Source organism: Giraffa tippelskirchi, chromosome 7 (assembly GCF_054371585.1).
Source record: "Giraffa tippelskirchi isolate mGirTip1 chromosome 7, T2T-mGirTip1v1.2.pri, whole genome shotgun sequence".
NCBI lineage: Eukaryota > Metazoa > Chordata > Mammalia > Artiodactyla > Giraffidae > Giraffa > Giraffa tippelskirchi.
The window spans coordinates 76,162,252-77,315,684 of record NC_137281.1 but is presented as its reverse complement, the minus strand read 5'-3'; the positions used below and the strand labels follow the sequence as shown (position 1 = coordinate 77,315,684).

At 40.8% G+C, this 1,153,433-nt stretch overlaps 8 protein-coding genes, 4 long non-coding RNA genes and 1 pseudogene across 38 annotated transcripts; 4 read left to right on the top strand and 9 right to left on the bottom strand.

Moving 5' to 3' along the window:
• Positions 1–38,458: 38,458 nt before the first annotated feature.
• Positions 38,459–252,406, top strand: HOMER1 (homer scaffold protein 1). 6 transcript variants are annotated; one of them, XM_081505966.1, is made up of 12 exons: positions 38,459–38,826; positions 84,344–84,500; positions 91,686–91,817; positions 95,347–95,439; positions 103,708–103,847; positions 143,707–143,863; positions 149,092–149,202; positions 149,811–149,891; positions 182,886–183,009; positions 187,078–187,163; positions 217,220–217,288; positions 252,068–252,406. In XM_081505966.1, the coding sequence occupies exons 1-11, from the start codon at positions 38,822–38,824 to the stop codon at positions 217,256–217,258; spliced, it is 1,125 nt and encodes a 374-aa protein (XP_081362092.1). In that variant the 5' UTR covers positions 38,459–38,821; the 3' UTR covers positions 217,259–217,288; positions 252,068–252,406. The 6 variants fall into 6 exon arrangements, with proteins under 6 accessions (XP_081362092.1, XP_081362091.1, XP_081362090.1 ...); XM_081505965.1 differs by lacking the exon at positions 252,068–252,406 and adding an exon at positions 223,823–225,976; XM_081505964.1 differs by lacking the exons at positions 217,220–217,288; positions 252,068–252,406 and adding exons at positions 189,222–189,397; positions 223,823–225,976.
• LOC145512322 (uncharacterized) lies at positions 59,669–62,648 on the bottom strand. The gene is made up of 2 exons (XR_014058469.1): positions 60,920–62,648; positions 59,669–60,361 (listed from the first exon to the last, which is right to left on the bottom strand). It is a non-coding gene; the product is annotated as an uncharacterized LOC145512322 (long non-coding RNA).
• LOC145512321 (cAMP-dependent protein kinase inhibitor alpha pseudogene) lies at positions 63,299–63,611 on the bottom strand (annotated as a pseudogene).
• JMY (junction mediating and regulatory protein, p53 cofactor) lies at positions 193,727–274,658 on the bottom strand. The gene is made up of 11 exons (XM_081505954.1): positions 273,072–274,658; positions 246,586–246,759; positions 229,873–230,023; positions 223,786–223,955; positions 220,865–221,030; positions 220,184–220,371; positions 216,446–216,532; positions 209,041–209,136; positions 207,255–207,852; positions 205,914–206,224; positions 193,727–198,886 (listed from the first exon to the last, which is right to left on the bottom strand). Exons 1-10 carry the CDS (start codon positions 274,110–274,112, stop codon positions 205,917–205,919), a joined length of 2,979 nt encoding a protein of 992 aa, XP_081362080.1. The 5' UTR covers positions 274,113–274,658; the 3' UTR covers positions 193,727–198,886; positions 205,914–205,916.
• A 72,305-nt stretch (positions 274,659–346,963) lies between these two features.
• Positions 346,964–502,337, top strand: DMGDH (dimethylglycine dehydrogenase). Of its 6 annotated transcripts, none has more exons than XM_081505959.1 (16): positions 347,028–347,175; positions 349,863–349,990; positions 430,386–430,560; positions 438,823–438,921; positions 440,641–440,805; positions 443,970–444,174; positions 450,968–451,216; positions 455,126–455,324; positions 462,761–462,930; positions 463,415–463,568; positions 466,255–466,420; positions 466,861–466,991; positions 468,292–468,509; positions 470,276–470,433; positions 472,916–472,975; positions 481,397–481,580. In XM_081505959.1, the coding sequence occupies exons 3-16, from the start codon at positions 430,501–430,503 to the stop codon at positions 481,472–481,474; spliced, it is 2,112 nt and encodes a 703-aa protein (XP_081362085.1). In that variant the 5' UTR covers positions 347,028–347,175; positions 349,863–349,990; positions 430,386–430,500; the 3' UTR covers positions 481,475–481,580. The 6 variants fall into 6 exon arrangements, with proteins under 6 accessions (XP_081362084.1, XP_081362085.1, XP_081362082.1 ...); XM_081505956.1 differs by lacking the exons at positions 347,028–347,175; positions 349,863–349,990; positions 481,397–481,580 and adding exons at positions 426,285–426,332; positions 493,468–493,602; positions 499,184–500,319; XM_081505955.1 differs by lacking the exons at positions 347,028–347,175; positions 349,863–349,990; positions 481,397–481,580 and adding exons at positions 429,332–429,462; positions 493,468–493,602; positions 499,184–500,319.
• Positions 357,972–410,931, bottom strand: LOC145512319 (betaine--homocysteine S-methyltransferase 1). Of its 2 annotated transcripts, XM_081505983.1 has the most exons (10): positions 410,607–410,716; positions 381,082–381,298; positions 378,600–378,896; positions 373,978–374,110; positions 367,691–367,809; positions 366,393–366,584; positions 365,872–366,019; positions 362,008–362,190; positions 360,334–360,562; positions 357,972–358,660 (listed from the first exon to the last, which is right to left on the bottom strand). In XM_081505983.1, the coding sequence occupies exons 3-10, from the start codon at positions 378,630–378,632 to the stop codon at positions 358,474–358,476; spliced, it is 1,224 nt and encodes a 407-aa protein (XP_081362109.1). In that variant the 5' UTR covers positions 378,633–378,896; positions 381,082–381,298; positions 410,607–410,716; the 3' UTR covers positions 357,972–358,473. The 2 variants fall into 2 exon arrangements, with proteins under 2 accessions (XP_081362109.1, XP_081362110.1); XM_081505984.1 differs by lacking the exon at positions 381,082–381,298 and having other exon boundaries at positions 410,607–410,931.
• On the bottom strand, positions 410,846–426,176 carry BHMT2 (betaine--homocysteine S-methyltransferase 2). Its single transcript, XM_081510761.1, is given in 11 exon segments — positions 410,846–410,887; positions 410,889–410,937; positions 414,156–414,384; positions 414,631–414,638; positions 414,640–414,811; positions 415,912–416,059; positions 417,882–418,073; positions 419,182–419,222; positions 419,225–419,272; positions 423,512–423,644; positions 426,068–426,176. Coding segments are annotated over 11 exon segments (1,161 nt in total). The 5' UTR covers positions 426,167–426,176.
• Positions 502,338–512,998: 10,661 nt separating the features above from the next.
• Positions 512,999–674,263, top strand: ARSB (arylsulfatase B). The gene is made up of 8 exons (XM_081505962.1): positions 512,999–513,336; positions 527,977–528,163; positions 532,690–532,880; positions 540,412–540,619; positions 593,671–593,914; positions 617,579–617,649; positions 672,535–672,657; positions 673,800–674,263. Exons 1-8 carry the CDS (start codon positions 513,031–513,033, stop codon positions 674,063–674,065), a joined length of 1,596 nt encoding a protein of 531 aa, XP_081362088.1. The 5' UTR covers positions 512,999–513,030; the 3' UTR covers positions 674,066–674,263.
• Positions 674,264–682,363: 8,100 nt separating this feature from the next.
• Positions 682,364–961,561, top strand: LHFPL2 (LHFPL tetraspan subfamily member 2). 5 transcript variants are annotated; one of them, XM_081505985.1, is made up of 5 exons: positions 682,364–682,470; positions 808,334–808,435; positions 876,872–876,929; positions 939,034–939,647; positions 959,819–961,561. In XM_081505985.1, the coding sequence occupies exons 4-5, from the start codon at positions 939,218–939,220 to the stop codon at positions 960,073–960,075; spliced, it is 687 nt and encodes a 228-aa protein (XP_081362111.1). In that variant the 5' UTR covers positions 682,364–682,470; positions 808,334–808,435; positions 876,872–876,929; positions 939,034–939,217; the 3' UTR covers positions 960,076–961,561. The 5 variants fall into 5 exon arrangements, 4 of the variants coding, with proteins under 4 accessions (XP_081362111.1, XP_081362114.1, XP_081362112.1 ...); XM_081505988.1 differs by lacking the exon at positions 682,364–682,470 and adding an exon at positions 765,619–765,738; XM_081505987.1 differs by lacking the exon at positions 682,364–682,470 and adding an exon at positions 793,890–794,268.
• Positions 768,526–771,338, bottom strand: LOC145512323 (uncharacterized). The gene is made up of 2 exons (XR_014058470.1): positions 770,450–771,338; positions 768,526–769,221 (listed from the first exon to the last, which is right to left on the bottom strand). It is a non-coding gene; the product is annotated as an uncharacterized LOC145512323 (long non-coding RNA).
• LOC145512325 (uncharacterized) lies at positions 929,718–932,323 on the bottom strand. Its single transcript, XR_014058472.1, has 2 exons — positions 932,038–932,323; positions 929,718–931,302 (listed from the first exon to the last, which is right to left on the bottom strand). It is a non-coding gene; the product is annotated as an uncharacterized LOC145512325 (long non-coding RNA).
• On the bottom strand, positions 945,836–1,095,842 carry SCAMP1 (secretory carrier membrane protein 1). Of its 12 annotated transcripts, none has more exons than XM_081505982.1 (11): positions 1,095,562–1,095,842; positions 1,063,158–1,063,235; positions 1,024,406–1,024,504; positions 1,023,330–1,023,438; positions 1,020,299–1,020,427; positions 1,015,071–1,015,230; positions 997,752–997,853; positions 995,183–995,300; positions 973,606–973,756; positions 966,939–967,034; positions 945,836–945,961 (listed from the first exon to the last, which is right to left on the bottom strand). In XM_081505982.1, exons 3-10 carry the CDS (start codon positions 1,024,481–1,024,483, stop codon positions 966,973–966,975), a joined length of 909 nt encoding a protein of 302 aa, XP_081362108.1. In that variant the 5' UTR covers positions 1,024,484–1,024,504; positions 1,063,158–1,063,235; positions 1,095,562–1,095,842; the 3' UTR covers positions 945,836–945,961; positions 966,939–966,972. The 12 variants fall into 12 exon arrangements, with proteins under 12 accessions (XP_081362108.1, XP_081362097.1, XP_081362095.1 ...); XM_081505971.1 differs by lacking the exon at positions 1,095,562–1,095,842 and adding an exon at positions 1,095,024–1,095,191 and having other exon boundaries at positions 1,023,327–1,023,438; XM_081505969.1 differs by lacking the exon at positions 1,095,562–1,095,842 and adding an exon at positions 1,095,024–1,095,191 and having other exon boundaries at positions 966,939–967,055.
• Positions 1,017,796–1,019,042, bottom strand: LOC145512324 (uncharacterized). Its single transcript, XR_014058471.1, has 2 exons — positions 1,018,819–1,019,042; positions 1,017,796–1,018,247 (listed from the first exon to the last, which is right to left on the bottom strand). It is a non-coding gene; the product is annotated as an uncharacterized LOC145512324 (long non-coding RNA).
• Positions 1,095,843–1,153,433: the final 57,591 nt, after the last annotated feature.

Genomic DNA, 1,153,433 nt, shown 5'->3' with positions numbered 1-1,153,433 from the left:
TACATCCGTTGGATCATAAAAAAAGCAGGACGATTCCAGAAAAACATCTATTTCTGCTTCATTGACTATGCCAAAGCCTTTGACTGTGTGGATCACAACAAACTGTGGGAAATTCTTAAAGAGATGGGAGTACCAGAGCATCTCACCTGCCTCCTGTGAAACCTATATGCAGGTCAAGAAGCAACAGTTAGAACTGGACATGGAACAACGGACTGGTCCAAATTCTGGGCCTCCACACTCACATCATACATGGGTACAAAGTGGAAAAGGTACCCCGTCCCCAGGTCTTCTTCAAGATAGTCTACTTTCAATGATTATAAAAGTATCACAAAATACTGACTATGTAACAAGATGCTTAACTGCCATTCCACCATCTCCCAGAGTTTGTTTATGGGCATCTAGAATATTTAAAGTCTAGAAAGAGAAAGAGAGTTCTGTCTGCCTGGCCTATTACCCCAAACCTAGAGCCTACTCCTTCAGTTCCCATCTCCTGTCTAAGGTCCTACGCCTTCCTCTAGCAACTAACATAGAGAGTTGATTCACCCTTCAGCCAAGAGGTCTTGACTTTACTTTTGCAGAGCTTAGTGATATAACTAGATATCCATATAATAATCTACAACAGTAGATAAACACATGGTAATAGAAAATAATTTCCTTTTAAAGTTGCTAAGATACACACATATATAGTTGTTGCTTATTTTAAGGCCATGTTAATTTCAGTAAGAACAAATTTCAGTTATCCAAATGGCTGCTGCTAACTGCTAAGTAGCTTCAATCGTGTCCGACTCTGTGCGACCCCATAGATGGCAGCCCACCAGGCTCCCCCGTCCCTGGGATTCTCCAGGCAAGAACACTGGAGTGGGTTGCCATTTCCTTCTCCAATGCATGAAAGTGAAAAGTGAAAGTGAAGTCGCTCAGTCATGTCCGACTCAGCAAACCCACGGACTGCAGCCTACCAGGCTCCTCTGTCCATCGGATTTTCCAGGCAAGAGTACTGGAGTGGGGTGCCATTGCCTTCTCCGCCAAATGGCTGAAGAAGTATTAAATTGGATAATAGATTGTATCTCCTGCTCTCTTTGACAACTTCAGCTTTTATAATATCGTATGTAAAACAAGAGGAAAATACTATGAAGCTGATTTGGTTTCTCAGTGTAAAACTCACTAGATATGATCTCATATTTCCTGAAACATCAATGAAAAGAGAAAGTTTTGTTTTTCAAATGGGTTGGCCCAATATAAATACAGCTATTTCCAACAACATCAGACCTAGCCATTTTTCAGTGTTTCCACTCTTAGTAAAAGTATATTTCTTAAAACATGGTCTTTATTGCAATATTTTGTACTATGTTTAATTCTTAATATGTTCTGAGATTTAAGTTAAAAGCAAGCTTTAATTCTAAATAAAAAAGAAAACAGTTTTTAAGATATATCTTTGTAACTGCAATATAGAATATCCAAATTATTTTTAAAAATTTAGCTTGTTACTGTTTAAACTTTCTTAGTATAAAATATACCATACCTCCACAATAGTATGTATATGTATATGTGTTATTCAGAGAAGAAGAATAAATGAAGAGCTGTGTATCTGCTATCCATCTTAAGAAATAGAACATAACCAATACCTAGAAGTTTCCTTTCTACCTCTCCCTGGTGATGCCCCTTTCCCTGTTCACCATGAGTAACCATATGTTGAAACTTTGTTAATTATTCCATGTTTCTATTATTTGGTTTATCATATATGTGTATCCCTAAGCAATATACCGTCTAATTTTGCCTTCTTTTCCAACTGATGTAAGAAAAATCTAACATATATAGTTGTGTATGATTTGCTTTTCTGTTTGAAATTTACCGTCCATTGATACGCAAAGCTGCAATCCATTCAGTTTTGCTACTCTGCAGTGCTCCTTTGTATGAGTAGGCCACAATCTAGTGATCCATTCTACGACTGATGGGTATTTGGACTGTTTTCTGTTTCTGTGGTTTTGTCTTTTTATGAGCAATGCTGCTCTGGGATTTTAAGATTCACATCTCCTGTGTACATGTGCATAAGCTTCTCTAGAGCATAAACTTAGAAGTGAAGAGTTTTAGTATTCATCAAAATACAAAATAGATTAAGAAATCCAAGCAATGTCAAACCACAGTATTCACAGAACATATGTTTGATGACAGTGATTTACTTGCTGAATAATGACAAAATAAGAGAGTCCATACTTTGCTTACAAGTTCCAGCTTCAGTCCTTAATGTCACTGATCTCACAGAAAGAAGTTTCAAGAAACTTAGCACAAGTCCCCAGGTTTTTCCGGATAGGAGACAAGAGCTAAGAGGATGGAAGGCTTAATGAAGAGATTTATCAGTTGATGGTAAATGTTTGCCAAATATTGACAGAAGAACTGACTGCTATAGGGAAGAAATATGGGCTGAATAGGAATAATAAAGCTTGACTTCTAAGCTGCTTCTATCTATAGATGGCTATGTGGTTTTGAGAAAATTAGGTTTTAACCTATTCTCCATTTTCACGTCCATAAAATAAGTTTGCATTCAATGACCTTTGGGTCACTTCCTGCTCTTATTCTGGTTCGGTGAGTTTAATTTCTTTGGGAAACGACAGCTTTGCTCGCCCCCTAGTGGTTTCTTCTGGCCTTGCAACTGGAGAACCCGATATAAAATGGGTGATTGCCTCTCAAAAGGAGAAGGCAATGGCACCCCACTCCAGTACTCTTGCCTGGAGAATCCCATGGAGGGAGGAGCCTGGTAGGCTGCAGTCCATGGAGTCGCTAAGAGTCGGACACGACTGAGCGACTTCACTTTCACGCATTGGAGAAGGAAATGGCAACTCACTCCAGTATTCTTGCCTGGAGAATCCCAGGGACGGGGGAGCCTGGTGGGCTGCCGTCTATGGGGTCGCACAGAGTCGGACACGACTGAAGAGACCTAGGAGCAGCAGCAGCAGCCTCTCAAAAACATCCCTGTACAATATATTTTAGGCATTATAATTAAAAGGCATGAAAATTAACGAAGCTTTTTGTGAAGTTATCAAATTTCTTGAAACACACAAATAAAAAAGGGTTTTTTTTCATTGACAAGAATTAATACTTTGTTTTATTAATAATATCCTTGTCATTGGAAGGACTGATGTTGAAGCTGAAACTCCAATACTTTGGCCACCTCATGCGAAGAGTTGACTCATTGGAAAAGACCCTAATGCTGTGTAGGATTGGGGGCAGGAGGAGAAGGGGACGACAGAGGATGAGAAGGTTGGATGGCATCACCGACTCGATGGACATGGGTTTGGGTAGACTCTGGGAGTTGGTGATGGACAGAGAGGCCTGGCGTGCTGCGATTCATGGGATCTCAAAGAGTCGGACATGACTGAGCGACTGAACTGAACTGAATTGAGTTATAAATTTAAAATTTTTGCATTTATTTTAATAACTTTAAATACAAAATGAGAAAAAAAGTTCTGCTTTCATCACCCAAGATATAAAAAGAGATCAATTACTGCATCTCTTTGTACTAAATTAATGCCATTAATTTTTATTTAAGTAGATAAAAGACCAGAAAGTTACTGAGGATTAAAGAAAATAACTTACATAGTACCCTGCCCATAGCAGACATTCAATACAGGTTAAATGGGTGTGAATCTTCAACTGAAAAAATACAACAATAACACATTTTTTTTCCAACTGGAACCTGAGTTGTCCAGTGGATTAAAAGTAAAAGAGAATGGCATTGATCTATTTTGTAAAGAGAGTTCCAGAAAAACATCTACTTCTGCTTTATTGACTATGCCAAAGCCTTTGACTGTGTGGATCACAACAAACTGTGGAAAATTCTTCAAAAGATGGGAATATCAAACCACCTTACCTGCCTCCTGAGAAATCTATATGCAGGTCAAGAAGCAACAGTTAGAACTGGACATGGAACAATGGACTGGTTCCAAATGTAGAAAGGAGTACGTGAAGGCTGTATATTGTCACCCTGCTTATATGCAGAGTACATCATGAGAAACCCTGGGCTGGATGAAGCACAAGCTGGAATCAAGATTGTCGGGAGAAATATCAATAACCTCAGATATGCAGATGACACCACCCTTATGGCAGAAAGTGAAGAAGAACTAAAGAGCCTCTTGATGAAGGTAAAAGAGAAGAGTGAAAAAGCCAGCTTAAAACCCAACATTCAAAAAACTAAGATCGTGGTATCTGGTCCCATCACTTCATGGCAAATAGATGGGAAAACAGTAGAAACAGTGACAAACTTTATTTTCTTGGGCTCCAAAATCACTGCAGATGGTGAGTGCAGCCATGAAATTAAAAGACACTTGCTCCCTGGAAGAAAAGCTATGACCAACCTAGACAGTATATTAAAAAAGCAGAGACGTTACTTTGACAACAAAGATCCCTCTTATCAAAGCCATGGTTTTTCCAGTAGTCATGTATGAATGTGAGAGTTGGACCATAAAGAAAGCTGAGCGCTGAAGAATTGATGCTTTTGAACTGTGGTGTTGGAGAAGACCCTAGAGAGTTCCTTGGACTGCAAGGAGATCCAACCAGTCCATCCTAAAGGAAATCAGTCCTGAATATTCATTGGAAGGACTGATGATGAAGCTGAAGCTGAAGCTATAATACTTTAGCCACCTGATTCGAAGAGCCGACTCATTAAAAAAGACCCTGATGCTGGGAAATATTGAAGGCGAGAGGAGAAGGGGATGACAGAGGATGAGATGGTTGGATGGCATCACTGACTCGATGGACATGAGTTTGAGCAAGCTTCGGGAGATGGTGAAGGACAGGGAAGCCTGGTGTGCTGCAGTCCATGGGGTTGTAAAGAGTCAAACATGACTGAGTGACTGAACTCAACTGAACTGATTTTGTAAAACTCTTGGGAACAGACTTAACCACTTTTAAAACTAAATTTATTTGCAAGGAGGGAATAAAATTCCTGATGCTTGTTGAAATGACAGGGACATCATAAAAATTAATAAATAGAATGTTGTTCAGTTCAGTTCAGTCATTCAGTCATGTCTGAATCTTTGTGACCCCATGGACTGCAGCACACCAGGCCTCCCTGTCCATCACCAACTCCCGGAGTTTACTCAAACTCATGTCCATCGAGTCAGTGATGCCATCCAACCATCTTATCCTCTGTCGTCCCCTTCTCCTCCTGCCTTCAATCTTTCCCAGCATCAGGGTCTTTTCCAATGAGTCGGTTCTTCACATCAGGTGGCCAAAGTATTGAAGTTTCAGCTTCAGGATCAGTCCTTCCAATGAATATTCAGGACTGATTTCCTTTAGGATGGACTGGTTGGATCTCCTTGCAGTCCAAGGGACTCTCAAATTTATTTGCAAGGAGGGAATAAAATTCCTGATGCTTGTTGAAATGACAGGGACATCACAAAATTTAGTAAATAGAATGTTATTAAAGAATATTGTATTCCTTATAGAGCAGTGTTATGTAAAGACTCATGTCAGTATCATCAGAAACTGGCTACAAGGGCACTACAAAATGCATTACCTGTCATTTTTGAAATAGAGTATAAAATCCCAACAAGAAAAATAGCTCTGCTCACAAAACTAGAAAATGTAATTTTTCTTCAAAGAGAGGAGAATTAGAAAAACGAAGACTCTTACCTTTGAATTTAAACATTAAATCAGTATGTAAAAGAAAAGAATCAGGTTCTGAGCCCTGAATGTTTTTGTCCTTTCAGCATTGTAATGAATAAATGGAAAATAAGTTTAATTATATAAAGATACTTAGAAGTATAAATTTTTTTTTGTTTTTCTGTTGTTGTCTTTTCAACAGTGGAGCCACCTGAAGAAATCTTTTTCTGTGCTTTCTAATCTGTTCCCCTGACTCTCACAGAGACAGCCCAGCCCCATTGAGGGGGAAAGAATGAGCTTCAAATCAGAGCAAGTACACTGTAGCTCTGGCTCCACCTCTCAAAACAGAAGTGACCTTGGGCGAGCCCCTTGAGCTCTCTGGGACTCACTCTTTTCTATTTTCTATAAAATAGAGCTTTGATAGCAGTAGCTCCCCCACAGTGCTGTTCTGATAAGTAATTAAGAGTGCGTAAACTCTCTTTAGTGACTGTCCAGTTATTTCCGATGTTAATGACTTTTCCATAGCTTTATTTGTTATTATTTGTCTATACAACTTGTCCATCTTGTCTTTATCAAGTCTTGATGACTTGACCCTCACTCCGCTTTTTCTCTATACTCCCACCAATTCTGCCTTGGACTCCACCAGGAACATTCTACCCATGGCCCCACGCCTCCCTAAAGCCCATCACTCTCCCCCAGCTCCAGTGAAACCACTCCACCAACAGGGTGAAATTTCTCTGGGGAAAATGTGGTCACACCTTTCCAGTGCTTCTCAGGCAAGAATACTGGAGTGGATTGTCATTTCCTTCTCCAGGGGATCTTCCCTACCCAGAGTTCAAACCATCATCTCCTGCATTGGCAGGCGGATTCTTCACCACTTGAGCCACCTGCGAAGCCCCATCCCTGGGGAATAAAATCTCAATTCCTCCACACCCAGCCCTGCCTACCTGCCACACTTCATCTTCTGCCGGTCCTTTCTGGCACTTCGCAGCTTCATAATTCCATCATGGTCTCTTTTTTCCTGCCTCCATGCACTTGTATTTCTCCTGCCAAACAGGCCCTCTTCCTCCCCCTCAGTGACTCTAGTACAATTATTTTTCTGCAGAATCTTCTCACCAACTGCTGGCAACATTCTACTTATTCTTCACATCTCATTTCAAACCCTCTCCCTTTCACATGCTCCCTTTGCACTCTGTTGAGGTTTTTAGAGTTGTTACTGTACTTCTCTTCCTCTTTCAGAATGTGGATCCCTATAGAGGGTGGGTCACCTCTTTTCCTGTTACCCAATGCCTGCACCTGTTAGATAAAATTTAACATTTTATCGTTGTTGCTTGAATGACTACTTTCTAGTACACTTAGCTCCAGACTGACTTCACTTTATACATGTTACTAATTACAACAAGCTTATCTTGGGACAGCGTTACTGCATCGAATACAGCATTGCTGTTTAAGCTAGGATTTTTATCATTAGAAGGAACAGAGGATTATTTAAGCTAACTCAAGGGAACGGGTGGGGTTGGGGTTGTTTTTCAGACTCTGCAGGGATAGCGTGGGGTTCCCAGAGGAAGCCTCAAGAGCAACGTGCAGGACACGGAGCAGATTCTCAGTCTCTCGTCACGTCTTCACATCATCCTATACGTTTTCTGTAGTCCTTTTTCTCCCAGCTCCATCTGTTTTCAGTTCGCTGATAACTTGTCTCTGAATTCTGGCTACAATTCAAATCCCCGACATCCTTTCACCCCTTGCCCTGAATACTTCCTGTCTTTTCTCAAATTTCAGATCCACAAGAGAGGACTCTTAATCTCATTTCCTTGGGCCGAGCCACATTCATTCAGTTGTTAAATATTTATGGAACACCTAATATATGCTAGGCACTCTTCTAGGTGCTGGGGTAAAAGCAGTGGAAGAGACAGATAAAAAACATCTGCCACAGAGCTCACGTGCTGTTGGTGACAGACAAGTCCCTGAGCCGGCTGTCCTTAGATGCCACATTTCAGCACCATCATCTGTGGCTGGCTGTGGGAGGCAGGGTCATGTACAAAATGTGGGCCCCCTGGTCACCAAAAATTGAGCATCGCAGAGTCCGTAAAAGGAGGGATGCACAGGCACGGAGACTTTGGTGCCATTTTAGTTTGAATCTCCTTTTTCCTACTCATATTCCCTTATTTCCTTCACATCTTAAATATCTCAGATGTGGTTTTAATCTTATTCTTTTGATCTGATCTTCTTTGATCCATTTAAGGCCACCATGATATCTGAATGCATTCTTAAATCTCCTAAGTATGTGTAATCTTGAAAGGGTCTGGGGTCTGTAATGATTTTTAATGCCTGAGTAGTATAACCCAAGGGAGGATGGATCACTTTCTACTCTTGATTTAATGTGTACCAGCTCACTCTGCAATTACTAGATGTTGTTATTCCCATTTATATGTATAGTCGGGGGGAAAAGAAATGACTTTAGAAGCCCTAGATCCATCTTCCTTTGTGAGTCTCCCTTTCTCTCTGAGATCGATATGTGCATGTACACAGGTGTGTGTGTGTACACAAAAGTCTATGTGGCATGGGGACTTCTTTAGTGGCCCAGTGGTTAAGACTGGGCTTCCAGTGCAGGGACCCAAGCATGACTTATGGTTGTGGAAGTTCTGCACGTCGCGGGGTATGGCAAAAAAAAAGTCTGTATGACATTGTGTTCCTGCTTCCCCTGATAGCGCTGTCTCCTTCTGTCTGCTGGTCATCTCTGTCTCTCCCTTGCCTCTTTATCTTGTTCTCCCTCCTCTTCCCACAGCCCCTGAATCTGTTGTCTCTCTCATTTAAGTGAGACATAGAACTAAACTCAATGCTTTATACTGGTGCCCCACTTCTCGAGTGGGTGTGGAGATGAACACCTCCAGACTGGATTCCCATGTGGTAGTGGACCTACAACTCAGTCATCCATCAACAGGTGAGAAGTAAATACCTGCCAAAGGTCCAGAATGGAAGACGTTTTACAGGAAAAAATAACTGCCACCAAGTAACGCCTTTTCACGCAAAACTTAGTTACTGAAATGTATTATGTAAAATTCATGATGATGATGGACAGCATTTTTTTTAGAAAGAGAGGCCAATGTGTAACAATGTCAAGGAATTCTAACATCTTTCTACAGGTAAGAAGCTTTCTCATTAACATTTAACATAAATAGAACTAAGCACGGGCTTCCCAGGTGGCAATGGTGGTAAAGGACCCACCTGCCAATGCAGGAGACCTAAGAGATGCAGGTTTGATATCTGGGTTGCAAAGAGAGAGATGACCAGCAAACAGATGGAGATGGCGCTATCAAGGGGAAACAAGAATACTATGTCATACAGACTTTTTTTTTTTTGCCAACTCACATCTCCCACATCTCCTGCATTGGCAGGTGGATGCTTTACCACTGAACCACCAGGCTTCCCAGATCTATAAGTTTTGCTTACAAATTATAGAAAGAAAACAATTAGTTAATTTCTCTTACTCTCCGTGTTTCTAACCTCATCTTTTGGGCCTCAGTGAGAGAGAAAGAGAAAGACAACATTTAGCATAATCCAGGTGGCGCTAGTGGTAAAGAACCCAAATGCAGGGGACATAACCATGGGGTTGCAAAGAGTCCCTCACAACTGAGGTCTAGCATACACACACACACACCTGAAAGAAAATCCTAGTATGATCCTTTCTCAGTCAACAGGTCATCCTATAACTATTGACTAATATCATCCAATTTCTCCCAACCTCATAATGGATTTCATACATTCACTTGACACGTACATATTATTAACTCGTTTCAAAAGGCTTTAGTAGAATTCCAAAATCTCTTTTTAACTTGCTTCTTAAAGAAATTGTTCTTTAAGTAATATCAGACACTTCCCTCTCTTGTTCTAAAAACATTTTCAATATGTTTAAGTAACTGACTTTCTAAACAATTTATTTGATTTTTAATTTTTATTTATTTATGGCTGAGCTGGGTCTCCATTGCTGCAGGCAGGCTTTCTCTAGTTGCCTCCAGTGGGAGCGTCTCTCTAGTTGCGATGCGAGAACTTCTCATTGTGTCTTCTCTTGTGGAGCATGGGCTTTAGGGCTTCAGAAGGTGTGGCTTATGGACTTGGTTGCTCTGCAGCATGTGGGATCTTCCCGGATCAGGAATTGAGCTCCTTTCTCCTGCATTGGCAGGCAGACTCTACCACTAAGCTACCTGGGAAGCCAATCATTTGATTTTTTTTAACAGACATTTATTGAGCCCCTGCTAGGGCTGAAAGTGAAAGTGAAAGTCACTAAGTCGTGTCTGACTCTTTGTGACCCCAGGGACCATAGGGTCCATGGAATTCTCCAGCCCAGAATACTGGGGTGGGTAGCCTTTCCCTTCTCCAGGGGATCTTCCCAACCCAGGGATGGAACCTAGGTCTCCCGCATTGCAGGCGGATTCTGTACCAGCTGAGCCACCAGGGAAGCCCTGATGGGGCTGATTACTAGGAATACAGCTGAATATAACAGACAACAATCCTTGCCCTCATGGAGAGTAATTCCTCCTGAGGATTGAGGGGACAATAAACAAAGTAAGTAACAATTATGTACTATGTTAAAGGTGAAGTGCTGTGGGAAAAATAAAGGCAGGCTGATAGAGAGTGGGAATATTAAGTGAAGTGACAAGGAAGGTGGAGTTCTTTGAAACTCTTTCATGTTTTCTATTCTTAACTTTAAAAGCAAAGAAATGTCCATCTATAATTCTTCCACTATAAAAAGGTGAAATACTATTTTTAGCTTCTGTTGAATTTATACACCACTGATTAAGTATTTTTGTGCAGTTCTATCTTCTGCCAGAAAAAAAAATCCTAAACCAGAGTTCATGATTTGCTGATTGCAGCTACATTAATTGATTGCTTTATAGCAACATTCCACTTTCTGAAGTAAATAGCAATCACTGGCATCAGAAGACCTGTCTCTCAGAGTCGATGATCCCACAAAAAGAGAGCACATACTCTAGAATATCTGCGCCCAGAAGCAACCTGGTGAAGCCACCTGATTTTAGTTATTTCAGGAAATGTAGAAGAAACTTACATGCATATATGTCAAACAACGGTACTAATTATCTATAAATATTTGGGTATTAGTATGACATGTAATGGGCTTCCCTGGTGACTCAGTGGTAAAGAATCCGACTGCAATGCAAGAAATGTGAGAGATATGGTTTCGATCCCTGCATGGGGAAGATCCCCTGGAGAAGGAAATGGCAAACCACTTCAGTATTCTTGCCTGGAAAGTCCCATGAACAGAGGGAATTGGCAGGCTACAGTCCATAGGGTCACAAAGAGTCGGACATGACTGCGTAACTGAGCATATACACAGATAGCAAGTAATTGACAGTTTTCCCACAAATGAAAATAGGTTTCAATTCTCAGTCTTGCTTTGCCTGGATTCTCTTGAGCATCATTCTTACCAACCAAATAGTCACAGGGCCTCACTTCAGCTTCCAGTCAGCGAAACCAGTGGCTTTTAATCCTGGCTGTGACTGGAATCATTTTTTAAAATTCCTAATGCATGGACCCCTGATTCCAATTAAATCAGAATCTCTGGGGGTGGAGCCCAGGCATCAGTATATATAGAGAGATAGATATGTGTATTTACATAGCTATGTATGTGTGTGTGTATATATATATATAAATTCCAATTACACTAGAGGTTCTAATGCACAGTCTGGGTCAAGAACCTCTGCACTAACCTATCAGCCCCTAGCAGCCTCCTCCTCAGCACCGGGGGGTCTTCTAAGGTCTTTAGCTGTTTATTATCTCCATAGAGACTCAGCTCTCACCTCACTTGCTCTTCCTTTCAGCTACTTTCCTTCCTTTCCTTTCCTTCTTGTCCCTTTCATTTCTGCTTCAGCCTCAGGCCGGCCAACAGTACCTGGTGAGGTTGTTTGGCCCTGCTGATGGCCGGCACTGAGCTAGGTTTTCAGCTCTCTGATGCAAACCACACTGATCTAATTACCTGCAGATTGTCCACTCATCACTTCTGCAGCTGCTCCTGTGGTTCTGTCTCCATGCCCGCCAGCCTGGCTGCCCTCCACGGCTGGTGCTCCACTCAGAGCTGGCCCCCAAGGTGGAAAGCTTTGGCCCTCGGAATTCCTGTGGAATATGTACTGTCATAGCGTCTTAGGATGCTCTCAGAAGTGTTCATCATCTGGCCCCTGGTCTCTTTCCCACCTCACTTCCCTCGACCACCACAATACCTCTCCTTACCCCCCATACACACACACACACACACACACACACACACACACACACACACTTCCCCTTACATTTTCACATCTCCCTAGATATGCCTGTTTGTTTCCTTAATTCAGAAACTTCCTTTCTCATTCTTCAGGCCCCTAACTCAATTGTTGCTCCTAAGAAGACTTCTCTCCTGCTGCTGCTGCTGCTAAGTTGCTTCAGTCGTGTCTGACTCTGTGCAGCCCTATAGACGGCAGCCCACCAGGCTCCACCATCCCTGGGATTCTCCAGGCAAGAACACTGGAGTGGGGTGCCATTTCCTCCTCCAGTGCATGAAAGTGAAAAGCGAAAGGGAAGTCGCTCAGTCGTGTCCGACTCTTCGAGACCTCATGGGCTGCAGCCTACCAGGCTCCTCCGTCCATGGGGTTTCCCAGGCAAGAGTACTGGAGTGGGGTGCCATTGCCTTCTCCAGAAGACTTCTCTAACCCCCTTGATTACAGTGTTGTTCTCACTGTATCTGACGGCTTATGTGTTTATGCTCCTGGCTCTCCTCTAGACTAGAGGCAGAGGTTGGATCTTTATCTTCCATACAGAATAGCTTCTCAGGAAATGTTGGGTGGAAGAAAGATGGAATCAATTCATAGACTATGGATGGAAAACTACAGCAAATCTGTGGACCACATCTGGCCCATTGTTTGTTTTTTTAACAGCAACTTTACTGAAACACAGCCACATTTTTTGGTGTATGGATTGTATAAATCACCCATTTGTATGTATGTATAAAGTTTTATTGAAACATAGCCAAGCTTATATGTATTGTCTTGTGGTTGCTTTAGTGCTGCTCGGGTGGACTTGAACAGTTACAAAAGAAACCATATGGTCCCCAGAGCCTTAAGTGTTTACTATTTGGTCTTTCGCAAACAACAAAAAAAAGTGTGCTGACTCCTGATCTAAAAACCACCTGCTGCTGCTGCTGCTGCTGCTAAGTCGCTTCAGTCGTGTCCAACTCTGTGCGACCCCATAGACAGCAGCCCACCAGGCTCCGCCGTCCCTGGGATTCTCCAGGCAAGAATACTGGAGTGGGTTGCCATTTCCTTCTCCAATGCATGAAAGTGAAAAGTGAAAGTGAAGTCGCTCAGTTGTGTCCGACTCTTAGCGACCCCATGGACTGCAGCCTACCAGGCTCCTCCATCCATGGGATTTTCCAGGCAAGAGTACTGGAGTGGGGTGCCATTGCCTTCTCCGAAAAACCACCTGAGAGATCTCCTTTTGTAGTGTGCCCAGTAGAAAGATAAGGCAAACCATATAGGTAATTTTAAATTTCCTAGTAACTACATTTTAAAAAGGAAAAGAAACAGAGAAAAATAATTTTAGTAATACATCTCATTTAATCCCAAATATTAAAAATATTATTTCAACATGTAATTAATATAAAAGTGATGTAATGAGATATTTTACATTTTTATGGTACTAAGTCTTTGAAATTATACACATATTTTATACTTACAGTCATTTTAATTTGAACTTGTGCTCAGTAACCACATCTGTAGCTAATGACTATCTTATTGGACAATTCTAGGCCAAAGCCATCAGTCTATAGTTGAAGAAATTGGTCCAGAGAAGTTAATAGTTTAAAGTCACATAGTGGAAGAATCAGCTAAACCCAGCTCTCCTTATTCCTAGACAGGTGGTCCTTCCGCACCATACTGCTTTCAGTCTTGTTTGTTTACTAGAAGAGCTATGATAAGATGATCTGGTTTCTAATTTGGCACAAGCTTTAATAAGTCGTGTGACTTTGGGATAGTTTTTAACTTCCCAGGGTTTTCATTTCCTCATCTCTAAAAGCCCTGGACTGAGTGATTTTTAAGTTCTAATTTTATGTGATCATCAAACATGTTGGTTTGAAAATCAGAATACACTGCAGTCATTTTGCCCAAGAATTCTGTTTCCAAGAAGCTCTATGCAGATATGAACTCAAGACCATGTAGGTTGTCACCATAACTTAAAGTCTTTAGAGGCCAGGATTTTAGATAATTCATCCATTCAAATTTACCTGTCAGTAATCAGAAACAAGCCTAAAGCCTGATACACTTCGCACAGAGTCCCTCACAACATCAATGTTATGTTCTCAAGAAATTTTGGAGATGAGCCAAGAAGGCTGTTGCTGAGCAGTGAAAAAGCAAAGAAGGAACTGGTGTTAGGGCCCATTTTAGACGGCAGGAAGATTTCCTTTCTCTGCTAACCAACACCCGAGTCTGTCACCGACGACAGGAGGGCAGATCAGTAAGGAAACGGATCTGGTATAAAACATATGAGAAATTAGAGACCTGTGACCACGATTAGAAAATCAAATATTATTTTGCAATACCAAATTTTATAACAGAATCAATAGTATTAAATTTGTACTCCAAATCACAAAAGAAACAAAATGATGTAGGAGAAAGTTTTAGAAATGGAAGCAGACAGGAACCGAAGAGAAATATATCTTTTTTATATGTTTGCCTGAAATGAGTGGTGTTTGCTTTTAAACTTATTCACATCTTGTCCCTCCCTCACAACAGAAAAATCTTTCTTTCTTTCCCTCTGGAAGGAGAAGTAGAGAAGATTGTAGTAGAGGGCAAAAGGTATGTGTGTCCTTTGGGGTTAGACAGGCCGTGGTATGAGCCCCAGATCCTCCTTTCAAAAATGATGGGACCTTAAAAATTATATGGCCTTGGCACAAGTTTGTGCCTTAATTTCCTCCTCTGTAAAATAGGTATAATAATAGTGCTCACTACATGGGACTGAAGATTAAATGAGGCAATATGGAAAAAGGTTTTAGCACAATGAGTATCATATATTAAGTGCTCAGTTAATCCTAGCTACTATTCTCATTCTGACAATAGGATTCAAAAAACAGAAAGGAACTACCAGTGTGCTATGCTATACCTGCAAGTAGCTGTTGGTGCCTCACGGCTGCTGTACCACATTTATCACACACACACACACACACACACATATATATAGGCTGTGCTGGGTATCCGTTGCTACGTGTGGGCTTCCTCTAGTTGCAGTGAGTAGGGCTACTCTTCCTCTTGCTGTGGAGTAAGGACTCTAGAGGATGCAGGCTCAGTAGCTGCAGGACATCGGCTTCTCTAGCTGCCTCAAGTGGGCTTAGTTGCCCTGTGGCTTGTGGGATCTTAGTTCCCCAACCAGGGATCGAACTTCGTCCCCTGCATCGGAAGGCAGATTCTTAACTATTGGACCACTGGGGAAGTCCCTTGGTGGTCCATATTAAATTGTGTGCAGAGAAAGTGGTGTAGTCTGGTAGTCCCACTGAGCCCTGTGTTATTAATGTGTCAAGGTCAATGACTGGGCAGCAGGACACAGTGCCCGGAAATCTCACTGGGCGTTTTGCTTTTGTTACCTGCTAGGTAAGTTTGTCAGAATTCTAATGCTGAGCTTTGCTTCTTTATGGCAGTGTTTCATTTTGATATGCTTGTGCTTTATTAGCTGACTTTAGAATGGTTTGGTTAAACTTCCTTCTCTCTGGGGGGAGAAAAAAAAAAAAATATATATATATATGGTGTGTGTGTGTGAGAATTTAAGTGGCTTCAGGCTTACTTCCCCTATTGGGAAACTTGCCCTTCAGTACCAAGAGAGTTTATAAAACAGTCCTGCAGCATTTGCACAGCCAGCAGAGAAGAGGTGGATTCCCTTCCCAGCTGACTCTTTGATCATGTTTTCTGCTGAATGGATTCAGCTCAACAAATTTGGAATCATTGGTCAGAGACCAAGGTGAAAGCCCTGGGTGTTCTTTCCTGGGACTTTTATCAAGGAAAATTCAGCCCCTTGGATAGAATAGCATAGACTATAGAATCAGCTACAGTAATTATCATCCCTGTTCTAGCAAACTGAAGGGCTGTGAGGTTAAGTAACTTGCCACACACACGTTACTCACACAGCAAGTAAAAGGCAGAGCCTGAGATCAACATTTGGCAGTCTGGCACCAGAGTCTGTGCCTTTATTTCCCTCTTCCACCTGTCTATAAGTTAGGAGGTGCCTTTTTATTTTGACCAATTTTTTCAATAGAACTTTCAAATGTGCAGATTTAAAAGTCTCTTTTGTTGAATCAAAAGGACTTACAATAATTGATTTTAATGCTAAGGTGATTTGTACTCTTTAAAAAATTTTAAATTTATTATTAGTTCCTTCAAAAATTATTATAGAATTATAATATATTTTATTTTGTGACTAAACAATGAGACAGATGGTAGGAGGTACACTTTTCCTCCCCTTATCTTCATGTTGTACCCCTACTCACCCCTAAAAACCCAGGAGTTCACTACTTCCTCTGCTACTCCTACAACAATACATGTATTTATAACTGCACTCATCACTTTGCATTGTGATTATTTGAGTATCTCGTTTATGACCCCTGCTCAGAAAGACAGGATCTATATTTTTCTTCATGTGTGCACTTGTGTAATAAAGTCAACAAAGAACAAATGTTCATTGAACTGTATTTGAGGAAAACATTTGAATAGATTTCTTTTATGTGAAATGCCTTTTTTGGCTGATCGGGTAAATTTAATATGAGAGAAATTTCTGGAGTTACATGAACAATGATTTTCTTATAAGACTGCTCTTATTTGAAATACTGAATGTGAAAAAATAGAGTAACTTACCTGTGTTTATTCTAAAGAACTGCAGTCTTTGCATCGTGGCATATTTGTAACCCATTCTTCTAACGCTAATAACCATGTGGCGATTCATGTTTATTTACTGTTCACTGTAAAATCTTTTTGACTCAAAGTTATTAAGAATTACATGAAATCAACTCAGAATCAACAAATGCATCCTTGCTTTTTTATTTTGTTTTCTACACACTGTCATTCCTCATTATAATTCTGTGAAGTGAATGTCACTGTACACAGTATAAAATATTTTGCATATATATAAACACCAGAGCCTAGCAGTACTGTGTTGTAGCTCAATTATACACGTAGAAGCAAATACATTTATGCAACATAATGTTAACAGTTCACTGTTTTTTGCCAGAATAAAAGCAAAGTAATTATATTGAATAGTCTTTGATTAAAGTTAGTTGAAAACCAATATAGCTCTATCATATTATGTTGTAACTCACCTAGCAGTCGATTTCTTCAGCTTTTCAAATCCACCAATTTATGTAATTTTAGCTGTTAAAAATGTTACTTATTTAGCTTGAATTAAAGCAAAACTTAAGCTTATGCTATCTATTGACTTGTTTCTTAAGTAACTGTTTAATTAAAGTTTGAAGTTGATTTATGCCATTCTAAGATGATTAGATGTTATTTCATATGTTTAAATTATAAACATATTGGTGTTTACAATATTTTTTATTACAAGCAGTATGGATCCTGGATCTCAGATTTCCTAGGAGGCTTCTAGGAATTTGTGGTAAATACTTATTAGAGGATATGAGCTTTCATTTTCTATTTTAATCTTTATTCTTTTAGAAAGAAATATTATTTAATTCCCCTATATTTACATTTTCATATGATAATGCAGAGGAGACAGTGAATTTATGGAACCTAACTTCCAAATTCCAAAAGATATTTTATATTGTGAATCTTTGCCTGTAATGAAAGTCTATTGAACCAGCTGAAGCAGTCACAGGATACCAAAAGAACAATTTCCTCTCTTATACTACATTTATAACTAGTTTTGAAGATTTCTAAGGGTCAATCTAGAACCAAACTATTTTTGCAAATAGTCTTGAAGAAATTTTTCCCTCATGTGCATGCCTTGATGTGTAAAAGGAAACCGTAACTTTTGTGAAGCCATCTTGCTTTTCAAAAGTATGTTTGTGTTTAAGTGTGTGGCTGGCCCAGTTTAAAAGCCACGATGGGAAAATTATTTAATGGTGTGCAACCACACCAACTTCACAGGCTGAGATTTTATTATTTTGTGTGTCTGCATGAGATTTGTTTTGCATATTGCTAAATATCCAGAAAATTTTTAATAGCAATCATGCTTTTCTCTATATTCGGCCATCAACCAGGCATTTTAACAGGTGTGGGAATGGACAAACGAAGGAAATGTAATCTTTCGTCTCTGAAGTGACTGAGTCTTTTAAATGTCTCCCCTAGCAAGCAGTTCACACTCGGTGCTTTGCTCCTGAGGGCAAACAGCAAAGCTAACTTTGGTCACTACCGGTGCTTCCTATTGTGCAAGTCCAAGCTGACCCTGTTCAACTTATGTTCAAGCCATTTGTGCCGGTTTCTCTCTGGGGCTTAGAGTGCATTCAACAGACCTGTGGACCTTTAATTTATTGGTCACAAACAAAACCTAAAACTCTTCCAAGAAGATAAAACTCATCTTTGTTCCAGCTTATGTTAGCAGGAAAAGATGTTTTAGATTCATGGAGACTTTGGAGCTTATTTTGAACTTATTGACTGGTGCCTTCGAGCAGTGGGATCAATATTTTGAGATTTTTTTTTTTCAAAGCCCCATAATTCCGAATTGGTCTCAACAAGTGAAATTAAACTCTATTTGGCGTTAGCAATTCAAACCTTCAATATTTCTTTCAATATATGATTGAAAGTCAATCATACCTGCTCATCAATGTATTTAGGTTTTGTTTGAAGCACAGGTGTTTTATTCATTTGTAAAAGCCTTGACTGTTTATGCTCATGAAAAGAGAATAAGCTCATTATAAAAAGAAGTCCAAACATTATGAAATTGTTGTAGAAAGTCAAGCTTTTGTAATATGGAGAGCCATTATTAACAGAGGAGTAGCAGGTATTCCGCCAGAATGGTTTCCTGTTTACTAGCATGTATTATTGTACAGAGACTTTTTCCCCAATAATACCTTGACAACTATATAGCTCTTGAAACATACTAATCATACAATACACACTGTTTTTCACATTATGTTTCTTATTAATAACTCCTGGATATCTTTCCATGTTAGTACTTACAAAGTCTACTTCATTCTTTTCTTCGGCATTCCACGATACAAATGTCCGATAACTCATTCAAATAAATCCATAATGATGGACAAAGGGGTTGTTTCCAGCTTGGTTTTGTTTGTTTGGTTGTTTTGCCACACCAGTGTCGCAGTGAATATCCTTTTAAATATATCTGTATACATTCAGAACACAGTATTTTAAGGCATTACAAAGAGAGAAATAATTTTATTTTCATGCATGTATTTCATTCTGGTGGGCACTTCAGATCATTGTTATCAGTATACCAAACTTGTAATAAATAACATTTCAAAAATGTAATTCAGTATACTTAGTTCCAAAGAATAAGCACATTTTTCTAAAATTTGAAAATATTGACCTATGAGTGACCTTCCAATACATTCTTTTTTGATTCATTGATGATAGTAATAATGTTTTCTTGAGTATTTTATAACTGCAGTTTACAAACCACCTTCACATAATTATCTCATCTGATTTCACATCAATGTGATGTGTGCAGTGCAGGTTTGTAGGAGGAAATGGCACAGACCTGGAATTTTTCACTGCCTGAAATAGTCATATAGAGTGTCAGTCCTTTGTTCTGCTAACTCAAGGAATCAAGGCCACTGTCATAATAAGTGTTATATCATAGAGTTAGTCACTCAGTCATGTCTGACTCTTTGCAATCCCATGGACTGTAGCCCACCAGTCTCCTCTGTCCATGGGATTCTCCAGGCAAGAATACTGGAGTGGGCTGCCATGCCCTTCTCCAGGGGATCTTCCTGACCCAAGGATGGAACACAGGTGTCCTGCATTGCAGGCAGATTCTTTACCGTCTGAGCCACCAGGGAATACTGTTAACTTAATGTGAAAAAACACTTATGTATCACTTCAATAACTGGTGTTGCTAATTTACCATCCAGTTTTCAGGCATTTTTATTTAATTGTCTGATATCCAGAGATTAGACTCACCAGGCGTTGATTAGCAAAGTGCTCCGATAATTGCTACTCCAGAACCAAGAATTTAAAAGACATTTATGCAGCCGTTGTTAAAGATGGATGAGTCTCAGTACTTCTGTACCTCATTTGAAATTGCGAGAACTGAGAGTAAAGGGAGAAAAGGAAAGTCTATAGAATGCAGCAGCAATCAGACAGTGTTGCTGAAACTTGGAAATTCTATTCTCCACTGCTTATCACTTCAGTATGTTTACGACCCTTCCTTTACCCAGTATCTATCAGGATGGGCTGGCAATAAATGGTGGCACTTTTCTGGCTTCCCATACTCCTTGTGGGAGCAGGCTCCTTTGCAGGGAAAGGAAATATTGCTATGTTGCCTCCGGCTTTGGGAAAGGAAGCAGTCTTGAATGGCTATTGTTGCAGTAGCTACAAATGTATGTGGCCTCAGTAGTGGACCTATCCCCACCCTTAACATAGCTGAGAATGTACTTCTGAACTTCTGAACTTCCTACATCTACTGTAACATGCACAGGACCTCAAAAGTGGCTTCCAGGTCTGCAATCTAATGAGATCATGTCCACTCCAAGCCCTGATAGTTGAAAATGATAGCATGTCTAACCAACCATGATTCTATAGAATGGCTGCTGGGATGAGCACGTACACAGTACTATGTGGAGAACAGATAATCGTATATCTGAGTATAGTACAGGGAACTCTATCCAATACTCTGTAATAACCTATATGAGAAAAAGAATCTGAAAAAGAATAGATATGTGTATAACTGAATCATTTTACTGTACAGCAGAAACTAACACAACATTGTAAATCAACTATATTTCAATAAAGATTTTTTTAAAAATCACACTGCTGATAATGCTTTGAAATTCTACTGTTCTGTTCTCATCAGCACGATTGTAGGAAGTTGATCTGCCTCTATTTCATTTGTCCAACATTACTTTGTACTTCCCAAAGTATACTTGACTGTCAAGTTAGGATGGTTTTTTTTTCATTGTCCCGTGTGTAATACCTAGTTCATTTCCACTGTTCTGCCCAACTTTATGTTTTTTTCCTCTCCTACAAGTCTTTCTCCTCTCTCGCCTAACCAAATTCTAACTGAATTTGAAAACAAGCCCCCACCTTCTGATAAATCCTTTCCTGCTATGTTAAGAGAACCCACTGATGTCTGTACACAGAGAAACTCAACACCTATCTGCACATTCTATCTTTCCCTTCCCAACCTGTTGTTGAACTATCAAGTTTGTACTCTTGACATTCAAGTTCTTAAAATAGTAACCTGCTTATTGGATTGCAATAATCATATTAGACACCAAAGTACAGTGTATACTTTCCCATTCTCCCACCTGTGGGGCCTTCTCTCTGAACCAACTCAGGAGATACACTAATGAGCAAAGCTGGGTTTTAGTGTGGACCTCCGGACCTATCAGAGGAGTCCCACTGAAATTCAGAGTCAGCTGCAGTTGATCAATTTCTTACTCAATTAGTGTATGGGCAGAGTGGACAGTTTCAAACCGATCAGTAGCAGGTACCCTGCCATTTTCTTACTTGACTAACAAATTCCTCTTGTGTGCATAAGAATGACCTCGAGGCCCTCATGGTGTTTATACAGCAGGTACCTCTGAACACATTTCACTTACTCAGGATATTCCATGGCTAGTTAAAATTCCACTAATACTTTCTCATTCAGAATAATATCCTTTATCAGTCTAATAAAATGTCCTAATGAGGTGGATGAACCTAGGGCCTATTGTACAAAGTGAAATAAGTCAGAAAGAGAAAGACAAATATTGTACATTAATGCATGTATGGAAACTAGAAAGACAGTACTGATGAACCCGTTTTCAAGGCAGCAATGGAGACGCAGACAGAGAGAACAGACTTGTGGACACAGTAGGGGAAGAAGAGGGTGAGACGAATTGAGAGTAGCAAGGAAACATGTACATTACCATTGTAAAATAGATAGCCAGTGGGCATTTGCTGTGTGACACAGGGAGCTCAACCCAGTGCTCTGTGACAATCTAAAGGGGTGGGGTAGGGTGGGACTTGGGAGGGAGGTGCAAGAGGGAGGGGACGTATGTATACCTATGCCTGATTCATGGTGATGTGATAGCAGAAACCAGCACAATATTGTAAATCAATTATCCTCCAATGAAAATTTTTTTTAATGCTTTCAAAGCAGAAAATTAAAAAGTACAAGAAGTATGGCATATCGGGAGGGTGAGCATTTTCTGTGATAATTTTATCTTGTGTCTCCATACTAGTCTTATGAACTACCTAATTTAAAATTTCAAGTCCTGTGTTACAAATTAATTGTTTAATATATTGACCACAGACATTCTAACTAGATTATAAACTTCTCAAGGACAAGAATCATATCACCAATGACTCTGGTACCCCTCATAGCACTTAATATAATCCTGAGCATATTGAGATGTTCAATACACATTCACTGAAGTCAATGTCATCTTTAGATTGGAGTGCTTAAATTCCAAATCAATGGGTGTTAGGTGAGAGATGGTGAATCAGCTGGGGTCCTAGGGAAAAAATAAAATCACGCTAGGTAGTTCAAATGAAGAGACTTTAATGAAAAGACTACTCAAAGATACACAGGCAAGGATAGAATTCTCTGGTGGTTAAGAATCTATGCTCCCAACGCAAAGGGTACAGGTTTGACCCCTGGTCAGGGAACTAAGATCTCACGTGGCATGGCTTAAAAATAAAGACTTGAAAATTAAAAACAAACCAACAACAACAAAACAAAGATATATAGGCAAGGATAAGAAAAGAAATAAAGTATGGTGAGGCACCTGCAGTCAACTCCAGAGAATGAGCCATTTGCTCCCTAGGGATGAAGAAGCAAAGAAAGGAAGTCGAGTTAGCAGAACCTAGTGAGAAGCGGAGCTGGGAAAAAAAAAGACCAGTCTGGCAGAAAATGTGATTGAGGAGTGATGAGCAAGAGGTGGGAAAAATACAGCAGGAGGCAGGAAAAAATACCCCACTTTCCACCCTCAAATCTCCTATGTGTTCCAGCTCATAAGGAGTCATGGAAATATAGTCAGCAAATTTCAATTTGCTGGGCAGGGCAGAGAACAGTGGCGAAAGTTTTGTGTGGCAAAGACTCTGGCAGGATTGGGAGGGCGTGGTTAAGAGGGCAGTTATGCTAAATAATCCCCATAGAAAGTTCTCATTATACATGGAAATAGGAAAAACGTTGAGTTATTATGTAAAGAATAAGGGAAGCTGAGAAATCTAAAAATTATCTGGGGAAAAACTAAGTCCTGATGTTAATTTTCTTCACTGGATCACTCTGAATACAATCTAAATAAGGGAATAAACACTCTGTTACATTCAAACTTTCAATTATAGCAGTTTCAAGTCGAGCAATGAATGCATATATCCATCACTCATAACAATGAATAAAATTCATTTGCCTATATAACTGCCATCACACACAAAAGTGGGGGATGTACCACTTAACGAGCGCCTCTGGGTTTTTTATGAATGTTGAGCTTTAGGAGAAACAGTGGAAACAGTGTCAGACTTTATTTTTCTGGGCTCCAAAATCACTGCAGATGGTGACTGCAGCCAGGAAATTAAAAGACACTTACCCCTTGGAAGGAAAGTTATGACCAACCTAGATAGCATATTAAAAAGCAGAGACACTACTTTGCCAACAAAGGTCCGTCTAGTCAAGGCTATGGTTTTTCCAGTGGTCATGTATGGATGTGAGAGTTGGGCTGTGAAGAAAGCTGAGTGCCGAAGAATTGATGCTTTTGAACTGTGGTGTTGGAGAAGACTCTTGAGAGTCCCTTGGACTGCAAGGAGATCCAACCAGTCCATCCTAAAGGAGATCAGCCCTGAGTGTTCATTGGAACGACTGATGTTGAAGCTGAAACTCCAATACTTGGGCCACCTCCTGCGAAGAGTTGACTCATTGGAAAAGACCCTGATGCTGGGAAGGATTGGAGGCAGGAAGAGAAGGGGACGACAGAGGATGAGATGGTTGGGTGGCATCACCGACTCGATGGACATGAGTTTGGGTAAAGTCCGGGAGCTGGTGATGGACAGGGAGGCCTGGCGTGCTGCAATTCATGGGGTCGCAGAGAGTCGGACATGACTGAGTGACTGAATTGAACTGAACTGGGTTTTTTAGGGAGGTAGCTGTGAAGTAAAATAATAGAACACACATGATCCTCCTGTGTGGACGAATTATTATGAATAATATCAATCTGTTCTCTTTAAATTTATGAGAGTCACATTTTACCATTTTTTCCTTTTGTTTGGTGCCTACCCATGACTACATAGGGTTAATGAATATTTGCGTAAATAGAATGATAGAACATTAAAGGTCTTGTAATCTATGAACACTTTTAATAGATAAAGAAACAGGCTCCCACAAGTCACCTGCCCTTGACCCAATAGTTGGTTGCAGCAGAACCAGCCTGGAATGCAGATTGTCAACATTCTAATCTGGCCATAGTTCTAGAAAGGCTTGATTTAGCTCCAATTAAATGGCAAAAGAGAATAACGGTTAAGGGCAAAGGTTTGGAATTATGTAAATTTGTGTTTAAATGTAGCTGGACCGTAGGCAAATAACAAATAAATTCCTACTTAACTTCTGTTTCATCTTCTATAAAGCTGGGGTGAATATCCACCCCGTTAGAGTTGTTGTGGATGGACTAAAAAATATAAAATGTTCAGTACAATGCTTGGCATTAGTACATGTCCAATAAATAAAAGCTATTCTACAGTAGCTTTCTTTGAAAATCAGTTGATAATTATTTATAGATGATGATCAATAAGAATTGGAGAAGCACTGTTCAGGGAATTCTAAACCAAGAAAAGAAACTTTAAGTCAATGAGAAGAAGTAAAGTGGAAAATAAGGGAATTTCTTAATTGGAGTGGAAATGAATGCAACAGACAGTCCTAACAGTAAATGATGTGGTTTTCTTTTTTCTCCTTCATCTTTACTAAGGAAACATGCCCAAGACCCTCACTTTAAAATTTTTTTTATTAATAGGCTTTATTTTTTAGAGTCGTTTATTTTGAATTCACAGAGATTAGTACTATTGGACTGACTGAAAAGTTGAAAATAATTGAAAAGCATAAAGCACTGCACAGATACAAGTGGTATTATTCTTATGAATAAAAATTGAGGTGCCTGAGACCTAGTTAACACACCAAAAAGAGATGAATCAACGGAACTTGATCTACTTAGCTTTTAAAGAACATCAAGGGTTAAATGGTGCAACTGCTGGCAGAATTGTGTACCCTGATAGCAAACTTTTCCGAGGACTGATGGATTGCCTATCTGAATTCTATCTAAATGAAGAATTGCAGGCATAGCTGTGGAAACTTATCGATACTATCACACCATACTGGATAAACCAGTTGAAACTGTAATTAAATGATAGGCCCAATGAAAAATGTATAAACAATCTACTGCGGAAAAGGCACCATAACTTGTAAGGGAAATTCACAAAGAAATATTATAAGGTCTTGAGTGAAGTAAAGACTATTGTGCCAAAGGGAAAACTAGTGGGTACGATTTATAATTATAAGGTTTCCCCCAAATCCTTAAATGCAAAGACATTTCCTACTATCTAAGAAGAAATTTTGATGAGGTCAACATTGCATTGGCACTACTTTAAAAATAAAATAAGGATAGGGACCAGGTTTAAAATGAGTAAACAGTATATGAATCAGTAAACATGTCTTAAGGTGGAAAAGCATAAACTGCAGGGTTTCAGAGATGCCTCTGTGCTGAGAAAAACCTGTTTGAAATTTGTCTAAGCAATCTGGAAGACAGAATATCAGGTTCATAGATGATACTAAGTTCCTTCCAGTAGAAAATATAATAACTATGGGAGAAATGATAGGAAAAACCTAAGAGTTTGCGTAAGTAGGCAGAAAGGAAGAAACTCTCATTCTATACACTTCACACCCAGGAGTGTTGACCCCCTTTTTAGAGGGGCAGGTCTCAGGGAGATGCTGATAGTTAAGGAAACATCATTGACTAGAGTGGAGAAGGAAATGGCAACCCACTCTAGTACTCTTGCCTGGAAAATCCCATGGACGGAGGAACCTGTTAGGCTACAGTTCATGGGGTCGTGGAGTCCAACAGGACTGAGCGACTTCACTTTCACGCATTGGAGAAGGAAATGGCAGCCCACTCCAGTGTTCTTGCCTGGAGAATCCCAGGGACGGAGGAGCCTGGTGGGCTGCCGTCTATGGGGTCGCACAGAGTTGGACACGACTGCAGCGACTTAGCAGCAACAGCAGCTGCAGCATGCACTAGAGCTACAGTCCCAGAGTTCACCCTAAAGTAGATACTGGGTGAAGGGTAGAGGTGGCCCACTTTCTCTCTGGCTCCCAACTGTGGGATGGTCTGTCATTCCAGAGAAGTCTTCTTGAATGAGAAGTGCAGAAGAACAATGAAGAGAGACTTTCCCCTTAAGGAAAAATGTTTTGTGGAAGTTTAGCTAAAAATTGTAATAGTTACCCCATGTGCCCATGCTCACTCAGTTGTGTCCGACTCTTTGCGACCCCATGGACTGTAGCCCTCTAGGCTCTTCTGTCCATGGGATTCTCCAGGCAAGAACACTGGAGTGGGTTGCTATCCCCTCCTCCAGGGGATCTTCCTGATCCAGGCATCAAACCGATGTCTCTTGTGTCTTCTGCACAGGCAGGCGGATTCTTTAGCACTAGCGCCCCCTGGGAAGCCCAATGTGCTCTTAGGGGCTCAGTTAACTCATGCAGCAACCTTTGAGGTCAATTTTGAGATCTTCAAAACCCTTTGAAGTTTGACATGAGCCTTTGTGCAAAAGAAGGTGTTCTTTAAACGCTAGGAGTTTACTCTGGCACCTATGTGATAAGTCCACAGGTCAGCGACGAGCTGCAGACCAGTTCAAGGATGGAATAGACTGCGGTGTAGCAGTTCAGAAGGATTTGGAGATCACTGGGCAAAGCAGAAAACATTTTGTATTTGTATGTTAGATTCTCTGTTTTTGCTTTCCTTTTACACTTGATAAGATCACAGAGTTGGCCTAGTATGCCTCTGTGTAAAACTCTCAAAGGTTTTGGATGCTTTAAAGGAAAGGAATGCATTTTAGAAACAACTTTGAAGTCAGTTTCTCTAATTCTTACATAGTCTAATGTTGCTTTTCCATTTATACAGTTCCTCTTATGCAGCTGATTATAAAAGGAGTAGGAAGAATACAATTAATTTTCATGCCAGCAAAAGAAGCAAAAAAGTGACAGTTGTCTTTCATACACAAAAAAAATTGAATTTACTAAAGCATTTGCAAGGTACCAGGGTTTTATACTTCATTTAATTATTACAGCAAGCTCTTAAGGGATTACTATTCACATTTTAGAGACTAGAAAATTGAGGCTCAGAGACATTCAATAACTTATCCAGGCTATCTGGCAGGGCCAAGAAGACTCAAAGTCTGTTTGATTCTAAAGTCCAAACAAATTTGTTTTGTGGTGCCCACTCTATTGCATTTTTGAGTAGGCTGTAAATCTTTTTAAAACCAATAAAAATATAATTTCAGAATGTTTTAAAAGCAATCTCTCATGTCACTGAATTCTCAAGTGATTTCTGTTTCTGCTTTCTTCTACATATAGTGCAAAGAGAATTCTGATGAAAATAATTTTATAGTTAAGTATAATATTTTTTTCTAATTACAAAAAGTAATATATGATGACTTAACTGAATTTAGAATATGTATAAAGGTATAAGGGCTTCCCATATGGTGCTAGTGGTAAAGAATCCACCTGCCAATGCACTAGACATGTGTTCAATCCCTGGGTCAGGAAGTTCTCCTGGAGTAGGAAATGTCAACATGCTCCAGTATTCTTGCCTGGAAAATTCCCTGGACAGGGGAGCCTGGTGGGCTACAGTCCATGGGGTTACAAAGAGTTGGACACATATGAGTGACTTAGCACACACACACATAAAGGTATGAAGAAAAAAGTATCCAGAATTCCACAGATAAAACATGATAAGCATCTAATGTTCTTCCTTTAAATGTATATGAGAACAAAATGTGAATTGTGGATTACTTGGAAGCTGTTTGAAGAATTTAAAATTATATATATGTACATTTTAAATATACATATATCTATTTTGTATACGTATATATTCATTTAAGATATCCATTGAAAATTTCAAATACTTTCTCTAAAGTTAATTTCATTTCTCTATAAGGTGACTATGAGATGTTAAGACTTTAAGCAAAAATTTGGCCAATTAGTCTAGATGATAACTGAAAACACATTAATGTGATTTTTACACAGTAGAAAATTTGAATTTTTGCATGTTTTAATCTTATTTTTTTCTGTTTACAAAGATAACATATATGTAAATGTATAGTATAATGTATAATATATAATATATATCATATGCCATATGTAATAAATACAAATGAAATGACACATAAAGAGATTAAAAACAGCTAATATTTGTTGAGTGCTTTCTATATGCCAGGCACTATTCTAAGGGCTTTGTTTATATTAACTCATTTAATCCTCACAATCATGCTATAAAGTAGGGACTATTATTTACTGCTTTTATTTTACAAATGAGAATCTTGGGCATCAAGAGGCTAAGTAATTTGCTTGAAGTCTTGGTTTACTAGGAAAACAATCACGGCAAACTGCATGGTTTTGATTTGTTCATTGAGTTTTCTCATGAGAAAACAAAGCTGATGAATTAGAGCCTTGCCATGCATATGTTATAGCTTTGTTTTAGGAAAGAAAAGGATCAAGTTCCACATGATGCTCTTTAGATGAAGAAGGTAAAGGGAGGGTGGATGTACACCTAGGAGAATCTGGATCTGAACCTTGGGACTCAGGGGAAAGGTAGTGGGTCACTAGGACGTGCAGCTGCTGAACAGCAGAGCTGAGACTCAAACCCAGACAGGAGATTCCCGGAGTCCACACTGAGCCATCCCCTAAATTGCCTCTACAAAGTATGAAGAAGAAAGCTATTAAGAAGAAAGCCAGGATTAATTAACTCATTGACCAAATAATTGGATCAATCTAGAGTCCTTCTCTCCTCCCCAGAGATTGGGGCCGATATCACCTGGCTCAAAGCCCCAGCCCTCTAATTATATGGTTGGTTTTTCTGGCATGACAAGTTCCTGCCCCAAGTCATTACGTTAGCAAAAAACTCAGGTATAGTCCAAAATATCCACCATGAATATCAAAGACACTTCTATGCCTTGGGAAATTCCAAGGATTTAGAGTTTACCTCCTAGAAACCAGAAATAAAAATGTCAGCCAAAATCCTTTATTATATAATACCACCCCTCTTAGCATATCACTGCAGGCTGTCAAACTACTTAGCTGCAGCATGGAATCAGCTCCTCAGTAACACGGTGTCCCACAGCTCATGGCTCAGCCCCTTTTGTTTCTGTGTTGTCCTGTGGGACAAGGGACATGAGGAGCTGACAGCTTTGCAGTGACAATGAGTGACATCAGAGGAGAGGAAGAGTTTTCTGAAGGAGACAGTGTAGAGAAGCTAATGGTGGAGGACGACTCTGATGTGAGCTCAGACTTGAGTAGTCATAAAATCTTTGAATAAAAAATTACTTTACGAGTCTTACATCCAAAATCCTACCTGATATTTAATATAAGCATCATCCCAACAATTGGTCAAATAGCCAGGTTATGCTGTAACACACATGGCGAGGAAGAATAAGCCAATTGTTCTTGGGGCAACCAATTTTATTGATATAAATCTGATTGTTTTTAAACTATTTCTCATAGTGAGCCAACATTTACCTTTTAATAAATCTTTCCATTGATTTTTTACTACCTCATGGAACACAGTTTTATCTAGGCTGTGTAGCATGTGGGATCCTCGTTCCATGATCAGGGATCGAACCCATATCCCTTAAGTGGAAGACCATAGTCCCAGCCACTGGACAGCCAGGGAATTCCGTCCTATGGAACACACACTCACACAGCCATCCCCTGGTGTTTGGGACAGACATGCTATGAAGTCAGCCATCATGTCTCTCCTTGGTTTTGTCTTCAGCAAATTAAACATCTGCTTTCACCCACACCTCACGGGGCCTTGTCTTAGTTCTCACCACCTTTAATATCTTGCTATCCCATCAGCATCTTTCCTAAAATAGAATATCCAGATATTGGTGCACCAGTGAAGAGGATAACGAAATCACTATTGCCAATAAAATATTTCAATTTCTCCTCTTTCTATAAATATGTTTTTGAACTTACACAGTCTTTTTCAAAAAAGGATATGAAGGAAATAGGAAAATAAAATGTATATTAATATCTTATTCTGTCCTCCTGTTATGTTTTAACATATTTGTGTGTTTTAAATAATACTTTACAATAATTTTTTTCCATTTTATATTATGAAAATAATATGTATTAGTGGTAAAAATTCAAACAATACAAAGAGTAACAGGGAAATTTTTTTTTAATTCCCCTTACTCTCAAACTTTTAATCCCACTTCTTAAAGCACAGTTTAGTCTACCATATTCATCCAGAATTTTCTTATATTGGGTATCTTTCCTTACCAACATTCTGGATCTATCTTGTTCTTTTTAATAGCTGCAGAGTATTTTATTACATGGTTATACCATCTTTTATTTACCAGTCCCCTTTGATGGACATAGATGTTGTTTCCTCCGCTTTTTTAATTTTATAGCAATACAATAAATTTTGTGTTTGTTTGAACACATGAGAAAGCACATCTGTAGGATAATTTCTTTGAAGTAGACCTGCTATATCAAAATTTATGTGTCTTCAAGGGTACACCAATTTACACTCCTGCTGATAGCCTGTGGTAGTACAGCAGACTCCTGAACAATAGGCGTTTGAGATGCACAGCCCACTGACACACAGGCTTTTATAGTACTATGTGATTGGTGGTTGGTTGAGTGGGAGGGGCAGGGGTGGGGACTGTTAAGTTATTTTCAGATTTTGCACTGGGTGGAGGTCTGGTACCCATAACCTTCTCATTGCTCAAAGGTCAACTGTACTTGTTTTTCCATATGCCAAACTTTAAAATAATTGTTACTCTAAAAGCTGACAAATGGAATATGATTTGGGCTGGATACCCTCTGTTTGCCCCTCCAGATGCACCTTGCAGTCTTCTCCCAGCTCTTTGCTGTAGACAGATACTGTACAGACTACATCACTGGATTCCTGCACCCTCTCGCTGCCTATACGTCAGATTTAGAAACAGGGGCACCAGTTGAAGATGGGGTACAGATGGGGAAGAGGTATTTATTGATGAAGTTAACATATTATTTCCTGGGCTCTCTCCTTGTGGGGTCTCTGCAGACTGGCTGTGACCCTTTAGGTCAAGGACACAGCTTCTGTCCACATAAATTTCTCTGTCTCCATTTTCTTATCCTTTCAGGCATAGAAGACTGGTCTGCCCTGGTTTTCCTATATCCTGCTCTATCTCTGTAAGTAATAACTTTATTAAGCATGCCTGAAGCACCTCATTTGAATGTTCTTTTTCCTGCCAGCTCTTGTTCCTGAAAGCTTGACCTAGAGAGATTCCCCAGGATGTTTAGGTGGTATCTTGCAAAAGAGGCAATTTGAACATAGACCAGAATGATGAGGAGGAGTATGAAGATCTTAGGCTTATGTGTTCCAGATGGAAAAGGTCCTGCTTTTGGAACAAGCTTGCCATCGTTGAAGAGCAGCAGGAACACCAGAGTGGCTTTGGGCCATCAGGTCAGTATATGGTTTGTTTGTCTGAGAGCTATTGCCTCTTCTTCCTTTCTGAGAGAGCTCTAATTTTGTTCAGACATGATGGGAAGATTCAAGGGATGAACTACCATTTGTCTAAATGAATCATGAAAATTCTGTCCCAAAGTGTCTGATTGGTTTAAGAATGGGCATGTAACCCAGTTCTGGCCAATAAGACACGAGAGGGAATTTTCTAGGGCCCTCTTGAGAATTTTTCACCCTGGTGAAAAAGCAGACATAAAGGAGAAAATTCCTACCTCTTTTTCTCCTTTTCTGCTTTGGATGCTTTTTGTGAGAATATGATGCCTGGAAATGTATAGTCTTTTGACAACCATGAGACAAAGGGCCAGGATCAAAAACAACATATGAAGGTAGAAAGTGAAACGTTGGAAAGAACTGGACCCTAATGACATATTGGAACTTCCAAGCCAACCGTAGGATCACGTCCCTTCAGACTCCCTGTTAAGTAAATAAACAAGTAAAAATCAATCTTAGCTTGAGTCCCCATTAGGTGGAGTTTCTGTTTTTGCAGTTGACACACCAGCCTCACAGAGTAGCAAAGGACAGGGTGAGGAAGGGTAACCAATTTAAGAGAGGCGGGCAGGGGTCCATCACGGTGTCTCCTAGGCCAAGGCGTGGAATTTGGATCTTATTCCAAAGGCAAGAGATTTCTGCTGATGACTCAGTGCATACAAGCATATGATAAAGATTTATCTAGCTATCTATCCATATCATTATACATATCTATCATGTAGATGATAAGAATATTATTTAGTATTAAAATAATAGGTATTGACTAAAAATATATTCACCATTTCCATTTTAATTTCTATAGAAATTACTATTTAGAACCAGATAAAAAGAAATGAAAAGTCTCATGAGTAACTTATGAACTATCTTGACTGAAATTCCCAAATGTTGAGAACTTACTAATGTCTGATCTTTTACGCTTGGAAGAACTTTCAACACAGTTTCTAGGTATTGCTTAGGTCTGCTTTAGCCACATCAGGGTAATTACCAATTATGTTCTTCCTCAGAGAGTTTGCAACTGCCACCTCAAACCCTTATCTCTCTTTGAAAGAGCCCCCAGTTTTTTCCTTTGTCTTGTCTCTTTGAAAAGAAGGCAACTTCATTTAAGCACGGCTGTCCTAAATACCATGGATGGTGTTTTTCTCCTAGTTGGCACCAAAAACATCACAAAATAAGGTAAATCATTTAAAACATTTTCCACATGGTTGTCATGTTCCTCCATTCAGCAGAAAGATTATTGGTTACCATGGCAATAGCTTCCACAGCATTCCATTCTAAGGAACCGCATAGGTAGAACACAAGTTTTACTCTGCGTTCGTTTTCTACCCTAGCTCTCTGCAGATCTGCATATTTTTGCAGCTTGTACTCTGTGACTGCTGTTTAGAACAATCAATCAGCTGACCAAACAAACAACCTAGAGTTAAGCCAGATAATTTTATCAAAGGCACCATATCCCCTTCCCTTCTGAGTATTTTAAAAATTTACATAAACCGTTGTACAATGATTTTTCTAACAGCACCAATTAAAAACTTTCTGGTATGTTCTTTCACCTGTCTGGTATTTTAGTTGTACCTCTTTAACCATGCTTAGAAAATAACGAATTTACGGTGAAAATTAGAGCAGGAGATAGTTCTATGAGATCAGTTCCCATGGGCTTAATATCATGTCTTTCCTAGGGATAAGTCTCTGACTTTCCTTCCTTCACCACTCCCAAACCCTCTTATAAAATAGTGAGATGCTCAGAAGAGTCAAAATTGTCCTCAAGCCATTGCCTTCGAGATACCAAACACTTAGATTTTCCCCCCTTAAGACTGTTAACTACCTTGTTTCTGTTCAGAACATTATTGATAATAGTAAAAGGTGGCTTTAAACAGTTCAAACAAATTACTGGCACACAGCACCTGTTATGTTACAGAGGCAATGGAATAACTTTAGAGCATCAACTGGATAAATTCTATTTCCCTACAACTATAAAAAATTATTTTCTCATTATTACTTTTAGTCTTTGCTGATTACTTAGTTTCTTCATAACCATGTGGCATAAATGAGGAATCTAGAGATTTCTATAGTATGTAGAGATACCTTTTAATCTATTATTTCTACCTATAACTTTGAAACAATAGTGGTATTTTGGTAATGAAAAAGAGGGAATGTGGAAGGGGAGTTGCTATTATCTGATGTTAAGCAATTAAAAATAAGATTTGGTTTCAACTCTCTTCCATGGAAGGATTTTGTATCTCCGAGACATCTTTTCATTGAGAAAGATGTATCTCCTGACCTATCTATGAACATCCATTGAATATCACCATCTCCTATTAAGGGCATGGAAGTAAACTCTGTAACTAAAACAGATGCCTCCACCCACAGCTTCTAAAATCAGTGGGTATTCATAAACCTCACCACAAATTTTCAGAGCATAGTGGGAAAAGGAAACTGTTAAAAATTTGAAACTCTATTAAAATACTTTCTGACTCTTCTGGTAAAAGAAAATATATTACTTTCTAGGAAGTTCACTACTTTAAAAAACAAAGCAATCAGGATTGGAAATTCATGGCTAGCATTTGGGTTATATCACTCAGTTTTAGGAGAGAAGACATTTACTTTTAGATAGAATGCCATATAGAATGGGTCTCAGATTTCTCTCAAAATTGTATTGGAATTGTTTCAAGGGATAAGAAAGACATCATTATTTTCTATGCCATTTCCTGTCTAAACAAAATCACTTTTCTCTTTTGTGCTCTTGCCATCTTTGTTAAAGCTTTCACTTCATCATTTTTAAATACTTCATTCCACTCTTTTATCATGACTTTATGATACCATGAAGCATACCTTCAAGCATACTGTGATAAAATGTTACAAAGGTTTATTTATTCCTTTACATGAGGGCTTCCCAGCTGGCACAGTGCTAAAGAATCTGCCTGCTAAAGCAGGAGATGTAAGAGCTGTGGGTTCGATCCCTGGGTTGGGAAGATCCCCTGGAGTAGGAAATGGCAACCCACTCCAGTATTCTTACCTGGAAAATTCCATGGACAGAGGAACCTGGTGGATTACCATCCTTGAGGTCCCAAAGAGTCAGACATGACTTAGTTACAGAGTACCACTAGGTACATGGACACATATATTACCTTACATGCTAATCCTACACAAACTAGGAAGAAAAATTGACCCACTATTGGTAGAATTTTCCAGATTAAGTACAGAGGTTAAAATAATCACACAAACTTTAGGAGTAATTATATTACACTGCACCGTGAGATTTATATAGAAAAACAGTTGCTCTCAATTTTCAGTTGACAAAAGAGCAGTTGAGAAGAAACTATGTAGCTCTGAAAAGCAGAAACGCTAATGAAGGGTCAGCATTGTATAAGCATGAGGCAGCTAACATGATGTTTTGACAGCTGAGTAAAGATGAGGGGAAAAAAGATTGTAAATCAGAGGAAGTCATGATAAAAGGATGGAATGAAGTGTTTGAAAATGGTAAAGGGAGAGCTGTAATTAATATGGGTGGAAAGAGCACAGAAGACAAAAGTGATTTAGTTTAGATGGGAAATGGCTTGTAGAGAAAGTTAAGGAGAGTAATAATTTCTATTTTAATTTGCAAGGGTCAAGGGATGATATTATTTGAAGAATGATAGTTTTATTGTTTTAATATTTTATACACTTAAGACGTTCCATTTATCTGAAACATAAGTTAGTACAAGTTTCTATTACTCTTAATGTGTATATTAGACAAACTTGCAAGAAGGGGTTTGCTTTTGATCAACCTTTGTTATAACCTTAATTAAAACTACTTTCAATATTTCAACTTATAAGCAAGATCATGATTTTATAATGTGAAGATAACAGAAAGCCTGATTTAGTTACAACTTGGTCCTAATTCTTTTGGCTAGTATCCTTCAGTTCTGGGTTCCTAACATGATCAAGAAAATGTACATACAGAAAGAAGTAAAACCCACTGTTCCTTAATTAGAAATCATGTGAGTAGCTTAATATTAAAAACATTAAAAAAATACACATGGTACAAATTCTATAGCGTTTTGGCTTCTTCTATTTAAATTGCATCGATATCCATTTACAGCTCTCCCAGCAACCACAATCCTGTCTTGGATTTTCCAGGTCACTTCAGATTTCAAATATTTTATCTATTCTTAAGCGATGCTTTTGGATTTGGGTTTGGAAAATATGGTCACTGAACTTATAGACTAACTCTGAAATAGCAATAGCCTTTGGCATTATGTAGTGATTCTATTTCTGGGCCATGATTATCATGTTAAATCAGATCAAATCAATGTTCATTATTTGAGTCGACCTAATAATAAACTATGAAATAATGGGGACATTTTAAAAACCCTGTAGTCATTTGCAATTTGAAGAGCGTTCATAGTATGATCTATTATAGACACAAACACACATATAGCCAGTAAACCTATAGACACATGGCTCCTCATCCCTGCCACCTGCTGTGTGCTCAGTCGCTCAGTCGTGTCCGACTCTGTGCAACCCCATGGACTGTAGCCCGGCAGGCTCCTCCGTCCATGGGATTCTCCAGGCAAGAATACTGGAGTGGGTTGCCATTTCCTACTCCAGGAGATCTTCTCAACCCAGGGATCGAACTGGGTTACTCCTAATCTGCATTGGCAGGTGGGTTCTTTACCACCTGGGAAGCCCATTGCCATACAGGAAATGAAAACGAGATGATAAGAGATATTGCGTTATATGTTACAGCGTCAAAACTAAGGAAGACAAAAATAGTCTAAATGTACTTGTGCGAATACTTAAATAAAAAGCACTTGGTGATATTTTCAGTTTCCATAGGGTTAAACTCATATTCTTGATAAATCAGAACTGAAAAGGTACATTGGGATTTGCTATGTATACGCCGATAATTACGAGGGAATTGAAGTCAAGACTGACTCACTATCCTATGCCAAAACACTGCTGCTTCGCAATGAAAACGTTTACATCATTTGATGCCCCCTATATTACTAGCCTTCTTATCATTATACTATTGTTCATGACACTGCTCTTCATTCTTTCGTGATTTGGGGTACCCACTAAGAAAGAAAGAAAAAAGTTTTAAAGACTACTAAGTCCAGAATGGCATTTGATAACTCTTTTGAAAATTAAGGTTATTTTCTCCAAGTCTTGCTGGAAACACATCTACCACTGTGCTCAGTCTCTCCTCCCACATTTCCGCGCTGGTGGGGACTTGAGAAGCCCGGGAAGGCTGCTGCAACAGGGGTGGGAGTGGGAGATAGGATATCACCCGCTTGACACTTCGGCACTGTTGCTATGAATGATTCACTCGTGTTTGGCACATTTGTGGCAAGGAAATCTCCTCCTCCCGCCGCTCCTCTAGGCTGTCTCCTGCGCTTCGGCCTTTAAGGAGAAGCGAGAGCAGGTGGGCACGGAGGAGCTCGCTGAGTCCTCCTCCCCCTGCTCCGTCCCTAATTTAGCAGTACTTCCGGCCGCGTGACATCATCCCCCGCACCCCGGTGACGTGAGCGGCGGGTGACGTGGGTGCGCAGAGGAGCGCGCTGACGTCGCTATTTAAAGGTCCTCCTGCGGGGAGGATGGAGACACAGCGCGAGCACCTGGCGTGGGGCGCGGAGGAGGCGGTGGAGGCCCGGAGCGGGGCCGGGAGCCAGCAGAGGAGCGGAGCGCGCGGCCTTCCCGCCGCCGGCCCCTAGAGGAGGGGGAAGGGAGGGAAGGACGTACCGTCGGGCCTGCGGGCCGGCCTGGCTCCCCACGAGGGCCGGCTCGGCCCCCGACTACCGGCGTACCCGGCGCCCTCGCGGCTGCCGCCTCCTCTCGCTCCCTGCAGGGCCCCACCGGCTCCTGGGGACCGGTCCGCACCCCAGCTCCCGGCCGTTCCGCGCGGCGGCCGCCGCTTCCCGCCCCCTCCCGCGAGCAGGGGGAGGGGCCGCGCTGCTCCCCGTTCTCCCCGCCCCTCCCCGCCCCCCGCAGCCCGCTCCGCTGCCGCGCTCGCCTCTCGCGGGCGGCGCTGACCCGGGAAGCGGCGGCTGGAGGCGGAGGCGGCGGCGGGCTGCGGGCCGCCGGGCCAGCGCTGCTCCGCCGAGCGGGAGCTGGAGTCCGGCGGAGGCGGGCGGTGATGGGAGTGTGAGAAGGCAGCGGCGGGGCTCGGGCACTGTAAGGCGGCGTGTGGCAGCGGCGCGGAGCGGGAGCTGAGAGCAGGGGTGGGGCGCTGGAGCCGCGGCTCTTCCGTGGCGTCGAGCCCCGGTCCCCCGACCCCGGCGCGGGACCAGCCTCCCGCCTCAGCTCGGGCGAGCGCCCGTCGACCCGTCAGCCCCGAGCTCCGCGGCTGCTCGGCCCGCCTGCGAGCTGGGGGACAGCGTGCCGGGGCAGCGTGGGGCTTGGCTTCTCTGATTCATTCATTCGCCGCCGCCGGAGCTCGGACCTGCAGCGCTCTGAGGAACGGAGGGACAAGGGGCGGTCGCGAATGAAGGGCCGGGTGGGAGCCAGGCTCCATTGTGCTCGGCGGCGGGGGGTGGGCAGGGGCTGAGGGGGGTGGGATCGGGCTCCCTCCCGCTGCTCCCCGGGTGCGCTGCGCCCCCAGCCTGCTGCCAGCCTGGAAATGGCTCCGTGTGTTCTCCTCGGGAGAGTGAATCGATCCTGCCCAGCCTTTTCTTCCTCCTCCCCGCCTCCTCTCTGCTCCCAGTCTTAGGAAGGGGAAAAAAATTAAAGACAGATTCCAATGTGGAGTGCCGAGCGCGTCGCGAGCTGCCGGGTTTGCACGTCGAAGAGGTTTTTCTACATAGCTTTTTTCTAATGTCAGCGCAGGGAAGCAGTGGCATTGCTGCTTTTAGGATTATTTTCTCGTAGGGATCTCTCAAGTGCACGTCGCATTGGGTTGCACGCTCCACCCCCAGGAACCTGGTGTGGTGGAGAAATTTGAACCCGCAGCCTTAGTAGCACCGAAAAGGCCGAGTTACCTGGACTCTCCCTGAGTGTGGAGGAGGACATGAGCGAAATGACCACCAAGCTCATGTTTTACAGGACTCCGTGAAGCTGGATTCTGCGTTTTCCGACACGTAGATTCGTTTTGTGGATAAAGTTGACCGCCGTTTCCTCCGCGCAGCATTTTAACTAATAAGCAAATGCCACCTCTGTTCGAACGTTTTGGTATTTCCCAGAGAGAAATAATTTTACCTAAGGGAACCAACTGAATTTTCAGCTACATTGAAATACCTCCAGAAAAGGATCTCGGGGGTGGAAAAGCAACTGCGAAACAACAGACGGAGAAATTCATTTGGAAGTTATTCCGTAGCATAAGAGCAGGAACTTACAAGCAAGTTTTCATTGGGCAAAATGGGGTAAGGATTTTTGTGCTTAACCCCCTTGGAGTCTGTTTATGTTTGTGTGTTATTGAGCGGTGGTGGTGAATTGTCTTTGTTTTAGGCTTTCAAACAAATTTGCCACCTTGCTAAGCTAATCGTAGTTTAAAAATATAGGTGTGTTAACCTTTTAAGAAGTTGTTTTTGTAGAGTGACACCAGAGGCCGTAATTAAGGAACATACGTCTATAAATGTAACCAGAATATAGTTTTATTACTGATATTTAAGAAAACCACACGTTCTGCGCTTTCCTGGTCAAAGTGCCGCAGCAGTTTGTAATCAAAGTCGTGTTGTCTTAGATTTTGTTGCCGGTATCTTTAAGGAGAAGCCCTGCATTCTCTCAGTACTTTGAGAAGAATCAGGTGCACAAAGGACGATTATAAAGTAATGGGTAGGTTAGACTCCAGTCCTTGAAAAGGATCCAGTGTAAATTGTTGTTCTCACTGTGCCCTCTGTTTTGCCCTTGAGTAGCCAAAGCAAAAATCTATAGAATTGACTTACTGGGGGCATTAAAACTAAAATCTGAAAGTCTTGGAAGGACTCCACAGTGCCCTGCCATAGTTGGACATCAGAGCCTGAATAGGAAACAGCTTTTTGTTGAAAGAACTTGTTCACTTTCTCTGTTTTTTGGCTTTTAGGATCAGCTCTTCAGTTTGTGTTAACAGTGTCAGGTCTACACCTTCTTTCAGATCCAAAGTCAAACAAGAGTGTATTTTTCAACCTTTTATTAACCCTTTACCCAGTAAGTTTGATAAAATGCTTGTGATTTTTCCTAATTTAAGCCAGATATGTGTAATATATTAATGGAGTAATGATCTGGTTTGTTTCATTGACAGATTTTTTTTTTCCAATGGTTTTTGTCAGGAACTTCCAGAATTTTCTTTCTTTCTTTTTTTTTTTTGTGGTTGAATAAAGACATCTGAAGTGTAATTACAGGACAGAGATTGAAAAGATAGACATGGAAATTCACTGACAGTTTAGGGGTGTGCATACCTAAACTTTCCTTCTTAAAATGTTCAGAGGAAAGTTCTTAATAGTTCTGCCCTTTTTGTTGGGAGTTAAAACTTGAAGTTTATTAACTTGAATAAGTTTGAAAATGTTAAGAATGTGTGTGGTAGGAATCCTTCATCAGGAATTGATGAGAAAGAGCAATACTTGTTTATAAAACTTAAATGACACAGTGATGAGAATATATATATAACTTGCATGATTTGGGATACTAAGAGCAATTAAAATACCTCATTCTATTTCTAGTGCTTCTATTAGTAGCTTGGTGATCTGAGGCAGATTGCTTGACCTTTGTGGACTCTTGTTTTTTTATCTGTAAAATGAAAGTCTTAGGTGAGTTGTACATTTTTTTTCCAGTCTGTAAAAATGAATTATTTCTTTCTCCTCTTTCAATTTTTGTAATTGCTGGTTGGTTTCTTGAAGCAAATCTCTCAGATGGAGAGATTGCTTTCTCTAAGCAGTTGTTAAGCATGTAAGCTGGAAAATAATGGCATTTGAAAAATGTTTTGGATGAATTGTACCAATTTTAATAAGAGAAAATGCTGAAAAATACTGCTGTTCAGAATCTTTGAAATATGGCTTCCCTTGAGAGTCTGCAGCCCTTCTGTTTAAAAAGTGTCAGAGAAGAAAAATCAAGTGGCAGTTTTTCATGCTGAAGGCTGAGTTCTCTGTAGGCTGTAGAGGGGTAGCATCGTGAAGGAAAATCAGTTTTCCACAACCTTTAAGCTGCATGAATGTCCGTGGTTTTACTAAGGGAAGCTTGGGAGGAACTTAGTACAAAGAACACTGGTCTTTAAAGCGTGAAAATAAGTCCCAAATATTTAACATACGAAAGGGTAATAAAATGTATTTATAAAATACTTCATTTGTCCTTAATAAATTCTTAAAAGTTGACTGGAGAGGCAAAGGAACAAATATTTATGGCATAGTTTTTCTGCAAGTCTGTACCTGGGGCTGTGACTCTTTCTCATTAACAGTGACTTGTTTCGTCTGAGTTGTTGAGAGAAGGCATTTGTGGAAGTTTCCACACTTGGTTGGTGTTTGTACCTAATAAGTATGGAATAAGCATAGCCTCCTGCATCTACATAAACCAAAAGGAAACAGAGCTTTAAATGGCCTTTAAAGTTTTACCTAGGCAATCCTAAAGTACTTACTCTGACTGGTATCTAAAACTTTAATACTGTGGATGAAGAGTTTCACATTTTATAAATATATTTTTTGACTAATGTTAGGTCATAATAGAAGTTTACCTTTGCCTTAATTTTGGATATAATTGCAAGTCTAGGGGCAAAATTGAAACAAAAGGAATGATTTTTTAAAGAAAATGAGTGACTAGTTCAGGCAGAAAAACAAATCTAAGGCTCTTGTAATAGGAGTTTATGAACTATGTTGGAAATGGAAAAGAACAGCTGAAACTGACAGTTGGCAGAATCTGTCAGTGTCTTGGATGCTGCCTGAACTGTTTTAATTACAGTGAAGACAGTTGAAGGATTGGTTTGTGAAACAGGTGTATCAGAACCCCTAAAAATGAGAACGTGTATGTTAGGTAAAGTCTTGGAAAAGCTTCCAAGCCCCAGCGAGGAGTCCCTGTTAGGTATGACCCTCAGTCCTCCATGTAGTATCTCCTAAAGAGAGCAGTGAGTCAGGAGCTATTTTGGAATGATTAGAGTAGGCAACAGAGATCATATAATTTCGATGAGGTATTTCATGCTATCTTTTGTTTTGCTTAGCTCATGTTGCCAGCTTATTGACCTCAACAAGGGAAAATGCCCTCCCCTGTCTTATTAAGAGTGAGTTATTTTTAAAAAGTGATTTTTCCCTGCCAGTGAGGTTGATAACACTGTTTCTGACTTACCTCACCTGCGGGTGGACACCTGGAGAAACCCTCTGCTCTGCCTTCCCCAGATAACTTCCTGAAACATGGAAGTGGGTGCTGCCACATTGCAATCTGAACCTTCTTTGCTGGGAGCAAAGCAGACATCTCTTTCTGTCTCAGGCTACGGGGTGCTGCTCTCCGGGAACTGTAGCTAAGATGCAGAAGTCTTCATCCAGCACTGCAATCCGAATGGGCTTTGTTGCAAGGGCAACCACTCAGACATTTCTAACGTCAGAGAAGTTAGATGGAAGTCTTAATTATTTGTTCATTTTACCAGTGTTGAACCTCCATCATGTGCCATATATACAGCTCATTGCTGCTGATACATAGACTAGTAAAATGTGCTCCTTCCCTTAGGGAGTTTATTGTTTAGAAGTTGGGACAACAGTCAAGCCTAAAAGTCAAGTACAGTGGAATGCCTAAGCGACTGAATCGTAGGTATCATAGAGATACAAAGTAAGTGTGTGTATGGCATTAACTGCTGAGGGAAGGATAAAAAAGCTTTTGTGGAGGAGGTAATCCATATTAAATAATGAAAAATGGGTACGGGTGAGCCTTGTAGACAAATACATAGCCTTCAAGGCAGAGGGAACAGTGTGGTTGACAGCATTTAGACAGTTCAGTTCATTCGCTCAGTCGTGTCCGACTCTTTGCAACTCTGTGGACTGCAGCACGCCAGGCTTCCCTGTCCATCACCAACTCCTGGAGCCTACTCAGCCTCATGTCCATTGAGTCAGTGATGCCACCCAACCATCTCATCCTCTGTCGTCCCCTTCTCCCTGCTTCAGTCTTTCCCAGCATCAGGGTCTTTTCAAATGAGTCAGTTCTTCGTATCAGATGGCCAAAGTATTGGAGTTTCAGCTTCAGCATTAGTCCTTCCAATGAATATTCAGGACTGATTTCCTTTAGGATGAACTGGTTTGATCTCCTTGCTGTCTAAGGGGCTCTCAAAAGTCTTCTCCAACACCACAGTTCAAAAGCATCAGTTCTTCGGTGCTCAGCTTTCTTTATTGTCCAACTCTCACATCCATACTTGACTTTGGAAAAACCATAGCTTTGACTAGATGGGCCTTTGTTGGCAAAGTAATGTTTCTGCTTTTTAATATGCTGTTTAGTTTGGTCATAACTTTTCTTCCAAGGAGCAAGTGTCTTTTAATTTCATAGCTCAAACAGACTTTCAAGAGTCAAACAGACTCTTGCAGGTCACAAATAAAACCTTGTGCACACCAGGGCCCAGGAGAAGGGAGCAGTGACCCTACAAGGGACTGACCCAGACTTGCCTCTGAGTGTCCAGGTTAATTAAGACAAGGAACTGCAAAATAATTTGATGTGGTGAACTTGGCTTTATGGGGTGCAGCAGAGTCTTACACAGGGCTCAGTTTAGAGGGCCTTGTGGACCAAACAAAAGTTGGTCTGTTTCAAGCTTTTTTGAACAGTGATCCATTATACATTTTTACCTTACAACCTAGTGCACACATATGTAAATGATAAAATATCACAGAAGAACACCCTTTGTGTGATGCACTCTGGTATTTTCTATTTCTAAGAAAGAGCAATGGTTGAAACACAATAAATTGAGTTAACATCCCAGGACTAGCAATGGTATTTTGAAAAACACTGCTCTTAGCTCTGGGAACCACTGGAGTGTTTTAAGGAAAACAGTTACATGAGGGGTCAGGGAAGTAGGTTGAGAAAACAGTTTTAAATATTTAAATTTTGGCTTTGTACATTGCATCCTGTGAAAACACCAAACTTGGACAATGAAGCATGACTTGGTAGGGGAAGTGGATAGCCAGCCAGGCCTGGAGAATTCTAGGGTGTTAGGAGAGGAGGGATGGTGTTAGGTTGTGTGTGGTTGTCTGAGTAGGACTTTTTTTAAGGACCAGCGCATTTTATGTGCAGAGGTCAAAATGCAGGAAGCAGCGTAGTATGTTCCTAGCAGAGCCACACACTCAGAAGGGCCATGAAATAGTGAGTTTGGGAGTTTAAAAAGGACTTTCTAGCTGGCATACAAAGTGCATGGAAATAAAGAGAATGTTTTGGAATTCCCCAAGAAGTAAATTAAAGGGTACATGGAGTTGCTGGTAAGATTTGCCTTGTATGCTAAAGTTATTTGACTTGTGATTAAACAAAATTGTAATTTTATATATATCGACCTACTGGGAGGCTATCCACTATAAGAAGAGTAGAAGAGTTTGCATGTTTTGAGAATGGGTTTTTTCTCCAGTTTTACTGCAATATAATTGACAAGTAACATTGTATTATTGTAAGGTGTACAGCATAACAGTGAGCATGTGGGAGCCTGTGTCTGTGTTGTGAAATGACCACAGGTCCAGCTAACCTCCATCACCTCATATTGTTAAAGCTTGTTTTTCTTGTAATGAGAACTTTCGTGAGAATAGGTTTATTTTTTAATATATTAATGGAGTAATTGAGCCCTCTTAATTGAAATTTGAATGAACTCCTTTTTTGTTTTAAGGGTGGTTTTTCCAGATAGCGTGTTCTGCATGAATGAGATCACTCTTGCTGTTTCTTTTACCCTAATCTCTAACCTTCTGTTCCATATAGTGAGGGCTTTTAACCAGCTCATTTTTGTTCTTATTTCCTTTTATTTTTTGCGGCTCCATCCCCCTTTCCCTTGGCCTAGTGATGCAGGCAGGGTAACAGCCGTGGATCCTCAGGGCTTTCTTCCAGGGCCTACAGACATTTACTCACTTCCACGCAGTGGAAAAAATTTCAGTCTGTTCCACTTCCAATCCTGCCATCTCCTTAACTTTACTTCTGCAGTTTCCTCCCTGCTTCCCAGCTTCTCTTTCCTTCAGTATTGGGGTTGATGATGCTTATCTGAGCACCGCCCGCCCCCTCGCCCCAAGATTTGAAGGAGGAAGAGAAATTTTCTTTTCCAGTTTTGTGGGGATGGGCTGGTTAGGACATCCACTCTGAGCTGACAGGTAACATGATCTCTGTATGGCATAGCAAATTGTGTTATCATGCCAAGATGTAGGACGTGATTACTTAAACTTATAAATAAAATATATAATGTCTCATCAAAAACTAGATCCTAGAGGTTTAAAATGAAAATAAATACTTATTGAATAGTTACGTTTTCAGCAGAGTATAAAACTGAATGAGGGTCGGAGTATCAAGATGATGGTACTTGAGTACTTGCACGAAGCTGTTAGTAAGATGGTATCAACAAGCCAAGCTTGGTTACTTTACATATATATGGAGATTGACTTTTGAGGGGAGCAAATGTTAGAGCTGGGATCATTTGGGAGGCAGAATGAATGTGGAAGATGATGTATTAGGTGTTTTCTTTTTTGAGAACTTTTCCTGGTGGCTCAGATGGTAAAGAGTCTGCCTGCAGTGCGGGAGAGCCTGGAGAAGGAAATGGCAACCTACTCTTGTCTGGAGAATCCCATGGACAGAGGAGCCTGGCAGGCTACAGTCCATGGAATCACAAAGAGTCAGACATTAGTGAGAGACTATTGACTATGGGTGGCGTGTTAGGATGTGATTATGTAATTCTTAAAAACAGTAAACAACAGGGACCTTGCCTTCCCCCCTCAAGCCCAGTGAATGGGCACATTGAATGGAAAGTCTTCCTTTGATTTTCTTGGTCTTTACCCTTTGGACGCTTATGGCCACGTGTCTTGGTAGCACATCCCTCCACTGGGGTTTGTCTGATGTTTTGCTGTACACCTGAAACTAACAAAACACTGGAAATCAACTGTGCTTCAGTTAAAAAACAAGGAATCACAAACACCACCCCCCCAAAAAAAGCCCAACAAGGTGTCTCATTTTTGATTAGTCACATTATATGGACATTAATCCTTTTTAAAAAGTATCCTTATTGATCCTCTTTTTAGGTCTTTCACTTGTAATTTTCTTTTTTTTTCTTGGCTTTAGAATAGAATTACTAAACTTTCACAACAAACTTGCAAACCTATCATGGACAAGTAAGCGTATACACTAAAAAATTCTTTTCAAAATATAAATGTATAAGGAGTGTGTTTAGGGGAATCTTAATTTTGGCTCAGTACAATAATGTATTTAATAATTTTGAAGTGAAGGCACAGTATAAATCTGACTTTTCTTTTTAGGGTTTTGGAGAATCATGAAAGTGCATTTAGGATAATTACCTGGAGTGTTGTTCATGGCAGTTAAGGGATTGACAAAAGTGTCTTTATACATAGTTGTAAACTGAGTTTAGTTTTAAGTGATTAAATGTTTCAGATGAAAAGGTGGTTGAGTCTCAAAAGGCCCAACATCGCTACTGCCATGTGTTTGTTTTTCCAAATCTATGATGTTTAGTTGAAATATTTATTTGTAGTTAATCCATGGTTTTGTTTTGTCATTTTTGACTAATCAAACTCATTGGATGGAAGAGTAGGGAAAGTGAGTTCCAGATATTTAAGCGTTTCCTGATACAATTATTAAATGACTGAATATAACATATGTCTTATATTCAATAGCTTAATTTCTCAGGATCTGTTGAGTGAAACGTGCAGTTTCTAGTTGTGTTGCATATTTGTAATGACCCATGGCTTACACAGTAAAGTGACCCTGTAGTATACAAGATCCATTATGTTTGTGGAATGATTGAGATGTTCCTAGAAATCAAAAATACTTCTCTGTTAAGGTTTGAAAAGTTGAGTACTTTTTAAGATGGTATAAGGTTTCATGCTTCATTTCAAAAGAATCCATGTGGTAAGGCAGTATTTATATTCATTTTAGCCTATCTGTGAGGATTGAGATGAAGTTTCCGAATCTTAATGGGCATTTCAAGAGTAGGTAAAACTTTTTAAAGGCTAATCATTCGGTGGTCTTTAACATGTGAATACAATCACATAGAACTGAATCTTTGAGGTTAAGATGTTAATTTTTACAACATCTCTCTCTCTATACTATAAAATTAGGAGATCCATTATCACTCTGTTAAAAGGGACATTTATCAGTGAACTTGTGCTCTTAATTGGAGTTTGATTTTTCTGTCTTCATTGTAAGTCTAACACTGTTGGTCATTTCTGTGCTTCCTAGTAAAATGTCTGATAAAAAAGATGAAATTTATGAGAATCGGTGCTGCTTGTTTCAGGCAGTATTTTTTAAAGAAGAGATTGAAATTAATCACATGTATGTTATATTTTATTGTGTGCTTTGTCATTACCCTCCACTTGTATTTTTTATTTTCTTTTTTTTTTTCCTTGTCTTTTTAAAGGTTTTAAAAAAATCTCATTTCCCTGGTAGGTATAATTAGAATTAATTTTATAGGGACAAATATAATTTAGAATTACTTTTACAGGCACAAAACTGGATTGCTTTTTCATGACCTTGCAAAGAGAAAAAACCAAAGTATTCTTTCTTGTGAGGTTTCTTCCCCCCCAGTGATTAATTGTGAATCCAATATGGCTTTGGTGTAGCTAAAAAAATTTCAAATATGTAAAACAAACATTTGACTTAGGATCTGGATTTCATTTACACATAACTATCTTTTCTCTAACGGTAAGCTACTGGCAGATGGCAAAAAGTCAGTTTTGTTTTTTGTATCAGAAAATAAAATTCTAAAATCGAAAAAATTAGCAGTCTACTCAATACTTTCTCTTCTAGTACAGTTTACTTTTGCACTCTTTCTCACTTTTGAAAAATCGCTTTAATCGTTTAACACCTAATATTAGCTTTAAAAAAATTGCCTTGCTTTTTGGACATTTTCTTTTAATGTTCTTCCATAAAACATGAAGCTCTTCCATGTTATCTTTGAAAAGAGTTGGCACCAGTTCCTCAAGGCAGAGCAGTTTTAAGAACCAAGGACTTTTTATAAAATTACTGAACAAGAGATAGAGATTAAACACCTATCAAAGCAGCTTTTGCTCCTTTGTGAGGTTGTTTTAAATCAGGTTTGTTATGTCACATCTAATGCACATCCAGATCCACGTGGTTACGTGCCACAGGGTCCAGAGGGCTGAGAAGAGAATGCTCTTGACCACCACCCCATCTGTAGAAGGACTTGCTCCTTATTTGTCCCTGTCTTTAGTAGGAGGGCAGTGATAGCCATAGCCCAAGTTCATGTCTCTAGGTACTGTGCGTTGCATTTCTTAACCACCTAGATCATAGCAAAGCACACATGTACAGTGTAAGTTGAGAGGTTCTGGGGAATTAGACCCCACTTTAAGTGTACAGAAAATCCTGATTCCTAGCAGGTGGGTATAAGTTGGGTGTACCAGTTATTTTTCTAATAAATTTCCGTGGTAAATTGTTGGAGCCTTTCATCTTTAGTTTTAAGCATGCCTCAATCTTAAGTTGTGTTGCCTTCTTCCTGTTCCATTTAAGGAATCTAAAACTTATTCTGAATAAGGCTTTTTTGTGAGTTGGAATTTTCTGCCCTAGTTGCTTTCAGTTTCCCTCATTAAGCTCTTAATAATGGTCTCTAGGAAGTTATCTTAAGTGGATTTGACTATCAAAGAGCTTAAAGTACTCACATTAGAAAATTTCTGTCTGTGATCCTTCGTGGAAGGTAAGTCTATACATGACTAAGCTTAGGACAATTAATTTGAACCAACTGTCTAATAACATTCAAGTGGGCCTAGCCTATCCGTTTGGGCTTCCCAGATGGCTCAGAAAGTAAAGAATGTGCCTGCAATGCAGAAGACCCAAGTTTGATCCCTGGGTTGGGAAGATCCCCTGGAGTAGGACATGGCAACCCCCTCCAGTATTCTTGCCTGTAGAATTCCGTGGACAGAGGAGCCTTGTGGGCTACAGTCTGTAGGGTCATAAAGAGTCGGACACGACTGAGTGACTAACACTTAGCCTGTCCCTTTACCTTTCTGTGCTTCCATTTTGCCTATCTTTTAAAACTGCCCTTTTCTGTCTTACTCTGTAGGTATGAATCTCTGTCATATGGCTTTTAACATTAAAATTCATGTGCTTTGCTTAATCACCCTGCCAGCTCCTTTGATGTTTGCAGAATGAGAATTCACCTACTTTTGTTTACTAAGTATTGCCAGGGATCTGTATACATTCAGCTGAATGGGAAGACTCCCAAATCACCCTTTTATCTTTCTTGAGGTTCTGTTGATTAAAAAAAAATGGTTCTAGGTTTCGTGGGGTGTCTTTTTCCTTACTCAACTAATAACATATGGGATTTTAGTTGTCTGTTTTCATTGTTGCTTTCATTTAGTATTTTATTAATGCTGAATTGATATTTATTGCTATGCCTGTGTTAATGTGAGGAAAGTAAGAGGTTAATGGTAATATTGCTACTTAGTTTTACTTGGTGGCATATTAGTATATTTGGGGTATTTAGTATATGATCTATGGGTAAACTATAGGCTATTCATGTGGTAGGAAGCTAGCTTGAAAAGTGTTTTCAAAGATGGTGCAGTGGTTACTTAGAAACCAAGATGCAAAATTATATATTCACAACTATGCAAAATACATACTGTGTATATAACAAGATTTGAAAGAAGTTCATTAAAATGTTGCTGTGTTTATTTCTTGGATACAACAATTGGGAAATTTTGTTTTTGAGTCTTTCCGAACCTTTTAAGTTTCTCTGTGATTAAGTTTTAGAACTTTCCTTGGGTTTTAAGGGTGAGGGTATTAAAAATTACTAATGTCTACCATACAAAGTTATCAGGGGCTCTGTCACTGTTCCTGCATATACATAAATGCTTATGTGTTTGTGTCAACTTTAACTTATCTCAAATTTTGTTTTTCTTTTCAAAACTGGCTATAGAAGTAATTACTCCAGTGATAGCAAATATGATTTTTTGTTTAAGTAAGGAGTAGTACTGGTGTTGGTTATCAGAATGTTAGTACTCATCTCCACTTTTGTGGATAAGGAGCCAGAGCTCAAAGGGAAAATGTGCCTAGGGGCAGTTATATGGGGCAGAGCATGTGCTATGTCCTCTAATTCCTAGGGGCTCTTATTATTAGCTCAGGGGACCCTAAATGGATGCTCACATATACGGAGATTCATTTTTTGTTGATTAGTCACTAAGTTGTGTCCAATTCTTTGTGACTCCATGGACTGTAGCCCACTGGGCTTCTCTATCCATGGGATTTCCCAGGCAAGAACACTGGAATGGGTTGCCATTTCTTTCTCCAGGGGTTCTTCCCAACCCAGGGATCAAACCCGCTTCTCCTGCACTGGCAGAAGGATTCTTTACCATTGAGCCACCAGGAAAGCCCAAGACTCATTATTTAGAGTGGGGTTTCTAACCCCTCATAGTTTTTTTAAAAAAGGAAAAGAGTCCAGTGTAGGCTCAGTATCTTGACAATGAGTTTTAATTAAACATATCTTGTTTTCCTTTTAGATGATACTGAAAGAAACTGCATTCTCATTTTAGTGTACTCAAATCTCTGCTCAATGCATTATGTTTTGAATACACTGATGTCTTTCTCATGAATGAACTGAAATGTTATTACATGTGTTTTGTATAATTTCTGAAGTTGATTCTAAAGTGTAAATTCCATCAGTCAGAGCCCTGTTAACTGCCTTTGTAGTTATTGGACACATGAGCCTCCAGAACATGTAAGCTGGCAGGGTCTACTTCTCTGAGGAGCTCAGTCTGGAATAAGAATGCTTGGGATGTTATCTTAAGCATGTTTCCTAGAACTTAATGTTGGACCATGAGACCTACAAGTGGAAGGGTCACTTACAGCCTGTAGTACAATTTCTGAATCATGAGACAGCTGTAAGTTGTTTAACTCCCTAGAATTCATGAGAGTCCGTTGGGCCATATCATATCCAGTTTTAAAATTGTTATTCTTTCTGAATTGTTTTCCCCTGAGGTCCCAGACTCTAATGTGCTGAGCAGAAAAGTGTGTGAATGTATAAGGTAGAGGTCAGTAAGAACTGGTGGAGACCGTGGCAAAGTGAAGAGAGCATGTCCTGCCTGAAGGCATTCATATCCAGTGTTCTCAAAACCCTGTGCTGAAAACTCTTGACTCAAGAAGGAAGACCCGAGAGCATGGTAGGGCATTGGCAGAAATGAACACTGGATTAGCGGTCCTCCATTTGAACTTGCATTCAAATCACATAGAGGGCTTGTTAAAAACAGACTGCTAGACTTCAGCCTGAGTTTTTGATTCAGTAGGTCTGTAAGTGGGGCCCATGAATTTGCTGCTCTGTTAAATTCTTAGGTGATGCTGATATCACTGGTCCAAGGACCTTACTTAGTGTCATTTGAAAAATGAAACACATACATGAAAAACTTTTGTCCATTCAAAAGCTTCGATAATTCTTGAAACCTTTTTGTTCTTTGCTTGCAAGTTGTAAAAAATTATAATTTCGAACTAAAAGGAGAAACTCTGATTGAACTTTTTAATTTTCTTTTTACAAGCTAAAATATCCAGGACAACTTGAAACTAATCTCTATCTCTAAACCTGATTACTTCTGGCAATACTTACCAGTTACACCTGTGCAGAGTGACTTCTGCTTTCTGACATTTCTGAATGTATTATTTTTGAAACAACCTGGCAATGCTTTGACTCCTGAAGTTTTCATGCTTTTGGAGGAAGTGTAATTTCTGTCTGAGTTGTTTATCCTGCTTAGATATCCTTAAGTTTGTCCACATGCTATAGTATTAGTTTTCTATTGCTGTGTGACAATTCCCACAATTTTGGTGGCTGTAAAACAACACCCATTTACCTTAGTTTTTGTGAGTCAGGAGTCCAGGGACCTTCATGGGATCTTCTGCTCAGGGTCTCATGAGGCAGCAGTCAAGGTGGCAGCTGGGGCTAGAGTCTTATCTGTGGACCAGCATCTCCCTGAAAGCTCATATGGTTGTTGGCTGATTTCATTTCCTTGCAGCTAAGGAGCATGGTGGGCTACAGTACATGGGGTCACAAGAGAGTTGGACACAACCTAGCGATTAAACAGCAACAGCAGCAAATAGAACTCACAGTGGCATTGTCTTCAAGGCCAGCAGGAGGAGCCCCTCTCGGTTCTTTATCATCTTCTAAAGGACTCACCTAAATAAGTTAGGACCACCCAGGGTAACCTTCCTTTGGAAGGTGGAGAGTTTCATCCTGAAAATGTCCACCAGGAGGCAGTAATCTTGGAGCCATCTTAGAATTCTGCCTGCTTTACCGCATCAAATATCTATGGATGTTTTCCAGATGCTCAAATATCAGTATGCCCACTCTAGTTTTTTTTAACTTTTAAAAATCTGTAGCCTTCTGCATTCCTGCTCCAATATGGACTGGTTACTCTTTAGGCATATAGTCCTCATATTAGACTTTCCCTAATTTTGGGGGGGAGGGGGGGTGAGAAATGTGGGCAGGCACCATATCTGGTTTCCTGGTCACTATGCTTTCTTTCTTCATTTATTCTTTTATTTTACTGAAGCTCCTTTTCTTGTAGTTAACTGAAACTGACTAGGTAGGAAATAACTTGAGACATATGTGAAGTGCCCTCCCCCTCAATTGAGTCTAGATCTCTAGACAGGAAGTAATTTTCTGTCATCACTGTGAAGGCACAGATCTATTCTGGTTTCCAGGTGTTCCTGTTCAAGCCTGCTTGTTTCTGATTCCTTTCTTTGCCTTCATGTGTTACTCTTTCCCCACTTTGTAACATTTTAGGATTTTTTCCTGTGTGGTTCAAAAATTTCACAATGATGGGGGGTGCGGCTTTTTGTTTGTTTGTTTTTGATCTTTTGGTCGCTGCTGGACCATTTCAGTCTGTAAATTTCCATAAGTTTGGGAAATTTCCTTCTAGTTTTAAAAAAATACCACCTTCTATTTTTCTCTTTATGAACCATTAGTTGGATAGTAACCTTTTTGTCTAACCTGCAGTTTTTGTTTCTTTTTCTTTTGCCTTCTAAGGAAGTTACCTTGACTTCATCTTCTAACAGTTACTGAATTTTAAATTTTCACTTAATTTTAATTTTCCAAGTCTTCTTTCTCAATGTGTCATCAATTTGAGATTCTTTTGTTTTCTATTCCCTACGTTTTCTTTGGGGTTCCTTTTTTGTTTGGTTGGTTTCTTCTTTCATGATCTTAAACTTGCCTAGAGTATCTGGTGATCCCCATCTGTGTGTTTAAGAGTAAGATGCTAGAAAGCAGGTTAGAAGCTGTCTGTGACCCAGTGAGTCCTGTTACCAGTGGGCTTATGTTAGGCATTTAGGTGGTGAACAGGCCAGCTTCTTGGGTGGTTTCCAGGTGTCAGTAAGTAGAAATCTATTCTCTGAGACTGTAGGTCTTTTCTTTAAGACTGTTCAATTTCTATAAAAAACAATCTTCCAATATATATACCTTTTGGCATTCTGAGAGCAAAGTGTACACTATTATATATCTAGGAGGCATATACCTGCTGTAAACTGAAAACCATGAAGGGAAGGTTTGGAGCATTTTTCTTAACACTCCACCCTTGTTTTCTGCTACTGGGGAAAGTAGCAGACTCTGTTTGACTCTGGTGGTGGGAAGGGGGAAAGGAGCTCTCATTGCTCAGTTACTTAAACTTTTCAAGCAATTCCCTAATTTCACATCCATACTTCACACTCTCTCCTGCAGCTCCTTTGTCTCTAAATTCTGGCCAGCCAGTTGTTCACTCATCAGTTTACTTTTTGCAGGCACTATGCAGTTAGTTTCCTTGGCTTTGCCATGTCACGTACTATTCCTTCTTCCAAATTACTTCTTTGAAAATTGTATTAAAATTACTTATCCACTGGTGTCACTTCTATTCCTCATGGTTATGGGTTTATACCGTCTTTTTCCCCGTCCCTTTCATTTTAGTGTAGTTTCAGAAAAGGAAGATAAATATGTGCAATTAATTTGCCGTGTTTGACCAGAATCACTGAGCCTTAGCTTTTGAATTTATATAAGGCATTTTTCAGAATGTGTTGACACTGTTGACAATTGATTAGAATTTGGTGGGTGATGAAGTGTTGGCTTTCTAAAATCTCTCCCAGTTACCAACACCAGGAAGCTCAGTGCTTAATGTAAATAAGCACATCTTAAAATTTAACAGTTAAAGTTGATCATCAGCCTAAATAAACCTCAGCAAAGCAGAACACTTCCTCTTTCAACTGTGTCAGGTAGCGAACGTGTTTCTACAGTTTATCCCCTATCACAGTGCCTCTTGAGCACTTGTAACAAATATTAAATAACTTCATTTGTTCCATGAGTCACACTAGGCACTGGCAATACAAAGATAGGTAGACAGCCACATAAACAACAGATTCCATTACTGTGACTTAAGTGCTATGATGGAGATGTGTGCTGTGTTTGTGAGCACAGAGAAGGAAGTGCCCACACTTGAATGTTGAATTTCAAACCAGCTTTTTCACTCTCCTCTTTCACCTTCATCAAGAGGCCATTTAGTTCCTCTTCACTTTCTGCCATTAGAGTGTTGTCATCTGCATATCTGAGGTTGTTGATATTTCTCCCGGCAATCTTGATTCCAGTTTGTGATTCATCCAGCCTGGCATTTGGTATGAGTACTCTTGCCTGGGAAACCCCATGGACAGAGGAGCCGGGTAGGCTACAGCCCATGGGGTCACGAAGAGTCAGACACGACTGAGCGACTTCACTTTCACTTTTCACTTTCATGCACTGGAGAAGGAAATGGCAACCCACTCCAATATTCTTGCCTGGAGAATCCCAGGGACGAAGGAGCCTGGTAGGCTGCAGTCCATGGAGTCACAAAGAGTCAGACACAACTGAGCGACTTTGCTTATACTTTTCACTTTCATGCTTTGGAGAAGGAAATGGCAACCCACTCCAGTGTTCTTGCCTGGAGAATCCCAGGGACGGCGGAGCCTGGTGGCCTGCCGTCTATGGGGTCACACAGAGTCAGACATGACTGAAGTGACTTAGCAGCAGCAGCAACTCTATACATAAATAAGCAGGGTGACAATTACAGCCTTGATGCACTCCTTTCCCAATTTGGAACCAGTCAGTCGTTCCATGTCCTCCAGTTCTAACTGTTGCTTTTTGACCCACATACAGGTTTCTTAGAAGACAGAATAAGTGGTCTGGGATTCCTTTCTCTAAGAATTTTCCACACTTTATTGTGATCCACACGGTCAAAGGCTTTAGCGTAGTCCATGAAGCAGAAGTAGATGTTTTTCTGGAACTCACATAGACGCATATTATAAAACACAAAAACAGAAATGGAAGAGGAGCAAATAATTTATTCCTGTTGCTCCCCCCCCCCCTTTAGAAGTCACTGCTTTACATAATGGTTAGCAAAGGAACAATGTTAAGTTTGTAGAGTTAATACCATGCCTGTGTTTTAGATAAACTAATCCGGTCACGATACGGAGGAAGCTTTAGACTTGGGGAGATATGCGTGAGAGAGAAATGGGTAGGGGTCTTGGATATCCTCAAATTTAATTGTGTAATAAGTTAATTACTGCAGCTTAGTCAAGAATAATGGCTTGAATTAAGATAGAGTAGAACACGGGTGGGATTCAAGAGAGATCTAAGGGTGCTATCTGCAGGAGCTGACAGTGAACTCGGCCGGTACAGAGGGGTAGGAAGATTGGCTTGGTCAGCCGTTAGTTGAGATAGGGAACCAGGAGAAGAGCAAGTTTGCAGTGAGGTGAGATGACAAATTGCATAAAAACTTGTATTTATTGCCATCTCCATGGGAATGTTTTATAGTCAAATATCCAGGTCTGGTATTGAGGAAAAGAAAACTAGGCTTTTGGGAATCATTAGGATATATAAGCATTGGTTGAAACTTTGAATGTGGATGAGCTCATTCAGGGTATTTATAGAAAAGAGGAGATTAGGCCTCTCTGGGGGAATAGTCATTTAAGGGGTAGCAAAGAAGCTGAGAGAGCAATCAAGCTAAAACAGTGAGAGAACAGTGTCAAAAACAAGAAAGGGAGTTTCCAGAAAGGAATAGCCAGGATCAAATGTAGCAGAAACATCAGATGAGGCAAACAGTATCTATTAGATTGGCTAAGTAGTGGTCCTTTAAAAAGGACCTTACCTTGAAAAGTTTGAGCAGCCTGGGATGGATGCCAGATTGCTAGGGGGTGATGATGCTGATGAAGGATAAGGAAGCAGAGGCTAGGAGGGTAGGCTTCTCCTTTAAGACTAAGCTTCTCTGAAATAGGGTAGAGCTTCAGCAAGCTCTAGAGTTCAGGAAATTGTTGTGCTTTTGTTTTCAAAGTGGGACTAAGCATTCTTTTTAGACCCTGAGAAGAGTCCATAGCTAAGGGGATTTGAAAATTAGAGTACAGAGGGATCACGACTGAGGAGAGGCATGGCAGAAAATGCCATCTGAAGCACAGGAGTAGTTAACCTTAAATAGGAGGCATGCGTTCCTCGTAGACTGGAGAGACAGATATGTGGAAGGTTATGATTGGGTTAAGTTTGTAGGTTAAAGGGCAGGAGACTGGAAGGGAGTTCCTTAGCTGGGGGACTCCATCTCATCAATTCATTCCCTGAATCATGAATAAACAAACACTTATTCTAAGTAGCTTCTATGAGTCAGGCACAGTTGTAAGTGTACGAGATACATCTGTGGGCAAAGAGCCTTCCTTTATGGGCGTGCATTCTAGAAAAGGACGAAAGGCCATCTGTAGAGGATGAAGGTTGCTCAGAGCCTCGGGAAGAGCGGTGAACAATGAGAGAGATGACCGACCATGATCAGTGAGGAGGTGGGAGGGCCCGGCCCGTATCAGGGTATAGCCACAGGTTTCGGTGTTGCTGTTGTTAAAACAGTCTAAATCCAGGGTGCTGCTGTACCTGAGGAGCAGAGAACTGTGTGTTAGAAGGGCTTTCCTGGCCTCCGTTCTGTTAAACAGAAGCACAGAAGAGGTGTGTCCAATTTTGGTGGTGTTCTGTTCAGAGTTATTTTCATACGCTGCCTTTCCCCATCCTGAATGGCCCTTTTCCTTCTGTAGAGAACATTCTTATCTTAGGAAACCAACCTAGTAAGTATTAAGTTGCCAGAATGCCACCAGTTTATTAATATTTGAAGTCTTTTCTCTGGGAAACATCCTAGTCCTATGAAAAGTCCTGGAGCGCTCCTGAGTTCTGGGATTCCATTTAATGTTTGTCTTCTCAGCCCCCACTTGCTCTGTGTACACGTGCCATACACAACACACAATACACAGCACAGTGCGTTCTTGGTGAACTAGAGTGTAGAAGGGTCCTTTAGTGAATTTTTTCTTCTTCTGTCATACCAGGAAAGTCACAGAGGTTAATTGGTTGTCATGACCACTTGAAGGTTACTCTGATTCCCATTGAGAACTCAGTCTATAATATTACCATTTCAGAAGCAGCTTTGCAACTCCAACTTACCTTATTTTTCTTACTCTTGATAAATGTAAATATTCCTTTAGTCCTTTTGTACAGGTGGGCTTTGTTTTCTTTCTAGTCACTCAAAAGTACCTGCATTCCTTGACTAATTCTAATTTTACTATCATCACAACTTGGATAGCATTTTATTTTTTATGGGAACTTTCATGCTGGAGGAATATGTCTCCAGAAGTAGACAATTGAACAGCAAATTTAAGTAACAAATTGAACAGCATTTTTCTTTTTTGTAGTAGTAAGCGTTAAGAAACAGAGACTTTGAAATGAAGTTTTACTTCATCTTTTGTTCTGTAAAATACAATTTCATCATCAAGCTCTAAATTGATGGGACTTACACCATTTTTCAAAGTTTGTTGTTTTTTTTTTTTACCTTGAGAGATGGATTTAGGCTGCAGAAACTCGAGCTATGATACAGAGTAGCATGGCACAATCCAGGCGGAGCAGTTTAGAAATCCAGCCAGGTCTCTTGAACCAGCCAGTGGCTTCATTTAAATTATTGATCCTCTTAGCTCTGTGATCTTGGGCAAGTTGCATAAGTTTCTCGGTTTCCTCATCTGTAACAGGGACAAAATTGTGAATGTTAAAGGGTCAAATACAAGCAAGTTGTTAACACATTCAGGCACATGCTGCTGCTGCTAAGTCGCTTCAGTCGTGTCCGACTCTGTGCGACCCAATAGACGGCAGCCCACCAGGCTCCCCCGTCCCTGGGATTCTCCAGGCAAGAACGCTGGAGTGGGTTGCCATTTCCTTCTCCAATGCAGGAAAGTGAAAGTGAAGCCGCTCAGTCGTGTCCGACTCTTAGCGACCCTATGGACGGCAGCCTACCAGGCTCCTCCGTCCATGGGATTTTCCAGGCAAGAGTACTGGAGTGGGTTGCCATTGCCTTCAGGCACATAGGAACTACTTAAATCACAGCTTATTATTACTGTGGTTTTATACAGTTAACTTTCTGGTAGTAAACTCAATTTGGGGATTCTTTTGACTTATAAATAAAGAGCATGAGAAAAAATTTTAACCTTTGGTACTACCAAAAGGCTTCTCCGGTGGCTCAGCCAGTAAAGAATCTGCCTGCAATGCAGGAGACCCGGGTTCAAGCCCTGGGTCAGGAATGTCCCCTGGAGAAGGAAATGGACAACCCACTTCAGTATTCTTGCCTGGGAAATCCCACAGACAAATGAGCCTGGCAGTCTACAGCCCATGGGGTCGAAAGAGCTGGACATGACTTAGCATCACCACTAGCACTACTGAAAGTCAAAGATAAGTTTGTGTAATTTATTCTGTCCTAATATCCATTGAATCCCTCTTCCTCTTGTATTTTATATACAAAGAACTTAATTTGTTTAGTGTTCTGATTTCATGGACTATCTTGAAGTATCTTGATTTGAGGAGCCCTTGATGGAACTATGAAGATGCTAATTCTCAGTAAGGAAGTTGATGTTTGAATATTATATATGACAGGAATAATCACTTGTCCTAGTATAATTAACTCTAAAAGATATACATAAATAAAACTTTATGAAAATTCTTCTGTATAGTTAAGCCATCTTATTGGTCATCTTATTAGGTCTACAGAAGAATATTTAAATATCTGATTGGGTCTTTTTTATTAGATATGCTCATGAATTACGAGAAATTTTAAAGCCAGATATTATTAAATTACTCAGAGTTTAATATCGGAAAAGTTGAGTTAAAAAAAGCACAAAAAAAGTACTCCTACTTATTACCTAAAAATATGTTTCTAAATTCTTAATGACAGCATTGGTTTAGACCAATGCTAAGTGTCAGGAGGGCAGGGACTGCCTTGTCTATTCATCTAAGAAATGTTTCTTGAGCATCTACCATGTGCCAGCATTCTTCCAAGTGTTGGCAATATTGCAGTGAACATAATAGACAAAAATTCCAGTACTCATGAGATTATATTTTAATGTATACTGTGTTTGCATTGCTTGACACATGACAAGTGTTCAAGAAGTTTCCTCTATATCCATTAGCTGTCCCAGAGACTCAGTCTAAAGGTGCAAATAGTCCCCTTCCCTTGCCAGTTACTGTTAGGGGCCACAAGTCAAGTTATGCTAAGGGGCTTCATATGTCCCCTCCATGGATGTGTCTGCAGAGATGATGGGTCCCTGAAGGATTTTAAGCAGTAGAGTGAAATTTCAGTTCACAGAAAAGTGTCACATTTATGCAATAGGAATACTTGTTTGACACCAGAGGGCCCATTTTTCCTCTTTCAGTAACTTAGAATGTTGGGTTTAACTTGAATGTAAGTTAAAGTATTATATTAACTCTTTCAAGTTGAGTTCTCACGTACATAGAGGAAAGTGCCTTAGAAGCCTTAGAATTTTTCTGCCTTTTTTTTTAAATTAATGTTTTGTTTCCCTTTGTTTTCAGATGCAGAAGTAACCTTGCCAGGCAGTCCCTGTGTTATTTTTAGGTGAAGCAGCTGAGGCCTGCTAGGTGGTGGTAAAGCTCCCCTTCTATTGCTTGGCTCGTGTGCTTTTCTCTAGAAAGACACATAAAGCACTCAGTACACCATCCAGTAGTGTAAGCCAACCTCAAACTTGTGTGTTTAGCAAGTTTATACACATTTCTCATATTTTGGAATCTCTTTTCTGAATCCTCTCAGCATTTTTTATTACCTGTCCTATGGCATTTGTCACTTTCCACTCTTACATAATTGTCTTCTATTAGAAACAAAAGTACTGCATTTTGGACTCCTGTTTACTATGATGGCTACTTCATTTCTTCTAAGGGATCTTGCCCACAGTAGTAGATACAACGGTCATCTGAGTTAAATTCACCCATTCCAGTCCATCTTAGTTCACTGATTCCTAAAATGTCGATGTTCACTCTTGCCATCTCCTGTTAGACCACTTCCAATTTGCCTTGATTCATGGACCTAACATTACAGGTTCCTCTGCGATATTGCTTTTTACAGCATCGGACTTGACTCCCATCACCAGTCACATCCACAACTGGGTACTGTTTTTACTTTGGCTCTGTCTCTTCATTCTTTCTGGAGTTATTTCTCCACTCTTCTCCAGTAGCATATTGGGCTGCTACTGACCTGGGGAGTTCATCTTTCAGTGTTCTATCTTTTTGCCTTTTCATGCTATTCACGGGGTTATGGGGTTCTACTCTTGCCTGGAAAATCCCACGGACGGAGGAGCCTGGTAGGCTACAGTCCATGGGGTCGCTAAGAGTCGGACACGACTGAGCGACTTCACTTTCACTTTTCCCTTTCATGCACTGGAGAAGGAAATGGCAACCCACTCCAGTATTCTTGCCTGGAGAATCCCAGGGACGGCGGAGCCTGATGGGCTACCGTCTATGGGGTCGCACAGAGTTGGACACGACTGAAGCGACTTAGCAGCAGCAGCAGCAGCAAGGCAAAAATACTGAAGTGGTTTGCCATTCCCTTCTCCAGTGGACCACGTTTTGTCAGACCTCACCACCATGACTCGTCCGTCTTGGTTGGCCCTACATGGCATGGCTCATAGTTTCATTGAGTTAGACAAGGCTGTGGTCCATGTGATCAGTTTGGTTAGTCTTCTGTGATTGTACTCACAGAGATTATATTTTGGATTTGATAACCATGAAAACCCGCAAGAATCTGTTTCGTCTACAACAATCTAAGAGGCTCTTTGGCTTAGCCTCATATCTAGGTTTGGAGAAGGCAATGGCACCCCACTCCAGTACTCTTGCCTGGAAAATCCCATGGACGGGGGAGCCTGGTAGGCTGCAGTCCATGGGGTCGCGAAGAGTCGGACACGACTGAGTGACTTCACTTTCACTTTTCACTTTCATGCCTTAGAGAAGGAAATGGCAACCCACTCCAGTGTTCTTGCTGGAGAATCCCAGGGACGGGGGAGCCTGGTGGGCTGCCGTCTCTGGAGTCGCACAGAGTCAGACACGACTGAAGCGACTTAGCAGCAGCAGCATATCTAGGTTTGAATTCTGGCTTCATCCTCATCTTGGCTGTGGGATCTTAAATACATCACTTCTATCATTTTCCTCATCTCAGAATGGAAAGTAGTATGTGCCCCATCCAGATTTAAAGTGTATACAAAAGATCTAGTAAAAGTATACAAAGGACCTAGGGCCTGATGTACTAACAGCCACTCAATAAGTGGTAACTCTTACATTTAAAATTTACTTTCTGTTATTATAAATGTGTATATTTTAGTAACAGCTCTATTACTATATGAAGGATTTATAATAACTTAGAGAAAGTTCTGTGATGAAAAATTGACTATTTTGTTGTGATTATCAGATTGTAATGGCTTATTAGTTGTTCAGCATGTTTGATTTGGGGCTCCATGGACTGATTTACCCTATGGAAATGTAAAAGGGACTGATATATGAACTGGAATGGCAATTTATTAATAAGTCATTGGAAGTACATCCTCTCCTCATAGAAAAAGATGCCGTAGTCGATGCCTTGCACTCAGGAGGTTGCTTGATGACTAAGGGTAATTGACTGGCTATTTAGTGCTACAGTAGCCTTGTATATCATTCTTCACCTGCCCCTGGGGTTGTCAGGACCCCCCTCTCCCCCAGAGAGTGTTAGGGAGCACTGCCTAATCACCTCTCATGAATTAAAGGTTACATAGTTATCTGCTTTTATGTTGCATATTCCTAAAGGAAAAGCAGAACACTTGGAAGTTTTATACTTAGTCGTTAGCTTGTCATTTCTGCCTGAGTTTACAGTCTCACTTTGGTTGGATTTGGGGAGCTTATATATACTCCTACATTTTTAAAATTTAAACTTTGTATTTAGAAAAGTTTTAAGCATACAAACATCTAAAGAGGTTTGTATAATTAACCCCAGTGCATCCATCACCCAGCTTCAACAGTTATTAACGTATGGCACATACTGTTTCATCTATACTGCTGGTCCCTCTTCACATTATTTTATTTTTTTTCCACTGGTGCCTTATTTATTACCACTGAGAAATGATTTCATAATACTGACCAGAGGGATTACACAGCTCATAGAAACTTTCCATATAAGAACCACGATGTCAAAACACAGCAGAGGCCATCAACAGTATTAATAAGGATTTTGTCAGCTTCTAATGATGATTATTATTGTATCAGAATGCAATTCACACTAATTATTAGTGAAAGTTTACAAACATTAAAAAGTGCATAATAACATTTGGATCTAATAGGGCTGAAAAAAGACATGAAAAATACAACACAAGGGCTTTACTTTTGTGATTGGTGTCCACATGATTGCAAGGTCATTTTCTCCATCTTTCTCAGCTCCATGGAGATAAGCTGTCCTCCAAATGTTAGTTGTATCATACAGCACTGTGAGAAATTTGATTCCAGAGAAGAAAATATTTCCAGTACTTAGTATTATTTTCTATTCTCTTTCCCACGTCCCCAGTCGTCAAAAATTCTCACAATTGGAAATAAAAATATTAGTCAGGAAAAGTTGTCCATTTGGGAATAAGACAAAATTTGCAGACTGAGGTCTGGTCTGTGCAGACACCAAACAGACTGAATTCAGGTAATATTCACATTAATGGATATTTTGAAATGTCTGTATAATAAGCAAAGGAGTCCTGATGAATCTGTTAGACTTAATTCATCAGCAGTGAATTAAGGGGACAGATTGTTTAAAAAAAAAAAAAAGTGTGTCCTATCTTACGTACACCACCAACTATGGAGCAGAATTTTTAGGCAGCCCTTTAAAAAATGAGTGGTATAAAAATTCAGAGTAATGTGCATCATTTTTGTTTTTCATAAGCAATTTAAGGGGGGCAGTGCTGAGCATCTATATTGTACAATACAAAACAGTGTAAATAACAAAGCAGGAACGCACAGATACATAATGCTAAAAACAGTACTTTCTGGACGGTTCTTTTCCTGGGTGAATACTCGGGCCAGAGATATTTAAACTCTGGGTTCAACCAACCCTTTGCTATTAGACACAGTGAAATCCTCTGACATTGTGAGGGGCCAGATGCTACAGGAAGAATCATCATCTAGATCACTGCTACTCTCTACAAGCATTTCATCATATGGTCAAGTGAAAGGATCCGTAGGAAAATGACATCCAAACACAAGCCACATGATTTCAACCATTGCTAATCCCAGAGGTAGAGAGAAAAGGCTGTCTGCAGCCACAGGCTCTGCCCCCATTTTTAACATGACAAGCAGGTTCCTGCAAAGCAGTACAGCCGTTTTCTTCTTCCCCTTTTCACTCTTGGAAATAAATGCATTCCAGCCAGGCCTGGAGATTGGAGACATCGTCAGGTGTTGATGAAGGTCAAAGTAGAGTGTTAACTTTCAGATTTTGCTGCTTCTCCCTGGGCTTCCCTACTTTGTTCTGTTGAATTTTTCGCTGTGCATCTTCTTCCCCTTCTGTCTTGTTGATATCAAGACCTGCTAATTTCAAGGCTAATTCATTGGTGTTGCCACTTGCAGAGGAAACCAGGATATCACGTATTGCATTTCTTCTACCCATTCTTCCTGAAGCAATAAAATCTGCATATGTAGTTTCCACATCAGTCATTGCTAACAAATATCCACATAGCAGGGGCTGATTGGAAACCTTCTTGTCCTCAATTCATTGGCTGTCCTGGATTTTTTTTTTTTGAATCAGACCTCCAGACTTCTACCAGAAACTGTTCCTTTGGAGATACCAGGCCTTCCCAGAAACTCAGGAAACTTCGCGGGGGCGGTCGAGTCAGCGCACCAGGCGTCAGCTGGCCCGGGCTGCCGTGCCGCCACGCCGGGCGCTGCGTGGTCAGCTCAGCCGGCCCCCACCCCACCTGCCAGCTGCCGCAGCCGCTCCCCCTCTTCACATTATTTTAAAGCAAATTCTAGACATGATATAATCTTCCCTATGAATACTAAGATATATACCATTAAGAAATAGGACTATTAAAAATATGTACAATACCATTATAATACCAAAAACCCCACTAATAATTCCTTAACATCTAATCAGTGATCGGTTCTCCACAGTTGCCTCCTCAGTCTTTTTTAACCACTGGATTGTTCGTATCAGCCTCCGAGCATGGTTTACACATTGCATTTGGTTGATGTTTCTTGAGTTTCTTTTACTCTTATTACAGCACCTACCCTATTCTTGCTGTTTATTTGTTTGCCATCTAGAATTTTCTACATTCAGGATCTGGCAGGCTATATCCTCATAGTTCTTGAGGGCTCAAAGGAGTCAGATATGACTTAGTAACTGAACAACAACAACAATGTTCGTCCTCCTAGTGTTCTTTAACTTGTTCCTCTGTTCTCCTATCTCTGGTAAACTAGTAGCTAGACCTAGGCTTGATTGGGTTCAGGTTTGAAGTTTTCCCCGAAGAATGTGTCATAGGTGGTTGTGATGTACTTCTTTTTTTTTGTCTGTCACATTCCACCAGAAGGCACACGGCAGTGTCTTGGCTTCGGTCTTTTTGTATGTTGACCTTGATCATGAGGCTCAGTATTATCAGCTTGATCCATCCAGTATATTCTTTCCATGAAACCATTTTAGTTATTTTAATTTTATTCTCAAGGAGTACCTTGGTGTCAAACATTATGGCCTTCTAATTTGTTCTTCACATGCAGCCAGAAGATCTTTTAAATATTAATTAGATCACATACTACCCTGCTGAAAACTCTTCAGTAGTGCTTGATTACTCATAAACAGTTAAATTTCTAACCATGATCTATAAAGATCTACATAACCTGGGCTTGATCTGCCTTTCTCCACCTAATTTTATGCCATTCTGTCCTTTGAGAGGAAGTATGACTTTATTCATAATGTATGCTCTTGAGTAGACTGCGTGAGTGTATGATCTTGGGCAACTCATTTAACTGTTCTGTGCCTTGGTTTCCCCATATTTTAAAGGTGGTGTTTTAAGAGTATATACCAATAGGATTCTAATGATAAAATAATATATATAAATTACTTAGAATGATGCCACATAAAATAGTAAATACTGAATGTTGACTGTTGTTTGTTGCTGGCATTGGTGGTGGTATTTTTTTATCACTGTGTTGCAGCCACTCTGTGTTTTTCAGTTTCTAGAACTGCCAAGCTCTTGTCAGCCTCAAGATCTTTGCAGGTTGCTTTCATTATCTCTTCCTGTATAACAAGACCACTCAAAATTTAGTAGCCTAAAACAATGGTATCACTTACCTAGCTCATGAACATGCAAGTTGGGCAGGGCTTGGTGAGGATGGCTCATACCTGCTCTGTGTGGTACTGTTTGGGATGGCTTCACTGGGGGCTACAAGATCTACTTTTAAATGGGTCATGCATATGGTTGGCAAGATAGTGTTGGCTCTTGACTGAGAACTCAGCAGGGGCTGGGACCTTGGTTCTGCGAAAGCTGTTTAGCTTTCCTTGCTGTATGGTGTCCTTTGGTATGGTTTTTTTCATGTTTCTTTGTGCTTCATATTTGTAGAGCTTTTTGGGTTTGTGACTTTAGGGTATTATCCAGTATGTAAATTTTCCAACCATAATTTCTTCAAATATTTTTTTTTCCATTTTTCCCATCTTTGAGGATTTCAATTGAATGTGTGTTAGGCTGCTTGAAATTGTTCCATAATAATTACATTGATGCTGTATTTTTTGTGTGTTTTCCTCTGTGCTTCATTTTAAGTAGTTTCTATTTCTGTGCCTTCAGATTAGCTAGTTTTCTTTCCTTCTGCAATGTTTAATTTGCTGTTAATTTCATCCAGTTTATTTTTCATCTCCAGAAAACTGATTTGGGGCTTTTATATATCTTCAAGTCTCTGCTTAACATGCTATGCTTTCCTCTGCCTTCCTGAATATGTGGAATGTCATTATAATAACTATCTTAATGTCCTTGTCCACAAGTCCTGTCATCTGTGTCATTTCTGGGGTCTGTTTCTGTTGATTGATTTTTCTGCTCTTTTACAGATTTAATTTTCTGAGTGTTAGATATTTAGAATTTTTGTCTGTTGAGTGCTGAATATTTTTGTATTCTAAATATTCTTATAGAAGGGCCTAAGGAAAGAAGCAGGATATTTTCTAATATCTATATGGAGATAATAACTTGTATAGTTATATAATGCTCATCTCAGAGGGAACGAGGAAGTAGAATGTATTTTGTTAGCATGACAGTAACAAAGATTTACAACTTAGGAGATTTTGAATTGGTCAGTGAGCAATTCAAGAATAAAGAAAAATGAAACGTAAGTTTGGTTTTCATTGTCAGACTCCATTATCTTAGGGAGTGGTGAAAGCTCTTGGGTTTTGGAGCTAGTCTTGGATGTGAATCATAGAAATACCAATACTAGCTGTGACCTTTGGCCAATTATTTAAACTACCCCCTCCTCCACATCTTTTTTTAACAGAACTTCTTTTCTCTCTTAGAGTTGTTTTGAGATAGAAATGAGAATTTATACAGGGTATTTACATGTAATCGGAATTCAACAAAATGTTACTGATACTTTCTTCCTCTACCTTTTTTTCTACCTTTTAGCTATTTCATTTTGCAACACTGCTACTTTGAATCATATGCTGGTTTTAAATGGGGATACTATTTTTTTACCTTTGAACAATTACTGTAACTCTTCCTATGGAAAGAGTTATTCTTGAGCTTTAATTTTCATCCAATTACATGCAGTTGAAGATATTCAGTTGGCAAACAGCTTGCCTAAAATTGCTTTAATAAATTCAAAGTTGCTTCTATTAAGATTTTTATGCTAGTTTTTCAGTAATTCCGTCCTTATTAAGTAGATATATTATTTGAGATGTGTGAGGAGAAACTTATTTTTAACTGAATTTAGAATAAATAAATTCTATAAATGGCAGAGGGTTAATAGGTTTTAACTGGATGAAGATTTGTATTAGTGTATTAGTTTCCTATGTCTGCTGTAATAAGTTACCACAAAGTTGGTATCAAGATAACATACATTTATTCTCCTGCAGTTCTAGATGTCAGAAGTCCGAAGGCAGTCGCCCAGGGGTGAAACCAGGTGTCAGCAGGGCGGCAGTCCCTCGGGAAGCTCTAGGGGAGAATGGTCTCCTTGCCTTTTCCACCTTCTAGAGCTGCCTTCCTTGCATTCATGGTTTATGGCCTCTGCTTCATTCCAGAGCCAGCAGTGTAGCATCTTCCTGTCTCCCTGACTCTTCTTCCTTTGTCACATAACCTTCTTCTTGACTTAAATCTCCCTCTGCCACCTTCTTAAGGACACTTATGATTACATTTAGGGTCCACGAGCATAATCCATGGACAGGAGCCTGGAAGGCTACAGTCCATGGGGTCGCAAAGAGCTGGATATGACTGAGTGACCAGCGCTAACGCTAGCATAATCCAGAAGAATCTCTCCATCTAAGGAGTCGTCACTCAATCACAGCTGCAAAATCCCTTTTGCCAACAAGGTAACATTCAGAGGTTCTAGGTATTAGGACCTGGACATCATTATTCAACCTTCCATAGTCATTTCAAGAGGATACCGAATCCTGTTTTTCAAATGGTTTAATTTTTTTTGCAGCCCTAAATTTAAAAGATCTGTCAGTTTACTGAAGTCTTCTATTCATCTCCCATTTTACATTGACTTTTTATAATTTCACCTAGTGTGTGTGTGTGTGTGTGTGTGTATGTGTGTTTGTATGTGTAGGAATCCTGTAATGGTTCAGAGCACTTTCACAAGAAGTATATAGAACTTTCCCACAAGTACAACTAGTTAGGGAATTACATTTTTAAAGTGAAAGGAAACATTTTCCTGGAAAAACTCCATTATCAGAGGTGAAGTGTTCAGTAAAATGTTGATAGAATTAAATTCTTAAATATTTTTGCCAGAAAGAAACCAAATCAAGATAGGAAAAACAATAAGGAGAAAGTAGAAAGTTTTTTTGTAAGTGTATACTTCCTCTTTTGTCAAAATATCCATATTATTCCTGTCATATAATCCTTTTCAGAACTGCCCTGTGTGATGAAGTCTAGCCGGTGTCTGAAGCAGATATAAGATACACTGGAATTAATAACTTCTAGTTTCAAAGACCAATGTTTTCACCTCAGACAGGCTAACACTGTTATTACTATTGTATTTTGTTTAAGAGGTGACATTCTTGTGTCAAAATACAAGATCAGAGAGTTAACTTTCTTGCAGAAGGAAAGATCAGGAACTATCGTAATTGGCATGACTAAAAATAAGTTTTTAGATTCTTCCAAACCACACTGTCATTCCAATGAATGTTATAATACAACTTGTTTTCAAAATACAAGTAAAAGGTAAGTGAAACCATTGCCCATATATATTGATAAATCCCATGGAAACACTTAAGTACTCTTTAATAGTGCTTAACTTGCATAGTAAGCACAGTTGTGTAACTATGCTACCCCACTTCTGTCAACAAAATTTCAGCCCAGGGGCCAGGCAAGAGTTTCGTTACAGCCATGAACTTCGGTTTACCTGGCAAAAGGATTCTTTTCCCATCCAAGGAGTTGGTATAGGATACAATGCGGGCTCTAGAGCCAGGCTGTGTTTGTGTGCTGGCTCTGCCGTATGTCATCTTGAGAAAGTAACACACTCCAACTTCTTCATGTTGAAAAGAAGGGTAATAGGAACTACCTCACAAAGGTTGAGAGGATTAAATAACCAAAAATTTTACCACACATCTGTTTTGTAAGTTTAAGCTTTTGTTTTCAAGTTTAAGAGTAGCATATTTGAATTTCTTAATTTGAATCATCCAGTATATGGGTTTATTCTTTTGGCACAAATGGTGGAAATTGTTGTTAATTTATATGCTCATTGATTTATAAAAGGGAAACATTCCAACTGCTAAAGGCTAAAATCTCAACTTTTGAGGGTCACTATCACTTTTTCAAATTCAATAAGTAATGTTTAAGCTATTCAGTTTTTATTATATCCTGTAATATTTGTTACTATGGAGAATTTCCAATAAGTTGCAAAATCAGGAACAAGGTAAAGCAGGATGGTTAAAGACGGTGTTGAAAAGAAACAGGAATAAATACAGCAGACTAGTATTAGTGGAAAAGGGAACACGGCTGGCTGAGCTTCAGCAGTTGAGTTGTAGTCTTGCTTGGGCATAACAGCAAGCAGACAAGTCTTTCCTTAGCAGTGTCATACGGAATAATGAATATTACAGGGATCCAATAGGAGTTTATTATTGTTAATCCGCTGAGAGATTCAGGGGAGAACTTTAAATCTTAATTCAGTGAAGGCTTTCTTCTAAGCAATTGTTATAAGCAGAAATTTGCTTTCTGACTGATTAATAATACAGAGGGGAGGGAAGGTTTAGTCTTGAATAATTTATGATAGCAGAATTCTTAAATACTTTTGATGTTTCTGCCAAAGTAGAAAATAGTAGAAAAGAATGAATGCATTTAGGATGCTGGGGATAGAAAGCTGTGATTTTTTTTTGTTTAAGTGTTATGTCTTAGCTTATAAATTCATAGAAAATTTGCATTTTCCTCCATGGTCTAGTCATATTTATTTCTGAAGCAATTTCTTTTTATTACCATGATGTAAAATTGTCATATGATGACGTGCTGTGCTCACATGCAGTTTGTAATACCCTTGCTGTTAATACCACTGTTCTCTTCTTGAGAAGTAAGACTAACTTGTTTTTCTCCAATGTCTCAAAAGAGCATTTGATTGAGACTCTAGAGGTCTTTTCACATGGTGGGAGGCTGTTTTTGAGTAGGAAAGATTTAAGAGTAGATTTTACGACTTTGTCCAGAATCCAGGGTATGACGTTTATAGATGAATTGAAGATAACTGGTTCCTAAGTGGTCACTGACTAGTTGGCTGAGGCAACCTTAATTGGAATTCTGGTATTATCCACTTAGTGTGGAATGCCTGCCAAACACAAAGGCTTTAGTAGGATCGATACTTCTCTATTTATCGATTGGTTCAGCTAATATCTGTACTTGTTGTTTAGTCACTAGTCATGTCTGACTCTTTTGTGACCCCATGGACTGTAGCCCACCAGGCTCCTCTGTCCATGGGATTTCCCAGGCAAGAACACTGGAGTGGGTTGCTAGTTCTTTCTCCAGGGGATTCTGCTGACCCAGGGATTGAACTTGTGTCTCGTGCATTGGCAGGCAGATTCTTTACCACTGAGCCACCAGAGAAGCCCCAGTAGTTTACTTAATGTTTAGATAATCCATCATCATCTATGCTGTGTTACCTGGAGAACCAGTTAGGGAACTGTCTCTAGCCTTAGATGACTGGCTTTCTTGGAGTTGATATTTTACAGGATTTCTTAGGACAAGCTTGCTGGTTCACAATTAAAGATGCACAAATAGTTTTAGGTTATCGTTGTACAGGATAACTCTAGGTATTTTTACGCACCATAAAGAGAATTCTGAGCAGACCTATTTGATGGAAAGAAATTATCATCAGTGGAAATTTGTGGATGATTTGTAAGAAGTATTCTGTAGGCAAGAGTGTCCTCAAATCTGTTTGCTACATGACTCCATTATCACTTTGGCTGTAATACTTTTAAGCGTGAACTGTCATTCACTTTTTTAAAAAAAATTTAAGGCTTATGTTCAGTAAAGTGCACAACTCGAGAGCTCAGTGAATGTTTACATATGTATTTGTTGGTGTAATCACTAAGACAACATTCCACTAGCTGTGCTTTTTTAAAGCAAGAAAATACATTGCGTTAAAATTATTTGCTTAAATTTTTCCTAATTATAAACATAGTACATGTTCACATATTGAAAAGTTGTGATAAAAAATAAGGCATTTGTAATCCCACCACCAAGAAGTCTAAATGTCTTGATATATAATCATTTATTCATTTATTAAGTATTTTCTGAGTGCCTAATATGTGCCAGGTATTTGAGTTGCTGGGAACACAGCCCTGATAAAAAATGGCAAACTCCTTGCCCTTAAGGAGATAACACTTTAGCTGCAGGAGAGGGATAATAAATAAGAAAGTATGTTGTATGTTAAATGGTGATAAACGCTGTGGGGAACAGTGAAGAAGGGGAATGGGGAGTCCTGGGAGAGGAGAGGAAGGGCTACAGTGTTTACACAGAGCAACCAGGAAGGTCTCACTGAGAAAGGAACGCTTGAGTAAGCACCAGAAGGAGGCAAAGGAAGTTGCTAGATCTGAGGGGAAAGACTACTTCAGGCAAAGACCCCGACGTAAGGGGTGCTTGGCCACGTGTAAGAAACAAGGAGGCCCATCATGGCTGGAACAAAAAACAAGAAGCTACTGACAGGTTGGAGAGGGAGCAGGGGCCATACTGTGAGTGGTTCTTCCTCCTGACCTGAGATGTGATTCCACAGGAGAATCAGCTTGGAAGTGGGGCTGCCCACCAGACCGTTGAGTCCAGGGCTTGGGGTCAGGTGTTCGCAATGCAGCCAGGGTGGAGACACACCGATGGAAGGGCGTTAGACCTTTTCAGGACTTTGGCTTTTACTGTGAGATGGGGAGGCATTGGAGGATTTTGAGCAATGACTCATCTGATTTAGGTTTTATTACTTTAACATTCTATGTTATGAAATGTTTTAGACATACAAAAAAAGTAGAAAATGGTACAGTCTCCTGTACCACCATTTTCATACCCATTTCAGTTGCTATCTCATTTTGTCTTACTTGGTTTGTCCTGACCTCTCAACCTTTTCTTTTTTTTCTCCTGAAATATTTTAATACTAGCTTGGATTTTTGGAAGGATCACTCTGGTTTCTGTATTGGGAGAAGGGAAGGCAGGACAAGGCCGAATATACATATATCCTCTATGGATTTTTTTTCACTAAATACATACTGCAGTACTGCACAATCCAAGGTTGGCTGACTCCACAGATACAGAGGGTCAACTGTAAAGTTGTACCTGAATTTTTGGCCATGCAGAGAATTGGTGTCCCTAACCCCCATGTTGTGCAAGGTTCAAATGCAGATAAATTTTTAAAGAAAAATTGAATTCTACTGTGTCAATGTTATATATAAACTTTTTATTTACTATACTGGACACCTTATGTCACTGAATATTCAACAACTTTGTTTTTTAGTAGCTACATAGGATTCCATTGTATGGATCCATTATATGGTCCAAATATGGACCATGTCCATAGGGTCACAGAGAGTCAACACAATTGAGCAACACGCACACACCATGATTTATTTGATCTTATATCATTGGACGTAATTTACAATCTTTGCTTAAAAACAGTGTGGTGATACATCCTTATAGCTAAATCTCTACATATATATATATATATATATATATATATATATATACATTCATGATTATTTCCTTAAGGTAAATTCCTAGAATGGAATTGCTCTGTCGAAGGATATGCACAAAAATTTAAAGCTTCTGATATGCATTGTCAAAGTGTTTTTGGGAAGACTTGACTAATTTATACTCCCACCAGCTGCTTCTGAAAATATCAGATTTCCTTAAACTCTATTGCTGAACTTTTTCATTAAAAAAAAATGGTTTCCTGTTTTGACAGGTGAAAAAAATGATAACTCGTGGTTTTAATTTGCAGTTCTTTAGTTTCTAGTGAGGTTGACTTTCATTTCCGTTTGCAGTTTAAAAAATATGCTTATTCATATCATTTCCTAGCTGTGACTTTGGAGAAGTCATTTGGGACCTCTGCTTTTGTACTGTGAAATGGGTGTTGTATACCTGCTTCACAGGGTTTTCATGAACATTGAATAAAACAGTTTGTAGATCTAAGTTTTTAAACTTTTTGACCATGATCCACAATTTAAAAAAAAGTCCTACTTTGTGACAAATTAATATAAATATGTAGCCAGAATTTCATGAAACAATGCGTATACCCTTACCAAGTGTGATATACTCTGATACACTCTGATATTTTACATTTTCAGTCATTTTTTAAAATACCCATTAAATTGATTATAACCCTCTGGGTTGTAACCCAGTGTTTTCTCATAAGCTCTGAGTATATAATGTATGTCAGATTCTCTTTAATCTCTAGTGATTATCTCTTGTAGGTGGTTCAGCAGTCAGCTGCCTCTAGTAATTTACCTCTAGTAAATTCATTTTCAGAAAAGCTAAGTAGTAAACAACCAACCAGCTAACCAAATCTAGCTTATTGTATTGCTGAATCAAATTTTTGGTCAGTGAAAAACAGATGTGTTTGTTTGGGCTTTTGTGATACCATAATGACTGAACTGTTATACCATTGTTGTGAAATAAATCTAACGCATTTGAGCAAAACATCACATCGTTACAGGGATTATATTTGCAAAACCCCAAACTGGGACATAGCATCTGACAGAATTTTGCCTATAATTTTTGTTACCTGAAAAGCTGACAAGAATTGGAAACATAAATCACTTTTAGTTACATTTAATACAGCCTTTTTTGATTGAAAAATAAAATAATACAAAGCTAGAGTATCCTGAGAGACTGGGAACGGGTGGCTCCCATGCATACAATACCAGATGCTGTTCATTGGTAGATTTGTAGCTAAACTACTTGAGGACCACTCAGAAAGGAGATAAATCTAATTATTAGCTGTGACTAGAGAAAACTTGATCAGATGAAAGTGAGAGTCACTTCCAAGCCTAAGGGCTGTTGGAATGAGAATTGCAGAGAGAAATAAGAGTGGGAATGGACTGGTGGTATTTACTATCTGGAAAGCACCGAGGAGTGTAACATTTGAGAAGACAACTGTGTTGTTTCTTTGGACCTCTAGTTTAACATTAGATGTGTTTTATGTGTTAAAATGATTTTTTGATGATAAGCCAGGAAAAAGTTTTAATGACTCCAAGTTAAAAATTTGACTAATAAACGTTTGCTACTCTCCTACTCACCCCTCCATTTTGAAGTATGTCAGAAACAATTTGGTACAAAAATATAAAAATTAAATTTGAATGTCTACTAGAAAATTACTTATTTTGAGTCTTTAGGAATGTGCCACATGTATTAACAAGAATTAAATTGTCACTAACAAGAGGCTATTTCCTTCGATTTCCCTAGTGTATACTGTGAGTTCTCAGAATATAGCATTATTCAGTGGAAATCATCTGGGGAAAGAAGAATGTTTAAAGTCCAGTGTAATTGAAAGTACAGTGCTACTTTTGAATGTAATTGAGTTACCGTATATTTTAAAATACCAAATATTTTATCTGAAATGAATAGAATTTTAAATGGGCAAGTGGGACAGGGATGATGTCAGTTGGAAGTTATTTAATAAATAGCAAGGTTCTTTGAGTACTGAAGCTGTTGCTTAAATATATACATTGAGTGGGTTTATTTGCTCTTTCCTATGAATTTGAGCATATACTTTTAATCTTTTAAATGTAGCTACTGATTGAAGTGCCCAAGGAAAAGAAGTACTATAATCTCTTAATAACTAGTGCTGTGGCTTAATGAAAGGGCTAAGATTGATTAAAAAAAAAAACACAAAACCTCTTAAAAGGAGGGCTGGTGTATGAGTATAAAACAGTGTTGTTACTGTTGAAGTATAATTTTATAATTTAGTAATCTTAAACTCTTAATTGAAAATTTTAGTTTATTTGATTATAGTTTCTTTAGATATGCTTTCTTTAGATATAGTTTAGATATAGTTTCTTTAGATATGCTAATTAAATCAAATACTTGATGTCATAAAAATATTTCTGATGTGCAATTTTTATGATAACAATGATTTTCTTAAAAAATCTTTTATTTGAATGTGTACTTAACCAGTTCAAAGACCAAGGAATTCAGATCATACACTTTAAAAAAAAATTCTTCCAGAAAAGACATTTTGTAGTCATTGGTGTCACATTTTAAGTCAGTATACTTACATTATAGCAATGTCCTTTACAATTTTGTATTTGCTGTGTAGTAAACTTGGAAGTTTAAAAAAACATGTGAAAGTGAAATCACTCTTTCATGTCCAACTCTTTGCTACCCCATGGACTGTAGCCCACCAGGCTTCTCTGTCCATGGGATTCTCCAGGCAAGAATACTGGAGTGGGTTGCCATCTCCTTCTCCAGGGGATCTTCCCGACCCAGGGATCGAACCCAGGTCTTCGTCATTGCAGGCAGACGCTTTAGCTTTCCCGTCTGAGCCACCGGGGAACCCCTGAAAAAAAACAAAAACAAAAAGAAAACACCGGCCTTGTTTTGGGTGCATCACTAGATGGCGCTGTTGTGGTACAACTGTGTGCGGGTAGCCATCAGTAGAATAAACTTTGCTTTACCTCAGGAAGAGCCCGTGGTGTTTGTTTTTTTAAAGAAAATTAAAAATGGGTAAGTAATCACCTGTTACATAACATGGTAATAGAAACACATAGTTGGTAATACGCAGTCATAATCTTCGAGCAGCGTCAACATAGCTCTTTTAGTCGGTAAGATTTCTCTTAGAGGCATGGTGTTGTGGGGAGTAGAACCGGGTGGTGGGGTTGGGGAGGATTTAAACCAATTACCTGATAACCCAGTGGAATTACAATTTATATTATTGACTAGTATAGGACAGTGCTTTTGAGGAAATTTCAGTGCTTGAGCTCCAGCTTGTGTGAAGACATGCTGTGCTGAAACAATTCTTCAGGCATTACACGTGACGTTTAACAGTCGCTAGTGTCCGCCCACTCCTTGCCCATATCCTTTTGGCCTTAGCGGGTATTGTACAGCTTCTCCTTCCATTTCAGATTCCAAAAACCAAGCTAAAGATGGAATGTTCTTTGTCTTCCTTCCAGTGTATTTACTTCCAATGAAGGAGGGAAGTGGACATTCCTCCAACACTTCAGACCGATAGTCAGGCACCTCTGGATTTCTGCTCCTCTCCTACTTTTCCTTTCTTCCCTTTTATGAATAATAAGAATGCTTTCATACATTCTGTTCTGTACTGTTAGTTGAGTTCCAAGCTAAAAATTGTCACTTATTCTGTGATTCTTTGGCAGTCTTCAATAGTGATCCCTAAAGCATTCCTTTCTTAGTGTTAACTGAGATGTAAGTGTAGCTTCCTTCACTGTGCCACTGAAGAAGGTCTTTTAGTCCAGTTTGTTACAAGTTTTAAAAGTTAAATAATACTTAAAAGTTTGTAAAGGTGAGTACTAGTTTCCTTTCTCATCTCTTCCTTCATCTAGCTCCATCCCCACGGGCAACTGCTTTTACAAATTCTGATTTTTGTTTCTCTTGGTAGTTGCCTACGTATCTCTAATATGCTGTTATACTGCTATTTCTTGATTAAAAGATTTGGATACTAAATCCTTATAGCAGAAAGTCCATTGATAATGAACTTTTACGATTTCCATATTTCTTCCAGCCATCTCAGTCAGTCCTATAAATTTTTCCGTTGATTACCTCTACAGTATTAAATGGCGCCCTAAAAATGTAATTGTGTGTACTGTGGGTCTGTGTTGCAAAGTTAATGAATGACCAGTGTGTAGCTAGACAGCCAGTAGAACTGGAAGACCACCAGTCACATTTTATGGGGGAACGTGTTGTTTCAGAGTTTATTGTATGTAAACCTCTCTTCAATTATCATTTGTGTAATTTTTTAAATGACAATTGCCTGGAATAACTAGGAAGCTTGTTTTATCACGTAAAAAGCCTGCAGGCTGATTCGTTGAGTCAATGACATAATCAAGGAACCAGATTCTTGATTTTTCCATCTACTCTACTTCACAATGTTGGCTTTCTTCTCAGGTTAACTGCCCTCCGGCTTCCCAGGTGGCACTCATGATAAAGAACCCACCTGCCAATGCAGGAAACACAAGAGGCGTGGGTTCGATCCCTGGGTCTGGAAGATCCCCTGGAGCAGGAAATGGCAACCCACTCCAGTACTCTTGCCTGGAGAATCCCATGGACAGAGGAGCCTGGTGGGCGACAGCCCATGGGGTCACAAAGAGTCAGACACTACTGAGTGACTTAGCACAGCACTAGCTGCCCTCAAGGTCCTAAAATGACTCTTCAAGTCTGGGTGTCACTGCAAACACAATATTATTCAAGAGAACATCCCTTCTTATGTGTGTATCTTTTTGTGGGTGTACCCAGAAGCTTCCAGCAAACTTTCCCTGATTATCTCATTAGCCACAACTGCTTCAGAGGTTCATTCCTAAGCAGGCTTCTGGCAAGGAGGATAGAATTGCATTGATGATCAATTGATGCAAATGCATCAGTTGCATTGATGATCACAGACGTGGAGGAGGGTGCTAGGAAAAAGCCAGGAGGAACAGTTGGTGGATAGTTAGCCAGCAGTGTCTGTAACAATGTCAAACTGTTCATGGAGGGTATCATCTACCTTGTTTCTTATATCTCTGCCAGGCTACTTTCTTTTGGAAAATTAAGTAGAAAGTCTGGGAATTGTTTGAAATCATAACTTTCTTTATATCCACTTTGCTACAATATGTAATTGTACTTACATTTCTGAAAAGGATATTTGTAAGCTAGGTATTAAACGAAGACTGGGAAATGTATAATTACTCTTTCTCCCTTGAGCTTGGTTGTATTTATTGGACCCATACTTTTACACTTCCTTAGAACAAAACTCCATTGGGCGATCAGTTAATATTTGCAATAGTATAAACTTCAGTAGTAATTTTTTAAAAAAAATCATCATTGATTTTTCTTTTTAACCAAAGCTATCTGAATGACAAATGTTAGCTTTTTGTTTTATTCCTAGATCTAGAGCTTTTATTTCTCTTGGCAAATAGTTTTTTTGTTTTGCTTCAGTTTTTCATGATCTTCCATTCTTATCATACAGATAGATGCCTGAAAGTTAAATGCAGTAATTCTTTGTCAATTTTTATGAGTTTAAATAAACTTTATTTCTGAAACAAAATTCTGATTTTACTACATTTTCCTCAGGGCCAGCTAGTGTTTACATCCCTCCAGTTTTCTATATCCATATCAAATTGTAGAGTTCATTACTGTATGTAGTACTATACAGAGTTTTAGCCCACGATTACGACATTCAGAATTCTTTTTTAAAGCATTTTATTTATCTATTTTTGGCTGTGCTGGGTCGTCTTTGCTCTGCGAGCTTTTTTCCAGTTGTGGTGAGCAAGGACTACTCTTGGTTGCAGTGTGAGGGCTTCTCATTGCCTTGGATTCTCTTGTTGCAGGACACAGCCTCTAGGCCTGCGGGCTTCAGGAATTGCAGCACACGATGAGCTCAATAGTTGTGGGTCCTGGACTCTAGAGCACAGGCTCAATAGTTGTGATGCATGCATTAGTTGCTCCACAGCATGTGGGATCCTCCTCAACCAGGTATCAAACTCATGTCTCCTGCATTGGCAGGCGGATTCTTTACTACTGAGCCATCAGGGAGGCCCAGGATCTCCAGAATTATTCTTATACCAACTTTTAGAATTATTTTATGAACCTTCTGAAAAATTCTCAAGTAACCTCTTTTAACAGGTCATGAACTATTGATGGAAGAAATTATGCAGTAGATTTTCTAAGATTAAAGTATGTGTGTGTGTCTCTCTGTGTGTCTGTGTTTAGTTTTGTTTCTCTAAGCTCATTTAAAGCATTCCCTGCAAAAACCTATTTGCTTTTAAAATTGATTTTTAGATTAATGTTTAATTTCTTAGGAGAGTTACTCTGTGGTATATCTATTTAAGAAACCATACTGTAGTAAGTTAAGGACTAAAGGCCTCGATTTTGTATTATGCTTTATATATGTATATATATATATATGTATACTGGTAATAGTAATGTCAATAAAGATGGTAGAATATAAAAATTGGCTTTTGGTGAGATGGATTTACCCCAAAACTTATTTTTCCATTCTCATATTGTAGTTATAAATCTAAGTCCTATGAGGTGTTAACTGTGTTCCATGAAGAATTCTGGGGTTAGATCATTTTGCTGTATGCTGGGTTATTCAGGGTTAAATGGATTTCTTTACTGCAGGACTTCTCAGAACTTTATATTAACATGCTTTATAAATGTTTCAGAGTGAGACACGTATGATGTTTGCAGTACTTATTTAAACATGGAACACTCAGTTCTAGGACTTTTGTTCCATAGACCATACTTTGGAAAATGCTGGTATTTGATGCAGTTGGTTTTGTGTGAATTGTTATTAAAGAAGTAGTGTGTCTAACCTTTATTTACGAGTGCCATCCAGTTTATTTGAAAAAGTATTACCACTTGAACACTTGGGATAATCTGTGTTAAATGCTTTTCAGATCCTTTAAGAGATAAGAGCTTTGAAATTTCAGGTATAGCTTCTCTACTGCTTTCTGCAGCTTTTCTCTAAAATGAAATTTATCCACATATTTAATATTGATATGTATCTTAAATAGACTAGTGATAATCTCTCTTAATGATTCTCAAAACTTTTCACTCCAGCCTGGTTTCTCTGTTGAATCCCAAAGTAACATTTTAAGTTCCCTTCCTGATAGTTTTACATGCAAACCCTGTATGCTTTTGAACTTGGTCAAAACTGAGCTCATCTTTCCTTCATGAACCAGCCCCCAGTTCCTGACTTTATTTTTTGTTTAGTATCCTGCCTAGTGGCACTGTCTTCTTTTCAGTTATCCAGACCAGAAACCCAGGAGACAATTTCTTAACCTTGGCACTGTTGACATTTTTGGCTGGATAGTTTTTTGTTGTAGGGGGCTGTGCTGTGCATTATAAATATTTAGCAACATCCCTGGCTTCTTCCCATTAGAAGCCAGTAGCAGTCTTCCTCAGCTGTGACCGTCCAAATTGTCTTCAGACTTTGAGAAGTGTCCCCGGGGCAATAGCTCACCCCAGTGTGATGAAACACTGCCCTACATCCAAACTGTTACTTAATCATACTGTGTTTACTTTCTTAATTTACCTTTAATCACTTTTCATGTCTTCATTCCACTCCCTAACCTCCTATCCTTTTTATTTTATTTTTTTAATACTTGGGATCCTTTGTAAAGTTCTGACTAGCATCCCTATGTCCAATGTTCAGTTCAGTTCAGTCGCTCAGTCGTGTCTGACTCTTTGCGACCCCATGGACTGCAGCATTCCAGGCCTTCCTGTCCATCACCAACTCCCAGAGATTACTCAGACTCGTGTCCATTGAGTTGGTGATGCCATCCAACCATCTCATCTTCTGTCCTCCCCTTCTCCTCCTGCCTTCAGTCTTTCCCAGCATCAGGGTCCTTTCAGATGAGTCAGTTCTTCACATCAGGTGGCCAAAGGATTGGAGTTTCAGCTTCAGCATCAGTCCTTCCAGTGAATATTCACAACTGATTTCCTTTAGGATGGACTGGTTGGATCTCTTTGCAGTCCAAGGGACTCTCAAGAGTCTTCTCCAACACCACAGTTCAAAAACATCAATTCTTCGGCGATCAGCTTTCTTCACCATCCAACTCTCACATCCATACATGACTACTGGAAAAACCATAGCTTTGACTAGACAGACTTGGGTTGCAATGTAATGTCTCTGCTTTTTAATATGCTGTCTAGGTTGGTCATAACTTCTCTTCCAAGGAGCAAGTGTCTTTTAATTTCATGGCTGCAGTCACCATCTGCAGTGATTTTGGAGCCCCCAAAATAAAGTCTGTCACTGTTTCCATTGCTTCCCCATCTATTTGCCATGAAGTGATGGGGCCAGATTCCATGATCTTAGTTTTCTGAATGTTGAGCTTTAAGCCAACTTTTTCACTCTCCTCTTTCACTTTCATCAAGAGGCTCTTTAGTTCTTCTTCGCTTTCTGCCGTAAGGGTGGGGTCATCTGCATATCTGAGGTTATTGATATTTCTCCTGGCAATCTTGATTCCAGCTTGTGCTTCATCCAGCCCGGCATTTCACATGATGTACTCTGCATATAAGTTAAATAAGCAGGGTGACAATATACAGCCTTGACATACTCCTTTACCTATCTGGAACCAATCTGTTGTTCCATGTCCAGTTCTAACTGTTGCTTCCTGACCTGCATACAGATTTCTCGGGAGGCAGGTCAGGTGGTCTGGTATTCCCATCTCTTGAAGAATTTTCCACAGTTTATTGTGATCCACACCGTCAAAGGCTTTGGCATAGTCAATAAAGCAGAAGTAGATGTTTTTCTGGAACTCTCTTGCTTTTTGGATGATCCAATGGATGTTGGCAGTTTGACCTTGGTTCCTCTGCCTTTTCTAAAACCAGCTTGAACATCTGGAAATTCACGGTTCACGTACTGTTGAAGCCTGCCTTGGAGAATTTTGAGCATTACTTTGCCAGTGTGTGAGGTAAGTACAACTGTGTGGTAGTTTGAGCATTCTTTGGCATTGCCTTTCTTTGGGATTGGAATGAAAACTGACCTTTTCCAGTCTGTGGCCACTGCCGAGTTTTCCAAATTTGCTGGCATCTTGAGTGCAGCACTTTCACAGCATCATCTTTTAGGATTTGAAATAGCTCAACTGGAATTCCATCACCTCCACGAGCTGTGTTCGTAGTGATGCTTCCTAAGGCTCACTTGACTTCACATTCCAGGATGTCTGGCTCTAGGCGAGTGATCACACCATCGTGGTTATCTGGGTCATGAAGATCTTTTTTGTATAGTTCTTCTGTGTATTCTTGCCACCTCTTCTTAATATCTTACGCTTTTGCCAACCCACTGTCTTCAGTGCTACTGAATTTACTTTTCTAAAGTTCAAAGCTGTTTCCTATTTACATGTCTCGTAGTTCCCAGCAGGTACCCTCATGAACTGACTTCTCTATCTCTAGCCTCATTCTTCAAAGTTACTCACACTCACTGAGGTTCATGCTACACATGCTGAGACCCTGTGCCATGGTTTCAGGCTCCTCTTAGGCATCAGCTTCTCCATAGTAGCCCCTACCCACTTTCTTTCAGAGTCTCTATCATGCTGAAGAGTATTTTATCTGTTTAACCTATCTGTCTTCCCACACCAGGTTGAACTTGTCAAAGGCAAAGCTCTCTCTCTGTTTTATGCATGTAGTAGATATTCAGTAAAATTGTATATCACCTATGTGTATGCCTGATAGATGTGGTATCACCCTCATTACTTCTTGAAATTCTCTTCACTGTTTATCAGCTGTAAACTTATTTTCCTAGTCTTTATCATCCAGATGATGATGGCTAGGCTTTTGACCACAGAAATCTTGAACTATAACTTTCTTTAAGAAATCAGAAAAGAATTGAAGAAAGCAGTATGTTTAGTTGATGTCAGATGTCATTTGCTTGTACAGATAGCTAGTTTACCCTAAAGCCTTTTATTTGGAATGGGATTCAGTTGAGTGGAATAATTGTGCAGATTAATTACACTGTGAATTAATATAATGTGAAAGTATTTATTGGACTCAAAACGTTGCATTTCCTTTGAATAAGGATTTGATGATTAGTCATATAAGGCTTACAAAAGCAATATCATTGTCTTAACAGTTTTACTTTTTTGGAAAATATATGTATTATAAAACATGCTTATATCAGCCTACACTATCTAGAAATTTACCCCCTGTCAAATGAAAAAAAGAATTATCAAGTCAGTAAGAACTAGTGGCCTACTTCCCTTCTTTATGTGTCTTAATAAATAGAATTTTGTGTGAATGAATTTCTCTATGAGTCAAAACTAGTGGCACTCTCTAAACTTTAATTACAAGGTGAGAAAAGAAAATCAGAAGTTGCAGGACTTCTGGACGACAGCCCAAATGTAGCGCCAGCCTCGCTGTGAAAGTCAGAGATTTTGAGGATGGGAAAGGGAGTAAGACCTACTCCTAGTTTGGAAGACTTCAACTGGCGTAGTGCGTTGCCAGATCATTCATAATTATTTCTCAAATGAACCTGTGTATAATGGCAGTTAAGCCAGAAGTGATGACTTCCTGCTTCATTTTTTAGGGAGAGGCATAAAATGTATCCCTCACTTCCTTTCAGAAGTGATTCTTTCATAAGAACAGTTGTTATAGAGGTTTCCAGTAATAAAACTGGGAAGAGCCTGGTTACATACAGGAAAGGTACCTCCCTTTCATAATAGCTCTCTCAGGGCTAAAGTAAATCACAGGAGGCATGTGTAACACCCAGCCCATTATTACTAATCTGAAGAGTCATTTTGCCAAAGACCAAAATTTGCCTTGCCTGTTTTCTAATTTCACTATTTTCCATATTCTCTTTTCATGTCTTTAAATTTAAAATTGGAAAGTTTTTTTTTAATTCTTTAAAATGAAAAAATTTTAACGTGCTTAATTTTAACTTTACGTAGTACCAGTTAAAATTCTCCTTAGGACCTTAAGCTGCTTTAGGAAAGAAAAGTGTTATGTAAGTGAAAGAAACAATTGGACTCCCCCAGAATTTTGGTCAATGCTTGTTACAAGAGAATTTTTACTGAGAACTTGGAAAATTTTGCTTTATAATGGTTCTTAATGGTTCTATAATGGTTCTATTACATGCAGATTTTTTTATGCTTGTTTTTTCAAGCTGTAAAAGAAATCTGTAATGATCATATTTTGAATATATGTTTTTGAATAGTTTTGGTTCTTGAAATTATAATTATAAAAACCTCTAAGGCCTTACTTGATCTAGGTAAAAGATACTGTGATGATAGACTACTTTGTTTTCCTTATATTTTTCAGTGTAGTAGAGATTATACCGAGTGTAAACTTTCCTAGTAAATTCCTCCCCAGAATTATGTAATTTTAAATGGTTAAAAACGTTTAGCTTAGTGACAGCCATATATAAGATACTTGTATTTTAATAGCATATCGTCAGTTCTATTTGTAGTGGTTTTGTTCTACAAAGGCACCACAAACACTAAATTAGTGATATTGAACCATCGTCCTGAGGGAGACACAGGGTTAGGTTCCTGTAAGCCTTAGGTCACATTTTCATCAGCCAATCAATAGCCTTCTTTGATTATGTTTCTATTTAAAGACACCCTATTTAATATATATTATTGATTCATTACCATTAACTCGTGGCCAAAAGCACTCATGCCTGAACAAAGCTTATATAACATTTTTTCTCCATGAGGCACATCACAATCTGCTTATACCTAAGAACAGACAGCACTCGGCACTGTGCTTGGGGGCCATTTGAAACAGTGCAAGTACCAACAGAAAGCACAAAAAGGCAAACTCCATGGTGCTAAATAGATTGCAAAAAGGACGCTTGTTTATAGTATGAGAGCTGAAACAAGAAGGCTGAGTATTGCCTTGATCAGCCTCAGGTGGAGCATGTGAGGTCACTGGAAAAGACCAAGAAAGTACTGCAGGTATGGATTTTGTGGTTACAGATGCAGTCTATGGAGGAGGCAAAATCTGGGATACAGAATCTTCACAGAATAAGGATTGACTGTAATTTTTTAAAAGAAGTGTATAGTTGCACACTTCCAGAGTATTCAAATCTAAAAGAAAGTTTCTTACATTTTCAAGGATGTGGGAGTTTTTGGTTAAGAGGAATCACCCTCACAGTTTTCATGTTCTCTTGTCCAGTGGAATAAAATTGGCTGCTTTCAGCCTGTCATTTTGTTTTCTCCCCTACAGGGAACAACCCATCTTCAGCACTCGAGCTCATGTCTTCCAGATCGACCCAAACACAAAGAAGAACTGGGTGCCCACCAGCAAGCATGCAGTTACTGTGTCTTATTTCTATGACAGCACAAGGAACGTGTATAGGATAATCAGTTTAGACGGCTCAAAGGTAAGTTCCATTTACTTTAAATAACCTTGCTGTTTTGTTTTATACAATATTCACTTTAGTTTTATTCAGAAGATTTTTATCTACAGTAAAATAAACATTTTCTTTTCAGTTTTAAAAACCTACCTTTTAAAAAACAAAATCGATCAATTTTAGGGTAGCAACTTTTTCTTCCACTAAATTACTTCGATTAACCACCATATATATATATATATATATTGAGTTGAGGGCTTCCCCCATGGCTCAGTGGTAAAGAATCCACCCACAGTGCAAGAGACACAGGCGACATGGGTTTGATCCCTCCCTGGTCAGGAAGATGCCCTGGAGGAGGAAATGGCAACCCTCTCTAGTATTTTTGCTGGGAAATCCCATAGACAGAGGAGCCTGGTGGGCTACAGTCCGTAGGGTCACAAAGAGTCAGACACAACTGAGCACTCGTGCATGCATGCAGGCATATATTGAGTTACATGCTAAAATATCCTACAAATTTGATTTCAGTTTATTTGATAAGTACTCATTGCATATTTGTTCTGTTGGGCGCTATGCTAAGTGCTTGGAATAGACACAGTTTCTACTCTTGAGCATGTAATCTACTGAGGAACTAGACTTCTTTTTAGATATATTTCTATAGTCTAATGGTAGTTCAAAATTCCTCAATCATAGGAAGTCTTTCTATATTAAATTCAGTATTCAACAATAAAGTCAACATCCATTATTTAGAAGAGAAATGTATGGACAAGACCTCTTTTTATTTTTTAGAAGAGGCAGATAGTAAAATGTTTAAGAGCATGGACTACCTGGGTTTATATCTCAAATCTACCTTCTACTAAGTTTCTGATTTGGGACAAATTGTGTGTTAACTTCCCTCAGTTTCATTGTTTTCACCTCAATAGTGGTTGTAAGGATTGAGTTAGTATCTGCAAAGCACTTGCTTAGCTCAGTGCCTGATGGATAGTATATCCTTCAAAAAGGGAGAAATCCCATTTTTTCCTCAGTGAATTTTGAATAATACATGTAGATAAATACCAGACACTAATTCCTGGATATAGTGTGTAAAAAGATGAGGCCTCCATCCTTCTCCTTCAAGCTTTCCTGATGTCATAAGACCTTTCCATTCCTAGGAAATTTTTGCAGTGCAGTATAGAGTTAAGACCACAGAATCTGGAGCAGGAACATCTGGTTTGAATATTTACTTTAATACTTCCTAATCATGTGACATAGAACAAGGTATTTAGTGTTTTCATCTCTCAGTTTTCTCATCTGTAAAAAAAGAATTAATATAAAAAACTACATCATTACACCATAGGATTATTCTGAAGATTAAATAAATTAATTTAGGCAAAGACACTTAACGTATATATAGTAATTACTATACAAACACTGCTGTTGTTACTATTAGTATTATTAGGCTTTTAATTATGTATTGTGTAGTGGTTTGAGGGAATAAGATAATTTAATTTAATGCTCAACTTTTCAGTCTGTTTTTTCTGTGTGCTCATCCCTTATCTCCTTAACTGGGTTATAGGACCTCAGGGGCTGTTTGCACTTTGTCTTGTATGTAAGTAACTAACATGTATTTATTTGAATAATTGATCCTCTTTTCATTTTTACTCAGGATTTATAGGACTTGGGAAATAGCAGCAATTAATTTCTGTGAAGTTTGCTTTAGTGAATAATTTTGCAACATTTTGTAACTGTTTAGTGAAATTAACAGATATTAATTATTATAATCTCAGACCCTAGAATGTTAATGCATTTCTTTTCCCTGACTTGAACCTTCAGTTCTGTGTAACTCTTACTTGTCTCTTGGCCCAGACAACAGATGAGATGTGGTTATTAGAGAGGGCAGTTAAATGGTACATAAAAGTAAAGTAGGCCCAAGTCCATTGTGATTAAATAATCCTCATGTGTTTTTCTTCCTGAAGCAGTATGAACTATTGCTTCTGTCATTTCCATTTTTGAATGTACTTTGCAGCTTGTAATTATGAGGCTTTTATATAACTCAGTGAAAAAAAAATTTTTTTTGGTTTCATTTAACAAAATCTACCTGCTATACCAGAGTTATGTTTTCTATCACATTTTCCATTATCTAGTTATTTTTTAAACTGATGCTATTAACAAAACAATAGAATGAGAAAGACTAGAGATCTCTTCAAGAAACTTAGGGATACCAAGGAAAAATTTCATGTAAAGATGGGCACAATAAAGGACAGAAATGGTATGGACCTAATAGAAGCAGAAGATATTAAGAAGAGGTGGCAAGAATACACAGAAGAACTATACAAAAAAGATATTCACAACCCAGATAATCACGATGGTGTGATCACTCACCTAGAGCCAGACATCCTGGAATGTGAAGTCAAGTGAGCCTTAGGAAGCATCACTACGAACAGGGCTAGTGAAGGTGATGGAATTCCAGTTGAGCTATTTCAAATCCTAAAAGATGATGCTGTGAAAGTGCTGCCCTCAAGATGCCAGCAAATTTGGAAAACTCAGCAGTGGCCACAGACTGGAAAAGGTCAGTTTTCATTCCAATCCCAAAGAAAGACAATGCCAAAGAATGCTCAAACTACCGCACAATTGCACTCATCTCACATGCTAGCAAAGTAATCCTCAAAATTCTCCAAGGCAGGCTTCAACAGTACATGAACCATGAATTTCCAGATGTTCAAGCTGGTTTTAGAAAAGGCAGAGGAACCAGAGATCAAACTGCCAACATCCGTTAGATCATCCAAAAAGCAAGAGAGTTCCAGAAAAACATCCACTTCTGCTTTATTGACTATGCCAAAGCCTGTGACTGTGTGGATCACCACAAACTGTGGAAAATTCTTCAAGCAATGGGAATACCAGACCACCTGACCTGCCTCCCGAGAAATCTGTAGCAGGTCAGGAAGCAACAGTTAGAACTGGACATGAAACAACAGACTGGTTGCAAATCGGGAAAGGAGTACATCAAGGTTGTATATTGTCACCCTGCTTATTTAACTTATATGCAGAGTACATCATGCAAAATGCCGGGCTGGATGAAGCACAAGCTGGAATCAAGATTGCCAGGAGAAATATCAATAACCTCAGATATGCAGATGACCCCACCCTTATGGCAGAAAGCGAAGAAGAACTAAAGAGCCTCTTGATGAAAGTGAAAGAGGAGAGTGAAAAAGTTGGCTTAAAGCTCAACATTCAGAAAACTAAGATCATGGAATCTGGCCCCATCACTTCATGGCAAATAGATGGGGAAGCAATGGAAACAGTGACAGACTTTATTTTGGGGGCTCCAAAATCACTGTAGATGGTGACTGCAGCCATGAAATTAAAAGACACTTGCTCCTTGGAAGAGAAGTTATGACCAACCTAGACAGCATATTAAAAAGCAGAGACATTACGTTGCCAACCAAGGTCCGTCTAGTCAAAGCTATGGTTTTTCCAGTAGTCATGTATGGATGTGAGAGTTGGACTCTAAAGAAAGCTGATCGCCAAAGAATTGATGTTTTTGAACTGTGGTGTTGGAGAAGACTCTTGAGAGTCCCTCGGACTGCAAGGAGATCCAACCAGTCCATCCTAAAGGAAATTGGTCGTGAATATTCACTGGAAGGACTGATGCTGAAGCTGAAACTCCAATCCTTTAGCCACCTGATGTGAAGAACTGACTCATTTGAAAAGACCCTGATGCTGGGAAATACTGAAGGCAGGAGGAGAAGAGGAGGACAGAAGATAAGATGGTTGGATGGCATCACCGACTCAATGAACACGAGTCTGAGTAATCTCTGGGAGCTGATGATGGACAGGGAGGCCTGGCGTGCTGCAGTCCATGGGATCTCACAGAGTCAGACATGACTGAGTGACTGAACTCAACTGAACTACTACCGTTCCTCATAGAAGTAGTTTTTTGGTTAAGCACTGGTAGTTTATTTGATATTGCTAAAGGAATGAGTTTCTTCTTTCTACCCTCGCTTCTGTTTCTGCACAACAATGAGTTGGGAAAACCTTTAGGTGCTCCTGATTAGTAAACGTCCATTTGTTTCTCACTTAGGGCCTTTACTGTCCATGTAAAGTTTGCTCAAAGGTTTTCTAATTCTGCTGTTTTTTTCAAGGAAAAGTAGTAGAAATGCTACTTGAAAAAACAAGAACTATGGGATTGAGAGACATAGATATTAATTTTAAAGAACTAAATTTTCAAAAAGTGGATTTATAGTAGCATTCTATTCTAAGAATTTTAACAAATAATTTTAAATGCAGAATCATCTATTATTTTAGAATTTTCTTCACTGATTAAAGAATCCCAAAACAAGTCATATGCAGGCAAGGAAAGATTCAGAAAGGGGATTAAAATGGAGCTCTTAAACATAAAAGCAGAAAGAAGTTAATTTGCAATAGCAATAAATAGGTCAGTAACCAGCAGCAGCAGTGTAAAGAACCCTCCTGCCAATGCAGAATATGCAGGTTTGATCCCTGGGTCAGGAAAATACTCTGGGAAAGGAATTGGCAACCCTCTCCAGTATTCTTGCCTGAAGAATCCCATGGACAGAGGAGCCTGGAGGCCTACAGTCCATGGGGTCAAAGAAGAGTTTAGACTTAGCGACTAAACAACAAATCAGCTGCACAAGGGTCACATCACTTACATGCTTTATAAATCCTATGGTTGCCTCACTGTGTGAGAGTTATTAGGATCAGCTGTAAGATACCTGTGTGTATCCTTGGAAACACTCAGATCCCAGCTGACAAGTACCTGCCTCAGGGAACCCTCAAGGACCACCAAATCTAGCCCTTGTCTTCCTATCTCTGTCTTTATCTCATCCTGGTCTGTGGTCTTCTCAGCACTTACTACTCTCTGAAAGCTCATTGCTCAGCTACTGGTTTGCTTGTTCATCAACCAACTCTTGCTCTAGAATGTAATGCATAATTATGTTGCTTCTCACTGTTGTATCTCAAGTTCCTAGAATTGTGCTAGGCATTTAGTAGTACACACACAAAAAGTTGAATATTCAAACGATTCCTTACTATTAATATATTCTTTTGCACTTAATCTTTCATTTGATGACAACCCTGCATGTTATGCCCTTTGTGACCAAGTGGCTCAGACAATAAAGAATCGACTTACAATGCAAGAGCCCTGGGTTTGATCCCTGGGTTGGGAAGATCCCCTGGAGAGGGGAACGGCTACCCAGTCCAGTATTCTGGTCTGGAGAATTACTTGAACAAAGGAGCCTGGCAGGCTACAGTCCGTGGGTCACTAAGAGTCAGACTCGACTGAGTGACTTTCATTTCACTTCATTGTTTTGGGCTTCCCTGGTGGCTCAGACTGTAAAGAATCTGACGGCAGTGCAGGGTTCCTGGGTTCAATCCCTGGGTTGGGAAAATCCCCTGGAGAAGGGAACGGCAACCCACTCCAGTGTTCTGGCCTGGAGAATCACATGGACAGAGGAGCCTGGGCGACTACAGTCCGTGGGATCGCAACGAGTCAGACATGACTGAGTGACTAACGCCACATGTTAGAGCAATTGTTAGCTACATTTTATAGGATCTAGAATGACATGCTAGGAAAAACAGCTTTTGAACCAAAGGGTAAGGCAATATATTAGTATATAAATTTTGTCAGAGGTAAAAATGCTTATTGAGAAGAAGGGCTTTCATGTAACAACAGATAACATGACTACTGTCTGTGAGAGAAAGCAAGGCACTGTGCTCTTACTGTCTACTTTAGTAGCACAAGTATCAGGCACTCATTATAACTTCATCAATACCTCATAGAAAATAAATATTTACATTTTTACTGTTCATGTGGTATACAGATTTAGCTATGTTCTGAAAATGCTTGATTTTTATTCAAAATTTAATAGTTCACCAAGTAACTGCTTATGGATTTGGTAACATATCTGTTTTATTATTACTGAGATTACTTTGTAATCTCACTCTCAATTACAAAGTCATTAGACTACTTAACTAAAACTGATTCTACAGTTGAGAAGTACTGGCAGAAGGACTGAATGAACTTAAGTTAATGTGGTAAAGGACAGTTGAAATTCATTAAAGTGATCAGCAAAGTTAGTATTTAATAAAATAATAATGCTAGTTTTCTAGACTGCCAGGTTCCTCTGTCCATGAAATTCTCCAGGCAAGAACACTGAAGTGGATTGCTATTCCCTTCTCTAGGGGATCTTCCAACCCAGGGATCAAACCTGCGTCTCCTGCATTGCAGGCAGATTCTTTACTGTCCGAACCGACAGGGAAGCCCAATACTAGTTTTCTAAGGAACTATATTATAATAAAAAATGATAGTGATTCTCATTGCTGCTACTACTGCTAAGTCACTTCAGTCGTGTCCGACTCTGTGTGACCCCATAGACGGCAGCCCACCAGGCTCCCCCGTCCCTGGGATTCTCCAGGCAAGAGCACTGGAGTGGGTTGCCATTTCCTTCTCCAATGCACGAAAGTGAGAAGTGAAAGGGAAGTTGCTCAGTCGTGTCCGACTCTTCGCGACCCCATCGACTGTAGCCTACCAGGCTCCTCCGTCCATGGGATTTTCCAGGCAAGAGTACTGGAGTGGGGTGCCATTGCCTTCTCCAAGTGATTCTCATTAACATGATTTTATACTACTTTATACATCAAGAAGTAAAGTATATATTTAAGGGTTTGTTTTTCTCTTGAGTAGAGGAAAACTTACTAAATGATTGAAAATCTTTGCTGTATCACAGTATATTTCAGGTAAGTTGGCTTTAAGAAAATTCTTGATGATGGATTTTAGAAAATAGTTTTCAAACAGAAAATTTGGTGTCTTCATTTTTGTAAGATGCTTTGGGGAGGGAGACTTTACTTTTAAATAAGCAACTGTTAAAACCTACTTGCTTCCAGTGAACATCACCCAAAATTCATAGGTAGTAATCCTAATGTTCAAAGACAAGACACTGACCAGATTATAAACTCTTTAAAATTCTGTGCATTACAGAAACATTTATTTTGCTTGTTAAGTGTTGAAATTTGTGAAAGAGTGCCATTGTATTTATAGTTCTATTATTACCATATTTCCACATTATCACTTATAATGTTAAAAACTGTTTCTCTAACTCTCTTCATATACTTAACATTGTGGCTCAATAGGAATCCTAAGTTTTTATGTAACTGAATAGTCCTGTGCTTGATTGTCTATTTGCGAATTTTTGGCTGGTTCCTCATACTTATTTTATTTTTCAGGCAATAATTAACAGCACCATCACTCCAAACATGACATTTACTAAAACATCTCAGAAGTTTGGCCAATGGGCCGATAGCAGGGCAAACACTGTTTATGGACTGGGGTTCTCCTCTGAGCATCATCTTTCGAAAGTAAGTTAAATCATAAGATCCAAGTGGAAATCTGCATCTTCCGGTCGGACGTCTTATATATGTAATGGAAAATGGAGAGTATAAAATGTAGGAGAAATTTCTTTGATATTCTCAGAACAACTGTAGTGACTTTAGAGCAAGAAGTGAGAGATCAGTAGATTCCACTGTCAACTGGAAACGTTGTATACATTAAATGCAGTCACCATTGATGGTATGTATTGTATTGACATTTGTGTGGTTAACTAGGTATGATAGGAAATAAAAGGTGGGAATTATCAGTGTAATATGGACTTTGCTTGGTGGTAGCACCTTTGATTGATGTTCTGCAATATAGGTAAACACCAAACTCTTCTGAATTGTGGAAACTCAAGCTGATAGTGGTATTCAGCTTTTTGACATAATAGCAGGAACATATAAATTCTGTTTTATGCTTTGTTTGGGTGAGAATAACTCTGAGCTCTCTGATACAACACAGAGTAAGGCCTAAGAGACACCCTGAGGAGTTCTTGGAACCAACCAAGTAAATTGCTATGGCTAGAATGGCTGATAAAATACAGAGCATCACCTGGGCAAAATACTGGAAATAAAACAGTTGTCCTGCGTAGAAGCAAAAAGCCAGGAAGTGTTCATACCAGCAGCATCTTGAGTTCTTGTGGCTGTCACAAAGAACGAGTTTATAAGGGAAAGGAAACAATGTCAGGATAACAAGATGATCAGGGAGATGATTGCTCACCTTTATACTTCACATTTAATGCTCACCAGACCCAAAGGATTATGTTTACAACTTCTCTGTTTGAAGTATTCAGTTAAAAGAATAAGCCTACATTTGAACCGCATTTTATGTATGATTTGGTATACATCAGATCCGACGACTTGAGAACTGAAACTGCCCAAGTGCAGCGTAATCAGGCTCTTGGTAGATGCACACTGTTAATACTTAAACCCAAACTGTTCATTATAGAAATCATTTAGATTCTTAAAAATCAGTTCTTTTTGAAGAATCTTACACTTTTGTGAATATCAAGTTCAGTAGTTAAAATAATCTTTCTTTCCTTTGGTTTTAGTTGTAAAAGTTCCTTAACGGTGTTTTCAAGTGCTTTTGTTATCTTTTTTTTTTTTTTAAACATAAATTAGAGTTGAAAGCTCAGTTGTACGACTGTTGTAACTTTCGTCTGGTGACTGTAAGTCATTCTGTGTAAGATGATTAAGACAAACAAGTGTTGCCCAATTTCGTTTCTCTTACACCCACCATATTCTCCAAATACATTTCTTGAACTGTGGTAAAAGTATGAGTTTTAGCCTCAAAGTATTTCAACAAAGCAGGGACATAGGCATCCAGTTCGCACTGCCCCTCCATAAACAATCCCCTCAGGATTGTTTATTCTAATATTTTTGCCATTACTCAGAACCTTTTTGGAACTTTGCTTTTGAAATTGTCTATTAAACCCTATAGCAAACACATTAAAACTATGATTATATTACACTTGCTGAATTTCCTGACAACAAAGGAACTAGGTTGTGGATTAATTTCTCAAACTTGCATGAACTTATTTTTGAACCTGAGTAATTTTTTACTATATTAAGTTGGTTCTTTTTTATAACTACATCTTTCAAGTTATGGGCAAAAACTAATATGGTAAGGAAATAGTTTATTAAAATCTGTCAGTCATATTGTTTCCTCTTATCTGGTATTTTTTCTGAGAATGGCTTTTATAGTTAAAGAATTTGTTTTTCCCCTTTAAAGTTAGTGTATATTTTTGACCAAACTGACTGGTAGTGAATCCTAGTATTGTATCATGAAGGTGGATTGACTATTAGGAAACGACCCATTAGCTCCTGGAGTCAACCCTAGTTTATTTATTCACTAGACTTGGCTCCAGGAGCTTGTGATCAATCTCTTCAGAATGTTTTGGTCCAAAAATAACAAAACCATGACTTATTTTCCAAGCTACCTTGAAGATTAAGGTTGGTGCTTTGTAGGGGGCCCAAAGGAGTATATAACCTTTTACATAAATGAAGCAAGCATGGAAATATTCTGGCTTGTTTTTATCACTAAAAACTATATATGAAACAAAACATTATAAGAGGTTAGAGAAGTCTCTGAAGGCAATTGTAGACAAGGTGCTCTCACAATGTGGAGAGCAGGAGCACTGAAAAGAAACGTGTGATCTCCTAAGGTTGATGGATGAGGAAAATTCCAACTATGCTTGGATTGTTAGAGTGCTTTCCAAGTGGTATTTTGTTATCATGGAAACCTAAGTCTATAAAAATTAACAGCAGCTTGGGTCTTTATGAAGTTGAGAAGAGTTTTAAACGTTAACTACCTTGGAATGCCAGATTAGTGTAAGAAAAACTTGGTGTACTACTTCAAATTACATAAAGACTAATTATGGTTTTGCTTTTATTTCATTTCCAACAATGTGAATGTGACCTTTTTACTCTATATTGAGATTTTTTTTAATGGTAATATGATATTCTCTTCAATTAGATAAGTATAATAATGCAGATTCAGTTTCCTGATCTACAAATTGTAGGTGGGGGGTAACAGGTTTAAGGTAAGAAGGAAAGTCGTTATAATATCAGCTTTAATTTTGACTTTCTTCTGTTTCTCTGCAGTAGGTCAGAATATCATGAGCCTTTCCTTCCCAAGATGGAAGTGAAATCAGGGTTGGTTTATTGGGTTTGAGTGGGACCTGTAATTTTATGTTTTTATTGCCAACTCTAATAGATGTTTAAAGTTGCACAAAGATTTTCAATTTTTTAAAAAATCTGGTTATTTTGTAGCCTTAGGTTATTCTCTCTGAGAACAGTGGGAGAGTAATCTCCACTTCCAGTGCATAAAGAGATACTGTTTGTAGCCATGATCTTTAGATTACCTTGAGTTCCTAAGAGTTAGCATTTCATAAAAGTAATTGTTTAAATTGTTACCAATCTTAAAGACCTTCGTGGGGACCTGCTTTTCCTTTCTGCTGCTGTTTAGGAATCTTTGGTAATGAAAATTTACTAATGTTAGTCAGTGATAGTAATAAATGTTGCTGTTTGTATTGCTGAAAATAAAATGCCTCATGTAATATAAGAGTTAATATCCTAGTAAAAGTTAAAGGCCTGCTCCAGATACAGAGATGTTTAGGAGTGGACACTTAGGTGATTTAAATTTCTCTGTGGTAAACACAGTGTGCCCATCTTTACTGATTTCACTCCCAACCTCCACCCCCATCCCCTACTTTGGTCTTAGTAAAGTATATCTGAACAACCAAGGAGGGACATAGCAAAGCTAGCTGACACCAAATTCTAACGTAGTTGTATCATGATGTTTTTGAATCAGATTTGTCAGAGTACTTTATGGTATGCAAATGTTTGATATTAGGTTTATTTTCCTGTCATTTTCATATTATGCCTGTAATTGATTTGAGGGCTAAGTTGCTTGTGTAAGAGTCAATTATTCAGTAAAATGGAAGAAAATTAGGGTAAAAGTGGGCATTAAGACCTATTTTTATTTGGTTAATGTATGTAGTCTTTCTGCATTCAGTTTGCAGAAAAGTTTCAGGAATTTAAAGAAGCTGCTCGACTAGCAAAGGAGAAATCACAAGAAAAGATGGAACTTACCAGTACACCTTCACAGGTGGGTATCTAATTTCTATTCCTTGTTCATTTTAGATGATATGCTTTATGCCAGAGATAAATTTAGAAAAATAATGGCAAAATTAAGGTGATTTCCAAAGTGGACATAGAAATGCACTCTTCAGTTAATCTGCACTAGTGGAGAAAGTATTTTTTCCCTTATATACCAATATATATAAGAATCTCATGGGGGGGAATCTGTTTAGTAATTAAAAGTCAGTTTTCTAATATGCATACAACTTGAAAACAATTGTATGTAAAGAGCATAGATTGCCCTGTTGTCTGTCTTCTGTCTTCTGTGATGATCAGTAGAGTAGTAGGCTGCAAGAGGAGACATGGGAGAGGCTTGGGGAAAAAAAAAGTTGATTGTACTCACAGGTCCTAGAAATGTTGCAGGAAGGGTAACCCCTTCCAGGGCCCCAAAAGTGGACTCTTCTCTGACACTCAGCAATGAATTATCTGAGGAGACATGTGTGCTGACAAAGCAAGAGACTTTCTTGGGAAGGGGCACAGCAGGCAAAGGGAACCCAGGAGGATTGATCTGTCATGTGACTCGCAGTCTTGGGTTTTCTGGTGATGAGATTAGTTTCTGGGCTGTCTCTGGCCAATTATTCTGACTCAGGGTCCTTCCTGGTGGTACATGCATTGCTCACTCAAGATGGATGCAGCGAGAAGGATTCTGGGAGGTGGAAGGACACGTGACATCTCCTTTTGACCTTTCCTAGATTCTTCCCATTGGTGGTGGCTTGTTAGTTCCATGTTCCTTACCAGGACCTTCTGTCATAAAATAATTCATGCAAATTTTACTATGGTACCTGGCCAGGGTGGGCAGTTTCATGCCTAACAGGAGGCATGGCACACCTCTAGGGGGCAGCAGGGGTGCCTCAGATTGGGCAGAGGGCAGAAAGCAGGAATGCAGGGGAGCACCAACCAAGGCTAGAGCCTGTATTGGGGTTTCTCTTGGGAATGGCAGGCAGGGTGAACAGTTTAGGATTGACTAGTCTGCATGATTTCAACAGGCTCTAAAGCATAGGGGCGGTTCCCAGTTGCCTAACACCCAGCCCTTGGAATGTTGTCTCCCCAAATGCTGGGGCCCGCTAGAAGAGTATTTCCTGGAGTGGTTAATTTGCATATCAAAGGCATGCTCCCAACGTCAGTCCAGTTCAGTTGCTCAGCCCCCTGCTATCTCTAAGAATTGGCTAACTAGAAAGGTTTTTAAAATGTCAAGACATCACAGTATACAGATAATTAAAATATATAAACAATATAGTTTGTTCTACCTGATTTTAAGATGTGTTTAAATCTGACAGTTGGGACATTTGCATCTCAGCACTGAAGACCCAAAGGTTGTAAGTTTTAAAAAAGTATCACTTTTTCCTTTAACAGGTTAGTTAATACCTACTACTTCTCCATTGTAATCTTTCTTCAGCTGGAAATTAATTACATATCCAAATAAAATTCATTAAATAGCTACATTTCAGTACTTTTACAAAGGTTTTAATGTAATAATATGACTCAGAGAATGCCAGTAACTTTTAACTTTTTAATAATAGACTTTTCCAAAATTTTTATTTCTGTTGAAATCTTACGGGTAAGGTTCAGCTTTATACTGGGTTCTTCTCTAGGGTAATTGCTTTTGAAATGTACTTAGGAAATTTTATAAAAGGAAGGATTGGATGTTACAAATGTTTCTGTGGAATATGTCAGTAAGTAGCTGATTTACATAAAGCTTTCTTAAGGAAGTAGATAGTGATTGCCTTGGAATTCTGTGACTAGCCAAATGATTGGAACATTGTAGAAAATATTTTGCTGTTCCTTTCTCCCCACCCCTGACACCCAACTCTATTTGGTAAACCCTACTGGTATAAAGAGTTTTGAGTGTTTTCAGAGGAAAGGAGAGCTCTGTTAAGTATGCTTAAAGTACACATTTCCTCACAGGCTAAAGGTGAACTCTGGATTGAAGCCAAAGGTCCATTATTCCTCCTCTGTATTTGCAGAGACCTGGAATAACATGAATGATCATTTTGAAATGAGATCTCTTGAATCTCCCTAAGTGCTATGATAGTGTAGTGATGCTTTTAAACATAAAAGCCTATTTAAAATTTAGTACCAGTACACATTGAGCTCTAGTTCCTCAAGTGAATGATTCTAGTGTCACTGCAGGATGCTCCAGCACATTCAATAAAAGAATACCCCAAAGACTCTAATAAAATTGTAATAGATTATACTTTGCCATTGTACTTAGTTCCTGTTTCTCTAATCATAACTTGTTTTTGTTTAATTGGTCATGAAATGTTACAAGTTGCTGCTAAGGTCCCTGCTGGTCTTTGGTGGAAGGAATGTCTTTAAGCTTTTACTTTCATCAGAGGAATTGAAGATGTTTATATTTGGAAAGTGCTGTGAAATACAACGAGTAAAGAAATGTCTTAAGTACATTAACATTTGAGAACCAAAATATTCTGACCTTAATTTATCTTTTAAAAATATTTGAAGTCTGACTGTTAATTTACAGAAGAGAGAGATAGGGGGGAAAAGTATTTTCATTTCTCTTTACTCTCCTTTCTTTTTTTGTATGACAGTCCCTTACAGAGGTCATTAATATTTCTGTTTTACTTTGAATCATGTAATCTCTGGCCACCCTGATTCTATTCATTTTGAGCTTGATTTTCACTGGTTTAATCCAATCTACTAAATTAACACTCTGCCTGAAGAATAGAATATTACTCAGGAATTCAGCAAAGGGAATCAAGAGATTAAAAGCGATAATTGATAATAGTAAATAGTCACAGCTTTTGCTTTTATTCAAGGCTGTATTGCAGACAAGTTAGGTATATGTATTTTCAGGTCAAACTTAGACATAAATTCTTTTTCTGCCATTATGTGATCTTGAAAATTTTTCTCAATCCAAGTCTGTTTATACATCTGCAACATGAATGTTACATTACCTTACAGGATTGTTGGGTGGAATAAATATGATAACGATAATGTCATGTTGACAGTGTCATGCAATAATGGCAATAATATAGACTCTAGAGCTCAGCTTTGATCTGGACTCTAACCCTTATTAGTTTTCTGAGCTTAGGCACGTTAGTATTTCCTTTAATTCATAAAATGGAAATAAGTTATTTCCTTACAAAGTTGTCGTGAAAATTAAGTAAGGATTACAAAGTACTTAGTGTGTAGTAAAGGCTTAATGTTAACAGTTGAGTTGTAATGTGACCATAATGGTGAAGATGATGATATAAAGCCTTGACAGCATTATTTAGAAAAATACAGATGCCTTAATTAAATAAAGCCTACATCAGAAGCCCCTGGAAGACGTGTTAAAATACAGATTGCTGAGTTCCAACCATTTCTAAATTTAGAAGGGCTGAGATAGGGCCTTAGAATGTGCATTTCTAACAGGTTTCCAAGAGATGCTGATGACTCTTGATCTGGAGAATCACACTTTGAGTAACACTGCTGTAGATAAATCCTTCCATCTCCCTAAAGGCTTGTGATGAAAGGAGTCTGGCATTTAGCACAGAGTTAGCCAATTCCCTCTTAGACTCTTGAGCTAAGGTTGTACACTCGGTATAAACGTGTGGTTGTGTCATATCTTCATGTTGTCTTCATCAAAGTAACATCTCTAGGAATACATGGACTCACATGTTAGTTGTCAGGTTCTTTCACATCTCTCTTTAAATAATAGACATTAATTTAAAACTTTTTCTCTGTTGGAGATCTTATCTTCTCATGTTTCCATGGGAATCTTTTAAACAGTCAATGATATATAATCAAGAGTGATGATTGACTTTAAACCTGAAATTTCTTACAAAGTTCACAGTTGCAAAATACTATATTTCAGTTAACTTAATAGAGAAAGGGGCTATATGGTCAAATAATATCAAAATGTTTCTTCTGTGGAGTTGAAAAAAATTAATTTTTAGCTGTCAGCTGACTAAGACTTTTCTTTTTTTTCTTTTTTTTTCATTGACATGAATCCGCCATGGGTGTAATTGAGTAAAATCTATTTAATTCCGTCACTTGTTTGCAGCCAAACAAAAGTCATGGGCTTTTTATTTTTTTCCATTTAATATGTCAGGTTGTGTAGCATTGAACATATCGTAGTAGCTATCTTGATTTATATTTAGTATGTCTTAACTTTTCCCTCAAGATCTTTTAGAATTCACTTTATACAAAAAATAGATTCTACATGTGTGTGAGTGTGTGTATTAAGAGAAAATCAAAGTTTCTTTTTTTTTTTTAATGTCATAATTTTTAAAATATTCATTTTAGCAATAAATTGTATTTGCCCAAATGGCACTGGTTTCTTGTAAGTGATTATTAGAACCTCTGTGATTAGCTATTTGATCCTATGAAAGTCAATTGATCTCTTTGGGCAGTGGTTCTTGAAATCTATAAGGTCAGAGGTTTGAACTATATCATGTATTAACAACATTTCAAATGCAATAAATCTTGAGTGTTTTAGATTTTCTTGGTATAAATGGAGTTTTTGAAAGGTGGTCTGCATTTAGACCTGTTACAGTCCTAAACTATATTATTTACATATCTAGCCCAAAAATATGCCTTTAGAATTAGTGAATGCCTATACATTAATGCGATACATGAATACATAAATGCAAAGAGCTGACTCATTGGAAAAGACCCTGATGCTGGGAAAGATTGAGGGCAGGAGGAGAAGGGCACGACAGAGGATGAGATGGCTGGATGGCATCACCGACTCAGTGGACGTGGGTTTGGGTGGACTCAGGGAGTTGGTGATGGACAGGGAGGCCTGGTGTGCTGCGGTTCAAGGGGTCGCAAAGAGTCAGACACGACTGAGCGACTGAACTGAACTGAACTGATACATTAAATATGATACCTTCTTAGTCATAGTATCATTTGACAAGTTTCATATTTACTGAACCAAATACCACAAGAACAACATTTACAACCTCAGGAAAGGTTTGCTAGAGCTTTCTTCGTTTAATTATTAGCTCTCCAAAGTAAAAACAGTGAAGACATATGTCTTTAATCCTGATATGAATCTTCCTTAGAGTTGTGTTCGACTCTTTGTGACCCCATGGACTATAGCCCACCAGGCTCCTCTGTCCACAGGATTTCCCAGGCAAGAATACTGGAATGGGTTGCCATTTCCTCCTCCAGGGGATCTTCCCAACCCAGGGATTGATCCCAGGTCTCCTGCATCTTCTGCATTGGCAGATGGATTCTTAATCGCTGAGCCAGGGAAGCCCAAAATTAAGAACAGTGCAGATATGTGTTTTTAATCCTGTTATGAATCTTTCTTACTTAAATCATACCAAATTTGATTTTCTACAATTTCTGGAGATTTGTTTTTCTTCAAGTAGAGCTAACCCTTGATACCCCACCCCCCTGCTGTGGCACATCCACCTGAACAGATGCCTGAGAGAAGGCTGGTGACGCCGCCCTGGAGGCCTGGCCTGCAACGAGAGCCAACATTGTTTCTTTCCCATGTGATTCAAGATATTTCTGGGGCTTTTTGCTCTTTTCAGGGGAGGGCTTTCTTGCCACTTGGTAAATAAGGAGAGAGAATTCTTAAGCACTTTCTGAATCTTTTACATTCTTGCTCAGGTTTCTTTTTTTATAATATGGTCGTATCTTCTAGTTTTGGCTTCCTTGATCCTCTCATATTTTAAAATGCAAAGTTTTTATTTTTTATCACTGTGATCAAAGGATATGTTATTTGATATATTTTTCCTTAAACATTTACTATAGACGTGCTAGCCATATTAGCTTAGGAATCCCTTTCTAAAGAGAAATTATCCTACTTTTCCAAAGTTTGTAGTCTAGCAGGTACACTTCATGCTTTTTTAAAAAATTTGTTTATTTTTTAATTGAAGGGTAATTGCTTTACAGACTTTTGTTGGTTTCTGCCAAATATACTTCATGCTTTTTATTTTGATGTTTGTTTTAAAGATATAAAATGTAGGTTTTATGAAAGTTAAAGTTTTTGAGGAATAACTACAGTTGAATAGGAAGTTGCACAGAATTTAAAAAAAACTAGATATTTGGAATATGTTAAATAAAACAAGTTTCACAGTGCTATTTTTAGCATATGTAAAGTTTTTAGAAGGTTTCACACTACTTCTGGCTACCCCTGTGTTAGTTGGAGTAGTTGGAGGGCAAAGGAGTTTCACTGCCCTTTTGTACTGATGGAACTCTTTCTTGTTCTCCTGAGCAAATGTTGATTTTTTTGCAAACATCCTTAAAAATGAAATATGCTCAGGGCTTTTGTTTTCATTTTAGATATAGCGTCTAGGGTAACTTAAATATGCCTTTTGTTAAATATAGCGAATATTTGGGCCTCTGGAAGAAAAGCAACCTGAGTCCCTTTCTTCCTTTTCTCCTTCTTAGCTTGTCTCTGACAACAGTCTGCTTCAGTGGCATCAACCGTACTATCCTCCCCAACACCCATGCGTCATCATCTTTCTTACTTCATCCCAGAAGGTCGTGAGAACCAGAAATCAGACGACTCCTCCTCTCTCTCTCTTAATGCTAATCTCCTTTTCACTCTTACACTCTTATCAACCAGTTCTAGCAGGTCCTTGTTGCTGATACTAGTTGTGCTCTTTCGCGTTAACAAGGCAATTGGTTTCTGTTGTCATTTTCACTGAATCAGTTCTTGGCCAACTTACTGTTCAGTTGATTGGACAGTCAACCTGGATTATTTTAGTTTGGCCTTTCTTGGAGAAAAAATTTTCCTGGTTTATTGAAACCAAATATGAATACCTCATGGTTTCCTACTGGCTGCTTAAAACTTTTCCAGGCTAATTGATATGGCCCATGATTGATCTAGAGATAGTCATTTTGGTTACTGTTTTCTCAGTAGGATTTGACTTTGTTGTAAAACAATTTCATGTTGTCACAATATACTGCAAACTATTTGTGCATTGACTTATCAGTTAATAGAAACAGTAGATTCAGAAGAAAGATTTAAAAGGAATAAAACTAAATGTCAAACTGGAGGTTCCATTAATAATTGAAAAATAGTTAGGTGAGGATGTGGAATCAAGAAGGAAGTCTTTTGATCTTTTGATAGTTTGTATAATTTGTAGCATTATGGTACTATTAGTTAAAATATTTAAATGTGAAATAAAACACATAGAGCAGTATAAAACCAGAAGCCCCAGAAAAGAAAGTTGATCTCACCACATTAATATTTTCCATATTTCTTTGTAGTGCTTCTCCATGAGCAATAATTGTTATGTAAAGTATATAAATTATCATAATCTAGATATCTCCTTATAACATCCTCTTTTTCTAGTTATAAGCAATTTCCTGTGTTACACATATTCATCTTGTTTCTATCTGAGGAGATCTTACATTCTTTCAGGTTGGCAAATTATGACCATCCCCACCCACTCCCCTATTGAACACTGATGTTTTCATTTTCTTGCCTAACTTAGCCTAATATTTCAGTTTTGAAGTTTTATTGGTCAGAGATTGTAAGGGGTCCACCAAGCTGCTCTTTAACCATCTTGTGCTGGGACCTTCCCTGGTTAATGGGTTTGTCAAATGACACCTCATTCTGATTTCTAATATGAAATTTAGATAATCTGGTGATGACAGTCATAAGAGTAAGTGTCAGAGTGAGCTTTGTTTTAAATTCCATCTATTTTCCAGTGGGATAACTTAAATTCACTTTGATAGAAATAAAACAGGAAATTTTGCAAAGAGAAATAATTTCATTATGAGTAGCAGGCAAGAAAAGCTGAAATACACTAACATCATTGTATATAATGTGTTACAGGTATATTTCCAGTTACTTTTCTAAATGATTCTTAGAACTGAAAACTATGGCAGATAAAAAAATTGAGACTTAAGATTTCATTCTTTCTCTTCCTACCCTCCCATAAATAATAAATAATCATCTTGCAGTTTTATCTTATTTTATTTTTCTTCTCAAGTAATTATTTGAACATCTAACCAATTAATTGCTTATATAACCTGAAAGATTTTTAGTTCTTTGGAGCTACATTTCTAAACTGTATGTTTACATTTTTAAATTGTATAATGATACAGATAGTTTCAGATAGTTTTCTTGTGCATTGTTTTGCTTTAAAATTTTTTCTGTTTAAATTTCATTTTTAAGTCTTTGATTCAAATTTCAATTGAAATATGACCATATTTCATAAGTAAGCATATATCAGAGTCAGTTTTAACTTTTAGATGACCTTGTGTATTATAACAAAACTGTAACACTTTTTTAATCCCCATGCCTTTTTTTCTTTTTTTTTTTTTAAAGGAATCAGCAGGCGGGGATCTTCAGTCTCCTTTAACACCAGAAAGCATCAATGGGACAGATGATGAGAGAACACCTGATATGACGCAGAACTCAGAGCCACGGCCTGAACCCACTCAGAACGCATTGCCGTTCTCACATAGGTACAGATTCAGCTCAACCGTCATAATTAAGTAACGTATACAAACTCACTTGGTTTCAAATAAATCTTGCAAAGTTACAACCCTGAGTTAAAATTCCAGGTCAGACTTTTTATTTTTTTAACTCTTAACTTCAGAAAAGTTTTACTGATTTATAGTTTATAGTTGCCTAGATGGACTGGTGTGGGCAATTTGCATTACCTTTGTAGAAAAAGGGCTACCGAGCTAATTATAATACAAATCATTTTTCAATGAGACAACATGTTATTGCAAATCTCCTCTACTTATTTCTTAACCCAGCCTATAAAAGACCCTCTTTGTTAACCTGGTTTCCATTTTCATGTATGTTCTTGAGAGTTATAAACATTAAAAAAAAAAGAAATTAGGTTTCCTACTCTAAAATTAAGCTTTGCCATTGCTTAGAGGTGATCTCACTGTATGATTTCAAACAAGGAAACAGTTTATTGGTGTAACTTCCAGCATGAACCTGTTAATGTCAGATTTACTTTTGCACATCAACTAACAAGATAAATCTTCACATGCTTCTGAATTTTAAAGAATTTGATACTTTAAAAAGATGCAATTTATTCTAAATATATTCCATACCAGTTACACTAATTATTGGCCATGTTGGAGTATTTTTAGGATGTAAGGAGATCTGAGAATCTGCAAATGTAAACAAATACCTATCAGTCATTGTCTTTATTTTTATCCTTCTTTGGAAACTTTTGACCTAGGTAGTTTTAATTAAAATTAGGAAAAAAGTTTTCCTTTGTCTTGCATCTCTTTTCGGACTAATTCAAAAAAAAAAAAATTCTTTAGCATATTCAGAAGAATGGTGAAGTGAGGTACTCCAAACTCTTTTTCGTGAGAATTTTAATTTTGATTGAATTGGTTGAATATTAGGGGTGGAGGACTAAACTTATTAGAGACATTGAGGGACCTCATACTCAGCCCAAGGAAGAAGAAATTTAAAATTTTTCTTAGGAATGAATGGGAGGAAACTGTTTGACTATGAGGCTATTCCAGTTTGTTTCTAAAAATGCAAATAATTTTGCATAAAAGAGGCACGTTTTGGAGTTTCTATAGAGGCGATGCTCTAAGTATTTCAGGATAAGCGCATTCTCATTTCTATAGCTGTAAGAATGACGGAACGTGTGAACATTTTTGGTTCATCCAGTCTGAAGACTGTATGTTTACACTGATAGTAAACCATACTAGTTTTTAAAATACACAGTTACTACTAAAGAGCTATGTGATTCATATGCAGTTTTAAAAATATTTGTATTGAGGGAAGCAAAAATTTCTTTCCTAATTAGCACATCCCATTAGTAAATAGATGTAACTACAGTGAACATAATTATCAACTTGATTTCTTTGGCTAAAACTTAAACAAGACATGTGCATTGAATACTGTTGAGTTAAGAAATAAGAACTTTTGTATTTATCATTGGTAAAGCTGTTTCTAATCTACTTTTTGCACCTAGAATTTTCTGAGTGTTTATTACTTTGCTAATCCTCAGTGCTTGGAATTACTAACTGCGACTGGTCATCCATTGATTTTCTCTGTTCTTGGGAGTCAAATAGGAGTTACTTTCTTTGATGTGAAGATACAGCTTCTTTGACTACTGGAATATATAGGTTAGCCAAGGAGATATTTGAGTTCTGAAAATGAAATTTAACAGGTCGATTTAAGCTTTTGGTTATATTAAAGGCATTATGCAATCTTAGAGTTTTCTTATTATTTAAAAAATACTTTAGAATTTTAGAAGATTTATCCTCTGAACTTTTAATTTTATATCAATCAATATTAATGAATACTCACTAAGTTACTTGATTAAAATTAAGATTTCTACCTGAGATAGAAAACTGAATCATTTACAACTAATGTTAGAATATCAAAATAACTTTAGAGATTTCAGAGATGGTGTAATCAAGGATTTTTCAAACTGTTGTGGTTTGAAATCAACTTAGGTTATTAATTTCATTCTGAAAAAAATGAAATATAAAATTGAATAGGAATAAAACTTAACATTAGGAGAAGAAACTGTGTTTCAGTAACATATATATTTTAGTGTGGGCTGGATTATAGGGTAAAACATCAAAGTTTGAAAGCTTGTGCCTTTGACACATTCCAGAAGTTAGATGATTTGTCCTAGGTCGCATGGGTTATTAGTAACAACTTTAGGTTTACAGTTCAGTGCTTTTGATCCTAGTATGTACTACCAAGTTAGCTAATAGTGCATTTTAGTCTAATCCCCAACAAGTACATTGTTGTGTCAGGAATTTAATAAATGTTTCTCTATCAGGAAAACTATATAGAAATAAGATCAATGTTTCATAAATTACACAAAGAATATTAAAATAATTTCTCTTTAAATCTGAAACTCACAAATGTTTAAACTAGATACACTGTCCTTTTTTACCATGGCAAAGAAAACATTTAAAATCTGTGTTTTTAAGTCTTGCATATACTATTTATTTTTGCCTTTCTTCCTCGGTACTTATTTCAGCAGGAAAGAATGAATAGCAAAAACGATATTCTGCCAACATTCCTCTGTTCTGGTTGATATCATTTTATTGCTAAATTAGGAGCAAAATCACTAGAACATCTATGTGTTTTTTTTTTTTTAAGATGGAAAGATATGGGAAACAATGATCTAGTCAGTCAAGTGGATTGCGTTGATTATAGTAATAGCTATTTAGCAAGCCAGCTTGTGCTCTTCTTAAAATTTAAGTTTTATACCTAAATCTTACTGATTCAGGCCCTGAGTTTTCATTTGGTCCTGAAAATTTAGTAATGTATTTATAGTTTATTTACTCTATAAGCTTTATTTATTTTTTAAGAAGTACTACTTAGTTTTAAAGAGAAAAGCAAGATTTTTTTTGTTAGTCTTTAAACTTACACTAAGTTTCAAATGTGTTTGAAAGAGATAATACTTTAATGAACTCCCGTGCACCTATCTCTGAGCTTCAAAATTTAGGAAAAAATGGCCAGTCTTGTTTCATTTCTAATCCTACCCACTCTTCCACGTTTGTATTTTTAAAGTAAGTCCCAGGCATATAATTTCATCCACAAATACTTTTTAAAAATTACTTCTGTATTTTATTATTTACTAAGCTAATACAGCTTTTTATATCTAAATTCTATTTACTGGCATTATAGAGTTACCTTTATTTACTCTTTTCTTTGATTTTTTAAAAATTATGCTGCTGAACTAAATTTTAAAATGTATGAGCTGCTCAATATTCCTTAGTCAGGTGCTATAGTACTGTTTTGTGTCCTTGTTATAAACTAGGCAAAAATATTCTCATTATATAAGTTCTGATAAATTAACACTTATAAAAGTATATTTATTTGAATGCTTTAGAAGTCTAGAGATGTATAAAATAGGAAGATTATGAGGATGAAAATATTTACTAATTTCTTTGGGGAAATAGTATTAAGTTTTACCTGAATTGCTATTTTTTCTTAGAAAATATTTTTTTTAACCTAACTGATAATATCCTTTTGGGACTGAACAGGTATATACTGACCCACTGAAGTGTTCAGGGCTTCCTTTGAGGCTGTAGTCTTAGAATAGCTATATAGTTCACCTTTGAACAATACAGGTTTGAACTTAGAGTCCACTAATATGTGGATTTCTTTCAGTAAAAATTACAGTAGCACACAATCCTCAGTTGGTTGAATCCGTGGATGTGGAACCAAGGATACAGAGGACCACCTGTAAAGCTATGCATGGCTTTTTGACTGCATTGAGGGTTGACACCCCTAACTCCCTGCATTGTTCAAGAGTCATCTGTATACTAAATAAAATACTGTATGCTTGATAATATATATATCTATACATACATATATAAAATATGAAGGACAGTTTTGTGTTCTCATTTCAGGAGGGATTTATTTTCTTCATAGTATCAGCTGTATGGAATTTTGGAATTGACTCATTATTTCTCAATGAATTCTAGGATATTTTTGAAGATATAAAGCTATCTAAAATTCTCTTAGAAATAGTTAATTTTATAGTTTCCCAGGGATGTTAGAGGGTAATACTGAAATATAATGCAGAAAACTGAAATTTTTTATTTTGTTCATTGTGAATTTATGATTCTCAGATATATAGTAATATATTGATAAATAGCTGCTGTTATATTTTGAGAATTGAGAGCAGATATGTGTATATAGCAATAGTTCATGAAGCTATTTTTATACTGATAAATTTTAAAAAGTTTGATTATCTTAATGGAAAATTGGCCATTTTGAGCACCTATTGCATTTAAATTCTTCTAATGTTTAGATAATATATTCTCATGGTGCTGCTAGAATTTATGCATTTGGGGGTATTGCGTGTATCTTCTATTCTGTTAGAGATTTTTCCACCACTTTGTGTTTTTTCAACAGATATTCATTAAAGGATATATGCAGAATCATTACTCCTTAGTATGTTGATTTGCTTTAAATCAGTATAGTGACAATTTTACCATAATTTGAGTGGGTTTATTCCACTTGTATTTAATAGATTAATTGCTTCACTTCATTTATTATCAGTTTCCAAAAGCTACTATTTTAAAACTGTGATTAGAGATTTTTTGTACATGTTCAAAAACTAAATTTCATTGGAAAATATACACGCAATTTTAATTACATGTTAAAAAAACAAGCAGTGTTTTATCTTGACTCGAATACATATTGTACATACTTTGAACATGATACAAACAGGAAAAAACTGTTAGAAGCTCCGGAGGACTATATTCTCCACAGCTGTGCATTTGTCTCTCTTTTCATGAATAACTTCTAGGATTATAGTTATGAAGTAAAATAGAAATAATTTCTGTGGACAACTCTTGTTTGAATAAAACTGTGTAAAGCTGGGGCTTGATTTCACAAGAAGTTCTTTATCATTAATAAAATTATAGATGAAAAATGTAACTTGTAGGATTCCCCTTATAGTTACAGTTACAAATATTGTTATCCCACCTCAAATCAAACCTCAAAATTAGAATTAGTTTTTAAAAATTAATTTGAAGGCTAAGACAGTGAGAGAGTGCAACTCAACATTTTGGAGATGGCAGAATTTCTTTTACTGTAATTGTAAACAGGAAGCATTTTGTAAGAAGTGTTATGGTAATTTGGCAGTATATATAGGTTTGCATTTTTCTGGGAACTTAGAAATAATCCATGTATTTTTGAATAAGATGTGATAAAAGTATAGTTTAGTGACCAAGAGTGTTTACTTTATTAGGTTTTTACTTATATACACTTAAATTTCCTATCTTAAATTTTTAAGAACTAATCTTCATTCTATTTTAATGTCTTCTAAAAGATTTTGAAAAAAATATAAATATTTTCTAAAGCATTTTGGTTGGGAATTACCACTTAATATGGATTATTTGCAAGAAGAAAAGTACTATTCATATGAGATAATGACATTACTAACATACCTCCAGTTAGAGATTGTTCCTTCCCCTTCTTCTTCTCTGCCTCACCACTGAAATTAATGGGAAGAATTTTCACCAGTCCATCCCTTGTGATTGTTAGTTTGTATTTTCAGGGTTACTAGCTTGGAGTTAAGGGTCCTATCGCTCACAAAGGAACAGATGGATCTTAGATTAATTATGACCTTTTTCCTAGGACTTTTAAAATTTTCCTAGGAGGACTTTTAAAAATTCTTTTTTCCCTCCATTTGTGTTCTTTGAAGACCGTGGTGGGGATTCCACTGGAAGGGAGGTGTGTGATGACGACAGTTATGCTCCAGGACTTAGGGAAAAACACTCTTTCTTTGGACTTGACTTTCTGTCTTTCCTCTTACTAGAATAGCAGTGTGTGAACATAGGCAGAGGCCAAGAAAGTCACATGAATGTGTGACATTTGTGATGTGTGCTATATGACAGTATGGAATTGTGAGGTCTGTGGTAAGGTGAAGTGTACATGGTTCATCCAAAGACACTGAAGTTTTTAAAACATAAGGCCAAACAGAGAAATGAAGATTATATGACCTATCTGGTTTCTAGTTTAAATTTTCAAAAGGAATCTTTATGAGTTATTAATATATATGGTTTAGCCCAAGGTAATGATTTTAAGCAAATTCCCAGCTAGTAATATCTGTTGTCATAATGCCCTTATTAAGTTCTTGGTGGTGGTATTTGGAAGGATATGATTTGAAGATTTGGAATCCTGGATATTTACTCTTTGGTGACATACTACTCTGATAGGTATTACTACTCTCAAATACAAAAACCTGACCATGTCCCTTTTCTCCTTAAAATATTTCAATGGCATGATGTATGTAGACCAGTCCATGGTCATCAGATGAGACTTACCCAGCCTCATCACCTTGTGATTTTGTAGCAGTTACTTGCATTTGCTTTTGGTCCTCCACTTCCCAGGTGGTGCAGTGGTTAACGAATCCACCTGCCAGTGCAGGAGATGCAAGAGATGTGGGTTCGATCCTTGGGTCAGGAAGATCACCTGAAGTAGAAAATGGCAACCCACTACAGTATTCTTGCCTGGAAAATGCCACGGACAGAGGAACCTTGTGGGCTGCAGTCCATGGAGTCGCAGAGTCAGACACAGCTGAGCACACATGCACTCCACTTGCAACCAAGCAAACATGATACTGCTCATCTGCAAGTCTTTGCTCCCTTGTTTTTTTGATGTTCTCCCTTTTCTTTAGAGTGACTGTGTACACACACACACACACACACACACACACACACACACACACACACACACACACACACACACACACACACACACACACACAGACACACACACACACACACACACACACACACACTCTCCATACTTCCTTGCACTCCACCTCTGTTTTTGCTGTTAGTCGCTTCGTCTTCTCAGACTCTTTGTGACCCAATGAACTGAGGCCTGCCAGGCTCCTCTGTTGATGAGATTTCCCAGGCAAGAATCCTGGAGTCGGTTGCCATTTCCTTCTCCAGGGAATCTTCTTGACCCAGGAATCAAACCCTTGTCTCCTGCAAGTCTCCTGCATTTCAGGTGGATTCTTTACCACTGAGCCTCCCACCTTTGTCTCTAACTTGATCACCAATGGATGAACCTCAGTATATCCTTATAAGTTCCAGCATTACGTCCTCTAATAAGCTCTGTTTCATGTCTCCAGACTGAACTATATGTCTCCTCTATTAAATTCCTGTTGCTTCCAAACTGACATATACAGGTTGACATTAGCCTGTCAGTCTCTCCTGGGGCAATGATTGTGCTTTCTTCATTTATATCACCGATGCTTAGTACAGTAGGCATTCATTAAACATATGAAGGGAATGATGTTCCTCGCAAAAATGGAGTATATGCTCTGAATGCCCTTGGTACAGTGCTTCAAGTGTGGGGTTACACCTACAGATTCATAAGACCTTAAAGCTAAAATATGTTAATAGACTAGTTATGGTCTTTGAACAGCAGTCACTCTAATCAACTTAAGACTTGAGTTTAACTGAGTTAGTCTAATTGTCTTCAAAATCACATAACCCTCCAAGAGAGTTTGTTTTCTCTATCACGTTTCAGACTCTCCTTGTCTCATTTTATTTTTTTCTATCATGTTCAACGCATATTTGCCATCACTTGCTGAACTCCCCTCTAGAGTCTTAGCTTCCAGCTGAGCTTCGTTGAGTTGTATTTCTTGGTAGCACGTACTGTTTCTAGTCATTAGGCATGTAAGAGATAAGGAATAAATGTGTTGTGTGGAAAAATATGCATGTACTTTTACTGCCACTGAGATGACAGAAAGGGTTAAATAAGTTGGTGCAGTTTGATCATTAGCATAAAAATATACCATATATATGTATTCACTTGAGCAGAGCTAACAAAGATACCCATATGAAGAATTGCTTTACCTTTTTAATTCTAGCAGGGTCTACTTAGCTATTGATAGTCTCATTAATATTGTTAATAGCAGTTTTATTGAGCTACACTGCACATACTAGACAATTCACCTATTTAAAGTATATAATTCAGTGATTTGGGGTACAACCAAAACTGCACACCAGAGTTTCTACAATCATGACCACAATCAATTTTAGAACACTTCATTACCTACCTGTAAAGCCTGTACCCTTTGTGGTCACTTCCCTCTTGCTCTTCATACACTACCTACCTCCCCTAGTCCTAGGCAATCACTCATCTACTTTTTCTCTCTGTAGATTTGTCTGTTCTGGACATTGTCTATAAATGGAATCATATGATACATGGTCTTTTATGACTAGATCTTTTACTTAGGATGTTTTCAATGTTTGTCCATGTTGTAGCATATGTCAATACTTCATTTCCTTTTATTGCCAAATAATATTCTATTAACCCACTCATCAGTTGATAGACATTTGGATTGTTTCCACTTTCTGGAAGTTGCACCACTGTTATGAATAATGCTGCTATGAACATTTATGTATGAGTATTTGTGTGGACATAGGTTTTCAGCTTCCAAGTATATACCTAGTAATGGAATTGATGGGTCATATGGTAATTCAGTGTTTAACCTTTGGAAGGAACTGCGAGACTGTTTTGCAAAGCAGCTGCACCATTTTGAATTCCCCCCAGCAGTATGTAAGAGTTCCAGTTTCTCCACATCATCATCAACACTTGTTAGTTTTTCTTTTTTGTTGTAGCCCTCCTTGTAGGTATGATGTGGTATCTCATTGTGGTTTTGATTTTTATTTCCTTGATGGCTGATGTTGACCATTTTTTCATGTGCTTATTGGCCACTTGTATATCTTCTCTGAAGAAGTAGCTACTCAAGATTCTTTGCCCATTTTTAATTGGGTTTTTATCTCTTTGTTGTTGAATTGTAATTCTTTATATATTATAGATGTTAACTCCTTATAAATTAAATAATTTGTGGATATCAATATTTTCTCCAATTCTGTAGGTTGTCTCTTCACTTTCTTGATGGTATCCTTTGCAACACAAAAGCTGTTAATTAATTTCATGTATCTTTTTTTTTCTTTTGTTGTTTACGCTTATGGTGTCATATCTAAGAAACCATTGCCCATAGGCACAAAGATTTACACCTGTGTTTTCCTTGAGAATTCTATGCTTTTTAGCTCTTTATCTAGATCTGGCCAATTTTGAGTATTTCCATATATGATGTAGGATAGAGGCCCAACTTTATTCTTTTACATGTGGATATCCAGTTGTCCCCGGAGAAGGCAATGGCAACCCACTCCAGTACTTTTGCCTGGAGAATCCTACAGACAGAGGAGCCTGGTGGGCTGCAGTCCATGGGGTCGCGAAGAGTCAGATACAACTGAGCGACTTCACTTTCACTTTTCACTTGCATGCATTGAAGAAGGCAATGGCAACCCACTCCAGTGTTCTTGCCTGGAGAATTCCAGGGACGGCGGAGCCTGGTGGGCTGCCGTCTATGGGGTCGCACAGAGTTGGACACAACTGATGCGACTTCACTTTCACTTTTCACTTTCATGCATTGGAGAAGGAAATGGCAACCCACTCCAGTGTTCTTGCCTGGAGAATCCCAGGGACGGTGGAGCCTGGTGGGCTGCCATCTATGGGGTCACACAGAGTCAGACACAACTGATGCGACTTAGCAGCAGCAGCAGCATCCAGTTGTCCCAGCATCATTTGTTGAAAAGACTGTTCTTTTCCTACTGAGTTTTCTTGGCATCTTTGTGAAAAATCAGTTGACCATCAATGTTTGTATCTGAGCTCTCAGTTCTCTCTCAGTGATCTGTCCTCAAGCCGTTCTTCATTATGGTAGCTTTGTAGTAAGTTTTGAAATTTGAGATGTGTGTTCTCCTATTTTATCCTTCCTTTTCAGGATTGTTCTGACTATAATGAGTCCCTAGAATTTCCATGTGAACTTTTGGATCAGCTTGTGAATTTCAATAAAGAAGTAAGTTGGGATTCTGATGGGAACTCCACTGAATCTGTAGTGAAATTTGGGTGGCCATCTTTATGTTGTGTGTGTGTGTGTTAGTCGCTCAGTCGTGTCTGACTCTTTGAGACCGCATGGACTGTAGCCCACCAGGCTCCTCTGTCCATGGGATTCTACAGGCAAAAATACTGGAGTGGGTTGCCATTCCCTTCTCCAGGGGATCTGATCTTCCCGACCCAGGGATCAAACTTGGGTCTCCCACATTGCAGGCAGTTTCTTTACTGTCTGAGCCACCAGGGAAGCCTGTCTTAATGTTAAGTCTATCAATTCATGAACATAATGATGTTTTCCCACTTAGCTCTTCTTTAGTTTCTTTCAACAGTGTTGTTTAGTTTTCAGAGTATAAGCTTTGTGCTTCTTTTGTTGAATTTATTCCTAAGTATTCTTTTTGATGCAGTTATTAATGGAATTGTTTCTTGTTTCTTGTTCATGCTGTATATAGAAATACAGTTGATTTTTTTATAGTGATATTGTAGAGCATAAACTTGCTAAACTCTAATTAGTTTTATTAGTTTTTTAAGTAACATCCTTAGGATTTTCTATACACAAAATCATGTCGTCTGCAAATAGAAATAATTTTACTTCTTCCTTTCCATTCTTGATGCCTTTTATTTCATTTTCTTGACTAATTACCCTGTCTGGAACCTTAGTACGATGCTGGATAGAAGTGACAAGAGTGGACATCTCTGTCTTGTTTCTGATCTTAGAGGGAAAGCTCTCAGTCTTTCATTGTTCGGTACGCTATTAGCTGTGGCTTTTTATGTATATTCCTAGTTTCTTATTTTTTTTCCCGCTGCTGTTTAGTCTGATTGATTATAATGATTTCTTTCCCATAATTGATAGCTTTAAGAATCTATGCTTTGACAAATATAACAATATGCTTTTCTTATATTTACTTCTTAAAAGGTAATCAATAGTTTATTTTAAAGGGGAAAAAACTCAATTTGAGAGGAGGAATTTTTCTTGTAAAATTGTTGTTACTTTTTTAAAGCCTAAAACTGGGCCTCAGTTTTCATACATAAAAATAGAAACCTTCCAGTTTTCTAGCTTTTTATCTCTAGAATATGTGAAGAACTTTTATAGACAAGGGGATGGGAGTATATTTACTTCCTAACTGGTTTTGTTACTGATATAGTTGACTCTTTTCTTCATATTTTTTAATTGAGAGAAAATAACTGATAAAAATGTCCTTTTTTAAAAAAGAGAAAAAATGTAAATAATCTTTTAAAAATGATACCAGATAAAAACGATACAGATGGTAAAGAATACGCCTGCAATGGCGGGAGACCCGGATTCGATCCCTGGGTCAGGAAGATCCCCTGGAGAAGGAAAAGGCTACCCACTTTAGTATTCTTGCTTGCAGAATCCCATGAACAGAAGAGCCTGGCAGGCTACAGTCTATGGAGTTGCAAAGAGTCGGAGGCGACTGAGCAACTAAGCAGGCATGCACGCAGTGGATAAATCATAGCATTATTTCAATGAATGTAAAGCGTGTTCTTATTAAATTTGAATAGAAATACACATATTAAGTTATTCATCGCGAATAGCTCTGATTTCTAGTGTAAATATTACTCTAGAAAAGACTCATCCTCCTTTTTTCCTTATTGAATTATAGAAATGTTAGTTGATGATTATGTTAAGTGATCAGTTATGTGATCAGTGCTTCTTTTATGCCAATAGAATTCTACTTAGTTTACCATGAAGGGGTTGCACTTCTGGATGCATATAGTTTTCAACTTACTTGTATGCTAACCTTTAAGCAACATAAAGATGTTATAGTCATGCTGCAGGACAGTTTAAAACCTGCCTGTGCATACAAAGTAGAAAATTAAGTCACTAGGTAGATTTAGTCAAATTTTTTTACTCTCATTTACTTTGGTAACCAAAATTTTTTTTAATTTAAAATTTTTGACAGTAGAAGTTCTCCATGATACTTAATATGAAACCTTAGACACAATTATATATAAAGATTTCCTTCATAGCTGCTTTGGTGTCTATAACATGAGGTTTATGGAAAAGTATGTTAGCAAAAGTGATTTTAGAAAGTATATTTGATCCTTTGACTTAATAGTTTTTTGTAATCGGATCATTTTAGGTTATGCTTTACTCACAAGCTAAATTACTATTAAAGAGGTGACCTAAAGCATCTCTGGCTCTATGAAATAATAGATTTTTTTTTTCTCATGAGATATAGAGAATGAATATTAGTAATTTGTTCAGTTACATGAAGAATAACATTATTGGGTATTTCTGACTCCACGAACAGTGTTATTGTATAGTACCTCTTCATGCCTCTTCATGCCTCTTCAACTTCTTTTAAAAGGTATAGCTAAGCCATCCTGTTATTATTACACATTGTCAGAAAGTCTTAGTTTCCATACCAAAGGAGATGTACTTTATCTTAGAGGTCTCATAACCCACAGGACATATTAGGTGTCAGGCCCTTAACTAGTACTAGACAAATATCACATTTTAGTGTTTTGGAAGGAAAGAGATGTCTTGGGCAGAAACAATATAGAAGAAAAGTTACATATCTAAGTGAACTCAATTGCCTTTCCCCTGCTTCCCACTTTAAGAAAACTTTCTGCTTGAACATTTTTTCTTTTTATGGGAAAGCTAGACTCTTTACTTCCTTACATCCTGATATCTACTGGAAGAGTTTTTGGTTTGTTTTTTTTCTTCAATTAGGGTTTTTTTTTTCCTACTGCGGAGACAACCTGTTTTCCTTGGTAGATGACTTCTGTGACCACCTCTAGTTTTGGAACATAGTGGAGTCACCATATCCCCGGAAGACGAGGATCTGCAGTTTATCCTAATTGAAAAGATCAAAGAGTCCCTGACTAAGAGAGAGTAACTGATATGGATGAAACATGACACTTTAAGAAGTTATAATTGTCACAGATTTAACTTTGAAGAGTCAAAAGAACTAGTACCTATAATGAAGATACTTAAATGTATGAGTTCCTCAGTATGCCTAGATAGCATTTAAGATCTCTCTGAGTAGTAGAAGAAAGAAATGATTTGGCATGACATCTTGCATTTGTTCCTTTGGTAAAATGCTATTATATTTGCTTGATCTAATTTTCAGAAGCCTGAAAGCCCTTGATGGAGAAAATTTTCTGCTTCTTAAACATCAAAATAGCTATTATTCCTGATAAAGATAGTGAAAAAAAGCAACCTAATTTTCCTAGACTTCAAGACAGAATTGATTTGTAGATGCTGTTTCTTTTAAGACTTTGATACAGCTATTTTTCTGTATGTAATCTGATACTCTTTTCTTGGTCCATTTCTTTTGTCATCATATGAGAACACTTAAGTCCCCCCCTCACAGGGATGTTGTGAGGCAAATTTTAAATGTTCCTAAGAAAAATGTAGAATTAATAATTCTTGATTCTCTATTTGTTGGTGGTGTCCACAATCATAAGATTTTATTTTAAAATTTACTAGTGCTTTCCATAGTTATAAATGGATATTTATAGGTGTATTAAAATGAAAGTAGGATAATGAAGTTGTATTTGATTTTATCAGTGAGCATCCTTGTAAATAATTTAACTGCATGAAACGTTGCATTAATTTTTTTTCAACAAAGAGCCTTTATACAATTATAATTAAAGAAAAGCCAAAGTAAAAGTGTCTGGTTTCCCCTTTTATTTAGTCGAGCTTTAATTACTCATACATTTTAGAGAAATAAAATGTAAACCAAGCCATCAATTTCTAATGAGTAGAAAATGAAAAATACAATTAAATAGATATAATTTAAAGGAAAAACTCATAAGAGGTGCCCAGAATTTAGGCTTTGAGTAAAATTCTTGTGTTATTAGGTAGAGGTGAAATTTTAGTAATATTTTCATTAAAAATAAGATTACTGTAGGAATAGAGATTTGATAAGCAGTTGCTTCACATCACAGCAAACAGAGAAAGAAAATTTGCATTATTAAATAAAGGAAGAATGTTTAAGTATTAGCTAAAACTCATGCATAGAAAATTCTTGTTAGCCTGCAGAATTTGATTTCATTTATACAATTGCATTTTCATAACATATTTGGGAAAGTAGTTGTACAACATTTTTTCTTCCACATAAACCAACCAGCCCACTTTTACAAATCAAACTTAGATATAGCATGTGGATTATTGGATAATGACTCCCAAAGTGAGATTCTTAAATTGCTATCAAATAATTGCTAGCAAATGTTTCTGCTGCTGTGTTTTCACTGTATGTAATATCAAAAGACAAATCAAGTGAAAGTGAATTTCTGGATTCAGTCTTATAATCTGGCATTTGTAAACAAATAATTTAGAAGATCTTTTCTAAATTACTGTATTGTTTAAATGTGTGTTTTATAACTTATTCTATAAAAATGGGACATTGTCCTAGGTTAAGTGTGTTTCTATCAAGAAAGTACTTGAAATCAGAATATTGCATTTTTTGAACTCCTCACTTAAAAAAAATTAATAGCTTTAGATGAACTTTGTAAGCTTCACTTTAGCAGAGATCCTGCTGCTCCCTACTGTCATGCATGCCCCAAAATTCACTCACTCATGTTGTTTAAATTGTTAACGTCTTTGACTTATGTAGGGGAGCTAACTATTGAAGGGGCCTTGCTTCAGCTAACTTGGTTTTATCCCTCTTCTCAACATTTTCATAATAAGCCCTCATTTAAGCATTTTATGCATACGTTCAGATCAACTACTGATATGAATCATATAAATTGGTTCATAGTGTATTACTCTTTTATCCCCTTTAATGCTGATATGTTTAAATACTGCAGGGAGAATAGTATTTTGGAAATCCTAACCTCATAATAATGAGAAGAACACAAACTAAACAGTTAGTTTGAGAATAATTATTAAATTACTGATACATTTTATGTATAAGCATTAATTTAAAAAAAAGCTTCTTTAAGAATAATTCTGAACCTGGTTTCTCTTGCCCATACTGATTTTTTTAGTATCAAAAATGATATATAATATTGAGAAGTTGTTTTCTGATTTAAAAAAGTAGCGCTCTTTCTTTTCCTCTCAAATATGATAGCATCTAATATCATATGTGTGCTCTTCCGACAAATCTATCATAGAAAGTAAATGTTAAAGTTGGTGAATATGTGCTTCAGAAATAATTAAGAAATATAACTGCACTAGTCATTACCTTAACAGTATTCCTTTTCTGATCTTTAAAACTTAGAAGGGCTATCTTGCATCGGTGCCTGTTTTATTATGGGAACAGTTTATAAAATACATCCTGAGCCCGATATAATTTTAGAGAGAATAGTTTCCTGGGAGGAAGTGTGAATAATATAATGGTTTGTGATCATTTGTCGATCTCTAAAAATAAAACATGTTCTTATCATCATATAGCTCTCAGAAATAAAAAGGTGAACTTGGGTTCTTCTGGCTATGCCACCAGTAGTATTCTTTGAAGAAAATTGCTTCATCACTCTAAGCTGGTTAAGTAAGAGAGGGAGGTGGGGTGAGTAATGATTTAAAAGGCCCTTTCTCTTGATTGTCTTGAAATGATCCTGCCTTAGTCTAGGAAATGAGTAAGATATCCTCTTGTGGTGGTCTGTGGCTGGGTGTGAGATTTAGTACTGAGTTTATAATCATTAAGAACATTGATTTGTTACTGTGCTACATAAAAAATTAGACTGTGTAAGTCGTTAGCCATCTTCGTCTTTAAATCAAACATTAAGAAAAAGAAGTATCCTATGCTTTTGTATTATGTGCACACATAATTAAAATTATTTAAATTCCTTCCAGATGGCATTATGGGTTCCAAATGTGTGATTCATCAGTTATTACTTTTCAATAATAAACTCATTTAAAATTAGAACACTAGCAGAGGAGATCACATAGTATTGTAATGTCCTTGGATGGATTATTATAATGGGATGAATTTCTGAACTGTAATAATATCAAATAACTAGACTTATAGTTTGAAACTCTTAATGACAATTAAATTTTCTATACTTGGAAATGGATTTGAGTAGTATTAAATCATAAACAGCAAGCTGAAAGAAGCTTGCTTTATATAGTGGCTCACTTTGAAACATAGTATTAGCCAATGGAAAGTGGTGAAGTCTGATAAGCTGTCCTTTGAGAATGTAAAAATTTAATAGGTAATATATTGTTGAGGAGGGCATGGCAACCCACTCCAGTATTCTTGCCTGGAGAATTCCCATGGACAGAGGGTCCTGATGGGCTGCAGTCCATGGGGTCGCAAAGAGTCAGACACAACTAAGCACGTACACAATATGTTGCTACAGCTGGAAATAATAGTGTAGGCATTTAACACTTCAAATAGTGTTTGATGTCTCATCTTTGAGTCATAATTCACAGTTTAATGCAAGTTCTAGGCTAATTTGTGGAAAGCATTATGCCTAAAAAGGCCAGGGACTAATACTCCTTGCTTTGAATTCACTGAAGTTCAGTGATACCAGTTAAGAGAAAGATCATCTTTGTTCTTCATTTTCTTTCTCAAGAGATCCTTTGTACTTTTTAAATAATTTTTATTAGAATGTAGTTGATTTATGGTGTTGTGTTAGTTTCTGCTGTACAGCAAAATGACTCAGTTAGACATGATTCTTTTCCTGTATAGGTCATTACAGACTATTGAGAAGAGTTCCCTGTAGGTTCTTATTATCTATTTTCATCTCATAATAGTCAGTTTATTTCAGTTCAGAACTCTAAATATTAGGCTAAGTGCACTATCCTAAGGGCTTCTAACACTTAGGTGGTATCAGTTCAGTTCAATCGCTCAGTTGTGTCCGACTCTTTGCGACCCCATGGACTGAGCACACCAGGCCTCCCTGTCCATCACCAACTCCCGGAGTTTACCTCAAACTCATGTCCATTGAGTCGGTGATGCCATCCACCCATCTTTTCCTCTGTCGTCCCCGACTCCTCCTGCCTTCAGTCTTTCCTAGCATCAGGGTCTTTTCCAGTGAGTCAATTCTTCACATCAGGTGGCCAAAGGATTGGAGTTTCAGCTTCAACATCAGTCCTTCCAATGAATATTCAGGACTGATTTCCTTTAGGATGGACTGGTTGGATCTCCTTGCAGTCCGAGGGACTCTCAAGAGTCTTCTCCAACACCACAGTTCAAAAGCAACAATTCTTCGGTGCTCAGCTTTCTTTATAGTCCAATTCTCACATCCATACATGACTACTGGAAAAACCACAGCCTTGACTAGACGGACCTTTGTTGGCAAAGTAATGTCTCTGCTTTTTAATATGCTGTCTAGGTTGGTCATAACTTTTCTTCCAAGGAGCAAGTGTCTTTTAATTTCATGGCTGCAGTCACCATCTGCAGTGATTTTGCAGCCCCCCAAAATAAAGTCTGCCACTGTTTCCACTGTTTCCCCATCTATTTGCCATGAAGTGATGGGACCAGATGCCATGATCTTCGTTTTTTGAATGTTGAGTTTTAAACCAACTTTTTCACTCTCCTCTTTTCACTTTCATCAAAAGGCTCTTTAGTTCTTCGCTTTCTGCCGTAAGGGTGGTGTCATCTGCATATCTGAGGTTATTGATATTTCTCCTGGCAATCTTGATTCCAGCTTGTGTTTCATCCAGCCCAGTGTTTCTCATGATGTACTCTGCATATAAGTTAAACAAGCAGGGTGACAATATACAGCCTTGGTGTTCCTATTTGCAACCAGTCTGTTGTTCCATGTCCAGTTCTAACTGTTGCTTCCTGACCTGCATACAGGTTTCTCAAGAGGCAGGTCAGGTGGTCTGGCATTCCCATCTCTTTCAGAATTTTCCAGTTTGTGGTGATCCACACAGTCAAAGGCTTTGGCATAGTCAATAAAGGAGAAATAGATGTTTTTCTGGAACTCTCTTGCTTTTTCAATGATCCAGTGGATGTTGGCAATTTGATCTCTGGCTCCTCTGCCTTTTCTAAATCCAGCTTGAACATCTGGAAGTTCACGGTTCACTTATTATTGAAGCCTGCCTTGGAGAATTCTGAGCATTACTTTACTAACGTGTGAGATGAGTGCAGTTGTGTGGTAGTTTGAGCATTCTTTGGCATTGCCTTTCTTTGGGATTGGAATGAAAACTGACCTTTTCCAGTCCTGTGGCCACTGCTGTGTTTTCCAAATTCGCTGACATATTGAGTGCAGCACTTTCACAGCATCATCTTTGAGGATTTGAAATAGCTCAACTGGAATTCCATCACCTCTACGAGCTTTGTTCGTAGTGGTACTTCCTAAGGCCTACTTGACTTCGCATTCTAGGATGTCTGGCTCTAGGTGAGTGATCATACCATCATGATTATCTGGGTTGTGAAGATTTTTTTTGTATAGTTCTGTGTATTCTTGCCACCTCGTCTGAATATCTTCTGCTTCCGTTAATATCTTCTATCTTAATATCATACCATTTCTGTCCTTTATTGTGCCCATCTTTGCATGAAATGTTCCCTTGGTACTAATTTTCTTGAAGAGATATCTAGTCTTTCCCATTCTATTGTTTCCCTCTATTTCTTTGCACTGATCACTGAGGAAGTCTTTCTTATCTCTCCTTGCTATTCTTTGAAACACTGTATTCAAATGCGTATATCTTTCCTTTTTGCCTTTGCTTTTTGCTTCTCTTCTTTTCACAGCTACTTGTAAGGCCTCCTCAGACAGCCATTTTGCTTTTTTTGCATTTCTTTTTCTTGGGGATGGTCTTGATGTGAATGTGACTGGAGATAGAAGCAAGGTTTGATGCTGTAAAGAGCAATATTGCATAGGAAACCTGGAATGTTAGGTCCATGAATCAAAGCAAATTGGAAGTGGTCAAACAGGACATGGCAAGAGTGAACGTCGACATTTTAGGAATCAGCAAGCTAAAATGGACTGGAATGGGTGAATTTAACTCAGATGACCACTATATCTACTCTTGTGGGCAAGAATCCCATAGAAGAAATGGAGTAGCCATCATAGTCAACAAAAGAGTCTGAAATGCAGTACTTGGATGCAATCTCAAAAATGAAACTGTTCATTTCCAAGGCAAACCATTCAATATCACAGTAATTCAAGTATATGCCCTAACCAGTAATGCTGAAGAAGCTGAATTTGAATGGTTCTGTGAAGACCTACAAGACCTTCCAGAACTAACACCCAAAAAAAGATGTCCTTCTCATTATAGGGGACTGGAATGGAAAAGTAGGAAGTCAAGAGATACCTGGAGTAACAGGCAAATTTGGCCTTGGAGTACAGAATAAAGCAGGGCAAAGGCTAATAGAGTTTTGCCAAGAGAACACACTGGTCAGAGCAAACACCCTCTTCCAACAACACAAGAGAAGACTCTACACATGGACATCACCAGATGGTCAACACCGAAATGAGGTTGATTATATTCTTTGCAGCCAAAGATGGAGAAGCTGTATACAGTCACTAAAAACAAGATCAGGACCTCACTGTGGCTCAGATCATGAACTCTTTATTGCCAAATTCAGACTTAAATTGAAGAAGGTAGGGAAAACCACTAGACCATTCAGGTATGACCTAAATCAAATCCCTTAGGTGGTATAGTATGTATAGAAATCTGCCTTAAGTGAGTTTATAGTTAAACTTATATTTTTATACTTTTTAATTTTTTATAGTTTTATCCCTACTCATTTTATTTCACAATTGTCTCATGAGAAGTAGAACAGATATAATTTCTCCATTTCCAGGAAAAAAATCCTAAGGTGTAAGGAGGATAGGGAGTTTTTCTAATAAAATCTATAGATATCAGAATTAGAATTTGATTCTAATTCTCTTGTTTCTCTGCCCCAGTTTCCCCCTAATTTATCCTGAAGAAATTTTAAGCCATGTGGAGACCAAACTTGAAAAAGATGACAATTAACAAAATTAATTTGTTGTTTGGCACAATAGTCTTTAAACATGTAGTTGAAATTCACCAGTGAGTGGTGGGTCTGTAGGCATTTAATTTATTTGAGAATGTATTATGTATTCAGGTTAAATCAACATGGTCTTATTGATTTTGTAGTTATTTACATTGACAGATATCTTAATAGAGTTTAGTGTGTATGCTTGTATGTGAGTATAGTCATGATATTCTTGATTATATATAGTTGCAAGCAAAGGGAAATCATTAGGGAATCTTAGATTTGGGTTATTTATATGAGTATGCTGCTAAGCAGGACACATTAAATTAACTTAGTATGTGATTTCTTTGCTTTCTTTAGTTTATTGATCTAATAATGTAGTTTAAAAAGATAATCTGGGTGTTTACCAGGTAGCTGGCTAATGGTTTTAATGCAGCTTAGAGCTAACCTTTATGTTTCCAAAGCCTTCATGACATGATCAAACATTTGAAACACTTTTCCTAAGAGTTGTTAGATTTTCCTGTAAGGGTATTGCAACTTAGTAGCATCTAGAGAAGGTCTCATAATAAACATCATTTCTTGAGAACAGAGAGTTGAAACTTGTAAATAGCTTCAAAGTACTCTGTAAAACATGGTCATAGCCCTTGAATAGTTCAAAATTACATTCTAAATTTTATCTTAAGGTAAAGAGGTTAAAAGTAGCTGTACTATAAACCAGTGATTCTAAAGATGTGTACGGAGATTAGGAACACCTGAAAAGCACAATGGTCTTTTCAGAGTGTTTTTATATGTATGTATATATACATACATGATGACATGGATTATGAATTATTTAGCTAAAACATTATATATGTAAAAGCTACCATTAGCCACATGGAAAAGCATGGTCAAACTAAGCTTGACCAGCTGTTTCTGGAAGTTACCCATCTACAGGTCATTTTTTTTAATAGGTCATTTTAAATGTGTGTTTGAAATCATTTATTGACCTTGTCTGTGCGCTGGGACAAAGGGACTAAGATTGCCCTCAGGAGCTTTATGAGGCAGTAGAACGTGTATTTGGTGGTGATGGTGATGGTGCAGAGAGAGTGATGCATGGAGTGCTCTGGAAGCCCAAAAGAGCCCCAACTGTCTTCATAGCTACTTCAGCGCTCTCTGATCTCATGATTCCTTTTATATTCTTTTGAGATATCTGAGTGCTGGATACTATGACTACATCAGTGTACAAGACAGCCGTCTCTGTTCCCCTGGTGTTTAAACTTAAGTTGGGAGACCCAGAAAAATAATTAAATAACTGTATAATTACTTTTATGAAAAGTATCATACAAGAAGAGATCAAAGGTGGAGGACAGGCAGGGAGATGTCTGAATCGGAAGAAGAGGCCTTCTTGAGGAGTCAGTCATCAGGCAGCCTTCAGAAGCTGCCTTGAAGAGTAGGGAAGTAACAGTCCAGGCAGAGGGAGGGGCGCCTGACTTCGCCTTGAACCCTTGGGTGTTTAGTGCCCTCACCTGAGGTCTTGGTAGTGACAGTGGAAAGAATCTCGAGAGAAAAACTGGGATGCAAAAAGTAAGAGGATTTTTCACTCTGCAGCTTTGAGAGCAAGGAAATAGGGAAAGATAATGATGTTTCCACTCCAGAGCTTGTAAGCCATTTGAAAACAATATCTATGCCTCGCTTATTTATCCTTGAGTTCACATTGGTAGAATGCTTGACACATAGTAGGTGTGCATCATTGTGCACTCTAAACACATAGGCATTTTATACATTTGGTGACTCAGGTGACTGGTTAATTGTCCCTTATGTGTTAGAGGTTTTTTTTTTTCTTTCTATAATTAGGGTAAAAATTATTTTGAGGATGAGAAAAATATATACATTTATATCCCCCACTATTAGATAAAGCAATAAATGCTGTTGATTTATCACTGATTGCTTGAATTAAGTTCAGAAATTACACAAACTGATAGCCTTTTTGTTACCCAATAACAATGAAAATGACTAAAATCACATGACTAAATAAATTAGAAAGTGGTAAAGAACCTGCCTGCCAGTGCAGGAGACAAGAGATGCGGTTTCAATCCTTGGGTTGGGAAGATCCCCTGGAGGAGGGCACGACAACCCATTCCAGTATCCCACCTGGAGAATCCCATGGACAGAGGAGCCTGGCAGACTATGGTCCGTAGAGTCTCACAGAGTCGGACACGACTGAAGTGACTTAGCACGCACTCAATGCATTGATAGAAAACAAACTAATACTTCCTTGATTGTTTGGTTTTCTCCAAATAGAAATCTAGAGCCAAAATATATAAATTTGTAAATTTTATAGAATTTGTCACATGGTTGTCAATGGCTAAAATTTTAAGAAAGAAGTACTTTTGGCTGTGTTATATATCCATAACATAATTTAGCACTGTTTATTAATATCATCTGTGATATAGTCTTAAGTGGTATCAGTAAATGGAATCTAAAGTCTTCCTTCTTGAATTTTTCTGTTCACTTTTACAAAAATGCATCTGAAAGTGTGTTTATACTCTCAAAAGATTAACATTTTTAAGTTGCCTATTAAGTTAGTTGCCACAATCATATCATTTTAATATAATACTTAAAGAAACTTAGCATGGAACCTAGCTTTTCAGATCTATGTTTACATAGAGTTTCTCTTAAGTCTTAATTTTTTCCAGTTTAAGATATAATTGATATGTAACATTGTGTAAGTTGAAGGTGTACAGTGTGTTGATTTGATACATTTATACATACTGCAAATGATTGTGTTAGCTAACTCCTATGTCAGGTCACATTGTTACCAATTCTTTTTTGTGGTGAGAACATTCAAAAAGTATTCTTAGTAACTTTCAAGTATACAATACAGTATTGACTATAATCACTTTGCTGTTTATTAGATTCCCAGAGCTGGAAGTTTGTACTCTTTGACCAACAGCTTGATTCCTTTTCCCCCAGCCCAATCCCCTGGTAACTGCCACTGAGGTCTTTGTTTCTCTGCATTCGGCGTTTTTAGATCCTACATGAAAGTGATAACATATAGTATTTGTCCTCTGACTTACTTCACTTAGCGTAAATATCTTCAAGGTCCATCCATGTTGTGGCAAATGACAGTGTGTATTTCTTTTTCAGTTCAGTTCGGTTGCTCAATCATGTCTGATTCTTTGCGACCCCATGGACTGCAGCACCCAGGCTTCCCTGTCCATCACCAACTCCCAGAGCTGGCTCAAACTCATGTCTATCAAGTTGGTGATGCCATCCAACCATCCCATCCTCTGCTGTCCCCTTCTCCTCCTGCCTTCAGTCTTTCCCAGCATCAGGGTCTTTTCCAATGAGTCAGTTCTTCACATCAGGTGGCCAAAGTTTGGAGTTTCAGCTTCAACATCAGTCTTTCCAATGCATATTCAGGACTGATTTCCTTCAGGATGAACTGGTTGGATCTCCTTGCAGTCCGAGGGACTCTCAAGAGTCTTCTCCAACACCACAGTTCAAAAGCATCAATTCTTCAGTGCTCAGCTTTCTTTAGAGTCCAACTCTCATATCCATACATGACTACTGGAAAAACCATAGCTTTGACTAGACAGACCTTTGTTGGCAAAGTAATGTCTCTGCTTTTTAATATACTGCCTAGGTTGGTCATAGCTTTTCTTTCAAGGAGGAAGCGTCGTTTAATTTCATGGCTGCAGTCACCATCTGCAGTGATTTTGCAGCCCAAAAAAATAAAGTCTGTCACTGTTTCCATTGTTTCTCCATCTGTTTGCCATGAAGTGATGGGACTGGATGCCATGATCTTAGTTTTCTGAATGTTGAGTTTTAAGTCAACTTTTTCACTCTCCTCTTTTACTTTCATCAAGAGGCCCTTCAGTTCCTCTTCACTTTCTGCTATAAGGGTGGTGTCATCTGTGTACCTGAGGTTATTGATATTTCTCCCAGCAATCTTGATTCCAGCTTATTTTTAGTGGCTGAATAGTATTTCATTGTGTATATATACCACATCTTTACCCTTTATTAATGGACACTTAGGTTTCCATATTTTGGCTATTGTGAGTAATGCTGCAGTGACCATGGGATTATAAGTCTTTAATTTGTTTTTTAAAAATCAGTAACAATCACAGTGATATAACTTAACTAGTTGAAAAGCAAAAAAAAAAAAAAAAATCAGTCATCACCAGCTCATAAATTATTTACGTAAGAACTTCACTCTTTTGGGAAACATGAGATATATAATAAAAACTCTTCTAAAGCTTAACTACGTAGTTATTTGGGGTGATTTTCTGAAAGCCGTTTATAAACCAAGTAAACCTCAAGGCATATTTTAGTGCCAAGAGCCTAGATTTAGTAGAATCTGCATTCATTTGTGGAAAAGAGCATAGCAAATAGTAACAGAATACCCTTGAAGTCATTACACAGATATTCATATGTTTTATAAAATTATTTACTTTTACATGTAAACGTAAGTAAAACATCTCAATAATATAAAGTCTTTTGATTTTGAGTTATGTAGTGACTGGGATGTCTGTTGTTTTCATATCCTCAAAAAGAAGTATAGAGATCCTACTATATTAGTCAATCAATATTTATAACCATTATCCATTTCAAACTATGTTTTGCAAATTCTGCTGTGGTGTTGAAGGCCTTTGGAATAATAACTTAAATCTGTTTAATTCATACTTTATCAGAGTCTCCAAAAATTTGATTCCAACTTTCACATTTTCATTTCATTTCTGATAAGTATTGATATAATCTGATAATTGGACTTCCCCAGTGACTTTGCAGTAAAGAATCTGCCTGCAATGCAGGAGACATGGATTCAGTCAGGAAGATCCCCTGGAGAAGAAGATGGCAGCCCACTCCAGTACTCTTGCCTGAGAAATCCAATGGACAGAGGAACCTGGTGGGCTACAGTCCATGGGGTCACAAAGAGTCACAGTCAGACACAACTTAGTGACTGAACAACAACAGATCTGATAATTATTGAATTTTATTAATTCACATTCTAAGCTAGTTGAAAGGTACTCACCTGCGTGGCATTCTCAACACCCTTATATATGACTGCATATAGCCTATTGTAAATAGCAGAAGAATAGCACATGTGAACAATGACATTATGGTTTAGTTGGGAAAACATTAAGGCAGGAGTCTTAATTCAAGTTTTAGCTCTGTTGTTGTTATATAGGAAAGTCTCCATCCATAACAACATTTGGATTTAATAGATAGTTAATTCAGTTACTTAAGCTTGGTATATATGAAGCCCACATCACTGATCTTGGTATCATATGTGATAGCTTCACACAAACAAAAAATCTTCAAAGTCACAGATTACAGAAGAAGTGTGAGGGCAAGGGAAATTCAAGTTTATGGGATGGATATGTTCAAATCTGTCACTGTTGCTAGTAAAACAATACAAAGCAAATACCCAAAGCAAATATCCTGCTGACAATGATTTTAATTGTATCATCTTCCTATTGCTAAAATGGTGACCCTTGCTGAACTAATCTGAAATTGGAGTGCAGCCAGTCTTCATCAGCTTGGCCAGTAAAGTTGGTTCTTGGAGTTTGGCTTCCATCCAGGCTGAATAGACAGACTTTAGAGGGAAATAGAAAAAAAAAGTCTGTTTTGATAATAGTCAATCAATCAGAGCGGACTAAGCTGTTACTAATTCTGAGCTATATTGCCTTAGTACCATCTCCCTTTTTTAAAGTTCATTTGCCTAATTCTTTTGATCAGGGCCCTTACTTTTGCATATGATATACATAACTCATGTATACTTTAAATAAATGAAGTTAATAATGAGGATCTGCCTCAACTAAAAAGCAGTAATAGTTGCAAGTAAAATTTTGTTCATACTACAATTCAAACCTAAGTGACTTGAAGTTATGTCTTTTGACTCTGGCCTCATTTTTTAAAACAAATTTAAACTGAAATGCTGGGCTTCCCTGGTGGTTCAGTGATTTAAAAAACCCTCCTGCCAATGCAGGAGACGTAGGTTTGATCCCTAGGTCGGGAAGATCCCCTGGAGGAAGGCATGGCAAACCACTCCATTATCTTGCCTGGAAAATGCCATGGGCAGAGGAGATTGAAGGCGGGAGGAGAAGGGGATGACAGGATGAGATGGTTGGATGGCATCACTGACTCAATGGACATGAGTTTGAGTAAACTCCGGGAGTTGGTGATGGACAGGGAGGCCTGGCGTGCAGCAGTCCATGGGATCGCAAAGAGTCAGACACGACTGAGCGACTGAACTGACTGACTGAGGAGCCTGGTGGGCTACAGCCCATGGGGTCACAAAAGAGTTGGATATGACTTAGTGACTAAACAACAGCAGCAAACTGAAATGCAAAAGTTCTCTGATTGTGAGTATCAAGTAATGGTCAGTTAAATTATTGATTACAATTGGTTTCTAAAAAATGAAAAGTTTTCATAACAAGAAATTGGAAATCAGATTTTATTGAAAATTATATTTTTAGTAAATACATTTGCTGAATAATTTTTACTCAATTTTAGTTTTGACAAAATCTCTGTTAATAGCATCTTTTAAATTCTGCCAGTACTGTGATTTTTATTCATAATGTTTTTCCTCAACAGTACTAAATATTGTATTGAACAATATTTAGGATGGACTTTTAAGTGACCTACTTTGCAAGAAACAGGTATCTTATTAGCCTCTAAAAGTTACGGATAGATAAAAATACTCATTTCTTTCTTGAATAAAGTATGATGATTATAATGCTCTTACCCTATAAATAAATGGACAGGCTTAATATTAGTTGATCTCATTTTTTGTAGAAGATAAATGTGTATTCATAAGAGATAAGAGAAACATAATTCTTTACTTAGTATGTGAGTCTGCTTCCCTGAAGACACCTCCCCAATAGGATAGTCTAACATCAAGTTCTAAGTTTCCAATGGAAGCTTTTAGTCACTAATCAGTTTTTATAAGAGGGAAACCAACACAAGTATTGACTTGCATGAAGGTGATAGATGCATAATTCACAGTATCACCTGGAGTAAATTCTTTTCTTTTTTCATTTATGGCCTAGCAGTAGGCCCACTAGATAGCTTTTTCTCCTTTCCCTTACACCCTCTCCTCTCACCCTTCACAGTCAGAACTCAACCTTACCCCTTTTTGAGAATCATTTTTGTTAACTTACTCTCTTATTCCTCATTAGCTTGATAAATTTATTCTTAGGTCTACACCAAAGGTTTAAACTTATAAATAGTATATCCTATAGTACCTAAGGGTGATAGCAAAAATCATGGAGTGTACACCTGGTGTGGTTTCACTTGAATTATATCTAAGTTATTTATATCATTAATCAAAAATATCTCCTGTGAAATAGTTAATGTTAAATCTGTTTAGCTTTATAGCTCACTGAAGATTCTTTCAGGATTCTTTATTGCCTGTACATATACAAAAGGCACTAACATTTGACTGTTAGGTGCCTTCTTCAAGGGTACTTTTATTGGGGCTGTTTACTCCTCAAAATCAATGAGAAGAGTTAGTATTAATCCTAATTTTACAGATGAGGAAACAGATGCAGTGAGATTAGATTACCTGCCTGAGGTCCTATAACTAGCAAATGACTAGAACCATGATTTGAACCATGTCAATAACAGAGTTCTGAGCCTGTGCCTTTTAAAAATTGAGATGTAATTAATATATAACATTGTATTAATTTTCGATGTTTCTGAGCCTATACTTTTAATCACTGTTTCACAGTTTGTTCTTGCTTAATGTGTACTTTTAACAAAATTCTTCACAACTTAGAAATTTTGATCTACAAACTGATACAGCTATACATCAGATATTTTGAAGTAATTTGCTTCAGATTAATAACTTCCTCGGAAAAGTCAATGGTGTTTCAGTTTCTTTACCAGAACTAAGTCAAATTCTGTAGTTTATCTGATTCTAGATGGCCTTTGATAAGACACACTGTTATTTACATACTACCAGGAAAAAAACATTGTCAATTTAAACTGACTATAACAGCTCTTTCAGATATATTTATACATAGATGTTAATATATCTGTGTTAAGACTTTGGTACATATGTAATGGATATAAAATAAATGGTGTAAAAGTTCCTATAATTTCATTAAATTCAGAGTCCAACTGTTCGATTCACTTTGATTCTATAATTTATGTCGTCTTTCAACCGAGTATTGTTTTTTGGGGCTGTCAGTAACATTAGTGATACAGTGTTTCTTTAAAGACCACTTTACTCTTGTCTCTGAGATTTTCTTCCAAGCCACTGTTTATTAAAAGCTTTAATAGTTAAATTCCAGTTCAGTTCTGAGCACTGTGTTTCCTAAGTGTGACCATGCGATTTCCAGTTCATGACAGGTCTGTTTTTAAAACTTCATGGCAACCACGTCTTCATCTGTTTGCCAGTAGCCATCACGTTCTGTATTGTGTGTTAATGCAGACATACCAGGCTCTGTGCAAAGATAATGGATTGTGAGACAGGGAAGGAATCTGAGCTGGAAAGTAAAACTTGGGAGATGATTATGGCAAACATTCAAAGCAAGGGTCAGAGGAGGCAGCGGTTTAGAGGCAGGTGCCAAAAGGAGAGTAAGGAACGGAGCAATGGGACCATCTGGTAAGAAGGTCCCAAGGATAAGCATAAGGATCAGGAAGTTGCTAGAATTACAATCAGCTTTGAGCGGCACCTTGTTAGGCATTTAGGCAAATTTAGGCTTTCAGCTATATCTAGTAGAAAAAGCCTTTAGTATACTAGGCTCTTTAAATACTGTTTATAAACAATACAGAGTTACTCTCCTTTCATTTAAGAGGTATTTCTTTCCTTCTTTTAAAAGGGTAACTCATATTGTATCAATAAAGCATTTGTTTCTCAGTGGAACTAGCTTGGGTCCAGTGGGCTGGCATGAGAGCATCTAGGTTCACAAATAGATTGAAGTCCATGGTGGCTGCTTCTGCGTTCACGGGTGTGGAGGGGAGTGAGAAGAGAAGGCAGGTCCTTCTCAGGCAGGTCCTGAGACCAAGCAGCAGTGTCTGGGGTGCTTGCATCAGCCCTCCTACTTTCATAGCGAGGGAGTGACCTCCCTACCAAGATTAATGTGGAGAAGTAAGCCTGTTGCAACCTATTCTTAAATTCTCTTTTAAAAGCTTCTCTGGATATTTTTCATGGTTTTACATAATTAACATGATTATCAGGAAGTATATACAAAGAACTATCTTTTCAGAGATTGATAGTGGATGCTGGACCAGGAGGTAGGGAAGAAAGGCAGCTTTCTTCAGTCCTGTAACTAACCATTCATGTATAGGGTTCACTCCACAGGTTAAATACGCGCAGTGTTTGTGCCTAAGACTCTTATTATTTTGTTAGCCTATCTGTTAGATAGTACTTCTGAAGAACTTTTAGATTTTACACAACTAATTTAATGAAGTTTGCTACTTTCTTTCTGATGTTAGGTAAAGAAAAACAGTAAAATTCCAGTTTAAGGAATGTTTCAAATGATGTTTTTGGAGTGTTTTGCACTCCCTCATCTGACTTCTAGAGCTGAAGCCAACAGGAAACCAACTGGTCCTTTTTGAAGGGAAACTTTACCAAACAGTCACAAGAATAAAGAATTATTTTGCCCTTATTCCAGCTACAGACATGAGATCATAGTGGTATTTCAGTATCTCTTCTGACTCACTGATGTGTCCAGCTAAACAGTTTCTTCATGAACAGTTAATGTGAAACTATCAAAACTGTACCTGTAAAAAAGGACCAAATTAGTAGCCAGAGAACCCCAACATTTATTGCACAAGTATTCTGAAATGTAACATGTCAATTTAAAATTTTGGTATCAGAATTAATCCCAAGGTATTCATTACCACTAAAAATCAGTCTGTGGTTGGGAGGAATGTGATATCTTAGAATTGTAGATTAAAGCAAGGAACAATGTTTTTGCAAAATTGCAAGAATGTGCCAAATATTTAATATTATATGTAAGGGCCGATCACATCTGAGATAGCTCACATGTGGACCTTCCTTCGGTATGCTCTAGAATTCATTATTAGCCGAAATTGTGGAGGATATTCTAATATACTGAATGGTGAAAGGAATATATAAAGAAGCTATAAAGAGAAAACAGAGCAGATTGACAAAAAATCAAAAACATTTATTTCCTGAGTTGTGCTCTAGAAAGACACATTATTAAAGGAGTAGCTTATAAAGTACAGGAAGCAAGAATGTTCCCAAAGATTCAGATTTACCAATAAAGATGAAATTTTGGTTGATACTGCAAAACTGCCTTAATGACACATACTTATTTACCTTGGAACCAAGTATAAAAAAATGCAGAAACACAAAAATTTAGCATTGAACTGCTCTGCTATAGTATTCATTTTGGGCCTATTAGGTCTCAAATTGTTACAGTTTACTGTACTTATGTGCAATACCATAAAAGTATTTGATGTGACAATTTTTTCAGCATTTGTTTTTTAGTGCACTCAGCAGTACTTTGAGGCTCTGCAGAGGAAATAAGAAAAAGGTTAATGGGAACCCATTGATCAGCTTCTCTGTGGCTAGACATTTGAGGTTCAGAACATGTTCAAGGATATGAAGTTACAGCAAATTATAGTATTTCAAAGCTTTGTATGTTCATCTTTTTGTTTCCTGTTCCAGGGGCGTTGTTTAATTTTTTCCTGCCCAAATCAACTTTGGTTACACCTTGTCTATGTCCCATGTCTTTCCTTTGTGTATCTTTGCCTCTCTAATCCTATTTCTCCTATCTGCTTCTTATCACCATCTCCAGTTGCCCTCACCTCCTTCCTTTTTATTTCCAGCTCTTTTATTTGTGTCACAGCTGTTCTGTTTCCTGCCCACCCAGTCTCTTCCTATGCCAATAAATACAGAGTGGAGTAGCTTAGAGACCATTCTACCCATTTTAAGAAGACCTGACTTTCCAGCTCTTATTATTTGTAGTCCCACAAGTCACAGAGTATCTAGGAGGGCTTAGAAGGGCCTTTTTTTCCCTTTTAGTTGTGTGATGTTTTTCACTTGAAGTATAATATATAGTAAAATTCATCTTTTCTAGTATATAGTTGTATGAGTCCTGACAAATGTATGCAGTGGTGTACACATCAACACTATCAAGGTAAGGAAAGGTTCAGTCACCCCCCTCAAAATTCTCTGCTGCTCATTTGTAGTCAACCTCTCCCTGGTACCTCAGCTTCTAAGCAACCAGTTAATCTGTTTTTTTGTCCCTCTGGTTTTGCCTAGGGCTTTCCTGGTGGAGCTTGGTCGGTAAAGCATCAGCCTGCAATGCAGGAGACCTGGGTTCAGTTCCTGGGTTGGGAAGATCCCCTAGAGAAGGAAATGGCAACCCACTCCAGTATTCTTGCCTAGAGAGTCCCATGGACGGAGGAGCCTGGCAGGCTACAGTTCATGGGATAGCAAGAGTTGGACGTGACTTAGCGCTATCTTTCTTTTCTTTCCTTGTGGCTCAATTGTAAAGAATCTGACTGTTATGCAGGAGACCTGGGTTCGATCTCTGGGTCAGGAAGATCCCCTAGAGAAGGGAATGGCAGCCCACTCCAGTATTCTTGCCTGGAGAATCCCATGGACAGAGGAGCCTGATGGGCTACAGTCCATGGGGTTGCAAAGAATTGGACACTACTGAGCTACTAATACACACATAGTTTTGCCTTTCCCCTAAAGTCATGTAAATGGAATCATATGTTAAAAAAAGAAGGAAATAATGTAGTGTATAGCCTTTTTTTCTTTTTAAAAAATTGTGGCTAAATATATATAACGTAAAATTTATCATAGTCAATATTTTAAGTATACAGTTCAGTTCTTGCGTGCTCTGCTGCTGCTAAGTCACTTCAGTCGTGTCCGACTCTGTGCGACCCCATAGACGGCAGCCCACCAGGCTCCCCCGTCCCTGGGATTCTCCAGGCAAGAACACTGGAGTGGGTTGCCATTTCCTTCTCCAGTGCATGAAAGTGAAAAGTGAAAGTGAAGTCACTCAGTCGTGTCTGACCCTTAGCGACCCCATGGACGGCAGCCTACCAGGCTCCTCCGTCCATGGGATTTTCCAGGCAAGAGTACTGGAGTGGGGTGCCATTTCCTTCTCCGTCTTGCATGCTCAGTCATGTCTGATTCTTTTTGAACCCATGGACTTAGCAACTAAACCACCACCACAGGTAACTTATATAGGTGAAATCATGTAGTATTTGTCTTTTTGTGACTAATTGAGTTCATGTAGCATGATGTACTCAAGGTTCTTCCATACTGTAGTATGTATAAAAGTTTCCTTACATTTTCAGCCTCAGCAACATTCCACTGTATGTATGATGTATATACCACATATTTTGTATCCATGAGTCAGTGGACTGTTGGGTTGCTTCTGTCTTTTGACTATCATGAATGATACGGTATTGAACGCTGTTGTACATTTTGGATATTTAACAATAATTGGAATTACTAGATCATATGGTTATTCTATTCTAAATTTTTTGAGGGACTGCCACACTATTTTCTATAGCAACTTTACCATTCCCACCCATAATGCACAAGGGTTCCAATTTCTTCACATTCTCACCAACATTTGTTATTTTCTGCTTTCTGATAGTAGCCATCCTAATGGGTGTGAGGTGGTATTTCACTGTGAATCTGATTTGCATTTCCCTAATACTAGCAAGGTTGAACATCTTGTTAATTGTTTACCGGCCATTTGTGTAGGAGAAATGTTTTTTCTAGTCCTTTGTCTGTGTTGTGATCAGCCTACTTGTTTTTTGTTCTTGAATTGTAGGAGTTCTTCATATATTCTGGATATATGTTTTGCAAATTTATTTTCCAATTTGTAGGTTGCATTTTCACTCTCTTGATTGTATCCTTTGATGCACAGAAGTTTTAAGTTTTGCCATAGTCCAAATGTATCTGTTTTTTCTTTTATTGCCCATGATATATCCAAGAAATCATGTACAGTGTTATGAAGCTTTTCATATATATTTTCTCACAAAGAGTTTTATAGTTTTAGCTCTTATGCTTAGGTCTTTGATCCATTTTTAGTTATTTTTTGCATATGATGAGAAGCACAGAACTAACTTCAGTCTTTTCCATGTGGATATCCAGTTTTCCCAGCACCATTTGTTGAAAAAATTTCATTTTCCCGTTGAATGGCCATGGCAACCACAGATGTGAAAATCATTTGATCCCATTTGTGAGGGTTTATTTCTGGACTCTGTTCCTTTGGTCTATGTGTCTACTTTTATGTCAATACTAGGTTGTTTTGATTACAGTAGCTTTGTAATGAGTTTGAAATCCGGCAATGTGAGACCTCTAACTTTGTTCTTGATTTTTCAAGATTGTTTTGTCTATTCAGAATTTCTTGAGATGCCCATGTGAATTTTAGGATGGATTTTTCTATTTCTCTAAAAAGCACTGTTGGGATTTTGATAGGGATTACACTGAATTTGTAGATCACTTTGTGTTGTATTGACATCTTCGCAATATTAAATCTTCCAATCCATCTCCATGGTATGTCTTTCTGTTTATTTGTGTCTTTAATATCATTCAGCAACTTATTTTCATTGTGTAGGTCTTTCACCTTCTTGGTTAAGTTTATTCCTAAATAGTTTATTCTATTTAATACTGTTGTGAATGGAATTGTTTTCTTAATTTCCTTTACACATTGTCCAATATCTATAGAATCACAACTAATTTTCGTGTGCTGATTTTTATATCCTGCAGCTTTGCTGAACTCACTTGTTAGTTCTAATAGCTTTTTTTTGTGGAATCTTTAGGATTATCTGCATATAAGATCATGTCATCTACAACAGAGGTAATTTTACTTCTTCCTTTCCAATTTAGATGCCTTTTATCTGTTAATCGCCTAATTCCTCTGGCTGGGACTTTCTGTACCATATTGAATTTTAAGTGGTGAAGTAGTAATCCATCTCTTGTTTTCTGATCTTAAAGGAAAAGGCTTCAGTCTTTCACCTCCGAGTCTGATATTAGTTATGTGCTTTTCTTATATGGCCTTTTTATGTTAGGAAATTTCTTTCTATTCCAAGTTTATTGAGTGCTTTGAATCACAAAAGGGTGTTGAAATTTTTCAGTGCTTTTTTTTTTACATCAGTTGAGATGATCATGTGGTTTTCTCCTTCATTGTTGCTAATGTGGTATCTTATATTGATTTTTGTTTGTTGATCCACTCTTGTATTCCAGAATCTCTTTTCATTTTTTAATCGTGTCTTTCAAAGAGAATGTTTCAATTCTTATTCAATTCTCTTTTCTTAATTTTTAAAAATGGACCATCTTTTTGGTGTTGTATCTAAGCAACCTTTGCCTACCTGAAGGACACATAGAGTTTTCTCCTATGATTTCTTCTAGAAGTTTATATTTTGATTAATTTTTATGTAAAATATGAGTCAAGATTCTTTGTTTTTCCTTTTGTATGTAGTTATCCCGTTCTTTCAGTACCATTTGTTTAAAAGACTATTCTTTGTCCTTTGGGTTGCCTTAGACCTTTAATTATAACTATCTTCATTTTAATCATTATCAGATATTTTCGTCTTTGTGGAGATCCAAGTTTTGATTTTGTATCATAGTCTTCCACCTGAAGAACTTCCTTTAATATTATAGTATATGTCTGCTGGTAGTGAATTCTCTCAGCAGTTGTTTGTCTGAAAAGCTGTTTATTTATTTCACTTTTATTTAGAGAGTTATGTGTGTAAAGTTCTGAGTTGAGAATTGTTTTCTTTCAGGAATGTCACTCCTTTGTCTTCTGAATTACTTAGTTTGTGATATAATTGTTACTTTTGTTCCTCTGTGTGTAATATGTTTTTGAGCTTTTTGGATTTGTGACTTAATGTATTTTATTATTTTTTGAAAATTCTTAGCCATTAGCTCTTCAAATATTTCTTCAGCCTTTTTTTCTCTTCTCCTGGGAGTCTAGTTACACATTTGTTGAACAGTTTGATATTGCCCCACGTCTTATATGTCCTGTTTCTTTTCATTCTTTTTTCTATTTGTGTTTCAGTTTGGATAATTTCTATTTGTCTGGATTCAAGGTCACTGACTTATGCATCTATTTCAGGTTTACTGATGAATTTGTCAAAAGAATTCTCATCTTTATTATATTCTTTACTTCTAGCATTTCCATTTGACTCCTATAGTTTTCATGTCTGTTGAAATTCAACATCTGACAATGTAGGATATCCTCCTTTTCCATTAAAACCTTTAACGTAGCTATTTCATATTCTTTGTTTTTGAAAATTTATTTTTAATTGGAGGATAATTGCTTTACAATGTTGTCTTGGTTTGTGCCATACATCAACATGAATCAGCCATAGGTAAACATATGTCCTCTCCTTCTTGAACTGCCCTCCCATCTCTCACCCCATCCTACCCCTCTGGGTTGTCACAGAGCACCGGATTGAGCTCCCTGTATCATACAGCGTATTCTCGCCGGCTGTTTTACTTATGGTAATGTGTATGTTTCAGTGCTACTCTCTCAATTCATCCCACCCTGTCCTTTCCCCACTGTGTTCACAAGTGTGTTCTCTATGTCTGCATCTGTATTACTGCCCTACAGATAGGTTCACCAGTACCATTTTCCTATATTCCATATATATACGTTAATATATGATATTTACTTTTCTCTTACTGACACATACTTCACTGTGTATAACGGGCTCTAGATTCATCCATCTCACTAGAACTGAATCAAATTTGTTCCTTTTTATGGCTGAGTAGTATTCCACTGTGTATATGTACCACAATTTCTTTATTCATTCATCTGTCAGTGGACATTTAGGTTGTTTCCCCTGGCTATTGTAAATAGTGCTGCAATGAATACTGGGGTACATGTGTCTTTTAGAATGTGATTTTCCCAGGATTTATGCCCAGTAGTGGGATTGATGGGTCTTATGGTAATTTTATTCCTAGTTTTTAAAGAAATCTCCACACTATTCTCCATAGTGACTGTATCAGTTTACATTCCCACCAACAGTATTCCTTGTTTTGACAAATTCTACATTGGTGTTGTCTATGGGTATGACTCTGTTGATTGCTTTCTCTCTTGGCAATAGGTTTTTTCCCTTGCTTTTTTGGTATGTCTTATAATTTTTTTTCTATTGATTGCCAGAAACAAGGCCTTCAATGAAGATAAATAGTATTTCCTCCTGGAGATAGGCCTGATTCCTCTGCTAGCCTGTATGTATGAAGGTTAAGCTGGTTACTCAGGGGTTGACCTGGATTTGGAATTTGTTGTTGCTATGGTTACCACAGTGCATCACGGGCTTTAAACATGTCTAGCATTTCCTTGTGTGTAGAGTTGGGATTTGATTGCCAGAAGGTTTTCTTACTGTTTCTGCTCCTCCCTCATCTTTTGGTCTTTTCTGTGTACCTTTGCCTCAGAGATGGTCTGTCTCTTGACCTCTCCCCAATAGATGGCTGCTATCAGCTTGGTGGTAGAGGACAGGTTAAGATTCTCAATTTTCCTCATCCACTCAATCTTAGGCAGGCACTGAAGCCCAGGGTATCAGGGTAGGGTTTTCTCAGTGATCCTGTCCCTACAAGTAGCAGATGAATTCATCCTTGTAAACTTGAGAGTCTTAGGTAGGAGTTTCCTGCCCCTTCCCCCAAGGTTGGAGAACTCTAATGGTCTCAGACTATTTTTTGTCCTTTTCACGGGCTGTTTTAGGGTTTTATTCTCCTACTTTTCCCCTGGCCATCACAGGTCTTCATCTGTGACTGAAGAGGTGATGGTAACAAGATTTTCTCCCCTTCTCCCATGGCTTAAGGCTTTGTTTCCATAGAGGAAAAGGGTCCTGACCATGCTTAGTGGCTTGTCCACAGTGATAGCCTCTCCCTTCACCCAAGGATCCCTGGAACTTCTGTCACCGCGGAGTTTAGGGCCCAGCATAGTAGCACATGGATGCATTCTGGTTCACTCACCTGGAAGCTCTCCAAACCTCATCCCTTTGGGTTTTTATGAAGGCTCCATCACACAGACGTAATTGATTAAATCATTGGCCTTTGGTGTTGCCGGTCCCTCTTCCCTCCCTAGTAATCTAGGATTGAGACTGAAAGTTCCAACTCTTTTCACATGGTTGTTTCCCTTAGCATTCAGTCCCCTCATCTTTAGGGCATCCCCGCAAATCATCTTATTAACGTAAACACAGTTGTGGCTGAACAGGGCTTATTTATGACTAACAAGACGCATTTCATCTTTATGGCTTTGGATCAGTTTCAGAAACTAAGGACAGAAGACCACATATTATTAAAAAGATACTCCCATTGCTCTTATTGCTTAGGAAATTCAAAGGCTTTGGGGGAACTATTGAGCTAGGAACCATAGACAAAACTAAAATATATGTCTATTATGAATCACAGTATTTTAGATACATAGTGTGTTTAAGCTATACATAGTGTTAGTTTGTTTGCTAGGGCTGCCCTAACAAATATCACAGGCTAGGGTGGCTTAAACAGTAGACATTTATTTTCTATAGGCCGGAAGTCTGAGAACAAGTTGTTGACGGGGTTGTTTCTTGAGACCTGTCCCTGACTTGCATGTGGCTTCTTCAGTGTCTTCACATGACCTTCCTCTCTGCATGTTTGTGTCCTAATCTCTTTTTATAAGGACACCAGTCATTGGATTAAGGATCACCCTAATTACCCCATTTAATTTAACTACTTCTTTTCAGACCCTGTCTCCAAGTATACTCATATTTTGAGATACTGGGAGTTAGTACTTCAACATATTCATTCATAAGTGAACACTGTTCAGCCCATAATGCAAAAAATTGAGGGAAAAAAAAAACAATAGGAAATGTAGAACTTTCTGTGATGATAAACAGTTCTGTATTTTTGCTTTCCTATATGGTGGCCACTAGTCACCTTTGGCTGTTGAGTATACGAAATGTACCCAAATGGATTGAGAAGCTGAAATTATTACTCTGTTTGGTTTTGAGCACTTTAAATTTAAATGGCCACATGCAGCTAGTGACCAACATTTGGACAGTACAGATCTTAACTAATGTCTTCATTTGACATACAAAGAACTGAAGATCGAAACAGTTGAGAGACTAATCTGATGTCACACAAATAATGATTGAAATAATTGCAAAGTAGGCTGAGTTTTCACATTCTTAATGGGTTTTTCTACCTACAGCTTGTAAAATAAAACCTAGAGAAATAAAATGTAAAACACTTCCATCTTTGTTCTTTTTCCTTTTATAAAGACAGGATAATCTTATGTTACAACTGAGAAATTTTCAACATATGTGTTTTAGAAATATTCAAAATCATTTCTCTGCTCTTTAATTTTTAAGAGGTTTGATATTTGCGTAATCAAGTGTCTAAATAGTTTAATAAGACTTTTGTTGTCAGATTGTAGAGTATATTTAAATAAAACTAATTTCTGTAGCGGAAAAATTGGTAGATGGTTTAAAAATCCGTATTCAGTTAGGGCAGATGAATCAGAGCATACTTGATCAGAAAATCTGAATCTGAAAAATCATTCCACAAAAGAAGAAATGGGAAGTGCTTTCTCTTTAAAGATAGAAATGGGTTGTTAAATTAATGTGTGTTGGTCACTCAGTTGTATCTGACTCTTTGTGACCCCACGGACTGTAGCCTGCAAGGCTCCTCTGCCCATGGAATTCTCCAGGCAAGAATACTGGAGCAGGTTGCCCAATGCAGGGTTGAACCCGGGTCTTCTGTATTGCAGGCTGATTCTTTACTGTCTGAGCCACCAGGGAAGCCCTGTTAAATCAGTAACTTGTTTGATTTTGTCCTTTCATGTTGGACGAAATTTTTTCTGTAAACTTCAGAAAAAATGTTTCCATTTAAAACTAATTTTAGTTGGGAGGGGGTTCAAAAGGGAGGGGATATATGTATACCTATCACTGACTCATGCTGAGGTTTGACAGAAAACAACAAAATTCTGGAAAGCAATTATCCTTCAATTAAAAATAAATAAATTTTTAAAAGATGAATAAATAAAACTAATTTTAGAATTACAGAAAAATTGCAAAAACTGTACAAAGAATTTCCATATACCCTCACCCAGCTTACCTTCATGTTAACATTTTACATAGCCATAATATAATTTTCAAAACCAAGAAATTAACGTTGATACAATATTACTAAGTAAACTACAGATCCTAATTTTCACCAATGTCCCTTTTATGTTCTAGGAACCCATCTGGATTCCACGTTGTATTTAATTATTTAATTATTTCTTCTAAGTCTCCTCCATTCTGTTTCTCAGACTTACCTTTTCTCGACACTTTCGAAGTGTGCCAGTCAGTTTTTTTGTAGAATGTTCCTCAGTTTGGGTTTATATGTTTTTTTCAAAATTGGAATGATAGTTATGCATTTTTGGAAAGAATGCCACAGAAATGATCTTGCTACACTGATAATGTAGTCTTACTGGTGATGAGCTTAGAAATATTGATGATTGAAACGCTTTCTTTTATGCTATATATATTAAGATTACTATAAAATATCAATCCACCGAAACATTTGCTCCATAATGCAAATAACTTCTCAAAAACTAAAACTCTGATTAAAGAAAGCTATTATCATTACTAGTTAGTTAATGAGATGAGGCTAGTAGAATTTCACTAATAGGAATAAGTTGTTCAATAAGGAGAAAGAGAAGCCGCCTTTTTTTCTTTGAAATTAGGTAATTCTTTCTTCATTGGAAAGTTAAGAAAGGAATTATTGAGACGGGCCTTCTCACTTAACAGAATTGTCTTTGTAATAGAAAATTGTCTTTGTTGAGATACTTAACTCTGGATAACTTAACGAGTAGAACATAAAATGAGGAAAAAGTGATTGGTTTAGTTTTGTTCTATAAGTGACACTGGAATTCTCTCAGAGTTATTAGTACCAAGTTCAATTTATTGCAGGAGATTTTTATAGTTGGGGCATTTAAAAACTCTGAATAAGATAAAATAAATTAACAATTTCAAAAGAAATACTTATATTTATTTATTTGATAGGTTTTATTTACCAGGAGCATTTAAGTGAAATATTTGTGTTTTTATTCTTTGGGGGTAGTCTTTGAAACATTTTTGAATTATAAACCAAATCTTAGAACTGAGTACTGCTGTCTCTTTCAAGTAACAACAGTCAGTGTAATGGGTAGAATTTTCTTTTCTTTTACTTTAGTTCAGCAATCAGCAAACACTGGGAGGCTGAACTGGCTACCCTCAAAGGAAACAATGCCAAACTCACTGCAGCCCTGTTGGAGTCTACTGCCAATGTGAAACAATGGAAACAGCAACTTGCTGCCTATCAGGAGGAAGCAGAACGGCTGCACAAGCGGGTGAGTGCAGGGCTGCTATCTGTAAGGATTTACAGCCGACAGGTTTCCTTAACTTACATGCAGATTCAGCACAGGGACCTCTTCTGGAGATTTTTGTTGGTTATCAAAACATATATATGGGTTGTACTATATGCGGGTTTATTGGTTAAGAAAACAATTTTCTGCAGTTTCCTGAGAATGAAGGAATTTGGACAGTTTTGGAGTCCAAACACCCAATTTCACATTCCTGTTGTGCCACTTGTTAAGCTGTCTGACCTTTGGTAACTTATTCCCCTCTTTCTGCTCAGTATTCTTATCTGTCAAATAGGAACAATAATATAGACTCTGTACAATTCCTGAGAAAATTGAGATACTGAACTGACATGTAATTACACTGAAGCCATGATAATGCTTTTATTATTTTACTTTATTTCTTAAAGAACAATTGAAAAATACAGGTAGAAAAGTCTTTATAAAAGTTAAAGGTAATAACTTTAATTAGAAATATGGGGCAATAATACAAATATGGGGCAGTAAAAGAAAAATTAATATCAGGAGACCAAACAGTTTCTTTTTTTTTTTTTTTTTTTTGAATCTTCAGAAAGCCATGGCTAGCCTTCCATTTTATTTTTTTATTTTTTATTTTTTTATAAATTTATTTATTTTACTTGGGGGCTAATTACTTTACAATATTGTAATAGTTTTTGCCATACATTGACAAGAATCAGCCATGGGTTTACATGTGTTCCCCTTCCCGAACCCCCCACCCACCTCCCTCCCCCTCCCATCCCTCTGGATCATCCCACTGCCCCGGCCCCGAGCCCTTGTCACATGCATCGAACATGGAATGGTGCTCTGTTTCACATATGACAATACACATGTCTCAATGCCATTCTCCCAGAACGTCCCACCCTCACCTTCTCCCTCAGAGTCCATAAAATTGTTCCATGCATCTGTGTCTCTCATTCTGTCCCGCATATAGGGTTATCGTTACCATCTTTCAGATTCCATATATATGCATTAGTATACTGTATTGTTGTTTTCCTTTCTGGCTTACTTCACTCTGTATAATGGGTTCCAGTTTCATCCATCTCAGTAGAACCGGTTCAAATGTATTTTTTTTAATGGCTGAGTAATATTCCATTGTGTATATGTACCACAGCTTCCTTATCCATTCATCTGCTGATGGACATCTAGGTTGCTTCCATGTCCTGGCTATTGTAAACAGTGCTGCGATGAACATTGGGGTACACGCGTCTCTTTCAATTCTGGTTTCCTCGGTGTATATGCCCAGCAGTGGGATTGCTGGGTCATATGGCAGTTCTATTCCCAGTTTTTTAAGGAATCTCCACACTGTTCTCCATAGTGGCTGTACTAGTTTGCATTCCCACCAACAGTGTAAGAGGGTTCCCTTTTCTCCACACCCTCTCCAGCATTTATTGCTTGTAGACTTTTGGATAGCAGCCATTCTGACTGGTGTGAAATGATACCTCATTGTGGTTTTGATTTGCATTTCTCTAATAATGAGTGATGTTGAACATCTTTTCATGTGTTTGTTAGCCATCTGTATGTCTTCTTTGGAGAAATGTCTGTTTAGTTCTTTGGCCCATTTTTTGATTGGGTCATTTATTTTTCGGGAATTCAGCTGCAGAAGTTGCTTGTATATTTTTGAGATTAATTGTTTGTCTGTTGCTTCATTTGCTATTATTTTCTCCCATTCTGAAGGCTGTCTTTTCACCTTGTTTATAGTTTCCTTTGTTGTGCAAAAGCTTTTAATTTTAATTAGGTCCCATTTGTTTATTTTTGCTTTTATTTCCAATATTCTGGGAGGTGGGTCATGGAGGATCCTGCTGTGATTTATGTCGGAGAGTGTTTTGCCTATGTTTTCCTCTAGGAGTTTTATTGTTTCTTATAACGAATTTTTTAATCCAAAGTATATGCATTCACCCAACAGGAAGCCAATGCCACTAGCTTCTTTTTTTAAAAATGATTTCAAAGAAATGAACTCCATAGACATTAGGAAATGGACTTAGTATCAGAGCAGAATTTGAGGAGTGTAATAAGACCTGGATGACAGGGGAGGTAAGATTGAAGTTAGAGACAGGAGGGAAAGTAAGAACCTGAATAAATACCTTTCTATCCTAAGTTTAAACTTAACTCATGACGGGGAGAGGGAAGTTGTTGTTTAATGAGGATAGTGTCCCCTCTTGCAAGATGAAAAGCTCTGGAGGTCTATTTCACAGCAGTGTGAATATACTTAATGCCACCGAAGTGAAAGTGACGTCGCTCAGTCATGTCCGACTCTTTGTGACCCCATGGACTGTAGCCTACCAGGCTCCTCCATCCATGGGATTTTTCCAGGCAATAGTACTGGAGTGGGTTGCCATTTCTTTCTCCAGGGGATCTTCCCGACCCAGGGATTGAACTCAGGTCTCCCAATACCACCGACCTATACATTTAAAAATGGTTAAGAGGATAAATTTTTACCGTGTTTTTCATTGTGTTTTTTTTTACCACAATAAAAAAACCCAACACCTCAGGGTAATTGACTTATAATCCAAAAAACATTCATTGAGGAGTGAGCTGTCCTTTTTATGTATTCCCTGACCCTGAGAATTTTTTGCTTTAAGTAGTCAATTAAATTTTAAAAGAATTTATGAAACAAAGTATTTTTATTTACTCACATAGTTATAATTTCCAGTGCTCTTCTTTCCTTCCTGTAGATCTGAATTTCCATCAAGTATCATTTCTCTTCAGCCTGAGTAACCTTCTTTAGGATTTTTTTGTACCTCAAGTGTACTGGCAACAAATTCTCTCAGCTTTTGGATATATGTATGTGTATATAGAGAGATTTTTATCTTTACTACAGGTTGTGTTTTCCTATTTCTTCATATGTCTAGTCACTTCTGATTATATATTGATCATGGTAAATGAGATGATGTTATAGAGCCCATAGATTCTGTTATCTGTCTCTGAATATTTAGTGTTAATTTTTGTTTTAGCAAGCAGTTAAATTACTGGTAGAGTGTAGTCATCCTTTAGTATCTGATGGGGATTGGTTCTAGTCTACCACCCCCTGCCCCACCTCACAGGTAGTAAAATCCATGAATGCTCAAGTTCCTTCTATAAAGTGGCATAATAGAGTCATCCCTTTGTATCCATAGGTTCCACATCCAGCATGAGTATGGAGGGCTGGCTGTACTTTGAAGTTTTGGAAGTGTAGACTTCTGCTTTAGTATTTGGTTTATCTCCATTTTGTTCTTAATTCAGGAGGATTTTTTGAGTCCTTGGAAATCTTTATTTCTAAGGCATAATCCTCCGGGGTTTCAGTGGGAAGCTTGAAGTGCTTACTAAGAAACCTAATTTGGTGTTGACACTAACCTCAAAGTGTCTTCTCTGTGGTGAGCACTACCACCCCTTAACTCTTTTTCCTTCTTCTAGCATTTCTCCCACACCCCTGAGCCCCTGTGATTCCTACTTTTACATGTTTACTTCAGAAGTCAGCGGAAGATTTGAGGGATGTCTGTTTGCTTTTTAAGAGGCCTTTTTTCCATATAGTTCCCTGAATTTCTATTTGCTTCAATTGTTCTAAGGCATCCCCAACTCCTCAGACTTCTTTGGGAAAATAAGAGCTCAGATTTTTGCTTGCATTCTAGTCAGGCAATGCAGGCAAACTGCACAGTGCCTGCAGGCAAAAAGATGTGTAAATGTGTATCTCACTCAGTAAGATGCTTTCTTTCGGTCTTTTGCCCAATTTGGTCACTCACCAGGGCCTTCTAACAGTTGATGTTTACATTTTGCCCATGATTTTGTTATCTGGGTGAAAGTTAATCCAGTAAAAAATACTCCAGCCTTATCAAGGCTGGAACTGCTCATGAGGAATGTATTGCCTAATGCACAAAGAAAACTAATATACGTTAGACAATAGGGAAAAATTCCCAAGATTTTTGAACAGATGTTCAGTGTTGTGGACCAGAAGACAGGAGAACCTGAGCACTGAGGAGGTAGAGATGGCTTTCTAGAGCAGGGCATTCTAAGCTGAGTACTGGGGGATTGGTTAGTTCAAATGGTTTTCAAAGGTAAGAGAAGACATTCTAGTTAAATCAACAAGGTGGATATTAGCATGGTTTGTTGAAAGTTCATACATACTAGGCTTGAGCAATGAGATGTTTACATAGTTTGCAGCTAGCTTTTGGAGGACTGAGGGTTTAGATTTGATGCTGTGAGAAAGATGAGCCGTTGAGAGGCTTTTAGTGGGGCAGTCACACAATGAAAGATGGGTGTTAGCAGTTTTCAGAAGACATAAAAATAGACAGAGGATATAATTAGGTCCAGTGGCAGGCCGTTGGTTTTGTTTACACCTGTATGACAAGGGTCTGCGCAAGGCTATTAGAGCATGAATAGAAATCAAGAAAATGATATGAGAGGAGAGTGACAGAAGGTGGTGTTAATTCAATATTTGGAAAATGTGAGGGAGAGAGATTTGCTGTTTCCTTAATAGTCTACAATTTATTGTCTTCTAATCAATCAAAATGTATGAGCTCCTGACATGTAGAGAATTTTGATAAGGTGTGTGTTTTTATGTTGACTTCTGTCTGTTTTGACTGTAATTTTGGATGGCATAGCGTTTAAAGACAGTGCCCTTCTCTGTTCTTTAAAAAAATAGCAAGTGCGCATTAAAAGTTAAGTTGCTGTCTGGGCCCTCAGTAAATTTGTACTGCAGAGAGAACTCTTCTTTGCTGTAAGAGACCCTACTGATGTGAAGATATTCTAGCGTCAAGTGATTTAAGTTGTATTTTAAGCATATCTTTTCTTCCAGATTCCTTTACATTTTAGAAGTGTGTTTGAATATTTTCTCACTTCTGCAAGGCCAGTTTTCAGAACCCATATTTAATTTAAAGGCTACAGATGGAGGGCAGATGGCTGGTTTTGAATTTGTTTTCAGAAAACGTTTTTAAAGAAGACTTTTATTATAGGGGTTTTCTACTGTCATTAATCACTTAATTTAAGTTTTCCTAACTTTTTCATCACCAAGTCTAACTATCTTCTTTGTCTTTTTCCTTAGTCCTAAACTGATATTTTTAAAGAGTCAATTCTACTCATTCTACCCTGTCTTAATATTTCTCAAAGTTAATTTTCATATATTGATTCAAAATTCATTATACACCTATGAAGGACTTACTGTATGTCTTCAGCAAGAAATCCTGTGAAATTGTCATGATTTAGTTTACGTTCTCATTTGATTTTAGGTGACTGAGCTTGAATGTGTTAGTAGCCAAGCAAATGCAGTGCATACGCATAAGACAGAGCTAAATCAGACAATACAAGAACTGGAGGAGACACTGAAAGTGAAGGAAGAGGTAATTTGCTACTTCTCACTCATCTGTAATCTCACTAAAATATGTGTACAGTATTGGAGTCTATATCCGATTTAAGGGTATTTTATGCAATAAGGTTGTGGGGTGTTTTTAGGGTGAAATTTTTCTGAGTAATACTAAGCTTGTTCACATTTTCCCTATCACTGTGTCTGTTGTTATGAACTATGGTGAGGCAGTCAGACTGAGGTACTGCCTCTTTCCTTCTGTATGAGAGTTGCATTCATACAATCAACAGAAAACCATTCGAAGTTAAATGAATTTTACAAGCGGTTGCTTTTTCTAGTTTCCAGTCAAAAGATTTAATACCTCAGGAAAGAATTATATCCACAAAGCTTGAAGCAATCTTAAAATGTTCAGATCGCTGTTTCTAAGCAGTGCTGTACCAAAGCCACCAAGTTGACTTGCTGATTATTCTGTGCTAGACAGCATACCCATTAAGATGAATTTATCCCTTGAAATCAGTATAATGGAAATTTTTTTAACACCCTTTTTCTAAGGACTGGGACAGTAATTTCAGGGAAAAATAAGACCTTCTCTTTCCTTGATATAGTTAAAATATTGTTGTTAAAAATATTGCACTATTTTTCTAGGAAATAGAAAGATTAAAACAAGAAATTGATAATGCCAGAGAACTGCAAGAACAGAGGGACTCTTTGACTCAGAAACTACAGGTGAGCTGTAATAAAATTTTTATTCATTTCTGCATAGAAAATCATCAATCTTTCTTTCATATAGTAATGACTTTTTTCCTTCAACTCAGTTTTGAACGTTTTGTCATTTTTTTTTTCTAGAACTTCTGATTCATGCCTGATGGTTGACTTTTCAAAAATTACTTGATTCATCTAAGTAGCTTACCATAATAGATGATGATTTATAAATTCTTTGTGTTTAGTAAATTATTTTAGAAATGTCTACTTTTAACATAAAAAGTGCGCTAAACTTAAAGAAAATGTCTCAAATGGAGTATATTCAAATAGTTTAGGAATTCTGCTCATCTTTTTCGACACTGAACCTAATATATGAATTACAGCAGTAGTTGTGCCCTAAGGGTAATCAAGACAGTGTTCTTTTCCTTTCTTTGCTCTAATTAATTTTACTCGCTTTTCTCTGCATAAATAATATGCTTCCTGACTCTTAATTCACATACATGTATCCTGGGTCAGTGGTAGGGAAGATTTTTTTCAAAATTACAGCCAGAGTCTCCTCCCGTCAGCCCAGACACTTTTCTTATTCCTCCTAACCTCAAGAAGAGTTAGGACCACTTCAAGGTTTGGAGTAGAAACAAATATAAATATGTATAGAGTGAGAAATTGGGGACAAAAATTGGTAAGTGGGACCTGCAAACCTAGGATTGGAAAGAGTACCTAGATTGTAATAAGAACAACCAATGTTTATTGAGTGCTTACTATGTACCAGACACTGCACTTCGCTTATGCATTTAATCCATGTAGCAGTCATATGAGGAAACTAAGGCTTAGATAAGTTAACTTGTTCTACCTGTTTAAATGAGCACAAACTCTGACAGTAGAGACATTTCATAAAACAAACAAGTTCTTCATATGAAACATTCCCCTCTTTTTCTCCCATCACTGACTTTCAGCAGTCTAGGAAAATGAAGTTGCTTGTTTTGATCTGCCCTATTAAATATCGTTTCTATATTTTAACCATCTGTGTAGGTTAGTGGTTCTTAACTAGGAGTAGTTTTGTGCACTGGGGAACATACATCTATATGGGGGGACAGTTTTGATTTTTACAGCTTAGATGGTGGAATTGACCTCTAGTAGGTTGGGGCTTCCCAGGTTGCACTAGTGGTAAAGAATCCACGTGCTAATTCAGGAGACACAAGAGAGGTGGGTTCTGTCCCTGGATCGGGAAGATCCTCTGGAGAAGAAAATGCAACCCACTGCAGTATTCTTGCCTGGAGAATTCCATGGACAGAGGAGCCTGGCAGGGTACAGTCCATGGGGTCACAGAGAGTTGGACGCAACTGAGCGCACACACAGGTTGAAGCCAGAGTTGTTACTGCACATTGAATTATCCAGCCCCAAGTTTCAAGAGTGCCAAACTTGAGAACAACTTGGTGTAGAATTAAAATAAGAAACATATGATCAGGGCTGGAACAAATGGTGGAAACCCAGGCTAGTTTTGTCTTTTGGTTTGGTTTGGCACCCATTGTTTAATTACTTGCTTTGATATAGACAGTTGCTAAGCATTTACACACCAGGGCTTCCCTGGCAGCTCATTAGTAAAGAATTCGCCTGCAGTGCAGAAGACTGCCTGCCTGTGCAGGAGACAGAGGTTCGATCTTTGGGTAGGGAAGATCCCTGGAGAACGAAATGGCAATCCACTCCAGTATTCTTGCCTGGGAAACTCCATGGACAGAGGAGCCTGATGGGCTACAGTCCATGGGGTGGCAAGAGTTGGACACAACTTAGCAACTAAACCACCACCACCCAGCACTTACATACATTAGCTCTAACTCTTACAGTAACAGGTGTGGTATCCCCATTTTCAAAGAAAAAGCAGCAGTTCTGAGGTGTTGACAAGTTTAATTAAGGCACTTAGCTAGAAAATAGTGAAGACTAGATTCGTTTCGATTTCAAAATCTCTGTTCTGTCTATATTACCACACTGTTTCAGCAGGCAGGCATCCAACCCATCCCTAACTATTCTTGGGGAAAGTTTTTTCAGTTATGTACACATTTATGTTGTCTCAGAGAAACCAAGAAATGATTTATTCATATCAAACTTCTAAATATGTTTCATCATTGATTAGGCAGTAATTGAATTTTACAGCTGGCACCTAGAATTGTGACTATCAATTCTTACCTGTTTTTTCATTGAATATCAGAAATACCTATCAAAACAGCCTACCTGGAATAGGACAGGGAAGCTTTCAGAAAACCTAAGGGTGAATTCTAAAAGGCCAACCCGCCGAAATAACCTGTATGTTTTTTCTAGTTTGAAGAAAGTTCCTCCTTTATGGCCTAGTCCCTCCTACCTAAACATCTACATGTCAAAAGTTCCATCACTCTTGAACCTCCATTCATAAATTCAGTCCAAAAAATTGAGATCATTAGTTTCTGAAATGGTAGAGGAACTTTGAAATTGCAATGCATGGGTTTGGAGTGTAGCTATGAATTTGGATAAAAAAGATAGTTTGGAAAAATTTTAAGTAGTTTTGATATGATTTTTTTTAGTTTGCAAGTTGTTTTTTCTTTAAATATCAATGTAACATATGCTCATTGTAAAAAATTTAGAAAAATGTAACTTAACAGAAAAAAAAAAAACATACTCCCATCATCCTAAGGCAAAATGTTGAGAATTCCCTTCCCTCAGTGTTTTTGTGGATAACTTTTTCTTTATGTGAGACATATAGATAGCAATTTTTTGTCTTGCTTTCCTAACAGTGTTATGTCATAAGCTGCATAGGTCATATGGCTATATAGTATTCTCCTGCATAGGTGTACCATAATTTTCTTCCAACATTTTTACCGGGATGGTCATTTGTTTTCAACATTAGTTGTAATAATGTTATAATGTATCTTTTCACATAAACCTTGCCTTTCTCATTATTTCTTTAAGATGAACTTTTAAAGAATTACTTGGTGTCAATGTTTTTAAATTACCTATGCTGAGAAACTAATGTCTGGAACAACAGGATACCCTCTGGATATTAGTCTCCTCTCATTTTTGCTTCTGATAGGGAACAAGGGGAACTTATTATTTTTTTTAGTATTACCTTTTTTTTTTGATTACAAGTTTTCAATATGTTGATTGTCATCTTTCGGTATTTTGAAGGCACGAAGTGCATTTTTCCCTTATAGTATATGGCATATCCTTCCCTGGAGTTCTAAATCTCCAGATCTTCAAATGGGCTGGTTTCTAAAGTAACTAAGACTTGGCTTACATGTTCATTTCACTGATTTCCCAATTGAAGGACTATTCTGCAGGCCTCCCCACCCCCAGTGCTCTGTGTGATATTACCCTGTCTTATTTTCCTTGTAGCAATTATCACTGAATGAAATGATCTTATTTTCTTAATTGATTTTTAAACTTTTTATTTTGAAGTAATTTCACATGGGAAAGTTGCAAGAATAATGTACCTTTCATGTACCTTTCACCTATATCACCAGATGTTAACATTTTTGCCATATTCGTTTTCTTTTTATCATGATGGAATTCTCTCTGTATTCTTTTTTTTCTAAATGGCTGAGAATAAGTTCCAAATATGATATCCCTTTACCTCTAAACACTTTAATGTATATTTTCTTTTTCTTATATATAATTTTTAAAGATAATTTTTATTGAAGTATAGTTGATTTACAGTGTTATGTTAGTTTCTGCTTGCGGCAAAGTTAGTCAGGTATACATACACATATATCCACTCTTTTTTATACTTTTCCCATATAGGTCATTATAGAGTATTGAGTAGAGTTCCCTATGCTTTATAGTTGTTCAGTTGCTCAGTCATGTCCAACTCTCTGTGACCCCATGGACTACAGCACGCCAAGCTTCCCTGTCCATCACCACCTCCCAGAGTTTGCTCAAACTCATGTCCATCGAGTCGGTGATGCCATCCAACCACCTCATCCTCTGTCGTCCCCTTCTCCTCCTGCTCTCAATCTTTCCCAGCATCAGGGTCTTTTCCAGTGAGTTGACTCTTCGCATCAGGGGGCCAGAATTTTGGAGCTTCAGCTTCAACATCAGTCCTTCCAATGAATATTCAGGGTTGATTTCCTTTAGGATTGACTTGTTTGATCTCCTTGCTGTCCAAGGGACCCTCAAGAGTCTTCTTATCAGCTGTCTCTTTTATATAGAGTGGTGTGTGTATGTCAGCCCCAACCTCCCAATCTATCCTTTCCCCTTTGGTAACCATAAGTTTGTTTTCTATATCTGTGACTCTATTTCTGTTTTGAAAATAAGTTCATTTGTACCCTTTTTAAAAATGCTACATATAAGCGATATCATATGATATTTGACTTCACTCAGTATGACAACCTCTTCAATGTCTATTTTCTAAGAATAGAACAGTCTCTTACATAACCATCAAAGTCAAGAAATTATCTAAAGACTTTATTCAAATTCCCATAATTGTCCTCTTTATAACAGAATATTAGAAATTGTTTTTCTGGTCCAGGATTCATTCCAGGATAACAAGTTCCTTTGGAACTTCATGTTTTAGCTCAACTAGATATTCTAGGTTCATCTTGTATTTCTCAGTTCCAGCCTTGAAATTAGCTGTTTCTTCAAACAAAATTTTCTTTTAGTCAAGTTTGGTGTTTAGAAACCAGGTTCTGGGCATTAAATATACTTTTTGCTATTGAGATGTCATTGTGTCTAGGCCCTCTTAATTATCAGAGCTAGAAATATACACATAGCACATTATGTCCATTACAATAACTATTGGGAAAAAAACAACAACCCTGAAACCATGTTTATACTTCCCATTGCAGTCCAGTACTATGGAGCTCATTTTAGCCTTCCCCAATTTCCTGTTTATAACTCTGTTTCCCAATATTAAGAAACCATAGTATGTTTACTTGCTTGCTTAAGAAGTGAAGTGAAAGTCACTCAGTCATGTCTTACTCTTTGTGACCCCATGGACTATACAGTCCATGGAATTCTCCAGGCCAGAATACTGGAGTGGTAGCTGTTCCCTTCTCCAGGGGATCTTCCCAACCCAGGAATCGAACCGGGATCTCCTGCATTGCAGACAGATTCTTTACCAGCTGAGCTACCAGGGAAGCTCTTTTGCTTAAGAATGTAGTTACTAATTCATACCACTGTCAAAACAACAAAAGCATACCCTACTAACTAGATGAGTATTCTTTTTGTTTTTAACCTGTGTTCAAAAGTTAATTAGGTTCTTTCACTCCCCCTCTTCAACTGGTTAGGTATTCATTTAAAGTACATTTATTTTCATCTGTATCTTATTATATTCCATTTTAGTTCTCCCCATTTTTCTTTGTGTTGTATTTGTATGCATTTACTGAGCATTTGGGGCTTCCCAGGTGGCGCTAGTGGTAAAGAACCCACCTGCCAAGACAGGAGTTGTAAGGGATGCAGGTTCAATCCCTCAGTTAGGAAGATCCCCTGGAGAAGGAAATACTGGAAACCCACTCCAGTGTTTTTGCCTGGAGAATCCCATGGACAGAGGAGCCTGGCGGGCTACAGTCCATATGGTCACAGAGTCAGACACAACTGAAGTGATTTAGCGTGCATATACTGAGCATATGAAACATGGTTCTAAAAGTCAGAACTATTCAGAAAGATAACTTTCGAGAAGTGTCATCCTGTCCAATCCAGTCTAGCCTCATTCCCATCTGCCCCTGTGGGTAACCAGTCTCATTATCTGACTTATTCTTCTGTGTTTCTTTTTACACAAATGAACAGATAAGTCTATTTTTTTATTCCCTCCCCTTTTTTCTTACACAAATGGTAACATATTCTAGTCACTCTTAACTTACACACTTTGCTTTTTTTTTAATCTAAGGTATGTCCTGGAAATCACTCTGTCAGTTCATAGAGATCTTGTTCATTCTTTGGCTGTATAGTACTTCATTTGTATGTGTGATAGTTTTTTTCAAACACACTCCTTTATGTGGATATTTAGGTTGTTTTCAGTATTCTGAGAGTACTATAGTGAGTAATCTTGTAAATAGGTATTTTGTTATTGTTGGAGGTGTATCTATAGGGTAGATGCTTAGAAGCAAGATTTCCAAGTGAGAAGGTCATACTGTCAAATTCTTCTCCATGATGGGTTTTGCTAGTTTTTCATTGTATCATCAGCGTGTATGTGCCTGTTTCTCACAGCCTCATCAGCAAAATGTGTCCTCATACTGCTTATCTTTTGGCAATATATGTTAGGTGAGAAACGATAGTTTTAATTGGTGTATCTCATATTATGAGTGAGATTAAACATCTTTCATAAGCTTAGAGGCCATTTCAGTATCTTTTTGTACCTGTATAGATTGTGTATTCATATCTGTAGCCCTTTTCTCTATAGAATTTTGATCCTTGTTTGAAAAATTTTCTAGAGTTCTTTATTTATCTGCAATTATATGTTACAAATATTTTCTCCCAGTTTGTCAATATTTTTTGACTTTGCTTAAGATAGTGGTTTTGTTTTATGTAGTAGACAAATATATCATTCTTTTCTTTCATTGCTCTGTTGTTGTTCAGATGCTAAGTCGTGTCCAACACTTTGCAACCCCATGTACTACAGTACACCAGGCTTCCCTGTTCTTCACCATCTCCTGGAATTTACTCTAATTCAAAGTGGATTTAGAAAAGGCAGAGGAGCCAGAGATCAAATTGCCAACATCTGTTGGATCATAGAAAAAGCAAGAGAATTCCAGAGAAACACTACTGCTTCATTGACTATGCTAAAGCCTTTGACTGTGTGGATCACAACAAACTATGAAAAATTCTTAAAGAGATGAGAATACCAGACCACCTTACATGCCTCTTGAGAAACCTGTATGCAGGTCAAGAAGCAGCAGTTAGAACCAGATATGGAACAATGGACTGGTTCAAAATTAGGCAAAGAGTACATCAAGACTGTATATTGTCACCCTGCTTATTTAACTTATATGCAAAGTACATCATGGTAAATGCCAGGCTGGATGAAGCACAAGATGAAATCAAGATTGTCAGGAGAAATATCAATAACCTCACATATGCAGATGACACCACCCTTATGGCAGAAAGGGATGAGGAACTAAACAGTCTCTTGATGAAGGTGAAAAAGGAGAGTGAAAAAGCTGGCTTAAAACTCAACATTCAAAAAATGAAGATCATGGCATCTGGTTCCATCACTTCATGGCAAATAGATGGGGAAACAGTGACAGATTTTATTTTCCTGGGCTCCAAAATCACTGCAGATGGTGACTGCAGCCATGAAATTAAAAGATGTTTGCTCCTTGGAAGAAAAACTGTGACAGACCTAGATAGCGTATTAAAAAGCAGAGACGTTACTTTGCTGTCAAAGGTCCAACTAGTCAAAGCTGTGGTTTTTCCATTAGTCATGTATGGATGTGACAGTTGGACCATAAAGAAGACTGAGCATCAAAGAATTGATGCTTTTGAACTGTGGTGTTGGAGAAGACTCTTGAGAGTCCCTCGGACTGCAAGGAGATCCAACCAGTCCATCCTAAAGGAAATCAGTCCTGAAAATTCATTGGAAGGGCTGATGCTGAAGCTGAAGCTCCAATACTTTGGCCACCTGATGCAAAGATCTGAGTCATTAGAAAAGACCCTGACTCAATGGACATGAGTTTGAGCAATCTCTGGGAGTTATTGAAGGACAGGGAACCCTGGTGTGCTGCAGTCCATGGGGTTGCAAAGAGTTGGACATGCCTGAGTGACTGAACAACAACAACATGTCCATTGAGTCAGTGATGCCATCCAACCATCTCATCCTCTGTCGTCCCCTTCTCCTCCTGCCCTCAATATTTTGCAGCATCAGAGTCTTCTCCAGTGAGTCAGCTCTTTGCATCATGTGGCCAAAGTATTGGAGTTTCAGTTTCAGCATCAGTCCTTCCAATGAATATTCAGGACTGATTTCCTTTAGGATTGGCTGGTTTGATCTCCTTGAGTCCAAGGGACTCTCAAGAGTCATCTCCAGAGCCACAGTTCAAAAGCATCAATTCTTCGGCACTCAACCTTCTTTATGTTCAACTCTCACATCCATACAGAGAAGGCAATGGCACCCCACTCCAGTACTCTTGCCTGGGAAACCCCATGGACGGAGGAGCCTGGTAGGCTACAGCCCATGGGGTCGCAAAGAGTCAGACACGACTGAGCGACTTCACTTTCACTTTTCACTTTCATGCACTGGAGAAGGAAATGGCAACCCACTCCAGTATTCTTGCCTGGAGAATCCCAGGGACGAAGGAGCCTGGTGGGCTGCCGTCTATGGGGTCGCACAGAGTCGGACACAACTAAAGCGACTTAGCAGCAGCAGCACATCCATACATGACTACTGGAAAAACCATGGCTTTGACTATACGGACCTTTGTCAGCAAAATGATATCTCTTCTTTTTAATATGCTGTCTAGGTTTGTCATAGCTTTTCTTCCAAGGAGCAAGCATCTTTTAATTTCATGGCTGCAGTCACTGTCTGCAGTGATTTTGGAGCCCAGGAAAATAAAATCTGTCACTTATTTCCATCGTTTCCCCCTCTATTTAGCATGAAGTGATGGGACTGGATGCCATGATCTTAGTTTTCTGAATGTTGAGTTTTAAGCCAACTTTTTCACTCTCCTCTTTCACTTTCATCAAGAGTCTCTTTAGTTCTTCACTTTCTGCCATAAGGGTGATGTCATCTACATATCTGAGGTTGTTGATATTTCTCCCAACAATCTTGATTCCATCTTGTGTTTTATCCAGCCTGGCATTTCACATGATGTACTCTGCATATAAGTTAAATAAGCAGGGTGACAATATACAGCTTTGACGTACTCCTGTCCCAATTTTGAACCAGTCCATTGTTCCATATCTGGTTCTAACTGCTGCTTCTTGACCTGCATACAGGTTTCTCAAGAGGCATGTAAGGTGGTCTGGTATTCTCATCTCTTTAAGAATTTTCCATAGTTTGTTGTGATCCACACAGTCAAAGGCTTTAGCATAGTTAATGAAGCAGATTTTTTTTTGCATTCTCTTACTTTTTCTGTGATCCAACGGATGTTGGCAATTTAATATTTGATTCCTCTGGTTCCTCTGCCTTTTCTAAATCTAGCATGTACATCCGGAAGTTCTCAGTTCATGTACTGTTGAAGCCTAACTTGAAGGATTTTGAGCATTACCTTGCTAGCCTGTGAAATGAGCCATTTGTGCGATAGTTTGCACATTCTTTGGCATTGCCCTTCTTTGGGATTGGAATGAAAATTGACCGCTTCCATTCCTGAAGTGTGAAATCCTGGTTATTGCTCTGACTCTGTTCCATACTCAGATCATATAGGAATCCATCCATATTTCCCTTTAATACTTCTGTGGTTTCATTTTTTACTTTTAGATCTCTGATTCACTTGGGGTTTGTCCTTTGTATGTGGTGTGAGATATGGATCTAAGTTTATCCTTTTCCCTGGAGAAGGAAATGGTACCCCACTCCAGTACTCTTGCCTGGAAAATCCCATGGATGGAGGAGCCTGGTGGGCTGCAGTCCATGGGGTCGCTAAGGGTCGGACATGACTGAGCGACTTTACTTTCGCTTTATCCTTTTCCAAATGTCTGTCTTGTTATCTCATTACCATTTATTTATAACTTTATCCTTTTTTCCCAGAGATTTGAGATATTCAATTTCAATGTGTATCTTGGTCTGTATTTGGACTTTCTCTTCTGTTCTACTAAGTTACTCGTATCTATTCATGCATCCTAGTACCACACTGCTTTACTCGTAGAGGCTTTACAGTTTATTTTAATATTGAATAAGGTCAATCAGCCCTCATAGCTTTTCTTTTTCATCATTTTCCTAAATGTATTCTTAACATATTTTTTCCATATGTATTTTAGTTTTAGCATTAGTACCAATTTTAGTGTCAACAAAAAGCTTAGCTCTGTAAAAAAAATCATTGGTATTGCTTAAAATTTAGAACACTAATTTAGCAGAGTGATATCTTCATGAGGTTTCCATCTTATTCAAGAACAGAGGATGTCTTCTTACTTGTTCACGTCTACTTTTGTGTTTTTCAGGAACATTTTAAGGCTTTCATCCTGTGAATTTGGAGTGTTTCTTGTTTATTTGTAAATATTTTATACTATTTTTATACTATTAAAAATTCTTCTTTTATACTGTTGAAAATTAGGTTTTCTCTACCATTGTATCTTTTGATTATTGTTTATAAAATCAATGTGTATGAAAGTTTTTGAATTCTGTTTGCTAATCTTATATCCTGCTACCATACTAAATTATTTTATTGTTTGCACTAGTCTTGTCATTTATTTCATTTATTCACTAACAAATAATCTGCAAATAGAAATAATTTTGCTTCTTTTGTTCTAGTTCTTAGGGCTCTGTTGATTTTTCTTGTTGAGTTACATCTGTTAAAAATACCAGTACAGTGTTAATAGTGGAGGTGACAGACTTATCTTGTTCCTGATTTTAGTGGAAATGTCTCTAATACTTTTCCATTAGTTGAAATGCTGGCTTTACCAGTATCATATTATGAGAGTGGCTTATTCCTATTTTCTTGAGTGTTTCTACCAAGAAAGAGTTAACTTTTGTTAATAGCTTTTTTAGTACCAATGGAGATAATCATAATTTTTCCCCCAGACCTATTAATATGGTTTATTTTATTAATGAATTTTCTAAAACTGAACCACATTTGCATTCCTAAAATAAATACCACTTAGCTGTGGTGTATCATTTTCTTAATGTGGTGTCAGATTTTTGTTCCCTGTTATTTATAGTTTTTATATGGTATTCATTTGTAATATCGGTCTGTAATTTTCCTTTTTCAGGTGGGAGCTGAATTTATACAATTTAGGTGTCAAGGTTATAGTAGCTTCATAAGATAATTTGGAAGATTTTCTTTATTTTCTTATGCTCTGGAGTAATTGATGTCATATTAGAACTATCTGGTCTTTGAAAGTTTAATAGAACTCCTGTTTGAAACTGTCTGGGCCTGGAGCTGTTTTAATTCTTTTATTACTCTCTGTTTCTTATGCAGGTATTGGCCTGTATAAGTTTTCCATCTGGGTTTTCAGATATTCAGTGGAAACTCTTATAATTTCTTATATAGTTCTTTATCCTTGTCTTTCTTAAGTTTAGTAATAGTATGTCTATTTTAGACTTCCCTGGTGGCTCAGTTGGTAAAGAGTCTGCATGCAATGCAGGAGACCTGGGTTCAATCCCTGAGTCAGAAAGGTCCCCTGGAGAAGGAACTAGCAACCCACTCCAGTATTCTTGCCTGAAGAATTAGATGGACGGAGGAGCCTGGTGGGCTATAGTCCATGGGGTCAGAAAGAGTCGGACACGACTGAGTGACTAACACTTTCACTTTCAAGTCTATTTTAAGTTTTTTGAAAAATGAAATTCTGACTTATTAATCAGTGTTACTATTTTTCTGTCTTTTATCTAATGAATTTTTACTCTTCTGCTTATTATTCCTGCTTTATGGTTTGTTTTGATTTACTTTTTAATTTTATTTCTAGCATTTTGAAAGGGGAATTTAGTTCCTTTGTTTTCATTTTTATTTATTTGTGTTTAAAACTATAGATTTCCTCTGATCGTTGCTTTAATATGTCCCATAAATTATGACAGTATTTTCATTATCATTATGTCGTGAAATTCTGTAATTTGGTCTTCCCTTTCATGCTGGAGATGTTTAAAGGAACATGTTTTAATATCCTGGTGGAAGGGTCTTTTAATTTTATGATTTAGTTTTACTGCATTGTGATTACAAGGATTTGTTTATATAATTTCTGCTTGACATAATTTACCGCTTTTTTAATGTAATCTAGCATATAATCAACTTGTGAATGCTCTTTATTGATTTTGTAATTTAAGCCTTCTATATCCTTACCATTTTTTTGTTCCTCCTGATCTGTCCTATATTGAGAAGAGCAAATTAAAAGCTCACATCAGTGTATTTTTTTCTGTGTATCCTTACAGCTCCTGTAGTTTCTACTTTATAAAGATGGCTACTGTGTTTCTTGGTACATAAACATAATAGTTGTATCTTCATTGTGCTATGGGTTTTAGCACTGAAGGTGTCTTTCTTTGCTGCTTTTTCTATGGCTGTCACAATGCCTGCCTGGTACACCTTTGCTCATGTTATTATTTTTGAACTTTCTAAATGAATTTCCCAGTGGAAGGACCTTTTATGATTAGCTGTCCCCCAGAGTCTCTTTCTCTTCTTATTTTTTTAAGGGTCTCTTATTTTTTTAAATTTACTTTTGGTGATCTGAGTCTTCCCTGCTGTGCACAGGTTTTCTCTAGCCGTGGCCAGCAAGGGCTCCTCTGCTCTTGGGTGCAGGCGCTCAGCACGTGGGCTCAGGAGTTACAGCTCGCTGGCTGCAGAGCACAGGCTCAGCAGTTGTGGTGCAGGGGCTTCCTTACTTGGTGGAATCTTCCCAGACCAGGAATTGAGGCAGATGCCTGTGCACCGTACTGCCAGAGAAGTCCCCTTTTTCTTGTTTTCACTCTCTCTCCTCGGAAATACTGCCTTTCCAGGTCACCTCCTCAAGGCTTGTTTACACTGTGAGGTTGCCTCGTGTGTGTTGCTCTGGTCTACTATGCCGTTTGTTTTCTACCAGCATCTTGGCACTTTGAGTGGTCTTTCTCTTTCTTTGGGTTATTAGAGTTCAGTCTTAGGTTTTCATTCTCCTCTTCCCTCTTCTGTGTTTCCCCCTCAATCTTGCCTTGCCCTCTGCAAAGAGTAAGAGTAAGAACTTGAGAAGTATCTCTGCGAGAAGCTGGTGCTTCTGTCTCCTAATTATAGGTAACCTCAAATTTGTATTGTTCTCTTTCTTCTAGTTGAACTTGTGGTGTTTGTATTGTTTTATTTGTCCTTATTATTGGTTTATATAGTTTGGAAAGCTGGTCGAAAGGTTTCAGTGTACACAGCAATTTCCTCAGTGTCTCTGTTCTGTCTGTTCTGTTGACTTCTTTTTTACCAGCATCCCCCTTCGAGAATACACACTCCATTAAAACAGGGACCATCTTTGTTTATTTACTACTTTATTCTCAAAGCCGTAGCTTCCCTGGTGGCTCAGTTGGTAAAGAGTCTGCCTGCAATGCTGAGTTTGATCCCTGGGTTGGGAAGATCCCCTGGAGAAGGAAATGGCAACCCACTCCAGTATTCTTGCCTGGAAAATCCCATGGACAGAGGAGCCTGGTGGGCTACAGTCCACGGGGTCACAAAGAGTCGGACACGACTGAGTGACTAACTTTCATTCTCAAAGCCTAGTTACTTAGAAGACATCTCAGTAAATAATTGTTGAGTAACTCTTCTTCAAAATATGTGTGTCTTTTAGTCATTTTTCTGTTAAATTATTAATACTTGTTTTGATGATCTGTGTATGACCATGTATGATCAATGTGAAGGTTAATAATCTTAATAGGACAGTAACATATCTTGTAAGAGTTTACGATGTGAATCAGATATCAATAAAGACAAATTTTTGTAGCTTTTATTTAGATTAAATGATGCACGATTCAAATTTACAGAAAATGAACCTGACCTGGTCCCATTGATGGTGGTAATAATTGTTTAATTTTTTTTTTAATCACTCGAGTATTGTAGGCTCCATATCTAACAAATACAGAGCATGACCTTCTGCCCACTGGCATTTTATACTTTCAGTTATTGCCTTCGAAAGCACTCAAAGGGATTTAGCAAGTTCTGGCCTCAGTGTTTTATCAGTGCTTTACCTTGGTGCCCTGACATATGCTCACATATCAGTTAAAGAAGAAAGGAAAATAGAAGCACAAAAATCATAATAAGCAGAAGAATGAGTTGCGAGGGGGAATAAAAGTTAAGAAGAAGGGCTGGAAAGTATAGACAGAAGATAGAACTGGGACATGCCCCCAACCAGGTTGCTTCATCCTGATCTTACATTGTCTGTTCTTCCTCTGGAATCTTATTCTCTGCCTCAGAATAGACCACAGCACCAACAGCATCATACTGGATCCTTTTTGTTATGGGCCTGGTGAAATTCCTTCAATCGGAGAAATGGCTCAGAGCACAAGACTCCTGGAGAAGAACAGTGCGGTTTTAATAGCTGGGGGGGTTTGGTGTTTTGCTTGTTTCCACTGAAAATGTTTGGCTGTTTCATTGATTGGCAAGGAGAACAAAGAAGCCTTTCACTTTTTAAGGATGGCTTTAGAGGGCAAACTGGGCGGTGCGTGGTAAAGTGGGTGTTTTCTCGTGAATGACATTTGGTCTATTTTTACAGTTGGAAACATTCTAATCTTAAGCTTCTTGTTTGAGCAGGTCAGAGAGCGTGCTGTGGAATTTTTACATTTGATCCCAGGATCTGTTTACTCCCTTAAGGTTTAGAGACTTCATGAACTTGGCTTCTGAATTTATAAATATCCTATTGGTTTCAGAATCTGCTGTCAGTTTACTTATCTTAACCTTGTAGGTGATTTGAAGGGAAAAGATTAGAAACATACCTGGTTAACATCTAATAATAAATACTTTAAGATTGATTGGAAATCTCTAAGTTCTTTCTTTAAAAGTCATTATAGCTGCACTATTCCTTTTTTATGTCTTCCCAGGCTCTTGCGACTCATCTGTGGTATCTGTTTGCTTGAGGCTTGCTCTTAGTTAAACAAGTGAATATTTCTTTGTGCTGGGAATGCTAAAGCAATGGTTACTTTCTTATATGTATTCAAATCAGTTTTCCAGTTATTTTTCTTAGAAGTTTAATTTTGCAGGCATTGTAGGATAAGCGGATTTTGTAAAGAAGTGTACATAGTCCCAACAACCAGAAGGGTTTCCTGTTTTCTGTGTGTACTTTAATTCCCATCATTCATCTTCACACACACAGCTTTGCCTCACTGTAGTTAGTACACTGCTTCACATTCTGTTATTTTCATTTAACATTTACCAGATACTTTAAATAATTTTTTAAAAACCTACTATCCTTTCGACACAATATATAGTAACTTATAAATAATTTGTAAGTACGCCAGGAATTCTGGCATTTATTTTTAAAGTTTAAAAAATTTTTGTTGTCATGAACTTTTGGCTTTTCTTTTGTCATTTTTTTCTTCCCTTAATCCGCAGTATATTGGAATTGTTTTTGTCTAATTCTCTTACATGTACAGGTATTCACTACAGTTTTTAACAGGTGAGCTATGTTCTCTACCATACACATTCATTTGATACTGAGGTGAAATGAAGAATAATTAACATATTCAGAGGATCCTAAAACTTATTTGAGAGAGTCATTTCCTTCTCCAAATCTTTCTCCAGAATTGCCAAGAAAGAGAAAAAATTAATTTGTCTTTTTTTTCTGCCTGCTTTCACTTGGATTGCTAACAGTTGTGCATGAGGAAAAGGAGGTGTACCTAATCCACAAAATGGGTCACCAGTCCTATCTTGGTATTTGAAGTACCTAGACTAATGTTGCCTGGCATGAAGCAGGCAGGGAGGCAATTTGTGCTGGGAGATAGATGGATTCATGAGCAGCAAGTCAGTAAAACTACATGGATTTCTTAGATGGCGCAATCTGAAAACCTCCTTAGGTTGTGTGGAGATTCAGAAGCTCATCCTGATTATCAAACTGCATGGACTATCACAGTATTCTAATAATGAAAGTTATACTGTTTCTCAAATCTTCAACTGACACACATATATATATCACACTTTTGTTTCTAAAGGAAGTAGAAATTCGGAACAAAGACCTGGAAGGACAACTGTCTGACTTAGAGCAACGCCTGGAGAAAAGTCAGAATGAACAAGAAGCTTTTCGCAATAACCTGAAGACCCTGTTAGAAATCCTTGATGGAAAAATCTTTGAACTAACAGAATTACGAGATAACTTGGCCAAGCTACTAGAACGCAGCTAAGGAAAGTTAAATTTCAGTGCCAATTGATTAAAAAAGATACTGTCTCTCTTCATAGGATTGTTTGGGCTCCGCATCAAGATTGCACAAAAAAATTTGAATATCTCTTCTCCACGAGGAGGATCTTTTGAAAATTGGAATTGTATATTTCAGTGTAAATTTTAGAATTCAGCTTGTAGCTAGTTGGGGAAAAAAAAAGAGATGAAAAACTTGAACTACAAATTACCTCCATGTATATTATTGGCCATAGTTAACTAGAAAGTTATAAATAGACATTTAATGCAATCTTTTTTTCTGATATTAGCCAATGGGAGAATTAACAAATGTCTGGGTCACATCCCCCTTTTTGTGTTCAACACAGTGAAGGTTATCTGCTTTTTAAATTAATTTATTTATGATATCTAAAGCTGTGTTTTGTGCAAAAACTTAATGATGAAAGCCCTGTCTTTTGTTGTAATCTGAATAATTTCTCAGGATATTTTTGCACTGCCAAAGGCAGTGCCATTACCAATTAATTCTTGCCAGGAGTGAAAGAGACCTGCATCTTTAATTGAAACATACTATAACTGGGTGTATAGAGTTCTTCCCTTTTTTTATACTGGAAGATATTTCACTCTGGTGACCATTCTGATACACTCTGGTGTTCTCTAATCTTGTCTGCTGTATAGTTTACTTTTCCATATTGATTCCATGTATTTATGAAAAGATACTGTCTCCCATTTTATTACACATTTTAAAGCCAACTAATGAAGGCAGCTGAGTCCCTCCAAAATTTTTCTTTTTAAATTTCTAATAAATTTGACACACAGTACTGAAATAGAGCAGCCCGTCACTAACGGTCTGGTCTAGCAATGTTAAGTATATTTACAGAATATGCAGTTACATTTATTTATATATTTTGCAAGAAATCTTTTCTGAATGATTAATGCATTTCAATTTACAAATACTAATGGTTGTTGGGGAACTGTTTATTATAGATCATTTTAAGGTGTATAGCTATTTTAAAGGCGATCCATTTCCATCAAGCAGCCAATCAGAGGACTATTGGGATTGGAGCCGTTTACTCTGTCTGGGTCTTCACATCAACCACATCTCTAGTCAATCCTCACAAGGCAATATTCTAAACTGTTAACTAGGCATTTCAAAAGAGGAATTCAATTCAGTGGGCTCTCCTCAGTGAACAGGTTTTAATGTTGTTTTGATGTAATTTTAAAGGACTTTTAGCAAACATGCATTTCTTTATATATTTCTTTTAAGGAGCTATTTTAAAAGTAAGTCAAGTGCTGTCTAGTCTGCTTATGGAGTAAGAATTGCATCAGAGTCCATATATTCTTGCTGTACAATGCTTGTGATGTTGAGGAGGGTTCTTTTTTAAAGTGTATGCTTGAGTATCGACTCCATGGAGTCTACAAATGCACTGACTTTTTGTTTGTACCCCAAAACAATTGAATTGTTAAGTACAAAATTAAGCTGATTAATCAATTTGTAACCATTTTTTCACTCACACAGCTACTCAATACCAGACAGTTTTGTTTTATATATGTATGTGTATGTATGTAAATACATACATATTAATTTATATTAGAGTGAAAAATAAATGGTTTGTTTCTAAAGTTAGTTTCTAAAGTGAGTTTTCAGGTGTCTCTGAAAAGTTTATATCAGACACTTAATCATCATGTATTATATGTGCTATAATATCATGTACCTCCATCTATTTTAGGGTATTTTCCTCACCTATTTATTGTAGGGAGGATAATTTAGGTACACAAGCTCAGAGGTATTTCTCTGATAAATCAGGTAATAAAACTTATTTGATTGATGGAATTTTGAAGTAGATGTGACTTTATCCATCAGTTTCTGAGTACAGAGCACCATATTTTAATTTAAATAGGGGATTTAACACTAGGGATCAGGGAATTTAGTTATGAAGAGTTAAAAAAATTAAAGAAAAAAAACAGTGTTAGCTATTGAAATGGTAAGTGAATTATTTTAATGATGTAATAAGATATTTTTAAATTTTGACATAATTGTCATTTAATGGGAAAATAAGTCACCAAAATGTCTCCACTTGAATTGTATTGATATATGAGACATGTGTGTAATTCAATATATACATATACTCATATGTATATACAGAAAATTATTTTTAATATTTTCCTACTGATATGAAATTTAAAATTGGAAATTTTGTGAGTTTTTTCCTTTCCAATAGAGTCTACTTTTTTTCTTTTTTTAGTAATTTCAACAGTTTCTTGAGGGCTGCACCTTTAAATTCCCAGATTGTCTTTAGACATGTATAGTATATGGGATAAGGTGGACACAAGTGCACATATAAATAAAATCTTCTTATTAAGACTATTTTAAACATTCATTTACAGTAGGAGAGTACCTAGAAATCATCATCTACAAGTCATAATTAGGCTGTGTGCCTACTGTCATTTTCTCCATTTCTGTATTATATAAATAAAAGTTTGCATATTAAAATTTGATTTTTTTCCCAGAGACAAATATTATATAATGTATCTATATTTAGATCAAACTGTGGTAATATATTTATCAGAAAATAATGTTGGGGGACTATAGCCTGAACGTGTGGACTGGAAGTGGCACAGAGAAGGAGAGCAGAGATTGACCCCGTTGTGTATAAGTTATTATATGATGACTGAATTCTTGTACAAAAAAACAACTGAAAAAAAGAAAAACAAAAATACAGTTTTTATTTTGAAATACCTTTGTTGTTCTCTGAAGAATGTACTTTATCTTTTTTTCCTTCAGTCTTTTACAGATATTTTTAAAGAAGCATTTAAGTAATGGCAGCATTTACTTAAATCTTACAGGTGCTACTGGATTTTGCATTAGTGTGTTATGTTGTGAAATCCTAACTTTGACATAAAAGGTTTTATAAGTATTTCCCTGCCTGGAAAATTAGTTTTTGTTTCTCCTCTCTCTTCTTCTCTCTTTTTTCCTCCCTCTTTCTTCCTGCAGATTAAAAAAGGCCATGAAGTTGCACCCCTTCTGTCCCTATAGAAGAACTCCAGCATCACCATAGATTTAATGTTTTGCTGTCATTGAACTATTGAGAAGCAGTTAGAGGAAAAACTTGTACCATTTTTTCAAGTGGAACTAAGAGACACTCAAAACTGAACCACCGCCACCTTTTAAAGCTCATTTCTCTGCCTTGTTAAAATTAAATGTGTTCTTTCACATGTGTGCTCCAGCCTTCCGTGTTTTTACTGAACTCTGGAGTGTGTTCAGCCGCTCTCTCCTTTCTGACTTTCTGACAGCTCTGGAACGGGAGGCGAGACAGAGGAAATATTTGTTTGGTGGCAGTGGTTTATTGTTTTTTTATTTATAGAAATCCTTTTGTTTGATATCAAATGATTTTAACATCCTGATATTGTGATTGAAGCCATGAAATAGTCTTCATTGAATTTTTTGCTTCTGGGTACTTAGCATTGTTCCTTTATCCTTTGTGAAGTCAATTAATTTATATAAATCTTAAAGAGGAAAACTTTCAGGTAAGAAGTAGTTGAGAATAACACATTTAAGGAAAAAAAACCCATTTCTCCAGTAGGATACTATGCTATAATCAGTATTTGCTGTAAAGATAATTTTCATGTGAGAAAACATTTTAAAAATGACTAGAAAGGGATCATTTTGGAATGGAAACAGATTTATCATTCACCTTACTCTAAATTGTGAGAATGTATTTTTCAATAATATTCATGTTAAATTGGACCTTAAATTTTTTTTAGCCTTTTATTTTATACTGGAGTATAGTCAATTGGACCTTTAATTTTTATGGCAGTTTTTCTCTGTGGGAAACTGATGTATCGTTGACACAGAAATAAGCATAGTTACTGAATTGAAGAAATGAATGTTTTTCTCTTTTTGTTTATATATTGTAAAATAGCTTCAAATAACTAACAATTTTACTCAAGGAAAGACTTGATCAGCACTACACTGCCAAGTGATTTCTGCTTAGTATACTAGATAAAAAAAGAACGGAGTTGTTTTTACCAAAAACAGGTGATCCAGGAAGAGAAATTGCACGCAGAATAGGGGAAAGGCCATAAGCTCCCAATAGATTTCGAGTCAATTCATTGATCTCTGTAAGTACCCTTTTAATCTTTTAAAGCACACATTCCAGAGGATACCAGGAGTGTATGGGGTGAGGAGAGGATATTTTTCATGAAACCAGGACCAGCAAAAGAATAGGAGCATAATGCCCTCAGTTTTATCTAAGACATGTCAGAATAGCCAGAGTAACGTAAAGTGCTATTTCCTACCTTGCTGCTGCTTTTAACTAAACAGTTTGGGATTGCCCTAATGAATCTCAGAGGCTTTCAAAAGATCCTTTCATTTTTGCCTGTCAGGATTTATAACCTAATATGACACAAAACGTTGAGAACTCTCCATTCTGTTGCATTCTGACCTATTTTGTCAATTACTTTCACGTCAGATTTACCCAGGGACAGAAAGATTACTCTGCTTTCTCCTAATAAAACCAAATTAAGTGACAATGGGTGCCTAATAAATGCAAAATTAAGCCCATTCTGTAATATAGAAAATTTTTTCTGTTTTTAGAAAAATTTCTTTTGTGGGTATTTATGCTAACTACATTCATTATTTTATCATGTTATCTGTGTTTTATAACTATATTACTATATATGCATAAATACATAGTAAGTCATATCTATATGACTTGTATATGTGACTTTTTTGGTTATTATACCTGAAGTGGAATGACTGTTTCAGAAAACAGGGCTAGAAGTAAATGTTTTCTCAACAACTTCCATATGAAAGCAAATAGAAATAGGTGTTTGTTGAATATCTGCTATGTGACAGGCACTGTACTAACTGTTTGATGTTTCATTTCTACATATAGGGTCCCTGCCAGGGGTGTTCCTTTGGAGGGGGGATGCAGGGAAAAGGCTTACATGATTGCACCTGCTGTGTTCCCCAGCAGTCAGTCTGGCTATCCTGTCCACTGTCAGAAGGTGGAGATCTTGCTCATGTTGCTGGTACAGTTTTCCCCTTGAGCTTTCCTGCCTTACCTCTCTATAATATCTCTGTTAGGGTACTTCTTAACTATAAATCTTGTATTGCTTTTCTTGAACTTCTTCCTGCAGCCTCCTTTGGTGTTCACAACGCTTATCAGTCAGTTGCAGATCATACTTGTTCGTGAGTGTCATATTTATGCAGTATGTTTTACTCTCCAGTTTTCTTAATTTATAGACTTCAGATAATCCAAGGAAAGTAGCTTTCATATGCAGAATTTCAGTCTGTAAAATATAAGTAGCAAACTACTTATGAAGGTCTTGGGGAGACAAATTACCCGATAAGGTTCTTAGTGAAATAGGTTGTAAACCTGTAAAACTCCGCCCCCAACACTAAATTAGTAGCGAAGCAGGATGTGGGTTTTGCAGTCAGCACTGGGTAACTTTGTGGTCAGTTCTGGTTCCACAGAAGTTAAAGCTTCTTCAGGTTGATCAAGACATTAGATCAGCCACAAAAGTAACTCATGGCCCTAGGTACTTTAGATGGGTGATAGCCCTCATATAAAGGAATCATGTATTGTGTCTTTTTTGCATCTGGCTTAATATTTTCAAAGTTTCCGTGTTGTGGCTTATATGAGAACTTCATTCCCTTTCAATGCTGAATAATATTCCATTGTATGGATACACCACATTTTGCTTATCCATTTATCTTTTGATGAACACTTGGGTCATTTCCACCTTTTGGCATTTGTGAGTAATTCTGCAATGAATATTCATATACAAGTATTTGAGTCGTGCTTTCATTTCTTTGAATATATACCTAGGAGTGGAATTGCTGGATCATACAGTAACTCTCATCTTTAACCTTTTAAGAAAGGGTTGGGTTTGAACTGGAATAATTTAGAAGTCTTATGGAGCAAGGTGCCATCTCATTGGGAAATCACAGTTGTGGGGTTATTATTTGTTAATAGACCTGTAAGTGATCCATTGACCTCTTAAGTTGTGCCTTCAACTCTCTTACTTAAAACATCTGTTAAGCACCTGCTCTATCCCAGGAATAGAAACATGAAGCGAGATGCTTATCCTTTGGTGCAGAACACAGTTCACCGTGCATAAGTGCTGTGATCGAGAGGAGCCCTACTATGAGGGGGACCAGAGGGAAGAAGAGTCAAGAAATCTTTCCCAGAAGAGGTGATCCCCAGCTGAGTGTTGGTGGAGGAGTAGGGGCTAGCTAGTATAAGAAAGGGTGTGAGAATTGTAGAGTGTGTCCTGTGCAAAGACTTGGATGGATGAAAGCATTGAGACATTCAGAAAATTGGAATGCGTTAGTATACTGACACATACGGTGTTAGGGAAGGGTGGATGGCAAAAGATAGTGATTGAAGAGTAGGCAAAGGGTAGATCAGGAAAGACTTATTAAGCACATGAAAGATTTGGGTTTTATTCTGAAATAATCTGGAGATATTGAAGGATTATTTTTGTAGAGAAGTAATGTAGTGTTAAAATATATGGTTTAAAAATCTAGGTATTGAGGCTCCCCTTGGTGGTCCAGTGGTTAGACTCTGCACTTCCATTACAGGGGGCATGGGGAACTAAGATCCCACATGCTACATGGCATGACCAAAAAAAGAAAATAGAGCCTAGATAGCTCTAGAGATCATAGTCGTCTCTGTTAAGAGGCTGCATTATGTGGCTCTGCTGGAATAGAGAAGGTAAAAGGGATTCAGAGAGCGTTTGGCAGGTAGAATGAGTACGGCTTCTTGGTAGAGTCAGTACATGGCAAAAAAGAAAAAAGAGAATACAGGCTGATTCCTAGCTCTCTTGAGTTGGACAACCAGGTCAACAATCCCATTTACTGAGACAGTGAATTCAAGATGGGGAATGGCTTAGTTTTGGTGAAGGCAAGACAAAATAAGATGAATGATGGGTTAGATCTGTTTTAAGTTTAAGATACCTCTGGCATATCTGAGTGGAGATATGATTCTAGTTGGGTCTTAGGAGAAAAATTGATGAGCTGGAGATAAGATATTTGGGGATTGTCAGCATATGTAATTATAATTGAGGGCATGAAAAATGGGGTGATTACAAGATGAAAATGTCACTTTGGGCCAGGTGTAAGACGAGAGCTTGCGAAAGAAACAGAAGGAATGACCAAGAGTGATGAGTAGACAGCCAGAGTGGGGGACTCACGGAAGCCCAGGGTAGAGTTTCAGAAAGCCAGATTTCACATGAGATTAAAAAACTGACATATCAACTCTTGTCTTGAGGCAATGATATTCCAAGTATGTTCTGCTGAGACCTTTCATTAATATTTGATTGATATATTTTAACATAAAATTGAAAATGAACAAACTCAGATATGCAGTTTATAACATTTTAAAACATTGAAATATGCCAAATATCAGTACCAGGCTAACTGTTTTTGTGCAGATGCCAACATCAAGCCATCTCTGGTAAACTGAAGAGCATCTTGGTATTTCAAGGTGAACTAGAAAAGAACCACTACCATTTCTTAATGTGAATCAGAAATTTCTCAAAACTGTGCAAATGAAACAAAATATAGAAATAGGATCAACATACGATAATATCTGTCTTCTGTAAACCTCGAATGCTGTTTATTTTTCATATAGCTTCACTTTTCTTATTGACGTATTATTTCAATTAAATGTTACATACCATTCTGTTAATATATTGGTTTTCCATGTAGGTGTCATTTCGAAAAAGCTATAGGGATGGGGAGGGGGTCACTCTTTCCTAGTAGAACTTGGCTTATTACCTTTTCTGTGGCTGAGCTGCCTCTCCTCAAAGTCAAGTTCTAGAGGCTTGAGTGTATTACATGTATCTTTTTAAAATGTGTTATTTTGATACTGAATTCACCACTAGGACCAGATGGCATTTGTGTTTTCATTGCTATAGAAAGTTTAGAGAGTTAATATTTCTGTTAATCTTAAATGATCCTTATTCTTTTTCCTATTGATTCATAAACAGGTCACTGTATACAAATTATCTCTGGTATAAATGATCTCAAACAAGGACAACAACAACAAAATACTCTCTGTACTTGGTTTTAGAATGCTGTATGGTATATTTGATTTTTATTTCTAGTTTGAGTTAAAATTAGCTTGAATTCCTTGAGTAGACATGACTTGCACTACTTGGGCAACAAATTAGAGCATGTTAGATATTCCAGGAAGAAAAGAGGAGCTTCTGGTTTTCAAATTTGGCTCCAACTAATCCATAAAATTTGCAAATCACTTGTGAATTGTCAAATAAACTCTTACTTTTAAACCACTTTTGTTCATATTGTTCTTATGTAATGATTAGTCTTGGTCTCCTTTGGCAGAGCCTTTATTTTAGAATATGTCCTGTGCATTAAAATCCCGTGTTATATATAATAGTACAGAACATCACTGTCTGTGGCATATGTCCTCCTCACAGCAGCTCACAGCCAGTTTTCACAGCAGTGTTATGACTTTAGTGTTACTGTTATCCCCATTTTATAGATTTTATAGAGTCTGAGATTCAGCAATATTAAGAGATGAACCAAGTAAGAGACAGAACACAGAGTAGAACACAGGTCCTTTGCCTGCTCATCCTGTTCCCTTCCCACTGCATCATGTCTGAACTATGAACTGCAGACCTTTTGTAAGAAGGCAGGTACAAAAATTTACCAACTCACGATATTTAACAAGTATTACTTCATGAGAAAAATCATTTTTTCTTTCAAAAACATTATGTTTTTGAATACTTATCTCTCTGCTTCTCTCCTTTTTAAGGAAAAAATCCTTTATTTTCACTTAAATTATGGAAGTGGTTCATTTCCTTTTGCAAATATCTTTAATAGTACAGATAAAGCAAAAATCACCCTTGATCTTTCAGTTCCAATCCTAGGAATTACTACTATAATCTGTTTCATGTATATCCCTTTAGCATTTTTATATGTATTTGTATACAGTATATATGTGCTTATAGAAATAACTAGTTGTGTTTGAGGGGAGGAGGTGCATAAATTTTATCAAATGGTATGTTTTGTTATACAATTGCTATTCTTAATCTCTTGGGAAGATCTGTCCAAGTTAGTGCACGTAGACTTGCCTCATGCTTTTTAACTTCTTCAGTGTATTGGGTGATGGTTTATTTAAGCATTCCTGTATTTTTTTCTTGCTTTTTTGTTCTACCCCTTCTTTCAGACCATGATGCTATTTTGTTAAGTGCTAGAGGTATTCAAGATTGTTTACTACCCAGTTACCAAATGTTCCACAGTCCCTCTCATGTCTGCAGTAAGAATGAACTCTGGATAAATAGCTTTTCCTGAAAACTAAAATTCAAAAAAAATCTTAACTGGTCTTGATGAAAATCCTTCTGAATTATACTACATGCAACACCTAGCAACATGCTTTGGACGTAGTCATTGCTCTGGGAAATGTGCTGAGTGACTGAACACGCTTACTGCCATAGAAAAGAGAGGACTCTTGGTGTAAATGTTTACCTTTGCATAGTGACTTGGTATACCAACTGTCCAAGGCCACCATCTGGGGCTGCCTGGAGGACCCCAAGTGTGTGTAGGACAGTTTAAAACTCAAAGTGCTCTGCTTAGAGCCTTCAAAGCAGGAAAGAAGGACATAAGTTTAAGAAGGAAAGGAGAAATGAGAAGATGCTGAAACTGTGGTGTGTCCCAGGAGTTTAAAGACTCACTTTAACCTCACTTTTTAAGACTCACTTTTCAAGACTCACTTTTCCAGGAGTCTTTTGTCACCTTAATGGTGGCTTTGCTTCTGATCCATTCCCTGCCAGTTGGCTGCTCATTGAGTCAAACATTTTATGAGCACCTACAATGTCACAAGGAATTGTGCTGGGCCCTAGGAGTGCAAAGATGATAAGATACATTCCCTACCTCAAGAAGATTATACTCTGAAGGAAACATGTGTTAGCCAGTAAGTGCAATACAACATTAACCTTATCATAAAAGGAATTATAACTTCTGGGGGTCATACAGGGAGTGGGGAGATAGAGTCATTGAGGAGGGGGCCTTTGAGCCGAGATATAAAAGGGGACTAGCCACGTACTTCAAAGATCAGGTGGATGGGTGGAGAGCCGAGCAGAAAGGCTCATCACAAGAACAGAGCCATGGGCTCACATTCAGTCTCATGCTCAGCGGCTTAGCTTGGAGCACCAGAGCAGATAGGTGGACAGGCTCCAGATGGGACCTTATCGTGTGTCCTCAGCAGTTCTGACTTTCCCTAAGGGGATGAAAAGCCACCAAAACCTCAGAGGAGGACAGTAATGGGACTGGATTTACATTTTAGAGAAAGGAAGTCAAGTCACTCTGGCCACAGTATCAAGAAAAAATTCAAGACTATGTGAGATGATGGAAGTGTTAACTAACCCTACTGTGGTGATCATTTCACAATATATACATGTATCAAATCATCAGTTGTACACCTTAAACTCACACAGTGTTACATGTCAAGTGTAGCAATCCAGGTAAGAGACCAAAAAAAAAAAATAGAAAAAGGAAAGTGGAAATGATGTGAAAATAGCTGAACCAAATACAAAAGATACTCGGGAGATATGTGTTGAGATGACATGTTGAAAGTTTTAATTTCTGCTTCTCCTCTGGCATTTATTGCTCCTTTCCGCACTTTGTTGCTATTTAGTTGCTAAGGTGTGTGTGACTCTTTTCAACCCCATAGACTGTAGCCCGCCAGGCTCCTCTGTCCATGAGATTCTCTAGGCAAGAATACTGGAGCAGGTTGCCATTTCTTTCACCAGGAGATCTTCCCAACCCAGGGATCGAACCTCGTCTCCTGCATTGGCAGGTGGGTTCTTTACCACTGAGCCACCAGGGCAGCCCTTCTCTCTGCCCCCGCCCCCCAATTCAGGCAACAGCACAAACATCCTCTTCTCTGGCCCTTGGGATTGGATCGGTACTATAGTAAACAGAGCCAGCTCTTTACTTTTGGATTTCTCCCCTTTTTAAAAAGACACCCCCCTCCCCATGAAACAAGGAAGAGAAATTGAAGGGAAATGAGAGGAGGAGAGGGTGGCAAGAGTTACCAAGAAAAGGCCTGAGCAGTGCCTCTCCTACCAACACACCAGCCTGAGATCAGAGTTTGGCGAACAAATAAGTGAGTCTGCAGAGAGGATGGAGAATCAAAGTGCAGAAGACATCAAACTGCTTCAGTTTCCAAGCTTTGCCTGGAGGTTTCTTGGGGGTCCAAGCTGGCCAAGGGAGGAGCTGAGAATTTTCCCTGCCTCACCCTCTCTAGCAGGCACATGCCACTGGCAAGGGAGCCAGTGAATCAGGACAGAAGGTCACCTGCATGGATGTGGCACCAGCGACCAGATGGACATCGGTGGATGCTGGCTCGGAAGCATGTGAGTGACCAGGGCCAGAGGGGACCCAGCCATGTAAGCAAATGCAACATCAACAGAAGTGGCTCAATAACCAAGATCCGCACTCCCCTAGACCCCCAAGTGCTTGATAATGAGGTGAACTTAATTGTAATCGCAGGGAGGAGGTGGTTTCAGCTGGGAAATTCTGATTGGCTGGGTTTATCTTGAGTTGACAAAAACAATGTTTCAGCTGCTATGCAGAAGGTATTTTAGAATAACATTATATTGTTTGCACAGTCTAGTTGTGGCCTGGGAACATGTATCCACTAGCAGTACATTGTAGGACTTGGTAGCTGTCTGGAAGACCGCAAGGTTTCTAGACTGGATCTAAAGAAAGATAACTCCAGTACCTGGTGACATTGAGGTACTTCTCCAGAAGCTTTATGGATCTGAAGCTTGGGAGATAAGTGCAGGCTAGCGAAATGAGTTTGAAAGTTACCAGAAGACAGGCTATTGGTGAAGCAGTGAGTGGATGAAGGTGGGTAAGGAGGACAGGACCAGAGTCCTGGAATCACTGACACGTAACTGAGTGTTCAGAGAAAATGGAGTTAGACAAGAGCCTGTGAGGAAAGGTCCAAAATAGGGAACTAACAGTTGATACCAGATAATCAAATTGATAACTCATTTGTTTTATACTGAATCAACAGAATCCAGCCCAGGCGAATTCATGGGTACAAACTAAAAACTTTGTGATAACTTTTCTCATTATCCAGGAAGTTATCTTCCTCATGTCCAAACTTGAGGCCATGTTCTGGTTGCCTGAAGATGTCAAGATTTCCACTGCCAGGGCCTAATTTGTGTTAAAATGGCAAAGCCTTACTTATTTCCATAGTGCTCCTGCAAGGTAGATCATGGTTCATGTATGCAGAGAACATTTCTGCATGTTATGCCAAGGAGCTGTCAGGATTTTTTTTTCCACTATCTAACCCAGTTCCCCTTTTAAGAAAAGATCTCTCACAATTTATTTTCAGAGATTAAGACTAAAATATTATTTTGTTCTTTTGGCCTGGGCTTCTTATGTCTAAGCATCAACAACTACATAAATCCATTATTCCCTTATCACCTTGGCTGCCAGGAAGCTCAAGACCAGATTTTGGGCTTCATTGCTGTAGGGTTCCTCAGATAGAGAGTCTTAGAATTCTAGGTTTTTTTTCTTCCTTTTGGCCCTTATTTATTTGTCCCTATTTTCTGGGGGTTTTTTTGTTTGTTTGTTTGTTTTTTATCAGTAGTTTGGTTTTGTTATAGTGGTCTGATATTACTTATACTTTTATAATAAACTACTCCAAATCTTTTTTTTTTTTAATTTTGGCAGAAAGGATACGTCATCATAATTTTGCAGGGATTTTTTTAACCTGAATGTCTAAGGCTGACCATTGGTCTGTCAGTAACTTCTGTCTTCATTTATTATTTGCAAAGTTCATTCTGTTGAATAATTCAGAACATCTTTTTTTTCCATGAAGTGAAAGTTGCTCAGTCGTGTCCAACTCTTTGCGACCCCATGGACTATACAGTCCATGGAATTCTCCAGGCCAGAATACTGGAGTGGGTAGCCTTTCCCTTCTCCAGGGGATCTTCCCAGCCCAGAGATTGAACCCAGATCTCCCACACTGCAGGTGGATTCTTTACCAGTTGAGCCACCAGGGAAGCCCCTTTTCTCCATAGTCAACCCATATATTAACAATAGCACAACTTAAACATGTGATTGCTCGATGATATAGAGCATTTAAGAAAACAAGGTAACCTCAGTGAAGTGATAAAAAGCTTTCCTTTTTTGTCTGTCCTATATCTTTCATGGCCATGTTGGTTAGAATGATGTCCGCTAATCTTACAAGTCACTGATATAAATTTTTTTCTCCATATTTCATGTCAGAACTGATGACAAGCTTCTCACTCTGACTTTTGACTATCACAAGCAAGAACTCAACAGAAATAAATACTAGCATCGATTCCCCTGTACTGCTAAGTCCGTAACGGGGCATGCTTTCATTTGTCAAGTCTGTTGGACTCTCACCTCTTTTTTAGGTGTCAGGATCCACTGTTCCCATCACCAGTGAGGAAGATTAGTACTAGTCTCCCCCCCAAAGTGAAAGAGTGAACCATTGAAAGAGATTTTGTCAAGACCAAAGTTGTCCCCAAGAGTCCTGCTGAAGATTGGCCCCTGGGGAGAATGCAGCCTTCTTCAGAGAGTGAAGAGTACACCACGCGATTCTCCTTTTCCTCTCCTTGCTACTCGCTTAATCTTTAAGCCAGATATGCTGGGTTAGAAGGCAGTCACCAACCACCATTGCTTTAATTCTCCCAACTCAGTTGGCACTGAGCCACCTGAACAGAGTTGGATGAGATTCTCCTTTGAATAAGGCTCAATGTAGGACTTAATGTAGCTTGGGGGCTCAACCCATGCCTGCTAAACACTAGCTTGGGTTCCTGCAAAAAGGGAAACGGTCTAAACTTTCGTTTTAGCTAATGATTTAATCATCAAATTGGGATGTCTCAAACCTGTAATTCTAGTTTTAATTGATAGCATTCTGTTTGAAAGAGCAGTAGCTTCAAGGGAGGCGAGTAAGAACTTTTATTAACCACAGAGCTTGTATTGGACCCGAACATCAGGTCATTTGGTCCTTGTAACAGTCCTGGGAAGGGCTGTAGTTGTTCTGCTTCAAAGGGAAGCACCCAGGGACCCCAGGAAACCAGTGGTCACCCAATGTCATGTAACTAACAAAGGATGGAGTTTAGTTTGAATTGGATGGGTGTGACTCCTTTTTTTCTCTAAGAGGCATATTTTTCTTTGCTGACCTCAACAATGAGAGAAAAAGAAGTAGAAAGATAATCCAAAAAATGGAGTGACTGCTCACTTAAGAGGCTGTAACAAGACTGGAGCATGGTGGCCATTGATCGAATCTCCAGGGCAGGGTCCTTAGGAAGATTCCTAAATTACTGACCAGGACTCATTCAGTCCTTTCTGTTGCCTGCTTGATCATCTGACCCCAAGGCTGTGCCATCACTTTGGGATAAAAAAAAGCAAAGCTAAGAATCCATGCAGTGCTCACACCTCCCATCTAATGCCTTGATTCCTGAGATCTTTATACATAATGGGGGAAATACATGTGAGGAAATTTGCATTTGATGATTGAACAACTCTCCAAATACAGCTTCCCACTCGAGCCAGGATAGATTAATTCATGTGAACTCAGAGGAGCCTCAGGGACAGGTTTTTGGAAAACCAGACCTTGGGGTTTCTGGAAGCTTGGCACTCCTACTACAGGGCATTCCTGTTCCTGCCTCCTTTTCCCTCTGGAAAGAGTCCCAGGGTTGCTGGTGTTGGGGTCAAATGAGGAGGTCAGTGGTAACAGAGGTGATGACATAACCCTTCCACCACCTAGAGAACCTCCTTAGCCTTTCCCCAGATGTAGTCGCTAGTAAAGAACTCCTTCCACTTGAGCCTGACTGGAATCCACAGATTTTAAATGAAGATTTTCATTTCACCTTGTCTAAACCCTAGGTTAGGGTTTGTTGCAGACTTGGAGCTGGCAGCAGCTCTTCAGAGCAAGAATATGTAGGATTCCTTGAAAATCTGCAGTATGGATAGCTCAGAAATACTTTTGAGATTCAACTTTATCTTCGGGCTCTGAAAGCAACTGCATGATAATGGGGGCTTCTGCTTTCTTTGCAGAACCTAGATTCCCTTTGAGAATTTGTAAATGTGAATTGAAACAGCTTTTCAATAAGCTGTTATTTCTTCCTCTCTATTACTATTCCTATTATTTCTATCATCTCTAAAGAATTTTCTAATTTCATTCCAGTTCTTTTCACTTTGTATGTTGTGAAAAACAGTCATACCAAGAAAGACTTGACAAATGTACTCTTTTCATGTCACGTATTATCAAAGTTTTTTTGTTCTGAGAGGAATGAAAGTAATTTTATTTGTTGTTGGGTTTTGGTTAAGTACTTACATATGACATGTTTTTTCTATTAAATACATATTTTCTGACCTACCTGATTACAGTACTTAAAATGTGATGCATCCAGTGGTATCCTGTCTAAAGTAAGATTCATTGTTACTGCTAAAGATGACTTTATAAATATCCCTTCAAGAATTATGCATAGTATTGACAACAGAAAGCACACACAAATTGATTTTTTTTAAATTAGAATTTGGTTAGCCTTATGTTTTGGATTAAGAAAGAGATGTGGTCAATTAATGGTTTTATTCCATTTTTATTGCAAACAAGAATGAAAAAGGGAACAAATATTTCAATACTGGATTCCTCTTGAATGAATTCATTACTAGCGGTTTTGCATCTGGTGAAGGTGTGAAATGGTGCCCAGAGTGGCACTGATCTGCTCCACTCAAGGGCCCAGCCCTTTAGTGGGCGGTGCTGGCCTGAGAGAAGTGATCTTCTCTGCACGTCTGTTAAGTCTCAGGGGCTTCTGGGGTTTGGTGAGAAGTTAATGCTAAAAATGATTTTTTTCCGACAGTTCTAGGTGGAGAAGATATGTCATCCAGTGTAAATGATGGCTGGATCGTTTCTAACTCTGACAATATGAGCCAGGTCTTAGGACTGTACAGTTTTTCATGACATTTCCATCCATGAACAATTCCACACACTTGTGTTTGCCCTTCAGTGTTATTCACACACATAGGAGCTGCCAACAGTTTTAGCCGTCCTTGCGACTCTGCTATTGACAGACCCTTCACCTCCCCAGGCTCCTGTTTCCCCCCCTTGCAAATGAGGAAAATGGTCTATAACTTCTTTCAACCTCTTCTTCCATCTTTAGAATATTCAATACATTCAGGGAAGGAAAAGGTTAAGAATCATTGCCTCGAAAAAAACTCTCAAGTTTCTATCATCTAAGGGCAAAGGTGGGCCTGCAAATCATTTTTATTGTCTGAAAAACTTCAGACCTTTGGAAACACACACCTACCATATGACCCAGCCATTCTACTCCTAGCTGCTTATTCAAGAGAAATAAAAACATGTCCACAGAGAGTGTTGTATCAGCAGCTTTATTCCCAATACCCCCAAGCTGGAAACAACCCAATGTCCATTAATAGCTAAATGAATAAATGAAAAGTTGTACATCCATACAATGAATTATTATTGAGCAATGAAAAGGAACAAATCGGTACATGTGATAACATGTATTAAGCTGAATCAAAGAAGCCAGACACAAGATTACATACTGTATATTCTGAAGAATGCAAACTAATCCATTACTATTACAGAGGGAGGTCAGTGGTTGCTTGTGGACTGTAGAAGGGTACAAGGGCAGGGGAAGGGTGGAGGGAAGTGGTGTTCTGTAGTTTCACAGGCATATGCAACTGTCAATGTTCATCAAAATGTACACTTTAAATGGCTACTGCTGCTACTGCTGCTGCTGCTGCTGCTGCTGCTAAGTCGCTTCAGTCGTGTCTGACTCTGTGCGACCCTATGGACAGCAGCCCACCAGGCTCCTCTGTCCACAGGATTCTCTAGGCAAGAATAGTGGAGTGGCTTGCCATTTCCTTCTCCGTTAAATGACTACACCTTATGTAAATTGTTTCTCAAAGTTATCAGGGAAAATTTTTTTGTAAGCTCTTGACTGTTGAGCCTGAGACTTAAAACACATAATGGGCAGCAGATCAGTTTTACATGGCCATACCGTCAAAAAAGGGTTGATGAACCCAAATGTTCTTAAACATTCTGGAAAGCCCTTTAGTTTCTGAGCAGCATATGTGAATTTGGAGGAAAAGAATTTATCTTCTGTTTCCAGGTAAAGCCCGAAACAAAGAACTACCTTGGGAGCGGTGCCAGGTGTACAGGGGCAGCTGAGCTCTGCTTATTCCCTGCCCTTCTGCAGCCCTCCGGAGTCCTGAGAACCAGCTGGTTCTGCAAAGGCAAGTACACGATGGTGGGCCACTTTCTGTCTTTTTAGCAAATCATGCTTCTTAACACTGATTTCTTCCTTTACTCTGTCCAAGGTGGTACGTGTCTACTCAGGGGTGGAGTCCTTTCTACATTTTGAATGTCCATTCAGAAACTAAGAGGGCTTTCCCAGGTAGTGCTAGTGGTAAAGAACCCACCTGCCATTGCAGGAGATGTAAGAGCTGTGGGTTCAATCCCTGGATCAGGAAGATCCCCTGGAGAAGAGCATGGCAACCCACTCCAGTATTCTTGCCTGGAGACTCCCATGAACAGGGGAGCCTGGTGGCTACAGTCCATGGGGGTTGCAAAGAATTGGACAGTGCTGAAGTGACTTAACACTCGGAAAACAGAAAGCTGTAGGGTACCTTCTTTATAGGCTACATGGAGTGACCAGTTTTAGTTGGCACCACTTATAGAATCAAAAGATGTGAGATTTGGAAGGAACGTCAGAGATTCTCCTGTCCAAATTCCCAGAGCAGGAAGCTGAGGCCCAGAGAGGGTAAGTGACTGGTCCAAGCGCACACAGCATAAGCAGAACTAAAAATCAGTGCTCTCCAGGAGTCTCTCCACTTTAATACTCTGGCTTATCACTTATTGAAAAATATGAAGCCCAAAATCTCTAGCCAGATCCTAAGCCTACGCTTAATTAGCCTGCTGGACTTTTTTGTTTTTTAATGAAAGCTGTAAAATTGTTGGATTCTAGCTGAGAGAAAGACCACAGATTCTCAGCTGTGGCCTACTGTGAGGAAACGTCAGGATCAGACCTCAGCATGGGAGTGAACGCGAGGCATTTATGATTATTGTGGAACTTGGCCACAATAACAAAAGCCTGTTCCGTGGTGGAAAGGACTATGTTACATTTCCATTCTTATTTGCATTTGAAAAAATAGAAATTATTTCTTGGGTAGAAGCAGTTGCTGTGACTGGGAAAGACTTCTTGTTCATTACTGCTCCTTTTACTGTTCGCATATTTTCCCTTGATGGCTACTGAAATGGCAGATACTTCATACAAGAGAACATTTGTCACAGCAGATTCTTGATTAAAGTTGAATCAGGTTCTTCCAGTGAAGCAGTCACGGCCAAGGGGGTAAATTAGGCTTTTTTCTGGAAGCTCCACGAACACTCAGTCTAACATGGCTTTTATTTCCAAACTGGAGTTTGGCAGGCCCAGGTCTCAGCAACGTCCCCAGCCTCCTCCCATCACATCTGACCTCTTGAGGCCTGGATAGGAGTGGGGTTTCATGGGGCTGAGACCCCCTCAGGTCTTGTCACACTGCTTTCCAGTGGCCCCTGGATGGCAGCTGTGATGCTGTCGCTGGTTCAGGGGAGATGAGGATTATAGTTGTGTGATTTCGCAGGGGCCTTGGCCCTTGGATTGGCTGGTGTGCTGGTAACATGTGCTCTTCACATAGATTCCCCAGAAGGCCAGTTGTAGCGTTTGGTAGAACGAGTAGGACAGTAACTCCCACAGGAAGACTTCGGATTGTTAGAATCAGCCTGAGCTGAATAAGCAACCTCAGTGGCCCCCACTTCCGTGGCGGGGGGGCTCCTGGATCACCAAGCAACAGTGCTTTCTGGAACTCTTGGCAGTGTGGGCCCCACCCTTCCTCATGGTGTTGTTTTCTGGGTCCCTTTGTCTCATCCTGAGGGCCATGTGTACCCTGGCTGCAGCGAACAACTTTTGTGTGTGGGCTCGGGGCTCGGGGTGGGGGCATTAGGGAGGTGGCCGGGGGGAGGTGTGTCTAATGCTGTGCCCAGCCAGTCCCTCTGAGCCCTGTGACACATCGCAGACACTTGTGCATCCACAGGGCATATTGTCGGCATGCTGAAGGGTTAAATTATCTGTTGAGCAAATGGACAACACAAGGACTGACCTTAAATGTGGACTAATCAAACCCATGTAATAGTGACACAGGAAATCATTGAAAAACTGTGGGAGAAGAGTTGGAACTTTCTCTAGAAAAGTTCATTAATGACCATTGACAGGGAAGCCTGGCATGCTGCAGTCCATGGCGTCGCAAAGAGTCAGACACGACTGAGCAACTGCACATCATCAATGACAAGAATAGATTATATACAATAGAGTATAGATGATATATAATCTATATACAATCATGGAGAACTGAGATGGATACTTGAGAAATAAAAAAGCTTTCCCCCCCGCCTCTAATCCTTTGAATTTAAATCACTCCCATCATTGAAGTCAAAGGTGAAGTAGAGAATTAATTTTCTTCTCCATTTTCCATTATTTTGTAAATGTAGGCTTGTGCTTACCTGAACAGATAAGAATACAACTGGTATTTCAAGTCACTTCTACTTTTTATTTACTTTTTTTAAAAATCAGCACACAAGCATCCCCTAGTCTCTCTTACCTTAAAAAAAAAATCCTCCCTCACCCAGTGTTTAGGACTTGACAGTTTCACTGCCATGGCCTGGGGTTCAAAATCTGATGGAGGAACTACCAACAAGCCACTTGGAGCAGCCAAAAAATAAAAATAAACATCTACCCTTAATCCTTAGAACTATCAGTTGATCTCTCCCCTCTCATTGAAAAACTTGTGAAAGAATTGTGGGCTCATGAATTATCTCCATTTCCTAGTTTTTTGTTTGTTCTTCAGACTTCTCCACTGTGGCTTCTATTCCCACTGCTCTGCGAAAAGGGCTCCCTCCACAATAACCAGTAATCTCCACAGCGTCCACTCAGGGAGTATTTCTGGGTCCTTGTCTTCCTGGAATGTTCCTTGGAGGACCATCTGAGAATCATTCTATTGCACATGAAAGAAAAACCCACTCAAATTGTGGCAGACAAAATCGTGAGTTTCTTGTATGGTTTCTTTAGTAATTTTCTCCCCTTCACTTCTCCCAGCATTAATCAGATATTGTTGTTGTTGTTCAGGTGCTAAGTCCTGTCTGACTCTTTGCAACCCCATGGAATTAATCCTCTAACTTTTCTGTCTCCCTAGCTGTTTATTCAGCTCTAAGAGTTCCTTGCCTCTCTTTTAAACCTTGTATTGCATTTGTAATGTCACCTATCATAGTTTTTCTGTCACGTCTTGTTCTCAGATGATTCCTTTCTATTGCAACACATTCTTGTTTCATGGATGCAGTATTTTGCCTTATTTTTTCTGACAAAATTAAAATTTTTCCTCCTACTTCCTGAATTCTGTTTTCTGAGTAACGTTGTTTGTTGTGGTCTCTGTCCATTGTGTGGAGACATTCTGAAAATGTCCGTGACTCAAAGCCATCTGTTCACCTTCTACAGGCAGATCCTGGCAGCTCTAAAGGGACAGGGAGGGTAGAGCTGGGGGACTGGTGGCTTTGGGGCTAGGTTGATTGGATGGGAGGCCAGCTTTGGTCATTTGATAAATCTCCATCTTTCCTCACACCCGAATATCACCACGTGCTGGCCTTTTCTCTGGGGCGATTCTGTTTCTCCAGAAAGGGATCTTCCAGACTCCTCTGGAGAGGGTGGGTGTAAATGCCTAGCTGAAGGCTGTCTCAGGACCAGGCTGAAGAAGGCAGCCAGGGGCTTTGTGGTTCTGAAGGTAGGTTGTAACTGCATCCTTCAGTGCTCAGCATTACCTCGGCCCTCCTCTTGAACCTGCTATTTGAGACCAGATCTTCTCTGGCTCAGTTTATCCAGGGGATGAGCCTCTAGACTCTTGCTGTGGGGGAGGGGGGCCTTGAAGGTAGCAGGGCTATTTGAGACTTCCACCATGCTCCTTCTTTCCACTTTATCCATACCTTTCAAAATTGTACAGTGCCTCCCAGTGATGCTGGCCCGTCAGGCGCTGATGGGCCCCCAGCGTCTCCCTGCACACGTTCAGGTCAGCTTCCTCCACCCACTGAAGTCATTTACCTTCCATACATCTCTCAAACCCTTACTGACTTTCCTTGTCCATAACTTTCTCCTTTTTTGTTTATTCCTTTATGTCATGTTAGGGCTTTAGGAGTATCAATAAACACATTTCAAGCCACCATATTTAACTAGAAATATGTTGGCCTTCTTTATAATTTTGGATTATATTTTGATGCTTTAGGTCTGCCTTTCCACAGAAAGTCAGGAAATCGAAATTCTGACTTTTTCAGCTGCATCCAATATTTTCTACAAAGAGTAAACATGAAGGTAAGGATTTTGTTAATTTAAAATGTTGCCTGTTATATAACATTTTGTGTCATGTAAGTGAAATTACGTTCTCTGGAAGAAGGAAATATGTATGGTTATGGCTGCTTTCTCAGATTATCCAGGAGCATCTGTTCTACTCTCAGATGTCCTTGCTTGTAAACTACTCAAATCTTTGTAGTTCTTTGTGAAGGATTTTTGTATCAGACTTCCAAATAATAATAGCTAACATTCATATATGTCAGGCATTCTTCTATGCACTCATTTAACTTGTACGACAACCATGTGAAGTTCATATCATTATTGTCTCTATTTTGGAGATGAACAAACTGAAGCACAGAATGTAATTTGTCCAGATTCGCACATCTAGCAAGTATCTCAAGAATCCTTGCTCTTAACCACTATGCTATGCTCTGTTGCAATATCTTTTTCTTCTTTTTGATGAAGTTTCAAAAGATTATACTAAAATACCTAGAGACAGTGTAAAACACCACACACACACCAATTAAAGGAAAAGCCAATTAAAACAAGCTGTGTAGATAAGAAGCCTGAGATGAACTGGTTTTTCCATTGGCATACTAAATTTGGCTCTGATTTCCTGTCAACTAATGGAAAAAAGTGAAATGTTAGATTATATGGTTCTCATCATTTTGTAGAGCAAGCATGCAAATTATTTTCCAGAGAGAAGTTTTTGGCAACCAAATTCTAAAAGCAATTTCTAGAATTCTAATAAAAGAACTCTACGTTAGGGTTTTTTAAAAAATCTTTTTTATTGGAAATGTAATACATAATCAGAAAAATACAAAACATAAATGCACAGCTTATTGAATTATTATAAAGCGAACCCCACCTCACCACTGCCCCATCAAAAATAAAAGCTTAGCCCCCCCAGAAGCTGTGTGCTCCTTTCTAGTCACAAAGCTCTCCTCTCCCCCAAATGCATAACTATCTTGACTTCTGTGCCAATCGCCTTTGTTTTTTTGGTTATTGTTTTACCACCTAAATAATACCCTAGACACTATGGTTTTGCTTATTTTTTTAAAAACTTTTGATTGGAATCATATACTAGATAGTGTTGCTTTTTGCTCGACTTTTTGTCAGTGAGATTCGTCCAAACTGTTTTGTGAAGCTATCTTCATTTTCACTCTATAGTAGTCCATCGTATGATCATACTCCATTTTAGGGGTATATCAGAGTTTGCCCATTCTTCAGCTGATGAACACTTGGGTTACGGGGTTCTTGGCTATTAGGAAGAATGCATTCTATAAACATTCTTGCACACGTCTCCTGATTCAAAGATACACACATTTCAACTGGGTCAAAGAGTGACCATCTTTTCCTTATGTCCCTTCACATCAAGTTCCCTCTATATGTGTCTATATCTAAAGTTCCCCACTTCATAAAGATACCTGTCACAGTGGAATAGGCCCACCTTAAAGAGCTTATTTTTAAGGTCTCCAAAAATGGACACATACTGTAAATCAGGAAATATGACTTTTGAGGGACATAAAGAAGTTGGCGTTACTAAAACAAGGAACATTCTAGGAAGAGGACAGTTTGGGCATAGGCCCCAAGGTAATAAACAGTTATACACAATGCTGGAGCTGAATAAGTCACGAGGCTGATAGGAAGGACCAAATCACATTCGGCCTTGTGTCCATAGGAAGGAGAGTTGAGGTTTTATTCTAAGTGCAGTGGAAGGAACTGGAGGGTTTTATATAGTGGAGACACTTTTGGGTGGAGAACAAGTTGGAAGGAGCCAGTGGCAGTGAAAGAGCAGATAAGAGACTAGTGAAGTAGCCTGGTTGACAGAGGGGTGTGGTCTGGACCAGGGGGTTAAGGGACAGAGAACACAGTGGATGAATGCCAGTCAGGGTGCCCGGGACTTGTTGGATAAGGAGGCTGAAGGTGAGAAAGGCAGTGAGAGTAACCTACAGGTTCTGGATTGCAGAACTGGATGAATTGTTACAAAAAAAAAAAAAAAGATAAAACTGGAAGAGCTGTGTATGGCTGATCCTGTTCGTGACTCCAGTTGTCTTGCTGTTCTCTGAACCCGGGTAGGCAAGATGCGAGCTAAGAGGCTGCAGGAAAACTCAAGTAGCCGTAGGAACTGCAGAGGCATTTCTTCTCTCCTGGCTGGCACAGCAGCCACAGCAGCAGGCTCGCTCTCTTCTCTCCTCTTGTGTCTGAGCCAGTGGACACAGCCATGAGGCAGCAAGAATGCCACTGCTTTTCAGGTGAGCTCGTACAGGCGTATTGCACAAAGCAGCCATCATCAAGTGAGCCTCTTGTGACACACATGCGCAGTGCTATGTGTGATCTCAGCTGTTACATAATCATTATTTACAAAATGTGTGGGGCAAGACCGAGAGGCCGTGGGGCAAGAAAGCCTGACCACGACATCTTGGCTAATTTGCTCTTTCCCTACAAGTTGGGTCCAGGTTTTAACAGAGTAGGGGTCACAGGAACCATTTTGGACATGTTATATTTGAAATGTATGAAGCATCCAAATCAAAAGATCACTGGGCAGTTGAATACATACAGATCTAGTATTCTGAGAAGAGATGTGGTGGTTGTGGTTTAGTCACTGGTCATGTCTGACTCTTGCAACCGTCCGGACTGTAGCCCACCAGGCTCCTGTCCAGGGGATTTCCCAGGCAAGAATACTGGAGTGGGTTGCCATTCCCTTCTACAGGGGTCTTCCCAACCCAAGGATCAAACCCGTATCTCCTGCATTGCAGGTGGATTCTTTACAGCTGAGCAGCCAGGGAAGCCCGAGAAGAGGTATACAGGACAGATAAAATTGGGCATCATTGACACAAATGTTATTTAGAAGCATAAGGAGAGGTGAGAGGAAGAAGACAGAGAAAGTACTAAGACAATGAAGAAAGTCTAGCAATACTTAACTTATTGCTTCACCTCAACCACCTGTGAAAACCAAAGCATAAAATCATTCTGCTTATATATAGTGCAGTGAAAGCACTGGTGGAGTTGGGGAGATAATACTCTAGGTGTTACCTTCTTTCTGATGATTCACCTTAATGTAATACCAAAGCTTAGATAATATTTGAAATTCATAATTGAAGTGGAAAAACCTTTTATCAAGTGTGGTGTCACAGTGAAATTATTGTTGCATCTTCTTATGGCTATTGGAAGAGTTAATCTTCTGCTTCAAAAACTTGGCACTGACCCACACACTTGTCGGGACAAGCCATCCTATTTTTGAAAAGAAATGGGTCACCAAGTGGCCTATAGGTGAGATCAAAGAATTTTTAAATTGAGATTTGAGCCACTGGAACTCTTCAACATTCACTTAAAGAAGATTCCAGAGCTTTGGGTCTTTAAAGCATGAAAAAGATAATCTTGGCCTAAAACATTTATGGGCTATTGTTGCCAACTTGACTGCTTACAGTAGAACCATAGTGTGGCTTTTGCATAATGTAATTTTGAATATGATTGTTATCGCTAAATGCCCATGTTGGCTACTTTCCCTCATCTTACTCCTCCCCCAAGTCAATAATGTTAATTTATTATTCTAGCTTAAATATATACTTACACACTATAGAATATCTTCAAAAAAATTCAGAGTAGGGCTTCTTATTTTAAATCTTTCATAAGAAGTTTTAGGAATAACTATATGATTGATTCCTGCTAGATTTCATTTTCTTTCCATTGGAAAATGGTTACAAACAATATAAGATTTCTTTGTAGTTTGCAAATTTATCATCATCGATTACACAAAACATTCGTTGATGGAGGAAGTTCAATGCCCTTGGGGATAAATAACTTTTTAATTGTTCTTGATAATAAACTATTCTGACAGAAATTGGGCAGTAGGTTTAATTGCTTAAGGCTTTTCCTCAAAAACCAGTATTATAGACTTGCAATGACTTGATCAAAGAACTTTAAAATATTATTTCAATATAAAAGGGCTCCAGATGACCATATAGATAGACTAAGACATTTACTCAGGATTGAAACAACTCAAACTGGCTGCAGTCACTGGGAATTTTCAAGCTGTAGCAGCACATGAAGAGGCTGAGTCAGCACCAAAGCATCTACAGCTTGGAGACTCATGGGAAGTGAGACACAGTCTAGGAGTTTTAAATGTGACCATGTATGTGTCCCCAGGATACTCCTCGTGGGAACTACATTCTAGGTAACAAAGTTCCTAAATCCATACAGCATATTAGCCCTGTGTTGTGCTCAAAGCACTTCAAAGGCATCTGGCCTATAACTCATTTATGTCTTAAGTTGCCTCTGGAGGTTTGAACTTAATGGTTTTTTTTCTGGACTGACTTTATTTGAAGTCACATCTTGATGTCTTTGATACTGTTTTTATCCTTGAAAATTTTTAGTGATCAAGAGTTTCTCTAGCACATCTTGACACAGGGAGACTCAGACCTGGTTTTAGCCTAAAATGAACTACTCTTCTCAGTCTGAACTGAATCCTGAGCACACTTGCTCCTAACGGGGTTAGGGTGGAGAGGAAGTTGAAGATGCTGCAGGGAATAACTGAGGGGTGGGGTCAAAGGAAAGCTCCCTGACACTTCATAGTTGTCACCCCAGACAATACCTAAATCCCTTTCTCATGCCTCAAATGACTTGTGAAGATTAGATTCTGTAATTCTTCCTTTTGCATCTTTGCTTTCCAGAAGAACATTTTAGACGTGTGCAGGTGGAAAGGCATGAGCTGAGCATAAAAATGTAGATACTAGGAGTAGGCTTAGGAGACCTACAGAAAACCTTGCAGCATAGATACATGATTTCCTTAACCAGCATGGAGGCAGTAAGCAAGGCCTGGCCATTGGAATGACAGTGTGGAGGATGCTTAATGGCCTGAGTGCACATGATGATGATGTTCTCCACAGCAACAGGAAGAGCAGGAGGAAAAGGCAGGAATGAGGGAAGGGAGGAAGTGACCATGACTAGAGATGGACCTGTCTGAAATCTAGAAGAATGAGAAGGGTCAGCCATCTGTCAGAGGTTAAGAAGTTGACAAATAGCGGAGTTTGGAGAATGATGAGCGTGTAAAACTGGTGAGCTCTTGTGAGCAAGCAAGATTATTAGTTATGAGATCAGAAGATGTTAGCAGTGAGGAAGAACTAAGTTCCTGGTGAGCAGCCAAGCTGTGGGTGTCTGTGGAAGAGTATCCACTTGGCAGAAGGACAGAGTGTTTGGGAAACATGATTAAATTTCAGTAACTGTCAGAATGTGATGGAATGTTGGTGATTTTGCATCAAAGAATTTTAAACCTCTTCCACACAGCTTCCTACAGCAAAGAATTACTGAAGTTTCAACCAGTTTATAGAACTCAGCAAGGTCAGGATGAACGATGGCATCACAAAGGACTAAGGAATTCTATAGGGCCTAGATTTCCAGGAAAGGTTTCCACCTGTCCGGGTAGGTCACCCAGTAAGCCCATTCCAAACCAGCCACAGCATGATTTTCACAAGGATGGACTGCCATATACTATGTTGAGATCTGAATTAAAGTCCATTCATTTTGAGGCTGAACGTGATATTCTATCATTTTGGCTAAAGCATGTGTATTAAGTTCATTCTCTAAACTCTCGTAGAAAAACCATCTAGTAATCAAAGCCCTCTATTTCGTATACATTTATGGAGGGAATACAAAGGAGTGAGGTCCTTCCTTGGGAGAAATGGCTCCCTTAACCCTGCTGCTGCTGCTGCTAAGTCGCTTCAGTCATGTCCGACTCTGTGCGACCCCATAGATGGCAGCCCACCAGGCTCCGCTGTCCCTGGGATTCTCCAGGCAAGAACATGGGAGTGGGTTGCCATTTCCTTCTCCAATGCATGAAAGTGAAAAGTGAAAGTGAAGTCACTCAGTCGTGTCCGACTCTTCACAACCCCATGGATTGCAGCCTACCAGGCTCCTCCATCCATGGGATTTTCCAGGCAAGAGTACTGGAGTGGGCTGCCATTGCCTTCTCCCTAGAGACGGAAAAAGTGCCATTTCCTACTTGGCCCATCATTTTATAAATGAGGGCTTGAGGAAGGGAGAAGGGAAGGAAAAAAGGATGTAATACAAGAACGTGGACCTTCTCAAGCAGAGACGAGCCCTGGTTAAAAAAAAAAAAAAGAAAACCGAAACAGCCACCTACAAAAACTCAAATTATCCAAGGAGATGAAACCGATTTGAGCTATGTGGGGTACGGAGAGGGACTGGAGCCCTTACTCAGGCCCCAGGTGGAATCTGAGACCTAAGTCCATTAATGATGGACCATTTAGACTCGTGCCTCTTTGTGTCAGGGCTGCAGCAAGGCAGCAGCAGCTCAGGGAACCTACTAGGCTCTAGTTAAAAGAGTCCTGTTACTAAATGTGAAAACAACAACCTCCCCCAATTTAGATGATCACAAATTGACTGCTAAAAACATTTCTAAACTGTATTTTGTTACAAACAGTGGTCAGGAAGAGGCAGAGGTACAGAGGTGGAGAGTTTGAACCCTGCTCATCATATAAAAACAAATGTATAGCTTGCTTCTTCTTACTAGAAAGAAGTGACATTATATACCACCGCTGTGATTTTAAACAAACAAAATGAGCTTAACTCAATAAATATCTTTTATTAAAGAAAAAAAGAATATTGTTAAGCACCAAAACTGTATGTTGTTACGTTGCATGTACAAGAAGAGAAAGGTGATTGCAATACTTGGTGTACAAGTATTTAACTCTAAAGTCATGAGTGTAAAAAACATGAAATACAAAGCGATACAGTCATTACAATGCAGAAAGTTGCACTAAAGAGCAAAAGGCAACAGTCAGAACATTATCGGATATCTCATAGTATTGCTCTAAATGCTTAGGTTTTTTTTCTCTGTACTTTTAATACTTTAGAATGTTAACTGAGCATATTTAAGTACTGTAAATCTGCAAGAGCTGCCATTTACAATACATTTTGTACAGTGTCCATTTTAATGTAATGGTGTTAAAGCCATCCTGAAAAGCCAAGAGCACAACGTGCTAGTGTTTTGCCTCTACCATTATAATATTGCACAAAGCTAGTAAGTGGAGAACTGGTTTGCCATTAAAATTTTCATTTAACCGGAATGGCTAAAAGACATGTCAGTTTCATTAGCCCTAATGGGCTTTTATTCATGCAAAAGGATCGGTAGCCTTCAGTTTTTCATAAATTATATATTATGGTTTCACACTTGGCAAGACATACAGTACAATAAGAAATTCAATGGCGCAGTGGGGATCCTGTCCAAGTTGAGGAAGTCGGAAGTCACTTGCATGGGTTGTACTGTCTACCCTTCTTTGGTCACAAATGAAGGGAAAATGTCATCTTGTGATTATGGAGAATTCTTAAAACCAATACAATTAGTATTGGGAAAAGCTAGAATAACTTGTTGATAGTTAACCATAGAACATGCAAGTTTAAAAAACAAAACTTCCCTTCTTAAAATTGAACTCTTTAACCAACACCCATACCTTTTCTATACATCTCAAATCACTTTCCAGAGACTTTCCTGAACTCACCAATCGGAGCCTCTCTCAGTCACACCTGACCGGAAAACCCCAAACTTGCTCCTTCCCCTCAAAACAGGACTGCTTGACGATTCAGTGTAACACTGATAGTATGCTTAATGTATCAGCCTCAGAGGTATTTTATGTACATACACCTTACAGTGGTGTAATTCATGTGTTTGCAGAAGGAGAGGGACACTTATGAATTTGGAATTCAATCAATTAAATCCCTCCACTATCAAGCTGTACATTTACTGTGGGTAAAACAGAAAATTTTAGAATGCACATATCTCTGAAATAATTCAATAAGCAAACATTAAACACACACACACACACACTCTCACAATTCAGACTCCCTCTCTCGCCTTTTTAAAAATCCTTTGTTTACATAGATGATAGTTTAGGCAGCAATATAAACTCATTTTGTAGGAAAAACTTTTAAATTAGATTATATTTATAGGATAAAAAATATCATTGCTTCATTTTACAAAGCAATTAAGCCGAGACTCTTTTTATGTGCTTTAAATAAAGAGCACTTTGCAGCAAAGTTCAGAAATAACTACTGAATTGTTCAGTAGCACTAAATGAATGCAACATGCTCCACAGTAAGGTGCTTCTGCTTTCTTACCATCTTCCATCTAAAACCAATCTTGTGATCAACTCTCTAACACTAAGCATTGTTCTATGCTAACCAATAAATGGGAAATAAAATCTGTTTAAAATGCACATTTAACTTTATATTATTTAAATTCAGTGCAAGAATTAGGTAAAACTTGTTTGGGTTTCTGCTTTCACTATCAAATGCATGCGTGATAACTGTATCTGCCACAGTTTTTAAACGTTTTATAGCTGTTCAAAAAGACTTTTTACAAATAACTTGGTATTATGTATATAAATTTATAAATTTATACACACAATGAATGCAATTTAAAAACAGTCTTAGGGAATGTATAAATTTAAATGTATTAATTGTATACTGGTCCCATTTCAAACAGAGAAGGTGCTGCCCATTCATTTTTGTTCCACTGATACAAGAGTTTTAATTCTTAGTGTCTGCTATGGCCAAAGTATGCTTTTCAATCTAACACATTTTATGACAGAGAGAGGTCATGCCTTAAGTTAACAAATACTGCTACATATTTCAGCTTTGTAGAAACAAGGCTTCTTTTCCCTCCCTCATTATACAGAGTAATAAATTTTCTGTGTGTCCATATAATAAGAAAAGCCCCCATATTTTTCACTGTGGAAATACTACTCCTGATCAACTGTTATAGCTGTACATTTTATAGAAATGTCTCAGTTCTACAATGAAGAACTAAAGAATGATTGTTTTTATGCTGCTCAGAGACTCAGTAAGCCTGTAAAATATACATTAAGTGAGCAATTCTCATCTTTTACAATTCTTCTTTAGCCAGGTATTTCTTCCACATACTGCTGCTACACTACAGTACCATTAGGATTTTAAATCATTAGGAATACTTTTTCTATACAGGCCTTGTTGATTATATGTACATAATTTTAGTTGTATTAGTAAAAGAAATATTTAAAATTGACATTCAAGTGGGCAGTAACATTAACCTCCAAACAACTAAGTCAACACCTACTTGTTTCCCTATTTTAAGTATAATGAGTTGAGACTCGATTGGTAAGTTAACTTATAAATTGATTCAGGATAAGCAAGCAGCTGTCTGGGGATTTTTGATATGGAAATGATATATCAACAGCAATATAACTGTCAAATAAACCACATTAGTAGTACGGGCAAATTTGGAACTGGAAACATGATCATATATAAGCACCGTCCTACCTAAATATATACAAATTTAATACTAAGGGCAGAGATGCTCATTTTTTTAGGGGCAAAGATAAAAAGGAAACCATACTTGATATAAATTTTGGGGGGCTCTGAAACTGATTTTTAATTAACATGAGGATTCAACTGGACAAACGGACTGCAGTTATCTGAAACTCAATTTATTATTAGTGAGAACTCCAAAGGTTGATGACCTAGAGTAACATGTAATTTTGTGGAAGGAGGAAGCTGAATCTGGAGGAGGGGAAGTAGATGTATTGGAGAAAGTTGTTACCACAGAATGGCCATTGAGAGCTGCTAGTGAGATTCTGCTTTAACCTACTATCTTCAGGTGTGAGGACAATCTTCAGAGCGCTGGAGTGGCCTGTGCTTACAGCCATGGATTCACTCCTAAAGGATTCATATGGGTCTGAACACCCTGCATCACTTGGTAGAGATTTATTACAACATGGCTCAGGAAAACAGGTTACAGGACCCTTTTAAAAGGGAGCACTGCCTCTTGATGGAACCCCAGCTGTAACACTAAGTGGGTAGCTATTCCCTCTAGACATATTAAAGTTCCAGTGCTTCTGCTGTTACTATGACACCAGATCCTTCTGTATTTTTCTAAATGTCAATAAACGAAACAAATCCCCCCCAAAAACATGATATGAACAAGCAAAGGCATTAAAATTGATACATGATTTAAGATTTGCAAATGTGCTAAAAAATTTTTTTTCAAATATATCAATCAAGTCAATCATTAGGTTAAAAGGCATGTTTCAATGCATTGCTGAAGGTGTGTTACAAAAATCTATAACCCACCTCCACTGTAATCAAGAGACTGAGTTAACTATATTAAACCTGTACTTCTAATATTCTCAGACAAGGTGTGAGAATGATGCTAGAATAAAGCCAATATATTGTGAAAATGCTCATAGTCTCATCAATAAATACATTACCAACATTTAAACAGATTTTTAAAAAATATAACCTGTTGACAGAACATTATCTCCATAATTATTTTAAGAGAAATAACATTTTCAAGTGACAAAGGTGTGAGCATAATTTTTCTTCAGGATCACCAATGCAGATACATTGGAGGACTTTTACTCCAGGACGGCTTTCTGGGTCTAGGCCATAGAATTGCCTCAAAGTTCATTTTGGTACATCAGCCATTCATGTACAGGTCAAGACCTGTCTTATACAGAATCACACTTACAGAGTACTGTAAACTGGGCTCCAACATATCTACCTTCATTCAAGCCCACAGCAGTCCTTCTGAGAATTCATGCATTCTTCAGGACTCCATTACAGCAAAATCGGCACCTAGAGCTACATACATATGTTTAAAAATTTATTGACAATAACAAAGGCTGTCTCCCAAAATTCAGCTCAAAGCATGTGAAGAGTGAAATGCCAGTCAAAGAGGCTTTTCTACCTGTCTACTTTCTGCACATTTGTAGAGCATGTTTTTCTCCCACTGTGGAACATAAAAATAAAAACTTAAATGGTCTGTGTTAAAAGGACTTAAGATCTGCATCCCTACTATTGAACCCTGATTTGTGATTCTCAATAGGAAAGTCATGTTGAGTTACAGTAATCAAGCAATAGTTCAAACGAAAAGGCTAAAAATAATTTGAAATATTATCAAATTACAAAGTATTGCTTCTCATAAACAAAGCTGCACATAAAATTCAAACTATTATAAATTCACAATTATGAAGAGCTATTTTTAAAAGCATGGAAATTTTTACTTTGAAACTTTACAAACTGTTACGTGTGTGGGCTTCTAAAAATATGCCATGTTAAATGTATCAAGTCATGGTAAACACATTTATAGGTGTATCTCCATGGTTATGTATCTTTTCAGATGTTGTTGAACATCTTATGAAAATCCCTTGGAGATGAATAATGTGCGAATTGTCAGTGCATTTCCATCTGATTCTTCCAATTTCTACCCTATAGCTATCACGATTAACTTCTTTTTTCAGAGGGTCACACTATTTAAGCTGATACAGAACAAACTCATATCTTGGGCAGGTGACTATGCAGTGCACTGAACGATGGATTTTAAAGCAGTCTCAACACAGCTCACAGTAGATCTGTCAACCCAGTGTTTCTTCCAACTCATAGCGACCCCGAGCTTTACTGGCCACTACAAGGATGTAAACGGGTGGACAGGGGGGAAGGTGCTTAAAAACAGGAATCTTCAGAAGGCCGTTTCTTCGTTGCAGTCAGGAACATTGCACATCTAAAACTCACTTTAACCACCATCTACTGGAATGACTGGAAAAGTGGTAACTTGCCCGTTGTGCTTCCTTTTTCACACCACTGAGCCAATACATTTTGGATCTAATAGAATCCAGTCGTGGAACCAAATGTTTACAATTTTTCAAGAGCCAATGTTCAACTGTAGGTGTTTTTTCGTTCTGCTGAGTTACCTGTGTACAGAGTAATACAGTATATTAAAAAGAACGGCGTACAAAAGACATTGTGTATATATGTTCCCCGATATCTTTGAAAAATCCAGCATGAACAATGATGGTTTTTTTCTTTTAAATGGCCTTTTTATACCATTTGGCCATTATAAACGACCATTTATACCAGATGATGTATAGAAAACATCAAATAAAAGTGAGAAACAAAATAATAGATCTTAATCACTGTTAAAACGTTGCATGTCAAGATTACTATAGTTAACACTGCTGTAATATATAGGCAAGTTGTTAAAAGGGTTCTAATCACAAGGAGAATATTTTTCTTTTTAAGATGGAGGTTAGCTGAACTTGCTGTGGTAATCATTTCACAATATATGTAAATCAAACCATTATGCTGTGTACCTTTAACTTATGCAGCGATATATGTCAGTTACTCTCAATAAAGCTGGGGAAAAGAGTTTTTTTAAAGATAGGTTCACTTTCACTTTTCTTCCTTTTACTCTTAACATTTTATGTCAAAACTTACACACAAAAAAGAAAAATAAAATTTAAAATCTTTGCATCATAAACTGACAGTATTATAAGAACTGTCAAATGGCATCTTAAAGTACACCAGTGAGAGTTTTCATAATGAGATTTGGAAGACAGTGTTAGTATTGGTCTTTAAATGGATGCTTTTAGCAGGACTTTTTAAAATTCAAAATAGTTGTGTTTGAGACTCATGCACTGATCCACGACACATGAGAAATATATATATGACCTATTTGTCAGATAAAAGCTGACACGTTGCTTTTGAGCACTTGAAATATGTCTAGTATGACTGAAACTGATTTTAATTTGGTTTAAATGAAAATCTTGTATAAAATATTTTTCCATTAAGCAAAATTTGGTTGTTTTGGTATAGCAATTTAACCAATGAACACTTGGCAACCAAACTGAGATGGTGCTACTATTAAAGATGCCATACCAAAAAAAAAAAAAAAAAAAATCTAAACTACATTGTGGAATTTTATACTGAATATATCATGTAAAATATTACTAAAATCAATTTCCCCCATCATCTTTAACTTTTTTAATCTCACATATTTCTATTGGACAACATTGTTATAGTTATTTCGTAAGTTTAAGAAGCGCCCGACAGGAAACAAAACAAATAATAAAAAATCTATTCAAATACATATATTTCCTTATGTTTAGAAATTCCTTTCAAGGACACTATTACCTATGGCTAGATAGATCTAAGATGAGCTTTTAGAGGAGGGTGAAGCTAAGCATGTCCAGGACCTTAAGTTTTTACTTAATGAAGTTTTAAGAAATTAGTTCTTCAAAAACAAGTACATAATTATGTTATTTTAAATCTACAGGAAAGAAACCGATTAATAGGAAATACAAATTACAGCCTTTTAGCCACCTGTAGAAAAGTACCTAAAAATTCAGAGCCTTTAAAATGACTAAAACCACCCACAGGCAGTAATACATAGCCCTTTATCAATCGCTGCTCAACTGGAAGGGATTACAACTAGTCTATAGTTTGCTTCATACGCTAGTAAAGTAATGCTTAAAATTCTCCAAGCCAGGCTTCAACAATACATGAACTGTGAAATTCCAGATGTTCAACAATACATGAACTGTGAAATTCCAGATGTTCAAGCTGGTTTTAGAAAAGGCAGAGGAACCAGAGATCAAATTGCTAACATCCGCTGGATCATCAAAAAAGCAAGAGAGTTCCAGAAAAACATCTATTTCTGCTTTATTGACTATGCCAAAGCCTTTGACTGTGTGGATCACAATAAACTGTGGAAAATTCTTCAAGTGGTAGGACTACCAGACCACCTGACCTGCCTCTTGAGAAACCTATATGCAGGTCAGGAAGCAACAATTAGAACTGGACATGGAACAACAGACTGGTTCCAAATAGGAAAAGGAGTACGTCAAGGCTGTATATTGTCACCCTGCTTATTTAACTTCTATGCAGAGTACATCATGAGAAACGCTGGGCTGGAAGAAACACAAGCTGGAATCAAGATTGCCAGGAGAACTATCAATAACCTCAGATATGCAGATGACACCACCCTTATGGCAGAAAGTGAAGAAGAACTAAAGAGCCTCTTGATGAAAGTGAAAGAGGAGAGTGAAAAAGTTGGCTTAAAGCTCAACATTCAGAAAACTAAGATCATGGAATCTGGTCCCATCACTTCATGGCAAATAGATGGGGAAACACTGGCTGACTTTTATTTTTCTGGGCTCCAAAATCACTGCTGATGGTGATTGCAGCCATGAAATTAAAAGACGCTTGCTCCTTGGAAGGAAAGTTATGACCAACCTAGACACCATATTGAAAAGCGGAGACATTACTTTGTCAACAAAGGTCCCTTTAGTCAAGGCTATGGTTTTTCCAGCAGTCATGTATGCATGTGAGAGCTAGACTATAAAGAAAGCTGAGTGCCGAAGAATTGATGCTTTTGAATTGTGGTGTTGGAGAAGACTCTTGAGAGTCCCTCGGACTGCAAGGACCGATGCTGAAGCTGAAACTCCAATACTTTGGCCACCTGATGCGAAGAGCTGACTCACTGGAAAAGACCCTGATGCTGGGAAAGACTGAGGGCAGGAGGAGAAGGGGACGACAGAGGATGAGATGGTTCGATGGCATCACCGCCTCAATGGACATGGGTTTCGGTGGACTCTAGGAGTTGGTGATGGACATGGAGGTCTGGCATGCTGCGGTTCATGGGGTCACAAAGAGTCGGACATGACTGAGTGACTGAACTGATAGTTTGCTTCTGGTGTAGGATACATTTAGTCTTTATAGTTACTTTGCCACTGTTCCAGCTCATGCATTTTCTGGCAGTATTTCACTGTTCCTCTTAACATTATACTATGTATCAGTCATGAACAATCAGCCAAATCAGGAAGATTCTAGGCAATTTTCAAAGGATTATTCACTATTGACAGAAACATAAGGTAAGGACCTAGCAGAAGCAGAAGAGATTAAGAAGTGGCAAGAATACACAGAAGAACTGTACAAACAAACGTCTAATGACCCAGATAACCACAATGGTGTGGTCACTCACCGAGAGCCAAACATCTTGGAGATGTAGTCAAGTGGGCCTTGGGGAGCATCACTGTTCACAAAGCTAGTCGAGGTTATGGAATTCCAGCTGAGCTATTTAAAATCCTAAAAGATGAGGTGCTGCATTCTCAATGTCAGCAAATTTAGAAAGCTCAGCAGTGGCCACAGGACTGGAAAAAGTCAGTTTTCATTCCAATCCCAAAAGAAGAGCAGTGCCAAAGAATGTTCAAACTATTGTACAACTGTGCTCATTTCACATGCTAGCAAGGTAATGCTCAAAATCCTTCAAGCCAGGCTTCAACAGCACAGGTACCAAGAACTTTCAGATGTACAAGTTGGATTTACAAAGGCAGAGAAACCAGAGATCAAATTGCCAACAAGCTAGACAGCCTATTAGAAAGTAGAGACATCACTTTGACAACAAAGGTCTGTATAGCCAAAGCTATGGTTTTTCCAGTAGTCATACAGATGTGAGAGTTGGCCCATAAAGAAGCCTGAGTGCTATAGAACTGATGCTTTCGAAATGTGGTGTTGGAGAACTCTTTAGAGTCCCTTGGATTGCAAGATCAAACCAGTCAATCCTAAAGGAAATCAGTCCTGAATATTCATTGGAAGGACTGATGCTGAAGCTCCAATACTTTGGCCACCTGATGCAAAGAGCCGACTCACTGGGAAAGATCCCGATGTTGGGAAAGGACTGAAGGCAGGAGAAGGGGACGACAAGGATGAGAATGGTTATTAGGTTGGTGCAAAAGTAATTGCAATTTTGCACTGCTGAAGTTTACCATTTGGTACTGGAATACATTCTTAAATGTGATTATGTTATATATCATTTTAATGCACATTTCTCACTTTATGTTTTTTGCTAATAACTTATTACTTGTTTTAAACTAGGGAAATGATGTTAGATTTTCTTATTCAAGTTCAAAATGGATCATAAAGAAGTGGAGACAACTTGCAACATCAACAACACCTTTGGCCCAGGAACTGCTAATGAACGTACAGTGCAGTGGTAGTTCAAGAAGTTTTACAGAGAGGATCGAAGCTGATCCTCTTACAACTGCATGAGAAGTTGCCGAAGAACTCAACATTAACCATTTTATAGTCATTTGGCATTTGAAGCAAATTGAAAAGGTGAAATAGCTCAATGAGTGGGTGCCTCGAGAGCTGAACAAAAATCAAAAAAGAAAAAAATTATTTTGAAGTATTACCTTCTCTTATTCTACACAATAACAACAAACCACTTCTCAATTGGATTGAGAGTGTAAAGAAAAGTGGATTTTATATGACAACTGGTGACAACCAGCTCAGTGGTTAGACTGAAAGGAAGCTCCAAAGCACTTTGCAAAGTCAAACCTGCACCAAAAAATGTATTTGGTAGTCTGCTGCCCATCTGATCCATTACAGCTTTCTGAATCCCACTGAAACCATTACATCTGAGAAGTATGCTCAGCAAATTGATGAGGTACACCGAAAACTGCAATACCTGCAGCCAGCAACGGTCAACAGAAAGGGTCCAATTCTTCTGCACGACACCTGACTGCACATCACACAACCAACGCTTCAGAAGTTGAATGGATTTGGGCTACGAAGCTTTGCCTCATCTGCCATATTCACCTGACCTCTCACAGACCTATGACCACTTCTTCAAGCATCTCAACAACTTTTTGCAGGGAAAAGGCTTCCATAACCAGCAGGAGGCAGAAAATGCTTTCCAAGAGTTCATCGAATCCCAAAGCAAGGATTTTTACACTTTAGGAATAAACAAACTTATTTCTTGTTGCCAAAAATGTATTGATTGTAATGGTTCCTATTTTGATTAATAATGTGTCTAAGCCTAGTTATGATTTAAAATTTACAGTCCGAAACCACAGTCATGTTTGCACCAACCTAATAGATAGCATCACTGACTCAATGGACATGAGTCTGAGCAAACTCTGGGAGATAGTGGAGGATAGAGGAGCCTGGTGTGCTGCAGTTTATGGAGTCATAGAGTTGGACATGACTTAGCAGCTGAACAACAAATTCATTATGGACATATTCTTAACACCTAATATAAGGTAATTAGCAGCCCAAAACTGTAAATAACATCCAAGCCACTTGAATATGTGAAATGTGTGCTTATGTGAAGTTCTAGCTGTGGGATTATGTAATCAGTGTGCCAACATGGTAGTTTCTGGATAGGTTTAGCAGCTTACTGAGAGGCTACATGCAAAAGGGGACAAGGGGATGGGTAGCAAGCATTGTGAAGTGGGACACAATTTGTAATCACCCAGTGTGGGGATGGTTCCCAATCAGGCACACCTGAGTGTCTAGACACACTCACACAATGAGTGGACATGTTCACATTCCTTTACAAAGCACAGTGTACATATGTACAAGCACAAAGAGCTTGAAATTATTTTGGGATCCAAAAACAGTACATGACTAATAATTAAGGCCTCCACACCTAACAGGGAAAAAGGATGCCACCAGTCCCAAGACTCATGGCCATAGCAGGACAGTGTTACTATCAAATGCTGGTTGGAACACACTCAGATTACACACGGCCGCCTGTCAGTCTTCATGCTTTTGTCAAGCTGCTGATCGGGCAGGTGCTGGTGGGGAGGGCCAGGGTTGGAAGTGCAGAAGCAGAACATTTTTTCTGACAGCGCAAAAGGATAAAACTGCTTTTAGTAATATTCTGACATATCCAAAATAGTATCTTCCAACATCTAATCAATATTTTTTTAAAGAACTAATGACAGTTTGTTTTGTTTTTTTGTAGTAAGTCTTTAAAATCCAGATGTATGACTCTGTATGTATCAGTTCTACTTGGACAGGATCTTTGGGAGTGAAGGCCATGAATCTGCATTTTTAATAAGCTCTCTTGGTAATTCTTAGGATTTGGCACCGAGATTCTTAAAATAACTGTGCTAAGGATAAGTTTCTCATTCCTCTACCTCACCTACTTCCCCCTTTTTAGTGAAGACCATAGAAACATTCCATCAAGAGAACATAATGATTAATAGAATATTCGTGCATATTTCATATCTGTACAAGTATTTCAGCTATGGTCATACCAATTCAATATACTATTTGATTTATAGCACGTGTTATCTTTGCGTGTGTGTGCTCAGTCACTCAGTCGTGTCCAACTCTGCGATCCTCTGTCCATGGATTTTTCCAGTCAAGAAATACTGAAGCGGATTGCCATTTCCTACTCCAGGGGATCTTTCCAACCCAGGGATTGAACCTGTGTCTCTTGCATTTCCTGCATGGCAGGTGTATTCTTTGCCACTGTGCCACCTGGGAAACCCCTGTGTTATCTTTACCAATTCTATATATTTAGCATAATTTGTGCCAAATAACTACACAAATTAGCTTATTAAAATGTACTGGGGAAAACTCTATTACCTTGGGAGAATACCAACACCCACAGGGGTAACTCAATAAGATATTCATACAATTTTGTATAGATAATGCAGTAATTATGATAAGTCATAAATGATAAACTTTAAAGGCTTAGAAAGCTAAATAATTAGACAATGCAATTAGATTCCTTTGTGGGAAACCAACAAAATATCAAGATTCAATATGCATAACTGTTTGCAACTGAAACATCTAAGTCAGAAAAAGCTTTTCCTATTTTTTTTGGAAGCTAGAGTAAGACTATCACTTTACTAGAGTAAGACTATCCTTTTTACTTGCATTATAGCTTATACTGAAGAAATGTTTAATGTGCAGGACATAAAAAAAAACACAGCATTTACAAAGCAACATCTTTGTAAAGCATTTTTTCTTGTTATATTTCTGGAAACTACAGAAGTAAAGCCTAAAGTTTACAAATTTATGATCCAGGCTCTAACTGACCTATATAATAAACAATGACCCTCAGACACAATGAAATATGACAGACCTCATCATCCAATATAAAAACCTCTATACTGAATGCTACTAAAGAAAAGTAAGGCCATTTACTTGTTAATTTTCCCAGTCTGTGCAAGGCAAAGCCTCCTCTTCGTCCTCTGATTCAGGGGATGCTTCTTTGATTCTTCTAAGAGCTTCATGGATGCTCCGTGTTAGAGGGTCTGTGTCAGGCAGAAGCGTGAAGGATTCTCTCAAGACTTCCTTCTGTACCTTCTTCAATTTTACTCCCTTTCTTATTTGTGCCAAGATGTTATTACTATCATCTTCATCAGGAAAAGGAGGCAGAGTTCGCTGTTCAACCTTTTTCAGATGGAAACTACCACGCTTCAAGGAAGCGAGCACCTCATCCATGGGTGAGCTCACTTTAGAAAATGGAAGAGAACAAACAGCTAGTTAGGACTGCGCCTAAGAATAGGGAACTGTATAACTTTTAAGACTTTAGGACTGTGACAGCCCAGGAGGCTGAAAGCACATCGATAGAAGGGACCATTAAGCATGGACAGAACTTTGTCAGAACACAGAGAATACTAACTATGTTTGTTTAAAAAAAAAAGTTCCAAGACTCAAATTCCATGTCAAGCATTAGTAGTATTTCTATTGTTTCCTGTGTGAGAGACGAGAGCAGACTGGGAGCTGCGAGTGGGGATGATCTTTAGTAATATTATAGTTGAGACTCCTAAAGGGTTTCCATAATACAAAAGTCCAATCTAATTCAGACAGTGACTGGATTACACATTTAATTAAAGAAACTTAAATTCTGGCTCATTATGGTGATTATTTTCTTTTTTTAAATAACTTTCACATATGACATTCTACTTGGGTTATGGTAAGAAATATCCTACAGGATGGTCTCTTAGATTAAAATTTAATACACAGATAAAATAGTCTCTCCATGAAAGTTAAAGCTCCTTAAGAGCCAAAATTACTCACTATTTCAAAAACAGCTTTATGAAGGCATATCTGAAATGTGCTTTTCTTCTTTGCTTCTTTATACAACAACATGCCAGGGTCCTCAATAAATATGTAGCCAAATGTTACATGGATCTGCCAATGTTATTCTGACCAGACAGCTTCCCTTTTTGTATATTTCTGAGATATAAATCAGATTCTAACATAAAAGGAGCCACCTAAAATATGTTACCAAAGTGATCAAGTCAAAAGATAAAATTTTAAAAACATGCCTAAGAGCTCAAGCAGGCCCACATTTATTTGTGTCTGCACCCATCTGCAAACATGGGTTGGTAAGAATTCTGCCAAGGTGAGACCTTGAGAACCTGTCTGCTATCAAATAATGTTCAAAAATACAATGTTAAAGCTTTGTAACGTCTGAGGAAAAAAAGGTCTTTAACTGTATGCCTCAGTCAACACATGGACTCAGTGTCTTTAACTCACCTCTCCTCCTCTGCAAGCCTTCAGCTGTCTTTCTAAGCTTCTTCCTGGCGCTGACGAGCTGGCTGCTGTCAAAGAGGTGTGCTGAGGGGGCACTGGCTGACTTTGGGATCCTCTTCTCACTCCCCTCTATCTGGGGCAGGCCTTTCTCCAGGGTCTCTGGGGCACCGTCCTGGCCCACGGGCAAAGGCGGCGGTGGGGGTGGGGGTGGGGGTGGGGGAGGCGGGGGAGGCGTGGGAGGCAGAGGAGGTGGGAGCGGACCCACTGGGATGGAGCCTGCTTTGCAGTCAACAGTATTTAACAGTGGAAGAGACACAGGGGGAGGCAGCTCAGAGGTAACGCCGCTGGGAAGTGATGAGGTGGCTTCAAGTTGTGCTGATGAATGACCTTCAAGTGGGGTGAGGCTCTGGGCGTCTGCTGTCTGTGATGACCGGAGCTTGGCCCTTCCTTCGTCCACTCCCTCCCTTTTCTCTTCGACCTGTAGCACTCCTGGCAGGCTGTCACACTGGTCTTCACAGGACACAGGACTGGCTGTACTTCTTCTTCTTGCATGAGCCAGTCGCAATCGGGTTGATTTAAGTATGACCTGGCCTGGGTATCTCTAAGAAATTAGAAGTTATTATAACTCATTAGATTAGAATTTATGAACAAACGGCTGTTTATTTTCTCCATCTAATGCAAGGTGTTATTTTAGAGCTTTTGTGATTTTTCAGGGAAAAAAATACAGAAAAACAAACATCAAAATGTAATACCTTACAAAAAATTATCACCAAACTCTCTTATTTGCTTATCAAATCCCTATAAAAAGACCCTTAGTAATAAAAGTACTACCTTAAATGGAAAAATATTAGCAGTGTAAAATTCAAAACAAATGATGTCAAACATATATATGCTATTTTATTGCTAAAAAACTATTCTTAGTTTCTTACATGTATTTTCCAAATGCTCAGACAAAAATTAAAACATTAATGTTATCAAATGGTTAAGTGGTATTTTTTTTAAAGCTCTGAAAACAATACATGCATTTTATGAAAAAATTCTGTAAAGCAATTATCCTTCAATAAAAAAATGAATTTAAAAAAATGACGAGAATCAACCTACTAAAAAAAAAAAGAAAATGCTAAAATTTGTTGGGAGTACTGGTACACAGAGCTCCAATCTTTTTACTATGGTAAAACATAGCCATAATGCATTTGGTAAACAACATTTTCTTAATACAAGGCTTATCCCTTTGTTAAGGACCCCATTCTCACCTCACTCTTTCACTTGATCAAAAGCCTCCTTCTCCTGCAAGGAGATCCTTCAGAATAAAGAGGAGAAGTAAGGCTCTTGAGTAGCTGCTAAGAACTAAAACTACCGAGTTTAAGCACACGCCTAGGAAATGCTTAGCTGCTGTAGTATCACTATCTGGAGTCATGGATTAGCTTGGCAAGAAACCCGCTAAAGCATTTCTCATGTATGCTGATCCATCTTCTAATTCTCCCACTGGTCAGATTATTACCACAGGCTGATGTGCACAGAATTAATAACAAGTTGATGCTTAAAATGGATGGTTAGTTACTAGCTAACTTTTATTAAACTCAAGAGGAATCCAGACTTCCCAAAGGCCCTGACTATTCCTCTTACACCACTGAAATGGTGAGCCAAGACTGCCATGACTTGTAATTGTTTTCTAAATAACAAAAGGAAAATCAAGTTTTTCTCATAAAACAGATGTTACAATAGGAGTATGTATGTAGCTTGGTTTAAAAAGCAATGAACAATAATAAATTGACCACACTTTCACTACCTGTTTAAAATTTCGAAGTCTATCCAGTGTTTTCTGTCTTTCTTGGCTAACCCAGGCACTTTTTCTTTCTTCTTCATCATGTAATTTATCTCTTTTCTGGTTAAAAAAAAATTAATAGTAATTCCATTATGATGTGTCCCACTGTATTTTATCATTAACAGAAAAAAAGGAGAGTTCTCTCAATATATATGCTGTATTACTCCAAAGAATGATATGTTAAGCAATGTTTTGTGGCATGAAACACTGTTAGCTTTAACAGAAATGAAATTGTTTCCCTTTCAGCATGTAATACCAATTAAAAGATGTTTACTCTGCAAAGTAAAATAATATTTTCTCTGAACTGAAAAATATTTCATATTTGCGGTTCTAGCTTTAGCTGCTATACTCTGCTAACTCAAATATTAATAGTTGACCTTAAAAAATAACCACTAAGTAATTTAGATATTATATATAGGTTAAGCCTGGTGTTCTGCAGATAATGTCTACTATTACTGGACCTGTTCCTCTTGCTACAAATCTGTGTCTTAATATCTCATTCATTTTTTTTTCTTCTCATTCCCTAATCCCAAACTGGGAGTACACTATCATCCACCCAATGTTGGTCAAGTTAAACATGAATTCCTCTTCCTAGAGGAAAGAAAGTGGAATTCTTGGCAGGAGGTTAAAGACTAGAAGTAGTGTTTTTGATAGCCTCACTACTGAAGGTCAGGTGACAGATATGTGGTTCTCACCGATGGAATGCACTGAAGAGTGCTACTATGGCCAACCACTTCCCCAGAGGGATGTACTATCGCATACAACAGAGACTGGTTTTATCTCTTGGTTAGGTGGCTTGGATCCTTTGTATAGAAATCAGCCTCTGGATTCATGATCAGGGTGGGGCAAGGGTGAGTAAAGATGAACATCCTTCCATCTCTTCTTGTGGCAGGTCAAGAAGACCTGTTCCCTTTAGAGGGCTCTCACTGGGAGAGTTCGCAAAAGCCATTTATTGGTAGGTTAAGTCAGGCAGTCCAGAATGCCATATACAATGCTTAAGGTTTCCAGATGGGAAAATTTGAAAAGATATGACTTGAGTTCATTAAAAGAAATAAAGATCCCATGCAGATTCTCTCCTTTAGAGAGGAAAGCCTGAATGGCTCAAGGACACAGTGAGGCAAGAACTTATTCCAACTCCTCACCCCTACTCTGTATTCAGTTCCATTTACACAGCTGAGCCAGCAGAAGGGAGGAATGAAAAACTCTCATATGCACATGTGGTAACCACCTGGAATGGAAGTGGGCATGTGCGTTCCCACACTGGGATACAGACCACAGAACGCTTGGGGACAAAGGATCTTCTAAGGCCTTGTCTCAGAGATGAACAGAGTTTTCTGCACTTACAGGGTACAATCTAATGCATACAGAGCTTAGTACTTGAGAAGAAAATTAAGTTATCTAAAAGATACTCAGCGTTTCAAACTGTGAATCTGCATCTCTAAACATAATAAATAGTTGGATTTTCAGAAATAGTTGAAATTCAGAAATAAAACTGGTCAATCATATTGCTGGTCTGTTAGCAGATATATCCAGAGTCAATCTTACTATTATCTAAAAGACCCCAAATGGAAAGTTTCAGACATGTTCAGGTATGAACTAATGGGTTTATATGGATTTTTCATAGAGCATAGTATTACTGCAACTGAAACCAACAGGCCTGGGTTGAGTATCACCTCCTATTTCCACCCCTTGCTAGCTACTGGCAAGTCATTTAATGAAGATAATCTACCCTTTGGGCAGGGAGTGGTGTGTATTAATCACTCAGTCGACCCTTTTGGGGGTAGGTAGAGGATACTTACTAGATGGTGACACAAGGAGCCTTGAGTTTCTGTTAACACTGTTTGTCAACCTGGGTGCTGGTTACATGCATATGTTCATCTCATGAAAGTTAAAACTTATGAGCTATGCACTTGTGTATGTGTGTGTGTATGCATCTGTAGATTGATAAAGGTGGTTTAAAATTGGATTTGATCTAAGCCAACTTTCATTTTCCTCTAGCTTTGCATGTTAAAGAAAGGTGGCTTCGTTCTCCTACAATGAGGTATTCCACCCAAAGTCAGTAGTAGGCAAAATTACTAACATGAGGCAGATGACATTTATCTTTGAGATTTCCCCAAATATCAATTTCCTCGTTTTTACTCATCTTTGCCACATGAAATTCTTTGAGAAAGGATTTGACACCCATTCAGTCTAAGAAGCTAATTAGCTACTCCATTCACAAAAGTATTGGCATTTTATCAGAATCCACAATCTTCATGTAATAAGAAACGCATTCTAAGTGTGGAATCTAATAACAAGCAGACAGCGTAGGTGCCGATAGTGATAACAGGAGGCGTTCTTATTCATTGAATTCTTAAGCTGGCCCATAGTCTGACTTTCCTTACAAAGCAGCTCTTGACCCATGAAAACAGTAATGAAAAATAAAAATACAATAAATTTTCTGTTAATTTAAGATTATTTTACAGCTTACGGGTAGTTTGGTTCCTTTTTATGTGTTTAAATTCAAGAGTTTTAGCTGTGTGCCATAATGAGCTTGAGGGATAACATCAAAACCCCTACAGCAGCAGCTAACATCACTCAATCACAACAGATTAGAAGCTTTCTTGTTAACACATCAGGAAAAGACAAATCTCTAACCACTCCTTTCAACACCACACTGGAAATTCTAGTGAATGCAATAAGAAAAATAAATAAAAGGTACATGGATTGCATTCAAGAGAACTAAATTGCCTTTATTTGCATATGACATGACTATATATAGAAAATCTGAAGAAGAACCAAAAAAATATGACTAGAACTAATAATAGGAAAATTGCAGGATATAGGGTTGACATATTGGGTTGACCACAAATTAGGCTAACCTAGTATAAAAGCCAATTAGCCAACTGCTTTCTAATAAAACAGTAATGAAATGCTGGAATAAACCTTTTATATTATACCTACAGCACTATTTACATTCAGTTCAGTTCAGTTGCTCAGTTGTGTCCAACTCTTTGTGACCCCATGGACTGCAGCACACCAGGCTTCTCTGTCCATCACCAGCTCCCGGAGCCTACTCAAACTCATGTCCGTCGCGTCGGTGATGCCATCCAACCATCTCATCCTCTGTTGTCCCCCTCTCCTCCCCCCTTCAATCTTTCACAGCATCAGGGTCTTTTCCAATGAGTCAGTTCTTCGAATCAGGTGGCCAAAGTATTGGAGTCTCAGCTTCAGCATCAGTCCTTCCAATGAATATTCAGGACTGATTTCCTTTAGGATGGACTGGTTGGATCTCCTTGCAGTCTAAGAGACTCTAAAGAGTCTTCTCCAACACCACAGTTCAAAAGCATCAATTCTTGGCACACCCCAAAAAAGAAGACAAATTTAGGTATATATCTAATAAAATGTGCACAAGATCTATATGGCAAGAAAACTTTCAGACATGTTTAGGTATGAACTGATGGATATTTATATATAACTATCAGTTCAGTTCAGTCACTCAGTCATGTCCAACTCCTTGTAACCCCATGGACTGCAACACGCCAGGCTTCCTTGTCCGTCACCAACTCCTGGAGCTTGCTCAAACTCATGTACATCAATCGGTGATGCCAACCAACCATCTTATCCTCTGTCGTCCCCTTCTCCTGCCTTCAATCTTTCCCAGCATCAGGGTCTTTTCCAATGTGTCAGTTCTTTGCATCAGGTGGCCAAAGTATTGGAGCTTCAGCATGAATCCTTCGAATGAATGTTCAGGACTGATTTCCTTTAGAATTAAATGGTTTGATTGAATGCTGTCTAGGTTGGTCATAGCTTTTTGTCCAAGGAGCAAGCGTCTTTTAATTTCATGGCTGCAGTCACCATCTGCAGTGATTTTGGAGCCCCCCAAAATAAAGTCTCTCACTGTTTCCATTGTTTCCACATCTATTTGCCATGAAGTGATGGGACTGGATGCCATGGTCTTAGTTTTTTGAATGCTGAGTTTTAAGCCAGCTTTTTCACTCTCCTCCTTCACTTTCATCAAGAGGCTCTTCAGTTCCTCTTCGCTTTCTGCCATAAGTGTGGTGTCATCTGCATATCTGAGGTTATTTTCTCCCAGCAATCCTGAGTCTAGCTTATGCTTCATCCAGCCTGGCATTTTGCATGATGTTAAATAAACAGAGTGACAATATACAGCCTTGACGTATTTCTTGTCTAATTTTGAACCAGTTGGTTGTTCCATGTCCATTTCTAACTGGTGCTTCTTGACCTGCATACAGGTTTCCCTGGAGGCAGGTAAGGTGGTCTGGTATTCCCACCCCTTTAAGAATTTTCCAGTTTGTAGTGATCCACAAAGTCAAAGGCTTTGGTGTAGTCATTAAAACAGAAGTAGATGTTTTTCTGGAACTCTCTTACTTTTTCGATGATCCAATGGATGTTGGCAATTTGATCTGATTCCTCTGCCTCTTCTAAATCCAGCTTGAACATCTGGAAGTTCACGGTTCACATACTGTTGAAGACTGGCTTGGAGAATTTTGAGCATTGCTTTGCTAGCATGTGAGATGAGTGTAATTGTGCAGTAGTTTGAACATTCTTTGGCATTGCCTTTCTTTGGAATTGGAATGAAAACTGACCTTTTCCAGTCCTGTGGCCACTGCTGAGTTTTCCAAATTTGCTGGCATATTGAGTGCAGCACTTTCACAGCATCATCTTTTAGGATTTGAAATAGCTCAACTGGAATTCATCACCTCCACTAGCTTTGTTTGTCATGATGTTTCCTAAGGCCCACCTGACTTCGCATTCTAGGATGTCTGGCTCTAGTTGAGTGATCACGCCATTGTGGTTATCTGGGTCATGAAGATCTTTTTTGTATAGTTCTTCTGTGTATTCTTGCTACCTCTTCTTAATATCTTCAGCTTCTGTTAGTTCCATACCGTTTCTGTCCTTTATTGTGCCCATCTTTGTGTGAAATGTTCCCTTGGTATGTCTAATTTTCTTGAAGAGATCTCTAGTCTTTCCCATTCTATTGTTTTCCTCTATTTCTTTGCAGTGATCACTGAGGAAGGCTTTCTTATCTCTCCTTGCTATTCTTTGGAACTCTGCATTCAAATGGGTATATCTTTCCTTTCCTTCTTTGCCTTTTGCTTCTCTTCTTTTCTCAGCCATTTGTAAGGCCTCGCCTGACAACCATTTTGCCTTTTTGCATTTCTTTTTCTTGGGGACGGTCTTGATCACTGTTTCCTGTACAATGTCACCAACCTCCACCCATAGTTCTTCAGGCACTGTGTCTATCAGATCTAATCCCTTGAATCTATTTGTCACTTCCACTGTATAATCATAGGGATTTAGGTCATACCTGAATAGTCTAGTGGTTTTCCCTACTAGTGGTTTTCCTTTCTTCAATTTAAGCCCATATATAACTATATGTAGTTCTATAACTATAACTCTTATAAAAGAAATCAAAGAAAAACTAAATAAAGAGATGCTCTGTTCATGTGTAGGAAGACTCACTACTGTTAAGATTTCAACTACTCCCATCTTGAGCTATACATTCAGTGCTATCTTAATCAAAATCTCAGCTCTTATTTTAACGTTTGTTTGGAGAGGCAAAAACACCTAGATCAATGGAACAGAATAGAGAGCTTAAACAAATATAATCAACATATCCTTAAAGGAGCAAAGAAAATTTCATGGAAATATTGCAGTCTTTTCAGAAAATGGTGCTAGAGCAACTAACCATCCACATTTAAAAAAGAAGAAAATGGGGAGGGGGTAGAAAATTTAGTCCTACACTCTTCACAAATATTAATTAAAAATGAATCACAGAATTAAATATAAAATGGGAAATTATTAAGCTTGTAGAATATAACATAGGAAAAAATTTATGACCTTGGGTTTGGTGGTGACTTTTTAGATACAACACCAATGATACATCAAAGAAAGATTTGGTAAGCTGGATTTCATTGAAATTGAAAACTCTCTTTTGGGAGATACTGTTAAAGAATGAAAAGGCAAGTCACAGATTGGGAGAAAGTATTTTCAACAGATATATCTGAAAGGGGCTATTATCCTGAAGAAAACAAATAACCTAATTAAAAATGAAAAAGTAACACTTACTAAAGAAGAGGTACAGATGGCAGATAAGCCGTGTGAGAACATGCGCAACATCATACAATTAGGGAAAAGCGAACTAAAACCAGCTTTGAGATATCACTACACACTTACTAGAATGGCTAAAATCCAAAACAGTGACAACACTAAATGCTGGGGAGGATGTGGAGTAAAAAGAACTCTATTCACTGCTAGCGAGAATGTAAAATGGTGTAGGCACTTCGGAAGACCATTTGGCAGTTTACTACAAGGTAAGCATACTCTTCCCGTAAGATCCATCATACTCCTTGTGATTTACCCAAAAGAGCTGAAAATTAAATGTACACACAAAACCATTCCCACGTTATCAGATTTACTCCTAATTGTCGAAACTTGAAAGGAAGATGTCTTCACTAGATGAATGGACAAACACACTGTGGTACATACAGACAACGGAATATTACTCAGTGCTAAGAAATAAGCTACCATGCCATGCAAATAACACAGAGGAACCTTAAGGGCAAATTACAAGTTACATAAGCAAATATGAAAAAGCTACATAAGTGTGTGATTCCAATTAAATGTTCTGGGGAAAGGCAAAACAAAAAGATCAATGGTTGCCAAGAGTTTGTGGAGAGAGGGGTCTGAAAAGGTAGTACAGGGAATTTTTATGGCAGTGAACACATTCAGTGAATACATTATTCAATACTGTAATGGTGTATTCATGTCATATATTTGGCAAAACCAACAGAATGGACAAGCACTAAGGATAATCTCTGGACTCTGGGTGGTAATGATGTCAATGTTGATTCAGACTGTAACAAATGTAACATTCTTGTGTGGGGTTTTACTGGTAGGGGAAACTGTGCTATAACGAAGTGTATACATAATTGGCCCTCTGAATCTGTGGGTTCCACATACTTGGATTCAAACACCCTTGGACTGAAAATACGCAGGGAGGTAAAAAAAAAAAAAACAAAAAAAACACAGAAGGTTCCAAAAAGCAGAATTCAAAGAATTTGCCCACTGGCAACTAGTTACATCACATTTACATTGTGAAGGTATTATAAGTAATCTAGAGATGAAGAATATAGGAGGACGTGTGCAGGTGATATGTAAGTACTATGCTATCTTATATAAAGGACTGGAGCATCCAGAGATTTTGGGGATTGAGGGATGCGGGCAGGGCAGGTATCCTGGAACCAATTTTCCCACTAATGCTCACATCTAGCTGTAACATTTTCTTAATCTCTGTAGATTTTATTCACTTTGAGATATGTAAAATTCAAAGTTTTATTCTAAGTTTTCCAGAATGCAAACTTACTAGTTGTACTGTGTGGTGGGTTCTATACTCATCTTCACTCCGAAGGCGCTGTTGGAATTTTTCATTGTGTTTTGCAATACAAATTTCCTAAAAATACATGAAATGTGTTTTTTTAATACAAGTGAATAAATTAAATTTTAATCTTAACATATACCTACACAATAAAATATCTTAGTGCTTGTCTAGAACAAGATGTATAATACAAGAAAGTATAATACAGATATGCTAATTCTAATCACATGAAAATATATTAAATAAGAGATATGTGCTCTTTACAAAATAACGCACTATCCTATCATCTGGCAACTTTGCAGTAGTACCAGGCTGTCTTCATTTTCTCTGGGTCCTATAGAGATACAAGGGTTAACATTAATTTCCAACACTTTCAAAGTTATACCAAAAGATCACTCTTCTAACCTCATTAAGTCATATATGAGTAACCTTTCAAGCCAGGAAGCTGTATTTTAAAGCAATTGTTTTATCACTTTCCTATCTTCACCCACACTCAGTTGACTCTATTGCCTAAAAAGTATTGATCAGGGAATGAACCTTTCCATGGCAATCTCCACAGGGGAAAGTGGCATCATGTAGTGATACAATGGCTCAGGCTTCCAAGTCACACAGACCTTGGATAGAATCCTATCTCTGACCCATACTAGCCACTTTCCCTTGGGCAGACTTAGTTCCCTTGGTTATAAAAATGAGGATACAAGTCTATAATTCCTTATCTAGAACAGAGCTCTGGTGTGTTTCAAAATTATTTTTTTACTTTAGAAAGGTGATATGTTGCATATGCCATCGTTTGTCCAGTAACTCCAGCAGGATCCAAAGCAATACCTCACAGTAAGTATCACTAACATTTTTGCAGTGAAATAGTCACAGCAAATAGGATAAAGGAATGTTCAAGTGTGAGAATGCTTTTCGGCTACTGGGAGAATTAAGATATAAAAGAACAATGTTGTTTCCATTTATTCTTCATGAAAAGTTTAATCACAAAGGACAGACTTCAAGTCCTCATGGGACAGCCAGAGATCATCTTTGTTCTTTTAAGAGGACAGGCAGGGTGTGATTTACTTGTAGCCAAAGAACTACCCCTGGGTGTGGAATTCTATCACAGATGCCAGATTAATCAGGGAGCCGGTGACCCTGGGAACGCTGATATGCAGACAACAAGGAATGTAGGGCGTTGCTACACAGAGAGTCATTTTGATCTGTCCGACAGTATGTATGGTTCATCTTTCTTTTTAGAACAGTGTTTCTAATTTCCTCTCTTGCCATCCTTCTGTCACTCCTCCTTTCCCCTGCAGTTCCGTCACCTCAGCTGTTGAACCTGGGGGTCTGGGGGCAGGGAAAGGGGAGGGCAGGGGACAAGACCATTTGGAGACCCCTGACTATATGGTGTGATCACTCACAGCAGATCAGAGACTAAGTTTAAATGTGCAGAATCTATATGGCTAAGTTTCCCTACTTCAGATTTAGTTTAATATATGAAGAGTGAAAACTATATATAAAATTGGTACACACTTTTATCAGTTCAGTCACTCAGCTGTGTCCGACTCTTTTGCGACCCCATGGACTGCAGTATGCTCTGCTTTCCTGTCCATCACCAACTCCTGGAGTTTACTCAAACTCATGTCCATCGAGTTGGTGATGCCATCCAACCATCTCATCCTCTGTCATCCCCTTCGCCTCCTGCCTTCAATCTTTCCCAGCATCAGGGTCTTTTCAGATGAGTCAGTTCTTCGCATCAGGTGGCCAAAGTATGAGTTTCAGCTTCAGCATCAGTCCTTCCAATGAATATTCAGGACTGATCTCCTTTAGGATGAGCTGGTTGGATCTCCCTGCAGTCCAAGGGACTCTCAAGAGTCTTCTCCAACACCACAGTTCAAAAGCATCAATTCTTCGGTGCTCAGCTTTCTTTATAGTCCAACTCTCACATCCATACATGACCACTGGAAAAATCATAGCTTTGACTAGACGGACTTTTGTTGGCAAAGTTAATATCTCTGCTTTTTAATATGCAGTCTAAGTTTATCATAGTTTTTCTTCCAAGGAGGAAGCATCGTTTAATTTCATGGCTGCAGTTACCATCTGCAGTGATTTTGGGGCTCCAAAAAATAAAGTCTCTCACTGTTTCCATTATTTCCCCATCTATTTGCCATGAAGTGATGGGACCAGATGCCATGATATTAGTTTTCTGAATGTTGAGTTTCAAGCCAACTTTTTCACTCTCATCAAAAGGCTATTTAGTTCTTCTTTGCTTTCTGCCATAAGGGTGTGGTTATCTGCAATTCTGAGGTTATTGATATTTCTCCCAGCAATCTTGATTCCAGCTTGTGCTTCATCCAGCTCAGCGTTTCTCATGATGTACTCTGCATGTAAGTTAAATAAGCAGGGTGACAATATACAGCCTTGATGTACTCCTTTCCCAATTTGGAACCAGTCTGTTGTTCCATGTCCAGTTCTAACTGTTGCTTCTTGACCTGCATACAGATTTCTCGGGAGGTAGGTCAGGTGGTCTGGTATTCCCATCTCTTGAAGAATTTTCCACAGTTTATTGTGATCCACACAGTCAAAGGCTTTGGCATAGTCAATAAAGCAGATGTTTTTCTGGAACTCTCTTGCTTTTATGATGACACAACAGATGTTGGCAGTTTGATCTCTGGTTCCTCTGCCTTTTCTAAATCCAGCTTGAACATCTGGAAGTTCACGGTTCACTTATTGTTGAGGCCTGCCTTGGAGAATTTTGAGCATTATTTTGCTAGCGTGTAAGATGAGTGCAATTGTGCGGTAGTCTGAACATTCTTTTGCATTGCCTTTCTTTGGAATTGGAATGAAAACTGACCTTTTCCAGTTTTGTGGCCATTGCTGAGTTTTCCAAATTTGCTGGCATATTGAGTGCAGCACTTTCACAGCATCATCTTTCAGGATTTGAAATAGCTCAACCGGAATTCTATCACCTCCACTAGCTTTGTTTGTAGTGATGCTTCCTAAGGCCCATCTGACTTCGCATTCCAGGATGTCTGGCTCTAAGTGAGTGATCACACCATCGTAATTGTCTGGGTCATGAAGATCTTTTCTGTATAGTTCTTCTGTGTACTCCTGCCACCTCTTCTTAATATCTTCTGCTTCTGTTAGGTCCATACCATTTCTGTTCATTACTGTGCTCATCTTTGCATGAAATGTTCCTTTGTATCTCTAATTTTCTTGAAGAAATCTCTAGTCTTTCCCATTCTATTGTTTTCCTCTATTTCTTTGCATTGATCACGGAGGAAGGCTTTCTTATCTCTCCTTGCTATTCTTTTCTCAGCTGTTTGTAAGGCCTCCTCAGACAAACATTTTGCCTTTTTGAATTTCTTTTATACGTAAATAAAAATTTCCTTGAAGAGTGAGGTTAGAACCAGTCAACTTAATTATAGAGCACCCCTAACCTCCTTAAATAAAAAGGAGCCAGGATTTGCATTACCTAGAGTCCACTAGTCATGCCCAAGCAGAATCACCTTTGGATGGCTGAGGCACATAGCACATCACCACTGGCTGTTCTAATGTGTTTAAGAAGGTAATTCTCTGACACCATATGTCAATATAATGGCTCAAATATCGAGAAGACATTATTCTTACTTAGTTTTAAAAGATACGTAAGTATTAGTGACAAATCAGAATTATTAGATATGGGTCAAGGATTAAATAACGAATAAAAGCAAGATGTAAATTAAGGTTACAGTCAAGCAATTATACCTTTTTATTTCTGAGGTATGCTTTCTTGGCCGAAACCCGTCCACGTCTTGCCTCCAGCTGGCGTGCTTTCTGCTGAAGTTTCTGTAGTTCTTCTCTCTGAAAATGCACAGATGCTGCCATCTCTTCCTTCTCCAGCATGGCCTCCATGCTTTCATAAGTGTCATAGTATACCACTTCATCTCTCTTTTCTGGTACAAAACAGAAACAAGGGGTAATGGTTAGTAGCATGGGCCATGGAGCCAGACAGAGCAACTCTTATCCACTCACTAATTCTGTAACCTCAAGCAAAGCCATTACCTCTTGAATTTCTCTGTAAAATTGTGATTATTAGGAAATACACCTCAGAGGGGGGATGTGTGTGCCAGTATCTGGCACACAGTTAAGTGTTCAATCTAAAAAGCTACGAACCTTGTCTCCCAAATTAAAAATCTGACAGTACAGATTCTTGCTGAAGCAACAAAGCAAGTTAGAAAGTACTTTACAAAGGTAAGATCATAGTTGAACTGCTACATCTATTAATCACTTGTTTGACTTTACATTAAGCTTTTTTAGCCTCAACAGAAGAAATAAAGCTAGTATCCATGTACATTTTTCCTATGCAAGCAAACAACTACATGGGGAAATTCCATCATTCATTCAAAAGTATTTTTGTGGACTTGTGTTGTTAGATACACATCATACCTGATATAAGTCTTTTGATGCTTTCCAGTTGTGCTGTCAACAGTAACTCTTCACACTTCAAGATTTCAAATTGCACTTCATACAACTGAAGTTGCAGATCATAATAATCAGCTTCTAACTGATCCAATCGAGCTATGGCTTCTGTACCGCCCTGCAGACTCTGCATCTGCATTGAAAATAAAAATAAGGACATATCTAGTTGAAGAGAATAAGAAATCAAGTTATGTTTAGAAATGTATTCTAACTGATCAGACAGGGTAAATCCGTGAAGCAACTGAACACCAGCAAACAATCTGGTGTGAAAGGCTCACGTACAGATGATTTAAGAACCTACTAAATTTGTCTCCAAAGCTGTGTGTGTACATCTATGTTTTTCCTCTGAGTACAGTGTTTCTAGCTTTTAAATTTACAAACAAAAGAGGCTGTGACCTAAAAAGAGGTGAGAATGATTATAATCAAGACTCAGTTAAAAAGGAGATAAATTAAAAAGAATAGTACTTACTCTAAAGTGTAGTTAAAATTTATCAAATAGGATTTTGCTTCCTTGGGTGATATTTTAATATTTCAATGTTAATTTAAAAGTTATTTGAAGTTCAGCATTGTATCATGGAATGTACCATTGTCACATTTGGAAGAAGTCTTTGTTTTTAAAATAACCTAAGTAGATGCAACATATCAACATTTTTTAAAACATCTCCTCAAAATTTATCAGGGCTTCCCTGATAGCTCAGTTGGTAAGACTCTGTCTGCAATGTAGGAGACCCCAGTTTGATTCCTGGGTTGGGAAGATCTACTGGAGAAGGGATAGGCTACCCATTCCAGTATTCTTGGGCTGGTAAAGAATCCACCTGCAATGCAGGAGACCTGGGTTCAATCCCTGGGTTGGGAAGATCCCCTGGAGAAGCTAAAGTCTACCCACTCCAGTATTCTGGCCTGGAGAATTCCATGGATTGTGTTAAGTCCATGGGGTCGCAAAGAGTTTTATAATTTAAACCACAGGGTAGTACTGTATCATAAACCAAGGGATTTGTTTGGGATGGGCTTAATAAATCACATCTGGTCTGTGTCTCATGAGTCATATGGTTGTGTTAAATTAACACTAATAACACTAGTGCAGTCATCATCACAGATGTATATAAAAATCACAGTGCATATATTATATCACTCAACAAGCATAAACCTGGCAAGAATGACAGTTTTACCAAATCCTTTGAAGAACTCAAACATAATCCAGAACATTCAAAACAGACTATTATGATACTGGGATGACCCCAGGGAAAATGACCCCACCGACAAACGCCAGACTCCCCGGCCCATTTCAGCCTCGCCCTTCCTCTACCACAAAAGACCAATTCCAGTAAGAAATGTTATTGCAATAGCAAACAGTTATAAACCTAACTCTCTGCAGCTCTTTTAGGCACCCTATGTTGTTAGTAGTATTCATCCTGGTTAGAATAAAGCTAATCAGTGTGATGAAGAGTAGCACTCTATTTTAGAGTCAATAAAATGCTAGTATTTCAAGTTTTAAAGTTCTAGAACTTAAGAAACATTAGAAACATAAAGGAGAAAGCTAACTAGCAAAGAAGGTTAGAGTGGAAATGCCTCAGATGAAGAAGAGATGGAGCTAAAATCTGTAAGAGATTGTGAATAGTGTGAAAAAGTTCAGAACACGTTCTAACTTTTCCTTTAACAATAGTAGCAAATAAGAAGAGGGAAAAACAAATCCATTAACAAAAGATGTTTCTAGATCAGAGCCATAATATATTATAGATTACCTCATACAGTCTTTTTTAAACAAGAGACATGCATATGCACATTCATAGAGCAATGTGTTTTACATAAAGCTATATTAATAAAAGCAGTGATGACATTTTGTTCTCCTCTAGAGTAGAATGTACAACTTTCACAGATACATATTTAATATATGTTAGAAGCCAATCTGGTCAAGCCACAGAATGGGAGCAAATACTTATAAATCATATATTTGATAAAAGACTTGTATCTGGAATATATAAAGAACTTAGGAAGCTTCCTAGCTTTCCAGTAGATCCACAGGCCATGAAAAAAAGGTTAAATGGGCAACTGATCTGAATTGAAATTTCTCCAAAGAAGACGTATAAGTGGCCAATAAGCACACAAAAATATACTAGACATAAATGCCATCAGAGAAATGCAAATCAAAACCCCAAGACACCACTTCACACCCACCAGGATAGCTAAAACAAAAAAGACAGTATTAGTGATAATGTAAAGGAAGATGTGGAGAAATTTTATCATTTTGTACACTGCTAGTGAGGATGGAAATGGTACAGATGTTTGGAAAACAGTCTGGCAGTTCCTCAACAGGTTAAATAGCATTTCACACCAAGATAAAGGAAAACCTTGTATACAAATGTTCGTAACAGCTTTATTCATAAAGCTCTAAAAATAGAAAAACCCAGAAGTTCATCAACTGATGAATGCATAAAATGTGGTATAACTATAGAGTGGTGTATCATTTGAAAAAGTAGTAGACTGAGCAATGAAACACGCCACAATATGGATGAACTTTGAAAACATTATGTGGGGTGAAAAGTATTAAAAAAAAATCACATGTCTTATGATTTCATTTGCATAAAATGTCCAGAATAGCAAATCTAGAGAGAAAATAGCTGCCAAGGTATGGTGAGAGTTGAAGGGGAGACAGGAAATGAGTGGCCCTTTTCTTTTAACAATTGTTAACAATTGCTGCCTACAGTCACGCTGGGATGCTGTGAAAATGCGGTAACTCGAATTCTATCATAGGCCCCATTGTGCAAGTTACCATCACCTCATGAAGATAGTGCTGCCTGGAGGGTCAGAAAAATTTTAGTCTTGTACCAAATATAGCACATCTTAATTAAAAATAATTTTTAATATAATTTTCTCATGGTTTTTGTTACCTCTTCTTTTAGAGCATGTTTCTTCTGTTCCAAACAGATCTCTTTAGCTCTCATCATCTGCAAAGTCTCCTTCGAAACTGCATACTGAAGTTTTTCCATACGTTCAGCAGCTGCTGCCCATGATGCTTTACCAAATTTCTTCTGATCTGCTCGCATTCGATCATACACAGCTATTGATAATTTTAAAAAGGACATTGAGAGATTAAGACATGAAACAACTTGATACTAAAGAATTTGGAAGTCTTAAGATTGCAGTGATCACCCACTCAAAGCTAAGCACACAAATCCTACCCTCATGATAAATTACCTGTACCAGTTCATGACAGATTACCTATAACGTAATAAAATACCTATAACCTATATAAATCAATACTATCTTAGATTTTCTCTAACGTCTCCAATAAGAATTTTAAATAATCGTCCTGAGAAATAACTTTCTGAAGATGAAACTTAGTTTTCAGGTTTATTTTAAAACTTACTTAAAAATATTCTTTTCACATTTTCCAGTATTACTAAATTTCAAAGTTTCTATAAAACTTTATTCTGTGAAGGTTCATACCTTTTCTGAGGTATGTTACTTGAAATCAGAACCATAACTATTAAAAGTTATTTAAAAATTATTTAAATTCATGTACTTTTTGAGTTCTCCAAAAGTATTTTAATGATATGAAATAAGATGAAATAAGTGTCTAGACATTATCATGAAGCTTATACTGCTAAGGTTACTGCTGGAGTACAGTTAAGCCCCAAGGAAGACACCCAACTTCTTGCCACCACACAAAAAAGGAAAAACTTTCAGTTTGCCACAACAGAGGCCTCATCCAGGAAACATTTCTTGACAATCAAACAGATAATATCTTCCAGTTAAATAAGTTTTAACTGATATCAGTTTTAACTATTTAACTGATAACAGTGTGGTGCTGGCTCATCTTGGGTCCTTATACAATGAATCCAACCATTCTATGTCCCTTCTGCTTAAGAGGTCAGAAACATGCTTTAACTATCATAAAAGAGGCAGGCAATCTGATTATGAAGTATCTAATATAGTCTTGAGGTCAATATACATTCTCTAGTAGTTTCTTATGCTCAGAGGTTAAGTGATTAATACTTTTGTATTGCAACTATAACATAACTCTCTTTGCAAAAAGTGTCTCAGTAACATCTGCCTCAGTATTTCATGAAATCTGAAAGTTTTTTTTACAATACTACTAGAACATACTTAAAAATTAAAATTGTACAGAGAAGCTGATAGTGGAAAAGAACAATTTCTCAGGGTCAACTCCCTCCCTCCACCCTTAGTGCCAATGACCAAATACAACCAACTTGGAACCTGCTCCTGGTAATTACCTGCATTCAAGAACATTACTATTTCTTGATTTACTCTTAAAAATCTATTGAGTTCTTATGACAAATGAGCAATCTATTTACTCAGAATCGTCTCTCAATATAGTTCTTTTGGTTTCTCTGTTTTTCTGTGGCCTTTAAATGCTAACATATTTGAACACTGATCTGATCCTTAATTTTAGAGTTTAACAAATAACATCTACTTATGTTGCCTACATATCAAATGATTCTGCCATTTTAAATCTCTGCCTATCTCTTTAAAAAATGTATGACAATATTTATGCAACCATAGTATCAATATAGCAGTGCACTGTAGGGGCAAAAACAACAGCAGGAGGTTAGGAGACAGCTTGGAGTTAACTTCCCACTTGTACCCATCAACATGTAACTTAAGGCAGAAACTTAGCTGTTCCTGGGCTAAATTCCCTTGAATGATAAACATAAGGAAATACAGTACCTCCTTGGAAGACTTGTGGAAATTAAATGAGAGGATAATATATACTCAAGTGTTTCTCTCACTTTACTTAGCAATATTAATCAAATACGTGGTCTGTTTTGTTTCTTCTCTCCCTCATGCACACACAACCACTCATATTAACACGATGCTATGTTAATTTCAAAGCACTTTTTCCATGTATTCTATTTATCTGCCTAGCAATCCTATAGAATAGGCATGGTGGCATTATCAACACCTTCAACACAGATAGGTGAAACTGAGGAGTTTTGGTGACTTAAAACCAAGGAGAGTTAAACTAGTTGCTTAAATACCTACTGTGCTACTCCCCTCATTTTTACCTGAATCTGTAATCACAACTTAATAAAGCCAAACATTCTGTAAAAGCAAAAATATTCTGGAGCCATTTCTCTCGCTTTCCACTTAAGGACTATGTATATAGAGCAGTTCCTGTCCTAATTCAGTCTCATGTTGTTACCTACTATAAGAGCTAGTCAATACTTTGTCTACCAACATCTCTTGACAGAATGTATTCTTTCACCTAACTGCTGTTTACTTCACTGGAAATTATTTTCCAACAGCTCAGGAATATGAAGGTAATGCAGAAAATCATGAATATAGAATGCTCTATATGAATATGAATAATTCAAACTGCTTCTCAGAGACTGGTGGAAAGATTTCTGTGGCCTCCTATGGAAGGGAGGTGGAAGAAATGGACCTAGACAGACAGACCTTGTCATATGTTATCTCTTCATGTGGCTTGATTTCTATCTTTTTTAAAGAAGTGTCCTCGTTTATTTTTGGCTGTGCTGGATCTTCGCTGCTGTGCGGCTTTTCTCTAGCTGCATGAGCAGGGGCTGCTCTCTAGTTGCGGTGCATGAACTTCTCACTGAGGTGGGTTCTCTTACTGTGGAGCACAGGCTCTCGGGCAGGCAGCCTTCAGTGGCTGCAGCTCCTGGGCTCTAGAGCTCAGGCTTGACAGTCGTGGCATATGGGGCTAGCTGCTCTGCGGTGTGCGGGATCTCCAAAGATCAGGGATAGAACCCGTGTCTCCTGCACTGGCAGGCGGATTCTTTACCACTGAGTCACAGGGAAACCCTTGCTTTCTATCTTTTATAAACTGTAATGTGGGCAGGAATCCCTTAGAAGAAATGGAGTAGCCATCATGGTCAACAAAAGAGTCCGAAATGCAGTACTTGGATGCAATCTCAAAAACGACAGAATGATCTCTGTTCGTTTCCAAGGCAAACCATTCAGTATCACGGTAATCCAAGTCTATGCCTCGACCAGTAATAAATGCCTCGAAGCTGAACTTGAACGGTTCTATGAAGACCTACAAGACCTTTTAGAACTAACACCCAAAAAAGATGTTCTTTTCATTATAGGAGACTGGAATGCAAAAGTAGGAAGTCAGGTAACACCTGGCCTAACAGGCAAATTTGGCCTTGGAGTACAGAATGAAGCAGGGCAAAGGCTAATAGAGTTTTGCCAAGAGAACGCACTGGTCATAGCAAACACCCTCTTCCATCAACACAAGAGAAGACTCTACACATGGACATCACCAGATGGTCAACACCAAAATCAGAATGATTATATTCTTTGCAGCCGAAGATGGAGAAGCTCTATACAGTCAGCAAAAACAAGACCGGGAGCAGACTGTGGCTCAGATCATGAACTCCTTATTGACAAATTCAGACTTAAATTGAAGAAAGAAGGGAAAACCACTAGACCATTCAGGTATGACCTAACTCAAATCCCTTATGATTATACAGTGGAAGTGACAAATAGATTTAAGGGACTAGATCTGATAGAGTGCCTGATGAACTATGGACAGAGGTTCGTGACATTGTACAGGAGACAGGGATCAAGACCATCCCCATGGAAAAGAAATGCAAAAAAACAAAATGGCTGTCTGAGGAGGCCTTACAAAATAGCTGGGAAAGAAGAGAAGCGAAAAGCAAAGGAGAAACGGAAAGATATTCCCATCTCAATGCAGAGTTCCAAAGAATAGCAAGGAGAGATAAGAAAGCCTTCCTCAGCGATCAATGCAAAGAAATAGAGGAAAACAACAGAATGGGAAAGACTAGAGATCTCTTCAAGAAAATTAGAGATACCAAGGGAACATTTCATGTAAAGATGGGCTCGATAAAGGACAGAAATGGTATGGACCTAACAGAAGCAGAAGATATTAAGAAGAGGTAGCAAGAATACACAGAAGAACTGTACAAAAAAGATCTTCACGACCCAGATAATCATGATGGTGTGATCACTCACCTAGAGCCAGACATCCTGGAATGTGAAGTCAGGTGGGCCTTAGGAAGCATCACTATGAACAAAGCTAGTGGAGGTGATGGAATTCCACTTGAGCTATTTCAAATCCTAAAAGATGATGCTGTGAAAGTGCTGCACTCGATATGCGAGCAAATTTGGAAAACTCAGCAGTGGCCACAGGACTGGAAAAGGTCAGTTTTCATTCCAATCCCAAAGAAAGGCAATGCCAAAGAATGCTCAAACTACCACACAATTGCACTCATCTCACATGCTAGTAAAGTAATGCTCAAAATTCTCCAAGCCAGGCTTCAGCAATACGTGAACCGTGAACTTCCAGATGTTCAAGCTGGTTTTAGAAAAGACAGAGGAACCAGAGATCAAATTGCTAACATCCGCTGGATCATCATAAAAGCAAGAGAGTTCCAGAAAAACATCTATTTCTGCTTTATTGACTATGCCAAAGCCTTTGACTGTGTGGATCACAATAAACTGTGGAAAATTCTGAAAGAGATGGGAATATCAGACCATCTGACCTGTCTCTTGAGAAACCTGTATGCAGGTCAGGAAGCAACAGTTAGAACTGGACATGGAACAACAGACTGGTTCCAAATAGGAAAAGGAGTACGTCAAGGCTGTATACTGTCACCCTGCTTATTTAACTTACATGCAGAGCACATCATGAGAAATGCTGGGCTAGAAGAAACACAAGCTGGAATCAAGATTGCCAGGGGAAATATCAATAACCTCAGATTTGCAGATGACACCACCCTTATGGCACAAAGTGAAGAAGAACTAAAGAGCCTCTTGATGAAAGTGAAAGAGGAGAGTGAAAAAGTTGGCTTAAAGCTCAACGTTCAGAAAACTAAGATCATGGCATCTGGTCCCATCACTTCATGGGAAATAGATGGGGTAACAGTGGAAACAGTGTCAGACTTTATTTTTGGGGGCTCCAAAATCACTGCTGATGGTGACTGCAGCCATGAAATTAAAAGACGCTTGCTCCTTGGAAGGAAGGTTATGACCAACCTAGATAGCATATTGAAAAGCAGAGACATTACTTTGCCAACAAAGGTCCGTCTAGTCAAGGCTATGGTTTTTCCAGTGGTCATGTATGGATGTGAGAGTTGGACGGTGAAGAAAGCTGAGTGCCAAAGAATTGATGCTTTTGAACTGTGGTGTTGGAGCAGACTCTTGAGAGTCCCTTGGACTGCAAGGAGATCCAACCAGTTCATCTTAAAGGAGATCAGTCCTGGGTGTTCATTGGAAGGACTGATGTTGAAGCTGAAACTCCAATACTTTGGCCACCTCATGCTTAGAGTTGACTCATTGGAAAAGACCCTAATGCTGGGAAGGATTGGGGGCAGGAGGAGAAGGGGACGACAGAGGATGAGATAGTTGGATGGCATCACCGACTCCATGGACATGGTTTTGGGTAATCTCCGGGAGTTGGTGATGGACAGGGAGGCCTGGCGTGCTGCAATTCATGGGGTTGCAGAGTCGGACACGACTGAGCAACTGAAGTGAACTGAACTGAATGGGAACTATGTTTTCCTGAGTTCTGTGAGTCACTGTAGTGAATTTTTCAAACTTAAAAGGGCTGTAACAGAACCGCTAAATTTGTAGCCAACTGTTTAGAAGTACAGATGGCCTGTGGATCCCCCAAATTTGCAAGTAGTGTCTGAAGGGAAGGCAGTCCTCTTGGGAATTTTGCCTTTAAGGTGTGAGCTCTGTAACTGCGAACATTTATTGTCAGAATTGAAATCTGCTATACGAATACCTATTGTTTTTAATTATTTGAAAGGTGAATATGTTAACACATAATGCCTAGAAAAAGACTGAAAGGATATACCTTAACTTGTTAATAGTGGTCTTCTTTAACTGCTGCGATTGAATGGTCTTTATATATTTTTCTGTAACTATTGTGAACACAAAATATTTAAACCACTCATTAAGAAAAAAAAAAACCTCCACTCATTTTTAAAAATACCTAACAAGGATAACTTTACTGGGAAACTCACCTTTTTGCGCTTTAGCTGTTATTTCAAAGTATTTGACGGTAAGATCTTGAATGGACAGCACGGCCATGTGGGCTTTCCGCTGCCAGTCAGCATCCTCTTTCTGTAGACTTTCAATTCTTCGGGGGCCCAGGTAGTCATTTTCCATAGAAATCTTTAGAGAGAAAAAAGAAAAAACTGAAAAAAATCATTTCTTCCTCTTATTCATTCCTTAAACATCTACTGAACGTCTGTGGGTCAGGTACTCTTGGTACTAAAAGAATACTTGCTTTTATCTGCTCTTGAGGAGATGCTATCAATTTACAAAACAATTAAATTAACAATAATGTTGAAGACAGTTACTATAGAAACCTGTTTCCCTTTTCCTCCTCTATTGGATTCTTCATCCTTCCCTCTTCTACATATATATATATATATATAAATGAAGAACACAGAATAAAATGTTTGACTGATTATTTTGGGGTGCTGAGAAATTTTTATTTCTTCCTTTATGATAATTATATTTTCAGGTTAAGAATTATTTATGCCAATAAAGTGCTTATTTAATCATCCACATAAATAAATAAGGTTGATAGTATATAAAAAATAAGCCTATCTATCTACTGAAGGACTCTGGAATAAGTAAGTAACAGAGAAAAACTGGCTATGTATTATTTATAAGAGCCACAGATAAAATGAAAGGACAAAGGAAAAGTTGAAAATCAGATAATGGACAGAGATATGCCAGGTGAATGTCACAGAAGTAACAATATTAATATCAAAGTACAGAAAAGCACTACACAGGTATGCTAACATGGAATAAAGGTACAGTTCAGGAAAAACAGCCACAGACCTTCTGTATACTCTGTATTATTTTACTACATACCAAGAAAGAGATTAAAAATTAAGCAGTTAAGTTAGTAACACCAATATTAGGATGATGGGGAAAAACTTTAGTTTTTAGAGTGAAAAATGTTAGCCCATCCCTAAACTGACCAAGTAAGCAAACTTCTAAAGTAGAAATAATGAAGGCCATACTCTTTAAACAGTACACCTAAAGGAACAAAAATCAAAAGAACAGTCTATAAGATTTGGTTTAGTCTCGAAGTAACAATATACTGCTCCTTCAAGAAACAAAGTCTTCCAAATAGAGGGAAAAAACGATTCCAGTGCTACTGAGAAAAAAATATGTACATGGAATTGCCAAGAATTTCATTTTACACGTTAAGTTTAACTCTGCGGGTCATGTCCAGAGATATAAGCTTGGGTACCTTTGACACCTGGGCTCGCTAGGTGGTGCCAGTGGTAAAAAACCCACCTGCCAACGCAGGAGACATAAGAATTGTGGGTTTGATCCCTGGGTTGGGTTGGGAAGATCCCCCGGAAGAGGGCATGGCAACCCACTCCAGTATTCTTGCCTGGAGAATCCCATGGACAGAGGAGCCTGAAAAGCTACAGTCCATGGGGTTGCAAAGAGTCCGACACGACTGAATTGACTTAGCATACACACACCCTTGACACAGTAGAAGACATTTAAAGCAATGAGAGTGCATCAGTTCATGTAAGGAATCACAATCACATAAGTAGGAAGAGTCAATGGAGGAGAAATCAACTCTATCAACCACTGCTTAGGGGTCAAGTAGATACAACACCAGTATTCATGGACCTAACAGCATGAACTTGGCAACAATTTGGAGTACAGGCAAACTCCTTTTGCCTATTAATTCCCACCATATCTTCAGATCTCAGTTCAATTACTGGTTCATGGATGTCTTCTCGGACTCAATGTTATAGCCGGTATAAGCTCTTCAGTGTAACAAATACCTTTCCTTCCTACCTCTTATCACACTCATATTTTATTTTATATCACCTGCTTCCCACTCTGAATGTTTCATGAGGGCAAAGAATGCACAGTATCCCTGCTTGCTTGCTCTTCACGAGCACACTGCCTGGCATGAACTAGGTAATCTAAAATATTTCCTGAAACAGTGAATAAAAATCCACTTCCATACATGTTTTTAAGGAGGACAGAGATATAGAAACATGTGTAAATACTCTCTTTTCAGAAATCTGTGTAAGTGAATAGGAGAAGAGACTAAGGCTTATTAAGGGTAGGTACCATGCTTTATTTTAATGGGAGGTCATGGAGCAGGTTGAGAGGGAGAACCGATGTTTTCTCCTGTGAAGAAAGAACCCAGTTATGAAAAGAATCTGAGAAAGAACAGATATATGTATCGTGTACAACTGAATCACTTTGCTGTACACTTGAGAGTAACACAACTTTGTAAAGCAACTATACTCCAATATAAAATAAAAAGTAAAAAAGAAAGGACCCAGTTAAAAATAAATTAGTAGAGAAGAGGGGAGGAAGAGGACACAAAACAGCTGTTTTCAGATGAAAAGAAAGAAAGTGGAGTCGCTCAGTCGTGTCTGACTCTTTGCAACCCCACGGACTGTGGCCCACCAGGCTCCTCTGTCCATGGGATTTTCCAGGCAAGAATACTGGAGTGGGTTGCCATTTCCTTCTCCAGGGGATCTTCCCACCCAGGGATCGAACCCAGGTCTCCTGCATTGCAGACAGGCACTTTACCATCTGAGCCACCAAGGAAGCCCCTAAAAAAAGCCACTCTTGACCCCAACGTGACATGAACATACAACTTTCTGATTGTTTTTAGTTTGTTTTTAGATGGTAGGATGACAAACCATTTAGAAAAATTACTAAGCAAAAATTTAAATTTATTAAGCAAAAATTAAAAACTAGGGTTAGTGAGGTCACGGTGAGACAAGACACACATAATATACTGCTGGTGGAACTATAAATTGATTAAAACCTTTTCTGAAAAGTAATTTATGATACCATAATCTCTGAACACATTTAGCTGTTTAGATCAGGACACACAAACTTTACTGAAGTCCATAAATTGCAGAGGGATTTGAAGGAGGGGTAGGATTTTGACAGTTATGTGGGGAGCATATGGGAAAAGAGAATCACCCAAAATGCATGCTGTAGATAAGAATTAACCTGAGCAAAGCCTTGAGGCAAGTTAAGTTCAATGTATGGTAAAGGACAGACAGCAGTCCAGCCTACCTGGAGTTTAGGTAAAACAGATGAAGGTAGAGGAAGATAAGACTAGACAAGTAGGCTATGATCACCATGAGGAGGCTGTGGAGCTTGTACTGCACATGACAAGCAACTGGAAACCACTGTGGCATTCTCAGCAGTACGTGGCATATTTAGACTTGTTTGCATTCAAGATTCTAGAACACTTGTTTTCCATAATAAAACCATCAAGGTTTTGTGCTTTTATTTTGTTGCAATTTAAAACAAGTTAAAAAGCAAAAGATTCCCAAATATGAAAAAAAGGTTTAATAAATTGATCACTGCAGCAAAATTTAAATTCTTATTCAACACGTTATGATAGAAGTCCCTTTCAATGACATGACTAAACTCCGTCTGTTTATTATACCTAAGACTGTAATTTAGGTTAGCTACAGCTTTCCCCTGACTTTGAAAGTCAAAATGTATTTAGATTCTATCACCTCCAAGTTCAACCTTCTGCCTTGTGATGCTAGGATTCGGGCTCTGAAAACCACATTTAGCCTTTGCCAGGAGGAAGGGCTGGAGGAGATTTCAGAGTTGAAGGAAAGAGACACCTTGCATCTTCCTATCTGTGTCACTTGACTTTCCTGTTTGCTGTTCCTGTGATCATCATTCCAGTCTCGCTTTTTAATCCCAGCATCTATTAACCTTCTTCAAGAAGTTAACAGAAACGAGTTTGCAGGTTTTTTAACCTCTGCAGAACTGGCCTCATTGTGTGTGCCCAAGACAAAGCAGCAGCAGTCCTTCAGTGCTTTATCCTCAGGGATCTGGTTCTCTCCACTGACCTCAGTCACACTGGCACAAACAGCAGTGTCTTCTTCCTCAGAGGTCAGCTTCATAGGGCCTATCCTTCCCCTTTTCCCTTTGTAACCCCCAATCCTAGGAGTGGTGGCCATTCCTGCAATTACCTCTGGTACCTGAGTGCTGCCTTATGGTTCTCTGTTGAAATAACTGGTTTGATCTTCCAGTCAGATCCCAACAAACACAACTACGGAACAGAAAATGTAATAAACAAAACAAGCAATGCTCATAATTCAAAAATCTTAACTCAGATCATGAAGATAGAAACTTTCACTTGCATAGTTAAACACTGTACAGAAATGAGAAACTAAAAAATATCAAAAATCTGGTATTTGGAGATAACTTGTACTTTGTTGTTGGATTATCTTTACCTTCATTGCACATATATACCCAAATACACAGAAGAGAAACATGCTATGCTTTTTAAATGCTGTTTTTTCAACTGACTTCTAAAACTCTGTAGCTAATGCTACAGCCTACTGTTTAAAAATATAATTATAGTTTATTGTACCGAAGATGTTAAGCTAGGATATTGAGTTCTTTTCCTAACTTGGCGAATTTGAAGATGTACAACACTGGTCAGCTGGGTCATGTGCTAAAAACAGTGACTCCTCTGTTGTCAATTTCAGAGCCAGAAAGAAAACAGTGTCTGTTTTTAACGTAGAAAAAAAGTATGTGTCAGTTTAGGTAGCTAGGATAGTGAGACTAGTTTATAAACAGATTTCTTGGCAAGGAATTACTTATTATAAAGTACATCACTAGCTTGGATACTGGGTTTTACATGAGACACTTAAGTGTTACTTCTATTGTTGAGATAGTAATTTTAAAAAAGCACTCTGATTCTTGGGTAAAACAAATGCAAAGATAAACTTGTGAATATACTGATGTAGTGATGATCTTAATGTGAATTTTCCAGGCCCAGGAGTTATATGACTCTTGATTAACAGGATGACATAATTAGATTAGGCATCATGTATTTCATGCATTTTTACATTCAGAGGAAACGTTAAATGTAATGTCCTCAAGAAAGAGTATGAAATGATGCATTTTTGAAGGTAAAAGACATAGATGTCTTTGTCTTATAGACAAAGATAAGGAAATCAATAAATAGTTCAGGTGAGAGATAAGTATCTTAATGTACAGTGGTAAGCACTATATGAATAGTGTAAACATATAATGTATAGTGGGGCTTCTCAGGTGGCTCAGTGGTAAGGAACCCGCCTGACAAACAGGAGATGTGGATTCGACCCCTGGGTTGGGAAGGTCCCCTGGAGAAGAAATGGCAACCCACTCTAGTATTCTTGCCTGAGAATCCCGTGGACAGAGGAGCCTGGTGGGCTCACAAAGGGGCTCCATGGGGTCACAAAGAGTTGGACACAATTTACCAACTAAACAACAAAAACAACAAGCACTATATATTTCACAATGTACACAGTATATAGTGGTCCAATGATGTAAAAACTGCACGCTGCACAAAACCAGGAGGTTGGCCAAGCCATCTGTACTGCTGCATATGCCCACTTGTCTGTTGGAATAGTGTGGAGATGGGCATCTTTTTCTATTTCACACAAAGACACCTACAGATTTCCCTGGGGGAGGGGAAGGGTGGAGGAAGAAGAGTATATTCAAATTACAATCAGAAAATAGTCAAATTGCAAAATGATATGACTGGCTCCAAAGGGGAGGGAAAAGCTGAGAGGGCCTTCTAATTTTTATGTACTTTTGGCAAGTTATTAAAAATAAGTTGGACAATGTGTCTGAAGTGCTTATGGTTAATCCAGGAAGACTATCAGTAAGGGAACTCACTGTGACTCATTAAGACACTGGGTTTAAAAATCTAGAGAGGATCATATACTTTATTTACTTTTACTTATTTATTTAAGCTTCTCTCTTTTTGGGGGGGGGCGTGCTGCATGGCTTCTGCAATCTTAGCTCCCCAACCAGGGATCAAACCCTGGCCACCAGCAGTGAGAAGTCCCAGTAACTGGACCACCAGGGAATTCCCCAAGGATCATCTCGTTTAATTTTAGTTTTATGGATGAGAAAACTGAGGCCCAAAGTGAATGTATCTTGGAATTTAGTGTGCTCCACACCTTAGCTGTTTCAGATTTTATTAGACACGTGGTTCTCAACTCTAAAGTGTGTCATACTTACCAGGAAGACTTGTTAAAACAAAGATGGCTGAGCTCTTCCCTAGAGTTTCAGTTAAGAGTATCTGAGGTAAGGCCTAAGAATCTGTATTTCTAACAAGGTTCGAGGTGATACTGATGCTCCCTGTCTGGGGGTCACATTTTTCACATGTTAAGTAACCAGTACATTAAAGTCTGGGAGCTTCTGAAAGGGATGAGGCTAAAGAATAAAGGTCAAATTCCACAGGATGATACAGCTTTCTAGGTCCTGACCATACTTCCTCTCCTACAAATCCTTAGATCTGAAGCATACCAAGCAATTCACACCCTGTGGAAAAACTAATAGAATAGGCTTTGCAGTCAAATGTGTTTCAATCCCAGCCATACCACTTATTGGCCTCCACACATGGTGCTGGGTTGGTGATTCAGTAAGGTATGAATAATTTACTGTGTCTAAAAACCCAAGTACTATGCCTGTTTATTATACCATTCCTATTCTTATATATATGGAATATTCTCAATTCCAATCTCTAATACAAACATATGTACTCACTTCCTACTGAATTCTTATTCTTCAATAGTGAAGCTCAATAATCCCTCTTTACCATATGTCTTCAGGCTATGTTGATTGCTTCATTTTGTGTCTCTACATAAACCTGTACAGTTTGCTCGTTCCTCTTTTAAAAAATCACCTGAGTTATAATTTATATACAACAAAATGTACCCATGTTTTAAACATAAATTTTGACAAATTTTTATACCCATGTTAACAGCCACCATAATCAAGATTTAAAGCACATCAATCTCGCCAAAGGATTCTGTTACATCTGCTTGCTCTCAGAGACTCTCCCCAGCCCCACCACAGACAACAACTCTTTAAAACAATTTTCTAGAATTCCATGTAAATGGAGGCGTAGTTTATACTCTGTGTCTGCCATCTTTCGCTCAGCACAACTTTTTGTAAGCTGTTTAATCAAGGTTTAATTAATTTATATATAATCAAGTGAATCAATCCATCTAAAGTATGTGATTTGATGAGTTTTGACTGCTGTAAACCCAAGAAGCAACCACTACAATCATAATACAAAACATTTCTGTCACCTCCAAAATATTCCAATACCACCTTGCCATCCATCCCTTCACACAGTATATACTCTCTTGTATATGGCTTCTTCAACTTAGCATGACTTTGAGATGTGTCTATGTTGCTGTGTCTTGTGTTGTTTAGCTGTTTAGTCATGTCTGACTCTGTGAACCCATGAACTGTAACCCACCAGGCTCCTCTATCCATGGAATTTTCCGGGTAAGAATATTGGAGTGGGTTGCCATTTCCTTCTCCAGGTGACCTTCCTAACCCAGGGATTTAACCTGCATCTCCTGCATTGGCAGGTGGATTCTTTACCACTGAGCCACCAGCGAAGACCACCCTTTTGCATTGTCGAATATTATTCTATCATATGGAAATACCACATTTTATTTACTCATTCACCTACTGATGTTTATTTGAGCTGTTCAAGTTTGGGGCTACCAGGAATCCACTCGGCATAAACACTGGCAAGTTTTTTCTTTTATGAACAGATGTTTTCATTTCTCTTGTATAGGTAACTAGGAGACAAATAGCTGAGTTGTAAGATATGTACAATTGACTCTTGAACAACATAGGTTTGAACTGCATGAGTCCACTTCTATGCAGATTTTTTCCCTGACAAATATTACAGTGCTATAAGATCTGCTGTTGTTGAATCCACAGATGGGGAACCATGGATCTGGAAAGCCATTTTGCCATTAAACATCTGAGAATTCTGGTATAAATGGCAGGTACTAGAACCACACCCAAGGGTTGTTCAAAGATCAACTGTATACATTTAATTTTTGAAGAAATTGTCAAGCTGTTTTCCCAAGTGGCTGTACCACTTTAAAATCCTATTATCAATGTATGACTATTCCAGTTACTCTACATCCTCATTACCATTTGGGAGGGCCAAAACATTTTCATTACACTCACTTGAATAATCAGTGTGTAACAGTGTCACAAACTGGCATCTATCTCTATTTCCTAGGTGAGTGTGTAACAGTGTCGCACTCTGGTATTGATCTCTATTTCCTATGTGTGTACAGTGTCGCACTCTGGTATTGATCTCTATTTCCTAGGTGAGTGTGTACAGTGTCGCACTCTGGTATTGATCTCTATTTCCTAGGTGAGTGTGTACAGTGTCTCACTCTGGTATTGATCTCTATTTCCTAGGTGAGTGTGTATTTCCTAGGTGAGTGTGTACAGTGTCTCACTCTGGTATTGATCTCTATTTCCTAGGTGAGTGTGTACAGTGTCTCACTCTGGTATCGATCTCTATTTCCTAGGTGAGTGTGTACAGTGTCGCACTCTGGTATCGATCTGTTATTTCCTAGGTGAGTGTGTACAGTGTCGCACTCTGGTATTGATCTCTATTTCCTAGGTGAGTGTGTACAGTGTCTCACTCTGGTATTGATCTCTATTTCCTAGGTGAGTGTGTATTTCCTAGGTGAGTGTGTACAGTGTCTCACTCTGGTATTGATCTCTATTTCCTAGGTGAGTGTGTACAGTGTCGCACTCTGGTATCGATCTGTTATTTCCTAGGTGAGTGTGTACAGTGTCTCACTCTGGTATCGATCTCTATTTCCTAGGTGAGTGTGTACAGTGTCTCACTCTGGTATCGATCTCTATTTCCTAGGTGAGTGTGTACAGTGTCGCACTCTGGTATCGATCTGTTATTTCCTAGGTGAGTGTGTACAGTGTCGCACTCTGGTATCGATCTCTATTTCCCAGGTGAGTGTGTACAGTGTCGCACTCTGGTATCGATCTGTTATTTCCTAGGTGAGTGTGTACAGTGTCGCACTCTGGTATTGATCTCTATTTCCCAGGTGAGTGTGTACAGTGTCTCACTCTGGTATCGATCTGTTATTTCCTAGGTGAGTGTGTACAGTGTCGCACTCTGGTATCGATCTCTATTTCCCAGGTGAGTGTGTACAGTGTCGCACTCTGGTATCGATCTCTATTTCCTAGGTGAGTGTGTACAGTGTCACACTCTGGTATCGATCTCTATTTCCTAGGTGAGTGTGTACAGTGTCGCACTCTGGTATCGATCTCTATTTCCCAGGTGAGTGTGTACAGTGTCGCACTCTGGTATCGATCTCTATTTCCCAGGTGAGTGTGTACAGTGTCGCACTCTGGTATCGATCTGTTATTTCCTAGGTGAGTGTGTACAGTGTCGCACTCTGGTATTGATCTCTATTTCCCAGGTGAGTGTGTACAGTGTCTCACTCTGGTATCGATCTGTTATTTCCTAGGTGAGTGTGTACAGTGTCGCACTCTGGTATCGATCTGTTATTTCCTAGGTGAGTGTGTACAGTGTCTCACTCTGGTATCGATCTCTATTTCCTAGGTGAGTGTGTACAGTGTCGCACTCTGGTATCGATCTGTTATTTCCTAGGTGAGTGTGTACAGTGTCGCACTCTGGTATTGATCTCTATTTCCTAGGTGAGTGTGTACAGTGTCTCACTCTGGTATCGATCTCTATTTCCTAGGTGAGTGTGTACAGTGTCGCACTCTGGTATTGATCTCTATTTCCTAGGTGAGTGTGTACAGTGTCTCACTCTGGTATTGATCTCTATTTCCTAGGTGAGTGTGTACAGTGTCGCACTCTGGTATCGATCTGTTATTTCCTAGGTGAGTGTGTACAGTGTCGCACTCTGGTATCGATCTCTATTTCCTAGGTGAGTGTGTACAGTGTCTCACTCTGGTATTGATCTCTATTTCCCAGGTGAGTGTGTACAGTGTCTCACTCTGGTGTCGATCTGTTATTTCCTAGGTGAGTGTGTACAGTGTCGCACTCTGGTATCGATCTGTTATTTCCTAGGTGAGTGTGTACAGTGTCTCACTCTGGTATCGATCTCTATTTCCTAGGTGAGTGTGTACAGTGTCTCACTCTGGTATTGATCTCTATTTCCCAGGTGAGTGTGTACAGTGTCGCACTCTGGTATCGATCTCTATTTCCTAGGTGAGTGTGTATTTCCTAGGTGAGTGTGTACAGTGTCTCACTCTGGTATCGATCTCTATTTCCTAGGTGAGTGTGTACAGTGTCTCACTCTGGTGTCGATCTCTATTTCCTAGGTGAGTGTGTACAGTGTCTCACTCTGGTATCGATCTCTATTTCCTAGGTGAGTGTGTACAGTGTCGCACTCTGGTATTGATCTCTATTTCCCAGGTGAGTGTGTACAGTGTCTCACTCTGGTATCGATCTCTATTTCCCAGGTGAGTGTGTACAGTGTCGCACTCTGGTATCGATCTCTATTTCCTAGGTGAGTGTGTACAGTGTCGCACTCTGGTATTGATCTCTATTTCCTAGGTGAGTGTGTACAGTGTCGCACTCTGGTATCGATCTGTTATTTCCTAGGTGAGTGTGTACAGTGTCGCACTCTGGTATCGATCTGTTATTTCCTAGGTGAGTGTGTACAGTGTCGCACTCTGGTATCGATCTCTATTTCCTAGGTGAGTGTGTACAGTGTCGCACTCTGGTATCGATCTCTATTTCCTAGGTGAGTGTGTACAGTGTCGCACTCTGGTATCGATCTCTATTTCCTAGGTGAGTGTGTACAGTGTCGCACTCTGGTATCGATCTCTATTTCCTAGGTGAGTGTGTACAGTGTCGCACTCTGGTATCGATCTGTTATTTCCTAGGTGAGTGTGTACAGTGTCTCACTCTGGTATCGATCTGTTATTTCCTAGGTGAGTGTGTACAGTGTCGCACTCTGGTATCGATCTGTTATTTCCTAGGTGAGTGTGTACAGTGTCGCACTCTGGTATCGATCTGTTATTTCCTAGGTGAGTGTGTACAGTGTCGCACTCTGGTATCGATCTGTTATTTCCTAGGTGAGTGTGTACAGTGTCGCACTCTGGTATCGATCTGTTATTTCCCAGGTGAGTGTGTACAGTGTCGCACTCTGGTATTGATCTCTATTTCCTAGGTGAGTGTGTATTTCCTAGGTGAGTGTGTACAGTGTCGCACTCTGGTATCGATCTCTATTTCCTAGGTGAGTGTGTACAGTGTCGCACTCTGGTATCGATCTGTTATTTCCTAGGTGAGTGTGTACAGTGTCGCACTCTGGTATTGATCTCTATTTCCTAGGTGAGTGTGTACAGTGTCTCACTCTGGTATTGATCTCTATTTCCTAGGTGAGTGTGTACAGTGTCGCACTCTGGTATCGATCTGTTATTTCCTAGGTGAGTGTGTACAGTGTCGCACTCTGGTATCGATCTCTATTTCCTAGGTGAGTGTGTACAGTGTCTCACTCTGGTATTGATCTCTATTTCCCAGGTGAGTGTGTACAGTGTCGCACTCTGGTATCGATCTCTATTTCCTAGGTGAGTGTGTATTTCCTAGGTGAGTGTGTACAGTGTCTCACTCTGGTATCGATCTCTATTTCCTAGGTGAGTGTGTACAGTGTCTCACTCTGGTATCGATCTCTATTTCCTAGGTGAGTGTGTACAGTGTCGCACTCTGGTATCGATCTGTTATTTCCTAGGTGAGTGTGTACAGTGTCGCACTCTGGTATCGATCTCTATTTCCCAGGTGAGTGTGTACAGTGTCTCACTCTGGTGTCGATCTGTTATTTCCTAGGTGAGTGTGTACAGTGTCGCACTCTGGTATCGATCTGTTATTTCCTAGGTGAGTGTGTACAGTGTCTCACTCTGGTATCGATCTCTATTTCCTAGGTGAGTGTGTACAGTGTCTCACTCTGGTATTGATCTCTATTTCCCAGGTGAGTGTGTACAGTGTCGCACTCTGGTATCGATCTCTATTTCCTAGGTGAGTGTGTATTTCCTAGGTGAGTGTGTACAGTGTCTCACTCTGGTATCGATCTCTATTTCCTAGGTGAGTGTGTACAGTGTCTCACTCTGGTGTCGATCTCTATTTCCTAGGTGAGTGTGTACAGTGTCTCACTCTGGTATCGATCTGTTATTTCCTAGGTGAGTGTGTACAGTGTCGCACTCTGGTATCGATCTCTATTTCCTAGGTGAGTGTGTACAGTGTCGCACTCTGGTATCGATCTGTTATTTCCTAGGTGAGTGTGTACAGTGTCGCACTCTGGTATCGATCTCTATTTCCTAGGTGAGTGTGTACAGTGTCGCACTCTGGTATCGATCTCTATTTCCTAGGTGAGTGTGTACAGTGTCTCACTCTGGTATCGATCTCTATTTCCTAGGTGAGTGTGTACAGTGTCGCACTCTGGTATCGATCTCTATTTCCTAGGTGAGTGTGTACAGTGTCGCACTCTGGTATCGATCTCTATTTCCTAGGTGAGTGTGTACAGTGTCGCACTCTGGTATCGATCTGTTATTTCCTAGGTGAGTGTGTACAGTGTCTCACTCTGGTATCGATCTGTTATTTCCTAGGTGAGTGTGTACAGTGTCGCACTCTGGTATCGATCTGTTATTTCCTAGGTGAGTGTGTACAGTGTCGCACTCTGGTATCGATCTGTTATTTCCTAGGTGAGTGTGTACAGTGTCGCACTCTGGTATCGATCTGTTATTTCCTAGGTGAGTGTGTACAGTGTCGCACTCTGGTATCGATCTGTTATTTCCCAGGTGAGTGTGTACAGTGTCGCACTCTGGTATTGATCTCTATTTCCTAGGTGAGTGTGTATTTCCTAGGTGAGTGTGTACAGTGTCGCACTCTGGTATCGATCTCTATTTCCTAGGTGAGTGTGTACAGTGTCGCACTCTGGTATCGATCTCTATTTCCTAGGTGAGTGTGTACAGTGTCGCACTCTGGTATCGATCTCTATTTCCTAGGTGAGTGTGTACAGTGTCGCACTCTGGTATCGATCTCTATTTCCTAGGTGAGTGTGTACAGTGTCTCACTCTGGTATCGATCTCTATTTCCTAGGTGAGTGTGTACAGTGTCGCACTCTGGTATCGATCTCTATTTCCTAGGTGAGTGTGTACAGTGTCGCACTCTGGTATCGATCTCTATTTCCTAGGTGAGTGTGTACAGTGTCGCACTCTGGTATCGATCTGTTATTTCCTAGGTGAGTGTGTACAGTGTCTCACTCTGGTATCGATCTGTTATTTCCTAGGTGAGTGTGTACAGTGTCGCACTCTGGTATCGATCTGTTATTTCCTAGGTGAGTGTGTACAGTGTCGCACTCTGGTATCGATCTGTTATTTCCTAGGTGAGTGTGTACAGTGTCGCACTCTGGTATCGATCTGTTATTTCCTAGGTGAGTGTGTACAGTGTCGCACTCTGGTATCGATCTGTTATTTCCCAGGTGAGTGTGTACAGTGTCGCACTCTGGTATTGATCTCTATTTCCTAGGTGAGTGTGTATTTCCTAGGTGAGTGTGTACAGTGTCGCACTCTGGTATCGATCTCTATTTCCTAGGTGAGTGTGTACAGTGTCGCACTCTGGTATCGATCTCTATTTCCTAGGTGAGTGTGTACAGTGTCGCACTCTGGTATCGATCTCTATTTCCTAGGTGAGTGTGTACAGTGTCTCACTCTGGTATCGATCTCTATTTCCTAGGTGAGTGTGTACAGTGTCGCACTCTGGTATCGATCTCTATTTCCTAGGTGAGTGTGTATTTCCTAGGTGAGTGTGTACAGTGTCACACTCGGATATTGATCTGTATTTCCCAGGTGACTGTGTACAGTGTCTCACTCTGGTATTGATCTCCATTTCCTAGGTTAGTGTGTTTGGCATCTCTGTATGTGATTATTGGCCATTTCTTTGTATCCTTTTAAATATTTAGCTCGTACTGAAAATTTTGGGGTTTTATCTTACTGAGTTGCACAGTTCCTTTTTCAGATATATTGATATTACAAGTTATTTTGTCTCAGTGTATGGCCTGCCTTCTCATTTTCTTAATCCTTCAAATAGCAAAATATTTAATTTTAGTGAAGTCCAATTTATCATTCTTTTTATTAGTTTTTGGTTCAAGTTTTCTGCATCAATCTAAAAAAACATTTGCCTTTCCTTCCCAAAGACTGTAAAACCTTTCTCAGTTTGCTTATAAAAGTTTTATATTATAAGCTTTACGTTTTGGTCTAAGATGTATTCAAATTAATTTTTGTGTATGGTGTAACATAAGGAAGACTACAGTTCATTTTTTCTATATAGTTATCCATTTCTGGCACCATTTGTTGACAAGACTACTCTTTCCCCCTACTGAATTGCATTGGTACCTTTGTGAAAAACTAACTGAATATGTAACCACAGGTCTATTTTAAAAAACCCTACTGGAATTTTAATTTGCATCTACAGATCCACTGAGAACTGACATGTGAACATTATTGACTACTGTTAATAGATTTTCTTCCAATCTATTATCATGGTCTATCTCCCATTTATTTTAGGTATGCTTTAATTTCTCTCAGCAAAATTTTACAATTTTTCAGTATACAGTCCTTTAATAGATTTTATAAAATTTATCTTTAAACATTTCAAGCATTTTAAAAAATTTCTATTTCAATTTCATTTCTGGAAGACAGAAAATACAACTGAATTTCTAAATACTGACCTTGTAACTAAACTTACAGATTATTTCCAGTAGCTTTTTTAGATTTTTCATGTGTCATCACATAATCTATGAATTACAAAAAGCTTTACTTTTCCCCCCAATGCCAGAGAAATACTGAATAAAAGTTGTGAGAGCAGACAATTGTGTCTAGTTACCAATCTTAGTGGGGGAAGAATTCAATCATTCGTCATCACATATGATGTTGAATGAGCTTTACATAATACCCTTTATCAGGTCAAGGATGGGCTTCCCTGGTGGCTCAAACAGTAAAGAATCTGCCTGCAATGCAGGAGACCCAGACTTCATCCCCAGGTCAGGAAGATCCATCCCCTGGAGAAGGGAATGGCTAACCACTCCAGTATTCTTGCTTGGAGAATTCCATGGAAAGAGGAGCCTGGTGGGCTACACTCCATGGAGGGTTGCAAAGAGTCTGACACAACTGAGTGACTAACACTTTCACTTTTGTTAGGTCAAGGAAGTTCCCTTCTCTGCCTACTTTGCTGAAATTTTACCATGGATGGGCAATGAACTTTATCAAATGCATTTATGCACCCACAGACACTGATTTATTTTTCCTTTACTGATAATATGGTGAGTTATATTGATTACTTTTTGTAATGTTAAAGCAATCTTTTCTTTCTGAGATAAACCCTGGTCATGGTATATTACTGAATCCTATTTTTCAATATTACATTAAGGATTATTACATCTACATCCATAAGGGACATTTATCTGTAGATTTCTTTTTCTCTGTAATGTCACTTGATTTGGATAATGCTTACCTCAGGGTTTTAAATTATGAATTCAACTTTGTTAATATTGAGCTGCCAAATTTTTTCTATTTTTCTTTGAACCTATTTTGACAATCTGTATTTCTATAAGAAATGTGTCCATTTCATCTAAGTAGTTGAATTTTTGGCACAAATTTGTTCATGTTCTCTTTCTAGCTCATCATTATAGTTAAGAGGCATTAGAGGGCCAATGCAGTAAAATACCATTTTTACCTCTGAAAATATTATCAGTTTAAAAAATACATCGTCGGTTCCTCCTCACCTATATTCTGCTTCCCAGGAGAAAAAAATGGAGTAGTAAGTGATGCTAGTGGACAATACAGTCTGACATTGGAGGTTCAATCAATTTGCTAGTGTTAATACTCAATACAAATCACGATATATTAATAATTAACATGAAAGCAAAAATTCACATAGACTCTGATAGTAAATGTTAGGCTGTATAGATTATGTCTGCTCTACACTGCAACCTAGTTTAGAAGAAGACGGGGCTTCCATGTCATCTAGTTCATCCCTGGCCTTCCAGTCAAGTTTTCAATGAGCAAAAATTCTACAGTTCATTTTTAAAAATTGAAGGAAACTGTAGTGCCTAAAAATTCTTAGTTACTATTTGTCACTTTAACCAAAATGCCCAGTTTATGATAAAACTGCCATTTTTTCCCAAAATGCCCATATTTTTCAAAATTATTAATAAAGGAGAACATATCAATTATGTGATGGTCTATATGGCTCCATGTTGATTCATTAAAGGGAAAAAGACACACAGGCATGCTTTGTTATATTTTTTAAATATACACTCATTCTTGCCCTCAAGCATGAAATCCTCAGAATAATTAGTAATTTCTCACATTTAAATTTATTAAATAATGCTCCAAATCAACCCATTATGCAAAAAAAAATTTTAATATCCTAGTTCAGCAATATTTCATGTGAATTAAACAGCAACAATGATTTGAGGTCAGCTATAAAACCAAACCCTTAACACTCACCTCAAAAAATGTAGTTATTACTTTACACACAAAAATCAAATGTCATGAAGTTTAAAGCTCTACCATTAAAGCCTTATAACTTTTAAAAAGGTCCTCCCAAAACATATGTTCCCAAAACGCCTGCTAAAGTAGTCTAGGACTAGACTAGACAAGGTCCTCTCAACCCTGCCTACTCAGCAGAGTCACCTTTTCAGATGCTTTTAAAATGAGGTATTCAGGTTCTATGTAACACAAAACTATCAAACTAGCATCTTTGGGAACAAAGGACCAGATATCTACATTTATAAAAGCTCCTCTAATAATTAAAATGCATAGCCAGCCAGACTGAGAACTACAAAATAGGTAGGTTACATTTTAGGTTTTAAAAAAAATACCTTGATCTGCTGTCTTCGTAGCATAGCAAGTTCTCGCATGTCTCGGAATGGCTGCAGTAAATACTGATAGAGTTCAGTTGTGGCTTCTGCAAGGCTGCTGTAGGCTTCGTCCTCCATCTGGTACAAGTCCAGAAGCTCTACCATGCTCTCTGTATTCTTGTGCTTATCCAAGAGCTGTGGAACAAGAAAGTTTCACTGCAAAGAAATCCAACTGGAATAGCCTGTAAACATTTGCAAACTCTCTATCATGTCAGGACTTTGGGACCCTGAAATGCAGAATTAAGCGAGAATGAGAAGCATTGATTGCTTGCATCACTCATCTCCATGCCTCATGTGTTTTACTACAAGACCACTGCCTGACACATCCTTTTCTAACTATGTCTCTAGGTTATTCCGGTTCTCTGCATATTCTGGTATTCTGGAATGCCATACTATCTATCTACCCTTAACTCTAAAAAAATTTTTTCCAGCATCTAGTAGCTTTCTCCACATTTACATAATTTTTTTTTCATCATTTATCTAAGGCCTCCTCAGACAACCACTTTGCCTTGTTGCATTTCTTTTTCTCGGGGATGGCTTTGGTCACCATGCAAAGAAATAGAGGAAAACAATAGAAAGGGAAAGACTAGAGGTCTCTTGAAGAAAATACCTACAAAACAATACCGATAAAGTTAGAAGACTGACAGTTTCCATTCAACTTCACTAGTTACTAAACCTAGAGCCTATTACACAGAGTGAAGTAAGTCAGAATGAGAAATATAAATATGATATACTGACACATATATATGGCATCTAGAAAAACTGTACTGATGAGTTTATTTTCAGGGCAGCAGTGGAGAAACAGGTGGAGAACAGACCTGTGGACACGGGGGCAGGGAAGGAGGAGAGGGTGAGATGTATGGAGAGTAACATGGAAACTTATATTACCATATGTCAAATAGACAGGCAATGGGAATTTGCTGTATGACTCGGGGAACTCAAACAGGGGCTCTGTGACAATCTAGAAGGGTGGGATGCGGAGGGAAGTTCAGGAGGGAGAGGACGTGGGTGTGCCTATGGCTGATTCTTGTTGATGTCTGACAGAAAACCACAAAATTCTGTAAAGCAATTATCCTTCAATTAAAAAAAAGTGCCCCCCACAAAGATACAGTAATCAAGACAGTATAATACTGGTAAAAGAATAAACCAATGGAAGAGTCTAAAAGCAAATCCACACGCAAACAGTCAAGCAGTCTTTTGACAAAAGAGCAAAGACAATTCAATGAAGAGATCAGTCTTTTCAACAAATGGTATTGAAACAAATGGATATCCATGTATGAAAGAAAAAGAAATCTACACATCTTAAACTTCACAAAAACTCATTTAAAATGGACCACAGACCTAAATGTAAGATAGTTATAAAACTCTTAGAAAATAACACAGGAGAAAATCTAGGTAACCTTAGGTTTCATGACTTATTAGCTATAACATAAAAACACAATACTTTTCTGTAAACCTGAACGTGATAAAACAAAGTTTATTAACTTTTAAATGATGATAACAAACCTATTTAAAGACATAGTTTTATATTTCACTGTATGCATGCTTTTATTTTTTAAAATAAAACAAAAAATCATTAAAAAATAAATCCATAATATCCAATTAACAATGATTTTCACCCCTATTAAGTCCTAGTGTTTTAAAGTGATCAGACCAATCAATGTCTTTCTGCTTTGTTAACAAGTAGTTTTTGGTAGGCTGGTTTTGTTTGCTGTTTGTTTTTAATAGAGGCCTACTAGAACAAAAAGAATTAATTCAAACATCGGTGATTTTAACAACTGATAACACACAAACGATTAACAGATGTAGACAGAAGGCCAGACCAAATGTCAATCTTGCTTTATGCTGAAAGCAAAGAGATGCCATCAAAGGTTTGTTGATATGCTTTGTTTTTCCTTCAAAAATCTCTCTGGTTCCAGGGAAGCATCAAGGAATACTTTCCCAAGTAAAGGAATCTTTACTTGTATTCTGAAGGGTAAAAAGGAACTAACTAGGCAAAGTGGGGCTTCCCTGGTAGCTTAGCTGGTAAAGAATCTGCCTGCAATGCAGGAGACCTGGGTTCTATTCCTAGGTTGGGCAGATCCCCTGGAAAAGGGAATGGCTACCCACTCCAGTATTCTGGCCTGGAGAATTTCATGGACTGTAGAGTCCACAGAGTCGCAAAGAGTCTCACTTTCACTTTCTTTCAGGCAAAGTGTAAAGGGAAGACTGGGTCAGAAAAACAGTGACTTGTCCCTGGATACCATAAAGCAAGGTTTATAAACTGGAGTAGACAGAGAAAGGCAACATACAAAAGACATTTCTGGAGACACTAACATTCATGATGGGCTGGAGTTATACTACAGTGGTGAGAACAGACTGGAAGGGGCAACAGAGTAGATGCAGACAGGTTAGTTCATAGTCTCCTAGGCTGGTCCATGAAAGCTGCTGGTAAGCTTAGACTAGAGGAAGGGAAAAGCACGGATTCATGAAATGCTTTGGAGATAAAAGCAACTGGACTTGTTAAAAGACTGGATTTCCCCTTGACTCTAAGATCTTTGGTCTTCCCTGATAAAAAGAACACAGGAATAGAAACAGGTTTTTAGAGCAAAGTTTACAGATTCAGAGACACTGAGTCCAAACTGTTTTTTAGATATCCATGAGGAGAGGTCATAAAGGGAAGGCAAAATGTCCCCAAGCTAGACCTTTACCTCTAATTGGTCTACAATCTAACTAGGGAAACAAACCAAGAAGACAGAAGTAAAATACTGATTGTAAAAGTTTAGAGAAAAGATGGTTCAGAGTGGACTAAAGCAGCTGAAACAGATGTCCTAAAGCTAGGATTTGAAGTGGATCTTGAAAGACGGGAAGTGCTAGACAGGTGAAGAAGAACAACCCAGTCTTAAGAAATTACATGAACAGAAGTGTCACAGATTTGAAATTTGGATAGGAGGAAGCAGAGTGTCATCGTGCTCCCTGAGGTACAGGCTATGCACTAGTAAGCAAGATACCATACTGAGTCATTAAATGCAGCATTTCTAATAAGCAGGGAAACCATCTATAGAATAGAGAAAAAAAGAATGATGCATTTGATCAATGGGATCTGTTTAATGTTTAGTTGACATAGTTCAACTTATCTAGAAAATCATATCAAAGTGATGGTCATTTAGTACCTGGTTACTTGAAGCATGATCTGGGACCAGCATCATCTGAGAACTGGTTAGAAATAAAGAACCTCAAGGCCCACTCCAGACCCACAGAATCAGAATGAGCTATGAGTATGCACAGCAAAGTTTGAGAAGCACTGCTTCAGTAAACACCTTTTATGCCCACACTGACTACGTGTGCCTAGTCGCTCAGTCGTGTCTGACTCTGCGACCCCATGGACTGTAGCCCACCAGGCTCCTCTGTCCATGGGGATTTTCCAGGCAAGAATAATAAGAGTAGGTTGCCATGCCCTCCTCCAGGGGAATCTTCCCAACCCAATGATCGAAACCAGGTCTCCGGCATTGCAGGCAGATTCTTTACCGTCTGAGCCATCAGAGAAGCCCCCACATTAACTATAATGTGAGACAAAAGTCTCGGTAAATTACACAAATTATGTAGCACATTTTCAAATTGAAAATTCTAAGAATTATGATATGTAACATTTTTTCTTGTATCTAAAATCATTTTTCCCTCTCACTCTTTCTCTCACTATTTAACTATTATTTTAGCTCAATTAGCACTATTCAGACTAAAATTAAGGCAAAATTCCCATTTCTCATGGTTAGTTCCATATTAAAGCATTTTTAGCTATTCTAAAAAAAAAAGTTACTACTGAAGCCAACCACAGAATAATCTTCACCTTTAAAAGACAGGTCCAAAGAGATAAAGTCAGTCTGGCATTATCTCCAGCACTGGCCAGATCTTATCTCCAATACATGGGCCATTCAATGAAATTGAATGTTTAAAAGCAATCCCCCCACTCCCCATAAATACATTAAATAAGTAAGAATAAACAAAAAATATTAAACAAATAAAAAATAAAAGTGATGGCCATTAAAATAATCAAATTGACTGTTTTCATTCTGATATGTTTGCCTGTTTTTTAAAAATTATAATTTGGCCTTTTACTAGTGCAAAGAAATGGTGAAATCATAATGAAGATATTCCAGTTCTTCTGATAGAATTCTATTAATTTACAAACTGGCAATTTACAATCCAATTTAGAATAACCTGAAAAATCACAATAGAAATAGAATTCAATAAGCTGTTATAATTTATATGCAGAAACCAATAGCCCTTTCATCTTAAATACAAAACAATCAGCAAGGATTCCATCTGTAATAAAACAGAAAAATACCTAGGGATAAACTTAAATCTATTAAGAGCCATGTAAATAAAATGTTATGGCAGACTATGTAAATAAATGGAAGACTGAATCTATAAATTTCATATGGTAACAAAACACCTCTTGATACTTCTATGGCACAGGAAAAGGCCAATTTTAAAGTTCACATGGAAAAATAAGAGGACAAAATAGCAAAAAAAAAAAAAAAAATTTTTTTTTCTTATAAAGAGTAAATGTGCAGAAAGATAATGGCCTACCCAGGCATTATAAATATTTGATATAAGCATTGAGTACAATGAAGTAATAAAGAGTTCAGATATATGAAAGTTTACTGCATGATAAGCAAGAATCATTCAAGAAATATTTGTGGTAACTGTCATTTCCCCAGAAAAAAAAGAGTTAGACCCCATCTTTATTCCTTACACTCTTTATATACAGAATAAATTCTTGCAGGGTCAACAGTTTAAATGCAAACAGCAAAATCAACTGGCTACAACAGACATAAATAACTAAATCAAGAAATAAATGACAAAGGGAAAAATATTTGCAACACAATTTCCAAGATCAAAACAAACAACAGGTAAAGAAATTACTCTTGAACAAATGAAGATTCATTCATACGGCAAAATAAATCACAAATTAAAACTTTTCATGGGAGACAGGGTGCTCAGGGCTGGTGCACTGGGATGACCCTGAGGGATGGGATGGGGAGGGAGGTGGGAGGGGGGTTCAGGATGGGGAACAAATGTACACCCATGGCTGATTCATGTCATTGTATGGCAAAAACCACTACAATACTGTAAAGTAATTAGCCTCCAATTAAAATAAATTAATTAAAAAAATAAATAAAACTTTTCATGGATAAGATCAAAAAGTTTTGAAAATAAGTCTTGGGTTTAAAAGGACATATTAGGTTGCTACAAAAGTAATTACAGTTTTGCATTGTTGAACTTTGCCATTTGATACTGGAATACATTCTTAAATAGATGTTGTTCTGTTATACACCATTTTAATATGCATTTCTCACTTTATGCTTTTTGCTAATGAATTATTACTAGCTGTTTATATGCATTTTAGACTATGGAAATGATGTTATACAAAAGACAAATTCGAGCGATTTTCTTGTTTGAGTTCAAAATGGGTCATAAAGCAGCAGAGACAACTCACAACATCACCACCACCACTTGGTCAAGGAAGTGCTAATGAACGTACAGTGCAGTGGTGATTCAAGAAGTTTTGCAAAGGAGACGAGAGCCTTGAGGATGAGGAGTGAAGTGGCCGGCCATCGGAAACTGACAACAACCCACTGAGAGCATCATCGAAGCTGATCCTCTTACAACTACACAAGAAGCTGCCTAAGAACTCACTGTCAACCTTAGTACAGTCATTTAGCATTTGAAGCAAACTGGAAAGGTGAAAAAGCTCGCTAAGTGAGTGCCTCATGAACCGACTACAAATAAAAAAAAAAAACATTTTTGAAGTGTCTGATTCTTTTTTAAAAATTTTAATTGGAGAATAATTACAATATTATGATGGTTTTTGCCATACATCAATACAAATTGGCCATAGGCATACATTTGTCCCTTCCATCCTGTACCCCTCTCTCACCTCCCTCCCCACCCCATCCCTCCACACTGTCACAGAGCACTAGCTCTGGATGCCCTGCATCATACAACAGAAAAAAAAAGACACATGTATCCCAATGTTCACTGCAGCACTATTTATGATAGCTTGGACATGGAAGCAACCTAGATGTTCATTGGCAGATGAATGGATAAAGAAGCTGTGGTATATATACAGAGTGGAATATTTCTCAGCATAAAAAGGAACACATTTGAGTCAGTTCTGATGAGGTGGATGAACCTAGAGCCTATTACACAGAGTGAAGTAGGCCAGAAAGAGAAAGACAAATATCACATATTAATGCATATATATGGAAACTGCAAAGATGGTACTGACAATCCTACATACAGGGTAGCAAAGGAGACACAAAGAACAGACTTTTGGACTCAGTGGAAGGAGAGGGTGGGATGATCTGAGAGAATAGCATAAAACCTATACATTACTATATGTAAAACAGACAGGCTTCTGTTATTCTATGCAACAACAACGAATCATTTCTCAATCGGATTGTGACATGAGACAAAAAGTGGACTGTATACGACAAGTGTGATGACCAGCTCAGTGGTAGGACTGACAAGAAGCACCAAAGCACTTTCCAAAGCCAAACATGTACCCAAAAAAGGGTCATGGTCACTGGTGGTGTGCTGCCTGTCTGATCCACTACAGGCTTCTGAATCCTGGCGAAACCATTACATCTGAGAAATATGCTCAGCAAATCGATGAGATACACCCAAAACCGCCTTGCCTAAACCCAGAGTTGGTCAACAGTTAGGGCCCAATTCTTCTCTGCAACAATGCCCAACCACACGTCGCACAACCAACACTTCAAAAGTTGAACAAATTGGGCTACAACGTTTTGCCTCATCTGCCATATTCACCTGACCTCTCACCAACTGACTACCACTTCTTCAAGAATCTCGAGAACTTTTTGCAGGGAAAATGCTTCCACAACCAGCAGGATACAGAAAACGCTTTCCAAGAGTTCATGGAATTCCAAACCATGGATTTTTAGGCTACAGGAATAAACAGACTTATTTCTCATTGGCAAAAGCGTGCTCACTGTAATGGCTCCTATTCTGATGAATACAGACATGTTTGAGCCGAGTTACAATGATCTACGATTCAGGGTCCCAAATCACAATCACTTTTGCACCAACCTAACAGAAACAAATAGCAACCCCCTTCTTTTGTTTCAAACAGTGTGAACTGATACATCCTCTACAGAAAGCAATTTAAACAAAATGCATATTTCTCTTTGGCTCAGCAATTTCTCTTACAGAATTTTATCCTATAGATATATATGCACATGTGGGAAAAGATACGCTATTTCAACAGCAAAAGACCAGGAAAAAACCTATATATCAAACCAAATCCATTCAATGGAGCATTATTTAGCCATAAGAAGAAATCTTGTTTTGTTACAGGAAAAAGAAAACTAAGATGTTAATAACATGCTACCATTTGAGTTGTTTAAAGGTGGAAAATAGGATATATCTGTATATATTGTCTATGTCTTTATGTATGTAACTGAATCTGAATTTGTAAGACACACAAGAAACTCTTATGGGTGGCTACCTCTGAGGAGATGAGAAGATGGGGGAAGGCGTTGGGTTTCTACTTCAGCTTTCAATCATGATCTATGGAGCAAATATACTTTTTTAAAAAGGGAAAGTCTTATAGCCTATTTCTTCTCCACCCCGAAAGTATCTTGGATTACACATCAAAAGAGGAAAATTAAATTATACCCTTTGCCACAATATCCAAAACTACACATACAACTTTTGCTAAAGTATGAGAAATATGAAAATGATACATGCTTCTCTTCCTTTGTTCACCTACAAAAGTACATAAGTCATGTGTTAAACCATCTACTTTAAGCTACAGCTGAAAAGGAAGATTATCAAAGTTAATAGCAGTGGTGTGAAAAATCAATTTCTAATCACAACACTCTTCTCAAATCCCAGAAATCAGTTCTAATTAGTGGCAAAGATGTTCCTATACTTAACATCAAGGCTGCAACATATCTGAAACAAAATAACCAGATTAAGGAAGAACAGGACAATAAAAGGGGAGGGGGGGTGTTGTCATATGAGTGTGTAACAGCAACAAAGCAATGGCTATCTTTACAATGAATTATAAACTATCTTTTTTTTTTGGCCCCACCTCACAGCTTGCAGTATCTTAGTTCCCTGACCAGGGATTGAACCCAGGCCCTCAGCAAAGAAAGCACAGAGTCCTAACTACTAGACTACCAGAGAATTCCCTAAACAATCTTTTTATTGTTATAATAAAGGCAATAATTCTCTCCTTGCAAGAAAATGTACAGAGAAGCCCTTTGTCTATTATTCCACTTGAAAATGGAACACTTAACGTTGATTTTCTACCAAGTCCTAGGAATAGCAGAACTGTTAAAAAAATATGTTTCAATAATAAAGTTCCCCAAGCCATTTATAAGCAATCGAATGAGAGGATTCAACAGTAAGACAATCCTCAGATATTAGGCTTCTTTGAGCTCTTCTTACAGACACTAAAGTAAATGTTAAGGCACCAAACAGTTTAGATACTATTTAGTACTGACACAAAAACATTGCCACCATATGCTTGTTAATTAAATCACAATAGGACTCTACACAGGTGTGCAACCACAAGAAAATCAGTTATTCTACTCAAATATTAACAGTTATGTATTTCCCAAATGCCTTTGATCAACAAACAGAGCAGTACTTTACAAAGCTATTATGCACCAACTAAACTTAATACGCCTGCAGAGAAGCCCAAGGCATCTCACCTAACACTGCTAATTTATTAATTTGTCTTCTTAGCTATAAAGTTTCACGTTTTTCCAACATTACCTAAAAACCAATTATAGCTTCAATTGGCAATTTATTTTAATCTAAGTATCTGAAAATAATCTTAAAGGAAGTGAATTTTAAAATGTCAAAAGAGGCAATTTACTAAGCATTAGACTGTTTAGTCTAAACCATTTCCTATAATCCATGATAAAAGACTTCAACTGTAAAAGATAATCACAACCCACTGCTGCTGCTGCTAAGTCGCTTCAGTCATGTCCGACTCTGTGCGATGCCATAGACAGCAGCCCACCAGGATCCTCCGTCCATGCAATTCTCCAGGCAAGAACACTGGAGTGGGTTGCCATTTCCTTCTCCAAGGCGTGAAAGTGAAAAGTCAAAGTGAAGCCACTCAGTCGTGTCCGACTCTTTGCGACCCCATGGACTGCAGCCTACCAGGCTCCTCCGTCCATGGGATTTTCCAGGCAAGAGTACTGGAGCACAACCTGTTACAATAACGCATTTAATTTTCTATTTTGCTAACCAAAACTGACTAAATCCAGGGACTAAATAAACTGAACTGTGTATATTTGCAGGTTATTAACTGTGAAATGTAAAAGGTGCTATAAATAATATGCACAAAAAAAGAGTAGAAAGAAATTGGAAAGAGAGTTAGCTTACTTAGGATTTACAATATCTGAGATAGATGTATAGGGAAGGCCTGAATTTAAAATGGAGAGAATGATGTTTGCTAAACTTGAGAAGATTCACTGATGGATACAAACTGAGTCAGAATACAGATGGACCTATGGGAATACAACATGCCTACAAAGGGTGACTTTGGAAGGGCTCAAGTGCACCCAATACAAAATAGAGATACTCCTTACAGGAGGCAGTGGAGAGGAGGACAGACAGGAGCAGGGCTTAGAAAGAAACTGAATCACTTGTTTCAAAATCTGACATATCACTCATGCAATTTATTTAGAAAGTCATTTTGCTCTACTGAGTCACTTAAAAGAAATGAAGCAGAATTATATAAAGCATTAATTAAACACATTAGCCTAAGAAGTAGAACACTTCTTTTCCCTTCCTTCCAGCTTCCCTACCAGACACCTTTTTTGCTTCCCCCAGTCTAATTCTGATAACTAAGCTCCTAATCTACTCTGATATTTGAAACAAAACTCAGCTTATTGCAAAGTTTCTCTAGGGCAAGGACCCCACAACTTTCATCAGGTTCTTAAAGGAGTCAGTGACAACAGCTTTTAAAAAATTTCTTTCAAGACTCCCTATAACCATTGTTATAAAGAAGAGGTGGCAAGAATACACAGAAGAACTGTACAAAAAAGATCTTCATGACCCAGATAATCACGATGTTATGATCACTCACCTAGAGCCAGACATCCTGGAATGTGAAGTCAAGTGGGCCTTAGAAAGCATCACTACGAACAAAGCTAGTGGAGGTGATGGAATTCCAGTTGAGCTATTTCAAATCCTCAAAGGTGATGCTGTGAAGGTGCTGCACTCGATATGCCAGCAAATTTGGAAAACTCAGCAGTGGCCACAGGACTGGAAAAAGTCAGTTTTCATCCCAATCCCAAAGAAAGGCAATGCCAAAGAATGCTCAAACTACCGCACAATTGCACTCATCTCATATGCTAGTAAAGTAATGCTCAAAATTCTCCAAGCCAGGCTTCAGCAATACGTGAACCGTGAACTTCCAGATGCTCAAGCTGGTTTTAGAAAAGGCAGAGGAACCAGAGATCAAATTGCCAATATCCACTGGATCATCGAAAAAGCAAGAGAGTTCCAGAAAAACATCTATTTCTGCTTTATTGACTATGCCAAAGCCTTTGACTGTGTGGATCACAATAAACTGTGGAAAATTCTGAAAGAGATGGGAATACCAGACCATCTGACCTGTCTCTTGAGAAACCTGTATGCAGGTCAGGAAGCAACAGTTAGAACTGCACATGGAACAACAGACTGGTTCCAAATAGGAAAAGGAGTACGTCAAGGCTGTATATTGTCCCCCTGCTTATTTAACTTATATGCAGAGTACATCATGAGAAATGCTGGGCTAGAAGAAACACAAGCTAGAATCAAGATTGCCGGGAGAAATATCAATAACCTCAGATATGCGGATGACACCAACCTTATGGCAGAAAGTGAAGAACTAAAGAGCCTCTTGATGAAAGTGAAAGAGGAGAGTGAAAAAGTTGGCTTAAAGCTCAACGTTCAGAAAACTAAGATCATGGCATTTGGTCCCATCACTTCATGGGAAATAGATGGGGAAACAGTGGAAACAGTGTCAGACTTTATTTTTGGGGGCTCCAAAAATCACTGCTGATGGTGACTGCAGCCATGAAATTAAAAGACGCTTACTCCTTGGAAGGAAGGTTATGACCAACCTAGATAGCATACTGAAAAGCAGAGACATTACTTTGCCAACAAAGGTCCGTCTAGTCAAGGCTATGGTTTTTCCAGTGGTCATGTATGGATGTGAGAGTTGGACGGTGAAGAAAGCTGAGCGCCGAAGAATTGATGCTTTTGAACTGTGGTGTTGGAGAAGACTCTTGAGACTCCCTTGGACTGCAAGGAGATCCAATCAATCCATCCTAAAAGACATCAATCCTGAGTGTTCATTGGAAGGTCTGATGTTGAAGCTGAAACTCCAATACTTTGGGCACCTCATGCGAAGGGTTGACTCATTGGAAAAGACCCTAATGCTGGGTAGGATTGGGGGCAGGAGGAGAAGGGGACGACAGAGGATGAGATGGTTGGATGGCATCACCGACTCGATGGACATGGGTTTGGGTAGATTCCGGGAGTTGGTGATGGACAGAGAGGCCTGGCGTGCTGCGATTCATGGGGTCGCAAAGAGTCGGACACGACTGAGCGACTGAACTGAACTGAACTGATAACCACTGTAACAGAGAAAGTACAAAATAAACTTATGCCATTTACTCCCTTCTTTAGTCCTATTCAACTTTGGCTTTTTAACCCTGTGAACAGTTACAAATATAGGGGAGAGGAAGAAAGCACCTCCTGTGCTTAACTGAGTCCCCATCTCGCAGGGTGCCAATCAGTTATAGAGCCTGCTCTCTGACTTCAGGATTATAGCGAAAGTCGCTCAGTCATGTCTGACTCTCTACAATCCCATGGATTGTAGCCTGCCAGGCTCCTCTGTCCATGAAATTCTCCAGACCAGAATACTGGAGTGGGTAGCTGTTCCCTCCTCCAAGGGAGAGGACTGCCACAATCCTTGAAGATCCTCAGATAATTTTTGAACTCCTGGGTATAAAATTTAGAAGCTAAACTCTCTCCTGCCCAGAGTCTCAGAACTTTCTTCCTACTATAATGTGTCAAACCCAATAGAGTGCCTCATTTTTTAAATTAGAATGTTTAAGAAGCAATTTATAAAATCTACAAATAATACCATCCTTTAAATTATTATTAAGACATGCAAATAATTTGCTTGTGGAAAAGGGTGACGCAAAACTAGCAATGAGGTGCTAAGATGGGAGAAGGAGGCCTATCCCAGCAATTAAACTGGATCTGTGGCCCTAGGAATTTCCTTTAGGGTCTAGGGGATTGGTTTTCTTAATGACAAGGAAGGACCAACGCCACATACATTTTCACACAAAGCACAATGCTTAACTCTGTTCTTGTTTTGTACAAGTGTTGAATCATTTTTATTACTATGTTAATTACTGATTATTTATCAGGAACTGTTAATGCTGAAATCCAATTTTGGAAAGTATAAGGGCTACTGTTTTGAAAATTGGTTTTCAGATTATTTCATAGATGAGTGGCAAATTTAATTTCATTTTACTTCTGGGGAGGAATTACCTTTAATTAAAATGTTAGGTACATGTATACATGTCATATATAGAAACCAACTTTATAACATATCAAAAAACATCCAGTGAGCACCCCCTGAGTACAGAAACACTGGGGAACTGAGTCATTAGAAAAGAAGAACAGCAAACCCACCTTTGTCTCCTAGGCCTTACAATGCATTTTAAAGGGTAGGAGGGAATCCATAAAGAGAAAAACCAGAAAAGCAGTCACGAATAATGTGAACCATATGTAATATAATGTCTCTCTGATCTCTGAATTTCTGACAGAAAGTCCTGGTTTCTGAAAGTGGTCAGAAATGACTTTCTTCAGGAGGGGTACCTGACCTGGCCCTGGAAAGAAGGAACTTAAACCAAAAAAAGGACAACACGGGCAGGGGAGGAAGGTATCCTTCCTATTATACAATACATGGTGTACGGTGAGTTCAGTGAATAATGTGTAAAAGAGCCTGACTAGAATAATGAAAGGTTCACGTAGAGAAAAGAAAGAGATTAAGACTGGCTGATTAACCAAAAAAATGGATGATACCGAAGGCCAGGATTTGGGCTCTGTTACAGGACAATGGTAAGCAATAGAAGAGGTTGGTTTGATGTGTGTATATTACAGCTAAGAGTTGGGTATGAAGATGTGCAAAGTAATGCTTGGAAGCAAGTATTACAAAGGCTACTTTGCAAGGAAGACATTGAAGGAGAGCTAAAATAAGTCCAAGGATGAAATTGTGAGATTAAACTAAAGTAGGTATAGAAGCAACATGAGAAAGCAGAAACTAATGCATAAATGATTCCATAGTTCTAAAGTTCTAAAATTCATATTTAACATTTCTGAATCAGTATGCATTTACAAATAAGAGATGCAGGTATAACTATTATGGCCACTTACAGAAATAACAACCAGAGGCACAGGCTCAGAAACTTGCCTAAAGTTAGGGAGCCGGTGAAAGGTTGAGGTAAAGTGTGAATCCTTGCAGCCTAACTCAAGCCCTTAACCACTGCCCTACTTGTCCCTATGCATAACCAGTCTATTACGTTTTCCTTATCTGAATGATACCAATCTTTTGGGTTTAGGAAGACTGAAAACATGATGAAATATATATACAATGGAATATTACTCAGTCACTTTTAAAAAATTAAACTTTGCTATTTGCAACCACATGGATGGACTTGGAGGATAATATGCTTAACTCAGAGAAGAAAGACAAATACTATATGATTTCATTTATATATGGAGTCTAAAAAATAAATGAATGAACATAGTAACAACAAAAAAGAAACAGATTCACATATACAGAGAACAAACTAGTGGTTACCAGTGAGTAAAGGGAAAGGGGGATGGGCAAGATAAAATTAAGGGGATTAAAAAGTACAAATTTATTGTCTATAAAATAAATAAGCTACAAAGATATACTATACAGCAAGGAGGGAATATAGGCAATATTTTATAGTAACTTTAAATGGAATATAACACATAAAAATTTTGAATCCCTATGGTATATACCTGAAACTAATATTGAAAATCAATTATACCTCAATAAAAATAAATAAATAAGTACTTTTCCCCCCAAGTTTTAGGTCTCATAAGACTCAACGTATAAAGTAAAACCTGCTCAAGAACTAACTCCAAGGCCCTCCAGGGAGCCAGAGATCTTTTATTAACCCTTTACAAAATCAAGCACTTTGACAGGCTTCACTGTGAGCTGGCACATAATTTCCTTTTATTAAAATAATGTATGTTTTTCAAGTTTAGATACTGCTAAAGTAATTCTTGCTCCCTTCTCTCTTAATCCTCCATTTCTTTTTAAAAATGTTTATTTTATACCAGAGTATAGTTAATTAACTATGCTGTATCAGTTTCAGGTGTACAGCAAAGAAATTCAGTGATATAATACATGTATCTATCCTTTTTCAAATTCTTTCCCCATTTAGGTTATTACAGAGTACTGAGTAGAGATCCCTGTGCTATAACAGTAGATCTCTGTTTGTTATCTATTTTAAATATAGCAGTGTGTACATGTCAATCCCAAACTCCCTCTAACCCTACTTGTCACCATCTTTCATTTCCAGTTAGCAACTCCAATACCCAAATTCACAACACTTAATAAAAAAGAGGAGGGGGGGGAGAATTGCCAACTAAAAATAAGTCAAGAGAGTTAACATCCTTATTAATTGCCCTCCTCCCCTGCATAGCCAGAAAAATTAGTATAGTTATGAGAGAAAAGGGAGTTCAATATTAACTATTCAAAGTTATGCACTACTTGTTTGAAATGATAATAAACAGCAAAAGAAAGGAGGTAGATTTCAGGTCTTACCTTATAATACACCAAATTCCCTATTACTACTGTGGAAGGAAAAAGTATTAGGAAATGTTTAGAGGAGAAAATAAACTTTCTTAAAAGTATTACCATACCATCTAAACCAAGTCACCCTTGGCTAGCTTAATAAAGTACAGAATTTGTAATATATTAAATATCAGTATAACATTTATTCTTCTTGTGGTTATAGGAAAATTATTTTTATGAGCCTGTATGAGACATATGCATTCTGTCTCACATTAAAGTTTTATGTATAATACATGTACAAATTTAAATTCACTTCCTTTGGGATTACAATGTTCTCCAACGATAGACAACACAGTATACATATATAACCAAGGTTTTGCAGAAACAGTCATCGGCCAGACACTGGCAATATTTTTGCCCAGTGATGAAGACACTGACCATGTATTTCAACTTGACAAAGGCTAAGTTTATCAGTTAGCCTCACTCCCTTTCTACAGGGATGAAGAGAGTCCAGTGGTTAAGAAAGCCAGCTGTAATCAGGCATGGAATTGAACCTGGTTTTCATATATGCATATGTTATCTTAGACAAGTTTATCTAATTTCTTTGAACCTGTTTGCTCTATTGTAAAATCCCTGCCTCTTAGGTTGATATGAAGATTAATACTAATAAGAGTTAACATTAAGTGTTTATTGAGTAAATGACACTAAGTACTTTATATAAAAGCTACTTTTCAGTAACTCTATGCTGCTGCTGCTGCTGCTGCTGCTGCTAAGTCGCTTCAGTCGTGTCCGACTCTGTGCGACCCCATAGATGGCAGCCCACCAGGCTCCCCCGTCCCTGGGATTCTCCAGGCAAGAATACTGGAGTGGGTTGCCATTTCCTTCTCCAGTGCATGAAAGGGAAAAGTGAAAGTGAAGTCGCTCAGTCATGTCCGACTCTTAGCGACCCCATGGACCGCAGCCTACCAGGCTCCTCCATCCATGGGATTTTCCAGGCAAGAGTACTGGAGTGGGGTGCCATTGCCTTCTCCGGTAACTCTATGAGGCAGTAGTATTATTCTCCTCACTTTACAGATGAGGAGGCTAAGGTATTTAAGAGAATTAGGTGGGCCCAAATTCATAAAGCTATTAAGTGGAGGAGCCAGGACTCAAACTTAGTTGAACCCTACCTCTTAACTCCTATCAACATGCTGAGTTAATGTATTTAAAGACCTCTGCACAGTGCCCGACCCATAGAAAGCATTCAGTAAAAGTTAGCTACTGTGATCACTAGAAGAAGGGAATGGCAACCCACTCCAGTATTCTTGCCTGGAGAATCCCATGGACAGAGGAACCTGGTGAGCTATAGCCAATGGGGTCACAAAGTCGGACACAACTGAGCGACTTTCACTTCACTCACTGTAATCATCAAAAACTAGGGCCTCACACACATCTCTACACATCGGTCATTCCAATTATGACCTTGTTAACAGTCAGTAAAGAAAACAGTAACAAAAAGAGTCAGTAAAGAAGTGACAGACTCGCCTAGATATAACGGTGAAGGGGAAGAAAGACTTTCAGTTAGTTAATTAGATATTGGTTTTGTAAGTGTAACTTTAGCAAGTTATCAAAACACTGATCGGAAAGCAATTTAAATAATAAAGTCTGTAGGGAAAAGCACTCACATCAAAATCCACCTCAAGTACAGGTAACGATCTAAGTTAGGACAAGAAAATAAACAGAAGAAACAGAAACACAACTCCTGCCTGCTTCAGTGCCCCCATGTACTAAAAAATGAATTACATCTTTTTCAAAACCTAAAGCAAGAAAAAATGAAGAGACGGAGCCAAAGCAAAAACAACACCCAGTTCTGGATGTGACCGGTGAGGGAAGTAAAGTCTGATGTTGTACAGAGCAATATTGCGTAGGAACCTGGAATGTTAGGTCCATGAATCAAGGCAAATTGGAAGTGGTCCAACAGGAGATGGCAAGAGTGAACGTTGACATTTTAGGAATCAGCAAACTAAAATGGACTGGAATGGATGAATTTAACTCAGATGACCATTACATATACTACTGTGGGCAAGAATCCCTTAGAAGAAATGGACTAGCCATCATAGTCAACAAGAGTCTGAAATGCAGTACTTGGATGCAATGTCAAAAACAACAGAATGATCTCTGTTTCCAAGGCAAACCATTCAATATCATAGTAATCCAAGTCTATGCCCTGACCAGTAATGCTGAAGAAGCTGAAGTTGAATGATTCTATGAAGACCTACAAGACCTTCTAGAACTTACACCCCAAAAAGATGTCCTTTTCATCATAGGGGACTGGAATGCAAAAGTAGAAAGTCAAGAAATACCTGGAGTAACAGGAAAATTTGGCCTTGGGGTACAGAATGAAGGAAACAGAATGGAGTACAGAAATAGAGGAAAACAATAGAATTGGAAAGACTAGAGCTCTCTTCAAGAAAATTAGAGATACCAAGGAAATATTTCATGCAAAGATGGCTAATAGAGTTTTGCCAAGAGAACACACTGGTCATAGCAAACACCCTCTGCCAACAACACAAGAGAAGACTCTACACATGGACATCACCAGATGGTCAATATCGAAATCAGATTGATTATATTCTTTGCAGCCAAAGGTGGAGAAGCTCTATACAGTCAGCAAAACAAGATCAGGAGCTGACTGTGGCTCAGATCATGAACTCGTTATTGCCAAATTCAGACTTAAATTGAAGAAGGTAGGGAAAACCACTAGACCACTCAGGTATGACCTAAATCAAATCCCTTACAATTACACAGTGAAGTGACAAATAGATTCAAGGGATTAGATCTGACAGACAGAATGCCTGAAGAACTAAGGACAGGGGTTCCTGACATTGTACAGGAGGCAGTGATCAAGACCATCCCCAAGAAAAAGAAATGCAAAAAGGCAAAATGGTTGTCTGATGAGGACTTACAGATAGCTGAGAAAAGAGAAGTGAAAGGCAAAGAAGAAAAGGAAAGATATACCCATTTGAATGCAGAGTTCTAAAGAACAGCAAGGAGAGATAAGAAAGCCTTCCTTAGTGATCAATGCAAAGAAATAGAGGAAAACAATACAATGGGAAAGACTAGAGATCTCTTCAAGAAAATTAGAGATATCAAGGGAACATTTCATGCAAAGATGGGCACAATAAAAGACAGAAATGGTATGGACCTAGCAGAAGATATTAAGAAGAGGTGACAAGAATACACAGAAGAAGTATACAAAAAAGATCTTCACGACCCAGATAATCACAATGGTGTGATCAGTCACCTAGAGCCAGACATCCTGGAATGCGAAGTCAAGTGGGCCTTAGGAAGCATCACTACAAACAAAGCTAGCGGAGGTGATGGGATTCCAGTTGAGGTATTTCAAATCCTAAAAGATGATGCAGTGAAACTGCTGCACTCAATATACCAGCAAATTTGGAAAACTCAGCAGTGGCCACAAAACTGGAAAAGGTCAGTTTTCATTCCAATCCCAAAGAAAGGCAATGCCAAAGAATGTTCAAACTACTGCACAATTGCACTCATCTCACACGCTAGCAAAGTAATGCTCAAAATTCTCCAAGCCAGGCTTCAACTGTATGTGAACCATGAACTTCCAGATTGCAAGCTGGATTTAGAAACCAGAGATCAAATTGCCAACAGCCACTGGATCATCCAAAAAGCAAGAGAGTTCCAGAAAAACATCTACTACTGCTTTATTGACTGTGCCAAAGCCTTTGAACGTGTGGATCACAACAAACTGCGGAAAGGAAAATTAGTAGATGGGAATACCAGACCAACTGACCTGCCTCCTAAGATATCTGTATGCAGGTTAAGAAGCAACAGTTAGAACTGGACATGGAACAACAGGCTGGTTCCAAATCGGGAAAGGAGTTCATCAAGGCTGTATATTTTCACTCTGTTTATTTAACTTATATGAAGAGTACATCATGAGAAATGCTGGACTGGATGAAGCACAAGCTGGAATCAAGATTGCTGGGAGAAATATCAATAACCTCAGATATGCAGATGACACCACCCTTGTGGCAGAAAGTGAAGAAGAACTAAAGAGCCTCTTGATGAAAAAGTGAAAGAGAAGAGTGAAAAGTTAGCTTAAAACTCAACATTCAGAAAACTAAGATCACGGCATCCAATCCCATTACTTCATGGCAAATAGATGGGGAAACAATGGAAACGGTGACAGACTATTTTGGGGTGCTCCAAAATCACTGCAAATGGTGACTGCAGCCTTGAAATTAAAAGACACTTGCTCCTTGGAAGAAAAGTTATCATCAACCTAGACAGCATATTAAAAAGTAGAGACATCATGTTGCCAACAAAGGTCCATCTAGTCAAAGCTATGGTTTTTCCAGTAGTCATGTATGGATGTGAGAGTTGGACTATAAAGAAAGCTGAGCACCCAAGAATTGATGCTTTCGAACTATGGTGTTGGAGAAGACTCTTGAGAGTCCCTTGGACTGCAAGGAGATCCAACCAGTCCATCCTAAAGGAAATCAGTCCTGAATATTCACTGGAAGGACTGATGCTGAAGCTGAAACTCCAATACTTTGGACTCTGGCCACCTGATGGGAAGAACTGACTCATTGGAAAAGACCCTGATGCTGGGAAAGATTGAAGGCAAAAAGAGAAGGGGATGACAGAGGATGAGATGGTTGGATGGCATCACTGACTCAACTGGACACATGTTTGAGTAAACTCCAGGAGTTGATGATGGACAGGGAGGCCTGGCATGCTGCAGTCCATGGGGTTGCAAAGAGTCAGACAACGATGGAGCAACTGAACTGAACTGTACTGAAAGAAACTCTTAGAATCATTAAAAGTGCTATGTCTTAGTCACCTTGCTGCAGAGAAACCCAAACCTGGAGACAAGCACATAAAACTAGTGGCCCAAGTTCCAACCCTTGCCACACTGTGCTTGTAAACTGCCCTGCATCCTTAAGGAAAAGGACAATGTAATTTCATTTTCCAAACATGAAATTAAGGCCCAAATAGAGTAAGTGACAGCATAAAGTCAAGCCACTAGTATCAGAACTAGGACAAAAACACAGATTCTCCTGAGCCATGTTCAGTAAATTTTCTTTCCACTAAGCACTAATTAAAGACAGTGCAATGAGACATTCCTTTAAAAGTATACCCTGCCTCAACTAATTCTGAGCAGCAGCAAGACTTGGTGACCAATTTTAATTAAAACATTTTTCTTGAGGAAAATGACCATTCCTGTTTATCACTGTATTCTTCCTGTGCCTATATTATATGAATGCACTAATACTGGTTGAATACACTAAGTCCCAAGCCATCACCCTCACTGTAACCTTAAAAGCTACAATAAAACCCCAAATCATTAAATGAACTTCATTTATCCTTAAGACCATTCTCTAAAAATTTCTAGCCCAGTAAGTTTATATTTCTTTCACATCCTATTACACAAACTTTCACTATAGTTTGAAAAGTTATATATTATGTCAAATTATAACTAAAATTTAAAATTAAAGGACAAGGATAAAGGCAGTTCCCCATATTTAGGAAAAACAACTCACAAAATCTTCTAGCCTTTTGTTGAATGAATCCTTCTCTGCCCCACACAGTTTTAATGACTTAGACACTCTGTGTTAAGCCTAGTTGGTATTAACGGTCCCCTATAAGCAGCTTGAAAAGCCAAATGAACTTCACCACCTATACCAAACAGCAATTAGCACCAAGGACTACTGTTAATCTTCACTGCCTGTCTTTTACCCTTAAAACTTAAATTTTTCTCCTAAGACATCTAAGGAAACTGGGCAGATTCAGAGGGAGCAAATGCTGGCCTATTAATGAGTAATAAAAAGAGCCATAGGGAAATTTCCTATTACAAAAAAAAAAGCACACATAAATCTAACCATCAATGGAAAGTCACCCTGAGCTTTCAAGTACCACTTCCAACAATATCCTACAGTCAATAAAAGGCCAAATAGAGCAGCAATGGAAAACAGTGGGACTAAAGTTAAATGTGAAGATCTGGGGAATGAAGATTGCTAATTCAACCATAACAACTGTTATGTTTGACAAACCAAACCTCCCACTCACCTTCTCCCTTCAACACGCATGCACACACACGTACATACACACCCTTGTACTCACATTACAGAAGTATTATTTTTGCCCAAGCTGGCCTTGTTTTTGCAAGGAGGAAACATGTCTGTGAAACATCTGGTGGGCCAGGCATCATGTGATGTCAAACAGCAAGCAGAGAAACCACCACATAAATTATTTATTGGGAAGGCTGCCGTCCTGCCACCAGCCTCCATTTTTCTGTTTTACAGAAACACTAACACAGAAGCCTGTATTCAACTTTTTTTCCACACCTATCTTTTCATTTTCAGTTATATGAAAAATGGCCAAAAGTTTATTAAGGCATAGGATTGAAGAAAATGATAAATATCTAAGTGATTATTTTACCAGCTTCTACCTTTTAAGTCTTAATTTTCAGGAATCCCACAAAATTCATTTAGCTTCATTATCCCATAACTGTGTTTTATAGTAAAAGAGCAGTTTGCACTCTTTATGTAACTATCCAGGCAGAATGGCTCTCTCTCCACTGCAACTGAGTACATTATGTCCCTCCCCAGCCTGCTTCTACTACTTATACCTAATCATGGGTCATGGCTCACTGGCCCAAAGACTAGCATCTTAGGGCTCCAAAAAGATTGTCATTTCTCTAGTGACATATTAGGGATGTATTTAACAGATACATAACAAGTATATAGCAAGTATAACAGATCTTCCTTGACTTGCATTGGGGTCACTGCCCAATAAGCGCGTCATAAGTTGAGAATACTGTCAGAACTGCATTCAGTATACCTCACCCACTGAACATTACAGCTTAGCCTAGCCTACCTTAAGTATGCTCAGAACACTCATGTTACCCTAAACTTGGGCAAAACTCATCTAAAACAAAGTCTATTTTATAATAAAGTGTTGAATATCTCCAGTACTTGCTTTTAATACTGTACTGAAGTGACAACAGAAAGGCTGTACGAGCACAGAACGGTTGTTCACCCTTGTGATCACATGGCTGACTGGGAGTGACGGCACGCTGCCCAGTATTACAAAAGAGTGTGGTACCCAGGAGAGGAGGTACAGTTCCTACTGAACGGGTATCTCACTCATATCATCTTAAAGCTGAACCACCTTAAGTCAGGGACTGTCTGTAGTGGGGATTTTAGCAGTGCTCCAGAGTTTTACAGCTAATCTTAGTTTTCCTGGGAAAATCAGTCAAGTCATAAACGGGAGGAGGGAAATGATAAGTAAACAACCTTTTTGTTGACTCAGAGCTCCTTGACCTTCTGTTGAACAACTCAAGTCAGGAGTTGTTTATAGACAAGTCATTTTAAAACACAAAGGAAAACAGTGATTGGGCACTCTTGTCTAACATAAACCCATCCTGGCATTGGCATCCTAGGCAACCTGCTTCTAAAACATAACATGAGGACTATGCCCTACACTATGCCTATCATGATTAATTTGAAATAAAACAAATGCATTACCTTAAAAGTTCATTACTGAACCAACTAGATTTTAAAATACTGATGCCACCCTTCCATTCTCAGGAGTGGAGACTGACATCCCTTCTAAGGTCATCACAGAAAAAAGGCAGAAAAGGCATATGTTTGCATGAGGACAAATCAAGGTTGAATCTGAGTTTAGTCACTCCTTAGCTGGTTAAAGTTGGCCAAATCAACTTCTCCTTCAGTAAAATATGTATAAAACATCACTTGCCTCAAAAAATAGTATGGGGGATGAAGATAGGTAATGCGAAGTACCCAACACCTAAAATAGTGCCAATATTTACATTCCCTTGAAACAACACTTTCTGGACGCCAAATACTTTGTTAGATACTTTTTCATGATGTCTTAAATCTTTAGAAATCCTTTAAGTATTCCCCCATTTCTCTGTTTTAAAGAGGTTAAATAACTAAACAGGTCACAGAAATGATGAGCCCTAATTTAAACCCACATCTTTCTGACCCCAAACACAAGGTAGTCTTTGTCTACTGTGTGCCTTACATGGCTACTTTTGAAAACACAAGCTTCTCTGAGTGGTTAACTGGAGAAATTAGAAATGAGCAATTCTATAAACATAATAAATTCCAAAGTGAGCACTGATTTTTAGATTCTAAGCAACTCTATCATCATAGTTAAGGTTTACTATCTAAAGGACCACAATGATTTTAATAGTTGTCCTTATACTGAAACTTTTATTTCAAGTCATCAAAGGTAAACCATACTATGGCTTATAATCCAATACTCAACTTTTAACCAACAACCAAGGCTACTGTTGAAACCATTCCAAGAGGTCCTGATGGCACTTGATTCATTCAGGGATTGAGTGCTTGCTATATAAATAGCACTACTTACAGTAAATCCTTGTTAAAGTTCAAGACAAGCCTACCATGTAATAAATTTCACATTTCATTTGTACTCAAGATTAAAGGCCTAAGTAGTATACAACCTACAATTCTTAATTCATCTAAAAATAATTTCATTAGTATTGTATATATTGTACCTCCTCACAAACTAGTCAGTTGACCAAATTTGTGAACTATTAACAAAAACTTTTGGCAGAAAATGTAAGGTTTAATAATACTTCAATACTCCACAAGACAGATGTAGGAGTACTTCTTATAACCCCACATAAATCATAAATGTATTCCCAAAACTAAACTCCAAAAGAGGTTATGTCCTAAGTTTACAAAGTAGATACTTTCTAATTGTGATTTTAAGGCTCTTTTTGAAGAATACTTTTCAGTCTTTCTCTCCGAAACTGCAAATACGCCTATGCATATAAAACTCTGCACACTACTTAAGGTATTACATTAAAGTCCATCAATAGCTCCTCTCAATTCATAGGAAATTCACCAACCCCAGATAACCACTCCTTATTTAGGAGGTTATGTTATCATAGTTTTGAACAGATTTTTCTCCTAGTTTATAAATAGCAGGGTTCCTTAAGGAATTTACATTTATCAGCTTAAAAATTTTATTTACTTACAACTTTATATTAAAATAACACTTCTTCCAAATCTTTTGAATTCCTGCAAAACAGACACACACACACACAAAACTGGTGTCTTCTGTCCACTATTATTAAGAGTTCTCACAAGATGTGTGGCCCTGAACTAGAGATGGCAAAGAAGAGAATTCCAAGATACTGTCAAGGCCAGTGACCTTGAGAAGTTTACAATCTCACTGTACAGTCTGTCCTATTAAAAAAATAAAATAAAACAAACCTCTCCTTCAACAATTTACTGACATTTTGAACACAAATTGGTGTGGTCTTTAAATATACAGGAAAAGGAAGACTGTAGAATAAAGAACTGGAAAATAGATTCAGAGAAATTAAAAAAGGAAAAAACACAACCAAAGGATCACGCAACGCATACCTAAGAGTATGTCTGATTCACCACATATTACCTAGCTTTAAAACACCTATGGTTAATTCCACAAGAATTGTGAGACTGAGAATTAAAAACAAAAACCAACACTGATTTAGACATAATTACTAACTCAATAGAATTGATAACAAAAAATGACACAACTTCTACAAAGATTTTACCTAAAAGAATATTACTGTAAGCTATTAAATTGGCAAAAAGTTTAAGCAGATGGGGTAGAAAAAATATATGGCAGTTATACTATACACTTCCACTGTCACACTCACTGTAGACATCACTGATTAATCATGCAACCCTTTCTTCCCACTGATCCTAATTTCTTCCAAAATAGCCTTCCAGTAGAAATCAGGGTGGGCATTATAATTGAACCTATCTGTTGTCCTTCCTTGATAGCTATTTTTCAAATACTGTTCAGTCAACTATGTGAAGAACCCAGAATTTATGTTATTTAATGTTCAATGAATTTAAAATAAACTCCATTTATTGAGTTGCTCCCCTCCCCCAAAATACTCTACAAAAAAATTAAATATCCTGTTAAAGAGAATAAAACATATGGTCAATATAACCTTAATTAGGAAAAATAATCTTTCTAAAAAAATGTACATGAGTTCTAGAAAACTATTTCTCAGCAGTCCTCAGTTTTGACCCAATTTGAATGGAAAAAAAAAACAAAACCACAATTACTTTTTCTGAGTATCAAAAAAATTAAAACCAAACATATCTTCATCATTTAGGGATTAAAAAATAGAAAGGTTAAAAGAAAAAAAAAAAAGATACTATATACTTGTAAAACAAATAAGCGAAAGAAGCACTAACTTTGTCCTTGGAGTTTAAAAGAAACACAGGTCACTATTAAAACTCTAAAGAGAACATGACCATTTAAGATTTGTCACTTCTTTCCAAAAAGGACTTAAGGTATTAATAGAACAAAGACTCCAGAAGTGAGATGATAAAAAGGGAAATAAAAACAGATCCCTAGAACTATAGGATCACATCATGATGGGTGATGTTTAGCATCAAGTAATCTAACAGGAAGAAGTGAAAACCTGGAGTCACCAGGTTTTAAGAAAGCACTGTGGGGTAAGTGAGAAAGAATTATTTCCTAAATCCTGAAAAGAGAATATTCTACGAAGAAAGCAGGAGGTTACTGCTTTCTGGCACATACTACAAGATTCCAGAAGTATGTAAACACAGGCAAAGGATATAAACACGACAAAAGGAGGCATTTCCCCAACCCAACTCCAACCTCAATTGGTACTAAAACTAAAAATAATTGATTTGAGAACGAGAATACTTTTTCAGTAGTTTTCCGGCAGAAGCTCTTAAGTACGCATGACCTCCAATTATACATCCTACACATCGTAGAGCTCCCTATGTATAACCGTTTAGACCTTTTCCCATTGTTTCCTGGAATTTTAAGGATTCGTTTGAAAATAAGCGCCTGCATTACTTTTACTCAAGTCCAAAAGTATAATAAACATTCCTGCCCAAGACCTTTTTCCTCCCTAAAACAAGTGAAACATGAGCCCTCCTTAAAGGCTTGAGATATTCCTAGAGTATGTATAAAAGTCCATTTGCATCCAACTGTCAGTAGGGGCTTTTTATTTGGACAGGCCATTCATCTGGAGGAAAACGATTTAAAATTTGCCAAAGTTGCCAAATTACATATGGAGACAAAAAACGGACCAATTTTAGTTCATAAGACAAATCATTTTCAATAAACGAACATGACACCAGGAAAGTAAGTTTAATGATCCGGGCAATTATTGCTGGAAAGAACTTTAGGGACAAAGAGAATCACTCATTTAGCTTATATGTATGGGACATCTTTCTTCTGAGAGGCTTTAATCTTATTACCATTAATTAGAAGTAAACAGAGCACTTTATAGAACTTATATGATAAGTAGGAGGTGGAAATCTAAAGGTTTATCCAAGTTCCTTCAGAGGCCAAATTAAGGAAAGCCATGGTTTTTCCCACCTCTGAGAGGAATGAAGGGGGAGAAAGGTCAGGACCCCCTCCTTTCCCCTTGTTTAGCTAGGAAAACAAGTATCCTAAATGCGCACAACCTAGACAGGGGCTCCAGTCTCCGGCAGCATGGAGGAGCCAAAAGCGATGCGTGGAGCCTAGACTGGGTCCTTACCTCCTGGATGCGCTTCCTGGCCCGCTGGAGCACTTCTTCGTAGCCCTTCTGCCGCAGCTCGCTCAGGCTTTCGTAATATTCCTCCGGGTCGTCGGTCTCGGTGAACAGCACCTGGGACAGGATCTTCCAGCCGCAGGTGTCCAGGCCGTGGCCCAGGTAAACCTGGAGCTGGTAACACAGCGTGTCGATCTCCTGCTCGGTCATCTCCGGGGCGCCCCCGAACAGCACCGTCCACATGCCCGACGGCTCCTCCGGAAACACCGGCAGGCACGGCTCCAGCTGCGAGTTCACGGAGCACAGCTGCTGGTGCACGGCGCGCAGATCCTGGAAGGAGAAGAGCCCGGCCCAGCTGCACTCTTCGGCCGGGGACTCCAGTTCGGCGGCCGGCGGCGGCTGCTCCGCGGCCGAGAGCGCCAGCGCCGCCGGGTCCGCCTCATCTTCCCTCACCATTTCCAGCACCTCGATCTCCTCGGTGACCGTCCCGCAGGCGCTCACTACCCGCACCGACGACATCGAGGCCTCCTTGGCCGCCGGAGGGGCTGCCGCGGCGGCAGACCCCGCCACATCTCTGCCTCCGGATGCCCTCCGGACCGGGCTGGGGTTAGCCCTCACTGGGCTCCGGAGAGGACTCTCCGCCCCTTTGCCGGCAGGACTCCGTAGCGGCGGGTCCCCTCGAAGGCTGCATGCGCTCCGCGGAGAGCTGCCCTCTGGCCAGGCTGGGCGCCTGCGGGACCCGGGGCTCCTGCCCAGAGTCGTGGAGGCAGTGGCCTCGGGCCGACCCTTGCCCGCCGGGCTGCCCGGCCCGCGAGTCCCGTCGGACGCGAGCGCGCCTGACTCGGCGCCGCCTCGCGCCCCCGCCTGCTCCCGGGTGCCGCTCCTCTGCCTCTGGGCGGTCCGGTTGTGGCAGGTTATGGCAAACTTGCCCTCAATCTCGTTCCAGGCTACGATGAAGACGAACTTGTGCTTCTCGCGCTCGTCGAATACGTGGGGCCGCACGGCCACCCAGTCCGACTCGACCGTCTCCTCCAGCGCGAACGACATGATGGCTTCGGCGCCAGGCCGCGGGGAAGGCGCCGCTGGCCCTGCCCGCGCGAGGACTCGCCGGCTGGCTGCGCCGCGCCCCCTACTCACCCTCGCCGGGCGCCTTCAGCCATCTTAGCGCGCCGGCCGGCTCTCCCCGCTCGCTCGCCTGTCTCTCCGTGCTCGGACTCGTCGCGCTCCTTTGTGGCGCGGCTCGAGGGAAAGACAATGCGCGTCCCCGGAGCAGGTAGTTCACATGGTCACGTGCGGCCGGGTCTGTTTACAAGCCCTGCGCCCGCCCGGGCCGCCCCCCGAGCGAGGCCGCGGGGCTGAGTCTGCGGCGCACCGGAGGTGAGGCGCGGGTGGCGCGGGGCCGGGCAGGCGGGCGGGTGGGTGGTCGGGGCCCTTGGCTTGCGAGCCTCCGCCGCTCGCCCGGGCCGGTCTCCGCGCCCCTCCTCCTCTTCCTCCCGACAGCCTGGAGCCGGCCTGACGAAGGGACGCGTCTCCTAAGCGCGGAGCCTCAGTATCGCCACAATGTTGCCATTCGGCTGCTGACGTAGCGGCTCCACGAGGGACGTAAACACGGGCACGTGCCGCACGCTGGTGACGCGGCGGCGGCGGCGCGCACACCTCGCTCGCGCGCGTCGGCCCCGCCCCTCCGCGTCTCCCGCCCCCGCCCGCTCGCGGCCGCGCGCGCGAATCTTCTCTTCCTCAGTCTCGGGTCCGGAGACGGTGAGTCGCGCAGTGAGAGCGGCAGGTGTGACGTGCGGGACAGGTGGCCTCCAAACCCAGGGAGAGAAGTACAAAGGCGGAGGAACTGAGCATTTTTGAACTCCAGTCATTCAGAGGGACCCTCAAGTGTACATTTTCTTCCATTTCGGAGGGATAACTCCCATATTCAGAAAGAAGTACGCCGTAACGTTACGTGAGCTGTGTGCTAAACTTTGTCGGGATCCCCTAGACTGTTGGGTTCTCCCTTAACACCCTTGCGATACACTGTTAGATACAAAGGGAAGGCGTCTGAACACAACCCAATAGAACTTCAAAACAAAATAAATGAAAATTCAGTCATGTCCTACCAGTATGTTTACATCTCGGTTCATCAGTGTTTTATTGCTTCTGGCTTCATCACTGTGTATTGTTCTGTGAACCTCGTTTTGAGGTCACCGACTTGAGCCCTTTTGAAATTGTATTCAGTTATCAGAGTTCCCAGAATCCACATACCAAAAAAAAAAGAAAAAAAAATCACGTAAATCTGAAGAATTACGCTATTCATACTGAACTATGATGAAACACATTCTTAAAATTGCCTCGTTGATCTTATAATCTAGTTTAAATTATTCACATACTCTTTCCTACTACTATCCAATTCATATTGCAGGTATTCTGCATTCACAGTAAAGCACAATGGGAATTATTTGTTACTTTTATCCATATTTCTAAAATATATGTGAGAATGTTTGGATTAACCTTACATTGTTAGCCATACTAACTTCAGTATTGTCCCGACATCTGAATAAACAGCGGAGAGCTTTAGCCCTGTCAGTCAGTTGGACATTTTATACCTAGAGATCTGCTCTGACCATAGAAAAGGGGAAGGATGATCTAAAAGGGAAAATGGCTGGTTTTTGAACCTTTTTACAGTTCTATATATAAACCATATGTTTTCAAAGCTTGTAACTCAATTTATGGTAATTCTCAAATGCAAATCATAAATACACTTTTTGAAAGGCAGAAAGAAAGAGAGAAAATCCATTTCAAATCTGTATCACCAGCTAAGCAAACAATAGCACATTATAGAAAAATTTCCTCTTTTCTGCAGAAAAGTTACTGCTAACAGTTTTTCTGATAAAAAATGAAAGAATCATGGCTCTTCTTATAATACATTATAGATAAGTATGAATACTAAGAATGAACTTCAAAAGAGTATGTTTATGGGAAGTATTTTTATTTACATGTGTATTAATATTGCAATATTTATCCACAACATTATGTCTTATCACAATAGTGCTAGAGAAAATTGGTTTGTGGTCACACAGGTTTTATTGTTTCTCCACAATAGTCTAGCTACTGTGTTTTTTCAAAAGAGTTGTTTCAATGTTTCTCATTTTGTCTTAGTAATTGTTATCCTACAAATAAAAAGAAACAAACAAATTCCCATGGCACATTACTGTGGTACTTTACAATTCTTTAGGTCTGTATATGATTTTAAGATCTCTGAGTGTATAAATACTCTCTGGGAATAAGTAAAGTTACAGAAGGCCACATTTTGACCTTGATGGGTAACCCCAGGAGCCTGGGTTGTGATTCTTCCTCTGAGACTTGCTGAAAGTTTTACACTGCATCTTCTACTACTAACATCTTCAGTCCCATAGAGTGTGGGATTTTTGTTCTAAGCAGCAGTGCTGCTTGTTCTGCAGTGAAGACTTCTGGAGAGCCAGTCTCTACTCCGAGCCCAAATATAAATTTGGCATCTTCCATATCACCTGATATATGAGCTGTAGCAGTTTTCCTAGGTGTGGAATGTGGTGTGTCCAAAGCCCAAGGAAGCTTAAGAGTCATTGTGTTTCTTTTACTGTAGTAGTGGCTGCATCGTGCACAAATATGTCCTTTGCTTTAAATGGAATGTCCTGACATATACTTGACCTTGGGATGTGCAGAAACTTTACTGACTTGGCCAGGGCCTGAATTTTTGTAGAGTTTGTCTCCCTCCCTCTGAAATGCATATGTCTTACCAAGGTTGCTAGCATGCCAGCACCCTATCCTGCCAGATCAGCATGATGTCATCAATGTAATATATCTATATGATATTCTGCACTATGTCCAGGTGGTCGAGATGTCTATAGACTGTGACAGATGGTGGGAGAGTTAATGTGGCCCTGGAGCCAAGTGTTTCTGATCTTTTTTTTTCAGTGACTCGGCTCTTCGCAACAGGTGGCCAAAGTATTGGAGCTTCAGCTTCAGCATCAGTCCTTCCAATGAATATTTAGGGTTGATTTCCTTTTGGATTGACTAGTTTGATCTCCTTGCTGTTCAAGGGGTCTCAAGAGTCTTCTCCAGCACCACAGTTTGAAGGCATATTGAGTACCGGAGACCATATTATCTGCTGTAGCAAAGAGACTACACCTAGCTGGGGAACTGTGATCAAGACTATATTTTGGTTGAGTTAGCAGTAGTCTTCAGAATCCATCTGGTTTCTGTAAGGACCAGACCAGCAAATTAACAGAGATATTCTAGGGACTGCCGTGACTACATCTTTAAGAGTGGCACTAATCTCTTCTATCCTCCTCCAGGATTATACTGCTTTTGCTTCACTATCTTGGTGGGAGATGAGCCATTTCAGAAGCTTCCACTTGACCTTCCCTACTATGATAGCTCTCATCAACAAGCTCAGTGTATGGGTTATTCCAACTGCCACATACTTCAATCTCAAGATATATTTGGGGACCAGGGAAATGAGTACCAGGTGAGTTCACAGACCTGATGGACCTAGACTTTGGTGAAGACTCCATTAATTACCTGACCCCTGTAGGCCCTCACTCTGCCCCAGAGCTCATGATGAAGTTTCTGGTTGTTAGGTATCAGCGTCAGCTTGGACCCTGTCTTCAACAGTCCTTGAAAACTTGGTGAGAGACTCAGTACTTCCCTCAACCTCCCGCTTGTCCATTCTGGCTCTGTTTTGACAATGTATTGAATATATTAAGCAGCGTCTATTGGCTGCTCAGCTATTTTGGCTCAGCTGGTAAAGAATCTGCCTGCAATGCGGGAGACCTGGGTTCAGTCCCTGGGTTGGGACGATCCCCTAGAGAAGGGAAAGGCTACCCACTCCAGTATTCTGGCCTGGAGAATTCCACGGACTGTATAGTTCATGGGGTCGCAAAGAGTCAGACACGACTGAGGGACTTTCAATCAGTCAATTGGCTGCTCAGCTATTTTTCCCTGGGGATGCTTTGTTTCATTAACCATCCCATAACTGTGGACCCTGTCACCCTCTGACTGCTGATGGTGAAATGTTGACAGTAGCCTCTATTGCTCCAGGGCCTTCTCATCTCTGTTGCTATCAGTGAATCAGATTCTGTGACCACTTCTCCTACCTTGGCCTGCAGAGAAGAGCCACAGTGAACTTCATGGGGGTGCTGGGGCCCCTCTCACCAGCACATTTCTAATGAACACCCTTAGAGAATGGCATATCCTTGGGACCTTCCTGGGAAATGTATTTGTTCTGTCCTCACATAGCATATCCATTCCAGCATTCCCACTTCCCTGGGTCTTTTATTCCTTCCTCTTTTGTATACCTTGGCAATTCAAGCATTTCAAATTGGACTCTGTGAGGCCCATTGCTTTTTCCAGGTTTCTAGGAGTCACCCTCATGGCAAGTTTTCAATGTTCACTAGGGTCTTAGCTTGGATGTTAAATTCTCTTGTCCTGAGAGAGTGACCTTCAAGTTTGTAAATGATGTTAGTTAACACAGCTTCTTATTATTAGTCTCAGTCTGATCTTATAACAACCCTCCAATTCCATTATCTTTAGATTTATCATTCCTCTTACATTTCAAATGCCTAAGTTTTCACATCCCCATGGGTACATTGTTCCAACTCATGCCCAGTGAAAATTTTAAGAAGAGGACTCTCACCTTTTGGCAGGGCCTCTCAGGGGCAAAAAGAAGGAAAGGAAGTTGAGGGGAAGTTTACATCGGATACAAATCTGCTTCTAATATTTGACAGTACCTAAGAGTAGCCATGCTTCATTAAGATCCTCCAAGAAGCAGACAGCATGATAGAATTAGATGTGTAAGAGAATTTAGAGGGAAACACTTGTAAGGGAAAATAGAGAGGGAGCCAGAGCAAAGGGGAGAGCTTATGATTGTGAAGGAGTGAGGAAGAAAGGAAGTTTTAATGAAGAGCATCTTGGAGTGCAGTGCAATCTAGAGTATTTTCTCTAGGTCAATTGGGATCCTCAAGCCAAAGTTACCTGTTAGAGGAGTTTCATGTCTCACAGCCAACAGGCTGCCATATTCCCCGTCTCCTCAGACAGTGGCTAGGAGCAACCTGGAGGAAATGTGGTGGATGCATAATGCAGCAGCCCAGGCTGTCAGTATTAAGCTCAGGGAGCTGTGACGCACATTCTCATGGCTGTCACAGACACCAGCTGTGCTTTACAAAAACTTGGTTCTATTCGTTAATTGATCTGTGACACACCAAGGGCACAAACATGAGTACAGTGTGGTGCTCACATTGTAGTAATTGGCTTCAGTTTGACTGGATCATCACAAATAATTTTTTTTAATTAGAAACAGAAATTGATAGTTTTTCAGACTCTCTTGAGGAAGATCTTGAGGGTGTGGCTTCATTATCTTGCTTGAGATGATTTTCCAGGTTCTAAGGTAAATTCTGAGCAAAATACTAAATGGGGTTTGAGTTTTTCCTTACTGTGTAGATCCAGTCCTGTTTTCATCTCACATGATGCAGAAAACCTGGGTAAGAAGTCTAGAACCTGAAACAGTAGTTGCCATTTCTAAAAAAATGTTTCAGAGGGAGAGCAACATACCACTCACTCCCAAACACACTTACTTTCCTGCATCACTTACTTATTTTCCTTATACTACTTCTTTTGTATCTATATGGTTGGTGTTCATTTTCTATGGCTGCTGCAACAAATTACCACCAATTTAGTGACTTAAAACAACTCAGATTTATTATCTTTAAGTTTTAGAGGTCAAAAGTCTAAAGAGAGTCTCACTGAGCTAAAGTCAAGTTGTCTGTGAGGCTGCAAAGTTTATTCTAGAAGCTCTAGGGCAGAATCCATTTGCTAGCCCTTTTCAGCTTCTGGGGCTGCCCACATTCACGGGCATGTAGCTTCTCCCTCCATCTTCTAAGCCAGCAGTAGTGGGCCAAGTTCTCCCCAAAGCACATGACATTTCTTCTGAGACAGATCATGCTTCTCTTGTCACATCTCCTTTTTGACTCTTTATTTTGAAACAAATATTTATTTATGTCTTTGGTTGCACTGAGTCTTTGTTGTGGCACATGGTATCTCCCGTCTTTAATTGCTTTATGAGGGATCTGGTTCCCTGACCAGGGGTCGAACTTGGGTGCCCTGCATCAGGAACATGGAGTCTTAGCCAGTGGACCACTAGAGAGGTCCCTCCTTTGACTCTTGGCTTCCACTTCCCTCTTCCGCTTTTAAGGACCCTTGTGATTTTATCAGGCCATGAGGATAATCCAGGATAATTTTTGTGTCTGCTAATTAGATGGAATCTTAATTCCATCAGCAACCTCAATTCTTTTTTGCCAAGTAACCTCACAAAGTCACAGGTTTTGAAGATTAGTTTATGGATATCTTTGGGGGGACATTATTCTGCCATCATAGTTCTCATAGCCAAGGTCTCTGAAACAGTATCTGTTGGTGTTTATTAATCTTTTGGATGTTCATAGGAATGAATCTAAAGATTTGTCGTTCTTAGGATATTTTTCCTAGTTTTTGTTAGTTCTACATTATCATGTTAAGTTATCATCTATTGCTATGGTTTCTTTATATGTTACTCTGTAATAAACCACTCCCAAACTTAACAATTTAAAACAATCTATTATTATCTCTCATGTCACTGAAGGTTGATGGGTCTTAGCTGGTTGGGTCTCTCTTGAGGCTTGAGCAAGCTTGGTGTCCAATGTGGTTAATTCTCTTATATGTGCTTTTGTGCCTCTCCAAGGGGGCCCTTTCCCACATGCTTGTCCCATGTATTGAGATAATCATATTTCTTCTTTAATCTGTTAATGTTGGCAGAATTCAACATGCAGATTGTTTACTAAGCATGCCCTTGGGATCAAGTCTTGAAAAAGAAAGACGAGGAAGCTGGAGTGGGGAAATGGAGGTCTCAAGCTCTGATGGGGGCCTGACACCCCTGAGTCCATGGGGGTCTTCTTAGCTGAGTTGCTTCCACAGTGGGCCAGGTGTTTATGCATTCATCCAGTCATTGGTTGTGGGTTGTCCCGGGAAGAGAAGATAACCTTGGATGAAGCTGAAATGATTTCCTAAATGTGAAGCCTGAATGAAGGTTGTGCAGTAGCAGCTCTCTCACAGATGAGGCAATGAGCCCCTCTTTGGAAGAGGATCTGGGTTGTGTCTCTCCATGTCTCTTCCATAAGGTTCCTGGTAGTAGTATGTATAATAGTAAAAAAACGAACAAAAACAAACCCTGGAAACAACCTAAATCTCTATCATTCAATAGTCACTAAACATATGTAATATAGTCATATGATGAAAAAAATATACAGCAATGGCAATAAATAACTGATACCACATCTGTCAAGAACTAGAATCACCATCTGTCAGCATGCTTAAAGCTCAGAAACATGATGTTACGTGAAAAAAGCAAGTGCAGAAAATAGCATGTCTGTTATCTCTGTGAAAGTTGAAACCACTTAAAATACAACTATACCCTGTTTGTGGATCATTAATATATATGTATATGGAAAGTAATAAAATATTCATCAGAATCATTCCACTAACTTCATACTGTCTAGACAGGGAGGGTGGGAACTAGGATCAAGGAAAGGGGTTCAGAGGCTACAAATGTATCTGAAAGTTTTGTTTCTTTTTTTGTTTAATTTATTTATTTATTTTAATTGGAGGCTAATTACTTTACAATATTGTAGTGGTTTTTGCCATACATTGACATGAATCAGCCGTGGGTGTACATGTGTTCCCCATCCTGAACCTCCCTCCCACCTCCCTCCCCATCCCATCCCTCAGGGTCATCCCAGTGCACTGGCCATGAGTGCCCTGTGTTGTGCATTGAACCTGGACTGGCGATCTATTTCACATGTGGTAATATACATGTTTCAATGCTATTCTCTCAAATCATCCCACCCTTGCCTTCTCCCTCAGAGTCCAAAAGTCTGCTCTTTATATCTGTGTCTCTTTTGCTGTCTCACATACAGGATCATCATTACCATCTTTCTAAATTCCATATATATTTGTTAATATACTGTATTGGTATTTTTCTTCCTGACTTACTTCACTCTGTATAATGGGCCCCAGTTTCATCCACCTCATTAGAATTGATTCAAATGCATTTTTTTTATTAGCTGAGTAATATTCCTTTGTATATATGTACCACATTCATCTGCCAATGGACATCTAGGTTGCTTCCATGTCCTAGCTGTTGTAAACAATGCTGTGATGAACATTGGGGTACATGTGTCTCTTTCAATTCTGGTTTCCTTGGTGTGTATGCCTTCTCGATGTGTAATCCCACCAGTTTGATTGCTGGGTCGTACGGCAGTTCTATTTCTGGATTTTTAAAGAGTCTCCACACTGTTCTCCATAGTGGCTGTACTAGTTTGCATTCCCACCAACAGTGTAAGAGGGTTCTCTTTTGTCTGCACCCTCTCCAGCATTTATTGCTTGTAGACTTTTTGATAACAGCCATTCTGACCAGTGTGAGATGGTACCTTATTGTGGTTCTGATTTGCATTTCTCTGATAATGAGTGATGTTGAGCATCTTTTCATGTGTCTATTAGCCATCTGTATGTCTTCTTTGGAGAAATGTCTGTTTAGTTCTTTGGCCCATTTTTTGGTTGGGTCATTTATTTTTCTGGTATTGAGCTGCAGGAGCTGTTTGTATATTTTTGAGATTAATTCTTTGTCAGTTGCTTCATTTGCTATTCTTTTCTCCCATTCTGCAGGCTGTCTTTTCATCTTGCTTGTAGTTTCCTTCATTGTGCAAAAGCTTTTAAGATTAATTAGGTCCCATTTGTTTATTTTCGCTTTTATTTCCATTACTCTGGGAGGTGGGTCATAGAGGATCCTGCTGTGATTTATGTCAGAGAGTGTTTTGCCTATGTTTTCCTCTAGGAGTTTTATAGTTTCTGGTCTTACATTTATATCTTTAATCCATTTTGAGTTTATTTTTGTGTATGGTGTTAGAAAGTGTTCTAGTTTCATTCTTTTATAAGTGGTTGACCAGTTTTCCCAGCACCACTTGTTAAAGAGATTACCTTTTCTCCACTTCCCTGGTGGCTCAGAGGTTAAAGCGTCTGCCTCCAATGCGGGAGACCTGGGTTCGATCCCTGGGTCAGGAAGATCCCCTGGAGAAGGAAATGGCAAACCACTCCAGTATTCTTGCCTGGAGAATCCCATGGACGGAGGAGCCTGGTAGGCTACAGTCCACGGGGTCGCAAAGAGTCAGACACGACTGAGTGACTTCCCTTTCCCTTTTCTCCATTGTATATTCTTGCCTCCTTTGTCAAAGATAAGGTGTCCATAGGTGTGTGGATTTATCTCTGGGCTTTCTATTTTGTTCTGTTGATCTATATTTCTGTTTTTGTGTCAGTACCATACTGTCTTGATGCCTGTAGCTTTGTAGTATAGTCTGAAGTCAGGCAGGCTGATTCCTCCATTTCCATGGAGATTTTGTTTCTGTAAAAAAGATCATAAAAAAGATTGAAACTAACATATCTCAGTGCTAATATATGATAAAATTTGGTCTTGAGTGCATGAATGTTTATTATATTTTTTCTGACTTAAAAAACTTTATTATAAAATTAATAATTTAAAAAATATCATGCAGTCATTAAAACAGAATTAATCATATATATATTTCAAAAGCAATGTTAAATGAAGAAAAGAATTTGCAGCAAGATATATATACATTATGATGCCATTTCAATTTTTTGTGTGTTTTTTCTTTTTTAGTTTATTTCTTCTTTTTTTATATTTTTGACATTTTAATTTTTAATAAGTAAAATGACATTCTATATTATTGATAGATCTATACTCATGTGGTACAAGTATTTTAAACTGTAAAGGCAGGACACACACCAATGATATCTGAATAGTTTTACCTTTGAGGAGAGGTGATGAATAGTATTGCAGATACGAAGATTCCCGGATAGTCACATTGGCTCAGTCTTGATGTTGAGTACATGGCTATTTATTGTATGACTCTCTGTATTTCTTGGTATGTTTCAGATAGTTCATATTTTTAAAAATTAATTTATTTTCAATTGGAGGATAATTGCTTTACAATGTTGTATTGGTTTCTGCCACACATCAACATGAATCAGCCACAGGTATACATATGTTGGGCACAACTTAGTGACTAAACAATAACAAATAATTTGTCCCCTCCCTCTTGAACTTCCTTCCCACCTCTGACCCCTTCCCACCCCTCTAGGTTATCACAGAGCACTGGGTTGAGCTCCCTGTGTCACACAGCAAGTTCCCATTGGCTATCTATTTTACATATGGTAATGTTTATGTTTCAGGTTCATATTTTTAATAAATTAAACATTCTATTCTGATTGGTCTTTCCCTTTGGTTACAATGAAAGTAACCACATAAGTATATGCCATCACTTGACTGGCATGAAAAGGAAAGGAAAAGAATGTCTGTAACCTCCAGTTGCCATATCTTTCTGGTACATTCTTTACTGCACCCGTATTTTCAAAACACTGACCATATCCTTGATTAAAAACAACAACCCCAGTGCTTATGTACTCAGTTATTTTTGTGAGTGTTAAACTGCATTGCTGCAGTGGGACAAAAATACTGGTGCAGGCACCAGAAGTAAAGAGAAGAATCACGGTAGGTAAGTCCTGGCTTATGCATCTCTCCCATTAAAAAAAAAATGCAGATTTTATGGTTCAGGTGAACCTAGTTCCAGGACAGGAATGGGGTCGTGGTGGGGGTGGAGAGAGGAGGATGCAATGAATTTAGATGTTAAGATTGATATATATACACTACTATGTGAAAAGTAGATAACCAGTGGGAACCTACTATAAAGCACAGGGAGCTCATCTTGGTGCTCTGTGATGATCTAGAGGGGTGAGATGGGGAAGGAGGGGAGAGAAGCCCAAGAGGGAGGGGATATATGTATATATACAGCTGAGTCACTTCATAGTACAGCAGAAACCAACACAACATTGTAAAGCAATTATACGCCAATAAGTAAGAAAACCAAAAAATTTACAAACAGCTCATGAGGCTTAAAAAAATCCAGATTTTATATAATTTTATGGAGAAAGGATATTAAGTTATCTATTTGCACCCCTCCATGTTATCCTCTGATCCCTACAAAGGGATTTTGGTGTTGTCTTTTTATTTAACATCAGTTAACATTTCTGTGTATCTACCTAGCCCACACACTAGTCAGTGTTCCATAGTTTTCCATCTTGATCATACACAACGGTTTACTTAGCCTTGTCACTGTTGTTGAACTTTTGAGATTTTTCCAACTTTCCAGGATTATAAATAGCATTTCTATGACCATCTTTGGGCAAGCTACCTCTTTTCTTTCTGGTCACTTCCTTGAGGTATAATCCTAAAGTGGAATTAGACCAAAAGGTATGAATAGTTTTGTGACTCTAAGTTCATATTCTAATATTATATACACTTACCTTAGATCCAAAATATTAGAGTTACACATTTTAATATACTTTAAAATTTTAATAGATATGGAATGACTGTTAAAAGGTGATTGATGAAAAGTTCTCTCAGCTGCTTTTTAAATTGTGTGTGTGTATATGTGTCTAGTATTAAAAGTCATACTCTCATTGTGAAAAAATAAAATCAGGTAAGTGAAAGTACACTATAAACCCTGCTCTTAAAAGATTCCATGTTCCAATTTGACTTACACTCTTTCATATGATTCCATATGCAAGCAATAGTTTCATTCTTGAGACTTCAGGCAACATTTAGAAGTTCTTTAGAAACCCATTCAATTAATCCATCCTATGTGCTTGGGTCTTTCCTCTCTTGACTTTACAATTCTTTCATTATTCCCTTTCTGTTCAAATCTGCAGCCCTACTGTCTTCACCAGCTCTTTTTTTCTGAAACTTCCAACATAATCCAACCTCACCAAAATTTTTATTTGCCATGTTAAACCTTTCAACTACAAGTTTATTTTTATTCTTTACAATCTGTTCCAAGCCACAGCAGCATCTTAGAACAATATCCTTGACCCACCCCAGATTAGTGAAATCAGGATTTTAAAAGGTGGGGCCCAGGAATCTGCTTTTTCCAAAGTTCCTCAGGTGATTTTTAAAATAGGCAGGATGAAAACCACTGTGTTACTCTAATTTCTGGAATCATTTTTCTGTGTCTGCTTGTTTTTACTCTTTTACTAATCGCTTTCTCCTTAACTTTCTATAAACTGGATTCTTGAGTCTTCTGTTTTACTGAAACCAATAACTTTCTCTAAAAAAAAAAATCAGGTGGGAGGGGGGTCCAGGAAGGGGAACACATGTAAACCCATGGCTGATTCATGTCAATGTATGGCAAAAACTACTACAATATTGTAAAGTAATTAGCCCCCAACTAAAATAAATAAATTTATTTTTTAAAAAAATCAGATTTAATACCATTCAGTCCTGAGAATAGGTGATAGGTCTAGAAGTTGCCTTTTTTGCCCTTGGTATGCTTTTTTGTTAGTTTGCAAGTTTCGTATTGAGTTAAAAGTTTCATGTTTGTTAATGTATGTTTACCTACTGCTACACTGTAAACTACTCCAAAACCTAGTGGCTTAAAACAACAAACCATTCCTTTGTTCCAATTCTGTGATGTGGGCAGGGCTGGATGGGGACTGCTGGCGTCTACTCCTAGTGGTGTTGGCTGGGAATGCTTAAGTGCGGGCTTGAGTACTCATGAGGCTTGACTTGCATGTCTAGTGCCTCAGTTGCCTCTTTCTCCAACAGGGAGAAAAAGGGAGGCTGGACTTTATTTACATAGTGTTTTGGGGCCCTCAAGAAACCAAAAGCTGAGGTCATCAGATTTCTGAAGGCCCAACCCTGAGATCAGCAGGGTGTCATTTTTGCCACATCCTATAGGTTAGAGCAAGTCACAGGCCAGCCAGATTCAAGGAGAGAGGAAATAGACTCCACTCTGGCTGGAGAGGAAGGGCGAGTGTGAACAGGGACAGGAGGTTTCAAGCAGGGGAATATATGCATGTGCCAGACAAAGAGTATCAGTTGTAATTATTGAGTGATCGAATGAACGAACAGACAAATGAATAGAGTAACAAAAAGCATAGGACAGAAAATATTTTAAAATATACAGACAGCACATAGACAACAAAAATATCCTTTTACATAAAGGGAATGTATTTAATGGTAGAGACTGACTGCCTTCAGTTTTGTATCAAAAAGGAAACTGAGGCAAGCAGTAGATATTTTACACTGGGACAGACTGTGGCAGGCAAGGCCAGACTGTGTGAGGTGAGGGACACTTCAGCTCGACCAGGAGGAAGTCTCTATGGCAGGTGCCTAAGGCAGGCAGGACAGAAGTCAGATCCAGAGAAGTCAGTTCTGGGTGTGGAACCAGAGCAGGAGTGAGATGTGAGAGAGATTCTGAGATCAGGGCAGCAAGTCCAGATCAACCATGTCAGACTCTGCCACCAGAAACCCAGGACAGGAAAATGAAAGACAAAATAGAGACGCAGGCCAACAGGAGACAAGATACCAGGCATTAACATCAAGCATGGCCCTTGACCCTGTGCATACTGCTCAGCCGGCCTGATGGGTCAGGCCTGGAGTCTAGGTCTACTGGGGCTGAGCTGGTGCTGGGTTTGTCAGGATCTCTTTTCTGTTTCCTTACTGGATCATCTGTTCTACCTGAATTTCAGAAAGAAGTAGCTCTTAGTCACTTTTGCCAGGATTACCCAAAATGTAGTGTGGCCATAGCCTCCAAGATGGCCCCTAGTGACCCCCACTTCTTGATATTCATACGTATGTCTAGTCCCCTCTGACATTATGAGTATGAGTCTGTGTGACACATAGAATATGGCAAAAGTAATGATATATCACTTCCAAAATTAGGCTATTAAATACTGAGAGTTCCATCCTGGGCTGTCTCTGTCTTTCTGACCACTCTGTGGGAAGGATGTTGTCGGGTTGTGAGCAGCTCTATGGTGAGGCCCACGTTGAGGGTGGGAAGTGGGAGCCGAGGCCTCTGGCTGACAACCATGTGAGGGAACTTGAAAGTCAGATTCTCCAACCTAGTCGAGCCTTGAGATGACTGTAGCCTCTGCTAATGATTTAACTTCAACCTTATGAGAGACCCCAAGGCAGTAATATCCAGTTAGGTCCCTGCAGAATTCACGACCCTCCGAAACTGTGTGAGATAATAAATGTGGAGTTTCAAGCTGCCAAGTTTGGGTAATCTATTATGCAGCAATAAATACCTAATATATGTGCTCTGTTTCAGAATTTTCTGGAGAGCTTATTGAACAGGTAACTCGCCTGTTGAAAAAAACACTATCAGATGAAAAAGCTATCTTGGAGTAGGGGCCACTCATCTATACTTTTAGCAAGCTTCTAAGCTGATTCTTGTGTGCTAAGTCCCCTGCTAAGTTGTGTCCGACTCTGCAACCCTATGGACTACAGCCTGCCAGTCTCCTCTGTCCATGGGATTCTCCAGGCAAGAATACTGGAGTGGGTTGCCATGCCATCCTCCAGGGGATCTTCCCAACACAGGGATCAAACCTGTGTCTCTTATGTCTCATGTATTGGCAGACGGGTTCTTTACCAGCAGCGCCACCTGATTCTGTGTACTTTCAAATTTGAGAACCATTGTCTTATGCATTTAATCCCTTAGAATTACTTCTTCCAAATGAATTTGCATTTTAATCCTAATTTCTATGACCTTAAACAATAAGTATTACTGAAGGCTTAAACACTAAACCCAGAGATTCTGATGCTTTGGGGTTCAGGACACTATTTCAAATATTGCAAGTTTTCTTGATATTTTTGAAACAACTAAAAGACAAAATGAATGCTAAGCAAGCCAACGATGGTTATAACCAATCACTGCTGTTGTACAGACTTGTCCTTAAGGTGTCTGTATTAAATATGCTTTTCCCTGGTAACCCTTCAGCCTTGGGGATGAATTTATAGCTCTGTATGTGCTCACTCATTAACTCAAGAGGCCAAGTTTTTCCACATTCCAACAGGAGTATGTCAGGCTTTGTGCTAGGCATGCATTAGGCCTCACCCTTATTTTTGCCATCTCTTCTATGCCCTATTATATATCCAACTCACTACAATGTCCCACTGGTAAAAGATTCTACCTGGTAGAGTACCATAGCTTAAGCTCTTGATAATACTCAGCAATTGAAATAGTTGTTCTATTAGTTAGGGTTCTGACACGAAAAATATTGCATCTTCAAATTGTGATCATTCAAGAAGAGTTTAATGAAGGGAGGGTGAACAAAGGTGTAAGGTGGGAGTAGGGAAACACAAGACATAGACACTAGTAACAGAGCCATCCCTAATGCAAGAGGAGGGATTGGTTGCTAGAACTGAAGAAGGGGAGAGGGCTGTGTGGAGAGGACCACTTGTCAGGAGCTGAGAGCTTTGGTGGGAGGAGGCTCTCAGTCTCCAGGGAACCCCATGTGGGGAAAGTAGGAGAAAAATACCCAGACCATACTTTCTTTTCTTCCTCTTATCTCTTCCCAGTGCTCCCCATTGGTCAAACCCAACAGGAAGCCAGAGGTAAGACAGTTCGTGGAGGTAGTTCATAAAGGTCAGCCTCTTAGAGAAGGGTGGGCAGTGAATCTGGGGTTACAGAGATGGGAGAGATATAGAAGATGTCTGACACAGATATCCATCTTTGCATAAAGCTGAGAATTTTTTAGACCTAAAATGAACTACTTCAAGTTCAATGAGACATAGCTTATTTAATTATGTGAGATTTGATGAATGCTTGTTTGTTTCTGAAACCTCATGACCACAAACATGGCAGTCGTATCCTCTTTAAGCCTTCATTTAAGCCCTCTTTAAGCTTCAACTGAATCTTAACATTTTATTCTATTTTAATCTGTGAACCTACCTTTGTGGTGATTTTAATTAGAAGTTGTTGAGGAAATGAGCTACCAGAAATTGAATCTGGACTTCCCTGGTGTTACAGTGGACAAGAATCTGCCAGCCAATACAGAGGACACGGGTTGGTTCCCCGGTCTGGGAAGATTCCACATGCCATGGAGCAGCTAAGCCTGTGTGTCACGACCACTGAGCCCACATGCTGCAGCTACTGAAACCTGAGCACCCTATAGCCCATGCTCCAAAAAAAGAGAAGCCATGACAATAAGAAACCTGGGCCCTGTAACAAGCAGTAGATCCTGCTCACTGAACCTAGAGAAAGCCAGTACAGCAACCAAGACCCAGTGCAGCCAAAAAAAAAATAAATGAAAGTTGAATCTGTGATTGGATGTCGCATTTAGGGGAAGATAGAAGTGTCTTGACTTTCAGTAGAATGTTGGAGAAGGTTCAGAGATAGAAAGGACACCTGGACATATAGGCCTGAAGTGAGTGGAAGGAAAGAATGGACTGGGAGGAAAGAGTTAAATAGTTTGAGGAGCACTTCTGAATGTTTTTGAACATAAGAAACAATGGTTAGATTAACTCCACAAACTCTTCCTAATTGGCAAGAATGGTCTGCAGATAGTCCTCTTCTCCCCATTCAGGAGGTAAAGCAGGGGCTTTGTGAGTAAAAATTCAGTGCCCAGTAATTCTTCACTGTTATGGGCTTTGGATCTCTGAAATGTGGTACAGGTAGGGAGGAGGTACTTTATGATACTAGATCATAAAACCCAGGATCTGGAAGGGATCTTTTACCACTATGAATCTACTTTAAAACTTTCTTGCTATGTTACTTTCCAGTCATTTACATGTGGCTAGTGGCAGAGTCGGACACGACTGAAGCGACTTAGCAGCAGCAGCAGTGATCAGTATTTTAATAAGCAACTTTTCCACTCTTTGCCTGTGTGTGTGTGTGTGTGTGTGTGTGTGTGTGTGTGTGTGTGTGTGTGTCAGTGTGCACGTGCATGTGCCCATTCGCTCAGTCATGTCCGACTCTTTGCAACCCCATGGACTGTAACCCACAAAGCTCCACTGTCTACAGAATTTTCCAGGCAAGAATACTGGATGAGGTTGCCATTTCCTCCTCCAGGGGAATCTTCCCAACCTAGGGATCGAAGCCATGTCTCTTGTTCCTCCTGCATTGGCAGACAGGTTCTTTACCACTGTGCCACCTGGGAATCACTCTTTGCCTATGTGTGGGGGGCGGGGTGGGGTGGGGTGGGTTAGTCACTCAGTCGTGTCCAACTCTTTGCGACCCTATGAACTGTAGCTCTCTAGGCACCTCTGTCTATGGAATTCTCCAGGTCTACTCAATCATTAAACACTTTTCCCCAAGGGCAGAGATATGTTTTCTTATAACTTCTGCCCGTTAATTTTTTTTTTCGCCCATTGATTCTTTTTCTGCCATCTAGATAGGTTTAGAATAGCCTATTCCTTCTGCTATATGAAAAACTCTCTAAATGCTATCCTTCCGTTTTTTTTTTTCCTTCCAACTTTCTTTTATCCTGGTGAAATAATTAACAATAAACAAATACACATCATTTTTTTTTTCCTTTTTGCTGTGCCATGTGGCTTGCAGGATCTTAGTTCCCAACCAGGGACTGAACCTGGGGCCCCAGCAGGGAAAGTGCTGAGTCCTAACCACTGGACTACCAGGGAATTCCTAGGTATGTGTGATATTTTATTGCCCACCATGAACCAGACACTGGCCTAGAGGTTTTTTGGTAGGGGAGCTGGCCATGCTGCTGTCGTGTGGCATCTAATTATTAGTTGCTTCAGTTGTGTCTGTCTCTTTGCGACCCTATGGACTGTAGCCCGCCAGGCTCCTCTGTCCATGGGATTCTCCAGGCAAGAGTCCTGGAGTGGGTTGCCATGCCCTCCTCCAGGGGATCTTCCCAACCCATGAATCGAACGTGTGTCTCCTGTGGTTCCTGCATTGCAGATGGATTCTTTACAGCTGTACCACCAGGGAAGCCTTCTAGTTCCCTGACTGGGGATCAAACCGGTAGTGGAAGCATGGAGTCTTAACCATTGGGCCATCAGGGAATTCTGTGGCCCAGAGGTTTTGTACATTGTATTGTTAATCTTTAAAAAAAGTTGAGGTCAGCATTTTCATGCTCATTTTACAGGTGAGAAAGTCATGCAAGTTCTATGTGGCTGAGCTCGGAGTAGAAAGCAAGATGTATGAGTCCAAGTTTCAACTTTCCCCAGTTGCAGTTCCTTCATTTCCTGGGTTTCTCAGCATCCTGGTCACTCTCTGGATTAGTACTTCCCAAAGCAATAGTTTTCAAAGTCTGGTTGAGCTGAATAGTCATTGTTCTTACAACCAAAGAAAATTTTTTTTTTTTGGGAAAACATTGTGCTAAACAAAATGAAGAAGTTCTATATTTTAGGGCTTCTCAGAGCCTTGAGTAACCTAAGTGCATTGTGAAGCTCTAGGAAGAATAGAGAGTATTCAGGGTTTTCTTTCTTCCTTTTCTTTCCTTTCTCCCCCCACCCCACTCCCCACCCCCAACCCCCCCAGGTTTTCTAATCTTATTTGAGACTGGGACTCTTTTGGGCATGGAAGATTTTACAGAATGATGTTTACCATTATTCACTTTAGTGTGTACTAAGTTGCTTCAGTCGTGTCCGACTCTTTACGACTCTGTGGACTGTAGCCCACCAGGCTTCTCTGTCAGTGGGATTCTCCAGGCAAGAATATTGGAGTGGATTGCCATGCCCTCCTTCAGGAGATCTTCCCTACCCAGGGATCGAACCTGCGGCTCTTATGTCTCCGGCCTTGGCAGATGGGTTCTTTACCACTAGCACCACCTGGGAAGCCCATTCACTTTGGTACATTTTTTAAAATTAGTATTATTTTGAAGATGTGGCCATACCAAACTGAGGATGATAATCTTTCATGTAACTGGCCAGTAAAAAAAAAATCCTGTTACAAGTGTAATTTTATCTTTACTGAAACAAAATCTTCTTTCAAAACACTGATAACTGAGATAATTCCTTAATTCAATTGAGTAGAATTGATTGAATTATTTTTTGGTACCAGGACTCTATAGGTAGCCAGTCTCTATTCTAACAGTGGGGAAAAAAAACCTACATCCTATAATAGGCACTAACATTTTTTGAGCAACAAAAGTTTTTAGGAAAATGTCTTGAAAAAAAATAACATTCATTTAAAAAAGCATGCTTTATAAAAATAATACTTGATATTAAGCATACTTGATAAAAATAATAGTGATGTGGAGATTGATTTTTAAAATGCTGAATCAAGTTTTTGTGGCATGATGTCAGGAAATTCTCTCTCCCTTTGTTTTAACTCTGAACAAAGTTGCAAGATTTTATCACTTAGCTTCCCACTGATTTAAATTCAGTTTGTTTAGATTTCACAAAGCCTGGGCTCTGTGTTTAAATTTAACATAATAGACTACAGCTCTCAACTTCCTGAAAGCTGTGTTCTTTTATTCTTATGTATTCTCTCTTATTTTTTTACTCATTTCTTGAAATTAAAGTGTTAGTCGTTCAGTCGTGTCCGACTTATTGCAACCCCGTAGACTGTAGCCCACCAGGCTCCTTCATCCATGAAATTCTCCAGGTAAGAATACTAGAGTAGGTTGCCATTTACTTCTCCAGGGGATCTTCTTGACCCAGAGATCAAACATGGGTCTTCTGTGTTGCAGGCAGATTCTTTACCATCTGAGCCACCAGGGAAGTCTTGTATTTAAATCTTTGAATATTGGTAAAACAAACAAACAAACCCTACTTTGAGACATTTTTAAAAGGTATATTGAATCTTGGGGTTCAGAATTTTTTAGTATTGAATGTTTTTGAAGGAAGAATGATAAGACTTTCATTTCCAAATCTATCATATAAGAGAAGTTAGAGTAAACCTGTAATATAATTGATGACAGTAAGCTTATCTCCCATAACCAAAGACTCAATTTTTAGAAGAAATGGTGTGTTACAACTTCCCATGCTTATGCCTTCTTTCCCATTTAGAAACTACATTGAAGGTGCTTGCTGTGAGATAATAGAAAATACACATCCAAGTCCCTGCCCCTGGTTTCTTGCACAAAGCCCCTGAGACTCTTGTAATTTCCTAAGTGAAAAGACCACTTGGATGGAACATCTCTTGTTTTGATATTTTGTACTTGACTCCATCCCTGTCACAGGGCTCCTGAAACGCTTGTGGATTCCTAAGTAGTAAGAGCACGAGGGCCATCTTTAACTCTTTTGGGGCAACTCTAGTCTGCTCCTGGAAGGGGGCTGTTCACCAGAAAAACCAAGCCATGATTAGAAGCCTGGAGTTTTCAATCCTACCCCTCATCCTCCAGGCAGGAGAGAGGGCTGGAAATGGAGTTAATAATGGATTATGCCTGCTTGAGAAAGCCTCCATAAAATTCCAGTAGTACAGGACTCAGGCAGTCCAAACTGACACACATCCACGACAGAAGGATGACACACCCCAACTCCTGTGCTTGGATCCTCCCAGACCTCTTTTGTGCATGTGTTCATCTGTATCCTTTATCATATTCTATAATAACCTGGTAAACGTGTTTCCCTGAGATCTCTGAGCCACTCTAGCCAGTTAATGGAACCTGAGGAGGAGGTCACAGGAACCCTCAATTTGTAGCCAAACTGGACAGAAGTTGTAACCTGAGCATCAGCTGATTGCGATTGACATCCAAAGTGGGGTGGGAAGTGTCTTGTGAGATTGAGCCCTTAACCTATGGGCTAATACATTGGTATTAGCATTAGTATTAGCATTGAGTTAACTTGTAGGATACTCAGCTGGTGTTACAGAGAAGTGTTTGGTGTGGGGCAAATTGCCCCCCCCAACAGTTAGTCATCGGAAGTATCAGAAATGAAGTGTCCTGAGTGAGTAGTAAAGGAGACACATAGGGCAGAAAGATAGGAGGGGAAATTCAGGTTTTTCCAAAAACACTTGCCATCAATCTTTTATTTGGAGCATAAAAAAATGTCACAGCCCCCTCTTTAAAGATGCTATGCTATGCTAAGTTGCTTCAGTTGTGTCCGACTCTGTGCAACCCCATAGACGGCAGCCCACCAGGCTCCCCCATCCCTGGGATTCTCCAGGCAAGAATACTAGAGTGGGTTGCCATTTTCTTCTCCAATGCATGAAAGTGAAAATCAAAAGTGAAGGCGCTCAGTCGTGTCCGACTCTTCGAGACGCCATGGACTATAGCCTACCAGGCTCCCCCATCCATGGGATTTTCCAGGCAAGAGTACTGGAGTGGGTTGCCATTGATGCCTGACCCTAAAAACAACTGACCTTTACCATGCCCTCTTATTAGATGGTTCAACTCATTTTGTAGGAACACCACCAAAAAGAGTCTTCAGATTTCTTAAATCCTGCTGTATCCAATCAGGAGATTTATGATCCCTTTGAATTGTTGCACAAAAGAAAAAAAAATCATTTTGAACCTTATGAGGGACTAACAATATTTAATTTTACTTAAAGATTCTGGAAAACAGGTTAAGGTTAAGAAATCCCCAAACTCTTTCTGTTCTGGAAATTGACTTATTGCAAAGAACTACTTTCCCCCATGTGATGTGCTTAAAACTCATGAATGCTCCGTTTATTTATCGATAATAAAGCCAGACATAGGTCCTCTAAATTTCCATTCTCTGTCTCATAAGTGGAATTGGAAGGAATTAGGATTGGAAAGAAAGAGCTTGTTAACTAAATTTAGCTGGTAAAAGATCCATCTGCAATGCAGGAGACCTGGGTTCAGTCCCTGGGTTGGGAAGATCCCCTAGAGAAGGGAATGGATACCCATTACAGTATTCTTGCCTGGAGAATTCCATGGACAGAAGATCCTGGCAACCTACAGTCCATGGGGTTGCAGAGTCGGACACAACTGAGCAACTTTCACTTTCACTCCCAGGCTGAGCTGGCGTAGCTCGGTCTTAAAGTTTTCTGCTGAAAATAGGTTGACCTCAGGGCAAAACATTCTCTGAACTACTATCAGATCATCGACCTCACACCTTCATCCCTCCCACCTCACACTCTCTCTAGCCTAGTTTACTCCTCTCTGTAAAAGAAAAGCCCTTTTTGCATGTGCCTACGTGTGTGCTAAGTTGCTTTAGTCGTGTCTGACTCTTTGAGACCCTATGGACTGTAGCCCACCAAGCTCTTCAATCCATGGGATTCTTTAAACAAGAATACTAGAGTGAGTTTCTGTGTCCTCCTCCAGGGGATCTTCCTGACCCAGGGATTGAACCAGTGTCTCATATCTCCTGCATTGGCAGGTGGATTCTTTACCACTAGCGTCACTAGCGTTAATTCTCTCTCCCTAATTAGAGATACCAAGGGAGCATGTCATGCAAGGATGCACACAATAAAAGACAGAAACGGTATGGACCTACCAGAAGCAGAAGATATTAAGAAGAGGTGGCAAGAATACACAGAAGAACTATACAAAAAAGATCCTAATGACCCAGATAACCACGATGGTGTGATCACTCACCTAGAACCAGACATCTTAGAGTGTGAAGTTAAGTGGGCCTTAGGAAGCATCACTATGAACAAAGCTAGTGGAAGTGATGGAATTCCAAATCCTAAAAGATGATGATGTTAAAGTGCTCTACTCAATGTGCCAGCAAATTTGGAAAACTAGGCAGTGGCCACAGGACTGGAAAAGGTCAGTTTTCATTCCAGTACCAAAGAAGGGCTGTTCCAAAGAATGTTCAAGCTATTACAAAATTGCACTCATCTCACATGCTAACAAAGTAATGCTCAAAATTCTCCAAGTGAGGCTTTAACAGTACAGGATCTAAGAACTTCTTCCAGAGGTACAAGTTGGGTTTAGAAAAGGCAGAAGAACCAGAAATCAAATTGCCAACATCCGTTGGATCATAGAAAATGCAATAGAATTCTAGAAGAACATCCACTTTATGTTCCACAATGATGTTCCAGAAGAACATCATTGACTACACTAAAGCCTTTAACAGTATACATCACAACAAACTGTGGATAATTTTTAAAGAGATGGGAATACCAGACCTCCTTACCTGCCTCTTGAGAAACCTGTATGCAGGTCAAGAAGCACCAGTTAGAATTAGACATGGAACAACGGTCTGGTTCCAAATTGGGAAAGGCGTACATCAAGCCTGTATATTGTTACCCTGCTTATTTACCTTATATACAGCATACATCATGAGAAATGCCAGGCTGGATGAAGCACAGGCTGAAATCAAGATTGCTGGGAGAAATATCAGTAACCTCAGATATGCAGATGATACTACCTACAGCATGTAAGATCCTCCTGCACCTGGGATCAAACCCATATCTCCTCCTTTGGCAAGCAGATTCTACCACTGAGCCACCAGGGAAGCCCCTAAAGAAAGTCTTTTTAAAGGTTTGGAGCTATAGATAACATCTCACTCAACCAACTGGGACCCTATTCAAGCTGAGAAAATTGTATTGGTATAATTTTAAGCAATATTGTTTTTAATACAATCAGTCATTACATCAAAAACTATAGATTATCTCAACATTAACTGGATAATTTCATCAAATTAGAGAATGACAATTCTTTAAGAATTCAAATTTTATATGTGATTAAAACTATATTTATATGTTGGAAAGTTGATGAGAAAAAACTCACATCATATGTAACTGAAAATATAAATGTATATATATACACATATGTGTGTTCTTCTCTCACTAAATTTGCTACCGGGTAAAGGTAGTACTTTTTATAGTTTTTCATTATGAAAAATTTCATAATAATTTGAAGAATTGTACGCTACTTATATTAAATAATTGTTAACACTTCACCTTATTTTCATTATTACCCTCTCTATATACGTGCTGTTTGTGTCCTGTTGTTATATAGTTGCTAAGTTGTGTCTGACTCTTTTGAGACCCCATGGACTATAGCCCACCAGGCTCCTCTGGCCATGGGATTTCCCAGGCAAGAATACCAGAGTGTGTTGCCATTTCCTTCTCCAGGGGATCTTCCCAACCCAGGAATCGAACCCGAGTCTCCTGCACCGGCAGGCGTGTTCTTTACCACTGAGCCACCAGGAAAGCCCATTTTTGTTTTAGTCATTTGAAATTAAGTTGTAGACATTGTGAAACTTCACCTTTATTTAAAAACTTAAGCATGTAGAATCCAAGAATAAAGGCATTCATATACCAATGTCTTAATCATATATACTTAATCATCTATCAGTGCCAGGCTAATGCTGAGGCAGTGGAAGTGGTCCTCCCTGGGTGCAGGCAATGATAGGGTGCATTGCCTATAAAGAATGAAAAAGCAATAAAAACTGACCATCCACTTTGTCCATTGTCAATTCTAAACAATGTCAGTGATAAAATACTTCTCCCTAAAAATTTTTTTTGTTTAGTTGTAAATAATTGCTCTATAGTGTTGAATAATACGTAAACTTCAAATTAGCACCTTTTACTGCTTGTATGTAAATAAACACTGTATTCTAATGGCAGTTAGAGAATTCTTGTGACACAATTGGCCCTGAACTTATAAGCATTTGGGCTGAACTATAAACATTCATTTCTTAAGTTCCTAAAGGTTTTGAATTGTTGAACTACATTGGGTGGATGGGAGGTTACAGAGACACAGTTTGTATTTGAGGCCCCAGTGGTACTAATACTCCTGCATCTAGACAATAGATGGACAATGATGGCATAATAACGGTAAAGGTAAAGAGAACTTAAATACTTCAATTTCATTATTCTATGTGACCACTTGGATTTGTTATTTGGGTTTAAAATTTAAAACAGTGAAACAGTTTGAATGCAAGGTGAAATATTTTTGTTTGATAGTTTTACATTTTCTAATATTGAAACAACTTTTAGTTTTGTGGACAGAATTCAGATATGAGCTAGGCCTGATTTCATAAAGACTTACCAGGATCTGGGACAAACACTAAAACCTGTGACTTGGAGCAGATTGGAATCGCTGAGCAGAAAGCTGACAAGTTTTAATTCATACATGAAATATCTCAGTTACCTTGCATAATACCTTTATTTTAGTTGGAATTATTCTTATTTAAATGCAATTACATTCTAATTGTAAGTGGATAAGGTAGGGGGTTCCTGGGGAAAGAAAACCAGGCATGGCTTTCTTGACATAAGTGAAGCCACTTTTGGCCTAAATCATTGTGTGACTAAGTCTAGCTGCAATGCTTGCCCTTGAACTGGTCTCAGTAGTTAATGATCTTAAGGGGATAAACGAGTGAAGAAACAAGCTACTGTTATAAGGTGAGAGAAGTAACAACAGTAAAAACAATATCGTTAGTTGTAAAGGTTCCCAGATCTATTCAATGGTAAAGATTAGCTTGAAGTGCTGAATCACCATATCAACTGCAACCTAAGGGGTGATGATTTTGATCTTTTCTGACCTTTTGGATGTCAATCCATTAAAGCTTGGACTCTGTAGACTGCCTAAACCCCTTGGAGAAGCCCCTTCCTTCTTTCTCCTGATCTTTGGCTTGGTTATGTATTTTGGCTTGACACCCAGCAAGAAGCAAAACTAGTTTCTGAGTAACATAATGTTATCATTCATTACTGTGAAAGGCCAACGTGTTGGTGTGATTTTGTCCTTTAAAATTAATGTAGTTAAACAGGATGAATTCATTACATTTTTGCATATGTAGTCTTTGTTTTGTTATTTCTTTATTTTACTGACATGTTTTATACATCTAAAATTCAATCAATTAAAAATATACTGTCAATTTTTCTGGCCATTATCAATTTGATTTCATGATTATTACTGGAAAATGTTTGTTGTATAGAGAGTTAGGAATTTAGGTCAGCTCCAGACATCAAATAAAATAGGTATGTCAATGATCATGCATAAAAAAATTAGCAATAATCCCCTATCATTATCAAAATCCAACCAAGTGGTACATTTTAGGCTCTAGATTTTCCAGAACTTGGTCAGATCCAGCAGGGAGAAGGGCATTTGATATTTCTATTAATTTATTCCTCTAGAAAATAAGGTAAAGCAAGAGAGAGAAAACAAAATTATTAAAGATTAGGTAAATGATAACAACCACCACCCCAGTTATAAAGTATGAAGAGAAATTTTGTTAATTGGTCTAGCAGAAAATAAAGCACAACAGCTTGCAGAATTTTACAGCCTTATTTCACCTAGAAAAGAATTTCTGCAGGTAGAATGAGGGTACTCTGGAGGACTTGACAATTTGGGAGCTCCAGTGCCAGCCTACGGTGGTCACAGACTGCCAGCAGCTTGATGACAATTCTAGGAGGTAAGAGTGCTTCCTTTCTGCTACCGCCTCAAAATCCCTCAGGTTAGTAATAAGTGAAAACATGATTTTGTTTCTTCCTTCTTCTTGAACTGTAGGCAGCAATTCTGGAAAATCTTTCACCACTTTGTCTAACATTTCTCCCACTGTATCCTTCTTTTCTCCACATGGGGAGTGCAGTAGAGGAGAGAGGATAAAAGTGGCTCATCTGGGTGAGTTTTAGTCTTTTCATACTTGGATAAATTACTTTCTCTTCATTTGAGAAATTGAGAGAATTACAGTGATAACAGTATAGTGAAAACTCACTCTGCTTCAGAAGAATCTATGCCTGTATTACTTTGTTTAACCCTCGCAACCTTATGAAGTCAGAACTGTTTTTAATCCTTTTGACAGAAAGGAAACTAAAGTAACCTGTCTAAATTTGTGATAGGCCCCTCTTGATCACACTACTGTACTTAACAAGTAGAGAGGTTGAGAGGATTAAATAAAAGCATGCATGTAAAACTCTTAGATTAGTGCTGACAGTGTTGAATTTTGCCTTGAGGCCTGTGATCCTGGAAAATAGTTATGGTTAAAGAAATCCTTCTACCCTTTGTGTTCTGGAAAATGGCAATGAATGATCCTTCCTCATAGATTTACATAGACTCTTGGGTGCTCACTTGTTTACCTGTGATAAAGGCCAAACAGGGATCCTTCAAATTCCTGTTCTTTTTCTCATAATGAGTTGAACTGTTTTGTCCCCACCGTTCTATCAAACTTTGATTAGGATTCTCCACTTCCCTCAATTTCCTCTACTTTTTTGTTTGTTTGTTTTTTGAAAGTTTTGAGTTAAGTTTTATTTGGGGCAAAACGACTGCAGCCCAGGAGGCAGCATCTCAGATAGCTCTGAGAAACTGTTCCAAAGAGGCAGGGAGGAAGGTCAGCATATATGTGATTTTGGTGAAGAGGGAATACATGCAATCAAGCACATATTTTTCCAGAAGCTTTCTGCTAGTCACCAGGAACAGTCACTACTATGAACATTTTAGTGCTTTTCTAGATATGAGGAGATACAAGAGTTGAAGCCCCTCTATTTTGACCTGTCCTCAGCCTTACTTGGCTTGCAGCCCCTCCTTAACAGCTTCTTATGAAAATAGGTTGACTTCAGGGTAACACATTCTCTGAACTATCAGATCAGTCACTCCAGCACTTACATCTCACTCTCCCACTTTACATTCTTTCTAGCCTTGTTCACTCCTCCCTCTAAAAGAATAGCACATTTTACCTAATCTCTGAGACCCTTGCACTTGTCTTATTTTCAGGGAATCCTCTCTATCACATGAAAACCCTCTTCTATTACCATAAACTTCTTCCACTGCCACCTCCCATCCCTGAAATAATCCTTTCACATGAAGCTTCTCCTTGACTAAGTCTGGATTTGTTTTTTAACAGTGCCTGAACATACTAAGTACTCAGTAAATATTAGCAATTATTATTATATTTCCTTGTATCCTCTTCCATTGTCCTGTGCTAAAACTTTGCTGGTATAAGCAGGAAGCAACGGAGGAAACCAACTTTCTCCTTATACCTGATGGGTCTATATTAATCTTAGTCCCCAAAGGAAGTGGATTAATCAAATCTGGGCATTTTGAGCAGGATATATTTATAAGGGAGACTAGTTACAAATGTTTGGCTGGTGGAGGAGAACCACAAGGAATAATAGCAATAGAGTATTTACCTTCTCTGGATCTGAGAGGACTAAAGAGGTAGATGCTGCCAGAACCTGGAAGGACAGAGTCATGTGGACCAAGCCAATCTGAGAGCAGCATTGACCTTCAGTCAGTCAAATGACCCAGCCAACCTCCATCAGGGAGTAAATATCTCGCCTTACTGTCCTCTCTCCCTCGGATCTTCTGCTGTGGCATTCTCCTGACTAAATCCAACAGGAATGCAGGGACACAGGAACCCTGCTAATGTCATTCACACCAGTGAGCCACAAGGGCCAGAAAGTCAAATGGAAGAGGGTGGAGATCTGGAGGGACAAATGGAAAATGTCTGTAACAAAGAAGTTTGCAGGTTTCTGTGTGTTGTCAATTGGGTCCTTGGAAACAGACTCTGAGACCAGTTGTCACGTGCAGAAAGTTTATTAAGGATTTCATTCAGGAGATACAGCTTTAAGGAACTGAGGAAGACAGGACTCCAGCAGAGGGAGAAACTGACTCATGATACAGGTGCAACCCAGGGCTCAGCCTGTTCTGTCAGGACGTCTGGAACTGGGATGGTTCTTCAGTCATCCCCAAACTGAGGCCATATGTAGCCCTTTTCACCTCTGTGTCAGCTAGATAGATTATGACCTGGGGCTAAGGCTTGGGCCAGACACCAGGGAGCACCTTTCTGGAGCAGGCTCTCAGGTGTATCTGTCCCCCGGTCTCTCAGTGTTTGCAGAGAGGCATGTTTGGACTGGGATGTGGCTGAGCCTACCAGGGGACTGTACACCATCTGAAGGACAGTGACCTCTGTTACTCTTGTATCTTAATCAGCAAGTGTAAGAGTTTCTCTAATGGTTCAAGAACAAAGGCACCTTAAAACAAAGTGGTTGAACACAGGTGATAGCTGCTCAAAACTTCAAAATCTTGTGGGTTATCACTTAAAAAGGGAGAAATCTCATTGTCCTGCAAACCAGTTTGAACTTGTTCACTCATTGGACAATCCTTACTTTTTCATGGGGCTAAACATAGATCCCTAACCATTAAAGGTTTTAAATATCCTTCAAAAGATGGCCTTTCAAAATTTAAGGGACTCAAGAAAAGGTGATGAGATCAAACTTCACTCTCAAGGAAGTCATTTTTTCTTACTGGAACATAAGCCCTTTTACCATAGCAAATCATACAGATAAGCCTCTGTATGCTTATGGTATAATTTTTTTAAGTTGAAGTACAGTTGATTTACAATATTGTGTCAATTTCTGCTATGTAGCAAAGTGATTCAGTTATATATATATATATAGATAGATAGATAGATATATACACACACACATTCTTTTTTAATATTCTTTTCCATTATGGTTATTATAAGATATTGAATATAGTTCTCTATACTATACCTTGTTTAATCTACTCTGTATATAATAGCTTACATCTGCTAACCCCAACCTCCCACTCCGTCTGCCCCCTAAACCCTCGCTCTTGGCAACAACAAGTTTGTTTGCTATTTTTGACTGAGCCAAGCTGCTTTCAGGATCTTAATTCCCCAACCAGCGATTGAACCCAGGCCCACGGTAGTGAGAGCACAGAGTCCTAACCACTGGACAACCAGGGAATTCCCCATGGGACTGTTCTCTATGTCCATGAGTCTGTTTCTACTTCATAGATAGGTTCATTTGTGTCATATTTTAGCTTCCACATGTAAGTGATATATGATAAAGTTTTAATAGCGCATCTTATGAGAAGAGTCTTTATAAGTCATCATTTCTACCAAGTTCTACCCGAAAGAATGGCTCAAGTTCCAATTCCTGCCTTCCATAGTCCTCACCAGAATTCAAACAGCTCCATTCAGAGGGCCAGGTTATGCAGGTGCATGGCTGTACATGTTGCAGCTAATTCATTCTGGCAGGCAGGTCAGGAAATTATGCTGTTCAGAATCAAATGTTCCACAGGAACATTACTGGACTTTTTCTATGGCTGAGTGGCAAAACTGATGATACCTATTCTGAAAAGTTTCCAGGTAAAACTTATGTATACCAGGCTCTGGACAAACGTTCTTGCTAGGAAGATGAGTCCTATGCAATTCTGTAGGTTTGTGTGTTTCTCTGGGGACCTCAAGCAGGTACCCGAATGGAAGCAAAGGTATTTTGTGAGGGAAAATTTTGGCTTTGGCTCAGGTATTCTGAAGTTCATCTTCCCTCAGAACAGAGAGTTTGGTACAGGGTATTTTGGGGTTTTTTGTTTTGTTTTTTCTTTTTTTTTGTTCCCCAACCAGAGATTGAACCTGGGCCATAGCAGTGAAAGCCCAGAATCCTAACCGCTAAGCCACTAGAGAACTACCTGAGACAGCATTTTCAACTTGCTTTATAGAATGTAAGCCTTGCTACCTGCTTCCTTGATGTACAAGATTTATGTATCTTCTGGATAAGGAAATGGCAACCCACTCCAGTACTCTTGCTTGGGAAACCTCATGGACGGAGGAGCCTGGTAGGCTGCAGCCATGGGGTCGCGAAGAGTCAGACACGACTGAGCGACTTCACTTTCACTTTTCACTTTAATGCGCTGGAGAAGGAAATGGCAACCCACTCCAATATTCTTGTCTGGAGAATCCCAGAGACGAAGGAGCCTGTTGGGCTGCCGTCTATGGGGTCGCACAGAGTCAGACACGACTCAAGCGACTTAGCAGCAGCATCAGTCAGCAACATAAAATTCTAACACTACATTCTGGTTGGAGAATAACCTTGAACTGTCAATTACTTTACTCTTCAAAAACTAAGCATAGACAAGTGACATTTAGTGAAGATTAAGGGACATGTTACTTATCTACTTTTGGGTGACTTTTAATATCTGTCCTGGTATCACATTAGATCATGGTTTAGCTATATATTTAAGTGACATTAACTGAGTCCTCTCCAGAATCACTGTTATTCTCTATCTTTTAGAGAGTGCAAGGATCAAATTTTGCTACAAAGCTTTTGAAGTTGTCGACTAAAATATCTAACAATGTCTTCAACATAAGACATTGTATAATGGTTTTATTTTATTTTAGAGTTTAGTACTAAAGGAACAATCCCTTCTGAAAAACAGGCTTCCAAACTTGCCATTTTAAGAACAATACATTCTATAGCTCTTCTTTCTCTGGCTGGCAAAAATAGAATAATCATGCCCAGATAACATGTTAGCCTTTGAGGCCAGAGTATATGCTTCCTCCTCCTTTTTATGACTTTAGTATTATAGTTCTATAGGCTATGGTTTTTCCAGTGGTCAATGTATGGATGTGAGAGTTGGACTATAAAAAAAGCTGAGTGCAGAAGAATTGATGCTTTTGAACTGTGGTGTTGGAGAAGACTCTTGAGAGTCCCTTGGACTGCAAGGAAATCCAACCAATCCATCCTAAAGGAGATCAGTCCTGGGTGTTCATTGGAAGGACTGATGTTGAAGCTGAAACTGCAATACTTTGGCCACCTGATGTGAAGAGCTGACTCATTGGAAAAGACCCTGATGCTGGGAAAGATTGAGGGCAGGAGGAGGAGGGGACGACAGAGGATGAGATGGTTGGATGGCATCACCGACTCAATGGACATGGGTTTGGGTGGACTCCGGGACTTGGTGATGGACAGGGAGGCCTGGTGTGCTGCGGTTGATGGGGCTGCAAAGAGTTGGACACAACTGAGCAACTGAACTGAACTGAACTGATTATAGTTCTATCCCAATAAGTGTGTTCTATATGCATCTCTTATTGGAAGTTACTGTAAGACCTAAATTTATTTTTAGAAAAAGTAGGGCTATGAATTTATATTACTATAAAATGCTTCCATTGAAAACAACATTATGTTCATATGAATAAATAAAACAACAACAACAAACTATACCCAGGCAAGGAACAAGATTTTAAAAATAAGGAAGTCTGAGAAAGAAAGAGTAAAAGGACTCACTATTTCTTTTTTCACTTATCCATTCTTCTTTGTTTTTGGCCACATTGTGCCACATGTGGGATCTTAGTTCCCCAACCAGGCACTGAACTTGTGGCCCCTTCATTGGAAGTGCAGAGTCTTAACCACTGGACCATCAGGGAAATCCCATCATTTATTCATTCTTAAAGTTATTCCTGGGCTTCCAAGATGGCTCAGTGATAAAGAATCTGCCTGTAATGCAGGAGATGTGGGTTCAATTCCTGGGTTGGGAAGATCCCCTGGAGAAAAAAATGGCAACCCACTCCAGTATTCTTGCCTGGAAAATCCCATGGACAGAAGGGCCTGGCGGGCTACAGTCCGTTAGGTTGCAAAAGAATCAGATACTATTTGGTGACTAAACAACAACAGCAAATTCGTCCCTAGCAGTTGAAGTTCAGGTAAATTTATCGATTCTCTAAATGTAGTAGTACACGTGAAGTATGCTAAACTTCATGTTGGAGGCTGGCACCTGCACCCTTTTGGGAGATTCCAGGAAAGGCAAAAGTGGGGAAAAGAATGATAGTAGGGAGGGCAAGGGTATCTTACACCCACTCAACATGCCTGCCCACCAACTTAAGCTGCCTTAATGGGTCAGTCCTGACTCTTCTTGGCCTGGCTCAGAAATTATATAAATCCTGTGAGGGCAAGGAGTTTTACCAGGCCCAATGAACTCAGATTGTCTATTAAATATTTGGGGAATGAATAAATAAATATATGAGAAAATGAGTCAGTGTTATAGGTACCCACTATGATGATGGCGATCCAAGTCTCCCAGGGCCTGAACTCCTGCCCTCAACCCCAAGCTTCTTTTGCCAGGAGATAGTAGCCCCATCTTGGGAGACCCTGGGAAGCAGTTGCCTCAGTGGGTTGTAGGTCTTGGAAAAGTGATTCACATATTTTCTACACCTAAACTTCACTCCTATAAATATAACATTGGTTATGTTTTAGAATACTGTGCTCTTTAGACCACTCATAAATTTCTAATATTCATTTCCCCTAATTTTTCATAGTTGGATACAAGACAGTGTAATGTGAACAATATGCTGGGTCTTCTGAAGCTTTGTGATAAAATCATATACATCAAAAAAAAATCATGACGTTGGGAAATCATTCTAATCCAATGGTTCTCAAACTCTTTTTTTCTCAAGGTTTACGCGATCTTAGTTCCCTGACCAGGGACTGAACTTGTGCCTCTTGCAGTGGAAGCCCATAGTCTTAACCATTGGACCAGGGAAGTTCCCCCAATGGTTCTCAAACTTCAGTGTGTGTCAAAATCACCCAGAGGGGCTTGTTAAAGTTCACATCACTGGGCCCAAGTTTCAGAATTTCTGATTCCCTGGATCTGTGGTGAGGTGCAAGAATTTGCATTTCTAACAAAATGATGCTGAATTTGCTAGTCTAGGTGTCACACTTTGAGAACAACAGGTCTTTAAACCAAGTTTCTTTACCCAACCATCTGCCTGTTGTGAGCCTGTGGTGACTTCTGCCTTGAAATGTGGTTAGCAAATGCGTAGAATGGCCTCAGAAGTGTGAGACTGACTAATCTGGTGACTGACCTGCATTATCTGCAGCTGCTGGCTGGTTGCAAAATGGAGCAATTAAGGATTAAAACATAAATCACAGGAAATTAATATGAAGCACAATTGAGAATAAAACCCATAAAATTGCTGGCATTCCTCTGTTTTGGTCATACACATGCATCCTGCTTTGCATTGCTGTTCTACCCAAGATGGATGAGACCACACCCAGAACAAACAAAGGACCGGCTCTGCCATCAGAGAATGATGAGGTCACAGGCAGGCAAGAAAATGGAAGTAGACTCAATGAAATAAGATCATGGTGCTGATCATAAAGAAAAATGCCATTGTATTAATTTAATAAATATCCTTTTTCAGCCTGAGGCATAGTCAAAATCTGAATTTCTGTTGCCTCCAAAGAATGATTTTTTAATGCCAAAATAATTTCTCTGTGAATGTTTTTTACAAGTCAAAACTTCATAAGACTATTTCATAAGAATTCATTATTGATTAAAAATAAAAACATGAAGCATATTACATGATAAATATGAATTTGAAATATAGGTTGGTGAAGTGGAAACAAGCTTAAATTTTATAATGCTGATTAATAATTCATTTAACATCTTAGAAATTTATATTTGGATTTCTTCTTATATGCTATGCTATGCTAAGTCGCTTCAGTCGTGTCCGACTCTGTGCGACCCCATAGACGGCAGCTCACCAGGCTCTGCCGTTCCTAGGATTCTCCAGGCAAGAATACTGGAGTGGGTTGCCATTTCTTTCTCCAGTGCATGAAAGGGAAAAGTGAAAGTGAAGTCGCTCAGTCGTGTCCGACTCTTAGTGACCCCATGGACTGTAGCCTACCAGGCTCCTCCGTCCATGGGATTTTCCAGGCAAGAGTACTGGAGTGGGGTGCCATTGCCTTCTTATATACCCTCATTTAAAAAATTTATGTTGATTAGCACCAAGTAAAATGAATGGATATAAAGTCTGGAAAATCTGGTTAGATTGACTGGACAAAAATTAGTTTGAAAGTCTTCTTTTTATTTTGTCCCTTCCATGAGGTCACATAGTCACTTTTCATGTCACAGACTTCCCCAAATGGTTACTTATTCCTTAATGTTTTCTTTGACTAATCAGACCAAGATGGCAGTTTCTTTTTTATTTATCCTACTACTAATCTCAGTGTTATTTATCCAAATCTTCTCCAACTACTAGTCATAATGATTGCATTGATGCGTATAAGTTAAGGTGAATTGATTTAAATAAAATTGATTTAAATTTGAATTACTACCCAAGAAGACAGAATGTAATAGCTTCAACTGCAGCTTCCTATCTCTTGATTCAACCACAATACAGTTATCAACTGGTAAACAGATAGTTTCATTTTTAGAAGGCCTATGCTATACATTTCAAGTATTGACTGATTTTGATAATTTCTAAAATTATTTTTACTATCTAATCAGGAAAATGATGCATTTGAAACAAATAGATGCAAATTCTTTGAGATGGTTAAACACCTCTGAGTCAATAGTGTTATCATGATTTTGTGTGGTGTATTTAACAATATGTCAGTATATCAAACAAAACACAAAACAATGTACATATCTGTACAAGTTTTATTCGATTAAAACAAAACATGCTGAAAAATTTGTAAAGACACACAAAAATGCTGAAATTCACAAAACGTGGAGAACAAATCTTTCACCCCCATTCCCTGACTCCCTGGGACTAGATTACAGCACAGGGAGTAATGAAGACTCATGTTTGCAATCATTCCTTTGCAGAAATTAACGTAGACGATGATGAATGTCTTGCTGCAGAATCTAATCTTGCTTAAAGAAGAAAAAGCAGGCTGCAGCTTTAGAGTCTTGGCCTGGTTTGTGTACAGGGTAATGAAGTAGGTGAGTTTAGAAGCTTAGAGATAGCACAAAAAGCATATTAATATAGCTAAGCAGTAATGTGGTGTGTCATCTCCACTGTGGATTGGGGGTCTATGCTGATCACCTTATGTAGGAAGGGCTATTTTGTTCTCTTTATATACTTTAAGTATATGACCTTTGAAAATTATTATTTTTCCTTAGAAGGTAGCTTGTGTGTGTGTGATTTAATACTCACCTCTGAAAGGCAACCCACTCCAGTATTTGTGCCTGAAGAATTCCATGGACAGAGAAGCCTGGCAGCCTGCAGTCTGTGGGGTCTCAAAGAGTTGGACATGACTGAGTGAATCTCTGTCTGTCTGTCTGTCCAGGATGCTCTAGAATGTGTGTGTGCTAAGTCACTTCAGTCATGTCCAGCTCTTTGTGTCCCTATGGACTGTAGCCTGCCAGGCTCCTCTGTCTATGGGGATTCTCCAGGCAAGAATACTGGAGTGGGTTCCCATGCCCTTCTCTAGGGGATCTTCCCGACCCAGGGATTGAACTTGTGTCTCATGTCTCCTGCATTGGCAGGCGGGTTCTTTAGCACTAGCAACACCTGAGACACCCATGCTCTAGGATAGTGAAGGCTATATCTTCAGGTTACACCAGGAGTCCAGGTCTTGAAATACTGAAGCTCATACTAGGCTGTCCTGGATTAACTCAAACATATAACTGCCACACATTGATTGAACTTAAGAGACTTAAAAATTTTTCCTTAGCAAGATATTTATAAACAATCTTTCAGGGTGGGTTAATTGTGCAGAACAAACATTACCTAAGCCGCTAACAAATGCTTAAGTATTACCTCCTAACAGGTCCTCACAATGACCCTGAAAAATTAGCTTCATTTTTCAGAGGTAGAAGCTGAGGCACAGAAAGGCTAAGTAACTTTCCTTAGTTGCCCCAATGGTAAGTAAGTGGTAGAGCTGAAATTAGGCCCTTGTCAGTCTGGGTCATGAGCCTGCACTCTGTGTGTTTATGATACTTTGAAAAAAGAAAACCTCATCAACATTGGGGCACATTCTGCTCAGGGTGGCTTATTGTTGTCCTTGAGGATGAATGTTCTTTTAGTTCTTTTAAAAAGTGGGTAAACTTGAAACCAAAGGTAGTCATAAGTTAGAACCCTTGAACAGTAACTTGCTGAATAAGTAACCTTGTAATGTGCCTTGATTGTTCCTGCAGGCTGCATACTCATCAAGCTTCATGTGGCTTAGACAATACACCACAAGACTCCTTTAACCGCCCGCTGTAGATAACACCTCTGAAGTGTGGGTTTCTATAGCAATGGTAATTTAAATTGGTTTTCGGGGAGGTGGAGCTAGCCTTGCCCAGGTCAAACAGCTCAAGACTCCACCTGGGTCTGCCTGAGGTGCCAATGGATGACTTTTTAATGCCAGTGGTCCAAATCCCTACCCTCAAATCACGCTAACACTGCCATTTTCTGAACATGCATCCCATGAAGAAGCATGGTGCTCATATAGGCCTGCACAGAACACCCATCATTTCACCTTTTCTTGCCTCCAAGCATCTCTCTCCACACCTCAGACTACCCCGCTTCCTTGTCCCATAAATATTCTGGCCCCTTACCTTCAGGGGGACAGATGGGAGGTTTGTTGTCCCGTCTCCTTGTTTAGCTACTTTGTGAATAAACCTTCTCTCTGCTGCAAACCTTAAGATCTCAGCATTTGGCTTGCTGTGTTTTGCACAAACCTGGTTCAGTAACAAACTGTCTTTTGAAGGACTGTGAGCCTTTGCTGACAGATGTTCAGCCAGATCATGTGCCACAACTCAGGAAAGTGGAACCTCTCAGAAAAGAGCAGCAGAACTAGCAAGGGCATGAACAGCTTCTATATGAAGCAAGACTAAGAAACTCAAGACCCTTCCCGCTGATATCCCCAACTCTCAGCCCTACCAGAGTTGACAAAAGATGGGAGAAGAATTACTATTCTTAATTGTGAGTTTTAGGATTTGTTATTTATTTGGCTATTCCTTTAACTAGGTATGTAGGATGTGAGTAAGCCTAGTTACATCACTGATCTTGGTTTTCTTATCAGTAAGATGGCTGCGGATTTCTAGGGAACAATATCTACACCAAGGCAGTGTAGAGTGGCAGTTTGGAGCACTGAATCTGGAACCAGGTCATCTGAGTTTGTCATAGAGTTCTCAACTAATTTCTCACTTCTTAGATTCTTGTTCTATAAAAGAGGGATAATAGTTTCTATTCCCTTGGGTTGGGCTAACAGTGGGATAGTATGTATAAGCTCTTTAAAATTGTGCTTAGGGACAAGTTAGTCACTCAGTCGTGTCTGACTCTTTGCTACCCCATGGATTATATAGCCCACCAGACTCCTCTGCATGGGATTATCCAGGCAAGAATACTGGATTGGGTAGCCATTTCTTTCTCCAGAGGATCTTCCCAACTCAGAGATTAAACCTGGGTCTCCCACTTTCAGGCAGGCTCTTTACCACCTGAGCCACCAGGGAAGCTCCCAGAATAGCACGTGGCACTTAGTAAACTCTAAACAACTGTTCTAAAAACTTCAGATTCTTCAGAAATAACACCAAAAAAGATGTCCTTTTCATTATAGGGGACTGGAATGCAAAAGTAGGAAGTCAGGAAACCCCTGGCATAACAGGCAAATTTGGCCTTGGAGTATAGAATGAAGCAGGGCAAAGGCTAATAGAGTTATGCCAAGAGAACGCACTGGTCATAGCAAACACCCTCTTCCAACAACACAAGAGAAGACTCTACACATGGACATCACCAGATGGTCAACACCGAAATCAGATTGATTATATTCTTTGCAGCCGAAGATGGAGAAGCTCTATACAGTCAGCAAAAACAAGACCGGGAGCAGACTGTGGCTCAGATCATGAACTCCTTATTGACAAATTCAGACTTAAATTGAAGAAAGTAGGGAAAACCACCAGACCATTCAGGTATCACCTAAATCAAATCCCTTATGACTATACAGTGGAAGTGAGAAATAGATTTAAGGGACTAGATCTGATAGAGTGCCTGATGAACTATGGATGGAGGTTCGTGACATTGTACAGGAGACAGGGATCAAGACCATCCCCATGGAAAAGAAATGCAAAAAAGCAAAATGGCTGTCTGAGGAGGCCTTACAAATAGCTGGGAAAAGAAGAGAAGTAAAAAGCAAAGGAGAAAAGGAAAGATATTCCCATCTGAATGCAGAGTTTCAAAGAATAGCAAGGAGAGATAAGAAAGCCTTCCTCAGCAATCAATGCGAAGAAATAGAGGAAAACAACAGAATGGGAAAGGCTAGAGATCTCTTCAAAAAAATTAGAGATACCAAGGGAACATTTCATGCAGAGATGGGCACAATAAAGGACAGAAATGGTATGGACCTAACAGAAGCAGAAGATATTAAGAAGAGGTGGCAAGAATACACAGAAGAACTGTACAAAAAAGATCTTCACGACCCAGATAATCATGATGGTGTGATCACTCACCTAGAGCCAGACATCCTGGAATGTGAAGTCAGGTGGGCCTTAGGAAGCATCACTATGAACAAAGCTAGTGGAGGTGATAGAATTCCAGTTGAGCTATTTCAAATCCTCAAAGATGATGCTGTGAAAGTGCTGCACTCAAGATGCCAGCAAATTTGGAAAACTCAGCAGTGGCCACAGGACTGGAAAAGGTCAGTTTTCATTCCAATCCCAAAGAAAGGCAATGCCAAAGAATGCTCAAACTACCGCACAATTGCACTCATCTCACACGCTAGTAAAGTAATGCTCAAAATTCTCCAAGCCAGGCTTCAGCAATATGTGAACCGTGAACTTATAGATGTTCAAGCTGGTTTTAGAAAAGCAGAGGAACCAGAGATCAAATTGCCAACATCCGCTGGATCATCAAAAAAGTGAGAGTTCCAGAAAAACTTCTCTTTCTGCTTTACTGACTATGCCAAAGCCTTTGACTGTGTGGATCACAATAAACTGTGGAAAATTCTGAAAGAGATGGGAATATCAGACCATCTGACCTGTCTCTTGAGAAACGTGCATGCAGGTCAGGAAGCAACAGTTAGAACTGGACATGGAACAACAGACTGGTTCCAAATAGGAAAAGGAGTACATCAAGGCTGTATATTGTCACCTTGCTTATTTAACTTACATGCAGAGTACATCATGAGAAACGCTGGGCTGGAAGGAACACAAGCTGGAATCAAGATTGCTGGGAGAAATATCAATAACCTCAGATATGCAGATGACACCACCCTTATGGCAGAAAGCAAAGAAGAACTAAGGAGCCTCTTGATGAAAGTGAAAGAGGAGAGTGAAAAAGTTGGCTTAAAGCTCAACGTTCAGAAAACTAAGATCATGGCATCTGGTCCCATCACTTCATGGGAAATAGATGGGGAAACAGTGGAAACAGTGTCAGACTTTATTTTTGGGGGCTCCAAAATCACTGCTGATGGTGACTGCAGCCATGAAATTAAAAGACGCTTGCTCCTTGGAAGGAAGGTTATGACCAACCTAGATAGCATATTGAAAAGCAGAGACATTACTCTGCTAACAAAGGTCCGTCTAGTCAAGGCTATAGTTTTTCCAGTGGTCATGTATGGATGTGAGAGTTGGGCTGTGAAGAAAGCTGAGTGCCGCAGAATTGATGCTTTTGAACTGTGGTGTTGGAGAAGACTCTTGAGAGTCCCTTGGACTGCAAGGAGATCCAACCAGTCCATCCTAAAGTAAATCAGTCCTGGGTGTTCACTGGAAGGACTGATGTTGAAGCTGAAACTCCAATACTTTGGCCACCTCATGCAAAGAGTTGACTCATTGGAAAAGACCCTAATGCTGGGAAGGATTGGGGGCAGGAGGAGAAGGGGACGATAGAAGATGAGATGGCTGGATGGCACCACCGACTCGATGGACATGGGTCTGGGTAAACTCCGGTAGTTGGTGATGGACAGGGAGGCCTGGCGTGCTGCGATTCATGGGGTCGCAAAGAGTCGGACACGACTGAGCGACTGAACTGAAACAACTGTTAGCTATTAACACTATGGGTTTCTATTACAGTTTCAAGGTCCAACTTTATACAATGGAGAATATTTAGACAAGTCATCAACTTGGATCCTTTTTCTTAGTCTCTCCAAGCTTAAGAGGCTCAGGAAATAACAATTCTTTTTGTAACCGTATTCTGTTCTCTTACCCAATCAGGCATCCCCCAGCTCTAAGCTATTGTCAGGGCAGGGTTTCAAGCAGGTGGAGGCAAGAGTTGGAGCAAGAGAAGAAGGAGGAAGAGAGTATTAAGGCCGGATGAAGGGCTGAGTGTATTATTAATAGTACAAGTTGTGTATAACTTGGCAAACACTTACGTACTAATACGTGTGAAGCTTGTTTCCCTCATGCAGAGTCAACACTGATAATGAGCTTGGACAGCTGGAGGTATCACCCTGCCAGGCAGGTCCCACCATCTCCTCTGCTACCACCCATCTTACTCCTACCTTCCTGCATTCTGTTATTCTTCATTTCCCATCAACACCCGCCATCACCAGTACCTACATGTCATAATGTCAAGTGAGGTTTCCAGATACCAATGCAGAAATTGCCTGTTTCTGTTCCACCTCCAGAGAGGAACTTCATGAGTCAAGGCATTTCCAGAGCTGGAGTCATCCTCTTGAAAAGGGTGAATGAGATGAGATCATTTTAAAGTTGAAATTTTATCAAAATACATTTTAAAGCTCTCCTTGAAAGAAACAAAAATCCTATGGGATGTTCCTTTAGGTATATTCAAGTTCAAATGTCATTATAAACAGATAATTTAAATTATGATCTACATCTTAATTTAAAAAATACTCCTTAATTTTGAGTATATTTTTCTTAAAACTTTGAATTTTAGGAATGAAGAAGTCTTTTGAGATCTTTCAGTTCCATGTCAGCATGTTAATTTATTTTTAACTGGAGGATAATTGCTTTATATTGTTGTGTTGGTTTCTTCCAGACAACAACATGAATCAGTCATAAGTATACATATGTCCCCTCCCTCTTGAACTTCCCTCCTACCCCCTATCCCATCCCACACGTCTAGGTTGTCACAGAGACTAGTATTGAAACATATACATTACCATTACATTACTTGTCAAGCTATCCTCAGGCGAACTGCTCTAAATATTATCAACTCATCCTGCAAAACATTGATTCTCAAATTTTAGCACATATCAGAGTCCCCAGTAGGGCAGTCCCCCACAGGTTAGGCTTCCCTGGTGGCTCAGTGGTAAAGAATCTGCCTGCCAATGCAGGAACTCAGGTTTGATTCCTGGGTTGAAAAGATCCCCTGGAGAAGGAAATGGCAACCCATGCCAGTATTCTTGCCTGGGGAATCCCATGGACAGAGGAGCCTGACAGGCTATAGTCCATGCAGTCACAAAGAGTCGGACACGTCTGATGGACCAAACAACAATATACATTATCATGTGTAAAATAAGTAGCTACTGGGAAATTGCTGTATAAACACAGGAAGCTCAACACTTGTCAGCATTTTTTAGATGAGGGAACTGAGAAGAAGTGAGGTGAAGACACTTGCCCTTGTTTATGGGGCTCATTAGCAGAGCTGGGGCAAGAACAGAATTCTCAGGCAAGAATTATTCACTTTAAATCACAGAGGACTCTTCCTCCAAATTAATAGCATTGCGCTGCAAAGCGTTCCAGAATGGGAGGACAAGTGAAACTAGTTGCATCCATCGTCAGCTCAGCCGGAGTGGTGGTTAAGGATGCGGTCTGGGGCCAGACTGGCAGGGTGGGAATCCTGTCTTCCCTACTTCCTAGCTGTGTGATCATAGGCAAGCTATCCCATCTCTCTTTGAAGTCACAGTTAACCTGATTGCAGATGTTTTAATGTATTAGAAGCAGAATCAGTAGTGAATGCATGTAAATCAGGAACCATTTTGTTCAGTTATTGTTAAATACTATTTCTGAAAGGCACATTATGAGTATCTAGTGCAGTGATGGTTTTTAGCTTTGCTAAATCAGGATATTTAGGGATGTCTACATCCTGGATCCTTTTCTAGGTGTCTCCCAACTAAGAGTCTTGAGAAATCAGAATTTTCTTTCTAACTGCATCTTGTCCCTACCTGAGTCCAAGCAGACACTCCCCTGACTCTATAATCCTGAGGACAGAGACTTGGTCAGAGTATAATGTCAGCTGTGTCCCAGTGCCAGTCCAGTGCCTGAAAAGGAAATATTTATGAAAGATTAATGCTATGAGATCTCTGGGATTTGGATATAGAAATGCTTCCCTGGTGGCTTAGACAGTAAAGGATCCGTCTGCAATGCAGGAGACCTAGGTCGGGAAGATCCCCTAAAGAAGGGAATGGCTACCCACTCTAGTGTTCTTGCCTGGAAAATTGCATGGACAGAGGAGCCTGGTGGGCTACTGTCCGCGGGGTTGCAAAGAGACAAATACGACTGAACAACTAACACTTTCACTTTAACACTTTCAATGCTGTGAGAGCTCTAGGATTTGTATATTGAAATGCTTCATGTTGATATGGCAGAAAACAGCAAAATTCTGTAAAGCAATTATCCTTCAATTAAAAAATAAAAAGAAATGTTTTGGGGTGATCATCTAGTTGGGATTGAAAATTAGGGAGCTTGAACTGAAATTGTGCTTGCTGTATGAAATGAGGGTGATTAAAAGTATGTGGCTAATGTCCCCTCATGTCAGTCTTTAAAATCACCAATCAATGAATATGTGAATGAATGAAGTGCTGAGTAAATTTGAATGAAGATGGTGGAGCTACAGCTTTGTTACAGTAGACCACAGCAGTGGGATACAACCTCCAAGCAAAACTGGGGAGGAAAAATGCTTAAAATGGGACCTGAGATGGACTAATTCAATATAAAATGGATATTAATGTGTCATCTTTACCTGTGGACGTCTTTAGGCTGTAGAAGTCTGTGTTATAATGATTACACAACAGATGCATTCAATGCTCTTGCAGGAAGACAAACAACTTGAACCTGGCCTTTGGCCAAAGACCTGTGACCTAGTTTAGAAAATCATATTCTAGAATGAACATACTTACTGATGAGGTGGTCATTATGTTTTCATTTTTCTTCACAGTGGTATAAGAATAATGAGCTAACCATTTTACATCTTAATGTGAAGGAAACTCATATGTATAAATTATTACTGTTGTATTTATAAACCAGAATGATCTGATGAAATAGCATATTTAGATACTTAAATGATAATGAAGAGTTGTGCTGAGTTTTTAATTTATTTGATTGATTTGTTGAATTTTAAATTAATCTGAGTTTGTAACAGAACTGTGGGTTTTTTAATTCATTCAGTGCGAAAGGTTATACAGCTTCTCTTTGTTAACAAGCCGCATCTTCTCCTGGTCTCTACTTTTTTTGCATTTATTTTTATTTCTATCTGGAAACTTGTCTGACTGGTCTTTGCCACTGAAGGCATCAGGTTGTGTGAAAGTCTTGGCAATCCTTGCTTGATGACTGCACAAATGACTAATTAAGTGTGAGCAAATTCGTGTTGGATAACTTCATCGCATAGTTCCAGAGAATCACTAGTACATGTTGGTCATTAAAGGATTTTTTTTCCTTTTAAATGACTGTCATACTTATTAAAATAGCAAATTGCTTTATTTTCTTTCCTTTCCAGAGGTTTTCATTTTTCTTATTTAGTCTTCATGGCTAGACTTCCTTTAGAAGCTTGAAAATCATTTCTCTCTTGATATTAGGGCCTTTTTGGCAGGCACTGCTCTTTTGTTGGAGCTGAAATATTGCTCGATTTATTTTTATTGTTTCTGGGTTTGTTTTCCAACATAATTAATATTATCAAAACTGTTTTTGGAACAGAGCTTAATCCCTCAGCTTTTGTTTCTGATGCTAGGATGATTAGGTCTGGAGAAATAAATTTAAAAAAATAAACGTGTGCCAGGCATAAGAGCCATGGTAGCATTCCTTAGCCTTCCTGCTTCTGCCCACGTTTGTTTACGTGTATATTCATCTGTATCGTCTCAGAAATAATCACCATTCCTCCAGTCTATAGAAAATTGGGAAGTCTCATTTCTGAGCTTCTTTCAACAAACAGGCCATAAGATCCACTCACTGACACAAATTCTTTTTTCTAGGAAAAGAAAGTCACCACTTTCAATGTGCCACTCCTTAGCCTCTCTTAGCTAGAAGATTTAATAGAAGTATCCTCATTGTAAAATCTTGGGTTCTTTCATAAAAGTAATTTTTGGCAATGCAGTTTTCATTCCTTCTGTCTCTTCTTTCTTTTTAATCCCATGCCTAACCCTTTGTGACCCAATGGGATTTTCAGGTCCCTTAGTAAAAATATTCTCAGTCTGGGATGCTGGGATCCTGCACCACAAGGATCTCAAGTAATGAATGTCATATTAGAACTTAGGTTCCACTGATGACAGATTGTGCAAAAAGTAGTGCAATAGTGAGTTACTGTTTTGGTTTTTTTTTTAAACCAAAAGAGAGTACTCTTTTCTCTTTAAGAGCACTAAATTTCAAGTTGCTAAGGAACCACAGTTCAGTCTACAAGGGTTATTCTGTTAATTTGGCTCTTTCCTTGATATGTCTACATTTCATTTATTTTATTGTTCTTTCCACCACAAAAGTTAGTGCTTTACTCTAAGATCCTCTTCTTCACATACCCCTTCTCTGGTCTCTAAAGAAAACCTGGGGAAAGGTCCAAGCCCAGGGAAAAGGGACAAAGAAGAGGGCAGGCAGGGGAGTGGGTGGGTAGACCTGCCCTCTACCCTTCAGGGCCCCCTCTTACTCATCTAGCTAACCCGAGTCCAAAACTTGGCCCCCACAGCTTCCTTTGGCTTCTGCACTTGACTTGAAGACCATCCTCTGGGCTGACTGCCTTAGAAGGCAATTGGTTATCCTCCTTGTTGGCTCACAGGGCGATTCTGCCACTGTACCCGCTGGCCTAACCTCATGGAAATCTGACAGGCCTGCCATGCAGAGACATAACAGATTGGCTTCTTTCTCTTCTTTCCTTTATTACATTCAGAGAGAGGCCCAGAGGAGGAGGAAGCTGAGGGGGTGGAAGTCGCCCTCTACAAGGGAGCTCTTGTGAAATTCACTAGGCAGAGAAAACAATACGTGGGGGTGTCATTTTCAGTCCTGCTGTCTGTCTCTGGCATGACAATTTAAACAGTACTGTTTCCCTGATCTATTTGGGCTTGGTTTCCATTCTTGCATAATGCACATGCCTGGTTCTTTGTACTGCGGGTAACAGAGAACCCAAGGGTGCCTGAGCTAGAGAGCTTCAGGGTTCTCTAATTTTATGAGTCAAGAAGAGCCCAAGATACATATTTTTAAATCTCGTCTTTTGGTTGCTTAAACAATATATCAATATTAAAGATCAGTTTTAATCATTATGATCTATTTTAGCAATACAAAAAAGAAAAATGAGCCCTCATCTCTCATTTTTAAAAATTCTCAACTAAAGGATAATTGCTTTACAATGTTGTGTTAGTTTCTGCTATACAACAATGTGAGTCAGTTATAAATATACATATATCCCCTCCCTCTCAAGCCACCTTCCCAATACACCCCCATGCCAGCCCGCCGGGTCATCACTGAGCACCCAGCTGAGTTTCCTGTGCTATGTTCTTATCTCTCATTCAGTGAGACAGAACTGGGTGCTCATTAGAATCACCCGGGAACTTTTCAAATTATGAAGCCCAGGTTTTACTCTAAACCAAATGATGTGTCTATAATGGTGGGGCCCTAGCGGCTGTATTTTTAATAAACTCTTCAGATGAGTTGAGAACCACTTAAATCAGTTTACTCTCCAACCAGCATAAGAAGTATTCTTTCCCTGTGACTCTCTCCCTGGTCACATTTCCCTCCCAAGCCCTAAGGTAATCACTATTCTAATTTTGCTGTTTATTACCCCCATCCAAATATCTCAGCTTTAATTACATGTGTATATGTATGTTTGTACCCTTAAATGATATATGGTATAGCATTTATAAGTTTTTAAAACATTGTGTAAGTGGAAATATGTCATGTGTATCTTTGTGAAACATTTCTTCTCAAGATTTATTCATATTGATATGTGTAGTTTGTTCATTTTCACTGTATAGTATTCTATTGTCTAAATATTAAAAAAATTTGAGGGGGACTTTCCCAGGAGTCCAGGTTAAGACTTGGTGCTTCCACTGCAGGGGGCACGGGTTCAATCCCTGGTTGGGGAGCTGAGAGTCCACATGCTTAATGACATGGTCAAAAAAATTTTTTTAAAGTGAGAGAGTGGTTGTACCATGTTAACAGAATTATTTTCATTTGCAGTTTATGGTCAAGGGTGCATATTTTAATAGTGATAATTCCATTATAACTCAATTTTGGTTCTTTTTCCATTGAATATTTTTTCTTTCCATTTTGTGTTGTATCATAAGCTTCTTTCCATATTTTAACATGTTATAATGATCATTTAATTAACTATATAATTTTCCTTCAGGTTTATGCTAATTCACCTGAATATACCCCTAATATTTACTCCTAGTATCTTTGCAGGGGATGGAGCTAGCAATGCGATAAGGAAGATTCAGATGTGAGTAGATTACTTGTCTATTGAGTTTTTTCCCTGGAATAACTTCCCAGGAGTAGGATTATTAAATCAAAGTCTTTGAACAATTTTATGATTCCCGATACATTTTGTAATATTGCCTTTCAAAAACACTTTTACCATCTCTCTCGGTTATCACTGGATGATTTTGTTTCATGGGAGAATTAGAGTGTTAGAAGTGCCTCTTTTGAAGAAGTCATACTATTGATTACAAACTCTTAGAACAAATCAAACACTGAAAAGTGTTCCTAGAATTGAATCTATTAAAAAAAAAAAATCAAAGCTAAATGGAATAGCAAACACACAAGGAATAGTGAAAACAGTGGATAGTAAATTGATTCCAGATGTGATTTAACAATGAGAATTGTTCCTTAAGTTGCCTAACCTCTTTACTAAACCTCAGTTTGCTCATCTATACAATGGGATTATAGTAAGAATGATGATAGCAATGAGTAACACAACAGCATTTTTATAGTCTTTATCATATGTTAGGCACTATTCTAAACACTTTAGGTATACCAACATTTAATTATCATAACATCCCTATGATATAGGCATTATTATTATTATACCTATTTTATAGCTGAGGAACCAAAGCACAGAAAGAGGTTAAGTGACTTTTCTAATGTCGTATAGTTAGTAATTGGCAGAGCCAGAATTCTAACTCAGACAGTCTGGGTCCAGAGTTTACACTCATAATCTCTAAATAAATAATATAGTTCATATAAAATACTTAATACAATGCGTGGCACATAGTAAGTACTCAATAAATGGTTGCTTTTATTTTTATTACTATATATTTTAAAAAGCCAACTAACTAGTATAGGGAGTGGCAGAACTGATTTAAAAACTCTAGAAGACACAAATCAGTGAGTGGAAGTTTCAGCAGGGTGACTTCTGACTATAGCAACAGTGCACTCCTGGGCACTGGACATGAAAAAGGAGAGGCTGAATGGACACTTGTTAAGAATGTTGTACAAGAAATTTCTGCATCAGGTGAGTGGCTGAGCTATATGACCTCTAAGGAACTTTCCAACTACAGGATGCTATGATTCTAAGCCAGAATCTTATGTTCTTTTTCCACACAATAAAACCTCATTTGTTTCAGTTTAATATTAGTTTTAAATATTAGTTTCAGTTTATGAACCTTGTTGATGTCATTTTCATTGTAATTATCTGAATCATTTGCCAACAAGAGCGTGGCTTTGTAGTTTGGGTAAGCCCTTGGCAGTCTCTTGTGTTGTAATATTTGATGTGGTATAGCACCTGAACATTATAATGACAGGTGCTGGGGAAGCTGACACATAAATGTGTATGTTACTGTGCAGTGGTGGTCAGCCCTTCGAGGTAGGCGTTTACAGGGTTACTGTCACTTGGCTGAATATCATTTGGAGTCAGTCATCTATAACTATCAAAAGAATGCATAGACCCATGAAATCATTGTGGCATTAAATGTTTACACTGAAAAATTATGAGACTATTTTTGTAGATGTGAGTTGGTGTTTCATCTCTAATAGCACAGTTGGCACGTGACTCAGGGGAGTGGCAGTGAGTTTCTTGCTGGGGAGGGGAATTACTCCCTTGATGGAAGAAATAGTTTTGCTCAAGTTACGGGAAAGCTACACCTGACCTCACAATTTGCTTTCCCTTTGGATATCAACCTAGGCAATTATTTTGCCTTTACCATGGCATCTTAAGCAATCCTTTGGGAGAATACACAATTTTCTATATCAACTTTATATAAGTTCTCCAAAAATGCTGCCAAAATGTAAAAGGCATAGTTAATTCCATTATGAAGATGTTGATATTTATATAAAGATGTTGATATGTATATAAAGATGTTTGCTATGGCATTCATAGCAAACACACTAGACTGGCTCAGAAAGTCAATACTTAGAAAATGATTTCTTCTTGGCTATGTATTTTTGTCTTTGGTCTAAAGTTTAAGATTGTGGGGAATGTGTAGTTACTATGGAGATAGATGAAAATAGGCATGGAGTTTAGGACATCAAACTGTCAACAAATTTACTATATAAAAATAGGATGTGGATTCAGAAGGAAAGTAGGCAAAAGCTTCCAAAACAATATTATGAGATTTAATCTATAATGTAAGGGGGATGTGAAAGCTGGAAAGCAGATAGAACTTTAGGCATTAGATTCTACAAAATCTTAAGCAATTTGAAATGATCATGTTTGGGTCATCATCACTGAAACACACAATATATTTGCCTTATAAGGAAAATAATCTATTTTTATTTGGTGAGATTTGACTATTTTCAACATTAGTAATAATTCTCTTGAAACAGAGGTTGTTACAGGTTGACTTCTATTTATGATGGCACCTTCATGCAAACAGCTCATGTATTTATGTGGATGAGTCTTTATATCCTGTGTTTGAGAAATATTGTAACTCAAGTTACATAAAGGAAAAATATGCCATTTTGTTTTGAGTAAGCTAAAGTTTGCTTTGTAATCTCACCAACAAATAATTCTGAGCATACATTTGGGGCATCTTGCTTTGGGGAACTTCAAAGAGGATGGCCAGCTATCTGTCAGTAATTACAAGTGTCACTATTCTTGTGTTATTCATAATGAATCCGATAGGATGTGGGTGGTGTCTCCAGTCACCCAGGAATTTGAATTAGAACCCTTAGGACTTGAATGACAGCAGTAAGCGATCAGACTCACTGCTTTTTTGGAATGTAGGTAGCATTTCTAAAAGGAACATGTGTTATTTACATACATAAAGTAAATATTGAAAGATTGGCTTAGGCTAAAAATATCCAAAGTAAGGTTGTAGGAGAGGACAGTAAAAGAATGAGTTTGACTTTTCAAAACAGAAAAATTCCTTTTGTCATATCTGTTTAAGATGAAAGTCAATTTTTTGATTCAAATAAAACAGAAGGGAGTTGACAAACATAATTCAGAAGAGAGTTAACAAAAAAAAGTTTAAGAAGTGACAAATGTATAGTATAGCCAAAAATAAATCTCAATTTAAAATATTATTCTTAAGCAAATTATACTTTGACAACATCTTGCTACATTCAGATTGTATGTTTATAAGAATGATATTTGAAAATTATTTTGACATGTACTATTTTGGGTTACATTATGAAAAATATATCCTAAGCAAGGCAGTATATTTATCGTCTATAAAACAAGGCAATGAAGTTGAACTTAGAGTCTTCTTCTGGTAGGTTAGGTGAACAAACAAAACTTACCTATAGACCTAGAAGTTGACATTGATCTTCTTGCCCATGGTAAAGCCTTGAATGAGACAAGACTCCATTTAGGAAAATAAAAGAAGGAATGTCTCTCTTCTCTACTGAGGACAGAAACAAAGTGATTCAGGTAGCTTGAATTTATGCCTCCTCTTTGAAAATGTCCTTCTTGTACAGCTATTTCTCTTTGCTTCAGATATTTTCTGTTGCAGCATAACCCTGCCAGAGGGTTACTGGAGAGGACACACGTTCTTTTTCTTTAAATGCAGGTAGAGCTGCTCAGTAAACATGACAATATGCCGTGGAAGACTTGATGTTCTTCAAGTGAGTCCTGTGAGGCACAGCTGCAGAGGGGAGGCCTGTGAAGCCAGTGGCCAACCTGCTGAGATCAGAGCAGTGCTTAAGGTAAACCTGGCTAGTGCCTTCTGGGGGCAAAACTCCTCCTCACCATCATGGCAGCTATGCCCTGCCTGCTTCTTCCTCCCACCCTAGCCCTTCAGTCAGCCCAGGTTGGAGGCTGCTTATGTTCCTGTGAGGAAAGAACAGGTTTCTCCTCTGCTCACTTTGCTTGTGGTTGTTGTTCAGTCACTAAGCTGTGTCTGACTCTCTGCAATGCCATGGACTGCAGCATGTCAAGCTTCCCTGTCCTTCACTATCTCCTGGAGTTTGTTCAGATTCATGTCTATTGTGTCAGTGATGTTATCTAACCATCTCATCCTCTGCCACCCCCTTCTCCTTCTGCCCTCAATCTTTCCCAGCATCAGGACCTTTTCTAATGAGGTGGCTCTTCGCATCAAGTGGCCAAAGGATTGGAGCTTCAGCATTAGTCCTTCCAGTAAATTCCTCCTGTGAACAGCCCTCTCAAGGAACAGGGAGCCTCTACAATGCTCCTGAGACTCTGGAGACCAAGTAGGTGACTTTACACTCTAATCCGCTGGCAGAGATTCAGGAACAAATCAAAGAATTTAGAACTGGAAGGAAGTTTAAAGCCTTAAAAAAATACAGCTTTCTCATTTTATATGTGAAGAACTGAGACTGTGTGAGAGCCTTGCAGCTAATTGGTGCCAGAGAAATGGGATAAGAACCCAAGTGTCTTGAGCAGGATTTTTGTAAAGGCGAGAGCGTGTCATTATCTCAAGAGATATGTGGATGCTGCCTCCAGGCCAGTGCTCATTCCTCTGTATAGTTACTAAGCAATGTTGGTAGGAAACATAATTTTAGATGGGGTGACTTGGGGCTTCATATTTAAAGAAATGAATTATTGTGAGCCTGTCATGTGCAAACGAGTGCCAAACAGTTCTCTTCACACTGTTTTATAAAACAATCATAAGCCCCACAGCTTTTCCTTATTGGGCTGTGTCCTTAACTGAACTCATGGAGGCACTTCATCTTCTGTCCCTTTGAGTGTCTCACTCACACACTGAGGAAGCTATACTTGAAATCTTGAATTCTTTGGCCCATGTTTAGGGATGATTCTCTTTCTAGTAGATATTCTTTATCTGAGTCTTAAGACTAGGAGCTGGGTATCCATTTAACAGGAAGACCTGAATTTCATCCCTTCCAGGCATAGTGCCCAACTTGCAAAATGGAAATCCTTGCAACTCTTTCCTGCATTTGGCCTGATCTGCCTTGTGTAGTCACAGTAAATTTACACAAAGCAAAGCGTGTTTGGGAAGCAGAAACAGACAAAAACACTCCATTCTTAGCATCCTGGAAGCAAATTGCATTGCTTTAGTTCTGCTCACCATGAATGCATAGAGTAACAGGCTGTAGATATTGGCTCTATGAAAGTTTTAGAGTAGGTGAATTTTTACAAAATTGTGTACCTATTATGTGCCAGGTATTTTTTTTTCATTTGTTTTTTTTTCGTTCTTCTTCTGGTTGGCATCTATCATAAAAACTTTATTTTGGGGAAAGAATTTGGTTATTTATATTTTAGTTTGTACATTTATTTACCCAGTGAATATTTCATGAGCAACTACTATGTACCAGACACTATGCTATTTGTTTGGATACAATAGGGAGAAAAAAATTAGACAAATTCATGCCTTTATGAAGCCATGAGAGAAGCTAGTGAGAGATACAATATAACAAAATAAATAAATGTAAGATAACAACTTGAGGATAGCTGTGAAAGAGATATGCAAATTGCCAGGAGACAGGGGACTAGACCTGGTCGTAAAAGCCAAGGGAAGCTTCCCTGTAAAATGATACTTGAACAGAAATGTGAAGGAGTCAGAGTTATCAAGAAGTGGTTCAAGTTATCAAGAGTGGTTCAAGTCAGGAAAATAGTATATACAAAGGCTCTGTAATAGTGAAGGGTCAAGGGGGTATATTTTGGCCACCTGGTGAAGAGCTGACTCACTGGAAAAGATCCTGATGCTGGGAAAGATTGAGGGCAGGAGGAGAAGGGGGCAACAGAGGGTGAGATGGTTGGATGGCATCATCGACTCAATGGACATGAGTTTGAGAAAACTCCAGGAGATAGTGAAGGACAGGGAAGCCTGGCATGCTGCAGTCCATGGGATTGCAAAGAGTTGGACTTGACTTGAACAACAACAAAGGGGTATTAGTATATATTATATTTTTGCTTTTGTTGTAATATGGTGAATAAGTTTGGGGTTAGAAGGGATACAGGTAGACTTGTTTGGAGGTTTTTAAAATAGACAAAGTTTGGGTAAAGAAGGTGAAGAAGATGTAGAGGAGCAGACAGTTTTTACAGAATTGGGGGATAGTTTGAGCATGGAGGTGAAGGGAGGTCACTTCTGGCTTTCAGGTTGATTCTATTGGAAGACTAGTTCATTGAGATGGGAACCAAGGAAGAAAACCAGGTTAGGAGTATTGGTGGGTATGGGGAATGATGAGAGCTTGAATTCATTAAGTTTGGGCACCTTCAAGAATCCTAAGAGGACAAACTTGCCAGTTATATAATCAGGTTTGAAGCCTGAGGAGACAGAGGCTTGGGCTGGAGATGTGAATTTGTGAGTCATCCGTGTTTGGATAGTAATGAAGAAATTGCGTAGAGATGAGAGCACCTGGGAAGAGAATATTTTTGATTGGATTTAAATAGATGCTTTGCTTTCCTCTGGGGATGTGCCTTTTGAGCCTTGTCTAAGTACAAAATAAAGTTCTTTGTTTCCTGAGCAAGGTCTTTCTGGTTTTAGAGCAGGTGGGCAAACTTATGAATTGGGCAGAAATGTCCCTAAAATTACGCCACATAGGTGGATCCTCCTGGGCTTTTTGAATAGTTAACCAAAAAGGCTTGAAAGGTATTTTTAAAATCCTTAAGAAAAATCAAATTTTAGCTATCTTCTTGGGAAGTAGATAGTACATATGGAGAGGACAGGTAAAATGCAAATGTCCATAGAGCAAATTAAATTCTGTGTTGGCGAAAAAAACTGATTAAAATGATCAGAGATGTCCTTTCAATCTACAATAGTTTGAAGATTTTTTTGTGTGAAGACTAAATTAATCTAAAGCAACGCTACTGGCTTTTAGTGAGTTAAAAGTGCTTGTTTTCATTCTATGTCAATGGGTTTACGTTCCTCCAAAAGATAAACTTTATTTATGTTTATTTGTTTTATTTTTGGATGCATTGTGTCTTAGTTGTGGCATGCAGGATCTTCATTGCGGCGCGTGTCTTCCCTCTAGTTGTGGCTCATGGGCTCTGTATTTTACAGCACTTGAGCTCAGTAGTTGCAGTGCAGGATTAGTTGCCCCGTGGCATGTGGGATCTTAGCTCCCTAATCAGGAATTGAACCTGTGACCCCTGTATGGGAAGGTGGGTTCTTAACCACTGCACCTCCAGGGAAGTCTGGTAAGCTATATTTATATATTTATTTATTTTTATTTTTGGCTGTGCTGCAGGGCTTGTGGGATCTTAGTTCCCCGACCAGAGATTGAGCCCAACCTGGCAGTGAAACACCATGTCCTAAGCACTGAACCACCAGGAAATTCCCAAAATGTAAGCTTTAATAGCCAGCATAGGTGAAACGGCTGTGATTCTTCCTTAGGGTTCTTGCTCTCACCTTATCTGCCAATGAGTGGTTGAATGTTCCTTTCCTGATTTGTTCCTTTGTTCTCAGGGCATGTGGAGCTTCCCTGACCGGGGACTGATTGAATCTGCAGCCCCTGCCATAGAAATGTGGAGTCTAGACCCACTGGTGGAGAAGGCAATGGCACCCCACTCCAGTACTCTTGCCTGGAAAATCCCATGGATGGAGGAGCCTGGTAGGCTGCAGTCCATGGGGTTGCGAAGAGTCAGACATGACGGAGCGACTTCACTTTCACTTTCCACTTTCATGCATTGGAGAAGGAAATGGCAACCCACTCCAGTGTTCTTGCCTGGAGAATCCCAGGGACGGGGGAGCCTGGTGGGCTGCCGTCTATGGGGTCGCACAGAGTCGGACACAACTGAAGTGACTTAGCAGCAGCAGCAGACCCACTGGACCAGAAGTCCAGTGGGGAAGTCCACCACTGATCTTTTTTATTGTCTCTATAGTTTTGCCTTTTCCATGGTGTCACATAATTGGATTCATCTAGCAGATAGTCTTTTCAAACTGGCTTCTTTGACTTAGCAATATGCATTTATGATTAAGAGTCCTCTATGTTTTTCATGGCTTGAGAGCTCATTTCTTTTTATAGTTGAATAACACATGATCATACAGATGTGCCATGCTTTGTTTATTCACCTATTGAAGAACATCTTGGTTATTTCTAAGTTTTGGCAATTATGAATTCGTGTTCTGGTTTTCGTGTAGACATGATTTTCAGCTAATTTGGGTAATGCTAAGGAGCATGACTGCCAGATCATACGGTTAAGAGTAGGCTTAATTTCTTTTCCTTCTTTTTCTTTTTAATGTTTTTATTGAAATATAGTTGATTTACAATCAACATTGTATTAGTTTCAGGTATACAGCAAGGTGATTCAGATATATATATGTGTCTTTTTTTCAGATTCTTTTCCCTTATAGATTATTACAAGTCATTGAGTATCATTCCCTGTGCTATACAGTAGGTCCTTGTTTGTTATCTATTTTATATATAGCAGTGTGTATGATTAATCCCAAACTCTTAATTCATCTCGTCCCTCTCCACCCCCTCAAGAGTAGGCCTAGTTCTGTAAGAAACTGCTAAACTGTCCTTCAAAGAGTTGTACCATTTTGTATTCCTATCAGCAAATGAATGAGAATTGTTACTTACAGTACTTTAAAAAAATCTATTAGCAACATTTAGAAACAAATCTATGCATAAGCTATTTGTCTATAAAGAATAGCCATTGTTTGTTGTATATGAAGCAGAGCCTCCCCCCCTTACTGATTGTATTTTAATACTTTTTTTTTTCCCCAAGTGGATAGAGTTTCTCCTCACTGTGAAGTATCTGCCTATAGATAGATTCCTCCAGAATTCAATTTTTGATATTGAATCTTTGAATTCTTGACTAGTAGTGATGAGGAATTATTTTTTAAGTTTTAATAAAATCATATGCTTCCCTCAACAACACCACATAGAACACAAAGCCACAGTTTGAAGTATTTGTTACCGGACAATAAAATCTTTTACCAGTCAATTTTGCATGTAGCCATAATTAACGTTAGCATGTAAAACAACGACAAAGACTTTGAGTGTGCTCAGCTGAGTTATTTTTAGGTTCATGCAAAATATTTTGTTAATGTAATTTTCAGATTACTTATCTAAACATTCAAAGGAAAGACAAAGAGACCTTTCATGCTGCTACTGCAGGGCTCACCTATCCCCTCCTTGGACCTATACTGGAAACTCCCAGGATTGTACCATAGAAACACATACATGCCTTTACTCATAGACTCATGAGCTAGAGGGTCTCTCAAAGGCATAAGCCTGACCCAATTTAGGTCATATGCAACACAGAATGCTTACTCTAATCTTCCAGACTTACAGATTTTCTTTTCTACTGAAACAGAAAAATTCACAGGCTTTTCCTTTTTCAAAGAAAGGAAAGGCCAAACCGAACTTCTTTACCCGCAGTTAGAGAATCATTCCTTTGTGTTCTTCTGCTTCAAAAACACCAGGAGCATTTTTCTTAAATGTTCTCACCATAACGACAACAAAATGGTAGTTATGTGGGGTGAAGGATGTGTTAACTAACCCTATTGTGGGAAATAGTTTGCAATATATGTAAGTATCAAATCATCCCACTATACACCTTGAGCTTCTGTAATGTTATACGTCAATAATATCTCAATAAAGCTGGGAAAAATGTAAGTTCTTTACTTACCTGAAGACAGGCTCCCTTTTCTCCATGGCTTTTGTGTTATTTTTAAATAAGGCTTTCTTTTTATTCTTGGCCTTTTCTCTTATTCTTTTTTTAAAAAATTCTCTTCCATTATGGTTTATTACAGGACACTTATTGTAGTTCCCTGTGTTATACAGTTTGACCTTGTTGTTTATCCTTTCTCTCCATAACAGTTTGCACCTGCTAATGCCAAACTCGCAATCCATCCCTCCCTCGCCTCCCTCTGCCTGGGCCACCACAAGTCTGTTCTCTGTCTGCAAGTTTGTTTCTGTTTCATAGGTAAGTTCATCTGTATCATATTTTAGATTCCACATATAAATGATATCATATGGTATCTATCTTTCCCTTCTGACTTATTTTGCTTAGTGTGATAATCTCTAGGTCCAACCATGTTGCTGTAAATGGCATGATTTAATTCTTTTTTATGTCTGGGTAGTATTCTCTTATTCTTGAGCCTACATATTTGTTATCTTTCTAGACAATTTGATTAACATTTATAGAGTACCTATTATGTGCCAAGTTTTGGGTTAAGTTCTAAGAATCCTTTTAAGGAAACATCAAGGACAGGAGTTGGAAAACTTTTTCTGTAAAGGACCAGATAAATATCTCAGTCTTAGGGGGCTATCCAGTCTGTGTCACACTAGTCAACTTTCTAAACAGTTCAATTAACATTTAATGATGTAGTGCTAAGGCAGCTACAGACAATAAGTCAAAGGATGGGCATGGCTGTGTGCCAATACAACGTTTTATAAAAACAGGTTGTGGACTCATGGTGAAGGAATTACTGATACTGCTAAAATGAATTGGAATACAATGTAAAGAGTACTCTTCATCAGCAGTATACACATGCTATGTGAACTCTAAAAGCAGTACAAACAACTTGAGATTGGAATACAGAAAAGGAAAGGAATTCATTTTATCTGGCATTGTAAAGCAAGTTTTCATTTAGGAGGTGACTTGTAGGATTTAAAGGATTCCAGGAGGAAGAAAGGATTTTGAAAAGAAAATTCCATCTAGTGTGAACAAGGAATGTGAGCATGAAAGAACATGTCATGCTTGGGAAGTCTCAAGTTCTCCTTTTGTGGCTAAAACACAGTTTCTTTATAGGAAGATGTGGATGAGAGGTATTCTGGAGCCAGACTGTCAGAGGCTCTGAGGCTGCCCTCTGGGAACTAGATTTCAGCTGAGATCAAGATTGGAACACCATCAGCTCTGTTTACAAATGCAACCTGTAGGTCTATTCCTGTGGAGGGCATTTTGGAGTGGGAGAGGGTAGAGGCAGGGAAATAAGTTATAAACCCATTTCTGTTGTCCAAGTGAGAGGGTAAGGCTTGAACTGGGGCAGTGACTTTGGGATAGAGAAGAGAGGCTGTGGGAGATGAATTGACAGGTCATAATGACTAAACGGTTGTTTCTAAAGTTCTGGGACTATCACCCAGTTGGTTGTGTTCAGATTGCTCACAGATCCCTTCCCTGCCCTTCCTTGCTTGGCATCTCGGGTAACCGACCCCCTCAAACTACTGTGCCCGGCTCCCTTTCCTCTTGGCTTCTGGTTGGGTCGGAGGTGGGAGGAGGAGAGAAGCCAAGCCTGTTCTCCCCTCTCTCCCTGTCCCCATGGCATCAGCTGCCATGGCTGAGTCTCCTTGCTACATCTAGCTCCTGCCGTGGTCCAGGGTTCCGGCTTCCACTTGGTGTCCTTGCTCTAGGGCTCTCTAATCCCACCTTTTCCGCACTGTTTCGGTGTCAGTGGTGATAGAGGCTTCCTGCTGCTCTAATCTCTCTCTGGGTTGCCTCACCTTCTTCTGTTTTCTCTTTCAGCTTTTCTGATCTGTTTGTATCCAGTTCCCCTCAGCTGGACTAATTAATATAAGTTCTGTTTTTCTAACCAGATCCTAGCTGATAGAGATGTAATGATTAAACTAGTTGGGCAATACAGGGGTTTAAGTTAGGAAAGGAAGATAATTCAGTTTTCAATCTGACTCATGGTTTGATAGAAAGTCCCTATTGTATCTGTGATGACCTTCATCCCTGCTTCCTCTCGACCAGGGGTCCCTAACCCCTGGGATCTACTGCCTGATGATCTGAGGTGGAGCTGATATAATAATAATAGAGATAATGTGCACAGTAAATGCAATGCACTTGAGTCATCCTGAAATCATCCCTCTCCCCTTTCCCTGTGCCATGTGGAAAAATTGTCTTCCACAAAACCAGTCCCTGGTACCAAAATGGTTGGGAACCACTGCTCCAGACCATTCATTGTGAAGCTAGTCTGAATATATTTTTAAAATCCTGAGTATATAATATCCTTCCCTACTTAAAACCTTCCAGTGACTTTTTGTTGTACCTAGAATGAAAGCTTAACTCCTATATAAGCTTCTACTTGCACCTACTTATCTTTCTCTCCTCACTTACCCTGTCCAGCCACACTGGCCCCCTTGCTGTTCCTCAGACTCACTAAGTTAATTTCTGTCTCAGGGCCTTTGCACTTCTGCTCTTTTACTGGAAATGCTCCTTGCTCCACTCTCCACGTGTTGTCTTCATGCTGGTCTCTGTTTTTGTGCCACCTCTTCAGAGATCCCACCACCAGTTACCTCCTTACTGGTTTCTGTTCTTCATCACATGTATCACTCTATGAAATTCTATCCTTTATGTATTTCTACTTCTTTAAAGCTTAAAGGTAAAAAAAAGTTTGCCTTGTTCACCTTTCTATTCTTAGCACCTATATGCAGTCTGGCATATAATTAAGGACAGCATGCATGTGTGTGTGCTCAGTAGCTTTAGTCATGTCTGACTCTTTGCGATCTCATGAAATGTAGCCCACCAGACTCCTCTGTCCATAGGATTTTCCTAGCAAAAATAGTAGACTGGGTTGCCATGCCCTTCTCCAGGGGATCTTCCCAACCAAGGGATTGAACCCATGTCTCCTGCCTTGCAGGTGGATTACCACTGAGTCCCCCAGGAAGCCAAGGACAGCATAAGTATTTGCTAATGAATAATGATGTTACCTTTATAAAGTGTTGCATAGCAGAAGTGCCTTATACACTTATTTATTTATTTATTTTTAGTACCTGGATAGGGACTTGAACCCTGGACCCTTGGATTAAAAGACTGATGCTTTACTAGCTGAGCTGCCCAGGTACTCTTATACAAGGTACTTTTTTTTTTTTATTACTTTACTTATTATTTTACTTTCATGCTATCTCTTCCTGAAATGCCCTCTCCCATTCCATCTTCACTGTTCTTCTGAAACAGTTGGAATCCTTTCCTCTGTGAGACTTTCCCTCCTTACTCCACACAGGAAATTGACTTCTCCCTTCTTTGGGGCCCATTGTACCCCAGCAAGACTGACATTTTATTGTAGTCACTTAATATTTATCTCCTTTTCCTAAATAGCACCATCTTAAAGGGAAGTGGAGATCATGAATTTTTTACCTCCATAGCTTCAGTCTGTAGAATAGTGCCTGACGCGTTGTTGCATTTGTTAAGTATTTGTTAAATGAATGAACGAAGTAGGAGATACAGATTTTCCAGCTTTACATTTCTACTTATTTCCATACACTGTGGATCACTGAGAAGGAAAAATGGTTCCAAGTCTGTAAAATGGGGATGATAGTCCCAACCTCACACTGTTTGTGGACATGACTGAAGTAATGGAATGAACAATCTTAGGAGATTATTAAAATAACATGAGTAAAACCTGCCTTTCATGTGTTATAGGAAAAGGGCTTCTTCCATTGACTAGGATCCTTGTCAAGACTGATATGAATATCAGTCTTACCTGAGACTTGTCTATAAGAAACCTTAAACTTTCTAGAATTTTCATGATGATTTGTGAAGAATGTCCTGAAGGAGGTATAGTTGAGGTAGTGTGTGTGTTAAGTCACTTCAGTAGTGTCTGACTCTTTGCAACCCTATGGACCATAGGCCACCAGACTCCTTGGTCCATGGTATTCTCCAGGTAAGAATACCTTCACAGAAAAATAGGAAGATGTCTGAAATTCTTGGCTTTTTCAGATGCTCAGTTAATCCTGGGAGGAAGGCCTTTTAGAACATTTTCTGGGGATAAGTGTACAGAGCCTATAGCTAAGAGAAGTACACACTCGGGGACCCCATAGCTAGTCTTGGGTGCAGGTCCAAGATGGGCGGAGCCAGGTACAGCGTCCACCTGCAGCCACCCTTTCCCCTGTGAACCCAAGTCCCCAGCCCAGCACCAGGAAAGACTGGTTGTCACTGAGCACTGGAGTGTTGGGTCCCGACAAGTGTCCTCTTGATCTGGTGCCTTTAAATCCTCAGCTCCTGATCTCTGTGGCTTAGAGAAGCCAAAGGTGGGATGGAAATGTACTAACCACTCTTTCTACCAGCAGCTTTCCCTTGGGCTACTCTGCTGTGCCCTTGGGAAGCTGAGAGGCTGTTTTGTCTCCAGTCCTATTTTGCCCTGAGTTTTACTAAATATATAATTTACTATTAAGTAAAGACCAGAAAGAAGAAACAGATTTGAAAACATTTAAAAGTATTTAAGTGCCAAAGTTTCTTTTTCTAAGGATAAAACTAATGACAGAAGGTTGATTTTCATCCAGAATTTCCTTGAAGACAAAAACAACCCTTTCGAACACATCTTGATTGAACCTGGCTGGGACAGGGGCATGGTGGGTGGGGACCCTGGGCAAACTGGGGTTCTCTATGTGAAACTGATTGTGACCTTGGCTTTGAAGATGAAGTAATAGTGTGCTGAGACACCTTCCCCCATGTGTCATCCATACTACGTTTCCATGAAGGGGGTCTTAACCACAATTTCAGCCATATCTTTATCAGATTATTGGAAAAATCATCCCAGTTCTGCTAAAACAATTGTGGGTATTTCTGCTAAAACACAGGGCCAAGTTTTAAAAGAAATCCAAGGCTTTAAAAAATGAAAAAATATTAATTATCTGCTTCCCAACTCTCTGTCTTTTAAAAATTAAGTATTCTAGGGCTTCCCTGGTGGCTCAGCGGTAATCTGCTAATGTAGGAGACATAGGTTGGCTCTCTGATCTGGGAAGATCCTACATGCCACGGAGCAAAGAAGCCCATGGGCCACAACTTTGAGCCTGTGCTCCACAGCCTGGGAGCTGCAACAACTGAGCCCAAGTGCTACAGTACTGAAGCTCATGTGCTCTAAAGCCTGTGCTCTGCAACAAGAGAGACCACTGCAATGAGAAGCCCACCCACAACAACTAGAGAGTAGCCTCCACTTGCCACAACTAGAGAAACACCCATGCAGCAACAAAGACTCAGCACAGCCAAAAATAAAAATAATAAAAAATTTAGTATTCCAAGAAAATATATGTGAATGGTTGGCACATAAGCATTAGCTGCTCTTCTCTGTGATCTGTTTTTGCATTCCTTTCTCTCTCTTTTTAAAAATAACATATTGTATTTAATTATATGTTTCCATATCCCTTATTAGACTTGAGCTCGTCTGGGTTAGGATAAAGTTTCATCCATCTTGGATTTATCAGGGCCTATGATATGAGTGTGCCCAGTGCAGAACTGTTTTTCAAAGCTACTTGTTGAATGAATGAAATATCATTTTTAGCTCTAGGCCTTTGGTTGTCTGACTAATTAGATAATTTTTAATTCATCACAAGCACTAGCTCTTAATCAGATCTAAGGGTGCCCAAGATCACCTTTAATAAAAGAAGTACAAATTAACACTACTGCAATACCACTTTTTCATCTGCCATATCCTTGTATATCTTGTACACATACTATCAACACTTTGTTAGTTGTGTATGTTAATATTACTCCTAGGGAAGGCATTTTGGCAATACCTATCAAAATTCCAAATGAACATACTCTTTGACCCAGGAATTCTATTTCTAGGAATTTATCTTGACAGTTATTCTCTCACCGAAGAAGGCAATGGCAGCCCACTCCAGTACTCTTGCCTGGAAAATCCCACGGACAAAGGAGCCTGGTGGGCTGCCGTCTATGGAGTCGCACAGAGTCGGACACGACTGAAGCGACTTAGCAGCAGAAGCAGCAGCAGCAGTTATTCTCTCACATGTGGCAATACTACAGGTAGGAACATTCACTGTGGTCTTGTGTGCAGTAGTAAAAGCCTTGCAATGACCTAAATGGCCACCAATAGGAAACTAGTTAAATAAATAATGGTCCATGCATGTAACAGACAATCTAATCCAGAGGAAGAAAAAGATGAGGCAGCTCTATATCCACTGATAGGGGATGATTGCTGAGATACATTGTTAAGTCAGAAAAACAAGATTCAGGGCAGTGTATCCAGTATGCAACCATAAATTATTTAAATGATGATACGATTAACAGACATATTTGGATATGTATGCATAGCTATTCCGGAGTGGACTTATAAAACCCTAGTAATATTGGCTATCTCTGGTTCAGGGAGCTGAGTGGATAGGGGACAGGGAGCTATAGTTTCTGTCCCTCACAACACAAATCGTCCTCTTTGATTCGTTTGTTTAACCCTGCACCATTTTCCCATTACTGTTAGGATTAAGTCCCAAATCCTTCTCGTGGTCGGCAAGGTGCTTTGTCACAGGACTACTACCTCCCTCCCCTGCCTCTTCTTCAGCTTCTTTCCCTCTTGACTTGGTCTTCTTTCATTTCCTCAAACATCATTCTTCTTATCTCATGGCCTTCACAGATGCTGTTCCTTTGCCTGGAACACTCCTCCTCTCTGCTTTCACCTCCCTAATTCCTAGTGATCCTTGAGGCAACAAGTTTGAGACCCGTTCATCAATGTGAATTTTGCTACCTCCCCAGTCTAATGTAGGCCCCTGATAGATGCTCCCACGGCATCGTAAACTTCTCTTTCTATAGTAAACACTGAATTGCAATTAAGTGCAACTAAAACACTGTTTGTTTGATGTCTGTTTTCCTTTCCAAGTCACAAGCTAATGTCTGTCTTGGTTACTTCTGTATACATGCATGGTACAAAGCACGTGCTCATAAGCACTTGTGAAAGGAAGCAAAGAAAGAAGGAAGAAGGTGGTTGGGGGAGGAAGTGGGGAAGGTAACACGTAAAGGAAAGATGAAGGAAGGGAGAAAGGAAGTAACAACCAAGACAATAAAGCCCACTGTAAAGTACTATCCTTATGTGCTCATCATTAGAATTCATATCTTATGAAAATTGAGTATTGTGGTTTATTGCTTAGTGAAAAATAAAATTATCACCACCAGTGAATTTTTGTTTTCCTTAGCCTAGAATCATGTTATTCTGAATTTTTCTTCTTTTACCACTGAGGGGCAGTAGCTTTTCACTCAGAAGGTACTGATTTCTATCTTTTATGGGTGGGAAAATGTTTTAATACATACACATTAGGGCTTTAGGCTATTTTAACTAGTCCATATATTTTTACATTGATGTTGCTGTGTCTAAATATAAATCAGATGGCTATTTGACTGCATTTAGAATGAATCAAACTTCTTCCCAAGCCTCCAAGACCCTGAAGGAGCTCGTCTCCCTTGGAGGCCTTGTCACTCGTTATTTCTTTCTAGAATGCCATCCTCATTCAGGTTTCTCTTCCAATGTCAGCAACTCAAAAAGGCCTTTCCAAATCTTTCCATCTAAATTAGCTTTACCCAGGGGCCAGATGGGTTTTGTTAGGTCCGAATTTGAGAAAGAGAATACAAAATTATGAATATAAAAATCCACACAATAGTAAACACTTACTTAGAAAAAAATCACAGCAAAGGACAAAGCAAAAAGACTGACACATACCATAGCCATCAGAAAAGCCTGAAGAAGAACATGTAATTTTAATAATTAACTGCCTGACATAATATGTTTTTACCCTACAATTTTGGCTATATACTCTTTGGTTACCTCTCCATATGACAGTAATGGTGTGGTATTATTTTCTAGTTGGTGAATAAAAAGAAATCCAGTCTTTGGTAAAATATCATTGATTGAAATGTGTTTTTATGATTTATAGTACAGAAAAGTTGTTCTTTGCTTTCTCTACTCATTATTTGTAATGACATGTTAAGTTTTAGGATTGCTATCAAAATTTTAGAGGGCTTTCCAGGTGGCTCAGTGGTAAAGAATCTGCCTGCCAACGCAGGAGATGCAGGTTTGATCCCTGGGTCCGGAAGATCCATGGGTCAGGAAGATCCCCGGGTCAGGAAGATCCCCTGGAGGAGGGCATGGCAACCCACTCCAGTATTCTTGCCTGGGAAATTCCATGGACAGAGGAGCTGAGCAGGCTACAGTCCACGGGATTGCAAAAGAGCTGGTCATGACTTAACAACTAAACTAAAACAACAAAATTTTAGCAGTCTCTATTAGGTTGGTTTTTTTTTTTTTGTATGTGGGCTCTAAGAAGTGTTTTTGTTTCCAGATGTGTGGTGTGTGTGCATGCGTGTGCCTTCACACTAGCCTAGCATCATGGTCCCTCCAAGGGGCTTGGACTGGGCCTGCAAGGATGAAGAGCTCTGAAACTTAAGTTGCATTATGTTGGAGTCAATGCCCCTCAACTCCACTCCTCAGTTACTTGTTATCACTCCACTTGGTTTTCATTTTGCTCAACACTAACCACAATCTGAGCTTATCTTATGCACCAACCGTTTGCAGATGGCCTTCCTCCACTGCCGTGGAGCTGACAGGGAACACAGGCCCCTGACTGTTCTGCTGGGCCCCCAGAGCCTCCCACAGGCTTAGCCTAGGAGAGGGGCTCGATGCTTGTTTAATGAATGAGTGAAAGAATGTTACATGAGATTTGATATTAATCTCTCAAATTTGTTCTTGGAATTTATGAATGTTGATCTCTCATAAGAGCCACTTTATTTTTTTTTTTTTTTTTTTTTAGAAGAGCCACTTTAATTAAGCTTGATGGTGTAGCAAGTCTTAGGAGCACCAATTGTGTTAATAGGATAATTTTCTGAAATGGCAGTTTTTACCCACTATCACAATGTGTACATTTCTTTGACTAGAAATTTCAAAAGAGTATAGCCAGTATAGTGTGGGACTAAGTTCAGTTCGGAGAAGACAATGGCACCCCACTCTAGTACTCTCGCCTGGAAAATCAGTGGATGAAGGAGCCTGGTAGGCTGCAGTCCATGGGGTCGCTAAGAGTTGGACACGACTCAGCAACTTCACTTTCACTTTTCACTTTCATGCATTGGAGAAAGAAATGGCAACCCACTCCAGTGTTCTTGCCTAGAGAATCCCAGGGACGGCGGAGCCTGGTGGGCTGCCGTCTATGGGGCCGCACAGAGTCAGACACAACTGAAGCGACTTAGCAGCAGCAGCAGTTCAGTTCAGTTCAGTCAGTCGGTCATGTCCGACTCTGCGATCCCATGGACTGCAGCACACCAGGCTTCCCTGTCCAACACCAACTCCCAGAGCTTACTCAAACTCATGTCCATTGAGTCGGTGATGCCATCCAACCATCTCATCTTCTGTCGTCCCCTTCTCCTCCCGCCTTCAATCTTTCCCAGCATCAGGGCCTTTTCAAATGAGTCAGCTCTTCGCATCAGGTGGCCAAAGTATTGGAGTTTCAGCTTCAGCATCAGCCCTTCCAATGCATATTCAGGACTGATTTCCTTCAGGATGGACTAGTTGGATCTCTTTGCAGTCCAAGGGACTCTCAAGAATCTTCTCCAACACCACAGTTCAAAAGCATCAATTCTTCAGCACTCAGCTTTCTTTATAGATCCATAATAGAACAGCTTTCTAACTTTCTTGCTCTATTATAATGTAAAAACAAAGCAAGAGAGTTAACATTCTCACATATTTTCAAGTTATTAATTTTCAAATCATGTTTATATATTTTAAAATTTTCAAAAGATATCATTATTAACTTAGTCTAAATCGATACCTTAAAAAGCCAACTGTATTAATTGGAAGCAAAATACCAAATCAATTTGATTCCTGTCTTTATCCCTTTTAGAAATGCATTAATGAACTCTTCTTAGACAGTAGAAAATATTATAAAGTTTGTTTTTGTTCCTTAAACCTGTATTCTCATTCTACTCCTCCTCCCCTTTCAGTGTCATTTATTTTTATGTCTGAACATCTTCTGTAGATAGACCCATCAAATTTTCTACCACAAAAACATGTTTATACATTTAAATGTAAATTTGTAAAGTTTCTGTTGTAATAACAAGCTCAAAATATTTAACATTTCTTTTAGATTCAGTTATTATTACTATTGTTATTCAGGTGATCAAAAGATAAATATATGACAAATTTTGATATGTAATTATGAAAAATAAAATGTTGCTAGAAATACATTCATTAAATGGGTTGAACTGGTTTTTCAATTAGCTTATGTATGCACATTTGAATATTATTTACTGGTAGGATGAGGCAGAGTTTAGCATCAATTCTATGCCTACTTACTTTTTTATAGACATAACTTCTGAGAAGTCTTATTCAAATAAGCAAGCACATGGGAAAGAATGTTTTGTTATAACACTATTACTCAATCCCCTGGACTCCTTCCAAGTTTTACATCAGAAATTATATAATGCTATATCACCAGGAATTATTATTATTAATGCCCTGCTAGCTAACATATCCTGCTTCAGTTACACTAATAGCAAAGAATTAGGAACCAGCTGACTTGCAAAAATAATAATCAATCATTAAAGTCATTTACTTTTTTAGCACCAGTGTTTAGGAATCTCCCTGTGTTTGGGGCTTCAGATGTTTTGACATCTTAGGATAATTTCAGGTTTCACAATTCAGTGTAGAAAGATTTGGAATGAGTGAAAGGTGTGCTTTAAATTTTTTTGATAGGTGGAGTGATCATTAGAAGAAAGGTGGAAGGAGAACTCAAATACCTGAACCACAGGTGTGTTTTTAGACAGAATTATTGTCCATTCCAGTATTCTTTCCTGGGAAATCCCACTGACAGGGGAGCCTGGCAGGCGACAGACAGTCCATGGGCTTGTAAGAGTCAGACATGACTTAGGGACTAAACCACCACTATTGTATAAAACAGTCCTTTCAAACTCAAGGTGAGGATCTGAAATTGATTTTCTTAAAATCACCTCTGTCTGTGCAAGGAAGAGAAAAGTCCTGGACTCATATCACGGTTGGAAGATCATTCATCTGAACCTCTTTCAGAATTAGTTTTTGAGGTGTACCTTTCAGTGGTCATACCACTAGCCCATTGTACCTCTGTGATGAGACCCAGTTGTCCTTATACCACACCCTCTACCAGATTATTCTCTCTTACAGCAAGTAGTTTTTTTCATTTTTTAAAAAAGCTGAAATTTAAAAAAGTTATCATTTAAAAATTTATTTTATTGAAGTGTAGTTGATTTGCAATGTGGTGTTAGTTTCTGAAGTACAGCGAAGTGATTCAGTTATACATCTATACATCTTTTTTTATATTCTTTTCCATTACAGTTTATTACAGGATATTGAATATAATGCCCTGTGGTATATAGTAAAGCCTTGTTGTTTATCCATTCTGCATATACTCATTTATATCTGCTAATATATCTGCCTCCCCACCACCCTACCCCTTGGCAACCACAAGTCTGTTCTCTATATCTGTGCTTCTGTTTCTGTTTAATAAATAAGTCAGTCCATTTGTATCATTTCTTAGATTCTACATATAAGCGATCTCATATGATATTTGTTTCTCTCTCTGACTTACTTCACTTATTGTGATAATCTGTAGGTCCATCCATGATGTTGCAAATGGCAGTCACACAAAATGAGTCCTAGCAAATCCAAAAATTCCACAGAAATAGTTAGATCCAGTGGGAAAAGCACTTCACATTTTTGAAAATTCCCAGGTGGGAATGGGCAACCAAGACATCATGTCTTGTTGAGAGCTTAAAGGACCATGGAGGACATATTATTGTTAGAGCATTTTTCTTGTGCCAATTTGGGGGCTGGTATGGCTGCACTAGAGTCGAATACGACTGAAGCGACTTAGCAGCATGGCTGCACTAAGGGGGCAACTCTCCCCCTTTCTAAGGTGAAGAGTCCAAGTTCCAGTTCCAGGGTCTTTCCTTGGATCCCCTTCTGTTTGCTCCCCTCTCCCTGCCTCTGCTTTCATTGCTCTGATGATTCTCTCCAGGACAACACCAACAGTGTGTTGATGGGAATGTTGAAAGCCAGAAGGACTGACGTCTGGGATTGCTCGCCTTTATTGCAAAACAGGATTGTTGGGATCCCACATCCTGTATTGCTTAAGCTCTGGTTATTTTAACATATTCATTACATTGACCTGAATCCTATTCCTTGCTCTTAATCCTTCAAAAGGATATTGTTATTAAAATTTGGAAACATAAAGAAAGTCTAGGTCCTGGAGAGCAGATTTGTTAATTAATCACTCTACCTAGTTCCACTAATCCAGTCCTGAGTGTGCTTGAGGAAATATACTTTAAAGTCTCCTTTAAAATAAATGTCATCAGTTCTAATTATACTTCCTTTCACATGCAAAATTTCTTTTAAACAATTCTTTAGGTTGGGTTAATACTTTAGGTAATGTTGGTACTTCCCAACTCTTGTCCTGTTGAAAAACTTAAGCCCAGCTACTGAATTGTACAAGAAAAGAATTAGGAGTTTGTTTTGTTCTCTTTCTTATCTCTGGTTTTCCTTCCCAGCATGTCTACTCCTACCCACAAATCTAAGGCTACAGTCTCTCTAAAACATATTTCTGCCCACAGTGTACCCACTGGTTAATTTCCATAGCTCTGCTTCATCCTGACAGTCACATGCTTCCGACAGGTGGGTACCTCCAGGCAGTCACCTGGAGTCACTTTTCTGTAATAATACGTATGTTTCATGATGCTGCTGTGTATCACCCTCATTTTCCAGGCATAAGACATGACAAAATTCTGGTTTTTTGTCCTGGCCCCTTAAGGTATTTATACTACACCCCCCCCCATTTCTTTTCATGTGTTTTAGCAATCATTTTTTAGTTTTTCTAACCTTCTCAATGTTCTTCCAAATATTTTTTCTTCTCTGTGGGCTTTACCTCTCTTCTGGTTTGCAATGTAGTAACGTGTTGTTCTGGTAATATATTAGTCAAAGATGATTTCTGTGGGGGTCATATACATAAAGCAAATAATGAACCATGAAACCTGTAGTGGAAAATGTGGAAGTTAACAGGAAGAAGGCTAATCAAGCAGGAACAAGCTGGCTCAAGGCTGGGTTCAGGGCTGGCTATATTACGTAGAGGCTTCCCAGGTGGCCTGAGTGGTAAAGAACGCACCTGCCAATGCAGGAGACATAAGAGATGCAGGTTCGATCCCTGGGTTGGGAAGATCCCCTGGAGGAGGGCATGGCAACCCACTCCAGTATTCTTGCCTGGAGAATCCCAGGGACAGAGGAGCCCCACAGGTGGGCTACAAAGATTTGGAAACGACTGGAGTAACTTAGCATGCATACATACTTAGGTAGGAGGAGTGTGTCTTTTAGTTTCTTCTCTCTGTTGCATCTTTATTTCTTTCTCCCTACATGCAGCATCCATCCCTCAGCCTCTCAGGAGCTTAGTGTTTTTCATGTCTCCCAGTTTCTAGTTAGGAAGAAAAGCAACCATGGAGGACAACCCCTGAGGTGTCAGCCACACTCACCGTGTCTCTGCCTGTCATACATCTGACTCCCTCATCCACAGGGTGGCAACCTGGGAGCCATTATTAGATTAGATGACTCACGGCCCAGCCATGGTTGTTTGGATCAGGAGAGAACACTGAATCCAAACTGTCAATCAGATTCTGATTCACTTGAAAACTTCAAGTTTGATCCAAAACTCTCCCCGTTCTCTCAGCACACATGAGGCTCATGGCTCCAGTGACTTGTGTGTGAATTGGTGTGTTTGTGCACGTGAGTGATGGAGGGGTGCACTGTTCTCCCACAGAAGCCCCGCTTGTTCCACAGTGGACCCTTCTAGCACATGGAGAGGAAGCAGAAAAGGGAGGTGTCTCCTGAGGTGAAGATGTCTTCTCACTCCAGGTGGTGTTCTTTAGGAATTCAAGTCTAAACAGTCCCAGGAAGAAGCCTGTGAGAGGTCTGGTGACTCCAGGCCTGAAGTCTCCCCCAACATTCCTCTGCACCCAGAGCCCCTCTGCTTCACCCCTCGATGGTCCTTGACAAGCCTGCCACCTCTGATCGTATACCTTCTGTGGTCCAACTCTTGGGTCTAGGAGGAGGTGAGGGGCTCATGCTCTATCGTGAGGGACTGGGAACCTGCAAGTGTGTCCACTGCCCACCTCACTTCTGATCATGAGGGACTGGGAACCTGCGAGTGTGTCCACTGCCCCCCCGCTTCTGATCCCACCGTCACGTCTTGGGCTTCCATGCTTACTTCCCTACTGGTATCTGAGGTGGATCAGCAAGACCAGAGCTCACCGGTCATGCAAACAGGGCCTGGGGTGTCAAACTTCTCTTTCTTTTAGACACCCATCAACTTGGAGCGGTTCTATTGAGTTCCCTTCCTTCAACTTTGGAGAGGAGGCGCTGAGACCAAAATCTCTCTTGTCAAAACTTGTCTTTTCTCCCCATAGGAGAAGTTCTCCTCTTAGACCATCTCACGATAGAACCTGGCAAACCAGCCTAGTCTCTCCAGTCCCTGGGAGGGCAGAGGTCTCTAGTCAGCAACTGGTCCCTCTTTATTTCAGCTCCAAGCCTTTCATAACTTTTCTCAATACAGCACTGACTCTGCTGTGATCCCTGCGTTATTCTGCTAACATGAGTGGGAGGACTAGGTCTCAACCAGAAATGCACATTGGACTTCCCTGGTGGTCCAATGGTTATGACTCCACTGAATTTCCCTGCACTTCCACTGCAGGGCACGTGGCTTCCATTCCCTGATCGGGGAACTAAGACCCCATATGCCACACAGTGAGACAGACAACAAGAGAAACCCCAAACAAAACACAACAACAATAAAAACTCAAACAAAACAAGACCAAAAAATGCACACCATCCTGCTACTATAACTCATGGAGCTACTGTTACTTGCAAATGGAGTCTTGTTCCTACATTTGTAACTTTTCCTGATGACATGCACTTGGTAAGATTATTGCCTAAAGAAGTAAGCATGTCTCACAAAGGAATGACTCTTTCTGGGATTCTTCAAATCCCACCAGCTTAGTGCCTTATATCAGACTAGTCCTCCAGAGAAACTGGGTGGTTTTGTGATTTTCCTCCAGCAGAGTTCGCAGCTTTCTTGTAGGAATAGACAGAGTGTGTGGTGGGGTTGCCCCCAGGCAGAGAAGAAGGAAGTGAAGGTACAGGTCAGGAAGTGGTTAAAGTGAAGATCCGTGAGGCTCAGGAGGTGGAGCACAGAGTGGCTCTGCACCTTGGCCACTCATTGGAATCAACTGGGAAACCTTCCCCAATAATTATGGTTGTGTCCCTCCCCCAGAGCACCTGATGCCACTGATTAAGGCAGATTAGTCTTCCTGAGCCTCAGAAACTCCCCAGGTGATTCTAATATTTAGCTGAGATTACAGAACACCACTGTATGTAAGGAAAAGAAGTGGAGTGAGATGGATGCTGGTAGATTGAAAAGAAGGTGAGAATTCAAAATCTTGAATATCCCAGATGTAGAAGGCTTGACTGAGCCCTAGATTCAGGGGGGAGGCTGCTCCTGTTACTGAAAATCCAAGTCTGTGTGCCCGGCACACAATGGGGTCAAACAATACCGAAACATCAGAGTTTGGAACAGAGAAAGTTTTATTACAGGGCCATGCAAGGAGGTGGGTGGTTCATGCCTTAAAAACCCAAACTCCCTGAAAGCTTTTAGCAAAGCCCTTTTCTAGGAAAGGTGAGGGAGGGAGGGGTTTGGGTAGTTGCTGCAAACTTCTTGGTGTCATACCTTGAGGTCAGGTAATGCTACTCCTGTAAATCTCTATCAGACAAATATTATTCTCTGTTTTGAAAAGAAACAGCAAGGTCCCGAGGCACAGCTGTCCTCCTCCAAGGCCCAGGTCCTGACTGAGAGGAGGTAGATCTCAGTTGGCAGCTCCCTCAAGCCCATGTCCCCAGGCCCTGCCCGGCTGTCATCAACCGAAGGAGCCAGGCACCCAACCCAACTGGCCCTCAGACTCCTCAGGCCACCCAAACTGATGTGTGTGGAGAGGGGGGGCAGGTCCCACAGACTGTGACCCAGGCAGACAGCAGGGTCCCAGAGAGAGGGATGGAAAGAGGTTCACCACTGCCTCAAGGCCTGGACTCCACCAGTGGGTGACCTTGACAAGGGCTCTGGAGCCCTGCAGGACACAGCCCCTAGCCTGTTCCCTGGGTCCCTCAGCTTACCTACTGGCCCAAGGCTGGGGAACAGACTGGAGGGCCTCAGGGAGAAGGCCAGCATTGGGCCCTTGCTTCACTCTCCACCTGACTATTGGTCATCACTACCCTGAGCACTGTCGGAATCACCTCATTAACGGTCCCTCATGCAATGGCACCCCACTCCAGTACTCTTGTCTGGAAAATCCCATGGACGGAGGAGCCTGGTAGGCTACAGTCCATGGGGTCGCTAAGAGTTGGACACGACTGAGCGACTTCACTTTCACTTTTCCCATTCACGCACTGGAGAAGGAATTGGCAACCCACTCCAGTGTTCTTGCCTGGAGAACTCCAGGGATGGCAGAGCCTAGTGGGCTGCCGTCTACGGGGTCACACAGAGTCGGACACAACTGAAGCAACTTAGCAGCAGCAGCAGCAGCATTAACAGCTGGTTGCTTGTGGGCGTGGCCCACTGCAGCACCAGCCAATGGCTGAGCCAGACCGTTTGTCTGGTCACGGGTGTGAGGTGCTGACCTGCAGCAATGGCTGCCTTTTTGAGGGCTGCTCTTGTGGAGCTCTGGTACAATTCAGAGAGCAAGACGTCAGGACCGAAGGTAACCCTGGGTTCCAGGCGTGGCTGAGAGTAGTTCTGCTGAACCATGCGGGCGACGGGGCTGTCAGCTGGGTCACCTTCATGGACGGTTGTCAATTTCTGACTGGAGGCTGAGGTTGCAGGGAAAGAGCCCTGTGAGGAGAGGTTGAAGCCCTTGCTGATGGTGGTGGGGCGACCTGGGGCCGGAGGTGGAAGGAACAAGGATGGGAAGCAGAGTGGAGTTGGGGGTTGGAGGGCATGAACCTCAGAAGGAAGGGAGTGGGGGGACAGTGACGGTTGGAAGTTGCAGTGGGGTGTTTAGAGGAGCTGTGAGTACTCGTTTTCCCAGCACGGAGTCTGGGAGAAGAGAGGTGTGAGGAAAACTCAGTTTTGCCCCAGCAAATCTTTCTTTCCTCTGTGTCTCCTTTACTCCTCACACAAAACCCTTCACTTCTGGTCATCAGTGTGTGGAGGCTTTTCTCCACACCAAGCAATTCTCTGTGACACCAGCTGGGATAAGGGTGGGGGATCCAACAATTTCGCTCAGTCCTGACACTGCCTTCTGGAGATGGGGTCAGATCCTACAGGGTAAGTCTTCTGTCCCACACGACTGCCCCCACACCCTCTTCAGATGCCAGTCACAAGTCCAGGTTGTCACCTGTGCTTCTGATGGATCGGCTATAAATTGGAGGTTTTCATGACTGCCTTGCCTCGGACTTGATTAAATTGGTAGTGTGGTTCACGAAACTCAGGGAAAGATGGTTACTGGTTTATTAAAGGATAAGATAAAGGAGACAGATGAAGAGGTACACAAGGTGAGGTCCAGAAGGGTCCTGAGTGCAGGAGCTTGTGTCCTCTTGAAGGTGGGGTATGTCACCTTCCCATTGTGGACATATTTACCAATCTAGAAACTCTCCAGACCCCCTTCTATAGGGATTTTTATAGAGGCTTCCTCATGAAGGCCTGATTAGTTATTAACTCCATTTCCAGCCCCTTCTCTCTGGAGCGTGGGGGCTGGGGATGAAAACTCCAAGCTTCTAATCACAACTTGGTCTTTCTGGTGACCATCTCTCATCTGGGAGCCACCCAGAATCCCTGCAATAGATGAAGAGTTCCTGCAATAGAGTCCCTTCAATATAAAAGATGCTCTAGGTGCTCCTTTCACCTAAGAAATGACAAGTTTTCAGAGGTTGTGTTCCAGGAACTGGGGGCAGAGAAAAAAAATACATATTTTCTATTATCTCCCTGTAGGGAAATGAGCAGTGTGCCCTAGACAGAGCTGTAGCACAAGTGAAGTCTTAGGAAAGAGCCTGATTCTTCAATATTTCTGAGACTTGGTCTCCAGACTGTTGGAGATTTCTTATAAAGTTTTTCAGAATCGAGTAAATAAGTTGTTTAGGATCCATGACTTGTCCCATGCTGTCCAGGGTTCACAAACTGACTTATTTCTGGCTCATTTTGTTTAGCCCACACCAGAGTTTGGGGAGGAAAGATTTTTGTTTCTTTCACTTCAGTCGCTTAGTCGTGTCAGACTCTTTGTGAACCCATGGAATGCAGCATGCCAGACTTCCCTGTCCATCACCAACTCCCAGAGCTTACTCAAACTAGAGTCGGTGATGCCATCCAACATCTCATCCTCTGTCGTCCCCCTTCTTCTCCTGCCTTCAATCTTTCCCAGCATCAGGGTCTTTTCCAAGGAGTCAGTCCTCTGCATCAGGTGGCCTAAGTATTGGAGTTTCCGTTTCAGCATCAGTCCTTCCAATAAACATCCAGGACTGATCTCCTTTAGGATGGACTGGTTGGATTTCCTTGCAGTCCAAGGGATTCTCAAGAGTCTTCAACACCACAGTTCAAAAGCATCAATTCTTCTTTAGTTTATTATGAAAAATTCCAGAATATAAAAGCAAAGAGAATGTTATAATGAATCCCCCAATATTGCCTGAATCCCCATATACTATCCCCAAGACCTGAAGATTTTTGATGTTGGGACCCTGGTTGGGGAGAAAGACAATCCACTTCAAGACAATCCACTTCTTTGCAAAAGCTTTCCCTTTGGAGCTGCTTCACTCTCACCCCACCCTGACTTACTAGTTGTTCTTTGTGTCTCTATTGAAGCAACGTCTTTTTATCCACTTTTCTACCCAAGTCATACTTCCCTGGTGGCCCAGATGGTAAAGAATCCACCTGTAATGTGGGAGACCTGGGTTCAATACCTGGGTTGGGAAGATCCTCTGGAGCAGGGCATGGCAACACACTCCACTATTCTGGCCTGGAGAACCCCATGAACAGAGGAGCCTGGAGGGCTACAGTTCACAGGGTCACACAGAGTTGGACACGACTGAGCAACTAAGCACAGCATAGCACACAGTTGTTCATACATACTTGTTGAACACCTCACATGTGCCAGGCCCCTTTGTAGGCACTGGAGTCAGTGAAGTGAAAGTCACTCAGTCAAGTCCGACTCTGCAAACCCATGGACTGTATAGCCCATAGAATTCTCCGGGCCAGAATACTGGAGTGGGAGGCCATTCCCTCCTTCAGGGGATCCTCTGGACCCAGGAATTGAACTGGGGTCTCCTGCATTGCAGGCAGATTCTTTACCAGCTGAGCCACCAGGGAAATCCTAGAAATAACTGGAGTGGGTAGCCTGTCCCTCCTCCAGAGGATCTTCTGCACCCAGGAATCGAATTGGGGTCTCCTGCATTGCAGAGCAGAAAGCAAAACAAACAAGATGCTTGTTCTCAGAGGACTAACAGCACAGGATGGAGGAGACAGACAACATATAACCAGTCAATCAATCAACAGGTCTATGAAGTGCTATGAAGGACAAAAGTAAGGTAATTTGACGGAGCATTTAGTCAATGTGTAAGGGAAGGCAGGACTGGGGTAGTTGGAGCACTTCAGATGTTCAGGAGGGCACCCAGAAAGGGAGGCATTTGATCCAAGACATGAAGGTACAACCATGTGAAAATCTAGAGGGTACCACGCTCCAGGCAGAAGGAACAGTCAGTGCAAAGGTACTGAGGTAGAAGTGAGCTTAGGGGCTGTTGGCGATGTTTCTCAGGGCTTCCTTGGGGCAGTTTAGCTCTCCTCAATGGTGGCTTAAGTGACTTTTCTCTGTGCCTCCGTAGCATCCACTGTGACATTTGTTATAGCCGTTAGTTCCTTTGGTGAATTATTGTCTGTCTCCATCACTGGCCCAAGGCTGACCAAAGGCAGGGTGGTATTATTTTCATTTTTGTATTTCCAAGTGCTCAGCTGCATCTGGCTCACAGACAGTGCTCAACAAATATTTGAAGCAGCATATGTGCTTGGAGGCAAAATGAATATGGGAATCTGGGCCCTTGGGTTCTAAACTCAAATTTGGAAGTAGCAGGCACATCTCAAACATTTTCAGCTTCTAAGATTTTCTCTAGATGTCTGAGAGAAGACACTGAAGTATTTTTGCAGCTATTTAAGTTTCCTTCTTTCTAGCAGGGGTCTCCCCAAAATGCATTTGTTTTTTCATTCATCAGATATTTATTGAGCTCTTACTACACCCAAGGCATTATTCTAGGCATGTGGGTATGGAAGTAAACAAAGCCAAGTCTCTGAGGAGTTTGTATTCTAGTCTGTGGGGAGAAGATGAAAAAACAAATATTTTTTGAGAAAAAAAAAGTATGACAAATGGTGACCCATCGATAAAAATAAGCAGAGTAAGAGGGACAGAGAGAGTAGAGTGTGCACTGATGTTTTACACGGGGTGGTGTTGAGTCCTTTGGGAATCAGAAGCCAACAGGACATAGAACTGCAAGGTTCAGGTGTTGGGTGGGGTGGAAATGTTCATGGAAGTTAAAGGGGAGAGGGAGCAGGAATGACAGGCAGAAACTTCAGACTGCAATGCAGTTCTGACACCTGTGAAAGGGGAGGAGGAGGAGAGAGGACTGGGTTGACGTTGAAACTGAGTTGTGATGAAGAGCCAAAAATGCCTTGGTCCACTCAGGGGTGAGTACTGGAGAGAACACTGTCCTCTGTGGTCCTTTGTTCAAAGTTGTCCTTTGTCAGGTTAATACATCAGGCTTTTATACCCTTGTACTGCTCAGATACCAGGCACAGGTTGTCCCAGGAAAGGTCTGACTTAGAACAAAGAGGCCATCTGCAGCTTTGACTTTGAAGGAGCTGGGCACTGTGGTCATATAACCCACAGCAGGTCACTCTGTCCTTCCATGAAAGGGCATCTGAGAGGCAAAACTCAGTATCTGTGACAGGAAGCAATTGAATCGGGGAGTGACATGATCTACTTAGTTTTTAAAAGAATCGTTCATGATAGTCTGTGGAGATTAGGTCTGAGGGAGCCTGTGGAGGAAGCACAGTGACTGCTAAAGAAGCTTATTGTGTTATAATCAAGGTGAGCGATGAAGGTGACTTAACCCGGGGAGGTAATGGTGGGAAGGAAATGAAAAGTGATAGGTATTTTGAAGATAGGTCTGACAGGCTTTGTTGATGGACTGAAAGTGAACACGTGAGAAAGAGAGGAGTCAAGGATTTTGACTTGAGCAAAATCTTAGAATATGGACCTGCCATGTTCTGCCATGGCAGATTCTGGGAGTAGGTCAAATTTATGGGGAAAAGGCAAGATGAGATCAGGACCTGGTGTTCCGGTACAGGCTGAACCTAGGACATGAGGGCTCTGGGGAATGTTTTTATGGGATACCTGCCTATATAAGCCATCTTATTTTAAAAATGTATGTGATTTAAAATATATTTAAAAACGTATGGGCCCATGTGAGGTGTGGTGATCTGCCATGTGATTTAGAACAGTGCATTGAAAAGCAGTACTTCTGTGAAGATAACCATCTTCTCCTCCTGAAGAATAGGAGCTCTCTCACCTTGTTCTTCTTTGGCAAATGTACTAGTTTCCCATCTTCCATTGAGATAAAAAGAAAGCAGCACTATTCTTGCTCTGAATGCCATGGTTCTTTGGAAACCGTTTGTGTTGAATAATAAGATCTCGTGTCTGCGGCTCCCTAATATCACTTATTTAATGCTGGTTACATCCGTCTTCCTGACACTACACCCTCCATGGTGGGGCCGGTGAATACCAGCTTCCTCGCCTCTTTGGAGGTGGGTGCTGTGCTTCATGGACAGTGACCACAAGTGCACGTCTTATGTGGGAACGTTGAATGATGGTTTCTTTTGTGGTGAATTTACTGTCGGGAATGTAACTTAGAGGAAGGCCTCTTCCAGCTGTATCGTTAAGCCCTACACAGTGCCTTCCTAGAATACGACCTCTCTCAGCGTTGACTGTACCCTCCCCCCTTCCACACCTCCACAGGAGGCAGTGCTGGAAGAGAGGTGCCATTCGCCTGGGGACCCGCATCCCTCATCTGGCACCACTTCATACCAACCTGGGAGGCCAGGCCAGGGCTGTATCCATCAGAGGCCAAGGGGTGTGGAAGGGCGTAGCCTGCTGACCTTGTGGAGCAGTGTCTGGGAGCTCCTCAGAGGCTGAGGCATGGCCACCTCTGGAGGAGCCTGTGGGTCGGGGTCGCCCCTGGGTGGCAGGGGTGGTGAGGAGGGAGTGGCCATGTCTGAGGACGGATGCTCAGGGCAGAGAGCACCTGTCTTTACCCCTGCCGCTGCTGCTGGGACCAGATGCCATGATCTTAGTTTCTTTAGTTTGCTTTGTTTGCTGCCCCCTGGGGCTATGTCCCCTCGCCTCTACCTTGAGCTAAGGCCAGCATCCCCACAGATGAGAACGAATGCAGGTCCCCATAGGCCACTCAAAGCAAGGGCTGAGAGTGGACCTCTGGTGGCGGCCCAGAGTCCAGAACTTGTCCTGTGTCTGACATGAGTCACATACAGTCTGCTCTGTACTGGGCAGCCCAACCTCACCTGGCTCAGAGACACTGCACCCTCCAGCGGGAACCCTCCTGTCACCAGGCGCCCCTCCTGGAACTGAGGCCAATGAGAGTCCCATGCATCCGTGGAGCACTTGGTCGATGCCAGACTGGGATGGAAGTGGGGGGACATGGGAAAAGAGGTATAGATTGTCACTGAGCACCTCAAAGGAAAGAAACCGGGACTGGGTCCTATGCCAACGTGTCCAGGCTGGGGACACCCCTCCCAGATGGCACTGCTGACCCTGAGCATTCCTAACCACTACAGAGGGGCTTAGAAAATTTTGAGGAAGCTCTCTGTTGACCAGAACCCATGCAGACCAGGTCAAACAGATTTGGGGGACTCTCCCTGGACAACCACAGGAAGGGGCTCAGGGCAGCAATCTGCTTGGGTCTAAATGTCAGGTTGATGTCAATGGCATGTTCTTGGGCATGGTCCAGGCTGGAGATACAAATCTGGGGATAGTCAAGCTTCTGGGGATGACGTTATGAAAGGAAAAAGTTCTGAGGCTTGTAGCTTCCAGACTTCATCATCTTATTATAACACACGAGAAGACAGTTCTCTCTTTCCTAGGGAGATGAAGAACTCTAAACAAGAATTAGTCACTTGATGGTTTCTAGAATTTCCATAGCTTATGCCAACCTACAAAGACCTCTGAGTCCTGAAAACAGAAACAGTTCATAATGTGAAAAACCACAGGCCCAAATCTCCCTAGGAAGCCAGTACCTATGGGGAAAAATGACATTTTCATTCCCAGTGCCAGGCTGATTCTAGCCTAATAACATTTCCCCTGCCCTCTGAACACTTGTTTGTTTTCATCTGCTATCTGTTTAGTCAGGGGAATAATTAATTAACAACTAAGTCTGCTGGAAACATGCCACTAGTGGCTCTCAGTAAATATTTGTTGACAATGATGAGGCTGTTGCTATTAAATCTCTAATACCTTGCTTTAAGAACTCCACAATTTTATGTTTCTAATTTGATGGTATAGATGGGACTTCCCAGATGGCACTAGCGGTAAAGAATCTGCCTACCAATGCAGGAGATGCAAGAGACCCATGTTCGATCGCTGGGTTGGGGAGATCCCCTGGAGGAGGAAATGGCAGCCCACTCCAGTATTCTTGCCTGAAGAATTCCATGGACAAGAGGAGCCTGATGGGCTCTAGTCCATGAGGTTGTAGAGAGCTGGACACAACTAAGTGTGCTCGCGCACGCGCGCGCACACACACACACACACATAAACACACACATTTCAGATGAGAAAACTGAAGTTCAGAGAAGCAGGGTGATTTATTCAATATTGCAAAATGAGGTAGGGCAAAGCTAGGGCTTGCACCCAAAATTCTTGATTCTAAATTTATTTACTGCTTTTTGTACTAGATTGCAGAAGTGTTTGGGGGGAGAAATGGCTGTGTTCCACTCAGCCAATTCATATGTTGAGACGTTAACCTTTCCAAAGAACAGTAAAATCTCATTAAGTCAAAATAATTGGAAAGATGGCCAAGCTGAATTGGGAGAAAAGTTTGAACTATTTTCAAAGATATTCAGCCTTTTCCTTTCAAGGCCATGTAGTAAACTGGAACGAATAACCACAGAATGGACCAAATAGAGGTCTCACTGAACCTGCTTGAAGGAACAAATAGGAATCATTTTTAAATGGTACATTAGCAGCTTGCATATAAGTGATGACTCCTAAAAATATTTTAGGCATTTGGGGAAATAAATTTTTGTTAAAAGTACGCTGTTTCCCTTGAAAATGCACTTCATGTAAAAATTTACATGGGGAACATTCACAAACCTGTCACTCAAAGCATGTGATAAAATGTGCATTTGATTTAGTGGCCTATAAATTAACCTCTTCTGTTTGGCTGTGCTCAAATGGTTTGGCATTATTTCTGTAGCTCACAGCAGCACAAATGATGACATCTGTCTCTCTCACTTTCCATCCCCTTAATTTTTCATCTCCAAGGCCAACAGAGCCTCCAGCTGCTTGAAAACTGGAAGCATTTTCTAGCTATTCCTTTCCCTCACCACACTCCCACCAATTTTGGCCAAATGACCCTGTTCTTCCTGTCACCATCTGTGAGAAGTCTGTATTTGGCTGCCTTTCAGTCGGTTTTCTGTTCAAACGCTAAACATTCATTTGTTCCCAAGGATGTTTAGAAACACTGGGCCTGGTTATCTCTAACTCTATAGTTACACATTCTCAGACAGACTACTCTTGAAGCACTTCCTGGGACTCTAGTTTTCTCTCTTCATATTGACTCCTTCCTCCTTAATCGTGTAAGAATCAGGATTCTCCACCTGGCAGGTCACTCACGGAAGGTTCCAGACTGGCTGAGTGGATGTTATTGACTAACAGGAAGGCTATTTGGGAAAACAGTCTGTGTAATGCTCTCAGACAGCCAGTGTGCTCAAAGCCGGAAAACGTGACCCCTGGGGAGAAAATAAAAAAGACGATCTGGTTGGAGACAGATAAAGCTTTCCACACTGGGTGGGTTGTCCAGGATGTGAGTCAAAGATCCATGTATCTTAGGGAAAAACTGATCAAAACAAATAAAGAGAGCTACAGCTGCTTCTGCCATTCAGTGTTATAGTTTGTTCCAATGAAACAGCTCAAGTTCAAAGCAAAAATATGGCTTCTCTGGCATTCCCAGCTGGTGCCTTGCTGCCCTCCTCTGGAGAAATTGGGAACTGTCGCTTTGGATCCCTTCCTGGCCAGCTCTGGCTCCACTGTTGTTGCTGTTCAGTTAGTTCCTAAGTCAAGTCTGACTCTTTCCGACCCCATGAACCGCAGCACGTCAGGCTTCCCAGTCCTTCACCATCTCCCAGAGCTTGCTCAAACTCATGTCCATCGAGTTGGTGTTGCCATTCAACCATCTTATCTTCTGTTGCCCCCTTCTCCTCCTGCCTTCAATCTTTCCCAGCATCAGGGTCTTTTCCAATGAGTCAGTTCTTCGCATCAGGTGGCCAAAGTATTGGAGCTTCAGCATCAGTCCTTCCGATGAATAGTCAGGGTTGATTTCCTTTAGGATTGACTGGTTTGATCTCCTGCAGTCCAAGGGACTCTCAAGAGTCTTCTCCATTCTGCATTGGCTTGCTTCCCTTTACTCAAAGGCACTTTGCTACAGTGTGAATAAGTATCAGGCTATAAACTAAAAACAGTTCACTCAGTGAGTTTACACTGACTCTGAGTAATGCACGGATCTTTGTTTCTTGGCAGGAGGCTGAACTCCTCCTTAGTTTTGTGAACTGTCTGTCCTGGTTCCACCCTCCTTATACCAAGAATCTAAGCTAAAGCCATCTTATCTGACAGCCTTAGACTAACAAGTCCTTCCTAATTTGACATCCTGCCTTTAGAATCTTATCCTTAAAAGGGAGAGTTTAAACTCTTGATCTCTAAGCTCTCTTTGGCTTTGAGTCCATAAAAATATCTTGACAAGTGAGAAATGTTGAACGAACCTTCCCTTTTAATGAACAAAATTTCTGGAAATAAAATGAATGTTCTTGGTGGAGGGATGAATTAAAAAATTGTTTTTTCAAAATATGAGATATGCCACTAGGAGGCAGTGTTGACATACAGTTTCATTCCAGTGTCACTTCAGTATATTCCCTTTGAGGGAAATATTTTTAAAATGAAAGGGTATTAAGAATAATTAGGGGTTACAATGTTTTGTGTGGCAGTAAAAGTTCTGAATAGAATATTAAAGGGGCATGCATCTTACACAGTAGTATTTGGTTGGCCAAAAAGTTTCTTCATGTTTTTCTGTACGATGTTATGGAAAATCCTGAACGAAATTTTTGGCCAACCCAATATAATAGTATATTGAATAAAAGTATCTATCATCTATGAATGAAAGTGTTAAATACTGAACTTATTTGAGAGTGATAGATAGAAACTTGGTTAAAAAAAAAAGGAGGGGGGAAGGACATTCACTCTTCTTATTTCACCTCAGCCACATGCACCTTTGGTTCTATTTCTGTGCGTTGGAGGATAAGAGGTGGATTTCTAATTCTCTTAGTAATAAAATTCTGCAAATTTCTTTTCCCTTTAAATATTTCTGCCTTCTCCTTTAAAACTTAAGCATACTTGTGTCTTTTTAAATAGAAACTGGGATATAGAAATTTCATATAAGACTTAGCAAATTATAGAACAGAACTAAGAATCAAATACATCCAAGATAGTCTTATTGGTTTTTTTTTAATAGCTGAAGAAATTAAGGGTTTCAAAGCAGCCACACCAATCTAAGAATGTTTATAAAGAAGCATGAACTCTTTTCTAATACGATGAGTAGTCATTTATTCCAGTGATCTTACATCTTCAGGCTTGAGTTTTCAGAGTAGGTATTACCAGGAGAAAATATAGTTCTCAATCTAGGAAACCTTGACAGAGTTTGGAAAATCTCTTTTTCTTTATTAGACCTTTTTGTGCTCAGTTGCTTACTCATGTCTGACTCTTTGTGACCCCATGGACTGCAGCCCGCCAGGCTCCTCTGTCCATGGGATTTTCCAGGCAAGAATACTGGAGTGGGATGCCATTTCAAGACCATTGTTCCCTAGCCTTACTGACTGGAGGCATTTAGGTGGATCCAGCCTAGAGCAGAATGGAGAGAGCCGGGGTACCAATCCCTTCTTGGCCTCCCCCATTGGTCTGAATGCTTCTTAGTGGTGGAAATGGGTCAGAAAAGAGGGAACAAAAAAAACTCTGGAACTCTTGACAGCAGGACTCTGAGCTTTGAATGTTTACTGATCTGGTCCCATAGGACTGATTTTCTAAGGAGAAATGTAAAGGAATAGCAAAGTCCCTATAGCTGAAATGTCCCTTAGCAGTGTTTTTCAATGTGTGGTTTTCAATTAATGGTCATAAAATCAATTTAAAAGGCCTTAACCAGCATATTTTATTAATGAAATAGGACAGAAAGGAATGGAATTAAAAAATACCAGAATGGATCACATTTTATTTCAATGGTTGTACATGTGCCTTATCGGGTCATTATATAAGTTGTGTTTCTTATTAAGGGCCATTTCCAAAAAGCTTGAAAGTCACTTTCCTATAGCACTTTGTCTGTACTTGTCTGGCTGCCACACCATTTATGACAGCTCACATCTCATCCTCCTTACCAGCCTGTGAAATTTTTAAAGTAGGACTAATGTCCAAATTATTTTTTCTTGGCCACAGTGATTTCCTTAATACTGTGTACCTGGTGGGTGCTTAGTAAACCTGTTTAAGATTTACTTGTTATTCATTTTGCTTCCACGTTCTAAATACATACTTTAAAAAAATTGTCAGGTGTTATTTATAATTATTTTGTTCAGTTCCTATCAGTCTTGATGCGTAAGCTGGCATTTGTATAAGCATTGCCTTTTAACCATCTTTTCCTTAGTTTTGGAACTGTCGCCCAAGCCTAGAGGAAGTCACTAAAAATGGTTTCCATCCAGGCTACTGTGCAGACTTGAACTTCTGTTTTTCGAAGAGCTCTCTCAGCTGCTGCTCAGTTGTGGCTTCTTTCTGCTGCATAAGCTCAGCTGTTCCTTTGGTCACTCCCCAGGCGTCCGGCTTTGACATGGAAGGGTTGTACGGCCTGCCCGAGGCTATCCGAAGATTCTCCCAGTATTCCTTCCTGGCCCTGGGTGAACAAAACACACAGAAACCGTGAGGGTCTGTCTCTAGGCTGCGAGCTAGAACCCTGCCATCTCTGGACTCTCGAGAGTGTGTCCTCTGAAACACACTCTTTTCTTTTTCCTCAGAATCTGTAGGTCTAAAATTATTTTGAATTCCTTCTTTTCATACACACATAGGTTCAAAAGCTAAGGATTTGGAACAAGGACATTTTCTAAGTCACCTCACCTCCCCATCCTCACTTTCTGGCTCTACCTCCTGAGCCACCTATGCCCACATTCGCTGCTCTTCCCAAAGCCAGTGCTGCTTCTGCACCCCTCAACCCGGAGATCCCGCCTCTGCCTCCTTTCTATTTCCATCGTCTCCTAGTTCCAGGCCTTGCCATGTCTGGTCTCTTCCAGAAAAGACCTCCTCAGAGGTTTCCCTGTCTCCAGGCTACTGAAACTTGCAAATCGAACTTGGTTTCAGACCCTTCAGACTCCTCACTGCCTTGGGATAAGGTCATCCAGACCTTGTGAATGTGAACAGAGGCCACCTCCTGTCCGGCTGTGTGTCGCCTACCAAATTCTGAATCTGAGGTTCTCAAACTTCTAATGTCTCAGCATACCGTTCTCTTGGCACTCCCACCCAGTTCTTCCCTCTAGGCTATTCTCTTATCTGGCAAAGTAACTCATCTTTCAAAACTCAGCTCAGATGCTAGCTCCATGGGAAATTCTTCACCAGCTCTCCCGCTTTTTCCATTGTTGGCTGTTAGTGCAGACCCCCAGCACCTGTGTACATCTTTATCCTTAACTTACTATGTCAGATGAACTTAGCTATTTATCTCTCTGCCTACTAGACTATTACCCTCCTTGGAGACAGGCCTGTACCTTGTCCAGCTTGCTCCTTCAGCATCTACAAGTGTCCGACACAGTTTTGTTGAACTAACGTTGGTCGAATAGAGCGAAACTGCTGCCTCTGCTTGGGGGGCAGTTTCTACCCACTTCGTTCTTCTGTGGAAATCTGCCTAGCTCTTTAAAATCTAGCCCCAAAGTCCCTTCTTCTACATCATCTATTAGGTAGAAACAGTTATTCTCTTCTCTTCATGGTTACTTTTTTATCCATGCCTCTACTCAAGTAGATAACTACAGTATAATTCATCAGCTTTCTTCTCTATTTTCCCCTAGTAGACTGTGAGACGCTCTAAGCCAGGGACCACAGCCTTTTATTTCTATATTCCTAGTACCCTGCACATTGCCTGATGTGAAAATCTATTTATTTATTGTTCTTCATCCCCCATGGAATGTAAGCTCTGAGAGCAAAGACCTTTTTACATCTCATTCACCACTGTCTTCCCAGCTCCAAGGATCGTGCTTGGCACAGAATAAGCAATTAGTATTTGTGCTTGAATCCTAACAAACGATTCACTGTTCATGTCCACTACATAGATGGTGCTTTCCAAGAGTGTGAAATCACATTTTGTTGCAACTTACCTTATTTATATTCTATATTCTTAAAGCTTTCTCCAGAAATCACTCCATAAAGCTAAAGTTATAAATATTTCTGTGAAACAATTTGAAGAGGCTAAGTGATTCTTTGTCATTACACTGCAAATTGGCAGTACTTTTTGTAATGACTTCACTTGGATGTATTCATAATTTGTGTGAGTTTGGTTTGGCAAATACAGTTTAAGGTTCTTACCTGGCTCTAATCCAGGGTTTGGTGTGCATGTCCAAACCACTTCCCCAGCTGCCATGTTTTTCTGAAGCCAGTGGCAAAAATCCCCTCTCCGGGGCCAGCTCCTCTGCAATTGCCCTGATATGGTAGGGTTCAAATCCACAGCACCCGCCTATGTACCTGACCCCCAGGTTGTAGGCCTCTCTGGCGTACTTTTGAATATCCCATCTGGTTGCAACTCTGGGTTCCAGTCCTGTAATAAATGATGCTCTGCTTCAGTAAAAATATTCAAAATAAATAGCTATAATAAATATTATTTTCATTAAATGAATTAGACAAGATCTTATAGTTCTGAAGAGAAATATTCAGTTCCTAACTTTTAAAAATGATTAGCTACCTTGCATTGACATACCCAGTTTAAACAGCTGTGACAGCAGGACTTCAAGATGGTTCCCAATGATCTCTGCCCTCTGATGGTCTCACCCTTGTGTGATCCTTCCTGCATTATATCAGGTTGGTCTGTGAGACCAATAAAGTATGGTGGAAGGGATGGCTTGTGACTTCTGAGGCTAGATTATTAGAGACATTGGGATTTCTGTCTTGTTCTTTCCTGGATCACTCATCCCAAGGGAAGCCAGCGGCCACACTGTGAGATGCTCAAGTATCACAGTGGAAAAGCCCATGAGTCAAGAAACTGAGGGCTCCAGTCAGCAGATAGCAAAAAAACTGACCCTGACTCCCAACAGCTACCTAAGAGAGCTTGAAAGAGCGCCCATCAGGCCTTCAGATGACTATAACCCTTGCAAGAGTCTGGAGTGCAGCCTATTAAGAGACTCTGAGTTAAGCTCTCCCAAATCCATGACCCACAGCTACTATGAGATATAAAAAATATTTGCTGTTTAAAGCCACTAAGTTTTGCAATAATCTCTTCTACACCAATAAAACCACAAATGCCTCCCATTCTTCTTCTGTGGTTCTTCTAGACTGATGATTTTACAGAGTCCCTCTAGAACATGAGATAAGGACCCTAGAATGAAATAGTTGGCTCGCCAGGCCAGGCTCACCTCCGGCTTGATTCTCCAGATAGACTCAACCCCACTTCCCACACAAGCTTTATCCCTCTTCTCAGACTGCAAGGGTTCCCCCCACATCATCTGCTTTGTTCTCTTCAAATCTGTTACACAGTAACCCAATGATGGCACCTTTCCTCTGCCCACCCCCCAACTCAGATATAGCTAGAGTATTCAAGCAACATTCAAAATAAGAGAAAAGTATATTGGTGATAACTTGGCCTAACCTTATTTATCTGATGAGAAAATTCAGATCTGGATGAACTAATGAACTTTGCTAAGGTTCTGCCACTTAGTAACAGAGCTAGAACCAGAATCAGAGTCTTCACTGATCCCACTCAGGAGGGCGTTCTTCTTAGCAAACTCCACGTGTGATGAATTGGTTGTCTACCTAGGTGTTGACTCACCTTTGATTTTGCATTTAAATCAGAGGTCTTTTTTGTTTGCTGGTCCTGTGTTTCCTAATGTCTAATTTAAAAGTTTTGGGGCTGCAGGGAGAGAAGTAGGGCCAAGAGATGAGGAGATAGGCTGCCATTGTTTTACCCTGATAAAGCTCTATGGCCAGAGATTTATTTGGAATTTGTCAAACATGAAGACCCTGAGATGATTTATAAAATGGCTTTCTTACCAAAGGGGAATTCTGGCAGGTCGATAAATCCCTGCTTGCCGCAGTCCGGAGTATGGTAGGCCAAGGGCTGACTCATCAGGTGGGCTTTCAGGCCCACGGCCTCCAAGCCTTCTTTCATGAGCTTCACTGTTTGTAAGCTAATTGTGGGGTCAAAATGGCAGTTCACCCCCACGATGGAAGCTCCTGCAAGTGGAAGAACAGTTTAGCTTTAGAGATTCACCCAATACCAGGAGGCCAACTCTGAGTCAGGGAGCTTTAATTGGGAATGGTGAATTAGAAGAATAGCATTTGGTCCCTGAAAACTTATCTTACCCTTGGGCAAGAATGACTACTAACAGGCAGCAAGGCAAGAATGACTACTAACAGGCAGCAAGCGCTTTCTTTGAAAAGTGCTCTGAAGAGTCTGATACAATTGAAGTGTCATTTATGAGCACTTGGCAGTCCATCTTTTTTGGAAAAAAAAAAATCGAACATTATTAGAGGGTTTTTTTAACTTCAAATTTTAATAGTCATTTTTTTCAATCTTTGACATTATATTGCAAATCACAATAATTTTTCACTAATCCCAGCTGCCCAGTGGCACCTGTGGTGACCATACCACTCATCTGAGGAAAAAAATCAATGTTCTCTTTCACCAGGCCAATTTAAAGCATTATTGAGTTTCTTGGGTAATTACAGCAGAATGTAATTTAGGAAAAGGTTTTTCTGAAACTTTCATGTAAATGAAATCATACAATATGTGTCCTTTTGTAACTGGCTTATTTCACTTAATACAGTGTTTTCAAGATTCATCCCTGTTGAAGCATGTGTCAGAATTTCATTCATTTTTATGGCTAACTAATATTCCATTGCATATATATATATATATATATATATATATATACACACACACACTGCATTTTGTTTATTCATTCATTAGTTGGACACTTGGGTTGTTTCCACCTCCAAAAAGGACTTTTTTTTGATGAAGTCGCAGCCCAGGATTTTGCATAGAGTTATCAAGAAAAAGGAAAGGAAAGAATCTTTCTGGCTATAATGAGAGTGACACCAACATCTAGGTTCCCAGAGCAGCAGAGCTGATGCTACACGCTATGATCTCCAGTGTTCAGTAGCAGACATCTTAGTAGTCCTCACAGGCCTGGGCCTGCAGTTTGCTCTTCATTCTTGTTCCAGTCAGGCCTCATTCCCCATCATTCCTCTGAATCAGTTTTTGTTAAGGGCACCGATGACCTCAATCTTGCCAAATCTAGTAGTCCCTTCTCTGTTCTCATCTGATTCAACGTCTCAGCCACTTTCAACCAAGTGGCACTCTCTCCTTCAACTCCTTCAATACTCCCCTTCTCTTGGCTTCTGAGAACTTCCCTTGTTCTCTGAGTATTGCTCCTACCTCCCTGGCTGCTTTTTTTAGAGTGCTATGTACTAACCCCTCCTCAAGGCTGAACCTTTCAATCCTGCAGTGTCACAGGATTCCACTGGGCCATCTTCTCTTCTGCGTCTACACTTCCTTTTCTACCCCAGGCTCTCAATACCATCTACATACACAACTCTCCCAAGGTGCTGTCTCTAACCCTGACCTTTCCATTGGATTCCAAGCTGGTGTATTCAACAGCTTACTGAACAGGGTCACTTGGATCCTGACTACTTTCTTTTTTTGGATATTCTGCAGCCAGAGTTTCTCTTTCTTTTCTTGACTTCATTACACTAATGAACTAATCATATGTTGGCTATTTGTTGGATGTAATTTAGGTACAAAGGTCTTTGTAAAGGGTTATGGAGAAATATAAATATAGGACACCAAAGATTTTATAATTTAGCACAGGGTTTCCAAAGGTTTGCTCTATGAAAATAAGGTTCTATGAACAATTACATTAGGAGTAGTCTTTTTTTTTTTTTTTTCTTACTGTAGCCCCTTCTTGGAGACTGCAAATATATATGAACATGTCAAAGGCTCTGAGAAGTTCTGCAGTCAAGAGACTGCTTCACTTGGTTTAAAAGTGAATTTTCTACCTCTGTGTAACTGCAGAACCTTACTAAGAGTCTCACAGGTTAGAAAATGTCTTTTTGAGATAAAAAAAAAAAAGAAAATGTCATCTGAGGATACTACAAATGTGTGGTATAAATAGAAAGTGTTAAAGCTGCTGAGAGGAGGAAGTGATCACTTGGGGCAGGAGTGACTATGTAAGGACACATGGAGGTTGGACTAACAACACTGGAAGACGGACGCAATTGTGAGATGGATACTAAGAGCCTATATGTGCTGGGTGGTATGCTGGGCACAGGGCACTCAGTGCTGAGTCAAGCAGACATAGTCTCTGTCCTCTGGGATTTTACAGTCTAGTGAGAGACCCAGACATTTAAGATATAAACAAATAAGATATCTGGGTAAGTTCTATAAAGGATATAAACAGGGTACAGTGACGGCAAGCACTGTGGCCACTTACTCTGAATAGATGGGCGAGGAAAGGATAAGACACAGGCCAAGAATCCCTGACAGCTAACAGCTGGGAGGATGAAGGCCTCCTCTGATCTTTTTGAAACATGTTAACTTGGCTTCTCCCCCCATTTTTTTTTAATTTTTATTTTTTGGCTGTACCGGGTCTCCATTGCTGCATGCTGGCTTTCTCTAGTTGTGGCAAGGAGGGGCTACTCTTTGTTGCCAGCTTCTCATTTCAGGGGTGGCTCAGACAGTAAAGAATCTGCCTACAATGCAGGTTCCAACCCTGGGTTGGAAAGGTGCCCTGGAGATGGAATGGCAGCCCACTCCAGTATTCTTGCCTGGAGAATCCCATGGACAGAGGGGCTTGGAGGGCTGAAGTCCATGGGGTCTCAATGAGTTGGACATGACTGAGCAACTAAGACTTTCTCATTGCTTGTTGCAAAGCACAGGCTCTAGGTGCAGGGCTTCAGTAGTTGCGGCACGTGGGCTCAGTCGCTGCTGCTTGCAAGCTCTAGAGTGCAGGCTCTGTAGTTATGGCTCATGGGCTTAGTTGCTCTGCAGCATGTAGGATCTTCCCAGGACAGGGATCAAACTTGTGCCCCTTGCATTGCGAGGTGGATTCTTAACCACCAGACCACCAGGGATGCGCTCTCCTCATTTTTTGTATTTATAATCAGAAATTCAGATTCTACAATGTTATCCTAAACCTAAATAATTGTAATTATTAGTGACAAATATGAAATAACTTTCATGACATATCAAGAGTTGGATAAAGATGAGAAATTAAATTTTGATTGGCTAGATAAGACTAGCCAATCAAAATCTCTACTTCACAGAGTGAGTCAGACTCCTCCACAGACACTGTGCTACTCCTCAGGTTTAAAATGAGGCAGCTTTGAAAACAGTCTGTGAGTTTTCCCTAACCGAAATGAAACCCAATATTAGGGATGGAAATTATATAAAAAGATAAATTGAATACTCAATATTTCATATCAAAGGATTTTAAATTTTATGATACCAATTACAAAAAGTTAAGCATACCAATAATTTATGGAAAATGGAAAAACTTTGGCAAAGAGGGCAACCGTCTTGGAAGATATTAATATATAAAGACCTCAACTTGAGATTTAAATTTAAAATAAAACATAATTTGTCCTAACACTCTTTATGATTTACCAAATTCTTCTCATTTCTAGGTATTAAACCTTCAGTGTAAGTCTAGTTGCCCCTTTCAAAAGTCTGATGGGTGTACGTTTTTTTGTTTTTTTACACTTTTTCTCTTTGAGACGCAATAATGTATCTGCATTCTTAAGAAAGTGAATGGTTTTCCTGTAACAAAAGTAGTATATACTGATTCATAGGTGGACCTGTGTTTGTATGTCATTTAAAAGACACACTAGTTGCAAACCAATCAAATCCATCATCACCTGCTTTAACCAGGCGCACTGCACACTCGCCAGGGGTCACGCCATGCAGGTCTCCCTCTGGGCCGATGCACATAGTTGCCGCCACTGGTTTCCCTGACGCTTTCAAGGCTTCAACTGCCCATACAGCCTCTTCAACATGTTCAAAATACTGAAATAAGTAAAAGTCAAAGTACTTTTAATTTTGTTTCTCCCCAAATAATTTGAAAACTTATCCTATTGCATATTAACCTAATTATCCCCAGATGAGTGTTTCTTAAACTCTTGAGTTGCAATTCATTCGCATTTAAAAAACAGAATAGGAAGGTCATTTCTGTGAATTGCAGTCCAAAGGTTTGAAGAATGCTATATTACATCAACTGAATCACATTTAGTTGAAGCCCTAAATTGGAAGAAGTTTTCAAAAATAAATATTACTGGTACTAGTCATGACTGGTACCTAACCCCAAATGGTCCTCATGAAGAGTAAAGGCAGATAAAATGTACTAAGTGTACTCGTCTCATCTTTGATAGTATCTATGTACCTCTGCAATCAAGAAGTCCACGTTCTTCTTCATGAAGACCTCTAACTGTTGCTGAAAGACTTTTTTGACTTCAGTTTCGCTCTTGCAGCTAAGGTACGAAGGTGTCTGGCTCACGCCCCCTGCTACCAAAGCATCTCCTTCATCAGCCACTTGCCGGGCAATGTCACAAGCAGCTTCATTGACTCTCTGTCCCTAAAAAGGGTGAATATATGTTATGGTTACATTTTCATGTGAAATTGAAGCAAAATTGTTATTCAAATGTCTACATCTCAGTTGTATGTTACAACAGTGATTTTATTTCAGAAAATAACAGTGATGGAATAGTTCAATGCTTTACAGAGTTGAACAATTTGTAGTAACAACACTGCCAATAACAGTGATGGAAAAAATAAACCTTACGATGGTATTTAGGGGTATTACATTATACCAAAGACCTATGAGAGGGTAAAAGTCTTTCCGTAAAAGGATCTGGTATCTTCTGGGACTTCTCTGGTGGTCTAGTGGTTGACTCCACACTTCCACTGCAGGGGGCAGGAGTTCAATCCCTGATCAAGAACTAAAACCCCACACGCTGCAACGTGTGGCCAAAATAAGTCAATAAATAAAAGGAACTGATCTCTTCCAATGCTTAAACTGCAGTTAGAAGAATACCTAGCCAATAGTGTTGGTGATGATGATTTGCTTTTTTGATTAATAAGAATAAACTCAATTAAAATGACTACAGAATTCATGACTTTTTGTCATTATATATTTTCTCAATTAACAGATAAATGTATCACAATTAAGGTCTTTTTGAAGTATTTAGACCTTAAAAACTGATTCTTGTCCTCAAAAAAATCACACAGACGCATGGATTTTAGAATTCCTTTTTCATTTTAGAGATGAAGTTGTTGATTTGATGGAATAGATAAATGGTTTGCCCAACATTACACAGTTAATTGTAGCTCAGCTAGGAATATTCTAGATTCGCTGACCCCTGCCATATATGACCTTTCTCCTATACTGTCACATTAAAAAACTGTAAATATCTAAGAGTTTGTAAGGATACTCACTCAAAAACTTAGGCAAAAGACTTGGAAAATCATTAATAGTTAAATACTTCTTTGATCTGCTTCATTAAATGCCTTTCTGTTAATTTGGGGGACTCTAGCTAAGACCTAAGAATATTATTCACATATACCTCGTTTCTGTTTTGTTTAAAACGAAACAAAACTCTAACAAGGTTCAACATTTTTTTTTTTTTTATGGGAGCTTTGTTGATGACGCACGTGCCTAAGACACAGTATGGTGTTACTCACAGATATTTTCTCTGCAACATAGTTTCCCCTGTTCTCCAGCTTGTCTTCACTGGCATAGAAGGTGAAGGTCTGCATGACATTCGAGCCAGCTCTGAGGAACTCTCGATGAAGTTGGCGAACTGGGAGATTGAAAGATATTCTTTGCTATCAGTTTATCAGCCTGTGATGCTTTCAGAAGGCTCTTAGATAAACAAACATGAAAATATGCACTTAAATTCCTGGTTGCCTGGCATTTGCTCATCCTGGGGGCTAACGAGAGGTGGATATGGAGTCTCTTGCTAGGAGCAAGAGATTATCTCTGCCAGCGATGTAGGGTGAAGGGAAGAGGGAGGTCCCACAGAGGAGGAATCATCTCAGCGATTTTGCTAGGCAGAGAACATGGGGAAGGGCATTCCCTAGAGAGGAAACAGCTCAAGCAAAGACAAGGAGGCAGGAACAGTCTTGGCATTTGGGGGAATGACAAGCAGCCTGAATGGCCGGGGCTGAGGATATGCTGGAGAAGTGGTGGGAGACAGACTTGGAAAGGTGGGCTGCCAGACAGAGTGCAAATGGCCTTGCACATCATCCCAGGGAGTCTAGGCTCCAGACCATAGATATTGGGGAAACATCAACAGTTTTAAAGCAATTGATTAATACTCTTAGCTCAGTGTTTTTGAGAAATAATTCTGATAGCAGAGTTGGAGCAAGGTTACCAAGCTAGGTCCACAGATGAATACCATGTGGCAAAGCTTTCATGGCTGCAGAAAATATAGTGGGATGTTTTTGTTTTCCATTTAGTCAAATGTATGCAATTTAAAGAGTTATCCATTATCCTTTGCTCTAAAATAGTGGTCCTAAACTCTGGTTGCCCATTACATAACCCTGCAAACTTTTAAAAAATTATGAATGTTAGGGTCAAATCCATGTATATTCTAATTTAATTGGTTTAGGGTAGGGCACAGGCAATTTTTTGGAAAGGTTTCCCAACTGATTCTTTCAGTTTTGTTGAGCATCACTATTCCAAGAGAGCAGAAGAATGTTCCTTTTATAAAACAACAGTGAGACTTAGATGGTGTTTTGTTTTTGTCAAGAGAAACAACTGGGCAGAGTAAGAAATCAGAAATTGTATTTTGGACACTAAAATTTATTTCTAAATTTCAGAGGCCTATAAAATCCACAGGTTTGGGAGCAATCACATTAGAGTCTAAAAAATTACTAGGACACTGGTGTTCTTAGTCCTTCAGGGGCTAAGACTGGAGATTAGTCTGGTGGCTTTGCAGCCTAGATGCCTAGTAGAGTGCCAAGAACATAGGAAGCATTTTTGTTTGTGTTTTTTTATAAATGGACTTAAAGGTGAGGCAAAAAAAGAAAAACAAACTGTAATGTATTTCGGGAAATAGATTCCTAAGTTTGAAGCCAAATCTTTGCTTTTAAAATGTGGAAACTTTAGTTCCCAGTGGGAACTTGAAAACATTCATAAATTAGGGCGTTTCAAAGTTGTTTTAATTTGCAACAGAACCAACTGAAAACTCTTACATAGAGTAATCAGGAAAACACAGTGCTGTGACTGGAGTAGGGGAGAAGGGACTACAGACTTGGTTCCTGTTCTCCGTGACAGAATGGCGTATGAATAACAAGTCCACCCAGGTGGTGCTTTGATGGATTTCTAGAGACTGTACAACACAAAACAAAAATCCTGGAGTAGTGTGCAAACTGTTTGCATGTACAAACATTTTATGATTCTCAGAGGGTCTATAAGTTTTATCAGATTTTTCCAGAGGGCAGTGATTCAAAAAGGTGAAGACAACTTTCACTTTTAATCGATTTGATTATTCCTTCATGCTTCTTAAAAAAGGAGAGCTTCTCCAAGTGTGACCTTACTAGATTCACTTGGGAACAATTAAATATTCAGATTCCTCAAACCCTTCCAGACCCAAATTCATTTCCAAATACAATGCTAATTCCACTGAGTGCAAGAACCACAACTTTTGGCATAAACTTTAGTAGGAGACTTAGTCTGGTGATTTCTGGATATCCTTTCAATATCTATTTTCTGTTTCCTCTCATCATAAAACTCTTGAGTCTTCATCCTCTAACCAGTAATACAGGATGTAACTGGTTCCTACAACAACGATACAACCTATACTAATTATATTCATTTTATAGCTTTAAACTCTCCATTATACTAGTCTCATTTTAGCATCATTGAAGCTAAATATTACCAAGTATGTATTATACTTGACATACAATGTAATATACATTATTATATAAGTATATATGTGTGTATACATGTATATGCATATATATGATCATATATGTATATGATCCAGATATATATGTATAGAGCATAGCTATTACCTTGTCAATTTTCTTGAGAAAGGCGAGTCTTTGGAATTCCACAGCTAACTCTAAAAAGTCAAAAAAATTTTTGCAATATTTCTTCACTGGAATAATAAATTTGTAGCAAAATCACTTGGGAGCAAAGTGACTTGAACTAATGTGAGGATATTTATAATTGTATCCCATTTAGAGTGAGTAGCCATAAATATTGATGCAAAAAGAGTATTAATGTGTTTGATGGGGGTTGGGGGAGCACTTTAGACCCTAAAGAGAGTGTTACACAATATATAGCATATGTAATGTATTAACTTTCTAAAATTCCCTCAAATTCTGGCTTCTAATACACATTTGGCCCCAAAAGGGCTTGGATAAGAGATGGCAGATCTGTAGTGTAACTTTCCTTTCCTCACTGCTTACAGCCCCCAAAAGTCAAGCCCAGGCACCAATCCTACAAAAATGTTTTGGGTGCCATTCAGTTTGCAGGGAAACTTAGCAGAATCTATATGAATTCCAGCTATCACCCAGTCAAAATTAGAAAAGCACCTGCAGAAAACAAACTCATTTGCATAAAACAGCATGACACTGACCAGTCTCTCATTTAGAGCATGAGTGTGCGTGTGTGCTAAGTCGCCTCAGTTGTGTCTGATTCTTTGCAACCCCATGGACTGTAGCCCGCCAGGATCCTCTGTCCCGTGGGCTTCTCCAGGCAAGAACATTGGAGTGGGTTGCCATGCCTTTCTCCAGGGGATCTTCCCAACCCAGGGATCAAACCCATGTTTCTTATGTCTCCTGCACTGGCAGGCAGGTTCTTTACCACTAGTGCCACCTGGTTTTAAACACCTTTCACCCCTCCCCCCCTTGAACAGGTTAAATACATCTGAGGTTCTATGAAATGTTTCTATGAAGATGCATTGCAAGCAGGAGATTTGTCTTTTCTGATGCATCCTGGAGTTGCCCTGGGGTTGACAGAGTTTGAACTAGGCACTGGCAGACTTGAATATATGGGATGTCAGTCTGTAGCAGAAAGGATTAAATCTAATAACTCAGAATTACGGAGTTTGCATTAATTCTTGAACAAGCAGGCATCTCCCAGAAGAAAAAGTAGAGCAAATGCTCAATACATTTAAATAAGCTTAAAATATTCAAGACACAAATGGCCAAGAGATCAAACGTGCTATTTCTGCATTAACAAAATCAAAGGAAACCAGAGCAATTTCCCTTGAGCTCCTCTAATGTGTAACTTTAAAAAAGAAAATGTGACTCACAAAACTGAAACTTGCAGTTTGAACAAGAGTCTTATTTTGTTTTCAGGGTAGAATTTGGGCAAAGGTAGTTTATCGTTAGTGTCAGTTTGGCCCAAGAAATATTTCATTCTGAGTTTACCCCAGCAATCAAACCTTAAGAAACAAAACATGGATATATTAGAAATCCTCCATCTCAGGTCCTAATTATTCCACTGTGTTCCTTACATCCCTTTAATGAAGTGCTTCTGAAAGTGGGGTTCACATTGCCATTATTTGGGGTCAGGTATTATAAATATGCAGATTCCTGGACCCCCTCAAAACCTGATGAAACCAAATTTCTATAAATGGGGGCTAGGAATCTATAATTTTTAACAAACTCCACTGGTGAATCTAAAATTTGAGATCTACTATTGGTTTAGCTTCCCAAGCCTCCACATTTCACTTTTTTAAAATGGTAGAGCACACAGTATTATTTCTACTTTTATTTGGACATATAAAAGTTGTGTACATTTGCTAGGTTTCATAGTGTGACTATAGCTCTTTTACTTTTGATACTTTTTAGAGACTGTGTGAATTGAACACATTTCTGTACTTCTCTAGCAGAAATAGATGAATACAACCAAGAAACAGACTGTTCAATCACTAAGTCGTGTCTGACTCTTTACGACCCCACAGACTGCAGCAAGCCAGGCTTCCCTGTTCTTCACACTCTCCCGGAGTTTGCTCAAACTCATGTCCATTGAGTCAGTGATACCACCCAACCATCTCCAAGAAATAGATTAATACAGCCAAAAATATTAACAAGATAAGAAACAACTCGGTCAAGTGAATAATAACAATAGTTAATACTTGTTGTGTTTAACATGCATCAGACACTGTTTTAAATACTGCACATAAATTTATTTAATCCTTATAACAGATTTATGAGATAGATGTCAACATTATCTCAGTTTATACACAGGGAAGCTATGTAATTTCCCCAAGGCCACACAACCTAGTGGCTGTGTCAGGATTTGATCCAGTTTGTCTGGGTCTAGAGTCTGTACTGGGTCTGAAAGCTGTACTCTCTCTGATTATGTTCTTCATTAGTTTCCATCCTTCATTCTGAGTTCATGGAAACATGCTCTCCTTTACCATAAAAAACCAACTGTTTATTATTTTATACAATATTCACAAGAACTCTGGCTTCCTCTGAAAGATTCAGATTCTTTCCAAGTGTTGATTGCTGATGACTTATGACGGAGATCCTCCTTAGGAAGTGCCTTAGGCCAAAGTGGGAGGGGAGATCAAGCTTGTCTGTAGGGCTTGGTCCATTCACAGGGGGAGAACACAAACTAGCCCCCTTGCCTCAATCTGGGGCAACTCTGAGGGGCCTGTCCAACTCTGAAGCTCCCTGAGGGGTTGGCTGGGACCTCTGTTGCAACTCATCACAGTTGAGCTCTTTCTGCTGCTCAGTCCTGCTTCCCTTGCTCCCTTAGAGGTATTATTTCGTGAAAATACTTCCTAGTAGAACTCTTGAGCACAAATCTCCACTTCATAACGTGTTTCCTGACTGGTCTGACCCGCACGAGTTGAAGCCACAACCAGCCACAGGAAATTACTCTTCAAGCATTGTTCTAGAGTCAGATCCCTTTCTGGCCAGCTAGAACACCCACCCATTCAGAGTTCTCAACCAGAAAAGTATTTTATTGCCAAAAGTTAAGATCTGATTAGGAAGAAATGGAACTTGAGACCTGGAATAAAGACATAGTTGGATTAACCCATCAACCTTGAAAACCCTACATCCCCCTGAACTCTCTGGGCCTGTAGAAGTGGCCCATTTCCTCCCCTTTTAAAGATTAATCCTTCTCTATTGCTTAAGGATGATACAGAGGCCCTGAAGACAACATTTATTCCTTTCAGGCTGCATCCTACCTCCCTTCCTAGCCAAAAAGATTCGTAATCAAGAAGATAAAGTGAGAATAAGGTTTGTGGATACACATACAGCATAGGTAGATGGCTGAATTTAAATAGGGTGGAGCTAGTATACAATGAATTTAACTAGTTGGCAAATATATAATGGAAGAGGGCTTATCTGCAAGATGGTGACTGATGCTGTATCATGGAACTTAAAGTGGGTTAAGGAGGGAAGGTGGACCTATGGGGAAGAATGGCTAAAACTCAGTAAAATGATAGAGATGAAGGACAGAGTTGTGATGAGATTGAAGAATAGGAATACTAGAAAGAATGAGCAGAAAAGATAGGAGGGGGCATGGTCAGAAAATGTGGTACTTGTCGTTGAGATTTCAGAGGTGGACAGCTGTTGATGATGGCAAGGCCTAGGAGTGGGTTGCTGAGGTGGAGAAGGAGGAAAGTTTTGTTGGAAATGAGGAAGAAGTCAGGGTACTAATAGGAAGAGTGCTGGATGAATCACATGTATGGATGTTGGAGTCACCTAGACTGTTGGAGGAGGTAGGTAGGGGCAGAGGAGATGGAAGTGAGCCAGGTTCCAGACTCATCTAGAGCAAGGAGCAGGGAGCAAGAGGTAGACACAGGTGACAGAAATAAGGCCGTTGGTACTTACCCAACAGGTGAATCTATATTCATACACCGGCACAGTGCCCAGCAGGCAATAATAAATACCTGGAAACCATAGCTTGGAAGCATCTGTTTGATGGCATGCTCCTAGACGTGGGTCAACACAGTGGTCTTTTATGAGAGCTTAAAATAGAGCTGTTCACCAACCTGCTTCTGGGTGTTCCACAGCAGCTTCTGGGGTCCAGGGCCCTGCCTTCACATAGCCCCTCTTCTCCAGCGCAAAGACAAACCCTCCATCTCCAATGATGACCTCTCCAGAGTTTAACCGTTCTAGGATGCCCTAAAGTTATGGGGGGGAGGGGGAAGGGAGAATATGAATACATGAATTATTTGAATTTTTAATACAATTTTCTACTCATTTCTACAATAGAACTTTTGCTCTCATATTGTTGAGAAGTATGATTTCTTTAAAATTCTCAGAAAATACATATATATTTTATTCAGAAATTTGTGACTATCAGGCAAACCATCAGAATGCTCATATAATGAAAGCTTGTGTATCCATGTGTATGTGCCAGGGTCGGGGGTTTTTCAGAACACATTAAATAGTATTAGAAGGATATTGTGGGAGGATGTTATGTTTGAATAAATATCTTCAGAAAGATTAAATGAAAAGGTTTTATTGTAAAGCCTCAAATGAATACTCAAGCACATATTCTTAAAATGGTGACTGTTAGCCTTCCTCTTTATTCTATCAATAAACAAAAGAGAGGATTATATTTTATAAAGAAGTTGAAGTGGCATATGATGCTACAAAGGTGTTTTGAGACTGAAAAGTCAAAATATATTTGGTGAGGACAGAAGGCAGAAGATACTACCACAAAGATGGCCAAATCCACTAAAGACTTCTGTCTTTGGTGCTAAAATTCAGTTTCCATAACAGCAGCTGCATTATGCTGTCCAGGAAGTTGTAAATATGCACGGCCTGCTCTCTGCATGTGAGAGAACTGGAAAGAGACCAGTAAATAAAATATTTGTAAACTGATTTCCAGTCCAACTTGCATACCTATTCCATTTACTGTACATGCAATCACTACCCTGGTGTTAAAATAGCAACTTTGAACTTAATATTTTTAAAGCAATTTGTGAATTGGTAATATTCCCGTAGAATCATTTCTTTATTTCAAAATATCATAAATTTAAAAATAAAAGGTTACTCTGATTTTGTGCGTGTGTATGCTAAGCTGCTTCAGTCATGTCTGACTCTTTGTGACGCTATGGACTGTAGCCCACCAGGCTCCTCTGTCCATGGGATTCTCCAGGCAAGAATACTGGAGTGGGTTGCCATGCTCTCCTCCAGGAATCTTCCCGACCAGGGATCAAACCTGTGTCTCCTGCAACTCCTGCGTTGCAAGCAGATTCTTTACCACTGAGCCACCAGGGAAACCTCTCTCTGATTTTACAAACGAGGAATTAAAGTCCAGAATCTCTGAGTAATTTACAGTCTCCTAGGTCAGCCCCTAGGGATTCTTTTACCCTTAAATAGTATCTAGATTTGATCTTAAATGGGAGTGAGGAGAGTGGGACAGCCCTGAAAAGATCATGTAAAGTAATAACCTGGAATGTACTTATCTACTGTGTTCCATTTATTGCCATTAATGGTTAATAAATGCTGATATAACAAGGGTTACAAAATCTATGCGAGGCATTCATAAGAATTTGAATGGCATCTTGAGTCCCTTCTGCCCCTCCCCATGTGAACTCAACAGCTGGTGCTCAGAGAAAAGAAACACCTGACATTTTAACTTTAAAGCAGTAAAACAGGAGGATTGTGCTATCTATTCTTCTTTTTAATTGTGAAGTAATTTTACAATTGCTTCACAAAGTTCTGTTAGTTTCTGCTGCACAGCAAAGTGAATCAGTTATATGTATACATATATCTGCTCCTTTAAATTTCTTCCTCATTTAGGTTACCACAGCAAAGTGAATCGACTATATGTATACATATATCTGCTCTTTTAGATTTCTTTCCCATTTAGGTCACCACAGATCGTTGAGTAGAGTGTCCTGTGCTAAACAGGAGGTTCTCACTAATTATCTATTTTATACACAGTAGTGTACATATAAATCCGTCTCCCAATTCATCCCACCCCACATTTCCCTCCTTAGTAACCATAAGTTTGTTCTCTACATCTGTGATTCTATTTCTGCTTTGCCAATATGTTTATCTGTACCATTTTCCTGGATCCCACATATATGTGTTTTCTATTCTTGAATAGCTTTTCCAGATAGGAAAAATTCAAGTGTTGAAGTCCATGAGATAACAACTACTAAGTATAGAATTCATCACATGTAATTTTTAAATCCAAATACCTGTCATGATTACAATGTGTCTAAATGTCACATCTTAGAACTACAACTTTGATCATTATGACCCAATTAATAAAAAAATGGATATATTGCTAATCAGTACAGTTGTATAAAAATATGAACAACAGTCAAATACATGAGATATGACTGGCTACTAATTTTCATTTGGGTGAAATAATTCATATTTTGTTCAGTCACCTAGAAACTCTCATGAACTCTTGTGTGTGTTTTCAGACTTTAGTACCACAACATCTTGATGTACAGCATAGCTAACAATCTGATATTTGGTGGCAAAGTGGCTAGTGGTGATTCACTTACCATGCCGTACATTAATTTATTGAACAATTTCATCAGGAAAAACACTTGGATTCTACTGCATTTTAATTTAAAAGTTTTATTTGTTTATTTTTAATTGGAGGATAATTACTTTACAATGTTGTGTGGGTTTGGATGAACCCAGAGCCTGTTATGCTTTCCTGGTGGCTCAGACAGTAAAGAATCTGCCTGCAACGCAGGAGACCCATGTTCCATCCCTGGATTGGGAAGATCCCCTGGAGAAGGGAATAGCTCCCCACTCCAGTATTCTTGCCTGGAGATTCCCAAGGACAGAGGAGCCTGGAGGGCTCCATCCATGGGGTTCACCGAGAGTCAGACTCGACTGAGTGACTAAGCACATGTGAAGCACAGAGCCTGTTATACAGAGTGAAGTAAGTCGGAAAGAAAAAGCAAGCATTGTTTACTAATACATATATACGGAATCTAGAAAAATGGTACTGATAAGCCTATCTGCAGGGCAGGAATGGAGATGCACATGTAGAGAATGGACTTGTCTACTGCATTTTTAAATCACTTGAACTTCAGACTTTTCTGTTCCTGTTTTTGTTTTAAAATGGAATGTGCTGTGAGAAATTGCTCAAGACATTGTTTGTGAAAAGGAGTTGCAAAGCAATGTGTTTAATATCAGACTGTTTTTGTTTAAAAAGTACATATTTGCTTAGACAATAAACTAGCAGAATATACATCAAAATGTAGCAGACATTGCTGTTAGTGTTGTTCCTAGTTGTTCTCAATGAACAAGTGTTAGCTTTGTAACATATTTTAGTTTTAATCAGAAGTGTAGACATAGTATTGTCTATATTTTAACAGTGACACAGGCATGGAAACCAGGTTACCAAAGAAACTTTTTATTCTCCTTTTATGTCCATCTTGCTAAAGTAATCCTTTAAAACGTTTCATTTTGTGAGTTTGAGCTTGGGGAGTGGATTAGAATTTATGGCAATGCATGGGGCCAAAGCAAACATATGTTTAAAATCTCTATGGGAATCATCCTTTCCAGCCATACATTATTTTAGTAGATGTAGGGACTGGCAAAAATTCTCCCCCTAATTGAACAGGTGACAACCTATAAGCAATTGCCATCTCAACATTTTAAATCCTTAAGACTTCATGGCATTTAAAATTTTTAATTGAATTAATTTTTGTTTTTCCTTATGTGGAGGTATTTTTGAGGTGGGGTCGTCCCTTAAGAAACTAGGTACAACCCATTTCTAGAGGGATGACTGGCAATGAATTTGTCCTCACGGTTATAGTTGGCTGGCCCTGTCTCCTTGCCTGCCATTCCCTGGCCTCTGCCAGGCCTGCCGGGTGCTTTGACACCCAAGGGGCAAGGATACTCCCTCCTCCCTCCGTCCTTCTCATCCCGCTTCCAACTGTAACCTTATTATCAGTCCATCTACTCATCCATCCACCCCTTCCCTCCCCCCAGCTCCCTGCCCTCCCACCCCCGCCCCCACCCCGCTCCACCCAGCTAGACGAAGGCCCACATCTGGGCAGAAACACTAGGCCCAAGGGAACGGTGGGCTTCTTACTGGGTTTTTATTTTAAAAACTCAGCATTCCTTTCTCAGTATCTTAGGGCCATTGTGCTTAATTTTTCTTAAACAGTCTTTTCGAGGCCTGCACGGTACACTGTCCTGTGATTTCTGAATCCAAACTGCCTGTGAAAACTTACCATCATCCAACCAATGCCAGAGCCTTGGTACTGGTGAGAACCTTGCAGGGTGGGGTCCCCAAAATGAAACGGTCGGAGCCTAGGCTCGCGCCTTCTCTCGCTAGGGGCACCGAGGGGGCGCGCAAACCCAGAGGAACCCAGGGCGCGCAGCAGGCAACCCCAAGTCCCACCGCCGCCGTAGGGGAGAGAAGTCGCACCTGTGGGTCTAGGAGCCGCATCTTAGGGGAGTGCTCTGGTCTTGGAGTGCAGGACTCAGAGCTTTAGAGTTGCCCTGGAATTGGGGGTCACATAGCTCTAGAGGGCGCAGTGGTCAGGGGACAGGGATTGGGGCTCAGAGGCGCCTTGGTGTTCTGAAGCAGCAGTTCTGGGGGCCCTCTGCTCTCTGCGGGCTGGGGTGCGGGGCTGGCCGACCTAAACCCAGAGCACCTTTGGGTCCCCCACGCACTCACCTTCTTGGCATTTCTGCACCCAGCCGGTGCCATCTTCCTGGTGTCCCGGACCGCACCTAACACGGTGGATGGACGAGGAGAGCGCTTCCTCTTGCGAAGCGTGGAGCTGCGGCCGGGTTCTTTATACCCGTTGCTCCGGGTGTGGGTTTCCCCAGCCTCAGCGCGGTCCAACAAGGGCCTTGGGCGGGGAACACGCCCACCATCCCTTTATCCTTGCCCGTCGCTGCTTGGGAACTTGTATTAGGAGTTGGTGATCGAAATTGTCCTCCCAAATGGGTGAAATTATCCAGAAGTAAACTAAGAGAAACATAAATAAACAATGAGGTTGCCACTCGCTCAGGTTTCAGACCTATCTGAGCCCCGCCCTTCTTTTCCCCTTGCAGGTCCTCGAACTCAATTGATTTCTCCCTTGCCTGGGATCATGCCCCATTAGTCATGCACCTTCAGTCGCTAGGCCAGACCCCCAAGAATTCCATCCAATGCCCAAATATTTGTCAAAGGCCAAGGATACAAGATTATTGAATGAGGATTATTGAATGACTATAAAATGTGACTTCCAGTGTGATACACACCCAGTGGTTATGTATCTGAACAAAATATGACATTTACTGAAAGGTCCGATAGTAACCCTGCAGTAGTGTGTGTGTGTGTGTGTGTGTGTGTGTGTGTGTGTGTGTGTGTGTGTGTGTGTGTGTGTGTGTGTGTGTGTGTGTGTGTGTGTGTGTTTAAAATGAACTTTGCCCTTATATCCAAACATGCCTTACAGTTTCTAATGCAATCTTTGCAATATTTGACAAGAACAAATACTTGATATTTATATATGATAGTGGAAATGTACTTTATAGACTTAAAAATTCCGTGTGAAAACTGTGTTTAAAAATGAACAGCATTAGAGAAGCTGGAGGAAAACAGAAATGTTAACAGTAGTTATCTGTTGATGGTAGAGTTAGGTCTTGCTTTTATTTCATTCATTATGTTTTACTGTATTTGCCAAAATTTCTTTACAATGGGAACATTCGGACTTTAAAATAATGAAAACATTACTTTAAAAAGTGTAACATGACCATAAATAGCATAAAGAACAACTGAAAAGCCTGAAAGAGAGTTCAGAAACTTTAACCTAAATACATAAAAGGTTTGTATGTGGAACAACACCTCTATTTGAACAAATGCAAAGAAGGAAATTACTGTAGTAAATGATGATTTAATACAAATAAAATGATGTACACGAGATAAAACTGAAAAAGCAGAGAAATCCTTTTGCTTCAGGTAATTGTCAACTTTAGAATGGAAAAAAAATGAATGCATATATTGTAATGCGAATGATCTCTTATTTCACTTGTCCAGCAAGAATGAGGCATGAGATATTGTAGGCATACTTCACAGTGCCTAGATTTTCAATCATGACAGGGTTGGACTATATGAGTAGGTAATAGTTCAGTGTTTTAATGCATCAACTGCTCATAGTCTTAACCAGGGGATTTTAGATTGAGCCTTGCTAGGGTGGCTCAGATGGTAAAGAATCTACCTGCAACGCAGGAGACCTGGGTTTGATCCCTGGGTTGGGAAGATCCCCTGGAGAAGAGAATGACTGACCACTCCAGTACTCTTCCTGGAGAATTCCATGGACAGAGGAGCCTGGCGGACCATAGTCCATGGGGTCACAAAGAGTCAGACACGACTGAGCAACTAACACTTTTACACAGGACTTCAGAGGTGGCCCTAGTGGTAAAGAATCCACCTGCCAATGCAGGAGACATAAGAAATGCAAGTTCCATCCCTAGATTGGAAAGATCCCCTGGAGAAGGAAATGACAACCCACTGCAGCATGGACAGAGGAGCCTGGCGGTCTATAGTCCGTGGGGTCACAAAGAGTCAGACAGGACTGAAGCAACTTGGCTCAGGGCTTAACAAAGAAGTTGTGGTGGCGAGTACCAGGTGCTAGGGGGCGGTATCAGTGCTCCACAGTAAAAACTGAAAACAGCCATTCTCAATTTCAGTTTGTCCACCTTCAACAAAATTTAGGAGAGATTTTAAACTAGCAGCAATTAACTTAAAAATGAATTGCAAATTTTCAGTAGATAATATAGACACCTGGCAAAAATTTAAAATTCTTTCCCCAGTTGCTGTTCCCATGTCAAGGCCTCCCTGGAGATAACCACTATTATCTGTTAACTATTCTTCCAGAATTCTATGCATATCTAAGTGTACACATGTATCCACAAATATTTGTATTTAAATGAAAGGAATTTATTTAGACAACTGTCCACTTTCACCTTTTCTAAAATGATTAATAAGCAGCTGTTGAAATAATTTTGTTTTTCTTCAGCTTCTCAGTTTGTTCTACCTCACCACCACCCCCCACCCCCACCCCACCATCACTCCAATTAGGTCGATTTAAAAAAATTCATGCACCTATGAATTCCCATAATAGCTAATAATATCCACAACTCACTTGGTACATTAAGCCTTTTATACATACAGTGTTATTTACTCCTCACAATTCTGTGAGGTAGACACTCCCTCTTTGTCCTCAAGAAGCACGAAGTCAGGGAGACATAGAAAGGTTATCGGTGTGATCGCTGAAGGCCCTGTGCCCCATTTCCAAAGTACCAAGTGCTGAGGTGGCTGGATACCACCTGGGGAGTGAGTTCTGTGGTAGCTGTTCTTGGGAGGCTGCCCGTGTTCTCTGTTCTCTGCTGGAGCAAGGAGATGAAGAAAATCATATAGCATTGAAGTCTTCCACCTCCTATGAAGACATTTGGGTTTAGTCGAAATGGTAAATATTCATGATGTTTGAAACAGCATGATATGTAGCTGTATGATCTTACATAAAAATGGATGCTTAGTTGTGAAAAGGCACAAATGGGACCTAGAAGGGCACATCAGATGGTAAACTGCTTGTGACTATGAATGACTTCATTTTTTGCCTCTTGTGTTTTTGGTTTCCTATTATGCACATGTTAACTTTTAAGAAATAAATGTTGTTTTAAAAACCTTAAAAAGAAAATCTGAACAGAAAGAGGAGAGTTAGAGTTGAAGGTCAACTCCCCCAGTTTTAGAACCTCAAAAACAGAGGTCATGGCTCTGTCTCCAGCTAGTGCTTTGCTTATAACCCCATGCTTTCATTTAACAGACACTTAAGGCTCTTTCATGTGCATGCGTGCTCAGTCGTGTCTGACTCTTTGGGATCCCATGGACTGTAGCCCACCAGGCTCTTCTGTCCATGGAATTTTCCAGGAAAGAATACTGGAGCAGGTTGCCATTTCCTACTTCAGGGGATCTTCCTGATCCAGGGATTGAACTTGTGTCTTGCATCTCCTCCATTGGCAGTCAGATACTTTACCACTGGGAAGCTCAATTCATACAGTGTTTCAAAGACCATGGTTGGAGGTAAAGGACATTTCCTCCTTTTCCTCAGCAGGGAAATAGATTCCATCTTGTGTAAGAGTTAAAATGTCCCCTTTATCAATATGAAGATGAAAAAAATGTCAGGACTTTTCATTCCATTCAATTTGGATCATCTTTAAAATGAAAGTGGCTTTTCATAGAGCTTTTTAGACTAAAAATGTTTTAGCCTTTAAACCATTGAGCATGTTTTATGTTTTAACATCATGTAGAACAGTGTTTGCAAACTGGTGACATAGAAATGGGCCCAGCTTCTATGTTTCCTTTGGCAAGGTCAGTGTTGTTTGTTTTTCAATCGAACGTGGATTCCTTTATGTGACGCCTTCCTGTTTGCCAGTCTGTCCCACAGCCGGTTAGTTGTTCTACTCTCATAGATTGGTTCATGTACTCACCTTACCTGGAAGGCATAAGAGTTTTCAACCTCTGCTATAAACAGAAGGAATATTAGGGATTATCAAATATATGTGACATGTCCTTTGGTCCAAGTTCTCCCAAATGGCCCCCAAACCGGACGTTTCACTTTCCTTATATTTTTTCATTGCCACTAATCTCAGTTATTTTTTGTTGCCACTGCTGGGGATCATCGTAAAGGGTTGATGAGAGGTGGGCTTTTTACCTAAAACTCTCTTCCCTGGGTACACAGCCATTCCTCATTTTATCTTTCCAGTTGGTGCCAGGATAACATAGGAATTAGGGGAGCCAATCCTCTGCACAGTTGAAAATCTGCCTCCTTATCAGCAGTTCTTTTGTATTCATGATTCAACATTCTCAGATTCAACCACCAGAAAATTGCATATTTGTTGTTTAGTTGCTAAGTCGAGTCTGACTCTTTGTGACCCCATGGACTGTAGCCCTCCAGGCTCCTCTGTCCATGGGATTTCCCAGGCAAGAATACTGGAGTAAGTTGCCATTTCCTTCTCCAGGGGATTTTCCCGACCCAGAGATGGAATCTGAGTCTCCTGCATTGGCAGGCGAATTCTTTAACACTGAGCCACCTGAGAAGCCCAAAATTCCATATTACTGTAGTATTTACTATTGAAAAACAATCCATGTATAAGTGGACCTGTGCATTTCAAACCTGTGTTGTTCAAGGGTCGTCTGAGCTTCATTCCCTCTGCCCATTGCAGTGGCCGCACTTAACATGATCCCAGCAGGACAGGCACGTTAATCCACATCACACAGTTCCTCCCCTTCTTAGGGCCCTGTTTACTTATGTAAAATTCAAGTTAAAGCCAGGTGACTTTTCAGATTCTTTTCTTGCAATTGGCTTAGCATACACTTAGAGCAAAAACCAGCCTTTTCCCATGTTCTTTTTTTTTTTTTTTTGCATTCCTCTTGTAATCAGCAAGCACTTGCTTGAGCTGGCTAGGAGGACACCTCTGGCTCCTATTCCTGCCTTCAACTTCTGCCCATTCCTAGTTCCTGGAGAAATAGTGGTTTTCATTTTTGCTGGACTGTTCAGAGCTTCTTTCCACCACAGGTAAAAATGCTTCTCTCAGATCTCACAGATCTGCCAACAGTTTCCTGGATTCCACAGAAAAACCCTGTAGCCAATGTTCCTGTAAATTCTGGATACCCCCAGTCTCCCAGACTGTCCTCCTAGTATGATAATTGCTTCCCAAGTTCTATTTCTAGCTCTGAAATTTTCTCTCCTCTCCTGCCTTTCCTTCAATGCCTTCTAACAGCATAATTAGCCTGTCTTCTTCAGTCAAGTGCCCTTTTCCTCTTTTTCTTTAAAAAAAGAAAACCCAGAAACTATAACTTATGAGCACTTACTATGTGGAGTTAGCTGTGCTAAGTGTTTCATAGGCATTGTGTAATCTTCATAGTAACCCCAAGAGGTAGGTACTTTGTCATTTCCATTTTACTGATGACAATACTGAGGCACACAGGTTAAATGGGAAGCTTCCCAAGATCATGCCAATACCAAGCACCAAACTGAGAGGACTGCAGCCCAGGCCAAATGACAGCAGAGATCATGGTCTTTAGAGAGACTTTATTCTTCTTTTTTAGGAAACTGTTTTTCTGAAAATAACTTCCCAAACTCTTTATAACCTCATCCAACTCACAGCCCATCCCACTCACCTGACCCAACACAGAGGTCCCTTCCCCTGATCAAGAGAAGTTTAGGTTCACTGGACATACAGTTAGTTACCAACAAGTAGTTACTGACAGAAAATAGTCTGCCCCATTCAGGCCACATTCACATGATGACTCTCAGATTGTGTGTAATCCCTGGCTTGTCCAGTCATACTGAAACTTTGATGTTTTAACTGGGTACAGGAAAAGGAATACCATAATTCCTGAGACAGACAATCTAACCTTGATTTCCTTCATCTTTGAAAGATCAGTAAGACTTCATTTGCTTCTTTGAATGAGAGAAGGTGGAGCAGAGGCCAAAGATCCCCTTTTCCAATGGGGCTGGCATGTGATGTCTGTATGGTCTATCAGGTCGCACACACAATTCCTGATTTAAGGAGTCATACTCCGGGGACAACCCCATGTCTTGGTCTAGACCGTTCCCGGGAAATACTCACCAGGTTGGTGGGTGTGAGGCATGAGAAGGGAGAGATGGTGGCATAAAGAAAATGTCGTGGGTGGTGGGGTGAGAGTGGTATTCAGCCCAGGAAGTATTAGACATGAGGACCTTGCTGAGGAGTTTATATTTAACGGGAAACTCTTTTGGGCTGGACCGAAAGATTCCCCTCCCTTTTTCTTTCTTACAAAAAAGCATGCTGTTTTCTCATTTCTGTTTCCTATTGGTTTGCACATCACTGTTTTATTCATCAGTTGATTCTGAAGAGGATTTGGTGAGGGCTTTTAGCTTGGTGATGATAGTAGAAATCTTTGTCCATGTAAAGAATTTTTTGGGTACAAGCTAGCATATGACTTGAGTTTAAATGCAAGAAGGAAAAGTGGTTGTCTGAGGAGGCCTAAAAAAATAGATGAGAAAAGAAGAGAAGTGAAAGGCAAAGGAGAAAGGGAAAGATTTACCCATTTGAATGCAGAGTTCCAAAGAATAGCAAAGAGAGATAAGAAAACCTAAAGTGAACAAAGAAATAGAGGAAAACAAAGAATGGAAAAGACTAGAGATCTCTTCTAGAAAATTGGAGATACCAAGGGAACATTTCATGCAAACATGGCCACAATAAAGGACAGAAATGGCAAGGACCTCACAGAAGAAGAGATTAAGAAGAGGTGACAAGTAATTAGAAAAGAATTGTACAAAAAAAGGTCTTAATGACCTGGATAGCCACAGTGGTGTGGTCACTCACCTAGAGCCAGACATCCTGGAGTGTGAAGTCAAGTGGGCTTTAGGAAGCATCACTACGAACAAAGCCAGTGGAGGTGATGGAATTCCAGTTGAGCTACTTCAAATCCTAGAAGATGATGCTGTGAAAGTGCTGCACTCAATATGCCAGAAAATTTGGAAAACTCAGCAGTGGCCACAGGCCTGGAAAAAGTCAGTTTTCATTCCAACCCCAAAGAAGGGCAATGCCAAAAAGTGTCCAAACTACTGTTTAATTGTACTCCTTTCACATGCTAGCAAGGTAAGGCTCAAAATCCTTCAAGCTAGGTTTCGACAGTACATGAACCTTCAGATGTACACAATAAGTTTAGAAAAGGCAGAGGAACCAGAGATCAAATTGCCAACATCCTTTGGATTATATAAATTCCAAAAAGACATATACTCTGCTTCTGCATTGATTACACTAAAGCCTTTGATTACACTATGTGAATCACAAAAAACTGGAAAATTCTGAAGAGATGGAATACCAGACCACCTTACCTGCTTTCTGAGAAACCTGTATGCAGGTCAAGAAGCAAAAGTTAGAGCCAGACATAGAACAATGAACTGGGTCCAAATTGGGAAAGGAGTATGTCAAAGCTGTATTTTGTCACCCTGCTTATTTAACTTATATCAGCAGTATATCATGTGAAATGCTGGGCTGAATGAAGCACAAGCTGGAATCAAGATTGTAGGGGGAAATATCAATAACCTCAGATATGCATCTGATATCACTCTAATGACAGAAAGCAAAGAGGAACTAAAGAGCTTCTTGATGAGGGTGAAGAGAAGAATGAAAAAGCTATAAAACTCAACATTCAACAATTTAAGATCATGGTATCTGGTCCCATCACTTTATGGCAAATAGACAGGAAAAAGTGGAAACAGTGACAGATTTTATTTTCTTGTGCTCCAAAATCATGGAGGACACTGACTGGAACCACAAAACTGAAAGATGCTTGCTGCTTGGAAGAAAAGCTATGACAAACCTAGCCAGTATATTTAAAAGCAGAGACATCACTTTCCTGACAAAGGTCTGTATAGCCAAAGTTGTAGTTTTTCCAGTAGTCATGTACGGATGTGAGAGTTGGACCATACAGAAGGCTGAGCACTGAAGAACTGATGCTTTCAAATTATGGTGCTGGAGAAGACTCTGGAGAGTCCCTTGGACTGAAAGGAGATCCAACCAGTCCATCCTAAAGGAGATCAGTCCTGAATATTCATTGGAAGGCCTGAAGCTGAAACTCCAATACTTTGGCCAGCTGATGCAAAGAGCCAACTCATTGGAAAACACCTTAATGCTGGGAGAAATTGAGGGCAAGAGGAGAAGGGGGTGACAGAGGATGAGATAGTTTGATGGCATCACCAACTCAGTGGACATGAGTTTGAACAAACTCTGGGAGATAGTGGAGGACAGAGAAGCCTGGCGTGCTGCAGTCCATGGGGTTGCAAAGAGTCGGACATGACAGTGACTGAACAACAAAAATATCATTATCAGTGCACAGCCCTCAGTTAACTTAGGAAAGTAGTAACATATTTCTTAGTAGTAAAAGTCTTATCATCCTCCAGTTTCTGAACCTCAGGATTATAGGAACCTATATGTTTTTCAAATTAATATGTGCATATAATAGGAACCCAAAAGAGTAAAGCAAGGGATACATTACAAATAAAGTTCTCTCTAATTTATTCTTCCCTGGTTTCCACTTTTTTTGGTTTTTATAATCTACCCAGCTTAAACAATTTTTAAAAGAAGCTGGCACTTGCAGAAACAAGCTCCCAGCCATATGATTACATATCAACTAGAATAACTAACATGAAAAATAGAAAATGTTGAGAAGGATGGGGGAACCCCAGAACTCTCATCTCTGCTAGTTCAGTTCAGTTCAGTCACTCAGAAGTGTCCAACTCTGCACCCACATGGACTGTAGCACGCCAGGCTCCCCTGTCCATCACCAACTCCCAGAGCTTGCTGAAGCTCATGCCCATCAAGTCGGTGATGCCATCAAACCATCTCATCCTCTGTCATCCCCTTTACTTCCTGTCCTCAATCTTTCCCAGCATCAGGGTCTTTTCAAATGAGTCAGTTCTTCCTATCAGGTGGTCAAAGTATTGGAGTTTCAGCTTCAGCATCAGTCCTTCTAATGAATATTCAGGATGATTTCCTTCAGGATGGACTGGTTGGATCTCCTTGCAGTCCAAGGGACTCTCAAGAGCCTTCTCCAACACCACAGTTCAAAAGCATCAATTCTTTGGCACTCAGCTTTCTTTATAGTACAACTCTCACATCCATACATGATTACTGGAAAAACCATAGCTATGACTAGACAGACATTTGTTGGCAAAGTAATGTCTCTGCTTTTTAATATGCTGTCTATATTGGTCATAGCTTTTCTTCAAAGGAGCAAGCATCTTTTAATTTCATGGCTGCAGTCACCATCTGCAGTGATTTTGGAGCCCCCCAAAATAAAGTCTCTCACTGTTTCCATTGTTTCTCCATCTATTTGACATGAAGTGATGGGACTGGATGCCATGATCTTAGTTTTCTGAATGTTGAGTTTTAAACCAACTTTTTGACTCTCCTCTTTCACTTTCATCAAGAGGCTCTTTATTTCTTCTTCGCTTTCTGCAATGAGGGTGGTGTCATCTGCGTATCTGAGGTTATTAATATTTCTCCCAGCAATCTTGATTCCAGTGTGTGCTTCACCCAGCCAGGAATTTTGCATGATGTACTCTGCGTATAAGTTAAATAAGCTGGCTGACAATATACATCCTTGATTTACTCCTTTCCTGTTTTGGAACCAGTCTGTTGTTCCATGACTGGTTCTAACTGTTGCTTCTTGACCTGCATACAGATTTCTCAGGAAGCAGGTAAGGTGGTCTTGTATTCCCATCTCTTGAAGAACTTTCCACAGTTTGTTGTGATCCACACAGTCAAAGGCTTTGTTGGAGACAATAAAGCAGAAGTAGATTTGTTTCTGGAACTCTCTTGCTATTTCGATAATCCAACAGATGTTGGCAATTTGATCTCTGGATCCTCTGCCTTTTCTAAATCCAGCTTGAACATCTGGAAATTCATGGTTCATGTACTGTTGAAGCCTGGCTTGAAGACTATTTAGCACTACTTTGCTAGCGTGTGGGATGAGTGCCATTGTGCGGTAGTTTGAACATTTTTGGCATTGTCTTTCTTTGGGATTGGAATGAAAACTGACCTTTTCCAGTCCTGTGGCCACTGCTGAGTTTTCCAAATTTGCTGGCATATTGAGTGCAGCACTTTCACAGCATCATCTTTGAGGATTTGAAATAGCTCAGCTGGAATTCCATCACCTCCACTAGCTTTGTTTGTAGTGATGCTTCTTAAGGCCTACTTGACTTTGCATTCCAAGATATCTGGATCTAGGTGAGTGATCATACCATCGTGATTATCTGGGTCATTAAGATCTTTCTTGTATAGTTCTTCTGTGTATTCTTGCCACCTTTTCTTAATATCTTCTGCCTCTGTTAGGTCCATACCATTTCTGTTCATTATTGTGCCTGTCTTTGCATGAAATGTTCCCTTGATATCTCTAATTTTCTTGAAGAGAACTCTAGTCTTTCCCATTCTATTGTTTTCCTCTATTTCTTTGCATTAATCACTGAGAAAGGCTTTCTTATCTCTCCTTGCTATTCTTTGGAACTCTGCATTCAAATGGGTATATCTTTCCTTTTCTCCTTTGCCTTTAGCTTGTTTTCCTTTCTCTGCTATTTGTAAGGCCTCCTCAGACAACCATTTTGCCTTTCTTTTTCTTAGGGATGGTCTTGATCACTGCATCCTGTACAGTGTCAAGAATCTCCGTAAATAGTTCTTTAGGCACTCATCAGATCTAATCCCTTGAATCTATTTGTCACTTCCACTATATAATCATAAGGGATTTAATTTAGGTCAAACCTGATTGGTCTAGTGGTTTTCCCTACTTTCTCCAATTTAAGTCTGAAGTTTGCAATAAGGTGTTCATGATCTGAGCCATAGTTAGCTCCTGGTCTTGTTTTTGCTGACTGTATAGAGTTCTCCATCTTCAACTGCAAAGAATATATAATCAATCTGATTTTGGTATTGACTATCTGGTTATGTTCACGTGTAGAATTGTCTCTTGTGTTGTTGGAAAAGGGTGTTTGCTATGACCAGTGCATTCTGTTGGCAAAACTCTGTTAGCCTTTGCCCTGCTTCATTTTGTACTTCAAGGCCAAGCTTGCCTGTTACTCCAGGTATCTCTTGACTTCCTACTTTTGCATTCAAGTCCCCTGTGTTGAAAAGGACATCTTTCTTTGGTGTTAGTTCTAGAATGTCTTGTAGGTCTTCATAGAAGAGTACAACTTCAGCTTCTTCGGCCTTAGTGGTTGGGACATTGACTTGGATTACTGTGATATTAAATGGATTGCCTTGGAAACTAACAGAGATCATTCTGTCATTTTTGAGATTGCACTCAAGTATTGCATTTTGGACTCATTAGTTGACTATGAGGGCCACTCCATTTCTTCTGAGAGATTCTTGCCCACAATAGTAGATACAATGGTTATCTGAAATAAATTTGCCCATTCCAGTCCATTTTAGTTCACTGATTCCTAAAATGTCAATGTTCGCTCTTGTCATCTCCTGTTTGAGATGGCAAACACTTCCAATTTACCTTGATTCATGGACCTAACATTGCAGGTTCCTGTGCAATATTGTTCTTTACAGCATTGGACTTTACTTCCATCACCAGTCCCATCCACAACTGGGTGTTGTTTTTGCTTTGGCTACGTCTCTTCATTCTCTCTGTAATTATTTCTCCACTCTTCTCCAGTAACATATTGGGCACCTATGGACCTGGGGAGTTCATCTTTCAGTGTCATATCTTTTTGCCTTTTCATACTGTTCCTTGCTGGTAAGAGTACAAATTGGTACAACTATTTAGGAAAAATGTTTGGCGGTATCTTTTGGATCTGCACATATCTGTATCAAGCAATTTTGTTCCTGGGTGAAACATGTATAATTGTTCCTCAAAAGAAATGTTCACAAAATGTTCACAGCAGCCCATTCATAAAAGGCCCAAACTGGGAACTGCCCGTCGACAACAGGATGGGTAAATGAGTTGTGGCACACTTACACTGTGGATTCTGTATGTGATGTGAGTGATTCCCTTATAATGACATGCAACAACATGGGTGAATCTCTCACTGTTGGTAAAAGAATCCAGACACAAAAGGGCATTACTGTAAGATCACATTTATATTATGTACAGAAGCAGGAAAACTAAACTGTGCTCTTAGAAGTCATAATATTGGTTACCCTAGGGGAAGCGGGGAGCAACAGGAAAGGCAGGGAGTGCTTTTGGGTTGCTGGTAATGTTTTAGTTCTTGGATATTAGTGCTGTGGGCACCATGAACTTTGCCCATACAAAATGACAACCTTGATAAATGTTGTGTGTTCTGCCTGATACAACTGATTGGCCATTACCCATCTCTCTCCCTCTCCTTGGGCCTCCCTATTCCCCGAGACACAACAGCACTGAAATTAGGCCAATTAATAACACTGCAATGGCCTGTAAGTGTTCAAGTGAAAGAAAGAGTCATACATCTCTCAACTTACCTGAAGTATCTTGGTTTAAGCAGAGACAGGCTGAAAGCTAGACCTCTTGCATTAAACAGTTAGCCAAGCTATGAATGCAAAAGTAAAGTTCTTAAAGGAAATTAAAATGGCCACTCCAGTGAACTCACTATAAGAAAGTGAAACAACCTTATTTATTATAAGATATGGAGAAAGTTTTAGTGGTCTGGATAGAAGACCAAACCGGCTACATTTCCTTAAGCAAAGATCTAATCCAGAGCAAGGCCTTAATTATTTTCAATTCTATGAAGGCTGAAGATTACTGATCAGGTGTTTTGTAAGAGTATCTATCACCATCCCTTTCTAGGACCATCCCTTCCCCTCACTTCATTGCAAGCCAAGTCAACTTGTTCTGGAGTAATTGTTATGACACAGAAAGCAAAAATCCCTGGAGAAGTTCTATCTCCAAACACCTTCACCCATCCAGTCTTGTCTTTTTCTTAAACAAAATGAATACCACCTCTCTTGCTTTTCTGCTTTGAGTGTCCATCAGTCTGCCTTTAGTACCTCTGGGGTGGCAGAAGACTTGGTCTTTTGATCCCAGGCAACTTGCATTTAGAAATGCCTATAGTTAAGTCTTAAAGAGCTATGTGACTATACTGTTGGGTGAGAAGCTAAGACAGTTTTCTCTTCTTCAGTTCTTCCATGTATGGTTCTTTTGTCCTTGTGCTCTTGGTTATCCTATAAGTTTCAGGTCAAAGTTTTGCCTGGAAAATCCTTCCCTGACTACTTCTTCCCATTTGACTTTAGAGTAGGAACTTTGTGCTGGCTTGGGAACCCAGTCACCTTCCAAGGTAAGAAAATGTGTTTCAAGTCTCAAAATATTTATAGATTGTTAATATACGCTAGAACACAGCCAAGAACTGCTTACATCTAAAACACAGTTAAGTTATAAAATGTTAAAGAAATTGATATAAAATTAAGAATCATAAAAAATATTAAGGACCATAGTGTTTTTAACTGGCTTTACTGAGATCTGGATTTGATTTCAGGTAGTTTATCTGGGATGTGACTGAGAAATCAGAGTGAAGAGTGGTAACAGTAAGACAAGGATGGGGTAAAGCCCAGGTGTGGTCCACTAAGAAGGCCACTAGCTGGAGGCAATGGGATTACATTGCTTCTGCTGTGGGACCTCTTGGGAATCACCCAGAATGTCTATGAGACTATCTACTTGGAGGGACAGGATGTGGAGCATTCATCCACTGGATTTGTTTCCCTTTGACTGAGGGCTGCCCTGAGGCTGTTTGGTTATCTGCCTCATACTTGTGAAGACAGATTTGAAGCCCATATGGGAGAGGGCCCTGGGCCAGCAAGCAGGATGACTCTGGCACCCCTCAAGGAGGTCACTATCAGGGCCAGGGGAATCTGAGTCACAGGTAACTGGCCTCAGTAGCTACAAGTGAATTCAGTCAGGGGTATGGCAGGAGTGGTACCCAGGGCCCCAGAGCTGTCTGCTAGAGTTACATGATGGATTGAGGATATGAGATGGGAGACACTGCTGTGGCTTGAAATTCTTGTCTGGAGCTCTCCACAACATCAGATTAGGGAAATTGTTCTGAGAGTTTATTGCTATTAATTCATTTGTACAAGGCCCCACATTTGATTGCATCACAGCTCTGAGGGTTACTCCAGGCAGGTATTATTCTCCTGACTCTTTAAAAAAAAAAATCGTGGTAAGATGTAGATAACACAGAATTTACCATTTTAACTATTTTTGTGTGTACACTTGGGTGGCATTAAGTACATTCCCTTTGTCATGTACTCACTATGACCATCCCTTTCTAGAACTTCTAGAACCTTTAAAAATATCTTCCCAAACTGAAACTCAGTACCCATCAAACAATGAATCCCCATTTTGACCTTCCCTCATTTCCTGGACCATTCTATTTTCTGCCTCTATGAACTTGACTACTTTGGGAACCCTATATAAGTGGGATCATATAGAATTTTTTTCTCTTATGACTGGCTTATTTCACTTATAATGTCTTCAAGGTTCATTCATGTTGTAGCATGTGAGAATTTTCTTCCTCTTTAAGGCTAAATAATATACCATTTTGTGTATGTACTACATTTTGTTCATCAATCCATCTGTCAATTTACACTTGGGTTACTTCTACTTTTTGGCTATTGTGAATAATGCTGCTGTGAACATAGCTATACAAAAATATGTTTGGGTTCTGCTTTTGGGTATACACCCAGTAGAATAACATGATAATTCTTTTAGGTAAAAATAAAAAGTAAATCTAAAGTTGAAATAGAGAATTTTGTTCAAGCCAGTCTGACAGATATAACCCAGGAGACAGTCTTCAGAAAACTCCGAGGACTATGCCTTTTGTTAGAAATCAAAGGCACAGTCTTACACATTTTCAAGACAAAGGATTATACATCAAAATGACACACTGACGTTTTACATAAAGTTTACCAAAGATACATAGTCCAGATAGAATTGTACTAAGCAAGCAACAGGTCACCATGACCCTTTACAGAACTAGGAAAGGAAAAATTAATCTTCTAAGGAGTTACACTGCTGTCATCAGAAGAAGTGAAAAAAAACTCATTGATCTTAATGATTTAACAGGAATTCCTGGCTTTGGTTAATGGTTAATGTACAATGAAGACACATCACACATAAGGGAGCAGTCAATGTAGGCAGAGAATGCTGCTAAGGCGCTTCAGTCGTGTCCGACTCTGTGGGACCCCATAGATGACAGCCCACCAGGCTCCCCCGTCCCTGGGATTCTCCAGGCAAGAACACTGGGGTGGGTTGCCATTTCCTAGTATGTTATGCTAAATTTTCTTGTCTTGCCTTAAAACTTAAATTTTATCCCATCAGTTCTATTTTTAATTTTATAAGGAGCCACTGTACTCTTTTCCTCAGTGGCTATACCATTATACAGTCTTGCCAAGAATGTGCAAGTGTTCCAATTTCACCTCATCCTCACCAACACTTGCTATTTCTAATGGGTATGAGTTGATATCTCATTGTGGCTTTGGTTTGCTTTTCCTTAAAGTTTAGTGGTGTTGAGCATCTTTTTATATGCTTGTTGGCCATTTCTATATCTTCTTTGGAGATATTCAAAGAAGTCTATTCAAAGAGTCTATTCAAGTCGTTTATCCATTTTTTAATCAGACTTTTAAAAAGTGTTGAGTTGTAGGAATTCTTTATATATTCGGGATATTAACCCTATTCAGGTATATGATTTGCAGATTTTCTCATTCCTTGTGGTTGTTGTTTAGTTGTTAAGTTGTGTCTGACTCTTTTGCAACCCTATGGATTGTAGCACACTAGGCTTCTTTATCCATGGGATTTCCCAGGCAAGAATACTGGAGTGGGTTGCCATTTCCTTCTCCAGGGGTTATTCCTGACCCAGGGATCGAACCCACATCACCTGCATTTGTAGGCAGAGTCTTTACCACTGAGCCATCAGGGAAGCCTTCTCATTCCTTAGTTTGTCTTTTTTCCTGACTCTCTTGTTTGTTTTTAAGATATTGGAGCTGAGAGTGATTTAATGATTTGTGAAGATAACACATACCTTTATTGGAGCCTTTATTGGACTTGAACATGGGTCCCTACTCTCTACCTAATCTCCTTCTTTCACTATCTCACCCCACTCTCTATCATTTGGCCATATCAACATTAACAGTAGTTTGTCCTATGTCAGTTGATACTGTGTAGGTAAAGAACCAAGCAACAGAATTTTAACTGGTCCTTTGGATGACCCAGCCTCTTAGTGCTCCTCTCCCATTATCCAGTGGTGATGCTTATAGAGATATAGAACATAGCTTGGTGCCTTTAGCTACATTAATTAGCTAATTAATTAAATTTGTTTTCAGCATCATATCCTCCTTAAAATGTTCTATTCTGTTCCTTAAAAATGTTTCTAAGAATCAGAACATGTTCTTCAAAGGCTATTTATTCACTTTAACAACTGCTCACTATTTCATGGTGATGATAGCCGATGGGTTTTTCTACCATATTTTAAAGAAGAAACTAATCAGATGGAGTGAGCTTCTGTGCTCTCCAAATTAATCCCAAAGCACTAATGCTAATAGATTCAGACCATTGCCTTGTATGGTGCTTGACACAAAGTAGGCCTCCAATAAATATTTGTCAAATAAATGTCATGATGCTACAATGAAGGGAGAGGATTTGCAGGGAAAGCTGGTTCAATTGTTTGATTTAGCAGGGGAAAATAAGCAGTATTTTCCACATTATAGCCTCTGTGGAAATTGATTTTATTGGTCTCATTCTTCATGTCTGAGGCTTTGGGATGCAGCATCCTTGGGAGGAGATGGGAATAAATCTCTCCAAAAGAATGGACACAGTGAGTGCAAGCAGCCTTTCTGGTTGGATGTTGAAAGGAGCCAAGATTTGGGCTCTTTTGATCAAAGCAACTTGGTTCCCTGCTCTACTGTGGGAGGCTCTGAAAAGGAGTTCTTCAAACAACAGGAAACTATTTAGCCTTTCAGCATCATTTCTTTTCAACAATGACCCTTGAGTAAATCACTGAGCTTTCCTGGGCTTTGGCTTCCTCTTGTCAACAACAATAGCATCAAACCAGAAGAGTTATTCTCCCTGGGCTCTAAGATGCTGTATTTCTATTTTCATTGGAGAGAAAATCTGGAAAAATAAATTTAGCAGATCTGAGAGTTATATGTAAATACTCTATTTTAAATCAGATCCTCACAGTCATTAAATTTGATGGAAAACTTGAATAGATTTTCCCCCTTTCTAGTGTTGACTTCAATCATTATCTCTAACTTGCAATTTCAGTTTATAACCTCAATTAGAAAGAAAGCTCAGCGCTGAAGAATTGATGCTTTTGAACTGTGGTGTTGGAGAAGACTCTTGAGAGTCCCTTGGACTGCAAGGAGATCCAACCAGTCCATCCTAAAGGAAATCAGTCCTGAATATTCATTGGAAGGACTGATGTTGAAGCTGAGACTCCAATACTTTGGCCACCTGATGCGAAGAACTGACTCATTTGAAAAGACCCTGATGCTGGGAAAGATTGAAGGCAGGAGGAGAAGGGGACGACAGAGGATGAGGTGGTTGGATGGCATCACCGACTCAATGGACATGAGTTTGAGTAAACTCTGGGAACTGGTGATGGACAGGGAAGCCTGGTGTGCTGCAGTCCATGGGGTTGCAAAGAGTCGGAAACGACTGATCAACTGAACTGAACTGAGCATCAGTTATGCATTCAACATGATATATATCTCATATGTATGGTTTGATTCTCATGTGAGAGTACCATAAGGATTTTTTATTGTTGTTGTTCAGTCACTAAGTCATGTCTGACTCTTTGTGACCTCATGGACTCTAGCACGCCAGGCTTCCCTATCCTTTGCTATCTCCCAGAGTTTGTTCAAATTCATTTCCATTGAATTGGTGATGCTATCTAACCATCTCATCCTCTGTTGCTCCCTTCTCCTTTTGCCATCAATCTTTCCCAGCATCAAGGTCTTTTCCAATGAGTTGTCTCTGTTTCTAGTCAATTGACTATTTGATTTCTCTTGGTTAATGTGGTCGTGTTATCTGGCTGCCTACTAATCTTTGACTATCTTTCCTATGTTTGGGGGTAATTTCCCATTTTAGAAGTCTTGCCTCCTCAAGTTAAAATCCCCCCAATTCACTTTCCCAGATTTTCTGACAGCTAGGATTATCAGGTCCATGACTGAGGCCCTGCTAATCAGATACATCAACTTGAGAGTATGAGTGAGAAGCAGTGGATTTATTGAAGCAGGCACCATGTAGACCCCTTATTTGAAATGGGTGTGGCCAAAGCAGCATTGATGGAGGGAGGTGGTCCTCATATTTGTTGTCAGCAGTGGGCTCACCCATGGACTGGTTTGAATGTTCCTGGTTAAGATCAGTCTGATTCTAGTCCTCCTGAAGGTTCTTTGAACTTCTGAATAATCTTTAATAAACCTTTTCCTGCTTAAACTTGATAGAATGGGTTCTGTTGCTGGCACACCAGAACACTGGCTGATAGAATTTATTTCTAAGATAATCTCTCATGTGTCCAGGGTTTAAATATTTACTTTCCAAGGCAAAAAATAATCTTTGAATTATCTGTTCTTAAATTCAATTTTTTAAGTTCATAAAATAACTGTTCTTTTTCCTGTTGCTTTATGTGTAATATTAGGTTGTCTATTTGATGTTTCTCTTTTTTCTTGAGGTAAGATTATATTGCTGTAACCTTTCTTCTTAGAACTGCTTTTGTTGCATCCCATAGCTTTTGAGTCATTGTGTTTTCACTGTCATTTGTCATGTTGTGTCATTTGTTTCTAGGAATTTTTTGATTTGCCCTCTCTTTTTTTTAGTAACCTATTGGTTATTTAGAAGCACATTGTTTAATCTCCATGTGTTCATGTTTTTTTTTACAGTTTTTTCCCCTGTAATTGACATCTAGTCTTATAGCATTTTCATCTGAAAATATACTTGATATGATTTCAATTTTCTTAATTTACCAAGGCCTGATTTGTGACCCAAGATATGATCTATCCTGGAGAATGTTCCATGTTCACTTGAGAAGAAAGTGTTGTTTTTCTGTGTTTTGATGGAATGTCCTGAAGATATCAGTTAGGTTCATCTGATCTAATGTGTCAATTAAGGCTTATGTTTCCTTATGAATTTTCTGTTTTGATTATCTGTCCATTGGTGTAAATGGGGTGTTAAAATCCCCTGCTATTATTGTGTTACCCTTGATTTCCCCTTTTATGTCTGTTAGTGTTTGCCTTATGTATTGAGGTACTCCAGTGTTGGTTGAATAAATATTTACAATTGTTGTGTCTTCTTCTTGGATTGATCCCTTGATCATTATGTACTGTCCTCCCTTATCTCTTGTAATCTTTGTTTTCTCTAAAGAAGACACACATATGGCTAGTAAACACATGAAAATGCTCAACATCACTTATTATTAGAGAAATGCAAATCAAAAACTACAATGAGGTATCACCTCACACCTGTCAGAATGGCCATCATCAAAAAAATCTACAAACAACAAATGCTGGAGAGGATATGGAGAAAATGGAACCCTCCTATACTGTTTGTGGGAATGTAAATTGATACAGCCACTATGGACAACAGTATGGAGATTTCTTAAAAAATTAGGAATAAAGCTACCATAAGACCCAGGAATCTAAACTGGGCATATACCCTGAAAAATCACAGTTGCAGCACTATTTACAACAGCCAGGACATGGAAGCAACCTAGATGTCCATTAATAGATAAATGGATTAAGAAGTTGTGGTATATATATATATATATATATATTTATGTATGTATATACATAAATATATATACATACAATGGAATATCACTTAGCCATAGAAAGGAACAAATCTGAGTCAGTTCTAGTGAGGTGGATGAATATAGAACTGTTATACAGAGTTAAGTATGTGTCATAAAGAGAAAAATATGACATATCACATATATATGGAATTTAGAAAAATGATACCATTTGCAGGGCAGCACTAGGGCTGCAGATATAGGGAACAGACTTGTGGACACAGCAGGGGAAGGAAAGGGTGGGACAAATGGAGAGAGTAACATTGAAACATATATATACCATGTGTAAAAATAAGATAGCCGGTCAGAATTTGCTGTATGATGCAGGGAGCTCAATCTGGTGCTCTGTGATGACCTAGAGGGGTGGGATGGGTGGGAGGTGGGAGGGAGGTTCACGAGGGAGGGGACATATGTATACTTATGGCTGATTCATGATGATATATGGCAGAAACCAATACAACATTGTAAAGCAATTATCTCCCAATTAAAAATAAATAAATTTTAAAAATGCTTTAGTAACAGTTTTTTTTTCATTCAGCAAATCTTGTGCTCAGAGCTAAAAAGGATATGGGTGATTAGTAAGTCACAAGCCCTATCTTTGAAAGCTCACATCTGTTTCAAAGCTGAGCCTCTATTGCTGGATGACTTAATAATTATAAGAGTGCATAATATTAATGAGCACTTATACTGCTCCAGGCACATGTGTTAACTCATTGAATTGTCCCAGTAACTCTATAAGTAAGTACAGCTCTTACTCCTACAGATGTGGAAAACAAGGAATGTCTCTAAGCTAAGCTGCTTGTTCAAGGCCAGATAGTAAGCAGCAGAACTGAGATTCACACTTGGGTGATCTGTCCCCAGACTGCACATCCTTACAACCCTCCATGGCAATAAGCTTGAGCCACTGTGAGACTTTCAATTTAGATAATACTGTTAATTTTCATCATGTTTAAAACTGCTTCCCTCATTATAAAATTGAGAATCAGCCATCATGATTAGAGCAGGAAAGAGTAAAGACTCCTCCCCCGATCTCTTTTTCTTGAAGACAAAACAGCCCCCAGATGGGCGATAATCTTTTCAGTTTCCGTGGGTACAGCTAAGAGGAATAAGAACTTTCAAAAAGATGATTTAAATCTTATACCTCTCTTGCCTTTCTCTGACATCTTTGTGGCTTATTCTCAATGCAGCAACCAAAGTAATCCCGTCCTCTCTTGGTTCAAAACTCTACAGTGTCCTCTCATATGATTCAGAGTAAAGGCCAAAATCTTTGTTAAGGCTACCAAGTCCTGACATAATGAGGCTTTCCTAACTTCCAGATCTCAGGTCCTGTGGCTTGCTCATTGTGTCTCCTGGTTCCTCAGCTGTTCCTCGAAAATATGGGGCAAGCTGGCTGCCTTGGGTTTTGACCTCTTTGGACTTCTCCAAGATGTCCACGTGTTGCCTTCCTTATCTCCTCCTGGTTTTTTCTTGAAAATAACCTCTTGAGTAAGGGGTCTCTCTTTCTAAAATTTCAACCTCACCTCACTGATACAGGCTCTAGGATGACCAACTTTGGCCTAGGAGAGAGGGGTTTCCCAGGACACAGGACTTTCAGTGCTAAAACTGGGTTTGTCCCAGGCCAACCAGGCCAGTTAATCTGTGAATTTCTAGAACAGTGTCTGACTCATAAATATTTATTGCCTTAATAAATATTTATTGAAGAGAATGAATGAATGAATAAGTAGGTAAGAGAAACAAGTACTTTCAGAGGGGAGTGAAAAGGATTATTTATTGCCCTTGAAGTCAGAAAATATAGGTATATCTGTTACATTATAGCCATTTGTAAGGCTTCTTCAGCATGGAAAGAAGCCCACATTTCATGAATGGGGAACCGATATTTCTTAATCTACTAAACAGAAAGGTTTGATTTATCATTTTGCTGTTACCAAAAGTAGTTTGTAACCATGTGTTCCACACTCATCTTCTCCAGAAACAGTTAAAATGGCTATGTTAGCTTTACTTTTTTTTAGACTTCAAAATGGTTTCCACATTTTAAAAAATACTTATGTGTTTATTTTTGGGTGCTCTGGGTCTTCATTACTGTGCATGGGTTTTCTCTAGTTGCAGAGAGTAGGAGCTATTCTCTAGTAGTGGTGTGCAGGCTTCTCATTGCAGTGGCTTCTCTTGTTGTGAAGCACAGGCTCTAGAGGTTCGTGGGCTTCAGTAGTTATGGCCCATGGGATCAGTAGTCGAGACTCGTGGGATCCAGAATGCAGGCTTAGTTGCCCCCTGTCATGTGGGATCCTCCCAGATTAGGGATTGAACCAGTGTGTCCCCTTCATTGGCAGGTGAATTCCTAACCACTGGACTACCAGGGAAGCCCTGGTTTCCACATTTTAAATGGCAACGATGTATTTTTAAAGGTGCAGTTTTTTCCCATTGGTAATGGTCCTGAGTGCAAACTGCCCCCTCTACCCTAACGCTTCTTCTAGCTACTCCAGCCAGAATCTGCCTGGGGTTGCTTCCTAAGCCATTCTTCTTGTATAATAAGCTGTTCCAATTCCCAGTGCCTCTTATTTTCTTGCACCAATCTCTCCAACATCAGCCTCTTCAAACGAACACAATCTGATGCTGGTCTGTCATATATCATGTACTTGTTCCTCAAAATATTTTTGGCAAAGTGAAGTGAAGTGAAAGTTGCTCAGTCGTGTCCAACTCTTTGTGACCCCATGGGCTGTATAGTTCTAATAATTCTGTATTAGACTGTATAGTTCTAATATAATTCTCCAGGCCAGAATACTGGAGTGGGTAGTCTTTCCCTTCTCCAGAGGATCTTCCCAACCCGGGGATCAAAGTCAGGTTTCCCGCACTGCAAGCGGATTCTTTACCAGCTGAGCCACCAGGGAAGCCCAAGAATACTGGAGTGGGTAGCCTATTCCCTCTCCAGTGGATCTGCCTGACCCAGGAATCGAACCAGGGTCTCTTGCATTGCAGGTGGATTCTTTACCAACTGAGCTATCAGGGAAGAGAATTCAACAAAGTAGTATAAAGACAGTGACTTACTCATCTTTGCATCCCTTGACCCTAGCATAGTTTGTACATTCACTTGCCTACTCATTCATTCATTCAACATATCTTTTTAAAGTTCTACAGTATGTCAGGTACTGGGAATACATCAATTAACAAGACATCTTCTCTGCCCCCTCTAGTGGGGACAGGCAAGTAAACAGGAATGATCAGGAGAGTATTAAAACTACATTGTACTTATTCACAATAAATATAGGATACTACAGAAGCACCTAGAAGCAGGGGGCAGTTAACTATCAGAAGTCAAGTACTAGGAAAATGTTTAACTAATGGATGAGTGAGTGGTTGGGTGAATGAATGAATGAATATAACTGGTATGGGAGAACAGAATCTTCAAGGTGAATAGTCACCATCACATGGAAAGATGCTTCTCCAATTTCAGTATTTTGAAAAGGTCAGCTCATATAAATCCATATCATGAAAAATACAACTTTTATTTCCCCCTCTCTCCTCTTCTCTCCTTTCTCTTCTGACCAAATAGCAGAATGAAATGAAATGTGATTGTCAGAGTGCCAGCAATGCCTGAGTCAGCAGGCCCCCATCTACTTTGCTCAAGACTCTAATAATGATGTCAGGCAAAATTGCACCCTTCTGAAACTCTTTTTCGCATTTTCATCATTGATTAGAATATCTGCTCGTCTTCAAGGCAGCAGGCTGTACAGCCAAAAGGGGTTGCTTAACTTTGCTTACGATTTTGCTCAAGGGTATCAAATTCTGGCTGTGTTCACTGCAAAGCAGGAATTGTTTTTCCAGCTGAACTTTGCCTCTTAGGTTCAGCACATCTCTTCGATCCCCTGTGATTGTTTCCATGCCAGCTCTTTGCAGGTCTGCATTGCTGATTCTACACACAGCACAGCAGGGTTTATCCGAGGGCCATCCACTATTCCCAGTAACTCCCCAGTAAGGTAAACATCTGCTGTGGAACTGGAAAGAGCTGGTTCAAACCAGTTGTTCTTAGTTTCACTGATCATGTTTAACTTTTTACAATGACCTTTTCTTAATTTCCCTGTACCAAGTCAGAACCTGTAAGAATTCTGCTTTTGAAGAAAAGCCTCATTTTTTTCTAATTTTAAAATTTATTTTTAATTGGAGAATAATTGCTTTCAATATTGTGTTGGCTTCTGCCATAAAACATCGTAAATCAGCCACAAGTACACATATGTCTCCTCCTTCCTCAACCTTCCCCCCACCCCGCACCCCATCCCACCCCACTAGGTTGTCACAGAGCACTGGGCTGAGCTCCCTGTGCCCATACAGCAGCTTCCCACTGGCATCTGTCTTACACATGGTAGTGTATATATGTCAATGCTACTCTCTCAATTCAGCCCACCGTCTCCTTCTCCCACTGTGTCCAAAGTCTGTTCTCTATGTCTGTGTCGCTCTTCCTCATTTCTATATGTTAAAATAGTTAAAGTGAATTATAAATAGTAACTTAATATTTTAGAATGTACCAAAAAATTCATATGCATCTTTGAAAAGTAAGGACAAAATTAATTCAGATTCCTTAATACCCAGTCCATATTAAATTTTACCCAATTCATACCTAAAAGGCCTTTTACAGTATGTTTGTCAAATCTAGGATCCAATACAAAACCGTGTATTGCATTGGTTTGTTTTATACACGTGTGTGTGTTAGTCGCTCAGTCGTGTCCAACTCTTTGTGACTCCATGGACTGTAGCCAGCCAGGCTCCTCTGTCCATGGGATTCTTCAGGCAAGAATACTGGAGTGGATTGCCATTCCCTTCTCCAGGGGATCTTCCCAACCCAGGGATAGAACCTGGGTCTCCTGCACTGCAGGCAGATTCTTTACCATCTGAGCCATCAGGGAAGCCCTTTATACATGTCAGCTCTCCCAATACACTGGCTTGTGGAATGGACCAGGCCAGCTGTCCTGTAGAATATATGATTCACCTGACTGCTTCCTTGTGGTATTATTTACCTTGTTCCTAATCATCTATATTTTCTCTATATTGGAAGTGAGATCCAAAGGCTTGATTAGAGTCCAGTCAGGCACCCTTGGCTGGTACATCATTGATGATAGTGTTTCTCATTCTGTATCATGACAGGACTCATAATAACTGATTTTCCCTCTTGCAATCAGAAATCTTGATATAAACTTTAAGATTATAAAAAATAAAATTTTTATTTCATTGGAAAAGTAGTAACTACCCATATTAACATATTTGAACACTAAAAAAGGTATCAGAGAAAAGGAAGTCTTCTACACTAAACTTTCAATCACAAGTTTCCCTTTCCTAAGAGGGAAGGAATCCTCCCAGAAATATTCTACACACACGTAATGGGAGCATACTTTCACTTAGAACTTATCTTGGGGATCCTTCCATCTCCATACATGTTGAGCTCATGTATTCTTTTGCTTTTTAATTTTTGAATGTTTTTTATTGAAGTATAGTTGATTTACAAAGTTGTGTTAGTTTCAGATACACAAAAAAGTGATTCAATTATACACATGTATATATGCTGCTGCTGCTGCTAAGTCGCTTCAGTTGTGTCCGACTCTGTGCGACCCCATAGACGGCAGCCCACCAGGCTCCCCTGTCCCTGGGATTCTCCAGGCAAGAACACTGGAGTGGGTTGCCATCTCCTTCTCCATGTATATATGCATATATATGTATATTCTTTTTCAGATTCTTTTCCTTCATAGATTATTACAAGATAAGTACAAGATATTGAATGTAGTTCCCTGTGCTATCCAGTAGCTTCTTCTTGTTTATTTTATATATAATATTGTGTGTATATTAATCCCAAACTCCTATTCTTCCCCACTTCCCCTTTGATAACTACATGTTTGTTTTCTATTTCTATTTTGTAAATAAGTTCATTTGTATCATTTTTTAAGATACTACAAATAAGCAATATCATGTGATATCACAGCTTGTATTCTTTTGAATGACTCCATGGTCATTATCCTGAACATGGTCCATAAATCACTTAGCTAGTATTTCACTGATGGATATTTTGGTGGTTTCCAGACTTGTGTGAGTAAGTAAGTGAAAGTCGCTCAGTCGTGTCCAACTCTTTGTGACTCCATGAACTATACAGTCCATGGAATTCCCCAGGCTAGAATACTGGAATAGGTAGCCTTTCCCTTCTCTAGGGGATCTTCCCAACCCGGGTATCGAACCCAGGTCTCCCTCATTGCAGGCAGAATCTTTACCAGCTGACCCACAAGGGAAGCCCTTCCAGACTTCTGTGTTTTTGCACAAATATGAAAATAATTGTAGGTTACATTCTTAGAAATGACATTGCTCATCCAAGGGTCTAGGAATTCTAAATTTGGATAGATATGGCCAAATTATTTTACAAATAGTTCCTACAAGTTTACAATTCTACAAAAAGATATGTATGATAGTATCTTTTCCTTTACATCCTCATCAATGCCAAGTATTATCAAATTTTTTGTTTTTGCTAATAATAGATGAAAGAATGTCTTATTGTTTTCATATGCATTTACCTAATTTTGAATGTGTTGCATATCTTTTCCTATATTTAATAGGTTAAGGTAATCTTTTTTTTCTAATTTACAGGTTAAGGAAAATCTCCTTTGGTATATCAACTGTATGTAAATATTTGTGGCAGGATATTGGATTGCTTTATACACAATAATAATTTATAGATTAATAAGAAAGAAAAAAACATTGTTCTTTCCCCTGTCTTTTTCCTGCAGTGGAACGATGAAGAGCAAATACATTCCACACTTCCAATAAGGGTGCCTTTTAGGAATATGGACCTCATTTCTCCATTATATTCTGTCTAATATACTGTTACATCAACAGAGCAAGAAGGAAAGAGGGTTTCCAGAAAATTGTAAAAGATTATAGACATTGGAGAATGTAGAGAGGAGATGGTATGAGTTGCATGTGGGCTATGGGAGCTGAGAGTTAACCCCCAGAAGTTTCCCAAGAAAGGAGAGGACCTGCTGCCTAAGAAGGAAAGAGTTAAGTTGGGCTCAGGAGGTACCACATTAAGGGATGTTGTGTCAGCACTCAGAAGTTGCCTGAATTCTCTGTCAGTGCCTGCAGACTCACTACCATCACCTCACATCATCTGTACCAGGTGCCCTGTGCTTCAAGGGGCACCTACCTCACAGCATCATATCCTATAGTGGAAAAGTGATCATCAGGCAAGGGTGATGATGCTAGCACTGACCCCAAGGCTTTGCTTGGTCCCTAGCTGTGTACATCTCCCTGTCATAATGCCTGTGTGCCCAAGAACCCAGGGTAGAATTCTGAAAGCCAATCACATAGGCAAGCCCCTCACAGCATTTGCATAGATGGGAGGATGCTTGAACTACGATGGCTCAAGACCCCTAACTGCAATAGTGATTAAACCCTTGTTACACATTATTTCCACTTGACTTTACCTTTGTTTAGAGTATTTCAGGTTTTGTGCACACATTTAAATTTTTTACATGGTGAAATTTATGTTTTTTTTCTTTTATGGCTTTTCTTTTACAGATTTATGCTTCAAACTTTGATCAACCTTGAACTTGTTCTAACAGATCCAATTTTTTCTTTCTAGGTGATTGATCAAATGTCCAATATTATTAAACAATTCATCTTTTCCTGACTGACCTGAAATACCTCCTAACCAATCCAGCTTTTCCTTACCGATTACCCCTTTATCTCTCTCTTTCTCTCTCCCTCCCTCCCTCCTTCCCTCCCTCCCTCTCTCTCTCTCTCTCTCTCACACACACACACACACACACACACACACACACACACACACACACACACACACACACAGAGGCTTCCCAAGTGGTTTAGTGGTAAAGAATCTGCCTGTCAATGCAGGAGATATGGGTTTGATCCCTAGGTCAGGAAGATCCCCTGGAGGAGGAAATGACAACTCATTTCAGTATTCTTGCCTGGGAAATCCCATGGACAGAGGAGCCTAGCAGGCTATAGCCCATAGGGTCACAAAATAATTGTAGATGATGTTCTATTACCTTTCAAACAAACCCAATGTTTTAAAAACAAATTCCATATATATATATATATATATATATATTTAATTTTTGTGATTGATTTTGTTCTGTATGTTTATAATGTAATTTTGAGAGTCTAACCTCTATTCTAGGTTTTTAATCTTTGCTTTTTGATATTTGCTATCACCTTTATGAATCTAATCTTCAGTACCCATTTTCACTTAGGGATTTGATTACTGGCTTGATTGGTCTCTCCCCTTTTGACTCTCCCTTTCCTCCTCTGGGTCACCTCTATCTCCTTCTTCCCTTTCTCTACATAACTCTGTGAATCTCTCTGGGTCTTCCTGGCTGCAGAGAATTGCTTCACCATTAACCTGGGGATTTTATCTTCTGTGTGGTATGGATAGAGAAGTCCTGAGGCTACTGTAAGAGAAGGACTGAAAGTCAGAGGCAGGAAGCTTAACTCCAAAACTTTAGAACATCAGAGAACTCCTGATTCCAGGAACATTAATAGACAAGAGCTCACCCAAAAGTCTCCACACCTGCACTGAAAAACAAGCTCCACCCAAGAGCCAACAAGTTCCAGTGAAAGATACACCACACTAATTCTCCAGCAAACAGGAACACAACCCTGAACATTACAAGCTGGGCTGCCCAAAGCCATACCAACTCCATAGACACCCCAAAACTCACCACTGAACACTTCATTGCACTCCAGAGAGAAGAGATCCAGCTCCACCCACCAGAACACAGACACAAGCTCCCCCAACCAGTAAGCCTTGATAAGCCACTAGTCCAATGCTATGCACAGGGAGCAGACTCCACAGTTAAGAGGAACCACGAACTTCCAGCCGGCAGAAAGGGCACCCCAAACACAGCAATCTAAACAAAATTAAAAGGCAGGGAAATATTCAGCAGGTGAAGGAACATGGTAAAAACCCACCAAACCAAACAAAAGAGGAGGAGATAGGGAGTCTACCTGAAAAAGAATTCAGAATAATGATAGTAAAGATGATCCAAAATCTTGAAAACAAAATGGAGTTACAGAAAAATAGACTAGAGACAAGGATTGAGAAGATGTAAAAAATGTTTAACAAGGACCTAGGAGAAATAAAGAAGAGTCAATCAATAATGAATAATGCAAGAACTGAGATCAGAAACACTCTGGAGGGAACCAACAGTAGAATAACTGAGGCAGAAGAGAGGATAAGTGAGGTGGAAGATAGAATGGTGGAAATAAATGAAGCATAGAGGAAAAAAAGAAAAAAGAAAAGAAATGAGGACAACCTCAGAAACCTCTGGGGCAATGTTAAATGACCCAACATTCTAATCATGGGTGTCCTGGAAGAAGAAGACAAAAAGAAAGGGCATGAGAAAATACTTGAAGAGATAACAGTTGAAAACGTCCCTAAAACGAGGAGGGAAATAGCCACCAAAGTCCAAGAAACAGGATAAACCCAAGGTGAAACACCCCAAGACACATATTAATCAAACTAACAGAGATCAAACATGAAGAGCAAATATTAAAAGCAGCAAGGGAAAAGCAACAAATAACACAAGGCTAACAGCTGATCTTTCAATAGAAACTCTTCAGGCCAGAAGGAAATGGCAGGACATACTAAAAGTGATGAAAGAGAAAAACCTACAACCAAGATTATTCTACCCAGCAAGGATCTCATTCAGAATTCAGATATGAAGGAGAAATCAAAAGCTTTACAGACAAGCAAAAGTTGAGAGAATTCAGCACCACAAAACCAGCTCTTCAACAAATGCTAAAAGATCTCTAGACAGGAAACACAGAAAAGGTTTATAAAAACAAACCCAAAACAACAATGGGATCATACTTATCAATAATTACCTTAAATGTAAATGGGCTAAATGCTCCAACCAAAAGACAAAGATTGGCTGAACAGATACAAAAACAAGACCCCTATATATGCTGTCTACAAGAGACCCACCTCAAACCCAGGGACACATACAGACTGAAAGTGAAGGGCTGGAAAAAGATATTTCATGCAAATAGAGACCAAAAGAAAGTAGGAGTAGCAATACCCATATCAGATAAAATAGACTTTGAAATAAAGACCATGATAAGAGACAAGGACACTACATAATGATCAAGGGATCAATCCAAGAAGAAGATAGAACAATTATATATGCACCCAACATAGGAGCACCTCAATATGTAAGGCAAATGTTAACAAGTATGAAAGGGGAAATTAACAGTAACACAATAATAGTGGGAGACTTTAATACCCCACTCACACCTATGGATAGATCAACCAAACAGAAAATTAGCAAGAAAACATAAGCTTTAAATAATTCAATGAACCAGTTAGACCTAATTGATATTTATAGGGCATTTCATCCCAAAACAATGGATTTCACATTTTTCTCAAGTGCACACAGAATGTTCTCCAGGATAGATTACACCCTGGGCCATAAATCTAGCCTTGGTAAATTTTAAAAAATTGAAATCATTTCAAGCATCTTTTCTGGTCACAATTAAAAAAAAACTATTAAAAATACATTCCTACTATATATATATATATTCCACTGATTTTTAAAAATTCATATTCAGTGCCTTTAATAACTAGGTTATATATAGAGATTATCTGGCAAGGCCACACCTTTCTTACTACCTCTCTTTTTCTAATTTTCTCATGAGCCCTACAATATCTGCCTCCATGTGATCTTGAGGTTTGCAAGTCTATTTCCCCTCAATCTTCATGATTTTTCCCCAGGGATTTTATTACATTTATTAATCAATTTAGAATAACTTTGCATCTTAAAATACTATCTTTCTCTTTATGCCCATGTGTATAGATTTCTTCATCTTATTTTGCATCTTCAAATTTACTTCAACAACTCTTATGCATTTTTTGTAATATTACTCCTTGATATTTAATCATTTTGCTGAAAATATAAAATAGATCTTTATGTCCACTATACTTTCAAAATAGTTGTTGAATGTGTATGGAGAAGTAATGACTTTTGTATATAACATTTTCAACCAGTCATTTTACTGAATTCTACTGTTGTTTGTAAGAACTTACCAGATCATCTTGAGATTTCTAGCTATGTAATCATTTCATCTACATAAAATATAATTTTCACTTTTACATTGTTTTAAGTTATCTAAATGTATTGTCTAGTATTGCCAGACTAAGGTAATAACAGAGAGGAACTGAGCATACTTCCTTGACTTTATTTGGGGGCACTTTATTGACCTTATTAAATTGGAGTTAGAACCACATGGTTTGAAATAATTTCCCCCAATATGTTTTTATTATTACCTAAAATTTGATCCAATTATTATATAAACTTTGAATCTTTCAGTGTAGGAAATCTATTTTTTAAAGACTTTATTGGCTATCTGTCTCTTGGAAGTTTTATCAATGTCCATCTCATCAATATTCTATTCTGAACATTGTACTTATTATACCCAAAATGAAATCTGTGTGTTTCATAAATCTAGGCTGACTTTTGTCATACATACATATATATATACACACATATATGTATATTACAGAGAGAGAGGAGAGAGAGAAGGAGATGGGGAGAGAGAGAGAAGGGGAGAGGGAGAGAAAGAGAAGAGCCTGGAACATGATAAATGCTTGTTGCTATTACTTTCCAAAAATATCCATGAAATTTAAATTTTCAAACACTATAAAAGATAAATTATTTTTAATTTTATTAGTTATTACAAATTGATGTATTGTTTTGAAAAATAGAGAAATCAGCACAAAACAAATAGCTCAAACATGTCAAGAAAATATTAGACTATGACAGATTTGAACTCTGACTTTTATAAACATCTTCAGCTGTTAATCTATTTTTACTTATTTTATTTATTTATTTACTTATTTAAAATAATCAACAATAAGTGTTTCACTGAGCATCTATTACTATGCCTGGCACAATGCTAAATACTTTGAGGAAAAGTATAAGAAGCATCTCACATGGTCCTTGTCCTTAGTGGTTTATAATCTAGCTATTTATGATTTATAGAGATACATTGAGAAAATTCTGGGACCTAATACATTCAAGTAAAATTATCTTTGAACCTAATCACTTTGGAAGGTTATATGATTATTTTTTAAAAATCCTAAAATATTTTACGTATCTGTTCCTTTGGGATTGCCTTTGGAGTCATTATACAAATCACTTAAGAAAGGCAGACTCATTACTTTAATTTTAGTTTAGAATGCTGCTCTATCCTTCTGTACCTAGTTTAGTCACCTGAATTAATCACTGCATTTGTTGCTCACTAACTTTGGGTTATTTTAAAATCTCACATTCACTCTAACTGACAAGTTTTACTGTTCTTGATGCCCTTCCAAAGCATGTCCTACAGCATCACTGGACAGTCAGTACCTGGAGGACGAGAGGCCTTTCTTGTCAGCTTTGCATCTTGCCCAGCATCCAGCTCTCGCTAAAGCACAGCAGGACTGCAAAATGAACCCTGTGTTGAATTGTCAGCACATAAACTGACACTTGTTCAACAGCTGGAGACATCAGGGTGGGCTGAGGATAGAGGCACGGAAGGGTTCCAGATGGGGCGTGCGAGGGATTTCTTTCCATTCTGCTGTTTCAGTATTTTCTTTCATTACTCCTTACGCATCTGGCTTTGACAATGAAGGACAGAGAAGACCTCTCTGGTCTACTAGAAGCTGGCTGCAGATTCTCCCAATACTCCCTTCTAGCCCTGCGTTTGAAAAGATATATAGTTAATCAACTAAAAGATTCACGTCTATTGTATAAGTCAATATATTATGTGTGTGTGTGTTCGTGTATGAGTGTGTAGGCTAAATACACCTAAGTTTGGTGGATGATCAGGCTAAAGTAGAATTTCAGTTTTAACATATACACAGAAAAACTGTGCCCATATCCATTAATTTCAGGAGTCTTTCTATATTTCTATTCTCAATAACAATCACTGGGTTTCAAATCGCCTTTCAGAAAAAGACAATGTTTGAATTTTACATGTTTACATGTTTTTGTGAATTTTACTCATCCAGAAATATCTAGCAGGATCCTTCTAACCCTACTCGATATTTTAACATAATGACAAGTATATGAGGCCATTTTTTTTTTTAATTTTTAATTAATGTACTTTTGGCTGTTCGGGGTCTTCACTGCTGCGTGGGCTTTTCCCTAGCTGCCATGAGCAGTGCCTCTCTCTAGCTGCGGTATATGGGCTTCTCACTACAGTGTCTTCCCTTGCTGGGGAACACAGGCTCCAGGGTGCACAGGTTTCAGGGCTTCAGTTCTCGGGCTCAGCAGTGGCGGTTTCTGGGCTCAGAGCATAGGTTCAGTGGTCATGGCACATGGGCTTAATTGCTCTGAGGCATGTTGGATCCTCCCTGACCAGGGACGGAACCCGTGTCTCCTGCATTGGCAGGTGGATTCTTTACCGCTGAGTCACGGGGAAGCCCCTGAAGCCAGTTTTTAACATAACGAGACAAAATAAAATTCTTCAGAAACTAACTAAAAACAGAATACAAATTACTCAGTATTTGTATCTTGTTTTTAGAAAAAGAAAGAACAGAAGGTTCCTGGTCACAGACTTTTGTGTTAAATATATTTTTACAGTTTTTTTCACTTTACCTATGAAACAACTAATAAACCAGTTTTTTTGGATGATGAAAATGTCAGAAGTCTATAGGTTTTAGGGTAATCACAAATTTTTGTGAACATCAGCACGTTTGGGAGTTTAGGGTACAAGAAATGCCTGCCTTTAGTCTACAGAATAATATTTTAAGTTGCTAATGAATTTCAAATATCCTTAGACAATGTATATTAAAATAAGCCATTTCTCACTTACCTGAACTATTTTAATCATCATCAAAGTATGCTTTCCTCATCTTTTAATTATATTTCTATTTAGTCCTTTTTTTCTGAGCATGAGACCTTTAAAAAAATCTTTCTGGATAAATACCCATACCTTTCAGAAGAAATGTTTGCCTAAATGATTTCTTGCATATGTCTACAATCTAAACATATTTGCATTCAGAAAGTTGTCCCAGTTCAAAAATGAAGACTGTTCTAAATCTCTTCCCCACTGAAATGGATAAAGTGCAAAAATGGATTAAAGACATAATAGCACTGATTAGAGAAAATGGCAGAGAAGGTAGCTGGTTTATGAAAGACGGAAAAGGGATGGCATTGTTTGACAGGAGAAAGAGAGGGAGAGGGAGATGGGAAGAGGATAATTCGAAACAGAACAGTGATTTAAGGAGCCTCCCAGAAAAATGTCTCCAACAATAAAGTGATTGATTGTAACAAACAGAATAATTTAGATACTGGAAAACCTTACAGAAGGGGAAGTCCTGTTATTCTTCTTTCAACAATAGAAAAGAAAGTTAATTAGACTTTCCTATAAAACTAAATGTTGTATAAAGGAAGTTGTAGTCCAACTATAATGTAAATTAAAATATGACCTGAATTCAGACTATGAATGAAATGTAAAAGCAAAGACTCAATTTGACCTTGATGCTTGGAACATTCTCCTACACAGGGCTCAGGTTCTGTGAAATAGGTTTATTTCTATTTCTCTTGGTTCTGTAATGAATAATGTTTAGAAAATCATGACATTGTACCAAGATATTAGGTTGGAAAATTGATTAGTGGCACAAGATATGATAGAGATCAGATATTAAAGCAAGACAGACACTCTGCAGAATTTTCAGAGTAGATGGCTAAGAGCTGATCAGCTGACTTACTGACTTTACACTGGAAAATCAGATCACAGAGACCAATGAGTCGGCTACTTTGCTTGTGGTTAAACTGAGATTAGACCACACTCTTAGAGTTCGTCTCCATAAAGGAAGGGTGAAAAGTCTTCTTGCCAGTTTTGAGCCTAATAGTAGAGGGTGCACCAGCTTGAGGTATTTAACATCAGGCTCAAGAGAAACACCAAGAAGGAAAATGAGGCTCTCACAAATAGAGTATATCTGTAGTGACCTGTTGAGAAAGTCAGGATCTGAAGGTGAAGCAGAGAAAAAAATTTTACAGAAAAATTCAATGCCTGTGGCATGAGAAATAACAAAAATTCCTGGTGGAAACCTCTGAAGAGCTGTAAATACACTCATGAGGACCTGCCAGGCCCAGGGAGTATGGTCTTACTAACAGTGTGCCCGTCAGGCAGTAGCAGTTTACTGCTTTTCCAGCTTCTCTCCTCACTCTTTGAATCTGAAGAGGTCAGAAAGAGTGATCAGCAATATGGAAAGGGAGGGTTGGAAGCACAAGAGAGAGAAAGAGAAAGATCAGACGAGCCATCCCTGGTTTCCTACATATTAAAATCTTCTGCTAGAAAAGAGGATTTTAAGCTTGAAACATGTTCCAAGTTTTGATTTCACATGGAATTGAACACTTAATTACTGAATTGCTGTTGTGTTTTCTTATACGGTGTTTAGTTATAAGCACTGATGATCTAAAAGGAATGGTATACCATCAAGAAACCAAGTACATGAGGGAGGAAAAGCAGAAGAAAATAGGGGAAGTCAATTCTGATTTTACAGAGAATGGAATCAAGAGATACTGCCTCATATTAATGGATTAAAAAATAGGTGGTTAAATATGAAATTCAAACTTGTAAAGATAACTAACAGAACAAGCAAAAATGTAACAAGGCAAAATTGGCAAAAGGAGAACAGGGAAAGTGGGAAGATTATCTGATTTAAATTTCTCAGCTTTCATAATTACCACTTAAAATTGATGAAACAAGAGTTAGAGGAACAAGGCTTCAAAACATAAACGGCAAATAGGTTACCCCTGGAATAGATGGGTATCAGGAATGGAGTGGCTTTTACCCTTCAGTTTATACATTTCTATCCTTATGAATTTTTATTACCATATGCATACATAATGTTAACAATAAATGAGATTAGAGGAAAATAGTAATGTTAATTTGAAAATTCCTACCTGGCTCTAATCCAGGGTTTGGTGTGCGTATTGAGACCACTTCCCCAGCTGCCATGTTTTTCTGAAGCTGGTGGCAAAAATCCCCTCTCCGGGGTCAGCTCCTCTGCAATCGCTCTGATGTGATAGGGCTCAAATCCACAGCACCTGCCTATGTACCTGACCCCCAGGTTGTAGGCTTCTCTGGCGTACTTTTGAATATCCCATCTGGTTGCAACTCTGGGCTCCAGCGCTGTAAAACAATAGATATGGTACTTCTTTTACCACCTCTATTTTCAAATGTATTTTTTTTTCAATGACAAAACTAAATTTTAGAGTATGAGTTCTTCAGATAGCTCATTTTTGGTTGACATTGAATGCCTTTGTCTTATGCAATCTCGTATCATAAGTCTGTGTTGTATTATAGTTGTTCCTTACAGCCATTTCTATTTTGTCACAGCAAGAAATCACAAGGTCTCTAATATGCACCCAAACTCACCAAAGGGAGTCAGGGAGATCCACAAACCCTCCTTTGCCACAGTCGGGCATGTGGAACCCCAGGGACTGCACCATCAAGAGTGCTTTCAGCTCTGCAGCCTGTAGGGCTTCCTTCATGAGGCTCATTGTCTTCAGGCTGGTCCAGGGCCCAAATTGGCAGTTCACACCAACAATTGAAGCCCCTGTGCAAAGAAATGCATTTATTTACTTGTTTCACAATTTATTTACTTTTTTATTTTTTAAATTGAAGTCTAGTTGATTTACAATGCTGTGTTAGTTTCAGATGTACAGTGAAGTGATTCAGTTAAGCATATATATAAATATATATATTCTTTTTCAGATTCTTTTTCATTGTAGGTTATTACAAGATATTTAATATAGTTCCTTGTCCTATATAGTAGGTCCTTGTTGTTTATTTATTTTATATATAGGAATGTGTACCTGTTAACCCCAAACTCTTAATTTATCTCTCCCCACTCCCTGTTCCCCTTTGGTAACCATAAGTTTGTTTTCTAAGTCTATGAGTCTTTTTCAGTTTGGTAAATAAGTTCATTTGTATTATTTTATTAGATTCCACATATAAGTGATATGACGATATTTGTCTTTCTCTGTCTGATTTCATTTCTATAGACTAACAACAAAACATCAGAAAGAGAAATTAAGGAAACAATCCCATATACCACTGTATCAAAAAGAATAAAATACCTAGGAATAAACCTACTTACCTAAGGAGGCAAAAGACCTGTACTCTGAAAATTATAAAACACTGATGACAGAAATTGAACATGACACAGACAAATGGAAAGATATATAGTGCTCTTGGATTGGAAGAATCAATATTTTAAAAATGATCATACTACCCAAGGCAATCTACAGATTCAGTGTAATTCCTATCAAATTATGAATGGCATTTTCCCCAAAACTAGAACAAATAATTTTAACATTTGTATGCAAACAAGAAGACCCTGAATAGCCAAAACAATCTTGAGAAAGAGGAACAGAGCTGGAGGAATCAAGCTCCCTGACTTCTGTCGGTACCACAAAGGTACAGCCATCAAAACAGTTTGGTACTGGCACAAAAATAGACACAGAGATCTTTTTTTTAATAGTTGGAAGGTGCCTTAGAAATTAGCTATCCCCTTCCACTTCTTAAGTTTTACTGATAAAGAAATCAATTCCAATCAATGATTTTATTTCCAAACTGCTCTCCCAATCTTAAGAAACATTGTTAAATTTCATAAACAATGACTGAACTGCTTATCACATCATGGGTCCACATTACCTGCCTTCACCAGCTTCACAGCACATTCTCCAGGTGTTACACCATGCATGTCTCCCTCTGGGCCTATGCACATAGTAGCTGCCACAGGCTTTCTAGATTCTTTTAAGACTCCCACAGCCCACACAACTTCTACAGCATGTTCAAAATACTAAGAGAAATTTCATGTTTTTCTATTGTTCCAAATAGAAAGCAGACTTTCAGTGGTAGACCATAAATGTTGCAAAAAACAGTTATAAAAATTACCAAATATATGTAATAAAATGTGCTAAGAAATGTGTCTCTATCAGACTGAGTAAAGAATATTTTTTCTGAGTAAATTTTAATTCTTTTAACAATAACATATAGATTTTCATTCAGATATTGTACTATTAATAAAAAAAGATTTTCAAGTAATTGAGTACTTAAAATTATCATTTTGAAGGAACAAAAGTTTTACTTATAAATTTTGGACTCTTTTTTTTTTAATGTAACTAGGGTGGTCTCTGAAGAATAGTGAATAGTTTTTTATGCTTTAAAATACTTTTCTATTCACTTCTAGTTAGATAGTCAAACGCTCATGACCATGCTCAGTCACTCAGTCGTGTCCCACTCTGTGTGACCCCATGGACTGTAGCTCTCCAGGCTCCTCTGTTCATGGGATTTTCCAGCTAAGAGTACTGGAGTGGGTTGCCATTTCCTTCTCCGGGGATCTTTCTGATCCAAGAATTGAAACCACGTCCCCTGTGTCTCCTGCATTGGCAGGAGGATTCTTTACCACTGAGCCACCTGGGAAGCCCTGGTATTCATAAGTGCTCCATAAAATAGGAAGGGAAATATGATTATTTCCCTAGGTGAGAATATTGAGGCACAGAGAAGGGAGGGGTACCTATTGAATGTCTTTGCTGATGGTGGAGAAGACCTTGTCTGGTAAACCCAGGTCATTTGCTGGGGAGCTTCCCCTGCACTTAAGGAATCCCCTTAAGTGCCACAACTGAAGAGCTGGTCTTAGTTAAGTAGGTGGAGAAAAGCTAGCAGAAATCTCTGTGTTTCTTCCTTCTTGACTTAGATTCTGCAGAAGCAATGTGTGAGGAATCACGGAGAAAGTCAAAAGAGAGGCTCTTAAAATACAAACTTGTGTTCTCACCCATCTGGAGAACATACAGGGTGGAGTTTGCCTTCATTTTTGTAGATGACTTTTTCCAGGTGGATTAGCCAGGCATGGGTAGCCCTAAGCCTTGAGAAGGATGATGAAGCAAGGTTTCTCATAGATTCAGTAGGATGACTGGGGAACCAGCAGTTGGAAGGCTATTGTCCTTGTCAAGGGTAAAACCTGGGTTGAGGCCTTGACTCAGACAGTAGCAATCATGATGGGAAATAAGGAGATGGGAGGAAGAGAATACTCTGGGACTTCATGTGTAGTCAGTGACAACTTTTATTGATTCTAACTTCAAAATATTGCTCATGTGTGACAACTTTAGTGAAAGCAAAGAGATGGGGTGAGCAAGGCATGGATGGAGGTGGGCAAGTAAACTGCTGCTTGGCCCTGAGAGTTACTGGGGGGCCTGGAGGAGCCCCAGCAGCTGTCTATCCTCAGGGTTTGCTCCCTGATAGCCTCTACTTCCCAGCCCCCAGTTCCTTCCTGCCCTGCGTCTCCTGTAGGAGAAGATGCTCCCAGAATCCCTGTCCCAGAATCCCTGTCCCTGTCCTCTTACCCTTCATTGTAGGGTCCCCCAAGAGTAAGCTGCTAAAACCACCCAGAATAGAACCAAAGGCTACAGGCAAGCCTCTCCTGGCTCTGTTCTTTGGCTTCACAGAGAACCTAGCACACAAGCAAGCGGATGTTGGCCTCGACCATAGTGCATGTAAGCAAACCTTTGACCATGCACAGGGAGGGAATGAGGGCACAGGGCAGTCCAAGACTCTTACGAAAGTTGAAGACTATGCAGTTATATCAAAATAGAGTTAATTTTTCCCCTATAACATTGGCTTACGTCTGCAATCAAGAAATCTACATTTTTCCTAGCAAAAATCTCTAGCTGTAGTCGAAAAAGCTTTTTAATTCTAACTTCATCCTTGTGGTGTGCGTACAACGATGTCTGGCAGATCCCCCCTGCTACCAAAGCATCACCTTTGTCAGCTGCTTTTCTGGCGAGGTCACAGGCAGCGGTGTTTGCAGCTTCCCACTGAAGTTAGCAAGAGTTCACATGGTGAGCCTGGCATTTGAAAGGTGGAATGTAATAAATAACAAAGAGGGCAGTGAGCAAGGGGCATGAGTACAAGTCACTGGTTTAACCTGCAATTGGAGAAGACCAGCAGATTTGGGTACCATCTGCTATACTCCCGATGAGCTTATATTTCCATTATTGTACTTATCACATTGGATCTTAGTGAATGCTCATTTTTGGAGAATCCCATGGACAGAGGAGCCTGGCGGGCTATACAGTCCAATGGGTTGCAAGGAGTCAGACACGACTGAGCGACTTAGCATGCATGCATGTGCCTCCGCACTGGGCTGTGAGCCACTTCAGAATAGAGTCTATGCCTTTGTATCGTCTCTGTATTTAGCACAGAGAATGGACTATAACAGGTACTCAGTAAATGTTGGTTGGTTGAATGAATAAATGCGCATTAACCTTTATAAGTATTAATACTCTCCATTTGCAGAATATCTTGCAATACTTCCATATCCTTCACCTTATCCATTTTTCCCAACAACTGAATGCATGTAAGCATCAGTTGTCACACAGCCAGTAGATGGCAAAGTTGGGTATCAACTTTGTCCTCCTCTTTCCTAGCCAGTGATGCTGTCTTCCCTAGAACCATCCTGTCTGCAGATGTCAGAAAAAGAAGAATGTGAAATGAGAAGGTAAAGAGAGATCTATAGTGTTCTTTCTCAAAAAAAACACAGCACAGAGGATGGCCATGCCCTTCCAATAGCCTGTTTTCCCCCAGTCCCATCCCCTACCCTTCCCCTAGATAAACAGACAAAAAATATTTATATTTTACATAAGTTTACGTAATGATTACTTAGTGAATATTTTTTTAAATTAATCTATTTATTTTAGTTGGAGCCTAATTACTTTACAATATTGTAGTGTTTTTTTACCATACATTGACATGAATCAGCCATGGGTTTACATGTTCCCCATCTTGAACCCCATGGAGGAATTTGTAATAAAGCATAGTACCACATCAGGTCAGTTCCATGGATTCTCTTCAAGAGGTTATTTTTATTATAGATGACCCCTCTTCCCAGCCCGCCCCACCCCCAGCTACCACACTGTAGTCTACCTGACTTTCCATATTGTCCTCACTGGCAGAAAAGGTGAAGTCTGCATGACATCTGATCCCGCCTTCAAGAATTCCAGGTGAAGCTGACGAACTGCAAAGGAGTTGTTTTTTATTTTCTGTTGAAATTAAAAAAAGTGAAAATCACAGAAACTAGTATTTTTAGCAGCAGCTCATCCACCCACATCTCTTTCAATCATACACACTTCCAAACCAAGTACTTTTTACAGAAATTTCAGATCAGGTCAGTAGAATTCAGGGACGGGAAAAGGCAGAGTCCATACCAAATGGGGGCTGTTGAGAGTAACCTCATGTTGACCTGCCAGTGGGCCTCATGGCCTGGTGCAGTCACAGGCAGGCCTTAAGGTTGGGTTGGCCCACTGATCCTTTGTCTGTTGGTCTCAGTTCAGTTCAGTCGCTCAGTCATGTCCGACTCTTTGCGACCCCATGAATTGCAGCACGCCAGGTCTCTCTGTCCATCACCAACTCCCGGAGTCTACCCAAACCCATGTCCATCGAGTCGGTTATGCCATCCAACCATCTCATCCTCTGTCGTCCCCTTCTCCTCCCGCCCCCAATCCTACCCAGCATTAGGGTCTTTTCCAATGAGTCAACCCTTCACATGAGGTGGCCAAAGTATTGGAGTTTCAGCTTCAACATCAGACCTTCCAATGAACACCCAGGATTGATCTCTTTTAGGATGGATTGATTGGATCTCCTTGCAGTCCAAGGGACTCTCAAGAGTCTTCTCCAACACCACAGTTCAAAAGCATCAATTCTTCAGCGCTCAGCTTTCTTCACCGTCCAACTCTCACAACCATACATGACCACTGGAAAAACCATAGCCTTGACTAGACGTACTTTTGTTGGCAAAGTAATGTCTCTGCTTTTAAATATGCTATCTAGGTTGGTCATAACCTTCCTTCCAAGGAGTAACCATCTTTTAATTTCATGGCTGCAGTCACCATCAGCAGTGATTCTGGAGCCCCCAAAAATAAAGTCTGACACTGTTTGCACTGTTTCCCCATCTATTTCCCATGAAGTGATGGGACCAGATGCCATGATCTTAGTTTTCTGAACGTTGAGCCTTAAGCCAACTTTTTCATTCTCCTCTTTCACCTTCATCAAGAGACTCTTTAGTTCTTCTTCACTTTCTGCCATAAGGGTGGTGTCATCCACATATCTGAGGTTATTGATATTTCTCCCGGCAATCTTGATTCCAGCTTGTTGTTTCTTCCAGCCCAGAGTTTCTCATGATGTACTCGGCATATAAGTTAAATAAGCAGGGTGACAATATACAGCCTTGACGTACTCCTTTTCCTATTTGGAACCAGTCTGTTGTTCCATGTCCAGTTCTAACTGTTGCTTCCTGACCTGCATACAGGTTTCTCAAGAGACAGGTCAGATGGTCTGGTATTCCCATCTCTTTCAGAATTTGCCACAGTTTGCTGTGATCCACACAGTCAAAGGCTTTGGCATAGTCAATAAAGCAGAAATAGATGTTTTTCTGGAACTCTCTTGCTTTTTCGATGATCCAGCAGGTATTGGCAATTTGATCTCTGGTTCCTCTGCCTTTTCTAAAACCAGCTCGAACATCTGGAAGTTCACGGTTCACGTATTGCTGAAGCCTGGCTTGGAGAATTTTGAGCATTACTTTGCTAGCATGTGAGATGAGTGCAATTGTGCGGTAGTTTGAGCATTCTTTGGCATTGCCTTTCTTTGGGATTGGAACGAAAACTTACCTTTTCCAGTCCTGTGGCCACTGCTGAGTTTTCCAAATTTGCTGGCATATCAAGTGCAGCACTTTCACAGCATCACCTTTTAGGATTTGAAATAGCTCAACTGGAATTCCATCACCTCCACTAGCTTTGTTCATAGTGATGCTTTCTAACACCCACTTGACTTCACATTCCAGGACGTCTGGCTCTAGGGAAGTCAAGAAACACCTGGCGTAACAGGCAAGTTTGGCCTTGAAGTACAGAATGAAGCAGGGCAAAGGCTAATAGAGTTTTGCCACGAGAATGCACTGGTAATAGCAAACACCCTATTCCAACAACACAAGAGAAGACTCTACACATGGACATCACCAGATGGTCAACACCGAAATCAGAATGATTATATTCTTTGCAGCCAAAGATGGAGAAGCTCTATACAGTCAGCAAAAACAAGACTGGGAGCAGACTGTGGCTCAGATCATGAACTGCTTATTGCCAAATTCAGACTTAAATTGAAGAAAGTAGGGAAAACCACTAGTCCATTCAGGTATGACCTAGATCAAATCCCTTATGAGTATACAGTGGAAGTGACAAATAGATTTAAGGGACTAGACCTGATAGACAGAGTGCCTCATGAACTATGGACAGAGGTTCGTGACATTGTACAAGAGACAGGGATAAAGACAATTCCCATGGAAAAGAAATGCAAAAAAGCAAAATGGCTGTCTGAGGAGGCCTTTCAGATAGCTGGGAAGAGAAGAGAAGTGAAAAGCAAAGGAGAAAAGGAAAGATATTCCCATCTGAATGCAGAGTTCCAAAGAATAGCAAGGAGAGATAAGAAAGCCTTCCTCAGTAATCAGTGCAAAGAAATAGAGGAAAACAACAGATTGGGAAAGACTAGAGATATCTTCAAGAAAATTAGAGATACCAAAGGAACAACATTTCATGCAAAGATAGGCTCGATAAAGGACAGAAATGGTATGGACCTAACAGAAGCAGAAGATATTAAGAAGAGGTGGAAGAATACACAGAAGAACTGTACAAAAAAGATCTTCACAATCCAGATAATCACGATGGTGTGATCACTCACCTAGAGCCAGACATCCTGGAAGTCTCTTGGTCTAAAGAGGGTCTATTCATTTGCCAGTGTCAAGAAGGATGTAGCTGATCTATTTACAGTCAGTAGTGGGAAGCCCTCAAAATAGAATGAGGGAATTCTCACAGCGGGCATAATGCAGATGGTAGAGCCCCCATCAAATGGAGTCGACTGGAGCAGCTGGGGAGATGTGGCCAGAGAGCTTTCCTTGTCCATCAGACACTCCTTCCTCTCTCTCTTCATCCCGCTCCCCGCCACCTCAATCTCTATCCTACTATTTCAGCACTTTCTTCCTGGGAGCGCAGAAAAGATCTTGTAAAATTAAGAATGAGTTCTTCTTGGGCCAGATGAAATCTCCCTGCTAACACCAGAAAGACAGAACTTTGTCCTACCATCTAACTCTGAGTGTCTAATGAAACAGTAATCATGGCCATTGGGTACTTACATGCTGGGCATTTCATGTGGGTTAACTCATGAGTCCTCACAACCAGCCCATGTCATGCTCCTGTGTGACAGATGAAGAAACTGATCCTCAGAGGTCAAATGACTTGTCCAGGGTCACTCAGCTGGTCAGTAAAACCCACATTTGTCGGATACACTGTGCATGTATGAACAAAATGAGAGCAAATCAAAAGTTCCATTCCAGCTTGTATCCTGTTTCACCCATTTCTTCTTTGGCTGTATTTCCCACTTTAATTTAGGAAGCAAATACAAAAAATAGCAAACTTTATAGAATTAAAGTTTCAATTTGATGTTACCAACCAATCCTATCACAGTTTCTACTTCCAACTCTTTTTTGTTTTTTTTTCAGCCAAGAGGATGAAGTAAAACTGTGTTTATTTCTTTGCCTCTCTTCTCCCCACAACAGAACCTGGCTGTCTCCTATCTAAGCTCTGTTAAGTTTAAAAGTGAAAAGTGAAAGTGAAAGTTGCTCAGTTGTGACCAACTTTGTGACTCCATGGACTATACAGTCCATGGAATTCTCCAGGCCAGAATACTGGAGTGGGTAGCCATTCCCTTCTCCAGGGGATCTTCCCAACCCAGGGATCAAATCCCGGTCTCCCGCATTGCAGGCAGATTCTTTACCAGCTGAGTCACCTGGAAATTCCATCAATCATCCCTATCGAACCTACTGTTTTGATATCATATGCAAATTAGCCAGAAGGATGACTCCAAAGCAATAATAGTTTTACTGTGTCACAGAAACTCTTGAATATACATAAGGTAAATATTCATGGAACAAATATTGGGGTATATATTTTAGCACTCCCTATACATAAAGATGTGTGTGTGTGTGTGTGTGTGTGAGAGAGAGCGTGAGCACACACATGCAGAATGGGGAGGATGGGAAAGAGAGAAGCCATTTCTTCTATTTGATTCATGTACAGCCACTATCACCACGTCTTAGCAATTTTGGCAGGTGAAACAGTCCTTAGAGAACATTCACTATTATTTATCTTCTCTCAGCCAGATTTAAGCAATTGTCACCCAGGTAACCACTGAGGGTGATGCTGGCACCGACCTGTGTTTGGATGCTCTACTATGGCTTCTAGAGTCCAGAGCCCAGCCTTCACGTAGCCCCTCTTCTCCAGAGTCAGGAGAAAGCTGCCATCTCCAACCACAACCTCCCCACTATCCAGACGTTCCAAAAGGCCCTAAGGAATAGAAAGAAAAATCACCTAAGACCCTTCTTTTTATTTTTCCTAAAAGCAGTTTCCAATTGTAGGAAAGGTGGGTACAATGCTCTTACAGCTCCAGTTTTGTGAAAATCATCTGTGCCTGACAGTATTTCAGAAAACTTGAACAGACTCTCTTGGACAATCCAGGTACTTGTTTTGCCCCAAGTTCTGTGACTATTTTTTCTCAAATGTCATTTCAGTTCAGTTCAGTTCAGTTGCTCAGTCATGTCTGACTCTTTGCAACCTCATGAATCACAGCACGCCAGGCCTCCCTGTCCATCACCAACTCCTGGAGTTTACCCAAACCCATGTCCATCGAGTCGGTGATGCCATCTAGCCATCTCATCCTCTGTCGTCCCCTTCTCCTCCTGCCCCCAATTCTTCCCAGCATTAGGGTCTTTTTCAATGAGTCAACTCTTCGCATGAGGTGGCCAAAGAATTGGAGTTTCAGCTTCAACATCAGTCCTTTCAGTGAACACCCGGGACTGATCTCCTTTAGGATGGACTGGTTGGATCTCCTTGCAGTCCAAGGGCCTCTCAAGAGTCTTCTCCAGCACCACAGTTCAAAAGCATCAATTCTTCAGTGCTCAGCTTTCTTCACCGTCCAACTCTCACATCCATACATGACTACTGGAAAAACCATAGCCTTGACTAGATGGACCTTTGTTGGCAAAGTAATGTCTCTGCTTTTAAATATGCTATCTAGGTATCAAATACCATTTAATCTGAATCAGATTATAGTGAAAATGCTGATTCCAAGATATTTTGGTTTTCCAAGATGTTTGTGGCAGACATTGCTTATCGCCTAATGTGCATTTTTTTCTCCTCGTGTTTGCTAATGTATTTTGTTTGGGGAGACAATGTCAGCAACTTAAAAAAATTCTCGGGTCTCAGGCTCCCTTGCTGTGGGGGACTGGCCATGTGACACAGTGATGGCCGATGGATATAAGTGAAAGCCTGCTGAAAATTTCTAGAAGAGATTTGTCTTCCTGATAGAGATGCCCACACCCTTCCATCTTGTCCCTTTTTCTCCTTCCTGTCTGGAATATCAGCTTAAGTCCTGGTGCCACAGCCATCATCTTGCAGCCATGCCATCGAAAGCCACATGCTAAGGCTGAGGGCACAGGCTGATAACTGCAGCCTGCTGTCTTGATGACAGCTTAGAGGAGCTGCAGAAGCTGTGGACTGTGACTGCATTTTTTAGGTGAGAAAAACCTCTTTTTTGTATGAACCATTGGACATAATCCCACTAGACACAGCATTTCATAGTTCTGCCCTACATTTTCCAGCATGTTTCCAGACTTGTTAAGAGTACTGAATGATAACAAGTCTGGGAGCAAAGCAGGGCAGCTTGGCAGACAGTTTTTATTGCAACTTTATAAATGAGGAAACTGAGGTTCAGAGAGGCTGAGTGAATTGCTCAAGATCACAGAGCTCAGTAGGTAAAACAGTAGACGTCAGACCTTCTAAATTCCTAATCTAGTCTCTATTTTGCCACCTTTCTAGTCAGCCCACCTATAACCTGAATAAACGATTACATCCAGAGCAGTTATCCAAGGGCTAATGGCGTCCATTGTGTACAAAGTATGTCCCCAGATACCTACATGGTTCATCCTCTCATTTCCTTCAGGTCATTTGTCAAGTGTCATTTTTTTTCCAGAGAGACCTTCCTTTTGATTTATAAAAACTGCAAATGCCCCCATGGGAATCCTTATCCTGCTTGCATAGACTACATTAGTTGAAGATATAACCTTTTTCTCTCTTTCTTTTTTATCTTTTAAATTTTGAAAGTATGATAACACATTTACAGGAGACTTGGAAAACACAGAACAAAGTTATGTATAGTTACTTTTTAAGTAGATAAATCAAGATTTTTAGTTGGGGTTTCAATATCAAATTCTCAAAAATTAGTAGAATGAATATACAGAAAGATAGAAGAATATAGTAGATCTATAGTAGACCAAGTGTCTCCTAGTTTATAGTCTACGGGAACTTGAATAAAATTTGTATCCTACTGTTGTGTGAAAATTTTATAAATCTTAACTGGGTTGAATTGGTTTGAAGATACAGCCTTTTAGTGAAAATACCAGCCAGTTCACCTCAGTTCTGCCTACAGCTGGACGCAGAGCAGTGCATGAATAGGAGAGCTGCCCCTTGTAACCAATCATATGTGCAGCTCAAGAAGGGACATTAGAAGTGGTTGCCCTGAGGCTAAACACCAGGCCACCTCCTTCTCCATTTTCTTGTCGAGGGAAGTGGAATGCAGCCCAGCTGTGTCAACCAGAAACACTATTTTGGCAGAGAGAGCTCCTGACTCTGGTTATTTTTCCATACTTCACATCCAAAGATAAATTTTAGCTGAATGTAGAATAAATGTTAATGTATTCTATGATTCTCACCTCTCTCCCTACTCCCTCCATAGAGTGAAATTTGCTCCTTTCATTTTGTACTTTTGAAACATAAAAAGGACTTAAACTTTCACTGAGACCTTCCCACATACTAGATCTGGTTTCTAGGCAAGAGGGATAAACATTGGAATAATGGTCACTGCCCTCAAGAAGTCCAAGTTCTGGTTGCCTTGGGGAAGGCCATTATATCAACAGACCATCACAATACTGGGTAATGACTAAATGCTGCAGAGGGACATGGAAGGGAGAATCAAAGGTATCATCATTTGTCTAAAATTCCAAATTGAAAATCTAACACATTTCAATGAAGCTAACTTTGTTAAGAGTTGGACTGAATGTTACACATTCAACAATTCTAGAGAGAAAAATATTAACACACAATTTGGCTGTTGTAGGTTAATCTCTCACCTCCCACATCCGATCTGTCATAGAGTTACACCAAGCATATCTATTTAACACATCTCACATATGCCCCCTCCGCCATGCTTACTGCCCTGGACTATTGTAATGGTCTCCAGTTCACTCCAGCCCACTCTAAACTATCTTCCACTGCTGCTAGAACAAAGCCTTGTCTGACCTACTCTTATTTATGATTATATCCTCTTTTGTCTCTTGCTGAAGTTCATATACCTTCCATTCCTGCATCCATCATCTGTGTTGCAGTATCTGGTTACTTACCTGTTGCCTCTGTTTGGCTGTAAGATGCTTGAGGCTCAGGTGACAAGCCTGTCTTGTCACCTTCTTGTCTCTCCACCTCATACAGCATCCAACGTGAAGTGAAGTGACAGTCACTCAGTCGTGTCCAATTCTTTGCGATCCCATGGACTATAGCCTGCGAGGCTTCTCTGTCCATGGAATTCTCCAGGCAAGAATACTGGAGTGGGTTGCCATTCCCTTCTCCAGGGGATCTTCCTGACCCAGGGATCGAACCTGCGTCTCCCACGTTGCAGGCAGATTCTTTACCATCTGAGCCACAGGGGAAGTAGGCCCTTAATAAACTGTGCTAAGAGTTAGCAGACGACTGGACTGTTTTGAAAATGTCACGTATCTCATATGTTACAAGTTTGGTCCTGACAAGGAGGGAAAAAATAATATTCTAATAGAAAATTAGCTAGGGTTTTAAGAAAATGATGGTGGAAATTTGACTGTTGCCTTCATGATAACAAGTAAGACATTTTGATCTGTTATCCGGATGTTTGTCCAGTATTTTAAAATTTTGCCAGTTTTCTAAACAGCTATTAGCAAAATAAATGATCAAGATACTCATTCAGAGCATCTTTTAGCCCCTCTTTCACTGCTAGACTTACCACCTCAGTTAACTGCTACACCTTTACAATCTAAATATAGCTCTAAAATGACAGAGGACCGTGTAAAATAAAGAACACTGTAAATTATTTGTACTATGTCTATATTTTCATTCCATCCTCCCTTTCTGTTTGGCAGTGACTCTCCCTGGGATCTGAGTGAGCTCTGAGAGGCACTGATGCCCTCTTTTTGCAGATAGCAGTATCTAGACCTCTTGGATTTAAGATCTGGCTTCAGGGCACCTTTATTCATATACAGAGGAGTAGGGCAATTTCATTTAGTGGCAGGAAGCTGCCAGAGGTCCACTGTACTTAAAATATCTCTCCATCTGCCTGAAATTGCCACCAGGACTGCTCATTTGTATTAAAGAAAGCAATTGGAGCTGTCCTCTGTGGCAGTTCAACGAATTCTTAAGATGCACTTGTTAGCTGAGAAGAGTGGTGAGGTTAGCTCTACCCCACTAACATTTAACTCCCAGGCCCACATTAGCATGGACTCTCATATGAAAATCTTGGTGTTGCAAAGAGCAGAGGCCAGCAGGAAATAGAACAGGGAAAGCATAAAAAAAAAAAAAAACCTTTAAAGAAATGAACTGAAAAGTAAACATAGTATTAGTGAAAGCTTAGAGAAAGAAATCAGCATAAGGTTCTTTTTTATCATGCTTATTTTCTTCAATTCCCATATTTTACTTTTATAATCAGAAAAACATATCCAAAATATGTTTTTTGTTAAGTTTTTTAAACTCATATTCCACATCTTATGTAACTACTACCTTATTGTGTCTTTCTGTACAGTGTATGTATAAATATTTTTATTTAGTTGGGATCAGTCTGTGACATATCATATCTCCTTTTGTAACTTATTGCCAAAACACTTTGCCTGTTTCCACGCTCAACTTTTTAATTGGCCGCCTAATAACTTATTAAGTGAATGATCTTTATTTACAGAGCCCAGGACTGTGGGGCACCTTGGTTGCCCCTATCTTTTTAGTATAAATGAAATGGTGGTGCACGTTTCCGCTTCTGTACTGCCACTGCCTTGCCCACCCTCTCTTCTGAAGTACCTGGCGCAGGTGGCTTGCTTTGAGGAGTTTGGAGATGTTCCGCGTCCAAGTTCATGCCCTTCTCAATTGTGTTTTGTCACCCCTTCTCCTACACGCGCACAGCTAGTGTGAAAATGGGGGAACAGGGCGACAGCGGGCAAGCACATCAGGAAAGGGGAGCTAGGAGACCGGTACTGCAGGACTACGTGAGGTGGAGCCCCTACCTCTCCGCCCAGCACAGCCCCACCCTTCATCCCGGCTGCGGGTCGGAGGTGTCCGCGTCCAGGACCGGTTTCAGGCCAGTGCGAGGCTCCGCTCTTCCTCAAACGTGAGAGGAACGCGCTCTGGGACAGTTGAGTAGAACTGTGGGTGCAGGTGGGCTGAGGGTAGAAAACGTGAGCGCCACCTAAGTCTGAAAGGCTAGATTTCAAATACCTGCTCCACCTGGACCCGATCTATGAGCCTGAACTAGTCTGCTGACTCTGAGATTCAGTTTCCTCACGTGTAAAATGGGAATAAAAGTGAAGCGGAGATAATTTGCAGGGTACCCAGGTAAGGCTCCATAACTGGTACCCAAGATGGCTATCTCATCCTGACACCGAGGCGGTACTGTAGTCCTGGGGACTCGCGAGGGGGTCAGAGCTCAGAGCCCTCCAGGTCCCTCGCCCGGGCCGCAGAGCTTGGCCAGAGATTGAGGTGGAGCCCCCCGGCCAGGAGGGCTGAGTACCTCCCGGACTCCCCGAAACTCACCTTCTTGACTCTGGGCCCCCGCGGTCGGTGCCATCGCGCCTCTGAGGCGCAGCGCGGGGTGGCGGGAGCGCGCGCAGCCAGGAGCGCGCGCAGCCAGGAGCCCGCCCCTCGCCCGGGGGAGGGTCCCGCCCACCCGCCCGCCCGCTGGCTTGCGAGTCGCTGCCTGAGCACTCGCCCTCAGCCTCGCCATGCTCCGCGCGGGCACATGGCGGCTGCGGGGCCTCGGGTTGCGGGGCTTCCCGCTGAGGGGCTCCCCCGGCCGCCCGCGCTCAGTCTGCAGCCGCCGAGGGTGAGTGGGGCCGGTCCTCGCGGAGATCCGCGCCTGGACAGCTGCGGGGTTGCAAGCGAGGGGCTGAGACGTCTCCTGCTATGGGCCGTTGGGCACTTCTGACCCCGAGAAACGGGCATTTGGATTTCTTCTTGAATTATGTATGTTTTCTTTCCCATGCACAACCGTCCAAAGTGAGAATCAAAGGGTTTCTACTGCAAGGACTCTCCTACCCTCACCTTCTTCAGTCAACTGTTAGTGTCTTCTGTATTTATCCAGAGATGGTCCGTGGGAAGGCAAACACAGGGGTATATATGGTTTTCCTTGGCTTATTATACCTTGTTTCTTTACAGTTCATCCTGGAGAAACTCATGATCTAGCTAGCTAGGAAGACAGTCATGCATATAAACCTATCCACCCACTGAGCAATAATTATAATTAGAGAAGCAGGTACATGGGGAGAGGACTTTAAACGAGGAAGAACATTGTACTCCATTTGGCTTTCTTCAACCTGGAAAACAATGGAGAGAGAAGGTGATCCAAGATTTATAGACAATGGACTTCATGATGATTATGGTTTTTCATGGAATAAAATGATAAATGTGTTTTTGAAGTAGATTGAAATAGATTATTCTCTATATTTCTTTGTGAAAAGGAAGTCATCTGCTCAATTCTTTAGCTCTGTTAGTTACCTACGATGGGTCAGAATTACGGGAAATGGGGTTCAGATCTGTCCTCCTCCCTCTCCCAACTAAGTGAGGTTGAGGCTCCGAAAATGATTAGATTAGTAAATGCGAATCTCACAGACACTAGATGTTAAGTACTAGAAGAATAAATAAGGAGACTCACACTAGTCAGGAAAAAAAATAAAAATAAAAAAAACAAACAGAAAACTTTAAGTATCATAGCCTAGTAAAGCTATTATTAAATAAATTATCTTCCAGAGAGGAAAACCCACCCTTATCTGCAGAATCAAGATGGAAAGACAGAGCAGAAACAGTGATCATTGGAGGTGGCTGCGTTGGTGTGAGTCTGGCTTATCATTTGGCCAAAGCAGGCATGAAAGATGTGGTCCTTCTGGAGAAATCAGAGCTCACTGCTGGATCCACCTGGCATGCAGTAAGAAAACACCTCAGCACTGTCACAGGCACCAAGTTATGCATTTGCATGATTGGTTTCTTTTCCATTCACAGCTCCTCACTGTGAGCCCGTTAGAGTGAGTTCCCTTTTCATAGTGTTGGAAAGTGCAGTTGCAGCTTAGTTGATGGACTTCCAGGGGGGTGATCAACATTTATGATGTTGGTCATCTTGATAAGATCATCCTGAACATATGATTTCTGGATTCACAACCTGGTTCTGTCCTTTTCTACTTATGTGACTTCCAGCAAGTTACTTAAGATTCCATTTTCCAATGTGTGAAATGGGAATATTAATAAGTGAAAGTACAAGTTGCTCAGTCGTGTCCACCTCTTTGCGACCCCATGGACTATACAGTCCATGGAATTCTCTAGGCCAGAATACTGAAGTGGGTAGCCTTGCCCTTCTCCAGGGGATCTTCCCAACCCAGGAATCGAACCCAGGTCTCCCGTATTGCAGGCAGATTCTTTGCCAGCTGAGCCACAAGGGAATGTTAATGGTCCCTACCAAATAGGGCGATGATGAAGATTGAGTTTAATATGTGTAAAGTTATTATGGTGAGCATTTAGTAAATGTTAGCTTTTGTATCAAGGGATAGTGGCTGAGTGATCCTGAATATAGGCCTAAGACCTATGTACCCTCACCTGGTTTTAGTCATCCTTTTATATTTATTAATTTATAATTTTAGTTTAATCCTGGGCGACAACAGCTTGGCTTCATGAGGACTTAACAATGACAGCTGAGAATGTGTGACACAGCTCTTAGGTTGTGTTAATTAAGACACACAACCAAGTTTATCTTGCATATTTAATAGTATGCACAATTGTTCCAGTTCTGTACAATAATTGGGCTTAGATGGAAAGCTGCTCAAGTAAATGAGGCAATTGACACTACTTTCATACTGCCCATCTAGTTATTTCTGAAGTCAGGATGGGACAGGAAGTTTTTAACAACAGTAGATTCCATTTTTGTTTGGAGGAAGAGTTGGGGTAAACAACAAGCTCTGACTGTATAGTACAGGGAACTGTAATCAATATCCTGTAATAAACCAAAATGGAAAGAATGTGAAAAAGAATATATACATGTCTATTTAGATACATTTGAATCACTTTGCTATACACCAGAAACTAACACAACATTGTAAATCAACTGTCAGTTCAATTCAGTCTCTCAGTCGTGTCTGACTCTTTGTGACCCCATGGACTGCAGCACGCCAGGCTTCTCTGTCCATCACCAACTCCCAGAGCTTGCTCAAACACATGTACATTGAGCTGGTGATGCCATCCAACTATCTCCTCGTCAACTATACTTTGATTAAAAAAAAAAGTTGGGTAGCGTTAGCTTCTGCCTGTCATCCCTTTATATCATTAGCTTTCCTCCACTGAGACAAGAGGAAACCCCGCTTTTAGAGGCCTTTTGACACCCAGAACCTGCTCATGGTATGGGATATAGGTGGATCTCCTTTCTCCAGCCGAGTTTGGGGGAGGGCACTGCCCAGACTTAAGCCTATTTCACTCCAGAGTCCCCATGGTCATGTAGTCAGACTATACCCACACTAATTGGATGGAGACTTCTAGAAAAATGGCACCAAGCCCGGTTTCTCTTCCTTCTTTCCTTTCCTGCCAGCCCCTCACCCCTCAGTCTGGGATGGAGGCCTGGTCCTCCTTGAGTGTCTCTCTCTTTTTGTTTTTTCCCAAATATCTCTTCTGAGTCTCCACTGGCACACTGTCTCATGTGTCACTGGTCCTGCCTCAGCTTGTTTCCTGCTATCTGGAGAGAGGGTCCAGGAAGCCATTGACACTGCTGGCTCTTCTCCCCTCCCTGAGCTAGACTTTCTAGGCAGGCTTCCTGTTATGTAATAGAAAGCTTGTATTTATCCCCCACCTTTCTCTAACTTCTTTTTAGCGAATATTTGGTCATTCTTTCGACAAATATTTATGAAGAGCCTGTATTGTGTCGAGGCTTCCGTGATAGCTCAGTTGGTAAAGAATCTGCCTGCAATGCAGGAGACCCCAGTTGAGTTCCTGGGTCAGGAAGATCCCCTGGAGGGGGGATAGGCTATGCACTCCAGTATTCTTGGGCTTTCGTGGTGGCTCAGCTGGTAAAGAATCTGCCTGAAATGTGGGAGTCCTGGGTTCAGTCCCTGGGCTGAGAAGATCCCTAGGAGAAGGGAAAGGCTACCCACTCCAGTATTCTGGCCTAGAGAATTCCATGGACTGTACAGTCCATCGGGTCACAAAGAGTTGGACATGACTGAGTGACTTTCACTCATTCACTCTATTGTGTCAGGCTAGAACTGTTCTGGGAGATGAGGACACAGCAGTGCCCAAAAGAAAGCCCTGCCCTCACAGAGTCACATTCTGGTGGGGCAGATGGAAACCACATCAGCCATGCTCTTGAGTAATCAGTGCCTGAAAAGCAGAGTGGGATAAAGGGATTAAGAATGATGGGGGCTGAAGAACCTGAAGGCTACTTTGAAAAAGTGACACTTGAGCAGAGATGGGCAGAAGTGAGGGAGTGAGGGGGCCGTGAGGCTGTCCTGGTGAGAGCAGACAGAAATTTTAATGAGTGGGAATACCCGAGAGGGGGGGCTTACACCTTTGTCACACTTCTGGATTGTAAAAGGAGGGTGTGCATTTTAACATTTTAATTACTAATTTGTTCATTTGTAGTTGATTGATTTGATGTAACCTGCATTTTAGTTATTGGATTCCCTGCATTATCACTTCTTAAACATCTCATGTGTAATAATGGTAACAATAAAACAGCATATCCTTAGCCTAAGATCTTTTTAAGAAAAGTAGGCAAAATTTTTAAGATGATAGCTTCTTGTTAAAAGTTAACTATGCAAAATAATTTCTCCTTAAGCAGACAGATACTAGGATGAGTTGGAAAGACATTATCTGCTTTGTGAACAAAGTTCACAAAATGAGGTTGATGCAATATGAATTGAACACGAACTCAGGCATCAGAAGCCAGGTTATACAGGTCCCTGCAAATACAGACAGCAAAAACAGAATTGTCCTAGGAAGCTGATTAGAGGAATTCTTACAAATCAAGGGGTCTCCCACCAAGGAGCATCATGAAGATATCCCACATGTTAGAATTTTTTGAGATACAACTGACATGTTAGTTTCAGGTATACAACATAATGATTTGATATTTGTATATATTGAAAAATGATCACAATAAGTCTAACTAACATCCATTACCACACATAGTTACAAAACTTTTTCTTGTGAAAAGAAAAACGTTAAGATTTACTTTCTTAGCAACGTTCAAATATGCATTACTGTATTGTTAGCTATAGTTACCATGCTGAACAGTACATTCCCCAGGACTTACTATCTTATAACTGGAAGATTGTGCTTTTTGACCTCATTCACCCATTTTACCCATCCTCCAACCCCTGCCTCTAGGAACCATCAATCTATTCTCTATATCTCTGAGTTCTGTTGTTTTGTTTGTTTGTTTTTAGATTCCACATGTAAATGAGATCATTCAGTATTTGGTATTTGTAGTTCTTTGCCGTTTTCTTTAGCATAATGCCATCAAGCTTCATCCACATTGTTGCAAATGACAAAATTTCTTTCTTTTTTATGGCTGATTAATATTCCATTATATATATATAATTATATATATCTATGTGTGTATACATATATATATCTCCATTCATTTTTAACATAGAGAAGTTTTGGAGGAGATATGGAAATGTGGAAGTTTGAGGGGCCAGCTGAAGGGACAGACTACAAAAATAAAGGCAGTTTCACTGAAGTACAACATGTGCTCAAGACTAAACATTTCTGGAGCAAGGGGAATAAGATGCTTTGGGGAGGAAGGTGCAGCTTGTGAATATTCAAAATGGAGTCACAAATTCCCAAAGTCCTGAGGTTTTGCTATATTTTAATGAGACTGCTTTGTCAGCACCTGATACTACTATTGATACTGATATAGAACATTTCTTGTAGGATGCAAAGAAAGGAGAGAGGATGGCGTAAGAAGTGGTTTTGGCCCAAGAGGTCCCTGGGAGAGGCTGCTCCTGGGAATGGTGCTCAAGAGGATGTTTTGGAGGGCTGAGAACTAAAGATGCAAAATTTTCCATTTAGGGTGTAAGAAAACAATGTTAGACCTTTCTATTTATTTTATTAAAATATAAGAAAGAAATTAATCTTTATTGATCTTTATAAATAGCCCTTGCCTTTGATGTGGTTGACGTATTGTGTATGATGACAAGGTTGGCTGGGGAGAGGTTGACACTCTACATTGGAAGCATCCTCATTCTCTTGTTTGTCTTCAGTCAGTCATGACATATTGCAGATCACGTGTTGTAGGATATCAACAGGATATTGAGTTCCAGGATATCGTGATTGATTTTATGGAAACAAGGCTTTAAATAATATTATTTGTGAGGAAAGGGAGAGTGAATGACTTTGAGAGTGTTGTACTACACAGAGATTAATTAGTTATACTGTAACAGTAATTAAAAGAGTTATAAAACTTTAAGTTTTTCTTTTGAAAAAAGACAAATGTCCCCAGTTTGGTGATCTTTGTAGTGATGGAAATAGCTGTCAGGCAGTCTATGTAGTATAAACATATAAAACAATAGACGTAGTCTATTCCTTCAAAGTCAAGGTGGTGTTCACAATAAGTGAAAAACAATGATTTTTTGCAAAATAGTCCTTTTGGAAAGAAAGCATTTTAAGAAGGGATGTTTGGAAATGTTGATATCGTGATTAGATTTTTTTTCTTACCAAAATGATATATCACCTACAAAAACTCTCATGTATGGAAGAGATACATTTAAATTTAAATACATTTAATATTTTCCCAAATAAGGAGTTTCAGTGGAGTTTGTATCCATTTGTTAAAAGTATAAAATGTGAAAGTGAAGTGAAAGTGTTAGTCACTCAGTCGTGTCCAGCTCTTTGTTGACACCATGGACTATAGTTCACCAGGCTCCTCTGTCCATGGGATTTTCCAGGCAAGAATACTGGAGTGGACTGCCATTCCCTTCTCCAGGGGATCTTCCCAACCCAGCAACTGAACCCAGGTCTCTCGCATTGCAAACAGATTCTTTACTTCTCACTGCCCTAGCAGCAAGGAAACTAGGTTAGTGTGAATTGTTCAATAGAAGTAGTTATTCTAGTTCAGTAAGAAAGATTAACTTTTCCTTCACCAGAAATTCATAGAAGAACTTGTTCCCTAGGCAAAGGATATTGGGCTAAACGTTCTGAGTAAAAGTTTTACAAAAACAAATCCATGTGACTCTTTCAGAAGAGAGATCATTAACTCATTCTATGAAAATAGCTTTCCAGAGTGGGGAAGAAGACTGATGTAGTGTAGATAGGTCACTTTCTGGTGGCCTGACTTAACCTAGGTTAAGCTTAGAGGATATTGAGGAGTGAATGTTGGACAGTATCCTAGGCCCAGGCTCATGAATATACATTTTCTCAACTGACCCAAGATATAAGGGAGACAAAATTGAGTTCTCTAGAAGATACCTGAAAGCCAAAGATTCTCTATTATTGAACTAGAAATGTTCATATCATACTAGATACCAATCATGTAAAGGATGAGATGTTTGGTGAAAAGTTAGGGAGTCTGACTCACAGTTGCATCATTATGGGGCTGGACTATGAGAGAACTTATAAATTGGGGCAACATTTTTCTTAGAAAAGTAGCCAAACACTTGAACAAGTATTTGATAGACACCCCAAGATTCTGGTCCATCAAAGATGATTGATGAATTTTAATAGTGGTGTTTTTTTTTTTTAATATAAGTACAGTTGATTTACAATGTTGTGTTAGTTTCAGGTATACTATTAAGTTGGTACAAACAAACTTGCAGTTTTGGACCATGAATTTTAAATTATTATAACTAGACTTAAACACACCTTTATTAATCAAAATAAGAACCATTACGATCAAAACATTTTTGCCAACAAGAAATAAGTTTGTTTTTTCCTGTAGCATAAAAGTCTGTGCTTCAGGGTTCAACGAACTCTTGGAAAGCATTTTCTGCTTACTGCCAGTTGTAGAAGTGTTTTCTCTGTAAAAAGTTGTCAAGATGCTTGAATAAGTGTAGTCAGTTGGCAAGAGATCAGGTGAATATGGCAGATGAGGCAAAATGTTGTAGCCCAATTTGTTCAACTTTTGGAGTCTTGGTTGTGCAACATGTGGTCAGTCATTGTCACAGAGAAGAATTGGGCCCTTTCTGTTGACCAGTGCTGGCTGTAGGCATTGCAGTTTTCCATGCATTTCATCGATTTGCTGAGCATACTTCTCAGATGTAATGGTTTCACCAAGATTCAGAAAGCTGCAGTGGGTCAGATGGGCAGAAGACCACCAAACAGTGACCATAACCTTTTTTGGTGCAAGTTTGGCTTTGGAAAGTGTTTTGGAGCTTCTTGTCAGTCCAACCACTGAGCTGGTCATCAGCAATTGTCATATAAAATCCTTTTCATCTCATGTCACAATCCAATCAAGAAATGGTTCGTTATTTTTACATAGAATAAGAGAAGATTACACTTCAAAATGATGATTTTTTTGATTTTTGGTTTTTTCACCTTTCCAATTTGCTTCAAATGCTGAATGACCATAGAACAGTTGATGCTGAATTCTTCAGCAAGTTCTTGTGTAGTTGTAGGAGGATCAGCTTCAGTGATTGCTCTCTATTGGTCATTGTCAACTTCTAATGGCTGACTACTACGCTCCTCATCTTCAAGGCTTTCAGTCTCCTTTATAAAACTTCTTGAACTGCCACCGCACTGGGCCAAATGAGTTGTTGACGTTGTGAGTTGTCTCTGCTGCTTTACAACCCATATTGAACTCAAATAAGAAAATCACTTGAATTTGCTTTTGTCAAAATCATTTCCCTAGTCTAAAATAGATATAAAATACATAGCAAGTAGTAAGTCATTAGCAAAAAAAACATAAAATGAGAAATGTGCATTGAAATGATGTACAGCATAACCACACTTATTTAAGAATGTATTCCAGTATCAAATGGCAAAGTTCAACAATGCAAAACTGCCATTACTTTTGCACCAACATAATACAAAGTGATTCAGATATATATATATTTTTCAGATTCTTTTCTATTACAGGTTATTACAAAACATTAAACATAGTTATTTGTGCTATAGAGCACTCTCAGTGGATCCTCATTATTTATCTATTTTATATATAGTAGTGTGTATCTGTTAATCTTAAGCTCCCAATTTATCCCTCCCCCAGCCCTTTCCCCTTTGGTAACCAGTAGTTTGTTTTCTACATCTGTGAGTCTGTGTCTGTTTTGTACATAAGTTCATTTATATCTTTTTTTAGATTCTGCATCTAAGTGATATCATGATATTAATGGGGGTGTCTTTGAGTTCAAGAGAACCAAATGCCCAATACAATCCTAGAAGAACCTTATAAATACTCCTAAACAGATTGTGTTTCCAGGAAAAATTAGCTACAGAATGGGGCCCCAGACATTTAATTGAGAGAATCTGCTTCATATCATTGCTTCAAATTCTTTGTCTGGATGCTGTATTGTGTCTGCTAGAATTGATAGAAGAGGTTTTGGAAAGTACTATTCAGATTTTTTCTTGAGACTGATTATTCAGTATTGACTCAGGAAATATTTGTGAGGTACAGTCTATGTGCTCATTCATGAAACTGGTTAAGCTATGACTAAAGTCTGTTTACCACTCAATAGGCTCTAGTTCTTGGGAATGTTCTAGTTCTTCAGTTTTGGAAATTTCAAGAAAGGAAACAGGAGGGCTGCTCCATCCAAGGGAATGGTGGGGACTGGGACAAGGAAAACTTTTTGCTTGCTTGTTCATAGTTCTTCTCCTTAAGGGGACACACATGCTTTGTTAGTTTAGGTCCACATTATATGTCACCCCCCCCCCCCGCCATTCTTCCTAATAGTGTATATTCCTAACCTAAGTGATTCCATCTAAGTCATCCCATTTCTGAATCTGCAAACAACTCTTTCTCTAATAACTTTGATGGACTTATCGTATATGTTTGTTGGCTGGTTCTTGCATTATTTATGTGGTTCAGATGGGTTCTTATAACTGTCATGAACCTTAAGCAATGTGTGTTCAAACTGATTCTGATGTATTTTCACCCCCAGAGGACTGGCTGGTACTTCTCAGTTTCCCACCAACAGTAATTTAATTCTTAACAGATAAACTATTAACATTTTGAATTTTTTTTTTTTTTTTGGTATTTCCTTTCCTCCCCACTTTTAAGGCAGGTTTAACAACTTACTTTCATCCTGGAATAAACTTAAAGAAAATACATTACTATAGCATCAAACTTTATGAGAAACTGGAAGAAGAAACTGGACAGGTAAATGCATTTAACTTGAAATTATCTTTTAGGTCAGTTTCTGAGATACAGAAGATTACTGAAGGATTTTGATATCATTATGTTTCACTGTCTGTAGTGACATCTATGGCACGTGAAATGTTTAATGTGGTAGAAGATTCTGATGAGAGTTTAAGATGAGAACCTCTAGAGCTTGCTTTTCAATCAATTGAATTTCTTGAAGTATATTATCCATGTAATTACCTGCTCCTCTTGATTTTTTAAGAGAGAAGAGAATAAAAAGCAGTCTTTAAAAATATCTTTGGTCAGCTGTTATATCTGGAAACTAAGAAATCAGAGCCTTTCAGCACTGGTTTGCAAAGGATGTGATGATTGTACATGACAGATTGTCACATGACTTTGAAAAGTGCTTCCCTTAAAGCCCCTTACTTTTATTTTCATCTCATCTCATTTATATTAGTACTTTCAAAATAAAGTGGCAGGCAAAGAGTATCCATAGACTAAGACTGAGTCTACTTAAAATTTTCATGCAATTTCCCTCACCTAAAACCATCACATGGCTCCCCACGGTCTACAGGACAAAAGCCAAAGAAGAGGGGCCTTTATTAGCTAAGCCCTGCCTGCCTTTCCAACATTTTCTCTTGCCACTCTTTGCTATGCTTATATGCTTCAGCTATTCTTAATTGTGTACAGTTCTAGAATGAGCTGATCTCTGTCCCTGAGACGATATTCCCTCTGGTCCCCATTTCAGCATCACCCTCCACCTTCCCGGGAGTCGTCTGCTTTGAGAAGCCATCCCTGACTTTCTTCACCCAGCAATCAGACGGGATTGAGCGTGCATCTGTTGGTTCTAAGAACATGAGTGCACAGCCCTCTTATAACATGAATCTCTCTCAATTGTGGTTGTTGCTTTATTTACTTTATTAATTGGCCTTTCCTACAGACTCTGAGCAAGTTGAGGATAAGGACTGCATCTTTGTTTGTGACTGTTCTGGGTCTTCATTGCCGTGTGCAGGCTCTAGTTGCTACGAGCAGGGGCTGCTCTCTCGGTGCAGAGTGCAGGCTTCTCAGTGCAGTGGCTTCTCTAGTTGCAGAGCACAGGCTCTAGAGCATGTAGGCTCAGGAATTATAGCTCATGGGCTTTGCTGCTCCACAGCATGTGGAATCGAACACATGTCTCCTTCACTAGCAGACGGATTCTTAACCACTGGGCCACGAGGGAAGTCCAGGGACTTCATTTTTGATCTCTGTCCCTCAGGGCCTCACTGAGTGCTTGGCCAAGTAAAGAACTTCAATAAATGCCAAATGAATGTTTCAGTTCATGCTTATTCTCCTTGTTGCAACATTCTAATTCTTCATGTTCCCTCTTCAACTTTTTCTCTTTTCACATAATTTTCTTCCACTCTGTAGATGAACACTATCTCATGTTGTAATTATGCATTTAGCTATCTGTGTTCACCTGCAGAATGTAAGCTCCATCCAGGCAGGGTCTTCCTCTCTCTTGTTCACATCAGTATCTGTAGGGGCTTTGCATGGTGCCTGGCACAGAAGAAGCACTTAGTGAATACTTCTTGAATGAATATCTTTTTGTATGAGGCAAACATGGTGTATAGTTATCACTATCATGCATAGCGAATCTCTTTTCTGGCACACCTGCATTTTCATTGTGCTGGAAAAGAACCATGGTTGAGTACCAAATCATGATTTACTTATGAGTTTTTATTGGCATCATTGTCGCAGGTGGTGGGATTCCATCAGCCAGGTAGTATCAGAATTGCTACAACTCCTGTAAGGGTAGATGAATTTAAATATCAAATGACTCGGACTGGCTGGCATGCAACAGAGCAGTATATTATTGAACCTGAAAAAATTCAAGAAATGTTTCCTTTACTCAACATGAATAAGGTATTTATCTTAAGGGCATTTTCACCATTTGTTAATTTTAATTAAGATTAGAAAATGTTATTTTAGAAAGTTAATTAAAAATAGAAAAACGTTGTGCATACATTTTGAATGACAAAATCATGTTTAATGCTGAAATTTGGGTAAATGACAAGGTGGGATATTATGTATGTTAAATAAAGTAAAAATAATGAAAAATCTGATTAGTTTTCTACCTATGACAACCAAGGAAACATTTTCAATATCTCTCTATTACTGTGTCCCTCAGATCTAGAGGTTTCTATAATAAGCCTTCTGCTTGAGACATCCAGAGAAAATAACTGGCTGTGACAAATGTGTGTGTAGAAAGAATGTATTATTAATTTTTTTAATAAAATCAAAGATAGAAGTACATGCTATACCTAATATATACTACTATACAAATATCACCTAACTCACAAAGAAACTAGCTTGACGATCTCTGTGTCAGGTATTGATCTAACCAAATTTGGCTGAGAAAATCCATTTGGATATTTAGTGTCTTTTTGCTGAGTAGTAATCCCTTTTGAATAATAGTAACAATGACTAATACTGCACTACCTAACACTACAGCACGTAATTATGTACTAGGTATTATGCTAAGCCTTTTACATATATAATCTCATTTTATCTTCACAATAAAAATAGGAGGCATTTGGGGTTCCCAGATGGCTCAGTGGTAAAGAATCTGCCTGCCAATCCAGGAGATACACAAGAGACATGGGTTCATTCCCTGCGTCAGAAAGATCCCCTGGAGTAGGAAATGGCAACTCACTCCAATATTCTTGCCTGGAGAATTCCATGGACACAGGAGCCTGGCAGGCTACAGTCCATGGGGTCACAAAGAGTCATACAGGACTGAGCGACTGAACCCACCCACACCGCCCCCCCCAACACACACACACACACATTATCAAGAAACAGGAAATTGCCCCTTGGTTCACATAGTGGGCCCAAGACCATCCAGTTAGAAAGTTGGAGCAGAGATTTGTACCTAGGCTCTCTGACTCCTTTATACATACTACCTCAGGGTATCAGGTAGGGCTGTTCAGGGAAGCAGAGGCTTGTATTTCTCCCTGGTAAGTCTGGCAGTGTCTCTGATCCACCAGAGTTCATAGCTTTGATCTGGGAGCTGGGGTTGTTTGCCTCTGGAAGTCTTTACAGGCTGCTGGCACTCCCTTGTCTATAGTTTTGTGTGATTGCAGTGTGATGGCAGTTTGGTGTTGCATCGCATCATCTGCATTAAGATTCTGCCACCACTACTAGGAAGCATATTCCTCTATCTGTTTATATGTCAATCTTGGGGTACTTTGCTCCAAGTCCTTACCATCACAGATTTTTCTCGAGAGTATTAGGCAGTGGAAATATGTGGGAAGAGTATTCTCTGCATCTGGGCAGGGTTCTAAATCAAATAGATACAGGATCACTGCGTAAGGACATATCCATTATAAAACATCAGTGTGATGTTTGTGTGTGTGTGTGTTAGTTGCTCAGTCTTGCCTGACCCTTTGTGACTCCATGGACTGTAGCCCACCAGGCTCCTCTGTCCATGGAATTCTCCAGGCAAGAATACTGGAGTGGATTGCCATTCCCTTCTCCAGGGGTTCTTCCCGACCCAGGGAGTGAACCCCAGTCTCCTACATTGCAGGCAATTTCTTTACCATCTGAGCCACCAGGGAAGACAAGTGATATTTAGAAGTTTACAATAATACAAATGCCATTGAAATCAAAATTCTCTTGCACTAAACCTGTAACCAGAGATTGGATTAGTAATCCAAAACTTCCCACAAAGGAAAGCTGGGCCCCAGATGGCTTCACTGGGCCCAGACATTTAAAGAAGAATTACCACAGTTCTTCACAAAGTCTTCAAAAAATAGAAGAGAAGTGAACCCTTTCCAACTTATTCTATGAGGCCAGAATGTATACCAAAACTAGACAAAGACATCATGAGAAAAGAAAGACCTGTATCTCTTATGAATACTGATGTAAAAATCTTCAACAAAATACTAGCCAATTGAATTCAGCAACTTATAAAAAAGATTCTTTAGCATAATCAAGTGGAATTTATCCCTTATGCCGGGTTAGTTTAACATCTGAAAAATCAATCAATGTAACATTGCATGAATAGAATAAAGGATAAAAAACACATGATCATCTCAATAGTTGCAGAAAAAAAAATTGACAAAAGCCTCTTACCCATACTTGGTGCTTAATAGATTTTTGTTGAATAGATGAGAACTAACTATATATTTCAGTGCTCCCTGCTTGTTTCATCTGAGTTGGATTCTTCTTTGTTTCTCCCTCAGCATCTCAAGCCCTAGCACAAAGTAGGTATTTAAGAACTAGTTGTTGAATGACTGAATCATGTACACATTTTCCTGATACCAGTTATATATTTAACATGTGAATTTATTAATATTATTAAATAATTAAATATAGATAACTGATCAATTAGTATTAGATTTGACTACAAATGTCAGAAACCAAAACAATAATGCTTAGACAAGATAGGTGTTTATTTCTCTTTTATTTAGGTAGTCCAGGGCTTGGATGGTGACTCTTCTCCATGAAGACTTCAGGGACCCAGTTGCCTTCTAAATCACTACCCTGTCATTCCTAGGGTGTGGCTCTTTTGTTCTGATTCCAAGATGGCAGCTAGAGCACCAACCATCATGTCTGCATCACAGACAGCAGGGTGGAGGAAGGGACAAAGAAGGGACAAGAGACATATGCCAGTTGTCTTTTTAAAGTGATTCTTGTGACCATGATACTTTCATTTGCATTTCATTGACCAGAATTTATTAACAGTTTTAGTTACCAGCTGGAACTAATGGCTGCCAACTATTGGACACTCTTTGTTCTTAATATTTATGTGTCTAAAAAACATTTGTCTTCCATTGCTTTCTGGGGGAGGGGAGAATGAATGTTGGAGACAATTGCAAACCTCTTTCAAATAGCTTGTTTACTTAGCTCTAAATGTGACTCCTACCTAGGTCTGAACTTGGACAGGGAAAATAAAGTGAAGATGGAGCAATCTGATGCCATGATGCGTTTTTAAAGTTAAGCTTTATTAAATATTTGCTGGCAGGATACTGAGTGAGTATATATATAAATTCATTTGAATATTGACTCTTGTATGATCCATTTAGATTTTAGCTGGACTGTATAATCCTGGAGATGGTCACATTGATCCTTACTCTCTAACTATGGCCCTGGCAGCTGGGGCTAGGAAATATGGTGCCCTTTTAAAATATCCTGCCCCAGTGACTTCTTTGAAACCAAGGTCAGATGGAACATGGGATGTTGAAACACCACATGGATCTATGAGAGCAAATAGAATTGTGAATGCTGCAGGTAAGCATCTTTTCTAATAGTGGGGTTTTTTTTTCAAGTGGCAAAGAAATAAGATATTTAGCTATAAAGTAATGTTTTATACTCTAAACATTGTTATGAAACACTGTGATGCTCTCATGTTGAACATTTTGTCTGTTTCTAAGCTACGAATCTCTCCCTCCATCACTTTGTTCTTCATATGTGAGATATCACTCTGTCCTTGGTTATCCATAAGAAGTTGGTTTTCCATCTTATTCTTCTCGGGGTCATATTTTGCCAAACTATGCTTCTTTTTCATTCCTGAATTTTTTCCTTCTCTATAATAATAACCAAATTCTAATGTTCAAATTCATAAGCATTGTCTTTTTGCTTTTTAGAGCAAATTTGATCATTTGTATCTTTCCCATCCATTTTGATTACTTGACTCTATTCAAAAAACTTTTAACTCATTAAATGTATTGCATAATCTTTTGTTTAGTTTGCTCTGTTACAATTTAGACTCAGAATGTTGAAGCCAAAAGGGATATTTGTTGTTATAGATTATCTCTAACAACTCACTCATTTTCCATTTGTGAAGATTGAAATCCAAGAAGTTTATGTTTATTGCAAAGTAACAATTATGCTAATTGGCAAAATGACAGTTATGTCAAAGCCAGGACTTGAACCTGGGTCTTTGGATTCTTGAGTTAACACAGTTTCTATCAGGTCCTTTGCCTATGAAGTAATTTTCAAATAACACACTAAAAAATAAATTCTCGTGCAAATGAAACTGCTTGTGCAGTCTAACCTGGGCTCATAATTTATATTTACCTATGATACATAATGGTTAATTTAAAACCTAAAATAAGCATGAGGCAGCTGTTTATTTTCTCGTGGTCTGCTCTTTGAGTCATTGCTTATATTTACAAAGTGAAAACAACCTTTATATTTATCAGATCAGATGATATGCCATGAGAACATGCCAGAAGCAAGTACTCTTAGGATTGTTTCCTTTAAATTGTATGTTCTGTTTGATGTTATTTTTTTAACAAAACATTTTTAGTGACCCTGGAAAAAGTAATGTCTTCAATATTTAAGAGTTTATGTTAGTATTTCTTACCCTTTCTAATCCATGCTCCCATTTGTAAAGCATAAAAATCTCATTCTTTGACATCATTTGAAATTCTAAATAATGTAAGATGACTTGCCTAAAAAATAAAAGCAAAAGTATTGCTTGTTTTTTAACTTCACTTGCCCCGCCCCCAAGGAAATCTCCATCAGGAACCCCCTCCAGCCCCCCACTGTCCTTGGGCATACCTGGTCTAAATTATCCCAGAAGATCTAAGGCAACAAAATTGTTCATTCTCTTTTTCCAAGTAACAAAAATTCTTTGTCATCTTGCAACTTTCTTTATGGCCTCATGAATTCAGCCCCTAAAAACATTTGACAGTTTTCATAGTGATAGTAAATACTAAACAGACAATCTCTGTGAAGTCAGACATTGCTCATTGATCACTGAACTCATTTCAGAGAGACTTGGACAAATCCCATGATTTTTCTTACACAATGCTTCAGGCAGCCACATGCTTTCAACTGTTTTGAGAGAGAACATAGAAGACTTTAACACATTTATCTGTTATTTTCCTAAAATGGATACTTATTCATACAATTCATTGCCATCATAATATTTCTTTTTTTCTAAAGCACAATTTGTAAGGAATAAGAAATCACTGAAGAGAAAGAATAATTTCTAAAGAGATCTGACCTAAGCCTAAAACATTGGTTACCAGATGAGGTATTCTGTGCAGCTGTGCAATCTTGTGGGGTGGCCTGGGCAGAGGAGAACAAGGGCAGGAGGTCCTGGAGAAGTATTTCTGGTGTCGGCCTCAGAAAACAAATCCCAGAGCGGTACCAGAAAAACCGCTCTTCAGACGTCCTGCTTCTGAACGCCTTTGCTCCTGATACCTTTAACTCAGCCCCATCTGAGTTCTGTCCTGAGGTCTCGATAACTCCAGGGAGCTCCCTGTTCACTGTTGTATGAAGAACTGTGTGCTTGTGCGCTTGGTTGCTCAGTCGTGTCTCACTCTTTGCGACCCCGTGGACTGCAGGCCGCCAGGCTCCTCTGTCCGTGGGATTTCCCAGGCAAGAATACTGGAGGGGGTTGCCATTTCCTCCTCCAGAGAATCTTCCCGACCCAGGGATTGAATCTGCCTCTCTTGCATTGGCAGGCAGATCCTTTACCACTGAGCCTCCTAGGAAGCCATACGAAGAGCTGTGTTGTCTCAATTCTCAGTTCTTTATGCCATTCAGATCACATCTCAGCCCCATATCTTTTTTTTTTTTCCTTTTTCTTCTCCATCTCTTTTCTTCCATTGGCAAATGTTATTGGAGAAAATCTAACTTATCACATATTGGTAGTCTGTGGAAGGTATGGAGGAGTGTGTGCTTATTTATGTCTGTTTTCAAAAAAAAAAAAAAATGTTTTTTTTAAAGTATAGAGGTTCCCCTAAATGTAAGCCTCAGTAATTGGGGATAAAGTTTTGGACATACCCTCTTCTATACTTAAAGCTAGCAATGATTAATTTTATGAATAACAGCAACCATCTGCAGAAGGCATTGTGCTGACATGATTTAGAACGTGTGTCTGATGGAATGTTCCCCAGGGTTATTCAGTGAGACCAAGATGTCTCATAAATTTCAGAGCTAGCCCTCAGGCAGCTCTGAAACCTAATTAACATCACTGGGATATAGACTTCGAAATATAACCAAAATGTAAAAGATGTAAAGGCCACTATTAGTTACTCAACTGTACCATAACCTGCCAAAGGTTTCTTTACATTGAGTCATAACAGAAGGCTGTTGAGTCTTCAGGATAGCCATGAAAAGGGAAGTCTAAAAGCAAAAATTTGTCAGTTTGCTGATGTATCTCTAGCACTGTCCAGGGCAATGGGGCTCTCTTGACCAGAGACACGTTATTGCCAGCTGTGTGACCTGGGCAAGTTACCCATTTGTAAAACAAAGATGTGTGTGAAAGTGTTAGTCACTTAGTCATGTCTGACTCTTTGCGACCCCATGGACTGTAACCTGGCAGGCTCCTCTGTCCATGGGATTCTGCAGGCAAGAATACTAATTGCCATCTCAACAAGTTATTATGATCGGTAAATGAGCTAATAATGTAAAGTACCCAGATAAGAGACTTCCCTAGTGGCTTAGTTGGAAAAGAATCTGCCTGCAATGCAGGAGACCCAGGTTCCATCCCTGGATGGGGAAGATCCCCTGGAGAAGGAAATGGCAACCCACTCCAATATTCTCGCCTGGGAAATCCCACGGACAGAGGAGCCTGATGGGCTATAGTCCATGGGGGCGCAAAGAGTTGGACACAGCTTAGCCAGTTTAGAAAGCACTAAACAAATTCAGTAGAATAATGATAATAATTTTGATTATTATAATTGTTTCCTGGAAGGCCTATGCCCTGATCTGGGAAACACTAGCATGGGGTGTATAGCTTCTTGGTACCAACCTTAAGATTTCCCCGCTCCTTTCAGTTGCTCTGTGGTCATCCAGCACACATTCTGCTGGTAACCTGACTTCCCACAGAGCTTGGATTTCACACTAGGTGCATAAGAGTCATCATGAGAAGTTTCCCAGGTGATCTGGCTGGGAAGCTGTATTTTAAACAAGGCTCCAGGTAGTACTGTACTGTCTGTACCAGATGGACTGAAAATATCTTTCGAGAAACACTGCTATATCAGTGTTTCCTGTATATCTTGTTCTATAGAAGAGGGCATGTGGGAAGCTTTTTGTTGAGCAAGCAGAGCTGAGGAACTGTTTCTCACCCTGCTGACCTCTTGGTGTGCAATAGGCTAACCCGCCTTTAGTGTTGCTCTGAACACAGCTTTGCTCATCCTCAGGGATCCAACCTGAGCCCCAGAGCAGCTCAAGAGCAAGAGCAGGAGCTATTTGCTGTGATGCCTGATGATGAATGTTTCTCTTGACCTTATTTCCAATCTACTCATTAAGCCCAAGTTAACTCTATAAACTTTACTTAAGAATTTTCCTAATACGGTAAATCAGAAATGTGATTGAGTCATGCCAACATGAAGTCCAGTATTCAGCCAAAAAGAAGTGCTTAATTTTGTTCAGGCTTTGCCTCAGAGAATGTCACTATATAAACCATCATTGTCACTGTATAAACCATCTACTAGAAGTAAACTTGTTCACAAACCCGTACTGTTCACTTAAACTCCATTTCTATTAATCACTGCATTTTTAAAATGGAAGCCATTTCTAGAGATCATTTTTATTGACTCTTCTATGTTTTTCAGATAATAATGGTAGATTATAGACGATTCCTCCACACTTGTTTCTCTTCCCTTTGAACTTGGTCAGTGGGTGATCTAGCAAGGGTTAAAGTGTAATCCTGGCAAGATTTAGGTTAACTTGACTGACATATAGAGGAAGAGAATGCCAACAAACACCACCACAGTGTAGGGGAAAACAGTGTAGGGCTTGCTATGGGGTTTGGAGTAAGATAGTTATATGATGCTTATGCATACATTTCCACTTTATTTTAATGATGAAGTGTATTAATAAGCAAACAGTTAGGTTCAGAAATTTGTAAATATGTTTGAGTAGGACAGAATTTATTTTAATTTTTGTTTTTAATTGAAATGAGCTTATTAACCACTGCAGTGGTTTGAAATGCTAGGCTAAATATTTTGGCTTTTTATATTTTACAACTGCTCCAGTGCATATAACTAGAACATGTGGCTTTACTATATTATCCTACAAAGTCCTGATATTGGTAATCTACATCTTTCTATCAGCAAGAATAAATTAAATCTTTAAATTATGCAAAGACCAGCAGGCAGTTCTAATGCCCCCAGGTAAGATTTTTGGTTTGCAAATGGACACCCATTTCTGTTATCCAAGTGTGACCAGCTTAGCTGTTGGGCTAAAACAAATCAAGAGAATCTAAGAGTGATGTTTGGATGTCACATAAGAGAATATCATCAGGGTTCTCAGATTCGATTGGTAATTTGTGTCTAGCTCTGAACTTCATAGTGAGACTTCAGGACTCTTTACCAGGTTGCCCCACCCCCCACCACAAAGAATAACCAAGAACATCCAGAAATAGTTAAAAGTTTAGAGAATGCATCCTCTAAAGAAATAACTTGGGGAAGATTCCCTAATCATTAGAATGATAATTCAACATTATTTTGAAACAAACAAGCAAACAGGACCCACCATCCCCCCAATAAATCATTGGTGGGTCAGATGGTCCTGTATCCCTGACAAATAATTGTTTTTGTCATTTTTAGGTTCTAAAATACCTTTATTCAAGTGAACGTGTCTTGGATTTTTAGAATAGTGTTTCTGTAGCCAGAAAACCTGGAGAAGGAAATGGCAACCCCCTCCAGGGTTCTTGCCTGGAGAATCCCAGGGACAGGGGAGCCTGGTGGGGTCGCACAGAGTCAGGCACAACTGAAGCAACTTAGCAGCAGCAGCAGCCAGAAAACCAATAAGACGTGACCACTCCAGAGTCTCCCAGTGTGAGCTGGGGCATGTCTCCTCATCCTTTTGTACTTTAGCTCCACATCCGTAGACTGAAGAGTCACTGGGGAGGGGAGAGAATCAAGGGTCCTTTCAGTCACATCTTATCTGGTTCTGTCTTTTGCAATTAGAAAACAGTAACATTAGTTTCCCTCAAGAAGACGCTCCTGTGCACACTGTGAAGGGAGAAACAGGTGTGGGAATGCTCACTTACCTTCGGCCCTCTCCCCTTTGCTGGGGCACTACCTCCCTCCTGCTCAAGGAGCCTTCCGCCTTTGCAATAAAGGGCCTTACAAACATATCCAAACTAAACTTTTAATATAACAGAGCTTAAGTTGTTATCTTTCCCAAAGTATATACATTTTCAAATTTTAAGTTGACAGAACAATTATGTATCTGTAGAATTTTAGGCTCCCAGGATTTGGAGAGAGGAGAGTCTGGGGGACAGACGGCTGACCAGCAGGGTTTTATTTTGCATATTATTATGCTGATCATAACTACACAGGGTCTCTTTCATTGCCTGACCTCCCTGTTATACAAGTAAGGTCAGTCCATTACTGTCTTTTTTATATTTGTGACATTTTATATATTGGGGTTGTTTATTTTTTCCTTCAAAGAATTTTTTTCCCCATACCTTTGCTTATGGGCAAAATACTTTTTCAGGAATGGAGTTCCCTTAGATTCTTCAGAGCTCTAGGGTAGTATAAAATATTGTCTTCTCTTCCTCCATTCAGTTTTGCAATGACAAAAAGTTTAAAGTTGTTATGGACATTCATTTCTTAAAAATTAATTTTAGGAAAGTATAGTTGATTTTCAAAATTGTGCTAATTTCTTCTGTACAGCAAAGCGATTCAGTTATTTATGTGTGTATATGTGTGTGTGTGTGTGTGTGTGTATACATACACAAAAACACACATACATTCTTTTTCATATTCTTTTCCATTATGGTTTATCACAGGATACTGAATATAGTTCCCTGTGTTATGCAGTAAAACCTTGTTGTTTATCCATCCTATACATACCAGTTTGCATCTACTAACCCCAAACTCCCCTTCTGTCCCTCCCCCTTCTTTGGCAGCCACAAATCTGTTCTTCTCTATGCCGATGAGTCTATTTCTGTATCATGGATAAGTTCATTGGTGTTGTTATGACATTCTTTAGACTTTGCCATGAGTGCTGAATTCTTCTAAGTATTTTATTTTAATTGAAATAGCCATATCAATGTCATCTGTGGTACATTTTTATGTGACGTAACATCTTCTAATATTTTTTCTTATGTCAGGATTTTGGGCTCGTGAAGTAGGTAAGATGATTGGACTAGAACATCCTCTCATTCCGGTTCAACATCAATATATTATCACATCGACCATCCCTGAAGTGAAAGCTTTACAGCGAGAACTCCCAGTGCTCCGTGACCTGGAAGGATCGTTTTACCTCCGACAGGAAAGGGATGGGCTTTTGCTTGGTCCATATGAAAGTCAGGAGAAAATGAAAGTTCAGGACTCATGGGTCACCAGTGGAGTCCCTCCAGGTGGGTTCAGCAAATAGAAGCATGTTCAGGTCAGACACATATATGTTGTCCTTCCCATCTCTCTGGGCTGTTTGTGGAATAAGATGACACCATGATACTAGACTATCAAATAGATACCTGGAACATTGGAGGTGAGGGGTTTGAGGTAAATTCTGTTCTCATACCCCTTTGAACAATCACAGCAGGGATTAAGGAAAGAGAGTTGGTGGTAGAAAAGCTGGAAAAAAAAAAGTGTTCCCTGCTGCTTTGGAAAGCCCAGGTAATTTTTACCTGATCACACCAACCTCCTGCCTCCCCCCTTCCTTCTCACTCCTCTGCTTACTTGGTCTAGTTTCTAGATTTGTATATAGTTCCTCTTGTGCTTTGACAGTTGGTAACACAACAGGTATCAGAGATAGACATGCAGCCTGTTAAGAATGAAAGCCTTGAAATCTACAGCAGAACAGGATAGGTTGGACCACGAACTGAAGCTCTCTCCTGCTGCATAAATGGATGTGGAAAAGGCTTAGGCCTCCATGCTAACTCTGGAGGCACCATAGTTTCTCTTTCAAGTTCTGTAAGGGAGAAAAGAACCTGTTTTATTTATTTACTTTTATTTTTAAAAAATTTTTTTCATGAAATATTTCTGCAAAGCCAGGTGAAGGATTGGGTCACCTAAGGAGGTATCTCGGGTTTTAATCTACAGAAGGAGCTAAAATGTCAGTGGCACACAAATATTATAGAGAATATGAAGAAATGCAGGTGATAGTGCTTTCTGGAATTATACTTTGATAAGCTGCTTGGGCTACAGAGTGAATCCCTCCCTCCTAGTCTTCAAAGAACATCTTTACCCAGTTACCGCACATGATAAACCACCTTCCACAGACGTCAGGCCAGCCAGTTAAGGGCTTGGCTTTGCAGAGTGGGCTCTGCACGTTTGAGCCTGAGGGGAGTAGCTCCAATCCCAGAGGGAGGGCTGAGCTGCCACCTGGGAGCCTACCTCTAGGCCCTTCCTCTGTGCTGACAGCCTCTCCTCCACATAAATGTTGAACAAATATTTAAATAATTCTGGTTGGAGGAAGAGCCAGATTGTTGGCTGGTCCTGGGTGCCCACATGCTCAGGTCTAACTCCCATGATCTGCAGGCCTCCCTGACCCAACATACTGTCCACAGAGGAGCAAGAAGGGGGTGGCTGGCTGCTGTGTGGGAACACCCCCAGTACTGGTGGAGACGTTCTTTTAGCGGTTCATCTGTGGCCCTGCCCTCAGTCACAGTGTCTTTCACAATGGAGAAGATGACTGTGTTCCAAGACTTGACTTTTCACAGTATTCTAGTCCTCGATGTGTGTGTGGGAGAGGGCTTGCAGAATGAGGCCTCCTTGCCATCCCTTCCCTGCTGAGAGTTAAAAGTTACCTAGAATCCATCATCTGGATCTTAAAGTGGTTTTCCATTTATCCTCATTGTCCTGACATGACTTTGTAAACTCCATTTGCCCTCACCTGAGAGGATGAGAAGATATTAAGAAGAGGTGGCAAGAATACACAGAAGAACTAGACAAAAAAGATCTTCATGACCCAGATAATCACGATGGTGTGATCACTCACCTAGAGCCAGACATCCTGGAATGTGAAGTCAAGTGGGCGTTAGAAAGCATCACTACGAACAAAGCTAGTGGAGGTGATGGAATTCCAGTTGAGCTATTTCAAATCCTCAAAGACGATGCTGTGAAAGTGCTGCACTCAATATACTATTAAATCTGGAAAACTCAGCAGTGGCCACAGGACTGGAAAAGGTCAGTTTTCATCTGAATTCCAAAGAAAGGCAATGCCAAGGAATGCTCGAACTACCACACAATTGCACTCATCTCACACACTAGTAAAGTAATGCTTAAAATTCTCCAAGCCAGGCTTCAGCAATACGTGAACCATGAACTTCCAGATGTTCAAGCTGGTTTTAGAAAAGGCAGAGGAACCAGAGACCAAATTGCCAACATCCGCTGGATCATCAAAAAAGCAAGAGCGTTCCAGAAAAACATCTATTTCTGCTTTATTGACTATGCCAAAGCCTTTGACTGTGTGGATCACAATAAACTGTGGAAAACTCTGAAAGAGATGGGAATACCAGACCACCTGACCTGCCTCTTGAGAAACCCGTATGCAGGTCAGGAAGCAACAGTTAGAATTGGACATGGAACAACAGACTGGTTCCAAATAGGAAAAGGAGTATATCAAGGCTGTATATTGCCACCCTGCTTATTTAACTTATATGCAGAGTACATCATGAGAAATGCTGGGCTGGAAGAAACACAAGCTGGAATGAAGATTGCCGGGAGAAATATCAATAACCTCAGATATGCAGATGACACCACCCTTATGGCAGAAAGTGAAGAAGAACTAAAGAGCCTCTTGATGAAAGTGAAAGAGGAGAGTGAAAAAGTTGGCTTAAAGCTCAACGTTCAGAAAACTAAGATCATGGCATCTAGTCCCATCGCTTCATGGGAAATAGATGGGGAAACAGTGGAAACAGTGTCAGACTTTATTTTTTGGGGCTCCAAAATCACTGCAGATGGTGATTGCAGCCCTGAAATTAAAAGACACTTACTCCTTGGAAGGAAAGTTATGACCAAACTAGATAGCATATTTAAAAGCAGAGACATTACTTTGCCAACAAAAGTCCGTCTAGTCAAGGCTATGGTTTTTCCAGTAGTCAAGTGTGGATATGAGAGTTGGATGGTGAAGAAAGCTGAGCCCCGAAGAATTGATGCTTTTGAACTGTGCTGTTGGAGAAGACTCTTGAGAGTCCCTTGGACTGGAAGAAGATCCAACCAGTCCATCCTAAAGGAGATCAGTCCTGGGTGTTCATTGGAAGGACTGATGTTGAAGCTGAAACTCCAATACTTTGGCTACCTTATGGGAAGCGTTGACTCATTGGAAAAGACCCTGATGCTGGGAAGGATTGAGGGCAGGAGGAAAAGGGGACGACAGAGGATTAGATGGCTGGATGGCATCACCGACTCGATGTTCAAGGGTCTGGGTAGACTCCGGGAGTTGGTGATGGACAGGGAGGCCTGGTGTGCTGTGATTCATGGGATCGCAAAGAGCTGGACATGACTGAGCGACTGAACTGAACTGAACTGAACTGAGAGAATGAAACAGAATTTTATGGTTAATTGAAGAATAAAAGATCTCTCTTGCCAAACCAATTATTATTGTTGGTTTTTAAAATTGTGATCATATTTAATACTGGAAACTGCTAATATGAATAAAATGAAATTTTCTATTATAAAGGTTACCTTTCATGATTTAATGTTTCAAGAAATAACATTATTATTCTCAGTATATAATGAACTGAACTGAACATCTGTTGATAGCAAATATCAAGTATAGGATTTAAAAAGAAAAACGAAAAGCAAGTTCCTTACAGGCCATCTTTAAATGTAAGCTTGGATTCAGGGATTTAAGTCACTTTGGAGCACATGTCAGGACAGGTGTGGTATCTTCACTGCAGTGACATTTCTTTATTTTTTTTAAAACTTTTTATTTTGTATTGGGGTCTAGCTGATTAACAATATTGTGATAGCTTCAGGTGGACAGCACAGGGACTCAGACATACATATACGTGTATCCACTCTTCCCCACACTCCCTTCCCATCCAGGAGGCCACATAACATTGTGCAGAGTTCCCCATGCTATACAGTAGGTCCTTGTCAGTTATCCACTGTAAATATGGCAGTGCACACGTGTGCGTCCCAAACTCCCAACTGTCCCTTCCTCCCACCCCCCAGCAACCGTAAGTTCGTTCTCTAAGTCTGTGAGTCTGTTTCTGCTTTGAAAATAAGTTCATTTGTATCATTTCTTTTTAGATTCCACATAAGAGAGATGTCACACGATATTTCTACTTCTCTGTCTGAACACTGACATTTCTTTTCAGGTTTTGGAAAGGAGCTCTTTGAGTCTGATCTAGACCGAATCATGGAACACGTTGAAGCGGCCATGGACATGGTTCCAGTCTTGAAAAAGGCTGACATCATCAATATTGTCAATGGTCCCATCACGTATTCTCCTGACATTCTTCCTATGGTGGGGCCCCATCAGGGGGTCAGAAACTACTGGGTGGCTATAGGTTTTGGGTGAGTATCTCTATGTAATTCAACATTTATTATAGAGTTACATATTTTAGAGAAGTCTTGCCCCGTAATCTCAGGCCAAAAATGGACAACAGGGGAGAGGCAGAGAATTTTCTCCCTTTCATGAGAAATGACATGAAAGGAATAAAAATTTTCAGTCTTAAAACTTTGACTTGTATAGGTTTGACAGATTTGTTCACAGGAGGGCAGTGATTTCCTGGAATTTTCTCTTTGCATATTTCTTGCCATTTCCATTATTTATGTCTCCTTTCATGCTGTGAATTTTCAGATAAATGAATCTGCCCCACTTTTACAAGGATGTTTTCATAACACAATATGACAAAGATAATTTAAAATATCAAATGTGTAATACATCTGATGCAGTTTTCACCATAATTCATATTTGTTCAACATGATTTGTTTCTTTATGATTACTCAAGTTGCTTACTATTTATGGTTCCATTACCCATTTGATCTTTCATCTCTAACATTTGTCCCATTAATTTGGTGAATATTAATGTCAAGCCTATTTTACTGTCATGTCACAGTTTCTAATACTCTATTTTCCTTCCCCATTTTTTTGGCCATTTATTCAACTGATGTTTGGTGACTGGCCAGCTTTGAGCCAGGTCTACTGCTGGGCACTGGGCTATAGCTGAGAACAAGGCAGGACGTCTGACCAGAGACACAAGACTGGTTGGGGTGCTGTTCTTCTAAGACAATAGAGAGGTTGGTTGGGGTCTGAACTAAGGAAGCAGCAGTGGGGACTGAGAGATACAAAACAAAATTACTTAGATTTGGTGACAGATTGCATTAGGTCTTAAGGGAGAGAGAAAAGGAGCAAATGATGGCAACTTTTCTGTGACTTCTGTGGTAGCTCAGACGGTAAAGTTTCTGCCTACAATGCAGCAGACCCAGGTTCAATCCCTGGGTTGGGAAGATCTCCTAGAGAAGGAAATGGCAACCCACTCCAGTATTCTTGCCTGGAAAATCCCATGGACAGAGGAACCTGGTAGGCTACAGTCCATGGGGTTGCAAAGAGTTGGACACAACTGAGTGACTTTACTTTCACTTTTCACTTTCACTTTCCAACTTACTCCTGTGGTTGCTGAGGCCAAAGGAAGCAACAACCAGGAAGATAATGAGCTGACTTTTTGACAGTGTTAAGTTTAAGTCTTCGGAACATCCAGAGGTAGAAAACCAGATGGAGCTATGAATCTGGAAGGTATAATGGAACTGGGAGCCTAGGGAATCACCTATAGAGTCAATACGTAGGCCTGTGCATGTGAGAGTGTTTCTTTTGTGCGTCCCTCGTATATCTTCTTTGGAGAAATGTCTGTTTGTATACTTTACCCATTTAAGAAATTAGATTGTTAGTCTTTTTATTGTTAAGTTGTAAAAGTTCTTTATTCTAGATATAAGACCCTTATCTGATACATGATTTGCAAAATTTTCCCCATTCTGTGGGTTTTTAAATTTTCTTGATGGTATCCATTGAAGCACAAAAATTTTTAATTTCCATGAAGTCCAAAATGTGTATGTGTTTCTTTTATTGAATGTAGTTTTGATATCATATATAAGAAACCATTGTTTAATCCATGTTAATGAAGATTTAAACCTTTATTTTCTTCTAAGAGTTTTATAGTCTTAGCACTTACATTTAGGTCTTTAATCAATCTTGAGTTAATTTTTGTATGTGCTGTGAGGTAGGTACGCAGCTTGATTCTTTTGAGGATAGCCAACTGTCCCAGCATCACTTGTTGAAAGACTGTTTTTTACTCACTAAATAGTGTTGGCATCTGTGATGTCTTTTTTTCTGATCCCACTTCTGACACCAGCATTTAGTTCTCCAGTTCTCTGACACCAACTGAGTGTCCAATAGTTTCAATTCAAATCTGCTGCTCACTCTCAGAGTGCAGACCCCACTAGTTAAGGACTCAGTCTCACAAACCATCCTCACTTCAGATGCCAGTTTCAACTTCCAGGAATCACTTGTCCTTCTGACTGAATGGCTACAGATTTGGAGATTCCTACAACCCTTCCTCAGTTTTGATAATTCAATAGAATGACTCACAGAACTCAAGAAAAACTTACTTAGTTATACCTGCTTATTCTACAGAATGCAACTCAGGGACAGTGCATATGGAAGAGAGGTGCAGGACAAGGTCTGGGAGGGAGGATCTGCTGCAGAGCTTTCATGAGCCTCTCTGGTGCATCATCTTCCTAGCACTTCAGTGGATTCACCAACCCAAAGGCTCTTTGAACCCTGTGGTTTAGAAGTTGTTGTGGAAGCTTCATTACATAGGCACAATGGATTAAAACCATTGATCACTGGTGATTGAACTTCTGGTGAACAGCCTCTATTCTGAAGCCTTTTGGTTCCCCTGCCCCCTCTCCATGGAGCCAACTGTTAGCATAGCATACAAAAGAATATAAATTCCAAAAGTTTTAGGAGCTCTATGCCAGGAACTGAGGACAAAGGCCAAATATTTATTTTTTTATTGTCCCACAGCATCCTTGTAAAAAATCAGTTTACCATATAAATATGGATTTATTCCTGGACTTTCAATTTTATTCCATTAGTCTGTGTGTCTGTTCTTAGGCCAGTACCATGCTGCCTTGATTACAGTAGTTTTTCAGTAAGTTCTGAAACTGGGAAGTGTGACTCTTCCAACTTTATTCTTATTCAGTATTGTTTTGTCTATTTGGGCTTCTTATATTTTTGCGTAAAATTTAGGACCAGCTTGTCAATTTCTCTAAAGAAACCACCTAGGATTTCCATAGGGATTGCATTTTTGTAGATCAACTTGGGGAGTACTGCCGTCTTAACAATATTGAGTCTTATGATTCACACACAAGGGATGTCTTCCATTTGTTTGTGTGCTGTGCGTGTTCTTAGTCACTCAGTGGTGTCCAACTCTTTGTGACCCCATGGACTGTAGCCCACTTGGCTCCTCTGTCTATGGGGATTCTCCAGGCAAGAATACTGGAGTGGGTTGCCATGCCCTCCTCCAGGGGCTCTTCCCAACCCACGGATTGAACCCAGGTCTCCCGCATTGCAGGTGGATTCTTTACCAGCTGAGCTACCAGGGAAGCCCATTTGTTTAGGACTTTTAAAATTCTTTCAACAATGACTTGTAGTTATCAGAGTGTAAGTTTTGCACCTCTTTTGCTAAATTGATTCCTAAATATTTTATTTTTTTTGATCCTGCAATTAACTCAATCACTGAATTATTGATTTAGTCAATACATTTTGTGGATCATTGCTCTTTATCTATGAACAAACAGACAGTATACCTGGTCTCATGATATTTATACTTTAATAGAACACCTAGTAATTAGGAAGTTGCTTTCTTTAGAACACTAGTTACTTATCACCTAGACATTGTATCTGCTTGTGTGGGGTTGATGTCGGCATCCTGCTCTGATTGTTCTGAGTAATTTCCCCAGGTTGTAGACACTGTGAGGTGAATGGGAAGGACAACAGGTAGGGTCAGATCAAAATGCCTCACTCTCTGACCAATCTGGCCTAACCCCATAAGGCATTTTTGTTATTTAAAAGTTGAGATTGCTAAAATAGTTCTCATGAAACATGGTGGCATGCTTACGTCGACTGCCCCTGCCAGCTTATACAAAGGATCCAGCCCATGGTTCTGAAGGCCAGCGCTTTCCACATCTGTGGCTGAGCACCAAAATCACCTGTTGCTGTTGAGTCGCTCAGTCGTGTCTGACTCTTGCAACCCTGTGGACCATAGCCCGCCAGGCTCCTCTGTCCATGGGATTTTCCAGGCAAGAATACTGGAGTGGATTGCCATTCCCTTCTCCAGGGGATCTTCCTAACCCAAGGATCAAACCTGAGTCTCCTGTATTGAAGGCAGATTCTTTACCACTGAGCCACCGGGCTTGTTAAAAAGCAAAATCTCAACTTTGTTCTTAGTTTCATGTGTGTTTCATCCTCCTTTGCATCTTACCTATGAAATTCCTATTATTTGTCTTTAGAATCCATGAAAGATGTGTTGAATTGGAAAACCAACAAGCAAGCATATTCCCATACAACCCCTTCCTATAGATTCTGATTCAGTAGTCTGGAGAGGGGCCCAGGGATCACATTTCAGCATTGTCTGCTATTCTAGTCCAAAGAATAGGTATTTGCAAACTATCTACAGATATGCCAGTGCTCATTTTCAATACCCTAGTCAAAGCTGTTTTACTTTTGTCCCAAATATAGCAAGTTTTCCTGCTTCTAGGTGACTAACACAGTGCTCCCCAGATGTTTAATGGGTTGTATTGAACTGAGTCTAGTTATCTTGGCTTAGAACAGATTACAAACAGCAAATTTAAAGACAGGAGAGTGCTGTAAGTTGTAATGCCTGACAGTTTAACAGTTACCGTAAAAAAGCAGACACAAACACTCAGAAGGCATAGCAGCTGGGCCATGTAATAATGGGTTCTGCAGATAAATGCTAGACATAGAAGAAAAGCCTAACTCTTCTTTCCTCATCGAGTTCCCTTTCACTTCCATGTTATACATTACTTCCTTATGAAAATCTTATCCATTGGGCAGAGGCATACTCTGTTGTTGGTTATACAAGGACCCAACAGCCACCGTGTATCGCTTGCCTACTATATGCTTTAAAATGCCATGTCAATTAATTCTCCACCAGCATCATAAAGTGTGCATGTGAGGAGACTAAAGCTCAGGGTGGTTACACAGCCTGCAAGGTCACACAACTGGTAGTGGCAGAACAAGAATTATACCCAGATCTCCCTTACTCTATGCTTTTCACTCTCAACCACTCGGAGCTCTCAATAGATGTTTCATCCATCTCAATAGATGCGTTGTATGAGATTTTACATATAACTTAATAACGGTTATAGGGCTAAAGATTGGGGAAATTTCCTTTTTGCTATGTTTAAAATGGTTATCCATTAAACCAACAAGCACCTACTGTGTAGCACATGGAACTCTGCTCAATGTTATGTGTCAGTCTGGATAGGAGGGGATTTGGGGGAGAATGGATACATGTATATGTATGACTGAGTCCCTTCACTGTCTACTTGAAACTATCACAACATTGTTAACCAGCTATACCCCAGTATAAAATAAAAAGTTTGAAGTTTTGAAAAAAACACATTTTAACATAAAAATAAATAAATGGGTTATATTCAGGATTCATCTCAAGTAACAGCACTCTGCCCTATTTATTTACTCATAAGTGTTGTTGAAAGATAAAGAACATGATGGTCTGGTAGTGAGTCTACACGAAACCAAAGCACAACCCTGGCTATGCCCAAGGAGTCTGCCAAGGATATAAATTCTGTTATGTGTGTCTTGGCAGGAAAAAAAAAAAGAATAACCATTAAAGAAGTACAGTCCAATAACAGAGTGTGTACTGGGGTCAGATGACTGAGTTTGTATCCTAAATCTGCACTTTGTTGCAGTGTGACAACCTTATTTAACTCCTGTGTGCAGGTTGGGTTTCTCACTGGTAAAATAGAGTTGCTAAAGCATAAATCAGCTGGTAGATGTTAGAAGGAAACAATGCCTGGTAAATGGTAAGAGCTCAGTGAATGCCAAAAGAACTTTATATAGTTTCAAGTCTTGTAAACAGTTATCTCTAGCTCTCAAAAATGGTAACGGTTGTAATCACACACTGAAACTGGTTAAGTGAGTAAACAGTTTATACAAATAGTTCATAATTATTTTAAGCATATATTTAATTCTTTTTGCTTTTTTTTCTTACTTAGTGAGATTGTGGGTGATTTGGATGAGCCATGTCTCTTTTCAAAATTATCTAGAGAAGTATAAATTGCTATTTTTTTATCCTGCTTGAGAAATGTCCTTATAACAAATATATCATTATTACAAATGATATAAATCATTTTTATAAAATAGTAAAATTGGTATCTTGTTGTAGAAAAAGGTAGTTAGCATTTCCAGTCTTTGCTAAGGTCCTCCCTTGTTTTTAGAAGCTTCAGTGTTGGCTAAATAGTTGTCATCTGGGGTACTGGAATTTCTTGCATTTTGATGTTTGCTCATGTGACTCCTTTTTGCTCCTAGTCCTCTCCCCATGACTCCCTGCTCATCCAATTCCTTGAAAGCTTCTCTTGACTTAAACCACAGATGAACCACCCGAGACTTTACCTTCAAGAGTGAGTGGGTAGAACCTCACATGGGTGACATTGAACCCTGATTCCTCCGTCTGATATAAAATTATTTGCCAGTTATGTTCTTGGTCTTTTAAAGAATAATTATTCACTTAATTTTGATTGCGCTGGGTCTTCATTGCTACATGGGCTTTTTCTCTAGTTGCAGCAAGTGGAGGCTACTCTCTAGTTGTGGTGCACAGGTTTCTCATTGTGGTGCTTCTCTTGTTGAGGAGCGTGGGCTCTAGAGCACACAGGCTTCAGTAGTTGCAGCTGCAGGCTCTAGAGCCCAGGCTCAATAGTTGTGGCTATGCTGATCTGTGCTTAGTCACTCAGGCGTGTCCGACTCTTTGCAATCCCATGGACTATAGCCCACCAGGCTCCTCTGTCCATGGGGATTCTCCAGGCAAGAATACTGCAGTGGGTTGCCATGCCTTCCTCCAGGGGATCTTCCCAACCCAGGGACTGAACCCAGGTCTCCCCCTTTGCAGGAGGATTCTTTACCTTCTGAGCCACCCCGTAGGCTTAATTGCTCTTCGGCTCTGCATAAGATCTACAGGCATGCTCCCTGATCTTAGTTGCTTCCCAGATCAGGGATCGAACCTGTATCTCCTGCACTGGGAGGTGGATTCTTCACCACTGAGCCACCAGGGAAGCCTGTGTTTTTGGTTTTAAAGTATCTTCACGTGGATATAGAAACAAGCTAATCCTCCACACCAAGTGACTCATTGGTTGTGAAATACAGGAGCCATTGTTTCTCCCCTTCCTCCCCACAAGTCCTTGGGTGACTGCCCCTTTGTCTGTGTGCCTCTATGATAATAGCCCAAGTTCTTGTACAGAGATCGTTGCTAAAGGGACCTAAACTAAACTGAGTCTGAGAAGGGATGGGTGTGCCACACCAGAGTGCACGTATTTCTCCTGAAAGATTCCCTATTAGTGAGAATAATCATAGCTCAAGATAAGGTACCAACCACATCTGCCTGTGTACTTCCTTGCTTCTATTTTCCTAGAGCGAGATCCTTACTAGCTAAGGGTCATAGGCTATTTTGCAGATATGCAGCTCTTGAAACTGTGGAAACTAACTAGTTATCAAGTCAGGCACATTTAATTTGGATGCTTAAACATTTTTTTTTTTTTGAGGAAAAAGATGATAGTATAAAGATTATATTGATTGTGTGTTCTGAATAGCATGGGACACTCCAGCTTTGAGGCCTTGTGAAATATTTGGACATGTTTCATTGCTCGAAAGTAGTATGTGTTAATAACAGGGTATTTATTTCTATATTTGAAAGATACGGCATAATCCATGCTGGTGGGGTCGGGAAATATCTCAGTGACTGGATCCTGCACGGAGAACCACCTTTTGATCTGATAGAATTGGATCCCAATCGCTATGGCAAATGGACAACAACTGAGTACACCGAGGCCAAAGCAAGGGAGTCATATGGATTCAACAATATTGGTAAGATGCAAATTTACTGTTGTCTGTGAAGTGTGTTCAGAATTGACTTATGGCACCTCTGACTTTAGATGCTTTTTATTCTGTGCATCATTGGGGAATGGTTAGGGAGTCTAAAAAGCATATGCTTCTAAAACAAAAAAGGAATTATGGGAATATATATCTTTAATGTGAGGAATGTATCAGTGATTTTAACTTTTAAATCTATTTTTACTTTACCTTTGATGATCATTGTGAATGATGGTTTTGGTTTTTTGAAAATATAAATTTAATATGTATTATTATACATGCTTATGTATTAAACTTATATATGATTTATTTTACACATATGCTATGTATGTATGTATATGTGTATATATATATATATATACACACACACACGTAGCTTCTGGATTTTAAGTACTGTGTTTTCCATTTTCTGAATCCCTTCAGAATATTTTGTAGTTTTGGTTCTATGCTATTAAGAGTATGGGTTTTCCTTTTTCAGTTGGTTATCCTAAAGAAGAACGATTTGCTGGGAGGCCAACTGAGCGAGTCAGTGGCCTTTATAAAACCCTGGAGTCTAAGTGTTCCATGGGGTTCCATGCAGGCTGGGAGCAGCCACACTGGTTCTACAAACCAGGCCAGGACCCTGGGTACAGGTAAACAAGTGACTTAGCCTACCTGTGGCTCTGACTGCAGAGTGAACTTTGGGAGTGGGATGGAGGGACCCTAGAGAAGCACCATATCCCCCACACTGGTTCTACAAACCAGGCCAGGACCCCTGCTGCTGCTAAGTTGCTTCAGTCGTGTTCAACTCTATGAGACCCCATAGACGGCAGCCCACCAGGCACCCCTGTCCCTGGGATTCTCCAGGCAAGAACACTGGAGTGGGTTGCCATTTCCTCCTCCAATGCATGAAAGTGAAAAGTGAACGTGAAGTCGCTTAGTCATGTCCAACCCTCAACGACCCCGTGGACTGAAGCCTACCAGGCTCCTCCATCCATGGGATTTTCCAGGCGAGAGTACTGAAGTGGGTTGCCATTGCCTTCTCCTCCAGGACCCCTGGGTACAGGTAAATGAGTGACTTAGCCTACCTGTGGCTCTGACTGCAGAGTGAACTTTGAGAGTGGGATGGAGGGACCCCAGAGAAGCACCATATCCCCCTCACTGGCTCTACAAACCAGGCCAGGGCCCCTGGGTACAGGTACATGAGTGACTTAGCCTACCTGTGGCTCTGACTGCAGAATGAACTCTGGGAGTGGGATGCAGGGACCCCAGAGAAGCACCATATCCTCCTCCCACCCCTTCACTCTACCCTATTCCAAACAGCATTGAGCCTTTTTCCATAAAAATAATTTCTGTGCAGTGGAGGCCTTAGTTTATCCCATGTGACACTGGTGCGCATTAAGGACCCATGTGGCCTCGAGAAACCCACCATCAGCCCAAGTGAAGCCTCTGCTTGGAATTTTCCAATTGCTGAGAGGAATCTTCCCCACCCTCTCCAAATCCCCTTTATTTGGCCTTTAAAGGTTTACCTTGATTTAAGATGCCTGGTCAAATCACATAGTATGGAAACAATATGGAAATATGGATTTTCTGTTTATAAGGGAATAGCTGAAAGCTACTGCTTTCTAATGTGTGTGCAATGAATTATGCAAATTATATGCACTGTTGATAAATTAGGGGAAAAGGTCATTTACTATTTTAGGTTAAGCTAAAACATAAAGCATATAACTGAAACAATTCTCTGATTTCCTCTAAAGTTGTTGACATAGTACTTGGATTGCATACCATCCTTGTATTTAGGGTTAATAATGATTACATTGGAGAAGACAATTGCACCCCACTCCAGTACTCTTGCCTGGAAAATCCCATGGACGGAGGAGCCTGGTAGGCTACAGTCCATGGGGTCGCTAAGAGTCGGACACGACTGAGCGACTTCACTTTCACTTCTCACTTTCATGCATTGGAGAAGGAAATGGCAACCCACTCCAGTGTTCTTGCCTGGAGAATCCCAGGGACAGGGGAGCCTGGTGGGCTGCCGTCTATGGGGTCGCACAGAGTCGGACACGACTGAAGTGACTTAGCAGCAGCAGCAGCAATGATTACATACTTTTTTCTCATGAGAAGACACAAACCAAGAGAAAGCAAGTTTTCAAGCTGTTACCTTTTTTTGACTGTTACTTTGCTTATTTAAACAGATTTTGATGTCTACTTTACAATCAGACCTAAATGGTCCAAAGTATAGTAGTGGGCCAATTGATTAATGAATTTGGACTCTGTAGTCAGCCAGTGGAGATCACCTGGGGGCAAAATACTGGCTTGGTTTTTTTTCTAAGTGACCCAGATAAATGCCAGATCTATTCTTCATGTTGTACTATTTGGACCTGGGTTGTTTTTTCTACTATTTTAATAATTAAACCACTGAAAACATATCCTCCTCTGAAGTTAAAATACCACATTAATAGTCTACTCCGAAAAGTAGAAAGGACCCTGCATAATGAGTCAGTAGACCTTTGCTCCAGGCCCAGCTCTGTCATTAACTAGTACAAAGGCCTAGGAAGTCACTTTGTGCCTTTTCTCTAAAAACTGAAGATATTGGACCAGATGCTTGCTTACTCCCAGGTGGCCAGCATGAGCATCACACGGGAGCTTGTTAGAGGGCAGCATCTAGGGCCCTCCCCAGACCTGCTGCATCAGAATTTGTAACAAGTCCAAGTGATGTATTTACAGAAACATTTGAGAAGCACCAGACAAGACAGCTCTACCCCTCATATATTCTGATTTTTGTTCCCGAAATTAGTATTTTTAAAATGCTCCCCTAGGTGATTCTAATATGTAACCAAGGTTGACAACTAAAGGACTGGGTGACTTCTAAGCTCTTTTTCAGGTCTGAGAGCCCACATAGCCTATCTTATTTTCTAGTTAATTAATACTTCATTCACTGTGAAATGGGTCAAGGGATAGATGAGTAACTTAAAAAATCAGTTTCCAGTATATATGTGTGACTTGTAGAACAGGTGGCATTTTCCCCCCAAATGAAAATGTCTAGACAATTAGGGCTTGTTAGGGCTTCCCAGGTGTCTCAGGGGTAAAGAATCTGGTTGCCAATGCAGGAGATGTAAGAGGCACACGTTTGATCCCTGGGTCAGGAAGATTCTGTGAAGTAGGAAATGGCAAGCCACTCCAGTATTCTTGCCGGGAAAATTCCATGGACAGAGGAGCCTGGTGGGCTACAGTCCATGGAGTCACAAAGAGTCGGACATGACTGAGCACACAGAGCTTATAAAAATATTCTGAATTTTTTTGAAAACAAATAACATGTTTTGTGACATTGTGTTTCAGGCCAAGTTTCCACCGCACAAACTGGTTTGAGCCTGTGGGCTCTGAGTATCAACAGGTTATGCAAAGAGTAGGGGTGATTGACCTGTCACCGTTTGGCAAGTTTAATATCAAAGGCCAGGACTCCATTAGATTGTTGAACCATCTCTTTGCAAATGTTATTCCCAAGGTAAATAACCTTATAGGGGTAGGGGTACAAGGTCCAGGATCCTGCCCTGCTTAATTTTCTATCCTCACATTTTCAAAAAGCCAGTATGTTATTTCAGTTCACCTAATGATTTCTGTATGAACACGAGAATTCTTCAACTAGTGAAGGACATTCTAGCTAATTTTCAAATTTAAATTTTTGTTGACTGAATTATTATCTAAGGATCATATGGCTTTGTTTAGTTGTGTCACTAGGAACCCCCAGATTTGTTGAAATGTAATCTTTATGATCAGTAATTATAATGATCATTTAAACTGAAAACTTCAAAATTAATGGGTTTAGGTTTACAGATAGTTCACACAATTGATATAAAAGGTTCAGATGTCTTACATTGTTGACATCCACATTTTTATATCCATGTGGCATTGAAAGGATACATAAGATTTTATTCTTTTCTGTAGGTGGGTTTTACAAATATAAGTCACATGTTAACACCAAAAGGTCGAGTATATGCTGAGTTGACTGTCTCTCACCAGTCTCCTGGGGAGTTTCTACTAGTAACTAGTGCTGGGTCAGAACTTCATGATCTTAGGTAAGTGTACACGTACTAAGAAAACTATATGCATTATAACTGATCCAGTCTTGCACCAAGGGTATTTATGTTTTGTGGGCTTTTTAAAATCAGTAATTGAAAATACAACTCAAAATCTTTAAACCTGACTGTTTTAAATAAATGTCATGTCTTTTATAGGAAATTACTTCAAGTGAGGGTCCCTATAACCATCCCCCTCCCAAAGGTAATCCATCCACTGGGTTTACTGGTTCTAATAATATTAACTCCTATTAATTAGGTATCACTCATATGTCAGAACCATTTTTACACATTATCTCAATAAGTTCTTTTAGTAGATTTATCTGCCAGGTATATATTATGCCCATTTTCAGGTGAGGAAACTGAAATTTGGGTTAAAATGACCTGCTCATGAGTCTTATTGATTCTGATGCTCACTCACATTCGGTTCACGTTAGTGTATTGCCTCCAGGGTTTTCTTCTTTTTTCTCATACTTTGTGCTCTCTGGCCCATCACTGCATTGAAATCATTGATTTGCCAACTCTATCCTTCACATGAATTTCAGTCTACTATTTAGTCTACTCTAAAATATTTTGTATTTAGTATTTCAAAAATATTTGGAATATTGTTGTTTGATAAACATCTTACTCCAACAGACTCTCACTCTAGTTGTAAGATGATGCAAATTCTATCCTCCTATCCAAGATACATTAGGAGTCATCTTAGTCACTTAGCTTTGTGTCAGTCCAGATGATCATTTTATGATAGACTTGTGTAGCTCCAGGGACTTCTCAGTATATTATAAGCAAACCTTCTAACTGGCTTCCAATAACTCATCAAGACTCAGAAATTGAAACCAGTGTTTAGAGTTTTAATCTTCTCCTTGTGATTGTCAAAGCAAGCATGTGTCTGGTGGCAGGCACATTTTTAACCTTTAGCAGCATGATTGTGTCTGCTATGTATGGGTATTAGAGAAAATTTGGGTTTAAATTAACTTCCCAAGATGGAGTCATTAGTTTAAATGCAATAGGGCTGTCACTGTTTGAAAAAAATTTGTGGCAGAGCTTGTTTAAATGGAAGGATCCTTCTGTACTGTGAAAAATCACCCACATATTTGTAAGTGGGCAGCTTAAAAAGAATCATTTACTATCTCTGAGACTCAGTTTCCTCAAATTTAAAAATTGGTTGATTATATGAAATGACACTCTGGGGATTTTCTGGTAATTCTAGACACACAGTATATCTTCAGAGAAATAATCTGTTACCAACATGTGCTATTCCAGCAAGATTCAACACAGTGTTTATGAATCTCAAATGCAGATGGATTGAAGAAGAGGCAATCAAAGGTGGATGTGATGTTGAAATTAAAAACATAACTGATGAGCTTGGAGTCCTTGGCGTCGCAGGGCCACATTCAAGAAAAGTCCTACAGAAACTGACCTCTGAAGATCTTAGTGATAATGTTTTCAAGTTTCTTCAAACCAAGTCTTTAAAGGTTTCCAATATTCCTGTCACGGCTATCAGGATATCTTATACTGGTAAGAATTGGAAAACAACCTAGAGCAAGTCTCTAAAATTTAGAAGCACCCAGAAAAGTGTGCATACACACATGTTCAGTCTCTTCAGTGTAACTTTGGAGGAAGATTTCTCCTGCCCAACTCTTCTGACAATTCTGTTTATTCAGTCCGAGTCTGAGAAAGTCATTCCACAGATTTCCAGTTGTGGTTCCAGGCCCATAGCTAGCTGCCTACCATTCAGAAGGGTAGGTGAGAAAGTACAAAGAGGATAGTTGTTGGAAGAGTTGGAAGGGATGACAGACTGTTCAGGCCAGCTGATTCTGTGTTGCTGTTGTTGTTCAGTCACTCAGTCATGTCCAGCTCTGTGACCCTGTGGACTGCATGCAGCATGCTAGGCTTCCCTGTCCTTCACCATCTCCTGGAGCTTGCTCAAATTCATGTCCACTGAGTCGGTGATACCATCCAACCATCTCGTCCTCTGTCACCCACTTCTTCTCCTGCCCTCAATCTTTCCCAGCATCAGGGTCTTTTCTAATGAGTCGGCTGTTCACCTCAGGTGGCCAAAATATTGGAGATTCAGCTTTAGCATCAGTCCTTCAATGAATATTCAGGATTGATTTCCTTTAGGATTGATTCCATGTGGGAGAATTCAAAATAGTCTCTTTCAGAGAACATCTTGAATGTGTTAGGCACTGCCCTTAAAGCATTACCGCTGTTCATCTTTCTTTCTGACTCTAAGTGCATTAGAGAAGTCTTCCTTGGCACCTAATGGCATGTAGTAGGTACTAGAAACAGGGATGAATGAATGCTCTCCAGTTCCCCACTGGTTCTCTGGGCTCCCTCCTAGCCTCCTCTAGACCCTGATGCTGGGAAAGATTGAGGGCAGGAGAAGAAGGGGGTGACAGAGGACGAGATGGTTGGATGGCATCACCGACTCAGTGGACATGAATTTGAGCAAGCTCCAGGAGATGGTGAAGGACAGGGAAGCCTGGCATGCTGCATTACAGAAGGAGTGCTAGGTGCCCAGCCTTCACTCGGGTACGTGATGCTCGTGTCCCGGTGGTGTCCCGGAGAAGCACTGCACCATTAGCCCTCCACGTGGGGAACAAGGCGAGCACACGGTATAAAGGCCGTAGCTCTTCCCTAGGCTTCTCTTTTCCCCATCCTCCCTCCACCCAACCTTGGAAAACTGGTGACCAGAATAAAACAAGCAAAATAAAAAATAAGCAGACTCTTTGAATTGGGTTTCATTTTTTTCTTGCCTATGGTTCTAATGGTGAATGAAATGACCAAGTAGGGGAGAAGGAGGAAGTGGGGGCCATTAGAGACTCTGGCTATCCCACAGTGAGGAACATTCGAATAATTGTCGTCAGTGGCCTGTATGTTTAAGCCTTGTGATTTGGGGCCAAGGAGTTGGGGGCTGAGGTGTTTAAACCTTGAACCGCTCATCTTGATAAACTTTGCCATGCTAATTCCTCACTTAACATTATGAAGCCAAGGTGAGAGGTAAGGTTAAGTCCTGAATCACTGTCTGTCTGAGTTGTCTTAAATGCTGCTCTCTGTGTGGGGGGTGGGGCAGTATTGGGCATGGAAACATCTATCGTATGGCTGGCTCCTTTGCAGTGTGGCTTGGTTGCAACATTTTTGGGAACCGAGCTCTTATCACTCTACAGTGTCTATTTTGCAGAAATGGAATCTCTCCATTTGTTGATGTGTTTTAGCTAATGCACATTAGACCCAGTGATTGTCATTCTTACTCTGGTGTGGCCCTTGCGGGTGTATTTCAGGTGAGCTGGGTTGGGAGCTGTACCACAGACGAGAAGATTCTGCAGCGCTTTACGACGCTATCATGAATGCAGGCCAGGAGGAGGGAATTGACAATTTTGGAACCTATGCCATGAATGCCTTAAGACTAGAGAAAGCTTTCAGAGCCTGGGGGTCAGAGGTTTGAAATGCTATCATCTTTATTAAAACTTTACATGTGTTATATCTGACTTTTATGCAAGGGTTAGTTTAACTGTGTTAACATTGGCTCTGACTGTAAGAGTAAGAATGTATTGTAAGAAAAAAAAATTGAGGGGGGCCACATTGGACAGCATGCAAAATCTTAGTTCCCTGACCAGAGATGGAATGCACGCCACCTGCAGTGGAAGCATGGAGTCCTAACCACTGGACCACCAGGGAAGTCCTGAAAACTTTATTTAATTAGGGGCAAAGGTTTTTCTCCTCAATTTCCCAGTTGCAAATTCAGGGGAACTGTGATGTAATGTTTATTCTGCCTTAATTCCCCTTGCTTGGCAGAGAGCCCTGGACATCTGCCTCTGTGTGCTGAGTTTGGCTGCCCCAAGGGAGCCTGTCTACCCCATGGGATTTGAGGACCACCTTTCAAAATTCTTCCTTCTCCTCTGTCACATTGTCTATCATCATTTCCTTCTTATTCTGCACCTTTTGGGGACGTAACAACAAAAGCTGTCTTTCTGAGGGGCAGGGCTGGTGGTCTGGAATGTGTTGGTCCAGCCCACACCCATCGTTAATAATGAGAACTCAGGGTTTCTATTTGTGTAGTTACACACCATTTTCATAGGCATGATGTCATCTACCTTCTCAGCTCTCCCTGAAGAGGGTATTATTGGTGATTCTTGGGCAAGGAGGTGGGAGTTATACATACAATCACGCTAAGAAACAATAAACAACTTGGTCCAGATTGCACAGAAGTGTCCAAACAGTGGTTCAAACTCTGTTCTCTTATTTTATCTCCAATATAGCAGACTATCTTTAGATCTCAATTTTCTCAGGTCTGCTAGTTGTTTTCTTGGAATACATCGAGGTTTTAGGTATGAGAGCTTAGATAAGGGACCTTTGTAAAGGGTATACTTCAGGGTAGGGTCTTTGGGGTTTGAATGTATCCTCCACCACATACTATGTGGCCTTAACCCTCCAGAGACTTCACTTTTCTATAAGAGAGAGACAATCTTTATCCTACAGAGTTATTGTCAAGATTAGGTAGTCCGCGAAGTGCCTAGAACATAAAGCGTGAATTTGAGGGCAAAGTGGGTTTGAAAGCACAGGCAGGGTCCCTAGGACATTTAGACCAGGGGCAGAGGAAAGTGGGTTTTGAGGTGGACAATACAGCCTCCTGGAGTCCCTGAAAGAATAAGAGCCCTGGGGCAGTTGTTGTTTACAGAGGATGTGCTCTGTTGCGGGGATCCTCAGCCTACTAGGGTGGGGGTGGTTCTCAGAGGACGCTGCTGCAGGGAGAGACGGAGAGGACAGCTCTGCCTCCACTCTCCACAAGGAATGAGCAGCGATTCTCTGCTTTCCCGCTTTCATTTTCTCCTGTCTCCATTCCAGCCCCTCTAATTTCCCAGCGGTGCCAGCACGCCCTCTAGTGTTATTACAGCAATCAAGCATCTGGACTTGGTTTTAAATTTTTTCCTGGAATTCTGAAACTTTTTAAAAAAAATCAATGAAATATTGTCTTAAAAGTAGAATATTATCATAGAACACATGCTGGCTTTAGAAATGTCAGTGTGGTAAGGACAGAATCTTAAAATCAACAAGATGGTATCGAGTGCTCTAGTAAGCATGAGGTTTGGGGTGAGGCACTGAGAAAACCCCAAGTAATAAATTCTTATCTCATTTCTGGAATTTTGAAAATTTGAGCAGGTAAAAAATAATCTTAGAGTTGCTCAGATTGACTAGGAAATATGAGGTCAAATTTTATATCATGTAAAACAAATTTATACTACACATCTAGGTCATGTGAAGGCTGTGTTTTCTTTTGTTAAGTTTGGCTACCTTTTATGGGGTTTAAATCAGTTCTTTTGGTGCAAAAGAGACCGATGACAACAAAACAAACAAAAATCAGGTCTAGTCCCAAATAATGGCTTTAGCTCCCCTTGAAGTATATTGTAATGACAGCCAATTTGAAAAGATTGAGATTCAACCTCTTTTTTTTTTTTCTTTTCCCTCTCCTGAACTCTTGTGGAAACTATTTTCCTACCGTATGCTTTTTTCCTCCACTTATCCTGATTTCTGGATGATTGCAAGATAAATAAATTACTTAATAATGTTTCAAAACATATTTATGCAGAATGATTAGGTAAAAGCTTATGAGAATCTTGTTTCTGGGAAGGACATCATTGTTGTGGCATCCCTCAGAAATTTATTATACCAAAAGAGCCTTGGGATCAAGCTGGGAATTTTAGCATCTAATTTGCTATTAAAATAATAGTATTTGCTGAAAGGCTACATTTGAATTTTAGATTTAAAAATTACTTTAGAGGTCAGTTCACAATCTATATCTATGTCTATCTACCTATATATTTCAAATGAAAAAGTATCCTCTTTAAAAAATAAATATGAAAGTGATGTTACTAAAACCACTTGTACTCATCTAAGGTTTAAAATGCATGTTTCTCTTTTAGATGAACTGTGATACAAATCCTTTGGAAGCTGGACTGGAATATTTTGTAAAGCTAAATAAGGTATGTTTACATTCCAAAGTGTACTTAAAATAAATCTTAAAATTATGCTGTTGCATGACAGAGCCATGCTTTAAAATTTAACCAAGTGTGATTTTAGGACAAATGAGTTGAACATAAATAGTAAGCATTGCTTAAGTGCTTCATGTTAAGCTTTGTCAAAATTTGATATCAGTTCAAATGATTCTAATGTGCCTGTCGATGCAAGAATCCAGCAACGTTAAAGACCAAATATAAATTCTAAGATAAAAATCAGTAAGGATAAGATGTCAGCAGGCAGTCTTGTAAATCCTGGTGACTTGTGAAGTCACAATTAGCTGATGAGACATACTGCATTAATTGACTCTTCCTGGGTTCTCAACAGCATGAAGTAGCCTCACCCAGCAGATCTGTCCATCTGCTTGTTGAGCATCTTGGTATGCAACAACTGCGTATAAGCAACTGACACATTTCAAATATGTTCAGCATAAAAGTTATTACTGAAGCGAATACAGACCCAGAGAGTCATAACTGATATTGACATTCTAAAGGGAACACCTGCATCGGTGGTTCTCAAACAGATAACATCAGTATCACCTGGGAACTTGTTAGAAATACAAATCCTTAGTTCCCTACTAAATGAGGAACTGACTCAAACCTCAAACCTACTAAATGAGAATCCCTAGGGGTCAGGCCAAGTGCTCTGTGTTTTAACAAGCTGCAGGGGATTCCGATGCACCTAAAGTTTGAGACGCGCCACCCTATACAATCATTGTGGAAACGTGTATTATGAGACCAGTTTATTACAGTCTAGATCACCTATTGTAAATCCTACAAATATAAATTAGGTTATCCCATTAAGGACTAAGTGATTATGTCCCTCCAAAATCCATATGGTGAAGTCCTAACCCCCACGTGGTGCTATTTGGAGGTGAGGCCTTTGGGAGGCCATTAGGGTTAGGTGACATCATGCTTGGGGTCCCCACATTGGGGTCAATGTTCTTGTGAGAAGAAGGAGAGCAATCAGAGCTTGCTGTCTGCCATGTGAGGACATAGTAAGACGGTGGCTATCTGCCAGCCAGGAAGAGGAACATCACAGGGGAACCAAACTGGCTCTGGATTTGGACTCACCTGTCTCCAGAACAGTGAGAAGTACATTCCTGTTGTTTAAGCCACTCCATCTGTGCTATTTTGCTATAGCAGCCTGAGCTGATTCAGATACATATTAAGCAGTGTCTTAGTTACTATATGAGAACTTAGCGGAGGTACAGTTAGTGGTAATACTGAAGGATAAGGATAGCAGCTGTCTTTGTTTAGGATATTTGTTAGAATTCCAAAATTCCTGTCCTGTCCTGCCTTAGGTGTTAATCAGATAAAGGAAAAGCTCACATTCCATGGAAATATGTGAACACATGGATATGAATCAGGCCAAGGAAACTTTTTTAATGCCCTGAATCAGTTCCAAATTCTAAGCTAAGATATTAACAAAAACATTTATATTTATGGCATTAGATTTTAGGAAAAAGAACCTCTTAAAGGGTTTTAAAGGGAATATCTTTCTGTACATCTTGCCCATGACTTTTGTTTTTATGATGTACCATCTGCCTCCAGACCAGAGAAAGCAGGTGCTTGGAGTTCAGGGAGACCCTGGCAGCAGATTGCTCCTTCTGCTAACATAAGTCTTGGTTTAGTCGTGTAAAACTCAGTATCAAAATGGCCTGACTCCTGAAAGCACTAAACTTCTGCTGTTGGTCACGTGTAGGTAAATAGATAACTGACTTCTTTGCTTCAGTGTTTGGGTATTATTGTTTGGGATAAGGCACAGACAGTCTCTTCATGTTGTAAATGGATTTTTAAAACTCCCTTTATGATTTATAAGCAGGTGTGGTGTGACTTACGTGTTTATTAGTTCCTTTAAATTAGTTCAGTAACCAAATCTCAGCTCAGAACTAAGTTAGTTGTTTAATAGATAGTGACTTTGATTTATGTTATTTTTATGATTTCTGAATTGTTTGTTCTCATTCTGGTGTCATAAAGTTAATTTCTAATGCTTTCACTGGGTGAAGGTCCGTGTAGCACAAGGACCGGGACCTAATCAAGCCGGGGTTTTTCAGTTGCATAACTCAGGTGGTTAGTGGGCCTCAGCCTAACCATAGCAATGCTTGCTAATTTCCAAGACAGGTGAATAGGTTGCATAAGCTTTGTTTCGAGCTTGTTTGGTGGTTTCACAACAATTTTATCTTGGTTCCGTAGCAGTCTCTAGTGCAAAACAGGTTACTGGAAAACTTACTTATATTACAAACTGAACTGTGTCACTCGATAAGCTGACTCCTGTGCCAGGCTGTTACCCAGCCTGGTTTCATACCTTTTAAAGAATAATATAATGCAAGTCCATATGGCTTTTGGAAATTGATGTTATATGAAAACCAAAGCAGCAAATACAGGAGAACATTGTATTTAAAACAAAACCAACCCCCCAAATCCTGGCATTCTTCAATTATTATAAATCATTTCTTTCTTTTTTTTACCCTTCAAAGCAAATATGTAGACTTCCCTGCTTGGCCCTTCTGTGTCTGCACAATGACTGTATACACCGTAACATGAAGACAAATACAGAGATGCAGGCTGTGTCAGAGCTAGGAGGATACACCTCTTTATTTGAGGATGAGGACACTGAGGCACAGAGAAGTGACCCAGTTGCTGTGCTGTGTTGGCCCAGGCTGAACTCTGACCTCGCTGCAGTGAGTGCTGTCTCACCCGCCGCTTTCTCAGCCAGGTCCTTTCTTGTAATGGGCTTTGTTGTTGTTGTTATTCAGTTGGTAAGTCATGTCCAACTCTTTGCTACCCCATGGACTGTAGCATGCCAGGCTCCATGGGGTCCTCCAGGCAAGAGTACTGCAGTGGGTTGCCATTTCCTTCTCTAGGGGATCTTCCCAGACCAGGGATTGAACCCAAGTCTCTTGTGTTGGCAGGCGGATTTTTTACCGCTGAGCCACCAGGGAAAGCCATATAGAGAGCTTAAAAAACTGCCCCCAAGTTTTCCCGCAACATGTATCATAGAATTTGCATAGCTACATTTTATCAGTGAGTACCTCCCACAGTCATGTTTTTGTTATAAGGAATTTTGTATTTTGTGGTAGGATCAGAATAGCTGCTTTGGCCATTTTAAGAAGGAAGATAGGTGAGCGAGGAGATGAGCCAGCTTCATTAGGGTGAATTGTGTTCTTATCAAAACTGGTACAAAAGTAGGGAAGAGAAAATTGGAGCACTGAAGAAATCTTAGATCGTAAAGATGGCATTTGTCTTCCTTAACTCTTAATGCTCTCCGAGTTGGTCTCCCAATGGTTTTGGCTTATGTGAAGCAAATACACCTGTGTGTACACATTCATCCATCTAGTCAACATTTATTAAGTACTATTTACTGAACACTTTGCTAGACCACAGGTCTAAAAGTTAAAGATATGGCTCCTGATGGCTGTTAGATCTCATGAAGCTTGAAATGAGTGGAACTTTAAGAACTAAAGCTGTAGGATGTATTCTTAACCTTGATTCTAGAAATAATTCTCTGCATGAGGTGGGTTGTGCAATAACACATATTAGAATCATCTCGTGAAGAGATGGGAAGTGCTATGAGACATGTAAAAATTACTGAATGTTTCCTTTGAAGTCTAAAACCCCTTGACCTGAAGCAAGTTATATCATTGTGCTTAATAGTATGGTAATTTGTTCCTGAGGAAGTTACTTTCTGGGGAAAAAAGTTAGTGGCTTTTCATTGTTGTTGGAAATGAAAGAAGTGCATAATTAAAAGCAAAAGGAAAATCAGCTGCCTTTGGTCACAGTTATACGTGTTCTTGGAATTTTCCTCTTGGAATTACTGAATCTATAAAACCCCAGCCAAGGGCCACAGAGGATCAAATACTAAGGGCAACGTATTAAGATCAGAAGATTTTTTTTCCCTTATAAAATCCCCCCTGCCCTTTCTCTCTCTCCCTCTCTTTTCCTGTCTTGAGTTTCTCACCAGTAGAAACAGAATAAAATGTGATATATAATTCAAAAGGGAGGGGATATATGTATGTGCTGTACTGTGCTGTGCTGAGTTGCTCAGTCATGTCCAGCTGTTTGCAACTCCATGGACTGTAGCCTGCCAGGCTCCTCTGTCCGTGGGGATTCTCCAGGCAAGAATACTGGAGTGGTTTGCCATGCCCTCCTCCAGGATATATGTATGCCCTCCTCCAGGATATATGTATACCTACAGCTAATTCACATTCTTGTACAGCAGAAACACAACATTATAAAGCAATTATCCTCCAATTAAAACTATGATATTTATTAACAATAAGTTGGAAGACAATATTACTTCTAGAAATTACAGGGTCTCTCTGAGGAAAAAGGATTTGAAGCATAACCATTCATTAAGCAAAGTGAAACAAAAAGATGGTAAAGAGGCAAAGCCCTAACCACCAGGCATACTACAGCCAAGTATTCAATAAATATTAGCATTATTAAAACATCAAACTGGAAATTAATCATTGTTCATGGACAACAAGTTAGAAAGGAATTTCTATTATGTTACAGTGGTGAAAGTACCCAGCTCTGGGGAAATTTTAGGTAAATGGTAATAGGATTTGAGGAAGCAGAATGTTTTCAGCAACTCTCAGTCTTGGTTGCACATCAGAATCATCTGAAATATTATTCTTTTATATCTTGCAACCTTTTAAAAAAAACCTCAACACTCAGGCTGCATCCCAGATCAATTAAAATAGAAGTGCTGGTGTAGGGACTTAGGCAGCAGTGTTTTTTATTTTTTTTTAATTCCCCAGGTGATTTCAAGAAAGATTGAGAATGACTGTTTTTTAGGCAAGTGACTTTCAACTGTCTAAACATTACTATCTTGGAGAACTCAAAGAAAAATTACCTGATACCTTCCCCCTAGTGGTTCTCAAAATGTGGTTCAGCAGCAGCATCAATGTGACCTCAGGATCTATTAGAAATTCAAGTTATTGGGCACCATTCCAACACGCCAATTCAAACTCAGCAACAGTGTCTCTCCACATGATTCTGATGAACAGGAAATCTGAGACCTGCCCAAACCAACTGGATCAACCCTGGGGTTAGGATCTGGTTTCTTGTTTTTGTTATGCAATGAAGACTACACCAAAGCCTTTGACTGTGTGGATCACAATAAACTGTGGAAAATTCTTCAAGAGACGGGAATTCCGGATCACCTGGCCTGCCCCCTGAGAAATCTGTATGCAGGCCAAGAAGCAACAGTTAGAATGGGACATGGAACAACAGAGTGGTTCCAAATTGGGAAAGGAGTATGTCAAGGCTGTTACTTCTCACTCTGCTTACTTAACTTATATGCAGAGTACATCATGAGAAATGCTGGGCTGGATGAAGCACAAGCTGGAATCAAAATTGCTGGGAGAAATATCAGTAAACTCAGATATGTAGATGATACCACCCTTAAGTCAGAAAGCAAAGAACTAAAGAGCCTCTTGATGAAAGTGAAAGAGGAGAGTGAAAAAGTTGGCTTAAAACTCAACATTCAGAAAATTAAGATCATGGCATCTGGTCCCATCACTTCATGGAAAATAGATGGGGAAACAATGAAAACAGTGACAGACTTTATTTTCTTGGGCTCCAAAATCACTGCAGATGGTGACTGCAGCCATGAAATTAAAAGATGCTTGCTCCTTGGAAGAAAAGTTATGACCAACCTAGACGGCATATTAAAAAGCAGAGATATTACTTTGCTAACAAAGTCCATCTAGTCAAAGCTATGGTTTTTCCAGTAGTCATGTATGGATGTGAGAGTTGGACTATAAAGAAAGCTGAGCACCAAAGAATTGATGCTTTTTAACTGTGATGTTGGAGAATACTGTTGAGAGTCCCTTGGACTGCAAGGAGATCCAACCAGTCCATCCTAAAGGAAATCTTTGGAAGGACTGAAGCTGAAGTTGAAACTCCAATATTTTGGCCACCTGATGTGAAGAACTGACTCACTGGAAAAAACCCTGATGCTGAGAAAGATTGAAGGCAGGAGGAGAAGGGGACGACAGAGGATGAGATGGTTGGATGGCATCACCGACTCAATGGACATGAGATTGAGTTAACTCCTGGAGTTGGTGATGGACAGGGAAGCCTGGTGTGCTGCAGTCCATGGGGTCGCAAAGAGTTGGAAATGACTGAGTGACTGAACTGAACTGAACTAAGACTGAGAACTACTGTTTCAGTTCTTTTAACCTCATACCAGCTATTGTCCAGTGAATAAACAGGAAAGTGGAAAAACAGCCTGGTCAGATGATTGGCTACCAGTTAATATATTGCTTAGTTGTGTCCGACTCTTTTGTGACCCCATGGACTGTAGCCTGCTAGGTTCCTCTGTCCATGGGATTTCCCAGGCAAGTACTGGAGTGGGTTACCATTTCTTTCTCCAGGAGACCTTTCCAACCCAGGGATCAAACCCATGTCTCCTGCATAGCAGGGGGATTCTTTTCCACTGAGCCACCAGGGAAGCCCACCAGTTAATAAATTCTGTCCCAAATCTTGTTTTTAACAGAATTTTTAAAAATATCACCAAATTCTCACTCTGTGCCCGTGGAGAAGCTATTTAACTTCATTTTCCAACTGAGATTGCTAGTCTGTAAAATAAGGGCTCCCTTTCATGTCTAAGATTCTATGCAATACCACCTTGCAGAGTGCTTGGAGACTCTATTGCTATGTTATCTATATGAGCTGCATGATTATATTATTCTAATTAAGCCAGCCTTAGTCTCTTACCCATTTCTGTTGCTGAAAGACAAAGGAGGGAAAAAGAGAAGAAAGAAAAAAGGAAGTGAAACCGAGTTTGAGATCTAATTTATCATCCTTGAAACATGTGTCAGAGTATATTAAACTAACAATCATTGAATCATTATCCTCATATATATCTAATTTCTGTTATAAAACTCTATTTCCATCCTAAAATCTTAAGTATGCTATTTAGCTAATTGCTTTTGAATTTGGATATGTATGGGAACCCTTGGCTAGGAATGAATTGAAGTAATTCTTTAGACTGCTTTTATTTTAATTATTTTAACAGTTTGCCTGCATGCATGTGAAGGTGCTTCAGTCATGTCACACTCTTTGTGACTCAATGGACTATAGCCCACCAGGCTCCTCTGTCTGTGGGATTCTCCAGGCAAGACTACTGGAGTGGGTTGACATATTTAAAATGTGCCACTGGATAAGTTTTGATGCATATCTGTACTCGTGAAAGCATCACCACTTCAAAGATGGTGAACGCACCTCTCATCCCCAAAGTGTGTTCCTGCCCCTTGGTAATCCACACCTCCCAGCCTTCCCTACACTCCACATGGCCCCAAGGAACTTTTCATCACTGCAGACTATTTTGCATTTTGCAGAGTTTTATATAAATTGAATCATACAATATATACTCTTTTGGGGGGAGGAGCCTAGATTCTTTCAGCATAATTGTAGACTAATCTGTGATGTTATATGTATCAATATTTAATTCCTTTTTATACTAAGTAGGATTTCATTTTATGTATATAGCACAACTTATATGCTCATTGATGAACTTTTGGGTTGTTTATAGATAAGCTATTTTACAAAAAAAGAAATGACTGTAAACATCCTTGTAGAAGTATTTGTATGGACTATGGCTTTCTTTTCTCTCAAGTAAATGCCGACAGGTAGAATGGCTGGATAAAATGGAAGGGATATGTCAACTTTATAAGACACTGTTTTACAAAGTGACGTACCATTTTTTATATTTTATGTTCCCACCAGCAGTATATGAGAGTTCCAGTTTCTCCATATCCTCGTCAAACACTTGCTATGATCAGCTTTTCTTTTTTACTTTGTTATAAGATGAATTACATTTATTCTCAAATATTAACCCAATTTTAATTTTGGCATAAAATCCATGTAGTAATGATGTATTATGTGTTTCTATGTTATTGGGTTTTATTTGATAATTTTTAAAAGAAATTTTATAGCTACATGCTCTTTATAGGATGTGTTACAGCTTGCAATTATTATTTTTTTTCATTTTTAATCCATTTATTTATTTATGCCTATAAGTTTTATGAATATATATTCTTTGGAAATTTTTTTTAATTTTTAATTTTTAATTTTTTTAATAAATTTATTTATTTTAGTTGGGGGCTAATTACTTTACAATATTGTAGTGGTTTTTGCCATACATTGACATGAAGCAGCCATAGGTTTACATGTGCTCCCCATCCTGAACCCCCCTCCCACCTCCCTCCCCATCCCATCCCTCTGGGTCATCCCATTGCCCCAGCCCTGAGCATTTGTCGATGCATGAAGCTTGCAATTATTTGTTCATATTTCTTGATCTTTTGATATAACCTTCTTGAGTACAGGTTCTGGTAATACAAAATATGTTTTTACCATTCTATCCCCAACACCTATCAGGGCTGGCATGTAGCAGATGAAGATAATGCCAGAGAAGTATTGGGACCTCATCATGCAGGGTCTCATCTGCCAGGCTAGGGAGTTTGGAGTGTATCCTGGAGACACTGAGAAGACTAAAGGATTTTGTGCAAGGAATGACATTCTAGGGATGGAAAACAGATTAAAAGGGATTTACCCTGATAAATGGGAGATCATTTTCCCCAACTGAAGCAATCCAGTGGAGAGATGTTGAGTGCTTCAACTAAGGCAGTGGCCATAGGATGGAGAAGAAAGAGGTATGAATGATAATAAGAAGGTAGGATGGAGACCACATGAAGGACTGTTTGTGAAGGAAGTGGAAAATAGGATCTAGGATATTGTTAATGAACAAGGAAACACAGGTGGGGTGTGATTGAGAGGTTGAAAGGACTTGTGAGATGCAGGGGGACTATGGGACAGCCAAGTGGAGGGTCTCAGTAGCAGCTGAGCACATGAGTTTGGAAACTGCTCTGAAAGTATGGATTTGGATCATTCATATATAGGTGGCAATTAAAGCCAGGGGAGTTCTGGGATCCCTTCCATAGCACCCTGTACTTACCTCTACTATGATATTCTCACACCCAATAATACTGGCTGCCTCGTCAGCAAGACTCTGAGCTCCTTGAGGACAGAGGCCAAGAATCCTCAGGGCTAGTGCTGTGTGCTGTAATTTGTACAGTCTTAATAAGTATTTGACAGATTTGAACCACGGCTCTGCCACCAACTTGTTCTAAAACTAAACAAGTTGCCTCATCTAAAAGTGCTTTGGTTTTATCATTTCTAAAATGAAGAAAACATCCTCCTTTTAAGTTTGTTATAAATATTAGATAAGCCAAAGAACATTTGATACCTCAATAAATGTTAGGCCTCTTCCAATCTTGTTGAATGGAATCTAATCAAATCTTTTATGGAAAACCAACTATAGATAAAACCCTTTCAGTTTTTTAAGACTCCAGCTTTATTTCTTTGTATTTTCTTTAAAAATTATTTACTTTGCATTTAGGCTTGAGTGCTCTACTTAAAACACCAAATAGGCAATTGTTCTTCACTATAGTCTAGAGAGATGAAAGCTATTATGAAACCTTGGTATTCTAATTGTTGCTAATACAGTTAAGCATGAAAGTACCTTTGAATCACTTTGCTGTACACCTGAAACTAGCACACCATTGTTAATCAACTATGCTCCAATTTTAAAAAAAAGTACATCTGACAAAGCCACAAGCTCATTTCCCTGTTTTCCTGGGAATCAAAAGACTCAGACTATTTTCTTTGTTATTGAATCTATTAAAAGTCATTAAACACACAATGGGTGCTATTTTCATTTTGAAACATCTAGTTTGGATCAGATGCTAATTAACATAATTATTGCCCTGGCTCACGAGTCATATTTTAATTATTTTCTCCAGGTTTTGATGTATCCACACCTTTCTTCTGGTTAATAGATTTCCTTTTCTAGTTGTATCAGATTTTGTTGAGAAGAAATACTTAATTGATTAGCGGTTTTGGTTAGAAAAATGCTAGATGAATTTTTTGTTTTAAATATACCAAGAGTAGAGAATAAAAAACTATATGAATATGAGAATATTCATTTCTAGCCTATAATAACAGACTGGAATTGCTACACTCATAGTTTAATATTTTGCTAATAGAGAGATAGGAAAATTGTGGTTATTATGAACTTACACAGAATGTTATAAAATTCTGCAAAGAGGAAAAGGAATCAAGAACTGGGAAGCCTGGTTTTGAGGTTTGGTGTTAACTCACTTTGTCACTTTGGACATTAACCTTAACTTTGGGTCTGAATTTTCTTACATAAAAAATGACCTTGGACTAAGTTTTATGCCTGCTTAACTCCTGTATGATTCTAATTGTATGACTATGAAATGAATGATGGTATAATTTGTTTTGATGGGGTGGTGGGCTGGTAAGATCCATTCCCTCAATGGAACAAACCCAGTATGTGACTTTATCAGTTTAACTGTAAGCCAAACATAGATGCACCTGGTATTTGACAAATGACCAGAGAAAGTTAGTTAATTATAAGGACCATAGGTTAGTCATAATTAACTAACTTCTTCCAACAACACAAGAGAAGACTCTACACATGGACATCACCAGATGGTCAACACTGAAATCACATTGATTATATTCTTTGCAGCCAAAGATGGAGAAGCTTTATATAGTCAGCAAAAATAAGACTGGGAGTTGACTGTGGCTCAGACCATGAACACCTTATTGTCAAATTCAGACTTAAATTGAAGAAAGTAGGGAAAACCATAGACCATTCAGTTATGACCTAAATCAAATCCCTTACGATTATACAGTGGAAGTGAGAAATAGATTTAAGGGACTAGATCTGACAGACAGAGTGCCTGATGAACTATGAAAGGAGGTTCATGACATTGTACAGGAGACAGGGATGAAGACCATCCCCAAGAAAAAGAAATGCAAAAAAACAAAATGGCTGTCTGAGGAGGCCTTTCAAATAGCTGTGGAAAGAAGAGAAGTGAAAAGCAAAGGAGAAAAGGAAAGATACACCCATTTGAATGCAGAGTTCCAAAGAATAGCAAGGGGAGATAAAGCCTTCCTCAGTGATCAATGCAAAGAAATAAAGAAAAACAATAGAATGGGAAAGACTAAAGATCTCTTCAAGAAAATTAGAGATACCAAGGGAACATTTCATGCAAAGATAGGCTCAATAAAGGACAGAAATGGTATGGACCTAACAGAAGCAGAAGATATTAAGAAGAGGTGGCAAGAATACACAGAACAACTGTACAAAAAAGATCTTCACGACCCAGATAATCAAGATGGTATGATCACTCACCTAGAGCTAGATATCCTGGAATGTGAAGTCAAGTGGCCCTTAGGCAGCATGACTACGAACAAAGCTAGTGGATGTGATGGAATTCCACTTGAGATATTTCAAATCCTAAAAGATGATGCTGTGAAAGTGCTGCACTCAATATGCCAGCAAATTTGGAAAACTCAGCAGTGGCCACAGGACTGGAAAAAGTTACTTTCATTCCAATCCCAAAGAAAGGCAATGCCAAAAAATGTTCAAACTACCACACAATTGCACTCATCTCACACGCTAGTAAAGTAATGCTCAAAATTCACCAAGCCAGGCTTCAACAGTATGTGAACCATGAAATTCCAGATGTTCAAGCTGGTTTTAGAAAAGGCAGAGGAACCAGAGATCAAATTGCCAACATCCATTGTATCATCGAAAAAGCAAGAGAGATCCAGAAAAACATCTATTTCTGCTTTATTGACTATGCCAAAGCCTTTGACTGTGTGGATCACAGCAATCTGTGGAAAATTCTGAAAGAGATGGGAATACCAGACCACCTGACCTGCCTCTTGAGAAATCTGTATGCAGGTCAGGAAGTAACAGTTAGAACTGGACATGGAACAACAGACTGGTTCCAAATTGGGAAAGGAGTATGTCAAGGCTGTATATTGTCACCTTGCTTATTTAACTTATATGTAGAGTACATCATCTGAAATGCTGGGCTGGATGAAGCACAAACAGGAATCAAGATTGCAGGGAGAAATATCAATAACCTCAGATATGCAGATGACACCACCCTTATGGCAGAAACAAAGAACTAAAGAGCCTCTTGATGAAAGTGAGAGAGGAGAGTGAAAAAGTTGGCATAAAGCTCAACATTCAGAAAACTAAGATCATGGCATCTGGTCCCATCACTTCATGGCAACAGATGGGGAAACAGTAGAAACAGTGGGAGACTTTATTTTTTGGGGCTCCAAAATCCCTGAAGATGGTGACTGCAGCCATGAAATTAAAAGATGCTTGCTCCTTGGAAGAAAAGTTATGACCAGCTTAGCGTATAAAATGCAGAGACATTACTTTGTCAACAAAGGTCCGTCTAGTCAAGGCTATTGTTTTTCCAGTGGTCATGTATGGATGTGAGAGTTGGACTATAAAGAAAGCTGAGCGCTGAAGAATTGATGCTTTTGAACTGTGGTATTGGAGAAGACTCTTGAGAGTCCCTTGGACTGCAAGGAGATCCAGCTAGTCCATCCTGAAGGAAATCAGTCCTGAATATTCATTGGAAGGACTGATGTTAAGGTTGAAACTCCAATACTCTGGCCACCTGATGTGAAGAACTGACTTATTGAAAAAGACCCTGATGCTGGGAAAGATTGAAGGCAGGAGGAGAAGGTGATGATAGAGGATGAGATGGTTGGATGGCATCACTGACTCAATGGACATGATTTTGAGCCAGCTCTGGGAGTTGGTGATGGACAGGGAAGCCTGGTGTGCTGCAGTCCATGGGGTTTCAAAGTGTCGGACACGACTGAGCGACTGAACTGAACTGAGCTAGTTTAGTCATGGCCATGTGCTGTCCAAAGGGAGTCCCATGAGAACCGTTTTTAATGCATGATTTCTGGCCTCATTTTAAATAAGGAATTTTTCAGGAATGTGTTAAGGAAGCGGCAGAAGTCTGTTACCCTTGTTTTCGTCTCTGCTCTGTGACTGGTGGTAGATGTGGCTAGCGGGCTCTCTGCCACTCTCTCCATGTCTCTAAACGCAAGAGTGTGATCCCCACCAGTGCTATACCTGGTTTCCAAAGGGGCTTTCTTGAAACCCAGTGTGTTACATTGACTCTCTTATGCTTTTGGAAACTTTTAAAAGGATTTCGGCCAAAAGTTCAATCACATTGATGACTGCTTTGAATCTTCTGATGGGTTTTGACTCCAAATATATAAAACAAAAAAGGTCCAAAAGAAGAATTTTAAGGTTTCTTTCCCAGTCTATAAGAGCCCATCACCCTGACTTCATCTCAGAACCTTCCTTCCACTGCTCTTTTCAAGTTCACTTTAGCTATATGTGTGAAAACCCTCCACTGTTCTGAGAATCCCAACCCCAAATATGCTGGTTTAATTGATTTCATTTCCATGTGCTTTTTGGTAATATGTGTGCTTTTAATAAAGTTAAAAAGAGATGATTAATTACATTTCACTTAAAATCCACTTAATGTTTTCATCTGTGTGGATGTTATATTTAGGATATATCACAGGTGACTGCATTAATGACTCATTGCTTTTAAAAAATTAATAGGTTAACAATATAAGCCAAAACTATTTTAAGGTATAATTTCTGTGCCCCAGAAATGTTTCTCAAAGACTTTAACAGTTATTTATATAGTTAATTTGGTAGTGACTCATTAAGAAATACAGTTCTATTCTCAGGTCATCCTGAAGATACCAATTTTAATCCCAGCACTTACCTTCAGACACATTTTCCTCTCTCATTTGTAGTGAATAACTATATAATAAAGCCTATAAACTTGAGAGGAAAGGCAAGTAAAATGAGAATGGACTACTATCACCCCACTTTAATCTTCCCAAGTCAGGGCCAAGGTTAGCTTCAGTTCAGTCGCTCATTCACGTCCGACTCTTTGCGACCCCGTGGACTGCAGCATGCCAGGCTTCCCTGTCCATTACCAACTTCCAGAGCTGGCTCAAATTCATGTCCATCGAGTCAGTGACACCATCCAACCAGCTCATCCTCTGTCATCCCCTTCTCCTCCTGCCTTCAGTCTTTACCAGCATCAGGATCTTTTCCAATGAGTCAGTTCTTCGAATCATGTGGCCAAAGTATTGGAATTTCAACTTCAGCATCAGTCCTTACAATGAATATTCAGAACTGATTTCCTATAGGATGGACTAGTTGGATCTCCTTGCAGTCCAAGGGACTCTCAAGAGTCTTCTCCAATACCACAGTTCAAAAGCATCAATTCTTTAGTGCTCAACTTTCTTTATGGTCCAGCTCTCACATCCATACATGACTACTGGAAAAACCATAGCTTTGACTAGACAGACTTTTGTTGGCAAAGTAATGTCTCTGCTTTTTAATATGCTGTCTAGACTGGTCATAGCTTTTCTTCCAAGGAACAAGCATCATTTAATTTCATGGCTGTAGTCACCATCTGCAATGATTTTGGAGCCCAAGAAAATAAAGTCTGCCATTGTTTCCATTGTTTCCCCATCTATTTGCCATGAAGGGATGGGACCAGATGCCATGATCTTAGTTTTCTGAATGTTGAGTTTTAAGCCAACTTTTTCACTCTCCTCTTTCACTTTCATCAATAGGCTCTTTAGTTCTTCTTCGCTTTCTGCCATAAAGGTGGTGTCATCTGTGTATCTGGGGTTATTGGTATTTCTCTCTGCAGTGTTGATTCTAGTTTGTTCTTCATCCAGTCTGATGTTTCAGATGATGTACTCTGTATATAAGTTAAATAAGCAGGGTGACAACATACAGCCTTGACGTACTCCTTTCTCAATTTGAAACCAGTTGGTTGTTCCCTGTCTGGTTCTAAGAATTGCTTTTTGACCCACATACAGATTTCTCAGGAGACAGGTCAGGTGGTCTGGTATTCTCATCTCTTTAAGAATTTTCCACAGATTGTTTTGATCCACACAGTCAAAGGCTTTGGTGTAGTCAATAAAGCAGAAATAGATGTTTTTCTGGAACTCTCTTGCTTTCTCAATGATCCAATGGATGTTGGCAATTTGATCTCTGGTTCCTCTGCCTTTTCTAAAACCATCCTGAACATCTGGAAGTTCATGGTTTGCATACTGTTGAAGCCTGGCTTGGTGAATTTCGAGCATTACTTTACTAGTGTGTGAGATGAGTGCAATTGTGCGTTAGTTTGAACATTCTTTGGCATTGCCCTTCTTTGGGACTGGAATGAAAACTGATCTTTTCCAGTCCTTTGGCCACTGCTGAGTTTTCCAAATTTGCTGGTATATTGAGTGCAGCACTTTCACAGCATCATCTTCAAGGATTTGAAATAGCTCCACTGGAATTCCATCACACCCACTAGCTTTGTTTGTAGTGATGCTTCTTAAGGCCCAATTGACTTCGCATTCTAGGATGTCTGGCTCTAGTTGAGTGATCACACCATTGTGGTTATCTGGGTCATGAAGATCTTTCTTGTATACTTCTATGTATTCTTGCCACCTCTTCTTAATATCTTATGCTTCTGGTAGGTCCATACCATTTCTGTCCTTTATTGTGCCAATCTTTGCATGAAATGTTCCTTGTCATCTCTAGTTTTCTTGAAGAGCTCTCTAGTCTTTCCCATTCTATTGTTTCCCTCTATTTCTTTGCATTGATCACTAATAAAGCCTTTCTATCTCTCCTTGCTATGGCTTCCCTGATAGCTCAGTTGGTAAAGAATCTACTTGCAATGTAGGAGACCCTAGTTTGATTCCTGGGTCAGTAAGATCCCCTGGAGAAAGGATAGGCTACCCACTCCAGTATTCTTGGGCTTCCTTTGTGGCTCAGCTGGTAAAGAATCCACCTGCAATGTAGGAGACCTGAGTTCGATCCCTGGGTTGGGAAGATCCCCTGGAGAAGGGAAAGGCTACTCACTCCAGTATTCTGGCCTGGAGAATTCCATGGACTGTATAGTCCATGGGGTCGCAAAAAGTCGGGCATGACTGAGAGACTTTCACTTTCACAGGTTAGCTTAGGAAGCAACAATTGACTCATAGGACAAGTGTTATCTCTTACCTGTGTTTTTAAAGTACGTGTTCCTTACATTTTTATTGTTTGAGCATTAGTTTTCATTCATGTCTGAGGATGATATTACTGACAAGATCATTTCTTAATTCAGGGATATATAGGCATAGAGGTTAAATTTCATTAATATTAACTTCTAGGGCATTTTCTAATTCTTTCATATAGTATAAAAATATTACTGTGTAGTACTCTTGCCTGGAAAATCCCATGGACAGAGGGGCCTTGTGGGCTGCAGTCCAGGGATCGCTAAGAGTCGGACACGACTGAACGACTTCACTTTCACTTTTCACTTTCATGCATTGGAGAAGGAAATGGCAACCCACTCCAGTGTTCTTGCCTGGAGAATCCCGGGGACGGGGGAGCCTGGTGGGCTGCCATGGGGTCACACAGAGTCGGACATGACTGAAGCGACTTAGCAGCAGCAGTGAATATCATTCAAAATGGGCTCAGGGTACCTATAAATAATATTTTAATTAATTCATTTATTTTGTATTGAAATATAATTCATTTACAATGTTGTATTAGTTTCAGGTGTACAGCAAAATGATTCAGTTGTACATATTTTTTTCAGATCTTTTCTCATATAGGTTATTACAGAATATTGAGTAGAATTTCCTATGCTATACAATAGGTCCTTGTTGGTTATCTATTTTATGTGTAGTAATGTATGTATGTTATTCCCAAATTCCTAATTTATCCCTCCCCTTTTCCCCTTTGGTAACCATACATTTGTTGTCTATGTCTGTGAGTCTCTTTCTGTTTTGTAAATAAGTTCATCTGTATCATTTTTTTAGATTCAACTATATGTGATATCATATATTTATCTTTTGAAATAATTTAAAAGAAACATTCTTTAGCTATGCAGGCCAGTGATATACTCTAGGCACAGTCATTTTAAAAATTCATACGGATAAAATCTAAAGCTGAGTCTCATGAAAGACCCTTTGCTAGGCCTTCTCTTCATAAGCGGGGCATAAAATCATCTGTCTTATAGAAACCTTGAGAGAATTAAATGAGCTCATGATTTTAAAGCCCTAGGCATAGTGTCTGGCACATAGCAAATGCCTAATAAATTATAAATATTATTAATATTACTTATCTATTATGAATTTGTTACTTTAATTTTTCTCTTTTAAAGGAAGTTTTCTGGGGTTCCCCCCTTTCCTATTTCTTGTGATTAATGGATCCCTTACATTCCTGCTTGTGTGTGCTTGGTCGCTAAGTTGTGTCTGACTCTTTGCGACCCCATGAACTGTAGCCCACCAGGCTCAGACTCTGTCCATGGGATTTCCTAGACAAGAATACTGGAGTGGGTTGCCACTTCATTCTCCTGCTTAGACTTAGGTAAAATTGTAAATTTGGTGGAGTTGGGCTCCCCTTCCAGCACACCTTATTCCCCCACCCAGCAGCACCCCTTAAAGTCCCTATTCTTGGAAATTTTGGTCATGGCCAGCTTTCACCATAGCTCCTCTGAAGATGTGGCAGATACTGGCTTAAATAGCTCAGTGAAGGCAGCTCAAAGTAGATGAAAAGTTTGGGGTTGGGACTCCTGAGATCTTGGTTCAGTGTCTCTGTCTAAGTTAACTCAAACTTCTTTTAGACCCCAGATCCACCTCTATGAATGTTGGGAAGATCGTCTTTTAAGTGCAAGGGCTTTTGGATAAGGTTATTCAGACAATAGTTATCGTGAAGCCCCATCTTTCAAACCCACTTCAAGCTTCTTCCTTTACAAAACTGTAGCTGACAGAAGGCTGCCCCAGCCCCCCTCTCCTACACCAGAAAGAACTAATCATACTCCTTCTTGAGTTCCCACTGTACATACCTCTATCATAGCATCTGTCTGTTGGCCTTAGACATGCGTTAGACATTTTTTTTTGTTTTAAAATTTCAAAACACTGTGATTTTAACACTCATAGAATAAGCAGAAGTAACATTGAATCACATTTCAAATTGGTATAACTTATTTGTATGTGTCATATTTTACCATGTTTCCAGTTATCTCAAACTATTCTTTTTTCTGCTGATATGTTAAAACACTAAGCAGATGAAGTAATTTCAGCACTGAGCATGTTGTAATGTGGAGGGGAAGAGGTCATATCTCCTGAGGGACCTCCCAGAGGCTGCACGACCCTGTGCTTTTAGCTTTGAATACCCTGTGTCTAGTATCTGATACCCAGCAGGGGCATGACAACAGTTGAGTAAACAGTTGAAAGAAAATTCTGTAATAGGGACTCAGGAGGACCTCAAAGCTTCAAGATCTAAGTGAATCTCATAACAGCAAAGATTCAGATTCCGTAACAGGAGGTGAGGACTCTATTCAGGGTTTCCCAGAGCTCCAAAATTACACTGTTTAGTGCATGGCCACTCAGCATTGCACGCTTTTCCACACAATAAAGTGTGTGACTTCTTTTCATTACAATAATTCGCTTCCTATATAGACAGTAACTCTAAAAAGCACTCCTTGTCATCATATATCCACGATAGCAAGTCTTCTTTTTAAAAAGATAACAACAACAACAAAAAAACCTGTTGTAGAGTTCTTTCTGTATTTAGACAAACATTCTAACTATAATGAACTTGGTTTGTTTTGACTTGTGTTATCATGAATTCATCCTACATAGAACTCAGATGAACCAAGCTCTTCCTGTGTTTGTTGCTTTGTTTAACCCCAGTTGTCCCAACTTAAATAACATGGGTTCCAGTCTTCTTTGAATTTTTATCTGGCTTCATAAAAAAGCTTGTAGTTGGTCCTCAGTATCTGGATTACAGTGGAGGGGAAAGAATTGGACTTCAGTTTTGTAATTCTTTTAACCTTGGCCAGTGGAAGCTTTCTTTAGCTTCCTGTGTAGTCAGCAATTTAAAGTTGCAATATCCATAGAAATCATACTACATTGTGGGCTTGTCCTAAGAAGTTCTGGGTCAGTAAAGGAGTGAGTTGGGGAGGCTCTCAGGCAGAGGGGGTGTGAGGACTGCCCCTGCTGCTTCACTGAGAGGTGAAGTGAAAGTGAAGATCGCTCAGTTGTGTCCAACTCTTTGCGACCCCATGGACTATACAGTGCATGGAATTCTCCAGACCAGAATACTGGTAGCCTTTCCCTTCTCCAGGGGATCTTTCCAACCCAGGGATCGAACCTAGATCTCCCGCACTGCAGGCGGATTCTTTATCAGCTGAGGCACAAAGGAAACTAAGAGGTGAAGGGGCTTATTATACCCAATCCTTAATGTTTTGTGTGTAGAAAGAGCTGCATAAATCCCAAATGTTGGTGGTGGAGGACATGTTTGGCATGAAAGAGCATTTGCTTTCTTTGACCAGTAAAGAAATCAAAAGTATTGTTTCCTTCCTTTTCTTTCAGAGAGTAGTTAGTCTAGGAGAACTGTTTTGAGAATTTTGTCTTCCACATTATAAATCTAAGTCGTCAGGGATGTGACTTGAATATCACAAATTCTTTTTCCCCTAAAGATAAGGGATGGACACATATATGTCGAAGCCTTACGCCAGCGCCTCACCTGGGTCAGCCTTCTTCCCCTGCACTCTCAGTGCTCCTAGCCTCTGACCATTTTCTCACATCTGTCCCATGTCCTTGGCATTCTTGTTGCATAGAGCTGTGTCTCCATTACTAGCTAAATGTCTCTGCTGAGGAGTCATGGCTCACCTGTTTGTATGGTTGGTTACTAATAAATATGAAACTCCTGAAGTTTGCATGATTCCTACTTTTCTTAATGCATAAGAGTGGACTCAAGGTCATCCCTATAACATTGTCACTCTCACTTGCTTGCACTGCATTGGGAAGAGCCCTGAGTGTGCCCGGGGGACTGCACTAGGAATGAAACTGTCATCTGTCATGTGTCGTGGGAAAGGAGGTGGGGGGAGGTTGAAAAGCACAGCATTAGAGAATAAGCTCTTTAATCAGAATGTCTGTATCTGACTAATTTTGTAGCCCACACAGGGCTCATTGTGATGCCTTTCACAGTACAAGCTCAGTATGTTTCCTGTGTGAACTGACAATGCAACCCAGTGGGTTAATACGTTCCAGGAACCCTTATTCTGAAGAAGGGGGAAAAGTAGGCATTTTGGAGTTGCTTTAACATCATATTTCAAAAAAGTGTATTTCCTTCTTAGGAAAGGCTTATTTCAGGTAGAAACTGAGCCACACCTTGTGCACTGCCCACCAGTCCCACTGTCCAGAGTCATCAGGTGCAAGGGTACCTTTCATAACCCACCATCACAATATCAAGCCTTGTGTGTTTCTGCTTAGGTAGTTCTGGTACAATTATCAGAAGTTATTACCCTTAAGTCTCGCCTAGTCTGAAGGAATACCTGGCCGATGCTGTCATCCGAGGACTAAGAAATATTTGTCTAGATGTTTGATCCAATCTGTATTTTTATTTAATGTGTAATTGGCGAGAAAATAGCAAAGACAAATTTAAATGCTTGCATCTCTAACCTTGTCACAGTGTCTGAGCATTCATTCATCATCATTATCTTGGATTCCTGTAGCCAGCCGACTTCATAGGAAAGCAGGCACTGAAACAGATTAAAGCCAAGGGGCTGAAACGGAGACTGGTCTGCCTCACCTTGGCAACGGACAATGTTGATCCGGAGGGAAATGAAAGCATCTGGTATGATGGCAAGGTGAGTGCTGAAGCCCCATGGTGAGGGGCCACCACAGTGTTCCTGCAGCAGAAACTCCTTGTCTGTTTCTGTTTACAGATTTTTGCTAGGTATTTATCTATTGTTGAGATGACACTCTTTTGGATTCAGAACTGACAGTCAAGAGACAGAGATTACTTAACTGAAAGGAAAATGTGAAATGTTGCTCATTTTGGAAAACATCATGTTCTATATGTTTTAATGAAAGACAATAAACTGCTAGACTTGAATACACTGGACAATGAGGAAGGTACAGTTTAGAAAATTAGGAGGTAAAATGACCTATTGACTCGCCACATCCATATCAGTGGATACAAGAGTAAGACTTTATAAAGAATTTGGTGTTCTGACTTAGCTTCTCTGGGATCTTTCAGAAGGAGGCAATTCTGACCTCAGCACATTAACAGAAAAAAATTCAAATGAAAACTTTTATGACAAGGGAGGGTAGAACTTTAGAAAGTAAAGTGGAAATCTTTCAGTTCTTCAGAAGAAGTTAGATCACCTTCTTCTCCCTTTGGGATGCTACATTTCATTCTCTCTCTTGGTAAAGCTAGAGTTAGATAACTTATCAACAGAAGTTCACCTCCTCCCTCTTTTATGACTGTTTATAAAACCCACTTTGGCTCAGCATTTTGGTGTGTTTTACCTGGTGATACCAAACAGTGTAAAGAATCTGCCTGCAGTGTAGAAGAAGCAGTTCGATCCTGTGGTCAGGAAGATCCCCTAGAGAAGGAAATAGCAACCCACTCCAATATTCTTGTCTGGGAAATCCCATGGACAGCGGAGCCTGTTGGGCTACAGTCCATGGGGTCGCAATGAGTCGGACACGTCTTAGTGACTAAATAACAAGCAACAACAACAACAAAAACCAACAACCAGACAGGGGTTATCAGGCAGGGACAACGTGGCAACCAAAGGGCCTTTAAGACTCACCTAATAGCTGTTCTGTATTGAGCAGGGTCTGCTCGGCCAACACCCACAGATTCAGAGATTCTGTGCTAAAGTTTTTTTCTCATGCATTGTAGCTTACTTAATATTTGTTTCCATTTTCCCATCAGTTCAGTGACAAAAAGCACTGGAGGTGGGGAGAGCCAGTGGCATCAAATCTTAGCTTTCAGTTTACTAAAGAAATGGCATCTGGCCTAAGGGGTCACTTTGACATGGAGCTAACATGTATAGATTTCCTACTTGTGCTGGATATTTTTCATGTCGTCCAATTTACTTTTATAACTACCCTCTCAGATACGTATGATCATTCCCATTTAAAGATGAGGCTTTGGGATTCACAGAGATTAAGCAACTTGCTTGAGGTCACACACTATGACATGTGGTTGGCAGAGTTGACTTCTGACCTAGGTACAGTTGGACTTAAAATTGCTTATCCTCTCTTCCAAGCCATGTTGAATTCCCCCATTTTCTCCCTTCTCTGTCTCTTATGGCCCCTGTATTTTCCTAAGCACTTCACTGTATACCACAGTTCTTGCACACCTCAGTAACAGATGGATGTCATAGTTGATACTATGAAACCAGTAGATCTTTTCTCAGATCTGAAGCTTTTTCTCAAATGCCTCAGCTTTAACTGTGTTGAGTTTGCTCTTCTGTTTGTACCATACTTACTCTTAACTCACAGTCTCCACTTCCTCTTTCTGTTCCAGATCCCTGGTTCAGTCCTCTTTTCTTAATACGTTCTTTTTCTGGTTTCAGATTTGTCCATGATTTCCACTGACAATCCCTCTGCCATTAGCTAACTGCATGAGCCTCTCTGTGTCTTGGTGTTCTTATCTGTAAAATAAAGCCACTGAGCGTGATAATGTCTGAAGTTCTTTCTGCCTCTTGTTGATTTTTCCCTTGTCGCTATATTTTGTCCCCCACCTCACCTTTGAATTTGTTGTACATTTTTCATTCTATTCTCATTAAGCTTTCTTGGTCTTCTGATATGGTCCACACCCATCCTTCTTCTGGCTGTTTCACTTGGCCATGGAATGAAGGACCGATTATGTTGGAACATTCTGTATGCAACCCCACCACTGACCGTGATCCACTGACAGATTTCTAGTCATCTTAAATGTGACCATACCCAACTTAAAAAAACTGGAATCCTGTACCTTAAACTTATACAATGTTATATGTCAATGATAGCACAACAAATCTGGGAGAAAAAAGAAAAACCCTGGAAACCCAAGTTCTATTTTTAAATTTTATTTCCTTTGCCCTCTCTGTGCACTGAATTATCTTGTTATATTTTTCATCTTTCCATTACATGCCATCTGTTTATAGTTGCCAATCCAATTGCAATTTTAGTTATTAATAATATTTCTCAGGGACTCCCCTGGTGGTGGAAATCTTGAGCAAATCTGAAACTAGGGACTTTCCTGGTGGTTAAGACATTGCCTCCCAAGGCAAGGGTTGTGGGTTCAATCCGTGGTCAGAGAGCTAAGATCCCACATGCTACGTGGCCAAAAAAGAAAGACATAAAACAGAAGCAATATTGTAGCAAATTCAAAAAAGACTTTGAAAAAATATTTAAAAAATACTTCTCTTAAATTTCCTGATATCAGCGTGTCTGCTTTTTGATGCTTAAATCATTTTATCATGAGGGTGACCCTCTTTGACCTACTTTATACTCTAGAATGATATGAAATCTTTTTTTTATTTTTATTTCCTGACTTTATCTGGACTTATACTGCCTTTGGTATTTGATATTATATTCTTGCAGGTAGGTATTTGCAATGCTAGCAATAGGATTAATTGCTAGCATTGCAAATATCATTAATTTGTTCAACAAATCTGAATGTCTACTAAGTGACAGCAATATTCTAGGTACTAAGGATGCAGCAGTGAACAAATCAGACAATCCCTGCCCCCGTGGAGCTTATATTCTAGGGAGGGGAGAGACAAATAATGAACATTAAATAAAATAAATAGCATGTCAGAAGGTGATCAGTACTTTGGGGAGATGTTAAGTCTCATTGGGAGATGGCAGTGCTGGAGGAATGGATTATGATTTTAGGTGAGGTTTCATTTTTAAAAATCAAGGCATAAGAGTATGCATGCTTCTGCTGCTGCTGCTAAGTCACTTCAGTCGTGTCTGACTCTGTGCGACCCCATAGACGGCAGCCCACCAGGCTCCTCTGTCCCTGGGATTCTCCAGGCAAGAATACTGGAGTGGGTTGCCATTTCCTTCTCCAAGAGTATGCATGAGAAGGGTTTTAATTCAGTAAAAAAAAACAAACCAGTTTTGAAGAAAAACGTTTTGATAAGGAAGTTGGGAGAGTTTAGAAAGTCTTCTTTTTCATTATTAATAAACTAAAACACACAGGGATAGCCAAATAAATATATCATCCAATTTAAATTATGTTCCCTCTTTCAAAGACTATTTACCATGTTCTCTTCCCTATGTCTGTTACAGGCATCTTTAAGTCAAATAATTAAGAAAAGAATGAGACAAGGCTAAAAATAAATGAAGCTTGTTTACGTTGGTAAAAAGAAGGCCGACATTTGAGTTCACAAAGAATATGAGACTGTATTAGGCAGAGGGTGAAGACAAGTTGTTCTCATGATTCACTGAGCAAAATGAAACAATGAATTTAATTGAATTTGGAAAATGTTAAAGTAGAACGATATAAAATTTATGCTAGGGAAAACCTTTCCCTGGAGACATAGTAATAAGATCAAAGGAAAGACCAGAGTTCTAAAATACTCTGAGCTACCAATTCCTGGATTAGAGAGAAATTAAGGGAGAAATAAAAGTAATCAAACAGAAAGTGACACATTCAATAACTATTTTAAGAATAGCATTCACAAAATAAACATGCTATTTAAGTTACTAATGCAGAAATAACTGCCAGATGAATTACTGCTGGATTTTAAGGGATGGGGAGACCTGAGGAAACAGGGCACACAATCTCTGAAGAGGGATTGTGGGTTTTTGATCCAGTGAGTTAGGGAATTTGACCAAGAGATTCGCTTAGGATTCTTCCTGTTTTATTAAGATGCCCAAGAAAATTAGGTTAACTTTTCCAGTGTTCCAAACGCAGATCTCTGTTTTAGAGACTTGGAAGTGAAACCAAAGTTATCAATATCTTTCAAAAAGCAATGATTAGAACTCCAACTACCTTGACCCAAATCCCAGATTTATATCATGGATCTCTAGAGATCTAGAGCAGAAGAACCACTTTGAAACATGTGTGTTATTTCAGAAATACCTTAGCAGCTAATAATCTACCAGAGAGAAGCTTTTGCTAATGAATGCATTCACTTTATAAATCACCATAATAAGTTCAGAAATTATATGGAGAGCTGCTGATTTGGGGTTTCAATGAGATAATTAAAAACTGGGTCTGCAGAGATAGGAGCCTGTATTTAATGTCATAAATGTGTGAGCATCTAAAAGACTGGAAATGCTGTGACATGACTGTTGCCTGTTGTGGGCCCTTTGCTGAGGCAGCTAAAACATCACCAGGCTGCTTCATGCTCATGGGTGTTTTCAAGCACCAGCTGTACACAGCCACTGTGCTAGGCAGTGAGGCTATAAGGATTAGTGCAACATTGTGTAGCCAGGAAAAGCCATTTTGAGTTGGGCTATATGTTGTCTTACTTTTAAGATATGTGGCATTTAAATCTGTATTGTAATTTTTTGGCATTTTACTCTTTTTCTTGCATCTAGAGCTAAAGAAGATAAAGTTAACATTTAAGTGCCTAGCAGTTATCAGGAATCGTTAAATGCTCTTTATATTCATATGGGCTTCCCTCGTGGCTCAGCCGGTAAAGAATCCACCTGCAATGTGGGAGACCTGGGTTTGATCCCTGGGTTGGGAAGATCCCCTGAAGAAGGGCATGGCAACCCATGCCAGTATTCTTGCCTGGAGGCTTCCCATGGACAGAGGAGGCTGGTGGGCTACAGTCCGTGGGGTCTCAAAGAGTCGGGCATGACTGAGCAACTAAGCACAACAACAACAATATTTATATAGAAGATTCACTTTACACTGAATGTTGATATACTAACAGTTTAATTCAGCACTTTTCTGACAGGTCATTTTCTAAATGCTAACAGGAACAGTTGACTAGGTTTGCTTTAGGATTTTTAGGTTTTTCTCCTTTTTATCTATTATTGCCATGCTAGTTTGATGGAAGAGAATTTTTTAAAGTTTAAAATGGAAATATGTCATTCTTCCTATCAAATCACTTGGCATGAAACTGAGCAAAATAAATAGATACATATTCTGAGAAATGTTTTTCATAATTTTAAACTTTCATTAATCTTCTCAAAAAAGTGAAGTTTTTTTCCTGGTATTATCCTCACAGACAGCATATCATAAAACTTTGTAAGTTGAACATATCTTTTGAGAGTTTTCATCTGAAGAGGAAACACACAATTCAGTTCAGTCGCTCAGTCATGTCCGACTCTTTGTGACCCCATGAACCTCAGCACGCCAGGCCTCCCTGTCCATCACCAACTCCTGGAATCCACCCAAACTCATGTCCATTGAGTCGGTGATGCCATCCAACCATCTCATCCTAGCTGTGACCAAAACGCCGAGGACGGTGGGGTCTTGTTTTTCAGGTGGTTGGCAACACGACCTCCGGGAGCTATAGTTACCGCATCCAGAAGAGTCTGGCTTTCGCGTATGTCCCTGTAGAGCTCAGTAAAGTGGGACAACAAGTTGAAGTTGAACTATTGGGCAAAAATTACCCTGCAGTTGTCATACAAGAACCCTTGGTGTTAACAGAACCAACCAGAAGCCGGCTCCAAAAAAGAGGTGGAAAGGACAAAATTTGAAAAGACTTTGAAGAGGCAAATGAATTATGGTTGCAATATGCTTGTACTCAGAATTATAACTGATTGGCCAGGGAATGGGGAAACCAAAAATTTATTTCAAAATCATCAAAATCTAGATTAAGAATACTAAATCCTTTCTCTTGTTTTCTAAGGAAGATAGAGTAATGGATGAATGATTTACATTGTTTCAAATGAAGATCCTTGAAATCAATGTTTTTGTTATCCTATATTGTTGTTTATAAAACTCCATTAGCAAAACATTTAAGTGTTTGCTAACACACAACTGAAGTAGAAAACATATAATTTTAGAAACATTTGATATGGTTCTTGTTAACTGAAAACAAATTATGTTTCACATAAAAACAAATGAAGTATTGATGTATTTACTTCATTGAAAAATACTTGTTGAATAAGGGATCATTTTAATTTTTCATAATGTGCCTAGGAAGAAAACAGTTAAATTTAATATTGGTGTGTGTAACATTTTTATTCAGTACCTTGAAATGTTTACTTTCTTAATGACTTCTCTGAAGGCAGTTTTATGGGACATCATTATTGTCCTTTCAAAGGTTGTTTTAGAAGACAAATTGCAAAAAAGAACAGAGTCTTCCAAAGGAAGAGATACTTGTAAACCTTCTGAGATGAAGCTGAAAAATAAATAGATTGTGCCAGGACAAACACAGCTTGAATACTGAACACCTCTCTTTGGGAAAGAATTAATGCAGGTTGACATTGCATTGTGCCGTTCTGGATACCATTTCACAAACAGTTGACAAAGCAGGTCAAATAAGAGCTTAAGAGCTGACAGGATTCCTTACCACTGTGTATAGCAAGAAACAAAAGCCGTTTAGAAATAATGCTTTGATACACCTCTTGAAATTATTTGCATCTAGTTGAATAAATCAAATTTTTCAAAAAAAGGTAGTTTGTCATTTATCATTTGTTCTGTACACACATTTGCTGCCTAGGAAAAGTTCAATAAATGTGTATTAAAGAAAGCTGAATGTGAAGCATGATAAGATTCTGTAGTTAGATTTTTAAATAATCTCTTAACTTGTAAGTTTTAAAAATGTGACAAATTTACCTGTAAATTTTTATAAAAGTAGTCATGTATTGGAACTCTTCAGCATGCTATTCATTTATCTTTGGTATCTCATCTTACATAAGAAATGAAGAAAATCCCTTTGAAAACACGCATTTTCTAATTATCAAGAGTATTACCCAGACCCTTTCTCTCAGCTCTGATATAGGTATAGGTATTTCTCATTCTTTGCCTTTCTGTAGCCTAATTGCTAATTGTGTTAAAACTAATGAAACAATTGAAAAAATATAATACTACATCAGTAGTACAATTTAATAGTTATCTAAGTTTTAACTTTTCAGTGACTAATTACTGGAAAATTATTTACATAAAATATTATGATATCAGACTCCAATCAAAGGAACAGTACCTGGAAGGAGAAGGCAATTGACTATGCAAAAACAAAATCCAAAAAAATGGTCATTTTTTTTTTAAATAAAATTCAAATTTCCAAGAATGCGGGAGAAACAACAAAAGATTCTGATCTTACATTGCTAGAAGAAATCAGTAAAGCAGTATTTGAATGTCTTCATCTTTTTCACCAAAAATTGGGCACTTGCTCTAAATCAACAGATTGAACAATGTCAAAGTTTGTTGTCAACCATTTTCTCTAATTTTAACAGATAAAGAAAAACTTTAGAAATATTTACTGTATGTAATATAAATATATGATGAATTTTCTGATGAAGATATTTTAGTGGAAATTTTTAAACACAGACATGTTTGAAAGCCACTATAAATGTTCCCAAAGCACCAAAGACAGTATTGCAATTCCTGGAGTTTGTTGTGAAAGATTTTTATGAATTTCTGCCAAAGTTGTACATCTGTTGCTCATGTAAAAGAAAATTAAAGGCTTAAAAAATATTCTTCAATCAACTTTGCAAAGATAACTGGAAAAATCTGGGTATACTGCCTGGTAACATTAATATATGAAGAAGAAAAAAATCAGTGAAATCACTACAAAGCTTATAATAGAAAAGGTTTATTATTCACAGGTAGCAGACCAATTTGTGAGTATAAATATTCTCCTTTTTCAAAACTAATATAGTTTAAAAATATTAACTTATTTTTTATACTCAAACATTTATTTCTATTTTTCTTATTACTGGCCTGACTATATATCCAAAGTTTAACAGAATTTTTTTATCCTTTGTGTTTTTTTCCTGGTAGTTATTATTCATTTCATTCTTATTACTAAAAATAATTGTATGGGACTTCCCTGGTGGCTCAGACAGTAAAGCGTCTGCCTACAATGCGGCAGACCCGGGTTCAATCCCTGGGTCGGGAAGATCTCCTGGAGGAGGAAATGACAACCCACTTCAGTCTTCTCGCCTGGAGAATCCCATGGACGGAGGAGCCTGGTAGGCTATAGTCCATGGGGGTGCAAAGAGTCGGACACAACTGAGCGACTTCACTTTCACTACTCATTTCATTATTATTACTAAAAATAATTGTATAATCTAAAAGAGGGAGAGCATCACTAAAAAATGGTCATCCTGGCTGGCTTCTTCTCATGTCTGGCACCTGTCTAAGGCTGATGGCAGCACCTTGGGCTGGCAGGGCACCTGTCTCCACGTGGCCTCACTATGTGATTATCTTGCCAGGTAGTTCAAAGGAGGAAACTTAACATGGAAAACCAGTGAGAGATGCCAGCTGCCAAGCTGACACTATGACTCATACAGGTTGGAGCTGCTAGTGGGAGCTGGAACCATAGAAAAGATATATCCATGCTGGTAACATCCTGTTTCTTGACCAGAGAGGTGGTTGGTTGAGTCTGTCCACTTTGTGAGAATTCATTGACCTATGTACAGTGTTGTGCACTATCTTAAGCACACAAAAAATGCTATGTCAAAATCTTTTTATGCGAATGGTACTATTTTCCACTCTCTACTCTCATCTAGTTGGTTTTGAGGAGGTGATAAGCAACAAGCAGGATAAGAAGGTCAAAGGAGTTTCAATTTGAGTTGGCCATAGCAGTTTTTAATCAGATTCTCAATTTTAGACACTGCGAGAATTTTCAGAGATGAAGGAAATATCTCTTCTTTTTAAAAAACTGATCCTCTTCTTCTCAATACACATACTTACACTAACAGACAAAACAAAATCAACAATAAATGGAAGATACTTCTTAGAGAGGATTACCTTCCTACATGCTTGTAAGCTTGATGATTCTTAATGCTTTGACAGTAGTTAGCACGGATAACGGTTAATGCACATAACTGATGCATGTAACCACTGGCAACTTAAACTCATCTCCAAGTTTAAAATGTGACCTTATAGGCCTTTAAGAAGACTCTGACTCCCTCTGCTTCCCTTGTGGCTCAGCTGGTAAAAAATCTGCTCGCAATGTGGGAGACCTGGGTTCAGTCCCTGGGTTGGGAAGATCCCCTGGAGAAGGGAAAGGCTATCCACTCCAGTATGCTGGCCTGGAGAATTCCATGGACTCTATAGTCCATGGAGTCACAAAAAGTTGGACATGACTGAGTGACTTTCACTTCACTTGACCCTCTCACTTAGATATGGTAGAAACAAATCCCATCCCAAATTGATTTTCAAAGCTAAATATATTTTGAAAATAGTTTAATAGCTAAACATCTAAAATGACAAAGTTTGTCTGTTCTTTCTGATGTTCAAGTCTATCTCCTTCTAAACTATTCAAGGTATTAATGGGGCAATGAGTAACGCCAACCACAATTTACCACATTTGGTTAGTAAACTTCAGTTTTTCTCTCTGAAGAAAGGCCTCTTGCCATTCTTATCTCTACCCCCAATGGTTAAACCTTTAGGGAAACAGTCTTTGAACGCAATGTTTATCATATTCAGAGGCACTGAAACCAAACAGGTTGAGACAAGCATTGAACAGAGACTTCATGACTTCTGAGCATAGCTTGTAGCCCATTAGAACCACGACAAGAAGCCAAGACTCTGCAAACCAGAGAAATAAAGAAGTACAGCAAAAGCATCTGCATGATTTTCTCAGTGCATGGCCTGTGGGCTTACAGCCCTGTTCTGGGGGCATATTTATTCTTGGCCCTCTGTCCTAACTTAAAATGAATTTTACTTTTTGTTTAAATGTAAATTATGTTACTACCAAATTATTAATAATAATATTATTAGGAACAGATAATACATGCTCAGAGTTTAAAATTTAGATATAAACGATATATTGTGAAAGTTAGTTTGCCTCCTCTCCCTGTCCAGGATCAGCTGCCTCTCAAGAGACATCCAGTGTTATCATTTCTTCTATATCCTTTCTGAGATAAGTATGTAAGCATTTATCTCTTTCAATATATGAATATATGTGTGTGTGTATATATACACATTTATACATGTAATTTTGTTGTTGCTGTTCAGTCACCAAGTCATGTCTGACTTTTCATGACCAAATGGACTGCAACATGCCAGGCTTCCCTGTCCCTCACCATCACCCCGAGTTTGCCTAAGCTCATGTCCATTGAATTGGTGATACTATCCAACCATACATGTAATTTTAAGCAAATTAAGACATACCAAGAATAATGTTCTTTGCCAAACTTAAAAAAAATTAACAGTATATCTTGGAGATTATTCCATATCACCCTTTTAAATGATAGCTTAGTGTCTCATAATTATTTTGACCAGGCCTAGCTATTTACATTTTTCTAATAAAAATAAGGCTAAAATGAATATCTTGATGTATATGATATTTCTCACACTGAGTATATCTGGAGGATAAATTCCTATAACTGGGATTGCTGGATTAAAGTATATGTGCATTTTGATAGATATGCAAAATTGTTCCCATAGGGGTTATGCCAAATTTCACTTCTGTGATTCATATATGAGGGCTTGTTTTACTCAAAATAGTTAAGTTCTCACTAGTATCAGTGGTATACTACTGGTTTCAATTTGTATTTCTCCTTTGAGTGAGGTTAAATATATATTCATATATTTAATAACTACTTACATTTCCTTTTCTGTAAATTATTAGGTTCCTATATTTTGCCTATTTAAAAGTGTATGTTGATCTTTTTCTTACTGACTTTAGGAGTTAAACGATTTTAAACTATGGGCCAAATAGGTTTTGTGTGGGTTAGAATGTAAATTAGGTGACTCTAATATCTTTTCTATGTAAAAAATATATCCCAAGTTCCAAGCACCTCATCTACCAAACAATTAAGTTTAATACCTATTTGTGAGTTAGGAGCTGCCTTTCTTTCAGTCCTAATTTTTGCATTTTCAAACTGATGGGAATGTTTTTTTATCTGTATTATTTTATGTGCTTATGTAGTGGGGAACCCTAAAAAAATCAATGATTAAATTAACTCAAACAATAAAATAATTATTTGGCAGAATATAAATTACCATATAGAAGTCAGTAGCCTTCATGTTCACAAATAATAACTAGTTAAAAGATAGAGGAAAAGTTAAAGAAAGCCCCATTTCAGTAGCAACAGAGAAGATAAAATACTTAGGCATAAATTTAACAAGAAAAGTACAAAGTCAATATGAGGAAAAATGTTAAAACACTTCTAAAAGACACAAATGTAGACTTTAATAAATGAAAGATAACCTTTTATTTTAGATAGGCAATTTCATGTAAAGATTTAAGCTGTCCTTAGTTTATAAATTTAATGCAATTCCAATAAAATACCAACAAACAGGTTGATATTAAAGTTTATGTAAAACATGCAGGAATAGTCAGAAAAATAATTAAAAGCTCTGAGGAGTCAGTCCCCATCACTCATTAAAATATATTGTAAAGCCTCTATAACTGAATCCGTGTGGTATTGAGTTCATGAGTCAACAGGTAGGACAGTGGAATAGAAAGCCCAGAAATAGACCCACACATAAGGCGGGTTCTTTACCTGCTGAGTCACAAGGGAAGCCCAAGAATACTGAACTGGGTAGCCTATCCCTTCTCCAGTGGATCTTCCCGACCCAGGAATCAAACCGGGGTCTCCTGGATTACAGGCAGATTCTTTACCAACTGACCTATCAGTTCAGTTCAGTTGCTCAGTCGTGTCCGACTCTTTGCGACCCCATGAATTGCAGCACGCCAGGCCTCTCTGTCCATCACCAACTCCCAGAGTCCACCCAAACCCATGTCCATCGAGTCGGTGATGCCATCCAACCATCTCATCCTCTGTCGTCGCCTTCTCCTTCCACCCCCAATCCTACCCAGCATTAGGGTATTTTCCAATGAGTCAACCCTTCACATGAGGTGGCCAAAGTATTGGAGTTTCAGCTTCAACATCAGACCTTTCAATGAACACCCAGGATTGATCTCTTTTAGGATGGATTGATGGGATCTCCTTGCAGTCCGAGGGACTCTCAAGAGTCTTCTCCAACACCACAGTTCAAAAGCATCAATTCTTCGGCGCTCAGCTTTCTTCACCGTCCAACTCTCACATCCATACATGACCACTGGAAAAACCATAGCCTTGACTAGACGGACCTTTGTTGGCAAAGTAATGTCTCTGCTTTTAAACATGCTATCTAGGTTGGTCATAACCTTCCTTCCAAGGAGTAAGCGTCTTTTAATTTCATGGCTGCAATCACCATCACCAGTGATTTTGGAGCCCAAAAAAATAAAGTCTGACACTGTTTGCACTGTTTCCCCATCTATTTCCCATGAAGTGATGGGACCAGATGCCATGATCTTAGTTTTCTGAACGTTGAGCTTTAAGCCAACATTTTCACTCTCCTCTTTCACTTTCATCAAGAGGCTCTTTAGTTCTCTTCACTTTCTGCCATAAGGGTGGTGTCATCCGCATATCTGAGGTTATTGATATTTCTCCCGGCAATCTTGATTCCAGCTTGTGTTTCTTCCAGCCCAGCATTTCTCATGATGTACTCTGCATATAAGTTAAAGAAGCAGGGTGACAACATACAGCCTTGACGTACTCCTTTTCCTATTTGGAACCAGTCTGTTGTTCCATGTCCAGTTCTAACTGTTGCTTCCTGACCTGCATACAGGTTTCTCAAGAGACAGGTCAGATGGTCTGGTATTCCCATCTCTTTCAGAATTTTCCACAGTTTGTTGTGATCCACACAGTCAAAGGCTTTGGCGTAGTCAATAAAGCAGAAATAGATGTTTTTCTGGAACTCTCTTGCTTTTTTGATGATCCAGCAGATATTAGCAATTTGATCTCTGGTTCCTCTGCCTTTTCTAAAACCAGCTTGAACATCTGGAAGTTCATGGTTCACGTATTGCTGAAGCCTGGCTTGGAGAATTTTGAGCATTACTTTACTAGCATGTGAGATGAGTGCAATTGTGCGGTAGTTTGAGCATTCTTTGGCATTGCCTTTCTTTGGGATTGGAACGAAGACTGACCTCTTCCAGTCCTGTGACCACTGATGAGTTTTCCAAATTTGCTGGCATATTGAGTGCAGCACTTTCACAGCATCACCTTTGAGGATTTGAAATAGCTCAACTGTAATTCCATCACCTCCACTAGCTTTGTTCGTAGTGATGCTTTCTAAGGCCCACTTGACTTCCCATTCCAGGATGTCTGGCTCTAGGTGAGTGATCACACCATCGTGATTATCTGGGTTGTGAAGATCTTTTTTGTACAGTTGTTCTGTGTATTCTTGCCACCTCTTCTTAATATCTTCTGCTTCTGTTAGGTCCATACCATTTCTGTCCTTTATCGAGCCTATCTTTCCCTGAGCTATCAGGGAAGCCCATATGGAAATTAAGCATGTAATCAAGTTTGCATCTCATATCACTGGAACAATGGTGGACTTCTCTATCCTTTTTATGAACGGTGGTGGGAAAACTGAGGAACCATTTGGAAAAAGATAAAATTAGATCCCTATCTCACATCATACACAAATATAAATGCCAGTGGATCAGGGATCTAAATGTAAAAACTGAATACAAGTACTAGAAAAATATATGAGTGCACTTGACTGTAACATTAGTGTAAGGAAAATCTAACTATGACTCAAATCCAGATGCACTACAACAGGAAAATATTGATAAATTTGTCTGCAGAAAAACAAATTTGGCATGTCAAAAAACGCTATACCAAAATATTTGACAGTGGACAAACTGGGAGAAAATATTTGTGATGTCAATCACAAAGAGGTAATACAGCTAATAAAGAACTCTTTAAAATGATGGGGAAATGACCAAAAACCCAATTGAAACTGACATGGACAGTTCACAAAAATAATGTAAAAATGTCCCTTCAACATAAGAAAAGATTTTTAACCTTACTCATAATAAGAGAAATACAAAAACAAACACCAGGTATACTGAGGTACCATTTTTCTTATCAGATTGGCAAAAAATGACCCAGCAATCCCACTGCTGGGCATACACACCGAGGAAACCAGAATTGAAAGAGACATGTGTACCCCAATGTTCATCGCAGCACTGTTTATAATAGCCAGGACATGGAAGCAACCTAGATGTCCATCAGCAGACGAATGGATAAGAAAGCTGTGGTACATATACACAATGGAATATTCAGTTCAGTTCAGTTGCTCAGTCGTGTCCGACTCTTTGCGACTCCATGAATCGCAGCACGCCAGGCCTCCCTGTCCATCACCAACTCTCGGAGTTTACCCAAACCCATGTCCATCGAGTCAGTGATGCTGTCCAACCATCTCATTCTCTGTTGTCCCCTTCTCCTCCTGCCCCCAATCCTTCCCAGCACTAGGGTCTTTTCCAATGAGTCAACTCTTCGCATGAGGTAGCCAAAGTACTGGAGTTTCAGCTTCAACATCAGTCCTTCCAATGAACACCCAGGACTGATCTCCTTTAAGATGGACTGGTTGGATCTCCTTGCAGTCCAAGGGACTCTCAAGAGTCTTCTCCAACACCACAGTTCAAAAGCATCAATTCTGCGGTGCTCAGCTTTCTTCACCGTCCAACTCTCACATCCATACATGACCACTGGAAAAACCATAGCCTTGACTAGACGGACCTTTGTTGGCAAAGTAATGTCTCTGCTTTTAAATATGCTATCTAGGTTGGTCATAACCTTCCTTTGAAGGAGTAAGCGTCTTTTAATTTCATGGCTGCAATCACCATCAGCAGTGATTTTGGAGCCAAAAAAAATAAAGTCTGACACTGTTTGCACTGTTTCCCCATCTATTTCCCATGAAGTGATGGGACCAGATGCCATGATCTTAGTTTTCTGAACGTTGAGCTTTAAGCCAACTTTTTCACTCTCCTCTTTCACTTTCATCAAGAGGCTCTTTAGTTCTTCTTCACTTTCTGCCATAAGCATGGTGTCATCTGCATATCTGAGGTTATTGATATTTCTCCCGGCAATATTACTCAGCCATTAAAAAGAATACATTTGAATCAGTTCTAATGAGGTGGATGAAACTGGAGCCCATTATACAGAGTGAAGTGGAGAAGGAAATGGCAACCCACTCCAGTGTTCTTGCCTGGAGAATCCCAGGGACGGAGGAGCCCGGTAGGCTGCCGTCTCTGGGGTCGCACAGAGTCGGACAAGACTGAAGCGACTTAGCAGCAGCAGCAGCAGCATACAGAGTGAAGTAAGCTAGAAAGAAAAACACCAATACAATATACTAACGCATATATATGGAATTTAGAAAGATGGTAACAATGACCCTATATGCAAGACAGCAAAAGAGACACAGATGTAAAGAACAGTCCTTTGGACTCTGTGGGAGAAGGCCAGGGTGGGATGATCTGAGAGAATAGCATTGAAACATGTATATTATCATATGTGAAACAGATTGCCAGTCCAGGTTCGATGCATGAGACAAGTGCTCAGGGCTGGTGCAATGGGATGACCCAGAGGGATGGGATGGGGAGGGGGGTTCAGGATGGGGAACACATGTAAACCCACGGCTGATTCATATCAATGTATGGCAAAAACCACTACAATATGGTAAAGTAATTAGCCTCCAACTAAAATAAGTTAATAAAAAAATTAGTTAATTAAAAAAGTATAGTATAGTAATTTTTAATGACTGGTGATAGTGAAAATTAATACAACCCATATACATATGGAAAAGGGGAAAATAGAATTGGAGGTATTCACTATGAACTCATACTTAAGGTATGTGTATATGTGTACACATATATCTGGCTTCTATCTATAGTGAGAGATCCTACAAGCAGTGACAGCCAGGTAACAATAAGTACATTTACAGCACAGATCTTCGGATATCTTTTTTCAGGTAGGAATACTGGAGTGAGTTGCCATTTGCCTTCCCCAGGGGATCTTCCTGACCCAGGGATCAAAACCACATTTCCCATGTCTCCTGCCCGTGACTCTGCATTGCAGGTGATTCTTTACTTGCTGAACCACCAGGGAAGCCCTTCTAGAAGCCATCCTCCACTAAAAAGCATCAGGGTTCCTTGGAGAAGTGGATGACTCTAGGGTTGGGGAAGGAAGAATATAAGATAAATCTAGAATATCTTGTACCAAAAAGTAAGGGAGTACTCAAGGATTAAAGAAGACATGCTGAAAGGACACTGGAACCAGACTGAAGGGATACCCTCTGGCCAAATCAGAGGAAATTTGAGCACTGAAATAATTAAAGTGTTATAGCATACTGACTAAAATAAGAACCTGTGAGTTCATAGTGATATAAATAAATAAATGGAGAAGAACATAAAGTTCTTCCTTACAGTAGAAAGACAACTGGTGATTATAGGAAGAATGACGGAATTGGAAAATCACCAATAGGCAACCATCCTAATATTGATTGAAGTAAGAAGCATTGAGGGTACTAAAACTAATAAGCAAACGTTTTAGGAATGACAGAATATATACATATTCTCAAAGTATTTTCCCTCAAATAATTACTAATTACAAAGGGGAAAATAGTAACTTTACAGTGAAGAAATGGCCACCTTAACAAAGTTCTCAAATACTAAAGCAACTCAGCATGTGCTTCTTAGTAAGAAGCATCAAGAATGCAACATCATTTTTTGCAATATTTCTTCACAAACCCATAACCTGAGCCTAATCATTAGGAAACAACAGACTAACTCCAACTAAGAAAATTTATAATAACTAGCCAGTACTGTACATCACAGGTGTTCAATATACAGATGAAAAATAGAATTAACTCTTTTTCATTAGCTCAGGTGCACATTTCCAGAGTAATATTAAAATAAGCTTGTTCCCATCAGGACATGGGAAGGCTCAGTGCAAGTTTAGTAGTTTCTAGAGCAGTTGGTCAAAGGAGGAATTGTTCTGCAGATTAGCAGCCACTGTTTGGGCAATTTGATTTCTATCAGGGAGGGTAGGCAGGAACACTAATGGGGAGAGGGACATGCAAGGCCACTGTGGAAAATTCTTAGTCCTTTAAGGTCTCTTATAAGGTCTTTAAATGAAATTGTCAAGCCTTTACATAACGAGACTCAAACAATTCTTCAAAATTATCTTTGGTATAAAGAAAAATGCATTTTTTTGCCACTCTCATACTTCTTAGTCAATCACTTCATGTAGAAAAAAGAAAATGTCATCGATATTATTACTTTATGCCCTGTGAGTAGAAACCAGGAAAATCAATAGAAATTTGCATTGTTATTTAAGCATTAAAATATCCATAGCAAAGAATTTTATCTAAAATAATTTATCAGTGAAATAAAAATTTTAATGATTTAAAAAATTCTTATTACTTTAATGCTAAATTAAAATTTTTTCCTGTTAATTTTTTTTTATTCCACCAGAGGTGAAAAGTGGAAGTAACATAAACTAATCTACATCTGCAAAGAAAAAAAATTCTATGTATGTAAGAGGGAAATAGTCTAAAATGTCCTAAAGTATAATTATTTTTTAAAAAAGATAAAATCACGACCCTTATGAATATATAAAAATGAATACATGTTAAAGATCTTATTTAACTCATTAATGAGAAAATTGGTGAAGTGTTAATAGCAGTTCAGAGGAAATCCAAGGAACAGATCAGGAATATGACATGTGTAAGTGGAGGCAAAACTTCTTTCTACAGTGGTGGTGGTGAGGGTGCCACTCCACTGGATAGAATTCATTTGCATGTGTATAAACCTGGTGGCTCAGATGGTAAAGAATCTCCCTGCAATGCAGGAGACCCTGGTTCAATCCCTGGGTCTGGAAGATCATCTGGAGATGGAAATGGCAACCCACTCTCAGTATTCTTGCCTGGAGAATTCCATGGACAGAGGAGACTGTAGGGCTATGGGGTCTCAAAGAAACAGACAAGACTGAACAACTAACACGCACAATTAGTTTTCATCGCCTATAGCTGGCTGGTTATCTACAACCTATAGGTTACCTACAACCTATAAAGTTGTAAAATGATTCCCATGGAATCAGATGCAGATAACCTGAAAGGATGCTGTGCAAAATGTCGTCCCCTACAACTGTTAACAGTTCTTGTCTGTCTCCAGACACAGAGAAGGCTGAGTCTTGATGGCAATGGGAATATACTGGTCATAAGGCTAACTTCCCCATTCAGTGAGCACATAGCTAAGGGAATTTTTCCTTCCATCCACAGAGTATTTAAGGCAAATTAGGTATTTCATTTCTTTGGTTCACTATTTGATTGTGGGAGAGCCAGCTGGTGGCTCATACGGTAAAGAATATGCCTGCAATGCGGGAGACCTGGATTCTATCCCTGGGTTGGGAAGATCCCCTGGAGCAGGGCATGGCAACCCACTCCAGTGTTCTTGCCTGGAGAATCCCATGGACAGAGGAGGCTGGCAGGCTGCAGTCCGTGGGGTCGCACAGAGCCGGGCACGACTGAGCGATTAAAGCTCAAAGCACCGCTCTTAAAGGAAGCATGAACTTGACAGGTTAGTGAGCTGCTCAGCACCCAAACAGCAGCTCAATCAACACCCAGTGTAGCCTAAGTACAACTGCATCTGTAAAAGGGCCCCGTGCAGTCGGAGTGTGTATTTTGTATTTGACCTTTTTTTTTTTTTTTTTTTCCTGGTGGGGAGGAAGTGGCTTCACAGGCGTGCTCTATTCTTAAATGAATCGGAAACATCAGATCTCTGTCTCTTCATCGTTCTCCCACCTGCACGACGCCGGGTTCTTTGGTCAGAAATAATTCTGCTAGAAATGAGTCACGACCTTTAAAACATCATAGCTCAAGATGTGGAGTCAGAACTGAGTTTGAGTTAGGCTCAGCCAACTACAAGCTTGTTTATTGTTTCTTTATTGGGGTCTGGGGGTAGGCAGTAATTGTGATTCCTGGCAGGGTTGTTTCAAGATGTAAAGAAATGAGGGATGTGAAACATGCTTTGTAAGCTGTGAAGAATTAGTAAAAAGAACAGATCTGCTCTGTTTCAGGGGTGCCACGAGGCACAGTTCTTCCGTGGAAAGATAAGAAGTCTTGGCCGCTTTCCAGCACCCACGGAGTTGCCACGGAGCGCGGCAGCAGGCTCGGCCCGGCTTCTTCCCGGCTGACTCCTCCCCACCGGCCCGCGTCGGAGGCGGCGGGCGCGGGTCTCCCCTGCCCGCGGCCAGCTGGGGGTGAAGTCCCGAGCCGGGGCGGGGCGGGCCCGGGCCGCCCAGTTCCTGCTTCTATAAGCGGTGCCTGGGGCCGGCGGCGCCGCCACAAACGCGGGCACGGCGAGCGGCGCAGGATGGGCGCGCGCGGCGCCGCGAGCCCGCCGCGAGGCCCCGGGCCGCTGCTCCCCGCCGTCCTCCCGCTCGGGCTGCTGCTGCTGCTGCCGCTGCCGCCGGGCTCGGGCGCCGGGGCCGGCCGGCCGCCCCACCTCGTCTTCGTGCTGGCGGACGACTTGGGCTGGAACGACGTGAGCTTCCACGGGTCGGCCATCCGCACGCCGCGCCTGGACGCGCTGGCGGCCGGCGGGGTGCTGCTGGACAACTACTACACGCAGCCGCTGTGCACGCCCTCGCGGAGCCAGCTGCTCACCGGCCGCTACCAGGTACGCAGCGCCCCGGGGCCTGCCCGGCCCGCGAGCCTCTTAGAAGTGGGCCCGAGCCCGAACAGCCGGCTGCGTCCCCGGCCGGACTCGCGAAGGGGCGGCTTCTCTCACGGGCGGCGCCGCGCTCGCTCCTCCCAGGCCCGCAGCCCGCGGCGGAGTCTGCGCATGCCCGGCTCCTGGCACACCCCCGCCTCCCCCGCGTCCTCCTGTGCCCCACCTCTCCCGGGGGGTTTCTGCCTTCGGTTTTCGGAAGGTCCCGGGGAAGGGGCTTCTGGGCAGTGCCAGCTGCGGGGCGTTGCGAGTCAGTAGGCAGAAGGCCCGCGTGGACTCTGCCTAGCGGCCTTAAAGTGGGAGGATAGAGAAGGGAGGGGCCCCCAGGAATGGAGCAGGGGGAGATGGGGACCCAGGAAAGCCGGGGGGGGGCGGGGGGCGCGTTAACAGTGGGGCAGGTTTTGTTTCCCTGCGAACCTAGCGGTCCTACATTAGGACTGCCCTACCAAAGGTTTAGTTTTTCCAAGTTCTCAGCAGCCCTGGAATGAAAACCAGATTGATATTTCTTGGGCTGATGACTTTCCCCATCCAGGGATCAAACCGGGTCTCCTGCACTGCAGGCGGATTCTTTACCGTCTGAGCCACCAGGGAAGCCCCAGACAGCGTTTGGAATACCTGAGACACTTCTCCATAGAGGTAGGGAAAGGTCAGCATTACATGTGATTTTAGTGAAGGCTGGGGTGTGTGTGCAGTCAAGCACACGTTTTTGCAGAGGCTTGCTGCTAGTCATCAGTTAATGACTTCAGTGCTTTTCTGGATATGAGGAGATGTAAGACTTGGGCTGATAAATCTTTTCCTGAAAATATCTAACTCTCTGAAGGCCTGCTCTGCCAATTTTTCCCAGAGCACAGAGTGCCTCATTCCTAATCTCAACCCTGAACTCCCTCCAGGGGGTGTTGAAGGTCAGAAACTGTAGTGGCTTGTGACCCAACCCTTGTAGAGGCAGATGGCAAGTGCCAGTTCTTAGTTGGCAGAATCACATAGCTAGAAAGTGGTAAAAAGGAGTTCCATGCCTTTCTTGTATCCACTAGTCATCTCAGGCCTCTCAAATTGGATTTTTTTTCTTAACCCGAATAAGATTGACATTTTGTGATTATGACTATGATAAATACAATAAACAGGTACTTCTTGAGAACACAAGCACACCTCCACATGGATGTACTGTTTATTCAACAACCCCTTACTGTGAGTCACAGGGATGTGCTTGAACTTTACCCTTCCAAATCTGTGTTCATGTAGCCTTTCAGATCAACCCTAGCCTCATGTCCTGAGTTCAAGGGAAGGGAAGGGTTCACTTGCAGTAAAGATTTGCGTAGTGGTCTGAGACTGTTAGAAACAGAAAAGATAAGACTGAAACACAACTCAAAGTTTGCAGTGGAGGTAAAGGATGGTTCCCTTCACCATCAGCCCTAAATACTTTCCACAGCTCTGACTGGTTGCTACGTGGACTCAGGAATCTCGGCTCGAATGCAGATGTCACCCTGGACCCTTTGTAGGAATAAAAGTGCATCTGAGTAAAGAGGGGAACGAAGGGAAGACAGAGTCTGCCCAAATGGTTCTACATTTGATATGAAATAAGAAAACTGAACTCAAATTGCAGAAGAATGGGAGGGCCATTCATTTCCCCAACTTCCTCCTTTCCAACAGTCTTGAACAGGAAAGCAAATACCACACTTTAAAAATTTGTTCATATAACTGACTGCTTATGCCCCTGAGCATTCTCCCTGATCAGTTACCAACATTTTATCTTTGGTGGGAAAACAAAGTTGAGTCTTTAGACTACCCTGAGGTTAAGAAGTGAAGGAAGGGTAAAGGCTGCTTACTCCAAAAGAGTTTAGAGACCACTCACTGCAGCAACTAGCCTCCCAAACATTTTGCTTGACTTTTCTCCCCTATTTTATTCTGAGTTCAAGAGACTCAATTAGAAATTATCTTGGGTTAGTAACATCTTATTTTTAAAAATTATTTATTTTAATTGGAGGCTAATTACAATATTGTGGTGGTTTTAGCCAAAGATGGAGAAACTCTATACAGTCAGCAAAAACAAGACCAGGAGCTGACTGTGGCTCAGATCATGAACTCATTATTGCCAAATTCAGACTTAAATTGAAGAAAGTGAGGAAAACCACTAGACCATTCAGGTATGACCTAAATCAAATCCCTTATGATTATACAGTGGAAGTGACAAATAGATTTAAAGGACTAGATCCAATTGAGTGCCTGATGATCTATGGACAGAGGTTCATGACATTGTACAGGAGACAGGGATCAAGACCATCCCCATGGAAAAGAAATGCAAAAAAGCAAAATGGCTGTCTGAGGAGGCCTTACAAATAGTTGGGAAAAGAAGAGAAGCAAAAAACAAAGGAGAAAAGGAAAGATATAAGCGTCTGAATGCAGAGTTCCAAAGAATAGCAAGGAGAGATAAGAAAGCCTTCCTCAGCCATCAATGCAAAGAAATAGAGGAAAACAACAGATTGGGAAAGACTAGAGATCTCTTCAAGAAAATTAGAGATACCAAGGGAACATTTCATGCAAAGATGGGCTCGATAAAGGACAGAAATGGTATGGACCGAACAGAAGCAGAAGATATTAAGAAGAAGTGGCAAGAATACACAGAAGAACTATACAAAAAAGATCTTCACGACCCAAATAACCACAATGGTGTGATCACTCACCTAGAGCCAGACATCCTGGAATGGGAAGTCAAGTGGGCCTTAGGAAGCATCACTACGAATAAAGCTAGTGGAGGTGATGGAATTCCAGTTGAGCTATTTCAAATCCTGAAAGATGATGCTGTGAAAGTGCTGTACTCAATATATCAGCAAATTTGGAAAACTCAGCAGTGGTCACAGGACTGGAAAAGATCAGTTTTCATTCCAATCCCAAAGAAAGGCAATGCCAAAGAATGCTCAAACTACCGCACAATTGCACTCATCTCACACGCTAGTCAAGTAACGCACAAAATTCTCCAAGCCAGGCTTCAGCAATACGTGAACCGTGAACTTCCAGATGTTCAAGCTGGTTTTAGAAAAGGCAGAGGAACCAGAGATCAAATTGCTAATATCTGCTGGATCATCAAAAAAGCAAGAGAGTTCCAGAAAAATGTCTATTTCTGATTTATTGAATATGCCAAAGCTTTTGACTATGTGGATCACAATAAACTGTATAGAAATTCTTCAAGAGATGAAGACCTGACCTGCCTCTTGAGAAACCTGTATGCAGGTCAGGAAGCAACAGTTAGAAGTGGACACGGAACAACAGACTGGTTCCAAATAGGAAAAGGAGTACATCAAGGCTGTATATTGTCACCCTGCTTATTTAACTTACATGTAGAGTACATCATGAGAAACGCTGAACTGAATGAAGCACAAGCTGGAATCAAGATTGCTGGAGAAATATCAATAACCTCAGATATGCAGATGACACCACCCTTATGGCAGAAAGTGAAGAAGAACTAAAGAGCCTCTTGATGAAAGTAAAAGAGGAAAAAGTGAAAAAGTTGGCTTAAAGCTCAACATTCAGAAAACTTAAGATCGTGGCATCCAGTCCCATCACTTCATGGCAAATAGATGGGGAAACAGTGGAAACAGTGTCAGACTTTATTTTTTTGGGCTCCGAAATCCCTGAAGATGGTGACTGCAGCCATGAAATTAAAAGATGCTTACTCCTTGGAAGAAAAATTATGACCAACCTAGACAGCATATTAAAAAGCAGAGATATAACTTTGTCAACAAAGGTCTGTCTAGTCAAGGCTATGGTTTTTCCAGTAGTCATGCATGGATGTGAGAGTTGGACTTTAAAGAAAGCTGAGCACTGAAGAATTGATGCTTTTGAACTGTGGTGTTGGAGAAGACTCTTGAGAGTCCCTTGGACTGCAAGGAGATCCAACCAGTCCATCCTAAAGGAGATCAGTCCTGGGTGTTCATTGGAAGGACTGATGTTGAAGCTGAAACTCCAATACTTTGGCCACCTCATGCGAATAGCTGACTCATTGGAAAAGACCCTGATGCTGGGAAGGATTGAAGGCAGGAGGAGAAGGGGACAACAGAGGATGAGATGGCTGGATGGCATCACCGACTCAATGGACATGAGTTTGGGTGAACTCTGGGAGTTGGTTATGGACAGGGAGGCCTGGCTTGCTGCAGTTCATGGCATCACTGAGTCGACACGACTGAGTGACTGAACTGAGCTGACATGAATCAGCCACAGGTGTACATGTGTCCCCTCATCCCGAACTGCACTCCCACCTCCCTCCCCATCCCATCCTTTTGGCTTGTCCCAGTGTACTGGCTTTGAGTTTCATGCCCTGTTTCATGCATTGAACTTGGACTGGTGATCTATTTCAAATACGGTCATATACATGTTTCAATGCTGTTCTCTCAAATCACCCCACCCTTGCCTTCTCCCACAGAGTCCAAAAGTCTGTTCTTTATATCTATGTCTCTTTTGCTGTCTCGCATGTAGTGTCGTTGTTACCATCTTTCTAAATTCCATATATACGTGTTAATATATTGTATTGGTGTTTTTCTTTCTTACTTCACTCTGTATAATAGGCTCCAGTTCCATCCACCTCATTAGAACTGATTTAAATGTGTTCCTTTTAATAGCTGAGTAATATTCCATTGTGTACATGTACCACAGCTTTCTTACCCATTCATCTGCCGATGAACATCTAGGTTGTTTCCATGTCATTGCTATTATAAACAGTGCTGCAATGAACATTGGGGTACACATGTTGCTTTCAATTCTGGTTTCCTCGGTGTGTATGCCCAGCAGTGGGATTGCTGGGTTGTATGGCAGATCTGTTTTCAGTTTTTTAAGGAATCTCCACACTGTTCTCCATAGTGGCTGTACTAGTTTGCATTCCCACCAAGAGTGTAAGAGGGCTCCCTTTTCTCTGCACTCTCTCCAGAATTTATTGCTTGTAGACTTTTTGATAGCAGCCATTCTGACTGGTGTGAGATGGTACCTCACTGTGGTTTTGATTTGCATTTCTCTAATAATGAGTGATGTGGTGCATTTTTTCATGTGTTTGTTAGCCATCTGTATGTCTTCTTTGGAGAAATGTCTGTTTAGTTCTTTGGCCCATTGTTTGATTGGGTTGTTTATTTTGCTGGTATTGAGCTACATGAGCTGTTTGTATATTTTTGAGATTAATTGTTTGTCAGTTGCTTCATTTGCTATTATTTTCTCCCATTCTGAAGGCTGTCTTTTCACCTTGCTTATAGTTTCCTTCATTGTGCAAAAGGTTTTAAGTTTAATTAGATCCCATTTGTTTATTTTTGCTTTTATCTCCACTACTCTGGGAGGTGGGTCATAGAGGATCTTGCCTGATTTATGTCAAAGAATGTTTTGCCTATGTTTTCCTCTAGGAGTTTTATAGTTTCTGGTCTTACATTTAGATCTTTACTCCATTTTGAGTTTATTTTTGTGTATGGTGTTAGAAAGTGTTCTAGTTTCATTCTTTTACAAGTGGTTGACCAGTTTTCCCAGCACCACTTGTTAAAAGAGATTGTCTTTTCTCCATTGTATATTCTTGCCTCCTTTGTCAAAGATAAGATGTCCATAGGTGCGTGGATTTATCTATGGGGTTTCTATTTTGTTCCATTCATCTATATTTCTGTCTTTGTGCCAGTACCATACTGTCTTGATGACTGTAACTTTGTAGTATAGTCTGAAGTTAAGCAGGTTGATTCCTCCAGTTCCATTCTTCTTTCTCAAGATTGCTTTGGCTATTCGAGGTTTTTTGTATTTCCATACAAATTGTGAAATTATTTGTTCTAGTTCTGTGAAAAATGCTGTTGGTAGCTTGATAGGGATTGCATCGAATCTATAGATTGGTAAGCATCTCTGGGTGAGCCAAGGAGCCTCACTGGCCTCAGATGCTATATTCTGGTACCATTCTAAGCATTTCACATGTATTGATTCATTTAAGTCTTACAGCAACCCAGTGAAATAGGTCCTGCTATTATCATCCCTATTTGATTACAAGGAAAATGATGAGGTAGTTAAGATACTTGCTCAAGGTCGTGGGGCTGGTAAGCTGTGGGTCTGTGAATCAGGATTTGACCCAGACAGTGTAGGTCTGTAACAATTATACTATCTTGCCTACTCAGACTTATTTTAAAATATCATTGCAAGAGCTGCTTCAGATTTACTAAACAATCTCTTTTATTTTTTAACATTTCAGTCATTCCTAAACATCTTGATGAGAAAAATTAACCCACTACATTTCAAGCTAGGAATTCCATATTTTAAATGTAAAGTGAAAATAGTGAGGTGGGTTTTATTTCAAAATGAGTCACGTGTTTTGCATAATTTTAGACAATAAAATGAGGAAATGTGTTGAGTATTTCAAAATTAGATACTTGAAAGAACTGCTTAGTGGTCTTATCTGTGAACTTAGCACAGATAGAGATTCCCCCTTCCTTAATCATCAAACTTTAGAGTAGAAAAGTACAAAATGATAAACAAGTTTTCAGTGATTGAACTTTCTATTCCCAAGAAATGCTGAGTTTTAGGTTTTTAACTTTTAAGAGTATTTACTGAAGAGGACCAGTAGAATTTTGAGATGTAAGTTTCAGTCTTTGCCATGTCAGCCTTCAGACTCTGACCTCAAAGGACATGATTTTCCACATCTATAATATATGAGAGTTGGAGTGAGCTCTAAGTCTCTTTTTAGCTCTAAATTTCTTTGATTTTAAGACTCTTGTGTTCACTAGAGCAAGTTTCTAACTTCAGGAAAGCACATATCATACCCACTGTCTCCACCTACTGGTAGAAAGAGATGACTCTTGCCCAACAGTGTCTGCTTTACAGACACTGCAGGAGCTGCTTGCTGTGAGGCTAGGAACTTGTTGAAAAAGGAATATGAATTCGACCTTTTATTTTGAGACGTTTAATTTGTTCAAAATCCTCACATTTGAAACTTTTACAGCTTGCATATGTTGGTGAAAATTGCACAGAGTTTAGATGGAGGGGAGAGGGAGGCTGATCAGCAGAGGAGCTAAGTAGTTACTGGTACTCCAGGGACTGGAATTCAGGTCTCTGTCCACTTTGGCTAGTTTTCTTCCCACAGTCTTATGACTCATTCATCCCCTATTTTAAAAATCTTTGAAAAATCTATATTTTATTTATATTTTGAATAGGAAATCCTATTCTAATTCCCTATATCCTTGCCAACACTGGTATATATTAGATACTAAACCATCTTCAGATATATGATCTGTGAATATTTTTATCCTTATGTTTATCCTCTGCAGTACCACATGATCTAAGGACAGATGTGTGAGGGTGCAAACTTGCAACAGGTAGTAAATAAGATTTAGAGATCTAATGCATAGCACAGTGGATACAGACAATAATATTGTATTATAAGCATGGAACTTGCTAGGAGACTATAAGCTAATGATTCCAACCAGTAAAAGAAGACAGTTATATAATATGATAGAAGTGCTAATTATCAGTACAATGGTGATCACATCTTAATGTATAAATGTATCAAATTAATATGTGACACATGTTAAATTTATATAGTGTTGTGTATTGAATACATTTCAATAGAGAACACACATATCCTAAGCCAGGGATTGTGATTCATGTCTCACCTAGGGTACCAAAAAAATAAAAAAATACATGTAATAAAGATGTTTATAAAAGTGGGAGAATAAGTAAATAAAAATCCTTCAACTTTTCTAATAGAATTTGTATACTGCTTTTAATTAGTACCAAAGACTTGAAAATCCTGAATTTCCTTATTCTTACAACTTGACTTTATTTGCTGCAAAATGTTCATTACATCTCTGCACTCCCAGTTCACATTTTCAGCGTGGCTGTCTATTCTCAAGTCGACTTTCCCACTAGGTTGCCCTGCTTGTCCCTGACCCAGAGAAGCACCCGATGTTGAGCAACTAAATGAGACTTTGCTAAGCGCTTTAACACCGTGTGTGTTTCCTGAAAGAGCTCACTGTCTTAACTGCTTAGGGTTGACAGGTCATTTCTAGTGCTTTGGCTTCCTTTTTAAGAAATTAAAAAGATGAAAGGGTAACAAAACTGGTAAGCCTTTATAGAAGCACTTCCTTCTGGGGAAAAAAGAAAACAGTAACTTTGGTCCTCACCTGGGAACATTCTTACCTTGGGAACTGAGGGGGCCACTCCACCAGGACTCTATAAACCTTGGCAGAGGATAAAAACAATGAAAGATGATGCCAAGGTTTCATTCTTAAGGGACCCATGCCACATTTCTCTTCATCACATTGATAAACGGACAAGACACTTTCACGCCTTTTCACTCACGCCTGTAGCAGAACCTTGGACAGGAAATCTAGGAAGGAGGCTGTGTGGGAGCATGGTGGGTGATATTTGACTTTTGCCTCTAGTCTGCTTTAAGAATGTGAGCAGGGAAGACCCCACAGCTGCAGGCAGAAGAGGGCGTTGCTCACCGCGATGTGGAAGGAGGAAGTGGTTATGTCTAGGCAGGCTCTCACCTCCCTGCGGCTATTCCTCATTGCCTCATTCCTCGTGTCCTGCCTGCTCAGTCTCTGTCAGCCCTCCAAGTGCGTGCCTCTCAGCATCTCCTGTCCCTGGTCACCTCTCCCTGACTCTAAGAAGTGGGGCAAAGAGGAGTCAAGAGTTGGAAGCAAAGGGCAGAGTCTTGGGGAAAAGTAGTCACACATTGCCTGCCGTGTGCTCAGTCACTTCAGTCATGTCCAACTCTTTGCACTCCTACGGACTAGAGCCCACAAGGCTCCTCTGTCCATGGGCTACTCCAGGCAAGAAGACTGGAGTGGGTTGCTGTGCCCTCCTCCAGGGCATCTTCCCCACCCAGGAATCGAACCCATGATTCTTACGTCTCCTGCATTGGCAGGCAAGTTCTTTACAACTAGCGCCACCTGGGAAGCCCAGTCACACATTAGGAGTGTTCATATGACTTACTTTCCTGGTGGCTCAGCTGGTAAAGAATCTGCCTGCAATGCAGGAGACCTAGGTTTGATCCATGGGTTGGGAAGATCTTTATTCCTGTGCTCATTTGAGGGGAGGAGTAAAGGATGCATCCGCTCCATACTGACAAGCAAGATGGCTGCCCTCTACAGCAAACACGTCAGGGCTTCGCTGAAGGAAAGGGAGGTGGGGGGGGGGTGACTTGCTTTGATGGGTCTTTTGTTTTTATTGAAGCCAAGTGTTCTTCCTAAGCCTAGCCTGAGCCCAGAGGCATTTCCCAAGAGGGAAGGGGCAACTGGAGCCCTTAGTCTGCAAATGTTGAAGATATTTTTTTAAAAAATCTAATTTTTACCTTTTTTACTTCCCAAATAATGGGAAAAGAGGGATAAAAAGTTTGGAGTTGAGTGGAATATGAATCATTGACTTACGGGATTTTTAGGTTGGTTGACATTTGAAGTTTGTTATTCCAAGAATCACTCTGAGCATAAGCTGTTACTGTCTGGTAACTCTGCTTCCTTATTCATATCACTTTTCTAAAAATTCTGTTTCCTCCATATTGTCCTTCCTTTTCATTCTGGGCTCTCGACTGGATTTATAATTTAAACAGGAAGGCACTGAAACAGCTTTTGCCTTTTTTATTCCTTTTGCAAACAACATCCCTTTGTGGTTTAGTGAGAGATTTACACTCTTCGCTAATCAACACCAAAATAAATTGACCCTTAAAACTGTCAGTGACACCGGCCAGTTCTGCAGCCTGAGTTCTGAAGGACTAGGCCAGATGGCAAAGCCAGGCCCCCAGCACACATAATGTGCGTTCTGTAGCTCTTGGCGTCAGCAGTGCGGGCAGCTGACCGCTTTTTAGAAGGCTTAGTGGGAGGGAGCAGATTCTCCACTATCCGTTTGTTCCATGGGGCTTCTCCAGGGATAAACCTTAAGGTGGCACGAGTGGTCCTCAGCCATGGTTAAACCCTGTACTGCTCTGGCCCAGGCCCAGGCTGGCACTGCTGAACTCCTGGCTGGCCCCCAGCATGTTCTGCGATTGTGTTCTGGTCGTGAAGCTCTCCTTTAGGCTCCCTGGTGTATAATGTAGAAGAGCAGAGCTGCCCATTTTTCGGAATTTTCAAATATTGCAGCAGGATGTGTTGCCCAAATACAGAGCTGCAGTGAGTTCATCGTGCTCAGGTCAGACCGACAGGCAGAATCCTGCTCTGTTCCCCTGGATGTTATCTCGACACTCTTGAAGTTCAGAGAAATAGCATCCATTGCCAGCACATCCATTGCCAGTACACACACATATGAAAATTTTGCTTTTCATGTCAAGTTTTGACTTCAGACTTCCACCTTGTTCACCTGCAAAGGGAGTTTTGGCTCTTTGAAAATTCATAACTGCATCATCAAAGTGCTAATCCAATAAAACAAACCAAGAATCCTTCTGTCATATGGAGAATGGAGTAAGAAATGGCAACCCACTCCAGTATTCTTGCCTGGAAAAATACCGTGGACAGGAAAGCCTGGCAGGCTGCAGTGCTTGGGGCTGCAAAGAGTTGGACACAGCTGAGCACGCACACGCATGCCATGTAAGTAGCAGGGTCTCCCTGGGCCTTGGGAGAGCTTATTATAAGAGTAACTGAAATCCAGTACTCTGAGCTTCCAAAAGACACACTGCCTATGAGATTCTGATGTGGGAGCCATCCTTCCTCCTCCCCTTCCGGGAGAGTGGTGTTTTTTTTTAATTCTCAAGAGACCACCCTGATAGTATATTCAAGGTCTACATGGGACAGAATAACTCACGGGGTCAAATACATTTTTACATGCAGCAAAATATGTAAACAAAGATTTCTCATCAGTTTTCTCATAGAAAGCACCCAGAGACAAGCCAGGCCCTTGACTAACTCTGCAGACTCTGCCTTTGTGGAGGGAATCCTTGACATTCAAGTAAAATCTTAGGAGAAGCTGTTTTTTGGGGCTTTGTTTAATGAAGAAGAGACAGCTACAGGGAGAGAGTAACCTCTTTGGACTCTCCTCTACTATCTGTAGGACCCTCTCCATTCAGTGCCTACTCTGCAAACACTGAAGGTAGACGTTAGAATGGAATTGTTTTAGATGCTGTTGTGTTGCCAAGGGGATGCTTCTTTTTTCTTTTGGTTCTTCTTGGCGCCTTATTACCATCCTGCCCCGTGAAGCATGGCGTGGCTCTACAGTTTGGTGCTAAACTCAAGTGTAGTTCTGTGTTTGCCTGTTGACAGCTTCTCTACACACTACAGCTTCCTCACTTCAAACAGTGTGTGAACAAACCAAAAATATGTTTTTGGCTGTCATCCAGACTTTGGCTTCCGCTCCCCAAGTCATGCCATAAAAATGCTCTGTCGAATAAATTCTCAGGAACTGAAAAGAACATTCCCTGCTCCATAGGATTTTAGATAATAGAGGAGGCTTCAGCTGACCACCTGGCGTGGTGCCCATGGCCTTGGAAAAGCAAATCACACAGCATCCCCTGGCAGTGCTTTACAGCGACTGGAGATCAAGTGATGGATGAACTTTCCATTTAAAGAAATTTGCACATAATGTTTATCTCCACTGGGTCTTTTGAACTCCGTAAAATATTATCTTTCTGTATCCTCTGCTGTTGCCAGTTAGTATAGATTATGAAGTTTTTGAAGCCAGGATTAATTTTCTATTGAGTAAACTTCTAGTGTTAACCATGGACAGAATCCTATTATTTGAGAGATGTGTGTGTGTGTGTGTGTGTGCGTGCACACTCATGCATGCTTGTGTATGTTTAGAGAGCAATGTTTCCCTTTCCCAGCCTGGATATAGTCACATCCTTATGATTCAGGATCCCAGTTGGAAAGAGATGGCATATTCCAATTAGGATAATTTAGGGAGAGTTTATTCACAAAAGGACTATTTTTATTTTATTTTATTTTTTTAGTTGCAGCAGGTGGGATCCAGCTCCCTGACCAGGTATTGAACCTGGGCCCCCTGACATGGGAACTTGGAGTCTTAACCACTGGACCACCAGGGAGGTTCCAGGGGCTATTTTTAAAAGGTGTGAATGTGTTGGAGAAACAGAAGGAGATAGTGTATGACTCACTGGAGCTGTTAATGCTCCTAGACCAGAAGGGAAGGAAAGGAAGAGGAGAGACCAGAAACTGTAAACAGAATCCTGTAGAGAAGGCCACTTTGGGAATGGCCTGCAGGATACGGATAACCTGGCTGCTCGGGGCCATTCATCTCTTCCCTCCGTCTAGTCCCTGTTTGGGCTCCCCATAGACTGGACCCAATCAGAACCCGGAGGTGCAGAAGGTCTTTGATTTGGTCCTGGTAGGTCGATTTCCCTGGCTGAAAACAGGACAGAAGGCAAATTGGGGATTTGGAGGGCAAATGAAGGGCATCTGGAATATATCCCAGTGTAGAGGTCTAGTTATTCCTAGGGAGGGCACAAAATCTGAATAGAAAATTTAAACTCGCTTTTATTTTTAAATAGCTTTATTGAGGTATAATTGACAATGCACTGGATGTTAGTCCAGAGAAGACAATGGCAGCCCACTCCAGTACTCTTACCTGGAAAATCCCATGGACGGAGGAGCCTGGTAGGCTGCAGTCCGTGGGGTCGCAAAGAATTGGACATGACTGAGCGACTTCACTTTCACTTTTCACTTTCATGCATTGGAGAAGGAAATGGCAACCTACTCCAGTGTTCTTGCCTGGAGAATCCCAGGGACAGGGGAGCCTGGTGGGCTGCTGTCTCTGGGGTCACACAGAGTTGGACACAACTGAAGCGACTTAGTAGCAGCAGCAGCAGATGTTAGTCGCTCAGTCGTATCCAACTCTTTGCAACTCCATGGAAAAAAGTAGCCATTCATGCTCCTCTGTCCATGGAATTCTCCAGGCAAGATACTGGAATGGGTAGCCATTCCCTTCTTCAGGGGATCTTCCCAACCCAGGAGTCAAACCTGGCTTTTCTACATTGAGGCAGCTTCTTTATCATCTGAGCCACCAGGGAAGCAATAAACTGCATATAATTCAAGTATACAGTTTGATAAGTTTTTATATGTATATACCCGTGAAGCCATTATCACACTATCAAGTTAGCAAACATATTATCACCTTCAAAATAAACTCACTTTAACATTTATGGTATTCCATATGGTCCTTTTAGAAGGGCATGGAAAGATATCATGAAATCAAGCAATAGCAAATACATTTCCAAAAGTATTGGCTCTGGAAAGGCACACAAAAAATGAAATTCAAGACAATGTCAAAGTTTATGAGAAAGCTATTTAATAGTAAGTAGTTTGTAATACATTTTTTTTAAATTGTGAGTTTGAAGGTTTTTGTTTTGTTTTTGTGTTTACTTCATGTCTGTTTATTGCCATGAATTTAATGCAAAGCATGTACCAGCTTAAAAATTGAAGACCCCATAGAGCTTATGTTTATGTGGTTATCCCTTTCAAACTTTACCATATTGAAAATTAAAATAAAAATTTTAAATATTTTTTTATTCATTGAAAAATGGCAATAATAATTCTATTACATATTAACATAAGTAGCTTAGGGAAAATAGGCTATTTTGTATTTTCCAAAACAAGAGAATTATGCAAGAAGAGTGATCATTGTTTTATATTTTTGTATGTTTTCTATGAATAGAAACTAGCTAGTTCATTACATTACATCTGCTTCTGTGTTCAACCAGTGCAATACAGTTGACCCTTGAACAGCATGAGTTCAAACTGTAAGGGTCCACTTATATGTGGATTTTGTTTACTAAATATATACTGGGATGCTGCATGACCTGTGGTTGGTTAAATCCCTGGATGCAACCGACTGTAAAGTTATACGCAGATATTCAACTGCATGGAGGTTAGTGCCGCTTCCCCCCAGTTGTTGAAAGATTAACCATATATTGTTTTGGTAAGTTGTTGAAGAACGTCTAGCTTCACATAGACATATAGTTGGCAAAGGGAAGGTTATTTTAATGGCCTTGTCAAATAATTGTAGGCATTCTGTTTTAATATTACACCAAGACTCAACACATGATCATTTCTTAAAGTTGGTTATGTGGTGCTTGCCCCCAAGGCAGACTTGTATGAACCACTCCTAACCTGTGGGGCAGGTGGCCATTTTCTTTTTTAAAGAAAAATTGGTCACTATCTTTTGAAATTATGGTTTCTATAAGATAGAATAAGAAATGCAAATCATCACCTTCATTACACCCTTTTAAAAACTCAAGACTTGAAAGATTATAGAAGCTTCTTCTAATCAAACACCAGCTTCTCACATGCATAGGATTAGAACACTTTTTCCTTGACAGATCCACACTTCATAGTATAGCTACTCTTTTGAAGTAGGAAGTGAAAACAGAAGTTAATGGTTTCTAACATAATTCCTGGATAAATATTTGCAGAAACTATCTCACATTTGTTAGAGTGCTTTTATTTATTTCTTTCAAAATCTTATTTATGTCTGTTACCTTATTGGAATAAGTGATAAAAATGCCTTTTAGAAATGCCTTAAACTGGTACAGAAACAGAATTAAACATTCAGGTCAACAGAGATGTCCAGTAAATTAGGCAACCACTTTATCTGCTTGTTTAGAATGTTTCAACATCATTAATCCATAATTTTATGTTTATCTCTTTTAAGATCCACACAGGTTTACAACATCAAATAATCTGGCCCTGTCAGCCCAGCTGCATTCCTTTGGATGAAAAACTCCTGCCCCAGCTTCTAAAAGAAGCAGGCTACGCTACCCACATGGTTGGAAAATGGCACCTGGGAATGTACCGGAAAGAATGTCTTCCAACACGCCGAGGATTTGATACCTACTTTGGTAATGGAAATGCACATATTTCTGTAACAACTCAGACCAACTGCAGCTCTCTCATAAAACAAGTGAAATGACCAGAAACTTGAAAACAGGATGCATCAGTCAGTACCACTGTGGGGCCACTTTCTGATGTCCCCCATAGACATGGCGGTGAGCCCAGGGCCTGCTGGGACAGCAGTTACCTTTACCAGGGTTCTGTTCACCACATGGCGTCCTTTGAAGAGTCTGCTGTCTCCATGGCAGAGACCACTGTACTATAAGAGAGCTTTATGACTAAAAGGGGATACACTCTGACTTTTTGAAAAAAAATTTCAGGCAAAACTCAATATAAGAATATTTCCTTTACAAAAGTTCAGACTATTCTTTTCTCCTCATGAACTGTGTTCAAAGGTTTTGTTTAGTTTTGTGTTTCCTGGAGATAAAAAGATTCTTTTCTGTTGGTATCCTTTCCCCATTCTGTGAGATCTGTTTTTGAAATCACTAAATTGGGGAAGATAGAGCAAATAAATAAAATGGGAGGGTAAATAACAAATGTTAATAAAAAAGATAAGTAATAAATATTTTATGGATGTGATAGCCCTGTAAAAATAAATGTAAAGCCTATAGTTTGTTTTAAAATATGCTCTCTTTAAACCTATTACAAACCATACTGTAACAACCTGCTTATCTGTTTATTTTGGCAGGAGCTATGTATCTTTCTATCAAGTTCTTTTCATATTTTGCTTTCTATCTAGCTAGAATATTCTGTTTTATCTGCCTAGCCATTTAGCTTGCTACCAACTTCCCACTTGTCTCTTCATTTATTTACAAACTGCTGTATCCAAAACAGAACACACATTGAATTTAAATTTTTAAGAAATAAATAGAATAAAAAATCCGGGTGAGTAGAAAAAGATGGAATAGTTGTATGGCACTGAATTATTAAAAAAAAAAACAAACAACAGAACAGCTGCATGGCTGTAGGTGGACTTCACATTGAACTCTGAGATTTGAGACTTCTTATGTCCAAAGGAAAAAAAAAGCAGTCTATAAGAGTCATATTATTTATAAGTTAAATGGAAACCAGATGTTCAGGAAGAGTAAAGCATTTTCTGGCTCTTAGACCTGAGAGAAATTTCTCCTTTGGGAGAAAGTAAGGTGGACAGCATCCTCAGAAACATCATTTTTGTAACAAAGTAGTGGTTGTCTTGTAGATGTTTCTTGAAGCATTGTCTTTTACTCAAGCTAGAGCCAGAGCACCAGAGTCCATTTTGGATAAAGGGATGATCGAGGGCCATATCAGTGCAATCAGAGCTCACAGCTCTGTAGTGCTTTGTTGGAACCAGGGTTAAAGTCGAGATGCAAGGATCCAGACATGAGACTGTGTGTCCTGTTCCCATCTCAGTTCTCTAGCAGACATTGCCAATCACCGTGCCTTCTTTCTTTCTTTCTCTTAAACATGTATTTATTTATTTGGTTGTACCTGGTCTTAGCAGTGGCATATGGGGACTTAGTGCCCTGCATAGGGACTGAACCTGGGTCTCCCTGCATTGGGAGTGCAGAGTCTTAACTGCTAGATCACCAGGGAAGTTCCTCATGCGTTCTTTCTTAGTGAACCTGGATATATCCTCAGTATCCTTAAAGAGCCATTAAAAAATAGGACTTGGATGTAAGACCTCTTTGTCATCTTGGAAATTCTAGGGGAAAAAACAGCCTCTACATCCTTTGACAATTTTCAATCAGGCCTTTGCAAAAAGATGGGTTGATACCTATATTCTGGCAACTGGAAGAATTATGGATATTAAATTGTTTTTATTAAAAAATCATTTATGAGAATTAAGAAGCCTAACTGGATTTAGACAAACAGAGTGACACCTCACTTTCATATGGAAGGGAGACTCGCAGACGAGGAGGGCATGATGACCATGAGCTACTATCACTAGGAAGAGTTAGATGTCCTGGTAAAAACAGTGAGATGATCGTGGGCCTGGCTGCTCACCTCTGTGAGTACACTAAGAACCACTGAATTGTGCACTTTAACTGGGAGATGTGTATGGTGTGTAAATTATATCTTAATGAAGCCATTAAATACAGCAGTCAGATTTTAATTGTTCAAAAAGTAGTTTTTCATTTTTCCCAAAAAAGCATCAGCTGCCACCTTCTTTAGGCTCAGCCTGAAAGGTCAAATTTGTGGATTGCTAAGATGAGAACAGCTCCATGTGACTGTCCACATGGTTGCATAGAATCAGTCCAGTCGAGTCTGTGAATAGATCTATTATGTGAATAAAGAGTCTGATTTCTAGAATCTTTTCATCTACTACCTTGTTAATATTTACAGTTCATACATCTTTTAATCAAATATATCCTTTGCATGTATTTTCCCAAATGATAGAAAACAGTTTATACTTACAAATAAAGAACCTGAAGTGATTCCTCAGGGTGTTACCAATAGTTATTAACCCCAAATAGAACACCAGTGCCATAACCCCTCTAATTACCCATATAAGGGCTGAAATTATTTTCATGGATACATTTATTTTTCTATTACATCAGTTCAGTCGCTCAGTCATGTCCGACTCTTTGTGACCAAATGCAGCATGCTAGGCTTCCCTGTCCATCACCAACTCCCAGAGCTTGCTCAAACTCATGTCCATTGAGTTGGTGATACCATCCAACCATATCATCCTCTGTCGTCCCCTTCTCCTCCCTCCTTCAGTCTTTCCCAGCATCAAGGTATTTTCCAGTGAGTCAGTTCTTCGCATCAGGTGGCCAAAGTATTGGAGCTTCAGCTTCAGCATCAGTCCTTCCAATGAATATTCAGGACTGATTTCCTTCAGGATGGACTGGTTGGATCTCCTTGCAGTCCAAGGGACTCTCAAGAGTTTTCTCCAACACAACAATTCAAAAGCATCATTTCTTCAGTGCTCAGCTTTCTTTTTGGTCCTAGTCTCACATCCATACATGACTACTGGAAAAACCATAGCTTTGACTATTCTATTGCATATTAATTGACAAATATACTGGCTTTCCCTTTCTGTTATACATATAGGATAAAAGATTACCATTTAAAGAGTTATCTTGGGACCAAGATATTTGTTATATTCAGGACCTTGAATTTACTGAATCATGGAAAAGGAAGAAATTAATTAAAAATGAATTCACTTGCTATGTAAGCTGTGTAAGGCTTTTAGTTGTGATTATAGGAAATATTCAGAGCTGAGGAAAGGGTTAGATCAATTTTATCATCTTTAAAGCTTTTTTTTAAATGTGGGCCATTTTAAAGTCTTTATTGAATTTGTTATGATATTGCTTCTGTTTTATGGTTTGATTTTTTTGGACCTGAGACATGTAGGATCTTAGCTCCCCAACCAGGGATCGAACCTGCACCCCTGCATTGGAAGGCAAAGTCTTAATCACTGGACCGCCAGGGAAGTCTCTCATCTTTATTTTAATATTAATAAGCAGAGTTTGTCAGGAAATAGCTCAGAGTCCAGCACAGTTATTTCTTTTGAATAGTTTTATTGAGGTGTAATTCATATACCATAGGTTCCTCAATAGAAGTGTACAACTCATTGATCTTTAATAAATTCACAGAGTTGTGCCACTGTCATCACAATTCAAGTGAAGAACATTTCCATCACCCCCCGCCCAAAGAAAACCGATACCCATTAGCAGTCATTCTCATTTCCCCCAACCCTGAGAGCCCTAGGCAACCACCAACCTACTTTCTGTCTCTATAGATTTGCCTATTCTGAATGTTTCATAGAAATAGAATCCAACAACATCCAAGTTGCAGTGCAACTTATTTTAATATTTTTGGAAAATATGGAACATTTGCAGAAACAAGTACAGTTGAGAAAACCCATTTTCTCCTGTGTGTAAGTCTAAATTGTGGGATAGATGTCATTTAAATTTGGAACAAAATTGAGATTACTGTAGGTAGAAAAATCTAATTTCAGTGCTGTACATTAGTTTGCTCTTTTGGTTCTGTTCTGTGTAGAGATCCTCTGTTTAGAAAAGTTTATGTCTCTCACCAGTGGGTGTCAGCATCTGACTGAAGATGGTTCCTCCAAGAGCTCCTTCTGTACATAACCTTGAAGCCAGTAGGCCAAGGTCATTATCAATGTTATTTGAATCCTGCATTCATTTACGTGATCACCTTAGAGTAAAAACTTGTAACAAATCACATTAACCACATGCTATGTTAGCCATTAGATAGCTTTGAATGATTAAGATGTCTTCACTTTTGCTAAATTTAACCACTGATTTTTAAAACCATATTTACTTGAAATCACTCACTTTGAGTGTTACACAATAGAGCTTATGTTCTAAAGATTGAAGGATGGATTTGAATTTTTTTTACAATAACATTTTAATGCCTTATGCTGGCAAATATAGAGATGTTAAAAATGGTGCTCTGATTAGCCTTGTCATTTGATTAGCCTTGTCATGGGTAATCAATTGCATTAGGCAATTAATTGCTGAAACCTCCATTTGTTTAACAAGTTTTATGCTATGCTGACTACTTCCATCTCCCATTTCCGTTGTAGGATATCTTCTAGGTAGTGAAGATTACTACTCCCATGAGCGCTGTACCTTAATTGATGCTCTGAATGTCACACGATGTGCTCTTGATTTTCGAGATGGTGAAGAAGTTGCAACAGGGTATAAAAATATGTATTCAACAAATGTATTTACTGAAAGGGCTACAACCCTCATAACCAACCACCCACCAGAGAAGGTAAATCTTGCTTCTTTATTGATTTCAAAATCATGTGAAGATAGCATCTCCTCAGGTGAACATAGGAAGAGGCCCCTGTCTTTTAGGAAACAGTCTAATAAATTCTAGGTTGGTAAAGAACATGCCTGTAATGCAGGAGACCTGGGTACAATCAGTGGGTCGGAAAGATCCCCTGGAAAAGGAAATGGCAACCCACTCCAGTTTTCTTGCCTGGAGAATTCCATGCACAGAGAAGCAGAGCAGCCTACAGTCCATGGGATCGCGAAGAGTTGGACACAACTAACTTTCACTTTTTTTTTTTCACTTTCAAATGTTAGAGTACATCAGTATCAGCCTGGAAAGCTTGTTAGAAATAAAAATTCCTGGAGGTCACTTCTAAAAGTCTGATTCATTAGGTCTGGGGAAAATCTGTCAATATTTTAAAGAAGCTCTTTAAGGGTGATTCTGTTGCAGGTGGTCCTCAGATCACACTTTGAGGAATGCTGTGAGTATAGTGTTTTGGTACCAATAGAGTTTTACTGTTTTAGTGTGTTATGTGCATGAGTTGTAAGTAATTAGTAAGTTGACTTTATTTTTAAAATGATAGGCTTATGTGCAAAATGAGGTGTTATTATGACAAAATTTCTGTTTGGGACCCACAAACTTTAGATTCAGGGCAAGTTCCCTACCTTTGTATTTCCCAACCCCCCAAGATTATCTTGGCTGTTCTAGATATTCTGTATCCCCTTGTTAGTTTTAGAATGAGCTGGCCAATTTCTACCAAGAAAAAAGAGGGGTCTGCTTGGGTTTGGATCTCATTGAATCAGCAGACCAACTTGAGGATAACAGACGTTAACAATATTGAGTCTTCTAATCTATAAACATGGTACACGAATGAGCCTGTTTTTCACATTGACCATACTGAAGCTATTTGTATATGTCATGTGCTTAAATCTTTTGATTTACGTACAGGGAAAAAGAGAAAAGAGTATGACTAGCCTTAACATTTTTTCTTTTTGTTAAATTAAAGTTAACCTCCAGAGGTGAAGTTTAAGCTGAATTCTCTAGATTTAGCTTATAAATGCCTTTAAAATTGGGTCAGATACTTGTGTTGTCAGATGTTAAGCTCAAAATATGGCTTCATTAAGAACTGTATTAACATGCCCTCAAAATTAGAACTTCACACAGTAAATTACAAAATGTGTAGTATTATCTGGTTTTTCTAACTGCCTCTACTTTGCCTCTTTGGCAGTTACTGAAGATTCTCAGTATGGGTCTCAGTTTATCTACCTGTTCAGCCTTAGTGCCTGGCTGCTGACTCCCTTTTTGGCATGTTTTCTTCCTGGCTCTGTCTTTGCCTCCTCTAACTCAGTATTGAGTGTCTTTCCTGATATCTGTCCTCAGCCTTGCCCCACTTTTGATTTTTTATTATTCTTTCATGCTGACCACTTGGAGTGGATGATGGAAGAAATTGGAACATTCTCTCAAACACGTAGACATATGCATATTTATTTTTTTTTATTTTTTTTTAATAAATTTATTTATTTTAGTTGGGGGCTAATTACTTTACAATATTGTAGTAGTTTTTGCCATACATTGACATGAATCAGCCATGGGTTTACATGTGTTCCCCATCCTGACCCCCCTTCCCACCTCCCTCCCCATCCCATCCCTCTGGGTCATTCCATTGCCCCAGCCCTGAGCATTTGTCTCATGCATCGAACATGGAGTGGTGTTCTGTTTCACATATGATAATATACATAGACATATGCATATTTAAACTCTAGGTCTATACCAATATTCACATAGTTGGAAAGATAACTGCTAGGTAATTGGCTTCAGTTCTCAATTTTCCTCGGTATGCTTGGCATGTTATATATATGGTTGAGGATTGAAAGAATGAGATAAAGTCTTGAGGGAACTGTGGTCCTTGTCTTGTCTTTGAGGTTTGAGGTGGGGCATTATTTTACAAATAAGCCAACTGGCTTAGAGAAGTGAGGGAACTTGTTCAAGGTCACAGAGTTAGAACTTAAAACCATGGTGTTTAACTCAAGAGCTCAGTGTACTAACAACCCTCCGTAGTTCACAGTTCAGATCCCAGACCAGAGGTGATGAGCCCCAGTGTGATAAGCCTGATGGTTCCAACATACAAGGCATTAACATTGTATTGGGATCTTCTGGAAAGCTTGGAAGAAGTACCACAGTTCCAAATACTGTGATGTACTACTGGTCTGGGGTGGGAGCCTATCAGTTACTTACTTTCCCTCCACCCCCACCTCCCATCAGTGGTTCTGCCATGAAGTCACTGTTGATTGCCCTCAAGCACAGAAGGGCAGGCAGAAGCCAGCTGCCCTCTACAGGTTCACAGTATGTCACTACTTTAATGGTGTAACAACTACAATATGCCTACAATAAAAATTAGTTGCCATGAAGGAACAATAGAGTGTTCTTTCCCAGTGCCCATAACAGTAAGCAGACAAGAGGAAGCACCTGGGCTGAAAGCGTTCCTGGTGGGTGGGCTGTCTTAACTGGTGCTATGAGGGAAGGCGCAGGAGCAGAGGGAAACTAGAGGTGCTAAGAGCTCATGAGCCGTGCAAACTAGTGTGATGAGTCTGGTGCTGCTCATGGTAGCATTACGGAAATTGCCAGGTGAGAGGTGGTCCTTTTCCTACAATGGCTGAAATATTCCAAAGCAGTAACCAGCCTTTTTGGCATCCTCATAGTCACGTGTGAAGCGGAGAAACAAAGGAATGAAATAATCAATAGCTGAGTAGTAGACTGGCAACCCACTCCAGTACTCTTGCCTGAAAAATCCCATGGATGGAGGAGCCTGGTAGGCTGCGGTCCGCGGGGTCGCTAAGAGTCGGACACGACTGAGCGACTTCACTTTCATGCATTGGAGAAGGAAATGGCAACCCACTCCAGTGTTCTTGCCTGGAGAATCCCAGGGACGGGGGAGCCTTGTGGGCTGCCGTCTATGGGGTCGCACAGAGTTGGACACGACTGAAGCGACTTAGCAGCAGCCCCAGAAAGTTTAAGACATAAAATGCAGGTGTTTACATCTTCCATTCTCATTAAAAGGATGCAGCCCACCAGTCCCAGGATTTTCATTGTTTTATTCCAACATTCAATCTAATCCTGTGCTAACTTCTCTGTGCTGTCTACAGACTGCAACATGGACAACTTGCTCTAAGATGGAAATCGTTAAAGAAATACAAAGTGTCCACAAGCTGACTTAAAAATGTGTCTATTTTAAAGAGCCCTTGAGGGGAAAAGAGCATCTGGAGCTATTTTATAACAGAAACATGGTGTTGGAATCAGGGAGAAATTGCTAATAACCATTGCACAGTGCTGGGAGAGAATGTCATTTTTTCCCCCTGCAAGATAATTCCCTTAGTACTAACACTACAACGTGAAAGTAACACATTCACAAAATATCATTTTGTTAAAAATATCCCCCCCCCCAAAACTTTGCAGAATAAAAATAAATGTTTTCTCACACACCTCATCTACTGGCAGCTTCTTAAAGCAAATGTGAATTTCTAGTGGTAGACACTCAGTTTTTCCTGCCACAGTTTGGGAGGAAATGTCTAAATTTGAAAGTCAAAGAATAACACTTTAAAAACGTATCATATGCTTTTTAAAAAGTTATACTTTAAATTAGAAAAATATACTAAAGAAATGAAAATAAGGCTTTCTTACTCACTGAAATTAGCATAATGAGAAAGAGAAATGAATCGTTAGCACCATTTTAATAGGCTAATAACTTTAGGCAATAATGTCATACTGTTACTTAATACCTAAACATTGGGTGATGATTCACATTTAGGATACCAATTTATAGACCTAAGAAAAAAAACCCCGAAAAGGGTACAGATTCTTTACCACTGAGTCACCAGGGAAGCCCATGCAATATTGGATGGAAATACTCTAAACTGTGGTACCTAGGGCCTCTCCTCATTAAATGGGCTACAGTGTTTATCATTCTGCCTCCTTCTGATGACCCAGAGACATAGTGATGTGTGCAAGGCTGTTTGCCAACACACTAAACGGTCCTAGATCACTGCTGATGAAATGGGAAAAAGACAACTTCTTTTGTTGAAGGACCACATTTATCTTTATGATTAGTTACGAATATCTAGTTGACAAGTGTGTGTGTTGTGTGTGTGTGTGCGCTTAGTTGCCCAATCGTATCCTACTCCGTGTGACCCCATGGACTGTAACCTGCCAGGCTCCTTTGTCCATGGAATTTTCCAGGCAAGAGCACTGGAATGGATTGCCATTTCCTACTCCAGGGGATCTTGGATGAGGGATCAAACCCTCATCTCTTGCGTCTCCTGAATAGGCAGGCGGATTCTTTACCACTGCGCCACCTGGGAAGTGCAGTTGGTAGGTAATGGCGGGCTTTGCAGGGCCTATAACAGTCACAGGCCAAGGCAGACTGCATCTCCTAGGGGTTGTTTCCACTTTCTTGTCTCAGATTTGTCTCTTCTGTTTGAACTAACAGGAGCCTGACCACTGGAAAAATGGGGAAATAGTTGTAGTGTCATCAGTTTAATCCCTCAAGAGCAGTGGCCATGTCTTTAGCCACTAAGGAATAATTATGGGAAAGATTTTTAGGTAATTTTTTGCTACATTTAACCAAGTGAGTAGAATGATTTCCATTCTGACTATTTATAAGACCCTTGAATGGTGGTCCCCGAATCATTGTTTTTTTCCCTGGTATGGTTATGAGAACTCTCTTCCACCAGCCTCCCCAGCTGTCGCCGCCAGGCATCACTTTCTGGTTGGAAATGACCTGCCCTCCCTCCCCTGTCTCTCCTTCACCATGGGTACTGCCACATTGACCATAATGATGTGGGCAAGCAGGTTTTCTCCTGAAACATTGGGCTCCCTCCATAATTTTTCTACCCCTGCCCACTGCAGAGAGTCCAGATCAGAGTCACAAGCAAGGGCCAGGCTGCTACCCTAAATAAGTGAAGCCACTCAGAGAGGACAGTGGAGAGATTGGAAAGTTGGAGAGCCCTTGTGGGTGGGATCTCTGTTTCTCATACTCCAGCCATTTGTTGGCAGATGGAGTGTGGGCCTGGAGTTATCAGAGGTTCTGATTTTTCAAGGAAAAAAAAAAACTAAACAAAACAGGTTTTTAGTGTGACATTTCCTGATTTTTAAAACTTTATGTGGGTTGCAAATTGTTGTAGCCTTCCAGTTTTGAATCCTTCCCCATCTAGACCTTGGCTGGTGGCATGGGCTTGGTCTTGTGCTGAAGACTCAGACCCTAACTGCTCTGCCAAGTCACAGGTGTGCCTGCTCATTCTTTCCTCTCCAGACATCTTAGCCCAGGGTCCTTCCTCCCCAGCAGGCCAGAGCATCTGCTGCTCCTCCGTGCTGGAGGAGCACGGAGTTTAGGTGGGACTTGTGTGGCTGGATGAGAATGCGTGTGTTGAGGGGCAGTAAAGGCAGAGCTAAAGCCCTGTCAAAGCTGTCAATGTTGCCTTTTGAGGGCTGGAATTTGGAATGTCTTCCCATGGAAATAATGTACAAATGAAGCCTAGGGTCTTCTTATCATGGTTGTCATTCCATCACCTGCCTGTTATTGAACAGTCACTTTGAACGTTTTGATTTGGGGAAAAAAGTATTTCTAAGTTCCAAAGAGGTGAACTGAAAATAGTCTCTTGGTGTCTATTTGAGTTCTATACATGTCCCATTACTGTATCACAAGGATGTAAAATATATAATTTAAAACATTTTTTTCAACAGTAATGAATGAAATATGAGCCAACCTTCCAGTCCGTGTTCTAATATTCCCCCATTCTTTATGAGATTTAAAAACCTCAAGTATATCAACAGAATTATGTTTTTTTTCTTGGGTCGAACCAGTTGTCTCTTTGAGAGTTTTCAAGTCATTAAAGAATTCTATACGAGCATGGTGAAAAGAGTACCTTCAGAAAGACTCATTAAAAGGAAGAGGCTAACCCAGAATACCACTAATGTTAAATTCTGTAAATTGATGTAAGAGGTAAAATAGAATCAGTGTATCACCCCCCTCAGTTTCCAGGAATTAAATTGGCCTTATGGTTTACTTGTTTTCTTATGAAAATATAGACAATGCTTAAACCTCTCCTAAAAGGTGGTCACTTATTTTTCAGCTAAAGCAGAAAGCTAACCCATCTATTGGAACATATCCACACAGTAATACTGGAATTTCCAGTAGGAAATTGCTTTGCAATTAATATGAATTTGTGCAAGCCATAAAGCTTATCTAAGCCTCAGTTAACTTAACATGTAAAATGGTTGTAACAAGGTGGTTTTTGAGTATTACATGAGACAGAATTGTTGGCATTATTATTACCATTTGTTTGAATCAGAGCTTTCTAGGCCATTTTAGAACTCAAGCTTTTTCATAAAATTCACCCATTTAAAGTACACAGTTCAATAATAAGCTCACAGTTGTGCAACCATTACCACAATCTAAGTTTCAAACATTGTCACTGCTCCTGTCAGCCATCACTCATCACTCCTCTCCCTCAGAAATCCAGACAGCTTCAGGAACCACTAATCTATTTTCTATCTCCATAGATTTGCCTATTCTGGACACTTCATATGAATGAAAACATATAAATGTGATCTTTGTGATTGGTTTCCTTCACTTAATGTTTTCAAGAGACATCTATGTTATAGGATGTGTCACTACTTCATTCCTTTTTACGCCTGGATCATGTTCCTTTAATTGCTGTATATTGCTGAAAATATACCACATTTTGTGAATCCATTTATCAGTTGGTAGACACTTTGCTTCCACTTTTGGCCTATTATGAATAATGCCACTGTGACCATACATGTTCAAGTTTTTGTGTGGATATATGCTTTTGTTTCTCTAGGAAAAATGCTGGCTTATATGGTAACTCTATATTTAACAATTTCAGAAACTGCCAAGTTGTTTTTCAAACTGGCTATACCATTTTACATTCCCATCAGCAGTGGATGAGAGTTTTAATTTTTCTGCATCCTCACTCACACTTCTTATTTCCCATTTTTGAAATTAAAACCATCCTAGTGAGTATAGGAAATGGCAACCCACTCCAGTATTCTTGCCTGGAGAATTCCATGGACAGAGGAGCCTGGTGGGCTAGAGCCCATGGGGTCACAAAGAATCGGACATGACTGAGTGACTTTCTTTCTTTACTTCAGTGGGTATGAAGTAGTATGTCAGTGTTTTGGTTTTTTTTTTTGTATTTCCCTAATGACTAATGATGTTGAGCATCTTTTCATGTGCTTATTGGCTGTTTGTATGTCTTCTTTGGAGAAATATCTATTCAAATTCTTTGCCCATTTTTGTAATTGAGTTAATTGAGTTTTATTATCAAGTTATAAGAATTCTTAATATGTTCTGGATACATATCCCTGATCAGATATATGATGTACAAATATTTTCAACCCGGTTTGTGGGTTGTCTGAATATTACTTTTATTAACCAGTGAATCTGGACTTCTCTCTGTATATTTCATGCTTCCAAGCCCACCTAACTGATTTGCTCAAATTCTCTTTCCAGCCTCTGTTTCTCTACCTTGCTCTCCAGTCTGTCCATGAGCCCCTTCAGGTCCCCGAGCAATACCTGAAGCCCTATGACTTTATCCAAGATAAGAACAGGCACTACTACGCAGGAATGGCGTCCCTTATGGATGAAGCAGTGGGAAATGTCACCGCGGCCTTAGAGAGCCACGGGCTCTGGAACAACACGGTGCTCATCTTCTCCACAGGTAAGTCTGTCAATAGGAAAATCATCTCTTGGCAAAGCTTAGGATGTGGTGTTCAATAAATGGAATGAAGATAAATTGGAACATTTAGCAGTTCCTTATTAAAATAAATGCTACCTGCAAGAGTGGAGACACGGTAATAATGGATAGAAAAATGTGTCTAAGGAAAAAAAGAATTGTGAGCCTTCTTCCCTCTCCCTTCAGATATCAAACTGTTCTTAGAGTTTACTTGAAAACAAGCTCTTAGTCCATAGCAGTGTCTACGGACCAGGCATCCTTTATGAAGAGGACTTCCGCTGACTCGGAGGTCTCTATGTCAGTGCCAAGACAGATTGTGACATTATTAAGATTTGTGACATTATGAAAACACTTAAATGGAGCTATTTAAATTTGGGCTAAAGTCTCCAAGTATAGATTTTTTTATATTAAAATTTTCTGACAATAAAGTTATACATGTTGACTATAGAAAAAACAAAATGGAGAAAGAAAATTTTTGAAAATAGTTTTCATTATGGCAAGGTCATTCTGATTCCTCATCTGTTAAGTATGTGTTTTTCCCCTCTTCTCTTAGACTCCTTGTTCAGTTGCTCAGTCATGTCTGACTGCGACCCCATGGACTGCAGCACGCCAGGCTTCTCTGTCTTCTGTTATCTCCCTGAGTTTGCTCACATTCATGTCCATTGAGTCGGTGATGCTATCATACCATCTCATCCTCTGTCACCTCCTTCTCCTTTTGCTTTCAGTCTTTTCCAGCATAAGGGTCTTTTCCAATGGGTCAGCTCTTCACATTGATGGCCAAAGTATTGTAGCTTCAGCTTCAGCATCAGTCCTTCCAATGAATATTCAGGGTTCATTTCCTTTAGAATTGCCTGGTTTGATTTCCTTGCAGTCCAAGGGACTCTCGAGAGTCTTCTCCAACACCACAGTTCAAAAGCATCAATTATTTGGCACTCAGCCTTCTTTGTGGTCTGACTCTCGCATCCATACATGACTACTGAAAAAAACCACAGCTTTGACTATATGGACCTTTGTCAGCAAAGTGATGTCTCTACTTTTTAATATGCTGTGTAGGTTTGTGATAGCTTTTCTTCTAAGGAGCAAGTGTCTTTTAACTTCATGGCTGCAGTCACCATCTGCAGTGATTTTGGAGCCCAAGAAAATAAAATCTGCCACAGATTCCATGATTTCCCCCATCTACTTGCCATGAAGTGATGGGACCAGATCCCATGATCTTAGTTTTCTGAATGCTGAGTTTTAAGCCAGCTTTTTCACTCTCCTCTTTCACCCTCATCAAGAGGATCTTTAGTTCTTCTTCACCTTCTGCCATTAGTGTATCATCTGCATATCTGAGGTTATTGATATTTCTCCTTGCAATCTTGATTCCAGCTTGTGCTTCATCCAGCCCGGCATTTCACATTATGTACTCTGCATATAAGTTAAATAAGCAAGGTGACAATATACGATCTTGTTGTACTTCTTTCCCAGTTTTGAACCAGTCATTTATTCCATATCTGGTTCTAACTTGCTTCTTGACCTGCATACACATTTCTGCGGAGACAGGTAAGGTGGTCTGGAATACCCATCTATTTAGGAATTTTCCACAGTTTGTTGTGCTCCACACAGTCAAAGACTTTAGTATAGTCAATGAAGCAGATGTTTTTCTGGAATTCCTTTGCTTTCTCCATGATCAATGAAGGTTGGCAATTTGATCCCTGGTTCCTCTGCCTTTTACAAATCCAGTTTGCACATTTGAAAGTTCTCAGTTCACATCCTGCTAAAGCCTAGCATGAAGGATTTTGAACATTACCTTACTAGCACATGAAATGAGCACAACTGTACACTAGTTTGAACATTCTTTGGCATTGAACTTCTTTGAGATTGGAATGGAAAATGACCTTTTCCAGTCCTATGGCCACTGCTAAATTTTCCAAATTTGCTGGCATCTTGAGTGTGCACTTTAACAGCATTATCTTTTAGGATTTTAAATAGCTCAGCAGGAATTCCATCACCTCCAGTATCTTTGTATGTAGTGATGCTTCCTAAGGCCCACTTGACTTCACACTCCAGGATGTCTGGCTTTAGGTGAGTGACCACACCATCATGGTTATCTAGGTCATTGAGACCTTTTTTTGTATAATTCTTCTATTTATTCTTGCCACTTCTTCTTAATCTCTTCTGCTTCTGTTAGATCCTTACTGTTTCTGTCCTTTATCATGCCTGTCCTTGCATTAAATGTTCCCTTGCTATCTTGTTTTCTTGAAGAGGTCTCTAGTCTTTCCAATTCTATTGTTTTCCTCTATTTTTTTTTTTTTTTCATAGTTCATTTAAGAAGGACTTCTTGTCTCTCCCTACTATTCTCTGGAACTCTGAATTCAATTGGGTATATCTTTCCCTTCCTCCATTGCCCTTCGCTTTTCTTCTTTCCTCAGCTATTTGTAAAGCCTCCTCAGACCACCACTTTGCCTTCTTGTGTTTCTTTTTCTTTGGAATGGTTTTGGTCACTGCCTCTTGTACAGTGTTATGAACCTCCATCCATAGTTCTTCAGGCACTCTGTCTTTCAGATCTAATCCATTGAATCTATTCATCACCTCTACTGTATAATCATAAAGGATTTGATTTAGGTCATAAAGAATCCGCCTGCAATGCAGGAGACCCTTGTTTGATTCCTGGGTTGGGAAGATCCACTGTAGAAGGGATAGGCTACCCACTCCAATATTCTGGCCTGGAGAATTCCATGGACTGTATAGTCCATGGGGTTGCAAAGTGTTGGACACAACCAAGTGACTTTCATTTCACTTTCACTTCATACCTGAATGGCCTAGTGGTTTTCCCTACTTTCTTCAGTTAAACCTGAATTTTGCAGTAAGGAGCTCATGATCTAAACCACAGTCAGCTCCGGGTCTTATTTTTACTGACTGTATAGAACTTCTTCATCTTTGGCTGCAAAGAACATAATCAATCTGATTTTGTTGACCATATGGTGATGTCTTTGTGTAGAGTCATCTCTTGGGTTGTTGGAAAAGGGTTTTTGCTTTGACCAGTCTCTTGGCAAACCGCTGTTAGCCCTTGCCCTGCTTCATCTTGTACTCCAAGGCCAAACTTGCCTGTTACTCTATCTCTTGACTTCCTACTTTTGCATTCCAATCCCCTAGGATGAAAAGGACATCTGTTTTGGTATTAGTTCTAGAAGTTGTTGTAGGTCTGCACAGAAACAGTCAACTTCAGCCTCTTTGGCAACACTGGTTAGGGTAAAGACTTGGATTACTTGTTGGGTAAGTCCAACTTTATAGTATGCATGTATTTTTATTACACTGCTAATTACAGTTTGCTGTGGTTTTATTTAGAATATTTGCATAAATTTAAAAGTGAAAATGAAGTAGGAGGTTTCCTTTCTATAGGGTTTTTTTTTGTATTGGTTATACACATATCATGATATATTTTGGGAGTTTTTCCATATTTTTCTATGCTCTGGAACACTTTACAGATTGTTTGAAAGATCCTTCTGGTCCCTGGAACCTTTTTAAGAGGCATAAAAAAATGATCTCCATAGTTTACATTTTTGCTTAATTATGTCTAGGGGGAGTGGGTCTTTAAAATAGTTTAAAATTAATTTTGCCTGAAATACAGTGAGCCCTTTGATCTGAATGCTGAGATTATTTTTCACTTCAGAAAGTCTTCCTTGTTCCTATTTTCGCTTATTGCTTTTGTTCTGCTTGATTTGTTTTTAAAAAATGTCTTTAATTAGTAAGTCGAATTACTGACTCAGCTTTTCTTTCATCAACCTTAGTTTTCCATCCCTTTTCTCGGTCTTCTGGAGCTCTTCTGCATTACCAGTTCAACATTTCTGCAGTTTAACTTCTGCTCTTTAATATCTTCAGTGGAGATGATTATTAATTATGTTTTTAGTGTCTTTGCAATCCTTTCTTTGCCTCATTCAGTTCTTTTTCCTTCTAAGCTTGTTAATGACTACTGTTTATTAAATATTTACTGTATGCCCAGGCTGTCCTAGTGTTTTGCCTGTACTTTCTCATTGTTGCTCATTAAAGCTCAAAGCAGCCTTGTGAAATATGTTTCTTGATTCCTGTTTTATAAATGAAGAAACCACAAGTTAGACTTAGTTAAGTGATTTGCCCAAGGCTAATGCTAGGGTCTGAATGTTTGTATTCACCTCAAATTCATATACGATGGTGTTGGAAGATGGGGCCTTTGGGAGGTAATTAGGTCATGAAGGAGGACACCTCATGCATGGGATAGTGCCTTTTTAAAGGAGGCACCAGAGAGATCAGTAGTGCCTTCCTCCACCTGAGGACACAGTGAGACGGTGTTGACTCTGAAACGAGAGGAGTCTCACCAGAACGTGACTCTCCTGACACCTTGATCTTGGACTTCCCAGCTTCCAGAACTGTGAGAAATACATTTCTGTTTCCTTTTAAGCCTCCAGATCCATGGTATTTTATTATAGCACCCAAATGGGCTAAGAGCCACACATCTTACAAATGGAAGAGAAGAATTCAAACACAGATCAACTTGAGGCCAATATCTGTTTAATGTAATCAGTTGTGCTTTTCCATGTCATCTTTTTCTTCTGTCTCATCCTCTTGTCCCTAATTTCTACTTTTTAGCTTTCTACACTTCTGTTCACAGAACCCATGCTTTTCCTGAATCTTTCTGAACAGAGCTTTTCTAAAACCTTCATTTCCATAGTAAATGATTACCAGCTATATACTCTTCTGAGTATAAGCAGCAGAGGATCTAGAGTGCATGGATGTCTCTTGGCCTCCGGTCATTGTTCCCCTGGTTAATTCCTTCTCAGATCTGTAGCTTGAGGTCAAGTTGCTGCACGCAACTCACTCTATTTCCAGTGGCCTTCAGGCACTGGGGGCTTCCCTTCTGGCTCAGCTGGTAAAGAATCTGCCTGTAACATGGGAGACCCCAGTTCGATCCCTGGGTTGGGAAGATCCCTTGGAGAAGGGAAAGGCTACCCACTCCTGTATTCTGGCCTGGAGAATTCCATGGACTGTATAGTCGTCCATAGGGTCACAACGAGTCGAACATGGCTGAGTGACTTTCACTTTTTCAGGCATTGAGTCTTCTACACTCTTGTGAACCTGACTGACCTAACTAGTATTTTTTTCTCTTTGGGCTGCCTGGTTCTTTGGCACCACTACCAGACTCTTCCTGTCTCTTTACCTTCAGGGCTTTAATTAGAAGGACAATTGCCAGGGTAGTGTGCCCCACTGCCAGGCCCTTTCTTCTGCCCATTGTTCTAGGGAGTTGTGATCTCTAACTACAGATAGAAAGTTGAGGAGGTAGTAATTCTCTGGTCATGTCAAAAATTAGCACCATCCCTTCCCCTCCTGGGCTGCCTTCGTTCCTCTCTTTGGGTAGGTAGATGGCTCTGCGGCATGAGGCAAACAGGGTAGACCAGATGGCTTTGCATCATGAGGCAAATAGAGTAGACCAGCTCTTGTTTCTTCATTTCAGTTTCTCCAGCCACACAGCTTATGGAAATTTCTCCAGGATTCTCTCTGGCATTTGAATAGATTGTCTGTCAGACCTGGTTTCTTACATTGTAATGAGTTTTCATCTTATTCTAACTAATGACAATGCGATGTTATTCATCTTATTCTGTGTCTGTATTGTTCAGTTGCCCAGTCGTGTCCGACTCTTTGCAACCCCATAGACTGCAGCAAGCCAGGCCTCCCTGTCCCTCACCATCTCCCGAAGTTTGCCCATGTTCATGTCTGTTGCATCGGTGATGTTGTCCAGCCATCTCATCCTCTGACACCCTCTTCTCCTTCTGCCATCAGTCTTTCCCACATCTGTCTATGTTGTTTTAGCAGAATATTGGTTAAGAGAAGCAGCACTAGAAGCTATTAGGAAGATACTATTTTAACTTGTGCCCCTATTACCACACCTGAGCTTTATAGTTGTTAAACTCCAGGAATCTTCACACAAGTCTAATCCTGAGTAACATGAGCTAAAATTAGAACTTACTCTAGAACAACTAGATCATAAATTAAAACTAGGAAAACTGATTCTAAAACCTTGAAAGCAACAATTGATCACAACATCTTTCTGCAGCTATTGTATATTTATATTAACTCACATAAGGATAACCATTTCCACTTATATTTAGAGAGAGTTTGACTATAAGGACAAACCTAATTTACAATTCTTCCTCTGGATACTTCTCTGTGTTTATTGACAATTTCTTTGCCTGAAGTGGAATTTAATAATGTGATTAAAACCCAAGGAAACAAGGCCTGAATCTGGCTGGGTATAGAGCAATGATTCATTTTTTCCAGTTTTCTCACTTTACTTCATTTGGCACTGTTCTTCTTTCCAAGCATAAAAACACTGGGTATGTTCAAACAAATAACTGTTGAATCTGATAGTATAGAAAACCCTGACATACACTAGCTTCTTCGTATCACATGTTATTTACTGAAAGGGAAGGACAAAGACATGTTTTCTTTTTAGGTCTAGATGTTTAAAGACACTTTTAAAAATCTTTTTTTATAATCTGGAGGAGACCCATGAGGCTTCCTCATTCCTTGTTGTCATCATCTGAGCACTTAAGGTGCAGTATGCTCTCTGGGGACCACTTGCCCCCTTGGAGTGTTCATTAAAAATGTTACATTGGCAGATGATGGCTGCCAGACACTGTGAATGTGCTAAATGTCACTGAATTCAACACACTAAAGTGGTTAATTTTATGTTATGTGAATTTCACCTCAGTTTTTAAAAAAGTAGTTTCCTAGACTCCAGTACGGATTCTAGATCTGGGCCCAGGAATCTCCATTTTTAACAGTAATACAGGTAATTCTTCTTATAAGAAATATGAGAACTTTTAATCTAAGGGAACTTATACAAACCCTGGGAATTTAACTAATGAAGAATATATATGTATGTAGTGTATGTATTACATGTATATATATTCATAGGAATATACATAAATACAGTAATATATACATATATTTGCCAGAAACCAACTGGCAACCTCTCCTAGGTATTTTCATTTCAGGCAAATGCACGCATTTCTAGAAACAGACTCTTGAAAAAAGTTAGTAAGAAAAATTTAAATGTAATTTTACTGCATATAAATTACAACCTTGATAGATTAATGACACTCTTTTTACAATGTGTGATGATTAATGAATGCCATTAACAAAAATTGCTTGTCTCATTACAAACATAATATTCTGTTCTTTTTATACAAGGATGACCCTTATAATCCCTCTTTGATAGAATATGATCAGAGTTCAAGTCCCAGTTTTCCTGCCAATTAGTTGTGTAGACTCTGGACTCATTTTCATTATCTATTAAATTCTGATTGGCCAATCATTAATTTATTCACCTGGTCTCTCAATGCAGATAGAAAGATAAATAAGATATGGTTCCAGCCCTTAGGAATCTTGTACTGTAGTGAAGCAGGCAAGCAAATGTACTCTTCCAATGCAATGGAAGAGTGCCCGGAGATCTCACTAGAGCTTAGGGATGTGGGGAGGCATTCTGAGATGTAAAGGTTGGCTATGAGTTGGCCAGAGAAGCAGTGTGCAGGTGAAGAAGAGATTGAGCAGCTGAGATAGAGGATCGTGAACAAGGGTAGAGAGAAGAGAGCTGTTCTATCGGAGATCCAGTGGGGCTGGAGCCTAGAGTGCAAGGCAGGGATGGCGAGACATGAGGACAGGGTATGTGACCTGCAAGTCAGCTCAGAAGAGACCTGTGTACCTGCAGGAAGGAATCTCAAAGGCAGTGAAGGCAGTGGGAGGCATTGAAAGGTCTGAAACAGGATTGGATTTTCACTTTAGGATTGGTGTGAAGGATAGTTGGAGACCAGCAGAACTTTGGGGAGGTTATGGCAGGGGGTAGAAGGAGGAGGAGAGGGGGCTGAATAAAGGCAGAGGGAAAATGGATGGAGTGGAAAGGAGGATTCAAGAAATACACTGAGACCTTGAACCAGTTGACTCCTGATGCTAGGAAAGTTGATGATTTTGTTGAGCTGCATTTTCAGAGCTTTTGTCAATGCTGGTGACAGCTTCCATGGAGCCACCCTCCTTTAACAGGCAATGGGATGCATCTGCAGAGAGCTGGAGAGAGTGCCGCCAGAGCACCCACACAGTCCCTGTAGCCATGGACCCAGTCCATTTGAGACTGGGGCGAGGGGGCCGGCCACAGTGTCTGAAAGTGTGCAGTAGTGGTTCGGGCTGTCGTAGTTACTTGAAGGTGAAGTTGCTTTTGAAGGCCGGGCGTCTGTAGTGCTCACACCAGCCTGCACAATGCAGAAGTGTCCTGACGTGGATACTGGTAACACCAGCATTGAGGAACCCTGCCCACATCCTTTCATTGCACATTTCTACCTGAACAGGGTAACTTATTCCCAAACCTAAACTTTCAACATTTATTATCTGATCTTTCACAAAATTATGTGTGATTTAATGTCTTAAATAGAGCAATAAAGATTCCTAACTAATTCCCTTAAATCTTACGTCCCTTTCTCCCTCGTATGTTGAATTCCCTTCAAAATTGGTCCCCACAAATGGAGAACTCCTTTAGTTTAAATGTACTTAAGCAGCTGGCAGACTTGTAAATAATATAGAAATACAATGCCAGGAACAAAGTAATCTGATGCTGGCAAATCAATCTCACTAGGTTCTTCACACTCTTAACTGCATTCCTGTCAAACCTAAGGAAAACCTGTGAAGTGAATAAGTGATATAGTGGATCCACACCGACTTTCTCTTTGCAAATAATTGCCCTCAATACAACTACTGTAGAGGGAGATAATAGCACATAGCTCAAAACTCTGAGACAAGAACCATTTTATCCCTCACCAGAGGTCATGAGCCCATTTCACCTCTTGAGAATTGTCATATTAACATTCATGCTAAAAGCATGTTGGGACATTTTAGGATTTTATTAGTAATAGGTAGTAATGCATACAGATTTATCAGTTATTTTATTGAGCGAAGGTAATAGTCAATACATTTCAAAGGCCCCAAGAATGATGTCTTACCTGTGTAAGACAATGCAAACCACTGAATCTGTGATGAACCACTGAATCACAAGCCCAGAGTCTAAGGCAAAGATGCTTCTTAATCCCTATATTTATCAGATCTTTGATGTTTTATCATAATTCAGCTTATATACTATAATATTATGCTATTGATATTATGAATTTCTTAGCATGAGAAACATAATCTTTACTTTCACACTTCTATGAGAAGTGGCCATTCCCTGAGTTTATAATTAATGGAAAATATGAATTGAAATAGCATATTTATTGACTAAATTGCAAGCTTTCCAATGTTTTTGGGTTTACTTTTGCCTCTTGTTTTGCACTCCATTTTAAAGGTCACATTTAAAATGGACCCATTTTTTATTCTGTACATTTCTCACAAAGTTCATTAAAACCCAAAGTTCCTGTGGAGGTGAGGGGAGTATTGGGTTGGATAGGCTGTACTGGAGGATGAAGCAAGGCAACAAGGAGAGTCTGCATAGAAAGAATCACGTGGGAGCCACACTCACAGTAGGGTGGAGGGGCAGAAATAAAGCCGGGTCATCCCAGTTACAGATGCAGATAGGCAACCAGAGGATGAGAGAAGGGACTAAATGGCCTAGGAATTATTAGTTTCTGAAACAGCAGAAAATAGAGTGTATTTCAGGTGTTTTGCATCTGGAATGTTTAAAAATCAGTCTTTAATTATAGATGGAAGATAAAAATTCAAATTTCGAGGGAGGAACCAGTATTTTCAGTTGACAGGCAAAAGATGTATATTGTTTATACTCCTATCTTCCAGCATTAATGGGGGTTGGCACTGTAGTAGTTGTTTTAAGAAAACAAAAAAAAATGAGAGTGGCTAAATTTTAGCTACTGAAGGATCCAATCTAGTTCTTCCCCATTTTAATCCCCATGCGAGGTTCACCTCGAGGTGGTGGTAACTGCTGTACATGTGTGTGGAACATATTGAAACAAGGCATTTGCTCCAGAACTAGCACCTTCAGGGCCAGCTTTGCCAGTGTTCTGTCGCAGATTCCTCTGCTCTTTGTGTCGATGCAGTAATTGCTGTGTGGTTTTCCTTAGGCAGCAGAGGAGAGGCTGTGTCTCCTCCCTGCCCAGGAGTTTAAGGAGACGTGCTCTTCCAAGGAGGCCCTGGGAACCAGGGCTGAAGCTCTTTGCGGGAGATAGCCCTGCTGTGCTGGGCCTCAGACCGGCTGCTCATCCTCTGCTTTCAGAAGCATGAGATTTCCCCCCACCAGGCCTAAAAACAATAATAATAATATATTTGAAAACCTCCCCATCGCGTCTCTTGCTGACTTTGGCAGTTAGGTCCCAAGCATCAACAAAATGTTGTACCCAGAAATCTGCCTTCCAGGCTTGTTCCCTTCTTACAGAACAATCCTTAGCCTAGTGGGGGCTCTTTTTTTATGTTTTCTTAATGAGAAAATATGTCAGAGATTATTGGCACCACGGGTTTGTTCCTTTCTGGCAGTTTTCACCCTTAACCAACTGTACTTTCTATGATCTCTTTCCTATTTTCCTTTCACAGTATGGGACACATCTAATCAACCTCTCCTAGGGTGGCTGCTCCAAGTACACTGATTTTTTTTTTCTTTATCACATCTACTCCCGAACACTTTGTTATTTGTGCAGAGTTTTTTTTTAAAAAAAAAAAGAAAGGAAAAGGGCTTCAAAAAACTTAAACATTAAAAATGACACTGCTGCAGAGACTACCAATAAAACCTAACGCCATATCTGTTTCCAAAACAGCTTGTGATCTGGTACCATGCTGACACACACTGACATACACACATTAGTATACAGTGCAGAAGCAGTTGAGGGAGGGGAGACAGGAGTGCTGTGTTTGGACTGAGGATGCTGGCTTTATGGTGCTGCTTTGGCATCCTACTTTGGTGTCATGTTTGGTGTTAGAAGGTCCATCTCAAGTCCAGAGGTAATAGGGCAGGCTGAATGGTGGGATCTGTGGAGAATCCAGTCCCCCCAAGTGCCCTGTGTGCAGTACGTGAGACTTCACCTCTGGGAGTGGTTTGATTTGTGTCTGTGGTGGGTGGCTATCATCAGGCGTCACCAGGTAAGGTCACCTGTCACTGGGTAAGGTCACCTGAACAAGTGAGTCATCATCTTCCTGAAACAAGAATCAGTCAGTTGATATGCATGACTCTGTTTTATTTAGGACAATATGTTGATCCTGAGGAGACCAGAAGCTAAAGATGAGAGGCATAAATTTCATATTCCCTTGGGGGCAAGGTGGGCTTCCCTGGTGGTTCAGCTGATAAAGAATCTGCCCACAATGCGGGAGACCTGGGTTTGATCCCTGGGATGGGAAGATTCCCTGGAGAAGGGAATGGCTACCCACTCCAGTATTCTGGACTGGAGAAGTCCATGAATTAGTCCATGGAGTTGCAAAAAGTCAGACACGACTGAGCGACTTTCACTATTTCACTATGGGGGCAAGGCAGGGGCCAGGCAAGTGTAAGGCTTGGAGAGGTCCTTTCCCATGTCTGGGGCTCTGACACATGCTCTAGAAGGATTTGTGTTTATTCCCTGATCGCCAGGCTGAAACTGCTTTGTGCGAGGAGAAATGTTACAGAAGGCAGTGTGAATGGCTGGGGGGAAGATGGAAAGTCTGCTCCAGCAGCGTGCCTAGCACAGACCTCAGGCAATATTTGCAGGTGGAGGAGTGTCATGTATTTGAGATCCAGCAACACACCCAAGTACCAATGATTCAAGGTCAAGTGGGTGCATCAGAAAGATGAAGTTTGGAAAAGAGCCTCTGGATCAGGGTCAGCAGGAGAAGCTTCATGAGGAGAAAGGACATAAATTAAACTGTGCTTGAATGATTGATAAAATATTGGCAGGTGAATGGAAACAGAGGGCAGGACATTTGGGGCATGCAGGGTGGTGTGAGCAGATGAGTGGTGGGAGGAGGGAAGCAAAGGTCTGTTCTGGGTGTGGTGACTAGGCCAGTCCAGCCTTTCCATTGGTGTTCACAGGGACATCCAAAACCTTGATGTGTCCTCCTGGAATGTTCATTTTGCTCCAAAATATATACAGATATGTATATTTTAGAGGGAAGATTATTTAACTAAATTGATTAGTCATTTAAAACACTTTGACATTAAAAGAAACGGCAGATTAAGGAACAGAATGCAATGAATTTCACATTTTTTTTATTAAGTGTTCAGAATCTCAGGTTTTCACTCTTAACTTTTTAATGGAAGAATTGAGAATTCTTAAAAGGAGATCAGCTCCATTCATTTGCAAAAAAAAAAAAAAATGCCCACTACTCCTTATCTGGAACTTGGGGCAGGAGTTGGGTGTCCTCCTCTGGGAGATGGGCAAGCAGTTCAGCCCTTGGCCACAGGGCGGAGGGTTTTGCTTAGCTGTGAGCGAGCCCCATGTGACACTGGGCACTGTATGCCCTGGATAGCATATCTTGACAGTGGTTGGTGTGGCTCATCTTAAAGGATATGCGTCCGTCCCACACAGCAGACACGCAGGACAGTAAGTCCCCTACATGCAAACGAGGCCCATTCCGACAGCATGTTCTTAAGTCCTGTTTGTTCATAAGTCCAATGAAGCTAGGCTAGGTAGCCAACTAACACAGTTGGCTATATAGTACTGTACTGTAAAAGGTTTATAATACTTTTCACACAAATAATACATTAAAAAACAAGGTAAAGAAAACGTTTGTAATCTTACAGTGTAGTACCTTGAAAAGTACAGTAGTAGGGTGAAACAGCTGGCATGCAGTGGTTGGGATCGCGTAAACAGGCAAGAAGAGTTATTGACTAGAGGAGGGGGTGGGGAGAGTAGCGGAGCTGAAGGATGGTCAGCAACAGGTGATGGAGAGAAAGTGATGTCGCTCAGTTGTGTCTGACTCTGTGTGACCCCATGGACTGTAGCCCACCAGCTCCCCTGTCCATGGAATTCTCCAGGCAAGAATAATGGAGTAGGTAGCCATTCCCTTCTTTAGGGGGTCTTTCTGACCCACGGATCGAATCTGGGTCTCCTACATTGCGGGCAGATTCTTTACTGCCTGAGCTACCAGGGAAGCCTAGGAGATGAAGGGCAAACTGCTTTTTCACTCATGCTGACATTAATGGCACAGGTTCTGGTTCCTTGCTGGATTCAATTCTATCTATGCTCTTGGAAAATCAATCCAGTGATGTCTGGATAGTAGCTCTTTTTTTCTCATCATAGATGACACAGTAGCACTGGATTGCATTCTGAAGGGCTGCTGTAGCCTTCATGTACTGTTCTGCGTTTGGGTCCTATGCCGCAAAAACTAACAGTGCTTTCTCAAATAGAACTAACTTACTTGATCACACATGCAAATACATGTTCACATCTTTGAAAGTTTGCAGCTTGAAGGTTCATATGTAGGGACTTACTGTACCTTTGTGCACAGATCTGGTCAATGCATTTTATGCAGTTTTTTTCATGCATAAACATGAATGCAAGGAGGCCTGGGTGCCTTGGTCTGCCGGGGTGTTGGAATGAAGGGTCTTCAGAGGTACTACTGGAGTCTTGGGTTTCCTTTCCTTTCTCCCCTGCTGGTGCTAAACCCTAACTTCCTATCTCAGCGTCTCCAGCCGCTTTGGCTCCCTGCTCTCCCCAGGCCCTTGTCTCCATGCTGTTCCTTTGTTTCCAGCATGTTTGGGTTGTGAATGTTTAAGCAACTTAGATCACAGATTCTGTTTTTCCTAGGCAAGGGAAAGGGCAAACCCCTCCCCTTCAAAACTGTCTCTGGCTTTCCTCAATTTTGAGAAAGCCACATGTAGCCTCTCTAAGCTACAAGGGCATCTCAGAAGCCAAACAAGGCCAAATTGTTGGCGGGCGATGGAGCTCCTAGACCTTTCTTTACCATTTCTCTTTTAATTTCCATCTTTCCTGGCATATGTTAGATTGACTTTGTTACAATTTTTTGTCATAATACCAAACTCTGCCCAGTGCTACAGATAGCTTTCTCGTATCATGGTCATCCATTCACAAGTTAAAGGAATTAAGAAAATGCCAAGAAGAACTCAGTTAACCTAGTACTAAATAGTGCACTAGCCTTCATTATTTGGAGAAGAAAAAGATTTGGATCTGTGCTAGCCACAGAAGGCTACAGAGCATTTGAAATGTGGTTGATTTGAACTGAGATGTGCTGTAAGTGTGAAGTACTGAACTTCAAAGACTTGTTATGAAAGAAGAATGTAAAATAATATCTCAATAATTTTCATATTGATTACATGTTAAGCTGATATCTTTAAAATATATTGGGTTGAACAAAATATATCATTAAAGTTAATTATAACTCTACCTTTTTGAAATGTGGCCCCTAGAAAAATTTTCAATTACACCTGTGGCTTGGGTTATATTTCTGTTGGACAGTGTTGCTCTAGATTGTATCTTTGCAGTAATTAATTCCTCGTGGGAATTCCCCAGGGATTATTTATTGAAGATTTTTCTCTCTTAATCACCAAGCTAAGATGGGAAAAGGACATAGTAGACTGTGAAGTTCTACAAGGCGAGAGCTTGTCTGTTAACCTCCTTCTTTGGAGGCAGGAATGATGAGGCCGTTTTGCTTAGGAGGCTCATAAACTGTCTTTGAAGATGTTTCCAGAAAAAGTCTTGACCAACTGACAGCATCACGGAAGGAAGAGGATTGCCTCCCAGTGGCTCCTCTCAAAGATGTGATTCATTTAGTTGCCTAAATCAGGGCTTGGACTATTGAGTAAAGAAAGAAAGCAGTCTTACTACTTAAAGTCGATATCCGCAGTGGGTCTCAGCATAGAAAAAGACACATGGGCAAGAACCATGATCATCCCTATTCCTGTTCTATAAATGCAGACCACAACCTGATGGAGGCAAAAGGGGAAAGAAAGTCTTCTCCAACTGCTCTAAAGAAAACCCAAAGTATTTAACTTGTTTGCTGTGGTGCCAGAAGAAACATTGTTACAACATAGGACAAATAGGATTATGGAATCTTGAATCATAATATTATTAAATACCCATACTGTCTAACATTTTCTTTGAAATCTCAAACATTAGTACTAATGTAGGTTGAAGTTGAACTCTCAAGGCCTCTGTATCCATTTTCAGCAAGCTTTTTTTTTTTCTTTAAGATTATAAAATCTTTTAGGGGGACAAGTTCACTATTAGGAAGTATTTCTCTATAAAATAGAAGTAATCTTTTCCAAAAAAGAAAGTGTTTTTTTTTAATTTATTTTTTAGAAGTGCTTTTTTTTTTAAGATTTTAATTTTTAAGAGCAGTTCAGGTTCACAGCAGGATTAAGAGAAAGATACTGACATTTCCCCATGCCCTCTCTGCCCCCATAGGTGTGTGCCTTCCCAATCTCATCAACATCCCCCACCAGAGAACCTTTGCTTCTTAAGGTCTTTAAAGTGTTCCCTTTGTTGTAGCCTCCATTGTCTTCTAATTCTCTGGGGTAGATGAGAAATAATTATCAGCTTTTTTGTAAATAAAGATACAGTCCCAAGGGTTGTGATAGGGATATAACCCCAAGGGAGGTGATTTGTTGAAAAATTATAGGTGACCAGTAACAAAAATTATTTGAAAACTTGGATCATTTGTTTTGCATTCCAGCTACTAGGAATCACAGGGCCACATGAGTATACAAGTCTTTTGTCCACAGTAGCACTTGCTGTTCTGAACAGTGAGGAGGTATGTCTTATTCTCAGGGGTACTTCTTGATATTAAATTCTATACTGTGCTTTGTTCAATAATATAGTTATTTATACAATGTTTAGAAAGTTAAGAGAGATAAATTGAATTCTTAATCTTGGTACTCTTACTTTCTTCCCAATAACAATAAAAAATAAAAAAGATTTAGGCCTCTTTGCTGGCTTCTTGGAGGCTGAGTTGCCATGAAGCTATGAAACCTTCATTATCACATTCCCACCACTTGATTTGCCAGCTCACTTTCTTGAGGAATTTAATCAATCTTATCTCTGCGTATGGCTAAAAACCAGTGGCATTTATTTTCTCTGCAAGCACTTATTTACTTTTTCTCTTAGACGGCTGTCCCTGTGTTGATAATCTTTTCTCCAGTCTTAAAGCACGGATTGATTTTGGAGCTTCGGCAAGATCAGTGGTTCCACTGATTGCAGAAACCATGCTCCTGTGGATTAATGAGCAGTCTGTGTAACCATCAACAAGGGATCCTGCTGAGAATTGTAAATGAGAAGGACGTGATGGGTTGTGAGAACTGGGGGCTCCAAACCTGAGGATTCAGAAAAGAGCAGACATAAGCAGTCTCTTCCTTGTTAACTCTTTTCCCAGCCAGTCAGCTAGCCTTTGTTCCTTAATCATTCGGGGCTTGAAAATGTATAAACTCTTGAGAACATGTTTACAAGTGACTTCCCTGGTGGCTTAGTGGTAAAGAATCCACCTCCTGCAATGCAGGAGACATGGGTTCAAGCCCCGGGTCAGGAAAATCCCCTGGAGAAGGAAAAGGCAACCCACTCCAGTATTCTTGCCTGGAGAATCCCGTGGACAAAGGAGCCTGGCAGGCTACAGTCCATGCGGTCCTAAGAGTCGGATGCGAATTAGCAACTAAACCACTACCACATGTTTACAAGTGCAGAAATGTTGGTCAGTGGATCTTTCTTATACAGCGTGTGAAGAGTAATACATAAGAAACAGGTTGGAAAAGAAAAATGAGTTTAAATATTGACATATCAGGACAATGCTTTGCTTTTAAATTTACATGCTATTATTTCAACTCCAATTCAGTCTGTTGCCTGAAGCACATTCAACTGTTGCCCTTGTGTTCTGTTACTGTTCTTGGCCTTAGGCATACATGGCTCATCACAGTAACTTAGTAGTGGACTGAGATTTTCTTCCAACTCAAAAGAACACAGCAAAATTGAAATTACATTTTAGCTCCAACAGGCTGCCCAAGTCCTGGCTCAGTGGCAAAGAATATTCCTGCCAAGGCAGGAGATGCGGGAGACTGGGGTTCGATCCCTCAGGTCTTCCTGAGGGTCAGGAAGATCCTCTGGAGGAGGAAATGGCAACCCAGTCCAGTATTCTTGCCTGAAAAATCCCATGGACAGAGGAGCCTGATGGGCTACAGTCCTTGGGGTCACAAAGAGTCAGACACAGCTGAGCAACTGAGCTCACACACAACAGCTGCCCAAGTCAGGTGGCTGCTGCTGCTGCTGCTAAGTTGCTTCAGTCGTGTCCGACTCTGTGCGACCCCAGAGATGGCGGCTCACCAGGTTCTGCCATCCCTGGGATTCTCCAGGCAAGAACACTGGAGTGGGTTGTCATTTCCTTCTCCAAGGCATGAAAGTGAAAGTGAAGTCACTCAGTCGTGCCCAACTCGTAGCGACTCCATGGACTGCAGCCCACCAGGCTCCTCCATCCATGGGATTTTCCAGGCAAGAGTACTGGAGTGAGTTGCCATAGAGCCACATAATATGCCAACAGAGATTCCAGTTTCAGTCAATACAGAATCCCCTACAGAAAATCAATACAGAAAATCAAGATGGCATGTTGGGTGGCATGTTGGAAACAGGGAGAAGCTAGGAAGCCAGGTCTGGGCAAAGCCAGGAATAGGGGACTAGGCTGCCTGTAGGATTGGCTTCTGAAGTTGGGACAGAGTTGATTTGTGATGGCCCAGAAGACATGGCGACCTTGAGGCCCTTCTGGGAGAGTCAGAGTAGCAAATGGTTAAGACAGAGCGGGAGCTCTGTAATCAAACAAACCTGAATGCAGATCCTCTTTCTACGACTTACTAATTGGGTGACTGGCTAAATTACTTTTCTGAGTATCAGTATTCTATCAGTCTGCAAAATGGGAATGATGCTTACTCATAGGACTATTATGAGAATTCATGTAATGCACCTGATATCAGGCCTGGTGTAAGGAAGGAATTTGGTAAATGCAGCTACCATTATTATTACCGTCACTATCTGAGCTTTCACTTTTTTGCATTAGTTGACCAGGACACCACAGCAGTAATCCCTGGGTGATATGTTGTTGTACAAACACTGTAACTGTGTTCAGGAGCCAAAAGGCCAGGAACTCTCTACTACATTTGCAACGTGTCTGTACCTCTAAAACTATTCTAAAATTAAAAGTTTAAAGAAATACATGGGGACTTCCCTGGCAGTCCAGTGGTTAACATTTCATGCTTCCAATGCAGGGACAGGGGTTCAATCCCTGGTCAGGGAACTAAGATTCCACATGCTTCACAATGCAGCCAAAAGATAAAATAAATTTAAAAAAATTAAAAGTTTAAAGAAACACACACACATAAATATCTCTTAAAGGCCCATAAAAATCAAATTAGATACAGTCTACAATGAACTGAAAGAGAATATCTCTGAAAAGTTTCCATAAGTATAATTCCACTTAAAGGAAGTTCACTTCACTTTAAAAATTGACAATATGTTGGTATTGGTAGTTTTAGTTACAAGTAGTACCATCAGAAATCCCTGGTAAAATTGCACGTGAAATATTTAGTTGCTACATAGAAGGAGATACCTTTCTGAACAGAAAGAGTAAATCTGTTCACTAAGGAATCTACTCTATACCTCAGTCAAACCTACAGTTAAAAACAATGAATTAATTGTCTTTAGGAGTGAAAAGATGTCTCATGAAGCTGATGGGCCAACATGAGGAAGTGTGGTGACAGTCTCAGTTGTACCTTTCTTTTGGTTTGTTCCATTGTAAGTTTCTAAGAAATTGACTGATTTGGGGCCATATTTGGTTGAAGAGTATTCAGTTTTCCTTGATTTCACTCAACATTGTAGTTTAATTTGCCACTTTTCAACACAATTGCATTCAAAGAAAGGATTTCAAATGGATATGTATCCTAGCCTATAAAAACATTTCAGTGAAATTAGTAGGTGGGTAGCACAGATAATGAAAGAAAAGGGACAATAATTATAAAATTTGACTTGAAGTTTCTTTGCGGTTGATTGCCAGTCATCATTGAGCTTACGTTTTTCTTGACGAAAATAACTTACTAGCAATATAGTTAATAGAGTCTTTAACTTAAAAGAAACTTTGGCATAATGTGTTCTCCCACCCTAGCATTGTATTAGAGAGCACCTTTGAACTTGAATTCCCTGTGTATGGAACTTTCTTCATCGTAACTGTCCCAGAGCTGATGCCTTGTCATTTAATGTCTCAGCTCACAGTCAGCCCTTCATTTGATGTTACCTTCTCTGGCCCTTCACTGTCTGTCCCATTACAGCGATGGAATGCTTAGAGCACTTATCACAGTGGGAATTATCATGTCTTCTTGTTTTTTTCTTGCTCATCAAATTAAACCCTAAGAGAGCAGGGGCCTTGTCTGTCTTGTTCATTACTATCTTCTATGCTTGGAACACTGCACACAGTAGATTGATACTTTAAAGTTTGACTTTGCAGAGTGTATGTATAGACATATGCTGCTAAGTCGCTTCAGTCGTGTCCGACTCTGTGCGACCCTATAGACGGCAGCCCACCAGGCTCTGCCATCCCTGGGATTCTCCAGGCAAGAATACTGGAGTGGGTTGCCGTTTCCTTCTCCAGTGCATGAAAGGGAAAAGTGAAAGTGAAGTCGCTCAGTCGTCCGACTCTTAGCAACCCCACGGACTGGTAGCCTACCAGGCTCCTCCGTCCATGGGATTTTCCAGGCAAGAGTACTGGAGTGGGGTGCCATTGCCTTCTCCGTATAGACATATATGGATTCATAATTCCTGGTAGAAAAACAGGCCAGAAAGATCCCCCTTACTGAATGAAAACAAGTAACAATCTCCAGTCACTGAGTCCTTTTCTCATTCCTTATTCTGTTTCTGATTTCCTTAGACACATATTGACTTTAGGGCAAGATAAATGATAAAATTTAATAGGAAAATGATAAATCTCAAGAACAAAAGTCGGCATCAAGATAGTATTTTATCTAAAAAACAAACTGATGTTTTAGCTGCCTTCTTATCTTTTGGCTGTTGTCAGTAAGAAAAGAATGACTTGGGATGACCAGGCAGTTTAGAGGTAGGATTACTGGGGTTATTATGTCAGTGACCTCTTGTTTTACCTAAACATTCCCAGAAGACAGGCAAGGTTAGTGTTTTACCACAATAACCCAGAAAATCGATCAAGTCTTCTCTTGGGTTTGTATTATATAAGACTCGTTCATGTGCCCAGACCCGTCTTCTTTGTTCTGGAATGGAACAAGCTGGGGCAAAGCTTTCTTTTTCTCCCCAAAGGTCAGGGCACCTTCATGTAGTTGGCCACTTACCTGCCTTGGAACTTGCATGGAAATTGCAAGCCTCTACAGACTTGCTGAGATCCTGAAAAGAAAGGTAGAGTGTGTGATCTTTATCAATTATTTACTCATGATTTGTGTGTACCTGTCTGGGGTATTTTGAATTTTGTGGAAGCCATGCCTCACTTGTTACTCTCATCCAAAACTTCAGTTTCCTATTTAGATTATAATGGCTCATTTATCTTAGAGGATATTTGTAAACAATAAATGCTTATCTAAGAATGTAAATGGAATCACAGACTAAGATTGCATAAGAGATATAGCAAGCAAATCAACATCCAACAGATCTGACGGATGTCAGGCTCCATTTGACATCCTCTCCCTCCTTTTCTTTTTTTCCCAAATGAATGCAGTCTTCATGTTTAATAGAAAGCCCATTTGACCTTCCCCATTACTGCCTTTAGAGGCTTCTCAGGTGGCTCAGTGGTAAGGAATCCTTCTGCCAAGGCAGGAGTCACCAGAGACAGGGGTTCTATCCCTGGGTTGGGAAGATCCCCTGGAGGAGAAAATGGCAACTCACTCCAATATTCTTGCCTGGAAAATTCCTTGGACAGAGGAGCCTCTTGAACCCCAGAGGGCTACAATCCATGGGGTTGCAAAGAGTTGAACACGACTGAACACACGCACGCACACACACACACACTCAATTACTGCCTCTGGGGCATCTTTTCTCTTAATGTACAGAGTTAGCTTGCCTTAGATTGACCTGAACAAAATGCTTTACTTATCCTGATCCTCAATGCAGAGAATCTTTTCTTAGGATCATTAGTTTCCTTTCAGATACAGAATCAATGCTGCTGCTGCTGCTGCTAAGTCACTTCAGTCGTGTCCGACTCTGTGCGACCCCATAGATGGCAGCCCACCAGGCTCCTCCATCCCTGGGATTCTCCAGGCAAGAACACTGCCGTTTCCTTCTCCAATGCACAAATCAATAGAGCTCAGAAAAATCCCTTATGATGTGACTGATGAAACTCAGAGAAAAGAAGCTAAGGGCCTAGATATGTCAGCTAGATAAATTGGGTCCATGTTAATTAAAGTGGCAGCAATAGTTGGTTAGGTAATTATTGGAGAACTCAAGAAGGTATCCAGGAAATGAATGGGAGACAGAAACCAAACAGATTGCACACTGATAGGAAAGACCAGATTTATTTGACAAAAAGGAACATTTCTACCAGAATTGAACTATGCCTCCTTTGGTCTGAAATACACAAGTAAGGAATGGTGAGCACACTCAAGAGCTGAAGAAATTAGTCTATTGGTTGGCAAATTAATAGGAATGTTTAACATCTGTCAGAAGACTTTCATGAAATATAACAAATATGAAGTATCTCAGTACCAGCATGTGATTCTGAGAATTTGGGCCACTCCATTCAGTTGTGTGGGCCACTCTTTTCTAACAAGGTGGGGCTTAGACAGGGATTGCTGCAAACATTGAGGTTTGCTTCATTGTGTATTTTTTTAATAAGTTGGCTCTAAAATGTTACTTTTCTCTTGGAGAAAAGGTACTTTCCAGTTCATTTCTTTCTTCTTTGTAAATTAACATTTAAGTAATACTTTCTAACCTTTGGATTCCAGAGTAGACTTTATTTATACAATGTGAAAAGTGTAGGTTGATCAGTCATGTCCACCAGTTTGCAACCCCATGGACTGTAGCCCACTAGGCCTCTGTCGGTGGAATTCTCCAGGCAAGAATACTGGAGTGGGTTGCCATTCCCTTCTCCAGGGGATCTTCCTGACCCAGGAACTGAACCCAGATTGCATTGCAGGCAGATTCTTTACCATCTGAGCCACCAAGGAAGCCTCAGTTCATGGGGCTGTGAAGAGTTGGACGTGGCTGAGCAACTGAGCACACACATACACATGGTAGAAAACTATAACACTGTTGAAAGATGCAGAGAATAAGCTGTAAAGTAGCAATTATTCTACTACCCAAGATAAATACTTAACTTTCTACAGCAACTCTCTCTCTGATATTAAAAATTATTTCAAAACATGATTTTTAACAATAGTGGTCACTTTAAGAAATCAGCTGGGGGCGGCAGTCGACAGGGGCTAGGCTGGGCCTGGGGCCGGGAGCTGGGGGCGGCGGCCGAGAGGGCGTAGGCCGGGAGAGGGGCTAGGCCGGGCCGGGGGCCAGGGGCGGCGGCCGGCAGGGGCTAGGCCGGGTCGGGGGCCGGTGGCGGCGGTGGCGGTGGCAAGAGGAATTACCCAAGGCCCAAGGTAAGACAAACCCAAGTAAGACGGTAAGTGTTGCGAGAGGGCATCAGAGGGCAGACACACTAAAATTAAAACTACAGAAAACTAGCTAATCTGATCACACGGACCACAGCCTTGTCTATCTCAATGAAACTAAGCCATGCCGTCTGGGGCCACCCAAGACGGATGGGTCATGGTGGAGAGGTCTGACTGATTGTGGTCCACTGGAGAAGGGCATGGCAAACCACTTCAGTATTCTTGCCTTGAGAACCCCATGAACAGTATGAAAAGGCAAAAAGATAGGACACTGAAAGATGAACCCCCCAGGTCAGTAGGTGCCCAATATGCTAATGGAGATCAGTGGAGAAATAACTCCAGAAAGAATGATGGGATGGAGCCAAAGCAAAAACGATACCCAACTGTGGATGTGACTGGTGATAGACGCAAAGTCCCATGCTGTAAAGAGCAATATTGCATAGGAACCTGGAATGTTAGGTCCATGAATCAAGGCAAACTGGAAGTGGTCAAACAGGAGATGGCAAGAGTGAACGTTGACATTCTAGGAATCAGCGAACTAAGATGGACTGGAATGGGTGAATTTAACTCGGATGACCATTATATCTACTACTGTGGGCAAGAATCCCTTAGAAGAAATGGAGTAGCCATCATGGTCAACAAAAGAGTCCAAAATGCAGTACTTGGATGCAATCTCAAAAACGACAGAATGATCTCTGTTCATATCCAAGGCAAACCATTCAATATCACGGTAATCCAAATCTATGCCCCGACCAGTAACGCCAAAGAAGCTGAAGTTGAACGGTTCTGTGAAGACCTACAAGACCTTCTAGAACTAACACCCAAAAAAGATGTCCTTTTCATTATAGGGGACTGGAATGCAAAAGTAGGAAGTCAAGAAACACCTGGCGTAACAGGCAAGTTTGGCCTTGGAGTACAGAATGAAGCAGGGCAAAGGCTAATAGAGTTTTGCCACGAGAACGCACTGGTAATAGCAAACACCCTATTCCAACAACACAAGAGAAGACTCTACACGTGGACATCACCAGATGGTCAACACCGAAATCAGATTGATTATATTCTTTGCAGCCAAAGATGGAGAAGCTCTATACAGTCAGCAAAAACAAGACCAGGAGCAGACTGTGGCTCAGATCATGAACTGCTTATTGCCAAATTCAGATTTAAATTGAAGAAAGTAGGGAAAACCACTAGACCATTCAGGTATGACCTAGATCAAATCCCTTATGAGTATACAGTGGAAGTGACAAATAGATTTAAGGGACTAGACCTGATAGACAGAGTGCCTGATGAACTATGGACAGAGGTTCGTGATATTGTACAGGAGACAGGGATCAAGAAAATCCCCATGGAAAAGAAATGCAAAAAAGCAAAATGGCTGTCTGAGGAGGCCTTACAGATAGCTGAGAAGAGAAGAGAAGCGAAAAGCAAAGGAGAAAAGGAAAGATATTCTCATCTGAATGCAGAGTTCCAAAGAATAGCAAGGAGAGATAAGAAAGCCTTCCTCAGCGATCAGTGCAAACAAATAGAGGAAAACAACAGATTGGGAAAGACTAGAGACCTCTTCAAGAAAATTAGAGATACCAAAGGAACATTTCATGCAAAGATAGGCTCGATAAAGGACAGAAATGGTATGGACCTAACAGAAGCAGAAGATATTAAGAAGAGGTGGCAAGAATACACAGAAGAACTGTACAAAAAAGATCTTCACGACCCAGATAATCACGATGGTGTGATCACTCACCTAGAGCCAGACATCCTGGAATGTGAAGTCAAGTGGGCCTTAGAAAGCATCACTACGAACAAAGCTAGTGGAGGTGATGGAATTCCAGTTGAGCTATTTCAAATCCTAAAAGGTGATGCTGTGAAAGTGCTGCACTCGATATGCCAGCAAATTTGGAAAACTCAGCAGTGGCCACAGGACTGGAAAAGGTCAGTTTTCGTTCCAATCCCAAAGAAAGGCAATGCCAAAGAATGCTCAAACTACTGCACAATTGCACTCATCTCACACGCTAGTAAAGTAATGCTCAAAATTCTCCAAGCCAGGCTTCAGCAATACGTGAACCATGAACTTCCAGATGTTCAAGCTGGTTTTAGAAAAGGCAGAGGAACCAGAGATCAAATTGCCAATATCCGCTGGATCATTGAAAAAGCAAGAGAGTTCCAGAAAAACATCTATTTCTGCTTTATTGACTATGCCAAAGCCTTTGACTGTGTGGATCACAATAAACTGTGGAAAATTCTGAAAGAGATGGGAATACCAGACCATCTGACCTGTCTCTTGAGAAACCTGTATGCAGGTCAGGAAGCAACAGTTAGAACTGGACATGGAACAACAGACTGGTTCCAAATAGGAAAAGGAATACGTCAAGGCTGTATATTGCCACCCTGCTTATTTAACTTATATGCAGAGTACATCATGAGAAATGCTGGGCTGGAAGAAACACAAGCTGGAATCAAGATTGCCGGGAGAAATATCAATAACCTCAGATATGCGGATGACACCACCCTTATGGCAGAAAGTGAAGAAGAACTAAAGAGCCTCTTGATGAAGGTGAAGGAGGAGAGTGAAAAAGTTGGCTTAAAGCTCAATGTTCAGAAAACTAAGATCATGGCATCTGGTCCCATGACTCCATGGGAAACAGATGGGGAAACAGTGGAAACAGTGTCAGACTTTACTTTTTTGGGCTCCAGAATCACTGCTGATGGTGACTGCAGCCATGAAATTAAAAGACGCTTACTCCTTGGAAGGAAGGTTATGGCCAACCTAGATAGCATGTTTAAAAGCAGAAACATTACTTTGCCAACAAAAGTCCGTCTAGTCAAGGCTATGGTTTTTCCAGTAGTCATGTATGGATGTGAGAGTTGGACGGTGAAGAAAGCTGAGCGCCGCAGAATTGATGCTTTTGAACTGTGGTGTTGGAGAAGACTCTTGAGAGTCCCTTGGACTGCAAGGAGATCCAATCAATCCATCCTAAAAGAGATCAATCCTGGGTGTTCATTGGAAGGTCTGATGTTGAAGCTGAAGCTCCAATACTTTGGCCACCTCATGCGAAGGGTTGACTCATTGGAAAAGACCCTAATGCTGGGTAGGATTGAGGGCGGGAGGAGAAGGGGACGACAGAGGATGAGATGGTTGGATGGCATCACCGACTCGATGAACATGGGTTTGGGTAGACTCCGGGAGTTGGTGATGGACAGGGAGGCCTGGCGTGCTGCAATTCATGGGGTCGCAGAGAGTCGGACACGACTGAGCGACTGAACTGAACTGAACTGAACTAAGAAATCATGCTTTGGGTGACTCCAGCTAGGAAAGAGAGGGTTTGGTGGGTTTTCATTTTGCTAAAATTTGGGGTACCTTAATTGAATATTTTGGTATAAATACTTATATCATGGCAGAGATTAATTGTTATGTACCTAGAGGGTGTGTGTGTGTGAATGTGTGTGTGTGTGAGTGTGCACACGCGTGCGCGTTGTACTCAGTTTTGTCTGACTCTTTGTGACCCCATAGACTACAACCCACTGGACTCCTCTGTCCATAGGATTCTCCAGGCAAGAATGCTGGAGTGGGTTGCCATTTCCTACTCCAGGGGATCTTCCCAACCCAGGGATCAAACCTGCATCTCTTGTGTCTCCTGCATTGGCAGGCAGGTTCAGTACCTGGGAGGCCGAGGTACTGGTGCCCAGGATGGCAAGTCTGTAAATTTCATCTCCCAGCACAAGTATATAATACTGAGCCTGTATTGAAATATAGACCAAGAGATTCAAATGTGCTTTTGTAAAGTAAATTGATAGAAATCAGTATGTCTGTGTCTGTTCATAGTTGTAAGAAGCATGAGAATTAAATGAAATAAATAGGTTCCATCATACAATAGGACAGGAAAACCACAAAGTCCACCTCAAACTGCTGCCTTTGTCTGTGACTCAGCCTATGTGATGATACTCAACGTGAATTAAAACTACCCGTTAAAAGCCTGGTTCCCATCGGGATTTTGGCTGGCAAGTAAAGGACTGGAGAAGGAGGGGGCACCACGCTGGCTGAGCATGAGACGTTCGTGGATCCCACTGACTCCCTGAGTCCTGTCCCCGAGCTCTCCGTGTGTTTTTAGTAACCATGGAAAAAAGCATTTAAGTGATCAAAATGATACATTAATTCTTTCTAATACCTCAAATATTCTTTCAGCAAAGCTGCTTTAAAAAATAATTTCAGATTGTATGTTTGGTTTTTATCAAGAAACAGGAATGGATAGTGGGACTGTGGATTGATCCCAAGAGAAAAAATTTCCCATAAAATGTAAGTGCCTTAGTCAGATAGTTGGAGAAGCTCCTGCCCGACCTCTGTTCCATAGTTTGAGCTCAAACCTTCCCCTCCGCCGTGTGGTGTCACGTTGTCTAGTTGAGTGAAATGTTGCTGCTGCAGTTGCTTGAATGGGAGCAGCACTTCCAGACCCACCTGCTGTGTAGGTAAACCTGAAACCCATCCTGGCAAGTATGCCTATTTGCTTTTCCCTGAAATGTGCTGTCCCTTTTTACCTCCTGCTGATAAAAACTGATAGGTCCTTTTCCTGCTAGCCAAGAACAGTGATGGGAACCAGGTGGAAGATACGGCTCTTAGAACGTATTTTTAATTCATTTTGGGTCTCATAAAGTAGGCTGAGTCACAGACAAGCTGGGGGCCTCACCAGATCACTCCATGACCTCACTTTCCCTCTGGCAAACCTCTCTCAGTGCAATAGGGTGATCTCACGGATGGAGTATCAGAAACAGCTTGCTTGAGACGAGCTGGCCTGTGAGCTGCCAAGGCTGCCAGACGGCATTGCTCTGGTCCATCATCTCTCTTTCCTCTTGTTCTTCCAATGCATATGGTCTTCATGTACTACAACAGTGTTATTAAACCAATCTCACCACAACCACTTAGGTTGCAGATAGCAAAGGCCCATTCATTACATAACCATTCATTAGAAGTGTGGCTTTGGAACTGATGAAAGCCTATGTTGACTTCTCATTTTCTTAAAATGGATACTTTGAATGAAACCGCTGGACTCTCCAAGAAGATTATTGACCTTACTGTTGTATACTGACGTCCCTATTTTCAGTTCTCCCTAGTTACCTTTTTTTCCATATCTTTCAAATTATTATTGCCATTGTAGTTGAATATATGATAGCGATTTGGATGAGCTTCAGGAACAGAGGTTCAGCTGTGTCTTTGCTTCTAACTGGCTGTGCAGTTTCTTACATGCCATTTCATCTTTCTTGACATCATCATCTTTGTGTTGATTTCTAAGATATCATTTGAGATTTTGTGGTCTAATCATGAATTCAAACACTCTTTTCTACAGGGAAGAGGACCTTCTGGGCAGGTTTGTGATCTTCTCTATATTCCCGAACTACCTTGACAGCCCTCTCCAAAGATTCTGATTGCCCAAATGGTTCTGTAGTGTAGCTGAAATGAGAACCACCATGTGTGGACTCCAGACCAAGGGCTCATTGTTATAAAAATTTCTCCTCTACTAATTTTTTTTTCCATCTTCAAGTGAAGGTCACTTTTACCCTTCAGAAAGCAACTACTTTTTAAATTCTTTTATAATTTAATCCTCACAAAATTAAGGTCCAGCCATTTTCTCTTTGTGTGACTTTTGTGAATATTCTGCACGGATTCAGTTCCCATTTGTGTTCTTACTTGCTTTTCCACTCTTAGGCTTCAACCACACTTAGCCAGTGATTCAAAAGAACAGAAAAAATGATGCAGGGTGAAAACTGGTTGGGGGTTTTTTTTTTTGAGGTTTTTTTTATTGTTTGTTTGTTTGGCAGGGCAGGGTCGGGGGGAGGGCTGCGGTTTGCCTGTGCTGGCATCTTAGTTCCTCTACCAGGTTTCAAACCTGTGCCCTGTGCAGTGGAAGCAAGAAGTCTTAACTACTGGATTGCCAGGGAAAATCCCTAAAGCTGGTTGATTTTAACGTTGTTGTTTAGTCACTAAGATATTTCTGACTCTTTTGCGACCCCGTGAACTGTGGCCCGCCAGGCTCCTCTGTCCATGACATTTCCCAGGCAAGAATACTGGCTTGGATTGCCATTTCCTTCTCCAGGGGATCTTCCTGACCCAAGGATCTAACCTGCAGCTCCTGCATTGGCAGGTGGGTTCTTTACCACGGAGCCACTTGGGAAGCACTGAGTTTAATGCACAAGCCATTAAATCTCTCACTGGAGAAATGATTTTCAAACTGTGGTCTCAGGAGCATCACCATCACCAGGAAGCTCATCTGAAATGCAGGATCTTAGGCCCATCTTTGGACCAGAAACTCTGGAGATGGGACCCAGCAATCGTTGCATTAACATGTCTTCCAGGAGATTTTCGTACATGCTGTTATTTGAGAGCTGGTCTAGAGAAATTGTGTATTTCCTCTGCCTTCCTTTTTTTTTTTTTAAAAAAAAATCTTTTAGAAGTTTTCATGTTCTGCTCCTAGAAAGCCTATTCGTATTTCTACCTATTTGCACACTAAAACTTGAGTCTTAAATTAGTTCTGTTATCATGATCTACAGTGACACTAGATGGAAAGTGACTCGTAAAATATTTATTTAATTTGTACAATTTTATTTATTTATTTTTAATTAGCTAATTTATTTTTGGTTGCACTGAGTCTTTGTTACTGTGTGTGGGTTTTCTCTAATTGGGGCATTTGGGGGCTGCTCTCTAGCTGCAGTGAACGGGCTTCTCATTGTGGGGCTTCTCTTGCTGGGGAGCGTGGGCTTTAGACACTCAGGCTTCAGTAGTTGCAGCACAGGGGCTCGTTAGTTGTGGCACATAGCCTTAGTTGCCCCATGGCATGTGGAGTCTTCCTGGATCAGGGGTCAAACCCATGTCCCCTGCATTGGCAGGAGAACCCCCCAACCCTTGGACCACCAGGGAAGTCCTTTTTTTTAAAAAAAAAAAAAACCTGAATCTTCTAAATGGCATTCTTCTTCCTTTAGAACATAGACAAGGATGATTTTTTTTTTTTTCAGTTACCCTCAAATAAATGAAACTGTCTCACATTAGACCCAAAGGTTGTTCTTGTCAGAGGGATATTCTTACTGAGTTGAATGCTCTCTGGAAGAAAGTGTGAGCAGAAGCTAATATCGTGAATTAGAAGAGGAATAAGAGAAGGGCATCTGGTCCTCAGTGAGGAAACTTGGACCCAGAAGCCTGCTGACTTCCAGCCCCAGGCTCGACTCTTCCAGTCCAATATTCTCTGCACCAAATGTCACTGCCTTCAGGACCATGCTGTTCACCTAACTGGTAGGGTTTTTGTCAAAAGCTTGATCCAAGTGAGGTGTTTTGTCTATTTGTTTTAAGATAGAAAGCTTTTGCAAGTTCTTTCAGGGGCAGCATATAGCTTTAACTCTCTCAAGTCCTCTTTCCTCTGTCAAACTGCACCAGGAAATTCAAGGTCTAGCCAGAGACCCCCAAAGAGTTAAAAAAAAAAAAAAAAAAAGACAATCAGCCTGCAGAGTAGAAGAAATCAATGTCAAAAACATATGTTCCTCTGCGGGGCCTCTCTGGATTCCTAAGTCCGGATAAAGCCAGTGTGTATGCATACACGTCAAAAAGAAAAAAATAAAAAGTCTTGGCCAGTGTCGTGGAGCAATGAAGCGTTGTCCCGCATCTGCAGTTCCTCTTGAATCCCTGCTGCCTGGGAGCCCAGCCGGAGGGCTCCCAGGAGGCTGGTGGCCCTGACACTTGAGCCATTAACTCAGAACACCCTCGAATCCCGTTTTCCTTGTGAGGGTTCCGGCTGAGCGGCCTGGACAGACCCTGCCCGTTTTCATTGGCTTCGAGGCTTGTTATTGGAGTGGCTGACAGCTGTCTGCCAGGCTGTCTGAAACCGCCTTCCTGTGCTCTCTGCCGCTGCTCAACTTCACAGTACTATTGTTCCTGTTGGGCCTTTTTCTTAAAATCTTTCCCAGCTGTATCCTGATATGGTAAACCACTTAAATTAGCTCCAGATTGTTCTGTTTATTTTGTGTTAGATAAGCGACAAAATACAGTCCCGGCAGCCAGCCAGGAGGAGGGTGGAAGTGGGGGGATGGGGACAGAGGGACACAGGCAAGGTCCTTTACAAAAGGTAGTGTTTGCAGACCCAACCGTGAAAAGGCCCAAATGGGATGCCATCACGGGTCCTGCCATTGACCAGCGATCCTGACAGGCTGGCCAAGTAATCACTTTGGATCTGAGCACAGCTCAGTCCAGAAAAGAAAACCAAGACCCCAGGGTTAAGTCACACAAACAGGAAGCTAGATTTCTGTTATTGGAGATAGATGCAGCACCTCTGTCAACCACAGGTCTGGTTGCAGGGCCAGCTATCCCCGTACCATGCTTGGTGCCCTCAGGTGACAGGAATTCCTTTTATTCTTTTTTAAATTGTCCATCTGTGTTGCAGTGCATGGTAGCTGATGGGCTCAACACTGGCTGAAGTCCACCAGCCTCCCTATGTGCTTAGCAGTTGAAAGTGTGCTCTTCCACGCTGTAATTTAAAGCTAGGAATCCAAAGATGTTGAGTCACCGGCATAGGTATTTTCCACACAGCTGCAAGTGAAAACTCACAATGGACTTGGCCATCTGTGCGCCCACTCTGCCCATGGCCTCTCCTCCTCTGTGGCTGTCTGCTCACAGGGGCTGTCTGTGCAAAGCCTTTCTGAACACTTAACAAAAAAATATCTTCAAATGTAATAGATGCTGTCCTAGGATGAAGATACTGCCTTTGTGATTGTAGGAATAAACCCAAATCAAATATGAAGAATAAACTTCCGAATGTTTCAACTCAGCTGAAGCACCGCACAGTGCCAGCAACCAGCTGAGTTACAACCATTATTGAGAATTGTGTCTGTGGAAATTCAAGAGTCCCCAGGAAAGATCCCATGACTCACTGCAGCCTCCAGCCTTCACTCTGAACCCAAGTCCTGGAAATGCTTTTTACCAAGTTGAGGGAAGTACAGGGTCAGGAGTAATAAAATGCCCTGAGAAACCACCTCTTAGTTTTCCTCTGGGCAAATAAACTCAGTGTGTAATAAAAAGGTACAACGCCAACTTTGAAAGAATAATTACTCTGTCAAGCCCCCTTCTCTCGGGTGGAATATGGCTTTTCTTCATCAAGGCCTGGCCAGGGGTTGAATGGCCTCCATGTCACCCTCTCTGATCCCCAGGCTTTCATTTCTTTTCTCCGTATCCTTTTTAACCCAAATAGTGGACAGTCTTGTATCTTTCACCTGGGCCGGGCTTCCCATGAACAAAGTGTCCCTTGAGAGTGGGGAGCATGTATTGAACCCTCTATTGTCTTTTCTTGCAATGCTAACCAGCAGTCATGGGCACTGAGAGGTGCTTAATTAAGGCCTTGCAAATAATAGGTTTCTTTTTATTCTTAACTGACATGAGGTGTCATTCATTTTGCTTCTATGTTAATTCAGGCCAAACTAAAAACAACAGCAAAGCAAGAACAAACACCCAAAAACCCAAGATCAGACGTCACAGGTCCCTTGGGCCTGTTCTCATTAAAGTCATGTACGCACCCTTCTGGCACTGGGCAGGATGGAGCAGCCACAAAAGGCCTGTCTCTGTCATGGACTCCAGCTATAATCTCTGGACAGTACAGAAAACAACTGCCTGGGGCACCTGAAAAGTAAACCACAGCAGGCAAATGGTGAACGGGGTTGAAGTAAAGCATCACCCACACCCGAAGTGAGTTTGTGGGGTTTGTTTTCACTCCTCTGTCTCTGGGCTTTGACCCAAGGGCTGATGGAATTGTGGAACTATGTAGCAGGTGTTGGCAGCAGAATTTCCAGGTGAAATCCCCTTATTTCTAATCAGAGCTTTGGGGAATGCTTTTGCTGGAGAACATAGGAGAATTTCCATTTCATTTATGTCCTTTTATTTTTTTCTCTTTTCTCTCCTGACCCTGCCTTAAGGCAACCTCACTTGAGGATCTGCTTGGCTTTGGTGGTGGTGGTTTGGGCTCCTAAAATCCAATAAGAAGATTCTCTCTGACCAGAGGATCAGGGAAAAAGGGGCCTCTTTTATCCAAGGATAGTGGGAGGTTCCTATTACTATCTCTCTCTCTGTTTTTTTGCTGCTTTGCTCCCAAAGGCAACCTCAGTTGTGTTTCTATGGGGCTAAAATCCGAGAAAAGCCTGTCTTTCTGGCCAGAGGAGCCAGGAAAAGGGAACTCTGGGGGCTGGAAGATATAGGGGAATCTCAGAGAAGAAAGAGCTGGGAAAGAGGATCCCCTGACTCTGTGAGTGAACTGACTTAAGTCCCAGATCCAGGCTGCTCATGTGTCACACAGGCCCAAAGAAGCAAAGCAAAGACTCCAAGAACTCATCTGCAATATAAACCAATGCCCGAACCCTAGACTAACCCCTGCGTTGGGTACACACTGGGCAAACCCAAACATCATAGCAATGACTTTTAAAAACTGAGCTGACATTAGGACCGCTGCCTGCAAACAAGACAGACCTTGTACTCTAACTAGCTTGTATAACCATTCTCCATGAAACAAAGTTGAACACTCTTGAATGTAAAAATAGAAATTCTTGAGTGAAGTAGAAAGGGAAAAAAAGAACCAAATTAAGATTTTAGAATGGAAAAGTACAGTGAAAAGTGAAAATGAAAGTCACTCAGTCGTGTCTGACTCTGCGACCCCATGGCCATACAGTCCGTGGAATTCTCCAGGCCAGAATACTGGAATAGGTAGCCTTTCCCTTCTCCAGGGGATCTTCCCAACCCAGGGATCGAACTCAGGTCTCCCACATTGCAGGTGGATTCTTTACCAGCTGAGCCACAAGAGAAGCCGGAAAAGGGTAGTACCGAAAATGAAACATTCACACTATGGGCCCAGTAGCGAAATGAAGATGATAGAGCAAAGAGTCAGTGAACTTCAGTATAGATCAACAGACACTACTCAGTGTGAAAGACAGGAAAACGAACACTTGAGCTGAGATGAAGGACCTATGGAATACTATTAAAAGGCTTAACATTTACGTCATTAGAGTCCCAGAAACAAAGGGAAAATATTGGTGCAGAAAAAAAATGTGAAGGGATAAAGTCTGAGAAGTTCACAATTTTGGTGAAAGATACATGTATAGGTTTAAGAAGCTCAATAAAATCGGATTAACCCAAAGAAAACCTCGTCCACCTTGTTATCAAATTGCTGAAAACCAAAGATGGAAAAAAAAATCTCGAAATCAGAAATTCTGATTGTGGGAATTTACCCAAGAGAAATGAAAACATGTTTACACAAAAACTTATACCCACATATTAATAGCAGCTTTATTGTTAATTTCTAGAAAAATTGGAAAAAACTCAAATGTCCTTCAACTAGTAAGGAGATACACAAAATTATAGTACATCCATACAGTGGACTATTCCTTAGCAATATAATGAACCATTATACATGCACTAACATGCCTGAGTCTCAAATGCATTGTACTTCTGCAAGAAGCCAGACTCAAAAGGTGTTCAGTCCCTAAGTTGTGTCAGACTCTTTGTGACCTCATGGACTGCAGCACAACAGGCTTCCCTGTCCTTTACTGTCTCCCGGATAGTTGCGAAAAGTTACAAGAGGTCACACACTGTATGATCCTTCCTATATGACATTCTGGAAAAGCAGAACTTTGAAGATGGAGAAACAATCAGTGGTTGTCAGGGATTAAGGGTGGGATGGAGGGTTTGACTCTGGAGGGGCCGCACAAGGGAGGGATTCTGGGTTGATGGAGTTTTCTGTATCTGTGTCGACCTTAAAAGTTCTTTTACCAGCAAAACATGAGTCACTCCAGAATAGCAAAGAACTGCAAATTCAGGACAAGCAAGCTATAGCAAAAGAATAGGCACGTCCAACAAAGGAGAGGAACATTATTTTATAAAGACAAAGGAAGAAGTTGGGAAGGGTTGTTTTGAATGAAAGTCTACTGGAGAAAAGTGAAAATTTAAGACATTTGTGGTCTTTCATTGGCTGAGTTGTTGGGATCGTTGATTTCTTGTAAGAGATACAGTGTACATCTTTTCCTCTTGAGGTCTATCTTTGATGGTTCTTTCCTGCTGGTGATTATTCTATTGTGGTCTGTAATTGACAATTCTTCCTGTAATTGACCATGAGTGGTAATGTGTGAGAACTTCCTCTTCTGGTTCCAAGACTCATTTTTAGTGAGTCTTCCCTTTATTAATTTTCACAATTAATTGTGGTGCTACATGTATGACTTCACTTGTCAAAATGAATAGAACTACACACCAAAACAAGTGAATTTTACCATACACAAATCAGAAAATAAAAAATAAATCACTAGCATGGTATTTCATATCTGATAGGGTTAATATATTTTTATGACTACATGAAGTACGGAAAGATTCGTGTAATCTCTTATCTATTTTGAAGTCATTTTCCACTTGATTCCACATTTAAACTTGCAGGAAGTCAAAAATGGAATAAACAATGAAGCAGTCTCTTTGGGTCCATAGAAAAAGTTTTCCGAAAAAGAATTTTGTGTCTCACATGCCAGGCATATGTTTTATAGGGTCAACTTACCACAAAGGCCATGATGAAAAAACAGGTAGAAAAAGTTGGCGTCTGTAAGAGAAAAATGTTGAATCCAAGAGAGATGTACTGATTTTAAAAGAAGCAAGGTCAATTTGTTGGATTGGTGAAAACAAGAACAAAGCATCTGCCATGTCCTGGAAGCTCTGGGTTTTGATAACTAGGGTGGTGTCGAGAATTCCCTGTCTAGAAGAATCACATCTGGTGTACTGACATACAGCCTTGCCTGTGTAGTTGTTGTTCAGTTGCTCAGTCGTGTCCAACTCTTTGCAGCCTGGCTTCCCTGTCCTTCGCTATCTCCCAGAGTTTACTCAAACTCATGATTGGGTCAGTGATACCATCCAACCATCTCATCCTCTGTTGCCCCCTTCTCCTCCTGCCCTCAATTTTTCCCAGCACTGGAGTCTTTTCCAGTGAGTTAGTTCTTCATATCAGGTGGCCAAAGTATTGGAGCTTCAGCATCAGTCCTTCCAAGGAGTATTCAAGGTTGATTTCCTTTAGGATTGACTAGTTTGATCTCCTTGCAGTCCAAGGGACTCTCAAGAGTCTTCTCCAACACAACAGTTCAAAAGCATCAATTCTTCAGTGCTTAGTTTTCATTATGGTCCAACTATCACATTCACAATGACTATTGGAAAAGTCATAGCTTTGACTATATGGACCTATGTTGGTGAAGTGATGTACCTTGCCTATACTCCGAATATACTTGGAGTGGGCAGGCTTGGACTATTTCCATGAAATAGATTGTAAACATAGTTGTGACAATAGGAAGAGTTTTCCTGAATGTAGGATTTCTTCCTTAGTCCACCTCTTATCCAAAGGGCAAAAAATGCAGGATGGATGCTTTATTGCAGTGAGATCCCACTGGCTGCGGAGAAGGCAATGGCACCCCACTCCAGTACTCTTGCCTGGAAAATCCCATGGATGGAGGAGCCTGGTAGGCTGCAGTCCATGGGGTCGCGAAGAGTCAGACATGACTGAGCGACTTCACTTTCACTTTTCACTTTCATGCATTGGAGAAGGAAATGGCAACCCACTCCAGTGTTCTTGCCTGGAGAATCCCAGGGACGGGGGAGCCTGGTGGGCTGCCGTCTATGGGGTCACACAGAGTCGGACACGACTGAAGCGACTTAGCAGCAGCAGCAGCCCACCGGCTGACCAGAGCCATACTTTTGCCCACTGCTTATTCTGCCTTTGAAGTTCTATCATCACCTTGCCTCATCTTACACCATTATGGATTTTATCAATTTTAATACACAAATGTATTATAAAACCTGTTGATTTTAAGAACCTTTGCCTACCTCCAAGTCACAAAGATATTCTCTTACTTTTTTCTATAAAAGTTGTATGGTTTTTGCATTTACATTTAGGCTTTGGGTCCATCTTTTATTTCTCATACAGCTTTGTTTTGTTAAGATATAACTCGCCTTACCATCAAAGTGTACAATTCAGTGGTTTTTAGTATATTCACAGAGTTGTACAATCATAATTTATTTTTTTATCTTCTCCACAATAAAATCCTGTATCCATTACATTTTCCCTTCTTCCTAGCCTTTGGAAGGCACTAATCTATTTTCTGTCTCTATAGGTTTGCCTATCCTGGACATTTTATATAAATGGAAAAATACAATATATGACCTGTTTTATCTGGCCTCTTTCACTTTTTCAAGATTCACCAATATTGTAGAATGTGTCAGAACTTCATTCTTTTTATTGTTGATTAATATTTCTTTTTTTTCCTGTATATTGCTGAAAATATATCTTATCCCTTCATCAACTCATGGACATTGAGTCTTTCCACTTTTTTTGGCTATTATGAATAATGCTTCTATGAGCGTTTATACACGAGCTTTTGTGTGGATATATGTTTTCATTTCTTTTGAATACATACCTAGGAGTGGGATTTCTGTGTTATGTGGTACCTTTATGTTTAATTTCTTGAGGGTCTGCTGAGCTCTTTCCAAAGCAGCTGTGCCACTTTACATTCCTGCCAGCAGTGTATGAGGATCCTAGTTTCTCTACATCCTCACCAACACTCCTCATTGTCTATTTTTATTATAGCCATTCTATTAAATGTGAAGTGGTATCTCTCGTGGTTTTCATTTGCATCCCCCTGGACATTTTTTCATGTGGTTATTGCTCATTTGTGTATCTTCTTTGGAGAAATATCTGTTCAAATGCTTTGCTCATATTTTATTTTATTTTTTTTTACTATTGAGTTGAAATATGAGCCATCTTTAATTAATTTTCCCAAATGTTGTGAACTAGGAATTGGTCAAGGTTCTTTCCTCCCCCCCGCCCCATAGATATTCAACTACTTGAGAATCATTTGTTGCAAAGACTTTTCCTCAACTGACTTATTTGGCACCTTTGCTGTATATCAAATAATAATTAAGGGTGGCTCTTTTATTAGGCTTCCTATTCTAGTATCAAGATAGGCAGGAGAAACATCAACAATCTCAAATATGTGGATGATACCACTCTAATGACAGAAAGCAAAGAGGAACTAACGAGCCTCTTGAGGGTGAAGGAGGAGAGTGAAAGAGCCGGCTTAAGACTAAATATTAAAAAAACTAAGATCATGGCACCTCACCCCATTACTGCATGACAAATAGAAAGGGAAAAGGTGGAAGTAGTGACAGACTTCTTGGGCTTCAAAATCACTGCGGATGGTGACTGCAGCCATGAAATCGGAAGACGATTGCTTCTTGGCAGGAAAGCGATGACAAACCTAGACAGTGTGTTGAAAAGCAGAGACATTGTTCTGCCGACAAAAGTCCGTATAGTCAAGGCTACAGTCTTCCCAGGGATCACGTACGGTTGTGAGAACTGGACCATAAAGAAGGCAGAATGCCAAAGAATTGATGCCTTTGAACTGTGGTGCTAGAGAAGACTCCTGAAAGTCCTTTGGACAGCATGGAGATCAAACCAGTCAATCTTAAGGGAGATCAATCCTGAATATTCAATGGAAGGACTGATGCTGATGCTGAAACTCCAGTATTTCGGTCATCTGATGCAAACAGATGACTCATTAGAAAAGACCCTGATGTTGAGAAAGATTGAGGGGAGAAGGAGAAGATGGTGTCAGAGATGAGATAGCTGGACGGCATCACCAATGCCATGAACATGAACTTGGGCAAACTCCGGGAGATGGTGGGGTCAGGGAGACCGGGTGTGCTTCAGTCCATGGGGTCACAAAAAGTCGGACATGATTGGGTACTGAACAAAAACAACAATTCTAGTATACCAAGCTATCTTGATTACCGTAGCTTTATAGGAGGTCTTAGAAGTTGGCTAGTGTACTTCTCCCAACATTGTTCTTTCATTTGAAACTTGGTTGCCGTCCTAGGATAAGCCTCATTTGCTCATCACAATTGTGGCAGGCAGGGTAATATTCCCTTCTCTTCCCCCAGAGATGTTCACATCCTAAAGCCTTGAGCCTGTGAATATCTTATGTTGTATGGCAAAAGGGGAACTAAGATTGCAGACTGAATTAAGGTAGCCAATCAGCTGACCTTAAGATGGGAATATTACCTGATTGGGCCAAATGGAATCGCAAGAGTCTCTAAACGTGGAAGAGAGAGACAAAGAGGAGGTCAAAGTAATACCAAATGAGAAAGACTCAACCTGCCATTGCTGACTTTGAGACAGAGAAAGAAAGCCTTGAGCCAAGGAAGTCTAGCAACTCTAGAAACCAGAAATGGCCAAGAAGCGATCTTCCTCTATTGTCTCAGAAAGGGAATGAAGCCATAACAACACCTTGATTTAGTCCTGTGATTGTTGCTTCAGACTTCTAAACTGTAGGACTATGAGATGATACTGAAAGGTTGTTGCTGAACCACAAAGACTCCGGGATTCTTGGCCTCCGAAGGAGAAGAATTCAATTCGGGGCCAGAGACGAGGCTTGATTGCTCAGAGCTTTTGTGTAATAGAGTTTTATTAAAGTATAAAAGGGATAAAGAAAGCTTCTGACATAGACATCAGAAGGGGGCAGAAAGAGTGCCCCCCACTAGTGTTAGCAATGGAGTTATATACTTTTAATTAGTTATTACAGTGAATCAAAAGTATGTCTGGAGGTTGTAAAGACCTTACTAGATCCACTCCTATAATTTACATTTCAAGGTAACAGGATTAGCCAGAAGGTTTTTTCCAGAGACTGTCGTCAAGCAGGATACATTATTGTTATATAATCCTAAGGAATGTAGAGGAAAAAAAATGTTTGTCCTTTCTTCCTCCTTGAGAATTCCAGACCCCTCTCTCCTTGGGGACGCCTGGACTTCTTATCAACCTGCCTAGGAATTGACTCTCTCAATACGTTTGTGTTGTTTAAGTGGGTAAATTTGTAGTAATTTGTTATCGAAACCATAGAAACCTAATACAATCATGTATTAACATTTTTATACATAGCTGGATTTGATTTACTAAAATTTTATTGAGGATTTCTGCATGTCTGTTCATTGTAGTTTTCTCTTTTTTGTAATGTCTTTGGCTATGGAATCAGAGTAATGTTGGCCCCAAAGAATGAGTTAGGAAGTTTAGGCTTCTGTTTTCTGGAAGAGCTGTTTTAATTTTTATTTTCATGTTCATTCCTGCTCTTTTTCATTCTTCTGTGCTTCTAGTGTAGAATGGCCTCCTTTAAGTCCAAGTGTGTTCATATATAGTCCTTGCAATTATCTAACCACTTTGCTATGTATTCTATGTCTGCATGTTTTCATATGAAATACATGCTATTTTATTATCAGTTGCCTTTATATCCTTATGTTACGTTTAGAGATATTTTAGAAAAATTAGGTGTCCAAGTATAAAATGTATGAATTCCACTATAGGGCAATCAAAGGAGCATGACAAAATATTTGTTATAAAAAGGGGGTGTTAGGCTTGAAAGACTTGAGAACCATGATATAGAAGCTTCCCCTGCCCTATTTCAGAACTTTCCCAGTTATTATAGTTGTTATCAGGTAAAAAGGTAAAGTCTGTGAATGAGCCCACAGGCAGGTCACATATTACCATATCCACAATAAAAACAGAACAACCACAACAGTGAAAACATATTCATGTTCTATCTCACCTGCGAAGTAATTTAACACAACTATTCTACCCATCCAACACAGGGCATCCAGCCATAATGCTCATATATATGCATGGTAATCACAGGTGTCAATCCACAAAGGTAGAAGTGCAAAAAGTGTAACTTGCTCCCTCCTACCGCCTGCTGCTGCTGCTAAGTCGCTTCAGTCGTGTCCGACTCTGCGCGACCCCATAGATGACAGCCCACCAGGCTCCGCCGTCCCTGGGATTCTCCAGGCAAGAACACTGGAGTGGGTTGCCATTTCCTTCTCCAATGCATGAAAGTGGAAAGTGAAAAGTGAAAGTGAAATCGCTCAGTCGTCTCCGACTCCTAGCGACCCCATGGACTGCAGCCTACCAGGCTCCTCCATCCATGGGATTTTCCAGGCAAGAGTACTGGAGTGGGGTGCCATTGCCTTCTCCCTACCGCCTGCAACCCTCACCAAATAACCAAGCTTAGTCCTGTCAGAGCCCCAACTCTGCTTAGAGTAATCCTGTTTTCAGTCCATTCAGATCATCTCAGTTAATCCAAGGTGTCTCTGTCTCATGTCTGCCTCCCCACCAGAAACCAAAATATTGCAGTTGAGGGGAGCTTGTGGTCCACAGTCACCATCTTGCTCACTGTCTGCAGAAACCTCCAGATTCCTCTCTGGTCTTTGAGCATCATCCATCTAGATCATGCTGCAGCCTCCTTGCCTGCAGACTTGAGCTCTCTCTTGCTGCATATGTGCTGTTCTCAGGAGCAAAAGGAAACCATACCTCAGTGGGGCTGCAGTCTCTTCCACACTGTGACCTGAGGGCCTCTGAGCCCCCAGCTATTGCCACCTGTGACACCTCACTGGGCACAGGGAGATGCAGGGAAGCTTGCTTTCCTGTCCCATGCCACCAGGCTCGCCTGGGGCAGGAAATACAGGCTGTTTCTGCTTGCTCTCGGATGCCCACATCTCCCATTCTCTCTACCCTGTGATGCAGGCCGGGAGCCCGGAGTGCCTTCTTAACGTCACAGCCACGTCCTCTGGCTCTGCTTTCATTCCTCTCTCCTCCCCTCCCTGGCTCTGAGTGATCATGGAAGTTAAACTTAGTAGCCCATCCATCTGCTGACTCCTTCCCTGAGGCCATTTGCCGAATGCCCTGCTCACTTCCTGGGTGGAAGGAAGTCACAGGACAACTGGAATTACTAGGAATGAGAAAAACCTGATAGACTGTCTCAAAACACTTTTCCAGTAGGGCTGTAAGGCTTGTGAAGCACTCTGCCCTGGCATCATTTTCTCTCTTCTGACTACAGGCTTAACTCTTTGCCAGGATTGTAGAAGACTGTGTGTGCCTGCCATTGTGACCTAAAGATGACCTGTGGAGGTGGTCACCCTGTATTGCTATAGATGGGATCAGTGGCATGAATATTAGATCTAAACTGTCCTTAACTGTCTCACAGGCCTCTGACTGTCTCAATGATGTAAGGTTATCATTTTAATGTTTTTAGTTACTGTGTGATGCTTCTTTCAGTGGTGTCCCTAAAATACATCAATGTGGAACACTTAACCTTGTAAAACAGGGAAATAGTTTTTAGTTTTAGAACTAAAAATCATATTTTTTTCTTTTAAAAGTCATGTTTTTTCTTTTTCTTCCCTCATTCTTAGGCTGCTAACTCTCCCTACAGAGACCATCTCCAGCAGCCTGCACCATCCTAATTTGCAGATTCTAGCCTGCTGGGAAATTAGGAAGCCAGCCATCATACATGATATTAGAAATGTGGCTGAGATTAAATGGGCCCTGAGTTAGGATCTGATTGCAGGAACTTGGTGGTGCCTATGGTGGTCACTCAGGGACATTTATTTGGATTTGTTTGGTCTTTTTTTTTTTAATCCTAGGAGATGTTGCATTTCCCAGGTGCCAGACCTCTCTCTCCAACATCCTTTTGTATCTTGCTAAAACGCTTCCACTTTACTACTTGCCTCTCATTGAGCAGAGACCCAGACTGCCCCCGATACGTTCTCTTCTCCTCCAGCTTCCTTCACTCCAACAGCTAGCCCTGTCTTCACCTGCTTGAGATGGCCAGTGTCACCAGGATTTCTTCTCATTCTCACTACATACTTCCCAGTCAAAAAGGGTGCTTCCTGCCTCACATGGTCAGGAGGACCCAGAGTCCAAGAACTCCAAGTGTGTCTCACTCTGCCTTTGGATCAGATGTCACCTGAAGATCTGAAAGGAATCTTGTTCTTGTACCTGTCTTAAGTATGTTCATCATTTGAAATTCTTTAAACAAACTTCTTAATATTTAGGTACATTGAAGGATTTTTTTGTTTCTGCCATTAAATGTTTCACTCTTCTTTTTTCTCCTTCTTAAGTTTTCTTAAGATGTAATTGACATACAGCATTGTATAAGGTATATGGCATAATGATTTGACTTATATGCATCATTAAATGATTAGCACAATAAATTTAGTGAACATCCATCATCACCTAGGTCCAAAATTTTTAAAAAGAAATATATTTTTTTCCCTATGATGAGAAATCTTAGGATTTACTCTTCAGCTGTTCTTCAGAGAGGACCGTTGGTTTTGGTCTGTGTTTGTGCTCAGTCACGTCTGACTTTGTGACCTGATGGGCTGTAACCTGCCAGGCTCTTCTGTCCATGGGATTTCCCAAGCAAGAACACTGTAGTGGGTTGCTGTTTCCTCCTCCAGGGAATCTTCCTGATGCAGGGATCGAACCCACATCTCCTGTGTCTCCTGCATTGCAGGAGTTCTCATGACTTTTTTTGTGTGTGGTCTCTCCCGCTATAATTAGACAATCATGTGTCAGTAAGATCCTTTAGCAGTTAGCAAACTTAAGAGAAGAGCTCTGGGAAAACAAAACTGCCTGTGTACAAAGCTTACTGGTTTTTCTGAGTAACCCTAGAAGCAAATCTTAATACTTATGAAGTAGAGATCCAATAAAAATCAGTTTCTGCTTCAGGGTTAAATTTAGAATAATTAATTTGTGTTGTATATTTGGAAACGTAAAGAGAAATTAGTTGATGCTTACCCAGATAGAATATGTGAGCTATCGCTTGTTTCATTCTCTCTAAAACATCATGGGCCTTAATTCCATATTTCTCACATACAAGTAGTTATTACACTTGTTATTTTGCAACCACAGTTTTACCCTTTTCTACCTCTTGATGATATTTTCACTTCTCTCTTGCTGTCTTTAAATTTGCCGGACTCTGAAGTGCTTCTCTGATACTTTTTCATCTATCACTCCTTGACTGACATTAGTGACAAATAAACAAACTAGTAAAAAAAAAACAAATTATCTGACTACCTAAAGGGATTTCAAGTCTGATAGAGGAGTCAAATAATTTGTGAGTAAACTATGAAACTCCATCAAGATGCCAGAACATTTTAGTTTGCCCTGAAATTCATAACTTTATTAGTGTAAAAAAAAAATCAAGCATTCTTTCAAGATCAAACTGCAGGAAAAACAAGGAGAGCTTTAGCTGTAAGAAAGGACTGAATAAACATTTGGTACTTTTCTTGGCCCTAAATATTCCAAACACGGGGCTTCTGTGCTACTTGTTAGGGGATCCAGAATGTGAAGATCAAAGCTAGTGTTACCCCTGCCTTCTAAGTGAGAATGACTCATGACATCTTGTACTTACAACTTTCATGTAAGGATCTCCAAGATCTGTGACTACCTATGATTTAAATTTCAGAGAAAAGTTTAGTTATTTGCCTACCAATATGCAATAAATTAGGACACTGTTTTTCAGTTCCCAGTTCCATTTTAACTTTTGAGACCAAATGTTTTCAATCTTTCAACAGATTTTTGAGACTTTTCATCCTTAAGTTTTAAAGGAGAAGATAAAAATCCCATTGGTATCTCATCATTATAAGCAATAATATTAACCCTATAAAAATGAGGAAATCTTTGACTACAACTGTGTGTAATTTTTTTTTCTTTTTAATTCCCATTCATTCCTGATTTTGCCCTTTTCTTGCATCCATCTTCCTTTATCTTGAGCTCTTTTGGTGGCTGTCTCAGTTATTTGGGGTCTGGCTGCCAATTCCATTCCACCAGAGTCTCCCTGATGCTAGCTTGGCAGGAACACTCTCCTTTGCTGGTTCTTTTAATCAAGATGTGAAGTCTGATTATGTCTGGCTAGGAATTGGGGGTCAGAGCATGGATCTACCCTGAATGCTGCAAACCATTTGAAACTCCTACAGATATTCAGATGAGCATCTGAATAAAGATTCCTTTTCTGAAATTTAATTTGACTAACAGTTCAAATTAAATTGGTGCCTTAAATTTGTACCTCTATGTACCTCTTTCTTTGATAATTGATATGCTCTCTTTAGGGCTTTCTCGGTGGTGCAGTGGTAAAGAATCCGCTTCCCAATGCAGGAGACTTGGACGTGGGTTTGATCCCTGGGTTGGGAAGATTCCCTGGTGGAGGAAATGGCAACCCACTCCAGTATTCTTGCCTGGGAAATCCCATGGACAGAAGAGCATAGTGGACTCCAGTCCACGGGGTCACAAAAAGTCAGACACGACTGAGCATGCACGCTCTTTTTAAATTCATGAAAACTGGAAGGAGTCGTAACAATAAAACCCCTCACAATTCATTGTGTTTTTGTGACTCTTAAGAAATTACATACAGAGAAGAGAGTGCTCCCTGGAAGGGTCTATGCTTGGAATACTTTCTTCTTACAAAAGCTGCTTATAATACCTAACTCTAGCATCTGTTTAACAAACGCCCAGCTAGAAGCCTGTACTGCTCTGCATACTTTGATGATCCCCATCAATGAAAACAGCTAACGTGTATCAAGCACTACTTCTGTGCCAGGCTCTGTGTTCAAGTCGGTATTGTTGTTATCTTCACTTTTCAAATGGGAGAAATTAGGCTCAGAAACAGAGTGATTTGCCCAGAGTCACAACACTTAACTCTACCCCTTGAGTTCTCTTCAGCAAAATTGGAAATGTGGCCATAGAAATGACAGGGAGAAATAATATTAGTCATAAAACAGCTAGACATCTTTGTGTTTATATATAGTTATTGTTCAGCTCAAGTTTTCCTTGTGTTCTGGCAACAGAGTATTCTTAAAAGCATGGTTCGCTTAGTCTTTAATCAAGAAGCTTGATGCAGAGCACGTCCCATCTAACGTGTAACTGAATCAGGCCCTCAAGCCTTGTGCGCCTCATGTCTGGGTGCTCCTCTCTCACACTGGTTGGCGGTGCCCTGGCATTCTGCTCCCAGCTCCTCCACAGTGCTCAGTCACCCACTGCCTACTTCCAATGTTGAGATCTCTCTTTTTCTACTCATTCCATGTAAAAGGACCTTGTCTGTGTTATTTACTTACATTTCCCCAAAGCTGGAGTGGTCCCTGGGCCATGAAATCCAGAAAGAATTGTTCAAGGAGTGAGTGAGGGCTCTTCTCCAGGCCAGGACCGTGTTTCCTCAAATTCTATCCAACAACCCCCTTTGATTTCAGTGTAACTGATCGGGTGCCAGATTGGACAAACAATTCCGGTATTTGTGGGTTGGATTTGCTTAAATCCTCATGGGGTTCCAGGAGTGCCTCTGGCCAATATCCTGTAAAATAAGCGGCCTCTGTGTGCAGAACAGCTTCCTAAAAGTCAAGGTCATGGGGCGGCTGGATGAAGGCTCAGAAAACCACTCTATGGTGATCAGAGTGAATTGTTAGTGTCTTCAGTCTCCATTTTTGCTGGCCTTTCCTCCATTCACTTATTTGTCCCCTCTCCCCATCCTCAAATTCTCCAGCCGTCCTCTCTGGCAGGCCCTGTGCAAGGTCCTGGGAATGCAAACAAGAATGAGATATTGTTCTCGTCCTGGAGAGCCAGAGTTCTCTCAGAGGGTAAACCATGAATGATTAATTAACACCAGACAGAGATAAGTGTGATAGAAAAGTATAACGAATATGCAGGAGGACAGTGGAGAGACAAAGACTGTCTGGGGGAGTAAGGAAAAAAGCAGCAAGGTGACGTTGAAGCCAGGCAGGAAAGACAGGGAGGGCATTTTAGGCAAAGGAACCCACACGGACCCACACAAAGTCAGTGTGCTCAATTCCAACAACAAGAAGCAGGTTCCCTGTGACTGAAACACAGGGCACACTTTGTGGAGATGGGAGGAGCTGATGACCCAGAAGTAGTGTGGAGGATGTGTGAAGGATTCTAGGTTTTGGGCGGAAGTTGGAGCTTTTTGCTGATTGAGAAGCGATTAGAGGTCTTGAAACACACACGTGGCCTGATTGGTTTGGGGCATTGTCATGCCTCTGATGACAGTGTGAAATATTCCCTATGTTACCCCAAGAGTCCAGATGAAAGCAGTGCCAAACCCAAGGCAATGGGGCTGCAGAAGGGGGAGATGGACTGGAGTCCATTTTCAAGGTCAACTTGGCAGAAATGAATGTGTTGGATGTAGGGCAGGAGGGAAAGAGAAGAACATAAGATGGTAAATTGAGTGTCTGGGTAGATATGTTCTCCAGAAGCTTTTACCAGGAGAAGGTTGAATTTACCCAGTCCTTTAGATCCACAGTCTCCAAACTTTTCAGCACCGGGGACTGGTTTCCTGGAAGACAATTTTTTCACGGACTGGAGGGGTGGGTAGGGGGATGGTTTCAGATGATTCAAGTGCGTTACATTTATCGTGCTCTTTATTTCTCTTATTACATCAGCTCCATCTCAGGCATTAGATCCCAGGGGTTGGGGACCCTTGGTTAAAACATAGATTAACTCTCCAATTTGCAGTCTAAAAGAATCAACCATGAGTACAGGTCCTTTTATGGGACAAAGAGGCTTCTAGATCTTTGAAATCCTGTTGTCTGCTCACGAGTCGCATGCCAGTGGGCAGCCCTGTTCAGAGGGAAGTCCAGGCCCTGGTGCAAGGCTGTTGGAGCCCTCCTTGCTTTTCAATCCAGGATCCCTAAGTCAGAGTGAGGGGCTGCCTTGGGTTAGCCAAGGTTGAAAGGTCCACAGGGAGCGGCAAGATGGAAATATACACTGATGGTTCAGAGCAGCCTTCCTTCCTCAGCCAAGCCACAACATTGCACTGCGTGGGGGAGGAGTCCTCAACGCCAATGTGTTGTCATGGTTCCATCTTAATTTTTATCAGCTGGATGCGAATGAGGCTTCATTGTCATATGCTTAATGCATTTGCTCAGATCTTTGGCTAACCTATGTTTTTCCATGACTTTTTGACAGCTATTTTTGTTCAATAATGAATAATAAAGTGAGATTTACCATCTGTAGATGACAACATTTGTTTTATTTTGACATTTCTTTGCTAGACAGCACAGATTTTATAATTAGGTTTTTCCTCTGCCAAAAACATTGTTGAAAAAACGTTTTCCCTGAAAAAAAAAAATGCTTCATAGCTTCCTATGCTGGTTGGAGTCATCTTATTTTGATTTGGAAGTTTTTCCTAAGTCAGCTGGGAATGAAACAAGAAAAATCTCTCTTGAAAATTAATTCTTAACAAGAACAAAGATTAACTGTCGCCCGAAAGAAAACGAGGAGAGAAAATGAAAAGAATCGTGTTTGAAATGGTAGTGGTTCCATTAATGTCTTTTTGAATTTTAATTTATGTCAGACTTAAGTGAACAATATTGGAAACCCCCTTCTCTACCTTTTTTCAAGTGAGCTGACTTTATTCTTGTTACTTTGATCACTTTTATGTCTAACTCTTTGAAATACCTGTGAGACTGTACTAGAACTGAGGCCTAAGTCTGTGAATTTTTTGCTGAGAAGTGGCAACTATCGGCCGATGCCTCCTGGCCTGGTCCCTTGCAAAGTTGAATGGCCTTCTTCATGCCGTGGACTCTGCACTTGGCTTCGTGACTGGGGAGCCCAAGAGAATGAGTTGCAGGTGTGTCGATTAACAGTGCTTTCTCCCTGGAGTGCTCTCAGAAAAATGATGGAGGAAGCCACGTCGATAACAGATAATAGACTCACTCATCATTGCTAATGGGAAAAACATCACAGAAGCTAATGGCAAAAACAGCCACACTCACTGCATCAGCACCTCCCAAATAAGACATGGAAACACCTTCCAGCTCCTACAGTAGCAGCGGAGGCCAAATTGTCTTTACAGCCCAGAGTATTTTCCTTCCTGAGTCATACCTCAAGGCTGCTCCTAAAATCAGATTCCAGACCCAGCCCACCCTATACCCATCACCTCTACTCTTATTTCTGTCATCGTCATCACCTAGCATTTTTGCACTGAGCTCTAACAAATAGGTGGAATTGAAAGAGACATTACCTAATATTTCAAAGGAGTGTATCTATCGAAAATGGACACTACAGGCGTCTCCTACAAGCACTGAGCCAGTATCATGCAGCAGGCTCCAACTTTTCTGGCACCAGGGATTGGTTTTGTGGAAGACAGTTTTTCCGCACACCAAGTCCGGGGGATGATTTGGGGATGATTCAAGCATATTACATTTATTGTGCACTTCATTTCTATTATTATTGCATCAGCTTCACCTCAGATCATTAGGCATTAGACTGAGATGCTGGGGACCCCTGATTTATAGCAATCCAGAGAGCAGAGGGAAATGAGCGCTGTCTTAGACATTCTTGACTTCACAGGTAGACTATATACATTTTTCCAGTGTATTTTTGTATCACATGAATAACATGCTCTTCTAAGTTCTGGTGCATGGTTATTGGTGACTAGTACTCAGTGAGGAATAAGGAGCATGGAGGAATTCCCTTTATCTAAAGATGGTGCCCCTTGTTTTGAACATGTAGGGTCTCAGATCAGTTCAGTCACTCAGTCATGTCTGACTCTTTGTGACCTCATGAACTGCAGCACACCAGGGTTCCCTGTCCATCACCAACTCCTGCAGCTTGCTCAAAGTCATGTCAATTGAGTCAGTGATGTCATCCAACCATCTCATCCTGCCTTCAATCTTTCCCAGCATCAGGGTCTTTTCTAATGAGTCAGTTCTTCACATCACGTGACCAAAGTATTGGAGTTTCAGCTTCAGCATCAGTCCTTCCAATGAATATTCAGGACTGATTTCCTTTAGGATGGACTAGTTGGATCTCTTTGCAGTCCAAGAAACTCTCAAGAGTCTTCTCCAACACCACAGTTCAAAAGCATCAATTCTTCTGCACTCAGCTTTCTTTACAGTCCAACTCCATACATGACTTCTGGGAAAACCATAGCTTTGATTAACAGACCTTTGTTGGCAAAATAATGTCTCTGCTTTTTAATATGCTGTCTAGGTTGGTCATAGCTTTTCTTCCAAGGAGCAAGCGTCTTTTAATTTCATGGCTGCAGTCACCATCTGCAGTGATTTTGGAGCCCAAGAAAATAAAGTCTGTCACTGTTTCCATTGTTTCCCCATCTATTTGCCATGAAGTAATGGGACCAGATGCCATGATCTTAGTTTTCTGAATGTTGAGTTTTAAGCCAACTTTTTCACTCTCCTCTTTCACTTTCATCAAGAGACTCTTTAGTTCTTCTTTGCTTTCTGCCATGAGTGTGGTGTCATCTGCATATCTGAGGTTATTGATATTTCTCTCAGCAATCTTGATTCCAGCTTGTGCTTCATCCAGCCTGGCATTTTGCATGATGTACTATGGATATAAGTTAAGTAAGCAGGGTGACAATATACAACCTTGATTTACTCCTTTCTTGATTTGGAACCAATCTGTTGTTCTATGTCCAGTTTTAACTGTTGCTTCTTGACCTGCATTGGAGAAGGCAATGGCACCCCACTCCAGTACTCTTGCCTGGAAAATCCCATGGATGGAGGAGCCTGGTAGGCTGCAGTCCATGGGGTCGCGAAGAGTCAGACACGACTGAGCAACTTCACTTTCACTTTTCACTTTTGTGCATTGGAGAAGGAAATGGCAACCCACTCCAGTATTCTTGCCTGGAGAATCCCAGGGATGGGGGAGCCTGGTGGGCTGCCGTCTATGGGGTCGCACAGAGTCGGACACGACTGAAGCGACTTAGCAGCAGTAGCAGCAGCTTGACCTGCATACATATTTCTCAGGAGTCAGGTAAGGTGATTTGGTATTCCCATCTCTTTAAGAATTTTCCAGTTTATTGTGATCCACACAGTCAAAGGCTCATGTGAAATAGAATGTGTATTTAATAAAGTGGCTTGGATGACCATTTGTTTTGTCAAGAAGAGATGTGAGGTTTCAGAAAAGGTTCTTGGAAATCTGATAGCAAATGATGAGATTGACTGTCACCCACCCTTGTGTTAAAGAACTGTTCCCTTCATCCAGTATGGCTCAAGACTCTTCCGTCTCCCCTTCTTGAGGCCCAGAGAAGAAGCAAAGACCTGTTGTGTCAAGGGCTTGGTCAGAAGCCCCCCTGACAGTAGAGCCTTGAATTTCCTATCCACCAGCAACAAGGACACCTCTGGAGGGAATTACTGTCATATTGAAGCAGCTCTCCTACTGTATCATGGGAATTGTGTGCACATGGTTGAGATGGACTGTGTTTATTATGTTTTTCTCAGGGAAGTAAAACTTAATGTCCCTAAAAAACCCACTCCACTCCAGGGACATCAGGAACAGGGCGCTCTGGGGGCAGGAAGTGCCTGGGAGTCACACAGACTTTGAATCTTAACTTTGCCAGTTAATGACTGTTTGGCTATTTCAAATCTCTCTCTCTCCCCCTCCCCCCCCATTTCATGACAAAAAAGTTATAATACTAGACTATCTGTATTGTTATAAATATTGTTGTTGTTCAGTCCCTCAGTCGTGTCCAACTCTTTGCAATCCCATGGACTGCAGCACGCCAGGCTTCCCTGCCCTTCGCTATCTCCCAGAGCTTGCTCAAACTCATGTCCATTGAGTCGGTGATGCCATCGAACCATCTCAACCTCTGTCATCCCCTTCTCCTCTTGCCTTCAGTCTTTCCCACCATCAGGGTCTTTTCTAATGTAAGACCCTGATGCTGGAAAATATATGTAATTTCTAATATAAATATTAGCTCCCATTTATTGAGTACTTAGATTGTGCCAGGTCCCTAGCCAGACAACTGTCATAAATGATGTGACTTAAATCTTACCATAATATATGAATGAGGTAGAAATTATTGTCTCTACATTAAAGACGAGGGAACTGGCAGTGTATTGCCCTGGGTCACACAGCTAGTGAGTGGCTCGCATCAGGCTTCAATTCTAGGTCTATCAGACCCCAGATTCTATGATAATGTGAAACTAAAACAGTGCCTAGTGCAGAGTGGGTGCTTAACAAAGGCTAGTTCTCTTTCCTTCCATGAGAATCCTTTGGCTTTGATAGAGCTTGATTTCTGTGTTAGATTTCTTTATGCGTGCATGCTTAGTCACTCAGTCATGTCCGGCTTGGCAACCCATTGGACTGTAACCTGCCAGGCTCTTCTGTCCGTGGGATTTTTCACACAAGAATCCTGGAGTGGGTTGCCATTTCCTTCTCCCAAGATTTCTTTATCTATTTGTTCTATAGAGCAGGTCTGTCATACTGCCCCCCCTGTGGTTCATTTGGATAATAGTGGCTTTTAGGAAAACAGTTAATTGGGGTGTAATATGCATGTAAATATATGAGCTTCCTCAGTGGCTCAGATGGTTAAAGAATCTGTCTGCAATGTGGGAGACCCAGGTTTGATCCCTGGATCGGGAAGATCCCCTGGAGGAGGGTATGGCAACCCTCTTCAGTATTCTGTCTTGGAGAATTCCATGGACAGAAGCCTGGCGCGCTACCATCCATGGGATCGCAAAGTGAGACACAGCTGAGCAACTCTCACTTCACTTTTACATGTAAATAAGTGTTATTTACAATGTCTCTAAAATCACCTAAGCGTGTGAGTACTTTGGGAGATAATACAAATTCTACAACCTCAGTGTATAGAAATATGATGTTTACTTTCTACAGCCCAACTCAATATCTGACTCTGAGCCCCACCCAACTGGTCAGATACTGAGGTCACCCTTGTAACTTCTCCGGCTCCCCCAGCATCCTCCATTCCCTCAGTTGTCTTGGAAGAGAAGCCTTCTCTTCCCTGGCACACATCTCACAATGCAGCTTTGTCCTGCCGTCTTGTCAAGAGGGGAAGAATTTTTCTTGCAATTATTTTTTCCACCCAGCTTTTCTGTGTGCTGAGATATTTAGCCCACTGGCAAAGTTTTCGACTTTCACACTTAAGCAAGAGTTCAAATCACCAGGGAGTCAAATGTTAATTCCATGACCAGTTTAAATGTTAGAAAAAATTTCCAGGAAGAAAAGAAAAAAGTTCACTCTCCCCACTCACTAGGAGATTTAGGTTTCTAAGTGAAACTTACTCAGAGGTATTTTTTTGTGTATCAGGAAGGGCTTCCCCAGTGGTTCAGACAGTAAAGAATCTGTCTGCAATGTGGGAGACCCGGTTCAATCCCTGGACCGGGAAGATCCCCTGGAGGAGGGAGGTCATTCCAGTATTCTTGCCTTTAGAATTCCATGGACAGAGGAGCCTGGTGGCTACAATCCATGGGGTCACAAAGAGTTGAACACGACTTATGAACTAACATTTTGACTTTCATTTTCTGCCTACCTGGGTTCCTTCTCCTGTGTTACACAAACTTGCACGCATGCGTTTGAGTCTTAGTCAGTGCTCAGCAGTGCCCAAGCGGTTCCCCTCAGAGGCCTTCCTTGTTCTTCAGAGGCTTTCTCCACGGAGGATTTCATGGTCTCCCGTCAGATGTGTCCCGTGCTGCCCCGTGGTTATGTCTGTCAAATGGAGGGTGGTGTTGGATGGGAGGAGGGTAGTGGGTACAGAAGAAGGGAAAGAGGAATTTCCCTTTTTAGTTCTGAAGCAGCATTTAATAACAGGACACGTTCAAGTCTTTTCTTGAACATGTCTAGTAATTAAGCTTGTCCTCATGCCATGACCTAATTGTGTGTGTTGTGTGTGTGTGTTTCAGATAACGGCGGACAGACTTTGGCGGGGGGCAATAACTGGCCCCTTCGAGGAAGAAAGTGGAGCCTGTGGGAGGGAGGCGTGCGAGGGGTGGGCTTTGTGGCCAGCCCCTTGCTGAAACGGAAGGGCGTGAAGACCCGGGAGCTCATCCACATTTCTGACTGGCTGCCCACCTTGGTGAAGCTGGCCGGGGGCAGCACAGAGGGCACCAAGCCTCTGGATGGCTTCGATGTGTGGAAAACCATCAGGTACTGCCCATCTTTCTCTTTCCCCTCTGAGGTCAGAAGCTCTAGAAACATCTTGACTGGACTGAGAATGATTGCTTTTATGTGAAAATGATAGTATAGCTTGCAAATAAAAGATTGAAAAAAAGAGAAATGCCTTTACAAATACTGTGTGTGTATATACACACACACATATATACACACACACATATATACACACACACATATATATACACACACATATACACACACACACATATATACACACACACATATATACACACACACACATATATACACACACACATATATATACACACACACACACATATATATAATATGAGGAACAAGATCGTCCTCAGTGGCTCACCCTCTATAAGAGGTCTTTACAGTAGAAGCCATGCTAAGAAATTGGATAGGGTATTGTTTGCTTCCTGCAGAGGGTCAGAAGACCTGTCCTCTTGCCTGCTAGGAGAATGGAGGGTGAAGGAAGGGAGGGAAGATCTGGAAAAAGCCTCATCTTCTACAGTTTAGATTTTCCCCTTAGATATAAATGATTTGAAATTAAATATTTAATTGAGCTAGAGAATGACCATTTGAAATAATTTATTATTTTTCCCCTTGTTTTTTTGTTCAGAATAATTTTTCTCAGCTTGAAATGTGCCAAATATTTATCCATATTTTCTTCTAAGTGTTGTGGTCTGAGTTTCTTCCATGTAATTTTTGGACTATTGTGACATGATTTTATGTGTTCCACGAGGTCAGTATCTAAATCAGAGGAATGGGTTTTTTTTCCTCAGGTTTTTGTATCATAGACCTCTTTGAGACTCTGAAAACTGAGATTACAAAAAAAATGTACCTAAGCATATGCACAAAAGCTTAGATAGAATTTATTTTTTTGTTATTAGATATTGATTACACATTTTTTGCTATGTACACATAGAAAATATAACATTCTTTGAAAGCCTCTGCCTTTTACTCATTTTTAATACAAAAATTATTACTTACTTTATGATAAAAAGGAAATAAAAATTTCCAAGCAAAACAAAACTTGAACTTCAGCTTACTGCCAGCTTTCACTGTGAAGGCTATTGGAGTTTGACTTATAGAAGCAGGAGAAAATTTTGAGTCATTTTGCTATGACAACATATGTGTCAGCCTTGACACCCAATCAGTTTTGATTTTTTTTGTTTTGTTTTGTGGCTAAAGTGTCATAAACCCTGGCCTGTAAAAGCACATAATAGCCAATGGAATCAAAGCTCTGTAGCATACTTGGCCAAATGAGGCTTAGGTTAAGAAACAGTGGAATTTATTTTGAGTAATTTCCTCTGTCCCAAGAATCACAGAAGTTATGATCCTTAGTAAAGTCCAAGTCATTGATGTTCATCCATATCACCAAATTTTGGACTATCCATCCACATTTCAGTGGAACTCCACATTTCAATCTTAAGATTATCTTGGTCAGAAGTAACCTTTAGGACTTTGGCAAGTATTTGCTTCTGCTTGCAGAGGAACTGGAAGAAGTTTTGGCCACCCTTAAATGCATATTTCACAAGGTCTTTCCTCAGTATCAGAGGAGAACTTCTAGTGGCCCATCCTAAAGAGACCAAGAGCTCTGCATCCTCCAGCAGTGGACATAATGTTGACTGCAGGGCTGTAACCAGAATGTTGTCACCAACAGTATTGTCCCAGTGTGTTTCTGGGACAATACTGTGGCTTTCCTTTTCTATTTGGAAAAGTAAAATTTCTGCCCAGTATCTAATCAAGCATCTCAAGACTTTCCTCTGGAAATTCAGTAAGTGTCTGTTTCATAAGTGAAGAGCTGCTCTCATCCTGTTCCCATTTATGGATGAAAGATCCTGAAAACAATGATTCGGGCCCCACTGTCCCGATAAAATGGATGTTTCTCACAACATTAGGCAAGCGTTCATTCAGTACCAGTGGTAGAGCATTTGGCACCCACGCCTGCCAAGGCAGAAAGCATCCAGTCTCACTGACGTCGGGAGCATCTCTTCCAAAGCAGTAAAAACAAATGGACAGCCAAATGTCAGAGACACTCAGTCTGTGCCCAGAGTTCTGGAACTTTTTTTCAGTAAGATATTTACTTGGAAATACCATTTTCAAGATGATGATAGTTTTTGAAAATTTCAAAAGGGTCTGATGAAAGAGAAATGCCAGTAATGGCAGTAACAGAGTCGGGTGTCTGAAAACATCCAGAGTTTCCCTAGTTGCATAGTTATCAATTCCTCTCAAGGCTGCTTCAAAATACTAAATTTTAGAGGAAATTGCCGTTTTTGGAGTGGGTGACATTCTTTGTAATAGGAGTTCCTTGACTTCTCTTTTTCATCTGTTTCAAGATGCAGTGCATGTTTGTCAATTGTAGGGGACATGACCTCTCCCAGTTCTTTCTGATTCTGTATGGTTTCTCTGCTTTTCAGCTTGATAAGCCGCCTATAGTTTGTTTCAGGTCCTTTCAAAGGATTTTTAAATTTATTTTATGTTTCATTAAACTTATATAAATATAAGCCGATCCCCTAATCATAATGGAAGGAATGTTTTTCCTTTCTGATCAATGGGAAACTGATCTAGATGTTATAATAATCTTCCCAACCCAGGGATCGAACCCAGGTTTGATCCTGGGTTCAATCCCACCCTGCAGGCAGATTCTTTACCATCTGAGTCACAAAGGAAGCCCCTTATTATTATAACGGTGGTGACAATCAAATATTATCTGATAACGTGAAATATCTTAAAAACTTATTATGAAACTATAAAGACTTTCCCCACCTCATGGATTCAATTTTAAGAGAAATGTTGAAGAAAAGATAAGTCACTTTTCATCCCATTTTCACAGATACCATGAGGCCTAAAGCAGTTGTAATACTTAATGAGCCAAAGTTTAAGAACCTCTAAACTAAAATGATGCTTTACGTAAAATATTAAGACAACTCAGACTGATTTTTGAGTAGTTATTACTGAATAATAATTTCATTGTTACTATTATTGAGTATTTCCTTTTTCACTGATTTGTAGTACCGCTTTATGTTCTTATTAGTGCTATGATCTGTCTGGGTGCCATCTGTTTTAATCCACTGACTTATCTGTTCTTATGTTAGCATCTGACTGTTATAATCTGTAATCTGCTATTAATATAACTTTTAGAGTATATTTATATACCTGGCAGAAATAGCTGTTCCCTATTATATTCCTTTACAAAATCTCCTTGATGAGTCTCACTTTTCCCTGGTGGTCCAGTGGTTAAGACTCCACACTGCCAATGCGAAGGGCACAGGTTTGATCCCTGGTCAGGAAAGTAAGACCTCACGTGCCCCATGGCAAAAAAATTTAAAAATAAACTGAGATGAGTCAAAGGCTCCTTAGGTACATGAGTATAGGGATTATTAAGTGGTGTTTTAAAGTAAATCACTTTAAAAAGAGAAAAAGCAGGATTTTTAAATATATCTTATAATACAATGATGCATGAATAGGTAATGATTATATAATGTAAATTATATAGCCTCAATCACAAAAAAATAAATGAGGTTAACCACAAAAATTAATTTGGAAAGAATGGAGGTATTTGTCTTTTCACCTAAATCTTCCCCCTGCTGATTGATGCTCTTTTCTTTTTGTTTGTTTTTTTGTAATTATTTTTTCTCTATATATTCCATTTTGGATAGATTCTGTTAGTATGCCTTCAAGTTTTATTAATTTTTTTCTTAATTCTTACTCTTCTGTTAAATCCGTCCAATATGTTTTTCTTTTTTGAAGATTTATTTTTAAATGTGATAAATACACATAACAAAATTTACTATCTTAACCATTTTTAAGTGTACAGTTCAGTAGTGTTACCTGTATTCACATTGTTATATAACTGATCTCCAGAAACTTTTTTCTCTTGCAAAACTAAAACTATATATACATTAAACAACAATTTTCTACTTCCCCCTCTCCCCAGCCCCTGGCAACCACCCTTCTACTTTCTGTCCCTATACATTTGACTACTCTAGATACTTCATGCAGGTGAAATTCCACAGTATTCGTTGTCCTGTGGCTGGCTTGTTTCCCTTACCATAATATCCTCAGAGTCCATTCATACAACATATATAAGAACTTCCTTCCTTTTTAAAGGCTGATTGACGTTCCACTGGTATATACCACATTTTGATTTTCCACACATGCAGTGCTGGACAGTTGCATTGTTTCCCTCTTTGGCTTTTGTGAGTAATGCTGCTATGAACATAGGTGGACAAATATCTCCTTGAGACCCTGCTCTCAATTCTTTGGGTTATATACGTAGAAGTGAAATTTCTGCACTATATGGTGATTTTGATTTGCATCTCCCTTGTATTTAGTGATATTGAGTATGTTTCATGTGTTTGCAAATCATTTGGGTACCTTCTTTGGAGAAATATCTACTTGAGTCTTTCATCCATTTTTAAATGAGATTTTTGTTGTTGTTACTATTGAGTTGTAGAAGTTCTTAATATATTCTGGATATTAACTCCTTGTTATATATATTGTTAGCAGATATTTTCTCCTATTCTGTAGATTGCCTTTTCTTTCTAATGAATATGTCCTTTGATGTACGTCTTTTAAAGGAGTCATGAATTCTGTATATTTAAAATATTTGAATGCAAGTTATTAGCTTAATATTTTTGAATCTTATATTAATAATCAATGATCTTACAGTCAATTGTGCAATTAAAAATATTCAGAATTTATAATATCACTTATTTGTATTAAAATATAGTTGATTTACAATATTGTGTTAATTTCTGGTGTCAAAGTTATATATACACATTTTTCAGATTATTTTCCATTATAGCTTCCATATATAAGTTATTGAATATAGTTTCCTGTGCTGTGCAGTAAGTCCTCATTGCTCACCTGTTTTATGTAGAGCAATTTGTATCTGTTAATCCTGTACTCCCAATTTATCCTTCACCTCCTCCCTTCCCCTTTGGTAACCATAAATTTGCTTTCTATGTCTGTGAGTCTGTTTCTGTTTTGTATATGGATTCATTTGTATTATTTTTTAGATTCCACATATAAGTAATATAATATTTGTCTTTCTCTGTCTGACTTACTTCACTTAGTATGATATTCTCTGGGTCCATCCATATTGCTGCAAAAGGCAATATTTCATTCTTTTTATGACTAATATTCCATTGTATCCATTACCACATATTCTTAAACCAGTCGTCAATTGGCGGCCACTTAGGTTGTTTCCATGTCTTGGCTACTGTAAGAGTGCTGCTGTAAACACTGGGCTGCATGTATCTTTTTGATTTAGAGTTTCCATCTTTTTAGGATATATGCCCAGGAGTGGGATTGCTGAATCATATGATAACTCTATTTTTAGTTTCTTAGGGAACCTCCATATTATTTTCCACAGTGACTGCAACAACTTACTTCCCCACCAACAGTGTAGAAGGGTTCCTAGAAAAAGGAACCAGCGTTTATTGTTCGTAGATTTTTTGATGATGGCCCTTCTGACTGATGTGAGGTGATACCTCATTGTATTTTGATTTGCACTTCTCTAATAATTAGTGATGTTGAACATCTTTTCATGTGCCTATTGGCCATCTGTCTTCTTTGGAGAAATGTCTATTTAGTTCTTGTGCCTATTTTTTGTTTGGGTTGTTTGTTTTCTTGATATTGATTTGTATGAGCTGTTTGTATGTTTTGGATATTAACTCCTCATCAGTGACATCATGTGCAAATATTTTCTCCCATTTGGTAGATTGTCTTTTCATTTTGTTGATGATTTCCTTTGCTTTTAAGTTTGATTAGTTCCCATGTGTTTATTTTTGCTCTTCTTTCTTTTGCCTTGGAAGACTGATCTAAGAAAATATTCCTACGATTTATGTCTGATAATGTTTTGCCTCTATCCAGTCTGGTTTTCATCTCACATGTTGCAAGTTTTTACTTGTAGAAGTCTAGTTTGGATTTTTTATATCTTCTTTAATCTAACTTTCTCAAATGCAGAATATAGTTTTAATAACTGTTTTAATGTCCTCTGCTAACTCCAACAGCTATGTCAGTTCTGGGTTGGTAGTGATTAGTCAGTCACCTCATTGTGGGTCTTGTTTCCATGACTTTTAATCTTTGATTTGATGCCAGACATTGTACATTTTACTTTCTTGGATATTTATTTATTGTTATGAATCTTCTTGATTTGTACTGAAATGCAGTTGAGGACACTTGGAGCCTTCAGGGTATTGCATTTATGATTTATTAGGCAGGTCCATATCAGTGTCTGGTCTTGGACAACCTAGTCTTCACTGCTGAGTCAAAACCTTCCGAGTAATCTACCGAATGCCCTTTGAATTTAAGTTTTTCCAATGTGGCAGATGGGAGCAGATACAACTATTTCTGACCCTATGTAAATGCTGGGCACTGATTCGTTTCATCCTTTCACATAGTTCTTTCCCTAGTTTTGGGGAGTTCTCTCGCATACATCTGATCAGTGCTCACCTAAATATCTAAGGGACTTTCTACAAATCCCCAAGGTTCTCTTTCTGTGCAGCTTTCTCTTCGCTGGTACTCTATCCTGTCAACGCTACCGTCTCCCTGGCGCCTCAGCTCTCAAGTCGGGGTCCATGGTGCTATGCCTCAATTCCTCATCCCTACAGCAGGTCTTGGAGTCCTACCATTCTCATGGTAGTAAGTGAGGACAGTGATAAGAATTCCTGTGTTTCCTGGCACTTAGGGATCACTGTCCTTGGCCTGATATCTCATCTTTTGAAAACTGTTTCATATATTCTGTTTCTCTTTAGGTTGTTTTAGGTAAGAGAGTAAATCCAGTCTGCTTGTTACTCCATCTTGGCTAGAAGCAGAAATACCCAAAGAATATTTTACTATCCTATTTTCTACTTTCAAACGCTTTTCAATTCAATTTGGGATCATAGAACCAGCTTTCTGAAACATAATATTGTAAGTCTTATAACTCTGTTCCAGAGAGTTTTTCTTCTTTATAAACCTCTGTAATCATATATAGAGAAATTATGTCTATTGATCTATAAGTTAATTACTTTTTATATTACAAATATTCCTTAACTTTCACATTCTCAGTTCCTAGTTTTAATTGATCTTTTCATTAGTTGGTTAATACTTTAAAGTAATTTTCATAGAGGTACATAAATGATAAGGTTTTTTTTTTATTTTAAATCTTCATGTTTGGAAGGATATCTTTCTGTTACCTTCAAACGTAAGTAATAATTTGACAAAGAATTCTTGTCAAATTTGTTCTCCTTATTACTCTATAGACATTGCTTTATTGTCTTCTGATAAGTACCATTACAGCAAAGTGTACCAAGTTTACCTGATAACAGAAAAGCTAAGATTACAATCTTGGTATATCTGACACAGGTGGAATTTATGTCAAAATCATTGTTAAGAATAATGGTGGAAATGGTGCAAATGATTTCTTCTTTGATCCGTGTGTTTAGACCCATTTATTTTCCAAAATTTCAGATTTTCTCTGTTAGATTATTGATTTCTAGTTTAATCCTATTGTTGTCAGAGGACATACTTTTTTGTATTTCAGTCCTTTTAAACTTGAGACTTGTCTCACTTTCTTGGAATCTGTGCCAGGTAGTCTTGAAAAGAATGTGTATTTTGTAGTTGTTAGGTATAGTATTAGGTTTTTCTTTGTGATCCAACCAGAAAATATTTTACTTCAGTAAATGAGTTTTTATGTATTGCTTTAACTATAATTTTTCTTAGCTCTGTTGTATTGTTTTATATTTTATTTGTTTTTTATCTTTGATTAGAACAATGTATAGTTTATTCCAGTGGCATCACTATATTAATATATTTATGTAATTCTCTTAGTCACTTTTTAGGTTCTGCTATTTGGTTTGTCAGCTTTAAATGTTATCTTTGACTTCTACTTACTACCTATAAGAACATCAACAAGTTATTCAATTCTACCCTTTGTCTTACCTTTCTCTTTCAGTGCTATTTTTAGTTGTATTATTTTTACTTTGTCTGAGCATATAATATTATAATGCTGTTTTTCTACCCTTGTCCACAATGTTGCTTTTGTCTTAGATCTATAATAATATATTCTGTGCTAAACACTTGTCCATTCCTAAAGTGTTCTCAATTATCTCTTAGTTGGAGGAATTCATTCTTTAATAGATTTCTCAGGATTCTTTGAATTTCTGCCTATGTATTGAAGCCATTCCTACAGCCTTGATAATACCAAAACAGTTCAACTAATATAAGATCCTTGTCTCATATACTTTTTTCCTTGAGTTTCTTGACAGTGTTACCCTCCTGTATACTTGTTTCATATGTCACTGTTGATAAATTTCATGCTACCTGGATCTTATTTCATTGGCAAGTGAGTTGGTCCTTTTGCCTAGAGGTCTGGAAGGTTTTTATTATCACTAGTATTATTTAAAGTTGAAGACTTTTACTAGATATGTCTCAAAGGTGACCAAACTGAGTCACTTTCCCAGATGCACAATGGGGTACATTCAGGTCTTTTGTTTCAGAGTTTTTGGTGTTGGTCACTCAGTGTGGGGGCCTCTCTTTCTGGGTTTATTTTGTCAGATACAATCTGAGTCCCTTCCCCTCTTGGACCTGCACCCTCTTTGGCGCAATCCCAGCCTGACTCCTCCCCTAGGTGGGAACCAACACTGACCCTCCAGGGCTTACATGGTTACTTCCTCATGTCCACCCAGGTTTAAACATATACTATCTCCTGCTTATGTTGTAGGCTTGCGTGTTGGGTAATTTTACTTTCTTTCGTTTTCAGTATGTCTTTTAAGGGAAGTGTGTGGAGAGGTTCAAATGTAGATGGCCACCATTATCCAATGGAAATCTGGAAATTCACACGTTCTTTGGCTCTTGCTCCATTGTAAGAAAAATGGCGCTGGAAACTGGACATGAAGCATTATAAAAATGGCTTATGAAGTAAAGATGATAGCGACACCAACCAGTAGCTCTGCATTCAAAGTCTATATATATTTAGTCACTTCAGTCAAGGGAATATACATCTATATGTGTGTGTGTGTGTGTATACATATCTATCACATATATACGTATATGCATTTGTTAAGTTGAAGCAAAATGTTTAAGAAGTGATGCATTATTTTTTGATTCCCTCCTTCTCCCTCTCTGACAGAAGAGCTTCTTCTCTATGTCCATAGTTATGTAGTGCTCCCTGTTTCAGACGTTTTCTGTTTGGCTGCATCACCTTCTAGGATGTGGCCTGGCTGCCTAGTTTCTTCTGATTCCTCCCAGGTTGGTCTTGTGTTTGCTGCCGGGAGGGACAGAGAGAGGGAAGAAACCAGTGGTGAGGGAGGAAAGGCGTGGTGGGCCAGCTCTGAAGCCAGCTAATAAGAGATCCCTGCCCACTTTTGTTTAGTGTGACCTCTAAGGCCTAAGTTTGGGGCTTCCCTCATAGCTCAGTGGGTAAAGAATCTGCCTGCAATGCAGGAGAACCTGGTTCGATTCCTGGGTCAGGAAGAGCCCCTGGAGAAGGGATAGACTACCCACTCCAGTATTCTTGGGCTTCCTTGGTGGCTCAGCTGGTAAAGAATCCACCTGCAATGCAGGAGAAGTGGGTTCGGTCCCTGGGTTGGGAAGATCCCCTGGAGAAGGGAAAGGCTACCTATTCCAGTATTCTGGCCTGGAGAATTCCATGGACTGTATAGTCCAGGGGGTCCCAAAGAATTGGACATGACTGAGCAACTTTCACTTCATTTTGAGTTCTATAGCTAGACGTAGACAAAGTGAATCCATCTTTTTCTGTTTTCTTTGGGACCAGGTTTTGATTCGTCTGTTCGATTCCAAGAATATGTTGTTAATCTCCTCAGCACTGGCACAAGTGAAAATCCCCTCAGGACTTTGGCGTCTAGTCTTCTCTTTAGTTTCCAACACTGTTGCCAGTTTTTGTCTTTTTGTAATTCTTCACAGGTATTATAATGGAAATTGGAAAAAAAGGGATATTAGGTTCTGCTGATTTGCCCTGATACTAACCTGGAAGTCCTACCAATTATTTTTTAATAATGAATAGGAAAAGATTATAATAAAGGCGTGATTCAGTTATTCTGAATAATATTGTATCTTTTAGAGTAGCCTACTTTAATATTTAATGACTCCTTAATAAAGATGTACATGAAAAATTTCTCTCATATAAAACTTGACATCAGGTGGTTAAGTTACGTATTTCCTCACCAATTTCAGTCAAAATGTTTTGATTTCCATGGCTAAACACTTTATTCATGGTAACGTTTTGCATGTTAAGATGGCTTTTAAAGGAGCATGGAATTTACACAAACCCAATATCACCGTCACCCACATAACAAAGAAAATATATACTGGGAGTAATGTCACTAGAGTAACGGTTGAAAATGTGAACTCTGTGGTTAGATATGGTTCAAATCTGGTCTTTTTCATTTATTATTTGTGTGATCTTGGGCAAGTTACTTTATGCCTCCAAGCATCAGTTTCCTTGTGTGTAAAATGTAACATTAGTGATGCCCACTTCATAGGCACTTACGTGAGGATGTAGTGAAAGAATATGTATGAAACAGCACAGAGCCTGGAACATAGTATTAATAGCAACTCAATAGCTTTAGGGGAAGATAATAAGGATGATGATAATTCTTACAGAAAATTAACAGGATGAAGTTACTCTGTGGGTATTTCTTGGATTTTTTATCAATAATATTTTTTTTCAAAATTTCATGTCTGGAAATATTGCCAAGGCTATTTCTGTTTCTAAAAATTTGAGATTGCCTTCCAGGGTGTGTCTTTTTTATGACAGATGGTCAGCAGCTAGTGGTAAAAGAAGTGTGGAATATCATAGCACTTCATTTATTTATGGGAAATGTTTTACTGCCCCACCCTTCAACTAGTTGGAAAATGAAAGTCGAAAACTGGAAACTCTATTTATAAATGGACAGTGCTGTGATCTCAGTGTCTGAAACTGTAGACTTTTAGAAAATATTTGTAGCATATCAGAAACTAGTTACTGATCAGTGTATCCTTGCCCCATTAAAAAAAAAAACAGAAAACATGAAATTTGGGTAAATTAAAATTGAATAATGAAATGGCATCAGAGACAACTATATACCACTTTATATAAGTCTTTAAGAGAAGAAGATGGAGAAAAATTATTAATCCTTTTGTTAACAGAGGCATTTGAAGTAAACAGATATTTATTAATGGATCCTTAAAAATAAGCTGAATGAATGGAAATGTAATATTTTTAAAAAGATACTGAGTCCATGTCTACATTTGATGGAGGAGACAATTTAGCATACTGGCTGTGAGTGGGGAATTCAGGAGTTTGCCTGAGTTCCAAACCCAGTTCTGTCACATGCCCAAACACATGATCTGGTAAGTCATTCAATTGCTCTGTGCCAAGGTTGTGTCTGTCATAATGGAGAAGATTAAATGAGATACGTGCAAAGCATTTGGAATGGTGTGAAGCACATAATAAATGCTCTGTAAATTCTAGCTGCTGCTGCTGTTGCTGCTAAGTCGCGTCAGTCATGTCTGACCCTGTGTGACCCCAGAGACGGCAGCCCACCAGGCTCCCCTGTCCCTTGGATTCTCCAGGCAAGAACACTGGAGTGGGTTGCCATTTCCTTCTCCAGTGCATGAAAGTGAAAAGTGAAAGTGAAGTCGCTCAGTTGTGTCCGACTCTTTGCGACCTCATGGACTGCAGCCTACCAGGCTCCTCTGTCCATGGGATTTTCCAGGCAAGAGTACTGGAGTGGGGTGCCATTGCCTTCTCCGAAATTCTAACTACTATTATTCAAACAAACTTGGCCCAGACAACCCCCACTCATTCCCAAGTGGCTCAGTGGTAAAGAATCCACCTGCCAATGCAGGAGATGCTGGTTCAATCCCTGAGTCAGGAAGATCCTCTGGAAGAGGAAATGGCAACCCACTCTAGTATTCATGCCTGAAAAAGCCCATGGACAGAGGAGCCTGGTGGGCTACAGTCCATAGGGGTCTCAAAGAGTCGGACACGACTGAGCACATGCACCTTACTGGTGGGCATGTTACAGTTCTTTGTCTTTGCATAAATCTTCCTGTCATGGTAGTTACTACTGTGACCATTATTGTCTGTTAGGGCAAGTAGTGAGCACTGTGCAGGAAAAAAGAATCTCTGAACAGTCCCCTAGGTGCCTAGCTTAAAGAAGCTGATTAGATGGCTCTGTTTCATTCCTATCAGCCTGGAGCCCAAACATTTGCCCTAATAAAAACACCCGTTGCCTTGACATAATAAAATCAGGGCATTTCGTAAACTTGTGTGATTACTGAAAAATCATTTCCCATGAACATCATCAGTCATTATTTTTAGATTTACATTTTGCAAGTGTAATCGACAGTTTAATAAAGATAATATTGCACATACAGCTAAACTATACCATATGCTTAATTCAAAACATTGGGGAAATTCCTAGATAACAAATTGCAATGTATCCTTTTTTATATGCAGTTCATGTGTGGATTGTGTGACTTGGCTGTATTTGACACTGATGCTTTTCTCGAAAGAGACTTTCACTTGGAAAAGAATATCATAGTATGTCTTAGAAATTAAAGTTATAGCTACATCAGCATATTTCTAAGGGGAACTCTTGCCAAGAAAGAAGGAAAGATAGGAATATTAATGTTCCATTGTTTTACATATTATTCATGTAGCTTATCTAGGCTATAGTCTTGTATCCTTGATTATATTCTTTCCGTGTTTACAGAGTCAGGATCTGAATTCTTCAACAAAAGGTGTTGTCATTGTTTTTAAGCTACCAGCTTATTCAGTTCAGTTCAGTTCAGTTCAGTCTCTCAGTCATGTCCGACTCTTTGCAACCCCATGGACTGCAGCACCCCAGGCCTCCTTGTCCACCACCAACTCCCACAATTTACTCAAACTCATGTCCATCGAGTTGGTGATGCCATCCAACCATCTCATCCTGTTGTCCCCTTCTCCTCCAGCTTTCAGTCTTTTCCAGCATCAGCGTCTTTTCAGAGTTTCAGCTTCAGCATCAGTCCTTCCAATGAATATTCAGGACTGATATCCTTTAGGATGGACTGGTTGGATCTCTTTGCAGTCCAAGAGACTCTCAAGAGTCTTCTCCAACACCACAGTTCAAAAGCATCAGTTCTTCGGTGCTCAGCTTTCTTTATAGTCCAACTCTCACATCCATACATGACTACTGAAAAAACCATAGCTATGACTAGACAGACCTTTGCTGGGCAAAGTAATGTCTCTCCTTTTTAATATGCTGTCTAGGTTGGTCATAACTTTTCTTCCAAGGAGCAAGCGTCTTTTAATTTCATGGCTGCAGTCACCATCTGCAGTGATTTTGGAGCCCCCAAATGTAAAGTCTGTCACTGTTTCCATTGTTTCCCCATCTATTTCCCATGAAATGATGGGATCAGATGCCATGATCTTAGTTTTCTGAATGTTGAATTTTAAGCCAACTTTTTCACTCTCCTCTTTCACTTTCATCAAAAGGCTCTTTAGTTCTTCTTCGCTTTCTACCATAAGGGTGGTGTCATCTGCATATCTGAGGTTATTGATATTTCTCCTGGCAATCTTGATTCCAGCTTGTGCTTCGTCCAGCCCGGCGTTTCTCATGATGTACTCTGCATAAAAGTTAAATAAGCAAGATGACAGTATACAGCCTTGATGTACTTCTTTCCCGATTTGGAACCAGTCTGTTGTTCCATGTCCAGTTCTAACTGTTGCTTCCTGACCTGCACACAGATTTCTCGAGAGTCAGGTAAGGTGGTCTGGTATTCCCATCTCTTGAAGAATTTTCCACAGTTTATTGTGATCCACACAGTCAAAGGCTTTGGCATAGTCAATAAAACAGAAGTAGATGTTTCTCTGTAACTCTCTTGCTTTTTTGAAGATCCAACGGATGTTGGCAATTTGATCTCTGGTTCCTCTGCCTTTTCTAAAACCAGCTTGAACATCTGGAAGTTCATGGTTCACATACTGTTGAAGCCTGGCTTGGAGAATTTTGAGCATTACTCTGCTAGCATGTGCGATGAGTGCATTGTGTGGTAGTTTGAACATTCTTTGGCATTGCGCTTTGGTATTCGAATGGAAACTGACGTTTTCCAGTTCTGTGGCTACTGCAGAGTTTTCCAAATTTGCTGGCATATTGAGTGCAGCACTTTCAAAGCCTCATCTTTTAAGATTTGAAATAGCCCAACTGGAATTCCATCACCTCCACTAGCTTTGTTCATAGTGGTGCTTCCTAAGGCCCACTTGACTTCACATTCCAGGATGTCTGGCTCTAGGTGAGTGATCATACCATCGTGATTATCTGGGTCATGAAGATCTTTTTTGTACAGTTCTTCTGTGTATTCTTGCCACCTCTTCTTAATATCATCTGCTTCTGTTAGGTCCATACCATTTCTGTCCTTTATTGTGCCCATCTTTGCATGAAATGTTCCCTTGGTATCTCTAATTTTCTTGAAGAGATCTCTAGTTTTTCAGCACTGACTATATAGCCCAAGCACTTTGCATATGTTTCCCCACCTAATTCTCATACAACCTTGTAAGTAGGTACTTTTATCCACCTCCTGCTAGAGAGAAAAACAAGGCTTAAGTTTATATACTTGTGGAGTTGATTTCAGATGCAGATCCTGAAAGTCTATGCTCTTAAAGACAGTGCAGGGCTGCACATGAGACAGTGAAACCTTCAGAACTGGTGGAGGGAAGACCATAAACCACGGAAGCAATTGACACTGTCCTCTTTCTAGAGCTTTCTTTGTGTGGAAATGAAACTTTTGAGAAGTATGATATCCAAAAGAACCATGAAAAACCACAATAATTGTAGCATTACCTGTAAATACACATCAATAGATAGATTAGAAGATAAAAGTTACCATGCTATAACAGTGATCAATCCCATGAACATTTAAGGAGTTTTATGAGGCCATTATTTATTCTGCAAAGATTGTGATGATTATACAGCTGATATTGCTGAAAACTTCTTTGAATATAGAAAACATTTCCCCCACCCCATAGCTAACTTTGTTGCACACACCTTTAAGGACAAAATTGTATCATATGCTAAAAGTTTGTGTTCAAGGTACTTATTCAAGGGCATATAAAGGAAATGAATGTAGGAAGTTATCAATAGATTTCTTAAGGTATTTTCTGAGGCATCAGGAAAGGAAGTCTTATAGAATTATACATGGGCTCATTACATAAATATCCTAAAAGCTTAGCCCTCATCTTTTTGTTCTACAGAAAAAAATTAAGAATTTAGAATATATAATCAGATATGGTGCCCTCAGATAGCAAGGCTTGAGATTGGTGATTCTCATCCTAAACTGTGTGAGAATCAGCTGTATTTATGTGTACGTATGTGTATATTTGTTATTGAAGTATAGTACTGTACAATGTTATATAAATTATAAGTATATAGAGTAGAGATTCACATTTTTGAAGGTTATATTACATTTATAGTTATTATAAAATGTTGGCTCTATCCCCTATGTTGTACAATATATTCTTGTAGCTGATTTTATGCATAATAGTTTGTACCTCCAGTCCCACCTTCCCTCTCCCCACTGATAACTGCTAGTTTGTTCTATTGTTCTATATGTCTGTGAGTCCACTCCTTTCTTGTTATATTCACTAGTTTGTTGTATTTTTTATTTTTAAATTGAAGTATAGTTGATTTACAATATTGTGTTCGTTTCTGATGTGCAGCAAAGTGATTCATATATATATGTGTATATATTTTTCTTTTTCAAATGCCTTTCCATTATAGGTTATTCCAAGATACTGCATGTAGTTCCCTGTGCTGTAGAGTTGGACCTTGTTGTTTATCTGTTTTATATATGGTAGTTTGTATCTGACAGTCCCAAACCCCTCATTGATCCCTCCTTACCCCATTCCCTTTTGCTGCTGCTGCTAAGTCGCTTCAGTCGTGTCCGACTCTGTGCGACCCCACAGACGGCAGCCCGCCACGCTCCGCCGTCCCTGGGATTCTCCAGGCAAGAATACTGGAGTGGGTTGCCATTTCCTTCTCCAGTGCACGAAAGGGAAAAGTGAAAGTGAAGTCACTCAGTCGTGTCCGACTCTTAGCGACCCCATGGACTGTAGCCTACGAGGCTCCTCCGTCCATGGGATTTTCCAGGCAAGGTGGGGTGCCATTGCCTTCTCCACCATTCCCTTTTAGTCACCATAAATTTGTTTTCTTTGTCTGTGAGTCTGTTTCTGTTTTGTATATAGATTCATTTGTATAATTTTTTAGATTCCACATATAAGTGATATCACATTTTTGTCCTCTGTCTTACTTCACTTAGTATGGTATCCATGTTGCTGCAAATGGCATTATTTCATTCTTTTTTTATGACTATGTAATATTCTATTGTGTAATATATATACATATGTGCCACATTTTATTTATATACATATGTATTCATCTGTAAGTAAACATTAGGTTAGTTCTGTGTCTTGGCTATTATAAATAGTGCTGCTATGAACATTGGGCTGCTATCTTTTTGAATTAGAGTTTTCATCTTTTCAGGATATATGTCCAGGCACTGGATTGTTGAATCATATTGCCACTCAATTTTTAGCTTTTTAAGGAACCTCTATACTGTTTTTAATAGTGGCTGCACCAATTTACATTCTAACCAGCAGTGTAGAAAGGTTTGCTTTTCTCCACACCCTCTCCAACACTTATTGTTCTTAGATGTTTTAATGATAATCATTCTGACCAGTGTGATGTGATGCCTTATTGTGGTTTTGATTTGTGTTTCTCTAATAACTAGCGATATTGAGCATTTTTTCATGTGCCTATTGACCATTTTTATGTCTTCTTTGGAGAAATATCTATTTAGGTCTTGTGCCTATTGTTCAATTGAGTGGTTTGGTTTTTGTTGTTGAATTATATACTGAGTTTGTATATTTTAGAAATTAAGCCCTTGTCAGTAGCATCATTTGCAAATATTTTCTCCCATTATGTAAACTGCCTTTTCATTTTACTGATGGTTTCCTTTGCTGAAAAACCTTATAAGTTTGATTAAATCCCATTTGTTTCTTTTTGCTTTTATTCACTGCCCTGGGAGACTGACCTAAGAAAATATTGGTATGATTTATATCAGAGAATGTTTTGCCTATATTATCTTCTAGGAATTTTATGGCATCATGTCTTCTATTTACGTCTTTAAGGAATTTTCAGTTTATTGTTGTGTATGGTGTGAGGGAGTATTCTAACTTTATTGATTTACATGCAGCTGTCCAGCTTTCCCAGCACCACTTGCTGAAGTGTTGTACTTTTTAAGATTCCACATAGAAATGGTATCATACAGTGTTTGTCTTTCTCTGTCTTACTTCACTTAGCATAATACCTTTCAGGTCCATCCATGTTGTTGCAAATGGCAAAATGTCTTTCTTTTTTAGGGTTGAATAATATTCCATTATGAATTTATACCACATCTTTTTTATTCATCTATGTGTTGGTGAAAATTTACTTCCATATCTTGGCAATCATAAATTTGCTGGGTCATATGGTAGTTCTATTTTTAGTTTTTTGAGAAACCTCTATTCTGTTTTCCACAGTGGCTGTACCACTTTGCGCTCCCACCAAAAGTGTATGAGAGTTCCGTTTTCTTCGTATCCTCACCAAATTAGTTATTTGTATTCTTTTTAATGATAGCCATTCTGACAGGAGTGAAGTGATATCTCATTGTGGTTTTGATTTGCATTTCCATGATGATTAGTGCCGCTGAGTATCTTTTCATGTGCCTGTTAACCATCTGCATTTCCTCTTTGGGACGATGTCTATTCAGTTCTTCTTCCCACTTTTAAATTGGGAAAATCAGTTGTGTTTTTGACAAGGATGCCAATATAGTTCAATTGAGAAGAAGAATCTTTTCAATAAATATTACTGGGATAACTAGATATTCACATACAAAAGGATGAAATTAGGTTCCTACCTCACAGAATACACATAAATTAACTTAAAATGGATCATAGACATGAAAGTAACAACTAAAATTATAACAGTTTTAGAAGAAAACATAAGAGTAAAACTCTGTGACTTTGCATTAGGCAATTACTTAGAAAAAATATCAAAAAGCAACAAAATAAAAGACAAGTTGTTCTAAACCAAAATTTTAAACTTTTTTTTTCTGCAAATGGTACTATCAAGAAAGTAAAAAACAACTCACAGAACTGGAGAAAATATTAGCAAATCATGTATCTGATATAGAACTTGTGTTCAGAATATATTAAGAATACTTGCAGTCAATCATAAACAGATAAATAGCCCATTTTTAAAATGAGCAAAGGATCTGAATAGACATTCCTCCAAAGAAGTTGTATAAATGATCAATATACACATGAAAAGGAAAAAGTAAATCAAAACTACAGTGAAATACCACTTCATACCAGCTAGGATGGCTGTAATAAAAAAGACATTTATAAGTACCACTAAGAAGAGGATAGGGAGAAATTGGAATGCTCATACTTAGCTAGTAAGAGTGTAAGATGGTGCAGCTGCTTTGGAAAATAGTTTAGCAGGTCCTTGAAAGTTTAAATATATAAAGTAGATGTAGCAGGTCTGCTCCTAGAGACACTCCCAAGAGAAATTAAAATAAATATCCATACAAAATCCTATACACAAGTATTCATAATAGGCAAAAATGTAGAAACGACTCAAATGTCCATAAAATGATGAGTAGATAAAGACATTGTGATATATCCATGCAATGACTATTATTCAGCCATTTAAAAGGAAGATGTACTGATACATGCTATAAAATGGATGTACCTTGAAAACATTATAAATCATACGGTTTGTAAGTTATATTTCAGTAAAGCTAATTTGACAAAATAATCAACTTGGATACTTTTGTAAATCTTTATGCCCAAGCTGAACTCCAGATCAATGAGATCATTCTCTTATGGTGGAACTCAAGCATCAGTATTTTTTAAAGTTTCCCAGGTGATTGGATTGTGTAGCCAAGATTGAGAATCACAGCTCTAGAATCAGCTCTAATCTAAATGAGCTTCTAACTTAGGAAACTCTAGAAAAGTTCAGATCCCAGTAAGATCTGAAATTTCCACCAGTCTCACTACTCAAAGTGTGGTCCTCAGACCAGTATCACTGGGGAACCTGTTAAAAATATAGATTCCTGGACAGCCTTCACCCTGGCTCTAGTAAATCAGAATCCACAATTTAACAAGAGCCCCAGGTAATCTAAAGTTTGAGAAGCACTGCCCCAGGTCAGTGATTCACAATCTTGGCTGCATGTTGGAATCATCTGGGAGTTATACTGATGCCTGGTTCCACCCCCAGTGATGCTACTGGTATGAGGTACAGCATCTGGATTTCAGAAGCTTCTAGGTGATTTTAATGTGATACAAATTGAGAATAACTGGTGTAAACGTACTGTTTGGGGACATTTAGTGGCAAAAAGAAGAAAAGATAAGATATTTTAAAATAAAAAATAGTTTGTTTTTAACATAAAGGATTGAGGAACATGCATAAACAAATGGAGATTATTGATGTCAAAAATTTCCGGAGGTGCAGGGAAGGAATAGGAGTAACACAATAGTAGGGAAGGTTTGCCCTAAAAAGATATTGAAAAAGTAAAAAAAAAAGAGACCAAGCATTTTACCCTCCAGGTACAAGAGTGAGATCTCTTTTTATAATATATGATTATTAGAGACTATGCAAATTTAAGTGGCCAAGGATCTGTGAGTTCTTGAGAGAAGAGTGTTTTTAAATTGTACCAGAAGATGTTCAGCAGCTACTTACTGAACTTTTCTCTTTTTTTGATATTTAAGAAAGAGTGTTAATATATTAATTCAGCAATAGATAATCCTTCCCAATAACCAGGGTACCAGTGTCCCAGTATTGGTGTCCAGTTTCTCAGTTCTGGGGAGATTGAATGCCTACAGACAATGGGAGCTGAGCTGGGTGGGAGGTGTTCTTCCTGGGCACGAAGGACTCGCCTCACCAACAATGGGCCTCACCTTGTTGTGACCGGCGTCTCTCTACCCTCACTGGTCTTCATAGAATCATGACTCTAAAGTGTCTCCTAGACAGAGTCACAAAGTTCGCAGAATTGGTCTTTGTGATCTCTCATTTCACCCCCCACCACCAGCCTTAGTCTCCGTGTGCTCTTCCCCAGGTGACTTGAGTCTACTCCTCTGTTTCAGCATCAATATATGGCACCCTTGTCTCCACTGAAATGAGCCACGTGGGTTCTGTGCCTTCTGGAGCGGGGTGTGTGTGTGTGTGTGTGTGTGTGTGTGTGTGTGTGTGTCTGTGTGTGTAAGTGCTTTAGTGAATCTGTGCTAACTTACTGCGTTAACTGTTAAAGGAAACCCACAGCCCCTTTTCCTTCCTTCTTCCTCTTCTTCCCCCTCCTCCTCCGGCTTTTCTACTTCCCTCCTTTCTCCCTAACATCTCCCTCTCTTTTTTCTCTTATTCCCTCCATCTTAGGCACTGAGACCCTGAACCCTTTACCAAAACGAAAGAAGTGACATAAGTGTTGAGACTTGAGAACCAACCCAGTGACCATAATACCTTTACTGTGTTTTCTACCTTTTGTTAAAGGCAAGTCTGATCTTAAACATACCAAGACATTTCTACATGCTGAGAGGGAAATCACATGATCAATTATTACCAGCAGTATGTGATAGCATGAGTGAGTAGCATGCAATTAAATTCCAAAAATCAACTAATGTGTTTAAATACTGCAGGTACAATGTAGTTATGGGTCATTTTCCTGTCTTTAAATTCCCAAATTCTGTAAACGATCTGAGTTTTCCCTTTTCATGCTTTTTAAAGTCTTTATGAAAGAATAGAAATGTTCACAAGTTATATACTACCTTAAAAATAATCTTAAAATTTTCCTGATTACAATAAGGATGCATGCCAGCTGTATAAAGCACTGTTGAAAATGAAAGTCTTGTAGTGTCACTGAACCCATCCCCCCATCCCAGCTAATGGTTTGGTGTACATTTTATCATATTTCCATTATCACTGTCTTCCTTTTCCATGTATGTATGCATTTGTAAAAAAATTCACCTGGAGATATTTCTAAAATCCATCACTTTCCAAAGGACTACCCCCAGGGAATAGGTACATAAACTTGTCTAAGGATTTTAATAACTTCTCATATTTTGGTGTGGGCTAACCCAAGGTTTGAGCTTCCCAGGTGGCCCTAGTGGTAAAGAACCCGCTTGCCAATGCAGCAGGCTTAAGAGACACGGGTTCGATCACTGGGTCAAGAATATCCCCTGGAAGAGGGCATAGCAACCCACTCCAGTGTTCTTGCCTGGAGAATCCCATGGATAGAGGAGTCTGGCAGTCCATACGGTCACAAAGAGTCAGACACCACTGAAGAGACTTAGCACACACGCAACCCAGGATTTGTGATACTTTATGCAGTTCCTTTAAATGTACATGTAGTTTTCTTGACTTATTTAATAACTTGAAGTCTCTAATGGTATTTGGTTATTGTTTAGATCACTTCACTTGTCTTATTTTGTATTTCCTTGGCTTATATCTCTGACCATGTCCTTATCAAAATATTCTGATTAGTAGATTTTAAAAAGCATCACTACATACATGACTTAAGAAGGTTGGTTGACTTTGCTTTTTTCACTCCTGTCTGCATCATGAGATTCTACCTGCAATGATTTTCCCCAGCAAATAATTCATCACTAGGATTACTCATAACCTTTAGTGTTCAAAATTTATCTCTTGCTATTAAATTTCATTATTGTGCAGTTTCCCTGGCTCTTCTGAATAATGATAAAATGAAGTGAATGATATACAGATAAATTCCCTTTAAAAATTATTGGAAAAATATCTTTTATTTAAGCATGGCTAGTACTTTGGGGTATTCCATTGAGCTCTACTTATAAAGATGAGAAATCCGGGAGTTACTCCACCTTCTTTCTTGTCTTTTTTTTTTTGAATTGAATGAATTCTGTTTTGTTTCAGTCCAGAAAAGTCATACCTTTGTTTCTAAGTTACCTAAAATTTTAACATGCAAATTTTACTTTGCTAAAATCTAAATTTAATGAACAGTTGTATCCTCTTCCAAATAATACAAAGACTTTCAAATGTTTTTATTCTGATTTCCCCTCCTGACTTACTTGCTATTTTTATCAACCAGCTTTTAGCTCTGTTTGCTTGTTTTTTTTAACCTCAGGAATTAGACATCACCTTTCTGTTAAGAGCTCCTTATATTCATCAGTTTTTTTTTTTGCTTATCATCCCTACTTTCACTCAGAGCTTCTGGGATGAAACCCTAGTTCCTATCATTTTGGACTGGTTGACAGGCTCCATGATGTACAGGTCATTAGTTAAATGTCTCAGGAAGAAAATGAGGAGTCCAAGGAAATAGCCCCCCCCCCCAACATGCACAGAGCTGCCCCCAGGCCTAGAAGCATCCCTGTATATTTTCCTGTCTCATGTTAGAGGATTTTATGGAGTAGAGAGGAAAAAGGAAATCTTACAGAATGCTGAAGTTAAATATATTCACTAAAGGATTGTTTCTTATTCTGAGACTATATTTTTCCTGACTTTTGTTGCTGTTAAAATTACCTTTATTTTGTAAAATAATGGATGGTGATGGTAGTTGAAAGTTTTTTTGGTTTTGGTTTTTATTCATGAGGTTTGTTTTAACTTTTCCTTACTTGGTAAATATAACATTGCCGATCACAACCCAGATTTTTTGAAGATTTACGAGTCCTTGAAATCCTAAGCCACAGCTGTAGACAACTAATTGTGAGTTTGGGATGTGGACATTGAAGCATGTATTCTTGGTTACATCAGGGGCTTTATCGGTTATTCAGATGTGGACAAATCCTATAGTATTAGTAGGACTTTGCAACCTTTTGTTGTATTATCAAGTAGTCCTTAGGAGTCTCCCAACAATTGAAATTATGTCTAAGAACTTCTTCCATAAGGTTGGGTCTATACTAGCAAAATGATCTGGGTGCTTTTTGCATACCCTGTGTACAACTGGTGATGTTTATGCTCCCAATTTTTTAAAAACACTCACAACCAAATATTTGGCCAGTAACTTACTATGTGCCTTTCTCATTTGAAACACAAGCAGGCTGAACTGCTCTCCAAGTTTGTTTCCAACACTAATGTGAGTTGTGATTGCATTTGCACATATATCTAAAAAAAAAGTCTTAAAGAGATATAACTATTTCATATGTATTTATATTGCATATAAGTTTCACACTGTAAATTTAGATGCAGAAGACTCATTTTTGTCATGTGGGCTAATTTAAAAGGCATGCTGCATCTGAATATGTGCACTCCTGTCTTAGCGGATTCTCTTTCTTCCTTTCTCTGTGAGTGTTCAGTGTGGAGTCTACACTGGAGTTCTCATTTCACTGCTGTAACGAAGGGTCATGTTAAAATACGGTCACATTATTTATTGCAAAGGGTCACAGAACTCATCTTTGTAATGGTCATGTGCTTGACACTGAAGTTGTTATGTAAACATTCAGTCATTGTGACAATGTAGACAAGCGATGACTACTTGAAGATGCACAACCACAGATTTTGGAGGCCTCTGAATTCATGACAGAGTTGTTAACTGGAAGTTTTGTTATTTCCTATAAGTACAAGGAAAGGAAGTATTACAGTTACTCATACCCATTTGAAAAAGGAAATTAATGTTTTCTAAAAAATTCTTTTTTAGTGAAGGAAGCCCGTCCCCCAGAATGGAGCTGCTGCACAATATCGACCCAAACTTTGTAGATATTTCACCATGTGAGTACGTTGTTTATTGCTAACTTAAATCTCTTTGGCTTACAAAGATGGTTTTATTGCCTAGTGTCTCTCTACCTTAATTCTCCTTTTCCACTTGAGTTTGCTATAAAAGTAAACATTTCTCCAGCACCTGTGGCACCAATGTCACTGTGGCTTTGGTGACGCAAACGGTGAATGCTGCTAATCAGCTATGTGACCTTCTAAGCCCGTTCCCTCCCCGAGCCCCAGCTTTCCCATCTATAAAAGGAGAACCCATTGCTGCCCTATAAATAAATTCTTCAGTACGATTTTTCTAGATTCCGTATATGTGCGTTGCTGCTAAGTCACTTCAGTCGTGTCCGACTCTGTGCGACCCCATAGACGGCAGCCCATCAGGCTCTGCCGTCGTTAGAATACAATATTTCTCTTTCTGACTCACTTCACTCTGTATAATAGGTTCTACGTTCACCCACCTCATCAGAACTGACTCAAATACATTCCTTTTATGGCTGAGTAATATTCCATTGTGTATATGTACCACAACTTCTTTATCCATTCATCTGTCAATGGACATGTAGGTTGCTTCCATGTTCTAGCTGTTGTAGATAGTGCTGCATTGAACATTGGTGTACATGTATTTTTTCAATTTTGGTTTCCTTGGGATATATGCCTAGGAGTGAGACTGCTGGGTCATATGGTGGTTTTATTCCTAGTTTTTTAAGGAATCTCCATACCGTCTTCCATAGTGGCTGTATCAGTTTACATTTCCACCAACAGTGCAAGAGTGTTCCCTTTTCTCCACACCCTCTCCAGCATTTATTGTTTGTAGACCTTTTGATGATGGCCATTCTGACTGGTGTGAGGTGATATCTCATTGAGGTTTTGATTTGCATTTCTCTAATAATGAGCAATGTTGAGCATCTTTTAATGTGTTTGCAATGGAGAAACAGACATATAGAGAATAGACTTATGCGGAAAGGGGAGGAGAGGGTGAGATGTATGGAAATAGTAACATGGAAACTTACATTACCATATGTAAAATAGATAGCCAACAGGAATTTGCTGTATGGCTCAGGAAACTCAAACAGGGGCTCTGTATCAACCTAGAGGGGTGGTATGGGGAGGGAGATGGGAGGGAGTTTCAAAAGGGAGGGGATATATGTATACCTATGGCTGATTCATGTTGAGGTTTGACAGAAAACAGCAAAATTCTGTAAAACAATTATCCTTCAATAAAAAACTAAAAAAAAAAAAAGTCAGAAAGAGAAAAGCAAATATTATATATTACTACATTAATGTGGGATCTAGAAAAATGGTATAGATTATCTTGTTTGCCAAGTAGAAACAGAGACACAGACGTAGATATCAACCATATGGACACCAAGGGGCAATAGGAGATGGAAGAATTGGGAGATTGGGAATGACATATACATGATGGATACTATGTATAAAATAGATGATTAATTAAGAAATATCGCTATGATGACAATATCCCCTCAGCTTATCTATAGGTTCAATCCAATCTCTTTTAAAATAGTGGCTGGGTGCAAGCTAAGAATAATTTTTACATTTTAAAAATTTAACTTAGTTTTTATTTCAAATTGGGATGTGGTTGATTTACAATGTTGTATTGATTTTGGTGTGCAACAGGTGGTTCAGTTGTATATATGTGCTTGCACACTCAGTCATTTCAGTTGTGTCTGACTCTTTGCAACTCTATGAACTATAGCCCACCCACCCCCCAACCCAGGCTCCTCTGTCCATATGATTATCCTGGGAAGAATACTGGAGTGGGTTGCCAGTTCCTCCTCCAGGGGATCTTCCTGGTCCACGGATTGAACCCATGTTTCCCCATTGCAGGTGGATCCTTTATCACTGAGCCACCTGGGAAGCCCATACATGTACATGTATCTATTCTTTTTCGATTTCTTTTCTCGTATAGGTTACTATAGAATACTGAGTGGTTTTTACATTTTTTTCAGCTTTGTGATTACTTATTTTTAGATCTTTTTGAAAAATGAAAATTGTAGAGGGAGGTTCAAGAGGGAGGGAACATATGTTTACCCATAGCTGATTCATGTTGATGTATGGCAGAAACCAACACAATGTTGTAAAGCAACTATCCTTCAGTTACAATAAATGTTTTTTTAAAAAAAGGAGAACCCATCTTTGATAAGCCAGTTCCCTCCCCGAGCCCCAGCTTTCCCATCTGTAAAAGGAGAACCCATCTCTGAGCCTCCCTGTAACCGTCAGCATTGTGCTGTTATTGCCCCATTCTTACCTGAGAGTGTCAGAACCTCCTTCCAGAAAACTCAAGGCCAAATCAGTCAGCACATCATCTGATCAGGCTGCCCAGGTGCTGCCCAGACCTGCTAGGTCTCGTAAACCTGTGATTTTCCTGGCAATCCTGCAATTTAGCTTGATTCTGCCGAGTGCCTAAATTAACCCATAGGGAATCCTATTAATTTCTGCAGGGAAAGAGGCCATGTGGTGCTCCCATATTCCCATAGGTTGTAATGCATGCAATAGCCCTTTATAAATACCATGCTAGTGGCCCTGATTCCCCTGTGTCATGAGTTAGAGCCTAGAAAGTGTTAACTATTAGACATTTTGCCAGGATCCATCATCATGCCTTGTTGTGAGACTGTCTGCAGGAAATATTGCTCTGACATTCCCTTCATTCACTTGGGTGCTCCCATCCCCTCTTTTAGACATACCACTCCCCCATGGTTCAGGCTCTTACTCTTTTTGTCCTCTCCAGTCTGTGCTACAACCGGTCTTAGGATTTCTCTGCCTGGAGGAAGACTCCACAGTAATTCTGAGTGAGTCACCAGGCATTTAGGGTCAGCTCTCCTTGCCAGGCTCCCTCCAGGCCCTTCTTCCATCTTCTCACCCTCCTAGATACTTGCCATTTCCAAGTATGCAGATTGTTATTCTTAGGTCTAGAGCGTGCTTTTCCCTATGCCTTTCGCTGCTTCTCCAGAATTTTCCTCATCCCTTAAAACCTCATCCACTTGTCCCACTTCTATGAATGCTTTCCAGAAACCCCAGAGGAAACAGTACTCCTTCCTCTCTGCATATATGCACCCCTTCATTTATGTCTCTGTATATGCTATGCTAAGTTGCTCAGTTGTGCCTGACTCTCTGTGACCCCATGGACTGTAGCCCGCCAGGCTCCTCCATCCATGGGATTTCCCAGGGAAGAATACTGGAGTGGGTTGCCATTCCCTCCTCCAGGGGATCTTCCTGACCCAGGGATCGAACCCAGGTCTCCTGCATTGCAGACAGATTCTCTACTGCTGAGGCACTGGGGAATGCCATATCTCTGTATAACGTTCACCAAATTTTCCTGTATGTGCCTATATTTCCCACTAAGCTGAGAGCTCCTGGACTTCAAGGTTTATGTAATACTTATCTTTCCATCCTCATAAGTTAACCCAAAAACCTGGCACTTGGTAGGTACTCTGTGAGGATTATTTAAAGACTGAGTGGGCAGTTGGAGAAGGTCTGGAATGGAATAAAGACCACCTAGAATCATTAGACCTAAAAAGGAAACTGTCCTGAGATAGGGAAGAATGACTACAGGATGGAGAGATTTCTATTTCTATTGGAGTAAACATATGTCAAGAGAGGCAAGGGTAGTAATATATCCAATATGCTAGCCACTAGCCTTGTGCAACTACTGAGCACTTGAAATGTGGCTAATTGTAGATCAAGGTGTGCTGCAAACCTAAAACACTCATCCGATTTTGAAGACTTCGCACAAAAAAATATAAAACATATATATATTTATTACTGGTTGAAATGGCAGTGCCCTTGTGGCTCAGCTGGTAAAGAATCTGCCCGCAATGCGAGAGACCTGGGTTCGATTCCTGGGTTGGGAAGATCTGCTGGAGAAAGGATAGGCTACCCACTCCAGTATTCTTGGGCTTCCCTTGTGGCTCAGCTGGTAAAGAATCCTCCTGCAATGTGGAAGACCTGGGTTTGATCTCTGGGTTGGGAAGATCCCCTGGAGAAGAGAATGGCTACATACTCCAGTATTCTGGCCTGGAGAATTCCATGGACTACAGTCCATGGTGTCGCAAAGAGTTGGACACAGCTGAGCGAATTTCACCTTCAGTTCACTTGGTATATCAAGTTTTAATCTATTGATTGTAATTTCATCTATTTCTTTTCCTTTTTCAATGTGATTAATAGAAATTTTTAAATCACACGTTATTTGCATTACATTTCTGTTGGTCTAGAAGAATTGTTCTAGAAAGTACTAGGAAAAGATTTGATCAGGTGTGTGAGAGCATCACAGACCTATGGTTAGCTACTATGGAGATGCATCGATTTTTTAAACTCTTCTCTGCCCCAGCACACCTGGGGATATGACACAATCCAGTCCATAGCTGATTCACTAGACCAGTGATGCATAGCCAGGGGCCAGACAGGTAAGAATCTCTCAGGGTGGTGAGAGAGAATAAAGGGGAGGTGGGAATGGTTTTCACAACCTCTGAGTAGCTTAATGCACTGCAAAGCCTGGTATAACATCCAAGCATGTGCTAAAAATGCTGCTCACGCTGTAATGGCTGTAAGCTGTCCTCACCGACTAAGTTCCACCTGCAAATGAGGAGCCTTAAACCCCTTCACTCACTAAGCTGTGTTTTGTCTTGGCATCAGAAATGGGAGCTTGAGAACTGTATTCCTGTGTGATGGGCCACAGTGCTGCTCGCCACGGGGTTCTTAGTATAACCTGCCATGAATTTTTGCCATCTTCCTTAAAGTGCCCCCAGCAAGGTAACAACGCAGGCAAAAGATTTTTCCAGAGTAAGAATTGGGGCATGGAAATCAGAAGAGAAAACTGTTATTCTTGTCATTCATAGATTATGAGGTCTTGAGCAAGTCCTTTCACTTTTCTGGGACTCAGTTTCCCACGTATTAATTGATGGATGTACTGAAACCCTTTGCTGCTGTCACAGATTCAGGACTGCTTTCTGGCCCTCTGTTCCTACTCCCCGCCTTCTGGAAGCCCACTCCAGGCCTTCCTGTTGACCCGCCCTGCTGCTTGAGGACTCTTGCTCTAACTCCTGAGTGTAAGGAGGGGTATTGTCAGGCCCTAGCATCTACATGGATCCATATTTACTATCGGTTCACAAAAACAGAGCATTTCCTACTTTCTGTGCCTGCAGGTAGCAATGTGGCACCTCCTTCTCGTCCCTCTTCATGGGCAGCATCATTGGTCTTTTCTGCTTAGTTTTCATATCCATTTCAACCCACTGTGGGGCAGAATTAGAAAAAGGGGATCTACCTTTGGGGTCCTGCTGCTTTAGAGGATGACAATACAAGCCCAGTTCCTTTTCTGTGCAGTTAATTTGTGGGAGGAAAATTAAATCCAGCTATGAGACAATATATATTTGTAGGACAGTCAAGTCTGCATGTCATATTCATAGAATGTGTTTGATGACTATCTAGAGGCTCTTGTGGAATAAAATCAGAAGGTAGCCCATGTAGGGTACAAATGAAGGATAGACGATTGGGTCACTGTTATCATGGAAACGTTTCTTTGGTTTCTAATGCCAGCCACTTCTCAGATGATTTGTACTTACTTATGGGAGAAGAGAGTAATATTCCACCCCCACCTTCCCCAAAGCCACTTCCTTGTCTGTGAGGTGAAAACTGAATTAAGTGACATCTGAGGTCCCTTCCAGCTTCAGCATTGTGTCCCACAATTCTCTACAGAAATAGGACCTCAACAGAGCAAAGCTGCCTCCTTACCATTTCTTCTTTGTCGCCCTGATAGAAAAGATGCACTTGTTAATAGCCAAAGACATGTTTGTAAGTAGACCAACACAGGTGATAATGTTAGAAACTGTGTAAGTGTTAGTCGCTCAGTCGTGTCTGACTCTTTGCAAGCCCATGGACTGTAGCCCACAAGGCTTCTCTGTCCATGGAATCCTCCAGGCAAGAATACTGGAGTGGGTAGCCCTTCCCTTCTCCAAGGGATCTTCCTGACCCAGGGATCAAACCTGCGTCTCCTGTGGTGCCTGCACTGGCAGGCAGGTTCTTTACCATCTGAGCCACCAGGGGAAGGTAAACATTATAAGAACTCTTCAGTTCAGTCGCTCAGTTGTGTCTGACTCTTTGTGACCCCATGGACTGCAGCACGCCAGGCTTCCCTGTCCATCACCAACTCCCAGAGCTTGCTCAAACTCATGTCCATCAAGTCAGTGATGCCATCTAACCATCTCGTCCCGTGTCGTCCCCTTCTCTTCCCGCCTTCAATCTTTCCCAGCATCAGGGATCACATGTGAGCCAGAACATTCTGCAATAAAGCATAAAGAAATCTCAAAGAGCCGTAGATCCTACCCATGAGGATGGCTACAGGGAGGGAGGGATGGAGGAAGGAAAAGAACAACTATTGAGAAGTATGTGAGTTGGAGCACTTGTGCGCTGCTATTGGGAATGTAAACTGGTACATCCGCTGTGGAAACAGTATGGCAGTTCCTCAAAAACTTAAAAATAGAACTGCCATATGATCCAGCAATTCCATACCTGGATATATGCCCCAAAGAATTGAAATCAGGGACTTGAACAGCATTGTTCACAGTGGCCAGAAGCTGGAAGCCACCCAAATGTCCGCTGAGAGAGGCATGGATAAACAAAATGTGCCACATACATACAATGCAGTATTATTTTTCAGTCTTAGAAAGAAAGGAAAATTCCTACACATGTTGCAACATGGTTAAACCTTGAGGACAGTATGGTAAATGAAATACGCCAGTCACAAAAAAAGACAAATAACCATGTGATTCTACTTACATGAGGCACCTAGAGTAGTTGAAATCGTAGAGACAGAAAGTAGCACAGTGGGTTCTAGGGACTGGGTGGAAGGGGGAATGGAAGTTGTTACTTTTAAGTGGATATTGAGTTTTGGTTTTTTAAGATAAAGAGTTCTGTGGACGGATGATGGTGATGGTAGCACAGGAATGTGATCGCACTCAATGCCACTGAACTGGACACTTAAAAATGGTTCAGATGGTAAATTCTATGTTATGTATTGCTAAGTCGCTTCAGTCGTGTCTGACTCTGGGTGACCCCATAGACGGCAGCCCACCAGGCTCCCCCGTCCCTGGGATTCTCCAGGCAAGAACACTGGAGTGGGTTGCCATTTCCTTCTCCAATGCATGAAAGAGAAAAGTAAAAGTGAAGTCGTTCAGTCGTGTCTGACTCTTCGCGACTCCATGGACTGGAGCCTACCAGGCTCCTCCGTCCATGGGATTTTCCAGGCAAGAGTACTGGAGTGGGGTGCCATTGCCTTCTCCATGTTATGTATTACACTGTACCAAAATTTTAAAAATTAAAAATCAATGAAATTTAATCCCTCCCCCAAAAACATAGAAACTTCATGAAGACAGGATCTATAACTTTTTCTTTTATTACCATATTTCCAGTGCATAGCACAAGGCCTACCATCATACTAAGTCCTCAATAAATATTTATTCATGAATGATGACTAGACCAACCGGTTATAGTCTTTGTTTTATTGTCTCTTAGCCTTTCTTGAACCTAAAAATGACTCCAGATGGCAATTCACACTCTCCTCTTAAACCCTGAACTCACATCCTACATTTTGTGTCTTTAAAAAAAAAAAAGTCACAAGCTGCTTTTTATTTTAATTAACATTATCACATACAGATGTTTGAAACTGCTTATCCAGCATATAAATGCCCACCCTCACCCTTCCCCTCATGGAAAATATCCGATGATGTGGCATTTTCTCTGCCCACTTCATCTCTTTCCCCCAGACTTCCTTGATGGACAAATGAAAGAAAGTGAAAGTGTTAGTCACTAAGTCATGTCCAACTCTTTGGGACACCATGGACTATAGCCCACCAGGCACTGCTGTCCATGGGATTCTCCAGTCAAGAATACTGGAGTGGGTTGCCATTCCCTTCTCCAGGGGATCTTCCCAACCCAGGAATCAAACCTGGGTCTCCTGCCCTGCAGGCAGATTCTTTACCATCTGAGCCAGCAGGGACAAATACATATATATATATAAAGCCCCCGGCCTGGTTTCAGCTCAGCTGACTTCCCCTCTGAGCCGAGGGTGCAGCTGCTTCTTGCTGGTCTCTGTTCCCATTTCCGCCTTTCTGGAAAGCTCCCTTTCACTGCTACACTGGGCACTGGCTCTCTCAGTGCCCACAAAGCCGCCTCTGCTTTTATCTCTCTTGCCCCCGGGCCCCCGGCCAGTGTCAAACATATGGTTTATAATTGCTTCCCTGTGTACTTTGAGGAAACCTCTTATTCATCTTCAGAGGCTTTGTTTTCAGGTGACCTTGCATGGACACATTTTGGTCTCTGTTCAGGTAGTACCTTTTTCTCCTCCTTCATTGCTAAGAATAGATCCTAAGAATTATTTATTCTCCCCTCCTGTCCTCTCATGTCTGTAAAGTGTTTCTTTCTAGCAGGCTGACCTGACTCAGGGTCTGTCTCCAGCTGTACATGGTGGGCTGTGGAGGAAGCCTGTGCAAGAGCCTGGGGGGAGGGGATGGTACTGTTGAAGGTGATTTATGGGAAAGCCTGGAAACATCCAAAGGCTGGGGAGCAGCCATGATCCCAGGTTAGGCTCTGGGGTCCTACAGGTGTGAATGCCACTCTGCCTAGTTCTGAAGCACTCTAGCCCCAAATTCTGTGGATCCCCTCGGTTCTAGTCAGCCAGTTCTAGTCCCCGTCCTACCTCAAACCAGGAGGAGAAATGATTTCAAAGGTATTAGTCTGCCATAGAGAAAATGTATATGCTCATCCTATACACCTCAGGCTTGACCTGGGCTATTCTGAGGTAAAGACGCTACTCTGTCTATGACCAGAACTCACCTTGGAAGTCAGATGTGGCTTTCAGTGAATTGTCAGAATTCTCACGTCCATCCACTTGTGTGGATGACCACCTGACACACACACACACATATAAAGTGCTCAGCCCCTGCTGGCAGAAGCCTGATTAGAGATGAAGGGCCCTGACAGATGTTAGCATTTTCCACTCCAAAGGCCAAGTCTTCAAAGTGATTCTGTACATCTTCGTCACTATTGCATTGAAAGGGCCTCTTCTCTTCAAAGGTTATAATAGGATGTTATTTCTGCTCATGATTACAGGGTGAAAGAACAGTCTTCACTCCCTCCCTTCCTCTCACACACATGTTTTCTGTGGTAAAATTTTCAGGTCTGTACTCTAGATCCAGGAGTGATCCAGGTTTGCATGCTTGGAGCTGCTCCCTATTTTCCTCTTTAGAGCAAATTCAGATCCACTTCCTGACACTAAGTTGCCGTTTCTGAGGTGATTTGTTCAGTAAATACTGCCTGCCCACAATAGGTATACAGTTGTAGGTTGTTGTTGTTCAGTTGCTCAGTTGTGTCTGACTCTTTGTAACCCCATGAACTTCAGCATGCCAGGCTTCCCTGTCCTTCATCAACTCCTGGCACTTGCTCAAACTCATGTTCATTTGGTCTATGATACCATCCAATCATCTCATCCTGTCACCCCCTTCTCCTGCCTTCAGTCTTTCCCAGAATCAGGGTTTTTTCCAAAGGTTTGACTCTTTGCATCAGGTGGCCAAAGTATTGGAGCTTTAGCTTCAGCCCTTCCAATGAATATTCAAAGTTAATTTCCTTTAGGATTGACTGGTTGGATCTCCTTGCTGTCCAAGGGACTCTCAAGGGTCTTCTCCAGCACCACAGTTCGAAAGCATCCATTGTTTGGTGCTCAGCCTTCCTTATGGTCCAACTCTAACATCCATACATGACTTCTGGAAAAAAACAGCTTTGACTATATGGACCTTTGTTGGCAAAGTGTACAAGAGATCATTTAGGCTTTAGCTTTTGTTGAAAGAGGACATAGACACAGCCCCTCACTTACCTGCTTGACAGCTGTTGGTGGTTCCCAGCTGCCCACAGCCATGCACAGACTCCTTAGCCTGCCTCCTGCAGCCTCTGTCATTCCCCTGAGCACCATTGCAACATCCTCCGCCATCTTCCTTTGCTTCTCTGACCCTTCTTGAAGGCCCAGGTCACATTCTCCTGCTCCATGAAGCCCTCCCCGACACTCCAGACTTGAGTCCCTTGAGTTTTTCTGGAGCATCTTGAGACACTGAGATCTTGCTTCTTCCTCCTGCTGTTATTTATGTTTATGGTTTCCCTATCCAGAGCCATACACTCCATGGAGGGCAAGATTTCATCATATAGCTCTATTGAGGCCCTTTGTATAAGGAGACGTACACATCCCCAAAGAATGCATGCTGATAAATTAGTCATTTAGGTTGGTTATCATCTGCTCATTTAATTAGAATACATCTAGCAAAAGCAGTAATACCATACATTATTTCAAAGCACTTTCATGTCTTTCTGGGCATATTTGGGAAGTAGCAACACAGGACAGCTTTCTATCATTCAACTTGAAATGATATATTGAGCAGGAAAAAAAAAAAGTTAGGTGGAATGTATAATGCCAACCAGCTGTCAGTGAGATTTCCCATCATTGTATGGAGCACCAGCAGCTAGAAGGCACCCTGGCAGTCAGTTCAGCCACCCACTTTATAATCCAGATGGAGAAACTGAGGCAGCAGGTCACACACACCTAATAAATAACAACCCTGGAGCTCAGGGCTCTGCAGGTCCAGGCTTCATGTATAAGACACGATCTACTGCCCTCAGAGGTCTCTGTTTTCTGTTTTGCACTGATTTTGTGAAAAAAGTACAATCACCTCACTCAAATACCCAGCATGTGGATGGAGGATTATACATTTAAATGAGGCTGGGGAAGCAGATATACTTGTGACACTAACCTTGCTGTTTCACATGTAACCTGACTCTGTGGATGATGGCAGCTTCTCTTTGCAAGGCTTGTTATGGAAACTGTGTTTGTGCCTCCTCTGAGGAGGGTGGTAGGACAAGGGAGCGGGGTGTGGCTAAGGCAGAGTAGCCTACTGGAACATGTAGCATTTCAGGGTGTCAGAAAGACCTGGATTTGAATTCCAGCTTTGACTTATTTCCTGTGAGCTGGTAGATAAGTTCTCTGTGTTCTCTGTTCCATCACCTCTAAATTTGGGACAGTTAATAGCTATCGCCTGTAAATATGTTCAAACAATAGCAAATTGCAATTATATACTGACTGTTGGGATTGAAGGTGTAGTGTCTGTACTTTTTATGTTCTGTATTTCTGCAGTTTCAATTTTTAGTAATGAGCACACATTGTTTCCTTAACCAGGAGTAAAACTATACAAATTATTTTTTAAAACCATAGAGGATTCTTGTGAGATTGTAATATCTGGAAAACTGCTGGGTTCTTAGCGAGTGGAAGTGGAGGCCATACCAGAGTTCCTGGTCCCTATGCCCATCTGTCCTGGGTCAGAGAAGCTAGCATGTGACAGCATTTTTCCTCAGCTGTTAGTCCTGATATCCTGACCTTCTGAGTTGCCATTCTTTGTCTATGTCAAATATAAGAGCTCATTTTACAGTTTGTCACAGAATTAGCAGAATTTTGTGTCTTCTCTTGCTGCCAATGTTTGTCTGCAGAGGTTCGTCAAATTTTCCTTGGTGTGGGCTGGTACAAGCCCTCAATCATAGAACCTAAATACAGATAACTTTTCTCCTTTTTAATTTTCAAAGGCTTTTAGTCTGCCTCCTTGACTTTGGGGAGTACTAAAGTGTGTTTGGAAATGTGGCCTTTCTGATGCTGAAGGCCGTCCCACAAGCCTCGTTTCCTGCTCGCCCCACTTCACACAGGGCATCTCAAGTAACATACATCAAACCTTCGCTGTTAACACTTGGTGCTGGCGTACTGGCTTTCATCCTGAGAAAATAAATAAACCAAACCAAACCCACAGCACTTTAAAAACACTAATTAATCCTCACCACAGGGCTAGACTACACAGAAATGGCAAATCCCACTGCCCCAATTTTATGTTTGAAGAAATCAGAGTAGGCACCTTTTTTAAGGTTTCTCAGGGCCAGATAACAGAGGCTGACTTGAAGGGCTTGGGCCGGGCCTGCCTCGGGGAGATGGGTGTCTGGCCATGTGGTTACTTGCTCGAAGCCTCACTTACATATCGGCTTAATTTTTTTCCCCCGAGGTTATATTGATGCCACATCCTCTCATTTCCAACTGACCTCTTATTTGTTTGGTTACTTTTCTTTAATTTTAGTAGAGCTTAGAAATTTTAGCAATGGCTTCCAAGAGTAGCCTGACAATTCTAATTTACTCAAAGGTCGATGCTGATTTTGATACTTGGCACAGAAGTAGGCCACCCCCCAAGTAATACCTTTCAGATCCAGCCCCTGTGCCCACTCCACCCTCCACAGTGGAGGCATCTTTGTAGCTAGATCTCTTCAAGATTTGGGAATGTGCAGACCCTCTGCTTTCTCTCCCAGTCTAAACTAGGCATCTTGCTACCTCCAGTCCCCTAGTCCTACAACCTATAAGGGTAAAGCTAGATATATACTATTCTTGAAATTGTCAACCATAGTATTTTGGAAAGACATAAAACCTCACTAAATTTCATGGGACAAATCCAGTGCAGTAAAATTGTGGTAAGTCTACTTTCTAAAAATTGACTAATCTGGTCAGATTTTTTAGGGGCTTTAGGGTGCCTTTGTATAAAGCTGAAATGAAACTTTTAAAAACATTTCTGAGTAGTAAGCTGTAGAAAGCTGAGGACGTGGTCTGCTCTAAGTAACCTATAACGTAATATGTTGGGCTTCCCAGGTGGCACTAGTGGTAAAGAACCTGCCTGCCAATGCAAGAGATATAAGAGATGTGGGTTTGATCCTTGGGTTGGGAAGATCCCTGGGGGAAGGCATGGTAACCCACTCCAGTATTCTTGCCTGGAGAATCCCATGGACAGAGGAGCCTAGAAGGTTACAGTCCACAGGGTCGCAAAGAGTCAGACATAACTGAAGCGACTTAGCACACACACACACACACACACACAATGTAAGATGTCAGTGATCAGGCATGGCATGTATAGAATAAAATCTGTTAGCTCTGGCAGCAAATACCTAGAGAATAAATACATGGCCTCTGCTTCTGAAGAGCCTTTTGAGTCAGAGGAAAAATATATATATGCCCAGGAAGTGATATTAACACAGTTATAAAATAAAGTAGCAACAAACGATAAGCAATAGAAATCAAATACATAGGCACGAAGGAGAAATGAAGAAATAATGAAAGGCATTTGGGGGTGATTCAGTTCAGTTCAGTTCAGTCGCTCAGTCGTGTCCGACTCTTTGCGACCCCATGAATCGCAGCACGCCAGGCCTCTCTGTCCGTCACCAACTCCCGGAGTCCACCCAAACCCATGTCCATCAAGTCGGTGATGCCATCCAACCATCTCATCCTCTGTCGTCCCCTTCTCCTCCCGCCCCCAATCCTACCCAGCATTAGGGTCTTCTCCAATGAGTCAACCCTTCGCATGAGGTGGCCAAAGTATTGGAGTTTCAGCTTCAACATCAGACCTTCCAATGAACACCCAGGATTGATCTCTTTTAGGATGGATTGATTGGATCTCCTTGCAGTCCAAGGGACTCGCAAGAGTCTTCTCCAACACCACAGTTCAAAAGCATCAATTCTTCAGCGCTCAACTTTCTTCACCATCCAACTCTCACATCCATACATGACCACTGGAAAAACCATAGCCTTGACTAGACGGACTTTTGTTGGCAAAAGTTGGGGGTGATTAGGGTAGATTTATTCAAAAAGTATAGCTTTAAATTTATTATCTCCACAACTTTGGCTTTATCTTTCTTGATTTTTATCATCTTCCTCTCCCATTAAAACACAAACTCCACGAGGGCAGACAGTTTTATCTTTCCATATTCGTTATTGTCCCTAAGCATCTGGAGCAGTGACACAACCAAAAGCGATAGTCAAATAAATTTCCTTCTTCATTTAAAGACAAATGGAAAAAGGAAAGATTTGGGAAAGACTTTAACAGATCTTTTAAAAAGAGATTAGATGTCAGAGGTACTTGATTTGTAATAGCTAATGTTTGTTCATGAAGTAACACAAAAACTTTAGATTTGGCTTAATTAATAGCAGGTAAGCGTCTGACGCTAGTGTCATTCCTAATCATGACAGGAAGTCATGATTATTTTGACCACTTATTCATTCCAGAGCCTTTCCTCTATATCATTTTATAAAAATTCCTTTCAGAAAATGATTTGGTCTTTATCTGACTTTCAGCTCCTTTCTCAAAAGAGAAAATAAAAATAAAAGAGGAAAGAGAAAGAAACTCAGCTCAAGTACCGCCCTCCCTTCTAATCATTTGCCTGAAATGTAAGAATTATTTGTAAGATAAATATGTCATTTAAAGAAAGCTGAGGATTGGATTTTGGTTATTTCTTGGACAAGGTAGAATGTAGTATCTGATTTCTGTTAACAACTAATGTTTAAATATTTTAATGTTAGAGACTGAAAAAAAATCTAAACCTCTCTCTTTTTCTCATTCAACCATATTTCCAAATTTATGTGAGGTTGTTTTTTTCTTAATCTTTCCTCAAATTATAAAGGACAGCATTTATCCTACGTTAAGCTCAAATGAATATACATTCTTTTTAAATGAAAATATTGACAGTCTAAACCAAATTAGAAAAGAATGGAAAGAGACGTATTACGTAAACCATCAGACACTTGGAAGAGCATGCAGGCAAATCTAAGAACTGCGTGTTTTTCATAATTTTATATTTTCCCTTTTAAAAAATTTTCACTTTCCAGATTGTTGATGGTTTGGCAGCTCCACGAATGACATCAACTCTTCCATTGTGCAGTATCTGCTTTCTTTTAGATAACTTGAGGGCACTTCATCAAGTTTTGGTGATTAAGTTGAATTTAAAAACCAACTGGGTTTGAGTTTAAATTCCCCTATCTGCTAAATCAAATAAATTCTTGACCTTAGACCTGCTTGTAAGCACTCTTAAAAACTTATATTGCACATAGACTGCTTTATTTCTTGAAGGAGAAGTAAGCAAGTGACATACTTCTTAAAATTGCTGATCATATCTGTCAAAATGCACTGTATTGTCAGTGTGGTACTCCAGGCATTCAGATGCTTTAACGCCAAGCATCCTCTTTTCTGTTATTTAATCTGACACCAAATCAAGAGGATAATCATCTTGGCGGGCATTGTTTTCCCACCTCAGAAATTACAGAGTGCCCTGAGCTCTAGTCTCTTTCACCAATCAGGGACAGCTTCTGAGCATCAGCAAGGCAGTGATGAAAAGATTAGACTAGAAATTAGACTGTGATGGGGAAGAAGCAAGCAGTCTCTGAACAGTACTGACAACTTTTCTGCATTGCCTAGGAAGTACCTGTGTCCATACTTGCATTCCAAAAGTCTGATCTGTCACCCGACCGCAAACCATTGCTTCTCAGATTAGAATGGGCATATGGATCACTCAGCTGAGTTGGGCTGGGCTGGGGCCTGCATTCGGTATGTCTAACAAGCTCTCAGGTGGAGCCAATGCTGCTGGCTCTCTGCCAATACTTTGAGTAGTCCCTAGGCTAGGAAGGACTTGTACCTGATTTGAAGCTCAAGATTTATAATTTAAAATATTTGCATGAATATTTGATTGAAGACTAAGTAAATATTTTTTGTGTGAGATATGTAAAGACAGAGATACAAGACCTTAAATCTCAAACATATTTTATAAGTCTTCATAAATTCCCCCCAAGTCCCTATTTAGGCTAGTTGGACAGGAATTTACATCGTCTTTCTCATTATCTAGATGTCAAATTGTTTTCCAATCCTAAAGTAATCTGGCATTTAATGAAAAACATCCAAAATATATTTCAGCCAGCGAGGCATGAAGATTTTAGAGCTTATCTCAGAAACTTGGTTCCTTTTTCCCTTTGTTCCTGATGTTCTCATTGTGTCAACATTCAGGGGAAAAAAACTCAAGCTTCCAAACTATGGTCGTGAACTGAGCAACCACCCAGGAAGTGATTCCCACCCTAGAATGAGGTAGCCAGTTTCTACTCAAATTCTCTGAGACCCTCCCTGCTTGGGTTGTGGGTTCTGACTCCTTCCAGGTACTGCTCTGGTCTTGCAGGGTATTGGGGATGGGTACAGAGAAACGCCAGTGAGCCCCCCAGAGACTGTGTGGAGAAACAGGGCGACTAAGGGTGCTATGTGGGAAGTAGGAAGGCTCCCCGTGTTCATGGTTTTGTAAATGACTGAGAGGTTACTCTCAAGTGGCTTTTGACATGCATGCATCCATGTGGCTGGTCAAAGAAGCGGCTGAAACACCTGTTGCTCTGTCACCCTGTCTCCCAGGAACACAGAGCATCCTCACCCAGTGGTATTGTGTGAGCTTGTCATACACCCTGGTCTCAGCAAGTTCGTTTTCTTTTGTCACCTCTCAAAATTAGAAATATAGACATGTCTGCAACTTCAGAGCATCTGAAAAACATACCTTGTCACCACATTTAGAGGGAAAGTGGTAGAATTTGATGTTCCTATAATATTGTAAAGGAGAAAACCTATTCTTTTTTTCCCCATGAATTGATGCCTTTGTTTGGAACATCCTGAGAGGATTCAGTATAGTTTTTCTTTAAAGTGTTTAGAGACAGTACAAGATAGATAACGAAAGAGAACTGACTGTGTAGCACAGGGAACTTGACTACTTGACTCAATGCTCTGTGGACCTGGGAAGGAAATCTAAAATAGAGTGGATATATTAATATGTATAACTGATGTACTTTTGCTATACAGCACAAACTAATGCAACATTGTAGAGCAACTATACCCCAATAAAAATTTTTTTCTAAGTGTTTAGAGATGGAAACAAAATATTATATGCAGTATATAACAGAAAAAAATGCAGAATAGAAAATTTTATGTTCATTATTACCTCAATTGCATACAAAAATATGGGCATTAAAATAGGATTAGAAGGAATATGCCAAAATGTTATGATGGGCCATTAGCTTTTGAGAGTGTGATTGCAGATGACTTTTATTATCTTTTTCATTCTGTTCAGTATAGGCCAAAATTCTTTTACAAGTTGTACTGTTACTCTTGCAATTAAAAAAAAAAAAAAAAAGAACAAAGAAAAAGGAAACAAAGTAACACTGTGATCAGGCTGACAGTCCCTGAGCCTTAACCTCCTCACACCAAACATGCCTGAAGCTCTGTGCTGGGACTTGGGTCTGTATTTAATTGTTTGATGTTTTTATGTGATATGGATCTGTGTACTGCCTTGGTGACAGGAATACATTAAAGTGTCTCAATAAAGACCAAACTCATCTATTTTTCCAAAATCTATATTTGATTAATTCTACAAAGGCCCAGGTCAAAGTTATTCCTCAAACCTTAGTATTTTAATAAAGAAGCCCAAAGTTTCCTTGTTTGTCAGGAAATTCATTACCATTGTAAAACAGCAAAAGGTCACAAAATGTCTCCTTCCACAATCAAAGAGCATATATGAAAAATTTCTTTTTCTCAACAATTCATTACCCCACCAGAACCAAGAGAAACCTCTGACATTTGCTTCAGGGGAAATAAATGTTCCATAGATCACGGAGAAAAATGACAAACAAATTAATGAAAAACAAATACACTCCTGCAGTATCCTCAGCCATGCCAGACCAAACGCAAGTCAAAGTCAGCTTTTATTCTCAGGTCTTTCCAATGCTGAAGACTGACAGTTTCCATAATGGCATCAGCACTTTAGTTACAGAAAGCTGTACACACACCAAAGAAACACAAATTAAAGAAACATGCAGTGGAAAAACAGAAAGAGAAATTCTATCATTTCATGCATATTTAACTGTAGTGGGAAAGTCGTTGCTGGCAAAGCATTATTGAAATCTTGAGCTAATAAGTGGAAGTATTCTAGAAGTTATTCCCCACCCCCTTCGCCTTCATAATGCTTTATACGAAATTGTAACTTGACTGAAGTTAGCAGTGCTCAATTTTCCCGCATCCTAAAAATTCCTTCCTTTAATTCTGCCTCATTCTAGCCAACTTTCTCTTCATCTTTAAACTTTCTCAAGGAGTAGCGTACATGTTCTTTCTCTACATCTTCAATTTCCATTCATTTACAAACAATTTAATTTTAACACCAAGTATATTTGTATTTTTTTAAAAAATACAAGCAGTACAAATAGAGCCAAAATTCATGTGATGCCCCCCAGCCTCAGGCCCCTTCCCAGAGAAGACATCTGGTAGCAGTTTGTTCCTTCTGGACCACTGTAGATGTACATACTTATATAGTATGGACTTAATAGACTTGTGTATATGTATATGTGTATATGTGTATATATATTGTACTTTGTTTACATAAACAGTACTTTTTTGCCACATTTTTTTTTTTTTTTGATACCCAACGATCTACCAGGGAGATCTTTCCAGGTCAGTACGTATAAATCAGTGGTTTTTCAACTGGAAGCAATTTGTAGAAACATTTTTGATGGTCACAACTAGGCAGAAGTGCTCCTGGCAGCCAGGGGTGCTGCTAAACACCCTAAAATGCACAGGCAGCCCCCTTTCACAAAGAATTTTTCACCCTAAGTGTCAGTAACGCTGACATTGAGAAACCCTGATATGAATCTACTTATTTTAACCACTGCATTGTATTCTGTAGTTTCTTTCACCAGTCACGTAACAATGTACATTTAGATACATTTTTAAAAACTTTAATTGAACTGTAGTTGATTTATAATGTTTTAATTTTGCTATATAGCTCAGTGATTCAGCTGAACATACATACATTCTTTTTTATATTCTTTTCCATTATGGTTTATCATAGATGAATTATTTAAAATAAGCTGATTTGTGCCCATTAGTCAATGTTTCTCCCATTGACTTGTCACTCAGCTGCAATATGCTTTCTCTCCCAAATACCTGCTAGGTCACTAGTAGCCTCCTAATTTCCCAATCCCTTGGCTTCTTTTTTTAGGTGAGGCCATTTGGCCTTTCTGTGACATTTGTCCAGGCCCATCTCCCTTCTCCTGGAAGCATGACCCGCGCCCACCCAAGGCCCCACCCCCACCTAAGGCTCCATCCCCACCCAAGGCCCTGCCCTCACCTCACTGCTCCCTGCTGCCTTGCTGTTTTCACTCTCCCTGGCTGGCCAACCACCACTTCCTGAGCTCCAATGGCCCTCAAGCCACCGTGCTTGGCATCGGTGATGTGAAGATGGACTGAGAAGGGCTTGCCCTGGAGACCCTCTTGTCTAGGAGGCATGTACAGGAGTTGCACAAAGTGAGACATGCCCTAATCAGCGTATAGGCTAAGCCTGCTGAGTGACTGAATAAATGATTAAAGTGTCAAAGATTTTAAAGTACAATAGAAGATGTTTTCCCTTCACGGTTTAGAATTTATTGCATATTTTATCTTCATGACTGCTTCTCCCACCACATAGATTTAAAAACATAAATCAAGCAAAAAGCTTTCCTCCCATTTTCCCACCACTGCTCTTTTCCCCCCCTGCTTTGAAACAGCAACTGCATTGTTTCACATTTGCTCTTCGGGGAATGCACTTGGCCTTGGCCAAGGCAGAGAAAAGATCAAATTAGAGAGCAAGCCCGCCTGCTGCAGCTGGGAAGCGAGACTGGCCCTCCCTCTCCTTCTTCTGGAGCCTCCTTCCCCTCCGCCATTTGTTCTTCACAGACTCTTGGGATGTGAGTCCGTCACCTCCCACCAGCCCCTCACTCTTGGAGGGGTCTCTGGAAGCGGGCAGAGCGCCGGTGCTGTCTGACTCTTCGGTGCTGTCTGACTCTTGTTTCCCTGGATCAAGGAACTTGAAGCCCCTGAAAGCTGACAGCAAAGCAAAGCTCCAGTATAAATCCAGTTCAGAGCTCCAAGTGGACTCCTTAAGCATGGACTGAACGGTCCCTGGGTCGGCCCTGAGAAACACAAAGATCAAAGGGACGCGGCTCTGTCACTGAGGAGCTGGAGGGAACGGTGGGTGGAGGGCACATATAAGCAGCCACTTAGAATGCAAGGCAGAATACAAGTAGCCCTACCAGGAGGATTGAGCCAAGTTGCTTAAGGAGAAAAGGGGGGTGCTTAATTATGACAGGGGATCAAGCAAGGCCCTTGAAAATCACTTCCCGTCTCTCTTAGAAATATGAGCAGCTTCATTTGATGGATTCTTTCAGTATGAACACAAGGGGAAGTAGGATTTTGGAAAGGAGGGATGACACATCAAGAGAACTAGACTCTAGAGTGCTGTTCTACTGAGCTCCATACAGATAGCTTGGGTAAAGCCCCGAACCTTAGATATGGGAGTTTTTGTTTTTGTTATTCAGTCGCTAAGTCATGTCTGATTCTCTGCGACCTCATGGACTGCAGCACACCAGGCTTCCCTGTCCTCCACTGTCTCCCAGAGTTTGCTCAAACTCATGTCCACTGAGTCAATGATGCCATCCAACCATCTCATCCTCTGTTGCCCACTTCTCCTCCTGTCCTCAATCTTTCCCAGCATCAGGGTCTTTTCCAATGAGTGGGATTTTTTTTTCTTACATACTTATCTCAAGTCTTAGTAAAACCATCCAGAATAGTGTCTGTCTTTGCCCCAAATAATCAAGTCTGAACAGCCCTGGTTGTATGTCAAGGATCTTAGTCTGACTCATTTCTGTTCAAGACCATTTTGTGCAAGTCATATTATCTAATTCTTAAAGGCACACCCATTGATCAGATCTGTGTAGAAGTTCTGTAGGGCTTTATTTGTATTTCTGATTCCTTTAGTTGAAGCCAGGTGGGGTCCTGAGTGCATAAAGGACAAAGCTGGAGCAGAGATGCTTTTATTATGAAGTACAAGTCCCGCTAGGCAGATGGCAGAAAGGAAGCTCTGACAGATGTGTGAGTTTGTGGAGGCCAGCCCTAACAGACAGAACAAAGCAGTTGGTCGAGTGGGTCAGTGAACCAGGAGAACAATAGTAAGAAGCAGGGCTGGAGTTTGCTCCTGGTCTATGAACACCCACTCTTTATCTCCCCAAGTCAAGAAGTAAGTGAGCTAGAGTCGGGAAGCACATGGGGCATGGCTCCAGACACTCCCAGAGGGCTGCTGGGTTCACTTCCTGTTGCTGTGTAACAACTGACCGTATACCCCCAGCTCCAGACAACACCCATTTATTATCTCCCAGTTCTCGAGGTCAAGAGTCAGGCAGGCTCCACCGGGTTCTCTGTGTAGGGTCTCACCAGGCTGCAGTCCAGATGCGAGTCAGTCTGCACTGGCAGCTGCAGGCTTGCACGGAGGCTCTGCCCCCCAGCTCTCAAGGTCATTGGCAGAATGTGGTTGCTTGTAGCTGTAGGACGGAGGTCCCAGTTCTCCCCGCAAGGTGTTCCCAGCTTCTAGAGCCCATTCTCGCATCTTTGCCCTGTAACCCCAGAGCCAGAAAGAAACTTCCTCTAGCCAAATCCCTCTCATGGCTGGAGTCTCTGATCTTGCTTCTGCAAGATCTCTGTGAGCCAGAGAAATCTCTGTTTCTAAAAGTCTTGTGATTCGCTTAGACCACCCAAGTCGTCTCCCTCTCTTGAAGTCACTGATTAGTGACCTTCATCACATCTTCCCTTTTGCCACATAATCCTGGGAGTAAGGCCAGGGGCAAAGGTCATGAGGCTTAGGATTCTAGCAAGCACAGCTGCCCAGGGTATGGTCCCATCTGACCTTGAAATGATACCTGGAGATCCAGGGCCTCAGACCTGAAAACTTTCACTGAGAGTAGGGGTGAGGGGTGGTGAGTGACACAAAAAGGAAATGTTCTCCAGGAGCCGAACTGAGAAGGACTTTTGAAGGCAGAATCAGAGGAGTAATTCAGCTCCAGCATGTTTGCTGAGAAGGTTTTTTGCAAGGCCCTGGAAGCATTAGAATAATGAAGGACAACATGGGGTCCCTGCCGTTTCAGAATCCACAAGCTAGTACAATTATGAGATCTCTCCTAGACTGGATGTCCTGTCCTGACCAAATCTGTACCCCGAGAAAGTTGCAAAACTTCAGGAAAATGCTTTTAATATTTTACTGACCTACCTGAGTGACCGCTGCTGCTGCAGGCACCTCCAACTTTCTACTAAAGGGAGTCACTCAGGCCCTGAGAAATAGGGACTTAAGAGCCAAGGTTGTGGTTCTGAAAGGGCCCCAAGGCCTCAGGGTGCTCTGACAGAAATGGCAGCAGAGGCAGGAAATTTCAGGCAGGGACAAAAAGCCTCACATTACAAGGAAAGGGCCTTCATGGAGGAGAAGGGGTCCCAGGAGGCTACCTTGCTCAGATCAGTCATAAACTATCAAAGGTGGGTAGTGCCCTGTGTTATTTCAAAATATCTCCAGAGTCGTGAATTCCTCAGTCTCCCTCATAAGGCCACAGTTCTTTATTTTACCTTTTCCCAATGTGTAAATTCTTTCCCCTTTTTTCATTCCTTTGTGGAAATAAAAAGCAAGTCCTTCACACTGGTTTCACAATAATATGTCATATATAGCTTTCTTCTGAGCATTCAAATGACTAATGTTTGGAACTTTTCTTATTACTCAGTAGAATCTGGACCTGAGCAAAAAGTCAGATAAAAATGGAGCTCTGGAAAAGCTATCTTCAGGAAAATGTGGTAGCAAGGGTAGTAGGTCAGATGCTTTCTGCTCCCTTCCCCTTTTTGACAGGCTGCCATGTGCAGTTTTATAGGTTGCTAACTGCACAAGGGCACTGTGTATCCTCCATCTGCCAAGTTATGCTTCTTGGCACAGAAAGGGCATCTTGTTCTGATTTAAATAAGGTACTCTGTAAACTTGTGGGGCCCTGCCCTTTGCACCTGCTCTCTTTATCTTGAGCTTGTGAGCCACAGTGAATTGGGTGACAAGTAATCAATCTCTTAGACAGAAAGCAGGGAAGGGGCAAGGGAGACAAGAAGGAAAGCCAAGGAAACAATTCTTAGGAGGAATCAGTAGGAAAAGGCAGGGAGATGGAAAAGAGGTGGTCGGTCATAGCACCTCTTAATTAAGAGTTTAGGAAACATGATTTGCCCTATTCAGCAACCACAGACTAGAAAATAAGCACTGTTTGTAAAATAGCACTTTATGTTCAGTCAACTTCATAATTGCATTGTGATTAAGCTGATAGATGTAGAATTAAGCTGAATGCCTTAAATGTTACCTTTTTTGTTTAGTTTGTTTGTTTGCTTCTGTTGTTGTTTCGGTTTGGTTTGGTTTAGTGTGGGCCCTTGGGATACCTTTGTATATTCCACAAATACATCTTGGTACTGATTATGTTCACAGCACTCTCCTAGTTCTTACATATAGTCCTTGTATAGAGTGGTTGTCAGTCTGTAGAGTACCTAAAAATCACCTGGGTAACATGTTAAAAGTGCAACTTTCTGGGCCTTCCCTCCATATAGCTGCAGCATCTCTGAATCTACAGTTTGGTCAAACACTCAGGCAGTTCTAGAGATACAAGGACAACACTTTGGGAAAGGTTGCTAGAGGGATGAAAAGAGTATAACCCAGAGTTCCTTGTCCTCAAAAAGCATGTCAGGGAAATAAAATGTAGACATATCTCAAGATTAATAATACACAACAGTGGATGCTAAAGAACTAGATGAGTAATAGAGAAAATAGGTAATCAGGGACATATTGTATGGGGAGAAGAAGAATACTCCTAAACAGAATTTTCAGATTTCAAAAAGAGAGATTGGGTTTCAACTGGGCTTTTAATAGAGGGAAGAGGGCATTTCAGGTGGGGGAAATAGGTGAATAAAGGCATTGCAATCTCATGCAGTGATAGCTCAAAGCAACTTAGGGGACACTGAACTGGTATCTCCTTGGAGACGGCAATGGCACCCCACTCCAGTACTCTTGCCTGGAAAATCCCATGGATGGAGGAGCCTGGTAGGCTGCAGTCCATGGGGTCGCTAAGAGTCGGACACGACTGAGCGACTTCACTTTCACTTTTCACTTTCATGCATTGGAGAAGGAAATGGCAACCCACTCCAGTGTTCTTGCCGGGAAAATCCCAGGGACAGCGGAGCCTGGTGGGCTGCCATCTATGGGGTCGCACAGAGTCGGACACGACTGAGGTGACTTAGCAGTAGCATTGCATCATTGGTGATCTCTCTTGAAACTACAGCCTCATTCTTCTTCCTTATTAGGCTGCTTTTAAGAATCCTTCATAAGAGGTTGCACATGTACATGTAAAGAGAGATTAATCCGTGTTTAAATATATGCATGAGTTATGTATAATTTCAGCCTGATTTAAGTGTCTCTATTGTTGAAAAATTATATGGATTCCAAATGGCATCCAATTATTAAATTCAGATGCCAGAGCCTTTCGTTAACAGTGAACTTTTGAGGGGTGTACATTTTTGGCTTTGTATACATTCCTTCAGAAGTGGTAGGCCTACAGACATCTCAAACTACAGTGCCAATCAGTGAAATAACGGAAATGGTCGCAAAATTAGATGTGAAGTCGTTCTCTCAACCTTTGGCAATGTGGAGCCTTTGTTTATTCATATAACACATATTTGCAGTTCATTCTTTTTAAATGGATTACCATCTGAGTGTTTTGATTGGAGAGTATTTATACTTGTGTTTTATAGTTCTTTCTTACTCAAGTAATTTTGAATATCAGAACACAATTTCAGAAAATATATTTATTCAAATCAGAAGGAAACGAAGAGGATTCTCTCTTTTGCTGATACTCACAATAAATACAAAATGAGGAAAGTAGATAGTTGCATAGTATTGCATGACTGTAAAGTACAAATCCCTGCCATGGGTTTTTTTAAGTGATAAATAAATGTTGCATGGCTTTAGCTAGAGGTTGTATCTAAAGTTTAATATTTATAGCTACATGGATAGAAAAACTGTTAATGGAAATAAATTTATTTATTCTTTACAGGTACACTCATCATTTGTCAACTTTTTTAAATCACCAATTATTATTCTGTTCATGTGTGCCCAGGACAATTCTGAGCCCTCTGAGCTACAGCTAATAATATATTGTGTGAGTGATAGTGTGTGTGTGTGTATTTGAAGAAACTGTTCTTATGACTTTGGTTCTAGAATGTGACCATGTCAAATATTTGGGATTACTTTAATCATAATTAGCATTAATTTCTAGCAAACTGATCTTGACTGTTATACAGCCATTCTCAATCTATTACATATATATGTGTATGTCTGTGTGTGTGTTTGTGCATATACAGTTTTTTCACACATGCATCATATTTGAAGTTTCCTTGAACAGCTTTCCCAGCCTGTTTCACACTGATTGCTCATTTAAGAATTTGTCTGCTCTCTCTTCTCCTCCTCACTGGAAACACGTTTCTCTCAAGCAAGGTGGATGCCTCCCAGGATACTATGCTTTCCTTCCTGTCTTGGTTCCTACGCCGTTGTTTGTGCTTCTTTTGTGCATTTCTTAGGATCTAGCAGACAGCAGAGCATGTGTCTACTGCTCTTTAAATTCTGTCCTGTACCTTGAGTGGGGCAGCTTTTGAGTCCCCTTCCTTCCTATTTCCAAACTGATTAGCTTGTAGATCCCAATATACAGACACACATGCACAGGCCCCTCTTTCCTCCTCACAAGGATATGACTTCTTTCTCATTGTTTGAACAGTGGATCTCAATTCACAGCTTCCAGGCAGTACATGGCCGAAAATTCTAAATATTTAATCTCTGGTGCAGGTTTCGTACAGTTGGCTGATATCCTTGCAGTTAAAAAAAATTGTGGGAGAAGGAAACGGCAACCCCCTCCAGAACTCTTGCCTGGAAAATTCCATGGATGGAGGAGCCTGGTAGGCTACAGTCCATGGGGTCGCAAAGAGTCTGACACGACTGAGTGACTTCACTTTCTTTATTTCTATAGCTCCTTTTGGAGAAGGAAATGGCAACCCACTCCAGTGTTCTTGCCTGGAGAATCCCAAGGACAGAGGGGCCTGGTGGGCTGTGGTCTATGGGGTTGCAAAGAGTCGGACATGACTAAGCAACTAACACACACACACACATCAGATAAAATTAACGATGCATATTTTATCTTAAAAGAAAACCAGTTCTTACTTTTCTCGTGGGGCCCCTTTCTGCCATTCAAATTTGTATTCAGTCTCTCTTTCTGTTTCTTCTTTCTAAAACCATTGACTAAAGTCTTTCAATTTTTCCATAAAATTTCAATCTATTGCAAATAAATCAAAACATAGAAAACAAACAAAAAAATTGTGGATGAAATATGAATATACTGCTAGGTTTTTTCATCTGCATTAATAACTAGTATTTTCCAGATACTACATTTCTGCATTTTTAGGGACACAGTCTGATCAAGATTCTGTACAGTGTTCACTGCTTCACACAATATGCAGTTCCTGAGATAACTATATAATTTTGAATGTTGATATACCCATAAGAAAGTTTGCTTTTCCCTCTCACACATCTGTTTTGCTTTATGCAAGAGAAATTTCTCATGCCAGAATGACTTTCAGTGGATGTAGGCAATCTGCTTTATGTTGAGCCTCTGCAATTCACAGATGCAAATGTTTAAAAAGCAGTGAGGTTAACATAGTTATTTCTCCATCTGAAACGTCCCCAGTCACTACTTTTGTCCTTAAAAAAAAATCTTATTGTGTTATAAATCCATTGTGTGTAATTCTTATAGCGTTGCCTCATAATTCTCCTATAAGAACTGAATTAACTCTTTAGTGGCCTCTTAGGATGAATTTCAAGGTCCTCCTAGTTTATATTGCTGGTTCCACTGTGTCTTCTTAATAGAACTTAGGTTCTTAGGAAGAGAATAAAGGATGTAGTTTCATTACCCAGAACAGAATCCCATTAAAAAGAGCACCCCCTAAAAGTTTAACCTTATTAATGTGTGCCCTTTGTTATTAAATCAACAAATATTGCTTCACTCTGAGAGGAAGTGTGGGCAAGGCAAAGATAATATATGGATGCCAACCTCAGGAAATGTGCAGTCTAGCTGGACAGATGAAACCTAAAATAACAACAGACAGACAGTGCGTGCTGAGTGTCAACTGTCCTTCTGTTCTGCCCCAGAAGAAGGGAGAGCCCTCCGCTTATCACACCCACTGCTCCAGACACATGCTCCAGACCTTAAACTGAACCCAGCCATTCAGGACCTGAATTTTCCACAGCAATGTACCTAACTTTTCTGGTATAGCTAAGTTGTTGTATGGTATAAAGCCTTTTACATGGCAAGAAGTTTAAGTACGTTAAAGTTGGTCAAAGATTCAAAGCCTTTGAGAGCTTGAGAGAAATCTAACCACAATCGTTTTCTGATACAGTCGAACATGGGAGTGTCTGGTGGTTGAAAGTTCCTGAAACTCTCAAAGCACAGGAAAGCTGAGTGCAGATTCTGGCTGAAGATGCTTAGAGTCCCTGGTGGCAGTGACTGTTTGCAGAAGGAAACTGTGTTTTCTGAAAACGTGTCCTCAAGAAAAGCTCGAAAGCCATTCCATGCTAATTGCAGTTGTGTGATTGAAGGTACAGCTCTGTTGATATCTAGGATTAGAATGGCAGAGTGCACCCCCCAGAACATGAGCTCACATGGAAAAAACAGACAAAATCCACCCTCCACCCCCACCCCCACCCCCGCCAAACTGACAGTTGGCAGAAACCTGGTCTGCTTTCTGAAAGAGAATACAGGTTTCCAAATTCTCTAGACAATCTCTTTGCAAAGCAAATGAGAAACAAATATCTCAAAGGCACCAGCTTCATGTTTTTAGTTCAAAGAGTTTTCACTGTACTGTTACTGTCTTTTCACAACTAGGCTTTCCCTGAAATTCTTGTACCAATGGTCCTAGAAATTTGTGGAATCAGAGAGCTGGTTTGGGACTCAGTTGGAATCACTTCCGTTCTTACTTCCCCTCCTGCCCTGACTCCCTGCAAAAAGGCTCTATCTGCATCATCTCCAAAAGAGAAATCACTATCCTACTCGGAGCACTTGCAGGACAGACAGATTGACATTCTGCCTCTGTAGGGAGATGGGGGGTGGGGGAGGTGAGGCATGGGGTGATAGGAAGTTGGAGGAGTGAGTATAGATGAGGAGAGCAAGTTTGCAAAGGGTAAGCTGAGGAGCAGCGCCTTTCCTTCCAGGACAGCAGATGGGCCACTGTCTTCCTGATCCCGGGTCCAGGGGAAAGCTCACCACTCCAGCTCACTAGATTGAGGTTTTGAAGGGAAGCAAGGGAAATGGGCCAGGGATGATGCTTAAGCCCTGCTTGTACAGTCTACACCTTCTGCCAACATCTCGCTGACACCAGTTCCCCCTCTGAGACCAAGGGTCCTGGAGTCAGCTGAAATCACAGGACCAGATAACTGGGCCTGGGGCTTAAGACGTACATCGATGGATGGGGTTCAGGGCCAGGCCCACAGGCCTGCTGTGGGGCGAGCAAGGCAGGCCCCAGGCCTCATGGACAGGTTGCCAGGACGTGGTCGTCAGAGCCAGAGCCCAGGGACAAAAGCCTGCAGACAGCAAGTGTGGCCAAATGCCCTGTACCAAAGAGCTGCAGAGTTACTGCTCATGGCTCTGCCAGCTCCAGCTGAAGGCAAAGAAGTGCTACTCACACGGGAGCTGAGCCAGACCTAACAGCCCCTACTCTCCTCCCCAGACATTATCCAGAATCACTTATGTCCTTGTTTGTTCCTCGTTTGCTCCAGCTCTTTCTGGGGACTGGCCCTTGGTGTAGACATAGGAGAGAGTCCCCCATGAAGCATGCCGAAAGGTCTATCACCAGATGCTTCTCCTGCCGGCCGGAAGTGGGCCCTAAATCCTCTCCGTGAGACTTGCCTGCCCGATGAGCATCCCTCAGTGAGAGCTCAGTGCTGCTGCCGATAGAGCCGGGCCCAAGTCCGCCCTGCAGAGGGCCCCCACGTGGGGCCCAGCCACGGGGTCCAGGCCTATTTGCTGACCTGCCCACCACTCGTTCTCCTTCTCAGCCGTGCCATGTTCTTCCTGTCCCCCAAAAGATGCCATATGCTTTCCTGCCTCTGAGCATTTCCACATGCTGTTCCTTTTGCCTTGACTGCCCTTTCTTGCCTTCCTCTGCCTGGAAGAATCTGCCTAATCCTTTGAGATTCAGTTCAGACATAACCTTCCTCAGTAAAACTTTTTCCGCCAGCACCACCACCTCCTTTTCTGGTAGAATTAAGTCCTCATTGCTCCTTCCTCAGTGACCACTCACCATCTATATGTACCTCTAGCCCTTTATGGCAGGCTAGTTCATGCACGTTTTTGGTTAGATTCCAAACATCTCAGAGACAGGGACCTGAATGTCTGTGCATTCATCTTTGTGTTCCCTCCCAGCATATAGATGGTAATTTACACATCTTATTGCAAATCTGTTTGTAATTTACCTAGAACCTGGTTTGTAATTTACACCTCTTATTGCAAATCTGTTACCTGAGATGTGAGCCTTTTGCACTCATTAACATTTTAGCTCTGACTCATTGAGAAAGTCAAAAGCAAGGGCAAGTGGAATGGCTAATATTTATGCCTTTCTATGTGCTGCGTTCATCTCACTCCACATCCACCAGGAGTGTCAGCCAGGACATCACTGGCCCTGAAGAGAGGGAGTGGACAAGGGGAGCGGGTTCCCTCCAGTGACACTGCAGAAGGGGTGGGGACGTCAGCCAGTTCTGAGAGCTGAGCTGAGCTGAGCTGTCCTGGAGGTGGAGTGAAATGGTCCCTGGTGGCCTTCCAAAGTATTTGGCTTTCTGAAGCTGCCCGTGGCTCAGGAAATCAGGTCAAGGCTTTCATGGGAGTGCTTCTCTGTGCTGGAAGGTATAAATGCAGAAGTTTCCCTCCACCCAGTACAGGGTGTGCTCTGCAAGCACGTGCCCAGAGCCAGCTACGCACACAAGGACGTGTTCTAGGACAATGTCCTCCTGGCCACTCTGGAGCTAATGCAGGCCTTGTCAGAAAAGTGGCTTAAAAACCAGGCAGAGTCAGACATTTGAAAACTAACTGATGTCATCGTCCATTCATGCGTCTATAACAAAATAGCACACACTAGGTGGCTTATAAACAGCAGACATTTGTTTCCCACAGTCCTAGAGCAGGGAAGTCCAAGTTCAGGGTAATGGAAGGGTCATGGCCTGGTGCAGGCCTGCTTCCTGATTCACAGCCGTCCCTCTCCCTGTGCCCCACGTGGTGAAAGGGGAAGAGATTTCTCCAGAGCCTCTTTTATAAGGGCACTAATCCCATTGATGAGGGCTCCACCCTCTTGGCTTAAGCACCTCTGAAAAGCCCTGCCTTTTAATACCATCATTTTTTGGTGGGGGGTGGGGTGGGGGTGGGGGGTGGGGGTAGGATCTCAACATGTGAATTTTGAAAAGACATAAAGAGTCTTTTCAAACACTCAGACCACAGCACTGGATATGTGAAGCTATTAGAGAATTAATGTTCTAGGAATCATTGTTCATGTTTGGCCATTAAGTTACTAAAAATGTGATTATAGAATTGTGATTTTTTTTTTAAAGAATCCTTGTCTTTTAGAAAAATATACTAAAATATGTATAGGTAAATGTTATGATGGCTGGGATTTGCTTTGACACAGTGTAGGAAGGAGGGGAAGCAGGTGAATATGGAAGATTGGCCTCAAGTGGACAATTGCTAGAGTCGGGTGCCTTGGTGCCTGTTATGCTGTCCAGTCTGCTCTTGTGTATGTTTGAAATTTTTCATAATAGGATTTTTCTAAAGCATTTAGGGGAAAAAAAGTGGAAATAAGGTTATTGTGTTCTCATCCCCTCAATTCTTGAATTTGCTGTATTATGCCTCTTTGCCTCATCCAAGATCACCTCTGAAGGTTAGAGAAAAGGACCAAAGTTATTGGTTTCTCCAGCACCTTCTTAAGAGGCCTTACTTAGGTTTCCCAAACACGTTTAAGGCCTTTGTAAAGAAGATGCTTTTCCTCCTCCCATTGGTCAGGTGGGGTTGGGGACAGCCCTGAGTCCTGGACAGCAGGTCAGCGCTGGGCCTTGCCTCCTGCTGAGACAAAGCACTTACCTCTCCCCAGAGTTAATGGGAGAGATGCCTTGTTGATGACAGGTTATAGAAGAGAAATGTGCCCCTTAATTGTGCCTGTATCCCAGGGGAGCTGGCAAGGGCACTGTTTATAAGAAAGACCTCCCCTTTCATGGGCCTAACTCTGCTTGGAAGTCGACTGATGAATATGTGTTCTCTGATAGACCCTGGAGACCACCAGCCGCGTAGGAGCAGACAGAGTGGAGGGCAGGCTCAGCACTGAATTATTTAATCTCTCAAATGTTTCCATTTTGTCTTCCTCCACAGACTAGATGCTCTGAAGTCCATCAGCTTAATGTTTTGCAGAGTGGATTTCCTTTGGTCTCATTTCCACCACCCCACCCCCCTGTTTCTTAAACATCCCCCTTTGCACATGCAGACACACACACACACACACACACACACACACACACACACTCTCTCTCTCTCTCTCTCTCTCTCTCTCTCTCTCCACCTTGGGATGCTCTATGCTCATGTTATGGTCCTGAACCACTTCCCAGCTCCATGACCCAACTTTCCACCTATGCAGCCTACAGACATGGTTGCAAGAGAGCTGAGAAAGACTAGCTCATTGAGGGTGACAGGGAGTGGAGGAGTAAACATGGCAAGTGTGTGCCAACTGGTAGAGTCTTAAATGGAACCATATATGACCAAGAGTTTGGGGAGGAACCCCCTGTTGAGTTAACATCTTATATAGCTTCCTGTCTAGAAGGCTTCTGTGTTCTGTTTATAAGGGCATGACTTGGAGGAAGGTGCCAAAGCCATATTTACATTCCAGTTGCCGTAGAGCTGTAGGTGAGGACAAGTATAGTGGACTACTAACTTGGGGTCCAGGAGAAGCTGAGGGTCAAGAAAAATGAGGCAAACCTAACAGGCTGGAATGTGATTTGGGTACATATAAAGGGCTGTGCTTGGGGCCCTCTGCACAGAGCAGAGTGAGAAGGAATCTCTTAACTGGGAATTTAACATGAGGCAACAGAATAATGGCACCGCAGAAACCCCCACACACATTGTTTAAAATCCGGTTGCATGAATAATTGAGATTGAAAGCATCGATGCCAGAGTATGTTCAGAAGGGTCAATCTTGATACCATAATTTATTTCCTGTAAGTTCTGGAGGGGATCATTTCAATAGTTAGCTGTTAGTAGGAAAGATATGATTATTTCTGTGACGGTGCCTGATCCCGTTGCCTGATACTGTGTGTTGCATGCGGAAGTTGGTCCACAAAGATCTTTCCTATTGAGCCTCGTGGCATCCTTCAGGTATCAAATTGTTATGCATGTCAGGGGGCACTGTGACTCTGTGTTGTTTTTCATTTCCTCTGAGTAGTGGTTAGTTTTGTTGTTGTCTCCTTTAGGTTCCTAAGTGACACAGTAGGGTGGGAGAGAGGAAGATGGAGCCAGAGTAGATTTTATAATAATCATCATCATCACAGTGAAGGCCACCATATTTTCCCTAGACCAGGTGCCAGGCATAGGCTTAGCACTTTGCATTCATTGGCCCTTTTAATCCTCACAGAAATGCCAGCAAGATACATGGTGGTGTTGCTCCTATTTTATAGGGAAGCACAGCTGAGAAGAGTTAAGTCATCTGCCCAAGGCTGCACAGCTGGAAAGGGATAGAGCTGGACTTGAGGAGCTGTTATTACCAGAGTCCAGGCTCTTCATGCCTTCCGGTGCTGCCCTTTGCACAGCATGAAGGGCAAATGTTCCTTGAAGTGTTCCTTGCAGCATTTGGGGTCATGGTAACCAGAACTTGGAGATTCACTTCAAGTGGACATGCCAGCTCACCCTGCCATTTTCCTGATCAGAGGGCAAAGTACACGTTAGGCATATATTTATCCTGGCTTATTATTCCCTTTCTTTCTTGCTTGCTTTTCTAGTCACAGTCAGAGGAAACCAGAAAAATCTGATGCTGAGAAGAGAGTTTTGCTTTCTCGGAAATAGTTCTTTCATTTATATGTATATGTATAATTGCATTTCTTTATTTTTGGCTGTGCGGGGTCTTCATTGCTGCACAGGCTTTTCTCGAGTTGTGACATGGGGGCTTCTCATTGGGGTGGCTTCTCCTCTGTGGAGCACGGACTTGCAGCTCCCAGGATGTGGAGCACAGGCTCGGTAGTTGTGGCACATGGGCTTAGCTGCTCCACAGCATGTGGAATCCTCCAGGATCAGGGCTCCAACCCACATCTCCTACAATGGCAGGCAGATTCTTTACCTTTGAACCACGAGAGTAGCCCTCAGGAGTAGTTCTCACTGTCGTGGGAGAAGAGAAGACAAGTTCACATTTGCCTCTTTCTTCTGCAGTGAAAGATGGATAGAAGGAAAATCATTAGAAATAAAATTAATGAATAAAAACAAAAGGATATATTTCTTACTAATCACTTCTCCTTCTTGTCTTACTAAGTCTTCAACATGTACCTGGTATAAAATCACATATCCGGTATGAAAACGTAGATTATTACAATGAAATAGTAACTTCCCATGGACTTTGCTGGCTTAATTCTGCCCTGACGTGTAGCTAAAATGTTAGATTTACACCACAGATAAGAGGAAAATGCAGAAAGTAGCTCATCAGACAGGTAAACCTGATATGACTGTGGGATTCAATCAGATGCTTTTGTTATACGATCCAGCAATCAGTGTGGAAAAGCTTTGGTGTTTTCGACTCTCCCTTTCAATCGGGATTTATAATTTACTTGGGGTCTCACCCTCCAGTGTGCATCCGTAGGAGTAAACCAGTGAGGACTTCCTGTTCCTAAGAAACCATGTCTGTGTGGCGTTCTCACAAAACCTGGCAGCCAAGGTTGAGACTCCCCCACTAGTGATCTCTGGCCAGGAGATAAGGGAACATTTCAGAGAAAATCAGTCATTCAACAAAATATTTATGGGGCTTTTACTGAGCTGATTCCTAGGAATTTTAGAGGAACTTGATGATCTAGTCCCTGCCAAGGGGTGTTGATTTTACAGGAGATTCGGCAGCCGTGGGGACCGCTGCTGTGAGCAGAGAGCCCTGTGAGTGAGCCAGGAGGTGGGAGGCAGGCTGACAACTCCAGCCAACACCGTGGGGACAGCAGGTCACACCCACAGGGCCATCAGCACCTGTGAAAGGAGGAACTGCCTGCTTAGCCTCCTCTCCAGGGTCCGCTCTGAAAGCACTTGGGTAATTACCATTTCCACCACTGCCTTGGGTGGTTGGTTTCAGTGTATTAATTATCCGCTGTGTCAAGAGCCTTGCGCTGCCCCCTGTGAACTCTGGCTCTTTTTCCTCCAGTGGCTGTGGCACCCTGGGAGTCAGAATCGTTCCTTGGCTTCCCTTTCTTCTGTGTCACTTGAAAATCAGGCAGTTCCCAGCTTTCCTCTCTTCTCTAACTTTGTTGTTGTTGCTCCGTCGCCCAGTCGTGTCTAACTCTCTGTGACCTCATAGACTGCAGCTTGCCAGGCTTCCCTGTCTTTCACCATCTCCCGGACCTTGCTCAAACTCATGTCCATCACTTTGGTGAAGCCATCCAACCATCTCATCCTCTGTAATCCCCTTCTCCTCCCGCCTTCAATCTTTCCCAGCATCAGAGTCTTTTCCAATGAGTCAGCTCTTTGCCAAAGTATTGGAGTTTCAGCTTCAACATCAGTTCTTCCAATGAACACCCAGGGCTGATCTCCTTTAGAATGGACTGGTTGGATCTCCTTGCAGTCCAAGGGACTCTCAAGAGTCTTCTCCAACACCACAGTTCAAAAGCATCAATTTTTTGGTGCTCAGTCTTCTTTATGGCTCCTCTCTAACTTACTTTCTACTTTTTGCCCTTGGAGAAGTTTATACAATTACATCAACAAAATTCTCTAACCTCAGTGGCAGGTGGGTTTGGAGGGGGTGTCAAGGCAAGGAGAAAAATGCAGTTGTTTGGAAATAAATCCACCTGAGCTGGAGTGAAACAGTCTTTTTCTTTCCATTTCACAGTTTGGTCAGATCTGCAAGAGCACTGACTAATCCCCAGAGAGAATCTCTCCCCTGTGTTTGTTTCTTTCGGCAGGAGTCTAATTCTGCATGTATCTTAGGTGATACATGTGGTTTCTTAGTTTCTCCTTGAAACTAAGGGGATTTTCTTTTCTATTCTCAAAATGTTAATGGCTAAAGAGTCTTAGAGCTATTCAGGTACTCTTCTTATACCCTTGGCTCACCAGGATGGCCACCGCTCTGCCGGTGGCCTTGAAGTGTGGGGTAAGGCTACTGAAATGAGCAGCAGGCCCTTTGCTAGATCCAGAGCTCCTGACCTGCAGGGAGTAACACTGCAGCACAGTTCCTAGTACCTAGGAGATGCTCAATCAATAATCATTGGAAGGAACAAAACCAGTTCCTGATATGGAACCAGGTTGAGAATAAATATTCAATAAGTATTTGTTGAACTATGAATAAATTACCGTGTTTCATGGAGGAAGAATTCCATCTTCATAGAGCTTGCCTTGTTTGAACCTCCAAAAGGACTCAGGCTCAATAAACTAGGAAAACAGCCACAGGCAGGGAAGCAGATGGCTGATCCAAGCCCTCCAGCCGAGAAGACTAGCACTGTTTCTGTGGGCACTTGGATGCCCTGACTGCACAGAAGCTTGCAGGAGTAGAACAGGCCTGAGGTAGCGAGTGGGGTGCAAATGCGAGGGATTCCTCTGCCCCCTTTGACATTTTTCACAGCAGCACATGCTTTGCTGTGCCAGGCCCCAGCTTCAGTAGATTGAAGAGTCTAGTAATGATCACGGGAGGCAGGGGTATGTGTGGAGAGCACTCTAGTAGCAAATATTTCTTTTGCAAGAGCCCAGTAAGCTGTTGGCTTTCTCTCAAGTGTTCAAAGGCTACCAGAGGACTGACAAGCCAATTTAATCCTATTAACACAAGAAGCGTCCCCAGTGCAAAGGGAAATACATGACAGAGGAGTGTCAGTTTCTCCTTGAGAGAGCCAGATGGGGAGGGGAAAGCTGCCTTCCAGGTTCCAGGGCGCCTGCCCTGTGTTCTTCCAAGACAAGCTCTTATCTCATCTGGGTAAGTACTTGTTTCACTCTCAGGATAGCAAACACATCCAAATAAGGATGTAATGCATCCTCATGTGTGCAAAACAGCCCTCCTTCTCTTTGACCATTCAGGAGGAAAGATCCTGGAGTTAGCATCTTAGGAGATACCAATTCACTGAAATCCATCACAAGAGCCTCACGAGACACCCTTAGATGGAGCAGTAGGACCGCAGGTTCATCCTGGCCACAAATTCCCTCTCAGCTATCAGTGCAGACAGAAGAGACTGAATGCTTTTAGTTTGGCCTAAATGCTGCTGCTGCTGCTGCTAAGTCGCTTCAGTCATGTCCAACTCTGTGCGACCGCATAGATGGCAGCCCACCAGGCTTCACCGTCCCTGGGATTCTCCAGGCAAGAACACTGGAGTGGGTTGCTATTTCCTTCTCCAGTGCATGAAAGTGAAAAGTGAAAGTGAAGTCGCTTAGTCACGTCCGACTCTTCGCGACCTCATGGACTGCAGCCTACCAGGCTCCTCCGTCCATGGGATTTTTGAGGCAAGAGTACTGGAGTGGGGTGCCATTGCAGAGCTGGGTATTGGAGCAGCAGCTCCCACCTCAGACACCAACTAGCTAGGGCAGGGAGCTTAACTTCTACCCCTCATCTCCGCAAAGGAGGAGCTCAGGGTCGATGATGTCTAAGGCACAGAGGGAGCTCTAACATGCTCTATTCAATAGCATTGGGTTGGCCAAAAAGTTCATTTGGGTTTTTTCTGTAACATCTTAATGGAAAAACACGAACAAGCTTTTTGGCCAGCCCAATTCTTATCTCCTTAATTATCCTAGTGTCATTTCTCTACACCTTATTCTTTGGCAGATGTCAGATCAAGGCACAGATGCTGTCCCTGCATGTGTATTTCCCACAGTCAAGTCTTGGCTGCTGCCCTCTGTCCATCTGTCCCTACTTAGCTCTCTCTAAGTCTAACCACCCCTGGGAGCTCCAGCTCAGTCACTTATTCCATAACATGTATCAGCTACACAGAGCTCAGTGCTTGTTACAGTGCCCTGGCAAACAAAATAGTTATGGTCCCTGCCTTTGTTTGAATCTTCTACTCTTAGAGGAAGACAAAGAAACAAAGTTATAGACGGTTACAAATCGTCATGTGTATTATGATGAAAAATGAATAGGGCTTGACCTACTTTCATTTCAGAGGTGGAAAAAGACTGCCCTGAGGAAGTAGTATTTGATCTGAGACACCTAGAATGGGAGTTGGAGAAGGAAATGGCAACCTACTCCAGTATTCTTGCCTGGAGAATCCCAGGGACGGAGGAGCCTGGTGGGCTGCCGTCTATGGGGTTGCACAGAGTTGGACACGCCTGAAGCAATTTAGCAGCAGCAGCAGAATGGGAGTTATCCAGGCTGAGTTGTAGAAAACAGAAAGAGTTGTGCTCTAGGATGAAAGAAGAACAGATACAAAGACACCTACAACCGGGAAGGGCCATCCAGAGGAACAGAGCTCAGTGTACCCAAAGTGCTGAAAGACACCAGTGTGACTGGAACTTACTGACAAGAGGAGTGGCTAAGACCAGAGAAGGGATGGACTCACTAAGATAATGCTGGCATGGAGCACAAACCAAACTCTGTGATAATCTAAGCATTTCTCATTTGTGCAGAGTACCAAGTGGGTACTCCTGAGCAATAGACAGTTCTCTCCCCAACAATGTTTCAGGGACCACGGCTCCTTCTACCTTTGGTTTTGCCATTTTAAATGTGTGGCCCAGGCCAGCATGCTTGTCTCCATGGAAGGTTGTGCATAAGAGGGTTTTCTGGGCCCAGTCCTGCCTGGGGGTTGTGCTCCCACCCTGTCCACAGTCCACTGGCACCCAGCGAGCTTCAAGGAGGCCAGGCAGCGTGGAGGATTTGTGATCCCAGAATGAGGCACAGCAGATTGTGCAGGCCCCGTGGGCCACGTTGCAGAATGTAAGCGCTATTCCTCAAGCTCCTGTGATACATCCATCATCACGTCTAAACCTACATGTCTAAACCTCATTCATCATCCTCCTCAAAAAGCAGCCTCTCCTCCCAGTCTTTGCTGCTTCTTTCAGCGATGCCATTGCAGACCTCAGAGTCCTTTTCCCCGCTCTGTTGTCTGTAGACTTTCCTTCTGCCTCCCAGGCCTGGACTGTTTCAGTACTACTTGCCCAGCAAGGCCCTTTGATTAGGTTCTTCGGCTCTGCGGTGGGATGTTAATTTACACATCTGCAATGTGAAGTAGTTCCTCCCTGTGACTGTTATTCCTGGCTGAGATGTGTTTGCAGTGTCCAGTCATCTGGAAAGCTTCATAATTAGGTCATCATGAGAGTGGAGATGAATCTTTCTAAAATATGCCTTTCCTGCCTGCTCAAAATAATGTTTCCAGCTTCCAGTTACCTGCTGGAAAAAAAGATCTAACTTCTATAGTTTAGGGGAGCTAAATTAACCTATCCTCTTCAAACTGGTCATATTCTAGACCCCCTCCAGCCAGCCAAAGTGTCCAACTATCCTCCAAAAAAATTTTTTCTCAGATGCTCCATATTTCCTTGATTCTGCATCCATGCCCTCAGGCAGGATAGATATTTCATAGATACTGACGTCCTATGACTTGAGGGTCACCAGCCTTCATCAGAGACAGATGCAGTAACCAAGTTAAAGTGGACACATAAGAATCACCACCAGTGAGTGCTTTCTGAGAATCAGAACTATCCTCTAGAGTCAGGCAGACTTAGTGAATTCCCATCTCATACAATTCCTCCCTGCTTGGGACATCCTCTTCCCGCCCACCCACCTCTCCGAATCCTACCAATTATTCAGGGCCAGCACTCATGCCCAAGTCTCACCTTCTCTAGGAAGCCTTCATTTACCCCACTAACTAGAAAATAAGCTTTCTGTCTTTGGAGTCCTGCAACACTGCCCAAAGTCCCTTACACAGTGGCTTGCAAATACGAGGTACTTGATTAATAATTATTTACATTATATCTTACCACTCCTTTGGCAATTTTTCATGTTTTCTCTTCTACTGACACTTATCCTTCCAGTTCATACTGAACTTCTGGAGTAGAGCTGCTTTCCTCAATATCTAAAACAGTACCTGGCACATCCTCAAAAACAGAGTTAAGTAATTAATGCTTTTCTATAATTCCTATAACACATAATTACTTCAGCATACCAGATGCCCAGAACATTCTTTTTGATTTCTTGTTGTTGTGGTCATTGTTGCTGTTGTCTGAATATATGATCCCTTCTAAAATGTAGAGCCTTTAGCCAGTTAAGGCAGAGTACAAGGTGAGTATTCACGAACAATAGCTCTCTTCCCAGTGCTGTTTCAGGGACCACAGCTCCTTCCATCTTTGGTTCTGCTATTTTAAATGAGCAGCCAAGACCACCATGCTTGTCTGCATGCAAGGTTTACACAAGAGGTTTTCTGGGCCCAGGCCTGCTTGGGAGTTGTGGGAAGTCCAGGCCCAAAGGGAGATCTTTGGGCAAAACATTTGAAGGGGAGCCATGCTTGCCAGTGCTCCCTAGCCATCTGTGGGGAGCTTGCTACTTTGTTTCTTTCACCCAGTCAGGAGGCCAACTCTGGGTTTGTCATGAAGGATTCAGTTATAAACATTCCCGTTTTCCTATTTACAATACATTTTTCCCCCAAGAAAGAGGTTGCAGGGAGTAGTGGCATTGCCTGAGGTCTGTCTTTTAAATATTTATTTATTTTGTGGTTTCAAAATAGTTGCATCATGCAACTATTTAGTTGCATCTATTTGCAATTATTTAGTTGCATCATGCAGGGTCTTCCCTTGCAGCAGGTGTGGACCACTAGTTGCAGTGCGTGGGCTCCAGAGCAAGTGGGCTTCAGGAGTTAAGGCACACAGGCTTAAGATGTGGGATTTTATTTCCCCGAATAGGGAATCAAACACTTGTCCCCTGCATTGCAAGAATTCCTAACCACTGGACCACCAGAGAAATGCCTGGAGGTCTTTTAGATTTTCTACGTTATAAAGATTTTTCACATGAAAAACTGTACAAGAACCAGAAGAAAGCATCAGACCAAAGAACCATACTTGCAGGATCTCCCTGGCTCTGGAGTTTGGTGAAAAATGGAGTAGGTGAAGAAGAAGTGTCAGGTACTGGCACATGATGTTAGAGGGGAGTCCCTCCCACCTGCTTTGGGCTTCAAAATGGCAACCCAGCTGCTGGGAAGAGAGTGAATGTCCAGACTGGACTGGCCAGCCCCGAGTCACACTCTGCCCCTTGGAGAATCATGTGAGGTGCCTGACAGTCCGCATTCTAGGAAACTTTCAGGATTCTGGATGTGACAGTTAATACGGGTTTTCCAGGAGAGGACCAAGGCTTTGGGAATCTCAGGCTGCCCGGCCGGTGGACTCCCATCGTCCAACTGCCAGATTCAAACCAGCATCTGCAGACTCTGAGTGTTTAAGGCAGGTCCTCTCTGGAATCGCACCTTTTCAAGCTGATCTGAAGCATTACTGGGACCTCTTTACCACTCACTCCATTGTCACTAACTCACCTGGAGAGCAAAGACACCCTCTTTGCTGACGGTCTCGGATGTGTTTCCCGTCTTCTGTGGAAAGTGTGCTGTGGATCCTGGTTCCTGTGAGAACCCGATAGTCTCAGAATACAAAACAGCCTTAGTTTCAACTGGGCTGCTGCCAAGAACTCGAGTAGTCTAGAAAGAGTTGTCTCAAATTTTTGCTTTTTTCCCTTTGGCAAGCAGCACCCAGTGGTCCTCATTTCAGTGATTATAGGCTTGTGTAACATGCTAGGGTTTGGGCCACAGAATAGCCATGCTGTGGAGGGCTGTCCTTGGAAGGGCGCCAACCAGCTGCAGTTTTCTGCACTGTAATTGTTGCCCCTGCTGCCCCAGTTTGAGATCCAGGGTCGGGAGGGGCAGCATCACCAGCTGCCCGCGGGCAGCCAGGCCTGCCTGACAGCCGTCACGGATGGATCCCATGGGCAGAGCCCCCTTTCCAAATGAAGGATTAAATTAGCATTATTTCATCTTCATCCAAAAATGTGCTCAGAGCCTAGGTACTCTTTTCTGCACCCCGGAGTATGAACTGTGCAACACAGGAAGAGCCCAGCCTTCAGCAAGGCATCTTGGATCGTGAAGCTTTGGGGTTGGGCTTTCACTAAATGCCATGTTGGGGGCAGGGGAGTCTTTCCTTCTTTCATCCCTAGCCAGAGAACAGACGGCTGAGCCTCGTTCATGCTCATCATCTTAATCACAGGCTGAAGATGAATATTTTTGGTTAGTTTCCCTCTTTTTTTATATATACACAGTGCCTATTTATAGCTATTTGCTGACAGACTCTACCAATTACTTGAAAAACTTGTATTTAGAGAGAGACAGACTGCAAATATGAGTTCAGTGGATCGCCATGGTTCTGCATTAGATTAGCCCTTTGTGGGGCGGGATCAGCGTGGAGACAGTGGTTGGCACGTGAGCAGTGATGCCGGAGCTGGAAATGACCATCTGTTGTCATGTTCACTGGAGGTTGATTAGAGAAAACTCACACTCTTCTCTGGTTTTTCGTTTGTGTAGCAATTGCATTTCTTTTTTCAAATATTTATTTGCTTATTTGGCTGCGTGTCTTAGCTGTTGCATGAGGGCTCTTTTTAGTTGCAGCCCAGAATTAATGGGCTCTAGTTCCCTGACCAGGGATTGAACCCAGGCTCCCTGCATTGGAGTCTTAGCCATTGGAACACCGGGGAGTCCCTCTTCTCTATTTTATCTTTATTATTACCAGCTCATTGGATCCTCCTGCTACATGTCTTACAGGCTTTATATGTTCTAAACCCAGTGGCAGTGCTGTCTCCACAGCTGTCAGTGACGTCCTATTTGCCAAATCAAGACTCTCCTTCCCTGCCTTCTCATACTTCCCCTCTCTTTGACATGAACCATTTTCTCCATGGAATATTCCCCCTGGATTCTGAGGCATTCTTGTAGCTCAGCTGCTCCTCCTCCATCTTTGGGCTCCTTCCCTTTCTGCCTTGCCTTTCAAACACTGGTTCTCCCCAGGGTTCCATCCCCCACCCCTTTCTCTTCTCAGTCTGTATTTTCTGCCTCTTTTTCTGCAACATGAAGAGGTGGAGATCTGGCACGCAGCTTGGGAGTCCAGGACTCGGCAGTGTGTAGGGCAGTCAGTGGGGAGCTGCCTGAAGAAGCAAGCTCTCTTACAGGCAGGCAGACTCATAGGCTTGCTCAGACTCCCGGCTCTCCTCCTCATGCCAGCTACAGGGCTGAAGAAGGGCAGGGAGGTTCGTGGGAGCAGCTGAGATGTGGTGGAACCAGAGGGAGTACTTCAAGTGTTGTCCATAGAAGAGCGGGGAGAAATAAGCTGAACCTGTTTTGATGGTCAAGGCGAGAAATAGGAGATGGATGTCAAATTCCCTACCTCCAAACGCAGGATTGCAGCGTGATTAGAAGGGCAACGTGTGAGGCAAGGAGGTTGGGCTCCAGTTATGTGGTCCCTGGGTTAGAGACACAGGGAATTGGACAGACAGAAGAACCTCTGGGTAAGAGATGAGACTGTGGAGTCTAGCATACCCAGGGAAATGTTAAACATTGAGCTTGAGGAAGGAAAACATTGAAGAGATGAACAGAGAAAGGAGAAAAAAACAAAAGAAGTTGCAAAATAAAATAACATCAGGTAGGAATGATAACTAACTCCGATGGAGCAGTTTCTCTGTGCCAGGAACCCTGGGGCATGTACCTTGCAGGCATTTTTTTAATTTAGAAATGGAAGAGGAGGAAGATGCCACAGGGAGAAGAAAATTTCAAGCCACTCCCTATCCCTGAAACATCGTTGTCACTTTTTCTTTACTGTCACGTCGTCCTGTCCTTAGAGCCCAGCTGAGAAAGCACCTCCTTTCAGCATCTTCCCAGGCAGCTAGCATCTCCTTTGGAATCACCCAATACTTTGTGCATTTTATTCACTCAGTCAGCAAATGTTCATCCCACTATTTTAGAATTTCTGCTTTTTTAACAAAAGTATTTTATTATTACCTGCTGGACTCCATTTTTCTTTTTCATGCTGAAGATTTAGTAATGAGCACATAGAGTGGTCAACAAAGAAATATTTGTTTAATAGGCAAATGAGTGATTAGTATAAAATAGGATGCTTATTTAAGATCCGTTTGAACCCACATATAAGCAGATCTCTGATCAACCCATTTGCGATATAAATTGCTTAATTTACTATGACAGCCAAGGTGAGGGATTCCCTGAATGGTGGTTTTCTATGGCTTTGTTTACACTGCTCAATTGACACTTCAGGTTAATGTCAGACAGACAGCAACCAACTGTTGAAGTTCCCTGTAATGCAGGCACATTCTCTGAATACTTACTATGCACGATTCAATAATGATTAACACTTGAACTGTGTCTAGGCTGAGCAAGCCACATCAAACCCTTTTTTCCCTAGGACTTTTATAATATCAAATATGGACTGAATGAGTAGGTGTCAGAGAAACTGACTTTGTAAACCAAAAATCATAAACCTAGATCCACTTGAAATATGTCATGTGGAGTGCATATATAAAAATTATGAGCATTTTGATTTTTCCCTCGTAGGTAATAAATAACATCTGTAATATTCCTCCTCACCTTTTTCTGATTAGCTTTATGTCTGGCGTACTTTCCCCAACACTCCTGTTTCATGTTGTAAAGATTTCACCAGGGAGAGACAGGATTCTAAATAAGTAGTGTGGGTGTAACAGTAAACTTGCAGCAATCAGGGTTAAGTCCAGGGATAAGCGACAGGATGAATTTGGTGAGGAATTTTTTTTTAATATTTACTCGTTTATTTATTTGGCTATGTCGGGTCTTAGTTGCTACACACGGGGTCTTTGTCGCATCATTCAGGATCTTTTGTTTGGGCCCATGGGCTCAGTTGCCCTGTGGCGTGTGGGATCTTAGTTCCCAGACCATGGATCAAACTGACATCGCCTGCATCGCAAGGCAGATTAGTAACCTCTGGACCACCAGGGAAGCCCCCTTGCTGAGGAATTTTTCATGGTGGTTAGGCCTCCCTATTTTTCCCTTCTCTGGGTATGTACCAGCAGGGCTCCATGAGCCCCAAGGGGTGGGGGTGGCTCCGAAGGGCAAAGGACATGTGACCCACCGAATCCCAGACCCACAAACTAGCTCCACCATCCCTCAGTGCCAACATGCTCCCCAGGTGCCGAGCCCCCTCACCCTTAGCACCTGTGCCCACGTGATGCATGTAACAGAATGCTCTGGGCTGCTGCCTTCTACCCTGGGAATCCATGGACAGTGAAGCCAGGTGGAGATTGGACAGCTCTCCTTTTTTGCTATTTTATACGATGGACAGCTATACAGTGTTTGTTTGGAGGGAAGAGCTATGTAAGACCATAACAGGTGTAATAGATGCTGCTTGCTGGAGATGATGATTGCAGGTCACTGAAGGCTGGGCAGCCCATGTTGGCAGGTTGGGCCAGGCAAGAGACCAAGGCTGAGCTCTGCTGGGTTCAGGGAGGAGAGCTCAGTGCTAAGGTGACTGCAGGGGTCAGGTGACCCCAGTACAGAGCCAAAATTGGGAATTCCTGTTTTATCTCACTCTTATTTTCACAATTTTGCCCACAATTTTGCTCCAGTTTAGCATATAAGATTTAGGTGACGTTGCCACATCTTTTTAGCATAATTTTTGTTCTCTTTCTTCATTCATTCCTATACTCATTCACTTTTAAACCACTTAATTTGGATATGATTGATATACAAAAAGCTGTACATATTTATTGTATACAATTTCTTGGCTTTTGAAATAAGTATACATCCATCAAACCAGTGCCACAGTTTATGCCATAAATTATCCATCACCTCCAAATGTTTCCTCCCACCTCCTTTGTTTATTATCATTTTGTGTGTGTGTATGTGTGATAAGAACGCTTGACATAAGATTCCACCTTTTTAGCAAATATGTAAGTACACAACACAGTGTTGTTAAGTGTGTACACCATGGTGTACAATAGATCTCTAGGACTTAACTTGCGTAACTGACATTTTGTACCCTTTGACTAATACCTCACAATTTCCCCTCCCCTTTTCTTTGCTGTGTGTGCTGAGCTGCTCAATTGTGTCCAACTCTTTGCAGCCCCGTGGACTGTAGCCCACCAGCCTCCTCTGTCCATGGTGGTCTCCAGGCAAGAATATTGGAGTGGGTTGCCATGCCCTCCTCTAGGGGCTGCTCCCAACCCAGGGATCAAACCCAGGTCTCCCGCATTCCAGGTGGATTCTTTACCAGGGAAGGCCACCAGAGTAGCCCCACCCCCCTTCTTTATACCTGTCTAATAATACCTTGTTCCAGCTGATTTAGATCTCTCAGTCATTACAGAGTTGGGTAATTGATCACACCTTGATTTTGATGGCTATCTATGGACGGCCGCAGGTTTGACTTGAACTGAAATGCTTTCTTTGAGTTGGTCAGTCAGTTTGGTCTGTGTACCCAGCTTTGTGGCAAGTGCTGTGGGAGTTTAGGAAGCATGTAACTGGGACTTTCGTACTTACACTTACCGCCGATAGGATCTCATGTCATCCTCATAGTCATCCTGTGAGGCAGGCATTATTTTTATCCTCATTTGACATACTTGGAAACTGGAAGTCAGGGTGGTTAAATGATTTAACAAGATAATAGGAAGAGATTACTCTAAAGGCCACTGAAATGCGCAGTGGTTTCCCCAAGTCCCTTTTCGGAACTAGAGAGGAATGGCAGGGGGGTGCTGCTGCATTTCTGAAAGCTCGGTCCGTCCATCCCAGCTTTCGAGCCAGGAGGGCCGTCTCTATGACTGTTAGGAGCTTTCCCCCCATATTTCTGAAAATTAAGTAAAGCGCCAGCTCAGAGTGTGGGTGTTCCAACCAGTATTTTTCAGGAATTATTTTTAGAGAAAACCTTCTATCTTTAGATCCAGAATGATGTTTAAAAATCAACTCAAGACAACAATGAGCACATTGGCATCTGGACATGTAAGTCTTTACCATGCAGTGAGATGGGAGGCAGCCTTGGCCTGAGCCTGCAGTTTTCAAGACAAGTAAAACTGTGAGCAGACTGGTGCTTTGATCCACATGTGTGCCCCACATGTCCCTCCACACGTAGCCTGAATGCACTATGATCTGGGCAGAGGTGCAGGCAGCAGGTGGTGGGACTCAGACTGACTAGCCCAACAAAGACCTTAGCGACTTGAGCTTCACCTTGAGTTCAGGATTCCCTGAACTTCTCTTGGATTGAAGAAATGATCGGCCAATCAAATGTTTAATGTAAGTAAAACTTTAGTGTAATAAACTTCAAGAGAGTAACCTGACTCACATAACAAACTGACTCCCAGAACAAGCCCTTTCAAGACCCTTTAAGCACCAAAGGTGAAGGTAGTTGTTGCAGAGTACATCATGTGAAATGCCAGGCTGGATGAATCACAAGCTGGAATCAAGATTCGATCAGGAGAAGTATCAGCATCTCAGATAATGCAGATGATACCACTCCAATGGCAGAAAGTGAAGAAGAACTGAAGAGCCTCTTGATGAGGGTCAAAGAGGAGAGTGAAACAGCTGGCTTGAAATTCATCATTAAAAAACTGAGATCATGGCATCTGGTCCCATCACTTTATGGAAAATAGAAGGGGAAGAAGTGGAAGCAGTGGCATATTTTATTTTCTTGGGCTCCAAAATCACTGTGGACTGTGACTACAGCCACGAAATTAAAAGACACTTGTTCTTTGGAAGAAAAATTACGGCAAACCTAGATAGTGTATTAAAAGGCAGAGCCATCACTTTGCTGACAAAGGTCCACATAGTCAAAGCTATAGTTTTTCCAGTAGTCACATATGGGTGTGAGAGTTGGACCATAAAGAAGGCTGAGTGCTGAAGAATTGATGCTTTCAAATTATGCTGCTAGAGAAGACTCTTGAGAGCCCTTGAACTACAAGGAGATCAAACCAATCAAACCTAAAGGAAATCAACTTTGAATATTTCACTGGAATGAAATTTTAAACTGATCTTATGAATTATAAAACAAACAAAGAAAAAACAAATAGAGTTCAGTGGAAATAAATGGCAGGCCACGCAACAGGGCAGAAAAGAAAATAAACCCTCAAAGTGACAAATCAATGCTTCCAACATAAATGCTTTTCTCTCCAGTCCTGTTCAAATTCTGGAACGTGAATTGAAGAACAAATAAGTCTTCTCCAAATGCCGACCAGAGAAATAATTAGATTTGTTTCATTTTTTTTTGTGAGTGTGTGTGTGGCTTTTTTTTTTTTTCAGATATAGTAATGAATTTACTTTCCTCTTCTTTGTAAAGTCTTGAGTATAGCAGTACATAAAAGAAAAAACTTATATTAAACTGATAATAGCTAGCATTCAGTGACCTTTATTACCAGACATTATTACTTATTTCATAGAGTTACTGCAAGAATTAAATGATTTAATATACATAGAACACCTACCACTATAGTTTATATTTTACAGTAGTAAATGCTTCTAAGTATTAGCTGTTATTATCTTTCAATGTTGATAGTGTTGGCAATAGACCACACACTATGCTAAGCACTTTGCTGTTGTTCTACTAATTTTGTTGATAGTAAACCGAGCCAAGGGATGTTAAGAAAGTTGCCCAAGATTTCACAATGACATTTATTGTGCACTTACTATGTGCTAGACATACTGCTGATAAACATTTCCGATGCATCATCACATGTAGGCCACACAACTGGTCTGTGAAATAAATTATATTATCCTGGTTTTACAAATGAGGAGAGCCTAAGGTCACGTAGCCAGTGAGCAATGGAGCAGATATCCGAATGCAAGCAATCTGGTTCCCAGAGTGTGTGCTGAGGACGGCTGTGTACCGTTATCTTCTGGGAGAGAGATATCAGGGACTCACTTCCATCCCCAGGCCCCTTCCTTTTGTCCTATTAGCATTCCCAGCAGTGCTTTCCTGCAGAGTTACAGGGTTGCCTCTTCCTAGGCCCTGTTCTGCAACCACAGTTTATCCATTCTACAGAAGTTACAGAGAGAGAGAGACCCAGACAACCCCTCTCGGCTATGCACTGATGTTGGGACACCTAGCAACCTGCCTAGTTTTCTCTAGGAATGAAAACTTTGTTTTCTTTTTTAAGATTTTTTTTTTTTTTTATGTAGACCATTCTTAAAGTGTTGATTGAATTTGATATAACATTGCTTCTGTTTTCTGTTTTGGTGTTTTGGCTGCAAGGCATATGGAATCTTAGCTCCCCCACGAGGAATTAAACCTGCATTGGAAGGCTAAGTCTTAACCACTAGACCGCCAGGGAAGTCCCAGAAACTTTTTCTACGAAATTTCCATTTCTGATTTTCAAGTCAGCTACTAACATAACTTAATATAACATTTTATTTAAGTCTTGTATAGTTAGAAGTCTCAAAGGTTATATATCAAAATGTTAACAGCAGCTAATAAATGTACAGATAATTTTAATTTTCCTGTTCATAGATTTTTGTGTTTTCCAGCTTATATAAATTACATAGTCAGAAAAAATATATTTTATAAAAATACAATCGAAGACTAGATGGTTGTTTCCCAAGAGTCAGGAGGATGGGTTGTACAGCCGAGAGAGCAAGATTGCCTTCCATGAACCCCAGGCAGCATCCCCAGTGGTCCAGGCAGCCCCCAGTCCCTTCCCAGTTCGGTGACTCTGTCATCTGTGATGATTAGTGTCTTTCAAATTATCTTAGCCACAGACTCTTTTTTTCAAACAAAAATATACAGAAACACAATATATTTAGAAATATATATTATGGATTCTTCTTTAAGGGTTAAACTGTGCTGATAGAAATGGAGATAGAACCCTGGATCCTCACCCGTTAACCCACCATCCCATCTAAAAGCAACTCCCAAGGTGCGTCTGGAACCCCTCTGGCTCTGGAAAACACACTTCTCCACTGAACCTGTCGGTCCACCTCATTCTGGAAACTTGAACTCCTTTAGATTTCCAGAGGTTGCTCAGACATGGAGCTCTGTCTGTTTACTATATATTAAGCAAGATAGTGACTTTCTTCATGTGCTCTAAATTTTTCTACTGATCTCCTTCTTTACATCCAAAATCAATACACAAGACTAATCCATCTTATAATTGAGTATTCCTGTCTGACCGGAATGATGTATCATCTCAGAGGTGGCTTTCAGCTCGGAAGGGAAAGAGAAAGATGTGTTTGTTTACACTTCTCTCTGAACTCCCTCGTTTCTACCCAGAGGTTAACAAATCCAATGCCCTTTTCTCATCCATCAAGCTGATGGATGGAAGAGTTAGCACTTCTGCATCGTGGTCTGAAGCCTTCTGCTCTCTTGACTTCTGCGTTGTCCTGTTGAACTGGTTTTCTTCCTCATGTTATTTTCTTCTTCTCTGCCTCATTTGCTGACAGTTTTCCTTTGGCGCTAGTTTCTGTCTGTGGGCTTCTGCTGTCCTCTTGCTTCACTCTCTAGGCAGCTAATCCATTTCCAGGGCTCAGTGGTCACTGCATTCTGGATAGTGCTGGAATCAGTATGTGCCTTCAGTCTCTTACAGGGTCCAGTGTCTTTGCGCCGTGTGTAGTCGATATCTCTCCCTTGAGTTCACAATAACTTTTCAAAGTCAACATGCCTAACTCTAAGATCATATGATCACCACTGTTTCCTGCTCTAAAATCTCTATTCTGCCCATGTCAGTAGTTTCTTTATCATGAAACTTGAAACCTTGGAATTTTATCTTTTATACTCTATAGTCACCAAAAGTCTTTTTATTTTACCTTCAAAACTTCTCTTAGATGTGTCTTTGCTCATCACTTCATGTCATAGAATTTAAGAACACAATGCTTTCTTATCACTTAGTTGTTAATAAATAAATATTTTCTGAATCTGGGCTTCCCTGGTGTCTCAGGTGGTAAAGAATCTGCCTGCAGTGCAGGAGACCCGAGTTCCATTCCTGGGTCAGAAAGATCCCCTGGAGAGGGAAATGGCAACCCAGTGCTCTTGCCTGGAGAATTCCGTGGACAGAGGAGCCGGCAGGCTACAGTCCATGGAGTCGCAGAGAGTCAGATAGGACTGTGCGACTCACTTTCACTTTTACTTTTCAAATCTGGATCTAGTCCAGCTGTGTCAGAAAAATTCTGCAAGTCATTAACATTCTAAGAAATCTCTGCTTCTTGTCTTTTGTTTCAGCAGTGTATTTAATACACTCGATTTAATAATGAAGACACCAATTTAATAATTCAATACTTCTACATATATAGACACAAAAAGCCTCAACAAAATACTAGCAAGTAGAATTCAGCAACATATAAAGAGGATTATACAACATGACCAAGTGGGTTCATCCCAGGAATGTAATGATAGTTTAACAGCTAAAATCAATTAATGTAATATAGCATACCAATAGACTAGAGAACAAAAAATAGTTAGTAATCTCAGATGCAGAAAAGAACTTTCATCAAATGTCATACTTTTTCTGGATAGAAACACTCAAACTGTGAATAAAAGGGGACCTTACTCAATTTGATAGAGCATCTACAAAAAAAAAAAACCAACCTATAGCTAGCATCCTACTGAATGGTGAAAGATTGAATATTTTATCCTAAGTCAGGAATAAGACAAGGATGTAGGCTTTCACCATTTGTTTTGGCATTAAATTGAGATTCTAACAGGGCAATTGGGTAAGAAAAAGAAATAAGGTATTCAAATTGACATGGGAGAAGTAACACTATGCATATTTGTAAATGACATGAGATTGTATTTAAAAAATCCCAAGGAGTCAACTAAAAAACTGTTAGAACTAATAAACAGGTTCTACAAGGTTGCACAATAGAAGAGCAATGTACACCAATCAGCTGTATTTCTATACAGTAGCAATAAACAAATCAAACATGAAATTAAGAAAATAGTTCATTTGCAATAGCATTGGAAAGAATGAAATACTTAGGAGTAAATTTAAGGAAAGAAGTACAAAAGCTATATTCTGAAAACTGTAAAGCACTTAAAGAAGACCTAAATAAATGAAAAGATATCCCATGTTCATGGATTAGAATATATTAAGATGGCAATAATCCCCAAATTGATTTATGAGTTTAATACACTGCCTAAGAAAATCCCAGATGACTCTTGGCAGATTGTTGATTAAACTGATCCTCAAATTCATTAAAAAAAAAAATTCAAGAGACTCAGAATAACCAAATCAATATTGGAGGAAAAAACAAAAACATTGAACTACTCATACTTCCTGATTTCAAAACTTACTACAAATAATTACAATAATCAAGATACTGACTGAAGAATGTAGACATAAAGATAAGTGGAATAGAATTGAGAGTCAGGAAATAAACTCTTACATTTACAGTCCACTGATTTTCAACAAGAATGTCAAAAGCATTAATTAGGGAAATAATAGTCTCTTGACCAAGTGGTGCTGACACAACGGATATCCACGTGCAAAAGAATGAAACTGAACCCCTACCTCTCACCACATATAAATATAATTCAAAGTGAATCAAAGATCTAAACAGAAGTACTAAACTGTAAACTCTTAAAAGAGAATATAGATGTAAATCGTCATGACCTTGGATGAAGCAATGATTTCCTAGATATGACACCAAAGCATAAGCAGTACAGTAGAAATTAGGTAAATTAAGATTAATTAAAATGTAAACCTTTTGTGCCTCAAAAAACACCGTCAAGAAAGTGAAAAAGACAATCCATAGAATGGGAGACAATATTTGCACCTGATGAGGGACTTGTACCTGGAATATATGAAGAACTCTTACAACTAAATAATGAAAGGATCTGAATATACTTTTCCCCAAAAAAGAGGATATACAAAGGGCCAACAAGCACATGAAAAGATGCTCAACATTATTAGTCATCAGGGAGATGCAAATCCAAACCATAATGAGATAAAACATCATACCCAATAGGCTGTAACAAAAGACAGGCAGTAATAAGTGTTGACAAATATATGGACAAATTGAAACCCTCATACACTGTCAGAGGGAAATAACATGGTGGATATGGTTTCACGCAACCTCAGATCCTATAGTATTGTAGTATTTACTCTTGAAAAAAAAAATCTGGGTAAAAGTGGACCCATGCATTTAAACCCATATTGTGAAGGGTCAATGCTAATAGCAAAAATAAATAAATAAGTAAAATAACCTAAATTCCTATTAAAGGGGAATGCATAAATAAAATGTGCTGTTTTATGTAGTGAAATAGGAAATAATTAAAAGGAATAAACATACATATACATATATACATAATCTCTGAGCTCTAAAAAACACAGTAGTGGATTAAAAAGTCAAGTTGCAAAATTCATACATGTTGCATAACACATACACGTACATTTCTAAAGTATAGACCTACCATGCATTATTCCTTGACACATGCATCTGTTACTGTATCTTTAAATGGCTAAAAGATGCCCTGAAGTCGTGATAGCCGCAGCCACTTGGGTAATGGGTGAAGAGACTGGGACTGAAGATGGACAAAAGGGGAATGTCCCTTCATCTTCTTTGTACTACTTCTCTAATTAAAAGAAAAAAGCAGATATGACAAAATGTTAATATTTATTCATTCTGAGTGACAGCTCACAGGGTATTCATTATATTATTCTTTGTACTTTGCTTTTTGTTTAATTTCTCCCAATGAATAAAACTTAAGTTGAGATAACAGCATCTTTCCTCATTTACTCTTAGACTTATTTATTGTTTAGGTATTTTATGTTCCTGTTTGTTTTAAAAGTAAATGTATATAAATATAAGTATAGCTGAGATAGCTAAATTTCCTTCCTTTGTTTATGTTCACAAAGCGTACTCATTTTATTTAACATTCTTTGCTATCAAAATGTGGTTTTTATATACAAACTTGTGAGCAGTAAATTATGAGGGCTCACAGTTCTACCACAGTCTGTATGTTAAGAATGTACTTCCTATGGTGTGTGTGTGTGTGTGTGTGTGTGTGTGTGTGTGTGTGTGTGTGTGTTCAGTCGTGTCCAACTCATTGCGACCCCTGGACTGTACTGCCAGGCTTCTCTGTCCATGGAATTTACAGTCAAGTAGACATCCTCACACACCTCGATTGCTAGAAGCATCCATTTGTATTGAAGCCAACATAGCCACGAGCAGAGAAACAAGAAGTCCAAAAGATTTCCTCTTTGGTGCTGATGATTTTTGGTGCTGATTGTTAAGACTGAAGGTCTGCACCCACCGATGTTTCTTGGCTCAGTCTGCAGTGCACCTCTCCAGTGTCACTGCCACAGGACTGACAAAAGGATGGGACTCTCTGCCTTTTCCACCCGTGACAGTGCTTCCCGCGTTAAACCACGTACAGCACGCACAGAAGGCCCGCTCAGGCAGGGTGAGGGTCCTCTCACAGTCCTTTATCACAGAAAGGTGATGCTGGGCAGATGGTGGCAAGGGCGCCTTTACAGACACATCACCCACTACAGCTCTTAGGCATCGGAAGGGGATTCTGGCAAACTTTGGAGGTGCACCCCAGGTAATTGCTGTGACCATATTTGAAAAGTAACAGATAAATGTGGATTTAAAGCAGACTAATAATTACACAGTTAAGTGCTAAGGTGAGATGTTTAAACATGCACAGGTAAGAGAGGGGGGGACCTCCATACCTTACCTTGGGGATTCATCAGGGTCTTCAACTGGAGTAGAACTCAGGTCTCTGTCGCTGCAGCTTATTTGCTCCTCCCAACAAGCAGGAGCAGGAGGAAATCTAAAAGAAGGAACTGAGCATGCTCAATTTGGACCCTTTTGTCTGTCTAATTTTGGAGCCAGCCTGTCCCCGGGATATATGTCAATACACAAGGGCCAGTTATTAGCACGGCCTCCCTGCCACAGATCTGAAGCTGTGTTCTTTTCAACCAGCTTTATCAGTAACAAAAGCCATATGTTTAGCTCCATGCATCTGGCCTCTTACCCCTCAATTGGTTCCAAACTCAAGAGGGAAAGAGGGAGCAGGTACTATCAAGTGTCCCCCTCCCCCGCCACAACCTGATGATCAATTAATATAAAACCTCACGAGTACAAATTAATATAATCCATGATATCAATGGGATGCTGTATAGGTGGCGCAGTGATAAAGAATCCGCCTGTCAATGCAGGAGACACAGGAGATGCTGGTTCAATCCCTAGGTTGGGAAGATCCCCTGGAGAAGGAAATGGCAACCCACTCCAGTATTCTTGCCTGGAGAATCCCATGGGCAGAGGAGCCTGGCGGGCTACAGTCCATGGGGTCACAAGGAGTCTGACATCACTGAGCACGCATGAGCACATGACATCAACCAATAATATATATATACCAGAATGATCTTATCTGAATAGTTAACTGAGCATTGCTTACTTACTTTTAGATTTCATAAGTGTGGTTAAAAAAATAACGTATGATTTATCATGGCGTGCTTAAATAACCTGAGACAGACTCCATTAAGATGTACATTTTATAATGTATCATATTATCTACATAGGTATACAAGTGTACACAGATTTATTTAACTCAATCATGTAATAGCAAAAACAAAAGGTACCCCCAAAACAACCCTGCATTCTGTCACAGTACACAGGTCTGCAAATGGCCATCTGTACATTGGCAGAACACAGTGGTTTTAAGGTTGAATTAGTGTTCTAATCTCTTTGGGATTTCCTTTATATTTGTGGTGGTTTGTGACTGATGTTTCATGTAACTTGAGCTCTCTGTTTATATTTAATAGAAGATTCATTCCTGTGGCAGCATACACGTTTACGCTTCAGTGTTGAATAAAAGCTACTGTTCTGCAGGAGGGATATAAAACGTTGATTTATAATGACACGTTCCAATAACAGTGATCTAATTCTTCCAAACTCTCTCCCCAGGTCCTGGGAACAGCATGGCTCCGGCCAAGGATGATTCTTCCCTTCTGGAATATTCAGCCTTCAACACATCTATCCATGCTGCTGTTAGACACCAGAACTGGAAACTGCTCACGGGCTACCCAGGTAGAAGGCTTAGCGTCTCCCACCAGAACAGCTGGGAAGATTTTCCAAAGAATAGCTGCCTTTTGCAGAACACCATCTCTGGACTGCTGAGTGAAAGGGAGGAGTGTAATCTCACCCTACATTTTTAAAAATTAGGAATTAATTGTTGAGGTGGTGCTGAGGCAGGGGGAGGCTTCCCAGGTGGCACTCGTGGTAAAGAACCCGCCTGCCAGTGCAGAAGATGTAAGAGACACGGATTCAATCCCTGGGTTGGGAAGATCCCTTGGAGGAGGGCATGGAAACCCACTCCAGTATTCTTGCCTGGAGAATCCCATGGACAGAGAAGCCTAGCGGGCTACAGTCCATGGGGTCACAAAGAGTCAGACACAACTGAAGTGACCTAGCACACATGCATGTAGAGGTGGGGGGAGGGTGAGAGGAAGAAACACAGCTCTAGGGCTTCATGGAAAATAAGGGTTTCAGATACGCGTGGCCGGCAAGCACGATACGTCTAGCTAGCAAAGACAGTCTCTGAAAGTGACATCTTCAACCAAGGGTATAGTGGGGGAAAGGTGTTGCTTCCCCTGAACACATCCTCTAGAGGTGACATCTTTTAAATATTTTTATGGTATGTGGTTTGATGGTTAAGACTGTGATGCAATTAAGCAGTGTTTATAATGAGGCCGTTTTTGATGTTTGCAGCAAGACAGTCCTTCATTGTTTTAGACTGTCCCGTATGTTGTAAGACATTTTAGCATCCCTGGCCCATGACTACTAAATGACAGTAGTACCCACCCCAAGCACCTCCCCCAAGTTCACTGTGACAATTAAAAATAACCCTGCTACACACACATATACACACATACGCATGCACACACATACACACTTGTGCATACACACACCTGCACAACACACACACACGCACACACATGCATGCTCCTTCCTGGAAGCCCCAGCCCCACTGTGAAGCAGTGAGACATGTTTAGTTAAAGCACCAGAAGTCAGAGTCTGAGACAAATCTAGACACAGCATCAAGGGCCACGTTCTTTTTAATGTGTCCATACCCACAACCTGGCTCAACCTTATCCCCTAGACTCCTTCCTTGAAGATAGATCCTACCTACAATGCTTCTCCTCCAATAAACTGTTGTATTTCTTTGCCAGGCTGTGGTCACTGGTTTCCCCCACCATCTCAGTATAATGTTTCTGTGATACCCTCATCGGACTCACCAGCCAAGACCCTCTGGCTCTTTGACATTGACCAGGACCCCGAAGAAAGGCATGACCTGTCAAGAGAATATCCCCACATCGTCAAGAAACTCCTTTCCCGTCTGGAGTTCTACCAGAAACACTCAGTGCCAGTATACTTCCCAGCACAAGACCCCCGCTGTGATCCCAAGGCCACTGGGGCCTGGGGCCCCTGGATGTAGGATTTTAGGCAGCCTGGAGGGCAGCTTGAAAGCCTCTCTGTTTGCAAGTTGGACTCCAGGCCTTTATTCATGTGATTCTTGTCTCATTTGTTCTCCCAGCCTGGGTTCCCCTGGCCCTGCTCTTGCTCCTAAACCACACTGAGTTGTCTAATTTCAACCCCTAGTGCAATTGAGGTGCTGATAAAATCTGAACACTGATGCTGTTGGCTGGGGTATGTGTCCAGAGGAGAGGGTAACTGGGTTCACCCTCCCTTTCCTGAGCTGCGGGATTGCTGGGAACTTGACTTAAAAGAGGAAGTTACTGAGTCTTGGAGGCTGGAGCAGCTGGTTCTTTTTGCCTCACAAGTCAGATGTCAGATTTCCCTCTGCAATAGCCGGGTTTTATTGGAGTGACTCACGTTTCTTGTAACAAATGAAAGGGTTAGACAGTCGTTAATGGTTCTGTTGGCCACGGGTTCTCCCTGCCTGTGAGAGATCCTGTTCAGGCATCCCCTGTGAATAACCTGCCTTGGTTCACTCCTCGCTCATGCATCTCATCACTCACCTCATCCCTCATCCTGTCATGGAGCATAAGGCTCATTTCATTATTAACATGAGTTTGGCAATACGCCTACTCCTTAGTTTTGGGCTTTACGATTAAGAAATGTGTTTTTATCCCCCGGTTTTCCCCAACCATTGCTTATCTTGTCTGGACTGCCAGCTACCCCCACGCCCTTTGTGGTTCTTTTTCTGCCTTTCTTCTGATTCAGGCATCCTGCGCCTGGGAAGGCTGCTTTGCTTCTCCACCATGAGCACCACTGGTCTGTGATACACTGCTGAGGCCTGCCTTCCTTCTGCCCCTGACCCTGAAGCTAGAGCGCTACCTAGAGAGACGGCGAGCCTAGCTCTGTGGGCATGTTCATGGCAGTACTTGGGTCTCTGTCATCTGCTTGGAGATGTTTTTTCCTAGTTGCATGGAATTTATTCTCATGATTGTGGCTAAGTGTCAAAATATATTTAGTTGCACTGCTCTTCCCTAGAAGTGAGGAGAAACCTTGGGAAAGGATAATATTGTCCTGAGATGATGCAAGTAGTAGGCAGTTTGAAAAAGGAAATGGCCAGCATGTGGGATACTGGACCTCAATAACACAGAAGCCATATCCATGTTTTTCTTATTTTCTCAGTTTTACTGCTTGTATTGAGGTTGGGGGAAGAGGATACACAGTTTGATCTACCAGCTCTTTCTCAGCCACACCAATGTCCTACTAACATGAACCAGTCCAGGTGAGCTTCAAAGAGTGTCAAACTCAGGAAAATGTGGCCAAATCTACATACCCTTTTTTTTTGCATTAACTCCACTGTTTCATTCAATGCTTATCTCCAATGCCTGGATCACTGCCTGCTGCATGGAAGGCACTCAGTACACCTTTTTAAAAAATAAGTGAGTGAATGAACAAATGAATAAATGAGGAAGTCTCACACCAGGGAAGATTCTAGTTCAACGAGCTGAGTACTGGCCTGAATATAGATATCTTCCAACCTTCACTTTTCTGTTCTTAAGCTGCCCTCCTGGGGTAGGAGCACAGTCCACATATCTGGGCAGTCTAGGACACCATAGTGAAGTTGTAATATCTTCCAGAGGGAGAAGGGCAAGATATATGCCTGCTGAAGGGACTCTTCTGCCAATAATCCTCAGTTCTCTTCTGCAGAGGACACTGGAAGCTAGAACCACCAAATAATACGATATAGGTCACGGCACAGCCATCCTTCAGTTCCGTAGCAATATCCTCTGGTGACAACTAGTTTGTGTTAAAATACGATGAATGGAAAGAGATGGTGCTAAAACTAATGACACCTGTTACCAGCCTGTCCCCACTCCTGAGCTGGCATGCAGCTGGCCAAAACGCTTCTAACTCTCACTCCCAAGCCTGTGGCAGATATTATGAATAACTGAGCCCAATGTTCCTTCTGGACCCTTCTAACCCAGGGGTGGAGGTACTGTTAATACTAAGGATTGGAGGCCATCACTACATGATACCTGTTTGCTCCTCCTGCCATCCTCCCAAAGGCTGTTCCCAGTCCTAGGTCCTTGATTGCTGTGTACAGTGTGATGTTCTGCACTCGATGGACTCAGAAGGAATTTTAAAGACCGATTTTTTTGGTAAAACTTTTACTTGAGATCTTACGTTCTCCATGATAGAACGTCATTGGATTTTCTTGTTCTGTACAGGAATGTAAACAGATAAACTTCTAGGCTGTCACTGGAAGTATTAATGGTGTTTCTTTCTGATTTGGTTTACCTATGGTTTTGTTTAATTTTCTTTTTACTACCTGATTATTCCAGATGTAGGGGACAAAAAATTAAATTTATCTTTGAAAATGTGTCAGCCGTGAGTATGGGGTTTCCATTTGGGAGATGAAAAGGTTCTGAAACCAGATAGTAGTGATGGTTGTACAACATCATGAATGCACTTAATGCCTCTGAATTGTACTTTAAATGGTTCAAATGATAGATTTTAAGTTGTATAGTTTTTAACCACAATTTCAAAACTGTGTTGGCCTGTTTTGTGTCATGTGAATTTTAACTGAAAAAAGCTATTAAATAAATATAACAAAAAATATCAGAGCTGAAAAAAAAAATGTGTCCATCATTGCCTCCAAAGCCACACAATATCCTATTTTATCCTATAAAATTGGAGGAAGGTCAAGAGAGGGTAGGAGTAAATATAAAGTGATAATAAGGGAGTGTATGAGTTTTCTATTGCTGTATAATAAATTACCCCCAAATTTAACAACTTAAAACAATGAAGATTTGTATGTCCAACATTATATGAGAGTCAGAAGTTTAGGAGTGGTTTTCCTGGGTGGTTTTGGCTCAGGGTCTCTCATGGAATCATATTCAAGCAATTGTCCAGGGTGACATTCCTCTGAGTGGATCACAACAATCTGTGGAAAATTCTTGAAGAGGGGAATACCAGACCACCTTACCTGTCTCCTGAGAAACCTGTATGGAGGTCAAGAAGCAACAGTTAGAACCGGATATGGAACAACAGACTAGTTCAAAATTGGGAAAGGAGTACATCAAGGCTGTATATTGTCCCCCTGCTTATTTAACTTCTATTCATAATACATCATGCAAAATGCCAGGCTGGATGAATCACAAGCTGGAATCAAGATTTCCAGGAGGAATATCAACAAGCTCAGATATGCAGATGACACCACCCTAATGGCAGAAAGCAAAGAGGAACTAAAGAGCCTCTTGATAAAGGTGAAAGAGGAGAGTGAAAAGCTGGCTTAAAACTCAGCATTCAGAAAACTAAGATCATAGCATCCAATCCCATCACTCCATGGCAAGTAGATGGAGGAAAAGTAAAAAAAATGACAGACTTTATTCTCTTGGGTTCCAAAATCACTGCAGATGGTGACTGTAGCCATGAAATTAAAAGACACTTGCTCCTTGGAAGAAAAGCTAGGACAAATCTAGACAGCATATTAAAAAGCAGAGAGGTCACTTTGCTGACAAAGGTCCGTATAGTCAGAGTTATGTTTCTTCCAGTAGTCAGGTATGGATGTGAGAGTTGGATCATATAGAAGACTGAGTGCTGAAAAATTGATGCTTTTGAACTGTGGTCCTGGAGAAGACTCTTGAGAGTCCCTTGGACAGCAAGGAGATCAAACCAATCAATCCTAAAGGATATCAACCCTTTAGGATATTCATTGGAAGGATTGATGCTGAAGCTCCAATACTTTGGCCACCTGATGCAAAAAGTTACTCTGATGCTGGGAAAGATTGAAGACAGGAGGAGAAGCGGATGACAAAGGATGAGATGGTTGGATGGCATCACTGACTCAATGGACATGAATCTGAGCAAGCTTCAGGAGATGGTGAAGGACAGGGAAGTCTGGTGTGCTGCAGTCCGTGGGGTTGTAAAGAGTTGGACATGACTGAGCAACTGAACAACAGTCCTCTGATGGCTTGACTGGGGTTGAGAACCCATTTCCAAGATGACTCACTTACAGGGCTCTTGGCTGGAGGCCTCAGTTCCCTGTGGGCCTTCCCTACTCTGTGGGCTTCTCCATGTAGCAAGCTTCCAGCAGAACCAGAAGTCCAAAGAGAGAAAGAGGGAGCTGCAGTACCTTTTATAACCTGGTCTCCAAAAGCATGCACCGTCTCCTCTATCTTTTTTCACTTCCTTAAAAAAGAGTCACAAAGTCCAACCCATACACAGAGGAGGAGAATTAGGCTCTGCCTCTTAAAAGCAGTGTTAGATTTATGGACAACAGAGGAGAATGGGCACAGGTAGCTTCCTGGGGAAAAAACTGTCTAATCAAGTCCACATGCATTTATCAAATGCTGCTGTTTGAAGAGAAAGAGTAGAAAAAGCATTCAACTTTGCTCTTTTGTGGCAGAATGATCATGGACAACTCATCAAACCTTTTCTGTGCCTCAGTTTTCCCCTGGTGAGATGATGGGTTGGAGTAGATAATCCCTAACTTCTCTTATACCCCTAGTGTCCAGAACAATGCCTGGCACAGAGGAGATGTTCAATAGATGTCAGTTGATTTACTCTCAACTGACTGAATTCTAATGCAAGAGTGAGAAATAAAAGTGCTAAAAATAGCCTGAGCCTGTGCTCAGCCTTTGAGAAAAGAACTAATCTGGGGATGGACGGCAGCTCAGTGTTCTCCTTGTGGGCGAAGGATACTGACCAGCGAGGGAAACCCTGAAACGTTTTGGGAATCAAAAAATTCTCTGTATCTTGATCTAGTGGCCTTTCCATGGGTGTATCCATACATAAAAATTCACTGAGAGGTATGTATGCTTGATGCTCTTTATGGTTTATATGTCACACGTAATGCTCACTACCTACTTACCTCCTAAGTTACCATAATGTACCTGGAACATACAAACATTTGTAAAAAAAAAAAAAATTCTAAATGCTTCGAGGAAATTTACTATTTGAAGAAGACGTTTGTGAATCGTTTTGAAGACACAAATTTAGGATTTTTTATTTACAAAACCTGAATACATCGATTTAGATTGCCTACCCAGGTTTTCCTGAAGTAGTGACACCCCGGTATCAGTGCTGGGGGAGGCAGGTAGAGACCAGGAAATGGCACAAACTGAAGGTGTGGCCTCTGCCCCAAGGGGCTTATCGTTGTATTCTGTAGTACCAAGTTATTTCCAGCTCAACAATTTTTAAGAAAATTCCAGCCAATACTAAATGTATTCAAGTAGTAATTATCCTTCCCAATCACCACTTAAACTTTAAAATCTATTTTTTGTCCAAGCGCAGAAGAGTTTTCACTTTGGTAGATTGGTTCATTTTCAGGCCGCTGAGAGACCAGCCTGCTCACTCTGTCTTCACCCCGTACTGATCACCGGAGCATGTAGGTTTGACTGACACAGACGTACCTGCCACATGCCTTTCACCTTTGCCCTGTTGCCGTGGGTGCCACCCACCAGATGACGCAGAGCAGAGGAGGAGAGCAGGGGTCACACTGCCCTGGGCCTGGTGTCAGGGCTCTGTGACCATCAGGAACCTGAAGAGACAGTTTCATTCCCAAACTAATTCACTCAGGGTACCGATCACTGAGCTTAAGATATTGCATGTAAGATCCTTTATTATTTTTCTGACAATAATCTTCATTTTAATCCCATTAGCGAAGTATAGATGATCTCAGAACTGTTATCCTAAAGGAGTATAGCTTCCCCCCCACCCTGCCTCTCTGGGTCTCAACAGAGGGCCTGGACACAGAGGGGCTAGTGTACCGTCAATCAAATCACGAGGTATGTACCAGCCTCTTATTCACACCAGGATCTTACAGAGTAGAGCAGAGGGGATAAACCTAAACACACATGCTCCACCCCTCCGGGGTGCACAGGACTGACTGTGGTTTTATTTACATTAAATGAATCAAGTCAAAGCTTAGATTGCCCTTGTGCCAGGATGTTGTAGTTTTTGCTGCTGGGCTCATTCACGTCTGCACCCTGGTATATACTGGAGGCCAGGACGAGGGCAGCTGAGGGCAGCAGGGTGGTGCGGAGGCACTGAATCAGACCCCACTCCCAGGAAGCTCACCTACCAGGGAGCACAGGCGGGAGGCCCAGGAGGAAGACGGGTTCCTGGGCAGGCAGAAGGGAACCGGAGGGGCTCAGAGTCAGAGGCAGTGCTCCTCCGCGCCCGGCAAGGGAATTCATTTTACCTTAAATTTGTGCTTTTCGTTTTTGTTCCACTCATGAGAGCAGTGAGTTTGCTCTATATAAACTATTTTTACATTTGATTAGAGAAGCCCTTGATCTGTTAGGGAAAGCGCTGGTTTGGTATGAAAACATCATTTTGGGGGCTTCACAAGAGGGCATCTGGTTTTTCCAGGGCTTGAGTGAAAAGGTTTGGATTTAATGCATGTGAGTGATGGAAATATGCAGCCTCCACATCCAGGAGGAGATGGGCCCTTCGCAGTGGGACCTCCCTGTGTTCTATTACTGAGGCCCAAAGGTACTCCTTCCCTGTAAATACATGGCTCCCCGGGAAGCCAGAGCCGGGAGGACGCACATGGCGCCTTACAGTCCCACGCAGATCTCTGTGGCTCCCGTAGGCCCTCTCAGTGCTGAATGTCTTAGCATGGTGCTGCTGCTGCCGCCGCTGTCTAGGCACTCGGTCATGTCCAAATCTTTGTGACCCCATGGACTATAGCCTGCCAGGCTCCTTTGTCCATGGGATTTCCCAGGCAAGAACACTGGAGTGGGTTGCCATTCCCTTCTCCAGGGGGTCTTCCCGACACAGGGATCGAACCTGCATCTCCTGCTTGGCAAGAAGATTCTTTGCCACTGAACCACCTGGAAATACATGTCTTAACATGGTGCTTTTCCTTAAATTGACAAATCTTTACTAGAATAAATAATTGAAAGGGATGCTTTTATTTTTTAACCACTGGGGTAAGGGGAAAACTAACGTAATGGGTTGTCATAAAAATACAATAATGCTCTTAATAAATACACACAGTAAGTACTCAATAAATAAATAAATTGCTCTTAAATTAGCTCTCGGAACTGCTCCTGGCCTGGAAGGAAAGAGTGTTGAAGAATTAATGATTTTTGTAGTAAATGATTCAGTGTCGCCAGTGCCGGGGCTGTGACTTTGGCAACGCTGGCCTGGAGACGAGGAAACTCCCTGAAGGCGGGCCCGCTTGTTCCCTGTGCGCCCAGGCCCCACAGGGTGCCAGGTGACGCTCCACCTGACTGGTAACTCTACTGGTCCTCTCCGCCTGCCATTTCCTCCAAGAAGAATCACAGCTGGACTCTTCTTCTCACAGTTTGTTTTGCTCGTGTGCCTGGAGACCCCAAAGCAAGGGAAGCATTCAAAACGAGATAAACGTATAAACACAAGAAGAAACCAACGTACACATCCTCTGCAATACAGTCAGGAAATCACAGAGGATCCAGCCAAAGGAAGAAGCCAGGAAAGTCAATAAACAAGTTGGAGGAGATGCAACATACAGAGATGAAATGTTTAGAAGAAATAAACAGTGAGAGGAGGAAAAAAGAGGCAACGTGGAAGTTCTTGAGTTAAAAAGTTCCATGAGCCTCTATTTCCAGGATTGTATCTGAGGTCCCAGGGATCGGAAAGTCACCCTCCGAGGAGACTCTATGTTGCGAATGCCTCGAAATTTCTCTTCTCTGCCTCACAGCCCTCTCTCACCCCCTCGGTGCCCACATGGGCCTTGTTCTGGGTCATATAATTTTCAGGGATGCCATGTTTTGCTAATTATCAAGGCAAGGCAAGGAATCAACCTTCCTTGAGGACACACTGTATGCCAGACACCGTTTGACTTTTTACAATGGCTACCAAATTGCTCTCAGTAATATCTCATCATGAGGTAAATGGTTTTACCATTTTAGAAAGTATTTTGCATAAAGCCCCACAGCCAGTAGAGTTGAAACTGAAATCCAGTTTGCTCTTAAAAAGGCCCTACCCCTCTACTCTGTTTCTCTGTAACCTCTAGTCCCCAGCTTCCTTCCCGTCCTGCGCCTTTAAGGATCATTTGCAGGGAGTCCTGTTCTGACTATTTAGGGCTGAGGAGCCTCAGGTGAGTGACACTCAAAACTAGAGTCAAAAGGTCAAGCTCGGCAGAGTGCTGGGATGCGTGGAGGTCCGAGAGGGCTGTGAAGAGACAGGTACGGCAGTTCAGCAAGAGCTATGAGAGTCAGTGGGTAAAAAGCTAACGGGAAGCTTAGAAAATAAAACACATTGAAAGGAGTTGCAATTCCTCAGCCTGGAGAGGAAGTTTATTACTGTTTTTTCGTATATTTCATAGGAAAATCGCCTTCGCCCGTGCAGGTCTCTGCGGCTAGTGACCGTCTTCCCAGTGTACGCAGACAAAACCCACAGCACGGTGCCCAGGGGAGGAGAGGAGACCCGCAGGTGGGTTCTCAAAACACACTGAAGCTTCTGATGAGGGTGCTGGCTGGAACATGGAATTTAACGTCCTGTCTTGCTCTATGACCAGTTGGCGCCAACCGGTCTCTAGTTAACAATCAGTTACCATCTTGCGGAATGCTGGAAGGGGAAGTGGTTCTCACTAGCACCCCTGAATACCGTCTTTTAAATAATGTCAGTAGAACTCTATTCCTCCTGTGTTTAGGGCTCTGAGATGAAGCATAACAAACACTTGGGATACAGATATTCTGTAAAGTTCTGTTTGTAATGATTTCTCTTTGGGGTTTGGGATGAAAGAAGGGGATGCAGAGGTTAGCCTGTGTATGTGGGCTTTCTTATAAGGAATATTGCTTTACGAGGATCTCGCCTTAAAAAGAGGAACACAAATAATGACTGTGGTTCAGATGGTATATTTTGGTTTAAATTGTTACATAGAGAGCTCTGTGTTGGTCAGCAGGACCTGGGTAGAGAAATGCTTTGATTCCTGTAGTTAATTAAACATTGTTGCCTTAAGTCAAAAGTTAAGTGGCTGAGCCATAGTAAATTATGCTTCCAACTCCTCTTATAGGCTCATCCAGAAAGATGTTTGTGAGAGGTAATTCCCTGCTTCTTAGACAGCAGTGGGGGGTGTCTCCCCCTGAAGGCAGGGTGTGGCCTGATGCTGAAGGAAGGCTGGACTGCTGCGGGGCTGCTGCTGGCTTTTAGATTAAGTCATCGCACTGACCACCCCTGTGCACAGCCACCCCGTCACCAAGCAGAGCCAAGTCAGAGTGTAGTTAGTCCGCCCCGGACGAGGAGGAAGGGCGGTCTTGAGACAGGATGGCAGGATGGAGTGAGCAGTGGTGCCATCACCCTCTCTTCCTTTGTCACTAATGTTTTACACAGAACACCAGTAGTGACTAGAACTTGACCTTTTCCTAGTACTTACTACCGTATGATTTCAAAATTCTCGCTGACTTGACAGGCTTTAAAATGGTACACTGTTGCATCTTTCAGGAGATTGAACTTTCTCACATGTTTATTGGTTCCTATGGCTCTTTTTTGAGTGGCCTGATCCGTTCCCTCTCCCCCGCCCCCCTCCAATTTCCCTGGCCCTGTCATGGGGGCCGAGGTGGGGAGTGGGGTGAAAAGGTAGCTCTAGCTGAGGTTCGTGCAAGGCAAAGCCAGCCTTTGGACCTGAACCATCATCTCAGCTGAAGCTGCTAGTCCTCCCGTTTCTAGGTGTTGCATTTCAAGTGGTCCTTGCTTTATCCTCTGTCTTTGGAACCTTTCAGGAGGCAGGTAAAAGAGGAGGAGAGGGACGGGCATGATCCTTTTCCTTTCTTACGGACAGAGCCAAACTGAGATTTGTGAGCCCCCTGGGAAGGCTAATAATTTGGTGCTCTTCAAAGTGATGTTCTTTGAATATTGGAATATTAATATTGGGATCGGAGCACTGGGGAAAGGGGCAGGGGGGAGCTGGAGAGGCAGGGTCACTGGCAGCTGTCCAATCACACCCCTGTGACCCCAAACTCAGCAAGTCCGGCCCCAGTGGCATACCCCTCTTGGCAAAACCAAAGCCCTACAGGTGACCGGCTCACCCTTCTCAGAGGCACGTTAGCAACCCTTGGCTTCTTAAAAACATATCCCTTGGGGTGATCTCACCCCCGGAGGGCCGTAGCCCACCCAACCCTACACAGAAGCAGAGTTCTGGCGACCACACCTGTCTCTCCCTGGCGACAATGCTTTCATACCTTCGGACCTTCACCCCGGGGCTGGTCTATCCCTGAGTCTGGAGTTACTCTGACGGGAGCCCCGAAGCCCCTTTCCTCCAAGCCAGCCTCAGCGGAGGAGGCCATTGCTCTCTGGATAAACAACTTATTATAATTGAAAACTCTCATTCCACTTTCAGCCTCTCCTTTTCCAGTATGAATAACCCCAGTGCCTTTCATCTGACTCTGCACTTCTGTCAGCTCTTCCAACCTGCCATCACGCCCATGATTCCAGGCTTGACCCAGGCTGGTCTCCTGGCATAGTTCCCTCCCTCCTCTCTCTGCTCTTTGCTGGATTAGCTCGTCCTTCAGGTGTAAACTTAAAGGTTTCTTTCCCTGGGAAGTTGTCCCTCTAGCCCTGCTGCACTGGAACTCTGTTTCAGACTCGCCCCTCTCCTGTGAAACAGAACATCACAATTTGTGTATAAATGTCTGTCTTCCCCACCAGGCGGAAGTCTCCTGTCTGGTTTGTTTCACAGGAACATCTTTGTCTTATCGAGCATGCTTGGCATTTAGACAGGACTCAATGAATGTTTCGTTTGTTGAATTCGAAGGACATACCTTCTGATTTCAGGATGACCCTGCAGTCCCTGACTTCAAAGCACGGCCCCCCGTCCCCACCCCTCCCACCAACCTGCAGACCATGTTTACTCAGCCTGATGGCAGCCTCGCCCCACTGCCTGCTCCGGGGAAGCATGTGTCTGCAGCCTTGGCTATCTTCAAAGGGTTTTGTTTGGATCAGCTGGAAGGACTTCAGCGCCTTCATCAAATCAGGGTGAACATTACATTGTCCAGACTCCTCAGGCAGGTTTTGTTTACGCTGGGATCGCCTCCAAGATATCAGCTGATGGCTTCAAATGGTTTTTATGGTCTGTTTTTTGGGACAGACTCAGATTTTCCTCCTTCATCTTCCAAACCTTCCCTAAGATTTTCTCCCTTCATTTGTTCAAGCTTTGTTGTAAATGCTTTTCCCCACATAACTTCCCCTGCAGACAACTGGCTACGTAGCTTCTACTTAGTGCTGTGAAGTCCTGCAAATGGCAAGGACTAGCTGCAAAGGGCAGGTGGCATGTTTTCTGATGCTCCTTAGTTATCCATCCATCTTTTCCCCTTCCACAGCGTGGAAGTTGGTGGGTTTTTTGGTGCAGACATAATCAGTTCAGTTCAGTTGCTCAGTCGTGTCTGACTCTTTGCAACCCCATGAATCACAGCACGCCAGGCCTCCTCCTCCATCACCAACTCCCAGAGTTTACCCAAACTCATGTCCATCAAGTTAGTGATGCAATCCAGCCATCTCATCCTCTGTCGTCCCCTTCTCCTCCTGCCCCCAATCTTTCCCAGCATCAGGGTCTTTTCCAATAAGTCAACTCTTAGCATCAGATGGCCAAAGTATTGGAGTTTCAGCTTCAACATCAGTCCTTCCAGTGAATACCCAGGACTGATCTCCTTTAGGATGGACTGGTTGGATCTCCTTGCAGTCCAAGGGACTCTCAAGAGTCTTCTCCAACACCACAGTTCAAAAGCATCAATTCTTTGGTGCTCAGCTTTCTTCACAGTCCAACTCTCACATCCATACATGACCACTGGAAAAACCATAGCCTTGATTAGACGGACCTTTGTTGGCAAAGTAATGTCTCTGCTTTTTGATATGCTGTCTGCTGCTGCTGCTGCTAAGTCGCTTCAGTCGTGTCCAACTCTGTGAGACCCCATAGACGGCAGCCCACCAGGCTTCTCCGTCCATGGGATTTTCCAGGCAAGAGTACTGGAGTGGGGTGCCATTGCCTTCTCCGAATGTACAGTATGGTGACTAGTTAATAATAGTATACTGTGTATCTGAAATCTGCTAAGAGAATAATCTTAAATGTTCTCACTACCAAAAAAAAGAATAACTGTGAGGTAATAGATACGTTAATTAGTATGAGTGTGGCAATCATTTAACAATGTATATATATACTAAAACCATACTGTGTACTATAAATACACATATTTTTTAATATCTCAATAAAGGTGGAAACAAAATCCTTATGGTTTTCAGATAAAAAGACAAAATATATTAAAAGGGCAAGATATCAGACTTCCCAGGAGAAACATATAAGCAAGGCAATAATGGAGCAGCATTTTTAAGAAATTCAAGGGAAGAAAGTGTACACTAGGGATTGTCTATTGAACAAATTAGCCCTTTAAATATCAAGGTTATAAAAAGTCTTAAACATATATGAACTAGGGAAACACTGTGCCCACAAGCTCTTCTTGAGAATCTACTTTTTGGGAAAGGCAATCTGCCATGAGCCTTGAGCATCCCTGAATACACCTGCCAAAAGGGCAAGGCCTGACTGCTTTTAACCCAGGTCATTTCTTAGGTTTGTGTTTGCATGGAGTAACCCTGAGGGATAAGGTAGTGTCTACCCTTAAAACAAAGAGCAAGTCTGCTTCTACCTACCATAAAAGCAATAGGTTCCCCAAGTTCCATGGTCCTCTCCTACAACACAGACCACTACATGCTGCCACCATCCATGAAACAGTAACCAGCTAACTTATAAGTAGGGTAAAACCTCAGACCCTTCCTAGTTCCTGACACTACAAGAGGGTAAATTTCATTCAACTAAAAGATAACAGAAAACTTAGGGAGAAAGACAGACAGTAAACATTTGATATTTTAAAGTGTGAACTAAAACAAAGAACAGATGGGGTAGGGGTGGGGGAAGACTATGTAAATGTTATTGTCATTGTGCTCACCTGTGTCTGACTCTCTGCAGCCCGCCAGGCTCCTAATGTTACAGGTTCTATTGCACAATATGCTGTCTAGGTTGGTCATAACTTTCCAAGGAGTAAGCGTCTTTTAATTTCATGGCTGCAATCACCATCTGCAGTGATTTTGGAGCCCCCCAAAAATAAAGTCTGCCACTGTTTCCACTGTTTCCCCATCTATTTCCCATGAAGTGATGCAGACACAATGGGGGTGAACTAATGGTTTCCTGAAGGAAAGTGGAGTGGGAAATTTATTTTTAAGGTGGGAGGTTGCGGTTAATAAAGATCCAAGTTCAGTCACCCAAGTGCAGACTAGGATAGCATGAACCTCAGGGAATAATGTTAAGACACACATATACTTAGGGGATTTCCCTGGAGGTCTAGTGGTTAAGACCCTGTGCTTCAGAAGGATGCAGGTTCAATCCCTGGTCAGGTAACTAAGATTTTGCATGCTACTGGAAAACACACACACACACACACGTATTTAAAATACACACGTACATTTGATGGGCACCTACTATGTCTAGCATGGCTGGTAATAACGATACATAAGCCATGGTCTTCACCCTCAAGAAGCCTACAATCTGTTAAGACAATGACAAAACAGAATGGTGAGTGCCGTGTAAAGGTAGGGGAGGGAGGAGTCAAAGACAGAGAGAGTAGAACCATTTGGGTTGCATGCATGTCCCCTGACATGTGGCAGTGAGACCTAGAAAGCCAGTTTTAACAAGCCTCAAATCCCTGGGGCCCAAGGTCACAGTTGTCTTCCTGGTCATCAAGATTGATTGGATAGTCTCATATTTTCCTCCCAGCTGGACTCAAATCAAGAGTTAGAAAACCACCCACACACAATACCCCCGCCTCACATATTGGCTACCTATTGCTGTGTAACAAATTACCACAAAATTACATGTGGAGAAAAAAATATTTACTATTTTAGTACAAAGAATATTGCCTATCATCCACTTACATAAAGATCAAGTCATTAGTCACTGCAGTTGCTGATTGACAGTATATACCATGAAAGAAATGCAGGACGAGGCACTTTATGCTTTGGGGGAAAAGGCTCCTGAGAAAGTTAGATATGTCTCAGGAAAACTTGTTTTGTGAACCTGGATTCTTGCATCTTCCCATATTTAGAAAAGCACTGAAATCATTAATTGAGATAACTCCTCTTTAGTAGCATCTTCTGCTGAGATGTCTTCTTGATTGCATGCGCTTCTCAGCCAAAATCACAGATATACTGACCTTCCCCCCACTTCAGAGCAGCTCCTCAGAGCTATTGCAGAGGCTATCGCCCAGGCTGTCATCCTCAGAAAGACTCAATTCACAGCTCTTACATGTTTTTAAATTGGAATATAGTTGCTTTACAGTGTTGTGTTTGTTTCTGCTGTGCAACAAAGTTAATTGGCCACGTGTATACATATATCCCCTCGTCCTTGGATTTCCTTCCCATTTAGGTCAGCACCGAGCATTGAGTAGAGTTCCCTGTGCTGTATAGTTGTCTATTTTACACACTGTATATATGTGCATGCTAAGTTGCTTCGGTCATGTCCAGCTCTTTGCAACGCTATGGACTGTAGCCCTCCAGGCCCCTCTGTCCATGGGGATTTTCCAGGCAAGGACACTGGAGTGGGTTGCCATGCCCTCCTCCAGGGGATCTTCTCGACCCAGGGATCGAACCCACGTCTCCTGTGTCACCTGCATTGGCTGGCAGGGTCTTTACCACTAGTGCCACCTGGGAAGCCCAGTAGAGTATATATACGCCAATCCTAATCTCCCAATCCATCCCAACCATCCCCCTCCTTGGTATCCATATCACAGCTCTTATATTGTTTCTTTAGGTAGTCAGCAATCCCCTCCCGTTTCTGAGGGGCAGAAATCTGGGTGCATCTTGCCTGGGTGTCCCTGGCCAAGGTTTCTCATGGGGTGGCCATCTTAATGAAGACTTGACTGAGTTGAGGAAGGAGGTGGTAGAATTCAAGGGCTGAGGACTCATTATAGAAGCCATAATCTTTTATCTGAAGTGACATCCATTACTTCTGTCATGTTCTGTGTGTTAGACGCGAGTCACTAAATTCAGTCCATTCTCAAAGGGAGATTACTCGAGGGTGTGGTACCAGAGGCAGGGATCCCTGGGAGCTATCTACGAGGCTGCCCACTGTGCCCCTCTCCCAGCCCTGTTCTCCTCCCTTTCTCGTTGCTTTCTTACCACTTCAGGGTGTGGTGTGCTTATAAAAAGGACTGGTGATTGCATCCCTCTTTTCTCTGTGTCACCAAGAGTGGGGAATGGCCTTGCATCATGTCAGGATGTTAGTTTGGATGTTCTGCTTGTATAGATGGGGGACCCAGAAGCCTTGGCGGGACTGGCAAAGCTTCCCTCACAAGAGGCCAAGTACTGAATGGGAGGTGGTAAGTTTAGGAAGAGGTGGGTTCTGAATGTGTTTGGCTAGAGGAGAGCCATTTTTAAAATTATGACTTAACACCCCAATCAGTCCCTTGATGCTGCTAAGTCATCTACCATCTTATAAAGATGCTTGTAGTCGCCTCGAAGGCACAGGACTGAAGAGGTGACTTGCAGAAGAGTTCAGTTTCTTGTGCCATCTCAGGGCTAAGCCTTTCCCATGTGGTCACAGAGGCCAAAATGGTCTTGGTACCTTTCCCACCTTCCCTTTCAGACCTTGCAATCCCTTCCTGGCTCTGTGACTCAGCATAGTCACTCTAGGACCCAGACATCCTTGTCTCCTATGAGTTCTCTACCAGTTCCAGTCAGTCCTTGTCACCATCTTGGCTGAGAAGCACTTAAGTTACAACTAATTCATGGGGGCAGGCAGAGGCCCTTGCTTATCCCAGGGTTTGGTCTTTAAGCTCCATAGTTATTAGGTGCCATAGGGAACAGCAGTTGTTAAAACACAATGGTGACTAATGAACTTATCCGCCACTCTTAAAAGGTGTCATGCAAATACCTCAACCCTAATTAAACCAGCATCCTTCCTATGCAGCCACCTCCTGCTCTTAGTCAGTAATCCTCCAGTTGATTTCCAGTGTCTTAAAGATGCCGAATAAGATGCAGATCAAATGCCCTTTCATGCAGTTGGAGGGTAAACCCACTAACAAAGGAGCTGGCAGAACTGGAGCCCATTAACAGAGGAGGGAAAATTGACAAGGATACTGACACAGACTCTTCAAAAGAAGATGATTTGAATATCAAAGATGGGCGAAAGGCCCTAGGAAACTGATGAAACTCTGGAATATTTTTGCAAAAATATTCCTTTTTATCTTCCTGTCGTTGAATGTAAAATGAAGGAAGACATACTGCGTTATACAATTTTGTCAAACAGTTGATGCCCAAGACACACAACTCATTCTTTCGGTTAGTCTAAGCATTAGTACACGGTTGCACAAGTGTACTTTATAAAATAGAAACATTTTTGTAATTTTTGGTTTTGTTCAGAGATGAAGTTCTAGTCAAACCCATTTCCTTACAATTTACTGTGACATTTTAGATAAGGTCAGTGAGAACAGTGATATGCAGCAGAAGGCAGAAAGGAAGAAAAAGGAATATTTTAAGCAGAGGAAACAGCAAACAGGATGTGGAATTGAACTTTTCCTGTTGTCTCAGGTGTTGGCTAGAGCTTCAAAGGTGAAGTCAATGTGTGATAAGAATCCCCACATCTAAAAAAGGTGCTAAGGATACCCCTCAGGACTTGTAAAGAGAAGGCTAGAGGTTCCTAAGGAGGAGTTCTTTGTAAGAGGAGCAAGCTGTGCTTTTTCCTTCCCTCCCCATGGGGAAGGGGATCCAGCCACCCAAATCAAGCAAACTGAGGAGTCAAGGGAACCTCAGGTTTAGGGGTGTTTTGTAAGAAAGGGAGACAAACTTGCCTCCTCATTTCATACAAGCTTGTTGAGTGGTGAAAACCTGCATAGTATTAATACTGCTACCAGAGGTGGGGGTGCTCAGGGTCATGGGAGAGCTTGCCATGTGTCTCCTGGTGTTTGGGGCATGAAGACTGAAAAACAGGAGGCTAGCTGGAGCCGGGTGACGGGGTCATCCCCTCACCTTCGTGGCTGTAGGGATAGCAAGATGCATCTTTGCCATTTGAAAGGCTAAGAGTAGAGGAATCCCATGCTTGCTTTAGTAATTAGAGGGCTGCCATCCATGGAAGGGGTTTGGGGTGGGGGATTGAGCAGAGAGAGACTGAGAGATCAGCTGGAGAATGCAGTGTGGCATGTCCCCACAGTGGCAGTGGGAGAAGGTATCTCAGAAGTCCCATTAATATGCCCTATGGAAGAGCTGGACTGAGGATGAAGGGACTCCAGACCCTCACACAAAAGCCACATGCGGTGTACATGTTAAACATGATGACCTCTGTCCCTTTGCTCTCATTTTTCCTCATCTGTTCAGCCCTAGAGCATCCCAAAGCAGGAGAGAGGGGGAGAGAGAAGGATAAAGGAACAAGCCATGCCCCCATCCCCACTGCAGAGTGTTTTTTAAAAAGTTATTGATTAATTTTGACTGCACGAGGTCTTCACTGTTGCATGCAGGCTTTCTCTAGCTGTAGTGAGTGGGGACTACTCCCTTGTTGGGGGTGCAAGGGCTTCTTATTGTGGTGGCTTCTCTTGTTGCAGCACATGGGCTCAGTTGCCCAGAGGCATGTGGAATCTTCCCAGACCAGGGATTGAACCATTGTCCCCTGCGTTGACAGGCAGACTCCCAACCAGTGGACCACCAGGGAAGTTCCTGACTGCACTGTCTGAACCCCATGTCAGACCCTAGCTGGAGGGAGGGAAAGTGAGTCGTTCTTTGCAACCCCATGGAATTCCCCAGGCCAGAAGACCAGGGTGGGTATACTTTCCCTTTTCCCAATGAAGGGATCAAACCCAGGTCTCCTGCATTGCGGGCAGGTTCTTTACCAGCTGAACCACAAGGGAAGCCCAAGTATACTGGAGTGGGTAGCCTATCCCTTCTCCAGGAGGATCTTCCTGACCCAGGAATCGAACCAGGGTCTCCTGCATTGCAGGCAGATTCTTTACCAACTGAGCTATCAGGGAAGCCCAAAGAGGGAGGGAAGAAATGGTAAGTTGGAGGTGAGACTCAAGTTTGAGTGTATATCAGTGCTTTTAAGATCCTAAATTGGAACTGTTACGGTATCTGAAAGTGACTGAAGTTTTGAGATCCATCTAGAGAAATCACCAAAAACAAGAAAGTAGACACAGAGCTCATTTAAGCAGGAAAAAAAAAAAAAAAACACACTCAAAAAGCTGATGATGTGTTTGAGGAAGAGTAATATTCCAGTTTGCAACAGGGAAGTTTTTCTATTTCACAAATGTACTTACTCCTGGAATTTCATACCCAAGACAGCACTCCTGCCTTGAAATAACACACAGTCTAGCGGGAAAACTGGAAAGAAAGCAAATGATTACAACACATGTCATATGGGAAAGTGCAGGGCACTATATGAACACAGAGGAGGGCCACTAACCTGATCCTAGGGGCTAGGCAAGGTTTTTAAGAGGTGACATCTTGGTTTTATGGAAAAGAGCTGAGCAGCAAAAGTGGAGGAGACTGAGGGGCGGAGAGAGAGAGGCGGGGATGGGGGAGTGTTGATGAGTTGACTTTTGTGTTGGTTGTGTGTCAACTGAGAAAAAGAATGCTGCTGCTGCTGCTAAGTCACTTCAGTCGTGTCCAACTCTGTGCGACCCCATAGACGGCAGCCCACCAGGCTCTGCCGTCCCTGGGATACTCTAGGCAAGAATACACAACGTAAAAATTGAGAATTATATCAGGCAGACTTTCTGAGAACTTAAGCCTGGGAGGCAGCCTCTCAGATAGCTCTGAGGGGCTCCTCCAAAGAGATGAGGGAGGAGCCAAAATATGTAGAACTTTACAAACAAGCACACCAAAAACAAGGTAGTCAGAATCGAACACTTACTGATAATGAAAGAAAAACTGAACATCCCAAGGAAATGAATTTAGTGCTTTTCTGTATATGGGAAGATGCAAGAGTCTGGGCTCTTTGAAATCATTCGTTTGGTATGCACTGTAACCATCTAGGCCAGTATCCGGCTTTTCTCCATCGTGAATCCCCCAAGGGTGCACAGCTGGGGGTGACTGAAATGGCTGATGGCTGCAAGCACCATCTGTTTACTGATACAGCAGGCAACATTTTTCACCCACGTGAGTGACTATGGAGCCCTGCCTGTGGACAACAGATGGTGATTTGGCAATGTCAACCGAAAGCAGAGTTTGGAGTCCTGTGGGTGGATCATATGTCCCTGAACAAGAGTGTATAGAAAAGGCTGTGGATACAAGTTGGTCAGATTGGGGTGCACATGAGAATGTCTGCCCCCAGGACCTCAGCACCTCAATCCTGTTCTAGGACCCTGGGGCAGGTAGGGACCTGAAGACTGTAGCCAAATAGGTGAATCCCCCACAGAATGAATGTTCAAGGGCTTTAGCCCATGACCTCAAAGAGAGAAGCCCTAGCCCTAGTGACCTGGGCTTAACTAATACCGCCACACAGGCTCTCTGGACGGCGGTAGGCAGTTTTAAGATTTAGATCCAACAGACTGAGTGCCCCACCCCCGTCTTCATCAGCCCAGATGCAAGTCTTCATTCTGTCTTATCCCTTTCAGAGAGAGGCGAGGTGAACCCTAGAAAAGGCACGGCAGAAAAGATAAGGAAACAAAGAGAGGTTTATTCTGGTGCCTGGAGTATCGCTGATGGAAACTGAACCTTTAGGATGTGTGTTTTCCCAGCAGCAGGTGGCCCCTGGCTGACGCATTACCCCAGATATCCAGAAAGATAAGAACCCTAAGGGGAGTCCAAGAGAAAGAAGGCACCAACTCCAAAATGTGGAGCTCAAGAAAGGGTCTTGACTGTCACATACCCATGTGCCAAACAGTTTCCTCTTAAGAGTTAAAGAACTCCCAAGAGGAATCCCAGAGAAGACAATGGCACCCCACTCCAGTACTCTTGCCTGGGAAACCCCATGGACGGAGGAGCCTGGTAGGCTGCCGTCTATGGCGTCGCACAGAGTCGGACACAACTAAGCGACTTAGCAGCAGCAGCAGCAGCAGCAGCAAGAGGGATCCCCAGTGTTTTGAGACATAAACAGAGGAAGAAAAATGGGACATGAAGGGGGGAAAATGAAACAACAGGAGGGTGTGTTCCCATAGAAGTTGAGGGGAAAGATTTTAGAAAGCTGATGGATAGAAGAGCAGAAAAGTACCCATTGGATTTGGTGGTGGGGGGTGGTCACTGGCCACTGAGACAAAACCTGATGGATCCACCAGTGATGGATTCAGGAGCCCAAATGCCCTGAGCTCAGGTCCGAATGAGATGTAAGGAACTAGAGGGAAGGGGAAGCCCTTTCCTGAAGGCTGCCTATGAAGAAAAGGCACTGGTGTGAGAAACAAGTACCTGTAGGAATGTAATGGCATGAAGGAGGATTTTTCTCTTTGGGAAATCTTAGAGCCCCTTTGAATGATGGGGAAGCAGGAAGGAAAGTTTGAGGAGGTGAAGAAATGAGTCATGACTGATAAAACAAGCACTCAGGAAGCAGGGAGGGATGGATCTAGAAGAGAACAGGTAATTAGTCTTAGACAACGACAGGGACAGTCTCTCACTAAGCTAGGGGAAGAGCAAAGGGCAGAGGAGATGGGGTGGGCATAGATAAATGATAACTGGAGCGGCAGAAAGGTTGATGTTTGTTTGCTTTCCTGGTGGTGAATAACAACAGTGAAAGCACTTAATACTTTCAAAATTTTGTAAAAATATTTAATCCTCCTTACAAACCAAACAAGTCCTCTGGTTGGTTCCAAATCTCGGTACACTCCCCAGGGGCTCTATTACTCTTGGCTCTGGGTTGGTGCTGTCTCCTCCCACATGGCGAGAACTCGCTCAGGCTAATCAAACAATGTGGGGAAACCCAAACATTGGCCCTCTTACAGTTGCTGCCATTGAGGGAATCCAAACAACAATGGGTTCTTTTCTACCTTGCCTCTGTGCCACAAATTTCTTGCCGTTTAGTGGCAACCAGCACGAGCGTGTTGGTGAACCACCAGGCAGTTGGTGTTGTGACCTGTTGCAAAAAAAAAAAGAAGCCTTGACAAAATCCAGATCTGTATCAGATGCATGGTACTACCTCTTGGCTATTGGAATATTCCCTGTCTTAATGGGAGTGAAGAGATGAGATCTTAATTTGAAATGAGTTGGATTGAGGACACGTTGGTCAGTTATCCACTTCAGCTTCTTATAGCCTGTCAATATTCAAAGAACCTGAGGCAGTAGCCATGCTCCATCCGTCTTGCAGATTCCAAGCTGTTGTTAGACCCACGGTCTTTCTCCTGGACTTTCTCCCATTCTCAGGCAGCACCATTTCAACCATTTCTGCAATCTCCTAGATATTCATGATGGGAAAGTGGGGCGAGGAGCAAGGTGAAAATTGCAAAGAAGGTGAAAGGCCAAGAATTGCACTGGATCAGAAGAGCCTCCCTGTGGCTATCAAGTCAGGTGACATCATCTGCTTTTGTGCCAGTGTTTTGTAGGCTACTCTGAAAGAGAAATTTTGAAAATGCTTTGAGCCATACTGGCATCATTTGACTAAAAAGTCACTTTTAAGACCGACATTTATTGGAGTATACCGACATGTATTTGGGTCATAGTTGTTATTTAGTTGCTAAGTTGTATCTGACTCTCTTGTGGCCCCATGGACTATAACCAGCCAGGTTCCTTTGTGCCTGGAATTTCCCAGGCAAGAATATTGGAGTGCATTGCTGTTTCCTCCTCCAGGGGATCTTCTCAACCCAGGGATCAAACATGAGTCTCCTATATTGCAGGCAGATTCTTTTACCACTGAGCCACCAGGGAAGCCCCACATGTGGGTTACGCATTCTGATACATTTGTTAAGAAAGTTCATTATTTTATGGTCATAGTTTATGCAGTCTATCAAGCAGGACTCGGACTGTTAAAAATGAAGCTCTTCCAGCTGAAATGGAAAGATTTAATGTGGATTCAGTATTCAACTGTGTGCCAAGTATCTTTAAACTTTCCAGTCCAGAAGAAGATTGAGGCTTTTTGACATTGTGAATCAACAGTGTGGTTAAAGGTCATAGGTTTAAAAAATTTGACACAGTGTAGCTCTGATTTGTACATTCAAGAGGCAGATCCTTTTGACCCCAGAGCATAAGTGAAACTGCTCATCCTGATATGGAAGCTCCAGAAAGCAAAATCACTTTGTTTTGAAGGTGGCTGTTTGCCTGGGTGCCGGGCTTTAATGTAAACCAAACAGGTTCACCATGCACTACCTAGGCAAGCAGTAAAACAAGCTGGGACATTACATCTGGTTAGGGAAACCGACCTGGTGACCCAGGACAAGCAGCTCAGGAGATCTTCCTGGCCTTCCCCCATCACCTCCTACCCTTTTTTTCACTTTCCATCCATTTCAGCAGCCAACTCAGCGGTCTTTTTGTACTCATTCCAGGCGCCATGTTAAGTGCACTGGACACAGACTTGAGCTCCTCCAGGCTTCACCCCTGGCGTGGTCCAGGCAGGATGGACACACTCCCTCTGGCCCTCTTATTTTTGGCTGTTTCAGGAACCACCTCTCAGTACCTCCATTGGACAAGGCCCAGTCTCTCTGGAAAATAGCCAGTAACTGTAATAGTCTGTAACTCCTGAGCGGAACCATGGGCCCTATGCAACAGGTGGGTTGTGGCAGAGAGCGAACAAAACACGTTTCTCCAAAAACGTTGAGATCCTCAGTTGCTCTTTTTTTTTTTTTAAGTGGAGGTCTCCCCAAAGAGGCTATCGTGTGGCTGGAGAAGTGCCTTTATTCACTGCCTTTTGCATTAAAAACCCATGTAGGTTCATTTTACATTTATTAAGCTCCTGAGACTGGTTCCAAATAGGAAAAGGAGTACGTCAAGGCTGTATATTGTCACCCTGCTTATTTAACTTATATACAGAGTACATCATGAGAAACGCTGGGCTGGAAGAAACACAAGCTGGAATCAAGATTGCTGGGAGAAATATCAATAACCTCAGATATGCAGATGACACCACCCTTATGGCAGAAAGTGAAGAAGAACTAAAGAGCCTCTTGATGAAAGTGAAAGAGGAGAGTGAAAAAGTTGGCTTAAAGCTCAACATTCAGAAAACTAAGATCATGACATCTGGTCCCATCACTTCATGGGTAATAGATGGGGAAACAGTGGAAACAGTGTCAGACTTTATTTTTTTGGGCTCCAAAATCACTGCTGATGGTGACTGCAGCCATGAAATTAAAAGACGCTTACTCCTTGGAAGGAAGGTTATGGCCAACCTAGATAGCATATTTAAAAGCAGAGACATTACTTTGCCAACAAAAGTCCGTCTAGTCAAGGCTATGGTTTTTCCAGTGGTCATGTATGGATGTGAGAGTTGGACGGTGAAGAAGGCTGAGCACTGCAGAATTGATGCTTTTGAACTGTGGTGTTGGAGAGGACTCTTAGGAGTCCCTTGGATTGCAGGGAGATCCAATCAATCCATCCTAAAGGAGATCAATCCTGGGTGTTCATTGGAAGGACTGATGTTGAGGCTGAAGCTCTAATACTTTGGCCACCTCATGCGAAGGGCTGACTCATTGGAAAAGACCCTAATGCTGGGTAGGATTGGGGGCAGGAGGAGAAGGGGACGACAGAAGATGAGATGGTTGGATGGCATCACCAACTCGATGGACATGAGTTTGGGTAAACTCTGGGAGTTGGTGATGGACAGAGAGGCCTGGTGTGCTGCAATTCAGGGGTCGCAAAGTCGGACATGACTGAGCGACAGAACTGAACTGAACTGATATAGGCACATGATCACAAGTGTGTCGCTTGAAGTATGTCACTCTGATTCTCTCTGCTCCCTGAAGACCTTCCCCAGCTCCAGGGCAGAGCCAGTGCCACCCAGGCCCCATCTGCTTGGTGTCAAAAGCTCTTTCCTCTCATGAAAACTTCACAAGACCATAGGTTTGGGTTTTTTTCCTTCATTTTGGAAGAAAATAAAAACATGCAGTCTAAGAACACTGTTGGGCTTCCCAGGTGGCTCAGTAGTAAAAAAAAAAAAAAATCCGCCTGCCAAGCAGGAGACGTGGGTTTGATCCCTTGTCAGGAAGATCCCTTGGAGAAGGAATTGGCAACCCACTCCAGTATTCTTGCCTGGAGAATCCCCATGGACAAGAGGAGCCTGGTGGGCTATAGTCCATGGGGTCGCAAAGAGTTGGATACAACTAAACAACAGGAACAACAAAGGACACAGTTGTGTTGTCGGAGTGATTATTTGGCTTCTGGCTAACTCTTGATCTCATGGTGGGCAGAGAGAAGGCTTGGTAAAAATTAGCTCTGTTTCTCATTTTTGTCAACTCAAGCTGAAAAAATGTAAACCAGCCAAGTTGGCAGAACCTTTGCCCCCAAATGAAGGCATTTACGGTATCAAAGAATATTTATTTGAGACATTTCAACCTGGATTTCCTGTGAATGAATTGGAAGCAAGTGAATGGATAAGATATGGATGGAACTGGACTTTCTTCATTCACACAGTTCATTAGAAACCAGTGCCTCTTTTTTTGGAGGATGGGTCTGGGCATTGGAAGAAACCTTGCACCAGAAAATGTTTTGATGTGCTCTGGACTGAAATGCTGTTTCCCTGGTCTTCAGCCTTGGACTGGACATCAAGACTGGGTTAACACTTCAGAGTAGATTCTTGGATAGCAAGGTTTTCTCCTCCAAAATTATGATGCTAATAATCCAAAGTAGATGGCTGTGGTAGCTCAGGTAGCCAGCCCTACCTTAACAACAGAGTTAACAGAACTACATTTTTATTTATAGTTTCTCTTGTGTTATATTTGATGGCCATTTCCTCTACAAAATAAAGACTGAGTGAAGCATAAACTTTTCTACTCATGATATGTAGTTCAAAACATGCTAAAAAGACTAAAGCTCATTTTGTTTGGACTCACACATCAATTACATTTCTAGCAGATGTAATATCCTTACTTTTCTCCATCTAAGTCAATCATACACGTGCATTTGGCACCTTCATGGAGGGCAGTGTTTCAGGTTGGCATGTGGGAGCCTTAGTTGGGCTCCTTGCTGTGGGGAAACTTCATTAAGGAGACACAGAACTATGTGAGAAGTGCTAATGTCAGCAACTGACTTCAAAATGCATTTTTTAAAGCAGATGAATTGATGGGTAGATAGGATTTTTACAAAGTGTTTGGTAACACATTTCTAGCAAAATGAATTGTGGAATCTACCTGATAGGTATATGGGTGTTCACTGTACAATTTGCAACTTTTTTATATGTTTGAAATTTTTTGTAATAAATTGGGGAGAAAAATCCATGTAGCTCTGGCCACTGAAGAGAGCAAAGATGTTCTCTCAGCTCACAGACTGGGAAGACCACAGGATATAATGATGTAGGTTTATTGAGTCCTCACTGCTCACTAAGCACTTTATGTGTACCATCTCATTTGCGCTCACAACCACCTATGAACGTACCATCCTCCTCACTTTATAGATGGGACAACAAAAGCTCAGAAAGCATGAGATGCTTGTCAAGAGTCACATAGCTGGTAAGTATCAGGTTCAGGATTTGAACCCAGGTCTGACTGCCTCCAGAACTCAAAACCATGACGAATGCACCACGCTTGAGCCCAGATGTGGATGGCTGGTATGGTGCCTTGTGTTGGGAGGAAAGCATTTGATGCTTGGGGAAAGTGGGAGAAATGCCCCATGCTAGCCCTGCCTCCCCCTCTAATGGGTTTCAGATAGCTTTATTCTTTAATTTTCCTTTAATTAGTAGACACCCAGATTGTCACCTGGGAATTTTATTCTGGCTTCATCTCTCTCACTTTTTTTTTTCTCACTTTAAGGAAGAAGTTTATTTAAACAACAAGTTTCTTGGCTTGAAAACTATATAGAATGCATTCCTTTTAGTGTAATTATCTCCACTTAAGGACAGATTGTCCTACATATGACAGCTACAAACAAAATGTTATCAAATTGCCTGTGGTTTTACAACAATAAATGATAAAGTTCCACAATTGAACACACTATGCAAGGATTTTTATTTCATTTTTTGTTAAACAGTGAAACAGCAAAATAACTTACTGGAATATAAAGATAAGAGCTGAAGAAGCATGCTGCTAACACAAAGGGAGAATTTCCATACAACTAGGAAGTTTTCCCCATCCCATCTCTGCTTGAAATTGATCAAAACATACCATTGGCTATTTAGTTTTTTAAAAATGCAGCATGTTTGTGCACATATGCCATTCCTGGATGTACAGTAAATGAATAGGGAAAGGAAAATAAAATAGAGGAAATTGTTCTATGGTCAGGATATGGTGGAAACAGATTGTGGTTTTCTAGTTGTGAACACACTCTTGGTCTGTAGGAACAAAGTTCTGGAGTCTAGTAGCAGGTTCCTTTTATTACTTTTTTTTTATTTTTGGCTATGCTGGGCCTTCTTGCTGCTCAAGCTTTTCTCTAGTGCTCGGGCTCCTCACTACAGCGACTTCCCTTGTTGCAGAGCACGGGCACTGGAGCACATGGGCTTCGGTAGTTGTGGCATATGGGCTCAGCAGTTGTGGCTCCTAGGCTCTGGAGTTCAGGCTCAATAGCTGCGGCCCATGCGCTTGGTTGCTCCACCACATGTGGGATCCTCCTGGATAGGGGATCGAACCATGTCTCCTGCCTTAGCAGGTGGGTTCTTTACCACTGAGGCACAGAGAAGCCCAAAGTTTTCTTCTTCGTAGACATCCTCACCCTCCATCTCCGCCTGTGCAGGTGTGTCTGTTTCACTGATGGCTCATCAGATCAGAATCTGGTGTGTCTCCCTGAAAAAACCTGGTGTTGACCACCGGCTTCCACTAGGTGGTATAAAAATGCCTCTTGATCTTAAACCATTCCACAGAACCTGCCACCTCCAGGTTAGTGTCATCCTCGCGTTCAGTCTTGACTCTTTCCTTGGGCTTTTTGTCCGCCTTGCTGAGTGGCCGAGTCTCCTCGGCTGTGAATGAGCACCATCTCCTTCTGTGCCCTGCTGTCCTCATGGAGTTGCTTCCAGCTCTTTGTTGAAGAGATGAAATATGACGACACTCCCTAAATCGGATCCTTGATGTAGTTTTCAGCTCTCTGGGCGTTCTCACTTCAAAGACCCTAAGTACCTCGGAATTGAGGTATGAAGCCTTTCATGAAGTCGAGGCGGGGGGTAGTGCCTGGCTGTCAGACCTGGGTGCTGATTCTCAGAGTCTGGGAATCCCTGCGCAGCCCTGGGGAGGCAGGAACACCAAGGCGAGGGCGCTTGGGTCACACAACATAGGGTTGCCTTTCTCGGATTCCTCTATCTTTTAAATGGAAGATGTGAGGCTGCTTCCCAAAACCAGAGAAAAGGAATCCAAGCCCATAGATGGATTTCCCACCACCCTGGAGCAGACTGCCGGAGAGAAGATTTTAAAAACCAGAGCCATGGAGCAGGGAAGGAATGTCTCGGGGCTGGGCCTCTGGGTCTTCTCTGAGCTACTCCTTAGATAACCCAGAGGTCAGGCTGTCAGGGGAGCATTGCTGGGCTTTAATGCCCTCCAGGGACTCCGAGCCCAGGGTTCCAGCCAGCATTAGTTCTGACTTCTCAGGGAATGTATTTAGACTTCACTAGACTACTCAGTTTTAGGATGATGCGGGTGAGGAGTTGTACACTTCGGGCTGCATACCAGCCTCCCTCATCCTGGCCTGAGAATCTCTGTCGGCATCTTCCCACCATTCTCTAAAGAAAGGTCAGGTCTAAGCCTGGCCCTTGGGACCTTCGAATTCAAACTAATGGGGCATCAGATTGTAAAGGCTGTAGAAACATTCAAAGGAATCTTAGATCATATAACCCTCTCTGTTTTTTTTTTTTTAATTGTGATAAAATATAAGTGATGTAAAAGTTAGGCCATTTTAAAGTGCACAATTCAGTCACATCAAGTACATTCACAATGTTCTTCAATCATCACCATTACTCATTTACAGAATTTGTTTATCATCCCAAACTGGAACTCTGTACCCATTCAACAATACTCTCATAAAAAAAAAAAAAAAAAAAAAAAGAGGAAATCAACCAAAAAGCAGGGCTGACCAAATGTCATGCAGGTAGGACAAGGGTGTACAATATCGGAATCAAAAGCTCTAACACACCATCTGATTTCTCTTTCTTTTCTTTTTTTTTTTAATTTGAGTGCACCAGGTCTTAGTTGCAGCTTGTGGGATCTATTTTCCTGACCAGGGATTGAACCCAGGCCCCCTGCATTGGGAGCACAGAGCCTTAACCACTGGACCACCAAGGATGTCCCCTGATTTCTTAAAATAGGATTTTGTACACACACACATACACACGTGCCTGTATTCATCTAGCACTCAATTCCTTGTTCAGGAAGCCACACTTCCAGAAGAATGTTGGCAAACAAGTATGTGTCCAAAAACAACAGACCGGATGATGGCAAGAGACCTGGAAACCCCACCCCATATAGATGAAAGGAGCTGGTGATGGGGGATTCAGGACAATAATGGGTGTTGTCTTCAAAAGGGGTTTAATGTGTAGTGTAGAAAAGAGACTGAACTTACCTGGCTTCTAAGGGCAGGACCAGGAGGAGTACACTTGGCAGCAGCTAGGACATTTCTATTTGAAACGTCAAAGATCTTTTTAGTAACTCAGTCAGCTACAGCAGCAGGCAGCGAGTTCCTGGCTGCTGAAGGCAGGGAGCAGAGGCTGAGTGACCTGGGTCACCTGTGCTGACACACTGGGGAGAGAATTTACGCAGCTGAGAAAGTGTCCCTTCCAACTCTGAGATGTGTCATGCGGGAGTCGGATAATGACATCTGAGCCCAGAATCTGTGTTGACACCCAGTCTAGCACAGTTCATGCTCTCCTGGGCCAGAGTCCTGAAACAAAGGGCTTTGGAACCGTTCTGTAGGAGGTGTTCATAGTTTTAATTGATGACACAATCGGGCAGAGCATAGAAGGTTTGGACTGTGTACTCTTCGAACCATATGTAGGTTGTGACCTGTCATGAAAACAATATATTCAGCAATTAAAAAAAAAAATGAAATAGAATGAATAGAACATATCAGAGTACAATGCACAGGGTGGGGTAAATATTAGGCATTTTTCTTTTTTTATTTGTTGTATTGAAGTATAGTTGATTTACAGTGTTGTGTTAATTTCTGGTATACAGCAAAGTATTCAAAGCCTTCAATTGAGCTTAGTTCAACTGCTCAGTCGTGTCCAACTCTTTGCGACCCCATGAATGGCAGCACGACCGATTTCCCGGTCCATCACCAACTCCCAGAGCTTACTCAAACTCATTTCCATCACGTTGGTGATGCCATCCAACCATCTCATCCTCTGTCATCCCCCTTCTCCTCCTGCCTTCAATCTTTCCAATGAGTCCATTCTTTGCATCAGGTGGCCAAAGTATTGGAGTTGCAGCTTTAGCATCAGTCCTTCCAATGAATATTCAGGACTGATTTCCTTTAGGATTGACTGGTTGGATCTCAAAGCCTACATATATATATATATATATAGGTTTCCCCAATGACTCAGCGTGTAAAGAATCTGCCTGCAATGCAGGAGACACAAGTTTGATCCCTGCATCAGGAAGATCCTCTGGAGAAAGAAATGGCAACCCATTCCAGTATTCTTGCCTGAAAATTCCCAAGTACAGAGGATCATGTTGGGCTATAGTCCGAAGAGTCGCAAAGAGTTGAAAGCAACTGAACACACAAACCTATATATATATATTCAGATTCTTTTCTATTATAGATCATTACAAGATACTGAATATAACTCCCTGTGTAATACAGTAGAACCTTGTTGGATATCCATTCTATACATAACAGTTTGCATCTGCTAATTCCTGCCACCTTCCCCCTTGGCAACTACAAGTCTGTTCTTTGTGTATGTAGGTCTGTTTTTTCTTGTAGGTAAGTTCATTTGTGTCACTTTTTAGATTCCTCATATAAGTAATGTCATATGTTATCAATATTTGTCTTTCTCTTTCTGATTTACTTGCCTTAGTATGAAAATCTCTAAGTTCATCCGTGTTGCTCAAAATGACATCATTTCATACTTTTTTATGGTTGAGTAGTATTCCATTGTATGTATGTGTGTATATATATATACACATATACCACATCATCTTTACCCATCAGTAGTTCTCAAGAAATATTTTTGGTTATATTGTCTGTGTGTGTGTGTATATACAAGGTCAATGTAAAATCTATGTTCTACCAGTGCTTTGGCCACCTGATGCGAAAAACTGACTCATTGCAAAAGACCCTGATGCTTGGAAATATTGAAGCAGGAGAAGGGGACGACAGAGGATGAGATGGTTGGATGGCATCACCAACTCAATGGACATGAGTTTGAGTAAGCCCCGGGAGTTGGTGATGGACAGGGAGGCCTGGCATACCACAGTCCATGGGGTTGCAGAGAGTTGGACACAACTGAGTGACTGAACTGACTGACCATGGGTTTAATTTTCCCTAGTATAAAATTTCAAACTTAATGCAAAGCATGGAACAGACATGTCTAGAGTCTTAGAACTGGGTCACAAGTTGCTAGAAAGGTCTGTCTAAATGCCAGATTAGAGAAGTGACAGTCTCCGCCAGGCCAGGCAGCTCGGACTGCTTGCTTTCTTGGCCCTGGACATGGTGACACTCATGTCTGTGGTCCTGCAGTTGGCCCCACAGGGTAACCAAGTGCTTTGCTGAGAGCAGTCAAAAACCTCTGCGCACCCGAGGAGCGGACAGAACAGCAGGTCTGATATTTTGTTAAAGTCTTCCTTTCACACAAGGGACTGTGGTGAAAATAAATTTTGATCCTCAGACAGTAATGAGAAACAAACCCTGGAGACAGAAAACCAAGAGTTTTATGCAACCCTTCTTCCCCATTGCCACAGAGATCCCCACACCTGTGTGCAATTGCTTTACTCTCTCTCCTCTTAAATCAGGGTCTTCTGTCTTCCTGGGACAGGGCTGTGAGCACATATGCAGGGGGCTTTAATTAAAAGGGAACTGCCCAGAAAACAACAAAATTCTGTAAACCAATTATCCTTCAATAAAAAAAATAAGTTAAAAAAAGTGGAAACTGCTAAGTACTAGTGAGGGTTTTGAATGGATAGGCACATTATGGAGTGCAACATTTTGGACCATGATGCACAAGAGGATGTCTATGGTAAGACCAAGAGACATAATATATACACACACAATGTTTCCCAAAATAAAGGATGCTGCTGCCAGATTTCTGCTGAATCCTTTCTGTAATGCAGACACTATATAACAGATCTGTTTTTGTGTGTCCAACATCCCTTAACATATATGATTTCAGCATCCACCTTCCTCCACTTCCTACAGACAGTTTTTCCTGTCCTGCTACCATTCCATGTGGTTGTTGTGGGACTGCCAATCACAATGTCTTGCCCCATCTCCCTGGCTTCAATGACTGGTCCATGGAAAAGGACCCAGACCGAAGCTGGGACAATCAGAGGTTTTCCTGATATATTATATTAAAGCAGTAGGCAAGAACTCAGTTTTTCCCTATGGAAAAAGGAGTTTTTTCCCATAAGGAGTTATACGTTAGAGCTGCCTTTGGCCTCATTTTCCTCCAGTCACGTGGAGGAAGACAATGGACACAGAGAACAAGAACTCTGATGACATTCTTGCTACTTTGGCCAGTTCTACTGCCCAGCACCCAGCCTACGTTACGTACATGGACAGACAGATGGAGGAGCAGTTGTATGGTGGGGCAAGGGGCATTTGCTTGTTGCTTAGGCTAGTATGAGTTACTTTTTGTAATTTACACCTGGAAGAGCTGCTTCAGCATGCATATAATGAAGCAGGTACAGGATTTAGAGTGACGACCTGTGTTTGAAGACTAGAGCTGATTCTTATTAACTATGTTCAAGGTATCTAACTTGTCCAAACCTCAGTCTCATCATCTGTACAATATACAAGGTATTCATGAGGTTTAAATGAGCTAATTGTGTGAAAGTGCTTTGTATAATGGTAAAATGTCTGAATGTTAAAGTAATTACTAACCTAAGCACCTTTCTCCTACAAAATAAAGGGGGGCCGGCAGTCTCCCTCATGACCCTCCCAGCCGATCCACTCTACCCAAAGGAACCACTGTTCTGACCCCTATCATTAGAGATTATCAGAAAACCTGGGTTTGAATACCACTGTTGCTAATTATTAACAGTATGACTAACTTCTTTGAACTGTAGTATTATCATCAGTAAAATGGAGTTAATTTTAAAAGAAAAAGCTTTGGAGAGTAGTTGAAAAGTTTGCTAGGCTTTCTAATATAAGTTTTCCAACAAAGATCCTTATAATGTGGTCTGTTAAGGACTAAATGGTTTATTTCCCTGCTATGAGACCATCGAGGGCAGGTGCTTGGGTTGGTGGGTGGCTTAGGCACCAGGTCTAATAGCAACTCGTGGATTTTAAGACCCTTACAATCTGCACCAACTTAACCAACAGGAAAGGGGAGAAGAGCATGGAGGAGGCAGCTCCAGTTGAGTGTGGTTGACTCTCGCTCAGGGTCCATTAGTGAAGGTGTGGACATGTGAGCCCACCTGGCTCAAGGGAGGCTGGGAAATGTAGTCACAGGCTGGACAGCCATGTTCCAGCTACAACACTTCCAGCCAAGAGGGGGAAAGCAGATTTCAGTGGAGAGCTACTGCACGAGGAGTAAATAATTACATTTAAGGTGTTTAGAATATTTCAGAACACAGGGTAGTACCAAATATGAGCTGTTTAGTATTGTTAATTCTCATGCAGTAGAAAATTAGGAAAGAAAGTTTTTCCTCAAACTAGGCTCTTTCTAGGAAAACTATTTCTCATCTCAAGATTATATTCTGCCAGGTTCCCTTGGCAGCTCTCGGCACATCACTCAACTCCTTCTCTCTAAGGGCCTCCGTTCGTCTGTCCTGAAGAGCTTCTAAAATACTCCCTGGTGACAATCTTGAAAGAGCAGCCATGGAGAAAGTCCAGCCTTGTCTGCTGGAAGGCCCCGTTTACTTATGGGATGAACTCAGACAAGACGACAATTAATGATAAATGGATGTTAGTTTTGTTACATTTCCCAGCCTAGTTTTAGCCAAATTATGAATTCATGCAAGCTGGTATGGAGATCCTGGGAATGTCTTTTGTTAAGCTGGGCTCTGGCTACTCTTCTGCTTGCATTCTTGTGGGGAAGAGCGGATGTGGTGGGCACCTGGCTATAAGAGGATGGCTTAGATTGATTGACAGTATGCCTTCTGATGTCATAAATAATGCAAGCCTCCGCCCCATTAGCCATGGAAATTTGCAATAGGAAACTAATGAAGTATTTAATTATAAAGTCCTAACTGTTTAGTCTTCCAAGGAGACAGAGTTCCTAATAAATACTCTGGCAGAGGCCATAAGCAGGGGGTGGGCTGTGTTGTGTAGCTGGATGTATGAGAGACCACCCACAAAGCTAGGAGGGCAGAGAGGCTGGAGTAGGGCTTGTTCATGACCTCAGCAGATGGGCTGCCAAGGAAACAAAACTCCCCCCTGCCCTTTACCCCACCCCCGGAACTGCCCAGACCCAGAGAGGAATTGGGTCTCACTTAGGACAGCCCACCTGCACTTAACTCATCCACAAACATTACCTGGTTCCTTAGCAACCTTGAGCATCTTTAAGAGGCATTCATTGTGCAGTTTCACCCATCAGCTGTGACTAGGACCTGACTTCTTCCACCCTGCTTGTTATAGTTTCCAGCTGTGACCAAGTACAAGCATTGCTTGCAAAAGAAAAAAAAGTAGGAGTGGTTATCTCCCTTACTGGACTATAACGGAAGATGGGGGAACCAGAAAGTGCTTCTTCCATCGAGCACTCTTATAAAAATGCCTGCAGGGTCGATACATCTGGTGGGGGATGAGGTGGGAGGATGGACTGCCTGAAGCCGTCACACGTACAGCGTGCAGTGGAGGCAATTCTCCCGATCATTTGGGCTAAAATTCTTTTACTGAAACGTCCAGAAAGTTGAAGCTATGTTGCTTACCTTTATTTATTTCTAGGCTGACTGTCCCAGAAAATTACCTCAGTTTTCTGCTTCACTTCACTTGTCCAGCCAGCCTACAGGGAAGTCAGTTAACTGCCTGGTTCCTTGTTGTTGTTCAGTCACTAAGTCATGTCTGACTCTCTGTGACCCCAAGGACTAAAGCATGCCAGGCTCATCTATCTCCCAGAGTTTGCTCAAATTCTTGTCCTTCGAGTCGGTGATGTCATCCAACCATCTCATCCTCTGTCGACCCCTTCTCCTCCTGCCTTCAGTCTTTCCCAGCACCAGGGTCTTTTGCAAGGTTCAAATCCCAAGTCTAAGAGCTGCTTTTAGAGGCAGACACAGTTTTCAGGTCACCATGATGTCACCTTCCCTATCACTGAAGGGAACAGTTGCCACTCTGGGGGAGGGGACCCCAAGAATGCCGTGTCATCTGAACACTGACAGCCAGATGGACGCTACCTCGGATTTTCAAGGGAAGTACCAAAAGACAGAGGAAGCCTATACTAGAAGCTTCCAAAGCCCCTTCGGGTGGTATCCATAGAAACTGGAGAAAACAAAGGTAACAGGCAGCCCAACTTCAGGCTGTGGAGACAGCCCAGGGTGAGTCAGAGCTAATAAAAGTGCTCTGTAATGTCCCTGCACAAACTGTTGAGACGCTTGCAAGCCTCAGAGCGTTTTCGCTTTGGCCTGGAGCCCCAGAATCCATTCAGCGGTGATTAATTGCAGGAAAGATCCTGGGAAATAGATCAGGAACTGAAAGTGGTTTGTATCAGTGTGATCATTAAAATTTGATCAAAAGCTGGACTTGGCTAGTTCCCTTTGGATGGTGTTTTCTGAAAGCAAGTTTGAAAAAGCAGTTCCCAGCCTTCCCACCATGAACTCTTCTTGAATTCCCAAGTCATATTTTGAGGCAACACTGCATAATGGATCAGAAGTAGAGCAAAGCAGATGTGTGCACTGGGACATTTTTAGATGGCAATGTAGAAAGCAAGGAAATAGAAATCGTTTGAGTGTCAAGACAACTGGTAAAAATCAGAAGTCTTAGCAAAAATGTGTATGGTTGACTTACTTCTCTGTATTAACAAGTAGTGTAGAAGCAATGTTAAATTTATGGTCTTCGCAGGTGGTTCAGTGGAAAAGAATTCGCATGCCGATGCAGGAGATGTGAATTTGATCCCTGGGTCAGGGAGATCCCCTGAAGAAGGAAATGGCAACCCACTCCAGTATTCTTGCCTGGAAAATTCCATGGACAGAGGAGCCTGGTGAGCTCAATAGTCCATGGGGTTCTCAAAAGAGTCAGACACGACTAAGTGACTAAACAGCAACAATGTTACGTTTGTGTCCTAGTTAGATCTTTTAGAACCTTGGACTTAAAACATTTTCCCATAGTTACAAGGCCAAAGCTCCTTATGTTGTAGACATCATTACAGATGACAGTCACTCCAAAACCATCCCATCCATCCACCCTTGTAGGACCTGAATCCACCCAATTTCACTTTATTGTACTGCTTTTGTTGCCTTTTTGTATCTGTGTCCTCTGATAGACTCCAACCAAGTTCATTTTGAGAAAACCCTGGCTTTAGCTCAGCACTAAGTCTTCAGTAGTGAAAGTGAAGGCTGCTCAGTCATGACCAACTCTTTGCAACCCCATGGACTATACAGTCCATGGAGTTCTCCAGGCCAGAATACTGGAGTGGGTAGCCTTTCCCTTCTCCAAGGGATCTTCCCAACCCAGGGATTGAACCCAGGTCTCCCGCATTGCAGGTGGATTCTTTACCAGCTGAGCCACAAAGGAAGCCCAAGAATACTGGAGTGGGTAGCCTATCCCTTCTCCAGGGGATCTTCCCAGCCCAAGAATTGAACCAGGGTCTCCTGCATTGTAGGCGGATTATTTACCAACTGAGCTATCAGGGAAGCCCATTCTATAAATACCTGTTTAAATAATGAAAAAAATGAATGGTCATTCAGTTTTTCAGCCCTTCCACAGGAATCTACACATTTAAACGCAAGAAAAATAAAACCCTAACTTCTGTTTTTATAGATGATATCTGTGTTCTCTTCTTCATGAATTTACTTCATGTTCTTCATAATGCTATAGATATCCACTGCTTCTGTTGGAAAATGCATTTTGGCTTCTAACCAGGATCTCAGGACACCCAAAACATGTTTATCCTGCTCAAGGGCTCTTAATGAAGACAGCAGCTTTCTGCCTCCCCAACTGCTCTGGCAGACAGGATTCTTTCTTTCTTCTCTTTATATATGACCCCCTGCACTTAGTGCAAAAAAAGAATGTCTCCTAGGGGGTCACAGAAGAAAGAAAGCCACCTACTCACATTCATAAGCACATGCTTGCATCCTGGGGAACATTCCTTAAGCGATGGATTTGTCTCCTAGGAACTGCTGCTTCCCTCTTTCCCTCTCCCCCTTTCCTTTCCTGCCTTTTCTCTTTTCTTCCTTCCCTCTCTCTTTTTCTTTTGTATTTCTTTAACTTGAAAATAAGGAAAATAAGACAGTTTTGAACTTTTGCTTTTCTCCTGTTACAAAATCATTTAGAATGCTCAACTCCCAGTCTCTTCTACTCTGCACTCTGACAGTTAGCCAGAAAGAAACAGCTATTCCCATCCATTGTGAGAGCACTGATTTCTTTTTATTTATTTTTTCTTTAACACTATTTCATTTGTGCATTCCTGAGCTTTGCTCTTACCATCTTGCAATATTACAGAGACATCTCTTTTCCATCTTGTGTTACCATCAGGGAGGCCCCTGCCCTGGCAGTCTGGATCGTGGAGATTTGTAACTACTTAACTGTTAGGGGATGTTGGTGGCTAGTAGGAGGTTTGAAGATGGTACAGGTATGAGAAAGTCAGCTGGGGAGATAACAGGTAAAGACTGGTTTGCTTTGAAGGCAACACCTGTTCATTCATATTATGTGAAAAATATTTAGCCAAAATAATATGAATAGTAAATATTAATTTAAACAAGGTATGCTCTAACTATTTGGGAAGATGGGAGTAGAAAGAAAGGATATATTGGGAGTGGGAAAGGGAACATAAGATTTTAGAATTAAATTTAGCTCCTCTATAATAGAAAGTCAATAGACAATGTCCAACATTTTAAAATCAAGAAATCTCTCCCTACTTTAATACATGACATTTTCATTCATTTCATGCAGTCCAAAATATTTTCTGATTTCTATTGTGATTTGTTCCTGGACATAGGGATTATTTAGAGGCATATTTCTAAATTTCCACATATATAGAGGTTTTACAGTGTATTTTTGTTGCTGATTTCAACTGCAGTATTGTCAGAGAACATATGCTATATGACTTCAGTCCTTAAAAATTTGAGACTTGCTTTTTGACAGTGTATGATTGATCACCTTCTCCACATATGCTTGAAGAGAGGATGTACCCTGCAGTTGTTGAATACTCCATGTTGTTTATTAGATTATTTCTTAATCAAGTTGCTGGAGGCTTTTGTGTTCTTACTGATTTTTGTCTGCTTGTTCTATCAGTTACAAAGTATGCTTTTAAAACTTCCAGTAAAATAATATTTTTGACCATTCCTATTTAGATCTGTCAATTTTTGCTTTATATTTAGGTCATATTCTTAAGGTGAATACAAATTAGGGTTGTCATATCTTTCTAACAAAATGTACATTTTATCATTATTGTGTCTCTCTTTATGAATATAATTTACTATATCTGATATTAATAAAGCTATGCCTACTTTTCATTGATATTTACATTATATTTCTTAATTCACCTTTTCCTTTCAACATTTCTGGATTTATATAGATAATTCTTATAAACATAGTTTTTTAAAATAAGAGTTTAAGGATATTTGACTATTAATTGTCTCATTGCATTATACACAATATACTGGGGTTTGTTATTTTACTAAGTAATTCACTGTTACTCTTATTTGGTCTACATTCTTTTTTTCTCTCTTCTTTCTTTGTTTTTATTTTGAATTTTCCCCCAAGTTTTACTGAGAAATAATTGACATAGAGCACTGTATAAGTTTAAGGTGTATGGCATGATGGTTTGATTTACATATTTTGTGAAATGATTACAAGAGGTTTATTTTACATCCATCATCTAATATAGATACATAAAAGGAAAGAAATTTCTCTCTGTGATGAAAACTCTTAGTGCTTCATCTCTCAACAACTTTACTATATGCGATACAGCAGTGCTAACTATAGTTAAGTTGTACATAGCATCCCTAATACTTACATATCTTAAAACTGAAAGTTTATCCTTTTTGACCACCATCCTCTAATTCCTCCCTCCACTCACCCAACCACAAATTTGACCCCTTTTTCTGTCTTAGGTATTTTATTTTTGGGTTTTTTGATTCCACATATAATTGAGATCATACAATATTTGTCTTTCTCTATCGGTATTATTTCACTTAGTATGATGCCCTCAAGCTTCATCCATGTTGTCACAAATGGCAGCACTTTAAAGATAATATTCCATTGTCTTTTGTTTTACATAACTTTATATTGCTTCTCTTAAACTCACTTGTCTGTCTCATTGTTGCAGCTTGAGTGTTGCCTGTTTTATAATTGGGATCAGTTTAAGATTTTTATCTTGTTTTACAAGTCTTATTATAATGTAACTAGGTGTGGTTTTCTTTCTTTAAAAAACAATCTGTTTGAGATCAGTAAGACTTGTTTAATATATGGCTGATTTTCTGTCATCAGTTTTGAAAATTTCACATTATTTTCTTCAAACATTACATTTGCCTCATTTTCTCTCTCTCAATTTGTGATATCTCCTTATTGTATCTTTTATTTACTATTGCCTGTGTATTGTCCATTAATTTATCTCTTCACAGTTCATTCTGCATTATTTGCTCTGATCTATCTGCCACTTCACTGATTTTCTCTTCATCTGTGTCAAAGCCTTTGTTCAATCCATCTACTGAGTTCTTCATTTCAGTTGCTAACTTTTTCCATTTTAAGATTTCCACTTGGTTCTTTCTTATAGTTTACAGTTCTTGACAAAAATTACTGGCCTATTCATTTATCTCTCTGAACTTGGTGAACAGTTATATGAGGCTGATAATTCCCATATCTGAAGCTCTGGTGGATCTGTTTCTTTGGTTTGTTGTTTCTGATTTTGTTTGGTTCATGTTGTCTCATCATTTATTAAACTTTATTAAACATCATTTTTTTAAAATTTTTTATCCTGTATTGGTGATCCACACAGTCAAAGGCTTTGGCATAGTCAATAAAGCAGAAATAGATGTTTTTCTGGAACTCTCTTGCTTTTTCGATGATCCAGCGGATGTTGGTAATTTGATCTCTGGTTCCTCTGCCTTTTCTAAAACCAGCTTGAACATCTGGAAGTTCACGGTTCACGTATTGCTGAAGCCTGGCTTGGAGAATTTTAAGCATTACTTTACTAGTGTGTGAAATGAGTGCAATTGTGTGGTAGTTTGAGCACTCTTTGGCATTGCCTTTCTTTGGGATTGGAATGAAAACTGACCTTTTCCAGTCCTGTGGCCACTGCTGAGCTTTCCAAATTTGCTGGCATACTGAGTACAGCACTTTCACAGCATCATCTTTTAGGATTTGAAATAGCTCAACTGAAATTCCATCACCTCCACTAGCTTTGTTTGTAGTGATGCTTCCTAAGGCCCACTTGACTTCACATTCCAGGATGTCTGGCTCTAGGTGAGTGATCACACCATCATGATTATCTGGGTCATGAAGATCTTTTTTGTACAGTTCTTCTGTGTATTCTTGCCATCTCTTCTTAATATCTTCTACTTCTGTTAGGTCCATACCATTTCTGTCCTTTATCGAGCCCATCTTTGCATGAAATGTTCCTTTGGTATCTCTAATTTTCTTGACAAGATCTCTAGTCTTTCCCATTCTATTGTTTTCCGCTATTTCTTTGCACTTATCACTGAGGAAGGCTTTCTTATCTCTCCTTGCTATTCTTTGGAACTCTGCATTCAAATGGGGATATCTTTCCTTTTCTCCTTTGCTTTTCGCTTCCATTCTTTTCACAGCTATTTGTAAGGCCTTCTCAGACAGCCATTTTGCTTTTTTGCATTTCTTTTTCTTAGGGATGGTCTTGATTCCTGTCTCCTGTACAATGTCACAAGCCTCCATCCATAGTTCATCAGGCACTCTGTCTATCATATCTAGTCCCGTAAATCTATTTCTCACTTCCACTGTATAATCATAAAGGATTTGATTTAGGTCATACTTGAATGGTCTAGTGGTTTTCTCCACTTTCTTCAATTTCAGTCTGAATTTGGCAATAAGGAGTTTATGATCCAAGCCACAGTCAGCTCCTGGTCTTATTTTTGCTGACTGTGTAGAGCTTCTCCATCTTTGGCTGCAAAGAATATAATAAATCTGATTTTGGTGTTGACCATCTGGGGATGTCCATGTGTAGAGTCTTCTCTTGTGTTGTTGGAAGAGGGTGTTTGCTATGACCAGTGCATTCTCTTGACTATGCCAAAGCCTTTGACTGTGTGGATCACCATAAACTGTGGAAAATTCTTAAAGAGATGGGAATACCAGACCACCTGACCTGCCTTTTGAGAAACTTGTATGCAGGTCAGGAAGCAACAGTTAGAACTGGGCATGGAACTACAGACTGGTTACAAATCCAGAAAGGAGTACGTCAAGGCTGTATATTGTCACCCTGCTTATTTAACTTATATGCAGAGTACATCATGAGAAATGCTGGGCTGAAGGAAGCACAAGTTGGAATCAAGATTGCTGGGAGAAATATCAATAACCTCAGATATGCAGATGACACCACCCTTATGGCAGAAAGTGAAGAAGAACTAAAGAGCCTCGTGATGAAGGTGAAAGAGGAGAGTGAAAAAGTTGGCTTAAAGCTCAACATTCAGAAAACTAAGATCATGGCATTTGGTCCCATCACTTCATGGCAAATAGATGGGGAAACAGTGAGAGACTTTATTTTTGGGGGCTCCAAAATCACTGCTGATGATGACTGCAGCCATGAAATTAAAAGATGCTTACTCCTTGGAAGGAAAGTTATGACCAACCTAGACAGTATATTCAAAAGCAGAGACATTACTTTGCCAACAAAGGTCCATCTAGTCAAGGCTATGGTTTTTCCAGTGGTCATGTATGGATGTGAGAGCTGGAGTATAAAGAAAGCTGAGCACCAAAGAATTGATGCTTTTGAACTGTGGTGTTGGAGAAGACTCTTCAGAGTCCCTTGGACTGCAAGGAGATCCAACCAGTCCATCCTAAAGGAAATCAGCCCTTGGTGTTCATTGGAAGGACTGATGTTGAAGCTGAACTCCAATACTTTGGCCACCTGATACGAAGAGCTGGCTCATTTGAAAAGACTCTGATGCTGGGAAAGATTGAGGGCAGGAGGAGAAGGGGACGACAGAGGATGAGATGGTTGGATGGCATCACCAACTTGATGGACATGGGTTTGGGTGGACTCTGGGAGTTGGTGATGGACAGGGAGGCCAGGGAGGCCTGGCATGCTGCGGTTCATGGGGTCACAAAGAGTTGGACACGACTGAGCAACTGAACTTAACTGAACTGATCCTGGATTGGGGTATAGCTGATTAATAAATAATGTTGTGATTGTTTCAGGTGAACAGCAAAGGGAACCAGCCATACACATACATGTATCCACTCTCCACCAAACCTGCCACCCATGGCTTTTTTTTTTTTAATTAGGTTCCCAATGTTGTATTTGCCACATTGTCTGTGGAATATACTTTAGGTCTAGGGCGATACTTTCCTCTAGAGAGGAATATCAGCAACTGGTTTTACCTCAATCATTTTCAGAGATGAGCTCATTTGCAGTTGAGCTCCGTTCCTTGTAAGGCATTTCTGACTCCAGTTCACCCTTATTCCTAGAGTGTTCCCTTTGGGATCTTAATTTAGAATTCACCAGAGGTCCCATTGGTGAGCATTAGGTTGGGCCCCTTAGTCCAATATGACTGTTGAAAGTGACCTTCGCCATTCAGCCAGTTCCTTTGGAGTGGCAAAAGTCCCCAGTGAAAACCATCTCCATGTGCTGGGTCATTCCTTGGCCTCTCTACTCTAGCCAGGGAATTCCTTGCTATCCTGATTCCTCTCAGATGCCTCCAAGCAGACACTTAAAAATACTTTGTTCTGCTCTTCTAATTTTCCTCAGTGGGTGTACTGGTTTAAATTGGCCAGTCTATCATTAACAGAATGTCAGCAATTAAAAAAAAAAAAATGAGTATGGAATCTACTTAAAGATATCCCGTCATTACATCACCGAGGTTAAAAATGTATATCTCAGTTCCAGGGTGGATTTATTCCATATCTACACCAACATTAGAGTATAAGAATTCTTTCTCTTGTATTAGAATCTAGGAAGAAGACTGCCAAAATTGCAGTCACAATTTGGGAATTTCCAATTAGTTTCTTATGGTATGAAGTAAATGGATATAAGTCTCTCTCCACTTTCAGTCTTCGACTCTAATTTTTTAACTTATTGAAATATATCTCACAGAGTAATAATATGTAAATGTAGACTTACATAAGTTTTGGTTTAGCCTCTTTTTTTTTTTTTAATTGGCTGTGTTTGGTCTTTGTTGCGACACGTGTGGCCTTTTGTTGCCGTGCTCAAGCTCTGTAGTTGGAATCTTAGTTCCCCAACCAAGGCTTGAACCCACATCCCCTGCATTCGAAGGTGGATTCTTAACCCCTGGACCACCAGAAAATTCTCTTTGGCCTCTATTCTTTTAGGGAAAGTCTGAAAATGCTTTGATCCTTAAAAAACTCAAAGTCAAACTTCAAACTTTTTAATCTCCTATATTTCTGAGATTTCTCCTCCTTCCCATAGAGTATGTACCTCATTTCCCTCTGATGGCTTTCTTATGCCAGAATCCGAGGGAATCCTTGCTTTAAAGGAACCACCATCACAGTCATAAGAGCTGTAAAAGTGGAATTTTAAAAATTTAAAACAGGCAGTGGTATCTAAGGTCTGAGATGGCCAGAGTCCAATGAAACCATTGAGATTAACATGTGCTGGAGCCGCTGGAATCTCTTGGGACTGAATAACTCCTAAGCTCAGTATCTTGTCAAAACAGATTGCAGAATGATTTTTGCTTGATGTACTTTCCAATTAAATAATCTCATACACTGCTTCCTCATAACTGCACCATTATAATTGGATTAGAGCATTTGGAATTTACTTTTTACAAAATCAAGCAGTTTAGGGGCTTCCCAGGTGTCTCCGTGGTAAAGAATCCATCTGCCAATGGAGGAGACACAGGAGACACGGGTTCAGTCCCTGGGTTGGGAAGATCCCCTGGAGAAGGAAATGACAACCCACTCCAGTATTCTTGCCTGGGAAATCCCATGGACAGAAGAGTCTTGCAGGCTACAATCCATGGGGCCACAAAGAGTCAGACACGACTGACTCTTTGTATACACACACACACACACGCAAGATGTGTAGATTGAAAGATTTGAACTTGACAAGTTTGCCCAATGAGATCTTGATACTCCTTTAACTGAGGTATGTATTGATAGATTAGAAGATCCTTCCAAGTAGATGATGGTTTCTTTCCATCATAGTAGGTACCTCTAGTTAGGCAAGTGAGTAACTGACTGTAACTTCCTGAAAGAACTATTATTGGAATTAGAACATAACCATCCATACTGGAAATACTAGCTGACCACATACTGAGATCAATGAATCCCAAAGTTGCCTATTCATTTTATTCATAAAACATTTATTGAGTACTTCCCATGTACCAGCTCTGGGAACAAAGCAGTTAAAAGTCAGACTTGGTCCTTGCCTAATGGGACTTATGTTCTAATAGACAAAATATGATAATAGTACTTAACAGATAAGCAAAAGAATTGCAGGGTGTGCTGTGTTATCAAAATAAATAAGCAGGAGGATATGAAAGAGAGTGTCCAGAGAAGCCACTTTAGATAAGAGGGTAGAGGAGAGCCTAAGGAAATCAATGGTGGCCTGAGGCATGAGATTGTGCCAGTCATACAAAGATCCGGGGAGAAAGAGGTCCAGGCAGAGGGAAAAACCACTGGAAAAGGATTTGGAATAGTCTAGGCCCAGAAAAGAGCCCCGAGTAGAATGAGAGAAGACAGGAAAAAAAATAAAGAGGTGGTGGAAAGGTAGGCAGGAATTGGGTTTTTAGGGATCTAGAGATCTTTGTAAAGGTTGTATGTGCATCTAATTGTGAGTGAATATTTTCTCAATATGGATATGGATCCAATCAGTTCAGTTCAGTCATTCAGTTGTGTCCGACTCTTTGCAACCCCATGGACCGCAGCACGCCAGGCTTCCCTGTCCATCACCAACTCCTGGAGTTTACTCAAACTCACGTCCATTGAGTCAGTGATGCTGTCCAACCATCTCATCCTCTGTCATCCCCTTCTCCTCCTGCCTTCAATCTTTCCCAGCAACAGGGTCTTTTCAAATGAGATAGTTCTTTGTATCAGGTGGCCAAAGTATTGGAGTTTCAGTTTCAGCATCAGTCCTTCCAATGAATATTCAGGACTGATTTCCTTTAGGATTGACTGGTTGGATCTCCTGGCAGTCCAAGGGACTCTCAAGAGTCTTCTTCAACACCACAGATCGAAAGCATCAAATCTTCAGTGCTCAGGTTTCTTTATAGTCCAACTCTCACATCCATTCATGACTACTGGAAAAACCATAGCTTTGACTAGATGGACCTTTGTTGGCAAAGTAATGTCTCTGCTTTTTAATATGCTGTCTAAGTTGGTCATAACTTTTCTTCCAAGGAGTAAGCATCTTTTAATTTCATGGCTGCAATCACCATCTGCAGTGATTTTGGAGCCCCCAAAAATAAAGTCTCCAACTGTTTCCACTGTTTCCCCATCTATTTCCCATGAACTGATGGGACCGCATGCCATGATCTTAGTTTTCTGAATGTTGAGCTTTAAGCCAACTTTTTCACTCTCCTCTTTCACTTTTATCAAGAGGCTCTTCAGTTGTTCTCTTTCTGCCATAAGGGTGATGTCATCTGTATATCTGAGGTTATTGATATTTCTCCCACACCTTGATACCCACATGTGCTTCATCCAGCCCAACGTTTCTCATGATGTACTCTGCATATAAGTTAAATAAGCAGGGTGACAGTATACAGCTTTGATGTACTCCTTTCTGGATTTGGAACCAGTCTGTTGTTCCATGTCCAGTTCTAACTGTTGCTTCTTGATCTGCATACAGATTTCTCAAGAGGCAGGTCAGGTGGTCTGGTATTCCCATCTCTTTCAGAGTTTTCCACAGTTTTTTGTGACCCACACAGTCAAAGGCTTTGGCATAGTCAATAACGCAGAAATAGATGTTTTTCTGGAACTCTCTTGCTTTTTGGATGATCCAACAGATGTTCGCAATTTGATCTCTGGTTCCTCTGCCTTTTCTAAAACCAGCTTGAACATATGGAAGTTCATGGTTCATTTATTGTTGAAGCCTAGCTTGGAGAATTTTGAGCCATTACTTTACTGGTGTGTGAGATGAGTGCAACTGTGTGGTAGTTTGAGCATTCTTTGGCATTGCCTTTCTTTGGGATTGGAATGAAAACTGACCTTTTCCAGTCCTGTGGCCACTGCTGAGCTTTCCAAATTTGCTGGCATACTGAGTGCAGCACTTTCACAGCATCATCTTTTAGGATTTGAAATAACTCAACTGGAATTCCATCACCTCCACTAGCTTTGTCTGTAGTGATGCTTTCTAAGGCCCACTTGACTTCACATTCCAGGATGTCTGGCTCTAGGTGAGTGATCATACCATCATGATTATCTGGGTCGTGAAGATCTTTTTTGTACAGTTCTTCTGTGTATTCTTGCCACCTCTTCTTAATATCTTCTGCCTCTGTTAGGTCCATACCATTTCTGTCCTTTATTGAGCCCATCTGCATGAAATGTTCCCTTGGTATCTCTAATTTTCTTGAAGAGATCTCTAGTCTTTCCCATTCTATTGTTTTCCTCTATTTCTTTGCAGTGGTCACTGAGGAAGACTTTCTCATCTCTCCTTGCTCTTCTTTGGAACTCTGCATTCTGATGGGTACATCTTTCCTTTTCTCCTTTGCCTTTTGCTTCTCTTCTTTTATCCTCCACATAAGGCCAAGGAAATTTATCAGGGTTGATCTGCCATAAACTGCCTAGAAGTCTGTATTCTATGTGAAAAGCACCGAATCACTAAAACCAAAGTTAGGACACCTGGAGTACTGGCCTCAGCTGTGCTCTTCATAATAGGATCATAAGGATACCTGGCCAGTCCATTTCATGAAGCTCTTATCAAGTCTAGATAAACCGACTCATATCAAAGCATGTCAACATGGGGAACTGCATGAATACACAGGGTGATTCTTTTGATTCCTGGCACAATCTATCACCTGTAACAATCCTTTCAAAAAATTTCAGAGGAATAACAGGTCATCTGACTGCTATATCTTGGGTAGAGCAGAAAACTCTGTGCCCACCTACAGGGCTGTAGGAAGGATTAAATGGAGTTGCCTGTGTGTATGTGTTACACCCAACACCTGCCCTAGAGGCTGTGGCCTTTGCCGCCTATCTTTCTTGGTTCAGTGCCTTCAGTTCTATTTTTATATTTACTATGTCACTTCTGGTTCCCATGTCAAAAAGTACCTGTCTTTCCCTGATGAGTAGTGATTTGAGTATTTATGTATCTTCTTTTGTAAAGTTTCTGTTCAAATATTTTGCTTAGTTTTTTTTCCCCATTGGGTTGTTTAGCTTTTATTGTTCCTCTGTAAGATTTCTTTATATATTTTGCGATGGAATTTGTTTTAATGCATGAAAGAGATAATAAATAAAAGCTTAAAAAGCAAAAACAAAGCAAAACTTACCTGTCCTGTGACCCATGTTCTCATGATTCTTCTTTGCCTCTGTAAGGCAAAGGATTCATTTATGATATTCCCACCAAATGATACCACTTAAATAAAATGCACTGGTTTCCAGAAAGCCTAAGCAATAACTTTAATTTGGGGAATATCAGGTACTGCAGAGAGGCTTTCCAGGTGGCTCAGTGGTAAAGAATCCACTTGCCAATCCAGGAGACACAAGAGACATAGATTCAATCCCTGGGTTGGGAAGATCCCCTGGAGGAGGGCATGGCAACTCACTCCAGTATTCTTGCCTGGAGAATCCCATGGACAAAGGAGCCTGACAGGCTACTGTTCTTAGGGCAGTAAAGAGTCAGACACGACTGAAGCATCTTAGCATGCACAGCCTCGTGCAGGTATTGCAGAATTCATCAGTAAGACAGAGAGAGGGAGGATTCTGGATTTTCTGGACTCCCCAAATTATGTCCAATGCGTAGTTGTTGATTCTGACCATAAATACTGTTGAATTTCCCCAGAATGTTAAACAAAATTGACACAACTTTGACTCTCTGTACATTTTCCCCCTCATTTGGGTCTTATTACCAATTCCAGGCCAGATTGCCCTCACTGACCTACTGCTCTAACACTCCCCGCACCTCTTCCAACATTTTCAGCATATCCTAGGATGATCCTGGTTTCTACCTGTTTTTATGGCATAATTATCAATATATTGACCCTTTTAAATGTGTGCTAGTTTGGAAAACAAATTACGTGGTAACCCTACCTGTAACCGAATGAAATTGAGCGAAGCCTGAAGGCAAGTCTAGGGTGAGGAAAGAGAAAGACCAGAGCTAAAAAGCCAAGCTTAGAAGGTGCCAACCCTTGTCTACCCTGCAGCTCCATCCCTCATGCACTGGTGCCAGGCCAGCATTTGCTGGCAGCATACCAGGGATGAGACTGGCTCTCAGGAGAGGTGTCTCATAAGTAAACTAAAAGCAAGAGATTCATAGAAATTAGAGGTAAAAAGATGCAAAAGACAATGGAGGGTGGTTTTACGAGAGCATCAGAAGTTTATACGCATCCCATGAGGATGCAGGAAGACAGTATTTTTGTTGCTTCAATTTTATCTCCATTCTTGAGGGGGTGGTGAGGTATACAACACCGGTGTCCTGGCTGATTGCTTTTGCTCCTTACCACTCAGGTGTTCCTGCTGAGGACCACAGAGGACTCACCCTTACCAGGCAGGTTGCTTGGATTAGATTTGGTTACCTGGGCCAAAAGGCAGGAGACCAGGGTCAGGTCCCATTTGTCACTTGGTGACCATGAGAATTATTTTCACTTTGATGGGCAAACTTTTCATCTGCAAAGTAAAGAGAGTTAAACCAGATGGTCTCTAAGGCAATAGTTCAAAATATTTGTATATTGCCTAAAGAATTTGAAGAACTTTCTTCCTTAAGCATTTTTACATTAATTTAAAATGTGAGAGTGAAAAAGTTGGCTTAAAACTCAACATTCAAAAAACTAAGATCATGGCATCTGGTCCCATCATTTCATGGCAAATAGATGGGGAAAAAATGGAAACAGTGACATACTTTATTTTCTTGGGTTCCAAAATTGCTGCAGAAAGTTACTGCAGCCATGAGATTAAAAGATGCTCGCTCCTTGGAAGGAAATCAATGACAAGCCTAGACAGTGTATTGAAAAGCAGAGATATCACTTTGCTGACAAAGGTCCACCTAGTCAAAGCTATGGTTTTTCCAGTAGTCATGTATGGATGTGAGAGTTGGACCATAAAGAAGGCTGAGTGCCAAAGAATTGATGCTTTTGAACTGTGGTGCTGGAGAAGACTCTTGAGAGTCCCTTGGACTGCAAGGAGATCCAACCAGTCCATCCTAAAGGAAATCAGTCCTGAATACTCATTGGAAGGACTGAAGCTAAAGCTCCAGTACTTTGGCCACCTGATGTGAAGAACTGACTCATTGAAAAAGACTCTGATGCTGGGAAAGATTGAGAGCAGAAGGAGAAGGGGGTGACAGAGGCTGAGATGGTTGGATGGCATCACCGACTCAATGGACATGAATTTGAGCCAACTGCAGGAGTTAGTGAAGGACAGGGAAGCCTGATGTGCTGTAGTTCATGGGTTTGCAAAGGGTAGGACATGACCAAGCAACTGAACAACAAAAAAAATATTTCTTTAACATAAGATATAATTTCCAACACATGATGGATATGGACATATACATCATTCCTTAAAATGTATCCAAATACCACAGCCACTTTATACCCATATCATCTTTTTTACCTCAAAAAATTATTATTTAATACATGGAAATTTTACACGGTTCGCATTTCAATTTGAACTCATTTTTTTTTTTTTTGATTTTTTTTTTGAACTCATTTTAGTCTGTTTGTTGTTGTTGTTTAGTCACTACGTTGTGTCTGACTCTTTGCAACCCCATGGACGTTAGGCTACCAGGCTCCTCTGTCCATGAGATTTCCCAGGCAAGAACACTGGAGTGATTAGCCATTCCCTTCTCCAGGGGATTTTCCCAACCTAGGAACTGAACCCACGTCTCCTGCATTGCAGGTGAATTCTTTACCACTGAGCTATCTTAGAATTCACTCATTTTATTCTACTTCCCCAAAAGAATTTTACCCTTGATATAATTTATCTGAATGTTTGAAAGTTTTTAAAACAAATCATGCTATCACTCTTTGATGCAACAAAAGTATGTGAACACAATGAAATTTTAAAAATTTCCTGTGACTAAAAATTTCAAAGGGTAAAAACAGTAAATAAACTCTAGATGGAGTTATCACTACAACTGTTTTGACCAACTGAAATCATTAAACAAGTAAGTAAAATTTTATTGGAAATGTTTCTCTTGGTAAGATGGTTAGAGCTGCCTTAGTTTTTGAGCAAGTTATTTATCGTTTAGCATAATTTATTGAATTAATTTTATTCCCCTCCCCTTTTTTAAGAAGTGCTGAGGAACATTATTTATATAAAAGCAGGTAGCACTGGGAGGATTTTCCTTACAGCAGTATCACTCTTTGATTTGAAGTCCTGAGTTATATGTAAAAAATAACCCTGTGATCCATTATTAAAAATAATTTTTAATGTTCTGTCAGCTAACAACACTATAGATCATCTTTAAATTATTTTGAAAGCAAATACTTGGGAAATACTTTTTGCAAGAAATTAGACTTGCAAAAGGTTTCCTAACCTGTATTCACTTTCTTAAAACTGGCTCTGATATTTTGAATTATTCTTTTGTTTGGTCTCCCAGGGGTCTTTCCTCTCTGGGGTAGCACCCAGGATAAAATGCAGAACAGGTAAGAGTAACTTTTGTCAAGTAAGAACAGGATTAGGAGAAAAGAACTGAGAAAGTACAACCTGTCCAGCAAGGTACTTTCCCAGACAAATGAATTTTAGGCATGAGAACTTTATTCATTCTATATCTGGAAACTGATACCAGCCTCCTAACCTGTGAATATATACCCTGGAAGAAAATCTTCCTGATCCTCAGGACCACATGCACCTCGCTTTGAAGATCAAGCTCTAATATCTGAAGGTCTGGACAATGTTAAGTTCAAGCAAAAATTTTCAAGTTCATTTTATTTACTTATTTCTGATTAGGTAAATGAGACACTGATGCCTATACAGTACATCTCCATACCCTACCCCCGCCCCCACCTGTCCATGAGCCATCCATTCTTTTCTCCAAGCAATGGATGTAAAGTTGCCCTGTGTAATCTGTGGAGATGATGTCACATATTCATTCAGTTATGATCAGAGATATTCTTTTCTTCTTCCTCTTTCACAATTGCTACTGTGCTCTACATACCGTCTGGTATCTTTGTTGTTGCTTTGCTTAGAAATTACATTGGAGATTTTTTTTTAATATCATCATATAAAAAATACCCTCATTCTTTACTGACTGAACAGTATTCCATTAAATGTTATAATTCACTTAAACAGGCCCTTATTGGTGTTCTTTTAGCTTGCTTCCAATATTATTTAAACAGTACTGTGATAAATATATTGTACATATATCGCTTTGCATATGTGTGAAATATATTCACTGAGGAACTTCTGAAAGTGGAATGTCTGGTCCAAGGACCTGTGTATGTGTTGATTTTAATTAGGCGTTAGTAGTAAACTGCTTATCTCTGAGGAGGATGTGCCAATTTAATCTACCATCCACAAGATATGAGTGCCTGTCTTAGTTATCCATAACTCTGTAACTATTCCTGTGACAAATCATCCCCAAACTGAGTGGCTTCCAACGTCAGTAATCACTTCTTATCCTTCTTTGTTTCTGCGGGTCTGGATGATGTGTGACTTGGCTGGGTTGTCCTGGTTTGGGATCTCTTAGACGGTTGCATTCAGCTGGGAGCTGGGGTCATCTTGAAGGCTTCCTCAGTCAAGCCTCTGGTGTGGGACTGAGGGGAAATGAGTCCCCAGACGATGGAATCGTGGAGACCTCTCATGTGTCTCTGTCCTTTTGGGGGTCTCTCTACATAGTCTCTCTCGAGGTAGCCAGACTTCTTTCAGAAGCATCTGTCCGTGAACATTTAGGTTGTTTCCGTGTCTTGACTGTTGTGAATAGTGCTGCTTTGAACATAGAGGTGCGTGTATCTTGTTGAAATACAGTTTTGTCCAGATATATTCCCAGGAGTGGGATTGCTGGATCATATAGCAACTCTATTTGTAGTTTTTTTGAAGATCATCCATACTGGTTTCATAGTGGTTGCATCAACTTACATTGGTGACTTTTCCATGAAAAAAAAATTTTTATGTGTATTTTATTATCACTTTTCTTTTAACCACTTGGCTTTTTTGTCATATTTGGAAAGTCTTCTCGCTCTGAAGTTGTGAGTGTTCCTTCCCATGTTTTCTTCTGTTCTGTGTGTTTGGCTTGGCTTGGTTTCTACATTTTTACTTTTGATGCATTTAATATTAATTTTATTTTAAAGTGTGAAGTATGGATTAGAATGTCCTGTTTTCCAGTGGCTATCCAGTGGACTTGAAATGTTGCCTGTGTCATGTCATGTTCACGAACTCTGCATGTCTCCTCCTTCTGTCCCACTTGTTAGTGTGGGTCTTTATGTGATGGTCCTACACTGTTTTAAATTTTGTAGCCACATAATGTATTTTAATATATAGTAGGACTACTTCCCCTTATTTGTCATCTTCCTAATTATCTAGGCTATTCTTTCTAGTCTGTGAAAACAATTTCTTAATTCCATGGCGATATTACCAGCCATGAAGTGTGATTAGGCTGAGATATTTGGGATTTTTCTGCACATAAAAGAAGGAAATGGGAGGTAACTTGACATCTTAGGGAAAAAACCCAAAAACAAAAACTGGCACTCAGAGAGACAATTTGAATCTCAAATCTGCAGAATAGCCTGTGGCCTTGCTCTAAGCCATGATGATACTTAAACAGGAATGACCCAGCTTGGTAAAGATTAATGAGGAAAAGAAAAATGCTAACCTTTTATAAGATCATTTTCCTCTAGAGAATTTTAGTGTGCCAACTCTCAGGGTAACTGAATCTCTCTTCATGATTAGGAATCATGCAACATTTCTGATTGCTTGCCTGTGTTACTGTTTGGGTATAGTTTGCCAAAAATCAAATTGTTTCTAAAAGCATGGTGAAGGGGTAGTGTATGGAATTCAGTCTTTTTTTTTTTTGGAATTCAGTCTTTAGAGGTTTTATTCACAAATATTGTGTTAGGCTTTCCCATATTTTTTAACAAACCAACGCATCTAATGAAAATGTCTTAGAAGTGCATTTTTGTTACTTCTCCATTTCATTTTCAGGGTTGTAAACACTCACATTTCTGTATTCTGACTAACGTGCAACAACATTAAAAGCATAGAACTTGGCTCTTATTGCAACTTTCCTACTAAAGGGATCAAAGGCACTTTGCTATTGTTCCTTCCTTGTTCTCCTGGGATACTGGGAGATCCTGCAGAGTCTCTTGCAGCACACACTTGTAAAATGCCTTGGATTTGCAGAGGTTTTGCTATTATTATTTAATAATGGGTCTCAGGATTTCAGGATTTCTCTCATGGGGATAAAAAAACAAAGCTCAAAAGTTCAAGAAAAGCATGAATAAAAAGCAAACAGAAACTGAAGATCTGAAAACCCTGTTGTATATTGAATTGCCTCTGTATCTGTGTATGTGACCTTATTTGAAAAAGTAAGATCATTTTTAAGTTTTGGTTTTTTTTTAATTGAGATATACTTGACATATAACATTGTGTACGTGTAAGGTGTAAAACGTGTGATTTGATGCATTTATATATGGCAATGTGATTACCACCATAGCTTCAGCTCATATCTCTATCACATTATGTAATTATCATTTCTTTTTTGTGATGAGAACTTTGGAGATTTAGTCTCTTAGCAATTTTGAAGTATTTCATTCAGTACTATTGAATACTGGAAATAAGGTCATTGCAGATGTATTTTAAGTTTCTCAAGATGGCATCCTCCTGGAGAAGGAAATGCAACCTACTCCAGTACTCTTGCTTGGAGAATTCCATGGACAGAGGAGCCTGGTGGGCTAAGGGGTCGCAAAGACTCGGACACAACTGAGCGATTAAAGAGCAGGATGACATCATCCTGCATTTAGAATGGACCCTAAATCCAACAACTGGTGTCCTGGTAAGAGAAAGGAGAGAAGGACTTAACACAGAGAGACGCAGGGGAGAAAACAGTGTGAAGATAGAGGCAGAGACTGGAATGGTGTGTTTATAAACCAAAAAATGCTAGAGACTTCTAGGCAGTGAGCAAAAGCTAGAAGACAGGCATGGACTGGGTTCTCCCTCAGGGCATCCAGAAAGAACCAACACTGCCGACACCTTGATTCAAACTCCTGGTCTGCAGAACTGTGACAGAATACAGTTCTACTATTTTAAGCCACCCAGCTTGTGGTAATTTGTTATTGGCGAAGAAAGGGAGTGGGGGTGGGGGCAGACACAGGAAACTATATAGACCTTTCATCAAGAGAGGTTGAGCAGAAAAACTCAGGGCCTATGAACATGGTGAAATAGAAGGAACACTCCGCAGTTTCCCCGCTCCCCTCAGTGCCCCGCTGTTCTGACTCCCAAGGCCCTGACTCGCTCTGCACACCTTAGATTTCTCCTCTGTGAGTCACTCTCCTCCAGATTCAAGAGGATCCTCTCTCTCTCTTCAAATTTTCCCCTGTGCCCAGACCTCCCCCCGGGCTCAGCTTACAGCAGAGCTTGCGATCCTGTTCACAGCAGGTAGAAGCCAATAACGTAGGGGTGTTGACCTCCTCAGGAATATTTGTATTCTTAAAGCAGTTAGACAGGGATTGACTGAGAAGAAATTCTCTCTCCTGGAGGAATCTCTGGAATCACCGTGGGGCGGGGTGAATAACTTTGCAAAGGGTCTTCTCCCAGCCTCGGTCCTCCCTGCTCTCTCCCTGCCACTGCTTCCCCAGGGACCCTGTTTTCTGTAGTTTCATCAGAGCAAAGGAAGGACCCCACCAAGTCCAGCTGGATGAATGCCCTTTTCAGGCCCAGCGCCCTGCAATGAGTGGAGGCCAGGGTGGGCCAGGCAGAGTGACCCAAAGATTAAGGCTTGTAAGGGGGTGCTGTGGAGAAACCGCTTTGAAGGAGGGGAGAACTTCCATGAGGGTCATGTGTGGGCAGAACTGGCTTCACAAAATTTTCAGGGCCCAGTACAAATTGAATGTAGGCCTATGGTTCACACTCATTAAGGATTTCATGACGATGAGAGCTGAGCACTGAGCCAAGTCAGGACCCTTCTAAACAGGATACTCCACACATACATGTGTGTTCACAAGGTTGACCCTGTGTGGCGGTCACCAAAACTTTGAATCAGAATTTGAAGGGCTACAGTAACTTGGGTCAGTGGGCATCTATTTGTGGACTCATTCCAGGAACCATGTAGCACCAAGAGATGCTGCCATCAGAGACCAAAGACATGGGCTTGGCAAGGGGACCTTGAGGAAGGCACTCCGCAGGCTGCCCAGATGAGTTGGTATAGGTTACAGGGAAAAAAGTAAAATAAACATGATCAGGTGTTTAAAATCCTCCAGCAGGAAGGCTCCCAGTGACTGGGGGAGATCTTGTTTCTGGACCCCAAGGTTGTCTTGCCTCTGCAGGATGCTCTTGCCTTGGCATGAGCCAGGGTGTGAGGGGTTGGGATGGGGTGAGGGGGAAGGTTAGGATGCTGATGCTGAGGGAGCTTACAAGGAAGGAGAGAGATTTGGGGAGAAAAAGATACATCTTGGGGAAGTGGAATTCTGTGTGGGTGATGTAAACACTCTGCCTCCACAAACCCCCACCCCACTCCTACCCCACTCCCTGGCAACTCTCCAGTAAAAGAACGGCCTCTCAGAAATCTGTGGAGTGAGCTTTCTTTGGGGGGATGAAGAGAAGAGTTTAGTCCAGGTTAAGAGTGGAGAGTTGAGGTGAAGGCTAGTATATTGTAGCCTTGTAAGCACAGAGAGGTAAGCTTCCGCAGAACTCATTGAATTGAAGGGGGCCTCTGAGCTGAGCAGCCTTAGAACAATCACAGTGAAAAGATTTTGCCTTTCTTTTTGGTTCTTGAGCTTGGAAAAATCCAGAGGGGAGAACAAACAGCTGGTGGGCATAGTCTGGTTGGGGTGGGTTCAGTTACTGGGAAGAGAAGAATGTGTACAGGAGTGACTGTGGACTTAGTTCTGGAAGCCAGGGGAGGAGTTGGGAAGAGTATTGAAGTCTCAGGCTCCCTCCTGTCTGACAGAGATAAGGCACTGAGAGTCCCTGGGGCTAAAGCCAGGCAATTTCTATTCATCCCACCAGACCAGCTTTGGGCTATTCCCTAACCAGATTCAAAATTGTTACACTGGCTCCTGGATATTTTGCTGATGGGTATGACCTTATCGTTTTCCTAGTCAATAAACCCTGGGAATTGACATTTTAGTCTAGAAAGTGTTATCTCTGTATAACTAGTTGTGGGTTGTGAGTACCTTTGGTTTTAACTCACTTGTCAGATTGGTCTGAGGCCAAAGTACACGTTGCGGACTTCGTCAGTTCCAGAAATGAACTCTGAGCATATTTTCTTTCTCAAGTAGCACAAAAACTTTCTATTTGTCCAAGGTAAATGACCAACAATGTCCCACCTAAACAGGTTCTACAGCCAAAAATACCTCCAGATACAATGTGTCCCCTAAACACCCCAAGAATTGTCCACCAATGTTTAATTTCTATAAACGACACTGATGTGAACAAAGCGGGATCCATGGTTGATGTTTGTCATTCTTGTGTCGGGTGGAGCAAGGTATTTCTAGTTACCTGGTTCACCTCTGAGCCACCTTTCTGAGAAACACCACCACCTCTTACTGCTCTTCCAAACTAAAACCTTAGCTGACCTCAGCTCTGGTGAGATTCCCAGGCACAACCTACTTGCACATGACAAAGAAAAAAAAAAAGACACTTTTAACTCCTAGCTGGTAGGTTTTACCTCCTGTTCTCAAGCATAGCATTAACTCAGGTATGTAATCTTCTGAAGCTATGACTTCAAATCTACTATATGCACATTGGTCTCCACTTATGGAATTGCTATTTATATTAATTTAAGCAGATCAGAAAATATTATAAACTCCTAAAATGTTATTTAGTACCAAAGTTTAAAATTATATGGTTTCCTTAAGCCATAAAAATAGAGCAATAGTAATACTTACATTTAGGACTCTATATTTTAAGTCAGGGTTGTACGTGGCATTTGATCTCTGAAAAGAGTTGTTAGTTGCTTAAAGTATTCTTTGCCTTTTTCATCCTTTAACACTTATCTCCCCATTCCAGCCCACCACTCCTCCCTAACCCCCCACCAAGAGAGAGCCTGCAGGAGGCCAGTGGTTTTATTCCATTGTTTAAAGGACAGAGTGAAATCAACCACTTGGGGACTCCATCCATCAAGTCCAGTGTTTGGGTTTGTTTTGTTTGGTAGATGAAAAAGCCCAAACTGTCTGTTTCCCAGTCCTTTCTACATACCCCTGTATGGAAACCAAGACCAAGTGTCCTCCCAAGAAATAACAGAAAATGGATAATTCTGTAAGCTAAGAAGGCTTCCCACTAAAGCCTGTTCTCCATCCTTCCCACCAAATTCTGCTCCAATTCCATAGTCTCTAGAAGTGCAGGGCAAAAGAGCAGCCACAGAGGGCAGTTTCGTTCGTTCACTCATTCATTCATTCATTCTGACAAACATTTACTGAGCATCTACTATGTGCTAAACACTGTTTTGGGTCCTGTGGCTACAGATATTGATGTGGAGGAAGTTCAAGAACTCACAAATCCTAGCATATGGATGTAAGGTCAACCCTGGAAAGAAATAGTCTCAGAACCTTATGGCAAGGACACAGTCATCAACTGTCTCTGCCTCTACCCTCCATCCCACATCCATCCCAACAAGTGAATGTGGCCAGAGGTGGAGGACTCCTCCTCCTGGAAGACTGTTCTTCCCATCAGTCCCAGCTTTGTCCCCTAGAACTTCACAGAACCACCATACTATTTCTCCCCATGATCACCTTCTACTGTTTGAAGGCAGCTGCCATGTTGCTGGTATTCTTCACACAATATAAAGGGACAAATGTATGGGAGGCTGGCCCATACTGCTGCTGCTGCTGCTAGGTCACTTCAGTCGTGTCCGACTCTGTGCGACCCCATAGACGGCAGCCCACCAGGCTCCTCTGTCCCTGGGATTCTCCAGGCAAGAACACTGGAGTGGGTTGCCATTTCCTTCTCCAGGCCCATACTGAGACCAAGCAAATATGCAGAAATGCCTGGGCTTTTCTGGAAATTGCTGGGGTGTCTCCACCCTAAGTCTGTTTGAATAAGACTATGAAGATCCTATTAGGAATGAATTCACCCAAAGAGAGGAGTAAGATTGAGGTGACCAATTTTACCCATCACCAAGGCTTGATCATTGAAGAGCACTGGACCCCAAAACAGATTTTTAAAATACACAGGTGTTTGTGTGCACAGAAAAGGAATAAGACAAAATGGCGATTTTTTTTTTCCTAGAGGTGGGATGATTTTTAATGTTTTCTCTATATTTTTAATTATTTTCTATGTTCTCTACAATAAATATATAAAGCATACTAATAGAATAAAATTTTATTCAAAAAATCATGTAGAAACTAATTTTCCATAGTGATTGACTTGTCTTCTCCTTTTCACTATAGAACAAAGATCCTTTAGATTACATAATAAATAACATTCATAAAATTCTGTTGATTAGCAAATATGCCTTAGTAAATTAGTAAAATTGTACATTAGTAAATTAGTACAGTTAGTAAAACTGTTTCTGTGTAATTTGTTGGTATTAGTCCTTATTCTCTCCATGTATATGACAGAAAACACCTGGCACCAGGTCCATAAAGACACCTTAAAAGACATTAATGACTTTCTTCAAACAAGCAGCCAGCAAATCTTCACTGACATCTGTACAGTTTGAAAAAATAAACGTGTTAACCAGTCAGTCAAGGCTGACTCTTTGCAACACCAGGGACTGTAGCCCAGCAGGCTCCTCTGTCCATGGAATTCTCCAGGCAAGAATACTGGCATGGGTTGCCCTTTCCTTCTCCAAGGGGTCTTCCCAACATAGGAATTGAACATGGGTCTCCTGCATTGCAGGGAGATTCTTTACCATCTGAGCCACCAGGGAAGCCCAGTTTGAAAACATAAAAGTAACCACCAATAAAAATCTATTTCTCCTAAAAGATTGAAGAGGATCTCTTGGAGAAGGCTGGTGCCCAAGACATTAGGCCAAAGTTTCTAGAGCAGTTAAGCACTACTTCTTAACACATAATCACATTCAACTAAAATTGCTTTTCAGATTTTTAAGAGATTTACAAAACTGATCAAAAACATTCACACATGTGAAAATCACCGTCTAGAGAACTTGGGTTATAGTTACAGGACTTAAGGAAATAGTAACTCTGTATTTTGCAACTGGTTATTGAATGCATGGGTTTCCTAGTAAGCATCCTAATGCTTTCAAAACTTTGAATTCCATTTTTCTTAATTCTGATGGTTTGGTGGTCATCTGATTTTGTTCCTTTCTAATGTGATGGTAGTCCCACAAACATGCTCTTTTCTATTCCACTACTGGGTTTAAGGTTACAGGGTGAAAATGGTCACAATAAGCCAGTCTTAAGGCTGGCTCACTTAAGATGCAGGTTTCCAGATGGGTCCTGGGATGGAATGGGGTCACATTGGAAACCAGCGGCGTTGAGAAGTTCAAAACAAAGAGATTAGAAGTAAACCTGACTGATTGGCAGTTCATCAATGGTCTTTGGTGTGGAAAATGCTCTTTAGCGTAACTGAAATAAAAATTTCAAAACTGAATAGAGCGAGGAAGACTGAAAATGTTTAAATTATTGCTCAAGAATTGTGATTTTATAGATCAGTTTTATCTTTCTTCTCCAACTCTAATTTAGTCTATATAATGATGACCTCTTCACAGCTGCCATCAGTTCAGTTCAGTTCAGTTGCTCAGTCATGTCCAACTCTTTGCGACCCCATGAATCGCAGCATGCCAGGCCTCCCTGTCCATCCCAACTCACGGAGTTCACCCAAACTCACGTCTATCAAGTCGGTGATGCCATCCAACCATCTCATCCTCTGTCGTCCCCTTCTCCTCCTCCTGCCTTCAATACTTCCCAGCATCAGGGTCTTTTCCAATGAGTCAACTCTTCACATGAGGTGGCCAAAGTATTGGAGTTTCAGCTTCAACATGAGTCCTTCCAATGAATACCCAGGACTGATCTCCTTTAGGATGGACTGGTTGGATCTCCTTGCAGTCCAAGGGACTCTCAAGAGTCTTCTCCAACACCACAGTTCAAAAGCATCAATTCTTTGGTGCTCAGCTTTCTTTATAGTCCAACTCTCACATCCATTCATGACTACTAAAAACCATAGCCTTGACTAAATGGACCTTTGTTGGCAAAGTAATGTCTCTGCTTTTTAATATGCTATCTAGGTTGGTCATAACTTTCCTTCCAAGGAGTAAGCGTCTTTTAATTTCATGGCTGCAGTCACCACCTTCAGTCATTTTGGAGCCCAAAAAAATAAAGTCTGACACTGTTTCCACTGTTTCCCCATCTATTTCCCATGAAGTGATGGGACCAGATGCCATGATCTTACTTTTCTGAATGTTGAGTTTTAAGCCAGCTTTTTCACTCTCCTCTCTCACTTTCATCAAGAGGCTCTTTAGTTCTTCTTCACTTTCTGCCATAAGGGTGGTGTCATCTGCATATCTGAGGTTATTGATATTTCTCCCGGCAATCTTGATTCCAGCTGATGACTATTATATCTACTACTGTGGGCAGGAATCCCTTAAAAGGAATGGAGTAGCCATCATGGTCAACAAAAGAGTCCAAAATGCAGTACTTGGATGCAATCTCGAAAACGACAGAATGATCTCTGTTCGTTTCCAAGGCAAACCATTCAATATCACAGTAATCCAAGCCTATGCTCCAACCAGTAATGCTGAAGAAGCTGAAGTTGAATGGTTCTATGAAGACCTACAAGACCTTTTAGAACTAACACCTAAAAAAGATGTCCTTTTCATTATAGGGGACTGGAATGCAAAAGTAGAAAGTCAAGAAACACCTGGAGTAACAGGCAAATTTGGCCTTGGAGTACAGAATGAAACAGGGCAAAGGCTAATAGAGTTTTGCCAAGAGAACGCACTGGTCATAGCAAACACCCTCTTCCAACAACACAAGAGAAGACTCTACACATGGACATCCCCAGATGGTCGACACCAAAATCAGATTGATTGTATTCTTTGCAGCCAAAGATAGAGAAGCTCTATACAGTCAGCAAAAACAAGACTGGGAGCTGACTGTGGCTCAGATCATGAACTCTTTATTGCCAAATTCAGACTGAAATTGAAGAAAGTGGAGAAAACCACTAGACCGTTCAGATGTGACCTAAATCAAATCCATTATGATTATACAGTGGAAGTGAGAAATAGATTTAAGGGACTAGATCTGATAGACAGAGTGCCTGATGAACTATGGATCGAGGTTCGTGACATTGTACAGGAGACAGGGATCAAGACCATCCCACGGAAAAGAAATGCAAAAAAGCAAAATGGCTGTCTGAGGAGGCCTTACAAATAGCTGTGAAAAGAAGAGAAGTGAAAAGCAAAGGAGAAAAGGAAAGATATTCCCATTTAAATGCAGAGTTCCAAAGAATAGCAAGGAGAGATAAGAAAGCCTTCCTCAGTGATCAATGCAAAGAAATAGAGGAAAACAATAGAATGGGAAAGACTAGCGATCTCGTCAAGAAAATTAGAGATACCAAGGGAACATTTCACGCAAAGATGGGCTCAATAAAGGACAGAAATGGTATGGACCTAACAGAAGTAGAAGATATTAAGAAGAGGTGGCAAGAATACACAGAAGAACTGTACAAAAAAAATCTTCACGATCCAGATAATCACGATGGTGTGATCACTCACCTAGAGCCAGACATCCTGGAATGTGAAGTCAAGTGGGCCTTAAGAAGCATCACTATGAACAAAGTTAGTGGAGGTGGTGGAAATCCAGTTGAACTATTTCAAATCCTAAAAGATGATGCTCGATATGCCAGCAAATCTGGAAAACTCAGCAGTGGCCACAGGACTGGAAAAGGTCAGTTTTCATCCGAATCTCAAAGAAAGGCAATGGCAAAGAATGCTCAAACTACCGCACAGTTGCCATAGACGTAACTAATTTAAATGGGACATGTTGAAGTGACTCGTGTTTTTTTGTGTGTTGCTTTTCAGTTGTTAAGTCATGTCTAATTCTTTGCAACCCCCATGGCCTGCAGCATGCCAGGCTTCCCTGTCTTTCACTATCTCCTGGAATTTGTTCAAACTCAGGTCTTTTGAGTCAGTGACACTATCTAACCATCACATCCTCTGCCACCCCCTTCTCCTCCTGCCCTCAATCTTTCCCAGCTTTAGGGTCTTTTCCAATGAGTCGGCCCTTCACACCTGGTGGCCAAAGTATTGGAGCTTCAGCATCAGTCCTTCAAATGATTTCAAGCATCAAGTCCTTTGGGGTTGATTTCCTTATAGAAGAAAGTATAATTTACATGAGGGATCCCTCTCACCTCAGAAGGAAGATGAGTTTAGGGAAAACAAAACGTGGAAAGGCTGACTTTTTTGGCTTTGGAAAGACACATTTGGAATCCTCTAAATTAACTTGAAATGAACCCATGTTGTAATCTAGCTTGTGATGTAGTAGTTCACCCACATGTTCATTTAAAGTTAATTCTCTGTTAGACACAAATTCTTCTGTGTGTTTGGGGGATCTTCTTGCTAGAAGCACAAGTTAGTGTCTAAAACAATCTGAAATCAAACTGGCTTCAGATCCTGGCTTCATTAATTACTAGTTGTGTAACCCTGAGAAAGGCAACTAATCTCTCTGTGCTTTGGTTTTCCACAACTGTAAAGAGGAAACAATAAGAGTAGCTACCTCATACAATGGGTGTTAGGATTGATAGAATTAGTACACATAAAGCAGAGAGAAGAGTGCTTAGGGTACACCACATAAAAACTTCTCTCTGTGTTGTTGTTGTTAAAATTGGCTCTTTCTTTCCAATGTGTGTGAAACAATAAGAGTAACCACTGTTATTATTGTGACCTAAAGGAATGAATTTTTTTACCAACTGCACTATCAGTTGGTAGCCTGATTTAACTTATATGCAGAGTACATCATGAGAAACGCTGGGCTGGATGAAGCACAAGCTGGAATCAAGAATGCCAGGAGAAATATCAACAACCTCAGATATGTGGATGACACCACCCTTGTGGAAGAAAGCAAAGAACTAAAGAGCCTCTTGATGAAAGTGAAAGAGGAAAGTGAAAAAGTTGGCTTAAAACTCAACATTCAGAAAACTAAGATCATGGCATCTGGTCCCATCACTTCAGTTGGCAAACAGATGGGGAAACAATGGAAACAGTGACAGACTTTGTATTTTTGGGCTCCAAAATCACTGCAGATGGTGATTGCAGCCATGAAATTAAAAGACACTTGCTCCTTGGAAGAAAAGTTATGACCACCCTAGACAGCATATTAAAAAGCAGAGACATTACTTTGCCAACAAAGGTCCATCTAGTCCAGGCTATGGTTTTTCCAGTAGTCATGTATGGATGTGAGAGTTGGACTATAAAGAAAGCTGAGCGCTGAAGAATTGATGCTTTTGAACTGTGGTGTTGGAGAAGACTCTTGAGAGTCCCTTGGACTTCAAGGAGATCCAACCAGTCCATTCTAAAGGAAATCAGTCCTGAATATTCATAGGAAGGGCTGATGTTGAAGCTGAAACTCCAACACTTTGGCCACCTGCTGTGAAGAACTGACTCATTTGAAAAGACCCTGATGCTGGGAAAGATTGAAAACTGGAGGAGAAGGGGACAACCGAGGATGAGATGGTTGGATGACATCACCAACTCAATGGACATGAGTTTGAGCAAGCTCCAGGAGTTGGTGATGGACAGGGAAGCCTGGCATGCTGCAGTCTGTGGGGTCGCAGAGTCAGACACAACTGAGCAAATGAACTGAACTGAACTGAAAGGAATGAATTGGCTTTCCTTTCCTTGGTAAATGAATAGCTTTTTCAGGTAAATTGGTGGCTCAGTGGTAAAGAATCCACCTGCCATTCCAGGGAATGCAGGTTTGATCCCTGGGTCAGGAAAATCCCCTGGAGAAGAAAATGGCAACCCACTCCAGTATTCTTTTCTGAAGAATCCCATGGACAGAGAAGCCTAGCAGGCTACAGTCCATGGAGTCGAAAAAGAATCAGGCAAGACTTAGCAACTAAACAACAACAACAAAGGAATGAATATTCTTCCTAAAGTTTCTAATTTATTATCAAGTTGAAAATTGAGCGTTGGAGAGAATGTAGGCCCATGTTTCAAAATCGTGAAGGTATTTGTTTTTCTACAGGTATCTTTTTCCTTTTATGTGGTTCATTTTAAATGTGACAAATGTGACTTTTTAAATTTTTTTTTTAATTTTAGTATTTCTTTCTATTTATTTCTGTATTTGACTGTGCTAGGTCTTAGTTGTGGCATGCTGGATCTAGTTCCCAGATGAGAGCTGGAACCTAGACCCCTTGCATTGGGAGCAGGGAGTGGCTAAGACTCCACTGGACCACGAGGGAAGTCCCAATGTGACTTTTTTTTTTTTTAATCATTTCTCCAATTTTTTTTAAATAAATTTATTTATTTTAGTTGGGGGCTAATTACTTTACAATATTGTAGTAGTTTTTGCCATTGACATGAATCAGCCATGGGTTTACATGTGTTCCCCATCCTGAACCCCTCTCCCACCTCCCTCCCCATCCCATCCCTCTGGGTCATCCCATTGCCCCAGCCCTGAGCATTTGTCTCATGCATCGAACGTGGAATGGTGTTCTGTTTCACTTATGATAATATACATGTTTCAATGCTATTGTCCCAGAATGTCCCACCCTCACCTTCTCCCTCAGAGTCCAATGTGACTTTTTAAAGGGGCATTTGATGAATTCTTTACAGGGGAGAAAGGCTGGAAGCATATCAGTTTTTTTCCCCCCACGATGATAAAATAGTGACTCTAAATGAGATTTTAACATAAACCTTCTATAGCAATCACAGCACTTCCTATCATATTGTATCATCTTCCGGTTCACTCCATGTCCTGTTTACCAATTTTTCCTGCAGCTGTTTATTGGGTGTTGACACTGGAAAATCACCTACTCCCAGGACCCATTTGGTCCGCATTGAAATCTTTCTCTTCCCTGGGTGAGATGGTCTTATTTTTCTTTTGTTTGCTTTTGTTCACTTTTCCTTTTATATTTTCATTTCCTTCAAGAGTTTTAGTGCGATTATTTTTTCCTCTTTCATTCCCTTTGACAATTACTTGGTGTTTCCTACTTGTGGGCTACACTTACTGAATTGTGATGCTCTGCACCTCTTTGAAAGACCTGCTTTTATTTTTCCTGTCCAGGTCATTTGTGCAAATCCTTAAAGTTAGAGAGTTAGTACTAATGACTGGTCAACTCTATTAATGCAGTCTCCCCTCTGCGAAAGTTTACTTTTCCGGTTCAAGGTCTTTTATTGCAAAGCTTGTTAAGAGCCTTTATTGCTTGAAGAAGGTGCCTTTTGGAACCTAAAGATTTCCTGTTTATGCACAGCGCAGGGCCCAACTGAACTCATGACAATGCGGGCAGCTCCTGAGATTTGCCAAAGAGCTTTGAGTGGGATTCAAGAGGAACCATGACAGGGACTTAAAAGCTAGTGTCTGCGGAGCTGCCACATCTCTGCTAGAGAGTGTGAGAAAGCGCCCAGCTAGAGTGGTGGACAGACTTGGTGCTGCCAAAAGAGAGGGTTGCCCCAACCTCAGGGCTCCAGCAGGGCTCTTTGAGTCTGAAGGGGTCTTGGTTCTAGAAGAGGAAAAGTTACCCTCTTCAAAGTCTCCAGACTGTGTAGATTAAAAACCAATGACTGAGTTCCCATAATTATGACTACAAAACAGACTTCCTGGGGCTTCCCTGGTGGCTCAGATGGTAAAGAATCTACCTGCAATGCAGGAGACCCGGTTTCGATCCCTGGGTCAGGAAGATTCCCTGGAGGAGGGAAGGCATGGCAACCCACTCCAGTATTCTTGTCTGGAAAATTCATGGGCAGAGGAGCTTGGCGGTCTATGGCCCACGGGGTCACAGAGTTGGACATGAGTGGCTAACATACCAGACAGACGATTGTTTTGAGCTCCTTTTCATACAAATAGTATTTATAGAAAATTCAAACTTCCGCAAACCCCTTCAGTGTCCACTAGGGTCTGGAGGGGTCCTAACCTGCTTCTGCTCAAGTGTGACACTTGTCACAGATCAGAGCAGGCCTGCAGGGACTCAAAGTTTTCTGTCCCCCGCTGAATTTTTAAACCCTATACAGTATCAAATGCTCCCTCTCTAAAGTTGTCTCTATGGAATAATTGCTCACAATGCCAGCAAACTCTTGTCTCCAAGTGGGGGATCTCTTCCTGGACTGGGGGGTGGGGTCCTGGAGGCTAAATTAACCACTGGAAGCTGCCTGATGAGGCAGAATCTCAGCAAGGTGGCCTGGAGAGGAGCCAGGACAAACCCAGCAGGCCTGGCCCCAGAGTGTCAAGTTTCTGGGTCAGGAAGAACCAGACGAGGCAGTCACCCACATGGCCAGAGCAGCAAAACCAAAGAAAGACTGTGCATTCTTCATCATACAGGAGGAAAGAAAGTCATGGGTTCATGACCAGCCCCCCGAGGGGGTCTCACTCAAGTCTTCAGATGCACGTGACCCTGGCATGCCCACCCTCCACCAGGTTCTCCTAGAATGGCCCTGAATAAAGGTGTAATTGTCTTGCTTTTTGGTTCCCTGTCTTCCTGGCTCCACACCAGCCAGCCCCTTCCTATCAGTGCAGTCATATTCCAGGTGGTAGGTGAGATATGGTGCTGTCCCAGTCTAGTCCTCCTAGGTTTGACACATGGGGTTAGTATGTGTTGTTGTTATTGTTATCGTTGTTAAAGCCCACCACCTGTATTTTTACCGTCAACTGAAAAAATACATGCTACCTAAAAGTTGAGAGTCATGTTTTTATCAGGGGAAATATTTAGGACTTCAAGCCCCAGAGGCAGCATCTCAAGTAACCCTGAAAGAACTGCTCCAGGAAGGTGAGGTGGGGAGCCAGGTTATATAGAAGTTTTGCACAAAGGGAAGGTAGTCTGAATGTCAAAAGATTATATATAGTAAATAAAGAAAACCAGATATCCCAAGTTAAGGAATTTAGCATTTTTCCATGTATGGGAAGGTACGGCAGCCTGAGCTCACTGAAATCATTCCTTTGATATGCACCTCAGCTATCTGGGGCCAGTATCTTGTGTTTTCACATCCTGCATTTCCTCAGGACTCACTGTAGGGAGTGGCTACAGTCTGACGGCTGTTCTTTCCTTCCTGAGTTTCTTCAGACCTCACCAGCTCACGTTGGAGGGCTGCAATCACTGATGACAGTGACATCCTTGCTTATTGATATGGCAGGAAATATTCCAGTTCCTGCCATATCAATAAGCAAGAGACGGGAATACCAGACCATCTGACCTGTCTCTTGAGAAACCTGTATGCAGGTCAGGAAGCAACAGTTAAACCTGGACATGGAACAACAGACTGGTTCCAAATAGGAAAAGGAGTACGTCAAGGCTGTATATTGTCACCCTGCTTATTTAACTTATATGCAGAGTACATCATGAGAAACACCGGGCTGGAAGAAACACAAGCTGGAATCAAGATTGCCAGGAGAAATGTCAATAACCTCAGATATGCGGATGACACCACCCTTATGGCAGAAAATGAAGAAGAACTAAAGAGCCTCTTGATGAAAGTGAAAGAAGAGAGTGAAAAAGTTGGCTTAAAGCTCAACGTTCAGAAAACTAAGATCATGGCATCTGATCCCACCACTTCATGGGAAATAGATGGGGAAACAGTGGAAACAGTGTCAGACTTTATTTTTTTGGGCTCCAGAATCACTGCTGATGGTGACTGCAGCCATGAAATTAAAAGATGCTTACTCCTTGGAAGGAAGGTTATGGCCAACCTAGATAGCATATTTAAAAGCAGAGACAGTACTTTGCCCACAAAAGTCCATCTAGTCAAGGCTATGGTTTTTCCGGTGGTCATGTATGGATATGAGAGTTGGACTACAAAGAAAGCTGAGCACCACAGAATTGATGCTTTTGAACTGTGGTGTTGGAGAAGACTCTTAAGAGTCCCTTGGACTGCAAGGAGATCCAATCAATCCATCCTAAAAGAGATCAATCCTGGGTGTTCATTGGAAGGTCTGATGTTGAAGCTGAAACTCCAATACTTTGACCACCTCATGCGAAGAGTTGACTCATTGGAAAAGACCCTAATGCTGGGTAGGATTGGGGGCAGGAGGAGAAGGGGACGACAGAGGATGAGATGGTTGGATGGCATCACCGACTCGATGGACATGGGTTTGGGTGGACTCTGGGAGTTGGTGATGGACAGAGGGGCCTGGCGTGCTGCGATTCATGGGGTCTCAAAGAGTCGGACACGACTGAGCGACTGAACTGAACTGATTCCAGTTCTCACTTCTAACCAAACTCCAACTATGCAATGACAGAGAAGAACAAAAGACTCCATAAAGTTATCATGTCTTCATCTTGTTTAAAGCCATTTTCATCCTCATATGTTGACCTCACAATATTGCTTATCTCTTACCACAATATTTCTGCATAATGTATAACCACAAATCTCTGTGACACATAAGGGTAACCAGTGTTTTGCTTGGCTGTCTGGGGTGGTCAGTCAGGCAGCTCTGCAGGGTTGCCTCACACCTCTAAGAGTTGGCTGGCTTTGGCTGGGTGACTGAGGTGACTCAGTCCAGCAGGCTGGCCCATGCATGTTCTCATGGCGTAGGGGAGGAGCACAAGGGAAGGAGTGAAATCATGCAAGCCCTTCTAACTTCTGTTTATGAGGCGTTGCTATCATCCTACCAGCAAAATCAGTCCCCCACTCAAGCCCAGATTCAAGGAGTAGGGAAGCACATTGCCTCTTTAGGGAGAGGGGCCACAAAGTAACATGGCAAAGGGTGCTGGATGTAGGGAGAGTTTCAAATCCCACTACCATCCTGGTCTCAACTCGTCTCAACTATGATTCACTCTATAGGGAAGAAAAACTCCCACAATAGGAACCCAACATGGTGCTGAGTTACAGTCCACAAAGTTAAATCTTTGACTCCATGAATGATTTGGATAAAGATCACTTTGTTAGAGTGTTAATAAGAAATAGTTACCATAAAGTTGGTTTTTTTCCCTTGTTTGTTTTGGCTTTTTAGATGAGGGTTGAGAGATAATTCTCTATGGATCTGTCTCATTTCTTCATGTCTTCATGTCTTGTGAGCAGGGCCACTAACTGCCATTTATTCCTAGTTGTAATTCCAAGTATGTTTCTACAGCAAAGAGCCTTGGAAGACAGAGTAGCTCCTGTGGAGCAAGGGGGCAGAGGGCAGATGTTTTCCTCTAGAGCAAAAGCCAGGCAGATCTCTTTATTGCCTATTATAAAATATTCAAGCTTCCCTAGCCCAGGATCTCTCAGTTATCACACAAACCACAGTATTTGCAGCACTGTCCTGTTTCCCTCAGCATTGACCCTGTGGGATTTGGGGGTGGGGGTCTAGAGGTACCAATGTGGATGTGAAGCTCCTGTTGCTTGCAGTGCTATGACCCAATAAAATTCTTTGTCTCTGATTCAGGATTCTTCTGCCAGCATCTAGGAAACTATGGCAAGCTACCTTGTTAGTTTGTAATTAGGGCAACACTCAGACACCTCATGATCCTTAACAAGTCAAGTAGCATCCTAACAGGCTGTTCATGCATCTTGCTCCCAGGAACGCCATGATTTACCAACCACGGCTATGAAGCCCTCCCTATTGGCCAGAGCACCCTGACTGCTGCCTTGGTCTTGATGCCCACTGTGGCAATTCTGCCTCCTTTGCTCTGATGTTTATCTGCCACCATCCCATCTGTCATTTCAGTATTCTGTAATTTCCATTGACAAGAGGGAGCTTGTTTCTATGACGGCATCTCCTGCTATTGAGCCTGGTCCCTCCCAAGGACACCCCCCATCAGACTTCTCTAGGATGTCAGTGCTTCCCTCATCTGTACCCTTTATTGCTTAGTGAAGGGAACATTCCTTCAGCCTTCCTGAGGAATAGAATACATTGGTGGTTCCTATGGTCTTGCACAATACATCTATTCTAACATTCCCACAAATCTGAACTTTCTGACCTCTTCATCAGGACAATGCCAAGGAAATTCAAACATTTCTGCCCCATTTCCTGTGGCCATTTTTGGATCCAAACTTCAAGGAGCTATCCCAGCCCTATATTAGGATCAGTCCTGGTTATCCTTTCCCAGGTGTTCAGTCATGGGACAGCGCTCCTATATCCATAAATTCTCCCCTCCAGCCTCATATTCTGCTCTTGCTACCAATTCTACCTCCTCCCTCCTTCCTCCACCCCCATCTGATCCCTTTAAGATCCACCTCTCCTGTGATCCTTGGTTCCTACTGCTCACTAATAACTGGGTCCTGCAATGTTTTTGGTGTATAAGATTTTTACTCCTGGAGGAGGAGCTGTGTATCTCAACTCAAACTATGCTGGGACCTAATGTTTGTTATTGTTTGGAGACAATGAAAGGAGGAGGGTAATCTTGAGGCACACAGACACCACATGCATGTCCGTGCTCCTCTGCAGGGAGCTGGGCTTCAGAGGAGTGTAGTTCTCAGATCCCTGCTTCTCAGGCCCATCCCTCCAAATCTCCCCAAACCAAATCTCATGGTCTTACCTTTGTTTTCACCCTCATATGACACAAGAGACTTATTGAAGCCGTGAATTAATTTCTTTTGCAGGTCTGCTCCTCTTGTAATTGTTCTGGGGCCAGTTTTGAGCACATTCTACCCAGCAACTTCTAGAGACCTTCTGGCTTTCATATCATACTTTTAGTTGATAGTTGGCTAATGTGAATCACTTGGGTTTTTTTTTTTTTTTTTTGAGGCTCCAGGAAGTTAAAATCAGGCCAGACCCCTAATCTTTCCATTTCCATTACCCTCATTCCAGCCAAGTGTTGTAACTGTCATAGAACCCAGTGTTTGACCTTTTACTTAGACCTATATAGGTAAGTCTTAGTGACCATGATGTGACCAAGTGTGAAGGGTTATCCCCAACACACTCCAAAATCCCATCTAGAGAGCCTGCTTTTTAGAACCACTGCTCCCAACTCTCTTAGCTCCCTTAAAAGCAGCGTCTAAGCCAGTGTGTCAGCTGGCTTTCTTGGGAGTGATCCCAAGGAGTAGGAGTGAGGAACCAGGGGAATAAAACTAGGAAGAAGAGAAAGCCAATAAAAGAATACGATGTATAACAGTGTTCACCTCATCCCATTCCTATTAAATAGTGTATAACATTCAATTGTTATGTCTAATATTTTGAGAAGAATATCCTTTTGGGTAATTTTGAATATTTTTAATGAAGTTTCAATTTTTTGTCTTATTTTAAAATTACTATTCTGTTTGGGATTTTTTTTTCTTTCTATTTTTTGTTCACTTAGTTTTAAGATCCAGAGTTGGTTTTTAAAAAATAGCTTCAACCATTTTCATAGTCACACTTATACATTACTAGCAGGATAAACACTGATACTACATTCCTAGAGAGCCTTTTGCAGTATGTATTAGGAATTTAAAAAGTTTCCATCTATTGAAATCTCTCTAAGACAAGCTGGACTTGGGGTCCTGGAACAGAGTAGGTTTCAGCGAGCCTGGCTTAGGGGTCTGGGTAATGTAGGATTGACTTTTCATGGTTGTGTGTGCTCAGTCACTTTTCATGGCCAATTTCCCCTAATTTTTTTTTTTTATTTGTTGTTGTTGTTGTTAGTGATGTTTCAGGGCATTAGAAATTTTAAGCTTTTATCTGTTCAAACCTGTTGATTTTAGAAAGTCATTCTCCACCAGAAGTTAGAAAATTTCAACCATTTTTTCTTCTAGTTTTTTTTTCCCCAAAGTTTTGATATTGTAAAACCATATAACTCCTGCACACGTATAGAACCAGTTACTTAAAACCTGGGATAATAGCACGTGCTAGAGAGGTCGTGGAGAGACTGGACCTCTCATGGGCTATTGGTGGGAATGTAAAATGGTATGGGACCTCTGGAAAACAGGTTATTAGTTTCTTATATAACTAAACATACAACCTGGCAATTGCATTCTTGGGCTTTATTCCAGAGAAATAAAAAATTATGTTTACACAAAAACCTATATGCAAAGTGCTCACGACAACTTTATTCATAATAGTGAAATACTGCAAACAGCCCAAGTGTCATTCAGTTCGTGAGCAGGTGAACAAACTGATATATCCATACAAGAAATACTTTCAGCCATAGAAAGGAACAAACTATTGATGCCTGCAACCAGATGGTCCTCAAAGGCATCCTTCTCAGGGGAAGGGACAATCCCAGGAAGTTGCCTGTGTAATCCTAACCCTATATAACATTTTTGAAATGACAAAACTCTGAGACAGGGAACAGGTTAGTGCTTGTCAGGAGACAGGGATGGTGGTAGGCAGAGAGTAAAGGGTGTCGAGGAGCCTGGACGAGTAGAATGGTTGGGGATGAGCGAGAACTTAAAGAGTTAACATGAAGGAGTTATTTTGTGATGGTAGAGCAATTCGGTGCCTTGTTTATGGCGGTGCTTACATAATTCTCTTCATGGGATAACAATGCATAGAAACACACACACAAAGGCAAGTTAAAAAAAATGGTAGAAACTAAGGATAGCCTGTAGTCTGGTTTAACAGTAACTTTTCGTTATCAGTTTCCTGGTCTTATACTACAGCTACGGATGATGTCATTGGGAGAAGCTGGGTGAAAAGCTTCTACTCAGGACTCTACTAATTTCGCAGTCTCCCATGAGTCTATAGTATTTTTCAAAATAAAAGTTTGAAAAAGTAACACTTTCGTTAATCTGAAACTTATTTTATAAATGGTATGAGGTGAGAATCTGAACTGATTTATATCCACATGTTGACCCAAGATCCCACTAGTCTATCTTGACAAATACTTCCCTGTCCCAGTAATTCATGGAACCTCTTAACAATTTTCACTAAACTCTTGAAACTGGAACCTCTTGCTAAGTTACCAGATCTCTGAATTTGTGTGTTCCTCATCCAAAGTCATACTGATTTAACTGTTATGATTGTGTTCAATAGCTGATAACATTCTTGATTCTTTCTCTAAGATGGTTTCTGAGTACTTACTATGATCCAGATGTAGGACTAAGATCTTCACTTGGATTATAGCACTTAACCCTCCCGATACTCAAATGAAGTAGGTTTTATGAAGTTTTTTGAGAGGTTAAGGGAAATTTGGCCCTTACTCAGAATCACAAGCTAGTAAGTGGCAGAGATAGGATTCAAACCCAGGCCTGTAGGATTCCAAAGACTATTCTTTTAACTATTGTATCATACTGTCTCTTCTTTTAAAAAAAATTATTTCACTTGTTTATTCTTCTAGTTCAACTAACAAAATCATACAGTCATGTTCTGAATAGAAAGAAATGGGTATTTTGGTTGTATATTCTCAGATGTCTTAATTTTGAGAAGAGTTAACTATCTTAACATTTACTCTTCCAGTGCATGGTCATGACATTCAAATCTTACATCATTCAAAACAGCTTGACTTCAAAATTAAATATTTTTGAATAGGTAATTCATGTTCATGGTACAAAAGGGCATACAGTGAAAGATAAGTCTTCATTCCCACCCCAACCCACTGTTACCAGTCTCTTATTTGCCCTTCTAAAAATAAATTATGGAATTTTAAGTGTATATGTGAATATAGTTTATACATACACACAGAATACTTTGCCCCTTTTTTTTTTTCATTTAAAAATCTTAGACACTCTTCCATACTAGTATATCGGAAGTTCCTTCAATGCCTACTTGTTTTCCGTTGACGGAGTACAATAAAATTTATTTCACCTGCCCCTCATTGATAGACATTAAGGCTTTCAGTTTTTTTCCTATTATAAATAATGCTATAAAGAACATCCTTGAACATACTTTATTTCACATATATATGCAAGAATGGCTGTATATTAAGGCCCTAAGAGTGAAATTTTTGGTTCAGTTATATGCAGTCTGAATAGTGCTTTCCAATGGACTCTTAGAAACTTGAACAAATCTACATTACCACCAACAATAAGAGAGTGCCTGCTTTTCCAGAGTCCTTATCAAATTTTTTATCTTTGTCAATCTAAGTGAAAATAGTATTTTATTATAGTTTTAGTTTGCCTTTCTCATAATACAAATAAGAGTGAGCCTGAGCGGTCAGTCATTTTCTTACTGATTTGTAAAAGCTTTTGTATATTAGAGGATTTTACCTTTTGCTTGTAACTTTAATTGCATCTTCCCCTGTTTTTTTTTTTTTTTTTTTACTTTTTAAACTTTGCTTATGCAGAGGATTCACCACGCAGAAATTGTTTCTTCTCAAGTAGTCAAACCTGTCAATCTTGTTTTTTTATGGTTTCAAAGCCTTGTGTCATATTTAGGCCTTCTGTACTCCTATATTATAAAATTAAAAGTCATCTATATTTCTTCTAGTAATTGTATGGTTCTTTTAAGCCTTTCATTTATCTAGAGTTTATTTTGTCTTTGTTTGGGTGACTACCCAGTTATTTCAACATCTTTTTTAAAGTGAGCTAGTTTTCTTTCCTGATTTGAAAAGCCAATTGAGTTCCTTACACTAAATTTCTGTTTGTATTTGAGTCCATTTGTGGACTTTCAAGACTATTTTATTGAACTTTATGACTATTCATATGTTAGTACCACACAGTTTTGCTTATTATATTTTGATAACATGTTTTATTATCAGATAAAGCTTATGTCTTCACCACTTTGCTTACTCAAAATAGTGAGCTTATTTATTGTTAATTTTACTGTGATGCTGGACCCAGGCCTCAGGGCTCCAGCCAGCTTATATATTCTTTCCAGGCCCAGTCCCGAGTCAGGGTCTCTATGCTATTGTTCTTGTGCACATTTAGAAGACTGTTTAGCAAAAATGTGAGCCCCCTTTACCCATCACCCTCTGGCAGGGTCTTTCCCAAAGGCCTCTATCAAGTCCTGGAGGGATTCACCTCCCAGGATCACACACAGAACTTGAAGTACTTCGCTGGTTGAAGTTCTCAGAATGAGTTCTGAGGTTTGATGTTTTTCCTCAACTAATGTCAAAGAGCAGGCCTGTAATTTTCCCAAATTTAAGAGCATTTTCCCCTGGCTTCCTGGCTGGCTCAGACTTGCAAAAATATTCTTGATTTCAACTTCACTTCCCCTCACATTGTGCAAGACAGTGTGTGGCAAAGACTTAGAACATAAAATGTTTCTGACATTTTCACTCTGTGACTTGCCAGTTTTTCATTTGATTCTTTTTCCTTTTTATAAAGACAAATTAGAAAGCAATCACTCCATAACCTTTGGCTTTGTTATTTCTTTCTCCTTGGTGCTACCCAGTTCTATTTCCTTGTCTATCACTCTTCTGTATTGATTTTGGATGGTTTGGTGTTTGCCTTTGGGCTTTGCAAAGAGAGTCATTGATTTTGAGTAGATCTGCAAACATTGGGAGCTTTTGGTGACACAGCCAATCTTAGTGTTGTTACTAAAGGCATTAGACATTGCCTTGCAAGTGAGTTTTTTGTCTTAGTGCATGGTTATGGAAATAAAGACTGCTGACAGTTTTTGGCAAACACCTTGAGAGTTACCATCCGTCCATTCATGACAACAAGAACCAGGAGCACCCTGTTGAATGTCCTACTGAACCACTGACGGCAAATGTGTCTCCAATTTCATCTCTAAAAAAATAGGATACACTGTAGTGGAGAGAGAATTTTGGATGGGGAAGCAGGAGAATATAATCTCAATGCACTCTAGTTAGTTGGAATTCCTCACCAGACTCTGGAGAAAAAGGCTAATGAATAACTCGCAAGTAGGAGGTTGTACCATACAGACCCTTCTAGATGATAAGGGCTAAGGATAATCTAAATAGTGAAGATTACCTTTCTTTTAGGGCTTCTCAGGTGGCTCCGTGGTTAAGAATCCACCTGCCAATACAGGAGATGTGGGTTTGATCCCTGGGTCAGGAAGATCACCTGGAGAAAGCAGTGGCAACCCACTCCAGTATTCTTGCCTAGGAAATTGCAGGGACGGAAGAGCCTGGTGGGCTACAGTCCATGGGATCACAAAGGAGTTGGACACAACTTAGTGACTAAACAACAACAACACTTTTCTTTTACTTTTCTTCATCATAAATCATCCCCCAGATTTTTACCCAGTCTCTTGCATACAGCACATGAGAAATTAATGGCCAAAAGGCAAGCAGTGGAAAAGAGTGAAGGAAAGCATTTAAGTCATCCTCAGACTGCAGGACTAGATACTAAGCAGCTGAAAGTTGCCTCTAAATATACAGCAAGGATGATGGTGAGGGATGAGCTCAGCCAGCTCTCCAGTGCCAGAGACGGTGCTGTGAGGGTGACCAGAAGGAAGCCTTGGCCCAGGAGCTGATGTGCTTGTTGCTGGCAACTGTGGAGCCTGCCTGGCTGACCTGCCCAGCCACGTGTTCTGTCCCCATCAGTGGCTCTGCCTCTGGAGAGGTAAAGAGCTGTGTGCTTCATATAAAGTGCTTAGGGATTTATGGACTACAGTATGCTGATGCTCCAAGGTAAAGGGAGTATTTCAAAATAAGAAATGTACCTGCCCTGTGATTTAGCAATTCCTGACTGAAAACTTGTGAGGACATTAATTTGAAAACACTGATTTTTTTTCCATTAATTTGAAAAAGTGGATTTTTCAGTTGCTTGGGTTGTTGTGCAAAATTTGTCCCCCTGAAATCATCAGTAAATGCTATGGTTCTCATGAAAGGGGTCATTTCAATGGCAACTGAAGAAAGAGCTCACATATGTGGTGACGGTGAAGAAATGGGTGGCTGCGTAGTTAGAGCTGGGGTGATGGCTTGCTGGTTTGTGAACTGATTCACCTGCCAGTCAAGCAGGACTGTGTCCAGGACAAATATTTGAAGGGAGAAGGAAGAAATGTCTCATGAACCCTCACCAGTTTCCTCCCAGGCTGAGTCATCCTTGGTTCTTTCATGCCTTGGATCTTCCTGGATATTCAGGGAAGCAGGGGTCCTGTGTCGAGCTAGAATTCAGAAGTCTTTCTGAGGTCATCTTATTCCTGATTTTCATGTGATGGGTCATCCTCGCATTGGTGAGCCACTGTATGTCGAGTCAGCTTTCTAGCCACACCTGTCCCTTCCTCAGCCCAGCCCTGACTCCTCACACCCCACTCCTTACAGTAGTATGTGGGGTGGGGGTGGGCCAGGGTGGGAGCAGAATAGGCATCCTTTCTCCCCTGGTTGAGCACATCTGCAGGTGGCCAAGGAGAGACCCTGTTTACACCACACCTCAGTTTTCCTTACCCAGCTCGTTCTCCCTCTTGATGAAATGACTCACTCACATTTACTCTTGGTGGAAGATCTGGAATCTCATAACCTCCTAGCCTTCATTCCAATTTGTTATCTTCCATAATGTTGCCTCACCCAATATTTGGAATAAAAAAACACAGGCAATGTGACAACTTGGATATGAACTCGGTTCAGGGAAAAAAACCAGTCAGCTTTAATCTGATAAAAGCAGAACATAATGGAATATTACCCAGCAATGAAAATAAATGAATTACTGCTATGCAATAAAATAGTTAAGTCATAGAAACAATGTTGAGTAAATATAATTCCCAGAACCTACATGTATAATAATATAGCAAATTTATAAAAATAAAATCTAGCTAAAATGAGCTAGATAGATATTTTACTAGTTGTTGTTACTCAGTTGCTAAATCATGTCTGATCCTTTGCAACCCCATGAACTGCAGCAGGCCAGTCTTCCCTGTTCTTCACTGTCTGCCAGAATTTGCTCAAACTCATGTCCATTGAGTTGGTGATGCCATCCAAGCATCTCAGCCTTCTTCTCCTGCCTTCAGTCTTTTCTAGCATCAGGGTCTTTTCCAATGAGTTGGCTTTTCACATCAGGTGGCCAAACTATTGGAGCTTCAGCATCAGTCAGGGTTGATTTCCTTTAGGAGTGACTGGTTTGATCTCTTTGCTATCCAAGGGACTCTCAAGAGTCTTCTCCAGCACCACAGTTCAAAAGCATCAGTTCTTTGGCGCTCAGCCTAGTACATATGTGTAAAACGTTATGTATGTGTATTCATTTCCTCTGGCTGTTGTAACAAATTACCACAAACTCGATGGCTTACAATAACAGATTATCATTTTCTCACAGTCCTGGAGGCCAGAAGTCTGAAATCAGTCTCTCTGGTGGAAAATCAAGGTGTCAGCAGGGCTATGCTTCCTCTGATGGCCCTAGGGAAGATATGGTCCCTGCTTCCCCAGCTTCTTGTGGCTGCCAGTATCCTTTAGCCACATCACTCCAATGTCTGCCTCCAAGGTCACACTGCTTTCTCCTCTCCTACAGTCAAAGCTCTCTCTTGCCTTCATTCTATCGGGACACTTGTGATTGTATCCAGGGCCAACCTGGATACTCCCAGCTGATCTCCCCATCTCAAGATCCTTAATTTAACCACGTTGAGAAAGTCTTTACCATATAAGATAACAATCACAAGATTAGGATATCTTGGGGGTTCATTATTTAGCCTACCACTATTATATATATAATATATATAATAATATTATATATTACATATATGTGTGTATAGTTTCTTCCTAGAATGATAAATAATAATACTAAGTTCAGGAAAGTGGTGCTGGGACAGGATTGTCCAGTCTAGTAAGAGCTGATTCTGTCCATCTCTTCCTAGCTCCACACTCAGTTACTTCAGCTTGGCATCTTGAAATCAGTCATGTGGGAGTATTTACATCGCAGAAATGAACAAGCACTGTAAATTAGAGCTTTTCCCCCAGAGAACTGGTATATACTGTAAGGAGTATGATTACTCTCTTGGTGGGGAAGGCAAAGGAGTGAAATTGGATACAGTAATGCTCTAGTTTTTAAATTGGGTAGTGTGCTAACAGATGTTTGCCCTGTTGTTGTGTTTTGAACATATATCTGTGTGTGTGTGTGTGTGTGTGTGTATATACACCTATGTAGAATATTGAGTTTATTTAAGGAGGAGAAAGTGGAAGGTAGTAAGAAGTTTCTGATCTTTCAGAAAAAGAAAGAAACCTATACCAATTACTGGCAAGGCAGTGAAGATATTGGATTTTAGTGTTTCCCATTACTAATGGGAGTGTAAAATTGTATAACCACTCTGGAAAATAGTATGGCAATTTCTTAGAAAACTAAATACTCTCTTATTATACAGCCCAGCAATGATGGTCTTGGAAATTTATCCCAGAGAAATGATAAGTTGTGTCCACATAAATTCTGGACACAATGATCATAGTAGCTTCATTGGAAATAGCTAAAATTGCCATTTCATACTCCAAAAAATTGGTAACAATCAAAATGGCCTTCAATAGGTTACTGGTTAAACATACTATTGTGTTTCAGTTCAGTTCAGTCACTCAGTCATGTCTGACTCTTTGTGACCCCATGAATCTCAGCACGCCAGTCCTCCCTGTCCATCACCAACTCCCAGAGTTTACCCATGTCCATCGAGTTGGTGATGCCATCCAACCATCTCATCCTCTGTCGTCCCCTTCTCTTCCTGCCCCCAATCCTACCCAGCATTAGGGTCTTTTCCAGTGAGTCAACTCTTCGCATGAGGTGGCCAAAGTATTGGAGTTTCAGCTTCAACATCAGTCCTTCCAATCAACACCCAGGACTGATCTTCTTTAGGATGGACTGGTTGGATCTCCTTGCAGTCCAAGGGACTCTCAAAAGTCTTCTCCAACACCACAGTTCAAAAGCATCAATTCTTCGGCGCTCAGCTTTTTTCAACATCCAACTCTCACATCCATACATGACCACTGGAAAAACCATAGCCTTGACTAGATGGACCTTTGTTGGCAAAGTAATGTCTCTGCTTTTAAATATGCTATCTAGGTTGGTCATAACCTTCCTTCCAAGGAGTAAGCGTCTTTTAATTTCATGGCTGCCATCACCATCAGCAGTGATTTTGGAGCCCAAAAAAATAAAGTCTGACACTGTTTCCACTGTTTCCCCATCTATTTCCCATGAAGTGATGGGATCAGATGCCATGATCTTAGTTTTCTGAACGTTGAGCTTTAAGCCAACTTTTTCACTCTCCTCTTTCACTTTCATCAAGAGGCTCTTTAGTTCTTCTTCACTTTCTGCCATAAGGGTGGTATCATCTGCATATCTGCGGTTATTGATATTTCTCCCAGCAATCTTGATTCCAGCTTGTGTTTCTTCCAGCCCAGCATTTCTCATGATGTACTCTGTATATAAGTTAAATAAGCAGGGTGACAATATACAGCCTTGACATACTCCTTTTCCTATTTGGAGCCAGTCTGTTGTTCCATGTCCAGTTCTAACTGTTGCTTCCTGACCTGCGTACAGGTTTCTCAAGAGACAGGTCAGATGGTCTGGTATTCCCATCTCTTTCAGAATTGTCCACAGTTTATTGTGATCCACACAGTCAAAGGCTTTGGCATAGTCAATAAAACAGAAATAGATGTTTTTCTGGAACTCTCTTGCTTTTTCGATGATCCATCAGATGTTGTCAATTTGATCTCTGGTTCCTCTGCCTTTTCTAAAAACAGCTTGAACATCTGGAAATTCACGGTTCACGTATTGCTGAAGCCTGGCTTGGAGAATTTTGAGCATTACTTTACTAGCGTGTGAGATGAGTGCAATTGTGTGGTAGTTTGAACATTCTTTGGCATTGCCTTTCTTTGGGATTGGAACGTAAACTGACCTTTTCCCGTCCTGTGGCCACTGCTGAGTTTTCCAGATTTGCTGACATATTGAGTGCAGCACTTTCACAGCATCATCTTTGAGGATTTGAAATAGCTCAACTGGAATTCCATCACCTCCACTAGCTTTGTTCATAGTGATGCTTTCTAAGGCCCACTTGACTTCACATTCCAGGATGTCTGGCGCTAGGTGAGTGATCACACCATCGTGATTATCTGGGTCATGAAGATCTTTTTTGTACAGTTCTTCTGTGTATTCTTGCCACCTCTTCTTAATATCTTCTGCTTCTGTTAGGTCCATACCATTTCTGTCCTTTATCGAGCCCATCTCTGCATGAAATGTTCCCTTCGTATCTCTAATTTTCTTGAAGAGGTCTCTAGTCTTTCCCAATCTGTTGTTTTCCTCTATTTCTTTGCATTGATCGCTGAGGAAGGCTTTCTTATCTCTCCTTGCTATTGTGTTTAATTATTGATAAATATAAAGACTTGGATGGACCTCAGAGCTATTGTGATGAGTGAAAAAAAATCCAATCATAAAATGTCACATATTGTGGCAGCCTGGATGGAAGGGTTGTTTGGGGAAGAATGGATGCATGTATATGTATGACTGAGTCCCTTTGCTGTCCACCTGAAACTATCATGACACTGTTAATCAGCTATACCCTAATACAAAATAAAAAGTTCTTTAAAACATCATGTATCATAATTATTTATATTCTCAAAGTGACAAAATTGTAGAGAACATATGGTGGTTGAAAGAGGTTAGGAATGGTGGGGAGAGAGGGGTAGTGAGACTGCAACAGAGTAGGAGGAAAAGAAGAGGTGGGTAGTCAGAAGGAGATCTTTTTAGTGGTGGAATATTCAGTATCTTGATTGTTATGATGGCCTCATAAATCCATGTATATGTTACAATGGAATGAAACTATATATATATATATATATATATATATATATATGAGTATGTGTGTGTTTTAAGAAGCTTCAGTCGTGTCTGACTCTTTATGACCCCATCGATTGTAGCCCACCAGGCTCCTCTGTCCCTGGGATTCTCCAGGCAAGAATATTGGAAGGCATTGCCTTGCCCTTCTCCAGGGGATATATATATACATACACACACACACACACACACACACACACATATGCATTGTATTAATGTAACTTTCATGATTCTGCTGCTATAATTACCTAAGATGTAGCCATTGAGAGAACCTGGGTGACAAGAGACATGGAACCTCTTTTATTCTATCTTTGTAACTTCCTGTGAACCTATAATTAAATTCATAAAAATCTACCAAAGGTAAAAGAAATTTAAATATTTTCAAAAGAAAAGAGTGCAGAGTCACCATTAATTTTATGCCTTCCCCCAAAAACTCAGCTCAAAACCTAACTTATTTGCTAATATCTCCTTTGCTGTGTGTGTGCTAAGTCACTTCAGTCATGTCCGACTCTTTGTGACCCCGTGGACTGTAGCCCACCAGGCTCCTCCATCCATGGGATTCTCCAGGCAAGAATACTGCAATGGGTTGCCATTTCCTTCTCCAGGGGACCTTCCTGACCCCAGCAACTGAACATACATCTCTTGTGACTCCTGCATTGCAGGCAATTCTTTACCACTGAGCCACTGGGGTTTTCCCCAAATCACCCTTCAGATTAGAGTGAGTTGCAAATCAGAGCATCCACACCACGTCACCTCTGAGCACCCCTCCCCCCTATGTGATCTCTTTCTTCTGAGAGTCCTCATTTAAGATGACTTTCATGCATTTCTCCATCTCTCTGCTGTTTTTATATAACCTCTCTCTGGCTTCCTTCATTATGCCTTATCTTGAGCAAACACCACCACCATCCCCAATCTCCTTAGGACAATCTGTTCATCAGTATGGGGAACAAACACAAAGGTTCTTCCTTATCCTGACCTGCTGGAAGTTTCCTCCTGCAACCTGCTTTTAAATCTCTGTCCCAGCCTTCCTCAATACCCTTTATCACACTGACCACTGGAAAGCAGGTTAAAAGTATTTTCTGACAAAAGTAGCTCACTGAGTTGTATTTCCTCCACTTTTATTATCATAGTCTCATTTTTCCTATCCAGCAGGTCAATAATTATTTCTTTGTCTTTTCTTGCAATAAATAAAAATTCCAGCCAGGATCAATAACATCCATGAATAGGCCAGGAAATTTCAACTTTGATAAACCAGGAGGTAGTTAATGGAGGAAGGACTTTCTGATCAGGGGCTCTCAGCTTATAAAGAATCAGATTCTTGGAGGAGGAGACCTTGCAACCATCACACATCCTAGGGGATGAGTCCTGGGACCAGGGAAATTTCAGACTGCAATATTCCTCCCACCATTCTCCTCTCAATCATTTCTGCAGATTCCTGCTGGGAACATCGCCTGTTGATGAGGTTTCAATTTCCTGCCTCTGAATCTTCTTTCTTTTTGTAAATACATTTTTTTTTGGTCTACATGCACAAAGTTAAATTATATCACAAGATTTGTAAAGGAAAACAGCACTCCTCCACTTTCCACTCCAGTCCCATTTCCCAGAATTGACAGTTCTGAATTCTTTCAGTGGTTTTTCCTGATATTTGTCATATGTACACTGCTATCATAGGCATGTCAGTTTTAGACATACCCACATTATCTGTTGACTTTCTAATCAATGGTAGAATGGGGACTGAACTTTCTTTCACTACCATCCCTCCTTCCCCTCCCCCAATACATTACAAAATTTTTTTAATGTAATTGACATTTAGTTTGTAAATTTTTTTCAGTTGGAGTATAATTGCTTTACAATGTTGTATTAGTTTCTGCTGTGCAACAAGGTGAATCAGCTATGTATGTGTGTGTATATATGTGTGTATATATATGTCCCCTCCCTCTTGTGGGGAGCCTCCCCTTCTCACATCCCACCCTTCTAAGTCATCACAGAGCCCCCAGTTGAGCCCCCTGTACTATACAGTGGCTTCCCACTAGCTATCTTTTTTATACACGGTAGTATATATATGGCAATGCTCCTCTCTCAACTCATCCCACCCTCTTCTTCCCCCATTGTGTCCACAAGTTCATTTTCTATGTCTGTGTCTCTATTCCTTCCCTGAAAATAGGTTCCTCAGTACCGTCTTTCTAGATTCCATATATATGCATTAATATATTTCTTTTTCTCTTTCTGATTAACTTCACTCTGTATGACAGACCCTAGTTCCACCCACACCACTACAGATGACCCAATTTTGGTCCTTTTTATCAATGAGTAGTATTTCATTGTATTTGTGTACCATATCTCCTTTATCCATTCATCTGTTGATGGAGACATTTAGTTTTTATATTTTTATGTTCTCAGCCAAGCTATGTAGTATAAGGTAATTATATTTCTTCTCTTTTATAATTTTTGTCTTATCTGTAGTTATTTCCTTTGCTTTTTCTTAGTCTTGTAAATACTTCTCTGAATCTTTCTAGACTCTCCCACAAAACTGTCATAAATCCCTCTTAAAACAATTTTCCTCATGGCAAAGACAGGTCGTTCTAATCAGATATATATTTTTTAATCTGAAGATTACCTTTTGGGACCCTAAAGGGTTTCTCCCCTAATGCGGGCTGGTTGCTTTCTAGGCCTGCTGAACAACCATTATTCTAGGACTGCCCTTTACTGCTCTCCTAGATTAGGTCCTGGACTAGCTGGATTCTTTGAGGAGGAGACACTAAGACTGAGTTAAGTGATTTATTGAGGAGTAATACCTACACAAGGAGAGGGAGGAGTAGGGCTGGACAGGAGAGCAGTCACATTGGTATTGCAGACCCAACAACAACCCCACAAGCCCCACAAGGAGCTCCAGTGCAGTATCCTCTTGAGAGGCCCCGTGATAGCAGAAAAGGCAAGGTCCTTTTATTACCATCTTGCTCAGTGACCAGGGGCCACCACAAGAAGAATGTAACCTTGGCTCAAAGCTGAAGCATAACCCAAAGGCTACCAGAGAGAGACTGTCAGCTAACCACACTCCTTTCAGTTGAGCAATACGTCATTTCCTGAAGAGAGTCTAAGCAGCACATTTCCAGGTCTACACTGATCCTGTTTTCTGAATCCCATATCTTCCTCTTTCTTATTTCACTCCCTCACTCATTTTGTTGGAGAATACTCTCGTAGTTCCTCAGAACACTTAGAATGTAAAGTTTTTGAAAATTAGAATGTCTAAAATGTCATTATCCTACCCTTGTACTTGATAATTTGACTAGGTACAGAATTCCACATCCCTTTGACTGATGATTCTGAAGTTAATGTAAGATGATAACTGTTCTACTGACGTCTAGATTCTGATGTTGAGGTAGATAAATCTGATGCCCTTCTGTTTCCCATTCCTCGTATTCTCACTTTTTTTTTTTTTTGCCAATTCTTTTTCTCTCTCTAGAAATTTTAGAATTTTTATTCCCAGTGTAAGTCCCACTGCAATTTAAAATGATGTGACTTGGTGAACATTTTTTATTCATTAGGTTGAGCACATAATGGGCATGTTGAATCTGGCGAATAAGGCCATCATACACTGATAAATTTTTTAAAACTATCTATTAAATAATTTTCTTTGCTTATATTTTTCTCTTCTCTCTTCCTTGAGCATCTGTTAGTCAGAGGTAGAGCTTTCTGGATTTATCCTTTTTTAAAATCTTTTCTCTCTTACTGCCTATCTTTTGTCTTTTTTCATCAACTCTCTAAAAGAGATTTTATCTTCCAATTTGTCCGTTGAATTTTTAATTACAGCTGTCACGGCTTTTATTTTCAAAGGTGTTTTTTTTTTTTAAATAAATTTATTTATTTTAGTTGGGGGCTAATTACTTTACAATATTGTAGTAGTTTTTGCCATACATTGACATGAATCAGCCATGGGTTTACATCAAAGGTGTTTTTAAAAAAAATTCTCTGACTATTCCTTTATAACATCCAGTTCCTGTTTCATAGACGCAACATCTCCCATTTCTCTGAGGATGTTAGGAGCTTTGTTTTGTTTCTTTTTAAAATTCTTGATACTATCTCAATTTCCTCTAAGTTCCTTTCTTTTTCCCCCCTTTGTATATTTTGTTCTCTCTCAGGTTGAAGGTTTTCCTCATGTATCTGATGATCTTTAGTTATATGATCAAGTTTAAGTGAGATACTGTAGAGCTCATTGAAAGGTACAAAGGCGGGGCTTGTTACAAGTGAGGTTCCGCTCTAGGGAGACCAGGTGGCACACTGGTTGTGGCATGCAGAATCTTTTAGTTGTGGCATGTGGGAACTAGTTCCCTGACTAGGGATGGAACCCAGGCCCTCTGAATTGGGAGCTTGGAGTCTTAGCCGCTGGGCTACCAGGGAAGTGCCGGGACACCGATTTTTCTTCAGCCTCTGTTTTCAATAATACATCTCCCTCCCATCCTCCCCTAAGATCTAAGATGTGCTGGTATCCCAGAATGGGGAACTTCTTATGTTTACATTTTCCAGAGAATAAATATCTAGCTTCTGAACTAGAGGGTGGCAGTAAGAGGTAGTTGCCTACTGGGTGGGGGAGGGGAAAGGATGGGGCACAACTGTCAGCTAGTCCCCTGTTTTCACTTCCATTCCTAACTGACATCTTCCATAACACCTAACACTCCAGTTCCTGAGACTTTCCAGGGCTCTGTGCTGTGAACGGGCCAGCTTCGCGCTGTGCCTCTCTCTGCCAGCACCTTCTTACATTTCAGTTTTCTCAGCTCTGCTCTATCAGTCACTTCTATGTCCACTTCTTCCAAAATTTTTATATCTTTAAGTGGCTGTCATCTTCTTTAATTTGGAATATATATATGTATTTGCTAAATATATCTTTACTAGTGCTTTTTCAGACAGAAGAGAGAAAGAAAAACGTGTGTATTTAGTGTACCACGTTTGATTGAACACCCCTGACATGAGTTTCCAGTGGGTTTACAGGAAGACCACAGTGATTTCCCTTTAACTTTATTCCAATTCTTGCAGACGTTTGTGCATCCTTATGACACATTTAGGGGAAACTGCAGTCCCAGTGTCCTATGACGGTCTGATAATGTTGTTTCCTTGCTCGTCCGGACATTACACAGTGTGCTTCAAGCAGTGTGCATGTCAGGCACAACTTTGGTTCAGTTATTTCCCCAGCTCTTTTGGAATGTACTCTGCCGTGACTTTGTGATTCATTTTTGAGCTTTGGTATTAAGGGCGGAATGGGTGGAATAGGACTGAACACTGTAATATCATAACTTCCCAGTAGAAATTCACATCATAAGTCCCCAGATTTTTAAACCCAAAGGCTGAGGGTTGGCTGCCTAGAGAGAGTAAATGTTTTCACAAAAGGAAAAGAATGATTATTTGCAAGCATAAAATTGTATTATCTACCTCTTCTAAGAGACATAAAATTGCTCAGGGTGAAAAGGACATGAAAAATTGTCCAATCCAACCACTGGTACAAGGTTTAGAACCCCTCATACCCCACCATCCCTGTCAACCTGTAAAAGGAGGGTGGAGACTCTGCTTGAACTCTTCTGGTGATGAAAATTGGCTCTCCCTTTAGACAAACCTTTCACAGCTCTAACTGTTCTGACTTTTGTTATCTACCACTTATTGAGCACCAATTATGAGCCTAGTTCTCTGCCATGAGCTTTATAAATATCTCATTTAATCCTCACCATAGCCCTGGAAGTGTTATCATTCCCATTTTGCAATTCACAAAACTCAGATTAACTGTTTGCCTAAGATCCCACAGCTAGTAAGTGGCAGGGCCAGCAGGAAAACAGTAGTCTCTCTGGTTGTAACTCCTCATTTTCCCTACTGGTTCTTCCTTTTGTCAAGCCCATAATACCCACTCTCAATAGCTTTCACCCACTGGGGCTATTTCTGTCCCTTGGGAGCATAGAGGGAAAAACCTAACCTTTCTTTCACATGAGCACTCTTCATATATTTCAAGATATTTACCTGATGTCCTTTCCACTCTAGGCTAAACCTTTCTCTAAGAAAAAAAAAAAAAAAAAGGAAGAAGAAGATGATGATTATAAGAAAGAAAGATCAATATGTTTTAAAGGTATTAAATGTATTTTTCCCTTTAGTTTTTGAGTTCTTTTCCTATTTGTGATGCTGAAGGACTACTGGTTCAGCCTCATAAGAAGGTGTAAGTTGGATCTCTTCAGTGTGTAGCTGGAAAAAGTTGCTACTCAGAAAACAGCGATGACTCTTCCCCAAACTGATGGTTGCAAAGGGCCGTGATGGGCGTATAAATGCTGCATGCATATGGGCTTAGTTGTATCTGACTCTGCGACCCCCTGGACTGTAGCCCACCAGGCTCCTCTGTCCATGGAATTTCCCAGGCAAGAATACTGGAATGGGTTGCCATTTACTTCTCCAAGGGATCTTCCCAACCCAGGGATCGAACCTGTATCTCTTGTATCTCCTGCATTGGTAGCTGGATTCTTTGCTACAGTGCCACCTGGGAAGCCCCCCTATATTAGCTGGAAACATCTAATACATCAACCTCTGAAGTTGCACCAATCGTAGAGGGATTCCCTCAGGAGGAGACCCAGGTGAGTAGTATTCATTGCTTAATAAAGGGGTTCTTAAATGGTTTTGTTGTGCACCCTAAAGTAACTTCAGATTATAAACTGACATTGAACCCATGCCCATATAAATTCCACCAGAAAGCCTGATTCCTTAGTTGCAAGTAGGTTTGTTTTATGGTGCTGTTGCCCATATTTGCCTGATCATAAGTCCCTGGGGAGCTTATTTAAACTACAGAGTTCTGGATATCACCCCAGACCTCCTGAGTCAGAATCTGTAGGGGAAGGATCTGCAGTTTTAATAGGTCTTTCTAAGGGATCCTCATCATTACCAAATTTGGAAAATGCTGTTCTGAGGAGCTCACTGCCTAAAATTCCATTCCTTGTCCTTAAAATTTGTTGAAGAAAAAGAGTTGAGTGAAAATTATGATGGTTAATTTTATGTGTCAAATTGGCTGAGCCACCATGCCCAGATATGTGGTCCAACATTATTCTGGATGTTTCTGTGTGAGTGTTTTGAGATGAGATTAACATTTGGATCAGTTGACTTTGAGTAAAACAGAGTGCTCTCGGTAACATAGGTGGGCTTCACCCAATCAGCCGAAGGCCTGAATAGAACAAAAACTGATTTCCCTAACATACATGCTAAGTCGCTTCAGTCGTGTCCGACTCTTTGTGACCCTGTGGACTGTAGCCCACCAGGCTCCTCTGTCCGTGGGATTCTCTAGGCAAGAATATTGGAGTGGGTTGACATTTCCTTCTCCAGGGGATCATCCCAACCCAGGGATCAAATCCACATCTCTTCTGTCTCCTGCATTGGCAGGTGAGTTCTTTACCACTAGTGCCACCTGGAAAGCCTGGTCTTCCCAGAACCAGAATGAATTCTGCAGCAGATGGCCTTCGGACTTGAACCTCAGGCAGGCTCTTCCCTGAGAGGGGTGCTAGACTACTTGAGAAGAGAAGAAATGAAGAGAGCTGTAGTATTCTTCTGAAGGGGCAAGGGGGCTTCCCTGCTGGCTCAGTGGTAAAGAATCTGCCTGCAGTGCAGGAGATGCAAGAGACACGAGTTTGATCCCTGGGTGGAGAAGATGCCCTGGAGAAGAAAATGGCAACCCACTCCAGTATTCTTGCCTGGGAAATCCCATGGACAGAGGAGCCTGGTGGGCTACAGTATATGGGGTTGCAAGAGTCAGACATGACTTAGCGACTAAACCATCATGTTGCTTTATGAGAGAACAAAAGAGCTGTAATAACCTTGCTGTGACAACAACCGGCAACAAATACTTATGAAAAGCAGCAGCAGTAGAGACTGAGGCCTGTTTTTAATACTAGATTTTTTTGACATCAAACTAACTGAGGTATAATTTACACACAATAAAACTCACCCCTTTAAAGTAGAACATTGGATGCATTTTGATGAATGTATAAACTCATGCAACCACTATAAGAATCAAGATGCAGGATATTTCCATTACCTTAAGAGTTCCTTTGAACTCCTCTTCAGCCAGTTTCCTCTGCCACCCCTGGCTCCTGGCAACGACTGATTTATTTTCTGTTGGTATAGTTTTGTTTCTAGAATTCCATGTAAATAGAATCATATGGAATGTGGTTTTCTGTGTCTGGCTTCTTTTATTTAGCATGATGCTGTTGAGATTCATCTAATCCTACTGGGTCTATCGATAGGTTTTCCTTTCTATTGCTGTTCCATTGTATTGATATACCACAGTTTATCCATTCGCCAGTTAATAGACATTTAGGTTTCCAGTTTGGGGCTATTATGAATAATGCTGCTGTGAGTATTCCTACTTAGGTCTTGGTACAGACATGTGTTTTCATGTCTTTTGGATAAATAGCCAGAAGTGAGATTGTGGCATCATATGTTAAATGTAGGTTTACCTATACAGAAATTGACGAACTATTTTTCAATGGCTGTACTATTTTGCATTTGCAACTGCAACGAAGTACTAAATTCTTGTTGACAAAGACATGATGTAGACATGACATACAACAATTCACTGCAGGCAGATCTACAGACAACTTTCTTTTGTTTCATCAGCAGAGACAAAGAATTAGCTTTGTAGAAAGCGCTGCTTAAGAGCACTGAACCTGGAATCAGACTGAGAGGGGTCGGTTACTGGATTCAACAAGATTATCCCTCTAACTCTAGAAAAGTCACTCAATCTCCCTTACCTATAAAATAGAAACAATAATAGGTCCTCTCTGCTTAGGCATGTTGGAGGATTAAATGAGGGAAAACACACGATGTACTCAATATAGAACCTGGTACATAAAAAGCATTTAATACAGTTTACTCTCATTACTCTCATATCTTCTTTGAAATAGTATTTGTTGCAGCCAGGTTTAACTATGTGAGAACATGGACTATGGATTTGACTTGTTTGGAGTTTCTTTTCGGTAATAACTTAGAATTCAAGAAAACCATAGGAAGCCAAAACAGATGTTTTGTCATTGAAAGAAGGTATTTTCCTGGAATGAAAAATGAACAAGTCTTTTAATGTCCTGTCAAAACTTTCTGACTTCAGTTTCCTAATCTGCAAAATGGGGATAATAATTCTTGCCCTGCCTCTCATGGGTTTGATGTGGAGATCAAGGGAAAAACTGAACATTAGAAAGTGTTAAGTGTCAAAGAAATATTTGCCACCAGTGATGTCTTAGAGGAAAACTTTCATAAGAGATGATTTAGTTAGAGATAGAAAATGGTGTCCTTTAAAAATGTTTCCTTTTTCCAATGTTACACTGGAAAAAATAAACTGTTAGTTGGGGGGAAATTGCAACAAAAATGCTCTTATAGTGAAACTTGTAAGAAATTGGTACCAAGAAGATCAAAAAACTGCCACATTGGTCCTAAGCTAGCACTGATGTGCCTCTGAAGAAAAAAGAACATCTTACACCTGACGCCTTTCAAACTTACAGTAGGCTAATGAGCTGAATTCAACGTGGTCTTTCAGTGGCTGCAGGAGAATGGTCTGTTTGTGTTTGCATCCAAACATCTGCTTTCAGTTGCTTACTCAGATGACACATGAGTTTGAACATGCCACTTGAAATCTTTTTTGAGATACTATAAATTGCCTGAAAAAAAGCTATTGACACAATGGCATTTTCTACAGTCAGAAAAGTTTTCATAGAAATATAAATTATTTAATTTTCCATTGGAACCATGTGCGGAACAAAATATAAAGTACAAAGTTGCATTTGGGAACAGAGAGATAATGTGTATTTGGAATAGAAAAGAATTAATTGTGCCTTCCATAATTTATGAGCACCACCAGGCAGTCAACCTAGACATCTAAGTCCTGGTTTTTCTCTCAGGATCCAGATCTCAGGGTTTGGTGCTACCTGTCCTGCAGAGGAAGTCTAATTGCCCCTCATCTCTGCAACAGAAAGAGAGGAGAGAGGAAGGAACCTTTGACACAGCTGCCCCTCCGCCTTATCTAGTGGACGTGGACTCTCAAATGCAAATATTTAGCATTTTTCATTCAATAAGATGCTTTTTTTTTTTTTAACCAAAGTCAAAACATTTATCATCAGTTATTTTTAAAGCTCAGAAATAAGTGACATTGTACTTTTAATTTGTTAATGGATAAATATATTCATCCATTTTATCCCCCATATATTTTTAGTGTGGACATTCTGATGTGGACATTCTACTATTGTGTGGTCAGAAATAGAATACATGGTTTACTCAGAAGTCAGCCTGAAATGTTACCATTCAGAAGCATTCACTGAGTACCTGTCTACCTCAAGAATACTTAGGATTATCATGACAATGAACTATGATCATGTTTGTGAACATGAGTAAGTGTATATATATATATATATATATATATATAATGTTTTAATTTTATAGATGAGGAAACCAAGGCCCAGAAAAGCATCAATAAAATAACTTATCCAGCATTCCACAGCTAGTAAGCAGGAGAAATAGAATTGAAAACCAGTTACTGTTATTTGGCTGCTGCCAAATAGTAGATATATAACCCAGAGAACTCAAGACATGAAAACTCTAGAAATACCATATTTTGACCTGTGACCACAAGAGAACTACAGGAATACCTCAAGTATTCTCCAAGGAAATCATCTTCAAAATTGGGACATGCATCTCAAATATCACCAGATTCCTTAATAACCTAAGTAGGTCTGTAATCCATAAATTTCCTTGTGAAAGTCACTCAGTCATGTCCTACTTTTTGTGATCTCATGGACTATATAGTCCATGGAATTCTCCAGGCCAGAATAATGGAGTGGGTAGCCTTTCCCTTCTCCACGGAATCTTCCCAGGTCTTCCACATTGCAGGCAGATTCTTTACCAGCTGAGCCACAAGCCAAGAATACTGGAGGAGGTAGCCTGCCCCTTCTCCAGTGGATCTTCCTGACCCAGGAATCAAACTGGGGTCTCCTGCATTGCAGGCAGATTCTTTACCAACTGAGTTATGAGGGAAGCCCATACAAATTTTTTAATATTTCCTAAATTTATATCCTACTCTCAACCTAGAGTGTTCCTTGGAATAGGAAGTACCTTAAGTTGACTAGCAGTTGTGTTCTTCAGTATTCTTTTATATAAACCTAAAATATTTTTTTCACCCTTGAGTGAATACTCCGCATTTCCAGTGTTCTGAATTTTGAGGTACATATTCTTTCCCTATCCATTCTTTCAGAATTTTGTAAAATGTGCTTGGATCTTCCCCCTAATGAAGAAGACTCAGTTTTTGAGTCTGTCTGAATCTGTCCTTCATAAGCAAGTCTCTTCATTGTGGAAGCTGACTCTGAACATTCTGCAGATGAAAGAAAAGATAGAACCTGCTAGTTGGTCTGCTTTACAAGCCTCCCCCTCATTGGACATGGTCTCCTTCCCTCTGTATCCTGCAGTTCTGCTTTAGGACACCTGTTCCTCTCTCTCTCTTCACTCAAGAAATTTAAAACCAATTAAAATTTAGAGTTTTTCTTGTCTTTCAGTGTTTAACACTGTTAATAGGGCAGAATATCCCCTACCTTTCTGGTGAGTGCTAACATTTTAGATTTAGAAAGATAGTACATTAAAAAAATTTTTTTTGAGCAGAATCAAGCAAAGGATGTGGAAAAGAGAGAAAATGACCACTTTCTTTGGCAGTCAGAGGTTTTGTGCTACTGTATAGCACAGAGAACAATATTCCATATGATAAACCATAATGGAAAAGAATATTAAGAATATGTACATTAATATATGTATAACTTTGCTGTACAGCAATAATTAACATAACATTATAAATAAACTATACTTCAATTTTTTAAAACCTTAAAATAAATAAAATTAAAATTTTAAAAGAAAAAGAAATGTCCTATGGATCCCAAGTATAGCAGACATCAGAACCATCTGTAGATACCTGGGTTCAGCCCCTGACCTAATGAATGAAGCTCTCTAGGCTAGAGTCCAGGAGTCTTCAGTTTAACTGGGCTCCCCCAGGGTGATTCTGATGCAGGTGGTCAGAAGCCCTGCACAGGTGTGATGTGCTCAGAAAACCATTCTCTTCTGCAGAGAGGTAGCGCAGCTGATCTAAGACTAGCAGTATTCATGCTCTCTCCATTGTGATAGAAAATTCCGCTTAAAACTGTGAGCAGTCTTAGAGGCTTTTGTTCTCCTGAATACTCTAAAAACAAACTAACAAAAACAACAACAAAAATAAAAACAAAACAAACAGAAATATCTACCCACCGAATTTAATAAATGCAGCTGAAACAACAGCAACAGCTTCTTGCCTGCTCTTTGGAGAGAGTGGTTTAATTCTTTCCATTAAGTAGGAGAAAAAAAAAATGGTTAGAGAATCTGTGGGCTTTTCTTTCATGGGGCCTTTGGAAAACCTTTGGTTTTTGCCCTGAATGAGAAATGTTTAATGTCCACATGCACAATCAGATAATTTCCAAAATGCCTTTCCCCTGGTCTAACTCAATTCAGATAACTGTGTTTGTCTGTGAGAAACCCTCAGGGAAAACATTCAGGCCAAATGATCTCATGCCTGGATTTTGCAAAACAATATGTGCACAAGAGCAGAATTTATATCATCATCGAATCCGTGCCATTCCCCAATCCAGCCCTGGGATATTCTTCAACAACGTGGCTTCTTTGCCATGTCTGAGTCACTTCCTAGGCCTGGATCCAGGACAGCCTGCAGACCCCTGGCCACCATGCAGGCCACATGAGGAAGCACTTCTGTACTATTTCTAGGAATAGCATCTTTGAAAATTATTTTACACTTATCTCACGCATTTTGCTATCCCAGATGGTTTTAAATGGGGGAGGGGGTTAGTGTGGCTGAACATGGTATTTTATTTTTCCTCAAAATAATTTAAATTTTCTATTGGGTCCAACTGGAGAGATAAAACAAAGGTGTGTCATGGCAGTAATGACTATCCTTGGAGATACTGGACTAGCCTCTTGGGGCAAAAATTCTGGAGATATGTTTACCGCCTTGAGGGGATTAGCCGCCTCTGCATGACTGTCTCGGGGGACATGTGGAATCCTTAGACTCTGCCTCTTTTCCAGGGAGATAAATGAAGCAGGAAACGTCATTCTGGATAGAACCTCTGACCACAAACAATCGATAGTAATACTTCTTGGCTTGGATTTATTAGATTGCATCTTGGTGGTTGAACAATTTTGACATCAATTTCCTGGCTGTCACCTCTGAAAGCGCACATGGGTATATGTGATCTATATGTATATTTCCCCATTGAAGACAGAAGTCAGGAAGAGTTACCCTATGCTCTGCCTCTGCGCAGGAGGCTACAGTTTCCAGACAGGCCTACTCAGAAGTGTCCTGGAGGCTGGTCTTGATCCCTGGAAGGAGGGGCATCTAATCTGGTGACAGCAAAATGAGACCTCTGAGTCCAAACTTCCCCAGACATTGCCTGTTCAAAGTATCTCTTTTGGCTTGGTTATAAGTTCTGAAATATCATTGAAAATTCATTTGAGTTGCTAGATCTCCTCTTGAAGAGGTTGAATAAGAATGAGTTGGGGCTAGGACCAACCTGATCCTGTAAAAATCAAGTATCAGCTCCTGCAGAAACCTCTTTCTAGTCATTGACCCTACTTTGAGCCCTCACAGTCTAGGGCCATGTTGTCACTTCCTGTTTGAGATCAGTGTTCTCTACCAGCCTCGCTGAAGGTAGGAACTGTGTATGTTCATCAGTGTATCTTCACTGGACGTGGCACATGGTCTTCACTCTAAAATATCAGCTGAACGAGCCCAGTTTCTTCCATTGTAAAATGGATTGATGGTGGTATTTCTGACCTTCTCAGGGTATCTGTGAGCATGAAGTGAGATAAGCCATGTCAAAATGTTGGTCAAGTATAAGGAACTGTGCAAATGGAGGTCATTATAATAACTTGCAAGGAAGTGGGAGAGAAGTCCCAAAGAGGGACACACAAACCTCACCATTTTGGATATTTTCCAGGATCTCCTTCTAAGTGGTTACACTTTGAAGTCACTGCACACTGGAGTTTGTTCTGTCTTTATACCAAGATCTTTTGCTCTGTGTAAACCTGAAACGATTAACCCTATAGATGTTCCCAGAGCTCTTTTTTTTTTTTTTAATGAGTAACCAAATGTAGGAAAATCAGATACTAATTTTCACAGAATCTGTTTGATAACTGCTTTGGTAGATGATTGCTTTCATTGTTAAGGCTAACAGCAAAAAGAAACTGAAGTTTTCTCATTATTCATATGGACCATAAAGGAGTGGTAGACGGTAACAAATTGTGTCATAGAAGACGCCAGTCGCTTCCTCCCCATTCACAGCTGCTCAGTGTAGAATGTGCCTCCCCTCCCAACACCATTCTCAGCTGTGTGGGCAGAGATGGAGAGCCATAGTTCAAACCTTCTTGCCTTAGAGAAGTAAAGGTCAACTCTAAGAAAGGATCTGTCATTTAAAAGGTAGCTGAAACATTATGGGAAGGAAGAGGGTTAGAAAGCAACACATCTATGTTTAAACAAGACAGAAAAAAATAGAAAAAGAAATAGTGCACATTTATGGTAAATGCTGAGCATGCAACAATAAACCGATAAAGATTTTTTGGATATTCTGGATGGAACTTTTCGGCTGGTTTAACTTCTTTACAGACTAGTGATGCCGATACCTTATTAAATTTGCTCAGTTTATGAAAAATAAATTGCCTGAGGTAAAAGCCAATATCCTATGAATGGTAGAAAATGGAGGTGAAAAAAGGACTCATGTCCATGATTAAAACTGAGGAGACAAAGGAAGTGGTGATGAAGGAACAGAGGAAATGTTACTACTCAAGCTCGGCGTCTGTGCCACTTCGTTCGTCCACCCTCTGGAGTTGGTGGGAAGGATTTTGATGGGGGTGGGGTTGTCAGAGTTAGCTATGCCACGCACAGCTTCCTAAATCATATTCATAATTGAGTTGTGCCAACTTAGAGATAATATTTCTCATGAAAGAATGATTCATAGGAAATCTGTAATGCTGTCCCAATGTAAATCTAACACACCAAACTATACTTACGAGACTTACATATGGTTTCTCTTTCTAGTCTAAGATTTCCCAGAGACTTTTGCTCTGCAGTTATGTTTTCACTTTTTCGAAGACAAAACTTCAAGGGTCCTCCTCTTTTCCTTCTAAGGTCCTGGAGTCTTTGTTCATACTCATGCTCCCTTTTCCTTTGCTAGTCCTTAATCTTTTTTCTTCTGCTTCTTCCAAGTTTCGTATTATTTTTTCATTTTTGCTTTTTTTTCTACCAACCTTCTTTTCGCTTTTTGGAAAATTTCTTTTTAGATTTTTTTTTTTCCATTAAAAAAAAGCTGGTCTTCTGTAAAGTGCAGTCAGGAAGAAAAAAGGTAATCTCCCTTCCTGTGTATCCACCTTGCTTGCTTTTCTGGCATAATCATCAAACTATTGTGGTATTTCAGGCCCACCATGTATTAGAATAATAATGTGAAAAGTTCAAAAGAACTGTAACCCCAAGGCCATTTGCAAAGTGTTCATTCTGTAAGTACAAAGTCTAAGTGAGTTTGAATGTCGGCTTATCTCAGATTCCCATTTGTTGTTCATCTAAGCAATAAACATACTCAATTTATTGCTCTAATCTTGTGCTGGCTGAACTCAATATCTACCTGAACATTTGTGGTCCTTTTCCAAGTCTATTGCATTTCCATTCTCATGCCTCTTCATTGTGATCCAAGGTTCTTCTTTACTTGCCAAACTGCATATTATGTGGGGGGATTGGTGGTGCCAGTGGTTTTCTTTTGGGCTACTTCTTTACTTTCATAAATAAAAAGTAAGCTATGTAATACTCTCAGGCAGTGGGTAATCGAATCTTTTTTTTTCTTCAATCAATTGCTCAGTGAGAGCCTACCCTGAGCCAGGCACTGTGCTTGATCTTGGGGATGTGGTGATGACAGTCACAGAAACGGTGACAACAATGCACCTGACCTCATGATGCTCACAGTCTAGAGGATGGATCACAAAGAGATTTGATAAGAAAGCTAAGGTGAGACTGCTGGAGGCCCAGTTTTACACCAACCCCAGAAAAGATGGCATTTTTCAGAAATTTACTAAAAAAATATTTTATTACAGCTTCCTGAGGGTCATTCTGGACATAACTGTTAAATTTAAGATTATTTTTTTCTTATTCTCAACAGCAGTGAAGACCTTTTGCTCAGCATCCTCCTAAGGGGAACTCTAGATATTTTTTATAGTAGCTATTAAGCTGCCTTCTTCTATTTTTCTATTATACTATTTATCTCTCGAAGGACTTATTTGTCAGGAGTTCTTGCGGAGCTTGTGGATATCATCAAGAATCTCACTTGTCGCAAGGGGGTTTCCTTGACTCCAGAGAGAATAGACCATTAAGCTATATCCTGAATAATAGCAGACAGCACTTCAAAAAGAGACGTTTCATTTTAAGGTGGGAAAGATGATGTTCTGGAAGTACAACATGCATTTTCTTTAAGATAATGTATTTGTGCCACTAGGTTAAAGGAGGTAAGAAGCCTTAAGTAATATATTTTTCATCAGAACTTCTACAGCTACAAATTATGCTAGGTTTGACGTAGCATTCAAAAGAAGTTTAATTCCTGACCTTATGTAAACAAAAGGTATAATGATTATAAGCAGGGCTGTTGTTGCAGTCCTGTTAGTAAGGGCCTTTTGCAAAGGTAATGGCTGACTCTATGTTTATGCACTTAATACTACCTGGAATTTTATTATTGTTCAGTTGTTAAGTTGTGTATAACTCTTTTGAGACCTCATGGACTGTACCCGCCAAGCTCTTCTGTCCATGGGATTTCCCGGGTAAGAATGTTGGAGTGGTTTGCCATTTCCTTCTCCAGGGCATCTTCCCAACCCAGGGATCAAACCTTCATCTCCTGCATTGGCAGGCAGATTCTTTACCACTGAGCTGTGAGGGAAGCCCAGTACCTGGAATCCTACAATGTTAAACCTTGGTTTCCACGATCTGTTTATACATTCACATCCCGTTACTTCTTGAGGAAGCTTACCAATACATACAACAAGCCTAGTGCTTCTGTCTTGTGAGACTCTTCAGGTTTTTGAACAAAGCTTCCCTGCAAATCAAAAACTCCTTATTTTTCTTAAGAATTCCTTACATACTATCCTGGTTGCCTGCTTCCCGATTCTATTTGACAATGAGTCCTATGTTTCTTCCTTTGCTGTATCTCTTACATTGGTCCCTTCTTTCTTTCTCTTCCAACACCTTTACTTGTACTTCCATAAAAATTCACTACCTCTCCCTAGACATGACCAGACAGTTGCAATTTTGGGAAACATAACAACATTAGGCTCATTTTTGTGAATGTCTTTTAGAGCACGTGGGATCAAAACAATGGGTGTCGTCACTGCCTATCATTCTGGGGCAAGATTCGACATGACATTTAGTTGTAGCTTCACCTGCAGTTTGTGAAAGAGCCTGAAACTAGCACTTGTGGACACAGGAAAGGAACACACCTCCTCCAAGTCTAATCTGTCAGTTCTAGGCAGAGCAAGTGTATGCTGTAGAAACACTGATATTGCTTAGAACTTCTCCCTTCCTCAAAAACCATCAATGACATCCCCCTCCACCCCAATAGCATGAACTTCTAGGCTATCTTTCAAGCATTAATATATACAGAAAATTAGTCTCCATTTTTTCTTACCTGTCCTTCCCAGAATAAAAGCTCTTTGGTTTTCCTCTTTGGTTAAAGCTGCTTCCTCCATCCAAAATGACTTCTGTCTCCTCTCTGCCTGGCAAACCCAACAATTCTCAACACTGATCACCCTACTCAATCACTTGTGAAACTTTAAAAAAAGAACAAGAAGAATTCGCCAAGTAGATCCTCACTTTGAGGGTAAAGTCCAGCACATGTATTTCTTTAAAATGCATTGAGAACCACTAGCCTGCCTAATTCATTAATATTCAGTTCAAATCCCACCTCTTCTGCGAAGACTTCCCTGACTATACCAAGGAAGAAAGTCCTTCTTGCTTGCCAGTATGAGTTCATTAGATGTTATCTAGCACTTATAACCTCACGTGACCCTAAATTAGCTCAGAAGCTTGTGGACCATGAAACCAAGTCTTACAACCTTCTATTATCAAGCCACTAATGAAACTGAGTCCCCCTAAATTCAAGTTGCATTACTGAGTTTATGATTGATCTCTCTATTTGAAATTTTATTCCCTTTCATGTCCCTGGGGATTGAGGAATATCAAAGAAAAGGAATGGATTGAAACTGAGCAGGATCCTTTGGGGACTCACTGGGTACAAAAGGCCCCCTGTGCCCCCCATTTCCGCCCATGTTTGTAGGGGGAAAAAAAGGCTTTAGTCTCCTAGGCCTTCCCCCAATTCCAAAGAGCAGACTCAGTCAATCAATGATTAGAACACCATAGTTGTAGGACTTCTAGTTCCTCCTGAAGGAATATAGATAACAATCTTTGAATTGTTCCATAGAAACTAGGACCCCACCCAAGTGGAGGATGGTGATTACATGCTGACCACAAGCACATAGATCCCAGAGGGGTTGGAACCAGAAAGTTGAGATTGCGAAAACATTTCCCTGTTCCTGTAACAGAGAAGAACAAACCTGACTCCATATTGGATCTGGTCCTTTAGCTCTAACCCCTGTGCTCTCTTGCCTGAACCTTAATCATGCTTGGTTTGCACCTCTGTAAAGAATGTTGCCTATAGCCTGAAATATACATAATAACCTATTCTCAAGGCTCTGACCTTTAAAGGTATAATACTCCCATTCATGTAGAGATAAAAAGTTGCAGAACAGAGAATACCATTTGTTCTTGCTAGAGGCTTACAGAGCTATGTGGACAGCTACAAGAATCAAGAATTCCTGCACCAAGAACTTTGCCACATCCAGCCACACCCCCTCCACTTTTAGTATAAAAGAAGCCTGAATTCTAACTTGGGCAAGAGGGTTCTTTGGAACATTAGTCCACCATCTTCCCAATCTGCTGGCTTTCCAAATAAAATTGCGTTCCTTACCCCAACACCTCATCTCTCAATTTATTGGCCTGTCCTATGGCATGAGCGTGGACTCAGCAATACTACTTCACTACCAACCAATCAGAAGAAGGCTCAAAGCTGATAATACATCCTTTGATCCTCTCCCCTAACACCATATTTAGACACCCTTGCCTAAAAGCCACCAGGGAGTTCAGTTCTTTTGAGCATGAGCTGTCAGTTCTCCTTGCTTGACACCCTGCAAGTAAACTCTTATTTTGCTGCAGACACTCATGGAGCTTGGCTTTATGTGCTGCAGGCACATGCACCCTTGCTTGGTAACACCAGCACAGCGTCTTGCACAATCATCTCTGTAAATAGTTCCCAATTGTTTGCTATAGGCTGACGGCCATGTATGACCATAAATACATATGGAGCATGTGTTGGAAGAAAATGAATGCTGGGGATCCAAGGCAGGGTGTGGGAGCAACAGGGAATTTTCTAGCAACTTATGTCCACAAACAAAGGCATGCTGCATGCAAGCATGCACTCAGTTCGGGCCAGGTGTCGGGCCAGGGGTCCTCAGAAGTGGGGTGAGGTGGAGTGAAAGGCCATGCAGAGTCCTAAAGAAACTGCATTTTTGAGGTCTGGGGAGACAGCTTCCAACTGAAGAGAGGCTGCCTTCCAGCCCACGCAAATAACTTTGTTACTGAATTAAGTCCTATGACCCTGCTCAGGCTCTAGCCCAGCTGAGGTTCTCTGCCTCGGCAGGGGGGGTTTATTTTCCACTGGAGTTCAAGCAATTAGTAATGAAGGTGAAGCTGTGATGGACAGAGCAACAAGATTTATTCACTGGCCAGAGCACGGAGAGGTGGGAACTAAGTTCACAGATCAACTTCTCACCCACCTGGTGAGATGAGTCTTTCAAGAGTAAAGACAAAGGAAGGAGAGAGGTCCACGATGGTGAGGGATATGCATTAGTCTATGGGGAAGAAGCAGAGCTTTTTCCAGAGGAGTGGGGTGCACACCCTCTTTTTATCCTTTACTTGGTCCTTAATATCCAGTCATGGCTGCCAGGGGCTTCCCTCATAGCTTGACTGGTAAAGAATCTGCCTGCAATGCAGGAGACCCTGGTTTGATTTCTGGGTCAGAAAGATCTGCTGGAGAAGGGATAGGCTACCCACTCCAGTATTCTTGGGCTTCCCTTGTGGCTCAGCTGGTAAAGAATCCACCTGCAATGTGGGAGACCTGGGTTCGATCCCTGGGTTGGGAAGATCCCCTGGAGAAGGGAAAGGCCACCCACTCCAGTATTCTGGCCTGGAGAGTTCCACGGACTCTATAGTCCATGGGATTGCAAAGAGTCAGACATGACCGAGCAACTTTCACCAACACTACCACCACCATGGCTGCCAGTGGGTGTCATTTAATATGCTAATATAGTAAAATCAAGGTTTAATGAGGCTCAGGGTCTGTTGGAGTTCATATTTGTCACCATCTTGGTCCCAGCTGGTTCCATCTGTTTGTTTGTGGCTTGCTTTCTTATCTCTGGACACTTTAGCTTAAAGATTTATGTAAACTCCTGATAAATGTGGGAGTTGGAGGGTATTGAGCAAAGACTTGGAGCAGCTCTGACAACAAGTTGAGTCTCCAGGGAGGATTTAAAGATCTTAAAAGAGAGATTCCAGACTTGGATAGGGGGCTAGAAGGAAGGACCAGTACAGAAAAGGAGCTGTTTCAAGATGGAGTTGGAGGAGGATCCTGGATTTAGGGGGAGGAAGCAGGCCCGCCTCAGAGACACAGATAAACTTCTTGAGGCAGGTTTTAATCATTAATGAGATACCTGAAGTACCAGATTCACATATTGATTGATTCCTTTCATTCCTTTTCCTAATTCCCAGAGTAGTTAGGCACTTTAAAAATGGCCGAGCCTACATGCTACAGTAAAAGAAGCAAAGAGAGGGCCCACGGCTTGGGGAGTCCTGTCTGCTGGAAACCCCCTCTTTTCCAGTGGCTTTCCTCCACCCTGTGGACTTGCCCTGGGGGTCCACCCTGTGGACCTGCCAGCCAGGCAGGAGCCTTTGGAAAGTTACCCAAAGAAAACTCTACAAAGAAGCCTTCTGTTCAGGAATGGCCTGGGATGCCTGTTTCATCACCAACCCTTCCCTTCCTGTGATTCCACAAGTGACAGATATTTTTTAAACAGAGAAACTAGATCTTTCCGATAACACATTCATTGAGACGTTCCCACCCTACCACAGCTGGAGAAGTCCACCAGCCGGAATGTTTGATTAGAAACAAATTAAGAAAACTCAGTGTCTGGGCCCAAAGGTCCCTCTCGTCTCCGCGGGTGGGTCTCAGGGTAGTGAGGACCCCGAGGCCCCTCCACTCAGCCATCCAGAAGGAAGTCACCCAAATACCAGCATCTGTGCCTCCCTTCCTGCCCTGAACATCCTCCATCTCCAATCTTTTCCGCTCAGTTCCCTGAACACTTGCTCTGTGGTGTTGGGGCAGCGGCTTCTAAAAGAAGACAGAGCCCACCACGTCCTGTGTGCCTGCTAGGAAAGAGTCCTGAAGCTGCTCTGCATTGAGCTCATTTAAATGTCCATCTCACAGCAGCCCTGGGAGATGGGTGTTATAAGACCAACTTTTGAGGGTAAAAAACCCAAGCACTGAGAGGTTGGACAAGATTTGTTGCTGTTGTTCAGTTGCTTAGTCGTGTACGGCTCTTTGCAACCCCATGGACGGCAGCACGCCTGTCTTCCCTGTCCTTCACCATCTCCTAGAGTTTGCTCAAACTCATGTGCATTGAGTCAGTGATGGCCATCCAACCATCTCATCCTTTGTTTTCCCCTTCTCCTCCTGCCTTCAGTCTTTTCCAGCATCAGGGCCTTTTCTAGTGAGTCGGCTCTTCAAATGCCCACTGATACTTGGGAACAGGAAGAAAATGGAGGCTTCCAGCCCAAGGCTGTCTGGTTCTGATGAACAATAATACTAGCTAAAATGTATCTAGTGTTTATTACCTGCCAAACATTGTTATAAGGCCTTGACATGTATGTCCTCACAACAAACCTACAAGGTAGTAGCTATAATTACCATTTTCCTCTTTTCACTTGTGAGGAAACTGAAGTACAAAGAGGTTAACTAACTTGTCTGAGGTCACAGTTTTATGTGGCATGGCTGGGTTTGAAAGTAGCCGAGTGGTCCAGGCGCCTCACTGCAGGCAGGCCTGGGTCTTCCTTCCTCTGCTTGTCCTGCCTGCGCCTCCTCAGGCTGGCAGTGGAAGGCACTATGTATCAGCAAGGCAGGCCATGTGGTGTGTAGGAAACTGAGGTGTATTTTAAAATGATTATTGAAATACATAGGGTCTTAACAGATGTAGGAAATCCATGAGTAGTCTCCAGTGGAACGTGCACTCTGGGTTGATCACTAACAGGCCTTACTTTGAAGAGGGGATTTAAAACTGGAGCGGACAGAATTTTTACCATCAAGAGGAAATGCATAGGGGGTAGTGTTGGGGAAAAAAGAAAGTGACAAGACTGTCTTCATGCTCTAATTATAGCTAAGGATGACCTCAGTGATATAGAAAAATGCATAAAGGCAATGAAATAAATGAACTTACAGTTTTCTCAAAAGAGACTTGTTAATTTTTTAAGTCAAGCAACAGGAAAGAAAAATCTTCCTACTGATCTATGTTGTTGTCATTCCAAGTAGTTCAGCAAGGATTTGTGAGCATCTGTTATGCCACTGACTCAATGACACAGGCGGCTGGGCCTTGTCCTGAGAAGTCGGCAGGCTGGTGCAGGCTGGCGGGGCTGTGAAGTCTTGCTCCACCATCGCCGGGTCCTGGGAAAACAGCCTTAACCCAGCCTGACTGGGCAAACTTTCAAAGTGGGCAGAGGTTTCTGTTGCAGAAAGGTTGGTAGGTAGTAAGGTTCACTTTCTACCATCTCCTTTCTGCATCCTGCTCCCATCACCCAGACAAATTTCTGGCCTATGGAAGGGATTTTCATGTTTGTAAAGTAAAAATACATCTCTCCCTGTCACTCAACACACAGTAGTCCTTAAAGGTGAACAAATGCATCACTAATCATTAACAAGCTTGAAAATATTATTCATATCAAAATTAAATCAGTATCACATACCTACAAAGAAAAAAGTCTTACCACCTTTCAGTTTCACCTTTCTATTTTTTAACTTTTTCAAGATAAACTGATGGCACTTAATATAGGAGTGGAATTGTCCGGTCCTCTCTCAACCCCGTGTTTAACTTTTCGAGAAACTGCCAAAGTGTTTTTCACAGCAGCTGCATCATATTTACATTCCTATCAGCAATGCCTGACAGTTTCTGTTCTCCAGGTCTTCACCAACACTTATTTCCCCTTTGTTTTTTATTGCAGTCATCCTAGTGGGTATGAAGTGCTATCTCATTATGGTTTTGATTTACATTTTCCTAATGATTAATGAGAGGCTTCTCTGGTGGCTCAAATGGTCGAGAATCTGCCTGCAATGTGGGAGACCTGGGTTTGATCCCTGAGTCAGGAAGATCCCCTGGAGAAGGTAATAGCAACCCACTCCAGTATTCTTACCTGAAGAATTCCATGGACAGAGGAGCCTGGTGGGTCCTATCGTCCATGGGGTCACAAAAAGTGGAACATGACTGGGTGACTAACATTTTCACATGAATGAATGGTTAATGAGTTTGAGCATCTTTTTAATTGCTTCTTGGCCATTTTTCTATCTTCTTGGGAGAAATGTCTGTTCAGGTCCTTCGCCCATTTTTAATTGGGTTGTTTGTTGTTTTGCTATTGAGTTATAAGAACTCTTCAAGGTTCTGGGTAGTAGACCCTTAAGCACAGAAGTGTTCATTTTTGATGAAATGTAACTTATCTCTTTTGTTTCTTTTGGCTGCCATATCTAAGAAGCCATTGCGAATCCAAGCTCTGAAAGATTTACTCCTATGTTTTCTTCAAAGAATTTTATAGTTTTAACTCTTATAGTTAGGTCTTTGATCTGTTTTGAATTCATTGTTTTATATGATGTGAAATACGGGTCCAACTCACCCTTCTACTCTGAGAAGTTACTGGAAATTGGTCATGAGACATGGAAGGGTAAGATTTAGGTCAGTAGACACTTGATCTCTTCTGTAACTTCCCGCTCAGCCGATCATTTTATCATGAATTTGTCTCAATGGGGGATACAGTCTAACATAAGTTCTTTCAAGATGTAAATAAATGAAAACTAGAAATGGATCTTTAAAAAGCATTTCCCCTGATACATCCCCAGCAGCCGAGTGGTTAGGACTTTGCTTTCTGATGCAGTGGGTGCGGGTTCAGTCCCTGGTTGGAGAGCCAAGATCCCACGTGCCTCACAGCCAGAAAACCAAACATAAAATAGAAAGCATGTTGTAACAAATTCAATACTTCTAAAATGGTCCACATCAAAAAAAAAAAAACTTTAAAAAAGCATTTTCTCACAATCCCATTCTCATATACAATGTTTGGTTCAGTTCAGTTCAGTTCAGTCGCTCAGTCGTGTCCGACTATTTGCGACCCCATGAATCACAGCACGTCAGGCCTACTTGTCCATCACCAACTCGTGGAGTTTACCCAAACTCATGTCCATCAAGTTGGTGATGCCATCCAACCATCTCATCCTCTGTCGTTCCCTTCTCCTCCCGCCCCCAATCCTTCCCAGCATTAGGGTCTTTTCCAGTGAGTCAGTTCTTCCCATCAGATGGCCAAAGTATTGGAGTTTCAGCTTCAAAATCAGTCCTTCCAATGAACACCCAGGACTGATCTCCTTTAGGATGGACTGGTTGGATCTCCTTGCAGTCCAAGGCACTCTCAAGAATCTTCTCCAACACCACAGTTCAAAAGCATCAATTCTTCGGTGCTCAGCTTTCTTCACCATCCAACTCTCACATCCATACATGACCACTGGAAAAACCATAGCCTTGACTAGATGGACCTTTGTTGGCAAAGTAATGTCTCTGTTTTTTAATATGCTGTCTAGGTTGGTCATAACTTTCCTTCTAAGGAGTAAGCGGCTTTTAATTTCATGGCTGCAATCATCATCTTCAGTGATTTTGGAGCCCCCCAAAATAAAGGCTGACACTGTTTCCACTGTTTCCCCATCTATTTGCCATAAAGTGATGGGACCGGATGCCATGATCTTAGTTTTCTGAACGTTGAGCTTTAAGCCAACTTTTTCACTCTCCTCTTTCACTTTCATCAAGAGGCTCTTTAGTTCTTCTTCACTTTCTGCCATAAGGGTGGTGTCATCTGCGTATCTGAGGTTATTGATATTTCTCCCAGCAATCTTGATTCCAGCTGTGTTTCTTCCAGCCCAGCGTTTCTCATGATGTACTCTGTATATAAGTTAAATAAGCAGAGTGACAATATACAGCCTTGACGTACTCCTTTTCCTATTTGGAACCAGTCTGTTGTTCCATGTCCAGTTCTAACTGTTGCTTCCTGACCTGCATACAGGTTTCTCAAGAGACAGGTCAGATGGTCTGGTATTCCCATCTCTTTCAGAATTGTCCACAGGTTTTTTTTTTTTTTTTTATGGTAAGGGAAGAAGAGTTTTCTTTTTTATTCACATTTACTAGCAAAGTGATTGTCTGCATTCTTAGCAGGAGCTGAATGTGCATGAGTGTGTATGGGTATATTTGTACATATTTGTGACTTTTAGCTGGGTCCCCTTAATTGCTAGGTTCACTCCAGGTCACATTCTTCCCCCTTGGTCCTTCGTGATGTCTTTCTGTACACACAGGCATAACAAATGTTTGCAGACTGCAGATTAATAGATTATGACATATACCAATAAAACACCACGCTATCTAACTTAGAACAATATCACCAAATATACCTAGATGCCTTCGCATTCCATCACCCTACCTCCTCCAACCCCCATCAAGATAAACCACTAATTTGAGTGCTATAATAATGCTTTTTGAAATTGTTTTTGTGTCTCCTTGACTGTACTGTTATCTCTGAGCATTCATCTAATCTTTTTTTTTTTTTTAAATAAATTGTCCACAGTTTATTGTTATCCACACAGTCAAAGGCTTTGGCATAGTCAATAAAGCAGAAACAGATATTTTTCTGGAACTCTCTTGCTTTTTCGATGATCCAGCAGATATTGGCAATTTGATCTCTGGTTCCTCTGCCTTTTCTAAAACCGGCTTGAACATCTGGAAGTTCACGGTTCACGTATTGCTGAAGCCTGGCTTGGAGAATTTCGAGCATTATTTTGCTAGCATGTGAGATGAGTGCAATTGTGCGGTAGTTTGAGCATTCTTTGGCATTGCCTTTCTTTGGGATTGGAATGAAAACTGTTAGGTTACTTTATTTGCAAAATGGTCTATAATTAAATCATGGTCCTGCTTAGGACTTCTACAATAAATTGTGAAATAAGAAACCAATGTTTTGTTCTCCCATTATACTACTATCTGAAATGGCTCAAGATAGTAACTGAACCATCACAGCTACATTTTGCACTTCGTAAAATGCTGTAAACTATTGTTAATACTTTTCATAAAATTTTGTGAGATTTGAGGATTAAAAATATAATAAAACTTTGAGTTCATTAGAATTCAATGTGTGCATATATAAGCAAGCATTACTAAATGGCTTTATTTTATAATATTGAGAACTCAGGGTGATTTCACAAGTCACTTCCTTGAAGAACACAGTAAACACACAAACAAGCTCTTAAATTAAAATGTTAGCAAGCTGCTGGCATTGCTACCTTCAGGCATTGGCAGATTTCCTTTCCTTACAATGTTGTGAGCTTGGAAGCTCTCGGAGGTGTTCTGAGCTGAGAGAAAGAGAAGCTGTACTTCTGGACCACAGCCAGTTTCAAACAAAGAATAAGAAAGATTTAACAATTTGTTTTCTAAGTTTGAAATATTTCTCCTGCATTCTTTTGTGTTATCAGTAAACATGGCAGTTGCTTTTGCTTTTGAGGTCTCTGAGGTTGAAATGCACTTTAAATAATTGTTTATTTTTGAACAGGCATATCATATTGTTTTTCTGTGCTGAAGTGGCTAGTTTCTATCAGGTCAAAGAAAGTTCAGGTTTCTAAGGAAACTTTGCACTGACAGATAAAATCCCACATTAGAAGACACAGAGATGGTGTCTGATGTAACTTTATTTTTAGAATATACTTATCGATTATTTTTTCATGTTAATTTTGATTCCATCAGCAATCAATAAATGCATTAAGACTTGCATTGAAACTTTATTTTGACTTGAAAATCAATAATTCCATTAGGATTTGAGAGCCTTGCTTGCTTCACAAAATTAGGAAGGTTTCTAAAGTAATATTTTGTATACCTGCAGAAGAATGACTTGGAAGATGGGAAATTTTCTTTTTACTTGTTATTAAGTTGTTGAATGAGCTTATGAGATGACGCCCATCAGGAATACTGATTTAGACCACTAGTAGATTTCACATGTCCCCATAATAAATGATGATGGTATTTGATTTCACCAAACCTGGATAAACTTCTAGAGTTTCCCAGCTTCTCTCAAACCCTGGATCATAAAATCCCCTGGGAGAGTCTTTCCCACAGCCTGTTAGTTGACATTTTTCATTTGGCTGGAAAGCACGTAGTACGCCAAGATTTATCAGCACTATGTAATGTTATTGAGACAGAAACTGGTTTCTTCTAGTGCCAGAAGGCGTATTCCTGGCTTGATGATCAAGGAAGGAAGAGCGGAGCTCAGCTTCAGCACCTGCTGGCAAAGGGAAGGTGTTGGCGCTGGTCATTCCAGTTTCAGGAGGGAAGCTCTAGTGTCATCTGTGCTCTCCCACTTGTAGGAAGGGTGTGTCACAGACACACTTCCACTGCAGTCTGGGTGCTTTTCCCATGTTTGCTGCCTCTGTGGCTGCACAACCTGCCATGCATCCCCTAGCCTGAAAACCTGGAGGCCATCCTTGACTTCTTTTCCTTCACTGACCACCCAGTTGGTGCTGCAAGCCCACTGCCATGTCAAATGTAGGTCTTCATCCCTTCTCCGGAAAGATGGGTCTCTCCATTCCTGGTCTAGCTCTCATCCAATCCATCTCCTCACATAGAAGTCACAGCAATCTTTCTAACCAAGATCCCAGCATTCCTGGGATTTAAAATCTGCAGTGGCTTCCTGGGGACCTCGGGTTGAACTTCTTAATATGACTCCTAGGATGTTAGTGGTCCCACCGCCAGCCACTCTCTTCCCCCAGGCAACTTCTCACCCCTCGCTTTTCCTCTCTGAAAACCCATAGTCATGCACTCTCTGGTACTTCAGAGGGTTTGGGCAGGCAGTATCCTTTGTCTGAGTGGACTGTCTTCTACCTTTCACCCCATGAGCTCCTACTCACTGGTGAAAACAAGATCACAAGCCCCAGAGAATCTTCTGTGACTCCCTCCCCTCTTCTCACCTGTTTTCAGTGAGGCTGGGCTCCAGGGCGCTGCTTTTTCTTGGTCCATTCATCCGTTGATGGATATTTGGGTTTCTACCTTTTGGCTATTATGAATAATACTGCTTGAACATTTGTCTACCTGTTTTTTATGTAGACGTGTTTTTATTTCTCTTGGGTATGTAGCAAGAGGGAAATTTCTGGGTCATAAGGCAACTCTATGTTCTGCCTTTTGAGAAACTATCAAACTATTTCTCAACGTGGCTGCACCACACTGTGAACAACGGACAGTCTCCCCAGCAACGTCTGAAAGGGTCAGTTTCTCCATTTCCTCACCAACACTTGTTAGCATCAGTCTTCTTTGTTATCCTGGCATGGGTAGAGTGGTTTTCATTGGCATTTTCCTGATTACTAATGATATTGAGCATCTTTCTGGGTGCTTATTGGTCACTTGTATATATTCTTCACATAAATATCTATTTAGATTCTTTGCCCATTTTTATTTTATTTTTATTATTATTGACTTGTCAACATTTCTTTATATACTATGGATACTCATCCTGTGTCAGATACATGTTTTGCAAAAATTTTAACCCATTTTATGTTTGTTTCTTTTTTATTTTCTTGATGTCTTCATTCACACAAAAGCTTTTAGTTATTATGAAGTACAACTTATGTATTTTTCTCTCTTGTTACTTGTGATTTTGGTGTCATATCTTAGAAGTTATTGCCTAACCCAAGGTCATGAACGTTTACTCCTATGTGTTCTTCTGGGAGCTTTAGAGTTTTAGCTCTTACATTAAGATGTATGATCCATTTTGAGCTAATATTTGGTATGGTGTGAGGTAGGGGTTCGTATTCATTGTTTTTTATGTGGATATCCAGTTTCCCAGCATTGTTTGTAGAAAAGACTATTCTTTCCCTGTTAAAATGTCCTCGTACTTTGTTGAAAATCAGTTCACCATAAATGTATTGCTGAACTTCCCATTTTACTCTATTGCCTGTATGTCTATCCTTATGGCAACATTACAATGTTTTGACTTTCATGTCATTTTTATCTATTCCTAAGACCGCCTTTATTTTTTTAATGGATTTATTTTTGGTTGTGCTGGTTCTCTGTTGCTGTGCAAAGACTTTCTCTGGTTGTGGTGAATGGGGGCTGCTTTTTGTTTGGGTGCACACACTTCTCACCGCAGTGAGAACGTGCCTGCTCCTCCTGACAAGGTGCATAGGCTCAGTAGTTGTGGCATGTGGACTTAGTTGCTCCATGGCATGTGGAATCTTCCAGGACCAGGGATAGAACCCATGTCCTCTGTATTGGCAGGTGGATTCTTATCCACTGTACCACCAGGGAAGTCCTCATATTATTTTTAAAAAGCAGACTAGGAAAGCTATATACTTACAAGTTGGGAAGAGTGGTCTGAACTGGGAGAAGATTCTTTTTGCAGGAAAATCAATGTCAGAGGAAGAAATAAACATCTACTGAGCACTATTATAGAGCTTCCCTGGTGACTCAGATCGTAACTAATCTGCCTGCAATGCAGGAGACCCAGGTTCAATCCCTGGGTTGGAAGATCCCCTAAAGAAGGGAATGGCAACCCACTCCAGTATTCTCGCCTGGAGAATTCTATGGACAGAGGGGCTATTATAGGTTAGGCATTATAGTAGACACCTTACATATATTGTGATAACAATCATGTAATAGTTGTAATAACCTCAAACAATAGATAGTATCATACTCATTTAAAGGCAAGGAAACTGAACTTTGAAGAGGTTTAGTAACTTGCTTAAAATAATTTAGTAACCGGTGGAAGAAGTGGAATTTGTACACAGACTTCAAACCCATGGTCTTTTCATTACAAGAAGCTTTTCTTACCACACAGCTAGTGAACATAAAGCTGCATCTAAAGGCAGTGGAGGGACATGAATTCATTAGTATCAAACATTTTTCTCATGACACTCTAGGAAATTAAAGGAGTACTTGTAACTATTTTGAGACAGTTGTCCAATAGCTAAATTTCACAGGATATTTAGAGAAATCACTCTTTGACTATAAAAATTAGCTTTGTGGTTTGCTTTAATTTATTCTCATTTATATGACCTCAAAAGCATTGAACGTTATTTTGTGTGATTAGCAGAGCACAATGCCATCCTACTGGAAGAAAAGTTAGAACTAATCTCAGCTATGTGGGTGGATTAGACTTGTCCTTAATTCTTGTTTTCATTGAAAACCTTCCCAAGGTTGTTCTGAAATGAACACAGGTCACAGTTGTCAAATGAGTTCTGTATGAAATAATAGAAGAAAAAGAATTGAGAAAGATTTGTGAAGTCAACGAATAAATGGCATTATTTTTTGTATAATTCAGTTGATAGAGGCTCCTTTCTTTCTTTCTTCTTCTTCTTTTTATATATTTTTTTAATTTTTATTTTCCTAAGCACAGAGAGTATCCTCTGGATCCCAGAGTCTGAGTAGAAGTCAAGTTTAGATAATGCAGTTTCGGCCGTGACAGAAACACAGTCTAGACAATTCTGACATCTCTCCTTAACTTTTTGCCCTCTCTGCTCTGCAGGGCAAGAATCTACTGCTTGCCCTCAGTGAAGATCCTGCACCTAGATGTTTAGATAGTTCAGTGTCGCTTATGTAAGATTCCTATGACTCAATTCCTCTTAGAAGTTAGTGCCAGGAAAAAGTTTGCCTAAACTTAAGAACAACTATGATGCTTTTACCAGACCACGAGAACTATATTATTCATTGTACGTCATTCTTGTCTTGACTCTAGGAAGCCCAGAGCTAAATTAACGCTCAACTATGGCAAATCAGGGGCAGTTTCCCTGGTGGCTCAGTGGTAAAAAATCTGCCTGCCAATGCAGGAGACACAGGTTTGAAACCCGGGTCAGGAAGATCCCCTGGAAAAGGAAACGGCAACCCACTCCAGGATTCTTGCCTGGGAAATCCCATGGACAGAGGAGCTTCATGGGCTATAGCCCATGGGGTCCCAAAAGAGTCAGACACAACTTAGTGACTAAACAACAATGGTAAACCAGGACCCTGGTAAGAGGATGTCTGACCTTCTTCTGTTGCTTTTAATAAGTTACTCCAGGGCCATGTACTCCAGAATACAGGTTAGAAACCATAATACTAAATATTTTTATTATCAATAGAAAATAATATATATTCTAACTCTAGCACTGTGTGAAAATAAAGTGCCCAACAATTGGCTAGTTCTACAGGTACATGTGTTTATACTCCTTGTTTCCAGAAAGAGGATTTTAAGAGAAAGTAAAAGAAAAAAACTTTCTTATAGATCATGCTTTCATATGGGAGATTACCTGTTTTGGTGTGGGTTATATTAGGCACAAGTATTCTCTTCACAATGCAGAGAAACAGCAGTCGTTTCCTAAAATTCTCATTCTAGCATAGTTATTAAATCATGATGGATATTTTCCAAATTTTATTGTAGGTACTAGTGATGGTAACAGTAAAACCTTGCCTCCAAGAGGTTTTGAGAGCAACGCATAATTCATAATCAAAAACATAAAGCTTCTGAAAGTACAAGTCAGCCACCAGATGCCCAGCATTGTTAGAAAGGGCTACCGCATGCTTTTTCAGGTTGGTTTTATGCCTATCATGAATACTGCAAGACAGCTAATCCCCCACCTTCTTTGTATTTTGTTCCTCTTCCGAGAAAGGTTTGTAATCCAGGAAAATGTCTGCAGGTGAAGATTCAGAATGAATAAAGGTTCAGTGAATTGAATTTGGTGGTTACCATGTTATTGAGCAGCTAAGAAGGTTGTAGGATTTGCATGCAACTTATTAAGCACCATTGCAATAAAACATTCTCAAATTTCCATATGGAAATTTCCACCTCACTTCAAGGGTAAGCTCAATTGGATGAGGGCCAGATGCATTTATTTATGACAGTGATGACATAATTGGAGGAAATAAACGAAGCAACTTTTTAGGTTAAATTTTGGCAGAGTCACATGGAGTCTAGTTATGGAACTAGAGGCAGAAATTTTGGCTGTTATGTTAGCAGAAGTCAGTGGCAAATTAAAACTATTGCTTCATTTATAGAAGAAAGGAAGGCCTGGAAGTAGATATTGTGGCTGGAAGATAAAACTGGGCAATAGCTCTTGGTTTTTACCAGAAGAGAGCAAAGGCCCAAAGTTCTGCGTATTTGTTTCTCTCATGACTTCACTGTGGTGTGTTTTCAGGGCCATGTTTCTCCTTGGCTTGAGTGTGGACAGTGTCCTTAATAGATCTGTGAGAGAAAAGGAAGTCTTTTCTACCGTTCATGGAGATTTTCTCAGGAGCCCAGTGGCCCTTTCTGTCTAACTTGGTCCCACTGGGAAACCCAGTATGTTCATCTACATTTGTAATATTTATTCTCAGTTGGAGAAACATTTTGCTATCCTCATTCAACAAATAGTCTAGCACCTTGATAATGGGATTTCAGTAAAAAATAGGGAAATTTCTCTTGTATTTACAAGCTTAATTTTTGCCCTTAACTGCTAGCTGGAATCAGAAATTGAAATATGACATTACTAAGTCCATTGGAGATTTTGGCTCTAGGTCATTCCTACGGCCCAAAAGATGGCTTCTGTCTGACATAGATCAGAAAGCACTAATTTTAATTGACAGAGCCCTTTTAAATTAGTAGAGATCCTCAAAATTGCCTTTCATCAATGTGTACTTGTCAAGGAAAATGGATTCTTAGAGTTTCAGGTGGCTTCTTTGTTTAGTTAGAACAATGGGTGTTCATTGGAAGGTCTGATGTTGAAGCTGAAGCTCCAATACTTTGGCCACCTCATGCGAAGGGTTGACTCATTGGAAAAGACCCTAATGCTGGGTAGGATTGGGGGCGGGAGGAGAAGGGGACGACAGAGGATGAGATGGTTGGATGGCATCACCGACTCGATGAACATGGGTTTGGGTAGACTCCGGGAGTTGGTGATGGACAGAGAGGCCTGGCGTGCTGCAATTCATGGGGTCGCAGAGAGTCGGACACGACTGAGCGACTGAACTGAACTGAAAAAGGCAGAAAGAAAATTTTAAAGAGATTAATTTTTCATTGGATCCCCATGTTGGTAAACTCCAAGTTTGCTAGTTTCCTTGAAGATTCTCAGCTTATATTGTTTCATTTTTAATATGATCTTCAAAAGACGTGAGTTTCCAACTTTGTTTTGCACTGAAATCCTATGATCCCTACTATATGCTCTTTTAGGAAGTAGCAAGCTCTTAGAATGGGGGTGGTGGTGGTGGTTTTGAGGGGTGGATTTTTATGGAGATGAATAGACAAACTTAATCAGTATTCAGTGTGCTGACAACCATGAAAATATATCCAATATATCAGTCATAAATACATATTTTATTTACATTCCAAGCAGATTCATACACAGAATAGGACATGAAGTGTTCACACATGAGAAATATCCAACTTTGTGGATACAAGTTACACTGAAAAAGGTGAAAGTGTTAGTCACTCAGTCATGTCCATCTCTTCGTGACCACATGTATAGCCGTCTACCAGGCTCCTCTGTCCATGGGATTCTCCAGGTAAGAATACTGGAGTGGGTAGCCATTCCGTTCTCCAGGGGATCTTCACGACCCAGGGATCTAACCCGGGTCTCCTGTATTGTAGCGCAGATTCTTTACCATCTGAGCCACCAGGGTCAGGTAAAATGTTTGGAGAAATGATCTGCACAGGCAAGTAAGTTCAGAATCACAATAATTCAGCCAGGACCAACTGTAATTTTACATTATGACCCAGTGGCTCATAATTATTTTCTTCCAAGGTCTCCTTGTCATGTGACCAAACATTGTAGATATTCTTTGATTTCTTATAATTTCCTGCTCACTTATCTCCCAGTAAATATTTCTTGAACATTTGGCTGAAGCACATGATAGCAGCAGTATTCAAAATAACCCAGTTCCTGCTATTGTTCTTTTTCCAGCCCTGCCTTTCCAGAGAACTTAGCAGGCACTTTCTTCTTGAACTGCACCTTTTTGTCTCTCTCTCCTTCTCTTTTCCCTCCCTGCCCATTCCTACTTTCTTGCTTCCTATTAAGCATAATTTATTTACTCTTCGCATCCAAATGATCCTATCTATGGATACTTGCTTTGATTTTAGTCCAAAGAGCAACAAACATGGTTCTGAGAAAATCTTTTAGATTTCCCAGATGGTTTTCCTGTGAATTCAACAACACAAGGTATAAAACAGGTGTAAACTCCCTTATTTACATGTTCCAGTAGATATTTACTGCATGCTACTGCTGCTAAGTCACCTCAGTCATGTCCGACTCTGTGCGACCCCATAGATGGCAGCCCAGCAGGCTCCGCCGTCCCTGGGATTCTCCAGGCAAGAACACTGGAGTGGGTTGCCATTTCCTTCTCCAATGCATGAAAGTGAAAAGTGAAAGGGAATTCGCTCAGTTGTATCCGACTCTTAGCGACCCCATGGACTGCAGCCTACCAGGCTCCTTCATCCATGGGATTTTTCAGGCAAGAGTACTGGCGTGGGGTGCCATTGCCTTCTCTGATTTACTGCATGAGACCCTGTGAAAGATACAGAGATTTGAGGCTAAACTCTAGTCCTCAAAGAGACTAAAATGTACATGAGGCATCAACTGAAGTACATACATATGAGACATAATACAACTCAATAAATACAGGTCATCCTGTGATGTCATGTTCAAATACTTACCATCCATAAGAGTAAATATTTTTGTGATTTTCTTTGTTCATTGATGCATTCACAGTGCTTGAAACAGTCACTGGCATACAGTGAGTGCACAACAGATGTGTGGAATGAAGTAGAATCTATCTTCTAAGCATATAATTAAGTACAGTACAGTCTATTCCATTACCAAAGCATATATAATAGAAATTAACTTATTCATGACTGCTAAGTAGGGAAAGTTCAGTTCAGTCGCTCAGTCGTGTCCGACTCTTTGCAACCCCATGAACTGCAGCACGCCAGGCCTCTCTGTCCATCACCAACTCCCGGAGTCTACCCAAACCCATGTCCATCGAGTCGGTGATGCCATCCAACCATCTCATCCTCTGTCGTCCCCTTCTCCTCCCGCCCCCAATCCTACCCAGCATTAGGGTCTTTTCCAATGAGTCAACCCTTCGCATGATGTGGCCAAAGTATTGGAGCTTCAGCTTCAACATCAGACCTTCCAATGAACACCCAGGATTGATCTCCTTTAGGATGGACTGATTGGATCTCCTTGCAGTCCAAGGGACTCTCAAGAGTCTTCTCCAACACCACATTTCAAAAGCATCAATTCTTCGGCGCTCAGCTTTCTTTATAGTCCAACTCTCACATCCATACGTGACCACTGGAAAAACCATAGCCTTGACTAGATGTACTTTTGTTGGCAAAGTAATGTCTCTGCTTTTAAATATGCTATCTAGGTTGGCCATAACCTTCCTTCCAAGGAGTAAGCGTCTTTTAATTTCATGGCTGCAATCACCATCAGCAGTGATTTTGGAGCCCCCCAAAATAAAGGCTGACACTGTTTCCCCTGTTTCCCCATCTATTTCCCATGAAGTGATGGGACCAGATGCCATGATCTTAGTTTTCTGAACGTTGAGCTTTAAGCCAACTTTTTCACTCTCCTCTTTCACCTTCATCAAGAGGCTCTTTAGTTCTTCTTCACTTTCTGCCATAAGGGTGGTGTCATCTGCATATCTGAGGTTATTGATATTTCTCCCAGCAATCTTTATTCCAGCTTGTGTTTCTTCCAGCCCAGCGTTTCTCATGATGTAGTTAAATAAGCAGGGTGACAATATACAGCCTTGACGTACTCCTTTTCCTATTTGGAACCAGTCTATTGTTCCATGTCCAGTTCTAACTGTTGCTTCCTGACCTGCATACAGGTTTCTCAAGAGACAGATCAGATGGTCTGGTATTCCCATCTCTTTCAGAATTTTCCACAGTTTATTGTGATCCACACAGTCAAAGGCTTTGGCATAGTCAATAAAGCAGAAATAGATGTTTTTCTAACACCCCCCCCCAAAAAAAAGTAGGGAAAGGATGTTGGTAAAATGGGGTGGTCATGTTGGTTCATATGCAATTGTTGCCAGCACCTTAGTATCTTGCTCCATCAAGTAAGAGCAGTTACAAACAAAACAGCAGAATTCCCGTTGTGGAGGACACACAGCGCTACGCCCCGTGCTCATTTGCTCTGCGTTCTTTCCCTTGAATTGGTTTGACCACGGGCTCTAACTCAGGAGGGGTGAATTCACCTCTTATTTGTAGATCTTGTGCTTGTCTTCCTAAGTCAGCAGCCTCAAACAACTCTCCTTCTAATCTCTTCATTAGTTTCCTCCACTGTTTTACAAAGTCCTATATTTATGTTTACTGTAACATTTGTTAGGAATGGAACATGGCTCTTGAGTTCTGCTGGGTTTTTTTTTTTTTTCTGGAATGGGTTACTCTTTTTGTTAGTGCTTTGGTTGCAATGTTATATAGCTTCTGAGTTGTTTGTTTCCAATCCTATTTTCCTCATAAGCCTTGTTATCTCTAGTTTCAAAAATGGGAAGAACACACACATTTTATAGAAGAAATGTGGTACTACACACTTCATTTTCAACAAAGATAAGTGGGATTTGGCTTGGGGAGAAGATGAAAGACAGCATTCCAGTTCTGGCAAGAGCATCAGCAACTCCCACCTTGCATACAGTATGGAACCTTGGGGCACCGTCAGGGAGGGTCTCCTTGCTTGTTGGAGTGCAAGGCTCCAAGGAGCGGATTGATGGATGGTTTGAATGGGAAAGTTTTTAAGTAATTCAGAATTTTCTGTGGCAAAGTGCCCCCTAGAGCTTCTACAACAGGAAGTAGCCTGCCCAAATGTGCTGTGAGCTCAGTAATGCCCGACTCTGTGCAACCCCGTGGACTGTTGCACAGGCTCCTCTGTTCATGGGGATTCTCCAGGTAAGAATACTGGAGGGGGTTGCCAGGCCCTCCTCCAGCGGATCTTCCCAACCCAGGGGTCGAACCTGTGACTTTTGTGCCTCCTGCATTGGCAGGCAGATTCTAGGGCCACCTGGGAAGCCCAAAGCGGTTTTCTAGAACCATTAACCTGTAGCTAGATGTGTGCATATGGATGCCAGTATAAAGAAGGCCACAGCAGGGAACCAGAGAGGAGACCACTGAAGCTATGAAGTCCCCAAACTGCAAGAATGAGGAAGGTGGCAGTGGTCTTGGAAAGGACACTAAAGGTGTCAATCAATGGGAGTGGCTGTTGGCCATGGAGGAGAGAGGCCCCCAATTGACTTCTAGGATCTGAGTACAGGCGACTAGTGGGTACCAATGACTCAGGTAAGAGGAGTTGACAGGAAAAAAAAGACAAGAAGGGTTTGCCTGGCTAAATGCTCCATGCTGACGTCAAAATCACAAGGAATCTTGTCACCTTAATTTCTGACCTGGGCTCTTTGCTCCCACTTTGGGGGCGTCAGTTCCTGAGTCCCCTCTCTGGACAAGGATGCCCTTCCAGACTATTAAACGGCCTTCGTAATTCACTCCGAAACCGTATTTTAAGTTCAGGGGAGGATGTTTCAGGATCTCAAGCAACCAATTTACATACATTCTTTGTGGCTGTTTGCACTGAGTTTCCTGTCTTAGAAACTTACAGGGCAAGGAAATTTACGCGCGGAGCCTCGACTCCGGGAGGGGAAGGCGAGGATGGGGTCCAGGCACCCCCACCCCACCCTCCGACTTTGGATCCTCCAGGATCAGCGCACGGACAACCTTCCCACCTGGGGAACTGCGCCGGGAGCCCCAAGGCCAGCCGTCTCACCCCCGACTCCGACTCCGCGGTTCCCCGCCTCCCCCGGCCGGGCGGAGCGCGCTCTCCCGACTCCGAAAGACGGTTTTCCGAAACCGCGCCGGGAGCTCCCCGGGCCCAGCTTGGGGGAACTCGCGCCGGACTCGGGGAGGCGCCGCCGCAGCCCGACGGGCGCAGGGACCGGCTCCCAGGCCCCCGAGCCTCCGCCCCTCCTCGCGGGGATCCCCTTGCGCCCACACCTCCGGGGCCCCGCGGGACACTCCGCCCCGGAGGCGGGGCCTCGGCCGTCCGCCCCGCCCCACGCCGGGAGAGCCCCGAGCCCGACCCCTCCCCGGACGCCGGCCGGGAGCAGCGCTCGGCGGCGATGGTGACTGGGCGGCGGCGTGGGGCCGGGCCCTGGGCAGGGAGGCTCGGCGGCCTCCTCCTTTCTCCGCCCCCGCCCCTCCGTCCCCTCCCAGCCTGCTAGCCCCGCTGCGGCCGAGGTCGGCGCTCTCGCCTCGCCGCCGCCTCCTCCCGCGCCCGGGACCCTCTCCCTCCCTCCCGCGCCCCCTCCTCCCGCCTCCTCCCTCCTCCCTTTGCCCTCCTCCTCCTCCTTCTTCCCCGCGCGCCCGGCGGGGCCGGAGAGACCGAGAGGTGGCTGCGGGGAGGCGTAACGGGGAGCCGGGGACGCCGAGCCGGGACCGGGTGAGTCGGAGCTGCGGGGCCGGCGTGCAGCCTCGGCCCGCGGGGCACCAGGCGCAGCGCCCACCGAGCCCGCGCGGAGGGCGGACTGGGGCCGGGGAGGTGCTGGCGGGACGGGTGCCGGACGCTGGGGAAGGAGGGAACGCCGCTTCGGCTCTGGCAGCCGCGACCGCCCGCCGCAGAAGTGGAAAAAAAGTTGTGCCTGGAAAGATGATTTGCCGGGAAGTCGGCGCGAGCCCAGCTTTCTCGCCGCCGCAGGCGTGCTTCGGCCGGCGCGCGGGTCCCGGGTGCAGCTGACTCCGGACTCGGCGCCCGGGGCCGCCCGGTGGTCGCCCGCGCGGGCCTAGCCTGCGGCGTTTGGGTCAAGCCGGCCGCAGACGTCAGCGGCTGCTCAGATCTGGGCTGCATTTTTGTGGGCAGCGCAGGGATCGGGGGTGCGGGCTGGAGGAGGGGGAGAGGTGGGCGTGGAGGGGGAAGACCACATCTGGGCGGGCTGGGTTGAGCTCAGGGGATGGGGTCAAGGACCGGGGGAGACTCGTACGGGTTTCTGGATGTTTTCAGGCACGAAATTGTGTGTGTGCGATTCCCCCTCTTTCATTCAGCGGTCTAGGTCCTTTGAATTCAGAAGGGAGAAAGCGTTTTCTTTCATCCTGTTCACCTTTTCTCTTGTTTCAGGAGGGTCATGAGTTTTATGAGAATCCTTCAGCTGGTTTCCTCAATGGGAGTAACTGAGAGGAAAGACGAAATCTCACCCCCCACCCCCATCCTCACTCCCACCCGGGTCATTTCCTGTATTTTGTGGATACTATGATCCTGTGCGTGCATCTAGATTGCCACCAGTGACCCACATATAAAAGTAGACCTTCAATTTGAAATCGCAAAGCGGCCTCTATAGACAAGTCTGTGTTGGAGCCAGAGCGGGCAGACGTATGGGGGGCGGGGGGCGGGGTGTGTTAGAGCCGGCCGCTGGGAGTTAAACCTGAGTAATCGAGTTGAGTTGCGAGAGACGTTTCTTGTCCGCACGTTGCTTTTTGCTTCACCCACTCGCCTGAGCGCTCCACCCGCGCCAGGTTTGAGCGATGACGGATGCTAATTACCTTGGTATTGCTCTTTCCCGGGTATTCCTGACTCTTTGCTACTGGTCCTCTTTAAAAAAACGACTTCTCCCTTGCAAATATAAGAGATAGGAAACACATGCTGATGGGTAGGGAGATGAAATGTTTTAAAGATAGGGAAAAGAAAGAAAAGCCAAAATTCTCATTTCGTTTTGCTATCATACTGTGATAGGCTTGTTATTAATCTTTGTCAGAGATCTGATTCTGAGAAAATAATGTTGGAGGAGTTTGAGATAATACCAGATAAAACCCAGTGTTACAATAATATTTTTCCTGAGTGGTCAGACAGAGGGCAGATCGTGTGGATTGTTGTGGTGTGTTTGCAAAGGGTGCAGCAAACATTTTACTCCAGGGAAAAAGACAGTGTGTGTTGCAGGATGGGAGTGGGGAGGGGAAATCGTTTATCTTCAGAGCAGTCCAATTAGGAAGAATAATTACACTGCAAATGAACATTCTTGAATCTAATATAATTTGTGTCATGATACACGAACCAGTAGTTTGTCTTTAGGAAGAAAAAAACGAATCTTTGTGGATTAGAACAAAACAAGTGCCTTCTGGAAAAAGTAGTATATGCTATTTATGCACACGGATGGGCCTCAGATGTGCGGATTGACTGACTAGAGGGATTTTACTGCAGGCAGTGTTTAGGAAGGGCAGGGAGGAAAAGTCCAAGGTAGGAGAAGATAGAAAATATATAGAAAACTACCCATTTTTAGTGCACAACATATACAGCTTCTCAACTTCTTTATTGGGCTTCCCAAGTGGCGCTAGTGGTAAAGAACAGGCTTGCCAATGCAGGAGACATAAGAGACACAGGTTCGATCCCTGGGTGGGGAAGATCCCCTGGAGGAGGAAGTGGCAACCACTCCAGTGTTATTGCCTGGAAAATCCCCATGGATTGAGGAGCCTGGCAGGCTACAGTCCGTAGGGTTGCAAAGAGTTGGACACAACTGAAACACACACACACTCACAAACACAACTTCTTTATTGCAAAGAATTGACAAAATAGGAGACCGAAATATAGGAGATACAGATTGGGACTATTGGGTTCCCAGAGGTGTCACTTACTACCGGAACCTGGGACAAGTTATTTGATTTCTCTCAGCGTTGATTTCTATGTCTGTGAAATGGTGATAAAGGTCAAGTCAAAGAATCACCTTGAAGTTTAACTGTGATTATGTACTTTTATATAGAATTTAGGGTGGTGCATCACACTGAGTAAGTGCTCCGAAAATGGTAATGGTGTTTGTCTAGTACTTCACATGCCCAGGAAAAAGCAGTGCCATTCAAAGAGCCAGGTTACCAGGGTGGTTGATGGCTGGCATCACTTGAGGCTGTCCCTGTGCCTCCAGCAGCCCACTGTCAGACACGTTTGATCTTTCTGGAACTTGTAGGCTTCATCCCCTTGGCCACTCAGGTCAGCCTTTGCTGGGACTCCAGTTGTGAGGAATATGTAGTGCAGGTTCCATGTGGGTCTGAGGACCTGAGACAGCTGTGGCCTGCAACTTCAGCCTTACTGCCCCTTTGCAAGGGCACCATCCCAGGTCCCACCAAAGTAAATATAGACATTTTATTTGAGGAAAAAAGTGGACATGGTGTCTCTCTTGGAAATTCTAAAACAATGTTTTACTCAGAGTTCATTGCTCTTAGAAAGATACAAATAGCAAACAAATACCTGATCTTAAGAATTTATTCCAAACAACACCTTCAAAGAATGTCTTGGGGTTAATAGTCCATTGCCCAGGTCTTCCTAAGGTTGTACCTGGTTGCCAAATCAACAAAAGACATTCTTAGCAAAACAGTAATTTTTGGAGCTGGGGAGCTATGCTGCATATTGCTTTTCTAATTTGGGGGGAGGGGGCATGCCGGTTTGCTCATTCATCCAGTCTTTTATCCAGTCATTCGGCAGATACCCACTAACCTCTCTGGTGGGCCAGGCTCTGTTCTGACGTCTGGTAACAGAAACCAGGAGCAGGCCTCTCCACTCACAGAGCGCTCATGCTGGTTGGAGAAGCAGACTCGGTGTGGGAAGGAGCTCCGTAGACGAGAGGAGCTCTCGTTTTGTTTCGAAGTGCCTGTGTTGGGAAAGCAGTGTGCTGGGCATGCTGGTCTTCCACAAGCCACCCAGCTTGGAGGGAGGTGATCTGGCTGGGGATGGCGGCTGTGGGCAGCTGGTCTTATGGGTCCTCTACAGGGAGAAGGAAGAAAAGGGGGCCTGTTTCTTTCTGTGCTTTATAATAAAGTATGTGTCTTATTTAAGTAGAATCACCAGCCAATATGCCAGGAGAACAAGTCGGGGTTTTACTCAGAAGTGAGACTTCACAGCCTTAGAAAGGCAAAGAAAGAATCAAAGGTTAGATCTGATCTGACCCAGGGAAAATAAAACCCAGATTGTGTTCAGGAGAAGCCTGGTCTGATACTTAAATAGTTGACTCTGTACTGGCAGGCGGGTTCTTTACCACTAGCACCACCTGGGAAGCTGATAGGAGGCAGGGCCGAGAGTAAAGGGAAGAGTGGATAGTTGGTCCCTCATGTACCTTCAAGGTTGTTTGTTTTCCCATTACTTTTAAGGTTGCAATAATACCTGGTACAATAAGAATGCATATGTCTGGAGTCTGAAAGCTTCAAATGGTACAAGGTCATCAGGGCACTGAGAGTAGTTGTTTGGACTCAAGGCAAAGTTGTGTGGGGAAGTCCCTGTGGGTGCTGGATCTTGGATGCTGAGCTGAGGAGTCTGAACTTCATCTTGAAAGCTGTATGGAAGATGGGGAATGAGCAGGTGAATTGACCTGTTGAAGCAGGTGATTGATGTGATCAGGCTGTGCTTTACAAGGAACTCTAGGTGGGCTCGATGGCAAGAGGCCAGGGCTGGGAATAGCAGGTGAGCTGGGGGGCTCGTGTAGGAATCCTGGTGGGACTTGGTGAGGGAAAGTGGGAGGGGCCTGGAGAGGTGGACCACACTGCCTTACTAAGGGCTGGGCTGTTAGTAAGAGGGAGCCCAGGATGACTGGGGTGGGACATGGCGCCTTTCACTGAGATGAGCAGCTATGGTGAGCCTCAGTTTGGGGAGATGGTGAGGAGTGAGTTCATTGACTCCACAGCTGAGCTGTGAGCCTTCTGGGGAGAGATGCCCACCAGAACATTGGATCCTCACATAGGGAAGAGAAGTCTGGAAGTGGAGATGAAAGATGGAGTTATTTTTACAGTAGTGGTCACTGGTTGACTGGCCTCTTGAGGTTTACTGAATAGTGTTCAGGGTGAGAGTAATCTGTGTCCTTGTAACTGAATTTTTCTCTTTCATCCTTTCAATTAGCCTGACAGGGGCTAATCAAGCCCCTAACTTTGGCCTTCAATGACCAGAGCCTTACTGGTGTTATTTTGCCGACTTGGTGAGATCTGTTTATGTTGTTTTGAACCGAGATAGTCTAGAGGAATGTACATAGGATGGCTCTGAACATATTTAATAGCTAGCATGTACAATTGATACATTTGATCACCTGCCACCCCCAGGACATCCGCATATTCCAGATAGACTGTGTTCTTCCCAGAATTCCTCGGTACAAACCCTGACCCCCATGGTGATGGTCTTTGGAGGGGGCATCTTGGGAAGGTAATTTGGTTTAGATGAAATCACGAGGGTGGAGCCCCTAGGATGGGATTAGTGTCCTTCTTAAGAAGAGAGAGTCTGCAGGGAACTCAAACAGGGGCTCTGTGACAGACTGGAAGGGTGGGGTGAGGAGGGAGATGGGAGGGAGGTTCGGGAGGCAGGGGGCATGAGTGTAACTATGGCTGATTCTTGTTGATGTCTGACAGAAAACCACAAGATTCTGTAAAGCAATTATCCTTCAATTAAAAAATTTAAAAATAAAGAAGAAAAGATAGTCTGGAACATACTCTTCCTACTGCAGTGGGACTGGTCATCTGCCAGGAGAAGAGTTTCTCTGGGAACCGAGTCTGTAGGCACCTTGAGAACTTGTATTGAATACTTGGAGAGCTATTGTTTCCATGTCTACCTGGGACAAGGCTTATCTGCCTCCTATTTTGAAGTTACCACGTGGCCCTAAGGGCTTCCTACATGGCTCTAGTGGTAAAGAACCTGCCTGCCAATGCAGGAGACTCAAGAGATGTGAGTTCGATCCCTGGGTTGGAAAGATTCTCTGGAGTAGGAAATAGCAACCCAGTCCAATATTCTTGCCTGGAATATTCCATAGAGGAGCCTGGCGGGCTACAGTCTATGGGGTCACAAAGAGTTGGACGTGACTTAGCACATACACAATATGGCCCTCAAGAGGCTGTTAATTTGAATTTCATTTCATTTGTGTAATAAACATACATGTGCAAAGTAGGGCCCAGTGAAGACCTGTTAAAGGGCAGGCATGCTATTTGATTTGTGTTTAGCTGTTACTCCTCTTACTGTTGTGGACTTAGGGTACAGTCAGTGGAATTATTAGTCATCGTCAGTCTGATGATTGACGTCATTCTGAAGGAGGTAGGCTAAAATTCTGATTATTTTGGACTCAGAGTTACAGATGACTATTTTCTTTATTTTTCTGTTTTTCAGATTTTTAAAAAATAGCATGCTACCTAAAAAAAACTAGAACAAAACAGTTGTTGGTGTTTTTTTCTGTTCTTTGCGCAAAACACTGTATCGGCAGTTTTGGCCACAGTGCTGCATACCTCCTTATGGCAGTGCTACATCCATGGTAAAGTCGGTCTCTGTCTTTACGAAGACTTGAAATTCCTATTTGTTGCAAATGTAGTTGTGGAGGAACATAACCAGGACTGAGTTCTGTGACCCAGGGCCAGAATGGGGCACCTTCCTCCCAACAGTAGGGAAGAACCCACTCCTTCCCATCGGTTCCCTTTGTATGTTTCATAAACATTGTGAAGTGTGATCTAAGAGGCATTTCACTTTTATATCTAAATGTGTCTGATCGATAGGTACCGAATTAAATACCTACCTATATATGTGTATAAATATACTGATGTGTGAGGTTTGGTGTTTTTTTGTTTTTTGTTTTTTTCTGTTTTCAGTTGTTTAGCAGAACTCAAGCCAGCAGTGAGATCTTAAATATCCCTTTAGCATCAACCTCCTCACATTCCCGGAAAATTAAAGGGATTGTCTTTCCTCTGCTGATTCTATTGTTCAGCATTTTCTTTCTTTCCACACTGTGCTGTGTTGTCAAGGGCACCTGAAGTTCAAGCTTCCTTTCTCCTGAGGTGGGCTGCTGTTGGGCTGAATTTCACAAGTCACTTTCCAGTTTGGAGACAGTTAGCCAGTTGTTTAAAGATTCCCATAACTGCATAGACAGTAGTCTCTTTTAATCTTCAGGTAAGCCATGCACGATGCACTTACTACTCCAGACAAATTTACCTTTGAAAATTTTATAACTTTTTTTCTCACCCCTAGGAATCACATTTTCTAAAACTAGGAAGAATATGCTGGCCAATCTGGCAAGTACAAACTTCCCAGTAAGCAGTGTTTTTGTGTGTATAAATGACTACCATTTGTATATGAAATAAGCACTTAAGGAAAACACTGTTCACAAGTTGAGAAACGATCTAAAATCACATCCATCTTTTTTTTTTTTAATGGCTACCTGTGTATTCCTGGGGCTTCCCTGGTGGCTCAGTCAGTAAAGAATCTGCCTACAGTGCAAGAGACCACGTGCAGTGCAGGAGACCTAGGTTCGATCCCTGGGTCGGGAGGATCCCCTGGAGGAGGGAATGGTAACCCACTCCAGTATTCTTGCCTGGAGAATCCCACAGAGGAGCCTGGCGGGCTATAGTCCATGGGGTTGCAAGAGTTGGACACTTACTGAGCAATGAAACCATCACACCATTCCTAGAAGATGATTCTACATAGGGCAGTATGTCTAAACAGATATTTACTCTGTCTGTTGCTCATCCATATAGTAGCCATTTTCAGGGCTTTTCTGTACTGGAAGCTCATAATTTACTGACCTATTTACTGATTCTGCACAGATCCATGCTGTAATGTGTACTCTGGGGTACCTGCTTACACAGGTGACTGTAGGTCTTTTGGGAGTCAAATCCTTTTGGTAAACAGGTTGCTTAGGTTGTCTTGTCTTGTTTTTTTTTTTTTTTTTTTTTTAATGTGCTTTTCCCAGTTTGTGCTTAGATCTGTAGTTCTTTTCTTGATTAGTAAAGAAAGGGTGGCATCAAATAGAGCTAAGCTGATATGAGGGATGTTTAAACTATAAGCCAAAGCCATAAAAAGCAGTAGTCAGGTACAGAGGCCAGCCACGCTGAGAAGTAAGAATCCAAGAGGTGGCAGTCAGGAAGAAGTGTGCAGGTGGTGTATACACGTGTGTGGACAGGTGGCCGGGCGTCAGTTGAGGATAGTACAGTCGCTATGCTACACAGGGACCACTGCTCCCCTTGATCTATGGGCCCTAAATATGTTAGCTTTCTTAGCTACTACATTAGTCAACAAAACCTGCATTAAAAAAAAAAAATCTTTTATTTATTGAGCTGCATCGAGTCTTTGTTGCAGCACGTTCCCTGACTAGGGATCGAACCTGGGCCTCCTGCGTTGGGAGTGTGGACTCTTAGCCACTGGACCCCCAGGGAAGTCCCCAAAACTTGCATTTTTTAAAAAAAATTTAAACCTTTTCAAATAAGAACTGTCATTAAGTTAGATTTCCCCTAGCCTCCATATGGGTACTTGCTTTTTAAAATCTTGACGGTAGGACTTCCCGTTTCTTCTTGTCAGCTTTCAGCTTTCTCATCCCGATGTGTATTGTTCAGCCTGCTTGATGGTCCTGGGCTCTCACCCGTCATCTGTCACGTCAGCCACCCCTATGAGCTGAGTGTCACTCCTCCATTCATTCTGCTTGCCAGCCATCCAAGATCTTTGTGTTCTTTTCTGACACTGCTCTGTTCAGCCTCTCCTAGCCCTTCTCCTCGTAGTAACCAGGGGCGCCTCAGCCTTTGTAGGTGGGCAGAGGGCTGGAGTCCGTGCCAAGATACAGAGGAAGCTAATCTGATTGTGACCTCAACCTCATTAATATCGTGCTGGGACCCAAAGAGCCCGCGTTCCACAGTGTTATTTGACTTTGAATTGTCTCTACTGACTTGCGGTCACAGGGTCCACGTTCCTGCCTCTTCAGGGAGGCAGACAGATGGAGGAGCCAGATGAGGATGTAGGAGACGGTCACTACTTACCACCTCCTTTTAACTCCCTAAGGTTGGACTTTGGATTGTCAGCTGTCCCTGGGCTCTGCTGACAGTGATCTGGCCCTGAGACAAAGCGAGTCTGACAAGACTTGAGTAAGGATTGTGAGGGAAGAAGGCCTCTCAGAGGCTGGAGCCGAAGTGGGTGGGTTAGCGAGCTGGGTATTCCCCAGGTGGGTGAGAATCCTCATGGAGGCCCTCTGCAGGCTTTAAAGCGGGGCTTCTCAAACTTGAATGGATGCAGGAAGAGCCTGGAATCTTGTTAAGGTGCAGATTCTGAGTAAGCAGGCGCAGGTGGGGCCTGGGATTCTGCATTGCTGTCGTGCTCCCGTCAGGCTGGTGCTGCTGGTCCTGTGGAGCAGGTTTGGAGGAGCAAGGCCTCATGTGAGGCTGGACCACGACGAAGGCTGCGGAACGGTCAGCTAGAGGCTGAGCCCTGTGAAGGCCCGAGCAGGCGGGCACGGTGGGTCCTGATTGAGAGCCTGATGGCTGCTCCTTGGGGCTGCTCTTTGCTGGGACTGCACTGAGGGCCCTCGGCCCTGTCACTGCCAGCGCGGTCTCCGACAGCCCCAGGCAGCTGTGCGGGGCTTGCCTTCCACCCTTAGGGTGGGAGGGAGGTCGTGGATGGTCTTCCAGGTGGAATATGGTTACGCTAAAGGGAGAGGGTGTGGTTTTGCTATGTTTTAATTAAATCGACTTCCTCATTACTTGATGATTATGTTCCATAATTTTAACTACATAAAGAAGGCTCTGACTTCCTCCAATTGAGCCTGCCTTTTCTCACAGACCTTATCACTTTTAATTTATATGACTACAATGTTGTAAAAAGTTACATATTGTTTCCTATGGAATGTTACTTGTGATACTCGCCTGGCCCTCTGCTTGGTACTCCCTGGACATGTTTCAGACCCCACCCTGGAGCTTTGAGTAGGTTGGTTTGGTACCGGTCCTGGGAATCTGAATTTTTTAAATAGACTCTCTAGATGGTTTTTATAATTGGGCAGGTTCTTGAAATCCCAGTTTCGAGAAGCATCAATTTGGAAACCTGTCTATCTGAGCTTGTGTTATCAGCCATGTCTGAGGGCCTCCCTTACCTGTTTTTTTCTTGGCCTCTCAGATACTTGGTTGTGACGGGCTGGCTTTTGTCCCATTGGACCCACTTCAGTTTTTATCTTGACACATGTTTTCATTCTTACAGTAGGACTCTTTCTAATCTTGGATGGAACCAAGTCAGAGAGTCCTTTGTCAACAGTGTAAGAGTCAGTTCTGAAGCAGTTATTTTTAGGAAGGTGTTACAGACACTGATTATTAAATGCTTTGGGACATTCTTGGAGATACAGGAATATGCACTGTGGGCTCCTACAGGGAGAGGAATGTCCTGAGGCCGACTTCTCCCACACTCTCCCCTGCTTGGGCTCAGACTGGAGATAATGTTAGCGAATTCCCTTCCTAAGTAAGCGCTGACCTGAAATGAATGGAGAAGGGTCCGTCATCCTCCACAGAATTTGGTTCTGACCTAGGAGAACTGACAGACTGAGGAGTTGGACTTTGCACATATTGTGTCAATGTTAACCTCCATTTCTACCAAAGCAGGGTCTGTCTTACCTCCACCGTAGGGGCAGGGTCAGCTTATGAAACAAATGAAGTGGGAAATGGTCAGTATGGTGGGATTGGAGGAGTGTGGAAGGGGCTCTGTTTCCAAAATCTAGAGTTCACTTACTGTAATACCTAGAATTTTACCATTAGAGGAATTTGGGTGAAATGGTTCTCTTTAAATGTCCTATTCAACATGTAAGCATCCATAGAACAGGTACTACATTGATTACTTAGGCCTTAACAGGAAGGGAAGTGAATTGAAAGTCACTCAGTCATGTCTGACTCTTTGCAACCCCTTGGAATTCTCCAGGCCAGGATACTGGAGTGGGTAGCTGGTCCCTCCTCCAGGGGCTCTTCCTGACCCAGGGATCGACCCCGGATCTCCCACATTGCAGGCAGATTCTTTACCAGCTGAGCCACCAGGGAAGCCCTTAACAAGAATAGTTTCATAAAATGCCAGTGAAGATAAGGGTGTGAAGAGAGTGGATTCTGACGGGGTGGACTCACACGGGGTGCTGTGTGAGCGGAGCAGGGCTGGGGCAGGGCCATCAAGGACGACTGGAGGCACCATGCAGGGCAGCTCAGGTGTCCGGAGGAGCCCAGGACACCTGGGAGGGCTCTAGGCAGAAGTCATTCTCCCTCAACTTGTGTGTAATAGGGGCTTCACTGTCTCTGCACCTGGCACCCTTCTTTGTATCTAATGTGGCCATTTCGCATATTCCTGACCAGTTGTAATGAAAGTCAGATGATCCGGATAGGAAAGTTAAGATTAAACACTGTAATTGAGCTTGAGATTATGTTACACTTTCCCCCCAGTCTATTAAATTTTGAGAGAGACATTCAGGAAATGATCCAGGCTCTGTACCTGCTTATCAGGAGAACTTGGCCAGCAGCAGAAACCTTCCTTCCCCTCTGAGGGCCATTTCCCAGTCAGTTTTGAGGAGGGCTTGACTCTTCAGAGACCCCATGCCACCTGGAACGTGCTTTAGGGTATAGTCTCTCTCTCTCATATCTGCAAACGATATTTACAGCTCCTGGCTGCCTAAAAGAAACTCTGAACCCAGCCCTTCTGTTGCCCAGCTGAAGCTTGTCTGAGTGGTTCAGATTTTCAGAACAGTGTGGAGATGGCAGGGAGAGTCTTTTTGCCACACTGCTTGACCAGTAGAGAAATTACAAGTGTTGTTACATGCCAGGGACCAGACTCTGGGAACTTTTACGAAGACTGACCCACTCTCCCACCCACAGCCATTTCCTGACCCTGCTACCCCCAGAGTCCCTTTCATGTCCTCAATTTGCGTTCATTGCCCCAAATTTTAAGATTCACAAGATGGTCCTCTGTGTTCTTGGGCAGGAGCTCAAAAACACACACAAATGAAGTTTTTCTTATCAAAAATAAAATGCCTTGGTCTGCAAGAGATGACGGTTTACAGGTGCCCAGGAAAGATGGGAACACAGCCTGTGAATGTGAGGAAGCACTGAGAACCGTGTGCAGCCTCTCCCAACCGTTAGTTGCTCTGTGGCCTGGGCAAGTCATTTCACTTGTTTGGGTGAGAGGAGGTGAGGGGATGAATCCAGGCCTGAAATTCTTGTTCTAGTTGAATCTGTATGTTTGTGTCATTTATTTAATGTGCACTTAGTTGGCTACTTACAGAGCTTTACAGTCTTGGCAGGGAGATGGCGAAACAGTCGTTGTCTTCAGCGTGGCTGGCAGCATGTAGAGGACAGAATGAATAGGCACATGGGACACGTGAAAGGTCCTGCCAGGTGCGGGCACCCGGTGGGCAGAGGCAAGTGAGGAGGTTGTCTCTCCCTGCCATCTCCACACTGTTCTGAAAATCTGAACCACTCAGACAAGCTTCAGCTGGGCACCAGAGTTTCTTTTAGGCAGCCAGGAGCTGTAAATATTGTTTGCAGATATAAGAGAGAGAGACTATACCCTAAAGCACATTCCAGGTGGCACGGGGTCTCTGAAGAGTTAAGCTCTCCTCAAAACTGACTGGGAAATGGCCCTCAGTGGGGCAGGAAGGTTTCTGCTCTCCAAGTGAACCTGGAGAGTTGGAGTGTGCAGACGTGGGGTGCAGACCCCAGGGAAGGCAGTGGGGATTTCTGCAGCGTTCCTTGTGTGCTGGGCGTGTGGGGTCTTCACTGGCCCCCAGACCGCACTGAGTTCCTTGGCCTGTTACAAGGCCCTGCAGCTTAGCCCCCTCTCTGTGGCCTTGGCCAGAGGGGCACCCCCCAGCAGCTGAGTGTAACTAAAGTGGCAGCATGTCTCCATGGTCTTGGTAGGCATGAACATTGTTTTTATGTCTCGGACCCCATTTTCCAGCCTTTTATGAAGAAAAGTAAGGGCTATAGAAACAAAAGGAAGCATGTGAGAATCTGCTTGGTCTTTACAGAAACATGTTTTGTTTTGTTTTGTTTTGTTTTGGTGGGGAGGGGTAAATTTTTTTTCTTTCTTATAGAGAAGATAGATATTCAAAGAGAAAGGCAACGAATGGATCCCTTTTCAGCCTGGAATGGCTTCTGGCCCTGGGAGCTCTGTAACCACAGAGTTTGTTCCATGCTCCAGAAAGAAACTTGACCCTTCGATAAAACCACGGGAGCTTCACTGTTGCTTTTCTGGAGTGGTCAGAGTCTGTGTCTGGAGGCTGCAGGAGAAACTTGTAGCTGGGGTTTCCTTTGCCTGAAACAAACAAGGGCAGCAGAAGAGGGTGGGGCATTTCTTAGGGAAGTGGAGTTCTCCCAAAGCACCCTGTTCCACCCAGAGGTGGGCCTGCGTACTCCTCCCGGTGGTCCACAGGGCTAGGAACAGTTCTAAGCATCAATAAAACCCACTTGTATATTTCCCTTTAAGCATAAATGGACATCACAGGCCCTGCAGAGGGCAAGGCCTTGCACATGCTGGCGCTGTTGAGGTACCAGGCCGGGCTAGCTCTGTCCCCTGTCCTCTGGCCCCTGGTACTGGCACTGTCCCTGTCTTAGTGCTTGCTGCCTTGGGCAGAGCATCAGAATCACCTGGAGCCTGGTTACAACCCACAGGGGCTGGGCCCCACTCCCCGAGATGCGGAGTCTCTAGGTCTGGGGTCGGCCGAGAGTTGGCTTTTCCAACATGTCCCCAGGTAATACCAGAGCCACTGGTCTAAGGACACATGTCAAGAACCACTGTGACACCAGGCGTCCCTCTATTTCCTGGAGGGTGTGTTGGGACAGGCGGACTGTTCCTGGAGGGGCGCCTGCCGGGGTGGAATCACCTAACGCTGGAGGCGGCTGTAACTCAGAACCAGTGGTTCATTGGTTCATGGCGGGAGCCCTAGCCCTGTCCTCTTACCCCAAGGCCTTCTCTCCTGGTCGGCTCCACAGCAGACCAGGGATGTGGCATTCCTTGCCTCCTTCCAGTTCCTTCTCTCTGATGTTGCAGAAAGCTTTCTGGACCATGCCACTCTCCTACAGGAGATCCTTCATGGGCTGCCCATTGGCCTTAAGAGCAAGTCCAAACTCTCTTAAAATGACCTCCAGTCTCCCCCTTGGGCTCTGAAATACTCCTTGCGCTTGTGAACTCACTAGGTTCTTCTTGCTTCCTGGGCACCTCTTTTGCTGTTTGCTCTGCCTGGTATGCTGCAGTCTGGTCAACTCTTACTTATCAGACCTCAGCTTAGCCATCACCTGCTCTGGGGAGTGCCTTTCGACCTCTCTGGGATCAGCAGCTGCCTCTGCAAAGTCTCCACGTCATCTCCTATTTTCCTCACTTCAGCTCCTCTCAGCTGCATCAAGATCGTGATTACTGCCCATTTACTTCCCTGTCTCTGTGGACTGTCAGCTCCCTGAGGGCAGGAAACCCGTGACATGGTCATTCATGTGACTCCAGGCTTGGCATGGTGCCCAGGCATTGAAGACCTTCTAGATCATTCTGTGAGATAGCCCTGGCAGGGGAGGAAACCAAGACACAACTGGGTTAGCGCCTGGCTTACTGTTACCCTCCCGCTGAGTTAAACACCAGGATTCTCACCCACTTCTCTGACCCAACCCCTTGGCCGAGTGACAGTCAGGTTTTCTGCTCTGAGACCAAGGAGCCTTAGGCAGGATCTGTGGGTCTTTACTGGGACTGTTCAAGGACTGGCTATTCCAAGGTAACAAAAAGGCCCTCTCCTGTTGTTTTTCAGGGAACCTGGGAAGCACACTAGAGTTCACAGCTGGCCTGTGGTTTTTATATCCCATCAGGGACCACTCTCTTCATACCCTTATCTTCGCTCCTCCCCATACAGGTAAGGGGTTGTTTCATTTTCTGGCTGCTTGTGGGAAAACTTGAGCCATGCCATGCACTCTGATAACCACCGCATGCATTAAAAAGAAAACCCTTAAATATTTAAGGCAGCTCCTCTAAGAAAGGTATGAAGTGGTCACCTGCCCCATTGAGTTATCCGATGACAATGTTCACTGACCTGCCTGGCTTTCTCCTGGGCGTTGCTGGCCACCCAGTACTCTTTGCTGGGCACCCTTCTCCTCTCCCTTTGAGTTGGTAGTTTAGAATTCCTTTTCCTCGTTTAAAACTCAGCCCACATTCCGCTTGTTTTTACAAACTGTCTGAAGGAGAGGGTATTCGGAGCACAGTCCTTTCCAGCGGAACGCCTCGCTGCCTCCACTCACACAACCCACAGCATGAGCCTGTGGGGAGCTCTACTTTGCTTGTTTGAACACATCTTTTCCTCTGGTCTGTGAGTTCTTTTTGCTACCATTTCCTGTGGTTCCTGGCATGGAACAGACTTCCGGTGAATGAGTGAGTGTTCGTCTGAGAAGAAAAAATTGCCCTAATAAGCAAACCTGAGGCCCCAGCACCAAAAGATGATACAGTATTCCTAAGCCAGTGAACTGAGGTGTAGAGTGCCTTTTTGGATTCATTACATGGCTGTTTGCTCACATTACCATGGGTAATTGAGAATTTGTCATAATATGTTAAGTCGGCAGGAGTTCAGATTCTTACCCCTGTTGAAAAGGATAAGAAGTCAGGGGTTTTTGTGTCATTGTCATTAAGGTGTTAACTGACAGCCTGGGGTCCTGAGCCGCCAGCCCCCTTGGCTGCCTGGGAAGAGACACCTGTCCTGTCCACCAGCCCCTGGGAGCCCTGGGTAGCCTCGGGACTGAACCTGTAACTGATTTTATGGGCAGTAATGGAGCAAACAATAGATTTGACCAATCTACAACTCAGAGGAAATAAAACTATTTCTAAAGTACAGTTTAAATAATTTTGATAAAAAGTTTTCAATCCTGCATTTCCATGTCCCCCTTAGTTCGCTGGGACCTTTGAGAGACACACCGATTGCCTGGAGGGGATTTTCCTTCATCCTGTTGGTTGGGAGTAGCAACCCCATGGGCAGTGACTCACCTGCATCTGGAGCGAGAATGGGGCCTGGGTCCTTTCAGGAACTGACCAGGGGCTGAGTTCAGAGAAGCTAGGGTGCAGCTGGGGCGGGGGGAACTTAAACCTGACCAAAGACCACTCTCATGCATGTCTCGAGTGTTGGCTCCTGCCTTCTTATCCTGCCACTGCATGAACACTGCTCATTGTCCAGTCTTTCCAGTTGCTTTGTTTGGGTGTGTGCAGCATGAACACAAGGAGGATGAAGTTGTCTTCTGGTTCCTGTGTGTGCTTTCCACAGCTTAGGAGAGGTACGGGCCAACTAGTCCCATGCAGGAAAGCACGGTTTCTTCCACCTAGTGCTGAGCCCCATCCATATACAGCTGCCTGCGGGAGAGATTAGTGAAAGGCAAAGCAGTGCAGGGAATTGGACTCTCACCCGTTCATCTTCAAGGTTCCTAGGTCTTAAATAGAGAGAGGGGTTCAACTTGCCCAGGGATCTCTCATCTCCATGGACTCCAGCTTGTCTATCATAACTTGAAAGATAAGTGAAGAAACTAATTACAGTTTAAAAGCCCAGATGTTAAAAATAAAAGCCAAGTGTTAAAATATGAGTGAGTGTTAGCTTATTAGTAGGTTTTGGAATTTGAGATATTATCAACTGTTTTGTGTTGCACTCTGCCTGCAGAAGCTGAGTGCAAGGTGGTGTGTGCTGTGGGCTTCATGCTGCCAAACACATGGGGAGTGCTTATCAGTTTACAGTAATAGCCACTCGCTGAGTTTCATGGAGGTCTCTGATTCTCAGAGTGCTCCCTGTTTCCTGGTAACAATTCTAATTTGGCTAGAAAAACAAGTGAGGCAGGTCAAGTCGTCAGGTAACTGAATGCACTGGTGTGTGTTCAGGCATGCTTCACGAGAGCTCTCCCATTGAATCTTTTTTTGAGGGGGGTGGGGGGGCTGTGTCGCATGTGGGGTCCTAGTTCCCCAGCCAGGGATTGATCCCGTACTGCCCTGCAGTGGAAGCGCAGGGTCTTAACCGCTGGACCACCAGAGAAGTCCCTCTCACTGAATCTTCACAACTCTACATCATCGTAATTTGAAAGTCCAAGAAGTGATCGAGTTCCTCAATTTCCTTAGAGTGTCTGAACTTTATGTTTCTTTCAATTTAGTGTTTACTGTTGGTCAAGTTTTGCTGACGACTGCTCATGCCCCAGCAGCAGTAGAAATTGTGTATCAGGACACGTGTGTGCATGTGTCTTTGATGTAGCTGTTTTGGAGCTTGGCCTTGATCCAAAAACACTGTCCAGAGTGGGCCCCTTGTATCCAGAGCAGACATTTGGGAGCAGTCAGAGCAAAGGCAACTAGCGGACACAGCAACTGATCTGCTGGCCCCGGACTCCACTGTTGTGGACTATGACCAGTGAGTTCCTTTACTGCTGAAGTAAATGTGAACCCAGACCACTGCTGCTGACAGACCCACTCACACATTGGCATGTCCTCCTTTGGGTGTCTGGTGTTTCTAGGTGAAGCCTTTAGCTTCAGGTGAGCCTTTATCTTATCTTTTTCTTAAGAACCAAAAATTTCTAAGATTATTGTTTAAGTTTCATTGTAAATCTACAGCCAAGTTTTGACATCTCTGGGCAAGAGTTTGCTTTTTTCCCACTTCCAGTATATAATTGATGCATAATTTGGGAACCACTTTTTACTCTGATCAGGTCGCTTGTCAGCTGTGATTTGTTGGCCGGTTTTATCTACCATGGGAATTCTGTTACTGATGTGAAAAGAAACTTATAAGTACATGTTTCCCAGGAGACGTTGGTTTTAAAAGGGCTGGAGATGTTGTTCTGATCACTCGCATGTCCTCCTCAGTCATGAAATGACTGTTTTCTGTTTCTTAGAGACTTTTTACAACTATGGATCTGAGTTGGAAGGAGGCCTTCCCATCAGTTCAGTTCAGTTCAGTTCAGTCAGTTAGTCGAGTCCGACTCTTGGCGACCCCATGGATTGTAGCACGCCAGGCCTCCCTGTCCATCACCAACTCCTGAAGCATGCTCAAACTCATGTCCATTGAATCGGTGATGCCATCCAACCATCTCATCCTCTGTCGTCCCCTTCTCCTCCTGTCTTCAATCTTTCCCAGCATCAGGGTCTTTACTAGTGAGTCAGTTCTTCCCATCAGGTGGCCAAAGTATTGGAGTTTCAGATTCAGCATCAGTCCTTCCAATGAATATTCAGGTTTGATTTCCTTTAGGGTGGACTGGTTGGATCTCCTTGCAGTCCAAGGGACTCTCAAGAGTCTTCTCCAACACCACAGTTCAAAAGCATCAATTCTTCTGTGCTCAGCTTTCCTTATAGTTCAACTCTCACATCCATACATGACTACTGGAAAAACCATAGCTTTGACTAGACGGACCTTTGTTGGTAAAATAATGTCTCTGCTTTTTAATATGCTGTTTAGGTTGGTCATAGCTTTTCTTCCAAGGAGCGAGCGTCTTTTAATTTCATGGTTGCAGTCACTATCTGCAGTGATTTTGGAGCCCAAAAAATTAAAGTCTGTCGCCGTTTCCACTGTTTCCCCATCTATTTGCCGTGAAGTGATGGGACCGGATGCCATGATCTTAGTTTTCTGAATGTTGAGTTTTAAGCCAGCTTTTTCATTCTCCTCTTTCACTTTCAACAAGAGGCTCTTTAGTTTTTCACTTCTGTCATAAGGGTGGTGTCATCTGCATATCTGAGGTTATTGATATTTCTCATGTCAGTCTTGATTCCAGCTTGTGCTTCATCCAGCCTGGCATTTCGCATGATGTACTCTGCATATAAGTTAAATAAGCAGAGTGACAATATACAGCCTTGACATACTCCTTTCCTGATTTGAAACCAGTCTGTTGTTCCAATGTCTTTGACCTGCATACGGATTTCTCAAGAGGCAGGTCAGGTGGTCTGGTATTCCCATCTCTTTAAGAATTTTCCACAGTTTGTTGTGATCCACACAAAGGCTTTGGTGTAGTCAATAAAGCAGAAGTAGATGTTTTCCTGGAACTCTCTTACTTTCTTGATGATCCAGCGGATGTTGGCAATTTGATCTCTGGTTCCTCTCGCTTTTCTAAATCCAGCTTGAACATCTGGAAGTTCATGGTTCATGTACTGGTGAAGCCTGGGTTGGAGAATTTTGAGCATTACTTTGCTAGTGTGTGAGATGAGTACAGTTGTGTGGTAGTTTGAACATTCTTTGGCATTGCCTTTCTTTGGAATTGGAATGAAAACTGACCTTTTCCAGAGTTCCAAAGAATAGCAAGGAGAGATAAGAAAGCCTTCCTCAGTGATCAATGCAAAGAAACAGAGGAAAACAATAGAATGAGAAAGACTAGAGATCCCTTCAAGAACATTTCATGCAAAGATAGGCACAGTAAAGGACAGAAATGGTATGGGCCTAACAGAAGAAGAAGATATTAAGAAGAGGTGGCAAGAATACACAGAACTATACAAAAAAGATCTTCATGACCCAGATAACCATGATGCTGGGATCACTCACCTGGAGCCAGACATCCTGGAATGCAAAGTCAAGTGGGCCTTAGGAAGCATCACCACAAACAAAGCCTTCGCATAACTGGGTAATAAAAGCAACTTTTCCAGAGAGGCAAAAGAGAGTGAAAAAGTTTTCAGCATTTTAAATGATTCTTCTTCTCTGCAGCAGTCCCCAACTTTTTTGGCCCCAGGGACCAGTTTCACGGAAGACACTTTTCCCATGGACTGGGGACTGGGGGTGGGGTGGGTTTCAGGATGATTCAGGCACGTTACATTTACTGTGCACTTTATTTCTCTTATTACATCAGCTCCTTCGCAGATCATCAGGCATTATATCCCAGAGGTTGGGGACCCCTGCTACAGAGCATTTTTAGATGGAGCGGTTTCTGAGGCTTTCGTAATTCTCTTCTCTGAGGTTCCTTCTTTAAAGCTAAAGGAAGCCTTGATTGGCTGCCTTTACACCAAAGACATGGATGCTGCTCTTTCCTCTCCTTTATTTCCTGGTGGGCAAGCCCTGCTGCTCACCTCGCCCATGTTTTTATCTGCCTGCGTGGGGTTGCTGCAGAGAAGTGCTTCTACCCTTTATGGCTACAATCTGAAAAAGAAAACAAACAGCCAAAGCTCCATGAGTCCCAGCAGGCTGGTGGAAACCATTCTCATCCTCCTTGTTCCTGGGTTCAAAGTGCACTTCGCATTTTATGGAGGCGATCGGCCCTCCCACAGTGCTTGTTTGAGCAGGCCTGCCTTTGAGCCTGGTGGACAATTAACCGCACTGACCTCCTCTCACTTTAACCTTTCTGGCCAGGTTGCCCTTCCTGCTCTAGTGAGAAGCGGCTGCTGCCCCTTTGAGTGGAGCACCAGGCAGGGGTGGGGAAACATTTGATCCTCTTCAAAGGGGATGTCTCTGAAGCATGAAGATTGAACTGATTGTGACCCCACCGGATGGGGGAAACAGAAGCGCCCTCTGGAGAACTGGCTGGGAGGAGGAAGCCATCAATTACTAATCCCGTTGGCCGATGGGGTCTTCAGGGTCTCGTGTCTGTTTAAAAGAGAGAGAATCAGGGTTGAAGGTAATAAAATAGGCCTTAAATTAGAGGAGCAGGGGATCATTTTTATCTCATTTTGTGGTTGTTACTGAGGGATAAAAGGCAGAGGAGATAATTTCATTAACCCCTTTGAGATCTCTATCACGGGGCGATGGCACTTGAGTTTGGAGCCTCACAGGGGCTGGCCAGTTCCCTCCTGGTAAACACAGAGCCCAATTTCCATAGCACCGGGGAGCCTTGAGGAAGCCCAGTGACCATTTAGGGCACCGTGGTCAGGAACAGTTTTTCCTGCTGCAAGTGAGCGTTAGTGACTTCAGCTGATACAGGGCCCAGTGGACCACTTGACCCACCACTGAGGCCTGTGGTATTCACACTGAAAATACAGACATCTGTCCAACAAGAGAGCTTGTTCAGAGCTGGGATGGTGTCTTTAACTCTGAGGAAGGCTTGTCAGTTCTCTGTTGTCGAGGTCACTGCTTCGGAGCATGGCAGTCCTGGAGTTCCCACGAGCTGAGCAGTGTTCAGGTGCTGGGGGGCGAGCGGCACAGCAAGGCTGTGCCTTCTATTTGATGGGCCCTAGAGGCTGCAGCTCCAATACTTTGGGCAGCTGATGCGAGCTACCAACTCATTGGAAAAGACCCTGATGCTGGGAAGGATTGAGGAGAAGGGGACGACAGAGGACGAGATGGCTGGATAGCATCACCGACTCAATGGACATAAACTTGGGTAAACTCTGGGAGATGGTGAGGGACAGGGAAGCCTGGCATGCTGCAGTCCACGGGGTCGCAAAGAGTTGGATGAGACTGAGCGACTGAACAACAACAACAAATTCTGTTCATGGTGTCCTTGCATTTCTGTTGCTTCATAAAGGCCTTGCTGGGCAGGCAGGGATTTCTGTCCATGTTTCCAGAGACAGGAGCGAGGCAGGGAGGGGATGTATGATTTACCTCCATCTCTGGCAGGGAAGTGCAGGATCTGGGGTTCTGGCCCTGGACCTCAGGCATTCAGATTAAGCCCTCTCTGACGGTAATGAGAAGAAACAGAGGGAAGAGGAGGAGGGGGTGAATTATGCAACTTTGATTCCAACAGAGGGGAGCGAAAAGTGTGATGATCAATAGATAGTTCTCTGCACCAGCTGCCGGCAGGCACCGTTCTCCAGGGCAGCCTGGCTTCTTTCTGAGGGTGAGCACAGGTGGGCAGGGCAGAGAGGCTGGAGGGGGTGGGATGGGAAGGTTTTTTGTATGAAACAGTCCTAAGTAAAGTGTCAGTAACATCTGGAGAGCCTGTGCCTGTGATCAGAGAGGCTACGACACCCATTGTTAGCACCACTGATTCTGGCTAATTTATTTCTGGGGCACAGCCTTTTCTGAGGGCTTCCCAGGTAGCTCAGCTGGTAAAGATGCGGGGCACCCGGTTTGATTCCTGCGTTGGGTAGTTCCCCTGGAGAAGGGATAGGCTACTCGCTCCAGTGTTCTTGGACTTCGCTGGTGGCTCAGATGGTCAAGAATCCACCTGCAGTGTGCGAGACCTAGGTTCTACCCCTGGGTTGGGAAGATCCCCTGGAGAAGGGAATGGTCAACGCACTCCAGTATTCTGGCCTGGAGAATCCTCATGGACAGAGAGCCTGGCAGGCTACAGTCCATGGGGTCGCAAAGAGTCAGGCAGGACTGAGCAACTAAGCAGAGCACAGCAGCCTTTTCCATGTGCATCTTTATTTAAACTCTTACTATCTCCTCTCTGCTCACTTTCTGGTCTCCAGCTTCCCCTTCTCTATCTGTAGACATTTCTGCTTAGTACTGAACTTAGCTTGGAATAAAAAGAAAACTTCTATTAAGATGTGCTAATAAAAACCTTAACCACTAGTAAGTACCTCTAACCACACAGCTTCAGATTGTTTAATTGCTATAAAAATCTATCCCCCCATTGATTGAAGAGCTGATAATTTGCAAGTTGATTGTGGAGACTGTAGATGCCTCCCTTTCTGGATGTGGCGCCCTTGGGAACTCCAGCCAATGTGTTCCTGAAATGTTATCTGAGGGGAATTTGGGGGGGTGCAGGCGGTGGGGACGGAAGGTTTTCACTTGTTTCCTTACTGCTTCTCTGTGTCCTATACAGATTATCTTTGCGCTGCAGTCCTCGGAGGCAGGAGCCCCCTTTCTTTGGCCATGTGCTCTTCCTTTTCTTTCATTACTGTGGCTAATCAGAAGTTGGCCAGACTTCAGTGTCTCTTAAAATCCTTTCTCTCTGGCCGTGTCCAGGAAGTTGAAGTGCAGTGTCAGAAATGATACGAGTTGATGAAGAAGAAATAAACAAACAAACCCAGGCAACACGTGAAGAAGCCTTGGCTACCCTGCTCCTGTTTTTCTGTTGTTTTGATCTCAAGGAACCAGATTTCCTCCCTGTAGAAGGAACACGGCCATGATCATCCCTGTGCCAAGGAGCCTGAGCCATGTCTGCCCGTGGGTCTTCTAGATTAGGGCTGCACTTAGGCTCCTAAACTCTGGGATGAAAACGCGTTGTTCGTGCTTGGCAGAGTGCAGAGAAGTCACACGTCTGCAGCCTGAGCTATATGAATATGAAGTAAAAATAGCATCTGTTCAGGGAAGCAGAACATTCCAGAATGCTTCGATCCCCTCTTGGCACCATAGAGGAGAGTGGAGAATAGCAGAGCAGAGAGGGACTTGAAAGAGCTTCTTGTTCAAGCCTTTTAATTTCAGCTCAAGACACTGAATGACTTGGCTAAACCTGTGTCCCTGTCTGTCTTGTTTGGACAGCTTCATATCTTTGGTCCCCAGCGTGTATTAGGTATTTCACGTGCACTTGAGTGAATGATACACATGAAGCTGTGACTCCCAACTCCTAGTCTAGTGCTCCTTGAGATACTCTTATAGGCTGAAAAGTCTGTAAAAAATGGTGTCGAGTAGCTTGTACGTAGTTGAGACTTTCTTGAGATAACATGTAGATTAGAAAAGTGAGATATAACGAGATTAAACTGATTCCTTAAAATCGGCAGTGCAGCTGAGCGGAAGACTGGCTTTCTCAGGCTAGGGGGTGGTTGGGAGGCAGGATGCCACGTGGTAGCCTGGGTGAGGGGTGCCCTGTGGAGGGGGTGGCCCCAATCTCGCTGCCTCCCTGGCAGTCAGAACAGTGTTGGAAGTCGGGCTTGGAATCGCCCCTCTACCCAAGAACAGTACCCGATGGCCAGAGTCCACCCTCCTTTTGTGTGTGTGTGTGTTTGTGTGTGTCTATATGTATACATGGCACTGTGGGTGTGAGCGGAAGGTCCAGATACTTTTGAGCGCTGCAGCCATAGGAGAAGGACTCAGTCCTCCACACTGCTTGATGCCGTTGGCCAGTAAAACAGGCTCTCTACCACTCCCAGCCTTGTTTTGAAAATTGCAGCCCTGCTGTTAGTGGCCCCAGCCAAGTAAACCAAGTTGTACAGTGTCGCATGCCTAGAGACCCATGGTGGCAAGCACACAGCTACTTTCAGGCTTGTAATTCAAAGCATCATGATTCATTTATCAACCTTCTTTAATGTCCCAGTTAAGTCACAGAGTTACCATTGCAAGTGAATTTTACAATTGAGAATAGTTTGTTGTTGATCAGTCACTAAGTCGTGTCCAACTCTTTCCAATCCCACAAACTGTAGCATGCTGGGCTCCCCTGTCCTTCACCATCTCCCAGAGTTTGCTCAAACTCATGTCCATTGAATTGGTGATGCTGTCTAACCATCTCCCCTTCTGCCACCACCTTCTCCTGCCCTCAGTCTTTTCCAGCATCAGGATCTTTTCCAGGGTCTCTTCTCATCTGTTGGCCAAAGTATTGGAGCTTCAGCATCAGTCCTTCCAAAGAATATTCAGTGTTGATTTCCGTTAGGATTTACTGGTTTGATCTCCTTGCTGTCCAAGGGACTCTCAAGAGTCTTCTCCAGCACCACAGTTCGAAAGCATCAATTCTTCAACACTCAGCCTTCTTTATGGCCCAACTCTCACACCCGTACATGACTACTGGAAAAACCATAGCTTTGACTATATGCACCTTTGTTGGCCAAGTGATGTCTCTGCTTTTTAATATGTTGTCTAGATTTGTCACAGCTTTCCTTCCAAGGAGCAAGTGTCTTTTAATTTCATGGCTGCAGTCACCATCTGCAGTGTTTTGGTTATAGGAGATTAATTGAAGATGAAAAGCTGCCAAAGAGAATTGTTAAGGTCAAGATATTTTCTTTGAATTCACAAACACTGGAGTGATGCTATAGTTTACTGCTTGGTAAGTTTCATCCACACCTTCTGACACAGCCTTCCAGTTTGGCTGGGTGTGTTTACATCTTTTTAAATTGACCTCTTAGCTTCGTCGTGTGACTTTGATACCAGGGGCAAGTGTGCTTCCTCTGAAACCCTTGGCACCTGACCAGTTCCATGTGGAATTTCTTTGCTGCCTCAGAAGGAGAGAGCACAGCTCCCTCTGAAAACCTGTTCCACCCAAAGATTCCTTCACAGGCTTGTGAGACGGGTATGAATGCTGGCTTCATGTAACACCTCTTTGCTTCTGTTTAGGAAATGGGCAGCAGACATCCAGTCTCCTGGTGGGTCAGAAGACAAGCTGTAGTCTAGCCCTGATTGATGACTATAGGAAGAATCTGCTGAGTTATCAGCTTCTGCTCTGTATTATAGATTACAGGGCTTATTAATCTAAAGCTGGCATGCGTTCTGCAGGTGGGTCTGGCTGGGTCTCCACAGCAGCAAGAAGAATGATGACCACTGATAAGTTACGTGGTCTTGAGTATAAAGAGCAAATAATCTTGCACAGTGGCGTCAATCATTACTTTGTTTTTTGGTGAAAGTCAGGCTTGAGGAAGTGATTTTGTGGTAGTGCTGGCATGATCTAGTGTTTGAACTTCTCCTGGAGGCTGTTCCTTGGCACTGATATGGTTCTTTGTGATCTTGTCCTGAGTTGTCCAATGTTAGCATAGCGCTTTGGCAGTGAACAGTAAATTTTACACTCGAACCTGAAACATTCTATGTGAAAAACCATGCAAATTAAAAACAAATTCAATTTTTAAGAACACATATATGTTGATAAAAACAGTGTGTTTGGGACATCTGGTTTCTTGAATTCAGTTACATGTGGGGAAGCTTGATTATCCTCTGCAGGCTTCTTAAAAGTACACAAAAGAGTGAGATGAGAGTGCATGACTTCCTGGCTGTGAGCCTTGAGCTTTTATGAAGGGTAATTTAGAAAGCAAACCTCTTCGTAGAAAGGTGTTTTGGTATTGCCTATTGGTGAAGGCATACTTTTTGTTTATTTATTATTTTATTGCATGTGACATTGTTTCAATTCAGTAGTTCTCTTTATCTTTCTTTCTTTCCTTTTTCTTGGTAAGCAGTCTATGGGGATCTGTAACCACAATGACAAGAAAAGGACTAATGGAAGTTTATATAGTAGTGTTCGTGTTTACAAAATTAAATGCTGAAATGTGATGGAATTCTATGTTTATAGGGTTCCAACTTGCTGTAAAAATTTAATAAGTTACAAGATTGATTCATATTTGTGATTTTTATTGTAAAATGAAACCATAATACATATACACTCATTAGTCACTCCCCAACTAAGGTATAAATCATGTTAAGTGCATATAGGGAGTAAGGGCGTAAGAATCAAAGTTTGTAGTTCTTTTGCAAGCATCTTGCTTCTGTTTTTGTGACACAATCAGATAGGTCTTTCATGGGCTCGTCTCTCTTTCTTCCATGTATGTTGTCCTTGTTCAGTCTCCCAGTCATGTCTGACTCTTTGTGGCCCCCTGGACTGCAGCATGCCAGGCCTCCCTGTCCCTCACCATCTCCCGGAGTTTGCCCAAGTTTATATCCATTGCACTGGTGATGCCAACCAGCCATCTGATCCTCTGATGCCCTCTTCCATGTATACCTCTGTATTTTCTATAGGTTATTTCCTCCTCTGCCTTGCTGTTTCCTCAGAACCAAGATTAAATCCCTGATCATCACTGCAGTTTCATTAGCCCCTGTTTATGAGGCCTCAACGGTAGGGTCTTCACGAGAGGACCGGGTTCTTCCTGAAGTTGAGCTGGGTTCCAGGGATGCCTGGGTCCATGTCTTTGGGTCCTTTCTGGATCCCAGTTGTACCTAACAAGCAGCCCAGCTCACCTTGAATCACAGGGGCATGCATTTTCTGTAGCCTAAACATGTTAATGATTAAACACACAGGATTAGATATTGTTTGGTGAGTGTGCAGCCTCACACTCACACTTTGAGGATTTTTACCAGTTAACAAGCACAAGAGAACTACACATCAGATTCTTTGGAGGAATGAGTGCTTGGGAGACAGCCCTTCTGAGCCCCGGGTTGCCCCAGGAGGAACGGGACCTGTGGTGGGGCAGAATCAGCCTTGAGTCAGGCGGACCTGGGCTCCAGACCCCACCTCCCACTGCCAGGATCCATGACCCCAGGCAAGTTACCGATCTCTCCAGGCTTTAGTTTCCTTATCTGTGAAATGGAGATAATCATATACTCAGTGGGTAGAATTGTTACAATAATCAAGGAGGTAGCTTTCTGTAGGCAGATCTGGAACCCAGTAAGCAGTGGTTATCACCACTGTTGCTAATACAGCAGGAACAAGTTTGACTTTAAGGGAATCCAGGAACTCTGGAAGTTTCTCCCAGATTTCTGGCCTCCTGTGTTGGTGCCCAAAGCACTTGTGTAACTGGCATTTTAAGGCCCTTTCCACTCATCTCTGAGTTTCCTGGTGCTCCTTGTCTTGCTTGTCCAGCTTCTGTAAACTGGCCTCTCCCAGGGCCTCCTTTGCTTTAAGGATCAAAGGAGTTCTAGAGTATTTTGACATGAGGTAAAATTAATAGTCATTTGAAAGTTAGGTTAGTCCTGTGGTCAGATTTGTTATTGGGTGTGTGTTCCTCAGGCGGGAGGCCCTTGCTCAGTGGCAATGTGTGGGACAGCTAAGGGTCTCCCTCCAGGAGGGGAAATCTTCATTGGAAAGGGGGTTGCCGAATGCAAAAGTTTATAAAAAGTGTTTATGTTTGTCCTGGGAGAAGGGTGACTCGTCACAGGCCGTTAACAGGCCTGGCTCGCACTGCAGTGTGCACCAACCCAGCAATGTAATTTATTTCACTGAGGGAATTGTGGTTTTTCGTGCCCTGGATAGGTGTCACTGAAACTTTGTTTCAAGAGGAAAATAGCAATTAATGTTAGAAACAAGAACTACTAGCCTTACAAATTTGTGGTGGAAGAGACCCAATAAAAATGACCGTCAGAAGTTCCCCAAAGGTGAACATCGGAGTTTATAAATAGTGTTTTCTCCCTGGTAAGCTGACAGCTCTTGATTTGTAAGTATGAACCAAAGTCGGACTGCCCCAAACAGAGCCGGGCATGTGCGAATGTTCCTGCAGGGAAGAAGGTTGGTCCAGGCTGTGGGCTGGGCAGGCAGGCATCTGTGTTGGCTTAGGGACAGGTGGCAGAGGACCGGCTGTGTTTGGTCAGATTAGGCCATGTCTGTGTCATTGCTGCTATTGTTCCCCTGCTGCGAGATGACAGATGGGAGAGGCCGTCCTGAAAGGGCGGCTGTTAATCTATAACTCGGGGTTTGCTTGTACCCATGCAGAAACATTTCAGCTCGTTATTTTCAGAAACAAAAGACCAGAGCATATGGGAGCCCGTTGGTTCTGATTCATTTAAAGTTTGTTTTTTGGTTTGTCTGTCTTTAGTATTGCTGATGTAACTGGGTCATCTAAATTAAAAGTAACTCTTAAAAATTAAGTGAAAAAATGATTTCAAGATGAGAATTATGATTTTCCGACTTTGAAGAGAACTCTTTCCTTAAAATGACACTTTCCAGTGGAGCATGGCATCTGTGCATTTAGCTCATAAAAATTCAGCTTCCTATGCACAGTGCAAAAATAGGGGAGAGAGAAGTGACAATGAAAATGCTGGGGAGCTGCTAACAGTCTGCTCTGTTAGATAGGGGCTTTAGAGCATCAGTCCCCAACCTCCAGGATCTAAGGCCTGATGATCTGAGGTGGAGTGATTTAATAATAATAGAGATGAACTGCGTGATAAATGCAATGCACTTGAGTCATCCCCAGACCATCACCCCTGCCCACCCGCCAGTCCATGGAAAAATTGTCTTCCACGAAACTGGTCCCTGGTGCTGGAAAGATTGGGGATTGCTACTTCATATATAGCAGGATTTCTCAGCCTTGCCGCCACAGGCACCTTTGTGCTGAATCATTTCTTGGCTGTGAGGCTGGCCTGTGTGTTGCAGGATATTTAGCACCATCCCTGGTCTCTGCCGACTAGAGACTATCAGAACTCACTTCCCCTGGTTGTAAAGATCCAAACCATCTCCAGACATGGCCCCTTGTCCTCTATGAGCCGGAGGCAGGAAGTGGGCAAAGGCAAGATCCTTTTGGCTGACAACTGATGCCTTGGAGTGAGAGTGTTAGAGATTCTTTTCCCTCTGTTGTTAGCGAAGTAATCTGGGTTCCAGGTCCTTTGATGCATCATCTTGCCTTACTGGGTATGATTGGGTTAAAAAAAAAAAAAAGTGAGGCCTAATGAGTGTAAATTGCAAAGGGTAACTTGGAGAAACTGAGTTTACAGCATTGGGGATTACGTCTCAAGGGAGAGTGACCTCAGTGAAGTCTCCTAGAAGTTTCTGAAGGCCAAAACCTTATAAAGAAAAGCGATTGGTCCTTGTACAGAAATCCTTGCCTTGACAGTTCAGAACTGACACTATTTCTTAGTAATAGTGGGGGCTCATGGCCAATTTCTAACCCCAGGTCTGTTGATTGCATCTGGATAATGTCACTGGGCTGTTTCCCTGCTGTTTTTGACCAATTTTCTGAAAAGCAGTCATTCTGGTTCCTTTTTCTCAGGCTCAGCATCCCAAAACAGGCAGTTCTGAAAGGATATGTTCAAGGCTCAGTGCAAACCACCTTTGTCAGAATCTTTGAATTATTTTTTTATACAAGTTCTGCCTTGTTGGTGGGAACACTGCTATTCAAGTCCTGAGCTGGCATGTAAGGGATCTGCCCTGTGCAGAATGGCAGGTGCTTCAGAGGACAGTCCCAGCTAAACCCAGGCTTCCAGCCACCCCAATCGACATGTGAATGAATGAAGCCATATTGGACCCTCCAGACTAGCACATCCACCCGCTGCCTAAGGACCCCATTGCCATGTGGAATAGAAGCATCACATCAGCTACTCCTTCCCCAGATTCCTGGTACACAAAATGTGAGACACTATCAAAGTTGTTTAAATAACCCCTAAAAAATTAAATTGGGCTTCCCTGGTGGCTCAGCAGTAAAGAATCTACCTGGATGTGACTACCTTGGAATTCTTGCCACCATCCCCTACTAGCTTTGTGATTTTTGTGCAAAATATCCTGAGAACCAATCCTTAGTCAGGCTGGCTGCAAAGAAAACCTGAGAAAGGAGATTGGTATTTGCCAAAGGTATGGCAGAGTGGGGAAGAGAGGAATGGAGGGAAGCACGGAGGAGGAGGACAGGAGAGAGGGGGAGAGGTGAGAGGCTGGAGGACACCGAGCGACTGTTGGTCCTGGGAATCCACACATCCCGACACCAGCTTCACCAAGGGGAGTGCCCTCTGAGTCATCATCTAGGGGAGCTGCCTTCAGATGGTGTTGCTGGCGTGTCACCCCACAAAGTGCAGAGAAGAGAGGGCAGGCCGAGCAAGAGCTCGCTGGTTGTATTTCTTGCTTATCCATCATTATGACTTCTTGGTTATTTGCATTTTTGGAACCAAGTCAGTGATTCCCTATGTGTCAGAATATAGGTTCTTATTAAGTGTAGTGCCAGGTTTTGAATCCAAATTGGATTTTTTATTTGGGGACAATCTAAGTTTTTTTTGCATAAGGATGAACAAAGGAAAGGACTTCTCTTCTGTTGATTGGAGATTGTCTGGCAGGTTTTAAGTTAATTTGAAATCTTGGGTTTTTAGAGTTTATGAAAGAACAGATTAAGAATGCCTACCATATATGGATTTGTTTTTAGAAAACAGTGTTCTATTAGCTGCTGAGTCCTGATGACTTTTCAAACATTTGGATTGGTTTTAGTCTAACTGCCAGTTTAACAGTGCAGCATTGAGGCAGGAAAGGGAGGAAATCTGGTACATGTAGTCTTCTTGTCTCTCCTTTCTTGCTTCATCTGTCTTTGCTTTCTAACAGGTATTTTTTGGTTTAAATTTTCTTGATGTCCTTTTGATGTGCCTTTCTGTTTACTGTAATAGTTCTCAACTGAGTCAAACCTGAATGCCCTCCCTACCCCCTCCACTTACCAGGGGTGTTTGGATCTGGAAGGGGGATTTTAAGATCCCCACTTTTAGGAAATAGGGACCAGGAACCCTAAATATCTGCACTGGAATCCCTCCTGAAATGTTGATTAATACTGCCTGCATTGTACATGCAAGTCAAAGACTCTTCCACAGTTTATGGTAGAGAAAGAATCTTGAACCTTGATTTATTAACTGACTAGCTAAGATAAAATAAGCTAGTGGGGTTTGAGTGGTTAAAAGGCCAGGCTTTGGAGCCAAACTGCCTAGATTTGAAACTAGCTCTAACATTTACCAGCTGGATGGTCTTTGGGAAGTTAACTGGCTCTAACATTTCCCAGCTGGGTAATCTTTGGGAAGTTAACCAGCTGTAATGTTTCCCAGCTGTGTGATCTTTGAGAGACTACTTCAAGTCTCTGCTTCAATCCCCTCATCTGTAATTAGGGGTTAATAATATTTCATAAGTTTGGGGGACAATCAAACAGGTTAGAACAATACTTGGCATATTTTAAGTATTCAGTAGTTACTTCTTAAAACTCAGCATTCAAAACATGAAGATCATGGCATCCAGTCCCATCACTTCATGGCAAATAGATGGAGAAAAGTGAAAACAGTGACAGATTTTATTTTCTTGGGCTCCAAAATCACTCTGGACAGTGACTGCAGCCACAAAATTAAAAGATGCTGCTCCTTGGGAGAAAAGCTATGACAAACCTAGACAGTGTATTAAAAAGCAGAGACATCACTTTACCAACAAAGGTCTGTATAGTCAAAGCTATGGTTTTTCCTATAGTCAGGTACAGATGTAAGAGTTGGACCACAAAGAAGGATGAGGACCGTAAAGAAGGCTGAGCACCGAAGAACTGATGCTTTCAAATAGTGGTGCTGAATACTCTTGAGAGTCCTGTGGAGTGCAAGGAGATCAAAACAGTTAATCCTAAAGGAAATCAACCCTGAATATTCATGAGAAGGACTGATGCTGAAGCTCTAATACTTTGGCCACCTGATGCGAAGAGCCAGCTCACTGGAAAAGACCCTGATGCTGGGAAAGATTGAGGGCACGAGGAGAAGGGGGCAACAGAGAATGAGATGGCTGGATGGCATCACTGGTTCAATGCACATGAGTTTGAGCAAACTCTGGGAGATAGTAAAGGACAAGGAAGCCTGGCGTGCTGCAGTCCATGGGATTGCAAAGAGTCAGACATGACTTAGCAACTGAACAACAACGACAAGTTACTTCTTTCTGATGGAAAACCATTTCTAAATCATCTCAAGGCCTTCCCCCTGTTCTTAAATCTTTTAGTCTGTTGTGTCCTTTTTCTAAATATGAGCTGTACTGATGTTCACATATTTATATTTGCAGAAGCAATATGAATTTTACCACAATTTTAAGTTCAAATATAACAAAATGATTTAAGGGTATTTCTTGAAGACTTTTAATGAAATGGGTAAGTCTTGCAATAGAAACAAAATTTGTATGCCAGACACCATGAGAAGAACTTGTACTAGATTTAGGATTGCTTTTCTGATTCTAGAGCTGGCGCTGGAAAGCACATTCTTCTAGAAATGAGTGGGTTTACCCAGAGCCTCAGACAGTCAGAGTATGGGTGTGTAATAAGAAGCTTTCTTGACTTTCCCACCCTCCTGATACCTAATGGAGATGAGAACCACCCTAGCCTGAGAAGATGGGTAACTGTGAAAGTCACTCAGTCATGTCCGACTTTTTGCGACCCTATGGACTATACAGTCTGTGCAATTCTCCAGGCCAGAACACTGGAGTGGGTAGCCTTTCCCTCGGAGAAGGCAATGGCAACCCACTCCAGCACTCTTGCCTAGAAATTCCCATGGACGGAGGAGCCTGGTAGGCTGCAGTCCATGGGGTCGCTAAGAGTCGGACACGACTGAGCGACTTCACTTTCACTTTTCACTTTCATGCATTGGAGAAGGAAATGGCAACCCGCTCCAGTGTTCTTGCCTGGAGAATCCCAGGGACGGAGGAGCCTAGTGGGCTGCCGTCTGTGGGGTTGCACAGAGTCGGACACGACTGAAGCGACGCAGCAGCAGCAGCAGCCGCAGCAGCCTTTCCCGTCTCCAGGGCAATCTTCGCAGCCCAGGGATCGCCAGGTCTCCTGCATTGCAGGCGGATTCTTTACCAGCTGAGCCACAAGGGAAGCCCAGCAATACTGGAGTCTGTAGCCTATCCCTTCCTAGCCTATCCCTTCTCCAGCGGATCTTCCTGACCTAGGAATCAAACCAGGGTCTCCTGCATTGCAGGCAGATTCTTTACCAACTGAGCTATCAGGGAAGCCCAAAGGTGGGTAGAGCTGTTCTATAATGATAGCATTTGTCTATTGGGGCTGCTTCCTTGGGAGTCCAGCTGGAAATGGTGCCTGTGCACACCAGCCTGGTCTGCCCATGGCCTTGAGGGAGGGAGATGAGACAAGGTTCAGGCCAGGACTGTTCAGGTATACTTTACCCATGAAGGGTTTTAAAACTTAGAGCTAAACCCCATCATCCACTAATGTCTCTAACATACCATTAGCACCCCAATCATCAGTCAGCAAGCACTGTTTCTAAGTTCTGTTCTTCAGCTGTTGCAGAGTGCTCTCTGGCCACCTAAGAAAGAAGATGTTATTATTAAGTGGCATTTGCTTCATAGGCTGTGGGGAGGGTACTGACCCCAGGGCTCTCTTACAAAGATAGCTGCTGACTCCTCCCAATTATTTCCCCAGTAACCCTGTAATTGTGATATTTAGTCCCATTTTGTACCTGATGAAACTGAGTCACAGGTTTGACAACTCTCCCCCACAAGCTTCCTAAAAACTTCTTATGCCTAAACAATTTCTCCTCACCCCAGACAATTCCATGCCCAAAAAGTTTTACAATTTTCCCAAGACTGTACAACCAATAGGTAGGAGAACTGGATTTTGGACCACATCTCTGCTTGATCCAAATCCTATTTAAAATCACTACTTTGATCTTTCTGTTAGTATGAAATAGACACAGATAGTCCAGTTTCAAATGGATTTAAAAATTTGAAACTGAGAATAACCAGCAAGCACAGACAAATGAAAATTACTCAAAATAGGAGAAGGTTGACTTTATGTAAACAGAAGACAGTAATAATTAGCATCTGTTTTGTGCCAGATGCCACAACTTCCCTGTGGAGTATTAGATCCATTTTATAGATGAGGCAATAGAGGCTCAGTGAGTTTAAGTAGTCTGTGTAAATAACACAACCTATAGGTGAAAAGAAGGGATATAAATTCTATTCTCACCACATGATACTGTGAAAAGCTGGGAAGATCTCATTGTCTCATCACTTCCACTCCTAGAGTCCATGGGAAAATCCTGGAATTCATTCCCAGGAAAACACAATGTCTGTTCCAGGCTTCTCACTGTCATATGGAATCAACAGCCTTTACTTTGAATTCATTTTCCATTGGTGAAACTTACCCATGGCTAAAGAGAGAAATGTGGCTTCCCAGAAGATGCTAGTGGTAAAGAACCCACCTACCAATGCACAAGACGTAAGAGACGCGGGTTCGATCCCTGGGTCAAGAAGACCCCCTGGAGAGGGAAATGGCAACCCACTCCAGTATTCTTGCCTGGGAAATCCTATGGACAGAGGAGCCCGGCTGACTGTAGTCCATGGGGTCGCAAAGAGTTGGACGTGACTGAGCATCTGAGCACAAAGAAAGAAATAGTCCACAAGGGAGAGGAAGGCTGGCAAAGGAGGCATGACCTCTCAGTTGTCAATTCCAGGAACTTGGCCTTGTTCCTGTGAAGAACCTGGAGAAGAGCCAGTGAGAATGGCATTCTTTGCACAACAAATGCATCAGCTTCAGTGCACAGCTGCCTGTCCACTGAGCCACCCCATCCTTCTGGTGCCTTATCTGCCCAGAGGACCTGAGGATCGCCAGGCACGCATGTGGTGAGCTCGCTAGGGAGGAGGAACTGGGATGTGTCTGTCTGTCCTCGAGCAATTAGTGGGCCATCAGAGCATCGTAAAGGATGGCTCTTTGCTCAGTCTAATTCACTGCTGCTGCTGCTGCTGCTGCTGCTGCTAAGTCGCTTCAGTCGTGTCCGACTCTGTGCGACCCCATAGACGGCAGCCCACCAGGCTCCTCCAAACCACTATCTCCCCAGCTCATTTGGTGCCGGACTTGAGGGCAGTGTAGATAGAGGACCAAGTGCTGCTATAAAATGGAGTCCAGTGCTTTTGATTCAGCCCCTGGCACCAGGCCTCTGAGCCATCATTACAGGAGCTGGTTTCATAGAAGTCATTCTGGGTCCTGGGGCAAGGAATGAAATGGCAGCCTTTGTGTTGGGGAAATGTACCATGGGTAGGTACTTGACCGCTTATTAGTTTACTCTTTCAGCCAAATTATTTTTGTTGCTGTTAAAAATTAATTTTAATAATTGCTTTTGGATCAAGCTGTTGAATACCTGAGCCAACTTTTCACGCCCAATGAACTTTTATAGCAAACTCTCCTCTCTTTATGGGGTTATTATGAGGATGATATTTGTAAAGCACTTTAACTGCTTACCAGAAGGCTCTGGATAAATAGTGGTCATACTATCAGAGTTTTGGAGGAATGGATCTCCAGTGGCATTCCAGTCCTAAAAGATGCAGATCACACTCTCCTACTAACCATTTGCTTTAGTGACTGTTTTCCGATTCTTAATTTCTAAAGAGCCTCCTGTGCAAAAGACTGGGGTGATTTTTATATTTCCATAACTATACTCGACTGGTTTTAAAAAAATCTGTTTAACAGGAAATGTTTTCAAAGTATCAAAGTTTGAATAGTAAGTAGATAGTTGGAAATGCTCCTTTGTCAAGGAATAGCCAACTTTGCATTAATTTGTAACAATGTCCAGTGAAAGCAGTGTCCATTACTTTAAAAGAATATATTTTTTTCTTACTGTTCTCTTTTGCCTTTTGTCAGGAAAGACACCAAAACATAAAATTTGTTGTTCTTTTGTACTGTGGGATTTTAAAGAATTAAGCACCGTGTGTGTGTGTGTGTGTGTAAGGGTTTGTCTGTACCACATGTGGGGAAAACAGAATTAGAAAAAGACTCCTCTTTGTGGCCTTAGTACATTCTGAGTTTTAGCAACAGATTTTTGTAAACCTCAAAGTTTGAGCTCCAACATGATCCATTATGCACACAGCAGCTGTCAGGATTGTAAAAAGTGAACCTTAGAGTGTATTCATTCCCTGCTTAGAATCTTCCAGTCCTTTCCTACTACACGTAGGATGAAGTCCAAATTCCTTGTGATGATGCATGAAGCAGCAATGTGATGGCTTTATGGTAGCTTAGTGTAATAATCAATATGAGGGCTTCATGGTAGCCTAGCCTATACACTAATGATTGAATCTTTATACAGTTTTTATGGCATACAGTATTACGTTCATATTCACAATATAGTATTGGAAGCATTGTTACTTAAAAACATCTGTGATGATAGGCTGATATGCAGTTTCTCCAATTCCAAGAGAGTCATGCTGTACTGTAATATAATTCTTTGAAAGCAAAGTTATAAATTGGCAAGAAAATAAACACATTATTAGTTTTGTATTAAATATTACTCATCGTATACCTATGTAAGTATAGCCTAGAATCCACTTATATGCATTCATGACCTACTTTACTTTTTCTGAATTTTTTTGATATTTCTAGGCTACATCGTTCATCTGTGAGTTTTTTAAATTGTCTCAAACCTCCAAAAACGTTTCCAGTATGTTCACTGAAAAAAAATCTGTATGTAACTGGACCCATGCCGTTCAAACTCCTGTGTTGTTCACGGGCTAACCGTATTTGGTGGGTGTGCTTAGACAGCCTCCTCTCTGCCCTCTTCTGTAACCTCTTGGTAAAGTTTCATTTTAGCACCATCCCCTGCTTGGAACAGGGCACATGCTGACTACAGAGAACCCAGCTGGCACTTCCTGAACTAGGACAGGAAAGTGGGCATGTGCTGCCCAGGAGGCTGGTCTGGTGGGCTTGGGTGGGGCTGACCCGTGGTTGCTCTGCTCAGTCTGGGATCCAGGCCAGTCTGGGGCGATGACTCCAGTGGGACTGGGAGCTGCTAAGTCAGGGAGACGCTTCCTTGCCTGCAGGTCAGGCTGTGTCCATTCAGGAACTTCTAATGTATGGCAGTGAATTTTCATCCTGTAATAAAGGATGACTGTTACCCTCTCTAGGAGGAAAGATTCTTTTCTTTTTTGTATATTAATGACTTTTTCTCACCCTACCCTCCTGCCACCTCCCCACCCCCCGCCCCGATGGAAGAAGCTTAAGTTTCTGGTTTCTTTTCTGTTGTGTGTTTTTTTTTTTTTTTAAAGCTTTTTCAAAGCAGAAAGTTCAAGCAGTACATAAAAGTACAGGTAAAGGGCAACCCATGCCAAGTACTCACCTTCTCAAGATAATTATTGCCCATGTTTTTTATGATTGTTACACATAGATACATACAACCTCAGATATATGAAATCATAAGTCATTGTTTCGTTCTTTGCTTCACAATAAATTGTGGTAGTCTTGCCATGTCAATAAATTTAGGCACCTCCTTTTTAATATATGAAGAATATTCCATGTAATGAATGTTCTCTGGTTTATTTATTAAGTCTCTTATAGATGGAATATTTTCCCTGTTATGAATAGTACTCCATTAAACATCCTTGTACTATCCTTCTCCATCTCATAGGGTGAATGGATTAAAACTACTGAGTCAGAGTATGGTGGGTTTTCATGTGGGTTGACTGACTACCATCAGAAAGGTTGATCCATTCTTTATCATGCCATAATGAAGGAAAGTCCTTGCTGACTTTCTTTAATGTTGTACATTAATGTATTTTATTAGATGACTTCATCATTTCCCAAACTTTTTAGCTACTTTTTTTTTCTTGGCGAATTTATTTGGGATAACCATTTAAGGAGAGATTTGTATGATGAAAATTAATGATTAGTTTTGTAGCCTCAGTGGTTAAAACCAAAAATGAATATCCAGTGTACGTTTTCCCTCACATTATTTTAGTGTGCAGTTATGTCTTTGGCTTGCATATTAAGTAGTCTCTACATTGGAGGCTATACAGTTAAAACAGTGCCCTTTTCCAGTCTTTATTTTGGACAGCCTGTCATGCTCCATATTTTCATGCTACTCCCAAAACTTTGCCAAAAAGGACTGACAGTAGAAATAACAAATACTACTTTGTAATTTGGTAGGGATTTTAAAAAAGAACTCTTGAGTTCTTATTTGGAGGTATAATCTTCAGGTGAGTATTCTAGCATTTCTGCTAAGGAAGCACTGCGTTCATGATCGGCTCTGGTTTCTTCTAGAATGCTTTCTCCATTCCTTTCTGGCTGTGAGTTTTCCAAGATCCACGTGATTCATGACCTGTTGTTCTGCCTCTTTGAACTTTATCTCCTTGATCTCATTTGTCCATCCCCTGGTGTCACCTGAAACTTTTTACCGGTTCACTGATTAATTGCTTATCTTTCTTTTATGCTTTCTTGAGTTCGTCTAATGATAGGGATATCATGTATCTTCTTAAAAAGCTTTTTTGGTGTGTGTTCTTTTACTGCCCGGAGTGATTTAACATTTGAAGTTCATTATGTGCTCCCTTCATCTGGGCCTTACACAGGTCCACAAACCACACAGACTTTGGCCGTTGAGATTATTGCAATACCAAGGTGTAGGCACCTTTAGCTTAAGGGAAAAAACAATACCAACTTTGGTTGGTTGGACCCTTATTTAGAATTTGAAGGGATGAGTTTTAAAGTGGTTTGAGAGAGTTTTTTTCCTTAATGTCTTGTCTTCTCATTAGGTAAAGCCTTTCAAAGGAGCTAGACTTTTCATGTTGAATTTTGATTTAAAAGACTGGAAGGCAGGGATGACTAGTGAAGAGGCTAGTCTAGAATAAAATAGGAATGAGAGGTGGGAAACCAGAGGAAAGGAGTAACTTGGATGTACAAAAAAGACATTTTGGAGAAGGTCATTGAAGCAAATACGGCAAATTTTATTTGTAATTAGACTATCACTTATTTTTAAAGGTCCTTCTCATCAGAGTGGCAAGATATGGAACCATGGAAGGAGATGCCCAGCAACTTGGGTATAGATTTATAAAAGCTGTGGGTCTGTGATAGACTCAGCGCGGCTGCTGTCTTTTCACACCCAGTACTCAGGCTGCAGGGCAAATCAGAATGCAGGGGACTTGCAGTGGGGCACACTGAATAAAGTGCTTGCTTGTCCATCTAACTAAATGACAGGGGTCTGGGCTAAAATTGACTCCTCTGTGACAGCTCATGTTGTTTTCCAGCAAACAGCTGGATTGCCCCAGTGTCTAAGCCTGCTCATGGTGAGTTGTATGAAAATGAATCTTTCAGGACACCAAGGTACTACCAAACTGTTCCTCTAGGCTGTTTAATAACGCACACTCTTGGTACAGTAAGTGGTAGTTAATTACCGAGTCTTTGATCCACTGGGGAACCATTTGATAATTACTACTTCATTGCTATTTAACAAGCAATTGTCTTGCTCATGAAGTAGCTCTGTGCGGTAATTCATAGCCTAGTCCCTAGTGGTGGGAAAGTCAATGCCTCTTCTAGGAATGCGGATCTGAAACCAGATGGTCACTTTGGCATAAAGCAAGTAAATGTGCAATAAAATCTTTTAGTTGGTGCTGTCTGTACTTTTGGATTTCATAGACTAAGTATTCTTTGTAACTGTTTCTGTTGTGGTTGGTTGATTTTCAGTGTTTAGAGATATATTTAAGGTTGTTAAATTTTTGATTTTGTCAAAAAAATTTTTTTATTTTTCTGCTAAAGAAGCCTGACTTGAGAGCTTGTTGCCTAGGGCATGTGGGCACTTGGTAAATACCTGTTGAGTTGAATGGAGTCATGCATTTTTAGGACAGACTTTTTGCTATTTATGTTTTTTTTCCTCTTTCATGAGAGCTCATACTGAAGATGGTAATTTTGTGAAATGTGTTCTTAAATGTCGTTAACTAGAGAAATTTCTCTTTATGTGGTGATGGTGAGGGTTCAGTAGCAAACGTGAAAGCTTTGGAAGGGCCTCAAACCAGACCATAAATGTGAAGTAATTAATATTGTCCACTGACAATACTACATAGAAATGATTGATCTTGGATTATTTGAAGTTCTGGGGAATTCTAAATTGTAGAGCTGATTAAAGATAACCCATCTGCAGGTTGTTGCATCTTGATTCCTGGGTGAAATTTATGACAGATCAAAGGAGAAAGTCTTGAAATTGATTTAATTAAAATCGATGCTTTAAAAAAGGAGCACAACAGTTGCCTTTTCTAGTGATTTTGCCCGTCATAGAAGCCAGATATGTCATAAGATGACCCGTTTGAATTCTGTTCAGTTTAGATGGTATTGTGGTCATGGTGGTGGTAATGGTGACACAAAAGATCCTGCAAATCCTGGTGAGTACTTGGAAGGATGGTGGAAAGAATGATTGACAGCTAGTGACATAGAGAAGTGGTCCATGAAACAGGTTCCTAGAATGGCTGATGCCCAGGTTGGTGCCAGCTGTTTCCCAAATAGATGTCATCCTGTTTGGATACCGAGTGATACATCAGTGCATGCCTTGCTCCTAATGGCCACCCACTTTTGAAGTTGCATCGATTTCCTGGATGTCCTGTAGAATGTCTCATTTTGTCAGCTAATCAACAGTTCATTGAAACACTTTGCATTAAACTCCTCTCTCTAATAATGTTTAAAACGTAATTTAAACCCTAGGCAAACTAATGCTTCTGTCACCTGGCTTCAGAAGCCCATGAACACAGGCAAAGTCTGCAGTGGGGCTGGAAAGGCTTTTCTTACCTCAAAGATAATGGAAACCTCCCATCACATTTTCTGATAAAAGACATTTTAAGAGATGAGTTTTCAGATGCATTATTTTGTGCAGGTTTGTTCAGCAAATTACTAATGTATGAAACTGTAAACATATTGATCAGATGTAAAGTACATTCTTGAGAAAATTCACCATGTCTTTAATCCTAGTGGTTTAGTGCTATGGTTTAGGTAGAGGGATTTAGGGAGTTCATAAGTGCAGGGAATAGAATAAACAAAAAGGATTGAAGGAATGTGTCCTGTCCTGAACAGCACTGATGTAGAACCTCATTTCTCATGACTCTCCCCAGGGATCCTGTTGGCCTTATTGTGAAGCCAACCTTCAAGAAGCCACAGAGCAGAGATGTATTTTAATAAAACAAATTAAAAAATTATTTTTAATGGTCAGAGTGTACATATGATGTTGGCGTGAGTACAGGTTTCTTTGATCACGTAGCAATCTATTATTGGTCTCTGCTTTGACTTTCTGCAGTTTATGTCTCTTTAGCAGCTTTGTAGTCACTAGTCACCAAACTGCAGCAGGTTGAATTCTCTCGTATCTGTCTCTGATTTTGATTCTGAGCTTCTATTCATGTGAGATTGTTCTGTGGTTGGAAGTAGTGAGCAGGTACTGTTGTATTTTAAATATGTAGCATTATTGTAATTTACATTCTGTATAGATGCATGGACCACATTCAGCTCACTTTGAATAGCCCATATAAGAAATTGAGCCTTGAACAATGAGGGAGGTAGGGGCACCAGTCCTCCATGTGATTGGGAATTTGACTATAGTTTATAGTCAGCCTTCTATGTCTCTGGTTCCTCCATATCTGCAGATTCAACCAATGAGGGATCATGCAGTACTGTAGTATTTACTACTGAAAAACATCCACATGTAAGTGGACCCATGCAGTTCAAACCCGAGTTGTTCAGGGTTCAACTGTATTTCATCCTTTTGTGTGCCATAGTCTGCTCCTGCTGCTAAGGCGCTTCAGTCGTGTCCGACTCTGTGCGACCCCATAGACGACAGCCCACCAGGCTCCCCCATCCCTGGGATTCTCCAGGCAAGAACACTGGAGTGGGTTGCCATTTCCTTCTCCAGTGCATGAAAGTGAAAAGTGAAAGGGAAGTCGCTCAGTCATGTCCGACTCCTAGCTACCCCATGGACTGCAGCCTACCAGGCTCTTCCATCCATGGGATTTTCCAGGCAAGAGTACTGGAGTGGGGTGCCATTGCCTTCTCCATAGTCTGCTCCACTAGCCCATATTAGGGCATTGGAGTTCTTTTCAGTTTGAAGTTGGCATAAATAATCCTGCTGCAAACATTTTTAAGCAGATTGCCTTTCCCATTGGAGTCTGTTCTTAGGGATATTTCTCCAGGAGAAATGCCTCCTGGTAAAGGGTGTGGACTCGTGTAGCTCTCCTGCTGCTTCCCATTTGCTTCAAGCACCCTCTGAAGAGATGTAACGAGAAAGAAAAAGGTGACTGGAGGGAAAGGAGTTGTCTCTGAGGTTTGAAACCTTTGTATGGGTAAGAGGAGAGTTTTCAGATCTCTAAATGGAGACTTTGCCTGCTGCCAACTGATTGATGAATTAGTTGGATGTAGCAGTTCAGAGCACAGGCTGTGGGCTTACCCGGGTGTGGGTTCACCTGTTACCTCGCCCTCTGAGCCTCGGGTTTCCATTTCATAAGATGCATGTATTAACAGCCACCTCCTTGTGGGCAGTGCTGAGGTTTAGATGAAGTGGTGTGCGGTAAAGTGACTCGCTGGCAGAGGCCTGGCTCGTCCTCATTGCTCAGTGAGTGAGAGCCGCTGTGATGTGTCTGACCGCGGGCCTGGGGCAGCAGACCTCTGGGTGAGGCTGATGGAGCACGGGCAGCTTGGTCCCCGAGTCCTTGGACTCTGTCGGATTCTTCTTGGGTGTGTTCCCCGAACTCCAGGTCAGCTGCCTGGGCTAAGTCCTCACAGGGAGCCTCATTTTAGGGTTTGTACGTGAATGAACGTGGGCGGTGAACGGTCTTCGTGGCTTTGACTCCCCCGCAGGACTAAATCTAATAGGAATATCAACATCTCTATGTAGCCAACTTTTTACCACTCATTTTTGGTACCATTCTCTTTTGTTCGGTGAAAAAATGGGGAATTTGAGAAGGTTGAGTTCCTTTTAATCCTGCATTTTCTTAGCTTGAATAAAATGTCTTTAGAGAAGCTGGCAGATAAGAATTTTAAGTTGTAAGAAAATGTTGCACCTTTCTCTGTCTTGTGACATTGATAGGATTCTTTATACCTTAAAACCACCTAATTTTAACAAGTGTCAGTGTCATTTGGGCCTTAATTTATTTTTTCCCCCTATTTCCCTTGTTCATTGCCTTCAACATCCCCTCCAACCATGGGTGTATTTTTGGATCAATGATTTGTCTTTCTTTCTGCATATCAGATACGCCTTCCTTTTCTGGATTTCAGTGGAATGTCTTTTAAATATGGTACCTTATTTCATTAATGTTTTGAGGGGAAGAGTCTAAACTAATGTGTTTTCTGCATAAATAAATTCTTTGGAAGCCGTTTTCAGCTTTTTGGTTTTAAGAGAGTTAAACCTCCCCACCCATTTCCTCCTTCATACTGAGGGTCCAGCTGCAACATTTACATTCGTTCAGAGGTGTTTGACTAGGGATGTGTGTCTCTCTACACGTGTGTTTCCACCGATAGCGAAACTGAAGCTCTTGAGGAAAACGGCTTTAGTATGAGGAGACTGCAAGGCTGGGAAAGTGACCTCTGTGCCCTCCTCCATGACGGCTTCTCTTCCTTCTCCAGCAAGTTAGCAAGTGCCATGAGGAGAACGCAGCCAACACGGGGGTTTCATCCTGGGTTGGTCCTAGCCCTGAGGAATATGTGTGAGGGGGTGGAAGGTTTTTGTATTGTTTTCTTCTGGTACAGAGAATGAGATGGTTGGATGGTGTCATCGACTCAATGGACATGAGTTTGAGCAACCTCCAGAAGATAGTGAAGGACAAGGAAGCCTGGCGTGCTGCAGTCCACGGGGTTGCATAAAGTCAGACGCAACTTAGTGACTCAACAACAAGAATCCTGTTGAATTCTTTGGTGGTGTATGTTTGCTACACAGAAATGTTGATACTCTCATTAGATTTAGTCATTCTGTTGGTTTTTTTTTTTTTTTGGCCTTGCTGGGTCTTTGTTGCTGTGTGGATTTTTCTCTGGTTGCAGCAAGCGGGGGTTCCTCTCTAGTTGCGATGGGTGGGCTTCTCATTGCAGGGCTTCACTTGTTGCTGAGCACCACCTCTAGGGCACGCAGGCTTCAGTAGTTGTGGTTCAGTGGTTGTGGTTCAATAGTTGTGGTGCATGGGCCTAGTTGCTTCTTGGCATATGGGATCTTCCCAGACCAGGGATCGAACCCACATCTCCTGCATTGGCAGGCAGATTTTTACTACTGAGCCACCAGGGAAGCCCCTCTCTGTTGGTTCTTAAGGAACTAACATCTTTCTGTTGGGGTTCTACCTCCCTCACTAGGGCCCTTCACAGTGAGTCTTAATTCCTATACAAATCTGGGCAGAGGAATTCAGTGAGTGATCCATGACTCTGCACTCTCGGGACTGTCTGCTGTGGGATCTGCCGTCTCAGTGGTTGTTTTGTGACCATGATAGACTCGTCTCAGCCTAGTACATCTCAGGGTAAAACAAATCACTGGTTCAAGAGAAGGCATTTGTTCTGTTACCTCATCCTCACAAAGAAGTCAAGGGTCCAAATATCTATCATCCTCACTGACACCTCGTCTCTCCTTTCATCACCAGACCAAATGGTAGGAGCTGTTCTACTTAATTGTATTTTCACAGTTTTTCCTCCGAGGCTTCCCTGCTGCTATTCCTTGATCTCTCAGACGTGAGTGCCCTCCTGGCCTGCGGGGTCGGGCAAATGGCAAACATGCTGGTCAAATGTTCAGCAGATTTAGCTGGGATTCCCTTTTACTTTTTAGTGTCTGGGGAGTTTCAGTTAATTTTTTTTTCTTTTTTTAACAGCTAATTTAAGTTCAGACACTGGCCAAAATAGAATGTGGTCCTGGCCGTCTGCTAAGTTTATATTCCATTGTGGGAAGTGTTTCCTCAGAACATTGACTTTAGTTACCAAGTTCCTAGTATTTTGTTAGTAATCGCTCTCTGAGGGAGTAAGTATATTGTTTGCTTGCGTTCATTAGTCATTTCTCTCTATGAAAGCTTTATGGTTTGATTTTTGAAACTCATAGTAGAGGATTAACTGGTTGACTTTGGTTATAATTTTAGCTTTTCTTTTCCTAACTCATCACCCCAAACTGAAGGGCTTACTGATGAACTCTTACTCTGAACTTTGATGTGATCGTATATTGGGAGAAAAACATGAAGTAGCAGTGCTTCCGTTATAGTTAGTATCTAGTTTGCTTACTTGACAAGAATATATCTAATTTTATTTGAAAGGCTCACTTTTAAGTGAAAAACCTCACCTTGAAGTTTTCCAAACTCTTTGGAAATTAGTAAGTGCAATGCTTTCAACTTCAGTCTTTCAGAATAATTTTCACATGTGGAAAAAGCTGCCTGTATTTTTTATCTCCTCTGTTTCCCTAGGAAGCATCTCTTTCTGAAGAGTATATTGCTTGTTCATTATTAATCTAATTAATTGCTTAAAGTCACTATTAAGATTTGCTTGGTCACTTAAAGTTTTCTTTTAGGCAGAGATTTGATTTTTGAGTAGTCACTTCAAAAATTCTGTCATTTCAGGCATTTTCCAAATAGAACTCCAGAAACTGCCAATAATTTGGGAGACAATTTGAAAAATCCCAAATTCAAGGACTAAGAAGTATTAGAAAGGCTGAGGTGCTCACACATGCAGAAAGACATCTCATTTTCTGTGCCAAGTAACAAGCAGTCAAGATGCCAGAGCTAGGCACTAAGCCTTGATGTTTCTTATTTACTTAACTGTTGGGTTGGCAGACAGAGCCTGTGTGTAGACATATGGCTTCTTCTTAATAAGTTCTTCCTGCTAGGAGGAGGGTTTTTCCTTAACATTTAATCTTGGGAAGTTTTTTAGCTTCCCTGGTGGCTGAGATGGTAAAAGCATCTGCTTGCAATGCAGGAGACCCGGGTTCGATCCCTGGGTCGGGAAGATCCCCTGGAGAAGGAAATGGCAGTCCACTCCAGTACTCTTGCCTGGAAAATTCCATGGATGGAGGAGCCTTGTAGGCTACAGTCCATGGGGTCACAAAGAGTCGGACACGGCTGAGTGACTTCACTTTCACTTTTTTTATCTGTAGGAATCATGGAAGTCTCAAATAAAATCAATTTCTCAAGGTAGTTGAGAAAGTGAAACTGTATCTATAAGCCTTGGGAGGACAAGAGCATGGCTGTGTCAGAAAGGAGCCACAGATCAGGATGCCAGGCTGACGGACGCACCAACCGTTAGAGTGCGGCATTTCCTGTGACCTGTTGCTTGAAAAACTAGGGATAACTGGACTTGGATTATGTAACAAGCTTGTTACTGAAATGACTGTCCCAATTTTGTGAAATAAATGAGATTTTTTTCGTATTTGAGGACTTTGCACAAATGTAATAATGCTAACCATGAAAACAAGATTCTTTTTTTTTACTTTGGAATATTATTTGAAATATAAGATAAAATACCTCATAAAGAGTCTGCCTGCCAATACAGGAGACCCGGGATCCATGCCTGGGTCAGGAAAATCCTCTGAAGAAGGAAATGGCAACCCACTCCAGTATTCTTGCCTGGAGAATCCCATGGGCAGAGGAACCTGGTAGGCTACAGTCCATGGGGTCACAAAGAGTTACACGCGATTGAGCAACTAACACTCCCTTACTTCTGTCCCACACCAAGAGATGTACATTTCCTAAAGTGGGGAAAAAACTGAGTTTGGGAGAAAATTGAAAAGTATATATCTGTTGGGCTGGAAGAGAATTAGATTATAATTTGGAAGCAAAAGTGCTTCCGTTTCAGAATTGAGGAAACACAGGAGAGAGATGTGAGGTACCCAAGGTTACTCAGGGAGTGAAAAGCCACGCATGGGAAGGGCATCTCCGTCTCCACACCAGGCCCACCTCATTTCCAGGGTGCTGCAGGAGCATCTGTGAGTTTTCCAAGTCCCACTGGTAATTCTGAGAACCAGGCTTGGCAGCTGGTTTTGCTCAGACAGCTATCATATTTAGTATGTTAAATAATACCTTGTGATTTATTTATTTCAGTACTTACAAATTGAGTTTCCTTTTAAATGTTTGAATTTTGATGTCATATGAGTTTTACAGACTGTGGAGTATGGACAACTTAGAGTCAATTTTTGTGTTTTAATGGGAAGAAGGCAGAAACTTCAACAGAAGAAAGTATCCGCACTATCAGAAAAAGAAGTCTTTGTCTTTTCTGCATGCTTAATTTATAAATTATACCCTAGCAGCCTCCGAATATGGGCTTCCCTGGTGGCTCAGCTGGTAAAGCATCTGCCTGCAATACAGGAGGCCTGGGTTCAATCCCTGGGTTGGGAAGATCCCCTGGAGAAGAGAAAGGCTACCCACTCCTGTATTCTGGCCTGGAGAATTCCATGGACTGTATAGTTCATGGGGTCACAAAGAGTCGGGCATGACTGAGAGACTTTCACTTCACTTACCTCACTTCACTTGAGCATCTGAATATGGTTTGTTGACCAGCTGAGTGTTTTCCTGCTCAGAGGCTCTCTCCTTTGGATTCCTAGCTGAGGTCTGACTAGTCAGGCTCTGAGGGCCTGACTTCTGGACAGTTGAGACATGGCTATACTGGACATTTTTAGGTACTGAGTGGCACCTTCACCCCTAGGCAGAATTGGAGTGATTAGATAAGACTGTCAAGGATTGCCCAAGGAAGATCAGTGATTTTACTATGTTTCTCTTGATTACATTTCTGGTATATTTTAGAAGAGATAAGACCACCCCACCTCATGTGTAAAGGAAAACCTGGTACTGTGAAACTCATGAAAAATAGTCTTCAAACTTTTCATTTCCAGGGTGGGTTCATTCAATGTTAATCACTCATTCCTTGCATGCCTCACTCTCTTACTCAGCAGCGTTTAAATCTCTCTGAGAGGTCCTCTTCTGAGTGCTTCTCACCTCCTGTGAGATGATGCCAGCTAGGGCTTCCCTGGTGGCTTAGGTGGTAAAGAATCTGCCTACAATGCGGGAGACCTGCGTTCAATCCCTGTGTTGGGAAGATCCCCTGGAGAAGGGTATGGCAACCCACTCCAGTGTTCTTGCCTGGAGAAGCCCATGGACAAAGGAGTCTGGTGCACTACAATCCATGGGATCAGAAAGAGTTGGACACCACGGGGCGTCTAATGCACAGACACAGGTTATCTTAAGCTGGCCTGTGAGTCCTGGAAGTCCAGCCTTCTCTCTTGGGAAGTAATCTTGTAGCTGCGTATCTTTTCAATTCAATTTCAAATGCCTTTAAATGTAGACGTTATAATGATAGTGGAGGAAAAGCAGTGTATAATTTGGATGTCATATGAAGTTGCTTGTAATTTATTATAATGCTCATGACCTGTTTCTTCAGCCCAGAATAGCTGGAGAATTGAGAATGCCGCTTAAAAAAAAAAAAAAAAAGGTGATGAAGGAATGTTTCACCTTTATTATCTAATATAATTAAGAATAAATTTAGCTTAAATTCACAAATCCAGAGTGCTATTAATTAATACCACGACTGGTAATTTAAACCCCCTTTCCTTCAGGCTACCCTTTCCCAGAGCTGCTTTTAAGGAAAAAATAATGTTATTTGATTTTGAATTTCTTTTCCGGTTTTTTGTTGTCTGAAATCTCCTCTAAGGAAAGAGAGGCAATTTCAGAGAGAAGGAATGCCATAGATTGTCCTGATGCCATCCTGAATGGCCAGGACTGCTCGGCATGCCTCTCATTACTGAGACATCATCCATCACAGTAGAAAGGGTGTGCAGATTCCAGACGGCAGAGATCCGTCCACTCACTGCTCTCGAATTGCTTCAGGCACTGACGTGGCTTCAACTGCATTTGACCTGGTGCTTCGGATTCAAGCCAGTAGGTGACTCATTATTTCAGATGTTTGGTTTGTGTTCTTACGGTTGAAGCAGTCTGCAAGGAAAATAGAAAAGCCCGTTGTAAAAATAAGGTCTGTCTCCAGGAAGGAGAATCCCTGCGTCCTGACCAAGGGTGGGGTGTCCACACGGGACTCATCTGACTTGTTGTTTTACCTTAGATCCTGGTTTGAAGTGGTCCTGGCAGCTGTCCATCAGCGAATGTGTTGGTGGCACTGCCGGCTGTGGTTACATTCTTTTTTAAAAATATTTTTATTCATTTATCTTTATTTTTGGCTGTGCTGAGTCTTTGTTGCTGCACACAGGCTTTTTCCTAGTTGCAGTGCACAGGCTTCTCTTACTGTGGCTGCCAGGCTCTAGGCGCATGGACTTCAGTAATTGTAGCACATGGGCGTAGTTGCCTGGTGGCACATGGAATCTTCCTGGGCCGGGGGTCAGACTCTTGTCCTGTGAAGCAGCAGGCAGATTCTTTACCACTGGACCACCAGTGAAGTCCTGTGGTTACATTCCTGATTGTGAGTTCAGAACGTGCTGGGTACAAAGGTGGCTGTCTGGTGACTGATAAAGAGCCATTCACTCTGATAGGCCAGCCAGGTGTCTGTGATCAGGCTCCATTCTAAGGGGCAACACAGCGCCCATACCAGTCCCAAAGGTTAACCTCTTCAGATGGTTTCTCTCTGCACTGTGGAATGTGATGTGCAATTACGTTCTTTCTTTGGTTATTGGAGGCTGTCCATTTGCTATAGGTGATTTAGTAATTGTAGAATGTTAGAATCAAACTAAAACTTTTGTAAAATGTGGCTTTAAAAATTATCTTCAACCCTTGCATTATGTTTTTAGATAAAACATTCTGCTAACTTATAAATTTGTCTCTTTTGTCTTGTCTTGGTTTTTAAATGTCCCAGGGGAACACTTCAGAGAAATGATCAAATCTCTCCCCAAACATTGTGGCATAGGAGCCGCTGAAGATTTGTAGCACTGTGGCTATGAACTCACTATTGCGTCCCATTTTAGACTTACAGCCTTTATTACTTTGTTACAGTATTTTGATTAATTTATTAGATGGTGACTGTGTGTCAGACGCTTGTTTTGAGAGCCTTCAGCTGGTCAAATAATAGCTTCTGTCTATTGGGTATATGCCAGGAGCTTCATTTAATCCTCACAGATACACTAGACAGCATAAATTATAGGTACAGTAAATAGCTTCTTCTCAGAGAGGTCGATTATGCCCAAGGCCACATGCTAGTAAGTAAGAGCTCTAAGAGTTAACATCTCACCCACACTGATGTGACTGGGAGCGTGTCTCAACCAAAAGCTCTGTTGCCTCTCCTGTGAAGAAAGGGGGCAGAGCCACCACGCCACCTCGTGTTGACCGTCCTCCAGCCTCTCTCCTTGTCTTCTTGCAGAGGAGCAGGATAGCATAATGGTGAAGATCAAGGACAGTGCCCGAGCCTCATCCTCTCTAGCTCTTAAATTTTGGGCAAGCTCCTTAGCCTTTTTATGTCTTCCTTTCTCCATCAGTGGCTAAGACAGTGCCTAAGACAGTGCCTGTGGTTGTGAGCCTCAAATAAATTAATATCTATAAAGTGTTAACAGCGCATAGTAAGCAGTGTGAGAGTATTTGCTATTCTTGTATATTAGCCTGAGGTTCGGTTAGAATGAGAGATCATTTCCATCACTCTTTTCTTGCCTCATCAAACATGGAGCCTTGAGTCAGTTCACGAGACTGCTTCAGAGCAGGGAGGGTCGTGAACTGCCAGTTGCTGACGGACACCCCCTCGACTCCAGTCCAGCCTTGACATCCTGGACCAGCCTTGACCAAGTGTTGCTCCCACGTTCTTCCTCTCATCCTTGGTCTGTCTGGTCTCTGGCTCGGTTGCCTGTCCTCCTCCAGGAATGTGTGTGTCTTCAACCTCTACCACATGCGCCATCAGTACATCATGGCCCACCAAACGCTGAGTGTCCCAGGCTGTCATCTGCACGTTTCAGCTTGTGTGGACACCATGGTGTGTCATAAACTATGACCTCCTTGAGGTGAGAACCAAGTCTGTGAGAACCTTATAGGGCAAGTTTTTCAAAGCATTTAATCATAAAAGTGCTGTTTTTATGGGGCCTCGAGGTAAAGGGAAAGGCGCCTGGGGAGGGGGTGGCGGCCTGTGTCTTTTAAGTCCCCAGGCCCCGTCTTCCTCCACCATGAAGCTACCAGATGGGATCGCATCACCAGGGATCCTAGGGCCTTGGGCTCTTGACTTCAGCTCTTCCCCCTTCCTTATTCAGGGAACCTGAGATCTTATTACCCACCCTGTTCAGGGCAGTGAAACATTTCTCTTCTGATTTCCACAAGGAAGGGAAGTGAGTCAGGCATTCCTGCTGCAGAAGCTGTTTCTGGGAGAGGACTCCCTGGGAGGTGCAGTGGCCCAGCTCCCTGGGCAGCTCCTTTAGCCCCACGTAACTGCCAGAGGCTGGTGGGGTCCTGGCAGTACTGAGCAATGCCCTCCCAGCCAGAAACCCTCAGTGATGGAAGGTTATGCCGCAAAGGCCAAAACCAGGTGTGGAAACCTGGTTGTGTTGGTGTTTGATTTGTTTTGTTTTTTTTTTTTTGGCTTATCATGCTTTATTATTTTAAGAAAGGTAAAAACACAGCTGAAGCACAAAAAAGGTTTGTGCAGTGTATGGAAAACATGCTGTGACTGATCAAATGTGTCAAAAGTGGTTTGTAAATTTCATACTGGAGATTTCTCACTGGATAATGCTCCATGGTCTAGTAAGCCAGTTGAAGTTGATAGCTATCAAATCGAGACATTAATTGAGAACAAACAATGTTCCATGGGAGATAACCAACATACTCAAAATATCCAAATCAAATGTTTATAATCATTTGTACCAGCTTGGTTATGTTAATTGCTTTGATGTTTGAGTTCCACATAAATTAAGTGAAAAAAGCCATTTTTTACCATATTTCTACATGTTATTCTCTAACTAAACATGATGAAAATGTTCTGTTTTTAATTTGATTTGTTTTTAATTGTGGTTAAAAAAAAAGGTAACATAAAATTAACCATCTTAACATCTTTAAGTGCACAGTTCAGTGGCATCACGTCCATTCGTGTTTTGTTTTTGTTTTTCTTTTTGGTTCAATAATCATCACTACCAATCTCCAGAACTCATTCATCTGGTGAAACTGATACTCTGTACCCTTAAATGGGAGCCCCCCCCATTCCTTGATTCCCCAGCCCAAGCCAATCACCCTTCTGCTTTCTGTCTCTGTGATTGGACTACTCTAGAGACCTTGTATAAGAAGAATCTTGTGATGTCCCTTTGAGACTTGCTTATTTCACTTAATAATGTCCTCATCAGTTCAGTTCAGTCTCTCAGTCATGTCTTACTCTTTGCGACCCCATGGACTGCAGCACGCCAGGCTTCCCTGTCCATCACCAACTCCCGGAACTTACTTTGGCTAAACTATTGGAGTTTTAGCTTCAGCATCAGTCCTTCCAATGAATATTCAGTACTGATTTCCTTTATTATTTACTGGTTGGATCTTCTTCCAGTCCAAGGGTCTCTCAAGAATCTTCTCCAATACCACAGTTCAAAAGCATCAATTCTTCAGCGTTCAGCTTTCTTTATAGTCCAACTCTCACATACATACATGACTACTGGAAAAACCATAGTGTTGACTAGACAGACCTTTTTGGCGAAGTAATGTCTCTGCTTTTTAATATGCTACCTAGGTTGGTTATAGCTTTTCTTTTCTTTTCTTTTCTTTTTTTTTGAGGATTTTTTTTTTAATAAATTTATTTATTTTAGTTGGGGGCTAATTACTTTACAATATTGTAATAGTTTTTGCCATACATTGACATGAATCAGCCATGAGTTTACATGTGTTCCCCTTCCTGGACCCCCCACCTACCTCCCTCCCCATCCCATCCCTCTGGGTCATCCCATTGCCCCGGCCCTGAGCCTTTGTCTCATGCATCGAACATGGAATGGTGTTCTGTTTCGCATATGATAATATACATGTTTCAATGCTATTTGGTTATAGCTTTTCTTTCAAGGAGCGAGCGTCTTTAATTTCATGGCTGCAGTCACCATCTGCCGTGATTTTGGAGCCCCCCAAAATAGTCTCTTCACTGTTTCCATTGTTTCCCCATCTATTTCCCGTGAAGTGATGGGACCAGATGCCATGATCTTAGTTTTCTGAATGTTGGGTTTTAAGCCAGCTTTTTCGCTCTTCTCTTTCACTTTCATCAAGAGGCTCTTTAGTTCTTCTTCGCTTTCTGCATAAGGGTGCTGTCATCTGCATATCTGAGATTATTGATATTTCTCCCAGCAATCTTGATTCTAGCTTGTGTTTCTTCCAGCCCAGCGTTTCTCATGATGTACTCTGCATCTAAGTTAAATAAGCAGGGTGACAATATACAACCTTGACATACTCCTTTCCTGATTTGGAACCAGTCTGTTGTTCCATGTCCAGTTCTGATGCTTCTTGATCTGCATACATATTTCTCCGGAGGCAGGTCAAGTGGTTTGGTATTCCCATCTCTTTAAGAATTTTCCACAGTTTGTTGTGAGCCACACAGTCAGAGGCTTTGGCATAGTCAATAAAGCAGAAGTAGATGTTTTTCTGGTATTCTCTTGCTTTTTTGAAGATCCAACGGATGTTGGCAATTTGATCTCTGGTTCCTCTGGTTTTTCTAAATCCAGCTTGAACATCTGGAAGTTCACAGTTCACGTCCCCATAGTTCATCCATATTGTAGCATATGTCAGAATTTCCTTCCTTTTTAAGGCTGAACAGTATTCCATTGTGTGTATTGTCTGTATGAACCGCATTTTATTTATTCATCCATCTTTCAGTGGACTTTTGGGTTGCCTGCACCTTTTGGCTATTGCAATTAATGTTGCTGTGAATATTGGTTCTTGTTCTGATGGAACAGTAAGGACCCAGGAGTAGGTTCTGTTCTGACTGTTTGTGTAAAGGAACCTCTGTTTATACAGCTTTAAATCTTTTTTGAAATTCAGAAGGAATAGCTACCCAATTGTCAGGAGTAATCTCGCTAAGTGTGTGTTTCTGTGTACTTGAATTTTTCGTTAAGTTGAGGATTTAATGTAGATGAAATTAGAAGGGAAGAAGTGAAAGATGTTAAAAAAGAAAGGGAGGAATCTCTTTGCCACACAACTGTGAAACTTTGGTAGAGAAAAAGTGAAAAAAAAAGTCACTCCCCCCACAGAGCAGAGAATTTATGCTGTTTACTTGGAGAACTATAAACCACCCAAGAGATAAACCCAGATTAGCTCTTCCTTTACAGAATTATCAGGGTGTCTTTTAGTGAGACGAATCCCTTCCACACAACTGGCTGCAGCTTGCAGAGGCTTCCTTCTGCCACGTGAGGCGTTCATCCTCCTTCTACTTGCTGGAGATACACTCCATCCTTCTTGAACTACTGGGACCGAATGCCTCACCATCTCTGGTTCTTCTGGTTTCTTCCAGAGTTCCCTGGCTGAAATGCTACCACCTCACTGGCATCTTCCCTTTGGCCTCTAACTATAGGTCTGTATTGCATGTTAAAAAAAAACAAACATTGTACTAATTGCTAATTCATTAATACATGTTCTTGACCATTGAAAAGATCACCAAATGGAAGTGATTTGAAGGGAACCATTTCTTTGCAGAAAAACTTTCCAGATGGAGTACTTGGCACATCCTTCCCAACACCCCCTCTACTGGCTCTCGGTCTTAAATTTACATGGGAATCAGTCTCAACTCCATCAGCCATCATGTTTGTGCCAGTTATGTGTGCCCAGGTAGAACCATAGAAAATTTATGAATGTATGTCATTTCCAGTATTCATATATGGATGTGAGAGAGTTGGACTATAAAGAAAGCTGAGCACCAAAGAATTGATGCTTTTGAACTGTGGTGTTAGGGAAGACTCTTGAGAGTCCCTTGGACTGAAAAGATATCAAAGCAGTCAATCCTAAAGGAAATCAGTCCTGAATATTCATTGGAAGGACTGATGCTGAAGCTGAAACTCCAATACTTTGGCCACCTGATGCGAAGAACTGACTCATTGGAAAAGACCCTGATGCTGGGAAAGATTGAAGGCAGGAGGAGAAGGAGATGACAGAGTATGAGATGGTTGGATGGCATCACCGACTCCATGGATGGGAGTTTGAGCAAGCTCCGGGAGTTGGTGATGGACAATGCAGCCTGGTGTGCTGCAATCCATGGGGTCACAAAGAGTCGAACACGACTGAGCAACTGAACTGAACTGATGTCATGCCTACTTTTTTTGTATGTGTGTGCTAAACTATGCCAAGTTTTTGTCTTTAGTTGCTTCAACTAACCAGTTTCCCTTTTGTTCCTTTGTTGTTGTTGCTCAGTCACTAAGTTGTGACCTCTTTGTGACCCTATGGACTGCAGCACACCAGGTTTCCCTGTCCTCCACTATCTTCCAGAGTTTGCTCAAGCTCATGCCCATTAAGGTGATGGTCATCCAACCATCTCATCCTCTGTCGTCCCCTTCTCCTCCTGCCCTCAATCTTTCCCAGCATCAGCGTCTTTTCCAGTGAGTCAACTCTTCACATCAGGTAGCCAAAGTTTTGGAGCTTCAGCTTCAGCATCAGTCCTTCCATTGTTGATTACCTTTATATTTTCTTTTCCAAGTATTTAGGGTTGATTTCCTTTAGGACTGACTACTTTGATCTCCTTACTGTCCAAGGGACGCTCAAGAGTCTTCTCCAACACCACAGTTCAGAATTAAAAATTCTTCAGCATTCAGCCTTCTTTCTCATCCAATTCTCACATGACTACATGACTACTTGAAAAACAATACCTTTGACTAGACAGACCTTTGTTGGCAAAGTGATGTCTCTGCTTTTTAATATGCTGTCTAGGTTTGTCATAGCTTTTCTTCCAAGGAGCAAGCATCTTTTAATTTCGTGGCTGCCATCACCATCTGCAGTGTTTTGGAACCCAAGAAAATAAAATGTTTTTATTTATTTCACTGTTTGCACTTTTCCCCCATCTATTTGCCATAAAGTGATGGGACCAGATGCCATGATCTTAGTTTTTTGAATGTTGAATTTTAAGCCACCTTTTTCACTCTCCTCTTTCAGCTTCATCAAGAGGCTCTTTAGTTCCTCTTCGCTTTCTTCTGTTAGGGTGGTATCATCTGCACGTCTGAGGTTGTTGATATTTCTCCTGGCAATCTTGATTCCAGCTTCAGTTTCATCCAGCCTGGCATTTTGCATGATGAATTCTGCATAGAAGTTAAATAAGCAGGGTGATAATATATAGCCTTGACATACTTCTTTCCCAATTTTCAACCAGTCCATTGTTCCATGTCTGGTTCTAACTGTTGCTTCTTGACCTGCGTACAGGTTTCTCAGGAGGTGAGTAAGGTGGTCTGGGATTCCCATCTCTTTAAGAATTTTCCACAGTTTGCTGTGATCCACACAGTCAAAGGCTTAAGTATAGTCAATGAAGCAGTAGTAGATGTTTTTCTTGAATTCCCTTGCTTTCTCTATGATCCAGTGGATGTTGGCAATTTGATCTCTGGTTCCTCTGACTTTTCTAAATCCAGCTTGTACATCTGGAAGTTCTCAGTTCACGTACCATTGAAGCCTGGCTTGAAGGATTTTGAGCATTACCTTGCTAGCATGCAAAATTAGCACAATTGTATGGTAGTTTGAGCATTCTTTGGCATTGTCCTTCTTTGGGATTGGAATGAAAACTGACCTTTTCCAGTCCTGTGGCCACTGCTGAGTTTTCCAAATTTGCTGGCATATTGAGTGCAACACTTTAAAAGCATTGTCTTTTAGGATTTTAAATAGCTCAGCTGGAATTCCATCACCTCCAATAGCTTTGTTCATGCTAATGCTTCCTGAGGCCCACTTGACTTCACACTCCAGGATGACTGGCTCTAGGTGAGTGATCACACCATCATGATTATCTCGGTCATTAAGACCTTTTTTGTATAGTTCTTCTGTATATTCTTGCCACCTATTCTTAATATCTCTGCTTCTGTTAGGCCCTGGCCATTTCTGTCCTTTTTGTGCCCATCTTTGCATGAAATGTTCCCTTCGTATCTAATTTTCTTGAAAAGATCTCTAGTCTTTCCCATTCTGTTGCTTTCCTCTAATTTTTTGCATTTATCCCTTAAGAAGGCTTCCTTATCTCTCCTTGCTACTCTGAAATTTTGCATTCAGTTGGGTGTGTTTTTCCCTTTCTCCTTTGCCTTTGGCTTCTCTTCTCTTCTCAGCTATTTGTAAGGCTTCAGACAACCACTCTCCCTTCTTGGATTTCTTTTTCTTGGGGATGGTTTGGTCACCACCTCCTGTACAATGTTAGGAACCTCCATCCATAGTTCTTGAGGCGCTCTGTCTACCAGATCTGATCCCTTGAATCTATTCGTCACCTCCGCTATTTGTTCCTTTATATCCTCACAAGACCAAGTCTTCACTACCTTATACGCCCTTCACTTACCTTCCAAAGGACTTGGTTTTAACAATGCCAATTATTCCAAAAGAATGTCTGTATTTGACAGTTGTCGGAAAGAGCTCTGTAGAGGAGGGAGGGTGGAGATGATGATGGGAACGATTATAGGGCCAACAGGATTGCAGGCATTTTCTTCGCGTTGGTCTCAGGATTTCCTTTGAATTGCAAGTTGTCATCCTATGCTTCTATCCCAGCTCTTCAGCTTTGCCTTTCCCAGATGATTTCATTGAAAAGCAATGACGAATTATGACTTGTCTTTTCTGCTGGAGCCTTAACAGATAGTTTTTTCCCAACTGTAAACATTTTAGTAAGCCTTTTGTTTAGTGAGTCATTAATTTGATGAGGAAAATGTCCTAATAAAGATAAAGAAACTGTAAACTGTTTCAAAAGCTGCAAAGGGAAAAATGTTCAGGCCCCTGTAGGTCAACTGCTTCCTCTTATTCCTTGCATTTTGTCTGTTGCTTGGTCATGGGAACAGACGGAGTGGTCACTTAGGGTTTATGTCCTCATCTGAATTCCCTTCCATGAACAGCTTGGACATACATACCAAGTGTGGATGTCTGACTTCTGCAGAGCCTCTTTATGGACAGAGGCTGTATATGAGGTGGTAGTTTTGGAAATTTGTTGTTTAGTTGCTAAGTTGTGTCTGACTCTTTGTGATCCCATGGACTGTAGCCTGCAAACCTCCTCTGTTCATGGAATTTCCCAGGCAAGAATACTGGAGTGGACTGACATTCCTTTTTAAGGGGATCTTCCCGACCCAGGGTTCGAACCCACGTCACCTGCTTTGGCAGGTGGATTCTTTACTGCTGAGCCAGCACGGAATCCCCTTTATGAAAAACAGTCAATGAGATTTCCCCCTTCCTCCACAAACTAGCACATTAAATGTGTCACTAGGTTGGCATCGAGACATAATTGTTTAGTTTTTACTAGTACTCAGAAATGTCATTAACTCCCAGGAATAAAGGGTCAGAGATCCTAAAATAGATCAAAGGCCAAGGAGACTAGGAAGCCTTCTTAGCTATAAACCTGTGACAGCATAAAGCAGAATCTGCGTTCTTCATTTGTATGAAATTTTTCAGGGATAATTATGACCTTACATTCATCATAATTTTGGTAAGACTCAATGTTCCAGCATAGAGATAGCTATTTCTTGGTTTTATTTGAATGTTTAGTAAAGTATAAACTTATTTCATGTATTTTTTTTTGACAGAAGTGTATTGATCTTTATTAAATCCAAGAGTAAGCTTTATAGATGTTTAAAAAACAGTTGTCCAGCAATGCTTAATTTAAATGTCCGGAGGCAGTTGTCTGTCTCTGTGATTCTCAGTCTTTCAGGAGGAAGACCCAATTGAAAACTAGAAAAGAAAAAAATAACACACTAGAAACTTTCTTTGATAGAAACTTTACTTGATAGAAACTTTGCTTGCAGTATTCATTAGTTGTAAAAATGTATGAAGTGAGAAGGGAAAAATGAACTCTATATAGTTAGTAAAAATGAAAATCAAGAGGCACAGTAAATTGAGGGGCTAAGTACGTTAGAAAGAACTTGGGATTTTTTTTACTTATAAAATCAGTTAATACCTTTATGTAAGTTTGTATTTGCTCTCTTGCCAGGTACTTGTCAAAGGGAAACATGATGATCCAAAGATAACCTTTCATTACAACATACCTTTAAAAGTATTGCTCAATGTTTTGTTATCATTGACTGGGTCTTCCTGGACTATCCTTCTGCCCCCTGCCAAAAAAAATGTGGTACTAGGTATAATACAGCCATCTGTGTGAAGATTGTGCATTTGTATTGGGTTGGTGCAAATGTAGCTGTCGTTTCGGATGTTGAATTTTAAATTTTAAATCAATTTAAATTCAGCCTTCTAAGTCAATTCAGCCTTATAAACATGCTGAAACACATCTTTTTAAATCAAAATAAGAACGATTACAATCAATACATTTTTGCCAACGAGAAATAAGTTTGTTCATTCCTATAGCTTAAAAATTCGTGTTTCGGGATTCAGTGAAATTTTGGAAAGCATTTTCTGCCTCCTGCTGGTTGCAGAAGAGTTTTTCCTTCAAAAAGTTCTCGAGATGCCTGAAGAAGTGGTAGTTGGTTGGCAAGAGGTCAGGTGAATATGGCGGATGAGACAAAACTTCATAGCCCAATTTGTTCAATTTTTGAAGCATCGGTTGTGTGACATGTGGTTAGGGGTTGTTGCGGAGAAAAATTGGTCCCTTTCTGTTGACCACTGCTGGTTGCAGGCATTGCAGTTTTCTGTGAATGAGTGACTAAAAGTTGCTCAGTTGGATCTGCTCTTTTTGACCCCATGGACTGTAGCCCGCCAGATTCCTCTGTCCAAGAATTCCCCAGGCAAGAATACTGGAGTGGGTAGCCAGTCCCTTCTCCGTGCATCTCATCAATTTGCTGAGCATACTTCTTAGATGTAATCTCATTGGGATTCAGAAAGCTTTCATGGATCAGACCAGCAGCAGATGACCAAACAGTGACCATGACCTTTTTTGGGTGCAAGTTTGGCTTTGAGAAGTGCTTTGGAGTTTCTTGATTCAACCACTGAGCTGGTTATTGTATACAATCCTATTTTTGTCACATGTCATAATCCAAGCAAGAAATGGTTTGCTGTTGTTGCATCTAGTAAGAGAAGACGACCCTTCTAAACGACAATATTTTTGATTTTCGGTCTGCTCATGAGGCACCCACTTATCAAACTTTTTCACCTTTCCAATTTGCTTCAAAGGCTGAATGACCATAATAGTCAACACTGAGTTTTTTGGCAACTTCTGTATAGTTGTAAGAGGATCAGCTTCGATGGTGCTCTCAGTAGGTTGTTGTCAGTTTCCGATGGCTGGCCACTTCACTCCTCATCCTCAAGGCTCTCGTCTCCTTTGCAAAACTTCTTGAACCACCACTGCACTGTACGTTCATTAGCACTTCCTTGACCAAGTGGTGTTGTTGATGTTGTGAGTTGTCTCTGCTGCTTTACAACCCATTTTGAACTCGAATAAGAAAATCGCTCAAATTTGCTTTTTGCCTAGCATTGTTTCCATAGTCTAAAATACATATAAAATAAATAGCAAGTGATAAGTCATTAGCAAAAACATAAAGCAGGAAATGAGCTTTAAAATGATGTATAACATAACCATATTTATTTAAGAATATATTCTAATATTAAATGGCAAATTTCAACAATGCAGAGCTGCAGATTACTTTTGCACCAATCCAATATAATGCTGCAAGAGCATTTCACAGCAGACACTACAAGTCAAGTTTGATAACTGTGTAAATATATTTTGGTTAGCTGTCTTTCTAATTACATAGAATTATGAAATGCTCTTTGTAAGGTGTGATCTTGCAAACTACATAGGTTATATTCTGCCATGACACCCTGCAGGGGCCGGGTTTAATTCTGGACCCTTTTAACCTCTCATGATTGTCAAATAAACACGTCTTTGGTATGACAGGGGCTACACAGATGGCCAGGATTCATGCATCCATTCAGCTGACAACTTGGTGTCCTGCTCCAGGCTAGGTGTACGCTGGGGCCCTGGGCACGTGAGGTGAACCAATGTATGGTCTCTTGGAGAAAACAGGCAGGGACCAGCAGGTGTGCTGCCGCCGAGTCCACACGGGCTGGGCAGAGCGTGCCACGGAGGTCTCTGCTCAGCACTCACCACTCCCTGCAGTAAAGGAGGGGCGGGGAGGCAGGTCAAGATGAGGTGCCAGCTGAGCTGGGCCATGACTGCTGGAGTCCAAATCTGAAGCTGTTTTTCACGATAGCCTTTGAACCGCACTGCCCGTATAAATTAGGTGACTTTATCATTTTTTAGGGAAACCTTTATTACACTCCCACTTTGTATCCAAATGGAAACAGTGCAGTGGAAAGCATAGTCAGGGCCACTCGGGCCTGACTGCACATCCTGGTTGCCACCTAATAGCCACTTGACCTTTCTGGACTAAAGATGAAAAGGGATACTGAAATATGTGGTGTGTGCTGCTTCAGGGCATGAAATGAGGTGGCCGATGTAATGATCATTATTAGTCCCTCCTCTTCCCTTCAGCGCACCAAAGTTGAATACCTTAAAAAAGGTATTGTATTTTGAAAGGTGCCTGATGAAATCAAGAAAGAAGGCAAGGCTAATGACAGAATTACGAGAGTGACTCACCTTAGGCACCATTTATTGTTTCTGGACTAACTGCTTTCTTCACATTTCCCCATCTAATTAAGTAATTCGGAATTAGGGGCTGTTTCATCCCCACTCCACAGATGAGGAAAGTGAGGTGAGAGCAGTTCCATAACTTGAATTAACCCTGCCAGTCTGGCTCCAGAGCTCTTAACTGTCAGAACGGAGCTTCCGAAGAGGACAATGAGACACTAATAACAGCACCTCATCCTTTAAGGAGCACTTCTGGGTACCTTGTTATGTTTCTTCCTCATAAGGAAAAATAGGAGATGGCTAGAAATGGGGTTAGAAGACTGACGGGAGGTGACTTGCTCAGTGTTACTGAATCCGTCCATGGCTGAATTGGTGCAAGAATGCTTCCTGCTTGATTCTTGTGTTTATGGGATGAAGGTAGATCAGTGCAGAAATCCTTTTAATATGTGAACACTGTTAAATGTTTCAAATACAGAACAGACTCAGGGAGGTTGCATGCATTGTTCAAAGTGTCACATGTCACTGTCACATTGTCAGTGGCCAGCATAATTAGAAAGGGCACATCAGCCTCAGAACCACACCACTTCTGAGCAACCCAAGTGGAAGGGTTGGGAAGGACCTATGCAATCTGTCTTCTGGTTCTCCTGGCTGGGGTGCCTCCTCAGGCCGCCTCCTGGATTCCGAAGGTGTCGTGGAGGAGCAGCCCTGGAGCAGGTTGCTGTGAGCACTTGCTGTGAGCCCCGGTTGCCTCCTGCTGCAACCAGAAGGGAGATGATAAGGGGCCTGTGTGGTGGGGATGGTATGGGCTGCCTTCTTCCCATGCTAATCACGCTCTCTGCAAATTGAAGGCTCAGCTCAATTTTAAAGACAACAAGAGAGACAAGAAACCAAATATGGTTGGGCCAGGAGCCTTTTGGAATTATGTGGTGTTCTACCCTGTAGCTAGAGATCCAGTTTCAGATGCCTGTGATTATGGCCTTTGCAAACAGTTGTCAGAGAAATTCGTAAGACTTCCAAAGGCTGCAGAAGAGCAGATGTGGCATTAAATTTCAAGCACAGTTACTCATAATGGCTTACATGTGGACCCGGAGTGTTCAAGGTTCAGGCCTGAGTCCCTGTGACCAGGAGGTGTGGGATGCTGAACAGAGGTGTCAGCATTTGCTGGTGATCTTTTCCTGTTGTGTCACTTATTCCCGGCCCACGGGCCCTTACCAGTGGGAGAACTCTTCCGTAACAGCTAGCTCACAGCGCCTAACATTGTCATCCCTTTGGCCTGTTTAATAAGAAGAGTCTACGTGACTTCTTTGCTAACAGGCATCAGCCATGCCAGCAGATAGACTGTGGAAAGTGTGAGTCTCTATGTGCTCAGGCATGTTTAACTCTTTGCAACCCCAAGGACTGTAGCCTGCCAGGCTTCTCTGCCCGTGGGATTTCCCAGGCAAGGATAGTGCAGTGGGGAGCCATTTCCTACTCCAGGGGCTCTTCCCAACCCAGGGATCAAACCCACAGATTGGCAAGTGGATTCTTTACCACTAGTGCCACCTGAGTCTCTATCAGTTCAGTTCAGTCACTCAGTCATGTCCGACTCTTTGCGACCCCATGGACTGCAGCATGCCAGGCTTCCCTGTCCATCACCAACTCCCGGAGCCTGATGTCCATTGAGTCGGTGATGCCATCCAACCATCTCATCCTCTGTCGTCCCCTTCTTCTCCTGCCTTCAGTCTTTCCCAGCATCAGGGTCTTTTCTAATGAGTCAGTTCTTCGCATCAGGTGGCCAAAGTATTGGAGTTTCAGCTTCAGCATCAGTCCTTCCAATGAATATTCACGACTGATTTCCTTTAGGATGGACTGGTTGGATCTCCTTGCAGTCCAAGGGACTCTCAAGAATCTTCTCCAACACCACAGTTCAAAAGCATCAATTCTTTGGCACTCAGCTTTCTTTATGGTCCAACTCTCACATCCATACATGACCACTGGAAAACCCATAGCTTTAACTCGATGGGCCTTTGTTGGCAAAGTAGTGTTTCTGCTTTTTAATATGCTGTCTAGGTTGGTCATAGCTTTTCTTCCTAGGAGCAAACATCTTTTAATTTCATGGCTGCAGTTACCATCTGCAGTGATTTTGGAGCCCAAGAAAGAAAGTCTGTCACTTGTTTCCATTGTTACCCCATCTGTTTGCCACGAAGTGATGGGACCAGATGCCATGATATTCGTTTTTTGAATGTTGAGTTTTAAGCCAGCTTTTTTGCTCTCCTCTTTCGCTTTCATCAGGAGTCTCCTCAGTTCCTTTTCACTTTCTGCCATGAGTCTCTATGGCCAACTTAAATTGGCTGTGCAACAGACATTGTCGCGTTGTTAGCGAAGTTCAAAGTATTCGGCCTTGCCTTGTTTAATATTTCTTTTCCACAGCTCAAATGGCAAGGACTTTAATGACTGTCAGAAATACCTTTGTTTTATTATTAATAATGAAGGTCAAGATCAAAAGGATAAGGTGTAATTATAATAAACTAGCAGTTGTTCTTTTTGAAGCAAAAGCTGCTAGGTTTCTCCTTATCTCCAATAAAGAGGTAAGCTTACTGAGTTAAAAAATTTGAAGTGTTCATTAGGCAACAAAAACAATTAAAAAGAATATTCTAAGTCTTAGTATATATAAAAAGGATATTCTCATTCTTGTTATATTGAAACACCCTTTTCTAGAGCTTTTCAAATAATAATTGCTAGAAAACACAGTTTATCCTAGATTAATAAGTGGAGAACCCTAAACTGAGTGGTGGAATAGAATTTAAGGGTCAACTTTTTTTTTTTTCCCCTATAAAATCTGGACGTTTCTGCCATTGCTTTATTGAATGTGTATGCCTGCTCTGTTGGGGAGAGGAGCCGGGGAGGATGGGGCCTTGCACAGGCTCACTCCTGGAACACTTACACACGCCACGTGGGAGTCTCTCTGCAGACTTGACCGCCCCAGTGTGTCACTGTTTGGAGGTGACCAAGAAGCAGCAGGAACAGAGGCTGAGGAGCCGGAAGCACACCAGCTCTGGGAAGGCTCCGTGCACTGGGCTGCAATTCCTGCGTTCAGACACTGGGGTTCCTCTGTTGCGCTCAGGGCTTCTGCAAAACCAAATGGGGTAGCCCTCTTCTGTAAACGAGGCAACATGAGACTCAAGTGGATAACATGGAGCAACCACCACCAGTACTTGCCTACTGCTTCGTTGTTACGAAACCGTCTCACTTAATCCTCACAGCTGCCCAGCGAGGTGGCATGTTGATGAGCCCGTGTTAGGAATGGCAGAGCTCTTAGAGGTTTGAGTCCCTTGCCCCAGGGAAAGGAGACTGAAAGGACAGCTTCTGGCTGCATGTGGTAATTACGTCCCCACACTGCAAATAGTGAAGCCGGTACTTACACCCAAGAGTCTGCACTCCAGAGTTGATGCGGTTCCTCCTCCTTAGGTCCTTGAGAGAGGTACAGGCATCGGATAAAAATGGTCTTGCCATCCCTTCCACTTGAAGCTCTGATGCTGGGAGGTCGTGTGAGAAGGGTCTGAGGTCAGACCCCATCTGTAACATGGAGTCAATAGCCTGTCTCAGTGTGACTGTTGTAAGTGATCCAGGGAGATGAATGCAAGGGCTCAGTTCGTCCGCGATGAGGAGGAGGAGGTTTGTTGTTGCTGCTAGGGTCCTCAGTGCTCTTGAGGTCTTAGTTCTGGAAGACTCTGTCTCCCTTGATGCATGGCTGGGATGTTTCTATGCTGAACATTTATTTACTTCTGACCCTCTGATACTACACACACCCACAAGAGTTTCCTGGGGGCTAGTTTCCAGGGATAACAGCTTTAGAACCTCTTTCATCATCTGTTTCCTATTCATTCCACATACCCCCAAGTTCAGCCTTTCAAGATTCTTCTACTTCATCAAACCGTGGAGACAGCTGGGTCTCTGGTTCTTGCTCACGCTCATGCCTTTCTAAGGCCAGTGGTACTCATAGTCTCTGTCCAGAGCTAAGCTTTTAATTCATTCTTGAAAGATTTATGGAACATTTTTGTCCCAAGCAGAACCAAATGCTTTATATCCCTGTGTGTCACTTAGCCGGGAGTGAACACATTATCATCTTGTCTCATTTCCTAGGAACAGGTAGAGACAGGCCCACGAGAGGACCCAAAAGCTGAGGTCACACTGCTTCGCTCATTTGCATTGTCAACGAGAAGTGCTTCCTGACAAATGCTGCTGTTCTTTTTACCTTTCTCAAGAAGTTTCTCATCCTGGTTGTCTTTTCTTTCTCATTTACTTATGGGAAACAGAAAGAATATAGGAGGCTCTATTCCTACTTTTTCAGTATTAATCTAAATTTTATGAAAATCCTAAACTGATCAGCTCCACCCCTCCCCAACTGAAATCTCCTTGAGCTTAAAATGCCATCTCCTTTTTCAAAGTCGCCCTTCTTAACTGCTTGCCGAGAGTTCAGAATCATTTGGGCTGGATCATTTCAACATAAACTAAGACTAAAGATCTCTTATTTATCATCTAGAAGAACAGCCATTTTTAAAACTGTCATTCCTTTCAGAAAGAAAGAGAATGAAAAACTAAGCCATTGGTATGACTGAATAAATGAAAATTTGAATGGAATGGGGACAAAATAAGTTCCCTTATTTTTAATTGTAGGGCTTCTGTTAATGCAAAGTGACCCAGGGATAAAGAAGTAGCCAGTTTGAGTTGAGCTGGATCAAGATGAACAAAAAAGTTGAAAACCATGGAGTTATTTGCCTTCTCATTTCCTGTTATTGCTAATGGAATGGGTTTCTAAACCAGCATCTTCCTTCTGATTATTACAGATGAGGAAGCTTCAGGGACTTGCCTGATCTTTTACTTCACCTGAAGATCCCTGTCACAGTCCTTGATTAGGTATGCTAAGCTGGAACATAAATAAAGTGTTAAATGAGATTCTGAGAGCAATTTTTTAAGACTCCTACAAATCAGTCAGTCCATTCAGTTAGCCAGTATAAATTACGCATTATGGTAGGTATTTCAACTCGGCTCGGTCCTGAAATCTGAAATTATTCCAACTGTGGCTCTAGTAGTTGCTCTGTTTTGACCCATGGTACAGGGAAATGGCCAGAGAGTAAAAATGGCAAAATCACTGAAGTTGGGACCCTTCATAAGTCTTTTTGCTTTGTTTGAGGCCAATTTTCATCTTTTTTTTTTTTTCTTGTTTAGTGTTAGTAGCTCAGTTCTGTCCAACTCTTTGCAACTCCATGGACTGTAGCCTGCCAGGCTCCTCTGTCCATGGAATTCTTCAGACAAGAATACTGGAGTGGGTATCCAGTCCCTTCTCCAGGGGATCTTCCCGACCCAGGGATCAAACCTGGGTCTCCTGCTTTGCAGGCAGACTCTTTACCATCTGAGCTACTCAGATGCAAAAAGATGGAGGAAATAAATTACACTTTGGTACTGAGGTTTGAGTTAATCTTTAGTATTATACCAAGTGTACCTTCTCAGAACGGTCTGCTCGAAACACAGATTTCATGAGTAAGCAGTCTCCCAAATCATAGCATCTAGGTAGCAGAGAGCTGGACCTGGAGTCTCTGAGCCCTTACAGTGCTCATGTATGTTATTGATGTATCACATGGTAACTTTGCCTTCTTAGAGGACCCGTGGCTAAGAAAAAGCATGATACTGAAAACCTAGCATATAAGGTGGAGTGGAGAGTAATGGTATCGGAAGCCTCATACTAAATGATTCCTGGAAGGTGGTTCCCAGAGGAAATTGACAATGAAGTGAAGCTGTTCATATCACCCCTTGATGTCTTAGTAGAAGAAAGTACCCCAGGTGGAGGAAGAAACCTCTGAAATATATATGACCCAAGCCATTCCCAAATGGGCATAAATGTTTCTATTTGAAATGGAGCTGCCAAAAGCTCCATACCAGGAATCTTTCTTATAAGAAAATGAAATTATCAACTATACCCTGGTTGTGGGTGATCAATTCCAAACCCTGCTAGAGAGAGTCTGAACTCAGCCTCATTTGGACTAATTGGCAAAAGAGAAAAAAAAGGAGGTCTTACTCCTTCTTTCTGCCCCTCAGGTCATAGATTTTTCCTACTCTCTCATTGCTTTTGAAAAACTCAGTAATATTCCTTTTATTCTTTCTGTGATTGATGTCTTGTCTTTGTCAAAAAGGTTATGTGCTGGCATTCCTATCTTTACATTGATCCTGTAAAAAGGTGAAGTGCGAACGACCATGCCAGAGAAGGAACATAATTAATGTCTTTGTGATACTGTCCAAGTTCTTGAGAAACTATTAGAACTGGATTATCTTGGTGTTTGCCAGTTGAGGTCAAGCCAACAACTCTACTTGTCTTTCTTTCCCAGAGGGCACGACAAGAAAAGACAGAGAGAACAGTTCAAGGAATTAAAAACAGAGCTTTCATTAGGATAGTATTTGAGGTCAGGTAAACATCTCTTTCGAGTTTCACTGAAAAATTCCAGGAGGCCAAGGGCAAAATCTCCAGAAGACTTGTTTCAAGGAGTGTAGCTCAGTGGAAGGTTCACCTTTAAAATAATTGAGGAAACCTGAGTATGACATTGCTTAGGGGACATTTAGAAAAACAGAAAAGGAAAAGGACACCAAAACCCCCAAATTTCTTCTCATTTGAAAAGTGCGGAAGGCCTGGGAATGATTCTCTAGAGTGACTAGGAGAGACCTCCTCATTACACATGAGTTTCTTTCTTTCCAGAGTCCGCAGTGTTCATGTATGTTATCAATGAATCGGGTGATAGTTTTGCCTTGTTATGGGACGTATAGCTAAGAGAAAGCATGCTGAGATGGAGAGTAATGATGTCAGAAGCCTTGTACTAAATGATTCCTGGAAGGTGGTTCTTAAACTTGTGAATTTAAGTCATGAATGCAGTCATGGTGCATATAGGGTCATCTGGGCAAAGAGAACAACCGAACAACAAACAACAAAACCATCCTTGTAATGCAGGCACATTTCCAATGTGTGTGGTTTAGCCTATAGCATAGTTCTTCGTGGTTCGCTCTTGTGTTGTTCCAGTTACTAGTTTCAGGGTTCAGATGACATCTTTAACAAGAGCTAAGCACTTGCTTAACTTTTTTTTATAAAGTTGAAAGCAACAGTCCCCTTTGACTCTGAAAGAAATTAAACCACAAGTCAGATTACCAGTGGAGATTGTGGAATTTCTGTCCCAGAGATCTTCAAAAGCAGAGCATGAAAGTTATGTCACTTAAATAAGTCTGTTTGGGGGGCTAACCAAGATGACACTTCGCAGAGTTCCAAGTTCATAAAACAACTCATGTTAATATTCATATATCCTTAGAACATAAGGAAAATCAGTACTTTGTTCCATTATCTTTTTAAAAACTTATTTAAAAAATTTTTTATTGTAATACAGTTGATTTATCAACGTTGTGTTAGTTTCAGGTGTACAGCAAAGTGACTCAGTTATGCACATACATATATCCACTCTTTTTTTCTTTTAAATTCTTTTCCTGTATAGACCATTATAGAGCATTGAGTAGAGTTCCATGTGCTATGCAGCAGGTTCTTAGTAGTTGTCTGTCTTATTATATAGTAGTGTGTATATGTCAGTTCCAATCTCCCGATTTATCCTTCTGTTCCATTATCTTTTGGCTTCTTAAAAATGTGTTGACTTTTCCATGCCCTGAAATGACTGGGTCTCTCATTTGTGTTGTAATGCTAATGTTGCTTGTGGAAATTTGGGAGTGAGTAGGAGGGAGGAAGGAGGAAGTCCTTTTAGAAGATGACATTTGATCTTTTTAGAGGATGGCGCTAGGAGGTCACTTGGCTTCGACAGAGCTGGCTTGACTGAGCATATTAACAAACTCCCCAAAGAGCGGTGTGTAGCTTGAGGGCACTTCCTGTAAGGAACTGTTGCTTTACTAAATGATCAAGCTTGCTGGCTTTAAACAGTCTATAAAATGAGAAGAGGTTGGTTGGTTCATTGTCACTGGAAGCTGTTAACTTTACAAAGTTAAGAAGATAGTCTGAAACAAGATTTTTAAATCATCTAGCTCCATTGTGAGTCTATAATGACAAAAATGAAAAAGTCAAAAAGTTGTTTTGTGGCATGCCAAACCACAGTGAGCATAGTTCTCGATGACTTGATGAATTCCCAATGTCCCCGGGGCCCTCTGCTTTCTGCAGACTGCAGGCAGCTCTAGCCTACCACGTGGTGATGAACCAGCCTCCCTCCCACTTATTCACCTTAAAGAGACACTGTTTATTGGCTTGTGAGCATCTGTAAAAAAAAAGAATTAGTTTCTTTAAAAATGGAAGAAGTTACAAGCCATTAAAGGTGCTGAGCAGACAGGAAAACAAAAGGTAAAATTGGGAGGATTTTGTGTGTGTGTGTACCAGTAACTTGTGAAAACCTTTCTTTCATTCTTTTTAGTGAAGATTTATCTTAACAATTTTAGGTAGGCTAATGTCCTGTTTGACTCTGTTTCTTGAAATTGTCCAGTCAGTGTAGCATGGATTTAATACATTCCTAGGGACCTAGAAATGAAAATATACTACCTTCCCGTTTGTTTTTCTTCTCTGTCTTTTTTGTTTGTCTTATTTTCTTGGATAGGCAAAAATAAAGAAGAGAAAGCTAAGTTATAACATTTGGTTTCAGTGCTGTTTTCTTTCCTTGTTCCATTGAAAAAAGGACACATCCATTAAAGTAAAACCCTGTGTTTTGAGTTGTTTCTCTCTTTAACTTTCCATTTATTTGAAGTTGGCTCTGCCATGTGGTGGTTTTCAAGATGTTTGTTTATTTACAATGAAACCCTTTCTTTCAAATGAAATCTTATGTTTAACTTTAATATATGAAACAGAGAAAATACAGCTGTTCTTGGGGTCTCCCCTCAGCCTCCTCCCATCTCCTGGTGCCTGAGGCACAGCTGGGCACCCCAGGGCCCGAGGAACCTGGTTTTTAATCCCCTGGCGTGAACACAGGACTAGGAGAGAGTATCCAGTTTGCTGTCCCCCAGCTTTGCCACTCAGACATTTTTTCGTCACTTCACTTCTCTGGACTTAAGTTCCCTGTTTGAAAAAATAATGGCTTTGTATCAGAGCATCCCTGAGGCTCTTTCTTCCCTCCTAACAGTCAGCAGTTCTGAACTGTACACAGAGCTCTGAGGCAGTGAGAAGTTCAGTGACTGAGGAATGCAGACACCAAGAACGGGAGACCTGGCTCAAGGAAGAATTGTCCTGTGCTAGCGTGAAGGGTTCGTGTAAACGAGAGCACAGGAACCAGAAGTCATGCAGCAGAAGAAATGTCTCCAAAGAGAGTGTTTTCTGGCGATTTCAGTGAGGCAGCCTCTAACACACAGGAGTGGGAGCAGAGGAAGGGGTTTGAACCAGTTGGGAGCTGCCGTTTAACCACTGACTGCAGTCCTTGGCTATTAGAGCTTCCCAAGTGGCTCAGTGGTTAAGAATCTGCCTGCAAATGCAGGAGATGCAGGTTCGATTCCTGCATCTGGAAGATCCCCTAGAAGGGGAAGTGGTGACCCACTCCAGTATTCTTGCCTGGGAATTCCCATGGGCAGAGGAGCCTTGTGGGCTATGGTCCAAGGGGCTGCAAAGAGTCAGACACAACTGAGTGACTCAGCACACACATGCATGCACACTGGGCTATTGACAAATAAAATGCTGTTTCCTCACTGGAGAAAATTCTGTCCTGTCACTGTATGTGTGTGTTAGAAAGTGTGCTGAGGCCTAGTTAAAAAATCTGCAGCCAGTTAACACATTTGGTTAGAGGTTGGGGACGGTGAGGCCAAGGTCAGGGTTCAGTCAGTCGCTCTGTGAGCCAGTTAACTGGGCAGGGCTCTGGAGCCAGACTGTACTTTTAACCCTGACCAGCTGCTCCTCACATGTGTGCCAGGGGTCACAGGGAGGGTCAGAGAGCCTGGAAGGATATCTGAACTCAGCTTTTCCTCCCTGGACCTTGCAGGCAGGTCCTGATCAGGAAGGGCTTGATGTCTTATCTTGTGGATAAGGGGACGGGGGTTGGGGGGGCACACAGTCTCCATCTTGCACAGCCTTGAGGAAAATCTAAAATACTCTTTGTGAACCAGAGTCTCAGTGAATTCTAACTGTGGGTCTTTCCATTTTGAAGACAGAACTTTCAAGGCTAAGTTACAGTAGAGATTACTGAAATAATGCTCTATAGTCCTTGTGAATGCCGGCCTCCTCCTCTTTTGGGAATTGGGAGAAGGGCTGGCATTAGAGAAGAGATCTGTTTGTATTTTAACCCCTTGAAGCCCATCGTTCTCTGTAGCTGTTCTCATTTCTTCACTGAAACACCCTTTTGTAATTAAAATTGAAAACACTTGGTTTTCATCTGTAAAAGAATAGCGTACAGGAATCTTATGAAAGTTGTTTTTAAAAATATGATTCCAGTGCTCACAGTTCCCCCAGAGAATGGTTCTGTATGAATAGATTTTACTACTAATTAAACACGGAACAGTTTCTCTTGTTTCTTAGCATAAATACAGTCATGTATGAAGTCTACTTAGGATTTCATCTTTGCCCAAGGAAGCAGTTAGCTTCAACTGTCATTTGTTTTTTATGAAAGATAGAAAAAACAAATCATCTGAACTAAAGTATCTCTAACACTTTTTTGAGAAGAGACATGTTCATTTTTGTAAAAATTACAGAAGTATAAACCTTACGTACCTCTTAATCTCTGCACCAACCAATCCTCACAGTAAATGGTCCTGCTCTCGAGCCAGTGGTGAAAATGGGTATAAAAGTTAGAATTTTAAGACATCTGTTGGTTTTGATCCCTGGAATTAATTTTCTTCAGGCCAGTGGCTTCCAAAGTGTGTGTTTTAATAGCGAGTGCTTTCATCAAACAAAACTTTCAGTGGAATTTTAACATTAAAAAAAAAGATAACAGCAGAGACCCTGAAGTCCTGGCTGGGGACGCACTCTGCTGGCTTTCTCCTCCGCCCATGAGCGCCACCCCAGGGCCCCGCGCCGAGGCCCCCTCTGCAGCCACACCTGGGGCAGGCTCTCCACCCAGGTGCTTCAGCGGGTGTGGGTGTCGGTGTGGGCCTTGCTTCACCTCCTTGACTAACTCTTCTGAATGGAGCACTCCTGGTGACATCTGTTTCCCCATCACCGACTCGGGGTGGTTATTTTTAGTTAAGCGACAGTTAGTCACAAACTTAAAAACAAACCACCTAAACCAACCAGTGATTTTTTTTTTTTTTTTTCCTGTCCTGAAATTGGACCTTTTCACTTGACTCATCTTTTGAGTTTGGCTCCAATGCCACATTTGTCACTACTTTTTAGTCTGTGCCAGGAAGTTTTTCTCCTGGTGAATTTACGTTCAAATCTATAATAACGGTGCTTGTGGCATGTTAGATGCTCAGGTTCACCAACCTGGTAGGAATGAGCTTTTTCCTTTTATGCCACATTCTGAGTAATTGTGTTCCTGACTGCCTGCTTTCCACCGTTGGATAATAATACATAATAATACAGCATTATTTCACACGGTGGGTAATGCTGGAGTATCTCTTAATCAGACTGATCAGACTGGAGTAACTCAGAATGCTACACAGGGAAAAGAGCCTCCTGTAAATATTCGAGTTTTGAATCAATGCTTTGAGAGTAGGGTGGCACTAAGGCTTGTCGGTCTTAGTCTGACAAGTTGTTCGTATATTGAAAAGCATTTTTCGAGCACCTTCTGTCTAGAGTAATTTTGCTAAGCCTGGAGGAGACAGACCAGCTATTTCACTTGCACTCCTTTAGTATGCATCCCTGTAAGGTAGATGCTATTAATTTTCTTTTCTTTTTTTTTTTAACTATACAATAGTCAGCTCTTCCCTTACTCTGGGATAATCTCACCCTAACTGTGACTTCAGTCACCTCCTGATAATTTCCCAAATTCTGTGGATTGCTCTAAACTCTTCAGTTCCTGCACTTTGCCTACTGGCATCCCCCCTAATTGGCCACCTAACCGGTTATGGTTGGCCCTCCATATCCCTGTGTTTTGCATCCACGGATTTAACCACCCTTGGGTTAAAACCTGCCAATACAGAGGGACAGCTTGAAAAGCCTCAATGAGCAGATAGAGGCTACCCTTACATGATCTCCTTTTTCCCCCTGAGTTTCTTATCTTGATCAAGACATTACCATCTTCCTCTACATATATTTATCAACTGACACTGAGAACTCACTCTGTCTCAGGTGCTAGTCCAGATATTAGGTGTCCATATAGCACAGACTCAAGCATATTCAGCGCTTTGCTTTAATGGAGCTTGTACTTTAGTGGACAAACAACTAACTGAAAAAAACAACAACTATGTCTATACCTATCTATCGGGAGAAACATCAACAACCTCAGATATGTGGATGATACCACTCTAATGGCAGAAAGCAAAGAGGAACTAAAGAGTCGCTTGCTGAGAGTGAAGAAGGAGAGTGAAAGAGCCAGTTTAAAACTAAATATTAGAAAAACTAAGATCATGGCATCCAGCCCCATTACTTCATGGCAAATAGAGGGGGAAAATGTGGAAGTAGTGACAGATTTCCTCTTCTTGGGCTCTAAAATCACTGTGGATGGTGATTGCGGCCATGAAATTAGAAGACAATTGCTTCTTGGCAGGAAAGCTATGACAAACCTAGACAGTGTTTTAAAAAGCAGAGACATTTCTCTGCCAACAAAGGTCTGTATAGTCAAGGCAGTGGTCTTCCCAGTGGTCACGTACAGTTGTGAGAGCTGGGCCATAAAGAAGGCAGAGCACCCAAGAATTGATGCCTTTGAACTGTGGTACTGGAGAAGACTCCTAAAAGTCCCTTGGGCTGCAAGGATATCCAACCAGTCAATCTTAAGGGAAATCATCCCTGAATACTCTTTGGAAGGACTGATACTGAAGCTTAAAATCCAGTATTTTGGTCATCTGATGTGCACAGATGACTCATTGGAAAAGTCCCTGATGCTGGGAAAGATTGTGGGCAGAAGAAGAGGGCAATCAAAGGATGAGATGGCTGGATGGCATCATCAATAATGGACATGAACTTGGGCAAACTTCAGAAGATGGTGAGGCACAGAGAGGCCTGGCATGCTGCAGTCCATGGGGTCACAAGGGGTTGGACACGACTGGGCAACTGAACAACAATACCTATATATCTAGACATGTCTATATCAACCCATTCATCCTTTTGTATGGATGGCTGTCAGGCAGTGGTAAGAGATCTGGAGAAAAATACAACAGGATGAGGATTCTGGAGACCACGAGGAAGTGTGTCGTACTCTTCAGCTAGCACAATCAGGGAAGGGGGTGGTATTTGTACAGAGACTTGAATAAAGTGAGGGGATAAGCCATATGAATATCTGTGATCTGGAGACAGGCCTACCTCACCCTCTGTTAATCCTTGCTACTCAAGGACTGAGTCGTGACCATTTTTTTAATGTTGCCCAAGCCATAGCTTGTAACTATTAGCCAGCAGATGGATGTACTTGGACCTGGGAATCAGATAAGGAGATAATTGTTACCCAGTGTGCTGGGTGTGGCAGAGTCATGCCCAGAAGTCTGCATGGGCTCTGAGAAGGAGCAGATGGGAAGAAGGCAAAGGCAAGAGTACGTTTAGAGTTGGTCTCGCAGAAGGTGACACTTGAGGTCGGTCTTGAGCAGAGTTCCACGTATGGAGGTGCGGGTGGGGGCATATGGAGGTAAACAGGGACTGATTTGGAAGACATGGCATCAGATTTGGGGTCCAACCAGCCCACCAAGAAGGGGAGCACAGCACTGTGACTTGTGATGGGGAGTGGTCAGCAAACTTAGGACAGGTGACCTGGAAATAGATGTGTGTTCTAAGAGGATAAATTCACTAATCTGACCTTGAATGCTGTCCTTGGGAAAGAACAAAAGGAAGAAAAAATCTTGGGTTTTCCCCTTTATCCCTTTCCCAGGTAACCCCACCCCTCAACCCCGCACCAGGAATGTTCCTTCCCTACATCCCCCTTATCCTGTGTCCTTTTCTGATTTTTAAAGACAGCTTCAGCAAGGATTCCTATCTGAGGCTATTGCAGAAGCCTCTGACATCTTCACTGCAAGATCAGTCATTATGTGTTTTGAGAATCAACTCTACTGTGTTGTGCCCCCAGGAAGGGACCTGGTGATGCCCAGAAGCTCGAGGGAGGGAAGCTGGGGCTGACCTTTGCTTCTGACCCAGGGCGAAGCTGTCTGGGAGGAAGAACAGGTTGTGGCTCTCTTAAGTGAAGGGACATGGGCTCTGGGGTCACCCTGGTTCTGGACGCTCACTGGGAATGGGACGACTGTGCAGTGGGGACCCTGCTGGAAAGATCTGGGGTCTTCCATATGCAGCTTTGGCATTATTTTGGTTTTACTGTGTTTGCCTTCATTTTCTCTAATTTGTCAGGGCAGGTTTCCACCACCTCCCACTTTAAGTTTTGTTTGGAAGGCTTTATACAGTGATTCCATGACAAGAATTCTGTTGTATATAATCATTTTTATTCTTTAATAACAAATCTTTGTATTTCTTTGTGGCGCGCAGGTTTGCCTGCTCAGGTAAGCAGAGTGTCAGATCCTCAGCATGCCTCCTCCTGTCCCTCCCTGGAGCGCAACTGCTGTGCTTCCTTCTTCCTTGTGAGCTGGAGGTTGTCGTAAGCAGGCCTTGTTACACGACTCCTCTGCCGAGGAGTGTTAGGATTGACTTTTATTGATAAGTTATACTGTATGTTACTGTGTGAGATTTAGTGCCACCATAAGCTTCCTAAGAATATTTTATCAAAGGTTCATGTACCCTTTGCTTTGTTGTGATATGGATTTTTACAAATTTCTCACAATGTTTGTCCCTGAAAGTGATGAAAGCTGTGTCATACGGTTTTCATACAGTTAATGTTTGAAGTGACTTTGTCCTCCAGCCTTCATTCAGAGTGTGTCCTCACTGGTGCTCTGGTGACCCTGTCTGTGGTGTAAATGAAGATCATTGTCTCTGCACCACCAAAATCCTGTTACCTGCTCACTAAGGTCCAAGGTTTAGCAAAGCTCAAAGCCCTGGATTCTGAAGGCAGAAGCTTCAGGTACTAATGCCAGCAGTGACCCACATTCATTGTGGTGTAAGCCACAGTTCCCAGCCCTTCCTGCAGTCAGGGTCTTGGGGGCACACCAGCCCTTCCTGCAGAGTCTTGGGGGCGCAGTGCCAGGGCATCTAGGCAGACGGTTGCTAGCAGCACACGAGAGGAAGTCCTTTCCTGGAAAGCAGCAAATAAAGCCTTGTTTTGGTCTCCTCAGTGCCTGGCAGATGCCTCCTCAGGTGCCCAGTAATTTCTGGATGGAGAGTGGATAAAGTAATGGACAGGTAAATGCTTCCATGCACATGTAAGATAATGAAAAGGGTAAGTATTTAAGCTGGGCTTTCAAAAGCAAACTATCCTATCAGCAGAGTTGTCTTGCTTAGAGACAGAGCCTCCTTTTCTCTTTCCTGTGTTTTTGGGTAATCGCAAATCCTTTAAAGGAAAGGCATTTCCAGAATGGTGAACTGGCCTGTTCTGATGGTGTAATAGCCCTACCCCTCAATGAGCTTCACTTCTGTGATGGTGATGCCATGTGAGGATCTTTGAGAAGCATTCCTCAGGTCAAACAGGCTCATTCCTGGACTTTACAGGGTTTATCATTGATGGCCAGCCTTGGAGCGGTGTCTTTACTTGCTGTACATACGCCTTGGCCTGTGTAAGTCCATATTACCCTCTTTGGAAAGCTTTTGAATGAGTAGACTTTCTCTGTTTTGAGTTTAAATCTTGGCGTCTGTTTTTCAGAACACTAGTCTGTTATTACTTAAGGCTTATGCCCAGATTTGGAATTCAGGCTGCTAAGAAATGTCAAATAGAAAGGGCTTGTCAGCACTTATAGTCCAAGTTCGTCATGGGGCTGCCTTTTGGCCTGGCATGTAGCCTGGGCGTGCTGTGCTCACCTGCCCACCTGTGATGACCTAGATCTGTCAGTCTGAAATGATCTGTTCTTGAGCAAGTGGTTGTTGGGGTATTTGATGAGGTTTACTCATTGCCAGTGTCTGATGATATTCACAACTGCTTCTCTTTTGCAAAATGGTCATATACCTATATTCAAGTTTAAAAAATAAACAAGAATATTAAGAGTAGTTGTCACTCAGAGGAAAGTTTCTCAGAATTAAAGAGCTCTTTAATTATGCACACCCTCTTCCACCACCTGTATTCTAAGGATATTCCAGGACAGAAGACATTCATGGAGGTTGGTCCAGACATTGACTTTTTGTGTGTTTAATTGGAGGATAATTGCTTTACAATATCATGTTGCTTTCTACCATACATTAACACAGATCAGTCTTAGGCATATGTATGACCCCTCCCGCTTGAACCTCCCTCCCATCTCCCACGCCATCCCACCCCTCTAGGTTGTCACAGAGCCCCAGATTGAGCTCCCTGCGTCATACAGCAAATTTCCACTGGCTATCTAATTTTACGTATGGTAACGTATATGTTTCAGTGCTACTCTCTCAATTCATCCCACCCTCTCCTTCCCTTCCTGTGTCCACACAGGAAGTCTGTACTCTATATCTGCGTCTCCATTGCTGCCCTGCAAATATATATATATATATATATATCAGCCCTGGAATATATATATATCCATATATATGCATTAATATATGATATTTGTCTTTCTCTTTCTTTTCACTCTGTATAATGGGCTCTAGGTTCATCTACCTCATTAGGACTGAGTCAAATGTGTTCCTTTTAATGGCTGAGTAATATTCCATTGTGTACATCTACCACAACTTCTTTATCCATTCATCGGTCGATGGACCTCTAGGTTGCTTCCATGTCCTAGCTATTGTAAATAGTCCTGCAATGCAGACAACTGGTATGTTGAAAATGTGCCCCCTTGAGGACTCCCCTGTGAGGACAGTGTGACCATCACACTTACTTCCATGCCCTCTGTGTCATTTGGTGTCTGGGGATTTCTCCTCATTCTGGAATCCTGCTGTCACCTCTGCTGATCATCTTCTCCATCCTATAAACCCAGTGTTCTGTCTTCCCCGTATCCTGCTTTTTCTGATAATCTGTGGGACATTTTCCTAATGCAGTCATCCATTGGTTTATACAGTAAACATTCCTGAAATGTGCCCTGTGCCTTGTGCTATGCCCATTGTAGGAGATAAAATCCTAGTGAACTAGAGTTAATTTTCTTCACAAGGAGCTCCTGGTCTGGTAGATTTATAACTGGATGTTGGGGAATGACTGACAGTTACGTGAATGGACATAGCCTGGCTCTGTGTGTTCAGCAATAGCAGGTTTAGGGCACAAACCTGTTGTGTTAGGAGGTAGTCTAATTGAGTCTGACTGGTTGCCAGCTCATTAGTAGGCTATTCTGGGGTACCCAGATATTTTAAACCTTACCCTTAAAGAGCTTCATGTTGATGTCAGGATTTTTGAATTGAGTCATTTCTCCTTCCTTAAGAGTAAAAGGAAGCTTCTGTGATGAACATTTGGCTTATAGTCTGTGAGGTCTTCAAAAACTTGAACTTCAGTCATTCCCTGTGTGGCTGAGTGATGGGGCAGGCATTGCAGAGGTTCAGGTTCCCAGCTTTTCACATGATTTAACACAGTCCAGCCTTTGGCAATCTGCCACCCTCTCTACTTGGTCGACAGGTTATGAAATTTGACACTCTTACATCTTTCTTGGAAAACCTTGTAAGTTCAGCAGTCCTTCAATGGCTGACCCATTTCTGTTAAATTCCTGTTGTCAGACCCAAGTGTGAGGTTATCTCAGACCTGTTGTCAGAATAGTCAGGGCGTTTCATTGACTTCTTTTTTAAACTATCAGCCTAGTCTTTGAGTGACAGTTTATACTTTGAATGCAGAAACTGGACCCTGCTCTTTGTGTTTACTATGCTGCCAGCAGCTTCCCTTAAATGTGAACCGAATTCCCCAAGCACGTATTATATCAACATAGCACAGTAAAGTAGGATTTGGACAGTTCCTTTAGCTGACGTGTGGAGCAGAGCCTCGGAGAAGAGTGTCTCCCAAAAACACAGAGGACTTCTCAGTGAGCTAGAAGGGATGCTTTGCAAAATAGTAGGGGTCTTAGCATATTTTGCTTTCAGCTAATCTCCTTTGGTGTTCACCTCCATGCTTCACATCTTTGGAGGCCATCATGGCCCCTGTCCTTGATAAATTAAGTATGATGGTTTAAAAGCATCGTGTCTTGGTTGTTGCAGTATTTCTTAGTTGGAAATACACTGGACTTGGGAGTCACAGGTCCTAGGCTGGAGCCCAGATTCTAGTATTTACTGTGTGATTCAACTTAAGTTGTTCAGATTCCTGCTCTGTAAAGTGAGAATAATAAATAATGTCTGCTCCCACCCCATCTCCAGCTACCTTCTACTCCTACTGTGGATCAAGTGAGATGAATTGCAGAGTGTCCTGTAACTTACACAGTGCTCTGCTCTGGGAGCCCACATTCTCGCCAAGGATGGGTTTTGTGAACTATCGCAAGGTCCATGAAATGCCTCTTTCTGCTCAGGACGGTTATTGAGGCTTTCCCTTCTACCGGTATCTGTGCTCACAAGCAGCTGCCTCTTCACCCACCCAGAGGCAGCCTGGATCTCTGTGGGACAGCTGTTTCTGATGACATTCTTTCTTCAGTTAAGCTGAAACCTAGCCTCCTAACTTCCAAGATAATTTACACTTCTTGGTTCTAGTTTTACAGAGTAACACGAAACAATTCAAATCAGTGCATATGTCAAGTTGTAGAAATTTATAACTGAGAGGGGGTCTTAAACTCAGCTTCCTGTTTTTGGCAATTCAATTCAATAAATAAGAGCTGGGGCCTGTCACGTGGGTGCTGGCTCCAGCTCTGAAGGCGGCTATTGTTTCTCCTCCTGATCTCCGGAAGTGGAACCAAAGGGCAGGGGACCAAATGGGGATGAATGGGAAGCAAGAACTTTTAACTCCTTAATGTGCAAAACTATAGTGGTTTAATTTTTTTTTTTTTTAGAGTTATTGCTAGAAGAAATAATACCTGCATTTATTCGGCTAGGAATAATTTAAATAGCTCAGTGGACTATTAATCTACAAGTGGACTTACCGATGAGCAGTGTGACTTTGAGGAAGTCAGTTGTTACTCTTCAGAATTAGTTTCCCTCAGGTTTAAAATGGGACTAAAATTTTCTGCCCTGCCTGCATTATGTAACTGTTAGATATGATAATGTATGTGGATTGAAATATTCACTCCTTATATGCCAGGTAACTCTTGGAAAAGTCTTTAAACTTCTCTTTGTCTGCTTCATCTTTTAAAAGAGCATTGGTTAGTACCTACTTTAGAATTTTTGTGAGAAATAAATGAGTTAATTTCCATGAAGTACAATAGAGCAGTGCCTGACAGCTAATGTCTAACAGATTAAATATTTTTTAGAAACTTTTGAGGGCTCTGTGATATAACATTTTTTAATTTTTTTAAAATTGTGATATAATTTTTTTAGTCTACTGTATTTTTTTAAATAGCATCAAAAAAATAAACTGTAACATCTCATTTACCAAGCAAATCTAGTAATAGAATTGGCATCGTTTATCTTTCTGATCACTTTGGTAATTTCACAAGATGTGACTTGGTTGTCAGAAAAGCTTTATCATGATACTGAAAGCTTTCTCACAAATACCTTACTTCTCTGGACCTTAGGCCAAATGTATGTATTACCAAAAAAGCCCTGATGCTGGGAAAGATTGGAGGTGGGAGGAGAAGGGAACGACAGAGGCTGAGATGGTTGGATGGCATCACCGACTCGATGGACATGAATTTGAGTAAGCTCTGGGAGTTGGTGATGGACAGGGAGGCCTGGTGTGCTGCAGCCCATGGGGTCGCAAAGAGTCGGACACAACTAAGCAACTGAACTGAACTGATGTATTACCGGAGGTGTTTTTTTCTTTGCAGTGTGAGTTTGGAAAACTTGAAGTGAGGATTAGGATGGTTTTCCCAGGGGCGCTAGTAGTAAAGAACCCTCCTACCAATGCAGGAGACAAAAGAGACTCGGGTTCGATCTCTGGGTGGGGAAGATCACCTCGAGGAGGGCATGGCAACCCAGTCTAGTATTCTTGCCTGGAGAATCCCCTTGGACAGAGGAGCCTGGTGGGCTACCTTCCATGGTGTCACAAAGAGTCAGAAACAACTGAGCACGCACGCACAAGATTCAACTCTGCCTTCTCTGTTATTGTTAGGGTCTCCAGAGTTCTGTCTTAACTGGCCAGAGCTTTGCTTGTGTTATAGTAACAAAAGAGATTTTTAAATGTTATCTTTGATTTGAAAGTGTCCTAATTCAAGTATTTTTGTAACCCATTTAGCTTTTAGAGATAATGAAACATTGATCAAGAACTTCATTTCCAACAGACCCACTCATAATAATCCTAGTGGCTTATTTCACAGAAGCTATTTCCAGATAAAAATACTGATCATGACTTCCCATGATGTTCTCTGAAGGGGTAAAATTAAACTGTGGGAAATGCTTGGAATTTAACTAGTAACTAACTTATAAAGAACCTTTTAAAGAAGTCATAACGCCCCTAAGCTATTATATAACAAAAGACCTTATGAGTTCAGAATTCTTTTATGTGTGTATTTTTCTTAATTGAAACCCAATGAGTCTTATTAAGTATCTTCAAGTTTATAACTGAACTAAAATGATATCTTTAGACTGAGGGGCCTTTGAGTCCCGTGCTGGCTTTTCAACCTCAGGTCTAGTCTGGGTTAGTGTTGATGCTGCATATATTAACCTAGTTATCTGGATATAACCTTTTACTCATATACTGTATTATGTTATTGTCCTAAATGGCATGATTAGGCTAAACATTTTTAAACATACATAAAGCACAGGTTAATTTTATCTGCTAGTCAATTTCTTTTCCAGACTTTTACATTAAGGTATGTTAGATTTCTATTTGGGGAGGTGATGAATAGACTACATAGAGAGAAAGGGGTGCTTGTAAGGGACCACATGGCAGAGTGAAAAGAGCATGATTTGGAAACCCCGCTTCTCTATGATACTGGGGAATTTCTCTGCTTCTTTCATCATATGTTAATGGACATGCTCCCTGTCTGGAAAGGTTATAATCTGGTGCCACACAGTCCTGGGTGTACAGTAAATTCCCAACAAAGGGCAACTAGACATTTTATATTAGAAATTTGTTCCATTTATGTTTAATATTTTAAAACAATGCTGAAAGACATTTTGGTCTATTTTATGATCATTTTAATGGGCTTATAATTTTCTAAGTTTACTTAAAGACTTTGACAACACCAAAAGGAATACTTGATTTTGAGATAAACTAATCATTAAGAATTCTTCTTCTATTTACTGTATTAGAGTTTCAATGACCATTTTTCCATTTCTCCAGTCATTGACATCCTAGTGAATTTAGCTTTAAAAGAAGTTAACAGGGTAAGTGAAAAGGATATAAAGTGCCACCAGGATAGAGTCCTCATTTATAATTTTCTATGTCATCATATAATTCATTTCTGGATTATTTGGACCTCTTGTGTTTGTCTATAAAGTACCCTCAACAGGTTGTGAAGGATGTCGTAAAGTGCGTGTTCATGGACCTTCCTCACTGTCCTCTTAGTTTTTCTAGTTCTTCAGTGGTTTGGATCTTGTGTTAGTGGATCAGTGTTCTTAGGAAGGGGTGGCTCCTTTGTAATACAAGCAAAACTTTATATGCATCCTGAGGACCGATATTTGAAACATCACATATTTTAATGAGATATAAAATTGCACGGTAAGTCTTTCTTGTGTGTTTAAAAAAAAAAAAAAAGTAATTCTTTGTTCAATTTGTTTCTCCAGGTGGCAGTTTTCTGAAGTTGCTCATTGAGACTTCTCAGCATTCCTACAGATACAATAGGTGAGTCAATGAAATCAGATGCCCTTTCCAGGTGGGTAGCAACTTACTTCTTGAAAGAGGTACAGTGTTTCAAACTTTTGGGCCCTGAATGATAAACACTAGTGTTTTTTATTTTTGTTTTTTGCCAGATACATACACAAATGTTGTAAAGGACTCTGTAAAGTTTCATAAATGGATCTAATGCCTGATGATCTGAGGTGGAGCTGATTTTGTAATAATAGAAATAAAATGCACAGTAAATGTAATGCATTTGAATCATCCTGAAACTATTCCCACCCCCACGTCGGTCCATGGAAAAATTGTCTTCCATGAAACCGGTCCCTGGTGCCAAAAAGGTTGGAGACTGCTGCTCTAGGGTCCATGCTCTTGTTATGAACTTCCGGGTGGGACTCAGGCCAAGAAGTCAGTGCTTGGTATGTATTTGGGACTGACTGCCACCCTGCCCAGGAGGGTCTGCTGTGTGTGGGGGATTTGCAGAGTATTTTCACAGATACCATCTCATTTGTGGAAAGGTTATCTTTTTAGTTTTCTAGATTCTGGAGAAGGAAAAATTGCTGTTAATATCATGAATTGAAGTACTGATTTCTCAAATGTTCTTAAAACTTGTCCTAAGAATTGCTGTTTGGGTTAGCTGGGGAAGCTTGGCTTGTTTTTCTGGTTCTTTGTTTTTTTAATGGAAACTGTAAGCTCTGATGAGTTATGGAATTATTTGAGAAAAGTTCCTGCTTGTGGGAAAGCCAGGGCTGACCCAAGACAGTTGGGTGTCCTGTTGGCATTTTATCAAACAGATAATCTTTAAATACCTGCTCTGTATTTATTTAGTGGGGGTAGGAGAAACTGTCTATTAACAAAGACTACTAATGAAAAATACATACCTCTTCCTGAATGTTGAAAATAAGGGATTTATTACCTGTGATGTTCTGAACCAGGTGTTCAGAAACCTGTTTAAAAGTTGGGTGATAATAACAGTCTGCCATGCACTGCTCAGATCCAGGTTTGAAGAGGCCTGCCAGCCAGGCGACGTGGGATTGGTGTGGGGCCTGCTTTTACTCATATGGCTCTACAAGGGGAATATTCTCAACAGAGACAGGCCTGTGCTGCTGAGGAGTGTTTATTTCCACTCAGAGGCACTGTCTCCTTGAGTGAAAACAGGTCTGGTTGCCATTTTGCCCATTATGTAAGGAGTCGAGTGTACCCCCAACTTAAGTGGCTCCGCGTTTCCGAGGTATTCCAATGATGATTTAATACCCCTGTGAGTTGTCACCCTGGATCAGTGCCAGGCTGGCCTGGCACCAGGTCAGCACTTTTCCCCCCAGCTCGGGGGAAAAGTCAATTCCATTCTGCCAGTGCCTTCAACAGCTAAGTTGTGTATGCCCTTGAAATCCCTGTCTCTGAAAATTTAACCAGATAAAACCAACCTTCTGTGTATCTATCTTTTTCTTTTTTGAATTGTGGAGTCATCCTGTGTAAATATATAAAACATTACCAAATCAGGGACGTAAGAACAACCACTCTGATTAACAGCATCTGAATTACAAAGAAATCTGATCCTGCCTTCTGTTACATATAATCACTCATGTTATATCAGCTTGGTGGAAGGTTTCTCTGAAGCAGAGAGAGTCTTTGTGGTTTGGGGAGAGCCTTGGCATCAGGAGGCCCTAGGCTGAGACTCTACCTCGGCTGGACGCTGATCTGGCTTAGAACTCCAGCTGTGGTGCGAGCTGGCTATGTGACCGAAGACGGTCTTCTTTACCTGATGGAACTCTCAGCTCTTCATGTGTGGATATGACTTCCTTCCAAAGTGGTTTGGAAGATTGAACGCAGCAAAGATGGCAATGTGGGTGGGTACACAGTAGACGCCAAGTACACCATGCCTGGCTCCTGACACCAGATGTCTTGGATGTAGGGTGGGAAGGTCAGCTCTGCCAGACAGCTCCCGTGCCTCACTGGTAAAGCAAAAGCTGATTCCCACTCTGTTCTGCCCTGCCTACTCCAGGCCAATTATGCGGAGCCTTTGAAAAGTAGGAACTTAGGGTATATGGTTGGAATGAGGGGGTATCTAACGGCAGGCTTTTTTTTTTTCAATCTAGTCAGAATTCCTGAGCTTGAATCCTAGATCTGCACTATATCATTAGGTATATGACCTTGAATAAATTATTAACACCCTCTCTGGCTCTCACCCCATCTCATAGGACTGCTGGGAGAATAAATGATGGTGTGTAGAGCAGGGCCTACAGAACAAGTACCTAGTGAATCTCAAGAAATGCCAATAACTTTGTCGGGATCCTTTTAGAAGGGAGGCAGAGAGTACGACTCAAAAGAATATCCATGGTTTTGAAATGTCTCCAGTTTGAACCTCAACTTCTTGAACTGCTTTTTCTGTCATGTTATGTTAGTCTAGACCAGGGAAGATCATCTTTGTCATGAATAAACTGAGAGTGACTATGTCCTGCCGTGTGATACTCACTCATTCAGAAGGGGAGAGTGTTGGGATTTGGTCTTCTGGATTTTCTTCACAAGTAAACAGACCTTTCCTCATCTGGTGGAATTCTTACTAGAACTGACCAGATAAGCAAAGTGAAAGCTCTAGATGTGTATTGTCCAATATGGTGGCTGCATCTGGCTGTTGAGCAGTTTGAAATATGGCTAGTATGACTGAGGCACTGAGTTTTTAATTTTATTTCGTTTTAATTCTTTTACAATTTAGAACTGATATTCAGTTATTGGTAAGCTTTTATGTATTTATGGGAACAACTTGGGCATCTGGTTTTCAACTGTGGATTTTATAAATCTAGATTAAGTGCTTCTGAGGAAAATTTAGTGCCTGAGTTGAGATGTGCTGTAAGTGCAAAATATATATTTTGAAGTGTTAGAAAAAATTATGTCAGTATTTTAGTACTTTTTGTATTGATTTGATATGGAAATGATAATATTTTGTTTATCTTGATTTAACATTATTGCAATTAATTTTTTTTTAAAGTTGCACCTAAAATTTCAAAATAATGTACTACATGCTCACATAATTCCATTGGACAGTGCTGCTCTAGATGATCCTTGAAAGAACTGGATAATTTCTCATTTATGAAGTGAAGGACAGGTTTTCCAATAGACTGCAGATTATGAAAGTGTTGTTTTTTTTTTTTCCCCTTCTTCTAAGGTTTTGTTTATAGTCTACCAAGTAACAAGCTTAGAGGAATTTTTTTAAATACTTAAAATTGTAAAGAAAACAAAGGCACACAGCAGATGTGTTATCTGTACCTTATGTGACACAGACTGAGGCTCTGTGTAGACGTCTTGGCTGTGGTCTTTCTCCTCAGCCTTCTTATGAAATGAGGTAGGGAGACACTCACAGCCACCCACTAGAATATGAACCGAAACACTGTTTTTCAGCTAAGTATTCTCCTTCTTTGATGATTGTTGGCTCTCACATATGACGCTAATACCTTGTTCCCTGGGTCGCATTTTGTCATGCCCCAGGAGATCAGCTTAGGAACTGTCGTCCGGGAGGAATCTATGACTTTTCATTACCTATGGCCAATAGCACGCTCTTCTTACTGCAGTTGTTGTTTAGGCACTCAGTCATGTCCAACTCTTTGCGACCCTATGGACTGTAGGCCACCAGGCTTCTCTGTCCATGGGATTCTCTAGGCAAGAATACTGGAGTGGGTATCCATTTCCTTCTCCAGGGGATCTTCCCTATCCATGGATCAACCCTGAGTCTCCTGCTTGGCAGGCAGATTCTTTACCACTGAGCCCCCTGGGTAGCCCTGATACATTCTAAACAAGCAGATAAACTGATTGCCTAACTTACTGGACATATCTAAACCTGAATGTTTAATTCTGTTTCTGTACCAGTTTGAGACGTTTCTAAAAGGTATTTTTCTCACTTATTCAATAAGGTAATAGACATAAGTAGATATTTGAAAGAAAGAAAGAAAAGCATTCTAACACAAACGTTAGATAGTTTTAACAAATATTTAGCCAGGAACTATGTTAGGAACTGTTACCTGTATTGGTACTGTAGCACCAGAAATAGAAAGGGAATAAGTGCTGGCTTGAAGTTTAGTTGTACTAGTTTTGCGTGAAACATGAGAAGATATTACAATTAAAGTGATCAATATTCTGTCTCACATTTATGCCCTTGGTGACACTGAAGTCTATTCTAAGAGGTGTGGGGAAGGTATTAGATTCAGAATCGTACTAGTCCGGGTTTGAGTCCCAGCTGTGTCACAGTGGACAGTAGTGGGGCTTCCTAACTTCTCTGATCGTGTCCCTGTGTAGCTGGTGCCAACGAACACCAGCCACTTTCCTTGTTAAAATCTTTCCATTGTATTTACTTGATCTGTGACACCTGCACCCATTTGGTTAATAAACATGGCGAGTACCTTGCTGTCCTCATACTTTGCCAGACTGAAGAAGTGAATGAGGTTTACTGTCTAGTACTGTAACCTCTCTCCAAGAATTAAGCAGGATTGATATTTATATATTAGATAGAAACCATTATCAAATTTCATGAAGAATCTTCAGCTAAAGAAAGGTAGCTTTTCCTTGCAGAGTTTAACTGTTATGACAGTGAGGTTTTAAAATTTCAATATTAGAATATATTGAAAGTGAAAGTGAAGTCGCTCAGTCGTGTCCAACTCTTTGCGACCCCATGGACTGTAGCCCACCACGCTCCTCCATCTATGGGATTTTCCAGGCAAGAGTACTGGAGTGGGTTGCCATTTCCTTCTCCAGGGGATCTTCCCAACCCAGTAATTGAACCCAGGTCTCCCGCGTTGTAGGCAGATGCTTTACCATCTGAGCCACTAGGGAAGTCACTAGAATATATTAAGAGGATTCATTTCTGCCACCAGCTTGCAAGCCGTTAATAGGTGAGGAGAAGACTTAGTGAGAGAGGTTATAATAAGCCTTCTCTTTTTACTGAGGGTAGATTGGACAAAATATATGCTTTCTGAATAGAAAGTGATAAAGTATAAATAGGCACTGGTTTGCAAGATTTAACAAAAGCAAATCAAAGTAATTAAATGCATTGAAGACCTAAACTGTGCAGTTCTTTCTCTACTTCTGTTACTCGCATGTTGACAGATTGTCTTTTTTTCTGATAAGTCTGGCTGTGGACAGCATGTGTGTCTAAAAGAGAGTCCTGAGCATTCTTCCCAGCAGGAAAGAATTCTTCCCTTTCTATGAAAAGCTGCTTCCCTGGGTAGACTATGAACCTCCTGAGGGCTAGTCTGAGTCTTTTATTGTACTCTCTGTGCCTGGTACAATGTCTGATGCATGCTAGGTGCTGAGTGAGCGTCTGTTGGATGGGTGGAGGATTAATGGTTAGACTGTAGCGCTGGTTCTGTAACATTCTTTGAAGAGAACTCTACTTCAGTACATTATAGATGTCCCAGCACAGTGCCTGACACATGTTACTTACACAGTAAATGTTGGTGAAATGGAGGCATAATTGTGGGCTTAAAGTATAGCTTCTAATTTATAAAGGACTTTTGGGAGTATGACCTGTGTTTTTAAATATGTTTGTTTAATAATATCCTCATTACACAAAGTAGGAAATAATCCTTACTCTAGAAACAAAGAGAGCATAAATTACATAGGAAACAATAACTTTGACTACAGTAAAAATTATGAACTTTATCAAAAGGCTATATAGAGAGTGAAAAGATAAAATATCTAAAACGCTCATAAATTTACAAAGGAGAATATGTAAGGAATGCCTGTGAATTAATAAGGAGGATAGGCTGACAAATGAGACAAAAATCCAGGAGTAGAGAAGGGTGGTGAAATACTTGAACAGGCACTTCATGAAGAGGAACCACAAGGAACCAGTAAAATGAAAATTTGCTCAACTTTGTGAATAATGTGAATACAAACCCCTCCATGAGATACAAACTCACTTCTACCTGATAAGCAAAAAATTTTAAGTCTGATGATGATGGCAAGTCCTGATAAGAGTGTGGAACACCGTGAACTCTCAGATACCACTGGTGAGAATCAAATTAGATTCACCCACTTTGTTGTTTGACTTTTGCTGTTTTGGGGGGGGTGTTACTGAAAAAAAGTTGACGTGCAGTATCTTGTTAGTTTCATGTAAACAACATAGTAGACTGTGTTTTAAATACATTATGAAATGATCACCATGATAAGTTTAGTAAGCATATGAATATAACCCATTTATGGTTTGGGGAGCCAGGAAGGTTCTTTTAAGCAGAGAGGTGAAGTTGAACATTGAGAAGGCACCATGAGGGACTTCTTGCTGGTCCAGTGGTTAAGAATCCCCCTTGCAATGCAGGGGACACAGGTTGGATCCCTGATGGGACAATGAAGATCTCACATGCTGAGGAGCAACTAAGCCAGCTGTAGCTAAGTGATGAAGCACAGTCTGGAGGGTTGCGGGGGTGAAGGGAAGGGGAATGGGATTAGCTCTGGGCAGAGACTGGGCAACTCTGTGGCAGAAAGAGGGTGGGGCTGCCTCTGTGAAGTATTTACACAGAATGGATGTTAAGAGAATTCTCACAGGATGGCTTCAGTTCTTTTGAGAAGTAGGAAGTTCATCTGCACTGGGGAGAGGAGGCGAAGCCAGGGGTTGAAAGGAAGAATCCATGTTTCCCTACATGGAAAGGAACTCTTCTCCATGCTGATGTGGCCACCTTTCTGTGAATTCTGGTTCTTTGTCTGATAGATTATTCTACAGGGAATTCTGGTTTTCCATCTGATGGAACTGGTCCACAAGGACAATCTGAGTCTCACGTTAGTAAACATATAGTTTTTTTTTAACATTTTATTTTATATTGGAGTATAGTTGGTTAATAATATGATAGTTTCAGGCATACAGCAGAGGGACTCAGCCATACAATATAAACATATAGTTTTGTTGTGATCAAATGTCTAAGTCTATGAAAAAGGCTATTTGCAAATCCTCTAGCAAGTTGTTCTGGTTCCAACTGGTATCACTCCTGTCTGTTCTATATCCAAGAAGAAATAGCCCATCCTTATGCAGAGAGCTTTTCTACTTTAATGATCCACTCTTTAAATTGTTCCTTGAAAGGAAGGAGATGAACTGACCTCAGGTGAATGAACATACACTGGGATAGTGCAGAAGTGTCTTCCTCATTGTCACTGTAAAATGTATTTGTGCTTTTATATGCAGCTTGTTAATACAGGTAAATAGTAGCCACATGAATTTTATTTATTTATTTTTATCATTTCCCATGTTAAGCCACAGCAATCCATTCTTTCCACTAAAGAAGGCAGTAAAACTGCTCTAAAGTTCCAAGATGCTGCTCCCATAAACACCCTCTCCGCTCTCTGAAATTTTGTGATGATTTTCTCGCGAAAGCTGACTTCTTCTGAATTAAATATGGATTTAATCTACGTTTCATTTTGAATTGATTCAGTAACCAAAGCAAAGTGTTTGTGCTCTTTTCTCTTTCTTGCGCTCGCATGCTATGGGGGCCCGCTAGTCACCCAGTGGACCTGTCCTTACAGACACCAGCATCTCATGAGCCACGGGCAGCATCTCACCATATGTCATAGGGCCGGGGGGCCAGGCAACCTGTAAAGGTGGGACTGGCCCCGATCTCTGTATCGCATGTTACCAGCCCAGGGCAGCCTGTGAAAAAGTCTTAATTGGCAACCTCAGGTGGACTTGGAAATGTACCTGATTTGGGTCCAAATTATACCATATGCACAGCCAAGTTGTGTTAGGAAATGGACACTTCCTGTCGTTAACTCACAGGTCATGAAGACAAATATGACTGCAAATCCACTTTGGAAATCTAGTGTGGCTAATCTGAAAGAGCTGGCTTCTCTATTGTTGGCGCAGTGCCTCATTTCTCTCTCCTGGCTTCTTTCAAGCTACAGTTCTTATTCAGTTGATGTTCGGTCCATTTTCCTCCTACTATTCGTGGAGTGACTGTGGATTGGAAAGATGCAGACCACTGGTGTGGTGACCAACTGCGGTCATGGACTCCTCGTCACTGTTCAAGGTCAGCGTAGCCCGTTTAGTGGCCACTCATACCCCACATTGGGCCTCCCCAGTGGCTCAGCGAATCTGAGCTCAAGAATCTGTCTGCCAGTACAGGAGATATAAGAGATGCAGGTTCAATCCCTGGGTCGGGGAGATCCCCTGGAGAAGGAAACCCACTCCGGTATTCTTGCCTGGGAAGTCTCCTGGGCAGAGGAACCTGGCAGGCCATAGTCCATGGGATTGCAAAGAGTTGGACATAACTGAGCGACTAACAGGGCTTCCCTGGTAGCTCAGCTGGCAAAGAATCCTCCTGCAATGTGGGAGACCTGGGCGATCCCTGGGTTGGGTAGGTCCCCTGGTGAAGGGAACGGCTACCCACCCCAGTATTGTGGCCTGGAGAATTCCATGGACTATATAGTCCATGGGTTCGCACAGAGTCGGACATGAGCGACTAACACTTGGTACTTGGTACAGAGAAAGTCACTTGGGCGAAACACCAAGAGTTACATTTTTACCTAGCTACTCTGATAGTCTTTGTTTTATGCTTGTATTAATATATTTATATCATATGCACATCTCAAAGCAAAGATGGTTTTTTATATGCTTAAAGGTCACACCTCAGTCTTGTGCCTTTGAACACTGGTATACTCTTGAAGCCAAGCAATAGCCTTAATATACCTAACTCTTTTTTTTTAAAAAAAGGAAAACTTTGTATTTTATATTGGAGTATAGCCAGTTAACACTATTGTGATATTAATAGTTTCAGGTGGACAAGGGACTCAGCCATCTTATGTACTTGTGGCTGGACTAGAATTGCCAGAGAATGTTTGTATGTGTTTTTCTCCTGATTATCAGAGTAATCCACGTTCATACAGAAAAGTATAAGCAAGAACGGAAAAAAAACAATTCCCTTGGGTGTCACCACTGCCAGTGTAATGGCCAAGTTTTCGTTTTGTGCATTCTTTTCTTCACATAACTGAGCACTTATTCTGCATACAACTTTATATTCAGTTACTTTTTTGTTTAATATTATGAGCATTTCCCCATGTCATAAAAAGTTTGTCTAAAATTTCAATGGTTGAATATTCTGTCTTACGGTATATATTTAAATCATTTTAATCTTTTGTTTTTGACAATCATAGTGTCTTCTGTTTTTTTAAGGTGTTAAATATAAACTTTGAATATCTTTTTAGAAATATAAGTTGAGTTTTTAAAATCTATCCAGGAAAGTTGGGCTCTCATTGACATTATAAGAGCATAATTGCCTTGGCACACCTTGGAGATCATCAGATCTTTAAATCTTGCTGCTTTGGGAAGTGAGAATGACATATCATTTCAAATTTTACTGTTTTTACTACCAGTAAAATTGATCGTTTTTTTTTAAGTAGAAGAGTCATTTTTTTTTCTCTTTTGTGACTATTCCTTTATGGTCCTTTTCAGGTCAAGTTGTCATTTATGACAACTGGGACATTTGTAATTTTTTTCCATTTTCCTAGAAGGATATATTGGAATGTGTAACTTTGAGCCTAGTGTCTTCTCACTAATAGTGTTAGCTGCTTAAGTCATGTCCAACTCTTTAAGATCCTATGGACTGTAGCCTGCCAGGTTTCTCTGCCCATGGGATTTCCCAGGCAAGAATACTGGAATGCGTAGCTATTGTCTTCTCCAGGTGATCTTCCCGACCCAGGGATCAAACCCAGGTCTCTTGCATTGCAGGTGGACTCTTTACCCTCTGAGCCACCAGGAAAGCCTGTTACTTGCTCGCCAAATTGGCCATATTTGAGGGGAAATCAAGCATGGAAGTGTCAAAGAGAGTACACTTGGGGGTCATGATGTGGCTTGTCTGTTGTGACAGTCAGCATCTGGAAAGTCAGCTCTACCCAGTGAGCACTTGTTTCCCCGACCCCCCAGACCTTGTAGGCGTCACACTGCACCCTGTAATATCTGGTGACAGAGGAATAATAAATACACGGTATGTTGGCTCATAATGAAGTGTTCATTGACCCCTTGAAGTGATGCTTACCTGCTGCTTTTCTGCTCATGTTTCTTCTCAGGCTGTTTGACTGACTTTTCTTGCTTGCCCCTTAGTATTGTTTGCAGGCAGTCTTTGACCGCTTTCTCTCCTTACCTTCCTGCAGTCTCCAAATTCTCTAGCCTGTTCTGTGCCTTTAGCCACAGTCCACAGGCCAAACCTCCCCAGTCCAAACCCCTCTTCCAGGCTGCAGACCCATGTAGCCTCCTGCCTATGGGGGGTCTCCCCCTGGTGTGTTTCCTTTTTAAATTGAAGGATAATTGCTTTACAATTTTGTGTTAGTTTCTGTTGTACAACAGTATGAATCAGCTATAAGTATGCATATATCCCCCCCACCTCCTTTGAGCCTCCCTCCCACCCTGTCCTATCCTACCCCTTTAGGTCATCAGAGAGCACCAGGCTGAGCTCCCTGTGTTAGACAGCAGGTTCCCATTAGCTATCTATTTTATACATGATAGTCTGTATATGTCCATTCAAAGTCGCTCAGTCGTGTCTGACTCTGCACCCCCATGGACTATACAGTCCATGGAATTCTCCAGGCCAGAATTCTGGAGTGGGTAGCCTTTCCCTTCTCCAGGGGATCTTCCTAACCCAGGAATTGAACGGGGGTCTCCTGCACTGCAGGCAGATTCTTTACCCACTGAGCTATCAGGGAAGAAGCTCCTGTATATGTCCATGCTACTGTCAATTCATCCTACCCTCTCCTTCCTCCACTGCATCCACAAGTTCATCCTCTACATCTGCGTCTCTATTCCTTTCCTGCGTCAGGACCATTTTAGGAACCCTGCTGCTTCATTGGCACTTCTAATGCTGTGTGCCCCCAAGTGGACCTGTTCCCTTTCCCTGACTGGCCCTGTCCCTGGATTCTCTCTTCGGGTACAAAGACCTCCACTGCATCCTCCATGCTAGACACCCGGGGAGCATCTTGAGACCCTGCTTTTCCCTCACTGACAACATCCCGTGGGTTACATGAGGTTCTAATTGCTGCTGCCTCCTCCCTATCCTTCTGCTGCATCGCTCTCACCCTGCCCTAGTTGAGGTTTCATGCTGTGAATGAATGATATATGCTTTCTCAGTTAGAGACAGTCTTTAAAATAAGTAAGTCAGGTTTTTAAAAAAATAAAATTGATGTTTTTCAGGGCATAGCATTATAATGGAATATTTATTGTTTGTGTGAAGCAAATCATCCTCCATTAATTTATCTTTTATAGAAATGTGAATTCTTCACCTACCTGCTTGGCTTAAAGCAAACTACACCTTGAATAATGTCTAACACGTATTAGTCAAGTGAGAGGCCCTGGGCATTATTCTCTAATTGAAGTGTTTTTGACTTGAGGGTTTGACATTTTTTTCTTTGGGTCTTAATTATTTCCATATTCCATGTGTATTATTTTCCTGTAATATTGGAATTATCCTTTTTAGCTAGCTTTTCAACTTCACCTCCCAGGCAAGAAATGCAGCTATTTTAATAAGATTCTTTGAGGGAGTAAAATTAATATTTTGGAGAATGAAAATAATGGTGAGTTATCTCCCAAAGATTGAAAGACTGTTACAATAGCAAAATATCCTTACTCAGGGGTAGTTTTTTTTTTTTTTTTTTAGGGCTTATTGAAAATATGGTGCTGGGAAGAATAAAAGGAAATTTAATACCATGGAATCTGGAAACAACCACTGAAATCCAATCTTTTGAACACATATGATACACTAATTCCCAGAGATTTAAGACAGCTCCGTTTGCTTCCTGAGGCTGTCAGGCTCCTATGGCCAAGACACGGAAAGGTCCTTCAGCATGAATATGCCATGATGATATTTTATTTACTATGAATATTGACTGTACATGAACATGGAATGTCCCAGGGTTCTGCCTTCCCTTATCGATATCAAGTTACTTCCTTGTTGGTACTTTCCTTAGATCTGGTTCCCCCAGTACAGATCCTGTGACAACGATTTAAACACAAGTAGGCTTCCTGGGAGCTTATCCTGAAAGCATTTTTAGGGGACTAGGCACGTGAGGTGGGGAGAAGAAAGCCAAGAAGAGGGTGCTCTTGAACAGGTTGCTCAATCCCTGGTGAATTCTAAGCAACAGTCTTCGGAAACATGCCATCTGAGGGGCCGGAACACTGGGATATGTCTCCTCCAGCCCACATGTGTCATTGAGAGCTGCTCCCAAGGCCAGGGCTTAAGGTCTGTTTCTTGCAGGGGTCAGAAGAAAACCATCAGGCGAAGGTCCCGAGTCCTTGCTGTGTGCGTGTGTGGGAGAGGGGGCTGAGGCAGGTACGGCTAGGGCACCGACAGTGTATGCTGCTTCAACCTTCTTTTTGTTGTTGTTGTTGTTAGAACAACTCAGCAAAATAAAATTCCAGTTTATTATTGGACAACATTGTTTCATGGATGGGCTAGATCGCTTGAGATGGTCAGAGACAAAGCACAGGCAGAGACTGTTAGCAGAAAGTACTTAAGTCATGTCAGTGCTTGATTGATGTCAGGGTGGATTTGAAAAATACTGGAAATGAGCAACTGTTTTTGAAATGGGGAAGGGAGGATGTAGAGGGGATCTCTGAGAGGTATGTAGATGTTGTTCCTAAAATAATATATCATGCCTTAGTCACAAAGGTTGTGATAAGCCATTACGGTAACAAATGGAACAGATGGATTGTCCAGGCTCCTCAGAGGGTCGCGGTTTCCTCAGTGCTAATCAGCCTACAGAATTATAGTTAGGCCTTTAAGGAAATTACGATATTTTTTCCATGCACTCAGATCTGGAAGAAAACAAAAATCTGACGGAAATCTGTGGGCAGCCAAGTGTGAATGAGGCCACCTTCATTACTTGGGGAAATTCCTGGGGAAGAAAAAAAGGTGGAATCCAGTGCTTAGCGGACCTTAAAAAGAATACTTCTCTGCTACGTGTTTGTCTGTTCTTTTCTACAACAGTCTTGATGAAACATCTTAACATGGAAAATATATCCTAGCATCCTCTTGGCTGTTCCGTTGATGTCATCTAGGGGATGAAGGCACAAGAGCTTGATACTATGAGGTATCTGATTACTTAGACCTGTTTTGTGATGGTGGAGTAACAGGGGAGTATTCCTGCCCTGAAAGACACCCCCGCCCCGACCCGACCGGTGCAGCCGTGAAACCAGCAGAGATGTAGCTGCCACTGTGATATATTGATTATTTTGGGGACAAAGCAAAGAGCACTTAATCCTGCTGCTTAGGGAGGCCTCCCAGAGCTGTGACGTTGGACTTGGGCCTTAAAGATGACTCGGTTTCACCCAGGGATGTAGGAGGAGAATGACAGCCCAGGTGGAGACCAGTGAGGGCAAAGGCAAGGAGCCGGAAGGTGCAGAACGTGGTCAGGCAGCCAGGAGCGGTTGGTGTGAGTGACGTTGTGCAGGCAGGCAGAAGTCAGCCTGTGAGGGTGCTTTCCCCCTGCCGGTGCCCTCTCCCCTCACCAGTATCAGCAGGTGTCCCCCACGCAGTCACACCATTTCTATCGGCTCATGCCCATGTTCCCGTCAAACATCCTGCTCTTGTGGAAGCTACTTAGGTGCAGGATGACGGATGGAGCTTGTAGAACCTGTGCGAGGTTCAAAATGTCATCAGTGCAGCCTTCTGGCAGTGAAACCTACATTTTGTGCTAAGTGGCTGCTTAGTGATCCTTGTAAGGCCTGGGAATGCCTTGTTGAAGGGGAAATTGACATGCTTCATGCAGGTGGTCAATATTATGCATAAAATGTACTGTTTATTCTTTCTTTGCCATGTCTTCCCTATTAGTCCATCCAGCCCCAAGTGTTCCACATTTCTGTGTTCTAAACTTCTAGCTATATTTAACAGTATATGGAATTAGTGGTGCTTATTTTTTTCCTGATTTCTTCCCTTTTCTATACAGGTTGTCTCACAGGCATTAGCATGTTGGTGCTTTGGGGTATGCTCAAGGGGCACACTTGCTCTTAGAATTCTTTAGTATGTGGATTGAGGAAAGGAACAAAACAGTAAGTTGGCCTCAGGTTTTCCCTCTTATTACATTTAACAGTTTAATTCAATTAGTTGTCATTTTTGTCTCATTTCCAATGGAGGAGCCACCTGGTTGAGGGGAAAAGAACTCAATGTGGTGTCCAGGTTCTGGGGACATTTCTCAGGGTGAATTAGGAGCAGGAGCTGAAAGTGATTCCCAAATACCTCACTGGGAGCCCCAGGGAGTCTATTGAATAACCATCCCACCGATTCTAGACTGACTGACCTCTGGCTGCTCAAGTTAAAAGTTACATACAGTTCAACCATTCTCAAAAAGGCTTTTTAAGTGGCTTTTCTATAGAATTCCCCTAAACAGTCACCTTGTGTATTTCTTAAACTGATCAGTGTACTCATGATTCTTTTTCCCTTAGGAATTTCTGCTTCCTCTTTTATCATTCATGGAATGTTTTTTCCCATGGAATTCCCCATTCCTCTGTAGATTCACTTTTATTCCATCCTTTGAAACTGCATTCAGGCTTCCAGGAGATGTTTCCCTGATGATTTCATAGCATAAGATGAAGACTTAAAAGTATTTGATGCCCAAGAGAGAAATGTTAGGACCTCTTGAGTCTGATTTAGTAACTTGGCCCCTGGCTGCCATGTGTCTTTGGGTGAATCATTGTTCTTTAGTGAATGAATGTTAGAATAATCAAATGTAAGAAATGGATCTAGCAGCCAGACACACAAATCCTTCTCTCTATCCCTTGTCCATCAATATCCCCAGCACAAGAGAAAAAACAAAAGTAAATAGGATGTGTGTTCAGTCTTGTACTTAGCATCCAGTTTGCAGCATGCCTTCACTGTGCCCTGGCATGCTTCTCCTTGTGCAAGGACTGAGATGGGGGTCCAGTCATTGAATCTGGAGAGACTGATCTTGTCATTTCCAATATGGTAAGTGCTGTCAACCTAACAGCCCTAAATCTTGATTTGACCTGGCCTTGCCTGTATAAATCTCACCCACTGTTGAGATCATCATAGTCTAATGACCAGTGTTAGATTCATTGTTTCCATACCATAACCATCGAAAGCTGCCAAGTTTTGAGGATGGATGAACTTTTCTTTCTGCCTGAACAGAAAATTGTATGGGAGGGTACAGATCAGGGGCTATAGACAAGTAGAGTAGTTCTTGAGTGGTTCATTAGTTCCTTGTAGAAGAATATTGATTATGCTATTGTCACTGAGTTTTAGGGTTGGGAAAGTTAAGCAGCATGAACCTCAACATCCATTCTGTAGGAATCAAGGCTTTGCTCAAAAATATTACATCTGAAGGTGAAGACCCCAAACCTTTGTGCATCAACCCTGAGAAAAACTGTTTAGGGTTAATCAAAATGATTTTGAGTAGAAGTTTCTCCATGGTTAATGACCTGAAAGATAACTGTGGTGACCTTTAGTTTTATGACCCCAACTCAGGGCTTGCAGTAGTATGTGCCCCTTCCACATATTAGGAGTATTTTGGACACGTGCCATTTCTGGGATTTTCAAAAGACATCAAGACAAAGTATGTTGGGCTTCCCTGGTGGCTCAGTGGTTAAGAAACCACCTGCCAGTGCAGGAGACTTGGGTTCGATCCCTGAACTGGGAAGATCCCGTGTGCCGTAGGGCAGCTAGGTCTGTGTGCCAGAACTACTGAGCCTGTACTGCAGAGCCCGGGACCCGCAGCTACCGCGCTCACGTGCGGCACCTGCTGGAGCCTGTGCTCTTTACAGAAGAAGCCACTGCACTGAGAGGTCCGCATTCTGTGACTAGAGAAAGCCCACACAGCAATGAAGACCCAGCACAGTCAAATAAATAAAAATTTTAAAAAAGGCTAGTTACACTCAACTAAAATCGTTCCCCAAATCCAGGATTCATGACCACACTTTCCAAAATGGTGTTCTAGGTTCCTTTGCTTATATAAATGTGTTCATCATCAATCAAAGTTAAACAGGATTTATTCTTATTGTGGGACTTCTCAGAGACTTTACTGGGTTAATGGGTACTGTGATGTCTCAAGGGTGGCATACAACATTCAGCATTTGTCCTGGGGCCCCTTTGATCTGAAAGCACCTGCAAACCATCTCCCAGAACTCATGTCACTCTGACACAGTGGGGGAGATGGTCTCAGATTTTTCTAGCTCTCCCATCCAGAGCTGGAGCCATTTCCCTGCCCCTGGAGTCTGAGATGGCCTTCTGACTTGCCAGGAGTGACAAACGCAGCCCAAGTATGGTGTGAGTTCTGGAGTCCAGATCTCTAGAAGTCCTACCACCTCACGTTTGCCCTCTTGGGGCTTCGCCCTGAAACCTCCATGTGAGGAAGCCAGTCTGACCTGCAAGAGGATGAGAGGCTAGTGAGGGGAGAGCTGAGGTGCCCCCATTACCTGCCAGCTGTGTGACTGAAGCTTCTGAGAACTTTGGCACAGCTGACCCAGCTGAGAACAGTGTGTGAGTGAGCCTAGGCAACTCATGGAATCGTGAGAAGTGTTAAGTCACTGTTGTTTTAAGCCACTAAGTTTTGAGGCACTTTGTTATACACCCATGGTCAACAGATACACTAACATAAGCAGTAGCGCCCAACAAAAACTTTGAAACAAGACAGAAAAAATATGGTTGTTTATCTAATCAGATACTTCCTATGAAACTTTTACAGCTTAAAGCTAAATTTCTGGACAGGGATTTTCCAGAAACCCGAGTCACGTGAACAGTTAACAAGAACCTAATGTGTGTGGCATGTGAGTCACGGCACCAGGAAATGGTACCTAATCAGAGAAGGCACGGCCTCAGGAAGGATAGAGGGGCTGATGGGGCCGGTGGAGCCTGCCCACCCAACACTTTGCCGACGGCTGGGCTGACAGCTCTCTCTGAAAGTGACCAGGGTCACTGAGGGCTCGTTCTTCCAGCTTAGTGATTAGATTCCAGCAGACATCTGCTCCACCCGCCGACCAGCTGTGGGGATGTGAGAGCTTGCCAGCGTTCCCGTCATAGAGCGGGTGTAATTATTCCTGGCTCCGTGGAGCAAATGTGATTAGCAGATGTCAAAGGGGCCCGTTTTTGGCAGGCCCTGGTGAGATGTGAAAATGGATGCAGCCCGGGTGCTGCTGCCTGCCGAGGCCTGACTGCGGAGAGCCCGGCCGTCACCCCCGCCGTCTTCTCAGCGCCCCAAGGCCATATCGGGCTGTGGGCAGGGTGATCTGGGGCTTACACACTGCAGCAGGAGGCCTCAGGCAGAGCCATGTCCATCTTAAAATGCTCTAGCTGGAGGATCGTGACGGTCACACCAAAGCCATGCTGGCCGCAGTGAGTTGGGGAGAAGCAGAAGGATGCGAAAACCATGGGAAGCTGGAGCTGGAGAAGCCTCTTCCTTCGTCATGGCCAGATGGCTCCCCGGGAAACTCCAGAGCGCTTTGTAAAATCTGTTTCCGAGTGTCTCAGGCTGGGAGTCTTGCAACCTTTCCCTGGGGAGAAGGGCCGGCTTCTTCGGTGGAGGAAGGACATGCCTCACGATTGGCTGGGACCTTTCATTGGTTGGCTGCAGCCTCATGCCTCCTGGCCGGTCCCCCTCGGACCACCCTGGACTAGTCCCCTCTCCCCCCTGCCTTCCCACATTTACGTATCCGCTGGCTTCCGCTGAGCAGCCGTGCAGCGGAGGAGCAGGCGGGGCGGACTGCCTCCCAGTCTTGAGTTTCTAAAGCCATGACTTTCTCCAGCTGCTTCAGTATTCTCATCCCATGCTCAGACTCTCTCATCTCTTGTCCCCGTGACATGTCATATGTGTGAACGCTGTGCTGGGAATTCACAGGCACTGTAAGGAGTATATATTCCACCAGGGCCATGTCATTTTCACTGAAAGCTCTGTGGAATTTTTGTTACATTAGATTGACCCTGGTTTATATGTCATGCCCTGTGTGTGTGTGTGTGTGTATGTGTGTGTGTGTGTGTTAGTCGCTCAGTCATGTCTGATTCTTTGCGACCCCGTGGACTGTAGCCCGCCAGGCTCCTCTGTCCATGGGATTCTCCAGGCAAGAATACTGGAGTGGGTTGCCATGCCCTCCTCCAAAAGATCTTCGTTGACCCAAGGACCGAACCTGGGTCTGCTGCATTGCAGGCAGATTCTTTACCATCTGAGCCACCAGGGAAGCCCATCACGGCCTAATGGGTACAAAAAACTCTTAAGTGGAACTTGGCTCCCCCAGAAGCCAGTAGCCTGGTTCCTGTGTGAACATGGTGGGCCCGGTGCCTTTCTTTAAGGGATTGATGTGTCTCAGGTATAAGTCAGTAAAACACAGAAAACCAGGCCCGCATGCCTCGCAGACGGTCGCCGTGTTAGGTACGGTGGGTAAGCGAGGGATCTCTGACTTTGCTGTCACTGATAAGGCTGGGAGGAGAAAAGCTGGAGCTCCGCCTGGAGATTCTTCAAGGTCAGGCCACGTGGCGTTTGAGGGCCATGAGGACTGAGTTGCCAGAGTGATTTAGATCCGAGTTTTTCTGAGCATGTGCCAGAGTGCAGCAGTTCCTGGGAGCATTTTAGGGGCTCCCTGGAGGTAATGGTCGTGATGGGAGCAAGGTGGCCCTTGTCAGCCTCTTGCCTTTTAATCAGCACACTCTGCTTTGATCTGTCTCATACACAGAACTAGGGTTGCTTGTCAGATTCCGGTTGATAAATCATGTTCTGTGCTCAGAAGAAAGTTTGCAAACCGCAGGTTCAGAGGACTGACTTCTAGTAAAAACAAACACACAGAGAAGCCTCTTTAGCCAAGCAAGTAATGATTACATTTCTGGGATCTGCATTGATCAATCCACAGACATTTGGAAGCAGTGAAAAAGCAAAGAACTAAACAAATACATGTTTCTGGGTAACTACTATGTCACCAGGAAACTTAGTCAATATAAACAGAGCATGTAGACTGTGACCTCTAAATGGCAAGGGGAGCATGAGGCCAATTCTAGTCATGAGTGCAGGTGACTTTGCCAGGTTGTCATTCTTAAGTAAACCCCAGTGAGTCCAGGGCTGAAGCTTAGTAAGAGTCATGTGATAAAAGCTACCATTACTGAGAGCTTTCCACTGGCTGAGCGCTGTGCCCTGGATATGTCTGTGCTAATAAATGTAGGTTCTGTTCTCCCCATTTCACACGCATGGGTAAACTGAGGCTCGGAGACTGTATCGTTTGCCCAAGGTCACATAGCTGATAAAGTAATGGAGCTGTGGATAGGTCCCTTTGGCTTGAGTTTATGTCCTTCAGTGTTTTGCTACATTGCTTCTCTCTGTTAGTCCCTTTTTTTAATTTTTGTGTCTGTGTGGGTTTTCCACCCTAATGGTTTTGCTAAGTAGAGTACCTAAGGATACCTAGTTTGAAAAATGTCTTTCTTGTCATAGTTATTATACAACTTCATGATCAACCCTCTCCAAGTTTGCTGCATAATAAAGTTGACATGTAGTGTTGCATATACATGATCCTCCTTGGGAAAAATAAAAGAATGTAGAGAAAAGGAGCCAACAGTCTAATCTTCCCTGTGTGTACTAATACTAAGCAGGCATGTGCAGCCCTGGAAGTGTGTTTGTGCCTGAATTTGATGGCTCACAGTCACCCACAGTTTTATTGGTGCAGGAGAAATTAGAATTCTTGCAGCCACAGCAGCAGGTAATGTTGCTAAGGCAGATGGGAAACTTTTGCACATGTTTTAAGTTCTTAAATGTCGGATGTTTTTCTCGAATGGCAGTGTGGCTTCTCCAGTTCCTCTTCTGTATCATGGCCTTAGCAAACGCTGGGTAAGCATAGTCTTTGGGAGGGTATGTTCTTCTCTTACTTGGTACCCTTCCAAACGTGCACGAACCTATTCCTTATTCCTACCAGTAACCAGATGTTTCCAGTGAGAGGGCTAGGTTCTGCTGAAACTTCTCTCCCATCCGTTGACTCTGTTGGAGCAAGGTAGGTCCCCTAAAGAGTGAATTTAACAGGCATTTAGTTTTATTTTTATAGGTGCGTTTGGGAAAGCTGGAACTGCTTGAGAAACTATTTCACAGCACATCCAGGTGGCTTGCACACTCAGCCTCCATGCATCACAGCAGAACAAGACTGAAGCTTGTACTGCGTTTCTCTCGTAGAGCCAGTGAGGCGCCCCCGCCTCAGGAGAAACATAAACTTGTGTGGGTGCTAGGAAGTATTGAGCAATAACTCTCTCAAGCCACCAGGGCCCCATTTGCCTAGAAGAAATTTATGAACAGGTCCTAGTGGCTCACACAAGTTCGTTTTTCTTTCCCAAGTGCCTCATGCACTTCCTGAAAGTCATGTTTTCATTGAAAAGTTTGCTGTACTGGATCGTTACAGAGACACACCTGAGAAGTCCCACTCTTGATGCCATAGCAGATGAGGATGACTTCGCTGAGATAGGGCCTCAGATGTGGCCTCCTGATGGGGAATGTGTTGGTTAAAGGGGATGTGGAGAAAAAATTGCTACATAACAGGCATCTGGCTGATCTAATAGAACCTAAGGTCTTGCAGATGGTGGTAGAGCTGGGCGTGGGGAAGCCAGCACAGCTTGGATCTGAATGGTTGTGAGAGTTCCTCACAGTGACGGGCAGCTTGTCAGTGGTTTCCAAAACATCTGTCTCAAAGAGGGCGGTTGAAATTCCTACTGGGGAGTGTTTCCAGTCATTGTCCATGAGAAACGAGAGTGAGTGGGAGTAGTTGAAACACAGATCAAGAGGAAATGAGTCTGTGCTCCACTTGGGATTACAATGCAGATGAATTCCATATTTTGGTTAGGGAATGTTTTCTTTTAGAAAAGGGAAGACAAGAGAAAAAAGCTTAGAGTCTGACCAGGTTACTAAAAAGCGGACGGAGATGAAATTTAATGTTGGCTGAAACAACCACTTCAGTTCGCTGTTCTTGTGTTCTGGGTGTATGTGTGTATGTTCTGGGGTGTGTGTGGTGTGTGTGGGTGTGTGTTCTGGGGTATGTGCATGTGTGTGTTTGCAAGAAAATTGCTCAGGACTTACTGGCATGCTTTTTCTGCCCTTGGCCCTACATCCCCACCAAGGGGGCCTGACCTCACCCACACAAGCAGTTTTAAAACTGCTGTAGTCAACAGAGCTGTAGATCCTCACTACTTTTGCACAAATCAGTGACTTGAAGATTCAAACAAATGCAGTAGCCCCCTTATCCACAGGGGACATGTTCTAAGACTGCCAGCGGATGCCTGAAACCTTGGGTTGTACCAGGCCTGATATATGTCCTATGTTTTTCCTACACACAAACATGCATGATAAAGTTTAATTCACAAATTAGGCATGGTAAGAGATTAACAACAATAATTAATAATAAAGTAGAGCTCTTATTAATAATATACTGTAATAAAAGTATGTGAACGTGGTTTCTTTCTGCCAGAATACCTTCTTGTACAGAGTTAATGGTTTTTCCATCTTAACTAAGCACTCGTCATTCACTGTGTCTACAACTTTTGCAGTTTGAGGCGCAGCAGCAAAAGTAGCACAAATTTCGTTTTCCTTCATGATTTCGTGGATAAAAGGTTCATTCTTACTGAATATTAGCAATCACAGCATGTGAGTTTTTTTCTTATTGAGAACTTTCATCTTTTCACTTAAAGAAGAAGTCTTTCCCGGCTTTTCTTTGGTGGATCCGAATTGGCAGAATCCCTGTTCTTCCCTTTGGGGCCACAGTTGAGTAATATGAGGGTGATTTGAGCACAAGCACTGAGATACGTCTGAGAATCACAGCAAGGCCGCCAAGTGACTCATGGGCGGGACAGGCTGGATGAGACGATGATGTATGTCCCAGGAGGGATGGAGGAGGGCTTTGCCAGATTTTGTCACACTACCCAGGCGCAGAATTTAAAGCTTGTGAACTGTTTATTTCTGAAATTTTTCATTTAATATTTTCAGACCATGGTTGACTGTGAGTAGCAAACCACAGAAAATGAAACAATGGATAAGAGGGACTACTATCATATGTATTCATCCTATTGACAGAAATCACAACTGAGATGTTCCTGAGTTAACTATCAGGAAATGTCTATTGATTTTGATTTAGAGATTTTCTTTGTCTACTCTGTCCCCTCTGTATAAACCATGGACTGGAGGTGCTGATTTATTCTCTAAATTGTGTTCACGATGTGCAACTTCCGATGATTCCAAACCAAAGGCCTGAGCTCTGTTTTGCCCGCTGAGGAGTCAGCCGAGAGGTGGTTATGGGATACGAGCTGCGTGTGCCAAATGCCGTGCAAGGATGGACTAGTGAGCAGGGGAGACGCACGCAGTCCCTGCCTTCCTGGAGGTCACGGTCTGCAGCCTCTCACAGCCTGGGGTCTGGGCATAAAGGAAGCCGTGCACAGAAGAGAGCCACCCAGGGAGCTGGGCAGGGCTGAGACCCCGGAGACCCTTCTTCAGCAAGTCAGGTGTCTCCTCCTCAAGGCTCCCCAGGTGCTGGTCGGTGGTCAGTGATTTTCCGAAGCCCCCCTCCTCAGGCCCTGCTGGCTCCCAGGTCAATGGGCAGTGGTATCAGCCCCTCAGGACCACCAGGGACGGGAGGGCTTGCCACCCGCTCCTCCCACGGCCCAGGCCTGCCTCCTGCTAGAAAGGCCACCTCCAGAGTCACCTCCTCTGCCCTCTGTTCACCGACGACCTGGCCGCCGGGCCTTCCTCATCATCCTGTGTCCTGTCCTTGGTTGTCACCGTGTAGCTCTCCCTGCCGCCTCCCTTCCATCTGTGTGGACCCGAAGGTGACCTGACGGCTGAGGAAGGGCTCGTTCTGGGTGGCCTCTCTGCCACATCACAAAGCCAGGGCAGGGCTGGAGAAAGAGCTGCACCCGCTCCTAGCCCTGTCCCCCTGCGCCCAGGAGGCCAGGCCTGGAGGCCGGGGGAGTCTCTCGTGGACAGGGCCAAGGGCAGGGCCATTCTGCCACACTCTGCTTTCTCAGAGGGGCAGCGAGATGGGTGGGAAGCCCAGAGTGCAGGGGCGGGAGGACTGGAGACCAGGGTCCTGGCGCCTGCCCTGCCCCCCTGCAGGTGGGACAGCGCTGCATGGAGGCGCTGGGGTGTGGACTGAGCAGACCCTGCGTGTATGCACGGCCCTGTGGGGTGTGACGCTGAGTCAGATAAGGATGCAGAACTAATGTGTGGACGGTCCAGTAAGGGGGAAAAACTGTGCTCTTCAACCAGCCTGCCTTGGAAAGCGCAGTGCTTCCAAAGGACTCCAGTCAGGCCAGGGCCCCTCGGTGCAGGAAACCACCTAAAGAGAAGGGCTTTCTGGAGGAGCGGGCATTCGAGGTAGACCTTGAACCACAGCTGGGAGGGGGACACTCAGAGACGAAGGGGTCAGGAGATGACAGCACCCAGGGTGGCGCAGGCGGGAACTCCGCCCCAAGGGGCAATTCCTGGAAGGTCCTGGGAAAGAGTTTGCAATTTACACGTGGCCTTTGCCAGTAGACTCCACACTCCACAAAGGGACGAGGGCCAGGGGGTCGGCAGCTCTGAAAAAGTGGGTGTGTTTGTTCCCCATTCAGAAACCCAAGCCTCTCAAGGGACCGCGCTGGAGGAAGTGTGCTCTGGGTTAACGTGAGGCCCCGACGAGATTGTTAGCTTTTCTTTCCCTGATGGCCAGTCAGAGCCATCACACAATGCTGGAGGATTTATTTCCAAAGGATATGGAGGTAGTTGGACAAAAGCCTAACTACAATGGGTCTTGTTGTTTTTTTAACATCCAAGGTCACAGCTATTAAATTTCTGTAACTTAAGGATTCTAGAATTACAAATGGCTTGCCTGCTAAAGTGGACCCTTGTCATAATTCAAACTCAGAGCATTCTAATGTCGTTTCTACAGAAATACAGTTTTTAATGCGGGGGAGCTGCTATTTTCCTGTTTCCTTAAGTTACACTTGAGCTTGGGTTCTAGTTCTTGCCATCGGTCGGCTCGGTGGACACAAGGCAGTGACTGCCCTCACTTCAGGAAGTTTGCATGTACTTAGCAGCTTTCTTTAATTATTGCCATTTTCCTGCCATGCATGTCTGAACTGTAAGTTCTCTTTTCTCTGGGGTTTGCAGCATGAGTTTACTTTTTATGTTTTTCCCCCTTTTGAGTGTTACTCGATCCCCAGTCCCCAGAAGGCCAGGACCTGTTTTAGTAACTGATTTATCAGGTGCTAGGCTGGTGACCCTGCGGGAGTTTATGGACAGGACCCCTGCCTCCTTTCCCAGGGACTTTGTGACTGGCCCAGCCATGAGCGTAACACAGAGTGTTTTCCACATGGCAGTAAAGGGGGCTTGTCCCTGGGGACTCTGGAACCTTCTTTAGTCGCTCTCGCGTCTCAGGCCTGCACTCGGGGGCCATTCAGGAGGAGTGGGAAATGTTAAAGAAAACAGCCTTGGGCCTCTCTGGTCAGAGTGTTCATAGTTTGTCATCAATAAATACTTGAGAGGTGCTCGCTTCCTTCTCTAGTTCCCCCAAAGTTTTCTCTCTCCCACCTTCACTGCTGGCCAGTGGAGAAGTCCCTTTAGACGACTTCTTTCAAAGCAGCTGATTTAGAGTCTGTCCTGTGAGCCACCGCCACTGGAACTGATCTGGGCTGAAGTGGGGGTGATGGATGGCTGGGAGGTGGAGGGGCCGCGACTCCCTGGAGAAGTGGGGGTGGTGGGTGGCTGGGAGTTGGGAGCAGAGACTCCCTGGCGATACCTTAAGCAGTTAATCAAGAGCCGCACTTCCTCATAGTGGGAGGTCAGGGATTTTCTGTTCCTTTGTTCTTTTTTTCTTTTTTAATGTTTTTTTTTTTTAATTTAGTAAAAGTCACATAATATAAAACATAGTATTTTAACCATACTTACCTGTATGTTTCAGTGGCACTAAGTACATTCACACTGTTATGCAACTCTCACCATCATTCATCTCCTGAAATTTTTTATCTTCCTAAACAGAAACTCTGTCCCCATTAGACAGTAAGTCCCCACTCTCCCTCCCCCACCCCTGGCATCTACTGTTTACTTTCTGTCTCCATGAATTTTATTCTAGGTACCTCCTATAAATGGACTCAAACAATATCTGTCTGCACCTAATGTATATTGTAATGCATTTTTAATGCTAACTTAGTATACATCCTACAAACAGATTGTACCTTCTTTTCTTTCCACCTGTGTGTACAGTAGTTTCTCATTAGTTATCTACTTAATACATAGTAATGTATATATGTCAATCCCAATCTCCTGATTTATCCCACCCATCTTTTCTTCCCTTGGTTTCCATGTTTGTTCTCTATGGTCCCGTGTCTCTCTTTCTGCTTTGCATATAGGTTCACCTATACAATTTTGCTAGATTCTGCATATGTGCATTACTATACCATGTTTGATCTGCAAGGAGATCAAACCAGTCAATTCTAAAGGAAATCAGTCCTGAATATTCATTGGAAGGACTGATGCTGAAGCTGAAGCTCCAGTCCTTTGGTCACCTGATGCAAAGAACTGACTCAGTGGAGAAGACCCTGATGCTGGGAAAGATTGAAGGCAGGAGGAGAAGGGGACAACAGTTAGATGGCATCACCGACTCGATGGACATGAGTTTGAGCAAGCTCCAGGAGTTGGTGATGGACAGGGAAGCCTGGCATGCTGCGGTCCGTGCAGTCTCAGAGTCAGACACAAAACTAAGTGACTGAACTGAACTGATACTATGTTTGTTTTCCTCTGTCTGACTTACTTCACTGTCTGTGACAGTCTCTAGGTCCATCCATGTTCCTTTGTTTGCCATGCTAACATTCAGGCCATTTTCCCTCATGGACACCTCAGGCTAGGCTCAAAGGCTTCCGTGGCTCCCTCTGGTGAGGCTAGAGGTCAGCACTGTTCCCTCACCAGAGACACAAGGAGGTCACAGTCCTTGGGTTTTCCTTGTTGCTGAAGGCCAAGAATGTGGGACATCCTCCCTGGCCCCCATAGCAAGGTAGTGGTTGCCTTCCAGGCCTGCGTGGTTTGTTCAGACAAGCAGACTATTCCAAATCAGTCCCAGAGAGCCGCTTCAAAAAGACCACTGTCTGCCCCACGGAGGAGGAGCTTATTGTCAAGGGCTGCTGTTAAAACAATGAATTTGGGAGCTGCTTTAATGTGCCACTTACAAGTCAAGGCTGGTTATTTAGCAGCAGCGGCGGCAGTGGATGTCTGAAGAAGTGCCATGACCACAGGTGCCAGGAATGATCCCAGGCACCTCTGTTTCCTCCCCATCCTAAGGAGACTAAAAATGGCCAGGGCGGTTCTCTTCCCAGCCAGTTTCCACTGGTGACCACCAGGCCCTCTGCCTCCTACAGGCTGTGAGTGGGAGGCCACTGTGGTTCCTGAAAAGAATGGCTGAGGCCAAAGTCTGTGGCCTGTTGTGACTGATATTTTAGAACTGAAAAGAGGAACTTGCATGGGAGCTTGCATTGCTTTGGGAAAGACACATGTTTCTTCCATCAATTTTGCTGCGTTGGCAGACAGAATGTTGCAAACTCAGAGATCATCACCAGTCCCTTTTTAAGGAAACAAACAAGACCATGACCCAATTCAGTCCCTTTTCATTTATGTTACAGTGTATGGCTCAAACATTACCAAAGAAAACTGGACGGGTTCCATTTCATAGTTCAGTTAACATGAAACATGTCTCTTAGCACACAAGGGGATGGTTACGGATGGGCATGGTGTGTATTATGTTTGCTATGTGCTTAGCCCTTTGCTGGTGCAAAACAAATGCAAAGAAAGGTCTGTTTTTCCTGAAACAAGGAAATTGTTGTGTATGGATATATGTGTAGGTGTATGTGCTTTTAAAAGCACCTTCTGTTTGCCACACAGTCTGCTAATCACCTTTAGAGGCCACATAGAGTTTTTCTATATGAAACATGGAGAGAGCCTTAAAGCTGAACTGTGTGGTCCTCACCACGTGCAGTGTGAGATCAGAGAAGGGAGAGCTTTGTGTGGGTTGGAATGGAATTTTAAAATATACCTTATTAACTTCAAAGGCAGATATATGGAAATGCTAATAAGTTTTTAAAAAAGCAAACTGTTTGGCCGGTTTATGTAGAAGCTGTGAGTAGGGGTGCAGAAAGGGCGGGGCATGACTGTGTGGTTTTAGGGCTCCATCCCACTGGCCCACATCCTCTGCCGCTGATGTGGGCTGCCTGTCCCGACACCAGCCCCAGGGGCTGCAGCCTGCCAGGCTCCTCTGTCCATGGGATTTCTCAGAAAAGAATACTGGAGTGGGTTGCCATTTCTTACTTCAGGGGATCTTCCCAACCCAGGGCTGGAACCCACGTCTCCTGTCTCCTGCAAGTCTCCTGCATTGCAGGCGGGTTCTTTACCGCTGAGCGGTGTTGGGTCAGCAAATCTTTGTTGAGCGCCAGCTGTGTATAAAGAAGAGGAATAGCCACTTTTATTAACTGCTTGGGTATGCAGAGTCCTGTATGAAGCCTTGTGCATACAAATGTTAACTTCCCACAATAACTCAATGGAGTGCTGAGTTAAGTGCTCCTCACTTCATAGATAAGAAAATGGGTCAGGGGAGAGAGTGGCTTGCCTAGGGTCATCACACTGCCACTGAATGGCAGAGCTAGCCTTTGGACTAAATTGCAGACAGGATTGTGTCTCCTGGTGAGATGGTGCTGGGCACCAAACAACACAGGATATGTGGTGTGTGGTTGCAGACCTCAGCAATCTGTGGATCTTGAACAGGAAACATGTGAAGAGGCAGTTCATTCTGCACGTGCCCCTCCCCCCAAGCATATGGAGAAGGGGAAACTGTGTCAACACAGGGATCACATGAAGAAAGGGAAATATGGAAAAGGGCGAACTGCCAATACAGGTGCCATGGCTTACCTTCAGAATTAGTACAAAGAGTTGAATGTGCCATGGGCAATGGTTCTTGTTGATGTTGGAAACAGACTCTGTGGTATAATCACACAGTCAGGTAGGCAGCTGAAGGAGTAAAACAGGCTGCTGTACTGTGAGGCAATATGGACTGGTAGAGACTGGGGGAAACTGGAGAATCTGTGCCCTGTCTAAAGAGAACAGCCACTACCCAACTCTAATGGTCTGTTGTCATGTGGAAATGTAAGTCCAGTATTGCCAGTGTCGTGATCTTTGCCCCCTGAAAGAAAAGCCAAAAATTTGAATTTTTACATTGTCTTTCAATTTTGAATGTTTGCTGCTAACTTTTTAAAATTTAATGAATCAGCTGTTGTATGTAAACCTCCAGTTTTTGAATGCTCTGAAAGAATAGGAATAGAAGTGGGGGTGTGGAGGTTGGGAATCCCAAGACAGCAGACCAGAAGTAGCAAGTATATCGCACATCAGGTCCCCCTGGCACCAGTATTTCTCGCACTTCAGTGTGCATGCAAGTCCCCTAGGGTCCTGTTCAAGTGTGCATTCTGGCTCAGGAATTCGGGGGTGGGGGGGTCTGTTGAAAAAGATTCTATGCTTAGTGGGGAAAGGTGCTGTGATAAATTAATGCCTTCTATGATGAGCAAAGGAAAGGGAAATGACTTGACATATTTTCCATCCCTGTAGTACAGCAAGGTGATAAAGTCAATTGTGTGTTTCTGGTCATTTCCAGGGTTCCCCTAAAAAGTCAGAATTTGAGAACACAGCTCTGTCAGAAGCTTTTGAATTTTACACCCTTCCTTACTTATACACACTCCTCCATATAAGAACTTGGATTCATCTCTCTGTCTTCGGGAAATTGGGATAAGACTATCAGACTCTCAACTTGGGTGGGATAAAAAGAGACCTAACTGATTGGCCCTCCCTTCCTTGTGCTGTATTTTGAGGATAAAAGCTATGTCTTGCATATGTTGGTGTTCTGTTACTTCCACATGGCCTTGGCGTCCCTTCAGCATGGGGTCCGTGGTGGGAGGAAAGGGTGGGTGCCGAGGAAATTGCTTTGAGCAGAAATCATCTTGTTTCCATTCACTTAGAGCTGTTCTTGGAGCCCTCCTCAGGTCCCCTGCCTGTGTTCAGTGCCCTTGGAATTGCATGCCAGGAAACAAGATGCTCTTTCTAATTGGGCAAGTGGGAGGAGAGGGACTGGGTGAGCCAGAATGGGCTGGCAGTCGACACCTAAAAATAGATCTTTTTCCTCATGAATAAACATGTTTGGGGGACAAAATGCCGGGCACATTTCTAGCCATCCCAGACAGGTCAGCAAAGGAGGCCGACAGGGCCAAGGTGCAGCCAGGTGGGTGGAATGTCAGCCAGAATAGGGTTGCCAGTGCTTCTTAGACTTTATGTGCCTGTGAATGTTAATGTGGATTCTGATTCAGGACTTCTAGCTGGGGTCTGAGATTCCTCAGGTCTAACATGTTCCCAGGGGCTGCCGATGATGCTGGTCCAGGAAGCACACTTTGAGGGGCAGAGGGGTCAAGTCCACCGTGGTCTTCAGGACTCTGAGGCAGGGCGAAGGCGCACAGGCAGGGGAGTTACCCCACTCCATTTGTATCATCTTGTGTTTGGCCTGAGCTAAAAAAAAAATGGCAAGGCTTTGACAGCTGTTTCTCATCATACTGAGATGTTTTCCTTGCCTGGTGATGGTGGTGACACTTTAGAGTAACAACAAAATTGAGTGTTGTGTATTATAATTTTGCTGGTTGAAATGCATATGGTTGGCCAGACTCTAAATATTGTCTATGTAACAATTCAGTAAAATGCAGCCTGTGCTAGTTGATATATAACTGAGGCTCTTCTGAAATAATGGAGCAGATTTTAGCAACATTTGAAGAGCCAAAGAAGAGCTCAGGCATTAGATCTGGGAGACGAAAAGTCATTTTGATAATTTGAAAACTTTGATGAGAATGTAGGTCACTTGCCCTGTGCAGGGGAACAGAGCCATTCCTTGAGAGGCCGGGGTCCTTATCTCGTCTCTCGGAGAACGAGCATGATGGTTGTGTCTGGAAGTGGCGGCACTATCTGTTAGCAAGACCGAGGCCAAGTTGTGCCTGAATAATAAATAACATCCTGCCCCGCACCCTGTGTGTGTTGGTCCCACATCCTCTCAGTCTTCAAGTGATCCAGTTTGCTCCCCTTGCCTGTTTTCAGGCTATGACATGAGTCTGTTGTTGGCATGGGCTCCTCACAAACTGTAGCAAAGTCTGGCTGTGGAAGCCGTGATGGGGTGACCTTCATAGAAGGAAGCCCAGCAAGCGCCCTCTTCATGGGTCTTTTGGTCCACTCCCACTTCCCTCATGGGAGGATGCTGAAGTTCCTCCTCGGGGTATCAGCTTTCTGTCTGATTATTACAACTCTGAGACTGCAGGGCTCCAGCTTTGATCTTGATTGTATTCCGGAGATGATTATCTCTCTGTGTCAGGATCCAGAACCCGTTGTCTTGGGGAAATGCTGTGATCGAGCCCACCGGAGGAGCTGATAGCCTGACTGCCCCTGGGGCTGGAGTCCAGCGGGCAGTAGCCACGATGTGTCCGTGGTGACCCACAGACACCCCCAGCCAGGCTGGGCAGGGGAGCGAGGGCTCAGCCTCTCCACTTCCTGCGTGGGGGCCCCAGGCTGGACGGCCTGGGCAGCGGGGCTGTGGGCTAGCAGTGGGGTGGACAGGGACGAGCTCTGTGCGTGGATTTCCTCTCCTGACCCCATCAGGTTCCCGTAGCTCTAGGCAGCTCTGGTGGGGACCCCAGGCCTTTGTGCGTCTCCCTCCCTCCTCACCACTCCTGCCGGCCACTGTAGACAGCCCCCTCCGTGCTTTTGGGAACATGAGACTCGCAGGAGCAGGGACTGAGATAGGAAGGGGGTCTCAGCACCAGAGGGGTCCAGAGCGGGCTTTCTGAGGGTTATCGTCACCTCAGTTCCCCCCACTGTGATGTGCTCAGGGTGTGAGTTAAGTGGGAGCCCAGGCTTCGTGTGCATGCGGGCACCAAGTGTCCCACTCCAGCTCAGGACCATCTCTGTGATTCCCTGGCAGAACTGCCTTCTCTGGAACCCCATTCTTTTATGTCTGACCCTGTGCTGTGTCCTAGGACTCAGAAGAAGCTTCGTTTTCCTTTGTGGGATACGAAGAACTATCATGTAATGGGGCTGGTGGGAGCGGTGGGGGGGGCAGTCCTGAGACACTAGAAAATGTGTTGTTTTTTCTTTCCTTTTCACTCCTATGAAGTTGATGGCTTTTCTTCCTACATTCCAGCACACTTGTTCAACTTGAAACAAAATGCCATGAAAGCTTTTAAGTTTTTGCCATGAACTTACAGTACAGGGTGAAAAATAAGATTCTGAGATTTGAATAGCTTAAGTTGAGGCGGCTGTGTGATTTTGGCAGTGTTTCCTTACGTGAACTCCCTGCACCTCATCTCAGCCCCTACCTCCCCTGTCACGGGTTGGCAGAAACGGCGAGTTTTGCCGGAGTGGAGGGGCATGGCCAAGGCCTGCTTGGGCAGAGGGGGCCCTGGGGCCCAAGCTTAGGCCCTACGGATCTACACCCGTTTTGGTAAAACAGGAAGTGGGGAAGATGGACCCTATATCTGGTTCTGCCTTTGTGTTCCTATTTTTCTTTGAATCCAAAGGATGGCCGCGAAAGAACAGCCAGCAGTCACACCGCATGTGAGTCAGTACCGGGCGGATGGGTGAGCAGTGGGATGGGGAATCACTGAGTCATGGGCGCTGCAGCTGCGAGAGTCCTCCCCCCCAACAGCTCCTTCATAACCGCCTCACTTATGGAGGCACCACGGAGGCCCTGGAAGAGCAGAGGACCTACCCAGGGACACACCTGACCGGGGACAGGTGCTGGAAGAGGAGCAGATTCCCGGACTCACAGTCCAGTGCTCCAGCGTGATTCCCAAGATCCGCTCACTTGCCTGTCTGGCCTGTGTCCCCGAGCACGCTGCTGGGTCCAGACCCGGGCCGCTGCCCTTGCCTGTTCTCCCTGCCTCTGACCCCCAGAGAGCCTCTCTGCTTTCCCTCCAGGGGGGTCTGCAGGGTAACATAGTGACGGGGCTCTGGTTCCCTGAGAGGCCCCACCGGGACCCTCTGGGGCAGAGTGCCCAGCGTCCTCGTCCTGCCCCTCCTCGCCCTCCACCAGCATCCAGCGTCAGGCAGTGGTTTGGCTGCAGCCACCCAGCTTCTTCCTCCTAGGCTGCCTCCTAGCAGTGCGGGGTCCTGCTCTCCCGCACGGAGGCTAGGGGAGGAGCAGCCCCGCCAAGGCTCACAGTGGGAGCCGTGGGGTCTGCACCCCGGCCCAGCTGGGCTAGTCTCGGGGGCCTCCACTCTTTTCTTGCTCTAAGAGCCTCTCTGGCCTTTTTTCCCCCTCCTTTTCTTTCTTAGAACAATGGCTTAAAATCTAAGGCAGTGACTGCAGGTTTGGAAGGGAATGGTGGACCTGAGGCTTAAAAAATTTAATAAAACAGCCTTAGTTCTGGGAATGAAAAGAAACAATTTAAGGTGTTGATAAATGCTTGGCAGAGTTCTTTTCCTCTTTTCAGAGCTGATCCTGCAGATTAGGGTTTTGGCACATGGCTTATTACTTAACAACCCATACAAGCAGAGAGAAATGTAAATGATGCTGGTTTTTTTCTTTTCTTCTGCTGAAAAGGGGGCTCTGACCTTGGAATATGAGCCTTTAGTTTAAGCACTGACATCTTTCCAGCCAGAGTGGGGTTTTTCCTCTTATTTCCTTTGTTGGAGGAGATTGAAAAGTTAACGCTTGTACTTGCCTTTCCCAGGGTGTCCCACACCTCCCAGCTCCCACACTCTCATAATGTTAACAGTACATTTACAAACTAATACTTGTATTGTTCATTCTGATTTATTCTCATATACATTTTTCACATGTCTTCTAAGGAATGTCACAGGCCAACACTTTTTTCATTTGGTTTGAATTACTGTTGTACCTAATGGGACAAAGCTTCATTTGTTTAAAAATGATTCAATAGTTAGGATTTAATGGTCAGTGTGAGTGTGTGTGTCCAATCACTCAGTCATGTCTAACTCTTTGCGACCCCATGGACTGTAGTTCGCCAGGCTCCTCTGTCCATGGAACTTCCCAGGCAAGAATACTGGGGCAGGTTGCCATTTCCTTTTCCAGGGCACCTTCCCAACCCAGGAATCGAACCTGCATCTCTTGCATTGGCAGGAGAATTCTTTACCACTGAGCCACCAGGGAACCCAGTCAGTGGTCAGAGCACCCCAGGATATCTGCATATACTGATGTGCCTCTTGTGGGGGATGTGAAAGAAGTCTTCTCAGACCTTGGTTTTTGAAAGGATGAACTGCACTGAGTTAGACCTAAGTTAATTTTCCCTGCAGTTGACTGGTAAGTGCCTGAACATCCAAGGAAGCACAGAATTTGTCTCCTGGACCCCACTGGTAAGGGTGTATGTGGCCTCAGTGAAGGAGAGAACAGGAGATGAGCCTCTGAAGTCAGCTGAAGTGCTGCCCAGTCTACACAGCACTGGGTCTACACCAAAACAGAGCTCATTTGGCACCCTTGGCCTAACTCAGCATGTCTGCTTATCAGCCCGCAACAAGCAAGTATGCTGTCATCCTGCTCACTCACTATCAGGGGAAATATTACTAGTCCACGTCTTTCCCTGAATTTTTGCCTCTGTAATTACTTGGAAAACCAGTGAAATGGACTTCATCATAGTAAACTGACAGTAGAGTCATTGGATGGAAATTCTGGTGTTTTGGTTAAAAAGATGGAAAGAGAGAAATCTGACTGAGGTGGTGGTGGCACCTCCCCAAACAACCTCATATAACTGGTTTTCTCATTGTATTTAGTTGTTTTGTTTAGTTTTGTTTTTTGTTTTTTTTTCTACGTATTCCTAGTGTAATTGAACTTTTAACAACATGGGCTTGAACTGCGTGGGTCCACTTGAACTGTGTGTGGATATTTTTCAGTAGTAAATACTATAGTATTACGGAGTCCCCAGTGGGTTGAATCCTCAGGTGTGGAGGGACCATGGATACAAAGGGCTGACTTTAAGTTAACACAGATTAACCCCTGTGTTGTTCAAGGGTTGAGAACTGCACTGTCAGTTAGCTGAGATGCACTACATGCTTTAATCTAAGAGCTTTGTTGTTTTCAGGTAATAATCAGATCCTGAGATAGGTGGGTCAGGTGGTGTGTGTGTGTGTGGGTGTGTGTGTGTGTGTGTGTGTGTGTGTGTGTGTGTGTGTGTGTGTGTGTGTGTGTGTGTGTGTGTGTGTGTCAGGTGGTGTGTGTGTGTGTGTGTGTGTGTGTGTGTGTGTGTGTGTGTGCTTTGTGCTCAGTTGTGTCTGACTCTTTTGCGACCCACTGAACTATAACCAGGCTCCTCTGTCCCTAGGATTCTCCAGGCAAGAATAGTGGAGTGGGTTGCCATTTCCTCCTCCAGGGGATCTTCCCAACCCAGGGATTAAACCCCACTTCTGTGTCTCCTGCATTGCAGAAGGATTCTTTACGTGCTAAGCCATCAGATGTTAGCTTCATGATGTTGTCCAGTACCCCAGCTCCTTCTGATCTTCTGCTCCACTTTCACTAGCGCAGTACTGTTCATTCTTGAAGTCCTCATCAGAGCCTTTCTGGTCACATTCCCCAGCCAGAGAGGAATCTGTGCCAAAGCTGAGTCAGGTCCTTTGTTTTTTTTGGTTTTGGATTCTTCAGGGTTTCTTTGTTTTGTTTTTTTATTGAGGTATAATTAACAAGTGAAGTTCTAATAATATATTTAAGGTTGCAGTGTGGTGATTTCATTTACATTTTTCATTGTGAAAGGATTCTCACTATTAACACATTCATCACCTCACAAAGTTTTTGTTTTGCCTTTTTTGGGGGTTTTAAAAATGTTTTTGATAAGAGAGCCAGATCCTTTTTAATGCCTTTTCCAAAAAATGTTCCCCATTTTGTCCACTTAAATCTCATTGGCCATTCCATCTGCAAAAGAGGCTGAGAAATGTGGATATTTTTTTTAGCTAGGCACGTTGCCAACTCCCACCCCACCCCCACCCCACTCCATAGTGTTTCTTTCAGGGTCAGGAATGAGGTGAGGCAAATTAAGCATTCTCTGTCAGTGTAAAATGTAAGGAAGTACCAAAAACCTCACTAATCAAGGTAAATGATGTCTTAATGCAGTGTTATAGTACCATATTAGAGCCTGAGGCAAAAAAAAAAAATTGGTCATGCTGATCCAATCTTTATTTAAAATTTTTATGATTTTTCATTTGTTGTTCATTTGTTTTCATTTGTTCAGTTTCTCAGTCATGTCCAACTCTTTGTGACCCCATGGACTGCAGCATGCCAGGCTTCCCTGTCCATCACCAACTCCCGGAGCTTGCTCAAACTCATGTCCATTGAGTCGGTGGTGCCATCCAGCCATCTCATCCTCTGTCATCCCCTTCTCCTCCTGCCTTCAATGTTTCCCAGCATCAGGTCTTTTCTAATGAGTTGGCTCTTTGCATCAAGTGGCCAAAGTATTGGAGCTTCAGCTTCAGCCCTTCCAATGAATATTCAGGATTGATTTCCTTAAGGATGGACTGGTTTGATCTCTTTGCAGTCCAAGGGACTCTCAAGAGTCTTCTCCAACACCTCAGTTCAAAAGCATCAATTCTTTGGCTCTCAGCCTTCTTTATGGTCCAACTCTCACATCCATACAATGTTTTACATTATTGCTTATTAAAATGTTCATCAAGATTAATAAGTTTTTTGGTATCCGCTTTAATTTTGTGCTCAAGGCAAGTGCCTTACTCTCCTCACCCCAGTCCCAGCCAGTGGTTTTCTTAGTGAAGAAGAAGAGAATAGATACTGGGTAGGAACCAGTCCCTGCCAAGGAGAGATCCCATTGCTCACACATATCCTTACCTCCTTACCCACTGCTGACTGAGTGAGTAAACTCATGTTGGGGGAGCACTGTTGGCAGGCAGGGCTGCAGGGAGCGATATTCCTGCAACCCAAGAACTGCTCACAAACAACCCCAGTCTTTTGGGAGTATACTTCTAGTAGCACCTGTATATCCGTAGGTAGAATTTTCAGATGAGTATAGATGCCATTGGTGACCAAGAATGAGTGTGTGTGATCAGAGGGGTCACTTTGGGGTCCATGTGGCAATAATGACCTCATAAAGGATGGGCCCTCACTGGGAGAGAAATTAATTAAGACATCACATCAGGAGAGAACTGTCCAGCTCCTCACTGCGTGTGTGGTCACACCTCTCAGAATGAATGAATCTGGTTCAACTTGATTTCATGTTGATTTAATGCTTTCTACAAGGAGTATTGGAGAAGAGTAGCCTCCCTTGTGGCTCAGCTGGCCAAGAATCCATCTGCAATGTGGGAGAGCTGAGTTTGATCCCCAGGTTGGGAAGATTCCCTGGAGGAGGAAATGGTAACCCACTCCAGTATTCAGGCCTGGAAAATCCTATGGACAGAGGAGCCTGGTGGGCTACAGTCCATGGGATCGCAAAGAGTCAGGCACAACTGAGCGACTAACACTACTACTACTACTAGCCTAAGGTCACAAGTGTTTTGAAACCAAAAATAGTTAATTTGCTGTTTTAAAATCCTAACGATGAGCAGTAGACTCTTGCACAACACAAGGTTGAACTGTGCTGGTCTACTTAGGGATATTTTTCCAATAATAAGTGTTCTAATTGGCAGTAGGTTGACTCCATGATGTGGAACCCTGGATACAGAGGAACTGAGGTTATGGAGGTTCAGCTACAAGTTATACTTGGGCTTCCTGACTGTGCAGAGGAAAACCTCCTGGGTTGTTGAAGTGTAAACTGTAATTTGATTATTAGTTTAGAATTTTAAAAATAATTTTAAACAATCATCTAGAATTTCAAAGAAGCTCATTTTAAATTTCATGACAAAATCATTTGTAGTTTTAGAATAGTTCCACTGATGGTATTTAGTTATGAATTGGAGTGCCCTTGAATGCTTATATCAAAAATAAAATGTCTAATAAAAATAAAAGCCATAAGTGGATCTTATGGCTTAATGTGATATAGTCAGGAAAAATACCATGATAATCTCCCTTTTTGGTAATGCTTCTGCCTTAGACAAAATGGCATGCAAACAATCTACTGTATGGGGATTGAAACTACTTTATTTCTTTCCCCCTTTCTTCTTCTAGTTTCCAGAAACTTCAGGTAGATTTTTTTAAATTATTTTTACACATTGTTCAATGAATCAGTACCTAAAACAGACAAGTGCTTTTGGAAGTGTTGCTGCACTCACAGGACTGATTTTTACAGGGCTATTAAAAAAACGTTTTGTGGCTATGATTCATACCCTTATGCTCTTATAAATTCTTGCATTGCAGAAATTCATGATTCAGTCTGTCAGATGATTTCCCTTCTTGAGACTGTAGTATTGCGAAAATTCAGCAATTTGTTTCACGGATCCTTTCATCTGCCTCCTTGTGTAATGCTTTCTGTTTTTAAAGCTGTGAGCATTTTATCACCCAGCCCCACACCAGCCTTGCTGTATGGCCTGGCTCCATCCTACACTAAGCCCTGTTGCCCACAGATTGTAAAACACTTTTCAGAGGCGCTCTGTGGCTTCACACTTCAGGGAAAGTACTCTACTTTGTCAGTTCTTTTCAGCCTTTCACAGGAATGCTGTGACAGTGAAATGAGGACATCAGGAAAAGTACTTTTCAATTCTTAAGGAGACACCTGTTATAGGATTACAAGTGTTGGCAAAGGCAAACTGTTAATTTTAAGGTATGAAGGGGTTGTCTTTGACAGGACTCTTCCAATTAACATTTGGTTGTCTATGTCCAGTTGAAGAATGAATTTCTAAAACACAATTTTTCAAATTTTGTTAGCATTAGACTGGTTAATTTAGAAGTATCTTGGTTGTCAGTATTTATTAGCTCTTTTGAATGTGGACACTGTGTCTTGAATCTTGGAGGGGATGCTCTGTATTTATTGATTCGATTAAATCGCCCATGCCTCAGTTTCCCCTTCCATGAAGCAGGAACCTAGCGCTCACCTAAAAGCTGTGAGGGAGGAAGTTGAGCTGCAGTGCATGCATGGTCCTTGATTAGCCCAGCAGCTGCTGCTTTATAAAACCCATGAATGGCACCATGATTTTGAGTTACTGCTGCCAATACACAAACTTGGCAGTGAGTTGCAAAGAATGTGGTAAAGGACAGTGAGAGCATAAAGTAGGGAACATGCAAACAGGGTTGAGTTAGTACCATTGTATCTACTTTGTACTCAGACAGCCACACCAGATACAGTTCTGAGGCTGAATGCCTGCGTGAAAAAATGTGTGGGGTTAAACATGTCAGGATTTTCTGTTTCTGGGAGCACAGTTACACTAAAGAGCCACCCAACTGTAGACAGATGGTGGTGTTTCAGGGATCAGTTGTAATCGTAAAAGGTCCTGGCAGCTGTCAGGTTCAAAAAATAAAGAAAGAGGGTTATCAGAACTGAAAAACGAGAGAAATGGAAAGCAGAGATTGATGATATTGGGTGTTGCAGTTCCTATCTGTGCTTCCTGTCTTCAGGACTTGGGACGGGAAATGTTGGTGACACTTCACATTCTCTTCCACACAGTTCAACCAACATCATGGATCTGAATAAATAAAACTGGGGGTGGGGGGTAGGTGGGGGGGGTATAGATGATTTTTCCAGTTGAATGACATTGGTCAATTTCTCTTTTGATGAGACTGAAAACTGTTGCAATAATGAAATTCAAAAATTTTACCACCTTTTTTCTTTCCTTTCTGTGTGGCTAAAGTAAAATCTAAAATCCTTCATTCCTTTGGCTCTACCAGCAGTACAGTGAGGCTGGCCATCTTTACTGATTTTTAGGCAGAGGACTTTTTGTATCAAATTTGGGAACACAAAAAGGGTCAGGTAAAAATCATGTGATGGGAAGCTGATCCAAATTTTGATACTTTTTGAGTTAAAAAGTGTCCTCAGCACCGGGAGTGGACTATACCTCCTGGAAGGCAGTCAGAAAGTCAGCTTGCCGTTTATCAGCCTTCCTCATGGCTGAGCTCTCCTAGACTTCTCATTAGAACTTTTGAAAAATCTCAGCATTAAGAGCTTTCCTGAAGCTGGATCTTGAGCATCTTGGATCCTGATTTCCAGACAGAACTGAGTTAAAAACACAGTAACGGGCTCCGTTAGTTTTCCTGTCTCCAAGGTGTTTGGCCCCACGTTCGTCCTCCCAGCCCAAGCAGGAGAGGAACACTTAGTTACTCACTGATAGGAACGCGCTCTGGAAGCGTGACCGAGTGTTGGCTGGGGAAGCCCAGTTCTCCCTCAAGCAGGACTAAATGTTTCCCAAATTAATTCTGACAAAGTGAGTTTAGAGTCAACTTTCTGGAGTTTCTCAAAATGATTTAGGGTATTTTAAGTCAACTCTTCATTGGCTCTTTTTCCAGTGTCTAACCCCTACTACCTGTGGGGGGCTCCATGTATGTCAAATACTTTACTTTCTAAGCTATGCTGTGGGAGTTTTTATCAAGTAAAAATTTCCCTGGAATGTAAATGCCCTATGATGTCTTTGGTTTGATGTTGGGGTCAAATGCAGGCCACTGTGTGACCTTCCTTCAGGAAAGAATGGAGGCTTGTTTTGCATTGCTCATTTGGTTCTCAGAGTGCATTCAACCAGCAACAACACGATAGTGTATAGGGGTAAAAACCACTTGCCTCCATGGGGTTTTTGGGTGGACAAGACTTGGGATCAGAAGATTATAGATGTGTGGGCGCATGGTCTCATGTTAATGTGTGTAGCCTTCAACGCTGGGCACAAGCCTACTACTATTCTGGGTTATTTATTTTACTTTAATGAGAAAAGAAAAATATGGTACACGTGAATGACATAATAATAGACAACTGCATGTTCTTGAGTTATAAGTAAATCATGGTCAGAAAAAGACAGTGAAGAGGGTGTTTCACTAAATATTTCCAGGCTTTGTCTCACAAAGACTTGGTGGTATTTTGGGGTGGCTAATTAGGAGATAGATCCAATTTGGTGCTGCCTTCTCTGTGAGTCAGATGACCGTTGGAAACAGCTTATTTCAGACTACAGCTACTGGATACAGTCACTGACTATTTCCAAATCCAAGATGGTTTGGATGCTGATTGAGTCACAGTGTTTGTGTTCCGACTGTTCCATCAAACCCAGGCCGCGTGGGAAGCACCGCTGACAAGGGCTGAGTTCAAGACGCGAAGGTCTGTTCCTGGCTGCGGAGGGGAGGCAGCCCGGGGCTGGGGCTGAGCAGGGCGGGGCTGCTGTCCCAGTGGCGCTGTTCTCACCCAGCAGTGTGAGGTCTGCCTGTCCCACCAAGGGGGCCAGGGCACAGTTGGTGGGAGACTTTCTGGTCTGAAGCTCCTAATCCCCCTCTCAAAGGCAGGGGCCTCAGGGCAGCCCTGGGGGTGCTGCCACCTTTCTCAGCAGGCTCGGCTGTGTTGCCAGGATGAACTGGACGACAGCTTCTGTCAGAGAGCAAAGCTCCAGTGGTCACCTCTCCCCACTTCTTCAGCATCTGCTCCTGTTACTTTTCCTTGCTGCTTCAACTTAAGACTGTCTCTCCCCTCCCAGGGACCAGCTGTCACTATCTAAGTGCTCACCAGCTCTTACCATGGGACCCCCACCCCCCACCCCCAGATTCAGCATTGTTTATAGCCTAAGTTGGTTTTTAAAGGTGTAAATTTTTACCTTTCCCTCTTTGTGTCAGGATGTTTCCCTTTGGTCTGTAGCTATTTTTTCATGTCTTTTCTTTTCCCTTGATACCTATCCCCCTTTCGTCCCCACAGGGATTAAAGCAACTGGATTTCCATCAAGGTTAGTATCATGGTGGTTGTGTTCCTAACGTTCTAGCCCTAAGTGCCCTTGTAAAGACTGTTTAGATGTGAGCCATGTGGGCAGTTTGTTCTTACCCGATTGTCACATGACCCGCTCAATTTTGTCTTCCAAGGTCATGGGAGTACAACTCTCATTTTTAACAATATCATTGCTGCCATTTCTTAAAAGCTTACTGTGTGTCAGGCTCTGTGCCAAGTATTTAACATTTATTTTCCCATTTAATCTTCATATGAATCTTATGAAGTAGATAGATTTAAAAAATGCACAATGTGAGAGTTTCAAGTTGAATTTTATTTGGGGCAAAATGAGGACTGCAGCCTGGAGACAGCACCTCAGATAGCTGAGAGACTGCTCCAAAGAGCCAGAGGGAAAGGTCAGTGTATACATGATTTTGGTAAAGCAGGGAGTACATACAATCAAGTACATTTATTTTTAGGAGATTTCTACTAGTCTTGTGAAGCTTCTGCTAGTCACAAGGAACAGTCGTCACCATGAAGGATTTTAGTGCTTCTCTAGATATGAGGAGAATTGGGATCATAAAATCAGCTCCTGAGAATATGCAACTCTCTGAAGACCTGCCCTGCCAGTTTTCCTGGCTCAAAGATGCCTCACTTCTGCTCTCCACCCTGAACTCCTTCAGGGAGTGTTGAGGTCAGCTGCTGCAGCAGCCCGTGATTTAATCCTTATAGAGGTAGATGGCAAGCAAGTGCCCAAGGCAAGTGCCAATTTGTAGTTGACAATAGTATTGTCTGCATTTTGCAGCTGGAGAAATTGAGACACAGGAAAGTTGGTTACTTGCCCAGCATCATTCTGCTAATATGTGCCATTTGCCAAGACTTGAATCTCATCTCAGTCTAGATCCTGTGCCTTAACCACCTTCCAGGGCCGAATTATCTTCCAGGGCATATGTCAGTATCTAAAGACAGTTGATATTGTCCCACCCAGGAGGATGCTACTGGCATATAGCGGAAAGAGGTTAACACGTGGGTGCTCAGTCACTCAGTCCTGTCCAACCCTTTGCAACCCCATGGACTGTAGTCCTCCAGGCTCCTCTGTCCATGGGATTCTCCAGAGAAGAATACTGGAGTGGGTTGCCATTTCCTCCTCCAGGGCATCTTTCCAACCCAGGGATTGAACCCGTGTCTCCTGTGTCTCCTGCATTGGCAGGCAGGCGGGTTCTTTACCACTGAGGCTAGGGATGCAGCTTAACATCCTCCAGCTTATAAGACAAAGAATTCTCTAGCACCAAATGTCAGAAGTGCCAAGGTTGAGAAACCCTGTTATAGATAGAGCAGACCATTTGTGTTTAACAGTTAAGGGGAAACATCCAGGTGATATTCTGAAACTTCAGTTATTTCAGGAAATATTACTTGTTTGTATAGTTTTATGGAGAGGCACTGGCAACCCACTCCAGTACTCTTGCTTGGACAATCCCATGGATGGAGGAGCCTGGTAGGCTGCAGACCATGGGGTCGCTAAGAGTCAGACACGACTGAGAGTCTTCACTTTCACTTTTCACTTTCATGCATTGGAGAAGGAAATGGCAACCCACTCCAGTATTCTTGCCTGGAGAATCCCAGGGACGGGGGAGCCTAGTGGGCTGCCGTCTATGGGGTCGCACAGAGTTGGACACGACTGAAGCGACTTAGTAGCAGCAGCAGCAGCATAGTTTTAAGAACAATTTTTAAATTGCTCCATGGGTAGAAAATACATGTAACTGTTTACAGGGAGAAAAGATTTCATGAAATTCCCAACTTTTGAAATGCAGAGGAGGTCTAAGAATTTCTTTCTCTCCGCTATGATTTGGTTATTGGAACCGAGCATGCCATTTGGTAATTACATCAGACAGTTTGACTTTGGTACCCACTTAGAGGTGTTATACACAAAATTCTCTGCTAGATGTCAGCAGGAAGTTTGAAAATTGTGAAATGTGGTATCCTGGCCTCGTCTGGGTCTCAGGAGTGGGTGAGGCTCCTGTGGTCCCACAGGCCACGTGCACAGAGCCCCACAGGGCAGGTGGGGAGGGCGCCGGCTGTCCGTGGCTGCCTGCACGTTTCGTATGGAGCGGTCCTCCTAGCCTCAATCACAGCCTCCTGCTTCTGTGTCCCAGTCATGTGCTTGGCCCTTCTGCTCAGCAGGCAAAACCGCGAGTTCCCAGTTGGAGAAGTTTAAGGTCTTCCTGTCTGATACTCCTGGCAGAGAAAATGTCCCCATCTGTGCACTGTCCGCCCTTTTCCTTCCCCCAGCCCCCTCCACACGCCCCCAGCAGCCTCGAAGCGCTGTATTGTTCCCATTCTTCCTCATCTTGACCTTGTGCTAACTGCCTATTTATTGTAATGACTCCTCAGATAAGGTACTCCTTGGGACTTTTTTTTTAGTAAATGCTTAGGGCCAGGAAATTGAGGATCTAGCTAAAATGCAGTGCACGGCATTTTGAAGTGTATCTCAGACCAGAGTGAAACGGACCAGAGCCCGCTCAGCTGTCCCTTTACCTCTTTTCTAGGTTTGTGTGTTTGTTTCCTGGGCCATGAACACCCACCCCTTTGGGCTTTGATCTCTGCAGATGACGGCCACTCGTGACCAGCTCCCTCCAGCTTGCCCTCCGGGATGCATGGTCACCTCATTCTTCCCCCTTGGCCTGGCCCTCCATCGCTTTGGCAGTTTTCTCGTGTCCCCAGGGCACACCCTGGCCTTCCTGTCTTCTCCCTCCACACCGTCACTCAGCAGGTCTCATCCAGACCCCTGACACCCCTGGCACCCCAGGTGGCCCAGTGCCTGGTGCATGTCCTGATGAGGTCCACAGAGACCACTAGTCCTCCTCCACCCAGACTAGACTTGTGATCTCGCCCTGCTTGTCCCTCCTCCCATATTCTGGCTCCAGGGAACGGAAACGTTCGAGTAGCTGTACAGAAAGCTCGGAGTGCTCCTTGACTCCTCTTCCCAACAACATCCAGGGCCAGTCAGTCTCTTGAGTCTTACTGTTTTTCCTAAACGTTTCTCAAAACCACCCCCTCCACTGCAGTAGTTCTGGCCTTTCCCTTCTTGCTTGGATCCCTGCCAGGGCTTCCCACTGGCCATCCTGGCTCTGCAGGTGTGCCCCTTCCACATCACTGGCAGCAATCCTCTGGATGGGGTGGAGAGGACAGCGGCCCCATCGCACAGACCTGTTGATCCATGGCTCCCGCTGAGCCTGTGTGCAGCTCTGTGTGCACTTGTGCAAGGGGCACGTGCACACACTTGGAGCAGCCTTATCCCTGCCTTTACTCGCCTGCCCCTCACAGATGTCCACGGAAATCATCAATAAGTAGTCTATAATAGAAATGGGGAGGAGTTTTACTTGAGCCATACTGAAGATGACAGCCCCGCAGTTGCTCAGGTAACCAAGGAGCTGCCCCAGAGAAGCATGGTTTTCAGCACAGGGTCATAACTTGTCATAGCAAAGAACATCAAACAACTCAGAGATGCAATCCTTCAAGGTTTAAAAAAAAAAAAAAAAGAACAGGTCAGCGTGCACACAGCAAGTCAGTATGGCCTTGGCACCTAGAAAGGGAGTCTTATCATTGAAGGGGAACCAGCACTGGCGTCCTAGGAAGAGAGGCATTTCATCTTTATTCTTAACAGGGACATGCTTTTCTTTTGGTCATGGGATCCTTTTCTTTAACAATTAAAGCAAATGTCCGATGTGTGTTTGACAGGCCACCAGCAGGCTGTTTTAGTTAGCTTAGAATTTGAGTGAAATCATGTATAAGCCAGAATGACTTCCTCATACCCAGTATGGGAACATTTCTTCCTCACAGGGGTCCTAGAGATGAGTTCTCTAAATTACAAGCCGGATTTTGTTACTTTTTTTGGCTGAAAACACTGTAGGGGCCTCTCATTGTAGCGGACAACACAGAGTTCAGAATCCCAACCGTGACTCATCCAGTCCCGCCCGGGATGCTCACTCCTGCCCGTCCTCCCCACCCCCACCCCAGGCTTCGGCTTCGAGGGACGACCTTGATCCTGGCAGGCCTGTGCTTGTCCCCAGCGGCCTCCTCTCCTCCAGCCAGAACAGGGTGTCCCTCTTTGCTGCTTCAGTGGCACCGAGTGCTCTGTGCTGGGCCCACCTGCCGACGTCCCTGTTGCCCTACTGGCCTAGGACCCCTCTGAGGATGGAGAGCCATCATTTTGGTGTCCAAGCACTGGTCCCAAACCAGGCACGTGGACATACTTCAGAAGCCACTGTCGTTGGTATGTGAATGGGATTTGTCTTTCAGACATGAGAGCATGCGGTTTCTGAGAGATGAACACTACCAGCCAGGCTACTTCAACTTTGCCTTCTTTCTGATGAGGCAGTTAGGGTACCCATAGACACTGAATGTCTTACCTAAGATGAAAAACTTGTCTTTTGTTTTAACTGGAGGATAGTTGCTTGGCAATGTTGTGGTCTCTGCCTCACATCAACGCGGACCAGTCACACTTATTAACCGCATCCGTTGGAGCCCCTTTCTTCCTCTCCTGAAAAGGTCCCACGTGGTCAGGAGTGGAGAGAGAATTTAGTGGGAGGGGACAGCTTGAAAAAAAAAGGTTGCAAATTCCTTTTGGGACCACACTTTGTACCCGCAGACTCTTCCCCTGGTGTGGTCATTTAATTTTTTCCTGAGCCAAATTAATATCTATTTACTCTATCCAGTACAGACTATTTCTTTGAGTGATAAAGACTTCCATCAACAGTGGTTTTTCTCTTATTTCTTTTTTTATGGATCAGAGAATATCGTGCTCTGGAAGCAGCAAAGGGCAAAGCAGACCCGCCAGTATCACCCCACTAGCCTCCTAAAACCGTCCTGGCTTGATGTCAGTGTTTATCTCTGACATGTTTATCTCTTAAAACTGCCAAAACTCCATGTGTCCTAAGGGTTTCTTTCTTGATCGAATTTGGATCAGAAAGCCACACTCACTTAACAGTCATCCTAGTTCCTTGAAATCATTATAAAAGTTCACAAATAACCCTGTAAGTTAAAAAGTGAATTTGACTGGATAAGGGGGCTGTTAGAGCATAAGTTAATTTTCATTCTTCTGTTTAAAATTCATCATACTAAATAGCTAGCAGATATGCCTGGATTAACAAGCATTCACCCTTTCAGCCATCATTTATATTTAAATATACAAAAATAAAAAATAAAAAGAGGATCATCAGCCACTTCTGTTTCGCTCAGGACATAAGCAGTGTCATCATGATCTAGCCCTTTAGTTTTCTTTTAAGAAGTGTCATTAATGCCAGCATCCAGGGTTATCCAACAGAAGCAGAAAAATTCTAGCCTTTCTCCACCCCAACTGTGACCCTCCCTTTTGAACTACTGATAGATTTACTTCCCAGTTATTACAGTCCTGATAAAAACGTTATGGTTTCCTCAGGGTTCTCCCTGACCTAGTGCTGTCCCACCCACCGGAGCACTCTTCTCAGTGGCGAGTCCCATTTCTCTTGGCCTTGGTCTTTCTTAACGTCTCTGTGTTTCCTGATTCCAACTTTAATGACATTTCCATGAGGCCAGTATCTTTGTGTCTCCTCCCAGCCCACCCTGCCACCCTCCTTTCCCTGCGTGTTCCCTGCACACCTTGGACTGTCAGATCTTGGACAATGGCACCTGCCTGGTCTTACCTCTTTAGAGCTTCAGTGCTTAGTTCAGTAAAAGTTAGCAGTTGCTAATCACCATGATAAACAAATGCGACAATGTACAGTAACAGGATTTCTCCAGTTTGGGAAGCCTACGATATGCGACTCCTTTTTAAGTGCTTTCATTTCAGCAGGTGTTTAATGAGCATTATTTTCAAAAAAGGGTGGGGTGTAATGAGATAAGAACAGAGGAAAAATCCAGAAATCAAATATTCTGGGTCCTGGGAAAAATAAGAGCTATTTTTGCAGTACTGGGTGCAGTTTCACCGAGTACCTCAGCCATCCATTGCTTCTGTTCTTTGAAGCCTCTGGGCCTTTGGCTTCTTGGCAGGTGGGTTAGGGTGATGGGGTGGGTGATGTGTCTGAGCACATACACCTCAGTCAGCAGCTCATCAGCCACCTACGCAGAGTGGCCTTAGAAGGGCTGCACTTTGCTTCCTGCTCTTATCACAGAGGCCGAATCCATGGAGCTCAGCCCTCGCTTTTGGGAATGGCCACCTCCGCTAAAGGGCAGTTTGGAATAAAGGTCAGGAAGCTAGGAGGAGTGAAACTGGACGTGTTTATGAGTGTTATTCTTGTTGACATAGCTTTCTTCTCACAGTCTACCTCTGCAATTTAGGATGTGTGTGGTTGACCGCCAAATAATTTCTTACCAGAACCTCCCACCCCAGCCTTTACTATCTGCAGTTATCATTGTAATCAGACCAGTTTTACCAAATCTTGGTAAAATATTGCCTTTGACAGCACTGAGACCAAAATTTAAAAAAGAAAATTTAATCCATTCATGATCTCATTGACAGTACCAAGTAAAATTGAAAATCACTTTAAATTAATGTCAGCTCAGCAGCTTCATCTCCAGGCTGTTGGGTTGGAGTGCTGAATTTTTAAATATCATTTGAATCATTTCAACTGATCATAACAAAACAAGACATTTTATTAGATCATTAATAAGAATACTTACCAGAAGTAAGTGCCCCTGGATGGATGCAAATCAGGCTTCTGGGGCCATTTATAACTGATGAGAGAATTGTACTGCTTGACTTTAATAATTCACCCAGGAACAGAGAATAAACAGCAGCAAACATTAATTTTATTGGACAATTTCATACGGTTTATGTTTTGAAATAAAAGGGATATGACTTGACTCCTGCCTGAAACCAAAGCACTTAGAAAGGACTCCCTCGTGTTGTTAGCATCTCCAACTGGGGAACTTATTCTCAGATGCATTTGTTAATCAGTTGGCACCCTTCTTGCAATAAATAAGAAGCCAAAATATAAACACTTGAAATAGTGACTACAGCTTTGTGTTCTATCATGTCCTTTGGCATATGGCTGTGAAATTCTTTATAACCAATCATCTTACTTGTCTAGAACAGAAGCCACAGTATCTGAGAAAGGAAGGAGCCTGTATATGACTGTGATTTTTCCAAACCAAGTACAGGTTCTTTAACTGCTGGCTCTGTGTCTGCAGCTAAGGGTAGAGAGGGCCTTGTTTTAGCTGGTAGCCCAAGGACTGGAGTGGAGACTGCTCTGCTGTTGTTTGCAAGAATGAGAGACACTCTGGACCTGGAAATGAAAGGGTAGAGGAAATAATAACGTTATGAGAAGAGGGAGCCAGTCGAGCCCACGCCCTTTGACCGTGGCCCTTGGACAAATGTGCTCAGATATGATCTTCTCTTCTGCCTCTGCACTTGGCAGTTCTTATAACCGACAGGGTATCTCCCTTTCCCATCTATCTAGAACTGTAGGACTTGGAGAGCCACCTGCTTCAGGGGGAGAAGGTGATAAAAGGTGGTCATGCACTTGAAAGGATTGACTCTGGGAACTGAAAGTGACAGTGATCATCTACAGATCCTCACCACCACCCCTCCCCAACCCTGTACCTGAATCTCTGAAGCTAGAGCAGCTAAGGTGTGTGTGGTCACACACCATTAGCCAAGAGCCTAGACCAGAGTCCGTGGTCCCCTGCTTCCTGTCTAGTGTTTTTGTTCCCACCTATGACTTTACCATTTGACAAGTTTCAGTCTACAGTCATTGATATTAAAAGGTGATTTTTTTGTGTGGCTGTGTGGAGATAGCCCTCCGAGAGCAGAAAAATAAATATTGACCAAATATGATAATAGTTATAATTCCTACCACCTATTGAATATTTAAAATTATACTTTGCTTTGCATGCACGTATTTTTAATCCTTATAACACCCTTTGAGATAGATCCTTTGAACACCCACACTTCATTGCTGAAAGACACAGAGCTACAGGTACAGACAGGGTGATAGTATTGAAATAGATCTTTTGTATCCTTTCTATATCCACTTGTATCCTTTATGCTATAGAACTCTTCTTACACAGAGAAAATTGGTGTTTGGTGATGAAACTGCTTACCCCCAGGTCAGGTGGGCCCTAAGGAAGATCTAAATGGGGAAAGGAGTGCCCTCCGTGGCCTCATAAGGGGCCATGTTGATGTGGGGTTTGGGGGTAGGGAGGCTGGATCCCGCTCCGGGAAGTCTACTCCACCTGCCTGGCGTACTTTCCTTTTGCCAAGCACTTTTTAAGCTTATAACTTACTTAGTTGACCTTCACAACAAGCCTATGTGATAGGTTCTATTAGTACCCTCAGTTTACAGACCCAGGAACTGAGGTACAGAGCCACCTCTGGGCCCAAGGTCACCACTTAGCAAGTGCTAGAACCAGGATTCAAGTCCAGACAGTCTGGCTCCAGACGGAATTGCTGCCCGAGGTGGCTTTCTGGATGAACTCATTGGCTGGAAGGGTGTGGCAGTGGGTTTGGTAGCAGTCTTGGGAGAGTGACTGTTGAGTCCACGCTCATCCTGTACATCAGCCTGAGAGACCTCCCCCCAAACGTTGTCCTGCCCACATTTTCTGCCAGGACCCAGAGTGGTCAGCCACCCTGCTCGTGCGGGCCTGGCACATGGGACCTGGAGAAAGGGACTTTCTCCGCCCTGTGTGGGTGTCTTCTCACGAGGCCAGAGGTCATCAGAACCGTGGGAAACGTTTGCTGTAAGGAAGCCTGTTAGCTCCAAACGCTTACAAGAAATATGTGTTAGCACCCAGAGGTGCTCCTTTTTCTTACCTAACCAGACACAGTCTTCTTTTTTCCCTCCTCCGATTGCCTGGAGCTCCCTTGCCAAGCACCCTTCTGTTTCTGAGCCACATGGGCTCAAAGGGGAGGCAGCCACTCCAGCCTGGCACACCAGAGAGGCTGGGGCAGGAGCCTCTGGCAGCCTCCGGAGTCCAGGGTACTGGACACGTGCATCATCCGGGACCGGCTTCCTCTCTGCCCACCTTACTTACTTAGCAGCCCTTCCAGGTGAGCATCTGGGGAACAAGGGGTTGGGGTGTCTCCAGGAAGTGAAGCTGAAGCCCTTTGTGTTCCCAGCCTCTCCAGCACTTTCATTTTTGTTCTGAAGTGGCTTGGTCCTCTGACTTGTACTCTCTTCTTCTGAGTTCATCTCTGTTTATGAGGCTGCACTGCTGTTAGAAGCTGTGACAATAAGTCCCCAGAAAGAGTACTGCATCTCATGAACAAGGGCAAGGGTTCAGACTGGCAGAACGGGGTTTTCTGTGACCAGCTTGAACTTTGATCTGCACTGACTTCATCTGTGCCACTGCAAGAGGAGCTCACTGGGCCGCTGCCTCCCGCCTGGCACACTCCTGCGTCCTCAGACCAGTTCATTTATGCCAGCCGAGGTCCTGCCTGCCTTTGAGGGTGGTTCTGAATGTACGAGGATCTGAAGCTGCTGGCAGCTCTATGTTGAACTTGCTTTTTCTCAAAGAGTGTTGCATCCCTTTGGGAGCTACACTTAAGCTCGTCTGTTTCCAAAACACCGTCTGAATCCTAAATGTCTGGGGAATTCCTCTAGTTAATAAATGAAGGAAGCTTAAACTGGCCTACAGTTTTGAACTTGACATTCTCAGGGGAAGTTGAAAAATGCTGTGTGGCTTGATCTCTGGTTGTGAAATCACTGAGATGGACAGTGTGGGATGAACTGGGTGTGGATTCAACGTACAAATCTATCTTGCTGACTTTTTAGATGTTAAAAATATCTGACCTTACAAATGGGTGTGAATGTGTATCTATATGAGTGTGTCTGTGTATGTGTGCATTCCTCATCACACAATATTTCATGGGTCTTAAACATTTGAGAGAAGTAAGGCACTAGAGAGGGGAGATTTTTGATACGTAAGTAAAGAGCCATGTTTGTGGATATCCACTTGTGTGTTTTGTTTTTTTTTTTATTGCAGATGCATTCAACACATAAAGCCTTAGGCTTTTTCCATATCCTTCTATGAGCTTGCTGTCTTTCAAGAAGGGTGTGTTATGGACTCACAGGGCAGTTTAGACCTTAATGCTGCAGGTTGTACCTTGGGTTGTGAAAAGCCAGCATCAGTGTGAGTGAAATAATAAAAACGGTGAGTTTGAACATTTCAGTGGTGTTCTTAGAAATATGAACATAGCCTACAATAGACTTTGACTCTACTATAAGTCACTCAGAAACTTTCTCAAATTCATTAACAACGTTGGTTAGAAACAGAAGTGACCTCAGTGAGAGTATAAAAGATTTTCTGTTTAAGGCGAGCGGTGGCTAGCATTGTCTTAGTCCCTGGGTAAATCCCAAATTAGATCTTGGTTTTTAAGGATACAGGTTATTTTACATCATTAGACCCAGTTCACTGATAATATCCTTCAGTGGGTAGTTAGAAATGTGTCATTCTGCTGAGAGCTTTGCAAATAAACCCAATGACAGCTGCAAGGTTTGCAGTGTTCTGATGGGCTTCTGGGTGAAGGTTGCTGCCGCTGTGAGCTGCTCCTGCCCTGTGCCCTCTGAGAAGTTCCTGGGCTGTTGGGCTTTGGCCTGGCAGCCCTGTCTGTGAGTCATGCAGCTGGCCTGTCCCCTGGGCCACGCCGGGATGAGGTTTCCACTGCACTTGTGCTCACACCCATCACCTCCTTAACGGCTGCTTGGAACCCTGGCACTGAGGCCCAGCTTGAACATTAACCACCGCCGTTGCTTCTGTCAGTAGCACTCTCGGGTCAGGTTTTCAGGGCCAGTGGAGATACAAGGAAAGAAAACTGTTTCTGCCATTCTTTAACCACCTGTGACTATTTCCAGATTAACATTTTTGTCTACTACTAGTTTTTGAGCTTGTAAGATGATACCACATATGTATATGTGTGTATCTCTATATATACAGACATGGTTCAAAAAGAGGTGATACCTAACCTAAAACAACTGTATTTTTAAAGGGACGGGTTAGCTGATGTTCACCTTTATTGCCTCACCGTTAGCTGATGTTCACCTTCCTCATAGAAGCTACCAGTTTTTTAACCCTAATGCTCCACGGTCTTTTCCTCCATCTCTGGAGTGACTGTATTCCTAGAGGGACTATTTGGATTCTCACGATGGAGATGGCCTGAAACCGGTTAAAAGTGTGGTCAAGGCCACCTCTCTGCCTGCAAGCCGCTCCTTCTGCCTCACGCCCCGTGGGTTGAGCTTTTCACTCTCTCTGCACTGACTTCCCGGCCACCATTCCTTCCTGTTCCCAGCCAGAGGCCCAGGGCATCTGTCATCCCCACTGCACTCCTCATGGTCTCTTGCCCCCTCAGTTCACGGATACCTCACTCCAGCCCCATGCACTCCATTCCCAGGAAAGACCTGGGCTGCCCTGAGCAGCCCCGTGCCTCTGACCTGGGCTGACACCTGCTACCGGCGGGCCCTGGAGGTGTCTCCTGAGCTGCCGGCCTGGCCAAGCCTCCTGCAGGCAGAGCTCAGAGCTCTCTTGTGCTTGTTAGAAGCACACTTCCGAGTTGCCATCCTAGCTGGCGGCTGCACACGGTGACTGGAGCCACCGCAGGATGGAAGAAATAGGAGCAGAGAAGGAAAGGGAGGCAGCGTGAGTGAGTCAGGACTCTCTGGTAAGAGGCTTGGAGAAGCGCCTGATGTGGAAAGTGGTTCTTGCAGCTGTGGCTCTCAGGGTCACTTCTCATTGTCCTCATTTGCTCAGTAGGGGTTTTTTCTTCTTTCTTGGTACTTCCATGCATTAACCCTAAGATCAGTATATGAAGAAAGTAAACTTTTTATTGAAGCAGTCTACCTTATTGAACTGGACAGTGAATGCTTCTGAGATAGTTGCCAGTCTTTACTGGGGCTTCCCTGGTGCCTCAGTGGTAAAGAATCTGCCTGCCAGTGCAGGAGAGGCATGCTGGATCCCTGGGTCAGGAGGATCCCCTGGAGGAGGGCATGGCAACCCACTCCAGTATTCTTGCCTGGAGAATCCCCATGGTCAGAGGACTGGTGGGCTACAATCCATGGGGTCGCACGCAGAGTCAGACACGACTGAGTGACTAACACACACAATGTGGGTCGCTAGATGACTTTTATTGTTGTCCAACTGCAAACTTCTTTGCCGTGTCTATCCTAGAGGATGGTGGAGTTGAATGTATCTCGACACCAAAGGCAGGATGGATGAGCCATGGCTCTGCCAGGAGCTCAGCCCTCAGAGGAAGTTGGGTTGTGTGTGACCTTAAAGTCTCAGCATTGGCAACCACAGGGGTTTGGTTCTTTTCACCCACACCACTTGTCCGTCAAGGGGCAGCTGTGCCTCTGCTTCAGCATGGACTCAGGCTGTCAGAGAGGTCTCATCTGGGGTTTTTATTTCATGGGAGAGAAAAGCGAGCTGGACGACAGAGTACCCCCCCCACCCACCCAAGCTGTTGTGCCCAGAAGTGGCATGTGTCACTTCTACCCACGCTGAACTGGCTGAACAAGTCCCATGATCTGGTCTCATGTCAGTGGGGTTGGGAAATATCATTTTCCTCCAAAAAGAGACAGGATATTTGAAAGAATAATACGTTCTTTCACAAGAGCTTTCCCGGAAGCTTCCAGTCAGGAGGCGACTCTTGTTCTAGTTGATTCTTGAGTTTACTTGGTGTTTTATGGGTTTGTGTGAGAGGCTCAGAAGTAACAGATGGCATAATCCTCTTCAGTGATCGTGTTTGCGTTTTCTTAAGCTGCTGGAAGGGAACCTGGCTGATGGCCGTGTGTCTTGTGAACAACCAGCGATTCTTTCTGCCTCTGTGCAGAGGGGTCGGGAAAGCCTGCAGTTGCTGTCCGAATGAACATCCAAACTCCCCGATGCTGCGGGCGCTGCCCATCTGTCACTTAGATGAGCCGGAAGCCCATCCTCTAAGGGTTATTGATTCTCAGGGTTGGGTCACTGAAGCAGAGGACATGGCAGTCTCCCCTCTGTTGACACCAAGGAGTTCATGAAGCAGGAAGTATCTTGATTTTATATGTAAGTTCCTCTAAGCTTTTTGGTTTTCACTCTTTGTTACTTTGTCCATTAAAACTCTCTGCTTTATTTTTTTATTTAAATTAAAAAAAAATTGGGGGGTGGAATCTCCATTGCAGCATGCAGGCTTTCTCTAGTTGCAGCATGTGGGGACCACTCCCTAGTTGCAGTGTGCAGGCTTCTCTTGTTGCAGAGCATGAGCTCTAGAGCGTGCAGGCTTCAGTGGTTGCAACACACCAGCTTCAGTAATTGTGGCACACAGGCTTAGTTGCCCTGCAGCACGTGGGATCTTAGTTCCCTGATAAGAGATCAAACCTCCATCCCCTGTGTTGAAAGGTGGGTTCTTAACCACTGGACCACCAGGAAAGTTCCAAAGCTCTGTGCTTTCTTATTGATCCTGAAAATACTGGTGAGGCTCACTTAAGGGCTTATATTTTTCCAGAATTCATTATGAATATGAAAAACACTTTCTGTTTAAACTTATATATAACAATGACATTGGAAGGCAGCTGTTGAAGCTCAAGTTCTGATTCCACTTAAACCTGAAGCCTTTGACATCCCACAGCGCGTGCAGGGCATAAGCCCCTGGCTAATAGGATCTTGACTGAATCACACCTTAGTGTCTACTGTGGAAGTTGGTTCTCCAGTCACTCCTGTTGGACAGAAACAGAAAGAGATGTAAAGGAAGATGATGACATTTTCCGAAAGGTTTCCTCAACCTCCTAGAGATGATGACATTTGTAGAAAGAAAAAAAGCTATGAAATGTGTAAGTGGGCTTGAAAAATCTTAAAGAATGGATCATTTAGAAACTGGGACCAGATAGGTGGACCTATTGACCTTGGTTGCTGACGCCTCAGGACAGAGTATAAAAATGACTTCTCCAGAAATGTGTGCTCAGAAAGCAGATTGACTGGGTACAGAGGAGTTGAAGTGGGCATCAAGGAGGAAATATCTGACTGGCTGGGACTGGGGAATTAAAAAACAAACTTGACAGTGAGCAACTCCTCACCAAGTGCTCCAGATGCAGAAAAAAAGAGGCTTGCTGAGGTGTTCTGGAGAGTGGAGCCTTTGCTTCTCCGGGGGGCCAGGGTGGGGCACAGGCAGCTGCAACCGCCTCTGGGTTCAGCAGGAGAGAGAAGCACCCTACAGAGGGGAGCTGAGCTGGGGTCAGTAATGCCTGGAACGCCTAAGATTACTTAGGTCTACTTGGTAAGTTCCTTGAGATTCCCTGACATCTGCAGCAGCCACGGCCACCTGAGCACGTCCTGAGTGGCCAGCCCAAGTCTGGAGGAGGAGAATTCGAGAGAAATAAAAGCCGTGTGGCCAAACGAAGTTTCGAGAATCCCCATTTTGCCATTTGTAGAGATTACTGAAAACAAAAACTGACTTTCGTGTGTGGTCCAGAGAAACTGCCAGGACCCCAGGAGAGGCAGGATCAAGGTTCTGTCGATGCTGGCCAGTTGGAGTCCATGTCCTGTCAGCCTGACATCTTGGACAGATCAGCCTGATATCTTGGACTGCCTGATTAGCTTGGACCTTTAACAAATTTCAGAAAAACAAGTGAAGGTGTACTTAATTTAGTGAATGCTATGCATGTCCATCCAGATGATAAAGCTAGACTTACTTTTTAGAGCAGACGTTTCTAAAATATGAGGGTTTACAGCTCTGTTCTTAAGTTGCATCTTCAAATATGAAAACTGCAGGAAGTTCCCAGCATGGGCTCTCACCATCCACACCACCGACTTGCTCTGTCAAGGGGAGCAGCCTCTGATAACTGGCCTCCTTGGCTCTGCCCACTAGATAGCAGTAGCACCCCTCCCCACCCCAAGTTGTGATAACCAACAATGTCTCTAGACATTGCCAGATGTTCCCTGCAAGGCAGGGAGGGCACAGTCACCCCTAGTTGAGAGATTGCCCATAGAGTCAGAGGTGGGATGTGGGGGCTAGTTATCCCTGAGGAAAGGGTGTTGGCAGTCAGGAGGAGGTGTGAGCCTATTGAGACCGTAACTTAAGAAGCAGTGTAATTACTAGGGTATTTGTACCCTCTTCTTCAATAGAGTCAAGGTGTCTGCATTTCCATAGTCAGTGTATTTTAGGGGGTAATCAGGGAAAGTGAGGGTTTGCAGACTTCCTTTGGTAGCTGATTTGAAAAAAAAAAAAGACCATGCAAGGTGCTGAGCTGTTCACACCAGCACTGTCCCATCAGTTCTCACTCTGCTTTGTGCTCTGAAGAGGAGGTGCTGATGGATGGGGGGCCCTTGGCCTTGGGGGGTTCCTGGACAGCATGTGAGCAAGGGGCTGGAGGTCGGGGGGACAGCTGGTTGCCTTGCAGAATCGCTCATTGTTGCCCTTGTGTGGCTCCATGAGCTGATGCGCTGGGCCGCACACGTCCTCGCCCTTCTCTGCAGCCTCAGCACCCCTGCCCCGTCCCCACCCCTGACCCAGCACCACGGGGCCTCTCAGTGCAGGCGGACCTCACCGAGTCTGAGACCTTCTTCCGGCTGACTGACTCTCAGAATTCAGTGTGTAAAGAATCTCCTGGGGGCTTGTTAGAGATGCAGTTCTGGCAGCCCCTCCAGAAAGTTTGGTTCAGTGTGTGGGAGCTGGGAACTTATGCTCTTTGAAACAGGTGGCCCGTATCCCCCTCTAGGAGCTGGAGGGGGGCCTGGGGACCACACTCTTCGAATCAGCACTCTAGAGGGTCTTTCTAACTTTTGGAAGGCAACAGCACATAAATTCTACTTTCCTAATCCTCTTATCCTTCCAGAAGACACTGGGCGGGAGGCCATGGTGCTGAGCCTCTGTGGGGCTTGTATATCTGAGGGAGGTGGTAATAATGAACGTGGACATTGGCCAAGAAACTGCCAGTGATGTGGGAGTAAAATGCAGCCTGCTCCGAAGTGTATCGATTATTTGGGCCACATGGGTCAGTGTAGTAAATTTATTATTAATCACAGGAGTTCATATTTTTTAGTACTTACTGAACCACAGATACTGTGTAAAGTTCCTTTGGTAAAGAATTTGTTTAGCTTCCAGGATGGCATCTCTCAAAACAGAGCTTCTTAACTGTGACATCAGATCCACCTCCCCTACACACCATCCCAGGAGCTCTTTAAAATAGAGGCTCCTGAAACCTAAAGGAGTGGAATGGGGTGAGGGGTGTGAGGGAGGTTCGAGAGAGAGGGGACATATGTATACTCATGGCTGATTCATGTTGTTGTCTGGCAGAAACCAACACAACATTGTAAAGCAATCATCCTCCAATTAAAAGAAAATTTTAAAAAACTAAAGTAATAAATATTCAAAACTCTAAAAAAAGAAACTCGAGTTCTGGACTTCCTTGGTGGGCAAGTGGTTAAGAAGCCACCCGCCAACCCAGGGGCCACAGGTTCAATCCCTGGTCCGGGAAGATTCCGCATGCCTCAGAGCAACTAAGCCCATGCACCACAACTACCGAGCCTGTGCTCTAGAGCCCAGGAGGTACAACTAATGAGCCTGCGAGGCTCAACTACTGAAGCCCATGCTCTGCAACAAGAGGAACCGCTGCAATGAGAAGCCCGCCCACCACAACTAGAGTAGCCCCCGCTCACCGCAGCTGGAGAAAGCAGCAACGAAGACCCAGCACAGCCATAAATAAACAAACAGCAACAACAACAAAAAGAGTCCTGCCCAGAGCAGCTTTCTGCTCACTTCCTCACCAAAATATGGATTTTATTAGGACTGGAGCAGACCATACAGACTGTTCTGTTTTTGTCTCTTTTTGTACACACACATATAACACTTACACATATGTATACATAGATGTATGTGTCAAGTTCCTCTGATTCTGAGGTGTAGCCTCAGTCATATTCCTCCCAAATGTGATCCAGTAGGAATTACACAGCATCGCCTATGAAGGATTCTTACCAAAAATGTTTAAGCTGAATATAAATGAGCCTTTAGATTTAACTTCCATTTTCTCTATGATAGAGGATAGAGAACAAGTTTAAATGGCATCATGAGGAAATAGACAAATCAGATTGCTGGGTATCCTGTAAGACAACTGGCCTGGTATCTTCAAATAAGTCAGTGTCAAGGGAGAAAAATAAAGGCAGGACACGGTAGGTTAGGGATGGAAGGACTGACTATTTTTTGACTAAAAGCGATTAAAATCATAATTAAAAAGCAATGCATGAGCCTCGATTGGTTTTAAGAAAACGGCTATAAAAATCGGGGCAGGGTAGGGAAATTTGAGTGTGGACCAGGCTTTAGGATATAAGGAAATTATTGTCAGTTTTCTTGGGTGTGTTAATTTTATTGTGGTTATGTAGGAGAATGTCCTCATTTTTAAGAGGTATATGTAGGAGTGTTTAGGGGTGAAGCATCAAGACATCTGTAACTTATTTACAAACGGTCCAGGGAAAAAATGTGTGTGTGTGAGTGTGTGTACTGTGGATGGAACAGACAGGGCAGCATGCTAACCAGTATTCAGCCCACAGTGCTCATCGTCCATTTTCTTCACCTTCTGTCTATGCTGGCAAATTGTTTTAATGAAGTTGAAACACAGCACCAAGGTGAGATGGTGCTGTTCTCCAAAACGTGGTTTGCACGGCCCGCTTCTTGGGCATCGCTGCTGGCGTGATGGGAGAGAGTGTGGGAATGCCAGGCAGCCGCGGAAGGCAGCTCCGCTCGCAGTGCCCCACCGAGGCAGCATTGACGGGGGGCCACTCGGTCTGCCCCGCCTTTCTAGAGCCTGTGGCCTTTGCTCCCAAGCTTCCAGACTGTAATCTCGTAGGGCAGTTCCACCCAATGCACTTTCTTCCCTTCTCACTGACAGCAGCAAGCTGCCAAGGAAAGGACCCCGTTCAACTCGGCTAATACGGCCCCCTTCTTTTAAATAGTAGGGATCTGTGGAGAGGTGTGCTGACGCCCGTGGACCAGCCATTCGTCACTTCCCTTGGTTCTGTATTCTGACTGTGATATATTACTCTAGGTTTCTGCCAAAGTCTCATTTGTTTAGGGTTGTTTTTTGTTTGTTTTTTTGTTTATCCCTTGCTAAGAGGCTTTCCTCCATGGACTAGCATAATTTTCTGAAAGTCAGAGGGCTGTCCACGTTATCCACAAACACCAGGGATGTGGTAGTAAAGCCAAGCATCCTGGAGGGGACATGCGTTTAGTGGCCGGTAGACAGAAGATGTTTACATGGAAGCTCAGCAAGGCTCTGGTCTCATTATGTGATCTTTGGAGGAGTGGGAATCGCAGTGAACAGCAGGGAGGGCTGCGAAGGAGCTCTGTGCGGAATCCCTGGGTTAACGAGATCTGTACCCTGGATCTTGTTCCCCTTTGATGTGGCTGTTATCTCAGTACACGCCTTCCCTGCTGGGGCGTTTTACAGAGTACAGAGCACTGTAGAAGCCCCTTGCTGCCTTTCCCCTGACCCAAGGACTTTTCTTGGATCCTCAGGAAAGCCAGTTTTTGTCAGTCTTGCATATCATGGCTATTCCTCTAAAGTAGTCATTAGCAGACTTGCTGAGGAGACCAAAGCATCTTATCTCCCTTTTCCAAACAGAAAAGTGAAGGCCTCATTCCAGCCACTCTGGTGTGGCTGCAACAATCTGGTATAGTGGAGGGGGGAACTTGTTTTAGCACAGATGGACAGGGAACTGAATTTTCTGAATTTACACACAGGGGTCCTTGAATAATTCTGCCTTAAATTTGGCAAGAACCATTGCTAAGAACCACGCCAAGCCTAAATGTGCCTTCTTCCCTTCTCCTGAAGTTTCACATCCTTTCTCTTTAGAAGTTGCAGCCTAGTCCCACCCCTGCTCGAAGCTGAGCTTGCTGAGCAAGACATTCTACATTTGGCATCTTCATTAAGATCCCAGTCACCTGAGAGGCTGTAGCAGAGTCTGAGGTTCTGCAAGAGGACAGATATGTAAAGGTTTTATATTCATATTGAAAAACTGTCACTGAACAGTAGAGGGGCAGGGATTGACAGCAACTGGGGGCACCAGTAGACTGGCTTTCTAATCAAATGGGGAGCTTCCCAGGTGGCGCTAGTGGTAAAGAACCCACCTGCCAATGCAGGAGACACAAGAGATGTGGGTTTGATCCCTGGAGGATCCCCTGGAGGAAAGCATGGCAACCCCTCCAGTATCCTTGCCTGGAGAATCCCATAGGGGATTCCCCATGCAGTCCATGGGGTTGCAAAAGGGTTGGACACGACTGAGCAGACCAAAGAATCAAATGGGAAGGTTGGATAGAGCTTCTTTTTCTAACAAGCAGACTCTCCACCTGTGAATTAGAAGTGTTTGTAAGCCTGGTGGGTGGGAACTGTTTGGATGAAGTGGGGGTTCCTCGTGGGAGTCATCCTAGCTTGTTTTCTTGTTCTTTTTTGAAATGATCACTTTCATTATACACAGATCTCCTCCAGAGCTCTTTTGTATTGGTAACTTCCTACTCAAAAGCCATTTCTATTTGGTAATACGGGGTGAGAGGGTAAGAAGGACTTGAGTGAGAATAGATTATACTTCTGGCCTCATGCTAATTTATTTTCCCCAGCTGAGTTTGTCAGCTGTGTTAGGCAGTAGGGAAACAGGAAGTAAGACCCAGGACCTCACCCTCAAAGCCCACCAGGGAAGCTTAGACACCAGGAGTGACCTCATCCATCTCTAAATAGCCTGGGCTTAATCCTCCTCTATGTGTAAGGGCCAAGCTTCAGTTACCACCGAGCACTTCCACTGGCTAAACCGTTGGCTGACCAGTCTCAGCCCTGTTAGGGGAAAAACTGTTGAGGCAAAGGAGTTGATGTTTACTGAGCACTTTCTGTGCCAGGCACTGTGCCAGGAGCTTTCACAGGTTCTTGCTTAATTCTCACAACAGTGTCGTGAGGCAGGGGCTCCTTTCTTTCTCCACGTGGTCCATGAGGGAGCTGACAGCTAAGGCTCCAAGAACTTAGATGCTGTGTGTCCAGGAACCTTTGTGGTGCAACACACCATCTCTTCTTTCCCCAGTGCTGTACACACACGCACGCACACGCACACACGCAACAGTTAAGTTCCTCTGTTCCTAGCTTTGCACTAGCTAATTTCTCAAAACAGCATCTTGTATAAGTGTTAAATCCACTGTTTTGTAAGTAATCACCACTCACTAGGCTGTGAGCCAGCATGGTGGTGAAGCTTTGACACCCACTCCCTTCTTTCCCCACTTCCTCACTCCTCCATAACTCCCTGCCCAGCCATGGCCCACATGCCATCAGGCTCCCTGTAGTTCTTAGGGAGTTGACGTGACCTGGGTTAATAAGTAATCATTCAGAACAGAGCCATGCGCCCGGATGTCCACTGCAAGCTGTGGGATTTTCCTGACCTCGGGGGAGGAGGGGCATGGGGAGAGGCAGGAAAATGGGGCTGTGAGGAGCCCTGTGGCCCATTTCAGGTTTCAGGGGAGGTTTGAGCCGTTAGAGCGGGGCCCTCTGGTAATGAAGCCAGCCGTTTGTCCTTGGGAACAGAATGAGGCCTTGTGAGATCAGAAACAATGGGCGTGTTGAGTTTCAGACCTGGTGTGAATCGAAGCTCAGGCAGAGGCCATGTGATGGACTGGGACAGTTCAAGGGACGCATTCTTCACTGGCAACACGTCCCCTCGGTGGTAATGATACTTAGTCAACGGTCATTAATGCCCCTGTTTTGAATAATTCCAGCAAGTAAGTCAACAGTTCTTGGAGTTTGTTTTCTTCTTCTTCTTCACATTTTAATTTCTGTAGTTCATTTTGTCTCAAAATCACCCCATGAGAAATGCATGGAAAATAAGTTTGGGTGGCAAAGTTTTATTATTTATCATGGCATTATTTTCCTTTTAAATTCTCCTTTACCTCTGAAGCAAACACTCCCTCCTGTGTCTCTGCTAGTATGTTGATACCCAGACAGTAAAATCGGGAGTTGCAAACGCTGCTAATAAGCAAAAGCTTTTGATACAAATTTGGCAAATTTAGCTCATCTAGTACCAAGTCCTGTAAACTTTTTAAAATCGCGGCTCGTCCGTGGACACAGTTCCCCAGCAGCCTATCTTGATCCATCTGAATGCAGCCTGTGCAGCTGGACTTTTTCTAGTAAGATGTAATGGAGCAGGAGCGGCGTCCCAAGAGCGCATAACCGGGGCCGGAGTCCGGCGCGCTGGATGCCCCGGGTGGGTGAGCCGTGCAGCCTAGAGATAAGGGGAGCGCCCTGGAAACAAAGAAACCTGCCAGCTCGCGGAGGGGGGCAGCGTGTTGGCAGGGCGCAGGGCTCGCCAGGGCGCGGTTCTGAGGGCGCGGGCGCGCACTGGGGTCCCGACCCGCGAGTGGGCGGGCGGCCGGGTGGCAGGGCGGGGCTGGCGCCGCTCACCGCCCTCCTCTTGTCTCTCCGCAGGTGAGGCTGCGGCCGCGGAGCTGCGACATGGCAGTATGACAGCCCCGGAGCGAGCTGCCCGACGACGCCGGGTCGAGGGAGCCCCCGCCTGAGCCGCCTTCCCGCGCCTTCCCCTCTGCCCCCGCCCGGCTCGCTGCGCTTGCTCACCCCTTGGACTCCGACTCCCTCCGCCTTGAGCATCAATATGTGTCATGTCATTGTCACCTGTCGCTCGATGCTCTGGACCCTCCTGAGTATTGTGGTGGCGTTCGCCGAGCTCATCGCCTTCATGAGCGCAGACTGGCTGATCGGGAAAGCCAAGCCCCGCGGCAGCGCCGAGCCGGACGAGCAGGGCGCGGGCCCCCCGGAGCCCTACCACCCCACGCTGGGCATCTACGCCCGCTGCATCCGGAACCCCGGCGTGCAGCACCTCCCGCGCGAGACGCTGTGCGGGCCCTACGCTGAGAGCTTCGGCGAGATCGCCAGCGGCTTCTGGCAGGCCACCGCTATTTTCTTAGCCGTGGGCATCTTCATTCTGTGCACCGTGGCCCTGGTGTCTGTCTTCACCATGTGCGTGCAGAGCATCATGAAGAAAAGTATCTTCAACGTCTGTGGGCTGCTGCAAGGAATCGCAGGTAAGCGTGCGCGGAGGGAGCGGGGGCCCTAGAGCCACGCGTGTGCCACTGCGTGTGTGCGGCACGCTCGCGGCTGAATCCTTTGCTGTGTGTGCGTCTTTAGGAGCGCTGTCTTCTCTCCGGGGCTAGGCAGCAGCCACGCGCTGCCCTCATCGCTCCCTTTTCCCTGTCTCACTCCCCTGAAGCAAAGGCAAGGCTGTCCTCTGCTCTCCCCTGCTCATCTTCTTAGCCTGTATCCCCTGGTTCTAAGTTGCTGGGTTTTGAGAAAGCTGCCACGGGGCTTGGCTTTCCCGATCAGCCAGTCTGCGCGCATGAAGGCAATGAGCTCGGCAAACAAATGAGCTCCTACTTTTTGCTTTTCCCACTAAATTAAAAGCATGCTTTCTGCCCTCGGGCGTCCAGGGAGGAATTGCGGTGCAGGAGGCCCCCTGCAGTGGACTGTGTCTGGGACCACTGTAAGGGAGGGGCAGTGATTCCCAGGCAGTGAGCCTGCTGCTGCCACCCGCCCCGCCCCCACCTCGGCCCCATCCCGCTGCGGGATGATTTCAGCTTTGGGCGAGGAGGACGCGTGCCGGGAGGGAATTAGTATCCGCTGCTCTGTGTTTCACAGAGTCGGACACAACTGAAGCTACGCAGCAGCAGCAGCAGCTCTGTGTTTAATAACTGTTCTGGTTTAAACTGTCTCTCTGCTGGAGCCTGACAGAATGTCCTGTGCACTTGGATCAGAAATTACAGACTAACTCTCCCACTTTCTGGGAGTTTCTCACTAAATGAGCTTGTTAGAAGTGGGTGGAAAGAGAAGTATGAGCGCCTTACAGAGATCCCAGAGCGGGGAGGCTGTGAGCTCGAAGACTTCTATGGCCACCAGCATTTTCACCGACTGTTCCATGCAGGGTTAAAAAGTGGATCTGGAACCAAGAGGGTTATCAGTCAGTCCACACTCAAGGGACTTGTTCTGGGTGGCAGACACACACACACCCACACACCGAGTTTGAAGACATCCTCACGAAGCAGAGGAATAGACTCTTGCTTTGATTCTCAAGGGGAAAATCCACTTTTTAAACAACTGCAACCAAAGTCTTTCTTAATCTGAACTCTGAAGGGAGACACAGCAGGCCACCCCCACCTGTCATTGAAGGGCACATCCTGCAGCTGTGAGCGCAGGGCTGCCCACGGTGAAGATAAGCAGTGAGTCTGGCGGCAAGGCCTGTAAAGCAGACCCCAAATGAAGCAGCTCTCCCCTGCTTTATGGCAAATGCTTGAGCTCGGCAGGGCCGGCGTCCAAACAAACAGGTCCAACAACAGTTTTTTCCCAAGCCCAGCTGATAAGGTGTTTTCCATTGCTCAGACCTCAGAGACCATGTGTGCATCTTGGGGAGAGGGTAGTGGGCCCAGAGGAATGACAGAGGACCTGCACCACAATCCTGCTGCTTTTGTGAGGGGGATATACTCATGACCACTCTCAGGACCCCCATCTCTTTCTCTGCCAGGACCAGCCGTACCATGAGACCCAGGCACTCAGGGAATTTGGGAGGCCAGGATTCTGATTTTCAGCTTTGCTACTGACTTGCACTTTCACTCGAGATAAATGCACCCAGTTCTCTGGATGTTGGCATTCCTCTTCTTAAAGATAAAGAGATTGGAAAATATGATCTGATCTTAGAGTTTTGCTTCTGTGAAACTCATTGTCCTCCTTTTGACTGACTTCTCAAATTTGACGTTCATCCCCTTCGGCTTGGCTTTTCACCTTTGAAAAATGTTCAGTAAGCTAGGTTTCCATACTGGATCATCTTTTTCTTATCAGAGAAATGTCCCTACTTTATTCCCCAAGGCACACAGTGCCTCAGGGGAGTGCGAGTATGTGTGTGTGTGTGTGTGTGTGTGTGTCTTACCTTTTGCTGAGGAGTGTGTGTGTGTGTGTGTGTGTGTGTGTGTGTGTGTCTTACCTTTTGCTGAGGAGTGTTACCAAAGTGCTGCCAAAGCTTTCTGAAAAGTCAAAATAAACATGTAGATGAAGGGAACCCAATTTACACAAATTATTAATCCTGTTGAAGAGCCCTCGTTGACCAGAGGAGTTATTTCTGCTCAGTTTGCCGTGACTATGGTATATTTGCTCATCTCCTATGATTTCATGACTTTATTATGAGTTTTGTCAGTATGCTGGTATGCAGATAAGACTTCTGGTTTGTCATCCCTAGGAATGTTTTTCATCCTGAGAAACTTCGTGCCTTTCAGCCAAGGGATAGCCATTTATAGTAGGGTGGGACATCTTGGGACGTACCATCACAATCAGTCTTTTGCAATCAGTTTGCAGATTATAGATATCCTTCAGTCTCAAAGACTGTTTACATGCAGTTTTTAATAAGGTGTTACTCCAGTGAACTTTAGTCTCTAAGAATGTGGATTCCTCCACCAAGTCTTTTGGTGCTCTTGTTTGCTATTTCACATAAATGGCAAGAGTGTTCATTTTGGCACAAAGATGAGTACATATTTTAGGTATTATTCATACACTCCAATGAGTTATTCTTGATGTTTCTCTTTCTCGCCGTATCAGGCCTCTAGGAAGAAGGGCTGGGGAGAAGGGAGTACCAACCGAAGATACTGGTCTGTTGGTCACCTGTCTCCCAGAAGTCTTGATTTTCTCAAAGCTTGTCATTTCTTTCACTCATGTTCCCCATGCACACATATGGCACTTCAGAATGCCTGAAATTGCTTAAAAAATTGGCTGAAGGCAAAGATTTCTGTACAGTTAGATCCTGCCTCTCTAGGGACCACTGATCTAAAGCTAAGAAAAGGGGTTTCTCTTCACTGCCCAGCCCAGCAGCACCCCTCTGGGAACAAATCAAGGGAAAGATGAACTGAACGTTTGCTGGTCAGCTGGCTCCCTCATGGTGGGCGGGGGCCACACCTGTTAGGGATTTCCAGTGGGCTCTTTCTCCTCTAATAAGAGGGCTCCACCAGGCAGTTCAAGCGAATGTCAACGGCAGATGTGGCCCTTGAAACTGTGGCTCAGAGAGTTGCCCCAGAGTGTCTGAAGCAGCCCACTGGCTTTCTGTCCTCTTGGCCGGTCTGTAAGGGCATCTGGTCAGGCCCCAGCCTCAGCCAAGGACTTGCTGCAGCTGTGAGCATCAGTCTCGCCTCTCCCTACAAGCCTTCTCTCAACCCTGCATCTATTCAACGCTGAAACCAATGGTGAGAGAGGAGGCTGGTGCCAGAGCAACCAAAGGATTCTCTAGAAACATACTCAGACTGTGTTCTTACAACTTGCATTTTGGCAAAAAGGACATTTTTTTGTAAAATGTAACTGGGTGAAAAATTACAAGCTATCATATATTAGGAGATCAAACCAGTCAATCCTAAAAGAAATCAACCCTGAATATTCAGTGGGAGGACTGATGCTGAAGCTCCATTAATCTGGCCACCTGATGCGAAGAGCTGACTCATTGGAAAAGACCCTGATGCTGGGAAAGATTGAAGGCAGGAGGAGAAGGGGGTGGCAGAGGATGAGATGGTTGGATGGCATCAACTCAATGGACATGAGTTTGAGCAAATTCTGGGAGATAGTGAAGGACGGGGAAGCCTATGTGCTGCAGTCCACGGGGTCGCAAAGAGTCAGACACGGCTGAGCAACTGAACAACAACAATATATTCCTTTACTATGCCTAATCTTAAAGGCCACAGGTTTGTATAGCTGTCACTGTTCATAGTATAACATAAGTCATCAAAATCTTAGTATTTTGATTTTAGAAGTTGGGTGTAAAAGAATATACCTCGGTGAAAAATCTCAAAATCTGAGTTACTTAAAAAAAACAAAACTATTGACTATTAAGCTAATCTAGATGGCAGGATTTGCCCTTAAGGCCTCACCTCGTGGTGGCACCCAGCTGACACTTCCAAAACGCTCATGCACAAATGCCCTGACTGTTCAGAGCTTTCTATCCGCAGCAGTTGGAGCTCAAGCCTCACCTGGCCCTGGATTAGCCCTGACCTCACCTTGAAGTGTCTGTGAAATGTTGACCAGTTTTCTCACTTGGAAAACAGATTTAATAGTAATACTTATCTCAGGGTTGTTTTGAGGATTAAATTAGATAATATATGAGAAAGGCTTTAAGCACAGTGTTTGGCACATGGTAAATATTAAGTGGTAGCTACATGATGCGGAGAAGGCAATGGCAACCCACTCCAGTACTCTTGCCTGCAAAGTCCCATGGACGGAGGAGCCTGGTAGGCTGCAGTCTATGGGCTCGTAATGAGTCGGCACGACTGAGCAGCTTCACTTTCACTTTTCACTTTCATGCACTGGAGAAGGAAATGGCAACCCACGCCAGTGTTCTTGCCTGGAGAATCCCAGGGACGGGGGAGCTTGGTGGGCTGCTGTCTATGGGGTCACACAGAGTCAGACACAACTGCAGTGACTTAGCAGCAGCAGCAGCTACATGATGATTATAAAAGTATTTATGCTTTCTTGGCAGGTTTTTAGTACATCTTTTGTGTTCCTTAACAATTGCTGCATTCTAAGAAATAGGAGTGTCTTTAGAATTGGCCTTGTCCTGTTGAAACCCAGTGTGACCCATCATCTCGAGTCATTCCCTGGCCCTTCGCAGCCTGCCTGTGTGGGGACTGAAGAGCTCAGAGCGGTCCTGTGACTCTCATGCACCTCTGGTGTCCTCGGGCCGGTTTCTGAAAGCTGAATTGATAGGACAGCACAGAACTTCCTCCTCTCACTCCTCTTACCCTGACACGTACATTCTCCTCCATCCTTTCCTTTCTGGAGGTAGCTTCTAGCAGTTGAGTCCTGGTTGCAGGTGTCTTCTCAGGCTCCCCTTGCAAGATAAATCATAGGCTGCTTGGTCTTCACTGGGTGAGGGCTCGCTTGGAACTTGGCAGAGCCACCAGCACACGTCAGTTCATAGCCCTCTGGGATTCATTACAAGAGCTGGGGATTCGGCCAGCAGGGTCGTTTTTGCCAGCTGCCTTCCTTAGGCTGTGACCTGGATGTGGTCCACAGCAAAAGCGTAGAATGCAAAGATCCAAGTTTTCCATGACTGCATCAAGCAATGTGGGTTTGGAAATACACGTAGGGCCCTCTTAGCAGCCCGTGGAATCCCCAGTGACTCAGGTTTGGGATGGAGCCACAACAATGAGCTCAGGAGCTGGCCCCCCGGCCCCGGCCTGGGCTGTCCCCCTGGGGTGGCCACAAGGCCTGACTCGTGTGGGAGCTGCCGGCCTGGCTGCCTGCTGGCTTCGGTTTCCCTTCACAAGCTCTGTGCTGCTTCGTGTCTTGTTGGCTCTCACACTTTCCAGTCCCTGTGGCCCTTTGTCTGCACCCGTTTCAGCCCAGCAGGATGGCCCCAGCAAGCTGCCCCAGCAGCCCGGCTGGCTGGATGGCTGTGAGACCGTGCATGCGGGCATCGCTCCCTGCCGTGGGAGCTCTGGGCCTGCTGTGTGGGCTCAGGTTCCTTGGAGGTGAGCCATGATTGAGGGGGAAGGAGGACAATATGAAAAAAGATGGGAAAGGAGTAAAAGAAGAATCTTAGAAGACAAGCAGAGGGGTTTGTCCATGCTGATTGGAGAGTGGCTTTGGTGTAGTCCTGCCCGCGTGAGGAAGTCGGGGTTGTCATAGGAGATGCGCCGTGACTGCTGTCTGGGGCTTGGCATTCTTACTGCGGTTTTTCACAGGGTGAGAGCTAACCTTAGCATCAGGAAGATAACCAGGACTCAACCTGACTACAGCATCCATTCTGACGTGTGCCCTGCCCTACCTGTTCACTCCCAGTGACCAAGTCAGTCCCTGGCGAGGGGAGAGATAAGAACAAGGGCTTGGGAAGCATGGGGAAGAGGGGAAGAGATTCCTGACTGTCTCAGAGACCTGGCCTCGCTTTTCACCTGCTTTTCTCCAAGAAGTAGTGTGACCTTGATTGCTGACTTCAAGACACCTTTCACAGAAAAGGCATGAGGGAAGTCAAGGGAGCATCCCCTGCTTCTTCCTCCTTAGAATGAGGCCCCAGAAGATCTGGCTGTCAAAAGGAGGCTCTGAATTGCTGGCTCTCAAGACAGAATGCCTCCATCAGAAGTTGGGTCTAACCCTTCTATATCTGAGTCACTTTAAGAGGACCACATGAAATGATTCATCCACCTTGAGGAAAACTAAAGGATACTGTAATGTTAAAAGGCAGGCCAGAATTAAGTTTCAATTCAAGGATCTTTTATTAAATGCCCACTAAATACAAAGACCTCTAGACTCAGGTCTACAATTTCTTGAGTTTCTCTGCTCCCAAGCCATATTAGAGAGTCATTGCTTCAGAAGCTGTACCCTAGAAAAGCAAACAAAAAGTATCATCACGTATAAAGGGAACAAAAGAGTTCAACTGTATCATTAGAGGGAAAAACTACTACCTAGGGACCTGTGGACCTATGCAAGTGGCCCAAACAGGTATTAATTTGAAGAATCAATTGGAAACTCTAGAAGAAAATCGCAAACTCTCTTAAAATTCAGATAGAATATGCAGTTGATACGCAAATGAAGCATTTTGCTATGGTAACCACTTAACTGTAGACAAATAAACTTGTGAGCCATGGATGACCTGTGTTCCAATTCCAGTAACAAATCATCACTTAAGTATGACTCTGAATATTTACACAAGTGATTCAGGCACTATTCTAAAAGCTTGATGCAACAGTGGTGTTGTTCTAAGTTCTGATGTCACTTCAGAAGTAATCTGCATCTCCTCTGAAGACTTCTATGTGCTCAAGCACAATTAGCACAGTTGTGAGTTCAGATGTTGTATAGAGGCTTCCCAGTGGTTTTACTAATTGGCCCACAATCTTTTTTTTTTTTTTAAAGATAGCCCCTAGTACAGATGAAACCTAAGCTACACATATTGAGAAAACAAAGTCGATATTACAAACTTCAAACCAAAATACTTAGTGTCTATATGTGTTCAGAGTTTAGAGGCCAACATCAGGGCCCTAGTGTTGAAAAGATGGCACCTGCTTTGTTGCAGGAATTATTTAACATTATCTGGATCCCCAAATCTTTAGTAGACAAGAAATTTACTTAGTGTCCTGAACATTTCAGAGCTCAATAACTACATTTTTATAGTCTCTTGTATTCTGCTATAAACTGCATTTTATTTTTTGTGGCAGCTTATTTTAAGTGTATTTTGGTTATAGTCAAATAGTTGCTCTTTCTAATCCTACATGTTGGATGAATAATTTATCAAGAAATATTTTATGAAGTTCTTCCAGTTGCATAGACACAGTTTAGGAAACACCTTCTCACTTGGAATGCAAAGTAAAATATTATCACTAACTCATGGGAAGGAATAATCTCACTAAATTACTTTGCTGGGCTGCATTGTAACAGTAAGAGTTAAGGCTTTAGGAACTGTTGGTGAAGTAATTTGCATATAAGCATGAATCATTGCTGAGGAAGGCTTAGGGAGGCTTCAGTGTGGGAGAAACTGCATCTTTCTCATGGATTGTTTCACCACATATTCTAGGGACATCTGACAACTCTTAATTGATGGTCATTAATTTTGTGTAATTATTAAGAAACTTCCTCTGGGGGGCTTGGCTGCAAGGTCTTTTTATGACAACTATGCTCTGATTGTCTTCCAGAGAATTCTCTTTATTGCTCTGTCATCCGTTCTCCACCCCCCACCCTAGAAGAGTATTTTTCTTGCCAATTGTAATTCCATGGAAGTGTTTTTAGTAGAAAACAAGTGCCCTACTAGACTCCTCCAGGGAGATGGTGTAAGCATTAACATAAGCTTTAACTAAAAAATTACTGACACCCGATCCTTCACTTGTTCTCTCCTTCCCATCAGAAAATCTTGTTGGTTAAAAGCCTCTAACGTTATTGATCATATACTAAAATAACATGTAGATATCATCTGCGCTAAGACACTGTGGTTATCAGCTGAAAACCCTTTTCATTACCAGTGAACCCTCGGACCTCTCATTTCTGATCTGGTCTTCAGAGCCTAGTTTTTACATGTCAAAGTTGGGTCCAGTCTAGCTTATCCATAAACCCTTGAAACTTTAAAATGAGATGCAGTGAAAACAGGTTTAGATTCTGGATTCCAAAGAGATGGAATTCAGAGCCTCTTTACTCTCTACCTTTTTATTTGTGCAGTCAACAAACAGGCTTTTCAGAGAGGTGTCCCCATCCTAACTCAGACCTGCCTTTCTCTCTCTCTTTCTCAAACACACACACCTACACACACACACCCCAGCAGCCTCTCACTGACTTAGAACAAATGCCAGTCCACTCTGCTAAGGTTTTGTCAATTGAAAAAAAAAACAAAACAGTGCACAATGTAAGACTTGTGAGTTAAGTTTATTTGTGGTAAAATGAGGACTATAGCCTGGGAGACAGCACCTCAGATAGCTCTGAGGACCTGCTCCAAAGAGGTAGGGGAAGGTCAGTATTAGTGATTTTGGTGAAGTGGGATATATGCCGGCCCACACACATCTTTGCACAAGGTTGCTGCTAGTCTGGGGAAGGTTACTGCTAGTCATGAGGAGCAGATGTCTCCGCTAATGAATTTACTGCTTTTCTAGATAAGAAGAGATACAAGAATTGGGGCCCATAAAATCTCCTGAAAATATCACAGAGTGCTTTGTTCCCAACTCCACCCAGAACTCTTGTCAGAGGGTGTTGAAGGTTAGCCGCTGCAGTGGCTAGTGACTTCATCCTTGTAGAGGCAGATGGCAAGTGACAGTTTTTAGTTTCTACTAGTCATCAACAAAAACGAGAAAACTAAGGACAGTGTTGTAAGATTTCATAGTGCTATATGTGTTCAACTTAAAGACCTGTCCTTTATTCTTAGGTTGCATCCCTTACCCTTTTTTGTTAAAATACCCTTTTTCATGAAATGATAATGAGAGGAAATAATGGTATTTTTAGTGTCCTTATGTTAGCAACAGGAGAAATACTGACTCCCAGGAACTTTTATGGCTCTTGTGTTGCTGTTTGAAGTCCTAAAGTTTGGGAACCCCTCTCCTAGAATATGAGCAAGGAATGAAGCCTGCTGCATACACACTAGATGCTCAATAACTTGTTCACTGACAGAAACACTCTGTTCTGTGTTCACTAATCTGTGCTAGAAACTATGAGTTTCTTGGGATTTTGAAAGAGTAAAGGTTGTCATACATGCTGCTAAGTCTCAATCCTAGCATGGACTCTGCCCTTCTAGACAGACAGGGCATAAATAGTAATTAATGCAGTCATCATCCAAAGAACCAGGAAGAATCATTTCAGAGCTGGCTGTCACTAAAACCAAGTTCTGTTTGGGCTTTATAGAATAAATTGTCATTGAAAAATTGAAAAACCTTAGTGGGCAACGTGATTTCAAAAGTAGAGATTCATCCAAGGGGGCATTCATGGGCAGAAGCCCTTGATTTGTGGGATGACTAGGATGCTGTCGTATTATACTGGTATATGGATGCTGCTGGGACAGCCCTGGCTCTGAATGGCTAAGTGGCATTTTGGTGCTAAGGACAGTGTCCGAGCACCTGCAGAAGTCATGCAGGGCAGGGTAGCATTGCTAATTTAGTGCTGGGGCTTGGGAGGCAAGGACCTGAGTCCTCCTTGGGTGGCAGAGCCCGGGGGGTCCCCATCCTGGTGTCTGTAGTTGTCGTAAGCAAGATTTCATGAGAGCCTGATGCATTAGATTGAGAGTAGCACTCCCTGAATGTAGACACTGGGACAGAGCAGGTTTCTGGTTAACACAGGATTAACTGAGACCTGCTGCGTATAGGTCCTCTTGCCTGGAAAATCCCATGGACGGAGGGGCCTGGTAGGCTGCAGTCCATGGGGTTGCGAAGAGTCGGACACGACTGAGTGACTTCACTTTCACTTTTCACTTTCATGCATTGGAGAAGGCAATGGCAACCCACTCCAGTCCTCTTGCCTGGAGTATCCCTGGGACGGCAAAGCCTGGTGGGCTGCCGTCTATGGGGTCGCACAGAGTCGGACACGACTGAAGCGACTTAGCAGCAGCAGCAGCTGCGTATAGGTAGTGGTGTGAGGGTTCAGGGTTAGGAGGTCAAGACAGAGCTCCTCAGCTCTGTTCCATGAATTAAGATGGGCTACTTGGAGCGGGGGGGAGATGGTTAAACCATGGCCCAGCCTGCACAAGCAAGGATGTAACTTGGAGGCTGTCTGAGCATGCTCTTGGTGCTCAACTTTGTCTAATCAGCTGTGTGTCTCCTGGAAGGTCCATAGGATATGGTTTTTTTGTGGATCATTTTGTGGATGGCATTAGTATTCTAGGTGGATGTGCAGTTTCAGATGGCTCCCAAGCATATAGACTCTAAGAGCAAAGATTGAAATGTAAGCAGGTTATACAGCTTACATTTTCTCCCTCTTGTCTGATGGGTTTTGTCCTTTATTTCCAGTTTTCTGCTCACACAGATTCTGCAGGAGAGGGCATCATAGCGAACATTGTGTTGTTTCGACCTTTTCATGGGTTTTCTTCCTAGAAGTGTTTTTTCTTTTGGCCAATGACAGCCATTCCAAAGTGGCATCTATATTGCAGTAAGGAGGCTGATGACACTCAGATTGCAAGGAGTGGATGGACATTCTTTATCTTGTTGCTGTCTTGCTGTAGGGTTGTCAGGTCAGCCTGCCTGACACTAGGCGAGCCTTCTCCTCGTCATCCCTAGACAGCAGGCCTGTGGTGTTTACTTGATAACTGCTTGTCATGTGCTCCTGAATGTCTCATAGGTGTAAGCAAGCCGGCTTTTGAGTATTCAGCAACCTCCCTTCCTCAGTTGGACAGAGGCTTTTGTTTTGGAAGCTCGTCTTTGGTTCGCAGTAAAGCAGCAGCCTAGGGGGATGGCTCCGGAGTGGACCATGGAGCACTGCCGCCTGGATCTGAGTCCCAGCTCCACCATCAATTAGCAGTGTAACCTTACTTAATCCCTCTGTGCCTTGGTTTCCTCATCTGTCAAATGATGAGATTAATAGTACCAACCTTAGAAGGTTCTCTGAAGGACTAAAGGAGTTATATGTAAAGGGCTCAGCTGGTGCCTGGCACTTTGTAGTGCTCAGTGAGTATTAACTGTTGCCATAGTTACTATGGTGGTAACACAGTTACATAGCTTCCCTGGTGGCTCAGAGGGTCAAGTATCTGCCTGCAATGCGGGAGACCCGGGTTCAATCTCTGGGTCGGGAAGATCCCCTGGAGAAGGAAATGGCAACCCACTCTGGTACTCTTGCCTGGAAAATCCCATGGACAGAGAAGCCTGGTAGGCTACAGTCCATGGGGTCGCAAAGAGTCAGACACGACTGAGTGACTTCACTTTCACTTCACTTACTTTCATAGTTACTATAAACAGTTGTCATTCCGATCATTAAAGGGTTCTAGTCACCTGTATGAACTTCCAGCTTTAAAGTCTAAGTTTCAAATGTGGAAAATAGAGGGACGGTGTTTATAGCTTAAATTCCATGTCATCTTTGTTTGGAATCTACCATTTTTACCATAGCAGATCTTTCCAAAAGGTTCTCCCAAATATGAGAAGACTAGAAAGGAAATGGGAATCACAAATGACATGTGAAGTTGGTCAGCAACATAGTATGTGAAAGGGACTGTGTCACAGGCACTGAGCGTGAGTTTGAAGTGGACATGGAGACAGAAGCCAAGGAACAGAATACACTCCTCCCTGCTCTCTGGTTTATAATCCAACGGGAGTGCATCTGAGCCAAAATATGTGCTTGGAGGCATCCAGAGGCCTTGGAACCAGTGCTCCTCTTGTATGGGACAAATGCATGTTATGTCACAGTAACATTCCCATTTTTTACTTTCGTTGTCCAGGTAGTTGGTTAACCATTTACTTGTTTTTATTTAAACATTTTACCCACGAAATTGAGCTGCCTCTCTTAAAACAGTGTAAGGGACCTAGTTCCGCCTTGCCTTCGTGACTGTGGAGACATGACTACACGGTGTCTGCAGAGTCCTTGCACAGGAGGAGCAGACCGTTTCATGCAGTCATCTCTGGGAAGAGAAGAGCTAGATGGCAAATTCATTAGCTGGGGAACCGGATGGTCTGATATGGTGCCTTCCTCCAAGCACAGTCTTAGTACCTGACAGTGTGCCTTGGGGTGTTATGAAAGTGAAAAGATCCCTACCTAACAACAGTGGGTGACTTTCAAATAGCTATTAGGCACTGCCAAAATGACTTACAGCTGTCAGCATGGAAGATAACTTCGGAAAAAATGAAACTTTAGACAGAAAGGAGAGGTAAGCCTACAGATAAATGTTAACTGTTGACTAGCAGGCCTAGGGCTGTTGTGTGTCACTCTGTATGCCAAATGTTGTACCACACGATGGTCCCAGACTTAGAGTTACAGAAGTAAATGTGTTATTCCTCTCAGGAGCAGGAAATCATCTCTTCTCCTTCCCCACCCCACCCCCAACTCCATTGGAGGTTGATCTCTGACCCTGCCCTCAGGGCCTGAGTGGGTGTTTTCCTGGGCCGTCAGCAGGTCTGCCTTCCCGCCTTCAGTGCCAGCACTTTCTGTTGGTCTCTCCATTCTCCAGGCTCGTGCTGCTGGACACTAGCCTTACTGCTCCTGCAAGCTGCGTGGTCCACCTCCCTCCTCATCTCCCCTTGTCCCCACTGCCACCTGCCATCTTGCTGAACTTCTCCAGGTTTACCCCTGCACTGCTCCTCTGCTCCCTGCTGGCACCCTGGGCAGTGCCCACAGTCAGCCTCAGCGTATCTTTACAGGTGTCGTGGCTGCAGCCAAGCATAGTTGGAAACAGTTTCAGAGTTTTGAGGCTAAATGATCTCTAGATTACTGAAGACTTATCACACTTAATTGACTTACTGCTTTTTTTTAATGTGATCTCCCAATAGAGATCTGTTTTTTGTAGCCAGAAAGGAGATTTTCAGCACTTGCAGTTGCATCAAAGGCCAGTCTCATGATCTGGTCCCTTCACGTGTTTCATTAGTAAATGTGGCTGGTGTGCTGTCAGCCAGAATTGCCAACCGCTAGGATTCATGTTATTGAATGAAGCTTTTCCCGCAACCATTTTAAAAGCTTGGCAAGAACTTAAAATGGCTTCATTTTAAAATGTAACAAATCTACATCACAGCTCTCTATCTTTTCATTCATCCAACAAATATTTACTGAATGCCTATTACATGTCAGACATTGCTCCAGGCAATCGGGACACATAAAGAATAAACTGCACGAAGTTCTCTGTCCTCGTGGGCTTTACATTCAAGGTGACAGACAACAAGCCAAATTATTATATAGTGTGTTAAACAGTGACAGGCGCTACGGAAGGAACTAACAAAAAGCCAGGGCAAAAGAGGCTGGGTGTGCTGGGGTGACGGGGGGCAAACTGCAGTGTTAAATAGGGTCTCAGGGCAGGATTCAGTGAGAAGAGATTCAACCCAAGACCTTTAAGGAGATGCAGGAGTTAGCCATATGGGCAGTCAAGAAGAAGAGCTCTCCCGGCCAAGGAACAGCTAGAATGAAGGCCAGTAGGCTTTGCCAATGGAGCAAAGTGGGGTCAAGGAGAAGGGCAGGCATCAGAAACGATTCTAAAAGATTTTTGACTTGAGCAGCTCTAGAATTGGACTCCCATTTACTGAGATGAAGCCCACAGGACAAAGACCGGGTTTTGAAGTGGGGAGTAGGAATCAAGAGTTAGGTTTGGACATAGTTTTCAAGTACCTTGTTAGACATCCAAGTGGAGATCAAGTGGGCAGTTGGATATGCAACTCTGGAGCTAAAATTAAGATGAGGATTCAGGAGATGTCCACCTAGAGGCAGTACCTAAAGCTGTGGGATCAAGTGTGATCAACAAGGAGAATGTAGAGGACAGAAGACTGGGCCTTGGGCCCTCCGGTGTTCAGAGATGGGAAAGGTGAGGAGGAACGGGAGAGGATACCACAAAGGGAAGGTCAGGATGGCTTCCCACCCTGGTTTTCCTTTAATCCAATGTTGTCAGAACTTGTGGACTGAAGCTGTCACCCCCAGTAAGCCTGGACGCTCTCTGAGCTATGTCTCAGGATGGGGCTGGGATGCTGGGAGCCAGTCATTCTCCTGTCTGATTCGTCTTGCTTGTTACAGAGATGCCCGCCTGGGCACAAGGTGAAGGGGCAGGGGCTGCCTCCTGGCAATGTGCCCAGTGAGAGAAGCTCGCTCAACAGACTGGCATTCAGTTTGAGTCACAGGGTAGACCTGGTAGGGATAAACATCACCAGATGGAGTTTTTTTTTTTTTTTTGAGCTGTGTTGAATGGGAAATGAATGTTTGATAGTTAGATGGTTTCCTGCTAGGTTCTTAAATGAGTCAGTGGCTGTTTGAAAGCCAGAAGTAAGTTGAACTCTTGACCTCTGTTACCCAAGGTTAACTGTGACATACCCATCAGAGGTTTATGGTAAATGCGGAGATAAAATTGTGGCAGAAATGCAGAAGGATCCAGCCTTTCTGCCCTCAAGGGGCTCAGAGTCCTGCTAGGGCATTGCTCTGTCCCAGGGCTGAGAATAAAGTCTGCTACTTACTAGGCAGCTCGGTAAATTGAGTTGAATACACAAAAGTAACACAATGAAGAGCTGAAGAGGGGTGTACACGGGGCAGTGGGAACACAGAGAATAAGATTCTGGCAGGAAGTGGTGACAAATGTCACACAGGTAACATGTGAGCCGGGATAGGGGTGGAGGGTATTTCCAGGTGGATGAGTGCCCAAGGGGTCAGACACCCCCTGTTTGGGGAGTGGGCACTCCCCAGGATGACCTAGGTGGAGCCCACATCTATTGAATGATGCTATGTCTGCTAGTCCCTGTCTGCTGTGAGCTCTCCAGAGACACTAGGATATCTCAGAGCTTTAGGATGAGCATGTTACAACCTAGTGGTGGCTGAGTGGGCATCCTTTACTGGGGGCTTCTCCACAGACTGCTGGTAGCAGTAACAGAGGGCCGTCTTTCCTTCCTGTCCTTAGCAATTTTTCTTTGCAAACTGAGGTCTCGTCAGTCTTTGCTATTTAGTCTGGAAGCATGTCTGAGGAGGAAACAGGAATATGATGGCCAAAGACGCACTTGCTATTCTGTACAATAACAAGTGCGTTAGTGCTAGCTCTCCTTCTGGACATGCAGTGGGTGACCCACAAAAGGCAGGACGCCTGGAGTCCGTTCCCTCGGCCAGCAGGTAGTGAAAGGGGGTGGTGGTCCCGTGACAGACCCGCAGGAGGGGGTGGCGCTGACACAGCAGGGAGACTGTGAGGTCACCGCACAGCCTTCCCCACGCTTCCCTCACGGTCTATGAGCGGCAGCTTAGACTCGGTTCCCCCGTCCCAACAGCATCCCCTACTCTTAAAGCTGGAGGTGGTCCTCTTCAGACCAAGTAAAACATTATTTTATTGTATTCAGCAGCTCCTGGTCTTTCCAAAATTGGGGGCTTGGCAGGATTATGGAGGTTTTCCCCCCACCTAAGGGATTTGATTAAAACTTATATTTGATAACATATTATTTGATTTCAGGGTAGCAGCAAGAAAATTCCCTAAGATATATAATTTTGTGGCTGGTCTAATCATAGTCAGTGCTGACTGTTGATCAGGAAGACTATGGCTTTACTTTTCCCAGCGTGTTTCATTCATTTTCTCATTTAGCACCTTCTTTGTTTTAGGCACTGGAAACTCAGCTAGGAGACCCAGCTCCTGCCCTCTCCTTTAGAGCTCATGAAGTCTAATTATTTGAGTTAAACCAGATCCATGTATGTATGTATGTTGCCCAAAGACTCTAAAAATTTCTCTGTAGCAGGCTAGAACTTCTGGGTATCCAGGTTGAGTCTGAAAGCTCCTTCCAGGTCAGGGAAACTATTACTAAAATGGCACAGGGACACGGTGGATGTTGCATTGTGACTGCTGGTACCCATGACAGCCAGCATCTTATGGTGGGCTTCAGTAAACTGGCAGGGCTGTCTCTAACCTGGGCTGGGGTAGCATCTGTAAGGTCATCTAAGTGACTGACCATCACTTTAGTTAATGTCTTTCTTCCCCACATAAGGCTGAATCACCCCCCATTGAGCCCACGGTGAGCATATGCTGGCACCTTCTAGTCTTCTTGGTACAAGGAACTGAGAGGCTGTTAGAGAAAAGACGGGCTGCAAGGGGGAGGGTCTCGCTTAAAGCCGAGGAGAATTGTACCTACTTGGGTACCATCCTACCGAGTGGAGCTGCTGCAGGGGTTACCAGCTCTCTGAACTGCTAGGTTTCCTGTAGCCGCGGCTGTTGTCTTGAGTAGTTGTCCAGCATCATCCTCTATGCCTTTCCTCCTCCTCCCAGCTGGGCCTGCTGTAGCTCAGCCAGACCCCAGGAAGAGAGTCCAGTCAGAAGAAAAGCAGATGCCCATTGGCCTAGTCCCGTTTTCTCTGTCACCATCCAAACACACGCACACACCTGAAGGTGTGATGCAGTAAAAAGCAAGGAGATGGAAAGGCCCCAGAGACAGGCTGGCCTCACTGCAGGAGCTGCTATTTTTTAATACTTCCAAGGCGGAGCAGACCAGCTTCTAGTGTGGCTCTTACATGAAACTCAGTCCAGAGCACACCTCGGCTGGTAGTCCCTGGGGCCCTCCAAACCGAGGATGAGGAGAGCCATGCCACATTTGCAGCAGACCTGGTGTATGTCTTACTGTGTTCTCTTGCCTGTGGTCTGATGTGCCCTTTCTGTCTCCATAGCTGGTGTCATCAAGCCTATTTGGACTCTGAGGCACATGTCTGCTTCTAGGTCCTGGGGTTCACAGGCCTCGGACCGGCAGTGTGACAGAGGAAGCCAACGAAGAGTTTGCATCTCTTTTCCTGCTGGGGTGGTTCATTCTTGTTGACTGGCATCTGCCAGAGTTACGTTACTCTTTCTCCTCCAGGGCGCTGTGGTTCAGAAAAACTGTGTTGCAGAACAAGCTGCCCTGACATTAGGAACGTTTTATTAAGAGTCTACTCTGTGTCAGGCACTGTTCTAAACACTGGCTTTCTAGTAGTAAATACAAAAAATCCCTGCCCTTGTGGAGCTTAGTTTAGAATGGAGATGGATTAACAGTCAAAATAAGTGAAATATCAGGTTGAGCCACATGAAACCACCATTTTTGTAGGTTAAAAAAAAAAAGGACAAAAACAGTTTCATATGACTCAAGGTAATAGATTGTTACTAAGAAATGCTAAGGAAAAATACCACAGCAGGGAATGGGGATAGCAAGTCAGGGGGAGGTAGGTGGTTGAAACTAAGTAGATGGGACCGGAAGACAAGGAGGCGTCATCTGAGAGGAGCATGACATGAGCAAAGGCTGGAGCAGGCAGCAGGGGCGAGGGAGGTGAGCAACAGAGAGCCAGACACGGAGGACTTAGGGCTGTGGAGTTTACTCAGAGCTGGGAAGCCTTTATGGGCTTCTGGAGAATTTTACTCGGAGGCAAAAAACCTGCTGGGATGATGGCTGTGACTAGGGGACACTTGTTAGTGCCTGGAGACTGGTGCCCCAGGAGTAGTGGGGAATCAGGACCTTGGGAAGTGAGGACCCTGTGTGGCCACCTGAATCACAAAGCTTTCTGGAATTCCTTTGGTAGAAGAGTCTCTTCTACATACCTAGAGGGATGACAAATATCTCCTCTCGCTCACCTGAAGGCCGGCGGTTTTCTCTTGCACTCAGTCTTGTGTGTTCACGGCACTGATCATGCTCGGTTCGGCTCTGTCGTGTGCAAGGCACAGAAGCCTTGCAGCCTGGCTGCCCAGGTGGGGACGGCCCTGTGGGCTTATAATCAAGCTGGGGCTTTCCAAAGACTCTTAAGCATGACACCCTTTTATGATAAATCTCCCTGCTGTTCACAGATCAATTGGCCAATAGCAGCCACAGGATTTTACGCAGGCCTGAAGCACTTGAGAAACCTCACCCGAGCTGCCAGTAAGGGAACAGCTCAGGAGAGGTACAGGGGTAAATGTTCCTGACTGTGCTGAAAAAAAAAAAAGGGGGTCTGATGATATTAGAAGAATTATTTATTTTAAAACTTCCCAGAAGGATCTGAGATAGCCACATGACTTTGTGCATCCTACAAAGAGTCAGACACAACTGAGCGACTGAACAAGCCAGAGCCCAGCACAGGTAGCAGAGCTGCTAGGTGATGGCAAATCTTCTCACCCTAGCCCTATCATGTTAACATGCATTCCTTTACTAACTGGACTTAAGCCACATAATACAAACGATGTGTGTGATTAATAACTGGAGCCACAATTCAAATACACACTGTGGCCTTTTAAAAGAAACAGCAGGTAATGCTCCCTTGCCCCTCGGCTCCATGCCTCTGCATCCTAATACAGGTCCCAGTGAGGGGGACTCGGTTCCCAAGGCAGTAACTCAGGACCTGAGGGAGGAGACTTCCCAGGTTCCATGTGCCTGGGGTGAGGTTTCCTAGGGAACAAGATGGGGATTAATCAGGATTTATCATAGGCCTTAGAGATACAAAAGAATTAGCTCAGTCATCCTAGATCCCCCCCAGCTGAGTTACATCTGTTCAGATGGAGAGTCATTTCTTCTTTCAAGGGTACTATTTTGTAGCCTGGCTTTTCCTGCTTATTAAGTTAGTTGCTCAGTCGCATCCGACTCTTTTGCGACCCAATGGACTGTAGCCCACCAGGCTTCTCTGTCCATGGGATTCTCCAGGCAAGAATACTGAAATGAGTTGCCGTTTCCTTCTCCAGGTCAGTAAAGGTAGGGAAAGAGAATTAAAAGTCAAGCTTAAATTAGGAGGATAGAATTTCTATTCCAGTGTATCTAAAACATAGGTCTTTTTGTCTATGAATTAATAATCTTGGTTATATAGATAGCATTTTTGAAAGAAAACTGTCTTTTCTTGCTGCATATAGCACTGGCCAAAAAGTTCGTTTGGGTCTTCATATCATCGAATGGGAAAACACGAATGAGCTTTTTGGCCAACCCAACAGAATAAAGACATCATCTTCTTGCAGCATCCTTTCTACCAAGAAAGTTTTGTTGGGTAAGATTTGGGGTTCCTCAGTTTTCTTTGTCATCTTGGGATCTGAAATTCCTTATAAGCAGCTTCTGCTGTGTGAGGGGGAAGCAGGCAAGGCGCCCTTCCCCCCCGCTGTGCTGGGCTGGCAGGGAAGGTAACTCTTGCTTACACAGTGAGCAGTAAAGCTGCAGGCATAGAAAAATAGTGGACCTTTAGTGTGTCAGTGTGGTGGGATCAGCAGAATGGAAACAGAGCTTCTTAGTGTTTACTCAAAGCCGCACTTACTTAAAAGCAATCAGACAAAAAATTCTTATGAAGTTTGCATGTGGTTTCAGAATGTCTATGTAAATATAGAAATCACTGTCCTAGGTATGAGGTTGGTTGCTGGTGAATGCCAGCAAACTGACCCCTCACGGGCTTATCTTTAAAGCATGACAACCAAGTTAAGACCTGGTCTCTTGCATTTAACTCTTGTTCTCTGTGAATTCTCTTAGAGCAGGGATTAGCAAACTTCTTCTGCCAAAAGCCAGATAGTAAATATTTTAGATTTTTGCAGGCCACAAGGCCTGTACCACCTCCCTCACTGTGCTGTTCCTACACTGCCATGGGCAGTCCATAAATGAACAGGCATAGCTGTGTGCCAGGAAAACTTTACCTATAAAAACAAGGCCCCACTTGACCTTAGTTTGCCAACCTCTGCCTTACCGCAAGAAGAGCCCTATGGGAGGAAGTAGTAACAGAGTCACCTGCTTTCCTAGAAATTACTAGTGGGTTCACATTCTGACATGTACATACGAGGCTAAAGTGAAAGTCACTCAGTCGTGTCCGACTCTTTGCGACCCCATGGACTACAAGTCCATGGAATTCTCCAGGCCAGAATACTGGAGTGGGTAGCCGTTCCCTTCTCCAGGGGGTCTTCCCAACCCAAGGATTGAACCCAGGTCTCTCTCCTTGCAGGTGGATTCTTTACCTGCTGAGCCACCAGGGAAGCCCTGAGGCTAAAAGTATTCCTAATAAAGTGACTATCTTGATCAGGCCCAGTTAGTTGCACAGAATAGTACTGACACTCGCTGAGTCTGGTCCTGGAAGCAGCCCGGATCCCACAGCCCAGAGCAGGCACATCAGATAACCATCACACAGATGGTACTCACTCGCCACGGAGTTTTCATCTGTTCTGTCTTCTGCCCTGCAGGCCTCTTCCTCATCCTGGGTTTGATACTCTACCCCGCTGGCTGGGGCTGTCAGAAGGCCATAAGCTACTGCGGACACTACGCGTCGGCCTACAAACCCGGAGACTGCTCGCTGGGCTGGGCCTTCTATACCGCCATCGGGGGCACGGTGCTCACCTTCATCTGTGCTGTCTTCTCCGCCCAAGCGGAGATCGCCACCTCCAGTGACAAAGTACAGGAAGAAATCGAAGAGGGGAAAAACCTCATCTGCCTCCTTTAGTTTGGAAGAGACATCAACGCCGTTTTCTTGCTCGCCGTAACCTTGTGAAACACTTCACTTCTGGTTCCGTCATTTGGGTCAAGTGAAGAACTAGCCTTTACCTACCGAAGCCACATTCCACAGCCTCCCAGGACCAACGGCAGGCGGCATCCAGCCACGCCGAGCACTGCACATGAGTGCCACGGTGCAAATCGTAAGAGAAGGAACGAGAAAACGGCACACAAGCCCTGACGTGGAGTTTCGTTCTGTCGGACCCCATCTTCCCCCCAAGGCTCAATGAAGGATGATGCTCTGAACCATGAAAGCACCAGGTTCTCTGGTAACAGGAGACCACAGGCCGGATCTGCAGGCGGTTTTAGACGTGTGTTTCTGCACAGGCTGCGTGCCTGCGGGCAGCTCTGCTTCAGAGTGAGGTGGGGCGGGGTGGGGTGGGGGGGGTCCTTTGTTTCCTCTCGTTCTTTCACACTGTCTCCTTTGGGGTCCACAGTGAAGACCGTACATTTACCGGGGACATGACATGCGCTACAGGGCACACCAAGACACTGCCTCTTGCTTAGCTGACCTGAGCAGTCAGAGGAACAGTGTGGAATTCTACTGTGGGACTTACTCTAGGCTGAACTCCAGAGTCAGGTGGGCCCACTGAACTGTCACTCTGAGAGTCTAGAAATTTGAGGAGAGAAAGGATAAGGACCTGTCCCACCATGAGAATAAAAGCACAGACAGAATCCTCTTAGTAGAGACAGAGTCACTCCTCCACTTCCCAGTCGTAGCACCAGTACTGGCCCAGTCTCCTCTGCCACCAGAAATCATGTGTTGTTCCCCGAGGGCTAGGACTGCGCTTTGACTGCTGGAGGAAACCTCATGGTTTCCTCCTTCCAGGGACACAGGTCTCCAGGCTGCTGTGGCTCACTCAGAGAGCGTGCCAGAATCTCAGCCCTTGTGGGGAGACCTTTTCCCGCTGTGCGGTAACCAGGCAGCACTCAGCTATGTTCCCGCCGCCAGCAGCAGCAGGATGACAAGGAGCTGGTCACAGGAGTTAATGTTTCTCTAGTTACTGGTGTTGGTCCTGGACACAGACTCAAATAACATTAAATTGCTCTAACCGGTGAGTTTACAGCAAAGGGTTCATTCTCAGGAAAGCATAGAGTAGAAGGTTCATGCAAAAATGAGAGCTCGACCAAGCTCCTAGCACCTGCCTACAACTGTTTACAGAAAGAATGAAACACCACTATTAAAAAGGATCCAGGGGCTTTTAATCTAGTTTCTATAAATCACCAATATAACTGATTCAGGAAAATGGTATTAGCCGTCACTTCAACCTTACCCTGGAATGATCAAAGGGACCAAAAGGAACCTAGTCTGGTATTACCCTGAACTTCAGAATTGTAGGATGTTACAGAAACACTTCCTTGCAAGTTAAGCAAATGGGATGGATCCACGAAATTTCTGAAAGGATTAAAAGTATGGGTCTCTTTAGGCTTATGAATCTGCTTGCTTGAGGGCTTGCTTTGTTTTGAAAATTTAACAAATAACTAATGAACCTTGTTTGGGCGAGGTATTGTGTGCTAAGTGCCACCAGGCATAGAAGAATCCTAATTCAGATCTTACAACCCTGCCCTGAGTGAATCATCTTAAAGCTGTGTGAGCCTGAAAACCATGCCTTGCTGCAGAATAAATAACTGCTTTATATTAATACATAGATGGGATGGAGAATTAAAGTTTTATTCCAGTCTGGCTGTCAGCCTGTGGCAGAAACCATTTTCTCTCACAGATTATGACCTAAAGGGCAGGAGAGGTATTGGTGGGGAACCAGCCTTTAATGAGTCCACCATTCTTAGACCAAAACTGAGAATAAGCAAAAGATACATCTGTGACTCTTTTTTGAAAAGCAAAGGGGTAAATATGTGTGCTCACGGCTGCCTGCCATCCGGACTCGGGAAACAAGACCTGTGTCTGACATCACACAGAAACAAGTGATGGCGGCCACCAAACAGGGCTCCTGTCCCTGCTGGACAGGGATGCACAAAGTCCTGATGCTGTCGTACTTATCCCTTTTTAACGCTAGGAAATTATTTTCATTAAAAAAAAAAAAAAAACGCAATTCAAAAATAAAGTTCCCTCCACCAGGCAAATAATCTTGATTAAAAAATACACATTTTTTTCTTAAATTTATCACAAGATTCACTTTTCCTTCTATACAACATAGAGAACCTATGTTATAACGCTGATTTTACACTCTCACTCTCCTCCCAGACAAGTCATATGCCTAGAGATCCTCTGAGCGTGTCCATCATCTTTACTGCCTGACTGATTTTCCACTAAGGCAGGGTGGAGATATATCCCTAGATCACTCAGATAACAAGTCATAAGTGAAAATGTGCCCTCTCTTGGCCAGAAGAAAGTCACTTGACAGTGTTTACTTCATTGGTCTGAATGTCACAGAAGACCAAAAAAAGTACATGCACAGACACACAAACTCCCAAACCACTAAAAACTACTTAAAACACTGATTTGTCAGGCAGAGAACAGATGAAATCTCTCTAGCAGAGAGAGTAAAAAGGTAAATGTGGGCCTTTTGAACCTGCAAGTCCATTTAGCCAGGCTTCAGTTGGGATAAATGGAATATCAAAATCATGCTAGCCAAGATGAAAACTGCATGGCTGTTTAAAAACCACTGAATGGGAGGAATGTGTTAGAAAGAAACAGATTGAAAACAATTAGACAATTGTTGACCTACATCTATTTTTCTAATAAATTTCTATCAATCACATAATTGCCTCAGTCTAAAAATCGAATATACCTGGACCATCACTACTACCAGAAAAAGTCTTATTTATTTTTTGCCTGCATTTGTGCTTCAAGTTTTGTGATGGGGCTGGGCTTCTCAATGAACTCCAAGAAGGCAGAAATGTTTGCTTTGGATTCTGTGGATTCTTTAAACCTGTGTGCTAGTTCAACAATTTACATGAATTGTGTAAGGGTTTTTGTATACTTATCAAACATCTGTGGTGTAATGATCTTTGTTAAACATGTATTCTGTAAAGTGCCATAGTCCTTTTTTTTTTAATGTGTGTAGCAATATTTAAAATATATATATATATTATACATACACGAGTCTGTGTGAGAGATGTGCAATAACAAAGGTGTATGTATGTTCTGTTTTTTTGGGAACTGGACAGGAGTCAGAACAGAGATTGTTTCTGTTTTGGCAAAGGAGAGTTAAAACATTTTGCCTTCATGGCCTAGTCATTAACCCAGAACAATTCTAATGCTACACAGACCTATGTGAAGAAAAGACTGGTATGAAATCATCTTTCCCTGGGTCTAAATTAAAATAATCACTAGATTTATGTGAAAAGTTAAGCCAGCAAGCCAGGCCCAGTTAATGCTAGTCTTTCATGTGAAATGTGAAGCTGCCATGTTGCCTGTTCTGTTAGCGTGATAACTAGTAGCTGGTACATAATCACTAAGGAGCTATTTCTTAACCTGCTTTGATAGACCATGTTAATGCTAGACCACTATTTAAGGGCTAATCTCACACCTTCTTAGCCATAAGGGTCTGCTTAGAACAGACCTCTCTGTGCAATAACATATGGCCCCTGGAAATCCCAGGCCTGCATTTGTACCGGGGCAGCACAAGAAAGGCACGACTGGGATTTCTTCTGAGACTGTGGTGAAACGCCTTCCAAGGTTGGGGGGGTCACGAGGTGCTCTGGAGGAACTTGGCACCACTTGATATTACTCAGCAGCCACTTGAGCCAAATGTAAAACTGTATTATCGCTGATGGACTCAATCAGAGCCTTCGGATTTCTGGTCATCCTATTGTAAACTAATACATTATTTGTCTAGCATTGATTAGGTTCCTGTGCATATGTATTTTCACCACATGCTCCCTTCCCTCCCCAGATACGAATTAAACCAGATTTTGCAAACTTATTCTGATTCTTTCAAGTCTCATTATATTGTTTCAATATGATGTGTATAATCTGATCAAGAAAATAGCTACCAAATTTTAAACATTAACATATGTAATACTGGTGATAAGATATTCAAGTATTTTAACTCTGCCATTCACTAATAACATATATACACCTACCTGAGGTTAGCTTTAACTTGAAGTATATATTTCTTCCCCTGAGAAGCACTGACGTAATTATAAATAGGAAAAAAAATAAAAACCCCCTCATATGCTATACAGATATCTAAATTTTGAAGAAATATGGAAATACTTCAAAGTATTATGAATATAACGTAAAGAAATGTGTACAACAAGGGAAAAGTCAACTGAAGGGCACGTTGTCCTCTTCCAACAAGAATACCACAATTAAAAGCCAATCACGGAGCAATACACATCCACATTTCCTGAAGGTAATCCTGCCCATAGAAAGCTTCATCTAGAAACAGAACTCCACTTTACAAACTCAAGACACGAACTACCCTTTTCATAAACTCTTATTCAACTCTCCATATCATGTGAAGAACTTAGAACATATAAAAATAGCTTTATTTGCTTGATCTAGGGCCTGTGACAGCTGAAACTACTGTATGCTTTGGCATCTAGGCATTCGAGACATTTTAACATTCCTTACAAGTGCCAGATTTCTAATAGGAATCAACATTAAAGACAAAAGTACCCAAATCAATAAAGGCAAGTTTTTTCCAAACAAATTACAATCTAAATAATCCAAGTGAAATTGGACATTTTCAGTTGCTTTCTCAGCTGTTACTACATCTTTCTCAAAAGTTAATCCACAAGAGAAGGACCCTGACTTTAAATTTCAGCACAGGCTGGGCAACCCACACCTGTGCTTCGCATTTCACACTGAGTTTTTACTTAGCAATTTTGCTACCAGCTTGATCTTCCATGGCTTGATCTTCCAGGACACACTGCATTCCACTCACTCCTAGCTCTCCTTAGAAATCTCTGCTTAACATAATAACAGTCTTGACTATCCTGGACATTTCCTTTAAGGGAGTTATTTCAGTAGTTCCCAATAATTCAGTACTTTTTAACTCCCAAATACTAAAGGGTAAGGACCTGAAAGCAGATTTCTAGCCTCCTCTCCAAAGCAGCCAGTAACTGCCTTCATTTCAGGACCCCACCAGTTGCTTAGTCACACAGTTGTGGCCATGCTATCTTCATTGCAGCTTCCTCCTCACCCTGGAGAGTTCTCCAAGATAAGTCTTTAAGACATGAACTGCTCACTTCCCTTAGATACACAGGATGTAAATAAAAGCATAAATAAATAAGAGGAAGTAGTAAAACTACATAGAAAAGAAAAATCAATCAAATAACTTGTAGCTCTTAGTAGCTCTTTGACTTTTTATAGTCAAATATCCTGAAAAATCTAGTATCTATACAAGCAGTCCACCAAGGGCATATGTTTGGGAGAAACCACTAAACTTTATCCTTAAGAGAAGGAAGCCCGAATGAAGGCAGGAGATAGTGAAGACAATGAGATGAAGAGACGTTAGGGAGAAAGAAGGGGCAGCTTGAGGATTGATTAGAAGCAGTTTGGGGAGTAGGGGAAAGAGTCTAAGATGGTTTGGGCACTGGGCAGAACGCAGTGCCTTCACATAGATCAGGAATCCAGTAGGGACAGAGACAGTGAAGACATGAAGGTTCAGCCTAGGCTGCCAGTGTGAAGTCCCATGTGCAGCTAGAAATACATTGTGGAGAGAAGACCAGCTGGGTGACAGAGACTTGGGAGTCTTCAACATGGATAGCAGTAAGAATTTTTAACCTTTATACATGTTTCATGGGCAGGTACTGTGCTAAGTACTTCTTTTTAATACATTTATTCATCAAAACCCTATGAGTAGAAACTAATATCCTCATTTTCTAGATATATTAACTGTCACCCAAGTAACTTAACTGAGGTTAAGTAATTTATCCCACATGAAAAAGCTGGTAAGTGGCAAAGCCAAAGTTCAAATACAGGTTTGACACCAAAGACTACATTCTCAAACAGCTGTAGTTTCTTTCTACCCATAACAGGGTAAGAAAACAAATACAAACCCCAAGGAGACACCACATCTCTGCATACTAAACTCTTAGAATAACTTCCAAATTTAACTCCAAAAAAGCCACACCATAAGATGACAACTGATGAAAACACTGCTCCCTTTCAGGGAAAAACCTGGTAATTTTTCATACTTTCCAAAATGACAACATATATCTCACTTTGCTCAATCCTGAGAACAGCATTAAAAATTCATCAAGTATATGACAGTGATAAAAAGATAGTTTTATTATAAACAATCTCTGAACAACAAGGTCCTACTGTATATAGCACAGGGAACTATATTCAATATCCTGGGATAAACCATATGGAAAAAGAGTTATTTTTTTTAAATGTATATATGTGTGTAACTGAGTCACTTTGCTGCACAGCAGAAATAAACACAAAACTGTACTTTTCAACTATACTTCCATAAAAAAAATTATAAATAATCTCTCATCCAGAATAAGCAGCCATTTTGATTACATAAGGGGCCTATTTTCTTCATAGCTAATATGACAATGAGCTTCCCTGGTGGCTCAGATGGTAAAGCGTCTCTCTGCCATGCGGGAGACCCAGGTTCGATCCCTGGGTTGGGAAGATCTCCTGGAGAAGGAAATGGCAACCCACTCCAGTATTCTTGCCTGGAGAATCCCATGGACGGAGGAGCCTGGTAGGCTACAGTCCATGGGGTCGCACAGAGTCGGACACGACTGAAGCGACTTCACTTCACTAATATGACAATTAAATAAGGATTTGTTTTCAACTTAAGTTTCTCCAAACACACACACAGACACACAAATGCCAAAGACCATTGAGGGAGTCAGCACTGCTGTGAAGAGCAGGCAGCAGGTACTTACCCACATGTGGAGGTAGGCCTGGGTCTGGAGATTTTCAAAAATACACGCTGTACTTTTTTTCTTGATTACTGAATTGTTTTCTAGCGTCCACTGTCCCTAAAGGATGGATATGAATTACTGGAAATGTGGAAGATGGAAAAGAGAGAACTGGAGAGGGGTGGCACCGGGCGGTGGAAGCAGCCCCACACCTGGCAAGAGGCAGGGGACCTGCGCCCGGCTGCCTCGCCCCTGCCCACCGCCACCACTCACCGAGTGCCTGGGAGCATTTCCTATTCCTCTAGAAAAAAGGGCCCAATAACAGAAACTCCAGCACAGGCTTGGTGTGAGGGTTAAGTAACTGACTTATGTGAAGCATTTAGTATAGTCTCTGATATATAGAAAGTCCCCAATAGTATGTTATTTTTAGAAAAAAGTTAAAAGAATCTTCTGTCCAGATTAATATCATTTAGAGTTGATCTTACAAATGAAGAGTTGTCCTAAAAATTGTGAAGAATAACGTAACCTGTTGTTAAACCCAATCTAGTTTTTACCTAGAGAGGCTCAATGGATTGGCTACCTGAGGCCAGCAATTTTTTCCATCCTGTACTAGTCATCTTTAGCTTAGGGCTTTCAGCAAGTGGAAGGTTCCTCTGTAGATACAAGATACATGGTCACTCCTATTTATAAACAAGGAGTATCAGCTGAGCCCATCATCTGTGGGAAACCAGAATGCTAAGAAAACCTTCCGATTATTTGTTAAAGCCTACTGATGGCAAAGCCTTCTTAGAAAAGGAACATCCAATCATGGCACAGTGTAAATAAAGAGGCCCTCCTCCTGCAGATGAAGGCATAAACTGATACAATTTTCTAGACAGCAATTTAGCAATGCACATCAAAGATCATAAAAATCTATACTTATGCTTTGATCAAGCATATTGTCCTGAGGAAAGAACACAAGCGTGGGTCCCCAATTTAGCAATAATATATTCCTTGGTAAGTTATTTATAATAAAAAAGACCTGAAATTCAGAACCTAAAAGAGTAACAGGACTTTGAAAAATAACATGTAATACATGCATATAAAGGTATCTATACAGCCGCTGTTACAGAACTAATTCATCAGTAGGAAAAATTCAACATATTTATATCAGAATTGGAAGAAAGATCACAAACCATTGTGTAAGTTAAAATTCTCTAGTAAAAAGTCATAGGAAATCGACTCAAGATAGCTCAGAGAGCAAAGGGTAAGAATATTACTTGGAGAATGTACTATGCAGCTAATAAAATAGGGGTGAACAGTCAGGCCTCACAAAGGAAATGGAAAGCTGTTAAGATCTTTACTATGTCCTTCATCCTACTTGTTTTGCATGTCTGCTTCATTCTCCATTTTCATCACACATCAGTTTTCTAGTAACTCTTTTGAAGTCTTGGCAGAATATGGTTATCCACATGGCCCAACTCTGAAACAGTATAATTCTAGACAAATCTACTTTCAGAGTAAAAATTTAATGAGCCATGTATGAGTCCACTATGGCCAGGTGACATCCAGTGCCAATGTGATCTTCAGGGGTCCAAAGAAATGGGGTTTGTGAGAGCTAGACAGACATCCTTAAAAGATCAATTACAAGGCTGTAGAGGGAAATCTTACTGCTTAATATTAGGGAAAAAAGTGGTCTCCTAGAAAATTAATGGAAAGAAATGAACAAAATTTTAACAGTTGCTATTTGTGGGTATAAAATTATGAGCCACTGTAACTCCTTTTGCTGTAAATATTTTTTTTAATTTATATGAAATGTAATTTTAATTTTATAAATAAGTTAATTTTAAAAGCTTAACTAGCAGGTCATTATAATATAATACCAAGTGAGGGAAAAACAGGATAAAAATTCTCATTATTTATATCCCTTAACTGTATAAAATATGTATGTATACAAAAAGAATGGAAAAAATACAATAAACATTAACTGGTATCTCTAGATGATAAAAACTACATATTGTTTTATTTTCTCACTTATTTTCTGTATTTTTCATTAGTCCTACAACAGATACATATTTCTTTCATACTAGAAAAAAATTAGTTGGAGGGATGTGTATGCCCAGTGGGCTCAGTTTTTGTGTAGGAGACAATAATGTTGTAGGAACTTCTATAACCACTAGGAAAAAAAACAGTTATTCGGGGCATTTTTTTCCTTGGTCCCAAACACCTGAATAATATTATAAACTGTCACAGTAACAACTACTCATGACCATGATTTATCTTGAGAATTACTGGCCCACAAAATTTTTAAAGAGTTCTGGAGGAATTCTAGGATTAAAGCTAAGTACTATAAAACAAAGAGTTAAATAAAATGTGCATGCTATGGTTCTACAAATTCAACTGTTTAAATGTACAGAAGATAATAGTCAACATATGAAACTACAAGGCAGAAGAGGATTAACGACTTTCTATCTCCAGTAAAGATAAAATGGGTTTTAGTGGCAGAAGAATTTTAACTACACCATCAGCCACGCCAACTTCAGAAAGTTATGAGCTGAAAAATAAACCAAGATTTGGATAACCTTAAAATTTCACACTCACGGCACTGTTACATGCTGGCTTCTATGTCCCTTGCCATTTGAAAACACAAACAGTGTTGATGAAAATCCTCTAAGTTGAAGGCTCTGTCTTATCAAAAGCACACAGTTAAACTGTAAAAATGAAGCCCACAAGAAGGGTAAGAACACTAGAGGGGAGCCTTTCCCTATTTTGCTAGAATCTTCTAATTAAGGATATCTATTGTATTTATCTAGGATAGATTAGTGGCAACATCTGGCTGGCTTAGAAATTTTCTACAGATTCCTTTCTATCTTTCTATAGACTGTGACAAATCTTAAAGTTTAAAAATACCCATTCTTACAAAAAGCATGCTGTTGTATAAAATGTACCCTACAATTCTAGTAGAAATACTTCACTTTCCATAATATTTAACCACTGAGATACAACCTTTTAGTTTAATAAACAAGTATTAGAAACAATTCTAGTGTTTTAAAACATACAATTCCACTCTAAATAAATTTATACTATGGTAGTTGAAAAATCTATCAAAGTACAGATTTTTAGACATCCTCAATTATTTTTACATTAACTGCTTTTATTTCACCTCTAAAGTTCTTAATGACAAGGAATCAGTAAATTCCTTTAAACATTTAGCTTAAGGAAAAAATGGAAGAAGATACAGTGAAATGGTGAGTGACAGCACAGTAATTCTAATAAGGGAAAACTGCACAAAAAATTTAACAGATTCTGTATATAAACAGTTAATGTAGATTTTTACCAATAAAAATGCAAAATTAGGTGCTAATGCCAGTGTTTTCAGAAAAAGATAAAGTAATAACTATAAAAAGCATTATGTACTACAAATGATTCACCGAAACGAAAACTTAATTAAACATAAACTCCCTCTAAAATGCAAACCATACATTATATCAACATGATTTACAAAAGGCCTATATCCAATGAAAATCCAAAGTCACGTTTAGGTAACACCCAGAAAACTGAAAATGCTGTTCCTATTTTAATTTAACATGAATTTCTCAAATAAGATTCACCATGAACACTTTTTTAGACTATATTTTTTGTATCCTCTTTAGATAATCAAATGAAAAATCCAATACACAAATTGGTACTTTCATCAGTACATAAAACAACAACAGGTAGTAAGGACAAGAAACAGAAAAGAAGTTCAATGGAATCAATACAATGCGAGGACAGAGGCATCCATGTAAACCTGCAAGGAGAGGTCTGGGCCACAAACAGGCTTGCTGCTCTGAATCTAGCTTCTAGTCTGTGTAGTTTGACCTTAAAGTGGTCAAACTATTTAACTAGTGAATCTCATGTTCCACTACCTACAAAGGTCTAAAGCAACAGAAAAATTGTCATGTCATTTTTTAAATACATTTTCTATATACATTGAGCCCTCCATATAATTACTGCCTCTGAAGTGCTAATACAGTATTTAAAATTACACAAACACCCAGTAAACAGCATTTTATTTTATGACACTCTGTGTTAATACAATAAATATACAAAACTTCCAAACCGCTGAAAACATGCAACATTAGAGGGACAGACAGAGGGCATTTATATAGAACCATGGCAATCACCATAGTGGCAGTTCAATATTACTCGTTGACAAAATATACAAACATCCTTAGATAAATAATCCAAGTTCCAAATTAAGAACCACTGAGCAATGATTTTCCAGTGTTCAAACTTTCGTTTGAAATAAAATAGCCAAAACAATACTACAAACTGAAAACTGATGTGGCGCCTTACAATGTGAAGACCATTTCATGATTGTGATACTGGGTAATGCTAATATTAAATATAAAACACTAACAAACGCCAATCTTTTACTGAGTGCAAATGTGACTATTTACTAATAATTATTGTTAAGAGAATAGAGATTATAAGAATTAAAAACCCCTCTACCTTATCAAACTGTTAAGCAATGCCATTATTTTAATGCACATTTGTTTTTAAAAAACATTTTTCTCTTTATAAGCTTGTATTAACCCACATAACTGGAATTTAAAACAACAGTTCCACCATCCAAACAAAAAAAGGTACTGTTGGTTGTAATTATTCTTTGCTACTTAGCAATAGAGGATTTCTACAGAACAGTGAAAAGCATTCATAATTCTTGAAGAAAAGTATTGATATCTCAGTATTCTTCAAAGTCTCTATGATAAAGTTTTCATCTGTAGTTTAAGGAGAAACAAAAGGAACTTGAAAGATAATGACCGACATAGTGCTTTTGTTGTATTTTGTGGTTAATGTTTTGAATATTTGTAAAATCCACTCTCAACAAAGCATACTGATGAAACATTTTTCAGTAAGATAATAGGCTCTAAAAAACTTGAATGGGCTTATTTAGTTGAGAAAATAGGTAGAGATTATCACTGATCAGAAATATTCATAAAAACAGCTTTAAATTCATACTCTGAATCCTATTTTCATCAGAATAAAAAGAAATATCTTCCAAGTATATTACTTCAACAAAGTCCCAAATAAATCAAATGTAAACACCATCTGGATGAATCTGAGTTATATTTAGCATCACACAAAGCTTCTTTCATAAATAGTGAGAATTTACCATCCTACCCCTAGGATGAAACTCATTTTAACTCCAAATTTAGGGGGAAGAATAAAAATGATTTAACCATTTATACCCAGCTGACTTTTTAGTATCAAATAATATAATCCAACAGACTACCCTTCCTTAAAATCAAATTGAATAAAACATACTCATTATTCTGCAGTCTGAGGTTTGCTAATGACTTCCAAAACAACAGTACCATGACTTTACAAGTGTCTTTGAGGCATTTGATCAGTTATTAAAAATGATTCAAAGCTTCAATCCAAGTACACTATGAGAATGAAGTCCTGTGCTGCATAGTAACAATTTTAACATGATTATGTTCATAATTAATGCATTCAACTATATCTGTATTTTCTTGCCTGGTTCAAGTTAAATATTTTATTTTTTCTATTGCTACAGATTTTAGTGTGTTCAGTGTGTCTCAAAAATTCAAAGACTGAGGTGCATTAGGGATTCAAGTATAGTGAAGTACCAGGGTCTTTTTATTTTTAATGCCAACTAGACATGAGAGGCTAAAAGAAAACTATCTTAAATACTGTTATTTATGTTCTTTTAGGACATGGAGTTAGGCTAGACTTTAACACCTCTGTTAAGATTACACAAGCACACCTCAAAACAGAGCTGCCAAACACAATCTCAGTTCAATTAAAACGAGTGGCCACAAGGATATACCAAAGTTTCCAGACAGTAATGTTTCACTATGGCATGAATACTGAAAATTAAAAACAAAAAGGTACTATCATCACTACATCCTATTCCACCAAAATTATCTACATTTTTTTTGGATAATGCACTGCATATTATATCCTATTACATCCCAGTACATTTTTATTTAAAAGAAACTATTACAGAAAATCATTTCTATGATTCTATAAACAACTCCCCAATCCTACAACCATAAGCAGTGCATAACCCAAAATACTAATTCTTTTAAGAAACATGGTATCCATGCAAGATCAGAGATTATCAAAATATCAACTACTCTAAAAAAAGAAAATAAAAAGATAAAATATACATTATCTGCTTTGAAATGCACACAGGCTCTTCACTGGTGACTGAAACTGCTAAAAAGCAAGCCAATTTAAGTCCCTAAGTCTCTGATGTTCTATTTCTTTCAATATAAATGAGGAAAAGGAATGAAGCATTGCTTTACTGCTCAAATGTGTAATTTTTATGTCTAAGATTCTTGAAAGAAGGACTGCAGCAAGTACTAAGTGCATTTTTTAAGTAAGTGCCATGTTAATTTCAGTGTGTCACCACTGAAATAATTCGCTGAATATTCATCCCCCAAAAAATATGGAGAATATTTATTTTGTATGTAATATTTTTTCTGCAACGGGCACTGAAATATTGAGAAACTGTCAGGTAAATAATAAGACGAGGAAGTTTTTCTGGTTTTAGCCCATGCACAAGAGATTAGGAAATATACGTGCTGTGTGTACTGCGTGTTTGGAACAAAAAAAAAATTTATAGAATACAGTAACTAGAGAAAAAAGTACAATCAAAAGGTAACAGTGCATTGTCGGAAGACTCTCTAAATTTGGTTACCCTTGAACGCATTCTGAGCTGCACTGCTTGCTGCAGTTGAAGCTGCATTTGCGGCTGCGGTCTGGACAGTTTTGTTGGACATCACACCTGTTGCAAACTCTTGTTGGGCCTTCTCAAAACTAGCACCTGTTGTGCGATACAGTCCATGTACCTAGGGAGACACAGAAAAGTGGGAGAAGATGAGTGGTAATCTTACATGTTCATTATCAACAGCTCTTCAATTAGTCTCAACATGACTCAGAGATACAAAGACTAGATGCCAGGCAGGATTCCTAAGATCAAGGACATCAGTCCCCACACTGGAACACAACACTGCATGTAAATATTTTCTTAAAACAGGTTTTTCCTTTTTATTCGCAATGCAGAAGAGATAATTATGCCTATGCCAAGCCAAGAATAATATAAAAAACAGTTTCACCAAAAGCAAAAGCTATGCTTTCCACTGTACCAAGTTAATATATTTACAGCCTTACAAAAGACTAGTTTAAACATAACAAATCCCTTAGGATTATAGAGTGGGAATGGCAAATAGATTCAAGGGATTAGATCTGATCGAGTACCTGAAGAACTATAGATGGAGGTTCGTAACACTGTACAGCAGGCAATGACGAAAACCATCCTCAAGAAAAAGAAATTAAAAAGGCAAAGTGGTTGTCTGAGAAGGCCTTTACAAAGAGCTGAAAAAGAAGAGAAGTGGAAGGCAAAAGACAAAAGGAAAGGTATACACTTCCGAATGCAAAGTTCCAAAGAATAGCAAGGAGAGATAAGAAAGTCATCCTAAGTCAACAATGCAAAGAAATAGAGGAAAACAATAGAATGGGAAAGACTAGAGATCTCTTCAAAAAAATTAGAGATACCAAGGGAAATTTTCATGCAAAGATGGGCACAATAAAGGACAGAAGTGATACTAACAAAAGCATATGATATTAAGAAGAGGTGGAAAGAATACACAGAAGAACTGTACAGAAAAGATCTTCATGACCCAGATAACCACAATGGTGTGATCACTCACCTAGAGCCAGACAACCTGGAGTGTGAAGACAAATGGGCCTTACGAAGCATCACTACAAACAAAGCTAGTGGAGGTGATGGAATTCCAGTTGAGCTATTTCAAATCCTAAAGATGATGCTGTTAATGTTGCACTCAAGATGCCAGTAAATTTGGAAAACTCAGCAGTGGCCACAGAACTGGAAAAGGTCAGTTTTCATTTCAATACCAAAGAAGGGCAATGTCAAAGAATGTTCAAACTACTGCACCATTGCACTCATTTCACATGCTAGCAAGGTCATGCTCAAAATCCTTCAAGTTCAATTCAGTTCAGGCACTTAGTCATGTCCAACCCCATGGACTGCAGCACTCCAGGCCTTCCTGTCCATCACCAACTCCTAGAGTTTACTCAAACTCATGGCCACTGAGTCAGCGATGCCATCCAACCATCTCATCCTCTGTTGTCCCCTTCTCCTCCTGCCTTCAATCTTTCCCAGCATCAGGGACTTTTCCAGTGAGTCAGTTCTTCACATCACGTGGCCAAAGTATTGGAGTTTCAGCTTCAGCATCAGTTCTTCCAATGAACACCCAGGACTGATCTCCTTTAGGATGGACTGGTGGATCTCCTTGCTGTCCAAGGGACTCTCAAGAGTCGTCTCCAACACCACAGTTCAAAAGCATCAATTCTCCGGCGCTCAACTTTCTTTACAGTCCAACTCTCATATCCATATATGACTACTGGAAAAATCATAGCTTTGACTACACGGACTTTATCGGCAAAGTAATGTCTCTGCTTTTTAATAAGCTGTCTAGGTTGGTCATAACTTTTCTTGTAAGGAGCAAGCACCTTTTAATTTCATGACTTCAGTCACCATCTGCAGTGATTTTGGAGCCCCAAAAAATAAAGCCTCTCACTGTTTCCACCGTTTCCCCATCCATTTGCCATGAAGTGATGGGACCAGGTGTCGTGATCTTAGTTTTCTGAATGTTGAGTTTTAAGCCAGCTTTTTCGCTCTTCTCTTTCACTTTCATCAAGAGGCTCTTTAGTTCCTCTTCACTTTCTGCCATAAGGGTACTGTCATCTGCATACCTGAGGTTATTGATATTTCTCCCAGCAATCTTGATTCCAGCTTGTGCTTCATCCAGTCCAGCATTTCTCATGATGTACTCTGCATATAAACTAAATAAACAGGGTGACAATATACAGCCTTGACGTACTCCCTTCCAGATTTGGAACCAGTCTGTTGTTCCATGTCCAGTTCTAACTGTTGTTTCTTGACTTGCATACAGATTTCTCAGGAGGCAAGTCAGGTGGTCTGGTATTCCCATCTATTTCAGAATTTTCCACAGTTTGCTGTGATCCACACAGCCAAAGGCTTTTTTAATAAAGCAGAAATAGATGTTTTTCTGGAACTTTCTTGCTTTTTCAGTGATCCAACAGATGCTGGCAATTTGATTTCTGGTTCCTCTGCTTTTTGTAAATCCAGCTTGAACATCTGGAAGTTCACAGTTCACGTACTGTTGAAGCCTGGCTTGGAGAATTTTGAGCTTTACTTTGGTAGCATGTGAGATGAGTGCAATTGTGCAGTAGTTTGAGCATTCTTTGGCATTGCCTTTCTTTGGGACTGGAGTGAAAACTGACCTTTTCCAGTCCTGTGGCCACTGCTGAGTTTTCCAAATTTGTTGGCATATTGAGTGCAGAGCTTTCACAGCATCATTTTTTAGGATTTGAAATAGCTCAACTGGAATTCCGTCACTTCCACTAGCTTTGTTCATAGTAATGCTTCCTAAGGCTAACTTGACTTCACATTCCAAGATGTCTGGCTCTAGGTGAGTGATCACACCATCGTGGTTATGTGGGTCATTAAGATCTTTTTCGTATAGTTCTTCTGTGTATTCTTTCTACTTCTTAATATCTTATGCTTTTGTTAGTATCATTTCTGTCCTTTATTGTGCCCATCTTTGCATGAAAAGTTCCCTTGGTATCTCTAATTTTCTTGAAGAGATCTCTAGTCTTTCCCATTCTATTATTTTCCTCTATTTCTTCACATTGATCACTGAGGAAGGCTTTCTTATCTCTCCTTGCCATTCTCTGGAACTCTGTATTCAAAGGGTTATATCTTTCCTTTTCTTCTTTGCCTTTCGCTTCTCTTCTTTTCATAGCTGTTTGTAAGGCCTCCTTAGACAACCATTTTGCCTTGTTGCAGTTCTTTTTCTTGGGAATGGTCTTGATCACTGCCTCCTGTACAATGTCACGAACCTCTGTCCAAAGTTCTTCAGGCACTCTGTCTATCAGATCTGATCCCTTGAATCTATTTATCAATCCACTATAAAATTGTAAGGGATTTGATTTAGGGTCATACCTGAATGGCCTAGTGGTTTTCCCTACTTTCTTCAATTTAAGTCTGAATTTGGCAATAAAGAGTTCATGATCTGAGCCACAGTCAGCTCCTGGATTATTTTTGCTGACTGTATCGAGCTTCTCCATCTTTGGCTGCAAAGAATATAATCAATCTGATTTTGGTATTGACCATCTGGTGATGTCCATGTGTAGAGTCTTCTCTTGTGTTGTTGGAAGAGGGTGTTTGCTATGACCAGTGCGTTCTCTTCACAAAACTCTGCTAGCCTTTGTCCTGTTTCATTCTGTACTCCAAGGCCAAATCTGCCCATTACTCCAGGTATTTCTTGACTTCCTACTTTTGCATTCCAGTACCCTATAAAAAAGGATGTCTTTTTTGGGTGTTAGTTCTAGAATGTCTTGTAGGTCTTCAAAGAACCGTTCAATTTCAGCTTCTTCAGCATTACTGGTCGGGGCATACGCTCGGATTACTGTGATATTGAATGGTTTGCCTTGGAAACAAACAGAGATCAGTCTGTCGTTTTTGAGACTGCATCCAAGTACTGCATTTCGGACTCTTTCGTTGACTATGACGGCTACTCCATTTCTTCTAAGGGATTCTTGCCCACAGTAGTAGATATAATGGTCATCTGAGTTAAATTCACCCATTCCAGTCCATTTTAGTTCACTGATTCCTAAAATGTCGACATTCACTCTTGCCCTCTCCTGTTTGACCACTTCCAATTTGCCTTGGTTCGTAGACCTAACATTCCAGGTTCCTATGAAATATTGCTATTTACAGCATCAGGCTTTACTTCCATTCACCAGACATCCACAACTGGGTGTTGTTTTTGCTTTGGCTCCGTCTCTTCATTCTTTCTGGAGTTAGTTCTCCACGATCTCCAGTTGCATATTGGGCACCTACCAACCTGCAGAGTTCATCTTTCAGTGTCTTATCTTTTTGCCTTTTTATACTGTTCATGGGGTTCTCAAGGCAAGAATACTGAAGTGGTTTGCCATTTCCTTCTCCAGTGGACCACTTTTTGTCAGAACTCTTCACCATGACCCATCGGTCTTGAGTGGCCCTAAACGGCATGGCTCATAGTTTCATTGAGTTAGACAAGGCTGTGGTCCATGTGATCAGATTGGTTAGTTTTCCGTGACTGTGGTTTTCAGTCTGTCTGCTGTGAAACTGCATTTAGAACCAAACCCCATGGTACTTGCCAGAGGTGCTCAGAAGCCTCAAACATACCTTGTGTGCACCAGAACCCAGAGACCCCACAGAGACTGAGACAGAACTGTGTTTGGGTGTCTCCTGAGGAGGTACGGGTCAGCAGTGGACTGATGTGGGGACAGGGGCTCTGGGTGCAGTAGACCTGAGTATGGATGTCATAAGCCCTCTTGGAGAGGGTCACCATTAACCCACCATAGAGCCGCCAGAACTTACACAGGACTAGGGAAACAGACTCTTGGAGGGCACAAAGAGAACCCTGTGTGCAGGAGAAAGGAGCAATGACCCCACAAAAGACTGACCCAAACTTGCCCATGAGAGTTCAGGAGTCTCTGGCAGAGGCATAGGTTGGTGGTGGCCTGCTGCAGGGTTGGGGGCACTGAGGGTAGCAGTGCGTGCCTGGGACCTTTTGAAGGAGGTCACTGTTATCTTCATTACCTCTACCATAGTTTGGCCTCAGGTCAAATAACAGGGAAGGAACACAGCTCCGCCCTTCAACAGAAAATTGGTTAAAGATTTATTGAGCATGGGCCCGCCCATCAGAACAAGACCCATTTTCCCACTCAGTCAGTCACTCCCATCAGGAAGCTTCCATAAGCCTCTTATCCTTCTCCATCAGAGAGCAGACAGACTGATAACCACAATCACAGAAAACTAAACAATCCTTCAAGTTAGGCTTCAACAGTACATGAACTGAAAACTTCCAGATGTACAAGCTGGATTTAGAAAAGGCAGAGGAACCAAAGATCAAATTGCCAACATTCGCTGGATAACAGAAAAAGCAAGAGAATTCCAGAAAAACATCTACTTCTGCTTTATTGACTATGGTAAAGCCTTTGATTGTGTGGAATGCAACAAACTGTGAAAAATTCTTTAAGACATAGGAATACCAGACCACCTTACCTACCTCCTGAGAAACCTATATTCAGGTCAAGAAGCACCAGTTAAAACCGAACATGGAACAACAGACTGGTTCAAAATTAAGAAAGAAGTGTGTCAAGGCTGTATATTGTCACCTATTTATTTAACTTATATGCAGAGTACATCATGTGAAATGCTGGGCTGGATGAATCACAAGCTGAAATCAAGATTGTCAGGAGAAATATCAATAACCTCAGACATGTGGATGACAGCACTCTTATGACAGAAAGTGAAGAGGAACTAAAGAGTCTCTTAATGAGGATGAAAGAGGAGAGTGAAAATGCTGGCTTGAAATTCAACATTCAAAAAACTAAGATCATGGCATCCAGTTCCATCACGTCACGGCAAATAGGTGGGGAAACAATGGAAACAGTGAGAAACTATACTTTCTTGGCCTCCAAAATCCCTGTAGACTGTGACTATAGCCATGAAATTCGGACACTTGCTCCTTGGAAGCAAATTTATGACAAACCTAGATAAAAAGCAGAGACATTACTTTGCCAGCAAAGGTACTTCTATTCAAAGCTATGGTTTTTCCAGTAGTCATGTATGGATGTGCAAGTTGGACCATAAAGAAGGCTGAGCACCAAATAATTGATGCTTTTGAACTGTGGTGTTGGAGAAGACTCTTGCGAGTCCCTTGGACTCTAAGAAGATCAAACCAGTCCATCCTAGAGGAGATCAGTCCTGAATATTCATTGGAAAGACTGATGCTGAAGCTCCAATACTTTGGCCACATGATGCAAAGAACTGACTCATTGAAAAAGACCCTGATGCTGGGAAAGACTGAAGGCGGGAGGAGAAGGGGATGACAGAGGATGAGATGGTTGGATGGCATCACCAACTCAATGGACATGAGTTTGAGCTAACTCCAGGAGGTAGGGAAGGACAGGGAAGTCTGGCATGCTGCAGTCCATGAGGTCACAAAGAGTCGGACACGACCGAGCAACTGAACAACAAAAAACATAACAACAGACATTCTGACTTAAATACATTAACTTAATACCCTAGACAATGCCAAGAAAATACCTTACCTATTTCTATGTTGGCTGCATATATACCACTGACCCTACATATCAAATGGTATCATTTATCATTTAATGTACCAAGCAATATGTATATCCTTAAAAATACTTCTGCTATTCACTCTGTACACTATTTAACATTTTGTGTATGGTCAGGTCTTAAAGGATTTAAGAAGAAACACTACTGAGAACTATCTGTCCATACTGATTCATAACTCAAATCTTAGATTCGTACAAGCAGGGTTCAAAAATACTCTATTAGTATCTCTTTCTAAGATGCATAAACTATGAAGCACATCAATCCATAACATCAGCCACTCAATCTAATACAAATTTGAGAAAGGAAATAACAACAAAACATATTAGAACAAATATTTATTTATTACATGCCTACAAACTTGGGGGAAGAAAGTTGAGACAGAAAAGTGAACTTGTACTTACACTGCCTTGTGATTAAGGCCTAAATTAGAAGCCTGACTAGAATGTCATCAAAGCAGGTTTGGAGGATGGGGGCAGTGCATCCAAGTCAGCCCTTTCTCCAAGCTCAAACACACAGGAACTGGTAATTGTGGATAAGTGCAGAGTGAGGGAAAGAAGAAGGAGTCAAATACTTTCAAGTTAAGCTTAGATGCTGAGAAATTGTTTCAAGAGAATAGAGAGGATAGGTCATTTTAGTGGGAGAGCAGACGCTAAGTTCTAAGCATTCATCCATTGCACAAATGTTTATTGAATACCTATTATAAGAGTGCCATGGCAGACAGGTAAAAATTTGGTTGGAAGCTAGACAGAAATGGACTAGAGACAGGGACTTGGAAACCAATGGCACATAAATGGTAGCTGCAACTCTGACATCATCTAACTGTGCATGGTGAGAGAACACATAAACCAGACAGAAAAGAAAATCAAGTACCGAAGCCTGTTAAGGCACCTATATTTAAAACATACTCGTAACAACAAGAAATGATTAAGAGAGAAAGGAGAAAAACCAGGGATCTCTTCACAGATCCCAAGGGAAGAAAGTAGTTAAGGAATGAAGAGCTGTTAGGGGAATAAAGGGGTAAAAGCCCCCAGTTCTTCTGATACAGTAGCAGAAGCAAATGCCATATTACTATGGATCGAAGTACTAAAGGGTCAGGGAGAAAGAGCACTGACAAATACATATACGGTTGAATCTTAAGATTCTTTTAGTATCAAGGCAGTATCATAAATATGGCACTATTTTTATTCCTTTCCAAACCAAGTGTTTTTGTAAAAAATAAATGTACAGATAAATTACTACACCTATGTTCAAGAAATTTATCTCATGAATACATATAGTTACATCCTATAAATTAAATGTATTACAGAAATCTAATAAACCTTTTTTACTTATCTGTCTTTCCCCTTTACCCTCCCCCCCCTCAATTTATGGACATGTAATTAACAAACATTTGTTCTAACTTGCTTATTCCTTTTTTCAAATTTATATTAAATTGAGTGGCTGATATTATATACTAGTGGACTTTATGGTTTAATTACTTAAAATGTAACTCATAGCCCCACAGAGCAGAGAGGGAAAATAAAGGTAGGAATAACACATTTCTCAATGATCTATATCTGTACAGACCCAGAGAGCCACCTAGAGGGAAAACAGTACCTATGTATCAGTACACAATGCTCAAATACTGCATTAAATCCACAATATCCATGTGAAAGGGGTGATTCTTCATCTCAGTGTCCCAGAAAGATGATGGGCTACTTATAAGGTTCAACATCTCAAAAAGCTTACCATTTCCCTGTTATGTTTCAGTGATACCTATTAATTCCTTAAGAAACCAAGAATACAGCTTTAAGATAAAGCAATGGAATTAAAAACAAAACCTGAAGAACTGAAATACTTGCTATTTCTTCTGCTTATAAGAACTGCACTAACCTACATATTTAGTCCTAGGAGTACCACAGAAAAGACACTAGATTTTATATCTACTGATTCCACTACTTTCTACAGGGCTGGACACCACTCAAAACCTCAAGTTTACTTCCAATACAACAAAGAATACTTCCTATGTCTCAGAGTTTTCCTGAGGATCAAATGAGAACATGCTAGACTAGTAAAACTCAAAATAAACTTTAAAATGTCTGCCAAAGTGTCACATTCATGCTAAGTTGCTTCAGTCGTGTCCAACTCTTTTTGACCCTATGGACTGTAGCCTGCCAAGCTCCTCTCTCTGTCCATGGGATTCTCTGGAGTGGGTTGCCATGCCCTCCTCCAGGGGATCTTCCCGAACCAGGGATCAAACTCATGTCTCTTACATCTCCTGCATTGGCAGGTGAGTTTTTTACCACTAGTGCCACCTGGGAAGTCCAACATGTGAGACACAACTCCAGAAAGAATTCTGCATCCTTCATTTATCTTCAAAAATATCTTAGTGTACAATGTGGTTGAATGACACACAAAATATTATATACTGTGGAAATTTAAAAAATCATGGTACTTTAAACAAAACAATCCACATGTATTATTTCCATTAAAGCTTCCGGAACACCATATCAAGAAACTATCTTCTTGGGTGGCAGAGAAGGGAAATGCTGAGCTCATTTCCTCCCACAGGTGAACCCAACTTAGAGCTACTTACAGACCAACTATTAATGAGAAATACCTGAAGACTAGCAGAAAAGATCTACTAAAACTAAAGATATAAAGAAGGAAGCAAATGAAGATAGGTAATGGAGGCACAGATGCAGTACAGTCAAGGCCTAAAACCCTGGGTGGGTGACCAATAAATGGGAGGATAATTAGAATCACAGAGATTCTCCCTGAGAAGTGAGGTGGTCAAGTCCCACACTGGGTTCCTGCACAGGGAAGGTGAGCCCCCAGAACATTTGGTTTTGAAGGCCAGCAAGGCTTGCTTTCTGAAGAGCCAGAGGGCTGTAGGAAACAGAGTTGTTGATGTCGTTGTTCAGTCACTAAGTCATGTCCGACTCTTTGCGACCCCATGAACTGCAGCACACCAGGCTTCCTTGTCCTTCACTATCCTATCTTCTGGAATTTGCTCAAATTCAGGTCCACTGAATCACTGATGTTATATAACCATCTCATCCTCTGCCACTCCCTTCTTCTTTTGCCTTCAATCTTTCCAAGCATCAGGGTCTTTTTCAGTGAGTCATCTCTTTGCATCAGGTGGCCAAGGTACTGGAGCTTCAGCTTCAGGATCAGTCATTCCAATGAATATTCCTTTAGGACTGACTGGTTTTATCTCCTTGCTGTCCAAGGGACTCTCAAGAGTCTTCTCCAGCACCACAATTTGAAAGCATCAATTCTTCTGTGCTTAGCCTTCTTTATGGTCCAACTCTCAGATCCATACATGACTACTGGAAAAACCAAAACTTTGACTAGACGGATCTTTGTAGGCAAAGTAATGTCTCTGTTTTTCAATAAGCTGTCTAAGTTGGTCATAGCTTTTCTTCCAAGGAGCAAGCATCTGAATTTCATGGCTGAAGTCACCATCCGCAGTGATTTTGGAGTTCAAGAAAACAAAATCTGTTACAGCTTTCACTTTTTCCCCTTCTATTTTCCATGAAGTGATGAGACTGGATGCCATGATCTTCGTTTTCTGAATGTTGAGTTTTAAGCCAGCTTTTACACTCCGCTCTTTCATCCTCATTAAGAGGCTCTTTAGTTGCCCTTCACTTTCTGCCTTTAGTATCATCTGCATATCTGAGGTTGTTGATATCTCTCCCAGCAAAGAGACTTTGCTCTTAAAGGGCTCATACAAAATGCCACTTGGTTTGAGACCCAGGGCAGAAGCAGTAATTTGAAAAGAGCTTGGGTAGGACCCTCTTGGAGAGCCTCCTGGAGACACAGCAGGCAAATGGAACTAACCTTGGGGACACAGATGCTGGTGGCAGCCAATTTGGGGAACTTGTGCCACCACAAGGACACTGGTAAAAGAAAATGCCAGTTTGGAATCCTCCTCCTTGCTTATCAGGGCCAGGACCTGACCCAACCCAACAACCTGTCAGCACCAGAACTAGGACACCTCAGGCCAAGCTACTAAGAGGTGGACACAGCCTAACGCACCACCAGACCAGAAGCCATAGACTCCTCTGAGCCCCCAGCTAACTCAGGACCCAGCCCCACAAACCACTGGTTGACATCAATCCCCAGATCTCCACAGCCATGCAGTCAAAGACCCCAGAACTTGAGTCCATCCTCCACTGACACAGCGCTAGCCCTGGGACGCCCTGTATCCTGGTCCCATTCACAAATAGGCTGACTCTAGTTGGATGTCCTTGTTCTGCAATCAAAGACCTAGGACCCACCTACATTCACCAGTGGGCCAGCACCAGACCTGGGACTCCTTGGGCTCCAATCCCACCCAAAAGAGGGCCAACACCAGCTTCCAAACACCAGGCACCTGGCAAACACTTATGTCAGAAACCGGCCCCATCTAACAGAAGGCCAACATGGGATCTCGAACATCCAGCACACAAACCAGCCAACATGACACACAACTAGTCCTGGGACCCCCGGGGCTTTGTAATCAGCCACCACGTGACACAGCCTGGCCCACCAGTGGCTGACAGCCTCTACACAAGGCAAGGCATAGCAACCAACCAGACTGAGGGCCAGCCATGTCTACCAGACTGCCCACAGTAGTAACTACACAACAATGAAAGGGCCCATGCAAGCTACATAGGGGGAAACCCCAGATCATATAGCTCTGGTCATCAGAGGGGAGTGCACTGCTGGGACATGTAGGGTTTCCTACATAACGCCACTTCTCTAAGATCAAGAAATGTAACAAACCTACCAAATATACAGAAATGAAACAGTAAATTAGCCAAAATGAGGTAATGGAGGAATATGTTTCAACAATATGATAAAACCCCAAAGGAAAAAAATAAGTAAAGTGGAGAAAGGCAATCTACCCAAAAAATAATTTAAGGTAATGATCATACTAAAGAATGTAGGGCAGTGATAAGATTAACAAAGAGTTAGAAAATACAAAGAATAATCAAACAGAGCTGGAGATACAGTAACTGAAATTAAAACTACACTACAAGGAATGAATAGTAGGTTAGATGATGAGGGGAACAAATCAGAGAACACGAAGAGACAGCAGTGGAATCACTCAAACTGAACAGAAAAAAAAAAGAATTTTAAAAAATGAGGACAGTTAAAAGACCTTGAAATCAACATCAAACGTACTAACCTTCACTTCATAGAGGTCCCTTTCACAGAAGGAAAAGAGAAAAAGGGGGCAGAGAACATATTTGAAGACATAATCGCTGAAAACTTCCCTTCTCTGAGAAAAGAAACAGACATCTAGGTCAAGGAAGTAGCCCCAGAGAGGATCAACTTAAAGAGGACTAGGAAGACACACTGTAATTAAAATAGCAAAAGTCAAGATAAAAGAGAGTATTAAAAGCAACAAGAGAAAAGAAACAAATTACATACAAGGAAACTCCCATAAGGCTATCAGCTTACTTTTGAAGAGAAACTCTACAGGGTGGAGGGAGTAGTACAATATATTTAAAGTGATGAATGGGACAAACCTGCAACTAAGACTACTCACCAAGGTTTCCCTCCCTATTTGAAGGAGAGACCAAAAATTTTACAGACACGCAAAAGCTAAAAGAATTCAACAACACAAAACCAGATTTACAAGAAATGCTAGAGACTTCTCAACACAGAAAGGGCCACTACTAGAAATATGAAAATTACAAAAGGAAAAATCTCACTGGCAAAGACAAGCATAAAGGTAGTAAATTAACCACTTATACCACCAGTAAAGCTTGAAAGACAAAAGCAGGAAAATTATCTATATTCACAATCATTAGCTAAGGAATACACGAAATAAGATGTAAAATATGATGTAAATGTGATGGGAGAGTAAAATTCCAGAGTTGTTAAAATGTGTTCAAACTTATATAGATTGCTATATATAAGCCTCATAGTAACAACAAACCAAAAGTGTGTAATTGATACACACATGAAAGAAAGGAATTCAAACGTAACACTAAAGATAGTCATCAAATCACAAAGGAAGAGAGCAAAGGAAATAAAAATAAACTACAAAAATTATTCAGAAAAACAATTAACACAATGCCAATAAGAACATACCTACCAGTAATTATTTTAAACATAAACAGACTAAATGGTCCAATCGAAAGACAGAGCAGCTGACTGAATACAAAAATAAGACTCATATACATTCCATCTACAAGAGATTCACTTTAGATCTAAAGTAACACACATGGACTGAAAGTGAGGAGATGGAAAAAGGTATTCCTTGCCAACAAGAGTGGAAAAGTTGAAGGAGCAATACTTGTATCAGACAGAATAGAGGTTAAAACAAACAGTAACAAAAGACAAAAAAGGACATTACATAATGATCAAGAGTTCAACCCAGAAACATATAACAGTTGTAAATATATATGCACCCAACATAAGAGCCTAAATATGCAAAGTACATACAGCACTAACACACATAAAGAGACATTTGACACCAACCCAATACTAGGAGCAAACTTTAACACCCTACTTACATCAATGTACAGAAAATCAATAAGGTAACACTGGCCTTAACACAATAGACCAAATGAAGTTAATAAATATATAGAAAGCATTCTATCCAAAGTAGCAGAATCACATTCTTTTCAAATGCACTGGGAACATTCTCCAGGATAGTTCACATGTTAGGCTATAAAGCAAGCCACAATAAACTTAAGAAAGCTGGAATCATATCAAGCATCTTTTCTGACCACAATGCTGTAAGATTAGACTTCAACTACAAGAATAAAATTCAAAAAACCGCAAACACATGGAGACTAAATAATATGCTACTAAACAATGGGTCATTGAAGAAATCAAAGAGGAAATTAAAAAACACTTGAAGAAACAGGAAACCACTATGATTCAAAATTTATAGGAAGCAGCAAAAGAAGTTTTGAAGAGTGAAGTTTATAGTGATATAAGTCTTATAAGATATAAGAAAACTGGCAATATCTAGGGAATATTTCATGCAAGGATGGCACAATAAAGGGCAGAAAGAGTAAGGACCTAATAGAAGCAGAAGAGATTAAGAAGAGGTGGCAACAATACACAAAAGAACTGTACAAAAAAAGGTCTTATTGCCTCAGATAACCACAGTGGTGTGGTCACTCACCTAGAGCTAGACATCCTGGAATGCGATGTCAAGTGGGCCTTAGGAAGCATCACTATGAACAAAGCTAGTGGAGGTGATGGAATTCCAGTTGAGCTATTTCAAATCCTAAAAGATGATGCTGTGAAAGTGCTGCACTCAATATGCCAGCAAATTTGGAAAACTCAGCAGTGGCCACAGAACTGGAAAAGGTCAGTTTTCATTCCAATCCCAAAGAAGGGCAATGCCAGAGAATGTATAAACTACCATACAGTTGCTCTCATTTCCCATGCTAGCAAGGTAATGCTCAAAATCCTTCAAGCTAGGCTTCAGTAGAATGTGAACTGAGAACTTCAGATGTTCAAGCTGGATTTAGAAAAGGCAGAGGAACCAGAGATCAAATTGCCAACATTTGTTGGATCATAGAAATAGCAAGGGAATCCCAGAAAACATCTACTTCTACATTATTGACTATGCTAAAGCCTTTGAGTGTGTGGATCACAATAAACTCTGGAAAATTCTTTAAGAAATGGGAATACCAGACCCCCTTACTTGTCTCCTGAGAAACCTGTAAGTGAGTCAAGAAGCAACAGTTAGAACAGGACACGGTTCCAAACTGGGAAAGGAATATCACAAAGATATATATTTCACCCTGTTCATTTAACTTATATGCAGAGTTCAGTTCAGTCGCTCAGCCATGTCTGACTCTTTGCGACCCCATGGCTTCCCTGTCCATCAGCAGTACCTGGAGGTTGTTCAAACTCATGTCCATCAAGTCGGTGATGCCATCCAGCCATTTCATCCTCTGTCATCCCCTTCTCCTCCTGCCTTCAATCTTTCCCAGCATCAGGGTCTTTTCCAATGAGTCAGTTCTTTGCATCAGGTGACCAAAGTATTAGAGCTTCAGCTTCAGCATCATATCTTACAATGAATATTCAGGACTGATTTCCTTTAGGATGGACTGGTTGGATCTCCCTGCAGTCCAAGGGACTCTCAAGAGCCTTCTCCAACACCACAGTTCAAAAGTATCAATTCTTCAGTGCTCATATATGCAGAGTACATCATGCAAAATACAAGGCTAGATGATTCACAAGATAAAATCAAGATTGCCAGAAGAAATATCAACAACCTCAGATATGCAGATGATACCACTCTAATGGCATAAAGTGAAGAGGAACAAAACAGCCTCTTGATGAAAGTGAAAAGAGGAGAGTGAAAAACCTGGCTTGAAACTTAACATTCAAAAAACTAAGATCGTGGCATCCAGAACCATCACTTTGTGGCAAATAGATGGGGGAAAAAGTGGAAGCAGTGACAGATTTTATTTTCTTGGACTCCAAAATCACTGCAGATGGTGACTGCTATGGCAAACCTAGACAGATTATTAGAAAGCAGAGACATCTCTTTGCTGACAAAGGTCCCTACAGTCAAAGCTATGGTTTTTCCAGTAGTCAGGTACAGATGTGAGTTGGACCATAAAGAAGGCTGGGCACCGCAGAATTGATGCTTTCAAACTGTGTTGCTGGAGAAGGCTCTTGAGAGTCCCTTGGCCTGCAAGGAGATCAAACCAGTCAAACCTAAAGGAAATCAACCCTGAATATTCATTGGAAGGACGGATGCTGAAGCTAAAGCTCTTAATACTTCAGCCACCTGATGCAGAGCTGACTCATTGAAAAAGACCCTGATGCTGGGAAAAACTGAAGGCAGAAGGAAAAGGAGGTGGCAGAGGATGAGATGGTTAGATAGCACCACTGACTCAATGGACATTAATTTAAGCATATCCCAGGAGAGAGTGGAGGACAGAGGAGCCTAGTGTGCTGCAGTCAACGGGGTCGCAAAGAGTTGGACACAACTTAGTAACTGAACGACAACAAACAACAGAAAATAAAAGAGTATGTGCAAAACAGACATTTTTGTATAGAAAAAAATTAAATGCTTAGCCCCCAACTAAAATAAATAAATTTATAAAAAAAAAAAAGTTAAAAAAAAAAACAACTTGGTTTTTAAAGAAATGAAATAACCTTTTCTAAAATTCTTCTGAAGTCCAAAAAGTCACTATTAACAACCATTTTATTAATATGTATGAGGTATATTAACAGTTGAAGAAATAATTATTCAAAACTAGGGCCCAAAGGAAATACAAATATATGTTTTATGTATTTATCTCTTCCGCACTAAGTTATTCTAGCTTTTATATCAATTAAAGTATAGGAAATTTTGTATTCCCTTAATATACAATCTCCTATGATTCATCCATTTGTTATTTGACCCATAACTAGTATTTAATTCTTTGAATAGTCTACTCTAAAAACATGAGCCTATAAAAAAACACTGCTTGGGAATAACCTAAAAGAAACTGTTCCCTTATCTATAAAGAGGTACAAGAGAGATATTCTTGCATTTCAATTATTTTATATTTAGATTAAAAGATGACACTACAGGGAAAACAAAGATACCATAGTGCTCGTACTTGGCACTTTAGACACCAGTGATTAGCTAACTCCAAATTATGTGCGACTTCAGAATGCCAACATAAGTTATCAAAATTGTATTCATTGTCAATGAAATGAAAATATACCACAGATCACGGTTCAGCTGGTGCTGGAGACACAGAATAGCCTAATAAAAAGAAACTAACACTTCTAGAGCCAAAACAGTGTGCATAGATAACTTTAAGAGGGCATTAACTGCTTATGAAAAGCCTGACCCCTAGTGGTTATAAACTATGGCCACATACCCGCTCAAAGGACTTTTTTCTTTTAAAAGATACAGTGTGGGGAATGCAGTCAATAATATACTGTCTTTGTATAATGACAGATGGTAGGTAGACTTCTCGTGATGATCATTTTGACACATACAGAAATACCAGATCACCATGCTGTGCACCAGGAGCGAACACAGTGCTGCAGGTCGATTATACTTCAAAACAGACTCACTCACAGGAAAAGATATCAGATCTGAGCTTACATGCGCAGGGGGAGGGGGGTTAGGGGAAGGGGAACTGGATGATTCAATCCCCCCTTCAAAAGGTACCGATTTCAAGTTATAACATATGTAAGTACTAGAGATGTAACGTACAACATGGCAAGTATAATGAGCAGAAAAGGAGTACGTCAAGGCTATATATTGTCACCCTGCTTGTTTAACTTATATGCAGAGTACATCATGAGAAACGCTGGGCTGGAAGAAGCTCAAGCTGGAATCAAGATTGCCGGGGGAAATATCAATAACTTCAGATATGCAGATGACACCACCCTTATGGCAGAAAGTGAAGAGGAACTAAAGAGCCTCTTGATGAAAGTGAAAGAGGAGAGTGAAAAAGTTGGCTTAAAGCTCAACATTCAGAAAAATAAGATCATGGCATCCAGTCCCATCACTTCATGGCAAATAGATGGGAAAACAGTGGAAACAGTGGCAGACTTTATTTTTTTGGGCTCCAAAATCACTGCGGATGGTGACTTCAGCCATTAAATTAAAAGACGGTTACTCCTTGGAAGGAAAGTTATGACCAACCTAGACAGCTTATTAAAAAGCAGAGACATTAATTTGTCAAGAAAGGTCCGTCTAGTCAAGGATATGGTTTTTCCAGTAGTCATGTATGGATATCAGAGTTGGACTCTAAAGAAAGCTGAGTGCCGAAGAATTGATGCTTTTGAACTATGGTGTTGGAGAAGACTCTTGAGAGTCCCTTGGACTGCAAGGAGATCCAACCAATCCATCCTAAAGGAGGTCAGTCCTGAGTGTTCATTGGAAGGACTGATGTTGAGGCTGAAACTCCAATATTTTGGCCACCTGATGCGAAGAGCTGACTCATTTGAAAAATCCCTGATGCTGGGAAAGATTGAGGGCAGGAGGAGAAGGGGATGACAGAGGATGAGATGGTTGGATGGCATCACCAACTCAATGGACATGGGTTTGGGTAAACTCCGGGAGTTGGTGATGGACAGGGAGGCCTGGCATGCTGCAGTTCATGGGGTTGCAGAGAGTCGGACACAACTGAGCGACTGAACTGAACTGTATATTATATATGAAAATTGTTAAGAGTAAATCTGAAGAGCTTTCATCACAAGGAAAAACCTTTGAAGATTTTTATTTTGTACCTATATAAGATGACGGATGTTTGCTATACTTATTAAATCATTTCACGATATATGTAAGTGTGCTGTACCACGCTTACATATATGCATATATATGTATATGTAAGTATACAAACCATTATGCTGTACACCTTAAACTTACATAGAGCTGTATGTCATTTATATCTCAATGAAACTGAAAGGGAAGGAAAAAACCACAAGTTTTGAGCAAGCATGGAAAATAAAAGAAAAAGAAAAATCAGGTGTTTTCATTGGATCTCAACTGCTATCAAATTAAGAGAAATTCTTGCCATTACAAATAAGAAATCTGGCTCAAACTATATTTTAACATATATTATCTCCATTTATTATACTTCATAAAATCATCTCATTTAAATTCCTTATTTCACAAAGAATATGAAACTGCAACTAGGTCTTTGAAAGAGCACTTGTAAGTCTTCGATTGACAGAGTAGCCCAGAGGTCAAGTATGCCATGCACAAAACTGAGACAAACGAATGTATATGATGGACTGAAAGAAACCGAGCAGTACATTTCAAATGGAGCAGGAAGTCTAGATCCAGCGGAGGCGTGAAAGGCCACCACCAGCCCTACTACCACAACCACCACAATCTCGTTTCCCAGCATGAGGTTCACTTTCAAAAATCTTCAGGGTGCTGGGTTTGTTTGGGATGATTTTTTTTATAGATTAATATAGTAACTATACAAAAAAGTGGACTGAAGGAAGTGGGGTACAAGTTATTTGTAAAAACAATTTCTGGGTTAGCTGAGGTTGGAAATGGAAAGGAAGAGAAAGAGGGAGCAGACACTAAGACAGTTTCTAAGAAAGTAACTAAAAAAGTCATGGAAGCACTGACAAAGCACTGACATAAGTGTTAAATGCAATCACATGAGAAAGTACTCAGAATCACTCGTTCATAATTGGTACTTAATAAATTTTCTTTTTAAAACACTGCTTCATTGAGATAAATTCTGCATACAATTTAGTCTTGTAAAGTATACCATTCAATGGTTTTTAGTATATTCAGTGTTGTAAATATATGTGTGTATACATACAATCTAATTTTAGAACATTTTCATCACCTCCAAAAAAGAAATTCTATAACCGTTTGAGGGACAGGGAAGCCTCGCATGCTGCAGTTCATGGGGTCGCAAGGAGTCAGACACAACTTGGCGACTGAACAGTAACTATTTGCAGTCCACCCTCCAGCCCACCCTGAGACATTTCATATAAATGGAATCATGCAATACGTGGTACTAACAAATGTTTCTTTGAATATGAATCAGAACTTCTGGAAGGACTGCTAGTTCTGAAAAGAGGATGGGTTTATGGTGCATTACTCTGACACCAAGCAACCAGACCAGGTGAACAGTCACCTGAAGATGCCACTGAACGGCTGGGTAAAGTAGTGCCTTTCAACTCCAAGATCCAGTCCACTCAGGTGGGAAGAGACTGACATGGTGCGGACGGCTGAAATCCCCAAGGAAAGAAGACGGTGCAGCAAAGGCACAGGGAGCAGAGAACCGACTGCACCAAAGACAACTTCTGCTTATGAGCTGAACAAAGAAATGAAGGAGGAAGACTAGTCTCAGAGGCAGGAGAAGCAGGACATAATTAAGAAGGCTGAGGGAGAGGGGCCACCTGCAGCACAGAAGGCTTCAGAGTCCAAGGAGGAGGAAAATGGAATTAGTAACTTCAGAAAGCAGAGTTTCAATAGTTATGCATATGTATGTCTAAAAGGAAGTAAAAGATTTTAAGAGAGAAAAAATGTAAGAAAAATATGGACATGAAGAATATAGCCTAAGTTTCACAGTTTTGAGAAGGATTAAAGGCAAACATACAAGCCAAGTATTTCAAGAATGCAGTTTTCCCAAATATAAGGTACAGTTATTCCTATGCAATCCTTGTACATATTCTAAGTTACTAGACAGTAAATTAAAGGAAAAAAATGTTATTTTCATGTGAGACACATCAAAAAGTATCATTTTAAAACACAGGTGTTATTCACAAGGCTTCTATATCGTGTTGGAACATGTGGAATCTAGGAAAATGGTACAGATGAACCAATTTCCAGGGTGGGTATAGAGATGCAGACATAGAGAAGAGACATGTGGACACAGTGGGGAAAGGGGAGGGTGGGACAAATTGGGAAATTGGGACTGACATATATACACTACCACGTGCAAAACACATAGCTAGTGGGAAGCTGGTGTATAGTACAGGGAGCACAGCTTGGTGCTCTGTGATGACCTAGAGGGGTGGGAGGAAGGTCCAAGAGCGAGGGGATATATGTATACACAGAGCTGATTCACTTCACTGTACACCAGAAACTAACACAACATTGTAAAGCAATTATACACCAATAAAAAATAAAAATATATATTAACATATATCTAATGTATTAGATAATATAATACAGCAAGGAAATCAAACCAGTCAATCCTAAAGGAAATCAGTCCTGAATATTCATTGGAAGGACTAATGCTAAAGCTGAAACTCCAATACGTTGGCCATCTGATGTGAAGAAATGACTCATCGGGAAAGACCCTGATGCTGGGAAAGATTGAAGGCAGGAGGAGTAGGGGATGACAGAGGATGAGATGCTTGGATGGCATCACCAACTTGATGGACATGAGTTTGAGTAAGCTCCAGGAGTTGGTGACAGACAAGGAAGCCTGGTGAGCTGCAGTCCATGGGGTCGTAGAGTCGTACACGACTGAGCAACTGAACTGAACTGAATTACATATCTAAAACACAGTAAAACTTCATATAGAATAAAAACATTTATTTTTTTCCCCTACCCTATGTAATCATTTTTTAAGGCAATGAAAACAGCCACAGGAATTCTATAGGAGGAAACAGTCATCCTTCAGTATTTGTGGGGTATTGGTTCCATGACACCCCTTACCCTCACACCCAAGGGTACCAAAATCTGAGGATGTTCTCGAGTCCCCTTTACGAAGTGGGGCAGTATTTGCATATAACCTATGCACATCCTCCCTGTATGTATACTTGAAATTACCTCTAGATTACTTATACAAATCTAATACAATGTAAATAGTTATTAAACCAATTAGGTAGTATCTAAATAATTGCACCAATGTGGAACGAATTCAAGTTTTTCTTTTTGGAACTTTCTGGAATTTTTTTCTCTAATATTTTCAATTCACAATTACTCAAATTAGAGGATGTGGAACCTGTGGATATAGAGGGCCAACTGTATAGCTAATTGGGATTTTTACTAAAAACAAAATTCAATCTGTATTATAGCCTGAACCTGTTACCAGCTCACTTTATACTCTTAGATAAAATAATTTACTGTTTTCAAATTTTAAATACAAATAAAATGTATGCACTACACACAGAATGGTTACTTCTATTTATTAATTGAGCCACTATGCCATACTCAAAAAAAGAAATCAGAATATACAGAGATAACAAAGTTTTTAAAAATGAGGTTGATTCTTCAATCAATAAAAGAAGGCTTCAGTTAATAAAACTTTAAAATACTCCTTTTTACCGAAAGTTTAAAATGTGATGCAATTTTCTAAACTTTATCTATGCATAACCTTTTTTTTTTTGGCCTCGCCATTCAGCATACAGGATCTTCCTCAACCAGGAATTGAACCCATGCCCCCTGCACTGGGATCACAGAGTCCTAACCACTGGACCACCAGGGAAGCCCATTCTATACATAACTTTTAATTGTGAAAAGTAATCTTCAGAGAGCAAACTTGCATAAGAACAACAATAAAATGACCTGAGGTTACACTATATTAACAAGATGGGAAAATGAGAACTGGATATCAGGTTCACTAAAAAAAATTTACAGACATAAAATTTCACTTACCTTTTTAAACATAACTAGTGAGATGACTGCTGATGCTGTGAAAAGTGCTGCTATAATTATCATCATGATTCCAACAGGAATACTTTTGTTGAGACCAGTAAGGGATGAAATCCAACCACTATGAAATTTTTAAAAAGTATAATTAGGCAAGTAAGTTAACACACAATTTTAAAAACAATCACATAATAACTAACACACATTCAGCATTTATGAGCCAGGCAACATTTTAGTTCTTTGTATGCATTAACTCATTTAATTCTCACAACAACCCCCTATGATATATATTTAATCCCTATTTCACAGATGAGAAACTGAGTCACCAAGATTATTCAGTAACTTGCCCAAGATCACACAGCTAATAAAAACAGCATAGTCTGAATTCAAACCTAAGCACCAAGATCCAGAGCCTTAAATATGAACACAAGAATTTACGTTTATTAAGCCTATGAGTTCATTATTATTTTTTTAAAGTTTATCTTAAATTCTGTCTAATTATGTAAGAAACTATTTGAGAACCACATATTCAACAAAGAGCTAGTATCCAAAATATATAAAGAACCTTAAAAGTAAATCTTTAAAATTAAAAAAATTTCATTGATGATATAAAGATGGCAAACAAGCACAAAAAAAGGTAAAACATCATAAGACATTAGAGGAATAAATATTAAAACCACAGTGTGACATCACTACACAGCTATCAGAATGGCTTGAAAAAAAAAAAAATTAGTGACAACAGCAGAGTCTGGTGAAGACGTGGAGCTGAAGCACTCACACGCTGTTGCTGGAGCTGTGAATGGTGCAGCTACTCTGGTAAGCACTGTCTGGAGAAGAGTTTTTAAAAACACCAAACAGGGAACTCCCCGGCAGTCCAGTGGTTAGGATCTGCACTCTCACTGGTTCAATCCCTTGTTAGGGAATAGACCCAGGGGGAACAAAATCAATTTAAAATAAATAAATAAAAATAAAAAACATGCAACTTCCATATGAACCGGCGATTACACTCTTCTTCTTGGGTGCTTATCACAGAGAAGTGAAAATTTATGTTCACACAAAAACTTGTTCATGAATGTGTATAGCAGAACAGCCCCAAACTGGGAACAATCCAAGGTCCTTCGACTAGTGAATGGTTAAACAAACTGTGGTCTATCCATACCATATGCTGTTCAGCAATGAAAAGCAATAACTACTCATAGACACAACAACCTGGATGAATCTCCAGGGTATTATGCTTAGTGAAAAAAGCTAAAGGCTACATATTGTATGACTCCATTTATATAACATACTTGAGGGGATAAGCAGATCAGTGACTGCTAGGGTTAAGGAGGGAAGTGAGTGTGGCAATAAACAGCAGAATAAAGGATCTTTTGGTGATGGAAATACCCTCTGTCTTTACTGTATCAATGTCAAGATCTTGATTTTGATACTATACCATAGTTTTACAATATGTTACCACTGGGGGAAACTAAATAAAGGATACTTGGGGATCTCTCATTATTTCTTACGGAGTCTGTGACTCAACAATTATCTCAGAATAAAAAGCTTAATTTTTTAAAGTCTGCTGAATTACATGAGATCTTATAACAGGTCACCTTGTATGCACCCTCACTAGCAGATTCCTGTGCTATTTAGTCACCTCACATGCTTCTATGCTTAGTTCTAACACTTTTTCCTAAGTCTGTACTAAAAAGCAAAAGAAATTATTTTGGCTTCATTATAAATGAAAAAGTACTGTTAACATAAACAGTGTATTTTTTTAAATGAAACATTTAAAACATCTCCTTTCTGTCAAATGCTAAAGACTAAAACTTTTTAAATGATAATGAACGCTACTTTTTCCTAGAACTGATTTAAAATACACTAATATATCATAGGCATGTATATGTGCTCCTTAGATCTGCAAAGCTATCGACAGTTGTCTTTTAGTGTCTACTCTAATTCAGTAGTCACATACTACATTCAGGTCTTCAAATACACTCTAGTTACATGATCAGTTTAGTTTACATACATAGTGCAGCAAAGTTGCTGTGTATATGCTTTTAGCTTACAAAAATTCAACTGTATGCAACAGTTATAAGAGAGAGAGGGATGATTTTATAAATATGTATTCTTCTATGTACCATTTCACTCAAAGAACGTTTGCTCCAGAGTATCTGAAGAGAGATATAAAATCTATTACCTTCTAATCAGGGTCTAAATAGTCTCAGTGCCTGAGGGTCCCCCACTGAGTGAGCATTTTGCCATACTAAGAATGATTCTATTGTTTAAAGATAGATCCTTAACAAGCATGCAGTGACTCTACTTTTCAGACATGTGCATGTGTGTTTGCAGTTATGTGTCTAGGAAAATACATGTTTACATACCTAAAATAGCACTTTACACATAACAAGTACTCTTTTCTTAAATTCCTTCAAAGGTTAGTCCTTAGGAAATTTTTAATTGCCGTTTTTAATATTTGTTTACTTTTGCTAATCTGGTTTTTCTATGTCAAATATTTTTTAGGAATTCAAAAATTATATTACGATATTAGAAGAAGAGATTATAACTAGAGTAATTAAAGTAAATGACTTACCAGTTACCCCAATTATGAAATCCTGCAGCCTGGAGTACATGTACAGCAAACTGACAAATATAGACGAAAAAGAATACAAAGAATCTGAATGAACTGTCACTCCTATTTTTAAAAAGAAAGGGGAAAAGAGGGGGAGTAGGGTGAAAAAGAAAGGGAAAATGTCATCATTTTTTTCAGTACTTTTACATTCACATGTAGACTGACATACAAAATTAAAAAACATTTTTAAAAATATCAGTGGCAACTACCTGAACTGTCTATCCAAATGCTAGACAATGTTATTATTATTCTCACTGATTTCCAACTGCACCACAAAACATCTTGGCAAAAGAAAAATTATTTTGTTTTCCTTATTAAATAGCTTCACTGAATTATAATTAACATATAATATACTGCAAGTATTTAAAATATACAATTCTGTAAGGTTTGACTTAAGTATATAACCATGAACCTTTTCTAGTCAAAATAGTGAACATAGTCCAAAATTTTGTGTACCTGGTTCATTCCTCCCTCCTCACCCACTGCTGTCACAATAGTTACATATTTCAAGAGTTTTATTTAAATGGGATTGTACAGTATATATTTTTTCCTTCTCTGCCTGCTTTCATTCAGCACAGTTATTTTCCAATTCACTCATGTTGTTGCCATGTAACAAAAGTCCATCCCTCTTCACTGCTGAGTAGTATTCCATTGCATAGTATGCTACAGTTTATTCATTCATCTGTTGATGGACAGTTAGGTTGTTTATAGTTTCTCCTTCTACAAATAGAGCTGCCATGGACATTCATGTATATGTCCACATATGAACATCCATTTGTTTTTCTCCTGGTAAATAACTACCTAGAAGTGGAATGGCTAGAACCCATGTTAGATATAAGTTTAACTTTTTAAGAAACTGTAAAACTGTTTTCCAAAAGAGTTGTTCTACTTCATATTCTCAATGGCAGTATATGAGAATTCTAGTACCTCCACATCTCATTAAGACTTGACACAATTAATTCCTTAAATTTTAGCCATTCTAAGAGTTGTAGAGTGGTAATTCAATTTAAATGTGAGTTTTAGCTCAACCTAATAACTAATGTTGAGCACATTTTCATCATCCATATATCTCCTTTGGTGAACTATCAAAATATTTTTCCAAGGTTTTAATTTGCTTTTCCCCCTTACTGTTGAGTTTTGTGAGTTTGCATATGCTGCTGCTGCTGCTAAGTCACTTCAGTCGTGTCCAACTCTGTGCGACCCCAGGCAAGAATATTGGAGTGGGTTGCCACTTCCTTCTCCAATGGATGAAAGTGAAAAGTGAAAGTGAAGTCGCTCAGTCGTGTCTGACTCCTAGCGACCCCATGGACTGCAGCCTACTAGGCTCCTCCGTCCATGGGACTTTCCAGGCAAGAGTAGCGGAGTGGGCTGCCATTGCCTTCTCCCGAGTTTGAATATACATGTCTTTTTATCACATAAATGCTTTGCAGAATTTTCTCCCAGATTGTGGCTTATCTTTTTATTCTATTAAGAATGTCTTTTAAAGAACCAAGTTTTGGCTTTTTATGGACTCAAATTTATCAATTTGCCCTTTTATGAACCTTGATTTTATTGTTTTTACCTAAGAAATCTGTGCCAAAGACAAGACATAAAGATTTTTTTCTTGTTTTCTCAAGAAGTTTTCTATTTGTTGGTTTAACATTTAAGTTTATGTCCCTTTTTTTAGTTAAGTTTTAAGATACAGTATGAGTGATGGATTAAAGTTCTTTTTTTGTACATATAAATGCAATTATTCCAACATCATGTCTTAAAAAGACTATTCTTTCTGCACTACATTACCTTTGTACCTTTCTAAAAAAAAAAATCACTTATCTATATATGGGTGGGTTTATTTCTGGACACTCTGTCTCACTGTTCTATTTGACAACCTTTATGTCAGTATCACACCATTATGATTGCTTAAGTTTTCTAGTATGTCTTCAAATTAGGTATGTTAATCTTCCAACTTTGCTGTCTTTTTTCAAAGTTGTTTTGGCTATTCTAGGCTATTATAGTTCTATATATCTTAGAATCACCTGGTTCATTTCTATAAAACAACCTAAAGGGATTTTTATAGGGATTGCATTGAGTCTATAGATCCATTTGGAGAGAATTCACACCATATAATAATGTTGAGTCTCCCAATCCATTAACAAGGTATATCTCTCCATTTATATTTTCTACATAGATGATTATGCAATCTGTGAATAAAGTCAGTTTTACTCCTTCCTTTCTAATTTGAGGCTTCTTACTTGGTTTTCTTACCTGTTTATACTGGTGAGAACCTCTACTACAAAGTTTAAAATAGATGGTGAGAATAAACATCTTTATATTGCTCTTGATCTTAAACAGAAAGCTTCTAGTCCTTCACCATTAAGTATGATGTTAAATGTTACAGTTTTTCATAGATGCCCCTTATCAAGTTGAGAAAGTTACCTTTTATTCCAACTTTGAGTGTTTTTATCATGGAAGTGAAGGTTCTTGGATTTTGTCAAGTGTTTCTTTTGCATCAATTAAGATGATCATATGGTGTATTACAATAACTAATTTTCTAATCTTAAACCAATCTTGAATTCCTAGAATAAGCTACACTCACTTGATCATGATACAGTATCTTTAAACATACTGTTGAATTTGATTCTTTGGCAAGATTTTCAACTGTCCAAAGTTTACTCCATTTCTGCTCATCCCAGTGACTATTCCAACCCCAAAACGCATTTTTGGAAGTCTTCATTAGGGACGATTTGCCCTTTCTGCTTCATTTATTTAATAATCATTTGTTTATATTAATATGAGCATGGCTCATACATATATATGTTCCTTTTTCTTATTAATGTTTTTGCTTTATTACCCGTGTACCAAGAAACCAGAGTATCAGAATGGTTAAAATGATATATGTAACATATACTCTGAAGAGAGATCCATAAATAGAATAATGTCTAAAGGCATCACAACAGCTATTTCAGTTACCTAACAGGGATCTTTCTAGTTAGTTTCAAACTCACAGATAAATTCTAGAAGCTGAATCTACCTAATAAAACCTCTAAGAAATCTTTTACAAGGTACAGAATATGTTTTAAAAAGTAAGCTGTCTTACAGCCTCTTCAATAGGTGGTGCTGGGAAAACTGGACAGCTACATCTGAAAGAATGAAATGAGAGCACTTCCTATCATACACAAAAATAAACTCAAACTGGATTAAAGACTTAAATGTAAGGCCAGAAACTATAAAGTTCTCTTAGAGGAAAATAAAGGAAGCACACTCTTCGACATGCATCACAACAAGATCCTCTTTGAAATAAAAATAAACAAATGGGACTTAATTAAGCCAAAAAGTTACACAGCAAACTATAAACAAGATTAAAAGACAACCCTCAGAGTGGGAGAAAATAATAGCAAACAAAACAACTGACAAAGGATTAATCTCCAGAATATATAAGCAGCTCACACAGATCACATCAGGAAAACAAACAGCCCGATCAAAAAATGGGCAGAAGACCTAAACAGACATTTCTCCAAAGAAGACATACAGATGGCTAAAAAGCACACGAAAAGATGTTCAACATCGTCCAGTGTTAGAGAAATGCAAATCAAAACTACACTGAAGAATCACCTCACGCCAGTCAAAATGGCCATCATCAAAAAATCTACAAACAATAAATGCTGGAGAGGGTGTGGAGAAAAGGGAACCCTCTTGCACCACTGGCGGGAATGTAAATTGATACAACCACTATGGAGGGCAGCAGTATGGAGATTCCTTAAAAAACCAGGAATAAAACTACCATATGATGCAACAATTCTACTACTGGGCATATACCCTGAGAAAACCATTAACTGAAAAGACATATGTATCCCAATGTAAAATGCAGCACTATTTACAACAGCAAAGACACAGAAGCAACCTGATGTCCACTGACAAATGAATGGATAAAGAAGCTGTGGCATATTTATACAATGGAACATTACTCAGCCACAAAAGGAATGCATCTGAGTCAGTTCTAATGAGGTGGATGAACCTAGTGCCTATCATACAGAGTGAAGTCAGAAAAACAAGTATCATATTTTAATGCATATATATATGAAATCCAGAAAGATGGTACTGATGAACCTATTCACAGGGCAGCAATGGAGACACAGACATAGAGAAAAGACTTGTGGACACAGGAGGGGGAAGGAGAGGGTGGGACAAATGGAGAGAGTAACACAGAAACATATACACTACCATACAAAAAATAGATAGCCAGTGAGAATTTGCTGTTATGATGCAGGAGCTCAAACCTGGTACTCTGTGACAACTTAGAGGGGTGTGGGACAGGGTGGGAGGAGGGAAGGAGGTTTAAGAGGGAGGGGACATATGTATACCTGTGGCTGATTCATGTTGATGTGTGGCAGAAACCAACACAATACTGTAAAGCAATTATCCTTCAATTAAAAATAATTTTTTAAAAATACAAAAATTAAGCTTTCCTAATAAAAGGAAAGTATTTCTAAAATACTGCTCTCAAATAGTAATGAAGGAATGTAAGGATTGGTTCACCTTCCTCCTTTATATGTATAGCTGTTGTTGTTGCTGTTTAGTCACTAAGTCCTGTCCAACTCTTTTTGCGACCCCATGAACTGTAGCCTGCCAGGCTTCTCTGTTCATGGGATTTCCCAAGCAAGCAAGAATAGTGGAGTGGGTTGCATTTCCTCCTCCAGGGGATATTACTGACCAAGGGATTGAACCTGCGTCTCCTGCACTAGCAGGTGGATTCTTCACCACTGAGCCACCAGGGAAACTCCCATGTGTATAGTTAGTTCATATAAAAGCACAGCTATGAAATGAATTTTACTGTCTTCTTGTCCAGAAAGAAAAAAGTTGATCAAATGAGGCAGAAAAGTCTGCAGAGAAATATGTTTAGCCTCCTTAAATAGTATAAGTAGAAAGATGCACGGCTAGTATACTAAATTGATGAAGCAGAAACCTCAGAGTCTCTCGTTTTTTCTACTTTTACTATTTAAGGAAGCTAAACATATTTTTTAATAGACATTGTTTGCTTCATTTGATCAACCCATCTTTCTGTTTCTGGACAATAATACAGTAAAATTAATCTCATATACACTTACCACACTAATATAAATAATTATTTTTAAAACACTTTCTCTAAGCTATAAATTCCACATGCCAGCTCTTACTGAACTATCTGGACTTTAACTTCCAAAAGTGCACAAATCTTCCTCTATCTAATCTATCCAAATTATTACAAATGTAAAATCAGTCAAATTCCAATTTTCAAACAGTTGCTCTGTTTTTAACTATTCAAAGAGTTATTTAAAATATACTTCCTCACTTCAAAACAATATAAAAAAGTGAATCTGACTTCCCTGTGAAAACAATTTTACAATACCAGTTGTAATTCCCTGCCAAAAGCCTAAAATTTATTAAAGACTTGTATGCAAAAATACTGAGGTAGTTAAAGAGCAGAAGGCACATTAAGTATATATATTTTCCCATACACTAAATAGTAGAACATTCTGTAAAGTGTAAACTTAAATGATATAATCATCACATGAATTTCAAGTTCATCCGAACTGCTTTAAAAGCCAGGTAAAGCTGGCTCTTACAGGCCAGATAACCACCTCTGCCGCTCCACTCCCCGACTCCTCTGGCCACCACACGTGGAAGGCTCTACCAGAGCCAGAGTCAGTAAGGGGCCAGGAGATCCACTTTCACCACTATTATTCAACATAGTTTTGGAAGTCCTAGCTACAGCAATCAGAAAAGAAAAGAAATAAAAGGAATCCAGATCAGAAAAGAAGCAGTAAAGCTCTCACTGTTTGCAGATGAAATGATACTATACAGACAACCCTAAAGATATTATCAGAAAATTACTAAAGCTAATCAGTGAATTTAGCAAAATCACAGGATACAAAATCAATACACAGAAATGACTTGCATTCCTATATACTAACAATGAAAAAACAGAAAGAGAAATTAAGGAATCATCCCATTCACCACTGCAACAAAAAGATTGAAATATCTAGGAATAAACCTATCTAAAGAGACAAAAGAACTGTATACAGAAAATTATAAGACACTGATGAAAGAAATCAAACATGACATAAGCAGATACAGATATATACCATGTTCCTGGGTAGGAAGAATCGAAATTGTGAAAATGACTATACTACCAAATGCAATCTACAGATCAACGCAATCCCTATGAAATTACCAATGGTATTTTTTCATAGAACTAGAACAAAAAATTTCACAATTCATATGGAAACACAAAAGACCCCGAATAACCAAAGCAGTCTTAAGAAAAAAAGAATGGAGCTGGAGGAATCAACCTTCCTGACTTCAGATTATACTACAAAGCTACAGTCAAGACAGTATGGTACTGGCACAAAAACAGAAATATAGACCAATGGAACAAGACAGAAAGCCCAGAAATAAACCCATGCACCTATGGGTACCTTATTTTTGACAAAGGAGGCAAGAATATACAATGGGGAAAAGAGAGCCTCTTCAATAAGTGGTGCTGGTAAACCGGACAGTTACATGTGAAAGAATGAAATTAGAACGCTTTCTAACACCATATACAAAGATAAACTCAAAATGGATTAAAGACCTAAATATAAGACCAGGAACTATAAAACTCTTAGAGGAAAACATAAGCAGAACACTTGATGACATAAATCAAAGCAAGATCCTCTATGACCCACCTCCTAGAGTAATGGAAATACAAACAGAAGTAAATAAATGGGACCTAGTTAAACTTAAAAGCTTTTTCACAGCAAAGGAACCTATAAACAAGGTGAAAAGACAACCCTCAGAACGGGAGAACATAATAGCAAATGAAACAACTGACAAAGGATTAATCTCCAGAATATATAAGCAGCTTGTACAGCTCAACATCAGGAAAACAAATAGCTCAGTCAAAAAATGGGCAGAAGACCTAAACAGACATTTCTGTGAAGAAGATACACAGATGGCTAACAAACACATGAAAAGATACTCAACATCGCTCATTATTAGAGAAATGCAAATCAAAACTACCATGAGATATCACCTCACACAGGTCAGAATGGCCATCATCAAAAAATCTACAAACAATAAATGCTGGAGAGGGTGTGGAGAAAAGGGAACACTCTTGCGCTGTTGGTGGGGATGCAAATTGATATAACCACTATGGAGGGCAGCAGTATGGAGATTCCTTAAAAAACTAGGAATAAAACCACCATATGAGTCAGCAATCCCACTTCTAGACATATACCCTGAGGAAACCAAAACTGAAAAAGACAAGTACACCAAAGGTCATCACAGCACTATTTACAACAGCTAGAACATGGAAGCAACCTAGATGTCCATTGACAGATGAATGGATAAAGAAGTTGTGGTACATATACACAATGGAATATTACTCAGCCATAAAAAGGAATGCATTTGAGTCAGTTCTAATGAGGTGGATGAATCTAGAGCCTCTTATACAGAGTGAAGTAAGTCAGAAAGAGAAAGATAAATATCATATACTAATGCATAAATATGGAATCTAGAAAGATAGTACTGATGAACTTATCCGCAAGGCAGCAATGGAGAAACAGTCATAGAGAACAGACTTATGGGCACGGGGAGAGGGGAGGAAAGGGTGAGATGTATGGAGACAGTAACATGGAAACTTACATTACTATATGTAAAATAGACAGCCAATGGGAATTTGCTGTATGTCTCAGGAAACTCAAACAGGAGGAAACTCAAACAGGAGCTCTGTACCAACCAACAGGGGTGGGATGGGGAGGGAGATGACAGGGAGGTTCAAAAGGGAGGGGACATATGTACACCTATGGCTGATTCATGTTGAAGTTTGACAGAAAACAAAAGCAATTATCCTTCAATTAAAAAATAAATAAATTATAAAAATAATAAAAAACTTTGAAAAAGGCCCGGGAGGAAAAAACACCATTGCAGGTGTACATGATGTGTGACAGCACTGCTGGATCATAGAGAAAGCAAGAGAATTCCAGAAAAACATCTACCTCTGTTTCACTGACAGCGCTAAAGCCTTTGATTGTGTGGATCATAAACTGAAAAACTCTTAAAGAGATGGGAATACAAGACCATCCTACCTGTCTCCTGAGAAACCTGTATGCAGGTCAAGACGCAACAGATAGAACTTTGTATAGGAAAACTGACTGGTTCAGGATTGAGAAAGGAGTATGACAAGGCTGTTTATTGTCATCCTGTTTATTTAACTTATATGCAGAGCACATCATGCAAAATGCCAGGGTGGATGAATTACAAGCTGGAATCAATATTGCTGGGAGAAATATCAGATATGCAGATGATATCACTCTAACAGCAGAAAGCTAAGAAGAACTAAAGAGCCTCTTGATGAGGGTGAAGGAGGAGAGTAAAAAAGCCAGCTTAAAACTCAATATTAAAAAAACTAAGATCATGGCATCCAGCCCCATCACTCCATGGAAAATAGAAGGGGAAAAGGTGGAAGCAGTGACAGATTTCCTCTTCTTTGGCTCTAAAAGCACTACAGATGGTGACTGCAGCCATGAAATTAGAAGACAACTACTTCTTGACAGGGAAGCTGACAAACCTAGACAGTGTGTTAAAAAGCAAAGACTCACTTTGCTGACAAAGGTCCATTTAGTCAAGGCTATGGTCTTTCCAGTAGTCGTGTAGGGATGTGAGAGTTGGACTATAAAGAAAGCTGAGCACTGAAGAACTGATGCTCTTGAACTGTCGTGTTGGAAAAGACTCTTGAGAGTCCCTTGGACTGCAAGGAGATCCAACCAGTCCATCCTAAAGGAGATCAGTCCTGGGTGTTCACTGGAAGGACCGACTGATGCTGAAGCTGAAACTCCAACACTTTGGCCACCTGATGCATAGAACTGACTCATCTGAAAAGATCCTGATGCTGGGAAAGATAGAAGGCAGGAGAAGGGGATGACAGAGGATCAGATGGCTGGATGGCATCACCGACTCAATGGACATGAGTTCTGAGTAAACTCTGGGAGTTGGCGGTGGAAAGGGAGGCCTGGCATGCTGCAGTCCATGGAGTGGCAAACAGTCGGACATGACTGAGTGACTGAACTGAACTGAATGGTCTTTCCAGTAGTCATGTATGGTTGTAAGAGCTAGACCATAAAGAAGGCTGAGCACCAAAGAACTGATGCTCTCGAACTGTGGTGCTGGAGAAGACTCTTGAGAGTCCCTTGGACAGCAAGGAGATAAAACCAGTCAGTCCTAAAGGATATCAACCCTGAATATTCATTGGAACGACTGATCCTGAAGCTGAAGCTCCAGTACTTTGGCTACCTGATGCAAAAGCTGACTTATTGAAAAGACCCTGATGCTGGGTAAAATTGAAGGCAGAAGGAAAAGAGGGTGACAGAGGATGAGATGGTTGGATGGCATCACTGATTCAAAGGACATACTGCTGCTGCTGCTGCTGCTAAGTCACATCAGTCGTGTCCGACTCTGTGCGACCCCATAGATGGCAGCCTACCAGGCTCCGCCATCCCTGGGATTCTCCAGGCAAGAACACTGGAGTGGGTTGCCATTTCCTTCTCCAATGCATGAATGTGAAAAGTGAAAGTGAAGTTGCTCAGTCGTGTCCGACTCTTCACGACCCCAAGGACTGCAGCCTACCAGGCTCCTCCGTCCATGGGATTCTCCAGGCAAAAGTACTGGAGTGGGTTGCCATTGCCTTCTCCATCAAAGGACATGAACCTGGGCAAACTCCTAGAGATGGTGAGGGACAGGGAAGCCTGGCATGCTGAGGAGTCCATGGGGTCAAGAAGAGTGGGATACAACTTGGCGACTGAACAACAACAACATCCAAAATGAAAGGTGATGGGACTTGTTCACAGAAAGAGGTTAAGAAGCAGACTGTTTAAAACAACCCAGCTTGTACACAGCCATTTTAAGCCAAAGAACAAGTAGAACCATAGTTAGAAAAACACGATCAACTGATTTAAACTAAGTAGTTTTCAATTGTAACCGGCCTAAGTTTACAACAAAGTATTTGTGGTATTTTGAATATTTATTCATAATAAATCCAACTAAGTAACCCACTTTTTCATCAGACTAAATAACTAAATAATAGAAGCTTCCTACTGCTTGCCATCCTGGCTCTTCCACATCAAAGCCTATTGGAAAACAATCGCAAATAAGCCACTTGTTTTTGCTTAATATCTTCAAATAACACACTGCCAAGTATAGTACAACTTTCATAAAAAATTTTTCTCCCTAAATTATTAAAAATCTCAGCATACAGATTTATATGACCATTATACAGCTTATTTCACATTACATATCAATATCAGAGATATTAGTTACAACTACAATTTGGCAAAACAGGGAAGACAAAGTATTTCATTATTTTAAAAGGGAGAGCAATTCATTTAACTACAATAAATGGGTACAACTTAACTAAAGTACTAAACGTTTTACCTTTAGTAACTGAAGAGTAGTCATTAAGAGCATGTAGCTTTAGAGATAGGACTGAGTTTGAATCTAGACTCTCCCAGCTAAAATTATGTAACTTCAAGGAAACAGACCTAAATCTGATATTTTCTATTTGCAAAATAGGAATAACAATGGAATCTACTTTTATATGGATGAAATAATACCTGTAAAGGGCTAAGCAGGGAATGTACAGGCACATAGGAAACGATCAATAAATGTTAGTTGCTGGTACCTCTATTACACAATACTGCAGTGCAAACAGTTTTGCTCACAGATTCTACTTACAGAAGTGACATCTGGCTTCTGATAAAGTCTTGAAAATTTTTGGTACAGGTTGGTAACTTCATTACTACCAGAGTCAAGTAATACATGAAATTCCTGATGATGCAGATGATGTAAAGGCATTAGAATAAAAGAGAATCTAAGAAATACATCATTAATATAGACTGCCAATACGGATGCAAGACCCAAATGAAGGCAGTCCACTAAAAAAAAAAAGGTTACTATAAATATAAAAACATTCATAGGTTAAAAGTAAAGAAAAAAGATATAATATGCAAATATAAATTAAAAGAAAGCTGGAACAGTTGTAGTGATATCAGATAAAATAGATGACAAAAAAAGGATTATTACCTGGGATAATGAGGGACACTACATAATGATAAAGAATTCAAAGCACAAAGAAAACATATAAATATATACCTACTTAACAACACTGTCCAACTACACAAAGATAGAACTAAAACAGAGAAAAATCCATAATTAAAGTTGAAAATTTCAACATTCTGTCAATTCTCAGGAATTGACAAAACAAGCAGGCAAAATATCAGTATGAATACAGAAGATCTGAACAACTCTATCAACGTTTTGACCACACTGATATTTACAGAACATTTCACCCAATCAAAACAGAATATATATTCTTTCAAAGGCATACAGAAGGAGGTATTAGTTTCAGAGTTTTTAAATCCTTAACAATGCTATATTCTATATCGATTTTCATATCAGGCCTGCCTTCAATCTATTGTATGTTATTCTGGTTGAAAATTAAGATAATCAACTTCACACAGATATATAGTTAGAAAAGGGAGAACCTTAAACTCTCTGAAAGGAGAATACCAAGGGTCCTTTCATCACACTAGAAAAACTATTATAAAATAAACCATATAAAAATAAACAAGCCATTTTCCTTCTTATTCTCAACACTCAACTGGTACAGAACTTTGTAACAAATAGTAAGCTCTTAACTACTTCGGCTAAAAAACTATTCAAGAAATAAAAATTGCCAGTCAATATAGCTGACCTTTGAACAAAGGGTTAAAGGCACTGACCTCTAACCAATCTGCATATAACTTTACAGTCAGCCCTCTGTATCCAACTTTCCAATGAGCAGGTTCAACCAACTATGGACCAACTAGTACTACAGTAGTATTCATTGAATAAAATCCACATATAAGTGGACTCAAGCAGTTCAAACTCATGTTGTTCAAGGTGCAGCTATAATCTAAAATTAATTAGGCCACTGAATGGAGATCACTGAGTTATCCAGACTTCTGCAAATTAAATAATAATGTAAACATAATACAGTAGAAAGGAGCACAGGAACCCTAAATTTCCAGTCCAAAGGCCTGGGTGAAAATCTCAGCAACTCATGATCCACTGGAGAGATTATAAATATTAAACAATATGAAGTACTGAACAAGACTTGTAGACTATAAAGCACTATATATTCATATACACATGTAAGAAACTAAACAGCATGTCCTTCTTGCAGGTATAGAAAGAATATTATCTTCCCTTGGGATTAATGTAATTTGAGACTTCACTTTGGAATCAAGAAAGAAAAATTCTCTTTTTCTGGTTATACAAACAGGATGAAAAAGTCAATTACAAAAGGCAGTATTTTAACCTACATTAAACTCACTTGGAAGACTATTTAAACAACATGAAAATGGACCAATATCAATTCCAGAGCTCTGAATATGTTTTTATACTTAAAATTAAATATCAAGTATCTTTCTATAGAAAAAATTAAATTGACTTCCTGGCTCATATGCTAATATAACATTTTTCAGGATGCTAAAATGATTTTATATTTCAATTATATTTAATTTCTAATTTCAATTAGCGAAATATTCTAACATAAAAGGTATGAAATCACCAACGATATTATGTTATAAAGGAATAGGACCAAAAAAATACTGTTTACTGCCCAGAGGTAGCTTGCTTTTAAAAAGTATACCTGGAAGAAGCTTAGAAGTAGTATATCATCCTAACTACAAGTAAAAAGCTGGACAAACTGAAAAATGAACAACTCTTCTTAAATCTGAAAGAGAAGAGAAGCCAGAGGGCAAACTGCAACCCCAAACTGGAAAGACAGACAGATGGATACAGAGAATCAAAGGTTATTAGAGCAGAAACCCATAAGCAGAAACCTCTGCAGCAACCACTGCCAGGGTAGGAATATCTGAACTGTAACTGACAAAATGCTGGAGGCTCGGAGTGGACAACTCAGAGTTAAAACTCCAGGGAGACCTAGTCATTTGGGGAATCCACACATTTGTGAGTTTTACCAACAACAGCTCACCCTGGCTCTGAATGATTTCTTTAGAGAAAAATCCCTTTGTGCTTCTGGAAGGAGGTGGGGGAAAGGAATCATTTGAGAACACTCTAGAGCAGTGGTCCCCAGCATTTTTGGCACCAGGGACCAGTTTCGTGGAAGACAAGTTTTCCACGGATTGCGGGCTGGGGTTGGCGGGGGGGGTGGGGGTGGTGGTGGTGTAGTTTTGGGATTCAAATGCATTACATTTATTGTGAATTTTATCTCTGTTATTATTATATCAGCTCCACCTCAGATTATCAGGCATTAGATCCCAGAGGTTGGGGACCCCCGCCTACAGCACTCTGTTCTTAACAAGGTACGCCCTCAGGAGAAACTAATCAACCAGAGCCCAACTCACTCTGGAAGTAAGTTTTATTACAGCCTGACCTATATAGTGTAGTGGTAGTGTTAGTGGCTCAGTCGTGTTCGACTCTGCGACCCCACCAACTGTAGCCTGCCAGGCTCTTCTGTCCATGAGATTCTCCAGGCAAGAATACTGGAGTGGGTGGCCATTCCCTTCTCCAGAGAATCTTCCCAACCCAGGGATCAAACCTGGGTTTCCTGCATTGCAGATAGATTCTTTATCATTTGAGCTACAGGGAAAAGTTTTAGAGATCCTATATGGGGAAACCGAAAATATCCAATTTCAGCGCACTCTATGACACCCTGTCCCACCCGAGGAGAGGGAAAGACTGAGAAGCACTGGTGCACTTCACAGTCCAGAGGCACTGGTTAACTATTAAGTAAGAGACTGAGACCTACTCATAGGCCCACAGAATGCCTTCCCTCCCCCATACCTTACCATCATATTACTAAAGGCCTATTTACCTAGTATATTATGTCCAGCACGGAGAAGGCAATGGCAACCCACTCCAGTACTCTTGCCTGGAAAATCCCATGGACAGAGGAGCCTGGTAGGCTACAGCCCATGGGGTCACAAAGAGTCGGACAAGACTGAGCAACTTCACTCCACTCACTTCACTCACTTCATACTTGATCACTGGAGAAGGAACTGGTAACGCACTCCAGTATTCTTGCCTGGAGAATCCCATAGACTGAGGAGCCTGGCAGGCAATGGTCCATGGGGTTGCAGAGAGTCGGACATGGCTGAAGTGGCTGAGCAATATGTCCAGCAATGAAGTAAAAATCACAAGACATAACAAAAATGCAAAAAAACATAGCTTGAAAATATAGAGCAAGCATCAGAATTGCAGTCAGATAAGCTTAGGATGCTGGAATTACCATCAGGAATGTAAAACTATGACTAATATGTTATGGGTTCTAATGGATAAACTAGACAGTATGCAAGAACAGATTAGCAATGTAAACAGAGATGGAAGTTCTAAAAACCAAACAAATTAATTTTAGTTTTATGGTTCCAAGTATGAGAGAAAAAGCTAGTGTGTGTATTTCCACCAAGAGCAACTAGAACAGTAGGATAAAATGGAAATAAAAATCTGCTTAAATCCACTGAATAGCTGCTGAAGCATCTGAAGCTGCTGAAGAATCCAGTCCATGGTTCTGGAGTGGAAGAGAACTACAGAAATGTAAGCTGACATTCTACAGCTTCAATTCATTTTTGCTGAATACAAGACAATAAGCTGAAAATTCAGATTCTGCCTGCACAGAACGCTTCTGTGAGGGAAAAGACAAACCAACAGAGCTTTTAGCAGATTCACATGTTGAGTAATGAGAAGTGAGAGGCATAATACTGGCCCAAACATGCAGCCAACTTTTCTCTCAAGGCATGTACCAAATACAGATGCTAAAAAGATAGAAGAGCGTCTGAAAGCAGAATAGATTTTTGTGCAGTGTTCCCTAATGGGAAAAGGATTAGAACGGCAATTCTCAAACTTTTGGCCTCAGCACTTCTTTATTATTGAGCATCACAAGGAACTTTTGATTATGTGGGTTGTAGCTCTTGCTTTACCAAATGATAAACTAAAATTGAGAAATAGGTTAAAGGATTTAACTAATTTTTAAACAAGAAATTTCTTACAATAAAATAACACTTTCATGAAAACTGGAGGGGTGGGAGAAGCAAAAGAGTAGCATTACTTTATATTGTTTGCAAACCTCTTTAATGTCAGGCTTAACAGAATATAGCTCAGCTCAGCCCCTGACTTATCCTCTAGCTGACAAGCAGGGCAAGGGTGAACTTCTGAAACAAGTGGCCAACATCAGAAGCCTCTACAACTCTTTATTCACCACAACCAGATTCAGCCAAGTCATGTTAAGTATACCAACAGCTGCATCATATGATTAATAACAAAGAGAAAAATATGAACAATAAAGAACAGGTTCACAGAGCATTCTAGATACTGAAGTGTGCACACACAGACATTAACAAAATTTCATAAGAGAATGAAATCTTTAAAAAATTTCTAATACACATGGCAAAAGTGAAAGAAACTACTGAAACTAAGAATACATGAGTTTATACTTGGATAAATTCCTAGAAACATACGACCTGCCAAGTCTGAATCATAAGGAAATAGAATATCTGAACAGACCGTTTACTAGTAAGGAGAGTGAATTAGTAATCAAAAACTTCCCCAAAACAAAAGTCCAGGACCTCAAGGCCTCATTGGTGAAATCACCAAACATTTAAAAAAGAATTAATAACAATCTTTCTCAAACTCTTCCAAAACACAGAAGAGGAGGGAACACTTCCAAACTCATTTTATGAGGCCAGCATTACCCTGATACCAACGCCAGATAAGTGCGCTACAAAAAAAGAAAATTATCGGCCACTGTTTCTAATGAACATAGAGGCAAAAACCAATAAAACATTAGCAAACCAAATTCAACAACACAAGAAAAGGATAACAAGGAAAAGAGCAGCAGGAACTCTTCTATTCATGCAAAGAGTAAATAGGTCCTTTTATTCCTCTCCAACCTACTTCTTACAGGGGTGCCTCTCTCATTCCTTGACAACCAACCTGTTATTTTCCATTAGATCCAAAGATTCCTTCCTTCCGCCCATATATTTTCTTCCCTTCATTCCATTTCTAACCAACTTAGTTTTCTGTTGAACGACACTTTTTTCTCCAAATACCCTAATCTTCCCCATTTCCTTCCTTTTCATTTTCGGTTTCCATGTTTTCATTTCTAATTCCATTTGGCAAGGGTTTGGGGGACTGGGAGGGGTAGAGGTGGGGGAGGCGGTGATACACATTCTGGATAATCAAAGACACTTTTTGTTGAAAAGGAAAATAAGAAGTTAAACAACTGAATGTGGCCCTCTAATTTCTCTAATACATCATCTGCACAATACACGCCTATTTCCTAGTAATGTTGCTCCATGTGCATGAGAGCTGAAAAAGGTTTGTCATTCATAAACGAGTTTACTCAAATAAAAGTAAGCTGATCAACAACTGAATGCATGGACTCATCTAAGGCTAGCATCTAAATCAGCATTTCCCAATGTTTATTTCCTAAAGCAATAACCCAACAAGATACTCCACATGCAGACACACATAACGGTTTCATGGTTATACCACAAAGCACACTAGGCTCTTAAAGAAACCTAAGAAATTCTGAAATGAAAAAACTTAGTTTTATTATCTCACTTAACTTCCCAAACTTAAGCTAATGAGCATTTTTTCTACAACTCTTAGTAATATCCCACAGAACATGCATTTAGGCAATGTTTATCCTAACCATTCATTAAAATATATCACGCAAAATAATATACTTAATCTTACAGCCTAAATGGTTTTAAAATGTCACTGCTTTTTGAAAAACCAAAAATGAATTTACACAAAAAATAATTACCAAGTTGCTAGGGGAAGTGACTCACTTTAAATATTACATGTATATTTACCTTAGCTAGGTTACCCAGATCCATTTAAAAAATTAGGATTAATCACCACTCTTGACCTTTTTTTTTTTGAAGGCGAAAATAGGAGTAAAATGCTCTTATGGAAAAGAATCTTTTACAAATATTAAGACTTAAGTTTGTTCTCATTTTTCCCTCATTCATTTTCATGTTTGGTCTTTTTTCTCAAGAGGGAGAAAAGAATGGGATATTGTTAGTTACAAAGTCGAATGAATATACAGCAACTTAGAGATGGACTTAATGCACAGAGATGTTATATACAGACTTTTTTGAAGGTATACTGTACAATAATAAAAACCTTAAAATATGAACATATGTCACTTTTACCTTTAAGGTGTACTACAAATTATTTACTTCACAGGTTTAAAGAGCATGTTTTAAAGTACACACATTTTACCTGAAAGCTCCGTAAAGTGGTCTGTACCAACAGACAAATGAACAAGGAGTAAAAAGTAAGAACCACAGGATACTCAATCCAAAATCAACCCCTCTTGGAGGATCAACACAAAACCAAGCCAAGCATCCGAAGATATTTAGAAACAGTGTTACAGCATGGACTGTGGAATTAAAAAACAAAACAGAAAATAAATGTTTACATTCAATGTATGTGTTCATTCAACAGAAATTATAACTGAAAAAATACTTCCTAAAAGCACATATAGTCTACCCCATTTCCGTTTAGTATTTTTCAAAACATTTGTTTTTTACACGTTTGATTTGAAAACAGTATTCACAGGAAAAGAAGTTCTAATACATGCACTGTTTGGCAAAAATTCTTTTGGCCCTCTCCTAATGGGCAATTACACAGCTAAACCAGAGAAGCACAACCTTAAGGGCTTCTTCCCTAAGAAGGAAACATGTGATGTGCCTCTTGATCCAAGGCCCAAGCAGAAAAGTAGTGGCTGCCAGGAAAAGAACCAGGACTTGAGAGGAAAAAGATCCTACACTTAGAACTATAATTTTTATAGAATAGGGCTGTAGGCTCCTCCCAGCATGAATTACACAAGAGAATACTAGAGAAATGACCTGTGCAATCTCATTGTAACATTTTTAAGCAATAAAATTAATTAGAATGACCGGACTGAAACTACTAAAACAGTAGAAACTTCCAATGACTATACAGTCAATCTGTAAGGATTATTAACTCATTTTCATAAAGTTGCCCATTTTTAAAAGTCCTGGCACGAAAAACAGTGTTTTGGTAGGGGATTACATTTATTTAAAAAAAGTAAAGTTTGCCATGATGCACTTTACCTACTTTGGCAGATCTTTCTTTTTGTTAATACAAATAGATCTTGGCAATCTCTTCCTATAATCTTAATAATTACTTTGCCTGACGGACCAAAACCCAAAAATCTGAGTAACATCAAAGAACACTATTATCCTAAAGAACACTGACCCATTATAATTAGTAACTTTTTTAAAGGATTTTTTAAAAAAATTTATTCACAGGCTGAATTTGTTATAAGAAATAAATCATTTCAAAAGTTAAAGTATTGTTTAATGTAAATTATCAATACAGTAAAAATATGTCAACAAACTACTACTTTAATTAAAAACAACAAATGGAAAACCTAGTGAGTATAAATTTTAAAAATACATTTTCAACATACATTAAAAGAAACTTTAAAATGTCTTTAAATTATTAATCAAAAAATTGATAGTTAATGAAGTAAGATATACACACACTCCAGGGTGCCTCTAAATTTGCCTTTAACTAACAACCAGATAAATACACAAATGCTAGGGAAGGAGAGCGAGCCCCAGAGGAAGACTGAAAATACGTGGGTTCGGGTGACATGTACTGAGCTAAGCAACCTCAGTGCATCTCAGGTTTTCAACTAGAGAAGGGCACAAGCCCTGCCAGCTTTAAAATTCCATCCCATTCTACCACACAGGAAAGACTCTTACTTATTCCCATTAGGATTCCTAAGTCATGAAAGCTAGCTCATAATAAATTTACTCAAAATCCTTGTCCTCAAAAATAAAGTAGTTCTGTTAAGGGCTTAAAAACAGAATTTGAAATATTGTATGATATTATTCTGTAATATTAAATGGAATCCAACTGCCTAAAACCGTTACGAATGTTCAGAACATTAAGTCAAATTTCAACCTCTCAGGGCCGGGGCAATGGGATGACCCAGAGGGATGGGATGGGGAGGGAGGTGGGTGGGGGGTCCAGGAAGGGGAACACATGTAAACCCATGGCTGATTCATGTCAATGTATGGCAAAAACTATTACAATATTGTAAAGTAATTAGCCCCCAACTAAAATAAATAAATTTATTAAAAAAAATAAATAAATAAAAAAGATTTTAAAAAAATAAATAAATAAATAAAGAAGTAACTTTTTAAGGTTTATCCCCTAATCTGTTTAAGAAAAAAAGACAGAATATATGGGTATGTGTATTTTAAAGCTCACAAAAATTCTTTCAAGAATAGGTTAAAATATCAATTAAATTTTGTGTAATCTATTACAAATTTTTCTATATGTTTTCATAGTAACCAGCAACTATGATCGGTAAGTCATTCATTTGTATCCCAATGAAGAGTAAAATATGTAGGTCTACTTACTAAACAATCAGTCTTCTTACACAGAGACCAAAAAAAACGCACAGAAGGTCTAGGTAAAGTGAAATGCACAATTCTATGTTATTAATTTCAATCCAACTTCAGTCCACTTGATGGATTCCGATTGTGGGTAAAATACTTAAGAAAATTTTAGGCCATTTTGTTTATATGATTCCCAAGTTGAATGATCCTCCTTCTTATAAAATTTCAATTTGTTTTATTAAGCACTCCAATCCGGTATTAGTGGACCTAAATTTGCAACCATCATTGGAATATTCTTCTTGCTAAGTCCTGCATTACAATATAGATACCTAAAATAAACAATTTTAGGACAGTATATTATCTTCTTCAATAAATGGTCTTTAACATAGCTGATGTTTTTAAATTTTTTCTTTTCTTCTTTAAATTCAAGAGTATAGTCAAAAAGAGGTTGAGATTCATTTCATATTGGTATTTCTAATTGCTTCAGTTCCTTTATAGAGATTATTTGCCTCAAGAAAAGTACCATTGAAAGCATATCTTCATCATATTTGAGTTTAAAATGTAAATTATTTCTTTATTTTGGTACCTTGTAGGTGTCATAACATGGAAATCTAAACTCTGGGATCTAGAATCAAGCCATCCAACTCCAACCTTACTTGCGGAGTAATCTTGGGCAAGTTAGCTCAGATTCTCTAAGCTTTAGTTTCTTAAACTATAAAACTAGATAATATAGTACCTGCTTCATAGTGTGGTTAAGATTTAATAATATAATATATATACAGTGATAGCTCTGTGCTTCGCACAAAGTAAATCCTGGATAAATGTTATCTCTTGTTAGAATTATTATTATAGTGTGATAACTTTCACACTATATTATTACAGTATGATAATATTCTCCAGGCCAGAATACTGGAGTGGGTAGCCTTTCCCTTCTCCAGGGATCTTCCCAACCCAGGAATTGAACCAGGATCTCCTGCATTGCCCAGTACTCTTGGCTGGAAAACCCCATGGACGGAGAAGCCTGGTAGGCTACAGCCCATGGGGTCGCTAAGAGTCGGACACGACTGAGCGACTTCACTTTTACTTTTCCCTTTCATGCACTGGAGAAGGAAATGGCAACCCACTCCAGTATTCTTGCCTGGAGAATACCAGGGACGGCAGAGCCTGGTGGGCTGCCACCTATGGGGTCGCACAGAGTCGGACACGACTGAAGCGACTTAGCAGCAGCAGTTCCTGCATTGCAGGCAGATTTTTTACCATCTAAGCTATCAGGGAAGCCCATTACAGTGTGAAAGCATTAGTCAACTCCAAAATCAGTAACAAGATGATACTTCTTGAAAATAACTTACTAAAACAGCCTTTATCTTATGAAATTGAGAGACATTACTAAGCTAGCACTAGATCATACTTTGTTGCAGATAATGTTTTTTCAAATCAGAACCTTAACTGGACGGAATCTTAGCTCTCTTTGAATACAGATCTGCCAACTGAACAGGGTTAGGAAAAACTATAGCCAACTATGTTATTCATAAGAACCTCAGAAAGTTATATGTAACTAGGACAAAACAGACTTATTTTAAAACAATCAGCACTGGTAAAGCAGTTAACTATTCAGTTAAAATTCATCATCTTCCTCATTCAATCTATATTTACCAAATTCCCTATAGAATTTTCTTCCAACACCCATCTCTCCTATCTAAAATATATTTTTTCACTAATAAGTCAAAGAACTTATACTTAAAATGCTTGGCCAATTTCTGCCAATTAAGAAAAGAATTATTTTGTGCTGTGCTTAGTTGCTCAGTTGTGTCTGACTCTTTGCGACCCCATGCACTGTAGCCCACCAGGCTCCTCTGTCCATGGGGATTCTCCAGGCAAGATTACGGGAGTGGGTTGCCATGCCCCTCCTCCAGATCTTCCCAACCCAGGGATCAGGCCCAGGTCTCCCACATTGCAAACTATTCTTTACCATCTGAGCCACCAGGGAAGCCCAATTATTTTAATCTGCATATTATGATATATTGATTAAATAAGAGTTGTTAGTATGGACAGATATGAAATAAAAACCTTTAATAAAAATATATAATACTACTGACACTCAGGATTAACCAAAGAAGTCAGATTGACAACATAATCTCAAAAGAAACTAAAAATAAGAGTTAAACATGTACTATCCATACGAATCACTTCTCACATTCCAAAGCAACCTCACAATGTTGCTGAAAGATTTTTAGGAAAATGATCTCATATATTTGGTGGAGAGAGCTCCTTAATCATACAGTAAGAACACACAAATTTTCTCCAACAAGAATGTACTCCACAATGCATTCATTAACTCAGCAGCTGTGCAGGTAAGAAGTCATGGCAGCTACCTCTCCTACCAACACAATGATGTTAAATGGGGCTGAGACTGCTGTTTGGAATAAAAATCAAACAATAAGTGGGAATTCTGTGTACATACAAAAACTGGTAACAGCTTGACATTTAGCTTTGACATTTAATATTCCATGTGCTCTAATTATATCCGAAGTATTGTGAACATCACAGCCTAAAATGTATGTCCTAATGTTCTATTTAATGAAATATCCTGTATTAATTCAACATTTTCAATAATAAAAGCATTCCTCTCCACCTGAAAGTGAACAGTAAATAGTGCTCAAAGCTCGAAGAGAAATAACTTATAATACTTCAACAGTTTATGCCCTTTTATAAGATAGTCATAATGCTTTACAGCTTTCATTTGCATAAAATACTATGAATAATTATTTCAAAGGATTATTACCTAGATAAGATTTTTCAGAGAAAAAGGATCATTGCACCATATGATAGGGAAGTCCCTTCCTCAAAAGAATGCCAGTTCTCAGTATATAGACCTTCCTCAGATAAGAACTTAGACGGCCACATAGTGCACAATTTTGAAGTAACTAAATATAAGTGTCACTCAAGTTTAAAATATCTATAGGAACGGACCAATTAATGATGCTACTTTAATATATGAGTTTTTTAAAAGTAGATTTTGACATAAAATATAAACACTTTCAAACAAATATATATAATTTATTCTATACTCACACATCCATAAGTAGTACATAATCTTTACTGTTTTTTGGAATTCTACAGGAATATCTACAGAAAAATCCTGATAAAAACAAGGGCCCACAGGAAAATTGTCAGGAAGAGGTGGCCAATTGTTTTTTCTGCCTGCAAATAAAAAAAAAGGAAGTTATTTATATAAATACAAATATTGCTATTGTTTTTGCATGTAATTGTTTGTTTCATAATAAAGAATATTATCTATTCTTTTAATAGGAGTTTAAAAATATAACACTGCAATATCTACATTCCTACAACTCTGAAAACAAAGCTTTCTATTTTTAAAATTTTTCCCAGAATATCAATGAGATAGTAAAATAATTTTCCAGTGTCATACCACTTATGTAAGTTGAAACAAGAAAAGAAAAAAAGGGCATAGTGACATATGCTGTGACTCTTCCCTAAAAAGAAATTTATTTCAAAGTCCCAAGACTCTGGCTCTCATACGAAACCCATGCAGATTTTAAGTCTCTACCATTTCCTCCTTAGTATCTACGATCTTTAAATATAATTCTTAACCCACATAGAGAGGCAAAACCTGCTTTTAAACTTTTGAGTTTTCTTCTGTTAACTCCAACAAGAAACACAAGCTAACCAATACCAAAGAACCAAATTTGGAAATCTCCAAGTCTGGAAAAAATGTCAAAAGGAGAGATGTAAGAAAAGCATAAAAATATGTGAAAACTACCTAAAACAATCATGAGAAAGAAGTTAAGGAATTACAGCACCTTCAAAAACCTAGAGAAAAAATTCCAATTGTAAGGAGAAAAAATATGTCTATATAAAGAAATTAGACCGAAAATAGGGCTTGGGAAGTGGCAGCGGGGGTGGGGGGGGTGGCGGGGGGGGGGGAGATAAAAAACTAAAATTAAAGAAGTCAAAACATTGAAAACAAAGAGTAAAAACAGCACCTAAAGGCCATTTTCTCATTTTACATATCATATCCTACACTTTAATAAATTAGATTTTACATACTTTTTCATAGATTAGGAAAATTTTCACAGTGGAAAAAAAGCATCCTCTATTTCTGATTCTTCCCAACATGTCTCCACTGTTTTATCACTCTTTTCAAACTTTATATAGTTCACACATCTCTCATACAAGTCTCATACTACTTGAGAAGCTGAGAACAGTAGTAAAGAACAGAGGCTCTGAAACTAGAAGCACCTACACATCTATTGTCTAGGAGACCTTGAGCAACTCATTCAACCTCCTGAAGACTCTGTTTCTACACTTGTAAAGTGAGAACAACTTACCACCCTTCCAATAATTGTACTGAGGATAAAATGAGTTAACAGATGAAAAGTACTTAAATGTATAACATACAGCAAGTCCCTTAATTTCTCACACTTCATTACTATTTCATTTACTAAAACATCTCTCATAGAAGCAATTTGTATTAGTCAAAGCTAAGGGAACAGGACAGATTTTTGTTACATGAATTTTAGAAACACTGATCTCAATTAAACTTTTAGTTCCTCCTTTCACAGATGCTGTCTCTGATGTTGCAAGCAAGAAATGGCCCAGGATAAATGTGTCCTCATGAGGCCCTTGTTGTTCAGTTGCTCAGTCATGTCCAACTCTGCAACTTCATGGGCTGTGGCATGCCAGGCTTCCCTGTCCTTCACCATCTCCCAGAGCTTGCTCAAACTCACGTCCATTTACTCAGTGGTGCCATCCAACCATCTCATCCTCTGTTGTCCCCTTCTCCTCTTGCCTTCCATCTTTCCCAGCATCAGGGTCTTTTCTAAAGAGACAGCTCTTCACATCAGGTGTATTGGAGCTTTAGCATCAGTCCTTCCAAGGAATATTCAGGGTTGATTTCCTTTAGGATTAGCTGGTTGGATTTCCTTGCAGTCCAAGGGATTCTCAAGAGTCTTCTCCAACATCACAGTTTAAAAGCATCAATTCTTCGGTGCTCAGCCTTCTTTATGGTCCAACTCTCACATCCATGCACGACTACTGGAAAAACCATAGCTTTGACTAGATGGACCTTTTCTGGCAAAGTAATGTCTCTGCTTTTTAATTGTCATAGCTTTTTTAGTATGAAAAGGCAAAAAGATATGACATGAGGCCCTAGATTTATATCTTCTAAGATAAGGAAAAAATAGGTAGTACATTATCACTCTCCTAACATTGTCATGCCATAACTCTCCACACATATTCACAGTAATTTGTCTAGCTCTCTCATCCCTTCGTATCCAGAGACTTTCTAGCTCTCCCTAAGCTACTCCGTTGAACTGACTGACCTTTGGCAGTCACAGCCTGAATGGATTTCACATCAAATAATCAATTCACCTTATTTCTTTGCTGTTGTTGTGTCTGCTAAGTTGTGTCTGACTCATTTGAGACCTGATGAACTGTAGCCCACCAGGCTCCTCTGTCCATGGGATTTTCCAGGCAATAATACTGGAGTGGGTTGCCATTTCCTCCTTCAGGGGATCTTCCTGATCCAGGAATCAAATCCACATCTCCTGCATTGGCACACAGATTCCTTACCACTGAACCACCAGGGAAGTTACTTATTTGGCACCATCAAAATACCCAGGCTTCCTAGAGTTACCATAGGTGTTATTTTTTAAACTTGGTTTGACATAGATAGATATACTTGTGAGGACAGGGGCAGATTAACTTGAAATTGGTCTGAATAAACCAGAAGTTAACAGCTAAATGCAGTCAAACATAGGGTACAGTCCCATGGACTCACAAAGCTTCAATAGACCCAGCTGAAGCTCCAAGTGTAGAATGAAAGGCTCCTGATTTACAATAAAATAAAACCATATTTTCATTCACCTGTGAAGAGTCTTAACACTGTTCTAATCTATTAAAACACTGCAAATCAGCCAAGATCAGAGAACTACAGAGTATCAAGTAGGAAATCTTCCATGTGTGAGCTCCTTGATAGAATCACAGGGTAGAGTTTTATCTACAAACCGAATGACCTAGAGCTGGTGCAGGCCTGTTTTAAAGAGGTTAAGTTATTTTTATTTCAAACATCTTTGGATACTACCATGTTGACTGAGGTTTTGCATTTCTCGTTCTCGACGATCTAACTCTGCTGCTTTTCTTTCTAGCTCTTCCTGGCGCTTAAGAAGTTCAGCTTGGGCCAAGGCATGTTCCTAAACAGAAAATAAGGGAACATGTTGTCAGAAGTAAAAAATACAGTAATATTTCTGCTTCTACTATACTCCTACTTCTCTACTATGCTAGAAACTTAATTCAACTACTACTCCACAATACAGGAATTCACTAAAGATTAGAGTTTCAGAAAATATTATGGAACTATTTGGCCCATTTTGGCCTTCTGGTTATGAAAACCCTCAATAGGAATGTTGGGCCCATTAGGACAAGAAAAAATTCTCTCAGTAAGAGCAGTTAAAATCCTAACGTAATTGGGAAAATGAAATTAAGGGGAACCGTGGCTAAATTAGAATGAGGGACAGAGACAAAGAAACAGTTGAGGAAAAGGGACAAATGAAGAAAAGGGCAATTGAATTTAGCTCTTACGAATTGGATTAAATGGTACGTAAGGTTCCCAGTGCAAGAATACTATATAATACCTTACATTTTACAAGATAATGAGGTACAAGGAAGATATCGTTAAGAAATTCAGGTTTATAACTCCATCTGCCTTTATGTAATACCAGGCATCTTATCCATCTTTTTTCTTGGTATTTTTGCCACCTTCTATTTCCTACCAATATACTTTACTTAGCCATCCTAACTCTTTTCCAATAATATCTATCATTGTTACTGTAATGGAATTGTGTATTAAAAAGTAAGACCAAAAGCAATAAAAATTTCACTACACAAGTTATACACCAAGATGATAGGAATTCAATAACTGCTAATAATGGAGCAAAGCAAATCAATACTTTGAAAATGAGGTATGAGTATTATAGGGCTGAGAAACTACTAACCCAGCTTCAAAAGTGAGTTAAAAATTAAACAAGAAGGATAAATCAACTATATTCCAATAAAATTAAGTAATAAGGAATACTATATAAAGAAGTATTTTGCTCTGAAAGCAAATGCTATTGATATTGTAATTTGCCATATGAATTTACACATGTAACATGAACTAACCTTTGCAATCTGTGTATAAGCTGGATGTTCCTCTGTTGGCTTCATTATTGCTGGCTGTGTACTGGGTACATTAGGCATTTTCACATTACCTGGTGGAGGCTAGGAAGATTAAGAAAAGGACAAATTACATAACATAGAAACCCAACTTCAACTTCTTTCAAAAAGTACATCAATAAAAACCAAAATGCCAAGAACTGCCTCACTTCCTCCCCTAACTTCTCATAATCAAGTGTGTGGCAATGCGCTACTTAAGAGTTTCATCTCCATTTTCTCAAACTTGTTCATTTCTTAACTCTTCAGTTTGGCTGCTATTTCCAGCACTACACCATTGGCACTCTCCTCCACAACACTGTACATTAAAAACAAAATGAAAAAAAAAAAACCTGCAAGTATGTCTTTTTAGTAAAATACAGATAGCACCAAACTGAAGAATTTATACCAAGGTTAACTGTTCACTAGGTTAACTGTCCACTCTTTCCATCTAACAAAGTTATGTGCCAGTGACCCTAAAAAGTAAATAGGAACAGTCTTGGCAGAATCCCAGTAATACTCCTTGAAAAGAATAAGAGGGAAGACATCAGGGAGATGGAAAATAAACTGCACAGCTCCACTCTGCCAATGAGGATCAACCGTATGTGAAAGTAGCTGCAACTTCAAAAAGTAGGTAGATAAAATTACTATATATACATACAATGCAGTCATCAAAAGGAATGAGTTAGCTCTACAGAAGAATGCCCTTTAAATACTAAATGAAATAAAGCCAACTACAGACCAGCCTGCATGTGACCAATTTTTTTCTTTTATGAAAATAGTTGTATGTGTCCAATTTTTTTATGAACACACAGTTATATATGTCCAGAAAAATATCTAGAATGTCCCAGCAATCTATCAAAGAGATTTGTATCTTTTGCTTTATACATTCTCTATTAATTGCCTTCTCTCCTCACTATACTACTTTTTCTTCAGTCAAAAAATAACTGTAGATATTCTTTAAAATAGCCACAAGAAGAAAGGGAAGGAGAAGAAGAAAAAAGAGAAAAGAAAACATACAAGCAAGCAGCTGCAGAGAGAAGTTCAATGATCAGAAGAACTATTAAACTCAAATACATCACCCATGCAGCTTGATTTTACTCTGACACAGCAAACAGCAGCCCTGAAAAGGAAGCCAGACACAACCAAAGATATAAATGGAGCACATCTGACTCTACAATTCCTATGGAAATGTCAAGAGCTAAGAATAGGTCAAACAATTCTGAAGATGATGAAGGTAGGCAGACCTACAATATCAAGACTTAATATAGAGAGGAGACAAGATAGAAGAGTAGGTGGACATGGAGTACATCTTTCTCCATGGATGCATCAAGAAAACACATTCAGATACAGAAGATCTTGCAGAACACCAGCTGAGAGCTGGCAGGAGCCCGTGACCAACAGACAGGAATTATAAATCCAAGCAAAACTCAGTGGAATGAAAGAAGGTAGGGAAAAAGAGGAGAGTGAGCAGGACTGGACCTGTACCCAAGGAGTGGGGGAACTGGAGCAGGGGTCAGATAGACACATTGGAGCAACTGTTTGGGACAGAAGGGTTGCATTTGAGGCTGTTGGAGAGTGCAGCAGCTGACCTGTGACAGTCTGAATGGAGTGAGATCCACAAAGCCAATCCTCGCCACAGCCCACATACCCTGGAAAGGGACAGAAGTCCCCTGGAATGCATGGTGGCTGAGAGCAGGAGCTTATGGGTTGGAGAGCCATCTCAGGGCAAAGTCTACTGTTGACTGCAAGGAGATGGCCCAAGGGGAAATGAGGGAGAAGACTGCAGTGGTGAATGCCTTTGGAAGAAAGTTAGGCAATGATGGGGTCAAGGCAATACTTCTGAGTCACACACAGGGGGTGGAGCCATCACTATAGCTTCTCTCTCCCCATATTCCAGCACAAGAGCTAACCAATAAAGACTCCAGAGAGTGTGGCCCTTTAAGTGCCTGATGCAGTAAGCAATAGAGAAGGACCTTTGAACACCAGATGCCAGAGGCTAGAAAAAGACTCTACTAGTGCCATAGTTTCTCCACCTAAGTCTGGTGGCATCCCTACACACTTGGCACTGCCAGACTCCCCACAATCCAAGCAGCTGCACCACGTCCATGCTCAATCCTTACTGCACCAGAGTTTCCAGAGGCTAGAAAAAATCCTAAGAGTCCCACATCTCCTGTGCCTGTGGTTGCCAGATCCCCTCTGTACTTGGCACTACCTGGGTCCCTGCTAGACAAGCAGTTGGGCGACGTCCATACCTGGTACTCACTGGGGCAGACCCCAAGTCCTCCAGGGCAGCCACAGGAGCAACCTCCTGTGGATGACCCACATGTGGCTGTTGCTGTTCAGCTGCTAAGTTGTGTCTCACTCTTTGCAACCCCATGAAGAACAGCATGCCTTCACTATCTCCTGAGGTTTACTCAAACTCATGTTCATTGAGTCAGTGATGCCATCCACCTATGTCATCCTCTGTAGCCCCATTCTCCTCCAGTACTCAGTCTTTCCCAGCCTCAGGGTCTTTTCCAATGAGTCAGCTCTTCACATGACGTAACCAAAGTATCCCTTGGAGCTTCAGGATCAGCATCAGTCCTTCCAATGAATATTCAGTATTGGATTTCCTTTAGGAAGGACTGGTTTGATCTCCTTGCTGTCCAAGGGACTCTCAAGAGTCTTCTCCAGCACCACAGTTTCAAAGTATCAAAAATTAAGGAATCAATCCCATTTACCATTGCAACAAAAAGAACAAAGTACTTGGGAATAAACCTACTTAAGGAGACAAAAGAGCTATATACAAAAAAATGATAAGACACTGATGAAAGAAATCAAAGACAACATAAACAGATGGAGAGATATGCCATATTTCTGGGTTGGAAGAATCAATATTGTGAAAATGAATAGACTACCAAAAGCAATCTACAGACTAAATGCAATTGCTATCAAATTACCAATGGCATTTTTCACAGAGCTCAAACAAAAAACTTCACAATTCATATGGAAACACAAGAGACCCCCGAATAGCCAAAGCAATCTTGAGAAAGAAGAATGGAGCTGGAGGATTCAATCTTCCTGACTTTAGACTATACTACAAAGCTACAGTCATCAAGACAGTATGGCACAGGCAGAAAACCCAGAAATATACACCTATGCAACAAGATAGAAAGCCCAAAGATAAACCCACACACTTATGGGCACCTTATCCTTGACAAAGGAGGCAAGAATATACAAAGGCAAAAAGACAGTCTCTTCAATAAGTAGTACTGGGAAAATTGGACAGCTATGTGTAAAAGAATGAAATTAGACTATTTCCTAACAACATACACAGACAAACTCAAAATGGATTAAAGATTTAAATCTAAGACCACAAACTATAAACTCTTGGAGGAAAACATAGGCAGAACACTCCATGACATAAATCACAGTAAGATCCTCTACTATCCACCTCCTGGAGTAATGGACAAAAAAAAACAAAAATTAACAAGCGACACCTAATTAAACTTGGAAGTTTTTGCATGGGAAAGGAAACTACAAACAAAGTGAAAAGACAACCCTCAGAATGGTAGAAAATAATGGCAAGTGAAATAACTGACAAAGGATTAATCTCCAAAATATACAAGCAGCTCATGCAGCTCAATATTAGAAAACAGCCCAATCAAAAAGTAGGCAGAAGACCTAAACAAACATTTCTCCAAAGAAGACAAACACATGGCTAATAAACACATGAAAAGATGCTCAACATCACTCATCATTAGTGAAATACAAATCAAAACTACAATGATATCACCTCACATCAGTCAGAATGGCCACCATCAAAAAAAAAAATCTATGAACAATAAATGCTGGAGAGCATGTGGAGAAAAGGGAATCCTCTTCCACTCTTGATGGGAAAGTAACTGATACAGCCACTATAGAGAGTCCTTAAAAAACCTAAGACTAAAACTACCATATGACCCAACAATCCTACTACCAGGCACATATCCTGAGAAACCCATAACTGAAAAAGACACATGTATCCCAATGTTTACCTCAACACTATTTACAACAGCTAGGACATGGAAGCAATCTGGATGTCCACCACAGATGAATGGATAAAGAAGCTGTGGAACAGACATACAAAGGAATATTACTCAACCAAAAGAAGGAATGCATCTGAGTCAGTTCTAATGAGGTGGATGAACCTAGAGCCTATCATAAAGACTGAAGTCAGAAAAACAAGTATCATATATTAATGCATATATATGGAATCTATAAAAATGGTGCTGATGAGCTCATTTGTACGGCAGCAATGGAGATGCAGACACAGAGAACAGACTTGTGGACACGGGCAGGGGGCAGGGTGGAAGGAGGGAGTGGGACGGACGAAGAGTATCATGAAAACACATACACTACCATATGTAAAACAGACAGCCACTGGGAATTTGCTCTATGTTCAGGGAGCTCACACCAGTGCTCTGTGACAATCTAGAGGGGTGGGATGGGGTAGTAGGTGAGAGGGAGGTTCAAATGTGTATACCTGTGGCTGATTCATGCTGATGTATGGCAGAAACCAACGCAATCTTATAAAGCAACTATCCTTCAATTAAAAATAAATAAATTTTTTAAAGACTTAATGTAGAGACATCCCTGGTGATCCAATGGTTGAGAATCTGCCTGCTGTTTTGAGAGACATGGGCCTGATTCCAGGTCTAGGAGGATCCCACATGTCACATGGCAACTAAGCCTGTGCACCACAACCACTGAAGCCTGTGTGCCCTAGAGCCCATGCTCCTCAACAAAAGAAGCCTCCAAAATGAAAATCCCAAGCACTGCAACTAGAGAGCAGCTGCCACTCGCCAACTAGAAAACGCCCATGAGCAGCAGCGAAGATCCAGTGCAACCAAAAAAATAATAATAATTTTTTTTAAAGAAAAAGACTTAATATGGTAATAAACACTGTGGTACAGATGCCAAAGACATAGAAAACACCAATATACAGCAGGGAAACAGAAATAAATCCTGTAAAACTTGATGCCTAATAGAAGTCACACCACAAAACAGTGGAGAAATAATGCATTAGTCAATAACAGGAGCTGAGATAACTGGTTAACCAGATGGAATAATTAGCTAGATTTCCTACTTGATATCGCATACAAATAGATAAAAAGCAGAGACTTTGCTGACAAAGGTTCATTCAGTCAAAGCTATGATTTTTCCATAGTCAGGTATGGATGTGAGAGTTGGACCATGAAGAAGGCTGAGCACAGAAGAAATTATGCTTTTGAATTGTGGTGCTGGAGAAGACTCTTGAGAATCCCTTGGGCTGCAAGGAGATCAAACCAGTCAGTCCTAAAGGAAATCAATCCTGAATATTCATTGGAAGGACTGATGCTGAAGCTCCAATACTCTGGCCACCAGATGTGAAGAGACAACTCATTAGAAAAGACCCTGATACTGGGAAAGATTGAAGGCAGGAGGACAAGGGGACGACAGAGAACGAGATGGTTGGACGGCATCACTGAGTCAATGGACATGAGTTTGAGAAATCTTTGGGAGATGGTGAAAGACAGGGAAGTCTGGCATGCTGCAGTCCATGGGGTCACCAAGAGTTGGACATGACTGAGCAACTGAACAACAATCACATACAAAAATAAATTCCACGTGGATCAATTACATAAAGGTGAAAAAACAAAATTTAAACACTTTTAGGAGGGAATGGCAAACCACCCCAGTATACTTGCCATGAGAACCCCATGAGCTGTATAAAAAGCAAAAAGATGTAACACCGAAACATGAATCCCCCAGGTCAGAATGTGTCCAATATGCTACTGGGTAAGAGGGGAGGACAACTACTAATAGCTCCAGAATGAAGTGGCTGGGCCAAAGTGAAGATGACACTCAGCTGCGGATGTGTCTGGTGATGAAAGTAAAATCCAATGTTGCATAGGAAACCTGGAATGTTAGATCCATGAATCAAGGCAAATTGGACATGGTCAAGCAGGAGATGGCAAGAGTAAACATCGACATCCTAGGAATCAGTGATCTAAAATGGATGGGAATGGGTGAATTTAAATCAGATGACCATTAAATCTACTACTGTGGGCAAGAATCCCTTAGAAGAAATGGAGTAGCCATCACAGTCAATAAAAGAGTCCGAAATGCAGTACTTGGATGCAGTCTCAAAAACGACAGAATGATCTCGGTTTGTTTCCAAGGCAAACCATTCAATATCACAGTAATTCAAGCCTATGCCCCAATCACTGATGCTGAAGAAGCTGAAGTTGATCAGTTCTATGAAGATCTAGAAGACCTCCTAGAACTAACATCACAACAAAAATATGTCCTTTTCATTATAGGGGACTAGAATGCCAAAGCAGGAAGTCAACAGATACCTGGAGTAACAGGCAAGTTTGGCCTTGGGTACAAAATGAAGCAGATCAAAAGCTAACAGGATTCCGCCAAGAGAATGCACTGGTCATAGCAAACACTCTTTTTCAGCAACAAAAGAGAGGACTTTACATATGAACATCATGAAATGCTTAACACCAAAATCAGACTGATTACATTCTTTGTAGCCAAAGATGGAGAAGCTGTTCTACAGACAGCAAAAACAGAGCAGGAACTGACTGCAGCTCAGATCATCAGCTTCTCAGAGCAAAATTCAGGCTTAAACCTTATGGGAAAACCACAAAGTCAGCCAGGTACAACTGAAATCAAACTCCCTATGAATATACAGTAGAGATGACAAAGAAATTCAAGGGATTAGATCTAGTAAACAGAGTGCCTGAAGAACTATGTACAGAGGTCTGTAATATTGTACAGGAGGCAGTGAACAAAACCATCCCAAAGGAAAACAAAAGCAAGAAGGCAAAATTGTTGTCTGAGGAGGCTTTACAAATAGCTGAAGAGAGAAGAGAAGTGAAAAGCAAGGGAGAAAGGTATAGGTAGACCCAACCAAGTTCCAGAGAATAGCAAGGAGAGACAAGAAGGCCTTCTTCAATAAACAATGCAAAGAAATAGATGAAAACCACAGAAGGGGAAAAGACTAGAGATCTCTTCAAGAAAACTGGAAATATCAAAGGAATATTTCATTCAAAGATGGACACAATAAAGGACTAAAACGGTAAAGACCTAATAGAAGAGATCAAAAGATGGAAAGAATACACAGAAGAACAATAGAAAAAAATATCTTAATGACCCAGATAACAACGTTGGTGTGGTCACTTACCCAGAGCCAGACATTAATGAAGTCAAGTGGGCCTTAGGAAGCACTGCTATCAATAAAGTTAGTGGAGGCTGTGATGGAATTCCAGCAGAGCTATTTAAAATGTTAAAAGATGATGCCATTAAAGTGCTACACTCAATATCCAAAGTGCCAGCAAATTTGGAAAACCTAGCAGTGGCCACAGGACTGAAAAAGGTCAATCCTCATCCCAGTTCCCAAGAAGGGCAGTATGAAAGAATGTTCAAACCATTGGACAACTGCACTCATCTCCCACGCTAGTAAGGTTATGCTCAAAATCCTGCACGCTGGGCTTCAGCATTATTTGAACCGAGAACTTCCAGACGTCTAAGCTGAGCATTGAAAAGGCAGAGGAAACAGAGACCAAATTGCCAACATTCGCTGGATCATAGACAAAGCAAGGGAATTCCAGAAAAAACATCTACCTCTGTTTCATTGACTTCACTAAAGCCTTTGAATATGTGGATCATAACAAACTATAGAAAACTCTTAAAGAGATGGGAATACCAGACCATCTTACCTGTCTCCTGAGAAACCTGTATTTGGGTCAAGATGAAACAGTTAGAACCCTGTATGGAACAACTGACTGGTTCAGGATTACGAAAGGAGTATGACAAGGTTGCTTATGGTCACTTTGCTTATTGAACTTATATGCAGAGCATATCATTAGAAATGCCAGGGTGGATGAGTTACAAGCTGGAATCAAGACTGCCGGGAGAAATGCCAACAACCTCAGATATGCAGGTGATACACTCTAATGGGAGAAAGTGAAGAGGAAATAAAGAACCTCTTAATGAGATAGAGGGAGGAGAGTGAAAAAGCTGGCTTAAAACTCAATATTAAAAAAACTAAGATCATGGCATCCAGTCCCATCACTTCATGGCAAATAGAAGGGATAAAGGTGGAAGCAGTGACAGATTTCCTCTTCTTGGGTTCTAAAAGCACTGCAGATGGTGACTGCAGCCATGATATTAGAAGACAATTGCTTCTTGGCAGGAAAGCTATGAAAAGCTGAACACTGTGTTAAAGACATCACTTTGCCAACAAAAGTCTGTATAGTCAAGGCTATGGTCTTTCCAGTAGTCACATATGGTTGTGAGAGCTGGACCATGAAGAAGGCAGAGAGCCAAAGAATTGATGCTTTCGAACTGTAGTGCTGGAGAAGACTCTTGAGAGCTCCTTGGAAAGCAAGGAGATCAAACCAGTAAATCCTAAAGGTAATCAACCCTGAATACTCATTGGAAGGACTGATGCTGAAGCTCTAATACTTTGGCCACCTGATGCGAACAGCCAACTCGTTGGAAAAGACCTTGATGCTGGAGAAGACTTGAGGGCAGAAGGAGAAGAGGACAACCAAGGTTGCGATGGCTGGATGGCATCACCAATACAATCGACATGAACTTGGGCAAACTCTGGGAGATGGTAAGGGACAAGGAAGCCTGGAATGCTGCAGTCCATGGGGTCACAAAGAGTCAGACATGACTTGACAAATGAACAACAGGAAGCAAAAAAATATACATGAATATTTTCATGAATTCAAAGCACATAAGAGATTCTCAAATATATAAGCTATAGAAATCTTTGTGTATCCTGTCTACGATGTATTGAAAGTAAGTAAAGCAGCCTGGAACACAGTAAATGATCAATAAGTATTTGTAAAATTAAGGTGGTAGTTGTTCAGTTGCTCAGTCATGTCCGACTCTTTGCAACCCCATGGACTGCAGCACGCCAGGATTCCTTGTCCTTCACTATCTCCCAGAACTTGCTCAAACTCATGTCCATTGAGTCGGTGATGCCACCCAACCATCTCGTTCTCTGTCATCCCCTTCTCCTCCTGCCTCCAATCTTTCACAACATCAGGGTCTTTTCTAACAAATCAGCTCTTCGAATCAGTGGCCAAAGTACTGGAGCTTCAGCATCAATTCTTTCAATGAATATTCAGGATTGATTTCCTTTAGGATTGACTGGTTTGAGCTCCTTGTAGTTGAAGGGACTCTCAAGAGTCTTCTCCAACACCACAGTTCAAAAGCGTCAATTCTTCGGCTTTTAGACAAAGAATAAGGTTAGCAAATACATAAACCATAAAGTTAATATTAACAAATTCAGCTATACTGAAATACAGTAACAAGGTGAAAAGTCACAAACTGGGAAAAACTGGTTACAACAAACTTCACCAAAAATACCTGCTGCTCAGAATACAGGAAGAACTGCTACAAATCCATAAAGATACAAACCGCTAACAGAAAAGTAGACAAAATTTGTGAACAGACAATACAAAGAAAAGAAAACAGGAATGGCCAATAAAACTATGAACTAACTATGAACCTCACTAGTAATCAAGAAATATAAAAACAGTGACATACCATTCCACAACCATGAGAAAGGAAAATGTAAAGCCTAAAGTACCAAACTTTGTAATTACAGTGTATACACAGTGATGGTATAAAAATTAAAGCATATGATCGAGAAGCTTTTCATATCAGTGGGAAAAGAAAAGATACTGATGAATGGTTCTAGGATAATTATTTAAATGTTTGGGAGGAAAAAAATCAGATCCATAAACCACCAGAATAAATTCCAAATGGATTAAAGTTCAATGTAAAAAGGAAAAAAAGAAACTATAAAGATACTAGAAATAGTACAAGTACATAGAATATAGATGACTGCCTGATTCTGGCTTGGAGAAAAGCCACAAGGTAAAGATTCAGGAGAAATCACAATGAAAAGAAAATATACCTGACAACAAAAGAATTTAGAGCTCCAATAACATAAAGCATTTCATAGATGAGTTTAAGACAATATCTAAATAATAAATTAGTTAATATTTTTCATTATGTACAATTCAGTAGGAACACGTTACAGGGGGAAATGCATTTTAAAAACCCTTAACCAGGCTGCTTACACAAAAGAAATACAAAGGGAAAACAAATATATTCAAAAGGCCAACCTCATCAGTAATCAAAGAAATGCAAATTTCACCTAACATTTTTTACACGAGCATTACCATGAGATTATGAACATACTTTGGAAAAGATGTGATAAAATGGATATTTCTCACACACTGATATTGGGAATATAAACTAGCTCATAAAATAATCCTGGAGACAATTTAACATTATTTAAGAGCCACTGAAGTATTTATACCCTATGACCCATCAACAGCTACTCCTAAAAAACAGCATACAGAAATAACGCAAGATATGCACAAATATATGTAAGCCAAAATGCTCCCTACAGCATTATTTATAAAAGCAAAAAAGTCAGAAATATACCCAAATGTCCAATAATAGATAAAATATAGATAAATTGATATATTATGAATTCATTCATAGGAGAGTATATTATGAAGCTATGTAAAAATTCTGAAAGAATAATGAAATGAGGAAAGCTTCTACACAGAAGTTATAAAACAAAACTATATATACAGTATAATCTCAATTTCTTATTTTAAAATGCATTAGTATGTTAACAGTGATTATTTCTGGCTAGTGGAATTTAAAGTTTTCTTGTAATTTTTTATCTCCATTATAATTTTTATTATCAAAAGAACTGTACTCTCTATTCCAATTGCCTATTCCCTGACTCCAATATTTCATATTAATAGGCAGAAGAGCTGATGCTGATCAATCCTAACTGTTCTCCAGCTAGAAAATCAGAGCCCCGAAGTATCACCCTCTTGGTTTAATGAGTAGCAACAACAAAACAGTGACCAAATAAAATGCCTGGAAAAGTTAGTTTGGCAGCACAATTCAGAAAAATCACACAAGAAATTATTCAAGAATTCAGCCTGTTGAAACTACAGTATAAATTCTTTTTTTTAATTAATTTATGTTTTATTGAACGATATTGCTTTACAGAATTTTGCTGTTTTCTGTCAAACCTCAACATGAATCAGCCATAGGTATACATATATCCCCTCCCTTTTGAAACTCCCTCCCATCTCCCTCCCCATCCCAACTCTCTAGGTTGATACAGAGCCCCTGTTTGAGATTACTGAGCCATACAGCAAATTCCCATTGGCTGTCTATTTTACATATGGTAATGTAAGTTTCCATGTTACTCTTTCCATACATCTCACCCTCTCCTTCCCTCTTCCCATGTCCATAAGTCTATTCTCTATGTCTGTTTCTCCATTGTTGCCCTGTAAATAAATTATTCAGTACCATTTTTCAAGATTCTGTATATATGTGTTAGAAAATAGTATTTATCTTTCTCTTTCTGACGCACTTCACTCTGTATAATAGGTTCTAGGTTCATCCAACTCATTAGAACTGGCTCAAATGTGTCCCTTTTATGGCTGAGTAATATTCCATTGTGTACATATACCACAACTTCTTCATCCATTTGTCAATGGACATCTAGGTTGCTTCCACGTTCTAGCTATTGTAAATAGTGCTGCAGTGAACAATGGGATACATGTGTCTCTTTCAATTTTGGTTTCCTCAGGGTATATGCCTAGGAGTGGAATGGCTGGGTCATATGTGGTTTTATTCCCAGTTTTTTAAGGAATCTCCATACCGTCTTCCATAGTGACTGTATCAAGTTACATTCCCACCAACAGTGCAAGAGTGTTCCCTTTTCTCCACATCCTCTCCAGCATTTACTGTTTGTAGACTTTTTGATGGGGGCCATTTTGATGGGGGCCATTCTGACCAGTGGAGAAGGCAATGGCAACCCACTCCAGTCCTCTTGCCTGGAGAATCCCATGGACGGAGGGGCCTGGTGGGCTGCAGTCCGTGGGGTTGCGAAGAGTCGGACACGACTGAGTGACTTCACTTTCACTTTTCACTTTCATGCATTGGAGAAGGCAATGGCAACCCACTCCAGTCCTCTTGCCTGGAGAATCCCAGGGACAGCGGAGCCTGGTGGGCTGCCGTCTCTGGGGTCGCACAGAGTCGGACACGACTGAAGCGACTTAGCAGCAGCAGCAGCAGCAGCAGTAGCAGCATTCTAACCAGGAGGTGATATCTCATGAAACTACAGTATAAATTCTTTACTGCTTTAAGTAGCAAATGAAGTATTAAGTATAATGAATTAATAGGTAAGAATGAAGGCTGGTTTAGAGCTAGTATTTTATATATCTGAGGTAATAGTTGCTGAGGGTATAGCTATGATGAGAAGTGTTGGAGAAGCACAAATCTCTAATAACACTGACATTAACCTGATAGTTAGTATCCCAATAATTTCTTCAAATTTGTAAATGCTAGCTAAATCTCTGCCCAGCTCTGGAACCAGTATTTTCATCAGTCACAATATGCGTGATTAGCCACCTCAAGCCGAGTGTAGCTCTTGTCATTATTAACAACCTGCTCTGATAATGGCTCCAAATTCTTTTCCAACGTTTCACTTCTGCACATACAAATGAAAAGAAAAGTAAAACAATCCACTCAAAACTTTCATTTACAGCAACACAACAGATCACACATTTGTAGAGACATCTCTGATTTGCAGTACCTAAAAATACTGTTCAAAATTGGGAAAGGAGTACATCAAGGCTGCATGTTGCCACCCTGCTTACTTAACTTATATGCAGAGTATACCATGAGAAATGCCAGGCTGGATGAATCACAAGCTGGAATCAAGATTCCTGGGAGAAATATCAATAACTTCACATATGCAGATGACACCATCCTTATGGCAGAAAGCAAAGAGGAACTAAAGAGCCTCTTGATGAAGGTGAAAAAGGAGAGTGAAAAAGCTGGCTTAAAACTCAACATTCCAGCTACAAAGCAACAGTCATCAAGACAGTATGGTACTGGCACAAGGACAGAAACATAGATCAATGGAACAAAATAGAAAGCCCAGAGATAAATCCACGCACCAATGGACACCTTATCCTTGACAAAGGAGTCAAGAATATACAATGGAGAAAAGACAATATCTTTAACAAGTGGTGCTGGGAAAACTGGTCAACCACGTGTAAAAGAATGAAACTAGAACACTTTCTAACACCATACACAAAAATAAACTCAAAATGGATTAAAGGTCTAAATGTAAGACCAGAAACTATAAAACTCCTAGAGGAAAACATAGGCAAAACACTCTCTGATGTAAATCATAGCAGGATCCTCTATGACCCACCTCCCAGAGTAATGGAAATAAAAGTAAAAATAAACAAATGGGACCTAATTAACCTTAAAAGCTTTTGCACAGCGAAAGAAACTATAAGCAAGGTGAAAAGACAGCCTTCAGAATGGGAGAAAATAATAGCAAAATGAAGCAACTGACAAAGAATTAATCTCAAAAATATACAAGCAACTCCTGCAGCTCAATTCCAGAAAAATAAATGACCCAATCAAAAAATGGGCCAAAGAACTAAACAGACATTTCTCCAAAGAAGACATACAGATGGCTAACAAACACATGAAAAGATGCTCAACATCACTCATCATCAGAGAAATGCAAATCAAAACCACAATGAGATACCATCTCACGCCAGCCAGAATGGCTGCTATCAAAAAGTCTACAAGCAATAAATGCTGGAGAGGGTGTGGAGAAAAGGGAACCCTCTTACACTGTTGGTGGGAATACAAACTAGTACAGCCACTATGGAGAACAGTGTGGAGATTCCTTAAAAAACTGGAAATAGAACTGCCATACAACCCAGCAATCCCACTGCTGGGCATACACACCGAGGAAACCAGAATTGAAAGAGACACGTGTACCCCAATGTTCATCACAGCACTGTTTACAATATAGCTAGGACATGGAAGCAACCTAGATGTCCATGGGCAGACAAATGGATAAGAAAGCTGTGGTACATATACACAATGGAATATTACTCAGCTATTAAAAAGAATGCATTTGAATCAGTTCTAATGAGGTAGATGAAACTGGAGCCTATTGAGTGAAGTAAGTCAGAAAGAAAAACACCAATACAGTATATTAACACATATATACGGAATTTAGAAAGATAGCAACGATGACCCTATATGCGAGACAGCAAAAGAGACACAGATGTAAAGAACAGACTTTTGGACTCTGTGGGAGAAGGCGAGGCTGGGATGATGTGAGAGAATAGCATTGAAACATGTATATTATCATATGTGAAACAGATCGCCAGTCCAGATTCGATGCATGAGACAGGGTGCTCAGGGCTGGTGCACTGGGATGACCCTGAGGGATGGGATGGGGAGGGAGGTGGGTGGGAGGCTCAGGATAGGGAACACATGTACACCCATGGCAGATTCATGTCAATGTATGGCAAAAACCACCACAATATTGTAAAGTAATTAGCCTCCAATATAAAAAAACAAAACTCAACATTCCAAACACTAAGATGGCATCCAGTCCCATCACTTCATGGCAAACAGATGGGGAAAAAAATGGAAACAGTGACAGACTTTATTTTGGGGGGCTCCAGAATCACTGAGGTTGGTGACTACAACCATGAAATTAAAAGATGCTTGCTCCTTGGAAGAAAAGCTATGACAAACCTAGACAGCATATTAAAAAGCAGATTGATCACTCTGCTAACAAAGGTCTGTATAGTCAAAACTACGGTTTTTCCAATAGTGATGTACAGATGTGAAAGCTGGACCATAAAGAAAGCTGAGCGCCAAAGTATTGATGCTTTTGAATTGTGGTACTGGAGAAGACGTGGGAGTTTCTTGGGCTGCAAGGAGATCGAACCAGTTAACACTAAAGGAAATCAACCCTGAATATTCACTGATGAAGGACTGATGCTAAAGCTGAAGCTCCAATAATTTGGCCACCTGATGTGAACAACCGACTCATTGGAAAAGACCCTGAAGCTGGGAAAGACTGAGACCAGGAGAAGGGGGTGACAGAGAATGAGATGGTTGGATGGTATCATCAACCCAATGGACATGATTTTGAGCAAACTTCAGGAGATAGTGAAGGACAGGGAAGACTGGCATGCTGCAGTCCATGGGGTGGCAAAGAGTTGGACACGACTCAGCGACTAAACAGGAACAACAAAAATCCTGAATCAAACTTCACTTAAATAATATTGTAAATACATGACTAAGCTAACACGAAATCCTGAGAGGCCAAAAAGTAGGTAAAACTGTGAATCCAAACAAAGAAGAGCCTTGATGTCATCTCATTAACAAAATCACCAGAATTCAATAAACTAGATACAAAGCTTGGGAGTCTGTACAAGGTAAAACTCAATCTGAGATCACTACATAAAGCCAGGACTTCTAAAAAACCAACATTCTCAGTGGATAAGCAAAAGAGCAGCTTCACAAAAAGAAACAGTATGAATACTTGCCTCTCTTGCCCTTGACTCTGGATAGGAAAGGAAAAAATAAAAAATCTTCCTGAAGAACTAGTAATCCTAAACCTACCACACTAAAGACTTGAGGCCAGGTTGCACACTACAGACAAAATATTCCAAGTTGAAATTTTCATTTCAAAATAACTCAGGTTGCAAGTATCTGGTGAAAGTAGAGGAACACACTTTAGAACTAAGCTTCAAAGAATTTTCACAACTCAACCTCCAAGTAACTTTGACTCCTGATTTAAATATAGAACGAAGGAAGTCATCATGAGCAAAGATCCACAGATCCACAAACTAAAAAGTAAGACCAGAGATACTGGAATAATACAAATGGAACTTACAGAAATGAAAACTATAATAATTAGAATTATAAATTTAATAGACAAAAATGAAACAGCAGACTACATAAAGATGAAGTGATAATTAGGGAAATGGAATTGGGTCTAAAGAAACTGCACAGAATGTAGCAGAAAGACAGGGGAAAAAAGGAAAACGTGAGACATTAGGAGAAATGAGAACAGAGTGAGGAGGTGTGATGGAGAGTTCCACAGGAAGTGAACATAGAAAACGAGGGAGAATTAGTGTTCAAATCAAATGTGAGGACACTAGCTTGGACTCCAAACTCCAAAACCTACACCAGATTTTTTAAAAGTTAAGAGCTAGACATACTATAGTGGAAGGGCAAATCCTAAGAGAACTTAAAGCCACAAAAAGAAAGGGGGTGTTACCAAGATGAGAGAGTAGGAAGACCTTCAGCTCACCTCCTCCTATGAGCGTCAACAAAATGACTATTTACAAACCAACTCCTCTAGAAATGACCTGAAGACCAGCAGAGAAGATCTTCTGCAACTAAAGATACAAAGATGGAATCACAACAAAACATGGAGAACGGGTGGAGCTGTGGTATAGTCAAGATCCACAAACCTGTGTAGGCAACCCACAAACAGAAGGACAATCACAACAGCAGAGGGTCTTCCCAAGGAGTGAGGTGACCAAGCCCCACCTCAGGTGCCCCACCTCGGGGGTCCCGCACTGGGAGGACAAGCCACAAGAACATTCGAGGCCAGCAGGGCTCACTTTCAGGAGCAGCAGAGGGCTGCAGGAAACAGACTCCTCTCTGAAAGGACACACACAAAATGTCATCTGCTCCAAGACCCAGAGCAGAAGCAGCGATCTGAAAGTGAGAGTTAATTCTTAGGCTGGTTGATAAGAAGTCTGGGGCCCCCAAAGAGGAGAAATGGGTCTGGGGATCTTGAGGAGAAGAAAAAGACAAACTTTTTTTCTACAACGCTTTGTTTCTTTTCTTTAAGCCCAGAGCTAATGATTACAACAAAACAACTCATCTTGCCCAGTTCAGTTGCTCAGTCATGTCCGACTCTTTGTGACCCCATGAATTGCAGCATGCCAGGCCTCCCTGTCCATCACCAACTCCCGGAGTTTACCCAAACTCATGTCATCGAGTCGGTGATGCCATCCAGCCATCTCATCCTCTGACGTCCCCTTCCCCTCTTGCCCCCAGTCCTTCCCAGCATCAGGGTCTTTTCCAATGAGTCAACTCTTCACATGAGGTGACCAAAGTATTGGAGTTTCAGCTTCAACATCAGTCCTTCCAGTGAACACCCAGAACTGATCGCCTTTAGGATGGACTGGTTGGATCTCCTTGCAGTCCAAAGCTCTCTCAAGAGTCTTCTCCAACACCACAGTTCAAAAGCATCAATTGTTCAGCACTCAGCTTTCTTCACAGTCCAACTCTCACATCCATACATGACTACTGGAAAAACCATATCCTTAACTAGACGGACCTTTGTTGGCAAAGGAATGTCTCTAACTTTTAATATGCTGTCTTCAGTTCAGTTCAGTTGCTCATTCGTGTCCAACTCTTTGCGACCCCATGAATCACAGCACGCCAGGCCTCCCTGTCCATCACCAACTCCCGGAGTTCACCCAAACTCATGTCCATCGAGTCGGTGATGCCATCCAGCCATCTCATCCTCTGTCGTCCCCTTCTCCTCCTGCCCCCAATCCTTCCCAGCATCAGGGTCTTTTCCAATGAGTCAGCTCTTCACATGAGGTGGCCAAAGTACTGGAGTTTCAGCTTCAACATCAGTCCTTCCAGTGAACACCCAGGACTGATCGCCTTTAGGATGGACTGGTTGGATCTCCTTGCAGTCCAAGGCACTCTCAAGAGTCTTCTCCAACACCACAGTTCAAAAGCATCAATTCTTTGGCGCTCAGCTTTCTTCACCGTCCAACTCTCACATCCATACATGACCACTGGAAAAACCGTAGCCTTGACTAGACGGACCTTTGTTGGCAGAGTAATGTCTCTGCTTTTCAATATGCTATCTAGGTTGGTCATAACCTTTCTTCCAAGGAGTAAGTGTCTTTTAATTTCATGGCTGCAGTCACCATCTGAAGTAATTTTGGAGCCCAAAAAAATAAAGTCTGACACTGTTTCCACTGTTTCCCCATCTATTTCCCATGAAGTGATGGGACCAGATGCCATGATCTTAGTTTTCTGAATGTTGAGCTTTAAGCCGACTTTTTCACTCTCCTCTTTCACTTTCATCATGAGGCTCTTTAGTTCCTCTTCACTTTCTGCCATAAAGGTGGTGTCATCTGCATATCTGAGGTTATTGATATTTCTCCCAGCAATCTTCATTCCAGCTTGTGCTTCTTCCACCCCAGCGTTTCTCATGATGTACTCTGCATATAAATTAAATAAACAGGGTGACAATATACAGCCTTGACGTATTCCTTTTCCTATTTGGAACCAGTCTGTTGTTCCATGCCCAGTTCTAACTGTTGCTTCCTGACCTGCATACAAGTTTCTCAAGAGGCAGGCCAGCTGGTCCGGTATTCCCATCTCTTTCAGAATTTTCCACAGTTTGTTGGGATCCACACAGTCAAAGGCTTTGGCATAGTCAATAAAGAATAGATAGATGTTTTTCTGGAATTCTCTTGCTTTTTCGATGATCCAGTGGATATTGGCAATTTGATCTCTGGATCCTCTGCCTTTTCTAAAACCAGCTTGAACATCTGGAGTTCACAGTTCACATATTGCTGAATCCTGGCTTGGAGAATTTTGAGCATTACTTTACTAGCGTGTGAGATGAGTGCAATTGTGCAGTAGTTCGAGCATTCTTTGGCATTGCCTTTCTTTGAGATTGGAATGAAAACTGACCTTTTCCAATCCTGTGGCCACTGCTGAGTTTTCCAGATTTGCTGGCATATCAAGTGCAGCACTTTCACAGCATCATCTTTCAGGATTTGAAATAGCTCAACTGGAATTCCATCACCTCCACTAGCTTTGTTCATAGTGATTCTTCCTAAGGCCCACTTGACTTCACATTCCAGGATGTCTGGCTCTAGGTGAGTGATCACACCATCATGATTATCTGGGTCGTGAAGATCTTTTTTGCACAGTTCTTCTGTGTATTCTTGCCACCTCTTCTTAATATCTTCTGCTTCTGGGTAATATCTTCTTGCACAAGGGTATGTTTTTCCTTAAGCTCTGTACCAATGACTGTATAAAAACAATGTATCTTGCTCAAGGACATGTTTCTCCTTAACAAGAACCTTCTGACAAATCTTATCTTAAGACAGTATGTGGGAGTGGGTCTGGTAAGACCTTTCTATTGTTAGTTCTAATCTTGTAATTTAAGATGCCTGTTGTAGGAGTGGGTCTGGTAAAAGTATATAAGGCCTTGATAAAGACCAGCGAATAGAGGCACTCTGTGTCCCCGTTCTAATGTCTTTGTCAGAGGTTTCTCTGTCCTTTCTCACTGTAATAAAACTTCCACACAAGAGCTCTGAGTATTCAAGCCTGGTCCCTGGTCCCGAAGCTAAATCTTCAGAGATCACGAATCCAACATCATTCACCATAAGCTATCAAAAGGAGATTAGGTTAGACCCACTTACTTCTAGAAGAGCCTCCCAGAGAAAGGGGAGGCAACTGGGACTCACTCTGGGGATACAGATGCTGGTGGCAGCCATTGGGGGAGCCTACTGTATCATCCTATTACGAGGACATTGGTGCTGGCAAGCACCATGTTAGAATCCTCTCTCCGGCTGATTAGTGTCAGCACGTAGACCTGCCCACCAGCTGGCCAGCTGCCCTAGGGCCCCCTCAGTCCCCAGCTGCCATGGGACACAGACAAGTTCACCAGAAGGCCCAGAAACATAAACAGATGAATGGATAAAGAAGATGTGGTACATAAAAACCATGGAATATTACTCAGTCATAAAAAAGAATGAAATCTTGCCATCTGTGACATGGACAGACCTAGAGGCTGTTGTGCTAACTGAAACAAGTCAGTCAGAGAAAGACAAATACTGTATGAGTTCACTTGTATGTGGAATCTCAAGAACAAAACAAATGAACACACAAAATAAAACCGAAACAGACTCATAAATACAGAGAACGGGTAGTTGCCAGAGAGGAGAGGGGGAAGACAGAAGCAGGTCAGGGAGATTAACGGCATGAACTTCCAGTTACAAAGAATAGGGGTCAGGGTATAAAACGTAGAGAGTGGGCAGTCAGTCAGTAACTATGCGACAACTTCGTGTGGTGACAGATGTTAACTAGACCTATTGTGGTGAACATTTAACATTGAACCATTACACTGTATAATAGGAACTAAAGTAGTGTTGTAGGTCCATTATATTTCAAAAACAAACAAACTCATAGAAAAAGAGATCAGATTTGTGGTTGCCAGTAATGGGGGGTGGTGAGGAACTGGATGAAAGTAGTTTAAAAGCACAAACTTCCAGTTATAAATAAGGACAAGGGACGTTATGTACAACATGATAAACATAATTAACACTGCTACAGGCTATAGATGAAAATTGTTAGGAGAGTAAATTCCAAGAATTCTCATCATAAGGAAAAAAATTTTTTTTTCTATTTCTTTCATTTGGTATCTCTATGAGATGAATGTTTACTAAATTTGATGTGTCAATCACTGCATGATATGTCTTTTTTTTTTTTTTTGGCCGCACCACGTGCAGGATCTTAAATTCCCCAACTAGGGATTGAAACCTGCATTGGAAGCACAGAGTCCTAACCACTGGACCACCAGGGAACTGCTATAAGTCAAATTATGCTGTACAGTGTCATATGTCAAAGTGAAACAAAGTGTTAGTCATGCAGTCGTGTCCGACTCTTTGTTACCCCATGGACTGTAGTCCACCAGGCTCCTCTGTCCATGGGATTCTCCAGGCAAGAATACTGGAATGGGTTGCCATTTCCTCCTCCAGAGGATCTTCCCACCCTGGGATTGAACTCGGGTCTCTCCCATTGCAGGCAGGCTCTTTATCAACTGAGCCACCAGGGAAGCCATATGTCAACTGTATCTCAATAAAAGTGGAAGAAGAAGGAGGGGGAAAAAAAACAAGAAAGATACAATACCTGCACAAAGGAATGCCAGTAAGATTGAGCTATTTCTCAGTAGCAACAATGGGAGCCTAGGTAGAAGGTGCCAAATTGATGAGAGAAAGTAACTGTCAATGTCAACTTCTAAATCCACTGAAATTAGCTTTTGAGAACCAAGGTGAAATAAAAAATAGTTATAAATATTAAAAGAGCTTCTACTGTTAGATAGGAAGTTTGGCATGAGCAATGAGGGATGGCCTAGCAGAAAAGGAAGCAAGCTGATCTCTAAACCCAGACTCTGCCCAGGACAGCACACAGTGGATACAAACTAACCACAGGGGCTTCCTCAAGTGACCTTAGGCAGCTAGGAGCCCATTAAGGTTCATAAATATTCTATACATATAAACATCTGATTATATACATATAAACATCTGATTATAACAGACTGAATTATAAGAAGACATGCATAACAGAGCTTGTTGTTATGTAACTTGGAACTGTGAATCAACCTTGAGTGTATGCCCATTTGCATTCCCTTTCTTGATTGGTGATGGGTACAAGTCCTATTTTGCACAGGGAACAACCAAAAGGAGGAGACAGGAAGTATAAAAAAAGGGAAGCCAAAATGGATTGTTATGAGGACTCCTTTGGGGTTGGCCTGCTTTCATGTCTTGGGAGTGTCTGTTTAATAAAAGATCTGTCTGCTTGAGCTATAACTGAGCTGTAACTTGTCTGTTGTTTTAAAACCTTTTAGTCTGTCCTTCCAAATTTTTGTTGCAATGAGACAAGAATCAAAGGAGAAAAATAAACCAACCTGACACTACCAACAGACCCAGACTAAAGGAACTCCTAATTTTAGGAATAGGAAAACTAGTACCAGAAGGAATATTTGAGATGCAGGAAGTAGCATCTTTCTGCCTCACTGGACACTTCTGAGTATATCGTCTTCATTTTACACTCATCAAAACTAAAGATACAGAAGGAAAGTCAACCTATCTGTAGAAAAATATGTATGTACTCTAGTGCACCTGGATATGCTAATCTCTTCTCCTGACTATCCTGAAGCTGTGTCACTGCTACAGCAGCCTCTAGGAAAACCTGAAGTATTGAGAAAAGTGCAGTAGGTCCAAAGATGGAGAGAAAGAAGAAACCTTAGAGAAGCCAGGAGACTAGAAGGGTGTTGGGTGCAGCGCTCTGACCAGAGCAAGGCCATACACCCTTCTCCCATGGAGGATGAAATTCTACATGTTAAGAATAAGCTACCTTTCTTAAATCTTTGTAAAAGTTATAATTCTCTTATAATTTATGTGGTTGTTATTTCATATTTTAACACAAATTACACAACTACATTTTCCTATTTGTGTGGCTTTGGAGAACTCAACCAGGACCAACAAATAAAAATTATAGGAAGACATATTTTCAGTCAATAGAATTAAGAAAATAATGATGATCACAGAAATACAATTGTGGAGAGACTTTTCTGTTATACAGTGAGCTCTTTGCATCAGAAATTCCAAAGGTGTTTCATTATTAAATAAATGAATATATAAGATCCCTTTAATGCATGGGAGGTCTACAAGCTGTCCTTATCATGCATAAAATAAATAATGCTCATTTTCTTGGTTTCTTTCCAGTGTTTGAAACATTTATTCAAGAAAATTTCTCCTTGCTTTTTCCGGCTCTTTTCATCTGTGAGCCAATAACATTTCTAAGTACACTCAGATCTAAAGCAATGTTTCTTTACATGTTCATAGATCTCCTGCATCAGAAAGTCCCAGTGCTTACTGAAAATGCAAGCTCTAGGCCCCACTACAGACATCTTGATTCAAAAACTCAGGGGTTGAAGAGAAGGGGTTTGTGTTTTCCAGGTGCTCACATTTAAGGTGAGCTCTCCAGGATGATTCTTACATACCCTGAGAACTCCTCTCTGAGGGAACAAAGTTTACTGGTTCTGTAAACCACTGTCTATTCTTTCACCTAATGGAGAGAATGCCAGAAGAAACCTAAAACTGTGCAGCCTCCACTGCCTTTATCAGTCTCTGATTGAGCAGACAGAACTGACTGAGGCTATGTCCAACAAAGATTCTCTTGTTATGAAGAGAGGTGAAAATTAAACATACCAATGTCAGAATCAGAAAAAGCAGAAATCATTTTATCACAATATATGACCATTTTAAAACAAGGCTTTTAAAGATTAGAGTAACTGAGGGAAGTGGTATTATAATAGGAGAAAAGAAGGGATATACAAGAATGAGAGCTTTCAAAGAGAGAAAGGCATATAAAGGAAGAGAGGTGTGGCGAGACATATTCATTCATTCATCAAACATTCATTGATCAATTACAATGTGCCACAAACAATTACAGACACTTGGGAGACATTAATGAACAGGGAAACATCCCTACCATCGTGGAGCTTACATTCTAGCAATGGAAGATAAACAATACATATGAATATGTATGTATAAAATTAAATACATTACAGAGTATTTTAGAAGGCAGTAAATTTTATGGAACAACAAAAAATGAATAGGATAAAGGGGTCATGAAAAGTCGAGTAGGGATAATTTTACAAAGGCAGCTGGGGAAGCCAATATTCAAGCAAAGACTTTATGGAAGTGAAGAAGTCAACCCTGCAGATATCTGGGGGAAGCCCATTTAAGGCAGAAGGAACAGCCAATACAAAGTCAGGAGAATGACTAAGGAAGGCCAGTGTGCTGGGAAAGAATACATAGGGAAGGAGTGAGGAGATAGGAGTGACAGATATCACAGACTAGAGTATATGCTATATTAAGGGTATTTGGTTTTACTTTGAAGAAAATCAAAAGCTAGTGAGGAACTCTAAGCAGGAGTCTGAAATGACCAACTTTTCCCCAAGGGATCACACTGGCTACTGAACTAGAAATAGATTAAAGGTGGAAGGAGGGAGAATAGTCAAGAAACCACCGTTGCAGCAATCCAGGCAAGGGAAGATGGCAGCTCAAGCCAAGTAGTGGCTATGGAAACAAGGCATCAGATCTATACAGATCTGTTAGAGATCTATACAGTATCTGTAAGAGAGAGCCAACAGGATTCCTGGACAGAAATGTGATGTGTATGGAAATGGAAATAATGAAATAGCACCAAGGTATTCACCTAAGTAACTAACAGGATAGAAATAAGAAAGATTGAAAATGAGCAGGATTCCAGTAAGGGGGCTCAGTTCTGGATAAGTTGAATTTGCAATTTCTAAGACAGCCATGGCAGACGTATCTAGTATGCAGCTGAATACATGAGTGTGGGGTTCAGAACAGAGGTCTGTCCTAGAGATGTAAATTTGGGAATCATCAACACAAAGATGGTATTTAAAGCTATAAGATTTGATGAAATAACCATTTGAATGATCAAAGAGAAGAGAAGCAAAGTCTAACTCCTGGCACACTTCAATACTGGGGGTGAAGGAGCAGGGAAAGGAGAGAAATTAGCAAAGGAGACAGAGAATGAAAAACAAGTGCTCAGAAAGCCACAGGAAGAAAGTTTACTAAGAATGGGATAGTGATCAGTTGTCAGAGCTGTTGATAGATGGGGAGTAAGGTCGAAAATTCACCACCGGATTTAGCAATGTGGAAGTCATTGACTACCTTGACAAATGCGTTTTGGTGGAGTGTAGGGAGCAAAAGCCTTACTGAAATATTTTTAGGAGACAGCCTTGCAGGGTGTAAAAAAAGCAGACAACTTTTTAGAGGAGTTCTGCAGCAAATGGGAGCAGAGAAAGTTTTTCAGCAACAGACGTGAGAATTAGACTAGAAAGGGAAAGGAGATCAAGGTAAAGTTTTGTTACAAAGTTACAGTAATCAAGACAGTGTGAGACTGGCATAAGGATAGACACAGAAACTTACACTGAATTTACAGTTCCCAAATATACCCTTATATTGATAATCAATTGATTTTCATCAAGAGGGTCAAAATAATCCAATGGGGAAGAAAAGTCTTTTCAACAAATGGTGCCAGAACAAGTGGATACCAACATGCAAAAGAAAGAAGCTGGAGATCTACCTCATACCATTCATGAAAATTAATTCAAAATGGAATAATAAACCTAAATGTAAGCACTAAAACTATACAGCTCTCAGAAGAAATCTCAGAGTAAATCTTCATGACCTTCAGTTAGGCAATGGCCTCTTACACATGACAACAAAAACAGAAGCAATGAAACAGAAAACAGACAAATTTGCCACCAAAATTTAAAACTTCTGTGTGTCAAAGAACACAATCAAGAAAATGAAGAGAGACCTCGCTGGCTGTCAGTGGTTAACACTCTAATTGCAAATCAGGGGGTGTGGGTTTCATCCCCCTATAAACAAACCTAGATAGCGCATTAAAAAGCAGAGACATTACTTTGCCGACAAAAGTCCGTATAGTCAAAGCTATGGTTTTTCCAGTGGTCATGTACGAATGTGACAGTTGGACCATAAAGAGGGCTGAGTGCTAAAGAATTGATGCTTTCAAACTGTGGTACTAGAGAAGACTCTTGAGAGTCCCTTGGGCTGCAAGAAACCAAATCAGTCAATCCTAAAGGAAATCAACCCTGAATATTCACTGGAAAGACTCATGCTGAAGTTGAAGCTCCAATACTTTGGCCACCTGATGTGAAGAGCCAACTCATTGGGAAAGACGCTGATGCTGGGAAAGACTGAAGGCAGGAGGAGATGGGGAAAACAGAGGCCAAGATGGTTGGAAGGTATCACCAACTCAATGAACATAAGTTTGAGCAAACTTTGGGAGATGGTGATAGACAGGGAAGCCTGGTATGCTGAAGTCCATGGGGTTGCAAAGAGCAAGACACAACTGAGCAAATGAACAACAACAAGCTCCATATCTCCTGCGCCTCTGGGCACCAGCTCCTATGCATACCTGGTGCTGCCAAGGTCCCCGCAATCCAAGCAGCTGCACCACTTTCACACCAAGTGCTCACTGAGGCAGACTCAAGTCCTCCAGTGCAGCCTCAGGAGCCAACTCTATGGATGACTCACATACAAGGGTGAGGGAAAAACCACAATTGAACTCCAAGGGCAGTGTGGCTAAGGAAGAGGATCAAAAACATTTCCATGAGCTGTACAAGCTGTGGATTAAACCCACATGATCAACTTGGCAAACTCTTTGTCTATCTCAGTCTCAGTTCAGTCGCTCAGTCATGTCCAACTCTTTGCGACCCCATGGACTGCAGCATGCCAGGCTTCCCTGTCCATCACCAACTCCTGGAGCTTGCTCAAACTCATGTCCATCGACTCTGTGATGCTATCCAAACATCTCATCCTCTGTTATCCCTTTCTCCTCTTGCCTTTCATCTTTCCCAGTATCAGGGCCTTTTCCAATGAGTCAGTCCTTCACATCAGGTAGCCAAAGTACTGGAGCTTCAGCTTCAGCATCAGTCCTTCCGATGAATATTCAGGACTGAGTTCCTTTAGGATTGACTGGTTTGATTCTCCTTGCAGTCCAAGGGACTCTCAAGAGTCTTCTCCAACACCACAGTTCAAAAGCATCAATTCTTCAGCACTCAGCTTTCTTTATGGTCCAACTCTCACATCCATACGTGACTACTGGAAAAAACATAGCCTTGACTAGACGGACCTTTGTTGGCAAAGTAATGTCTTTGCTTCCTAATATGCCATCTAGGTTGGTCCTAGCTTTTATTCCAAGAGGCAAGTGTCTTTGAATTTTATGGCTGCAGTCACCATCTGAAGTGATTTTGTGGCCCAAGAAAATAAAGTCTCTCACTGTTTCCAATATTTCCCCATCTATTTGCCATGAAGTGATGGGACCAGATGCCATGACCTTAGTTTTCTGAATATTGAGATTTAAGCCAGCTTTTTCACTCTCTTTCACTTTCATCAAGAGGCTTTTTGGTTCCTCTTGACTTTCTGCCATAAGGGTGGTGTCATCTGCATATATGAGGTTATTGATTATTTCTTCCAACAATCTTGATTCCAGCTTGTGCTTCATCCAGCCCGGCATTTCACATGATGTACTCTGCATATGTTAAATAAGCAGGGTGACAATATACAGCCTTGATGTACTCCTTTCCCAATTTGGAACCAGTCTGTTGTTTTATGTCCGGTTCTAATTGCTTCTTGTCCTGCATACAGATTTCTCAGGAGACAGGTAAGGTAGTCTGGTATTCCCACCTGTTGAAGAATTTTCCACAGTTTATTATGATCCACACAGTCAAAGGCTTTGGCATAATCAATAAAGCAGCAGCAGATGTTTTTCTGTAACTCTCTTGTTTTTTCTATCTGTGTCTATGAAATACATAAAAGGACAATCAAAGTTCCCATAAAAGGAAACCCTAGCTCTGGCTGCTGTGGTCTTTGGAGGCAAAAACACACAGGAGTAGAGTCAAGTTAGAGTCTGAGCTGTCCTCACAGCACTCCAGAGACCAGCCCAGTAGTGGAGGGCATCCTAGGGAGGCAGAAGTGAACTGCCCTTCCTAGCAAGGGCAAGGAAACTGACAGCTGAGATTCGAGAAAAACATTTATTATTATTATTCTATTTTGATTTGTTCTGTAATTGGTTCTTGATTTTTTCTTCTTTTTTCCCTCTGATGCTGTGGTTGTTGATTTTATTATTAACTGTATTTAAGCTCTGGAAAACTTTTTTTAACCACATTTTTTATTTCCTTTATATTCTTCTATATCTATGTTGGCTCTCTGCAGTCCTGTGGGGTTTTTTCTTTTTCCTTTTTTAAATTTTTGTTTGTTTTTCTATGATACATAGAAAATTCTAAATATACTATCAGAAAATTACTAGAGACAATCAGTAAATTTAGTACAGTTGCATGATCAACATCAACAAAATCAATACACAGAAATCATTTTTATATAGAATATACAGAAATCACATTTCTATACTCTAACAAACAAAAATCATGGAGAGAAATTAAGGAATCAATCCCTTTTGCCATTGCAACAAAAAGAATAAAATACCTAGGAATAAATCTACCTAAGGAGACAAAAGAACTGTATACAGAAAACTATAGGACACTAATGAAAGAAATCAAAGATGACATAAACAGAGGGAGAGATATTCTATGTTCCTAGGTTGGAAGTATCAATATAGTGAAAATGACTAGACTACCAAAAGCAATCTACAGACTTAATGCAATCCCTATAAAATTACCAATGACATTTGTCACAGAACTAGAACAAAAAAATTTCATAATTTATATGGAAAGACAAGAGACCCTGAATAACCAAAGCAATCTTGAGAAAGAAGAATGGGGCTGCAGGAATTAACCTTCCTGACTTCAGAATACACTACAAAGCTACAGTCATCAAGACAGTACGGTACCAGCACAAAAACACAAATATACACCAATGCAACAATATAGAAAGCCCTGAGATAAACCCACACACCAATGGGCATCTTATCCTTGACAAAGGAGGCAAGAATATACAATGGAGAAAAGATAGTCTCTTCAATAAGTAGTAAGTAGTGCTGGTAAAACTGGACAGCTACACGTAAAAGAAAGAAATTAGAACACTTCATAACACCTTACACAAAGATAAACTCGAAAATAAGTGTAAAATCAGAAACTACAAAACTTTTAGAGGAAAACATAGGCATAACACTCTAAGACATAAATCACAGCAAGATCCTCTATGAACCACCTGCAAGAGTAATGGGAAAAAAAACAAAACAAATGGGACCTAATTAAACCTAAAAGTTTTTGCACAGCAAAGGAAACTATAAACAAGGTGAAAAGACAATCCTCAGAATGGGAGAAAATAATAGCAAATGAAACAACTGACAAAAAATTAATCTCCAAAATATACTAACAGCTCAGGCAGCTCAATAAAAAACAAACAAACAACCCAATTAAAGAGTGGACAGAAGATTTAAGCATACCTTTCTCCAAAGAAGACATACAGATGGTTAATAAACACATGAAAAGATGTTCAAAATTGCCCAGGATTAGAGAAATGCAAATCAAAACCACAATGAGATATCACCTCACACTGCTCAGAATAGCCATTGTCAAAAAATCTACAAACAATATATGCTGGAGAGGGTGTGGAGAAGAGAGACCTCTCTTGCACTGTTTGTGGGAATGTAAATTGAATGTAAAATGTAAGTAAATGTAAACCACTATGGTGGACAGTATGGAGATTCTTAATAAACTAGAAATAAAACTACCATATAACCCAACAATCCCGCTACTGGGCACATACTCTGAGAAAATGATAACTGAAAAAGACATATTATCCCAATGTTCATTGCAGCACTATTTACAACAGCAAGGACATGGAAGCAACCTAAGGGTCCATCAACAGATGAATGGATAAAGAAGCTTTGGTACGTATTCCCAATGGAATATTACTGAGCCATAAAAAAGGAACACATTTGAGTCAGTTCTAATGACCTGGATGACTCTATCTGCAGGGCAGCAATGGAGACACAGACATAGAGAACAGACTTTCAAACACAGAGTCGGGGAAAGAGAGGGTGGGACAAATGGAGAGAGTAGTATGCAAACATATACACTACCATATGTAAAACAGATAGCCAGTGAGAATTTGCTGTATGACTCAGGGAGCTCAAACCAGTGCTCTGTGACAACACAGAGGGGGGAGATAGGTGGAAGGTGGGAGGGAGGTTCCAAAGAGAGGGGACATATGTATACCTATGACTGATTCATGTTGATGTATGGTAGAAACCAATACAATATTGTAAAGCAATTATCCATCAATTAAAAATAAAAAATTTTAAAAATTACAAAATACAAACAGCATTAGAAAGAGTAATAGTGAACCAAGAAGGAAACTTAAGAAAATGAAAAAAAAGAGAGAGAGAGAAATAAGAGGCAATAACTCAGGGATCAGTAGATGACACCCACAATAAGTCCTGGGACCCAATTATAATCTGATGACATGAGATTCAAATGATAACATGGAATATTTTTGACAGAAAAGAGTAAGACTGTCTAGAAGTAGCAACTACAAATCAAAACAACATATACCCAAATTTTATGCCAGCTGTCTGAGAATAGTGAGAGAAAAAGTAGCTGGTTTTTGAGAAGGTTACAGGGGAAGCAGTGTCCTCATAGAAAGGCTAGGGCAAAGGATAAAACATTCAGAGAAAAACATAAAGATATAGGGGATTTTGGTGAAGTTGAACTCTAACTTCCAGAGAGCACAAGGAAAGTTTCAGGAATTAAGGAAACAGAAAGGTTCAGAATCAGTAATGTGCAAAGCATCATGAGGATTAAAATCTAAGAGATGAGAAAGAGTCTAGGGCCTCCTGTAGAGAATGACATAAATGGGAATCAAGGACATAGTGATATTGGTCCTGATAAACTTAAGAGTAGTCAAGTGTGGAGGGTAGGGATGAATAAGTGTTCCAAAGGCTCCTTCTAACTGGGCATGAAGAGATATGAAGCAATACAGTCTTAACCCTAATGTGCCATCTTATTCCCAGTGTGGCATACAAAACCTAAGATGAACCTCAATGATTCTCCCCTCCTCATGTTCATGTCTTAATATAATACCCTCTCCTTGAGTGTATGCATGACCTGTGATATGCTTTGACCTGTGATATGCTTCTAATCAACAGAATATGGTAACAATGACAGGATATCATTCCCTTGATTACATTATATAATAGAGGTACTGTATCTTAGTGCAACAGTGTGAAAAACTCTGTAGACTCTCTGAAATGAGTGCCCATGATGGGGAAGCCCCTGTGGCAAGAAATCATGCAGCTTCTAGGAACTGTGGACAGCATCAATGACCTGAGGGTGGTCTCCAGCTGATAGTCAGCCAAAAGCCGGGGCCCCTAGTCCTATAATCACAAGGCTATTAATTCTGCCAACAACCTGAATGAGCTTGGAAATGATCTTTCCTGTCAAGCCTTTGGATGAGAATGCAGCCCAGACAACACCTTGATCACAACCTTGTGAAACCCTGAACAAATGACCCAGTTAAGCTGTGCCCAAACTCCTGACCTATTGAAATGATACAATAATAAATGTGTGCTTTTTCAAGCTGCTAAGTCTGTAGTAATTTGTTACATATCAGTAGAAAACGAATATATCTACTATGAGAGATTCATCTTGACCCATTAAAGGAGGTGAGGATACTCTAGGGAAGCCAGGCTTATGACCATACAGTATCTCTTTACTCCATTCAATGACCAGTATTAGGTCTAGGGGAGGTAGTCTCAATGGGGTTGTGAGTTAGAAAGTATATGACTTCAGCTGGAGCAAACAGCACATTAGAAGATAAGATTAAAAAGACAGTCAAGGGGAGAAGTCTAATGAGACTTTCTACTTTCTGCTCAATTTTTCTATAAACCTAAAGTTGCTCTAAAAGATGAAGCAATAAAAATTTTTTTAAAAAAAGATACCGTGCTTAGTAGCTCAGTGGTTTCCAACTCTTTGAGATCCCACGGACTGCAGACCACCAGGCTCCTCTGTCCATGGGAATTCTTCAGGCAAGAATACTGGAGTGGGTTGCCATGCCCTCTTCTTCTTCACAACCCAGGGATCGAACCCAGATCTCCCACATTGCAGGCGGATTCTTTACCATCTGAGCCACCAAGGAAGCCCAAGAATACTGGTGTTGGTAGCCCATCCCTTCTCCAGGGGATCTTCCTGACCTAGGAATTGAACCAGGGTCTCCTGCATTGCAAGCAGATTCTTTACCAGCTGAGCAACCAGGGAAGCAAAAAATGTACTTGGCATTCATTATTCTTAACCCCATGAACTGTAGCCTGCCAGGCTCCTCTGTCCATGTACTCCTCCAGGGAAGAATACTGGAGTGGGTAGCCATTCCCTTCTCCAGGGGATCTTCCCAATCCATGGATCAAACCTGGGTCCCCCGCATGACAGGTGGAGTCTTTACCAACTGAGATACCAGGGAAGCTCAAAAAAAGATAGTCTGATGTCAAAGCCTTTGACTGTGTGGATCACAATAAACTGTGTAGAATTCTGAAAGAGATGGGAATACCAGACCACCTGACCTGCCTCTTGAGAAACCTGTATGCAGGTCAGGAAGCAACAGTTAAAACTGGACATGGAACAACAGACTGGTTCCAAAGAGGAAAAAGAGTACGTCAAGGCTGTATATTGTCACCCTGCTTATTTAACTTCTATGCAGAGTACATCATGAGAAACACTGGGCTGGAAGAAGCACAAGCTGGAACGAAGATTGCCGGGAGAAATATCAATAACCTCAGATAAGCAGATGACACCACCTTTATGGCAGAAAGTGAAGAGGAACTAAAAAGCCTCTTGATGAAAGTGAAAGAGGAGAGTGAAAAAGTTGGCTTAAAGGTCAACATTCAGAAAACTAAGAACATGGCTTCTGGTCCCATCACTTCATGGGAAATAGATGGGGAAACAGTGGAAACAGTGTCAGACTTTATTTTTGGGGGCTCCAAAATCACTGCAGATGGTGACTGCAGCCATGAAATTAAAAGATGTTTACTCCTTGGAAAGAAAGTTATGACCAACTTAGATAGCATATTGAAAAGCAGAGACATTACTTTGCCAACAAAAGTCCGTCTAGTCAAGGCTATGGTTTTTCCAGTAGTCATGTATGGATGTGAGAGTTGGACTGTGAAGAAAGCTGAGCACCGAAGAATTGATGCTTTTGAACTGTGGTGTTGGAGAAGGCTCTTGAGAGTCCCTTGGACTGCAAGGAAATCCAACCAGTCCATCCTAAAGGCGATCAGTCCTGGGTGTTCACTGGAAGGACTGATGTTGAAGCTGAAACTGCAATACTTTGGCCACCTCATGTGAAGAGTTGACTCATTGGAAAAGACCCTGATGCTGGGAAGGATTGGGGGCAGGAGGAGAAGGGGACGACAGAGGATGAGATGGCTGGATGGCATCACCGACTCGATGGACATGAGTTTGGGTGAACTCCGGGAGTTGGTGATGGATAGGGAGGCCTGGCATGCTGCGATTCATGGGGTCGCAAAGAGTCGGACACAACTGAGTGACTGAACTGAACTGAAGTCATATCATGGAGGCCCCAACATGGCATACTACTATGTAGGCAATACATAATCAATGTACACATTTCTAAGGAGTGAAGACCTAATCTGAACTCGGCCTTAAAAAAATAATTCTAGTCACAGCTAAAAAAAAAAAAAGATTTAAAGAAGAGAAACTAGAGACAGGTAAGTAGATAGGCCATTGTATTATCTCACATGAGTACCTGAATTAGGACAGTTTAGTAGGAATGAAAAGGACAGACACATAATCTCTCCTGGAGGTATAAATGACAGGATGTGGCTACTGATTAGATGTAGGATAAGAAGCTGTTTGAGACAAAGAAGACCCAGGTGCTTCCAGCCAATGACACTAGGAGGCAATAGTTATCATTAAATGAGACTAGAAAGAAAGAAGGTTCGGGAAGGGACAGATTGTGAGCTGCAAGAAAGATAAGAAGCAAAAGAGAAAGAAAAAATATTTTTACAGAAATGTATGCCAAAAGAAAATGAAAAGTTATTATAGTACAGAAATTGCTTTTGCAGTATTAAAAATAGGTAAACTACTATGTAGTATCCAGTCAGTTCCTGGAGCTAAAATTTTAATCCATTATCAGAAGAAAAGTTAACATCAGAAATTATTTAACTCAAATCTTCCTCTCTAGTTCCACTGTTACACATTTGAAAAAAAAAAAAAAAAGCACAGATAGCTAAAGGGAAGCTGTGTATAGAGCAGGGAGCTCAGCCTGGTGCTCTGTGACAAGCTAGAGCAGTGGGATCTGGTGGGAGGTAGGAGGGAAGTTCGAGGTGCAAGAGGGAGGGGACATGTGGATATCTATGGCCGAGTCATGTAGATGTATGGCAGAAATCAACACAACACTGAAAAGCAATTATCATTCAATTAAAAATAAATTTTAAAAAAATGCCCAAAGAGGTTAGATGGCTTCCTACAGGTAGCAACTAATTAGTGGCAGGGACTAGATTAGAATCCAGGTCTGATGATTCTCAGTCTACTCCATGTCCTGAATTAACTTAGTCAGAGGCAGTTCCTGCTTACATAAATCAATTATATATGTCCTTTATGGTCAGAAATGACCACCTGAGCATGCCAGTACTTGAAATTTTCTTCTCTTGGTTCTTCTGCAGATCTTGCTGCTTTATGTGACAGAAATCATAAATACCAACAACTAGCAGAACAGGAAAGAAACCAAACAGCCTATTCCTGAAGGAAAACAGTATGACAGTAAACGAGGACGTGAGAAACATCACTAAGGATTTTATCAACAGTACCACACTTCCTCCATACACACAGATAGGCTGTCTCCGTATCCCTATGCTTCAATACTTGCCAGAAAAAATCCTGTCTGAAGCCATGAATGCCATCACCGGTGGCTGAAACTAGTTGAGAATCAAGTTGCAGCAGGCATTTTAAACTGCTGCCTAATTTAAAAGGAAAACATTCCCCCTAAATATGTAACAATTCTCAAAAATGAGCTAATTCTTCTAGTAATTTATATATTAAGTTTTAGAGGGAAGCCAGGGAATCTACCCATCATGTTCAACATAATACCAGAGGTAAATTGCATTTTGAGTTCAAACAAAAAAATTTATTTCATAACCAAAGACTACCCTCCACTTTATAGCACATCTCAATTCAGACTACCACATTTACAGTATGCTGCCAATCCTCAGTCTAAAAACTACATGGTATTTTATGAGGACTCCTTTCTCTGAATTTATAGTATAGCATGAATTAATAAACAAATTATTAAAATTATTTAAATATTTGTTACTTTCCTTAAAGTTTCCATTCAAACAGAAAACTAAATATAAAAGGAAACCTAAAAAGAAAAATAAGAAAGACAGGAACTTTCTAAAGTCTTAACAAAGCTATATACTAATTCTGCTAAAGGATCTTCCTACTTGACCTCAAGTAGTTCACCACACCCTTATGCAACAATCTAGAAGACTGCTTCACTTACACAAATATTTTTCTATGACAAATATGGATAACAACAATCCACTAAAATAGTGTTTGGAGTTCTAAAATATCACTTAAATCAATTATCCAAGTACACCTGCTCTGTCTTAGAAAATAGTCACAGCTGCAGAAAAGGAGGGGAAACAAATTTCTAAAATCATGCATTATGAAACAAAAGAATTCTGAAATTTTAAATTATTTCACCTGTGTTTTCCACAATGTAAAAAGTTCAGCACAAAATGCATCACTGCTCTTACATCAAACATTTTCCTGGTTCTGACACTGTATCATCAAACCTAACAGAAGTTTCATTGTAAGCTAGCTGTTCATTATTCCCTACCTATTCTTTTGGAAAATCTTTCCTTGACTACAAAGTCTCAAATATTTAAAACCATAATTTACATTTTTGTTTTATTTTTCCTGGATATATCTTTGTGCAATTTTTTAAAATCCCAATTAGGTGAGAAAATTTGCATGACCAAGACTATACCTTGTATTTCTTAGGCATCTGTCTCTAAAGACAGCACTAGCAAAATGGAAAAGGCAAAAGCTTTACAAAAAAAAAAAAAAAAAAAGATGAGTTACAGAAACCAGTTCTTCCACTTATTAGCTAGATGACTTGTGTTTCAGATTCTTTATCAGTGAAAGGAAACAGAAAATATCCATGTTCAATGTTGTCATAAGAAATCAATAATATAGGTAAAAGCACATGGCACAAAGCAGACAACTTGATGAATAACACTACTATTAACATTACCACAATTAATCTAAAACTGCTACTGTAAAAAGGTTAAACATATTTTTTGCTAGTAAAATCTTCCCAAAAATTATATAAAAATCTCTTTATTCATCACCAGCAAATTTTAACACTCATTCAAATCTCTACACTCCAGAAATCATGTTAGAAGAATGACATATCAGTTCAGTTCAGTTCAGTCACTCAGTCATGTCCTACTCTTTCGACCCCATGAATTGCAGCTCGCCAGGCCTCCCTGTCCATCACCAACTCCCAGAGTCTACCCAAATCTGTGTTCATCGAGTCGGTGATGCCATCCAGCCATCTCATCCTCTGTCGTCCCCTTCTCCTCCCGCCTTCCATCTTTCCCAGCATCAGGGTCTTTTCCAATGAGTCAACTCTTCACATGAGGTGGCCAAAGTATTGGAGTTTCAGCTTCAACATGAGTCCTTCCAATGAACACCCAGGACTGATCGCCTTTAAGATGGACGGGTTGGATCTCCTTGCAGTCCAAGGCACTCTCAAGAGTCTTCTCCAACACCACAGTTCAAAAGCATCAATTCTTCGGTGCTCAGCTTTCTTCACAGTCCAACTCGCACATCCATACATGACCACTGGAAAAACCATAGCCTTGACTAGACGGACTTTTGTGGGCAAAGTAATGTCTCTGCTTTTAAATATGGTATCTAGGTTGGTCATAACCTTCTTTACAAGGAGTAAGTGTCTTTTAATTTCATGGCTGCAGTCACCATCTGCAGTGATTTTGGAGCCCAAAAAAATAAAGTCTGACACTGTTTCCACTGTTTCCCCATCTATTTTCCATGAAGTGATGGGCAGATGCCATGATCTTAGTTTTCTGAACATTGAGCTTTAAGCCAACTTTTTCACTCTCCTCTTTCACTTTCATCATGAGGCTCTTTAGTTCCTCTTCACTTTCTGCCATAAAGGTGGTGTCATCTGCATATCTGAGGTTATTGATATTTCTCCCAGCAATCTTGATTACACCTTGTGTTTCTTCCAGCCCAGTGTTTCTCATGATGTACTCTGCATAGAAGTTAAATAAGCAGGGTGACAATATACAGCCTTGACGTACTCCTTTTCCTATTTGGAACCAGTCTGTTGTTCCATGTCCAGTTCTAACTGTTGCTTCCTGACCTGCATACAGGTTTCTCAAGAGACAGGTCAGATGGTCTGGTATTCCCATCTCTTTCAGAATTTTCCACAGTTTGTTGTGATCCACACAGTCAAAGGCTTTGGCATAGTCAATAAAGAAGAAATAGATGTTTTTCTGGGACTCTCTTGCTTTTTAGATGATCCAGTGGATGTTGGCAATTTGATCTCTGGTTCCTCTGCCTTTTCTAAAACCAGCTTGAACATCTGGAATTTCACGGTTCACGTATTGCTGAAGCCTGGCTTAGAGAATTTTGAGCATTACTTTACTAGCATGTGAGATGAGTGCAATTGTGTGGTAGTTCAAACATTCTTTGTCATTGCCTTTCTTTGGGATTGGAATGAAAACTGACCTTTTCCAGTCCTGTGGCCACTGCTGAGTTTTCCAGATTTGCTGGCATATCGAGTGCAGCACTTTCACAGCATCATCTTTGAGGATTTGAAATAGCTCAACTGGAATTCCATCACCTCCACTAGCTTTGTTCATAGTGATGCTTCCTAAGGCCCACTTGACTTCACATTCCAGAATGTCTGGCTCTAGGTGAGTGACCACACCGTGGTGATTATCTGGGTAGTGAAGATCTTTTTTGTACAATTCTTCTGTGTATTCTTGTTAATATCTTCTGCTTCTGTTAGGTCCATACCATTTCTGTCCTTTATTGTGCCCATCTTTGCATGAAATGTTCCCTTGGTATCTCTAATTTTCTTGAAGAGATCTCTAGTCTTTCCCATTCTGTTGTTTTCCTCTATTTCATAGTGGAATAAAATATACCAGGCTCTTTTTCTTCCTTTCAACTCCTACCAAGTTGCAATCTCATACTTTTTCAGTTTCCTGTAAGGTTGCGCCATATGACACTGCTATCTTTACATGTCAACAGTGGTCCACTTACTGGTCATTTCACAGGGTTCAATATGAAACTGACATGCTCAATGAAAACTTAATGATCTCAGCCTGGGTTGCAGTTGCTACACAAATACAGAGGCTGTTAAAATAAATGAGGAGTTTGAAATAAAGTGAAATTTAAAAGTTCATCCTTATTTTAGTGCCTTCATTTGCACAAAGTTCTTCCTAAAACTAAAAGTTAATACACCATGAAGATATTTCTAAGCAAAAGCCTATATATGATCTTCCAGAATTATTTTCTCGATTATGAAAAACATGATCTTCAGGAAGAGATGATCACGTAAAGATCCTTATGCTGACATGTAAATGCACAGAACTGAAGAACTTCGATATCTTTAACAGGATGACTAAAATTTCAGGAGCTAACAATGTTTAAAATTAAGGGCCTCATGAGTGCGATATTTAAGCTAAAGGCACAAATACAGGAGACAAAATTATTTACCAGAGAATTTTTGAGAGAGAATTCTCAACCTATCTTCAGTAGTCCTCAAAACTAGCTCACAATAAAATTATATAAAGGATGAAAGGAAAAACAAAAAACTGCCCTATGAGGGATTAGGGCCCTAACAGACACTGTAATAAAGTTGCCCAGCTGCTTCTAACAGGCATCCAAGGTAGAGAACCCTGTCCTAAGGGTTTTTTCCATACTCCTTCATTTTATAAACCAAGACTACATTTTGAGAAGATTATGTTTCTAGGCCAGTTAAAGTTCCAGAGAGTCTAGTCTACCAGAGGAGAAGGCTAGTCTTATTCAGAATCACCTAATTCAGATGACAATCATACAAATATTAATGGTACAGTTCTGTACAAACATTTCTTTGTAAGAAAACATCACTCTGTATTACCATGAAAACAACATGGATAGCAAAAAATCTCCCCCATCTAAAAAACTGTAGTAATATTAACATATTAGAGGGGTTATTAGCAATCTGTAGAACCATCATGGTAATTTTCAATTACTTGGAATATTCCTTTGTTTTTAAAAAAGAACTTGCTAAATTCTAAATAAAACACTAACAGCTTGTTTTATATAAATTTAACAATCAACTTAAAAGAAACCATAACTGAGATATAAATCCCATTTAATTTCCATTTTAATATTTAAAAGTAGTCCAATTAAGAATAGTCTTACTGTTCTAGAGTCTGAGAATGGATTGTATTCATCAAGTCCTGGTGGGACATTTCTTGTCACTTGTGTAACTGATGGGTCCTGGAATAAAATTCAAAGGAGAAAAAAAGGTTATTTATCCTTTAAGATACATTTATATTTACAAAGCATTTGCTTTATCTGTACGTTTGGTCACCCAGCAAAGCTAACAGAGGGAAATAAAGAAGATTATCAGATTTACTCAGTCCCATTTCCAGAAAGTTGAAATTTAAACCCACAACCCTCACACCCTCAAAGAAAAAGGAATGAAAACTAGGTTAGATGCAAATCAGCCGCTACCTATTATTTAAAGAATGAAAATAGACCACCTCTTATCAGTTGTGTGGAATCAATTACATCTTTGCAAATCTTGAGTAAATCCATCCTTTCCTTTGGGCTCCACAAAAAGTTCATGTTCCCCTTTTCTTGAAAATAATATCTTCAGTTTTCCCTATTGCAGATTTAAGTACAACAGTACAAATCAGCGTCACATACCAGCAACACCTAGAGTATTCAAGATTAAGCCTCTCTTACTTGTTTTATTCTACAAAGTGTTTCTCTATGACTGCAGTTTATATTGTTCCACATGATCCTAGACTGTCTCCCTTTTCCAAATATTATCACCACATTATCCCAGCTTTTCAAATCTTAATACTAGGCTTTCATATAAATAACTGAATCACAAAATCCTAATTATTCTATTTCTCTTGATTGTGAAATGTAAGATACTAATATAATGAACATCTCAACAAAATCGACTACATAATTGATATGAAAGGCATATGCAAACCACAATGTACAGCCTCATCAGCCTTTACATTACATTAGTCACAAACTTTTGCATTTATCAGAATCAAATAAAACACACACTGCTGCACCCTACTCCCAGAGTTTCTGATTCAATAGGTCTGGGGTGGAACCTGAGAATCTGTAGTTCTAACAAATTCCCAGGTGATGCTGCTTGTGGGGACCACTACTCTCTTGTCTACACTGTTCCTTCTCTAATCCATCTTCCTCAACAAAGCCAAAATTACCTTTCAAAAATGTAAAGCTGATCTTCTCATTCCCCTACTCCAATCCCTCTCCTCTGCCCTTTATCTATTTCAGATTTTTAGAGACTCTCAACTATAAAATACAGTTTCCTCAAAATGAGACACAAGGCTTCTGACTGTCTGAACTAGCCCCTGCCTACCTTTCACCTTTATCAACTCTTATAACCATCCTCACCTCGCCAATCCCTCTCCCTTAACCAAACAAAACAAGCTACTGCATAAAAAGCCTCACACTTGGCAATAAGCAAGTGGTAAAGATAAATTAAAAGTACAGCACAGACGAAAAATAAAGACTTTAGGTTTGCTCAACAATAAAATGGGAAGGAGGGAATGAAATCACTCTACTTTCTCAGGGCTTCCATCCCAAGTTTATTAAAAAATGACTAGAAAGATTATCAGGAGTGGATGTGTGCTTCGGGGGGGAAAATTAAGGAAAAAAACATGAATATTTTGATAAAATTTTTGATGAAGTTGACATTGTTGTGCTTAAAACTGTAAGTGGGTTCAGGGTCAAAAAGTGGAGACCTAGCAAATCTGAATGGTCCAGCTGCAGTCATGATGCCCAGCCCACCACTATCCACCACAAAACCAGGCGACCTGAGTCCTCAGACACCACATGCTTCCTCGGCATCACTTCCTCAGGCAGTAATATCTTCCAGGCAGAGGCAGCCTGGCAATCTCCTCCTCTTTCTTAAAGACTCCACCCAAAGACTATCTCATATGCTAACCAGTCATCTTCCTGATAACCCAGTCACTCCATCCCCATCTCAATGTTCCCACAGAACTTGGTATTTACCTTCATTAGCATTTATTTCACTGAACCATGATGAGCTTCATGCAACTCTTTTTTCCCCAAATTAGATTGTGACATCTTTGAATACAAGAAATCAGTAAAAAGGTCTTTTTTAACTTAATCATACATCCAAAGTAACACTGTTTTCTTGAGTGATTATCACCACCTCTAGGGGAAAAAACTCTAGAACAAGTATCTGGGATTGTAGCAGCAGTAATCACCAAGAAATACTTCCTAAGAAAAATTTATGTATGAAGTTAACTCAAAAAGTAAAAAAAACGATGTTTAATCTCACTCATAAGATGATTTCCACAACTAGAGAAAGCCCACACACAGCCACAAAGATCCAGTGAAGCCAATATATAAATAAAATAACTACATCCTAAACAAGAAACAATTTAAAAATATTAGACCAAAAAATTGCAGAGAAAGGAATACTCCCCAACTCATTCTATGAGGCCACCATCATCACCCTGATACCAGAAACAGACAGAGATATCACAAAAGAAAAAGAAAATTACTGGCCAATATCACTGATGAACATAGATGCAAAAATTCTCAATACTAGCAATCTGAGTCAACAATACTTTAAAAGAATCATACACCATGATCAAGTGGGGTTTATCCCAGGGAAGCAAGGATTTGTCAAGATCTGCAAATCCATGTGATATACCACAGTAACAAATTGAAGAACACAAACCATAAAACGAATCATAAGAAACATATTTATCTCAGTAGATGCAGAAAAGCTTTAGACAAAATTCAGCACCCAATTATGATAAAAACAAACTCTCCAGATGGTGGGCATAGAGGGAACATACCTCAACATAATAAAGGCCATATATGTCCAACCTATAGCTAACATCATTCTTAATGGTGAAAAGCTGAAAGCAGTTCCTCTAAGATCAGGAACAAGACACAGATGTTCAATCTTGCCACTTTTATTCAACATAGTTTTGTAGCTATGGACAGCTATAGTAATAGTATAGTAATACTATAGCTATAGTAATCAGAGAAGAAAAAGAAAGAAAGTGAATCCAAATTGGAAAAGAAGTCAAACTGTCACTGTTTGCAAATGATATGATACTATACATAGAAGATCCTATAAGATGCTACCATAAAACTACTAGAGCTCATCAATCAATTTGGTAACATTGCAGGTTACAAAATTAACACACATAAATCTGCTGCATTTCTATACACTAACAACGAATGATCAGAAAGAAAAATTCAAGAAAAAATTCCATTTACCATAGCATCAAAAACAATAAAATATCTAGGAGTAAGCCTACCTAAAGAGGCAAAAGACCTGTACTCTGAAAATTATAAGACTCTGATGAAAGAAGTTGAAGACGACACAAGTAGATGGAAAGATGTTCTTGGACTGGAAGAATCAATATTGCGAAAAGGACAATACTACCCAAGGCAATCTACAGATTCAATGCTGCTGCTGCTGCTGCTAAGTCGCTTCAGTCGTGTCCGACTCTGTGCGACCCCATAGACGGCAGCCCATCAGGCTCCGCCGTCCCTGGGATTCTCCAGGCAAGAATACTGGAGTGGGTTGCCATTTCCTTCTCCAGTGCATGAAAGGGAAAAGTGAAAGTGAAGTCGCTCAGTCGTGTCCGACTCTTAGCGACCCCATGGACTGTAGCCTACCAGGCTCCTCCATCCATGGCATTTTCCAGGCAAGAGTACTGGAGTGGGGTGCCATTGCCTTCTCCAACAGATTCAATGCAATTCCTATCAAATTACCAATGGCATTTTTCACAGAACTAGAACAAAAAAATCTTAAAATTTGTATGGAGATACAAAGACCCCAAATAGCCAAAGCAATCTTGAGAAAAGAATAACAGAGCTGGAGGAATCAGGCTCCCTGGCTTCAGACTATATTACAAAGCTATAGCCATCAAAACAGTATGAAACTCACACAAAAACAGAAATACAGATAAATGGAATAAAACAGAAAGCCCAGAAATAAAACCATGCACCTATGGTCAACTAACCTATGACAAAGGAGGCAAGACTACACAATGCTGCAAAGACAGTCTCTTCAACAAATGGTGCTGGGAAAACTGGACAGTTTACATCTTAAACGATGAAATTAGATCCTTCTTTAACACCATACACAAAAATAAGCTCAAAATGGATTGAAGACCTAAATATGAGACCAGACACTATAATACTCCTAGAGAGAAAAACATTTTTCTGATATAAATCACAGCAATATCTTTTTCAATCCATCTCCCAGAATAATGGACATAAAAACAAAAATATACAAGCAGGATCTACTTAAACTCAAAAGCTTTTGCAAAGCAAAGGAAACAATAAACAAAAAGAAAACCCACAGACTGGGAGAAAACATTTGCAAATGATGTGACTAACAAGGAATTAGTCCCCAAAATTCACTAACAACTCATGAAGCTCTACATCATTAAAATCAACAATCCAAATAAAACAAATGGGCAGAAGACCTAAATAGATATTTCTCCAGAGAAGGCATATGGATGGCCAGGAGGCACATGAAAAGATGTTCAACATCACTAATTGTTAAAGAAATTCAAATCAAAACTACAATGAGATATCACCTCACACCAGTCAAAATGGCTGTCAACAAAAAATCCAAAAGCAACAAATGCTAGAGAGGGTGTGGAGAGAAGGGAACCCACCCACACTCTTGGTGGGAATGTAAATTGGGACAGCCACTATGTAGAACAATCTGGAGGGTCCTTAAAAGACTAAAAATAGAGCTAACATATGACCCTGTAATTCCACTCCTGGGCATATATTCAGAGGAAAATATGGTTTCTAAGAGCATACACACACCCTAATGTTCATCACAGCCCTGTTTACAACAGTCAAGATAGGGAAGCAACCCAAATGTCTATCAACAGAGGAATGGATAAAGAAGAAGTGGTGCATATATACAATGCAATATTACTCAGCCAAATAAAAGTATGAAATAATGACATTTGCAGCAACATGCATGGACGTAGAGATTGTCATACTGGGTGAAGAAAGCCAGACAGAAAAGGAGAAACATTGCATGATATCTCTTATACAAGAATCTAAAAAGACATGATACAAATGAGCTTATTTACAAAACAGAAAGAGACTCACAGACTTCGAGAACCAACTTATGGTTGCCGGGGGTAGGGGAGGATGGAAGAAGGGATAGAGAGTTTGGGATGGGAAGGTACACAGTGCTATATTTAAAATGGATAACCAACAAGGACCTACTGTATAGCACAAGGAACTCTGCTCAATGTTATGTGGCAGCTTGGATGGGAGGGGAGTTTGGGGGAGAATGGAGAATGGATACATGTATTTGTATGGCTGAATCCCTTTGCTGTCCATCTGAAACTATCACAACATTGTTAATAGGCTAAAAAATAGTTATCTGTATTTAAATTTTTAAAAATAATAGAAGACAATTTGGAAAAGAAGAAAAGCAAATACTAAGCAAATATATTGAAAGTGAAAGAGTTAGTCTCTCAGTCATGTCTGACTCTTTGCAACCCCATGAACGGTAGCCCACCAGGCTCCTCTGTCCATGGAATTCCCCAGGCAAGAATACTGGAGTGTGTTGCCATCCCCTTCCCCAAGCGATCTTCCCGACCCAGGGATTGAACCCTGGTCTCCTGCATTGCAGGCAGATTCTTTACCTGTCTGAGCCACCAGGGAAACCCCAAAGAATACTGAATTGGGTTGTCATTTCCCTCTGCAAGGATTCTTCCCAACGCAGGGATCAAACCTGCAACTCCTGCTTTGGCAGGCAGATTCTTTACCACTGAAGCACCAGGGAAGTCCATAATGGTAAAGAAAAACAAAAATGTAGAATAAGAAGTGGGAATAAATTTTTTAAAAAAAGAAAAGAAAAAGAGGGGAGGCAAAACATAGTCCCAGAAAGATGAATCCTGCTCCGCCAACATTCATGCCATCAATGTCATTTTCTCAATGCTCCTTAAGTACAATAAGTTCTAGCTTTCATTCTACAAATATGTATAACCAATTATCGAGTGCCCTAAAATTCAAGTTCACATTAAATTTTTTTAATCCCACATAAAGTATAACTTTATTTTAAAGAGGCCCAGAATGAAATCATTCTTCAATTTTTTACCTTTGACTACAATAATTAAAATGACCTTTTTTACTTCCAGATTTGAGGTTAATCCAGGATCAAAGTTAACTTGCAGCTTGCCAAAATCACTGTCTCAAATTCTAGTTGATCTAGAATCTACTTCAATGCAGTATTAGGTGACCAAGCACTAGAGTATAGGATATACCAAGTATGATTTAGGAAGATAAAGAACTGATATCTCTGACTTATCACATAATTAACATTTCCAATTAGTTTTTAATAAATGTAAACAATTTTGAGGAAGCTACAGTCTCTAAACTGAGAGAAAATCAGCAAAGTTGATGATTTAATTAATAATGAATGATCTTTCAATGCTTATTAAGTATTGAGCACTTATTATTTCCAATCCTTGCTGTGATCCTCCCTGATGGACCACATTGTTCTGTTTTTCAGAAAAAGAAGCTATGGCCTTAAAAAAGAAATTTCCTCAAGGTTAATTAGCACGTCTGAGATAAAATATGAAGTCAGGACTTCCCAATGCCTATACATACTCTTTCCATCAGATATACTAAAAATAATTTACCACAACCATAACTTTATCAAGAGAAGATATTGGTTGAGTGGCTGTATATCAATTCCAAAACTTTAAAAGGAAAATACCTTACTTCCTCTTCAACACAATCAAAATGAAACTGTTTCAACTGGTAAGTTGGTTGCTTCTATGACAGTGGTTCTCACACTCAGCAAGCACTGGAATCATTTGGAGGGCTTATTAAAACCCAAACTGCTGAGCCCCACTCCAGTGTACCATCAGGTCTGGGATAGTGGCTGAGAATTTGCACTTCTACCAAGGAAAACATTCAGAGCTAGTCTCATTTTACTTACTTAGAGGGATATACTAGGTGTCTGCATTTTACTAACTTTCAAGAAGCAAGACTTTAGAGTTTAAATATGCTTTAGAGTTTAAATATCCTTTTTTGCCCTGATTATCCATAAAGTTATACCATTTAGTCAAGTCAGGGCTATTCTGCTAACCCTTTAGTAAGCAACTTAACACCATGGTCATGTTTCATTAAAAACCAAGATGCATTACAAAAATAAATTTTTTTAAGAAGAGAATAAATAAATATTTTACATTTAGCATAACTGACTTTTTTATATCTTTAATCCAAGTTTATTTACCAAACCCTCTGGGGTAGTGCTAAAGAGCCTCTCGATGAAAGTGAAAGAGGAGAGTAAAAAGTTGGCTTAAAATTCAACATTTAGAAAACTAAGATCATGGCATCCAATCCCATCACTTCATGGCAAATAGATGGGGAAACAATGGAAACAGTGACAGAATTTATTTTTTGGGGCTCCAAAATCACTGCAGATGGTGATTTCAGCCATTAAATTAAAAGACACTTGCTCCTTGGAAGAAAAGCTATGACAAACCTTGACAGCATATTCAAAAGCAGAGACATTACTTTGCCAACAAAGGTCCATCTAGTCAAAAGTATGGTTTTTCCAGTGGTCATGTATGGATGTGACAGCTGGACTACAAACAAAGCTGAGCGCCAAAGAATTGATGCTTTTAAACTGTGGTGTTGGAAAAGACTCTTGAGAGTCCCTTGGACTGCAAGGAGATCCAACTAGTCAGTCCTAAAAGAACTCAGTCCTGAATATTCATTGGAAGCACTGATGCTGAAACTCCAATATACTGGCCACCTGATGTGAAGAATCAACTCATTGGAAAAGACTCTGATGCTGGGAAAGACTGAAGGCAAGAGGAGAAGGGGACGACAGAGGATGAGATGGTTGGATGACATCACCAACGTGATGGAGATGAGTTTGAGTAGGCTCCGGGAGTTGGTGATGGACAGGAAAGCCTGGCGTGCTGCAGTCCATGGGGTTGCAAAGAGTCGGACACGACTGAGCGACTTAACTGACTGGGGGAGTGCACCTTCACTGAATTTCAACTGATTTCCTCCATCATGCTTCATGTTGGACCTTCTCAATCAATGCCACATAAAACCTCACAGGAAGATTAAAACCTGGCAAGAAAGTACTTTCACCTTCAGCTAGACATAGGGACATTAATTCAATAACAGTTTCTTTGGGACCTCCCTGGTGGTAAGACTCCACACTTTCACCGCAGGGGGTTCAGGTTCAATCCCTGGTTGTGGAAGTAAGATCCCACATGCCACATGGTGTGGCCAAAAATAATGATAATAGTTTCTTCAGTAAACATTTCTTGTAAATAACCAATCTCAGTGTCTCCTCGGTACATATATCATCCTCAAGCTAAATAATAGTCTAAAAACACAAAAGACTCCATGGATGATTTTGTATAACATACATTATGTATCTACTTACTATATATCTGCTAACACTTAATAGGTTTGGGTTTCCTGATAACACTAAAAAGCTTCTGTATCTTAGGTATTTGTTCAAAAGCAGAAAGGACTCATCTCGGAATTGGAAACTCAGTTCACTGGAAATGACTAGCCTCTGCAACCTTAAGAAAGTCACCTAAACTCTCGTCTCATATGTAAAATAGGAGAAATATGATATTTGATCGCCCAGGTCAGTTGAAACTCTGAAACTTTGTATGCTATAGACTTTAAGTCTTCATTTTTGGAAAGCTAACTGCCTGTATTTAACCCTTCCCACCCTGCTAGTGAAAAGATGGAAACACTGAACAAGGCACTTCATATTTCAATGTGACTCAGTTTTTTCATCAGTAAAATGCATCACACAGTTCACAAACTACTGCGTGTAAAATGACTGATACAGTTCCTGTACATGGACAACACTTAAGTGACAGCTTAGGCTGTTATCATTATTACCAACAAGAAAAGAAGAGTCAAACAAAAAAGCTGTCCATTTTGTATTAACTGAGGTATCAAGAAAGTATAGAGCATCCTATGTAACGAATAGGCCAAAAAACAACCACGGCCACCTTCTGAGCAGTGACCGGAGTCCTCCACCCAGTCATTGTGTCAAGGGCCCCCAATAGCTTAGCGGCATGCCAAAGGATGAAGAATTGGCCTCTGTGCCAATGGCAGCCATTTTTAGAACTGGACATGAGGGAGCCTGGCAGACCCCTACAGAAGTGATTCTGCATTGAATACTAACTAATCAATTCCATTAGGGCTTGTTTGTTGAGGCACTTGAATGAGACATAAAGATGGTACTGTGATTAGCAGCAGAAGCGGACACTAGTCCCAGTATACAGACAGACAGAAGCGAAGTCATAAGAAGGTGACCAGAAAAGGGGGCAGTAGGTTCAGCACCTAAGGGGAATGGCATTTACCAGAGTTGCCAATGAGTCACTCAAGCAAAAATATGGCCAACAGAGTTGCTGTTCTTCTAGCAGATGAGGAATGACTGGTGTTAGAGAAGTTTTCACACATTCCTACAGACCTCCAGGGAGATCATAGGAAGAGGAAAAAAGGAGGACATGTCAGACGGGCAGAAGAGGGAAAAAAGTCTGGCAGAGATCAGCCCCCGAACCTTCACGCAAATCAGTGAAGCTCAATTCTTGTATGTCTTTTAACTATTGATTTCGTGTGAAAATGGTTTCCACGGCTTGGCAGGAGGGAGGTAAAGGGCAGGACTGTGGACTGAGGAAACACCACGTGAGCTCCCAGAAACTTCCATCCCAAAAGCAGGGACTGACTGTGTTGGGCTTCCTTCCCTCCCCAAAATCCAAACAAAAAACCTTCATCACTTGAGGTAACCTGAGCATGTCTCCATGCCTTAAAACCAGGACAGGTGGAACCAATGCTCTTGGCCATTTTGTGTTCTATTAAAACTTTAGATAAACAGTTTACTTTCATTAAGGTTTTATATTTAAATAAAATCTTCTGGGTGAGAAAGCTTTTAATAAGTATTACCATTTACTGACGTCAAGTACACATTCTGGTCTCAAACATACTTACTGATCCAAACTGCTGCTAAATCACTTTTTTTTAATTGAAGCTGATTTACAATGTTGTGTCAACTTATGCACAGCAAAGTGATCTAGTTATACACACACATATATATATATTCTTTTCCACTATGGTTTAGGACAGGATTTAGTTCCCAGTGTTATACAGTAGAACCTTGTTGTTTATCCATTCCATACTTAATAGAAAAGACTCTGATGCTGGAAAAGACTGGAGGCAAAAGGAGAAGGGGGTGGCAGAGGATGAGATGGTTAGATAGCATCCCTGACTCAACAGACATGCATTTGAGCAAACTCTGGCAGATACTGAAGGACAAGGGAGCCTGGCCGTGCTGCAACCAACAGAGTCATAAAGAGCTGGACACAGCTCGGCGATTGAACGACAAATATAACAGCTTACATCTGCTAACCCCAACCTCCCACTCCGCCCTTCTCCCAAACCCCATCCCCTTGGCAACCACAAGTCAGCTCTCTATCACTTCTTAATTTAATTCTAATTTCACCTTTTCTCTCCCTTCTAATTTTAAGGAAATGGAGGAGAATACAACTCTAATCTTTAATTTATCCTTTGATTTGCTTAGTGATAGATATTTCCTACAGTTGTAAAGTTTAAGGCAAGTTGACAAAACCTATGTAAAAAAAAAATCTCTTTATATACAAGTTTCATCTCTTCCCATCTTTTCTCTGGATTATCCTATCAGTTATCCTTTTCTCTCATATGTTCATCTTCTTCTTCTCAACAGGACGCCTCACATCTACACTTTAAGCCTCAATCATCTTTAAAATGCACACAGCAAAGACAAACAAAACTATTCTTTCAATCACCCTCAAGCTACTACTACTATAAGCCCCCTTCTTTCTATGCACTTCTCATCTCCCACCCACACACCCTCCCATCAGGGGCTGTATTTTTCAGTGTAAATTGCACTAGCCTTCCCATTGTCTCTCCGCCTTGTGACACCTTCCCCAATCTATTCTTCACAGTGAACCAAGAGGAGCTTCTCAAAATACAACCTTGCTCCTGTCACACCTACAGATTTGATGAATGTGAAGAGAACAAACGTATACTAAATTTGGTTTACTCTCTCAATCATCTAAGAGCATATTTTAGGCCTATGAAAACTTACCAGTCTTTGGGAATGAAAAACGAGTAGCTGGTGAGATCATTTATGGGATAGAGACTGCAAATACGGGTGAATTCTCACCACCCACGTAAGTGACAGCCACAGCAGGAAGACACGCCTTAAACCAGCACTAATGACTGACATTCTACCACACACAGCTAAAGCCCACTGCTGTTGCAGTATTGTATTTTACTTACCTAGACCTATGTCATATAATGTAGTGGCCACTAGCCACATGTAGCTCTTGAAATGTATCTAGTCCAAACTGAAATGTGCTCAAAGTATAAAACACACCATGTTTCTGATTTTGAGGCACAAAACAATGTAAAATATCATTAACAATTGTTAGGTCAATTGTATGTTGAAAGAGATTTTGTACATATGACGTTAAATAAAATGTATTATTAAAATTAATTTCACCTGATTTCTTTTCATATACCTTCTACAAAATTTTAAATTACACCTGTGGCACAAATAATATTCCCACTGAACAGTGCTGATCTAGTCATTATAATTTATTCAATAATGGCTAAAATTTCACTTTCATTCATTTGGGAAAATTCAATTATGTCACCAAAAGGAAAGCAATAAACTCAGATTTAAAACTAAATTTCCTTGAAGTTTTTCGAAATTATAAAAAAATGGTAAGAGACCTGATCAGAAGTTTCTCAAGCCAATGTTTTCATACAACACAGTAGCAGGCTCCCACCATGCTTTTTCACTGTCCTTACACTTCATGAGATATCAGAAGACAATAATTTGAATATTTTTAACAATTTTTAAAAAATTAATATTTACAATTCTATCAAGGAAACCTATGAGAAAGTGAAGAAGGCTAAAGCAAAGATAGACTGAAGGAGAAAGAATTCATCTAGTTTAGCACAGTACTAGACTCTTTAATTACCTCATGTAATCCTCAGAACACAATCCTATGACTTTCACTCTATATCCTTTCTTTCACTGCTGAGAATACTAGCTCAGAGATATTTAAGTAATTTGCCCAAAATCATATGGCTAACAAGTGACGGGGTCAAGGATCCAACTTCAAATCTGACTCCAAAGACCAAGTTTTTAGAAAAATCTAATAAAGAATACAAAGTGATGTTTCAAATATGTCCTCAAAAGAAAAGGGCTGAATTAAATACTGCTGCTGCTGCTGCTAAGTCGCTTCAGTCGTGTCCGACTCTGTGCGACCCCATGGACGGCAGCTCACCAGGCTCTGCCGTCCCTAGGATTCTCCAGGCAAGAATACTGGAGTGGGTTGCCATTTCTTTCTCCAGTGCATGAAAGGGAAAAGTGAAAGTGAAGTCGCTCAGTCGTGTCCGACTCTTAACGACCCCATGGACTGTAGCCTACCAGGCTCCTCCGTCCATGGGATTTTCCAGGCAAGAGTACTGGAGTGGGGTGCCATTGCCTTCTCCGATTAAATACTGCACTGCTCCACAAAACTCTACCTAATCCAATCAATATTACACACTGGACTAGGCAACTTGATTAAATAAGAAATGCCCAAGCTAGGGGCTGTAAGAGGTGCTAACTTCAGAGAGTAAAAATTTTTTTTCCTACTCTATACTTTTCAGAGCTATTGTAATCATACGAATTTAAAAGACACAGAGTGAGGAGGAAGAATTATTGGTACTACGAGAGAAGCCATTAAAAATCTCAGCAAGACTCTAAAACAACATTTAGCAAAACTTTTATAACTCATTATAAGGAGTGCTTAATAATTACTAGGAATTATTCAATAATAATAATTTCATGGTAGTGAAAAGTTAATACTCATTTTCACTGTCAGTCACGAAAATCTTAAAACTTGAGATTCAAAACTAATTTTTATAGACCAAGTCACTCCTCAATAAATTAGAAACAACTGAAGCAAACACATCCAAGCAAATATACCTCATATATGCAAATCAAAAGGTAAAAACCCAAACCTTAAATTGCACTTTTTCTCCATGTTAACACTAGTATTAAGTGCCAAAAAAAATCATTTCATTTTCTAGCCCTTCTATGATCTAAAGGAAGAATTCTTTGGAAACATTATTTCTGAAAATAATATTCCTTGTGTAGTCACTCAGTTATGTTCAACTCTTTGCAACTCCATGGACTGCAGCACGACAGACTTCCCTGTCCTTCACTATCTCCCAAAGTAATATAATCTCCCAGAGTAATATAATTTAGTGAAAATTTCATCTGGATAGTTAATGATGTATGTAAAGGATGAGATGGTTGAAAGGCATCATTGACTCAATGGACATGAGTCTGAGCAAACTCTGGGAGATAGTGAAGGAAAGGGAAGCCTGGCCTATTGCAGTCTATGGTGTTACAAAGAGTCAGACATGACTGAGCAACTGAACAAAAAGGGACTTAAATAATATAGAATGCAAGAAACTATTTCTTAGTCCACATGTGCATGCTAAGTCACTTGGTGACCCCATGTACCGTAGCCCATCATGTTCCTCTGTCCATGGGATTCTCCAGGCAAGAATACTGGAGTCGGTTGCCATGCCCTTCTTCAAGGGATCTTCCCAACCCAGGGATTGAACCCATGTCTCTTCCAACTCCTGCACTGGCAGGCAGGTTCTTTACTGCTAACACCACCTGGGAAGTCCACAGTCAAAATTAAATTAAGAGATGTGTTGCTTTCTTTGTTCTATTTTATATTGTCAACAATATTCTGAGCAGAAACTAACAGAAACCTTCTCACATTATCCTTACTAAAGCCATTCATGGAACAGTTTTCATCAAGTTCTTTAATTCCTAACTAAATTTGAAACTTGAAACAATAGAATGGGAAAGACTAGAGATCTCTTCAAGAAAATTAGAGCTACAAAGATGGGCACAATAAAAGACAGAAATGGTATGGACCTAACAGAAGCAGAAGATATTAAGAAGAGGTGTCAAGACTACACAGAAGAACTATACAAAAAAGATCATGACCCAGATAACCACAATAGTATGATTACTCACCTAGAGCCAGATATCCTAGAATGCAAAGTCAAGTGGGCCTTAGGAAGCATCACTATGAACAAAGCTAGCGGAGGTGATGGAATTCCAGCTGAGCTATTTCAAATTCTCAAAGATGATGCTGTTAAAGTACTGCACTCAATAAGCCAGCAAATGTGGAAAACTGAGCAGTGGCCACAGGACTGGAAAAGGTCAGTTTTCATTCCAATCCACAGATTGGAAAGGCAATGCCAAAGAATGTTCAGACTACCGTACAATTGCACTCATCTCACACACTAGCAAAGTAATGCTCAAAATTCTCCAACCTAGGCTTCAACATACGTGAACCGTGAACTTCCAGATGTTGAAGCTGGATTTACAGAAGGCAGAGGAACCAGAGATTAAATTGCCAACATCTGTTGGATCACAGAAAGAGCAACAGAGTTTCAGAAAAACATCTACTTCTGCTTTACTGACTACACCAAAGCCTTTGACTGTGTGGATCACAACAAACTGTGGAAAATTCTTAAAGAGATGGGAATACCAGACCACCTGACCTGTCTCCTGAGAAATCTGTATGCAGGTCAAGAAGTAACAGTTAGAACTGAACATGAAACAACAGACTAGTTTCAAATCGGGAGAGGAGTACGTCAAAGCTGTATGTTGTCACCCTGCTTATTTAACTTACATGCAGAGTACATCATGCGAAATGCCGGGCTGGATGAAGCACAAACTGGAATCAAGATTGCCAGGAGAAATATCAATAACCTCAGATATGCAGATGACACCACTCTTATTGCAGAAAGCAAAGAGAAACTAAAGAGCCTCTTGATGAAAGTGAAAGAGGAGAGTGAAAAAGTTGGCTTAAAACTCAACATTCAAAAAACTAAGATCATGGCATCCAGTCCCATCACTTCATGGCAAATAGATGGGGAAACAATGGAACCAGTGACAGATTTTATTTTGGGTGGCTCCAAAATCACTGCAGATGGTGACTGCAGCCATAAAATTAAAACACGTTTGCTCCTTGGAAGAAAAGTTATGACCACCTAGACAGCATATTAAAAAGCAGAGACATTACTTTGCCAACAAAGGTCTGTCTAGTCAAAGCTATGGTTTTTCCAATAGTCACGTATGGATGTGACAGTTGGACTATAAAGAAAGCTGAGCACCGAAGAATGGATGCTTTTGAACTGTGGTGTTGGAGAAAACTCTTGAGAGTCCCTTGGACTGAAAGGAGACCCAACCAGTCCATCCTAAAGGAAATCAGTCCTGAATACTCATCAGAAGGACTGATGCTGAAGCTCCAGTACTTTGGCCACCTGATGCGAAGAACTGATTCATTGGAAAAGACCCTGATGCTGGGAAAGACTGAAGGCGGGAGGAGAAGGGGACGACAAAGGATGAGATGGTTGGATGGCATCACCAACTCGATGGACATAAGTTTGAGTAAGCTCCTGGAGTTGGTGATGGACAGGGAAGCCTGACGTGCTGCAGTCCGTGGGGTCTCAAGAGTCGGACATGACTGAGAGACAGAACTGAACTGAAACTTGAAACTATTAACCTCTGTGTCTGAATTTTCCCATCTACAAAATGAGGGAGTAACACCTAAGCCTTCTGCCTCAGATGCTACACTTAGGGGAACAGAGGCTACCATACTGACCAGTTACTCTTTTTCCTTCAAAGCATTTAATTGCACATTATGTTTCCCAACTCAAGTGTGGATCCTTGACATTAGTGACTTCTCCATCTTTGTATTCCTGGTGACTAGTACAGTGTCTATCTAGGTGCCTGATTCACTTTCAGCACTCCATATATTTTTGGCTAAATAATCCACTCTTACTCCATCTTCAATGATAAAAATCTCTTGAAAACAACTGAATTTGAAACACTTTATTCTCTAATATAGTCACAGCAATTACATAAAAATTTTAGGTAACTATAAAGACCTTATCAAATTGGCAAAAGCTACAATTGAAAGATAATGGTTGATAAAGATTGAAAATAATATATATGTATGTCTGAGTCCCTTCTCTGTTCACCTGAAACTAGCACAACATTGTTGACTGGCTCTTCCCTGAAACAAAAATTTTCCGTGTTAAAAAAAAAAATTAAAAAAAAAAAAGACTGAGACTATGTTTAGCTTATTTTTAAAATTATGCCATTGGATCCACTCAGTCACATGAACCATCTAACCAAAATCATAGAAAATAATGCACTGGCAAAAGAATTAGATGCTTTATTGACAAATGCTATGAGATATCAAGTAAAGGGTCCCCAAACTCCAAATTGCGTATTTATTATGTGGCATCATATTTGAGCTACATGAACTATATGAAAGCTAGTCAAAAGAAGACAGTATGTCTAAAGATAGAGCAGTGGCAAGAAACCTAAACAAATGATTTTTTAGACCAGAGTAAAGCACTGAACACTTAGATAATATCAAAGTATTCTACATGTATAATAAATTCCTAAGAGTTAAAGAAGTTAAGTAACTTTCAATACACAACTGATACCTTTAACCATATACAAAAATTAACTTAAAATGAACCAAAGCCTAAATACATGCACTAAAATTATAAAACTCTTAGAAGAAAACACAGAAGTAAATCTTCATGACCTTGGATTAGACAATGGTTTCTGAGATACAACACCAAAACCACAAGCAGCAAGAAAAAAATATACAATTGGGCTTCATCAAAATTTAAAACTTTCCTGCTGAGAAGTAAACCAAGAGAGTTAAAAAAAAAAAAAACCTACAAAATGGAAGAAAATTTTCACATATCATATACTTGATAAGTGATTTGTATCTAGAATATATTAAAAAACTTTATCTCAAAAAGACAACAATTTTTAAATGGGCAAAGGATCCAAATAGACATTTTTCTAAAGGAACTATACAAATGGCCACTAAGTACATGAAAAGTCACTCAACATCACTAGCTGTTAGGGAAATGCAAATCAAAATAATGAGATACCACTTCACGCTACTAGAATGACTACAATAAAAAACAAAGTATTGGCAAGGATGTTTAAAAAAAGGAAGTTAAAGAGAAAAAAAAAGAAACTAGAATCCTCATACTTCACAGTGAGAATGTAAAATGGTACAGCCATTTAGTAAAATAGCTTGGCAATTAGCAAATACCCAGGCAATTTGACTCCTAGGTACATATCCATCAGTTCAGTTTAGTCGCCGAGTCGTGTCTGACTCTTTGCACCCCACAGACAGCAGCATGCCAGGCTTCCCTGTCCATCATCAACTCCCAGAGCTTATTCAAACTCATGTCCATCAAGCTGGTGATGCCATCAAACCAATTCGTCCTCTGTCAGCCCCTTCTTCTCCTGCCTTGAATCTTTCCCAGCATAAGGGTCTTTTCAAAAGAGACAGTTCTTCACATCAGGTGGCCAAAATATTGGAGCTTCAGCTTCAGCATCAGCCCTTCCAATGAATATTGAGGACTGATTTCCTTTAGGATAGACTGGTTTGATCTCCTTGAAGTCCAAGGGACTCTCACGAGTCTTCTCTAATACCACAGTTCAAATGCATCAGTTCTTTGGCGCCAAGGTCCCTGGTGTCTCAGATGGTAAAGAATCAGCCTGCAATGCAGGAGACCTGGGTTCAAGCCCTAAGTTGGGAAGATCCCTTAGAGGAAGGCATGGCAACCCACTCCAATATTCTTGCCCAGAGAATCCCGATGGACAGAGGAGCCTGGTGGGCTACAGTCCATGTGTGTCAGACTCGGAAAGAATCCAACATGACTGAGCGACTAAACGCAGCACAGCTTTCTTTATAGTCCAACTCTCACATCCATACATGACCACTAGAAAAACCATAGCTTTGACTAGATGGACCTTTGTTGGCAAAGTAACATCTCTGCTTTCTAATGTGCTGTCTAGGTTGGTCATAGCTTTTCTTCCAAGGACAAGCGTGTTTTAATTTCATGGCTACAGTCAACCATCTGAAGTGATTTTGGAGCCCAGGAAAATAAAGTCTATCACTGTTTCCATTGTTTCCCTATCTATTTGCCATGAAGTGATGGTACCAGATGCCATGATCTCAGTTTTCTGAATGTTGAATTTTAAGCCAACTTTTTACTCTCATCTTTCACTTTCATCCAGAGGCTCTTTAGCATTACCCCAGAGGTTACTGATATTTCTTCCAGCAATCTTGATTCCAGCTTGTGCTTCATTCAGCCTGGCATTTCGCATGATGTACTTCGCATGTAAGTCAAACAAGCAGGGTGACAATATACAGCCTTGCCGTACTCCTTACCCGATTTGGAACCAGTCTGTTGCCCCATGCCCAGTTCTAACTGCTGTTTCTTGTCTTGCATACAGATTTTTCAGGAGGCAGGTCATGTGGTCTGGTATTCCCATCTCTGGAAGAATTTTCCACAGTTGGTTGTAATCCACACAGTCAAAGGCTTTAGCGTAGTCAATGAAGCAGAAATAGATGTTTTTCTGGAATTCTCTTACTTTTTCTATGATCTGACAGATGTTGCCAATTTGATCTCTAGTTCCTCTGTCTTTTCTAAATCCAGCTTAAATGTCTGGAAGTTTCTCAGTTCACGTACTATTGAAGCCTAGCTTGGAGAATTTTTAGCATTACTTTGCTAGTGTGTGAAATGAGTGCAATAGTGCAGTAGTTTGAACATTCTTTGACACTACCTTTCTTTGGGATTGGAATGAAAACTGACCTTTTTCAGTCCTGTGGCGACTGCTGAGTTTTCCAAATTTGCTGGCATATTGAGTGCAGCACTTCCATAGCATCATCTTTGAGGATCTGAATAGCTCAACTGGAATTCCATCACTTCCGCTAGCTTTGTTCATAGTGATGCTTCCTAAGGCCCACTTGACTTTACACTCCAAGATGTCTGGCTATAGGTGAGTGATCATACCATTGTGGTTATCTGGGTCATGAAGATCTCTTTTGTATAGTTCTTCTGTGTATTCTTGGCACCTCTTCTTATTATCTCTGCTTCTGTTAGGTCCATTCCATTTCTGTTCTTTACTGTGCCCATCTCTGCATGAAATGTTCCCTTTGTATCTCTAATTTTCTTGAAGAGATCTCTAGTCTTTCCCATTCTATTGTTTTCCTCTATTTCTTTGCACTGTTGACTTAGGAAGGCTTTCTTATCTCTCCTTGCTATTCTTTGGAACACATATCCATACATCCATATAAAAACTTAAACAAATATTCACAGCAGCATGATTCCTACCAGCCAAAAGTGGAAACAACCCAAACTTATATCAACTGATGAATGTACAAATAAAATGTACTATATCCATGCAATGGAATTATAATTTGACAATAAAAAGAAATGATGTTCTGATACATGCTACAATACGAATGAAACTTAAACACATGATACTGCCAGTCATAAAAGACTACATTTTTTACAATCCCATGTATATGTAATGTCCAGAGAGAATATTAGTGGCTGCCTAGTGCTGAAGAAGTTGGGAGGAAAATGGGTAATGACTGCTAAAGGTCATGAGATTTCTTTTCAGAGTGATGAAAATGTTCTAAAATTGACAGTGATGATGCACAACTGTGAATATACTAAAAATCACTAAATTGTACCCATTAAATTGGTTAATGGTATGGTACATTAATTATATCTCAAAGCTGTTCTTTAAGAAGATAATCAGTTGTAACATTTCTTGGAAGAAATCTTGCCAACCAGCTATAAATTCATATGCAGGGCTTTCCTGGTGGTCTAGTGGTTAAAAATCCACCTAGCAATGCAGAGGACATGAGTTCAATCCCTGGTCTGGGAAGATCCCACATGCTGTGGGGCAACCAAGCCCTTGCAGCATAACTACTAAGTCCACACACTGCAACTACTGAAGCCCACATGTCCTAGATCCTGTTTGCTGCAATAAGAGAAGCCACTGAAATGAGAGGCCACGTACCACAATGAAGAGAAGCCCCAGATCACTGCAACTAAAGAAAGCCCTCATGGCAAAGAAGACCCAGCACGGCCATAAATAAGAAATAAGCCTTTTTAAAAAAATCCACGTCTTCAAAATCTAAATACCAAATCACCCAGTGCCCTTATTAAATAGAGAAACACTCATTAGGAAAGAAGTAAAAAAGAGATTGGGTAGGAGATCTGGCTCTCAGAGACTACAATGATCCCAGAGTTTGGATACTTACAAACTGGATACTTTATTTTAGCATCCTACTATATGGAATCATGAAAATTTCTTCTGAAATTTGAGAAACTAGGTGGCTAAAGGAGCTAGATGCCCAACAAAAATGCACTAAAGTATACAGACATAAAAAGAAAAAGGATGATGCCAAAAAACAGGAAAATATTTGATCATATTTGTTCAACTGACTGGTGGGCTCAAATGACCACTAATGAATGAATGAGTCACTGAACTGATATCCTAAGGATGGGATGACATCCCTTATTTTCAATAAACTCTCAAGAGATTTTTGCACCAAAAAAAAGTTTGTTTTGTCATATATACTGGTTCTGCACCAAGATTAATGAGTTTTCTGTCATTCATATTAAATACTGAAATACCAAAACAATATTACCACTAAATATGGCCAGCAAATACCCATGAACAAATTTTTAAATGTCTTAGTAGTTTGGTCATATTACAGGCACTCATTGAGAAGGAAATGGCAACCCACTCCAGTATTCTTGCCTGGAGATTCCCATGGACAGAGGAGCCTGGTGGGCTACAGTCCATGGAATCCATGGGGTCACAAAGAGTCAGACATGACTTAGCAACTGAGCACATACACCTAGGCAGTCAACTTTTAAATGTAGCTTTTCCACCTCAAATATATGTTGTAAGGAACATTTTCTTAAGAAACGAATTCTGGCTAAATAACCTACTCTTGCTAACTTCGTGGTTAAGCTCTTCAGACCAGCAAATCCAAATCTACAGCGATATATCCATGGGGAGAAAACGTTCAGCATTCCAACTGTGACACCAGGGATGGATCCTGCCAGCTTTCCATGGCTTCAAAAGGTAATCATAATCACAACTTTAAAAACTATTTAGCCTCAAATATATAGAACATTAGATATCCTTTTTAAAAATCAACATTAAACAACCAAGTTTACAACTTTTCACCATTTAAACAAAGTTTGCACCACAAGGTAATCTGTCATAAAAATAAAATGAACTCTCATTATTATCCTCAGCTCAAGTTGTGATATATAATAGCTTCTAAAATCCCCATGCTTTGTAAGACAACCAGTAATTTCTATGTTTTGTTTTTGTTGCTATTTCTGTTAATACCAAAAGTTTAAAAGTTAATAAAAATTAGAGTCTGCCTTAGAAAATTTAGGCAATTTAGAGATAAAATAAAGGAGAATAAATAATCACATGTTGCAACCAAAGAGAAACTTGCACCATTATTTATTTCCCTTATCTGTTATTTTAAGAGCTTCTTATCTTTGTCTGAATTCAAAAGCTAAACTCCTGTAACCATAAGAAGTGTAAAAAAAAAAAATATCAAATAAATATGGAAAACAGAAAAATTAAGCAATTTGCCTAAGGTCATCTAACTAGGAGGTGGACAAGCAAATTTAGGCTGCCTGGCTCTAATGCCACCCTTTTACCTATTCCCCTGGACCACCTCTGTAGATTTCTCTAACTCCTTCCTCTAAGCTCCCAGCACTGGGGTAAGAACACGTAAATATTTGTCTGCAATACATTTAGCTTATGGAACATTTTCTTATGAACTCAACTCTAAATGGTGGTTAAGCTCCCCTGAGATTCAAATATAAATATTTCCATACATTTTTTTTAATCAAGTAGAAAAAGCATGTAACACTTCTTTGAAGTTTAGGGAATACATTAATTACACTTTTATAATATGCCACTTACTTGTAAGCAATTCACTAAAATTTATGACTACTTGAGATGCCAAACATTAAGCATGGTAGGCCATAAATAAAACCACAAGACTGGCTAAATCAAGCTAAAACAAGCATAAACCACTTTGGGAAAATAGTAAAATTACGCTAGTAAATTTACGCTAGTATGCCAGCCCCAGCCATGACTGGCCCATATTCTTGATCCTCTTTTCCTATCACCTCCCACCTCCCACATCACTATATGAGAATTCTAACCACCAATGGAGGATTCTCGCAGACAAAATGACTGACAGCAGCATATACACAGCTCTACCTTTGCTTCTTTCTCTTGAACAAAATAGAAACATCCATTACTTGTTGAGTATACACTGTTTGTATGATATGCACTGTTCTGTTTGATAAGCAAAGATCTTTAACAGCTACATATACTAAATCATTGCATTCAAATGTCTAATTTATTTTTCTTCTATTAACAATCAAGTTAAAATTATCAATGTATACCTATCACAAATCCTTTCTTCCTAGTTTGATCTCAGCAACACTCAAAATGCACAACACATTTATAATTTACACTTATTCCTTGCTTTATTCTTTTAAGAGGATCTGGACATGGGTTTGGGTGGACTCTGGGAGTTGGTGATGGACAGGAAGGCCTGGTGTGCTGCAGTTCATGGGGTTGCAAAGAGTTGGACGTGACTGAGCGACTGAACTGAACAGTTTTGATGATATAAAAAAAATTTCAATAATTCATCTGTACTCTGTAAAATAAACAGAAGTCTCTTTTAAAGAAAAAAGTATCAAGTTGGTAATATTGATGTATTCATAACTACATTCAAAAAACAAGTGTAAAACTCATTATTACACTTTTTTTAAGTTTTGAAACAAGCAGAGATTGTTGAACAGAACAGTCTGTTCAACAAATGGTGTTGGAACAACTGGATATCCACATTCAAAACAATGAAGTTGGACCTTACTTCACATCCTACACAAAAATTAACACAAAATGAATCATAAAGCTAAACGTAAGAGCTAAAACTATAAAACTTCTTGAATAAAACTGGGATAAATGTTCAGCAAATCATGAGGTCTGGCAAAGGATTCTTAGATACAATATCAAAACAAAGAATCTAAATATAGATAATTTGGACTTAATCAGAATTTAGAACTTTTGTGCTTCAAAGAACATTAACGAGAAAGTAAAAAAGTAACCAACAAAATGAGAGAAAACACTTGTAAATCATTTATCTGCATACAGAACTTAAATCCAGAATATATTTTTTAAAAGTCTCTTACAATTCAATAAAAGACAACCAAATTTTAAAATAGGCAAAGGATATGAATAGAAATTTCTCCAAAGATGATATACAAATGGCCAATAAGCACATAAAAATAAATTCAACATATGACAATATGCAAGTCAAAACCAAAATGAGATACTTCACATTCACTAGGATGGCTAGAATTATTAACAGGTAACAATGTGGATTAGGATGTAGAGAAAGTGGAACCCTCATACATTGCAGGCAGGAATATATATGAAATGGTGCAGCCACTTTGGAAAACTGTCTGGCTATTCCTCAAATGATTCAACATAGTTACCACAAGCCCCAGAGATTCTATTCCCAGGTATACACCCAAGAAAATTAAAACAAATGCTCAAACAAAAACTTGTACACGGATGTTTATAGCAGCATTATTCATAATACTCAAAAGGTAGAAACAACTCAAATATCCATCAACTGATGAACTGGCATTACTAATTCTTACAAGCACCCAAAGTCAAATGCCAGAGAGGAGATTATTGGATTGCTCTCTGCACACATGTTTACAAGGACTTCTTGTGGCATTTCTTGCACAGGGAAGGGGATTTGGTAAAAAGTCAAATCCAACCAACCTCCACATTGTCTTTTACGTTCCACACCTATGAAACATTGGGAAATTTCCTTCTTGTGATTTAAAAACACCTCATAGTGTCTGAATTTTCATTACCACCAAAAACTAAGTACAACTTTAACTGTATCATGACAACCTGTATTCTATCATTTATATCTGTATTCAGTCTAAATACAGACTTGATTCAATCATGATTTTGGTTAGAAGATGTTACTTCGCATTTACCTGTAGGCAATTCTGGTTGAAAGAAATGGACTCTGCATACAAAGAAAGAAAGATTCTGCGTTTCACAAAGCTGGAATTCTTCAAAACATGGCAGTATCTCTTGCAGTTCAAGAGCAGCTCTAATAAGGACTGGGGTTCTAGAAAATTACCTCAGAAGCTCTGGTCATATGATTCCTACTCCAGTGCTTCATGATTAAGATAATCTGGCTCTCTCCTCATGTCTTTCCATAGTTATCCCCACTACTTTTTTGCTGTAACTTGTTCTCTGTGCTCTCAGTTCATGTTCCTGAGAGAAAAAGCTCAGTTAACTATCACTGTTCTTGTTGAGGCAAAATCTTTGGACCAAGAGCTCTTATCTGTTCCTGATCAGCCCAAAGACCTGCTTCTGCTGAGCCAGGTACCTTTGATAAGATCAGTCAGCTACCGGGAGCATGGCAAGCATCACACAATAAAGGAGATGACGGCCTCTGGGGAAGCAGTCACTTCAGGCTGCTCCCTCAGTAGATGCTGGGACATGGAGCATAACAGCATCCTAGAACATAAACCCTCTTCTCTGAGATGACCAGACTCAATTCCGATATCCGATATATTAAAACGAGAGAATTTATGCATTCCCAAATGGTCCATAAGCGTATAAAAATGTAACAGAGATTTTTAACGTAAGGGGGAAAAAAAAACCTGAAACACGAAAATCTCTGCCTTAGCAGCTGTGATAAGTCATTCAAATTCTGCATGAATTCCTTCAAGTGCTGAGGAACTGCATACCTAAAGAGCATTGTCAGACTATTCTAATAGATTTTTTTTTTACATCTTTAGGTTAGGACTAAATCTATTTTCACATAAACTCTGCCATTTGGCCTTTTTTCTGAAGCAAGAACAAATTTATTCACTCAACCAACCAAGAACCCATCAAGTATCTATATACCTCAAATTTCCCTTTAGCTTTCTGTAGACTAAACGCATTGAATAAACTTACATTATTCTTCCAAGGACTTGATTCCAGACGCATGGTCATTCTGACTTCTTCCGGGGCACAACCTATCTTGTTCAAACCACTCTTTAAATATGTACTTGGAACTGAAGGCAATACTCATTGGATGGACAAAAACAGAACATTGTAGACTCACTTTTAAGAACCAGTAACTAACCTCATTAATCCAATATATATTTTTCAAGAACCACCTAACACTGTGATTCATATTAAGAAAATACCCAGTATATTTCCTGGATCTTCATTCAACACTACTAAAATATTAAACACACTCCAAAAGACCTTTTGGTGGGAGGCAACATCAGCAAAAGAACAGTTTATATTTAAAAATTCTCACAATCACATTTTCTGTTACAACTATTGTTAAAACCAAGGACCAAAATATTACAAAACATATTCAAATACTAGTTTTGTCATTTAGTTATTGTGAGAGATATGCCACCCACCCTAGCAGCCTGAAAGCTTTCACCAGCCGTAGGAGACACTCAATCTAGACAAAAGGTTTCCACATATCTTTAGAATGCTGATCCACAGCACCCTGACACTCTACCCTAAATAAAGAAGACTGTCTCAAAAAGAATTATGGATGTGTTTTAAAGGATAGTTTGAATCTGCACAAGATAAACACGGGATTAGATCTGATAGACAGAGTGCCTGAAGAACTAGGGACAGAGGTTAGCAAAACTGTACAGCAGACAGTGATCAAAACCATTCCCAAGAAAAACAAATGAAAAAGGCAAACTGGTTGTCTGAGGAGGACTTACAAATGGTTGAGAAAAGGAGAGAAGTTAGAGGCAAGGGAGAAAAGGAAAGATATACCTATCTGAATGCAGAGTTCCAAAGAATAGCAAAGAGAGATAAGAAAGCCTTCCTAAGTCAACAATGCAAAGAAATAGAGGAAAACAATAGAATGGGAAAGACAAGCAATCTCTTCAAGAAAATTAGAGATACCAAGGGAACATTTCATGTAAATACATGCACAATAAAGAACAGAAACAGTAGGGACCTAACAGAAGCAGAAGATATTAAGAAGAGGTGACAAGAATACACAGAATAACTATACAAAAAAGATCTTCACGACCCAGATAACCACGATGGTGTGATCACTCCCCTAGAGCCAGACATCCTGGAGTGTGAAGTTAAGGGGCCCTTAGGAAGCATTATTACCAACAAAGCTAGTAGAGGTGATGGAATTCCAACTGAGCTATTTCAAATCCTCAAAGATGATGCTGTGAAAGTGCTGCACTCAATATGCCAGCAAATTTGGAAAACTTAGCAGGGGCCACAGGACTGAAAAAGGTCAGTTTTCATTTCAGTTTCCATTCCAATCCCAAAGAAAGGTAGTGTCAAAGAATGTTCAAACTACCGCACAATTGCACTCATTTCACACACTAGCAAAGTAATGCTCAAAATTCTCCAAGCCAGACTTCAACAGTACATGAACCAAGAACTTCCAGATGTTCAAGCTGGATTTAGAAGAGGCAGAGGAACCAGAGATCAAATTGCCAACATCCATCGGATCACAGACGAAACAAGAAAATTCCAGAAAAACATCTAATTCTGCTTCACTGACCTAGACTTTGACTGTGTATATTACAACAAACTGTGGAAAATTCTTCAAGAGATAGGAATACCAAACCAGCTTACCTGCCTCCTGAGAAATCTGTATGTAGGTCAAAAAGCAACAGTTAAAATCAGACATGGAACAACGAACTGGTTCCAAATTGGGAAAGGAGTACGTCAAGGCTGTATATTGTCACCCTGTTTATTTAATTTATATGCAGAGTACATCATGAGAAATGCTGGACTGGATGAAGCACAAGCTGGAATCAAGATTGCTGGGAGAAATATCAACCTCAGATATGCAGATGACACCACCCTTTTGGCAGAAAGCAAAGAGGAACTAAAGAGCCTCTTGATGAAAGTGAAAGAGGAGAGTGAAAAAGCTGACTTAAAACTCAACATTCAAAAAACAAAGATCATGGCATCCAGTCCCATCACTTCATGGCAAACAGATGGGGAAACAATGGAAACAGTGACAGACTTTACTTTTTTGGGCCCCAAAATCACTTCAGATGGTGACTGCAGCCATGAAATTAAAAGACGCTTGCTCCTCGAAGAAAAGCTATGACAAACCTTGACAGCATATTAAAAAGCAGATACATTACTTTACCAACAAAGGTCCATATAGTCAAAGTTATGATTTTTTCAGTAGTCATGTATGGATGTGAGAGTTGGACCATAAAGAAGACTGAGCACTGATGCTTTTGAACTGTGGTGCTGGAGAACACTCTTGAGAGTCCCTTGGACTACAAGGAGATCAAACCAGTCCATTCTAAAGGAAATCAATGCTGAATATTCATCGGAAGGACTGATGATGAAGTTGAAGTTCCAATACTTTTGGCCACCTGATGCAAAGGGCCAACTCATTACAAAAGACCTTGATGCTGGGAAAATTTTAAGGCAGGAGGAGAAGGGGACGACAGAGGATGAGATGGTTGGATGGCATCACCGACTCAACGGACATAAGTTTGATCAGGCTCCAGGAGACAGTGAAGGACCCTGAGGCCTGGCAGGTTGCAGTCCATGGGGTCACAAAGAGTCAGACATGACTGAGCATGACACACATCTTACCAGTGACTGCAATGTGCCTCCCACTCCTCCTTCATATGGTGGGAGTTCTACTGATGTTATCCTGTACATGTCTCACCATTTTACACTGCGTTTATCTTTTCAGTTCCCACGTCTATATCAAGAGGGACACAGTTCCTTTCATCAAGAACTGAAGTCTCATCCTCCCAACTCCTTTTTTTAATCTGGACTGTCTTGTCGCTTGTTTTGACTAACAGAATTGTAGCAGAAGTGAAATGACTCAAGCAGCCTTGTGGCTTTCACTCTTTTCCTCTTGAAACACTGCTGCTACCATGAAAAAAGCCCAGACTATTCCTAGGAGAGGCCACATGAAAGAGAACCTATTTTGCGCCCACTGACAGCCCCAGGTAACCCCAGGACATCTTATACTACCCCACCCTAGCCAAGCTGCCGGATGACTGAAGGCACATGAGTGACTCTGGTTAATAACATTTAAAAACAAACTGCCCAGCTAAATCTAACTCAAATAACAAAATAGTGAACAAAAAAATGTTGTTTTAAGCCACTACATTTGGGGATTACAGGCAAGCATCCCTTAGTATATAAGCAGAGATTGGTTTCAGGAGCCCCTTTGGATACCAAAATCCACAGATGCTCAAGTTCCTTATATAATCTAGTGTTATGCAGGAGGTCTCCAAATCCAAGTACTTTGCATGTATTGAATATTTGTTACACAGCAATAGATAACTGAGAGAGGTAAATAAAATAATGATGCATCTTTATTTGATGAAATATAATCAGCAGCTCAATGGAAGCTTTTTAAAAATACCGACCTGAGGAAAACAGTGGGAACTCATGCAGTTGACATGAACATAAAATACCATAAACCATAAATTACTACCGATGTGTTCCAGATTAACGCTGAAAGATAAAGTTTCCAAAGTTAGACTACCACAGAAAAATTCCTTAAAGTCCTTTCCTAGTGCTATCCAATCTCCAGTCTTAACATTTTAAATGGATAAGAGTGCTATCCACTTACTGTAAATGAAAACAAAATGGGTAACATCCTTGAATTATAGGCCTCTTTTTAAGACAAGGTTTTCTATTTTCAACTTCAAATAAACTCTTAGGATACCACTGGTATTACTGAAACTAAACAGACAACTTAAATAAGAACACTGAATTGTAGGCTGTTTTAAATAGATAATTTCAATAGAGTAGAATTAATTTTTGAGGTTAAAATAAAGTGGACAGTTGCTCAATTTTAATATAGATTTTTTTTATTGGGGAGGAAGCATGTGTAGTGACAAAGCACTAGAATTCAGACAACCTGCGTCTGATCTAAGTACAAACTAAAGCAAACCACTTATTTTTGGCCTCGATTCCTCAGTCGTGACCCACCAAACAGCTTCTAATAGCATTCTAGAAGACTCAAAGGGAATATGAATTTCACGAAATTAATAAGCAAAAATAAAATGGTTAACTATAAATACAGTCTCTTGAATTACTATTAATACTAATTATTATTATCTAATTAAAGCCACTTTGCTTTGAGTAGTTATAACACACTAAATGTATGTTCACCTAATCCTATTAACAATCCTATGAAAAAGGTACTATTACTATATTCTACATAACAGTAAACTAAGGTATAGAGGCTAAGCAACTTTCCAAGGTTTTGCAGCTGGCCTGTCAGAGACATAGTCAGAATTAAACGCAGTGTTTTTGTTTTTAACTCTCAAGCCAAAACTTTTAAATACAATATGAGACCCTCAAGTTCCAGCACCAAACACAACACAAGAATTTTGATATCAAAAATCCAAACAGGGAACATTATATAGTGCCACCAGCAACAGAGCAAGAATCAGGTGATCTAAATTCTAATGCCAATTCTGCACTACCTACACCTGCATGTAAGACAATGGGCAAGTTAGCAATTTAGCAGTGGAAATCAAGTAGTTTTTAATCAAGAAGAAACCAGGATGGCTGAAAAATGTGAAATACATTTATTTTTCAAATATGAACTTTATTTTTGAATACTAAAATATTTCAAATATTGAAAATAAGAACAGGTTTGTAAGGAAAGTTGATGATAAGATAACACAAAGACAAATCTGGGAATGTTTTATATTTAAGTAGAGATGACCACAAATGCTATTTCAAAAATCAACATTTACACGAAAGAAAACCAACAGTAGCAAGAAAAAAGAATATGCTATAAATGTAAACTTTTACTTTGAGAAGAAAAAGGCAGCTGAACTCAAATGGAAAGATAAAAGGTCAGGTACACAATGACAGAACAGTCACCAAAAATAGGTAAAGGTGTACAACCAAGTCCTCTTTAGGCCTGAATTGATCTATCCTTTGAAGAATTTTATGAACCTAAATAATTATTGTCCTCTGAATGCATCCACTTATAAAGAACAAGAATGGTTTATAATTTTATGCCACAACAAATGAGTATTTAAAGCTATTTTTGGGTTTAGAATTAGTACAGAAACCTTAAGTACTGGAGAAGAGGAAAGTGTCATGGAAACATTGTGTGTGATGAAAAAGTAGTCTGTAGTCACTGCCCTGTGGTGACCTAAATGGGAAGGAAATACAAAAAAGAAAGAACATATGTATGCATATAGCTGATTTACTTTGCTGCACAGCAGAAACTAACACAACACTGTAAAGCAACTATAGTCCAATAAAAATTAGTAACTTAAAAAAAGCAGTCTGGGCTAAAAAGGCAACATTGTCTTGCCCTAACAAGAGAGCTAGCTACCTAATAAAAGCTAGGAAATGGAACAGCATAATAGAAAATAGCAAAACTGTCAGATGCTAAATAAATAGCATCAATGAATTATCTGAAATTAGGAAGAGCTGACAGGTTCTCTGTGTTATACCTCAAAATATTCTAAAATAACACCCATTTGGCAAGTTATGAGATGTCTCTTCAGAATGCCTATGATTAAACAATAATCTAATTTTCCACAACATGGAATGATGGAATACTAAATACTAATTTCTAGGGGGGAAAAAAAATTCTCCTCAAAATACAACCATAGTATCTCTAAAACCTGAAAGTTTCAGGCCAGGTGTATAGAATTTTCTTAGGTGATACTAGAGGCAAAGAAAAGCTGACTGAGTCCATTCTACATTTCTACAGAGTGAGTCAAACTGTGGACGATAACCAGAATCATTTACTTAAGATAATACTCCATGAAATTATCAGGCGATCATCAGGGAAGGGGTGTTTCTCCTTTTCTAGAATTCTTAATAAAACCAGGAGTAAAAAGAAAAGATGTAAACTCTACAAGCCAGAAAAGTGATCCTTGTATGACCACAAATTGTTACTATTGTATTGATACGTATGCAGGGGGAATTAAAGAACCAACTTCAAGCAATAGTCAGAAATAAATTACACGTGCTAAACAAACGCGATCACTAAGAAACCTGGAGTGGTATTTTTTAGAAAGATAGTTCCTTTGACATTGCATTAATTTAGGCGCAGATAATGAACGTCTTAGCCGCCTTCCTTTACCCATTTCGAAGCCAACCCCTTCGGAAGCTGGAATCTACAAGGCAGACTCCAAGAAGGAAAGAAGCTCACGGTGGAAATGCTATCCTCACAGAGCCCAGAGAACAGCTGACGCCCCAGGAGCTTGGAAAATAGCCCGTTTACCTTACTAAGAGCGCTAAGAAAGGAAGACGATCGTCCACGTGCACTATTGTTTTCCAGGTGTGTTTATTTATATGTAACTTGGGCTTTGACATCGGTACCTTCAACCTCAGGCAAAAGGTTGCGGAGGAGGAATGGCAGCGCCGCGTGTGGTATCCGGGCGCAACACAAGTTTAGAAAATAAAAACAAAACCCTTTTTTAAAATTACATTGTACTCGGTGCCCTCACCTCTCCTCCACATCGCTGCCATCACCCCCACGCAGCTCCCCGCAGCCGCTGCCTCGGGTCCCCATGACAACCCCTCCCGAGGGCGAGCCCCCTTCTGCTGCGGCGTCCTGGTCCTCGGCCCGGCCCGGCCGCGCCGGCCTCGCAGGTGACAAGCCCACCGGACTGGCAGGTGACAAGTCCACCTGCTCTGGGCGCTCGCCCGCCCCGCTCCCGGGAGGCGGGCCGGGAACCCAGCAGCCTCGGGAGCCCCCACTCCCAGGCCAGGGCACGACCCTCTCCGGTGGGGGACGTGGGGAGCCCGACCGCACGGGGACCTCAGGAGCTCCCACTCTGACCCCCACACGAGTGACACGGGGGCCGCAGCGGCCCCGCGCCTCGGTCTCAGGGGCTGAGTAGCGGGCGCCGTGGACGCGAAGGAAACTTGTCGGTTTACACAAACAACGACGCGTCACGGCGGCGGGAGATGCTGGGGGCGACGCTCACCTTGAAAGGGTTGTTGAGGTCCGGGTCGGCAAACGGGTTACTGTCGAAGTCCGACATCTCGCGCTCGGCGTCACCCACCCGACCCAGGCGCCGAGAGAGAGACGGGGCGAGGCCGCCGCCCCCTGCGCGCACACGTCGCCGCCGCCGCCGCTGCCGCCGCGCAGATCCGGGGGCGGCTCGCGAGGCCGCCCGGCAGGCCGCGCCACTGAGCATGCCCGGTGCGGCGCCGGCGCCGCGCGGCGTTTGCGGCCCCGGTCCTCCCGGCCGCGTCCAGCAATCCGGGCTTTCGCTGCCACCGAGTAGGAACGCGGGGCGTGGGAGGCCGCGAGCCGAGGCGCTCGGGGCTAAGCGCCCTACGGAGACTCGGCGTTTGAACGAGCGGGGCGTCTCTCGGGAACTGGTTGTATTACTGGTTTAAAATCGGCCCCCTGAGGCCGAGCGTAACTTAGGGGAGAGGTCGCACGTTGCGGGTAAGAAAAAGATACACTGAGCCCAAGTCTCCAGGCTGGAAAGGCAGCTCGGGACGCAGGCTACACACCTCGGGAAGGAGTGGCTACTTCATGGGCGCAGAGGAGCGGGGAACCTGTCTCCAAAGACAACTCCCCGTGGCGCCCAGCCGCTGATGAATTTCGCACACCGTTGACCCCACCTGGGAATCCCAGCCTTCCGGTTTTTCCGCCCCTGGGTTGCTGCCAAGTTACGGAGACCAGCCTCGATGCCACCGATCTGGACTGGCTCCGCGAAGGTTTGAGAACCAGTCAATACCAGGGTCTGGCCCTTTCTACCGTCCTCCAGAATCTGCAAAATGGCTACGTCTCCGGAAATGATCGCAGGGTGGCACAGGTCCAGAGATCAAGGCCTTCAAGTAATCATCCACTAGATGACAAACAGATGCCGTCTTTGTTTTCATTCAGGCCTTTGGGGGCAAAATATACATCTCTGATTTCTTAGTCACTACCCAACACCAGTGGAGAAGGGCATGGCAACCCGCTCCAGTATTCTTACCTGAAGAGTCCCATGGACAGAGGAGCCTGGTGGGCTAGAGTCCACGGGGTCTGAAGCAACTTAGCACGCACGCATGCACCCAACACCAGAGATTACAAAAAATGAGTATGATATGAAATTTATTTGTATCATGTGTTGTCTGACCCCTGAACTTAATGAAAGGGCATCTCTGCATTATTCCCTCCTCACCTTCCTTTTGCTCTAACAGCAAAACACTTAGAAGACAAAGCTAGAAAAAGCCAGAATTATTTTCACTTGGAAGGAACTAGAGTTGGTTTTCTTGGTCTTCCTGCACTATTCAAAGTCACCTAGGAAATGGTTTCTCCCCACTGTGAAAATACTAGCTAATAAAAAAAAAAAAAAAAAGAAAATACTAGCTAATGACAATAAACAAAAAACACATTTGCTGTAATCTCTCTTTGGTGGGATCCAGGTTGGGATATATGACAAGCTTCTAGGCAGCAGACTAGGGCTGTCAACTGGTAAGTGACAACAGACCAGAATGATCATGGCAGAACTGCAAGATTGTGGACATGGAAAACAGCATACTATCTATTGTACTTGCACTCCTATCCTCAGCAGCTCCCAGGACTCTAGTTTATAGCTGAGTGCTCAAAAAGTGTGGAGTTCAAATCCCAATTTTAATACTACTTGTGCTACACACTTCACCTCTCTGCGTTTGTAAAGACTTATTTGAAATAAGATAGAGAAAAGTTACCTGCAGGTATTTAGTGTCTAACAAATACTGTTGAATGTTTGAAAATGCTAAGGGGGCCCAGTCCATCTTTCTTAAATATTTTTCCTCATCATGCCTGAGCATGGATTGACTTCTCTCACCAGGTTGGCCCTCACTCCCTTCACCTGTCCTCCAAATGACTCAAATAATCAGCAGCTGTTTATTATGCATCTACTATGTTCCAAGACAACGGAGATCAGCTGAGTCTGCATTTCTGGATGGAAATTTCCAACTATGCTGTGTGTACGCCTAATGCTATTAGCACTTAATGCAAAATATTGTGGATTTCATTGTTACAGAATCAGTTGAAATATTTGTTAATGATGCAGACTCCCACCTCTCTGTATCACCTACCCCTGAGATTGGCTTTACAATACGGGCCATGGATCTGCGTTTTTAAAAATTTAAGGAAAATTGCTCTACAATGTTGTGTTGCTTTCTGCCTTACAGCAATGCAAATCAGCCATAGTTATACATGTATCACCTCCCTCTTTGGCTTCCCTGGTGGCTGAGACTGTAAAGAATCTGCCTGCAATGCGGGAGATCTGGGTTCCATCCCTGGGTTGGGAAGAGCCCCTGGAAGGACATGGTAACCCACGCCAGTGTTCTTGCCTGGAGAATCCCCATGGACAGAGGAGCCTGGTGGGCTACAGTCCATTGGGTCACAAAGAGTCGGACACAACTGAGCGACTAAAAACAGCACAGCACCTCCCTCTTGACCTTCCCTCCCTTCCGCCTATCCTACCTCTCCCAGTCATCACAAAGCACCAGACTGTGTTATATAGCAACTTCTCACCAGCTATTTGACACATGGTAGTGTATATATGTCGATGCTACTTTTTCCATTCATCCCACTCTTACATATTTATTCTATTTTTAAATGCCTTTACATATGACTATATTCTTTTACATAAACACATAAATGGGTTCAGAGCATACTCGCTAATGTTTTTAACCTTTTTAAAATTTTTTTCTTTTTTGTTTTCCTTCTTTTCTATTCTTATAATACTGTGTATCTACAAGCACATAATGTAACTCACATAATCATATGCAAACATAATACATATTCATGCAGGTATGCTTATACATAGTCATACAGAATTTTGGTATTGTCTTAAAAAAAGGTTTTTTTTTTTTTGCAAATTGTTTTTCTCACTCAACAGTAGTTTTTCAGTGAGATGGGTATTGACAAAGAGACAGTCTATGGTTTCTTACCCCAGTACACCACATAAATATTTATCTCTTCGTATGTGTACCATTACTATAAAGGTGAACAGTGCTGGGAAACATAGCTTAATGGAAATACCTCCAAATCAACAAGTATACATCTATTTATTCTTTCTAACAGTTACAAAATCAGTATAAAGGACCCCAGGTGATTCTGTTAGAGGTGATACAATGACCATACTTCAATGACGATGATAAAAGGATATTCAGGCATATGGTCCACAGGTGAGCGTGTTAGTACCTTTCATGAAATTTAGAATCACAGGCTGTGAGAACTGAAAGAACCTTTAGCCCTTCTCATAACTGAAGAAGAAACTCAGTTTGAACATTTAAGTCATTTGCCTCAGTTACAAAGGAAGTGAAGGGAAGAACTAGAAACAGAGGTCAAACCTATCAAATCACATTTCAGACATTAAATGGATAGATGTGGTTGGTACTGTTTCATAGAGGAAGAAGAATGCTATGTGCAAGGTAGAGAGAAAGCATACGGGAGGCTTTATTTGTTGGAGTAGTTCATTTTCTAGGAAGGATGGACAGGTGCTCACACACGCTCAGTTGTGTTCAACACTGGAGCCCCACCAGGCTTCTCTGTCCATAGAATTCTCCAGGCAAGAATACTGGAGTGGGTTGCCATTTCCTTCTCCAGGGAATCTTCCCAACCCAGGGATCGAACTCACCTCCCTTGTGCCTCCTGCACTGCAAGAAGATTCTTTATACCACTGCCCCACCTGATAGAGCAAATGAAGAGTCAAACTAGTCTGGCATAAATCAGCTCTGTGACCTTGATCATATCAGTTCACCTCTCTGACCTAAGTTTCCACGCTAGTCAACAAGTACTTACTGAGCACCTACTGAGTGGTGAATATTGTATTAGATATTGGGGATAAAGCAGTGAACAAGTTGTAAGGGTAGGGTCTATTCCAAAGAGACTTTGTAAACCTGGAAGGCCCAGAACAGGGCTAAATGATATCTCAGGTCCTTTTTTATTTTCTTTTTCCCCAAACCTGTGCCCCCAGCGTTGGAAGCCCAGAGTCAACCAGTGGACCACCAAAGAAGTCCCTTGTGTCCTTTAAGCAGCTCTAACATTCTATTGAAGGGCTTCCCAGGGGCTCAATGGTAAAGAATCTGCCTGCCAATGCAGGAGACAGAAGATGCGGGTCCAGTCCCTGGGTCTGGAACGTCCACTGGAGAAGGAAATGGAAATCCACTCCAGTATTCTTGCCTGAGAAATCCCATAGACAAAGGAGCCTGGCAAGCTATAGTCCATAGGGCTGCAAAGCATTGGACACGACTGAGCAGATACGCAACATTCTGCTAATCAGCATTCTTTTAATTTCTGTCCATGACCCTTTAATTTCTGTCCATTCTTTTAGTTTCTGTCATATTTCATCATCATACTGCTTCTCCCTCAGCCAGACACATTTAAACTGTGAATCCTTTGGCCAAGGGCTATAGTCTGAATTCCATGTTTCCTGTACTGACAGCTGGCAAGTATTGAGAAGACAAGTTGGAAATTTGTATTTCCAACCTCAAAAGTTTCATTGGACTCTGGGTTCACAAATGGGTTAAAACTGAAACCCATCATCTCTTGCAGAAGACTCAGTCTCCAGCTGTGCTGTTGTGTCCCCTGCTACTGATACCAACCACGCACGCACAGGAGCATACGTGGCCTCTGTTCAGCCACCAGCTATACTTCAAGAAGGTATCAAAGGAGTTGAAGGCACTGTGTGGTAGGCCTGATAATAGTCCCTCAAAGATGTTAACATTGGTACCTATGAATATGTCACTTTCCATGACAAAAGGGACTTTACAAATACAATTAAGGTTAAGGACTTGAGATGCGGAGATTACACTGCATTATCCAGGTAGACCCAATGGAATCACGTGAGTCCTTAAAAGTAAGAGAAGAAAGCAGAAAATGGTCGGTTTTGACGATGGAGGAAGGAGCCAAGGCATGTGAGTGGCCTCCAGCAGCGGGGACAGCTCTCCGCTAACAGCCAAGGAAATGGAAACATCCGTCCTAAAACCAGGAGGATAAATTCCGTCAACAACCTTAGTGAGCAAGGAGACGATTCTTCCTGAGAGTGTCCAAAAAGGGATTCAGCCTCGACGACACCTTGATTATAGCCTCATGAGACCCATAGACGTATTTATTCTCATCACCACCCACTTTCCAGCTTACAGCCTTCTAAGCTCACCACCTAAGCTAAACTCATCCCAACCAGCTCTCTCTTATCACCTTTTCCCATGTGATTCAAGAGGTTGAATGGTCTGAGTGTCCTGCAGATAATTATATCATAGTGGCATTCTCTTATGATTTATTGCATAAAGTATTGTATAGTATGGGAACACGATAAACTTAGCAAAAATAACTGTATGTTTCGAGTCTCAGTTTACCTATGACTCTACATGCACATACAGTCCTGGGTACCAAGAATGTCCATTTCCCACTCAGTTCTCACCTGTCAAACTCCAACCAACCCTTCTTGGTCAATTTCAGATAACATGCCCTGAACGAATCCTTACTGGCTATCCCTAATCCAGACTTGTTTCTGCCTTCCCATAGTATCTAAACAATTCTGTATCTCTGTTTCAGAACTCAGAATATACCATCTTCTATAGGTATAAAACTGATATTGATACACACCCAGCACATATGGTAGCTATCGATATTTGGATCAGATGAATATATATGTCTCTCTCCATGACGTGAGCTTCTGAATGCAGGGAGAAATTTCATCTTTATATTATTTACAGAGCCTAGCACAGCATCTTGTTCAAAGAAGATACTCAAGAGATAATTGTGGGTTTACTGCTAAAATGTCTTAGCTTATAAAGGAGATTGCCACTTAACATCTTTGGTCAAAGTAAGTCCAAATATAAAATTAAGAGTAAGCACTTTAACAGTCAATACAAACAGAATTGTGCCGCTACTGTCTGTGTCTGTCAGAATTGTGCAGCTAAAGTCTTCTGGACTGAAAATCTGCATTCTAAACAATGACTTCATAGAAAGCCTGTGAAATCATTTCAAATGGTATGGACCAATGAGATGCAAGAACTAATTGTGGTGCTCATCTTATTACCTAAAATAATCTGAATAAGAACATTATGGTGAAAATTATCCTCATTTTGCAAGACAGAAAGACAGTATTGCACATATATATACATTATTTAACACACAAAATGTTTGTGTGTGTGTGCATATGTGCTCATTCATGTCTAACTCTTTGCAACCCTATAAACTGAAGTCCACCAGGTTCCTCTGTCCAGGGGAGTCTCCAGACAAGAAAATTGGAGTGGGTTGCCATTTCCTACTCCAGGGGATCTTCCCCATCCACAGATTGAACCCATGCCTCTTGCATCTCCTGCATTGGCAGGCAGGTTCTTTATCATTAGTGCCACCTGGGAAGCCCAAAGAACACATATTTGTATAACTAAATAGTAAGGAGACATTTACCAATAATCATATTTAAAATACTATTTTTAAAAAGCAAAATAGTCTTATAGTGAAATAGATAAATTATATAGTAAATTATATGCTATACAGTGTATACATAATATATATAGTAAATTATATAGTAATAGTAAAATACATGCATGTATAGCAATATATAGTTATGTATAATAATATGTAGTAATATATATAGTAACATATAAATATAGTAAAATAGTAAAAGAAGTATTACAGTCCTGTGACTTCTTTGGACATTTGATTTGTTCTCTTGTGAACAGACAGAAAGAACACTAGTACTTTTATCTAGGTACATTTTCAGAACACTGATTTTTTTTCCATGAACCATGAATTGTATAATCGTACTTGGTATGACCTAAAGTCTATGCAATTACATAAAAGTCTTCAAAGTAAGGACAGTTTATAATTCCTAGATTGCAAATTAGGCATAAATTTTCAGGAGACTCTTATAAAAGAGGAAATAATCAGAGCAATCTAACACATTTTCTGATCTCCTGAAAGAAATACCCCAATCTGATTATTAGGCCTTTAAGGCAAGACAACCTGCTTTCAGGTTCTCCTTATATCTAATGCTGAGAATTTTAAGAAATCAGATTTATTTGAAACGGCTATTTTCTTCCTTGTCTCATGAGAAGAGAGGGTAGAGACAGCTAAAATTTCTTAAATGCCTGGTCTGTGTCAGGCACTGAGACGCTGGAGGCTCAACAGACATTTCTCACATGCAACATGTCTTTGGGAGGTAAGTGTTATTATTTCCATTTTACAAATGAGAAAATGGAAACTCAGAGAGGTGAGTGGATCTGAAAGTTATTTGAAGAATTATGTTGAGAACTAGAGCCTTCCTATCTGGGAGTTTGTCTTGTTTGTCCTCACATTCTGCATTAAGCTTTATTGTATTGCCCAAATGAAGAGGTCCATGTTGGTTTTTTATTTTTTTTTAAAGAAGTGGCATAATCTTGTTGGTTCATTAAGCGGGCCATTGTAACTCATGCCTTCCAGTACCCAACTATTAGATGACTGGGGGGGAAAGAATGACAGGGGTATAGATAACCATAGTCAGAGTGTCTGAGTCTGAGAACCTGCGCTTTCACCCAACCCCAACTGTGTAACTTCTTTTGTCTGCCCAGTTGATGGGGCACCTGCCATGGTTGGTTTCTCCCAATTGTGGCCTCAGGAATTTTGATGTTCTGCCTGCCTCTTGGCATGGTTTTAGGCTCTAGAGCTGAGAAAATACAGCAGTTAATGTTGTTTCTCCCATTAACACAGGCCTCTAATATTCTCCAGATGCCTTAGTCAAAGCACTGGGTTTTCCTGGGGAGTGGGCCTTCCACAGGAAGTCTCTCGTAATCTTAGAGTTTTGTTTTTCTTTTTACGGTGATTTGACAAATCACAGCTTTTTCTTCTGACCCTCTCGTTAAATTTTCACAGTCCTTCTCTCATGGAACCTGGCACACATTCTCCTAGGAGCTTGGTTATAAGACAACAGAAAGCCACACACAGTGTTGCAAGCAAACTGTCCTTTTATCCATGACCACAACTATTATCTCTGGACCAAGCCTGACATTCTTGACAATCTCTTGACAATCTTGACAATCTTGACAATCTTGACATTCTCCTACCTCTAAGTATCCTCCCTGATCCAGAGTTCGTTTCAAAGTTCAAAGCATAGAACTGTTCCTATTCTTAGTTCTGAAATCTTCTTAGTCTGAGAGCTGAGTATTAGCTCCAACTTCTCATCATTCACTCCTCTAGAAAGCCCAGAAAGGCTCAGACAAGTATAAGTCATGCACATAACAGGAGATATGCAAAGTACCTCTGTTATATCATCCCAGAACTATCTCATATTGAGCTATAGTTAAAGACACTGGAGACACTTATCTTTTAACTATCAATTTCTAATTTCTCCCTTTCCTTGGCTCCTGCAATAGTCTTTCCTAGAAACTCCTACCCAGGGTATTAATTACTCCATCCACTGTAGAACAAGAGAACTCTGTGTATATCTTCATCATCTACAGATATTAGATGCTTTAAGATGCTACAGAAAAACCCAATGAACTTTTTGGCCAACTCAATATTACTGACTCAGTGGACATGAGTTTGAGCAAACTGCAGGAGATGATGAAGGACAGGGAAGCCTGGTATGCTGCAGTCCATGGGATCTCAGAGTCACACATGACTTAGCAACTGAACAGCAACAAAAATATTACTTTGTATTGGTACTACCAGAATTGGGTTCTATCAAAATCAGGATCTGTGGTGAAAGTGACAAGGAGCTTGAGTACACATAGTCTATTTAGGTGGTATTCCCAGGAAGCCAGAGTGAGAGAGGAAGAATGACACAGACAAAGAGAAAGTCAATAAAGGAAGAATTATTAAGCAGTTTACAGCTGTGGGTAACTGGGGCTGAATCCCAGTGGGAATTGGTTGGGATTTTCTGTGGGGCATTCAGTACACACACACACACACACCATATGCATTCAAGTAGCTTTAAAACTGAGAAACTTAGTGGACACCAGTAGTGAGGAGCCTTTAACATACTTGGTTACTGTCTTCCGCAGCTCGAGTCAGAGGTGGCCAAAGGAATATGACCTGGGCATCAACCATCTCTATAAGATCTCTTGACATATCTTTGTCTTTTTTTAGATTATATATCCCTCTGGGGCACACACCACGTCTTGATCATTCAAAGCCTTGATACCCAGAACAGTATCTGGTATAATCTGAAAACTAAATGATTGCATGGATAGATGTATAAATAGGATTAAAAAAGAAATTTCGTTCACATGAGGTTGGCACTCACCTAACAGCTTTTCTGATCTCTTTGTATCACTTGCCTTGTTAATAATAGTTTTTACCATACCTTCTGAAGCTTTGCCATAAGTGCTACATTTTATCATAGTACATAAAAGCTGTAGGGAAAATTTCTAAAGAGATTTTTTTAAGAACAATGAAATTTCTAGATAAAAGTTTTTAAAAATTATTTCCTTTCCTATTGCCTGCTTTTTCACCCACTTTTCACTGTAAAGGGCAACAGGAAAAAGAGTGATCATAAAATAAGAACAGAAAACGTCTACTTGGTTAGGCAAGATTCCAAAGAAATTAATCACATTTTCACAAGGGTATTAGACCAGTTTCCTGATTAAATTGTAGTTTGAATTTGAAATGAATTTGAAAAATAAACTCAATGGAGATTTAGTGATGTGAGATTGTAATCAAGTCCAATAATTTCTAAACCAGCGGAGTGAGGGTCCCAGAGCATTAGCTCGAGTTGAGAAGTTGAGAACTCAGACAGGTCTCAACATGTCAGGGTGGCCTGTAGATGGGCTCACCAGAGCACAGCTTTAGGAGGAGTGAAGGAGCATCATGGGAAGAACAGTGGGAGATGTTGACAGCCAGCCTCTGGGCCTGAGGCCCCGACCCCACTGGGGAGCAGAAAGTCTTCCTTTATCCTCTGACAGGCAATGTACTTGGTGGGGAAAGACATAGCACTTGATTGCCTTCCCATGCAGCCCTCAGAAACTCATGCCCAATTCCTAGGGAGAGAAAATCTGTAATAGAGAGGAAACCAAATAAAGAGCTCTTATCACTAGAAATGCAGCAAGAGACTGAGAAGAGATAGCTCTGTGTCACATGAGGAAAGAAAGAAGCTCGCTTCAGAACCAAGAGCCTTGCCAATATTGGAGGAATGGAGAGAAGGGGTCAGGCTGAGCAGCAGCAGGGCAATGTCACCTACTTCTAAGTGGAAGAAGAGGGAGGTCAGGATGGAATGAACTACAGAGAAAAGTAGCAACATCAAAATGAGAGGGTGGAAGCCTTCAGGCCACCAGCCAGGAGGCAGAACTGAGATTAAAACCACCCTTTCTGACTTCTGGGTGGCAGAATCAAAAAGGAGATCTTCCCATCCTCTAGCCCTGTGACTACTCACCTCAGGCCAAACCACACTGCCTGAGACCATCACTCCTTACTAGACAACATTGATTTTTTTTTTCCTTATGTGGAAATCTTCTGGAAACTCACTTTGATTAAATATACAAATAAGACATAGTATTAAATATTTCTTAGTAATTGTCGAAGTAAAGAAAAATTTAAGCAAGAAAGCTTATTTGACTTGATTATTAAATTTAATTCATATGTAAGTGTGTGTGTGTGTTAAGTCACTTCAGTTGTGTCAACTCTTTGCAACTCCATGGACCGTAGCCTGCCAGACTCCCCTGTCCATAGGATTCTCCAGGCAGGAATACTGAAGTGGGTTGCCATGCTCTCCTCCAGGGGATTTTCCTGACCCAAGGATTGAACCTGTGTCTCTTATGTCTCCTGCACTGGGAGGTGGGTTCTTTACCACTAGCACCACCTGCGAGGCCCTCATATGTAAATACATATGTTTGAGTATATAAGCAATTGATATCTATTAGAAGAAAGGTTCTGAATTACCCTATCTGCTTGCATTGATTTCAAAAAAAAAGAAATTTGAAGTGACGTTAGGGTTCATTATCCCACTAAGAAATAAAAATATTATTTTAGAACATAGAAATGAAGTGATTTAGCATGCACACATATAAAACTAAAGTCAAATGGTTAAATCAACAATGTTAAATCCATGTAAGGACTATTATATAACCATCAAAATGTTTTCTTTAAAAGTGTAATAACGTGAAAAAAACAAGTATAATAATGAATGGGGGAAAGGTGAGATATTGAATATAAAGTGTAGAGATACAGTTTCATTTTTAAAATCTAAAATTGAAAGATAGATGAGACATAGACTATTTCTTCCTTTACTTTACTTTCTATTTATTCAATAACTATCCATCATGTTACTAACTTGAAAATAGGTTCAGGAGAAAGAACATGACTTAGTTTTAGCTTAAATTAAGTGTCTCAAAAAATCTCAAATCCCACAGGGCCTAGATTTGAAAAAATTACTTTACAGATCTAGAATAAGCTGTTTTGAATAAAATAATTTTCTGCCTTAGTTTGAAAATCACTTTTTTTTCCCTGTATAGTCTGGAACAAATATGTGGAAGATTGGAGCACATGTGTGCCTGGCAGTTACCTTGTTGAAAGGAGGCCCTCAATAAACATTTATTGATGGCATGGGAAGTCCCTACTACCTACTCTTTCCCAAAACTTATCACTCTACTCTGTGTGATGCAAAACAATGTTCAGAGGTTTAAATCAGTCTTAGCAAGGAGACTCCCCATGTATCGTCCTTTTTCTTACCAGAATTATTTGCCTGTGACTATCTTAGGACCAGACATTGATACTGGCATTCATTACATTTTAAATTTTCAGTTAATTATTTATCAATAGATACAAAAAGTGACCTATATCATAACCAATAGGACTGTCTTTGTTTAGGGTGCAAGCTGACCATATCAGAGAGAGCAGCCATGTGATTTGAGTATCCATTGACCTGGAGACTGAGTTCAACCACAGAAGCAAGAAATCAATCCATTATGCCTATGGAATAAAGTTCCAATAAAACTCTGGACACCAAAACGCAAGCGATCTTCCCCGGCTGTACTCCCTGCATATTGTCAGACATCGGTGCTGGGAGGTCCAGGGGACAGGACAACAAAAACTTTGTGTCTGGAGCTCTCCCAAACTGTGCCTATGAATCTCTTCCTTTGGCTGGTTTTTATCTGTGTCATCTCCCTGTAACAAACCATAATCATGAGTATAATAAGTTTCAGTGAGTTCTATGAATTGTTCTAAGGAATGATCAAACCTGAGGATGATTTTAGGAACCTCTCAAACTTTCAGTTGGTATCAGAACTGAAAACAGTCTTAAGGACTGTGCCCCGAAACTTTACAGCTTGGGTAACTCCAGGCATGTAGGTAATATGTAAACAAATGGGTGTGACTGATCTTGGCCCTCGGGTTTGCCAACCCCCCATTGAAATAGCTGTACAACATAAGTTCTGCACATGTGTTTTGCTGTAAGGCATGTATAATGTATGTGTGTGTGTTAAGTCGCTCAGTCGTGTCCGACTCCCCATGACCCTGTGCGCTGCAGCCCACCAGGTCTCCCTGTCCATGGGATTTTCCAGGCAAGAATACTGGAATAGGTTGCCATTTCCTTCTCTATGTATAATGTATAATTGTGTCCGAACAAGTACAATCTTCTACCAAACAAAGTAAAATCTGTAATTGTCAAAATTTGTTAGATATTTTATATATACACAGAGTAACTGAACTGCAACATTTTTGTGACAGAACTCATGCTGAACACAAAATAATATATACATATATATATTAGTATGTGTGCTTCCCTCTTTCCTGCCCATCTCCAATTTGATTTTTTTAATGTTTGTGCGTTTGAAGAATTATAATGCTTTGTAAATCAAACTAAGTTTCCCACAGTGCTATTGTAGTAAGGAAATAATCCCCTCAGCATGTGTTTAGAACAGCACAATAGGAATCCTGACGTATCAAAAAAAAGCACAGAAAACACTGGGTTAGTAACAGCCTTGACTGTTCTAGAATTTTCCCGGGAAACAGGAAGAATTTGTACCTTTGGTCCATAAACAAAGAAATGTCAAACAACATCTGTTTTTAACATACAAACATTTGTCTACATGTCTTGGTCAACATGTCCCTTCATTCTAGTCAAGGAGATTAAAGGAAAAGAAATCTTATGGGAAACAGGCCGCATTCATTTTTAAATCTGGTTTTCTTTTGGCATGGGACTTCCCTGAGAGCTCAGTTGGTAAAGAATCCGCCTGCAATGCAGGGGACCTGGGTTAAATTCCTGGGTCAGGAAGATCCCCTGGAGAAGGGATAGGCTACCCACTCCAGTATTCTGGCCTGTAGAAGTTGCAAAGAGACAGACACAACTCAGCGACTTTCCTTTAGCATAATTCAACTATCTGTTCTTGTCATATTCTTTCTCAATATTAGACATTTTTGAGAAGGTAATAAGCTCATTATTTTCTTATTAATAATTAAGCATGAATAATTGGAGAAGACCCTGATGCTGGGAAAGACTGAAGGCAAAAGGAGAAGGGGGTGGCAGGGGATGAAATGGTTAGATAGCATCACCAATTCAATGGACATGAATTTGTCCTCTACAAACTCCAGGAGACAGGACAGAGGAGCCTGGTGTGCCAAAGTCCATGGGGTCATAAAGAGCTGGACACAACTCAGTGACTGAACAGCAACAAAAATTAGTTTTTCATTGAATTTTCTGTGGTTAATATTTAGTACCAAACTAGTACAATTTAATTGCCGAGATATCCTACTGGCTTGACTGACTCTATGAGACAGACCTACTGTAAATAAATGTCTACTAGCTAGATAATCAGTCTCATCTGTATGATGTCAGAATATCTCCCAATACTGACCAATTTCATCCTTTTGGAATATTGGCAGGGAAGATGTCTCACATTGGCAGTATAGTGTCCACTTGCCCTCAGCTCTTGTCTGGTGTATGACAAATACTCTCTACCCAGCCAAGATGTCCATTCAATTTTCTGACAACTCCCACCAAGCTGACTTCAGAGAAGAGGACACAGTGGGGAAGACTCCCATTCCTCCACTACTCTGTTTCAACAGCAAACACAGGCTTATTCCTAATATCTCACAACACAAATAGCTTGAACTGTATCACTTGAAATTTTAGTGAAGGTTGAAAAATAATAAAGGAGACTTAGAACATACAAAAGAAAAATTATGAAATGGAAATTTTGATATCAGTGCTGGAGTCAATCAGTCATTGCTTTACACTGAGTGCCCCTAGAGCCATTTCTCTTTTAGCCCTTAGCATGAAACAAGTTCCCCCAGAGAAGGAAATGGCAACCGATTCCCTGGGTTGGAGTAACACATGTGTGTTAGTTGCTCAGTTGGGTCCAACTCTTTGCGACCCTATGGACTCTAGCCCACTGGCTCCTCTGTCCACAGGATTTTCCAGGCAAGAATACTGGAGTGGGATGTCATTTCCTTCTCCAGGGAATCTTCCCAACAACAAGTAGCCAATGCCATCTTATCTTACACAGTCATTTATTTCTATCATGTCCTTCTTAACCAGAGTCACATCCTAAAACGCCAACAACAGGGGAGAGGATAAAGTCCTCCCTTCCCTAATCCAAGACTATTTTCATTCTTTCCCTAGGAAGCTAGCAATGGTTCCACCATTTTCTTCAGGAGAAATATCCCCACCGTCACCTCAGATCCTATGGGTCCCATAAACTATGCAAAGTAAACAAGTATAGAAGTTTACAGTATGGATCCCAAACTCTGACTCATTCAGTTATAAATGGTACCTCATGTGAGACATTAATTATTCAGTTCATGGCAGGCTGCAACAACCCAGTGCAGTTTCACTTCATAGTCTTTCAGTATACAGAAAGAAAGAAATTAGACCTATGCTTCCCCTCTGGCGTGGTCCTAGTCTTATGATTTCCTGTGAGGAAATAACTGAATAAAAAGTCACTCATTTCTCAGAAACAATTCTTTTTGAATTAGTAAAAAGAGTTTCCCCCTTAACTCTGTAGTGGCCTCATCCTAGAAAGACATAACACAAATTAGATTGCTAACTAAAAATTAATATCTAAAATCAGAAATATTTGCATTTGATTCAGTGTGTCCTTAAGAACATGGCTAGGCACTTGTCTACAGTAAAGTTATTTTAAAAACTATTACAATATTGTAAAGTAATTAGCCCCCAACTAAAATAAATAAATTTATAAAAAAAAAAAAAATTCATCAAAGTAGCCACATCCAGGACGAAGAAGAGAGAGGTTTCAGGTTCAAGGACAAATTCCAGTGTTCAAGAATGTAGAGACTGCTCACCACTATCACAAATGGTTTTCCAGTTTCAACAATTTCCCTAAGGCACCACTTACACTGGTGTGTGATTATAATCTGGCTCAGTCTTGACTGGTTGAATTCTCTGATGGTTTAGTTGTCCAGAAGATCAGTTAGTTATACAGAGTCCAAAGTCCAGAAACCCCAGTTATAGTGAAAAACATGTATATGTTCTTTGATTTCAAACAGTACTTCTTTTCTAACAATGTATTATCTATTAATAATTTATTCTGCTATAGAAAAGTTCATAAACATACCTCCACCATAGAGATGGATGAAAATACAGGTACATTGACATTGTATGGCTTATTCCAACAACATGTGTGTAAATGAAACAGAAATGTTGTGAAGTATAAGCTACTAATTATTAAGCATTTTATATTAGAAGAGCTATCACAGTAGTATGGCCTATGTAAAGCCCTAGATATGGCCTAGTTTATCTACGAAAGAGTGACTTTTACCAAAATATGTCTATTTTACTAGTATTTATAAAGAACAAGCTTAAAGACCAAAAACATATGACTTTTGTAAAGAGAGTTTACATATTGTTTTTCTTTTTTCTAATTCATTGTCTATGTTTTTTATTAATTCTATTTTTACATTTACCTTTCAACTTTTTCCTAGATTCTTAGGATGAATGCCTATTTATCTTTAAAAAAACTTTTAATGATAAAGGCATTTATGTCTACAAATTGGCCTCTAAATGTAGGAACCACTCTGATGTGTTTCAAGTGTATTATTGTCATTATCATTAATAGCTAAATGATCTGTAGTTTCCTAGATATCCCTTGCACATGCACTGGAAGAATTAATGTACACCATAACAAATATAATCAATAATATTTTTATAACTTTGTATGATAACAGATGGTAACTAGACTTATCATGGTGATCATTTTGTAATATATAAAAATATTGAATCACTCTGTTGTACATTTGAAACTAATATAATTTTGTAAGTAGGTCCTACTTTATTAAAAGAAAAATGAACAGATCCTAAAAGATTTTCAGGACTTCATGAAGCATACCAACATATGCATAAGGAAAGTCTCAGAAGGAGAGGAAAGAAGAGGCAGAGAGAATGAAATAACAGCCAAAAACAAACCAAATGTAATGAAAGCATTAATCCACACTTCCAAGATGTGCAATGGATTCCATTTCGGATAAATTAAAAGAGATCTAAACCTAGATACATCATAGGCAAACTGTCAAAAGACAAAGAGAGAATCCTGAAAACAGCAAGAGAAAAATGACTCACAAGTACAAGGGATACACAATAAAATTTATAGCTGACTTCTCATCAGAAAAAATGGAGGCCAGAAGGCAGTAGAATAACAGAGTCGAAGTGCTGAAAGAAAGATTTTCAACCAAGAATTCCATATCCAAGGAGAAATTAAGAAATAAAGAGAAATTCAAACTGCCAATTAAAAAAATGTAAAATAGCAAACTTCTCATTAGCAAACCTGCCCTACAAATGAAACTACAGGGGGTCCACGCTGAAATGAAAGGACACTGACATGCACGCGTGTGTGTGCTCAGTCAGGTCCGACTCTTTGTGACCCCAGGGACTGTAGCCCACCGGGCTCTTCTGTCCATGGAATTTTCCAGACAAGGAATACTGGAGTAGGTTACCACTTCCTCCTCCAGGGGATCTTCCCAACCCAGGGATTGAACCTGCATCTCCTGAATTGGCAGGCAGATTCTTTACCACTACACCACCTGAGAAGCCCAAGGACACTGGATGGTAACACAAATTTACTCCAAAAAATCAAGAGCACTAATAATAGTTATTACATAAGTAAATCTTAAAGATTATATATATTGTTTTTGTTTATAGCTCTTTTTCTCTCCTTAATTAAAAGACAATTGCATAAAGCAATAATTATAAAATTGTATTCATAGGCTTATAATGTATAAATATGTATTCACACAAATATATGTATAACAATAATAGCACAAAGGAGCTATACTGAAGCAAAGTTTTTGTATATTACTAAAAGTAAGTTGCAATTGATCTAAACTTAATTGGTGCAAGTTAGTATACTAATTGTAATTTCCTGAGCAAACACTAAGAAAATAACTCAAAAAAAGATATAGTGAGAGAAACAGTAAGACAAAGGCATGAAATGATGCTCATCTTTAGCCATTAGGGAAATGCACATCAAAATCACAATGAGATCCCACTCCAGACCCACTAGGTTGGCTATAATTTAAAAGATGGGCAATAATCAGTAATGATGAGGATGTGGAGAAATTGGAACCTTCATATATTCCTGGTGGGACTGTAAAATGGTACAGCTTCCTTAGAAAAATTTTGGCAGTTCTTCAAAGGACTAAACCTGGAGTTACTATAAAAGCCAGCAATTTCACTCATAGGTATATAAGCATGATTATTGAAAACTTATATGCATGCAAAAATTTGTACATGAATATTTATAGCAGCCTTGCATGCTGCAGTCCATGGGGTCACAGAGTCAGACATGACTTAGCAACTGAACAACAGAAACAAGAAAATAAAATTGAATGCAGTTTGTAAAATTTTCCTCCATTACAAACTCTAGGTATTGCTTATATATGAAGTTATTTAACAACCTGGTATAGAATAAGGAGTTAGTGAATGGAAGATGCAGAAATCAGAAGGCAAGGGGTAATGGAAGAAAGCAGAATAGAAGATGAAGAATGATCACTAGAGGGGAGGTAAATGCAGAAATAGAGGAGAAAAAAAAAAAGATACCCAGATGTTTCTTTATCATGGTATCAGTGTCCCACAGTCTTTTTTCCCCTCCCCTAAGAGAAATATCTCTTAGAAATATCTCTTACATATGAAAAGTGGAAACAGAATAAAAAGGATGAAACTAACATGCTCAATAGCTCTGCAGCTGTTCTTACTCCATTACTGGTGTTAACTTATATGGGATATGCTCTCAGTGTTTTATTTCTGTTTAAATAAAAAACTCTGACTATGGCAGATATGAAGATTCTCTGTCCAGATCATCCTTCAAGAAAGGACTTTTTACCTGGCAGTGGGGAGCATAGCTAGCAGGCGGCCTCTAGCCAGGAGCTTTTTCCTGAGAGCTGCTTTCCCAGAAGCCCCCAGCTTCCTAGGGCAGCCTGCATGTGATGACCGAAGTAAGGAATATAAAGTCTTCACCATTTGGGGTCCTAGTCTCCCAGAGTTCCATACCAGGTCGGATGAAGTTTTTGGACCTATGTAATATAGTTCTACTTCTCTCTGTGTCCTGTCATGTGTCCTTCCCTGCTTTTCACAAATATTGCACCTAATAAAACAAATTGCTTCCAAAGTTCTGCCTCACTATTTGCTCCTAGAGAACCTTACTTATGATAGTAATTTTGTTTTATGTCGGTCCATGAGAGAAAAGAGAGAAGGCCCTAAATCCTCTGTTCAACAAAGAAAATGCACAAGTATTTATGTCTTCTTGAAACCAAGGATGCCAATTTAAGTATTTATTACTAGGCAACACATTATTAGTAAGACAACCAGTTTATAACCTATTAAGGATTGCTTTCACAGGCCGTAGAAACAATCTTGACTCCAGATATCTAACAGGAATTGGCAGCTAAGGAAGTCAGAAAACCACTGCCCAGTCCAGCTTCCTGTTTTTGTAAATAAAGTTTTATTGGAACACAGTTACACCCATTCATTTGGCTGTTTTCATGAGCAGAATTGAGTAGTCACAACAATGACCATGTGACCTGGAAACTTCAAATATTAACTATCTGGACCTCTAAGAGAGAAAAATATTCTTTTGATGGAAATAACTTCTAAAATGATGATTTTACAGGCGAGATACTATCTGCTTTTCTCTTCAGCTGCAGAAAGAAGGAGCAGTTACAAATGCCTCCAGGTTTTTAAAGGCAACACCTAGGAGTCCACTAATTGGCACTGAGGATAAAAAGGAAATCTCAAGAAGCCCAAAACAATAATGGAGGGAACAGGGCAAAATAGGATTATCAACAAATGAAACAAGGAGTATATACTATTTTGAAGCTACACTGATCATAAGCTAAAAGCATGAAAGGGGTTTTAGGTGTCTCAGGGCCAAGTCTGAGAAGATTGGGTCTAGAAATAGAATGACAAAAAGGAAATCGGTGGACTGTGATATGATCTGTCATAAATTTTACCAAAAATCAAAATGAGTGGGGGGAGCAATATAGGGTTGAAGGTTAACAGGTGCAAACTATTAGGTTTAAAATAAGCTACAATGATATATTGTACAACACGGGGAATGTAGCCAATATTTTATAATAACTATAAATGGAGTATAACATCTAAAATGGTAAATCACAATATTGTACACCTGTAACTTAGATCGTATTGTACATCAACTATACTTCAATAAAAGCTAACAAGCAAAAAAAAGCCAAAAGGAAATGTGAACAGCACAAACAAAAGATGCAACTGAGTGAGCAAGACCTTCTGGTGCCTTCTTTCAGATCCTCTTTGGGATGGGTCAAGGTGAAGACACAGGGTGAGGACTTCTCTGGGCCCAGTAGTTCCCTGATAAAGGAACGCTAGGGAGAGTTCTGTGCTCCTTCCCATCAGTACCTGGAAACAGGTTACAGTTCATCCAGACTCCATGTCTGAACTCCCCAGGTTCTGAGATTCTTGCTACTCCATATTTACCAGGTCCTTCCCTGTTCTGCTCTTTAACACAGGACCTATGAATTTTCAATGTATAGCCCACTTAGGCTCTTTACCATGGCATGTATAATTGGAAGAGAAATTCAGGGCATGCAGCATGTTCTGAAATCTCTTTCCCAGCTTCTATTTCTTTCACTTAACTGCTCTTCTTTTTAGGTCTCCCGGGCTCCCTTCTCACCTTAGGGCCTAAGTCATTCTGTACTCCCTCAATTGCTCTTTGTAGAAACAAGCAAAAAATAGATGCATCATTCTTTTATTAATTTTCTTCAACTAATAGTTATTGCAAGCCAGTTACAGCTTGACCATTGACACAAGACCATTGAATATTTTAAAGCCATATACCTAGCTGTTCCTACCAGCTTTCTTGTGTCTTCCAGAAACAACTGAGTTTTTATTCTGGGCAAAACAGATTACCAAATACCAGTCTTAAGGGCATGTGTTTTCCATGAAAAGGGGTTAGAAAATGTGTGTAGTCATCAATTTGACATGTGATCTGTGTCTCTTCAGTCACATGTCACATTTCCCTGGCATTGTTCCCTTTTGCTCTTTATGAAAGTGCTTATTTACCATTTATAATGCTCTCACTTTTTAATGTTATACCTTCCCTTTCCAAAACCTATTTATATACCATTAAATCAAGCTGTGATAAGACAGCACTTTTCATTTGATTCCAATTCTACGTAGTAATTTCTTATTCGAAACAACAATTATTTTATCAGGAAGAAGCAGCTGCAAACACAGCAATTCCTCTGAACTGCGATTAACAGAATGTTCCCTGCTGTCAAGCCAGATGTTTAGCTCTAAATGCTGAGCTTTCTGGAGCTGAGACTGGCTGCTCTCCTCTGAGATGGAGGTGCAGCCCCTCTGCCAGGCTTGGTAACCCTGGAGATAGGGTTCTCTTCCCCTCACTCCTTGCCTTTTGACCCTATTCTCCCTGGCCCTCCTGCCCTCACTCTCTCAGGAAGTTCTCAGAAGCCAGTTGTATTATCTGAGTTCAACGGTTCACATCTGTCATTCCAGAGAATTCGATGTTACAAAAAGTCACAGAGACACAAATGACCTCATCTATAAAACAGAAACAGACTTCCAGACATAGAGAACAGACTTGTGCTTGCCAAGGGAGGTGGGGGTTGGGGAGTGAAGGATTAGAATTTGGAATTAGCAGATACAAAGCTATTATATATTGAATGGATGAGCAACAAGGTTCTACTCTGTTGCACAAGGAGCCATATTCAATATCCTGTGATAAACCATCAGGGAAAAGAATACTTAAAAGACTGTATTCATATATGTAACAGAATCACACAGCTATGCAGCAGAAACTAACAGCACTGTAAATCAACTATACATCAAAAAACTTTTAAATCATAGAGGGTTAAACTCATTAATGCACGAGTGTCCACAGCTTCTTTCTCTCCACAACCTAAATAGAATTCTGGAGCTGTTCATTCTCTAGGCATTTTTCCACTTACCTTTCTTTCAGGCCTATTAGCAAGATGGAGGCGGGGAAGGACATTCAGAGCTGCTGACATGGGGTCGTGGTGGAAGGTCTTGGCTAGGAGTTGGCAGTGCAAGGACAGAGTTTTCTGGGGCAGCTGCTTGAGAATGGCAGAGGTATATACAGAGGATTTTTTTCAGTACACTGGCTGTGCCTGCTCAAAACTGAGAATTATGGTTATACGATAGAAAGCAGATGTCTTGAACTGCGGCAGGACAAAGAGAAAAATGGGAGCGTGAAAATGTTTTCATCTTTCAGAGCAGAAAGTCATTGATGATCCATCCAATTGAAATGTGTGTCTGTTTTTCTTTCTTAAAGCACACTGGATCTATTCTAAGTATTTTAGAATATTTAGAATCCTTTAGGAAAATCATATCCCTGCAGGAGGGCATGGCAACGCACTCCAGTATTCTTGCCTGGAGAATACTGGACAGAGGGGTCACAAAGAGTTGGACACGACTGAGCAACTTGGAGAAGGCTATGGCACCCCACTCCAGTACTCTTGCCTGGAGAATCCCAGGGACGGAGGAGCCTGGTGGGCTGTGGTCCACAGGGTCACACAGAGTCAGACACTGAGCGGCTTAGCAGCAGCAGCAGGGCAGCTACTCACTGCACAGTGCAGAAAATAATATATCTTGTGGTGGAGAAATACTTATTGGAAGTTCAACAGTTCCTTCAATTTCTCCTTTTCTTTTGTTAGATTCGAGTTAGATTAAGTTTAATAAGTTAAAATTAAGTTTAATATGAGTGATTTTTGAACTTTAATCTCTGCAGTACTGTTACATGAATTCCTACAGTAAGTGTGAAGATAAACTAATTTTTCTTTTAAAATGTGAGAAAAAAATGCCAATATGATCATAATGTTTAGTTCTGGAAGGCAGGAATATGGAGGATTATTATTTTGTCTTTGTGCTTGTCTCAGTCCATTTGGGCTGCTATCACAAGACACCATAGATTGGTAGCTTATAAACAACAGATATTTCTTTTTTGAAGTCCTGGGGTCTAGAAGTCTAAGATCAAGGCATCAGCATGGCCACCTTCTGATAAGAACACTCTTCCTGGTTTGTAACCAACACCTTCTGGCTATGTCCTCACTTGGTGAAAGAAGCTAGGGATCTCTCCGGTGTCTCTTTTATAAGGACACAAATCCTATTCCTTTTTTTTTTAAATTGAAGTGTAATTGATTTACAATGTTGTGTTAATTTCTGCTGTATAGCAAAGTAGTTCAGTTATATATATATATGTACATACATATATATACACACACTTTGTTTTAAAAAAGTATTCTTTTCCATTATGGTTTGTCACAGGATACTCAGTATAGTTCCCTGGGCTGTACAGTAGGACCTTGCTATTTATCCATTCTATATGCAATAGTTTACATCTGCTTACATCTACTAACCCCCAAACTCCCATTGCATCCCACCTGCAACCCACTCTCCTTTGGCAACCACAAATTTGTTCTCTATGTTTGTTAGTTGTTTGTAGATAGGTTTGTGTCATATTTTAGATTCTACATTTAAGTAATATCATATGATATTTGTCTTTATCTTTCTGATTTGGTTCACTTAGTATGGTAATCTCTAGTTGCGCAGACACTAATCCTGTTCTTGGAATCTACATTATCATGGTCTAAACATCACCCAAAGGCCTCACCTCTTAACACCTCGCTCAAGCATCAAGATTTCAACATATGAATTTGAGGGGAGGACACAAACATTCAGGCCACACCAGTGCTTCTATATATTTTCTAAATTTCCAAAAATTAAATTAATCAATTAAAATGACAGGAATACCCAACATTGCTATTATACATTCCTTCTCTGTTAATATTTTGTTTACTTATTCCATGGCACTTTTATGACAATGGTAATAGAAAAGCATTATGTTTTGACACAGTATTCTTCAATCAAAGATGGTTTTTATAGACATACATTTAAAAAGTGTCACTAACTCCAAAATAAATCATTATTCATGTAAAGACTGGCATATACAGATATAAAGATAGAGCAGCAATAATTGTTGTATCTAAGAAATAGACTCTGAGGAGTGCAACCTCAGTCCAGGATTGGGACTTGAAATGCCCAAAGAGAATTGAAATTCAATTCCCAAAGGGAATTGAAATGTCAAGGGATTTCAGAACTCCTATGAAAAATACCCCAGCAATCAAATAAATGACTAATAGTAAATAACAGAATCAAATATCTAACTAATAACATATACAAGCAAATTTTTCATGCCTCAGGACTCCACTGTATAAACTAGAGATAGTGATTTCTCTTTTTTTGGCTAAATAACATCAGGAGGTAAAGAGAGTGCTGCCTGGTGAAATTCTGGTTCTCAAAGAGAACTCAACAATGCAGGGGTGGGTGAGGGGTGGAGGTTAGTAGGACCATCACTTTGAGATTTGTATCAAATGTTCAGAATCTACTCTCTTCCATGAATTAATAAACTAAATTTTCAATATATTACTTTCAAGACATAATGTTAATGAATATAAAAGGAAATGTAAAAAATATAAAAATTAACTCGCTTCGTTTTTTCTTTCATATCCTCATCTACCCACCTTTTAGTTTTTCTTTCTCTCTTCCTTTAAAAAAAAAAAAGTTTTCTCTTATTCTTCCATTATTTTTCCTTGTAGACTCATTTATTCCTGACTCTTTTCAACCAGTTTCTTCTCCCTCTCTTAAGTAAGGGTGCACTTTTTTTTTTTTTTCTGATTTTCCTCTAACTATTCACCTCTGTAGAAAACTATACTGAAATTGCACTGAACTAGTTTAAATGGGCACTGGAGAAGGAAATGGCAACCCACTCTGGTGTTCTTGCCTGGAGAATCGTAGGGACGGCGGAGCCTGGTGGGCTGCCATCTATGGGGTCGCACAGAGTTGGACACGACTGAAGCGACTTAGCAGCAGCAGCAGCAGTTTAAATGGAACTGCTCTGTAACTTTTTTTTTGCTACAGCAGACGTTTCCTGGAAAACCACTCACATCAATACTCTTGATGGAAAACTGACTCATGCATAGGCCTCCCCGTTCCCCATCCTCACAGATGACGCACAGATGGAACCATGGTTCGTCCTTCTCACCCCTCTGCAGACTCAGTACCTCTGGTCTGCCCGTCCTCCCATCCACTTGCAGACCCAGCACGCTGCTCTCTCTCCGTGAGCCACTCGAGTTCTCTCAGCCTTGCTCTCTTTTCATTCTCTGTGCTTTCACTTCCTTCCATTCTTCTCACAGCCAAACACTATGGCCCGTTGCAGCTCTGTTGACAGCACTTCAGTAGCTCCCCGTTGTGTAACAGGTTGAAGTTCAAATACCTAACCTACTCTAAGCCTCGTTTTTCTTGAAGTCATGGTCTGATCCCCTTTACGAAGCAATTTCAGCCCCCCTGAAACACCCTGATACTGTGCGATTAATAGACGTATACTTTTGCTCACACTTTGCCCTCTGCTGGACACTGATTCATCTTTTAAGATTAGGTTCAAAGGAATACATTTTAAAAACGTTTAATCTCACCAGAAGTTGGGGAAGTGAAAACTTTATTTTTTGCCTGCACCACCTAGCACGCGGAATATTTGTTCCCCGACCAGGGAGCCAACCCGCACCCTCTGCAGTGGAACCTCAGGAGTCCCACACTGAACTACTCGGGAAGTCTCTGAATTTTTAAAAAATAACTTTTTCCCTTATCCGACAATCAAAATACTATAAGATTTTAAATATTCTACTTCTGGTTACCAGTCCTGTATGTAAGGAACTTGGAAGTTGCTGCTCCATCCTAAGAACAAATAAAAAATCTGAACTGGCTGAAAAATCCACAGTCCTCTTTGGATCTGTGAACGAATAGCATACAGAGAACACCAGAGCCCCCAAGATTGGAGAGACAGACAGGAAAATACAGCAAGTGGTGGCTTACCAGAGTAGAGACTCATAAACAGAAACTGCCATGGGAACCAGTGCCAGCATCAGTTCAGTTCAGTTCAATTGCTCAGTCATGTCCAACTCTTTGCGACTCCATGGACTACAGCACGCCAGGCTTCCCTGTCCATTACCAACTCCCAGAGCTTACTGAAACTCATGTCCATCGAGTCAGTGATGCCATCCAACAGTCTCATCCTCTGTTGTCCCCTTCTCTTCCCACCTTCAATCTTTCCCAGCATCAGGGTCTTTTCCAATGAGTCAGTTCTTCGCATCAGGTGGCCAAAGTATTGGAGCTTCAGCTTCAGTATCAGTCCTTCAGCGAATATTCAGTACTCATTTCCTTTAGGATAGACTGGTTGGATCTCCTTGCAATCCAAAGGACTCTTAAGAGTCTTCTCCAACACTACAGTTCAAAAGCATCAATTCTTCAGCGCTCAGCTTTCTTTACGGTCCAACTCTCACATGCATACATGACTACTGGAAAAACCATACCTTTGACTAGATGGACCTTTGTTGGCAAAATAATGTCTCTGCTTTTTAATATGCTGTCAAGATTTGTCATAGCTTTTCTTCCAAGGAGCAAGTGTGTTAAAAGACTACAGTCACCATCTGCAGTGATTTTGGAGCTGACAAAAGTAAAGTCTGTCACTGTTTCCACTGTTTCCCCATCTATTTGCCATGAAGTGATGGGACTGGATGCCATGATCTTTCTTTTCCAAATATTGAGTTTTAAGCCAACTTTTTCACTCTTCTCTTTCACTTTCATCAAGAGGCTCTTTAGTTTTTCGCTTTCTTCCGTAAGGGTGGTGTCATTTGTTTATCTGAGGTTGTTGGTATTTCTCCCAGTAATCTTGATTCCTGCTTGTGTTTCCTCCAGCCTGCATTTCGCATGATGTATTCTGTATAGAAGTTAAATAACAGGGTGACAATATACAGCCTTGATGTTTTCCTTTCCCAGTTTGGAACCAGTCTGTTGCTCCAAGTCCAGTTCTAACTTGCTTCTTGACTTGTATACAGATTTCTCAGGAAGCAGGTAAGCTGGTCTGGTATTTCCATCTCTTGAAGATTTTTCCACAGTTTGTTGTAATCCACACAGTCAAATGCTTTGGCGTAGTCAGTAAAGCAGAAGTAGATAATTTTCTGGAATTCTCTTGCTTTTTCGATGATCCAGCGGATGATGGCAATTTGACCTCTGGTTTCTCTGCCTTTTCTAAAACCAGCTTGAACATCTGGAAGTTCACAGTTCACGTACTGTTGAAGCCTAGCCTGGAGAATTTTGAGCATTACTTTGCTAGCATGTGAGATGAGTGAAATTGCATGGTAGTTTGAACATTCTTTGGCATTGACTTTCTTTGGGATTGGAATGAAAACTGACCTTTTCCAGTCCTGTGGCCACTGCTGAGTTTTCCAAATTTGCTGGCATCTTGAGTGCAGCACTTTCACAGCATCAACTTTTAGGATTTGAAATAGCTCAACTGGAATTCCATCACCTCCACTAGCTTTGTTTGTAGTGATGCTTCCTAAGGCCCACTTGACTTCACATTCCAGCATGTCTGGCTCCAGGTGAGTGATCACACCATTGTGATTATCTGGGTCACGAAGATATTTTTTGTATAGTTCTTTTGTGTATTCTTGCCACCTCTTCTTAATATCTTCTGCTTCTGTTAGTCTATACTATTTCTGTCCTTTATTATGCCCATCTTTGCATGAAATGTTCCTTTGGTATCTCTAATTTTCTTGAAGAGTTCTCTAGTCTTTCCCATTCTATTGTTTTCTTCTATTTCTTTGCATTGATCACTGAGGAAGGCTTTCTTTTCTTTTAATAAAATTATTTATTTTAGTTGGGGGCTAATTACTTTACAATATTGTAGTGGTTTTTGCCATACATTGACATGAATCACTCATGGGTTTACATGTGTTCCCCATCCTGAACCCCCCTCCCACCTCCCTCCCCATCCCATCCCTCTGGGTCATCCCACTGCCCCAGCCCTGGGCATTTGTCTCATGCATCGAACCTGGAATTGTGTTCTGTTTCACGTATGATAATATACATGTTTCAATGCTATTCTCTCAGAACGTCCCACCGTCACCTTCTCCCTCAGAGTCCATAAGACTGTTCTATGCATCTGTGTCTCTTATTCTGTCTCGCATATAGGGTTATCGTTACCATCTTTTAAATTCCATATATATGCATTAGTATACTGTATTGGTGTTTTTCTTTCTGGCTTACTTCACTCTGTATAATGGGCTCCAGTTTCATCTATCTCAATAGAACTGATTCAAATGTATTCTTTTTAATGGCTGAGTAATATTCCATTGTGTATATGTATCAGAGCTTCCTTATCCATTTGTCTGCTGATGGACATCTAGGTTGCTTCCATGTCCTGGCTATTATAATGAGGAAGGATTTCTTATCTCTCCTTGCTATTCTTTGGAACTCTGCATTCAAATGGGTATATCTTTCCTTTTCTCCTTTGCTTTTTGCTTCTCTTCTTTTCTCAGCTATTTGTACAGCCTCCTCAGACAGCCATTTTGCTTTTTTGCATTTCTTTTTCTTGGGGATGGTCTTGATCCCTGTCTCCTGTACAATGTCATGAACCTCCGTCCATAGTTCATCAGGCACTCTGTCTATCAGATCTAATCCCTTAAATCTATTTCTCACTTCCACTGTATAATCGTAAGAGATTTGATTTAGGTCATACCTGAATGGTCTAGTGGTTTTCCCTGCTTTCTTCAATTTAAGCCTGAAATTGTCAATACGGAGTTCATGATCTGAGGCACAGTCAGCTCCCAGTCTTGTTTTTGCTGACTGTATAGAGCTTCTCCATCTTTGGCTGCAAAGAATAAAATCAATCTGATTTCGATATTGAGCATCTGGTGATGTCCATGTGTAGAGTCTTCTCTTGTGTTATTGGAAAAAGGTGTTTGCTATGACCAGTGCGTTCTCTTGGCAAAACTCTATTAGCCTTTGCCCTGCTTCATTCTGTACTCCAAGGCCAAATTTGCCTGTTACTCTAGGTGTTTCTTGACTTCCTACTTTTGCATTCCAGTCCCCTATAGTGAAAAGGACATCTTTTTTGGGTGTTAGTTCTAGAAGGTCTTGTAGGTCTTCATAGAACCATTCAAGTTCAGCTTCTTCAGCATTACTGGTCGGGGCATAGACTTGGATTACTGTGATATTGAATGGCTCACCTTGGAAACCAACAGAGATCATTCTGTCATTTTCGAGTTTGCATCCAAGTACTGCATTTCAGACTCTTTTGTTGGCTATGATGGCTACTTCATTTCTCCTAAGGGATTCTTGCCCACAGTAGTAGATATAATGGTCATCTGAGTTACATTCACCCATTCCAGTCCATATTTGTTCACGGATTCCTAAAATGTCGATGTTCATTCTTGTCATCTCCTGTTTGACCACTTCCAATTTGCCTTGATTCATGGACTAACATTCCAAGTTCCTATGCAGTATTTCTCTTTACAGCATCAGACTTTACTTCCGTCACCAGTCACATCCACCACTGGCTGTTGTTTTTGCTTTGGCTCTGTCTCTTCATTCTTTCTGGAATTATTTCTCCATTGATCTCCAGTAGCAACTGGGGACCTACTGACCTGGGTAGTTCATCTTTCAGTATTCAGTATTCTTACCTTGAGAACTCCATGAACAGTGCCAGTATAGGAAAATATGAATGTAACAGACAAATTGCTGAAGACACAAAGAGGACAAGTCTGAGAGTTAAAAACTCCAGGATGACCCAGGCACTGGGGAGCCTCCATACTTTTTCCTCTAAGAGCTGGATTAGGTAGATTCTCACAATGATTATCAGAGGAAAATCCCCTCATGCTTTTGGCAGAGGAGAGGGAAAGGAATCAATTTGTAATGCCAGAGCACTCTGTTCTTAACAAGGTCTGTCCTCAGGAGAAACTAACTAGAGCCTATCCTAATGGGGTCGCAAAGAGTCATATGACTGAACAACAAAAACCTGATGATATTATCAGAGCCCAGTTGACCTGGAAAAAGGGATATTGCCAACTCCAACCCACTTTCACCATTTTGTTCTATTTAAAAGGGAAGAAAAAAACTGAGAAACACTTGTGAAGCTCACAGTCCAGAGATATCTGCTCAATAAAAGACTGAGCTTCCCAGTTGACGCTAGTGATAAAGAACCCTCCTGCCAATGCAGGAGACATAAGAAATGCAGGTTCGAATGCAGGTTTGATCCCTTGGTCAGGAAGATCCCCTGGAAAAGGGAATGACTACCACTCCAGTATTCCTGCCTGGAGAATTCCATGGACAGAGGAGCCTGGTGGGCTACAGTTTATGGGGTCGCGAAGAGTCCGACACGACTGAAGCAACTGAGCACACACACAATTGTAGGAATACAGAATGTTCCTCCTCTCCAACATTTCACCACCACATCACCAAAGGCCTCCTTACATGTCCTGCTCAGTTAGCAAGGAAAAAAAAAAATTCAAGGCATATCAAAAGGCAAAAAACACAATTTAAAGACATTAGAACAAACATCTAAGTGAGACATGGCAAGGATATTGGGGTTATTGGAGGGAATTCATAGGGCCTGGACTCCATCTTAGGCCTGTTTATGCTGATCATGCTCGGCCACTTCTCCAATGGACTCTAAACTCTGTGCTTAGTGCCTATGGAAATGACAATAAAAGGATAAGACCCCCTCCGGACAGGGGAACCTTGAAGATCATATCCAGGTTACTCATCGCCTAAGAGAAAACATACACTAATCACCCCTGTCTTCGGACAGGCCATAAGTTTTTCTGTATCTATCAGAGTGTAACCTCGGGCTTATTGATTATTGCCCAATTATTTAACTGTTTGAACACATAACACATGAATGATGGGATTACTGTGATTGCATTTACCCTTCCTTTGTTTATTTAAGTCTCAAGGAATTTGGGGTGGTGAGTTCAGACACGTACACATGGGGTATAAAAGATTTTCACAAATGCTGGTCGGAGTCCTTAGCTAAGAAAAGAATCTGCCTTGGGCCCGCCGGTGTAATAAACTGCACTCCACTACCTGCATTGTCCTGAGTGAGTTTGTTTCCCAGAACGCATGGCTACATTATTAGAACAGGAATTTAGAAAAACTGTACATTAAGGGCCCTTGATTTTAACGTGTAAGAACAGATTAGCAAAATAAGCAGAGAGATGAAACTCCTAAGAAAGAACCAAACAGAAATATAAAAGATGAAAAACACTGCAACAGAAATGAAGACTGCCTTTGAAGAGTTTATTAGTAGACGACATGGTTGAGGAAAGAATCTCTGAGTTTGAGGGTATCTTCAACAGAAACCTCCAAAATTGAAAAGCAAACATACAAGAGACTGAAAAAGTAGTACAGAACATCTAAGGACTGTGGGACAAAAGATGTAACATACACTTAACAGGAACACCAGAAGGAGAAGAAGAAAGAAGTAGAAGAAATATTAGAAGCAATAATGACTGAGAATTTCCCCCAAATTAATATCAGACAACAAACCACACATCTAAGAACCTCAGAGAATACCAAGCAGGATAAATGCCTAAAAAACTGTATATATGCATGTCAGTCACAGTCAAACCACGAAGAATACTTGAAACTCAGTAATAAGAAAACAGACATCTAGACAATGGGAAATTATTCAGCACTAAAAAGAAATGAGCTTTCAAGTCATCAAAAGAAATGGAGGAACCTTAAATGCATATCACTAAGTGAAAGAAACCGATTTGAAAGGGTTGCATGTGGTATGATTCCAACTACAGTCCACAGGGCCTACAAAGCGTTTGACGCAACTGAGCGACTGAGCACACATCCTCTAAATTGGGCTTCCCTGGTGGCTCAGCAGTAAAGAATCTGCCTGCAATGCAAGAGATTCGGGTTTGATCCCTGGGTGGGGAAGATCCCCTGGAGAAGGAAATGGCAACCCACTCCAGTATTCTTGCCTGGAGAGTTCCTGGACTATAGTCCACTGCTGGGCAACTGTCCACGGGGTCACAAAGAGTCAGACACGACTGAGTGACTAAACGACAACAACAAATCCTCTAAATTACACTTCTATGTTCTCCGAGCTATTCTGAAATTGTAATAAAAATAGCTTACTATTAAACATCTGAAGTTTTATTTTCTTAAAGTATTTTTTGCTCACTTAATTAGTTTAACTAATAGAGCTAATCACCACTTGATTTGCATTATAATCTGGTTAATTGTTGTCCTTAAGTTTTCCTCCTAGGGGCATGACTTTTGCTAGTTTCATTATTCATTCCTCAATACCCCTGGAAATAAATTAACCAATGATTTACATCTAGAAATCCTAATAGTCTCTTTGACAAATGATAGTTTCCTAACAGATAAACCTCAAAGAAACCACCTCAGAAAGATCTTTATTTGCTGCTATGCTCTCTCTGTTACTCCCTGCTTCTCTAAAAGCTCTTGTCACCATAATGGAGCAAGTTTATTTAGTATGCTATTCAATACTAAATACAGGCATAGAATATAGGCAAACAAAGGGATAGAATTTGAACTGTTAAGGTTGGGTGTTGTAGGTGAGATAAGTCAGCCTGCGTTATGGGTTTGGGCTGTTGCTGTTTAAGGGGCAACTGAGAATCTAGGTATGGCCCAGCCTTTCATCTTGGCATTTTATTCAGGAGTATTCAGGTAGTGGGAAGACTGGATTCAAATGATATTTGTGTCCTCATGAGAATTATTTCCCTTGAAAGCTTGTTCACTGATCTTGAATTTAGATTTTTTTTTTAGGAATAACTTTTGGGAAATTTCCTGTAGGGTCAGTTCCAGGACAAACATAGGATGGAGTGGGGTGAGGGCAGCTGGTCAGCTCTAGGCAGTTCTAAAGGGGGCTCAGGACCCAACTATACTGTGTGTGAATACAAATCCCCTGGGAAGAGTCTTATCTGATTGTCTCTTTGGGGCAAAGGGCGATGGGAAAAAGTGTTTTTACTCCAGGCTGGAGAAACTAACTCTTGGCATGGCAACAATGAGCAGCTCAAATCTCCCTTCTTCGATAAGGTCTATTCTAATTATACTCTGTCTTCTTTACTTCTTTTTTCTTAAGTTTTTTGTTTATTTATGTTATTTTTCTGGCCACTGGGTCTTCGTTGATGTGCAAGGGCTTTCTCTGGTTGCAGTGGGCGGGATCTGCTCTTCCTTGCTTTAGACGGTTTTCTCAAGGCCGTGGCTTCTCTTGCTGGGGAGCACAGGCTCTAGGGGCACAGACTGCAGTAGCTGCGGTGTGTGGGCTCCAGAGCACAGGTTAAGCAGTTGTCGTCCATGGGTTTAGTTGTGCTGTGGCATGTGGAATCTTCCCGGATCAGGGATTGAACTCATGGCCCCTGCATTGGCAGGCAGATTCTTCTCTACTGTGCCATCAGGGAATTCCTCTTTACTTCTTCAATGCAAAGCAGTGTTGTCTAATACAATGTTCTGCCTTTAGGACTTGCTTCATAATTTCCCACTGGAAAATGAAAAGGTAGGGCCCTTTGCTTTAAAAGGGCTTCCCTAATAACTCAGTTAGTAAAGAATCTGCCTGCAAGGCAGGAGATGCCTGTTCAATTCCTGGGTTGGGAAGATCCTCTGGAGAAGGGATAGGCTACCCACTCCAGTATTCTTGGGCTTCCCTCGTGGCTCAGCTGGTAAAGAATCCACCTGCAATGCGGGAGACCTGGGTTTGATCCCTGGGTTAGGAAGATCCCCTCGAGAAGGGAAAGGCTACCCACTCCAGTACTCTGACCTGGAGAATTCCATGGACTGTATAGTCAATGGGCTCGCAAAGAGTTGGACATGACTGAGCGACTTTCACTGTGAGACTTTACAATTATTAAGAATTTCAAAACAGCAACAGCAAAGCATTAAACCAAACATGGGCCCTTCAAAGCTTGGGGCTCTGTGCAAGCCCATGAAGCTGGTCCTATCTGTCATGATGGAACCGTTGAATATGGTAACCACGGGCCATATATGGCCTTTATAATGTAATATTGCTAATGCAACTGTGGAGATGAATTTTTAAAACTTTAATTAGCTGTAGTTTAAATAACCACATGTGTCTCATGGATACCATGTTTGACAGCACAACCTAATAGATTATAAATTATTTGGGGAAAATTACTTAATCCCACTGCTATTTAAGTTTTGTCACCTGTAAAATTGATGTAATAATATTACCTACCTTCCAGGTTTATTTTGAGAATTAAGTAAGTTAATTTATCTAGAGCTCTTACAAAAGTGTGTGGCGTGTAATAACTATTAGCTTTAACAATATTTACTATTATCAACTTAATCCAATACATCTTTCAAAGTGTTGCCTTGTTCAGTCCCTAAGTCATGTCCGAATCTTTCAGTTTAGTTCAGTTCAGTTCAGTCGCTCAGTCGTGTCCGACTCTTTGCGACCCCATGAATTGCAGCACGCCAGGCCTCCCTGTCCATCACCAACTCCCGGAGTGTACCCAAACCCATGTCCATCGAGTCAGTGATGCTATCCAACCATCTCATCCTCTGTCGTCCCCTTCTCCTCCTGCCCCCAATCCTTCCCAGTATTAGGGTCTTTTCCAATGAGTCAACTCTTCGCATCAGGTGGCCAAAGTATTGGAGTTTCAGCTTCAACATCAGTCCTTCCAATGAACACCCAGGACTGATCTCCTTTAGGATGGATTGATTGGATCTCCTTGCAGTCCAGGGGACTCTCAAGAGTCTTCTCCAACACCACTGTTCAAAAGCATCAATTCTGTGGCACTCAGCTTTCTTCACCATCCAACTTTCACATCCATACATGACCACTGGAAAAACCGTAGCCTTGACTAGACGGACTTTTGTTGGCAAAGTAATGTCTCTGCTTTTAAATACACTATCAAGGTTGGTCATAACCTTCCTTCCAAGGAGTAAGTGTCTTTTAATTTCATGGCTGCAATCACCATCAGCAGTGATTTTGGAGCCCCCAAAAATAAAGTCTGACCCTGTTTCCACTGTTTCCCCATCTATTTCCCATGAAGTGATGGGACCAGATGCCATGATCTTAGTTTTCTGAATGTTGAGCTTTAAGCCAACGTTTTCACTCTCCTCTTTCACTTTCATCAAGAGGCTCTTTAGTTCTTCTTCACTTTCTGCCATAAGGGTGGTGTCATCTGCATATCTGAGGTTATTGATATTTCTCCCAGCAATCTTGATTACACCTTGTGCCTCTTCCAGCCCAGCATTTCTCATGATGTACTCTGCATAGAAGTTAAATAAGCAGGGTGACAATATACAGCCTTGACGTATTCCTTTTCCTATTTGGAACCAGTCTATTGTTCCATGTCCAGTTTTAACTGTTGCTTCCTGACCTGCATACAGGTTTCTCAAGAGACAGGTCAGATGGTCTGGTATTCCCATCTCTTTCAGAATTTTCCACAGTTTGTTGTGATCCACACAGTCAAAGGCTTTGGCATAGTCAATAAAGCAGAAATAGATGTTTTTCTGGAAATCTCTTGCTTTTTCGATGATCCAGAGAATGCTGGCAATTTGATCTCTGGTTTCTCTACCTTTTCTAAAACCAGCTTGAACATCTGGAAGTTCACAGTTCATGTACTGTTGAAGCCTGGCTTGGAGAATTTTGAGCATTACTTTACTAGCGTGTGAGATGAGTGCAATTGTGCAGTAGTATGAGCATTCTTTGGCATTGCCTTTCTTTGGGATTGGGATGAAAACTGACCTTTTCCAGTCCTGTGGCCACTGCTGAGTTTTCCAAATTTGCTGGCATCTTAAGCAGCACTTTCACAGCATCATCTTTCAGGATTTGAAAGAGCTCAACTGGAATTCTATCACCTCCACTAGGTTTGTTCATAGTGATGCTTTCTAAGGCCCACTTAACTTCACATTCCAGGATGTCTAGCTCTAGGTGAGTGATCACACCATCGTGATTATCTGGGTCATGAAGATCTTTTTTGTACAGGTCTTCTGTGTATTCTTGCCACCTCTTCTTAATATCTTCTGCTTCTGTTAGGTCCCTACCATTTCTGTCCTTTATCGAGCCCATCTTTGCATGAAATGTTCCCTTGGTATCTCTAATTTTCTTGAAGAGATCTCTAGTCTTTCCCAATCTGTTGTTTTCCTCTATTTCTTTGCATTGATCGCTGAGGAAGGCTTTCTTATCTCTCCTTGCTATTCTTTGGAACTCTGCATTGAGATGGGAATATCTTTCCTTTTCTCCTTTGCTTTTCGCGTCTCTTCTCTTCCCAGCTATCTGTAAGGCCTCCTCAGGCAGCCATTTTGCTTTTTTTGCATATTTTGCATTTCTTTTCCATGGGGATGGTCTTGATCCCCGTCTCCTGTACAATGTCACGAACCTCTGTCCATAGTTCATCAGGCACTCTATCAGGGACTGTATTTAGTCCCTTAAATCTATTTGTCACTTCTACTGTATACTCATAAGGGATTTGATCTAGGTCATACCTGAATGGACTAGTGGTTTTCCCTACTTTCTTCAATTTAAGTCTGAATTTGGCAATAAGGAGTTCATGATCTGAATCTTTGCAACCCCATAAACTGCAGCACACCAGGCTCCTCTGTCCTCCGCTATCTCCTGCAGTTTGCTCAAATTCATGTTCATTGAGTCGGTGATGTTATCTAACCATCTCATTCTCTGCTCCCTCTGCTCCTTTTGCCTTCAATCTTTCCCAGCATTAGGATCTTTTCCAATGAGTCACCTCTTCAAGAATGTGGCCAAAGTATTTCCTAACCTAGAGTAAATCCAGTAAATCACAGTCATCCTATTACGCTTGGCTAAGACTGGTTCAGCGCTGGTTGTAAGCTGAGGTCTGCTGGGTGTTTGGGGAAAGGTAGTTGTAAATAAATAAATTATAGTTGGTAAATATACCAAACGATATAGAATTTAAAAGAGTAGTTGTAAATAAATGTAAATGATAGGTAGTTGTAAATAAATCAAATGATGTAGAATTTGATTGAGTAAGAAGTAAAAGCTCCCCAAAACATACAATTAACACTTTACCTTATAATATGTGTTAGGGTGCTAGATAAAATACAGGCTGTCCCATTAAATTTGAATTTAAGATAGACAATGAATAATATTTTCATATAAATATGTCACCAATGTTACATGAAATATACTAAAAAGTTGTTCATTTATGATCTGAAATTCAATTTTAATCCCATGTCAGTATTTTTATTTGCTAAATTTGCCAAGCTTAGATATACAGCTTCCTAAACTAATTATATTGTCATTTCTCTGAACTCAGCCAGGCTGGATTAATTTATGATCCATGTAAGATTTGACAGAGAAATTATTGTTTCACTCTCTTTTATGGGTATTGTACGAAGAACAAGGGGTTGGAGTTGAAGTGCAAGGCGTTTCACCTCTTGGGCCTCAGGCAGTTTGCTTCAAAAATGATTGTCTTTATCTAACAGGTTGCCCTGGAGGTTTAAAATAATATAGAGGTGGCTCAGTGGTAAAGAATCTGCCTGCCAATGCAGGAGACGTGAGTTCAATCCCTGGGTTGGGGAGATCCCCTGGAGGAGGAAATGGCAACCCACTCCAGTATTCTTGCTTGGAGAATCCCATGGACAGAGGAGCCTGACCAGCTACAGTCTGTGGGGTCACAAAGAGTCAGACAAGACTGGGTGACTGAATACAGCACAGCACAGCGATTACAGCAGGCGCAGTAGAATCAGATATTCTAGATGGGACTCATCAGGGTTACCAGCGGGGTGAGCTTTAGAAAGTTGCTTAACCGCCAGGTGCTTTGATTTCTCCATCTGTAAGAAAGGGAAATAATTAAAACCCCTATCTTAGGCTGCTGTGAAAATTGAATCAATTAACATGCTTAAAGTTCCTAGAACTTTAAGTTTGACACATAGGAAGTGCTCCATAAATGTTACCTCTCACTGCTATTCCAGCTCTGGCTTTCATTGTCTCTTCAATCTTTAATACACATCCCAAGACTCAGAGACTTCAACGTCAGATCTGGTTAGGGAAAAATGTTACCTAGAGGAACACTGGGTATGAAATAACTTTTAAATTACATGTCTGCTTAGAAACGAATTTACTAATAGTATTTAAGATTACATTAAAAGTATTTGTTTTGAAATTATAGATTCTAAAGTATTGCTACTGAAAATTGAAATAGGTTATACTTTTTTTTTTCCAAAGTCGCTCAATTGTGAGGGACTCTTTGGGACTCCATGGACTATACAATCTGTGGAACTCTCCAGGCCAGAATACTGGCATGGGTAGCCGTTCCCTTTTCCAGGGGATCTTCCCAACCCAGGGACTGAACCTAGATCTCCTGCATTTCAGATAGATTCTTTACTAGCTGAGCCACAAGGGAAGCCCAAGAATACTGGAGTGGGTAGCCTATCCCTTCTCCAGTGGATCTTCCCAACCAGGAATCAAACTGGGGTCTCCTGCATTGCAGGCAGATTTTTTTAACCAACTGAGCTATCAGGGAAGCCCAGGTTATACTTTACTGGCATGCAAACTTGCCATTGGCCTTAATAAGGGAATTCTCATCAGAACCTGTTTTTCTACCCAGAAAATGGGCACATTTTGCAATGCAAGTTACTACAGAGAAGATTGAGTCTTCAGTGATGGAAGAACTATGCAAATAAATGTATTTAAAAAATGAACAGTGTTTATATGTTTATTTTTCTAGTTAGAAGAGCTATAATTCATCTATTTAACCTTGGGAAAAATCAGATATCAGAACTCAAAAATTTTTGTATAATCAGTAGTTTGGAAAGGCTGCAGCCTTTTTTTTGGTTTTCAGTAGTTTAGATTTCAAGGTTATAAATTCAGCTTTTATTTTCCTTTTATTGGAGTTGGTTCATTTTCTGTAGAGGTTTAATTTGTTGCCAGAGCATCATCACAAATTTGAATAATTATGTACTGAATGGTAGGGTAGAACTGAAATTGAGGTTGATTGAGAGGGTTGGAAACAGAGCAAACTTTTTCCTGCCGTAGGAATTACAGATTCCTACGTAGCAGAACAGTGCTCGGTACAAGCAAGCATTTTCAATGGATTTAATTTGTTTTACAAGAAACAGAAAAAAAAAAAAAGCCTCCAACAGTGACTCAACTTCACTTATAGTTGAGGGTAGCAAACAAAAACTACACCAAGATACCATTTTAAAAAATTTATCAGGATTTCCCTGGTGGTACAGTGTATAAGAATCCTCCTGCTAGTGCAGGGGACACAGGTTCGATCCCTGGTCTGGGAAGATTCCACATGCTGCAGAGCAATTAAACCTGTGCTCCACAGCCACTGAGCCCATGCTCCAGAATCTGGGAGCCACAACTATTTCATCCACACACCTAGAGCCTGTGCTCCACAAGAGACACCACCACAATGAGAAGCCCAAGCACTGCAACGAAGAGTAGCCCCTACTCACTTCAATCGGAGAAAGCCCCTGAGCAGCAACAAAGACCCAGTACAACCAAAAATAGATAAATAAATAATTACCAAAAATTAATAACATAAGAGATAGATAAGTTATCTATTAGAGTGATAAAACTCTAAATATTTGACAACGTATTCCATTGGCAAGGCTATGGGAAACAAACCCTCTTGTACATGATGATGGGAGAATAGACTGTCATATACACACTGGGAGAAAAATTCAGCAACACCTATGACAATTACAAATCAAAAGTGCGTATGACATTTGACCCACCAAATCTACTTCTGGGATTTTATCCTACAGGAAAACTTACACTCATATAAAATGATAAGTGCAAAGTTACATTTGAAATTGAAATATAGTTTACATGCCCTAAAACTCACTATTTTAAAATGTATAATTCAGTGATTTCTAGTATATTCCCAAGTTTACACAATCAGCGCCATTGTTTAATTCCAGAACATTGTCATTGGTCCTAAAATATCCTTGCACCCATTAGCAGCCACTTTCCATTCCCCCCACCCGCAGCCCCTAGCAGCCACTAACGTACCTCCTGTCTTTATGGCTTTTCCTACTCTGGACATTTCATATAAATGGAATCATACAATATGTGGCCTTTTATGTCTGGCTTCTTTGACTTAGCATAATGTTTGTGAGATTCATCCATGTTATAGTATTATTTTTATGGCTGAACGGTATTCCATTATATGGGTATGCCACATTTTGTTTATCCATTCATCAGTTGATGATATTTGGGTTGTTTCCACTTTTTTACTATTATGAATAATGTTGCTGTTAACATTTATGTACAAGTTTTCATATGAATGTATACTATTGAGTGTATGCCTGGGAGTAGAATTGCTAGATCACATGTCAACTCTTATGTTTAACTAAATGGTTACTTCTTACAGTGTTACTTGTAACAGCAAAAACATGTTGGAACAACCAATGTGCTCATGGATAGAGGACTGGTTAAATAAACCAGGTCATATCCACACAGCAGAATGCTGTGCATTTTTAAAAACAAAAGAACAGTCTCTATGCACTAATATGGAAGGATTTTTAAGACATGTTAACTTGAATAAAACAAGGTGCCAAAGAGTTTGTGCTCTAGCTTTGGCTTTGGTGTAAGACAAACATAAAGGAACCTTGAAAAGGCGCACAAAAACCTGAGAGAATTAAGGGCAAGGAGTGAGCGCATTACTTCTAATACACTTTTTAATGTCTTCCCTAGTGGCTCAGTAGTAAAAAATCTGCCTGCGATGCAGGAGCCTCAGGAGACGCAAGTTCGCTCCATGGATCAGGGAGATCCCCTGGAGAGGGAATGGCAACCCCACTCCAGTATTTTTGCTTGGAGAGCCCCATGGACAGAGGAGCCTGGTGGGCTACAGTCCATAGGGTCACAAAGAATCCGACATGACTGAAGCAACTTAGCATATATACCTTTTAATAGTGCTTTTGATTTTAAACCAGAATGTATTATCTACTCAAAATAGACTTTTAAAAGAAATTTTGTAGAACGTGCAGTGATGAGAGTCACCATTTGGGGTGTCTCCAAATGACCAATCCAGGAGCAAGTTCTTTTCCAGTAAAGAAGAGGGAGAGAATGGATGTTTGGTAGGTGAAAACAACTCCTGCCACAAGCTTTGTAGAGAGTGTAGCATAGTTGGCAAGAGTGCTGGATGGGGTAACAGAAGCCACACTTTGAATCCAGCCCGACAGCTTACTAGTTATGTGACCTTGGAAACTAAAACTCCCTAAGCATCAGATTTCTCATCTGTAAATAAAAAGCAGTTAATGACAGAAAATAATGCTTATAAAGCACCTGGCACAAAAGAGGGGCTCAATGAATCACTGTCATCTTACCTGTGATTTGTTAGAGATTTAGTAATTTAAAAAAAAAGATTTTTTTCCTGCTGTTAGTTAACAAGATGTTTTGGAGACAGAAAAAATATATCACTGATAAAAGTTCATGAGATTATAAATGTATTTTTCAGTTTCATTAGCATACAAGAAATCCAATGGTCAGTAATATTGTTTTCAAATGTGAATGAAATAGAGCTGTATTACAGTATTTACTTTTTCTGTAATACCTTTGATACGTGGACTGCAGAGTTTAACAGGTGTTAAATCAAACCCCATTCCCTCTCAATTCACCTACCCAAATAAAGTAGAAATGCACATATTCCCCACAGGTTTAAGAGTGAGATTTCTAAGATTTGGTCTTTTGAGAAGCCATAAAATAAATCTTGAGGGATCACACATTCTAGATTAAAATAAATGTGGGAAAGGGGTATTTCTAATTTTTTTGATGGAAGTGAGGGCAAATAGCAGAGTTACCAATAATGTGAATTCAACTTTTTCTATTAGGAAGTTTAAAAAGGAGGAAAAACTGAGATGTGTGATAAATTCAGGTTATAATGAGTTTTCACACTCGTCTCAACTCAATGAGTTTACTAGTCAAATGACTTGCCTTTTCTGTGATATTTTCACCTCTACTGCTCTCCTTTATGGATTTGCTTCGTATGAATTCATTTTTGAAAATGAAAGAGGACAGAATAAAAAGTGAAAGTTAAAGTAATGACAAAATTTTGGTATTTTCATTGGATTTTAACTTATCATAAGCCAGATTTAATTTTCTCTTCTGAGATAGTGATGGCTATCATGGTTATTTTTATTAAAGTAAGAATTACTCTTAGGTTTTCCAAACTAGAGTAGACTCAAATGTTATATGGTCTAACTGTCCTTCCAATGCTTGAAATCATCTTCACATGCTTACCCCCTCCCATTTTTCCACCTCCCTCATCCCTGTCCCAAGGCTACAGACTTCAAGTGCCAGGACATTTACTCTTTATCAAGACAAGCCAGTCCTGCTATGACAACTAGAAAACTGTTTCTATGAGATAGGTCTCTTCCACTCTCAAACTCCCCCACACTAATCCGAATTCTCTACTATAGTCATGCAGAAAAAGCTTAATCCTTTTTCTTCCTGGAAGCTTCTTAAATTATTTAGAGACATACAGTTATTAAGTCACCCAATACCTTATCTCCTGTAGACCAAACATACCTAGTCCCTTTAAACAATTTTTTTTAAGTTTTCAATTAAAAAAAAAAGGCTATGCTACGTTTAAAAACCACTGTTGCAGTGTGAGTGCGTGTGTGTGTGTGTGTGTGTGTGGTGTGTGTTACTCTGATGACCAAAATCTTTATTCCTCAATGGCTTCTCGAAGGAATCAGAATTTTTGATGGTCGTTGGCCTAAGCTGCCTAGCAAGTTTACTAGAGCCTCACCAAATCGATTCGCCTGCAGACTGGGAGTTTGGAACCAATGTTAATCATTCCGTGGGCAATTAAAGCAAGAGGGACGTGCAGCAAAGCCATCTTACTCACAAAAAAGGAAGATAGCCTTAGTCTCCATGCCTCTGTCCTCAGCCTTGTCAAGAGAACAAAATATTACTTGTCAGTCAGACCTGTCTAATGTCTTAGCAACACAGAAAGAACTCAAGGAAAGCCAAATACTGCCATTTGATTTTTCATGATTTGATTGATACCATGATTCAGTAAATTACTTTTTTGAGGGTTCTTCTCTTTTGGTTTGTTTAAAGCCGAGGACTAAATGTAGCAATAAAAATTTAAATTACTTTGGCTCTTGCCTGAAATGCTCAATATTCCAATCTCAGTGCTTCACTGTGGTGCCAGGGAGAGGAGCAGAGAGAGTTGACAATGATTCTGCATTACTGATTCACTCTACTCATTAGATTATATTGAAATATTATGACTTTTTGGGTTCAGCGAGTTATTCCACTTTTGTCTCTAGCCATTTCAAGTAATATTTTGCTACTACATAGCAAAATACAAAATTATTTGGAGAAAGACTTTCTCATTGGAGATAATTTTTAGATAGGAAATTAAGCCCTTTACTAAATAATGTTAAATCATCAAAATTACATTTTCATGACTAATTAATCAATATCACTGCAGCTGTTTAGCTATTTTAGTATTGCTGAACTCTAGTAATTGATAGGTTTAATTGTTTTCCCTTGAGTTCAGCAGAAAAAATAAAATGGAGTCATACATTTTTACTGTAAAATATTATCTTGTTAGGAAAAAATTCACTGAATAAAAATACATCTGGGAATATGTTTTTGATAAACATATTCTGAAATGTTATAGTATGTTAGCACTTGCTACCTCAATTTTGTACAATTCATTTACTTTAATCAAGACAAAACAAAGGTTTTCTCCAGTACAGCCCAAAATAGATCTCATGTTGTATATATCAGGGATTTTTCTCCTTTTGTTTTTAAGTGAATGCATGGTCAGTGTAACAGACACCAGTTTTTGGCTGAATTATTTATTTGTCGCCTGTATTAAAAGAGCTTAAAACAAAGGGCTTATCTTACTGAGTTGACTAGGGTTTCAAACATGTGAAGATAGCACATACTCCTATCTACCTGAATGTAGTAAAAATGCCACAGTTCATCATGAATATGATAAAAACAAATACAACCTAGTAGAAGAGGGCATTATCACCATCTCTTGATTCTTTGGCAGTGTCTTAAAATGATTTTCACCTTACTTAAAATGATCACATTTACTTGTTCTCTCTTAGGAATTTGCCCAATTTTCCACATATCAGAAAAATGAAATATGATAAATTGCTATTCATCCTATTTCTGTCTTTGCTCTCAAGGTACCATCTAAATTGTTCTTTTATCAACATTTGTGTATACTTTTCTGGGTTTATAGCTCCAAATTTTTTTAACGAGTGAACTTTATGAAAGCAGGATACTCAGTGAGAAAGGAGCCTTGGGTTGTCGGGATTCTTGGCGTGGTAATAGGAGTTGAGGAGTAAGGGCAGCAGAGGGAAAAGAAAACAATTAATTAGAAAAAAATTATTCAATAGAGAAACTTTAAAGTCAAAATCTTAATAGTAGCATCTAGAATTATCAGTGGCATCAGCCTAGTATTATCATTTGTCTTATACATACTTCCCTGTGGTCCAGAATGCCTAGATATTCCAATTGAGTAGGTGTGCTGCTGAGAGACACTCAAAAGGAGAAAAAGAACTAATATTTATTGAGCACCTATAGGTGACAGGCACTGCATGGATACTTTCACATTCCATACCTCATTTGATCACCACGATAATCCACTAAAGTTGGTGTGATTATCCTCATTTTACTGTTGGAGATATTGAAGGTAAGAGTAATTAAATAACTCACCCAGCGTTCCACTCATCATGCAGTAAATAAAACTAATTGCTCTGGCAGCAACATTAGTTAGGGAGAAAGAAGGAACCAAATAAGTCAACATGGATTTGGTCTTGTCCTTTTAAATATTGACAGTAGGGTCTCATATCAGGACTCGACAGCCCTAAGATGGTCACATGAGAGGATCTGGAATCAAATGGTTTCCAGAGGTGAATGTCTTGTGTTCATTATCCCCAGGCTCTTGCTTTAAACCTCTTATACTAGAGGAGACATCTGTTCATTTTTATTTTTCCCATGCCACCTTCCCATGTACATCATGATTATTTAGTAAATATATGTTAAATTTGATTTAAAATCTTCTTACAGGAGCAACAGGAAACAGTCATTTTATAATAGTGATACAATTACAGTAGTGTCCACCCTGGGATATTTATGCTTGTCAGAGTAATTGAGGACCCAATTAGAAAGTTAAACACTGAATAAACAAAAAAGAATTGATCGTGTTGACCTAGAGCAAAACATACTTTCTAAAGAAAGAGCAAAAGAAGGGGGGGAATTATAAGGCTTAAGATCAATAATTATAAGATTTTAATATTTGAAATTATAATTAGAAGAGAAACTTAAGTATGAGCAATTAGTATCTCATGTTTTCTGTGAAAACAACTACCTCTGCTGTCTACAACTGGAATTGCCACTTATCCCAGACAAGAGCTTCTTTTACTAATTGGGTCAGATTATATTTTTAGTGCAATTTTATTCTAATGAATGTGGGCCCTTTCTATTAACCTTAACAGTCAAGAAACATGAAACAATGGAAGAATGTTATCAGCTGGGACTTCAAAGTAACTGTATATGCTAATGTGATAGGAATGACTGCTTGAGGACAATTTTATTATATCGATTGCAATTATGAAGGGAAAATAAAATCTTCTCAAGTATTCTTCACTCTCTCTGAGTTAATTAAATTTTATAACCTTTGCTAAACTCTTCAAACAATAGAATCTTACCAAGGCAATAGCAAATGATGGTTAAGAACATCATTATCATCCAAAAATTCTGCTGGGTTGATAGATCTAACATGTTTCTTTATTTTCATTGCAAGCATGATCACTAATAGCATTTATTGAATCTGTAGGGTGCTCTGCTAGGTAGACAGAGACATCAAGATGTATAAGATATGGTCCCTGCCCTTGAGAAATTTATAGCCTAAATGGAGCTGATTAGATTGGTTAAAGTTGGCCCAGAACAATTTATTTAATCCTATGATTTATTATATAAAGTATTTTAGACCAATAGTCGTTCATCGGGGAGACATATGGGTAATATTGGACTCCCACCTTAAAGTTATCTTAAGATAAATTCTACCTGCTACCTTTGCTGAGATATAAAAATTTGTTTTGAAAGATAATGCAAATGTCACTAGTTACTTTTTTTTTTTTCAGAGAGAATGAAGTCCATTGATCCCAAGAAGCTAAAATACTAATCCTCTGAGCACTGTATTTGGGTGACTTGGAAAAACAGTTCAAGTCCCATCTCTGCAACTAATTGGCAGTGTGACTATCACTTTCAGCGCTTTCTTACTCCAGCTGCTGTGCTAAAGGACAGGCTTTCCAAGTCTGTGACTTGAAAGAAATCCTTTATCATTGAATATAATGGCATGCTTACGTCAGCAAACTATAGTCTCACCTTCCTCTCTTCTTAAAGAACCTAGCCAACAAATAATGCTGAAATTGTAATGCACTCTATGCCTGATTAAATCAGCTTTCTATATGAAAACTTACTTAACATTTCCATGAAATAGATATCATGTGTCAAAAGAGATCAAGTTTTCTAATATAGAATATAGTAGTAATCATCACATGTTAATATAAAGAAAAGTTTTTAGTATCATGAGATGTTTTACATTGATTTTCAACACAACTTCGAGAAGGGTGAGGGAACAGAATTTTTTTTAGTATATGTGCTGCCAAAGCGAGCACGTAATTTTTTTCCTTTGCAAATTGGACATATGGAAATAAGTAATGGAGATAATTGGGTAATTTTCCTGGAAAAATGTTTTAAGTGTATCTTTCTGGTTTTTTTTGTTTGCTCATAATCAGGCCCTACATGATTGTCAAATTTCCTTTGTAATCACATTTAATTTTAAGTTAATGATCCATTTCCTTTATTGGTGGTATTAGCGGATGACTCTTCCAATATAACACACAGTCACACAGACCAGCAGTTTCTGTGGGTGAAGCAGGTCACTGAGGCTTTCCAATTCACACTGTAGTCTATTCTCAATTAGGTACTTTGAAGAAGTTGTATATAACTTTAAGAACTTTTGTAACCTTGACATCCTAGATAGCTGTGCTTTCTCTTTATTCTTTTTGTTTTCATAGAAAAATTGAAAGAAGAAAACAATGAATACATAAGTACTCCTCACCTAGTTCACCAAATATTTACATTTTGTCACATTTTTCTCTTGATACATATATACTGTTTTTAAAAAATAGTTTTTATTTTTATTTTTTTTCTTCAGTTTTATTGAGATATACTTGACATGCAGCAAGACTCTGCACTCCCAGTGCAAGGAGTTGGGTTCAATTCCTGGTCAAGGAACTAGATCCCACCTGCTGCAACTAAGACCCGGCACAGCCAAATAAATAAATATCGAAAAAAGACCTTCATGAATATTAATACAAAAGCCTTGTTGAAAAATATACAAATAGAATTTAGCAATGCATAAAAACCAGTATATATCATAATCAACCAAGGATGCTAGGCTCATTCAATATTCAAACATCAGTCCAGATACAGATATACTTTTGAAAAGACTTTTTTTCACCCAATCCACTTGAAAATAAGTTGCAGATATCATGACATTTTACCCATACGTGTTTCAGCATACATCTCTGGGAAAAAGTAGGACTTTATCCCACCTATCCAAAATACCATTATGATACCTAAAAAGGTGACAGTAGTTCAATAATATCATCTAGTGAACAGAGTCCATATCCTCATTCCACTAATTGTCCACAAGGTATTTCTTATGTTGTTGCTTTTTGAATGATCCAATGGTGTTTTGCACTTTACATTTGGTTTTTACGTCTCTAATACGTATTATACTAAAGTAGTTACCCTGCCTTTCTATACGCATAACAGAATTTTTTAAGTGTACAGGTCTATGTGTTTTGTCTTACTAAAAAAAATTAAAATTTTGGAGAAAAGAGTAAAGATAAATGGACCACATGTTACTTTTTCTGTTGCCAGTGCCTGAGAAGAAGCCTAACTACTGGGCCTAACTTCTTTAGCTTGGCAACTTGACTTATTTTATATCAAAAATGTTGATGAAAAGGAGAAATCCTATAATGTTTCTGTAATAACAAGGAATGCTGGGATTTAAAACTAGCCATGAGCACATAGATCATTAAGATTTCCCTGAATCTGCTTAACTATTAAAGATAATGTTCGAATATTTGAGCTGGAAGAAACTCAGAGGCAAATTAAGTAGCTAAATTCCTTATTTAGCAGTAAGGGAAGTGAATCTCAAAAAGTCTGTAATTTGTCAAAGTTACATCACAAGTTAATTGTTAAAGTGGGACTAGAAATAAGATGTCTTGATTTCCAATATCCTCATGTCCCTGATTCTCTCATCATCTTCTCTGTCATCATCTTCCATCCCTTTTATCTCCTTTCTTTTCTAATTTTTCCTTTCCCCTTTTTCTATTCTTCTTTCTATCGAGCAAACAACAACAGATCTTTTTTAAAAACAAACTACAAAAACAAAACCAAATCACTTCTGGGACTTTCCTGGTGGTCTAGAGGCTAAGATTCCTGCTCCCCTCCCTGCAGGGAGGCCAGGCTCCATCCCTGGTCAGGGAAGTAGATCCCCCATGCCTCAGTGAGGATCCCACATGCCACAGTTAAGACTTGGCACAGTCAAATAAAAAACAAACAAACAAAAACCCAATTCACTTTTGTTATACTTCTGCCAGATTTTCTCAATAGCAGCCCCATTGACATTTTGGGCCGGGTATTTCTTTGTGATGGAGCACTGTCCAGTGCATTGTAGGATATTTAGCAGCATCACTGGAGTCTATCCATTTGGGGCGAACAGCACTCCTTTCTTTGTGACAATCAAAAAATGTTAAATATTCGAGGGTTTGGGGGATGGGGTTGTGGGGACAAAATTATCCCTGATTGAGAACTACTGCCAAGTGCTTCTTACTTTGGCAGTGGTTCTTGTTTTATTTATCAACTCTGCTTTTACAACAGGTCAATATGAGTTCAAAATTTTATGTAGTTGTAATCATAGCATAGATGCAATGTTTATTCTATTTTTTCCACTTGATTTGTAGTAAGTATTTTCACTGTTGCTGTATGACACAGACATTTGTTGTTTTTATCTACCCTGCTCCCTCTTCCAGCAACAGCACCCCTTAGTCTGTTGTGGAATTGCATCTCCTTTAGTCCCGTCATTTGATTCTAGGGTCCTTCCCCCGGGCACAAGTGACTCAAGCCTGACCAGTCATAATAATCCTTTTCCAAAACCACATGGTCAGTCTCAGTGATAGGCATGTCACCCAAACTGGGCCAGTCAAAGCCCTTTCCTGGGAATTTGCTAGAAGACTCTATTTCATTTGGGTTACCAAAACTGTGACTTTGTAACATCGAAGCTCCCTGCCGCTATGTCATCAGCTTATCTGCAGTTCAAGAGAATGAAGCCAACACAGACAGAAAGCAGGGCTGAAAGATGGGAGAGAAAATCCTGATGGTATCATTTGAGTCTCTATATCCATTCACATCTAAGGGCAGTGAAATCCTTGTCAATAAATCTCTCCCCCCAGCCCCCCACCCCCTTTTTTCTCATTCTTTAGCTAAAATGTTTTGACAGGGATTTGTTCACTTGCAACAACAACAAAAAGTCCTGATTAAGAAAATAGTATTCAAGTTGTGGTGCCATGATTTCCCTAACTGTTCTGCTAACATTGAACTTTAAAGTGATTTGAGATATTTTTCCATTATAAATACAGTGTTCTTTTTCAGTGCCTTTTGAATGACTTCTACTAAATTTTTCATTAGTTTCCTCAAACATGGGCCCTTGGTTTGAATTCTGAACTACAAAATTTAAAATTGAATGATTTACCATCTAATTTAAGGCCATTTGGTTTTGCTTTATTCTCTTTTGCTTTTATACTTCTATTACAATCATTCCATCTGTGATTATACCAACTGTTGTGGCGGTATCTGCTCCAGCTGTATGGGCACATTTGAAGGCAGTAGTGTGCTACGTCAGTGGTTTAGGAAATTTTTTATGGTACTGTGAAGATTTATTTCTGACTCTTGTAGGACCTGCTTTATGATTTCTTTTAACTATTAACTGCAAGGCCAATATTGTTCAATTTTAAGTTTTCAAACTTTTACAGTCACTTAAGGTACAATATTACTCTATTATCCTAATGTCTGTGAAAAATGTCTCTGATGATTTCATTGCTATGAAGTCTATACATACCTGCTTTACCTGCATAAATTAGCTTTTCCACATCTTAAAGTCTAGCACAAATGTTAGTGCCTTCTATGCGATTTCTTTTACCACTTTCTCCAATTTGTTTCCACCTCTCATTAGTAAATTTACCTTTTAACTATGAGAGTTGATGCAATAATGGGGGTAGTGCCAATTTAAGTAGTCAAGTATACCTTGACTGTAACAGTCGTGGACTTGCCTTTCAGAGAATAGTAGGTAGCAATACACTACATTACAAAATATATTACCGTCAAATTTCAGTTCAGTTCAGTCGCTCAGTAGTGTCTGACTATTTGCGACCCCATGAATTGCAGCACGCCAGGCCTCTCTGTCCATCACCAACTCCCGGAGTCGACCCAAACCCATGTCCATCGAGTCGGTGATGCCATTCAACCATCTCATCCTCTGTCGTCCCCTTCTTCTCCTGCCCCCAATCCTACCCAGCATTAGGGTCTTTTCCAATGAGTCAACCCTTCGCATGAGGTGCCCGAAGTATTGGAGTTTCAGCTTCAACATCAGACCTTCCAATGAACACCCAGGATTGATCTCTTTTAGGATGGATTGATTGGATCTCCTTGCAGTCCAAGGGACTCTCAAGAGTCTTCTCCAACACCACAGTTCAAAAGCATCAATTCTTCGGCGCTCAGCTTTCTTCACCGTCCAACTCGCACATCCATACATGACCACTGGAAAAACCACAGCCTTGACTAGACGGACTTTTGTTGGCAAAGTAATGTGTCTGCTTTTAAATATGCTATCTAGGTTGGCCATAACCTTCCTTCCAAGGAGTAAGCGTCTTTTAATTTCATGGCTGCAATCACCATCAGCAGTGACTTTGGAGCCCCAAAAAATAAAGTCTGACACTGTTTCCACTGTTTCCCCATCTATTTCCCATGAAGTGATGGGACCAAATGCCATGATCTTAGTTTTCTGAACGTTGAGCTTTAAGCCAACTTTTTCACTCTCCTCTTTCACCTTCATCAAGAGCCTCTTTTGTTCTTCTTCACTTTCTGCCATAAGGGTGGTGTCATTCGCATATCTGAGGTTATTGATATTTCTCCCGGCAATCTTGATTCCAGCTTGTGTTTCTCCCAGCCCAGCATTTCTCATGATGTACTCTGCATAGAAGTTAAATAAGCAGAGTGACAATATACAGCCTTGACGTACTCCTTTTCCTATTTGGAACCAGTCTGTTTTATCCATGTCCAGTTCTAACTGTTGCTTCCTAACCTGCATACAGGTTTCTCAAGAGACAGGTCAGATGGTCTGGTATTCCCATCTCTTTCAGAATTTTCCAGTTTATTGTGATCCACACAGTCAAAGGCTTTGGCGTAGTCAATAAAGCAGAAATAGATGTTTTTCTGGAACTCTCTTGCTTTTTCGATGATCCAGCGGATATTGGCAATTTGATCTCTGGTTCCTCTGCCTTTTCTAAAACCAGCTTGAACATCTGGAAGTTCCGTCAAATTTATGGATGCATAATTTACAATACCAAAAATTTAGAAGCAAATCAATGTTCAATATTTGGGGGCTAATTTAATGAAGTATGATATAGCCATAAATGGAATACTATGGAGTTAGAAAAAAAGAACAAATAAGTTTTATAAACACTGATACATTTCCAAGATATATTATTAAGTACCTGAAGAGGTGGTATAATAGGGTAGAAATTGTGGACCTGAAGTCTGGTCTATGTTCAAAGACCAGCTCTGCTATTTATTAGTTGTGTGAACTTGGACAAATTTCTTAAGCTTAGTTCCCCATTTTTTTTACCTATGAAATGAGGATGCTAATGGTAGCTATGGTTTTTCCAGTAGTCATGTATGGATGTGAGAGTTGGACTATAAAGAAAGCTGAGTGCCAAAGAATTGATGCTTTTGAACTGTGGTGTTGAAGAAGACTCTTGAGAGTCCCTTGGACAACAAGGAGATCAAACCAGTCAATCCTAAAGGAGATCAGTCGTGAATATTCATTGGAAGGACTGATGCTGAAGCTGAAACTCCAATACTTTGGCCAACTGATGTGAAGAACTTTTCATTGGAAAAGAACTTGATGCTGGGAAAGATTGAAGGTGGAAGAAGAAGGGGACGACAGAGGATGAGACGGTTGGATGGCATCACCAACGTGATGAACATGAGTTTGAACAAGCTCCGGGAGTTGGTGATGGACAGGGAAGCCCGGCATGCTGCAGTCCATGGGGTCGCAAACAGTTGGACTGAGCGACTGAACTGAACTGAACTGAATGGTAACTGCATCACAGGATTGTGTGAGGATCAAATGAGTTAATACATGCCAAGCACTTAGAAGACTGTCTGTCATTGTTGTTGCTGCTTAGTTGCTAAGGCGTGTCTGACTCTTTTGTGACCCCATGAACTGTAGTCCGCCAGGCTCCTCTGTCCATGGGATTTCCCAGGCAAGAATACTGGGATGGGTTGCCATTTCCTTCTCCAAGGGACCTTTCCAACCCAGGGATTGAACCCACGTCTCCTGCATTAGCAGGTGGATTCTTCACTGCTAAGCCACCAGGGAACCCCAGAGAATGTATGGCTTATAGTAAAACGATAGAACTATAACAATGGGGTGTGAATGAATGGTTTTGAATTATCTAATATAACCAATAAAGTAAAAATGAATCTTTAATATGCTGTAATAATTTGAATATATTCATCTTTTTTGAATATATTACATATTTTCACCACTAACTGTGAACTTCCAGATGTTCAAGCTGGATTTAGAAAAGGCAGAGGAACCAGAGATCTAATTGCCAACATCTGCTGGATCATCGAAAAAGCAAGAGAGTACCAGAAAAACATCTACTTCTGCTTTACTAACTATGCCAAAGCCTTTGACTGTGTGGATCACAACAAACTGTGGAAAATTCTGGAAGAGATGGGAATACCAGACCACCTGACCTGCCTCTTGAGAAACCTGTATGCAGGTCAGGAAGCAACAGTTAGAACTGGACATGGAATAACAGTCTGGTTCCAAATAGGAAAAGGAGTACGTCAAGGCTGTATATTGTCACCCTGCTTATTTAACTTATATGCAGAGTACATCAGGAGAAACGCTGGGCTGGAGGAAGCACAAGCTGGAATCAAGATTGCCGGGAGAAATATCAACAACCTCAGATATGCAGATAACACCACCCTTATGGCAGAAAGTAAAGAAGAACTAAAGAGCCTCTTGATGAAAGTGAAAGAGGACAGTGAAAAAGTTGGCTTAAAGCTCAACATTCGGAAAACTAAGATCATGGCATCCAGTCCCATCACTTCATGACAGATAGATAGGGAAACAGTGGAAACAGTGGCTGACTTTATTTTTCTGGGCTCCAAGATCACTGCAGATGGTGATTGCAGCAATGAAATTAAAGGACGCTTACTCCTTGGAAGGAAAGTTATGACAAACCTAGACAGCATATTAAAAAGCAGAGACGTTACTTTGCCAACAAAGGTCCATCTAGTCAAGTCTATGGTTTTTCAAGTGGTCATGTATGGATGTGAGAGTTAGACTATAAAGAAAGCTGAGCACCGAAGAATTGTTGCTTTTGAACAGTGGTGTTGGAGAAGACTCTTGAGAGTCCCTTGGACTGCAAGGAGATCCAACCAGTCCATCCTAAAGGAGATCAGTCCTGGATGTTCATTGGAAGGACTGATGTTGAAGCTGAAACTCCAATACTTTGGCCACCTGATGCGAAGAGCTGCCTCATTGGAAAAGACCCTGATGCTGGGAAAGATTGAGGGCAGGAGGAGAAGGGGACGACAGAGAATGAGATGGCTGGATGGCATCATCGACTCAATGGACATGGATTTGGATAGGCTCAGGGAGTTGGTGATAGACAGGGAGGCCTGGCGTGCTGCGGTTCATGGGGTCGCAAAGAGTCAGACATGACTGAGTGACTGAACTAAACTGAACTGAACCTTGTGGTATAGAATTGCACATGTTCATGTAGAGGGTTATCTCTTCTTATTAAGATGTCTTTGAGAAGGCTTGGCTTTTGCTCAGTTTTGTGCCAAATATGATCTCCAGCACATGCCATATTCAAGGCAAGTTCCATATGTATATATTGTCTTTGTTAATAAAACATTCAGATTGCTCTCTGCATATAAAAACCTCAGAGCTTTCACACTTTAAGGAGTTTAAGAAGATGTCTAAGGGAGCTGATTCTATAATTTCAATTTAGGAACAAGTCCAGAGATTTTGTTAACAAAGAAGTTAGAAAGTTTATTTATATCTGGAGGAGCAGTATTCTGAAACTATTTTCTTTTCCTTTAAGAAAAAAAACAGCTTTATTTTTAAATGAGGAAAAGAGTTAAAACTTTTTAGGAACTTTGGGTCTGAGAAAGATCAAGAACTTGCCTGACTTTGTACATTTGGCTGGTGACGGAGTCAGGGTTGAAACCCGGATCTGGTTAATTGTTCTTTCTGCCGCAAGAGGGAAGCAAAAAGGAAAGCTACATTCACTGACTTTGTAAGTAAACCTCAGAGAAAGGAAATGAGAAAGAGGTTTTCACTAGATTTTTACTTCAACAGACCTTCACTTTGCTGAGCACATGTTCTAGGCATCTAAACTTCTTTCAAAACGTAGGACTAAATAAAAACACTCAATATATTAAGAATATGAGGGAAAATACAACAACAGAATCATTTTGTATAACTAAACCCTTTGCCTCTGAGATTAAGTCCCTCTGAAATTCTTAAAGAAGAGAATAAGTGGCCTAAAGGTTCCCCTTGTGATATTTTAGTGATAATGGTTTCTCTCTAGTCTTCTAACATCATTTCAAATAAATATTAGTCATTGTCTAGAGTCGGGCTTATCAAATTGCATTTTCCAGAGCAATTTCATTATAAAATATAATAATGAAGTCATGACATTTTCAAAGCATAAATTTACAACTGTGTACCATTTTAGAAAACCTGAAATGTGAAAATCCCCAAATGCTTGGTACATTACAGGATTGCATAAATTCAATTACAGAAGGGTTCTTCATGTTTCCAAATAATTGATCATGGGGTTTCTTTAAACAGGAGGGCATTATATCTCATATTCATTTGGCAAAAGAAACTTTGTACTCTATTGGAAAAATTGTCCTCTTTAACCCAATGCAAAGCCTTCAGAGGGGTTTGTGTTGCAGAGAGAGACACAGATAACTAAAAGACTCAGCTGTCCCAAACAGTTCTGTTACTAATGGGAGTGTGAATAGGAGGCAAGAGCACTGTTAGGATGGGTGGACAGGGAAGACCTCTGCTTGGGTGATATTTGACCGAACAGCTGAATAGAATGAAGCCTGAATAAAGCTGAAGGAATCAGGCTTTTGAAGACCCAGTGAAAGAATGTTCTTTCTTTCACTGAGTAAGTAAGGTCTCCTGGGTCAGAACAAACTTGGTGGATCAAGAGACAAAACAGCAGACTGTCTGAAGTTCAGTAAACTAGGGGGAGTGGCTCACAATGAAGTCTTTAGATATGAGTGAGGGTCATGCAGAAACACAGTAAGCACAGGGAGCTAATCTGGATCCTGCATGTTTTTTTTGCAGGTTCATTTTTAGTTTTATTATACACTATAGACATGTACACTAACCAGAAAGTAGGATGATTCTTTGTACTCTAAAACCACAGGAAATATATTTCCATCTAACCTCTTTTTCCTGATATTGGAGTGGCATTTCAGATCACCATCTTGGAACTGGTTTAGGGCAAAGTAAAAGAAACCATGGAAGGCAATGGATATATAGCATAATCATGAAGCTATTTTTGGACACTAGTGGTAACAGGTTGATTGAGAATAACAGGGCTGTGCAGTATTCAAAATGCTATTACTCAGGTATTTATTTTGTTGTTGTTGTTTGGTCACTAAGTTGTGCTCAACTCTTTTGAGACCCCAAGATCTGTAGCCCACCAGGCTCCTCTGTCCATGGGATTTCCCAGGCAACAACACTGGAGTGGGTTGCCATTTCCTTCTCCAGGATTCTGAAATTTCTAAAGAGCTCAATAAATGGAAAATATTTGCTATTAAAGAACAAATTATTGTTTCCTTCATAATTCAAATTTAAATATTTTTTGAAGTGGGAGCACTTAGAAAAATGCTTATGAAATTTGAGTCTTCACTAACCCTGTAAAATTTAAATTCTTCTAAAAACCATAAGAGAGTCACTTTCTAATTATAAAGGCTGCTAAAACTATTTATGTAAATTTACTTACTGTTTCTAGTCTAGATTTATACCTAGAGTCTTTTTTACCCCAATTCTTAACCATCTTCAATCCTGAAAATATTTTCCTAAAATTTACTCAAGTTTTGTGGTTTATTTTTCAGCAATCTAGAATTTATTTTTAGATAGTGTGAGTCAGAGATTGTGGTAGGGTGAGTGATAACCCCTAAATATATTCAAATCCTAATTTCTAGAAACATGAATGTTACCTTATAGGGCAATAATGACTTTGCAGACATGATCAAAGTTTTTGAGATGAGGAGATTAGCCTGGATTATCTTGTTTAGTTGCTAAATCATGTCTGACTCTTTTGTAACCCCATGGACTGTAACTCGCCAGGAGCCTCTTTCCATGGGATTTCCCAGGCAAGAATCCTGGAATGGCCATTTCTTCTCCAGGGGATCTTCCTGACCCAAGGATCGAACCCACGTCTCCTGCATTAGCAGGTGGATTCTTTACCACTGAGCTACTAAGGAAGCCCCTAAATTACCTAGGTAGGTCCTAAATATTGGGTTGGCTAAAAGTTCATTTGGGTTTTCTATAAGATGTTATAGAAAAACTTGAACCAATATAATTGGAATGAATTTTTGGCCAACCAAATATAACCACAAATGTCCATGTAGGAGTGAGGCCGAGGGAGTTTGTCATAGATTGGAGGAAGGCAAAGCAAAGTCAGAGCAGAGAGTTTTGAAGATGTTATGCTCTGGCCTTGAAGATTAAAGAAAGGGCCAAGAGCCAAGGAATGAAAGGAATGCAATCTAGCTGCTAGAAAAGGCAAAGAAGGTCTTAGGTCTTATTCCTGGAGCACTGGGAGGAGTGGCCCTGCCCATACTTTAGAATGTATCCCTTCACTTCAGGTGGCACTAGTGGTAAAGAACCTGCCTGCCAATGCAGGAGATGTAAGAGAAGTGTGTTCGATCCCTGGGTTGGGAAGATCCCCTGGAGGAGGAAATGGCAACCCACTCCAGTATTCTTGCTTGGAAAATCCCATGGACAGAGGAGCCTGGTGGGCTACAGTTCATGGGATTGCAAAGAGTTGGACATGACTGATTGACTAATTCTACTACTACTACCTTGACTTCAATCTTCTGAGCTCCAGAACTGCAAGAGATTAAACTTATGTTGGTTTAAGCTGCTAGATTTGTGGTAATTTGTTACAGCACTCATCTGAAATGAATACAGAAATCTAACTTAATTTTTCACCCTATAGCTAACTAATTAATTGTCCCAGTACCATTTATTGAATAATACATTATTTCATAAGTGTTCTGAAATGTTACCTTTATCATAATGTCAATACTCACTCAGAGTTAGTCTATTTATATTCTATCAATCAGTCTCTTGATTCTTGAGGCACTACCAAACTTTTAAATTGCAACAATTTTATAGTATATTTATGTGAGTAGAAGGGTAATTCCTTCATGATGCTGTACTCCTCCTAACCCTCACCTCCAGTTTCTTTCTTCAAGCTGCGTTTATTCGGCCAGATAAACTTTTTTTTTTTTTTAATAAATTTATTTATTTTAGTTGGGGGCTAATTACTTTACAATATTGTAATAGTTTCTGCCATACATTGACATGAATCAGCCATGGGTTTACATGTGTTCCCCTTCCTGAACCCCCCTCCCACCTCCCTCCCCATCCCATCCCTCTGGGTCATCCCATTGCCCCGGCGCTGAGCATTTGTCTCATGCGTCGAACATGGAATGGTGTTCTGTTTCACATATGATAATATACATGTTTCAATGCTATTGTCCCAGAACGTCCCACCCTCACCTTCTCCCTCAGAGTCCATAAGACTGTTCTATGCATCTGTGTCTCTTATTCTGTCTCGCATATAGGGTTATCTTTTCCATCTTTCAAATTCCATATATATGCATTAGTATACTGTATTGGTGTTTTTCTTTCTGGCTTACTTCACTCTGTATAATGGGCTCCAGTTTCATCCATCTCAATAGAATCGATTCAAATGTATTTTTTTTAATGGCTGAGTAATATTCCATTGTGTATATGTACCACAGCTTCCTTATCCATTCGTCTGCTGATGGACATCTAGGTTGCTTCCATGTCCTGGCTATTGTAAACAGTGCTGCGATGAACATTGGGGTACACGCATCTCTTTCAATTCCGACCAGATAAACTTTAGGTTTAGTTTGTCTGGTAAAAAAGTTTGAATTTTGATGGTAATTGTGTGAAATATTATAGATCCATTTTCCTATCTAGGAACATAGAGTCTCTTCTCAGGTGTTTTCCCCACTGTCCACCCTTTGGTAAAATGTTATAGTTTTTCTTCACTTATGTCTTGTAAACTTCTAAGGCTTATTTATTGCTACTGTGGAATAAGGTCTTTTAAAACCACATTTTATAAGTGAATATTAGTGTGTAGGATTGCTGTTGGATTTTGAATCTGACCACTCTGCTGAATCAACATAAAAGTCTATTACTTTTCTCTTAGATTTTCCAGCAAGATAATCATTTTATCTATAAATATTATAATTTTTCTTTTCCACTATCTATTTTTTGTTTATCTTTCTTATTGTATTAGCTAGAATTGATAGTATTAAATGGTAATGCTGTTACTAGGTATATCTATTCTTTTTCTGACTGTAGTTGGAGTACTTTTCTGTTCCACTTATTAAACAGTAATGTGTTTTACTCTGTATGTTTGTGGAAATATTTTAACATAATCTATACATAAAACAGTGTTCTTGCCTGGAGAATCCCAGGGACGCGGGAGCCTGGTGGGCTACCGTCT

Coding starts and splice junctions, on each gene's coding strand:
- HOMER1 (XM_081505963.1), top strand. Junction 95,440..103,707: donor TTACCAGTACACCTTCACAG/GTGGGTATCTAA, acceptor TTTTTTTTAAAG/GAATCAGCAGGCGGGGATCT. Junction 143,864..149,091: donor CAGAACGGCTGCACAAGCGG/GTGAGTGCAGGG, acceptor ATTTGATTTTAG/GTGACTGAGCTTGAATGTGT.
- JMY (XM_081505954.1), bottom strand. CDS start 274,112: ATGTCGTTCGCGCTGGAGGAGACGGTCGAGTCGGACTGGGTGGCCGTG. Junction 216,533..220,183: donor CATACCTCAGAAATAAAAAG/GTATAATTGCTT, acceptor ATGTATTTTTAG/GAAATTTGTATTGCAAAACA. Junction 209,137..216,445: donor CCCACCACACAGTACAACTA/GTAAGTTTGCAT, acceptor TTTTTTAACCAG/AAAAGAGATAAATTACATGA.
- LOC145512319 (XM_081505984.1), bottom strand. CDS start 378,632: ATGGCACCGGCTGGGTGCAGAAATGCCAAGAAG. Junction 374,111..378,599: donor GGTGCAGAAATGCCAAGAAG/GTGAGTGCGTGG, acceptor CCATAACTTTAG/GGCATCCTAGAACGGTTAAA. Junction 360,563..362,007: donor CCTGCCAGAATTCCCCTTTG/GTAAGAAAGCCA, acceptor CATTTATTACAG/GACTGGAACCCAGAGTTGCA.
- DMGDH (XM_081505955.1), top strand. CDS start 429,362: ATGCTCCGCGCGGGCACATGGCGGCTGCGGGGCCTCGGGTTGCGGGGC. Junction 451,217..455,125: donor CACCAGTGGAGTCCCTCCAG/GTGGGTTCAGCA, acceptor ATTTCTTTTCAG/GTTTTGGAAAGGAGCTCTTT. Junction 455,325..462,760: donor TGGGTGGCTATAGGTTTTGG/GTGAGTATCTCT, acceptor TATATTTGAAAG/ATACGGCATAATCCATGCTG.
- ARSB (XM_081505962.1), top strand. CDS start 513,031: ATGGGCGCGCGCGGCGCCGCGAGCCCGCCGCGAGGCCCCGGGCCGCTG. Junction 532,881..540,411: donor CCAACCACCCACCAGAGAAG/GTAAATCTTGCT, acceptor TTCTCTTTCCAG/CCTCTGTTTCTCTACCTTGC. Junction 540,620..593,670: donor GGTGCTCATCTTCTCCACAG/GTAAGTCTGTCA, acceptor TGTGTGTTTCAG/ATAACGGCGGACAGACTTTG.
- LHFPL2 (XM_081505985.1), top strand. CDS start 939,218: ATGTGTCATGTCATTGTCACCTGTCGCTCGATGCTCTGGACCCTCCTG. Junction 939,648..959,818: donor GCTGCTGCAAGGAATCGCAG/GTAAGCGTGCGC, acceptor TCTGCCCTGCAG/GCCTCTTCCTCATCCTGGGT.
- SCAMP1 (XM_081505969.1), bottom strand. CDS start 1,095,080: ATGTCGGACTTCGACAGTAACCCGTTTGCCGACCCGGACCTCAACAAC. Junction 1,063,236..1,095,023: donor ACCTCAACAACCCTTTCAAG/GTGAGCGTCGCC, acceptor ATTTTATTCCAG/GACCCATCAGTTACACAAGT. Junction 967,056..973,605: donor AGCTCAGAATGCGTTCAAGG/GTAACCAAATTT, acceptor CCACATTTCCAG/TAATTCATATCCATCCTTTA.